This window comes from Martes martes, assembly GCF_963455335.1.
Source record: "Martes martes genome assembly, chromosome: 13".
In the NCBI taxonomy this organism is placed as follows: Eukaryota; Metazoa; Chordata; class Mammalia; order Carnivora; family Mustelidae; genus Martes; species Martes martes.
This window is the reverse complement of record NC_137901.1, coordinates 35781174-36907343: the sequence shown is the minus strand read 5'-3', so window position 1 is coordinate 36907343 and position 1126170 is coordinate 35781174. Positions and strand designations below refer to the sequence as shown.

Genomic DNA, 1126170 nt, shown 5'->3' with positions numbered 1-1126170 from the left:
GTATATCCGCACAATGGAGTGGCATTCAACCACAGAAGGGAATAAAGTACTAATCCATGCAACCACATGGATAAGGCTTGAAAAATACTACGCTAACTGACAGGCGCCTGGGTGGTGCAGTCGGTTAAGCGTCCTGCTCTTGTTTTCAGCTCAGGTCATGATCTCAGGGTCATGAGACCGAGCCCCTGCACTGGACTCCATGCTCAGAGCAGTCGGCTTGAGTTTCTCTCCCTTTCCTCCTGCTCCTCCTCATGCTCTCTCTCTCTCAAATAAATAAGTCTTTTTTAAAAAGGAAAGAAAATATTATGGTAATTGAACACAGACAGAAAAGGCCACATATTCTATGATTCCATTCGCATGAGGTAACTATAGCAGTCAAAGATCAGAGGCGGTCACAGGCTCAGAGGAAGGGTTAACGGGAGTGACTGCTAATAGGTAGAGGGTTTCTTTTTGGGGTCATGGAAATAATCTAAAATTAGATGGTAGGGATGGTTACACAACTCGGAATATACTACAAACCACAGAAGCGCATATTTTAAGAGGGTGAATTTTATGAGATGTGAATTATAACTCAATAAAGCAGTTACAAACAAACAAATTTATGGATGAATGAATAAAGCTAGTCTCCAAGTATCCCCCCCTCAGGATTCTTTAATACAAACAGGAAAATAATAACTTCACAGTGGAGAGACCTGGCAGACACCATCTTACTAAGTGCTCAAAGTGAACACTGTTGGTAGCAGAACACAGGCCACCATGTGCTATGATATGACGCACTGAGAAGGGGACAGCGTCACTTCTGTCCTCTTGCCAAGAATGTATTACCCATATATTACCCATATCTGATCATAGGAAGTATCAGACAAGCCCAAATTCAGGAACAATCTATAAAATAAGGGATCAGTACTCTTCAAGAGCGTCAGGTAATGAAAGATAAAAACCAGAGAACTGTCCTATAGAAAAGGAAGCTAAAGACACATGATAACACAAACGTGTGATCCTGGCCCAAATCCTGGGCTCGACCAAAAATAAGAACGCCATCTGTGGTTAGGGGTCAGTGCTGGTTCAGTGTTAATCCCTAAATCTGATGGCTGTACTACTGTTATCTAGGAGAATGACTTTGATTTTAGGAAATTCACACTAAAATGTTTAGAGCATTAAAAAAATAAATAACAGTGGCCAAGAGAAACCTCTCCCTTGGGGTTCGCCCAGCTGCTAACCTGACAGCAAATGAGCCAGGGGCTCCACGGAAGCCCCTTCCTCCAAGAGGAAACCATAGCTGGCAGGCGGGTCAGAAGAGTTACCGCCACCTGCTCTCCCGAGAGGCTGTGGTTCAGGGGCGGAAAAGGAAGCCTTGCTCACTGGCTGGAAGGCACATGAAATGAACAGGTCCAAGGAAACTGGCCAGTGTCAGAAGCAGCAAAGTGGTCTCTTCCCCAAGGAATCTAGGGATTCGTCAGGGCGGCCCTGGGACTACTCAGTGAGGATGGGCCGATGGGCACGGGCAGTGGGGAGGCTGGCCTACAGGTGGCCTTGAGTACGTGAGAGAGAGAAAAGACAGCCTGAGAACTACACAGGGAGCATCGTGTTGGAACAGAAAAGCCAGACCGCTAGGGACAGCTCAGGGGAAACAGGCAGAAAGGGAGAGGTTTCCCAGGGCCACACACATTTAAGTTGCAACTTCACTGTTGCAGTTTTTTATAAAGAAAATGACTGCTTATATAATGTTCCCATCTGGGAGAAAATAAGCAAACGGAAATGCTAACAACGCAAGGGGAAGATCCCAGAGCGGGGTGGGGGAAGCAGGCCTCCAGGCCCGACAGCGCGTAGGGAAGGCGCCCCACTGGCACCCACCATCCTCAAATGACGGTCTCAGCTTTTCTTCCTGTGCAGGAAGGCCAGAGAGACCGCATCTCTCTCTTTCTCCGGAGACCCCTTCCCTGATGCCTAGTGGGTAAGCTCCCAGTGCTGTGTGAACAGTGAAATCCCGGGGAGGAATCCGGGTACTCTTTGATATAGGCCGTTCCCAGGCCCCAGGAAGAGATGGGAGAACGCTGGCAGGCAGTAAGGCCTGGCGGAGACTGGGGAGGCGGCGCTGCCCCAGAGGCTGCCGAGAGAAGCAGGTACCTCGGCCAGTGTGTGTGGGCTGGGAGGTCTGGGCCTTCTGCCAGGGGAGAGGACGCACTGTCAGACAGGTGCATCTGCTGGGAGGAAGGGGAAGGTGTGGGAGAGAGTGCCAGAAGTCTGCACCGCCACTCTGGGCAGCGTGCCAGAGAAGAGGCAGCAAGGGGACGGAGAGGATGTGCTCCAGCACCGAGATTCAAAGCGGACCCCTCCTGCTCATTTGGTCCCTCCATCCTGTCCTGCCCCTGTCAGTAGCGCCGGTGAGGAGCCACGCTTGCTGAAGAAGGGGCAGAGGAAGGAAGCCATCCCAACAAGAACTGAGCCCCATCATTCCAGAGCTGCCTCCTGCCTGTGAAACAGTGAGGACTCTCTTCCCTCTCAGACCAGGATCCAAGATCCTGGGCCCAGAACTGGGTGTTGTGCCATTCCTTCCTCCTGCACCCCACCCTGCATGATCCCGCACCCCGGGCTTCAGCCATGCTGAGACGCTGCTGCCTATTCGCGACGGGATGAGAGGGAGCGGCCCTCAGTGAAAGGGAGGATCAAGTCTGTGAGGCTGGAACGCGAGAAAATAAAATTGTAAATGACGTACAGTTTCCACATTACTCAGCCACTGTTAACATTAAGAGACTTTCTGAGATGAACCAGCCCATCCCCAAGACACAAATACCCTACGAAGAGTTGAGAAGTAATGCTCAGCATTCAGGGCTGTCCCCTCTCTGCAGCTAGAGAAGAGACGACACAAGTCCCAGGGAGGAGAAACCTGACCCTATCAAAGCAGCCCGGGCCTGCCTCTAACAGAGACTGCAGTCAGCAAGACCTCCCCCGGCAAATAGCTTCGTGTCTCTGGACGGCAACCTGCACGACTGACTCAGACGTGAGGACAGTGGGGTCACAAAGAAGGGAGACAAATGGCCTTTGTCTCATCACTGGAAAACCGAATGCCCAGTTACATCGATGTAACAGTATTCTAGAATAAAGTCGCTGAGCCTGATCTAGAACTGCAGTGTTGTAGTAGGGTGACTTAAAATAGAATTGTGAGAAGCAACCTAAATATTCGATAAAGTCAATTAAATAAGAGCACTCAATTCCTTGCGCAGCGTGTCAACATAGGGAGATCTGTGAAATGACGCTGAGTGAAAAGCAGGGTGCACAATGTTACACATAGAGGACAGGAATGAAAAACTATCTCCACGTAGAAAAGACAAATCATAACAGTTGCCGGGGGAGAAGAGGATGATTCTTATGTCCATTTTAAAAATAGAAAACAAGGGGGAGCACCTGGGTGGCTCAGTTGGTTGTGTCAGACTCTTGATTTCAGCTCAGGTCACGATTCCAGGGTCATGAGAATGAGCCCCCCATCAGCTGTGCACTCAGAGGGGAGTCAGGTTGAGATTCTTTCCCTCTGCCCCTGCCCCCACTCTCTCTTTCAAAATAAGGTGTTTTTTTTGAAAAATAGAAAAAAGGAACTTCTAAAACTAACATTATCATATATTTTTTTTAAAAGCTAGGGTAGGGGCACCTGGGTAGCTCAGTCGGTTAAGGATCTGACTCTTGATTTTGTCTCAGGTCCTGATCTCTGGGTCCTGGTACCAAGTCCTGCATCCAGCTCTGCACTCATTCTCTCTCTCCTCCAGGGTTTATTTTAAGAATTAAATGACATAAGGGTGGGACGCCTGGGAGGCTCAGTGCTTTAAGCCTCTGCCTTCTGCTGGGGTCATGATCCTATGGTTCTGCGATGCAGCCCCGCCTAGGGCTCCCTGCTTAGCAGGGAGTCTGCCTCTCCCTTTTCTTCTGCCCCTCCCACTCGTGCTCTCCCACCCTCTCACTGACAAATAAATAAAATCTTAAAAATAAATAATGAATGGAGGTGCCTGGGTGTCTCAGTGGGTTTGGCTCAGGTCATGATCTCAGGGTCCTGGGATCAAGCCCCACATCCGGCTCTCCGCTCAGCGGGAAGCCTGCTTCTCCCTCTCTCTCTGCCTGCCTCTCTGCCTACTTGTGATCTCTGTCTGTCAAATAAATTAAAAAAAAAAAAAAGAGTGAAAAACAATGAATGAATGAGAAAGGGATACCTGGTTGGCTCCTTCATTGGGGCCGGCGATTCCAGATCCTGGGGTTGTAATTTCGAGCCCCATGTTGGATATCTAGATAACTTAAATCTTTTTTTAAAAAAAGAATTAAAGGAGGGACGCCTGGGTGGCTCAGTTGGTTAAGCAACTGCCTTCGGCTCGGGTCATGATTCCAGCGTACTGGGATCGAGTCCCACATCCAGCTCTCTGCTCGGCAGGGAGCCTGCTTCTCCCTCTGCCTCTGCCTGCCACTGTGTCTGCCTGTGCACTCTCTCTCTCTCTAATAAATAAATAAAATCTTAAAAAAAAAAAGAATTAAAGGAGATAGTATTTAGAAAGTGCTTAGAACAGTGCTCTCTAATTGCGTGAAATAAAATGCAGGAGCCAAGAGAAACACTAATCTAACCAAATCACTCCTCTGCAGAAAATCTTTTGCTGAATTGTGGAGCCTAGATTATCCAGATGCCATGAGATCTGTGCCAGGTACTGTGCTCAGTGCCTTCCCACCATGATCTCATGGAATCCTTTTACCAACTCCATGGAGTAAGACCAAACCACTTTGGGACGGGGAAACCGAGTGTCCACAAAGAACTTTTCTGAGAATGAGGGGCGCCATTAGTATCAATACGTCTTGGTATTCCTCCATTTTCAGGACATTAGGGCGCTCTGCACCTCACTCGGTACACATCTGCAGAAAGGACCAACGTGAGACTCGCGGACTTGTGCTTGACTGAAACTCACAGGGAAGTCCTGAGCCTCAACCTAAACGCGACGGGAAGGGACGATCACTGCACTAAGCCGATAATAACATCCCCACCTCTCCCGCTCTCAAGGACAATGCAAGGCGGGTGGTGCCTGAACCCAAGCCCACTCGTCCACACTTAGGAAAAAACGTTTCATTTGCGCCAGCGATGGGCACCCACTCCAGATTGGACTTTAAGGCCCGGCACCTTCGCCCCGCCCCGCACGGCCCCGCGCACGCGCCCTCGCTCCGCCCCGCACGGCCCCGCGCACGCGCAGACTAGACGAGCCGCAGCATACTTGCGTAAAGCCGGCGGCAGACACTTTTTTCTTTTTACTGGCGCTGTAACCGCCAGCGCTGCTGCCGTTGTGGGAAGGACTGGCTGGCCTCTTCTTGCTGTTCCGGACTATCCCCGGAGTGGAAGTGGTGGCCACAATTGGAATTTGAGCCGCCATTCCTACCCTGAGTCTTCCTCCTCCCCCGCCCCCACTTTCTCGGTACAGGCTTGGAACTTCCGGCTCGCCCTTACTTCCGCCTTCAGGCGAGAAAATCCGGCCTGGACTCCCAGCGTGTTCGCGGACTTCTTTCGGCCAATTCTAAAAGGCGGAGGTCGGAGCAGCCCAATCCGCGGAGGCCCGAGGGTGTCAGCCAGGCTGTGTCCCGCTGTCAGCCTGGGCACGTGCTGGGAAATCCGTCGTGGTTGAGGAACAGAACATCTCGTGACCTTTTTTCAAACACTGGGTTCTTTTAAAAATAAATAACCGTGTTGTCATTCTCACATTAAGTCGGAAAACCGGTAACTTTTAATGTCTGAGTTAAGTTAGTGTTGTTCTGAGTGGATTGAACAGACTGTCAAGCTGATGGCTCTCCCCTTGGTCGCTGCCTTCGCGTGCGGAACAAGTTTGTGTATATTGGCTGGAAGTCCAAATGGGCTTGAAGAGTGGTTCTTAACCTTTTAGGAGTCCCAGACCCCTTGGAGCATGTAAGCCCCTCCCCTGCCCCCACAAATTGTATGCAGGTATAGACAGAATTTTACATGTGGATTTCGGGGAATTCACAGATCTGCTAAAACCTAATTACCAACTTCGATGGGACACCCTCTCCCGCCATCCCTTGTTATGTGCCACATACTGCGTGGATTGTAAATTGGTTAATGTCTTTTTTGGCCCCTGTTAGAACGTAAGTTCCATGAGGGGGAGGCCAGTAATGTTTTGTTCACTTACCTTTTCTGGGTGATACTACCTTGCAAGGCTTCGGAACAAATTTTGTTTGGTTCTTAATGAAATAATTCTTAAATGAACAAATCCCCTGCGGTAACTTGTTGAAGCTACTGTGTTCTAAAACGGGAAAGGTGCCTATATGAATCCGGATATGTGAAGGAAACCGGCTGCAGAAAGACTTAGGGGTGAGAGAGAATAGATAGGGAAACTAGCAGTAATGTTACATCTTTTCTCCTTTGGAGAAAGGAATGACCAACCAGTGTTGAAATGTCCTCTCCCATGCCCCAGTAGCCACTCAATCTTCATCTAAATCGAGTCTTCCTTGTTCTTTTTCTCAGGGACTGACACCTCAAACCAATGGGTCACCTAAGCCAGAAACTAGGTGTTGACCCAAGGTACCCCTCTCTAGTACCCCACCAGCTCAGCTCACTTCTCTCCTTCACTCCTACCCTGACGACTCCATCCCCCTTCATCTGGATCCCTGCAACAGCCTCCTGATGGAAGTTTGGGTTTCCATCTTTTCCTAATCATCCCTGACCCCAAGCCATCCTTCACACTGGCTGCCACAGGTGGGCTTCTGAATCACAAATCTAACTATGCTATTGAATAGCATATTTACCTTCTACCTTGAAATCCAAAGAATTTTTACCTTGGCGTATAACTAGGCTCTGCACTCCCCCTACCCACCTTCTCTTGCTTCCTTCCCAACACTTAATCCGCTGTGCTCCAGTCAGGGACTAAGTCTGTTTCCTAAACTGGAGGTAGTTCTAACTCATCAGACTTTCACTTTCATTATTTCCTCTCCCAGGACTTCTCAGCCCCTTTGCTGGTTCAAATGCTACTTCCAGCGCAAAGCTTTCTGCCATCTAATGCACCCTCCTCTCCTCTTCCTCCCCTGCTCCCACCCTTTGCACCCTTCTCTGAGAGCTTTGAGCACCGGAAGCTCTGCTGCGCTCCTTCCTGTAATCCCTCCGTAAAAGTTTTTGGAGTTCAAACACCAATTCCCTACTTTTAAGGAGTCAGGCCGGTGGATGCACCGCCATCTGGCTTCCTGTTGGTAAACTCAGTCCTGATCTTGTCTGAGCCCTTCTTTCTGAAGCCCTTCCCTTGGGATCTGGAGGGCCACCATTCCTTTACTCTCCTCTCTCCTAACCACCTGTCCCCTTTCACAGTCATTGTCTTCTACCAAGTGGGTTCTAAGCCTATGGCAGGTTTTTCAAAATATCAGTTATATGGTCCTACTCCCTCAGCAGATACCAATTCCTAAAGCTTCCCAGATGATTCTAATGATGAACCAGGGTCTCCCTGCTCGCTCCTTACACACTGAGAGTTCTAAGTGCTTGGTCAAAGTCTCTCTGCCCAGCTGTTTCTCCAACTTATGGAGCCTTAGGTACCATCCAAATGCAGACCAGTTTCAGGATGGCTTCTTTTACCTGGATCTTCTTCCAAAGATGCATACCCAGATATAAAATCCCCTGTCCAGATATAAACTCAGGATGCTTACAGGATCTCACACCCAGCATGGCAGAAAGAGAGTTCATCATCCTCCCTGATCCTCTAAAATGTGCTCCTCCTCCATCTTTCCTATCAGCAAATGCCACCATTATACACTAGTTGTGCAAACCTGAAACCTGGGAGTCATCTTTGCCTCCCCTCCTTCATCCACCTCCAGGCCGTAACCCATGCCAGCCTTCCTCTGTCTCTCAGATTCCCACATCACCTTATTTGTCTCCCTGCTTCCACCTCCCATCCATCCAGTCACCCTTCGTGGTTCCTGGTGGCCTCATAGACAATACAGATACGCACATTGAGATCACACCCTCTACTTGAACCCTTTCAGTGTCTTCTTGTGTTTCCTAGAATGAAGTCCAGTGTCCATAACATGGTTCCAAAGGTCTTCGGAGACCCGCCCATCCATCTCTCCAGCCCTGCCTCTGGCCCAGCACTCTGCATTCCAGTTCAGTGTTCACTTCGGTCAGTTCCACAGGCCAGCTGTGCTCCCTTCTCCCTCACGGCCTTGACACAGATCGCTCCTGCTGGGGCCTGGAAGCTGCTTTTCTCCCCCAGCAGCCCAACTCTGTCTGATTTACTTCTACCCACCCTTCCTATCTTGGCTGACATGCTATTTTTTTCAGCTTCTCCTACCCCCTTGGTTCTGATTAAAACCACTTGTTCCGTGTTTCTTTCAGGGTCGGTCATCTAGGACATGTGGATTGTGCATTATGTGCTGAGCCCTGAGGACAGAGACAAGGTCATACATAGGAAGAGAGATATTTGATTTGTCTTTTTTTTTTTTTTTTAAGATTTTATTTATTTGACAGAGAGAGAACATGCAGGGGGAGCAGCCGAGGGAGAGGGAGAAGCAGGCTTCCCGCTAAGCAGGGAGCCCTGTGTGGGGCTTGATCCCATGGCCCTGGGATCGTGACCTGAGCCAAAGGCAGACACTTAACTGACTGAACCACCCAGGCACCCCTCGATTGTCTTCTGGGCTAAACCTAAACCCCCTGTGGGCCATTGCCAGAGTCATGGAGGACTGAGTGGCAGAACACTGACAGAGGATACCGGCAAGGAGAGTGAGAGGAAGGGGGGAGGATGGCCACTCAAGGGAGCAGAAGCTGTGGGCTGGGGAGAATCCTCTTCCGTGTCCACCTAGGAAGCACCTGGCAGGGCAGGTGTAGGGACTCCGTGCATGGCTGCATGTGCAACCCGCGCTCCCACACCTATTGCTGAAGGTAAATGAACACTGACCAGCCACCCTGTTCTAGGTTGCCCGCTGAGGCAGAGCCTTCCCAAGTCCCCTCCCGATGATTCCTGAGACGCTGCGGGGCAAGTCTCACCTCTTCTGCGGGACCCCTCTCAGGTGCTTCCTTTCCAGCCTCCTTGCTGCCCCCTGCTGATCCTGCACCCCCCCCCAACCCCCCAACCGGGGCCACGTTTCCTTGGGCAAAAGCTGCTGGAGCCTCCCTGGGAGGGCTGTTGCCACGGAAGCAGCCTCAGCCGGAGTCCTGATCCCAGTTAAGACTTCCTGATTGAAAAAGAACAATATACTTGTTAAGCTCTCCTCTGTTGTTTGATACACAAATTGAAAATTGAAAATTGAAAATCTCCGGAAACAAGGTGGATATCTGGGGCCACACTACTGGATGGAAGACACACTGCCCACATTCCCTGAGTAGCTTGGGTCCGGTGTGATAGTCCCTGCTCACCGTACAGAGGATGGCTGCTCCGGTTGATACGGGCCTCCCTGGTGATGTGGAGAAACCCTGAAGCGCCAGTCAAGACCCTCAAGTTACCGGCCTCACAGCTGCCGCAAGACACAGCTGAGTGTGCCGTGCATTTTCTGAACCGTGGGGACACGTCTCCTCCGTCCCAGATCTGTGGACGTGGTGTGGTAAGTGCCCATGGGTTGTAGACACATTGGGGCAGAGAAAGTTTCTTCTTCCTCACTGTATTTTGAGCATCAGGCCCTCGGGGTTGATCTGCTGAGTGCCACGTTGTTTAACCAGTCATTGTCTGGAAGGAGAGAGCCAGGGCAGTGGGGGCTGGGAGGGAGGGAGCTTTGTTCACAGAGTTATCTGCTTATTTCCCCCCTGACAGTTGCATGGAAATATATCAAAGCAGGAAAAAATGAGTGATTGAGAATAGGCCTGACGCTAACCTTTGGGGGTCTGGGACAAGAATACACACGGAGGCCTATATAATGTATATTTTGAGATTTCAGTGTACAAATCAAGCTACTAGACTATAAAACAGAATGCGTTCCACCCTTCTGTCTCGGCAAACGTGCCTTCATAACTCAGAATGAATTCTTATGTATTCTGGATGTAGTAGTCTCAGAGTGCTTGGAGTTCTGCTCCGGATGTGGTCACAACGGGAGCCCCATTCCAGGGGCTGACCTGCTCCCTTTCAGCCCTCACTCCATGGGCACCCTGAGGCGTCTGGTGTGCCCCTGTGGAAACCCCAATCTAGACATCCCATCATCCATCTTCTCCCCTGCCCTCGTGAACATCTTCCTCTTTACCATACCTTAGCCCTGGGGGTATACACATTGGCCCCAGGGAAAAGGCCCACAGGGCCATCTGGAAAGGACATAATGGGATCCCCAGCACCCAGAGCATGTCCTACAAGGGGTACGGCATGGACCCAGGGGGGTCACATATCCCTGTCTGCACAGACTCCTTGCTCAGTGCACAACTGCCGTCCAGGGATGAACCTATACTGAGGCCCCAGTCTCAAGAAGACATCAGATAAGGAGCTCGAGTGATGAGAAGAGAGATGGGACAGGGAAAGGCCGATAAGGAGGTAGCAACCCATTTCTGGAGGAGGTAGCAAGAAGTTGCTGTGATTTCCATCTCTCAGCCTGGGTTTTCTCAGTGAAGGGGAGGTAGCTTACCTTATAGATGAAGGGACAGGGACAGAGATTTGGGGAGAGTCATAGGAGACTTTGGAGAAGCCAGTGCCTACCAGTTTTGTGAGGAAATGGGTGACAGTGCTGAGGGCCTGCCATGGCTGCCTGGGTTCACAGGGGCAGGTAGGGTACAGCCCGCCTCCCCCCCCACCCCCCGCCAGGATGCACTGTTAACATCACCACTGGGAAGGACAACCCTTTGACTCAGGTTTCAGGCCTCTTGCACAGCCACACCTGGGGGACCGAGGCTCACAGCCTCCTCTCTGAAGTGTGACCTCACCCGTTAATACCACTTTGCAGAGTCTGAATGAGGGAAAATAGTTTCATGGTTGCTGGAATTACTTCTTAAGTCCAGGCCTGTTATGTAAACACTAATTTAACATTACAGATATGGCCTCAAAAGGCTGACAAAGGTTTTCTTAAATAGTGGGGCGCTTACCTTTAATTCGGAGTCCCAGGATCACGCTCCCAGGATAGTATTTTCCTCGTCCGAGTAACCCACCCTGGTGAACATGGTCCCCCTGAGCACTGGTCCTTACTCCTCTCTCAACAGAGCTCCTACCCATTACTTAAAATGAATTATTATTTTAACACTCTGTGCATACCATCGAGAAAGAAAACAATTGTAATTACTATAATTCTCCCATCTCTGAGATTCCCTCCCTATTTTGCTCTCCCTAAACCTCGAATTTGCTAATCCCCACGCTATGACAACGCCTGCCTGCTTTAATTGCCAGCCTGCTTCGATTTTTCCTCCCCGTGCCATGGTTCCTAACTCTGCTGCCATGTTGTTGATTTTTGTTTGTTCTTATTCACCCGTGACATTGTGTTTCCACCAGCGGTACTTGCACTTTGAGAAAGTGCTGGGAAAAGTCAGTCCAAAAAGCCCTGGGGACAGTTGCTTTGTGGAATAAGACAGAGACTGCATGGAGGCTCAGAGATGTTCATTTTCTAAGCTCAAAAAGGAACTGTCCAAAGATTCTGAGAAGCTGAGACTTCCTCCATGGTGCCCTTCACTCCATGTCCTCACAAGATGTTGCTTCTGCCCCAGGTCAAGTGAACCAACCAGTCCGGCTCCCAAAGTGTGCCTTAGCCCTGGGGATGGGGGCAGTGCCAGAAGAGGGCCTGGCCACCCAAGGGAGGGACGCATTTTCTGAGCAAAAGGATAGTGTCAGACACCTTCTTCCCCGGTAGTACAGTGGAGAAGACCAGAGGCCTGTGGGCGCAGGAGACCCCTCTATCCCTCATCCCCCACTCCCCCCCTATGCCTTGTCCCGGGAGGCTAGGCTTGCTGATGAGTGTTCTGCCTGCTATTGTTTCAAAGAGCAGGAAATGGAACCCGTGATTGTGCTCTCAGCTTCTTAGAAAACCATTCATTCTGTAAAGTTTCAAACTATATATGGGGCATCTGGTGACTTAGTTGGCTAAGCATCTGCCTTCGGCTTGGGTCCTGATCCTGGGGTCCTGGGGTTGAGCCCCGCGTCAGGCTGCTTGCTCATTGGAGAGTCTGCTTGTCCCTCCCTCTGTCCTTCCCTCTGCTAGTTCTCTCTCTTCTCTCTCTCTTTCTCAAATAAATACATAAAAATCTTTTTTAAAAAGTCTCCAACTACTTCTGATGCACTATGACTGATCTGCATCTTTCCCTTAACTCTTTAACTCTCACTGGGGCACTTAGATGGGTTCTGACCAAGCCCAGCTGCCCTGCCCTTCATCCCACATCTCCTGGGGCAGTTGGGGAGCCGCTCCCGCCACCCCAGTCTGACTTCATTCCTGCCGTGGCTCTTTGAGCCCAATCCCTTGACCTGTGTGCAGAGATGGCTTCTGGCCTCTTGCCTTAGCAACCACCTGACTCTTGTGGAGCTCTTTCTGAAATACTCCATTTGGTTCCACCCACGTGCTCTAAGAATCCTAACTTTTCATAAGGATTGAGAATCATCAGTGAGTTAAACGTATGAGTATTTTTACTCTGCTCTAATAAAACGAAGTTCTCATGAGTTACAACTGGTGTGTGAGGTGGGACAGCTGGGTGGTCAATCAGTGAAGCATCTGACTCTTGATTTCAGCTCAGGTCATGATCTCAGGGTCGTGAGATCGAGGTCGGTGTCGGGCTCCACGCTGGTGGAGCTTAAAATTCTCTCTCTCCTTCTGCCCCTTCGCCCACCACACTCTTTCTCTCTCTGTCTCTCTCAAATAAACAAATCTTTAACAGAAACCCCAAGCTGGGGGCGCCTGGGTGGCTCAGTGGGTTAAAGCCTCTGCCTTCAGCTCAGGTCATGATCCCAGGGTCCTGGGATCGAGCCCTGCATCGGGCTCTCTGCTTAGCAGGGAGCCTGCTTCCTCCTCTCTCTCTCTCTCTCTCTCTCTCTCTCTGCGCCTGCCTCTCTGCCTACTTGTGATCTCTGTCTGTCAAATAAATAAATAAAATCTTAAAAATAAAAAAAAAAAGAAAGAAACCCCAAGCTGGTGTATGAGGCATTTTCCCTATACTGAATGGCCCTGCTCCAACGTGCGGTTAGAGTTCTTGCCTTCTGATTCTCATTTCCGCCGTTAGAGAGTTGGCGTTAGACACCTGTCCCAGCACATCCATATACTTAGAAGATTTCCTGTTTCTAATATGCTGTGGACTAAAGTCATGAAGCCACAAAGGTATTAGAAGTATGTCTAAAATCATTACAGGTATCTGTGAGTGTGGCCCTGGTGGGGCCAGAGTGGGCGTCTTGGGCTTGTGCTTTCATGTGTGGACTGTGGGAGATTCATTCTGACCGACTAAAGACTTTATCTTTAGGTCTTGTACCTTTTGGGCCTCAGTTTCCTTATATGTAAAATAAATTCACTGATCTTGTTTATCTAAGTTTTCAGACATTTTAAAAATATTAAAGCATAACTCACACAAAAAATGTATTAAGAATCATAAGTATACAGTCAGATGAATTTTTACAAAGTAAACACATTGGTAATCCAGGACAAGGGACAGAACAGGATTGGCATCTGAAAAGCCCCTGTCTGAGGCCCATCGCCAAGCCCTTCTACTCGCCCGTGGTTACCCCTGTCCTGGCTTCTAACACCAGAGATGCATCCTGAAGTTCTTTTTTTTTTTTTTTTTTTTAAGATTTTATTTATTTGTTTGACAGATGGAGATTACAAGTAGGCAGAGAGGCAGGCAGAAACAGAGAGAGGGGGAAGCAGGCTCCCCAATGAGCAGACAGCCCCATGCGGGGCTCGATCTCAGCACCCTGGGATCATGTCCTGAGCCAAAGGCAAAGGCTTTAACTCACTGAGCCACCCAGGCGCCCCATGTCCCGAAGTTCTTATAAATGCAGTCATGCACACTGTATTTCTGTCGGGTCTCTCTTCTTTGGTCTCTTCTTCTTTGGTCTCTCAGCTTTGTGTCCTGTAGCCGTGCTTTGTCTTCATGCTGTCTAGTTTTCCATGGTGAGAACCGACTGCCCATGTTCATTCTGCTGGTAGACCTTCGGCTTGTCTCCAGGGCCCTTGGAAGCTGCTATGAACCTTGTGCATATCTTTTGGTGCACGTATGTGCACATTTCTATTGGCTCACACCAGGAGTGGGATTGCTGGGTCCTAGGCTATGGCTTAATAGATACTGCCGAGTAGTTTGGATAAGTGATGGTACCAGTTTACTTTCCCACCAGCAGCAAATGAGAGTTCTGGTTATTTAAAATGATCAAGAGATTTTTTAATTGAACTTTATAATATAACGATGTTTGTCAAATAAACATCCTGAGCGAGGGGAGGAGCAGTGGAGCATGGCAGCAATCACACCCTAGTGAGACCTCGGGTGAAGCGCACAGGCGTTCTGGTCCGTGACGTCCTCGTGATGAAGCACCGCTGATTTTAAGACGACTTTCGGTTATAAAATCTTGGCCATTTTATGAAATTCCATGACTTGAGATTGGACCTATGCCATTTAAAAATGTGTGTATGATATTTCATATTTCATGGTGTTCGTGTGCCCATAGCCACGCTGCTATTTAAGGAGAAGTGCTTTGCTCACGTACTTTCTGGCATCTTCCTGGGCCAGGCCCAGGCCCACCTGGGCATGGAAGCTAAACCACAGACTTAGACGTGTGTGCCGTGGGCACACCGCTTCAAATGCAGGGCTTGAATTGGAGCAAGGATGCTGACCAGCTGAAGGCTTAGGAAGGGCAGGTGGGAAATGACCGAGAGAAACTGGCAAGAGGATTTCTTGCCCCAGAGTGACATTACTTCTTTCAGGCAGCAGGGCTGAGCTGGCAGCAGGGCCGAACTGGCAGAGTCCAGAAGGGCAAGGCACTGCTTGGGGCACTGTGGGCCAGCCCCCCACCGCTCAGCAGCACACAGCCCTGTCTCCTCTAAGGCTGGGCAGGGCGGGTGACTGACACCACCACCTCCACCCCCCCCCACCGCTGCCTCCTGCCTGCAATGCCCTCCTGCTTCAGAATCTGGGCTGGGCCGTTCGGTGGATGAAGCTTATGACCTAGGCTCAGGCCTTAGCTGCAAAGGGGAGACTTGGAGAACAAGGATCTAGCATTTTCAGCTGTTGTAGAGGGACGGGGTTCCCAAACTCAGGAAGGGGTTCGGAAATGGGCCCACGAGGGATATGGTTACTAAGGAGCTAAGTCAATTACCAGTTGTTCATTCTTTTTGGATTTTTTTTAAATCACAACCAAAGAGTATCAAAACACTCTTCATTAGTTTTGTAGTTAAATTTCCCAAGATCTACAGCTTAGACCAATTCCACCCCCAAAGGGCACGACTCTCCCTTGTTTAGAAGTGACACAGCTTCTCAAAACCATGCAAGGTATGCAGGAGAATGGGCCAAACCAAGGGGCACTTGGAATAAACCAGTGCAGTTCCCCATCGTCTCCAGGGCCGAGCGGAGCAGGATGCCTGAGAGCAGATGCGCTGTCTTACTCCTGATCATAACGGCAGAGCCGTCATCTTCAGCCATTTGAGCATGATGTCAAATGTGGCTTTCTCATAGTTGCCATTTATCAACTGAGGAAGTTCCCTTCTATTCCTAGCTTGCTCAGAGTTTTTAGTCAGAAATGGAGGTAAGGTTTTCATCAAATGCTTGTTCTACATCTATTAAGGACATCATGCAGTGTTTTTTCATCTTTTAATATGGATAATTAGATTGAGTGGTTTTGAATATTTAATCAACCCTGAATTCTTGGGTTAAATTCCACTTGGTTATGACGTAATATCCTTTCAGCATATTGTTGGATTCAATTTGCTAAACGCTGTTAAGAATTTTTACACCTATGCTCATGAGGGATATTGGTCTGTAGTTTCTTTTCTTGTCTTGTCCTTGCCTGGTTTTGGTATTAGGGTAATGCTGGCCTCATCGATTGGGTTTGGAATATTCCGTTCACTTCGTTTCTGGGAAGACCTGTGTATTGTTTCTTCCACAAATATTTTGCTGAATTCACCTGTGAAGAAGCTATCTGTAGCTGTTTTAAGGCTCTTTGGTAGTGATTTTTTTAAAGTTATAATCCAAAAAAAAATTATAATCCAAGAAATTTCAATGACTGACAATCCTACCTGCTATTGTCAGCATCGACATCCTCTCCAGCAACAGGGCTGTGTCATGATTGTTGACTGTCCTCTCTAGCTTCTGGGAAGAATGGGGCTGGCATCTGAATCATGCTCAGGGGGTACCTCATGGGGCTGAATTCACAAAGACTGTCTTTCTCGTGTGACCCAAATATTTCAGAAACCAGTGGCTTCTGAGAGTTAGTACTAACTATTCCAGATGGCTTAGTGGTGTTTCCAGATCCCGCAGACCCTGACCTCTTAGCCCCCTTGCTTAGGACCCTCAGCCAGGCCTGTGCTCTGGCCTGGTTTGCAATCCTTCCTTTGAGTCTGTGGTCCCACTGCCCGCACTCCCCAAATGGCACATTCTCTCTCTTGCACTGTTCGCATTCTCTCTGTCCTTCAGGCCCAGCTGGCATCTTTCCCAACTTCTTGAGAACCTGTCAACACCACACAGGCCTTTCTCTGAATTCTTGTCACGCTGACAGCCAGGGCTACACAGTTAAGCCTTTTATTAAATTCTGCCTTGTGTTATTTTCTCATCCCTCCATGTTGCTCTCTAACTAGATTATAAACGACTTGTCTTAGATAGCCTCAGAACATGTGATAAGAGGTTGACTGTTTTAAGCCTAGACATGGTAGCATATGGCATAAGAATTTCTAATTTCACAATTGTCTGCTTATTTAGCTATCACTCCCCTAGAAAACAAACTACAGGAACCATATATTCCCAAATACAATTTTCTCTCATAAATGATTGCCTATATTGTATCTCAGGTCTGCCCACCTTCTAAACTTTGCTTGGTTTTCCTCTTGGCAAATTAACCAACCTGATTTTTAATAAAAACTCTTGCCCATGTATGACACAAGATAGCACCCTCCCAAACCTGAAGCATTTTTTTTAAAGATTTTATTTATTTATTTGACAGAGAGAGATACAGCGAGAAAGGGAACACAAGCAAAGGTAGTAGGAGAGGAAGAAGCAGGCTTCACACTGAGTGGGGAGCCCGACGTGGGGCTTGATCTCAGGACCCCGGGATAATGACCTGAGTTGAAGGCAGACACTTAATGACTGAGCCACCCAGGCGCCCTACCTGAAGCATTTTTGCCTACATTTCATCACACTCACCATGAAGTGGAAGGAACAAGGGGAACAAGTCTCGTGTTCACCTAACCCAGGGCCCATTTTTCCAGCCTTGGCGCTGTCACGCTTCCTCGGTGCTTGGTCTCACCACTCACTCCTTGGGCCCCCATGACCTTAGCCTGGAAATCCACTGGGGTCCAATTCAGATATATTTTCGAGTGAATGCTATCCACTTCTACTCCTAAGCAGAATTAAATGCTTGAGGGTTGTTTCTAAAACCATACTTTTCTTTGCTTCATCCCATATTATTTTTTTTTAATTTATTTATTTGTTAGAGAGAGAGCGAGCGAGCACAGGCAGACAGAGTGGTAGGCAGAGGCAGAGGGAGAAGCAGGCTCCCCGCAGAGCAAGGAGCCCGATGTGGGACTCGATCCCAGGACGCTGGGATCATGACCTGAGCCGAAGGCAGCTGCTTAACCAACTGAGCCACCCAGGCGTCCCATCCCATATTATTTTTTAAAAAATCTTTAGAACTCATTAATAAAATATACCTTCCTTTCAAAAATAAAGAGGAAATGGAAAGTCATTTCTATCGTTGGAGAGTTGGTCAGGATTTCAAAGGGCAGTGAGCATTTGTTCTGACGGCTGAAAACCAACCTATCAGCAGTTGTTAAAATAAACACATTTACTACCCAAACCCACAGTCTCAAAATATCATCTCCCTGTGTTCTAGTTCCCTATTTTTCTGGCCCTGCTTCTCTCCGTAGATAATCTTGATGTCCTCTTTGAATCTGCTCATGGTCCTGCCTTGGTGCAGGTCTCCTGGCTGTTTGGTTTCTCTTCCCTTATCCTGTCTTTCTCTGTGGCCCTCCTCGCCCTTTGGCTGTTGCCAGACTTGAGCTGGCTCAGCATTAGGTCAGACCACATTCTGGCCATCCGGAGTCAAAAGGAGAGTAAGTCTCAGAAGCCTTCCTGGCCACAGAGCCCGGCTCTAGTGAGACCCTGGGGAAGACTCCATGTTTTCACTTCTCGCCCCAGAGAAAGCTGGCTCAATCATGTGCCTTCACAGTTTCCCCTTCTTTTCTAATCTGCAGACCAACTGTTAGCCTAGGACTGAGTAACAGCCTGCAAGTGTCTTGAATCCCCCTCATCCTGCGTGTCAGAGGCACTTAGCTCATACACACCCCCAGCTCCGGTGCGTACCCAGATCACCGGGCAGGTTAACTGACATTATGACCATGTGGATTTTATGTGATTATATTTTTGTTTCTATTACAAAGGATTTGGGGGGATAAAACAACACTTTAGCCTTTAAAGTCCAATGTTGTGTTTTTTACATTTTTTTACAACTCTTCAGCTTACTGTATATTCATGTGTTTTTTTGGTACATTCATGTTTTAATTCCTCTTTAGATGTCATTTTCTATATATTTTACCCACCTGAAGAGAGGTCACTCAATTCTCTACTCCAGATCCTTCCTTTGACAATTGATCTTCCAGACCTATCTTCTGCTCTTGCTCCTGCTTTCTACCTGAGCTCCAACCCCGATGGACATTCCAAGTTCTCTCTCATCCTCTGGTGCTCGTGTGGGTTCCCCCAATGAGGAGCCTCGGCAGGAGATGGGTGAGGAAGAATGGGTTAGGGTTTTTATTTCCCCAGCTCCCTCTGGGCAAGGTCACTTTGAGTAAGCTGGAACTTGGAACTGGAGGATCCAGGTCCTCTCTAGGAAGCCATCTCTATGCCTCTTCTCTTCGCCTTCCAGGTTTCCATAACAGTTCTCGGGAGCCACACTCCTCTTTGTGGTTTCCTGACACCCAACCACCCTTTTCTAAACTGTTCCTGCCTCAATTTCCTGCTGATAGATTTTGAAAAGTGTTTGAAATTCCCATTTAGAACTAATGACAGATTGAAAAAAATCACACCACATTTGAGTGCGTGTGTCTTGAAGTTATCTCGTAACAAAGGAAAGCAACCAACTCAGATGGGAGCGCAGTTGGAAAATCCTTTGATTTTACTCAAGGCAGTTGCATCTCGAATATATCACCTATTTAACGCAACGGGCCCATAATGACCATGACTCCAGTGTCCCACAACTGCACATCCTGTATTGGTGCTGATTAAAGTCATTTTTTCTCTTTTCTCTTTTATTTTTTTCTTGAGGTGTAATTGTATATAACATCGCATTAGTTTTAAGTGTATGACATAATGACTTGATATTTGAATGTATTGTGAAATTATCACTCCTGTAAGTCTAGTGAACATCTGTCACCATTTATAGTTAGAAAACTTTTTTTCTGATGGTGAGAACTTTTAAGATCTACTCTCTCAGCGATTTTCAAACATGCTATACAGTATTATTGACATACAGTATTATTAACTATAGTCCTCATGCTGTACATTACATCCCCATGACTTATTTTTTTAATATTTTATTTATTTATTTGACAGAGAGCACAAGTGCGCAGAACGTCAGTCAGAGGGAGACAGAGAAGCAGGTTTTCCGCTGAGCAGAGAGCCTGATGCAGGGCTTGATCCCAGGATGCTGGGATCATGACCAAGGCAGCTGTTAAACCGACTAAGCCACCCAGGCGCCTGCCACCCCCCGTGACTTATTTTATAACCGGAACTTTATACGTTTTGACTCCCTTTACCCATTTTGTCTAAACCCCACCTTCTGGCAACCCTCTGTCTGTTCTCTGGATCTACAAGTTCAATTTTGGGTGTTTTGTGGTTGGGGGGGCTTGTTTGGGTTTGGTTTGGTTTTAGATTCAACAAGTGATATCATTACGGTATTTGCTTTTCTCTGACTTATTTCACTTGGCACAATATCTTCAAGGTCCATCCGTGTTATCAAAAATGACAACATTTCCTCCTTTTTATGGCTGAATAATACCCTTGTGTGTGTTTGTGTGTACACACAACATTTTCTTTTCCCACTCATCCATTGATAGATGGATTGTTTCATATCTTGGCTATTGTAAATAATGCTATAATAAACGTGGGGATTTATGTGTCTTTTCAAGGTAGTGTTTTTGTTTTCTTCGGTAAACACCCAGAAGTAAAATTGCTGGATCATGGGGTAATTCTCTTCTTTCATTTTTTAAGGACCGTCCAGACTGTTTTCCACAGTGGCTGCACCAGTTTACATCCCTACCAGCAGTGAACAATGGTTTTGGTCTCTCCACATCCTCACCAACACTTGTTTTTTCATCTTTTTGGTAATAGCCATTCTGACAGGCATAAAAGGAGGACTCGTGGTTTTGATTTGAATTTCCCTGATGCTGAGTCATGCTGAGCACCTTTTCATATACCTGTTTGCCATCTGTATGTCTTCTTTGGGAAAAAGTCTTTTGAGATCCTCCACCCATTTTTGAATTGGATTATATGTTATGAAAGTTCTTTGTGTATTTTGGATATTAACCCCATATCAGATATATATGATTTACAAACATTTTCTCCCATTCTGTAGGCTGTCTTTTCGTTTTGTTGATGTTGATGTAAGGGCAATCTGGCTGGGACATCTGTCACCCCATTGGTCACCAGGGTTGATTTGGCTGATCTGGCTGGAGGGACAGGGGTTCCTTTCCTCCCTCACCACTCCATGTGTGTCCCTCCTAAAGCGTACGGCCTTCCCTGATAGAGGAGGGTCATTCTTGGGTCAAGAGCATACAAGTAGTGGCGATCCTCTGTTACAACCACCATACAAGCCCACAAGGTCCATTTTGTTGATGGCTTCCTTTGCGGTACAGGAGCTTTTTAGTTTGATGTGGCCCTACTTGTTCATTTTTGCTTTTATTGCCCTTGCTTTTACTGTCAAATCAAAACAATCATTGCCAAGACCAGTGTCGGGGAGCATATCACCTATATTTTCTTCTAGGATTTTTATGGTTTCAGGTCTTACGCTCAAGTCTTTCATTCATTTTGAGTTTATTTTTGTGTATGGTGTAAGATAGTGGTCCAGTTTCATTCTTTTGCATGTGGCTGTCCAGTTTTCCCAGCACCATTTATTGAAGACACTGCCCTTTCCCAATTGTGTATTCTTGCCTCCTTTGTCATAAATGAATTGACTACATATGCATGGGTTTATTTCTGGGCTGTCCTGTTTCATTGATCTATGTGTCTGTTTTTATGCCAATACCAACCAGTTTAGATTACTGTAGCTTTATAATATAGTTTGAAATCAGGAGGTGTGATGCCTCCAGCCTTCTTTTTCTTTCTCAAGATTGCTTTGGCTATTCAGCATCTTTTTAAAAGATTTTATTTATTTATTTGACAGACAGAGATCACAAGTAGGCAGAGCAGCAGGCAGAGAGAGAAGGGGAAGCAGGCTCCCCGCTGAGCAGAGAGCCCAATGCGGGGCTCGATCCCAGGACCCTGGGATCATGACCTGAGCCGAAGGCAGAGGCTTAACCCACTGAGCCACCCAGGAGCCCCTATTCAGTGTCTTTTAATTAAAGTCTTAAGATGGCAAAATCACTATAAAAGGAGTAAATACTGTCAAAGTTGTTCTGAAATGTGTTTTAAATGGCACCTGAAATTCGGAAAGGGAGTCTTAAAAATTGGAATCTTAAACCCTTTCCCTCTGTCTCCAAGAAGGGTAAAGGGAAGTTGAGCTGTGATTTTGTGCTACCAGTATAAACAACTCCATTCCACTCTGCTCAGCCGGTTGGTGTGTAGGGAAGGGCAAGATTCAGCCTGAGAACCAAGCCTGCAAAAGTCCTCAGACGTTCAACGCGCTGGGAATATCCTGCAGGGCAGGGCCTATGCCCAGCATGTCACGTGCACTTTCATCCATCTTTTGCTCTGTCTTTTGGAGGAGACTTATAGCCCCGTGTAACCCCTAGGTCTGTCCCCTCACCTCTCCCTGGACCTGCTCTGCTTTGTGCTCCTTAATTTCATGATGTCCCTGCAGACTACAAAGGCAAAGAGACAACCTCTCCCTTGGAAGAAGACACGAAGGGGATGCCATTAATGACTCACACGGGCCTTCCCACAGGTCACCTCACCTGACCCAGGTCACCAAATCATGAGCCAGGACTGCCTCGTGATAGTGGGGTGATTCACTTCCTCCCCATTCCATGATATGGCTTGCAGAAACCAGATGCTGCATTTGTTTTGTCCCACGGAGGGAAAACAGTCTCTGTAAGGACGTGTGCTCCTATCTCCCTTCCCACAGAGAGACATGTGACAGTTCAGGGAGCAAACAGGAAGTAGAATCTTACTGTCCCCCATAGACACAGGCTTTGGGGTAGCTCTGGGGCTCTCACAGAAAACCATAGTGATCCCACACAAGTGCCTGTGAGGAACGGAGCTCCTTACCCCTCCCAGGCCACCTGCCCACTCCACCCACCCCAGCCGCTGCCCTGCCAGGGTGTCTGAGGACATGGTAACCCTTCCCCTAAGCTAGGAAGGCACAGGGCATGAATCTCAGCCAGGTTCGATTGTTGTCAGTCGGCTGTACAGGCCACTCTGACTACGTGGTTATTTCCTTGTAACTTGACCCTGTATTCTACAACACTGCATTCTGGAGAGCCCTGCCCACCCCCATAGGGTTATGGCAGGTGCTCTTGTGTTAACATTAGCTTTGAGGCAGGCAGTTTCAGACAGTATCCCAATGAACAAGAAGCAAAGCTGAAGGTCCCAGCAGCCCCAGTGTTCCTTTGCCCCAGCGGGTGGCAGCCTTTTGAGGCCTACAAGTGATTTCGGACCCCTCTTTTCCTGCCCTGGGTGGGACCCCTTGCACACGAGATCCTCCATCCGGCCTCTGGAGCAGGCAGCCCTTCTCAGCCAGCCCTCCCAGCCAGGTTCCCTGCTGCACTTTGCAGGGTGGGGGGGGTGGGTTACCATGCGCTGGGAGCTGGACGTTGGCCCCTCCAGGACACTCAGTGCATAGAGAGAAGTAATCATGTTCTCAGAGGTCACCAGGTCTAATCCACAGAAAAAAGAGACAATGCTGCTCCTACTGGTGTGGGTCCCGTCTTTGCTAATTCTGTAACACCCCCACGGCCCCGCCCCAGGCTGTATTTGTGTGACTCTGGTCGGAGAAGCATTCTGCTCTCCACCACCCACCTCTTCCCAGGGCTTGGCATCTTAACTTTCACACACACACACACACACACACACACACACACACACACACACAATGCATACACACGTACACATCCATGAACAAAATACATGCCACTCTATACCCACATATCACACATGCATTCATACATAAATACACACGCATTACCCATAACATGCACATACTTACTCGTACACCTGTGCATATGCAACAGACACACACACCCCCTCACATGTGCATACGTACCTGTATGCACACACAACCAGCCTTCCGCAGGGGCTCTCTCTGTTGCCCAGGCAGGATGGTACCAGTTCTGATTTAATGCCTTCTATCCCCCATCTCCCTCTGCTGGGAAGCTGGGGGTGCAGCGATAGCGGCCACTGGCCAGTTCACCCCTGTCACACGGAGATGCTGTTCAGTGAACAACCTCCAGTTCCAGCAGCAGATTGGCCAGGATTTAGGGTGTGTCTTCTTGTGGCCAAGGTGTGTTTCTAAGAATCACTTATTTTCCTCCCTCTGGCTTTGGATGCATCCAGGACAAGAGAGGCTTTTGATTTTTATTTTTATCTAATTTTTGTTTTTTAGAGAGGAAGAGAGGGGCGGGGGGGGAGGGACACAGGGAGAGGGAAGACAAGAGAATCTCAAGCAGACTCCCCACTGAGCACAGAGCCCAATGTGGGGCTCCATCTCACAACCCCGAGATCATGACCTGAGCTGAAATCAAGAGTCGGATGCTCAACCGACTGAACCAAGCAGGCGCCCATTATTTTTATTTTTTGATAGTTTGTTTGGTTTTGTCCTAAGTCCCAATCACAGGCAGGTGGCAGGTGCCTGATTTTAATGAATGGATAAACAAATCCATTCGTTAAAAACAATGACTGTCGATAATGGTGAAGATGACCACAAAAATAGATGTATGAAAGGGTGGATGAAAGATGATATGAGAAATAAGATAACTTGATAAATTGTTACTTTTACCTTTTCACTATTTCCTCTGAGCCACTCAAGTACACAAAGAAAAGTCACTGATTCTTTCCTTTTTTTTAAGCAATAAATTAATTGCTGGCTCCTAGCCGCGGCTCTTCCTGGCTGGTGAAGAACATGAGCTCTCCCTGCTGGACTGTCCTCCTCCTTCCCAGGTTACAAAGCACCAGGTATCTATGCGGTAGGGCGAACCAGCTCTTGTCCTCTACGCCCAGATGGCCTCTTCAGGACTGGGTCTGCTCCAAGGGCACCTTGGGGAGTGGCCATGTGGGTCAAGACAGACTGTGGTTCAGGTTTCCAAGCAGGGTCACAGGCTCTGGGCGTCTAGGATCCAGACGGGGAGTGGACATGAGTGGGACCCTCTAGGGCCAGGCACTGGAGAGCATCGGGGGGACAGCAAACTGGAGTGACATTCAGATTGTTTACAGCACCGGGCTCAACAAGACATGGTCCCTACCACCGGGTCTGGCTTGTGGCTTCCAGTGGCCAGCCTTGCCTCTCTAGCAAAGGACTCAAGCCCCGAGGAGACTGGGTATTTTTGTAATTCTCCTAAGGACAGATTTAGGACAGAGGATGCAGGAAGCCAAGCAGTTTGGAGCAAATCTCTCTGCTTTCCAGCCCCCATAGAGCACCTGTGCATGGGCATCTCTCTTTATACCTCCCGCCTTCCCTTCCACACGCTCATCCTCCAGGGGATCCAACTAAGAGAGGGCTAAACCAGCCCTGCACCTTCAGTCCACATCCAGATGAAAGAGGAGGACAGACATTCAACGGGTGAGCTCACTGAGAAGTCTTGTTCGTGACTCAAGAGGCAGCCTTTCCTAGCCACCAAGGCAGATGTAGGGGCCACAGGAGAGGAGCAAAGCAACTGGCCACACCCCTTCCTCCTTGCCATGCTTCCATCTAAGGAGGGGAGAGATTTGGGGTGAAATCTGGGGGGGGGTGACATTTTTTAAAAAGATTTATTTATTTGAGAAAGAGAGAGCATGAACAGGAGGGGCAGAGGGAGAGGAAGAGAATCCCAAATAGGCTCCATGCCCAGCGTGGACCCCAATGTGGGGCTCCACCCCAGGACCCCAAGACCACCACCCAAGCTGAAATCAAGAGTCCAACACTCAACTGACTGAGCCACCCAGACATTCCCAGGGTTGAAATTTTAGAATAAATGGTGCAGGATGTTTCCAACCCTCAAAGTAAAAGTAAGTCTGAGATGGCAAGGAGTCAGGCATGGAAATTCAGGAGAGTATGTTTAAAGACAGAAGGCAAAATAAAGCCATTTCTTGTCTGTGCCCTTGCAGGTTCAGCCTAAATAGGTCAGTTTTCTCCAGGCCCAGGAGACGCTGTACTCCCCACCGGGGAAATCCTTCTTGCTTTTGGTTTGTTCTAGACTATCTGGATCTGACTTGGAGCATAGACTTTAGGAAGATAGAGTCGATCTGGCTTAGAGGCCACGCTACTCAGCTGCCTGCTGACTGCTTTCCAAGGGAAAGTGAGGACAGGGGCGACCCCAGCTCAGACAAGAAGCTGGGCAAAGGGAAAATATAAGAAGGAAAAAGTGTGTAGAGATTACTTTCAGAAGCCCTCAGTCGGAACACATCAGTAAAAACAAAGCGAGCAAATGAAAACAGAGATTGGGGTGCCGGGGCGGCTCAGTCAGTTAAGCATCTGCCTTCAACTCAGGTCATGATCCCAGAGTCCTGGGATCGAGCCCCGCAATGGGCTCCCTGCTCAGTGGGGAGTTTGCTTCTCTCTCTCCCTCTGCCTGCCACCCCCCTTATATTCTCTCTCTCTGTCAAATAAATAAACAAAATCTTAAAAAAGAAAGAGAAAAGAAAAGGAAAGGAAAGAAAAAAGAAAAGAAGAGAAAGCGAGAATACTATCAGAATAGTATATAAGAGGACTCCCCAAGCAAGGAAGCATCCTCAGCTTCCCAAAGTGACAGGGAACACCATGGCTCCTTCCCCTCACACACACCCTTGGCTATTAGACCAGCCAGGGAATCTCTATGGGGGGCTCGGTTTTCCCTACCATCCAAATAGACACCAGGGCTGGTTCCAGCAGCCTCACACAGATGGCATGGAGTCAAATACAATTTCGTGGCCTTAAATGATAAAAACATTCTGAAAACTGCATCAGGTCACCCTATGCCCAAAATGTCCCCTGTCGTCATCCTTGTCAATTACAGAGGCCCTGATGGAGCCAGGTTACCTCTGTGATTCTCCTAAAGATAAATTTAGGGTGTGCTTGCTTTGTGACTCTCTTTGGAACTTTGCAATAATACAGTGTTCTGCTAATTTTAAACACATGCAGTCCCAGCTTACAAACAAGTTGTGTTCCAAAAGCAGACATGCAGGTTGGTTTGTCAGCTCTCAGAATGCAGTTGCACACAGAAACCAGGCGAAAACCGATCTGTGATAGCATGCGCTGTCAAGCGGGTACAAAACAATACTGTTGCAATCCGGTAATGAAGCCAAGCAGACAAAAAAAAAAAAAAAAAAAAAACTTGCTTATTCAAAATGACCGAGGACTAGTACAACGACTGGCTCAAACCCACGTACTTAAAAATGTCTCCACGAACACTTGAATGTTGCTGTTCCCTGCGTCTTGAAGCCTTACGCTGGATAGAAACACGAAACAAGGGGAGATGTGGAAAATTGTGATGGAATTCCTGGCAAGTCAGAGCAACCCACACATTTCGCCTCCTGGACTTCCCAGAGCCAGCCTCCCCAACCATCTCTATCCACTGACCACTTCCTGGCCCCACCCCGCCCTTGACACAGGGTTCCTTTTCCTTCACCTTTAGCATCAAGGAGAGCCACGTACAAGGCGTTCGGGTTTCTGGGGAGAGAGGTGGTCATTTCTATTTTTTCCACTTACTGAGCTAAGTTAACTGCAAAAAAAAAAAAAAAAAAAGAAAGAAAGAAAGAAAAGAAAAGAAAGTCACAGGCCCTCAGTTGCCAGCTTCTATCCCAGCCTGATCCGAAATGGCTAAAGGTGCTTTGGTGGCCCCACATCTGGAGCGAGGGGATTCACGGGTCCAGCCTAAATCAGCCTCTCCGGGCGTCTAGCATGGGCTTCCCCACGTAGGGCTGCAGACCACGTGGTCAGGACAGGCTATGTCATTTGTGGGACCCAGTACAAAATAAAAACATGAGGCCTCTTGTTTAAAAGCTGTTAAGAGGGGCGCTTGGGTGGCGCAGTGGTTAGGCGTGTGCCTTTGGCTCAAGTCATGATCCCAGGGTCCCGGGATAGAGTCCCACATCAGGCTCCCCGCTCAGCAGAGAGCCTGCTTCTCCCTTTCCCATTCCCCCTGCTTGTGTCCCCTCTCTCACTGTCTCTCTCTGTGTCAAATAAATAAATAAAATCTTAAAAAAAAAATAAAATAAGGGCGCCTGGGTGGCTCAGTGGGTTAAGCCGCTGCCTTCGGCTCAGGTCATGATCCCAGGGTCCTGGGATCGAGTCCCACATCGGGCTCTCTGCTTAGCAGGGAGCCTGCTTCCCTCTCTCCCTCTCTCTCTGCCTCTCTGTCTACTGTGATCTCTCTCTGTCAAATAAATAAAATCTTTAAAAAAATAAAATAAAATAAAATAAAAGCTGTTAAGAATTTCAAGGCCATGACCACAGACCGCTCTCTTCAGTCTCAGGGCGTCTATGCTGTGTTACTGTCCAGGCTGCCTATATCCTTAGTGTGGCTCCTACATGCTGGATGGTTCTTGACTCTGCTAGGTCATGACCAGGTCCTGTCCAGATTTCCCAGGTGCCTTTCTTTAGCCTCCTCCCATTGCATGGACTATTTATGCAAAGAACCCCTAAGAAAGGCACCCCTGGCTCCTGGCCTTACAGACTCCCTTTGCTTCCAAGGCCCCAAGTCTATCTGGCTGAGCAGGCGGCGTGCCAACCCGGCATGTTCCTTCCTTCATTCCATCTCTCACGGGAGCCCTGTAGCAAACTTCCCCTAATACGAGCTTTCAAAAATGGGAACACAGTGCTCTGGGGCAAGGGCAACAGGCCTGTGGCCTCAGTGGTCACTGAGTCCCTGGATCCTTCCTGTTTCAGCCCCCATTTGTTCACCTGTAGCATCCTGGCTGTACCCAGGCCTTTCTTCAGTCCTTCAGCCAACCTTAAACCCCAGTGTGATTGTTAATGTTATGTGTCAGCTGGACCAGGTCGTGGGGATGCCCAGATACTCGGTCAGACATTATTCTGTGAGGGTGTTTTTGAACGAGATTAACATTTGACTCAGCAGAGCGCTGTCTCTCCATGGGTGGCCACCATCCAATCAGCTAAAGGCCTGAAGAGAACAAAAAGGCTGACCCTCATGTGACTAAGGGAAAAAACATCTCCTGCCTGATTGCCTTGAGCTGGGACATTGGTCTCCGGCCACCTGATTCAAACTGAAACATTGGATCCTCTTGGGTATCCGGCTGCTGGCTTCTGGGCTAGATTTCCACCATCAGATCTCCTAGGGCTTCAGCTTACTGACTACAGAGCTTGGGACCTGTCAACTTCTATGGTCATGTGAGCCAGTTCCTTATAATAAATCTCTATCCAGGGGCGCCTGGGTGGCTCAGTGGGTTAAGCCTCTGCCTTCGGCTCAGGTCATGATCTCAGGGTCCTGGGATCGAGCCCCACATCGGGCTCTCTGCTCGGCGGGGAGCCTGCTTCCTCCTCTCTCTGTGCCTGCCTCTCTGCCTACTTGTGATCTCTCTCTCTGTCAAATAAATAAATAAAATCTTTAAAATAAATAAATAAATAAATCTCTATCCACCTACTATCTATCTACCTACTATCTATCTATCTATCATATCTAGAAAATAAATATTTGTTTTTATATGTCAAGAGGATATGAATATGTATGTATTTATCCTGTTGCTTCTGTTTCTCTGGAGAGCACTGACTTCTAGACCCAGCTTTTCCCAAAAGTGCAGTTAGGGTCGAAAGTGCTCATAAGGACAAGCGAGTGGCCAAACGCCACCAAGAAACACCTCTGCGGTTGACCTTATGGGTTTAATACTCATCACGCTGGAGACAATGTTCACCATGGGGAACTGTGGGGCATCTACATAGGAGGGTGTTAGAAAGAACTGCGGTAGAATTTGGGCTTTGGTGCGTATTTGAGCAGGATCCTGGATTGCGCAAAAAGGTGAGGATGGAAAGTGAGACAATTCTGTGAGTGGTATCTCAACAAAACTTTTCTAGAGGAAGGACTCACTAGAGCGGGTTAAAGCTTGGTAAAGAGCCAACAGTTGTGGGGCCCCTGGGGGACTCACTCGGTTAAGTGTCTGCCTTTGGCCCAGGCCATGATCTCAAGATCCTGGGATCGAGTCCCTCGGCACGGAGCTGCCTTCTCTGAGCGCTCGCTCTCTCTCTCAAATTGTAAGGGCCTATTTAGCCAGAGCAGCTCCATCCTGGCCCTGCTCCTCCCCCTTCAGGGAACTTATTTAAAAACAAGTCCCGGAAACCAGTCCCTCCCGGGTAACAAAGCCCAAATACAAGGGTGGGTCAGGCCAGGTGGAGGCATTCAATCAGTGGGGGCACATACTGTCTCCCTAGCTACCGAGAAGTATGGGCCCCGCCCTTTGGGTGCCTTCTGGGCACCCATCTGAACAAGGTGATAGGCTAGATCAAATATCTACTATAGGGTAAATTGTAATTCAGTTGGCCACCCCTGTGTGACCTAGCATGACTGTGTAACTTTCTCTGTGTGTTGCAATCTCATTGGCCACCTGTGTGTGGCCAGGCCCAACCACACGGCCTTTGCTCTATAAAAGTTAGTCTGTGAGGCAGGGAGGGGTCGCCCTCTCTGTAAGGGGCGGCCCTGACCGGTCTGTATGACGGTCGGTTTGATTCTTGATGCTTGGTGCGAAATAAAGCTTTGCTTGACCTTTGCTTTGTATCAGTCTCGCTCCTTTGACCATGGACCCATTATTGGGGGACCCAACAAAATAAATAAATAAAGTCTTTAAAAAACAATAATAAATGCTTGTTTTAGTATGCCAGTACATTTGGGGGATGGTTTGTTACACTTCAAAACACCAACACCTCAAACTGTGCAGTCGAGGAACAGAAGGCTGTGTGCCCAGTGCCTTCCATAGGTTTGGTGACGTTCTGCTTGACCGCCGTGGGCCTGATCATGGCTCCGCAGATAGACCGTAATAATAACATACCCCATCATGAATGATCCAGCATGGAGTGCTTATAATTTAAGGGCTAATAGTTTCAAACACTTTATATTATTTTTAAGCCTCTCAGCAGCCCCCTGAGATGGGAACAACCCTTAATTCTTTGCAGATTGGAAAAGTGAAGCCCTAAGAAGTCAAATAACCGGCCCAAGGTCACAGAGAGGGTGAGCAGCAGTTCTGCGGCTTGAACCCAAATGTTTTTGTTTTTGTCTTTCCAAAAGCCTGTGCCCTTTTAGACCTGGCCTGCTAGTAGCTGTTTAGAGACCGTCCTGCCTCGTTTCCTTTCCTCTTCCTTTTCCAGAGCTTCAGGGGCCCTGTGGCCTGGCAGTTACTTGGGCGGTAACTGGTCTCATGCTGTTTTAGCTCTTAGAGGATTGGAAGTGCTTCTTACTGATCTCTTTATTTCTTGTTTGCTTTATCTTTTCTAAAGCTCAAAACAAACAGGAAAGAGGATGACCCGTTCCCTCCAGGCGGCTTCTGAATGAGAGCTTTCCAGAAGTGTCAGCCAGCCTTTAGCCAGCGCCTGCCCAGCTCCAGACTGCAAGTGACTTAGAGCAGAAACCGAGAGGTTAGCGGGCCCTCCTGTCCCAGAGGGCAAGCGGCAGGTCTGGTGTGCCCCAGCCGTGACTGCCAGCTGAGTGAGTGAGGTAGCCCATCCAAGATGCAGAACAGCCTCACCCGTGGGTCCAGGACCAGTCTTTTCTACTTGTAGTTACAGGATTTTGGGGGGGGGGTGGGGTAAAGTCTGAAGCAGTCCCTCCCTTCCCTCCCTTCCAGATAAGGTCCCCAACGCCTCTCCCCGCCCCCTCCCTCCCTCCTCTTATTTTTCCTTACTGCTTCCCCCTCCTTCCCTCCTTCTCAGCCTTACACTCTCTGCCCTTTCTCCCTCTCCCTCTTCACACGCAAGATTACGGCTCCTTCTGGTAAAGCCCAACCTATAGTAACTGCGCCTAATTCAGATCAGTGTTCTCGTGTTACCATGGCAACCCGCCGCTAGGAAGGCTTTTCAGCAGTCACTTCTCCCCTATATTTTAAATAGAAAATCTGCATGCTACATCTTGTCCTTCCCCACTTGCCACTGCCAGTTTCAGCAGAACTCCAGCCCCAGATTCTCTAACGTCTTTCATGTTTTTAAACAGCCATATCTCTTTTACGTTATTTTTGATGCACTTTTGGGTAACTTTAGATATAATGTCATCAGTTTAGTTAATTCCAAGTACATCAGTCCACTTTTCTCCGTGGAGTGTACCTGGCTTACTGAGTGAGGGTGGACAAGTTGAGCCTGTCCTTATGCGGAGGTGTTGGAAGGAGCTGAATTGTGCACACCGAGCAGGACCGGTTCTGATGGGACCACTGGTGCCTCCGAGGGAAGGCAGAAACAAATGGGAAGACTGCCCCAAGCAATTGTCCAGCCCACCTGGAGCAGGCAAGAGCTTGTGAAAACAGTCCCCCAAACACCCAGGACTCAGTATCCCCTCTAGGCCCTTGCTGAGCAAAAAGTCAAAATCTGTTGCAGAGCCTGATGCGGGGCTTGATCCCAGGACCCTGGGATCATGACCTGAGCCGAAGGCAGAGGCTTTAACCCACTGAGCCACCCAGGCGCCCCTATTCTCAACTTTGTTATTGAACTACCTGTGCTGTGTGAGCTTGGGCAGGTTCCTTACCCTCCCTGCATCATCTCAGTAGTCCATCTTTCATGTTATTGGGAGAAATAAATGGGCTGAGTATGTAGAAGGACCTAGAGTAGTTCTCGGCACACTTGGAAAAGACCACCTGCCACTATGATGGTCCCTACCCCGAGCAGAGTCCCCCAAGGCAGCATCGAGGAACAAAGCCAGAGCAGGAGAACAAGAAGCCAACACCAAGGTTACGGAATAATCAGGCTAGCTCTGTGGCTGGTAATCCAACCAGAAATCATGGTCTGAGCACATTGATGTTCAGGATGTGAGCTGTCCTGAGATGCTAAGCCACAGAGTTCCCTCAAGTCCTCTAACAAGAGCAACATCCCAGAGTTGTCAGGAGGAGGAAGTTGGCCCAGCAAAGGAACCATACACTGACTGCTTTCAGGGTCCTCCCCCCACTTCTCCTTGGAGCCGAGTCCCTGCTCAGGCCCAGAAAAGAAGGCTGAGCACACACAGAAGGGGCCGGTCACCTGGGAATGAACTGGGTTTGGTGCCCAGGCTTGAATCTTCAACTTGAAAAAGACGGCATGCAGAAGAGTGTTAAATTGAGTATAGAACAGGATGGTCAATGAGACATTTCCTGAGGCTAAGAACAGCAGGGGCCAGATCAGCAGGGCTGTCTATACTGAGACTGTACTTAAAAAAGCAACCACTCACCCAAGACCCCCTTCTAGGCTATATAAGGAGGGCTGGGAGAAGATCAGGTAAAACTAGTGATGGCTCTTTCTTTGGAAGTTGTTTCCCCAGGCGGAGAGAGCAGGGAGCAGGACAGAGAATTTGAAACATGTCTGTTGGAAGGTGGTGGATGAATGTTTTCGAAAATCTAAGTGAGAAATCGCAGTGAAATCTTCTCCTGATGGCAGAAGAAGAAGGGGAGCCGGCTGTACTTCCAGAGGCAAAGGCAGGCAGATCTCATGAGTCAGCCATGAACTCCCGGAGACGGAACCGATTATAGAGTTACACTCCAGGCATTGCTGATGCAAAAAGTATGCAAAAAGTACAACCCCGTGGAAAGAACTGGGAAACTGGACTGTTTAGAAAAAGAACATAGGCATTATCACTTTATTACATAATTACTCACCCACTCTTTACCCGCCTGCTTCTCTTAAAATTTCATCCTAAAAAGTCATTTCTTCCAAGAGCTTTCCTTGTCTTATCCAGCTGAAGGAGAAGTTGCCGTACCCTGTCACCTCTATTCTGTCAGCCTGTTTGTTCTCTGGCTTCAATTTATCGTGAGTCAAATGCCTCTCATTCATCTATCATGTTCACTCGTTTGTCTTCCCTCTCAAAAGTAAGTTCATTCTAAAATACTAAGGGAAAAAAGACCAGTGACCCAGTGGAAAAGATGGGCTCGATAAGAGGGCATTTCCCCAAAAGAGAAAGACATGGTCCTTCAACATTTGGGAAGATGTTCAATCTTTCTTGCAGGAACAGAATTATTCATTAGAACCATGATACCCTTTCTCCTGGCCAGATTGACCAAAAAATCCAAAAGTTGGAAAAGGTATTTTGTTCATGAGGCAATGGAAGAGCTAACATATTCACGCATTCTGGTTGGAAAGCAAAAGAAGGTATAACCGCCAAGAAAGGGATTGGGAATCTGGAGTATCCAGCAAAAGTACACGTGCTGTGACCTTTGACACCTTTGACATAGCAATCCCTCTTCTAAGAATCGTTCACACAGATATACTGACAAAAATAGGCCCTATCCCAAGCATAAAGCTATGAATGATTGCACTGTTCGTAGTAAGTAGCAAGAGCCTGGAAACAGCCCAGTCTTCTATAAAGAGGGAACCGGAATGCAGAAAATATAGTACATCTGTGCCCTGGAGCACAATACAGCTGTGCAAAGGAATGAGGAGGATTTTTATGAACTTCTAGCGTGATCACGAGGGTATGGCATTGAGTGAACAAAGTCAAGGGACGGAGCAGTGTGTATTTGCGCATGGTTCCAAAGTGAAAACCAGAAGACAAGACAACTTCAGTCACATCTAGTTTCCCACCCTTGCCCCTCTCCATCCCATTTCCTCCTGTGCCCATAAGTAATCACAGCAATAGTAAGTGTACATATAGAATCAGCTATGCACACACACTTAGTTTCCTATTGGTGCTGCAATAAATCGCCACAAATTTAGTAACTTAAAACCACATAAATTTGTTCTAGAAGCCACAATTCCAAAAGGAGTCTTGGGGGGCTCAAATCAAGGCGCTTGTAGGACTGGTTCCTTCTGGAGGGGAGAATTCAGTTCCTCGCCTTTTTCAGCTCCTAGTGGCTGTCTTCTGTGGCATGTGACCTCTTCCTTCACCTTCAGAGCGCATCTCTCCACTCTCTCCTTTCATCCTCCATACGGCCTTCTCTTCTATGTGTATCAAGTATGCCTCTGCAGCCCCAGTATAAGGATCCTTGTGATTACGCTTAGAGCCCTCCTGGGTGATCATGCAGGCTAATATACCCATCTTAAAAGCCTTAATGTAACCACATCTGCAATGTTAATTTTCACCATGTCAGGTAACATTTATTACAGGTTCCTAAGGATCTGGATCTTTGAGGCCCATTTTCAGCTTTCACATTTTTGCATAAAATTTTTAAAATAAATGATAAAGAAAATCTATTGCAAAGTATTACTTATGGGGGAGGGAGGAAATAAAGAGACATGAAAACTATATTTGACTGAATGTGTCCTGTTTTAAGGCTTTGACTTTGGAATTATATAAATGTTTTGTGCAACTGTAGAACAAAATGAAAAAGTTAATAAAAATAAAAATGAACCAAATCTAATGATACATCTGATTGATGGTTTAACCATATAATCTACCAGTTAGTATTGTGACTTTAAAACACAGTGATTTGGGGGGGAGGGATAAGGGGATGCGGGAAATAGGTGATGGGGATTAAGGAGGGCACTTGTCATGATGAGCACCAAGGATGTATGGGACTGTTGATTCACTATCTTGTACACCTGAAGCTAATATAACACTGTATGTTAACTAACTACAATTAAAATGAAATCTTTGAAGAAAATAAAATAGATAAAACAGAGTAATTTGTATTTCACTAGACATGTAGATTCTCACATCAAAGAGATGTACACACGCAAAATTACACAGTACTCAATAATCATACTTTTAATAGTATTATTAGTGTAGTTTGTAAGCTATTATCCATATATAGTGAGATAAAGCAAATAAGCAAGTGTGTTAATATTACTGAGAGTTTAGATTTTTGGCACACACAGAAAAAGAGACAAACATAAAGTCAAAGAAGTTGAGTGAAATTTCTGTGATCTTAAGTTTGGAAATAGCGGCGTGACATCATGATGATTTACTCTTAAACATAATCTCCTCAATTCTGTCCACTAAAAGGTATACAAAGCAATGAGCAACTCAGTAGCAGTAAACACCGCTAACACTCAGACTGGAGTCTTTACAGACCATTTCTCACTAAAAGGAACTAGGTCTCTATGAAGAAATAGGTGATTTCAGGTCTGACATATACGACAGGATATACCACAGGAACCGCAAACATCTTTCATAATAGAAAACAAGGGCTGCTAGAGTCGTGTCACAGTTCTCAGGAGTCACCTTAAAAGATGTCACTGGATGAAGAAGAGCAATTTGCCGTTAATAACACCTGCGGTAGGGGCCCCTGGGTGACTCAGTCAGTTAAGCCTGTGCCTTTGGCTCAGGTCCTGACCTCAGGGTCCTGGGGTCAAGCCCCGCCGCTCAGCAGGAGTCTTGCTTCTCTCTCTGCCTCTGCCCCACCCTCTTGCTCGAGCTCTTTCTATCAAATAAATAAATAAATAAAGTCTTTAAAAAAAATTAACACCTGCGGTATGTTGACATACACAAAATTATGAAATCTGTGTGCTTATAATTATACTTTCAGAAAACCCCACTGATCACCTAGGGAGGATGCTAGAAATTGGCAAATAATTGGAAGGAATCATTTCCCCTTCTTTTGGGGGTATAGCTCAGTGGCAGAGCATCTGACTGCATTTCCCCTGCTTTTCCTGTAGGAAATGTACTTCAAAGTAACACTATGGTTAAAAGAGAGGAATTTCTCCTTTATAAGAGATTTAAGCTCTTAAATATAAAATAAATGGTACAACTAGAAGATCGCCATTTCACCACCTTTAATGAAATAATGTGTCTGGGCAGTGATCAATAGTAACTGCTAAAAAAGCATTAGGGTAAAAGGCCAGCAGGGAGCTGCTAGGTTTTTAATGTTCATCTTTATTAATTTCATCCTGGATGTGCCCATGAGGTTTTTGGTCCAAAGGCAAATTTCTTTTCCTACTCACAGCAAGATCATCAGCCCGAGGAACACTGTAGCACTATTCCCCCATAACCGGGGAGGGCCAGATGGAAAAACAACAACAACAACAACGCCCCACTGGGGGGTTCACTCCATAGGCAAGATACAGAGAAATGTGTATGTATTATGTTTCTCAAGGGCAAACACATCACTTTCCCCCCATTACCTTCTGAAAGTGTCCTTGGGGCTCAGATGGAAGAGTGCCTCACTCTAAACCCTTGGTATGAAAATAAATTTGCAGGGAAAGATAAGGCCAGTGTCTCCAGTTTTACAACTCCGAGATCTCTCCAAGGCCCCTGGCCTCTTACCACCAGGGTTCGGAAGATCTCTTAGGAATGATCTCACTATCTCATCTGTCACAAATTGCCTTCTAAGCTGGCTCTCCGGTCAGGAAAAAAAAAATCAGTAAAATTTGTTCAGAAAGCCCCCGCGGTGCAAAAACATATTTTCCTCTACAATCTCATAAAAACTTAATAATAATGGATCAGGATAATATCCCTGAAGCCACTGATCAATCTTATATCATCAAAAAACCAGATAACCAGACACTACATGCTTCACGATGTGATACAATAGGAAACTCACAGTACCTCCTTAGAAGTGTTCTTGTCAAATAAGGAAACTAAATCTTATCAAGCCTTTAGACCCAACTACCAGGTTATAAGTAATAAGGAATAGAAGAATATGTTAGATGATGCCACAGGGACGCAATCAGCCAAAACCAGCATCTGGTAAATTCTACAGGATAAATGACTTGGTTTCTACAATATGTAAGTAGCAAGAAAAAAGAGGGGGGATGGGAGAGGGGAAATTCAGAAATTAAAAAAGACTGAAAAGATCTAGCAACCAATTGGTGTAGGCAGAATTTGTTTGGATCATCCTTCCAACATATCAAGCAAAAAAAATTAAAAAAAAAAAACCTATTGATGAACAAATAGAGAAATTTGAACAGTGACTGGCTATTAGATATTAATTATTATCAGCTTTAAAGATAGGATCATGGTGTAACTGTTCTGTTTTAAAAAGAGATTTTTAATCTCTTAGATACACATTTGGAAATATTTACAGATGAAATAAGATGTTCATTGGGATTTGCTTTAAAACAATGAGTGGAGATGCAGAGGGAACGGGAAGGATAGAAGAAAGAGATTGGCCATTGGTTGCTAATTGTTGAAGCTAGGTCATGGGTACCTTGGGCTTCACTGTGCCATTCTCTTTACTTTTATGTAGGATGAATATGTCCATAATAAAAAGTTTTCTGTTCTCTCTCTCTCTTTTTAAGCAAATTCCAGGAGGCTGGGCACCTTGTATCTTCCTCTTCCGTATTAGTTTCCCTCGGGCTGGCATAACAAAGTACCACAGACTGGAGGCTTAGGCAGCCACAGCTGTTTTTCTCAGCTCAGGAGGCTGACAGTCTGAGATCCACGTGTCAGCAGGGGCGGTTTCTTTCAAGGGCCACGAAGGAAGGATCTGTTCCAGCCCCTCCTCGGTTTGTACACGGTGGTCTTCTCCCCGGGTCTTCACACTAAGTGCCTCTGTTGGTGTCTGTATCCAAATCTTCCGTTCATAGAGAGACACCAGTCCTGCTGGAATAGAGCCCACCCTAATGACCTCTTTTAACTTAATTACCTCTTCAACGTAATTTTGACTCTAAACGCCGTCACATTCTGGGGGACTGGGAGTTAGGGCTTCAACATAGGAATTCTGGGGGGGGACACAATGCAGCCTGTGATACTGACCTATTCCCAGCACTTGATCCAGTGCCCAGAAAATGAGCTTGATAACTGCAGAGTGAATCGGTGTTAGAAGCCATCAGTTAGAAGACAGCAGCCCTTCCTGTCTTCTTGCGGTATTTTTAACGACAGGGGTCCTTTCCTCCAGCCAGTGGGCTAAGTTTGTTGCCATTTGGGGGATAGTTAGCAGGAGAACAACAAGGGGACCAAGACGGGGCTGGATTTTAAGGCCACCACAAGTCTGACAGGCTCTGCCACATGATCTGATTTACTGGGAACATTTTGGTAACAATCAGACAAGACTGAGTGCATCGCCCCAGGCAGGGTTCAAGATGGTGTGACTGGCCCCTGCATTCCCTAGACTGGGCTTTCTCCAACCACAATCGCCCACTTCACCTCTAATGACTGAGTACTCCGAACCCACCTTCTCAAAGGTGAGGAGGAGACGGGAGATGTCATTAACAGATGGGAGTTCCATTGAAATGTTTAAAAGCTAATGAGGCATCTTTAGTTCAGCTTTGCACACTAATTACCAAAATGAAACAGGAGCGTATCTCTAACAAAAAATGCATAAGGAGATCCTTTCAATCTTGAAAACATGTGACTACTTAACTGCAGGACCATTTATTCCTTTGATTCTTGCCTATGAGATAAAAGAATAAGAGCAAATGAAGCAATTTGAAGTTATTGAACACCTGACCTGTTTCAAGATTATGTTTAAAGCCTCAAAATCAGGCAATTACAGCAATATCTAAAGCATTTCAGATAAATGCTGTTTTGCCACGCTATTTCTTTTCTTTCCTTTTAATTTCTGGCTTGCAAACTTTAAAAGGCATTTTAACTTCTTAAGATTTTTTTCCCCCTAATTATAAAGGTGACAAATGCTTATTGAAGAACATTCTGGAGACAGAAAAACATAAAGAAAACATTTAATCCCACCCTCAGAGAGACCCACTGTTTGCCTTCTGGTGTATTTCCCTCCAGTGGTCTATTGTAACATTTCAGGTAATGTTGTGTTTATTCTCCATACAATTTTCTGATTCTTTTTTTTTTTTTTAAGATTTTACTTATTTATTTGAAAGGGAGAGAGAACAAACAGAGGGATAGGGAGAAGCAGGCTCTCTCCTGAGCAAGGAGCCTGATGCAGGACTCCATTCCAAAGGACCCTGGGACCATGACCTGAGCCGAAGGCAGACACTTAACTGACTGAGCCACCTGGGCGCCCCAATATTTTAATTCTGACTTGGCATTATACCAGATCTTTTCTTCGTGCCATTAGAATTCCTTGTAAACATCATTTTTTCCCTTTTCATTTACTTGTTTATTGTGATATTTCTTACGCTCAACGAATACACGGATCTTAAGTGTACAGATTGATGAACTCAGACCTATGCCTATACCTGCATAACCATCACCCACACATGTACAGAAAACACTTCCACTGCTTTTGCCCCCTCCAATCTGGCCTGGTTTTGAGCTTGATTTAAGTGGAGCCACATAGCACGTAATCTTTCAACGGCTGACTTCCTCACTTACTGCTCTATGAGAGTCACCCGTGTTTTTGAGTGTTCTGTCATCTATGCCTTTTTACTGCCAGACTTGATCCCATTGTATGAAGATATCAACGTCTGCTTATTTATGTTATCATGAATGCACATCGCCATTTCCTCCAACATAAGGCTATTAAGAATACCTGTATTACACATCCCTGTACCTGTCTCTTTGTGGACTTAACGTGCCCGTTTCCCTTGGGCGTACATCCAGAGATTGATGTAAATAGAATTGCTATGTCATATGATAAATGTGCGTTTAGCTTTGGTAGAGATCACCAAACCATTTTGTAAAGCGATATACTGATTACTCTCCCACCAACACCAGAAGAAAGTTCCCATTATTCCCATTCTCACCAACACTTGACATTGTCAGTCTGTTTTTCCTTCTTTCACACTGTGAGTCTTTCTAATTTTAGTCATTCTCCTGGGCATGTCCCGGTTTCTCATTGTGATTTTAATTTGCACTTTCCTGGTGACTAGAGACATGGAACACCTTCTCCATTTAGATGTTGAGAGCTCTTGGTATCCTGTTCAAAAAATCTTTGCCTAGAGGTACCTGTGGGTTCAGTCAGTTAAGCCTCCAACTCTTGATTTTGGCTCAGCTTAAGATCTCAGGGCTGTGAGATCGAGCCCCACATCCGGCTCTGCACTAGGCACCGAGCCTGCTTGAGAGTCTCTCTCCGCCCGCCCCTCCCTCCCTCGAGCTCTCTTTCTCTCTCTCTCAAAAACTAAAATAAAATTTAATTTAATTTAATTTAATTTAATATATAAATAAATAAGTAAAAATCTTTGCCTACAACAGACCATGAAGATGATTTTCCTAAAACATCATTTTTAATGGTTGCATACGACTTCGTTTCGTAAATTGACCATTTTCCTATTTTGAGATACTTAGGTTGTATCTTATTTTCCGCTACTGTAAGTAAAAGTGCTGAGGCTTATTGTTTCACGGGGGCGAGTCTCTGTGTTAAGTTTTTACATACATTCTTACAAGAATTATCCAGCAGGCACTACTTTCATGCCCCTTTTATGAAAGGATAAAGAAAGGCTGAGAGAAGCTGGTAAGTTACCCAGAGTCATATGACTAGTGACAGAACTGGAATTGCAGTCTAGATCTCTCTGCCTGTAGAGCCAAGATTTGGACCATCTCAATATTTACTTTTCAAATGATATTTCCTCACGATAAATACCTAGAAGTGGCATTTACCTGGCTGAAAGGTAGGGGCATGTGACTATTCCTGGTGAACCCTCCACCAGTCTCTCCCATTTTAACTTCTCCGTTCATTGACATTGTAGGATCCCCAGTCTTTGGGGCATGTCCACAGGGAGAGACTAAGATTTTCATATGCTAACAGTTATCCTTAGGACAACGATTACTGTAAATTTTTTTTTAAGTTCTTAGTTATTGAAAACTAACGAGGGACCAAGCACTACACATACCTACTTTTATCTTCTTTAAAACCCACAACCATCCCGCAGGAAGGCGGTACTTTTAGTATTCCTAAATGCGCAAACAGGATCAGAGAGAGAAAGGAGTTTGCCCAAAGGCATGTGATTAATCAGAGGCACTGAGGACTCCAAACATCTAAGTTTCTGTGCTTTTGCGCTACCACCTCCCAGCTTGGCAGGTACAATGGACAGCTTCTGCCTGCTCCTGCTCCCCATTCCCCAACCCCCCAACAGCTGCACAACCCCAGGGGGCAGCCTGTGTCAACCAGCTCCCTGGCTCTCTGGGTTCAGCCACTAGGGAGAGGCCAGCAGGAGATTAGTGGGAGACAGGAAGAGAATGAGTTCTAGGTACCTCCCCCGCCCACCACCCCAAGCTCCCTTTGGCCTCCTCTGCCACCAGCCCCAGACAGAAAAATCTCATCTCCTGTCAGGAGCTCTCTCCACACTGACCCCTTCCACCCCCTGGGTCTAATGACAGCGCCCTCCTTCCCTGCAGTGGAGGGACTGCAGCTGCTGTTTCTACCCCCAGAGTTCTAGATAATTCGTTGGGATTTAACTGTTCTTTTTTTCTTGAGAGCTTGAAGGAAAGAATCAGCTGAAGGCCAGCAAGCTTCAACACGGTCCCATCAACTCACACTTGGCCCTTCCTCAGTCCATCAGCGGCTGGAGCTGATCTCTTCCTACAGGTGTTACATCCACCCCAGGTAAGGGATTGGCTGGGCCTCCCTCCCCTGAAGGTGCCTGTCATTCTTAGCCCAACAGGGCTATTCAGTGGGTGTACAACTGCAGCTTTCCAACGGCTTCAAAAACATTGTGAGTTTGAAGTGAGTCGGCCTCGTTTTTGTGTGTTAAGGATGAACATGACGTTCCTCCTAGCTCTCTACACTCTGAGTAGAACAAACTGATCCTTCTAAAAAACTTTTTATTTTGCCATGACTTCAGACTTACAGTTGCAGATACATGATGCAAAATCTTTTCACTTGGATTCACTTATTTTTAACATGTTGGCACATCTGTTGGATTAGTCTCTATCTGTCTATCCCAGGTCATTGGAGAGTAGGTTTCATGCCCCATGCCCCATCACCTACTTATACTTTGTTGTAGATTTCCCCAGAATAGGTTATTTTCTTATAACACTCTACTTACAGCCATCAACTTGAGGACATTAAACATTGGCACAATACTTCTATCTCTTCTGTGGTACATATCACCACTTTCTCCATTAACCCAGTAACCTCCTTTACAACAGCCCTGGTGGGAGAGACAAAAAACTTACCCTAGATTCTCTCCCCTCAATCTTTCTTTCTTTCTTTTTTTTTTTTAAGATTTTATTTTTATTTATTTGACTGACAGAGATCACAAGTAGGCAGAGAGACAGGCAGAGAGGGGAGGAGGCAGGCTCCCCGCTGAGCAGAAAGCCCAATGTGGGGCTTGATCCCAGGACCCTGAGATCATGACCTGAGCCGAAGGCAGAGGCTTTAACCCACTGAGCCACCCAGGTGCCCCAACTTTCTTTCTTTCTTTGAGAGTTGCTGGGGTGGGCAGGGAGATGGAGAGGGAGAGGGAGGGAATCTTAAGTAGGCTCCATGCCCAGCACAGGCCTGACACAGGGCCTGCCCCTGGCTCTCTGTGGGACTGGATAAGGGGCTCCATGTAGGGAAGGATCTCAGGACCCTGAGATCATGACCTCAGATGAAATCAAGAGTCAGACACTTAACTGAACGATCTAGGTGCTCCCCCTTCAATCTTTTAGACAGAATACAAGCCTTGATCCATGTGCAGGGTGTGCGCACACACACACACATACACATGCAGGAGGTGGGAATGGGGGAGGGCAACAAAGCCAGCTTCCTTCACCCATTGGTGAAAACTCACTGTAACTAGGAACAGATTAAAAAGAAAACCATACAGGGGTACTTGGGTGGCTCAGTCGGTTAAGTGTCTGCCTTTGGCTCAGGTCATGATCCTGGGTTCCTAGGATCTCCTCCCACATCGGGCTCCCTGCTCAGCGGGGATTCTGCTTCTCCCTCTCCCTCTGCCTACTGCTCGCCCTGCTTGTTCTCCCTCTCTCTCTCGCTCTCTCGCTGTCTGTAAAATAAATAAATAAAATATTTTAAAAAATTGTTTTTAAATAAAGAAAGAAAAGAACACTATACTATGGGAGGCTCAGGATTGTGCAGGGCTCACAACCACCACTGAAAGAGGCAGGAGAACTGAGAAAGCCCCTGGCCCACCCCTAATTCCAGGATTTCCATGGTGCATGCCTACATCTGAGGCTCAATAAACCAACACAGAAAATACAGAATACACTCCCTGTATGCCCCCCACCACTGCTAAACCAGCACGTTGTAAATAATAAGTAACTGCAGAATACTGGAGAGAGACAGGATAGCAACGGAGTGTTCCAACAGACCCTCTGAGATGCAGGGCACAAAGGGAAGACCTAAGTTCAGGTTGGAGCAGGCATTGGTCTGATAAAGCAATCCTCGTGCTAACCACCAAGTGTCCCTACTGGAATTTGCAGCTTGTGACCCACAGAGGGTAACCACAGCCATGGTTCATCTCAAACCCAGTCCCATGTCTTCCTGTCGACATTACTTCAGAACTCCATACTGAAGGTCTCACTGAAAGAAAAACATGCCAATGGCCAGGCATAAAAATGATGACCTCAGTCTTCTTGACCTACATGAGATGTCCAGTTTCCAATAAAATATTATGAAGCATACAAAGAGGTATGAAGAAACATACTCCCAAGAGACAAATCATAACCAGACTCAGATATGACACAGAAGTTGGAACTGACAGAACATTTAAAATAAATCTGATTAATATGTGATTAATGGGAAAGGTTGACAGCATGCAAGATGGGATGACTAATTTCAGCAAAGAGATGAAAACTATAATAAACTGCAAGAAATAATCAGATAGAAATCCTAGAAAGGAAAAGCAGAGTAGACTCAACAACACTGAGAAAATAATGAGTATGATTGAAGATAGGTTAGTAGAAATTCCCCAAACTGAAATACAAATAGAAAAGAAGGGAGGCACCTGGTGGTTCAGCAGTTGCATTTCTGACTTCAGCTCAGGTCATGTTGTCAGGGGTCCTAGGATCAAGCCCTACTTGGGCTCCACACTCAGCTGGGGGTCTGCTTGTCCCTCTGACCCTCCCCCTGCTCATGCTCTCTCTCCCTCTCTCAAATGAATAAATAAAATAGAATCTTTAAAAAAAATAGAAGAGTATATGTGTTGGGGGGTGGAGTGGAGAGGGGACCAGAACATTCAAAGAGCAGTGGGACACTATCAAGCACTCTGACACATGCATAATTGGAATTCCTGAATGAAAAGAGAGAGGGAGAGAGAATGGGGCAGAAGAAATATATAAGTAAATAAATATTGCCCAAGAATTTCCAAAATTAATGACTAACACTAAATCATAGATTCAAGAAGCTCAGAGAACACCAAATGGACTAAAACCAAAGCAATACACACACACACACACACACACACACACACACACAGGCATATCATATTCAAATTACTGAAAACAAAAACAAAGAAAATCCTGAAGGCAGCTAGAGAGAAACAAAGGAATAAAAGTAAGAGTTGACAGCAGATTCCTCATAAGAAAATAAGAAGACAATGGTGTGATGTCTTTAAAGGGCTGAAAGAGAAAGCTTTCAACCCAGAATATCCTATACTCAGCAAGAATATCTTTGGATGGAAAAAAAAAAAAAGGAGAAATAAATACTTTCTCAGACAAACACACACTGAGGAAATTCACTGCCAGCAGATCTAGTCTACAAGAAATAGTAAAGGGAAGTTCTCAAGCCAAAAATATATATATATCGGATTGAAAACTAGATCTACACCCACAAATGAGAAATAGAAATTGAATCAAGTAAAATAAAATTCTTTTTTCCTTATTGTTAATTACTCTGAGACATGAACCTACTGCCTAAAGCAAAACAGTAGTCTAGTATTACATGTTTTAAGTAAATGTAAAAGTAAAAAAGGATGACAACAATAGCACAAAGAATGGGAGGAAGAAATTGAGAATATGGGATTGTAAAGCCATTATGTGAAGTGCTCTAGATAGTTCAAGATGATTCTGATTAATTTAAAAAATATATTGTAAACCCTAGGGCAACCACTAAAAAAGTTTTTAAGGAAGTATCCCTAATACTTGTAGTAGAGATAAAATGGAATCCCAGAGAGTGTTCAAATCACCGAAGAGAGGGCAGAAAAATAGGAAAAAGGAAACCAAGAACAGGTAGAAAAGATCAGCTAGCAAGATAGTAGGATTTAACCCAGTTGCATCATACCAATAATCACATTAAATGCGCTTAGATGGAGGGGCGCCTGGGTGGCTCAGTGGGTTGGGCCTCTGCCTCCAGCTCAGGTCATGATCTCAGAGTCCTGGGATCGAGACCCGCATTGGGCTCTCTGCTCAGTGGGGAGCTGCTTCCCCCTCTCTCTCTGCCTGCCTCTCTGCCTCCTTGTGATCACTCTCTCTAACATTAAATAAATAAAATCTTTTAAACAAATGTGCTTAGATGGAGAAAGATGAAAATAAACGGGAAGTGAAAGGAAGACACCGTAGCCGTATTGACCCAGATAAACTGGACTGCGGAGCAAGGGCTGTTATTAGGGACTCAGAGAGGTATCCCATCATGGGAAGGGGTAGATTCTCCGAGAATATGCAGCAGTCCTCAACAGTGATTGTTAGAGCTGAAAGGACAGTCACATTCCCGATTGTAGTGGAAACTTCAACTTTCTTCTTTCTTGGTAACTGACAGAAAAAATAGACAGAAGATCCATAAAGGTAAAAAAGACGTGAACAACACAACTGACCACATCATTGTTCCTCAGCCTCCACTGTTACCTTTCTAAAATCCAGTTCTTATTTTCCTCGTACTTTCCGTGTGATTCCCCTCTACTCCCCATCCCAATCTGGAAGCATGTAGGATCTCCTCTTTCTCTCTCAGGTTCTGAGATGTCATGATAATGGTCCTCCATGGGAGCCTTTCTCGTCTGTTTGGCTGGGCATTTATTTGGGTGGCCCATGTAATCTAGAGATACAGATCCTTCCCTTCTGTTTCCTTGTTCTGTTTTCTGGAATTCCTATTAGCAGATGTTGGATTCTTATAATAGGCCTGCAGTGCTCTTGTCTTATCCTTCCTATCGTCCTGATTTCTCCATCTTTGCCTTTTAAATCTACCTTCTTAGAGATTTTTTTCTACACCATCTTCTATGTGTTCTATTATATTTATATAGTGTAGTTAGACCATATATTTAAATATATATGCTCTTTCTTGTTCTCTAATTATTATTTTTCAGAAACTCCTGTTCTTATTGCAAAGTGAAATGTCCCCTTTTATCTTTTTAAGGATCGTATTTTCGGGGGCTTTTTTTGTTTAAATTTTTTATTGCTTTCTCCATTGTTACTTTTCTCCAGGTTTCTTTTCTTCCTTCCTATTTGTTTTGCAATCCGAGGGGCCTTCCTGAAATATGTGATAGCCTTGACAGGAAGGGACTACTTATATTCAAAAATTAACTAAAGCTTCAGAGTGTATGGAACAATAGGCTTTATTATAGAATGATAGGGACCTTTCTGTGAGTTTTTTCCCAAGGCTTCTAAAAGCGTTGGGGGAGGGGGCGTTCCAACTCTCCAGAAGAGACTGCAGTGAAGGAGGACTTGTGGGGACGGACCCAACCAAAGAATCTTGGGAACTGTTCTGATTTTGCCTTCCGTAGATGATGATCTCTTGGTTTACCAGATTGGCCCAGAGTCTGGAGGGACCAAGCACTGTTTCCACATCTGGATTGTTGGTTGTATCGCCTTCTTTCCTATCCTCCCTGCCGCCTGGGGTTCCAAGTCCAGCCTGCGGATATGGAAGGTCGAGATCTGATCTTGCCTTCTCAAAATCCGGTTACTGACAAGGGCTGTTCTTGACCGGGAACCCACCGACATGAGGGACACCCTTACTGCCCGAGGCTTTTTTGGATACTAGTACAAAAGCCCGGATCCTATAAGAGTAAGCAAAAAAGTTTGGGCTACAGTAAATAATCTATGACAAGGCAGGATAGAGCCGGCCTCAGAGACAGGAATAATGTGTTCTCTTTCCATTCATCTGTCAGCTTCTGCCTGTGAGGAGGTTCTCATTTTCTTGTGCAACCACATATGCTCTGGGAGGTTATCTAAGACACTGTTGACAAACCTAGAGGTGTGTAAGTGCATGAAGGATAGTGTTTCATTTTAAGAGATAAAGCCTGACTCTGTAACACGTCTGAGAGTTCTCATCTCCTTGGAGCTTGAGTGACAATAAGCAAAATGCAAGTAACTTCAGGAGGGAAAGCCAGCGTAGAGCCAAACGCTGTCTGCAGGGACCTTGGATCTTAGTCTGCCCAGGCAAGCTTTGAAATGAGCTATGTAATTCACGAGGCTTGGAAATATTCTGGAACAGAGGCGATTTACTGTAGGGCACCTGAATAAACAAAGAGTCATGAGATCGCTTCCTCACTTTCCCTTCATCAAAAGCTGATTCCTTCTTAAAGGGATACTCATGTTTCTGCATTCATATTTTTCCTGCCAAAAGAACGATTTAATATTATTCTGATGCCACTTGAGAGAAGAGGTAAATTTCCTAGATCCATTGGAAGAAATAATATACACTCCAGAAAGACAGAAACTAGGAAATGTAAGGTTCCAAGGAAGTGTATAGAAATAAAACTTGAATCAAAATATCATTGACTAGATGCGCCTGGCTGACTCAGTCGGTAGAGCATGTGACTCTTGATCAGGGGTTGTGAGTTCAAGCCCCTTGCTGGGTGTAGAGATTACTTAAAAATAAAATCTTGAGTGGCGCCTGGATGGCTCAATCATTAAGCATCTGCCTTCGGCTTGGGTTATGATACCCGGGTCCTGGGATCGAGCCCCTCATCAGGTCCTCCGCTCAGTGGGAAGCCTGTTTCTCCCTCTCCCAGTCCCCCTGCTTGTGTTCCCTCTGTCGCTATGTCTCTCTCTGTCAAATAAATAAACAAAATCTTTTTAAAATAAATAAATAAATAAAATCCTTAAATAAAGCTATTGCTGACTAGAACAAAAAGTAGTGGAGAAGAAAGAAAAAATGAGCAACAAGCTGTTAGGTCCGTTATTAAACGAAACGAGAGTGAGACAAAGTGAAAGTTATTTAAAGCTTTATTTTATGAAAAGTATTAGAAGTTAGACTGATCGGTCAGGGAACGAGACTGAGACAAGGTGAAAGTTATGCAAAGCTCTATTCTATGCTAAGCATTAGAAGTCAGACTGACCGGCCAGGGCCGCCTCCAAGAGAGCGACCACCCCTGGCTTATAGGCTCAAGAATTGACTGACTGACCAGTCAGGGCCGCCTCCAAAGAAGACAACCCCTCCTCATCTTACAGACTACCTTTTATAGAGCAAAAGTCTGGCCACACATAGGTGGCCAATGAGATTGTAGTCATGTTAGGTCACACGCAGGTGGCCAATTGAATTACAATTTACCCTATAATAGCTGTTTGACCTAACCTATTACTCTGGTCAGAACTGGTGCTCAAGGTTGATGCCCAAATGGCGGGGTTTACATTCTTTGGTGGTTAGGGAAAAAGTATGTGTGTTTCTTACTGGTTGGATGTCTCCACCTGGCCCGACTCGTCCTTGTATTCTGGGCTCTGTTATCAGGAACTGGCCAACCTGGCCTTGTATTCTGGGCTCTGTTATTAGGAACTAGCTGACCATATTTTACTGGTTTCCCAGACTTGCTTCTAAGTAAGTTTCTCTGGGGGGAGGGGGCAGGGTCAGTTTAAGTTTTACTGCACAAACAACAAAATGGCTTTTAACCAAGATGGAGTCGCTCTGGCTAAATAGGTCCTTACAAAGCGTAATGCTAGAGAAACCCAACTGAATGAGAATCTATAAAACCTTCTGGAAAAGCAACACAGGATGGATGAATGAATAGATCATAGATGGACAGACAGACAGACAGACAGTTTTCCTAATTACCAGTGGCATTAAGCACCTATTCATCTTCTTCTTGGCTATTTTTATGTATTCTTTTGCGAATTGTGTAAGGGCATTTTTTTTCCAATGCCAAGATAAGCAAAAGGGACTGTAAGTAACTGTTCAGGGAGAGGCAACAGAAGGGAGAATGGACAGTAGATGCTGTAGGACAGATAATAAGGAGAAGCAGACTCTAACACCTACTCTGCTTTAGTCCTCCATTTCTTCTCTTTTTCTTTTCTTTTTAAGATTTCATTTATTTGTTTGAGACAGAGCAGAGAGCACTAGCCGGGGTTAGGGACAGAGGGAGAGGGAGATGCAGACTCGCTGCTGGGCTTGGAACCTAACGCAGGGCTCAACCCCAAGACCCCGAGATCACGACCCAAGCCAGAGTCAGATACTTAACTGCCTGAGCCAGCCAGGTGTCCCAGTCTCCTTTTTCATGGAGAAAAATCTTGAAACTAAAAGAAGGAAAGGCCAGCCCCACATATAGCAAGAAATAGTGGGTCCATAGGACAAATTGGGGAGTAAGGAAGAGACCTAGTGGTCCACCAATAACTATTTTCCTCTTCTTTCTTAAGAACCCCCAAGTTTTAGGTAGATATAGGGTGACCATCTTTCCTGTTTGCCTCAAACTGGGAAGGTTCCCAGGATGCAGTACTTTCAGTGCTAGAACTAGAAGAGACCCAGTAAGCTGGGATGAGTTGGTCACTGTAGGCAGGTCCTCAGCTATTTGAGACGAAAACAATCATTTTCCAGCCTCTTTTTCAGCTAGATGTGCCTCTGGGATTAAGTTATGACCAATGAAATAAAAACAAAGGTGATGTCTGTACTTTCTGAGTTGTTCACATTAAAAGAAAGAGCATGCCCTTCCCTTCCTTCCTTGTGTCTTCCCAGAGGCTCACAGGAAGAAGAGAGAAGGAGCCATCTTCTTACCTTCCTTAAGGAAGGTAAAGCCGTCTTGAACCGTGAAGTCAAAGCCACCTGTTAAGAAATGGCAGAGCAAGAGGAGAGGAAGATGCGGGTCCCTGATGCCCATGAAGCTACCATAACAACCAGAAATACCTACCCAGCTTTTCTGTGAGAGACAAAGAAACTTCTATGTTTCTGCTTAAGCCCCTGTGCTTTAGGTCTCCTTTTAGAGCTGCCTACCTAATAGAAGAGTTCAAGCTAAATGATTTCAATGGGTTTAAATGGTTTTTTGATCTTCAAAAGAGGGAAGAAAGCACAGTCCATAATGCTACACTGGTGAGTTCGGTGACAGTCTTGGGTCATCTTCTGGAACGGATTAACTGAAGGATGTTGGTGAGTCACTTCAAAAGGTAGCAGAGATTGCTAGGCTCTAAACTGGTTGCACCAAGAATAAGTCTCGTTGAACTTGTCTTGGTTTCGCTCTTCTGAGCTGGTTGCTGTACTGGTAGTAGGCAGAACAGGTACTTGTGACTAGGTTACTGACAAGAACATACATCATCCGTGCAGACTCGTTCTGGGTACAAATACAACTAAGGTGGACTGATAACTGGCTGAACAATCATACCTTTTAAAGGGTATTGAGTAGGGGTGCCTGGGTGGCTCAGTGGGTTAAACCCTCTGCCTTTGGCTCAGGTCATGATCTCAGGGTCCTGGGATAGAGCCCCACATCGGGCTCTCTGCTCAGCAGGGAGCCTGCTTCCTCCTCTCTCTCTGCCTGCTTCTCTGCCTGCTTGTGATCTCTGTCTGTCAAATAAATAAATAAAATCTTAAAAAAAAAAAGGGTATTGAGTAATGCGCCCACATCAGCTTGGAAGGAAATTTCCAGATCATAAGCCTTGATCTAGCTAAATATTTCATCAGTGATTTGGAGTGATAGATAGCAAAATACTCATCAAAACTGCAAACGACAAGGAAAGGAAGAAATACTGATAAAGACAGAATCAGGACTAAGAGTTCTCGTTGGCCAGAATGGTGGGATTAAACTAATAAAGTGAGATGATAAATTTGTGTTCATGCACTCAGTTTTATTTTATTTTATTTTACTTTTTTAAAATTTTATTTTATTTTAAGATTTTATTTATTTATTTGACAGGGAGAGAGACAGCAACAGACTCAACACAAGCAGGGGGAGTGGAAGAGGAAGAAGCAGGCTTCCCTCCAAGCAGGGAGCCTGATGTAGGGCTCGATCCCACACGATTCCTGGGATCATGACCTGAGCCAAAGGCAGACGCTTTAATGATGGAGCCACCCAGGTGCCCCTGTGTTTTGTTTTTCGTTTTAAAAGCACATCTAATAAGATAAGAAATGGGGGAACATGTGAATGAGTGTTATTTGTGGGAAAGAATTGGAATGTTCCAGGTGATGGCTCAAAATGAGTCAAAGGACAAAGTTGGAGCAATGCTGACTGACTGCATTAGGGTCTGCCATGGAGGGAGGGAGGGTGGGAAGGTGGGAATGGCTCTGCTAGCAACTTTCAAAGTCAAGTTCTCATACTACAGTGGGAAAGATGCAGAGGCACTGCTTAAGGAAGTGGGGGAGACATGAAACCGACCTCAAATCTTGGAGGGCTCTCCTAGGGCACTCTAACTCTACATAGCCATGACCCTCATCTCTCACTCTGATGCTTACATTTTCCTTCTTTTTTTTCCCCTGACTATCCACCTGCTCCTGCCCTTCAACTTGGCACTCTCTTCCTGCTGCCGATGGTCACATATACTTTTCTAAAGAGCCTTTGCTTATTTTAGAGGGGAGGTTGGGGCAAACGGAGAGGGAGAGAGACTCCAAGCAGAGTCCACTGTGAGCACTGAGCCTGACTGGGGGCTCCATCTCACAAGCCTGAGATCATGACCTGAGAGTTGGATCTCAACTGACTGTGCCCCTCAGATACCCCATATCTTCACATATTCATTCTTCTTGCTGCCCTCCGCCTTGGAAACACTCTCTTTCTGACCCAAGACTTCGACATTAAGGAGATTGAGTGGACACAGGAGTGGAGGAGCTAAGGGTGAGCGGTGGAAATGATCATTCCCCAAGCACTTCCTCTTAAGGAGGTGTGTTTTTAGATTGTGAGATGCATGAAAAAGGTAGTCAAAAGTAGCAACTTTTTAATAGGTTCTTTTCTCCGAATTGTAGAAGTTGCTGTGCTTCTGAGGACTAATGGGTAATAAAGGGCAGTATGATGAACTGCATACCTTAAATAGCTCTCCCAAAGAAATAACGAAAACTGCTGAATAAAAATTTTTAAAAAATGTATTTATAAATGCATCACTGAAATTGCAGTAAAAAAGCCTCACAAACCAAAAAGGAAATGAAAGTTGAAATCCAGATAGGAAAAATAGCCCTGAGGTTGGTTTTCACCTTGAGGCCATCTGCCCAACTCTAGTGATCCTGAGCTTTCCTTCGGTAGCCAGCCCTTCAGGGTACAAAAACTAGAAGCTAAATTCCAAGGCCGGCCCAAAGTGTGCAGAATCTAGAATGATACCCTGTATAAAGCTGGGAACCCCGAGGACTAGGGTATCGATGTCATGATAAATGACAAATAAATTTGCTCTGATGAAAATGACAACGAGGAAACTTGCTACAGTGACTTCAGCATTAGATGGAGCGGGGAAAGTCCTCCCTGCTAACATGTCATCTTCAGGAGGCCTCCTGGAAGGTTTGGCTTCCATTCCAACTACCTACCAGTTTTAAAAAACCTCAGTCTAAAAGGTTAAAGTAACCTTGGGCACCCAGACAAGCAAGCCAAATCTCTTATGAAAGAACATACCTGAACGGCCTTAAAGAATTTCCACGGATTAAGTTCCGAAGAACAGGCGTTCTCTGGCAAGTATTACATAATATACAAGAAAACAAAGCAACATGAGTGAGAGCCGGCAGCAGACTCTCTCTACAAAAATTTGCATTAACTGGAATTATGATACTAAATATAAAATAAGTTTTCTTAACACGTATATAGAAATAAAAAAGGGAGGCCAACTATGCTTAGAGAGAAAGAGCTAATTGAAAATAACCAAGCATATCGAAATACCTGACTGGCTCAGTCAGTGGACATTTGACTCTGGATCTTGGGGTTGTAAGTTCAAGCCCCGCATTGGGTGTAGGGATTAGTTAAAAATAAAAAAATCTTAAAAAAAAAAAAAAAGAAGAAAGAAAGCCTCTGCCTTGGGCTCAGGTCATGATCCCAGAGTCTGGGGATCATCGGGCTCTCTGCTCAGCAGGGAGTCTGCTTCCCCTCCTCTCTCTCTGCCTGCCTCTCTGCCTACTTGTGACCTCTGTCTGTCAAATAAATAAATAAAATCTTAAAAAAAGAAAGAAAGAAAGAAAAGAACCAAGCATAATTTTAAAGGACTAAAAAAGTAAATGACACTATAAATCAACTAGACCTAATAGATATATACAGAACATTCCATCCAATAACAACAGAGATTGTTGTTTTTCTCAAGTGCACCTGGAACATTCTCCAAATAGAACATATGCTAGGGCATAAAACAAGTCTCAGTAAATTAAGAAATCAGTATTAAAATCGTTGTGTGTGTGTGTGTGTGTGTATGTGTATGTCTGACCAATATGGAACAAAATTAGAAATCAATAACAGAAGAAATTTAGAATATTCACAAATATATGGAAATTAAATAATATATTCCTAAATAATCAAAGGATCAAAAAAGAAATCTCAAGGGAAATTTAAAAATACTTTGACATGAATCAAAATGAAACACAACACACCAAGGCTTATGGGATACAGCAAGAACAGGGCTTAGAGGGAAATTTATACTTACAAATGCTTATAGATGGCTGGGTTACAGACATTGGGGAAAGTATGTGCTATGCTGAGTGCTGTGAAATGTGTAAGCCTGATGATTCACAGACCTGCACCCCTGAGGCAAATAATACATTATATGTTAATAAAAAATACAGGGAGAGAAATAATAAAATAGTAACAACATGCAGGTTAAAAAAAAAAAAAGAAAGAAAGGAAAAGAAAAAGAAAAAGAAAATTCCCAAATCAAAAGCCTAAGCCTCTACCTTAAGAAACTAGGAAAAAGAGAAAAAAGAACACGCTAAAAACAAAGCAAGCGAAGGAACACAATCATAAAGATTAGCAAGGAAATGTTAAACAGAATTAAAAAAAAAATTAATGGGTAAAATAAATGAAACTGGAAGCTTCACTTATTTGAAAAGGTATACAAAATGGACAAAACTTCAGCTAGACTGACAAAGAAAAAAAGAGAGACTCAAATTACTAAAATCAAGAATGAAATCAGGGCACCTGGGTGGCTCAGTTGGTTAAGCATCCAGTTCTCGATTTCAGCTCAGGTCGTGATCTCAGGGTTGTGAATTCGAACTCGGTGTCAGGCTTCACGCTGGGTGTGGCGCCTGCTTAAGATTCTCTCTCTCTCGGGGCGCCTGGGTGGCTCAGTGGGTTAAAGCCTCTGCCTTCGGCTCAGGTCATGATCTCAGGGTCCTGGGATCGAGCCCCGCATCGGGCTCTCTGCTCAGCAGGGAGCCTGCTTCCCCCTCTCTCTCTGCCTGCCTCTCTGCCTACTTGTGATCTCTGTCTGTCAAATAAATAAATAAAATCTTTAAAAAAAAAAAAAAAAAAAAAGATTCTCTCTCTCTCTTTCCCTCTGCTCCTCCCCACCTGCTCACTCTCAAAAGAGAAAGAAATGAAGGAAGAGAGAAGAGAAAAGAAAAGAAAAAAGAAAAGAAAGCTCTTGGCTGGCTCAGTCAGTAAAGCATGCAACTCTTGACCTTGGGGTCATGAGTTAGAGCCCCGCATTGGGTGTAGAGATTGCTTAATTTAAAAAAAAAAAAAAAAAAGAGTGAAAGAGGGTATATCACTTCTAACCGCTTAGAAATAAAAAGCGCTATGGGGAACTACTATGTATGTCAAGAAATCACATAAACTAAATGAAGAACAAATTACTAGAAAAACACACATTACCAAAAATGACTCAAAAAAAAGAGAGAGAGAGAGAGAGAGAGAATCTGCATAGAGTTGTAAGAAGTAAGGAGATTGAATGAGCAACAATAAAAAACTTCCTTTCATGAAGCAAAACTCAAGCCCACATGGCATTCACTAGTGAGTCCTACCAACCTTTTTTTTTTTTTTTAAGATTTTATTCATTTATTTGACAGAGAGAGAGACCATAAGTAGGCAGAGAGAGAGGGGGAGAAGCAGGCTCCCCGCTGAGCAGAGAGCCCGATTCGGGGCTTGATCCCAGGACCTTGAGATCATGACTGAGCCGAAGGCAGAGGTTTAACCCACTGAGCCACCCACGCGCCCCAGTCCTACCAACCTTTAAGAAAGAATTAACAACAATTCTTTACAAACTCTCCAAAAAATAGAACAGTTGGGTCTACTTCCCTGCTCATTCTATGAAGCCAGTATTACCCCAATACCGTTAGACAAAGGTATCAGAAGAAAACTACAGACGAAAATCCCTTATGAATACAGACTCAAACCACATGATCATCTCAACAGAGGTAGAAAGGCATTTGACACAATCCAGTAACATTTCATGGAAAAACACTCAGCAAACTAGAGATACAAGAAAAAAATCCCCAATTTGTTAAAAGCCACCTATAAAAAATACTGAGCCAACAGCATCCTTCCTCTTGGTTGATTTTCATAAGCTTTTTGTTCTAGTCAACAATAGTTGTTTTTTTTTTTTAAGATTTTATTTTTAAATAATCTCTACACCCAGCATGAGGCTTGAACTCACAACCCCGAGATCAATAATTGCATACTCTACCGAGTCAGCCAGGCACCCTTGTCAATGATATTTTGATTCAAGTTTTATTTCTATACACTTCCTTAGAATCTTACACGTCCTAGTTTCTTTCTTTCTGGAGTATAAATTATTTCTACTGAGATGTTCATGTGGATTTTGTCCCTTATTCTGTTAACGTAGTCTATTATATTGTTTGGTTTTCATATGTTAAGCCAACTTTGCATTCCTGTGATAAATCCCACTTCGTCTTGGTGTACAAGACCTTATTTCAGTTTGCTAGTATTTTATGATGATATTTGAGTCTGCTTGGGATTCTCTCTCTCCCTCACCCTCTACCCCTCCCCCTCTCATGTGCATTCTCTCTCTCTCTCTCAAATAAATAAATAAAATTAAAAAAAAAAAAAGAACTCAGAATGGATCTAAGACCTAAATGTAAAAGTTATATAAAATTCTAAAAGGAAACATAGGAGCAAGTCTTTATGACCTTGGATTAGGCAGTGGTTTCTCAGATATGGCATAAAAATTACAAGTGACAATAGAAAAAGTAGATAAATTGGACTTTATCAAAACTAAAATATGTGCTTCAGTGGACACTATCAAGAAAGTGAAAAGATAACCCACAGAATGGGAGAAAATATCTGTAACTCATATATCTAAAAAGGGTCTTATATCCAGGGGTGCCTGGCTGGCTCAGTTGGTAGCACATGTAACTCTTGATCTCAAGGTTGTGAGTTTGAGCCCCACGTTGGTTATAGAGATTACTTAAAAATAAAATCTTTGGGGAAAAAATGGGTCTTGTATCCAGAATATGTAAAATCTCGTACAACTCATTAATAACAAGGCAGATAACCCGATTTTTTTAAATGGGCAGGGAGAAAAAAAATATACCAGGGATTTGACTAGAGATGCCACCAAAGAGAAATACATCAATAAAATTACCAGTGAATCTAAATATTGGTAACTTTTCTAGAACAAATAAAAATAGCATATATAATCTCCAAACTACCAGATGGGTAAAAATAAAATGAAGGGGAGGAAAAAGCAGAATGAATTTTTTAAAAGACAAAAAAGGACACAAGAAATAAAAACAGAAAGATAGGGCAGATAGAAAGTATAAAAAAGTTTAAAAAAAAAGAAAGTATGAAATAAACAGCAGAAACATGTTCAAATAGAATTCTAAATAGAACACACTCAGTTTTAAAGACAAAGTTAGTTGCACAGATTTTAAAAATCTACATATATGTCATTTTCAAAAGATATACCTAAAACAGAGTTGAAAATGCAAAGATAGGGGCTCCTGGGTGGCTCAGATTGTTGGGCGTTTGCCTTCGGCTCAGGTCGTGATCTCCAGGTCCTGGGATTGAGCCCCATGCCCGGCTACTGGCTCTGCAGGAGTCTGCTTCTCCCTCTGCCTCTCCCCCTACTTGTGCTCTCTCTCTCTCTCTCTCTCTGTCTCTGTATCTCTCTCAAATGAATAAATAAAATCTTAAAAAAAAATAAGAAAATGGAAAGATAGGAAAAATGCAAAAAATAAAATAGGTAGTGTGACTATATTAATATCAGAAAAAATAGATGTTAAGGTGAAACTAAAGGACACAGATTGTCCTGTCAATGTAAAGAAGAAATTTCTAAGGGAGTCGAACGAAAGTGGAATGAGTGACCTCTGGAATCACTGAATTCCCCATCCCTTGAAAAATTCAAATTTTAGGTGATGACCACTTGATCAGTGGGTTAGTGGGGGACATTAAACCACCACAGAAAGGATGGGACTTAATGACCATATAGGTCCTCTCTATCCTGAAATCCTAGTATTTTATCTCATTTTCCCATTGTCTTTCAAATTGTTTCATCCTCTCATGGCTAGATGACTTCCTCATTAGTCATACATCAGAAGGAAATTCTGATGTTCCCATTTCATTGCAAAGCCTCATCTTTAAAGTAACAAGTCTCATGCATGTGTGTATATGTAAGAGGGTGATTTCCACGTGTTAGAACGCATATGTACCCACACATCCACGGTTAGGACTTCAGTTTCCTCTGCTTTAAGATTTGTCTTCCGGGGTGCGTGGATGGCTCGGTGGGTTAAGCCTCTACCTTCGGCTCGGTCACAGTCACCGTCTCAGGGTCTTTGGATGGAGCCTCGCCGTTGGGCTCTCTGCTCAGTGGGGAGCCGCTTCCCCTTCTCTCTGCCTGCCTCTCTGCCTACTTGAGATGTCTCTCTCTCTGTCAAATAAATAAATAAAATATTAAAAAAAAAAAAAGGTAAGATTTGTCTTCCCACTGTTTGTCTGAGAAAACCTCCCAAAGGGAAATTTTAATGTCATATATCATCTAACTAAGTCAACAGCAGTTAGTAGTCAGAGTTAGTAACAGATAAGGAAAGAAGAGAAACAGAACAGAGCAACATCTTTCCAGGGTGGGGTGGGTGGCAAGTACTTGGCAATAGCAGTTAGCTGTTCTTTTGCAATACATATCCTCAGGTTTTTAACTGCCAGATCAAGATCTGTCAAAAAAAAAAAAAAAACTCAAAGAATTTTTTGGAAGGTCTCTGGGGCTGGGAGTGGAGAAAGCCAGCTCTACCTGCTCCAAGACAGTCCATGGGTGGGACCCAGAGTATTTTGCCCAAGCATCTCCAGAGGATTCTGAATCACACTAGGATTGAGAAACACAAATTTAAGGTAACTCAAGGCCTTTTCATAAAAGAAGTAATCTCTTTCCCGAGGATTTTAAATACCATTTCTCTAGAATATTCCTTGATCATCTATCTTCTTTTATTGGGGACACAGAGATTATAAAGACATTCAGAGGTAGTATTCCCACTTTATTCATTTTAGTCATATTTCCTTTATTCTTATCTACTTTGAAAGGAGATAAAGTCATTACTCACTGTGATGGCGGGAGTCTGGCTTTTGTGGTCTAAGTGATCTAAGAATGTACTCACAAGAAAAAGACAAAATGCTCATGGTTTTATTTTCTTTGCTGGTATAGATACATAGGTAAGGGAATGTGGGTTCTATGACCCTAAAAGAAAGTATAAGAATATGCTTTATTATATATATTTATTATTATATATTTTATATATTTTATATATTTTATATACAAAAGTATACATAAACCAAACTAGCAAAGAGCTCATTGTAGATGTGACCAAGCTGCAGGACAAGCCAAAAAGAGGAAATGAAAAAAACTTCAGCTTCTATCATCGTTTGCTAAATAAGTGGCCTGTCATAATATGACTTGAAATATTTATTTTAAATTATTTTTTCACAACAGTAATGGGGAAAGATTAGTAGAAAAGGTAACTAAGTTTTAGCGAAAAGAGGCATCGAGCAAGGGAATGGCTGACTTTTTTCCCTCGTCACAAAGTCACGGAATTTAATATTTTTACCAGAAGGTGCAAAAATAAATAGACTTTACCAAACACAATCTCATCAGACACAAAATAAAGGTCTGAATCCAATTTGGCTCATTATGAATTCATTATGTAAGAGCCGTTTAAGAATTCATTCTTCAGCTAGTCTCCAAGTGTTCTCCTATAGATTAAAGCTCTCTGAGAAATAATTGTCTTCCTCTTATATGTACCCCATATGTCTTCAGCACTGCTGACCATGTAATAGGATATCAAAAATGCCTGTTGGTTAAATAATTGAATGCTTTTCAAAAAGCATTCACTGTGAACTCACACATCCTAATGAAATTTCTGTGCACTACGTTAAAGAGAAAACTCTTAAAAGCTTCCTGAGAGCCAAAACAACTCATTTGCAGAGAAGGGAATCATATTGGCTTTCAGATTCTCCAGCCTTAGGCTAGAATACAATGGAACAATGCCTTCAAAATGTGAACAGAAAGTGGCTTGGAACACAGAATTCTAAACCCAGCCAATTTATCAGTCTGCAAGTCAGACTGAACAAACTCAATATTTACCTCCCTTTGTGGAGGAAAAAAAAATCACTTGAGTATATGCTCTAAGAAAATGAAAATAGAAATAAAAAAAGATGAATATATGGAATCCAAGAAATAATGGTCACAGTTCGGAATAGCAATAAAAAGAATCCCTAGGCTGTTGACTGGGCAGCGGGCATAAAAGCAATTGGTCCAAAGTAAAATGCATAGTCAGAAGACTTGAAGACAAATGTATTTGATAAGAAAATAGGTTTGCTTCAACAAATAATATGACTTAAGAGCTGTATGAACTTAGTGATAGAGTGAAGGTGATTATTTCCTCTGTCAATGAGAAAAAAGTAAGACAAAAGGAAACTCCCTGTAAAATGAAAACCTCTACAACAAAATCATGACCTCTATAAAACAAATCACATGTAGCATGATTCCGAATAACATACAGAGTATAATGAGTGATAAACCGTTCAATCTTGGTATTGGGAATATTTGTTTTGGACCTATACATATTTAGGAAAAGACTTTCATTTCCTCCTCCTCCTCCTCCTCTTTCTCCTCCTCCTCCCCCCCCTCCTCCTCCCCCCCCTCCTCCTCCTTCTTCTTCTTCTTCTTCTTCATAGGCTTGTGGAGCCCAGCATGGGGTTGACCTCATGACCCTGAAATCAAGACCCCAGTTGAGATCAAGAGTCAGATGTCCAACGAACTGAGCCACCCAGGCAACCCCATTTCCTTCATTATAAGTCCAACTACATTTCTTCATTCTGCAGAAAATAATATCTACAACAATTAGAGTATTTTTAAGTGTTTCTTATTGGATTTTCGTTTTCTTGAATCAGCTTATATACAATCCGTAGAAGATTTAATTATAGTTCCCCAACAGGAGGGAAATGTTATGAAACTTCACAAAGTATGAGTTATGAGATAGAGGGGAAAAAGAGGGTATGAAAATGTATGAAAGTGTACATGTATACATATCCTCGTTTTTTATAATGAGGGCTTGAAGATACTAGCTAAATTTAAATACTTGAGGCACTATCCAAAGTTGAATGATTGGGAAAGTATTTTCTCCCTATAAAGTTATAGAGTAGAACTACTTATAATACAACTAACAAAATTTGGGGAAAAGGAGGGAATCAGAGGTGGCATTGATGAGCTCAATTCCTTATCTTTTTTTTTTAAGATTATTTATTTATTTATTTATTTATTCATTGTTAGAGAGAGCACAAGCCAGGGCAGGCAGCAGGCAGAGGGAGAAGCAGGCTCCTGGCTGAGCAGGGACCCTGATGAGGGATTCTGTCCTAAGACCCTGGGATCATGACCTGAGCCAAAGGCAGACACTTAACTGACTGAGCCAGGCAGTCATCCCAATTCCTTACCTCTGATTAAGTGGGAATCAGTAGAAACTTCTGTGGGATAGATTGGATCATTGTTCCCAACTTTCTGCTCCCTCTTTGTGATAGATTATACATCCATATCCTTTGTCCATATGATTTTTGCTGTGCCTCCCGGTAGGGCATAAATAGTGTCATCCCTACTCTGTTGACTCTGGGCTTAGTCGTATGAATGATTTTGAACAAATAAGTGTGTTTTGGTTGCTTCTCTTTAATTATGGCCCTCTGCCACAGGAAGAGCACACCCGAAGTGATAGACTCTCCTTTAGCCCAAGTCCCCAAATTAGAAGACCCATAGAGCCAAGCCTTGCCAAGTCCAACATAGTGGCAGCCAATTGTTCATGAACTTGCAATAAGTGTTTGTTAAAAGCCACAATCTGGGGATTGCTTGTATGACAGCAAAAACTAATAAACACAGTCTGAAGTTGATAAATCAAGAATTGGAACTGTAAGTCTACTATTTAGAGTTAGGAGAGTTAATTCACCAGGAGGGGCAGGGATGGCAACCACCAAACAAATGAAAGGTAGTTACCACTGGGAATGTTGTTGGGGCAGAGATTGTAAGTTTTTGCTTCATATCTTCCTGTCCTATTTGAATTTTGTATCCTATGTATGTATTTCTTTTATATTCAAAATGTACAGAGTATAGTACAAACCATCCAGGAGGTGATAGGAAACTTAAACACATAAAACAGTATAGCAACAACGTAATGAGGCAGCTAATTTGTGCTGTGGGAAGAAATGCTACAGATACTGAAGTTATAGGAATTCAGAAAAAAGAAAAGATCAATCTGATTGAAGAAGTTGTAGAAGATAACAAAAGTTGCAGTGGAAGGGCATCCTTAGGAATGGAGGAAAGTAGGCAAAAAAGCAAATAGCATAATGAATGTGCGGAGGAGGGAACAGAGAAGTGAGTGTGTGACTAGAGCAGAGGCTTATGGGTGAACTGTGGGCAAGAGGATTGGGACAAGTGGAAAGGGGACAAGACTGTGCAGGAATCCCTGGCTGATTGTGTAGACAGAGAATGGAAGAGCCCAAGAACATGTATTTTATAAATCTCTAAAAGTCCATCTTGACTGGAAAAATTCTGCAGTCTTCTCCCCAACCCGGTGCTTTGTAACATGTTTTCTTTTATTGGTTCCTCCTAAATGCCATCTAACCATACATGTATTCCTATGCATTCACAGCTAAAATTGTGTCATCTTACTCCATAACACCTCTTTGAGCCCCAAACACAACATTTCTTCCATTTCTCTTCATTTCAGGTTCATGCAATTTGATTTCCTTATAAGTAGTGACTACCCAAATCTGCCAACTAAGACTTGCTTCTATTGTCTTTGATGGTTTATTTTTTAAAAGATTTTATTTAGGGGCGCCTGGGTGGCTCAGTGGATTAAGCCTCTGCCTCCAGCTCAGGTCATGATCTCAGGGTCCTGGGATCGAGCCCCGCATCGGGCTCTCTGCTCAGCGGAAAGCCTGCTTCCCCCTCTCTCTCTGCCTACCTCTCTGTCTACTTGTGATTTCTCTCTCTGCCAAATAAATAAATAAAATCTTTAAAAAAAAAATAAAGATTTTATTTATTTATTTGACAGAGAGAAACACAGTGAGAGAGGGAACACAGACAGGGGGAGTGGGTGAGGGAGAAGCAGGCTTCTTGCTGAGCAGGGAGCTCGATGTGGGGCTGGATCCCAGGACCCTGGGACCATAACCTGAGCTGAAGGCAGAGGCTTAACCCACTGAGCCACCCAGGTACCCTGTCCTTTATGATTTTTGTCCCCAGCTTAGGTTTTCCTTCTACCTTGACTCCAGCTTTTCTTAAAAATTTTAAAAAATTATATTGATCACTTTCTGACTCTTTTTAAAGTTTATTTATTTAAGTAATCTCTACACCAAACATGGGGCTCAAACTCATGATTCAGAGATCAAGAGTCACATGCTCTTCTGAACCAACTAGCCAGGTGCCCCTGACTCTTTTATCTTCAGTTTCTTAGTTTCATCTTCATTTTCAACTTCTCAGTTCCTTCTTTGCCATATGTCCAAATGGTGTCTCCTGAGCCTTATGTGTGCAAGGCCTGTTCCACCGGCAGTGCCTCGGGATCTCACTCTCTCAACATTTTCATTCCTCCATACTTACTGACCTCAGACTCCACTAAGTCCCTGATCTACCAGTTCCCAAAATTTCCCCCGTTTGTTTCCATATAGTAAATATTGTAGCCCATAGAACTGTCCCTAGTATATGTGGAATTCCCAGTAAACCTGTAGTAAATCTTCCCTTTCCTCTCTGACTCAAGAAAGCCTCTTGGAATGCAAGAAACTCGGGGTGAGGTCGCAGTGGGTTAAGCCCCTGCCTTCGGCTCGGGTCATGATCTCAGGGTCCTGGGATCAAGTCCCACATCGGGCTCTCTGCTCAGCAGGGAGCCTGCTTCCCTCTCTCTCTCTCTCTCTCTCTGCCTGCCTCTCTGTCTACTTGTGGTCTCTCTCTGTCAAATAAATAAATAAAATCTTAAAAAAAAAAAAAAAGAAACTCGGGGTGACATTTTTATAGGGATAATCTGCAATCTGCTCTAATTTATGTTTTAAAACTTTATTCTTAACTTCTGGTTCCAGAACAAGATGGAATGGTGAATGAAGTACATTTCCTATTAAGAACAGCTAAAAGCCCTGGACATTGTATATAAAATAAACATGAGAAGACTCTGAAAGGTAAGGAGAAGAAAGCAATTTATTATGGCCCCTGGAATCTGAGAAATGACAGGGCAGTGCGTCCTCTGAGTTTTCTCTTGCTTTGTATATCCTGGTCTGAGTGCTGGAGAAACTGGCAACCTGGAGACACCATGGGAACAGATTTAAAAACAACAACAACAACAAGAACAAAATAAAAAAACAAAACCCCAAAAATGCCTGCTCTTGCTAGCTAAAGAACCAGGAAAGGGGCAACCTAGAAAACTTTTACACAGCAACTACCCAATTCCAGCTAACCTCTGCAGAAAAAAATGCAACCTCACCTCATCCCAGTTAGTGAAGGCTGAAGAGAGAGCCTGTCACTTCCTCCTTCACCCTGTTGTGACAAGGCACCCCTAATGACTCCCCTTTTCCTGAGGTGGTGGCAGAGAAGACCAAGTGGGGAGCCATGACTTCCCTCCTGGCCCAATTGACAGAGTGATTAGCACAAAACAAAACAAAACAAAATGACCCACATACATGCAAGGGCATTATGCTGAGTTAAAAAAAAAAGTCAGTTTCCAAAGGTCACATCCTGTATGATTCCATTTACATAACATTCTTGAAATGACAAAAGTATAGAAATGAAGAACAGTGGTTGCCAGGGGTTAGAGAGAGCAGGATGGGGGGGGGGTGTGACTATGAGGGGGTAGCATGAAGATCTTTACAACGGAATAGTTCTTTTTTTTCCCCTAATTTTATTTTATTTTATTTCTTTTCAGTGTTCCAAAATTCATTGTTTATGCACCACACCTAGTGCTCCATGTAATATGTGCCCTCCACAATACCCACCACCAGCCTCACCCCTCCCACCCCCTCTTCAAAACCCTCAGTTTGTCTCTCAGAGTCCCCAGTCTCTCATGGTTTGTCTCCCCCTCCGATTTCTCCCAACTCCCTTCTCCTCTCCTTCTTCCAATGTCCTCCGAGTTATTCCTTATGCTCCACAAGTAAGTGAAACCATATGATAATTGACTTTCTCTGCTTGACTTATTTCACTAAGCATAGTCTCCTCCAGTCCTGTCCATGTTGATACAAAAGTTGGGTATTATCCTTTCTGATGGAGGCATAATACTCCACTGTGTGTATGGACCAAATCTTCTTTATCCATTCGTCCATTGAAGGGCATCTTGGTTCTTTCCACAGTTTGGCGACCGTGGCCATTGCTGCTATGAACACTGGGGTACAGGTGGCCCTTCTTTTCACTACATCTAGATCTTTGGGGTAAATACCCAGTAGTGCAATTGCAGGGTCATAGGGTAGCTCTATTTTTAATTTCTCAAGGAATTTCCACATTGTTTTCCAAAGTGGCTGCACCAACTTGCATTCCCACCAACAGTGTAAGAGGGGTCCCCTTTCTCCACATCCTCTCCACCACATGTTGTTTATTGTCTTGTTGATTTTGGCCATTCTAATGATGTAAGGTGGTATCTCAATGTGGTTTTGATTTGAATCTCCCTGATGGCTAATGATGATAAACATTTTTTCATGTGTCTGTTAGCCATTTGTATGTCTTTGGAGAACTGTCTGTTCATGTCGTCTGTCCATTTTTTGAAGTGATTATCTGTTGTGTGTATGTTGAGTTTGAGGAGTTCTTTATAGATCTTGGATATGAGCCCTTTGTAGTGTCATTTGCGAATATCTTCTCCCATTCCGTGGGTTGCCTCTTTGTTTTGTTGATTGTTTCCTTTGCTGTCAGAAACTTTTGATCTTGATGACGTCCCAAAAATTCATTTTCGCTTTTGTTCCCTTTGCCTTTGGAGATATATCTTGAAAGAAGTTACTGTGGCCGATGTTGAAGAGGTTACTGCCTATGTTCTCCTCTAGGATTTTGATAGATTCCTGCTTCACTTTGAGGTCTTTTATCCATTTTGAGTTTATCTTTGTGTATGGTGTAAGAGAATGGTCCAGTTTCATTCTTCTACACACAGCTGTCCAATTTCCCCAGCGCCATTTACTGAAGAGACTGTATGACAGAACAGTTCTGTATCTTGATTCTGATACTTATTACAGGAATCTATACAAGTGATAAAGTGGCAAAGACCTACACACACACACATTGTACCAATGTCCATTTCCTGGTTTTGATTTTACGCTATATAATTCTTTTTATGTTATAGATGTAATCAAAGGAGGACACCGGGTTCAGCTGGTAGAGTATACCACCACTGAGTTCAGGGTGGTGAGCTGGAGCCACAGGTAGGGAGTAGAGCTTACTTAAAAAAAAAAAAAAAAAGGTGAAACCAAGGGGGGAAATGGGCAAAGGGTACAAAGAACCGCTCTGTACAATTTTTTACAACTTCCTATGAATCTAAAACTTTTTCAAAATAAAAAGTTTACAGAAGTGTTATCCTCTGATTTTCATACTTCTGAGAGTCATTGATGTTGCAATCCAAATTTTCGAAGCGCTCTGCCTTCTGGGAACAACGCTGGAATTGATTGCATTTTCCTGCTCCTTTGGAAGTTAGGTGTGGAATGGGATTTGATTTGGTCACTGAAATGCACGCATAAAAGAGACACTCGGGGAAGAAGTGGAGAGACCATGCGAAATCCACCACGTGTGGTGAGGAGAAAGGGAACCCCGTTCCTGAGGCTTCAAGCCTAAGGCAAGGCAGCCGGGCCTTTGGTGGGAAAAGAAAAACAAGGAGTAAAAAATCATAAAAAGATATCGTTTACACGCTCTGCATAATTACCTCCTACTTCATGTCATTTGGCTCCTGTGTGGGCTTATGTTTGCCTACCCCTCTTTCAATGTCCCCTTCTTATGTTCTTCTCCATCCAGTCAGGATGTTTGACACACAATTCTTTGTAACAGATCCCCTCCCTCCTCCTCCCACCCACTACAGAGGGCTCAATTATTCTTGGGCAGTTTACCCTGCTTTAGGCAATCTCCACTTCTTCCCATTACAATGAATCCACGGAGGTGCTATTCTCTTTCTAGCTAATAGGGAACAAACAACTAGTCCTTATTCACAAGTTAAAAGAATATTAGCATTATTCAAATAACAGGGAGGGTCAGGCAGAAACAAGGCACTGAATTAATCATTCACTTAATGGAGCTGCTCCTCTGGTCTGCTTCTCAGGGGACTTGATGAGAAAAGGTCAGGTAAACTAGTTCATGTAGGTTACTCCACTCTGTCTCCACCAATCTTCTAAAGGTTAACTTCTTCCATTGTAGACTCATAGAACTCATGAAAAACCCATAAATCATGAAAAAAAACCCTTAATCCTAACATTAACTGGCCCAAAGTTAGTGCTCCCCCGAAGCAAAACGTCTCCACAACCAGAAGAAGCAGTGAGTCTGGGGCACAGGACTGATGGGAAACGAGAATAAAACTGAGAAAGAGTGAGGTGGCTGGGTGGCTCGATGGTTTAGCGTCTGCCTTCAGCTCAGGTGAGTTCTGGGATTCAGCCTGTTTTCCTGCTCAGCGGAGAGCCTGCTTCTCCCTCTCCCTCTGCTGCTCCCCTGCTTGTGCTCTCTCTGTGCAGGTCTCTCTCTCTGTCAAATACATAAAAAGTAAAAATAAAAAGTTTTTTTTTTAATTGGGAAAGGTTATGCCAATGTCCTAACTTTGGATTCCCAGTCTGAGTCTTTACACATCCCCTCCTTGTTTTAAGATACCCAGTTCTTTCTTGCTCTCAAGGATGTTTACCTTTTTCTACCTCAATTTCCAATTCTTTTAATGGGTAAAGTGAAGATACATTTTGAATGAATAGGAGTGGGTAGATTGAGGGTGTTCAAAGGGTTATTGTGCTTGGTTATATAACTAGTTGCAAAAAAGTGCATTTTATTACCTTGTACTGTGCAAACAGCATTCAATTATCCGTTTGCTTTAAAAGTTGTTTTTTTTTTATTGTGGAGAACTTGTCACACAAGTACATAAGGTACTATTATCATGGGCTACTTTGCAGCACACGGATTTTTTTCATCTATGTTTTACTGATCCCACATTTACATACCATAAAATTCATTAGTGTCAAAACCACAACAGAATGATTTTTAGTAAATCTAGAATTGGGCAACCATTACCACAATCTGATTTTAGAACATTTCCATCCCTCCAAAATGATCCCTTGTTCCCCTTCGCATTCACTTCCCATCTCTACCCCTAGACCTGGCAACCAGTAAACTGCCTGCATAGATTTGTCTTTTCTTGATGTTTCGCAGAAATGGAATCATACAATATGTGCTCTTTTGCATCTGCCTTCACTTAGCTTAATGTTTCTGAGGTTCCTGTATGTTGTATCTTCTTTTTTTCAATACCATTTTTTAATGATTTTATTTGTTTGAGAGAGAGCGAGAGAGCGCGCACAAGTGGAGGAGGAGGGGCATAAGGAGAGGAAGCCCGTCTAGGAACTTGATCTCAGGTCGCTGGGATCTTGACCTGAGCCAAAGGCAGGCACGTAACTGACTGAGTCACCCAGTTGCCCCTATGTTGTATCCTCTATGAATATTTCATTCCATTTTATTGGTGAAAGGCATTTCATTGTATGGACATATCACCTTTCGTTTACCCATTCACCAGGTGCTGGACATCTGGATTATTTCCACTTTTTGGGTGTTATGAATAATGCTGCTGGTGAATATTTCTGCACAACGTGCCATATGGGCATGTTTTCAGTTTTCTTGGGTACGTACCTAGGAAATGGAATTGTTGGGCCATACGGTACTTTTACATATAACTTTTTAAAAAACTAAAAACTTTTCCGAAGTGACTGCACCATTTCACATTCCCATCTGCCTAGTACGAGGGATCTGATTTCTTTCTCCTTATCAGCACTTGTCCTGGTCAGTCCTTTTTATTACAGCCATTGATGTGGGTGAGAGCATTCTCACTGTGGTTCTGACTTGCCTTTCTCTGTCGACTGTGTTTTGCATCTTCTCGTGCTGTTCTTGACCATCGAAATATTTTCTTTGGTTGAAATATTTTCTTTTGGTTTCTATTGAACTTTTTCCCATTTTAAAATGGATTATTAGTTTTAATGAGTTGTAATCGTTCTTGATGTATTTTAAATACAAGTCCTTATCAGATACATGATTTACAAGTCTTTTCCACCTAGATACAGTACTTTATTTTTTTGTTATAATATTTTTAAGAGATACAAACTTCAAAGTGAAGTTTCCTTGAGGTACTCTTACCAGGCCAACCATGATTCACCTTGTTTCACAATAATTATATGAGTACCTTTAAAAACCAACTTTTATTTTAGAATATTTGGAAAATGTAGATAAGCACAAAACAAGGTCGTTCCAGAGATAATCTTCCGTGACATCTTTTTGCTTACAGCCTTTTGGTTCTTTCTGTGACATATACAGCATTTATTAGAAAATAAAAAATAAAAATGGGGCCACTTAAATAATAGTACCAACATTAGTCTCAATCATTCCGGATCTTGGATGGGAAGCAAGACACAAAGACCTCTGTAAGATTTTAAAATAACAGATTAATTTATTAAAATAACTCTTGGTTATGCCTCATGTTAGTGATAGAGGACGAGGGTTGGGTCTTCAGAGGAAGGTACGGCTGGGTAATGGAATTAGTGCTAGAAAGGAGTGTTCCCCAAGGGGGTACTGTGGAAGGGCCCCTCTCAGAGCACGACGCAGGAGACTCTTCCCCAAACAATCACCATTCCGCAGGGGGCCAGGGCGTTTTTGTCCCCCGAGGCCTGGCTGCCTCTTCCGGCGGTGCCGGTCGGTGGCCTCGCCTCTCACCGCCCACCCTGGTCCTGGACCTCCTGCGTCCCCGTCGCCTGGCGCAGGACTCAGAAGGGCCGCACGGAGGTGCCTCCGGCAGTCCTCCAGCTCCAAGCGCTCTTCCGCCGCTCCCCGGCGGCCGCACCCGCGTCTAGAGCAGCCTTTGCTCGGCCCGGGGTCGATCCAGAACCTCCTTGGCGAGGTGAGGGCACCTTCATTTCCTCCCACCCCATGATCTGCTCGACGTGAAACGGCCCGAGTTTTATTTTACTTGCTGCGGTAGCCTCTTTGTCCGCACCCAGGTTTAGGTGGAGGCCACCAGCCGGAACGGCACAGGTCACGGACGAAGCCTCCCGCCCGGGAACAAGGCCGGCCGCGCGGCCCAGGGCCCCCGCCGCGGCGCCTCGGCTCCGCGCCTCCCCGCAGGTCGGGCAGGCGGGGTGGAGGCGCCGAAACGCCGGAACCACCCCCCGCCCCGGCCCCGAGGGAAGCGCCGTCACCCCGAGGTGGGCTCGCCGCAGGGGCGGGGGACAGCGCATCCGGGTGAGCGCGAGGCGCCCCCGCCTCCCCCGCGCAGCCGCACGGGCCGCCGCCGCTGCCGCCGCCGAGCACGCCACGCGCTGCGAGCCCTGCGCCCGAGCGGCCTGCGCGGGCGGCCTTGCGGCCCCGGCCCGCCGCGTGAGGCGGCCCCGAGTGAGCTGCAGCGGCGGCGACATGCGGGGCGGCCCGGAGTAGCGCGCCGAGCCCGCGAGGCCCGGCGCGGAGGCGGGGGCGGGCGCGGCGGAGGCGGGGCCCGCGCCGGGCCCGCCCGCCCGCCGGGGGAGCCGCCGGCAGTGGCCGAGGAGGCGGCGCGGCGGACGGCGGCCCGAGAGTAGCGCCCGCGCTGCGGCCCGCGGGACCGCGCCGCGACCGCCCGGGCCGGCCCCGAGGAGCGCCCGCCGCCGCCGCCGCCGCCGCGCGCGGAGCGAGGTGAGTGTCTGCCCACGCCCGGGCCGTCCCGGAGCCGGGGCCGCTAGCGCGGGGCCGGGGGAGGAGGAGGAGGAGGAGGCCGGGCCGCGTCCGCGACTCCCGTCCTTTGTGGCCGGCGCTGCCGGGGCCGAGGCCGGGGCCGGGGCCGGGGCCGGGGCGCGGGCGCGCTCGGCGCGGGGTCCGAGTCGGGGACTCCGGGGCTGCCGGACACGCGGCGCCTCTGGCTGGTAACTGCGGCGAGCAGCGAGTTTCCGTCCTAGTTTGTCATTGAGTTAGAACCGTTTTTCTTTAGAAGACGGAAGTTTGTTTTATTGACCAGAAATCCAGCTAAATATGGCTTCTGGGTCCGGCCCGGCTTGTGGTACTTGGAGCGGTGGTGCCGGGCTGACCCTCGCCGGGCCGGCGCGACGGGGGAGGGGAGGACACGCGGGCCGCCCGGGGCGGGGGCTTCCCGGCGCACTGCCCGCGCAGCGGACCGGGCCCTGGTTTAGCAAAGGTCTGTGGATGGGAAGTAGCGGGCTTTAGGTAATGTGGCAGCTCTTCCTGGAAGAATGAATGAATGAAATGTCATTTACTCATACAGTCAACACAATGCCCATTTAAAGATTTGCCAGGAGTCGTGATGATGTGCATTGTCATTGCCTCTCTTACCTGATCACTCTGGCTAAATGAGGGTCCTCCCTCCTCCAAACTTATGACCTTGGCCTCATTTTCAAAGCCACTGAACTAACCAGCCCTTTAACCAAAAGCGCTTGGCATTTTCTGGCAAGCATGGGCAATAGGCAAAGTAGTCTTTGGGGTTGTGAACTGTTCCTGGAGGGCAGAGAATCTTACTTTAATCATACCTTTTGCTCCATACATTAATTTATAATAATTCCTGTCAGGAACCCTAAGAAGGGCTGTGTGTATGGGGGCAGGGGGTCTTGTCCTCATTTCACAGGGGAAGAAGTTGAGGTCTTAAGAAGTTGTAACTTTATGGTCACAAGCTAAGCGGCAGAGCTGGGATTCAAACCTAGGCTTTTAATTCGATACTCTTTACATCCTATCTTTGTCTAGACCTGAATTGTCCATTGTGGTAGCTACTAACCACATATGGCTATTTAAATTAATTAAAGTTAATTTAAAAATCATTTGGGGCGCCTGGGTGGCTCAGTGGATTAAGCCTCTGCCTTCTGCTTAGGTCATTATCTCAGGGTCCTGGGATCCAGCCCCGCTTTGGGCTCCCTGCTCAGCGGGAAGCCTGCCCCCCCCCCCCACTCCCCCGTCTGTCTCTCTGCCTAATTGTGACCTCTCTCTCTCTGTCAGATAAATAAATAATAAAATCTTTAAAGAAAAATCATTTGGCTCCTCAGTTGCACTAGCTGCTTGTCAAGTGTTCAGTAGCCAGATGTGGCTGGTGACTGCTATTGAACAGTGCTTATCAGGACCTTACATCAATTTATTTTATTACAAAAATAAGTATTTATTGAGTGCCATCTATGAAGCAGAGTTTTAAGTCTTGGGTGTACTGTGGTGAACAAGAGAAACAGAATGTCCTTGCCTTTTTGGAGCTTGCTTTTTACATGGCAGTTTGAGTGATGTTTCCATGGTACTTTAGAACCTTAAATTGAAAGTGCGGTCTGTGAACCAGCAGCAGGATCCTTGTCTTCTGGAAGTTTGGAAGAAATGCAAAATCTCAGGTCCCAAACCACATCAACTGAATGAGTACCTGTTAAAGTGATTTATCAGATCATAGCTGATAGCTTACAGATCTGTTTCAGGTGATTTGCTCAGAACACCAGTGATACCCAGGTTTAACAAATGTCATGATGGATTGTTTGGTAGGTCTTTTATCTCATTTATTTACTTGAGACAGAACACGCTTGCGAGCATGAGTGGGGTGAGGGGCAGAGGTAGAAGCAGACTTCCCCCTGAGCAGGGAGCCCAATGTGGGGCTAGATCCCAGGACCCTGGGATCATGACCTGAGCAGAAGACAGACGCTTAACCGACTGAGCCACCCAGGCACGCCTTCCCTTGGTAGGGCTTTTAAGAAGCAGGTTCTAAAACTCTTGGGACCACTCACCATCTGTGTAAATACTTATCAAATCGCCGGCTTCTCCAATAGAATACAAGCTTCATGAGAACAGAGATTGTGTCTTCCTTTTCTAGCCATGTACCCCAAAGATTTCACAGTGTCTGGTAAGCAATAGGCACTCAGTAAATGCTTGCTGGGTGTATGAATGGTCTTGCTAGGAAGTCAGAACTCGTTGTTAAACTCAAGCAATTGCGCTCAAGTTAGTTTTCATGGCCCTAGGTAAGAGCATGGGACCAGAGTCAAAAACAAAGCTTTCTGTAGCTTTTCAACTCCAAGCTCCAATTGCCGTGGCCTGAGTTTTACTCTTGGCTCACTTGCATGTGCCCTATTTCTCTTTTTTTAATAATATAATACTACATATTTAAATCTTAATCACTTGTTAATCCTGTATATAGGCATGTATCTCTATATACATATGTATGTAAATACATTTTTTAAACCAAATTCCAGACTTTATTTGGATTTCACCAGTTTTTCCATTAATACTCTTTATGTTCCAGAATCCAGTCCAAGGTACCACATTGCGTTTAGTAGTTATGTCTCCTTAGTCTTTGGTCTGTGGCAGTTTCTTGTTTTTCATAACTTTGGTTGTGTTGAGGAGTACTGTCCTGGTTCTCTGATGGACAGCTTTCTGTAGACCAGATAGGGTCATCCAGTTCTGGGAAAAGTCTCTTGTATTCAGGAAAATAAGGCTATGAAAGGAATAACTCTTTTTGCTCTTGTTTGTTTATGTAATATATATATATATATCTATTATGCTTATGTAACAACATACAACTTCAGTACTTCTTTTAAGTAACAGATTTCTTGAGATTCAGAAGAGTATTATAGCATTGCAGTTGTGACCCACTATTTTAAAATACACTGAGTTTTTATTTTTGTGATGGGATAAGAGCTGGGCTGAGGTGGAGGAACAAGGGAAAAGGAGATTGCCTGAAAGAGACAGTAGGTTAAAGGAGGGACCAAAGCAAATGGAGTGACAGATAATGGAGGAAGTTCTCACAGAAGAGAACCAGGAATGAATACTTACTGTTTGCCCACTTATTCAGTTAATATTTATTGAACGCTTTTTGTGTGCCAGTCTCAGTACTAGTCAAGATATCCGAAAGTGGGGCAGCATTAAGCAAATAAACATGTAGATAAGTATATAATAATTACCACTTGTGATGAGTACTGTAAAGAAAAAGTAAAGGATGTTGGAGAGAATGTGGGTGGGGGAACTGCTGCTTTTGGTTGGCTGGGTTGGTGAGGAAGACTTCTTTGAGTAAATGACATTTGAACTCCTCTCTGTAACTTTTGGGGACCTTCCATACTTAATCCACATTGTTTGTTCCATAGTTCCCTTATTTCACAACACGCACACGCACACGTGCCTCGTTCTCCAGGAACTATGCTTATTTCAGCTTTGTGTCTTTATGTATGATTTCTTCCCAAGGTGCCCCTCTTTCTTCTGCTTGTTGAAGTACTACCTCTTGTTCAATGATTTGCTCAAATTCCATCTCCTTTATTAAGTCTTCCACTGTTGATTTATGCCTCTCTTTGTCATTCTGCTTAAGTGAATGTGGTGTTTGAGGGTAGGGATAATATTTTACATTTATATCTGTGTGTCTTCACTTAGTCCCGCACAAAGCCAAGATTAATAAAGGGTTGTTAAGAGGCTAGATCCATTCTCAAGTGTTAATATTTGGGTGATAAACCTTAGAGCAGTGAGTGAAGGTCCAGTTTTTTTTTTTTTTTTTTTAAATTTAAAATTTTTATTTATTTATTTGTCAGAGAGGGAGAAAGAACACAACCAGGGGAGCTGCAGGCAGGGGGAGAAGCAGGTTCCCCGCTGAGTAGGGAACCCAATGAGGGACTTGATCCCAGGACCCTGGGATCATGACCTGAGCTGAAGGCAGGTTCTTAACCAACTGAGCCACCCTGGCATCCCCAATTTTTTTAAATTAAACTTTTTGTGCCATAATCGTAGATCCACATGCAGTTAAAAAAATTCAGAAAGATCTGATTTACCCTTTACCAGTTGCTCCCAGTGGTATCATTTTGTAAAACTATAGTACAATATCAGCCCCATGACAGTATCACTGATTGAGTCAAGATACAGAACATTTCTGCATGTTGTTCTGTAGGCACACCTGCTTGCTTCCTACTGCTACCTGCTCCTTAAGCCCTGACAATCACTCATCTGTTCTCCATTTCTGTGATTATGTCATTTCAAAAATGTTTTGTAAATGGAATCATACAGTAAGTACCTTTTGGAATTCGCTTTTTATCACTCAGCATAATTGTCTAGGGTTTCATCCCAGTTGTTGTGTGTATTGATAGTTGATTCTTCTGTCTTGCTGAATAGTACTTCACAGTATGGATGTACTCTTATGGTTCTTTCAACCATTTATCTTTTGAAGGACATCTGGTTGTTTCTGGTTTTTGCTGTTATGGCACCCTTTCTTGAAAAGGCAACATCCTTCCTCCGTTGAATTAGTTGTATCTTTGTAAAAAATCAGTTGGGTGTATTTGTGAGTCTATTCCTGGGTTCTCTCTTCTGTTCCATTGATCTGTGTGTCCCTCCACCACTATCACACAGTCTTGGTTATGGTGCTGTATAATAAGTTGTAAGTTGGTGTAGACTGATTTCCTCCCACATCTTTTTCAGAATTGTTTTAACTACTTTTGTTTCTTTGCCTATCCATATAATTTGTAGAGTTATCTTGTCTGTATTTCCAAAAAGTCTTGCTGGGATTTTGATAGGAATTGTAGTAGACCAGTTTATCATCTGGGAAGGATTGCCATTTTACTATATTGTGTCTTCCAATCTATAAACATGGTATGTCTTTCCATTTGAATCTTCATAGCATTGTGTAGTTTTATCATACAAGTCTGCTTTATTTAATTTTTTTGGATTTGTTATGTTAGGCTTACATTTTTATTTCAAACAGTTGAAAATGATACTGTATTTTAAATTTTGGTGTCCATGGGTTGATAGCTAATACAGAGAAACATTAACTTTCTCAGGTCAATCTTGGATTCTGCAATCTTGCTGAACCCATTGATTCTAGGAGTTTTTCTGTAGATTCCTTGTGATTTTCTAAATAGGTAACTATGTCATGTGTACATAGTGGCAGTTTTTATTTCTTTTCAGTATGCCTTTGATTTCCTCTTCTTGCATTCTTGCACTGCCTAAAACTTCCAGTACTATGTTGAATAAGGATAGTGAAGAGGACATCTTTGCTTTGTTCCTGATCTTAGGGGAGAGTATTTAGTTTTTCACCATGTTTTGGGCCGGTCTCAGCTTATCTGTAGTGGTAATATTGGCTAGAAATGCCTGGGACCACTCATTTGGTGAGCCCCCGCAGACATTTCCCCTTTGGGAACCAGAGCTCTGGCTGGACCGGCCCTTGTCGTTCTCTTGATTGCAAGACACACCTCAGCAACAACCATTGGTGAATGGTGGAAAAGATAAGATTTATTACACATAGGTCCGGTGGTACGCCACAAGCCTGGGGCCACACAGTGAGGTTGCAGATAGAGCATGCAGACCTGGGTTCTGCTTTTAATGGGGTAGAGGGTGAGGTGTCTAGGGTTTTGCAGGTTTACTCTTGATTGGTGAATTTAAAACATAGGAGTGAAAATTAGGGATGGGAAGGGAAAGAAAGCTGCCAAATGGTTAGTTTTGTAAGTCGGATAGCACTTTCTAAAAAAGGGCTGATGGGGACTTCATGGGTGGGGCAGCCTGGCTCTTTATCTAATTGTGTAGTGGGCATTGTGTTTATTCAAGATGCATGTCTTTCAGGTGTGTGCCTGGACAATCAAAAGCTTAATGTCAAGCATTTATACTATTGAAAAAGCTAATTATCAGGCACCTACACTACACACTATTAAGTGTAGTGTTAACTGTAGGTTTTTCGGTAGATATGGTATCTAGAGTTGAGGAAGTTGCCCACTATTCCTGTCTTTGAGAGTTTTTATCATGAGTGGGTGTTGGATTTTTGCCAAGTGCTTTTTGTGCATTGATACAGTATATGATTTTCCTTCTTAAGCATAGGAATGCAGTGGATTATTTTGATTGATTTTTGAGTTGAACCAACATTGCATCCCTGGAATAAACCCCACTTGGTCATGGTTTATAATTCTTTTTTTTTTTAATTTTTTACATTTTTAAAAAAGATTTTTATTTATTTGACAGACAGAGATCACAGGTAGGCAGAGAGGCAGGCAGAGAGAGAGGAAGGGAAGCAGCCTTCCCTGCTGAGCAGAGAGCCCAATTCGGGGCTCTATCCCAGAACCCACTGAGCCACCCAGGCGCCCCAAGGTCATGGTGTATAATTCTATATATTGCTGAATTCTTTTTACTAATATTTTGTTAAGGATTTTTTGCATTTAAATTCATGAGGGCATTTAGCACTATACATTTCCATCTCCACATTGTTTCAGCTGAATTTGTCCCACAAATAGTGATACATTATTATTTTTTTAAATTTGATTCCTTTTTTTTTTTTTTTTTTTTTTAAATTTCTCTTGAGATTTCTTTCACCCGTGGTTATTTAGAAGTGTGTTGTTTAGGGGCGCCTGGGTGGCTCAGAGGGTTAAAGCCTCTGCATTCAGCTCAGGTCATGAGCCCAGGGTTCTGGGATCAAGCCCCGCATCCCATCGGGCTCTCTGCTCAGCAGGGAGCCTGCTTCCTCCTTTCTCTCTGCCTACTTGTGATCTCTGTCTGTCAGATAAATAAATAAAATCTTAAAAAAAAAAAAGTGTGTTGTTTAGTTTCCAGGTGTTTGGAGATATATTATCTTTCTGTTGATTTCTAGTTTAATGCCATTATTGGAGAACACACTGAGTGATGTTGTGATTTCAGTTTTAAATTTGTCGAGGCTCATTTTATGACTCAAAATATGGTCTGCCTTGCTGTATGTTCTGTGGCTCTTTGAATAAAGTATGTTTTCTACTATTCTTGAGTGGATTGTTCAGTTGGAACCTGTTGGTTGTGTTGTTGACTTCTATACCCTTGTTAGTTTTCTGGCTGGTTAGTCTGTCAGCTTTTGGGAGAAGGGTGTTGAATCCTCTAACTGTATTTGTACATTTTTAGTTTTACATATTTTGCACCTCTCTGGTACATACATATCTAGGGTTGCTTTGTTTTCTTGGTGGATTGACCCTTTCTATCATTACATAATGTTCTTGTTTGTCTCTAGTGATTTTCTTTGCTCTGAATGCTATTTTATCTGATAATAATACTACCACTACTTTTATTTTTGATTGTTTTTCTCTGTTTGCGATATATATCTTTTTCTATCCTTTTACTTTTAGCCCACATGTTTGGTTATATTTGAAGTGAGTTTTTTGTAGACAACATACTGTTTGGTCATGTCTTTTTAAAAATTTTTAAAGATTTTTTTATTAGAGCGTGTGTGTGCAAACACGCATGAGCAGAGGGAGGGGCAGAGGGAAAGGGAGAAGCAGACTCCTTACAAAACAGGGAGCCCAACTAGGGACTCCATTCCTGGACCCTGGAGTCATGACCTGAGCCGAAGGCAGACCCTCGATTGAGCCATCCAGGTGCCCAGGTCATGTCTTTTAATCCATTCTGCCAATTTCTGTCTTTTCATTGACACTTTAGGCCATTTATATTTAATGTGATTATTTTTCTGTTAGGACTTAAGTCAGCCATTTTTTTTGTTTTTTGTTTGTGCCTTCCGGTTTTTTGTTTTTCTAGTTATTTTTTTCCTTGGCTTACTGTGGATTGCTTGAACATTTTTTTAAAAATCCGTTTTGAATAGTTTTTGAGCATATTTTTTGGTATTTTTTTAGTTTAAAAAAATTTAAGGGTTTTTGATAGTTTATCATATACATACACAACTTACTGTGTACTGGTGTCATCAATTTACCTGCTTAAGTGAAGTATAGGAACCTTACTTCCTGTTACATCCCTTTACCCTCCCCAATTTTATTTTATTTTATTTCATTTTATTTTTTACCCTCCCCAATTTTAATAAAATTGTAAATATTTCTTCTACATACAATTAGAAGTACATTAGACAGTGTTACAGATTTTGCTTCTACAGTCAAACATAAATAAGAAAACTCAAGGGGAGGAGGAAAGTCTGTTTACCTTTATTTTTGCTTACTGGGTTTTCTCTTAATTTCTTAAGATTCATTATTTTGTCATTTCTTTTCATTTTAAAAAGTTTGTTTGGCCATTCTTTAGGGTAAGTCTGCCAGTGACAAATTCTTAGTTTTTCTTCGTTTGAGAATATCTTGATTTCTTCTTCATTCCTGAATACTTTCTCTGGCCATAGCATTCTGTCTTGTTTTTTCTTTCAGCACTTGAAAAATATGTTACCACTTCTTCTGGCCTCTGTAGTTTCTGATGTGAAATTTATTGTCATTCACTTATCCATCTGAGGTTAGGGGGTCACTGTTGTCAGGATTTTTTTTTTTTTTTTTTTTTTTTACTTTAGTTTTCAGAAGTTTAATTATGACCCATCTTGGTGTGGATCTCTTTCAGTTTATCCTTTTGGGGTTCACTCAGTTTCCTGAATCTGTAGGTTTATGTCTTTTTCCAGATGTTGGAAAATTTTCACCATTATTTGAGTACATTTTCAGCCCAGCCCTCTCTCTTTCTCCTCTCTTTTCAAGACTGATGACTTGAATGGTAAATTTTTATTATGGTCCCACAGGTCTGTTTATTTTTCTTTGTTTTCTCTGTTCAGATTAATTTCTGTTTCTCTATCTTCTAGTTTAATTTCTCTGTTCTTCCATTCTGCTTTTGAGCCCATCCCCTTATCTTCTGTTTCTTTTCTAAGGTTATTTATTTTTAATTTGTTTCAAACATGTTTGAAATTGTCAAAGCATTTCTGCCATAGCTGCGTTATAATCATTGGCAGATTTTTCCGACAAATCTGTGATTATGGTTTTGGTGTCCACGGTTGTCTTTTTTTTTTTTTTTTTTTTTTTTTTTTTTAAAGATTTTATTTATTTATTTGTCAGAGAGAGTGAACGCAGGCAGACAGAGAGGCAGGCAGAGGCAGAGGGAGAAGCAGGCTCCCTGATGAGCAAGGAGCCCGATGTGGGACTCGATCCCAGGACGCTGGGATCATGACCTGAGCCGAAGGCAGCCGCTTAACCAACTGAGCCACCCAGGCGTCCCCACGGTTGTCTTTTTCATTGAATTTGAGTTTATCCTGTTTTGGTGTGATGGGTGGTTTTTCTTTTTTTTTTTTTTTAATTAAAACCTGGACATTTTGATAGTGCACGAAATTTTGGATTTTAGTTAAGCCTCTGTTTTAGCTGGCTTTTTTTAGACACCACTCCAGTAGGGGAAAGAGACAACCTGTGGTACTCCACTGTTATTGCTTAGAAGAATTAGGTTTGCAGGCTCCCCACTTGGCCTTTCTTCACCCAGAAGTGGAGTGTTTTGTTTGCCAGGTGAGGATAGAGATCCAGGATTTCTGGGGTGATGGTGTGGAAAGGTGCCTTGATCCCAGCTGACATGGATGAAAGCCTGGGCTCCCTATTCGGCCATCACAGCATCACCCTAATGTTATAGCTTGGTGAGAATACGGAAGGCTAAGCTACCCACCTGGCCTAGGTGGGATCACGGTTTTTTTCTGTGGTGTTTGTCTGAAGTAGAGTGGTTTTTTTTTGTTTTTTTTTTTTGTTTTTTTTCTGTAAGAGTTTCCTGTCTTGCTAGGATGTCCCATTTCTAGTCCTTTGGTTGGAAGGAGCAGGGTTTTGTTGGGGCTTTTTTTGTCTGCGCCTGTTGGCATTTCCAGGTTGCCAGCTTATTCCGGTCCAAAGTCTGGGATATATGAGGCAAAAATAAAACCCAGGAAACTCACCGTTGTGTTGTTCCTCAGGTCCTGAGGTTCCCTAGCCAGCCTACCTTCTTCTCTGCACGCTTAATAGTCTTATGTTTGTTTTATATGTAATACTCAGAATTTTTAGTCATACTTAATGGGAGGAATAGGGAAAAGTACATCTACTTCATCTTCCCAGAAGCAAACATCCCGAAAGGATCAGTTTTTAACATTTCCCCTTGGTCATGGGCTGATTCTTTTCCAACGTGTAAAAAATAATTTATATGATAAGTGAAATAAAAAACTTCTGATATGTAACTACCAAATTTTTTAAATCATTAGATTTTGTAGATGTAGAATTTCTGTCAGATTGCTGTGAGTTTATAAATGCTTTCTGTCAGTCTCTGCACATCCCTTTTCATGAGTCACAAGCGATTTGCTCTCCAGGGACTACACTTAGACTAGCACTGCCTTGGGTATACTACTTGATTCTTTCCGAAGTTATAAATCAGTGATTAGCAGTTCAGCTTAGTTCTGCTCTGCTGTTTTCCTTGTATTTTTGTAGGTATGTTCTCAGTGTGAAACGTTTTTAGTCCTTAAGGAGAAGGAATGCTTGGGATTGTTCAGGGTAGCTATAGTAATGGTGTTGAGTGTTGAGAGTGCATCTATGGTTTTATGGGACCCATTTCTCCTTTAATTTTTAGAATTCCTCAAATTTGTTATAAAATAAGTTCTTGTAAATGCCTGTAAGAATCTTTTGCAGTCGTTGCAATTTATGACTTCTGAGGTTACACAGAGAACATATGATTGTTTTCGGTTCTGTAAAGATGTCTAAGTATAGGCTTCAGTATGTTTTTGTTGTTGTTGACAACCTCAGCTGCAGGACAGACACTAAGGGATATGAGGCAAAGCCTTCTGGGGAACCATGAGGTGATTTAAAGACCGTTTCTCAGGGTAGGATGATTTTCAGTATATTTTTGTGTCTTTGGTAGTTATGAGTTCCTTCTCATTAAAAAAAAGTTTATTTAAAATATCAGTTCAGTTATTAAAAGGAACAGAATTTGTATTCCATTGGGAGACCCACATGTACAGTTACTGACTTGTTCTTTGAAAACTATACATTGCGTTTTATAATTTATTGTTTTCCTTAGTTAAAATTTCTGGCAATGTCGTAACTCTCATTTTTCTATCCCTAGGAATAATTGGGTTGTTTGTACAAACTTTACTGTTATCCCCAAGTTCCTGTGCATTGCAGGGATTTCAGGGGCAGCACTGTTGTGGTGAGGGCTGGCTGCTTCAGAGAGTGAAGTCCATCTATGTTCTCATAATGAGATTATAAAACTTAATTTTTATTTTTATTATTTTTAAAAATATTTATTTATTTATTTGAGTGAGTGCGGGGAGGGGCAGAAGGGGAGGGAGACAGACAAGCAGACTCTACTGAGCACAGCCCAATGCCCCTGAGATCATGACCTGAGCCAAAACCAAGAATCAGATGCTTAACCGACTGAGCCACCCAGGTGCTTCACAAAACTTAATTATTTTAGGTGTTTTTGTGCAAAGAGAGCACTATCTATTAAAATTAAACTGTTGTAGGGATAATAGTCATGAGGGTTTCAACTTTTACTCAAATTAGGGACATAAGAGAACTAAAACACCTTTGCCACTGCCCATGGAAAATGGGGTTGGGATAGTCTTTGATCTGAAACTTGGGAGGAGATTGAGAAAGTAGAGGGAAGAAGAGGATAACTAATTGTAGGCTAACAGTCTTTGAACAGGGCTGGAAATCCTTTGATGAGCAACCTCTGGGGAATTTTAGTGCATGAACTATAAGGATGCCCCTGGAGAGAAAGGAGCTTTGTGGTGGAAGCTTTTGACTGGAAATGCCCTTGAGGAGGGAGGGTGTTATACTGGTAACTTAAGCTGGTGCTTATCAACTGGTGGTGTGTGCTCTTGCCTCAGAAGGGAAAGTTTGAGGAACATTAGGGGAAGAGTGATTTGGTTCAGAAAGACTGGGATGTAGGCTATTGCTAATTGGAGATGGGGCACTGAAACACAATGTGTATTGCACTGACCTGTGCCAAGTGCTATTCTAAGACTTCTGCTTATATTAGTCTCTTAATTCTTTATAACAACCCTTGGAGGTAAATACTTTTATCATTATCCCCATTATACGAATGTAGTAACTGTAGCACAGAGATTAAGTGGCGTATCTGGGCTCTGCATCTGTCCTGGTTCCTGTGAGCTTAGCATGGCAGTTTGGGTCCAGAGCTTTTGGTCATAACCACCAGACTACTACCTTGTTAGAATAGGGTGGACAAGATTGATAGGGGTTTTGAATACCAAGCAGAAGAGTGTGGATATTATTTGAAAGGCAGCCACTGAAGGATTTTGATGGGAGTATTGGTCGACATCAGAATTAAGCTTTAATGTACACATTTTAAAAGATTAGCGGAAGGAAATGAGGTTAATGCAATACGTCAGTTGTGTAGGTTAAGAAAATACAGGTGCGTTTTTAGAGATGGGAGCACTGTTGTTGTCAATGGGTTAAGGAAAGAGAGAAGTCAGTCACTCCACCTGTAAGAGGATGCCACCATTACCAGCAACGGAAAAATAAACAGTTTGTTTGAGGATGGTTAATGAGTGTGTCTTGAGGCATGTCCAGTTGCAGGCATCAGAAAGGGACTCCAGAAAGGTGGAGTTACCCTGCAGGCATCATAGTTGCAGAACTTGATCTTGGGAGAAGAGGTAATGTCTGGAGGCACAGGTGAGCCATGATCAGCTTTGGGGTGGTGAAAACAGAGAGTGGTAGAGAGGACTAAGAAATGAACCTCAGGGAATGCTTACAGTTAGGACTCTAGAGGAGGAAAGAGTCTTTAACCTTCTCATCGAGCAAATATTTATTGAGCGCTACATGCTAGATAACTGTGAATACAAAGTGACTAAAACAGACATGGTTTTGTATCGGCCATACGCTCCAATGGGGTGGACAGAAATAGAAACAAGTAAATAGAGGAAATGACATTTTATTTTATTTTACTTTATTTTATTTTATTGGGAAATGACATTTTAGCTGAGACCTGGAGTTCAAAATATTTTTAATACAGAGAGTGGTAGCAAGGTTAAAAAGAATAGTGTGTGGAGAGACCTTGTAGCAGAAGAGAACTCATTCTGTTTAATGAACTGTGAGATCAATGTAGTTGAAGGGCCACTGGTGCAAGGGAAAGAGGGTGAGTTGAAGGGAGAAAAATGGGCATGAGACAGATGTTGGGGGAGATGATGCAGGACTGTAGTCTCAGTGCTCTTGAAAGGTTTTGAGCAGGAGAGAGCGCTGTTTTGAATTTTAAGCAGACCCCTTTTGCTGCGATGTGGAGAATGGATTTGGGCAAGAGGATAAGATGACTAAAAGACTTGGAAACCAGTTGGGAGAATTGCAGGGGGCTGGGCTAAAATGGTGGCAGTGGAGCAGAGGCCTAGGGCAGCATTAGGGTTTCTTTGAGCAAGCTGCTCTGGCTCTCCCGGGCCTTTCCCTTGGTGCTCCCTTCCCCCCACCCCACTCCTCCCTTTATCATATCATGTATCAGGTTGACACTCAGTTTATCTGGGTCTCTTCTGGACTGAATTCCTTGGGCAGGGTTAGGGAGCTTGTTTTACTGGTCTGTTAAGCACCAGTCCCCACCGCTGAGAAGTGATCAATACGTGTTGAGAAATTCAGTGTGCTTATCTTCAAAGGTGTAAGACTATGGTAAGGTTTCAGAGTGAGTCTTTCTTCTGTTGTTTTTCTCCCAGGGAGAAACTCTGAGACCTGGGTTGGCTGGTGGCAGCGTTACAGGGAAAGCGTGTGCTGACTGGGGCCTGTGTGTCATTCAGAGGTGTTTCTAGGTCTCTAACTGCAGGAAGGTGTGTGTGATTTCCATAGCAGGAGAATTGGAAGTGGGAAAAGTCCAGAAAGCCAAGAGAGACCTTATGAAGAATGGTAGGTACTGATACCAGTTCTGCTGAGCAGGCAGGAATGTGAAAGATTTCTTCCTCTTTCTTGCTCTCTCTGCTCTTTACAGTTTAACAGAGAGGTAGGAACAGAAATCACATCACATGTGATAAGTGGGGACAGTGAGTGTGAACCATTCCTTGAAGGAAGTATTGTGAGGAGGAGAAAAGGGGAGAGTGCAGCTTGAATTGGGGTAGTTGAGGGACATGTTTTTTAGGACTGGAATGAGCAGAGCCTGTTCTTTGTAAGCAGTGGGGGGGTGGCCGATGAGGCAGGGGAAGTAGGATGTGTGAGAGTCAGTTGGCCCAGGGCAGGGGAAGGGTAGTGTGGTGCATGGGAGAGGATAAATACCCATTGAAAGAGGGGGCTGCTAGAATTTTGCCATTTGGGTGTGCTCATTCAGTGGTGGCAGAGGATCCTAGTTTACCAGAGAAGACAGGAATCCTGATTTGTCGAGCAAAGTGCCCCAATTTGTAAATGTTGACAAGTCAGTTTTTAAGAATATTTTTTTTGTGGAGAGGGGAGAGACAAAATGCTCTTCTCTGGGCACAGTTCACTTGAAAGTCACCGCAGGAAAACGGGCTAGTGAAGTTGGTTGGCGAGTGTGAAAGAGGAGAGGGGGAATTGTGCAACAAGGCTTCCAAGGCTGTGTAACAGGGTGCAGGTAAGTGTACAAGTGAGGAACATGATCCTTGGAAAGCAGGAAGGACTCTGAGAGAGGAGCGAAGGGAATGTGAGGTGAAAGTGAGGTCAGGGGACTTTGGTCCCAGGAGGTGAGATGGTAGAGTCAGTGGCCAGGACTACAGCGAGCTGTCTCCAGGGGTGCATACAGGAAGGAGGTGGTGAGGGCAGTGCAGGGGAGGAATTTTCAGAGAGCGTGAGGGCCTCGCCTGGCTACTTAGCATGGCTGTGCAGTTGATTCAGCCAGCATTGTTTCAGAACTTTGTGATGTTAACGTCCTGGATATTGAAGCAGGAAAAGTGGACGGTGGGACTTGTCTAGGGTTAGGGATTGAAAGGCTGAAGATGTCCAAAAGGTGACATTTTGTGTGTGTGTCAAAAAGGGCATAATCACAAAAGTTACATGACTTCTAGGTTGGTAGCTAACTAAGCACATGAAACTAGAAACCTGGTTAGGTGGGACAGGACAGGACTTGGAAGCAGTTGGGGGAGAGCCAGTTTGGCAGGGTAGGGGGGGGGGTCTAAGCAGCACGTGGTCAGGAGATGGCGGTTGAGTGATGGTTTGCTTCTGGCTTTGGTTTTGGCTGAAGTGTCAGTTTACAGTGTTGATAAGCAGCTTGGTGTTGGGCCCTGAGACAGAACACAGCACCAGGATCGAGGCTGCTGAGGACAAAGTGGTAGAAGTCGCCTTGATCGCTGGAACAACAGGATTGAGGGAGGTAGGAGGTGGAGAGGAAGATGGTGGATTCAGTGCCAACATCAGCTCACTGAGGAAGTTGGATGGTCCCTTGAAGATCAGTCTCCTAATATAAGGGTACATCTTTTTTGGGGGGCAGAGGTGCTAAATTATGTAGCAGATTTGACTAATCTACAATTCAGATTTAACTATCACAATATGCTCTTGTGTAATATATGAAATATCCTATGTGAAATACTCTTCTGTGTAATAAAAAGTAATAAAATGATATATAAAAAGATTTGGATTGAGCCGTTTTGATTAGGACTGGCAAGGTGGAGCCTACCAGGGATTCACGTTACCTAATACCCACAGGTGTGCTCTATTGCTGGTCCTGATCTGTTCTCATTTACCAGCAACTCCCAGACTTGTGAGAAGTGGGATTGACTAACATGGTCCTGCCATCACTTGGGAACCTTAAAGTACTTGCAGTATCGCTTTCTGAGTGGTCAGAGGCTTGAAAAAGGTCTTCAAATTTCTCTTAAACTTTCAGCAGTGCAAGATTACCAGTTTGTTCAATAACCTGCCCTTAAATCAGTGATAACAAGTTGCTGGCTGTATACTCGCCACCATCCAAACAAAAACTAAACTTTAAAAAAAAAAAAAAATGAGTTTAGGGATGCTTTCTTTTCCTCCTCTAATGTCCATATATTTCTGTATAAAAATGCTACTGAGAAACTAAGAAGAATAAGGTAAAAATTTTCTTTGCATTATTAAATCTAACTGGAATTTTTCTTAATAGAAAAACAGTAACATGTTCATGTGGTAAAAGATCCTGACCATACCAAAAGGTATACAGTGAAAAGTAATTCTTCCATCTTGGGGGTTTTTGTGTTTTTTGTTTGTTTGTTTGTTTTTGTTTTTTATTTGAACATTGTAAATGGAAGACACCTATATTTCTGGGCCAGATGAGAGTTGACTCAAATTTTTTTTTGTGAATTAGAATATTATGAAGGGATATGAAAATTAAGACAGAGGGGAAATAAACCCACCAATTGGATGTGATTTGCTAGTGGCATTTTTTAAAAAAGTTAAATTTGGGATGCATTTTGAGAAATGGTAGAAAGTAGGGAATGTGTATTTTAGAAAGGGAAGATGTTGTAGAGACTAGGGAAATGGGGGGAATTTGAGGAGAACTTAGGTAGGACACTGAGTGCTGGATGTAGAGGTTAGGGTAGATTATGTCAGAGTGGAAAGAAGTACAGAGTCACTTAACATGAGTTTATCTGAGTCCTGAACTGGGCTAAACTCCTTTTTCTTCAGTGATGCAACATGGAAGCTAAAAACAGCTTGATTCAGATTGGGGAAAAGGTGGAAATAGTAGTTAAGTCAAAGCAGACTGGGATTTAGTGATTTAGACTTGGATAGTAAAAATAGAATTTTTGGAAAATGTTGACTTTAAACCTGAACCAGACCCGCTGGATAACTTTTATACTGTTCTGTTACCTCTGAATAGTTTCTGCTCTTACTTGCTATTGAGCTGTAACAGAGTTTACCTTCTATAGGCCAAAGTGTGCTGATCTAGGGAAAAGAATTTCCACCAGAGAGAGTGAGAGGCGGAAGGCCTCACCCTTCGTGTTCTTGTATAGATGTCACCAGTGTACCTGAGGTTATGCTTTTTGTCATGTAAGTCTTTGAAAGAGGTCTCATAAAACTCCTTGCCTTGTCACTTCACTAGATAGAAAGTGTCACTGGGCAAGTAGTTGGGCTCTCTCCTTCCCATGTAACTGAACCTCTCCGGTGATGGGTTGACCAGATCTCTGGGGCAGTCCTTCCTATCCCTGCACTGGAAAAAACTGCCACATTGCTTCATAACTTAGCCTTCTGGCCTCTCCCTGTACTTCCAGAAAACACTTTTCTAAGACTTCCTTTTTTATCCTTACAGAGTCCCAGTTCTACTCTTCTTGAGTCTCAGCACAGTACCTTTGTGCTGTATTCCAGTGACCAATCTTAGTTGGCCTCTTTAGCTGCAAGCAGTAGAATTCAGCTCTACCTAACTTAAGCAAGAGGTAAATTATTGGAAAGGAATTAGAAACTGAACTGACAGGACTACTAGAGAACCCAGATTGGGGGCCTGGGAAACAAAATTACAGGAATGATCTCCCCTGGGATGTCACCACTGGGATGATGAACTCCACTTGTTTCTTTTATCTTTGCAAATAACTTGCTCAAGATTTCAGACCCCATGGGCACCTGGGTGGCTCAGTGGGTTAAGCCTCTGCCTTCGGCTCAGGTCATGATCTCAGGGTCCTGGGATCAAGTCCCGCATCGGGCTCTCTGCTCAGCGAGGAGCCGGCTTCCTCCTCTCTCTTTCTCTGCCTGCCTCTCTGCCTACTTGTGATCTATCTCTCTGTCAAATTAAAAAAAAAAAAAAAAAAGATTTCAGACCCCTGGAGAGCACATCTGATTGGCTGAGCCTAGGTCTTGCTCAGTGGTGAAGGGAAGGATTTAGTTGTAGGAACTGCCTGGAGTCCCCTGGAGTCCCCGTGGTCTCCATAGTGGGAACGTAGACGGATGGGTTTGCATGTCAGCAAGACTTTACAAGACCAGGGAGATGTAATTCTTCAAAAGGAAATTAGGAAGGGGAAGCAGATGGATGCTGGACATCTAAAAAGAAATCTCTTCTACAGGCCCAATTTGGCATTTAAAAAAAAAATTATGATTTTTTTTTCACGTCATAGTAGTTTACTTGTATGAGACAAATAATAGCAGGAATATATTTAGTACTATGCTGGATACGATTTATACTCTGCCTGATCCCAGCCCTTTACATACTGCCCTTTTAATAGTCACGATAATCTTGTGATGTGGGTAATCACCTGTGTGAACTTGATACAGGTGTCAGAGCCAGCTGCAAACCCAGGTAGTCTGGTGCTGCATTGCCTCTATGCTAATTAAAAAATTACCATGAATTAGTTAATACTTTTTTTTTTAAGATTTTATTCATTTGAGAGAGAGAATAAGTGGGACAGGAGAGGCAGAGGGAGAGGGAGAAGTGGGCTCCCTCTTCAGCAGGGAGCCTATGTGGGGCTCTATCTCAGGACCCTGAGATCATGACCTGAGTCCAAGGCAGATGCTTAACCCACTGAGCCACTCGGGAGCCCTGAATTAGTTAATACTTTTAATTGGATTTGGATTTTATTTATTCTAGCGTACCTGTACATACTTTTAAACAGTTTGAAAACATGTTTCTCTGTTTAATGTACACAAGCATGTTATATAATTTACTCAAAGAGTTAGGCATTTCTTCAACTTCCCAAGGCTCTTTGGGCCTTAGATTAGGAATCATGGGTAGTTCTTTCCCAGCCATGTCTCCTATTCTTCCCTCCTGTGTGGCAATCATTTTTGGACCCAAAATAATCTAAGACAATCATGGAAATCCTATTCCCTTTGCTAGGGATTGATTCAGAAATAGGGATGTTACCATTTTAGGCTGAAGAAAGTTTGCAGAAGCTTTAGAAAGACTTTTTTCCTTGACTTTTGCATGGGAAGAGGCCACCTCTCCGTGTAGACATTGCCATATGGGAAAATGAGCTCTGAGCTGCTGCTACAGCAATCTTGTTATCAAACCTAACGAGGAAACTAGCTCAAGAAGATGGCAGAACTGAGAGAACTGTAGAGGGTTGGAGCTAAAGCTGCTTGGTTAAGCCAACCCTGAATTTCATCCTACCCATGGCCTACCAGTTATGTCTTTACATTTAAGCAGTTTGAGGTGTGATTACTGTTCACTTAACAGCAAATGGTGTCCTAACTGATGTAATGCAGAATTGCATAGGAAGAGATAACAAGATTTTTTCTGCTGAATGTTCAAAGTAAAATAATCAAGATACTGTTAAATAGGCTAGTACCCTAATCTGGCAAGGTGGTAACTGCATGAGTCAGAGTCGAAAAGGACCTGGGTTTTAGTTTCTCCTTTGCCATTAACTGCCTATGTACCGGATTTAAATTTCCTTATCAATAATAACAAGGAGATTGCCCTGGATGTATTTTTCATCTCAAATATTCTTTAATTTTGGAACCCATGAAAAATATCTAGCTAAACTTAATTAGGAATTAAGAAGATGTTTTCTGAAAAGCAGTGAGCCATCTCAGATTTGTACTATAATCTAGTAGTGCTAAGACACTCGATTTGTACAACTTGTCTGTAAGTAGCACTGGCAAAATCTTTTAACGGTGTTATTAAAGTTTTGGGGTTTTTTTGTTTGTTTGTTTGTTTGTTTTTTTATCCTGAGGGCTTACAATCAGCAGTACTAGGGCACCTGGGTGGCTCAGTCGTTAAGCATCTGCCTTCAGCTCAGGTCATGATCCCAGGGTCCTGGGATCCAGCCCTGCACCTGGCTCCCTGCTCAGCGGGAAGTCTGCCTCTCCCTCTCCCACTCCCCCTGCTTGTGTTCCCTCTCGCTGTATCTCTCTCTGTCAAATAAATAATTAAAATCTTTTAAAAAACATCAGCAGTACTTTTTTTTTCTTTTGATTTAAGATTCTTCCGAATGTTCAGACGGAGAATCTCTCTCTGTCTCTGTGTGTAAGCTTTTATTGTGGCTTATATGTAGAAGTAGAATGGTATAATGAACTTCCCATATATTCTTCTTCTCACCTTGGGAATTATCAGCATTTTGACAGTCTTGAAACCAGCAGCTTATAAGTGCTTATATTTTGCTCTTCTAGACAGAGACTTTTTCCCAAGTAAACTTTGGAGCTAAGTTAGGTCTCCCTTGCTTTTCGGATTTCAGTTTCCTGCATATGTTTATTTAATATTGTTGTTTTCGGCATCAAAAGAAGTTACAACACCGTGAAAACTAAAACTTTATATTAGCAATTATGGGCAAACAGTTGTGAGTATTTAGGCATTCATATTTGTACATGTCAAGGTAGGATGAGTTATGCAGTACTAACCTACACCCCCCAAATCTGGGTCTTAAAACAGTGCAAATTGTTGGCTTTGTTACTGGTTGTCTTGGCACTCTGCTCTGCCTCTCCCTCCTCAGGGACCCCTGCTGAGGGAGCAGTTACTGCCCTGTATGTTGGTAACATTGTCACAGAAGGATAGACAGCAGGGTAAATAGAGAGCAGCACTGTCTCTTTAAGCTTTTCTTTGTGGAATTAAGGCATGTCATTTCTAGTCACGGGTCAAAGAAAGTCACATGGCTAAACATATTACAAGGGGATGGAAGAATGCAAAACTGCCATGTGTCTGAAGAGAACCAGAAAACTTTGGTGGCTAGAACTAATGACTATCACGGCATTGTGATAAATACAAGATCTCATCTGCCTTTGAACTTTATGTGTTAACAGCTCAGGCTTCAAGACCAAGTATTGGCAGTGTTACTAAAATTAAGCTCAGTGTTTTCTTAACTCTTGCTTATTTTATTTATTTATTTGTTTATTTGACAAAGAGAAATGCACATGCATGAGTGTTGGGAGGGGAAGGGGGAAGGACAGAGGGAGAGGGAAAGAGAACTTTTTAAGCAGGCTTAAAACATCCTCAAAAGAGAAAATGCCGGTTTCTAGAATTGGATCCCTGGTTCTTTCTGGAAGATAGACTTTTCAGTTCTCTCAGGTGATACAGTGTACCAGGGAAGAGGCAGAATAATTGCTGTAGGAAGAGTGGAAGAGGGGGTATTCTATGGTGCTTTTAGACACCTCTAGAAGTTGCATATGAGACTTTGGTCATATTTTATCAACTAGAACTTCATTGCAAGGGATATTGGGAAACATATCTTCATTCCAGCAGTCTGTGTGTCTGGTAAAAATCGGGGGACTGAAACAGCAGAAAAGTTGGGCATGAGTATTGAGTGACACCTCTTAGTCTGCTTTATGTATCTTAAAAGAAAACTCTGTTGCTTGAGGTGGTCTCTGTGCTCTGGTATGAAGAGAGTCTAAATTACCTCTTAGCATTTCCTTCTTTCATTTTATACCCTTTTGTACTTGAGTTTCCGCTCCATTAATTGGTTCAGCCAAAACCAAGATTTACTCATGTGTTCGTTTATTAAACATTTTATTGATGTCTCTGTATTTCAGGTATGGCCCTAGGTATTGAAAAGACACAAAAATGAAATAATGTATAATTAATGCTCCCAAGAAGCTCACATTTTGACAGAGAGAAAGAGATGTGTAAGTAAGTAGTAACAGTATAGTGTGATAAATGCAATGACGAAGTTTTTTTGTCAAAGGTGTAAAGTATATCAACTAGACTGACAAAGAATGTTGGCTGTATCTTCTCTTTTTTTCAAGTCCTGTGACATGAAGACCCACACCTTGCCTCTGACTAAGCTTAACCATGACAGGGGTGGTGTCAGTCCAAACTCGGATATTCTTTCTTACAAGAATTTCCCAGTTCTTCCCTATCAGTGAACAAAATGAAAGCTTTTTATTTTTTTTTTTTATTTTTAAAGATTTATTTATTTTAGAGAAAGAGAGAGAGCAGACCCAGGTAGGGGAAGGGACAGAGGGAGGGAGAATACTCAGGAAGTCTCCCCACTGAGTTGGGAGCTCACCAGGACCCTGATTGAGATCATGACCTGAGCCAAAGTCAATAGTCAGCCTATTGACTGACTGAGCCACCCAGGTGCTCCCAGAATGGAGCTTTTTAAAAACAAATCTCTAAGACTATAACAGTAAAAGAGCAATATACATAACACTGTATGTACAGTGCTTTATTCAATGGAAAATTCTTCTCATTACAAATTCCAGTTTTCCACATAATCCAGTTACCTAGTGTTGTTGTTTTTTTTTTAATTTTTAATTCTTCTATTTATTTATTTGAGAGAGAGAAAGAGCCAGAAAGAGAGAGAGGGAGAGAGAAGGAGCAGAGGCAAAGGGAGAAGCAGACTCCCCTTTTAGCCAGGAACCCGATGTAGGACTCGATCCTAGGACTCCAGGATCATGACCTAAGCCCAAGGCAGACCCTCAGTGCTCGCTTCGGCAGCATATATACCAAGCCAGATGCTCAGCCAACTGAGCCACCCAGGTACCCCCCAATTACCTAGTTTTATGAAAGCCAGGTTTTCTTTTGAACATTTCTTTACGTGACAGTCTTTACATTGACTTACCAATGGTGTTTTGTTTTACTTGAAATTTCATCCTCATTGACTTTTCTTTTTTATGTCTTTAAAAAGTTGATCTTTGATATTAGTGCTCCTTTAGGGGATATCTATACAAAAGCTTAGATTGAAATAAAATTTTTATACCAAAAAAATTCAGGCTGGTTAAAATGCTGTGAGCTTATACAGAATATATGGAATAAAATGAGATTAATAAAGCATTGTTTCTGTAGCCCATCTCCTGGTATGTGGAAATAGCTTTGTTTTTCAGACCTCTTCCTTGAAATGGTCTTTTCTCCTTGATTATTTTACCTGGAGCCCATTACTACCATTGAGCCTCCTCTCTGTTTGCTCTGTCAAATTGTGTTCATTGTATGCGTTGAAAACACTGTTTTCCGTAGTAGATTATTTGGATTAATTATAGCTCCAAATTTTAATTCTTTACTGTCTTGTTATCATAGATACTATTGGGATTGTCTCCCCAAGAAGTTTTCCTATAATAGAATTATAGCTGACCTTTGAATATATGCAAATATATTTCACTAAATACAGTCCAGTACTGTGAATGTGTTTTTTTCTTTTTTAAGATTGTAACATTTTCTTTTCTTTAGCTTATTGTAAGAATACAGTATATAACACATATACAAGATATATGTGTTGATCTAATGTTTCTGTTATCAGTAAGTAGTTAAGTTTCTGGGGAATCAAAATTTATACACTGACATTTTACTGCATGGGGGTTGGCACCTCTAATTCCCATAGTGTTCAAGGGTCAACTGTATTTTCAAAAGTGGAAGGTAGGAGGGGCGCCTGGGTCGCTCAGTTGATTAAGCATCTGCCTTTGGCTCAGGTCATGATCCTGGAGTCGCAGAATTGAGCTCCGCATTGAGCTCCCTGCTCAATGTGCAGTCTCCTTCTCCGTCTGCCCCTCACCCCACTCGTGTTCTCTCTCTCTCTCTCAAATAAAGGGAATTATTTTTTTGTATTGATTATGATCTGCTCTGTGCCTGGTATTTATCCCTTTAGATTCTCTGCTTTGTTTTTTTTATTGTAGTTGTTGCTGTTTTAAGATTTTATGTATTTATCTGACAGAGAGACAGTGAGAGAGGAACAGAAGCAGGGGGAGTGGAAGAGGGAGAAGCAGGCTCCCCGGTGAGCAGGGAGCCTGATGATGCAGGGCTGGATCCCAGGACCCTGGGATCATGACCTGAGCCAAAGGCAGCCGCCTAACAGCTGAGCCATCCGGACGCCCCAGATTCTCTGCTTTGAATGACATATGTTAGGATTCCAAATAATATTTAATATTTTTCATGTTTAAAAATGAAATTAACCCCTAGGATTTTTTTTTTAAGGTTTTATTCATTAATTTGAGAGACAGAGCACAAGCAGGGGGGGAGGCAGAGGGAGAAGGAGAAGCGGACTCCCCAGTGAGCTTGGAGGTTGACATGGGCTGAATCCCAGGACCTGGAAGTCTTGACCTGAGCAGAAGGCAGACGTTAAACCGACCGATCCACCCAGTCACCCCAGTCCCTAGGATTTGAATTGTTTTCCCTGTACATTTGTTTCTTTTTGACAGAGGCGGAAAATAGTTCTGAGTCATTACTCTGAAACAAATGGAACATGGGTCCCTTCAGTTTTCTGTTTTTTTATCTTTCTTGTGCCTGGAGTGGTAGGGGGTGCTTTCACAGAGTAACAGAGTCTTTGAGTTTCAGGGAGTAGACCAGCTATATAATATGAGTCCAGTGTAAAATGAAAGACATTGGACCACTTTTTATTAAAAAAAAACAAACAAACAACTGTTGAAAACCTGAAGACAGTGATGGCAGAGCATTAACCCAATGCAGGGCTCTTCTAAGTTTGGTGCCTATGTGACGGCACAGGTCACAGGGTCCATGAAACTGCACTGTAAGGAACTCTTAGAATTCTTTTAGCGCAGGTCTGCCCATTTATAGATAAGGATGTGTTACCTTTATATGCAACCAAATGCTGGTAAATTATTCCTGTATAGCAGGATCAAGACCTCAGCATTAAAAAACTGATGCTTCTGAAAGTTTTAATTTTTTGCTACCTTTAAATCTGAAGCCATACTTAGTGTAATTTAAAATTACTGTCAGTTTTTCTCAGTGGTCATAAAAGTAATGGTGTGGGTGGTTGAAATAAATAATCCCAAAGAATTTTATCCTGAATTATTTACTAATTTTCCATCCAACAAGGTCTTTTGTTTTTTAATCGATCAGTTTTTGTCCTGCTGCAAAATTTATTGGCTTAGATTTAAACTTCTTTGTTTTCTTTTAAATTCTCTGAGAGTTCTAATGGACCTTGAAAGGACCTACAGGAAGGGGAAAAAAGAGAAGCAAAGGGCCTTTATAAGCTCCAATGTAGATGCACAATTTACAACCGAGAGTGGTGCCTGTATCACTGTGGCAGGTGTCCTATTGCACATAGGACAAGTGGAAGAATAGGCAGCACGAATTTGTTGGGGAAAACCTGCTGTATACACCCTTGTTGCTATAGTTTCAGCTGTTAATCACACCTTCTGCAGAATCACTTTAATTGTGACTGCTGATAGAAATAGATGGAAGCAACCTGCTGCTTAAGCGTGATTCATGATTAAATCACTTTAAAATTTGAATATTGACCCTATAATTGCTACTTTGGGGGGCACTTTTTTGTTTCATTAGCTTACGCAGTTTTGTATGAGGTTTTCGCTCACAGACAATAAAATGCAAATAAGACCTGGTCCTCTAGCATTGCAGGCTCAGGTGAATACCTTGGATAGCCAACTGAAGAGAACTTCCAGAAAAGTTTTATGAGTAAACAGATTGTTCGTAGCACACGAGAATTGGGACTACAGTGAGGTTAAGGAGTTTGTAATGTAAACAGCTACAGTGTGGTAGAGCTGCCTCTCACATCGCAGAAATCAGTTTAGCGGAGGAGCAACAGGAAAAACAGATGTCCTTCTAAATGAAGTAGTTTGGGGGTCATCCTTTACTGTTTTGCTTGCTGTGTGCAGTTGCATGCTAGAAAAGCGGAATCCACTTTACCTAACTTTCTGTTTTTGAGTGACTTTTATTACCGTCTGGTGTTTATCTAACAAGCCTTTGCTTCTTTGGGAGCTGAGACCGGCGGTGTGGATTCTGGCCATCTCTTACCACTGGAGTAAAAACCGAACAGGAGATATTCCTGTTGGAGAATGTTGCCCTTTACAAAAGGCTTTGAAATTTATTAAGTGCTTTACAGATGAAATTAAGAAATGTGACAAACACTTACGAAATATGTATGATATATAAGGCCCAGTGGTAGACTGAGTGGCTGATAGAAAGATAGCACGTAATGCCCACCTTTAAGAGATTAGACATAAAAATAGCTGTTGTTAGAATTACAAATGTGATTCAGTGATTTAGTCATGGTTTGATAGTTAATAGGCACCTACCACTATGAATCAGACAGTGTTCTCAATGCCGTACTTGGTATTAGTTTACAGATAGTTTAGACCTTGAAGAACCCTTAAAAGGATATTGAGGACCCCAGGAGGTGGTCCCTGTATGATCATTTTTAGGTCTGCTGCAGTAGGTAGATGATTTTGAAACTTTTTGGTAGCAGGAGTACATTTGCAGGTATCTTCTACCAAGCTTCAGCATATGGGGCAGATAAAGGTGCATATGTGTTGGAAGTTAGGGAGGAGGGGGGAGGTCCCTGGGGCTCTCCTTTTCCTTTCTCATTTCCTTGGCTAGCTGTTAAATTGGACCAAGGGTTCGATACCTCCAGCGTGGGAATATTGTGTGTGAGAGAATGAAGCAGGTGAGCATACTTGGAGATTTTCTACTTTACCCTAGCTTAGCTTTCAGTAATTTCTTTTGTGGCTCCTTATATCATAATTTTATATCATTTAAAGCATTGAAATAGTTGTATTAATATTTTATCAAGTCCAGTTTCCTTTAAGTACAGTGTCATAGGTTTACTTTCATAAAAAGATTTAATTGCAACCAGAGGCCCAATTTTGTTTCTGAGGTTTACTTTTTCAGTTTTGTTTTAATAAGAAAATGTAACTGAAATTTGCAGCAACCTTATAATACTATTTTCGTCATTAGACATCTAACTCAGGTTTTTTGGACAGTTTGCTCTCTTTGCACACCTGAGAGTGTATAGAATAAAATTTAGTCAAGGCTCTATCAAGGTAAGGAGCTGGAGGAAAGTAAGGAGCTGGAGGAAGACTCATTCTAGTTGCCAAAAGGAGGAAGAGTACTTATGATCTTGAGAAGGGAAGAGAATGGCCGGCAGCTAGCAGGAGTGAGACCAGAGCTTGGATGGAGCTTTAAGCATCATTCCCTCCCCTGATTTTTATATGGTACTGTGTTAAAGTGCTGTTGTTTGTCTGCGTCAGGCAGCACTCTCAAGTTAGTTTATTTTGTTACATGGAACCATTTCTAATTTTTTGTCTTGAAAAAGAGGGTTGCAAGTTTCCTGTAAAGGTTCTTTTGTTGCAAGTAAATCTTTAAGTTTTATAGGTTCTGTCCTTAGGATGTTTTATCTGAGAGACAAATAAAAGTGGCTTTACTAGAACATTCATTCATTACCATCAGTATTTATTACCTCTATCATTAAAAGAGAGAGAGAGATATCACCTATTGTATATAATTATAACACAGTGTTTATAAAGCTCCAGCTTTATTGTCTACTTTACAAGACATGGCAGGAAAAATTGAGTGATATGGAGAAAAGCAATGAAAATAATCACAGGACTGGGGCACCTGTGTGGCTCAGTCAGTTAAGCATCTGCCTTCGGCTCAGGTCATGATTCCAGGGGCATGGGATCAAGCCCCACATTGGGCTTCCTGCTCAATGGGGAACCTGCTTCTCTTCCTCTCCTGCTCTATTCCTCTCCTGCTCCCCCACTGCTTGTGCTTGTGCTCTCTCTCTCTCTGTCAAATAGATAAATAAATAAAATAATTACGGGACTGAAAAGTACTGTCTTGGACTTGGAGTTAAATATTTTAAGGCATGATTTAATAAGTCAACTTCAGACATGATTCTTACGGAAAGAGAAAAGCTGTTTTAAAGAGTTATAAATAGGGTACATCTCCATAAAAAGATACAAGGAGATATAATTGGACTAATTGCCTTCTGGGTTGGGTAAATTTAACATTTATAAGAACTGTCTAATGGTGATAATTTAATTTTAAGTATCTTTAGAAATATAAAAGTTAATACTCATTTAACTTTTTTCAGTAAATATTTAAGTGTCTACTTTTATCCTAAGTTTATTTTTTAAAACATTTTTTTGTAAGTTTATTTACGTAATCTCTACACCCAGTGAGGGATTTGAACCTGTGACCCTAGGATGAAGAGTCACATGCTTTTCCAGCTGAGCTAGCCAGGTGCCCCCCTAAGTTTATTTTTAAATTCCCTTTATTTCAGTTTTATTTTTTGAATAGGTAGCATCATAACTTTTTGAGCATCATCTCCAGTTATTGATATGAAAATGTGCTGCAGTTTCTTTGAAGTGGGTGGAGTCATATAGTGTTAACAAGCCCGTAGGTTGCTTACCATTGTACTTCACATCAAGAGAGGAGAAAAATAGTCATAGTTTCTTGTAATTTTATGTTTAATACAAAGTAATTGTTTTAATGTTGTGGGGAAATACAGTAATAGGTGCCTTTTTGCAGATAGTGCCCCCAACCCCTTACTCCTGATCCTTCTACCCAACCCCTCGATTTCTTCTTTCGTTGCAATTGCTCTTACTGCTTTCTGTGATATAATTCAGTTTACTTACGTTTTTGTTTGCGTCTGCACCTCTCCTCCCTCATAGAGTTTTTGAATGCATCAATCTCTGTTTAATTTACTGATTTATGCAAGTGCCTATAGTAGTGTTCGGTAGATATTTGTCAACTGAATATGAATTATTTTTCCTTCAGCATTTAGGAGTAGAGATACATTTCTTCTTGGGGAAAATGCTCAGCTAGCAGACTATTCAAAATGTTAAGAGGATTCAGTTTCTGGAATTGTGACAGATTAAAGATTTTTTTTTTTTTAAAGTTCCCCTTTATGAAACATTAAAAATACTGGACTAAATACTCAAAATATTTTTAAAAACATAGAGTTGAACTGACAAGTAGGGAACTCCTCAGGGGTCAAAAACAAGAGATCTTGAATCCGGAGAGATAAACTAAAGGTGATGCTGGCCGTTATGCTGGGGGTTCCAGTATCTGTAGATCCCCGGAAGCATAGAGCTTTGGATTTTGCAGCGTGACTATGGGGTGCTAGGTAGAGTCTAGGGATCAAGCAAGGTGGGAAGATGCAGAGATAGTGTGTAAAGCTGAAACTCCTAGAAAGGTGCTGATGGGTAAACTAGGGGAAAAAATGAAACATTTGTCCCATACTGCAGGGAGAGAGGTTGATTGGGGTATGGCAGGCTCCCTGTCTCAGTCTGTCTTTCACTGCAGAGGTAAGTCTTTCTTGAGAAAGGGTAATGACAAGTTTACTTTCACTGGATTTGGGGTTGGAGCTCATACTACTTGAATGGAGCAAAAAAACCCAAGCCAGGAATTTTGTGAAAGTGGTCTCAGGTTGTTAGGCCTGTGAAGCAAATTGTCTGTGAAGGAGTATGGGGAACACAGACCTCAGAGAGTTGACACAGATAAAATTTCTAGGAACATGAGCTCACAATTAAAAAAATCAAAAACACTTCAAGTAAGTCACCATGAGTTAATCAGCTCAACTAGGAAACTGTATAGTTTGGCATTCAGAAACTGCAGATAGTCTAGTTGTTAGGTACAGAATAGAAAATAAATGTTTAGTAGGTTCAGAGAGTATAAAAATAATGGCTTACGAGCAAGAGGCTATCAAAATTAATTAGGCAAGCTGAATTCAGTAATGTATGAAGGAAATACATATTGAATAAAGGGTTTATTCCAAGAAGGCAAGCTAGGTCATGTATTAGAAATATCTCTTAATTTCTAAATTTCTTAATTTAAAAAAAGGTGTCATCTGAAATGATGCAGGAAAAAATTGATTAAAATTCAGTATTCTTTTAGGATACAAAAAACTAAGGGGGCGCCTGGGTGGCTCAGTGGGTTAAAGCCTCTGCCTTCGGCTCAGGTCATGATCTCAGGGTCCTGGGATAGAGCCCTGCATCGGGCTCTCTGCTCAGCAGGGAGCCTGCTTCCCTCTCTGTCTCTCTCTGCCTGCCTCTCTGCCTACTTGTGATCTCTGTCTGTCAAATAAATAAATAAAATCTTTTAAAAAAACCCCTAAGAAGTAGGAGAGAAATTCCATAACTTTCTTAAAATATTGCTTTAAAAATCAGCTACCTCATCTCGCCAGCAGTGCACTGGTGGGAAAAAGAAAGTTACAAGGCTGTAAGGAATGAACAAAATGGTCTTCTTTAAAGTCATTGTGAATATTGTCATAGGAAATTCAAATCCACAGATAAATCTTTAGGGTTTATTAACCGAATATAAGATCAATTTAGTAAAATTAGTGCTGTTATTATAACCTAACAGCTCACAATTTTTAAAAAAGTGATATTTCACAACAGTTTACAAAAAAAAGCTACCTAGGAATAAATATAAAAAGAGTTGGCAAGATCTTTATATAGAAGGTTATAAAAGTTATATTGGAAGACATTAAAGAAGACCCAAATAAATTTGGGGGCCAGCCATGCTCATAGGGAGAAAGACTATGTCTTGTAAATTTATCAATTACTCTGTCATTAATAGAAAAATTATTTCTATTTCAGTAAAAATCCACAGGGTATGGTTTTTATTTCTTTGTTCTTCTGGAACTTGACAAGTTAATTCTAAAATTTGGCCTCGAATAACCAAGATATTTCTGAAGACCACTTGTCCTACTAGATTTTAAGACTTAATGTGTAACATTAGTAATTGAGATCATGTAATAATAGGGCGAGGATAGACAAATAGGTAATGGAAGAAAATCAAAGTGAAAAATAGAACTCTGCATACTGGGAAATCTGATATATAACAGAGCTAGTGTTACAAATCAAATAAGGAAATGGAATACTCTGTAAATGATGTCGGTATTGTTATTTAGCCACATTGGGGAAAAAAAGATTTCTTACCTCACACCATATTAAAAAAACGAATTCCAGGTAGATTAAAAAGTTAATTATGAAATGAAAAACATAAGCCTTCAGAATAAAATATTAGAGTGTTTTGTAACCTCAGGCTATCTTAACCAGATGCTAAAAGCATAATTGTTAACATGAAAAGGTTAATAAATGTGACTGTATTAAAATTAAGATCTTTTATTTCTTCTTTGTGGCAGAATGCAGAGACTAGTCACAAGTACAGGAATAGAAGAATTTCTAACAAGTGACAAAAAATTTTTATTACAGTAATATACACACATCTATATGTCTACATACACAAATCTCTATACACATGTCTATATGTCACACATCTGTGCCAGTGTGAAAAAGATAAATGGGCAATAGAAAAGCCATTTCATAGAAGAAAAATGAATAGGCATTAAATATTTGTCAACAAGGAAATGGATATGAAAAGTACATTGATTGTAAACTTGGACAATATCAAGTGTGCCACTGCAGTCAATACTCTAGGGCAGAAGTCCGCAAGCTCCCTGTAAAGTCCCACACAGTGAGTGTTTTAGGCCTTGCAGTCCCCATAGTCCATTGGTGTGGTTACTCAGCATTGCTGTGACAGTGCCAAAGCAGCTATAGGTGCTTCATAAAGACATAGAATAGGTGTGGTTGTGTTCCCATAAAATTTTGTTTGTAAAAATAGCAGTTTGCCACCTCCTGCTCTGTGGCACCAGAGAAGAGTTGGTGAACCACTGACAAAAGTTAATGAACTGTTAATACAGCAATGTGGACAAATCTTAAAAACACGGAGTGAAAAGGTAGCAAAAGAATACATTATACTATGATTCCATTTATATAAGTTCTGGAGGTAGACTGTAAAGGGTGCAGATATTACTGGGACTTGACTGATTTTGAATTCTGGTCTTGACAAACTGTGTGACTTTGGCCACATTACCCAACCCCTTCAAAGTGTCAGTTTTCTGTATCAGTGAGGTGATGAGCGGAAGAGTACCTACCTCACTACTTGTTGGGAGGACTGTGCTACAGAGTGCCTCTGAACATACCGAGCACTCAGTAAGTGCCAAGCAGCCCTTGTTGTGCTTTCCTTCTGCTTTAACTTCTATCCCCATTAAAGGAGAGAATAGCCTTTCTAGCTTTAGGAACTCTAGGTATTTTTTGTTTTATCCAGCCTTCCACAGCATATGCCTAATGGGACTAGTAGTAAAGCTTGAAGTATCCTGAAGTCTTGAGTAAGGTTTCATTTCTTTACCTAGCACAGTTTATGAGACACTTCGATGTGTTTTATTTTTTAATTTTTAAAAAAGATTTATTTATTCATTTTAGAGCAGGTGCATGAATGGGGGGGAGGGGCAGAGGGAGAGAATCTTCAGACTCCTCGCTGAGCTCAAGCACAAGCCCAAGATCATGACCTGAGCTGAAACCAAGAGTGGGCTGCTTAACAGAGTGAGCCATCCAGGTGCCCCCCTCTGATGTTTTTTATTTTTATAATTTTTTAAAAATAAAGATTTATTAATTTGAGAGAGAGGGCACATGAGCAGGGGGAGGGGCAGAGGGAGAGAGAGAAGCAGGCTCCCCTCTGAGCAGGGAGCCCATCAAGGGGTGATCTCAGGACCCCGAGATCATGACCTGAGCCAAAGGAAGATGCTTAACTGAATGAGTCACCACCCAGGTGCCACCTCTGATGTTTTTTAGTGTCGTGTTTAAGTCAGCCAACTCACTGAAGCTTGCTAAATATTGACAAACACAGTTCCCAGTGTCATTTAACCTTCCTCTGTAGCAGTTAGCCTTGTGGAGAACTTTTTGAGAATTTGGTTCTTTTTGGTTTTATGTACCGCTCTCCAGATTCTTTTCTGACCTCTTAGACCTTTCAGGTCTTCAAATGTGCATATTCTGCTCACCCTTAAAACCTATGACTCTTCAGCTTCCTCAGCTGAAACATGAATATAAAACCCACTTGAAAGGTTTGTCGTTAGGCTACAGTTTTCTCATACACAGTCATCTGTAGAGGAACCCCATACCCACAGATTCGGATTCATTTATGCTTGGGGTAGAGTCTTGTGTGAAGACAAACACAGCTTCGTGAGCGGTTCCTCTCCCATTTGGGCGGCAGTAATACCTGGTTGTAATGTGTATGGAACATAGCAGGCAGTCTGACATTTTCCCTCTCTGTCTTCTGTCTGTGGCTGCTGTGCTCCGTGCCCTCTGCCAGACCACCTGGAATCTTATATACAGGTATTCATGGTGACTGTCCTGTCCCTAGCAACAGGGACATTGTCTCACTCTTCCTTGCCCTCTCAGGTCTGGTGAAATGCTTAGCATATAGTAAATAGGTATTACTAAATTGAAGTTAAGTGAATGAATGTATTGATGCCTTGATTTTGTTCACAAAATACTAATGTTTGCAGTATTTGGCCTGCCAGAGTAGGATGTTAAACCATTCATAATCCTAACTTAGCTTTTAGCTATCTGGAATATACTTAAAAGTTATTTATTTGTATTTCAAAAAAATTCTAACATATATAAAAGTAGAAGAAATAATAAAACAAACCCACTTAAACCCATCTCCGTCTTTGGTATTGAGCAAAGATTAAGATTTGCTTCACCTCTCAATCCCTCTGCCCCTAACCCCCAAGCCCCAAATATCTTAAAGTAATACATCATGTCATTTTACCTCTAACATTCTTTAGCATGGATTTTTTAAAAATGAGAAAATTTTTTTCAAATCTAGCCATAATGCTGTTGTTATTCCTGGTAAAATTAACAGTAATTCCTTAGTATCATCTAATATCCAGTGTGTGGTCAGATTTCCACCAATGGTCCCTAAAATGTCTTGAGTTAGTTTATAGGTTCAAAAGTCTAACAAATCCACATATTGCATTTGGTTTTTATGAAACAAAAACAAATAACCCTTCTGTGGAGAAATAGAACAATACCTAGTTTTTATTATTTCTCTCCCTTTCTGCTTTGCTCCTTAAATAACTCTCCCTCAAGATTAAGTTTCTTTATCATAAAGCCATAAACTTTGCTGTATCAGGTAAAGCTTTCATCTTCTCCTTTAAGACTGCTTTGCTGTTCTTTTTTTGGTAATCACACACTTCATGTATATAGGGCAGTACTACACTTAACAGCACAGCAAAATGCAAAACTGAGTTGTAGTTTAATTTAACTGTTCTCTGCAGTGCTGTTAGTACTTCTCATTAAAGCTGTAAAATTATTTTATATTCATTAAAAAGTATATGCTCTTTGATAATGTTTAAATGTATCTTCACTATTTTAGTTATTCCTCTGAATTTATAGTGATAAGAAGGAAGCTAAATCCAGGCTGTAACAAAGTATGTGTTTTTGAAAAAAATCTGCTTGTGTGTGAACCCAGTTCTTAAATTCTCTAAATCTGAAGTGGAAAAAGGTCATCTGCAGAAAAAATTATCTTTTAGTTACATTTTTATTGGTAATAAAGAAAAACATGGGCAGCTGTTTAGTGTAAGTAGGAAGGAGAGAGAACCCAAGTATTCGGAGGTTTTAGCAGAATACAATTTTGAGAATTCAGTGGAATTGAAAAAAAATGCAGAAATGTTTTGGGTTATTGATGTGAATATAGCAAGATTCTTTAAGGGATTTAAAAAAAATTTCCTGTTAGCTTTCTGTTACATTCTTAAATGTAAACATCCTGATCACAGTGGTTTTTTGTTTTTGTTTGGTTGTGAGATCAGGAAGCAAATCCTATCATCTACCCCCAAAGGGCTAAAAAAATTCCAGGAAAAAGGCTCTTGGGATGATAGGGCCTAGTGTGGCTCTCAGTATCCGTGCAGAAGCCATCTGAGAGTAGGGAAAACCATACTGAGGGAGTGAGGCAGAGAATAGCTATTCACAGAAACAAAAGGCAAGGGGCCAGAAAGTGAGTAAAATCAGCAGGAGAGAATGCAGAACAACCACTGATGTTACAAGCTGAGAAACGAAATTAAGTGGCATTAGGGAGAAACCGAATAAGTGAGAAATCAAATTAGGGAGGAAAAAAATCCACAAAAATGAAGGTGCCATATTGCTGACTAGCTAAAGAAAAAAGATGAAGAGCATGTTTTGCACTGCGTGGTACCTGTGATAAATCATGACTGACTAGATCATTATCTTTCTATAACAGACCAGTAAGTGAACAAGAGTTTTTGACATTGTTTCTTGTGTTCTTTTTCACATGATAACTATTTCAGACCATTACTTGGGGCCGAAATCTAAAACCTACCTTCATTCCAAACTTACGTTTTCATCTGGTCTGTTGAGCAAATTTTAAAACCTTTTAGATTGGAGAAGGTCACTTGAGTTAATTTCGAAGTAACATGAAACCGTGTTTTAGGTGAAGTAGTTCTCAAAAGAACCTTCCTGTTTGTGATTGTAAAAGACAACTGAATTTCCTCTGAAGGTACTACTGTTCTGTGATATTTTTGCTCCTCTGATGATCCAGTTGTGGAGACAGAATACTATGGCCCTGAGCTCTGGGGAATGCATGGAGAAGGAAAAATAGGGAAGGGGAATGACAGCAGAGATTTCCGTTTAGTCTGCAGATTGTTTTTGGTTTTTCTCATCCCTAGCCCAGAGCCAAGAGACTGTGGGATTGTTTGTCATCCAAACCGGCGGCAGCAGTGCTGGTGGCAATAGTGTAGTAGCTGTCTGCATTCTCCAAGTGTGGTTGGCCAGTTTCTAGTGAGTTCTTTATCCACTCTGGTTGGCCACCTCATAAATTGTATGTGTTGCCTTTGTATTTTTTCTTGATCTATGGGCCAGCAGTTGTCTGTGGTTAACATTTGAGGAATCTCTGTTTCAAATCTGGGAAGTAAAGAGGGTTTTTTTGTTTTTGTTTTTGTTTTGTTTTTTAAGATTTTATTTATTTGACAGACAGAGATCACAAGTAGGCAGAGAGGCAGAGCAGAGAGAAAGAGTGGGAAGCAGGCTCCCTGCTGAGCAGAGAGCCTGATGTGGGGCTCAATCCCAGGACCCTGAGATCATGACCTGAGCGGAAGGCAGAGGCTTTAACACACTGAGCCACCCAGGCACCCTGAGCGGAAGGCAGAGGCTTTAACCCACTGAGCCACCCAGGCACCCAGGGAAAGAGTTTTTAATAAAAAATTAAAAACATAGAAAAGTACAGTAGCAGAATATGCCTTTCCCCTATGTCTTAACATCTTCCCCCCTACTTTCTTCTGTGTCAATTAGCATTAGGTTTGGCTGCATTTGAAAGATCCCTACACCGCACTCCCCCCCCCCCCGCCCCCACCAAAAGGTGCTTTAAAGAGGCCTTTTTTCCTCCCAGGACATGGCAGCTATGTGGTCAACAAGGACTGCACATCTGTCTTTCTGCTTTACAGTCCTTAGCTTGTAGCTCTTTCTCAAGGTCATCTCATGGTTGCTGAGCAGGTCCTTGTGACTCCATCCCTCATGTTCTTATCCCAGGTTGGAGGGTAAAGGGAGTAAGGGCAAAGGACCCATGTCCCCATGAAGTCCTTACCCTTTCAGTATCTTTCCCATGGCCCAATCCAGTGATTTCTGATTTTATCTTATTGGCTACCTTAATCCACTGTGCAAGCCAAGATGTGTAAATTGCTACTCTTAGAGCAGTTTGATTTGTAAGACCAAAGAGGAAAATAGGAATTGGGTAAGAAACCAAATTGTAGCAGTCTGCCACAATTTAGATATTTTATGTAAAAAAAGTTCCAGTATTATTGAAGTCCTTCCCTCCCTCCTCAGAAATATCCATAATGTGAATTTGGTATATTATATTCCTACATATTATTCTGTCTTTACAATATGTGTTTGTGTCTGTGAATAATGTCTTATTCTAATAGCTTTAAAACTCTTTATAAATGGAACATACTATACATAACCTGCATGTATTGCTTTTTTTCATTCAACAGTGTTTACCCATGTTGATGCATACAGTTCTTGTTTAATTTTGCCTATATATTATTCTGTTACACAGTTTATTTACCCATTTCCTCTTGCTGTGTATCTAGGTTGTTACCTTTTTTTTTCCCCATTATAAACAGTGTTGTAGTCTTTGTGCATGTCTCCTTATATGTGTGAGAGTTTCTCCAGGGTACGTACCTGAAGTGGAATTACTGAATAATGGGGTAGTGGTTTCTTCAGCTATTCTAGATATTGCTGGATTGCTTTCTAAAGTGGCTGTGCCAAATTACTACTCTTGGAACAACATTGTATGAGTGTCACATTTCTTTATTCCTTACTAACACTTGTGTTTTGCCAGTTCAATGAGGTCAAATTCATTTTTCTGCAAACTACTGAAGTTGAGCGTATTTTCATACATTCATTGGCTATATATGTTTCCTTGCCTCTCATTTGCCCATTACCATGCCATTTTTCACTTGTGTGTTGTTTTGAGTTGGAAAAGTTTTTAATACATTCTGATATTAATCTTTTCTTGATTATTTTCCCCAGTCGTTGGTTTATCATTTGACTACCTATGATGACATCTTTGGTTATATTTTAAAAATTAATTTTTAGGATGCCTCCGTGGCTCAGTCGTTTAAGTGTCTGCCTTCAGCTCATGTCAAGATCCCAGGGTCCTGGGATGGAGCTCCATGTTGGGTTCCCTGTTCAATGGGGAGCCTGCTTCTCCCTCTCCCTCTGCTGCTCCCCCTGCTTTTGTGCTCTCTCTCTCTCTGTCAAATAAATAAATAAAATCTTTTTTTTAAAAATTAACTTTCATATAGTGGAGATTACTTTTTCCTTTTACGGTTTGTGCTTTTTGAGTATTAAGAAATTCTTCCTTACCCAAAGATATGAAGATAATTTGCCTATATTTTACTTTAAAGTTGTAGAACGTATATCCTTAAACTTTAATTCACCTGGAATTGTTCTTTTGTATGGCGTGAGATAGGAGTTTTATTTCATTTTTACATGTGGATGAACATTTATTAAACAGCCTGTCTTTTTCGAACTGATTTGTAGTGCCACCTCTGTCCTATATCAAGTTTGCATATTCATGTGGGTCTGATTCTGGACTCTCTTCTGTTTTATTGGTTCCTTAATCTATCTCTGCCCATGTATCACAGTGACTTAATTACTGTAGCTTGGTATATGGTAGACAAAGTACTTCACCCTGTTCAAAATTTTATTGACATTCATGTCTTTGTTCTTCCATGTGATTTTAGCCTGCTTTTACAGTTCTGTAAAGAAAATTATATTGAGATTTTGATTGGAAGCGTATGAAGTATATAGATTAATACTGAGAGAATCTATTTCTTTAATAAACTATCCATATTTGACCATGCTGTTTTTATTTTTCAAAGATCTTTTTAAGCAATATTCTAGTTATTAGCAATAAGAATTTATCGAATTTTGCCTGTTAAACTTGTATCCAGCAACCTTGCCAAAAGTTTTCATTAGTTCTCTTGTCTTTATTGTTTTGGATTTTTCTATCATTTTCTTTGTTTTTCTTCTTCTTTCCAATTCCTAAATCTTTTGTTTTACTCTTCTGGGTAGAATTTCTAGTACATTCTTAAAAGGAAGAAGTGACAGAACACATTTTTATCCTTTCACTAACTTGAAAGAGAATGCTTCCAACACTTTATGAGAAACCGTTTTGTTTACTATAGATTTGGGTCAGATATCCTTTATCAGGCTAACAGAGTTTATTCTTAATTTCAATCTCCTGGGATTTCTTTGTAAATATCATGAGTGGGTGCTAGGTTATAGTATTTCACGTAAAACAAGTCCCTGGCAACTATGTAGTTCCACCTAACTCCCACCTCTGTTGTTTGCTCTTATTTTTTCATATATTACATCTTCATATTAAGAAATTAATGCATTACAAAGTTAAGAGTTTTAATTTAGTCAGCCGTATGTCTTTTAAAAAAGCAAGAAGGAGGAGTGCCTGTGTGGTTCTGTTGGTTAAGCGGTTAGGCATCTGCCTTTGGCTCAGGTCATGATCTCAGGGTCCTGGGATCAAGCCCTACGTTGGGAACCCTGCTCAATGGAGAGCCTGCTTCTCCCTCTTCCTCTGCTCCTTCCTCTGCTTGTACTCTCTACCTTGTGTACTCTCTCTTTCTCAAATAAATAAAATTTTTTTTTTTTTTTAAGATTTTATTTATTTATTTGTCAGAGAGAGAAAGAGCGAGAGAGCACAGGGAGACAGAGTGGCAGGCAGAGTCAGAGGGAGAAGCAGGCTCCCTGCCGAGCAAGGAGCCTGATGCGGGACTCGATCCCAGGACGCTGGGATCATGACCTGAGCCGAAGGCAGCTGCTTAACCAACTGAGCCACCCAGGCGTCCCAAATAAATAAAATTTTTTAAAAAAAGATTTTGTCAGAGAGAGAGAGAGTGAGCACACAAACAGGAAGACCAGCAGACAGAGGGAGAAGCAGGCTCCGTGTTAAGCAAGGAGCCTGATATGGAACTTAATCCCAGGACCCCAAGATCATGACCTGAGCTGAAGGCAGACGCTTAACTGACTGAGCCCAGGTATCCCTAAATAAAAATTAAAGGAAAAAAAAAGCAAGAGGGAGGAATCAGGCTTTTACGTTTGTTCCTACATTTACCATTGCTTCTTTTCTTCCTTTCTCCTTACAGATCTGTTGTCATTTCCCTCTGCCTGAAGAATTTCCTTTAGCCTTGCTTGTAGTGCAGGTCTGCAAAGAGATGAGTTGTTTCGGCTTCTCTTTACCTGAAAATTGTTTCATATAATGAGAAGTCAGCCATTTTTTCCCTCTGTATATAGTATGTCTTTTTTCCCTCTGGCTGCTTTCAGGTTATTCTCTGTATCTTTGGTGTTTAGCCTTTGTATATGATGAGCTCTAGTTGGGATTTCATTTGTATTTATCATGCTTAGGGTTCACTGGACTTAGATTTGTGATTTCTCCAAATTGTGGACATTTTTAGCTGTTACTTTTGCATATACTATACTTTTCTGTATATATAATTTTTATATAATTTTCTCCTTTTGGCACTTTGATTTCACATACGTTAAACTTTATGATATTGTGCCATAATTCACTGAGGCTCTCTGTTCATTAAAAAATTTTTCTTTCAGATCTTCAGATTGGATACTTGCTTTTGATGTATCTTTAAATTGACTGACCCTTTACAGGCATACCTCATTTTTTTTTTTTTAAGATTTTATTTATTTGCCAGAGAGAGAGAGAGAGAGAGAGAGAGAGAACACACAAGCAGGCAGAGAGGCAGGCAGAGGCAGCGAGAAAAGCAGGTTCCCTGCCAAGCAAGGAACCTGATGTGGGACTCGATCCAAGGACCCCGGGATCATGACCTGAGCCGAAGGCAGCGGCTCAACCAACTGAGCCACCAAGGCGTCCCAGGCATATCTCATTTTATTGTATTTTGCAGATACTGTGTTTTTTACAAATTGAAGGTTTGTGGCAACCCTATGTTGAGCAAGTCTGTTGACATTATTTTCCAGTGGTGTTTACTCACTATGAGTCTCTATGTCAAATTTTTTATGTCAAATTCTTGTAATATTTCAGACTTTTTCAATATTGTTATTATGTTTGTCATGGTGACCTTTGATCAGTGAGCTTTGATGTCACTATTGCAGTTGTTTTGGGCTGCCACAAACTGTGCTTATATAAGATCTGGTGAACTTAATTGGTAAATGTTATGTGTATTCTGACTGCTTCACCTACTGACTGTCATCTACCCCCCCCCACATTCTCCCCCCTCTCCTTGGGCCTCCCTGTGCACCAGGACACAAGAATATGGAAATTGCGCCAATTCTAACCCTACAGTGGCCTCTCGGTGTTCAAGTAAAAGGAGGCGTTACATGTCTCTTACTTTAAATCAAAAGCTAGAAATGATTAAGCTGAGTGAGGAAGGCATGTTGAAACTGAGATAGGGCAAAAGCTCCGTATAATCTGCCAACTAAGTTGGGAATGCAAAAGAAAAGTGCTTGAAGGAAAGTAAAAGTGCTACTCCAGTGAAGAGTGATAAGAAAGCCAAACAGTGTTATTGCTGATATGCAGGAAGTTTTAGTGGTATGAATAGAAGATCAAACCAGCCACAACATTCCCTTAAGTCAGAGCCTAATCCAGCACAAGCCCCTAATTCTCTTCAGTTCTGAGAGAGGTGAGGAAGCTGCAAAGAAAAGTCTGAAGCTGGCTGACGGGGTGGTTCGTGAGGTTTGAGGAGGGAAGGCATCTCTATAACGTAAAAGTGCAAGGTGAAGCAGCAGGTGCTGATGAAGAAGTAGCAGCAGCTAACCCAGAAGATAACAGCCAGGGTGATTAATGAAGGTGTCTTCACTAAATAACAGATTTTCAGTATAGACAGAATAGCCTTCTATTGGATGAAAATGCCATCTAAGACTTTCATAGCTAGACAGGAGAAGTCAGTGCCTGATTCCAAAGCTTCAGAGGACAGGTTAACTCTCTTATTAGGAGCTAATGCAACTGGTGGCTTTAGGTTGAAACCAATGCTCATTGATCATTCTGAAAATCCCAGGTCTTAAGAGTTATGCTAAATCCTGGCCTTTTCTCTAGAAATGGACCAACAAAGCTTGAATGATAGCACTTCTGTTTACAACATGGTTTACTGTTTACAACATGGTTTTAAGCCCATCGTTGAAACCTACAGCTCAGGAAAAAATAAAAATTCCTTTGAATATTTTAACTGCTAATTGACAATAGACCTGGTCACCCCAGAGCTCTGATGGAAATACACAATGAGACTGACGTTGTTTCCATGTCTGCTAACACAGTATCTATTCTTTAGCTCATGGATCAAGGAGTATTTTTAACTTTTAAGTCTTATTATTTAAGAAATACATTTTGTAAGGCTGCTATAGATAATGATTCCTCTGATGGATCTGGGCAAAGTCAGCTGAATGCCTTCTGGACACTCTAGACACTATGAAGAACATAATGTGATTCATGGGAAGAGGTTGAAATATCAACATTAACAGGACTCTGGAAGAAGTTGATTCCAGCCCTCATGGACGACTTGGAGGGGTTCAAGACATCAGTGGAGGAAGTCACCGCAGTTGTGGTGGAAATAGCAAGAGAGCTAGAATTAGTAGAGCCTGAAGATGTGACTGAATTGCACTTTCATGATAAAATTTGCACAGATGAGGAGTTGTTTCTTGTGATGAGCAAAGAAAGTGGCTTCTTGAGATAGCATCTACTCCTGGTGAAAATGCTGTGAAGATTGTTGAAATGACAGCAGAAGATTTACAATATCATATAAATTTAGTTGATCAAGCAGCAGTAGAGTTTGAGAAAATTGACTCTAATTTTTTTTTCAAGATTTTATTTATTTATTTGAGAGAGAGCAGAGAGCACAAGGTGGAGGGGAGAGGGGAAGAGGGAGAGGAAGAAGTGGACTCCCCACTGAGCAGGGAGCCTGACGCGGGGCTCGATCCCTTGACTCTGAGATCAGGACCAAAGCCAAAGGCAGACACCTAAGCAACTGAGCTACCAGGTACCCCAGTTGATTCTAATTTTGAAAGAAGTTATGCTGTCAGTAAAATACTGTCAAACAGCCTATGATGCTACAGAGAAGTTGTTCATGAAAGGAAGAGTCAGTTGATTTGGCAAATTTCATTGTTGTCTTATTTTAAGAAATTGCCACAGTCAGCCCATCCTTGAGCATCCACTGCCCTGATCAGTCAGTAGCCATCAACGCAGAGGCAAGACCCTTCATCAGCAAAATGATTATGACTCTGAAAGCTCAGATAATGGTTAGCATTTTTTTTAGCGATGAAGCATTTTTTAAGGTATGTACATAGTTTTTTTAGACACAATACTATCACATCTTAATAAACTAAAGTGTAAACTTCTATATGTACTGTGAAACAAAAAATTAATATTACTCACTTTATTTATTATGGTGGTCTGGAACTGAACCCACAGTATCTTTAAGATATGCCTGTATCTCTTGCCTCTCATGTGCTGTTGAATCTGTGAAGTGAATTCTAGATTTCAGACTTCATATATTTGTGTTCTTTGTGGTCCTGTATGGTTCCTTTTTATGCTTTGTATTTACCTGATGAGTTACTTCTCTTCCTTTATTATTCTTAACTTCTTGAACACATGGTTAGTAGCTACTTTATAGCCCTTGTCTACTAATTCCAACATCTGGGTGATCTTGTGTCCAAAGTATATTGACTGCTTTTTTTTTTTTTTTAACCATAGTCACATTTTCTTGTTTATTTTCATGTCTAGTAATTTTTTATTGAATTGTAAATGCTTTTGTGATCCATAATTCTGTTTTCTCCGAAAGAGTGTTGATTCTTTGTTGTTGTAGCAGGCAGTTAACTGGCTGGACTTAAATCCCAAACTCTGTTTCTCCTGCATTGGGCAACAACCTGCTCTCTTGCTCAGTTCTTTCAGCCATTTTAGCCATTGCTTTTCTTTGGGACCTCTGGAGTCTCCTGTATTGTGTGTTTAGGGCTTAGGTAAGGATTGTGGTGAGGTTTACATACATAAACATATCCAGGATTTTCTTCTTACTTTCCAGTTGCTCTACTGGCCCCAGCCTTCATCCTTTGATGCCACAAGCCAATGAGAGTGAGAGCTCCTTCTTGAGTTTTACCTGCTGCACACAATGCAGGGTGGTCTCTGTCTTCAGGCAAGCAGCCATAAAAAGGCAAATCTCATCTAGTATAGTTCCCCTGTTTCAAGGGTTGCCTTTTCTTTTCTGTGTTTTGGTTGCTATTTAGTGCTTCTCTAATTTTTTAAAAATTTTTTAAAAAGTTTTTATTTGAATTCCAATTGACATACAGTGTAATATTAGTTTCAGTCGTCCAATATAGTGATTCAACACTCCGTGCAACCCCTGGTACTCATCACAAGAGCCCTCCACAATCCCCATCACCTCTGTAACCTGTCCAGTGCTTTTCAGTAGTGGTTTTTATGTTTGGGCCAGAGTTTGTAATTATTGTTTGGGGGAGGGTTACTCCAGTAGGAGCGGTTTCACCTTTCTCTGTGTAAGTCTTTCATGTTTTATTTTTAAAGACTTTTTTTTTTTAGAGCAGTTAGATGTTTACAGTAAAACTGAGAGGAAGGTGTAGATACTTCCCGTGTGCTTTCCGCCCCCACACATAAATAGCTCCCCCATTATAGGTATAATTTCTCCTTCATTACCTCTGAGACAGCGTAACTTTTCCTAAATGTGCCCAGCAGTTTTCCTCTTGGGTCCTGTTCGTTGAGATTTGGTCACTTGCACCAGGAAGAGGAATAGAAGAGCCATGGCTAGCTTGAATGAATAGAGAAAAGGTGGTCTAGCAGAAAATGATCAGTCGAATTCATTTGGAGATCTAATGGAGTGAAGCATGGTGTATGTGGAGGGGGGTAAGGAATAAGCAGTACTGGGATGCCTGCGTGGGCTCAGTCTGTTATGTGGCTGCCTTCGGCTCATGTCAGTATCCCAGGGTCCTGGGATGGAGCCCTGCATCAGGCTCCCTGCTTAGCAGGCAGTCTGCTTCTCATTCCTCCTCCCCACTTGTGCTCTCTCTATCAAATAAATAGGTAAAATCTTAAAAAAACAAAAAAAACAAAGGAAATAGTACCTGCTGCAGGTGCTATCTCTGTGTCTTTGGCCTTCCCACTTGGAAAGTTAATATCCTGATAGATTTCTAAGAAGAGGAACGATAGTTTTTTTCCACTGAGCTTGCTGTTGGATCTCAATAATATTTTATTCATGTATTAGACATTAACTGAACACCTATTATGTGCAGGCTTTGGGGAAACACCTGTTATGTGCCCGTGTTCAGCATTAGAGAACTGGCTAAATAAGACATGAGTTTTGCCCTCAGGTATGGCTGACTTAAAGTCCAGTGGGATAGGTTGGCTGAAGTAATAAGGGGGGAGGATAGAGTTATTCAGTAATAATCTGATTTTAGGAAATTTATTTTTCAACAGGAAATGTGGGACATGTGGATTTGGGATATGAATTCATTTGAAAAACCACTTTGGGGTAAGTTGATAGCTGGGAGTGAATGATTTCAGGGCTGCACTTCTCTTTGCCTTGGGGCTTGCTCTTACAGCTGTGGAGGTTTCATACCTGTGTGGATGGGACTTTTTGCCTCATCTATATGTAAGTGAATGGCTTATATTAAAATATAAATTCAGTTATTTGAGAAATGTAACCATCAGGCACAGTCCCAGTACTAATTAATTAGTGCATTCATATTTCCTCAGGGAGATCGGTTTGAAGACTAGATGAATATCAGTCTAGGAATAAAAAAATTTTTATATGGGGTTTAATGTGCTTGAGCTCACCCAAGAATCCTGTCATGTGGGCTGGGAATCACTCATAGAATCAGTGTTGAAGATTCAGTTAAAGTTTACCTCTGCGTTTCTTTTTGTAGTACTCTGCATGGCCATTTGAATAATCATTGTATCAGTACAAGTATAAAAGTTCCTGGTTTTTGGTTTCATCTAAGAAAGTACCTCTAGAAATACTATTTAATATTTACTGAGTGTTTGCTGATACCTAAGTGATGTACATTACCTCATTTAATTTAATGAAATGGGGCTATAAGGTGGGCATGTTTTTCTCAAAGGAATCAAGAGCCCCGGATATATGCAAATAAAGAGTAACATTTCTAGGATTGCTTAGCTTGTAAGTGTTGGAATTGAAACTTGAACCCAGATTTGGATATCAGCATTTGGACTAATAGTTACTCACTTCTCTTTTAATATGCTGACTGTGTTTGGGGTTCCCACAGCTACCCCAGGTTTAGTGATTGGCTAGGAGGACTCACAGGATTCAGCATGTAGTCATAAGAACAACTAAGACTTCTTAGAGTGAAAGGTTAGAAAGCAGTATTGACAAAGGGAAAAGTGCATGGGGTGAAGTCTGGAGGACAATAGGCACAAGCTTCCAAGAACCTCTCCCAGGGGAGTCACACACGGTGTGCTCTAGCAATGAATTGTGACAACACATGTGAAGTGTTACAAGCTGGGGAAACTCATTAAACTCAGTGCCAGTGTTTTCATTGGGGCTGGTCATTGTGGCCTAGCATGTACCAAAATTTCAGTCTCCCAGAAAGCAGTCATGTGTTTTGCACAAACTATATTGTTTGACAAATGGGTTAGGCACAGTTAGGTACACTTAACCATTTAAGGTGAGTTTTATATCAGTGTAGGGAATTGTTTATCATTTAAGTTTCCAGATGCCAGTCAAGGGCCCACCTTGCAACCAAGCCCTTTCTAGGGATAGTAATCTTGTGACTGCTGTGTTCACTTTTACCCTGTACATTGGTTTATTCATTTAAGCAGATTGTGGTTATGATCATGTAGCATTTAGAAGTAGGTATTATGGCAAACCAAATGCTTTAATGGTGTTTATTTTGATGGGAGTACCATAACTGCCCATTAGTTTTGATCTGGTGGACTCCCCCAACTTAACATAATGTTGTACTCCTGGCTAAGGTTTATTACAGCAAAAGATGCAGTACAGGAACAGCAGGAAGAAGCTACATGCAGGTGAATGCTAGGAAGATAAGACACAAATGTTGATTTCTTTCCTCAGTGAGGCTCACATGGACATGTTTTTCTGTGGCCAGCCCTGGTGACTAAAACTTAGGATCCTGACCATATACCAGGTGCACATCATAAATCTTGATGCCTACTTTAAACAATGCTGACAGCCTGATATATCCTGACCTGCTGTCTCTAACATCCTTAGCCAGTGACTGTGAACATTCCAGGAGTTTAGTTCTCAGAGTTTGGCCAGGGGTCATTACCATGGCTCCAGGCATCCCCCAGAGATTAGGAAAGCCTGAGTAAAACAGACCTGCAGTGTTAACTCTCTCCCTACAGCGTCCTATTGTATTGTTAAATGTAACATTTAATGCTGATAACATTTTTTCCGAATCTGATATTCTAAACTTAGAAAAAAAATAGTAAATATAGTTGCTAAATTTCACTTCTCTTAGAATTCTTTTCACTTCTTTCAGATTCTTTTCTTTTGGGAATTTATATAATGGTGACTTCTGGATTTACCATTTTTGTCCACAACTATGTGGGTTGTATATGTTATGTTAAAGAATAGTGCAGAAATGTGAAGTGTAAACAGTTAAGTTAAAATATTACAAAATTAACCTTCACTTTATGAAGATCTTCCTGTGAACACGATAGGATTTCTTTTTCATGGAATTTGCAGATGCACAGAAATACCAGTTTTTCAGAAAAAGAATAACTCATAGTTTAAAAATTGGCTGATTCCAGGATTTGAAACCAATCTTTATTACTTTAGCTATTGCTATTTGAAATCTGTATTGTGCAAAAAAGACAAAGTAGATGGAGAAAGCTCTGTGCTTGAAAATGATAAGTTCTCTGAGTTAACAGAGTTAGATATGTTTCTTTATTGCCAAACTTCACAGAACCTTTAGAGCAATAACGTGCGGTATGGATCTCCCAGGGCATAGAGAGTCTATAACATTTCTCTAACTTGACCATGGAGTTTCTTTTTTTTTTTTTTAAAGATCTTATTTATTTATTTGACAGACAGAGATCACAAGTAGGCAGAGAGGCAGGCAGAGAGAGGAGGAAGCAGGCTCCCTGCTGAGCAGAGAGCCCGATGCGGGGCTCGATCCCAGGACCCTGAGATCATGACCTGAGCCTAAGGCAGAGGCTTTAACCCACTGAGCCACCCAGGTGCCCCCATGGAGTTTCTTTAGTAAGAACCCACAAGTGTGGATCCCACAGTGCAGTGTTCTTTAGAACAAAATAGGACGGGGCACCTGGGTGGCTCAGTTGGTTAAGCGTCTGCCTTACCTGGGTCCTGGGTGGAGCCCTGCACTGGGCTGCCTGCTCAGCTAGGAGCCTGCTTCTCTCTCTCCCTCTGCCTGCTGCTCCCCCTGCTTATACTCTCTCAGTCAAAAAAAAATAAATAAAATCTTAAAAAAAAAAAAGAAAGAAAGAATGAACCTTGTTGCAGAAAAGTTTAATATTTTACTGCCTTCTGATAAAAACTAGTTAGAAACTTCCCTATCTGTATGTCTTTTTCCTGCCAGGCTTCCTGAGTTGATGTTTCTCTTTTGTAATGTGAATGGTACATCTCTTAGGTTGGTGTTTAACTGTGTGATAAAGGCTTCCATGGTGTGGATCATTGCCTTCAGGCTTGTACCACCTAGGTACCTGACCTGGTATCAAGAATGTAATTGGCCAAGACTCAGTAAAGACCCAGAGAGCATGGGATGAACTGTGACTCTAAAATACTGAACCCCCTCCCCCTTTTTTTAAAGGAACAATAGTATAGTAGACATAAAAGTTAGGTGCTGTACGTTTTAATAATGATGTCATTTTGTAAGACATTTTCAGAATTTTTCTTTTATCTTTTTAAGCATTTAAAAAAATATATTTTAGAGAGGGAGGGAGAGAGAGAGCCCAAGCACAAGTCGGGTTGAGGGTAAAGGACAAGCAGACTCCCTGGTGAGCGCAGAGCTCCACTTGGGGCTCAGTCTCAGGACCCTGAGATAATGACGTGAGCTGAAACCAAGAGGCGGATGCTGAACTGACCGCGCCACCCAGCTTCCCCTGGAATTTTTCTTTTGAATGGCTCTTGAGTTGAACTCCTCATTACCAACTTCTTCTCTATGACTTGTATCATTTTTTAAAATTTAATTTAAGCCTAACAGTAGGATTGTTCTATCATAGACATGTAAACTTTTAACTACTAGATTTCTTTTTTCAGTAGGTGGAATATTGTTTTTAGGAATTATGGTTGTTATACCTAAGGAAGGCCAGTTGGTCAAAAGTAGCCAAGGCCTTCATCAAGAAGTAGTGCAAGGTGCGAAGACTTCTTTAGTGTATATCAAGAATTGCTATAAAGCTGTAAGTAAGGCAGCAATGTGGTGTAAGGTAGATGGGTCGGTGGAACAGAACAGAGAACCCTGGAAATCTGGTTTATGACAAAGTTTGCATTGCCATACACCTTTAGTAAGAGGATGAACTTTCCACACAGTGTGGCAGGACATTTCGTTAGCCACATGGAAGAAAGCTATGTTGAATCTCTACTTAAACCTGAAAGGTAAAACTTAAAAATTTGTAGACATTAGAACTTTATTTTTTTTTTAAGATTTTATTTAATTTGACAGAGATCACAGGTAGGCAGAGAGGCAGGCAGAGAGAGAGGAGGAAGCAGGCTCGCTGCTGAGCAGAGAGCCCGATGTGGGGCTCGATCCCAGGACCCTGGGATCATGACCTGAGCTGAAGGCAGAGGCTTTAACCCACTGAGCCACCCAGGCGCCCCGAACTTTACTTTTAATGATATCTAAATAGAGAAGAATTTCTTAAGACATAGAAAATGTAAACCACGAAAGCCACCTCTTATTAAGAAGACAAGCTATAAGCTGGGAAAAGATTCTTGCAGTGCATGTAGCCTAAGTAAAATTAGAATCCAGACTGCACAAAGGTCTTTAGAAACTAATAGGAAAAAGACAGAACACTGAGTAGAATAGTGGCCTAGACTTCATAGGCACATTAGAGAAGCAGAAATGGAATGACCAGTAATGTCAGAGACAGTGGGGAAGTGCAAATTAAAACTACATTAAGATACCAACTACGCACTTCAGATTGTCAGAAAATAAGAAAGTCTGACATCAATAAGTGTTGCCAGGGAGCACATCCAGAGCTCTCATTTTGCTTACTGTTTTGCATCAACCACCTGGGAAAACAAATTGGTCATGTTTAGTCTTACTGAAAATATGCCTTCCCTATGACCTAATACCTTTATGTGTGTTCTCTAGGTCAGGGGTTGGTGTGACAACTCGTGAGTTAAAAAAGATTTTTAACATTAACATTTTAAAATTGTGAAGTGAAACAAAATTATGTAATTTATAATGTGGAAATTACATGAAATTCAAATTTCACCGTCCACTAATAAAGTTCAGTTGGAATACTGTCACACTTGTTTATGTCATTTATGTCTGCTTTTGTGGTGTAGTACCAGAGTTGAATGCTTACACTGTAGATCTGTCTTGCAAAGCCTAAAATATTTACCATCTTGTCCTTTGCAGAAGTTTAACCACCCTTGCCCTGCACCCCTTACTCCTGCACATGTGTGCCAGGAAACACGTTTAGGAATTGTTCCTAACAGTACTGTTTGTAACTATAGAAACCTAGGAAGAACCACATGTCCATTAAGCATAAAGTGGATAAACTGTGGTATGCTAAGCCAGTGGAATACTACTAAGTAGTAAACACAAATTGATTGTAACTGCAAGCAACATACGGATGGCTCTCGGGAACTTGGTATTAAAAAAAAGAAAAAAGGAAGACAGATTTTTCCATTTATGAGCAATTCAGAAACAGACACATGTAAAGAAGGCATTGCTAAGGATACCAGCAAGGTAAAACTGTCAGGAAAAGAGATAATTGTAAGTTTCGAATAGATATTGCCTTTGAGGAGCTGGGAAAGAGATGGTACTGGAGAGGGAACTTTGAAGATTATTTTCTTATTCTTAAACTGGGTGGTGGATACATGATACATGTGTGTTGTGTTATGATCCTTTATTTCAGTGATGTTCTTCCTACATACTTTTGATATTTGATATATTTCTGTGATTTGGAGTATTAAAAATTATCTTTTCAAATAGTATAGTTTGCCTCATGATGTACAGTTATTTATAACTAGTAAAAGGGAACCTCATCAGCTGACCAGAACCTGCTTGGTTTCACCTGTTGGTCTCCTCCTCTTTCCTCCCCACCTCTCCACATCCCAGGTGTTCTGGTTGTGTTAGGAACCGATTTCTTTTCTTTTTAAATTTTTGTTTATTTTTTAAATTTATTTTCAGTGTTCCAGAATTCATTGTTTATGCACCACACCCAGTGCTCCATGCAATATGTGCCCTCCATAATACCCACCACCAGGCTTACCCAACCTCCCACTCCCTACCCCTCCAAAATTATTTTTCAGAGTCCACAGTCTCTCATGGTTCGTCTCTCCCTCCAATTTCCCCCAACTCCCATCTCCTCTCCATCTCCCCATGTCCTCCGTGTTATTTCTTATGCTCCACAAATAAGTGAAGGAAGCGTCAGGGACTTGGTCGCCATCCGGACTCTGCCTCTTGTTCTGTATGCCTCTCCTTGGGTTCATTCTCTTGGACTTGAAGGTGGCCTTTCTCCAGGTGTTGGGCAGTGTAGTTGACTGCAGAGCTGCTTGCATAGCCTCCAGCTCTGTGACTTGAAAAGCCAAGGAGTGAGGTCCTGTGGTTGGCCTGGCCCGGTCACTTGACTATCTTCTGACCAGGGAGCTGGGTCTGTTACCAGAAGAAACCTTTGGGGGAGGGTGAGAGCAAGAGTCAGCATCATGAACCAGAAAGCCCCCTTGGTTTATATCTATTTTATGTCTATTTTTTATGGGTACATCAATCAATATATGGCATTTTACATAGCTTTTTTTTTTTTTTTTAAGATTTTACTTATTTATTTGACAGAGATCATAAGCAGGCAGAGATGCAGGCAGAGAGAGGCGGGGGGGAAGCTGGCTCCCCGCTGGCCAGAGAGCCCGAAGTGGGGCTTGATCCCAGGACCCTGAGATCATGACCCGAAGGCAGAGGTTTTAACCCACTAAACCACCCAGGCGCCCCTTGACATAGCTTTGTAAATATCAGGGCTAGTTTGAAATGACCCTTAAGACAGCCGATGTTGCCTATAACGTGATATCCAGTAGTTGGGGTGGAAGAGGGGTTAGAAATGTCTGTTGAACCTATAACTTAAAAATCAAGGGGCACCTGGGTGGCTCAGTGGGTTAAAGCTCTGCTTTAGGCTCGGGTAGTGATTCCGGGGTCCTGAGATTGAGCCCCACTTTGGGCTCTCTGGCCAGCAGGGAGCCGGCTCCCCCCCCCCCGCCTCTCTCTGCCTGCATCTATGCCTGCTTATGATCTCTGTCAAATAAATAAATAAAATCTTTTTGTTTGTTTGTTTATTTATTTATTTATTTTATTTATTTGATAGAGATCACAAGGAGGCAGAGAGGCAGGCAGAGAGAGAGGAAAGGAAGCAGGCTCCCTGCTGAGCAGAGAGCCCGATGCGGGGCTCGATCCCAGGACCCTGAGATCATGACCTGAGCCGAAGGCAGAGGCTCCAATCCACTGAGCCACCCAGGCGCCCCAATAAATAAAATCTTTTAAAAAAAAATAAAAATACAGCATCACCACAAATATCTCTTTTGCTACCCCTTTATAGTCACACCCATTCCTTTCTTTTCTCCCTGATAAGGACATTTAAGACATTAAATGTTTGAGTCAAACTAGACATTACAAAGTTGCTTTAAGACATATCTCCTGCATTCCAAATGACTGGGAGGACACTTACCCAATTGGTGGTAGTGTTCAATTGGGATGAGTGTTTACAGGGGGTTTTCTGTCTTTTCTTTTACTTTTTTGTTTGCCACATCCTTTGCATTGAGCATGTATTACTTTATAATTAGGAAAAATATTAATTTTTAAAGGTATTGCTAGACGTTAAGTCAGTTTATCACCTTGGAAATTGACATTCCATTCAAGATACTGGTAAATTTTATAGGAGTCTATACCATGAGACCCCAAATGATAAACATGTTTCCCCAACCTCTAAACTTGGAATAACACCTGGGAAACAATTAGAGAAAGAGAATATCTAAATTTATATGGCATGTGAACATCATTTTGTATAGAATTTTTAGACTAGTTCTTAACTAATTTTTTGTTAAATAGTCAGAATGAGATTATGCTGATACCTAAAAATTGGTTCATGTTTTTGGCTGGTGAATAAGTCTTCTCATTGCCAAATTTTAGTAAGTAATCACTTGACAACTCAAAGACAGTGGGAGAAATGTTGGCCTTAAACACTTCACTGGAAGTGGAAACTATAAAATTAAAAGCTAAAGCACTAGAGCCATACTTACCTCAGCCAGTGAGTAAAAGGCCAGAATACCTGTGACTTGTTTTGACAACTTTGGCCTCGTTATTATCTTTTCACAGATTTTCTTTTGTTACTGGTATAAGGTAGGATCTGAATTTATTTCGTATCATATGGAAAGCCATTTGTCCCTCTGTCAGTTTTCTACTCTCATCTGTAGTAGCACCAGTTTTCTGTACATGTATGGGTTTGTTTTAGAGAACCACATGGTTTTAGATTCTTCTGCTTTATTATAAATCCAGTCCCGAAAAGCTTCCTTTGTGTTTTGATTAGAATTATATTAAATTTATAGATTAATTTTGGAAAGAGGCTATTACTTTTTTTTCTCCTGAACATAGTATAACTAGCCATTAGTCAGTTCTCTTATATACCTCAGTAAAGCTCTACAACTTTTTCTGTGTCTTGCACGTATTTTTTAAAGGTTTTTTGTTTTGTTTTGTTTTGTTTTGTTTTTTTAAGATTTATTTATTTGAGAGAGAGAGACAGTGAGAGAGCTCAGGCAGAGGGAGAAGGAGAAGCAGGCTCCCCGCTGAGCGGGGAGCCCTGTGTGGCCTCTGTCCTAGGACCCTGAGATGGTGACCCAAGCTGAAGGCAGACACTTAACCGACTGAGCCACCAGGAGCTCCTATTTTGTTCAAGTTTATCCCCAAATATCTTAGGATTTTTTTTTTTTTTAGCTATTTTTGAATATGATTTGTTTTCTTTTATATATTTGGAGTAGTTACTGTTACTATACAGGACATGATTGTTATATGTTCATCTTGTATTTAGCAACCTTTTTTTTTTTTTTTTTCCAAGATTTTATTTATTTATTTGAGAGAGCACAGAGGGAGTGTGAGAGGGAGAAGCAGACTCTCAACTTAGCAGAGAGCCTGACCTGGGGCTTGATCCTGGGACCCTGAGATCATGACCTGAGCCAAAGGCAGATGCCCACCCAGCTGAGCCACCCAGGCACCCCTTGTATTCAGCAACCTTGATGAGGTCATGAATTAGCTCTAATGATGTATCTATTGGTTTCCTTTAAGTTTCTGATAGAAATCATGCCATCTGCAGATAATTTTGTCTCTTTTTCTCCCCCTCATTCTTAACTCCTTTTCTTGACTTACTGCTTAGACTCTAGTATGATGTGAAATTGAAGTAAGGATGCATAAGTCATTTCATGTTACAGAAGTGCATGACAAGTCGACAAGACGTGTCATTACATATCTTAGTGTAGGTTAAAGAATTCTCTTTTTAGGCCTTTTTTGTTGTTAAAATCCTATATTGATGAATTACCTCCACAGGTAATGACTTCAGACAATAGACATTTTTTATCTTGTATTTGCTTGGGTCAGGAATGCAGGAGCAGCTTAGTAGGGGGGTGCTGATTCAAGATCTTTCTGCATATTGCAGTCAGAATGTCAGCAGGAGCCGCAGCCTCAGAAGGGTTGATTGTGACTGCTTCCACAAGTGTTCCCTTCCCTGCTTGGCGCGATAGTACTGCTTGTGCTTAGGAGGCTTCAGTTTCTTACCATGTGGACCTTTGTATAAGGATACTTAAGTGTCCTGACATTGGTGTGCTGGCTTTCCCCAGAATGTGAGCTGAGAGAAAGCTGAGGATGTGTGTTTTATGACCAGGCTTGAAATCTCTCACCATTACTTCTACCATATTCTGTTGACTGGAAGCATGTCACCAAGTCCAGCCCCATGCTAGAAGGGAAATTACACTTCAAAAAAATTGTTTTGCATATTGATTTTTTTAAAGTCTGTCTGCCCCAGAGATGTTGCATAGGAGCAAGGGCTTCTGTCCATATACCTTTACCTTAGACCGTTCTTTTGGGCCCCAAACTTTTGTATCCTTAGCTGCAGTTAATATTTCTTCTTGAAGGTATCAGGGTTACCTGGTATTCAACGTGTCCAAAGTCAAACAAGTTTCTTCCCATCTTGCATCTTCCTCCCTTCCAAAGATCTGCCCTCTTTCATTGGTTCCTGTTTCTATGACTGGCACCACTCTGCATCCATTGGTACAAGCCAGGATTTCCTCCTCTTTCGCCTCATCTAATTTGTCCTTAAATCCCGTTGAGTTTGTTCCTGAGTACCTCTTGAGTCTGGCCACTCTTATCCAGCTCCAGTTTTATCTCACATCGCAGTTTCCTCTTCTTTTGTCTTTGATCCCCTGACCTCTCAGTGCTGGGCTCCTTCCTGCTACAGAGCCTTTGCTACTCACTGCCCCCAATGCTTATTTTCCCCTCAAATCCTGTCTTCCTCAGGGAAGCCTTCCTGACAAAGTCCAATCTTTGTAATACAGATGTTTATATTGCTGTGTACCTCCCTTCAAAACAATGATCACCAGTGAAATTTTAGGTATGTGTGGCTGTTTGCCTAATCCCTGCTTTCCTGGAGCCAGCTCTAAATTTCATAAGGGCAAGGGGTGTGCATTCTGTGCATTTTTGTATTCCATGCATTTGACACAGTCCATGTTTTTACTGAGTTTGCATTGAACAAATTAATAAGTGCATGAATATGTTTGATTCTGGTTCTGATTGAGAAATAGAGTAAACAAAATATATAACTGGTAAATAAACTAATTTAGCCTCTACTATGTTAGAGGATGATTATCATGTTTTTAAGTCTTTTTAGCTTTTCTGGCGGAAGTTCCAGCTACAAATGAAGTGAATAGGTCTATTGAAATGTCCCATCTCTCCTACTTCTGTTGAGTCATATGATGCAGAGTTAGTGATCCTAGGAGCTAAGGGTGCTCTTTGAATTGAACTGTACTGCCTTGGAAAAATTGAATAGGAATGGATACAAAATAATAGAGATTTGCATTGAAGTAATCTGGGCTGTAAGCATTAAGAAAAATTATCAGATTTTCGAGAACATGAAGTTACTTTTGAATTTCAGATACTGTATCAGCAGTACCATTGTTTACTTTGCCAGTGACCAAAAGAGGTAGCCTGTCGTGTACAATAGCTCAGAAGATAAATTTATATCCATCTAGCTCTTCTGGAGAGAACCATTGTTTCATGAGGCTATGCACTATAATGTTTTTGGTTCTCCCCTCATCATGGTTACCGTACTCTTCAGTAGTTGCTCACTGCACGTGACTCGATATCAAATATTGATTGAGTAGGTATGATTTTGAGGCAAGAATATGACAGTAACATGCATCCTTGTTCACTGTGCAGTCAGGAAATGTTGGTTTGATGAAGGAAGGAATATAGGCAAGAGAGCACAAGTGCCAGAGAGAAAAGAGCACAGATAATACTTTTTAAGTATCCCTTAGGATTTTGGGGAGGTGCTTTTCAGTTTGCTGTCTAGCAATCTCGTGAAGTAGGCAAGAACTATTCTGTGTTTTTCATAGATAAACTCTTCTGGCCTGGCCTGAATTGTTCAGGTAAATACCTCTGCTGCCCACATGGAACATTAAGGTGCCCTTCGAGAAGCTGCTGTGTTGCCCATCAGCCCAGTCCTTGAGAACATCTGCTCATTTGGCTTTCACTGTGAGGCATATGTGCAAAGTGTGGGTTTCCTCCATCTATTTCATCTGAATGCACTTGGCTTGTCTCCCTCCTGCTCAGCAGTGAGATAGGCCTTTGAGCTTCTGTGTCTGCTGTTCATCACAGTGACTCCTGGCCTCTCTGAGGTCCCTCAGTCTCCTCCAGAGCTTCCCGAGATGACCTCCTTATGTAGCAGAAATGTTACTAGTCACACTATCCCAAATGACTTTCCAGATTTGGCGACAGTTTCTCCAGTCATTTTCTCATGTTATTTTCAGAGGTTGTGAGGTAGGGGTAGGGGAATAGAAACTAAAGATCAGGGACATCTGTAAAGTTACTGTCAGAGCCAGGACTAGGTCTCAGATTATACGATCCTCTTTTCTTCTCCATTACACTTTCCCTCAGTGTTTCTGAATGTCTAGTGACGAGTCAGTGTTTATTTTTAGGAGTTATTAGTATGTTCTTGATACTACTACTTTTCTGTATTTGATAAGTATTTTTTAAGTCTGATTTTTAAACTTATTCTGAACACTAAAATTTCATATGCATGTTAAATTAGTCTTAATTAGTCTTAGAGTTCATTATAGTTATTTTTAAGTTAATCTTTTTTTCTTTTTGTCTCTGTAGGTTATGAACGTGATTTCTGATGAAACTGGATTGGAATAATTTTCATGACCTTTGTATATTTATATATATATATATTTTAAAATTTTGCATTTGACTTAAGTGCCATGAGAAAATTTGCATATTGCAAGGTGGTCCTAGCCACCTCCTTGATTTGGGTACTCTTGGATATGTTCCTGCTGCTTTACTTCAGTGAATGCAACAAATGTGATGAAAAAAAGGAGCGAGGACTTCCTGCCGGAGATGGTTAGTGATATTTTATAATAATACATCTGTTTTAATAAGTATATTACTGGTTTGTTCACTAATTTGGATACTACAAAATTTTAATTTTTTTAAATTAATAGTAATCCCTGGCTTCCTAAATAATGATGATCATATTATTAACAGTTTTCCAGTGAGTTCTTCCAACAGTTAAAATATTAAAGTATCATGTATAGAATTGCTAAATTCATTATTTGTGTTCAGTGTTAAACACGTGGTTAATTTTCTGCAAGTTGTGTTACCAAGAAATGTAGGAAAGCTAATATCAACTATTATTAAACTAATAAGGACTAGTAGTTGGAACCAACAAAATTGTATGGCATTAGTGTAATGCCAGAAATGCTGAGTGTTAAAATTACAATATCTGGTATCAAAAGACTTTTTTTCCTTGCCTTCCCATCTTAGTTTTCAGGGAAATCATTCTGGATGGATGTGATCTGGAGACTTCTTTTTGTTAATGCTTTAGATAGCACTTTTAGGGAGGGCTTTTGTAAAGATGAGGTCGTATGATAGAGGTTGAGAGTGAGAGAGTGAGATTGCAATAGTTGGTGTGGAAAAGAAAGGAAACACAAATATGAAGGACCTGGGTTGGAAGTACTAACATTTTTGGCAGTGGACACATGGAAAATTCAGTTTTGAACCCCTTGTGTTCAAACCAACAAATGTTGCTTTTTATTTTTTAATTATTTTATTATTTTTTTTTTTTTTAATTTATTCATTTGAGAAAGAGCACATGTGCACGGGCTGAGGGGGTAAAGGGAGAGGGGGAGGGGAAGCAGACTCCCTGCTGAGTGTGAAGCCTGTCTTAGGGCTGGATCTCATAACCCTGAGATCATGACCTGAGCCGAAATCAAGAGTTGGAAGCTCAACTGACTGAGCCACCCAGGCGCCCCAGCTTTTAATTTTTTTTTAACATAATGAAAATGAGGCAATGATTCAGCTGTTCTGAGCTCTGAACTCTCTATGATTAGTTATAGAAAATATGGCTGTGTAGTGATTCTGTTATTTTTAGGAATTATATGACTACTGTTCTAATGTAAGCTTTGAGTATGTGATCATATTTAAATTTTTCATTATTTTTATGAGACCACCTGGTCCTCTAAAGTTTATAATCTAAAAATATTTATTTGTATTGATTAACTGTGCCTACTTACTGTAATTTTTATAGATGAGATTATTTAACGAGTCCTGTTTATTTCTTCTTGGGAAATTTGCCAAAATTAGGCTCATAGGCTCATTGGCTAGTACTGGGCTAGCACTGGTGAATGTTTTTAAACTCTGATATGTGCTAGGCAGTGTATTAGGAGCTAGTGATACACAGCTCAACAACAACAACAACCAAAAGACAAAATTCCTCCCTTCGGGGAACTCACAGCCCAATAGGAGAGAAAGAATAATAGTAAAATACTGATAGAATAAGTAACATTCTAGAGATGTGCGTAAGAGCAGAACGGGAGGAACATGTGTCTGAGAGGGTGCAGTAAGGAAATAATGCTCTTGTTGAGCAGTGTCAGGGTGAGCAGGTGTTTGTTAGGTTTGATGAATAAGCAAGGGAAAGAAGCATTCACAAGACAAGCAAGCGAGAGAACAAAGTTGATGGATAGAAAACAAGAGGAAGGAGCACAGATGAAGCTTGGGAGGTTAGCAGAGGCCAGACTGAGGACAACGTTTTCTGGCATGCTGAATGTTTTGGATTTCTTTATAGGCAGTGGCATGCCATTGAAGAATTTTAAACAGGGGAGTAAGTATCCTGATGGGATCCAGACTGAGGAGAAAGCGTTTGGTGGTCATGTGGCTGATGTACTGGAGGAGACTAGCTGCGAGGCTGTTGTGACAGTTTAAGAGAAGTTCTTAGGGCCTACACTGAAGTGATACTGAAATAGAAAGGAAAACAATATATATGAGAAGTATGTAAAAGGTGGAATTTATATAACATGGGGAGCCACTGAATGTAGGTAGTAATAAAAGAAGAGTTTAAGATCTCTCTCAGGTTTCCCTGCTTGGTGAGTTGACAGGAAGCAGGCCCCCAGAGGTAGAGCAGCTTTGATGGGGGTGGCAGGATGAGCTGCCTTGGGAGTATTTGACTAGGAGGTGCTGGTAGGAATGTTCTACAGAAGACAGTTGTCCAAGGTGCAGAATGTAGGTGGCAGTGTAAGCCTTGTCTGTGCAGAACACTGCGCCAGGAGCATGTGTAGGCTTAGAAGAGACAGACCCAGGGTTGGAGAGCGTCATGGAGGTCAGTAAAGGAAGAGAGGCTTCTCAGGAAGTCAGAGGTGGAAGGAGACACCAGAGGGAGGGTGGTCATGAAAATCCAGGAGTTGTGTTTGTCAGAGATTTTACCTGAGATGAAGATAAGGTGCTTCTTTATATTTGGTAATGGGGTTTCTTTTGACCCTGGCAGGTGCCATTTCAGTGTCAGGGGATTTGATGTACCCATGAAGGAGCAGAGATACAGTGTAGCTTCTTCTTTCAGGAAGCTTCCACACAGAGGAAAAGGGGGTCTGCATGGGGTACCTCGCTGGTTCAGTCAGTGGAGCATGCAACTCTTGATCTCATGGTTGTATGTTTGAGCCCCACATTGGGTTACTTAAAAAGAAAAAAAATTTTTTTTTAAAGATTTTCTTTATTTATTTGACAGAGATGACAAGTAGGCAGAGGCAGGCAGAGAAAGAGAGAGAGGGAGGCAGGTTCCCTGCCGAGCAGAGAGCCTGATGCAGGGCTTGATCCCAGGACCCTGAGATCATGACCTGAGCCGAAGGCAGAGGCTTTAACCCACTGAGCCACCCAGGCACCCCTTAAAAAGAAAATCTTAACAAAAAGAAGAAACGAAGAAGAAAAGGTGTAGTGCGCTAGTTAAAGGAATGGAGGCAAAGTCGTCTGTGTGTGTGTGTTTTTATGTACTACAAGGGGGAAGTTTAAAATACAAGGGACAAATGCAGTACCTGAAGAAACACATTCTTAGCAGATGAGACATTGTGGTATCAAAGCCGTAAGACACGGATTGCATTTGAAGAAATCGCCAAGGTAATACAATTCTGAAAGCCACTGTGGCATGAGCATCAAAGACAAGAAGTGACTTTTCTACCAAATCATAAAAGAACTAGCTAAAGGAGAAATGGTCTGGGAGCAGCAGCAGGAGGCTTTGAGCCCTCATTGGGACCTCCTGGGAAGGAATGACCAGTTCTCCCAGAAGAGGTTTGTGAGGCTAGTGGGCTCTGGGGGAGGGCAGATTTAAGTCCAGTCCAGTGGAAGGGGCCTGTGTGTTGTGGAGAAAGATAATGAAGCAGCTTTACAATGGCCAGGGAGGGGATCTTGGGTGTTTGGTGGAATGATTGAGAAGGAGGGAAGCTCGAGAAAGAAGGATTGAGCAGTACACATGAGGGTGAGGAGACAGTGTGGAAGGAGCCAGAGTGGGAGGCTGGCAGTTCTAGCTGGAGCATCCGTTTGCAACTTTGTTCCTTGTAGCCTTAAGGAATTAAAGGGAAGAGGGGAAAAACGATTTGAGGAAGGGGGACAATTGGTGCTAAGAATGGCTTGAATAATCTGCTCCCTGTGAAGTTTCAGTACAGTAGGAGCTGGGAGGTCGTGGGTGGTGCTGGCACCCTGAAGTCCCTGGGTTCTCAGCTTAAGGCTGGGAAGGGCTTGCAGTGGTGCCCTTGAGAACTTGCACTGAAGCGGCTGGGAAAGGACATATAGCTGAGAGCACCAAGGTCATGGACCTTCTTAGTGGAGAAGCAGGTGCACCCAGTGATCGGAAGAGTGGAGGTCTCTTGAAAGTACCATGAAGTCTCTAGGATCTTTGGTTTTTACGGCATTTGAAAAACCAAAAACGCATAAGGCAAAAAATAATGAACAGAATTACTGTTTCATTATTACAAAGATCTCATTCTGAACATTCTTTGAAGTGCTTTACAGTGCCCATTTGGTGAAATTTATCCAGTTCTGGTCTTTATATTGTGAATAAAGGTGTCCTATTTTTAGGTAGAATGGATCGATTATCTTTACCATAATGCTGGATCTCTTAAAAGATTGTCAATGATAATCTCTTTTCTAGGATTTACTTGTTACTTGCCTACTTCACGTAATAGTGGGCCAGGTTTCGTGATTACAGAAAGGTTGGTTTTGATTTGGTTTGTTTTCCTGAGCAGTTCTGTCTTATAGTTTTATACTTGGCATTTTATACCCCAGGCTATTTGAGAATAGCAATATTCTTCTCTTGCTAGAGAATTAGACAGGCTCCTCTTGAAAAACTGGGGTTAGTGTGGGTTGTGTCCTGGGAATATTTTTGTTGCCCTCCTGCCTTCCTAATTAGCTTATTCATTCAATTTATGGATTTGGATGTTTTATAAAATATTCAGTGTTTTTACAGGTGCAGTTTCTAGTAGGAATTGAACTTTTATGCCAGCACTATACTCAATTTTCCAATCATTAATATGTTGATAATTCAAGTTTTCATGTGTGTATGCTAGGATTATTTCAACTTTCAAACATCAGGAAGCCTTTTGGCAATTAAAAACTTAAAAAAATATTATTAGTAAAGGCTTTCAGAAACTTACAGGTTTTTTTTGCATGTATAGAGGTTTATATACTGAACACATTACAAATAAATTGAACATAACATTGGAATGAGGGTTGAAACAGACAAGGATTTGAGGTAGCAGAGAGTTAATCAGTGAATTTTACTATATGATTTTGATTTACTTTTTTTTTTTTTTTTTTTTTGAGAGAGGGAGAGAGAGCACACTTGCACAAGAGGGGGTGGTGGAAGGGGCAGAGGGAGAGAGAGAATCTTAAGCAGACTTCACACTCAGCACGGAGCCTGATACCAAGCTTGAACTCATGATCCTGAGATCATGACCTAAGTTGAAATCAGAGTCGGACACTTAATCCACTGAGCCACCTAGGTGCTCCTATAATTTTGATGTTAAAAAAATCAGGTAATTTGCTGTATTTCATCACCATCTTACATACTTTTTTTTATAGAATACTTATACTAAGAAAGCAGAAACATTCCAGTTATCATTTAAGCCACATCCCATTTTCAGAGATTGTGAAAATGTGGAAAAAACATTTTGGGATAGGTAAAATATAATGCCTAAAAATAGTAAGAGTGATAATTTTGTAAGAAGATAAAATCATTTGGGAGAAATGATTTTAGCCTTTTATTAGTATTTTTCCCCCAAAGGGTATTATAACTTTATACTCTTTTTTTCTACTTACATGAGAAAAACACAAATTAAAAATTTCTTTTTTTTTTTTAAGATTTTATTTATTTATTTGACAGACAGAAATCACAAGCAGGCATAGAAGCAGGCAGAGAGAGAGGAAGGGAAGCAGGCTCCCTACTGAGCAGAGAGCCAGCGATGTGGGGCTCGATCCCAGGGCTCTGGGATCATGACCAGAGCCGAAGGCAGAGGCTTTAACCCACTGAGCCACCCAGGCGCCCCACAAATTAAAAATTTCTAAGATTTATTAAAGTACATTCAAAAGTGTATCACGTGGTTTGTGTATATTGATATGATTTGTGACATTCAGAATCAATCTGTAGTTTTCTTGGTAATTAAGTTTTTAAAGCATACTTTATTATCTTATAAATGACGTTTACTCGAAATGTGAAAAGCATTTGTTCTTACATAATACTTTGGAGTAACACTAATGTGAACATCTCCCTTGTCAAAGTTGGATTTGTTAGAAATGATCTGCATGTAAAATTTTATGCCAAGAAGAATTTTCTTTCAGTTCAGGAAATGATATCCAAACCCCATTTTGGTTGCTCTGAAACAAAAATTTCACTGAACTCACTTTTTTTTTTTTTTTTCTGAACTCACTTTTAATTTACCTAAAAGGCTGGAAAGTAGAATGCATGGAAGTTAATGCTTACCATTCAATCTGCTAGCACATTAGTAGTAAAAATATATTCATTATCCACATGCATTTTATCCTGAGCTCTTTGCCAAAGGAAACTATTTGACTAGTCCATTTACTTCTTTAGGAGATTATAATCTCTAGATTACTGTGGTGGATTTTTTAAGTCATGTAGTAGTCATATAATTCTTGGTAATTTCTACTGTAGCTTGGAAATCTCATGTGTACTAGTAGGTTAAATGATATAATGTGGGCATTATACTAGATATTCCAATTACTAGTAAGTACCAAGTGGTCAAATCAGTAAAATGTTGCAACAGCAGGATTGTATATGTTGTACAGTTTTGTCTGCTTCTTTAAGATATTAAAGCCAGAGTTTTACTTCATAATGATGGGGCGTTTAACATTCTGGCCGTATAGTCTCTTACTCTGTAAGCTATCAAGTTTATTCTTACTAGTCCTCATAGTAATAATTTCTGGAGTCCTCCTTCATGCTCCCCCAACCCCCATGGAAAATGTCAAACATAAATAAAAGTAGAGAAAATAGAACTCCCATACACCTGCCATCTGGCTCCAGCAGTTGTCAATTCTTCAAGACTAGTCTTATGGCGTGGATACATGGGTACCTCTTTTTCTCTGTCCTCCCTTTCAATCTTTTTGTTGTTGTTGATGAAGAAATTGGCTGTTTTCTTTTTCCCAGTTTCCCGTAGTCAGGATTTGCATCCCTTTAATATTTTAACATTTAACATTCAGTGCCCTATATTTTTTATGAATTTAGTAGGTAGGCCCGGAGGCTTGATCAAGTTCAGGATCTACCCCTACCCCCGTCACCTCACCCTAGCAATAATGTATTCTAGACAGTGTTCTATATAACTTAATATTCTTAATTTAAAAACTAAACAGCATGAAAAAGTTTTTTCTCATTTTAACTTTTCTTTGAAGTATCATCTCATACTAAAATAAGGTTTAGATAACTGAGAGAGATTTATCATTAAGGCCACTAGATGTCTCCTACCTACTATTTGTGTTAACTCTGCCATGCACACAGGTTGATTGCCACCTCCAGAACTCTGCTGCTTTCTATTGACCCCTGAGCATCCCAGTCCCCAAATCTGTTGTTTGCTCTTTTTTTTTTCTCCCCCAGAGATAGGTAATTAAGTAGAATTGACTCTAAGTGTTTTATAATTTATGATTTTTAAACATTTAAAATTATATGTGGGGATTATACATCTGTGTTTGTATTATAGTTTTTATTACACTTGTCACTGACAGTTTTTGTAATCTGTCAACCCTAATATTTAAAGAGCTTTGGGGCGCCTGGGTGCCTCAGTTAAGTGCCAGACTCTTGATTTTGTCTTGGATCATGATCACAAGATCATGAGATCGAGCCCCACATTAAGCTGAGTGTGGAGCTTGCTTAAGATTCTCTCTCCCCTGGGGCGCTTAGGTGGCTGAGTGGGTTAAAGCCTCTGCCTTCGGCTCAGGTCATGATCCCAGGGTCCTGGGATTGAGCCCCGAGTCGGGCTCTCTGCTCAGCAGGGAGCCTGTTTCCCCTCCTCTCTCTGTCTGCCTCTCTGCCTACTTGTGATCTCTGTCTGTCAAATAAATAAATAAAATTTAAAGATTCTCTCCCCCCGGACACCTGGGTGGCTCGGTGAGTTAAGCCTCTTGTCTTCTGCTCAGGTCATGATCTCAGGGTCTTGAGATAGAGCCATGCATTGGGCTATCTGCTCAGCAGGAAGCCTGCTTCCCCGCTCCCGCTCTGCCTGCCTCTCTGTCTACTTGTGATCTCTCTCTCTGTCAAATAAATAAATAAAATTAAAAAAAAAAAAAAAGATTCTTCTCCCTGGGATGCCTGGGTGGCTCAGTCAGTTAAGCATCCAATTCTTGATTTCAGCTCAGCTCATGATCTCAGAGTCATGAGATCGAGCCCCACCTCGAGTTCCAGCTGGGCATGGAGCCAACTTAGGATTCTCTCTCCCTCTCCCCACCCCCTGCCTACTTGCGCACATGCATGCCCTCTCAAAAACACATTATAAGGTGCATGGGTGGTTCAGTGGTAGAATTCTCACCTGCCATGTGGGAGGCCCAGGTTCAATTCCTGGCCCATGCAGCATGCCCGCCCTTTTGGGGTGCCTGGGTGGCTCAGTGGGTTAAAGCCTCTGCCTTCGGCTTGGGTCCTGATCCCAGGGTCCTGGGATCAAGCCCCACATCGGGCTCTGTGCTCAGCGGGGAGCCTGCTTCCCCACCCCCCTCTCTGCCTGCCTCTCTGCCTACTTGTGATCTCTGTCAAGTAAATAAATTAAAAAAATCTTTAAAAAAGAACACATTATAAAATGAAATTTAAAAAAATAAAGAGCTTAGTTACTTGGCAAACATTAGGCAGGATTTGTTTTTAAAAATGGTTTTACATGCGTTTTCTATAATTTTAAAGTTATTTCCTAATATTTTAATGCCCTCCTAAAATCACAGTTCATTCTGAGAACAGGAACAGAATTATTTTATACCATTTTTTCTTGATGGTTGTCTAAGATAGGTTTTTATATTCTAGATAGAGTTGTTGAAGACACAGTAATTTCATATTTTACAGCCCTGGTGTTTGTAGGTTGCTTTGTTCCACCATCTGAAACAACCATCTTACAGGTTTAAAGCTTTACCAGCTAGTGATATTCTTGGGCAGATGAAACCTGGCTGAAGAGAGATGGTTTGTCTACTGTCTCAATGTCTCTATTTTTGTGTAGAGACTTTTTAGAGGTGCCTAAAAAAATAAACAACAAGAGAATAGAAATTGCAGCTTTAAAAATAAACAAGTAATGTACAAAACAGGTATTTTTATCCCATTCTTGGCCTTACCTCATTCTCTCCCTGTGCCTTTTAGATGAGAAGTTTAATATACTTTTTTCCAAGTTTAATGTATCTGAGAACTTGTTTTTCTTGAAGTTATAAAGGAAATAACTTTAAAATTATAGAAAACCAAAAAAAAATTATAGAAAACACTTCTGAACATCTCAAAAGTGTAAAACAAGAAACAGTATTTGGAAATTGCTGAATATTACTTTTTAAGTTAAATTTAATTTTAAGATTTTATTTATCTGAGAGAGAGAGTGCTCATGTGCACCAGTGGGGCAAGGGCAAAGGAAGTGGGAGAAGCAGACTTCCCATTGAATAGGGAGACTAATGTGGGGTTTGATCCCAGGACCCTCAGATCATGACCTGAGCTGAAGGCAGACGTTTAACTGACTGAGCCACACAGGCGCCCCTGAATATTACTCTTTTTATGTACATATCAAGAGATAATATTACTTCTGGTTAGAATTATCTTTCATGATGTTCCACCTTGCTTAATGCTTATTATAATGTCTTAATTGATTCTAGGATTTCATTTTGACTTATTTTGAATAGTGCTCACATTTAATTGAGCATATAGTTATAAAACTCCTATAGGACAGTATCGTGAATTCCACGAAAGGCACACGAATGAACCAAACCGGAGCTAAAAAGAGATGTAATCTAGTGGGGGGCCCACAGGACAGGATAGCAATCATAGGAGGTAGCAGTTTATAAGAGACGTAAGAGCCCTTGATGATGAAATGATGTGGCAGTCAAGAGTAGTAGATGATCACTGTAGAGAGATTTGGAAAAGCTGCAGACAAGAGAATCTGTTTTAGCTGGGCCTTAAAAGACAAGTAGGTGTTTGGTATTACAGAAATAAGACTGAGGAGGTGCAGTGAGAGGGGACTTCTGTGAGCAAAGGCACCAAAGCAGGAAAATACGAGGCATATATGAAGGAAAGTAGCGAGTTGCTATTTGACTGAAGGATTAAGTACCGAAGTAGGGGTGGGGAGTGGCTTGGTAGAGGACTGAGCAGATGGTCGGTTTTGAAAGTTAGGTTAAATTCCCTATTAAAGAGTTAGACCCTAGAGCTTATAGGAATACCACAATGAAAGTCATGCTTTAGAGGGTTAATGTGGTAATGATATTTGAGATGGGAATGCCAAGGCTGTGCATGATGCAGGTGAGTAGTGCAGAGTGAGTAGGTCTTGAGTGAGGACGCTGGTGTGGAAGAGAAGGACAGGGCAGCCGCTAGGAGGTTTTACAGATTGGGAGATGAAGGGCTCAGAAATGGCTCTGGTTGTTGAGGGCACAGTTAAACTCATATTATTAAAATAGAAACATTTATCAATTGCTATAAAATTGATGTTAGTTTCTTCCGTATTCTTAGTTCTAGAGCCAATACAAAAGCCTCATGAAGGTCCTGGAGAAATGGGGAAACCAGTCGTCATTCCTAAAGAGGATCAAGAAAAGATGAAAGAGATGTTTAAAATCAATCAGTTCAATTTAATGGCAAGTGAGATGATCGCACTCAACAGATCTTTACCAGACGTCAGGTTAGAAGGGTAAGTATCTGGTGTGGTCCTGACAGCACTGAATTTGAAAGAAAAGTGTGTTCTGAGTTCCCAATAAATTACACTTTAGTGTTGACTGTTCTTAAAGTGAATGTTTGATCACTAACTTATTACTTACCCACTTAAATTTAAATACTGATAAAAATACTGCTGATCATTAGGCTATAAATTTTAGGCTTTGGAAAATAATAATTTATCTTAGTAGATTAGTAAGGGATTTTAAACTTCTCAAAACATTCCTATAATCAGCTTTTTAAAAAAGATTCTTTTAAGAGGTATGTAACTTAAAATGGTAATGTATATAGTCATAGGCATACAGATGACTAAATTTTCACATATATGTATGTAACTGTCTAATCGTCATCCACATCAAGATATGTGTGTTGTGTGGATGAATATTCCATAACTTATTTACACACTCAGACATTTGGGTTGTCTCCACCTTTGACTCTTATGAGTAAAGCAGTTGTGACATTCTTGTGCATGTCTTTTGGAGGACTTAGGCACTCATTTCTGTTTGGTATGTACAGGGGAAAGGAATAGATTATACATTTGTATAGCATTAGTATGTGCTACCAGACATTTTTCCAGGATGATTGTACTGATTTACATTCCCACCAGCAATATAAGAGGACCAGTTTCCCCACATGAAGAAGGTAACAAAGGTATCTGGGCTAGAGGACAGGAGACCCCATTAGAAGCAAAGAAACTATATAGAAAACACATGGAGCAGGTGAACATACACATTTGGCTCCTGAGACCATAGTCGTCTTGCCCTCTGGGCCTCCCATAAGCACCAAGAGCCAGGCCGTCTTTCTCCAGGCAAGAGATTGGAGGATCGTTCTTGATAGAGTAGGACTAGGCACAGAGGGAAAAAAAAAACAAACCTCATAGTAATCATCACTCCAAGCTAATATTCAGCTTTTTGGTTCCCTATTTTTATAACAAATACATAACCAAGAAATACTAGACAATCACAAGAAACACTCAAACATGAAAAGTATAGTGCCCAGAAGAGAAATAACACAAGTTGGAGGAAGCAAAAACTCTTCAGGGAGAAGAAAACTTAAAAAGAATTAATCCCAATGAAATAAGAAAGCATATTACAACCATAAAGCAATAGGATGTTATTCAAAAGATACATTAGGAAAACCAAGAGTGGGAGTTTAAAAAGACAGAAAGAAAAGTGCAAAACTTAGTGCAACTCAGCACCAATCCTGGAAATAAAGGAGCAAAATTTCAGAGGAGAAGAATTGCCAGTCTAGAATTCTGTATCTGTCCTTACTTGCAATCAAATACGTAGGTTAAAAAAGGACGTTTTTGGAAATGAAAAGTCTCATAACATGGAACTGCCACACACCCTTTCTTGGAAGGTTACTGGAGATTGTGATCTACCAAATGAGGACCTAAACTCAGGAAAAGATGGGCAGAGGATGTGGAAGACAGGGGATTTGGCCTAAAACAAATGTGGTGGGAATCCCTTGAGGATGGTGAAGGGAGAGCCCTTGGTGACAGTTGTTAGGCCAAGAGGCAACCACCCAGATGGAAGCAGGACTTTAAGAAGATGGATGATGGTATAGCCGAAGGCCTCTGGAAGAGATTTAGACGATGGGGAGTTTGGGAGGCAATTAGTAAGTGCATAGAAAACCATAGCAGGGAAAATATTATAATTTCAGGGAATATTAAATCTTGTACAGAGAAAGCAAAAGCAGTTATAGTTTAGTACATGGCACAGCTGTGAATGCGTCCTAGAAGGCCACCATTTAATATTGTTCATATAAAAATTAAACTGTGGAAAAAAAAAATTAAACAGTGTGGGGGATGGGGAGTATCAGTGTGTTCATCCAGCAGATTGGCTAAGTGACGGTCAGTCAAAAGAAGCTTCCCTATAATCTTCAGTTTTCCCAAGCTGTTAGCCCTCTTGAACAATATAGACAGAGAGCTGTACTCTTCAGGGAAGCCTGCAGTTGAAGTGTTAATGGTGTCTGTGCTAAAAAGAGCCTTGATTGTTAGTGTTCCTGGTAGAGTATTCCGCTATATATGTTACTGTTCTCAACACATTTTATTGAACATTTATGTTTTGAACAGTGTTTAAGTGGTGTGATACACATGCTTGTGCACTGAATTTTGGGGTTGATGAGGACTGCCTAGATTTGAAAGTCTCACTTCACACAAGCTGCTGATACGCAGTCCTTGCCAACCGTTTGTTCTCTGTGGGAGTGGGCCGCTTATGAAGTTGGCACAAAGTCACTACTGTTCCTGAGTAGCTTTTTTGCACCTTCTTGCTCCATCTCTGTGCAGGTATCTTTTCAAGTTTTTTGTTTGTTCGTAACTTTGTGGGGAATTTCAAATGTGTACAGAAAGACAGTAGTATAAGGAACCCTCGTGTTCCTCACCTTGCTTCAGTAATGCCCAATAGTTTTGTCTCTTACTTGCACCCTTTCATAGTCCCCCAGCAATCTCTGTCTCCTGGTATGTACACCTCTGTGTATCTTCTTGCTACTGTTCTAGGGTAAGTCTGTATGAGCAGTAGAACACAGTACAAGTGATAGAGTGTTGCTTTCAGGATTAGGTTATAAAATACACTGTGGTTTCTAATTTGGTTTTTACTCTCACTTGGGTCATTAGCTCTGGAATTAGCCAACTGACTTGACAGCAGCAGCAGTCCTATTGTAAAGCCCCTCCGGTTTGTGGCCTTTTGTGAATAACCAGCTAAGTGTGATTAAAAGTGTATTATCCAGTTCCAGGTAAAGATGTACCATTTGTAAATATTCCAGTGTGTATCTTTGAAAGATGAAGACTCATATAGGAAGGAAGGTCATGATACCATCACGCCTAAAAAATTAATTTAACAGTGACTTCGTAATAACATGAAATACTTAGTTGGTGTTCAGATTTCCCTAGTTATGTCATACTTCTCTTTTTTTGTAGTGTTTTTTTTTTAAAAGATTTTATTCATTTGAGAGAGAGAAGGTGAGAGAGAGAGCATTAACAGGGGGAGGGTCAGAGGAAGAGTCAGGCTCCCCACCGAATAGAGAGCCCTATGTGGGACTAAATCCTAGGACCCAAGGGCCACAACCCAAGCCGAAGGCAGTCACCCAACCAGCTGAGCCACCCAGGCACCCCTGTAGTGTTTTTATCAAGATCCAAATAAGGGCCACACAGTGCAAATGGTGCACATGTCTCTCAAGCCTCTCTCAGTCTCTGCAGGTTCCCTCTCCATTTTTTTCCCCCAGAGACCAGGCAGAGTATCTTGAATCTTTCCTCAGTCTGCATTTTGTGGACTGCATCACTACAGAGTCATCGACTATTCCTCTTTTCCTCTCTTGGCTGTGGATTTGTAGGTTAAAGGCATTTTGTACCAGTATCCTTCAAGTCCGCTGAATTATGTACTTCTGGTACTAAAGTTGTGAGTCTAGTCAGTCATGTGCATCCCCATTGGACAGGTCTGTTGAATGTCCCATCCATCTGTTTTTCTTTCTTAGAACTCCGATTAGCCACGCTTTGACTACTTGAATTGATTCCCTTAGTCTCTTTTATTATATTTTTGTCTTATCTTTATTCTTCTTCCAGGGAAAATTTCTAGACTGTCTTTGAGCTATTCTCTTGAATTTTTTATTTGTTAAGTTTTTTATTGCTAAGTCTTTGTCATTGTTATCTGACATTTTAAAAATGTAGACACAAAAGCCTACACTTTACCACTTTTATACACATACATATAATTTATTTATACATATAATTAGTTGTGAGATAACAATAGCATTTTACTCTTTCTAGTTTTTAAAGTAAATTTAACTTTCTTTTAAAGAATAATCAGTTCTGGGGTGCCTAGGTGTCTCAGTTTAAGCATTGGGCTCTTGGTTTTGGTTCAGGTCATAATCTCAGGGTCCTTGGATTGAGCCCTGCGTCAGGCTCCGTGCTCAGTGGGGAGTCTGCGGGAGATTCTCTGTCCCTTTGCCCCTCCCTCCACTCATCCATGCATGTGATCTCTCAGATAAAATAAATAAAAGAAAAATAATGAGTTCCATGAATCAGGGTGTTGCTGTTAAAGTTCTTCAAAAAAATTGCTGTGGCTCAGGATATTAAATAGAGTTTGGATCCAGGTCTGGCTCTTACTTCTCTTCTTTCTCTACCTAATTGCTGGGAGTTATTTTTTGTCATTTTCTTAACTATTCCTTTTAATGCTAAGTTAAATTCTGGAAACAGATTTAAATAACATATTTAGTAGAATTCTGTTTATTTTTTAGATAAGCTCCTCTGGATGATTTTGATGAATTTGTGGATGTTGCTTTGCTTTTAATTTTTAAGATTTTAACTTTCCCAGGTGTTTTCAGTAACACATTTGCTCTATAAATAATTGGTATTTCTAAGGCTGATAGGTGTTTTGTTTCAGTTACATAAAATTTTATTGTGTACATTCTAGCATAAATATTACTTTTTCATACCTTTGTCTTCTAATTTGGTTTCTACCTGCTCATGAAATGTAAATTTTCTGTTATAGAACTTTAGAAAATTCCCTGATAGGTAGATATGCATGTGTGTGTGTGTATATATATATACACGTGTGTGTGTGTGTGTGTGTGTGTGTGTATTTTTTGTTGTTGTTTTTGTTCTATCTTTTGCCTCAGAAAGATGTGGTAATGAGTAGTTTAAAAATATGCTTGGGTGGAGACACCTGGGTGGCTCAGTTAGTCGGGGGCCTGCCTTCTGCTCAGGTCATGATCCCAGAGTCCTGGGATGGAGCCCTGTGTCAGGCTCCCTGCTTAGCAGGAAGTCTGCTTGTCCCTCTCCCCCAAGCACATGTGTGCACTCGCTCGTTCTCTCTCTCTCTCAAATAAATAAATAGATAATAAATAATAATAAATAAATAATAAATAAATAAATAAATAAATAAATAGAATCTTTAAAAAATATATGCTTGGGGTGCCTGGGTGCTTCAGTCAGTTAAGCATCTGACTTTGGCTCAGGTCAGGTTCTCACAGTCCTGGGTTGGAGTCCTGAGTCTGGCTCCATGCTCAGCACGGAGTGCTTGTCCCTCTCCCTCTGTCCCACCCCTCATTTGTGCTCTGTCTCTCTTGCAGAAATAAAATAGTTTAAAAAAAAAAAAAGGTTTTTTTGCTTCAAGATATTTATCTTAAAGTATTTTTTATCATGTATTTTCCATCATTTACTAGGGATCTCTTGAAAATTTTACTTCTTTTTTGGAAAAACTAGCCTTCTCTTTAACTTTTTTTTTTTAAGATTTTATTTATTTATATGACAGAAATCACAAGTAGGCAGAGAGGCAGGCAGAAGGGGGTGGGGGAAGCAGGCTCCCTGCTGAGCAGAGAGCCAAATGCGGGGCTCTGGGATCCCGGGGCTCTGGGATCCCAGGACTCTGGGATTATGACCTGAGCCGAAGGCAGAGGCTTAACCCACTGAGCCACCCAGGCGCCCCTTTAACTGTTATTTTTTTTAAATAGTGTAAATATTCAGGAAGCTATAGGAGATAACAAACCTTTGTTCCAACCACCAACCTTTTATTGAATCTTAAGTTGCCATATTTTCTTTTTATTTTGTTTTTAGCAATAAAACCTTATGGCTGTAGTTGAATATCTTTGTATACTTCCTCCCAGTTGCATCACACTTCTCTCTAACCATTGTTCTGGTTTTTCTACTTACTATTACTGTTCATGCTTTAAAAGTACTTCTTCATATCTATATATTTATAAATAATATAGTTTATAGTTTTACATTTTTACTTAACAAGTGGTAGTAGAGCATAGGCACATATCCTTGTACAACTTTTTAAGAATTGTTTTTGCCCAGGCATTGATTTGGATATTTGTCCATGTCAGTGCATGTAGTTCTGGATCATTCATCTTAACTGCTTTGTAAAAGTCCATTGTATGAATATGCCACAATTTATCTATTGTTCTTTTGCTTTTTGTATATATATTTTATGGTTACAGTGTCTCTGTAAGCATCCTTTTACATGTATTCTCTTCTACAGATGTTAACAGTTTTTTGTAGAACAATGCTTTTCAAGTTACAGTTCAGGACCCTTTACTCACTAATGGATCATAAAATCAGTTTAGTGAATACCTCTTAGCACTTTAATTAATGGAATAGAAGATAGCAGGGTGTGCTTTATGTAAAAGTATTTTTTCATTAATCATTATTTCAGGATGTATTAGATTAACATAAAATGTATTTGTTATCAAGAGTTATGACCAGAAGTGTTTGACAGTAAAAGTGAAATTGTGCTGAGAGGTATGCACTTTTTTATTTCACTCAATTTTTTTAAAAAAACTACTCCCACACTGATTTTACCAATTTACATTTTCCAGCTACAGAAGTTAATGCAGAGGATAATAGTGGCAAGGACCAGGCTAGTACAGGTGCAGATGTTTTAAAATTTTGATTGCCTTTTTTATGATGGAACCTATCAGGATGCAGTTGGGTTGGATATGGAGTAAAAGAGAAAAGGAAAAGTAAATTTAGGCCTGAGTAGACATCTCAATTACAGTGATACTTGCCAAGATAGAGAGAAGAGGAAAATAGAAATATGGGGAAGGAAATCAGTAATCATATATTTATAAAAGCCTGGAGTTCAGGGGAGATGTTGAAACGGGAGCTATGAATTTGGACAAGTGAATATAAAGTCATGGGCTTCGTTGAGATAGCCTTCGGAGTGGATGAGATGAAAAAGAGGTTAGGTCAGATGATTGACATTTCAGGTTTTGAAGAGTGAGAAGAGGAGGAAGATCTACCAAAAGGGTAAGAGAACGAGGTATGAGGGGGAAAGTATGTGGAAGTCAAGCAAATGTTTAAGGAGTAAGTGGTCAACTCTCTTAAATTCTGCTGAGATGAATGATGAAGTCTCTAAATTGACCCATGGATTTCTGTATATGGATGCTCTTGGAACTTAGATAAAATTGTTTCTGTGGAGTAATAGGAATGAAACTCTGACAAAGAATGAGGAAGACTTCCAGTTTCTGTGATGGCGCAGCCTTGGTGGTTTAGATCAACTCTTCAGTTGAGGACAATTAGAAAGTCGGGGGGAAAAATCTTATCTATCTATCTATATCTATCTATCCATATAAATTATTTGCTTAAAACCATATAGAGGTTAGAAGGCAGTGAAGAATTTCAGAGCCAAACTATGGGAGAAGGTAAAGACTCAGAGAAACAAGCCTGGAACTTTTACCTTGATGCATTCCAGAAGGTGAATACCTAACTAGTACTTTTTTTTTTTTTTTTACATTCCATATGATTTATTATTTTTTTATTTAAATTCAGTTAGTTAGCCAACATATAGTACATCATTAGTTTCAGATGTAGTGTTCATAAATAGTACTTTTGATAGCATTTTGGTGCTAGGGCATAAAACCTGGAGTCCAGAACCTATCAAGTCTGTGTGTGTGTGTTTTGAGGGGGGAGAGTCAGATATCCCTTCCTCCATGTTTTAGTTTAGGTTCCTAGAAATAATGATGAAATTGAAGTTGATCAGCCCTGGTGGTAACTGAAGCCCAAGTTTAAACCATCTTAATCCAGAAAATTGAATTTACTGCTGCCCTGACTCTTCCTAAATTCAAATGTAAATCCTCTCTGAAGGAAGCTATTAGGCCAGTAAATTTTTAAATGGTGTTTCATACACAGTGTCTGGTTTACACTAGACACCCAAGGAAACAAGGCACATGAAAGAAAACAAAATAATATACAATGAACATAGACCCAGAATGACTCCAAGTAATAGAGTTATCAGACATAGACTTTAAAATGATTGTACATAATAATGTTTTCAAGATTTAAAAACAAGATAGAGAATTTCAGCAGAGAACTAGAATCTATTAGAAAATAACGAAGTGAGGGGTGCCTGGGTGGCTCAGTGGGTTAAAGCCCCTGCCTTTGGCTCAGGTCATGATCCCAGGGTTCTGGGATCAAGTCCCGATGGGGCTCTCTGCTCAGCAGGGAGCTTGTTTTCCCATCTGTCTGCCTACCTCTCTGCCTACTTGTGATCTCTGTCAGATAAATAAATAAAATCTTACAAAAAAAAGAAAAAGAAAATAACCAAGTGGAAATTCTAGAACTGGAGAAGTACAGTAATAAAAAGTAAAGACTAATGGATGAGTTTAGCAGCAGACTAGACATAGCTAAAGAGAGAATTAGTGAGCTGAATTACAGATCAGAAGTAAACATCCAGAATGAAGCATAGAGGATGGAAAATAAAGAAGAGATAGTAAGAGATACAGGAGATAAAGAGGTCTAGGATTGCCAACAAATTGTAGTCAAAATAAGAAAGAGAGTAGAAGAGTACCAATATTCAAAAGTATAATAGCCAAGAATTTTCTAAAATTAATGTTAAAAACATTAAGGCACAGAATCAGTAAGTTTGATGAACCTTCAGCAGGATACCTGCCACATCATACTTGGGCATATCATAATAAAACTGTTGGAAGCCGGAGCTAGAGAAAAGAATTGTAAAAACAAGCAAAGGGTTAGAGGGGGAAGATAAAGATCACCTTCAAAGGTCCAACAGTAAGTCCAACAGCTACTTCTCAGCTGACTTCTCAACAGAAAAAATAAGGAAGCCAAAAGATAATAACAAGGTGTCTTTTAAAGTCTGAGGTAACTTTAAATAAGCCTAAAATTTTATACCCAGCACAGATATCTTTCAAAAATAAAGACCTATAAGAGAAACAAAACTGAGATAATTCATTACCCTAAAAAACACTAAAGGGTGTTCTCTAAGCAGAAAGAAAATGATCCCACTGGAATGATCAGGTATGGAAATGAAGGAAGAACGATGGAATTGGTAAATATGTAGACAAATTAAGGTCAACTATGTAAAGAATATCTTATCTTATTAATAAAATTAGTATACAATTAATATAAATAATTGATATATTAATCAACATATCAATAATTAATATAAATAAATATAAGTGATAAAAATTAATAAAATATTAATTTTATTAATATTTAATAAAATTAAAATACAGAACAAAGCATTTTCTTTGGGTGGGGATAAATGGAGTTAAACATTTGTAAGGTTTTTTTGGGGTGTTTATGTATTATCAAGTTGTGGGTGGTAAAGATAGCAATTAGTATTAGACTTTAATAAATCAAAGTTGTGTGTTGCAGTTTTTAAGGTTATCACTAGAAGAAGATAAATATTAGTAGAGTGGAGAAAGTAGAAATTTTAAAAATATAAATTCAGAGGTACTTGGCTGGCTCAGTTGCTAGAGCATATGACTCTTGATCTTGCAGTCATGAGTTTGGTCAAGCCATACATTGGGTATGGAATCCATTTTTATATATATAATGAAAATTCAGAAGTATAGACAAAAGATTAGGATCAATAAGTACTGATTGTTTTAAGGTTGATACTTATAATGAAGATAATTATATTTCTGTGTCACTTTTCTAACAAAAGATGGGCAACAGATTTTTTTTTAAAAAATACCACTTACAGTGCAATCAAAAAATATCAAATATCAGAAACTCTCTTCAAAGAAAATTCTAAAATGTTATTGAGAGAAATTAAAGATCTAATTAATGGAACAATGCCCATCTTTATGGGTGGACAGTTCAAAATTATAAAATGTTGGTTTTCTCCAAATTGGTTTATAGATTCAGTGAATTTCTAGTCACCACGTTTGTGTGTGTGTATAATTTGACAGATTGGTTCCCAAATGTAACTGGAAGTGCAAAGACCAAGAATAGCCAGACATTTTTGTAGAAGAATAAGGTTGGAGGATTTGCAATAACAGTTACCAAAATGTCTCAAGAAGGTATAATAATTAAGATATTTTTGCAAGGATAGACACACACATTGGTGAAACAAAATAGGGAGTCTGTAACCATTCCCATACTACGTGAACACTCAATTTAGGACAAAGATAGCACTGCTTAGTAGTAGAAGGATGTTCTTCTAAAGAAAAAAGTAAACAGTATTGGGTCATCCTGATAATAATTTAAGGACAAAACTGAAACTAACTTTTTCTCACACAATGTAGAAAATCATTTTCATGTGTATTACAGATAAAAATGCGAGGGCAAAGCAATAAAGCTCCTAGGAGATCACGCAGAATTTATTAATGATCTTGAGAGAGAGGAAGATTTTTTAAACAGGACTTAGAAACACCCAAAAAATGCAGGGTAAGTTTGATAAATGGGACTGCATTAAAGACTTCCTGTTCATTAAAAAAAAAAAAAAAGTGGAAAGAAAAATACATTGAAAAGGCAAGTCACAGAAGAAATTTATGATACTTATAACCAGCAAAATGCTCAGATCCAGAATATATAAATAACTCCTACACATCAAAAAGGAAAAGGAAAACGGATGAAAGACTTGAAGAGATAATCCAAATGACCAATAAACATAAGACAAGATGCTCAACCTTTTTAGTAATCAAGAAAACACAAAACTAATGAAATACCACTTCATACTCTCATATAGTGTTGGTGACAGTGTAAATTGTTACACCCCCATTGAAAAACATGCCAGTATCTAGTAAAATGAGCAGCAGCATACTTCATGACCGAGCAGATCTGCACCTAGGTGTGTCTTAACAGATGCATGCACGAATGCTTCAGGAGACAAGGCCAAAAATGTTAATAGTAGTACTTTTATATTGGCTCCAAACTGAAATAATCTAAGTGTGTATCAGCAGTGATTGTGGTAGATCCATACAGTGGAATACTTTACAAATAGTGGAAATGAACAAAAGCCACAACGTGAATGAATTTCACCATTTATACCAAGCTAGAGTCACAGAAGAGTATATATGGAATTACGCTGTCTCTAGTAAGGCCAGAAACAGGCACCACAAACCCATGATGGTAAGGGTTAGGACAGTGATTCCTTAGTGGAGGAAGAAAACGTAATGGGAGCAAGGGGACTTGTGGTGCTGGCCATGTTCTCTCTCTTCCCTTGAGTCATGGTTACATGGGCATTTGTTGTGTGATAACTCATTCAGCTCTGAATTTATGTTTTGTGCACTCTGCTTTACTTCAAATAAAATCAACTTGAGAAAAGAGTGGGGGAAGCAAAGTCGGGGGGCAGCATTGGAGGCAGTAGGGGTAGGCAGTGCTTTGTAGGCATCATTGGAGAAAGGAGAGAAGTGGAGGTGTTAGCTAGGGGGATTGTGTGATTACAGGAGATTCTTTCTTTTTTCAAAGATGGTATATAGTGCAGTCTGTGTGTTGATGGGAATGATCCCACTCAGGGTAACTTTGAGAGGGGAGTATTACAGCAAGAGCATTTAACTTGAGTGGGTGAGAAGGAATGTAGTTGGCTTCAGACAGGAACAGGGATAATTCGGGCCTCGAGTCGTGGGAAAAAGGCACAATGTTCGCGATCACCATGCCTACAGGATGGTAAATGTGTTCATGGGAGTGTGGAAATTCTCTGACAGCTTCTGTGTTTTTGGTAAAATTGCCACCTGTGAGTGAGGAAGGTGGGAAAGGTATTGAAAATCCGTGGACATGTGAAACAAGCATGTTGAAGGAGGCGAGTAGGAAATTCAGGAGAACTCTGCACAGTGCTGAGAGCCTGCTTGAGGTTTGTGGTTATAAGAAGTTGGAAATGAGGCCATTCAGCATGCTCTCATGTTTTCTTTAGCCATAGTCAGCCCCTCAAGTGAGATGCAAACTCAGCAGAAAGGTGGACTTAGCTAGGATTGGAATATTCCAGCAAGTGAGAGAAAAGGATAGGGAGCCCAGGATGACACTAATGATAAAGAGCCATGGATCTAAGCAGAGTAGCGGACCTAGAGAACATGAAGGGGGCAACAAAGTAAAAAGAGGGAGGGTCTGGAGTGGAGACCCCTGTGAAGGAAGCCAAAGATCTAGGATTATTGGAGTAATTGAGTTGGAAGAGCAAGGATTGGGGGGTGGGTGATGGTGATCAGAGATTGTGATGCTTAAAATGGAGATGATCGTTACTGGCAGGGTCTAGGGATATAGCATGAAAGTACATGGGTGAGATGTAGTAGAGGACAGTTTCATTGGAGGAGGGCAGAACAAAGATCTGAGAGGCCAGAGTATTGAAAAATGGACTACATAGGTGCTAAAATGACCAAGAATGTGATGACAAGACTAGCGGTGGAACTGGTAGGGAAGGTGATAGATGACAGTGACAAGGATGGACTGGCACATTCTTTAAAAGAGTTGGGCCTTCTTAGGGAACAGCAACAGTCTTCAATCAGCAGTAAGGAACAGGGAATATATCTACCACTCCCTCCAGATTGAGTGGTACGTGAGATAGGGAAGAAAAGCAGCCTCCTCTTGAAGATTACTCAGAGGATGCTTGGGTGGCTCAGTTGGTTAAGCACCGCCTGACTCTTGATTTTGGCTCAGGTCACGATCTCAGGGGTTATGAAATCAGGCCCCATGTTGGGCTCCAAGCTCATTGAGAAGTCTACTCGAGATTCTCTCCCTGTTCCTTTGCTCCTCCCTCTTACTTGCGCTCTCTCTCTCAAATAAATAATCTTTAGAAAAAATAGATTACTTAGGAAGTGGTCTTCTTGGCAATATTTTAATTAGTGCTAGAAGATGAAGGGAATACTCAGAAAAGGGATTATGAGGAGGCGCCTGGGTGGCTCAGTTGGTTATGCATCTGCCTTCAGCTCAGGTCATGATCCCAGGATCCTGGAAATGTGCCCCCCATCGGGTTCCCTGCTCAGGGGGGAGCCTGCTTCTCCCTCTCCCTCCACCTGCTGCTCTCCCACCTTGTGCTCTCTTTTGCTCTATCAAATAAATTTAAAACCTCTTTTTTTAAAAAAAGGGATTAGAGGGGCACCTGGGTGGCTCAGTGGGTTAGAGCCTCTGCCTTTGGCTCAGGTCATGATCCCAGGGTTCTGGGATTGAGCCCTGCATCGGGCTCTCTGCTCAGCAGGGAGCCTGCTTCCCTTCCTCTCTCTGCCTGCCTCTCTGCCTACTTGTGATCTCTCTCTCTGTCAAGAAATAAATTTTAAAAATCTTTAAAAAGTGGGGGGGATTAGGAATATAGCTGATTTTACTGGTGTCGAAACCATGAATTCCCGGCACCAAAGTGGAAAGGTTGCAAGTATTATAAAACAGCTAGTTACTTTACCTGCAAAATGGGTTTATTTGGGAATAACAGAATTGCAATTCAGGACAAACTACACAAAACCATAGGCAAATCCAATGATCAAAGGGAAAGACTTCTTTTATGGAGGAAGAAATTAGGAAGAGGGTTTGTTTGTTTGTTTGCTTGTTTGTTTGTTTTGAGGGGGAGAGAGCATGCCCGTGGGGGAGCAGAGGGAGAGAGAATCTCAAGCAGACTCTCCACTGAGAGACTGAGCCACCCAGGTGCCCTAGGAGAAGCTGTATTGAGTGAAACTTCATTAGAGAAAAGCAGGAGTTCGGGGTGATGATGGTTTCCCATTTGCTGACGTACAGGTGGTACTCAGTTTCTTGTAGAAGATGCATGTACATCTTTCCTGTTGGGACCTGTAGTTGGTGAAGTCCTGTTGACCATTCTTCTGTTGGGTCTGTAATTGACATTCTTGTAACTGAAGTTGGGTGGTATGGCTCCCCTTTCCTGCCTCCCTCTCCCCCCCCCCCCCCCCCCCCCGCCGCAGGCTCCTGACTTTTCATGAGGTTTCTCTTCATTAATTTTCACAGAGGTCAGGAGCTTTAGTTAGCCTTAGCCCGGTAGCAATTAGGATTTGGGTAATTCACAATAACTGAGAGGCCTGGGTTTTTTGTCACTTGTTCACAGCATTATCTTACAGTTTTAGAACATTTTCACGAGGTATATAATTATGTGGTTATTCTCATTTCTAATATTTTTATTACTTTTCTTTAAGTAATCTTGCTAATGATTTGCAATTTTTAATTCTCAAAAAAGAAGTAGCTTTTCCTTTATCTGATTTTTTAAAAATTTGTTTTCTGTGTAATTATCTCTTCTGTTTTGTGTTTAATCTGGTCTCTTCCTTCTTTAGTTAAATGCTCAATCTATTATTTAAAAAATGTTTTTGGGGGTGCCTTGGTGGCTCAGTGGGTTGAGCCTCTGCCTTCGGCTTGGGTCACGATCTCAGGGTCCTGGGATCGAGCCCCACATCGGGCTCTCTGCTCGGCGGGGAGCCTGCTTCTCTCTCTCTCTCTCTCTCTCTCTATGCCTACTTGTGATCTCTCTCTCTCTCTGTCAAATAAATAAATAAAATCATTTAAAAAATAAATAAATAAAAAATGTTTTTATTTTCTAATAGTCATTAAGGACTCTGTATCTGGGGTGCCTGGGTGGCTCAGTTGGTTGAGTGACTGCCTTTGGCTCCGGTCATGATCCTGGAGTCCCGGGATTGAGTCCCACATCAGGCTCCATGCTTGGCAGGGAGTCTGCTTCTTGCTCTGACCCTCCCCCTTCTCATGCTATCTCTCTCTCTCATCGTCTCTCAAATAAATAAGTAAAATCTTAAAAAAAAAAAAAAAAGACTCTATGAACACTTCAGTGCAGCCTATTGTTTTATGTATTTTCATTCTTACTTATTCCTAAGTAGTTGGTGAATTCCATTTTGATTTCTGCTTAACTCAGGATGACCTAGAAATACATTTAAATGTTTCTAGGTACATTTCTTTCTGCTTTTTGATTTGCTCATTTTTTATTAGTGATTTCTAGATTAATTTCATCATGGTCAGAGAACATGACCTGTATATGAATATGATCTATTTCAAATGGGTTGAAACCTCCTTTTTGACCTAGAAAGTGTCCAGCTTTTTAAAAATGTTTCCTCTGCAGTTGAAAATAACTATTTGGTTGCCTGTTACTTCTGGTTTTTTTTCTGTTTCTTAGTACATGGTGTGTTAGATTCTGATTAATTTGTATTTTTAAAAAACTTCCCCTATAATTATGGATTTGACAGTTTCTCAGTTTGTTCTTTTATTTTTCAAGGCTGCATCATTGGATGCATCAGTAGTGATTGATAGTATATTCTTGTTTTTAAACCCAGTGTTCACTATATCTGTAATTTTTTTACCCTGGTTTTAATATTGCTATACTACTTTTAGTCTGTTTACCATTTTCCTGGTATGTCTGTTACTTTTTTTTTTCTATTTCTTTCAGCCATCTGTGATTTTATTTTATGTATATCTCTATTAAATGGCTGGATTTATATTTTCATTTCACGCCAGTCATTTTTTAATAGGTGAGTTTGATGCGTCTACATTTATTGTGACTATTAAATTTGGATTTCTTTTAGGTTGAACCACACAGAATTGATACTCAACCATTTTTGACCTGTGAAAATGAGTTTCATAAAGTTCAACCTAATCTTGTTTTTTTGTTTACCATCCTTTTTATTTTTTCCTCCTCTTCTGCCTCGCTAATTGATACAGTTTCATTTGATAAAATTTTTAGTATTCATGTTTTTCTATCTCTTGGTTTGGAAGCTGCACATTTTATTTTTATTCCTTTAGTAGTAAGACCTGGGTATATTGTAATTGTCAACATGTGGACTTATCTTTATCTACATGTTCACTGCACATCGTGTACTCTTGATCTGAGTGTTCATATTCTTCAATTCTAGGATATTTCTGGCTGTAATCTTAAATATTGCTATGTTACCATTCCCTCAGCTTGTTCTTCTGGAATTATTCATATGCATAGACTAGAGCTTCTCAGTCTATACTTTTTCCCCCTTTGTCCCTTTTTGAGTTAAATATAATGAATTTCTCATTAATATCTCGATAGCGGTAAAGTCCAGGTCTTGCTCTGCCATTTATTAGCCTTGTGGCTTTGGAAGAGGTAGTGACCTTTCTATACTTGAGAATCCTTATCTGTACAGTAAGAAATATAACAAGGGCTGTTGTGAGGCTTTGTTGTGCTTTGAATACTTCCTGGCACCTAGGAAACAGGAAGACCTGTGTTCACAGAGTAATCTCTAGGTCCAAGTGTGAGTTTCATGAAAAGCCATTACAAGCATGCTTTTCCACCCCATTCTTTTTTACTAATCACTGTCTGGCTTCTGCAGTGTATTTATAATGAAATGTGCAACAAGAAACATGAGATGTATATTATCTCTGCACTAAGATGAACAAAGCTGGCCAACAGGTACTTTTCAGACTACTTTACAGAGGTGGAAGTATAAGTGGTGTGGACAGCCCCGAGTGCAGCTTTTTCACCCTCTTTTCTGAATCCAGAAAAGCCCTGCTTGACCTAAGTCGTGGGCTTACCTGGTAGTATAGTTGGCAGTGTCTCGACCATCCTGTGCCTGCCAGGAGCCTTTACTCTATTGCAGGATCTCCAAGGACACATTTCCTGCAGGAAACTGGGGGAAAGAATAACATTGTTCAAGTGTCAAGAAGAGTGAAAAACAATCAAAGAATAACTTTCGTAATGTGTGATCTTAGGGAAGGAGCTTTGAGGCAAATTCCAAGTCATCTAATGTGGCAATTCCATCCTATGTAATTAGTCTCAGATGTTCAAAAAGTAATAATACCAGGGACGCCTGGGTGGCTCAGTTATTAAGTGTCTGCCTATGGCTCAGGTCATGATCCCAGCATCCTGGTTCAAACCCCGCATCGGGGTCCCTGCTCAGTGGGAAGCCTGCTTCTCCCTCTCCCACTCTCCCTGCTTGTTGTTCCCTCTCTCTCTTTCTTTCTCTCTGTCAAATAAAATCTTAAAAAAAAAAAAAGTAATACCAATTAGTGAGTCCTTATTATGTACCAGGCACTACACACATTATGATTTTTAAGCAGCTGAGTAAAATAGTAGTATGCCCTGTTGACAGATAGGGAAACTCAGACTTGGGGAGATTAAATGATTTGTGTTAAGCGCAGTTAATAAGTGATCCAAGTGAAATCTATCATTGACAAAATGTGTAATTTTAATCACTGTGCTCTGCCATCACTTGTATGAAGGATCTTCGTTGATCTTGTCTAAATGGCAGTACACGGAGGAAAAATTATAAAATGTTGCCAGACACTGCCAGACAGGTGGCCCGTCTTAAGAAATATTGACTTGTTGATGGTAAATGGTAGTGATAGACTAACTTTAGTGGATGACAGATACTTTAAAAATCATAGCTGAAAGGAACATGGAGAAGAGAATTGGATTATATACACATACTCAGCTTGACTTAGCGTAAAGTTGTTTCCTTTCCCAAGGCCTCGGTTTCCTTATCTGTAAAATTGGGAGAACAGTGCCTCTGTCTTACGGTTGTTGTGAGGATAGAGTGAGGCAATGCATAAAAATTTGTAATACCATTTCAGGCCCTAAAAGGGCTAAAATAAGTACAATGAGAATTTAACAGTTGCAAAATAATATAAATAGTAATTATCATGGCACTTCTGTTGTTCTCCATTCCTGAATTGTTAGGTGTTTGTGTGGATTGATTCTCTGGTAAGCCCAGTCTTGCTGAGATGATCACTATCCTAAGCAAATTTAATAATCTCTCTATTTCCCAAAACACTGCTGAGTCACTCAGGCAGGCACTCAAACTAACTCAGACCACATTGTGAATTTCATGCATTAGAGTTAATTCAGTAATTCTTTCACTCAGTTATAACAAGAATGCTTGTTATGTAGGCCATCTTTTAATTACTGTTGTACATGGAAACATAGATGAAACCACTTGTGTTTTCGCTCATTGTGTAAAACCAGGGATTTTTCAGTCAACTGCAGCTCCATTCCAGTATATAACTCACTCCCACTAAAAGCATCTGTCCACTGTGGTAGTGATGGTATAGTTTCAAAAACCTGCCAATCTCCCCTCATCCTTTCTCAGCCGGTGCTCTCTGACAAACAAAGGAGTAAACCAGGGAAGAGAAAGGCATGGGGTGTGAAAGACAGGCGATTCAGTGTGTAGGACGGCCAATAGAATCCCGGTGGGGATGGCAGAGGGAAAGCCCTGCACCACAGTGGTGCGGGCACAGAGGCAGCCTGCCCAGAAAACTTCAGGAGGGGTTGCTTTAAGACGATTTCATTCATATTACAGCTCGTGCTTCCAAACATCTTAAGAGACTATTTAAACCATTTGTTGAGAGTCTGGATTTGAATTAGTGATAGATACATAGAAAACAAAGAAAAGTGGCAAAAATAACTTAGGGTAAAGTGGAAGGCAATGTTGTGGAGAAAAGGAAAAGTATTCACAATATACGAATCAGCTCTAAGTAGCATTTTACATAGTCCTTATATAAACATTAAATAACAGTGAACCAAATTTCTAATACAACTGCCTCGAGGGAGTAGCAATTGTATGTGTTAGGATGGGGATAGGAGGGAAATAAATCCTTACATTCTGCAGTAAGTTAATATGTAATATCTAGAACTAGAAAAAAATCAGCAAATAAAAATTCAGATAGAGTATTTAGAATTATGGAGGTAAATACCAAGAGAAAGAGGTCAAAGAATTGCATGTGGTTTCCTTACAGGGACAAGAATGGTAGAGAGGGGAGAGAACAGCTTTTTAAAACAAGCTTTACACTGTTCTTTTTATTCTTTATGTTTTCATATTTCTTGTAGATTCCTAATTGCTATGTCTTATGGTAACTTTGTTTTTAACTAAGAAATTGGCAAACTTTTTTCCAAAGTGGCTGCACTGTGAACATTCCCACCTGCAAAATGTCCAAGCGTTCCAGTTTTTCCACAACTTCACCAACATTTTTTTGTACCTGTGTTTATTCGTAGAGATGTTCTGCATGTGAAGTAGTATCTCCTTGTGACCTTCGTTTGCATTGCCTGTGACTAATGATATTGGGGATATTTTCATGTATTTATTGGCCATTCTTATATGTTTAGTGAAATTTCTCTGGATTTTTTTGCCCATGTTTTCTCAGATTGTCTTCCTATTGCAGAGCTGTAAGAGTTATTTATATATTCTAGATACAGCTCCTTTATCAGATAAATAATTTCTAAATATCTTCTCTGAGTTTGTGTCTTGTCTTTTCATTTCCTTAGTGGCACTTTTTGAAGCACAAAAATTTTTAATTTTGATAAAGTCAAATGTATTAGTTTGTATTATGCTTTTAGTGTCATATCATGTTTAATAGTACAAGACTAAAAGCTTTCCCCTAAGGTCAGAAGCAAGGAAAGAATGTCTGCTCTCCACTTCTATTCAACATTGTACTTGAAGGCTTTCCAGAACTCAGAAGTATGTACCAGGTGCAGGAGAGCCCCCAAGAGAAACCCACTCTTTTGTTTTGAGGCATGAGAACAGAATTTCTTAAGGGTTAGTGGAGAAACACCCCCCCCCCATTTTTGTATCTTCTTTTTTTTTGTCTCTGCTCTCCCAGTCCCTAGGGTTGTTGCCAGGGCTGCCCAGCCATGGGAGCAGTGCCAGGCAAACAACTGAAGCTGAGGGAGGGGAATCTCTTTGACCAGAGGATATCTGGTCTCCAGAGCCTGGGTAGAATCTCCATGCTTCTCTTTTCCTGTCTCCTGCTGCTGGTCCTAGAGCACAGACACAGGCACCAGCAGTGCACAGCCGAGTGAGAGAACTGAAGCCTCTACTTTCTAGCTCTGGTGGAATGTCAGCATAAAAGACGGCTGTTCTTTGCAATTCTATTCAAAATCCCAGCAAGATATTTAAAAATATATCCAGAAAGGCAGAGGAAATAGCAAAAATATTTTATTAAAAGAATAAAGTTGGATGAAATAACAGTACCCAAATTAAAGATGTACTATAAAGCTACAGTAATCAAGACGGTGTGCTCTTGGCAAAGAGAAAGACCTATAGACTAGTGGAACAGAAGAGATAGCTCGGAAATAGACCCACATGGATATGGCTATTTGGTTTCTGACAAAAGTGTAAAAACCACTCAATAGAGGAAAGATTATCTTTTCAACAAATAGCGTTGGGACAGCTAGACATCCATGTGCAAAAATAAGAATCTCAACCTTAATCTCAGGTGTTTTTTTAAAATTAACTCAAATTGGATAATCTAAACTCTAAAAGTTTATAATTTTAGGGAAAATATTCAGGATTGGCATTAGGTAGAGAGTATTTAGACATGACACCAAAAGCATCATTTCATAAAATAGAAAATTGTTAAGTTGAATATCAAATTTTAAAACTTTCACTGTGATGGAAACACTGTTAAGAGAATGAAATGATGGGGTACCTGGGTGGCTCAGTCATTAAGCATCTGCCTTCGGCTCAGGTCATGATCCCAGGGCCTGGAATTGAGCCCTGCATCGGGCTCCCTGCTTGGGGGGGAGTCTGCTTCTCCCTCTCCCACTCCCCCTGCTTGTGTTCCCTCTCTCGCTGTGTCTCTGTCAAAAAAATAAATAAAATCTTAAAAAAAAATGAATGAAATGATGAGCTACAGGGTTGAAGAAAATATTTGCAAACCATACCTCTGACAAAGGACTCGTATCAAAAATATATGAAGAACTCTCAAACATAACCCAATTAAGAAAAATGAAAGTACTAAAATGTTGTCAAAACACTTGACACTTACCCAAGATACCATATGGATGGCAAATGAACATGGGAAAAGACATTAGCCATTGAGGAAATGCCAATTAAAATCATAATGAGGTACCACTCTATGCCTCTTTAAATGGCTACCAAAAAATATAGTATCAAGTGCTGTCAAAGATCCAGGGCATTTGGAACTCTCATACATTTATGGTAGGAATGCAAAATGATACAGTCTCTGGAAAACAGTTTAGCAGTTTCAGAATTACCCTTAAAAATTTAAACTGTGTAACCCAGCAGCCCATCCCTGGATATTTACCCCAATATGAAATGAAAACATGTTCACATAAAAATCAGTACCTGAATGCGTGTAACAACTCTTCATAACAGCCCTAAACTGGAAACAGCTAGCGAATGAAGATACTGAAAGATGAGATTTCTGATGCACTCTTCATAAAAAAATAAACTTTTGATACATAGGACTTCAGTGAATCTCAGAGACATGCTGAGTAAAACAAACCAGTCTCCCAAGATTACACACTGTGTAACTCCATTTATAGGATATTTGTGAAAAGACAAAACAGTAGTAATGGAGAACAGATACTGGTTGCTAGGGATTACATGTAGGGGAGGTTGAGACTATATATCCCTATATAGGGATAAATAAAAGGGGTTCTTCGGAGGTGGAACTGTTCTGTTTCCTGAAAGTGGTGGTGGTTTTATGAAGCTATGCATTTGTTAAAACTTTGTTTTAAAAAAATTTAAAAAAATTTAAAAAAATTGTTAAAACTCAGAGAATTTATTACCAAATGACACTGTTGGTAGGTATGTGGAACACTGAACCTATGACACACTGCTGGTGACAGTGGAAATTACTACATCCTCTTTGGAAAACCATTTCTTGGTATCTAGTAAAGCTGAGCCTGTATATACCTTATTGCCCAATAACACAAAAGTGCATACAGGCAGTCACCAGAAGACATGTACATGAGTGATTTTCATAGCACTGTTTATAGTAGCCTAGACTGGAAAGTATCTTAATGTCCATAAATATTAGAATAGAAAAGAAGCTATGATATATGTATGTGGGGGGGAGGTATGTGTGTACCCATATATCACACATACACATATATATTCTTTTAAAGGAGTACTTTGCAGCAATAAAAATAAACTCGCCCATATCAGCATGGATGATATACAAGCAGTATTGAAGGAAAGAATTGAGACACGAAAGAATATGCTCTGTATCAGTAGTTCTTCTAAAGTGTGGTCCTGGGACGTTTGGAGGTCCTTCATATCCTTTCAGGGAGCCTGCAAGGTCAAAAAGTTTTCATAGTGTTACCAAGACATTTATTTGCCCCCTTCACTCTTACCCTTCAGCTAGCGCAGCATGGAGTTTGAGAAGCTGTGTGAATCAGGGTCTAGCAGGGAAACAGAAATCACACAATAATTTGAACAGAAAATTTTAATATAATGGGGTTAACTGTGAGGGGGTAAACACAGTTATGAAGTATATCCTAGGATTGAGAGTACCAGGGAATGACAAACGTTGAAGGGAGCCTTCTCCCTGATACTGGGCTCCAGACCTCGTTGGAGAAGTCGTGTTTTCTACTCATTGGGTGGTGGAGAAATTTGCTGGTTACCCTTGGCGAGACCTGGCACGCAACCCTCCAGAGTGAGGGGTGGCAGACAGGCTTAATGAGTAGGAAATCAGAGCCAGAACTGGCAAACAGGAACCATGCTTCTGGGGTACAGAAAGCCAAAACTGGGAAGCTACCTGCTGAGGTACCTGGGAGACTGACTAAGAATGTGCCTAAGAGGGTGGGTGCTGCTGAAACTCAGTGGGGATGATGCATCTGGGTGTGCAGCTCCCACTCCACAGGCAGCGCCAAAGTAGGGAAAAAAAAACGGAAGTGTGCTGGAACCAGGAAGGGAAATTTTGTACTTCCTGCAGTGTCCCTCCAACACCCCGAGTGTGTGTGCTGTGCAAAGCTTATGTATGCCTCTTGCCAGCTGCAAAGAAGACATGCTTATAGGAGCCAGTCACATGATCACAGAGCAGGCAGTGGAGGGTGTATTTGGAGCTAAGAGGCAATAAATCCGTAATGGGCACACTCTGTGATAGCATGGATCATCTCTGATAGCATAATATGTGTTTGTAGATTCTTAGGTCTTAAAATTTTCTGTTTCAGTTTGTAACGTAAATACCAGCAGCTGTACTCTACATTAAAGCGCTTTGGGATCATCAGTTTTTAAACACAAAGGGGTTATGAGTCAAAAGTTTGAGAACTATTGCTCTATATTATTCTCTTTAAATTAAAGTTCAAACAAAAGACAATTCATCGGTAATACTAAAGGCCCACCATACTGGTTACTTTGGGTGGGAGCACAAAAGAACCTTCTGGGGTGTAGGTCACAGTCTGTTTCTTCATCTGGGTGCTGATGCATTCACTTGGTGGAAACTCATTCATGCTTATGATCTGCTTTTTGTATGTGTATTATAATTTCAGTAAAAAGGTCAGCCTCTTCTTTTCCCTCTTTCCCCAACCTACACCCTGTTGTGAAACCTGCATGTAACTTTTTTTAATAGTAGCACAATCCTACACTAGCTACTCTTCATTCCTCAGGACGAAAGACTCAGTTGGGACAGAGTGGAAAAAAGCTGCTTGGTAACACAGCTGTGGCCTTCCTGCTCACCCTCAGCTCTGTGTCCCCCATCCCCGGAATGATGCCGTACTCCCACCTCTAGAATGATTCCCTACTGGTGGGCACAGTTGGTCCCTCCATGGGAGTAGCTTAACTAGAAGGCTGAAAGGATCTTTGGTTTTCCTTGAGTGCCCTATGTATTTCCCAGGTTCGGGTGGGGCTTGCATGTTCTGAGATCAGTTATGTTGACTTTTTCATACTTTCTCTATATTTCGTATGCTATTTTGAGAGAATATTTATGAATTCGCTATATTCTCTGAATGATTAAATTTAACTGTTTGATTTAGGAAATTATTTTCCTTTTTGTCTGGATCCTTATTTGTGCTTTGCTTTGTGATTCTTTCATCCTCCTCTGAACGATTTCCATTTTAATCTCTATTTCTAGTGTTCTTACTGTCTTTATGGTCTTCCTTTCCATATAGTTTCAGAATTGAATCCTTTCCTGTGTCTTCCAAGAAATAAGTCTGGCCTATTTCTTCTCTTCTGCAGAATCTGTTCTCAGAATTTCCTCTTCTTCCTGTCCACTTGCTAGCCGTGCACACGGCTACTGGTACTGCTTATACACTGTGCAGTTTGCCTAGTCATCTTCTGTGTCTCACTTGATTTCATTCTTTTGTTGTTTGGTAAGCCAGCAGCTTTGTAGTCACTCTGGCTGATCTCTGCTTCCCAGTTCTCCTGCAGTAATGAGTGGGATTAATTTGGGAAGAGAAGTCGTATATGACTTAGTATGCTTCAGTTAAATAATATTAGAAACTCTTTTTCTGAGCTCCCTTTACCCATATACAGGCCCATTCCTGATTTCAAAGTCCTGTGCCAGTAGTCTGTGAGTCAGACATTCAGGATGAAAACATGAGTGTCTTGGCTTGCTCACCTATGATGTACCTGAAGCATATAGTACTGAGTATAAATGTATAGTCTAGCCTCTGTTTATAACATAACAGTTTTAATGGGAAGCTGTTCTCAGAAGTATTACTTGGAATGCTAAGGGCACATTATCCTTCCCAGAGCCAAGCACCTGGTCTTCTGGGCCTCACTTCTGCGGCCTGGACTTGGAGGAAAGGAGCTGTAGACAGGGCGGCAGGCTGTGTGGTGGCTCCTAGTGGGGCTTGAAGTGAACCCAGGGTGAGGGGCACAGACTGGTGTAGAAAGGAGTCTGTAGGCCTGTGAGTAGGAGTGGGGTTACTAGTAGAAGGAGATGGAGAGCACACTGTGAAGGGGAGAACAGTCAAGACAATGGTAGGGACTGAAGAGGGATATAATGAAGGACAGTGGAAGCATTTTGTTTCTCCTTTCCTCTTTGGAGAGAGGAGGAACTGGTGTTGATGGGCCCACAGTGAACTCTCCTCCTTCCAGCCCCTGGCCTTTGTCATGTCTTTTTCCCTCCCGTTTTCCTTCCTTCCAGCTGCCAGCCAGCGGCCCTTGGGTGACACTTCCAGTAGCTGGGCTGTCATGGCCGCTTCAGAAGAGGGGTTTATAGGCAATTTCCTCGGTTTCCCCCCCTTCTTTCCTGTCTCCTGTCCTGCTGGCAGGTATAACATGAGATGGGAGAGACCATGAGGTTTGAGGAGCTTATGAGAGCTGGAAATCAGGTGGAAAGAGAAGGCTGGAACCAACGGTTGGAGTTTGGAGATACCTACGAAAGAATTCCATGTGCATTTTTTAGGAGTGCAGATGTTCTAAACCGCATCCCTGATGTCCGCTTGCTTACTGCTGTTACTGTTCTCACCCGTGCAGTAGCTCCATAGCAGATGAGACTGGCGGGAGAGACCATGTTGCCTAACAAAATGCTGGAAACATAAACTAATACATCAATTTTGTACGCATAATAGTTTGGGTGTGTTTGGTCTTTTTGTTGGTTGTATTTCTAGATGTAGTTTTTACCATATATTTTCACCATGGAGGAGGCAGCATCAAGCATTTGTTGAACAGAGCACGGACTGTGAGTCCTCATCAAGCTCTGCCACTCCCGCTTATGTCTGTCCTCAGCTTCTCCTCTGTGAAATGTGGCTCCAGGTACCTCCCAGAATTCTTAGGAAGCTTCTGTACCTAATACAAAATACTCAGTAAATATTAGTTCTCTTCTTTGTGGAAGTTTTTTTTTTTAGATTATTAAACTGCATAGACTTTTAGTGTTCCTGATTTTTTTGTCTAATTGGATTCTTGAAACACATTCAGTTTCCAATTGGTGATGTTGTCTTAGTACATTGTCCATTAAAATGAATCAGCAGAAGACACTGATCAGGAAGAGGGGCCTAATTTTAAGAATATAGTTCATATCTCTAAGATAATTTAAGTCTAAACACATAACTTTAAATAGGTACTATTTGTTAAACATGCAGCATTAACCCAAACTTAAATAAATGAACAGTTACCAGGAGTCCCACCACTAGAGCAAACTGTCTTTATTGTTCTATTATCCCTTCTACTCCAGATGCATTGAATATGCTGTTTTAACAGTCACTTTTTATAAAAGCATTTGCTTTGTCTCTAGGTGTAAAACAAAGGTGTATCCAGATAATCTTCCTACAACCAGTGTGGTGATTGTTTTCCACAATGAGGCTTGGAGCACACTTCTGCGAACTGTCCATAGTGTCATTAATCGCTCACCAAGACACATGCTAGAAGAAATTGTTCTAGTAGATGATGCCAGTGAAAGAGGTAAACTTTAAATTTTAATGCCAGTAATATGCTACAGCTTTTATCATTAATGGTTAAGAAATGTCGGTATCATTTTTAACCTAATAATTTTATTCAAACTTCTAATTTATCCTGAAAGTATTGGTGGCATTTAGACTCATTCACATATTGCAAAAAATTACGCCCTTGTAAAACTTAAAATATTACCTTAATTAACATTTGTGTCACAGCTTAATCTTTTTTAAAAAGAAATAATGTATATAATATAAACATTTATGCAGAACAGTGAAAAAACCCACATGATTTTGTTAGAATTTTCCTTGTGGGAATCTGCAACCATGAGTTAATGGAGAGCGACTGGATCCTCCTTGGAGCTAGGATGGAGAAATTGAATTCCATGTGTAGTGGGTAGTACCTCTGACAGGAAAATGGAACCTTAGCTGGGTGAGCCTTTGTTCTCCAGATTATTCTTAGGTTTTCCCATTTTCTCCATTCCTAGGTTCAGGAATGACCTATAGCTAGTTATATAAAACGGCAAGGAAGGAACTTAGGAGAGTGGTATGTAATATGACTCTGACCTCATAAGAAATTTCTACAGTGACTCGTACTCTTCCAGGAATCTCAGAATTTTTCACAAGCTTAGAATCTCTCAAATTATCTCATGAAACACTCTCTTAGGAAAGTTTTTTAAAGTACCTTGAGCTAACATTATTTATTTTGAATCCTTAGAGATTTTACACCACGTTATTTAGCGAACGTTATTTATTTTGAATCCTTCTTAGAGATTTTACACCACGGGGTGATGTAGAAAAGGCTCTGCTAAGTCCCGTCTGTAGGGAAACCTGTTAAACTCAGACATACCCAGCACTTCCCAGGCGCTTTTTCTCACACCACTGTTGAGGACCATTGGTGTCTTATGTTCATCCCCCCCTCGATGTTCCCGTGCTCTCATGAGAAAAATTTGGAAGAACTACAAAAAATGGCTCTTCCTTCCTTCTTTCCTTCACCAGCCTTAGACTTCCTGACCATCATTTCAAGCTCTTTTGCTACTTCAACTTTCTCGCCAAATCTCTCTCTGCATCTACTAAGGTGTTTTCTTTTACTATTTTACCTCTCTTTCCATAACTATACTAAGTATGTAAATTTAATCACAATCACTTCATGTCTTAATTATGGGGAGTAATTTGCACATTAATAACAGTTTAAATCTTACCACTGTGCCAAATTGTAGAAGTATAAACAAAAAATAATATAGCTTACCTCCTTAATGTGATTAAGATGACCATTTATAAACACACAAAGCATTTAAATAATAGTATGTAATGTAATTAATGTCAAAATGAGTGAGGTGTTAGAAATTAAGAATAGCACACTTAAAGAGTTATTGTTGACAATAGAAGTGTAAACCCTCATGTGGATAATTGTTTGCTAGGAGTTAATTAATCCCTCTTTAAGAAAATTAGCCCAAGTTCATTGAAGCAGGAATATATACAAACACTGAGCCTGGAAGTGACTTGTGTTTGTTTTACTTACATGTTGATATTTGCTAAATTAAATATTCCTCAAGGAGAGCTGTTTTTCCTCAGACGAAGCGAATTATTTTTCCATTTCCTCCTTTGTGTTCTCTGATCTTCTCTTGCGTGCCTGGGAGGGCTGTATGTAAGAGCACGTTTTTGTAGGACATAACCTAATCAAAGACACATGTGCCCACAGCTCTAACTTGACAAAGTCACATATACTAATAATAATTTCCCTTCCTCACTGGGGTCTTTCTTAATCACCCTACCTGTACAAATCTATAAGAGAAACGTGGGCCAAGATCTACTTCATGGCTGTACTTGGGGCTTTCGGTTTACTCAGCAGGACCCTGGAGTCCTACCCCAGAGACCCACCCGGTCAGGAGTCTGGTTGTCCATCTTCCTGCCTGGAAAGCCTCAGATGTGTGGCTCACTATTTCTGATGGTTGGGAACCACCAGGTATTGTGTTGTTGTGGTTAGAACTGTAGTCCTTTTATCCAGATTGAGAATTCTCCAGTGTAACTTTCTTTGGCTCTCTTATTTGTGTAGTAACTGGTAGGCCCTAGAACCAGAGCAAGCTCTGTTTTTATGTAACTCTTTAAGTTTGCCTTTCTTACTCATGAGACACGGGCAAGGCACCCTCACTTCTCACCTGGGCTACTGAAACAGGCTTCTGGTCTGGTCCCACACACACCCTCACCTTCCCCCTCTCTTCTCCTTGCTGCATGCCCTGGGGGCTTTTAAACATGCTGCTCTGATCTTGGCGTTTCTGTCTAACCCCGTTCCTCGGAGGCCTGTATGACTCGGCTTCTGCCTGCATCTCTCCTCACATCCCAAGCCATCCCCTGCCCACCCCATCCCCACAGTTCAGCTCACATGTTTACTCAGAATCGAGATGTATTTAGAGAGGCCTTCCTTGAACTCCCAAGACCAGGTCGTGTCCCTCTGAACCTGTTGTGGAACATTACACTCCATGGCTCTCATCAGAGTTTTAACTATTTATCTGTTTAATGACCATCTCCCCTACCAGACTCTACACTCCATTGGGCATGTGTGCTTACCACTCTTTCCTCATTGCCCACAGCACTTATTGCATAAACTGTCCAGAATTTAACGAATGAATGAGTGATCTACCAGTCAGTTAATTCTTGCCTTTACTTCTTGTCTGTGCAGACTTCTAATTAGGTTGTGTTAGCGTGCCTGGTTTGCTTCTGGCCTCAGGATACCCGGTTTCACAGTTCACCTGCTGAGTTGTCAGTAGCTCCATTTATTAGGTATGAAGTAGGCGCTATAATTATCCCTGTTTTACTGGTGAGGCTTAGCGTAAACCTAGCGCTTGCCTCTTAACAGCTACATAACTCACGTCTCAACATCACTGTTACAGGGTCTAAAATGAAGACAGAGTCTGGATGAATCCCTACTCCATGTCCGAAGTTACGTAATTGTCATCTCAGAAGGTTATCTTAAGACTTAGAACTGATTGGGGCGCCTGGGTGGCTCAGTGGGTTAAAGCCTCTGCCTTTGGCTCAGGTCATGATCCCAGGATCCTGGGATCGAGCCTCACATCGGGCTCTCTGCTCAGCGGGGAGCCTGCTTCCTCGTCTCTCTCTGCCTGCCTCTCTGCCTACTTGGGATCTCTGTCAAATAAATAAATAAAATCTTAAAAAAAAAAAAAAAGACTTAGAACTGATATAATGTTCCTAATTTGAGAGGACTATTGTTTTTCTCATTTTTCGCAAAAGGAAGCAGAGATTCTTATTTAGTAGGGATTAGGAGTCAGATTTTTTAGACTCTAAATTCCTTCTTGTTTCGACTGCTCAAAGATTTCTCAGATGTTGCTGTAAGCAGTGAAATTTTCCCTGACACCCTCTCTGGCAGCCTCACGTTCCCTAATGGAAAGATGCCGAGGGATCCATTTATAAGCTAATAGCTATAAAGATATTCTGATAAACAAGATTCTCCCTTATTTTTAGATGACATAGTAGCTTTACTCATAGGCACTTAACCCCCATGCCTTCATTTTTGTAGAGTTATCCCTGGGTACATAATTCTATATCCTCTTTTAGGAAGACACCTATTTCTTTTCTTTTCTTTTCTTTTTTTAAGATTTTTTATTTATTTATTTGAGAGCAGCAATTGAGGGAGTAAGTGGGAGAGAGAGAGCATGCATACATGAGCAGGGGCAGGGGCAGAGGGAGAGGGAAAAGCAGGCTCTCCACCAAGCAGGTAGCCTGATACAGGACTCGATCCCAGAATCCTGGCATCATGACCTGAGCTGAAAGCAGACACTTAACTGACTAAGCCACCCAGGCGCCCAGACACCTATTTCTTAGCCTTATTGCATGAAGGCCACAAAGATGTAGAACAAAGATGCCAAGAAAATTTGTGGAATGGCAACTTTTTTGAGCTGCCAGACCAGAGAATCATGCATTTTTTCATTTTATTTATAGACAGGACAGAGTATTTTAACTTTCAAAGACGTGGGACTTGGGAATTAGATTGCTTTGATTCTTAAGAAGACTTTAAGCTGTCTGATATTTTTGGGAAAGCTTATTGGGAGACATCTTGTGTATGACACACCCAGCCTCAACTGGTCTGAAGCACTAAAACATACCCCACACCCCATCATGTGGGAGTCCATCACACTCTGGACATAAAGTTAAATTTGTGTTAGTGCAGGTGATTCCACAGTCCTGAATTGTTCTCTCATTAGTTCCCTTCTAGGATTTCTTGTTGTGGATGAAAAGATGAGCTTTGAAGTCAGGCAGACCAGGGTTTGAATCTTGGATCCACTCCTTAACAAGCTGTGTGACTTTCATTGATTCATTTTAGATTTTAAGTCTCAGATTTCTGTGTCTAAAATATGTGTAGTGACAGTCTCATAGCATTGCTGTTGTCAGGATTAAATGATATAAAATAGGTAAAGAGCCTGGCATTGTGCCAAACAGAAAATGATAGCTGCCATTGCAAAATCTTGCTCTTTTCCTGGATTGACATTCCCCTCACCTTTTTATTCAGAATGGAGTTACATCTCTCTGACCCTAAGATTTGGTTCATAAAATCACAGTGGTGACCTAGTAGGAGTTCTACTCCAGCTATTTTACAGATACTGTTTTTACCCCAAATTAATTAGGAAATACATTAGCAGAACTGGAAACAATCAGTAGTCTGGTATGGTGGGGTCATAGACCTTTCACTTTCAAATTTTCATATCCTGATTATTTCATTATTGAGTCATTCTGGTCTCACCAGTTCAAGCAGGCAAGAACCATGTAACTCCTATTTGTCTTTCTCTCTGTGCTACATAGGAAGCCCTTTGGATTCCCATGTTTAGTACTTAAGGAGACCCTTAATACATACGCCATGCTCTCTGGGACCTTCCCCTTATGAGAATCCTATGGGACAGAGCTAGTCCTGGGAGTCCCAGCAGTTCTCTCTCAAGTTTTTCCTCCCCTAAAGACGTTATTCTCCTAACTGTCCTGTTGGGACTAGTTGGAAGGACATTTGACCATACCACCCTCAAAAACTTCTCTAGCAGAAATTCCACAAACTAACCTGAGCTGAAAAATTCTTTCTCTTTGTGTTGAGGAAGCTGAGCCTTTCCTGCTTTTTAAAGTCAGATAGTCAGAAGTCAGATAGTCAGATGGTCAGAAGTCCTTTGGAGGCAAGACTTCCTTGGCTCAGAGGCATAACCTCTATATGAACACTCCAGGATAGATGCTGGTTTCACACAGCCCCTTCCTTTCCTTTTCCTTTCTCCCCCTTTTCCTTCAATTGCACTTCCCTCTTAAAATCTTTGTTACTCAGATCTACCTGTCTGCTAAGGAACTCTGTTCGGTCCAGCATTTCCCTTCTGAGCTTGACCTCACTTACTGCCTCCTGCAGAAGAACTACATAGTTTAAGACTGTGGTAGTCCATAAGACAGTGAGTCTCGGGTTGGATCTTGAAGAAATCCCACAACTATCTGAATTCTCACAGTTGTTGCATGTTCTGTTCCTTCTGTCTACAGAGGTCTGGAGTTAATGCTCTTGGACTACTTTCTTTCTACTCCTGATCCTTAAGCATGATTAGAAAAAGAAGAAGTGAGCTGGCACAGTTGCTTAGGGAACTGGGGACATATTTGTCTTTGATTGAACCTGAGCCCAAAGGCTTTCTCCTAATTCTTCATGTAATAAGATAGAGGCAAATCTAGGACATGGTCTCAGGAGATAAAAAGGCTCCCTGTAGTGAAATGGGTTTGTGAGTCAGGGAGCTTCACTAAAAGTGCTCAGTAAATAGTTGGTGAATAAATATTGTGCATCAGAATTGCTTTACATCTGGGTAGCACCAGGTCAGTCTTTTCATGTCCTATTTTTTGTTTTATTTTATTAATTTTTCAGACTTTCTAAAAAGACCTCTAGAGAGTTACGTGAAAAAATTAAAAGTACCAGTTCATGTAATTCGAATGGAACAACGTTCTGGCTTGATCAGAGCTAGATTAAAAGGAGCTGCTGTGTCTAAAGGCCAAGTGATCACCTTCTTAGATGCTCACTGTGAATGTACAGTGGGATGGCTAGAGCCTCTCTTAGCCAGAATCAAACATGACAGGTAAGTTTCTCAAGTCTATACATTTGTTTTCAGTGTGTTTGTCCTAAATGGTATGATAAGCTGAAAAATTCTGAGTGTATAAATAAATGCAAAAATAATTTCCTCTGAAGTTTCCTTTAAAATACCCATGAAGAACTCTATAAACTAAAAGGGAAGATAATCACAAAGAAATGTTTGTAGTCTTGTTGGTGAGGCTGGATTAGGAAACATGTTCAGGGGCACCTGGGTGGCTCAGTGGGTTAAAGCCTCTGCCTTCAGCTCAGGTCATGATCCCAGGGTCCTGGGATCAAGCCCCACATTGGGCTGTCTGCTCAGCAGGGAGTCTGCTTCCTCCTCTCTCTCTGCCTGCTTCTCTGCCTGCTTGTGATATCTGTCTGTCAAAATAAATAAATAAAATCTTTAAAAAAAAAAAGAAAAGGAAACATGTTCAGATGTATGCTCTATTTACTAAATGGGAGCAGAACAGAAGACAGTGACCTCAAGAACTGTAAGATAAAACCCTTTATTGTCCCTGCTGTCTAAGGCTAATCCTGGGGCAGGCAAGTCATCTCATCCCTGTCTCCTTCCTTACTGGGACTCTAGCCCTCAGCTTGATGCATGGCAAGAAGAAGAAGGGGGGTGGGGAGATACACAGTGCATCTTAAAGTGCTTCATTGTATATGGAGAAGCACTGTACTCTCTGATGATACAGGAAGAACAGTGGGAGCAATGCATGCATTTTTCAAAGAATTACCTGCTGCTGGTCCCTGGCATAGTTCTTGTGTATCCGGAGAGAAGCTAACTTCCATCTGCTAGACTTAACATTAGTTGAATTTCTTCTTGTCATTGCAGTTTGTGCCAGAGGCTGTCTGTGCCAACTTAGCATTAAGGTTTAGATTTTAGCAAGGTAAACTGTACTAGTTGAGTGAATCATGGCAAAAGCCACTGCATCTGTTCTGTTAGCAAATACTGGGACTACATCTTGCCCTTTCAAAGGTGAATGAATGGGGAAAACCAGCATTGGGGCAGTAAGAAGGTACAGCAGCTTTAGGAAGAAAAGTGCCTGAAGAAGGAAGAGACCATCTCTGCAAATTGTTTTCTAGGAGTAGTGCCTGACTGATTTGGGAAATCCTGGCTTGCATAAGACCACACGTGAGCAGGAGCCTGGGCCCAGGGAGAGAAAGCAGCAGTGTGAGGAAATGGCAGAAATGAAAGGGGGGATTGACTAAACTGAGAACCACAATTTCCAGTTTGGGCTGTATGGTAGATTAGGTGTCCTGACTTACATTTCCAACTGAAAGAGCTTAAATCCTGGATAAATTGTAAGACACATTTTTAAATACATCGCTGAGCTGGCACTAAAGTCAAGTTTTGCAAACATCAAAGCAAAGTGAGATGAGTGAGTGGTCCAAACACTAAAATCAGCTGTCACTTGGAGAGGTTCTGCCAAACTTAGAGGACACAGAACCTCTCTGACTTGATAGACAAATGGGTGGGAAGGTAGGAGACGGGGTCTAGGCCCTGCCTAAGGCTGGAGAAGGAAGAGCAAACACGTGTAAAGCTAGGATCTTGTACCTCCCCGTGTGAGTGAGAATGAGAAATACATCCTACCACATCAAAGAAAACTTTCCTGTTTCAACCTTGGTATGCAGTGGTGACAGGGAAACAAGTCTCCCCTAAGAATTTGTAAACAATATAGAAAAATAGGGAAGCAACTCAGCTCTTCATGAGATCAATATAACTTTGATATCAAAGCCAGAAAAGAAATATATGGAAAATTACCCAAACCCACTCATGAACACTAACAAAAAATCTCATAATACCAGAAAATTGAGTCCACTAGGAGGGAAAAATAATTATATAAAATACACACTCACACATATATAAATATATAATATATAATGTAGATTTTATGTATTTATATGAGAGAGAGGGTTAGTGAGAGAGAGAGAGCAAGCGCAAACACTAGCCAGGGGAACAGTAGAGGGAGAGGGAGAAGCAGACTTCCGGCTGAGCAGGGGGCCTGACGCAGGGCTCGATTCTGGGACTCTGGGATCATGACCTGAGCTGAAGGCAGGTGCTTAACTGACTGAGCCACCCAGGCATCCCAAAATATTTTTATTTTTACGTGAAAAATATGTAAAAGAACATACAACTAATTGGTTTAGTTTAATAATATAAAACCAGGGCGCCTGGGTGGCTCAGTGTGTTAAAGCCTCTGCCTTTGGCTCAGGTCATGATCCGAGAGTCCTGGAATCGAGCCCCGCATCGGGCTCTCTGCTCAGCGGGGAGCCTGCTTTCCCCCTCTCTCTCTGCCTGCCTCTCTGCCTACTTGTGAACTCTGTCTGTCAAATAAATAAATAAAATCTTTAAAAAAAATAATATAAAACCAGTTCACATAATACATTCTCATTAACATTTCTAAAACTGATTTAAACCCTATCATTAAAAATCTGTCATCATTTTAATAAATAAAAAACGTGTTCACTTGTGATTAAATTGAACATCCGTTTATGATTAAAAGTACTTAGTGAACTAGTACAGAATGGAAATTTACTAATCTGAGGAAGGATGGCTTTTAAAAAAAGCTTTAGCTAGCAAACATCATATTAATAGAAAAAAGTTGATTTTTTTTTTTTTTTTTTTTTTTGAGAGAGAGAAAGAGTACATGCAAGTGAGAGGGAGAGAGAGAATCCTCTACAGGCTTCATGTGCAGAGCCTGACAACAGGGCTTAATCTCATGACCCTGATACCATGACCAGAGTTGAAATCAAAGAGTCCAATGCTTAACGGACTAAGCCACATAGCCCCACCCCAAAATATTTTCTAAAAGATATAGTGCATCCTTATGATGCCCTGAATTACTGCTATTAGTTAGTATTATTAGAAGCCTTAAGTTTTACAGGAATATAAGAAATAAAAGGTGTAAAATGAAACAAGATGGGATCAGGAGGGAGACAAACCGTAAGAGACTCTTAATCTCACAAAACAAACTGAGGGTTGCTGGGGAGAGGGCGGTACGGAGAGGGTGGTTGGGTTATGGACATTGGGGAGGGTATGTGCTGTGGGGAATGCTGTGAAGTGTGTAAACCTGGCGATTCACAGACCTGTACCCCTGGGGCTAATAATACATTGTATGTTAATAAAAAATAAAATTAAATTAAAAAAATTTTTTAAAAAGAAAGTGTATAAGGATTACAAAGGAAAAAAAGTACTGTCAATTACGGATGGTGTGTTCTTTTTTTTTTTTTTTAAGATTTTATTTATTTGACAGAGAGAGAGGGAACACAAGCAGAAGGAGTGGAAGAGGGAGAAACAGGCTTCCCGCAGAGCAGGGAGCCCACTGTGGGGCTCAGTCCCAGGACCTGGGATCATGACCTGAGCCGAAGGCAGATGCTTAATGACTGAGCTACCCAGGCACCCTCAGATGGTGTGTTCTTAATGGAAAAAAGTCTTACACAAAACAGTAGAGATAATAATTTAGCAATGTTGCCAAATATAAGGTCTCTATAGAAAAGCTTTCTCCACAACAGCAAAGAATAGTTAGAAAATATGATGTAAAAAGAAAAAAAAGGAATGATCCCATTTATAATAGTAGTAGAAATCAAAAGCTATAATTAGGAATATGTTTAACAAAATACCCATAGGGGCACCTGGGTAACTCAGTCAGTTGGATGTCTGACTTTGGCTTAGGTCATGATCTCAGGGTCCAGGGATCGAGCCTGGCATCGGGCTCTGTGCTCAGTGGGGAGTCTGTTTGTCCCTATTCCTCTGCCCTCCCACTCCTGTGCTCACGGGGTCTCTCAAATAAATAATATTTTTAAAAATCCATAAAATAGAATACTTTTGAAATTTACTAGAAGATAATCTAAGTAGAGAAAGAGGATGATATTCATGGATAGAAAAGTAAAAATAACCATTCTACCCATATTGAACTATAAATTCAGTGCATTTCCAGTTGCAATCTCAACAGAATGTTCTTGGAGGAACCGGCTGGCTGTTATGTGGAAATGCATATTTTTTTAAAAATCTGAGAAAATGTATGTACCCATGCCTAGACCATAAGAAACATTCAGTAAACATCTGTTATTATAAAAAAAAAAAATAGCTAGGATATCCTTGAAGAAGAGTCACATACAACAGAGCTGGTGCACTACCAGATACCAAGATTTATTTTGAGGCTATCTTAATTGTGGCAGTGACCTACTGATGCAGGAATTCACAAATAGACTAGTGAAACAATAATGTCTAGAAACCATCCCATGTTTATATGGAAACTTGACTTATGACAGAGAAGACATTGATAATTACCACAGAGGAAAAAAAATAAATCGTGCTGGAATAATTGGTTATCTGTAAGGAAAATAAATGTAGTTGGACACTTACTGTATATCATACCAATATGGAAACTTGACTTATGACAGAAAAGACATTGATAATTACCACAGAGGAAAAAAAATAAAATAAAAAAAATAAATAAATCATACTGGAATAATTGGTTATCTGTAAGGAAAATAAATGTAGTTGGACACTTACTGTATATCATACCAAAATCAACTCCATAAGGACTAAAGACTTAAATATGAAAAGCAAAAATATAATCCTCTTTAAGACGGCATAGGAGAATATCTTTATGATTTTGGTGTAGGGAAAGATTCCTTAAACAATACAGGAAAGATGAAGATGGTGCGGATGGGGAAGATGGCAAAGGTTACATACTCCAGAATGTGGCTGCCACGGACTCTATGTGGTGCACCTTTCCTAGGAAGGAGCTGTGGTCATGTGGAAGTTTTTTCAGGTTTATAAAAATACCACAATACCAACAGGAAAAATTTTTAGTATCTGGGGGAATCAGACAATTTGTATGAATAGATACAACCCTGCAGGGAAAATATCCTTTCTAATAACTAGAAAATAGAAAAATTTCAAATTGTAAGTTACTATTTAACATTATATTGGCAAAATAATATAAGAAAATATCATCCAAAGTCGATAGCTTTATAAAGAAGCTGCAGGGAGAAATATACACATATACCTTTGTATATGGAAAGTGGTAAAGATTAGTGTTACAGAAAAAGTTCATTCCGTTAATTCAGTAAACCCATTCCTATCTTATGATTATATGAACATTCGCACTTAGTATTTTATCTTTTTATTTTTTTGAAAATATTTTATTTTTTATGATTATGTTCAATTAGCTGGCATATATAGTACATCATTAGTTTTTGATGTAGTATTCGGTGATTCATTAGTTGCATGTAACACCTAGTGCTTGTAGTTTTAATAGCAAAAAACTGTAAGGAACACAAATATCCTAGAATTTACTAAGAAAACTCACCTTAAAATGATTAAATATATAATCATTTAAAACTATTACTTTTGAAAACTGGAAATATTTGAAGTGTTTTTACATGTGGCAAATACATAAAAGTATGAATGAAAAGGGAATGGAAGATTATCAACAGTTGCAAGTGTGATAAGTAATGATGCTAACTTAAGGGTATCTGGGTGTCCCAGTCAGTTAAGCGTCTGACTGTTGGGTTCAGCTTGGGTCATGAGAATGAGCCTGGCATCATGCTCAGCTCAGAGTCCGCTTAAGGATGTCTGTCCCTCCCCTCATCCCTCTCCCTCCCTCCCTCTCTCTCTCTCTCTCACACACACACATAAAAAAAAAATAATTATGCTAACTTAGGATACAGCAGGAAATTTTTCCACCATTGCTTTTAACATTGTAGAATGTACTTTTATTTTAAAAGCATTTAGCATATAATTATAATATAGTTGTTATGCTGTCCCTCAAAAAGGAAAGTGAAGATTTTTTCATTTGTTTTTTATAATTTTAGGAAAACGGTGGTCTGTCCTATCATTGATGTGATCAGTGATGATACTTTTGAGTACATGGCAGGCTCTGATATGACCTATGGTGGCTTCAACTGGAAGCTTAATTTCCGCTGGTATCCAGTTCCCCAAAGAGAAATGGACCGAAGGAAAGGTGATCGGACTCTTCCTGTCAGGTAACTACTTTGTCAGACATTTTCCCTAAAGTGTTATCGACAGGGAACAGTGGAGCTTTGGGAATTGTATCAAAAGGATTCTAAGTGTATTTTGAGAGACATGAGACATTTGTGTACCATATATGTAGTTATGAGCCACACAGACATTATTATATTAAAAAGGGCTTTCTCCTCTGATCCATTAATAAAATTGGGATTTTTCATTTATATAAATCTAGTGCACCTGGAAAGTGATGGTAACATGCATAAGTTCTTTTATTCCTATATGAACAACGTTTTGCAAATCTGTCAGATTAGTGCTTTCAGTTGTTAAGGATAATAATATTTAACTTTAAATCCAATTATCCCTGAATTAATTTAAGTGTAATTGTAATGTGAAAATATTACCTAAAAGTGGGTCATAGCGCCAAACAAAATACAAGCTTGTAAATTCAGACTTGTACCATCTGGATGGTAGTTACTGACTGATGAGGTTAGAAAAGCTTGTTTCAAATATAAAAATAACCAGAATTGACAGAAGTATAAAAAAAGATTTCCGTGAACACATTCTGATTTTTCCCCTGCTTTATACTTGGTCATCTATAGATTTTTTTTTCAGAAAGGGGTAAGAATCTTGATGCTATTCAGAGCCTTGAAATCGAGACCATGAGTCTCTAAGGCATCCTGGGATTCGTCGGAGCAGCATCAGCTTGCTGCCACTGTCGACACTGAGAGCCCGTTAGGGCCAGGCCTTAGCTTTCTTCCCTCCCGGGCTTCTCAGGCCTGCTTTCCCTTGCACTTGGGTCCTGTTCTGGCAAAGCTAATGAGAATTTCGTTAATTCTATGCTAAGTCCTTTCCTATAGCAAAGGTACTTTTCCACGGTTTTGCTGACAATTCAAATAACCACCTAAATCAGGAGTTCCTAAGCGTTCCATAGATGGTGGGCTTCTTTGAGAAATCTGATAAAAGCTAGGAGTCTTTTCTAATAGGGGGAAAATGCACACGTGCAAACAGCGGGTTGAGCATACAATTCTAAGAAATGTAGAGATTTCTCAAAACCTAGGTCAAGAAACCCTCGTACTAAATGGTAACTCTGGGTGTTGGCCTGTTTCCTCTGACTTCTAACATAGTAGACTCCTCATTTTTTTTCTCTTCTAAAATCGAAGTATGTCCTAACTTTTATGTGGAAATGACTGTTTGTCCTGGAAAGGCACATGCTGCAGCCCTTTTAACAGCATGGAATCCGTCTGTTTTTAGGGCGTGGAATGGGAGGTGACAATTCATCCTGAAGTGTTATCACCATTGTCTCCTCTGTCCCTGGAACTTGTTTTCTTCTAGTTGGAGCCCATTTTTCTCCATGCTCATCCTTCATGGAAATCAAATGGTTGACTGATACTCATTTATATCAGTCCTCCTTTGTTATCATTTCTCTGCTTAATTCCACCTGTTTGCACCCACTCTACATCCCTGGGCCGTGTTCTGATGAATTGGGCCCCTCTTCTGCAGAGAATGAACCATTCTTGGTCAGGCTAACAGTCCCCTTAGGAGTGACTGATTGTATTCTCTACTTCATCTCATCTACTTCTCATCTAGGAAAAGGACGTCAGTGTTTTCATCCTATGTAAACTACCTCTTTGCAGTATTTGCCTCACTTTAGAACCTGGTAGTAGAGTTGCTAACATAAATCTAGTTGGCTGTCTAGTCAGTATAGTTAGTTAATATAGTCAGTGTAGTTGCTAGGGACTATGGGAAGATACCCAGTCAGATGGAGAGAATTATGATAACTAACTTCTGTTTAAGGAGTTTCAGATGGAAGCTTGGTCAGGACCTGTGGACCCAGAAAGGTACTGAAAGCAGGAGAGGCCTTGGGATGGGCCAGAGAAGGCTCTCAGGGCACAAGCTGTGACAGACATGTGCCCAACAGTCAGCATGTCTGAAGACCAAATAGCATGGCAGAAAAACACAGAAAATCCTTAGGTCCCTCTGAAAGTTTCTGAAGAGTGTAAGCTAAAGCATTTGTTCTCTAGTTATAAACAGTTAATGAAACTACTTTTAAAAATAAAAACTGATTGTAAATTTTAAATTCTTAAAAATAACAGCATAGTATTATGATTGAATTTCAGAACACCTACAATGGCAGGAGGCCTTTTTTCAATAGACAGAGATTACTTTCAGGAAATTGGAACATACGATGCTGGAATGGATATTTGGGGAGGAGAAAACCTAGAAATTTCCTTTAGGGTAAGTTCCTTTTGGAAAAAAAAATCTTTTATTTAACCTTAAATATAGATATACTTTAATTATTCATACTATGTAGCTCTAAATAAAAATTGAATTTAGTATGAGTTTTGTCAGACTTCAAAAACCTCAGTTCATAAAAATTTCGTGTTACTATTAAGGTTCCTTATAAACTGTATTTTAAGCGAATAAATTAGTGATCTTAATAGTTAAACTGTAAAACTTATACAAGATTCCCTGGTTGTTTTGAATTCCTGTTATTTTCAAGGAAGTAATTCAAGCTCTAAAAATAAAAAACAATATGTAGTTTCTATATGCTACTATGGTACTTGACTGCCAAAAACATAATTTCACTTTCTGTAATATGCTTTGTCCTTCTGTTGTGAAAATTATTCTTGCTTACATAAAACCTGGTCACTTTATCGGCTTTACATTTTTCAATAGAAAAAGGCAAAAGAATTCTGAAATTGCTCTAACTTAATTTAACCCAGTCAACCTTATATAAAACTCTTAAGTATTTCACATTGACTAAAATCAACATGTTAAGTGACATCGCATATTTTTGAAATAATCATCCTGAAACACACAGCTTATAGTGGCAACCACGTCGAACTGCATTGTAACCTAAACCAGCTACCTTACTTCGTTCCTAGTGGATTACTTTGCTCTCTTACAAAAGGAGAGGTTTGGACTCTAGATCATCTTAGAAATCCCATCCAGCCATATCACTTTGTGATCCTGGGAGAACTTTAAAGTAGAGACACTGAATATTTAACAGAATCAGAACTTCTCAAAATCTGTTTCAATTATAAATAACAGATTTTTGACTTACAGAAAAATGCATTTTGAAAGGAGCAGAAGGATAATTTCATTAAACTAAGAATATGAACCCAAACTTGATCCCTTTTTTACCCATTTTTAGTTTTTATTCTCATGAAGATGACAGAGTATCCTGTCACTGTCCAAATGAATAACTCATGAGAGATCCATTTTAGATTTCTAGGATCTGTTTATTGTACAGGCTATTGTACGGGCTATGACAAATTTGGAAAAGGAGGAGCAGATAGGACTCTGGCTGAATAATCCATAGTCAAAACTATGTCCTCATTGTCATGGTTATGACTATGAGCCATGCATATACTACAGAAAAAAATTAAACTTGAATTTAAATTTAAACTTAGGGGCACCTGGGTGGCTCATTTGATTAAGTGTCTGCCTTCGGCTCAAGTCATGATCCCAGGGTCGTGGGATCAAGCCCCGTGGTGGGCTCCCTGATGCTCAGCAGGAAGTCTGCTTCTCCCTCTCCCACTACCCCTGCTTGTGTTCCCTCTCTCGCTGTGTCTCTGTCAAATAAATAAAAATCTTAAAAATAAATAAATAAACCATCATTGCTTTCAGATCTGGCAATGTGGAGGAACTTTAGAGATTGTCACCTGCTCACATGTTGGACACGTGTTTCGGAAAGCCACACCTTACACGTTTCCAGGAGGCACAGGACAGATTATCAATAAAAATAACAGACGACTTGCAGAAGTGTGGATGGATGAGTTCAAGAATTTCTTCTATATAATTTCTCCAGGTTAGCATTTTGCATTAGAAATATAAAACTCCGTGGATTGAGCCTCTGCCTTCAGGTCATGATCCCAGGGTTCTGGGATCGAGCCCCATATCAGGCTCTCTGCTCAGTGGGGAGACTGCTTCTCCCTCTCTCTCTGCTTGCCTCTCTGCCTACTTCTGCCTACTTGTGATTTCTCTCTCTGTCAAATAAATAAATAAAATAATCTTAAAAAAAAAAAAAAAAGATAAGACTAGAACTTTCTTGTCCCTGATCCTAATGCATCTTAGAAGAGGTAAGAAGGGGGTAGAAGAGCTTTGAGAAGAGGCAAAGCACCAACCTCATAGGGTTGTCGTAAGGAAGAAATGAAATCACACACAGTGTACAGAGTGCCCGGCGCGGTGCCTGCTGTGTTAGTAAGTCGTCCGGGCCCGTATTGCAGACATTACTGTGAGCCCAGGTGTTACAACTGTTCTCTTTTATTTTTAACCTAATTGTAATGTGGAACATTTATATGAGAATTTGAGTCTCTCAGGGCCAGTACAGATCACAGTAGCATGCCTCATGGGACTTCTGTCCAGGAACTTCTTTGCCATTCAGGGTATTGTGGGAACAGTGGTTCCATCAGCCCTAAGTCTTCCTGACATTGTTAGCATTTCAGCCCCGTTTTTTCATTACCACAATACCGTCAAGTCACAGTTCACATACCAGTGAGTTGTGCGAGAGAAACCTTCCCGAAAACAGTTGCTCTTCTTAATATTTGGGCAAAAGAGATCTTGATTCTTGTTTTTGCCTTCACATATGTGAAAGTCTTCTGATCCTATGAAACTTACATTTGTGTGTAATACTGCTAGCATTGTATTTAGTTCTCATAGAAATTTAATTTTTCGGGACATCTGGATAGCTCAGTCGGTTGAGCATCCACCTTCAGCTCAGGTCATAATCCCATGGTCCTGGGATCAAGTCCTGCATTGGGCTTCCTGCTTGGCAGAGACCCTGCTGCTCCCCCTGCTTGTATGCATGTGTTTTCTCTCTCTCTCTCCCTGACAAAATCTTTTTTAAAAATTAATTTTTCTTTGAAAAAAATTAAACACATGTAAATATATTTCCTTGTTTTTTATTTTGGACAGTGGATTTATGGTATATCACTTCTATAGTCACATCACCAAAATGGTACCCCTTTTCCCATTTGCCTGACTTGTTAAATGCACTATTTAAATATGAATGTTTACTTAATAGAATATGAATAATTCAGAGTCAATTATTTCTTTCAACAGGTGTTACAAAGGTAGATTATGGAGATATATCATCAAGACTTGGTCTAAGACACAAACTACAATGCAAACCTTTCTCCTGGTACCTAGAGAATATTTATCCTGATTCCCAGATTCCACGTCACTATTTCTCTTTGGGAGAGGTAAAATATATATATCTATGTGGTTATTTATGTTCTCATTCATCAAAAGCAGTGGAGGTTAAATATCCAACAAGGGAATCACTTCATACTAAAATTATATAACCTCAAGTGTGAGAAAGTTCTTGTCGGTTAACACCATCTACCTCCTAATTTGAAATCTTGTTGATTTTTTGTCGTGTTGCAGTTTATTAAAATAAGAATGTTCCGCTCCTAACTTTACAGAGTTGGACTCTTATTTCAATATTTTAGCGTCTTCTGCAGACTTCTTATTTTAACAAACTGACCCATTTAGTTGAAAGTATACATTCCTAAAGATAATGTCCTGGTGTTAATTAACCTGAAATGAAAGAAGTAAAGATAAATTGTGAAGAACTGACAAGGAAAGTTGGAAGACCATATATAGTGTAAGTCATGGCAGCAAATGATATGTGTGGAGAGGGCCACAGCAGGCCCCATCCCAGGGCTGAACCTTCCTGACACTCAGGGAAAGTAACCCCCCCCCCCACTCCATAGGAGGCTGCCACTTCTTCAGTCTTTCCGTGCATTCAACAATTATTTGAGTATCTACTGTAGATACATACAAGTATGTATGTAGATATGTATGTATGTAGATATGTATGTATGTAGATATGTAACTTACATACAAGGAATACAGCAGGGAATAAAGTCTCTGCTCTTGCAAGTCTTGTAGTCTGTGGAGGAAGCCGGGTTTTTAAAGTACACAGTATAGCAGGCAAAGGAGAATGAGAATGGCTGGCGGGCTTGAGTATTGCTGCTGTTTTTGTTGGGGCAGTTGAAAAAGGCCCCTTGTAGGAGTTTAGATTTTGAGCAGAGATTTAAAAAAGTGAATGAGGAAGTCATATGAATTCTTGGGGAAAGAGCATTCCAGGCCCAGGGAAAAACAAGTACAAAGGCCCTAAGATAAGAGTGTACTTAGCACGTTCCAGAAACAGCAGAGGTCTGTTGTCTGAAATGGGGTGTCCAGGGGTGGGGAGGGTAGTAGAAAATGAGGTCAAAACATACCGAAGGTGAGATAACATAGAGCTGGTAGGCCACAGTAAGCACATTGTGTTTTATTCTGAGGATGGGAAGGCAGAGAGAGCCAAGCAAACCTTCACTGGGAAAGGATCAGATTGCTATATTGAGCAAAACTATGAGGGGACAAGAGTAGAGCTGGAGTCTTGGTGAAAGGAAAGAGTAGTGAAGGACTGTGTTAAGATTTTCGCCTGAGATACTAGGAAGGAAAGTTGGCATTATCAAGATAGAAAGGCTTGTGGAGGAGGTGCAGGGACATTCAGCTGTGCAGTTTGGGACATGTTAAATCGGATCCACGTAAAGATACAGGGTAGGTCATTGCATTTACAAATCTTCAGTCTGGATGAGAGATTGGGGCTGGAGATCTGAAGTTAGGGACTATCACTATATAAAACAAAACTGCATGAGATCGCCTTGGGAAGAGCAAGCGTAGATGGAGAAGAGGGGGGAGGAATGAGGATTGAGCCATAAGAAACTCCATAATATAGAATTTATGAAATGAGAGAGAATTAGCCAAAAAGATTTAGAAAAGAGTGACCACTGAAGTAGAACCAAGAGAGTGGTGTCCCAGAGACTAAGTGAAAGATGTGTTTCAGGAAAGAGGAAGTGGTTGGCTGTTGAGAAAGACTAGTGCAGAGAACTGGCCATTGGACTGGCAAAAGAGAAGTTGTCATTAGGCACCATTTCACTGTATCCATAGGGTTCCCGTGGAGACTGGTAGGGACAGAATCCCTAATGGCTTCAAGGAAGTGGAAATCATGAGCGTGGCAAGTCTTGTAAGAAATTTTGTTTAAAGGAGAGCAGAGAAATGGTTGATAGCTAAAGGGGAATATGGAGGAAAGGGGTGGGGGTTGTTTGCTAAAAAAGAGCTATTGATTGTAGGAGTCATGTTTAGTAGATGGTCATGGTGGGGGACAGGATGAGAAGGTAGGGCATCCATTGAAATAGGAAGGAAGGTGGAGGGAGTGGGGACAAATTTTAGGGTCAGTTGCATTGAGGGTAGAAGCAGGTAGTTTTGTGGTGGAAGTATGAGGAAGCTCTTCTGATTCTTCGTTTCCTTATTGAACAGAAGATTGTCAGTTGAAAGTGAAGAGAGGGTATTGATGGGGGGTTGGCGGGTAGAGAACGAGGAAGAGATGTAGAGTAGAGTAGGGTGTCAGAGAGCAAATATATCACAGAGGGGAGCCCAGGGACTGATAGTGGTGAGTCAGAGTGAAACTATTCAGCCCATGCCAGGGTGAGTACAGGTTACTGTTCGCCCTTAGTTGTTACTGAGGCTACTTCAGGCTTGACTCAAGTGCCTCTGAACTTTGTTGTCATTTAAGAAATTCATCCTCAAGCAGATGAGGAGTATGCTGAGTTTGTGGCTTCATTAATGAGACTGTTCCCTTTGCTGTAGCCACATTCCAGTCAAGGGGGGGTTGTGTGTGGGGGGTGAGTGTGTGTGAATATTAGCCATCAAAATTTTCAGTGTACCATGGAATGTATATGGGGGATGTACCGTGGGAAGATTTATAGCAGTTGCTTCTGTAATTTGCCTTTTTAAAAATTTATTTAAATTTTACTTAGTTAACCTACAGTGCAATATTGGTTTCTGGAGTAGAATTCAGTGATTCGTTATTTACATACAACACCCAGTGCCCATCACAAGAAGTGCTTTCAATACCCATCACCCGTCTAGCCCGTCTCCCTGCCCACTTCCCTCCATCAACCCTCAGTTTGTTCTTTATCATTAAGAGTCTCTTGTGGTTTGTTTCCCTCTCCTTTTTCCCCCTTTCCCATATGTTCATCTGTTTTGTTTCTTAAATTCCACATAAGTGAGATCCTGTGGTATTTGTCTTTCTCTGACTTATTTCACAGAGCATAATACACTCTAGGTCCATTCACGTTGTTGCAAATGGCAGGATTTCATTCTTTTTGTTGGCTAATATTCCAGTACACACACACACACACACACACACACACACAATATCTTTATCCATTCATTAGTCAGTGGACATTTGCTATTTGAGCTCTCTCCATTGTTTGGCTATTGATAATGCTGCTGTAAACATTGGGGTGCATGTATCCCTTTGAATCAATTTTTGTATCCTTTAGGTAAATATCTGGTAGTGTAATTGCTGAATCATAAGATAGTTGTATTTTTAACTTTTTGAGGAACCTTCATACTGTTCTCCAGACTGGCTGCACCAGTTTGCATTCCCACCAGCAGTGTAAGAGTGTTTCCCTTTCTGCACATCCTCTCCAACACCTGTTTCTTGTGTTGTTAATTTTAGCCATTCTGACAGGTGTGAGGTGGTATCTCATTGTGGTTTTGATTTTCCCTGATGATGAGTGACGTTGGGCATCTTTTCATGTGTCTGTTAGCCATCTGGATATCTTCCTTGGAAAAGTGTATATTCCTGTCTTCTGTCCATTTCTTTTTTTTTCCCCCAGCCTCTAAGGTCTTCTCATTTCTTAACTGGATTATTTGGGGTTTTGGGGTGTTGAATTTGATAAGTTCTTTATAGATTTTTGGATACTGACCCTTTATCAGATTTGTTATTTGCAGATATCTTCTCTCATCCCATAGGCTGCCTTTTTAGTTGTGTTGATTGCTTCCTTTGCTGTGCAGAAGCTTTTTATGTTGATGAAGTCCCAATAGTTCATTTTTGCTTTTGTTTTCCTTCCCTTTGGTGACGTGTCTAGTAAGAAGTTGCTACAGCTAAAGTCAGAGAGGTTTCTGCCTGTGTTCTCCTCTAGGATTTTGATGGTTTCCTGCCTCACATTTAGAAATGGATGAAAGCATCCATTTTGAATTTATTTTTGTGTGTGGTGTAAGAAAGTGGTCCATTTTCATTCTTCTGCATGTTGCTGTGTAGTTTTCCCAACACCATTTGTTGAAGAGACTTTTTTTCATTGGATAGTCTTTCCTGCTTTATTGAAGATTAGTTGACCATATAGTTGTGAGAATAACTTGCCTTTAGAATAGAGAAGGGGTTGTTTTTTCCCCTTGAACTGACCCAATTTTGGATAATACCTAGGCATTGTTTGCTGGGCCAGAATACAGGCGTATTACAAAGAGCCACTTGTCTAACCCACAGTAGATGATTGCCAAAGCAAGTTTGTTCTTTACCTGCCTCTTAACAGCTGGCTTTTTAAAAACAGATTTTACCTGCTTGTCACTGCCTTTTTAACAAACAGATGGTCCTAAGCTTGTTTGCCCTTAAGATCAGGCCATCCTGTGCAGTTGCTCTAATTTTGGGGGTTGGGGTCTTTCTTAAGCACCCACTCTAGTGCAGCTGGGGATCTCATGCTGGGATCATAACTCCAGCTACATGAGCTTTACTGTGCTAAAAACTGGAATTTAGACTTTTGGGGATCTTTTGTCATACTTCGAAGATCTGGAGAAGCCTGAAATCCTAGGATTTTAGAGTAAAAGGGAATGAGAGGTAGGAATTTAGTCTCTGCCTTCACTAAGTCTGACTCTCATAGCTCCTGTAGGACCTGGAACTGAGTAAATGTGTTTCTTTGTGATATCTAATAACTGTTAATCAAGGCGATAAATAAAATAAACAACCAAAGAAACCAAATAAGTCAGACCTTTTGACAGCTTAGCCAGTCTTACGTACTAACCGATGGCTTCTCTAGGCAGATCTAACAACCCTAAGATATAATGAGCATGAACTCTGTCAGGTGCCGGTCTGAGTGCTTTACAAACACTAACTCATGTTATCCTCAAACCAACACTTTGAGATACAGGTGCTATTATCCCCACTTGACAGTAAGGAAACTGAGGCATACCTGAATGGTTTGAACAACATCCTCAGGTCACATCTGCAAAATGGAAGAGGTAGAATTTGAACATAGGCAATATGGCTTGAGAGCTTGTGCTCGTAACCATTAACACCCATACTCTTTCTCATATCCAGCCAATATTTCTCTTATGGCAGAGAGGGGAAAGGTGAATCCAGATTCCATTATACGAGATTCCAAAAATCTTTAATTGCCTATATTGTTCCACCTTCTGGAGGAGACTGAGCAAAAACTAAGAAACCTAGGCTCTGGGTTCCTGCCTGTTCCCAGGAATGAGTGTGTTCACAGTTATTTTCAACTTCCATATTGTAATGATAGATGTAATGATAGATGAGTTGCTGAATGTATGGTTAAGGAAGAAAACCTGACATTTATCCTGGGCCTACTACGTGTCAGTTTCTGTTAGGCTTCTGCATGTGTTACCTTACTAAGCGCCCTCAGCAAACCTGAGAGAGATTGGTACCCCTGTTACACAGATGAGAAACTGAGGTTCTTACAGATTTCCCAGTTACTGTGTTCTAAAGAATACTGAGGTCTAATGTCCCCCAGGGTGCTCAATTAGAAAGGCAGGGGATGGGGGAGGAGGGAGTAGATTTTGTGACCAGAAATGTTTGGGAAATGCTGCTTTTTATATCTTAACATCCTTCTCTACCACCAGTCCCCACCCCTACCAAAAGTCACAGTATAGTAAACTGCTTTGAGAAGTCCTTCAGCAAAGAAACCTATTTAAATCTGTTTAACCCAGTAATTTTTAGACACATTTGATCACAAAACCCCCCTGTATAGTGGCACATGGGTCAGTGCTTGGCTGGATAATTTTGTTCAGATCATGGTTCTGGGAGTTACCGTCTTAGAGTGCAAACTGGTCACAGTCTCGTAGCTAGTAATGCTAGAGTAGGGAGAGAAGCCCACATCTTCATGTCCCCATACCCTAAACTTTCACTCCTGCCCACCTGCCTCAGAAATGCACCCCTTTTCCCCCACCACTGTAGTTCAGATGTTGCTGTGATCCAAGTGGAAAGCTCCCTATTTCCTGTTTTCCTCACCCGTTGTACATGGTGCCTTGGGACCATTTTGGTTTGGCTCCTTAGCAAGCCTGCCTCTGTAAGGAAAGATGTGTTATTCAGACATAAACAAATCCTATAAAAAGGACCATTAGCCTGCTAACTTTCCTCCTGGAAATAATTTAGATCCAATAAGATTTCTACTAATTCCAGAAAATATGAACCGGAAGTGGGCACTTTTATGTGCCTTTCACAGAGGGATAAGGATGTGGTAACTTGGCTTTATTAGCGTGTGTGCACATTGTTTCCTATCACTGACAAGGAGTCCCTCTCAAACCGTGGAAAACTTTAGCCTTTGTGTCCGCATCTGTCCTGCACATCCAGTGTGGTAGCTGCTTGCCACCAGTGGCTGTATTAAATGAACTAAAATTAAATAAAATTTGAAAGTCAGTTCCTCAGTCACACTAGCTGCATATTTAGTGCCCAATAGCAAGGAGTAAAAGAAGAAATATAATAAAGTACTCAGTAGCCACACAGGCTAGTAGCTACCATGTTGGATGGCACAAGCAGAGAACACTTCCATCAACGAAAGTTCTACCAGACAGCACTGGAGACATTAACACAAACAGCCAACACAGGAGGTTGTCTGCCTTGTCATTCGACACATTTCTCCCTGCCCAGGCCCTGAGTTGAGGTAACCACATTGCTTGCCAAATCCACTTTAAAACAAACTTATAATTACTGTATGCCCTCCGTAATCGTCATTACTTTCAAATAATTTAGGTGCGTCCTAGAACAGCTTTCATAAGGAAGTACCGTATCAGGGTTCCAGACCATCCCGTCAGTAGTTATTCTCCTGCCAGGTTAAGGGGAACGTCAGGACCGTATTTATGTTTAGGAGTATCTACTCTAACGAGAAAATCTCTCCTCTTCCTACATCAAATCTTTTAGTTTAAGGATCCCTGATAATTTAGAATCTCAGTTTCATTAGACATCCTGATGATTACCAAATATCTTACCCAAGAGGATGTCTCTTACCTCTCTTTCCTAGACAGTCATCAAGATGGAACTTGAAATGTGAGGAAACTAGAGGGATTGATAGTGCAGCAAGGCCAGTGAGCGTTCTGATGTCGGTCTGGTCGACCCTGTGTGTGTTTGTAGTGGAAAGTTTAGACTGACCTTACCGTGCATACGTATCTGTGTGTTTGTTTGTCTAGTTTACCTCTAACTTCCTCTGTTTTCATTATTGTCCCATAGATACGAAATGTGGAAACAAATCAGTGTCTAGATAACATGGCCAGAAAAGAGAATGAAAAAGTTGGAATTTTTAACTGTCATGGTATGGGAGGTAACCAGGTGAGTATTTTAGTAAGCTTTAAAAGGAATAATTTTTGGATTTGTTTTAATCTTATGCCCCTTTTATCTCATTACATCATTCAGGAAATATTTTCCTACCTATGAAGAGACAATAATAAAGACCTTTTAGGAGAAGGGAGCTTTTAATCTAATGATTATTTTTAAATGAAACATTTGTAAAAGGCCCCTTTGTGAGAACTGTATTTACATTGCTTGCATGAGATTTACTTTGCCCTTTTTAGTCAAACAGATGACAGCTCTTGACAATACACTCAGTGTATACAGAGAACTCAAGGTCATTTTTTCTTTCCTCTGTGCAAAATTAGCGGTAGCTTTTCTGAGTCATTCTCCTAATACGACATTACTCAAGTTCAAAAAAATCTGGAAGTATTTTTTTTCTGCCAGATTATTGGCTGCTTTCTTTTTGTTAAAGCTTGTATGTGCGCATCTTTTTCAGGTTTTCTCTTATACTGCCAACAAAGAAATTAGAACAGATGACCTTTGCTTGGATGTCTCTAAACTTAATGGCCCAGTCACAATGCTCAAATGCCACCACCTAAAAGGCAACCAACTCTGGGAGTATGATCCAGTGGTAAGTTAATCAGTTGCATATAGGAGTGAAATTAAGTGTGTTTTTTAGCTAGAAGAAGGAATTCTTTATAGTGAAAAGAATGAATTCTTAGAGTTTGAATATGTATCAAATTGTTCTTACACTCTAAAAATGGACAGATGGTAGCACACTTGGGTGTCTCAGTGGGTTAAGCATCTGCCTTTGGCTCAGGTCATGATCCCAGGGTCCTGGGATTGAGCCACACATCGGGCTCTGCTCAGCGGGGAGCCTGCTTCTTCCTCTCCCTCTGCCTGCCTCTCTGCCTACTTGTGATCTCTCTCTGTCAAATAAATAAATAAAATCTTTAAAAAATAAATTAAAAAAAAAGTGGACAGATGGGAAAAACAACCCAAGTAAAAGAGACATGTTTTATAATCTCCCCAGTAATTGGCCTTGCCTCCAGTTCTGGTCCTTGTTGCCACTATAGCCACTCTTTCTTCTGTCTGTCCTCAAGCTCTGTTGTCTTGTGTGGGAGAAATGGAGCCAGGAGGAGGCAGTTTAAATTACTGAATTAAACACTTAAGTATAGCTTTGCGCAGTGGCAGTATCGTAGCCAATGAGGTTTATCCGAGGCGCGATTATTGCTAATTAAACACTTAAGTATGAGGTGAGCTTTAAATAATGAAATTCCCTGGCTCATGATTGTTCTGTGACATATAACAAAACTTTTTATATTTATCTTTGCTTTCCTCTGGACCCTCTCCCACTTGCCACACACTGTATGTTGTACTCACACGGAGGTGCATGAAGAATCAATCAAAGCAATGCCCAGTGAGTCTCTCTCCTGTGCCTTGTACCTGGCTAACCTCCCAACTTGTGCTTTATGCTTTATAGTTCTGGAACCAGTTCCAGAATCTTCAGTAGTTCTTTCTCTGGTTCTTTTTCCTCTGCACCTGCAGTTTTCTCTTTCACGTTAGGAAAGACTTCTCCTGACTTTCTGCATTCCATCATGTGTTGTATGACAGTGAGTGGCCGACATTCATGCCTCTGGTTCTCCAGCCTTAGCTCCTGCCTCAGCCTGACACTACCGAAACAGCTCCTAGATGGAAAGTCACGACCATTCCTGTCTCTTTTCCCCTAACTTCTCTGTTAGCATTTACTGTTGGGGAACAGATGAGATTTTAAAATTCTTTTATCCATTAGCTTTAGATGCACTACTGCTTAGTGTCTTCTCTTAGCTTTCTCTCTCTCCATCTGCATGGATTACGCCACTGCTGCTTTCTTCCCCTTCCATGGAGATTATGCCATATGACCATGTCATATGCAAACCCTGGGCTGCTTTAATCAACCCTACCGTTCCTGGAACATGCCAGTACTCTCACACCTGCACTGAAGATCATATAGTTAACCTCTGCCTTTGACAAATCCTACTCCATCTTGAGGGTCCAGCTCTGACATCACTTCCCTGAAGCCCAGCTAGAAATCAGCTCCCTCTCTTCTAGTTCCAATCCTCCCTGACCCGTCATGCTCAACTGCTTTGTACTTGTTTCTGCTCCAGTCTTCTCTCCACTATTAGACTGTTAACTCCTAGAGGGCAGAGACTGTGCTTTATAAATCCCAGGTCTCCCTCCACAGTGTCAAACTATGGTAAAAGTAATACTAAATATAAGAGTTCAGTTAATAGCACTGTTAGAAATGGCCTGAACCGACTGTTCTGGGGTTGGTCGTGGGCACGGGCATGGGCACAGGCTGCTGCCACTCCGGGCATAGCTGCTCCAGCACTGCAGGCCATGCAGCCTCTCAGCCCTCAGATGCTACGTGCCAGGGGCACCCCACAGTTACTCAACGGGAAGGGCACCGGGTGCATCAGTCAGTTAAGTGTCATGTTCTCTCTAAAATAAATGATCTTTGAAAAAAAATCAATAAATCTCCCAATCGTTCAGTGAAAAATGACAGTCTATTAGGAAACATAAAACCTACTTATAGTAGCATGAACAAATAGGGGCTTACTCTTCTTAATAAGTGGAAGTAAGTGGCTTCTGGGGTAGAGATTCAGTGGCACAGTGGTGTCAGGGATAAATTTGCTGCATATTCCTAGCCTTTTTTGTGGCCACAGATGGCTGTTGCAGCTCTTACCCTCATATCCCAACTCAAGAGAGGAGGAAGAGAAGAGGGGACATCGCCCTACCCCATGTTTTGTTCTTTATTAGGAAAGCCGGAGCTTCTCCTGGACCTCCCCTGCAGAATCTGCTGTCTTATGGGCCAGAACTTCATCCCATCCTGACACCCCCTCCACCAGCTCAAAGGGAGGCTGGTTAAACAGGCATTGGGGTTCCAGTGTCGCTGGTGTGAGGGAGACAGAAGTGGGAATGGCTGCCGGTAGCCTGTGTATGATCTACGCAGTCCACCATACCTGGTATTCCAGAAGTAGATATGTGGTTAGAAATTTAAGGAGCTGAAGTGGGTTTAGGGGATTTAGAAAGCAGCAGTTATGAGTGTAAAATTTTAAACCATCTGGAGCTCTTTGCATGGAGTCTTGTCTGAGATAAAATTTTAGTTTGCAGGCTGGGTTCTACCAGAAGCAGACTCAGATAAAGTTTAGTGTTCACAGTGTTTATTAGGGAGCAGCCTTTGGATTAGCACTTGTGAAAAGGAGAGGGAGAAGGCCTCAGTTGGGCAAAGGAAGGAGTCACACCGTGCTGCAGCTCCCCCAGACTCAGCCAGCTGCACAGGGAGTCTGGGACAGCCTGTCAGTGTTGTCCTGCCTCCATCGGTCAGAAACACAGCAAGCTAGAGAAATAAAAAAAATAAATTACTGACATACATATTTTAAGTTTTATTTATTTAAGTAATCTCTATACCCAACATGGGGCTCGAACTCAAGAACCCAAGATCAAGAGTCACACATGCTCCCTGGAGCCAGCCGGGTGCCCCTTTATAAACCTAAACTCATGATGACTTAGGTTCCAAAGGAACCCTAGGAATAAAACCCAGGGACTTGTTTTACAGGTGTGAGACACTGAAGCCCAGAATGGAACTTACCCTTTGTTAAATAAAGATTATTTAAAGATTATTGCTCATAAAGCAGATAAAATGATGTAACAGTATCTCAAGCCCGGAATTCTAGACCCAGGATTCTTTGCACAGTCCCATACTATCTTCACCTTACTTATATTCTATATTACATTTGGTTCATGACACCAGGTTCTTGTGCTTTGATGATAGTAACTGTCCTTTCTAGAATAAATTGCAGATTTTGATCCAGTTATATCTAGAGATTAGGGGCAAGAGCCAGCAAATTATCTTTTCTAGGTTACAAGTAGACTTTAGGCAATTAAAATTACAGCTTTTATCCTCTCCTTCAAAGGCTACAGCTGTCAACTGTTTATCCTTCATCAAGCTTTTTCTCTATGGAGACTAGTCAGTGCCGACTGGGTCCTCTTCTGAGTACAGTGACAACAATCCCCATGAAAAGGACATGTTCCAGATAAAAGAATTACATTAAAATAGAGGGATGAGTATGAGTCAAATAAATGTGTGTTAGTAAACGTATTTCACATTTCCTTATAGTTGTATATGTTTACAGGATAATGCTTAATTCACATTCCTACACGGCTGCTTTGAGTAACAGACAAATGAACTGACCTAATCACTCCTAACACTCCTCTGTCCTGACGTTTTGAAATTATTCAAAATCAACATGACAGCATCAGATCTGTAGCACAGACAAGTACATAGAAAATTATATAGCTGCATCTCTCAGCCATTTATTAAGGGCTGCTTCATCAATCTTACGATCTCTTAAGATTTTGAGTCTTCTAAAGGACCTGAGTTTCTAAGGACTTGAGGTTTGGAATCACAGAATTAATTTGAACAGCCTTATCACAGGGAAGTGAAGTGATTTTGAAATAGCTTTTTGAAAATAGGTTGAGGATCCTAAATTAGGAACCACTAATCTGATTTTTTTTTTCCCGGAAGCTAAAGCACAAAAGTGAAATTTCTCCCAGTGCTTTAGAGCTTGTGCAGAATTGGGACTTAGCATTTTGGTTATCTTACTCCAAGTTCAGAGTAACCCACTATACCCCAGTTCCTTTCTCCCTCCCACATAGCTCTTACGGCGGTCTTTATGTAGACACTTTTCTACAGAGCAGTTTAAGTCTTACCAAAAATGATGGTTGAGATGTGTGAGTTTTATTTTTCACTTTCATGTTAAGATTTCTTTTCTGTCACTTTCAGAAATTAACCCTGCAGCATGTGAACAGTAATCAGTGCCTGGATAAAGCCACAGAAGAGGATAGCCAGGTGCCCAGCATAAGAGACTGCAATGGAAGCCGGTCCCAGCAGTGGCTTCTTCGAAATGTCACCCTTCCAGAAATATTCTGAGACCAAATTTACAAAAAAAAAAAAAAAAAAAAAAAAACAGAAAAAAGAAAGAAAGAAAAGAAAAAAGAAAAAAAAATAAGGATTGACTGGGCTACCTCAGCATACATTTCTGCCACATTCTTAAGTAGCAAAAAAGGAAAAGTGCTTTCCTCCTCCGGGGATGTAAGGTTTATCAGCCATTAAAACTTAGACTCCTCTCGCTTTTCACTAGCTGTGAACCAGCCTTCTTGTCCAAAGGACGTGAAACTACATAGTAGCGAGACTGTGCACACTGATGTTTACAAGATTGAAAGAGTCATAAGAGTCATCAAGAATCATGGTAAAGAATATTCAGACAATGATGCAATCAACACAATGTGCTTTCCGGAGCTGCCCCTCGTACGGTTTGCTTGCACGTCAGTAACTGCTGCTGAACGTGTGATCCTAATGAAGAGATTTCCAAGATTTTTTTTCTGATTAGAACTGGTAACCAGTATATTAAATATTGATATAAAAATAAGTGAAAAAGAACTGGAACCAGTTTCAGAATCATGAAAACAACATTTTTACAATTTAAGAAGAAACTATATTAAACAGGGTTTAAAGGAAATTAAAACAGAACTATGAGAAGTACAATTTGTTATAGTATAGTATCAAATTTCTATATAGATTTTATACCTCAGTGGGGAAAAATAACTGATTCCAATGACATTCATTTTCATCTGTGATAGTCATGGATGCTTTTTTTTTTTCCTTGGGGTGCTGAAATTGAGCTAAAAAAAAAAGGCTCTCTGAACATAGTTTGAATTGCTTTCTTCAATTTTTTATTTGGTTTATGGGCTGTTGGAATTGTAATTTTTAATTGCCTTCAAAGAATGAAGATTTAACAATGTCTGGTCTCACTGAACACGTTAGATCTCAGTTGCTCTTGGGTCAACTGGCTTGTAGACTTTCACAAATTTCTTATTAGATCTTGAACTTCTTAACTTGATTCAGCTGATTATGCTTAATACCCAAGATTCATACTACTGTACTACAGATTTATTTTCACAGCAATAAATCTTCAGTTCTTTATGATTCCACTCAACAAAAGGCCTGCAGAAGTGATTATTTGGATATTTAGAGAGGATACGATGGATGTTTTTTTTGGAAAACTTCTTTCACTCCATACTCAGATGTGCTTTATTGTCAAGTGCATATTTAGATTAGGTTCTTGAATTGTAATGGTGATCTGCTGCCCTTTTTTTTTTTTTTTAATAAAATTTGACTGAAAATGTTTGACCTTGTTTTAATGAGTTAACCGAAGAACTGCAGCTACTGCTCCACATTAGTCCTGCATTTCTTCCGTTTAGGTTAAATCCGTTTTATTTTTTTCTGATTTTTAATACCACAAAATAACTTCAGAATCAATTAAAAGTTGAGTTAATTTCATAAAAGATTTCATTGTGACATGTTTTCTGATATGTAAAGCAGTTCATTGGCAAAAGTGTATTTCCTTATTTGTAAGGTTATATTTAGTGACATTCTTTTCTTTGATTATCAAGGACTCTCACTGCAGGCAGTGCTATTTGTTGTGCCTAAGAATGTTTCTGAAAGTTCTGTCACTAATGCTACTTGTGAAGTTGAGTGCACGGAAAGTTTCTCATCTCCTATTCAGTTTAATCAGTATCAAGAATATGAAGCACATGTGGATACTTTAGGGTGAGACTCTAGTACAGAATGCAGAAATTTTGTCCCCAGGAAATTTGCAGTGAAGTAGGTGCTGGATTGGTTCCCCCTCCCCTCATCCACCCTACTCCATGAGCTCTGTTAATTCTGTCTTCAGTAGGCCTCTATGTTTGAATAAACCAGATGTCTAATAAATTATTTTCATGCTCAGAATTTCAGGTTTTTGTACTCTAGTATAGCTTGGTCTTATTTCTTACTGTAAGAAAGCTTAATAGCAATGTGGTTTAAGGTTTTGTTTTTTAAGAGGGGGATGTGAGTGATTTAATTCAGGGGTACTTTTAGAACCTGATGATAATCCCATTGCCTTTATTTTTCTAATTAAAGAATTCCTACATACTTTGAAAAATATATTCCTCAATAGTTGTGCCTTACATTGATTTATTTGAAGTCAAAATGGATCCCTAGTCATTATATCCATTTGTAGGTCAGGCTGTATGCTAACCACTCTTAAGTCAAACTGGGAAGAAAAAAAATGAATCAGAAAGAAAGCCAAAGATGAAAAGAGGGGATTATTGGATCACTGAAGAATTCATAAATGTGACAAGGATAATCTGAATCTCTCAAACGTATTCACCTTATTCTAATCCCAATCCATTTTAATGTCTTTCTGTTCTAATTGGCAGTCTGAAAACATAGTAAAATGAAGGGCAGCATGTAGGCCATGTCCTCATTTCCCTAGTCTACATTTAGCTGAAAAAAGAAGTCCTTCTGTAAAGGTCTGGTGCTCTCCCCATCTTTCAAGAAATACACCAAAAGCAGATTAAACTCCAGAATTTCATGTTTTTTTAAAGAAGAAAGAAAATCAGAAGGTAGTGTTTCTGAGGGAGTAACTGTGAGCAGAGGTATACAAAGACTGAACCATTTTTTACTCTGGAAAATTAGATGTGTTCTCAATTATATAACACTTTTCCCATTCTCTGACTTCCTGAAGTTTAACAAGAATTTGCTTTATCTACCAGAACTAATAGTTTTGCAGGAAATGTGGCAAAACTCAGTCATATTGTCTACATACTAGCAACAATTAAAAATTAAATTTTAAATTCTTACCATCTGTAATCATATCAAATAAGTCAAATATCCAGAATGTTAACAAGAAATATGTAAGACTTCTACCCTACAAAACTACAAAATGTTGCTGAAACTACAGAACGCTGCAATAAATATATTCATGAATTGAAAGGCTGCATACTGTCAAGATCTGTTTCCCACAAATTGATTTCTAGAAACCAGATTCCAATGAAATAAAAATCCTGTGAGGCTTTCTTATAAAAATTTGCAGATATATATAGAAATCCAACAGATCCAGAACAGCCAAGATAATCTTGAAGAAGGGGGATGTGGGGAACGGGGTTGGAAGAAAAGACTACTCGATTTCATGAACTGCTTTAAAATTACAGTAATTAAGCGTGTGCTATTAGAGTTAGGACAAACAGATCAGTGGATTAAGAACAGAGTCCAGAAGCAGACCCATACATACATATGGTCATTGGCTTTTCAACAAATACACAAGCAATTCCATAGGGAAAGTCTCTGAACATTGATGCTTTCACACAGTGCACAAGGTATTCATCATGGACCACAGGACCCAAATGTGAAGGGCGAAGCAAATCATGGAGAAGAAAACAGACTATCTTCATGACTCTTGGGATACTCAAAGATATCTTAGGACATAAACTTCATAAAAGGAAAAAAAAACATTTCACCAAAATTACACTCTTCTCATCAGATACTAAAGTGAAAAACAATGCTGCAGCCAAGGACAAAACAGTTGCAAAGGACTCACACGCAGGAAAACAGTTTAAAAGCCACTGCAAAAGCAACACAGTATAAAAGTTAATAAGTGACTTGAATACACACTTCACAGAAGCTATCCAGATGCACAATTAGCATAGAAAAGGGTGTCCGACATCAGCCACCAGGGAAGGCAGAATGAAACCACCAGGAAACAGTATTGCACACCTGCCTGAATGGTGAGCAAGGGCAGCAGTGGGCAGAAGTGTTAAGTTAGTATAATCACCACGGGAAGCTGCTTGCCAGTTTTATACAAATGCATGCCTACTCTGGGATTCCACTTCTAGGGATAAGACCCAAGAGAAATAAGGATGTATTGCCCACATTAGGATGCATTCGAGAATACTGAGAGCAGATCTAAAAGAACCCCTAGCCTGGAAACTACTCAAGTATCTGTCAACAACATAATGGATAATCAAGTAATGGTTATTGAAATACTAGTCTACAATTTTTTAAAAATGATTTACTGGTAGAACAATATGGATAAATATAAAAATACTGAAGGAACAATGCTAGCCATATTTATATGAAGCTCAAGAATTGGCAAAACAAACAAAGTGGGGCACCTGGGTGGCTCAGTGGGTTAAAGCCTCTGCCTTCGGCTCAGGTCATAATCCCAGGGTCCTGGGATCAAGCCCCGCATCGGACTCTCTGCTCCGTGGAGAGCCTGCTTTCTCCTCTCTCTCTGCCTGCCTCTCTGCCTACTTCTGATCTCTGTCTGTCAAATAAATAAATAAAATCTTAAAAAACAAACAAACAAACAAACAAAAAACCTAAGGTGCTTACCTCTGGGTGAGTATTTAATTTAGACTCAAAAGAGGCATGAGAACTTTCTGGAATGATGGAATTAGTCTTAACTAATTTAGATAATGGCAACATGCACATAATTTAAAGTTTTACTGAGCTATATATTTAGGAGGATATATGCATTTTATCATATGTAAATAATACTGCAATAAAGTACAGGGGGGCAATAAGATATTTAGCTTGCTGGCATCGAGATTTTCTAAAAAGTCTTCTGCTGCTACAGAATTCCCCAAAGCTGGCTCAATTGCAATAAATGTGCTATTAAGTGAGATACTGAACACAAGAAAATACAGAAAAATCTGTAAGGTCCCAGAAAAAAAATTTTTTTTTAATCTATATAAATGAGCCAAAGAAGTAACTGTTAACTATGAAAGCCCTTTCTCTCCTAAGAACAAAAGAGAATAACCAGAGTTTGGGGAATGATAGCTCCTGGGCCTTAGGCCTGAACAAAGTTGGGAAATTGAACTGAAGATCCCTACATAAAATTGGAAAATTCGGTTACACCTACGAGTCAAAGTTTACATAAAGGAGTCTCCTGCCCTGTAAAGGAAACCAAAGAGTAATCTGACTCTGCCCTTTTTCTGGATAGCAAGTGGTGATGAGGTTGATGCCACCTCTGTGATCACAAGACCTGCTTCTGTTTTAAGATTTCATTTTTACATAATCTCTACAGCCATGTAGGGTTTGAACTCAACTCTGAGATCAAGCATCACATGCTCCACCAACCGAGGCAGCCAGGCATCCCAAGGCATGCTTTTAAATAAAAACAACTCGGGACGCCTGGGTGGCTCAGTTGGTTAAGCGGCTGCCTTCGGCCCAGGTCATGATCCCAGCGTCCTGGGATTGAGTCCCACATTGGGCTCCTTGCTCAGCGGGGAGCCTGCTTCTCCCTCTGCCTCTGCCTACCACTCTGTCTGCCTGTGCTCGCTCGCTCTCTCTAACAAATAAATAAATTTAAAAAAAAATTTTTTTTGAATAAAAACAACTCTTGGTCTAAGATTTTATTTATTTGAGAGAGAGTGAGAGTACCAGTGGGGGGAAAGGCAGGGGTGGAGGAAAAAGCAGACTCCCCACCGAGCAAGAAGCCCAATGTAGGCTCCATCCCAGGACCTGAGATCATGACCTGAGCCCAAGGCAAACACTTAACTGAGTCACTCAGGTGCCCCTAGATCAAGAGTTTTAAACCACAGTTATGATGTCTGCAGATGAAAAAAGTGAATCTAGACGGACGGCACTTGCTGGAAACCACTAGAATACAATGTATTTTGGAGGAAAAAAACAACCCACTCCTCTATACATCCACAAATTAAATAATGAAATCATTATCAAAAAGAGAAAATGAGCCACCAGTGTGTTACCAAAAAAAGTTCTGGCAAAGTGACAATAGCTTGTGTCAAACTAAACCTGCCAATAAATTAATAATCCTTGACAACAATTTTTAAACAATGTTTTAATGTCCTGGAGAAAGAACAAATGGCACAAAGTGTAGGAGATTCAACCCTTATTAGGACCTTCTGGGATGCCTGGATGGCTCAGTCGGTTTAGCATCTGCCTTTGGCTTGGGTCATGATCCCGAAGTCCTGGGATCAAATCCTGCCCTGAGCTCCCTGCTCAGTTCCCTCTTTGCCATCTGCTTGATGCTCCTCTTGCTTATGCATGCACTCTCTCTCTCTCTCACTCTCTGTCTTTCACACAAATAAGTAAAATCTTTTAAAAAATAAAAGGACCTTCTGCGTAAGGTAATATATGTATAACTTTTCCCCAAAGAGCATTCCCATGCACACAACCTACTAGAAGTAACAGTCACACACACAGTGACTATTGTCTTAGGCTGAGGAGTGAAAAGTCTTATTTATGAGCAGAGTGGCTGGAAATTGAAGAATATTTATAACGAGGGAGTCCTAGAGGAGCCCCCAAATCTGCATTTGAATTTCTTCAAACGCTTGCCTGATTTGACTGAGCACAGGATGAGAGCCCAAGAAGTCCAGAGAAAAAAACTACAAGGCAGAATTAAGCAGAGATCTCAGCCATTTCCCAGGGCCAAGAACAGAGTTTAGAGTTCAAAGTCCTTCCATTGAAGGCGCTTGATAAACACTTGAGACTTTACAGGCATACCAGTGGAGATAATGCAGGCTCAATTCCAGACCACTGCAATAAAGCAAATATTGCAATAAAACAAGGCAAATTATTCGGTTTCCCAGTACATATAAAAGTTATGTATGCACTTTACTATAATCTGTTAAGTGTGCAATAGCATTATGTCTAAAAATACCATGTCCAATGTATATAATTTGAATTTTTTTTTTAAGAGAGCATGAGCAGTGGGTGGAGGGGTAGAGGGAGAGAGAGAATCTCAAGCAGACTCTGCTGAGCACAGAGCAGTGGGGCTCACTCCCACAACCGTGACACCATGACCTGAGCCAAAATTGAGAGCTGGACACTCAAACCAACTGAGACACTCGGGTACCCTTAAAAATACTTCAGTGATAAAAAATGCTAACTCTCATCTGAGCTTTCAGTGAGTTGTAATCACAGATCACCATAACAAATACAATACAAATGAAAACATTTGTAATATTGTAACAATTACCAAAACATGACACACAGACATGAAGTGAGCAAATGCTACTGGAAAATGGCATCAACAGACTTGCTCAATGTAAAGTGAGAAATAGTATCTGTGAACCACACTGAAGTGCAATAAAACCAAGTATGCCTGTATATTGAAACCCAAGGCCATGTGTAGGAATAAAGACCATTTCTTAAGGACTTGGGGCTATTCCTAGGGCCAAGGACAAAGTGGGGGAAAGGCCAGACCTAACAAAGTATACAACCAAGCCTCTGCAACATCCAGTTGCTCTGCCAATAATCTGCTTTCTTGGACAAAATTCAGCAGTCTTCAGAGGAACATAACATAATACACAACTCTTGGGTGCATCAATCACAATATTGAGTTGTCCAGTACAAAACAAAAAGTAATGAAGAAACAAGAAAGTAGCCCAACAAAAAGCAGACTCACTGATGACCTAGATGATGGAATTAGCAGGCAAGTTCAATATAAATGGCTTGGTTTTTTTAAGATACAGAAAAAAATGGATATAATCAAGAGGTGGAAAATTTCAGAAAATATTTAGAAAGTGGAAAAGAAAAATAATCCTAAAATTCTAAAATTAAAAAAAACATATTTTAGATATATATAAAATCACATTCAATTGATTTAAATATATATATAAAACATGTATATATGTATTTAAATCAATTGAATGTGATTTAAATATATATATAAATATATATAAAACATGTATATATATATATTTAAATCAATTGAATGTGATACAATAGAAAAAAGGATCCATGAACTTGAACACAAATCAATTAAGAATTTCCAAACTGAACCACAGATAGAGAAAAAGACTGAGGGAGGGGAAAAGAGCCTTGAGGATAAAATACATGCATCTGAGACCCAAAAGGAGAGAACACAGAATGGGAGCTCTGAGGGAGAATTTGTTTCATGTCTCTCTCATCACTTCCATAATTACTGACAATCCTTGCCTTGCAGATGCATCACTCCAAATTCTGCCTTTGTCTACACATGGCATTATACTTTCCGTACCTCTCTTTCTCTCCTTTTATATGGTCACCAGTTGTATTGGACTTAGGGACTTACCCTAATTCAGTATGAATTTCTCAACTAACTACACCTGCAAAGACACTGTTATCACACAGTTATGGATTGAATTATGTCACATATCTTAAGAAAGATATGTTAAGGCCCTAATCCTGAGTACCTCAGAATGTGAACTTATTTAGAAATAGGGTCTTTACCGAAGCAATCGAGAGAGAGAGGAGAGAGAGAGAGAGAGAGAAATTGTTAGGGTAAACTCTAATCCAATATGACTGATGTCCTTATAAAAAGGGAAAATTTGGACACATTAAGGAGGATGAGAAAACATGGGTAGAACAACATCTACAAGCCAAAGAATGCCTGAGGCAACCAGAAGCTAGGACAGAGGGGTAAAAACAGATTATCAGATCATCCCTCAGCCCTTGGAAGCAATCCACCCTGCCAAAACCTTGCTTTTGGACTTTGAGCCTCCAGAACTCAAGAATAATAAACTTCTGTTGTTTAATCAACTCAATGTGTGGCGCTTTGTTATGGCAGGTTCAGGAAAACAATAGATTCTATTTCAAATAAGATCTCATTTTGAAGTTCCAAGTAGATGAGAATTTTGGGGAAACACACTACTAACCATTTAAAGAAGAATTAACACCAATCCTTTATAAATTCTTGCAAGAAGGAAGAGGATCATCATTCTGCGATGCCAGCATTACACAATACCAGAGCCAGACAAAGATAACACAAGGAAAAAAAAAACCTAAAGATTAATATGCCTGATTATAGATGCAAATTCTTTAACAAAATGCTCGTAAACCAAATCCAGCATTATATTAAGATAATTACAGGGATATCTGGGTGGCTCAGTCGGTTAAACATCTGCCTTCAGCTCAGATCATAATCCCAGGGTCCTGGGATTGAGCCCCATCCCAGGGTACCTGCTCAGTGGGGAGACTGCTTCTCCCACTCTCTCTCTCATGCTCCCCACTACTTGTGCTCTCTCTCTTCCTGTCTCTGTCAAATAAATAAAATCTTTACAAAAAATAAAAAATAAAATAATTACAAACCATGATAAAGTTGGATTTATCTAGGAATGCAAGGTTGGTTCAATATATGAAAATCCATGTAATATACCATATTATTTGAATAAATAAAAGTCACATGATCGTTTCAATAGCTACAGTAAAGTCATTTGACAAAATCCAACACATTTTCATGAGAAAAATATTCAGCAAACTGGGAATAGAAGGGAACTTCCTCAATTTAATAAAGGGCCTCTATGAAAAATCCACAGCTGTCATCCTATTTAATGTTGAAAGGCTGGATGCTTTTCCCCTAAGATCAGGAACATAGCAAAAATGTCCAGTTTTACTATGTATATTCAGCACTGTACTGGTGGTCTTGGCCAGGGTAATTTTTAAAAACATTTATTTATTTGACAGAGAGAGAGATCACAAGTAGGCAGAGAGGCAGGCGGGGGGCAGGGGGTGGGTGGGAAGCAGACTCCCTGCTGAGCAGAGAGCCTGATGCGGGGCTCATTCCCAGGACTCTGAGATCATGACCTGAGCCAAAAGCATATGCTCAACCCACTGAGCCACTCAGGAGCCCCATTGGCCAGGGTAATTTTGAGGCAAGAAAAAGCATCCACATTGAAAAAGAAGAAATGAAACTATCTCTATTTGCAAATGACATCATTTCATGTTTAAAAATTCTAGGGATTCCATTAAAAATTATTAGAACTTGGGGCACCTGGGTGGCTCAGTGGGTTAAGTCTCTGCCATTGGCTCAGTTTCATGATCTCAGGGTCCTGGGATCAAGCCCCGCATGGGGCTCTCTGCTCAGTGGGGAGCCTGCTTCCCCCTTTCTCTCTGCCTGCCTCTCTGCCTACTTGTGATCTCTCACTGTATCAAATAAATAAAGTCTTTTTAAAAAAAATTATTAGAATAAATGAGTTCAGCAAGGTTGTAGGATACAGGATCAATATAGAAAAATCAGTTGTATTTCTGTACACTAGCAATAAATAATTCAAAAATAGTGTCAAAAAGAATAAAATAATTAGCAATAAATTTAACAAAAAATACAAGATACACATTGAAAAACAGGTCAATGAAAGAAATTATGATCTAAAAAGATCACACGTTCATGAGTCAAAAGAGTATTCTTTTTTAAAAGATTTTATTTATTTATTTGACAGAGAGAGAGAAATCACAAGCAGGCAGAGCAAGAGGCAGAGAAAGAGGGGGAAGCAGGCTCCCTGCCAAGCAGATAGCCCAATGCGGGGCTCGATCCCAGGACCCTGAGACCATGACCTGAGCCGAAGGCAGAGGCCCAACCCGTTGAGCCACCCAGGCACCCCCAAAAGAGTCTTAAGATGGTAATGTTTCCCAAATTGAGCTACAGTCTCAATGCAATTCCTATCACAATCCCAAAAGCCTTTTTTGCAGATATAGACAAGCTGATCCTAAAATTCATATGGAAATTCAAGGTGTCTAGAATAACCAAAACAATCTTGAAAAAGAAGAAAAAAGTTGACTGACTTTTCAATTTCTAGTCTTACTACAAAGCTACAGTAATCAAGACAGTGTGACAGTAGAATAAGGGTAGAAATATAGGTCAGTGGAATAGAATTGAGAATCTGGAAATAACCCCTATGCTTATGTTCAATAGATATTGAATAAAGGTGTGAAGAAAATTTATCCGAATACCAATAAATGGTTGTGGGATAACTGGATATCTACATGCAAAAGAAGAGAACTTAGGACCCCTGTATCACACCATATACAAAAAAAAAATTAACTCAAATTGTATCAAAGACCTAAATATAAGAGCCAAAACTGTAACACCCTTAGAAGAAAACATATCCATAATCCTCATGACATGATCACTGGGTACTAATCTCTCAGATGTAAAAAGCAACAGCAAAGGTAGAAAGCAAATATAGAAATAGAGCTTCATCAAAACTAAAAGCTTTTTAAAAAGAGATTTTATTTATTTATTTGACAGAGAGAGAGAGATCACAAGTAGGCAGAGAAGTAGACAGAGAAAGGGGGAAGCAGGCTCCCTGCTGAGCAGAGAGCCCAATGCAGGGCTTGATCCCAGGACCCTGAGATCATGACCTGTGCAGAAGGCAGAGTCTTAACCCACTGAGCCACCCAGGCACCCCAAAACTTAAAGCTTCTGGAATCTGGTTCAAGAAAACAATGTAGGAAGATCCTGAACTCACCATCTACCATGGACAAAACCAAATCTACAGCACCATATATAATCATTTCTTCTGAAAAAATCCTAAAAACTAGTGGACAAATGCCTTCACATCAGGCAAATGAGAACACACACACACACGCACGCATGCACACACCAAAGAAGGTAGGAAAGGCTGAGACACAATCTTGCTGTAAACTCCATGCCCAGTCTTGTGACCCCACAAGTGGGGAGGGAACACAAAACTCAGAGCTTCTCCCTGAGGAACAATGGCTTCTTACTCCACATTAAGAACCCCAATTTTTAAGGCTGGCACCTGAGATACAGCCCCAAAACATCTAGCCTTGGAAACCAATAGGACTCATGCCCATGAGACCCATGGGAGAGTGGTGAATTGAGAAATGTGTCTTCAAATGTTTACAAGTAGACTCACTCCCCCCATTGCTTAGAATAGAAATAGCCCTTTGAAAGGCATCCAGACTTTATGTGAAAGGATCTTTGCTAAATTTAAACCATCAGTCTGAGGGGCAGGGGCCTGCTAGGATACTCTTGAGGGAAAGAAGCTGGTAGACGTCATCTTCTCACTCTCCCTCTGCCTTGTTAAAGCTGGTGGGCTCCATGCTTTTATTCAAGTGGATGCTGTCTTTGCACCACCCCTCTGCCTTGCTTTAGACAGCAGGTACCATCTTCATGCTCTCCACCTGCTGTACTCCAGAGCATCAGTGTCCCCAGTGGGAGCTTCTGCATACATCTGGTGCCCCAGTTGTTATGTCTGGTGACCCGGTTTTTGCAGCTGCTATTCATGGAATGCCCCTTGATTGCTTCACTGGTGGTCAAGAGATTTTGTGTTCCTAGGTTCCACAGGACTAAAACAATTGGAGAGTGAGTCCTTGGCAAGCTATCATCCTGAGGGTACACTATACAGACAGCAAAAACACACCCTGAGTCTTCCTGTAAGAGAGGCCTATGTGCTTGTCTTGAAGCTTAGACTTGAGGGGCAGGCTTCTACTTTGGCACAGATCTAGGAGATACGTAGGTGAGTGGGAACACAGACTGAGGGATAACATCTTTGAGTTCTCCCTCTGCCTCACTACAGCTGACTATTATCTTCCAGGAAGGAGCTTTTGTACTCATCTAGAGCCTTCATTTTTTAAAAAGACTTTATTTATTTATTTGACAGAGGGAGACAAAGAGAGAGAGGGAACACAAGCAGGAGGAGTGGGAGAGAGAAAAGGAGGCTTCCTGCAGAGCAGGGAGCCTGATGCGGAGCTTGATCCCAGGACCCTGGGATTATGACTTGAGCCAAAGGCAGATGTCCAACCGACTGAGCTACCCAGGTGCCCCTGGAGCTCTCATTTTTGTGAGACATCTCCTAATATCCTGGCTCTGGTGGCCAGTGGGGATTATGCAGTCCTACAGGAGTACATATATTTGCGTCCTTTAAAAGCTGCTGCTGAGGGGACTGGCTTCCAATTAGTCTAAATCTGGATGATGAGCAACATCCTCCTATCTGGGACACAAACGGACCCTAGTAGACCTTTGAATGCTGGGAGTTATTTCAAGTAGGCTTCCTGGTCAATCACAAGGTTTGACAGATAACCAAGAACAAAGTAAGGACGAATCATGTTTCATCACCTACACAAGGCCAGTCCTCCAAAGTCAGGAGAAGTGTCTGTTCCACTTAATTCACAGAAACCAACATAGAGTCAAACAAAGTGAGGAGACAGGGGAATATGTTCCAAACAAATAGCAAGACAAAACTTCAGAGAAAGAACTAAATGAAGTGAAAATAAGCAATCTACCTGATAAAGAGTTCAAAGTAATGGTCCTAAAGATGCTCACTGAACTCAGGAGAAGAAAGGAAGATTGTACGATGATCAAGTGGGATTTATCCCAGGGATGTAAGGATGGTTCAGCATCTACAAATCAACCAATATAACACATCAAATTAACAAAATGAAGGATAAAAAAACCATGATCAGCTCAATAGAGGTATAAAAAGCATCTGCCATAGTCAACATCTATTTATGATAAAGATCATATCAAAATCTCAACAAAGTGGGTATAGAGAGAACACAACTCAACAAAAAGTTACCACCACACCAAATGGCAAAAAGCTAAGAGCTTTTCCTCTAAGATTAGGAAGAAGAAAAAAATATCTAGGAATAAATTTAAATAAGGAGATAAAAACTTACATAATGAAAACTATGAGGCACGGATGAAAGAAACTGAAGACACACATAAATGGAAAGATAGCCCATGCTCATGGACTGGAAGAATTAATATTGTTAAAATGCCTATATTAAAATGCCAAAATATTCAATGTAATCCCTATCAAAATTCCAATGCCATTTTTTTCGTCAGAAATAGAATATTCCTAAAATTTGTATGAGACCACAAAAAGACCCTGAAGTTAGCCCTTCAAGCAATTTTGAGAAAGAAGAACAAAGTGACATAATGCTATCTTGTATCAAGGTAGAAGGAGAAGAAGGAGAAGAAGAAGAAGGAGGAGGAGGAGGAGGAGGGGGAGGGGGACGGTTATGGGGAGGGGGAGGAGGAGGAAGAGGAGAAAAAGAAGCAGCAGCAGCAGCAGCAAACAAATTCTGGAGCTGAAAACTACAAATACTGTTGGGACCAATTCCACCTTAAAACCTGTTAAACCCCTGGGGCCTGCCTGGGCCTGCTTAGCCAGAGTGACTCCATGTTGCCTAGGTAGCCATTTTGTTGTTGCCATGTTGCCTAGGTAGCCATTTTGTTGTTTAATAAACGCCTCAGCAGTTAGTGATATCGGTTCCGGGAAACCGTTGCTAAAACACACACCTAAAATAAGGCCAGTCAGGTAAAAGACATCCAATCAGCCAAAGCCACATACGTAGAGGTCTGCGGTTGTGCCCTATAAAAACTAGCCTGTAAGATCAGGACGGGGTCGCTCTCTTTGGAGGTGGCCCTGGCCGATCAGTCTGACTTCTAATGCTTGGCATAGAATAAAGCTTTACATAACTTTCACTTTGTCTCAGTCTCGTTCCCCTGGCTGGTCAGTCTAACTTCTAATGCTTGGCATGGAATAAGGCTTTGCATAACTTTCACTTTGTCTCAGTTTCATTCCTTTGATAATGGACCCAACATCTGGGGGCTCGTCCGGGATGAAAGGACGAGAACTGAGTCAACATCAGAATTTCTGGGAAAAGCCTCCAGAGATAGGATCTTGAGATTTTATTCTGCAAGATCTGGTCTGTCTGTATGGTTGCAGAGCTCCAGGGTGTAGCCCACTGGGGAGAAACTTTGATAATGGACCCAACAATACTGAGCTAAAATATTTAGTAGAAGTATTCAACAGTGGACTTGATCAGGCAAGCAAATTCGTTAACAGGTCACTTGAAATTATCAAGTCAAAGAGCAAAAAGAATAAAGAATAAAGAATAGTGAAGAGAACCTAAGGGACTTAAGAGACACTAGCAGATGGACCAATGTTCACATTACAGAAATCCCAGAAGGAAGAAAGAGAAAAGGGGGCAGAGAGTATATTTGGAGGAATTATAACCAAAAGCTTCCTAAGTCTGAGGAAAGAAATAGGCATATAGATTCCAGAAGCTCAAAGAACTCCAACTAGAATAAATTTAAAGGAATTTATAAGGAAATCGTCTAAAGTCGAAGATAAAGGCAGAATCTTGAAAGCAGGGGCGCCTGGGTGGCTCAGTGGGTTAAAGCCTCTGCCTTTGGCTCGGGTCATGGTCTCGGGGTCCTGGGATCGAGCCCCGCATCGGGCTCTCTGCTCAGCGGGGAGCCTGCTTCCTCCTCTCTCTGCCTGCCTCTCTGACTACTTGTGATCTCTCTGTCAAATAAATAAATAAAATCTTTAAAAAAAAAAAAAAGAATCTTGAAAGCAGCAATAGAAAAGCAATTTGTCATATACAAAGGAACTTCCATAAAATTATCAGATTTCTCAGCAGAAACTTTGAAAGCACAAAGTGGGATGATATATTGAAAGTGCTGAGGGGAAATAACTCAACCAAGAATACTTTATCTGATAATATTATCCTGCAAAAATGAAGGAGAGAAACGAAGTTCCAAGATAAACTGCTGAGGGAGTTCATTACCATTAGACCTGCTCTACAAGAAACGCTAAAGAAGTCCTTCAAGTTCAAATAAAATGATGGTAAAGAACAACACAAAGGGGTGCCTAGGTGGCTCACTGGGTTAAGCTTCTGCCTTCGGCTCAGCTCATGATCTCAGGGTCCTGGGATCCAGCCCTGTATCAGGCTCTCTGCTCAGCAGGGAGCCTGCTTCCTCCTCTCTCTCTCTCTGCCTGCCTCTGCCTACTTGTGATCTCTCTCTCTGTGTCAAATAAATAAAGTCTTTAAAAAGAAAGATAATCCCATGTTCATACTGAATCTTTGTTGGGCTTTATTAAAAAAAAAAAAAAAAGAACAACACAAAGCTGTATGAAATGATAAGGCTATACAATAAAGGTAAATAAATGAAAAATTGTAACTTCTACTATTGTAATTTTTGTGCATACATTTATTTTTTAATATTTTATTTATTTTTCAAAGATTTTATTTATTTGACACACACACAGAGAAACCACAAGCAGGCAGAGAGAGGGGAAATCAAGTTCCCTGCTGAGCAGAGAGCCCCATGTGGGGCTTGATCCCAGGACCCTGAGATCATGACCTGAGCCGAAGGCAGAGGCTTAACCCAATGAGCCACCCAGGTGACCCAAAATATTTTATTTTTAAGTAATCTCTACACCCAACATGGGGCTCAAACTCATGAATCTGAGATCAAGAGTCACATGGTTTCATGTGACTGGTGGTCCTCCAGCCAGGTGCCTCTTGGTGCATAAATTTAAATGAGAAAAATAACTATATATCTATGTCAATAGGCACACAGTATTTGAAGATGCAGTGGTGACATCAGTAACAAGTGATGGGGTGGAGCTGCAAAGGAGCAGAGTTTTTATATACAGTTGAAATTACTAGTTTAAAACAGAATTCTACAACTTGAAGATATTTAATTACAATGATAAGCACAAATAAAATATCTATAACATGTATATTTAAAAGGAAAGGAGAGGGGGGAGGTGGGGAGGGAAAGGATGGTGGGGTTATGGACATTGGGGAGGGTATGTGCTATGGCGAGTGCTGTGAAGTGTGTAAACCTGGTGATTCACAGACCTGTACCCCTGGGGCTAATAATACATTATATGTTTATAAAAAATTTTTAAAATTATTTTTAAAATGTACATACAGATATATGAAATATTAAAAAAGGAAAGGAGAAAGGAATTAAAGCATAGCACTACCAAAAAAATCAATAAAACAAAAGAAGGCAATAAGGGAAGAAAGGAGGGACAATAAAGCTATAAGACATTCAGAAAACAAAGTGGCAATAATAAGTCCTTTAAAATATATGATTCATGTATATCCTATCTACAGGAGACTTTAGACCTAAGGATGCACACAGGCTAAAAGTGTAAAGGTGGAAAAAGATATTCCATCTAAATTAACCAAGAATAGAACAAGAGCGGCTATACTAAAGTCAGACAGCCTTTAAAACAAAAACTGTTATCAAAGACAAAGAAGGATATGCTATAATGGGAAAAAAAAAGGATCAATTTCACCAGGAAGCTTTATCAGTTTTAAAAATCTATGCATCATACCTCAGAGCTCCTAAATATAGGAGGCTAACTTTGATAAACTAGGAGGGAGAAGTTTCCAGGGGATGGTAGAGTAGGAGACCCTAGGCTCACCTCTTCCCACAGAGAGATAACACCCACATCAGTGTAAATAATTTAGGAAACAACTCAAAGACTTACAGAACAGACTCTCCACAGCTAAATGTAGAGAAGAGACTACATCGAAGAGGGTAGGAAGGACAGAGATGTGTTTGGGAACCAAAATGACTTGTGAGACTGCCCATGGGAAGGAGGTACACCATAGGCATTGAGAAGGGAGAGGAGCAGGCCCCACTGCCAGGAAGAGGAATCCCCACAATATTTCCACTTGAAGGCCAGAGTGGCTTAATTACATGAGTTTTTATAATCAATGGGGCTTAACACCTATAACCTTAAAAATCAGCAGCTTCACTCTGAGAGAGCCAGGAAGGTGACAGGAAACTAAGCCCCCACCCTTAAAGAGACAGCACAGCAAACAGGCCCACTGAGCTACAGCATAGAAACAGCAGTTTGAAAAACATCTGGGGCATACAAAGGGATATTTATTTAACCTCAGAGCATGTGCAAGAGGTGCAGGAATCTTTGGATTTCTCCAAGAATAAAAGAACTGACTGGTGCCATTTCTCTCCCCGACACCTTCCCCCACCCCCAGTCTACATACATGGACACCTGTGGGAATGAGCATGAATACTCTCTGCCTAGCTTGCTAACAGAGTGCTGGGCCCCCCCATTCTCCTATGGACTTACCCCATCCAACCTGCCCTCAACATGCATCCAACCAAAGCAGTACCACAAGCACAGCATTGTACAAGCAATCCCAACAGTGGCCAGCACCACTCCAAAATGACTCCTGCCCTGAGCAGAGGGGAAGATAACCACACACAACAGTTCAAGTGCAGCCTCAGCAAGGGGCTGGGGGCAGACATCTGATCTGAATGCAGGCCCCACCTGTAGCAAGAAAAACCACCCAGGAGACAATGTTGGGAGAACAGCCTGTAGTTTGGAGTGACCACACTCTGGAAAACACTTGGTCTGACCTAACTCAAGCCCAAGTGGCACCAGACTGGCTACTTAACACAGGGACCAATCCCTGCCCACAACAGGCAAACAGAGCCATGGCAGATGACTGGACTGAAGGCAAAAGTGGCTCAAGCACATCAGGAGGGCACACACATCACACACAGGAAACATTCCTGAAGTGCCAGGTTCTGGTGAAGTGGGGACACTACACTGCAGGGCACTATGGGAACTCTTCCTCATCAGGCCACTCCTTTCAAAAGCAGAAGATGTAGCTGACTTTCCTAACACATAGAAACAGACACAGAATTAAACAAAATGAGACAGAGGAGTATGTCCCAAATGAAAGAACAGGTCAAAATCACAGCAAGAGAGCTAAATGAATTGTGGATAAGCAATTTGCCTGATAGAGAATTGAAAAGAATAGTCATAAAGATACTCACTGGACTTGAGAAAAGAGCAGAAGATCTCAGTAAGACCCTCAATGACATTGAAAACAAAACAAAACAAAACAAGAACCAATCAGAGATGAAGAAGTCAATAGTCAAAGGACAGAGTAATGGAAAGCAATCAAACTGAACAGGAGAGAGAGAAAAAATAATAATAAAATGAAAATAGACCTAGGGAACTCAGTGACACCAACAAGCACAATAACATTTGCATTTTTAGGGTCCAAGAAGGAGAAGAAAGATAAAAATGGGGCAGAAAATTTATTTAAAGAAATAATAGCTGAAAACCTTCTGAATCTTCGGAAGGAAACAGAAATCCAGATCCAGGAGGCACAAAGAGCCCCCACAAAAAGTCCACACCAAGACACATAGTAATTAAGATGGCAAAGAGTAGTGATAAAGAGAGAATTTTAAAAGTAGCAAGAGAAAAGAAAACAGTTCCACACAAAGGAAACCCCATAAAACTATAAGCTGAAGTTTCAGCAGAAACTTTGCAGGCCAGAAGAAAGTGGCATAATATATAAAATGTGCTGAAAGGACATTGACAACCAAGGACATAAAACAACCAAGAATACTCTACCCAGCAAGGCTATCATTCAGATTAGAAAGAGTGATATAAAGAATTTCCCAAATGAAAGTTAAAGGAATTCATCAGTACTAAACCAGGCTTACAAGAAATGTTAAAAGGATTCTTTGAGTAAGGAAAGACCATAGTCAGGAGTCAGAAAGGTAGGCAAGGAAAGATTTCACAGGTACATATAAACTTAATAAAAGTAGTAGATTAATCACTTATAAAACCACCACAGAGATTAAAGCACAAAAGTACTAAAATCAAGTATAACATAAAAATCAATCAAGGAATTCACAAAATGAAATAATGTAAAATATGACACCATATCCCTGAAATGTGGGGTAGCAGAGGAGTAAAAATTTAGTATTTTTAGAATGGGTTCAAACTTAAGTGACCATCGGCTTACTATAGACTGCTATATGCATAAGATGTTATAAATAAACCTAATGGTAACCACAAGTCAAAAGCTGTAATAGATATGCAAAAAATAAAGAGAAAGGAATCCAAGCATATCACTAAAGAAAGCCACCAAACCACAAGAGGGCAAGACAAGAAAGGAACAGAGAACTATAAAAACAACTGTAAGACAAGTAACAAATTGACAATACATACATATCTATGAACAATTACTTTGAAGTAAATAGACTAAACACTATAGTCAAAAGACATCGGGTAATTGAAGAGATGGGAAATCAAGACCCATCTATATGCTGTGTACAAGAGACATTTCAGACCTAAAGACACATGTAGATTGAAAGTGAAGGAATGGAAAAATATTTATCATGCAAATGAAAGTAAAAAGAAAACCAAGGTAGCAATATTTATATCAAACAAAATACTTTAAAACAAAGACTGTAAAACAAGAGACAAAAAAAGGACCCTGCATGATCATAAAGCAAACAATTCAACAAGCAGATATAACAGTTGTAAATATTAGTATGCCCAAAATGAGAGCACAAACACATAAAGCAGCTATTAACAAACACAAAGGAAGAAATCAATAGTAATACAATAGTGGTAGGAGACTTTAACACTCCACTTACAGCAATGGATAGATCATCCAAACATGAAAATCAATAAGGAAACAGTGGCTTTGAATGACACACTGGATCAGATGGATCTAACAGATATATTCAGGACACTCCATCTAAAAACAGCAGAATACACATTTTTTTTTCAAGAGCACTACTAGGTATTTACCCCAAAGATAAAGATGTAGTGAAAAGAAGAGCCATATGCACCCCAATGTCCATTGCAGCAATGTCCACAAGAGCCAAACTGTGGAAGGACCCAAGATGCCCTTCAACAGATGAATGGATAAAGAAGATGTGGTCCATATTACACAATGGAATTTTACTCAGCCATCAGAAAGGATGAATACCCAATATTTGCATCAACATGGATGGGACTGGAGGAGATTATGCTGAGTGAAATAAGTCAAGCAGAGAAAGTCACTTATCATGTGGTTTCATTTACTTCTGGAACATAAGGAATAACATAGAGGACATTAGGAGAAGGAAAGGAAAAGTGAATTGGGGCAAATTGGAGGGGGAGAAGAACCATGAAAGACCATGGACTCTGAGAAACAATCTGAGGGTTTGGGAGGGGAAGGGTAGGGGGATGGGTGAGCCTGATGGCGGGTATTAAGGAGGGCCCATATTGCATGGAGCACTTGTTGTTGTACATAAACAATGAATCTTGGAACGTTGCATCAAAAACTAATGATGTATTTTATAGTGACTAACATAATACAATAATAAAATAAATAAAATAAAATATTAACAGTTAAAAAAAGAGAGACCTGGAACATTTTCCAGAATAGATCATGTTAGGCCACAACACAAGTCTCAACAAATTCAAAAACACTGAACTCATACCATGCATCTTTTCTGACCACACACTATGAAACTAAGAATCAACTTCGAGCAAAAATCTGGAAAGAATACAAATACAGGGAGACTAAATTAACATTCTACTAAATGGTGAATGGATCAACCAAGTAATCAAAGAGGAAATTAAAAAAAAAAACACAAAAAGAAAAATGAAAATGAAAACACAGCATTCCAAAATCTTTGGGATGCAGAAAAAAATTGTTCTAAGAGGTTAGATTATACACCTCAACAAGAAAAATCTCAAATAAATAACTTAACCTTACACCTAAAAGAGCTACAAAAGTAAGAACAAACAAACCCAAAACTTACTGGAAGGAAAGAAAAAAAAAAGATTAGGGCTGAAATAAATGAAATAGAAATTTAAAACACACACACACACACAAAATGAAACAAATCCATGAAACCAGGAGCTGCTATTTTTTTTTAAATCAACAAAATTGACAAACCATTAGCCAGACTTACCACTCCCCCAACAAAAGAGAGAGAGAGAGAGAGGACTCACATAAAATCAGAAATGAAAAAGGCTGAAATAACCAATGCCACAGAAATACAAATGATTATAATATTATGAAAAATTATATGCCAATGAATTGGATAATCTAGAAAAAAATGGATAAATTCCTAGAAACATATAACCTCCCAAAACTGAATCAGGAAGAAACAGAAAATTTGAACAGATTGATTACCAGCAATGAAATTGAATCAGTAATCAAAAAACTCCCCAAACAGAAGTCCAGGACTAGATGGCTTCAGAGGTGAATTCTACCAAACATTTAAAGAAGAGTTAGTTCCTATTCTTTTCAAACTATCACAAAAATTAGGAGAGGAAGGAAAGATTTCAAATTCATTCTATGAGACCAGCATTATCCTGATACCAATCCAGATAACAACACTACAGAACAGGAAAACTACAAGCCAGTATCTCTGATAAATGCAGACGCAAAAATCCTCAACAATATATTAGCAAACTGAATCCAAAAATATATTAAAGAAAATCATTCACCATGATCAAGTTGTATTTATTCCTGGATACAAGGGTGGTTCAATATTTGCAAGTCAATGTAATACAGCACATCAACAAGAGAGAAGTTAAAAACCGAAAGACCATATCAATAGATGCAGAAAAAGCATTTAACAAAGTACAACTTCTATTCATGAAAAAAACGCTCAACAGAGTAGGTTTAGAGGGAACATACCTCAACATAATAAGGACCATATATGAAAAACCTACAGCTCATAATCATACTCAATGGTGAAAAGTGAAGAGCTCTTTCCCGAAGATCAGGAACAAGACAAAGATGTCCACACTCACCACTTTTATTCAACATAGTACTGGAAATCCTAACTACAACAATCAGACAGCAAAGAGAAATAAAAAGGCATCCAAATTGGTAGGGAAGAATAACATTTCCATTATTTGAAGATGACATGATACTGTATATAGAAAACCCTAAAGACTCCATCAAGAAACTACTAGAACTGATAAATGAATTCAGTAGAGTCACAGGACATATAATTAATATACAGAAGTCTGTTGCACTTCTATACACTAATAATACAGTAGCAAAAATAGAAGTAAAGAAAATAATCCCATTTACTACTGCACCAAAAATAATAAAATATCTAAGAATAAACTTAACCAAGGAGGTGAAAGACCTGTACTCTGAAAACTGTGAAGAATTGATGAAAGAAATGGAAGATTGACACAAACAAATGGAAAGATATTCCCTGCCCATGGATTGGAAGAACAAATATTTAAAATGTCTTTACTACCCAAAGCAGTCTATAAATTTAATGCAATCCCTATCAAAATACCAAGAGCATTTTTCACAGAACTAGAAGATATAATCCTAAAATTTTTATGGAACCACAAAAATCCAAAGCAATCCTGAGAAAGACGAACAAAACTGGAAGTGGAGAGAGGCAAGATGGCAGAGGAGTAGCAGACTGAAATGACATCAGGTCGCAGGAGTTCAGCTAGATAGTTATCAAACCATTCCAAACACCTACAAACTCAACAGGAGATCAAAGAGAAGAGCAGCAATTCTAGGAACAGAAAATCGACCACTTTCTGAAAGATAGGACGCTTGAAGAAGTGAATCTGAATCAAAGGGACGATAGACTGTGGAGGGAGGGGCCAGCTCCCAGCAAATGGTGAAAGAATGGAGCACAAAATCTAAACTTTTAGAAGTCTGTTCCACTAAGGGACATCACTCCAGAGGCTAAGCAGGGGTGGAGCCCTTGTGGGGACAGTGTGGTCTCAGGTCCCGCGGGGGTGACAGAAGGTTTGGGGGTGTCTGAGTGTAGCAGAGCTCGCAAGTATCAGAGGGGGGAAGCTGACTACAGAGAGCCAAGGAGTGAGCTCTCAGTTTGGGATCACCTTAAACTGTGATCCGTGGTACCGTCAGACCACTGCTCTTTGAACAAGGACATCACAAGTGGCAGATCCGGGGAGACCCACCTTCCTCTGCCAGAAGAGCAGCACAGCAGGAATCTGCTGGGTTTGGAGACTCCAAATGGGGCTGTGTGCCAGAGACAGAAACGCTCGGTCACAGGCCAGGTGAGCTCGGAGCGTAGCCAGAGACCAGGGAGATGGAAGTGATTGACCACTGTTCTCTAAGGCCGCACTGAGGAATGGGGTCCCAAGCTCTCAGCTCCTCTGGGCCGGAGATTGGGAGGCTGCCATTTTCATTCCCACCCTCCAGACCTCTACAGAAAGTGTTCAGGGAACAAAAGCTCCCTAAAGTGAATCTAGCGGATTACTTAGCCCAGCCTCAGCAAGGGAGGCACAATTACACCTTGGGAAAAGACATTTGAGAATCACTACAACAGGCCTCTCCCCAGAAGATCAGCAAGAACATCCAGCTAAGACCAAGCTCACTGTATTTTTTGTATACATATAAGGTTTGTTGTTGTTTTTTTTTTCCTAAAAAAATTTTTGGGATACAATTTCTTCTAATAGATCAAAATACGCCAGAAATCTAGCACAGGGCTTTGTTCTAGTCTCCAGTTGGAGCACATTCTCTCCCCCCACCTTTTTTTCTTCTTTCTTTTCCCAACCAACTTATCAATTCCTTTTTTAGAATTTTTTTAAAATTTTCATCTTTACAGTCATATTCCATCCCTTCATCATGTTTGCCCTTATTTTTGTGTATATATATGTTTTTATTTCTCTAAAATTTTTGGAGGTAGTTTCTTCTAAAAGACCAAAATACAACCAAAATCAAGTGGGTGGCTCTGTTCTATTCACCAGTCTAATCTATATATATATATGTGTGTGTGTATGTGTGTGTGTGTGTGTGTGTGTGTGTATTTATAACATTATGATTATATACAGTTTACCAGGGCACCTGGGTGGTTCAGTGGGTTAAGCCTCTGCCTTCAGCTCAGGTCATGGTCTCAGGATCCTGGGATGGAGCCTCGCATCGGGCTCTCTGCTCAGCAGGGAGCCTGCTTCCCTTCCTCTCTCTGCCTGCCTCTCTGCCTACTTGTGATCTCTCTCTCTGTCAAATAAATAAATAAAATCTTTAATTTAAAAAAAAAAGGCATGGAGGATATTAGAGAAACCCTGTGTGGAGAAATAAAATCCCTTTCTGGAGAAACAAAAGAACTAAAATCTAACCTAATCTAATCTAATTAATGAGGCATAATCAAGAATGAAGGCTCTTACTGCCAGGATAAATGAGGCAGAAGAGAGAATTAGTGATATAGAAGACCAAATGATGGAGGAAAAGGAGCTGAGCAAAAGAGAGATAAACAACTACTGGACCACAAGGGGAGAATTTGAGAGATAAGTGATACCACAAGACGAAACAGTATTAGAATAATTGGGATTCCAGAAGAAGAAGAAAGAGAGAGGGGCAAAAGGTATATTGGAGCAAATTATAATAGAGAATTTCCCTAATATGGTAAAGGGAACAAGCATCAAAATTCAGGAGGCACAGAGAATTCCCCTCAAAATCAGTAAAAACAGGTCCACACTCCATCATCTAATAGTAAAACTTACTAGTCTTAGTGACAATGAGAAAATCCTGAAAGCAGGTCAGGACAAGAAGTCTGTAACATACAATGGTAGAAATATTAGAGTGGCAGCAGACTTATCCACAGAGACCTGGCAGGCCAGAAAGAACTGGCATGATATATTCAGAGCACTAAATGAGAGAAATATGCAGCCAAGAATACTATGTCCTTCTATGCTATCATTGAAAATAGAAGGAGAGATTTTTAGATAGATAAAAGGAAGCTTTTTAGCTTCCAGGACAAACAAAAATTAAAAGAATTTGCAAACACCAAGCCAGCCCTACAGGAAATATTGAAAGGGGTCCTCCAAGCAAAGAGAGAGCCTCAAAGTAGTAGACCAGAAAGGAACAGAGACAATATACAGTAACAGTCACCTTACAGGCAATACAATGGCACTAAATTCATATTTTTCAACAGTTACCTTGGATGTAAATGGGCTAAATGCCCCGATCAAAAGACACAAGGTATGCTCTCTGTAAAAAACTCATTTTAGACCCGAAGACACCTCCAGATTTAAAGTGAGGGGGTGGAAAACAATTTACCATGCTAATGGACATCAAAAGAAAGCTGGGGTGGCAATCCTTATATCAGATCAATTAGATTTTAAACCAAAGACTATAATAAGAGATGAGGAAGGACATTATATCATACTCAAAGGGTCTGTCCAACAAGAAGATCTAACAATTTTAAATACCTATGTCCCTAACATGGGAGCAGCCAACTATATAAACAAATTAATAACAAAATCAAAGAAACACATCAACAATAATACAATAATAGTAGGGGATGTTAACACCCCCCCCTCACTGAAATGGACAGATCATCCAAGCAAAAGATCAACAAGGAAATAAAGGCCTTAAATGACACACTGGATCAGATCGACATCACAGATGTATTCAGAACTTTCCATCCCAAAGCAACAGAATACACAATCTTCTCTAGTGCACATGGAACATCCCCCAGAATAGGTCACATCCTGCATAACAAATTAGGTCTCAACCAGTACCAAAAGACTTGGATCATTCCCTGCATATTTTCAGACCACAATGCTCTGAAGCTAGAACTTAATTACAAGAGGAAAGTTGGAAAGAACTCAAATACATGGAGGCTAAAGAGCATCCTATTAAAGAATGAATGGGTCAACCAGAAAATTAAAGAAGAATTGAAAAAATTCATGGAAACAAATGATAATGAACACAACTGTTCAAAATCTGTGGGACACAGCAAAGGCAGTCCTGAGAGGAAAGTATATAGCCATACAAGCCTTGCTCAAGAAACAAGATAGGTCTCAAGTACACAACCTAACCCTACACCTAAAGGAGCTGGAGAAAGAACAGCAAAGAAAGCCTAAACCCAGCAGGAGAAGAGAAATAATAAAGATCAGAGCAGAAATCAATGGAACAGAAACCAAAAGAACAGTAGAACAAATCAATGAAACTAGGAGCTGGTTCTTTGAAAGAATTAATAAGATTGATAAACCCCTGGCCAGACTTATCAAAAAGAAAAGAGAAAGGATCCAAATAAATAAAATCACGAATGATAGGGGAGAGATCACAACCAACACCGAAGAAATACAAACAATTACAAGAACATATTATGAGCAACGCTACGCCAACAAATTTGACAATCTGGAAGAAATGGATGCATTCCTAGAGACATATAAACTATCAAAATTGAACCACAAAGAAATAGAAAACCTGAACAGACCTATAACCAGTAAGGAGATTGAAGCAGTCATCAAAAATCTCCCAACAAACAAGAGCCCAGGGCCAGACGGCTTCCCAGGGGAATTCTACTGAACATTTAAAGAATAATTAATACCTATTCTCCTGAAATTGTTCCTAGAAATGGAAGAAAAACTGCCAAACTCATTTTATGAGGCCAGCATCACCTTGATCCCCAAACCCAGACAAAGAACCCATCAAAAAGGAGAATTACAGACCAATATCCTTGATGAACACAGATGCGAAAATTCTCACCAAAATACAGCCAATAGGCTCGAACAGTACATTAAAAGGATTATTCACCATGACCAAGTGGGATTTATTCCTGGGCTGCAAGGTTGGTTCAACATCTGCAAATCAATAAACGTGATTCAATACATTAATAAAAGAATGAACAGAAGCCATATGATACTCTCAATAGATGCTGAAAAAGCATTTGACAAAGTACAGCATCCTTTCTTGATCAAAACTCTTCAAAGTGTAGGGATAGAGGGTACATTCCTTAATATCATCAAATCCATCTATGAAAAACTGACAGCAAATATCATTCTCAATGGGGAAAAACTGAGAGCTTTTCTGCTAAGATGAAGAACACAGCAGGGATGTCCACTATCACCACTGCTATTCAACATAGTACTAGAAGTCCCAGCCTCAGCAATCAGACAACAAAAAGAAATTAAAGGCATCTGAATAAGCAAAGAAGAAGTCAAACTCTCACTCTTTGCAGATGATATGATACTTTATGTGAAAAACCCAAAAGACTCCACTCCAAAACTGCTAGAACTTGTATAGGAATTCAGTAAAGTGTCAGGATATAAAATCAACACACAGAAATCAGTTGCATTTCTATACACCACCAACAATACAGAAGAAAGAGAAATTAAGGAATCAATCCCATTTACAACTGCACCCAGAACCATAAGATACCTAGGAATAAACCTAACCAAAGAGGCAAAGAATCTGTACTCAGAAAACTATAAAGTACTCATGAAAGAAATCGAGGAAGACACAAAGAAATGGAAAAACGTTCCATGCTCATGGACTGGAAGAACAAATATTGTGAAAATGTCCAGGCTACCTAAAGCAATCTACACATTTAATGCAATCCCTATCAAAATCCCATCAATTTTTTTCAAAGAAATGGAACAAATAATCCTAAAATTTATATGGAACCAGAAAAGACCCCAAATAGCCAGAGGAATGTTGAAAAAGAAACCCAAAGTTAGTGGCATCACAATTCCAGACTTCAAGCTTTATTACAAAGCTGTCATCATCAAGACAGTATGGTACTGGCACAAAAACAGACACATAGATCAATGGAACAGAATAGAGAGCCCAGAAATAGACCCTCAACTCTATGGTCAACTAATCTTCGACAAAGCAGGAAAGAATGTCCAATGGAAAAAAGACAGTCTCTTCAACAAATGGTGTTGGGAAAATTGGACAGCCACATGCAGAAAAATGAAATTGGACCATTTCCTTACACCACACATGAAAATAGACTCAAAATGGATGAAAGACCTCAATGTGAGACAGGAACCCATCAAAATCCTTGAGGAAAACACAGGCAGCAACCTCTTTGACCTCAGCCACAGCAACTTCTTCCTAGAAACATTGCCAAAGGCAAGGGAAGCAAGGGCAAAAGTGAACTATTGGGACTTCATCAAAATCAAAAGCTTTTGCACAGCAAAGGAAACAGTCAACAAAACCAAAAGACAACTGACAGAATGGGAGAAGATATTTGCAAATGACATATCAGATAAAGGGCTAGTATCCAAAATCTATGAAGAACTTATCAAACTCAACACCCAAAGAACAAATAATCCAATCAAGAAATAGGCAGAAGACATGGACAGACATTTCTGCAAAGAAGATATGCAGATGGCCAACAGACACATGAAAAAATGCTCCACATCACTTGCCATCAAATACATACACATCAAAACCACAATGAGATTCCACCTCACCCCCACCAAAATGGCTAAAATTAACAAGTCGGGAATTGACAGATGTTGGCGAGGATGCAGAGAAAGGAAAGCCCTCCTACACTGTTGGTGGGAATGCAAGCTGGTGCAGCCACTCTGGAAAACAGCATGGCAGTTCCTCAGAAAGTTGAAAATAAAGCTACCCTACGACCCAGCAATCACACTCCTGGGTATTTACCCTAAAGATACAAATGTAGTGATCCAAAGGGGCACGTGCACCAGAATGTTTATAGCAGCAATGTCCACAATAGCCAAACTATGGAAAGAACCTAGATGTTCATCAACAGATGAATAAAGAAAATGTGGTATATATATACAATGGAATACTACGCAACCATCAAAACCCCTGATATTTTGCCATTTGCAATGATGTGCATAGAACTAGAAGGTATTATGCTGAGCAAAATAAGTCAATCAGAGAAAGACAATTATCATATTATCATATGATCTCCCTGATACGAGGAATTTGAGAGGCAGAGTGGGGGGTTTGGGGGTTGAGGAGGAAAAAATTTAACAAGATGGGATCGGTAGGGAGACAAACTGTGAGAGACTCTTAATCTCACAAAACAAACAGGGTTGCTGGGGCGGTATGGAGAGGGTGGTTGGGTTATGGACATTGGGGAGTGTATGTGAAAGGGTGAGTGCTATGAAGTGTGTAAACCTGACAATTCACAGACCTGTACCCCTGGGGCAAATATTACATTATATGTTAATAAAAATAATTAATAAAAAATTGGGGGAAAAAAACCCCAAAGTGGAGGTATCACATCAGTGATTCAAGATATACTACAAAGCGAAACCACAATGAGATACTACCTCACACCAGTCAAAGTGGCTAAAATTAACAAGTCAGGAAACAACAGATGTTGGTGAAGATCTGTTCACCAACAGAGAAAGGGGAACCCTCTTACACTGTTGGTAGGAATGTAAACTGGCATAACCACTGTGGAAAATAGTATAGACGTTTCTCAAAAAGTTAAAAATAGGACTATCCCAGACCCAGCAATTGCACTACTAGGTATTTATTCAAAGGATACAAACAGGGGTACCTGGATGGCTCAGTTGGTTGTGGATCAGCTCACATGATCCCAGAGTCCTGGGACTGAGCCCCACGTCAGGCTCCCTGCTCAGCAGGTAGTCTGCTTGTCCTTCTCCCTCTGCCTTTTCCCCACACTCATGGTCTCTCTCTCAAATAAATCTTTTTTTTTTTTTTACAAGTTCCAACTATATTATATTGATAGCAATGTCTTATTTATTTATTTATTTGATGGAGAGAGAGGGATCACAAGTAGGCAGAGAGGCAGGCAGAGAGAGAGAGGGAGGGAAGCAGGCTCCCTTCTGAGCAGAGAGCCCAATGCAGGGCTCAATCCCAGGACCCTGAGATCATGGCCTGAGCCGAAGGCAGAGGCTTAACCCACTGAGCCACTCAGGTACCTCTCAAATAAATAAAATCTTAAAAAAAAAAAGAAGGATACAAGTATAGTGATTTGAAAGGGTACATGAACCCCGATATTTATAGCAGCCATGTCCACAATAGCCAAAATACGGAAAAAGCCCAAATGTCCATTGACAGATAAATGGATAAAGAAGATATGGTGTATATATATACAGTGGAATATTACTCAGCCAACAAAAAGAATGAAGTCTTGCCATTTGCAATGATGTGGATGGAACTAGAGGATATTATGCTAAATGAAATAAATCAGTCAGAGAAAGACAAACACCATATGATTTCACTCATATGTGGAATTTAAGAAAAAAAATCGATGATCATAGGGGAAAGGAAGGAAAAATAAGATGAGAACAGAGAAGGAGGCAAAACATGAGAGACTCTTAACTACAAGAAACAAACTGAGGGTTGCTAGAGGGGAGGTGGAGGGGAATGGGGTAACTGGGTGATAGGCATTAAGGAGGGCACTTGATGTAATGAGCACTGGGTGTTACATGCAACTGATGAATCTCTGAACTCTACCCTCTGAAACTAAAAAAGAAAAAGAAATACTACAAAGCTGTAGCGATGAAAACAGTAGGGTACTGACATAAAAATAGAAACAAAATCAGTGCAACAGAATAGAGTGCCCAGAAATAGACCCACGAATATGTGGTCAATTAATCTATGACAAAGGGAACAAGAATATGCAATGGGAAAAAGATGATCTCTTCAACAAATGGTCTTGGGAAAACTGGACAGCTACATGCAAAAGAATGAAACTGGACCACTTACTTACACCATACACAAAAATAAACTCAAAATTTATTAAAGACCTAATTGTGAAACCTGAAACAATAAAAATCCTAGAAAAGAACACAGGTAAAAATTTCTGACAACGGTAGTAGCAACATTTTTCTAGATACGTCTTCTGAGGCCAGGGAAACAAGAACAAAAATAAGCCACTTGGACTATATAAAAATAAAAAGATTTTGTACGGCATAGGAAACAGTAAAACAAAAAAACAACCTACTGAAAGGGAGAAAATTTGCAAATGATGTATCTAATAAGGTGTTAGTATCCAAAATATATAAAGAATTTATACAAAAAAAATTTTTTTAAATGGGCAGAAGACATGAACAGACATTTCTTCAGTGAAGAAAAACAGATGGCCAACAGACATAAAAAGATGCTGAACGTCAGTCATCATCAGGTAAATGCAAATCAAAACCACAATAAGATATCACCTCACACCTGTCAGAATGGCTAAAGTCAAAAACATAAGAAACAACAAGTGTTGGTGAGGATGTGGAGAAATAGGAATCCTCTTGTACTATTGGTAGGAATGCAAACTGGTGCAGCCACTGTGGAAAACATTATGGAGGTTCCTCAAAAAATTAAAAACAGTATTACTGTATGATCCACTACTGAGTATTTACCCAAAGAATACAAAAACACTAATTTGAAAAGATATATGTACCCTTATGTTTATTGCAGCATCATTTACAATAGCCAAGATATGGAAGGAGCCCAAATGCCCATCAATAGATGAATGGATAAAGATGTGGTGTGTATACACACACACACATTCACACACATTCACACACAATGGAATATTACAAAGCCATAAAGAAGGAAATCTTACCACTTGCCACAACATGGATGGATCTAGAGGGTATAGTGCTAAGTGCGATAAGTCAATCAGAGAAAGAGAAATAGAATATTATTTCACTCATATGTGGAATTTAAAAAAGAAAACAAATGAACCAGAAAAAAACACAAACAAGAAAATAGACTCTTAAATACAGAGAAAAACGGGTGGTTGCCAGAGGGGAGGCAAGTGGGGGAATGGATGAAATAGGCGAAAGTGATTAAAAGTACACTTGTGATGAGTACTCAGTAATGTACAGAATTGCTGAATCAGTATATTATACACCTGAAACTAATATAACACAGTATGTTAATTATACTGGAATTTTTTAAAAAGCATTGGAGTGAGAAATAGACAGCAACATAATACTGGTTAAAGACTTCAAATCCTGGGGTGCCTGGGTGGCTCGGTGGGTTAGGTCTCTGCCTTTGGCTCGGGTCATGATCTCAGAGTCCTGGGATCGAGTCCCGCATCGGGCTCTCTGCTTGGCAGGGAGCCTGCTTCCTCCTCTCTCTCTCTGCCTGCCTCTCTGCCTACTTGTGATCTCGCTCTGTCAAATAAATAAAATCTTTAAAAAAAAAAAAGACTTCAAATCCTTCTTCTAATAATGCATAGAACAACTAGACAAAAGATCAATAAACAAATGGAGGAATTGAACAACACTATAGAACAACTGGACCTCCCAAAGGTTCTCAGAACACTCCTCCCAACAAGAGCAGAATGTCCATTCTTCTCAAGTGCAAATGGAGATTCTCCCTGACTGACCACATGTTAGGACACAAAACAACTCTTAAAGCCAAGATGACTGAAATCATACGAAGTATCTTTTCCTATCACAATGGGATGAAACTAGACATCAGCAGCACAAAACTAGAAGATCCATATGTGGAAATTAAACAATATATTCTTGGGGTGCCTGGGTGGCTCAGTGGGTTAAGCTTCTGCCTTTGGCTCAGGTCATGATCTCAGGGTCCTGGGATCGAGCTCTCTGCTCAGTGGGGAGCCTGCTTCCCTCTCTCTCTCTACCTGCTGCTCTGCCTACTTGTGATATCTCTCTCTCTCTCTCTCTCTGTGTCAAATAAATAAATAAATAAAATCTTTTTAAAAAATACATTCTTAAACAACAAATGGATCAAAGAATTTACCAAAAAAAATAGAGAATACCTTAAGACAAACAAAAATAAAACACAACACACCAAATCATATGGGCTACAGTGAAAGTAGTGCTAATAGGGAAGTGTATCACTATAAATTAGCACAATCAGAAGGCAGAAAGATGATGACTTGATCAACCAAAACCCTTACCTCAAGAAACTAGAAAAAGAAGAACAAACTAAACCCAAAAATAGAAGAAAGGAAATAACCAAGATTAGAGCAGATATAAATTAAATAGAGAATAGAAAAACAACTTTAAAAATCAAACTAAGAGATTTTTTAAAAGAGCAATATAAATGACAGATCCTTATCTAGATTAATTATCAAAAAAAGAGAAGACTTAAATAACTGAGATCATAAAAGAAAGAGGGGGATTACAACTAATATCACATAAATAAAAGGCATTATAGAAAACACTACGAGCAATGTTCACCAACAAACTGAATAACCTAGAAGAAATGGATAAAATCCTAAAAACATTAATCTGCCACAAGTGAATCATGAGGTAATAGAAAATCTGAACAAACTAATAATGAATAATAAGATTGAATCAGTTACCAAAACCTCCCAAGAAAGAAAAGTCCAGGACCAGATGGCAGAGAATTCTACCAAACATTTAAAGATTTAACGCTAATCCTCCTGAAAATCTCCCAAAAAATTAAGAGGAAGGACACTTCTAAGCTCTTTCTGTGAGACGAGAATTAACCTGATACCAAAGCGAGATAAAACACTGTAAGACAACTATACACCAATATCCCTGATAAATACGGATACAAAAATCCTTAGCAAAATACTAGCAAATTCAGTAGCAAATTAAAAGGATTATATACCATGACCCAGTGGGATTTATTTCTGAAATGCAATGTTGGTCCCACATAAGAAAAACAATATAATATACCATATTAACAGGTGAAGAAAAACACCCCAATCATCTCAGTTGGTGCAGAAAAGCATATGACAAGATTCAACACACTTTTCTGGATTAAAAAAATTAACTAGCTGAAAACAAACTAGTTCAACATAATAAAGACCATATATGAAAAGCCCACAGCTATCATCACACTAAACAGTGACAGACTGAAATTTTTTCCTCTGTCATCAGGAATAAGGCAAGGATGCCTGCTCTTGCCACTTTTGTTCAACACAATATTGAAAGTCCTAGCCAGAACAATTTGACAAGAAAAAGAAATAGAAGAGAACCAAATAAAAAAGGAAGAAGTAGGGGCGCCTGGGAGGCTCAGTGGATCAAGCCTCTGCCTTCAACTCAGGTCATGATCCCAAGGTCTTCAGATTGAGCCTCACATCGGGCTCCCTGCTCAGCAGGAAGCCCGCCTCTCCCTCTTCCATTCCCCCTGCTTGTGTTCCTTCTCTTGCTGACTCTCTCTCTCTGTGTCAAATAAATAAATAAAATCTTAAAAAAAAAAAAAAGGAAGGAAGAAATAAAGTTTTCTGTGTGCAAATGACATGATTTTATACATAAAAACTCCTAAAGATTACACACACACACACACACACACACATACACACACACAATGTTAGAATTAATAAATTCAGCAAAGTTGTTGGATAGCAAATCAACACACAAAACAGTAGTATTTTTATATACTAATGATGAACAATCTGAAAAAGAAATTAAGAGATCAATTCCACTTGTTACAATAGCATCAGAAAGAACACGGGGTGCCTGTGGCTCAGTTAAGTGACTGACTTTGGGTCAGGTCTTGCTCTTAGTTAGGGTTGTGAGATCAGGCCCCGCCTTGGACTCGTGCTGGTGTGCAGCCTGCTTAAGATTCTCCCTCTTCCTTTCCCTTCTGCCCCTCCTCTTCACCTCTCTCTACCCCCCCAAACAAAAAACACTAATTCAAAGGGATACATGCACCCCCATGTTTATAGCAGCATTATTTACAATAGTCAAACTATGGAAACAGCCTAAGTGTCCATGGATTTTTTTTAAAGAATTTATTTATTTATTTATTTGGCAGAGAGAGAGAGAGACAGACAGAGAGAGAGGGAACACAAGCAGGGGGAGTGGGAGAGGGAGAAGCAGGTTTCCCACTAAGCAGGGAGCCCGATGTGGGGATCGATCCCAGGACCCCAGGATCATGGTCTCAGCTGAAGGCAGATGCTTAATGACTGAGCCACCCAGGCGCCCCCCAAGTGTCCACGGATTGATGAAAGGATAAAGATAGTGTGGTATTTCTACATAATGGAATATTACTTATCCATAAAAAAGAGTGAAATCTTGCTATTTGCAACAACATGGATGGAGCTAGAGAGTAGAATGCTAAGTGGGGTAAGTGGGTCAGAGAAAGACAAATACCGTATGACCTCACCCATATGTGTAATTTAAGAAACCATCTAAAACAAGCAAAGCGGAAGAAAGAGAGAGAGGAAACAGACCCTTAGCTATAGAGAACACATGGTTACTGGAAGGGAAGTAGATAGGGGGATGGGTTAAATAGGTGGTAGGGATTAAGGAGGGCAGTTGTCATGATGAACACAGGGTGATATATAGAAGTGTTGAATCACTATATTGTACACTTGAAACTAATATTATGCTATATGTTAACTATACTGGAATTTAAAGAAAACAATAAAACTGCTAGAAGAGGGCAACTGGGTGGCTCAGTTGTTAAGCGTCTGCCTTCAGCTCAGGTCATGATCCCAGGGTCCTGGGATCAAGCCCTGCATTGGGCTCCCTGCACAGCAGGAAGCTTGCTTCTCCCTCTCCCACTCCCCCTGATTGTGTTCCCTCTCTTGCTATGTCTCTCTCTGTATCAAATAAATAGACAAAATCTTAAAAAAGAAACTTCTAGAAGAAAACATAGGAAAAGCTTCATGACTTTGGACTTAGCAATGATTTCTCTGATATGAAACCAAAAGCAACAAAGGAAACAGACAAATGGGACTATATCAAACTTAGAAACTTGTGCAACAAAGGCCACAATAAACAGCGTGAAAAGCAACCTATGGAATGGGAGAAAATATTTACAAATCATGGATCTAACAAGGGCTTAATATCTAGAATATACAAAGAAATCCTACAACTCAAGAAATTAACCTGATTGGGGCGCCTGGGTGGCTCAGTGGGTTAAAGCCTCTGCCTTCGGCTCCGGTCATGATCCCAGGGTCCTGGGATCAGGCCCCGCGTTGGGCTCTCTGCTGAGCGGGGGGCCTGCTTTCCCCCTCTCTCTCTGCCTGCCTCTCTGCCTACTTGTGATCTCTGTCAAAATAAATTAAAAAAAAAATAAAAGAAATTAACCTGATTAAAAAATGGACACAACACTCAAATATTTTTCCAAAGATAGTACACAAATGGACAAGTATATGAATCATCAGAGAAATGCAAATCAAAATCACAATTAGATATCACTTCACACCCATTAGAATGGGTAATATATTAAAAACAACAACAGAAAATAACAAGTGTTCTCAGGGATGTGGAGAAGTTGGAACTTGCACACTGTTGTAAAATTATATAACCACTATTGAAAACAGTATGGAGGTTCATCAAAAAAATTAAAGCTGGAATGAGTATATGATCCAACAATTCCATTTAGGGACAAGTCAAAAAGAATTAAAAATAGGGTCTCAAAGAGATATTTGCATACCCATGTTCATTGCAGCATTATTCACAACAGCCAAGAGATAGAACAGTCCAAATGTCCAAATGCCCGCTGCTGGATGAATGGATAAACGAATGGGATACACACACACACACACACCCCGGATTATTCAGCCTTAAAAAGGAAGGAAATCCTGTTACATGCTACATGAATGAACCTTGAGGACACTGTTAAGTGAAATATGCCAGTCGCAAAATACAAATATTACATGTTTCCACTTCCATCAGGTACCTAAAGTAGTCAAATTCTTTGAAATAGAAAGTAGAATGGTGGTTACCAGGGGCTGGGGTGGGGGCTGGGAGGGGAGTTACTGTTTAATGGGGTCATTTCACAGCAATGGAAGTATATTTAAGACGACCACATTGTACAGTTTAAATAGTTAAGACGGTAAATTTTATGTTGCAGTTTTTACCACAGATCACCAGATTCTGGCGCAAATGTGGAGCAACAGAAACGCTCATACATTGCTGTACTGTACATGTACCACTTTGTACAGCCACTTGGAAGAGAGTTTGGTGATTCTTTTAAAAAACTAAATATACCCTTATCATATGACCCACTATTCACACTCCTTTGTATTGGCCCAAAGAAACCGAAAACATGTCCACACAAAACCTGCACAAGGATGTTTATAGCAGCCTTTTCATAATTGCCTAAACTTGAAAACAACCAAGATGTCCTTCAGGGGCGCCTGGGTGGCTCAGTTGGTTAAGCATCTGCCTTTGGTTCAGGTCATGATCCCAGAGTCCTGGGATCAAGCCTTGCACCAGGCTCCTTGCTCAGCTGGGAGTCTGCTTCTGCTTCTCCCTCTCCCTCCCCCCCTTCCCCCAGCTTGTGCTGTCACTCGCACTCTCTCTCTCTCAAATAAATGCATAAAATCTTTTGAAAAAAGATGCCCTTCAGTAGGTGAATGGATACATAAACTGTGGTACATTCAGACAATGGAATATTACTCTGTACTAAAAAGAAATGAGCTAACAAAAAGAAGAAAGAAGAAAGGGAAAGAAAGGAAAAAAGAGAGAAATGAGCTATCAAGCCATGAAAAGATATGAAGTAATCTTAAATGCATATTACTAAGTAAAAGAAGCCAATCTAAGCAGGGTACGTACCGTAGGGTTTCAACTATAGGACATTCTGGAAAAGGCAAAATCATGGAGACAATAACATGATCAGTAGTTGCCAGATGTGGGGGGTGGAGCTGAGAGGCAAGGGATAGCTATGTAGAGCACAGAGGAAGTTTAGGGCAATGGAAATACTCTGATGTCATAATGATGCATATATGTCATCATACGTTTGTCCCAACACTCTTGTTTGGATACCACCAAGAGCAAACCCTAAGGTCAACTATGGACTTTGAGTGACTGCGATGTATCAGTGTAGGTTTATCCTTGATAACAACGTACCATGCTGGTGAGTGATGCTGGTAAGGGGAGAGGCCATCCATGTGCAAGGGTATAAAGTAAATGGGAAATTTCTATACCTCCCTCTCAATTTTGTTGTGAACCTAAAACTGCTCTAAAAATATAAAGTCTAAAGAATTACAAGGAATGAAGTAGTAGGGCATGTGACAACATAGATATACCTTGAAACTATGCTACACAGAAGAAGCCAAACTCAAAAGGACACAAAAATTTCTGATTCCAGATAAGCAATGTTCAGATTAGTCATGAATAGAGAGAAAAAATAGATAAGTTGTTGGCAGGGCCTTGGAGAAGAGGGATTGGGGAGTGACTGGAACAGGTGCAGGTTTATTTTTGAGATTATAGACATGTTCTAGAATTAGGTAGTAGACACGGGACACACCTTATGAATATACTAAGAACTATTGAACTGTACACTTTAAGAAGTAAATAATCAAGTAAATGAGAAGTGGGAAGTAAAATAATAAATTTCATATAAATGAAATCAGAGAGCCTCTGTTGCCAATGGTCCTGCACTACAAGAAATTCTGTAAGAAGTTCTTTGTACAGAAGGCAACAGCAGCAGGTGGACATTCAAATCTAGAAAAAGGAACAAAAAGCACTAGAGATGATAGATATTTGCCATCACAATAAACAACAAATAGGAATAACTTTAATGAAATATATTCAAGATATTTATGCTGAAAATTAAAAAGCAAGAGAGGGGGCGCCTGGGTGGCTCAGTTGGTTAAGAAGCTAACTCGGTTTTGGCTCAAGTCATGATCTCATGGTGGGGAGCTTGAGCTCTGTGCTGGGTGTGGAGCCTGCTTAAGATTCTCGCTCCCTCTCCCCCTGCTCCCCTAACCAGTGTGCGCATATGTTAGAAATCTTTCTTTCTCAGAAAAACAAAACAAAACAAAACAGAAAACAAACCACAGCAAGAGAAAGTAAATAAAAGCTAGAAATTGGAGAGATAAACCAGGCTTATTAATTGGGAGATTCCAAGCTTCAGCTCCAAGTAATGTCAACCCCACTTTCAAAGACCTTAAAAATGAGGACACTTATCAGGTAACAGAGGTTCAGAGGGAAGCTCCACTTCCGTTCTTGGGCCCCATCCTACCCTTTCCTCGAAGCCCCACCCCCAGCCAGGGCCAAGATGGCTGCCGCAATTTTAGGCACCATGTCTGGAGACCACATTCAGAGGGAGAAGACCATCTCTCTTTAGGGGCAAGAAAACCTTTTATAGAACCTCACTTCCCCAGCAACCCTCTCACAGCTCATCGCCTGACATGGGACACTGTCCCCTCCCCAGCAATCAGCGATGTGGGGGATGAGAATGTGTGGAGCTGTTCAGACTAATCCGTTAGGGTAAAGGGGGTGTTGAGAAAGCCACCCAATACCACCCCCAGGGCGTGCTCATCATGTCACCCCAGCCCTCGTCCCCAGGGTCTGTACTAGTACCTCCATCCAGACTCTACCTGGAAAATCTGGCATGTGCGCTGTGATACTTTGGGAACAGGGATGTGGGGTGCGTGGGGTCAGGAACCCACTCAGTCAACCAACAGTGTGGAAACCAGTGATTGAGAAGCCATCATCTGAAATGGTTTTTACTGTCACTGCCCCCCAGCCATCTTCTGGGGGTCTCCTCCATTTGGGAGCCGTTCCCTTAAGAACACCTTGGCCCAGTTGCACAACTTTTTAGCCATCTTCATTTGTTTTATTCTGACAGCTAATCTTGAGCTGAATCCTCCTTTCTCTTCTCCTCCTTCCCAGAGGGTTTTTGGTAGAGGCAGAGGGGGGTGTGATGGAGGTTGGGAGGATTTTCCAGTCAGCTTTCCCCTTGTTCTTCCCTATATTCCCCTGTAGCAGGGGGTCCTTTGCCTTCCTGCTTCTTGACCCTTAGGGACCCCAGGCAGCTCTCCCCATACACTGTCTGCTGTTCAGGTGGTCAAGGGAACCCCAGCCCGCACATTGCCCAAGGAGACGAGCAGCCTGTGTGCTGCCAACGCTGGGCTCCCTGCAGCCCAGCACCCTGTTCTACTGAGTGGGGACATATCCAGGAAGGGGAGCGTTTCTCCAGAAGGACCCTCCCTCTGCCCCAGCTCCTTGACCAGCTGGGTCAGAAACTGGCACCTCCCCCGTCCTCCTGTGTGGAGGGGCTGCCCTACTGCAGCTCCTGCCTCATATGCTGGGAAGAATCCTTGCTCTCTGTCCTCAGCTCTGGGCCTTTGCCACATTTCAGAACCACAGGCGACACCCCACTGCATGTCCTATGGGAGGATGGAAGAGGGAAAGGTACCTGAGCTCACTTCATAATTGTGGCATTTGAATGGCCAAAGCGAAGGTGCTGGCTGGGAAAGGGGACATGGCCCAGTGGGAAGCACACAGGCTTCAAGTCAGACAGTCTCAGGTTCAAACCCAAAGTGCATCCGTTGGGGGATGTTTAGCAAGTAACCTGTCTGGGCTTCAGTCTGGGATCTCTAAAATGCCTTTCTCACTGGGGAGTTACAATACCTCGAGGACATTAACCGGTGACCTTTTCTTCTCCTGTCAGGAGCCCCTGGTGGAAGCAGCCACACCCAGCCCCACACCCAGCCGTGTGCCAGACCAGAACAAGGACACCTCCTCCCCGTACCCTCCCCACCCCTGGCTGTCAATCTGGTCCTCTATAACCAATGCATGGCTTAATTCAACTCTAACCAAGAAACATTTAAAACTGCAAAAAGTGGGGCGCCTGGGTTAAGTGGGTTAAGCCTCTGCCTTCAGCTCAGGTCATGATCCCAGGACCCTGGGATCGAGCCCCACATGGGGCTCTCTGCTCAGCGGGAAGCCTGCTTTCCCCTCTCTCTGTTTGCCTCTCTGCTTACTTGTGATCTCTCTCTGTGACAAATAAATAAAATCTTTAAAAAAAAAAAAAAAACAACTGCACAAAGTGAAAAGAAACAGGGAAGTATTACTCTTCAGCGTTTCCATTCTTACTCAGCTCAACAGCCCCCCAACTCCCCCACCCACTCCATTCCTCACCCTGCCTCAGCGGGGAAGGCTGCTCCACAGGGAGCTTCAGGGACCATAGGAAGAACTTTAAACAGAGGACCGAAAGAAAAGCCTCAGCCGATCTTTCTCATGATTCCTAGACAAACTATTAATAGGGAAAATTCAACGTTAGATTAAAAAGGACAAATTCACTTCAGCCGAGCTGGTATTGTCTTAAAATGTAAGGAAGGTTAATCTGTGTCTATCTGGTATCAGTACGTGTTTGATGAAACACTACTAGTAAGAGCTTGTTGCCAAAGCAGGTATTGAACATGTTGCATTTTAAGTACTCTTGTACTTGAACATGTTATTTTAAACCCAAAGCCAAAATTATATTTTGTGGGAAAACCCTAGCGCCTTTGTTATTTAAATCAAACAAAACAAGGATGCCTGTTATCACCATTACGACTTACCAGTGTTCCGGAAGTTCTGGGCAATACATTAGGACATGAAACAGAAAGGAGGCAAAAAAAAAATGTCATCAAGAACAACAATCTGCCCTCATTATTTGCAGATGATTGCCATTTATTTATTCATTAATTCACCACATGAGAGCCTCCTCCACATCCCACTCCATTCAGGGGCTCAGAAGGCTAAATTCACTGTCCTTACGGAGAAGACAGGAGGTGGGAGGGTGGTGAGACCGAAAAAAACAAGGGAAACGAAAAAGAATGTGCCTTGAAGAAAACCCAAGCAGCCAGTGAAGTCACAGAGGGGAGGGAGCCATTCTCTATCAGGTCAGCCTACCTGAGGAAGGGCTATTTGACTACAGCCTGAAAGGTACCAAAGAGCAAACTCTGGGGCAACTGGGGAGTAGAGAGGGCAAGGCTCTGGGATAGGAACAAGGTTAGCAAACCGAAAGACGAGCAGAGCAATACGCCCAAGGAATAACGAGGGGAAGGGAAAGAGCCCAAGACAGAGCCAAGAAGCAGGCAACTGGAGGGCTTATTGTTGTAGGCAGAATAATGGCCCCCAATGATGGTCGTGTCCTAATGCTTCGGACTCGTGATTAGGTTAGGTTACTTGACAAAGGAGAATCAAGTTTGCAGATGGAAGTAAGGTTCCTGCCCATCCTGTGACCTTGAGATGAGGAAATGATTCTGGATTATCTGGGTGGTCCCAATGCAATCACCAGTGTCCCTAAATGTAAAAGAGGGAGGCAGAAGAGTCAGTGTCAGAGTGATGTGTGATGTAACAAAGACTCAACTGGCCATTGCTGGCTTCGAAGACTGAAAGGGGGCCATGAGCCAAGGAAGGCAAGAATCCCCTTGACATTAGAAAGTATGAAAACACAGATCATCTCCTAAATTCTCCAGAAAGGAATATAGCTCTCCTTTGATTACCTTGATCTTAGGCCAAAAAAACCCATCTTGGACTTCTGATCTCCAGAACTGATAATAAATTTTTGTTTTTAAGCACCTAGTTTGTGTTCATTTGTAACAGTAACAGTAAGGAACTAATACAATGGCAGATTACCTTGACTGATTTTCAAGTACTGAACTACCATTGGATCCCTGGAATAAACCCATGTAGTGCTGGTATATAATTCTTTTATAGATCGATAAATTCTGCTTCCTAATGTTAAGAATTTTTACATCTAGGTTTTGAGGGCTGTCTGTAGATGTCTTGTTTGTGCTATCATTGCACTTTCTGATTGGTTAATGCTGATTTCATATAAAGGAGTGGGAAGTGTTTCCTGGGAGAGATTTTGAGAATTAGAATCGAATTCTGTAGATGCTTGGTAGAATTTTCCAGGTAAGTCACTTGGACCTGGAATTGATAGGTTTTTATACTGTAGTTTCGGTATCTCTAAAGTTACAAAACTACTTCAATTATTTTATATTAAGTGAATTTGGTAATTTTTATTTTCGAAAACTTGGTTCACTTCATCGAAGTTGTTGAATTGTTGTGTATGGAGCTGTGTGTAGTACTCCTTTGTTATCCTTTTGAGGCATGCAGGGTCTGTATTAATATATACCTTGTTTTGCTCTTGAGATGGATAATCTTTCTTCTCCATTTTTAAAATTTGTCAGTCTTGCTAGAAGTCTGTCGATATTATTGATCTTTTCAAAGAATCTGTCTTGGTTTCATTGATTATTTTCTATTATTTTTCTGTTTTCTTTTAATTTATGCCCTCATTTTTTATTATTTCTACCCAATTATTTCTGTTCTGCTTGCTTTGTGCTTATTTTGGTCCAGTTTCTCAAGATGGAAGTTTATGCTATTGTGTTCCTTTTTTTTTTTTTTTTAAAGAAGATTTTATTTATTTGACACACAGAGAGAGAACACAAGCAAGGGGAGCAGCAGGCAGAGGGAGAGGGAGAGGCAGGCTCCCCGCTGAGCAGAGAGCCCGACGTGGGGCTCGATCCCAGGACCCTGAGATCATGACCCCAGCTGAAGGCAGAGGCCTAACCCACTGAGCCACCAAAGTGCCCCACATTGTTCCATTTTTTATGAAAGCATTTACTGCTATACATTCCCCTCTGTGTACCACCTCAGTTGTCTTGCATTTTGATATGTTGTATTTTCACTGTCATTCATTCAGTTTGTTCCATTGTCATTCACGTTCCTTTTTTTGAACTGTCCTTGAGACTTCCTCTTTTACATGTGTATTATTTAGAAGTGTGTCATTCAGTTTCCTAATGTTTGGAGACTTTTTTGTTATTGTTGTTATAGCTGGTTCAAATTTATTATGATTAAAGAACACAATCTGTAGAATTTCAATTTTTAAAAATTTGTTAAGATTTACTTTATGGCACAGGATATGCCCTATCTTTGTAAATGTTCTACAGGCACTTGAAAAAAAAAGTGTGTAATCTGTTGCTGGATAGAATGTTTTATAAATATCAATTAGGTTCTATTAGCTGCTGATGAATTCTTCTATGTTGTTAATTTTCTAATTGTTTTATCAAATACTGAGAAAGGGATGTTCAAGTCTTGAAATATATTTTTGTGGACCTACTTCTTTTAGTTCCATCAGTCTTTTCATCAGATTTTGTAGTGCTATTGTTTGGAGCAAGCACACACATCTAAGACTGCTATGTCTTCTTAAGGGATTGACCCTTCTATTGATAATGTTCCTTTCCATCCCTGATCATTTCCTTTGACCCAAGGTCTACTTTATCCAACAATATAACCACACCTAGTTTGTTTTGATTAATGTTCATATGCTTTTCCTCACCTTTTAATTTTCAACCTATCTATTTGAAATATTAGGAGTATCTTGTATACAGTGCACAGTTGGGACAATTTAAAATTCAACTTGCTGATCTTTTTTTTTTTTTTTAAGATTTTATTTATTTATTTGACAGAGAGAGATCACAAGTAGGCAGAGAGGTAGGCAGAGAGAGAAAGGAAGGGAAGCAGGCTCCCCGCTGAGCAGAGAGCCCAATGCGGGGCTCGATCCCAGGACCCTGAGATCATGACCTGAGCCGAAGGCAGAGGCCTAACCCACTGAGCCACCCAGGTGCCCCTAATCTCTGTCTTTTAATGGGTATATTTAGACCACACATATTTAATGTGGTTATTGATGTAAGGATTAAGTCTCCCATTTCTTTACATGCTTGTTTTGCTTTTAGTTTCTCAGTTCTCACTTTCTTACTTTCCTGTAGCGATTTTAAGATAAGCCTTTAGAGCAATTTTAGGTTCACAGCAAAATATATAAAGTACAGAGACTTCCCATATACCTTCTACGCCCACACACACATAGCCTCCCCCATTAACAACACTCACCAAAGCAGTACATTTGTTACCAAGCATGAAACTACATTGACCCATCATAATCACTCAGTGTCCATAGTTTACCTTAGGGCTCACTCTTGGTTGTACATTGTATGGGCCTGAGATATGTATAATGACATGTATCCATCACTATAATATCATGCAGATTACTTTCATTGCCCTAAAAATGCTCCGTGCTCTATTTATCCTCTCCTCCAACTTCTGGCAACTACTGATCTTTTCATTGTTTATATAGTTTTGATTTTCCAGAACATCATACAGTTGAAATCATACAGGATGTAGTCTTTCCAAATTGGCTTTTTTTTCCCCACTTAGTAATATACATTTAAGGCTACACCATGTCTTTTCATAGCTTAATAGTGCATTTCTTTTTAGTACTCAATAATATTCCATTGTCTGTGTGGAATAGTTTATGTATCCATTCATACATAGTTTATGTATCCATTCATAAAGACATCTTAATTTTTTCGTTGCTTCTAAGTCTAGGCAATTATGAATAAGGCTACTGTAAACATCCACATGTGGGTTTTTGCATGGAAATAAGTTCCTACTCTTGTGTAAATACCAAGGAGTACAATTGCTAGATGCTGTGGTAAGAGATTTAATTTTGTAAGAAACTGCCAACTGTCTCCCAAAGTAACCATGCCATTTTGCATTCCCACCAGCAATGTATGAGAGCCTCTGTTGCCCCACATTCTTGTCAGCTTTTGGTGTTGTTGGTGTTCTAGATTTTGGCCATTCTAATAGGTATGTAGTGTTATCTTAATTTCCATTTCCATGGTGACAGAGGATGTGGAACATCTTTTCATATGCTTATTTGCCATCCGTTTATCGTCTTTGGTGAGAGGTCAAAGTCTTTGGCCCATTTTTTAATTGTCTCTTCTTACTGTTTCGTTTTAAGAGTTCTTTGTATATTTTGGGTAAACAGGCCTTTATCAGATGTCTTTTGCGAATATTTTCTCCCAGTCTGTGTCTTGTCTTCTCATTCTCTTGATAAAGTCTTTCATAAAACAGAAGTTTAACTTTAATGAAGTCCAGCATATCAGTTCTTTCTTTCATGGATTGAGCCTTTGTTCTATCTAAAAAGTGTCACTATAACAAAAGTCCTCTAGGTTTTCTCCTATGTAACTATATAGCTTTGCATTTTACATTTAGGTCTATCATCCATTTTGGTTTAATTTTTGTGAGGGGTACAAGGTCTGTGCCTAGGTCCATTTTTTTGCATGTGGATGACCAGTTGTTCCAGCCCCACTTGTTACAGAGACTGTCTTTTCTTCATTGTATTGCCCTTGCTCCTTTGTCAAAGGCTATATTTATGGGGGATCTTTTTTGGGCTTTCAGTTCTGTTCTACTGATCTATATTTGTCTATCTTTTCACCACCACACTGTATTTCTGTAGTTTTATAGCAAGACCTCAAGTCAGATGCCATCAGGCCTCCAACATTGTTTTCTTCAATGCTGTGTTGAATATTCTTGGTCTCTGTATAAACTTTAGAGTCATTTTGTGGATATCCATAAAGTAACCGGCTGATTTACCTCAAGGGTAAGTCTTATTAAGAACAGAGTGTTCTGACATATTTCAAAATAGTTCCTTTTTCCCACCCTTTGCCAGATGCCCTGTGGTGTTCTGCGCCCCCCACCAATATTTAATTGTGAGAATCTGTTGAGCTCCTGGAGGTAAATTTCACCATATTGTGGGGGTCCCCATGGAACAAGACCCCCCCCTCAGGTTTTCCTCCCAGACTTGCCCACACTGAGTCTCTAGCAATTACAGTTTTTCTTACATGGCACTGGTTTCCATAATAGATTCTAATCATGAATCTCTGCTCCTCTTTTGAGCTGTGACGCCCTGTGTCTGCCTGTCGGACTCTCCAGTCTTGGGGCAGGACTTTGCCTTGTGTCCTCCCCTTTCTTATGGATTCAAGAATTGTAGGGTTTGTCTGTTCAGCTTTTTACTTGTTAGGATGAAATAGCGACTTCCAAGCCCCTTACATGTGGAACTGGAAACCGAAATTCTTTCCTGGAGATTTTAGACTTCCATGAACATTCTGAATATACACATGAGATTTTCAGATCAGAAACAGATTTCATATTACTGTTGACCTTTGAACAATGCAAGAGTTAGGGGCACCAACCTGCTGTGCAGTTTAAAAACCCACATAAAACTTTTGTCTCACCCAAAACTGAACTACTAACAGCTTACTACTGACTGGAACCGTACCAATAACCAGAAGCCTTCCTCACAATGTCAAGAGTCAGTTAACACAGATTTTGTATGTTACCTGCATTCTTAAAATAAAGGATACTAGAGAAAAGAGAATGTTATTAAGAAAATCATACAGGGGTCACCTGGGTGGCTCAGTGGGTTAAAGCCTCTGCCTTCAGCTCAGGTCATGATCCCAGGGTCCTGCGATCGAGCCCCAGATCGGGCTCTCTGCTCAGCGAGGATTCTGCTTTCTCCTCTCTCTCTGCCTGCCTCTCTGCCTACCTGTGATCACTGTCTGTCAAATAAATAAATAAATCTTAAAAAAAAAGAAAAGACAATCATACCGGCTGTGGGGGGGGGTGGTGCCTAGGTGGTTCAGTGGGTTAAAACCTCTGCCTTCGGCTCAGGTCATAATCCCAGGGTCCTGGGATCGAGCCCTACATCGGGCTCTCTGCTTGGCGGGGAGCCTGCTCCCCCCCGCCAACGCTGCCTCGCCTGCCTTTCTGCCTACCTGTGATTTCTCTGTCAAATAAATAAAATCTTAAAAAAAAGAAAGAAAGAAAGAAAATCTTACAGAAGGAGTGCCTGGGTGGCTCGGTTGGCTAAGTGTCTGCCTTCAGCTCAGGTCATGATCCTGGGGTCCTGGGATCGAGCCCCACATTGGACTCCCTGCTCAGTGGGGAGGCTGTTTCTCCCTCCCTCTCCCTCTGACCCTCCTCCACTCCTGCTCTCTCTCTCAAATAAAATCTTTTCCAGAAAAGAAAATCATATGGAAGAGAAAATAGGTTTACAGCACTAAATGTGTATTTATAGAAGGAAACAGTGTTTGGTGGCCAGGACAGTGGCGGCAGGCCTGGACCCACAGACGGTGAAGTTCAGTGGCCAGTAGCCTCTGCCCCAAAGCAGTAGCCCCCAGGGAGGCCTGTGGGTGGCAATGCCAGCCTCAAAGTGCAGCACAGCTGCCCCATTGCCTGGAGGGAGGCCACCAGCCCATGGTCACCAGCTGCTGTGGCCACATGGGAGGCTGCCAGACTCCAGGAGGCAACTATGGGGAGACCCACCACCGGGAGTCCCTGCCAGGCCAGGAGGCTCTCAGGCCCCCAGCTACCCCTGCACAGTCCCAGGGCCAGAGCAGGGGACTGGGGGGCCTGGGCACTGGGGCCACCAGCCATCCTTGCCCTCTGGGTGTGTTCCTATACTTTAGCCCCACCTTCTGCCTGCCAGTCCTGGGGACTGCTGATGGCCCCAGTGGGCCTCCCCAGATACTCAGGGCAGCAGGTGAGACCTCGGTGCCAGTCGTCTTAGATTCTGTCCAGTGGAGGCTGGCAGGGCAATTGGAAATAAATGCCATGTGGCTTTTACAGTCAACTCGAAAGAAAGAAAGAAAGAAAGAAATCCACCTATAAGTGGACACGCAGTTCAAATCTATGTTGTTTAAGGGCCAACTGTATTTACCATGCAGAAAAGCACATGCTTCTCCTGTGTCCCTGTAATGAGGCAATGAGAGCTAGGTCAAATGCAAAGACACAGTCTATATTGTAATTGAGGAACACAGAAATGTGGCCATTTATGTACAAGAGAAAGAGCACCCCCTCCACTTCGAGAGCGTCTCCTTGGAAACCTCTTACTCTAACCCTTTGGAATAAGTATCTCCAGGACCCAAATAAGCTCAACATGTCAGCTTTTTAAAATGTACAAATGTCTGTGTGTCCTGGGTTTCATCCCTTTTGAAATTTCAAAAGCCATTACCTAGGAAAATAATACTCTACCCTAGGTGTCCATCCTAGAACATTATTTTTTTTTTTTCTCTTGGGATAAGACAAGATAAGAGATAAGACAAAGCTACTGGATGGAATTACTTAGCTCTGCCTTCAGGGAAACAAATGATTGCAGATCTAATCCTAATGATAGGTGCAAAGGAATATGTCTCTCAGGGGGAAGTGAAAAAATTCTCTTGAATATTAATTTCTGGGTCTCTGGAGTCTGAGGTTTTAATAGGAACATGGAGAAATCCAGGGGAAATGTATTTTCAAAAAACAAACAAACAAACAAACAAAAAACCTCACCTCTCTTTCATTCCTTTAACCCTTCCCCCATTTGAACTATTTCTCTGCATACAATGAGAACCACACCAGAAAATGTAGTTAATTTTTTTTGTTCCAACCAAATAATTTAGAAAAGTCTGAAGAAAAAGGAAAATCTGTTATATTTACTCAACGTTTTTACTCTTTGTTTTTCTGTCTTCTTTACTGGTGTTCTAAGATTCTTTCATTGTTTTGGTAATAGCTTTATTGAGATCTAGCTCACCTACATACAATTCACTGATTTCAAGTGTACTATTCAATAGTTTTTAGGATAGTCACAGAGTTGTGCAACCATCACAATAATCAATTTTAGAACATTTTCATCACCCCCAAAAGAAACCCCATACTCTCTAGCTATCACCCTCCAAGTCCGAGGCAGCCACTAATCTATTTTCTTTGTGCAGAATTGCTGATTCTGGGGAGTTCATATGCATGGAATCTTGAAATAATAACGTTTTCTGGCTGGCTTCTTTCACTTAGCATAATGTTTTCTAGGTTCATCCCTGTTGTAGCTTGGATCAGTACCTCATCCCTTTGTATTGCCAAATAGTAATAATATCCCATTGTGTGGATACCCCATATTTGATTCATCTGTTCATCAGCTGATGGACATCTGGGTTGTTTCCACTTTGGGGCTGTTATGAATAATGAATGCTGCCATGAATGTTTACGTACAGATTTCTGTGGGACATCAGCTTTCATTTTTCTTGGGTACCTACCTAGGAGTAAAACTGCTGGGTCATGTGGTACCTTTAGGTTTCGATATTTGAGGAAGTGCCATATGGTTTTCCAAAGCAGCTGCACCATTCACCATTCCCACCGGCACCATCTGAGGGCTCCAGTTTCCCCACATCCTCACCAGCACCTGCTATGGTCTTTCTCACAGCAGGCATCCTACCGAGTGAGGAGTGTAGCTCACTGTGGCTTTGCTTCACGTTTTTCTGGTGATGGATGGTGTGGACACTTTTTATATCTGATTACTGGCCTTTGGTTTATCTTCTTTGGAAAAATGTCTATTCAGATTCTTTGCCCATTTTTAACTTTTTTTTAAAAATGACTGAATTGTTAGAGTTCTTGATATATTATAAATACAAGGCCCCTATCAGATACCTGATTTGAAAGAATCATTTTCCATTATGTGGGCTGTCTTTTCACTTGTTTTAAAAAAGGATTTATTATTTTAGAGAGGCAGGGAGGGGCAGAGAGAGCCTCAGGGAGACTCCACACCCAGCGGGAGCCCAGTGCAGGGCTAGATCACAACCTGAGCTGAAAACAAGAATCGGTTGCTGAACTGACTGAGCCACCCATGCACACTGAGTCTTCTCACTTTCTTTATGGTATTTTTTGAAGTACAAAAGTTTGAAATTTTTATGAAATCCAAACTATCTATTTTTCCTCTGGTTCTTGTGCTTAGGGTATCCTATTTAAGGAAGCATTGCCAAATCCAAGGTCACAAAGATGTGCTCCTATCTTTTCTTCTAAGAGTTTTACTTATTTCATTTCATTTCATTTTTAGAGAGAAAGAAGGGGTCGGGGGGGAGGGACAGAGGGAGAGCAAGAATCCTAAGCAGGCTCCATGGTCAGTATGGAGCTGGACATGGGGCTGGACCCCACAACCCTGAGATCACAACCTAAGCCAAAATCAAGAGTCAGACACCAAACCAAATGAGCCACCCAGGCACCCCCTTCTAAGAGTTTTATAGTTTTAGCTCATAAATTTAGGTCTTTGATCTTTCTTAAGTTAATGTTTATATAGGGTACGTTAGGAATTAAGATGCCTTCTTTTTTCATTTCCTTTCTGTGTTAAGAATTTCCTTTGGCAAACTTATTAAACTCAACATCCAAAGAAGTAATAACTAATGATTCAATCTAGAAATGGGCAGAAGACATGAACAGACATTTCTGCAAAGACATCCAAATGGCCAACGGACACATGAAAAACTATTCAACATCACTCATCATCAGGGAAATACGAATCAAAGCTACAGTGACATAATACCTCACACCAGTCAGAAAGGCTAAAATTAACAAGTCAGGAAATGACAGATGTTGGCGAGAGTGCAGAGAAAGGGGAGGCCTCCTACAGTGTTGGTGGGAATGCAAGCTGGTGCAGCCACACTGGAAAACAGTATGGAGGTTCCTCAAAAAGTTGAAAATAGAGCTACCCTACAACCCAGGAATCACACTACTGGGTATTTACCCTAAAGATACAAATGTAGTGATCCGAAGGGGCACGTGCACCTGAATGTTCATAGCAGCAATGTCCACAATAGCCAAACTATGGAAAGAGCCTAGAGGTCAATCAACAGATGAGTGGATAAAGAAGATGTGGTATATGTATACAATGGAATACTATGCAGCCATCAAAAAACCTCAAAATCTTGCCATTTGCCACAATGTGGATGGCACTAGAGGGTATTATGCTAAGCAAAATAAGTCAATCAAAGATAATTATCATATGATCTCGCTGATATGAGGAATTTGAGAGGCAGGGCAGGGGAGGGCAGTTGTGAGGGGAAGGGAGGGAGAAAGTGAAACAAAATGGGACTGGGGAGGGAGACAAACCATAAGAGACTCTTAATCTCATGAAACTGAGGGCTACTGGGGGGTTGGGATAGGGTGGCCAGGTTATGGACATTGGGGAAGGTATGTGCTATGATGAGTGCTGTGAAATGTGTAAGACTAATAATTCACAGACCTGTACCCTTGAAACAAATAATACATTATATGTTAATAAAATTTTAAAAAGGGGTGCCTGGGTGGCTCAGTGGGTTAAGCCTCTGCCTTTGGCTCAGGTCATGATCTCAGGGACTGCGCTTTCTGCTCAGCAGGGTGCCTACTTCCCCTCTCTCTCTGCTTGCCTTTCTGCCTACTTGTGATCTCTCTCTCTAATAAATAAATATTTAAAATTTTTTAATTTAATTTTTAAAAATTTAATTAAAAAAATTTTCCTTTAGCCATTCTTTTAAAGAACGGCAATTGAGGGGCGCCTGGGTGGCTCAGTGGGTTAAAGCCTCTGCCTTCGGCTCAGGTCATGATCTCAGGGTCCTGGGATCGAGCCCCACATCGGGCTCTCTGCTCAGCAGGGAGCCTGCTTCCTACTCTCTCTCTCTGCCTGCCTCTCTGCCTACTTGTGATTTCTCTCTGTCGAATAAATAAATAAAATCTTTAAAAAAAAAAAAAAAAAAAAAAAAGAACGGCAATTGACAAAGTTTCTCGGTTTTTCTTCATTTGAGGAGGTCTAGATTTATCCTTCATTCCTAAAGGACATTTTCATAGAATATAAAACTGTGGTTTAACAGATCTTTTCTTTCAGTGCGCTTCTATGCTTTCTGTCATTTGGATTATTTTTCTCAGTGGTAAAGAATTTTTTGTCTTTCCTTTACAGAATTTTTATCATATATCTCAGTGTGGTTTTCTCGGGCTTATCTTGTTGGGGATTTGTTCTGCTTCTTGAATACGTTGGTTTTTTCTTTTGTCCAATTAGGGATATTTTCAGCTATTATTTCTTTGAACACTTTCTCAACCCCACACTGTTTTCTCATCTCCTTCTGAGGCTCCAGTAATACAAATAGTAAATCTCACTGCTCCCTGTGGCTCTGCTTTTTTTTTTTTTTAACTGTTTTTTCTCTATCGTTCAGGTAATTTTCTTTTTTTTTTTTTGCTTCCATGTTTATTTTTTTATACAGATGTATACTTTATGACAGTCTATGTTTTATATTTAGGATTATGTAATTTATATGTACAGACATTTATAATAATAATTGTTATTTCCTACAAACCTCAGGATCCCCTCCAACCCCCTCAAATAATAAATATCAGACAAGACATCCACTTGCCCATTCAGGCCACTTTTATCACCTCTAAATAGGTTCCAATACCCTCCTGCCTTCACCCTCCCAACTTCTCCCACATCTGCTCAATCTCGAGAGACCATGCCAAAGGAATTTTGCCACGAACACATAGATGTGACGACTTCTTAACCTGGCATCTCAAAGCAAGAAGCTAAGCAGAGAGGGGCGCCTGGGTGGCTCAGTGGGTTAAAGCCTCTGCCTTCGGCTCAGGTTATGATCCCAGGGTTCTGGGATAGAGCCCCGCATGGCATCGGGCTCTCTGCTCAGCAGGGAGCCTGCTTCCTCCTCTCTCTCTGCCTGCTTCTCTGCCTGCTTCTCTGCCTGCTTGTGATCTCCGACTGTCAAATAAATAAATAAAATCTTAAAAAAAAAAAAAAAAAAGAAGCTAAGTAGAGGACAGCACCAGTGGACCGCTGGCCAACCATTCTGGTGCCTCTAACCAAACGCTTCAGTATGGAGTTCGGCTCAGGCCACGGATCAAGCAAACACAAGTGTTCTTCAGAACTGCTCCTGACCCAGCAGAGTCCTACTGTGACTGCCACTGTCCCAGGAACCCAGCAGGACTGAGGGATAGGTTCTCTCCCAAGAGAAGTGCAAGGGCGGGAGCATCTGAAGCCCACATGGGGACAGAAACTCACCTAAGAAGTCTCTTGCCTTCCAGGATGCCCAGAGCCCTGGGGGCCAAAGCCCCAGGAAACTGGCACAAGCTCAGGGGGCCCTGGGGGTTCCAGGCTTACATCTGGCAGGGTCAAACGCTGTGGCACCCCGGAACACACAGTTACAGTCTCAAATCAGAGAGTTAGATAAGTCTGGCCAGCAGAGGAACTAAATGGGAGCCTGCCTGATACTACTCAGCGCTGTCGGCCCCCTGCCATCTTCCGCCACCCGACCATGGCCAATCTCGTCTTCTTCACAGCACGAGCTGCTCCCAGGGGAAAAAACAGCCCCTACTACCGAAATCCAAGCCATGCTAATGAATCCACAGGCTACAGCTGGTCCTCAGGTGCCTTGGGCCACCACCCTGAGCGCTGCCATCTGGAAACATCGACGGCTTAGTCACTCTAATGCACTTCACACAGGTTTTAGAAAAGAAGAAACACGCATACACGCCACTCAGGTACTCACGCACGTCCTTGGGCCAGTTGGTCCTCCTGGCAGTTGCAAGGTGTCTGAAATTTGGCCCCAGAGATCATCCTACCTGTTCCTCCAGCCGTCCGTCTGAAGAACAGCATCAGCATGTTGCTTTCCTGTCGACCCAGCCCAACTGCCAGCACCCTGTGAGGGGGGTGCTGGCTCCTTCGCCCCAGCCCCGCCGTCAGAAAATGCTCTCCTATTTTGAACCCCAGGAGGGATAGCTGAGTGCCAGGGTTCCGGCCTGGTGGGGAGAAGTGGGGGTGGAGTATGGGGCATCCCAGGAGAGCAAACAGGGATGTGTTGGGGGTTAAATGCAGGTCTAAGTTGGGGGGGAGCAGGCAGAGAGAGGGCTGGAATGCACCTAGCCTTACAGGAAACTCAGAGAATGAGGGAATTAAGCCTAGGGTGCTACGGCCATGACCCCTCCTTTTAAAGGAAGCCCAATCTAGGCTCTCAGGAGATCCACGGGAGTGGCAGGTGAGTCCTGGGATGAGAAACACCTGGGTGTCCCAGGCGCCAAAGGCTTCTTATCTCAAACTCCTTAAAGAATCTGGCTCAAGCCACTTATCAACCAAACTCCAATTCTTGACAACACTTAAGGCCCCCATCCCCCACCTCGGAGTCAGGGACAGCAGCACCTGGCCCCAAGGGCCCAGCAGTACCCCCGGCTTGGGCCCAAAGACTCTGCAAGGGCAGGATGCCCACGGCCAGAACAGGGGAGCAAACTGTGGGCAGCTGCAGACGCTGAGCCTCCACTGGGGGCGGCTAGTGGCCCCAAGGCGGCAACTCCGGCTTATGTTTTGGAATCCCGGGGCCCCAATCTGGTGTCTGCCAAGGTCCAAGGCCACAACTATCCAGAGGCTCCTTTCCATTCTGAACTTTCCAAATTCACTGACTCCCCTCCGCCCCTCCTGCCCACCCCCATCCTGCATTTCTACTGTTGAGCCCAACACGTGAGTTTTCCATTGTAGCTATCGCGGTATTTTAAATTTCCCATTTGGGTCTTCTTTAAATCTTCAATTTCCTTGGTGGGACCTTATTTGTTTGCTGAGAATTTTTGTCTTTTCGTTTGTTTCAAGTTTGTTCGTAACTGCTCAGTGAAACTTTTTCTTTTCTTTTTTTTAAATAACAGCTGCTCGAACATTCTTGTCCGCTCATTCCAAAGTCTGTGTCGTGGAAGTGCTGCTGTTTATCTTTCCTCATTCGAGGTGTAAGTGATTTTCATCTCAGACATTTCGGGTTATGCGACTCTGCCTGTTAATTACATTTTCCGTTCACGACGCGTCCTCGGACCGTGGGCCCGGGGTGGGGAGAGGAGCGAGCGCCCCCTGCTGCAGCCAGGTGAGGATGGCCGCTTCCTCTCCGCCTCCGCGGGCGCGGTGGGAGCGGACCCCGGCGGGGTGGAGGCGTTCAGGCTCCGCCCTTGGGTTTCTTTACTGCCGTCCTGGCGGGGACTTGGGAGCCGTTGTCGCCGTGGGGCCGCGACACAAGGCTAGGCTCTCCGGGGCGGCTGAGGGGTTCGTCGGTTGAGCGTCCTGCTGTTGGTTGCAGCTCAGGTCACGATCTCAGGGTCGTGGGATCGATCCCTGCCCGGGGCTCGGCTCTCAGCAGGGATTTTGAGATTCCGTCCCTCTGCGCATCCCCTCCCTGCTCTCACTCTCTCAAATAAATAAAACAAAAACAAACAAACAACAACACCCAAAAACCAAAGAACAAAAAACCTAGACTCTCCATTTGGAGATGGGGGTGGCTGGAACCAGGTTTCCCATGGCGTCCGGCTGGAGTGGAACAGTTGTTTGTCTTGCTTTGTTTCTACGACCTTCCTGGCCCTTCAGCTACAGGGGTCGCGCTTTTCGGGTTGTCCGCGCGCACTGGTGTCCCCAGGTTTTAGATTTCTCTAGGACCCGTTCTAGGTATATAAAGCGCAACAGTAACAAACCCAAGAGACAGAATCCGACATCACTCCCTCCCCAGGTCCTGAATCTAGCTGGCCGGCCACCTTCTCTCCATCCTTAGTGTTTTCTGATTCCTGGGTTGTCTCTAACGCCCCAAGTTCTTAGCTGTACTTTGCAGGCCAAAGAGGGAGCCGTGTTTAGTCTGTCTTGTCAGGAACCGTAAATCCCTATTTTCATTGAGTATGTTTAAAGCTTTTGCTGTTCCTGGAGGTGGGACACGTGCACACAAAGTGGGGGGGTCTCTGTCTACGAGCGACAGCACACTCGGGGCTGCGTGTGGCTTACAGAGGGACTCCAACTTTACGTCTGTGCTGGCTTTCTTTGGCCGCTGTAACAGATGCTCCAAAACTTGGTGGTTTCAAACACCCATGTCTCCTCCTGAGGTTCTAGGGGCTAGAAGTAGGACAGGGGCTACAATGACTGGGCAGGCAGGGCCGTGTTCCTTTCCGTACCATCTAGGGGAGATGCTTTTCCAACTTTTAGAGGGGCCCCCTCCCTGGGTTCATGGCCCCCTTCCTCTGTCTTCAAAGCCACAGCAGGTCAGCTTCTCTGATTCTGTGACTCTGACCGCCTCTTCTGCCTCCTTTTTACTTAAGGGCCACGGTGATTGCAGTGGGCCCACCTGGATCACCTGGGATATGTTACCTATGTGAATGTCAGCATATTAGCGAACCTCATTCCAGCTGCAACCAGCTTAATTCCCACTGACCATGAAACCTCATGTACCCTTAGGATTAGCACGTGGACTCTCTGAGGGCCATGATTCTGCCTCCCACACCATGGGACTCCATGCAGGCACAGGTGGTGGATGGAGGCCATGACCCCAGGATTACCGTCTCTGGGGACAGGAACAAGAAGTCCCCACAAGAGCCCCGGAAGGCAGGTCCCATCACTGTTGTTTCTCTTTACAGGTTGAAAAATTGAGGTCTGGGAAGATTAGGTCTTTTGTCTTAGGTCACAAGGCTGTTGCTGTGCCGTGTCCTAAAGCAGGATCGAGACGGCAGGGTCAAATGTCAAAAGCAGGCATATCTCCAGCCAGAGGAGCTACACCTGTGTAGATAGTCCCTTCTGTGCCAGAAAAGCCCATTTTCAGAGCCACACCAGGCTGGATTCAGGTGTGGCCACAAAAAACTAAAAAGCCTCCTGCCTTAGGGAAGCTGTGGGGACAATCTAGGCCTGCCTAAGACAGGCCACAGCTAGAGTCACAGCCTCAGGTCTCCCTGTCCTCTGGGTCCAGGGCTGGGGAGAGAGGGTGGTCCTGGCGAAGGATGGAAATAGGATGGGGTGCCACAAGGACCCCTCCCTCCCTCCTTGGGGTCCCAGGTCCTAGAGACTAGCCTAGTACGCGATGTGCTCCCTTGCTTGAGGCATGGACGCATGGGGGCTGGCTCTGTGCTGAATAAGAGTGAGGGTACAGGAGAGGCAGCTCCAGCTCTCCCACACTTCCTGGGCCCCATGTCCACCTCAGAACATGCCAGCTTTAGGGGCTCAAGTCGTGGCTGTACACGGATGAGTGTCCACAGCCCTGGGGAAGGAAGCCTTGGCTTCCTGATCCCACTTCACTTCATTTAGGCCCCTTGCAAAGCAGAGTCTCCGTTAGAGCCTGGGAGAAATCCTATTAACCCGAGAATTGCCCTCTTGCAATGGAGCCCTTGTCACCACCCCCCATATCATGGCCCCTGCCGCAGAGATGCCCTTGGAGGAACCATAAAGCAGACTTCCCGAAGTGTAACCCATGGGCTTGCCAGAAGTCACATTCTCCGCCTCTACCCCCAGGCTTAATGTAACAGAAACTCTGGGGTCGACTCTGGTGCCCTGAAGTTGTGTTAAAGGATCATTTTCAGCAAAAAGAAAAAGTAGGACTCCAACAGATAGAAAATAAACCCGAGTTAAAGATTGCATGTAACTCACTAACGAAGAAACCTGAAGGATGTTACAATCAATTCAAAGGAGAATCCAAAGCACAGACACATTTACACATCGGGAGTGTTCGATGAGCTCACACACGGGTCCAAAACTGGCTTTTCCACATGGGAGGAGGGTTGTCTTTCCAGCAGAGAGAATCCATTTGCATGCCTGTAGACAAGAAGTACTTTGCATTGCTATCAGTCATCTACAATTTATAGCTATAAAATAGCACTTTGGGGGGCACCTGGCTGGCTCAGTCGGTGGAGTGTGCAACTCTAAATCTCAGGACTGTGAGTTCAAGTCCCACATTGGGTATGGAGCCTACTTAAAAAGTAAATAAAAATAAAAAATAAGGGGCACCTGGGTGGCTCAGTGGGTTAAAGCCTCTGCCTTTGGCTCAGGTTGTGATCCCAGGGTCCTGGGATCAAGCCCCACATCGGGCTCTCTGCTCAGCGGGAAATCTGCTTCCTCCTCTCTCTCTGCCTGCCTCGGCCTACTTGTGATCTCTGTCTGTCAAATAAAATAAATAAAATATTTAAAAAAATAAAAATAAAATAGCACTTTGGCCATAAAAGGCCAGAATCAGATAATCCTAAAGCATGTGACCTAAACAATTCATTGTTTCTATGAAGTCATCCACTTTCCCCTACATTTGAGAACCTCTCCTCCCCCAGCTGAAAGGACCCAATATACTTTGGTGACACCACAGCCTGGCTTACTGGGGGACACACCCTCAGTGAGGCACGGACTCTTAGTTAACCCTGGAAGCCCCAGCCACATGACCCTTCCCAAGGACTGGGAGAGACTCAGGCAGCCCCTGGAGGGCTGCATGTTGCTTGTCGCCTTGACAAGGATCCAGGATTTTTATGGTGAGGATCACTGTGGCTCATCAGTAACCCACCAGGAATGAGCAATTGACTTTATAGGAGTCTGAAATAATTTGCTTCTAAAAGAACTGAATGTGCCAGGTGTTGGGGTCCGTTGTCAAAGGAACGAGACTGAGACAAAGTGAAAGTTATGCAAAGCCTTATTCTATACCAAGCATTAGAAGTCAGACTGACCCGCCAGGGCCGCCTCCGAAGAGAGCGACCCCCTCCCGATCTCACAGGCTGGTTTTATAGGGCATAACCGCACACCCAAGGTATGTGGCTTCTATTGTTAAGGCGTTTACTCCTAGAATCGAATGAAGTCCGTGGATGTAAACAACAATGTGGCTACCCAGGCAATATGGAGTTGCTCTGGCTAAGCAGGCCCTAATAGTTAAATAGGTTTTTTTTTTTTTCAAAAATTTATTTATTTATTTGTCAGAGAGAGAGAGAGAGAGTGGGAGAGAGAGTGAGCGAGCATAGGCAGAGGGAGAAGCAGGCTCCCCGCCAAGCAAGGAGCCCGATGCGGGACTCGATCCCAGGACGCTGGGATCATGACCTGAGCTGAAGGCAGCTGCTTAACCAACTGAGCCACCCAGGCGTCCCAGTTAAATAGGTTTTAACATTAAATTGGCCCTAACACCAGGGAATACCAGCTTTAATTATGGGCAGACATTGCCAGACCTTGCATTCTAGTCATTTCTTTAGTGCTTAAGTCTACTGAAATGCTAGAATGGCCTCTAAAATGTCAAGATGTGGGGGTTTTACAGGTCTCTGCCTCTTATTTTCGCCATGGAAAGCAAGAAGTCCAAGCCCCTGGAGAAGCTGTGCAGACCCCAGGAGCTGCAGCCACCTGTCACCTCCATCCCTGAGCCCCAGCCACACTGTGTGTTACCGTGTTTGCCTTTTCTCAGTCTGACCCAGACCCCCCTCTCCACTGATGGAGGTGGGAGGGCGCTGGAAATGAGGGCCCAGGTGTGGTCTCTGTCCAGAAACGGTACTCCATGAGCCAGAGCAGGGCAAGCTGACGGGGGCCAGTTCATTCCTGGATCAAATAATGTACTCCCAAGAGCAGCGAGAACTTCTCAGAGCAGAAAACACATCTAAAAGCAACCACACAGTGCCTGGTACACAGTAATTCCTCAAGAAGTGTTTAACCAATCCTGGGGTGCTGGGGGTGGCTCAGTCCCCTGAGCATCTGACTCTTGGTTTCAGCTCAGGTCATGATCTCAGGGCATGAGATCGAGCCCCATGTCTGCTTGAGATTCTCCACCCCGCCCCTGCAACTGCTCCTCCCTTCATCCCTCTCACTCTAAAATAAATAAAATCTTTTTTTTTTTTTTAAAGATTTTATTTATTTGAGAGAGAGAGAGCATAGAAGGGGGAGGGTCAGAGGGAGAAGCAGGCCCCCACCCTGAGCAAGGAGCCCGACTTGGGACTCGATCCCGGGACTCCAGGACCATGACCTGAGCCAAAGGCAGTCGTCCAACCAACAGAGCCACCCAGGTGCCCCTAAAGAAATTTAAAAAAAAATGTGTTTAACCAATCTCAGTGGCATTTACTATTCTGTTTTATATGGAAATCGGACTCCTTGCTCTCTTTTTTTCCTGGGGAAGGAGGAAAAGCCTTGACTTAAAAAGAAGCAGCTGGGGTGCCTGGGTGGCTCAGTGGGTTAAAGCCTCTGCCTTCAGCTCAGGTCATGATCTCAGGATCCTGGGATGGAGCCCCGCATCGGGCTCTCTGCTCAGCAGGGAGCCTGCTTCCTCCTCTCTCTCTGCCTGCCTCTCTGCCTAGTTGTGATCTGTCTGTTGAGTAAATAAATAAAATCTTAAAAAAAAAAAAAAGGCAGCTGATCTGGGCTCCGGGGAGGTTTTGGTGGACCAGGCTCAGCGTGGCTTGTGCACAGGTCCCATGGGAGCATGCGCTTAGGACCAGGGGAGTCAGATCTGGGGTACAGAGGAGGACGGGCAGAAAAGACGGTGCACCAGGAAGGCCAGGATGGTGAAGGGGCAGGAGGCACAACGCCTTCAATCATCCATTTGTTTAGTAAACATAAGGAGCACCTCAACATACTAGGCTCAAAGGGAAACCGTTTACCAGGAGTTTCCCAGTCAGGGTTGCCTGGAATCTTAAAAGGTGGGAAATGGATACTGATGACACAGGAGTGTGAAACTCCGGGTTAGACAGATTTCAACAAGCTCTCTTGTTCCCCTGTGTTCTCAGCGGACGTGACTTGGGCCAGGGGTGCAAGAGGAAGGTGGCCGAGTCTGCGAGCAGCGCACCCTATGGGGGAAATCCTGATGGATGGGACGGGGCCCAGCCGCCCAAGGCCAACCTCCTCCTCAAAAAACAAGGACCCCCAAGCCTCTAGGGAGGTTAAAAGGCAAGTGGAGTTGGGTCATGGAAAAGAGAGGATGATGAAGGAGCTGGCCAAAGCAGCCTCTCCATCCAGACCCCTCTTCCTCGAGGTGGTCCCAGAGGAGCACGGAGGTCCCCTAGAGCTTGGGGGCTTCCAAGCAAACAGGATGCCCCTGTCACTTCCCCAAGTCAGTGGCCCCAGCGTGAGTCTCAAGGCCTTCTGGGCTCTGGCCTTACCTGCCGCAAGTGCTAGAAAGAATGACCTAGAGCCTCAGCTCTGGGCCATCTTCCTCCCACCAGCTCTGCTGGTGCTTTGAGATTGCCAGAGGAGCACCAGGCGGCTGGGCTCATGACCGCCTCCATAAGGCTGGCAAACACCAGAAGCTTTCATGTCAGGACCCCTTAGGGTCTTAAAGGGATCCGGGCAGTGTCTGCTTGCACTGTGAGTCCAGCTACAGCCTGGTCGTGGCCTCCTTTGAGCGACGTGGCAGCTCCTGGCCTGGCCTTTCTTGGCTCTTCTCTCTGCTTTGCTCTGCCCAATGGCCAGACCCACCTTCTGGCAGGCAGGCAGTTAACGCTGGCCTCCAGCATCTGGGCAGACAACAGGCAAAGAACAGTGGGCAAGGTGGGCAAGGTCCACATCTCGTCCTTAGGAATGGTGGAGCCCAATGCAGTGGTGGGCACAGAGCAGGTTCTCCTACAACTCTGCTGACCCACTGACCTTAGCAATGAGTGAGACATGAATGGATGGTGCCCTCATCTTCTCATAGCCTCGCAGGGCAAATTGATACAGTTTAAACAGCTGTAAATGATTAAGTGAACAATGCCACTGCAAGGACCAGGAGGGAAAAATAACGGAATTCTGCGGAGGCCACCCTCTGAGCTGGGCAGGCAGTGAGCCGTCAAACAGGCTTCCTGGGGGAAGTGAGATTTAAGTTGAAACTTGAAGGATGAGAAAGAGTTGGCTGGTGAAGACCAGAAGAAAAGAACATTCCAGGTGGAGGGAGTAGCATGAACAGGGCCCTGAAGCCCAGCTCTGGTTACAGCCCTCTGAGGGCTGGGTTCCCTCAGTAATCCCCAGGACAGCAGCCCCGCAAAGCCCACACTCCTCATGTGGGCCCGCCAGCCTCAGGCCAAGCCTTCCTGTCAAACTTCTCTCCTGCTGCTCTCCTGCAGAGCTCAGGACCCCACCTGATGGGCTACTCGTGTCCTCAGCACCTGCCCTGTATTCCTCTGCGGTGCTGCTGAGGCCCCTGGGGACTGCCCTTTCCTCCCATCTCCGCCAGTTCAAATCCCTCCACAGTTCCAGTTCTGGGCATGACAGAAAAGGCATACGCCACCCTGCAGAGAGCAGCCGAGGACCCTGGCAAGTACACAGTGGCAGTGGACTGGGGCGTGAGGTGGCATTTGGAACACCCGGCACCAACAGTGAGCTCACTGCCTGTAGTATCCCCTGCCGGGACTTGGGGCCGCCCGAAACCTGCACGTCGTGGACCAGTGTTTTGAAAGCCTGATGAGCAGTTTGGCTCTAGCTCGCCTCATTAGAGAATCCTTACTGAGGTCATCTGCTTCGGTGACACCACCGTCCGTCCCACCAGGAGCAGGGATCTGCTCCCACAGCGTGCCGCCCCATGGAGGGGAGCCTGTAATCTGCCAGTCCAGAGTCTTTCCCGTAGCAGGCCCAATGGCCAGGCCACGGGCAATAGCTCAGAGCCAACAAACACGCAGCAAAGGTCATCAAGGGGAGTACTGGCCAGGGAGACAGGACTGTGGTGAGTTCTGCCTCGAGGGCCCAATCAGGATCACTGTCTTACAAGGTGAGACAGAGCCGGCGCTGTGGGGGCCATCAATGTAGCTAAACCACCAAGGAGCCAGGTCCCGGCATTTAGGGGAGTCTTTGTGAATCGAGGACCCCACTAAGTCAGTGGCTTTGCTTTAGGGGACCAGGTGGGGGGCACTGTTTCCCCGGAAAACATTGTTGCCCCTTGATATAAAACAGACATTTGGTAAGGCCAGGCCTATGGGCTCTTGAATGTCATTCCCATGGAACAGAGAGGCCTGCCGGGCTCTTCTTACCTTCTTAATCATTGAGTCTGAGTGGATCTGCCCCAAAACATGGGGATGTCAGGCCAGAGAGTTCCAAAGCATTCCTGGGTTAAGCATGCGGTTTCAACAGGAGCTTGCTAATAACGTACTCACATAAAAGAAAGTGTATTTGGTATCTTGTCCAGCAGGTGGCACTGTGACACTAAGAAATGCCCCTAAGTAATCCGGCAGCCATTAAATCTTGGATGGAAACCGATTTCTCTTTTTACTGCTGGAATTCTGTATTGTTTCTCCTGGACCACCAAGGATGGTTTAGGGAGGAAAGGGTGAAGGGGAGGGTGCAGTCTACATGAACCACTAGCATTTCTGTCCGGGCAGCAACTGCGAATGGGAGAGTCCTCTCTGACCCGGACATAAGGGAAAACACAGGGAACTCAGGGATTCTTACTAGCCTTCAGCGGTGGGGAGCCACAGCACTACAGTGGGTGGCCCACAGGGCCCCGCCCACAAGACCACTCAGGCTTTTCTTCCCTACCTTCCATCAGTTGGATTTAGGAGGCTTTTTGCTCTGCGAGAACATGGATTAGTCTAACATGCACACAAGTCAGGGACTGCAGTGACAAGGGTCCTTAACATCAGAAGCCCAGGCTATCCCCCAGCTGGGAGCATAGGGAATGGTGGAGGCTAGCCCAGGGAGAACAGGGAAGCAAACAAGATCAGCTTTTCTCCCTTCCTTCAGGGTCTATACCTGAGCATGGGCATTTCTTTCTTCTGAGTTCTGGTGCCAGAGCCCTGCAGTTTCTTCCCCGACACTGGCCACCACATTCCAACCTGCTGTCTTCCCTGCTCTGGGCACCTCCATGCCCAGTTTGCCGTCTTAGAGATGTAGGGAAGCAGATGCGCAAGGACCATCTTCCCCAACACTAAAAAAAAATTACACAACAAAATGATGTCAAAAATATACTAGAAAACTTAAAATGGGATACTAAACACAAACCAACAAAATCTAACCCAAAGGTAGGAACAGAGAAACAAACATGAAAAATAGAGGGGGAAAAAAGAAATAATAAAACGGGAGATCGAGATCCAAATATATCAATAATTACATTAAATGTAAATGAAGTAAACACACCAATTAAAAGATAGAGGTTGACAGCACAGATTTTTAAAGAAAATTTTTTAAAATTTTTATTTATTTGACAGAGAGAGAGCACAAGTAGGCAGAGAGGCAGACGGTGGGGGCGGGGGGGGGGGGGAAGCAGGCTCCCCGCTGAGCAGAGAGCCTGATGCAGGACCCTGAGATCATGACCTGAGCTGAAGGCAGAGGCTTAACCCACTGAGCCACCCAGGCGCCCCAACAGCACAGATTTTTTTAAAAAATGACCCAAGTACATACTGTCTAAAGAAACTCTTCAAATATTATGACACAGGCAGGGTAAAAGAAAAAGTATGAAAAAAACCCTGTAACTTGGAAGCCCCAACCAAAACGAAGCAAGCTTTTGACCATATGAATATCAAAATAAACTTCAGAGCAAAGAAAATTATAAGTTAAAGAGGGATATTATATACAGACAGAAGAATCAATTCACTGAGAAAGCATGACAATTCTAAATGTCTAATACCCAAGATTAGTGCATCAAAATATAAGAAGCAAAACTTGTGAGAGCAGAAAAGGAGTAGATACATCTACTAGTGTACTTGGAAATTGCAACCATCCTCTATATCATTATCTAGAAATAAAAGACAGAAAATTAGCAAAGACAGAACTGACCACCACCACCAACTAACTTGAATTAATTGATATTTATAGAACACCACACAACAACAGCAGACTATACATTCTTCTCAAGTGCACATGGAACATTTACGAAGATATACCATACCATGAGTCATAAATCAAACCTTAACAAATTTAAAAGGATTTAAATCATACAAAATACACTTTCTGACTATAATGGAATTAAACTATAAATCAATAACAGCAGGATAACTGAAAATTCTCCAAACACTAGGAAAGAATGACACACTTTTTCAGAAGAAATCTCAAAGGAAATCAGAAAATATATTAAACTGAAAGAAAATTAATCTAAAACATATCACGGTTTGTGGGATAGAACTAAAGTGGGAAAGGAGTTTACCACATTAAATGCTTGTATTACAAAACAAGGAATGTCTCAAAGCAACCATCCAAGTTTCTGTGTAAGAAACTGTGTGGGAGGAGGGGGTAAAATAAACTCAAAGTAAGTAAGAGGAAGTAAATAATGAAGAGTGGTTATTAATAAAATTGGAAACAGAAAAACAGAAAATCAATGAAACCAAGAAATGGTTCTTTGAAAGACCAATAAAATTGATTTCCTCTACTCAGACTAACAAACAGAAAAAGAAAAAAGACAGAAATGACCAAATCAGGAATGAAAAAGGAAATATAACTATAGATCTCATAGACATTAAAGCAATAATAACATTTCTGTGCAAATGAATTTGGCAAACTACATGAAATGGACCAAATTGTTGAAACCCACAAACTACCAAAACCTACCCGTCATAGAATAGGTAACTCAATTCTAAAACATTCTCATCACCCAAAAAAGAAATCCTGTACCCATCAGCAATCATTCCAATTTACCACCCCCTGCCCCCAACAAACCTTCAGCCCTAGGGCACCATTAATTTACTTTCTGTCTCTATGGGTTTGCCTTTTCTGGACATTTCCTATGAATGGAATCAAACAACATGTAGTCTTTGTGACTGGTTTTTTCCTTTTACCATAATCAAGTTTCATCCATGCTGTCATGTGTTTAAGTCCTTCCGTTCCTTTTATGGTTAAATTTATGGTAATATTCCATCATATGGGTATATACCACATTTGATTAATTAGTTGATGAACATTTGGGTTATTTCCACTTTCTGACTGTTATGAATAATATACCTACAAACATTCGTATGTAAGTTTTTATGTAGACATGTTTTGATTTCTCTTGGGTATATTAGGAGTGAAGTTGCCTGGTCATATGATAATTGTATATTTGTCTTTCTGAGGAACTTCCAGACTTTTCCAAAGTAGCTGTACCATTTAGACTCCCACAACAGCATATAAGGGGTTCCTTACACTTAAGAAAAAAGGAACGTCCTTTTTTTTAAAAAAAGATTTTATTTATTTATTTGCAAGAGAGAGTGAGAGAGGCCATGAGAGGGGAGAAGGTCAGAGGGAGAAGCAGACTCCCCATGGAGCTGCGAGCCCAATGTGGGACTTGATTCTGGGACTCCAGGATTATGACCTGAGCAGAAGGCCCGCCCAGGCACCTGTATTTCCTGTCTTTCAAAAAATTCTAAGGGCACCTGGGTGGCTCAGTGGGTTAAGCCTCTGCCTTTGGCTCAGGTCATGATCTCAGGGTCCTGGGGTTGAGCCCCAAATCGGGCTCTCTGCTCAGCGGGGAGCCTGCTTCCCCCTCTCTCTCTGCCTGCCTCTCTGCCTACTTGTGATCTCCTCTCTGTCGGATAAAGAAATAAAAATCTTTAAAAAAATAAAAAAATTTAAAAAAAAATCTAGTCATCCTAGTGAATGTGAAGTAGCATTCCATTGTGATTTAAATTTGCATCCCCCTCCCCATGGCTAATGATGTTAAGGACTCTTTTCATCTGTTTGTTGGCCATCTGTAATTCTCTTTGGAGAAGTGTCTATTTCAGATCCTTTGCCTATTTTAAAATTAGGTTGTCTTTTTATTATTGAATTTTAAGTGTTCCTTATGTATTCTAGATATAAATCCCTTGTCCGATATATGATTTGTAAGTATTTTTTTCTGTAAGTTATCTTTTTACCTTGTTGGTGGTATCTTTGAAGCATAGAACTTTTTAATTTTGATGAAGTTTGTTTTATCTTTTTTTCTTTTGTTGCTTGTGCTTTGGTGTCATATCTAAGAATGCTTGTTCTAATCCAAGGTCATAAACATTTATATCTATATTTTTTTCTAAGATTTTTTTTTATTTGGGTTTTTTGTTTTTGTTTTTGTTTTTGTTTATGGTGGTTTTTTGGGTCCACATAAAAGCTCTTGGTTTTTGGTCAGTGGGTTTTTTGTTTTTGTTTTGAAAGATTTTATTTATTATAGAGAGAGAGATCATGAGCAGAGGAGGGGGAGGGGTATCGAGGGGAGGAGCTGGGTGGGAGGTAGGGACAAGCTGACTCTCCTGAGGGCTAAGCCAGACATGGGGTTTGATCTTATGACCCTGAGATCTTGACCTAAGCCGAAACCAACAGCGGGCTGCTTAACCGACTAAGCCACCTAGGCACCCCCAAAGTTCTTAGTTTTTTAGCCCTCTCATGAAAAATCTGCAGTCACCACAGATAAAGTCCCTGCAGAATCTTTACTCCTTCTGTTGTCCAGTCTCCAGCTCACTCGTTGCCAGCACTAACACTGGCATTCGCAGTCCCCCTGACTTTGTTCCGTTCTTAAGTTCCTTTCACTGTTTTCTTGAGGTCTTTTTCCTCTCATACAGGGCATGTCTTACAAGTCTATGTTTGGGTTCATTTTTCTTTGCATAATCCAAAGAATCCTAAATCATGCCAAAGCCAGTTGTCTTGCCACCCCCAAAATGGTTCTGAATCCAAATACAAAGATGACATCTGGTGTGGTCTTATACACGTCGGCTAGTTTTTCCTGAAAATCTGTCTTAGGTACCGTTGCCTTTCTGGGTGAAGAACATCAACGACTATCTGTTTCCGCTGAAGTGGTTGGTGGGTCATGAACTTCCTGGTCTGGATAGTTACTGTGTCATTGATGGTGGCCAAGCTTCAGGCAGCCGGGCAGGAAAAGAGAGCTTTCTAAGAGTTTCATCATTTGAGCTCTAACATTTAGGTTTAGGATCCATTTGAGTTAATTTTGACATGTGTATGGCTTGAGGAAGGGACCTTTTGTATATGAATATCCAGTTTCTAAAAAGACTATTCTTTTCCCATTAAATTGGCACCCTTGATGAAAATCTATGGACTACAAATATGAATAAGAATATTTTTTTGGACTCTCAATTCTATCTAATTGGTCCGTATGTCTATTCTTATATCAGTACCACACTTTTTGATACTGTAGCCTTGTAGTAAATTTGAAATGTGCGAGTCTCCCACTTTGTTCTTTGTTTCGGTTATTGCTGGTCCCTTGCATTTTCATATGAATTTCGAGATCAGTTTATCAATTTCAACTGAAAAGGCACTTGGGAATGTATAGAGATTGTGCTGAATATGCTGGTTAGTTAGGGAGTATTACCATCTTAAAAATAATAAGTCTTTGGGGGTGCCTGGGTGGCTTAATCAGTTAAGGGTCTGACTTGCTTTTGGCTCAGGTCACAATTTTATGGTTGTGAGATTAAGCCCTTCGTCGGGCTCTGTGCTCAGTGTGGAGTCGGCTTCAGATTCTTTGCCCCCGGCCCCTGCTGCCCCTTTGCCCTGCTCAGGCTCTCTCTCTCAAATAAATAAATAAAATCTTAAAAAATATATTAAGTCTTCTTTATTTATTTAGGTTTTCTCTCATTTCTTTCAATAATATCTTATAGTTTTCAGCGTTCATGGCTTATACTTCTTTAATTAAATCCATTCTTTTTTTTTATGCTATTACAAATGAGATTTTTTTTTTAAAGATTTTATTTATTTATTTGACAGGAGAGACACGGTGAGAGAGGGAACACAAGCAGGTGGAGTGGGAGAGGGAGAAGCAGGCTTCCTGCTAAGCAGAGAGCCCAATGTGGGGCTCAATCCCAGGACCCTGGGATCATGACCTGAGCCAAAGGCAGATGCTTAATGACTGAGCCACCCAGGTGCCCCTGTAATTATTTTCTTAATTTCACTTTTGGGTTATTCACTGCAAATGTATACAAGTACAATTTTTTTGTATCTTGTATGTACAGTTCATATTTTTTGGTGAATTAATTTTATATTTTGTAATTTTGTTGAGCTTATTCATTAGTTTTTGTTTTTAAGATTTATTTGTCAGAGAAAAAGAGAGAGCACATGTGCATGCACATAGCAGGGGGAGTAGCAGGCGGAGGGAGAAGCAGTCTCCCTGCTGAGCAAGGAGCCCAATGCGGGACTCCTTCCCAGGAGTCCTGGGATCATGATCTGAGCCGAAGGCAGATGCCTGACCCACTGAACCACCCAGGTGCCCCAATTAGTTTTTGTTTTTAGTGCATTCCTGAAGATTCTGCCTATTCACAATTATGCTGTCTGCAAACAGATAGTTGGAGGGAAGAACCCATAAAATAGTGTGTGTGTCTGGTACACAGCGAGCTCTCCCAGGTGACAGCTTGTCTCATGCTTCCTCGTTAGTTGCTGTTCCCCTCCTCTGCAGTCAGTCCCCTGCAGGCCATCCCTGCCTGGCTGGATTCCCAAGAGTGGGACAGCATGGATGCTGACCTGCCTGCACCAATTTACTCCAAGCCCTGAGCACCACGTTCAGCCCCCTCATTGGCCCTGGCTCTAGTCTCTTCTCCCAGGTGGAAAGCCGTCCCAGATCCAAACAGTGCCCACCCCTATGGTGTCCCCAAACAGAGAAAGGATGGAAGTGGAGGTTTTCACAGCCCTGCATTCCATCTTCCCAAGGTGGGGCATCCCCTTGTGGGTCCTGCGGGGAGGGGGCCCTCTGAGGGGGAAAGAGAGGTATGGAGAGAACGCACCCTAGCATAGGGTCCTTCAAACCAAACTGTGAATGATCCAAATAAACCAAAGTAAAAAAAGCTCCATAAATGCTAACTTTATATTAAAATTATAGTATCTAGGCATTCTCCCTCTCTGTAAATTATACAGCTGCATAGCAGTCTCCCAACACTCCACACATTTCTTTTGCTCACATGGGCCGGGCCCTGGTCCTGCCAGGACTACGGTCCTACCTTGAGGTGCCCACAGTTCAATGACGGAGATGAAGTGAGCTGTGCCAGGTGGGCTTTGAAGGAAGTAGCTCTTACATTGCTCTGGGAGTTCCAGGGGCTTTCCAGCACACAGTGTCCTCTTAGTTGAGGGGATAGGGCCAAGGGTCCCCATGGGCCTTTGGATACACTTGGGTTCCCTGACTGCTCCCAGAGTGGGCCGGGGCCCTGATGGAAACTGAGGCCCAGCTGCCTCTGGCAAGCAGATGGCTTCACCCAGCATGAGGCCAGGCTCCCCACCGAGCTCTGCCTGACACCGTATCCCCTCCACACGCAGGGCGGGGGCTGGGGCCAGTCCTCCCACTGCAGCTGAACGTCCACAACCATGCACCGCCTGTGCCCCTTCTTCCCAGCCTCTGCAAAGCCAGGGCACTAAGACCTCCTCCACGGGCCACTGGGAGGGTGAGGCTGGCATGGGGCACAGCGTAGGGGCTCAGCGAGGGTCTCTCACCTCCCCGCCTCCCTCCTGCACCGGGTGGGAGCTTGACCAGGGCAGTTCACTTCCTCTGAGTCAGGTGCTGTGCCTGCCTCCTCTCGAGGAGGGTCTCCTTCAGTCCGCAAGTGGGGGACTCACACTGTGCCCTAGTCTGGGGGCAAGGCCAGCGTCCACTGCTCTGGAGCGCTGAAAGCAACAGGGCGGGGGAGGGGAGGCCACGGGCGTGGACTCCTCCCCAGTGGGAGCCCCAGGTCCACCCCCCACCCACCTCGTGCCTCCCCCGCCCCAGGTAATCACACAGCTGCACTCCACCAACACAGGATTGCTCAGAGATATTATTCCCCAAGTTGGAAAAAAAAAAACCCAAACCAAAAAAACCCAATGCTATTATGAGCAGAGTCTATTGAAGGACAGGCTGAGAGCATTTTGGAGATGCATTGCTGTTAGTCGGTTTTATGGCACATTTGCATTTAAATAGATTCTTTAACTCTTTTTCTGAACTTCACAATAATACAGCCTGAAAATGCTGACTAATAGGGTGGCGTGTGCTTAATTTTCGCTTTAATTTTAACACTGATACATTGTCTTAATCGTAGCCTTTCTGGCTCAAATGACATTTGCAAATGCAAGTTTTAAATTTGTTTTTTCTTCTTTTTGGTTAAAAATCAGACAGTTTCGGGATTTGCGTTACAGAAAAGGTGCTCCTCTTGTAGGCTGGTCCTGCTGTCCCAGGTCTGAGCTCTTTCTGGAAGTCAGCGGGTTGTGTCTCCCACCTCCTGACTTCAGCGAGCTGCAGCGTCCAGCCCGGGAGCTCTGCCAGGAAGGGCTCCCCAGCCGAGCCCCCCACCAGTCCTCAGCCTCAGCCAGTAGCCTACTCAGACTGGCTCGGACTGGCTCGGACGTGCTCGGATGGGCTTGGACCACGTCTCAAGAGCTGAGGATTACATTTTTAGGAAATCTGCGAGCCAGTTCCTCAGGCATCATTATTAAAAATTATATCATGTAAACTTCTAAGTAAACAGAATATATTAAAAATGAAGGTAAAATATACTCAAAACTCATTACTTCATTCTGGTTTTATTACTATCTGTGTCCTTGGGCTCATTCACATCCGTGGCGGAAGGACCATATAATGGTTTTCAGTAAGGTTATGCTGGTGGCTTAAAATTGGCCCCAGTGGGAGCATTTATAAACCAGGCCCCCTTTTTTTCAAAGAGGCATTTGCTAACCGTGTACCAGCACACCACTGAGAGCAACTGGCCCAGCCCTGAGTAACTAGGGGCCTTCTTTCTGTCTTGTTGTCAGCCCAGGGCCGGACAGCCCCAGGTGGCCTCCTCCCAGAACGGTGGCTCTCAGCATTCCAGGGGTGGCTTGGCCTGTGCCAAAGGCTGAGGTGATTTCTCTCGATGCAGCCCAAAGCAGCAGACAAAAGCAGCTGAACGAGACTGCTAAGGGGGTCTGTTCTGTTCCCTGCACACTCCCTCACTCTCCGGACTCGGAGAAAACTCCCCACAGGGATCTCTGCCCCTCCTCTCCTTCAGCCTGGGACCCACCTTGCCTAGGAGCTACGTGGGGGCCTCAGGCCCAGCCAGTGCTCTGATCCGGATGGCCTCCCAAGGTTCTGGCCTCCCACCTGGATGGCAGCAGCAGCATCTCACTGATTCCTCATCTCCTTCTTCGGTCTTCTTCTCACGGGGCCCTTGTGATGGCCCTGCTCTCCTCCAGGACCCACACTGGCTCCCTGCTCCCTGCCCCAACCCTCAACAACTCTCCTCTCTGGCTCTCAGGCACCCACCCTACCCTGCAGCCCAGTCACGGCGCTTACCATGAGGGGCTTCAAGAGAGGGAGCGTGAGGAACACCTCTGCATATATGAGTTGGTTTAAAAAGGAACAAATGCCCATTCTGCCATGACTGAAGCAAAGCATTCTTTTTGTCAAAAGAGAGTTGTTGAAATGGTCCCAGATGCCAATTGTCAGACTTTTCTACCCCATGGCCGCCTCTCCTCTGCTACTGCTCTCCTCTCCTCCTCCCTCCCTTTCTAAATCCTGTCCCTGCCCCAGGGCCCACAGGAAGGCCAACACCACCTCCCAATCCTTCTCCCCTTGAAACAAAGGATGAGAAAGGCAGCTAGCGAAGAGGCACCATATCGCTCCCATGTTCCAGGGTGGGATGCCAGCCCGTGATGCAGGACTCGTCCGAACGTCCTGTGACTCTCATCCACACACTCATCTAGAGCAAAAAAGGCCAAAAGTTGGGAAGGAGGGGTTGCCCTTCAACTTGAGTGCAGAGCGGGGCTCTACCAGAGCCCTTGAAGAGCTTGATCAGCGTTCTCTGTGGTTTTGGGGGGGCACTATGGACACAAGTGCAGAGCCTGCCTGGGAAATGAGCAAGTGAGAAGCAGGCTTGCCACCCCAGGGTGACATCAAGGCAGAGTGAGCTGAGTTTTAAAGGATGGCCAGAAGTGAGAAAACCTAGAAGATTAGGGAGGGCATCAGGGGCCGGAGGAGCAGAGCATAAGTGCAGAGGCTCCAGTGGAAATGGTGCGCTCCAACCTCAGGGGCCCCCACAGGCTGGCGGAACAGCAGAGGGTCTTGCCAGCAAAAGTGCAAGGCCCCGGAGAAGGCACCCAGGGCCCCGTCAGCACCCTGCCTCCTCAGCCACTCCCCATCCTCCTCCGTCTCCCATGCCAGCCTCCCCAGGGCCACTTCGTCTCTCTGTGTCGCCTGACCTCTCCAGATTTTAATCCCCCTGTGCTGTGACAGCTGTCAGTTCAAATGCCACCTCTGGGCTCCTCCTCCTTCACATCTCCACTCCACACCTCCAACCAACTTTTCGAACACAATACATCCGACTCTGAGCTCATTATTTTTCCTTCAAAACCTGTTCTGTTTTCCTCATCTCTCTGATTCACAACACCATCCTTCCAGCCGGAAGTCAGGGGCTTCCTCTGTCCACATAAAATGTATCCCCACACCTGCCTGGCTGCCGGTCCAGTGGTCACTTAAGTCCAGTCATTTCTCGCCATCTCCAGCGCGACCTCCCATTCCAAACAGCCAGCATCAGCTCTGAGCCAGACACCTGGCCCTCAGCTGTCCCCTGCATCCTCCACTCCCCATCCTTTATCCTTTACATAGTAGCCAGCATGATTTTTCTGAAAATGTAAACCAAAAGGTATTACTCCAAGGCTTAAACCTTCCACCCATTTCCCATGGCACCCAGAATTAAAGCTGCAGCTCCACCATGGCCCGGAAGGCCCTGTGTCTGGGTCCTTTCCACGCTCCAGGTTCATCATGTGCCCTCCCAGGGCCCCAGTGACCCTGTCCTCCTCTGCCCTCACCGTGGCACACCTCTTCTGACCAGGGATCTATGCACGCGCTGCTCTTCCTCCGCCCTCATTCTTCAGGACTCAGCTTAAATCTCTCCTTCCTGGGGTCAGCGTCCCTGGTCTCCTCACTGCCTTCACTGAGACGTCTTCCCTCTGCCCCCACCCCTTACCGTCCCGGTGCTCAGTTTTCTTCACAGTTCCTTGCATTTTGCGGACCTCGCACGCATCCTTGCCTAGGATCCAACAGCGGTACAGAGAGCTGTCCTAGGTGCTGGACACCCAGCTAGGAAAACCCTGGGCCTCCTTGCCTCCGGGAGTCCAATCCCACCCCACCCTTCATTCTGCCAATATTCAGGGGCCACCACTGGGGTTTTCCTCTCCTTCGGACACCCACCTTCCACTTATCCTATCAGTGGAGGGCATTTCCATCCCCTTCCTTGCATCAACGGCAAGACACCTCCCTGTCCCCACCCAGGACCAAATCTGACCTCGTAGCCTCCAGCAGCCCCCCACCAAGCTGCCCAGCGAGGTGGCCTCTGGATTATGAAAGGGGCCTTGTCCACAGATACCACAGGCTCACTGAATAGTGGGGGCAGAGAAGTGGGGAGGAGGAGAGGCAGCAATGTACGACTGGGCTTGGGGCTGTCTCTTACCTCTTTGCTTAATCTCCTTGATAAAGTTTATGTGATTTTCAAAGAGCTTCCTAAAGCCAGTTTTCTTTGTGTGTAGGCTTTGAGGATGGAATGCTCTGACATCTTCCTGGCTTGACATCCAGGAGGGTCTGGATAAACCGAGGCATTTTTGTGAGGTTAAAGAAGGGTAACCTGGAGTACCCAGCTGGCTCAGTCGGTAGAGCATGTGACTCTTGATCTTGGAGTGGTGAGTTCAAGCCCCACAGGGGATGTAGACATTACTTAAAAATAAAATCTTAAAAAAAAAAAGGAAGAGAAAAAGGAAGAAAGTTAACCTTTAGGAGTTTCTTCTGTTTTTGTTTTGTTTTTCTTGTTTTTGTTCATTTCCTATTGTGGGAAATTTCAAACATATAGGAAAAACAGAGTTAACTGAATGATAAACCTCTATATACCTCCCTTCACGCCAGTCCTGGCTCATCTTTACCCCACTCCCCAGAGGATTATTTTGAAGCAAATTCCACAATTCAAAACATTCCACCTGCACATATTCTCACAGCACCTCTGAGAGATAAGGAATTTTTATGTAAATATAATCCCAAGAACCACATCTAAAAATTTTTGAGAATTTCCTCATGGTATCAAAGATGCAATCAATATTCATCTTTCCCTGGTTGTTTCATAAAGGGTTCTATTTTTGTGTTGTGCTGAAATCAGAATCCAAGTAAGGTCCACACTTGACTACTGGTTGAAAAAGCTCATGAATCTCTTTTAATGTATAACTTCTCTTCCAACTTATTTTGCTCTGGTAATGTATTTGTTAAAGAATATGCTTCAGCTGGGGTGCCTACTGGCTCAGTCGTTGGGCATCTGCCTTCGGCTCAGGTCATGGTCAGGTCCTGGGATCAAGCCCCACATCAGGCTCCCTGGCTCAGCAGGAGGCCTGCTTCTCCCTCTCCCACTACCCCTGCTTATGTTCCTTCTCTCACTGTGTCTCTAAAATAAATTAAATAAATAAATAAATAAATAAATAAATAAAATCTTAAAAAGAAAAAAAAGAATATGCTTCGGCTGGAGGCATTCTCTTCATCTCTTGCCCTTGTCTCCCTTCCTGTGAGAGTCTGGGTTCCTCTTTGCTTTGTCTTTCCTGAGAGCCAGGCAGGGGAGGGGCCTGGGGGTCTAGCTGTGACAGCATCAGTCATGTCACCCCTGTTTCGGAGAATACAGCCCTTCTACAGCAGCCCTGGACTCCAGCGGCCTCAGTCCCCCGGGGTCTAATCTCTCCGGGGCACCCTGCCAGCCCTCAATGTCTGCACTGGGTGGGGGGCAGCAGGTGGGGTCCGGGGGCCTGTCCGTGTCCACCAGGGACCACAGTCTTGTGGCATTGATAGAGGTCGTGCCCCAGAAATGTGTCTCGGTGAGCGTTTGGACTTGAGTGAGGTGATCTGGGGGAGAGCTCAGGGATCGAGCCATTCCCTCTGGAGTGGGGGCCATCTGGCAACAGAGGAAAATCGCATTTCATCCAGGAGTCTCAGGGCACGAAGTGGGCTAACGCTGTCATCAGTGAAGAAGTCATTTTCCTTCATCAGGAACGGGGGTGGTCCCTGGTCTTCAGGTGGGGGCAGGATTCCGGGCGGCTGTCCGGCTCAGGTGCGGTCAGGGACTGTCCTGTTGCTAGCTTCATCTGTCCCATCACAGAGCAGCCTCCTCTGATGTGGGTCAACGGGAGAACACAGTGGCCTGGTGGCGGGGGCCAGGACAGCTCCTAGCCCACAGGGCGCCCCCTGCATGTATGGTTTCTGTCCCTGGAGCCCGGGGGCCAGCCTCCAGCTCTCGGGGCCTGCGGGCTGCTCGGCTTCCCCAGCATGTTAGGCCAGGGACCGCGTGGGTATCTGTTTCCTGAGTCGGTGGCCTTCCCTCTCTGCAGCGCTCTCTGGGCCTGGTCCCTTTACCTTTCGGGGCTTATGCCTTTTTTAAACAATTTTTTGGTTCCTTGACTATCAGAGGACTTCAGGGAGGGAGCAGAGGCAGGTGATCCCACAGCACGTGGACTGGCGGCCCCTGGAGCTCTGGTCTGGGCCTCCGTGGCCAGAGAACCAAGCCTCAGTGAAGTCATGGCCTCCACGAGGGGAGCCTGGTGCTTCAGGCCAGTAAAGCCCCTTGTTGCGAAACGATGGAAATATAGGGACCAGAGGCTGATACTGGAATCGAGAAGGTTCCAGTTCCCTTATTTAATGAGAACTGCACTTTCTTCTGCTGGTATTCCGCTTCATCATCGGATTTCGCCCCGAGGGCTGTGTCATCACAGTGGAACCTCCTGGACTCATTTGTTCTCCAGAGCGGATTCCCATGGCAGAGGAACTTGGTTTCTTTCTATCTGGAGCCGCAGAAATATCTGCTTCTTAGAAACTGTCAAGGTAGCGAATGGACACTTTAATAAGAACCGAACTTCTCGTCTGTGAGATCCAGTATTTTTAATTAGCTAGCTGGACAGCTACTTGTCTTCTTTAAGGTATAAATTATTAAAGGCCACGGGAGGGAAAACGTCCATGTAATGCAATGACGTGCTCACACCATTTATGTCTCAGTAACGTGGCTCTGCTCAGTTGTACTCTGTGGAGAAATAATGGCAATATGATAAAAGAATCATCACTTGTGTGTGCTCCCAGGGAGCCAAGAATGTTCCACCGCTGTCATAATTACACATCCCTGGAAATGTGTTAAAGGCGCAGGAGATGTCTTTGTGGCTATCATTCAAGAGGCAAGTCAGCACTGGGGATGGAAAGTCTGATTCGGGTTCTGCAGTCCCCAAATGTTTCATGGGGCTCATGGCACGCTCACGGAGGAGAAAGTGGGAGACCGCTGGGGCCAGGGCTGCAGCAAACGGGCTGAGATGAAATCAATTTATAACCCCCTTTTAAAAAAGCTCGTTCCTCTCTGTGTAATCACATTTTTAAAGAGCGGTATGTGTGTGTAGGCTGGGATTCGCTACCGGAAGTGAATGCAATCTCTGAATACAGCACGAGGAGGGCATGTCATTAGAAAGCAACCCTTGTCCTTAACGGTGATACAATATTAACAATAGCATCACCTGCTGTGATTTGTAGGGCAACCCTGCAGTGCCACATATGGCCCACATTTATTGTCCCCACAGCGCTGTTTAGCCAGTGAGGAAAGAAAACCAAAGAAGCTGATGATGTTACACAGGTAGGGAGTGATGATGCTCTGATCAAACCTGGGTCTGACTCAGCTCAGGGTCTCCTCCTCCAGGAAGCCTTCCCTGACCTCTACATGCCCTCTATGTTGGCGCCTGCATCATACCCTGGCACCTGCTATGCATCTGCCCCCCATGCTGGATGATAAGACCAGGCTGGGAACTTCTTCCTCATTTATTCCCAGCGCTGGCCCAAAGCAGCCTCTGAATATATTCCTCCAAAATGAACGCTATGTCAAGTCATGCCTCTCCTTCCTTTGCGGCCAGGTGCTGCTACCTCTCTGTCCCTGAGTGGCCCTCTGAGTCATGCTCACGGGCACCTGGGGTGTGAACTCCGCAAAAGGGGCCATCTCTTACAGATACAAATAAGGCGTGAAGTAAGCAGCCTTGGGAATGAGTCTTTTCTAAAAACGGAACACAACAAGGGAGAAGGGGCAAATGTCGAGAGATGGCCAGCAGACCATGAGGACAACTGTCTGCAGAAGGACACATTTTGTAACTGAAGTCTTGTTGGAAGCTCCCTGCAAGGAAGCAAAGGCAGGAAGGGTCTGGGGAGTTCATTGTGGAGGTCAAAAGTCTGTGCAGTTGGAGAAGTAGGGACAGTCCAGGACAAGGGGCCACAGCTCGAGGACTGAGGAGGCACAGAAAACCTCATTTTAAACTCAAATCCATATTTATGTCCATATTTGAGGAGGAAAAAGCATTCAAGAGAAACGGACTCCATGGGTCTGGAGGGGAATGCCGGATAGATTAAATAGGGGTCATTATATCGGACACAACCGTGAAGTTCAGGCTCTGAGCTGAGACTGTCTGCCTCTGAATGCTGCTGGGCCACTTCCCAGTGTGTCAGATCTTGGCCAGTCATTAACCTGCCTGCCCCAGTTAAACCCTCTGTAAAATGAGGATGATGCTTACGTGCATTGAACTGGGATGTTCTGAAGATTAAGAAGGTTGATACCTGTGAGGCGCTCTGGTCAGTCCACATGGCCAGCATGGGCTGGGCACCTGCTGAACCTCAGCCCTGTGGCAAGTGCCACGCATGGGCTAAGTCACAGGGTCCCCCGAGAACCCCCAGGATCATCCCCATTTTACAGAAGCAGAAATGAAAGTAGAGGTTACTTACCGTCCTTCCAAAGATCATACAGCAAAGAAGCAGCAAAGCCAGGGGTTCAATCTGGATATTCTGGTACCAGGAACCTTCTTCTAACCACTGAGCTATTCTGGATCTCAAAAATATGTTTCTGTTAGTATCAAGGCACCTGTTGTAGGTCAACTTGAACTGTTTTCCCAAGAAAGATCTATCAAAATCCTCACACCTGGTATCTGTTTGTTCTCATTTGGGTGGACTTCACCTCTATACACACGTCTAAATTTGTTAGGAGTATTCCCCATAGACAAGTGCTCAGGTCCTCTGTGATGCCACACATGGCCTTGGGTGATGAAAGCAAACCCAGCAAATGAAAATTCTATTTTACCCCCAAATAAATTCTTTCCTTTAAAGAAGAACTGATTACCTTCTGGCTCCATTGTTACCTTTGAAACATTGCTTGCCTCCTCTCCTCGGTGCCTCATCCCTCTCCACCATGATCTCTCTCAGCAGGAAAGAGAAATGAGGGGGAGGACACACTCTCCCTATCACTTCTATCCGACCGAGAAGCAAGAACTGGTTGGCGATGTGAAGATGGCAGGACCCGGCGGTATGTCCCCTGGAGACAAGGAAGGATGGGGTCCGGGGCACACCCTGGGTCTGAAGGGACAATCTGAGCCAGCAGGTGGAAGCCAGAGCTCAGCAAGGAACTCTGGCTCTGACAAGGAACTACTGAGCAGATAAAAGCTAGGAATCTCTACAGCCACCGAAGACCACGCCTGAAGTGGGGAGGCAGAATATAGAATTCACAGCTGGACAGCATTTTTACAAAAGAATGGAAAGACCCCAACTGCCATATTACAGAGGTTGATTGTGAGTGGAGATGGCTTCTGTTTTATTTTCATTTTATTTTGCTCTGTTATTTTTTGGTGCTTTCCATGCGTTCTGCAATCAACACCTGTGACTTTTGGAATCAGAAAAGTTGTTTTTAAGAATATGTGCATGGGGTGCAGGGAAGATGGTATATTTTGTAAGACCTCATGAGTGATGACGTAAAAGTCACCGTATGAAGGATCACTCTCGAAAGACAAGCTGTAAACTTCAAAATTTTACTGTGAAAAAAATATTTTGCAACTGATAAGAAATGTTGAAACCTTGGACAGCAAAGAATTTGCCAGTGTCTGCAGTATTAGGAATCAGTGAGCACACTGCTGACTTGGGGCCCTTACGCCCGCCATTCCCTCTGCCCCAGCACTTCCCCCAGACTTCCACCTGGCCTCCTCCCTCGGTGTCTGCTCCAGGTTTCAGCTCCAACACTGATCAGACTACCCAGAATAGAAACGCACCTCCTACACCCTATCACATGTGTGTCTGTTGTCTTCTTCCCCTCCCTGCAAAGTCATCTCTGGTAGCGGGGACTGTACCATTTGTTCATTGCTATACCCCTGGGGCCCGAAAAGGAGATACAATAGGTACTCTTTAAGTATTTGCTGAATACTTGCTGAATACTGAAGGAAGGAAGGATAAATTAATGATAAATTAACAATAAATTAACAAATGCATGCATGAGATCAGTTAGATATTCTAGGGAGTGGTTCAAGTGTCATCTTCTGGCACCGGGTCAGGAGACCCAGGTCCCCTCCCCATTGGCCCCCTGAGAATGACGCATTCACTAGGCTCTCAAAATGAGAGCTGGCTGATTCCAGATGTGAAGCTAAAAGTATACAGCATAAGCCTGGTACATCTTGTGAGCCTGAAAACAAGGAGCTCTCAGCTACTAGCTGAGTGATGACAAACACAACCCAAGAGCCAGCTTGAAGGGTCTCTCCCACTGGCCAGTGATGAGACCATTTGAATAATGATAACAATGTTCTGAAACACATCAACTATATGAAAATCGATGAGTTCATATTGATATTTTAAAAAAATTAATTGATCATCTTGGGAAGTTGCTAAGGCACAAATTTCTTATTCTGAAAATCGATAAAAGAAAGGAAAGAACTGAGCATTTATCCTGCTTTCCTCTACAGACTATATTTCAAGATAATCAAATAAAGAAGGAATGTTTCTTTCTCTAGAAAGCCATTCAAGCTAATAAGTGAAGAAGCAATGAGATAATTAGAAAATCACCATTTTGTGAATTCCTAATGAAAAACAGATCCAAGTAGTAGTAATTAATGACCGCAAACCATTCACTAAAAGTCAATGGAGGATATTATAATGAATGGATCAGGGTGAAAAATTAAACCCACGGATCAATGTTAGTTAGCATCTCCAAAAGTGGGCGACCAGACTTTATGTGCTTGCTGGGGTGACGCAGCAGGAAGAGCACAGCACCACCGAGAAAGTCATTTTGGAAAAAGGAAACCGAAGTCTGGATCTAATCTAGGCGTTGACTCTAACTCCCAGGAGAAGGAGCTATCAAGGATAGAGTAACAGTCCCAGGAAGCAACAAGCCAAATCCAGAAATGTTAGAAACCCTACTAGACAAAGAACTCGGGTTTTTCAATAAACATCTAGTTTTAAAAAAGACAGGACGGTGTCCTTAGATCAAAGGAGACTTGAGACATCACAACCAAATACGGTGTGCAGCCCTTATTTTCATTCTGATTTGAACAAAAAAACTACAAAAATGTGTTTTTGAGATTATCAGGGAAAAGTGAATATAACCCAGATATTAGATACTATTAGAAATTACTTATTTGGCTGAATATAATAATATTGTGGTTAGAGTTTTTAAGTTATTACTTTGAGAGATACATATTGAAGTACTTGCATATAAAATTATATATTATTTGGGACTTGCTTTAATATACTTGGGCAAAATATGTAAGTGGGAGAAGATCTGAGACAAGAATGCTGAAAGGTGACTGGGTCTTTGTAGGTGTAGCTATTAGCCCCTGTAGTTTTATACCCATATGGTATCTTATCCATGTGGGAGAGAGCAAGTGTTTACTTTTTTAAAAAATTTCTTATTGTAGACCAACACTTTTATAAAGTACAATAAAAGTGAACTGCCAAAACAGCTAAATGATTTAAAAAAAAAAAAAAAAAGACATTCAGGGTGCCTGAGTGGCTCAATGGGTTAAAGCCTCTGTCTTCGGCTCGGGTCATGACCCCAGAGTCCTGGGATCGAGCCCCATGCATGGGGCTCTCTGCTCAGCAGGGAGCCTGCTTTCCCCCACTCCCGCTCCTCTGCCTGCCTCTCTGCCTACTTGTGATCTCTGTCTGTCAAATAAATAAATAAAATCTTTAAAAGAAAAAGACATTCAACATAAAAATTTTTAAATTTTTCATTGGGTTCAACAACATAAAATTGTATTTCAGTAAGTGTAATCAGAACAAACATACCATATGGAAACAGAAAAGAATTCTTTAAACCATATTTGTTTTCCATTCCATTATATAAGTAATGAATTTGGAGAATTGCTATTTTACATTCATAAAGTTTTGCAATTCCCCAAGCATAGCTCAGAGAGTTATGAGTAAGATAGAGATTCCCTGCATTAAATGTCTCTGCACACAGTTTGAACAAAAATCATATATGTCAATAAAGTTTTTAATGTGCCAAGTGAGCTTACTTCTTGCTTGTTAAATTATCTAACCTTGTTTGGATTGCTGACAATACTACTCACAGGGGATAATGTACATCTAAACTTTTCTCTGTTTTGTTGTCATGACACTTCTAGGAGAGAAAGCAGCCTCACAGAAGCATGTTGACTGGGATGGCAGAAGAGCTTTTACAGTAATTTCAGCAAGCTCGGGGTATCCTTTTAACTTCTATCAAAAATGGAACAAATAATGCTGTATTTTAAGAATTCATCTCCAGTCTTTGATCAGTAGCCAGTGCCATCAATTTATCCTGTAAAGTTGTAGTTCAATTTAAATTACCCAGATCTTCTGATTGAAAAAAATAGATCCCAGAGCCATAGTTTCCTTACATGTGCATTATCTTTTGATGGAAAATAAAATTCAGATTCATAGATGTACAAATGTACAGTAACAGGCTACCATCAACATTTCTGATTGTTGTTGAAATATGTCATAAAAACCTGTAGAAAGTCTAACTTTTGTTTTTACCTTTTGATCTTTTGTTGCATTCCCTTGTTATTTTTTTAAAGATTTTATTTATTTATTTGGGAGACAGAGACAGCACAGAGGGAGACTGAGAGGAAGCAACCTCCCTGCTAGCAGAGAACCTGATCTAGGGCTCAACCCCAGGACCCTGAGATCATGACCCAGGCCTAAGGCAGACTTAAGGCTTAACCAACTGAGTCACCCAGGCACCCCTCCTTTGTTGTTGTTGTTGTTGTTTTATTTTTTTAAATTTATTTGACAGAGATCACAAGTAGGCAGAGAGGCAGGCAGAGAGTGAGAGGGGAAGCAGGCTCCCCGCTGAACAGAGAGCCCGATGCGGAGCTCAATCCTAGGACCCCAGGACCATGACCTGAGCTGAAGGCAGAGGCTTTAACCCACTGAGCCACCCAGGTGCCCCGTTGTTGTTGTTTTTAAAGATTTTATTTATTTATTGACAGAGAGAGACAGGAAGAGAGGGAACACAAGGAGTGGGAGAGGGAGAGGGAGAAGTAGGCTTCCCGCTGAGCAGGGAGCCTAATGCAGGGCTCCAACCCAGGACACCCAGATCATGACCTGAGTCAAAGGCAGATGCTTAAGGACTAAGCCACCCAGGCGCCCCTCCTTTGTTATTTTTAAGGAAGTTTTAAGGTCATTAAAAATATCTGCGCTATCAGACAAATCAGCAAGTCTGGATGTCAAACATCTTTAAACACTGAATCAAACTGATTCCTTGTCTCACAGAAACATAACAAATTCTTTCTACATTTTATTCTGACAGAATTCTCTCCACAACAAACACTGTATCTCAGCATGCAATAAGAAATTAGGTTCCACTTCTATCTACCACAGAAAAGTAGGATGATCTTTAATTTAATGCATTTGCCTTTATGGAATTCACAGATTCTTCATTAATCACTAAGTACACTAGTTCACCTGATTTTTTGGTTTTGGTTTTTAGTTTTCTGGTGTAGCAAGACTTTCTCAATGAAGGAAGCAGTACATTGGTTAACGAGCTCCTTAATCCAGATGACTGTTCCAGAACATTCTGTGCCCTCAGCTGTGTTAGCAGAACACACTCTCCTACACAAAACTTTAGTTCCAGACTACATCTGTTGATCATGTATTCTTTCATAGTTTTATACAGTAGTTCAGAGTTAGTTGTATTAATCGGCAATGAAGTTGAAAAGAACTGTTCGTATCACCATCAGGTTCAAATTGCAGATGTACTAGAATTGCCACATTAGCAAATCTGTGCATTCTTTAAGCTACAATGAAAAACTGTTCACTGGTTTATGTGCTCTATGGTTGGATTTCTGTATTATATTATTCAGTAGTTCCTGACTATGTCAAGCTATGGTGGTTGAAATACAGCATCAAAATAACAGGGTTAAAAATAAATCACTGGAGGGGCTCCTGGCTGACTCCGTCTGTAGAGGAGGTGACTCTTGACCTCGGGGTTGTGAGTTTAAGCCCCAAGCTGGGCCTAAAGCAGACTTAAAAGAACTATGTAAAAGTAGAAAATAAACCACTGGATTGTATTTTCTCAGTTGAGCTAATAATTTGGTAAGTTAAAAACAAACTTGATTTTTTTAAAGTTATAAAAATAAACGCTTACATTTCTCATATTTTTGTACACTTTCAGATTCTAGTTGCCAAACTAAACTTAAAATTATGCCTGTTGTAATGTGTATCTGGTACGCAGGTCACACCATACGCAAGTCATCACGTAAGCATAACAAACCCAAACTGGTCTACACCCTGCTCCTTGAGATGCGTCCAGTGACATACACGTTGAGGTCATGGCAATGTCATACTGCTATGAAAGTGTCTCAGTGTTCACCCTCAACTTCTCTATTTAAATCCTCATGAATCAGAATCAGACTGGGGATACCAGGGTCCATGGACTACAGTCTGAACAGCACCTTATCATACTACTCTCTCCCCTTCCTTTTGTGTGTTTATCTGTTTTCTATCACTGCGTAACAAATCGCCACAAACTCTGGGGCTTAAAACAACATATATTTATTATCTCACAGTTTCCATGGGCTAGGAGCCCGGGAATGCTTAGCTGGGTCCTCTGCCCAGCGTCTGACAAGGCAACAGTGACGTATCAGCTGGGCGGGGTTCCCATCTAGTGCTCAGCTTGGGAAGGATGCGCTTCGGAGCTCACTCAGGCTGCAGGCACATTCAGTTCCTGCAGCTGTAGGACCAGGCAGGGTCTGTGCTCCAATGGGCTGCGACTCTCCTTAGGCAGTTCCAGTATGGCTGTTGGCTTCACTGGGGCCAGCAGGAGAAAGGTCTATTGCTTCGAGTTTCTTCTGCTTTGAGCTTGCCTGATGAGGTCATACCCATTCTGGTAAATCTCTCTCTTCATTAACTTAAGGTCAGTTCATTAGGGACTTAAACTACATTTGCAAAGTCTCTTCACCTTTGCCATACAATGAAACCTAATCACGGCCATAACATTAGGAGGTGGTAAGCATGGAATTCTGCCTATGGGGTATGTTTTAAAATTTCTTTAATAATAACGAAATAAATTATATAAAGAATATGTAATATAGAGAGACTATATAATAGGTTATAGATAGAAAACTAAAAATTTATTAGAACCAATCGATGAATTCAGTAAAGCTGAGGGATATAAAATCAATTTATAAAAAATCAGTTACAGGGGCACCTGGGTGGCTAAGTGGGTTAAGCCGCTGCCTTTGGCTCGGGTCGTGATCCCAGGGTCCTGGGATCGAGCCCCGAATCGGGCTTTCTGCTCAGCAGGGAGCCTGCTTTCCTTCCTCTCTCTGCCTGCCTCTTTGCCTGCTTGTGATCTCTGTCTGTCAAATAAATAGATAAAATCTTTAAAAAAAAATGAGTTACATTTCTATGCACTAATAACAAACCATCATAAAGAAAAATTGAGATTTCCCATTTGTAATTGCATCAAAAAGAATAAAACACCTAGAAATAAATTTAACCAAGGTGGTGAAAAAACTGTACACCAAAACCTACAGTACACCGATGAAAGAAATTGAAGAAGACACAGATAAACGAAAAGATAGTATGTGTTCACTGATTGGAAGAATTAATATTGTTGAAATGTCCATATTAAAGCAATCTACAGACTCACTACTATTCCTATCAAAATTCCAATATAATTTTTCACAGAAATAGAACATCCTAAAATTTGTATGGAACCACAAAAGACCCCAAATAGCCAAGGCAATCTTAAGAATAAGGTTAAAGCATCACACTTCCTATTGCAAACTATATTACAAAGCCATAGTAATCAAAACAGTATGACATTAGAAAGAAACAATAACACATAGTTCAATGGAACAGAAGAGAGTCCAGAGATAAACCCAGGTGTGCATGGCCAATTAATTTACAACATAGGAGCTGAGAATACAGAATGGAGAAGGGATAGTCTCATCAATAAATGATGTGAAATGGGCAGTCACATGCAAAAAAAAGTAACTGGACCATTATTTTACACCCATATACAAAAATCATCTCAAAAAATGCTCTAAAGTCTTAAACATACTACCTGGAACCATAAAACCAAGAGAAAACACAGGGGGTAAGCTCCTTGACATTGGTCTTGACGATGATTTTTTTGGACTTGACATTAAAGCAAAGGGAACAAAAGCAAGAATTACCAAGTGGGACCACATCAAACTAAAAAGCTTCTGCATAGCAAAGAAAACAAAATGAAAAGGCAACCGATAGAATGGAAGAAAATACTTGCTCATCATGTATCTGATAAAATGTTAACATCTAAACTCTAAAGAACTTGCACAACTCAATAGCAATAAAACAAAACAATCTGATTAAAAAATGGGCAGAGGAACTGAAGTTTTCAAAAAAAGACATACAAAAGGCAAACTGGTACCTGAAAAGTGCTCACCATCACTCAGCAGCAGGGGAAATGCCAATCAAAACCAAATGAAACATCACCTCATATTGTTAGAATGGCTGTTACCAAAAAGACAAGAGATAACCAGTATTGGTGATGAGGAGCGAAGAAGGGAATGCTTGTGGACTGTTGGTGGGAATGTTCATTTGGTGCAGTCGCTGTGGAAAACTATGGTCTAACAGTCCTATCTCTTGCATTTGTACAAGAAAAATGAAACCATCTTTAAAATAGGAACATCTGGCTGGCTCAGTCAGTGAAGCAAGCGACTCTTGATCTCAGGGTTGTAAGTTCAAGCCCCACATTGGATGTAGAGATTACTCTTAAAGAAATCTTTTAAAAATTAAAAAGAGAGAGAGAGAGAGAAAATGTCTTTAAAATAAAAATAGAAAGCAGCATTTACAGAAGGAGCAGAACGACAGTGTCATGTGGACCTCTCTCTCATCACACTGGCACTAGACAGTCTGCCGGCCAGGGGACTTTGATGATGGGGGTTCTTTATGGAGTGAAACGGTTAATGCCAAGGGGTGAGCCAGGGCTGAGCTGGGTGGGCCTCCAAGGAAGCAATGTTCCTGTGCTCTGCTGGTCAGTGGCTTCAGTGCTATCGGTGGGGCTTTCAATTACAGCTCCAGGGACCTGTCTTTTCTCTTACCTTGTCAACATCTCCAGCAAAACTTGGACGGTTCTTCAATTTTCCAACAAAACTAAGCTGGGAAGAAGAGAGAAAGTAATAGACAACAGAGTGAAGATTTAGAATTATGTTGGGAGTCAGGAATGTCATGTTAACACTAAAAAAGATTAATTTGTAAAAGTAGGAAGGTCAGGTATTACTCAGACATTCTCCAAATCACGAATACATTGTGAGTGTGGGGGGACTTGAAACAATTCCTGTGAAAAAAGGACCTGGTGGTCTCAGTCAAGGGCCCCATGTTAACCAGGAGTTTGATGGGGCAGCTAAAAACAATGGGTCCAAGCTGGGCTTGGATCAAGCTCTCCAGGGAGCAGGCAGCTGAGACCACCCGCCCCATGAGCAGCCGTGAGGGTATAATGCTTGAGCACCTTCTCCCCGGCCTCGTGGTGCCCAGCCTTTCCCTCCTCCCTGACTCTTTAGGCAGCTCTGTCCCTGTACATGCAGGGGCCTCTTCTATCCATACACCCCAACCTCCAGCAACTCCTGACGGCCTACCAAATCACGTGCAAAACCTTGGCCTGATAGAGCTCTCCGTATCTTGGCCAGCCCCTCCTTCCAGCATTCTCCTCCCTACTCTCTCCTATATGTGTCAACCAAATAGGAGATCTCTCCATTCCCTGCCATTCTCCCATCCCACTGTTGGCTGCCATCTCTCTCCATAGTCTTCCAGCTGCACCTGCAGAAAGTTCCAGTCCTTCCTGCCCCTCATCTGACCACCCCCACCTCCACCTCCAGTTTCCCACCCACAAAACTCCATGTTTTTGTTCTGCTCTTATGGAGATATATATATATATATGCACATATATGTACACACACACATACATATGTATATATGTGTATATATATATATTTGGGGTTTTTAACTTATTTTAAATCACATCTGATTTGTGAGTGTTGGGATTTTGGGGTGAAATTCTGAGGTTCATCTGGTGGAATGATGCAGAAGGAGGGCCCCAGAAATGCCTGTATCATGCTTCTCCTCTGGCCTTCTCTTCATGGGGCCTGAACTGAGGAGTCTGTGTGTAAAGAGTACTAGCAGAATGAGAATAAAGTGCCACGATTAGATCTGAACCAATGCCCTTGATTCACAAAGTAGAACCCACTACGATAATTAAGTTGGAATAGGCTTTTTTGGCTTGAAGTCGAAGTGAGATCCTTAGTCCTTCCGCCTCTACCTCCAGTGGAGAGACAGAGAGAGGCAGAGAGACAGAGAGGGATGGAGACAGCCCAAGACAGCCCACAGCCCAAGTGGCACTGGGTCCACTCACCAGAGTAGACACTGAAAGTAGAAACAGCAGGTAGCCAGCCAGTCACCAGGTCCCCAGTCTTGCTGTGGTATAAAACAGGAAGGAGGAGAGGGTACTGCAAATGGGTAGTCATCTTTTAAGGCTCAGCCACCTAGCTCTCCAGTAAAACATGGCCCATTGACTACTCTGGGACCTACCCAACCACAGGGGTGACTCGCCCCTCGCCCCCGAGGCACACTGGGGTGGGGCAGAAAGAGAAGTGTGCAGAGAGGTGCAAGGTTGTTCTAGTCGCAACGAGAGGTTGCTGGGGAACTGGGCTATTGTTGTATACGGGAATAAATTATCTATTTATGATGTCCAATTCCTAGCAGATACTTGGTACAGGGTACTCAATAAATTTTGTAGAGCTGAATTTGTGATTTGCATTTTAAAACTAGTATTGACAAGTTTAGTCAGCCAGGGATATGGTATCCAGAATGGAGAGAAGTCGAAGAAATGGATAAAATGAGCCACAGTTGCAGAATTTGGGTTATTTCTAGGGGGAAGGGGGCTTTTTCTTTATTCCAGAAACAGGGTTGAACAAGGACTGATGATAGTGGCAATTACAGGGACACTGTTTGTATCTCTAATAATGCAAGGACGCCGCGCCCAGCCCCCAGCCCTTCCCGCAGAGGGAAGGGCTGCCTGGAGAGGCTGCCTGAACTTAGAGCAACCCAGAGCAGATAACCCAGATAACCCGCGCTGAGTCAGGAATTACACTCAACTGCTTCCAAATCTGAGTCTATGAAAATGGACTTCATGTGGGATTTGAGAGAGATAAGAGAATGATTTAGCCAAATATTTTAAAGCCAGATTTAAATTTTTAAAATCGCATTTTTAAAAAAAGGAATCCCATTTCTTTTCTCTTTATCCACCCCACAGATAATGAATTTCAAAGACATTTGTACTCCACGTGTTTAATTATGTTGTATTATCGCTGGGTCTATAGAGTCAAATATAATCAGTCTCTGGGAATATTGGGTTTTTGCACCATTATGTCCTGAAATCATTTATATTCAGGCTTAAAATGGATTAGAATCAACATAACTTTTTTTTCCCTCTGTAAGTTCAAGGTTATGTATGACTTTGAAGTTGGTAACTAGCTTTATTTATAGGAACATAGCTGTCATTTGACTGAAAAAAAATGCTACACCAGGTCTGACCATGGGCTCCAGACAAAGGCAAGATTTCACTGAAATTTCCACTTTTTTCTAACAGAGGATTTGTTGCAAAATTAACAAATCTGAAACAGTTCAGGGCAAACGATAGCCTGTATATGTTTAAATATATGAACTAATAAAAGCTACCATCTGAAGCCCAAGAGGCAGTCTGCTATTTGCAATTTTACAACTGGGTGATTGCTCTTTTAATTAATGTGATGAACTTGTGAGTTTAGTCAATTTAATTATAGAGGAAATAACTGCATTTTGTTTATTGCTTATTTGGTGTGATTAAAAATTTACTGGAGAAAAATCATCCATGAAAGGTATTTTAACATTTTTCTAAATGCCTCAATGACATTTGGTGGGGGGGAGGGGGGAAGAACCGTATTTTGTGTCTAATGTTGAGTTATTTTTCCTCATCACAAGCTGATCCAGATTTGGTCAGAACCAGCCTATTGTAAATCAGCAGCTGCTGCCACAATTCACCAGAATAAAACAAATGAAAGACTGTTTATTAACTTGAGCCCCTTCTATTAGTCATTTGCTACAATTTTATTTTATAGTCTTTCATTCTAATGCTTTCCCTGTCATAAAAATTTTAATAATTTCTCTTAGTATTTCATATTAATTTGTCAAACCAAGCTTAGACAACACCATCAAGCTGTTCTCCCAGAGATTTGGTGGGGGGTGGGAAACCAACTTGACATACGGTATCATGGGCCATGTGTCAAGTTCAATTTTTTAAAAAAACGTACATTGTGCACTTTCTCAGGCACCATCTCAGGACAGTACCGGAAAAGCAACACAGACTGGATTTCCAGCTCTGGGAAGTCTCACTCTGATAACCAAAGCATGTCAAGAAGCCTCAGTGTTACAATATTGTACAAATACAAAATTACAATATTACAGGGTACTGAGGGTGGGACAGAGGAAGGGCACAGAGCTGGCAAACCCAAGAAAAATAGGTTAATGAGGCATTTTTAGACAGCTTTTGACTTCACCAGACTTAATTAAGAGTAATGGAACACCCTTCGATCACTTTTCATTTTAAAATGTGAAGAAACATATGGACTGGCTCATTTTGTGTATCACTTGGCCTGGGTTATGGGATGCCCAAATACTCAGTTAAAAATTCTTCTAGATGTGGGACACCTGGGTGGCTCAGTCAGTTAAGTGTCTGCCTTCAACTCGGGTCCTGATCCCAGCTTCCTGGGATCGAGTCCCACGTCGGGCATCATGCTCAGTGAGGAGCTTGCTTCCTCCCTCTGCCTGCTTTGCCTCCTGCTCTCCCTGCTTGCGCTTTCTCTCTCTCTCTCTGGCCAATAAATAAATTAAAAAAAAAAATTCTTCTGGATGTGTGGCTGAGGGTGTTTCTGGATGAGAGTACCATTTGAATCAGGAGGCTTGAGTAACCCCAACTGCTCGTGGAAATACGGTGGGCCTCATCTAATCCCACTAAGTTCTGAGTAATGGAGAATTCCTCTCTCAACCCGTCTGAGCCGGGACGTAGGCTTCTGCCTTTGGATTCAGACCTGGCCTGGAAGTCACATGATCCACCATCCCGTCTCCTGCCTCAGACTTAGATGCAGCCTCCACAATCACATTAGCCAATTCCTTATAGTAAATCTCTTTACATGTATATCCTATTGGCTCTGTAGAGAAACCCTGACTAATACAACATCACATGGTCAACCTGTGACTATCTCCTGGTTTCCAGTAGAAATGATGTGGTTCTGCCTCCCTGAAGGGCTTCTGAATTCAAACAAGCTGAACTGATGCTACAGCATTCCTTTCATTGACCTAAAAGGACATGGGTGTTACATAGCATGTGCTGGTCAAATTTTCCAGTTAGGGGAGGACAAATCCATTCCTCCCCCAAAGACTCCGGAGCAGTCTCCTTTCTCCGGTGACTTCCACCTTCAGAAATGAACATTGTCATCAGGAGACAATAAAGGTAGCCTCTAGGACAGTGTTTCTGTTTCTGGGGTGCTCAGACCACCGAGGGCTCTGTGAAGAGGGTGGGCTTCCGAGCATCCTCAGATGCCCCTGGGGAACCCTGTTGGGGGAGGAAAACTCTCAGCACCTCGCCCCCCGACCCCCACCCCGTGCAGCTGGAGCAGGTCACAGAACAAGTCCTGACAACCATTTTCATCGCTGCCTTTTACAATCAGTTCCGGCAACACATTTCTATCTAAATCCACCATTGTTTTGTTCTGTGTGGCCTTCGTCTCTGAACCAGATCTAGTTTCTGCAGCCCTTCCAGTTGTCTGAGGCACCCCTTACATCCCGTTGTCTGTCATGAAGCAGCTTTGGAGAAAGATCATTTCCTCTCCTCCTTTTCAACCCTCACCCTAGGCCTCTTCTGTTTAACTAAAATAATCAGAAATTGGTCAAATCTGTATTTTTAGGGAATCTTTACCCAGCTGCGTTTGGGCAGTAGTTGGTGATCTGGTGACAGAAGAAATCCTGGTCAGTAAAATAAGCTGATTCAGCAACAAAATTGTGCCCTACAGTAAGATCCCTGGCCCCAGACAGGGTCCTGTGGGGGACCCCTCAACATGGTAGCAGGACAGCTCAGATGCTACTGGGAGAGGCTCAATGCACTGGGGCCCTTCATGTCTCCCCCACTCTATCCTTGCAACCTGGGGCAACATTTTCTTCCTCAACACAGAAAAAAGAAGGCAATCTGTGACTGAGATGTTTAAGCCTCACTATCCAATTGCCCCAGCAAAATGCATAAATGGGTTGGCATGAATTTCTTATATAAAGTTCATAATTGAACTTTCTGAACTTTTTTCTTCTAGGGGAACAAACTTCAACCCAAATACCCATCACCTAATGAATGAATAAGCAAAAAATGGTATATCCATACAATGAAGTGTTACTTGGCCGTAAGAAGGAATGGATGAACCTGAAAACATTACGCTAAATGAAGGAAATCAGTCACAGAATGTACTTGAAGGGTCCCGTGGAACCAAAGTGACAATACATTGCACCCAAATGGCAAATCCACAGTGTGGGTCTGGGGAGATAAACTCTGAAGTACGACTCAGTGAGCTGGTCTTGTCTTTGGTCCTGCTATTTATTAGCTTTATGGCCTTAGTCAAGGCTCAAACATCTCTAAATATGAATTTTCTCATCAGCAAAATTAGGATAACAGTGTCTTCATTTGTGAGAATTAAATGAAACCATGTGTTCAGCACTATGGTAGTTTGTTACAGAAGTGGGTCTCCGATCACTTCTTATATCTACACCCTCAGTGTTCCCCTCCCTCATTGATTCTGGGATTAGCCATGTGACTTTCTTTGACCAATGGCACCATTAGCAAACATAATTTGAGCAGAGGTTTAAAACATACTGTGCATTGGGGCTGCCTTCTAATACCACTCAAGTTTACCAAGTGAAGACGCCTAGACTAGCCTGCTGGAGATGTGTGACTTAGTGGTCACCCAGCCCAACCACCAGCCATGCACGTGAGGCCATCTTAGACCATCCCATCCTCACTGAGCTGCCGGGTGACCGTAGCCATATAACAAAAGGCTCCAGGTGCAGATGAACCAGCCTGCTGATCCCAGCAATTACTGCCCTGCATATCAAAGACCACTAGAAGAAACACTCTTCTAGTCAAACAAAGTGAGCTTTATTTAAACACACAGCAGAAAGAGTGTACACCAGAGGAAACAGAAAAGGAATGTTGGGTGGACCTTATTATAGGATTTGGGTGTCTGCTGGGTTGGGTGATTCCATGAAGGGGCTGGAGAAGCAGAGGCAGAGGTTCTGATCAGGGGCTGTGAGACAGTAGGGGCAACTTGGTGACCAGATCTCTTGGTAATTTTTACCTATAAAGCAGGAGGACTAAAGTGGGACAGAAGTGGTCGGTGGTCATTTGTATGAGACGTTTCCTTATTTTTGAGTTGCAGAATGTCCTTGTCTCTGTATCGTTTCAGGCTGGATCACAAAAGAGTCTTGTCTCTGCCTTATTCCATCACGGTCAAAGAATGGCCTTGCCTGAATATTGTTTATATAGCATGAAAATTGCTTCTGTACACTCAGGAACAATACAGGTGCCAGCGAACTACCAGCTGTTGGCTCTTGGTGTCACTTTTCCCTTTCTTATACACAGAACTACTGGCAAGTAACATGGTTGTTTTAAGCCTCTAAGATTTGGGGTGGTTTTTAATTCAGCAACAGACAACTGATAGGAGCTCTTTGTAATAGCTAAAGTGCTGAGTAGGCTTTCTGATTTGTTCCAGGGTTATAAATGTAGGAAGTCCCAACTTTATGGGATTCCTCGTGGAGGAGGTCAGCAGAATGTGACGAGTTGACCAGGACCTGCTGAGAAAAGGGACAGGTAGGGACCAGAGAGGTCTGAGGTGGCCAGGAGGCCACATATGTGCCCCATAGAGGGCCTGTTTAATCGTCCCCTTCTTGAGATTGGCTCTGCCTCTTTCAGATGCTCCTTCCAAGGACCAGACCATGATGCTTTACCCTCCTTTTCCCTTTCCTGGAAGGGTCAAGTGCAGGCTCCCCAGGAACTCCTCTCAGTTAACATCTCTGACAGGCCTATGAAAACCTCTGATCACTTGTGCATGAACAATCTATTCTGCTCACAGAGCCTCCCATGGTTTCAGCCATCATAAACAATAGAGGAGCCAATTTGATTTTTGGTAGAAGGATATACTTGCCCTTGCTCTGGGTACAGGAGGTGCTGACCCATTTCAAGCAGATGTGATTGGGGGGGGGGGCGGTAATAATTCTTAGTTATTGTTTCACCCTTTGAATGACCAATAACCCAAGAGTGAACTCTTACGCTTTTCAACCAGGTGCTTTTAGCTGAAATCACTGCCGGGCAGACCCTGGTCATGAATCTCCTGAGGACAGGTCATGCATCTTGCAGTTACTTCTTCTCTAGCCAAAACCTTCAGTGATGTTCGGGGAAGAGAGAAGGACAGTAAATCTTATTTTCCTCTTACAAATACCCTATAGGCTATTCTCTCCTGGCAGTTTAAAAATTGACTCAAACTCAACCAACTTCTGGGAGGTATTCTTTCATTTGACAACAACAATATGTTTCTCCATTCATCCTCAAAGCCAAAGGCAGTCCCCTCTATCAAAGTCTGTCAGAGTCAGGTACAGAAAGATCTCCATGACTGAAAAATAAGCACCATACACCCAAACTGGTTTTTATGAAAAGGAAGATAGTAAGCTCCAGTGGGAACAATGGGATATTTGTCTTGATTCAATAGGTTCTTGAAAGAAAATGAGAAGCATTTGATTCATTGGAGGGTGATGAATTAATTGTATTTTATATAAAAATTTATTTTTCCAACCACAGGAGACTCTTGAATTTCAATAGATTCCCTTCTTCCTTCTTACTCTGTCAAACCAGCAGAAAGCCAAACACTGGTTAACTGCAGAGTCAGAGTATCACCTCGGCCACAATAAACTGGGTCATCTAATCCTGGCTGTCCAGTCTGTCAGACAATGTCAAAGCTAAGATAGGAATAGAATCCATACTGCGAAACCACAATCACTTAACAAAGTGCTTCCACTCTTGATGAAAAATTCACTGGCCAGATTCCTGGCTCTGCCCGCTCTGGGTATCACGTAAGTGTTCTGCATCTCAGTGTCTTTGTTCGTAGAACTGCAATGAGGAACAAGCAAAAAAGTACGAACTTTCTTTCAAGAATACAAAATGATAAACATATTCTCTGTGAAATTTTGTAAATTTATTTATTGTTCTGTGACATCTCACTACCATCACAATGGCAGCAGCTAAAACACATCCTTCCCACAAGGAACAAGAATAACTTGTGCGCTCCCCGGGGATAGGGCTCATTCCAACTCATCGGTAGATCCACTCTGACACATATCCCCCAAGGAAACGTCCCCAGGATATGCTTGTTGAATAGCTAGATGGAGTACTGAGTGTGTGGGTGAGGGGATGGGCAGGTAGGTGGATGGATGGATGGATGGAAGGAAGGATGGAAGCTGGGGCAAGATGGTATGCAATAGTATGGGCATTCAGATCACTGAAATATTAAAATACTTCCATACAAATTGGTAAAAAGCCCTTTCCCTGAGCTCCTCAAGTGTCTCCCTGAATCCTCCTCTTCCTTCTACAAAGCCATCAGCTGAAGGGTTGTCATCTGGCACAGCGCTCTGTGCTGACAGGCAATCTAAGTGGTTGATGCCCGTGTCTCACTCAACTGTGAAATATTTTGAATGTCTATCTTGTGTGGATGGGTGACCATTCCATTACTGGACTAGTTTTAGGCTATTAGCCCTAGAATAAAGTTCTTAATAACTCCTATGAATGAGATTTAAATTTGTTGTCAGTGTTTCCTAGTTCAAAGCATAAAACTCTCTCACAATATTCCATCATAACTTGAAGTCTTTTAAGGCTTTACTTCACCACACTCCAACATTTCCAAATAATGATCTACCACATGTGGGGCGGGACTTTTCCCTTAAGTAGTTACTTATTATATTAATTCACTTTTTTAACAGCGTGGGTTTGGGGGGAAAATGCCTACTGATCAGTCACAAAATCATGATCAAGGAGGACATCTAGAACAATCCTCATTAAACCTTGGAAGAGGGTGCCTGGGTGGCTCAGTGGGTTAAAGCCTCTGCCTTCGGCTCGGGTCATGATCCCAGGGTCCTGGGATCGAGCCCCGCATCGGGCTCTCTGCTTGGCAGGGAGCCCGCTTCCTCCTGTCTCTCTGCCTGCCTCTCTGCCTACTTGTGATCTCTGTCTGTCAAATAAATAAATAAAACCTTTAAAAAAAAAACCTTGGAAGAATTTGTGACAACTGCACATCAGCCCCACCAACCAGAGCTCATTGTTGGTCCTGTTGTGAGAGAGGCAGTGTCCGTCTCACCAGGCCCTGTTCCAACCAGCCACATGGCTGACATCTTGCTGTGCTGGTCACACCAGGCCCTGCTCTAACCAGCCACATGGCTGATGTCTTGCTGTGCGGGTCTCAGCTCCCCATGGCCTCCAGCTCCTCCCCTGCTGCTCTCCACTGATGCCAGTGCCACCATGCATGGCTTTGACAGGGGGAGCCCCCTGCTCCACCTTCCCTCAGTTCCCTGTGACAGTCTTTGGGCAATAATGTCCCCACACCCAACACACACATACACACCCAACACATACACACACACACTTGATGATAATTTCCAGAAACAAAACAGTGTAACACCAGGAAGGGAATAAATGTTTTCTGTGGGCCTTTTCCTTACTTTGTCAGGTACTAGCTGACCCTTTGGTCCATCTTCCTCTTCCCACACCATGCCCAGGGTACAAAGGAAGGGGTTCTTTCTCACCCCTTACCAAACAGCCGCGAGCATTAGTTTACAAACCCTGGGGCCTGGTCTTCCCTTGGACCAGACGAGTTCTGGGGAAGGCGGTGTCCCCTCCCCTCAAGGACTCTGAAGCACAATTACCCCAAGCATGTAGTCTTGGGGTCCAGCAGGCAGGAAGTAGACTCCTTCTGCCCCAGTTTCTCTCTTCCGGCTGCATGTCCCATTCTTAATAGCACAGGAGGCAACATCTACTGTCTGGAAAAACTTTATCAAAGGGAAGTTGCTTTAAGAAGCCTAACAGCATTCCGAACGTGCGCCACAGGAGAGACTACACAGCCAGGCCAGGCGATGCGACGGATCGGTCGCTTCTGCATTTTGAGAAGGGGAAAACACAGTGGCTGTCATCCTTCAAGAGACAGTATATTGAATGATATTTTATAATTAGCTCCCACTCCTCTGACACAAAGAATAAAAAAAAGAACTGGACCATCTTGATTCCCTCTCTCAGAGCGTCAGGAAGGAAGCATTGCGGTAATAATAGCATTGCGGGAAGCCAGCTGCAACGGCACCTGCCCAGTTTTAAGAGATTTTCTTCTGCCAATATCATTTCCCAATCCCCTTCCAATTGCTGAATTCCCTCTTCAAATGTAATATTTCTTTCTTTTCTTTTCTTTTTTTTTTTTTTTTTTTACAAAGTATGATAACTATGGTGTCAAATAGTAACACATTAGAAGAAATAAATACAACAGAGGAAAGAAGGCTTCCGTGTTCACTCAAAGTACCAGCCCCATGCGTCTCCAGGGTTATGGGCTGATCTGCATCAGCCTCCTGCTCTTTTGCCCACCACCTCATCCCCTCCTGGGGTTCCCGGAGACGCTGTCAGACACAATTCCCATCCCAGCAAAACGCCATTTGAAGTTTTCACGCAGGATTCCCCTGCTGTCAGGGCGGACTGAACGCGTCTGTGGGCTTCCAGGCACAGCTCCTGCTTGGCCAACAGGAGCTCTGAGCCGTGACCTCCCCGGGGAAGGATGTGCAGCCTGGCTCCCAGCGGGTGGCGGGAGGCATCTGGGAGGAAGAACTCTTGGCCATAGATGTTTATCTGATTCCCCCTGACAGAGCTGACAATCTAGGGAAGGAGGGGCCGTCCTGCTGTCTGAGCGGAGGGTCTTGTGGCTGCCGCTCCGGGCTCTCCTTGCTAATACGTAACTTTTATAATCAGAACAAATATAGGTTTTTTTGGTTTTGTTTTAAAGAAAGAAAGGAACTCTGGCCTCCTCAGTTCTGAGATAGGCAGAGAAAAACAGAAGAACAAAAGCCTCTTCCCTTTGTCTGGCGGGATGGTTCAAAACGCACATGGTGACAGCCGGGGTCTGTCCGGGGAAAACAGAAAGCTCTTTAGGCCTTTGAATTGAGGGATGTAATAACGGGAATTCGCTGATCACATGACTGGAGCGCAGGGGAATTCAACAGAGGACAGCAGACAAAGCAGAAATTAGCCACAGCTGGAACCAGAACACACTAGGGTCCATGAGCCAGTGGGAACAGGGGTGTGGGGCCACAGCCCAAACCAGGACTTTCTGTAGATGCTGAGACCGTGGGGAGCTGGGGCCACGGGGAGGGGCTGTGTGGCAGGAGTGGGGCCATGGAGAGAGGCAGGCACTGTAGAGATGCGGGAGCAGAGAGAAGGAGTGAAACACCAGGGAGGCTCCTGTCCTCCTACTGGCCACGCCTCCTACTGGCCACGCCCCCTACTGGCCACGCCTACCAAAGGCCATTGGTAAAGGACCCGGAGAAATGTACGTCTCTGTGATCCAGAGGAGCAGAAGAGGGGCTGGGATGGATCCGAGGCATACTGGGCACCCAGTCTGTTTTTCGTACTGTCTTACCAACCAAGCCTAAGATCAAGACCAAGAGGTTAGATGGCCATCCTACAATAAATACCAGCTTAGCTCTTCTGGCCCCATCACACCCTTGGAAGAAGGAGCAAGATTGTGCTCCGATGTGGGAATGAGAGAAGATCCCAGAAAGACTCTGAGACACCTGAGGGGGAGGCCAAGAGGACCATCATGAGAGCTTGCTCCGTCTGAGTGCCTAAGGATGGGTGGGTTCTGGGGTCTGAGGGTTGGGGTGTGCTCGACAAAAGCAGAAATCCCAACCTTTAAGTTCCATTAGGGGGTAGAGCGGGTCCATGTCACAGCTGAGGGAGAGAAATTGAATCAGGGCTTCCAATCATATAAAGATGATTTTATAACCCTATCATGTGCTTGCATTGGACAACCTATTTGTTATCTGAACCACTAGTGCTCTGCATTATGGTAAAACGGGCCTCACACGGTAGGGTGCGGGTGCACTGCTGGAGTGGAGATAGCTTACTGGTAAACCAGTCGGGGCAGGCTAGGGCCAGCAGTCGCCCGTCGGGGCAGAGACACCGTATCTACCCTTTCAGTTTCCTTTTCTGGAAGATGGGGTTGCTAACACCTTCCTCACAGAGCTGTGGTGAGGATTACATGTGATCATGAACTAGGAACGAAGCACCGAGCGCAGAGAGCCTGGCTTCCAGAAAAGCCTCAGGTCTGGTCTGCAGGTAGAGAAGGCTCTCACAGCCTTGTTCGGGACCACTCACCGGCCAGGACCCCTGGAAGTTCCAACCTCAGGCCAGGCCAGCGAGAACACACAGCCAAGAATGGCCTTCTCGCCTCAAAAAAATAGGACTACTGGGGCACCTGGTGGCTCAGTCGTTAAGCCTCTGCCTTCCGCTCAGGGTCCTGAGATCGAGCCTTGTGTTGGGCTCCCTGCTCAGTGGGGAGCCTGCTTCTCCCTCTTCCACTCCCCCTGCTTGTGTTCCCTCTCTCACTGTGTCTCTGTCAAATAAATATATAAAATCTTAAAAAAAAAAAATAGAACTACTGTGTGATCCAATAATTTCACTTCTGGGAAACTGATCCAGAGAAAATGCAAGCACCAATTTAGATAAATGCAACCCCACGTTCCCTGGGGTATTATTTACAACAGTCCAGATATGGAAGCAGCCAAGTGTCCATCCACAGACACATGGATAAAGAAGCTGTGGCATATGAAGGGAGGTGGGTGGGGGATGGGGTAACTGGGGGATGGGCATATATATCATATACATATAATATATAGTATAATATACTATAATTATAATATATATATTATATATCATACTGTTTTATATATAAAATATATGAGTATGATATTATATATAATAATAATTATGGTATAGTATAGTATACTATATATTATATATTATACATTACTCCCATAAAAAAGAATGAAATCTGGCTAGTTGTGACAACACGGATGGACCTAGAGAGTATTACGCTAAGTGAAATGAATCAGACATAGAAGGACAAATACCGTATGATTTCACGTATATGTGGAATCTAAAAAACAAAACAAATGAACGAACAAAACAAAACAGAAACAGAATCATAGAAACGGGAACCAAACTGTTGGTTATTAGAGTGCAGAGAGTTGGGGGTCGGGGGCAAAACAGGTGAAGGGGATGAAGAGGTACAACCTTAGTTATAAAATATGGAGGCATGGAAATGAAATGTAGCGCATAGGGAATACAGTCAATAATATTGTAATAACTTCATATGGTGACAGGCAGTAACTAGACTTATTGTGGAGGTCATTTTATAATGTGTAAAAATATCAAATCACCTGAAACTAATAGGATATTCTATATCAATTATACTTCCATTTAAAAAAAAATAGCTTCCTTGCCACCTGCCTTTACAGGATAAAGAATTGGAGTGGCAAATTCCCTTCCCAGCCTGTGGCTCCTTAGTTACACACACACACACACACACACACACACACACACAAAACCAACAACAAATCGCAGCCTGTTGAGACAGTCCCAGAAGTAAACCAGATCAGAAGAATACACATTTGCTGGCAAAATATAAAGCTGTCAGATGCCCATGAAAGTCCAAACATGTTGAAAAAAAGAAGTGAGAGACGCTCGTAGAGACAGAAAAACCTGATGACGCACCCTCCCACCGTCTAGAAGGCTGGCCACGGTTCAGGGGTTGGACGCTCCGGAGGATGGGTAACCACTGGGTTGGGGGGGAACGGAAGCAGTCAGCAGGCCTGTGAAACTGGACAGACATCCTCGAACATCACGGATCCCCCCATCTAGCCTCCGTAGGCAGCAAAGGAGCCAGGAGGGCTGGGTGACCACACGGAGGGCAGAGGTGGCTGAGGGAGTGGGTTAGCTACTCATTGTCAAGGGCATGGGGAACCAGCACACAGAGATTAAGGGGGCAGGGGTCGGGTGGAGCCTGGCTAGAGGAAACAGCTCTACCATGAGGGCCAGCGGATGAGTCAAGCAAGTAACAGTGGGAGTAACAGGTGTGGGTCAACACTTAATCACCAGAGTGGATGACCAAGGCAGCTAGTAAAATACACAATTTCCTAGAAGCTTCTGGAACCACTCCCTGAGGAACTTGGTCAGCTTCGTCTGGGCTTTTCAGTCATAACTTTAGGATAGTTTTATTTCCTTAGAGCTGATGATCACAACCCCCACCTCCCCTCCCCCCACACCACCACACTCCTCCCCACCACTGTCACAGTGAAATCACAGTAGCTCTGCAATTCTAATGTCAAAATTTAAAAAAAGCAAAAGCAAAAACAAAAACAAAAAAAACCAACAACACTACAGTTCTTGGAGGGATGGAGAAAGACAGAGAAGAGAAGCCTCTGGACACTCTTCAGAGGGTCATGTTCTCTGACGTCCATGATGCAGACAGAGGGTAATTTCTGTTTATAAACCTTCCTTGGGCACCCAGGTGTGTCTCTGGGCAAGGCTGCCGAGTTCTGCCCCACACCGTGTGGAACTTCGGGGATGGGAACAGGGGGACAGCAAGATGGGATGTGTGTTCTTGTGGAGGTAGAAAGGAGGCATGCCTCTGTGCCTCGGTAATTCGGGTAAAGACGAAGAGGGTCATTCTGGTGAGAGTCTGGTGAGCGTCTGGGTCAGGGAGGGGTTTGAGCCGAGTCTTAGGGTGGGCATGCTGGGCACAGATGGGAGGCTGGGTGGAGACACTGCAGGGAGGGACACAGCTTCACAACAAAGCATGCCCTGGTGACGTAAGTCCTCTGTGAGTCTGCAGTGGTGTGCCGGGAAGGTATCTTCCCTCAATGGGTATCTATTAGCTTAACGTTAACATGTAACAGAGGTGACCCATGCTTTATCAGGAAACATTTTAGTGAATCAGGGGTGCGGGGGGAAGAACCCAAGTCTCATCTGATTGAATTGACAATCAAATGGTGGGCGATTCTAGGCATGCTCAGTGAGACGGGACCATGGTAGCTCAGCATGGGGCCCCTGGAGGATGGTCCCTTATGACAGGCTCAGAGGGGGTGACGGTCCTCACAGGCCAGCCTGATTCCGTGAGGACTAACAAAGACTCTTTGCATGTTCAAATTTTAGTCAGGCTCCTAAGCCTTCTCCTAGGCCCATCTCCATACTTCCTTATAAAATCCAGTTTTCGCAAGACCCCCTCCCCTCGATATCTGATCACCCTCAGATCTGATCAGGGTCTTCGTCCCCCTCCCCTTCCCCCAGGTGATGTCTGATCCGTTGCCTTCAGCAAGGATCCTGTTGGGCTGGGCTACCCAGAACCCCCTCTTACCTCAGATGCTCTTTCTTAGTGACAGTCCACAACCCCTACTCAACCCCTACTCCTTGGCGGTACTGTGTTGGGAGTTCAGGGCTGCAAGATCTCCTCTCAGGGGCCCTACACCTCCAATGATGGCCCCGAATAAAGACTGCCTACCCATCTTTAACAAGTATCATAAATACTATTTTCTCTCCCAGGACCACCAGCCTATGGTCTCCTCCTGCCCCACCTGCCACCACACACTCACTTTCCTCCTTTCCCGCGAGGGCTGCCGGCAGTGGGGCCACACCTCTGGGTCCAGTGCAAGGGCCCCAGCCTGGTGCTGCCCTTGGGGAGGCGGCCCCTGGCCCCCGAGGGCTGCCACGGGGCTGCCACGGCAGGCGAGCCCATCTCCACAGGTGGGAGGCTGCCAACCGCTCCGTCTCTGAAATAAATTCTATTTATACTCAACTGGCCACAAAAGTACATTAAAATAAAACACGAGCATATGCTTTAACAAACGTGTTAAGTAAAATTAAACGTCTAATATGCAAGCTGCCATGAATCTTCCCTTAGGCAGAGTTTTGGCCCAGACCAAACCGGCTGACACAATTCTTTTTTTTTTTTTTTTTTTTTTAAGTTTAATGGAAATACAGAAATGCTTTTCTCCCTCTTCTTCTTCCTTCCCTTCACTCAGTTCAGTCTTACCACCGGGTGGCACAGGACGAAGTGGGGGAAAGCCGTGATGGCTACAGGCAGGGTTCCAGAGCCCAGCTCGGGTGCTTAGGAGACAGCCCCGCACAGGATTTCTGAGCCCAGGGGAGGTGAGGAAGGCCTCAGCATGGGAAAGGGGTGGGAGTGGGGGTGACAGGAAAGACAGTTACAAATAAGGAAAGAGAAACCAGAATGAACTCCTGGTGTTGGGCTGGAATTGGCAGTATCAGGATGAACTCATATTCATTTATATGTATATATATGTATATGGGAATAAAAACAGAGATACAGTTGCAAGTGTTTATAAGTGTATATATAAAAGGATGTGTGTGTGTGTGTGTGTATATATATATATATATATATATATATATATATATATATTCCCTAGTTCTGGCCATACTTGGGAGCAGTGGCACCCCAAAAGCAATGGGCTTAGCTCCCAGAACTTTTTCTTAAGGGCCAGAAGGAGAGGGAGAGAATCTCAAGCAAGCGCCACACCCAGTGCAGAGCCTTGACGAGGGGCTCAATCTCACAACCCTGAGATCATGATCTGAACAGAAACTAAGAGTCAAACACTTAACCAACTCAGCCACCCAGGCACCCCTCCCAGAACTTTTAAATTTCACTCTCAACTAAAAGAAACCAGGACTCCTTAGAAAAATGGCTGATTCCAAGGCTGGGGCAGGGAACCTACAAAATGAGCCTGGGACATTTTGTTGTTCCAGAATGTGGGAAAGTGCTCAAAGAACAATGGGAATGTGTCAGAAGGTCAAATCTGAGACAATTTTTATTATCAAAATTGGGAGTCAATGCCTGTAGTTGAACCTGTTGGGTTCACTGCTCATTACAATGAGAGCAAACACACACCATGGGGAACCATGGAGTGTCTCATAGGAGGGTGTCAGAAAAACTGATTATAGGGGGTGCCTGGGTGGCTCAGTGGGTTAAAGCCTCTGCCTTTGGCTCAGGTCATGATCTCAGGGTCCTGGGATCAAGCCCCACATCTGGCTCTCTGCTCAGCGGAGAGCCTGCTTCCTCCCCACTCTCTGCCTGACTCTCTGCCTACTTGTAATCTCTGTGTCAAAATAAATAAATAAAATCTTAAAAAAAAAAAAAGAGAAAGAAAAAAGAAAAAACTCATTATAGGATTGGGATGTAGTGTGGATGGGTTTGAGGGGAGTCCGAGAATGTGGAGGTCATTCTGGATTGCACACTGTCCAAGTGGAGACATTTCTGTAACTGGGCACCTCAATAAATTCTATGTATAAGGAAGGCAGACTAGATAGGGATAAAGCTGTCATGGTAAAGAAGCAGTAAAGAGAGGGATCTTCCGTGCTGTGTGGGTTGCATCTTGTTTTTGTTGTGCCTAGACAAAATTATGAAGTGGCCTTGTTTTGTCTCCATTTACCACGGTCTCAGAGTGACCTTGTCTGATGCTGGTGCTCTGTGAGCTGATTTGTGTCCAACAGAAGAAGATACACAGCCTGGCTGCCAACACCAGGCTCGCTTCAAGTACCGACACCTGGCTGTGAGCTCCCGTGTCTCAGGGACCGCCTTCGTCTTTCTCAGTAATAGTGGGTTAGTGCCCGCGGGACAAAATCAGGATCTGCGAATCCTTACAGAAGTAATTACTTAATTAATGAAATTGGGACAATGATGAAAGTGAGATTTTCAGAAATAAACATTATGTTTTAGAGCAGTTCTAGGGTTACAGAAAAATTTATATAGAGTTCCCATATACTTCCCACACCCTCACCACACACACACACACACACACACACACATACACACACCCCTTTCCCCATTATTAACACCTTGTCTCAGTGGGGTACATTTGTTACAATTTATGATGTAATATTGATATATTACTACTAACTAAGGTCTATAGATTATACTAGGGTTCACTTTTTGTGTTGTACGTTCTATGGGTTTTGACTAGTGTACAGTAACATGTATCCACTATTATACTACCATACAGAATAGTTTCACTACCATAAAAATACCCATTCATGCCTTCTTCCGGCCCTCTGGCCCTGGCAACCACTGGTCTTTTTATCGAGCACCTAGTTTTGCCTTTTCCACAATGTCACAGAGCTGCAATCACACAGTACGGAGCCTTCTCAGACTGCTTTCTTTCACTTGGCAAGATGTATTTAAGTTTCCTCCCTGTCTTTTCATGGCTCAGTATCTCATTTCTTTTTATTGCCAAGTAATACTCCATTGTATGGATGTACTAGTTTACCCAGCCACTTAATCAAGGATATTTTGGTCGCTTCCAATTCTTGGCAATTATGAATAGAGCTGCTATAAACATTTATGTGCAGATTTTTGTGTGCATATAAGTTTTCTGCTTATTTGGGTAAATACTGAGGAACATACTTTCTGGATCATATGGGAAGCCTATGTTTAACTCTATAAGAAACTGCCAAGCTATCTTCCAAGGTGGCTGCACCACTCTGCATTCCTACTAGCAATGAAGAAACATGATAATTACATGTACTGTGGTATTCCGGGTGGGATCTTAAGACAGACAAAAAAAAATCAGGCACAAACTAAAGGAATCTGAATAAAGTATGTGGTTTAATTAACAATAAGGTATTGATATTGATATTGGTTCATTAGTTGTGACAAATGTATCCCAGCAGCATAAGATGTTAACCACAGAGAAAACCCAATACAGGGTTCACTGAATTCTCTGTACGATTTTTGCAAATATTTTATAAATCTACAACTTTTCTAAAATAGAAAGTTCACTTAATATTTCATTTTTTAAAAAAGATTTTACTTATTTATTTGTCAGAGAGAGAGAGAGTGCACAAGCAGGGTGAGTGGAAGGCAGAAGAAGAAGCAGTTTCCCTGCTGAGCAAGGAGCCTAATGTGGGAATCCATCATGACCTGAACCGAAGGCAGATGCTTAACTGACTGAGCCACCCGGGCATCCCGAAGTTCACTTAATATTTTTTAGAAAGATATGTCAGAATATCACCATTTTGCAATCCCCCACTGAATTAATATGATAGGAAACATCAGTGACTGCAATGATTACAAAGAAAAACCACCAGACATTATGTGCCGCCTGTAGTCTTACCAAAGGGATTAAATGTGAGTCTGGTCCAGTTTCTGACTTCAGCTGCCAACCTGAAGGAAACACGGAAGCCAGAGGCACACATTTTTCTGCACCATCACCAACAGAACCCAATAGCACCTATCAGTAGTGAAAGAAAATGAAAAACTAGGAAAGAGAATGTAGCAACACACTCAAAAAATTAATCTCTCACTATTTATTTTTAAAGAATAGAAAGAAAGAAAGGTTAAAAATTCAAAAAAGGGGGCACCTGGGTGGCTCAGCCAGTTAAGCGGCTGCCTCTGGTTCAGGTCGTGATCCCAGGGTCCTGGAATGGAGCCTCACATCGGGTTCCCTGCTCAATGGATAGCCTGCTTCTCCCTCTCCCTGCCACTCTGCCTACTTGTGCTCTCTGTCAAATAAATAAATAAAATCTTAAAAAAAAATTTTTCTTTTAAAAATTCAGGGGCACCTGGGTGGTTCAGTGGGTTAAAGTTTCTGCCTTTGGCTCAGGTCATGATCCCAGGGTCCTGGGATTGAGCCCTGCATTGCATGGGGCTCTCTGCTCAGCAGGGAGCTTGCTTCCTCCTCTCTCTCTGCCTGCCTCTCTGCCTACTTGTGATCTCTGTCTGTCAAATAAATAAATAAAATCTTTAAAAAAAATTTCAAAAAGAAGAGATGAAATTAACTTCATTTGGAGATGACATGGATGTATACCTGGAACAAAACCCAAGATGGTCAATGGAAAACTACTAGAAATAAGGGAATTTAGCAAACTTGCTTAAAAAAAATCAATAAACAAAATCAGTAGCATGCAACAATAACTAGCTAGCAAACATTGCAATAGAAGATTTCATTTCAAAATGACACAAAAACAAAGTAGGAATAAGATGATTAAAAATGTCAAATATGATTAAAAAACAATTTAAAATCTGGACAAAACTAAAATGACAACTGAATAGATGGAAAGACATAACACGTTCAAGGTCAGAAAATCTACCAGATAAGCAGTGTCAATTCTTCCTAAAGTTATCTACAAACTTAATGTGATCCCAGTAAAAATAACATCAGTTTGATATCCAAATAATAGGAATTTCAGCAAGAACAAAGAAAATGGTAGGAAAAATTATAAAAAAAAAATATGATTTCTCAAGCAAAACAGTCTACATTCAAAAGTTCCTTTGAGGGGCGCCTGGGTGGCTCAGTGGGTTAAAGCCTCTGCCTTCGGCTCGGATCATGATCTCAGGGTCCTGGGATCGAGCCCCACATTGGGCTCTCTGCTCAGCGGAGGAGCCTGCTTCCCCCCCCACCTCTCTGCCTGCCTCTCTGCCTACTTGTGATCTCTGTCAAATAAAAAAAAAAAAAAGAAAGAAAGAAATTACAGAAAGGAAGAAATAAAGAAAGAACAGAACTAAAATAACCAAAAAAACACTCTTAGAAACTTACAGGAAGGGAGAAAACTAGGCTATCCATGACCAATGATCAGGACTCAGAAAAGCATTGGACCTCCCAGAAAATAACTTCACTGTGAATTAGAATACATCAGTGAAGAAGCCCCTTTAAAACAGAGGATAAAGAACTCGTCTCTTGGGGTGCATGGGTGGCTTAGTTGGTTAAGCATCTGTCTTTGGCTCAGGTCATGGTCCCAGGGTCCTTGGATCAAGCCAAACATTGGGCTTGTTGCTCAATGGGGAGTCTGCTTCTCCTTCTCCCTCTGCCCCTCCACCCTGCTTGTGCTGTCTCTCTCTCTCAAATAAATGAACAAAATCTTAAAAAAAAAAAAAAAAAAAGAACTTCTCGGGCACATGGGTGGCTCAGTGGGTTAAGCCGCTGCCTTCGGCTCAGGTCATGATCTCAGGGTCCTAGGATCGAGTCCCGCATCAGGCTCTCTGCTCAGCAGGGAGCCTGCTTCCCTCTCTCTCTCTCTGCCTGCCTCTCTGTCTACTGTGATCTCTGTCAAATAAATAAATAAAATCTTTAAAAAAAAAAAAAAGAACTTCTGTCTTATAATTCCATTTTTAAAAGATTTTAAATAAAGAATAAATAAATGAAAGGGGCGCCTGGTTGGCTAAGTCAGTAAAGCATGAGACTCTTGATCTCAGGGTTGTGAGTTCAAGCTCCACACTGGATGTGGAGCCTACTTGAAAAAATAATAATAATTCACAACCAGCTGAAGTATCACCTAAGTCCTAAGTATGAGGATAAAATGTGACTTTCTGTTATTGTTTTATTTTCTAAAAATAAGGGGAAAAAAGCTATTTATGGTGCAAAAGTCCAAACATGTTAAAAGGGAGAAAATAGTATAATAAACTGCCATGTACTAGGTTCGACCATGATCAGATCAACGATAAACAGGTTATGGCCAATACCACTTCATCTATATTCTAACCATACTTCCCCTCCTGTTCTTCAGTGTCTCTCTCTAAAAGAAAAGAACTTTAAAAAATGTAAGAATAATTCCATGGGGGCACCTGGGTGGCTCAGTAGTTAAGCATCTGCCTTTGGCTCGGGACATGATTCCCTGTCTTGGGATAGAGCCCCGCATAAGGCTCCCTGCTCAGCAGGAAACCTGCTTCTCCCTCTCCCACTCCCTCTGCTTCTGTTCCCTCTCTCACTGTCTCTCTCTGTGTCAAATAAACAAATAAAATCTTAAAAAAAAAAAAAAAGAAGAAGAAGAAGAAGAATTCCATGGGGCACCTGGGTAGTACAGTTAGTTAAGCATCTGACTCTTAGTTGCAGCTCAGGTTATGATCTCATGGTTCTGAGATCGAGCCCCACTTTGAACATGGAGCCTGCCTGACATTCTCTCCCTTTCCCTCTGCCCCTCCGGCTTGTAATAAATAATAATGCCACTATTACATCTAAAATAGAGGGTTCAAAATTTCAATTATTTCATAAATGTCACATACTTTTTTTTTTTTTTAAGATTTTATTTATTTGTCAGAGAGAGTGAAAGGAGCAAGAATGAGCACAAGCAGACAGAGTGGCAGGCAGAGGCAGAGGGAGAAGCAGGCTCCCTGCCGAGCAAGGAGCCAGATGTGGGACTCGATCCCAGGACGCTGGGATCATGACCTGAGGCGAAGGCAGCCACTTAACCAACTGAGCCACCCAGGCATCCCCATAAATGTCACATACTTTTAAAAAATATAGTTTACTGGGGCACCTGGCTGGCTCAGTCAGTAAAGCATACAACTCTTGATCTTGGGGTTATAAGTGGGAGTCTGACATTGGGTGTAGAGATAACTTAAAAATAAAATCTTTAAAATATCTATCTCCATAGATACATAGTTTGTTTAAATCAGGATGCATCTAATGTCCACACATTGTAAATAGTTTGCTTTCTAAATCTTTTAATCTAGAGTTTCCTCCTACATCTATTTTCCTTACAAATTATTTTCTCCCAAGTGCTTTTTTTTTTTTGCCTTGTGACTTGTTGAAGAAACTGGGCTGTATGACTTGTAATGTTGCCTCTGTTCTAGATTATTTTGTTGACTGTGTCCTCATGATGTCAATATTTTCCTTAGTTCTATTTCTTGAATATTAGTATTTGGAGTTAGAGAACAAGGACTTCCTTTGGCACACCTTTCCAGGAAGTTAATGAGGATGTGTTCCATTAAAACCATGAGGATGTATCCCATTAAGACCTGCAGTCCAGCTCAGGAGAGTGGCAAGGATGTTCTCTCAGACGATGTGGGGATGAGTCTTAGATGACAGCTGTGTAGAAGGTCCAAGGAACAAAGTCCGGATTGGGGCAGAAGAATAGTGAAAGCTCCATGGAGAATGTCAAGAAAAAACTGAAATTATTGTTATACCTTATGTGTTTAATCATGCTGAGCGCAGATTTTCAATTTTATAGCACAGTTTAGGAGTGACTTGGTGATAACAATGCAGAAGACTAAGAGACAGGAAAAATATGTAATTGTATAGGAAAGGAAATAAAGTATAATCCAGTACTAGTTTTTACCCATTACTCAGTCATAGTTACATAAATGCTGAATATTGATTTCATCTTAAAGGGTAATATAACTTTGTTGAGAGGAGGGGAGAATGGGAACAGGCTTCAAGGAAAGCCTGATCTTACGCCTGCTAGGAATGCACACTGGAGTCAGTTCCAACCAGCTTTCCCTTCCTTGTGTGTGTGTGTATGTTTTAATTAGTTCATGTATTCACACATGGATAGTTCTTATTACTAGATTGAGACAGAGTTCAGTAAAGATTGTCTCTATTTTTCATTTTCATTGATGTAAGAACTGAGTACACTTATGCATATAAATAAGTAGATGGGAATTGGTGGGGGGAGGATTTGTTAAAGCAATTCATCCAGTTCTTGGAACTCTTTCTAATTTTATGCCAAAACTCACAAGGAATATATCATCAAATAACTGAAATTTAAAACTTTAAAAAATTTCCTGTGACAGTTGTTGGGGAGGAAAATTTTTACTCTACTATTCTAGATTCCTTGACTGGTCAATCGATACAAAACAGATTAACAGGAAAAAACAATTTTTTTTAAAGAATTTATTTATTTGACAGAGAGTGAGAGAAGGAGAGAGAGCACAAGCAGGGGGAGCAGCAGAGGGAGAGGGAGAAGCTGGCTCCCTGCTGAGCAGGGAGCCCGATGCAGGACTTGATCCCAGGACCCTGAGATCATGACCTGATGATGACACTGAGCCACCCAGATGCCCTGAAAACAAATTTAATTACATACATATGGGAGCCCCTTAACACTCTTGAGACCTGCAGGCACTCAGGCAATTGGGACTTATATGCTGTTTTGAACTAAGGAGAAAGGTAAGGGTCTGGGACTTCAAAGGAAAGGAAGACAATTTAGAGGAAAATGGGAAGAGAGACCGTCTAGTAAACAAATGTTCACCATATCAATGCAGAGACAATGGGATATGGAGAGGAATCTGATCTCCAAGTCCTGCCAAGCTTCTCTCCAGCTCATCACACCTAACCCATGTTATTTGTATCTCTGGAGATAGTTTGCTTCCTGGGCCAGGCTCTCTTATCTGAATTCTTTAGGCAGTTAAAAGGAAGATAAAAGTTATTCCTGAGTCTTTGGGCCTTGACTGACTTCAGCTCAAAGTAATCCACATACAAAGTGGCACATTTTGGGGAGGCTCATTCTGAATCCCTTTATGGTATTACAATATATTTTTAAAATTAATTTATTTGAGAGAGAGACAGAGACAGAGTGCTTGAGCAAGGGGAGTGGCAGAGGGAAAGGGAAAGAATCTCAGTAGACTCCTCACTGAGCACAGAGCCTGATGTGCGGTTGATCTCACAACCTCAAGGTCATGACCTGAGCCAAAATCAAGAGTGAGATGCTTAACTGAGCCACTCAGATGTCCCTAAAATATTTCTTAATCTACAATTTTTCTGGATTGAATAAAGATTATAATTATTAGTAGTATATATTTTATCAAAAATGATACATCAGAGCCACCTGGCTGGCTCAGTTGGAAGAGCATGTGACTCTTGATTTTGGGGTTGTGAGTTTAAGTCCTATGTTAGATGTAGAGATTATTTTAAAATAAATAAATAAATAAATAAATAAATAAACTAAAAAAAGAGAACTGGAAGTCTTTAAATAAACAAAATGGGGGCTCCTGGGTGGGTCAGTGGGTTAAGCCTCTGCCTTCGGCTCAAGTCATGATCTCAGGGTCCTGGGATGGAGTCCCACATCGGGTTCTCTGATCAGCAGGGAGCCTGCTTCCCCCTCTCTCTCTCTGCCTGCCTTTCTGCCTAGTTGTGATCTCTATGTGTCAAATAAATAAATAAAATCTTTAAAAAAAAAAAAGATACACCATTTTATATATTACACATTTTGATAAGCAATTATTAGACAAGGAAAAATTAAGAAATGTACTTCTAGGGGTTCCTGGCTAGCTCAGTTGGTAGAGCATGTGATTTTTTTTTTTTTTTTAAGATTTTATTCATTTATTTGACAGAGAGAGAGGGAGAGAGGGAACACAAGTGGGGAAGCAAGATAGGGAACACAAGTGGGGAAATGGGAGAGGAAGAAGCAGGCCCCCCGCTGAGCAGGGAGCCCAATGTGGGACTCAATCCCAGGACTCTGGGATCATGACCTGAGCCTAAGGCAGATGCTTAACCGACTGAGCCACCCAGGCACCCAAGTATGTGATTCTTGATCTCAGAGTTGTGAGCTCAAGCCCCATGTTGGGTGTGGAGATTACTTAAAAATATTTTTTTTAATTAAAAAAAAAAGAAAAAAGAGATGCACGTCTCAAATATTAATTTCCATTATTTGCTTTCAAAAAAATTGAAGAAAGCATTATGGTAATAGCAAAATTCTTTAAGTTTTTCATTTCAATTATCATACATATTCTTTAGTACAAAGTAGTATGTTCCGTATTCTACAATAGGATAAAGTAGTATGTTAGGTATTCTACAATAGGATAAAGTTATTGGGAAATAGAATGGAATAGGATTGTTTGGTGCTGGAGGCTAGAGGCAGGAGTTGGAGAAACCAAGGCTGGGTCTTAGAGTAACTTCTCTCTGTACCCTGCTTCCCTACCCAGGACCTCAGGCCTCAGTTTCTTCTCAATATGTCTTTAAGTATATATATTTCTGGGAAATAGACATTGTTCTGTTTTGCTATTATTGTTTTGCTAGTATTCCAAATTATTTTTCCCATATGTTCTCATTCTACCATTATCCACTCCAAATTATGAGAATTTAACAATCACAAAAATGACTGGGGCAGCCTCCCATGTGAAGGGGACATTTATACCTGCCTGTCTAGCATCAAAAGCCAGAGAAGCAGGTATTTTAAGAGCCCAGGGCCACATGCTTCATGGGCAGGTCTCCTCCATTCTCAAGACAAGGGACCTGAACAGGGACACCAAGAGCACCTGAGCATCTCAAAACCCAGGGTTTCCAAACTAGCCTCTCAGAACATCAAAGGGAAACCTGAAGATCATCCCTCCTAGACCCTGAAGTGCTTGCCTCCTTTTGGGAGATCATTATGAAACAAAAATGTTAGGGTGTTTGGAAACAGTAACTGGCCCAAGGTTTCTCTTGCCTTTTATTCCCCCATCAAAATATATAACTAATTAAATAGAGAAGATTTTCTAATAATAAACTTAATGCAGCAATGCGACTTTAGCAAAATATAATGTCATTAAATTATTGTTTTTAATTTGAGTTTTGTTGGTTTTATATTTGAAAATTTATTTTGGCTTCATATAGCTATGGGCATATGTTATATGTTTTCACTTAGTATAAAAAAAATTTAAATTCACACAGGGGGTCTGCTAATTTTTTCTTCTTTGAAAGGGGACTGTTCTTTGCTCAAATTTGAAAAACACTGCCTTGATGTACTGTCATGACAGACTCTGGAGAGCAGCTATAAAGAGAAAAGGAAAGCCACACCCACATTAAGGAGGGATGTGATATAATGAGCACTGGGTATTACATAAGACTGATGAATCACTGAACTTTACCTCTGAAACTAATAATACACTATATGTTAATTAATTGAATTTAATTTTTCAGAAAGTAAGAACTCGGGGCGCCTGGGTGGCTCAGAGGGTTATGCCTCTGCCTTCGGCTCAGGTCATGATCTCAGGGTCCTGGAATGGAGCCCCACACTGGGCTCTCTGCTCAGCAGGGAGCCTGCTTCCCCACCTCTCTCTGCCTGCCTCTCTGCCTACTTGTGATCTCTCTCTCTGTGTCAAATAAATAAATAAAATCTTAAAAAAAAAAAAAAGTAAGAACTCAAATAAAATCAGAAATGAAAGAGGGGAAATAAAATTGACAGCCCAGAAATACAAAGGATTACAAAAGAATATGAAAAATTATATGCCAACAATGTGGACAATTTAGAAGAAATGGATAAATTCCTAAAAACATACAGCTACCCAAAACTGAATCAGGAAGAAACAGAAAATCTGAACTAAATCAGGAATCAAAACCTCCCAACGAACAAAAGCCCATGACCAGATGGCTTCAGAGGTGGATTTTACCAAACATTTAAAGGAGAGCTAATATCTATTCTTTTCAAACTATCCCGAAAAATAAAAGAGGAAGGAAAGCTTTCAAATTCATTCTACAAGCCCAGCATTACCCTGATATCAAAACCAGATAAAGACACTATAAAAAGAGAGAAGAAACTATATCTGTGATGAACATAGATGCGAAGATCCATAACATATTTAGCAAACTGAATACAATACATTGAAAAGTTATTTGCTATATTCAAGTGGAATTTATTTCAGGGATGCACATGTTGTTCCAAATTCACACATCAATCAATGTGATACATCGCATTAAGAAAACAAAGGATAAAAACCATATGCTCATCTCAATAGATGCAGAAAAAGCACCTGACGAAGTACAACATCCATTCATCCATTCATGATACAAACCTTCAACTTATACAACACAACACCAAAAAAACACAAATAATCCAATTACAAATGGGCAGAGGACATGAAGACATTTCTCCAAAGAAGACATACAGATGGCCAACAGACACATGGAAAGATGCTCAACATCACTATCATTAGGGAAATGCAAATCAAGACCACAATGAAATATCACTTCACATCTGTCAGATGGCTAAAATAAAAAACACAAGAAACAACAAGTGTTCACAAGGTTGTAGAGAAAAAGGAGCCCTTATATATATTATATTAGTAGTAAGAATGCAAATTGGTGCAGCAACTGTGGAAAACAGTATGGAATCTCCTCAAAAAATTAAAAATCGAGGGGTGCCCAGGTGGCTCAGTCGGTTAAGCATCTGCCTTCAACTCAGGTCATGATCCCAGTGTCCTGGGATAGAGCCCCACATGAAGCTCCTTGCTCAGCAGAGAGTCTGCTTCTCTCTCTCCCTCTGCCTGCCACTTCCCCTGCTTGTGCTCATGCTCTCTCTTTCTCGCTATCAAATAAATAAGTAAAAATCTTTTTAAGATTTTTTAAAAATTAAAGAGAATTACCATATCATCCAGTAATTCCAATTACCCCCCAAAACAAAAACACTAATTTGAAAAGGTATCTGCACCCTCTTGCTTACTGTAGCATTATTTATAATAGCCAAGTTACGGAAGCAACCCAAGTTCCATCAATAAATAAATGGATAAAGAAGAGGTTGTGTGTATATGTATAATGGAATACTACTCAGCCATAAAAAATAATGAAATCTTACCATTTGCAACAACATGAATGGATGTAGAGGATATAATGCTAAGTGAAATAAGTCAGAGAAAAGCAAGTACCATATGCTCTCACTCATATGTAGAATTTAAGAACAAAATGAAGAAAGAAAGGGAAAAAACAAAACAAAAATCTTAAATATAGAGAACAAACTGGTGGTTGTCAGGGGGCAGTTGGGGAGGATGGGCGCAAAAGGTGAAGGGGATTAAGAATACACTTCTCGGGGCACCTGGGTGGCTCAGTGGGTTAAAGCCTCTGCCTTCGGCTCAGGTCATGATCCCAGGGGCCTGGGATCGAGCCCCGCATCGGGCTCTCTGCTTAGCGGGGAGCCTGCTTCTCTCCCAGCCTCTCTGCCTGCTTGTGATCTCTGTCTGTCAAATAAATAAATAAAATCTTTTAAAAAAAAAATACACTTCTCAGGGCACCTGGGTGGCTCAGTTGGTTGAGTGGCTGCCTTCGGCTCAGGTCATGATCCTGGACTTCCAGGATTGAGTCCCGCATCCGGCTCCCGGCTCCTTGGAGGGTCTGTTTCTCCCTCTGACCTTCTCCTTTCTCATGCTCTCTCTCACTCATTCTCTCTCAAATAAATAAAAAAACAAAATCTTAAAAAAAAAAAAAAAAAGAATACACTTCTCGGGGGGCGCCTGGGTGGCTCAGTGGGTTAAAGCCTCTGCCTTCAGCTCAGGTCATGATCCCAGAGTCCTGGGATCGAGCCCCACATTAGGCTCTCTGCTCAGCAGGGAGCCTGATTCCTCCTCTCTCTCTGTTGCCTCTCTGCCTGTTTGTGATCTCTGTCTGTCAAATAAATAAATAAAATCTTTGGGGAAAAAAAAAAAGAATACACTTCTCATCATGAGCACTGGGGAAAAAAAAAGGAAAGCCACATCCAGCTCACACATGTTCGGAGTAGTGTCCCCTCAGAGAGCGAGCCTGGGAACTGACAGGGAAGGTGCTCCTGGGGGACTGTGGGTCAGGTGAAGGAGGGCTGTTCTGGGAATGTATAAGGGGGCAACTGAACCACTGTCCTGCCAACTCGGGGCTCTTAGCTGCTACTGACAAAAATCTCAACTCAGACCCAAAGGGAATGTCCTGGTTTTGGGAATGACTGGGGCCAGCTGGAACGTCTGAGATATCCTCAGGACCCTTCCCCGTTATGTCCTACTGCTCTCTGCATCTTAGCTTCATTCTGGCAAATTTTAAGAGGGATTCCCCTATTGGGGGACATGGGCAGAGCCCCAATTTAACATCTTCCAAGCTTGGCAATCTCAAGAGAAGAGACCTTATTTCTACCACTGTCTGTGTAACAGGCCCAGTGCATGTGGACCAGCCTATGCCCAGGGGATGGTCAAGGCCCGAATCCCGTGCCCACATGTGGCCAAAGAGAGGGGCTGGCACTACCAAGAGGAGGTGAAAGGAAGACCGTGCTGGCCAAAGCAGTGGCGCCATCGTTCTCCATCCCAGTGTGCCTGCTGGGCAGTGTTGCTCTAAGCCCCAGACCTCAGCAAACACTAGGCCTGGCAGAAAGAATGGTGTTTAAGCAAAAATGACTCTGCTACTTGTTGAAGCAGTAAGGAAGTCTTCACTGAAGACTGCTGCAATGAGGGAGAGAGATTGGGCTCCACTCCCAAACCAGCAAAACCAGTGGGACTTATAGGCAAGGAGCAGGGTGAAGGGTCGGTGTATGGAAAATGACTAAGAGGGGACATGAAGGGTAAGGGATTCTTGCTGAACTGATCCAATAAAATTCTTGCTATAGGCAGGCCAAGCACTTGGGCATCAAGGGTAGAAGATGAAGAACTTAATCAGATATGAAGGGTAGCTATTATCTCTAAACTGACTTAGTGGGTGTTAGGTCCCCCAATAATGGGTCCGTGATTAAAGAAGCAAGACTGATACAAAGCGAAGGTCAAGCAAAGCTTTATTTCGCACCACGCATCAAGAATCATACCCAACATTCGGGGCCACACCTCTTACAAGAGAGGGTGACCTTTCTCTGTTTCACAGACTAGCTTTTAAGGGCAAAGGCCATGTGGTTGGGCCTGGCCACACACAGGCGGCCAATGAGATTGTAACACACAGAGGAAACTCCACAGTCATGTTAGGTCACACATAAGTGACCAATTGAACTACAATTTACCCTATAGTAGACATTTGACCTAGCCTATCACCTTGGTTAGAATTGGCGCCCAAAAGGCTCCCAAAGGGCGGGGCCCATACTCCTTGGTAACTAGGGAGACAGTATGCATCCCCCCCACTGATCAGATGTCTCCACCTGGCCTGACCCACCCTTGTATCTGGGCTTTGTTATCTGGGGGTGGTTCCCGGGACTTGTTTTTAACTAAGTCCCCTGGAGGAAGGGGAGCAGGGACAGTTTAAGTTTTAGACAACAAAGTTACCATTTAACTGATGGAAGTGCTCTGGCTAAATAGGTCCTTACAGTGGGGACTCAGCAAGGATGGACACAGAAGTCCACCGTGAAGGCCTAGCCAAGAAGAGCGCTCACAGGGGCCCGACTAACATGTGGTAAAGGAGAGAGTCTTTGTCAGAAAAGCTGCCCAAACAGGGGCTTAGGGACAGGAAGGCCCACCAGAGAGGGCTTTTGGTCCACACTGCTGTAGTCATTAAATGCCAAGATATGGTCTCTGGATGCGACCTCCCTCACGGAAGCCTTAGGGGCGGGTTGTCCATATGGGGATGGATATAGGGGAGGAAAAATAATTTCCGTCTACCTTTCTCAGTTGTGTGGAAGACCCCCCTGTACTAAGAGACAGATTATCCAGAGGAAAACCAACAGAAGTTTAATAATGTATACCTCATACATACACGGGAGGTACCCATGAAAACTGAGTAAAACTCCCTGAAATGCCCACACCATCACTTAAATACCGTCTTCACCAGAAGACAAAAAGAAGGATATTGGTAGGAAGGGAGGCAAGTCATGGAAGGTTAGCAGGAAAAATCCAGTAAATATGGACTGGGCTGTTATGAAGCTTTAAGTTAGGAGCTGTGACAGGGGTTGAGGTGGGAAACAGAGGCAAAAGAAAAATTACATTTCCTTACCACTTACAGCCCATTGACAAGTCCTTGAAACAGGCAGAGTGACATTCCTCTAGGAGCTCAGCTGACTTGATGTTAATACTCTGCTAAGGGCAAAAGGCAATCTTACCCCGACCCCCAGGATCCTGTGAGTCTACTTTAACATATAAAAACTCCTTTGGAAACTTCCTTTATCTCCATTCCCTGCCAAGATATATGTTAGCAATCATCCCAAGCTTATGACCCACCAATATACATCTGAAGGATTTCACGACTAAGGTTTTATAAGACAGTAATAAATGAGCTTTTCCCAACAACAGCTAGCCCCCTCAAGGTCCCTGGAAACGTTGTTCCCAAAATACCTCGAGGTTTGGGCTAGCCCTAACCCCCTCCCGACTTGAAGTATATAATGCGCCGCTTCTCATGACCCCGGTACAGCTCTTTCTGCCCAAGGGTCCTGTCCCCGTGCTTTAATAAAACCACCTTTTTGTTCTGACGTCTCCAGAATTCTTTCGTGGCTGTTGGCTTCAAACCCTAACATCTTTCCTACATCAGGGGTTCCTAGTGATTTAGTCATCTTTCTCTTGTTGGTACAAAGAGGGAGCCAGCATGACAAATGGAGATTTCCTTATAAATGTAGATTTCCCTGCCCGAAAGAGTAAATTCTACTGTTTTTAGAACTTCTCCTGCTTTCCCTCAAAAATAATCAGTTCAAAACAGTGCTCATGCCAAAGAGGCATACTTGGAGTGGCATATTCTGCTACCCTTCGGGGACAACTTCTAAAAGTATGAGATATTCAACAAAGGCAAATGATTACTGCATGCCCCTCTAAGCACACGGAAGACCATGGTCTGACAAGCTGAAGGGTCATTTGTTGTTCTAGAGAAATGGAGCCTGGTTTGACGTACTGTTACCATACTGTCAGCTACGGATCAGACTGTGACATTAGATACTGACTTAAAGAGATCGATACTTTGTAAATGGGTTTTGTCCGGTGGTGGTGGTTTTCTTGCCTGGTGGCCATCAGCCCGTCCCGTGTCCAGCAACGCCAGCTCCACATCCCTTCTTTCACTGGTGGTGCACGCTGGTTTCCTTTTACACCGCTCACCGCTTAGGCAGCAAACAGGCTTGACCCAGCGTTCGTCCACAGTGCTTATGCAAATCCTTGGACAAAGCTCTAACAGCGGTCCTTCCTAAATGATCTGAGCATTCCGCCTTCAGAAAGGTTGAGACATTGTCAACCCGTGGGGTGCTGTGGGGACTTTCTGGGTCCCCACAGGTAACAGTCTCTGCAAGGGCAATGGGAGCGCTCTATTTGCATATCTCACACTTCCTCGGTTTAGAAACTTATTGATTCAAATATGCAAAAAAGCCTGGGGCAGGGACTGAGTAGGTGTGAAAGACAGCCTGATGGCTCTGCTTAGCATCAATTAGCATTTCAAAAAGTGTCAAGTTGCTGGAAGACTTTTTTTTAATTGCTTCTAATAGGAGGTTTGAGAGGGACCGGGGAGCTACCCTGCAAAAAGAAAGGTCTCCAAGGGGAAAAATGGGGGGGTGGGGGGGGTAGAGGATAGGGTGAGATGGCAGATAGGGTGAAGCTTCCGCTAAAAGTACAAAGGGCACTTATGGGGGAGGGGGGATGGTTTGGAATCCTTAACGCTGGCTTCTCTCGCAGAACTTCTAGAGTTTTCCATTCAGTGGTGCTTCGGCCCCAGGGTAGCCAATTTTCCTTTAACATCCATGTTGGTAATGCAGAGACAGTACTAAACACTAAGAAAAAAACATGCTTTTCTGTTCCTCTGCTGTCACTTTATTGTATTTTTTTTTTTTAAAGGAAATAGAGCCATCACCATAACATCACTCTCTTCCCATTACTGAGGATATTTTCCCTTTGAGCAGCTGAGGGTAGGAGGCGGCTGGAACTCAGAAGCTGCTAGGACTTACCCAGTGTGGAAATAAACACAGGCTTCCGGAATGAGACCACGCAGAGGCTATTTACTGAGCTTCCAAGGGCAAGGGAATCAGCCACCATCCTTGGTGTTTGGCGGAGACTCAACAGCAGGCAAGGGAGTGGGAAAGCTTAGAGTGGAAAATAGCGGAAGGCTTCAGAAGGCTCTAATTGGAGGCTGCTGGCCTGGGGGAGCTGGAGGAGGGAGGGCTAACTGGAAGTGGGGCATCCCATGGGACTGGTTTGGGTGCTCATTTGGCTTTCTCTGGTTGCTCCTGAGTTGGGGTGGGGGGCGGGGCCGTGATAAAGCGAGGGAAGCCACAGTAACCACTCAAGTGCTCGTCCTTCCGGACCAATTGCTGCAGAAGTTGTGAGTCGGAGTGGCAATGTCATACATGGTCTGGACATCCTCTATCTGTACACTCAGCCTCTCACCAGGGTTATACTTATCGCAAAAACTAAGATCAGGCAGAGGAAGTGACGTGTCCATGGGTCAAGGTAAGAGCTCCTGCTGATTTGGGGCACAAACAGCAACCAGTTCGGGAAGGCCTATTGATGCACCTGAAACAGCACTCCGAGGAACCCCGGTCTCCTGTCCCGGTGTCACCAGGAGGACGGGCTCCTCGGGCTGGCTGTCAGTGGCACGCAGCCGGGCTGGGTTGTCACGTAGTGCAGTCCCAGGGTTTGAGGGTGCACCGGCTGCCACGGTGCCTCTCCAGCGCTTCTGCATCAACTGGCATCTGAAGGCTTCCTATGGGGGCCTCTTCCCCAAGTAAGGAGGGAAGCCTGGCTCTGTGGTCAGGGCCAGGAATGCGCATGGCATGCAGTGGGCGGGGGACCGGGAGTGGGCACCCACCGTGGCCGGGAAGCCCCTCCTCTGGATGGTCCTCTGACCCCCCCAAGAGGGAGCCAGGGCCCGAGCAAGGTCCAGTGATGAAGGACAGATCAATCAGTGGGAGAAGTGAACCACGGCGAGCTAGAGAACCAGAGTAAGTGATGTCACCACAGTTCACTGAACAGAATCCATTTTTGTGCTTGGCTCAGGCTGCTCAGAGTGACATGACAGCGAATGGAGGAAGTGTCCTCAGCTGTGGCGGTCACGGCCGTCAGGAGGGGCGGGCTGCCCAAAAGGAGCCTCGGGTCCTGTCTTATTCTTTTCTCCAAGCTGAGAAACTCTATGGCTTACACCGTGCTCAAAGTTGTTACGTTTGGCAGAAATATCTTTGCCCTTTACCTTCTTCCCCAAAGCCCTTGAGGCTAGGTGCCCCACCTGCAGCCAAGTGTGAGGTCAGTGGAGGCCCCTTCCAGAAACGCTGCCCTGGGTGGCATCTCTCAGCTCTTCACTTGAAGGACACCCCAACCTTGAGACTCAGTGGAAAGAACTTTGGATTCAGTGTCAGGAGTTGACCTGGGTATGGAGTGACCCCGGTACAGGCATTTAGACACTCGGTGTTTATTTTAGCACCTCCCAAAATTAGGGATGTGGTCCCTGTCTGAGTCAGGTTGTGCTTACATTCTTTTTTTTACCACAATGTGAGAGAAAGCCGGGACTCTGAGGGACAGAGAGCAACAAAGGGTTTCCATCTCTTATTGCCTTGTGTCTATTCCTTTGCCTTATGAAAGGCAAATCCTATAAAATCCACATATTACCCGCATGTAACTTCCTCTGAGTGTGAGATTCTACACATGACCAAATGCCCTGGCATCTGGTTTGGTTTACCCATCTTTGAGAGCAAAAGAACATAGAGGGCTACCACCAAGGCTATATCTTTGCAAGGGGCAGGAGATCCTGACTTACTTCTCTCTTTCTTCAGGACACAAATTCTAGGTTAAAGGTGAGATCTCACATCTCACGTGGGTCCCAGGGAGACACCCTTCCCCCGTCTTGACTACCCACATCTTTCAACAAGCAAGCAGCAGAATTTTAAACAAGGACGGAAAATTAACAAGCAATTTGCAAAACTGCATGTACTTTTCCTGGTACTTGTCCTGAAAAGGAACGTATCAATCATTGTACAGTTGCTTAAGGAAAAGATACTTTTTCTATTCATTTAATCTGCTGCCAATGAGAAAGAAAAATCTCCAGCACCAAAAAGGAGACTTCCCTCCAAGATTTCCCAAAATAGTACCAGAGTTTCTTTACCAGTCAAATGTTACACCAGCTTGGTCTGTGTTTGCATCCCAGAGACAGTCATGGCTGGCAAAAATATATCCTTGTGATGAAAAGAATTCTATTTCTTGCAGACAGGGCATGTGTGTTGACTGGGAAAACACAAGGTTCTCGCTCAGGTTTGGGGGTGAGAGGAAAGAAGCCTATGAAGAAAAGATCCAACATTTTCTTCTAATCAGAAGTGAGCTTCTGATCTTACCAAAGAAGCAAAAGTGGCCCATGGAGCCTGCTGGGGACAGGGTGATGGAGTGAGGTATATGCCAGCTCCTCAGCATCCCCACAGGATCACCCCACCCTTGCCCGAGAGCTCACAGCGTCTGCTCCAAGCTGACCCCACTGGTCACAGCCAGCCAGACAAGGGACTTGGTCAGGGTCACTCTCTGACCCTGAGGTTGTGGTCATGGTTCATCTTGGTTGACACCACAGATGGTTATTCCAGGAGAGAACATTATGGGACCCATCTTTAAGACAGTTGTGGAGACAGAAGTATCCAGCTGTCCCCACATCCTAGAAGTATTTCTAGTGGCCACGCAAGGACCCTGCCAGCCCGTGTGGGCTGCTCTTTGTGACCAGTGACTTGGAAGAAGGCCAAAAGGATCAGAGCATTGGCCCGCTTGCACTGCTGCTAAGTAGGAGGGCATAGCCTTGATGTGGCTGCTGGCGCAAACACGCATCACAGAAGCTCTCCTTGCTCCGACAAATCTGATAAGCCACAATTCAATAGGGACAGATGTGCAGTTCTGTGGGAGCTCAACTGTAAGCAGAATCCCCATCAAAGAAAATCAAAAGTTTAACTCCTTTTCTACACTTTGATTAGAGTCTTGGTGGATTTATGCAGATTCTTGGGGCTGAGCCAAATATAAGAAATTATCGAGCCCAACGAGTCACTGTACCATTAAGAACATGGGCCCAGAGAGACTACAACCTAACTAAGACCCACAGTTCAGTGCCCTCCCAATCCGAATGGAAGCGATAACTGGTGTAAGCACAAGCGTTTGGTGCCATGTCAGGAGTCAGTATAGAGCAGTGGTTAAGAACACAAGGTTTCAGGACAAGTTCTGACAGTCACATGCTGTGATATTTTGCACAAGTGATTTAACCTCTCTATTTCCTCATTTGAAAATGGGGTAAAAAGTCAACAATGGCTCACAGCAAGTTTTCAATAAATGTTAGAGATTATTGGCATGCACATATATATATTTGCATAAGCAATTTTTAAAAAGATTTTTAAAATTTATTTGACAGAGAAAGACACAGTGAGAGAGGGAACACAAGCAAACGGAGTGTAAGAGGGAGAAGCAGGCTTCTCACTGAGCAGGGAGCCTGATGCGGGGCTCAATCCCAGGACCCTGGGATCATGACTTGAGGGGAAGGCAGACACTTTACTGACTGAGCCACCCAGGCACTCCTTGCATAAACAATTTAACTTGTTTCCTCATCTGAAAATGGGGTAAACAGTGTGTGTGTGCGTGTGTGTGTGTGTGTGTGTATACACATGTACTGTTTCAAAATACATACACAATTACAGGATAAAAAGGATGAAGTACCTGACTCAGAAAAAAGTCCATCCGAAAAATACCACAGGTCTCGGCTAAATGGGAGTTCAACAGGAACTAAGGATTTGAGTTGGCAGCTAAACAAGCTAATGACACTCCAGACTCCATTACAATTATCAAGAGAAGAAATAGCCTCAATTTTCTGAGTTAATCAGACCATGTTTAGACCATTGGTCCCAGTTTTATATCATAGTGGCTATCACCAAGCTGATATCCAGGGCAGTAGAGAATCTGGAGACCTGGTCCCAGAAGGAAAAATTAAGGCAATGGGGCATACTTAGCCAGGAGAATACTTAGTGCCAGGGGTAGGATATGATGTAGTATCTAAAGTCTATCATGAGGATGACAATAACTCAAACAATAAAACCAGGACAACAGATGGAAATTAAAGGGAGGAATGTTTCACCTCAATATAAAGACATGGTTTTCCCTGCTACATAGAAGTTTCTCAGCCCTGCATTTGAGCAGTAAATAGCTATAATAAAATGGTTCCCACATTTAATAACAGCTACTGTTATTATCTCTAATTCTTATAACAACTCTATAGGGGAAGGCCTATTGTCTTCATTTTACAGTTGGGACAACTGAGGCTCAAAGTGGTAATTTAGCAGGGCCAAGGTCATACATCTAATAATTATATAAACCAGGATTCAAATTCAGATCTGATTCCAAATTGAGTGTTCATTCCATTACACCCTGATGCTGACCTTCCAGTTTCATTCCTAACTGTCCAGCCTATTTCTACCTAATTGGTCAAAATTAAATGCCGAGTAGCAAATTCCCTCATTGCTTTATCTACCTTGAATCAAAGCTGCTAAAGTATGGGGGTGCCTGGGTGGCTCAGTCAGTTCAATGTCTAACTCTTGATTTCAGCTCAGTCCATGATCTCAGGGTCTGGGATCAAGCCCCAAGCTGGGCTCCACACTCATTAGGGAGAGAGTCTGCTTTTCTCCCTCTCCTTCTGTCCCTCTCCCCACTCTCACTCTCTTTCTCTCTCTCTCAAATAAATAAATAAATTTTTTTAAGCTGCTTAAGTTTTTTTGAAAGAACTCCTAGGGTCCCTAGAAAGGAAAATGCAAATAAACAAATATCCATTGAATTCCTGAATATAAGTACAGATTATACCTCAAATAGAAGACAAAATATATTCCTAAAAAACTGAAATGAACATAGGTCCAGATTAGCAATAGTCTCCACTAAGAGTGAAATGAACATGCACTGTCTTTTCTGTTTGCACAAGTATCTTTCAGGTGCCTGCTGCTGACTGTTTGGGGCTCTAATTCCCACTTGGAGGGGGGAGATGCCAGGACTTGTACCAGTGTCAGAGAGCTCACCAGGGACAGCACACCAAGGGAAAGTTCTAAGTCTTTAAGGGTTGTGAGAGTGGAAAGTTCTTAGTGATCACATAGTGATCACTTCTTATTTTATAGGGGAAGAAATTAAAGCCCAGAGAGGTAGAGGGACTCTACTCAGGGCCCAAGTTAAGTTGGTATCAGAATCGGGGACAAGAATCATGGCATTCACACTACATCAGGGGGAACTATATTAAACCTGTGGGGGCTAGGTCCCACCCCAGCATTAGCAAACATTTATGGACATTTTTAATGCTCCAAGAATAATTTACTGTGTATATATGACTAAACAATTACACTACAGTTGCTTTTTTAATCTGTATTTTTTGTCAATTTCTCATATTTCTTTTTGTATTTATTTTATAACAAATTCATTAAAATATAATTCATATGCCTCAGTTCACTCATTTGAAGTATACAGTTCAATGGCTTTTAGTATATTCATAGAGTTGTGCAACCCTTACCACAATTAATTTTGAATATTCTTATCATCCCAAATCCCATACCATTGTCAGTCATTCACCATTTCCCCTCAACCCCTCTAGCCCTAGGCAACCACTAATTTACTTTTCTGTCTCTGTGGATTTGCTCATTCTGGATATTTCATAAACACAGAATCACACAATATGTGGTCTTTTATGACTGGCTCTTTCACTTAATGTTTTCAAGTTTTATTCATGTTGTAGCATGGATCAGTATTTCCCTTTCACTGTTAAATCATATTTGATTATATTGTTACACCATTTTTTTTAAATCTTTGCATCATTTGATAGATATTTGGGTTGTTTCCACCTCTTGATTATTATGAATAATGCCACTATGAGCAATCATATAAAATCTTTGTGCAGATGTTTTCATTTCCATTGGATATATACTCAGGAGTAAAACTGCTGGTCATATGATCATCTATGATGTTTAACCTTTTAAGGAACCACCAGAATGTTCTCCAAAGCACCTGCACTATTTTACATTGTCCCATTGGCCTATGTGGGTTTCAAATTCTCTACATTTTCTCTGCACCAACACTTGTAATTGTTTTTTGGATTATAACTATGCTACTGGATGTGTGGTTCATTGTGGTTTTCATTTGCATTTGTTTGATGTATTGGGGTTTTTTCTGTACTTTAGAACTACTTTTAAACATACAATGTTATATGATTACTATAGCTTCTTATTGGTATGTAACTTTTCTCAATATGAAATAATACCTCTATCCCCAAGCATGCTTTTTGTTGTAAATTCTATTTTGCCTGCTATTAATATTGCTGTATGTATTTTTTTTAAATATTTTATTTATTTATTTGACAGACAGAGATCACAAGTAGGCAGAGAGGCAGGCAGAGAGAGAGGGGGAAGCAGGTTCCCTGCTGAGCAGAGAGCCCGATGCGGGGCTCGATCCCAGGACCCTGGGATCCTGACCTGAGCCGAAGGCAGAGGCTTTAACCCACTGAGCCACCCAGGCGCCCCACTGTATGTATTTTTTGTTAACACTTTCCTGGCATATACCTTCCTATACCATTTTGTTTTAGAGAACCTAATGTATAACACAGAGTTGATTTATTTACTTATTTATTGTAACCACTGTGAATTTTTATAGAATATAGCCCATTGGGCACCTGAGTGGCTCACTGGGTTAAACCTCTGCCTTCGGCTCAGGTCATGATCTCAGGGTCCTGGGAACGAGTCCCACATAGGGCTCTCTGCTCAGCAGAGAGCCTGCTTCGCCCCCCCCCACTCTCTCTCTCTGCCTACTTGTGATCTCTATCAAATAAATAAATAAAATCTCTAAAAAAAAAGAATATAGCCCATTTATGTACATTGTGATTAAAGTTTTAAATTTATGCTTTCAAATTTACTGTTTTTTTAGTATTTTTTTCCTCTGCTGCCTTTTAAAAGATTGACTGAATTTTTTACTTCATTTTCTTTAAGTGGTTTTCCTTAAGTATTTAAAACATATTTAAATATATATTTCTGTTAACTTCAGAAACTTAACAAGCTTTTCTCTCCCCCTGACTCATCCCTGCTACTTCCCATACTACACTTACCTGGGATTTTAATTCCAATAATAAGAATACTGTTAATAACAACAATAGCAACAGCAACTAGTATTTACAAAGCAGCATACTCTATTCCACAACTTGCCTTAAATGACTTAGAAGCACTAATTCTTCAAATCTTACCAATTTGTTTATGAGGTATACATAAGGTTATGTTACCTGCCAAAAGTAACACAACTAATAGCAGAGCTTACATTAATGCTATTCGTCAACATTTTTTTGAAATTTAAGTTTCACTGTTTCCTTTGATAAGCAAAATGGGTGAAAGGGAGTGGGAGGTATGGAATGAATAATGGAAATAAAAGGCACAGCATAGGGAATATAGCCAACGATATTGTAATAGCATTGTCTGGTGACGGATGGTAGCTGTGCTGTGGTAAGCATGGCATAATGTATATAGATACTAAACAGTATTTTGTACACCTGAAACAAATGTAACATTGTGTGTCAACTGTACTCAAGAAATTTAAAATAAAATCTTTGCCAATCCATTATGTCAGGAATTAGTATCTCAGAATAATTTGGACTTGCATCTCTCTAATACTGAGTGATTTTAAACATCGTGCATGTGAATTGGCTTCCCATATATTTTTATCCATTTTTCTGTTGAGTTCTTTGGTTACTTCCCTGCAATTAACTCTTTCTCTATAATATGTGTTTCAATATTTTTCCCCTTTTTCCCACTTTTTTTTAAATGGGTTTTTTGTTCGTTTTTGCCATGCAAAGATTGAGGTTTTTAAAATATACTCAAATTAATCAACCTTTTCTTTCATTGCCCTATATTTTGAGTGATAACTAGAAAACTTTCTCTATATCCAGGTTACAGTGGCATTCACCTATATTTTCTTCTAAGAAATGTCTGATTTTGTTTTTATCTTTAGATCTCTGATCTCTTTGTAGCCTGTTCTTGGGTAGCCGATTCTTGACAGTTCACTGAACACAGGTTTGCTGAGTTCTTCTATATTTTAAACCGTTATTCTACAGCCTTGATACTTAAAGTACAGCTTGGCTGGATATAAAATATTTGTTTCACACTTTTCTTTCCTCAAGTTTCTGTAATGGCTTCCATTTTTGCCTTGCTTTGTATGTTGCTTCTGAGCAGTCTGATGCTAGCCTAATTCTCTTGCTTTTGTAAAGTCATTTAGTCTTTTGGCCTGGAGGCTCTGAGGACTTTTTTTTAACCTTGTAAATCTAATAGTTTCATTAAGATATTTCTTGGAATTGGGAAGCCTGGGTGGCTGTCATGATCCCAGGTGCTGGGATTGAGCCGAGTCAGCTCCTTGCTCAGTGGGGAGCCTGCTTCTCCCTCTCTCCTGCTCTGCCTGCCACTCCCCCTGCTTGTGCACTTTGTTTCTTTCCATTAAGTGAATAAATAAAACCTCAAAAACAAGATATTTCCTGGAACCAACCATTCTGGGTGAATTTTTTAGAGTTCTTAGTGGGACTTTCTGATATGTAGATTCAGGTTTGTTTGTTTTTAATTTTTTTTAATTTCCAAGGTATTTTCTTGGATAGTTTTTGGGGTTTTTTTTGTGTTGTTGTTGTTTTAAGATTTTGTTTACTTAATCAGCAGAGAGAGAGAGAGCGCACAAGTGAGCACAAGCAGAGAGAGGGAGAAGCAGGCTCCCCACTGAGCAAGGAGCCTGATGTTGGGCTTGATCCCAGGACCTTGGGATCATGACCTAAGCTGAAGGCAGAGGCTTTAATGACTGAGCCAACCCGGCACCCTTGGATTATAGTTTTAAACATTAGTTCTATTCTATAGTTTTATTATTTATTTGAGAGAGGAAGAGACAGTGCAAGCAAGGAGGGGCAGAAGGAGAGGTAGACAAGCAAACTTCCTGCTGAGCCTGGAGCCTGACTTAGGGCTGATCCCAAGTTCCCATTATCATGACCTGAGCTGAAATCAAGAGTTGGGTGCTCTACCAACTGAGTCACCCAAGTGCCCCTTGTTCTATTGTGGAGTTTTAAATAATAGTTCTAATATATTCCCTGAAGCAGAAATTGTTGAATTTCCTTTGCCTGTCTTCTATCTCAATTACTTTCTCCACAATCGCTTTTACATCCTCTGTATCTCATTTTCATTTTCTTGTTTGTTTTCTGCCTTTCTTCAAGACCCATGATTAAACACTCGTTAGATCTCTCCTAGTTGTCTTGTTAGTCTTCATTCCTGAGATGATTTTGTCTTTTTCTTCCATTTCCTTGAACCTAACCAATTTTATTTCATTTTTTTCTGCTTTTATCTATTTTCATTCCTTTTTTCTTAAGAAAAGGTAGTTTTTCATATCCTAATATGTTTGTTTGAGGATATTGATTCAGTCTGAAGTACTGTGTTTGTCTGTTTTTTGCTTCATGGTTGGTTTGGGAGGAAACTTTGACTCTTATTTTCTATGTTCTTCTAATAAAAGTTTTATATAGGTGATGACTGCGTTCATGTATTGATGGGGAGGGGCAGGTTTCTTTAGATTTCTATGTTGAGAGCACCTTCTTCTGTCAGTGTAGTGAAGTACATTTTTTTAATGGATTGCTTTTTTGTTATGGCATGAGAGGAGCTTGCTTTGAGTTTTTACTCTTTTCTCATAGGATTTTTTAAAAAAGATTTTATTTATTTATTTGAGAGAGAATGAGAAAGAGAGAGAGAGTGAGAGCGCGCATGAGAGGGGGAAGGATCAGAGGGAGGAGACTCCCCGCTTAGCAGGGAGCCTGATTCAGGACTTGATCCCGGGACTCCAGGATTGCTAAATGAGCCAAAGGCAGTGGCCCAACCAACTGAGCCACATATGCGCCCTTCTTAGAAGATTCTAGAACTCCTCTTGTTTCTTGCTTCATCTGACACTCAGTTTACAAAGGACATCACTTTTACCCTCTTCTTCCCCAGAAGCCTTTCCCAGAATTCCATTTCAAATTCCACATACTTTTAAGTCACTTCCCTGTAGCCAGTGCTTTGATTTAGCAGAACTCATTTTCAGTATTTTTGTATTTAGGATAAAATTTGTCTTCCTGGGGCACCTGGGTGGCTCAGTCATTATGCTCCTGATCATGATCCCAGGGTCCTGGAATGGAGACCCACCTTGGGCTCCCTGCTCAGCAGGAAGCCTGCTTCTCCGTCTCCCATTTCCTCTGCTTGTGTTCCCTCTTTCATTGTGTGTCTCTCTGTCACAAAGATAGATAAAATCTTAAAAAAAGAAACCAAAACCAAAACCAAAAAACCAAAAAAACTTTCCATGGCATTTTCCCTGTTTTTTCAAGAATCAAAGACAAACTTCCAGTTACAAGATAAATAAGTATGAGGGATGTAAATGCAGCATGATAACTATAGTTAACACCACAATAATACTATATTAACAATAAAAAGAAATCCCAGTGAGGCCACTTTCATGATTTTATCTCTCCCTTCTGCTCACTCTTCTCTTGTAAATGAACAGAGAACATCAAGAAATCAAGAGTCTGATTCCAGCTGCATCTGAACATTACCCTTATCTTTCCTCAGTCACTGTGGACCTGTATCCTATAAAGTAACAAGAGAAAACATACTTAATTGCGTGTTTTCCTAGGATTGCATAGCAAATTACCACAAATTGGGTGGCTTAAAACAACAGAATTTTCTTCTCTTCTAGTTGTACAGGAAATAAGTCCAAAATCAAGACACCAGCAGGGCCCTGCTCAGTCGTAGGCTCCAGGAGAGAATCCATCTTTGTCTCTTTCAGCTTCTGAGGGCTGCTGGCCTACCCTGGCTTGTGGTCATACCAGTCCAGTCTCAGCCTTGTTCCCCTCATGACCTTCTCTTCCCTGTGTCTGTACCACTGTATCTCAAAGGATCCCTTTACTTTCTCTTCAAGGACATTGCTCTTTGGGTTCAGAGTCCATCCCAAATCCAGAATGATCTCCTATCAAGAGCCTTAACGTAATAGCATTTGCAATAACCTTATTTCTAAATAAGGTCACACTTGCAGGTATAGGGGTGGGGGGGTGAGAACTTACTATATTCTCTTTGGGGGACATGATTCAACCCACTACACTGATCACAGAGCCATTCACATAGATTAGTCTATTTAGCTCCATAACAGCACGATGAACAGACACTATTAATTTACCAATTTACAAATGAGGAAATTGAAGTTCAGCTAGAGGCTAAGTCACTTGTCCAAGATTTCACATCTAATAGTTCAAAGATTCAGAATCCAGACTCAGGCGGGCTGACTCCAGAGCCATCACTCTGAATCAATGCATTGTACCACATCCTCTAAGTATCAGACATTTTGGAACTGCCAGATTCAGGGGGAAAAGGGACAGAGGGCAGACAAGTCTCCTTCTGGAAACCGTGGAGAAGAACATGTAAAAGGGGTAGGGAAGGAGGTGGGAAACGCCTTCCCTACTCTTCCTCCACTTCTTCCATTAGTTCTCTAGACATTTTATGCCTGCTCCTGGACTCTGGGTCCCAAGTAACGTGTGCTGTCAACTTTGGGGGTCGCACATATGTTAGGTAGGCTTGCTTTTATTGTGAAGAGCAGATATTGATCTGTTGAAAGGGTCTGCCACTCTTAGGATATGGTCGGTACATAAGGGAAACCTGTGATCACTTGGGAACTGAAGAGCAAACAGCATGGTGCAGCTGGCTAGCACAGGAATTAGAGGTGGGCGCCTTCAGGTTCTGAGATAGCAGAGGAACTCTCCCTCATGAGCTACTCAGCCTCTGTCTCCTCATTCCATTTATTACTAATCATCACCCCCACTCCTTTGTGGTTGTAGCTCTCTCTCTGGCTTGCACGCTGCTTTAGCGTGCCATGGCCTCCCCTCCCCCACCCCGGGGCTCACTGCCCTAACTGGAACCTATGAGACGGCAAAGAGGGCAGCTACCTGACTGCACAGGTGACAAGTGACACGCCAGCACCTTAATGGTACCTGATGTTCATCTTAACCACTCCTGCAGAAAGGACCTAGGATGCTGCATGTATCAGTGAGGGTTCCAGAAGCTAAGATATGACTGTTCAAAAAGGGATACTAAAGAGAGTTTGTTTTTTATAAAGATTTTTATCCACTTATTTGTCAGAGAGAGCGAGAGCAAGTGAGCAAAGCAGGAGGAGCTGCCGGCAGAGGGAAAAGCAGGCTCCAGCTGAACAAGGAGTCCGATGTGGGATCCCAGAACCCTGGGATCCTGACCTGAGCTGAAGGCAGACACTTAACCTACTGAGCCACCCAGGCATCCCCTAAAGGGAGCTTAAAGAATGGATTATTTCTAGAGTTGGGAGTAAGGTTAAGGGAACTGAAATGCAAGGAGAAGCAATAAGGGATATAAAGGGAACTTCTAAACTCCTAAGGCTCAAAGGGCAAGGAAAGGGAGCTGTTAACTGGAATCCAGTGGAATCTACTGCCACAGAAGAGGGTGTGCTTGATGGGAGCTGAGTGGTCAGGCTGGACCAGGGGTGGAGAATAACTACCTCCACTTCTTTCCTCTCCCATCCTCCAGTCTGCTGCTGGGACCTCCCACAGGCTGATCTAATCAGAAGCCAGAGGGTGAAAACACCCAGCTGCTACAGCCCCCGGAAGTCAGTCTTTGGGGGCACAGAATGGGATGGGAGGGGAGGGGGGGAATAAAATTCCCAGCCACTACCCACTGAGGTGGGAAACAAAGGCAAAAGAAAAATTACATCTCCTAACCACTCACAGCCCATTGACAAGTCCCTGAACAGGCAGAGTGACATTCCTTTAGGAGCTCAGCTGCCTCGATGTTAATTCTTTCCTAATGGTGAAAGGCAATCTTAGTCTGACCCCCAGGATCCTGTAAATCTACTCTAACATATAAAAATTCCTTTGGAAGCTTTAAGAATCAGGCTGGCAACCATCCCCCAAGCATATGGCCCACCGATATACATCTGAAGGGTCTCATGACTAAGGTTTCATTAGACAGTAATAAAAGACATTTTCCCCCACAACAGCTAGCCCCTTTGAGGTCCTGGAAACCTTGCTTCCAAAATTCCTTAGAGGCTTACACTATCCCTAAGCCCCTCCCAACTTGAAAGTATATAATGGGCCACTCCTCATGACCCCAGTGCAGTTTTCTGCCCATGGGTCCTGTCCCCTCGCTTTAATAAAACCACCTTTTTGCACTAAAGATGTCTCCAGAATTCCTTCTTGGCCGTCAGCTTCAAACCCTCACATCTTTCCTGTATCACCCACCTCTGCTTTACTCCTATTTCCAGCAGTTCTAGAAATAACTGGATTTGGTGAAGCTCTTTGCAGGGAACGCACCCACAGAAGGTTCCTACCACTGTAGGCAGAACCCAGGGTGCTGAGAGCAAAGGAAGGAAGCTCCAAGAGAACAGGGGGGGAAAGGACAACAGGAAGGGAGAAAAGGCAGGGCTGGGAGGTAGCAGAGGAACGAAGTGGGGAAAGCTCCCTGCTGTCGAACTATGACAAGCTAACCTCTGAGCCCGTGTTTAAAAATCGCTGCGCTGAGTTGTTTACCCACCTCGAGCACTTTCAGCAGCCCCACATCTGTCGTTATTCTGGATGAGCTCACGGAGGCATCCATGTTGCTCCTGGGCCCGTTCTCTCTTATATTAAAGCGCTTTTTAATTGCCACATTTTCTGAGGCAGAGAAAGCCTAATCTGAATGCAGCTTTAAAAACTAACAGCAATCAGCAGAGATCCATCAATTAGCATTCGGCATTAAGCAATGCAGAATATTTTCCAAGGCTCCAAGGGCCTCTCCACACCTGAACATTCTACAAGGTTCATTCTCTCCTGTTTGAATAATATTCGGGCTCTTGAGTGACAGACAGTTTCTCCCAGCTGCCAAAAGAATAACCCATTTTCTACTGTAGCTCTTTTCTAACTCAAAGAGTACAGCTCCAACAAAGCTCTTTAACTCTGATACACACACTTTTTTTTTTTTTTTTTTTTTTAAGGAAAAAAGTATCTGCTTCAAACCACGGATTACAATTTCTTATAACAGTACTGCCCAGGAAGGTCAGTGGGCAACATGGGCTAAGATTTTCTTCTTGAAAATGCAGTAAGAGAGTTGATTCCCAGTTTCCGGTATAAATTTATGAGACTACTTATGAAGTTGAGAGAATTCCTGGCAGGAAAGTTACTTCATAATGATATATTTCTCGCAGAGTTATGCAGCTGTCAGATCTGGCAGCTCAGAAAGTTGTCATTTAGGGTTTGAATTTGGTGACATCTAACAATATTAGAATGACAACACCCAGACATTTCTGATGCATTTTATTTTTGCAGGATTTTTCCAATTTAATTACTGTTTATGAAGATAAAAGCAGTATGTGGTTACCACAAAACATAGAACAAGAGAAGCATTGTACGGTAGAGTTAAGGCAACAGGCAGAGGCTGCTCAAACCTATACCTTTCCAAGGTCCTCAAGAGCTGCCCTAGGACCTCTAAGCCTTTGCAGTCCCCTACCTGATAAGACTGTCTTTGTATACCTGAGGCCTTGGGCCACACCCGGTAGTTTTATGCTAATAATGTGATTTAGGGGGAAGAGCTGTTTTTGTATCTTGAGGCTTTGGGCCCTGCTGTCTATACCTCTGACCCCCAGAGCGAGGAAGATACAACCCCATGTGACGGACCCTTGGACAGTAAGGCTCGCGGAGCCTTCCCAGTTATGAGCTTCCCTGGCTGGCAACACTTCTCATGTATTGTCACATATTGTTGCTGGGCAAACTGAGGACTGTCTGTGTGACTCCACAGGCTGAGGACCACTGAAAGCTTGTCCTCGTTTATCCTGGACTCTGTCCTGTGTGCCTTTTCCATTTGTTGATTTTAATATGAGCATAAAAGCTTTTCTGAGTCCTGTGAGTCGTATTAGTGAATCATCGAGCATAATGGATGGTCTTGGGATCCTCAATGCAAATATAAAAAATAAAAAAAAAAATTGTTGTCCTACTTCTAATGTCTTCTTTAAACACACGCGTGCGCGCGCGCGCGCGCACACACACACACACACACTTAGAGACTTTTTTCTATACACTCCAACGTTTTTTCTTACTGGAAAATAGATCATATTATATATACTCTCTTTAATAACTTTTTCTCAATAGCAAATGAACACATTTTCCTATGACTTTAAATACAGATATACTACTTGTACAGCATTCTATTGTAGAGGGCTTATGGATACATTTATTTAATCAATCATCTACTGATAGACATTTGGGTTGTCTCTTCTCTCAGTATTATCAACAATGCTGCAATAAATATCTTTGTAGATAACCTCTCTGTAAACTTGTCTCGGTATTTGTGATACTGGGACTTGTGATAAAAAGATTTAAGAATGGTGGTGACAATCACTTGATTAATGAGATGTGTTGAGAGAGGTCATTTTCAGACCTCTATTCAGAGGATTCTTGGTATCTAAAATGACTGTAATTAGACAGAGTCTGAAGAAATTCTCACCCAATAAATTCCTAAAAACCTGTATATGCAGTCAATCTAGAATTAATTTTTCAATTATACTCACCCTTAGGTCCTAAAATATGTAGTTTTCATTGGTGCTAAGCACTTAGCTTAGTGTTTTCCAGTGAGATTTATTATAGTTCATTTTTCTAAAAGTTGTATATATACAGTATATAAAAGTTGTATATACATATACAGTATATATTTTTCTAAAAGTTATATATGTATATACTATATATGTATATATACAGTATATATACATATATAGTATATACATATACAGTATATATATGTATATATACAGTATATACGTATATATACAGTATATATGTGTATATATATACACATATATATATAACTTTTAGAAAAATGAATTATAATAAATGGCCTAAAACCAAGCAGCTACATGATCAAGACTATTTGCCAGTAATTTCACTACCTGACAGAACAAAACTTAACAATCTTTATGTAAGGACAACATAGGCCAGTACCTATACAATCTATCACTTAAAATATCCAGCATTGAGAAAAATTTCCAGAAAATGTCATTTGTAATGATGAGGAAAAATACAAAACTAAGCAGACCCATGGATGACTCGGATATTGGTATTACTAACAAGGATTTGTAAAATAACCACTATAAATAGGTTTTAAAAGTTAGAGGAAAAGATGTTGGATCAGTGAATAGATGGGAAATTCTAAAAGAGAAAGAGAAACTCTAAAAAGAGCCAAATGGTTCTTTATAGAACTGAAAACCCAATACCTGAATAAAGAATTCGTTGAAGGGTTTGACTGAAGACTGGACACAGCCGAGGAAATGATCAGTGAAATCAAAGCTGGGTCAACAGAAAGTACCCAAAATGAACCACTTAACATGGTAACTAGACTTATCATGGGGATCAATTCACAATGTATAAAATAGGGGATCTCTATGATGTACACCTAAAACTAATAGGATATTGTATGTCAACTATAATCAGAAAAAAATTTGAATAAACCATATAGAGAATAATAATCATCAAGAGCATCTGAGACTTACAGGACATTAACAGCCTAACATGTATGTTTGAAGTCCCAGGAAACAAAAAAAGAATGGTGAAGAAAAATTTTTAGAGATAATGAATGAAACTGTTCAAAGACTGATGAAATACATCAAGCTACAGATCCAAGAATCAAAGTTAACCCCAGCAGGATGAATACTAAGAAAACCACACCTAAGGCACATCATAGTAAATTCAGAAAACCAAAGGGAAAGAGAAATATCTTAAAAGCACCAGTGTGGGGCACGTGAATGGCTAAGTCAGTTGAGCGCTGGCTCTTGGTTTCAGCTCGGGTTGTGATCTCATGGGTTGTGGGATGGAGCCTCATGTGGGGTTCCTTGCTCAGAGGGGAGTCTGCTTGAAGGATTCCCTCCCTCTTCCCTTCCCCCCACTCACGCATGAGCACTCTCTCTATCTCTCAAAGTAAATAAATGAATCTTTGAAAAAATAAGGCAGCCAAGGCAGGGAGGGGGATACATTCTATTCAGCTGAACAACAATATCAGTAATGTCTGACTTCTAACAGAAACTATGGAATTCATAAGACAGTAGAATGACATTTTCAAAGCACTAAAAGAAAATATTAGTTGACTTAGAATTCATATCCAGTAAAAATATCCTTCAAAAAGGAAGACAAAGTTTGGCATTTTGAGACAAAAATAGAGAGAATTTATTACTAATTGAAACATACTGCAAAAAAAAAAAAAAATCCTAAAGGCACATAATCTTAGATAAAAACCTAGATCGTAGGAAGAAGTAAAGATTCCTGGAGTTGGTAAAGATGTGGGTAAAAATAAAAGACTCTTTAAAACTTTCTTTTGGGGCATATGGCTGGGTTAGTCGGTTAAGCATCTGCCTTCAGTTCAGGTCATGAACCTGGGGTCCTGAGATGAAGTTCTGTGTCCAGCTCCCCGCTCAGTGGGGAGTCTGCTACTTCCTCTCCCTCTGCTGCTGCCCCCGGCTTATGCTCTGTCTTGTGCTCGCTCTCTCTCTCAAAAAAAATAAAATATTTAAAAAGCAAAACAAAACAAAAAAAAACTTTCTTTTAAAAAACCACTGAACGTAGGCTTATTCTAAAGTGCATATAGAAAGGCAAAGGGCCTAGAATAGCCAGAACAGCTTTGAAAATCATAAAGTGGGAGAAATTTTTAGACTTACTATACAGCTATGAAATCAAGACAGTGTGATATCAGTGGAAGAACAGACACACAGATCAACAAAACAGAATGGAGAATCCAGAAACAGACCCACACAAATATGCCCTGAACCAGTTTTTGACAAAGGTACGAAAGCAGTTCAATGGAGGAAGGATAACCCAGTCAACCCAGTCAGCAAATGATGATGGAACAGTTGGCAGCAACAAAACAAAACAAAAATCAGCCTCTATATAAACCTCATACCTCATATAAAAAATTATTCACAATAAGCCACACACTTAAATTTAAAACTAAGATTTTAGAAGAAACCATAGGAGAAAAATCTTTGGAATCCAGGGCTAAGTTCAGCATCATTATTTAGTTGCTAGCCATGACACCAGAAGTAGGATTTCTAAAAGAACACATTGCAAAACTAAATTAATTCATCAAAATTAAAAACCTTCCTGGGGCACCTGGGTGGCGCAGTCAGCTAAGCATCCAACTTTTGGTTTCAGCTCAGGTCAAGATCTCAGGCCCAAGATCAAGCCCTGTGCTGGGCTCTGTGCTCAGCCTGGAGTCAGCTTGAGATTCTCTCTCCCTCTCCCTCTGCGCCTCCTGCTTGTGCTCTCTCTCTCAAACAAATAAATTTTTTTAAAAGGTTTTATTTATTTATTTGACAGAGAAAGAGATCACAAGTAGGCAGAGCAACAGGCAGAGAGAGCATGGGAAGCAGGCTCCCCGCTGAGCAGAGAGCCCGATGCAGGGCTTGATCCCAGGACGCTGAGATCGTGACCTGAGCCAAAGGCAGAGGCTTAACCCACTGAGCCACCCAGGTGCCCCTCAAACAAATAAATTTTTTAAAAAATTGAAAACCTTTTTGCTCTATGAAATACCATAAGAGAAGAAAAAGACAAGCCACAGAGTAGGAAAAAAATATTTGCAAACTACAGATATCACAAAGGACTTTTATCTAGAATTTATAAAGACTCACACATTCAACTGGTAAAAAAAAAAGTAAGCAATCCAGTCAGAAAATGGGAAAACCCACTAACAGATATTTCACCAAAGAGGATATAGGGATGGCAAATAAACAAGAAAAGTCTTCAACATCACTAGCCATCAGAGAGATACAAATTAAGAACATAATGAAACATTGTTACAAATCAAGTAGAATGAGAAAAATAAAGATGATAATGATCAGTGTGGATGAGACTAGGGAGAGGCTGGATCTCATACATTGCTAATGGAAATGTTAGGCGGGACAACCAAATTGGGAAACAATTTGGCAGTTTCTTATAAAAACTAAATATATACTTACCATTTGGCCTAGCATTTACATGCTTGGGCATTTATCCCAGAGAAATGGTAACTTATGCTTACACAAAAACCAGATATGAATGTTCACCACAGCTTTATTCACAATAACCAAAATATGGAATAGCCCAAATGTCCTTCAAAAGGAGAGAACTACTGATACGTGGTACATACTGCATGGGTCTCAGAGGCATTATCCTGAGTGAAAAAAAGCCAATCTAAAAAGATTATATCCTGAATAACACCATGCATGTAACATTCTCAAAATGGCAGAATTACAGAGCTAGAGAACGAATTAATGGTTGCCAGAGAATAAGAATTTGTGGGTGGGATTGGGGGAGGTGGATGTGATTACAAAGGAGTAAGTAGCACAAGAGAATTTCTCAGTAGTGATGGTACAGGTTTATATTTTGTTTGTGGGGAAGTTATATAAATCTGGACATGTGGCAGACCAGCACGGAATTCTACCTAGGCACACAGTGCCTTACTTACCTGTGAAAACTGGTGGCATGTGAGTAAGGCACCATTTCCTGGCTTTGTTACTGTTTCCACTTAGGTAAGATGTGTGAAAGATACACAGGATTCTCTGCTCTGGTTTCGCCACTTCCTGTGAGTCTGTAACTACTTTAAAAGCAAAAGATTTTGAAAAGCTGTTGATTGTTTAAAGCAAAAGCAGTAACAAGGGCTTTATAACAAATATAGAAATAAAATACACAACAAAAATAGCACAAAGCAAGAAATGGAGTTAAATATTGTTCTAAGAGTCATTTTTTTTTTGTAGTGCTGTAATATTCATGATTGAGTGTGATAACTTTGAGGATGCATATGTAACCTTAAGCAGCCACTAAGTTATCATCTATCTATCCATCAGCACTAATTAAAAAGCAAAGAGAAGAGATAAAATAGAATGCTGTAAAGTACTTGATTAATCTAAAAGAAAGCAGGAGGGCGCATTTGCCTTCAGCTCAGGTCAGAAGCCCAGGTTCACGGGATCAAGGCCCACATCAGGTTCCCTCTCCTCCCTGCTCCTGTTCTAAGAAAGAAAGAAAGAAAGAAAACAGGAAACAAAGAACAGATGGGACAAAAAGAAAATAAGAACAAAATGGCAGGGGCACCAGGGTGGCTCAGTCAGTTAAGCATCTGACACTTGGTTTTGCCTCAGGTTGTGGTCTCAAGCGTTGTGCGACTGGGCCCCACGTCAGGTTCTGGGCTCAGCACAGAGTCTGCTGGAGATCATTTCCCTCTCCCCCTGCTCCTTCCCCTGTTCATGTGTGATCTCTCTCCCTCTCTCAAGTAAATAAATAGAATCCTTTAAAAAGAAAAAGGGTAAATTTTATTTTTTTAAATAAGAACAAAATAGCAGATTTCACCCAACCGTATCAGTAATTAGGTAAACGTAGATGGGTAAGACACTCCCATAAAAGATACAGATTTTCATTTGGATTTTTAAAATATAAGTATATGTTATTTATTAGAGGTACACATTGAATATAAGGACAAACGTTAGAAGTAAAAGGGTCAGAAGAAAAACAGTATATTAACATGAATCATAACAAAGCGGGTGTGGCTATGTTAATAACAGAAAGTAGATTCAAGACAAGAATTATTTCCAGTAAAAGAGGACTATTTCATAATGATAAAAGGATTAATTCAACAGGATATGAAAATCCTAAATATATGTACCCAATAACATGCCTTCACATTACAAATACATGAAGCAAAAATTGACAGAACCAAAGAAATCCTCGATCTTACATGGATATTTTAACATAAATTTCTAGAATGAGCAGACAGAAATATTAGTAAAGACACAGAAAATTTGAACACTAACCACCAACTTAACCTAGTTGACATTTACAGAACTCCCCAGCCAACAACAGCAGAATACACATTCTTTTCAAGTGCACACGGAATAATCACCAATATAGAATATATTGGGCCATTAAACAAGTCAATAAATTTCAAGAATTGTAATCATACAGAATATGTTCTCCGACCACAATGGAATTAAATTAGAAATCTTTTTTTTTTTTAAACAAAGTTAAGTCTTCACCTGTGTATTAGCAGTCTCCCTGCCTCAAATGACATAGATAAGATAGTCTCAAACCCTTATACTTTATATGGAAATCTGATATACCCTCCTGTATTCTCAGGGTTCTCCAGCAAAATAGAACCCACAGGATACGTACAGAGAGAGGGATTGGGAAGGAAGGAAGGAGGAGGAAGGAAGGAAAGAAGGAAGGAAGGAAGGAAAGAAGGAAGGAAGAAAGGTTTGTTTTAATGAATTGGCTTATGAGATTGTAGAGGCTTGATAAATCCAAAATCCATAGGGCAGGCCACCGACGTGAAAACTCAGGGAAGACACGCAGTTCCAGACCACAGTCAGTCTTCTGCCAGAGCTCCTTCTTACTCAGGGGAGGCCAGTCTTTGTTCTAGCAAGGCCTTCAAGTAATATATGAGGCCCATTCACAGGCTTTACTCAAAGTCTACCCATTATAAATGATAATCTCATAAAAAAAAAAACCCAAAACCCCACTTTCACAGAAATATTCAGAATGTTTAACCAAATACTGACACACAAAATCAACCATTACATCTCCCCACCATGATTTCTTAAATTTAAGATTGATCATACACTATAGGGTCCAAACGAATATTTCTCCTAAATTAGTTCAGTTAATGAATCATCAGGCTCCCTCACATGGGCCGTGAATGTGAAACTCAGCCACCTCCACCAAGTTACACCAAAACCAACAAACCAACAGAACCCCATTCACACGAAGCCTTTGCGGGTGTAATATGAGTGAATGCCGAGCGAGGCTGGTCAGGTTCCTCTTCAGCAACACAAACAACATCAAATTGCACAGAAAAAAACCCTGCCATGCATTCTGACCGTCTCTCTTCTCTTCCCCTTCCCTTTCTGTTCCCCTCCCCCAACCCAGCTGTTTCATTTCTAACGTAAAGCAATCTAGATGTTTCTGCAGACGCCTGGATGTCTGCAAAATCACACCTCCAAGGTCTCCCCATGCCAGGTATTTTCCTAGGACGAGGCGGGAAGCCTTCCCGCCACAGCTGCATGCCATTCCTTCATCTCAGCCTCTCAGTAAGCGGGTTGCACCTGCGGGACAGTCTCATCTTATTCTAGTCCCCCCCTAATCTTTCAAGAGAAAAAAAAAAGCTGAACCTATTACATGTACAAACCAGTAAATCGCTTCCGAAAGAGGGGGGCCCTGGGAACACCCGGAGGCTGGTGAAAAGTGCGGGAATAAACACTTATTCCGGGAATAAACACGCTTTCTACTTAGGACTGGGGGCCGACGTGGAGATGCCACGCCCGGACAGTCATGGGGCCAGGGTTGATCCCGACCGGGCAGAAGGAATCCTGCTTTGCAAAAATCCAACCCACAGACCCAAGGTGTGACAGCTGGGGCCACTCAGCGGACCTGGTGTCCCCTGCCCTCGCCCCCGCAACAGCACTGACCTAAGTGGGAAGGCAGCTAGCCCTTGACGCCCCCAACCTCCATTGTTGGGGTCCTGTGTTGGAGCTTCTTCCCTAATGGAATTCACGATCCGGTTTCATTTCCCTCCCGAGTCTCTGTTCCTTTGGAAAGTAATATAATCAGATGAAATGAAACCCAGCTGATGCCCGCAGCGGCATCATTTAATCTAGGACCTCGCAGAAAACACTCACGTTTTCATGAACAACTAAAAAGTCCAATGCTTGCTGTCCCGACCTCAGGTCTAACGGTGGGCTTTCCCGCCAACCGGAGAGACGTTTGGGGAGCTGCTGCTTCCTTGCTGACCTTCAAGCCGCCCTATGGAGCGTCCGCAAAGCCAGGGTCAAGGCGCGCGCGCCCACGGGCCGCCGGCGCAAAGTCCCCGCAGCGGTCTCACCAGCGGTGAGGCGAAGCCCCGCACCGAGAATGATAGCGCACCAAGAAGGTGTCGGCCGGCGGGCCGCCCACGGGCCACCCCGCCGGCCACCACACCTACCTTCCACCCAGCCGGGCCTTCTGCAGTCTCCGTGCCACGAGCGGTGTCGAGTCCCTGGGGCGGCGTTGCCGGCTCTGCTGCGGACCTGCGTCCCTCCGGCTGCAACACAAGACACGAGGGGTCGGAGCAGCGCCCGAGTCCCGTGTTGTAGCCCGAGGTCTCACACCGTGTAGTGGGGAGCCCCACCTGCGGGCCCCTGCCCGGCTTCCTCTTCCAGGTGGGCCGCCTGGCTTCCGCTCGGTGAACCCGACTTGCTGTGCACAGGGACGAGCAAGCTGGAAAACAGACGTCAGCGTCGGGACTGGGCGCCGGGACTGGGTCTGCACCCACGGCAGCAGGGGAAAAGCCACGGCCTCGGCGTGGGGCAGCCGGGAGTCGCCAGCACTGAGCCCCGCCCCGGGCAGCGCAGGTGAGCGCTCCAGGTGAGCCCGCCGGCTGGAAAAGCTCGGAGAGCCAACGAGCGCACGGAGACTTCGCTGCCCCCATGTCTTTTCCTTCATAAAATGAATTACGGCGGTTTCCAAGCCACTAATTACGGTTTATTACAACAATACTTCCTAGGAAATGGGTTCTTACTCTAATACTATGATGAGAATTTTATAAATGCCCGACTGGTACAATGAATTGCCCGGAATTATAATAAATATCTGCACTTTGGGAGTAAGGCGGTAAACACAGCATTATTGCTCTCCTTTTCCAATGGTCCTATGGAGGATTTATTACTTATTTATGACTTATTTTTATTCAAAAACTCCTACATATCATTTTTATGTGGATTCTTTTCTGTAAGCCATTTCTGTTTTTCCTTACAAAATAAAATGAGGTGGGCCCAAAATCAAAAGAATGCTCAACTTCAGTTCCTTCAAAGGTGACCCATTGGACTCCCCTTCCGCTAAACTCTGCTGAAGCCACCGGCTTCGCCACTGATGGAGAAACTCCAGCAATGCTCACTCTACTTCTGTCTCCAGGAAAACGGACATGCCAGTTTTATTCAACCCGTTTTCAAAAGGGCAGTGGACTTTGAGCACAGACCAGCCGTTAAACAGAGTGTAGAAATTAAACATCGCAGGGTTTTGCACCAGTAAAAGACAAGAGCTCCAGAGGCTCACAAAGTAACATATCACGCCCATATCTGTATGGACCAAACAGCAGGAGAGATTAAAAACGAACCGTTTCAAAGGAAAATAATCCCTTCTCCTGTCTAAATGATGTAAAAGGGGTTCTTCCCCAAGGACTGAATTCTCACCATGGTATCCAAGTGTGTGCAGTGTCTGGGAGGTACCCATTCCCCAAATAAGTTATTTTCCCCCGAAACGCCTTTCACCAACCAGGTGATTCTTCGGGAAGAGCATATGAGGTCCTGGGTTAGCAGCCGGGGGCACAGAAGTCAGCAGAGGGCAGAGTTCAGGCACAGCTGGTTGCCAACACTCTTCCCTTCCCTGCTTCTTTCCAGCGCAACCTGAGGGGTTCCCGGGGGCCGTGTCCCAGCATCCCTCGTAGCTGGTGCCCTGTGACATAGCTGCAATCATGAAGGATTTAAGCTCTTCCTTCTCTGTTGTCATGAGGGCTCACACAAGTTGCCTGTGCTTTTTGGCCTTTGGCTTTCATCTTCCTCCTACCTGGAATATGGATGTGATGCCTAGAAGGCATCTTGTGAGCATGAGGGAGAAAGAGCCCGCGTCCTCAGTGGGCCAGACACCAGCCCTATCCTCCACTTCCAGGCTTCTTGTTCCATCCGTGCATTCATTCAGAGAATATTATTGTAATAGCTCTGATAGCTGGCATTCTTCTAGATACCAAGGACACAGCAGGGACAAAGCAAAGACCCCCTCCTCATCAAGGTCACGTTCTAGGAGAGAAAGACGATACACGAATAAAGAAGCAAATACATGATGGAAGGGGAGCCGTGGTTAGGAGAAAAATAGAGCAGGACCAGAGGACTAGGAGTGCAGGGCAGGAGAGGTGCTACAAGAAGGGGATCTGGGAAGGTCTGAAGGAAGACAGTGCACAGGCCACGTGACATGTGCCACAAGAAAGGAGGGAGGGGGGCAGAAAGAGCAGATGGCACCAATATCACAGGCTCCAGAAAGAAAAGATCAGTGGATGGCAGCAGAGATGGCAAGGACTAGTGTCTTGTTCTGTCCCCTTGTATGTTAAATAGACTTGCATTCCACTGCAAGACATAGGAAAGTGACCCCCAAGGCTTAAACAGGCAAGAGGCTCCTTTCCTCATGCCCATGCCCACTACGGAAGGCTCACTCCCTCTGCTCACCTCTGCAAAGAAACTCCAGACTCCCCAGTCGTGCCCTCCCCGAGCTCCTGGAGCTTTTCTGTCTTGTCTCTTTCAAACATCACTCACTTTTTAAGACCCTATTGTGTTCTCGGGGCCCAGGACAGGACCTCTGAGAAAGAAGAACCTGTCCCAGAGACACCAGGGAGTAACCCACAGCTGGCTGTTGGGAGAAGCTCCCAACACTTGCCAGGACCTCTGCTTAGAAAGTCCAGACACTGATCTGTGTCCCCAGGTGGCCAGGTTCAGGGGGCTGACTCATTCCGATCAAACTCAGAAGAAACTGAAATTCTGTTCATGATGACCTTGCCTTCGAAAGCCACAGATATGGGTTTGTGTGATTGAGTTCTGTTTTAGGAAAATGAAGGTATCCCCGTATTCATCAGCATATATGCAGCAGTCTCTGGTGTGTTTTGAGAAACCAAGGGATGTAGAGGCAGTCAGAGAACTAAGGAGAAAGCCCCGTGGTGTGCATGGCAGGGAGCCACAAATCCAGTCCGGCCAGGCAGCAACAGAGAGCTGCTGAGGCTGTGAGGAGCAGACCCCAGAAACAGATCCGTGATGCACAAGCACAGGCCCTGCTTGTCTGCCCGATGCTAGGAGACCTGGTCTCCAGGAACCAGCAACCGAAGTGTGGGCCTCGCAGGGGCAGAGCCTCGGTCCGTGAAAGTCCTTTGGCAGACAACCCATGACTATCCTTGCCCCTCTGCTGTTCCCGCTGAGCCCAGCCAGACTAGGCCTCTGACGGGGGTAGAAGTACCTCCCACAGGGCCCAGGGGATGTCTGCCCCACCCTGAGCATAGGGAGCTGTGTGCCCAGGAGGAGGCCGGCCTGGCCAGAAAATCCCGGGCCCTCCCGACAAGCTGGAAGGTGAGTCCAGGGCAAGCGGGGACCAGGGGAGACCTGAACAGTGGAAGGGGGCACTGTTGCGGCGGGACGGGAATAAGCTTTCTGTCCCCACTCGCCGTCTGGGCCCTTCGACGCCCACCCCTCTTGGTCCTGGGCAGAACCAGTGGTCTCCTCCATGCCCATCCTGACATGGAACTGGGTGGCTTGTTTGGGTCAATGAGAGGGCAGTGCGAAGAGAGAATAGGAATCAAACAGCAAAGCTTAGAGCAAAACTCATAGCTCATGGAGCCCTACCTGGCAGACGGCAGAATGAGGAAGCCGTGTAGGGAGGCCCAAGACAGAGGAGAAAAGATGCTTTGGGTGAGTCCAAGAGCATCTGCAACAGGTGGGGACCATTGTGGTGGAGGGTCAGGGGCCTCCCCAGGAACAGTGATGGGGTAAGACTTGGGGAAACGAGGAGAATTTGCTTCCTGAATGGCCAGTGGCCTTGGTGGACCACAGCTGGATTTCAGGGCAGAACGGGTATGCACGGAGCGTCCTGGCGGCCTCCCCATTCTGCAAGGCTGGGATGGTGCGGGCAGGGCAGACTGAGGCCTGAAGCTGGAGGGCAGTGGGCAGAACCCCTTCCGGGCTGTGCCTCTGGGGTGTCAGCCCCGAGCCAGGCACACTGACCATCCCGGTATGGCGGGCTGGGCGGAGAGGGCACCAGGGAGCACTGCCCAGGCCATCAGCCATCCCTGCCGTGCTTGGCCCAGGGTTTGATTTCCAGGAAGAACCAGAGAACACCGAGGGAGGTGGTGAGGGAAAGGCCTACAGAAGTAATGGAAGGAGTCAGGGTCAGAGGCTCCCCTCATTGCCTGGGAGCCCTAGAAACATCCTGAAGACTGGCAAAGAAGTGAGAGACTGCAGAACTACCTCCAAATGACAAAGTAGGACATGTTAAAAATGGCTGTCACCATGCGGGACAGTGGGCTGCGGCAGGGGCGCTGACGGAACAGGCCCATTTGCCTTTCGCTGGCTGAAGGTTCAATATGCTATCTTCTCCTATTTATTTTTATGCCCCTAAAAAAAGGCCTCTATGTTAAATAATCACCTTTCATCCATTTGTAATTCTCTCCCTCTAGGGGCACCATAAATTTCTTTTATATTATTATCATATTAGAGAACCTAATACATCTTCTCCCCTTGGCTTCAGCATACCAGACTCGCAGGTGCTTCCCAAAGCAGGATGGAAACCTGCATGGTGAAGGGAAGGCTGGGGGCTACTGGTTTATGGCATTTAATAGAATGGGCCCATTGGTTTATGTCATTTAATAGGATGACCCCAAATCTCTACACCTAGTTTGCAGGGAATGCTAATGAGCAAAGAAAGTCTATGCATTTTGGCTTCTACCACATTATTTAAAGAAAATGGCAAGTGATGGAGAAGGAATACTGACCTCAAAGAAAAAAAAGGGGGGGGGGTTGAATTCCCCACCGTGATGCTCTGACTCTCTGACTTCAGACAAGTCGCTTAAACTTTCTAAGCCTCAGTTTCTTCCTTTGCAAAATGGAGATATTATCGCCCACATTGACCTCTGTCCAAAGTTGTTTTCACAGGTAGAGAGCAGCAAAGGGGACCTTCCCTGTGACCCCCCAAACTGGGAGTGGGTACAAACAATTGTCGATGGAAGATACGAGTAGAGTTATTATCAAAGGAAAACGTTCCCTCTTCATTCATTTCACGCACATTTCTGAGCCTCCAGTGGGTGCCCGGCCCTGTGCTAAGCCCTGGAACTCAGGCAGTGAACCACACATCTGCTCAGGCCGTAGTGACCAGCAACATTACCTGCGGCCAAGTGCAAGCCGATCTCTCACCCACAGCGACAGTAGGGGCGTTTAGCGTGTGGGGTGAGCCAGAGCCTAAGCTCTGGAGCCAGAACATTCTGGGTTCAAATGTGGCTTAACAGCTGTGTAACCTGGGGAACGTCCCTTAATCCTCGTTAGAACAGGATCGTTTCTTCATCTTTAAAATGGGGGTGACAGCGCAGCAGTCACAGAATGGCCATAAAGAACGTGGCCTGCGGCGCCTGAGGCACCAGCCACGGTGTTTCCCTCGTGGTGACACATGCAGAGGTGACACATGGCTCCCTCCCCAGGCTTCCCGCAGAGGCTGACCCTCAGTCCACTCCTCACTGGCAGTTAATCTAGAATCCCACCCAGCAAGTGACCTCCAGGGAGAGGAATTGACCTGTGAGACAAACACGAGTGTGCCCCACACGCTCCTGAGTGCGGAATTCAGAGGAAGGTCACTGTGGCTGCCAGCCACCGAGCTGGCCCTGTTGCCGGCGCACAGTAGGGCTCAGAATACTCGGCTGAATGAACCCACCGACGAGTGGAGGTCTGACTGGAGCGAGGCCCTCGCTAGAGACCACAGTCAGGAGTTCTGCGAATGCTGTGTGCCCCCCGCGGGCCGCCCGTGTTCAGCAGGGAGAGGCTCCTGACCCGTGCCAGCGAGAGGCTGGGACTCACGGCCTGGTGTGGGTTACCTTCTGGGGGAGATTCAGGGCCCCTCGCATGAAACCACGAGACTGGGATCCGTTCAAAACTGCACAGTGTCAACCCGCAGATAAGATAGATTTGCTAGGCTGCCTGAGTGGCTCAGCTGGTTGAGCGACTGCCTTCGGCTTAGGTCATGATCCTGGAGTCCCAGGATCGAATCCCGCATGGGACTCCCTGCTTGGCAGAGAGTCTATTTCTCCTTCTAACTCTCCCCCATCTCGTGCTCTTTCTCTCTCATTCTCTCTCTCTCTCAAATAAATAAATCTTAAAAAAAAAAAAAAAGAAAGAAAGAAAGATAGATTTGCTAGATTCACTTCAGGACTTTGAAGTCGGGGACAAGAAAGCCTTCGTGGCTGGGTCCCCTCCCGGCTGTCCCCCATACATCCTTATCAGACCATCTTCTGACCCAAAGTGAGATTCACCCTTCTCCAGACTTCACTGAACAGTCTTTCCAGACTCTCTGAAACCAATGAAAAATTTCTCCTTTCCCTCTCCAGGCCTTCTTCCGGGCATCCAGCAATGGCTTCCTAGCATTTAAAAATGCTCTCCAGCTGGGGCTCTGTCCATCTCCAGCTTCTCCTCCATCACTACTGGATGCTACCACTTTGCTCACACCGTCCCTCCCTGGGCATGCCCTTCCCCAGCCCTGCCCATCACTGCACGGCCTGTCCTTCCGGGCACAGCTCGGGCATCCCTTCTACTTAGACATCCCCGCTTCTCACCTCCTCAAGCGCTACGACGGAACCCGACTTTTGACACTTCTTTATACAGTAGGACTTCTAAACGATAAATGTTTTCTGGAGTCTGGGTTGTGAACTTCAGTAGCTCAGGAACTCAATCACGTATGGCTTTGTGTACCCTGTGTCCCCTAGTCAGCTATCTTGAATGTTGAGGGTACGTAATAAATATTTGTTGCATAAATTAATATTTAATTACTTTATAAAAGCTCCCCTATTTATCGTGGAAATGGCCTTTTCTCCTCCACAGTCACAATACAACAATCCAGTATCTCAGAAGCTTTTGCAGATATCATTTTTTTGAGCACAGTTATTAATAATTTGTCTTAAAATGCTCATTTAAGTGCCCAACGTGAAGATAAGAGGTCTGCTTTCCTGTTGATGCTCATACTCAGCCATAATTATCTGTCACAAGAGGCATGAAGAGGTGTGAAGATGAAAGCTCAGAAGGTCGGATGTGCTGCCTCCAACTCCCGAAACAGGGGCAGGGGCGGGGGCGGGGGGAATTATCAGCAGCCTTGCGTGTAGGGCGGGGGAGGGGCATGGTTAATTGTGTGTGAGAACATTTGTTCTGTGTGTCATAGAATTCAGTCTCCCCTCCCACATCCCATGCCCAAACACATGCACACCACACAATGCAGACACCCGCACACATACCACATACACATATTCCCACACATAAACCACACACACCACTTACACACACACACACCCCACACATACACTGCACACACCACATGGACAAACCACACATACCACCCACGCACACCACATACACACCCCAGACATATACCACACACACATCCCACACACACCACACACATACCATATGCACAACCCACACACAAACCACATGCACATACCCCACACATACACCACACACCCTACACACACACACACCATACACACCCCACACATACATCACACACATGCGCATGCACAGCCGCCTCCTCCCTACTGGGAGAGAGCGCCACAGATGCCCGGGTCTGGAGCACGAACTGAGGCCTACTCACCTACTCATTCAGGGACCAGAACTCGAAAACATGTAAGGGTCCAGATGGGACTGCCCAGTCTTCCTAAACATGAGATTCTCAACCTAATATCATGAGCAGTATTTACTGTGCAATACAGTGATTTTCCCAGAAGCTCTGTGCCTTCTCCTCTCGAGTGCTAAAATATTTAGTTTCTATACCTGCTTTTCATAAATTTCCAATCCCACCATGACAGTCAGATTTCCTGTGGTCACTTCCTGAGGGCACAGCCGGCAGAAGCAATCCCCCTGCCCTGTCTGTGAGGGCCGGGAACTGGCTCACCAAGCTGTCAAGCTGTGTCTGAGCTCGACAAGTCGAGCTCACCAAGCTGTGTCTGAGCAAGATGCGTATTATTAAGGCAGAGAACTAGCAGTCCTTGCTACATTTATTTTAGAAGGTCTGAGGCCCTTTCCTACTTACTCCCTAACACCCTAGAAAGTTCAAGGTGTACCCAGCTCTGATGAAAATGGAAGGTGAGCTCTGTAGCAGTGACTATAATCTCCACGTGTGATCAGCAAATTGGTTCAGAGCATTGCCATCATTCATCGTGTTAATGTCACTAATTTGAATTTTATTGGTTTTGTGGTTTTTATTATATTCAGTTAGAATTTATTTTGGCTTTAGAGCTGTGGATGAACTTATATGTATGTAAGTAGCATTACAATATGAAAACCAACACCGGGGATCTGTCAGAATTTTTCTCAGACCTGCCTTACAAAATCTTCCTTGGTTTGTACCACGTGCCTGGTACTCAGCCTGCTCACTGGGGAGGCTTTTCTTTTTTACTCTGTTCTTGCCCAACGGTCGTTACTGGGGCAAATTGACTGGCAATAAACATTCACGTGAAAGAACTCACTTTCAGGGGCACTGGGTTAAAAGGCAATAAAGAGGTCGCTACCCCATGACCCAGCAATTGCACCACTGGGTATTTATTCCAAGGATAAAGATGTAGTGAAAAGAAGGGCTATATGCACCCCAATGTCCATTGCAGCAATGTCCACAATAGCCAAACTATGGAAGGAGCCGAGATGCCCTTCAACAGATGAATGGATAAAGATGTGTTCCATATACACAATGGAATTTTACTCAGCCATCAGAAAGGATGAATACCCAGCATTTGCATCAACATGGATGGGACTGGAGGAGATTATGCTGAGTGAAATAAGTCAAGCAGAAAAAGACAATCATCATATGGTTTTACTTACTTGTGGAGAATAAGGAATAACAGGAAGGACATTGGGAGATGGAGAGGAGAAGTGAGTTGGGGGGAATCAGAGCGGGAGACAAACCATGAGAAACTATGGACTCTGGGAAACAAACTGAGGGTTCTGGGTGGGGGGATGGGGGAGCCCAGTGGTGGGTATTAAGGAGGGCACGGATTGCATGGAGTACTGCGTGTTATACACAAACGATGAATCATGGAACACTACATCAAAAACTAATGATGTACTGGGGGCACCTGGGTGGCTCAGTGGGTTAAGGCCTCTGCCTTCGGCTTGGGTCATGATCTCAGGGTCCTGGGATCGAGTCCCGCATCAGGCTCTCTGCTCGGCAGGGAGCCTGCTTCCTCCTCTCTCTGCCTTCCTCTGCCTACTTCTGATCTGTCTCTGTCAAAGAAATAAATAAAATCTTTAAAAAAAAAACAAAAAAAAACTAATGATGTACTGTAAGTTGACTAACACAATGTAACAAAAAAAAATTATAATTAAAAAAAAAAGAGGTCACTCAGATCAACCGGAATATATTAACAATTATCTCCATTACCATGAAAATATCCATGTAACTTTTTTTAAGTTAAACTTCTTATTTTGAGAGGTGCCTGGGTGGCTCAGTTGGCTAAACATCTGCCTTCAGCTCAGGTCATGATCCTGAGGTCTTGGGATCAAGCCCCACATCCCTACATCAGGGTCCCTGCTCAGTGGGGAGTCTGCTTCTCCTTCCTCCTCCTCCCCGCTCCCTCCCCTTGTGCATGTGCTCTCAAATAAATAAATAAAATCTGAAAAAAAAACCCTCCTTACTTTGAGATAATCGTAGATTTACCAGCACTTCTAAGAATACAGAGAGATCCATATATCTGTCACCCCATTTCCCCAGTAGTAATATCTTATAAAACTATAGTCCTTTCATATCCAGGAACTGACAATGTCAATGACAGTGCACCAATCTTCATCAGAATTCCCCAGGTTAACATGCACTTAGTCGTTTGTGTTTATTTTTGTGTGTATTTAGTTCTGTGCAATGTTATCGCACGTGTAGTCTCCACGTCAAGATCTGGACCAGTCCTGTCACCACAAGGACCCTGGAGCTACCCTTTTATAACCACACACATCTCCCTCCAAGACTACACCCGCACCCACCCCCAAGCCCCTGCAACAACTAATCTGTCCTCTGTTTGGTCATTTCAAGAATGTTATATAAATGGAATCACACAGGATGCAACAAATTAGAACTAGTTTTTATACTCAGTATAATGCCCTTAAAATCCAGCCAAAGCCTAGTGTGTCTCAATAGAATGTTCCTTTTTATTGCTGAGTAATGTTCCACAGTATGGATGCAGTGGTCTGTTCGACCATCTACCTGTTGAAGGACATCTGGGTGGTGGCAAGTTTTTGGCTCTTACAAATTAAGTTGCTGTGAACATTCATGTGCAATTTGTTGTGTGAACATAAATTTTCATTCCTCCAGAATGAAAGCCTAAGAGGGAGTGTGCTGGGCTGTGTGGCACTTGTATGTTTAGTTTTATTAAAAAAAAAAAAAAATCTGCCAAACTCTTCTGGAGCACCTGTACCATTTTGCTCAATATAACATTTTAGAATTCTCTCAAGAACCTGTGGACCCCAGTCTGCAAAACACTAATGTAGTGACTGACACCAGTTAACCAAAAACATCAGCAAGGTGTCCTTTAAGATATAAAAAAGGAAGTGGCTAGTTCTGGATTTTTAAAAAAGCTGTTAATAAAGAGGTGCTGGAAAAACTTTAAATGAAAATTTCAAGTAGTTTTTGTTCCCATCCCAAATGCTGGAGGCTTGAGTTTTGAGGCAGTGTCCCATTCTAAATGGCCTTTGGGTTATTCAGATGTAGAACGAGTCCCGCTTCCTTGGGTCTGGAGGTCCATCCACCCCTAGAAGACCTGCAGGCCAAGAGCCAGAGGAGGGTATTGCGCTGTACAGGGACATTGCCTTCTAGCTGACCCTGACCTCTATAGCTCCAGCTTTAGGGGCCCTCTCTCCACTACCTCATTTTGCAGACCCTGGAAACATCATCATCTATTTCCATAAAATTTCCAAAAGGAAGATATTTTAGCCACCGAGTGAGACCACTGCCCATGTCTACTCCAAACTCCCTATGTCACACTCTTCTTCAGGCCAGGTGATAGTGGAATGGCCATAGCATTTGGGGGATCCAACAAGGGAAATGAGGTTGGGCATCTATTGAGTTTGGATTTAGCAGATGCATTTATGGGGCCTGCAGTCAATTCTCTGGGGAGTTAAGTTATTGCTGACTGCCCTGGTATAAGAAGGTCCTCTGGGGATGGGGTTACCCCACTCCAGGCAGGGGCCCCACCCTGGTCACAGAAGCTGAGGGCTCACGGCCTGAGCAGACCTTGGGGCATCCAGCAACAGAGAGATGGGGGTAGGAGGAAAAACTAAGTTTGAAATGCACAGAGCCAGGAGCTGGTGTGTGGAAAATTCCTTGAATCACCAGACCTGTAAAAATTGTAAAGAGTGGATTCAGTTCTCATCAACCCTAGTCAGCACGGATGTTCTCTCTTGTCAGGAACATTCTCCATGAATGAGCCTATGCAATTATAAACATACCATACTCTTCTCTATTCTTTTGGTGAGCTTTTTCAGAATCTCTGTTTGTGGGATGTAAACCTGGAAAACACGATCAGCACTGACGACATCTCTGTGGAGTTGTGTGTTTCGTGTATCCTAACGTGTCAGATTCCATTTTAATAAATCTGACGCAGCTTGTCCTCACAACATCGGGGTTTCCAGATGAAGTAAATTTCCATCAGTCATGCTAAAGGAAATTATGCCCATCTGAAATTATGCCAAATAGTAAGTATGATCTTTCTCTTCTTTCTGTAGAATAAGACAAGTGATCAAAGAGTTTGCAGTCAAAAGAATAGGGAAAAATATAAAGTATAAAGTTGTGTCAGGCTGTTAAATAATTAAAATGTTAGGTTATTTTCCCGCAATTTGTGCTACTTAAGGCATTTTCAGCCTTTTGTAATTTGAAGTTTGTTGTGGGTTTTTTTTTTTTCTCACCCTGTATAAATATTCATTTTTGTAACTAACTTGTATTTGTAACTCTGTAAGCTGACCCCCTCTAAAGACTGTTTCTTTGGGAGACACAAGGTCATTGTCTGGATGGATCCCGACTGTGAACTCCTACCTATTAGTGTCTGGGTTATTTGGGTGGTTGTTTCCTGGGGTCCACAGGGAAGGTTCCGATTCTGCCCCCCACCCCACCACCAGAAGAAGCTGTTCTACAGACCAGAGGCTGCTCAGACTGTTACCCTGAAAGTTCTGATGTTGCACATTTGCGTTCTAATATCTTTGGAGGCCATAAGGGCAAGGGCAGTTTTCCCCCCTAGAGAGTGGGCCTTCCCGCTGTCGATCATCCTGGGGCTGGAAATGGAGCTCAGACCAGGCCTTGATGGTGGTGGGTGAGAGAAGGGAGCAGCCAGCTGGGGCAGGGGGGTCTGATCTCTGAGGGGTGGTGATGTCCAGAGCACTCTTGGCCAGGGGACAAGCTGGCTTTCCCTAGCAGCGAGTGGACCAGTGAGGGTTCCTGAGGACAGGCCTGGTTCTGTGGGCCCCAGAAGCCACTTTGGTTTTAGGGCTTGTCAGCGGCTCTCCGGCAGGCTTCCCCTTCACTGACTGGGGGCCTCAGGAAGGCCTGGGGCGTGCTGTCCCACTTTAGCTGCCCTGTGGGGACTCACAAGAGGGCCTGTCTTACCCTCGGAGCCTGTAACTTTAGGGAGACCAGCCTCTCCGAGGCCAGAGGTTTCCAGAAGGGGAGGCCATGGCCCAGCACCATGGCCAGGAGGCTATGCCCGAGACCACAAGGACCCTGCCTCAAACCCAGGTGAGCATGTGCCTGGGGAACCCTGGGGCATAACTGTGCGATACTTGGACACAGCCGGTTTACACACAGTAAGGGGGTGGGGCTTACAATAGCAGCGGCCTCCTCAAATCCTAGTGTCCAGGCTGCCTTCTGACACGTCAAGCCAGGGATAGGGCCCTTGCTGGGAGTGCATCGGCCCTGGGATTTCTCAAAGCTCCCCAGGTCATTCCAGTATCCAGCGAAGGTTGAGAGCCACTGAGCTATTAGAATTTGGGCATTTAGAAGGAAGTGTGACCTTATATCACAGTCATAGTCCAGGGCTAGCAGGAATTGGAAATTCCTGTGTAAATTGTTGTGACTCTATTAATAATCTACTAAATCGTCTTCGAGGATGGTGGGAAACATTAGCTTCCATGTCATTTCAACTGCTCCCAGCTTCTTCAGCCTCCAGCAGCTGCCTTCACTGACATCCTTTCCCTCCAAACCTGCCAGCCCCGCCTTGGTTCTTAAAGCAGTCCCAGTTGGAAGAAGTGATTCGGGTCACCCAGCCTCCCCACCAGCCCTGAGCCGAGGGGCCTAGGCTTACCACTGCATTCCCCAAATCTTGTCCATTCCATGCCTTTAACATCACCACAGGACTCTCATGCATGCCTGCCAGTCCAGCCCTCCTCACCCATGCCCTCCGCTCATTTCTGCTCTGGTTCCAACCCAGGAGCACTGTTCAGTGGCTGAGGTCCCACTGCCCCCACTCTAGTGGGCCTCCGGATCCCAAGTCCAAGGTCCCATTAGCACTGAGGCAGAGAGTGCTAAGTGGCCTCCTTAACTCTTAAGCACTGCCCAGCCTGGATTCCAGGTCTCGAAACTCTGTCAACTGTCCTTACCTGGATTACACCTGAGCTGGCCAGACCATTTGGAAAGAGGCTCCTCCTCTTGCATTGCCTGCCACACCTCTGTGACAGCGCAGGGCTCGTGCCAGGACCTGGGGCTTTTTGAGCTGCTCAAGGAATCACTGGGCTTCATCACCCACTCAGAGCTGTTGCAGGAAGGTCATCAGCATAGGAGGCAGGAGACAGGCACCTTAGGCAGGCGCCTTACCACTGGATTAATTTCCTATTGAGGACATTCCCAAAATATCCCAAACTTAATGACTCAAAACAACAGAGATTTACTATCTTCCAGTTCTGGAAGTCAGAATTTCTATGTAAGTCACAAGGGGCTAAGATCAAGGTGTTGGCAGAGCTCTGTTCCCTCTGGAGGTCATAAGGGGCAAACTTGTTTCCTTGCCCTTTTCAGTTTCTAGAAGTTACCTGCACTCCTTGGCTCACGGCTATATCACTCTGATGTCGGCTTCTGTTGTCACATCCCCTCGCTAACTCCATGCATCTAATCCCCAGCATCTCCGTGAACAATCCTCCTGCCATCCCATAGCTTTAGGAAGGGACGGGTTGGAGGTACAAGGTGGAAAGCCAGCGGAGATAGTATCTAACATGCCCAGCAGCCTGTCTGACGTCACACACGGGGTGTTGTAGGCAGGGGAGAGATGAGGTGGAGAAGCAAGACTTGGGGCTCCCCAACACATTCAAACACGTTAGAGAGATGATAAACAGTAGCCAGCACAGCAGACAGAAGAGGAAGAGAGTGCAGCTCGAGAGGCCAGGAGAACAAAGTGTCTCAGGAAGGTAGGAATAATTAATGTGTCACTGCAACCAATAAGCTACAAGAGGCTGAGGGTCACCTATTGGGCTGGCCACATGGAGGTCACTGGCAACAACACTGTGAGCCATTTTTGGTGGAGGCGCAGGTACAAAGCCCTGGCCAGAGCGAATTCTAGAGAGAACAAAGATGAGGTAGGGGTCACTCCCTTAGACAATTCCATCACAGAAGTTTCTGCAAAGGGAACCAGGGATGATGGGCAGTATCCGAAGGGGAAACCAGGTCAAAGTGAGGGTTTCTGTAAATGGGAGAAATCACAACAAGGGTGAATCAAGAATGTCTAGTGAAGGAAAACCGCAGGAGCAAAGGGTAAACCAGAGAAAGGGGAGGGAGCTGTCCACAAATCAAACCCCACAGGCAAGACTCAAATGCATGTGATGTTCTGAATCTAATGTAGGATCAACTTCCTCACCAGGGCTGCTTGGTAACAGCAGCTCATATTCTGAGGAGAATCCAAGGGTACGCATTACATCAGTGACACAGAATTGCAGAGGAAAAGAAAATGGAAAACAGGACACATGGGTGCTCAGTGGGTTAAGCCTCTGCCTTCAGCTCAGGTCATGATCTCAGGGTCCTGGGATTGAGTCCTACATCGGGCTCTCTGCTCAGCGGGGAGCCTGCTTCCCCTCTCTCTCTGCCTATTTGTGACCTCTCTCTCTCTCTCTCTGTGTCAAATAAATAAATAAAAATCTTTAAAAAAAAGAAAATGGAAAACAAAAAAATCTAGACCCTCCCCATACTTTCTCAAGGATCCCTCTACAATCATCTGGCAATCTGAAAGCTTGGACCTTCAAGTCAGCCAATCGTTCTGAACCGGTGTTTCACAGCATATATTCAAAGGTGACAAGCAATAGGAATTGTATTTTTTAACACATTAACTTGGTCAAGTTACCAAAATTTTCAGTTTGCGGGATTGCACATCACCATGTCTGTGTCTGTGTTCTCCCTCGCCCCAGGTGCAGGACAGATACTGTGCACAACATCCCGTGTCACGAGCACACAAAACCGTTCAGACGGAAAGTAGATTAGTGGCTGCCTAGGCCTGGGGGTAGGAAAGGGGTGTGAATACAAATGGGCAAGAGATCTCTTTCTGGGGTGATGGAAATGTTCTAAGATTGGATTGTGTCGTGTATGTGCAACTCCTTAAATATACTAAAAACTATTGAATTGGACACTTTAAACTGGTGAATTTTATGGCGTATAAATTATATCTCCTAAAACTATTTTTTAAAAAGAGAAAGAAGCATCTGGCTGGCTCAGCTGGTGGACTCTTGAACTCGGGGTTGTAAGTTCGAGCCCCACATTGGGTTAAATAGTTAAAAATAAAATAAAAGAGATTACTTAAAATCTTTAAAAATAAAGATTTTTAAAAATTTTTAAATTTTTTAAAATTTAAAATTTTTAAAATTTTTAAAATTTTTAAAAATCTAAAAATAAAGATTTTATTTTTATTTAAAAATAAAGATTTTTAGACATGGGGCCTTCCAGGGGATGGCTTGGAGGGGATGCAACCGACTTCCAGCTCACTTCTTTTAAGCCAGAGCTCGTCTTCAGTGCTGTTGGATCCAGAAACACCAAAGTTACATGGCAGAAACCAGGAGTCTGTCAAAAGCAAGCAGCAGGAGCTCCTCAAACAGAAGGTCCAGCCTCTGGTATGTCTGTATGGTGGTTTGACCTGTAATTACTGGACCAGTAACCCACAAAGATTTTTATCAGCTAATAATGAGACACAGAACCTAAAGGACTCCATAAAAATCTGCTTTTTGCTCCTTTTCCTGCTTCTGCTCTTGCCAGGACCTCGACCTCCACCCCACTCTTGTCTTACATGCCTTGTAATGCCAACAGTGTATGTCTTCCTTGTAAATGGGACAGGAGTTAATGATTTCTCTAGAATAGGTAACATCTTGGGAAGGACCACGTGAGAATGACCAGATGAATCATAGATGTGTTTCAGAACACCGGAGCTAGACAGCTCAGTGCCAAGAACGGCTGGCTCCCAGGAAAAACACCTGGGCCCTTGTCTTTGTTCTAACCAGTTCCTGGATGCCTGAGAGGACACCACACAAGGCCACTGTCCTCCGTAGAGACCCCAGACTCTGAACATGGACGGCACTCGTGCTCCTTTCTCTTCTGTCTTCCTGATGCTTCAACTGTATCTGCTCTCCTTATGTCTTCAATAAACTGCTCTCACTTCCTGCTGGCTCATGCTTGATTTCCATCCTTCACAAAGCCAAGGACCCCCCTGGCTGGTTCTCTGACCCCTGATGCAACTCCAACCAGCATCCGGAAGAGTATGGCGTCTGGTGCTCTTTGATAAGTGGTAGTGGGCTTCAGAGATAAAAAGATTGAGTTCACAGAGAAGAACCAAGGCTGCGCTCATCCAACCAATTTGGGGTGCTCACTCTAGTCCAATGACACAGAGATTCCCATTTTCCTCCCCTAAGATTTAGCCTAGTTTTGGGTTTGCTCCAGACCATCTCAGGAGCTTGCATCCCTGTCCCAGTCCCCAGCCCAACTGGGTGATAATAATGTACCCCTTGGATTACAGCTCACCACTCCCAACATGCAGCTCAGCACAGTCCCCTCTAGAAACTGTGCGGGCTCTCTCTTAAGGCTGAGCTACTAAAGAGAAGAAGAGAGCAAGCCTCCCTGGCTGCCCCAACTCCTCAGATGCCCCTCCCAGAGCTGCCTTTAACAGCAGGGGGGTGCTCGGAGATGGCCTCAGGATATTGTGCAATTTGGCCTGGAGCTAGCAGACTGTCTAGGTGCTGAAGGTAGGTTCTGTCCCCTCTGGTTCAGGCTGTAGACCTCCTGAGTCTGGTCCCCACCCCTCAACCCACCATTGCCCTCTCTCTCTTACTCTTCTCAGGTTCCTTGCATCCTCACTCCCCACCCTGCCCTGGTCACTGCAGCTCAGACCACCGCCATCCACATGAGCCTCCCTTTCTGCTTGATCTGAGCAGTGGAGAGCAGAGGTTCCCCTTATTCTCTGAGCACCTCAGGCAGGGACTTTACGCATCTGTGCTTCAGTTTCTTTGTCTGTTGTGGGCATGAAATAGATTAATACCAGGGAAGAGTTTATTAGTGCAACCCTGCAGTAAATGTGCATTTTTGCCTCTTCCGCAGTCAGTGAACCGGCCCATCGCAATGCCTCTGGGTGCTCTGGAGGTTTGGGGCACTTTCCAGCTGCCTTTGGTTTGGCTGTTTGTGGCCCAGGAGTTACAATATTACTGTCAGAGATTTTTTTCCTTTTCTCTTTCGTGCTGTTGCCGAAGTTTGCAATTGCTGAGCTGTCCATCCTGGATAACAAACAGGCTTTCTGCAGTAATTTGCACCTATTCTAAGGTAAGCCAAGACCAGAGTAGACCCTGCCAGGAGTGACTGGCTTTCCTCGTCCCTGTGCTGTCCCCATTCCTCCTCGGCTCTCTGTCACGGGACAGAGTGGAAAGAGGAGTTGGGTAGCAGGCATCCACATTTGTCACTGCAAAACCCTTCTCTTCTGTAGGGACTCATTTTCCCCTCCCTGTCCTAATTCTCTGCCCTTTTAAACCAGAGCTATTATTACTTCTAATTTGCATTGAATGGTCCCTTAGCAACCATCACACACTGAATGGGATATCAACTTGTTTCTAATACTGTTAGGTTTACCAAAAACTTAGCTCTTCAGAGTATAACTTAAAATGTGATAAACAGAAATGCAAACAACTTTCACCATATCCACATACATAAATATGCTCCTTTATGGAAGAGCTGCATGATGGCCAAGTTGACCAGAAGGCACATTTTGGATGAATCCCATCTTTCCCTTGCCATCAATAAAAAGCAATCTCATAAATTTACTTACCCTTGAAACATTTTTGGACCCCAAACAGGGCCACTGTTCTTAAGATTTAAAAACACATATAAGGGGTGCCTGGCTGGCCCAGTCAGTAGCGTACAACTCTTGACCTTGGGGTTGTGAGTTTGAGCTGCACAACAGGAGTACCACTTATTTAAAAAAATTTTTTTAAACACATATAATATTCAAATAAGATAGGTATTTTCATAATACTTTTAAAAATAATAGTTTAAAAAACATATTAATAAGACTCTACCTCTTCTAGATAAGATAGAGATAGCAGTATGCTGGTAAACTAGTTCTTGGGAAGCAAAAGAAAGATATATTTGTAGCATCTGCCTATATCCATGGTGTAAATACTCCCACCTTGGCTGATTTCAAGCCATAAACCGTTTAACAAAGGGCTCATAAAATTTCTGAATGCAGTGTTTAACAACCACAAAGGTGCTAGCACACCCCTGGAAGGCAGACTAAACGGAAATATAAAATACAAGAGGGCAACATAAGCAAAAAGGAGGTGGAAAAGGAGGAATGAAACAAGGCTAAGTATATAAAATGGAGCCAGGAATTAGTAAATATAAAAATGCATACAATAAAGCTCTATAAACAGGTAATACTCCCATTTCGCTTTAAGAAACTTCCAGCATGGAGAGAAACTTACTTAGTTCACAGTGTCCTTAAGATAAAAATAAGTCTTGTGCTGAGAAGTGCCATTTCCTCTTCTTCAAGTAGGTCACATTTCTCCTGAGGGTGCCCAGGAAGCAAAGACTGTGTCACACAGTGAAGGTCCTCATCAACATCAAGGTCATGGCTTGACCTTGAGACTGGATTTAAGTGAGCAATTCTGCAGATGCTGGGCTGGGCCCAGCCAAAGTTCAGGAATGAACATTCCTGCCTTCCTAGTTTAATCCCCAGTAGCTGGAGATGGGGAGGTATTCCAAAGCCTTTGAGTAATCTTCCAGACTTTTGCTAAAGACCAGAATGTGGTATGAAATCAATCTCCCAAAGCCTACCTGAGGGCCTTTTCTAGAAATCTCAATCTTCAAAGCATTCACAGGATGGGGCTTCTGTCTCAGGGCCCTGATCAGCTGTCTGCGCGCCAAGAACCGGAGCTTTGTGTCCCTGTCAGAGCAGTCCAGAGCTACCCACAGTCCTTGGAACCTTGTAGTGTGAACAGCTAACCACTTCTTCCAGGATGAGCCCTCCAGCTGGTCTCATTCCCCAGCCCTGACCTGCCCTTCCTTTCTCCTCCTCAGCAGCCAATGGCTGTGCTCACACAGCACGTACATCTCCACGGCTGGCGCCATTTGCAGGGAGATTCACATTTATTGGCACCGTTGTCTGGCAACGTTTCCCAAAGCAAGAATCAGCCCTGGTTCCCTCGGTTGGCTTATACCATCACCAAAAACACAGTGGGTTCAACAACAGCCTTTTTGATTTCTTCATTCCTGCTTTTTTAGGTAGAAGTGAAGACAGGTGAGGAGAGGCGTTAAGCATTTGACAGTAATTACCAAAAAGATGGCAACAACACCTGGAACACACAGACTCTTTCCTGTTGTAAAGAGCATCTCAGGCTGCCTTGGCCTGGTTTTCTTTACTGAGGACAAAGCCGCAGAGGTTCGTGGTCACTCCCAGCCCTGGTGAGATGCAGGCACCCTGGTCTCACCCAGCAGAGGACAGGCTCTCAGGACATCTGAGTCAGGGGCCAGAAATGGCACAGGTTGTCTCCCAGGGCAGGTTCCATCCTCATACAGCCAATACACACATTCCTCTGCCCTGGGTTATTTTAATCACAAACCCATTGCTGCCTACGCTGTGGCCTATGGCGAAACCACGTCTGCGAAGGAACGTGAAAGCCACGGCGCTTTCAAGGCAACTGACAGCGGCCATTGTGCTATGATTAGTCCAGCAATGAAAAACACGCCTGAGGGAAAGGAGGCAGTCGCTGTACGGCTGGGTGGGAGCATGCGTGGGTGTGTGTTTGTGTGCGCGCACGCGCTCTCTGAGCATCATCTTTTTTTTTTTTTTAAGAGATTTTATTTATTTATTTGACAAAGAGATAGAGAGATGCAGAGAGCCCAAGTCTGGGAAATGGCAGAGGGAGAAGGAGGGGCAGCCCCATGTAGGGCTTGATCCCAGGAGCTGGGATCATGACCTCAGCCATAGGCAGACACCCAACCAACTGAGCCATCCAAGCACCCCTCCCGGCATCTTCTTTTCCATAAATTCTGAGAGCCCTCTACTAAATACTTCCTGCAGACATAAATTATAACGAGATATAAGAAAATACAGGAACTGGGAAAGAAAAGGTTATTTTCTTTAAAGAATGGGAATATTCCTTGGTTTAAGTAAGAGAACAAAGAGCCTAGAGCGCTTTTTTTGAGCTCTGTTTCCAGAAATGTATTCATTCCTCGACACTCCTGGTGTCAAGCATTTAGTGGATACACTGAGCCAAGCACAAGTCTGCTCCCTGAGAGCCAGCCTCTCCTTCTCTGATGCACTAACCTTGGATCCCATAGCCACTGCCCATTGGTTGATGGGCTTCTATAAAACTGCAACTGTCTGGTGGAGAAATGTGACGTATAAGGCATCTAATCCAGGAAACTCCCCACCTGCTCCATTCAAGAGACATCACAAGGCAAATTCTTTCCGCAGGCCAACAAAACAGTGAGTATTTTGATAGAACCTGCAAGGTCCATCAAGGCATAATCTGGCATCGTCCATGGCAAATAAATGCAAATGTATGGCTTCCTAGCAGCTCTCCTCGTGGTGGGTCAAAGTCCTTTCCATGGTCTCTTTTCATTTGCCCTGTTAGATGGAGATGGCAATAAATCTCCCTGTCTTCAACTCACCCCCGCAACCAACTGTGTGGTCCCCAGGGACTTGGTGGGGTCAAGTTACAGGCAGGGTCTGATGAGTCTGGCCCAGTCAAAGCACTGCTGTTCCCCAGGCTGTGGTATCTGGTTCAGGGATGAGCTCCCCCAATGCGGCCTGAGCAGAGCAAACCAAAGCCCAAGGACTTCATCAGAGGGAGCTGCCTTCCCCAACCCCTACCAAGGGAAGCCAGTCTCAAGAAAGGGCCAATACAGAGGAGAGCCAAGCTAGGAGACACTAAGAGAAATAGAGCCAGAAACACAACCCTGATCAAACCAGTCCTGGAGCTCATCAAGCACTCGGGTGACAAATCCCAGCGAATCTCCTCTGACATTCAAGCCTGTGCATTAAATGGGATTTTCAGTAACGTAGAACCAAAAGCATCCTAACTAAAATACTATGTCTTTTGAATCACTGAACAGTTAATAAAATGGAATCTACCAACATCTTGTGTAACAAGCTTTAGAAATCCTGGCTTTGATGGGACACCTATGTGGCTCAGTCGGGTTAAGTGTCTGACTCTTGATTTCAGCTCAAGTCATGATCTCAAGGTCATGATCTCAGGGTTGTGAAATCAAGCCCTGCGTCAAGGCCTGCATCTTGATTCCCTCTCTCCCTCTGCCCCTCCCGGCTCACGTGTGCACAGGGGCTCTCTCTCTCTCTAAAAAAAAAAAAAAAAAAAAAAAATCAGTCAATCCTGGCTATACTCAAAAAGACCAAACAACCAACAATAACTGTCTGTGTTCATGGGGCAACGGCACATCCAATAATTCATGCACTGTTTTCTACTTATACACCGCCCTAAGAGGATTTGAGTGAACTTACAACTTAAAAAACCCTATATATTAGAATAATTAAAAGACAAATTAAATATCCAGAGGGAAAAATGGATATATCGGAAAACAGTAATGAGTACAACCATTATACAGAAACATAAAATTTTGCTCAGAGGATCCTGGCAGCCAAGGTAAAAAAAAAAAAAAAAAAAGCTTAATTTTCACATAATTCATGTCATCAGAAAAAAAATCCCTTTTGCCAGAAGATAATGACATTTTTCCCAGCAGTAAGTTCTACAGTGGTTGTAGTCAATTTGGAAAGTTTAGGCCCCTGAACACCGACATCAGCCAAACCACTTCAGCTTATCCGTATTAGAGGGTCTAAGTGTCAACATTAATCTAAGTACTGGAAAAGTTACAATGTTTATATCAGCCCTTACAAGAAAATACAGTGAGATGCAATGATTTTTTTTTTTTTTTTTTTTTTTAAGAAAACACAATGTGACACAAGGCCCCAGCGCTCCAGCCAGAAATGGGAGGGCACAGTGAGGGCTTATGCTCTGCAACCCCTCTGGGCCCAAAGGACAGGCAGGTCAGGAAGGCGGAGAAGCAGAGTGATAACAAAGGAGAAGGGAATCTGTGTAGGAGTCCTCGGAGAGGCAGCTAAGCTTCTCTGGCAGGAGAGAGGTGTGCTTCTCTCTCCTCATTTCCCTGGAAAAATATGAAAGCACAAAGAAATTGTGCTTGCCTTGAAAGAGAAAAGGGAGCTCTAGACACAATTTGGACTAGGAGACTATGGTCGGATAACCATAGCTAATTTTTACTGAGCACAATACTCCATGCGGTAAAGTATTATTATCCCATTAGGATGATAATATCTGATGAGGAAAGTGAGGTATGGTTTTCTGACCAAGATTTCATGGCTCATCAGTGAGGGAACTAAGGGTATGATCTGAGGTGGTCACCATGTCCATCCCACCCATCTGCTCTAATAGGAGCCAAGCTGCAGGGGACAGTTCCTTGTGAACTGGGACAGCCCCTCCATCTTGCTCTGCCCCTTTCCACACTCCTTCACTATCCCACTCTCCCCAAGGCAGTGAAGAGCTCTGTGGAGCCTGCAATCAATGAGCCAAGAGAGCCAGAGGAAGGAATGTTCCAGTAGCAATGCTGCAGGAGTCCCAACGATGGCTGCCAGAGGCTTCCGTATGCTTCCTGCAGGTCCTGACCGAGACAGCCTCCACTCATACTTGCCTTTCCTCCTCCCTGCTTCATGCTCCCCTCCCCTGGAATCACCTCCCAAGAAACTGCCTACAGCACAGTCCTTGACACAGGCTCTGCTCAAACACGAATTTAACCAAGACAAGGCGTGGGCGTAGAGGACATCAGAGCTCAGAAGGGACAGCTCATCAAATTCTTAGCCAGTTTGGACTTTCATCGTTAAAGCCATTGACCACTGCCTGGCTTTGAAGAAAGAGGGTGCGGAGGAGGAAGAGGTGTTTAGGGAAGGATCAGCTCCGTGGCCAGCCAAAGGCAAAAGCTTTCCATGACCAAATACGTCTGACTAAGTGATACATTTGGTGAAGGTCAACTTTCCCATTTCAAAGTGAATCATGACAGGAATGATCAAACCCTGGAGTTGTTGGACAACATGTGGAATTCTCAGATAAATGCACTACAAAGTACTCTTCCTCTTGGGCAGTTATACAAGGCTGACGAAACAGGTCCTGTAATGGTGCTTGTCAGTTTCCTCGTAAGTGGAGCACAGGCCCCTGATCTGAAGCATAAAAGAAAGGACATGTTGACTCTTTTTGCATATCCTAATGCTACCGGCATCCATAAAGAGAAAGAAAGAAAGAAAGAAAGAGGAAAGAAGAAAGAAAGAAGAAATCTAATCTTCAACCTCTTGATTTTTTACCAACTGTTTGCCGTGTGAGCCAAGACACTGAGAAAGAGACCTTTCATGATGGCCTTGTATCTTGCATCAGAACCTGGGGTCTGCCTGAGGATAGCCCATGAATCTACTGCTAGACAAAGTGGTAAGGAAGGAAACAGTCCAATGTTAGATTTTTTCCTACCACTACTCTTACCTCAACAATTCAAGACCTTATTCAGAAAATAAAGTGCTATTAAAGAATTTCACCTCATGAGACATTTCATAAGAAAGTTCTCCAGCCAAGGAAGGCTAGTTTCTTCAGACACAAGATGACAAGCTGTTCCCACAGACGCTGGTGTTTCTGGGCTGCTCAGAGAAAGGTGACTTCCAGACCTGGGATCCAGAGCCCTGCGGAGGGGGCCCTGGCCGGTGGGTGCTGAGGTGTCTGAGTTTGGACAGGAGCCTGCTGTGGCGGGAACTCAGATCTCTAGGAGGAGGCCCTGGGTAGCTGGGGCTGCCGTCTCTCAGAAGAGTATGGTGAATCTGGCTTCACAAGCTTTGGAAAAACTACAGACGGGATCAGGTAGGATCCAGCTGCCCCCTGGGTGGAAATGTCACCACCACAGTGGTGAACCATTATTAGAGCGAGAGTCACAGGAACCTACAAACGGGAGAACGGGGCCGGAGAAAATCCTCCTACAGCCTCCATCTCCATCGAGCGCCCCCTAAGGGCAGAGCCTCAATGGGTGTGGGCAGAGGGAAACGGGAGGTTTCCAAAGCCCCAGCTCTGCTCCACAGAGCGGAGAATGATGGGTTTGCCGCCAAGAGACAAGGGCATAGACTGATGCGGCTGGCACTCCCCAAGACTGTCAGCCTCAGAATACGAAAGCTGTGATTTTCAAATATTTCCTCTGCTTGGAATGCAGTGAAAAGGTAAAATATCAAGGAAGCCAGAGAGGAACTGTAGTCTCCTGTTATGTCGGGAAAAGCGCACTCAGCTCAGAAGGTGGGCTTCCGATAAAACCTGAAGACAGTTGAGGGAGGCATCTCCTGCATATTTTAGCAACCTCGGCATCAGTGAGGTAGACGGGCTGACTGAAGAACCGCGTTGTGCTAGAGATGCATAAACAGTAGACAACACTTGGGATGCCGCTGGAAAATCAAAGGACAAGGATGATGGCAGAGAAAAAGGGAAAAGGTAGAATTCTTCTGGCATTTAAGAAAGCATTGTGCATTGTGGTAAAAGACTGCTTCTTCTTGGAACTCATTAATTTTGAAGAAAGCAGCCTCGTCCTTCTGCCTCCGGATCTGAAGCCCCACATTCTCCTTTGTACTTCTGGAAAGTACCTGGAAAGCAGGCGAAAACCGGAACTCGTGTGAGCCCACATGCAGTCCCTCCCAGGGCATTAACCGCTGGTGGGCTCTCTCCCCATCCCTCCAAAACAAAATAGACCATTCGGTGGAGTAAGGTCAAACCATGTGTTGTGTTTTTGGAATGATTTCTGTGGAAGATACAGGACGTGTGGATGTAAAGGGCTGGCATTTATTAATTCAGAATAACGCATGTTCGAAGTCCTGGGATCGTCAGTGGGGTGCAGGCAACTGAGAAACGGAAATCAGCAAATCCTAAGGAAATGACGTCCGTGACATTTGCGCTCGCAGCCAATGCCTGAGAGGATGAGGACCTTTTGAAGACCTCAGGATGGAAATCTCAGCCCCTCCATGGAGAAGGAGGCCCTCCCTCCATTTCTCAGCCTTCTTTCCAGGCCTCACGGCTGCACGGCTCCTGCCTCACCCACAGTCACACGAGGGCATCGTGGCCCCTGGCCTGGGGTACCCTGCAAGGCCTTTTCCTATTAAATGATGACACAGACGACACTGAGGTTTAGAACAGGAAAATATGACAAAATTATGCAATAAATGTATAAAAATGCCCTGAGCGGAAATGCATGATATACCTTCTAAAAACTGCCCACAGCTCTAAATGCCTATGATTACAGCTCTGAACCCTGTTGTTTGTTTTTGTCACGTTTAACTTCAGCTACTTGCTTTTGTGCAGAGTGGATGTTTTTCAAGTTCAAAGTGAAAACTATGCCTTTTATCTTTCTTATAAGGCTTTTCTAATCTTCACCTGGCATTCATGTGCTTTTGGCAACAGACGTTTCTACCCCATCTCCTTACTATTCCACTGTGACTCAATCCAACTAAGAAAATTTTAATGCTTTGTGGGTGCTTTAATTAGCTTTTTTGAGGGGGGGGAGTAATTATAATGTGGTAATAGTCCTTTAAGTAGTCAGCTACCTCTAGGATATCTGTCCTCCTCTGAGGCTACAGACAGGGAACCAAGGAACTTAGACGTCTCAGGCGATCAGTGAGGTCCCCCCGAATTGTACACAAGACTTTTGTGCATACAGCCTGTGCTTTTGTGAGAGAAGATGTCAACAGTTTTCTCTAGTTACTCAGAGAATTTGTTGACCTCAAGAAGTTTGTGAATCCTGAACCTGTCTAAAATCTGTTATATGAATGAATGGAAGAAAATTGATAAATAAAATGGCTTTTGTTATCCATTCAATTTCCTTTCCCCACCTCCACCCCATTCACCTTGATCTCAATTCTCCCCCCCAGACCCATACATAGTCCTACCCCCTACACTTAGTTCCTTTAATCAGTAATAGTTGGTCATGACTTTTCTGAGCTCTGTCTTTGGGGTTCAGCCAATTCCTTCCGAAACACACACAAGGCAATGGTTAGTGTGTAGAATCCACCTTCTCTGGGAGAAATAATCTGGGGAATAAGTGGCTTCATCTAACACAATCTTCTTGCCCTGGTGTGGGAAAGACCCTCAAGCTGTGGGTGGGAGGGAGTTCTCAGGAAAGGACAGTGACTCCTACTTCAAGTTGAAAAGAGAGGGAACAGCAGAGAGAAGCCAAGTGCAGCAGGAAGAGGAAAATAGGAAAACAAGGGGGTTCCACCTGCCAAGCACCCCTTCTCTATGCCCAGGCTGAGCTTCCTGACAGCAGCCCCTACCCAAGGGCTGGCCTGAATGCCTGACATTCACACACACACGCACACACCAACACCACCATCACTACCACCACCTGAGGCCTGCTAGCTCTTGCAGACGCTTTTATTCATTCAATCAGCAACACTTTGGAGGCCTAATTATGCAACAAACACGATACTCAGCATTGACGATCAAAGTGCAGTAAGTTTAGAGTCTAAAAAGATGGCAAACAGACCCACGTGGAGGTTACAGTGCGACTCCGCATGGTGACACACAGACGGGTGGGGAAGGGGCATCACCGGTGGGCATCCCCACCCTGTCGTGAGGACTGTAGCTGCCTGGAGAGCGGAACCCTATGCCCTGTCCACCAGAAATCTGGAGCCCGCACTGGCTGCCCTGTTCCGCTGAGTCCTACCCTATAGCTTTTGAAAGGCTACCACATTTAAAATACCAACGGCATTTTTTTTTTAACAATCTTTATTTTATTCGACAGAGAGAAAGATCACAAGTAAGCAGAGAGGCAGGCAGAGAGAGGAGGAAGCAGGCTCCCCGCTGAGCAGAGAGCCCGATGTGGGGCTCGATTCCAGGACCCTGAGATCATGACCCAAGCAGAAGGCAGAGGCTTAACCCACTGAGCCACCCAGGCGCCCCAAAAGGCTACCACATTTAAACCTAATAGATAACGTGGTCAAAGATACAAACCACCAACACACATGGCTACAAAAAGATGCCCAGTGCCACTGGCTGTAAAAACAATACAAATTAAAACAATACTAACAGAGGGGGCCTGGGTGGCTCAGTCAGTTAAGTATTTGCCTTCAGCTCAGGCCATGATCTTGGGATCCTAGAATCGAGCCCTGCATCAGGCTCCCTGAGGGAGCCTGCTTCTCCCTCTTCTTCTGTCCCTCCACCCCATCCACCCCCTTGCTCATGCTCTCTCTCTCTCTCTCAAATAAATAAATAAAATCTTAAAGAAAAAAAAAATACTAATAGATGGATAAACATTTTAAAGACCGCTAACAGCCAGCACGATGTGAATGCAGGAAAATGCACGTGATGGGAGTATGAACTGTCATGATTTTTTTGGAAAATAATTTGGCGATAGCCATAAATTAGAAATACATAACACCGTGGACCCAGAAGTCCCACTTTGGGAGATTTCTCCTATAGGAATAAAAGCACCATTATTGTTTAAAATAGAAAAGGAAAATAAAGTTGGAAACAAACTAAACGTCCACAATTAAGGAAAGACTGACTAGATTATGATCTTTGTACCAAGAAATACTGCACACGGGCCTCCTGGGTGGCTCAGTGGGTTAAAGCCTCTGCCTTTGGCTCAGGTCATGATCCCAGAGTCATGGGATCGAGTCCCGCATCGGGCTCTCTGCTCAGCAGGGAGCCTGTCTCCTCCTCTCTCTCTCTCTCTCTCTCTCTCTCTCTGCCTCTCTGCCTACTTGTGATCTCTGTCTGTCAAATAAATAAATAAATAAAATCTCTAAAAAAAAAAGAAATACTGCACAACCATGACAAAGAACAAGTTACATTTACGCATATTTGCCTAGGAATATACTAGTGATGTATCATATAGAGAGAATGTATAAAAGAAAATTATGGGGGCGCCTGGATGGCTCTGTCAATCGAACATGTGAGTCTTGTTCTCTGGGCATGAGCTTAAGCCCCATGTTGGGTGTACAGACTACCTAAAAAGAAAAGAAAGTTATGGATAAGTATATAAAAAAGCTTATTTTTGGACAAAATATGAAGAAAAAATGAGCATTTTAGCTGAGAAAGATACAGAAGGTTAGAAATCAAACTATTCAGATTAGTTACCTCATAGGGTACAACAGAGGGAAAGAGAAGATTATTGCATTTTTCTTAATATAGCTTTGCTTTGTGAGACTTGCCACAATGGGTATGATATTTTTTTTCAGTAATTAGAAAAAATTAAGTCAAGAGAATGAGAAGACAAGTCACAAACTGAGAGAAAATATTTGCCAGAGATATATCTGATACAGGAGGGTTAAAAATAACTCCTAGGGGCATCTGGGTGGCTCAGTTGGTTAAACATCTGCCTTTGGCTCAGGTCAGGATCCCAGGGTCTAGAACTGAGCTCTGAGTTGGGCTCCCTGCTCAGCAGTAGGAAGTCTGCTTCTCCCTCTCCTTCTGCCCCCTGCCACCGTGCTCTCTCTCTGTCAAATAACTAAAATCTTAAAAAATTTAAAAAAAAAAAAAAGAAGAAGAAGAAGCTCTTAAAACTCAACAATAAGAAAACTAAAAACCTGATTTAAAAAAGAGGCAAAAGATCTGAACAGACACCTCACCAAAAAAGATAGAAAAATGGCACATAAGCATAAGAAAAGATACTCAACATCATGGGTCATTAAGGAAATGCAAATTAAAACAACAATGAGATACTGCTACATCCTTATTAGAACGACCAAAATCCAAAATACTGACAACACCAAATGTTGGCGAGGATATGGAGCAACAGGAACTCTCATTCACTGCTGGTGGGAAGGCAAAATGGTACGGCAACTCTGGAAGACAGTCTGGCAGTTTCTTACAAAACTAAATACACTCTTACCATATGATCTAGCAATCACAGTCCTTGGAATTGTCCCAAATGACTTGAAAACTTATGCTCACGAAATCTGCACAGGGTGGTTTATAGCAGCTTTATTCATAATTGCTTAAACTTGGAAGCAACCAAGCTGTCTTTCAGTAGGTGAATGAAGGTATAAACTGCAGTATATCCCTGCAACAGAATATTATTCAGCACAAAAGAGAAATGAGCTATCAAGCCATGAAATGACCTGGAGGAAACTAATATGCACATTACTAAGTGAAAGAAGCCAAACCAAAAAGGCTGTATACTGAGTGAGTCCAGCTATAGAACATTCTGGAAAAGGCAAAACTATGAATAGAGTAAAATGATCAGTGATGGCCAAGGGTGGGGTGCATCAGGAACGAACAAGTAGAGCACACAGGATTTTTAGGGCAGTGAAACTACTCTGATACTGCAAAGGTGGATAGACATCATTACACTCGTCAAAACCCACAGAGCATACGACACCAAGGATGAACCCTCAACTCTAAACTAATGATGTCTCCATGTAGCTTCATGGATTTTAACTGAGGTCCCACTCTCTGATGGGGACTTTGATAGGGGGGAAGCGGGGCATGTGTGGAGGCAGGGGGTGGATGGGAAATCTCTGTACTTCCTGCTTGGTTTTGCTATAAATCTAAAACTGCTCTGGAAAATAAAGTCTATTAAAATTGGTTTAATAGGGGCACCTGGGTGGCTCAGTGAGTTAAAGCCTCTGCCTTCGGCTCAGGTCATGATCTCAGGGTCCTGGGATCAAGCCCCACGTCTGGCTCTCTGCTCAGCAGAGCGCCTGCTTCTCTGCCTACTTGTGATCTCTGTCAAATAAATAAATGAAATCCTTAAAAAAAATAAATAATAAAATTGGTTTAATAATTTTGAAAAATTCTAGAAAAGTGTTCAGTTTAGATACAGCCTGTTTGGAAATGATCATCACATGGGTTTGGTTTGATTGGGGTCCTGCCATTTAAGGGGATGCTTTGGAGCAGTTAAAAAGAATAAAATGGAATACAGTTGCTGCAATGGAAACACATTCCAGCCCTACAGATATGTAAAGAAGAGATGGCATAACAACACATACAGTGTGATACCATTTGTGTTGAAATAGAAACAATCCATGTGAGTACATGTTTGTTAATATACAGAAAATTGCTATAAGGAGGATAAGAGACTCTAGGCAGTGGCTGCCTGCCTACCACTGGGGGGTGGAGGGAGGTCTCATACCCTCCTGTCCTGTCTGAACTTGATAAGAGTGTATTAGTTTATAAATAAGTTAAAAACTCATTGTTTTAGGAAAAGCATCCCTCCCCTCCGCCCTGTACCTCCTATCAACAGATGCACTGACATGGCAGTGAATACTCTGACCAGCGGTTATAAAGTCCATGTCACGCTCAAGCTCACAGAATCAATCATCATTTTCTACATATGGAAACCCCACCAGCCCTCCAGGGTTACAAAATGAAATGTCACAACCAAGTTAGGGTGTGTCCAACTTAAAGAATTATAGGGATGCCTACATTTACATAGTGCTTTACAGTCTAAGAAAGGCAAAAAGTCCCCTTGGAGGGATTTGTCTTTATGGAAGTAATATATAATACAAGCAATAATTTTAAAGGTACATCACAAACAGAATGGCAAACCTGTCCTCACTATAAACACCTACAAAAAAATATCAAATAAATGCATCAACAAAGAGTACCACCCCTGGCCCTAGCTATTAAATGAGCAATTATGAGAGAATCCACTTTACACAAAATTTTAAACCTTCTCTGCATGGAAGCTCATATGTACATTGGGTTAAGGAACAGCCTAGAACAAATCCAAAGTGTGTCTTCAAAAGCACCCGGAAGTGCCTGGTTTTTCTCTTCAATTGCCTCTGTCCCAGGAGAGCAGTGTAAGTCCCACCCAACAGCTGCAGGGGGTGGGGGGGGACCGGGTGACATGGAACGCGGAGGGACACTTCACGCTTTCTGCCTCCTCACTCACCCCAGTCAGAGCAAAACCAGGAGCATACGATACACAGAGACTTCTGGTTATCTTTAAATATATTATCTGATAATGTTCCTCTCAATTCATGATTTTGAAAAAAAGTTCTCCAGTATTTTAAAAGAAGCTTTTAAATGTCATAACATGGTTGAAAATAAACTTTTCAGTGGGAAAAAAAAATCTCGTTTTATGACGGACATCCATGGGGAAGTATCACTTGACTGATAGCTGAATTTTCAAGATCACGGATTCCACAAAGGGAGCACATAGTTGCTGTATCAGTTACAGTAAAACATGAATAGTCATGGCCACCATTTACTGACCACACACCATGTGTTTACAGGCACTTTAGCCTTAATCTTCACAATAACCCTATGAAGGGGCTACCCTGAGGCAAAAAGCGATCAAGCCTGCTCGAGGTCATATAGCCAGGAAGGCATGTAGCCAGAACTTGATCAAGTGCCTTCAGAGCTCAAGGACCACGTCCCTCTCCTGGCAGGGCTCACTAGGAAAGGGATAAGAAGTAAGGGATGGGCAGCAAATCCAGAGCACAGCAATGGCCTGGCCACGAGCCCCATGCAAAGTGATCTGATCCAATCAGGCTTCCACTCTGAGAACAAGAGCTAGGAGACCTGACAGCAGCAGGTATCTGCGAGCTCACCGTGTATCCAGAGAGAGCTCTGGGGCCGCCTGGCGTGGTGCAGCACAGAAGCTTCAGAGCAGAGAAGAAGGGCTGAAGCTGAACCCAGGAACACAGCCTGGGTGGGTGACCCAATCCCATCAACGCCAAGCACGTGGGTAACCATCCCAGAGGGCTTGCTAGGATGGTGTACGAACTTCTACCATGTCCAATGCAGCCAAGACACCACTAACGCACGTCACTTCTTGCACATCCTGGCATTTGGAGGCAGGGGGCCAACTGATCATGTTTCAGCCCAATTCAGCAAAAATTTATTATCCTTGACAATTCTCTAAGTTGGCAGGGCTTACCTGTGGGGTTCTTGTGTTCCAGCAGTGCCTAATGGTACTCAGCTGGGGCTGCCACATCCAAGATGGTTGCACGCACATGAATGTCCCTCAAGTGGAGAGGACCGGCTAGACCTCTCCTGACATGGTTGTTCATTATTCAGTAGTCTCGGGCAAGGCTTTTTACATGGAGCTTGATCCCAAGAGGGCAATAACAGAAGTAGCAAGACCAAGTAAGGCCTTCCAATGCATTCTATCAGTCAAAGCAAGTCACAAGGCCAGACCCAACTCAGGAAGAAATAAATTCCACTCCTTGATGGGAAAAATGACATAAGCAAGAACTACTGGCAGCCATCTTTACAGACAATCTACCACAAAACGTAAGTGGAAGCTGTTAAATCTTACTCAGCTACCAGGTGCCCTTCTGCCCTTCTCCCTTTCCTCCATGTTCCTGTCTAGAATGTGGGTGTGATGACCAGAACTTCAGCAGTCATCTTGCAACCACGAGGTCACCTGGAAGATGGAAGCTATGCACTGAAGATAGTAGAAAGAGAGGAGATTAGGTTCTAGGCGAGAAAGAGGAGCTACTATACTAGACAAGGACTACCTCTACTTCCAGAGTGTCTATACATTAAAAAATAATAAATAAACATATAAATAAAAACAGATCTTACTTAGACAATAGTTATTTGTTTTTTTCCCATAGACACAGGCTCAAATGTGAATAACTAACAGAAGGAATCAAATACCCACACTCATTTCCTATTTAAAAAAAAATAACTGGGGGCGCCTGGGTGGCTCAGTGGGTTAAAGCCTCTGCCTTTGGCTCAGGTCATGATCCCAGGGTCCTGGGATCAAGCCCTGAATCAGGCTCTCTGCTTAGCAGGGAGACTACTTTCCCCTCTCTCTCTGCCTGCCTCTCTGCCTACTTGTGATCTCTCTGTCAAATAAATAAATAAAATCTTTAAAAAAAAAATAAAAAATAACTAACAGTACATATTCTGATTGTTAAGTTCCATTACAGCCATATAAGATATACCAAAGCAAGATTTAAAGTAACAATTTAGTGACAAGTACCTTGCCTCTAAGATACTAGAAGGCAGTCCCTGGGAGCTTATGAGAAAGTGCTAAGAAGCTCCTTATATAAACACTGTCTAAGAAAAATATCTTTAATGTCTTTCAGCCAAAACTAAGCCTGAGTGCCTGTTCTGAATTCCTTACCATTTAGGAAGAAATAGTATGCAAAGTTCAAATAGTATCACCATATCCTCCCTCCCCTCATTTCTCATTTCCCATTCAATCAACAATTGAATGTTGATTAATTGAGGCTTTGTCTGATTCATAGATATATAACCTGCCTGTTCTCTCCCCTTTCAGATTTTTTTAAAACATCAAACAAATAGGCAAGTTTTATGACACAAGAATAGGATTAAAAAAAAAAAAAAAGTACCTGGGAAGATTCTAAGACAGATAAACTGAAAAGAGGCAAGGCCATTTCTGTATTACAGGCCTGATGGTCACAGAGATGTAAGTTGGCAATGATCAACATACCTTCAGCCGTCAAATACAAGTGCAGAGGAAATGTCAGCCTCCAAACATAATACCTGTCTTGAAAAGTAGCTGAACTTGGCTATGCTATTATTTCACTCATTTTCATGTAGAGTTTGGCAAATGTTTTATTTGACTTTTGTATATATTTCAAAGTATTGGAGTATTTTATATTGTCATCTATTTTAAACTAGGAGCTAGCTATCTAAAACAAATGGACACATTCCTGAAATACATTTAAATACAGAGTTCTGCTGACATAGGCAAGTGAGACCTAGAATAATAATTTGTTGTGCTGTTTTGTAACACTTTGATCCTAAAGTCTAACTATTTACACTAAATGTTTTTCTAGAGATTCCTCTTTGAATGTTCATCAAGGTACAGAAAAACACAGCACCTTGCGATTCATCTACGAATCCAGTTCCAGGTTTATAACTTGTCTTTTGATAATTAGTCAGAGGAAAACCTGTTGCCTTCATGTTGCATCCATTTCTATACCTCCTCTAGTAACTTTAAAACCCCAGCGATAACCAACGCATTCTTCACCAGAGACCTCCCCTGACTCCAGTGACCTGTTCCGAGTCATGTCCCCCACACACGGCAACCCACACAGCTCTCCTGCTGTCCACCTGCGCGCCCCACCGAGCTATGGGATCCTCTAGACTGTTTCCAAGCGGGTTTGTGTTGGTTTTGCTTTGCTTTTACTTCCCATATCTTTGCTTCTTATCTTTCCGTTCTTCGCTTTCCTCTTCCCATCTTCCCCACTGCTTCAGCATCCACTGACTTTCGATCTTAAAACACCCCTAAAGGGGTGGCTGTTTCTTCCCGTCTGCAGCTCGTGATTTACCCACGCAGGTACTCGAAACTCAGGGGCACAGACCCAGACTGTACCACCCGGTTACTAAAGAAGCACTTTGGCCAAGGTCCTCGAGGGGATGATGCATGCCCAGCACTCATAAAATAACCACTCGGTCGCCTCTCCCATATACATCATCTCATTTGCATGATTTGTTTTTAAAGCTAAAATACTATGAGCCCACTTAGCGGAAGGTCCTTTCAGATCTCCTGACCCCCAGCCCCGGGAGCCGCCACCGTGCCCAGGCGCCGATCCCGAAATCACTAGCCCGCCAACTGCTCGAGTCCCGGCACCAGACGCCAGACTCCGGCGCGAGACGCCGGAGCGGTGGACGCGGGCTCACCTGGATCCGCCGCGCGGACTCACCTGGGTCACTCTCAGACCCGGGAGCGGGCTCACCTGGTCACGGCGCGCTCACCTGGTCCGCGCACCTGGGTTCGCTTCCCGCCCGCGCTGCTGCGGCCGCTCCGGAGGCGGCTCCGCGCCGCTGCAGCCCTGCCGGCCGGGTCTGCAGGGAGGTCCAGCCAACTTCTCCGTGTGTCTCGAAAGAGACGGCTGCTTGGAATAGGTACACCCGATTTCGCGAGGTCTTGGCGTTCTCAGGCACCCCGCGAAGCCAGTTCCCTCCCAACACTGAGCGAGACCTCCCCGGCGCTCTTCCGTTTTCCTTTCGTTAGGGAATTAGCGGCGGGGCGCGGGGATCCATCGGAAACAGAAAACTAATTTTTCCCCCTGCTGGTGATTGTGGGGAACTGCACGTGGTGGAACAAACCGGCCACGGAGCTTCCTTCCCTCCCGGCTGCTAAGACTGGGGGTCCTTCCCACCTTCCACCCCCATCAAAAGTCAGAAAACTTTCCATTTATTCATTTTTTAAAGTGCTATACTAAGACAAGGCAACTCCGTTTTAGAAACCTTCAGATTAATGAGAATGAGAAAAATTCAGACATGTCACAAACTAATTTTTAACAACTTATTTCCCAGGAAAATTGCAAAGGTGAAAGAGTATAATGAGGCAGAAGAGTATAATGAGATTCCAGCTTTTGGTAACGGTAGACTAGTCTTCCTGCAGAAGACGATTATAAAAGCTGAGCAAAACATTTAAAAGCAATATTTGGAGGGCTTGGCGAATAACCCAAAGAAGGCAGAAACTGGAAAGGAGAGCAACCTTGAAAGATGAACAGAAATTATTGAGATTTGTGAGTTGGTGGCTTTTCTCCCCCAAGGGCAGCCCCCACCCCCCAAAACCAGGAGCTGCTCCTGCTGCAGAAAGCCATAGCCTGACTGGCTGGGAGGGGACAGAAAACAGTTTGAGGCCAGCAGGAGAATTGGAAAGTTAGAGGGGTAACCCAGGGAGGCATCCATGCAGAGGATGAGCCTCCCAATATATGCTGTATTGGTTTTCCATTGCTGCCATAACAAACTACTACAAGCTTAGTGGCTTAGAACAACACAGATCTACTATCTTATTCTGGAGGTCAGAGGTAATGAACAGGTCTCACCAGGCCAAAGTTGACATGTTGACAGGCTGTGTTCCTTTGCCGAGGCTGGGGGGGAGAATGCATTTTCTGCTCACTCGGGTTGTTGACAGACTGCAGTTCCTTGAAGTCTATGACTGAGTGTCCTGCCTTCTTGCTAGTGTCAGCTGAGCGTCATTCCCAGCATCTCCTGGGCACTGGGGCATTCCACGACTTGAGACTTCCCTCCTCCATCTCCAAAGGCCTTACAACTTTGGGTTGAGTCCTTTTCATGCTTCAAATCTATCCTCTTTTTTCTTCTATCTCTCTGACCCACCTGGGAAAGGTTCCCTGCTTTTAAGAATCATGTGATTCGATTGGGGCCACCCAGATTATCCACAATAACCTCCACATTTTAAGGTCAGTAACCTTTATCACATGTGCAAAATCCCACTTGTCATGTACAATAACACATTCACAGGTGATTAGGACATGGACAACTTCAGGGGGCCATCATGCTGCCTACCAGAATCTGCCCCCTGCCTCAAAGATGTCACATCCTGATAGTACATTAAATACACTAGGTATGCCAATTCAATGACAGAGATTGTCAGACTGGATTAAAAACAAAATGAAACTTAAAAAAAGACCCAACTGCACGCTATACACCCCCCCCCAAAAATGCGCTTTGAGTACAAAGACACAAGTAGGGTGAAAGAAAAGGGATAGGGGCACCTGGGTGGCTCAGTCAGTTAAGTGTCTGGCTTCAGCTCAGGTCATGATCCTGGGGTCCTAGGATCGAGCCCCAGGTAGGGCTCCCTGCTCAGCGGGGAGTCTGCTTCTCCCTCTCCCTCTGCCCCCTACTTGAGCTCTTGCATGCTCTCAAATAAATAAATAATTTTAAAAATAGTAATAGTAAATAAAAAGAAGAAAGAAAGTAAAAGGATAGAAAGAGTTACACCAGGCAGAGAGGAAGAATAAGAAATCTGAAGTAATCAGCAAACATATGAAAAGATGCTCAATGTCACTAATCCTAAGAGAAACACAAAACAAAACCACAGTGAGATATCATCTCATATCCAGGAAGACAGTCACTAGGGAAAAAAACAAGCAAGCCGGGCAATAACGAGTGTCAGTGAGGGTGGGGAGAGATGGAAATGCTTGTGACTGGGACTATGAAGTGGTACCACAACTATGGAAAACAGTGTGGAGGTGCCTCAAAAATTTAAAAATAGAATTACCACATAATCCAGCAATCCCACTCCTGGGTAGCTATCTGAAAGAATTGAAAGCAGGATCTCAAAAAACAAAAACAAAAACAAAAACAAAACAAACCTTTGTATACCCATGTCCATCGCGGAAGTATTCAAAGTAGCCAAGAAGTGGAAGCAACCCAAGTGTCCATTGACCGGGAAATGGATGAAGAAAATCTGGTAAATACACACGAGGAAATATTACGCTGCCTTTAAAGGAATCTGGGGTGTCTGGGTGGCTCAGTCGGTTAGGCGTCTGCCTTTGCCCAGGTCATGATCCCAGGGCCCTGGGATCAAACTGCACATGGGGGGCTTCCTGCTTGGCGAGGGGTCTGCTTCTTCCTCTGCCTCTTCCTCTCCTCTGCTCATGCTCTCTCTCTCTCTCTCTCTCTCAAATAAATAAATAAATAAAATGTTTTCTAAAAAGGAATCAGAAGTGACTATATTAATATTTGACAAAATAGACTTTCAGGCAGAACATTGAGATAAAGTGGGAAATTTCAAAATGAGAAAATGTCAATGCATCAGGAAAACATAACAATGAAAGTATTTATGCACCTAATATCAGAGCTTCAACATGAATTAAGAAAAACTAACAGGACTAAGGGGAGAAATAAGAAAGCACGAAATCATAGTGAAAGATTTTAAGAGCCTGCTCTTGATAATATATAGGTTATCAAGACAAGTAACCAGCAAACATATGAAAAGACGCTCAGCATCACTAATTCCAAGAGAAGCACAAATCAAAACCACAGTGAGTGAGATGCCATCTCATACCCAGGGAGACAGTCACTACGGAACAAACAAGCAAGCCAGGCAATGAGTGTCAGTGAGGTCTTGATAATCTAGTAAACACAGAAAAAATCAATAAAATATCTAAAAACACTATAGTTCAAGGATTGATGGACTATGGTCTATGGCCCAAATCCCATGAATAAAGTTTTATTGGGAAATGGCCACACTTGCTTGCTTACATAGTGTGGATGGCTCTCTCTTTGCGGCTGCTTTTACAGAACTGAGTCGATGCAACAGAGACCACATGCCTTGCAAAGCCTCAAATACTTACTACCAAGCCCTTCGTGGGAAAAGTTTGCTAATTCTACTCATTTCAAGAGTGTGACTGACTGTTTGGTAGTACAATAGCTGCTTTGAAGTCTTTGTCAGATAATTGAAACATCTGTGTCAATTTTGCCGTTGGTGTCTGTTGATTGTTTTGTTTTTTTTTTACCATGTGAGTTGAGATTTTCGTGGTTTTTCATATGCCAAGTAATTTTGGATTGTCTCCTGGAAATTTTGAAATGTTATATAATGAGAACCCAGGTCTTTTTTAAATCCTATGGAAAATGTACTTATTTTTGTTTTAGGCAATAGATCAGCTTAGGTTCACATTACAAGTTCAAGCCACCTTCTGAGAGTTGTGGTTAAAATTTAGGTTCAGTTCCTAAAGCCTTTGAAGTATTACTTGGGTAGATCCTGAATAAGTACTACTTATTGGTCATCTGGAACCTGATTGATGGTCTGTTAATTCTCTTCTCAAAGTCTCTGTTAAACTGATCAGATCCACATGTGCACAGCTCAGTGAACTTGGAAATTCTCATATAACTTAATGGGATTTTCCCATAGAGCTAAAAAAGAGCTCTTCTTTCTCCATAATCTCCCCAGGACTTTCTAGTACTTTCCTACAATGCCCCTTTCTGGTTCTGTGGCCAGAAAGCTGGAGCTAGAAAGTTACCCCATCATTGTGTTCCTCTGTGACTGCTCCCATCTTTGGCCAAGTAGCAGGAGGCAGAAAGAAAAGGGGAGGAAAAGCAAGAGAGATTGGTTGACTGGAGATGAATGTTCCCCTTCCTGAGAATCTGGCTACTGCTGGCTCCTGTTGTGGCCTTTGCTGCTGCCAGCAAAGGATGACTTGGGGGTTAAGGCTCAAGAAATGGAGAGAAGGGGAAAAAAAAAAAAAGAAAAGAAAAAAGAAACGTGGAGAATTCCACACCCTCTCCAGCTACTCAGTCATAACTCAAGGGCTTCTCCTGGAGCTCTCCCTACACACATACCACTTCCCACTTCTGGGCTTCAGGCTAAACTGCATTCAGGCCAGCAGATAACAAAGGAACAATAGTGGTAAACTCACCTCCAATTCATTGGCATTTTAAGTCCTCTTTTCATTCAACCTACTACTATATATTTTCAGTCTTCCTATGGGTGCTCTGTGCAGTCTGCTCAGGTTTTAGGATTACAGTCAAGGGGAGAGACAGGATGGAGTGTGCTTACTCCGTTCTTACCCAGAACAAGAATCCCAATAAGAGATTAAAGAGAATATATCACTACAGATCTTGCAGACATGAGAAAGATAATAAGACAATATTGCAAATAATTTTATGCCAATAAATTTGACAGTTTAGATGACATAGACAAACTGCTTAAGAATACAGTTTACCAGGGCACCTGGGTGGTTCAGTGGGTTAAGCCTCTGCCTTCTGCTCAGGTCATGGTCTCAGGGTCCTGGGATCGAGCCCCCGCATCGGCTCTCTGCTCAGCGGGGAGCCTGCTTCCCCCTCTCTCTCTGCCTGCCTCTCTGCCTACTTGTGATTTCTCTTTCTCTCTCTGTCAAATAAAATAAATAAAATCTTTTAAAAAAATACAGTTTACCAAAACTAACACACACAAAAGTCGAACAGCTTTAGATTTATTAAAGAAATCAAATTAGTTATCAAAAACCTTCCCAGAACACCCCAGCCCAAGACAGTTTCACTAGTGAATTCTATCAAACATTTAGGGAAGAAAAATAGCAATCTTACAAAAAACCTTCCAGGAGGCATCTGGGTGGCTCAGTCCGTTAACTGTCTTGTTTCTTGATTTTTGGCTCAGGTCACGATCTCAGGGTCGACAGCTCAGTGCGGCATCTACTTGGATTCTCTCTCTCCATCTCCCTCTGCCTTTCCCCTGAGCACACACTCTCTCTCTCAAGTAAATAAATAAATCTTAAAAACACACACACACACAAAATACCTCTTTTGGAATGTGAAGAAGAAAGGCATCTTTTTCAGCTTATTTTGTGAGACCAGCATATCTCTGACACTACACATTACATGATACAAATACAGAAAACATTCATAAAATATAAGTGAATTGGGGTGCTTGGCTGACTCAGTCAGAGAAGCATGAGACTCTTGATCTTGGGGTTATGGGTTCGAGCCCCACATTGGGTGTAGAGATGACTTAAATAAATAAAACTTTAAAAAAAATAAAATAGAAGTGAATCAAATCCAACAATACACAAACGTATCATGAGAAAATGGGTTTTATCCCAGGAATACAGAGTTGGTATGACAAGGTCAATCAGTGTAATCCACTCTATTTAGGTAATAAAGGAAAAAACTGTATCTCAACTGATGCAAATAAGGGGAAAAAAGCACTTGGCAAAATTCAAATTCCAAATTCACTGCTATGATTGTTAACTCATGGTCAATCTAGTTTTATTTTCAACCCCTTCAACTTCCTTTCCTTCCAGTATGATTTTGTAGCAAATCCTTATTGAGCCCCTGCTCTGTGCCAGGCTCTGGGCTGGGGGTCCATGTACAGAGCAGCTAATGAGTCCTGCTGCCAGATGTTCACATTTAGGAGGGGAACAGGTAAATGGTGAATTAATAATTTCAGATAATTAGTTTACAATGACAGTAATAAAAACCAGTTATGGCAGAGAGTGACTTGATGGGCAAGGGTGTATGTGTTGGGGGGAGTTCTTCATCCTAGAAGTTAAGAAAGTCCTCTTGAGGGGGTGATATTTGAGCTGATCTTGGAATGATGAGGAAAAGCAGTCATGGGAAGGATCCTCACTCAAAGCAGAGAATAGCAAAGGCCCCGCGGTAGGTCTGAGCAGGACACGTTGAGTGACAGAGAAGGCCAGCGTAGCAGGGCTCGGGGTGAGGGTGGGCGGGGGAGACAGGGTGAGGTCTGAAATGGGGCAGCGATCGGCCATGCAGGGACCTGCAGAGCACAGCCAGGTGACTGTGTTCCAGGTGCAATGAGGACCCTGGACACTCTGAGCAAGAATACTCCCTGTCCCCAAAACTAACTTACATTTTAAGAAAGCCACTTTGCCTTGTGAAGAATGGACTGGGAGAGAGGAAGCAGGCAAGAGAGGATGTAGGAAAAGAATTTGGGGGATCATGGCAGGGTGCAGGCCAAAAGAGAGAGTGGCCAGGGCATGCAGAGAAGTGACCAGATCTGCTCCTTGTGGGGAGCTGGCACCCAGGCAAGGCTGGAGAGAGGAAACAGCAATGGCACTTGGTGGGGCTGAGACAGAGGAAGACCGGGTGGCAGGGCAGGTTGAGGGGGGAAATCAAGAGTGCCATCTGGGCCGCAATGCATCTGAGAAGACAAGTTAACAATGCAAGCAGAGATGCTGAAGAAGCATCTGGATATAGGAGTGTGGTGCTCAGAGGTGAGAGAACTGGAGGAAAGCTTCCTGGGGGGCAGGGGAAGTAGGCGTGCAGTGCACACAGTGCACTCGTCCTTTTTTTTTTTTTTTTTTTTTTGCTGTACTGGTTAGTGAAGCAGGTAAAGAATGCAGAAACAGATGCAGCAATGTTGAAAGGCTTATATGTGATAAACTGGCATTTCACCTATGCTGTGGACTTGTGAGGACTGTATGAGTTACAAGTCAGATGCTTAGAAAAGTACCTGCCACATATTCCATGTTCCTTACATTTTTTTAGACTTCAATTCCAACAGCAAAAGAGTAATTTACCTACTAAGAGATATCCACATAACTTGCTAACCATCTAGAAAAATGGGTCAGATCTCAACCCTATACTTAAGTAAAAATATATTTCATATTGCTTAAAGATGTGCATGGAAGAAATTAAACTAGAAAAGTATGAGAAAAACATTTGGTTGAATAGCTAGTTGTCTAGTCTTGGCATGAACGAAGGTTTTTATTTTATTGTTTAATTTTTTTTAAGGCTTCACAAATTTGCATGTCATTCTGGCACAGGGGCCATGCTAATTAATCTGCTCTGTATCCTTCCAATTTTAGTATATGTGCTGCCGAAGCAAGCGCTATGTGAGGCTTTTTTAATGCTACACAGGAGGGGCCCCTGGGTGGCTCGGTCGGTTAAGTGTCTCCCTTCAACTCAAGTCATGATCCCAGGGTCCTGGGATGGAGTCCCACATTGGACTTCCTGCTCAGTGGGGAGTCTGCTTCTCCCTCTCCCTCTGCCCCTACCACTGCTTGTGCTCTCTTTCTCACTCGCTGTCAAATAAATAAATACAATCTTTAAAGCTCTACAGGAAACCTAGACCCAATAATGAAAAATGTTCAACAACATACAAAATCCTATATGGCAAAAATCCTATAAACCATGCCAAAGATAAGAGGTAAGAAAGTATTGCATTATATATGACAAGCAGAGAATGAATTTCCCCCAAGACACAAAGATCTCCTAGAAACTGATAAACGCAACAGAAGATTTCTCTTCACAGGAGAAAATGCAAAGCATCAAAGAACATGTGAAAAGAGACTTTATCTCGCTAGTATTTAGGTGAACCAATGGTCATCACATCTTTTTTTTTTTTTTTTTTTTTTTGACAGACAAAGATCACAAGTAGGCAGAGAGGGAAGCAGGGGGTGGGGGTAAGCAGGCTCCCCGATGAGCAGAAAGCCCGACGCAGAGCTTGATCCCAGGGCCCTGAGACCATGACCTGAGCCTAAGGCAGAGGCTTTAACCCACTGAGCCACCCACGTGCCCCAGCCATCAGATCTTCTTACCCAACTTCCTCAGATATTAATGCTGGGAGTGCACATTGCTACAACCTATTTTGGATGATCTGGCAAATAAAAATGTGCACATCATTCCAGTCTATAATTTTTCTTTCAGAAATTCAGACAAAAGAAATAAAAAGCATCAGTATATACAAGATTTTTGCTGTTGTAAAAATATATGTACTGACCTGGAAAGATGTATATGGTCTATGGTTAAGGAAAAAAGCAAGTTATATAGTAAGGGACTAATTTCTATTTTTGGTTTAGCTTTTTTGTGTACGTTTCGGCTTTTTAGTGTGTGTGTGTGTGTGTGTGTGTGTGTGTGTGTGTGTGTGGTGGTGGTGGTGAGAAGGGATTTTTACACATTTAGCCATTTACTTACATGTGGGCATAGGAGAAGATACCCAACTGCTAAATGTCAGTCAGAGGAGGAAGATGGAAAGGTAGGAAGAGCAGATGAAGTAACTTTTCTTTTGAAAAATTAAAATATGTCTATACAGATGTAAGTGTATTTTTCTCTTTACAAACTTCTGTATCATTTTGACATAGACAGGCCAGATCTGAGGACCCAGAGGCTGAGGATACCTCTTGGCTAAGATGATCCTTGGCTTTGTGCAGGAGAGCAATCAGGAAGTGGGAAGTGAAAGCAGAGTATGTTGAATAGTGTAAGTGAGAGTACAGCGGACAGAGAGTCTGGGACACTCCGAAAGGAAAGGAGAATGACTCTCTTCATCACTTAGAGTTAGGGGCTCATACTGGAAAGAGTCCAGTTTCATGTTACTTCAGAAATCCAGGGTAGGGTCGAATTCAAAGGTGAGTGACAGGTGAATAATAGGTGTTATTTCATAAATCATCGAAGGTGGAGGTACTGATGCCAGACTCTGGGTAAGGTTTATTCAAACCTAATGTCCTGGAACATGTTTGAGATTCCGTTCTTTTTAGATGTTATCAGATATCTGGACACCTAGGACAAAACTCAAAGAATAATTAACTTTCTTGCTTCCCCCTTGGAGTGGGAACATAGCTTCTTTGGTTTGGGGCCTTGCAGAAAAACAGCAGAGATGAAGCCTTTCTAAAAATGGAATCCTTTCAGTTTCCCCATCTAGATTTGAATCCTTTTGGATATTGAAAATGAAGGATAAATAAGGGTCTAGTCTCTAGAATTTATTTTTTGAAACTCTAACAACAACAAAAGGCAAACAACTCAATTTTAGAATGAGCAAAGGACTTCAGTAGACATTTTTTCAAAGAAAATATACACGTTGTCAACAAACGCATGAAAGAATGCTCAACGTCATTATTCACTAGGAAATGCAAATCAGAACCACAGTGAGAAGCCACCTCACACTCACTAGGATGGCTAGAATAAAAAATAAACTAAAAAAAAAACAAAAACAAAAACAAAAAAAAACCAAACAAACAAAGGTGGAAAACGAGGGTTGGGAAAGATGCGGAGAAATTGGAATCCTTGTTTTGTTTTGAAGATTTTATTTATGTATTTGACAGAGAGAGAGAGATCACAAGTAGGCAGAGAGGCAGGCAGAGAGAGAGGAGGAAGCAGGGTTCCTGCAGAGCAGAGAGCCGGTTGTGGGCTTCAGTCCCAGGAAATAGAATCATGACCTGAGCCGAAGGCAGGGGCCCAACCCACTGAGCCACCAGGCGCCCTGGAATCCTTGTTAAACATGGAATTACCATATGACCCATCATTTTCACTCCTAGGTGTTTATCCAAAAAAGCCAAAAAAAAACAAAAACAAAAAAAACCCAAAACCAAAAAGCCATGTTCCTAGCAGCAGCAATATCGACAACAGCCAAAAGGCAGAAAGAACCCCAAAGTCCATCACGGATAAATGGATAAACAATACTCGGCATGCGTACAATATAATAATATTCAGTCATGTAACCTACGAGGTGGAAGAACCTCAAAAACACTTTACTAAGTGGAGGAGGCCAGACACAAAAGATCACACCTATGATTCCATTTACAAGAAATGTCCAGAATGAGCCCGGAGAACCAGAAGGCCGACGAGTGGTCGCCAGGGGCTGGGAGCGGGGAGGGGAGAATGGGTAGCAACTCCTAAAAGGGGATGGGGTTTCCTGCTGGATGATAGAAATGTCTCCAAACTCGGTAACAGCGGTGTTCGCGCAACACTGAAAACGTCCCGAACTGTTAACTTTCTGCCGTGCTCCATTAAGAACGGGGTGGGGAGAAGGGAAGCTGGCCGGCTCTTTCCTCCCAGGCCCGCGGCCGCGCTGACAACGGTGGCCTCCTTGCGGGCCGCACACCGCCTGCCCGGCCCAAATCGACACCCCGGATGGAGAATCTAGAAGGCGACGTGCGCTGAGGAAATGACAACAGGGGTACCACAGAAGACGCTATCACAAGCGAGAAAAACAGGCGGGCCGAACACTCCGCGCAAACGCCCCCAACACGGCTGCGTTACACGGCTCCGCGCAGGCGCACGTCTGCGCCGGATCCGCAGGGGACCGCGGGGACTGGACGGAGCCTAGGGCGGAGCCGAGAGGCAGGGCCAAAGGCAGGGAGGGGATGGGCCTACGTGCGGGCGGAACGCGAGGGAAAACGGAACTCCTCAGCAGGGGGCGCGGCTTTCCGGACGGAGCTTGGATTCCGAGGTCAAAGTCCGGCAGGCTGCGAAGCCGGCTTCCGGAGACTGTCCTGTCTGAGCGGCGTGAGGGGTGGCGGTAGAGATGAGGCAGAAGCACTACCTTGAGGCTGCGGCGCGGCAGCTACACGATAGCTGCCCGGGCCAGGCCCGCTATCTTCTGTAAGAGAAGGGCGGGAGGGGAGGCGGGCGGCGGCGGCGGCGGCGGGGTCCCCTCTCCACCCTCACGAGTCTCCTTCTCCTTTCCAGCTGGGCCTACAGTTCGTCACACGGTAGGGAGAACGTCCGACGCTTGTGGGTCAGGCTCTCGGCGCCTCGCCCGCCTCGGTTCCGCGCTCCGCTCAGGACGACGCAAAAGAGCAATCTCCTCGAACCACTGCCCTCATAAATCCCCCCAGGGGCTGCTGTTCCGCGGAAGCTCCAAATTCCTAGGACCTCTTTTCTAGTTACACTCCCTTCCTTTGGTGACAGTTTTTCATCCAGTCTCATGGCTTCCAGATTTGCACCCCTACCAAGACCTCTCCCCATTCTAGGCTCATATCCAGGCGTCTTCTTGACGCCTGCTTTTACCCCCAGCACAGGCGTCCTCCAGTTCTTCCCAGTTCAATAATGCTGATTCCATCCGGGGAGTGAGTTCAGCCCCCGAAACCCTGGGGCCATTCGCGGCTCCCTGAGAGCCTTCCTCCCCAAGCCAGTGTGCCAGCAAATACGCCTGTTGGCTTTGGAGTATATGCAGCACCTCGTCTCTTCTCACTAGGCCATCTCGCCGTCTTGGACCGGGTCAGCAGCTGGGCTGTTGCCCGCAGCGCTCCTGAGTTCGTTCGTACATCCATCCTCGACTAAGCGGCCAGAGTGAGCGCAGGAGGAACCTAAGCTTGATCATGTTGCTTCTCTGCCACAAACTCTCAGATGTCTTGACATCTCAGAGTAAAAGTGGAAAGAAAGTTTTTTTTTTTTTTAAGATTTTATTTATTTGACACAGAGAGGTCGAGGGAGAGGGAGCAGGCCCCCTGCAGAGTAGGGGACGCCCGATATGGGACTCAGTCCCAGGACTCTGGGATCATGACCTGAGCTGAAGGCAGTGGTTTAACGAACTGAGCCACCCAGGCGCCCCAAAGTGAAAAAAAAAATTTTTTTTTTTTTAAGATTTTTATTTACTTACTTGACAGAGATCACACAGTAGTCAGAGAGAGGGGGAAGCAGGCTCCCCACTGAGCAGAGAACCCGATTCGGGGCTCGATCCCAGGACCCTGGGATCATGACCTGAGCCGAAGGCAGAGACTTAACCCACTGAGCCACCCAGGCGCCCCAAAGTGAAATTTTTTTTTTTAAAGGACTGCAGGGCCCTATATCAGAAGCCCACATTACCTCTCTGGCCTGCTTTCCCTTTTGCTTACTCAACTTTTAGGCCTCCTTGCTCTTTTATAGCCTTCCAAGTTGTCCCCCATCCTCGGCCTGGAACTCTTACCTCATATATCTGCATGGATTGCTTTCTTGTTTCCTCCTGCTCTCTACAGGTCACTCCACAAAGCCTACCATGGCTACCTTATTAAAGACCAGGGCGGCTCCATCACCACTCCCTGTTCATCTCCTTTTTTTTTTCCCCCAGCACTACACATTCGGTGTTGCAATATTTACTTTCTCCCTACATGAATTGTCCTTTATTCACTGTTCTGTCTCTTGTACACAGAACTGTGCATGACACTGGACAGTCATTCAGTAAATATGAATGAAATTAACATTTGGCAGAACTGAATTACAAGCATGGTCCTTAGTTGTTGTATACTTAGCAGAGTGCTCACTAACAAATGTTTGTTGAATAAATCTGTGATGTGCCTACCTTCCTTTCCAGCTGCATCACCCCCACACCCTCACCTTTCCCTAATGGTCATGCTTTCTTTTTCACTGTACTTCCACCTGAAAACCCTTTTCCAGTAATGGATGCCATCTCCAAGTACAGATATTTGGAGTATTTGACCTTTGTCAAGCCATTTCTTTGGAGTATTTCTGGCTCTTTCCAGCCTAGCATGGCAAATGGCTGTCTTGATGTGCATAGACAATCTGGAGCAAGTCTGTTCTCCTGTTACCTTGTACTGAGAGCTACCTGCAGAAAGCCTGGCCCACAAATCACAAAATTGTGTGCTAATTGTTTAAAAAAGAAAATGACGGGGGGTGCCTGGGTGGCTGAATGGGTTAAAAAAGAAAATGATGGTATAACTTACTGATTTGTGATAAATATGTTTGTAAAATTGGTGAGACAGCCTTTTTTACATAGTAACAAGGAATAAGTAAGGTAGCAAAAAATGGGGACTTGGCCTGTTGCTAAAAGGAGTGAATGGATAGAATTACAGTGTTTTGCAAAATAAAATTATAAAAATAAATTATTGCCAATTTGCCTTTTTTGCAAGTTCTCATATTTTGAGTTTGCTTAAAGAGAATATCTTCATATTAAATAGTATACTTTATCACGGAGTATTGGCTGTTTGAGGTAACAAAATATTCTAATTTGCTGAATCATGAGTTTCGTTTGTATAATTTCAGATGCTAACATCACTTTTGAAGGAACATGTCCATACTGTTTCCAGTTGCTGGTTTTGGATAACTCTCGGGTGCGCCTCAAACCCAAGTCCAAACTGACTCCCAAAATACAAAAACTTCTTAATCGAGAAGCAAGAAATTATACACTTAGTTTTAAAGAAGCAAAAATTGTGAAAAGATACAAAGACTCCAAAAGTGTATTGGTAAGATTTCAATCCGGTGTGTGTAAATAAACTAGAGTTTCCTTTTACTTAAAATGAGGTTGATTAAGGATCAGGCTACATATAACTCAGAGGTTTGTGATAATATACACAGATTGTCAAAATACGCACATAACTTTTTTTCTAGTGATTGATCTTTCATCAAGAGTAAAACTTAGTTTAAAAAAAATTTTTTTTTAAGATTTTATTTATTTATTTGACAGAGCGAGATCACAAGTAGGCAGAGAGAGTGGGGGAAGCAGGCTCCCCACTGAGAACCTGATGTGGGGCTCGATCCCAGGACCCTGAGATCATGACCTGGCTGAAGGCAGAGGCTTTAACCCACTGAGCCACCCAGGTGCCCCTAAAATTTTTGATTGATGTATAGCTGATACGTTATTTTCAATTTGACACACAGTGATTTGACAATTACATACATTAGGAAATTCTGACCATGAAATTCCAACAATTACATACATTAGGAAATTCTGCCTCTGGATTTAATGAAGTAAAGAGGTGTGAGAATTCATTCAATTGGTTTTATGAATTGATTTAGACCTATATTTGAAGAATATAGAATCAGTAAGGGTTTGCAGGGGTCACTTAGATTTTCAGTGATAATTTGCCATGTTTTATTGAAAAACAGCTTGAAGTTCTGTGGCAAATGTTAAATGTTAACTGCTGTTATGAAGAACATTCTTCCAGAAGTTAACCGGGTATCATAGTCCCCTTTATTCCCCCAAACATGGTTTTACATTGAAAAAGTAGAGACTTTCTTATCTTTAAAAAGGTGTTTTGGGGGTACCTGGCTGGCTCAGTAGGTGGAACATGTGACTCTTGATCTTGGGGTCATGAGTTCAAGTCCCACATTGGGTGTACAGATTACTTAAAAAGAAAATCTTTTAAATAAATAAAAATTAAAATGTTTTTTTAATTTACAAGTATTTAGCCAGTACCTTTTAATTGTAGATTTTCTCATTTTAAATTTGTATCTTGTCTGATTGCTGCTGCTGGATTACAGACTCCCTGAGGGCAGCCTCTTACCTGTTTGTACCTGGTGTAGTCCCTTAATCCAAGAATTTAATGAACATGTAATTTATTGGGTTAAATTATAAGAGAAATCAGGCCCAATATTTCTTCTTTTTATGTTAGTTGACTACTTGTAAAACATGCAACAGAACAGTTAAACATCATGGTAAAAGTAGAAGCTTTCTCTCGGCACTGAAGAGCAGTCCTACTACTCCTACGAGTAAGCTCAGCCTGAAGACACCAGAAAGAAAGACTCCCAGTTCTGCAAACCTAAATCCTAAGTGTGGTTCCAAAGGCAAGAGCCCAGCCTTGATATTCAGGTATCTTAATTCATTAAGCTATTTGCATTGCTGGTGTGAGCTCTTATTTCTTCGACTTTCCTCTGTTTAATAATACTCCCTAAATCTGCCATGCAGTCCAGGCCTTGGCCCCCATTTTTTTCCTCCATACCCTTTTTTTCTCTAATGTCCTGTACATACATCTTTCATTCCCATCTGTGCTTATAAATTTCAGCTATATTCATTTACTTCCAACCTCTCCCTTTACTTGTTCCCAGCTGCTACTAAATATATCCACTTTATCCCCCCAGCATGTCCCCACCTGCTCATCCTCCTAAGTTCCTTCTGTCAGTGAACATTCCTTTGTAGACAGTCTGACCTGAAATGGTGAGTAGAGTAGACAACGCCTAGTCCCTTGGTCCTTGTCCAGTTAGTCACCGGTTTCTATCTGCCCTTCCTCCATGGGGTTTGCATCTGTTCTCCTTTTTTCCTCCTCCTGTGTTCAGTCTGTGTTCCTCTTTTGCTGGGATTACTACAGTAGTTTCCTGCTTCTAGTTTCAAACGCTTCTAGTATGATAATTTCCCTACAGCACAGCTCTGATGAGAAGATTTACCATCTCACGCCGTAGCATCTAGATCAAATGTTCCCGCATGGCTTCCCACTCCTTCCTACCTGGCACCAGTGCATGTGCCTTCTTACTTTGCCTTAAATCATCCTGTGTGTTAGCAAAACTGAACTGAAGTAAACTCACAGTTTATGTTCCTGCTCTGAACCTTTGTTCTTGATATTGCCTCTGTCAGAAATTCCTGGGGAAATCTCACTGAATAGGGATTTGTCAGCTGCTACTAAGTTAACTATAGACTGAGCACCAAACTATTTTTGTAGTTCACAGTACTTTATTCACTGTGATAGTAAATTTAGTTCCTTAGAAACTGTGAAAGGAATTTCTGAAAGTTTTGTACCAAAAGAGAAACTGAGTCTGGTAGTTTCTTGAATATAAATAGCAAAATTCTGTAAAGAGTGAAATTTATCTGTTTACTGCATTGAGTTTTTTATATTGGGTTGACATTTATAAAATTGGATAAGAATTGAAATTTTAAGTCTAGTTTTCTCTATATTTTGATTTAATTATTTTGATATTTGGCATGATAAGAATTCATAGAAGTTTCTACCTTATTGGATAACTGTAGATAAAAGTTGGCATATTTAAAATATATTAAAATGAAATATTTAAAATAATTCACTTGCATATAGAACAGACTGCTTCTTAGTTATATGCATGAATGAGAAAGATATTTCACATTTGTTATACACATGGGGAGTAGAAGAGGGATCGGACTGATAAACCCCAATAAAGTTTCATGGGTATGGAACACAGTTGGAGGGCATGAAACAGAAGAAAACAGAAATATACAGCAGCTGGGGAATCACTTATCCAGCAAATATTTTTAGACCTCTTCTGTGTCTGGCACTGTTAAGAAGCAGTGGAATATACAATTAGTAGTACAAATTCTGCCCTATGGAGTTTACATTCTAGGTGGGGAGATATAATGCAGTGGTACCTGCATGTGTAGGTTGAAATTCTTCATTTTTGAGAAAGGAAGTGGTCTTGAGCTGTGAAGAAACGGGTTTTTAAAGTCCTTAGAAATGTCATGAATCTTGATATCAAACTTAAAGGGGACTCAGGCCTGATGACGCTTTACTTTTAGCCTTCTTCAGGTGTGATAGAAACTTCCAGAACCACCCAGTATACCTCCTGAATGTTGCCTAAAGCCTATGTAGTGAGGAGATTTTTAACAAAATGGGAATGAATGCTGGGTTCAGCCACTGCTCGTTTATGGCCATAATACACGGGAGTAGAAAAGGATTCTAATTGCAATTATTCAGGCTAAGCAGGGAAAGCACTTTTAAACTTATGTATCAGTATACCTAAGTGTGGTTTTATGTTTGTTTTCAGGACACCTACATCTGGACAGTCAACACCCACTTGCTCCTCAAAGAATGTGAGCAAAACAAAGAAACACTTCTCTAAACTAAAAATGTTGCTTAGTCAGAGTGAATCCCAAAAGAATTCGAAAGTGGACTTCAGAAATTTCTTACTGTCTTTGTAAAGGATGGGCTCTGAAAATAAATGTTTAATGCAATTTCTGAAACTAAGGTTAGCCAGAAAAATATCTTTCTTAAAACTTTAATTTTTTCTGGGTTGCCAGGGTGGCCCAGTCGGTTAAGCATCTGCCTTTGGCTTGAGTCATGATCCCAAGGTCCTGGGATCAAGCCCCACATTGGGCTCCTGGCTCAGCGGGGAGTCTGCTTCTCCCTACCCCAGCTTGTATCCTCGCTTGCTTTATCTCTCTCTCACTTGCTTACTTTCAAAAAAATAAAATCTTAAAAAAAAAAAAAAACAACCTTTTATTTATTCTTTAAATACATGGAATCTGGGGTCCAAGAACAAACTTTTCTGGGCATTTTTCAGTGGTTATGAAGAAAATACCTCATGAAAACGAATAAATGAAACCCGCCTACCTCACAGGTGGTTGTGAGGATCAAAAATATATGAAAACCCTTGTAAGTAGCAAATCTATTATGGACATTGAGTGGTTATATTATCTTCTCTCTCTCTCTCTTTTTTTAAAGATTTTATTTATTTGACACACAGAAATAATTCTGCATGCAGAAGTAAATATATGGAGCATTCTTAATTGTAAATCATTCAAATATACCAGATTTCATTTTTTAAAAAAGATTTTATTCATTTGACACAAATAATTTTGCATGCAGAAGTAAATATATGGGGCATTCTTAATTGTAAATCATTGAAATACACCAGATTTCATTTTTTTTTTAAAGATTTTATTTATTTATTTGACAAAGATCACAGGCAGGCAGAGAGAGAGAGGAAGGGAAGCAGGCTCCCTGCTGAGCAGAGAGACCGATGTGTGGCTCCATCCCAGGACCCGGGGATCATGACCTGAGCCAAAGGCAGAGGCTTTAACCCACTGAGCCACCCAGGCGCCCCACCAGATTTCATTTTTGCAGCTTTCTATTGTTCCTAGCAATGTTTTATCACAAGTGGCATTTCATTTGCTCTGGTGAAGACTTAATTTCTAGGTCTAAAATTCAGAGCAGAATACAACATAGTAACAGTTTAGCTATGTTAAATCTTCTCTGGAACATAGATACACTAAAATGATAGGCTAGGGTTGTATTCAACCTGTCTTCTAAAAATTCCTTAAATAAATAATTTAGATACTTTAAATTATTTCCAAGCTCTCTTTGCTGTTTAAAAATTTAAAACTAAACTTCTCCCATTAGGGCTTGGCAAACTCTGAAAGGCCAGGGTTATTACTGAGTTGGTCTTGTAGTTACATGAAGTGAAATTATACTACTAATGCCAGCATTAGAGAGGGATGGCAAGAGTCATCACTGTGAACTTTAGCTGTGAGCCATAGGCTGAGGGAGCTGGGCCTTCCCTTTGTGTCCAAGGCATCTGGCACAGTACTTTGGTCATGGTACCTTACCTTTCTGACTAACTTCTCACTGGAGTATCTGTTTTTCTTCTTGCTCTTTTCTCTTCTGCTCTCCCTGATCACCCATAGTGAGCTCTTTATAGTTCTTAGGACATACCATTTTCTTGCCAGTTTGGGCCTTTGCATGGTTTTGCAGAATGCCCTCCACTTCAACCCTACTGTATTATGAGGGGCCACTCTTTTATCAAAGTGCGGGTGACCCTGTAGTTTCCCATTTCTGATTGTGTCCCCATCTGCCTGTGAGCTCTTTGCAGGCCTGCATGATGTCATTTGCTGTGGCCCAGAGCACAAGCTCTGCAAATATCCCTAAACCACTACACTGACATTTGAATTCTGTAGCCCACTTGTTACATACCAGATTTAGAACCAAAGTCCTTTCAGCCGCCTGACTGGGAAATGGATGAGAAGTGGTAAAAGCAGGAACTTCTAGGTGGGAAGTTAGTCACATTACCTCAGGAGCAAATGAAAAAATACCATGGATTCTTGACTTTCTTTTCTGTTTGAGAGAAGGATTTTGGGAATCTTTAAAGAGAATACTAAAATAATACTGTGGACATAACACTCAGAAGGAAACCTAGAACTACGTCTTCATAACCTCGGATTAAGCAGTGGTTTCTTAACTATGACACCAAAATCACAAGCAACAAAAGAAAAAATAGATAAACTGGACTTCAAAATTAAAAACTTGTGTGTTTCAAATAAGGACAGCATCAAAAAAATGAAGAGATAACCCATTGAATGGGAGAAAATGTTTGCAAATCATGTATCCCTTAAGAGGCCTATATCTAGAATTATAAAAAACTTAAAAGTCAATAATATAAAGACAAAGATTGTGAGCAGACAATTCTCCAAGGAAACAAATAGCCAACAAGCACATGAAAAGATGCTCAACATCTTCCATCTAACATTAGTCATTAGGGAAATCCAAATCAAAACAAGGAGTTACCACTTCATACCCACTAGAATAGCTAAAATCACGAAGACAGTAGTAAATGTTGATGAGAATGTGGTGAAATTGGAACTCTGACACATTGCTTCTGGGACTGTAAAATTTGTGCAACCGTGTAAGAATTTGTCAGTTCCTCCAGAAGTTAAACATAGTATTAACATATGACCTACAACACCACTCCTAGTTATATACCCAACAGTACTGAAAACAAAATCTTGTATATGAATATTCATAGCAACATTATTTGTAATAGCCAAAAAGCAGAAACAAGCGAAATGTCAACCTAACTACTGAATAGACACATAAAATATGACATATTCATATAGTGGAATATTCAGTCACAAAAGTGAGTTCCTGATACATCCTAGAACATGGATAAACCTTGAAAATATGTTAACTGAAAGAAAGCAGACACAAAAGGTCACATAATGTATGATTCAATTTATAAAGAATGCTCAGAATAGGAAAATACATAGAAATAGATTAGCGGCTGCCTGAGCCTGGGGGGTGAACAGGGAATAACTGCTGAAGAGTATGGAGTTTCTTTAGGGTGACAAAAATGTTCTGGAATTAGCAATGGCCACACAACTCTGAATACTAAAACCCACTAAAGTCTACAATTTTAAAAGGGTGACTTTTTTGGTATGTGAATTTTATCTCAGTAAAATTCTTAAAAAAGTGAAACATTTCCTAAACAGATTACAGTGTAGATACTTGGGATTAAATGAAAATGATAGTCTCATAAGGAGAAGCAGCAGACATGCATTGTACAGTTCAGGCTCTGTACAGCTCCAGCTCCTGGACGTCCATCCCATCGCCATAGGACTCATTCATACACTGATGTATCTACTGCAGTGATTCCTGAACAGCTCCACTTAGCTCTGGGCTGTTTGTCCAGCCATGGGATATGGGGCCTGGAACATGTGACCAGGGCACCAGGAATCCTGGAGGCTACAGCAACCCTATGCTAAAGGCAGCCACGATGACAATGAAAAAGAGGCCCTCACCATCCAGAGAGGGATGGGATGGGCAGAACACTGAGGAAGAAAACCTAATCAGGAATGGGTGGGAAAGGGGCAAGAGAGCATAGATCTAATGATTGCCTCATTAGTGTCACAAAGAACTTTGGTGTCACGTAGTTGAAGAAAATCTGTAGGCCACTGTTCTCTCCCTCAGCACAGCCCCTTGGACCTCAGCTGCAGAAAGCGCAATGGTGACTTTTAATACGACCACTACTCAGATTTTAGAACTCAAGTAATATTCCTAGGTGGTTCACCCCTGAGAGGGACAGTGCCAGTGAATTAACTGGGCTCATAATGCAATCGCACATCTGAGACATCACTCTACTTCAAAGCCAAGTTCTCTCACCTTTCTCACTGGTGCCTGTCTTGCTTCTCTCGCGAGAAAAGCCAGCCCTCCTCCTACCCAACGGGCCAATCTGCCCATCTAGCCTGGATGCCATCCCTGCTCTGACTCAGGTCAATGGAACAGTCCTGCCTTTTCCTTCACCTTCAGCTTCGTCCTCTCCTGGATCCTTCCCCTCCCCACTTTTTCTTCTTTCAGTAAACCATTTATTGATGTGTAACACCCACAGAGAAATAAATGCTCAAAGCTCTGACCACAAGCCTGGGGCGGATGCCTCTACTGGACTTGTAAGGAAGGCTCCCTTTCTGCCTGTGCACAGCTCTTCTCACACAGAGGCCTGGTGAGACTTGTGCCTGTCCGAAATCTGGGTGGGGTGGGGGGCGGGAAAGGCTGCAACCCTAGGGTATAATTCACGTAGAAAGTGTTCAATATGCTTCTCTCTCTCCTGGGACTAAACTTACAATTAAATATAAACAGGAATTTTTATGAATAAAAATAAATTTGTATAATAATATAGTTATTTGGAAAGAAAATACCAAAATACTTTTAAAAGACATTATGGAGACAATTTTTCCAGAGACTACTTGCTTTAATTAAGTACAATTTTTCTTTTCTTCCTTCTTTTTAAGATTTATTTGAGAGAGAGAGAGAGAGAATGCAAGCAGAGACCCAGGCACAGGCAGAGGGGGAGCAAGAACCATCAAGCAGACTCCCCACTGAGTGCGGAGCCTGGCATGGCACTCAATCCCAGGACCCTGAGGTCATGACCTGAGCTGAAATCAAGAGTTGGCTGCTTAACCAACTAAGCCACCCAAGTGTCCCATACAATTTTTATTTTCTATTTGGATGATTAAATTATTATATCTTGGCCAGTGAGAGCCCCTTTTAAGCTGGCTTTATTCTTAGAACCCCATGAGAACTTTGAAAGCATCCTTCTTGCCTTTCTTGCAAAGAAAGCTCCAGGACCATCTTCATTCTCTCAGGCCTAAGACATGGAAGCATCCACTCTCCCCGAAACCCTGCTAGTTTCAAGCAGAAAGTAGTGATGCCAGAAACAGAATGTTGGGGATGCTTTTACTGTGGGATAGTAATGGTACCGCTACCAGACTCCTCCAGAGTTAAGAGCTGGAAAAGATGAATTCTTAAAAATCCTGAGTTCTCATATTTAAAATTTACCTCTCACATTACCAAATGCCTACTAGAATGTTTTAACCCTTTAGCCAACTGAGAGTATTCTTTATAATGTGATAAACCATACAATTATTCCTTTAATTGTAATTCTTTTTTTTTTTTTTAAGATTTTATTTATTTATTTGACAGACAGAGATCACAAGTAGGCAGAGAGGCAGGCAGAGAGAGGGGGGGAAGCAGGCTCCCTGCTGAACAGAGAGCCTAATGTGGGGCTCGATCCCAGGACCCTGAGATCATGACCTGAGCTGAAGGCAGAGGCTTAACCCACTGAGCCACCCAGGCACCCCCACTTTACTTGTAATTCTTAATGCTGACCAAAAATGACTTGTTTGGGAGGCAGTACAGCCTACTGGTTAAAAACCATATACTTATGGTTAAGTTAACTTCAGGTTAAAACTGTAGCCTTTGTGGGAGACTATGACATTTAATTACCTGTGTAATCTTTGGCCTTCTTAATTTCTGAGTCTGTTTCTTTCTGTGTAAAGTGACAGTAATAATAGTACTTACCAATAAGGATGCTGTGAGGACTCAGTGAGGTAGTACATGAAAAACACCCAGAAGAGTAGATCGCATGTTGAAAGTACTCAAGCAGTTTGTCCTAATATCATAAATGATCCAAAAAAACTATATAATATTAATATCAACAATAATAAAAAAAACTAGAAGAATAACATCTGGCATTACCCTAGGGTGGCTGTCCTTTGAATGCATTTGTAAAAAAATTGTTGCAATGATATTGACAAAGACTCTATTCTTGACCAACTTTACAGAGGCTCTTCTGAACCCCATTTTTTTTTTTTTTTTTTTTTTTTTGCTGGGTGTCATCCTTGGGCTGTGTCTTCTACCTGCCTAGCTCAGATTTATTTTTTTAAATTTTTTTTAGGATTTTATTTATTTATTTGACAGAGAGAGATCACAAGCAGATGAAGAGGCAGGCAGAGAGAGAGGAGGAAGCAGGCTCCCTGCTGAGCAGAGAGCCCGATGCGGGGCTCGATCCCAGGACCCTGGGATCATGACCTGAGCCGAAGGCAGAGGCTTTAACCCACTGAGCCACCCAGGTGTCCCACTGTCTAGCTCAGATTTAGCAAGAATCCTGCCAGGTCAGTTTAGGGAGAATTCCCCCACCCTTGACATCTGATCATCGTGGCCTGCCTTCAGCAAGAATCCCCTCGCCTTTGATGTCTCCTCTTAGTAATTTTCCACCCCATTAACCCCAATTCTGTTCCTTGGCTATAAAACCCAAGCTGTCTTTGACATCTTCCGAGTTGAGCCCCATCTCTCTCCCTGTTGGGATAGTCTTGATACATATCACAAAAGTCCTGAATAAAAAAAAAAAAAAAAGCCTTTCTTACCCTTATGACAAATGTTAGAATAACTTTTTTGTTTAACATTATCAACACTTGTCTTAATATACCTTCAGTCTAATTGTTTAAGTTCATATTCAATTCAAGGCAGTTTGGTGTTCTAACAAGTGACAGACTTTGGCAATTGATTCGTTAGGGTGACATGTGAGTACTGGAGATTAAGGGAAGCCTGCTGTATGGATTCATTTTGTGAAATGCAGAAAACCCAAGTGGTTCAGTCTCCAAAGTTATGCACGAGGGATCCTTCCAGCCTCAGTTGTGTCTTCCTGAAGTGGATTAATCCATAGTGGTAAGTGCAAGATTTTTATACCCAAGTTGCTTTGGAATAATTCCAAACCACATTTTACTTTTCTCAAAGACAGAAACTGTAGCAACACTTTTGGAATTAACATATTCTTTTATAAATTGGGCATCTCAAAATGTTAGTTTTAAATCTTGGGTACAATTATTAATTGTCCATAAAGTTAATAGACAAAAGAGAATGCAGTGGTACAAGTGTGTAAAGTATATGGTTTTTAATATATTCAATTCAATCTTATTAAGCCCTTTTGTTTTGCTATGAAATATTTTAAATTTATCTTTTCAGACCAATTAGCTTTTTAGAGAACATTTTCTTACAATCACACACACACACACCCCCCCAACAAATGTATATTTTACAATATCTAAAGAATGTCTTTAAATCCTTAACTTTTAGAGATATATAATCTTTAGACTCATCATTAAATCATACTAGTTTCAGATAAGTTATTTCATCGTTTCATTCTGAACTTAGGAAAAGATCACACAAAACTCATGTAAGGATTAGATAGTGGTATTACATATCTATGTTTGGGTTTTTGTTTCAATATCTTGGAATTAACATTTACAGGGTATAGATCTAAATTCTCACTTTTAGTATTAGCAAACTAAAATACAAGCTACTTTTTTCATATGCCCTCAGGAAAACACCAACTAGGAAACCTCGTATTTAAATATAATTGTGACTAATAAGAAGAGATAAATAGAAGTTTTTTGGGTTAGATCTAAAACTATCTCTTATTGTGGCCAAAAGCAGACCAATTTTATTTACCAGTTACAGTTTTTATCATTTTTTTTTTAATATTTTATTTATTTGACAGACAGAGATCACAAGTAGGCAGGGAGACAGGCAGAGAGAGAGAGGAGGAAGCAGGCTCTCCGCAGAGCAGAGAGCCCGATGCGGGGCTCGATTCCAGGACCCTGGGATCATGACCTGAGCTGAAGGCAGAGGCCTTTACCCACTGAGTCACCCAGGCAGCCCCCAGTTTTTATCTTTTTAAAATCAGTTTTATGTTGCATTTCCAAGTTAATACAAGCCATGTTTCTGAATTTTAAATATGTACTCAAACTGCTGCCTTTGGGTTGATCAAATACCTGACTTTTGTACAACTGGAATATAAAGCAGTGGTTGGGTAGCAGTATGGCTACTTCAAGCTTCTGTTTAAAACTCTAATGTGGACTTCTGGATTTTGTAGGGAGCATACTCCTCCACTAAGATTCCGGTAAGTACTGTGTTTTTTCCTCGTATCACTTCAATAAGAACTTCACTATGTCCATGAGCTTCAAGGATACCTCTAAGATGCACCATCTTGTCAAGGATAAAAGTCCTCATTAGAGAGAATAGTTTATCTAAAATATTGCTGGCATACCAATTCTATTCTAAAGAATTTATAAACTTTCTAATCAGTCTTAATATATGTGCACCAAATATGCTAATATTCTCTCTAAGCATTTCCCTGAAAACTACAGTACTTAAATATATGACAGAAAAACACTCAGGCCAGTTTTACCTGGGGGATTTCAATAACCTCAATTAATATGTGAGCTTTCATATCCATATGATGCACTGACTAACGTAACAAAAATAGAAACCAAATTAAAGTTGAAAGTAAACATGAAACAGGAATATTTTAAGCAAATGATGCTTATTACTGGCACTAACATTTTTTTCTTTTTTTAATTTTTTTTTTTAAATTTATTTATTTGTTAGAGAGCGAGCGAGCACAGGCAGACAGAGTGGTAGGCAGAGGCAGAGGGAGAAGCAGGCTCCCCGCGGAGCAAGGAGCCCGATGTGGGACTCGATCCCAGGACGCTGGGATCATGACCTGAGCCCAAGGCAGCCGCTTAACCAACTGAGCCACCCAGGCGTCCCTGGCACTAACTTTTTACAATAAAAGTAACTACTTAGAATTTGTACAATGAGGGGCGCCTGGGTGGCTCAGTGGGTTAAAGCGTCTGCCTTTGGCTTGGGTTGTGATCCCGGGGTCCTGGGATCAAGCCCCACATCGGGCTGTCTTCTCAGCGGGGAGCCTGCTTCCCCCTCTCTCTCTGTCTGCCTCTCTCTGTTGTGATCTCTGTCTGTCAAATAAATAAACAAAATCTTAAAAAAAAAAAGAATTTGTACAATGAGAGCAAACAAGCACTTAGTACATCTTCTCATTGTATCTAACTTCATTAGTGTACTCAAATGTATTAAGCTGCCAAAAATATATCTAGTGAATATTTTTTCATCTATTACTATGATTGAGTAGCATTTGAAAATAAAATTGCATACTTATTGCCCTGGATTAAAGATTTTATTTAAGAGAGAGAGAGAGAGCATGCACCTGAGTAGGGGAAGGAGCAGAGGAGAGGGAGAGAGAATCTGAGCAGACTCTGTGCTGAGGGTGGAGACTGAAGCAGGGCTCCATCCCACAACCCTAAAACCATGACCTGAGCCGAAATCAAGAGTCAGATACTTAACTGACTGAGCCCTGTCCTGGGTTATTTTATTTTATATTTTTTAAAGATTTATTTTTTATTTGTCAGAGAGCACAAGCAGGGGAAGCAGTAGACAAAGGGAGAGGGGGCAGCAGAGTCCCCACTGAGCAGGGAGCCTGATGTGGGGCTCAATCCCAGGACCCTGAGATCATGACCTGAGCTGAAGGAAGATGCTTAACTGACTGGCAACCCAGGCGCCCTACTCTGGGTTATTTTAATTAACAGTTCTTTCACTGTAGAATATGAGGATTTTTAGACTCATTTAAATAATATAGAGCTTTTGGGGCACCTGGGTGGCTCAGTGGGTTAAAGCCTCTGCCTTTGGCTCAGGTCATGATCCCAGGGTCTTGGGATCAAGCCTGGAGTCGGGCTCCCTACTCAGTGGGGAGACTGCTTCTCCCTCTCCCTCTGCCTCCTCCCCCTGCTCGTGCTGTTTCTCGCTTTCTAATAAATAAATAAAATCTTTTTAAAAAGATAGGTTTTCTGTTTAGATATTATTTTCAAGTCACATGCTTTGAGATTTTAAGATTAGTATCTTAAAAAAGAATGCAAAAAGACTATGCCATAAGAAAAAATTATACTTTAATCAGTCAGTAAGTTCCATCATTAGCAGTTAGCTTTTTACTGGTTCCTGGTGGGAAAAATTACACCCAACTGGAAAAAAGAAAGAGCTTTATGCTATTGGTATAAAATTTCACCACAATTGTAACCGTTCTGTCCATCAGTGGGTACAAAAACAAGAAACCCAGGATAAAGGAACTTTAGATCTTTCTTCATCAAGCTAGCCAAGACATGGAGACTAGCACATTTCAAACAGAGAGAATGTTAAGCCCTAATAATGACATTTGCTCAGGCTGGAGTAATTAGCACTACCAACTAGATAGGAAAAGGACCTGGGCATGAAGCTCACCGAGATCCTGCATAGCTCAAACACCAGCTCAAAAGAAGAACGAAAAGAGTTTAATTTCCCTCCATTAAGCACACTCCAGCTGCAGTATATAACCAAGGCACCACTTCCCATCTTAGGGCAGTTGTAACTGGGTTACACAAAGAGTTTTTCCCCCCTGCTTTTATTTGTTTATTTATTTATTTGACAGAGAGACACAGTGAGAGAGGGAACACAAACAGGGGGAGTGAGAGAGGGAGAAGCAGGCTTCCCGCCAAAGCAGGGAGCCCAAAGCGGGGCTTGATCCCAGAACCCTGGGATCATGACCCAAGCCAAAGGCAGATGCTTAACGACTGAGCCACCCAGGTGCCCCACATTTATTTATTTTTATTATTAATACACAAAGAGATTTTAAGAAGAAGTCAAACACCATCAGTAGCACTCTGCTATTAACATGATCCCATGAAAGTACAAGATTTTGTAATTTAAATATCAAGGGCTGGAAAAAGGAGACAATAAATACTACTGTATTAATGCTTGATTTAAAACCTCTTAAGATCTCTCATATTTCCATAAGTAAAAGGAAACCTTTTCCTGAACAAAGAAATAGGGTTTTAAAAAGATGATAAACTTAGTCAAACAATACCAGCACAACTAAATTTTTCTAGAATATCTGAATTAGCTAATGGCTCTGCATAACAATTTCACTTAAATTCCAAATTTCAGTTTTGTACCACCTTTTCCACGGTGCATGGAATTCAAATGTGAAATGTATTTCTAAAACTCATTTTACATCCCACTTTAAGTCAATTATTAAGATAATTATTATCTTTACCACAAAGGTACTAAAAATAGTTTCCATTTTTTATGTCATTGAACAGTTAGAAATAAAATCACAGGGCTTTCAGCAACAAAAATAGCTAAACCTGTGGTGGTTTCACTACACCAAGGGCTAGTGAGTCTTTTAGATCCAGTAGTTGATGACCTGACCCCAGACTGCATTTCAGTTTCTCCTTCACTGTACACACCTCTGACAAACTGCAAGACATGCGCTAGACCAAGAAATGAAATAAGGAAATAAGGAAGAATTTGCCAGAGTGTAGAGTGGGGTTCTTTAAGACTTAAAAGAAGATAGATGAAAAGCATTTCTTGGCTTGTCAAGAAAGCACACCTTTTTTTTTTTTTTTTTTTTAACAGTTGCTTTTGTTGGAGCAAAACACTCCCTCTAACGGTTTCTCATACAGACGAAGAAATCTCTTTGAGGTAAAGTGTTGGATGCCTGAACAGTGATGCACAAAGCAAATCTGGAACCTGATTGTGGGTCGGAATTACCGAGAGGGCTTGTTAAAAAGATATATTGCTGGTCCCCAACCTCTGATTTATCTGAGTCGGTAAATCTGGAGCCCAAGAATTTGCACTGCTAACAAGTTCTCAGCTAAGGCTAATATTGTTGGCCTATGGAACCACTAATTTAGAAGAAATATGCTAGTTTAAAAATGAAAGTAAGCTTTGGGCAATTCTAAAAGTTGTCATTTTTAAACTCGTCAACTCTGAGAGAAGACACGCAGTTGAATAATCTCTGTTTATCTCAAGAGATTTGACATTAACTATCTAGAATATACTTATCAATAGTTCATTCTAACTCTATTTTGTTGATGTGAATAAGTACTGCTTTGAAAAAAAAAAAACAAATGGAAATCAAAGCAGAAACTTGCACAGATATTTGTACTCCCACATTCATAGCAATATTATTCACAACAAAATGTAGAAGCAATCCAAGTGTCCATCGACAAATGGATTAACAAAATGTGGCATTATCCATACAATGGAATACTATTTAGTCTTAAAAAGGAGACACGCCGGTGCCTGGGTGGCTCAGTGGGTTAAAGCCTCTGCCTTTGGCTTGGGTCATGATCTCAGGGTCCTGGGATTGAGCCCCACATCAGGCTCTCTGCTCAACAGGGAGCCTGCTTCCCTTCCTCTCTCTCTGCCTGCTTCTCTGCCTATTTGTGATCTCTGTCTGTCAAATAAATAGATAAAATTAAAAAAAAAAAAAAGGACACACGCTACAACATGGATGAACCTAGAAGGCGCTATGCTAAGTGAAATAAGCCAGTCACAAAAGGACAAAAATTTTCAATCCCACTTTTATGAGGTACCTCGAGGAGTCAAATTCACAGAGACTGAAAGTTGAATGGTAGTTGCAAGGGGCTGGGGAATAGGCAGTTATTGTTTAATGGGTAGAGTCTCCACTGGAGAAGATGAAAAAATCTAAAGATTCATGGTGGTGATGGTTGCATAACAATATTAATCATCAATGTACTTAACACCAGAGTTACACTTAAAAATGGTAAATTTTTTCTCACGTGTTTTTTTTTTGTTACATGTATTTTACCTCAATAAAAACAAAAACAAAAACAAACCTGGGTGTAACATCCTTTGACAAGCCCCCTCTAGTAGTGCTGGTTTTTAACTTTCATACTTGTGTAATGTTATAATTTCATTATTAGCTTGACACGTGATGCAAGTAATCATGGTAATCGTGGAGCTGCTACATAACGTATCCACATAATAGGCATTATCGTGTGGTGGTTAAGAAACACAGGCTCAGGGGTGCCTGGGTGGCTCAGTGGGTTAAGCCTCTGCCTTCAGCTCAGGTCATGGTCTCAGGGTCCAGGGATCAAGTCCCGCATCGGGCTCTCTGCTCAGCGGGGAGCCTGCTTCCCCCGCTCTCTCTGCCTGCCTCTCTGCCTACTTGTGATCTCTCTCTGTCAAAATAAATAAATAAAATTTAAAAAAAAAAAAAAAAAAAGAAGCACAGGCTCAGGACAGAACTTGGAGCTGGATCTGAATCCCAGCTTCACCATTTGACCTGTTCAGGGTCACAAAGAATTTACACTGTGTCTTAGTTTCCTCTATTTGGAAGTGGATAATCAGAGTATCTACTGCAAAGAATATATGAAGTGCTTAGAACAGTTCCTGATGGGCACTTAAGTACCATATATGTGTGAACTACATTATTGTTTAGTATAGACTATAACTGATTTGTAGGACACTGTTTCTCAAAGCACATCAAAATAATTTGGGTACCTTGCTTAAAATGCGGACTTCTAGATCCCAAATCTTCTGAAACAGCATCTTTGGATATAGGTTCCACTGTATAAAACCTGCTACTGCAAAGGGGGAAAACTGGAGTGGGAATGGGAAGCACCTGGATTCAGATAAAGTGACCAGAAGACTTACAGGAATGGAGAACCAGGAGCAGTGGTCAGAGGACATTTCCTCAACTTTTAGACAATAAGAATCACAGAAAATTCTGATTCAGTAGTTAAGTGCACTTTCTGAAAATGTCCCAAGTGAGTCTTATCAAAGAAGTTTGGCAAATAACGCCCTAGAGACTCCCATAGATTTTAGTATTCCCCAATTCTGCTTTAAATTCAAGATGTGGTGAAGGCCTGTGCTCCAGAAGTGCGAAGTACCAAATGAATCTATTCATACAAAAGCATTGCGGCATTACTGTGCCGTAGGCCACAAAAGAAGAGGTGATCTCATTCTCTCCCCATAAGGAACTTGTTGAAGAATGAGCTATAAAACCCATATCTTATTCTCTCCTTACCTGGAATTACAAATTGTGAAGCACATCATGGACTTCAAAGCCCATCTAGAGTCATGGTTGTCAACAATGTGGTCCCTCAACTCAGTGGCATTAGCATCAAACTGTTAAAAATCTAAACTATCAGGCCTTACCCCAGAAGCTCTGGGAGCAGGGCCCAGTGATCAGTAGTTTAATCGCCTTCCAGGTAATCCTGATGTTCGCTCAAGTTTGGGAACCACTGGCCAAGCCAAAGGAATCTCCTTCAACAGTTTCTCCACCAAAAAGTCACTGAATACTTCCAGTACTCTGCTTCCTTACCAGTCCATTAATTTCTCCGCTCTCACCCCACATTCAATTAACCAGATTCAGAGAAATCATCTACACATTTCAAAAACAACATAAAACTTTATTAAGAACATCTTATATTGTCATCAGATACAGGCAAAGAAAAAGGGGTAAATAAACAGGGAAACTTCATCTTCCCATGTGCTATTGCCACCTCAGAACAGACTCGTGTGCAGATGGCTGGAATTACAGATGGCAACAAATGCTCTGTATAAATAAATTCAGTAACACAATGCTCCCTTTCTATACAGAGAAGAACTGGGTTTACACTTTAAAAAGCTTTGATATAGAGCAACAACTATGAAACAAGACTACATCTTTTAGGAGCTATTTCTTAATAGAATACAAAGCAGTTTTGTAGCTTTATTTTATTTCATATAATACAAATTTTTAGAATGGAAAATTCAGAAAGGGCATTCTAACTTTCCAATTAATTTGTACTTTTGAGTTTTTTCTTTCTAAAGATTTCTCAGAGCCAGTTCAATAACTCTACTTTAATTGACGATCTGCTCATCTACAGTGACAACTGACAACCTAGTTTTGTTCTTTTAATTTTGCAAATCAAGATAACCAGGTCATCCCAGCTTTTGCTGATTCTGAAGGAATTCTTATAGAAAAACCCTGATTCAGAGTGCTTGTGAGAAGAGGGACCAAAATAGCTGCATCTGGACTGGTTTTCCTAGAGGGGGAAGCTGGCTACTGAGCACAGCTGATTTTCTCAGACTCCCGGGTTCCCCCAGGTGGTTATTTTACTTACTGTAGTGATGGAAGGAGCAGAGGGAACGCCAGGGAAGCTGTTGAAATTGCCACTCCAGACAGCTCTCTGCACTGTTTGTGGAGAAAAGAGTGATGGTATCCATTCAAACCACAGTACCCCTACTACAAGTGTGGTGACATGCTTTTCTCTCGAGGGGCCAGGCCAAACTGCACTCAGAGATGCATGATTTGCCTCATGTACATACACAGTGGAGAAAATGCTCATGATTTACAATTTGGTATTACAGTACCCTATCTTACCCCATTTCTCGAGAAAATCTAAGTCTACCTTTTAGAAAGGAAGACGATTTGCTGCTAAGGCTTACCAAGTTAACTATCATAAGGCTGAAAAGATAATTTCTAAACCAGACCATAGTATTTGTGTTTACAGTTAGTGAATTAACCAACAGCTAAAGGTTTGTGGAGGATTGGTCAAAGGGTGGGACTGGGGGTAGGATTCAGGTTGAGTACTATCACTTATCACAAATCGCATCAAGCTCTTTAAAAAAATAATGCATTTTTATCATAAATATTTAGAACAGATACTGGCATTAAAATCAGTACCCAAGTCAGAAGTCTGTCTTAAATGGTGAAAATATTTCAACAAACTTCTAATAATTCAAATCTTCCCAGGAGTACATAGTTTATAAATTAGTTTTAAATGGAAAAAAATATATTTTGAATGGGCAAATCACCATTTTAGCAGATCATAAATAAGATCAAGACGTTGAAAATAAATTAATATACAAGTTTTTGCTTTCACTTTAACAAGAAAAACTAACTTACATGGTATACTTTTCTAACAGGTATTAACTAGGTTTTTATAATTGTGCACTGGTTACCCCACCACCCCCATGCTAAATCTTCTTACATATCCTACACCTAGGGACAGAGGTACACAAGACAGACAGACATATACCTCAATGTGTGAGTCTGGCTGCTGCACACCATTTCCTTAGTTGGAGTGATGTTACAAATGCTGGTCAGGATCTATTAGTAATTTGTCAACCACATTACAAGTTAAGTACATTTGTGGTTAAGTGGATTAGGTTCCCAGGTGAGCTTTCTGTGATAGTGTTTACAGGGAACCTAACTACTATTGTTTCTGTGAGAAAATGTGCCCAGAGTCCCAAAAGTTGACTAGAAGACTGGAATATAAGCCATACATGGATGGGGACTACTAATATGTGTCTATGTTTTGAAGAGAGGTCAAACGGTTAAAAGCACTGTTTTCAGAACTACTGGGTACTGAAAATAAATATTTGCCTTCTCCTTCACATATAAATTCATTTTAACTATAATTTCTAATATTGAGAACAAAAGAGTGAAGCCATTCAGACTAGTGAGACATAATTGGTTTGTGGGATTTAACAGATGTTTTATTAACTATCTAGCTTGAATCTGCTTACAAGGAAAAGAAAAATGTCTAATATGTAATGAATGAAAATAATGTTTATCCTAAGTCATTATTGAGTACAAATCCACAGCTTAACAATGTGATTTAAAAAGAAAGCAGGAGAGCATGCAACTGCTCTAACACACAGGGTTAGAAATAAAAGGTAAAAGTACATTTGTTTTGGTAATTCTAAATATACAAATATAGCATTTGCCAGATCTACCCTGTAGTGTAGCACTGCTTAATTTCCAAATATACAGTCATTCAAAAACTTTAAGGAAACATTAAAAATGTTCCAGGTTACTTACTGAACTTCAAGGAATATTGTGTTGAGAGTTTAGAGCTAAAAATACTATTGTTTTAAAAGTTAAATGGCTAAGCAAATAATAAAAGTATCATTATTTTATTTCTTTTAATCCCCTAGATGGCTTTATGTTAAAGGGATTCATTATGTTAAAAGGAGACTGATTTGAAAATAGCAATCAGTTCCAGAATCTAAGTTGTCCTCTTGGTAGAAGGTCAAATTTTACAACACTTCCAAAGCATTTCCATATTAATCTATTCAAATAATTCTAAACAGTTTGATCAAGGGGGTCCCTATTTAACATTCCTTTTATTCTACACTGGCAGCTGGAATGGAACCCCTACAGGACTACTGTGGAAAAGTCCTCTAAGCTTTAATCTGACCCTTACTTTAGTGTTAAATTACTGACCTCTAGGGAATAAGGAATCAAAGGCATTAAGAGGCACAGAACTGATATTTTGGTCAGGGAGAAGGGTGAAGATTAAGTTGGAACATTTAGTCACTTCTACAATCAAGTCCTAACTATACCATAATAAAATCTCTACCAACTCTTGATTACTTCTCACCCTTTAGGAATTACATACTTTACAGTGATTACATACTGAAGAAAATAAAGAAAAATATTTGAAAATACACGAAGAAATAGAAACATGGAATTTCTCACAAGGCCCTGGATCAAAAAAATTTACAAAAAGATCTTTTGAAAATAATCACTATTTGTGAGCTTATTAATACACAGAGATCATCACTTTGTTTAAACTAAGTCATATTAACTTACCAATAAAATAGTAAACAAACCAACATTTTAAACAATTTTATAAATTACTTGTCACTTCTTTTGTTAGTCATTCTCTCAACCATATACAAAAATAACGCTACAGGACTGTCCACCTAACCTGTCTCCATTTCTTGCAAAGTCCTGGGCCTTGGAAAGAGACTGGTCATCAATCTTCACTGTAGATGTCCCCGGCAAAGGGCAGGTGCATGTGGCTTCCAGTGACATTGGGCAATCGGGATAAGTCTGGCAGGCTCTGGATCCGGGACCTGAGTTCTTTGCGCACCAGGGAAACTCTGGCTAACTTGCGCTTGTATTCCTGTAACATCAAACCACTTTCATTAGCATTCCTGGAGTTGAGAGAAGAACAATCTAGTTAATACTTGCATAAAATCTGGTATTACACTCAGTTAATGCTGAATAAGAAAGGATGATTACAATGTTAGCATTAGGATCAAAGGAGGGACTTTGGAAATATACTGCTAGGTAAACTATTTTTATGAAAAACCACAATCTTTTTCTTTTCTTTTCTTTTTTTTGAGAGTGTGAGAGCACAAGCAGGAAGGGGAAGGGGCAGAGGGAGAAAGAATCTTAGGTTCTATGTCCAGCATGGAGCCCAACTCGGGGCCTGATCACACAACCCTGAGATCATGATCTGAGCTGAAATCAAGAGTCAGATGCTTAACTGACTGAGCCACCCACAATCTTAAACAGTTGTCACACAACTGTGAAAAGAAGACTACCATATTAATAAACTTAACCTCAACATATAAGATTTTAGGGCACCTTTGAGCTCGGATAAGAAAAATTACATATCTGTTTTCACCAACTTAAACTGAACATTATTTTCTATTGTGAATGTTGGCAACAAACCACAGGAGTATTATCAGTACCTGTGAGTTTGTCTCCAATAGAAATGAGTGGCCACAATATTATATTACAGGTTCTTAAAGCTATCTTGAAATATCGTTTGTTTATTTATTTGCCAGAAAGCAAGAAAGAGAGAGAGAGAGAGAGAGAACACGCTGGGGGTGTGGCAGGCAGAGGGAGAAGCAGACTCCTGCTGAGCAAGCAATCTGATGAGGGACTTGATCCCAGGATCCTGGGATCATGACCTGAGCCAAAGGCAAACGCCTAACTGAGCCACCCAGATGTCCCGATATTGTTTACATTAATCATGACTTTGAAATTATGGTAGTCATTAGACCAACTAAATGTTATTTAATGTCTCAGTAAAGAAGCATATTTTATTATACAAATCTCATTATATCAACAACTGTATTTTATATATAATTTGTTTCCTTTGTAATGCTATGTCTTTTACTTTCTACATTAAAATACTGAACTTGAGAAGGGGTCCAAAGCTTCACCAGACCACCAAAGGATTCCAACGGCCCAAAAAAAGATTAGGAAAGCCTGCCAACAGTGGCCCAAAGACTCAGGGACTGGAAACCAATCAAGATCATATTTGGCTTAGAGGGAAACAGCCCATTTTCTACACTGGGAAGATCTTTTAACTGCAGCTGCCAGACTTCCACATGGAAAGAGAGGATCCTTCTTTGCTTCATCACCTAGTGGAGGTGAGATGTGAAAGAGGGAATCTAGAAAATGGGTATTCTTCCTTCTAGAAAAGATGAGAACTTTCTCCCTCCTTCTAACTAATAACCAAGGCTGACCTCATAAACAAGATAGAAAAACTTACTCATAAGCTTTCATTTTGGGCAGAAGGCCTATCCACAAAAAGCCCTTAACTTTAGTGTTTCTCAACTCTGTACGTAAGAATCAGCTAAGAGGGGCACCTGGGTGGCTCAGTGGGTTAAAGCCTCTGCCTTTGGCTCAGATCATGGTCTCAGGGTCCCGGGATCGAGCCCCTCATGAGGCTCTCTGCTTGGCAGGGAGCCTGCTTCCCCCACCAACCCACTCTGCCTGCCTCTCTGCCTACTTGTGATCTTTGTCTGTCAAATAAATAAATAAAATCTTAAAAAAAAATCAGCTAAGAAATTTTTGAATAAACAGATTTTTCAAGAGTACTTCAGTCCTACTACATATCAATTAAATGAGAATAATCTATGGAAGTGGGTCCAGAGTTAATGAATTTTGTAGAAGTTCCCGAAAGAATGCTAATACAGAGTTCTGAGCCACTTCTTTAGTTTTTCTACCTACATGAAATCAACCTCACAGCTTTGGGCACGGAAGAGAGGTGTCAATTCTTGCCATGTCTACATGTCCCTGCATCTCTAATTTATCATGAAGATCAAGATGGAGTAAAAGAGAAATCTAGAATCTTAAGGCATAATTTTCCCCTACTCCTATCCCCTTCACCAGTGATACACACTGGAACACCAAGTAAGTTTCAGCATAGTAGCTCAGAGTGGCACACAAAAGATTAACACCAGAATATTTCACATTCTAGATGCATACTTCTCAGTAGGCTCTCATTACACATGTCCACATTTAGCACATTTCTTTCTCAAAACACACTGGTATGGGGCAAACACTACTCTCCATCTGTCCCACTGTTCTTAGCTGAATCATTCTTGAATAAATAATACATAAAGCACTCTGGGGTCAGCATGATATATTGAGATGCTGTTCAAACATATTCATAAGCAATTATTCTCTGCTAAAGAATATGTTTTGAGAAATGTCTTATGTACCTTTAGTGGTCATTATTGATCACCCTAATTTCTAATTTCTAGCATCCTGATAGGTTGTTCTTCAGTAAAGATTTGATTCAAATGATACTGGCAACTAAAAGCCTTCAGCTAATTGGTATCTATTGCAAACACAAAAGTATATCTATTGCAAATCTATTGCAAATATAAAAGTATAAAAATATAAAAAGCTGCCATTTATTGAAAGTCCATTACATGCCACGCATTAAAATAGAACTCATTTAATCCTCTCAATAATCTCATGAGAAGAGTTATTATCTTTCATACGCATGTGAAGTCACACTTTTCCCAAATAGAAAGAAAAGTACGTAGTAGTCAAAAGCTTTCTCTACTGTCATAGGCAGGATCTCCTACCCAGAAGATTTAAGGAGCTGTGGCAAGCTGTCTGATGTAAGCCCAAAGTAGAAAATGGATGAAACCTGGTAACTATCTGATAACATGAACCAGGCCATAGCCCTGAAAGTCTTAAATTACCCAACTAGGTGGTCTAGAAAGAGGCTACAAGATTTCACAGGTTGGTTTCTTACAGCCACAACGCTTACAAGAGGATATATTACTTTGATTCTGATGTACAATAACAGTACTTCTCTCAGATCAAAATCATCGCAGCACCATGAATGTAATCTCACAGCACTTTTACAGAAATGCTATCACAGCATATATGGCAAGTATATATGGCAAGTATGTATTTACTAATGGAGATACAGCATTTAAAAAATGAACAAACAGATGAGGTCTCCTGCCTCCACAAAGCTAACATTTCAGGAGGAAGGAGACAAAAAACATATAAATATTATTTCAGATATGAATATAGTAAAGAAAATAAAGTTGGGCCAAAGGAAAATAAGATGGATCCATGTAGGGGGAGAGTTATTCACATGCGTATGAAAGATTCAAACTGTTGTTTCAGAACCACTGACCTAGAGGAGACTGACTTCCAGCATGACAGCATGACGAGTTCGACTGACCCACCTCCTGGTGAAAACAGTTTCTAAAAACCATACTAGCCATTTAAAGCTTCTAGAAATGATCCTAAAGGCAAAGAACCTATGAAGAAATATCTGTTCCAGAAAAATACATTAGCAAAGGCGAGCATCTGTGGTGTCTGAACCAAGATGTTCCCTCCCTACCTACTCCCAGTTTAGCAAGGCAGACACCCCTCAGACCACTGCAAGAACACAAGAATCACTCCCTGGCAGCTCCCAGAGGGCTTTCTTCCTGAGAGGGGCAAGGCATCAGCATTTGTGATGCTGCCCCCAGTTACCTGTTGCTAAGGCTGCCTCAGGATAGTGTAGTTGAGGGCCCAGGGGCTCTTCACTCAGCCTCTGTTGGTGAAACAGAGGCTCTAACTTGGATGTGGCAAGCCAAGAACACTGGGGCACTGACAACCCCTGCCCCCCATTCAGGAGGTGATGCTCTAATCAGAAAGGGAAAGCTGAGATAAAAACAGGCTGCTACACCCCTCCTCACTCTTACTAAGAGCTGAACTCCTACAGCAGAGGTAACACTCAAACAAAAGTTTACCATTGTCCCCATCCCTAGTTACAGACCCCTGACACAAAAGATTTTTGCCTGACAGAAGCAGGCAGTAAAACAGAACATAAACTTGTCACATTTTAATTACAACCACAAGGCAAGGAGAAATTCAAGCCTAAGGGTACTGTCAGGAACAGTGGAGGCTATGGTGAAAGGCAATTAGGAGATTGATAATAGGAGCTAAACTGTAGGCCAACTCATTTGCAGTAGAGAAACAGGGAAGAAGACAGCTAGAAGGTGACTTTCTGATGTCAGAACAAATATCTAACACTGACCCCAGAAAGAATATCAGTTATCTCAAAGAGTGCACTCCATGCTCATTGCAACATTATTCATAGCAGCCAAGATATGGAAACAACCAAGTTTCTGTCAACAGATGAAGGGATAAAGATGATATGGTGCATACACATATACAATGGAATATTATTCAACTGTAAGAAAAAAGATAATTCTGGCATTTGCAAGTGGATAAACCTAGAGGACATTATGCTAAGTGAAATCAGAGAAAGATGAATACCATATAATCTCATTTACATGTGGAATCTTTAAAAAAAAAAAAAAAGGAAAGAAAAAAAGGAAAAGGTGAACTCAATAGAAACAGTAGAATGGTGGTTACCAAAACCTGAGATGTCAGGGGGAGATGCTGGTCAAAGGGTACCAGCCTTCAGTTTTAAGATGAATAAGCTCTGGAGATCTAAGGTACAGCATTTTGACTATATTTAATAATACTGTGTTGTGTACTTGACATTTGCTGAGAGGAGACCTAAGTGTTCTCACCACACACACAAAACTATGTGACCTGATGGATATATTAATTACACTGAGTGTGGTGAAAACTTCAACAAAGTAGACATATATCAAATCATCACACTGTACAGTTTAAACATATACAATTTTATCTGTCCATTTTACTTCAGTAAAGCTGGTAAAAACAAATCTCTGCTTATTCTATTAGTAAACCAACACTGCCCCCCAAGCCCCCCAAAAAACCTCCACGAAAACTCCTAGGCATGAAAGAGAAAACAAAAATTGTGGGTCCAGTGGCACACATGTACTGTATCAGGGTAAGTAAACCTGAGAAGTCAGTCAATAAGTAAAGCCAGGGGCACCTGGGTGGCTCAGTGGGTTAAAGCCTCTGCCCTCGGCTCACGTCATGATCCCAAGGTCCTGGGATCGAGCCCTGCATAGGGCTCTCTGCTCAGCGGGGAGCCTGCTTCCCACCCCCCTCTGTTTCTCTGCCTACTTGTGATATCTGTCTGTCAGATAAATAAATAAAATCTTTTAAAAAAAATAGCAAAGCCAATACTGGCTTTTTTTTAGACCCCTTTCATAATCTTCTCATTCTTTTCTAACTAAATCTGCATTTTTCAAAAACAGCTTTCAAAAATTTATTTTGTGTTTAAAATTTTTTCCCTAAATGAATTTTTATTCTGTTTCAGCTTCAAAGAAAGAGAAGAACTTGAATTTTAAAATTTAAGATAAAAAATTCCTCCATTAAGAAATCAAGCCCCTTCCCTTAGCAATAAATATGAAGTTGACATATACTGCTTTTACTGCAAACGTATAGTTCTGTTTATCCTGCCAATATGAAAAACTTTTGGTGCAAATCAAAACCACAAGGATCACACTTCACACCTACAATTATGGCTATAATAAAAAAGACAGACAAGGGCGCCTGAGTGACTCGGTTGGTTAAGCATCTGACTTGATTGTGGCACAGGTCATGATCTCAGGGTCGTGAGATCAAGCCCCCATATGGGGCTCTGTCCCTCTCTCACACCCAACACCCACTCCCATGTGCACACTCATTCTTTCTCTCAAATAAATAAATGAAAAGAAAAAAAGAAAAGAAAAGACAGACTGTAACAAGTGCTGACAAACGTGGAGAAACTGGAACCCTCACACACACTGCTGGTAGAAATGTAAAGTGGTCTGTAATTCCTGAAAAGACCATATAGAGTTACCACATAACCCATTCATTCAACTCCTAGGAATATACAAAAGAGAAATGAAAATGTATGGCCACACAAAAATTTTAACATGAATGTTCACAGTAATTCACTATAGCCAAAAAGGAGGAAAAAAAAATCCAAATATCTCTCAACTGATGAACAGAGAAACAAAATATGATATACTTCTACCATGTAATATTATTTGGCCATAAAAAGAAATAAAGTACTGATATATGCTACAACATGAAAGACCCTTGAAAACATGCTAAGTTAAAGAAGCTAGCTAAATAGACTATATAATGTATGGTTCCATTTATATGAAATCTCCAGAAGAGCCAAATTTATAGAACAAAGCTTAGGGGTTGGGGTGGGTTGAAGTGGAAATGGTTATGAGATTTCCTTTAGAGTGGATAAAAATGATCTAAAATTAAAGATTGTAGTGATGGCTGCAAAATCCTGTAACTATATTTAAAAACTGTACACTGTAGGACTGCCTGGTTGACAGAGTCGGTAGAGCATGTGACTCCTCTGATTTGCAGGTTATAAGTGGGAGCTCTCTGTTGGGTGTAGAGATTACTTAAAAATAAATTCTTAAAAAAACCCCAACAAAACCCTGTACATTGTCACATGGTATGTGAATTAAATCTCAATTAAAATATTAAAGGAAGGGGAAAAAAGGCTTTGTGAGTTAGTCTAAGAACCTTAGTGCCACAAATAGTATTTTTTTTTTTTAAAGATTTCACTTATTTGAAAGAGAAAGAGATCATGCTCACAAGGAGGAGCAGAGGGAGACGGACAAACAGAGTCTGTGTTGAAAGCAAAGCTCAATGTTGGGCTTGCTCTCACGATGAGAGCTGAAATCAAGAGTCGGATGTTTAACCAACTGAGCCACCAAGGCACCCCCAAATAGTATTGTTTTTAATGGGAAATGGATTCCAAGTTCTGCTACTTTACTAAGAAATTCACTTAAAAAAAAAATTCAAGGATAAGGGTGAATCTGTTATTCTAGGTACAGTAAATACCAAGCTCATACAATATAAATACTGTCCACCAAATTCCAACCTGACTTCTTGGAAAGCCCAAACTGTTAATGCAAATATTATATAAAAACCAGTGATGAACATGAGTGATGGTCAAAAGGGTCAAACAAAAGCAATGCCATAGAAAATAAACATTGTTTATAATAACTACTCTCTACATCACCTGCACCTTACAACACCTATTAATTTACATACCAACATTCTAGATGTCAGTTTGACAGTACTGACTTGAAATTCTAGCTCACTGCATATTATTTTCATTTTTTCAAAAAATTCATCATTCTGTTATTTGATATTGAATTCAAAGGTCTCAACTGATCTGCTTCATACTTCAGCTAAACGTTTCTTGAGTATCTACTATAGAAGGTACCAGTAACTACATTGGGAGCACCAAGATGAATCATAATCCTCACCTAGAAGAATACACAATTTAATGGGCATGCAAAAAATGAATATTACAATAAATTATGATGTATTCCATTAGATGCAAAAACCACTTTCCGTGACACACCAGAACTGGAGGATGGAGGACTTTGCCACACTACATAGATCAGGGAAGGTTTTCAGAATTGAGGAGATGTGAGTAGAACATAATAGGACATGGGAACAGCAAGACAGCAGGGCAGTGAGGATGAAGGGCACAGTATGTGCCAATTCACTACCACCACAGAGCGTGGTGCAACATGAAGAAATTAATTTCATTACCAAATACAGCCACATTTAAGAGGACGAACCTGAGGAAGAATCCTAATTAGAAGTTTACTGCAAATGTCTAAGAAAGACAGACTAGGGCCTGAACCAAGACAGAAGGAGAAGAGCACTTCACAAACTACACTGTACGTCAAGCAGCAATGCACTTTATAAACTACACTGTGTGCATGCAATACCTTAATTCAAAAGACAAAAACAATTTGTAGTAAGAAAAATTAGCAAGACTGGTTATAGTTCTCCTGTGAAGAATGATGAGATTTCAGGCTTGATGAGTGGCTGGATGGAGATGCTATTATCTGAGATAGCAAAGACAGATAGAAACTCCTTTAGAGAAGATAAATAGTTCAATATTCAGCATGTGAAGTGTGTTATCCTTGGGACTTCTAGTAGAAGGCACTTGGAAATGTGGTTCTAGCATTCTGAGCTGAACGTAAGATTTGGGCTTCAGAGGCAGCAAATAAAAACCTATCTATAAACCATGAGATGTGCAGTAGTCCATTAGGCCTATATGAGTACATATACAGAAATGTTTCTGAGCCATCTTACACCATTTTGCTTCTCCCTTCCCCCACTCTATCTTCTGTACATCTACCATCACACAAGATATTGTCAAACTTTGCTTTTCGTGGCTTCAGAAAAAAATTAAATGTATACTGATCTGATTTACTGAATCCACATCCTATGATTCTAATGTACACCAAAACATGGCATGTCCCCTCCCATTCCTGGTGAGAATCACACAAGAAGGAGAAGTAGGCTAATGACGGAAGGCAGAAATGTTCCTATTATTAAAAAGGACTAAAAAAAAGGCAGTGAAAGTTAATCAGGAAGGCCTATATGTGGAAAGGTTTGAACTTTTTTCCTTAGGAAAATATTAATTTTCCCAACAATTTTGGGACCATGTACTAGTACTAATTTTGGTACTATGACTATCCAACCCTCAGAAGAACCATATACCATTCACATCCACTATCTGAAGAACCCAGTAATCATCCTTAACCAACGCAATATCTGCTCTCCAAGTTCTTATGAGAGAATTCAATATAAAGAGGTATAACTTGAGATTTCAAAAAGGTCCACTTAAAGCATTTCATAACTGCAAAGTTTAATGGATTCTCGCTCCTTAAGTGTGGCTGTACCTGGTGACTTATTTCCAAAGAGAAGAGTATGAAAAGGGGAATAAATCAACTAACTTTACAGTGGAGAAGCCTGACAAACAATGCCTCGACAAAGTGATCTACGGCACATCAACACTGATAGGTGATTTGATAGTTAAGTACCTTGACAAAATGTGGTGAAAATGGCACTTGACCTCTGCGTCTTCCTTTCTTCCCCCCTTCCTCCTTCCTTCCTTCATTCCAGTCTAATTTTGAGAAAAACATCAGACAAATCCCAACTGAGGGACATGTCATGAAATTCCCGAGCAATATTCCCCAAAACTATCACGATCATAAACACAAGGAGAGTCAAAAAAAGTGTCACAGCCAAGAGTCCAAGGAGACATGACAAATAAATGTAATGTGATAACCCAGATGGGATCCCGGAACAGAAAAAGGACATTAGGTAAAATTTTTAAAAATCTGAATAAAGTGGGGAATTTAGTTAATAAAAATTGGTTCACTAATTATGACAAACATACTAACATAACATACTAACATAAAATAACTAACATAAAATATTAACAGGGGAAACTGGATATGAGGTATAACGAGAACTCTCTGTACTGTCTTCATAGCTTTTCTGTGAACTTAAAATCGTCTAAGATAAAAAGTTTATTTAAAAAAATCTAATGGACAAATTAAACATTTTCCCAGGTTACTGAAGCCCCTTTGCCTACATTCTTACCTTAATCTTCACAAAAGATTAAAAGAGAGGAATTACTATCCCTGTTTTACAGATGAGAAAACAGATGTAGGAAACTCAGCATAAATTACTCGAGTCAGAAATGCCTGACACCAGCCACACAACGCATTTTATTTAATAACATTCATCAAAATTAATGAATAATAAATAGATCTTCATTACTCTTAACAAATGCTACAACAATCACCATTCAGAAAGATGATACAATAAAAAAACTATTCAAGATCTTTTGTAGAATACCATTTACATTAAATTATCCAAATTCTGATGCAGATTTGTTATGAATATTCCAGGATGATCTGCAATTTCGGCCTCCAAATAACATAGTAAAGCAACACACAACATTTACTAACAAACAACGAGGGATTCTGTAGTATTAAGCCTGCTTTGAACACAAAATTTTTGTGTAGCCAAAAATGATACAAATTTCTCTTCAGAAGCTTTTGTCCAAATTATTTTTACCTGCCCAGGATCTGCATCCAATTTCTATCCATCCTATAAGTGCCAGCTTAAATCTCAAGCCCTCCAACCGAACTTTCTCAGATTATTTCTTCCACGCTGAACTTTCACTACTACCTGATCACTCAACAACATCCTTCTCTGACATGCTACTGACTATTCACATACTACACATATAGGGTATACTAGAAAGTTGATGAACAATGAGAACACCAATAATAACAGAAAATAATTCTAGTCATTTGAATAGCTAAAACCCTTACTCATACAGTTACATTTCTTAAGAAATGCAATGTTCATAAGAAAATACAGATATTTTCATTAATGGTTCAGCTACAACCTTTTATATTTTTAAGATTTATTTATTTTTGGGGGGGAAAGGGCAGAGGGAGAGATAATCCTTAAGCAGACTCCCCACTGAACGGCAGAGCCTGACAAGGGCTGGCCTGATGCAGGCTGATCTCACAACCCTGTGATCATGACCAGAGCCAAAATCAACAGTCAGCCACTCAACTGACTGAGCCACCCAGGCGCCCCAAAAATTATTTTTGAAAAGAGGATCTAAATCAAGTGAAAATTTTACCTGAGTGCTTTTCTACTAGGAACAAATGATATTTAAAATTAGAGAACCAACTTTGCATCTTTTCCTTCTACAAATTCTTTCTGTCTTAACCACCTATTTAGCCAAAAGTTATTTACAGTATTTTAAATGAGACACATCATAAATCCGTTACTGCTTTTTAAAAGTAATCTCTACACTCAATGTGGAGCTCGAATGCACGACCCCAAGATCAGGAGTCACTCACTCCACTGACTGAGCCACCCAGGGGCCCTGTAAGTCCATAACTATTATGTACACACTATAGTTCCTAGTAATGTATGTGTTATATATCCAAAACTCTACAAGAGATAGGTTTTTCAGTACCCCGGCTTCATCAAACCACCTCTCCCAACTTTTAATCACAATTTTCCAAACTTCAATGAGCTAATTGCCACCTTTTATCATTTCTTCACAGGTTACCTATTCTGTTTATATAGTATTATTTAAACCAACTCACTTTTTAAGAGCTTCATTCTAAGAAACAACAGTCATATAATCACAGCTTTGTTGTGCTACTTGGAATTTCACTCAACACTAAAATAACTACTAGAATAAATGTTCTCAGGCAGCATGTGGCACGAGTAGCACTGAGCCACTTTTTATCTCCTTAACTATTTCCCTCTTTTAACAAGGCCCACATTTCTGTCCTTTATTTGCTGAAACTATATGTGTTGTTTCATTTACAGATACACACATGTGTCTCCATCCCAAAGGCCAAAAGCTTTTTATTACCATGTACTTCAGCCTTAATGCATTAGGTGTGGTATCATGTGTGGACTGAAAGTGGGTTAGAGCTAGCTTGAAATCTGAACTACCTTTTGAAAACCCTTTCTTTACAACTGAGTATATTGTCTAATCTTCTCGATGTTAGCAAACCTACTTTAAGACCAGACACTACCACAGAAACTTTTTCTACTTTAGCCTCACACTAACTTCCTGAGCCACTGCTTAGTTATTTGAACTTAAATACTATTATACTCTTATCTAGTCTTCATATCCATAATTAGGGTGAAACACACTTTGTGTCCAGCAGAGCACTGGCTATGAACAGGTCTCTAGTCAATACTTCTGGGCATGAAGTCAGAAGATTTGGGTGCGAGTACTGCCTCCTCCATTTAATACCCATGTGACTCTAGGCAATGACTCCCTGAGATTATCTAAGCCTCAGGTGTTTTCTTTATAAAAGAGGGAGACCTATTTTATAGGGATCTGGGGATTAAATAAATTAATGTACAAGTTTTCAAATAATTACGTGCTATATAACTTGTGATTACCATTCTGGGATGGTATCAAAACCATCTTGCACTAAGAACAAAGAAAATCAATGCCCCCAAATTTGGAGTTCTTACTCATTTTAGGGCTGACCCAGATACTGTTATTCTAAAATTCCAGTTGCTTTAAATGTTTTAATTATTACTGAATTTAAATATTTACATTTAAATATAAATAGCATCTGTTTTCCTGCAGATGCTACTAATAATTCGACTCTTAGGCCATACTTGACAGTGACTTCTTAAAAAAGCCTTAAGAGAATTTCAAGTGCATCCACATGTGGTCATTAAAAGCTGGGCAACAATTGCAAGCATCAGGCCTGCCATGTTACAGCCCCTTTCTCCCTATCCGCTTTCTGAGAGCTGCTGTAGCAGAAGGAATGCATCAAGCAGGAAGCCCAATACTGATTCTACTGAGGAAGCTGTGCAGTGTTTGCAGGATGCAAATCTGAGCATAGCCCAGGCTTCAGAATGCTTTGAGCTTTGAGAAGTCATTCTCTTACTTTTCATTTGTAAAATCAATCTTCATGGTCCCTTCCAAGAACAATGTGATGGGACTGGGTAACACTCAATAAAAATATATATTGGGATTTTTTTTTTTTCAGCAAGGGAGAGGGAACATCTGAGCATGATGGTTAAAGACTTCCCCAACAGTGTTTCTTAACGATGGATGTAGCGGTGTAGTATTTCCATGACATCTTGTTTCCAAAGTATTTCCAAAGGCGCATCTTTGCAAATATCTAAGCAATTTAATTTCTCCCTGTATATCTTAATATATGCATCCTTAGTCTGAAATCTGCTTGACTCAGTTCTATTTAAAATTCACATTTTATCATTCTCACCAGTCTTTATTGTAACTAAATATTTGGGAATTAAAATAAGTAAATTCTTGGGTCAGAAAAGAACAAATTAGCGTTGAGGGTAGAGTTAGTTATCCTCACGCAAAATAGTATTGAGACATAATTTTTATATTATAGAACCAATCTTTACAATCTTGGCTCCTTTTGTTTGTGCTCTTGTAGACACCTAAATAGTTTTGTTCTTCGACATGTATTTCATTTGCCTCCCTTAAAATGTTAACATAAAACATCTTTCTTAAGCCTCTACCTTCAATATAACTATAAGCTTTGATTATCTCTCAGGATTCACTATACTCGACTTCATTTTGGTTATCCTGGTGTTGGGGCTCTATGCTAGGATAGACAGGAAATGTTGATTGAAGTACTAATCGACTTAAAAAAAAAATGTACAGGGTTTTGTTTGTTTTCACCAAGACCAAAAAATTCCATGATGTTAGGGACTTTCTGAGACTGGGAGTAGCTAAGTCTATTGCCATCTCCAGGAAAAAGAGGGCAAGGCAGATAAAGATATTTAGTGGTTTGCTCTGTCTTCTGTAAGTACCCAAATTTCACTTGGGATCTAATCCTGCTTTTTTTTTTTTTTTTAAAGATTTTATTTATTTATTTGTCAGAGAGAGAGAGAGAGGGAGAGAGAGTGAGCGAGCATAGGCAGAGGGAGAAGCAGGCTCCCTGCCAAGCAAGGAGCCCGATGCGGGACTCGATCCCAGGATGATGGGATCATGACCTGAGCCGAAGGCAGCTGCTTAACCAACTGAGCCACCCAGGCGTCCCTAATCCTGCTTTTGATAACCTTTAAAAAAATATAAATGCAGTTATCAAATCCTTTATTTCCATTCAGATCACACCCCTCTCCAATGAAGCCATTTTTCCTTGATTATGTACACAAGTTTTACCATTTAGTGGAAAATACTTCAGTGTAAATAACCTCTAACAAACCTCTGAAGGCTTACCCTCATTCTCTTAGGTAAGTTTTCTAAAAGCAGATTTTATTTTAAAAACATCCCTGAAATAAGTAATTCCTACCTGTTAATAAGTTATAAATCTATACTGCAAAGGTTCATTAGCCTTCTAAATTGTTAACAAGTGGAAAAAAGACGGTTTCCTCAGGGACTATTTTTTTCTGCAAGGAATCCAATCACCTGGTTATAAACTGGATTTTGGAAAATCAATGCTAACTTGTAATAAGGGTAGATACTGTTAAAAATAAGCTTTAAACATTTCTAGATGCAATCCAGCATATTGTGATCTTAACTAAAATTTTGATGTGCTTACTAAATGCCAGCCATTGTTCTAAGTGATCCATTTAATCCTCATGGGTAGAAACTATTATTATCCATGCATTACATATAATGAAACTAAAGCACAATTAACCACTGATTAAGAAACTTCTCCCAAAATCAAGAGATTAAGGAGCAAAAAGGAATTCAAACCTAAACAGACTGGGTTCAGAGTCCTCAGGCTTAATCATTATGCTACCCTTTCACATCTTGAAATTATTAATAGGATGGGTATTCTGAAGAAATATGTTATCCATATAAAAGTTACTTTACATCAAATACAGGATCACCACAGTGGCAGGACTAAGTGCTGGCTGTAAAACATAATCCTACAAATTGTGACTTTTATTAGGTAGTCTAATTCTGCCATTTACACATCTCTGGACTTCCCAGTACTGGAGAGTTTTCCTTTTCTCATGAATAATAGCATATGGGCCTTAACACTAATTTTTTTTTTAAACACAAAAAGGACCAATAATAGTAAAAGCAACAACAGAGTAGACACAAGGGAAATGACACAAGAAAGGGAGCTAGTATACTTAGGAGTGATGACCAATATTCCAGAAAAGCAGAACCTGCTAATAATTATCAGTTTTGATTTTGGTGGGGAAGAGGTTGTCCAGGAGCTAAAAGCATGTAAACTAATTCTGTTTATTAAACAACTTAAAAATCAAGTTGTGTGGAGTAATTTAAGTCAGTGAGCTATAACAATCAAGTCAATTTTTCTTTCTATTTCTACAGATATTTAAATGAGGAAGTAGACTTAATTATGCTATTTCAGCCTCACTCCCCCAGTATGTGTTATCTAGTCACTAAAGAATCACGCTATCTCAGGGTCATAAAGGTCAGCTAATCTGTTTAACAAACCGGGTGTCTCATGAAACACTGTTACACAAGGGTTTAACAGGCAAACCAAAAGTCAGAGATTCTGAGCTGTTTGGGAGCAAAAATAGTTTCTTGGCTACAACCCCCCTCCAACCCTTAACATGCTCATGTTCGGAGCAAAGCTCCAAGAGCAAAATATGATTTATAACATTCCTCAAAACCACTGAATACATCCTATCCATCTCCCAGGGCTAATAGTTTATAAATAAAACACGGACAGCAGACCCAACAATCCGCTTATCCTGGTCATTCAACCTCTTCTTCATCACTTCAAACAGCAAACTCACTACTTTATCCTTCACTTTTGAAGAACAGTTTCACTGGATATAAAATTCTAGGTTGGTGAAGTTTTTCTTTCAACACTTTTCATCCCTCTTTCCTTCCTGCTTGAGTGATTCTGCTGAGAAACCCGCTGTAATTCTTGTCCTATAAGAGGTCTCCCTTGCCACTCCTGTTTCTTCCAAGGTTTTGTCTTTGGCTTTCTGCAGTTTGAAAAAGACATGCCTAAGTGTAGACTATAGGGTTTTTTGGTATCCTGCCTAGTATCTGTCCTTGGAATTTTCTAGATCAGTGGTTTGATGTCAGTCATTAATTTTGAAAATTCTTGGTCATTAAATATTTCTTCTGCTTCAATTGTTCTCCTTGTGTTCCAAGTACATGTGTGACATCTTTCCAAATTATCCCACAATTTTTGAATGTTCTATGTTGGATTTCTTCCCCCTTATTTTTGCCTTTCAGCTTGGAATTTTCTATTGACCTATTATCAAACTCACTGATACTTTCCTCAGCAGTTTCCAGTCTATTGAGATGACCATAAAAGGCACTCGTCATTTGCGTTTTTTATTTCTAGCATGGTATCTACTTTTCCATTAGAATTATTAACACATTAATCAGCTAAATTCCTTATCTGATAGTTCCAAAAGTCGTGTCCTACATGAATCTGTTTTGTCTCTTCAGGCTGTTTCTTGACTTTTGGCATGCTTTGTAACTTTTTCAAAGACTGAACATGATTATCATTTAACAGGAACTGAAGTAAACAGTTCTTTATTATGAGGTTTTACCTTCTTATGACCAGGAGATGGGCTGTGTTGGCTGTAGATACAGATGGCAGGGGCTGAAACTCAGTACTTTATATTAAACAGTCCTTTACATTAGTGAATTCTAACTGGCAGAATGGTCTTGTCACCTGTAATATATCCAGTAGTCCTAGTTGTATCCTCTTATCTAAACCCAACTCCTCTGATAGTTTTCAAACTATCTTCTGATAGTTTCATGTGGAGATAGCACATAAATTATTCCTGTCCCCAAGTCTGATCTTCGATATCCCCATTCCTTCAGATGTCCTCCAAAGTACTGTTTGTATTCCTATGTCATCTTGGCCCCTGCCTCTGAATACACTGCAGTTAATTCCTTTTGCTAATGTGGAATCCAGAGGTGAGTAAGAAACCCATCAGTGACTGAACAAGCATCCAATGAAACCAAATGTACCTGCCATATTCTGAATACATTAAGTGTACCTTAACACTGTTTAAGCCAGCTATGTCACCATGTTAACTATTCCATGACTAGTGCTTCCTCTCATGAAGTGAGGCCAAGCTGAGTCCTGACCATACCGACACTGTGAGCTCAGGAAGAACTGACTCGAAGTTTTTAACCAGAGAAAGCAATGCAAGATTCCCAGAGACCCCCATTCAATTTGCACTGGTTATGGAACAATGGTCATCAAACTGTGAACTATTACTAGTCTCAGAGGTAACCCTTAACTGCAGTTGTAAGCAAATCTGTGTACATGTTGGATTTTTCAAAGCTGTTGGCAATTCAAAAAAAGGTTAAGAATGTCCATATTCTTCTAGTACTCTATAATCTCTGATTTTCATGAACACTTTTTTTTAAAATGAAAAAACCCTAAACACACTTACAGTCCTGCAAGTCAAATGATAACTACTATCTCATTAGGAAGTAGAATACAAAACTGTAGCATATTACTGTATGTTACTGTATTATCACTGTAGCATAATGTTAAGTCTAGCATCTAATAGGTCACCAAACTCATCAAGTTTACAGATAATGAACTGCCTCACTATCTGTGCATTTTGGTATGTAAATTATGTTTTAAAAAGTATAGTTAAAAAATAAAACGTATTGTTTACTAATGCTAAAAACCTCCCAAGAATATTACTTCACATTGGAATCAGATGACTGGATCTTAGAAAGATTCCAAGAAGAACAGGCTTTGTTCTGAAGCAATTAACTTTCTCCATAAACTGATCTAAACATGACCAGATTTAAGAGATGCTTTACAAAGAATTCTTGCTTTAGGAAGTTAAGTCTGACAGCACTCTATGAGATGGTTAGTATAAATGATTCACAGTACTCCATATATTTTTAATTGACTTAAGTATGTAAGAGGTTTACATTTTACTTAAATCCAATGTATGCAATGTTAAAATTATCAAGACTTAAGTTCTATTTCTGACAGAAATCTTACTTCCAAAGCAAGGAGTGGATAAATTAGATGGCACAGTTACCAGTAATATCACTCCCCTAATAAATTACAATGGGATACTGAAGGAATTGGACTTAGGCAATAACTTTTTATTAAACCAATAACTTAAATATTCTTGATAGTACTTATCTCTCCACAATTTTGCCAGACACCTAGTTCTTTAAATAAGTCCAAGAAGTATAACTTATTTAATCCAATGTGGATAAATGGTCTTTGTTTTTTCCATTAAAGTTCCACTCCTATCTGAAATGAAGGAAACAAACAAATAAATAAATGCTGGCCAGCAGCTATAAGTGTTAAGTTTAGAAAATAACTTGCACATACATTTTTTTAAAAAATCAAAGTGAATATACACAACAGCTTAAAAACAAGAGTGGAACAAAATACATCAAAATGTTAATAATTGTTTTCAATGGTTGGTGTAAACTCATGACTGCCTTTCTGTATCTCTTTCTCAGTATTTTCCAGATTTTTTTTCTTTTAAGTGGGCTCCATACCTAACGTGGGGCTTTAACTCACAACCCTGAATGCTACCAACTGAGCCAGACAGGTGCCCCTATTTTCCATATCTTCTGTAATAAATGTGTATTGTTTTTATGGTGGCAGAGTGTTTTTGGGAAAAAAGGCAAGGGTAAAGTTTTAAATTCTACATATTGCTTTTTTGTAAGTTGAATTAAGCTCAAATACGTAGACGTTCCCAAGCATGAGATAAGGAATAGGGGAAAAAGAGCACTGAATTTTAGAACTTGAATAGATCTTACAATCATTAGATTTGACATCTACATTTTAAAGATGAGAAAAGAACAAGCTTGGTATTATACAATTTTAAGTTCACAGAGTAACTTCCAGAACCCATAACTCTTGAGTTCTTAGTTCATTATTCTAAGACCATACTCTACATTCACTGAAGACTAAGATATCCTAGTAGAATGTAAATTTGTACATACAGTATGGTTATTAACTATTTTTTTTAAAAATTATAACTCCTTACAGTGATGTTTTCAATTTATGATTTTTATAAGATAAAAGGAAATATATCAAAATGTCATCAGGAGCTAAGTGGCTTTAAAGTATTCAGTTTAATGGGTTTTTTAAGTTTCTTTGTAATATATTAACACTGCTGGGCTTCAGTGTTCTCAGTCGTAAAACATGTTTAACAATAGTTACCTACTTTACAGAATTCCAGATAAAATAGAATCAATACTTAACAACAGTACCTTGGCACAGAATAAAAGCTATTAGTTATTTTATGATAAAACTTTCCATTTTAAATCATCACTCTCCTATAGTGAAGTTTAAGTGCAACAGTAGGGTTTCAGGTTAGATAAAAAGACACTGGTAATTTTTCACTCACAGAATTCATGGAAACATCCTTTATGCACTATTGGCAGATTCATTCAAGAGGCTGAATAATTCTGAGTATATAAAAATAAGCGAATAGAGACATCAAAAGCAGAGCTTTTTGATGAATAAATGTGGGTTTTGTTTTGGTTTTTTTTTTTTTTTTTTTTTTTTGCTGTACAAAGCTCAAGTCAAGGGTACTGATGCTCCCTGATTAGTCAGAAAGGGATTGCAGAGTGTAATCTAGCATGCAGAGCCCAAACTAACAACGTAGAACTCAAACTCACTAGCCCCAGTCATCCAGATGGTCCACTCCTCCATGTAGATAACTTTTTTAAGATTTTGAGAGAGAGAGAGCACAAATGCATGCGTACTTGAATGGGGGAGGGGACAAAGAAAGAGGGGAAAAGGGGCTCTCCACTGAGCAGGGAGTCCTTATCCACCCCAGGACCCTGAGATCATGACCTGAACCAAAGTCAGAGGCTTAAACGACTGGGCCACCCACGTTCCCCCAGATGATAACATCTAACTAGTGAGTTGAAGGAAAAAGGGTCACCTGGCATGCACTGTACAAGCTGTTGGATGGGAACACAACACTAAATTCTGGTAGGCATAAAGCAAGCTGTACTATTTGTTCCTATCTTCCTTCTTAGACCCCGTTTTCCTTCTGTCTCATCTTTTTTCTCTTTTGCTTTTGTTCCCTTGCCTCATCCTGCTAAAGGAAACTCTTTAACAGTGTTATCATTTACAGATGTACTGTGAAATTTTCAGTTCTGCATTACTTACAGGGCATCTCCAACTTTCACACAAAATACACTTTGCTTGAAATGTACATATACTGTTATGCCTAATGTACAGTATCTATATATACAATATACAGATAATTCTAAACAGCTCTGACACCAAACTCAGGTTTCACACTATAGTTAGCAAACAAGTCAAAGCTATCCCATGAGGACGCTACAGTCATTCCAGTTTGTACAGCAGTCTGGAAACTTATGTGGGTACTAAGACATGCTAAAGGTGGCAAATATTTAGGTCCACTCAGATACTCCCTGGACTTCAACTGGTTGGTTATATGTTCCACATTAAAGGAAAATGAGAAAAGAATTTTGTAATTCTGAAATGGGATTCAGCATAAAAAAAAATACCAATGGTCCGAACTCAAAGAGAATTTCATGAATCCAAAGAGGAGGTATATTGCTTTACATTTCATGAAAGGATGAGAAGATGGCAAATTGTTGCACATCTTTTGCTTTATAGATTGAAGGAAAGCTGTAGGCACAATGGTCCAAAATCAACATCGCAGTTCTAGTTCAAAGCTCTAAAAACTAAATTCTTCTTTTCAACTTGAAGATTAGATCTTCCTGACTAAATGTTATTCCTATTTAGGAATGATATAGTATTTAAAATTGCATTGTCTTTTTAATAGTTAGCCCCTTACTAATTTACATCTCAAATAACATACAGGGCTTAAAATATTCACTACAGGGGTACCTGGATGGCTCATCGATTAAACATTCAACTCAGGTCATGAACTCAGGATCACAGGGTCATGAGAGCGAGCCCTGTGTTGAGCTCCACATTGAGCATGGAGCCTGCCTATGATTCTCCTCCTTTCCCTCTGCACCCCACATCCCCTGTTCAAGCTCTCACAAACAAACAAAAAACCTTAAAAAATATTAACTATAGTAATTTTTAATGTAAGAAATCTGCCTGAGGAAAACACTGTCCTTCATAATACATAATTTTGTGGCAAAAATGTCCTATAACTTACTTTTATTCACACTTTTTAGGAATGCATTATGTATACTGACTACGTTAAGTCTAAACTTCCCCAGCAACCTCACTTCTCCACTATTTCACAAAGTAGCTTATTTGTCCCACTGTTTCACTCTTATACTCTCATTTTACAACCATTATGACTATAATGCTGTTGTTTATGTTGTTTCCTTACTTGTCTAGAATTCCCAATCATTCCTTTGTCAGTCAGAATTACAAAGTACAGAGCTTTTTGTAACATGGCTATGAGAACACTCTATTTTGAGGGATAGGGGTGGGTTGGGATCTCCAGGTATTTAGGCATTTTCAGTACCTCAGTGTGCTAAGTCTTCTATTATTTGCCAGGAGAAATTTCGTACCTCTGTGCCTACTGTCTTATGTATTGTTTTTCTGAAAATGCTTGGTGGTTCCAGTGATATTATTATCCTTATGTAACTACAGACTGTATGTGACCTGCTTTGGTTGTCAGTAAAGTGGACAATATCCAACATGGACTATAGTAGTGATTGGTGTTTTGAATATATATCATCCCCATTACTCCTGGGCCTCACCAGCCAGAAGGGACACTGCTCTTCTCCTCTGCTCCAAGTTCCCATACAGACACAGATTCCTCATCGCTGCAATCTGGTCCAAGAAGGGAGATGCATCGGAATTAACCCTCCTGATTGTTTCCACTCTGGAGTACCCTTAGTTCCAACCTCCTGCTTCTAGGTGTTCTATGTGGGGTATACAGTATTTGTGTAAACTCTCCCACTTTTAGTAAATGCCAAGATGCAGTTCCTCTCTTCAATTCAATTCCTGTCAGTATCTATCTTCTAAGAATACTGACCCTAGGAGGCACCCATCATTTCCTTATCAGAGCCGATTTATGTCATATATTATATATAGTAAATATAAATTCTTCATTTTCTTTGTATCAGTATGTATCTTTCAAGAAACCTTGACCAATTATTATGAACACAACTCTCTGTGAGAATGAAAATTCTGTGTATCTACACCATCCAACGAAGTGGTCAAAAGTCACAGGCTGAGGATCTGAAATATGGCTAGTGCTGAGGATTTAAATTTTATGTTTTACTTAATTTTAATTAACTTAAATAACAAAGGTGGCTAATGGCCACTTAATGACAACTCATGCAGCTCTGTAGCTCTACACATTTCATCTCAACCCCTCTATTTCATCTGGCTTTCCATCTATTTCTCTCCTATCACCCTCTTTTCATTTCAACTATCTTTTCATTTTATATTTACATGATATGTAGCAATATATAAGGTATCTATCTATATATATATCTTTATTACTAATATGATAAAGACAGACCATACTAAGTTTTACATATTTATTCTAACATCTTAAAATAGAAGTCAAGGGTAGAATGTCTAAGCAACTTTCTTTTGTTTTTTTTTCCTACAGAATAGAAAAAAAATCTAAATCATCAAGGAAACAATGTAATATTTTATTTGAATCCAAATCTCTCAACATAATCAATTACATTCCAGAACACTGGGGTGAAATGTAGAAAACACTTTAGACCAACTTGATTTCTGAGACAGTTACTTTCAAGAAATCATGAAGAACTAAAAGGGTGAACATGAGCAAATACTGCACTGAATTTTAAGGAGGTAGATTCTGTAACAATAGACAAGTAAGGCTGATACAGGTTAAGTCAGAATCTCAAAAAATGACTAAACATATTATTTAAAAAACACAGGAATCCAGGCACAATCCTTAAGATGCTAAGATTATAACTAGCAATAAAAAAAACCCTTCCTTTTTTGAGAGGACTATAGATCTAAGACAGACAAGCTAGCTAGAAAACCTCCAAGTTATCTTATGTGGAGCTGGAACTTCTGAGGTAGTTACTATATGCCTGGGAGATATAATTAATATCCCTATTGTACAGACAAGGAAACTGATGTACCAAAGAGGTCAAATGTATTGCCTAGTTATCACTGAGCTAGTAAGTGGCAAAGCCAGAATTTAAACTCAGATGATCCAGTTCCAGAGTTCCCACTCTTCATCACAAAGCTAAACTGCTTCTCAAAGTGTTCACTGATCTAGGACCAAAGTCAACTAAGAAAAATTTCTAACCACAGACCTATGTTTTGGACTTATCTAACACATAAAAACATCTTATCTATAACTCAGAATATATCCTTAAGAAACCTGCAAAAGCAAGCAAGCCAAGAGAGCCAAACTAAGAAATGACAAAAGTCAAGTTTTCAAGAAAATCTACAGGCTGGAACATTGACTCAGTAAGATAATAAAGATACACATATTTTAGAAATTAAGTATGTAAGAATGATGAGCAACTCCCAGAATGGCTGATGTTAAAAAAATAAAGAGGTATGAAGTAGTCCCAAAATTAACATGATCAAAAAAATGCCAACACTCCACTGTCAAAAATATGTATGCTCCATTAAAAAAAATACACATGCACATTTCAGAGCCTAGAAGATTATACACAATAGAAATAAATATCATAAATTACTTATGTTATGATAAAAATTTTATTTACTGGACCTTACTTAAATATTCTATTTTTTTTTAAAGATTTTATTTATTTATTTGACAGAGATCACAAGTAGGCAGAGAGAGAGGAGGAGGCAGGCTCCCTGCCAAGCAGAGAGCATGATGTGGGGCTCGATCCCAGGACTCTGGGATCATGACCTGAGCCAAAGGCAGAGGCTTTAACCCACTGAGTCATCCAGGCGCCCCTTAAATATTCTTTATTAAAAAAAAAAATAAAGACACATTACAGATCTTACTATAATTACATACTTTGTTTACTGAAATGATACTCAAATCCTTTTCTCAGAGCCCATTACTTTCATCAGACATACACTTTTAAATACTTAGTTGCAAAATTCCCAACCCATGGATTAGGAAAAGTTATCTAAAAGCAGAGAAAGTAAATGCTTTAAGCACTCATTGCTGCAATAAATAAAATGATAACCAACAACAGAAACCTCCCCCACCTTATTACTACCTAATTAAACAGTATTTTAAATTTACATTAAATAGGTCCAAACACTCTTGGTATAAGCTCTTGATATGGCATGACTATTCTAGTAGTTATGGACATTTATACTACTGATTCTCCCATGGGTGACTTTAATAAGGCAACCTGTGCCTGCTGGGACTCCCAACAACATGAAGATTCTGGAACCACAATAACCAAACCGGTACTGGATGGTGTGCCTGGTGTGCTGGCAAAACAGATGCAAGGTTCTGGTCAAGTCTGGCCTGACTTGGCAAACTCACAAAACTCTGGCACTATCATCTCCTGTGACTTTGATTTCCTTCTGACTTGCCCCAGAATTGTATCATCTGTGAACTGTCCCAGTAAAAGCTATAATAAATCCCTTTTTTCAAGAGAATCCCCCCAAAATGTGAGAAAACTGTTTCAACTCCCAACATTAGGTAAGCATGCTGTAAAGATGAATACAACAAAAACAATACCAACAATAAAAACTCAAGGAAAATATTAAAGGAAAATAACAAAAGAAGAGGAAAAATAATGAGAAATGATAAACACCATGAAGTAAAGACTCAGAAGATTCAACATAACAGGAATTTAAGGAGAAACTGAAAAATTGAAACAAAAATAAAAGGCAACTTAGATCTTCACAATAAAAGGGAACATCAAATACCAAGCAAATTTAACCAAAGACCAATATCCTACATATGTGTTAGACAAAGTGTTAAATGTCTAAGAGAAAGGAAAAATACAGTAATTAAGACAAAAGAGAAAAAAAAGACATGACCCACGAGCAGAAAGGAAAACCATTCTCAGTCTTGCCTTGCACTATTTTTGTCACTCTTCATGAACGCTACACCTGTCCTTTATTTTGACATAGTAGACTGAAATACATATTCAGGTAAAAATTTTAATAACAAGTCATATATGAAAAATGGTAATGACACAATAAAAAAATAAGAAAAATGATTCTTTCAAACCAATAAAGGATCTAAGATCTTATAAACAAAATTGGTCTATAAGGAGCAAAGAGAGGGGAAAAATAAGGGGCTCTTATTTCAAATTATGCATTTTCAATATCAGTAGCAGATTCTGGTTTTTAGCTTCCATCCTGGATTTTTTATATTTTCCATTTTCCCCAATGTATAAATCTGTATGTGTGGATACACATACAAACACATAAATATATATATTTGAGCAAATACTTTTGTGAAAATTTTAAAATAAGAAGTACATGTTTCTAGCAATTTTCCAGAACATGGAAAATAGACTGCTCTCAATCAGTGTGCTCCCTTTACATCAGAAACATTCAAGTAGAGGCTATCTTTTGGGAAATGTTCTAGAATAAGATCTAGCATAATCCAGCACTGGTGGATTACATGATCTCCAAAACTCTTTGCAGTAACAAGTTATCATGAACCTTAGACTATATATATCATTGCTTTGTAACAACAACAAAGAGCCTAATTAAAATGGACAAAGGACATGAACAGACATTTCTTCAAGATGATAAATAAATGGCCAATCAATTAGGATGGCTACTATCAATAAAAACAGAATAAGTGTTTTTGAGGAAGTGAAGATAGAACTCAGTGCACTGTTGGTAAGAACATAAAATGGTACAGCTGTTATGGATGGTATGCTATGGTACAGCAGTTTCTGAAAACACTGAAAATAGGATTGCCATATGATCCAGCAATCCAACCCAAAGACTTGAAACTAAGGACTCAAAAGAGGTATCTGCTAAGCGCATGCTTGTAGGAGCATTATTTACAACAGCAAAAAGTGGAAGCAACCCAAGTATCCATCAACAGTTGCACTGGAAAACAATGTGGATATATACACATCATGGAGTATTATTCGGCCTTAAAAAGGGAAACTCTGGCACATGCTACAACACTAATAAAACCTAGAGTACATTACACTGAGCGAAGTAAGCCAATAACAAAAGGACAAATAGTGTATGATTCCACTTATATTAGGTACCTAGTCAAATTCAGAGACAGAAAGAATGGTGGATGTCAGGGTTGGGAACAGTGGGGAATGGGGAGTTGTTTAATGGGTACAGACTTTTGATTTGAAAGATTAAAGAGTTCTGGAGATAGGCTGCCCAGCAAAGAGAATGTATTTAACACTACTGAAGTGTCCACTTAAAAATGCTTAAGATGGTCAATTTTATGTAATGTATATTTTATAATATTTTAAAATACAAAAGCAAGAACCATGCCATCACTTCAATGGCTCCCAGAATTTCCCCTACTAACTAGCTACTTCTAGAGCACTATGCAGTTTAAATGACCTGGTAAAAGGAAAAAAAAAAAAAAAAGAAAAGAAAAAATTATGTAAAATAAGGGGTTCTAGTATTTATTACCAACTCTCTTCACAGAGATTGTGTCATATGAATTTACATCAATAAAATGCAACTGAGGACATCTCCATTTCCACCTCCTCTTGTCACCAGAAGAATATCATTTTGTTCTCTTAAGTTGCAGCAGACTGAGCATGAAAATAATTTCACTTCACTGTTTTATTTTTACCCCTGCATCTAGGAACTCATGAAAAAAATTATCACAGATAAGCAAAGATTCAGCAAAAAGGTGATTCAAAGCAATGTTTTTCAATAGCAAGAAACTGGGAAAAAATAACTGCTAAAACAACAGGCAGCTGGTTAAAGAACTACTTCATTTTAGATAATGGAAAATGTTTATAAATGTGTAAAAAAGACAATATGTAAATAGTACACACTGTATGATTCCATCTTCCAAATCTTATCAATGGTATTTGAGGGGTAGTGAGACTACAGGTGCTATCTGTGTGTTCTTATGAATGGTTTCTAAACTATGAGGATCACTTACTACTTTTACAATTAGAAAAACTTTAGTGTCAACTATTCAATTTTTTAAGAAAGCAAAAAAAAAAAGGCATTCTAAAATAGTTCGCTCAGTATGTCAGTTATCTCATTAAAGCTGGGAAAAAATAAAAATAATCGAACTTCGCTGCACAAAAAATAAAAACAACAAAGTTTAAATTTGATCTACCTAAAATCAAAATCATCCTCCCCACCAAAACTAGTTCCCTATTTTAATATTCTTTTAGTCAATGTCAAAATCATTTGACTCATGGTTTTCAACATTTCATTTATCATGGATTCCTTCTACCTCTCTATCCTCAGACCCAATTGATACATTTTTACGATTCAATTGTTTCCGATACCTGCTCATTCCTTTATTTTCTCACTGCTATTATTAACTATATTATCCATAATATAAAATTTTCTAATTAAATCCTATCTGGTCTCCTTATTGCAAATTCTCCCCATTGTAAACCACTCAGTAACTTCAACCAGGCTTGCAAACACTGCCAATGTCACCATTCCTTTCCAGCCTTTAGACTGCTACAACCATCGGCTCAACCTGACCTTCAGTGCTCTCCACAATTTGGTTCCAACCTACTTTTCAGTCTCACCTAACTTCTAGTAAGTCTCAGCTGCCACAGTAACAACAGTAGAAGTTATCCATTACTGAGCACTTATTTGCTCAGGGAGAGTGCTAATTGCTTTGTAAGCATAAATTTTTAATCACAATGTCCCTCTTGAACGGTATTACTATTATTAGCTTATTCTTTGAATGAGTGAGCAACCAGAAGGCAATTACAGCTTAAATTCCTTTCTTTTTATGTAAAAACACTGGCTTAAAGACTCTGATTTCACTTGTGGCTCCAGTTCTTCTACCAGGTAGTTCTGTGACTCATACGTTCAGGGCTTCTTCGCGGCTGAGTACTGTTCATTTTGTTACTCGTGTTTTCTAAAATATTGTTAACCTGTTATTCTGCTGAAGGAAAAACAGGACAAACTGGTAAAATAATTTTACAATTTTTAAATGGCCACTTACTCCTTTGTTTCAAATGCTCAGCTGCAGTTCTATAAGCTGCATTCCTGAACACAATGCCCACCTTTTTAAAGTATTCGACTAATGACTTAAAAACTAGTTCACCTACTGGGCTTGATATAATTTTCTTCAAAAGCCTCAAATCTCTTTAGTCATTTTTATTACAGCAGCATTCTTTTTCTGATTTAATTACAAAATAAATCAACAATTTAAAACATAAATACTTAATATACTTCTTGCAAATTACATTCATATTGATATTCACTCATTCATCATTTGAATCATTTACTCATTCAACAAAAATACCAGGAGAAAAGTACTACTCCAACCACTTACAATATGGCAATAAAAATGAAAAACAAAGTTTTAAATCTTCGAAGAGTGATATGTACCATAAAGGAAAAACAAATAAAAAGCCAAAAAGAAAATGACAGTGTAATATATTGGGTGCGAAGAGGGCAGGAGAAGGGGTAGATGGAACCAAATGAAAAGGCAGTGAAAGAGGCTGAAGAGGTGACAGGGGAACATAAATCTACATGAAAAAAGACACCCGTTAAGTAAAGAACTGGTTGAGAGAACATTCCACCCATTCTGTTAACAATTAGCAAGGCAGAAACCCTGTAGCGAGAAAATGCTTCACCTGCTTTAAGAGTTAAATGGATGCTGTTGAGATGGTTCAAGATGAGGTTACATGAAGACTCACAACTAGTGATATCATGGAGTTTTAAATAAGATTTAAAAGTGTAATGGGAAGCACTGGAGAGTTTTAAACAGAAGTATGATAAGCCCTGACTTCTTCAAAGATAAACCAGGCTGCAGTTGCATAGGAAGTACAGGAGTTAAGAGAAAGAAAAGGAAGATGAGTTGTTAACAATCTAGGTAATATGACAACCACTTAGACAAGGGCAGTTTGGCAGAAGTTACAAAACACATATACTATAGTTCTATTTTAAAAGACACAATGGTCTTCCATTTTTATAATAAACAACTCATATTTATCTCCACTCCCTCCCGAAAAGCGACTAAAATAGTAAAACAAGTTTTAAAGGTGGAAACCCAAAGGAATGAAGAAAAGGGAATCACAGCACACAGCTGTATATAATGACCAAAAGTGATGTAATTCATCCTGAGGAACTCTGGAGAGGCTCAGGACTTTGAGGTACCAAGCTCCTTGAAATCTAATAGTGAGTCTTAAGGTTGACAATAAGGATCAACTGAAAATCTCTATATCAGTCTGTTAAAACCCTTACCCCATAGAGCCAAAAGACAGGAGTGAGAAACCAAGCCAAAGATCTGCATTTGAAGATTCAAATCATGGACAAAAGTGAAAACACATGCCCTATGTTATCTACCCAGCAATATAATGCATTTTTTTTAAAAAGAGAAATGAATGGCCCAGAAGACCTATACATAATATTTGGGAATCATCAAAGACAATGTAGTACAATCTTACTGAAAGTTAGATTGATAACATGTAACCAATCCTTGCCATGAATTAGCAATTTCATCTTTAGGAATTTATCGCAAAAGAAGACATATATGAGTCAAGAGTATACTAGAAGAGCTGTTCACTGCAATAGTGTTTATAATAATATCAAAGCAACCAAAACACTTAGTCAAAGGACACAGAGCTGTTAAATTATGATACAGCCATTCATTAAAAAGGAAAACAGTAGCGTAAGTTGTACATATATTACATGAAAAGAACAGTATACAAGAAACATGAAGCCAAAACACAGGGCTAAGCCTTTTGCTCAAGGAGCTTTTTTCCTATGATGAAAACAGATTAACTGAATAATCAATAAAAAGTATTAAGATTATGATCCTTGAAAGGTGAATTAACCATAAAAAATTCACACTTAATATTTAGATCTCAAAAAATAAGAACCATTAAGAAATTAGTAATGTCTACTTTAAAAAAATCCATATAGCTCCATCTTGTCAAATTACTTCTAAATTTAAATCAATGACTTCAGTGAAAAAAAAGTAAAATGTAAGAAATAACTGAACTACAGATGAAAGATTCCATAAGCAGTTCTCCATATCCTTACCACTATACCCTTAATAAAATTTGAAGTTTGATAAATAACCATCAAAAAGCTATGTGCACATGTTGTAACACCTTAAGCAAGATTTTTAAATCTGCACTTTCACTGCTGTCTATTTAAAACATTCTTATTTCCTATAGTGAGAGAACAGACATTAGGAATCTCTAATCACTAAAAGTCTCAGGCAAAACAAAATTTATCTTAAGCATTTAAAAAATGGTAATTGAACTTTCTGGGAAAAAAAGCTTTATGAAAGTAAACACTCTTGAAAATCCTGGAAAACACTGTCTAGCAGATAACGGGGATGGACAACAAAAGTAAACAATGTATTCAGAAACAGGGAGAAGGCCAAGTAAAGTAAGAAATATCTACTTGGGAAAATGCCATTTGAAATATTATGTATTAAGTATGTATTAAATTAAATTAATTAAATTAAATTTTATGTATTAAATTAAATATTATGTATTAAGTATGAAAGCAAATACATATAAAGTAAGTGGAAAGAAAGTAAAAGCTCATATATACAACAATCATTATTAATTAAAATTGTAGACATGAATACCAAAAATAATACAAACAAAAATCTACTGCATAATTAAAGATGGGTAAGACAAATGGGCCACTAGAATAAAAAAGGGACTACAATCCCATGTATACATATATAGGAATTAAGTATAACAGAAATGGCATTTCACAACATAATAAAAGACAGATTCATTAACTCATTAACCATTAATTAGTACATGACAAGGGACATTTACTATCACTTTCAATTAGAGCCTTATGTCACACCACAAATTAAAAAATCCTAATGGATAAAATTACTAGGGAAAAAATCTAGAAAGATAGCATAGTATTTTTAAAGTTATGAAATGAGAAGACCATCTTAACTATATCCAGAAAGCCCAGAATCTATAAAAGAAAAGACAAACATTAACATGCAAACTTAGAATCAAACAGAAAAACAGTCAAAGGAAATAGGGACTATGCAACAAAAATAGCTGGTAAATATTTTTAAAAGATGACCAATCTGGGTAAACAAAAAAATAATTTTTAAACTATCAGATATGCAAAAATTTTTTAAAAATCACTGATATTCAGCATGGGTTAGGTTGTACAGGAAAAGAAGCACTCATACTGCACGGAATTTAAAAAGGCAGAACATTTACACATGAGACCAATACAACACAGTGCACTATACTCATAAATAAATAAATAAATAAATAAATGCAGCAAAATAAATGAATGAATGAATGAATGAAGAGGCAGAAACTTTTGGTGGACTTAAGTATCCTGTCGACACATAAACACACATTCCCTTGGATCCAGATATGCTATTCTGTTTCGGAGAATCAATTTTGCAGATACACTTAGACAACTAGACTAAGCCTGAATCACCAGGATGTTCTCTGCAGCACTACCTATAACACACAAAACTAATAAAAGCAACTCAGTGGCTGCAATCTGACACCACGAGAAGAGGGACAGGCTTAAATAAACTAAACAAGTAACACTCATACAATGAATACCACACCCTCAATTTTAAAAGTGAGCTAAATATGAATATACTGATGTAAGATAAACAAAAACGATAAATACAGTCCTCTCCGACAGTTTTCCCATCCAGACTTCTAGAACCTGGAACTATAATTTGACTTAAAAGCCATCAAATTGTGACTTCCAATATTCCATGGAATTCTAGCAATTTAAAACACACCTGGGTACAATGACATAAATAGGGATTTTATAAAAACATATTTCCTTACACCAGCTGTATTGAGCATCAAAGACATTATCATTTTAAACGTGAAAGAACTGTTGATATTTGTACTTTACCCTCCCCAACAGTATCAAAATAAAAATGTCACTTTAAGTCCCCTATCCATGAATACCTTCCAAAATAATAAACTAGGTGAACAAGGGTTTATTCAGTAATTTCTACTTCTGAATGGTGAGATATGATTTCTACAGCCATCTGTGACATGCATTTTGTAAGTATAAATTAGAATAGTCTAAACAGTTTGCTTAGAAACCAGCTAAAGTTAGTCACAAATTCCAAAAATGATTCATAATTGCCAAAATTTTAAAGAACACTTCATGTTTTCATTCATTACAAATGCTTTAGTACCAACCTCCTTAAAAAATATGAAAGAGACAATCCCTGAATGCTTTGTGTTCGATGTAAAGAAAAAAACAAAAAACAAAAAATGACTCAACACCTGATCAATGACAGCTGATGTTCAAAGATGCAGATACTCAAAACTATTTGATGATACCATGGCTTATATGTATGGTAAGTATAAGTCTTGACCTCTCAGTCTCAACTTCAAAGTGATGCCACTACTTGATACAAAAAATGTCTAAATATCTCAAATCATTTCCGTAATCTTTGGACAAAGAAATCACTCAGTTAATAAATGGTAACTTACAAAGAGTTCTGTGGAATGACTTCCTAATTTATTGGAAATCTACATTTTTATTACTTCTAAAAACATGCTCAGCATAATTTAGGTGGTCTCTTTTTTAATATAATATCCAGTCATGCTGTAAAACAAGTAAGTTCTAGAACACTTTAAGACAGTGATTACCTCCGAGGAGGGAGGAAGCAGAGAGAGTTTTTAGCTTTTGCTATCAACTTAAATTTCTTTAAAATCTGGAAGCAAATGTGCCCTTTGGAGGCAGAATTCCTGGGTTCTGGACAACTCACTACCTCTCTGTGACCTTGGGCAAGTTATTTAATTTCCCTGTGCCTCCGTTTTCTTTACCTGTAACATGGGGATCATTCTTCCTGCTATATAGGATTAATGTGAAGTGCTTACAACAGTACCTAATGCATGGTAAATGTGATTGCTATTATTATCATCAGCCTCATCACCTATAACCACCAACTATGCAATCTAGCTGAAAGGAACTGGGAAAAGAGGGAACTGGAGGGTGACATCTGATCTATTTCCATACTTCCTTACATTTCAAACAAATTCTATTTTTATAACCAGTGATAAATAACAAACGAGTGAAAAAGTAGCATACAGTAGAATAACAGTTTCAGTCTTCAATTTTCAAAAACATGAGACAATACAGGCTTTGGAGTTTGATATTTATTTTTAGCAGGAAGAATATGCTAATGATGATGACATCGTTAGAAGATACGCCCATGTCCAATACCTGCAACAGAAGCTCAATAGAAGTTAAAGAAACCATACCAACAGACGAAGGACAAAAATTGCATAACATTACTTACCCTTAATTCTGCTAACAATAAAACAAGTAACAATGTTTAACACAGAAGTTGCATCACAATATCAAAAACTAGCCAAGTTCAGTATCACCTGTTTCTTCATAAAATTTTTTACCTTTTCCTTTCCATGTACAACTGCAAAACCTTTCTAAAGGTAGAGCATGGTGCCAATAACTATGCCGCAAATTGAAAAGGGTTAATGCTAAATTGAAAGCTGAGAATTTGGGATGGGAGAGCTTGCGATCAAATAGCTGGTCTCACAGGCAGAAATGACGATCCTCTTCGGCAGAGACCACTAAAACAAGAACTAAACACTAATAAAACCCACTTAGTAGAGGCAGTATCATAACATACCTACAAATTTACAGAGAACTGCTTAAATAAAGGGATCCAGACAAGTTAGAAATTCTCCTACATACATATATAGAATAAGAAATTGCTAGAGCAATAAACAATTTAAACAAGAACTAGTCAAAAAAGATTCTGGTCCATCCACCCTTGACAACAGCTACTCTGCCCAACGGAAATAGGAAAATGTTTCTCTTTTTCAACTCTGCATCCCCAGACTCAACAGTATCAATCACCACTTAAAGGAGTGATGACTTTCTTTTACCAAAGGTTGTGTATGAGCCAGAAGTGAAGTGGGAATATGTTAAACATCAGAATCAGGGATGCAACAAAAGAGTAACTTGAAGACTAACTTCTTGAACCGAACTGATGAACTTTACAGGGACAGGGAGAGGGGGACTAACATACCCAGAATTAATTCTATGCAAAAAAAAACTCTTTATTTTTTGATTGTATACCTAAAAGTACATACATGTACTCCGAACAGGAATTCAATAAATCCAACCATAAATTACTATAGTTCACACCAGACTTTATACTGCTATTTTCCAATTAGTTCTGTTCTTAAAAATGACAGTTTAAATTCTTCGGATGAATTACTCTTACCGGAATTCCACATGAATAATTTTATAAAGCAACCAATTTTCATAATACCAAATTTCTAAGTTTACTTAGGCTGCTGACTTGGTTCAAGCAGAAAGAAACCTGTTCCTGCAAGGAATAGCTTACCTGGGCCATTGTCTCAAAAGGTCTATGTCAAAAAAATGCAAAATGTACAGGAACAGAGTACTTTGAAATGGCTACCAAGAAATAAATTAAACAAATAAACACTAAAGAAGGAAAAGGTTACGCACTTCCAATTTATGCTCTTTCTCTGCAAGGGCTTCCTTTTGACAACGAAGAAAATCTGCTAACATTCGAGTGAGTTGCTTCCTATCATCTATTTCAGCCGCCAATCTGCCATTGTAATCTGCCAGCAACATACAAGCATCCTCTACCATTTTAGAAAGCCTTTCTCCAGATTCTTTATCTAAGAAAAGCACAGAATAACAACATTATTATACAACAAAAACAATGCCATATGCCATTCCCTCACCCTGACTTCCAAAAAAGTTCCAGATCACATTTTCTTTTCTTACCTGTTATCTTATCTAGTAGGGATACTTCTTGAACTTCAACAGGCAAAGATGCTATCCTCTGATGAACTGCTGCATCACCTGAAGCTGCATTCTCTAGATCTTGCAATGCTCTAACAAGATCTAGAGTCTAAAAAGTTATACAACTTTAGAACCACAATAAATGAAGCTTGAACAAATACAAAAGACTTAAAATTTATTTCATATTCCTTACTCCTTATGGGCTATATATTTGTTCAAAGTTTTAAATATAAACTACTTTTGAAGGCAGACCATTTCTTTAAAGAAATATTAAGAAAAAGAAACTACACTATGTCAAATATTAAAAATATATATTGAAAACTAAAAAAAGATATGGCCCTCAGCCTTGAGGAAGCCATACTCCAGTGGTAAAGACAGATAGTGTAAAAATAACTGTCAGACTCTGAAAGTAACAGGCTTCATTTATATGCCAAATACATACAATGGCAAAAGGGAAAGCAGGCTATAACTTCAACCTACACAATACAAATTTTACATACAATATTTTCATTATATTATCACTGTACATGAGCAGAATATTTTAATACTAAATTGGATATTTGGGGTGGGGGATACAAATCATGTTCTACTACAACAAAGAAGAGTCCTCACGTTTCTATTTCTACATGATGTAATTAAAGCAGAAGAGCAATGAAGTTTTGAAATATGTTTAAATATGGTTATCTTCAACTACTCTATAGTTTGTTAACAAGATCATTAAAATATCACAAAATTCCATATAACTGATGACTAATACTTACATAAACACTTAGCCAATATAAAAATTATTTTATCACTAGAATATTTTACTTGCACTGCTTTCATATCAGATATAATTAGGAGGGAATGGCAAGCCTTTGCTGGTAACTTCACAATTCATAATATCTATAAATTTATTCCAGAGAAAAATTAATACATTTTCTTTTTACTGGTCTCCATTTATATCCCACCTCCTTTTTTTCTTTTTTTAATCTCTAAGACTAGTTCCTGGAACAGCAGGAAATTACACACACACTTGAAAAATATAGGATATAACCAATTCTGTGCATCATTAAAGATAACACTGACAGATCATTACTGATTTTTCTTTAAGCTATTCCCTTACAAAAAAGTTGTCACGGGGGTCTAGCAGAAAAGAATGAATGGAGTCTAATAAGAAATATACTACCCCATATATGCTTTTAATTCATTACTATGTGTTTAATATTCTAATATTTTACAAAATAATTTTGAAAGATATATACCACTACAAATGAAAGTGAGCTTAAGAGCAATGATTATGAGGAAGCTTGTTTCTCAGGGTGCCCCAATTAACTTTTGTATTGTCATTTTTTAATCAGTCTTAGAAAGTTTTCAAATTTTCTGAAGTTCTGAGAAGTAATCTGGCTTTATGGTCTTGATATGCATGCTTTCACTACAACCTGCTCTCATCTCACCTTCACATCCCACGTGAGTTAATTCTAAGTTTCCAGTGCTGGGTCAAGGATCAGATAAAAAAAAGCAAAGTTGCATGAAAACAACACTAGCCTACAACTTTCTCATAGAAGAGAAAGAAATGAGTTCAACTGGATCCTACAAAGAGAAATTTTAGCCATTCTTATAAAGAATGACATGAATAAAATGACAGCTACAAAGCTGAACCACTGAGAATTAAGCAGTGTAACTAATCTGAAAGTAGTCATTATAAAATAAAAAGCAACAGCATTTTATTTAAGTACTAGATTAGAGTCAGACAGATACTCCTAAGAAGTACAACCGAGGTTACTCTTTTCATCAGGGAGAACACAAGAGGATCAGACCCCGTCTCCAGAACTTGGGTAAAATACTGTTCATGGAATCCTAAGGCGGCTCTCAGCACAAAGTGCTTTGTCTTAATTATTACCAAATAGAAAGAAATATAAACCTAAGTGTTTGGTGGTTGTTTGAAATGTTATTATTTTTTCCTCACGCTTTTCTCCCGGGTGATCATATGGGCTTCAGTACCTCCTGTCAACAAGTGAACAGGTAGTTTGGTTCCAGTCCTAGCTGACCACCTAGCTGAGATTCTTTCTGCCTCCCCAGTATTATGACTGACATAACACACCCACAGTTTTATTTCTTTCAAACTCCTTTCATCGGGGAAAGCGTTTCACCCAGACTCTGGTTTCGTGCAGTGAATTCAGGTCCAGTCCTCCAACTCCCACAGAGCACTCTGAGTTCTTATTACCCTAGTATTCCTGGAAAGCCATGTTTGCTTCCAGACCAAAGCTTAGCAAGAACCAGGCTCTGGCACACATATGGAGTTGTGCACTTCTGTACCACTTCTAGCCCACGAAGATATTTACCTTGTTTTATGAGTATGGCTATGTCTTCATTTTCTCCTTTTAAATTTTATCTGTCCCTCCTATATGTTTGAAACATAGAAGGAGGAAGCTTTAACACTCAATGCCCACATAATTAAAAGTTAAAAATGTTTTTCTGGAATCATCTGATGGTTAAAGAATGCTATACTGTACCAACCTGGGAGGACATGGGTTATTAAGATAATGACTCTAATCCATCTTATTTTACCATGAACTATACGGTTCTATAGTTACATAGAACTGTATGAATACATGCCTGTTACTGTAACACTCATTTTTACATGTTTAAAAGAAAAAATACTCTAAAGGGCAGTGTTTATCTCTAGGAATGGCATTTTCAGTGTACTTAAATCATATAACAAAATGGTCTTATCATATAATGTTCTATTTATTTAAAAGGAAACTATTTAAATGGGGATATCTCACCAGACCTAATCATATTTAGCAATCAGATATCCTCTTTCTATTTAAAATATAGTTGCCTAATATACAACATACTACATTAAACATAAGCAATTTGTCATCAGAAAATAAGAGATAGTCATATAGCTTCTTTCTTATAATCAGAATTATAATAAAAATCAATTTACAGAAGTAAAACATCAAAATTAATAAAGCTAGGTGGCCACATGAAGTAACAGTAACATAACTTCCTCAACAGAGAAAAACTTCTACCTGTGGTGGTTCACTTGGAGATCCCAGAGAGGAACAGTTTTCATTTTCATCCACCTTTATCTGTTCATAAGTTCGCTTCCTAGGCTTCTTATCACCATCTGAAATGGGAGAACACTGAAGTTTTAATGAAAGCAAACATTTTAACGAAGAGATCATGATAAAAGATTACACACTTACACAGAGCTTGCTTAAGTTGTTCTAATACATCATTCTCATAAACAGACCTTTCTTCCCAAATAGATAAAACCCTTCCAAGGTGCTTCTTACAACTTTCATCAGTTTCACTAAAGAAAAAATACAAATAGTAATTAATAGAGCTACTGAAAAGGTAATGGTGATTTTCAATAAAATCAGACACTCATTCCCTGAAAAAAGCTGTTCAAATGTTTTCTGAGCACCACTATGTGACCAGAAGTTCAGCAGTGATCAAGACAGACCTACTCCCCGTTTCCTTTCAAAGCTTATAGACAAATATTTTTTTAAGATTTTATTTTTTAAGTAATCTCTACACCCAAAATGGGGTTCAGACTTACAACCCCAAAATCAAGATTCACACCCTCTACCCACTGAGCCAGCCAGGTGCCCCTAGACACATTATTAAACAAAAATTTACAAGAAAATGTAAAAGTGCTCACACTGGCTTCTAGGGGTTTACAAAGATGCCCCTAACTAAATGGGGGCTGAATATAAGGCTAAGAAGCTTTCAAATAGGTGACTTTTAAATTTATTTAACAAATACGTATTGATCAAGGCTATCTTTGACACTATCAAAGGCACTATGTTTGAGATACAAATGGAGCTTTATTTATAGCAGCTGCTATAAAAGGGCCACAAAAAAGAACAAGGTATTAAAGACAAGCATAATGCAGAAGAAGCGTAGCCCACTTCAAAAGAGATTTAAAAATATATCTGAGGAAGTGATATTTGAGATCTGATGACTGAACAACAGGGAAGTGGCAAACAGACTACTCCCAATCACCTCCTACTGCCTTCATCACTACCACTGTAGACTGAGCTACTATTACCTCTTGCCTGGATTTCTTAAGTCTTCTTATTGGTCTCTTAGGCTCTTACATCTTTACTCTATGCTCTACTAATGTCAATCAAATCATACAGCTCTTCAATCCCCTAGGAGCTATCAATGATAGCAAGCATAAAACCAAAATCCTTATTCTGGACCACAAGGTGGACATGTTCTACTTCCTGGCTACTTCTCAGTCCACATTCCCTAAATACCTTCTCCTATCCAAATCTCCTTGCTGATCCTCAAACATGCCCAGCACACAGGTGTCTATTTCTGCTAAGCATTCCCTCTACATAGAATCCTCTCCTAGATGCTCAAGTGGCTCATTTCATCTTTTCCTTCAGTCTCTGTTCAAATGCCATCTCCCCAAAATAGTCATTCTTTATCTCATGATATAATGCTCTCATATCTTCTAGTTCTTTCCTTAATTTATTTCCTCATAATACTTACTACTAGCATAATATATATTTAACTGTACATCTAGTTATTACTTTTGTCATCCACTGAAATGCAAGCTCCACTAGGACAGAACTTTATCCTATTTGCTATAGTATCCTTAGGGCCCAGCACATAGTAGGCAGTCAATAAATATTTTACTGAATTTCTCAGGAGAAGCAACATATTTAAAAGTGTTAAGGTAGAAAGAACTAAAAGAATGAGTTCGATTAGCTTAAACTTGGACTACGAATTGTGTGTGTGAAAGAAATATGAGACAGGAGTCTGAAAATGTGGATAAGGCCATGAAGCAACACCTTAAGTCTTGCTCAGGACTTTAGACTTAATCTCTGAGACAAATGAGACCTCAAAGGCAAGGAAGTGTTATGATCAGCTCTGTAATTCTGGCTAGTTTCCTAAGTTGGTTAAACAATACTAGAGGCTCCTGCAATTATATAGAAAATGACATTATGGGGGTTCCTGGGTGGCTCAGTCAGTTGAGTGTCTGCCTTCAGCTTAGGTCATGATCTTGGGGTCCCAGAATCAAGCTGCGTCTTGGGCTCCCTGCTCAGTGGGAAGACTGCTTCTCCCTCTCTTTCTGTCCCCACCCTCCCCAATGCTCTCATGCGCACTCTCTCTCTAAAAAATAAATAAAATCAGGACACCTGGGTGGCTCAGTTAAAAAATAAATAAAATCTTAAAAAAAAAAAAAAAAGAAGACATTATGGGAACTGGAATGGAAAGAAATCTAAATAACTGTGAGAACTATATATACTACATGGGATAAAGGGAGTGAAGGAGAATGGAGAATTTGATATACTATAAATCACAGTATCAGAGAAAGTTAAAGATGACACCTAATTTCTCATATGGCCATCTGGATAGGTAAGAGTTGGATCCACTGAGAGAGTGATACAGAAGAGAAACAAGACTGACAGGGAGCAAGGACATAATGTGAGTTCAATATGAGACACAGTACATTTGAGATGTCTGGAGGCATACAACTAGAAATTCATCAGGCAACAGGACACACGGGTCTAAAACAAAGAAAACACATCTGAACTGGAGATAAGACTGTGAGATATTAGGGTGTGGATAATAACTAAATACATGCAATGTATAAAATCACCAGAGGTCAAGTGAAGAGTATGATCACAGAAAGAGGGCCTAGGACTGAACTCTTAAGAAATGCCAATATCTGAAAAGATGACAAAAGACATTATCTAAAAGAAAATATAAATAATATTCATTTAAGAATAACACAGAGCAGTATTTCATACACTGTAATTTTTGAAAAACACATCCACTATGATTAAATTTGCAAGGCATGCCTGGCGTATATTTTTTATCCTTAAATCATTCAACTCAGATCTTCACATTTACCCCTGTATTCTGTAATTTACACTGATTTAGTAGTTTACCCCCAATAATGCTTACTAGTAAACTACCAAGTATTTGCATATGTTTGCATATAAGCATTAAAAAGGGCATAAGCCAAAGCACTGACTTTTACCTTCAGAATTTTCCTGTAGCAAAATTTTTCAACAGGCTTATTATTCTAAATATTCTATACTTCCACAGCATTTTAAAATGTTATGATATTACCCAAACACTAAAAAAAAAACTCAAAATTATAAGCAATATGAAAGGAAAAGGTATGACATTTATCTAGAAATGTTAGTTGGAAAAATGATAGCTTTATAAGCACACAAATTTTTAACTCAATACTTTCACATTTGTTCTTAATGAAGTTCATTCCAAAATGGCAGTTGCTTTTGGTCTCTTAAAGGAAAGCTGTTAATTCAAGTACTCCAAATACCCACCATTGCAACAGTTCAAAAATTTCCCTTCCTACAAAGTATTTAATATATTTACAAATGCCATTTATAGTTAAGTCTTTTCAAATGAAAATTTCAAAGAAATTCATTCCATTTTTTGTTGAATGGCTTACAGCAAATTTTAACAAAAGGACATATTATGCAAATTTAAAACAGATTACCTAGTACCCAAACAATTACCATACCTTGAAACATGTTTAAAAGCTTCCACTATAACTGGTGCAAAATCTTTTGTAAACTCCGGCCCCTTCCTTTTGCTGTTCTGAATAACATCATTGGCTAGGTAGAGAAAAGTAAGCTTCCTGTTTGGTTTGGCTGAAAAATTAAAAAAAATTTTTTTTTGATTAAAAATCTACTTAAAATATCCTCATTTAACTTGGACAGACTTTCTCAATATCTGAATCAACAAACCTACTAACCTTTATGTATCATGTTCAACTCTAGCTTCTCATTCTACCACCAAACTTATCAAGTCACTATTCTTTAACTCACTAGAGGTTTCTATAGTTTCTGGAAATACATCATGAGGGGAAAAAAAAAAAAGGACTCAGTAGGAGGAATTAGTCAACAATTAGTTTTGCTGACTTACTAAGCTGCCCAAACTACTTATCTTTGATTCCTGTCTTATCACTATTCCCAAATAAGCAGTTTTATACACCAAAATCCTCAGTTCTATAAAAAATGCATCTCTGTGAGGGGGCACCTGGGTGGCTCAGTCGGTTAAGCATCTGCCTTCAGCTCAGGTTGTGATCCCAGGGTCCTAGGATCGAGCCCCACATCGGGCTCCTTGCTCAGCAGGGAGCCTGCTTCTCCCTCTCCCTCTGCCTTCCACTTGTGCTTGCGCTCTCTCTCTCTAATAAATAAATTAATTAATTAAAAAAAATTTAAAAAATGCATCTCTGTGAATCAATCTGTACTAAATTTTGTTAAAACTATTTAACACTACATGAAATACAGATTATTTGAAATAAGATGGTGACTGGTCATGTTAAGATGGTACCCTAAAGACTGAATATGACTGTTTTAATAACCACTGATTTTAAAGTTATCATTAAATTATTGTAAAATAAGGGTACAAAATGTAAAATATGTTGAAAGAGACTTCACTTCAATTAATTATGTGTGTTTTGTTTATGAAATAAGTATTTCCCAAGCTAATAGAGTAAATGTTAGGGAGACCAAATGGTTCAGATTTTCAGTTCAGATTTTCAACCACTTTGGATTACACACCTATTTTTTAAAGATTTTTTTGTTATTTATTTATTTGACACAGACAGAGATCACGAGTAGGCAGAGAGGCAGGCAGAGAAGGGGAAGCAGGCTCCCTGCTGAGCAGAGAGCCCAATGGGGCTCCATCGCAGGACCCTCCCTGAGATCATGACCCAAGGCAAAGGCAGAGACTTAACCCACTGAGCCACCCAGACTCCCCTGGATTACACACCTTAAATAACTGAATTCATCTAGACAAAAAGATGTCTCTTCTCACAATATTCCATGGATGTAGTCATCCTTCTAAAAAAACGGAAGAGAATTCCCCAATTGTGAGCCAGAATACATTCTTACTAGTTACAATGTAAAGTTGTATAGTATTAAGTCCGACCCAAATAAGAATCATACATATAAGTAAATTTAATTAGTGGAATATATCTTTTATATTGACTATTTTCATAATGTAATTTTACTAGGATTAAATATGAATTATTCAAAGTAGTACAGTTATATTCAGAAACACTGTACTCTGTGGCATCCACATTCAATGGTGGAAACTTATGGTCAGGACTGATAATTGAGGGCTCCATTTATGTGGGCCAGCTTAGTGGATTTAAGACAAAACAGGCAGGCTACTTTGAGCCCTCTAGATTTGAATATTCAGCTTAATCATTCAACACATTAAAAGCCACTTCTAGTTCACATCTTTCTTGGGAGGAAACTAGTGACACACACAACCTTCTTATAAGAAACTAAAATACTGAGTCAGAAATGACCAGACTTTACAAATCTGTTCCATCCATTGCATAGTCTCATTTGCCTATCTAAGGATAGGGCCCACTACTCTGCTTTTGAAAGTTCTGGAACAGAATTAAGATATGGAAGAGATGGCAGTAACAAAGACCAACTTCTGATTCTTTTGGCTCTTGTCCAGTTAGATAAACCATTCAGTATAACTGATTAAGAGAGCAGGACCCTTTCTCATGAAGATGACCATAATGACAATTTTCCCAATATTCAATCCTGTCTCTTTTTTACCTATCCCTACTCAAAGAAAATCCCTCCCAAAGAAAAGGTTAATATTACTTTTACTATGGGTTACACACTATTATTCTAAGCACTTTACATGTACTACCTAATTTACTCCAAATAATGTAAGGTACCATCACAGTACCCGCATTTGGCAGTTTAACAAATAGGCATCAAAAAGATTATCTGCCCATAGTGAGATATCCAGGAAGGGATCAGCCAGGATTTGAATCCAAAGTCCAACTCCTAAGCATTCTGTCTTAACTGGACTATGCCTCTTATGACTATGTTATAAATAAAAGGTTGTTATCTTTTGCAAAGATCAAGTAGTGACTCAACCAAAATATTTTAGAATATTAGCAGCACTATTCACAACAGCAAAAGGTAGAAGCAACACCAGTATCCACTGACAGATAAATGAATAAACAAAATGTGGTAGTCCATACAAATGGAATCATGACACATGCTACAACATGAATGAACCTAGAGGATGTTACGCTAAGTGAAGCAAGCTAGTAAACAAAACAAAACAAAACAAACAAACAAACAAAAAACTACTATATGGTTCTGCTCCTATGAAGTACCTAGAATAAATTCAGAGAGATGGAAAGTAAATGGTGACTGCAAAGGGCAGGGGGGGAGAAAGTCAGAGAGTTATCGTTTAATGGGTATAAAGTTCCAGTTTTATAAGATGAAAAGAATTCTGGAAATAGATGGCGATGACGGTTGCATAGTAGTGTGAATATATCCAATACCAATAAACTGAACACTTAGAAATGGTTAAAATGGTAAATTCTATTACGTACCACTCAAATTTAAAAATGTGTATTTTACAATACCTTTAAATCCATGGGCTACCATCTCTTAAAAATAATTTAGAATGGTTTCTACAATGTACATTAAAGCAAAAATTTACAAGATTTCAAAATATATTTCCCAGCATATTCCAAAAAACAACAACAAACCAAAACTATAAAATGGATTTGGTATGAGGTCCAAATTTCAAGACATTATTTTCCCTTTTTTCCCCTTGTAGAACCCAAGCTAAAATATGAGAAATACCTAGAAACTGCTATAATGGATACTCTTCTCCAAATTTTCAGTAAAAACACTTACCTCCATCTAAAACTATGTTTATCTTCATATAGCGCAAAAATAAACTAATGGAACTTATCACAACAGGCAGTTCCAGAAAATCACAAAAATTATTTTTTTTTTAAGATTTTACTTATTTGACAGAGAGATCATAAGCAGGCAGAGAGAGAGGGGGAAGCAGGCTCCCCACCGAGCAGAGAGTCCAATGAGGAGCTCAATCCCAGGACCCTGGGATCATGACCTGGACCGAAGGCAGAGGCTTAACCCACTGAGCCATCCAGGCACCCTACAAAAATGATTTTCTAGTGAACTTTGATAATAACAGAGCTACAAACTGTTATTAAAGCATAAAAAATTAACAGAAAGAGCAAACAAGCCATTTCATAATTCCTTAAAGTAAAAACTCTGTTGGCAATAAAATGTAATGCTTAAAACTGGGTCTGACCTAATCACTTCCTTTATTTTTATTGTCACAGGGTTCCTTATAAAAGCAATTATTTTCTAAATCTTCTATTCAATTTAAATAGCATTTATTTAATGTTTGTTATGTGCCAGGGACCATGCCAGACACTGACCTTTCCTGTTCAATCAAGAGTTTTCAAGCTCTATTTAGACTGGCACATGACAGGTCACATCACTAAAAATGTGAGTTCTCTTTACTCCTTCTCTCCACTAATGTATCACGCCAACATTGGAAGCAATCATAAATATAATATTATAACCCGGTGTATCTGTATGTGTGTATACTGCTATTTTTGTGCTAATAAAGTATAACCAAATAAGGATCAGGCAATATTTACATTGGGAGGAACAATCTTCTATCTCACCTCTCTGAACTAAGTTCTAAGCTACAGCGAGTATTAAGTATAGCCCCTTTTCCTTGGACCTTGTATGTGAACAGGTAAATCAAAACAAATAAATAATAATAGAATCTGGCTGGCTAATATATGAGGACATAATATTACCTAAAATGTTGAGCATATCCCCTAAAAGGGCAATACAAATTCAGTTCACCACATAAGTAAGAAACAGCTACATAATATTTCACAATTAGAAAATATGAAACAAACTTTGCCAGTCAAAGGACTACATAAATGCCACCTAGTTTCGGCAACTCATGATCAGTTCAGAATCTAGTTTTACTTATTCATAATCAGAAAGTGAGAGCTTTGGGGCACCTGGGTTGCTCAGCCGGTTGAGCAACTGACTTGGGTTCTGAGTCAGGTCATGATCTCAGGGTCATGGGTCTGAGCCCCATGTTGGGCTCCCACACTCAGCACAGTCTGCTTGGGATTCTTTCCCCTTCTCCCACTCTCTCCCCCTCTGCTCCTTCCCTCAATTGCGTATGTTCTTGCTCACTCTCTCCAAAATAAATAAATACATAAATAAATAAAATCTTTCAAAAAGTGAGAGCATCATTACTTATTTTCTTACAACTGTACAAACCATATATGCCTATTCATTTTGATATAAAGCAGAATATCATAATTTAGGTAATCACCCATGTTTTCATGGTGACTGAACTTTAAAACCACACTAGATGACAATGCAAATAAATACAACAGCTAAAATTTTACTGTGTTATCTATTAACACAAGAACCTCTTTGCAGAGGAAGCCTACTATATGGGAAAAGCAGCAAAAAAACTGAATAAACGAATATATACACAAAGACACAAACACATACCAATGAACACTACTATAGCTCTTAAAGGAGGAAATCAGAAGAAAAGCCATTATCTTGAAACAAAAATCTACTAAAGACTTACTAACAACTGTGGGACAGCCTCATTTAATTCCCTGATAAACTGATTATTACTATAAACTACAAGACATGTTCATATAGATGAACAGTTGGTTATATGGCAGAAACTGCTTTAACTCTCTCTGCCACAGAAAGTGTGCAATCCACAGGTGATTCATGAATAGATTCTATCTGTCCCAGACAGAAGCAAGAGTTCAGTCAGACACAGCTGGCTGCTTCGTAACAGCTGAGGTGGGTGAAAAATGAGGGGGATAAAGCCAGTGTATACCTGTACCACTGAAATAATTCCTCAGACTTTTGGCAGCCCATCTCTTGCTTTAAAACCCTTCAAAGATTATTCTTCAGATAGCACTGTAAATCCTTAATAGAAACTAAAGGCCCAAAAATGTCTGTCTCTGCCCTCTATACTATTCTCTCTTCATGCCCAATACAACTACTCCTCTAAGTTTCCCAACTCCTACCCATCCTTTAGACCTCAGTTCAGCAGGTTCCTCTGGTTCTCCTGCACCACCCAGTACACAGGTTAGGCAATGCCGATATGCTCTCATAGCACCCCATTCTTTCCTACAGAGCACTTATTCCAACTACAACTACTTCCATTTAATCTACCTAATGCATCCCAACTAAACTAAGCTTCATCAAAAGCAACAACTGTCACTCTATCTACCCATCTATGGTGGAATTAAGCCCAGCAGTTGATTCAAAATTTGTTTAGTTATTTACTAAATCAGTAATTTTTGGCCTAAACCTCTTCCTTTAATTATTTGTTCCACTAAGCTGGTTTCTGGTTTTAACCTCACCCAGCATAAATGAAGGGGGAAAAATGTAAAATTACACTGCTCTCAAAGAACTCAACTTCAAATTCAGATTATGAGAGACAAACTTTCTTTCAGATCTAGCTAATCTAGTTTATTTTCAAAGTACTGAGTTCAAATATTTTTATCTCCTCCTCCATTCTAGAGCTCTCACAAATCAGTAATCTACAGAAAAATGGGCTAATGTGAATGGAAGGATGAAAGGAACACAAATATTAAGCTTTTAAAACCAATTATTTTCCACCTATTAGACTGATCAAGATCAAAGTCTAACACTAACTAAAGTTAGCTAAAGTATGACTAAGATTATTACCTTTAGATACCTTCAGACACTGGTGGTTAATATACACTAGTGCAACCTCTTAGAAAATTAATTTAGCAATACCCGTGAAAAGTGTAAATGCACAAATCCCTTGACCCTGCAAGTTTCATGTCTAGGAATTTACCCTATGGATATTTATCATAACTGCACAAAGAAATCACTATGGATACACATAACAAGATATAACTAAATAAACCATACTATATCCATACAACCCAATACTCTACAGCTGTTCAAAAATGAGACAAAGGGGCACCTGGGTGGTTCAATCAGTTAAGTGTCCAACTTAATTTTGGCTCAGGTCATGATCTCAGGGTTGTGGGATCAAGCCCAGTGTCTGGCTCTGCCCTCAATGTGGAGTCTGCTTGAGATTCTCTCTCCCTCTGCCTCTGCCACTCTCACCCCTCCAAAAAAAAAAAAAAAAGAGAGAGAGAGAGAGAGAGAAGGAGAGAGAGAGAAATTTATATACTGATATGGAAAGGTATCTCAGACATGTATCTCAGACACAGTGGTAAGTTACACACATTCACACAAATACACAGTAGACAGACTTACTTCGGGGAAGATCAAGAAATAATTTGGGGAGGGGTATGTGTCAAGAGTAACCAACAAAGATTTAAGTAATAAAGGGAAAACACATGGGGCACCTGGGTGGCTCAGTGGGTTAAGTGACTGACTCTTGATTTTGGTTCAGGTCCTGATCTTGGGGTCATGAGATTGAGCCCCACATGAGGCTCCCTCTCCTTCTCCCCCCGCCACCATGCACTCTCTTTCTAAAATAAGTAATTTATTTTTTTTTAAGATTTTTTATTTAATTTGACAGACAGAGATCACAGGTAGGCAGAGAGGCAGGCAGAAAGAGAGGAAGGGAAGCAGATTCGCTGCTGAGCAGAGAGCCCGATGCGGGGCTCGATCCCAGGACCCTGGGATCATGACCCGAGCTGAAGGCAGAGGCTTTAACCCACTGAGCCACCCAGGCGCCCCTAAAATAAGTAATTAAAAAAAAAATAAAATAAAGGGAAAACACATGAGTTATATATTCAATAATTAACTTGGGCCTACATGCTGAAAAGGGCTTCTGGGTAGTGCTCACTTGATGCTCCAATTTGACTTTGTCTTATAGGTACATGATCTCTCTTATTTCAGTATTTGGTAGAAAAACAAAATGAAACAGAACAAAAAAAAGAACACCCAGACCCAAGCAAATGGACATCTTCCCCAGTCTAATAGGTCGGAGTCAATTCAAGTTCCTGAAATAATTTCAAAAATTTTTATTTTAGTATATGCAACAAATGAATTTTTAAAATCTTGAAAAGAACAAACTTCATCCCAGCCCATCAGATGACTATAGAAGACATTGTCAACCAGAAGAGTTCTGGAAGAATACACATCAGTTTATTCACATTACACTTCTACAGTGAGACTGAGACTAAAACTTTTCTGCTCTTATAAGGGTAGTATTTTTAAAATAATACTGTGGAATTTCCACAGTCACTATGGAAAACAGTATGGAACTTCCTCAAAAAATAAAAAATAGAATTACCATATGATTTAATAATTCCACTACTGGGTACTTACCCAAAGAAAACAAAAGCACTAATTCAAAAAGATATATGTACCCCTATGTTTACTGCAGCATTATTTACAACAGCCAAGATATGGGGGCACCTGGGTTGCTCAGTAGGTTGATCATCCAACTCTTGATTTCAGCTCAGATCATACTCTCAGGGTTGTGAAATCAAGCCCCATGTCCAGGCTCAGCGGGAAGTCTGCTTGAGTTCTTCTTCTCCTTCTACCCCTGGCCCTAACATGCTCTCTTTAAATAAATAAATATTTTAAAAAATTGCCAAGATATGGGAGCAACCCAAGTGTCCACTGATGGATAAGGAAGGTGGATATACTGTGGAATATTCATCGGCCATAAAGAAGAAAAAAATCTTGCCATCTGTAACAACACAGATGAACCTAGACAGTATAATCCTAAATTAAATTATGATTTCACTCATACGGAACTTAAGAAACAAAACAAAGGGAAAAAAAGAGACAAACATAAAATCAGACTTTTAAGAACTTTTTTTTTTTTAATTTTATTTATTTATTTGAGAGAGAATGAGTGAAAGAGAGCATGAGAGAGAATATCAGAGGGAGAAGCAGACTCCCCAAAGAGCTGGGAGCGCGATGCGGGACTCGATCCTGGAAGCCGGGATCATGACCTGAGCCAAAGGCAGTCGCTCAACCAACTGAGCCACCCAGGCGCCCAAAATCAGACTTTTAAATACAGAGAACAAACTAGTGATTGCTGGGGAGAGGTGGGTGGGAGGACAGGTGAAATAGATAAAGAGGTTTAAAAGCACACTTATCACAATAAGCACTGAGAATTGTATAGAATTGCTGAATTACATTCTACATCCAAAACTAATAATACTGTATGTTAATTATACCTGAATTAAAAAAATACATGACTATTTTCTTATAACTAGGCACTGCTCTTAAAGTTTATTGTGTATCTAATTTAATCTTCAAAACAACCCTACACGGTTATTACCTGCATTATCAATGAAACAATTATTTAAGTAATAAAAGGCATTCAAAGAAATGCACTGAAATCAATCAGCAATCCCAGAACCCATACTGTGGTCCCTACACATTTTGGCAATAAAAGCAGGAAATGCGTAAGATGAGCCCGGCATAACTTGTCAATGATAAAAAGCAAGAAAGCTATTTAAAAATTACTGGGGTTGTATCCAAAGGACATGGGTGACCCTCTAAGAGGTTGCCACTGGCAAAAGAGCATCAAAAAGAATGACTTATAGGGCACCTGCCTGGCTCAGTCGGTTAAGTATCTGCCTTCGGCTCAGGTCATGATCTCCCTGTTATTTCTTTTAAGACCCCTGGGTCTTATTTGGAAAGTCTTTTCACTACACAAGACTAGACAGAACTATAAATGCATGTTTTCCTAACATAATTCCATAGCTGATTTTTTTCAGTGTTGTATCTTTAACCAGATTAACTTTAAATATGGTATTGAGTAGAAATCTAAGAATCATTTCTTAATATTCTAGTTCTCCTCCCATAAATACAAAGTGTCTTATTTACCAAATGCCTGCATAAAATGAGTTTCCTCATAAGTGTCTACTCTGTTCCTTTCATACATATTCCTCTACATGTCCTGTACTGACATCATAGTTTTCTAACTTCGATGCCTTTAGAGGCTGTGCAGATACCGAAAAGAGCACAATATTTCCATTACTGTTTTCTCTTCAACATTGTCAAGATTCATGGGGCACCTGGGTGGCTCAGTCAGTGAGGTGTCTGCCTTTGGCTCCGGTCATGATCTCAGGTCCTGGGATGGAGCCACACATTGGGCTCCCAAGCAGGGAGCTGGCTTCTCCCTCTCCCTCTGCCTGCCACTACCCTCTGCTTGTTCTCTCTAATAAATAAAGATCTTTAAAAAAAAAAAAAAAAGAAGTCAAAATTCACAAGACAAAAATTAAAAATTGCCTTGGCTCTTCATCCACATTTACTTTTCCCAATGACCTCTAGAGTTAGTTAAATTTCTTGTAAAAGAACAAATTTCTTATAGACTGCCCGGAATTTACAAATTAATTTGGGAATAACTGGCCTTTTTGCAGTGTATTTTTACTTAGCAATTTAACATACTATTCTGCTGTTTTAAATTTTACAAGTGTGTATTTTAAAGCAATAAAAACTAAAAGTGTTTAGCATAGTTATAATAAAATAAGCTTGTTAAAATACTTATACAACATGCAAACCAGAAAGTATCTTATAATATCTAAGATAAGAAAACATTACTAAAAATACTGGTCTCAGAGTTTCAAGTGATGTGTCCCAGTTCCAATATAAAGACCAGTTTGTAGGGAACTTGTGTTTCCAGGAAGGTGGAGCAGATGTAGTTTTCCCTATTTCTCCTGCAAAGTACAACTACAAATCCTGGGCGTTATAAATAAACCCAAACATAAGAAAAGAAACAAAGGCAGACAGGGTAGGAATCTTTGGGTCAGTTCTTGGAGTTTTCTTTTTGCCTCTAAGTCAACAACCCAGAAATCCTAACAGGTGCCGACATAAAAAGTTCCAACACAAACTTTTCATTCTAGCCAAATGACCAGGAAAAGAGAAGCCTAGAAAGACAGGAAACTTTTGGACAATAACCAATCTACTCTAGCCAAACACCACAGGGAAAAAAAATTAAACAGCACAAAAAAGTGTGCCCTGCCCACATCCACACTAACAAAGGCTAACTGGGAAGCCAGGCTGTGATGTGGAGCCCATCACCTCTCTGGAGTGGTGTCAGAGAAGGCAAAGTTAGGGAGGCCTGGACTTCCATTCCCATCCAGCAGTAAGAAGGCATTGCCCCTTGGGATGGAATCACAGGAAGCCTAGAGGAGAGCCAGGATTTCCACAATGGCCCAGCCGTCCCTAAGACCCACATTCCTAACCGCTAGTCTGTGGTGTCAGCCAAACTCCCACTTGCACACAACAGTAACAAAGAGCAACTCCCTCCCCTGATGGTACAATGTCCTAGAAATTCAGATAAAACGGTATTAAATAAAGTCCAGATTCTCACACAAAATATCTCTCAAACACAAAATATGGATCAAGCAAATATCACTCATTATACCAAGAACCAAAGGGATCTCAAATTGAATGAAAAAAGACTATCAATAGATGCTAATACTACAGTGACAAAGATACTAGAAGTATCTGACAAAAATTTTAAGCCAGTCATCATAAGAATGCCTCAACTAGCATACACAAATATCCTGAAAATACAAACTTATCAAAATTTGTGGAATAAAGCTGAAGCACGGCTGAGAAACTTTAGCACTAAATGCATATAATGGAAAAGATGAACAAGTCCCGAATCAATAATCTAAACTCCCACCTCAAAAACCTCGAATAAGAGCAAAATTAACCCAAGAAAACAGAAAGAGGAAATAATAAAAGCAGAAATTACTGAAACTACAACAAAAATAGAAGAAAAAGAATCCATGAAAGACAAGCTGTTTTCTCCCCAAGTTTTACTGAGATTTAACTCACATACATCACTGTACATTAAGTTTAAGGTGTGCAGCATAATGGTCTGACTTACATACACTTTGAAACACTTAATGCGGGCTCCTGGTGGCTCAGTGGCCTCTGCCTTCAGCTCAGGTCATGATCCCAGGGTCCTGGGATGGAGCCCCACATCAGGCTCTGTGCTCAGCGGGGAGCCTGCTTCCCCCTCTCCCTCTCTGCCTGCCCCTCTGCCTACTTATGATCTCTGCGTGTCAAATAAATAAATAAAATCTTAAAAAAAAAAAAGAAACAATGCAATAAGTTTAACATCCATCATCTCATATAGATGCAAAAAAGTTTTTTTTCCTTATGATGAGTACTCTTAGGATTTACTCTTAAAAACTTTCATTTATATAATACAGCAAGATAAACCAGTCACCATGTTGTACATTGCAGCCCAAGCATTTACCTACCTTGTAACTGGAAGTTTGTACCTTTTGACCCCTTCTTCCAATCCCCCTCCCACCTCTGATAACCACATGTTTGATGTTTCAATGAGTTTCTGTTTCTAGGGTTTTTCTTTTCTTTTTTAAGATGTGACATATAAATAAGATCATACAGTACTTGTCTTTCTCTGTCTGACTTATTTCACTTAGCATAATGCCCTCCAGGTCCACCCATGTCACAAATGGCAACATTTCCTCATTTTTATGGCTGAATAATATTCCATTGTGTATATATACAATAATTTCTTTATCCATTCATCTGAGGATGAACACTTAGGTAGTTTCCATGTCCTAGAGACTGTAAATAACACGGATATTAACATGGGGGTGCAGATACCTTCTCAAGTTAGCATTTTCATTTCCTTTGGATATATCCCAGAAGTGGAATTGCTGCATCATATGGGAGCTCTATTTTTAATTTTTTGAGGGTCCTCTATACTGTTTTTCATAGTAACTGTATCAGTTTATAATCCCACCAACAGTGCACAAGGGTTCCCTTTCTTCCACACCCTCTCTAGCATTTGTATCTCTTATCTTTTTGATGATGGCCATTCTAGCAGGTGTAAGGTGATACCTCATTGTGGTTTTTATTTGCATTTTCCTAATGATTAGTAAAGTTGAGCATCAAAGAGCTGTTTCTTTGAAAATATGGATAGAATTGACAAACTTCTACCAAGAATGACAAGGGAAAAAAGGGAAAACACAAATTTTCAGTATCAGAAATATCACTATATAGTCAATATGGATACTAAGGGCATACAATGAACAACCCTGGACACATAAACAACTTAGGTGAAATGGACCACACTTCCTCAAAAAAATAGGAACTACAGCAACTCACCCAATGTATGATACAGAAAATCTAAATAGTCCTAATGACACTTAAGAAAACTGAATGTGTAATTTTTAAGTTCCCAAAAAAGGAAACTCTAGATCCAGATGGTTTCTGCTAAATAATTCTACCAAATATTTAAAGAATTTAAAAAATTCTATACAACCTCTTCCAGGAAGTAGGAGAAATTCACCTTATGAAGTCAGTGCTACTCTGATTTCAAAACAAGACACACAAACACACACAAAGTGGACCAGAAGTCCTTATGAATACGGATGTAAATATCCTTAACAAAACTTAGCAAACAGAATTCAGCAATATGTACGGGCACCTGGGTGGCTCAGCCATTAAGCATCTGCCTTCGGCTCAGGTCATGATCCCAGGGTCCTGGGATCCAGCCCTGCATCGGGCTCCCTGCTCCGTGGAAAGCCTGCTTCTCCCTCTTCCACTCACCCTGCTTGTGTTCCCTCTTTTGCTGCATCCCTCTCTGTCAAATAAATAAATAAAATCTTAAAAAAAAAAAAAGAATTCAGCAATATGTAAAAAGAATTCATAAACACAGACAAGTGAGATGTTTGGTAGGGATGTACATCTGGCTCAAGATTTGAAAACTGATCAATAATACAGCATATTAAGACTAAATTTAGAAAATCACATGATCAATTGATGCAAAAAAGGCTTTTGAAAAAATTCATCAACATTTTATTTTAAAATCTCTCAAAAACCAGGAATAGAGAGGAACTTCCTCAACTTGATACAAAATCTAAAAATAAAACTACAGCTAACATTCTAATGGCGGAAGACTGACTTCTTTCCCAGTAAGGAAAAAGACAAGGATGTCCACTCTCATTCTTACTCAACAGTGCTTGTAATGCCAGCAAGTTCAATAAGGTAAGAAAAAGAAAAACACAGAGGTCAAAGATGAAATAAAGTGTACCCATTTGCAAATGACGTAACTGTCTTCACAGAAAAATCCCAAGGAAACCTACCAAAAACTCCTATAACTAAGTATGTTCAACAAGGTCAGAGAAAACAAGATAAATGCTTAAAAATCACTTGTATTTTAACATATAAGCAATGAGCATGTGGACAATGAAATTAAAAATACAATACCATTTTAAACTGCTCAAAATAGCTGAAATACTTAAGTGTGAAAACAATAAAACACATACAGGACTACATAATGTTGATTATAAACATCAATCAAGATCTAAGGAAATGGAAAGATGTGCCATATTTATGGGCTGGAAGACTCAAAGTAATAAAGATGTCAACTTCCCCTAAACCAGTATACAGCATTAAAGAACCCTTATCAAAATCTCATCAAATAGCTTTTATTAATATAGATGAGATTATTCTAAAGTCTGTATAGAAGAGCAAAGGAACTAGCCCAGCTAAACCAATTTTGAAAAATACACGAGGAACCAGTTTACTCAATTTCAAGATATAGTTGCAGTAACCAAGACTACATATGTTGGGGTGCCTGGGTGGCTCAGTTAACTTCGGCTCAGGTCATGACCTCAGGGTCCTGTGATCAAGCCCCACATCAGGCTCCCTGCTCAGCAGGGAGCATGCTTCTCCCTTTCCCTCTGCTGCTCCCCCTGCTTGTGCTCTCAATTCTCTCTCTCTGCCAAATAAATAACCTTTAAAAAAAAAGGAAAAAGACTATGGTAGATCTATTGACTAGAGAACCCAGAAAGAGTCACACAAGTAAGTCCAAGTCAGTTTAAACAAAGGTACAAAAGCAACTTAATGAAAGAACAACAGCCTTTGAACAAACTGCTGGATATTCTAAACATCTACATGCAAAAATTGAACCTTGACCTAAATTTCACACCTTATACAAAAATTGACTCAAAATAGATCATGGACTTAGGCAAAATTATGTTAACATTTTAGAATAAAACATAGTAGGGGGAAAAGAACAAAATCCAGGGCTAAGCAAGCTTCTTAAATGACATCAAAAGCATAATTCAGGGGCACCTGGCAGTTCAGTCAGTTAAGTGCCAGACTCTTGATTTGGGCTCAGGTAGCGATCTTGGGGTGTGGGACAGTGCCCAGCACTGGGCTCCCCACTTATCAGGGAGTTCATTTCTCTCCCTTTCTATCTGACCTCCCACCCCTTGGCTCACGTGCATGCACACTTTCTCTCTCTCTAAAACAATCTTTTTTTTTTAAAGCATAATTCAAAATGGAAAAATTGGATAAACTGAGGTTAAGTAGGGGATGTGCTGGGAGTGAAGTGAATATAGCTATGAAAGGGCAACAAAATTCCTTGCAGTGATGGAAATGTTCTTTATCTTGACTATAATAATGTCAGTATCACAACTCTGCTGTGCTTTTTATTCAAGATCTACTTTTTTGGAAATTACAAAAAGTAGTTCTGCATGATGTTACCACTGGGGAAAGCTGGCAAAGGCCAAACAGGATGTAGTATTTACAACTGAATGTGAATCTACAATTATCTAAAAATATACAGTATTTTTAAAAATTTCACGTTAATATCTCTAGTTTCAGGGCTAAAACATCACTATACAAGCAATGCCCATAAAAGGTAATTGGAAGAAACTTCACACGGTATTTGCATACTATTTACAGACATTAATAGCAATGTCTTTGATTTCACCCCAAGAGGATCTGAAAGCTAAAGCTTTAAAAATTAAAACTACTACTGTATTAAAAAAAAATACTACTACTGTATAAAGTTTAGGCAAGATTAAGACTAAATAAAACTAACATAAAACATTCATGGTCTCTATTAATCTGAGAGCAGTTTTCAAACTTTCTGCTCTCAGAACCCCTTTATACTCTTACCAATTATTGAGAACACCAAGAGATTTTACTCACATTGCTCATATTTATCGATGCTTACTTATGTTATTAAAAGTTAAAACAGAACAACCTTAAAATATTAGTTCATTTTATAGTAGAAATAAAAAATTTGATGTTAACATAACGCTTAAAAAATGTATTTCCAGGGGCGCCTGGGTGGCTCAGTGGGTTAAAGCCTCTGCCTTTAGCTTGGATCATGATCTCAGGGTCCTGGGATCGGGTCCCACATCGGGCTCTCTGCTTGGCGGGGAGCCTGCTTCCTCCTCTCTCTCTGCCTGCCTCTCTGACTACATGTGATCTCTGTCAAATAAATAAATATTAGGAAAAAAAATGTATTTCCAGGGCGCCTAGGAGGCTCAGTGGGTTAAAGCCTCTGCCTTTGGCTCAGGTCATGATCCCAGGGTCCTGGGATGGAGCCGGACATCAGACTCTCTGTTCCGCAGGGAGCCAGCTTCCTCCTCTCTCTCTCTCTCCTCTCTCCTCTCTCTCTGCCTGCCTCTTTGCCTACTTGTGATCTCTGTCAAATAAATAAATAAAATCTTTAAAAAAAAATGTATTTCCAAAACTTAAACGGTCCTGTTTTACATTTTTGCAAATCTTCAGCTCAAGAGAATACAGCTGGATTCTCATATCTGCTCTCTATTAAATAAACCATAGTAACGTTGTTTCAGTGAAAGTAATGAGAAAAGGGCAGGCTTTACCCAGATATAGTGAGTACAAGTATTTTAATAGCTATTACAGATAATTGTGGGCATTCTTTTTTGAAACTACAACAAAACTCAACAAATTCTATTTTTTAGATACTAAATTATAATATGCAATCCTAAAATATATCAGTCAACTTTAAAAACTGTTATGTTAAAATCCTTGTCTACCATGCTCTTTGAATGAATCTTTTACTCATGCATAATTTTGTAACATCATGTATTAGTCTTCTAAAAAATACTGGTTCACAGTCACACAGACATTCCAACTACTGAAACATTTCATTAGGCAGTATCAAAAGTCCCATGTGTAAATATCATTATTGATTTCACTGGAAAAGTGTTTAAAAATATTGGGATGTTGTTAGGCTCAAGATGACACATGCAACTTATCCAAAAATCTATTCACAGATGACATGATTTTACTTGTAGAAAACCCTAAAGATTCCACAAATAACAAACCTATTTAGCAAAGTTGCAGCATACAAAATCAGGACTCAAAATTCAGTTTCTATAAATTATAATAAACAACCCAAAAAGGAAACTAAAGACAATTCCATTTATAATCAGATAAAAACAATAAAATATTTAGAAATAAATTTAACATATATGGAACCAGAAAAGACCTCGAATAGCCAAAGGAATATTGAAAAAGAAAGCCAAAGTTGGTAGCATCACAATTCCGGACTTCAAGCTCTATTACAAAGCTGTCATCATCAAGACAGTATGGTACTGGCACAAAAACAGACACACAGATCAATGGAACAGAATAGAGAGCCCAGAAATAGACCCTCAACTCTATGGTCAACTAATCTTCGACAAAGCAGGAAGGAATGTCCAATGGAAAAAAGACAGCCTCTTCAACAAATGGTGCTGGGAAAATTGGACAGCCACATGCAGAAAAATGAAATTGGACTATTTCCTTACACCACACACGAAAATAGACTCAAAATGGATGAAAGACCTCAATGTGAGACAGGAACCCATCAAAATCCTTGAGGAGAACGCAGGCAGCAACCTCTTTGACCTCAACCGCAGCAAATTCTTCCTAGGAACATCGCCAAAGACAACGGAAGCAAGGGCAAAAATGAACTACTGGGATTTCATCAAGATCAAAAGCTTTTGCACAGCAAAGGAAACAGTTAACAAAACCAAAAGACAACTGACAGAATGGGAGAAGATATTTGCAAATGACATATCAGATAAAGGGCTAGTATCCAAAATATATGAAAAACTTATCAAACTCAACACCCAAAGAACAAATAATCCAATCAAGAAATGGGCAGAGGACATGAACAGACATTTCTGCAAAGAAGACATCCAGATGGCCAACAGACACATGAAAAAATGCTCCACATCACTCGGCATCAGGGAAATACAAATCAAAACCACAATGAGATACCACCTCACACCAGTCAGGATGGCTACAATTAACAAGTCAAGAAATGACAGATGCTGGCGAGGATGCGGAGAGAGGGGAACCCTCCTACACTGTTGGTGGGAATGCAAGCTGGTGCAACCACTCTGGAAAACAGTGCGGAGGTTCCTCAAAAAACTGAAAATAGAGCTACCCTATGACCCAGCAATTGCACTACTGGGTATATACCCTAAAGATACAAACGTCGTGCTCTGAAGGGGCACGTGCACTCAAATGTTTATAGCAGCAATGTCCACAATAGCCAATCTATGGAAAGAACTTAGATGTCCATCAACAGATGAATGGATAAAGAAGATGTGGTATATATACACAATGGAATACTATGCAGCCATCAAAAGAAATGAAATCTTGCCATTTGCGATGATGTGGATGGAACTAGAGGGTATTATGCTTAGCAAAATAAGTCAATCGGAGAAAGACAACTATCATATGATCTCCCTGATATGAGGAAGTGGAGATGCGATGTGGGTGGGTTGGGGGGTAGGAAAAGAAAAAATGAAAGAAGATGGGATCGGGAGGGAGACAATCCATAAAAGACTCAATCTCAAAAAACAGACTGAGGGTTGCTGGGGGGAGGGGGGATAGGAGAGGGTGGTGGGGAAATGGACACTGGGGAGGGTATGTGCTATGATGAGTGCTGTGAAATGTGTAAACCTGGCGATTCACAGACCTGTACCCCTGGGGATAAAAATATATTATATGTTTATTAAAATAAATAAATTAATTTTAAAAAAAAAGAAATAAATTTAACAAAGGAGGTGTAAGACTTGTACACGCAAAACTATAAAACACTGCTGAAGGAAATGAAAGAAGACATAAATAAATTCAAACAGATCCCATGTCAATGGGTAGGAAGACTTACTACTGATAAGATAATAACTCTTAAAGTGAACTACAGATTAAATGGAAACCCTATTAAACTTCCCACGGCATTTCTGCAGAAATAAAAAAAACCCAACCTAAAACTCATATAGATTTTCAAGTGAAATAAAATGGTGATATAAAATGGCCAAAAGAATCTTAGAAAAGAAATTAATGTTGGAAGACTTGTACATCCTGACTGCAAAACTTACTAGAAAGCTACACAAATTGGAATAGTATTGTACAGGCATAAATACAGGCAAACACATAAAGGAACAAAATAGCCCAGAAATAAATGCTTACATACAGAATCATTAGTCATTATGGAAATACAAATTAAGCAGAAGCGCCTGGGTAGCTTAGTCATTAAGTGTCTGCCTTCAACTCAGGTCATGATCATCAGGGTCCTGAAATCAAGCCACGCATCAGGAACCCGCTCAGCGGGAAGCGTGCTTCTCCCTTTTCCTCTGCCTGCTACTTACCCTACTTGTGTGTGTGTTCGCTCTAACAAATAAATCAAATCTTTAAAAAAATAAAAAATAAAAACAAAACCCCAAGCAGATACCACTCCACATTCATTAGGATTATTTTCAAAAACAAAACAACACAAAAAATAATAAACTTTGGCAAGGATGTGCAGAAATTGGAACCATGCAGGACTCCTGGGTGGCTTAGTTGTTAAGCATCTGCCTTCAGCTTAAGTCATGATACAAGGGTCCTGGAATCAAGTCCCGCATCAGGCTTACTCAGCAGAAGTCTGCCTCTCCCCCTGCCTGTGGCTCCTCCTGCTTGTGCTCTCTCGGACAAATAAATAAATAAAATCTTTAAAAAAAAAAAAAGGAGAGAGAGAGAAATTGAAACCACTGCAAGTGGGAATATAAAATGGTGCAGTTACTGCGGAAAACAGTATAGTGGTTCCTCAAACAATTAAACATAGAACTATTGTATGACCCAGCAATTCCACTTCTGGATACATACTAAAAAGAAACAAAAAAGCCATTCCAACAGATATTTGCACTCCCATGTTCATAACAGCATTATATCGAACAGCCACAAGGCAAAAGCAACACATGTGTCATCAACAGATGAATAAATAAAATGTGGTATATACATAAAATGGAATATTATTCAGCCTTAAAAAGATAAGAAATTCTGGCGTATGCTACAACATGAATGAACCCTGCAGACATACAAAGTTAAATAAGCCAGTCATACACACAAAATAAATTATATGATTTCACTTATATGAAGTACCTATGGTAGTCAAATTCATAGAGTGTAGAAGGGTGGTTGCCAAGGGCTAGGAAAGGAGAGAATGGGGACTTATTTTTTAACGGGTATGGAGTTTCAGTTTGGGAAAATGAAAAGAGGTCTGGAGATGGATGGAGATCCCTGTTGCAAAACAATGCAAAAGTATGTAATGCCACTGAACTGCTCATTTTAAAAATGATTAAAATGGTAAATTTGTATTACATTTACTTTACCACAATAAAGAAAGGTGCACTGTGCACACAAACACACACAAATATATACTCAAGGGTCAAGATATAACGAAATTAGTAATGTGAACTGCTTTGATTAGCAGTCAGGAATGTGATATATTTTTAGTTGTGAATGTGGTATAAAAAACATACTGAGTTTTAGTACAGAGTGGTCCCTCTGACTTGATAAATATTTAGGTACTACCAGTTTTCACCCACATCAGATTTTACACTATCATAGCACATGTTAACCATTAAAAGGGGAAAAATGTCTTAGAAGTATTACGAAAATAATTTTTACCTGGTGGACTCACACACCCCCTAAAAGAATCTTGATGATCCACCAGCCAAAATTTAAGAACACTACTCTAAGAATTGATAAATATAGGAAGAACAGAACAATATTACAGACCAAAAAAGCTAGAAATTTTCCAAGTCTTTCTCAATAAGGGAAATGTTCGTAACTGAAATTCATTATTTGCTTAAGATGTTAGAAGTTCCTAAATCAGGCACTGTCTTTAAAGGAAACAACAAGTGGTGCCTGGATGGCTCAGTTGTTAAGTGTCTGTCTTCGGCTCAGGTCATGATCCTAAGGTCCTGGGATCAAGCCCCACACTGGACTCCTGCTTGGTGAGCCTGCTTCTCCCTCTCCTTCTGCCTGCTGCTCCCCCTGCTGTGCTCTCTCTCTCTGTCAAATAAATAAATAAAATTTTTTTAAATAAATTAATTAATTAAATAAAAGCAAACCGTTCTGCAATATTCCTTCCAGCTCTAGAAGTCTCAGATACTACTTTCCAGCATTCATTCAATAACTCATTCAACACATATTTCCTGAGTATCTACCTTGTGCTAGATTCTGAGGCAACAAAGGAATAGGCTCAGTCCTTCAGTAAAAAGAAACTCAACACAGAACCATTAAAATACTGGACAAGTGCTATAACAATAGCGATAGAAACTACTTGGGAGGTTATGCACAGAATATGTCAGAGCTGGAAGACTTGGCAAATTTAAAGGTAAGACCACTGAAAGGGAGTCTTAGGAGCAGAAAGAAAAAGAATAAAGAAAAGTGAACAAAACCTAAGGATTCTGTGGCACACCACCAATACAAGAGGGTGCATAAAGAATATCTGAAGAAACAATGGCCAAAAATGCCCCCAAATCTAGGAAAGACATGAATCTACAAATCCAAGCATCTCAATGAACTCTAAGTAGCATAAATTCAAAGAGACCCACACTAAGACATGTTGTGAAAAGACTTTCAGAAGACAAAGAATTTTGAAAGCAGCAAGAAATGACTCACTGTCATGTACAAAGAAAGCTCAGTAAGACTGACAGCCAACTTCTGAGCAGAAACTATAGAGGCCAAAAGTAAGTGAGATGCCATATTTTTATAAAAAATTGCTGAAAGAAATCTGGCAAAACTATCCTTCAATACTGAAAAAGAAATTAAGACATTTTAAGCTAAACAAAACCTGAGGGAGTTTATCACTAGTAGACCTGTCCTACAAGAAATCCTAAAGGGACATTAGATAATAACTAGAAGCCATAGAAAGATCATCAATAGAGGTAACTACATAAGTAAATATAGAAACCAGTATTAACATATGTCTTGGTCTGTAACTCTGTTTCCTATATGATTTAAAAGACAAAAGCATAAAACAATAAGTCTGTTGATGGGCATACAACTTATAAAGATATAACTTGCAACAATAATAACATAAAGGGGGAGACAGCTGTATAGGAACAGTTTTTGTATGCTATTGAAGAAAAACTGGTACCAATCCAAACTACACTGTTACAACTCTAGAATGTTAACTGGAATTTTTTTCCCCCTAAAAAAACCTCATCCCAAAAACTAGGACTAGGGACTATAAATGGACAATTGACTCTTTCTTCCTGGAGACTAAAGGAAGCTGCAGAAAGGAGTCATGAGACTGGGTGTGAAGCCTGCTTAAGATTCTCTCACTCCCTCTCCCTCTACCCCTCCCTCCTGCTTGCAGTATCTGACTCAAAAAAAAAAAAAAAAGTATATAAAAGCACATAAATGTGCAAGGTGTTTGCATCACTTTTTTTTCTTTTTAACATTTTATTTATTTATTTGAGTGAGAAACAATGAGAGAGAGAGCATGCACAAGGAGACGGTCAGAGGGAGAAGCAGACTCTCCATGGAGCTGGGAGCCCGATGTGGGACTCGATCCCGGGACTCCAGGATCATGACCTGAGCCGAAGGCAGTCGCTTAACCAACTGAGCCACCCACGTGCCCTTTGCATCACTTTTTCTGAAGAGAAATTCACACAATATAAAATTAACCACATTAAAGTGTATAATTCAGCGGCAGTAAATGCATTCGTAAGGTTGAACAACCATGACCTGCATTTAGTTCCAAAACATTTTTGTCATTCCCCCCAAAGATGACCTCAGACTCATTAAACAGCCATCCAATCTCCATTCCCACCCCCTCCTCCCAGCTCCTGGCAACCACTTTCCATCCTGTAGATTTACTTACTCTGGATATTTCATACAAATGGAATCATAAAATACGTTACCTTTTGTGTCTGGCTTCTTTCAACTTCACAGGTTTCTGAGGTGCATCCACACTGCAGCAGAATTAGCACTTCATTCCTTTTCATTATATGGCTGAGTAATATTCTGCTGCATGAATTCCACTGCACCACATAAATTTTTCATCCACTGATGAACATTCAGGATGTTTCCACCTTTTGGGTATTGTGAATAGCACTGCTATAAGCGTTCTTGTAAAGTGTATGTTTGGATGCCTAAATATTTCTATTCTTATGAATATGTATCTAAAAGTAGAATTACTCAGTCATATGGTAATTCTATGTTCCATTAGTAAGTAGGACAACTGGTTGGTTGAAGAGGCTAGATAAAAGGAAAGTACATGGAGGATACTGTAAGGATGCTAGGAAAAGAGGAGGATGTGGGCAGTAGAGATATTATTCAATATAGCAACAAAATAGCTGAAAGTGAGGCATGTATGCAGAGGGTCCAGGCCAAACTTAAAGTTCTAAGCTTAGGCAACTGGTGGACAGTAGTCTTTCACTGGAATAAGAAAGCCAAGAAGAACAACAGTGGGATAGAAGTGGGGAAAGATGACATAAAGGGTTACTTAGTGCAAACTGAGTCTGCAGTATTAAGAAACACCATTCAATAAACACGGAGACTGGGACTTAAAAAAAGGACCACTGAGTCATCAACATATTGATGGAGAAAACAGATATAGTAACTAAGGCACCAAATTATAAATACATAAAACGAAATTATTTTTAATCATTTAAGAGTTTTTATGTGTTAGTTATAGCACATCAACTACATTTTTAAAATTCTCAAACAATAACTTGGATTAAATCCACAATAAATACAGCTGATTTACTAACTAAATTGTAGTAAATCTAGATAAAGTTGCTATATTATCAGGGTTCTCCAGGAAAAATAATCAATAAAATGTGTATGTATATACATATAGAGAGATAATAACATTAAGAGAAGTAGTTCATGAGATTATGTAGGCAGACAAATCCCAAGATCTGCAGGCAGCAAGCTGGAGACCCATGAAAGCTGATGGTATAGTTCCAGTCTCAAAACCGGCTCAAGATCAAGAAGAGTCCATGTTTCAGTTTGAGTCCAAAGGCAGGAAAAGAGCCCAGTCAGGCAGGAAGAGTTTCTTCTTACTCACAGAAGGGTCAGCATTTTTGTTCTTTTCAGGCTTTCAGGTGACTGTGGCCAACCCATAATAAAGAAGGGCAATCTGTTTTACTCAGTCTACAGATTTAAATGTTAAGTCTCCAAATATCTATCCACCTCATGGACCAGTCAGGCTGACACATAAAATTAACCACAAGTTCAATTAAGATAATAATTCATGATACTCTAAGAAAACTTAATTTTTTCATCAGCAAAACATGGTCCCTGACCACCCAAAAAAATTTCATTTGTTTAAAAAAAATAATCTATAGGGGTGCCTGGGTGGCTCAGTTGTTAAGCGTCTGCCTTTGGCTCAGGTTGTGATCCCAGGGTCCTGGGATTGACCCCTACATTGGGCTCCCTGCTTGGCAGGAGGCCTGCTTCTCCGTCTCCCACTCCCCCTGCCTGTGTTCCCTCTCTCGCTGTCTTTCTCTCTGTCAAATAAATAAAATCTTTTAAAAAAATTCTATAAAAGAGAATACAATACACATAATTTGTACAAATACTTTAAAAAAAAAAAGGCAGTTTGTTGACTAGGTAAGGATTTTAAAGCCATGCTCTTGAAGCAGAATGACTTTCCTTCAGAGGGACCAAAATGTGCCATCACAAAAACCAACCACTGCAAGCCATTTTCTCAATCAATAAAAATACGTATTTTTTCCAGTTTTGAGGTTTTTTGCATAATGCTGCCTAATCCTTTGACACTTCCGTCTATTAGCCTATACTAGAATTAATTAAGGTACATTTAGTACAGTTATTTTAAAATTAAGTGTGCATATCACCATGGTCTTTATAAAGTATCAAGAAGTTATAACCTTTATAAAGTATCAAGAAGTGATATCTGAAAAGTTTGAGAACCTATTTAAAGAATTACAATAAATACACGTAGAGTAAGACTGCACGGTTTGCCATTAAAAACATAATTTGCCACTAAAAAGATATGAAGTTTCTTTAAGCTAATGTATAAACTGATGTGTAACTCCAAAAATACCAAAGTGGTTTGTTCCCTTGTAAATAACAAGCTGCCTCTAGACTTTATTTAGAAAAAACAAAACAAGAATACACAAGAAAACTGGAGGGGAAAAAAAGACCAACCTGCAGGGGGCAGGGCAGAAAGGACTGGGGTGGGGAGATGTCCTACCAGATATGAAAACATACCAAAGAGTGTGATAGTGGTACATGAATAGAGACACAAATGAAACAGAATGACAATAGAAATACACCAAATACAGATAAGAATTTTATAATAAAAGAAACATTTAAAATATGTGGGGATAAAAACAAACTTAAAAAATGGTGTAATACTCTCTCTGTGTCAAATAAATAAATAAATAAAATCTTAAAAAAAAAAAAGGATTTTAGGGGCGCTTGGGTGGCTCAGTGGGTTAAAGCCTCTGTCTTCGGCTCCGGTCATGATCCCAGGGTCCTGGAATCGAGCCTCGTGTCGGGCTCTCGGCTCGGCGGGGAGCCTGCTTCCTCCTCTCTCTCTGCCTGTTTCTCTGCCTACTTGTGATCTCTGTCTGTCAAATAAATGAATAACGTCTTTAAAAAAAATGGTGTAATACACTAATGCCTATCACTTCTATAATGCCTATCACTTCAATCATGGTCTCTTAAGTCAGCAGAAACCACTACAGAAGAAACTAGAATACTTAGTAACATAAATTAATATTTACAAATTTTAATATTTAAAAAAAACAGATCCATCATAAATGTTCATCAATAAAGTAATGGTTATATAAATTTTGGTGTACCCATAAAACAGATACATGCAGTAATCTTTTAAAAAGATTTTATTTATTTATTTATTTGAGAGATGGGGGTGGAGAACCCTCAAACAGACCACTGCTGTGTGTGGAGCTGATGCAGGGCTCAATGCCAGGACCCTGAGATTATGACCTGAGATGAAATCAAGAGTCGGACACAACCAACAGAGCCACCCAAACAACTCTGTCGCTATAATTTTTTTAAATGAGGCAACAACATATACACAAATATGTAACAACCTGAAATATTTATTAAGACAGAAAAACGCAAAGCACAGAGAAGTCTGTATGTTAATCTATATAATACTCTACCATCTGTCCAAGCAAGGTAATGAAATATAACATATAAATGGCTATATATACATAGAAAATTCTGGAAGAATATACAAATTGTTAACAAACTGATTCTAGGTGGGGAAAATGTGTAGGTAAGGAAGGGAAGAATAATGGAAAGGAGTCTTACTCCTCTCTTTATAACCTTTCTTCCCTTCCGAGTTTTATTTTTTGGGGCATGTAATTAGTAAGATACAGCTGTATATTTTTTAATACACCTGGCAAGTCCAGGCAATTAACATAAGCATAGTGAAGTTTTTACTTAATTTTTCAGCTATCAGAGTATGGACTATTAGAGAAGGGACTAAGGAAAAGCTATAAAAAGAAGAGTAAGACTAATAAGTGCCTGATAGCAGTCAAGAGTTATGCTACAGAACAAAATGCCCAAAAAACCTAGGTCACAGCAAGGTGACCACATTATTAATCATTATAATCCTCTTAATGCATTTTACAGACAAAAAGATTTAAAATATCTTAGGGGCACCTGGGTGGCTCAGTGGGTTAAGTCTCTGCCTTCAGCTCAAGTCATGATCTCAGGGTCCTGGGATCAAGCCCCACATTGTGCTCTCTGCTCAGTGGGAAGCCTGCTTCCCCCCTCTGCCTGCCTCTCTGCCTACTTGTGACGTCTCTCTCTCTCTCCATCAAATAAATAAATAAAATCTTTAAAAAAATAAAGTATCTTAAATCACTTAAAGTTCTTTGTAGACATAGAACATTAAAATTTAATCTAAAATGTTTACTTCATTATCCTGCCTAGTTCCAAAAAGGAACCATGAACTGTTATATTTACGTCAAGTAACATTTGTTCTACATAAAACCACATTAACTACTAAAACAACAGTAAAAATTGTCCATATATTTTGTAAACTTCTGGTAAATTCTATTCATATTTTATAGCTCAAATCAAAGAAGCTTTCCCTGATTGCCTAAACCAGACTAGTTCTCCAGTTATATTTCTTCTTTGTATCACTATTCAGGTACTAAAGTAGAGTCCATTTCCCTGACTGGTATGTAAGTTCCATGAAGACAGCTATGTGTGTCTTATCCGCGGAATCATCCTTGCTCTAGCAACAGAGCAGGAGCTCTCTCAATAAATATTTGAGGAATGGGGCGCCTGGGTGGCTCAGTGGGTTAAGCCTCTGCCTTTGGCTCAGGTCATGATCTCAGGGTCCTGAGATGCAGCTCTCTGCTCAGCAGGGAGCCTGCTTCCCCTTCTCTCTCTGCCTGCCTCTCTGCCTACTTGTGATCTCTGTCAAATAATAAAATCTTTTAAAAAATTTTAAAAAGTAATAAATATTTGAGGAATAAAGGAAACCAATAGAATTAACTTACTGATACATTTCAAATGAAAAATTCACTTTATCCAAAAACACTCCTGTAAAATTATGGATTATCATACTATATTTGTTTAATCTAGAACCACACCTTTATTTTTACTAGCAATTTAAGGGTAAGGAACCTGGGCGGCTCAGTTGTTTAAGCATCTGCCTTCAACTCACGTCATGATCCCAGAGTCCTGGGATGGAGTCCTGCATCAGGCTCCCTGCTCTGCGGGGAGCCTGCTTCTCCCTCTCCCTCTGCTGCTCCCCTGCTTGTCTGTACTCTCTCTCTCCCTCTCCGTCAAATAAATAAAATCTTTTTTAAAAAAAATTTATTTTTGGAGAAAGAGACAGAGTGAGAGAGCAGGAATAAGACGGAGAGAGAAGCTGAAACAGACTCGATGATGAGCGCAGTGCCTAATGTGGGATTCCATTCCATGACCACAAGATCATGACCTCAGCCAAAACCAAGAGTCAAATGCTCAACTGACTGAGGCCAATTCTATTGTGTTTGTGTGTAGAAAAGAGCCCAAATATCAGTGTTGCTTTGTAAATTTTGGTATGTTCATGGTCATTATTTCCATAGCAATGAATAACATATAATTAGTGATGTATGTTAATAGTTTTATAATTCAGCCCCAAACTTGAGTCAGAGATGAAAACAACCGCATTCAAAAGACAGTAGGTAAGAGAGTGAAGAAACAACTGCTGAATGAGAAAACATTTGTAAGTTCTGCATCTGATAAGGGACTAGTATCGAGAATACATTAAGAACACTTGTTGGGCACCTGGGTGGCTCAGTGGGTTAAAGCCTCTGCCTTCGGCTCAGGTCATGATCCCAGGGTCCTGGGATTGAGCCCCGAATCAGGCTCTCTGCTCAGTGGGGAGCCTGCTTCCTCCTCTCTCTCTCTCTGCCTGCCTCTCTGCCTACTTGTAAACTCTCTGTCAAATAAATAAAATCTTAAAAAAAAAAAAAAAAGGAACACTTGTAACTCAATTAATAAAGAGACAACCCAATTTGAAAATGGGTAAAGATCAGGGCACCTGGGTGGCTCAGTCAGTTAAGTGTCCAACTCTTGATCTCAGCTCAGGTCTTGATCTCAGGATGGTGAGTTCAAGTTCTATCCTGGGCTCCAGCCTGGGTATGGAGTCTACATTAAAAAATGGGGTGAGGGGAAGATCTCAACAAACATTTCTCCAAAGACAATATACAAATGGCCAATAAGCACATGAAAATGTGCTCAAAATCCTTAGCCAACAGGGAAATGCAAATGAAAATCACAATCATACACCAATTTACACCGAGCAAGGTGGCTATAATCAAAAAGACAGATAATACAAGTGTTGGCAGAGATGTAGAAAAATTGGATCCTCATGCACTGCTGACAGGACTGTATGATAGTCACTGTGAAAAACAGTCTGGCAGTTCTTCAAAAGGTTAAACACAAGGCTCCTATATGACCTAGCAATTCTACCCATAGGTGTGTTTCCAAAAAATATGAAAAAACACCCACACAAAAACGTGTATGCAAATATTCATAGCACTATTATTCATAAGAGCAAAACATGGAAACAACCCAAATGTCTATCAACTGATGAATAAAAAAATTCATATAATGAATTATTACTTGGCCATAAGAAGGAATGAAGTACTGGGACTCCACCCAGTCGGTTGTGTCAGACTCCTGGTCTTGGCTCAGGTTGTGATCTCAAGGTCATAAGATCAAGCCCCATATCAGGCTCCATGCTCAGCTTAGAGTCTTCTTAAGATTGTCTCTATCTCTCCCTCTGCCCCTCCCACCCACACACTCTCTCTAAAATATATAAATCTTAAAAAAAAAAAAAATGAAGTACTGATAGATGCTATAATACATGGATGAGCCCAGAAAACATGCTAACCAAAAGAAGTCAATCACAAAAGATGTCATACTGTATGATTCCATTTAATAAAATGCTAAGAATAGGCAAATCTGTAGAGACAAAGTAAATTAACTGTTGCCCAGGGCTGGGGAAGGTGGAAGGGGTTAGGGATGATGCCTAAAAGTCAATTTCTTTTTGGGTGATGAAAACATTCTAAAATTGTAGTAGTAGACTCACAACTATACGATACACTAAAAGCCACTGAACTGTATACTTTAAAGGAATGAATTATGTGATATGTTAATTATATCTCAATAAAGCTGTTATATGTCACCTAGTGGCTCAGTCAGTTAAGCATCTGCATCCGGCTAAGGTCACATTCCCAGGGTCCTGGGATTGAGGCCCACATAGGGCTCCCTGTTCAGTGGGAATCTGCTCCTCCCTCTACCCCATCCCCCCAGCTCCTGATATCTCTCTCTCTCTCTCTCTAATAAATAAAATATTTAAAAAAAAATTTTTTTTAAAGCTGTTACAAAACAACAAAATCCTGAGGGAGACAAACCATGAGAGACTATGGACTCTAAGAAACGAACTGAGGGTTTGGGAGGGGAGGAGGGTGGAAGGTTGGGTAAGCCTGGTAGTAGGTATTATGGGGGGCCGTATTGCATGGAGCACTGGGTGTGATGCATAAACAATGAACTCTGGAACACCAAAAAGAAATTTTAAAAATAAATAAATAAAAATTAAAAAAACAAAACAAAAAACAAAAACAAAAACTCCTCATGTTTCTGGTTACGTTCTATTGCATTTCTCAGGGAAATTATAGCTACTTTAGTCTTCATAAAGGCCTTAGGGGATATCTCTCTAAACAGAAATTCTCTTTTTCTTGTCCCCACTGCAGAAATTCTTTCTTTGAAGGATGCAAAAATAAGGAAGGTAGAACAAGAAAGGAAATCTTCAAAACTGAATGATTACCATGTGTGACATTATCATTTTACCTACTCCTTCTTATATTTGGAACAGTAATTTTTTCCTACTAGTGTCACATTTTTGTCTTCTTTAAACATTTCAAGAAACTAAAGAATGCCACACTTAACATAAAATGTTCACCTGATTTTACTCATTTACTTCTTTATTTCAAGTTTGATCAATTTGGTTTTTTTTTTTTTTTTAAAGATTTTATTTATTTATTCGACAGACAGAGATCACAAGCAGGCAGAGAAGCAGGCAGAGAGAGAGGAGGAAGCAGGCTCCCTGCGGAGCAGAGAGCCCGATGTGGGGCTCGATCCCAGGACCCTGGGATCATGACCCGAGCTGAAGGCAGAGGCTTTAACCCACTGAGCCACCCAGGCGCCCCCAATTTGGGTTTTTTAAAAAGATTTTATTTATTTATTTATTTGACAGAGAGAAAGAGAGAGAGAGAGATCACAAACAGGCAGAGAGAGAGAGGGGAAACAGGCTCCCCGCAGAGCAGAGAACCCAATGTGGGACTCGATCCCAGGGCCCTGAGATCATGACCTGAGCTGAAGGCAGAGACCCAACCCACAGAGCCATCCAGGCATCCCTCAATTCATTTTATAAACACTCATTTTGTAGAGATAACATGAGGGTTCACGAAATCACTGTAAGATGGCTAAAACAATGTCTGATGTTCAGTAAATTATTCATTCTCATTCTCATTACACTACAGGCAATGTAGGATCCTAAAGTTGAGGAGCAGAACTACAGAGGTGGTGGGGGGACACAAAGATTGCGCCCTACAAAAGTACAGTCATGTCAAAGAAAGGAAACTTTTGGCAGATAATCCAAGACCAAACAGAACAGCAGTAGCAGCAGCAGCATGATTATCGCCACTACTACCACCATCACCATCATGACCCAACACCACACTCCTCCTAATGCATCTTTTTATAGGCCTTAAATTTTTTATAACTATGAAGCTTTTATGTATGGAAATATCCCCAAACCCAGTAAATATCACCTTATCACTCTCCCATATGTATCAAATTTTTCAAAAAATATATGAAATATACGATAACACAAATCCACTTTCACTTCCTCTCTCCCTTATGGTAACCATTACCTTGCAACATGATGTTAATCACCACTATGCATGTTTTAACTCTAACTACAGGTACAAAACACAGAATTTGTTTTTGCATGTTTTCAAACTTTAGCAAATAGCATATTAGTCTGCACCTTGCCTTCCTTAGCTCAACATTTTGCTTGTTTGTTGTTTTTTAATTCAACCATATTGTTTCATGACAACTGCTGGTCAGTATTACAGTCTATGAATATTACAATGTATTTGTCCATACTCCCAACTAATGAGATGTTTAAACTGTTTCTAATTTTGCTACTAAGAAGCTGCAATAAATATAATTTCTTGAGCACAGGTACTAGTTTCCAGGATACATTCCTAGAAGAACTGCTAGGTCAAAGACTATGTACCTTCATTAGAGGTGACTAGGTTGATCTCTTTACACTCCAACCAGCTGTGTAAGAGTGTTCCTGTTTCTCCTCATCCTCACCGATTCTTGGTATTGTCATACTTTTACAAATCTGAAGGGTATAAAGTGGCACCTCATCGGTTTATTTTTTCCTGATTATTAAGTATCATTTATTGGCCTTTCAGGTTTCCCCTCATGTGAAATGCCTTAACAGCATTACTATTTTTCTGCTGATTTGTAGTAGTTCTTAAGATAGTTTGGGTACCAATCCTTTATTGATTTTATGTGTTTCCAAAATCTGCAGCAAAGACAATTATTGCCTTTTCAAAGTTCACAGCTATTTCCCAGACCTTTATACCTAGGTTATTCAAACCTTTCTGACCCCTCACAGAAGATGAATTCCTCCTTGAGTGCCAATACACATACACTTATGTATGAACTGAAAAACAGGGCTCTAAGTCAATTTCTCCCAAGAGATTAACCACAAGCAAATACACAAGGACAGTTCTTCTCCATTCCCTATAGCCAACGCCACATTTTAGCTCTCATATTAACACATCATAGAGATTTCATATGGGTCAGTAATCAAGCATCTATTTTTGAATAATAAGTTGTTAAAGCCCCTAATTAGTAAATAACCATCATATCGAGACATCGGGGTGTCTGAAACAGTAACAAGGAGTGCCTTCTCTCTCTCCAGTGAATTAAGAATCAAGGTGCAAACGCAGACTAAGCAAATAATTTTTTTTTTAATTTTTAGTCACACTAACATACATAGTTCTTACAGATACGGTTGCTCTGCAGAAGTGAAATAATTCTGAATATTTTAGTGAGAGCACATACTGCTCTTAAAAGTTAACTTCATTTACAGGAGCACTAATGTTTTGCAAAACAAGTACACTGCCCTAGAAGTATATAGCCACAGAGCAAGAAAAGACTTCAGATCACTCAATCTAACTCCTTCATTTTGACGTGAGGCAATTGCAATCCAGGCAGTTAATAAATTCGCCGAAACCTAGTCCTCTAAAATCTACAAATTTAGGGTTCTTCCACTGCATCATGCATAGATGCAATTTCAGATTCCCCAATTCCAAAACTCTGATTCCGCTATTAATTTTACAAGACTGAGTTGATGTGTTATAGAAATGATGGAATTAACTCCCAACCCCACACCTATCTTTTTTCCTTTCCACTTCCCTTTTCCACCCCTATCTTCCATTATATCTACAGAAAGAAAACACCTGACTGCCCGAATTTCTGGCCCTAATCAGGGAAAGAGCCCTGAGCCCCTGACTATTGCCTCTGTGTTAAATCAGTAGGACTTTTGGTTTTGTTTTGAGTCCTTCGTTCACCATGCAATACCTACAGTAAGGCGCAAATTCTGCGGGAAGCGCGGCGCACGCCGCTCCTCCGAGCCCGCGGACCACCGACGCCGGGGAGCCGGGGGCGCCGGGTAGGGCGGTGCCGGGCAGCAGGGAGCTGGGGTCGCTGGGGGAATGGGGCTGGCAGGAAAGGGGGACCGGCGGCACCAGGGAACAGGCCGGGCGGCGGGGCGACTCACCTTTACGCAGCTCCCGCTCCCACACGGTGACGATGGGCCGCGAGTGCTTGCGGTGGTGGATGAGCCACAGGGACAAGGTCTGCACGCTCTGCTGCGAGTTGCTCAACTCCGACAGCTTCTTCTCCAGCGCCGCCTCAGAGAAGGCTGACATCCCTCCGATACCGCGTTCACGCCGTCCCACGCGGTGGGGCTGAGGGGAGGAGAGTTTAGCCGCCCGCGCCGCGGCCTCGCCCCCTCACCCCACCCTTCCCCACGCCTTCACCACCGCTGCCGCCACATCCAAGACCGGCCGCAAACCAGCAAGATGGCGTCTGGCCGGCAGTGACGTCAGGGCCCATCCACGCCCCGCCCTCGGAAGAGGCGAGGCCAAGAGGCTGGTCCTCCGAGCGAAAGGGCGGGGCCAAAACTGGCGCTAGGGCGGCACGTGGGGGCGTGCAGCCTGGGTTATGGCCAGGGAAGGGGTGGAGCTAGCCCAACCGGGACTTCTATGGTAAAATTATCGGCTGAAAACGAATTAAATATCTCTGCATAGGAGTGTAAATTGGTACAGCCAATTTGGAAGACTATTTGGCATGATATATTACATTTTCATAATTGAACCTTCCCTGTGACCCTGCAATTTGGCTAACTGCCATCAGTGCTAGGAAAACAGCAGCATGTTTGCACAATGAGCTGTATGCTAGCTGTTCGGTCTGGCTCACTAACTCTAAAGAGGTGGGACGTTCACAGAAGGTAAATGGCTAGATTAATGGTGAAATTGCATAGTATAGAATACATGTAGAACACAGAGGCAATTCTATACGTAGTATAGAATACATAGTATAGAATACATTTATTAAAAGATTAATAAATCCAATGGTGGGTTGGAGGGTTTTTTTAAGTTTTAGAGTGAAAAATATAGTATAACATTGGTTTTATGCAAGTGTATATCGTGGGGCACCTGGGTGGCTCAGTCGGTTGAGCCTCAGTCTCTTAAATTCTGCTCAGATCGTGATCTCACCTTTGTGGGATGGAGCCCCCACACACACACTGGGCTCCGTGGTCACTGCGGAGTCTGCTTGGGATTCTCTCTCTCCCTCTTCCTCTGCCTCTCCCCCTCACCCTGCTCATGCTCTCTCTAAATAAGTAAAACTTTAAAAAAATAAAAGCATACATAGTATATGAATTCATAAGTAAGTAAATGCATGGCAAAAAGTCTGAAAGAATACACACTACATTAATAGTGGTGTCAAAGTCAGGATCAGAATTGGAGCCCTTGAGCTGTGGTTATATTTTCATTTTTTACAAGAATGGGTTCATGTATTTCTTACATAATTAAAAATTACTTTCAGAAATCTCACAATTGAGCATTTTGGGGTGCCTGGGTGGCTCATTTGGTTAAGCGTTTGTCTTTGGCTCAGGTCATGATCCCAGAATCCTGGGATCAAGCCCCACCTTGGTCTCCCTTCTTGCTGGGGAAGCTACTTCTCCCTCTGCCCCTCCCCCTGCTCGTTCTTTCTTTCTCTCTCTCCCAAATAAATAAATAATATACATTTTTTAAACCCAGCATTTTGACGTGTGACAAATGACTTATGATGTATGATAAATCCATACATTTTGACATAGTACTATGAGTTCACAAAGGAAACACAAAGATACTGTCACATTCCAAATATAAATATAAAGTTCAAGAAAGATAAATAAAAACCCACAGGAATTCTTTTTTTTTTTTTAAGATTTTATTTATTTATTGGACAGAGAGAGATCAGAAGTAGGCAAAGAAGCAGACAAAGGGCAGGGCCTGGGAGGGGGGAAGCAGGCTCCCTGCTGAGCAAAGAGACCCATCTGGGGCTCCAGCCCAGTACCCTGAAATCATAACCTGAGCTGAAGTCAGAGGCTTAACCCACTGAGCCACCCAGGGCCCCAGGAATTCTTATCTCTTGAGAAGGACTATTCAAGAACTTTGCGCCAAGTAGGCATCAAATATGTTTTTTGTTCAGTTATAGTTATAGTTTGTCATTCCCATTTTTAATGTTACTACAAGGTTCAAAGGATATCTCACAAGGTGAGATAACTCTTCTCTCTCTTCCTCTTACTCCAATATCTATTCCTGTCTCTTTGTGCTTCTTTCCCAGTTGTACATACTTTTGTTTTTCCAATCTGTTTAGTCCAGGTTTTAGCCTGAACTTAGGCAGAGTTTAACTTAACCTGTCTTCTGAGACCTCAGTGTATCTTCAACACTATTCCCTTCCATGAACCGTGCAGCCACCAAAATTGTTACATATCATCTCTCAAATTATGTTTTCACCTAAGATTCTAATTCTTCACACTCCATTCTTTATCTCAATTCTACCTGAAATTTAAAGGCCACCGTAAATTCCACCTTCTTTTCTTTCCTGAGTCCAATGTATGTAAAAAGTTCCTTTCTGTATTATTTACTGATTTGAATACCTTATTTAGAACTTACACTACTAATTTGTATTATTTATAATTATATAGCTTATATATTCTCTCCCCAGCTAGATTTTACTCTCAGTGACTCAGCCAAAGCACCAACTCTTCTGTTTGTTTTAGTCCTCAGTCTGATTTGGCTGCTCCTGCTGTGGACTTATACAATATTCTGTATGTGTGTGTAATACAGCTTTCCACACGGAGCTGTTAGATCTGTATTATTGACATTGTTACTTATTGCTGTGTTTTCAAAATATTGGTTGTAACTGCATTTACCCTTAGATAATTTTTTAATGTATTTTATTTGTTTATTTGAGAGAGAAAGACAGAGAGCATGAACGGGGGAGGGGTAGAGGGAGAGGGAGAAGCAGACTCCCTGCTGAGCAGGGAGCCCAACACAGGACTCAATCCTAGGACCCTGAAATCATGCCCTGAGCCGAAGGCAAATGCTTAACCTACTGAGCCACCCTGGCCCCCTTGCCCTTAGATAATTATAACTTATTTTCTTAATATCCTCTGGCTATACTTCTTGATTTTGTCTTTCCAAATACAGGCCTCAAATTCAGAATAATGTATTTTTTCTGTAGACTATCTTTGGCTTTCCTGGAATAGCCACTAGGTAACAAAGAGATGTACTCCTTCAACTTAAAAAAAGAAGTCTATTGCAAGAAGAGACTATAGGCCAATATTGCTTATGAATATAGATGCAAAAATCCTGAGCAAAATACTAGTAAACTCAATCCAGCATGCTATTAAGAGTATTATTCATCATGACCAAGTGGGATTTATCTTAAGAATGTAAGGGTGGTTCAACTACAAAATTCAATCAACATTATATGCCATATTAATAGAATGAAGGAAAAAACAAATGATCATTTCAATTGATAAAAAAAATCCAGCATCCTTTCATGAAAAAAAACAAACAAAACAATGAAACACCTCATTAAAGTAGGAATAAAAGGAAACTTTCTGAACATAATAAGTGTATGAAGGGTGCCTGAATGGCTCAATTGGTTAAGTGTCTGCTAAGTTGGTTAAGAAAGCCTGCTTCTCCCTCTCTCTCTGCCTGCCCCTCTCACTGCTTGTGCTCTCTCTCTGTAAAATAAATAAAATCTTAAAAAAAAAAGTGTACAGGAAAACCCATAGCTAACATTATATTCAATGATTTAAGACTGAAAGCTTTCTTCCTGAGATCAGGAACAAGACAAATATATACATTTTTGTCACTTCTATTCAACATTATACTGGAAGTTCTAGACATAGCAATTAGGTAATAAAAAGAAATACAAGGTATCCAAATTGGAATGGAGGGGGTAAAATGATCTCTATTTGCAGGAGACATGATCTTATACATTAAGAAAGCCTAAAAAAAAAAAAATCCTAAGGAATCCACAAAAGCACTAGAGCTAATAAATTAATTCAGCAAAATAATAGGATACCAGATAAATACGCAAAGATCAGTTGTTGTTCTACATACCAGCAATGAAAAATTTGAAAAAGAAATTAGTAAAATTAGTACAATAACATAAAAAATAATAAAATAATTTGGAATAAATGTAACCAAGGAGATTTTTCAGGTGTACACTGAAAACTGCAAATATTATTGAAAGAAATTGAAGAAGACCTAAATAAGTGAACAGACATAACTTGTTCATGGATTGAAAGACTTGCATTGTTAATATGGCAATTATTACCCACTGCAATCTTCAAATTCAATGCAATCCACTCAATGTGGGACTTGAAGTCATGAACCCCAGATCAAGAGTTGAGTACTCTACCATCTGAGCCAGCCAGGTGACCCTGTTATTTATTTTTTTTATTTTTTTATTTTTTCTTCAAATATTGTTCTTTTTATCTTTTTTTTTTTTTTTTGAGGATGTGTCTGTGCATGTGTGAGTGTGAGAGCGCGCGCCCGCACAAACATGGGGAGGGGCAGAGGGAGAGAGAGAGAATCTTAAGCAGGCTCCATGGCCAGCACAGAGCCTGGTGTGTGGCTGGATCTCATGACCCTGAGATCACGACCTGAGCCAAAATCAACAGTTGGACACTTAACTGATTGAGCCACCCAGGTGCCCCGGTTCTTTTTATCTGTTAGTCATTCGTATTGAGTCTAATACCTAGTGGAATTTTTTATGACTTAGTTAAAACATATAATAAAACCAGCTGCTATGTTTGTATCCACTTTCCTCTGAGGCCCACCCAGTTCCCACTAGTATCTTTCCCTGTAAAAATTCAGTTCATTTCCTGGTTAATTAGCTTCAATTACTAACATTATTTATTTATTTATTTTTAAAGATTTTATTTCTTTATTTGCCAGAGGGAGAGATCACAAGTAGGTAGAGAGGCAGGCAGAGAGAGGGCGGGAAGCAGGCTCCCTCTTGAGCAGAGAGCCCGATGCGGGACTCGATCCCAGGACCCTGGGATCATGACCTGAGCTGAAGGCAGAGTCTTTACCCCCTGAGCCACCCAGGCGCCCCTATTTATTTACTTTTTAAGTAATCTCTACTCCCCAGTGTGGGGCTTGAACACACGACTCCAACATCATGAAAAACATGCTCTACCGGCTGAGCCAGCCAAGTGCCCCACAAACAATTCTTTATACAGCTTACACCACAACAGGCAAAATATTCAAAAGTCTATAATCCCTATCATGTCATATGTGGAAGGGACAGTCCTTTCTCAAAAAGTGTGTGGGGGGGGGGGGATCTTACTTGGTAAGTTTAGGACATAGCAGCAAAGGTAATGGTAAGCCACTCAAGTCTTAGAACCCCTCTCAAAAGTTCATAAACTTGGATCGGCAATGATCAAAATAGAGCAGCTCCAGATGTATGAGACTCTTGAGGTGGAATATGTACTATCTTAAAAAAAAATGTACAGCTGACCCTTTAGCAACATGGGTTTGAACTGCATGGGTTCACTTATGTTTGGATTTTTTAAAGTACAGTACTGTTAATGTATTTTTTCTTCCTTATGATTTTCTTTTTTCTTTTATTTATTTTTTTAAAAGATTTTTTATTATTTATTTGACAGAGATCACAAGTAGGCAGAGAGAGGGGAAGGGAAGCAGGCCCCCTGCTGAGCAGAGAGCCCGAGGCTGGGCTCTATCCCAGGACCCTGGGATCATGATCCAGGTAGAAGGCAGAGGCTTTAACCCACTGAGCCACCCAGGCGCCCCTGATTTTCTTTTTTAAAAAAGATTTTATTTATTCATTTGACAGAGAGAGAGAAAGAGAGCACAAGCAGGGGGAGCTGTAGGCAGAGAGAGAGGGAGAAGCAAGCTCCCCACTGAACATAGAGCCCAACGTGGGGCTTGATCCCAAGACCCTGGGATCATGACCAGAGCCCAAGGCAGATACTTAACCAACTGTGCCACCCAGGTGACCCTTCCTTATGATTTTCTTAATAACATTTTCTTTTCTCTAGCTTACTTTGTTGTAAGAATACAGTATATAATACATACAACATATAAAATATATGTAAATCAATTGTTTATGTTGTTGGTAAAGCTCAGTCAATAGTAAGCTCTCACTAGTTAAGTTTTGGGGGGAGTTGAAAGTTATACGTGGATGTTTGACTCTGCAGGAAGTTTGGTACCCTTAAACCCAGCCTTGTTCAGGCTCCCCTATACTTACATCCCTACAGACTGCTCTGGAATCTTTTTTTTTTTCCTTAAAGATTTTATTTATTTATTTGACAGAGAGAGACACAGCGAGAGAGAGGGAACACAAGCAGGGGAAGCGGGAGAGGGAGAAGCAGGCTTCCCGCTGAGCAGGGAGCCCGATGCGGGACTCGATCCCAGGACCCTGGAATCATGACCCAAGCCAAAGGCAGACGCCCAACAATGGAGCCACCCAGGCGCCCTTAGTATTACTAAAATATTCCAGAAAACAAGTAAATTAGGAGATCAGGTACTTGAAATTTTCCCATACGTGTAAATACTGCCATACAGCCATTGTCTGATCAGATGATACAACAGCTCCGCTTCCAACAAAAGGAACGTCAAGTACTGATTTGAGTTCAGTAAGAGATGATGTTCTTCAAACAACCTTCCGATCAATGGCATCTTGACATTGGATCTGAACTTCAGATCCGGCAGGCTGACTTCATCTGCCCCCTGCTAAAATGGGGAAGTGAGAAAGGAAAAAGTGGATTGCTAGGCATTGGCATTCCTAACCATACATCAACTACCCTCACAGGATATACACAATAATCAGACAAGGCCATTCTGTGACTTTAGTGGGACAAAACAGAGCGGAGGCTACTTTGAAACCCCAGAAATTCCTAACAGCTTCCTCTTAGAACGAACATAAATGATTACAGATCCTTTATCAATGAAACCCCACCTTAATCCTTTGGCACTGTAGATAAAACCACCACAGATCTACAATGCCAAAGGATTAAGGTGGGGTTTCATTGATAAAGGATCTGTAATCATTTATGTTCGTTATAAGAGGAAGCTGTTAGGAATTGCCCCTCTTTCCTGACAGCATCCAACCCACAACAGACCCCTGCTTTCCCTAAAACCTCCACAATATCAGCCAACACAAGATCAAACCTTCTAAAAAGCCCTTCCCAATTCTTTCCTAAGGGCATGCCCACAGTTTCTCTGATGCAAGTTCCTTCTTGCTGCAGCAAATTAAATAAACCCAACTTTAGGAGTTTCTGGCTGGCTTAGTCTGGAGAGCATACCACTCTAGATCTCGGGGTCATGAGTGTGAGCCCCATGTTGGGTGTAGAGATTACTTTAAAAAAAGAAAGAAAGAAAGAAAAAGAAAAAGTTACCAAAAAAAAAACCCCTAACTTTAACTTTAGGTAGTTCTTGTGGTCTTTCAGTTGGTAAGTTTAATATATGATATATATCAAACTGTTAATTAGTGGTTAGCTCTATGGATAAGAAAACAGGTAGTTTCTTCTTTACAATGTATATGTTCCAGTATGGGTTGAGTTTTTGACCACAAGCTTGGATTGAGGAAAAGAGTAAATATATTTGAGTGGGGCCAGAGAAAAACCTCCAATGACTCCCCTTGCCTATAAGAATAAGATTGTATCCTTAGTATGGCGTACAAGGTTCAGATTAATTGAGTTCCACTATTCTCAGAAGACCCATTGCTCATATCTTCCGTATGTTCTTGAGCCTCTAGGAGTGCCAAACTTATTTCCCAAATCCTATGCAATTCCATTTTCCACTGTCTTCCATCCATTTAAAATGCAAACAATATCCTTCCTGCAATTGCCTGCCCTCTTCCCAATAAAGAACTTCCTTTTAAAAATTAAACCATCAGGGGTTCCTTCAGCTCAGGTCATGATCTCAGGGTCCTGGGATCAAGCCCCGCATCGGGCTCTCTGCTCAGCAGGGAGCCTGCTTCCTCCTCTCTCTCTGCCTGCCTCTCTGCCTACTTGTGATCTCTCTCTGTCAAATAAATAAATAAAATCTTTTAAAAAATTTAAAAAATAAAATAAAAATTAAACCAACAGGTGAATGTGCAAACAAAAGGCAGTATATACATACAATGGGATATTGTTCAACAATAAAAAGAAATTAAATCCTGATACATGTTACAACACAGGTGAAATTTGGAAACACTATGCTAAGTGAAATAAGCCAGACACAAAAGGACAAATACTGTTTGATTCCACTTATACTAGGTAACTAGAGTAGGCAAATCCATAGAGACAAAAAGTAGAATTGAAGTTGCCAGCAGCTGGGGTGCCTGGGTGGCTCAGTCGGTTCGTTGCCTGCCTTCCACTCAGGTCATGATCCAGGGTCCTTGGATCGAGCCCCACATCTGCTCTCTGCTCAACAGGGAGCCTGTTTCTCTCTTTCCCTCTGCCTACCACTCCACCTGCTTGTGCTCTCTCTCTCTCTCTCACACACACACACAAATAAATAAAATCTTTAAAACAAACAAACAAAAAAAGAAGTTACCAGGGGCTGCAGAGGAAAGAATGGGGAGGTATTGTCTAGTGTGTACGGAATTTCTGTTTGGGATGATTAAAAATTCAGGAAATAGTGGTGATAGTTGCATCACATTACACCACTGTAAATGTTCATGACACCACTGAATTACACCCTAAAAATGGTTAAAATGGTAAATTTTGTGGGGTACCTGAGTGGCTCAGTCAATTAAGCATCCAACTCTTGATTTTGGCTCAGGTCATGATCCCAGGGTCATGGGATTGAATCTCCCCACCCCAGAGTCGGGCTCTGTGCTCAGTGCAGAGCCTGCTTGAGATTTTCTCTCTCCCTCTGCCCCTCCCCCTCCTTTACATGCACTCTCTCTCTAAGTAAATAAATAAAATATTTTTAAAATGGTATATTTTATATAATGTATATTTTGCCATAAGAAAAGAAAAAACTTTATTTGAATTTTTATTATACAAAATTTCAGGAATATACAAAAACTAAGAGAAAAGGGGCACCTGGGTGACTCAGTAGTTAAGTGTTGGCTCAGGTCATGATCCCAGAGTCCTGGGATGAAGCCCCACATCCCTGCTAAGCAGGGAGCCTGCTTCTCCCTCTCCTACTCTCCCTGCTTGTGTTCCTTCTCTCGCTGTCTCTCTCTGTCAAATAAATAACAATCTTTAAAAAAATTTAAGAGAAAAATATAATGAACCTCCATGTACCCATTGAGAGTTTCATCAATTATCAACTCCTGGCCAAACTTCTAACCTTTCTTATACCCTTCCCCCACCACACACACTGAATTATTTTGCAGCAAATTCCAGACATTAGATCATTTCATCAACAAATATTTTAGACTGTTCCTCTAAAATAACTTGTTTCTTTACCAAGGAATTCCTAGTCTTCCCTCAAAACCCAGCTCAGATATCATCTCCTCTGTAAAGCCTTTCTCCATGTCTTCTGGAGCTAGCAAGACCCATTCCCCCTCTGTGTATCTATGATTTCTTCCTCCCCCTCCTACAACAGGGTTTCTCAACACTGGAACTATTGATATTTTGAGACAGATAATCCTTTGATGTGGGGCTCTCTTGTACATCATAGGATGCTTAGCAGCTTCCATGGCCTCTACTTCTAGATACAAGTAGCACCCCCCTCCCCTTTGTGACAACCAAAAATGTTTCCACACATTGCCAAAAGTCCTGTGGGGGCAACATTGTCCCCGGTGAGAACAACGTCTTCAGAACTGCCCTTAAGAACTATATTGCCGGGACGCCTGGGTGGCTCAGTTGGTTAAGCCGCTGCCTTCGGCTCAGGTCATGATCCCAGCATCCTGGGATCGAGTCCCACATCAGGCTCCTTGCTCAGCAGGGAGCCTGCTTCTCCCTCTGCCTCTGCCTGCCTCTCTGTCTGCCTGTGCTCACTCTCTCTGACAAATAAATAAATAAAATCTTAAAAAAAAAAAAACTATATCGCCTATGTTTGTTATATCTTCATTTCTAGACTGTGAAATCCTAAAGAACGTAGAGAGCTTCTCCTTCTCTTAGGGTAGCCAGTGTCTGATTCCTTCTTTTTTTTTTTTTTTTTTAAGATTTATTTATTTATTTGAGAGAGAGAGGGAGAGAGAGAAAGTAGAGAGGGAGGTATAAGGAGAGGGAGAGAGAGAATTCCAAGCAGACTGTGTAATGAGCATGGAGCCCAACACCAGGGTTCGATCTCACCACCCTGAGATCATGACCCAAGATGAAACCAAGAGTCTGATGCTTAACCAACTGTGTCACCTAGGTGCCCTGCCGCTGTCGTATTCTTCCTGGGAACCTCATAGGAAGAAAGCTGGGAGGCCATGTGAGCTTTGACAGATCTTCACAGAACTTCACAAAAATCTGAGGTCATTAGGTCCAGCCTTCCATTCAGTGCCTTAGTTACACCTACAATATCTCAGTCCATTATTCTCCAGCCTCTGTCAAGAAGTCAAGTTATTGGGATTCATCTTCCTGCAGAGGGGCTCATTTTGTTAAAATTCTTATGGTGAGTGGAAGCTTGCTCTCTGTTACTTTAGGCATTGTCGTAACTATGCCCTCTGAAATCTTATACGATGAGCCTAATTTCAGTCAGTTTCATATGACAGCCCTTCGGGTATGTGAAGACCACCATCATATTCCTTCATTAAATCATTCAAAAATACACATACTTGAACAAGAGAAAAGCCTCACTTCCTTGAAACCTCCCCCAAAATCACCTGAATGCTTTAAAGGCCTTCTTAACATTCCTTAACTGAGCCACTCCATAGCTCCCCCTAGTGTACATTCTCCCTCATTGCAACAGCCAAAACCCTAACTTGTCCAACTAATGGCGTGTTCCTCATGGTCTTTGACTGGAGGACATTGACAGATGGAACACCTAATATGAGCCAGGCCCTGGGAATACAGCAATGAATGAAAACAGACAAAAAACCTTCTGCCCCTCATAGAGCTTACATGGAGGTAAAGAATGAGCCATGTATGTAAGTATAAATACATGGTGTGCTGGGGTAAGTGCCATGAGCAAAAGTAATTGGTGGGGGGGGGGGTGGCAGTGTGCGTTAGAATTTTAGTTAATTAATCAATCAATTAATTAAATATAAAGATATTACAATAAATAATTTAATAAAATAAATTTATTTAAATTATTTATTATATTTTATTTGTTTATGTTAGAATTTTTAAGTTGCTTAGCCAGGGACAGCCTTAGTAAGATGATATTTTGAGATCTGAAGGAAAGGAAGCATGGGCCACGCAGCTATTTCAGAATGTTCCCAGCAGGGGGAACAGCAAATGCAGAGGCCCTAGGAAACAGCAAGGAGAAGTCCTGTGGCTGGAGGCAGTGATCAGAGAGCAACAGTAAATAGGAGGCAGAGAGTAAGCCGAGGTTCAAGGAGGGAAGAACGAGCATACAGCACCTTGTAGACCACTATAGGGGACTTCCGCTTTCACTCTGAGATGGAAAATTGCTGGGAAATACAGAGTAGAAAAATGATATGACCTTACTTACATTTGAATGGAAAAAAGAAAAAAAAAGCTCACTCTAGCTGCTCTGTTGAGGAGTGACTGGGTGAGGGGTGGGACAAACAGGGAGACCAGGCACTTGTTATAACCCAGTGAGAGAAGGTCAGGACTGAACTCAGGGCACTCCAGTGTTTAGAAGTTGGGAATGGAAAGAAATAAGCTAATCATATCCAGAGGAATCCTAGAAACCCCAAAGAATGCATTTGAAAGAGGGAATGATCAAATGTCAAATGTTCCTAAGAGGGGCGCCTGGGTGGCTCAGTGGGTTAAAGCTTCTGCCTTCAGCTCAGGTCACGATCCCAGGGTCCTGGGATCGAGCCCTGCATCAGGCTCTCTGCTCGGCGGGGAGCCTGCTTCTTCCTCTCTGTCTCTCTGCTTGCCTCTCTGCCTACTTGTGATCTCACTCTCTGTCAAATAAATAAGTTAAATAAAATAAAAAAAGAAAGATGTTCTATTTAAAAAAAAATGTTCCTAAGAGACAAGATGAGGATAAGAATTAACTATTAGATTTCACAGTACCTTTCCTGGGACTTTTCTTTTCATGAGAATAGTTCATTCTATTATCCCACCGCTTTTTTGGGTAAAATATCACTTTTTTTTTTATTCATTTGTCAGAGAGAGTGAACACAGGCAGACAGAGAGGCAGGCAGAGGCAGAGGGAGAAGCAGGCTCCCCGCTGAGCAAGGAGCCCAATGCGGGACTCGATCCCAAGACCCTGGGATCATGACCCAAGCCAAAGGCAGCTGCTCAACCAACTGAGCCACCCAGGCATCCCATATCACTTTTTTTTAAGTAGCTCTACATGCAACATGGGGCCTGAACTCATGACATCGAGATCAAGAGTCACATGCTCCACCGACTGAGCCAGCCAGGTGCCCCAAAATGTCACTTTCTTTTTTTTTTTTTTTAAAGATTTTATTTATTTATTTGACAGACAGAGATCACAAGTAGGCAGAGAGGCAGGCAGAGAGAGAGGAAGGGAAGCAGTCTCCCTGCTGAGCAGAGAGCCCGATGCGGGGCTTGATCCCAGGACCCTGAGATCATGACCTGAGTCGAAGGCAGAGGGTTTAACCCAGTGAGCCACCCAGGCCCCCTAAGGTGATTACTCTTAATGTATACATATATACTCATTTGCATATGCTTGCCATATAGTGCACTTACAGATGGTAACTAACCTTCTAACCGATGAAGCTGTTCACATGACTTCTAGTTATATCTCTTCTAAGACTCTTCAAGAGCAAATTAACAAATCTATGACATTTACTGAAAAGAAAAAGAGAAAGGCAAAAAGAAAAAGAAACATCCTTCATGGTCTTTCATTCATTTCATCAATTAGGAGACACAGGGCAGCATCTTTCTCTATAATCTGGTCTCTCCTATGACCTGAATTTCCTCTTTGCTGTTCATTCTGTCCAGTACAATTGTTGCTATCATCAGCATCCATTGGTTCAGTTTTTACTCTCATCCCTGCTTCTGAATGAGGCAGATCATCAGGCAAAGAAGCCAGGCAATTCTGAATCATCTCAATGACTCGTTCCAGGTGCTTCTGAAATCGCTTAGCTGTTTCAAGGCGTTGACATTTCGGTACCTCCAGCATGACTCTCAATGTCTCTTTTGCTTGGTGGGGTCGGTATTCATTTATGAGATGATGTACATGTACAAAAAGCAGCTTAAGATCTTCTGGTTTCTCTTCTCGTTTCATACTCCCAGGGCTCCTTATCAAGATACCTAAGAGGTCTAAGAAATTAATAATGGCTCAGTGGGTTAAGCCTCTGCCTTCTGCTCAGGTCATGATCTCAGGGTCCTGGAATGGAGCCCCACATTTTGGCTCTCTGCTCAGCGGGGAGCCTGCTTCCTCCCCTCTCTGCCTGCTGCTCTGCCTTCTTGTGATCTCTCTTTCTGTCAAATAAATAAATAAAATCTTAAAAAAAAAAAAGAAATTAGTAAGAATAGACATACTGAGTTTTCTCAGTTCATTCTTGTGATCAAACTGCATAGGATGAAGCCATTCGGATGCCCTGACTTTCTGAAGGGCGCATGATAAGATCATCACATTGGAATTGATTGCCAAACATCATATAAGTGTCTTTTATTGGAGGTGGAGGCTTGGGAGCTAGGCCTTCCTGAGTATTTTCATCTGTATATTCCTTGACGTACTGCACTGGGGATGGTGGAGGAGCACTCACTTGTTGCAGCTCACCCATAGCGGAAGATCAAGAACATCAGCTCAGGGTTTACACTGGAGCCGCCTTGGCCTGCGCAGAAATCCGACTTCCGGCCGCCTCCTACAGGAAGCGTATCTATTTTTCTAATTAAGAAATACTGCATCAGGGGCGCCTGGATGGCTCAGTGGGTTAAAGCCTCTGCTTTCGGCTCAGGTCATGGTCTCGGGGTCCTGGAATCCAGCCCTGCATCCTGCTCTCTGCTCAGCGGGAAGCCTGCTTGCTGCCCCACACCCGCCTGCCTCTCTGCCTACTTGTGATCTCTTTCTCTCCGTCAAATGAATAACTAAAATCTTTAAGAAAAAAGAAGTACTGCATCAAACAGCCTCTGGTCATAGCAGGAGTTCAATAAGTATTTGTTGGATGGATGGTCTTCAGATCCATTGCCGTGTTGGTCTGACATTTACGAACATGCTTGTTTGGCACTATTCCTCTACAACTATTAGAATATGTTCTAGACAAGTCCTAAAATACTAGGCTGGTTCTCCTTTGTTCAAAGCCTGGCATTTTATAGTGCAGCCCAGCAAGTTCGGCCTGTTTGGCAGGCAATTACCTGGCTATTTTGTGCCTCCCTATCCACCACCATGTACTTCCCTGGACTGAAGAAAAAAATAAATCCATAATCAGTCAACTTCACGGAGCTCAGGATATGTGCCTCATCTCTAATAATGGAATCACACGTTTCAAAGGAAATGGAGAAAAAAGACACTGGCCATCAGATTGGAAAACCTCTTTTAAGACATGGGTGACCATCCTGAACTCCCAAATTTTCCAGCTTTAGAGACTAATAGGAGTTTAAGCCTCTTCTGTGGCATCAAGTAGCACTGAGACTTTCCTCAAACCAATGAATTTAACCGAACTTACTAAGTTTTAATTTAATTTAAGAATTGAACTGAACAGGGGTGCCTGGGTGGCTCAGTGGGTTAAAGCTTCTTTCTGCCTTTGGTTTAGGTCGTGATCCCAAGGTCCTGGGATTGAGATTCGAGCTTTGCATTGGGCTCTCTGCTCAGCAGGGAGCCTGCTTCCTCCTCTCTCTGCCTGCCTCTCTGCCTACTTGTGATTTCTGTCTGTCAAATAAATAAATAAAAATCTTAAAAAAAAAAAAAGAATTAAACCGGACAATTTAAGAGTTGTCCTAAGGATTGAGAGAATTATGTATAAGCCTATAACAGACCTTAATAAATGCTATCATTTTTATAACCCTTGCCCATTTGCCAAGAGCTTATTTTTTTGTGGTAACACCTTACAACAAAAAAGGATATCTGTCCTTTTGTGTCTAGCTTATTTCACTTTGCATAATATTTTCATTATGGTTGATCATGTTGTAGACAATTGTATTTTTGAGTTGTATTTTTTCTCATGAGCAAGAAATTTTGCAATATATAATTTTTTTTACATGATGAAGAGCGATTTGAATCTTTTCCCGTGATCCTACAATTCATGTCATGTGTGCATGCTTTCCTCCTCTACGTTTATTCGCATATTTGTGTACATTAGCAGCATTTTAAATTATTTTCACATAGATCTTGCACAGATGTGTTAAATAAAACTGGTTCTTTAAATTGGCTGGGGGGGAACCCCAATACTTGAACATCAGTAGCATCATTTCTAAATTAAAGTCGTCCTCTCAATTTGTAAAATGTAAGTTCCATAAAAATTCCACAAGGAGGCAGACTGGTTCCATTAAACTGGGCTCACTGCACTGATTTGAATACATTCTAGATATTCCCAGTATTGGCATCCCCAAGTATAAAACAACTTTTTAAGCCAACATAGAGAATCTATGAAGGTATTTTCTCCCAGAGACAACTCTACAAATGATGTTTAATTTTATAAATCAGTTCACAAATCTTTCCGTTAAATTAGGTGTAACCGAATCATAGAATTTTACATTTAAACCAAATACAAGAAATAATTTATTTAAGTGCAGAATTCTGCCCAAGTGCAGATATCTTTACTCTTGGTTTACAAAAAAAACCCATGGCAGTGGGAATTTAAAATGGTGTAGTTGTTGCATAAAAAGGTATGACAGCTCTTCAAAATATTGAACATCTAATGATTCAAAAATTCCACTTCTGGGTATATATGAAAAGAAGTGAAGCAGAGACCCAAACAGGTATTTGTACACCAGCATTCATAGGAGCATTATTCACAGTGTCAAAATGTGGAAGCGACCCTTCTTTTTTTTTTTTTTCTTAAAGATTTTATTTATTTGACAGACAGAGATCACAAGCAGGCAGAGAGGCAGGCAGAGAGAGAGAAGGGGGAAAGCAGGCTCCCCGCTGAGCAGAGAGCCCGATGCGGGGCTCCACCCCAGGACCCTGGGATCATGACCTGAGCCGAAGGCAGAGGCTTTAACCCACTGAGCCACCCAGGTGCCCCTGGAAGCAACCCTTCTATATCATTGAATGAATGGATCAATAGAATGTGGTAGACACGTGCAAGAGAATATTCAGCCTTAAAAAGGAAGGGAATTCTGACACACTCTGCAACACAGATGAACCTTAAAGATATTATAGTAAGCAAAATAAGCCAGACTCAAAGGACACATATTACATGATTTCCTTTTATATGGTATATCTAGAATAGTTAAGCACATAGAGACAGAAAGTAGGACAGTGGTTACCAGGGGTTGGGGAAGGGGGACTAGGGAATTATTGTTTAGTGAGTACAGACATTCAGTATGGGAGGATGAAAAAGTTCTGGAGACGGATGGTGGTGAAGACTGCACAACAGAAGGAGCATACTTAACGCCACTGAACCATCCACATAAAAATGGTTGAAGTGGGGTGCCTGGGTGGCTCAGTCATTAAGCGTCTGCCTTTGGCTCAGGTCGTGATCCTGGGGTGCTGGGACTGAGTCCTGCATCAGGCCCTCTGCTCAGTGGGGAGCCTGCTTCTCCCTCTCCCGCTCCCCTTGTTTGTGTTCCCTCTCTTGCTGCCTCTCTGTCAAATAAATAAATAAAATCTTAAAGAAAAAAATGGTTGAAGTGGTAGCATTTGTTAGGTAATTTTTTTAAACCACATTTAAAAAAAAGACGTGGTAAAGAAAATTAAATTCAAATAGAGAAATTTATAAATACTAAAATTCCCACTTTACTGTATGTACTTCCAAAATCTATAAATATCCATCTGCACCCTTGTGTAAATAAATAACTTGGTATTTTAAATTGTATACGAAATCAAGAGAGAAAATTTACCTCCTTCTTGTCCTGGGGGAAAAAAAAAACTGGGGGGCAATGGCGTTGAGGGGCTCAGTCGGGGGAGCACGCAACTCTTGATCTCAGAGCTGTAGGTTCGAGCCCCACGTTGAGTGTAGAGATTACTTAAAAATAAAATCTTTACAAAAGATGTTTAACATACAGGAAAATTTACTTTTAACATTTTGAGAATTCTATAAATTTTAATACATATATAGGTTTGTGTATCTATCATAAGAATCAGGCTGTAGACCGGTTCTGTCCCTTCAAAAAACTGTTTGTGCTAAAACCTCAGAGTCACCCCCCACCCCCCACCAACACTAACTTGGGGAAACTATGATCTCTTCTCCTTATCTTACTATTTTTTCTAGAATATCATGCAAATGGTAACATCCAATATGTAGCCTTCTGTATCTTTCTTTTTCTGCTTAGCATAATGCCTTTCAAGGTCATGGAAGCTGCTGCCTGTATCAATTGTTAATTCTTTTTAATACTGAGTAGTATTGCATTGAACAAAGACACCACAGTATTGTTTAGGCATTCAACTCTTAAGGACCATTAAGGTGGTTTTCTGTTTCTTGCAATTATGAATAGAACTGCTATATAGGCTTTTTGTGTAAATACAAGTTTCAGTTACTCTGGGGTAAATACACAGGAGAGGGATTGCTGGGTCATAACATAGGTGCATGTTTACTTTCAAAACAATTGCTAAAGGGGTTTCTATGGTGGCCTTACCATTTTGCATTACCCACCAGCAATGTATGAAAGTTCCAGTTGTTCTATATCTTTGCCAGTAATTGATATTGCTGGCATAAATAAAATAAAAATAATTTTACGTACTTGAAAGCCAGCATTTTTTAAAAATATATTTTAAAAAAATTGTAAGTGAACTCTATGCCACACGTGGGGGTCAAACTCCCAGCCCTGTGATCAGGAGTCACATGCTCTACTGACTGAGCCAGCTGGGTGCTCCACTAGTGTTTTTATGTTAGCCATTCTAGTAGTAGGGGAGTAGTGATATCTCGTCATGTTTTTTTTTTTTTTAAATTTTATTTATTTATTTGAGAGAGAGAGAGATCATGAGCAGGCGGAGGGGGAAGAGAAGGGCCAGAGGGAGAGAAACAGATTCCCCACTGACTGCAGACTCAACTGGGATCATGACCTGAGCTGAAGTCCGATGCCCAACTGACTAAGCCACCCAGGCTCCCCTTTCATCATGGTTTGTTTTTAAATCATTATAAAAGTTGTGTGCCATGGATCTTCAAAAGGAATATTTTGATAAGATATATTGCATTTCTGTTTTTTAGTCAATTTTCTTTCTTCAACTTAGTATACAGTATTTATGGTTTTATTTCTAGTTTTTTCTAGATATAAAAACCTCGTGTTTCTTAAGCTTTGCCATTAGAAATATGTTACTCCTTTCAAAACTCAGTAAGATCTTCCTCCAAAAAACCAACAACATTTCAAATGTTGGTTCTATCCCTGATACGATTTACTAATTTGTGTATGATACTCCCATAATTGGGAGATACCACCCATGACAGAAGGATGTCCACGTGTGGGACACTCTCCCAAGTAGTACCAGAGAGATGAGTAAGATAGACTATGGCTTCCCATACTTCCCAGTGCTGTATGTACTTAAATTACTAAATGTAATTTCGTAATGTTATAGGATTGACTATGAATCCACCCCAATTTGTAGTTAAAACCTGAAAAAAAATTTTCTAGGCTGAGATCATTTCATTGATGAATTCTTCCAACTATTTAAAGAAGAATAATACCAACAGTAAGTGATCTCTCTTAGAAAATAGGGGGGAGCACTTCCCAACTCATTTTATAAGGCCAACATACTCTATTATCAATACCAGACAAGAATAGTACAAGAAAACTACAAGAAAAAAATGATCATATCAATTGATGCAGAAGATATTTGACAAAGGTTAACAAAGTTATGATTAAGAAAAAGCAATAAAGCAAATTACAGCTCATATGATACTTACTAATAAAGGAAAAATGTTTTTCCCCTAAAAGTGGATGTTAGGTAAAGGTATCTACTCTCACCACCCATTTTCAACATCTTACTGGAAATCCTAGTCAGTACAATAAGGGAAGACAAAATAATTAAAACGCATATGGATTGGAAAAGAGATAAAATCGTTCCTAATTACAGATTATTCAACACTGACACCAGACAAGGACAGTGCAAGAAGACTATAGACCAATATCTATCATGAACAAACATAGAAACAAAAATACTCACTAAAATATTTGCATACTGAATCTAGCAATACACAAAAAAGATAACATATCATGTACAATGGGATTTATTTTAAGGATGCAAGGCTGGTTCACCATTTAAAATTAATTAATGTACCATATTAAACCACATGATCATCACAACTGATACAAAAAAATTGACAAAATTCAATATTCATTCATAAAAATTCTTAGCAATCTAGAAGTAGAAGGGATTTCCTCAATCTGATAAAGGGCATCTACAAAAAATTACAACTAACACTATATCTAATGGTAAAATCCTGAATGCCTCACCCACTAAGATCAGAACAAAGCAAAGATGTCCATTTTCACCATTCTTTTTTTTTTTTTAAAGATTTTTATTTATTTATTTGACAGAGATCACAGGTAGGCAGAGAGGCAGGCAGAGAGAGAGGGGGAAGCAGGCTCCCTGCAGAGCAGAGAGCCCGATGCGGGGTTCGATCCCAGGACCCTGGGATCATGACCTGAGCCGAAGGCAGAGGCTTAACCCACTGAGCCACCCAGGCACCCCCATTTTCACCATTCTTATTCAACACCACACAGGAAGTCCTAGCCAGTGTAACAATAAAAGGAAAAGAAATATAAGGCATACAGGTGAGAAAGGAATAAAATGAGCTCTTCTCATAGGTGGTATTATTATATAGAAAATCCCAAACTATCTACAAAGATCTCTTAGAATAGGGGTGCCTGCCTGGCTTGGTTGGTAGAGCATACAAATCTTGATCTCGGGGTTGTGAGTTGAAAAACTTAAAAATCATAAAAAAAGCTCTTAGAATAAATGAGTTTAGCGAGGTTGCAGGATATAAGGTTAACACACAGAAATCATTTTTATTTCTATATATTAGGAAATAAACTGGAAATTAAAATAAAAAATCATAATGATTTATAATGGCACCAAAAACGTGAAATACTTAGGTATAAATCTAATAAAATGTGTGGAGGCAATAGCCAAACTATGGAAAGAGCCTAAATGTCCATCAACAGATGAATGGATAAAGAAGATGTGGTGTGTGTGTGTGTATATATATAAATGTATATGTATATGTATATGTATATATATATATATATATACACATACACACACACAATGGAATACTATGCAGCCATCAACACCCCACCCCACCCCCCCGAAATCTTGCCATTTGCAATGACGTGGATGGAACTAGAGGGTATTATGCTATGCGAGTTAAGTCAATCAGAGAAAGACAATTATCATATGATCTCTGTGGTATAAGGAATTTTAGAGGCACGGAGGGGGATCATGGAGGGATCATTGTACCCTCACCTAATGCCATATGGAAAAATTCACTCAAAGAAATAAGAGCTAAAATTATAAAACTCTAAGAAGCAAGCACAGAGGAAAAGCCTTGTGACACTGGATTTGGCAATGATTTCCTAGATATGACACCAAATGTACAGACAACAAAATAAAAAATAGACAGATTGGACTTTATATTGAAAATTTTTGTGCACCTTAATTGGACACTATTAAGATAAAAAATCCATAGAATGGGGGTAAGTATTTGTAAATTACGTATCTGATCAGAGGTTAATATCTGTAATATGTGGAGAATTCCTACAACTCAACAAAGACAAAACCCAAACAACCTGATTAAAACAGGGGCAAAGAGCTTGAACAGACAGTTCTCCAAAGAAGATTAACAAAGGGCCAAAAAGCCACAAAAAGATGTTCATGATTAGTCATTAGAGAAATGCAAGTCAAAACCACAATGAGACACCACTTCACACCCATTAGGATGGCTATTAGCACCAACTAACAAACAAAACAGGAGACAAAATGTCGGTGAGGATACGGGGAAATTGGAACTCTTACACCCTTATAGTTGGAATAGTGAAACCATGCAGTTGCTGTGGAAAGTGGTATGGCAGTTCCTCAGAAAATTAACCCTACAATTCCCACATAATCCAGCAATTCCACTTGTGGGTATATACTCCAAAGAACTAAAAGTAGGAAAACAAGGTATTTGTACCCTTGTTCCTAGCAACATATTTGCAACAGCCAAAAGGTGGAAACAACTCAAATGTCCATTGATGGATAAACAGATTAATGAAACGTGGTATATAGATGCAATGAAGTAATAGCCTTAAGGAGGAAGGAATTGTGGCACATGCTCCAACATGGATGAAGCCTGAAGACATACTAAGTGAAATAAGCTAGATTCAAAAGGACAAGTTGTATGATTTCACCTATATGGTATATCTAGAATAGTCAGATACGTAGCAACAAAAAATTGGACAGTGGTTACCAGGGACTGGAGAGAGAATGGAGATTTATTGTTTAAAAAGTAGAGACATTCAATATGGGATGATGAAAGAGGTGTGAAGATGAACGGTGGCGATGGCTGTACAACATGTGAAGGTATGTAATGCCACTGAACTGTACCTTTAAAAATGTTTAAAATAGTACATTTTATGTTATGTATATTTTACCACAATTTTTCTTAAAAGGAAAAAATCTTTCCAGTTATCAGTAACATAGGGCTTATGATGACGGATATGAAATTGTAATTTGCTACCTCCTTTAATTTTCATTACACTTTATATGGGAAGTTCAAGTTCTACATGGAATTGTGGTTTCTCTTTTTGAACTACATTAGTTCCTACCTCTCTGCACCTTTTCCCTCACCTCCTCTCCTGCTCTTTCTTAAGCCCTTGACTTCATAGGGTGGGGATATGGCAAAGGAGGTAGGTTTTTAAGAAAAAAATTTCTTGTACTTTTAATATGCTGAACTGTTTTCCTTTAATCCCAAATTATACCATTTTTGATTCAGTCACGGTTTTAAGTTTTTTTCTTGAAAAACTTAATCTAATCTGCTAACATACTATATTACAGTAATAGGTTTTCTGATGAATCATGCTTGCATTCCTAGGATCGCCTTACCTGATTATTTTATATACTGAGTTTGATTTGCTATTTAGGATTCTTGTATCTGTATTCACGTTTGCTTTTCCTACACCATCCTGCCAGGTTTTGGGAGGGTCTGAAATTGTACCCAATTTAGAAGCTGCAAGTTAGCCTGTTGTGTTTTATGGATAATGGCTGAAGACATGAGACTCCTGAGACATGAAGGACTTGATTGTTCACACCATAGCAAGCAGCATGAGCAGCACTTGCATTAGTACCTCTGGACCCTAATCCCACAGTAGCAAAGTGAAAGGTCTCTGGTGGGTGCTGCACATGCTGTGAATTTTGGGCAGCGGCTGAACTTGGGGAATTTGCCTCTTACACAGGCCTGATCTGTCACAGACCTTATCCTTGAAGGTTGTTCACTGATAAATGGCCTGAGCCAAGAGTGGTCACGGCCCTCCATTGTTGACATAGCTGGCGAGAATGTAAAGGAAGTCTTAGGGTCTGAGGTAGATGCCTTTCCCAGCATGGTTTTATTTCAAGATTACACTACCCTCAATTAACATGATGAACATTTTTTTTTTCTAATCCCAGAAACTATTGAAATAAGCTAGGTATTTATGTGCTGCTTGAAGTTTTGGTAAAACACAGCAAACAATGCCTGGTTTGGGAGGAGAAAGGGAAGAATTTTGATGTGATTATTTTAATGGTAATCGGCTTTTTTTTTTTTTTTTTAAGATTCTATTCATTCATTTGACAGAGAAAGAGACAGCGAGAGCAGGAACACAAGCGGAGGGAGTGGGAGAGGAAGAGGCAGGCTTCCCACCAAGCAGGGAGCCCAATGTGGGGCTCGAACCCAGGACCGATGACCCGAGACAAAGGCAGACACTTAACGACTGAGCCACCCAGGTGCCCCCAACAGTAATTGACTTTCTATTTTTTCATAGTAAATATATCTCTTTTTCAGAAAATTAATCCGTAAAGTTCTCAAGTATACATGATCTACTCTATTTTTAGGTCTTCTAAAGATTTTATTTATTTGAGAGAGAGCACGAGCAGGGGAAGAGGGCAGGGCAGAGGGAGAGGGAGAAGCAGATTCCCCACTGAGCAGGGAGGCTGACCCGGCTCCATCCCAGGACCCTGGGATCATGACCTGAGCCCAAGGCAGACGCCTAACCAGCTGAGCCACCTACGCACCTATCTCTGTCTTTTTCATTCAAGTTATTACTTGTGCATTTTTCTATCAGTCTTTCAAGTTTTCTTTCCCCCTAGAGATCAGGTTTTGGTTCACATTCTACGGCTCCTGCACGATCTTTTAATCTCCATTCTCCCCCATATGAAGCCATGGAAACTAACTCCTTAAACCTCCCATGTGTCCACTAGGGAGTTCGACCTCGAGTGGGAACTATCTTTCCAGTTCATTCTGTTTTGTGGTAAGGCCCAGCACATCTTCCACCTTCAGAATCTGTGAAAAGTCAAGTCTGTGTTCCCCAATCTCAAGGAACATTTCCAATTCTCCAGAGCTTCCTCATCTTGCCCTGTTCTAGCAGCAGTAAGGAAGGTCTGTGGGCAGAATTCTGAAGCGGAGTAATCATTTGCTAGAGGAGATGCTTCATGTCATCCTCTGAGGCACCCTCAATCCTAGTCATTCTCTTGTTACCCATATCCATCCCTTTCACTTGGCTTGGGGAATAGAGATGATGGTCCAGTTGACTCTCAATAGGCCCTAAGTGGGGTCTAGGGTCTTGTCTATTTTATTTTATTTTTTAAAATTCTCTTTAGAAAGTAGGTATCAGTGCTTTTTCTCAAGCTTAAGGCTCTGATTATTATAAAAGAAAAATTAGGGGCAGCTTGGAACAAACTGTGGGTCAATATTTCTTAAAGTGTCTTTGTGGTGAAGAATTTAAAACTGAGTAATTGATATAACTGATCAATAATATAAGTGAACTGATAAGTATACTATAGTCTGGACAGTACTTAAGAAAATCAGACATCTCAAATTCAGAGACAGAAAGTAGAATGGTGGTTATAGGGGCTGTGGGAGAAAGAAATGAGTTGTTGTTTAATGCGTATAGAGAGCCAGTTCTGCAAGATGAAAAAGCTCTGGAGATCCATTGCACAACAATGTGAATATACTTAAAACTAATGAGCTGTATGCTTAAGGAGTTACAATGGTGTTTAAAAAAAAAAAAAGACAGTTGGATATCTGATATCAAGCTGACATGGGGAATTTATTTTGTAGAAAAGCAACATCTAGCGAATGCCACAGACAGCCCTAGTATGTCTAAAGTACTACATATAAAAATGATAATTGCTCATAATGACAACACTGAAGCACTAAAAGATACCAAAGTACTTTCTGAATCCAAGGAGTCAAATTACACTCAGTATGGTTTTAATGTCCTTGCCTATCTCAAAGCTCTAATATGCTGACATTTGGTAAACCAGATAACCAGAACATTCAATACCCAAGTTTCTGGCCATACATAGACTTACTCATATTCATCTGGTATAACTCCACACAAATACTTGAACATTCCAATTTCTTGGGTAAGGTATATATTGCTTGAATTCATTAAATATACTTAGACTTCTCTATTATACAAAGTTAAATGTACAACTAAATTAGTAAAAAGTGCTCAATGTGGTTTATTTTATTCTGACAAATATGTTATGAAGGTACTCTACACTAGTATTGCCATTTTAATTTAAATTTTCTCTTCTATTTTGTAATGAGTTTTGTGACTTTTTTTTTTGGAAAGAAATCTGTGCCTTCTTAATTCTTACAGATTCTTCTTTCTCTTTATTTCTTGGCTAAAATTCAGTACAAGTGTTATTGGTATCTCAGGCTTTGTGTGTATCCTTACTCCTAAATGCCAGCAGTTCTTTGGAGGCCTGACATCCAATACGGGGCTTACTGTGTTAAATTAGGTTCTAGAAAAAGCATTAAAGACATTTTTCCTGAAATATACAGAATATGTCATGCCAAATCTCTTGTTTATACAATAAACTGGTAAAATTGGTAAATTGCACATATAGCTCATATTCCCAAAATAGAATAACTTAAATATTAAAACGTACCTTTGTGTTACCACCATAACTGACCTTATAAGCATAACAAATGGAAATACTCAATAAAAAAAAATCACAAAATCCACTAACCGCAAAGGCTGCATATTACAGCTTACGAACTCTCATCTCCCTATGACCTATTCAAACTACAGACAGCAATATTTTTTCAAGCTACTCTAGCATTTACACCCAAATTAGAAATTTATACGAAACACAATTTTATGTTCAAATATGGAAATAAGCAACATAATTCCAAAACCCAAAAGTATCCCAGCATTCTGTAAAAAGAAATATCCCCAGCGGCTACATCCATGGTCACTAGCATCATTGTGCAGCATCTCAGGTACCTTAAAGAAAAAAGAAAAGCAACATTTAAGTTTTCAGAACCACGGATTAGTTTTTAGGAGAATTTACGGGGCAGTAATACTAGCTTTATATGTCGCTGGATATACTGAGCCAACTCCTTAAAATGGGACCATATACATACTGACTCTAGCTAATGTATACAGCATTTCCCAGCAGCTTAATTCATAATGATTATTCACGGTATGCTCAACAAGTCAAAGTTCACTCGACTATGAAACAAAGAACTATACTGATTATTCTCCTTTCGTTACTGCCGGTAGCTGAACCAAACGTAACATATGGCTTACCTAAGTTTGGAGATACGGAGACTTTATATAGAAAATAAAATTTTAGCAATCAGACTGGTTGGGATTGTTATGCGGACTTTGCTGACAAAACAAAGTAACTTCTTTGTCCATTAATAAGGAAATTATGAGCATTCTGAAGAAATTATGAGCATTCACAACATGTGGCTTGTGCTGGGTTTCTGGCAAATCTATACAGAGTTGAATGCCTGATTACTGAGATTCTACTCTCAAAAAGACACATCAGAAAGGGGTGGATATTTCTGTGTATCCTGACACACATTAGGCAGGATAAGGTGTGCTTGCGATCAGTAATCCAAAAAGCTACACCCTAAAGAACCTGTATTTTCTATGCTACCTTATAAAGTACAGACTTACTTATTACGGTATTTATTCTAAAGCCTTTTAAATTAGTTAATTAATTAAGAAAGTAAGCTCTATGCCCACAGTGCGGCTAGAACTCACAACCCTGAGATCAAGAGTTGCACGCTCTACTGACTGAGCCAGTCAGGCACCCCCTAAACTAAAGCCTGTTTAAAAATGAGGTTTCATGGGGTGCCTGGTTAAGTTGGTTAAGCATCCGACTCTTGGGTTTGGCTAAGGTTGTGATCTCAGAGTCCTGGGATTGAGCCTGGGTTGGCTCAGCACTCAAGTGTGGAGTCTGCTTGAGATTCTCTCTCCTTCTGCTCCTCCCCCCGACCCTGGGATTCTCTCTCTCAAATCAATCAATCAATCAATCAATCTTACTTTTTTTTTTTTAAGAGGTTTCACTGAACATTTTCTCTATTTTATTGTTAGTCAACACTGTAATTAGACTTCTTAAAAACTTACCATATCAACCAGAGCAACATACATGAATAAGCCAGCAGTAAGTGCAAATATCCACATAGAAACATTTTCAGCATAATGACCAATAAAGATTCCCGTTGCCATTCCAAGATATGCCAGCATGGCTGACAAAGCATTATAAAGAACAGCTTGCTTAACAGTCATGCCAGCCTTTAGTAAAACAGCAAAATCACCTTTAACAGAAAACAAAAAAGGGAACAAAGAAAGGAAAGAAATCACTTTTCAGACACATACCCAAGAAACTTATTAAGAAATTCTCTAAATTTTTTTTGAAGGAAAAAGAAAGCAGCAAAGAATTACCAGGGGTAACAAGTATTGCATAAATCACCCTAACACCTCTATAAATTAAGGTATTTTTTAATCCAAAGTTTTTCTTAAGGCTTTCACTCTGTCAGTGAATGATAAATACCATGAATTTAAATTTGTGCTCTTACATGGTCTTCAACAAGCTTATAATTGGGCACAAAGAAGAAGATTTCACTGATCATTTCACACATGAAATGATCAGCAAATGATAAAGGCAATCTATAATTAAGAGCTTAAGAGTCTAACATTCTAGTTATAAAAGGATAAAAAGAGCAATGAAGATGGGAATAGCTAATAGAGGCCTCAGGGAATATGAAGGACCTAGAATGTGGAACATAAGCCAGATGTGGAGGATTATAAGCATCCGGCAGGCAGATGGGAGGCCTTCTGAATGGCAGAAAACATGCCAAGGAACAAAACTGAAAATGGCAGCACAGGTGTGTGCAAATATGTATCTATAAGAAGAAAAACAAGGACATGAACTGGGATCCAGAACAACTCTGGGAAGGTTTTAAATCCTGGTGACAGAGGAGAAAAATATTCAAAACACAATTCATCAACTTCCCTTTTCTTCAGCTCCAATGAGAATCTCTTTCCAATTTCTCTCTGTTAATGGAAGCTGATTTCTTTGAATCCTGTGGTCTTATTCATATTGTAGGTATGAAGATAATGATCACTGATGTCACCAGTATGCTGGTCCAGGAAGGCATGCGGTAGGGTAAGAGGATGAGAGAGGAGGCCCACAAATCTCTCTGGCAACCCCACAGAGGCAATTGTGTAATCATACTCATAGGCTGGAAACAAACTTATACTCAGTAAGAAAAGAAACCTAGCTAGGCTAGTAGAAGGCAGAGAAGTTACGAGGAAGCTTGCTGGAACTATCAATAGCAAATGCCAGTGACACTAGGACACTTCATCCCCCTGGAAAATACTGTTTATATGGTTCTCTTACCTAACTCATGAGGCAACTCGTGACAAAACACAGCAACAGAAGTACTTAAACCACTGGACAAACCTTCAGTAAAAGCAGCCCCTGGGTAAAAATCAATCAGAGAAAGTTTGGCTACATTGTTCTATGGGTGTTTTTTTTTTTTTTTTTTTTTAAATCTTACCAGCATACAGCATGAGGTGAAAGAAGTAAACGAGATTCTGGTCATGAATTAACAGAACTTTCCAGCTGCACTCTGCATATTCTTTACAAGTAATGTTAGATTACATGCAATTAGGTTTAAATTTCCCAGTGGAGCATAAGCAGGTACAACTGAGAAGGGTAAGTTCCACTGTGCTTCAGAGTGATTAGAGGATCTTATCACAGTCCTGAGACGTAATCGTTATCACATAAAACATTTATGTAAAAAGTAAACTGATTTAAAAGGTTTAAAAGAAAATGGAGCAGTCAAGAGTACAAATACATTTCACTGGCCTCAGAAGAATTCACTAGGTAATTAGATTTGTTCAAATTCATTCTTTCACTGTCTAATAAGAAAAGTCTTAAGACAAACAGCTCCCCCCATTTTAAAAACTAGCACTGTATACAACTGATCGCTTATAGAGTGTGACCGAGCATGTGCATCTCCTCCTTTGTTGCTTCTGCTGTGCACAGTACCCAGGAGGAAGCACACCAGGCTTCGAGGGAGCCAACTGAGCTCCTCTTTGCCTGGTTACAAAACAGCACTGCCTCCTTGGGCAAGGGGTTCGCCCTGCCAGGCCTTAGCTGCCTAACCTGTAATTATTTCCACTGCTCCTTCCAGCACCAGGTCACTATAATTTTTAAGTATTCTATTATCTCTTGGTCATGATAGAATGAGCAATTTAATAGCAAAATCTCTCTTAAATTTTTTTTTAACTCAACTTATCAGATATGCCAGGATTCCTTCCGTATAAAAGATAATGGAAAAAAGTGTCTTGTACCTTAATATTGTTTATACTGCAGATAAGGGGGGGGAACTGTAATGTAAAAACAACAAAAAAAACCCCACAAAAACATATACTCCATGCACGCTAAAGCTTGATTTTAAGACTCTACAAATTAAAACAACTTTTGAGAGTTACCACTTAGGTAACGGAGCAGGCAGTTTGTAGCACTTAATCTTATGTAATTTTTATTTAGTACTTCACTGTCAACGTAGCTACAGAAGAAATAACATTCTGATGATCTTAGAAGTTATTAGCTTTATCAAAATGGCCCTAGTCTTCATTAAAAGGGGCCTGGTGGCTTAATGTGACTTTCAGAGTCAGCCAACAAGAAGCAAACGTGCAGATGCGTACCAATTGCGAGGCCATCGCTGAAATTGTGCAGGCCGTCGCCCATGATGACCATCCAGGCCAACGTGGCGATGCCGGCGTCCTTCAGTTCCTCCCGAGAGTAGCGCTGACTGTGACTGTGGGGGTGGTGGTTTTGGTGGTGGTGGTGATGCAGAATATGATGGTAATCATGATGGTGGTGAATGAGATCGTCGGACTGGCCGAGCGTATCATGAAAATGCGAATGGCATTTATTCTTGCAGCCTCGGGGGACATATTCATTATAGACTTCCTGTGGATGGGCATGAGCTATCATGACCTCTTCTTCTTCCAGGATTGCTGGCTGTGGAGAATCAAAGTGGGAGGGCTCCTGTGAGTCCCCTCGTAAATAGCCTTCAGGTCCTAGGTGTAAACATAAGGGACATCGGGTCAAAGTCAGAAGGCTTTGTTAATGCACATATTTCAAACATTCCCATTGGCAAAGTCAAAAAAGATCTTAGAGCATGGCAAGCCTCTCACATACAGAATGAAGCAGAGTATCGCTGATGCAAAACATCAACAGGTTTTAATGAATTTTAGAAACGAAATGGCCTCACAGGTTAAGAATGGACTTTAAACTTCAATCTCCAATAACTAGCCCCAAGATTCTCCCTTGATTTCTTCTGCCTTACATTTTTTCAAGTTATTAATAAAATTCCATTTAATTAACATACAGTGTAATACCTGCCTCCTTACATTTTAAAAGATGTCTTTTTTCCCCTGGTTAAAAAAGCAGCACAGGGCGCCTGGGTGGCTCAGTGGGTTAAAGCCTCTGCCTTCGGCTCAGGTCATGATCCCAGGGTCCTGGGATCGATCCCCACATCCGGCTTTCTGCTCAGCGGGGAGCCTGCTTCTCCGTCTCTCTCTTCCTGCCTCTCTGCCTGCCTCTCTGCCTACTTGTGATCTCTGTCTATCAAACCAATAAATAAAATCTTTCAAAAAAAAAAAAAGCAGCACATACTTACTTTAGAAAAACAGTTAAGAAAAATACTGAAAATTGGAAATAAAAAACATGAATACTGTTGTCTAACTTCTTTTTTGAGGGTGAAGTTCAAGGAAAAACAAGCATTTGAAATACAGTGATCACCAAGAACAATTTATTTATTATCTACTTGTACAAAGAAAAGTAAATTTCAACAATAAAGTTTTGTTTTTTCCCTTTGTCCTGTGCACAGATCACACTTTTCTTGGGCACATTCCCGACACTGTGGTCCAGTTCTAGGGCAACAACTCCCTCTCACTGTTATACACTGCACTGGACTCCATGATGAAGAAGGAATAGACACAAGAAGAGCAAGAACATTTTATTTACTCTTTAGAGAAAAAACCAGGATAAAAAACCAAGGTTGGGAAGGAAACCGTAGAGGTAGGCAGTAGCAATTAAGCAGATTTCCTCCCTGGTTAGCTGGCAGCTATCTAGTGAGCACTTACTCTGGCCAGGTACCCTGCCGGGCACGGGGGACGGATAGGAGCGTGACAAAGTCTCTAAATTCAAGCACGTTCTGTTCTTGTGGGGCGACAGCCACATTTAATAAGAAAACATGTGTAAATAAGGTCCTATGAGGCACTGGGCAGCATGGAGAAAACCAGAAAAGGATAACGGGAAGGACAGTAACTGGGAGACATTTGTCTTTGGGTGATCAGGTAAGGCCTCTGAGTCTAACTGATGGGGCAGGAATTTGTGTGAAGATCTGACAGGAGGCTTCTGAGCAGGAACAATAGTGAATGCAAGGCTTGGAGATAAACTTGGTGTGCTCATGGAATGAAAAGAAGGGCAGTGAGACTGGACACAACGAACAATGGGACAGAGTGGAGGGCAGGGTCGGACCATGAAGGTCATGGCGAGGAGTTTGGTTTAAAATTTTCATCTTATCTCATTTCATCCAATAAGAAATGCCAAGCTAACAGTCCAGTTACAGGAAAAACAGTAACTTCACAGCGGGGCATCACGGCAGGTGGCACACTGCGTCACTGGAGAGGATACAATGCCACATTGTGGTACTTCTGCCCCGAGTGATCAATCTAGTCCTAAAAAAGATTAGAAACAGCCCAAATGAGGGGCAACTAGATGCAGTATTTGATCCTGGGCTATGCTCTGGACCAACTTTTTCTTCTGGTGGAGGGAAAATATAAAGGAGTCATTAAGACAACTGGAAAAACATAAGTGAGGTCTAGAGACTAGTAATGACATGGTATCACATTAATTTCCCAATTTCAATAACTAACCCATGGTTATATAAGACAATGTCCTTTTTCTAAGGAGACATATAGGGAGCATGTGGGGATACAGAGACATCTTGTCTGTAATTTACTTTCAAATGGTTTAGCAAAACAGTGTGTGTGTGTGTACTCAGAGAGAAACAGAATGATAAGGGAGGGTAAAATATGGGGGCTATATGAAAGATACAGAAATTCTCTGTATTACTTTTTTTTTTTAAAAGATTTTATTTATTTACTTGACAGAGAGAGAGAGTAAAAGTTGGGGGAGCAGCAGAAGGAGGAAGAGGGAGAAGCAGGCTCCCACTGAGCAGGGAGCCCAATGTGGGGCTCAATCCCAGGACCCTGAGATCATGACCTGAGCTGAAGGCAGATGCCTAACTGTCTGAGCCCTCCAGGCGCCCCTCTTTGTATTACTCTTGAAACTTTTCTGTATGTCTGAATTCCTTCAAAATAAAAAAATTAGAGGAAAAAATGTAAATATAATATAAACAGCTTATTCACTGGCAATTAAAAAGAAAAGGCATTAAATATTTCAAAAGTAAAAAAAAAAAAAAAAAGACAAAGGGACATGGTCCCCTCTGTCCCAGATAGTCCAAGCTGCCTGCAAATCACAGTGCAGTAAACTCCCTCCAGACCTCAGGTTTGTTAAGACTTACGATCATCTGCGTCTACTTTCTCCTCATTTGTTGAAAGTTGAGATTCATATTTGGACAGCTGCTTCTTAATCTCCACATCATCATCAGTTTCAGGTTTTTTCTGATTCTAAAATGGTAAGAGAAAGCAGCACTTTAAAACCATTGAAGTGCTTCTGTGTACAACTATAAACAAACAGTTAAGCAGAAGACCCAGGGAAGACAACAGAGTAAAGGACCTTTATTGGGATAAAAGTCCTCCAAGGGCCGGCAGGGCCTATAGTTAACTTACACAGCACCTAGCTGTGTGTTTTAGGCATAACAGCTGCTCAGGATGGTGAAGCATCAAGGCTTCAGTAATATGAAATGTTGCAAAATCACATATCCATCTTTCTCAATGTCCCCTAGGTCATCTACTTTAAGTGTACTCTGGGGAGCCTGTTAGAAATGAACAATCTTGGGCCACACCCAGACCTAATGAATCAGCACAGGATTTTAACTAGAGGCCTGAATGATTCATACACATATTAAAATTGAACTATGCCTCAGGTTATCAATTTTAGAACCAACTGGAGACATTTTCTCCAGCATTTAGTGATCTGCTAACCAACTGCTTGGTTCTCTCCAGCCCTCTTTTGGACATCGAAACCCCATACTTCCCATACTTTTTATAACCTGAAACTATACTGTGACACTGATTAGGTGTTTGCTATTAAAACTAAAATACTTTTCCTATAATAAAACACCATTAACAAGCTTCCTTTTTTTAAAAACAAATCTCTATTAGTTAGCCTCGAATTTATCACTAGGTTTTTTTAACCACCTCAATGCCATACTTGAGCTATTATCCTTATCTTTGAGCCCAAGCATAAAGGTAACCATCTGAACAATGGTGTAGTGTGTGATTTACTTATGTAAATCATTCATTACTTTACTTTGCTTACTTGCGTAGAAGTAATACTTTACTTATATACTTTACCTATGTAGAAGAGAATACTCAAAATGACTGAAAATGGTGCCACAAATAATAGATTTCTTATCCGCAGTACTTTTGAGTATGACTTAAACAATCACCACTGGGCCCAAGATTTCATTCTAGCTCTGATAACATGTAAACCATCCGTACATTCTTAAGACTATAGAGTTTTTAAAGGCAAGCACACAAACACATCTTTATACCAACCCCCAGCTTAGAGAGAGTACTTTAACAGAGAAAGTACTTCAGTGTTTGTGACAATAAATGAATTCAGGATATTTTGTATCAGTTCAGTCAATGCTTTCTTTCCTGCTGGGCAATGACTCTCCCCAGAACTTACAAATTAACCAGTTCTTTCATTCTGTAAGTATCAGGGACCTATAATGTTCCCTATGCTGTATGCTGGCAATACAATGTAAAGCAAGATACACATGGTCTCTGTTCTCATGGAGCTTATCATCCATAGGGAGGGAGGCTTTACAGATATAATGATTAAGCAATTCTTTGATTGCAATTTTTCTTGTTTTATAAAGGGAAAACACATAATGCTATGAAAGTTTATAATAAGACCTAACTAAGTCCCAGGGCAGGTTTCCTTGAGAAGGTGATCCTTACACCAAGACCTAAGATAAGTAGAAGTTTGTGGGGGAACCATAGGCTGGGAATAGAGGTGGATTCCATGTAGGGAGAACAGCATGTGGGAGGGTCCTAAAACAGAAAGAGGCCAATCCCATCCCAGAAATGAAAGCAGTGCAAGGTGGTCAGAAATAGGGGGATAACGGCTGGGTGGCAGAAGGACACCCAATGCAAACCAAGTTAAAAGTGTGGACTATGTCCTACAAGTATAGAGAAGTCACTGAAGGAAGGCTTATAAATGGCAGTGTACAACTTCATCAGATTTCCATTGAAACAAATCACTTTGTTCTGCTCTGGACTGGGAGAAGGAAACAATAAAATACTGTAGACAGGCCAGTTAAGAAGTGGCTGCTGTCGCCGAGGTGGGAGATAAGCATGGCTTAGACTAGAATGATAGCAAGGAAGAGGGAGAGAAATGGAAAAGTTCCAGATGTATTCACTAAAACTAGCCTAGATACGAGGATAAGGGAGATGTCATAGATGACTTGCAGGTCCTCAACGTGACCTTCACTGGTAGAAATAGCCTTCACTGGTAGAAAAAAGCTTTTGAGGTTGAACTTATTATAAAGGTCCAACTATACATAAACAAGTATGAGATGTAACCCTACTTTGAATATAGATTCCAAATTGACAGATATCATATGATATATGCAATCTCCTAAGGATGCAGAATGGATATCTTAAGGAAAATCCTAGGTCCTGTTATAAGGCTGAAAAAGTTCTAAACACTCACTATATAAGGAACAGTTTGTTTTTTTTTTTTTAAAGATTTTATTTATTTATTTGACAGAGAGAGAGATCACAAGCAGGCAGGGAGGCAGGCAGAGAGAGAGGGGGAAGCAGGCTCCCTGCTGAGCAGAGAGCCCGACGCGGGGCTCCATCCCAGGACCCTGAGATCACAACCTGAGCCGAAGGCAGAGGCTTAATCCACTGAGCCACCCAGGTGCCCCTGTTTTGTTTTGTTTTGAGAGAACACATGTAATTTAAAACTGTTAAATGAGAGGCGCCTGGGTGGCTCAGTGGGTTAAGCCTCTGCCTTCGGCTGGGGTCGTGATCTCAGGGTCCTGGGATGGAGCCCCGCGTCGGGCTCTCTGCTCAGCAGGGAGCCTGCTTCCCCCCCTCTCTCTGCCTGCCTCTCTGCCTGCTTGTGATCTCTGTCTGTCAAGTAAAGAAATAAAATCTTAAAAAAAAAACAAAACTGTTATATATGAGTAACTCTAAGATCTAGACACCTTTAACAAAAGATAAACTCAATATATTCTGAAAGGGAAGAGAACAAGTAACATTTGCAAAACTCCTGTGGGAAGTCTGTGTAGAAATTATGCTTGCTTGCCATTTAATGTTTCTTATACATTCAACAAATGTTTGTTAACTATCTATCTGCCAGATGCTATTCTAGGCATTGGAGATGTAGCAAAGGTCCTAGCTCTTCCGAGCTTTTATTCCAGTAGAAACTATTTTAGAAAAGAGATCATTAAACTTCTTTGACTATAAGCCATAGAAAAACATGTCATACACTGTATATTACCGCTGCCTTTAAAAACATTGGTCATGACAGAAGATTGATTTCACAACTGAGTTAAAAATTGTTCTGTGTTAAATCACAGGGAGCCTACTTCGTAACAGTCCCATGTTAAAGAGTACCAGATTAAAGAAAAGCTATCTATAGGTAAGAATTAAAAACTAAATTGAAATTAGAATGTTAGAAATGATGGCATGTGAACTAGAGACAGTAAAACAAACAAACCTCCAAGCCTCACCCTGAAACTAATGTAAGATCATTTGTTTTTTTAGGGAAAAAATTCCAGGGAATGTCAACAAGTAGGATATATCCTCTACTCAGTCCAAGTGAAGCACCTGGGACAATGGGACCATGGAAGAGGACTCCTGGATTAAGAGTGAATAAGCTATTCTCATTTCACTTCTTTCTTCTAACTTTAGGTCCAGTAAAGAGAAGGTTCACAATTTGTAACTTGAGGTCTTAGTGAAGGACAAATCTCTAAGGGCAAATATTCACAGGAAGGAGAAGGAGGCAACTTTCCTGTTCACACATGCACTTGCTTCCCACAGTGAGCTCTGCGCTCAGCAAGAATCAACTGCATTTGTTTTCAAACCTCTTCATGCCAGTTAGGCTTGTTATAGTAATTGCACAATTTAATGACACATAACTCAAACTGTGAAATGATGGTGAGAATAGTTACTTCTATGAAAACTTAAGCTGAATGCTTTTATAAGATTCAAAGGCAAGTTGTTAAAAAAAAAAGAGACTATCAAGTTATGTAAAGCAACCACTGCATAAAATTTACAAAGCCTAGATTCTACTCTCGAATAGCTTTCCAAGTGTGTAACCTCTTCTTCACTTGAGAGAAACCAAAATTGGAGACTGTAGGTGAAGTAGCATGGCTACAGAAAAAATTATCAGAGTTCTGACTCAAAGAAAACCTTGGTCAACAACAAATGACCAGAATATGAATGTACAGACAGTTAAAATTAAATTAAAATGTCTAAGATATGTACATGTTCTTTTTAAGAGTTTCCATTAGGACAGTCCTTTGACTGACTCACCTGGTCACATCAGTTTAAGAGGTGACAGATAACCACAGGTGACTTTTTTTTTTTTTTACCAGAAATAAAGAGCCTATGGTTTGGCTTCATACTATTTTCTGATGGCAATTTGTAAAGGACAAGACTGTGAAAGTCACAAACCCTCTGAAACACGGAGAATATTCAGCTACAGGGTGAATAATTAAAGTTAATGAGAACAGTTAATCGTAACTACCAAAAAAACACCAACAGTGTGACCATAATGCTTCTTTAAAAAACAAAACATGTAGGGATGTCTGGATGGCTCTGTTGGTTAAATGCCCGACTCTCAATCTCAGCTCAGGTCTTTTTTTTTTTTTTTTTTTTTTTTAAAGATTTTATTCATTTATTTATTTGACAGACAGAAATCACAAATAGGCAGAGAGGAAGGCACAGAGAGAGAGGAGGAAGCAGGCCCCCTGCCGAGCAGAGAGCCCGATGTGGGGCTCGATCCCGGGACCCTGGGATCATGACCTGAACCGAAGGGAGAGGCTTTAACCCACTGAGCCATTCAGGCGCCCCTCAGCTCAGGTCTTGATTTCAGCATGGAGCCCATTTAAGGAAAAACAACAAAAAACAACAAAAAACCCACACAAACCAACAAACACAACACTTTACTGAGGTATGACTGACAATGAAGAAGGCATCCATATTTAACAAACACACATCAATGAATTTGGGTGTATATACCCAAGAAACCATTGCCACCATCAAGGCTGTAATCATGATGCTTCAGATCTGCAAGGCTCTGCTTGTGCCTTGTTTTGTTTTACACAAATGTTGAACCTGTGCCATTTTTACCCTCTCAGGAGTCTGAAGGGAGTACTGAAAACAGAGAACTCCAGGGTTATGCCTCTGGAAAGAAAAAGTATCTCAGGGTACTGAAACCCTGGTGAATGAAGATCATACTTGCTGGAAAAGCTCAGCTAACAGTCTAGTTAGAATCCTATTCAAAAATGTCTAGTAAGTAAACAGTACTTTTCCTTACCTTTTTCTTCTTATCTTTAAATTGCTTGATCAATGTGAGTACATGTTCAACAAGAAACATGAAATACAAGCCCCCCAGGGCTGTCAGACCCTTCCATGTGGAATCAAAATAGGTACTTTCTTCTATGTTTTGAGAAGACAGATGACTGAAAAGTGGCCCTCTCTTCATTTCCATTGCAGATTCTTCATGGCTGTGACTATGGTGGTGACTTGCATGAGACTACAGGAAAAAACAGTATGTATTTTATGAATTCATTAGTTTCATACATGTCAGAAAACTTGGCTAAGATAGTAAGACCAAATATGGAAACCATTCAGAATTAGGCAATTAATGGGCTATGCCAGAGCTGAGGGGGAAGTTTAATACATCAAAATGACCCACAGGCTGCTAGTGATCTAGAGCTTAATGTATAATGTGCTAAGGCACTTAACGGTGTGCACTGGTTTAGCGTGATGACAGATGCATTCCCTGACTCTCATAGAGGTAGCAGGTATTTTCAATGTTGGACAAGTTACCATGGCCTCGAATGACAGGGAACTCCCAGACTCAAGAGGCATACAGGGTTTTCTATTTGTACTCCACACTGAAAAAGCCCATACCAGTCCCTTTGCTGTGCTTACAAGAAGCCTAGTGTGTGTCACGGGCCCTGGCAGGTATCCGAGATCAGGTGCTATGCCCCAGCAGTCTGCAGCAGGCATTGGCCCTCAGGCATGGTAGGGAACCAAGTGTGCAGCACATCAACAGAGGGGAGTTGGGGGTGGCCATAGGGTACACCCTACACACAGGCTGCGTGGTGAACATCTGCCATCTGGGGATGGGGAGCTCAGCACAGCAAAAACAGTTTTTCACTATAGGATGGAACATGATGGGCTATGTAGAGAGCTCTCAGAAGGATTTTTCCCCACTGACCTGTAAACCTTTAAGGGAAGCTTAAAAGATGAGATCCAAATGCTTAACTTTTTAATGGCGCTATTAAGTAAACTCTATTCAACTTAGATAAGAATTTACTTGTGTCAATGAGTGTGAATCTCTCATGATACACATAAATTCAACTCCAAAGGAGTACATACAGAATCAGTTTTTATTTCTGTGGCAATTACACTAATGTATCTGTCACAGTAATAATATCTGGGCAGAATCTATCTCCTTTTATTAACTGGGTCCAGAAAGTTAAATTAGTCTATATTTAGTAAATTTATTAAAGAGAAAAGCAAAAAACAAACCACGAACATATACTAAGATCTAGTATGTAAATGCAAATTTCAGTCACCTAATATATTTTAGAATCAACTCCTCTAAACCAAATTTCTAACCTCTTAAATATATCAAACAAAGAATTCTAGTACAAACCAAAAATATATTAATCTTTTCACTGTTGAATAATAAAATACACTGATAGGACAAATGCCTGTACTTACATGTGGAAGGAGGTGTAAAAAAGCATCACCACTTAATGTCCCAACGGCCAGTGCCACAAGGAAACTTAGGAGAAATTTGAAGAACACCCGATTCATGAGAGGCACTAAGATAACGCCAAGCAAAGATAGAAAACTGATGATGGAAATAGCTATAAAGCCACCAACCCAGGCTGTCAAATAAAACACAGCAAAGGAAAAATTATACAATTGATGAACTTTAACAGAGTAACATAAAGCAACTTGTCAAAGCAAGTTGCACTTCTTAAGCTAAAGAAATACAAACTCAGTGGAAGATGGCTGTGGTAACAGAATAATAACTGAGAAATCTGTTTCTGGTGCAAATGAACAATCTGACTGAACCCTCCTGGGAAAGAGCAGAAGCCTGGTGTAAAGTTCTTCAGATGGGGGTCAAAGGGAGAAAATGGTTGCCAATGACGAATTCTAGATCACTTGGAGCTGAGCTTTTGGACTCCCATACACAGCTAAATTACGAAAGAGAGGAGTTAAAAAAAAAAAAGAAGAGGGGTGCCTGGGTGGCTCAGTGGGTTAAGCCTCTGCCTTCAGCTCAGATCATGATCCCAGGGTCCTGGGATTGAGCACTGCATGGGGCTCTCTGCTCAGCAGGGAGCCTGCTTCCCTCTCTCTCTCCGCTTGCCTTTCTGCCTACTTGTGATCTGTCTGTCAAATAAATAAAATCTTAAAAAAAAAAAAGAAAAAAGAAATATAAAAGGAAAGAATCCGGGAATTCAACGATTTCTTTAGTAAACAAGGGAATTATTTATCTACCATAGTTTTTGAGCAACGCAGGTCTACACTACAGCAGAACTGATCCTGGTTTCACTTATTAATAAGAACCAGATTTAGGCTCTTAAACAGCAGATATTAACTGACCTTCTGAAACAGTGTGACAACATAAAAAGCCCAAATTTCAGATGCCCCTGATTTCCTGTAGGATGACCTCAGCTACATATCTGTTTTATTTTTTTATTATTTTTTTTTCTTAAGGCAAGGCTAACCAACTTGCTTGCTTCACTTTCAAGGCAGAGAACAAACAATTAAGATACTTGGGATTATGCTGGAAAATGAATAGGTTGATATAAATATAAGAAAAAGTATAACATAAATATATCTACTTGAAATTAGTTTTGCATAAAAAAGATGACTCTACCTATTTGTAAAGAATAGGTCTTTGGAGGGATTTCAGCTTTCTTTTCACTTGTTGTATGAATCAGACACGATCTAGCATCAATTTGATTGATGATGGCTGGGCAGAGATAGTTGAACTCCGTTGCATTCAGCAGAACCTGGATGCCCATGCCATGAGATGTAAGCAACTTTGACGCATTGAAACACTGCAGGAAACAAAGCAGTGAAAATCACCAAAAAGCATTCTCATTACACAATCCAAAAAAGTTTTCTGATGATACAACACCCTTTCCATACTGAAGCTACTTCTTTATTTTTTCAAGTTAATGCATTAAAACCAACTTTTGTCTTCAGTACTTTGGAACTTGCCTCAAGCTCCCTGGAGATGCTATGTTACAATGGGGATATCCTACCTCTTCTGCCTATTTTTTTCTCGGAAGAAGCAGTTCAATCACTAGTAATCCAGAAAGAAAGCCCTCAGCGGAACAACCTTGAGGATAAATGGACATTCACAAGCCTGTTAACTCATTGTATAAACCTATTAAGGAAATGAGCTTTAATTTTGAGATGGAGTTCATTAGAGATTGAGAAATATGGTGCTTTAGTAGTAATGCTACCCTACGTGGCCTAAACAAGCCCAAGACACGTCACTCTTCCAGCAATGACTGTACTTGCAAAACTTAGCTCAGTTCTGTCTATTCACCTGGCAAAAGCTCTACAACGAGAGAATATTAAATTACGTAAATTACTCTTGCAGAGGGCAAGGTTGGTTAATAAAACAAACTTGTACCAGCAGGCAGCTGTTTCAACAACTTAATTAGATGACAAGCTTAGTTTGAAGAGAATCCCCTCTAGGTAATCTAAGCTCCCCTTCTCACACAAAAAAATTGGCAGTAGCACCTGTTTCTCATCTTCTGTAAAGTTACTTTAAATTCCCATAGTTCTTGGCCAATACTATTCAGGACAAACTTTAGGACCTGTGTCACTATGGGAATGACCATTAGGATTATTCTGGAATTGGTACAGTCATAGGATGACTTGAATGAAGTACTCTTTACGGTTTGCATATTAATGCCTACCAACTAATTCCTTGCCCTGGACATTTCTCATCCAAGGGAAACTGTACAGTCCGGAAGTCAAGTTTAGGAAAAACACATGACTTTAGAAACTCAGTTCCCAGACTTTTCTATTGTCTAGCACATGGTTCTTGGGAGCTGCTCCAGTTTCAGCACTCCACAAGTCATTGAGATCCCTCTTCCAAGAAGGTAACACTATTGCTCTTCTTGCCTTCTATTGTGCCTTCAACCTCACCTTTCCCTAAAACATGGATCCTAACGCCTGCTTTTTCCACCTCTCATTCTCTACTTTTCATTAACAATATTCACCTTTTAAAGACTTTATCCAAAAATAACCTTGATTACTGCTTTTCATACTCATTTTAAATTCCACATTAGAAAACAGTTGTAGCTGCCAGCACCATTTTATAAAAAAATTACCCTCCAAGTTTTCTATCAGTAATGTTTACAACACAGTAGGGACAAAGGCCTTTGGGTTTTGATGGATGCCTGAAGGAGAAAGTAGAAATTCCCTCTCCAATAACCTCATCATTTTATTTTTACTTTATACTCCTTGCAAGTAGAGATACAACGGCAATGACAGGACAAACAAGCGGGCATAATGAAAAGCACTCATCTTACCTCCTGAGTATGTTCATTTGTGTTTCTGGAATACATAAAGCCTTTTCTGGGCTCGCTCACAGATTCATTTGTTTTCCTACTGGCCAGCCGGCTCACCCGGTTTTTTTCTGTGATACTGGGTGGAGTGGAACTGCTCACATCTTTGGGGAAAAGTCTTCCAGGTTTTGGAGTGTCTATTGTCTCTAGAAAGTGAGTTCCGACTTCAGAGACAGCATTATACATAGTTGAGGTCACTTCACTAGCAGTAACACCATCCTTGATTAAAACAGTCCTTTTACCATTGGTATGTTCGGATCGGTGAGATCCTTTCCCCTGGCTGTTTCTGGGATCCTTACCCGAACTATCAGACTCATGGTCTGGGCAAAGACCTTTCCGATTGTTTTTATTGGAAGCAGCATGATTACGGTGAGAGTGGTGATCATGGTCAGAGTGATGGTCGTGGTCATGGTGTATATGGATTTTTTTAACTTTATCTATGCCTATATTCTGAAGCAATTTTCTGAACCCTTCAACTGACAAGGAATTATTTTCTCCATAGCGATGGAAAAGCTGCTGTAGATGATGTCGCCGTGTGGTAACTGCCAAGTCAACGTTAATGCCAGATTCCCAATTTGTAATAATTTTCTCAGTGGTCTGAGGGAAAGCAGTTGCTGGTTCTAGTTCATGAAGGGGATTTGTGACTGACAGGGTGAAGGTCAGAATCAAGATTACAGATAAATTCCTCGCCATTGCACCTTCCTAGAGAGGATAGAAAAAAAAAATTCTTGCCTTCGCTTTTAAAACAATTTGAATTAAGAAATCTCATGCTGAAAATTGGTATCAATAATCAAGGTTTATAGAACACCATTTAGTGTGACTGACTGGTGTACTGCTACCTACTGTGAAAACATAAAAGAACTACATATATATATATAAAGAAAATAGGAAGAACCCTAGGCTCTACCCTTGAATTGCTAAAACACTTGAAACAACTGGAGAACTGAGTGCTGAGGCCATAATTAGCACTGCAAAAGCAACAGTAACTCAGAAACTGGAGATTCATGTGGTCACAGCCATAGCTGGCAACTTCTTATTACTGTTTCTGTGGACCCTCAAAAGGGAGGGCCCAGTAAGAACAATGATTCAAAACAAAACCCCTTTATCCCCACTATCATCATTATTTCACAGAATATTTTAACATAAAAAAAACTAGAAATGACAATCTCAAAATAATTCACATTTAAAACTTTTTCTTAAGTACATACAAATCAATTTAAAGCTTCTTTCCCCCAATCCCACTCTTCAAAGGTACCTAGTGTTGCCAGTTTCTTGTATTATCCCTTAGGACGGTTTCTATGCATACTCAAATAGATGTGTCTTTTTTCCTTTATACAAACAGGATCCTTTTCCCACTCAACAAATGACACCTTTCTGTGTTGGTACATATAGATTGATCTCATTCTCTTGAGCGACTGCAAAATAACACCTCTTCAAGTAAATTAAACTTCAGAAAAAGGGTATTGTTCTTATATGGCTATAAAACGGTGAAAATTTTATCACAGACTGTCATCACTCAACCACACAATAGTATTTGGACTCAAAGGCCTACACCCCAAAGGAAATAATCAAGTTGAGCTTTAGGGCACCTAGCTGGCTTAGTCAGTGGAGCTTATGGCTCTTGAACTTGGGGTTGTAGGTTTGAGCCCCATGCTGGCTGTAGAGATTACTGTGAAATAAAATCTGAAAAATGTAAAAAATAAATAGATAAATAAAATAAAGAGCCCATTTTATACACACACACACATATATATGTATATATATATACACATACATATATATAAATATATATATACATATATATATATATATATATATATATATATATATATATAAATCAAGTTGCGCCTTGAAAAGCAGAACTCAGCTAAACAAGGGAAGGTATAGTCCGGAGAAGCAGATGGACTGATATCTCAGGACCCAGCAATCGTCCATCAGCAGTGATGGATGGTGATTGTGACCAAATTTATCTGCCTTCAGCCAAAGAGGCTAGGGCTGGGTTCTGGAGCTAGAGACCGAGGACGGGGCAACCTAGCTCTACCACCTTCAGCTGTTTCCTGCACCAGGAAAAGCTGGTAATAATACATATTTGACGGATGACTGAAGAAACCCCATGAACGAATGTCTGCGCGGGTGCCCCATAACTGCCATTTGTTTGTTGCACACTGCCGCTTATCCTACTGGGAGCAGTGGAAAATGGAAGTAACTACCATAGGGCTAGACTCCTGAAAGAAGAATCTTCAGAGCCTGAAGTTTTGGAAATTCAGTTAATATACAAAAGTGAAAGATTAAGAAATCATTCGCAGGATGGGGAGCGGGGTGGGTGGGGACACGCACAGACGGATGGCTCAGTGGGCAGCTGCATGCCTTTCTCCAGGGAGGATGCTCAGGGCGATCGCGGACCGGCTGGCGGATCTTCCCTGCAAATCAACGTGTGTGGAAGAAAAAAGAAAGCCGAAGGACAAGGGTCTGGAAAAAGGGGTGAGTGGAGAAAATGGGAAAGAGGACACAAAACTGCTTCCAAAGGCTTTTTATTTTTAAACACGACAGTACCTTCTTCGAATATGATATGAACAGGACGGACTGTTTCCTCCTAAAGTCCTTCGCTGCACCCCAAAGCCCAACTATGCACCCGAAACTGGGAAAGTCCGGCCTCCACGGCCCGCGAGGCTCCCCTCTCCGCTGTCCCCTCCCGGACCTGCGGGACTCACCTCTCCGCGGCCTCGCCGTCCCGCTGCCCGGCCCCTCGCGCCGCTTCAGTTCCCGCGGGCGGTCCGGAGGGTTCGGAACAGGTCCGTGCTTCTCTCTGAGAAACCTCTACAGGGCACGGAGAAGCGGCGGTCTCATCTGCCCGGCTGCCCCTCGAGCCGGGGTACCGCCGTGCAGCCACCGGGAAGCCGCGCCCCACGCGCCTCGCCTCCCGGGAGCAGGAGGACAATTACTAATTACCGCCGCGCGCAGCGCGCCGCCGCGAACCACCGCCTCCGCCGGCCATGACTTCGGGGCATGCGCAGTGCGACCCGGAACCCCGTCCCGGTCAGGCGGATCCGCGTGTCCGCCTGTTCGCCGGCGCCACGGGGCTCGCTGGAGCGGGAGGGGCAAAGGCGCGGTCAGAGTGGGCTGTGAGCCCCGACACTAGCGAACTGGAAGCCCTTTCCTCGAGCCCTTCCGCAGCCCTGCGCCTCTCTGAGGCCCGAGACGCGCTCTCTAGGCCCCGCGGCCAGCCCCATCCGCTAGCTGGGGCCCTGGCCGTGAGGGGCAGCGGGACGTTCCTGACAAGCACACGAGCCCCGGGTCTTTGTGGAAGGTCCTGAGCCACTCCAGTAGGGCCTTCGTTCCTGGGACGGAGGCTGTGCTTCTGCGCTGGGCCACGATCCAAAAGAGAGCTGATAGCTGCACTCAAGCACCAGGGGACCACTCGCGCCAGGAGAGGGGGCGGGCCCGGCGGGGCGGGGGCGTAGCCGCCTCCGCCCCGCCCTCGGCCGCCTCCGAAACGCGGTGCGGATAACGCCAGCTGGAGAGGAGACCGCGGGAGTAGTTCCGCTCCGAGGGCGGAAGTGCGCGCCCAGGTCTACCCCGTGGCTCAGCCAGCAACATGGTAGTGCCGCTGCTGGAAATAACTCACGTGTTTTGCTGCCCAAACCGGGTGCGGGGAGCCCTGAGCTGGAACTCCGGGACCGGAGGACTTTTGGCCTTCGGCACGTCCTGTTCCGTGGTGCTGTATGACCCTCAGGTAAGAGAAGTGGCCGGACGCCCGTTTCCATGTTCTTGGGGGCGGGGGCCGAATCCTCTGCGTGCGCTCGGGGCGGACTGTAGACGCAGGAGCGGCGGGCAGGGTGGGTGGGTGAGGAGTCTCCCCTGGGCGCGCGGGACTCCTCGTCTTCTCGCGCTCCGCTACAGCCTGGGGTCATCAGGTCCTGCCAGTGGCCTCTTAATCCCACATAAGCCCACCTGAAAGACCACCTTTTCTGAAGCCTTCCGTGGGAACTGTCATACTGCTAACCAGTTCGGCTTTTAAAGGATTTGCAGTTTAGGTATGGATGAAAGCCATGATCACAGGTGGTCGTTTCTGTATTTTCCTTCAGACTTATTTAATAAGCTTGTATTGAGTTTCAAAGAAATATCACTTTTATTTTGGCTTCGGGAATAGGCATTTTCAGGAAGGCGCTGTTGGGGTAAAGGGCAAAGGGGTTAGGGATCCTAAGTGTAAGTCCTATGTGTAAGTCTTCCTATGTGTAAGTCCTGCCTAAGGCCTAAGGCAGGACTTACACATTCCCTGAAGTTCACCCAGTCAGTTGATTATTCGCTTGGTGCGTTACCTCACTTTTCAAGTGCCTAGTTTTTGCATTCTTCCCAGAGTTGTTAGGACTCCATTCTCATTGTCTAGTACAATTAGTGTTGCTTTTCAAAAAGAGTCTCGGATTAAAAAAAATAAAGTGCTAGAAATGAAAGTGCAGTGCAGGAAATAGCTATCTGTATTTCTTGTACTGCTTTATTAGTTCGAGTAAAAATCCAATTTTCATAATCTTTTCACATTCAAATTTATATATGAAATACATATGAAATAATTGTACTGATTTTTCTTGTCTTGAGCTTGCTTGCCATCTCTGTTTCTACTTACTACAAGCATTCTTAACTGGCAAGAGAAAGCAGGAAAACCAATGGTAAACTTTACCAAGTTGGTTAGCCACGGGCTGACTCAACTGTAGAAGCCCATCTTTCTAGAGCCATTTAATGTATTTGTGCCTGTGTCTTCCATTACATTTTTACTTTTAATAACTTTGTGGTTATGTTAGGGGATTTTAACTTACCAAGAAAGTATATTGAGCCTAAAAAGTACTTTGCTTTGTTAAATATTTGCCGTTTGGGCACTTAATTAAATACAGGAATAAGAGCATGTCAGATGCTAAAATAAAGTTTTGGAGTAATATTCATTCAGCAAATATTTGAGGACTCTCTATGGGCTAACTCTGGACTGGGTGGTGATGACACAAAGGTAATGGGTAATAATTCTTGACCATCAAGGAGTTCTTAATCTAGTGAGAGAGGGAAATACTGTAAATTGCTTCACAACTTCAAATAACTTATGTGTGAAATATACTAGTTTTTGCACATTTACTTTGCATACCTTTTCCTTGTCATGAGAATTTCAGTTGGCAGGTAAGCAAATAGGAAGTTAGTGCTATTGGCTGTAGAGAAAGGGAATCTAAAGAGGAAGGCACTGTAATCACAGAGTAAATATCGTCAGCAGTGTGGTAAGTAAAGAAAACCTAAGTGTGGAGGGATTTTGCTGAAAGCAGTCAAGAGGCTGCTGGGAACTTGGCTATAGGCCTTGAAGGGATCTGCTATCTGAGATCCTGCTATCTGCTATCTGCCTGGTAACTTTGTATCACTAATGCTGAAGGACCCAACACCTGATCAGCTATGGTATGCAAAGTTGAGTCATGAATTTTAATATAGTAATCATGAATTCCTCTATTGAGGGTTTTCTTTTCTTTTTTTTCTTTTTTTTTTTTTTTTCTTTTTCTCAGTAAAGCCCTCAGATCGGTTTAAGCATGGTAGAAGTAGGCCTTGAAAACTGTGGGTAGACAAGGAAGAGTTACCTTGTCTAGCCTGAGAATGTCAAGACAAGCTCTCCTGTAGAGAAGGATGGGGGCAGTTAGTAGGAGCTAGCACATGAAGACCAGAGAGCTCAGTGTACTGAGAGCACAGGACATAAGAAATGTGGAGTGGTGGAAAAGGCAGGCACACATTAGAGTGAATGGATGGTTGAAGCTATGGTTTAAAGTTTATGAATAAAGAGAGGTGACTCAGTTTGAAGTAATCCTGAACTTTTTATTAGCCTCAAAACCACTGATATCTCACTTTTATTAATTCTTTTGTAGGATAAATTTTAATTTACTAACTAATGTTTTCTTCCATAAAGAAAAGAATTGTTATTACCAACCTGAATGGCCACACTGCTCGAGTCAATTGTGTACAGTGGATTTGTAAACAAGATGGTTGTAAGTATTAATCTAGTTGTTAAAGCTGATCTCAATTGTTTTCTTTTTTAAGATTTTATTATTTATTTGACAGAGATCACAAGTAGGCAGAGAGGCAGGCAGAGAGAGAGGGAAGAGGAAGCAGGCGCCCCGCCAAGCAGAGAGCCCAACGTGGGGCTTGATCCCAGTACCCTGGGAACATGACCTGAGCAGAGGCTTTAACCCACTGAGCCACCCAGGCGCCCCCTCAATTGTTTTCTGATAAAGTATAAGTAACCATTTTTCTTTTATCACTTGTCTTAATTTAACATTAGCTTATCTGATACTACGCAGTCAGAAAACAGAACAAAAATGGTATGCCCAGTGAAATATCTGACCTGTACTTTATAGAACTAAACTGTGGATAACACAGCGGTTCCTAGAATGAGGCAGCCCCTGACTGTGGCTAGACGCTCTCCATTGCCCACAGTTTTTGACTGAAAGCATGTAAGCAGGGCCTGTTCTGGGATTCAGGCTGGGATTTAGAGGATTTGGCTTGAGATCTAGTTCTTCCACAGACAAGCTTTGCTTTTTTAGGCAGGACATAGCGTCTCTGTGTTCACCCCAGTTTACATCTTAGTAATATCTGAAAAATAAATGCTTGAACTCAATCGGGTGACCTTAGAGGTTCACAACACCTGTGAGGTCAAAATTATTTTCAGAAAAATACAAGAAGTTATTGACAGTTTTCATTCTCATTCTGCCTTAAGTATACAGTGGCTACCAAAACAGATTCAATACAGAAGCAGATATGAAAATCCAGTTGTATTCTAATAAAGTTAGATGTTAAAGAGGTTGGCGGAAATGTGAAACCGTGCCTCTCTTCTCGTTAACTTTTTGTTTTGAAAAATAATAGGGATTCCCCCCTCACCCCCTACAAATGTTATTTATGTTAACATGTGATGGGGTTCGTCATTATTTTTAAGTAAACTAATAAAAAAGTAGTTTTCAAATTGCTTATTTAATTTCTAATGTGGTTGATATTGGTACCTAGAGTCCATATAAACAAAAGCTTTTGGCATTCTCAAAAAATGTTAAGAGTGTAAAGGAATCCTGATACCAAAAAAAATTAGGATTCCTGGACTAGATTATCTCCAGGTCTCTTTTATCTCTAAGATTCTGTGACTCAAGAATTTTTAATTAACATATTGCTTTTTTTTTTTTAAGATTTTATTTATTTATTTGACAGGCAGAGAGGCAGGCCGAGAGAGAGAGAGAGAGAGAGAGAGAAGGAAGCAGGCCGAGAGAGAGAGAGAGAGAGAGAGAGAGAGAGAGAAGGAAGCAGGCTCAGCAGAGAGCCTGATGCGGGACTCGATCCCAGGACCCTGGGATCATGACCTGAGCCGAAAGCAGAGGCTTTAACCCACTGAGCCACCCAGGTTGCCAACATATTGCTTTTAAATGGTGCTTCTGCTATCCTATAGAATTTCCTCAAATGTCTTACATATACCTACTGTGGTATTCTTATGGACTCTGAATTAATTTTATTTTCATTTTCGTAAACATTTATTGAGAGCATTCTGAGCCATGTGCAAATGCAAAATTTCCTGAATGAGTAAGACTTTGCCATGACTTTATCTGTGACATTAAAAAAAAGTTTAATAAGCTACTTATTTCATTTGGTAATGCAAGATTAGTCATGTTAGGTCAGTAAAAATCTTTAAATATTAGAAAGAGTGGCTGTTGGTATAGATATTAAAGCACAATTGTAATTATATTAATTGCCACCAGGTGACTTCAAAGACTATTTGAATTTCTGTATAGGGATTTATTATAAAATATTAATTTGGGCTTGTATATTTTATCTTCCCTTTGAAAGTGAGGTTCCATAAAATGAATTGCTTGTGTTTCACTGTAATCTATAACTACTATGTTTGATTTCCTCTAAAATTAGGGCTCTATCACCAGATAATTAAGATGTTTTTCTAATCTAATTATAAAATTTTAATAATACCATTTCGTATTTTCAGGAATGCCTGGTTGACTCAGTCAGTAGAGTATGTGACTCTTGATCCCAGGGTCATGAGTTCAAGCCCCCGTGTTGGGTGTGGAACCTACTTAAAAAACAAACAACCACTATTTCATATTTTTAAAATGTTTGAATTTTAACACATTACTTTTATGTACCTTATAGTAATTTCCAAAGTCATGTAGTTAAATGGCTTAATTTCTGTGATGTATGAAGAAGTTAAAGCCCAATATTGCAGCTGTCTGGCACTAGGGTTAGGACACGAACCTGGGACTTCTGACTATAGGTCTAATGTCGTTTAAATAATCCCCACCTCCTTCCCCTAAGTATCTAGCACATAGGCCAGAAGAAACAATGTGCGATGTGTGGTCCTTAGATTCAGAATTTTAAAAAGGTATAAAAGGCATTACTGGGACAATTTGGGGCAATTTTAATATGGACTGTTATTTTACATTAATGATACTGTGTCAACAATTAAAATTGTTGAATACAATAATTGTAATATAGGGGAATGTTCCAATTCTTAGGAGATGTATGATAAAAAGTGTTTAAGAGTCAGAGGTCCTGATGTCTGCAGCTTATTTTTAAATGGTTTGCCATAAACAAAGACGTCTTTGCATGTACATATATAGAGAAAGTGAGATATTAACTAAACATGGCAAAATGTTAACAGTTGGTGAGTCTAGATAAGGGGTATATGAGTTTTCTTATATCTTTTTGAGTTCTCATATCTTTTCTATAGCTTTGCAAGTTCTCAAAACAGCTGGGAAAAAAATAAAAATATTCACGGAAATGTAATTTTTTCCAGCTTCTTCTACCGAATTAGTTTCTGGAGGATCTGATAATCAAGTGATTCACTGGGAAATCGAGAATAATCAGGTGGGTAGACATGTTTATAGTTGTAATAATTAACTTATATCTGCTTTCATTTTCAGCTCTTTTCCTCGTATCTGTTATGTTCTTTTATGAAGTTGCTTCATTCTTATCAGTAGTCCAGATCTTATATCTATACTTCACATGCCCTGTACCCTTTCCTCTAACATTTGCTCCCATATTCATATGCTGTTACTCATTTCTGTGAATTTCCCGTCATTTAGTAGTAGTTTTCAAACTGCACCTAAAGAGGCTATTTGTTCTGTTCTCAGTGATATCAAAAGTTAACACTGCCTGTGTTCATAGGACGGCTGTTACCATGTGGGCATAGATTTACATAATTCTAAGTACTGTTATAATATGCACCACTGAGTAGGGATGGATCTCTGTTGATGGACACTGGGTTGTTTCTAGTTGTAAGCAAAGATTAAAGCATTTTAGGCATTTAAACATCTGTCATGCAGAAGATAAAGAGGAGTCAGAATCCTGTTTATGATTCATGTATGTAGTTTTGATGGCAAAATGTATTTGAATAGCTAAAGTATAAAGGTAGCTCCATAGATATGTGCTCTAACTTGCTCTACCACAACCATGGTGCTGTGAGTTCAGTAGAGTTTAAGGAGCTGGTTGAGTTGGGTCTTAAAGTGTGGGATGGTTTCCTTAGGAGGAATTTAAGGGGTGCAGATTCCTGGTAGGAAAAATGGCATGCATAAAAAAGCTCAGGTGGTATAGGAGGCCACCTGCTCATTAGTATCCAATCTCAACCAAAGTCTAAAATGTCTTTAGGGCAGGGTTTTCTAGTTTGCTCGGAGAGTTATTCATCTTTCAAAAAGTTACATGAGAAAAGGAATCTATGGGCAGTCACGGCTGGGAACTAACCTAGGTATATATACATAAGGTATATATCCTATACCTTCTTTAGAGAGTCCCAGTGCACCAGGAGTACGGTGAAATCCCTGCAGAGTTCTGATGTGGATGAACGTATCTTCATTTAACAAGCATTTCCCAAACTCCTTTCAAGTTTGAAGTTTTTTTTTTTTTCCTTTTAAATCGCTTAACATTCTTTGTAACTCTGAACAACGTAGTTTTAGAAGTGTTCCTGGGTAATCCATTGTAGGCGGTGATACTAAAGTACAGTAGGAGAGGATTATGTGGCAATGTGAATATCTGCTTTAAGAGTTTGTTCTTTATTAGCAGGCATTTGGAAGTCATTGATGATTTCTAAGCAGAGGAAAATGAGTGTCAAAAGAAGATTAATTTGACAGCAGTGTGCCAAATTAGAGTAGGAAAAAGTATGAAGAAAGCAGTGTGGGGTGTGTTTTTGAAGGGAAGATGATTTTGACATTGACTCTTTATCAAAGGAGTGGGAGCTGGTATTAGGGGAGTGAGTAATTAAAAATAGTGGGTTTCTGTTTTCAGGCTCTGGGAGAAAGGTGCTTCTGCAAAGGAAAATAGGGAAATAGGAAGGAAGATGGGAAATTTACTTCTAGACATGTCACTTGAATTGCTGGCCAGGCATCCACACTTATCCTCAGAAGGAGAGGGCAGATGCAGAGGTGGGGATTTTGGAATCACCTAGACTTGAGTAAGAACAAAGAGGAATGTAGCAAACTTAACTCCTGTTTGGACTGATCTTGGCAGAGGAATCCAGAGAATGATTTGAGACTCGTTCTTGAGATTTTGAGGTGATACTGCAAAAAACTTTCCTCAGTGTTGCCTCCCATTTCTGTCAATAGAGAGGAGTGTAGGCTGAGCAAGTATCTTAGGGCAGACAGCAAATTTAGAGGCCCAAAGAGAGTGTGAGTCCAGACGGGGAAGAGGACAGCAGGAGACTAAAAGGCATAAAAGGGGGATGAAGGGAATAAGAGAATTTAGGGGAAGGGTCCACACATGGAAACCTTAGAGGCTTACTGTTTTCCTTCCCATATGCATTTCCATGTACACAGGAGTTCAGCACACCTTGACTTCTGATAAAAGGAAATCTAAGCTGGTATAATGAGAGGTTTGAGTCTCCGACAATTGAGCAGTGTTTTTTAACAAGCTGGTGAACTTGAGAGGTTTCTTTTGTTTAAATTTTTAAAATTCTCTGATGATTGATATACAACCTTGCTTAAAAATGTAAAGTGAGTACTTTAAATAGATTTGATTTTTTAGGGAGTAATGATAGAGACTCGTGAAAAAAGTTTAAGTACAGAATAGTGTAGAGAAGGAAAACTAAGTACAAAACAGAGTCCATTCTAATGAACTAACTCTAGCTCTCTCTTTTGTGTGTGTAATTATACATAAAAGAGATTATACTGTATTTGAGTTTTTTAAAATGATTTCTCAAGCCAAAGGTCAACAATTACAGAAAGTTAGTGTACAGATCCTAATACATAGCTGTTAATCATCTTGAGTGGCAGAGTTTTGCTTAAATTGTGAGAACAACTGAGCATGCATTTAAGGGACCCCTCTATTTCTGTAGATGACACGTCTCAGAGGACGTGGTGGAATCTCACACATTTCGAACTCTGAAAAGTATACTTAAAATAGCAGAAATGATAGGGAATAATTTTGCATGGCAGGCGGGTAGACTTGATAAACAAATGGGATTTCCTGGTTCTGCTTGCCATTTTTTTTTCATTTTGTAGTGATACTTGATTCAGGCAAGTATCATGAGTGTATGCTAAAAGTACTTGGTAAAAGTTTTTTGGAGAATAGAATATTTTCCCTGTTCCAAAATATAATCTTATATAGTATCACAAAAAATTTAACTTCACAATGAAAAAACCTGGCAGACGCTACCACTACTAGAGTACCAAGGTTAACAACGCTTAAATTGGGAGAGAGTGATAATCAGGTGCTTCCTGACGTGATGCACATGGATAGTAATGATGTCAAAATGTATATCCAGAATCTAATCTTTTTTTTTTTTTTTTAAGATTTTATTTATTTGACAGATCACAAGTAGGCAGAGAGGCAGGCAGAGAGAGAGAGGAAGGGAAGCAGGCTCCCCGCTGAGCAGAGAGCCCGATGTGGGGCTTGATCCCAGGACCCTGAGATCATGACCTGAGCCGAAGGCAGAGGCTTAACCCACTGAGCCACCCAGGCGCCCCCAGAATCTAATCTTGAGGAAATATCACATGAATCCAAAAGAAGGAACATTCCACAAAGCTGGCTGTAGTCTCAAGAATGTCAGTGTTGTGGTTGTCTTTCCATGTTACCTTTTTTTTTTTTTAAGATTTTATTTATTTATTTGACAGACAGAGATCACAAGTAGGCAGAGAGGCAGACAGAGAGAGAGGAGGAAGCAGGCTCCCTGCTGAGCAGAGAGCCCAATGTGGGACTCGATCCCAGGACCCTGGGATCATGACCTGAGCTGAAAGCAGAGGCTTTAACCCACTGAGCCACCCAGGTTCCCCATGTTCCCTTTTTTATTGTCTACAGTGTGTGTCTATAATAATATAATCAGTTCCCTTTTAGGAATTTTAGGTTAATTGCAATTTTTCACTGTTATAAAGAGTGTGTGATGAATGTCTTTCTGCATTTGTCTTTTATTAGTTACACTAGTGCGGTTAGCATCTCACAGTAGATTCTTAGATGGGAAATTGCTGTGTCAAAGGCTGTGCATGTTCATGTGTCCGTACTGTGTTCAGACCACCTTCTCTGAAGTTTACATTGTCTTCGACTTGAAAGGATGTATTTCTGGGTCAGGCATTTTTAACTGTACCTTTAATTCTGTGATTTTAGTTAAATAAAGATGGAACTGTTAATTCCTTTTTTATCACCCATGTTTTTGTTAATTTTTTCTGATGTAGCTTTTAAAAGCAGTCCATCTCCAAGGCCATGAAGGACCTGTTTATGCAGTGCATGCTCTTCACCAGAGGAGGGCATCAGATGTTGAATTACATACACTGATCGTTTCCGCAGCTTCTGATTCTACTGTTCGAGTCTGGTCTAAAAAGGGTTCAGAAGGTAGGTTGAGAGATAATATAATCCAGATGAAATAGTAATTGTCAAATGAGTGACGGAAGAACATACATACCATTTTTTTCAGTGTTTTAAGTCATTTTGTTTTTTGTAATGTTGTTAAAGTTTGATCATTTAAATTCCCATGATCACTGGGGGCTCAGAATTGACCTTTTTCATCTTCCTCCACCCAGGGCTGTGATGATTCTACCCAGCCTTTCTTGGTGGATAAGCTCACAGTTAATTGTTCATGGTGTTTTTATTATTTCTTAGTAACGTGCGTTCAGACCTTGAACTTTGGAAATGGATTCACTCTGGCTCTCTGCTTGTCTTATTTGCCTAATACTGATGGTGAGTATTCTGCTAAGTATACATTAAAACAGCAATAGATTTTTATATCTCCATACAACCAGAACCTAAGAGAAACTTAGGTCTTAATTTCATATCTGAACGTTTTCATGAAACAAGTTGAAATGTGGATAATATACTTTTTTATAGGTGACAGAATGTTAACATTAGTTTTGGGTGTACAGCATAATGATTCGACTATTCTGTATGGTAGGCTGAGCTCACCAGAAGTGTGCTTATGTTTTCAGTACTCTGATGATCTTTGTATAGAACATAAAATTAAGGGAAGCTGTGAAGGATTTTGATAGCTGTTGAAAAGTTAAGTGACTTAATATGGATGTGGGATTGATACTGCTATTTATCAAATATATCATCAACATCTGTAGATCTGATTTGGAGAAATTAACCCTTTGAAGGTGAAGGTCTAGGATAAATTGAAAAATACTGAAGATGGACCCTTTGAACATTTCTGTGAATATGAGAGCCTCTTCACGTCCTCCATAATGACCATTTGCCCAAAACCACCTAAAATTTCCCAACAGAAAAATATCCCTTTTGTTCTGAAACCCAGCTGTCTGTACCTCTGATTATCCGCCACAAAGTTGGTGGCCAATGTGAGTCGGTCCGTCTTTGCCACCTCAGTCACCTGGAGGACATACCTGGCGGAGAAAGGCAGGCCTGGAAGCCACCAGCTTCTAATGCCCTCTGCAGCAGTAACTGTGACTCCACTATTTCATGTAATGGTCCCGTTTTGTGGGAGGGCTCCCCAGTAGGAGGAACTCATACATTCTGGCTTTATAACAGAGAATTTAGTTTTTTCCCATCCACATTGAGGCCATGTGACTGGAGTTTTACTTTTTACTTGATTTAAAGTGAGAAAATCTTTAAAAAACACACTTCTAGTTACATTTACTTAGAAAAAGAGTCCTTATTTTATCTGCTGTCCTTTGGTAATGTGAATTTTTTATAGCCTCATCTTTTATAGCATTTTAACTACATATTTACCTGCCCCCTTTTTTTTTGGGGGGGGGAAATTGAGGTATAAATGACATATTAGTTTTAACTGTATAGCATCATGATTTGATATTTGTATATATTAAGAAGTGATCACCACAGTAAGTCTGGTTAATGTCCAGAGCATACACAATTACAGAATTTTTTTTCCTTGTAATGAGAACTTTTAAGATCTACTCTCTTAGCAACTTTCAGTTGTGCAATACTTACATGCCCTTTTACTTTGTTTTCCACTTGCTTCATGAATTTTACTTCATGGTTTTACTGTTGAATTCTCAAACAAAATGTAAGATACTTGAAGCGACAGACATACCTTTAAATCGTTGTGCAGTAGGCATGATGCTGGACTCATAGCTCCTACATTTTCTTACTCAGTTGGGTTAACAACTTTTTGGATTAGTCTTCTTGGTGAAATTCTTTTTGTGTTATTCTTTTCACCACTATTTCTATCATAAATGACACAGGATGGAAGAAAGGACTCCCTGTCATTCTTTGCTAAGTAACCATTTAATAGAACATTTTAGAGTGTTCATTTTATTTCTATAGACGTTTATTGAGCACTTTTAGTGTATTGTTCAGGGTGTGGAAAATAGAAGCCTGGATTCTTTACCCAGTGCTTATAATCCGGCATTGGTGATAATGGTAACATGTGATGGAATATTTACAATAGTGCCTCTTTTTATTCTTCCAGTACCAATATTAGCATGTGGCGATGATGACTGTAAAATTCACTTGTTTGTTCAAAGAGATGATCAGGTAATTTAATGATTTAATTAAGACACTAGAATTATGTTCTGCTTAATTACATATCTTAATATAGACTCTTTCCAGATTATGGAATTTTAAGGAATGTTCTATCTAAACCAAAGTAATCCAATAAGAGAATCTTTTTTGACAGTCCTCTCTTAAGACAGTTTTCCACTTCATTTGAACACCAAGTAAGTGCTATCTTGGCCACCTGGTCCAGAGTTGTTAGGTGGGAAACAGGTCATTGGATGGGGGAAGGACAGGAGGAAGATATTTAGGTAGTGGGTTGTTTTTGTTATTTATTATTTTTTTGGTAAAGTTTAAATAAAGTATATTTATGGTGAAAATCCCCCGGTAGTGTTTATTTGTCATTCTGAGCTTTGCCTACATCTTGACTGGTTAAATGACAAGAGGGAAGTTCCAGAAAAGATGTAGTTTAACTTTAGGCTTTTTTATTAATAATGGAGATACTTATTTCTTTACATTCTATAAGAAAGTTTAAAATGGTTGTGAATATCCAACCACCCAACTGTTTCTATAGAACAGCACATATTATTTTATCCTGTAAACAATTTATTTAAGGTCTATAGATACTGTATTACCTACTCAGATGAGTTAGATGATTATAAGATTTTTATTCCCAAATGAGAGCTCTATCTTCTGTCTGATCAGAGTGTTCCCAATTTAAAGATTTTATTTTATTTTATTTTTATGTGACAGAGATCACAAGTAGGCGGAGAGGCAGGCAAAGAGAGAGGGGAGGAGGAAGCAACTCCCTGCTGAGCAGAGAGCCCAATTCGGGGCTCGATCCCAGGACCCTGGGATCATGACCTGAGCTGAAGGCAGAGGCTTTAACCCACTGAACCACCCAGGCGCCCCATGAGTGTTCCCAATTTAAAACAAACAAAAAGTGCATTAGGACTGGCTGTGACACCAAATGAAATCACTGAAATACATGAAAATATTAAATTCTTCCATTAAGCCCAATGATTTTTGTTATTTTTAGTTTCAGAAAGTGCTTTTTCTCTGTGGACATGAAGATTGGATAAGAGGCGTGGAATGGGCAACCTTCGGTCAGTATAAAATCTTGCTGAAGTACATAATGGGACAAGAGTGTGGAACTTCAGGAAGGCACCTTCTTTTGTGTTATGTTTTCTTTGTCTGTAACATTTTTCTTTTGTCCCTATTAGAAAAGAGGATACTTAACCCCTTTGTTAACTATTAATTGGGGAGATAGAGGATGAAACTAGTTGATGTTTTAAAGAGGACACTAGCTGACTATTACGCATGCAGATGTTCTTGAGTTCTTTGTAGAATTTTGTGGACTGTGTGTAAGAATGTTATACATTATAACCATTTATTAGCATTGTATGTATGTTTGCCAGTGCTAGTAAAAAAGAATGTAGGTCAAATGAATGAAGGGTAGGGAAGCAAAGTCTTATTTTTTTTTTTCAGGAAATCTAGAAATCAGCATAGTGTAGAGCAGAAAGTCTTATACCTAAGTTTAAGAACATAATGTTCGAAAAATGATAACATTTGTTGTTTTATTAGGTAGAGATCTTTTCCTAGCAAGCTGTTCACAAGATTGCCTGATACGAATATGGAGACTGTATATAAAATCAACATCTTTAGAAACTCAAGACGATGATAATATAAAACTGAAGGAGAATACTTTTGCAATAGAAAATGAAAGTGAGTAATAATGAAAATATTTGATGTAACAGCTTCCTAGCTCATTCATTTATCTGTTTTGCTATACACCTATGCGAAAGTTAGTTTTTCAGAAGTATCCAATCCCGGGGTGCCTGGGTGGCTCAGTAGGTTAAAGCCTCTGCCTTCGGCTCAGGTCATGATCCCAGGGTCCTGGTATCCAGCCCCACATCGGGCTCTCTGCTCAGCGGGGAGCCTGCTTCCTCTTCTCTCTCTGCTTCTCTGCCTACTTGTGATCTCTGTTTGTCAAATAAATAAATAAAATCTTAAAAAAAAAAAAAAAGTATTCAATCCATACCTGAAACTTATACTATGCATTTTTTAAATTTTAGGGTAAGTTATTTTTCATACATGAAACTTACTTTTCCTAACCATATCAGTAAGATTTTTAAAAATTGCTGAAAATGTTTAATGTTTTCTCAGTAAATTAATTTATACAGTGATGCCAAATTTGCAGTTTTAGCATAGGAAGAGCTAAAGGAATAAAGAGAATTATCCGTATCTGTACTGAATAAGACATAAGCCAAAGCACTACATTGGAGTGGTATATGTAATTCTGGTTTTCTTACTGTCTGGGATCAGAACAGTACCCCTGCATGGTAGATTCTACTGGAATGTTGTATTTGAAGGAAATACTTTTGAGTGTTCACCTAAATTATAAAGTTAGCCCTCAGTGAGCATTGTTCACCTAGGCATACTCTTCTTTCTTATTAATCTAATTGGTTTTAAAGCCCACTAGATTTGATTTTGGTAACATAGTTTTATGGGGAGAACCAGGAAATCCTTAACCAGCATGTTATGAGTAGCTAGTTACTCCCAAATAATGAAATTTTTGTGACCTTTTTTAAAAAGTTTTATTTATTTATTTATTTGACAGAGAGGGAGGCCTGGCGGGGGTTGGGGGGGGGACACAAGCAGGGAAGTGGGAGAGGGAGAAGCAGGCTCTCCGCTGAGCAGGGAGCCCAATGAGCGGGGTTCGATCCGAGGACACTGGGATCATGACCCAAGCCGAAAGCAGCTACTTAACCAACTGAGCCACCCAGGTGCCCCAGTTGTGACATTTTTATTAATTATTTTATTTGAAAGATTATAATACTGATTTGACTTCCTCTATTTTTGCATTTATCTTAGGTTTATTTTTTTTAATGGTATTTAAGCTATTGCATGTTAATAATTAGTATGGAAAGCAAGGAGGCTGACATGTTTGGTTTTGCTTTTTAATTGGACTATAACAGTAGCTATTCCATAAAAATTTTAAAATTGAACGTATTCGTTAACATGTATTTATGACTAGAGAAAAATTTATATATCTTTAGAACTTTTTTCTCTGTAATTTTGAACAGTGGATAAAATTAATGGAATTTGTTTTTTGTTGAATGCACTCTTTCATTGAATCTAAATCATGTTCTGATTTTTGAAGGGGGATATGTGATTGTACAGCTTGGTTATGGAAATTCTTTTTAGAAGGGCTTTGAGAAAAGAATATGTCATTGTTTCTGTTACAGGCATTAAAATAGTATTTGCAGTTACTCTGGAGACTGTGCTGGCTGGTCATGAAAACTGGGTAAATGCAGTTCATTGGCAGCCTTCATTCCACAAAGGTAGGAAAAAAAGAAACCATATTCCTCATTTCACTTAAATCTCACGTATAGAACTGTAAGCTGACCAAATGAAGTAGAGGGTTTGTTTCTTTTTTAGTTTGATTAAAAATCTCAAATAGGGGTATCTGGCTGGTTGAGCCAGTAGAGCATGCAACTCTTGATCTCAGGGTTATAAATTTGGGCCGCATGTTGAGTGTACAGTTTACTTAAAATAAAATCTTAAAATGAAAAACAGTTAAAAATAAATAAAAATCTCAAATATAAGACATTTTTAAGTTGGCAGAGTATAATATGCAGCTGCTGGACATGTTCTGCTGGGCACTCAATTCCATTGAAACGTGTACTGCTGAGTGGGAAAAGTGATTGATGCTGTGATGCTGAAACCACCACAGCCCTTTTAACTCTCTTTAGAATTAGTTTTCATCTAGTCATTATGGGATTTAAGAGAAATTGACTTTTAAGTCAACTTCAACTTCACTGGAACCTTTGCTCCCCTGGAAATAGAAGTTGCTGTAATACTGAGATAGAATATTTATGAAAAAACAAGACTATCTCCCACTTTCTTTTGCCCTCAAATCTCTGTTTGTGGAGTGATGGTTGGATGCTGAAGCTGGTGCTGCAAAATGTGGAGCTGAACAAAGCACAAGCCTCACATTCTTCCCCTAGCCCCTTCCCCAGGGCAAGAATAGAAAATGTCAGTAATGAATACTCAGGTAATCACCATCATCTGTTATTGATATGCCGTATTTGTTGCAGTTAAAAAAAAAAAAAAAGATATCATTGGTATTGAGGGACCCCTGTGTATTCTTTCCTGAACCCTTTCCCCTCCATTCTTTCCTTAGGGCAACTGCAGGACTGAATTCACTCCATATCATTCCCATGAGTGTTTTTATACTTCTTTTTTTTTCTTTTTTCTTTTTTTTTTTCGTTTTTATACTTCGGCTACACATTCTATGTAGCCACAAACAGTATTGCTTTACAGCTGTTAAAACGTGATATCAATATGTATTCTCTTGTAACTTACTTTTTAGCTTAACATGTTTTGGATCTGTATCCATGATGATTTGTGTAGCTCTAATTTATGTTTATTGAAGTGTAATATTCCTTTGTCTAAATATACCACAACTCAGTCATCTGTTCTTCTGATGGTAGACTTCTGTGGTATTTCTAAAAATTTTGCTAGTGTAATGCTGCACATGAATGTTCTTGTGGTAACCCATGTCGTGTTTTGCTGGTAATCTACAAACATAATGCTTGTCCGTCATTTTAAAGGCATTAGCTTTTATTCTTCAGATGGTGTTCTTCAGCAGCCAATGAGATTGTTGTCTGCCTCAATGGATAAAACCATGATTCTCTGGGCTCCAGATGAAGAGTCAGGAGTTTGGCTAGAACAGGTAACTGTGACTCTTTGGGGCACCTGGGTGGCTCAGTGGGTTAAAGCCTCTGCCTTCAGTTCAGGTCATGATCTCAGGGTCCTGGAATCAAGCCCTGAATCAGGCTCTCTGCTCAGCAGGGAGCCTGCTTCCTCCCTCTCTCTGCCTGCCTCTCTGCCTACTCATGATCTCTGTCTGTCAAATAAATAAATAAATAAAATCTTTAAAAAAAAATGGGGCTCCTGGGTGACTCAGTTGGTTAAGCGGCTGCCTTCGGCTCAGGTCATGATTCCAGAGTCCTGGGATCAAGCCCTGCATCAGGCTCCCTGCTTTGCAGAGAGCCTGCTTCTCTCTCCCCCTCTGCCTGTCGCTCTGCTTGCTTGTGTTGTCTCTCTGTCAAATAAATAAAATCTTAAAAAATGTGACCATTTAAGGAATAAGAAGTTGGGGTTGATAAACAATATTTAACCCCCAAATCTATATTTCTGGAGCTGCTGATGTTAACACAGATTGTTACATGGAACGTTAACAATCTCTGGACTGTGAGAAGTGTGGAATATTGATTACGCATTATTTTCTATTATTGCATAGGTTCGAGTAGGGGAAGTAGGTGGAAATACTCTGGGATTTTATGATTGCCAATTCAATGAAGATGGTTCCATGATCATTGCTCATGCTTTCCATGGAGCATTGCACCTTTGGAAACAGAATGCGGCAAACCCAGTAAGAAAAGCGTTTTTAAATAAAGTATTTGTAATCAAATAGAGTGAAATGAAACCTATGTAAACTATGTTACAGACTTAGAATACTCTGCAGAAACATTAGAGGTGTTTAAATTCAAATGACATAACTTCTTCCTATAGACGTTATACTGTAGTTATACTAAGTAAGAAACTTATGCTTTTCTCAAATTAAAAGTCTTCATTTGTCCAGCATTGTTGAGGTTTTGAAATTTGCACATAGGTAAACTTCCTACATAAATGAACTTTAAACTATGTAAATTTTAAGCTCTGCCTTTAAATTCTATAATTTTTTTGATGGGAGTGTTTCCTAAAATGTTTCTAACTTCCCTGTCTTCTTCAGGGAGATAACATAATTTGGTCTTTCCTTGGACAGTTGGGTACTCCATAGATAATTACTGATGAATGACTGACAAAAGGGCCATAAAACTACCTGTTACTTTGTGAAGGAATGTATTAATGCTCTCAGGGCTGTTCATAAGTGTAATTTTAAATGGTCCTCTAAATACTGGGCTCTTCTACAATTTTTTTTATTGTTGTTAGTCTCGTCTCAAAAAGAGGTAATGTTCCTCTAGTCATGTAACTGCCTCAACATTATTTGGTCTCTTACTTTTTAATTTGCTTTTGATCTGCCTCTTTGGATTTGGGGATATGAAGTTGCAGGAACAGTGGCTAAGAGCACAGGTCTTGGAGTGAGGCAGCACAGGTTCAGATCATGGTCCCAGCATTTACTAGCTCTGTTCCTCGAGGACATTGCCTAACCTGTGTCTCAGGATCCTCCGCTGTGCGGTGTGGATAGAAATAGCATCTACTCATAGGGTTTCTCTGATGCTTCAATGAGTTCATATTTGTGCAGTATGAAAAACTGCGCCTGGTACGTATGGGATAGTATATTCGTGTATTTTAAATCAAGTAAATAAATGAAAGAAATAAGAGCATTGAGTGAAATGTGAGTTCATAGATTTTGAATGTGCATCTCAAGGCTTCCCTTATAAAGTAAAAATTCACAGATTTGCATAACCTTTAGTTGGTGGGCTTTGTACTAGTTGTGTCATATGTGAAGATTCAACTTTTCATGCATGGAATTGTTGGGGTCCATTATCAAAGGAATGAGACTGAGACAAAGTGAAGGTTATGCAAAGTCTTATTTTATGCCAAGCATTAGCAGTTAGACTGACTGGCCAGGGGAACGAGACTGAGACAAAGTTAAAGTTATGTGAAGCTTATTCTTTGCCAAGCATTAGAAGTCAGACTGACCGGCCAGGGCCGCCTCTGAAGAGAGCGACCCCCTCCTGATCTCACAGGCTGGTTTTATAGGGCATAACCGCACACCCAAGGTACGTGACTTCTAATGTTAAGGCGTTTACTCCCGGAATCGGTACCTGGAACCATCCCAGGGACTACGGGGTGTTTATTCCCGGAATGAAGTCCGTGGATGTAAACAACAATGTGGCTACCTAGGCAATATGGAGTTGCTCTGGCTAAGCAGGCCCTAATAGTTAAACAGGTTTTAACATTAAATTGGCCCTAACAGGAATGATTTACTTTTTCCCTTGTTTTTTCCATTTGGTGTTGACCTTCAAGATTGTTTCTACTTGTATGGAATCAGACCTATATATACAGGGAAAAAACTGATGGTTGCCAGAGGGGAAGGAGGGTGTAGGGGTTGGGCCAAGTAGGTAAAAGGGAGTGGGAGGTACAGACTTCCAGTTATGGAATCAATAAGTCATGGGAATAAAAGATATAGCATAAGGAACACTGTCTGTGGTATTGTAATAGCGTTGTATGCTGACAGGTGGGAGCTACACTGTGGTGAGTGAGCTCAGCATTATGCATAGACTTACTATGTATGTCTAAAACTAATGCGATATTGTGTGTCAGCTAAATAAAATACTCCCTTTCCTGTCGTCCTTACTGTAAATATTTTCTCTTGAATCAGTGTATTTCAAAAGCAGTTCTTTAAAGTATCAAACAGCTAACACGTGAGCTAGTTGGATATTCAGTTTTTAAGTGGTTCTAAGATAATAGTGTGCATGATCCATTTTGAAGTTCAGAGCAAGGTCAGTTTAAGAATGATATGCTTTCAAGCTATTTTTATTTACATCCAAGTTAATTGAATTTTATCTATATTATTCCCATTCACTTAGATTCCAATATACTTTTCTGATGTGGAGAAAAAGAATGAAACTAGTAGCTTTGATAACTGAACATAACCTTGACTATTGTCCAAATAAGTGTTGCCTCACTGGAAATATCATCCTTCAGGGGGTTATGGCAGAAAAACAGTTGAGAACTGCTGTTTTAACTAGAACTAGTAGAAAACCTACATGATACATGGTGAGCCCTTATCATACTTTATGGGAATCCGTTATATAATTGCCTGCCTTCTCTATTAGATTGTAAGCTCTATGAGAACAGATTTGGCTGTCTTCCTTATCCTTGTATTCTGGTACATAACATGGAATGCATGGATGAATGAATAGTAAGAATAAAACAATCATATGTTATACTCACTATGTGCTGCCTTAATAGATAAAATACGAGTAGTAGAAATTCATATTTCTGTTTGCCTGTAAGTGATTTTGGTCATGAAGCTTTACCATGACTGTTTAAATGAATCAAATGGTGGGAGCATAGCATAATACACAGATATGTTGAATCACTATGTTATATACCTGAAACTAGCGTAACATTGTGTGTCAACTGTACACACACACCAAAAAACAAAGGACTGTTTCTGCTGTGGAATGAGCCAGGGGATCATCAGCTAAGATACTTCTTTTTCTTTTCTTTTCTTTTTTTTTTTTTGACACTTCTTTTTCTTAAAGATTTTTTAATTTAATTGAGATAGAGAGTGTGCACATGTGCATGGGGAGGGGAGGGACAGAGGGAGAGGGAGAAAATCCCAAGCAGGCTCCTTGCTGAGCATGAAGCCCGATGTCGGGCTCAGTCCCACGACCCTGAGATCATGGCTTGAACCAAAATTAAGAGTTGGAGTATGCTTAACTGACTGAGCCACCCAGATGCCCCTAAGACACTTTTAAATCTTCTTCTTAACTTGATAAATTATTAACTTGATAAATTTATCAAGATAAGTCTTGATAAATCTTGTTCATAACTCAGAGTGCCTCTGAGCCATATTTCAGCTTTAGTTTTTGAGGGCCTTCATAGAAAAAAGCATCAGATGAATAAGAAGAAGCTCAAACCAGAAGATAGAATTCAAGGAACTTTGCTTGTGCTTATAATTTGACTTCAGATTTATAATAGCTGCTCCCCATGTATTTAAGGTGACTTTTTAAAAAATAGACTTGATTTTTTTTAAAGATTTTACTTATTTATTTGACAGAGAGACAGATCACAACTAGGCAGAGAGGCAGGCAGAGAGAGAGGGAAGCAGGTTCCCTGCTGAGCAGAGAGCCCGATGTGGGACTCAATCCACCTGAGCCGAAGGCAGAGGCTTTAACCCACTGAGCCACCCAGGCGCCCCTAGACTTGATTTTTTAAAGAAGTTTTAGGTTCACAAACAATTGAGCAGGAAGTACAGAGAGTTGCCGTATACCCTCTGCCCCCACACATGCATAGCTTCCCACACCAGGGTGGCACATCTGTTATATTTGGGGCTGATTTTAAAAACAAACACTGTATTTTAGGACTGTTACAGTGTAAAATTGTACTGATAGTCCAAAAGTGCTGCACTTTTTTCAGAACTTTTTGGAAACTCCCATTAGTGCTAACTTTAGAATCACCTTTTATGTCAGAAGAAATTAATAGCACTTCTTTGTCACAACCTTTTAATTTTTTTGATGAGAAAATAGCTTAATCACTGACTGTATTCATCATACTTGGCTTTGGGTCACCTTTTAGCTATTTTTACAAGTTTATTTACTCCAAAGATTGTTTACCACTACTTGAGGTTGTCCAAAACATGATTGTAGATGAGACATACGATATTTTCTATATTTCATTGTCTCTCTTTGTTTGCATGGTTGCTGGTACAGGCTCCCTCAGGAGGTGGGCCAGCTAGATTTGATTCAGCCTCTCTTCTCTACACCTGCAGCTCCTTTTACTTGATAAAGAAAGCCAGAGGGCTGCTGGGTGGTGCATTTGGTTAGGCATCTGACTCTTGGTAATGGCCCAGGTCATTATCTCAGGGTGTGAGATCAAGCCCTGGGCCAGGCTCTGTGCTGAGTGGAGTCTGCTTAAGATTCTTTCTCCCTCTTCCTTTGTCCCTCCTGCTGGTGTACTCTCTTTTCCTTTCTGTCTCCCTAAAATAAATGAATCCTTTAAAAAAAAAAAAGGCACATACTCAGAATCTACTGACTAATTTTATTTAATACTCTTTATAATGGAGTTTAACAGAGAAATACATAATGCTGCGTATTGCATTGTCCTGGGTGCTTTACAAATATAAATTCATCTAATTCTCATAACAACCAAACAAGCTTGGTAACTCTTTTACAGAGGAGTTCTTTGAGGCAGAGAAAAGTTAAATAGTGTTTGGCTTCTAGGAGGGATTCAGTATGCGCTGAATGGAGGGGCATTTCCCCCAGGTTACTGCTTTAAAGGACGGAACACATTTGAACTTTTAAATTATAATATGCTTGATTGGAAAACCTGTCCTTTTATTTTAGGATCCTATTATTTTAAGATCCCATCTTGTTTTTTTAGCTTTTTCCCTTGCTCAGGGGCTTCAGTCTTTTCCATCACTAGCCTTGAGGGCGGAGGGCATTATCATGATTAGACTTGATTCTGAGTAGTAGTGATCTCTGATTATTTTGATGTGTCATGAATACTTCCATTGCAGAGAGAGTGGACCCCAGAGATTGTTATTTCAGGACACTTTGATGGTGTCCAAGACCTAATGTGGGATCCAGAAGGAGAGTTTATCATCACTGTTGGTACTGACCAGACAACTCGACTTTTTGCTCCGTGGAAGAGAAAAGACGAATCACAGGTAAAATGTCTTCCTACTTGACTGACATTTTTGTAAATGCATTTTTTATAAAAACATCCTTGGGCACGTGAAAAGTGGGGCAGCATTGTTAGCCACTACGGAAATGCAAGGGAAAACAATGACATGGGACATGGGGCCTCTGCGCACTGTGGGGTGGCCAAAGTGAGAAGCACTAGCAGTGAGGAGCGGACGTAAGGGTGCTGAGCAGCCAGAGCGCGCACATGTTGTTGGTGGGAGTGCAGAATGATACAGCAGGTAGGAAATGGTATTTTCTTAAAAACTTAGACATATATATATACTCTGGGCAGTTCAGACAGTTTTAGTGTTAGAGTTGTTTTCAAAGTGTATTTACTTGCTATCTGCATAAAAATTCACTCATCCCTTGTATTTTATGTTTAACATGTTAGGAAACACTGTCAAGTCTACAGTAAAAGCTAATTTCTAAAGTCATATATACTATTAGATAATAGTGATTGAGGGTGACTTCTGTTCAATAGACTTTTCATTCTTCGCCCTGAGGTGACTTCTGTTCAATAGACTTTTCATTCTTCGCCCTGAGCTCAAGAAATTGCAACTACACTTTACCAGTGGCAAGCCACTGAACTGTGCAATGTGGTAGAGAAAGCTTGTCTACTCAGCTTCAATCTCTGACAAAAGTTCTTGGAATTGACTGTGGGTCAGTCCTTGAAAACGAATGAAATCTGTTTATTAATCATCCACTAAAAAGACGGATAAATTGGACTTCACCAAAATATGAAAATTCTACTTGAAAGACACTGTCAGGAAAATGAAAAGTTACAAACTGGGAGAAAGTATTTACCAAGCACATCTCTGGTAAGCGATTGATATCCAGGGTATATAATGAACATCTGAGAACTCAGTAATAGGAAAACGAACAATTCTATAAGAAAATGGACAAAAGATGTGAACAGATACTTCTTCAAAGAAGGCATAAGGAAATAAGGACAGGAAAAGATTCTGAACCCTATTAGTTATTAGGGAAATGTAAAGTAAAGCTACAGTGGCATACCATTACACACTTACCAAAATGATTTAAAGACTGTACCAAGTGTTGATGAAGGAGCAGGCAGCTGGCATTCTTGTACACTGCTGGTGGGATTGTGAAATGTATAGCCTGTTTGGGAAATAGTTGGGCAGTTTCTTAAAAATTTAAATATGCATCGATGATATCATCCAGCTAGTTTACTTACAGGTGGCGTTTACCCAAGAAAAATAGAAGTCCATGTTCATGCAAAGATTTGTACAGAAATGTTCACAACTTCTTTTTCAGTAAAAGACAAAAAGTGGAAAGAACCTTAATGTCTTATCATATTTGAATGGATCAACACGATTATGTGTGTGTGTGTGTGTGTGTGTGTGTGTGTGTGTGTGTCTAACTGTATAAGGGAATACTATTCAGTAACAAAAAGGATTGAATTAGGATTAAACAACTCGGATGAATACGGTCTGTGGTCATATTTCCATGTCATAATAAATAATTGTGCATCTGATATTTGGCTTGTTGAAAAGAATTTGGTTTCTGAAATGTATGATCATTTTTTTTTTATCCTATTTGAATACCCAGGTGACCTGGCATGAAATTGCCAGGCCTCAGATACATGGATATGACCTGAAATGTTTGGCGATGATTAGTCGGTTTCAGTTTGTATCTGGAGCAGATGAAAAAGTTCTTCGAGTATTTTCTGCACCTCGGAATTTTGTGGAAAACTTTTGTGCCATTACGGGCCAGTCACTGAATCTTTTGCTTTGTAATGTGAGTATTCCTCTAATGTTTCAACTAAATCCATGTACTTCATTTAAAAATTTTTTTTCTCAGGTGCCTGGGTGGCTACGTTGGTTAAGTGACTGCCTTCAGCTCAGGTCATGGTCCCAGAGTCCCAGGATTGAGTCCTGCATTGGGCTTCCAGCTCCATGGGGAGTCTGCTTCTCCCCCTGACCCTCCCCCTTCTCATGCTCTCTCTCTTTCTCAAATAAATAAAGAAGATCTTTAAAAAAAATAAATAAAAAATAAAAATTTTTTTTTCTTAAGCCTGTAAATGGAGCTCATGGGTAACAAGGAAGTCAAATCAGCTTGATAAACTTCTGTGCACACTGTGACATGCAGTAATTTAAATGTTAAAACCAGAAATTTTTTTAAAAAGTAGCCTAAAACAGTGTAAAGAATTACAGTGTTAAATCAAGGCAGGAATACCGTGTACCATCACTGTGTTAAGTGCCTATAATAAAACAATATATAATAGGTCATATTTTGTTTTGTTTCTTTTTTCTTTTTTTTTTTAAGATTTTATTTATTTGACAGACAGAGCTCACAGGTAGGCAGAGAGGCAGGCAGAGAGAGAGGTGGAAGCAGGCTCTCTGCTGAGCAGAGAGCCCGATGTGGGGCTCGATCCTAGGACACTGGGATCATGACCTGAGTCGAAGGCAGTTGCTTAGCCAACTGAGACACCCAGGCGCCCCTAGATAGGTCATATTTTCAGGGAGATTCCCATGTAGCTGTAGGTTAGAGGTAGGGAACAGTGGAACTGAAGTACTTTGAATTACTAGATGAGACCAGTGATTTTTTTGGTGGCTAAAGTAAATTATTCATTGAAGGAAGAGGTCACTGAAATAGGGTAATGAGACAATGTTTAATGGCACTTCATTTGGATTTTGAAAAGGTAAGTTTTTTTTATGTTTATACTCTCTTTTTACAGAAGATTTGAGCTGCTTATAAAAATACATAAGTTATGAAAATTATGAAGTAGTTTTGAAGGGAAATTAGGAAAATAGTTGTGTTATACAGAAGCATGAGCATTACATGGTTCTTTGCTGTACTTAGAGATGGGTCACAAATTTGGTCTGAGATTGCAAAGGATAAGTACACTTGATAGAAGGAAGGAGAGAGAGTGAGCAAGCAGTGGGGTAGCCCAGGCTATTCAGATGAAGAGTGGTGTATCCAGGGAAATGGAGAGATGGAGAAAGTCAAGTGCTGGAGGACCTAAGGAGGCAGGCATGATTTAGACTAGTGGGTGCTGTTGGAGGATCCCTAAACAAAGTCCTGAAAAATACTTTGGGGTGGAGAATGTTATGGGAGAACAGGATGCCTTTGAGCCTGGAGACTGTGAAGGCAGGGCAACTAACACAATCTGGGTAAGAAAGTTATTTGAAATAAACTCCCAACTCTGTTTCCCTGAGTGTATGCTGAGCACCTCATGACACGGGCTTTTTTGATTGTGTGAAGATCTCAGGTTCTGTTTTGCTTGTTTCTGATCATAAGAGACAGTGGGAATGAGATCAAAAGGGAAGTATTGATTGGGATTATTATATAGAGCCGTGGGGATGGAAGGGCAGTTATTTCAGGATCTCTCAGTTCTAGGGATTGAAATATGATTCTAGGATTCCACAAGAGCTTTGCTCCAGGTATACGCTCAATTCCGTGTCCTAAGATACAGAGATTCCCTAGGCTGGAAAGCCTCTTGCTGTGTTTTGGAGTTTGTTCCCATTCTGAATGTGGAGATAGGTTTGTAGAAGTGCTTTTTGCGGCTCTTTTCTCTGCTGGTTTGTTTTTCTTGGTTTCTGAGACAAAGTGTGCAGTCTCTTATGTCCTGGGTAGCTGTTCTTGATGATGGCTTAAATTCCCACTGCTCCTGTTTGTGTTGGGTTCCAGCTCCTGTATGAAAGCCTCAATTGTGAGAAATGCTCTTAGCATATGAGCATGTGCCGGTGTTGATGGTTAGCATATAGTTTTTTGTGAGACGGTTTGGTTGATGAAAATTGCAGGGCAAAAGCAGTTATTGGCACTTCAATGGCACTCTGTAAAAAAATTTTTAAATATTGAGTTATTTAGATATGTTTAAGAAAAATACTGTGTGTTTGGGGCGCCTGGGTGGCTCAGTGGGTTAAAGCCTTTGCCTTCAGCTCAGGTCATGATCCCAGGGTCCTGGGATTGAGCCCCACATCGGGCTGTCTGCTCGGCAGGGAGCCTGCTTCCTCCTCTCTCTGCCTGCGTCTCTGCCCACTTGTGAACTCTGTCTGTCAAATAAATAAATAAAATCTTAAAAAAAAAAAAAGAAAAATACTATGTGCCTTTTTAGGAAACAGGGGTGTTTGCATGAGCATCATTAGGGATGTGCTTAGGAGTCTTTTGGAAGTAGAGCCCCAGGCATGCCATTTTCAGCCCACTCTTGGCTAGAAGCCAGACTAGTGCACTCTTCATCAGACTCTGAAACTCCCGCAGCTTTTAGGGTTTGGCAAGCTTATGGATGAGAGGATAGCCGACTTTGTGGATTGGGTGTGGTGGATTGGGGGTTAACTGCAGCATGTCTTTGGAGAGTGATTGCTTAGTGTTCCATCTGTTGGTTTCAAGGAAAATGGAAGTATGGGCAGAAAATCCACACAGCGTGGCCTTTAAATTGTTCCTCTGCATTTATGAGCATGACATTTTGTGTGCCTGAGGTAATGGTAACTTTTAGTGTTTAAAACATATCATACCTTTTATTCCAGCAAGACGGTGACCTTCCAGAAGGAGCTACGGTCCCTGCTTTGGGGTTATCAAATAAAGCTGTCTTTCAGGGTAAGGCTTGAAGTGTCCAAAAGTTGTGAATCCATAGTGGTATTTAAAACCTAGTTACACACTTGCATAACATGTTATCTCATGTTCATTACTGATTTTTTTAATAACTTTTTAAAGATTCATGTATTTATTTTAGAGAAGTGGGGAGGAGCAGAGGGAGAGAGAATCTCAAGCAGACCCCTTGCTGAGTGCAGAGCCTGAAGTGTGGCTCGATACCCACAACCCAAGCCAATACCAAGAGTCGGCCGCTTAATTGACCGTGCCACCTAAATGTCCCTGATTTTTTCTTTCTTTGGATGACAATACATGCTCTGCTTCCTCCATCAGACATTCCATGCTAAGTACTCTGCCCATACACAGGCCCTGAAATCGGTGCAGCTTTCACAGGGTGTGTTTCATGGAGCACTCCCACTATACATGCTGATGTGGCTAGCCTGAAGAATTTGTCTGATTGTTTTCAGTGTGGGAAATGTTAGGTCAAAGAAAAAGGAAGGAATCTTTATGAAATTGACTGGTGCTTCAAGGAGCACATTTGGAAAATACTGGAGTAGCAGAAATACCCTTGGCTTTGGAATCACACTGATGCATCTTTGAAGTACAATCAGTACTTTGAGGTGCCTCTGCTTTCTGATGGTCTTAATATTGGGATGTGCATAGGACATAGACATATGGGGACTAATTCATGATCTTAATGTGGTTCTTTTAAACTAGGAGATATAGCTTCTCAGCCTTCTGATGAAGAGGAACTGTTAACTAGTACTAGTTTTGAGTATCAACAAATGGCCTTTCACCCCTCCGTACTTACTGGTAAGAAGTGGTAAAAAAGTGATTTAATAGAATCATTAGTACATATAGTGTGGTACCTGTTACTGTTGACCTAAGTAAAGGCTATAGAATTCACCTATTAACATGAAAATTAAAAAAAATAATTGCAGTGCTTTACATTTATTATAGAACCTCCCACTGAGGATCATCTTCTGCAGAATACTTTATGGCCTGAAGTTCAAAAACTGTAAGTTAAACTGTGCTAAGATCTTTGATCTGATTCTGTCATAACTTGTGATTTTTTTTCTCACCATAATTTGATTGTCTCCTTTGCTTTCCTTTTACCTACATTGTCCCCCCCTCCCCCATCCCCATCTAAAAATCTTTAGTGGCCTTCCTAAGGGGCAAGAATCAACCTTCACATAGATTTTTATATTACTTATGTATTCTATTTACTGGATTTGTTTATTGGTCTTCATTTTTAAAGTAGAGAGACATATTTCTTTTCTTTTCTCAAAAGGACTTTTAAGATGTATTATTCTGTTGTTTTCATTTTTTCCTTTTTGTGGTTCTCCATCAAAACGTTTTCTGGATTTGTTGTTTGTTGTACTGGCTAGTTGGGGGTTAAAACTTGTATTTTAATCTTATTGTTTGAATAAGTTGTATCACTTTTAGGAAGCTGGCATTTAACTCAGGAAGATCACTTTTAGGAAGCTTGCCAGTCTTTCTGTTTTTTCCCTAAATGTTTGCCTAGACAGAAATACAATGTCCCTAAAAGAATTGTATGTTAGAGAGATTTATGTTCTTTTCATATTTTACAACTGCAGCCTGAGAATAGGTACATATACTAATATAGGGTCACGCATTTTTTTCTTTTTAAATTTTAGATATGGACATGGTTATGAAATATTTTGTGTTGCTTGTAGCAATTCAAAGGCTCTGCTTGCCTCAGCATGTAAGGTAGGGAATTTTACTTTCTTACTCCATTTGTTCATGTTACTTGATTCGTCAGGCTCTTAAAGTTGTGGTGATGGAGGCGGAATGCTCCATGAAAGGCCACTGAAACTTGCTTTTTTCTGAATCTTGCTTTCGCGGTCTCATTTCCCTTCTGTCCCTTCAACAGCTTGCAACTGAGGGGCGCCTGGCTGCCTTAGTCAGTAGAGCACGTGACTCTTGATCTCCGTATTGTGAGTTCAAGCCCCACAATGGGTGTAGAGGTTACCTAAAAATATATAAATTTGAAAAAAACAAACAAACCAAAAATCTGTAGGGTTTTTTTGTCTGTTGGATTTTAAGTCTGTTTCAGCCACATGCTTTTGCTCTTAAATACTTGGTTTAAGTTGATTTATTTAATGAGGTATTTTTAAATGACCCCAAAATGCAATAAATTGAAATAATTGGGAGTCCTGAAGATGGGGGAATGAGAAGGTCAAAGCCACCATGCTCCGCTCCATCTGACAGTTTGTCCAGGAGCAGTCATGGTACTGCTTGGAGGGAGTGGAGTCCCTCAGCCCGTGCCAGGGAGGGGGTGAGGCGGGGTGAGGCTGGCTTCTTAGCACGTGGCACTGCGGAATAACGCTTTCAAGCTTCTGCCTGGGAGGATGATCTCAAACTCACAGTTCACTGTTTACCCGTATTCTGTGGAGTGAATATGTATGGAGGAGTGTCTGAAAGGTCTGAGACCCACATATTTCCCTACATTTTCTAAAATTTACTCGTTTTAAGCTGATGACTCAAGTTGCCTATCTCTTGGGCCCTTCTCTCTGCTTTTATTGTGGCTTCTTGCCACCACCTGTATTGAGTCATCATAAGATTGGGGCGCCTGGGTGGCTCATTGGGTTAAACCCTCTGCCTTCAGCTCAGGTCATGATCCTGGGGTCCTGGGATTGAGCCCCGCATCAGGCTCTATGCTCAGTGGGGAGCCTGCTTCCTCCTCTCTCTCTGCCTGTTTCTCTGCCTATTCTCTCCCTGTCAAATAAATAAAATCTTTGAAAAAAAAAAAAAAAGAAAAGAAATACTGCTATGCCCCTCCTGCCTCATGTTCTTTGCTGGTTGTCCCCTCTGTGAGGATGGTACTGAGGCTACTTCCTTTTGTTACGGGGCCTGTGGAAGGAATAGAGCTTAGTAGCAGGAATAGAGCTTAGTAGCAGGAATAGCCATGCTTCTATTGAGCAGCTAATTTGTTTTTAGCTTTGGGCACTGTCAGTCATTAATTGTTTTTTTTTTTCATTTTCACGTGGGCTTGCTTGTAGCAAATGTGTACCACTTTCTTATTGTTATTTGCATACGTTTTCCTGTGTATTTCATATTTTAATAAACAATAGAAAAGAGGTGTGGCTTGGAAAGTTTAAATCTGAAAGTTTACCTGAAGGTAGCTGGGTTTCTTGAATGGAGGATGTTACCCACACATTTGGTTTTGATTGGTAAGGCAAATGATGTATCTCCCTTTGAAATTAACTTTTTTTTTTTTTTTTAATTTGAGAGGAAGAGGGCAAGAGAGAAAGAACAAGCAAAGGGGAGTGACAGAGGGAGAGGGAGAAGCAATCTCTTTGCCTAGCAGGAAGCCCTACGTGGGGCTCGATCCCAGGATCCTGGGATCATGACCTGAGCCGAAGGTAGACGCTTAACTGACTGAGCCACCGAGGCACCTGAAACTAACATTTTTAACAGCTTTATTTAGGTGATTTAGGTGTTATTACCATACTATAAATTGCGTGTTGAAAGTGGACAGTTTGATAAGTTTTGACACATTTGTTTATATTTGTGAAATCACAACCACAATTAAGATAATGAATGTAGCCATCAACCCCAGAAATTTCCTCTGCCCCTTGGTAAGTCCTCTTTCTTGTCCCTTCTTACCCTTTCCTGCCCTTTCCCCTAGGAAACCACTCATGTGCTTTCTGTCATGATAGAGTTCTTCTCATCTTCTAAAATTTATATAAATGGAATCTTATAGTATGTTCTCTCCTTTTTTTTTTCTTTTTTGTGGTCTAGCTTCTTTCATTCCGTATAAGAATATGGGGTTCATCCATGTTGTTGCATGTATGAGCAGTTTATTCTTTTTCATTGCTGAGTAGTTTTCCCATGTACAGATACATTACAATTTGTTGATCTATTCACTTTTTTTTTTTTTTTAAGATTTTATTTATTTGAGAGAGAGCATGCACAAGTGGGGGGAGGGACAGAGGGAGAAGCAAACTTCCCACTGAGCAGGGACTCCAAAACGGGGCTCTATCCCAGGACCCTGAGATCATGACCTGAGCTGAAGGAAAATGTTTAACCTACTGAGCCACCCAGGCGCCCCTAATGTATTCACTTATTAATGGACATTAGAGTTGTTTCCAGTTTTTGGCTTTAATCTGTAAAGCAGTTGTGAATATCTGTATACAAGTCTACATATAGATACATGCTTTCATTTCTGTTGAATATATACCTGTGAGTAGAAGGTGCTAGATGTATGTTTATTTATTGAAAAATGTGTTTATTTATTTTAGGGTGGGAGGAGCCAGCACAAGCAGGGGGAGGAGCAGAGGGAGAGGGACAAGTGCACTCTGCACTGAACACAGAGCCCAACGTGGGGCTTGATCCCAAGACCATAAGAGATGACCTGAGCCAAAATCAAGAGTCAGATGCTTAACCACTGAGCCACCCATGCACCCCTATATGTATATTTAAAGTTTAAGAAACTGCCGAGCTATTTTCCAAAGTGATTATACCATTTCACAGTCCCAGCAGCAGTGGGAGTTCCCGGTGCTCCACACCCTCCTCAACACTCTTTATGTTATGGTCAGTCTGTAAACATTCTGTTTGGTGTGTGACATCTCATTGTGGTTGTAATTTTCATTTTCCTAATAACCAGTGATGTGGAGCATCTTTTCTTTTCTTTTTTTTTTTTTTTTGAGAAGTGGTTTTTGTTGGTGGTGGTTTTTTTTAAGATTTTATTTATTTGACAGAGAGTGAGAGAAGGAATACAAGCAGGGGGAGTTGGAGAGGGAGAAGCAGGCTTCCTGCTGAGCAGGGAGCCTGATGCAGGGCTTGATCTCAGAACCGTGGGATCGTGACCTGAGCCAAAGGCAGAGGCTTAATGACCAAGCCCCCCAGGTGCCCTGTGAGGCTTGATCCCAGGACTCTGAGATAATGACCTGAGCCGAAGGCAGACACTTAACCAACCGAGCTACCCCGGTGCCTTTCTTCCAATCCTTTTAATTTCTCGGTAGAATCTCTGGTGATGTCACCTTTGTTATAAGTGCTGTCAGCAATTTGTGTCTTCTTTCTCACACCTCACCCTGTGCCCCGGCATTTTTTGTTCTGGTGTGGGAAGCATTCAGAGAATTAGGAAAATAATGATAATTGTTTTTTGATATTTTCAAATAACCAGCTTTTTGATTTTCCTCTGCTTCTGTTTTTGTTTCTATTTCTTTGATTTTTGCTTTTTTTTTTTTTTAAGATTTTATTTAATTGAGAGAGCACACGAGTCGGAACAGGGGGAGGGCCAGAGGGAGAGGAAGAAGCAAGCTGTCGGCTGAGCAGGGAGCCCTATATGGGACTCAATCCAGGGACCCTGGGATCATGACCCGAGTTAAAGGCAGACGCTTAACTGACTGAGCCACACCTAGGCACCCGTTTATTTTTTTCTTAGATTTCATTTCCTTTTCTGTTTCTAGTTTAATAAGGTTAAAGCTGAGACCACTGATTTCAGATCTTTCTAATATAGGTGTTGAGAGCTATAAATTGCTAAGTATTATTTTTGGGGCTTTCCATATTTTGATGCAGTCTATTCATTTTCGCCTAACTGAAATGTTTTTGAGATTTATTATTTAGTTTCCATATTCCATATACTGAATGTTTTCCAAATAGCTGTTGATTTCTAATTTAATTTCATTGTGGTCAGAGAACATAGTATGATTTGAGTCCTTGAAATTTAATCTTGGTAAATTTCCATGTTTACTTGAAAAGAATGTGGATTCTGTTTCTGTTGGGTGGAGTGTTCTGAAAATATGAATTACATCAAATTGGTTGATAGTGTTCATGTCTTCTTTATCCTTTCAGTTTTATTGAGAGTAGCATTTTGAAATCTTTGACTATAATTGCAGGCTTATCTTTTAATCCTTGTATTTCAGTCAGTTTTACTTTATATATTTTGAAGCTCTGCTGTTAAAACATTTATGATTTGTTATGTTCTCTTGATTGACTTGTTTATCATTATGGAACAATCCTCTCTATTTTTGGCAGTGTGTTGTGTTCTGCTCTCAAGTCTACATTGTCCAGTGCCCATAGAGTCACTCCAGCTTTCTTTTGAGAAGTGCTTGAATTATGTATCTTTTTCTGTCCTTGTACTTTAAGCTATTTTCAAGTGGGTTTCTTAAAGGCAGCATACAGTTGGATCTTGCTTTTTTACTCATCTTGATAATCTTCCATTTTAACAGGGGCACATTTAACATAATAATATGCTTGGATTTAAATCTTTCATCTTGCTGTTTGTTTTCTATTTCATCCATCCTTTCTTTGTTTCATTTTACTTATTTTGGATTGATTGATTGCTTTTTATGAGTCCATTTTATTTCTTTTGTTTGGTTAGTAGATACAACCACTGTGTTATTTTATTGTTTTGTCTTTCATTTCATACTGCACCTCTGTCATTTGCCACAGTCTGCCTCCAAGTAATGTTGCACTGTTTCATATATGATTTAAGAACCTCATAGAAGTGTACTTTTGTTTCCCCCTACTCTTTGGTATTGTTGGACACTTTACTTCTTCACAGAAATCTGACAAGATCTTGTCATTTTTCCTTTGAGCAGTCAGTCAGTTATCTTTTGAAGAGATTTAAATTAAAAAATTTCCAGCAGAGACCATTTTCTTTTGCCTAAAGGCTATTTTTTAACATTCCCAGTAATGCATTTCTGCTGATCATGAATTTTTTGAGCTTCTGCCTGTCTGACAGACCTGTCTTTCCCTAATTTTTGAATGATTTTTATAGTGGGTAAGAAATTGTTGGTTTTACTTTGAGTACATTAAAGATGTAGCTACATTTTTTTTATTTGCTTTTTTTTTTTTAAGATTTTATTTTTTTGACAGAGATCACAAGTAGGCAGAGAGGCAGGCAGAGAGAGAGGAGGAAGCAGGCTCCCTGGTGAGCAGAGAGCCCACAGTGGGGCTCAATCCCAGGACTCTGGGACAATGACCTGAGCCGAAGGCAGAGGCCCCAACCCACTGAGCCACCCAGGCACCCCTATTTGCATTTTTTCTGATGAGAATCTGCTATAATTTTTTTGGTTCTTGGTGATGGGTTTTTTCCCCCTCCCACTGCAATTTTATGTTTATCGCTGGTTTTAAACAATTTGATTTTTGTTGATATAATTTCCTTCATGTTGGCTGTGCTTGGGTTTTACTGAACTTCTTGGATCTGTATGTTTATTGTTTTTATCAAATTTGGGAATTTTTTGGCCATTATCTTTTTTTTTTTAAGATTTTATTTATTCATTTGACAGAGATCACAAGTAGGCCGAGAGGCAGGCAGAGAGAGAGGAAGGGAAGCAGGCTCCCTGCTGAGCAGAGAGCCTGATGCCCGGCTTGATCCCAGGACCCTGGGATCATGACCTGAGCCAAAGGCAGAAGCTTAACCCACTGAGCCACTCAGGCGCCCTTCGGCCATTATCTTAAGTATTTTTTCTTTTCATCCTTTTTTGGGGACTCAAGTTAACACCTCTTTGGCTGCTTAAAGTTGTCATAGAGTTTAGTGAGGTTCTTTTTCTTTTTTTTCCCCCACTCACATTCATTTTGTTTCTCAGAGATAGTGTTCTTTGTTGTCAGATGTCTCATACTTTGGAGTGCCATTATTTTCAGGTATTATGTTTGGTTTTTTAGTTATTTCATACAGAGAGTCAGTCTGGTCTCTGTTACTCCATCATTTGATCAGAAGTGAAAGTCTCTAAACTCTCTTTTTTTTTTTTTAAAGATTTTATTTATTTATTTGACAGACAGAGGTCACAAGTAGGCAGAGAGGCAGGCAGAGAGAGAGAGGAAGGGAAGCAGGCTACCCACTGAGCAGAGCGCCCCATGCAGGGCTTGATCCCAGGACCCTGGGATCATGACCTGAGCCGAAGGCAGAGGCTTTAACCCACTGAGCCACCCAGGCACCCCAAACTCTTAATTACAAATTAATAGACAAACGTATTCTTGTAAAACATTGAAACACTGTGATGACAGTGTCTGTCTCTGATGAGTCACCTAGTCTAATCCCAGTCTTCCTCTTCCTGGAGATTATTCTGCTTGTAGTATGTATTGCCTCAGAATTTTTCCCTATTTATACAGATACATACAATATACCCATAGTAACAGCATGTTATTTTTAAAAATAAGAGTTCTTTTTCCAGTTTATTTCTACTTAAATTGCTTGTTTCATCTCTGTCCTCCAGGCAGCTAAGAAAGAGCATGCAGCCATCATTCTTTGGAACACTACATCTTGGAAACAGGTGCAGAATTTAGTTTTTCACAGTTTGACTGTCACACAGATGGCCTTCTCACCCAACGACAAGTTCTTACTAGCTGTTTCCAGAGATCGAACCTGGTCACTGTGGAAAAGGCAAGACACAGTCTCACCTGACTTAGGTAAACCAGCTTCCAGTTGGAAGATTATTAGTGAAACACTTATGTCCATTTTATCTACCTTGTGGAACTACTAGGTAAAGAGGACTAGAAGTAATAGCAGGGTGAAGGCCAGAGTCTCACTGTTGTGAGGTCTTTCAAAGTTGTGTTCTGAGGAAGACTCGAACCTTCCTTCTAAGATTTAAATGCAGTGATCTTTGAGTTGAATTCCTTGTGATTATATAGTCAGGATGGCATGTATTCAGACATCTCAGTTAAAAGAAACATAAAAATCTAAAAAACATAGATTTTTGTAGATTGATAAAAGAGAATGGCAGCGTAAGACTGAATGGGTGCCATATTCTGAGCTAGGATTTTATGGGACAGGAATAATGAAGATACAATTAAATTATGAAACTTATTAGAAGGACCATTATCTTTACCTTTTTCCTGCTTACCCTGTCACTTTGGTAGTTAGGAAGGGCATTTTAGGTATCTGTCTGTGAATACCGTGACCCCTGGGCAGGATATTAACACCCACCTTGCATTTTCCTCTGAGCCTGGCATAAATTAAAAACAAAAGAGGGATGGAAACCTTTGTGTTGTTGGAGCATGGCCTGTTTCGATTCCCCCGATTTCTTTGGGTAAAATCTAGAGAGGGTTTAAAATATCTTTGTGTTGTTTAATTGTGTTTTAATTTCCCATTGGTATAACTTGCATGCAGTTTGATCTTGTGATATTCCTAGTCTCTTAGTTTCTTGTATTTTAGAGACAGACATACATTAAACAGTACATGTTAGAGTAAATTGATTTCTTTTTTTTTTTTAAAGATTTTATTTATTTGACAGAGAGAGATCACAGTAGACAGAGAGGCAGGCAGAGAGAGAGGGAGAGAGGGAAGCAGGCTTCCTGCTGAGCAGAGAGCCCGATGCAGGACTCAATCCCAGGACCCTGAGATCATGACCTGAGCCGAAGGCAGCGGCCCAACCCACTGAGCCACTCAGGTGCCCCAAGTAAACTGATTTCGTTTGCAACGAGTGATTTCCTAACATGCAGCCTTTACTTTTTAAAAAGTTAATGTGACACTAATGATACATCCATTAATCTCTTGTATCTTTATGGATTACAGATTAATAAAATAAAAATTACCTATAATTTTATTTTTAAGGTAATTTTATTTTTTTATAATTTTATTTTTTATTTTTTAGTTTTATTTTTTAGGTGTAGTCCATATGAGGACTAGAAGCTACCTGACACTTAAATCTTATAAGGGCAAAGGTTTTTTAAGGTTTTTGTTTATTTGAGTTTTTTTTTCCCCATTATATGAGTACGGTAATCTTTTTTCCTTATGTGTAAATCTGGCTACTTGCTGAGGAAAGTTAAATTGCTCAGGCTTCTTTCGTGAGCATACAGTTGAAATTTTAGTTAAGTGCCTGGAAGATGTTTGTTACCAGTCACTGGAGAGTGACTAGTAACATAAAAGTATTCCCTCCTGGAAGAGTACCTGTATGCCCGGAGCCTTCTGCTGAGGGCCAGCAGCCAGGTCTTTGCTAAAGTCCCTATGTGTAAATTGATTGCTAAAGGGTGTGATGTGTATGACACATAAGCATAGATTTCTACTAGATAAAAACAGCTCTGTCTGCCTTGTGAGCAGTGTGTATGGTGTTTCTTTCAGACCCAGTTTTTAGCCTCTTCGCCTTCACCAACAAGGTAACTGCTGTGCACAGTAGAATTATTTGGTCTTGTGATTGGAGTCCCGATAGCAAGTATTTCTTCACTGGGAGTCGGGACAAAAAGGTAATTTTTTTTAACTTACTATTTTTCAAACGTAAAATAATATTACAGGTATATTTGGATAGAAAACACATTATCCTGACTTTCTGATAAAATTAAAAATAATCTACTTATTTTCTTCCATGTTTTTCAATTGCATGCATAAAAAGGCTTTTCTTATTAAAAGCTAGAAATACATTTCTCTGAAATACCAGATATGAAAAGAAAACCTTTCAGACCCATGGTGTTCATCAGAGGGCCCAGTGGGGGAGAAGTAGTGAATGAAATGGTTGAAGACTAACAATGTAGAAGAGCAGGAGGGGGTGGCGGGGCATCAGGAGGAAAACAGTTGGCTTTTCTTTTTCATATTTCTATGAATTAAAATTTTCCTCTACAATAGAGGATTATTGCCTTTTCATTCAGTGGAGGAAGCAGTGTATATGGGTGTGTGTGTGTGTGTGTGTGTGTGTTTCCTAAATTTTAAAAAAATCAAAACAATTCAGTGAGGAATAGGTTCTTGACCGCCGCCCTCGCCCCGGCCTCTGGTCTCTCCTGTCCTCACACTCCTTAAAATGCTCTTCCTTTTTCTGCAGTGCCTACAGACCAGAGGTGGGGAGGCAGTTGAGTGTTTGCTTTCCTCTCCCTTCCATCTCCAGTTGTCGTGGTACAAATTACCAAAGCAGAGGGCTGGTGTGGACATGTCACTCAGTGAAACACTGAAATGTCAGCCTCTTAACCTGTTTCTTTTAGACTGTCCCTTGCGTCCATTCGCCGGTCCGCTTCTCCCCCGGTGCCGCCTTGCTGTGCTGTGCTGTGCTGGCCGCCGAGGGAGCAGAACTGCTTCTGCCCTCCACGCGCTCGCACGTGCTGCAGCCGGGGCTCCCGGGGCTGTGTCAGGCCTGAACTGGACGGAGTGTCACCCAGCACACGTTCTCAGAAGTACACTTCTGATTACTTGGTCAGAGCCTCCTACCGGGAATCTTGCTTTGATCTGGATTTTGCAAGTGTTGTCCACTGCACTTCACTGTGTTTCTTTGTGACCGGTCACATCCCCTGGAGACATGAGCTTCTGTTTTAGGATTTTATGTCCCCTTAGTGCCTGCGGTTCTTGGTCACATTGCTTTGAAGAATGAAGAGGTAGACCAGACGACAAGTGATGGGCAGCGAAGCAAAGTTTATTGAGCAAGAGTACAAAGCTTCCAGAGGGTGAGGGGGACCCTAGTGGGTTGCCCTTGGAGTTTCCAAGTTTAGGGGGTTTTATGAGGTCTTTTGCAGAACTTTTTTAAACAGTCAGGGTGTGCTGAGTCGTGCCGATGAGGACTTCGGTCATGTATCTGTCTACCTATTACGTTAATGTCCATGTGCTGATGGTCCTTTTTTTGCTGACATCTGGGGGCTTAGGTCTTAACTGCCTCTTGCCCGTGACATTGACAGATGCTTTTGTGGTTAATTTTCTTATTTTAGGATGTCTGCAAAGTCTGCAGAGCAGAATGTCAGGGCTATTTTATCTTAGCTGTCCTGATTCCGTGTTGTCAGGGATCCTGGCCCTGACTGCCTGTCCGCTAACTCCTAACCCTTCCAGGGAAGTGTCATTTCTCACGTAGGGTATCGTCACAGTTAGGCCCTCCTGCCTGCTGAGTTGTTTCCCTGAGCAGCTGTGGTATAGAGGAAGAGCCAGGGCTGGACTGGTCCCCATGTATGTGTAGTAACGTCTTGGACACGTGCACGAGCCTCTTAATGAGGATGTGACCGATAGACTCTCCCTAGTTCAGAACTGGTTTCTCGAGTATAAAAGAGCGTGATGGACAATCCCTGGTCTTTGGGCACGGGCAGTCCCTGTTTGGACCAGCACATTTAGGTAATTGAGGTCTCACAGACTTGGGTCTGCTACCCCGCGGCTTCTCTGTGATTCTTGCAGTACTCTGAAATCCTGGAACATCAGCTGCAAATGTAAATGAGGCATTTATTTAAATGCTAGAGTGAATATTTTGCATTATCTGTACCGTCGATACTCTGATGCATTGCTGTAAGCCTTGCAAAGAGAAGGCTTTACAGTTTGATCTGTCTCTCTTAGGTGGTTGTGTGGGGCGAGTGCGACTCCAGTGATGACTCTGTGGAGCACAGCATCGGCCCCTGCTCCTCCGTCCTGGACGTGGGTGGAGCAGTGACAGCCGTCAGTGTCTGCCCGCTGCTTAACCTTTCCCAACGGTCAGTCTCCGAGTGGGGCTTTGTTTTACAGTTTTGTTCACACTTGATTTCTTCATATGTAGTCCTCTTATATTTTCATAGCTTCTGAATTGCTGTTTTTTTTTCATAATGCTTACATTTCTTTTAGGAATTGTTAAATTGATAGAACACAATGATACTCAGAGTGGGAAAATGGGGATTGGGAGTGTGGCTCACAGGTTCTTATCACCAAATTTAGAACCGTGGTGCTTTCGCAGTAACAAGTGTCTGCAGTAGAATGAGGGCCCCTGCAGCCAGCCAGGGAAACACTGGCTTGTGGGTGTGCCAGCAGAGGACAGGGAAAACTGTGCACCCTTGATGGAGAGGTGGCTCCAGGAGGGCATGGTAGGAGCAGTGCACTGTCTCCTGGGCTGGCACTTCTTTTATAAGCTACTGACAGTTGGGAACATGGTAAAGAACTCTGATAGAGCAATGACGGAGATAACAGAAGTTCATGCTAATTAATCTGTCTTCCCCTCCTCCCTTAAAAACAGATACGTTGTTGCAGTAGGATTAGAGTGTGGAAAGGTTTGTCTATACACCTGGAAAAAGACTGATCAAGTTCCAGAAATAAATGACTGGACCCACTGTGTAGAAACAAGTCAAAGGTATTTTCTTACTATTTTTACTTCCATCAGATTAGATTTTGTTATAATTACACAAATTACAAATGTATTTGTTACAAAACATTGAGTTTTAATGAATTTTTATAAAATAAGTTGATCTTTTGTAAGTCTTTTTTTCAAAAGATTTATTTATTTGAGAGAGAGTGTGTGGGGTTGGGGGCGGGGGGCAGGGGTCGCAGAGGGAGAGGGAGAGGTCTCACTGCTAAGCCAGGGGAGCCAGACATGGCTGGATTCCAGGACTCTGAGATTTTGACCTGAGCCGAAATCAAGAGTCGGCCACTGAACCAATTGAGCCACCCAGGCACCCGAAGCATCAAGGTTTTTAGTGGCAGTTTTTTCCTAATTTTATTGAGAAGTAACCCATACAGGTGACTTGTGTAACTTTATGGCGAATAGCAGAATTTACATACGTTATGAAACGTTACCGCATTCAATTTATATCCATTTATTCATATAGATACAATAAAAAGGGAGAGAAGAAAAGAATAAAGGAAAGAAGTCTCTCCTTGTATAATGAGAACTCTTAGGATCTCTTCCCTTAACAACGTCCGTATACATCAGAGCAGGGTCCACGGAGGTCATCAAGTCGTACATTACGTGTCTAGTATTACTTGTCTTGTTACTGGGAATTTATACCTTTGACCACCTTCCTGGGATTCCCTCTCCTCTTAACCTCTGCATCTGGTAACCATAAATCTGATCTCTTCCTATGAGTTTTTGGTTTTATTTTTTGAAGATTCTGTATGTAAGATCATACAGTATTTGTCTTTAGTGGCAAATTTATGCCACATTTACACGGAGAGGGACACAAATCTCTATTCGTGGTGTTTACCACTAAGTGGTACTATGGTAGACTCTTGAGATTGATGTTTGTTACTATATTTTTAAAATTTGCTTGAACAGATTGCTTGTTTGCATAATATCTTTATAGACAACACATTTGAGATGAAAGTGATTTTCGTGTCATCTAGAAATTGACTACAGTAGATTTGTAATAAAATTGGATTAAAAATGTGGGTGATTTTTTTAAACATTATAGATTGTGTTTTGGTAGCCTCATCTTGTGTTTGAACACTTCAGCTCAAGTGGTGGAGCAAAATGCTCAGTGCCCCTTAAAGTCACATGCCTGCTTTCACACATAGGAAGTGCTCCCTGAGCCTCATGCCCCGGGCCTGAGCTCTTCCTCCTAAGATGACTTAGAACACCTGATGTTTACAAAGCACACCCCCCCTTAGATAGCAGGATCTTTTTCTAATCTAATTTTTAACCCAAACTATTCTTTAAAAATGGCTAAATTAATCAAAAAAATCACTAACCTCATTCTGTCAGATATATTTTTTTTTGGATTCTTCAACCTTCATATATCTGAACTATTCAAAATAGAACGTCAAATATAATTCCAAATGACAGTATCATGATGAAAGTGATGGGCCTGGTGGAGAGAGACCTGTGAGCGCATATCTTTTATAAGATATTTCAACCAGGGGAGTCTGTCTCCTTATTGGCAAAGCATGTTCGTGCTCATAATCTATTGGTTAAAACTCATCCTTTTCCTCCTGCCTTTTTGGCTTCTCTCCCACCTCTGATGGTGGGTTTAGCAATTGAAATAGTTCATACTGTTGCTTACTGAAGAGGGAGGTGCTCCAGTGAAAATTCCATATTTTAGGCATTTGAAATTTTCTCTCTTCCTGAGCTCCCCTCCCTTCATTTCACTTCCTTTCATCTTGCCCTGCCCATGGTGCTCACTCTCCTCTGCAGATCCTGAATGTGGGATCCTGGCAGGAAGCCCCTTAGAAAGCATGCGAAGAGGACAAGTACAGAATTTGTATTTTTTAAGATTTTCTTTTTAGTCATTGTGATGGTGTTAGATTTGTAAGAACTAATTCGTGACTTAACCACATTATTTGAATTGTTAATATCCCAGTTGCCAAATTTTAGGTCCTTTCAAATGAAAGTCTTTGCTAAAAATGAGATACAAAGGTAATACAAACAAACACTGCCTTTTAAGTTGACTCTCCTAAACTCCCTGTCATCTAAATGTGGTCTGTTAACATGTGACATTTAAAGGGAATATTACCAAAAAAAACCCCCACCATCTTAAAACTTATATAGCCAAATAAGTACTGTTCCTTAAGGAAGCTTCCTGGGGAAGCAATATACGTTTGGTCCTTGAACAACATGGGGGTTAGAAGTGTTTACTTTTGTATACCTTTGACTCCACAAAAGCTTAATTACAATAGCCTACTGTTGGCTAGAAGCCTTAGTGATAATATAAGCAGTGGATTAACCTATATTTTTATATGTATTTGGTACTGTATTGCTAGGATAAAGTAAGCTAGAGAAAAAATGTTAAGAATTATCATGAGAGAAAATACATTTATGGTACTATACTATATGTATTGAAAAAAATCTGTGTGTAAGTGGACCCGTGCAGTTCCAGTCCATGTTATTTAAGGGCCAGCTGTACTACATATACTTGTTTAGTAATGTCACTAGTTCAAACCATTCCTCCAAGGAAATGAGAGATCTTTTTTTTTTTAAATTAATTTATTTTAAATTTTTTTTTATTTATTTTTTATTTTTTTAATAACATATAATGTACTGTTAGCCCCAGGGGTACAGGTCTGTAAATCGCCAAGTTTACACACTTCACAGCATTTACCATAGCGCATACCTTCCCCAATGTCCATAACTTAACCACCCTCTCCCTACCCCCTACCCCCAGCAACCCTCAGTTTCTTTTGTGAGATTAAGAGTCTCTTATGGTTTGTCAAGTTTTTTTTTTTTTTTCTTCTTTATTTGACAGGGAGAGATCACAAGTAGGCAGAGAGGCAGGCAGAAAGAGAGAGGGAAGCAGGCTCCCTTTTGAGCAGAGAGCCCGATGTGGGACTCGATCCCAGGACCCTGAGATCATGACGTGAGCCGAAGGCAGAGGCTCAACCCACTGAGCCACCCAGGAGCCCAGAAATGAGAGATCTTTAATATTATCAATAATAAATGAAATTCTAGTCATGTCAGTGCCATTTAAAATATTTTTCAGACTTCTGTTGAGGAATCGTGTTCAGAACTAACTTACTGGTGGTGTAAGAAAACCAATTAAACACCTGTTATAATTATACTCATTTCATCATTTTTTTAAAGTTTGGTATTGGTTTCATTTATAAACCTCCTCTCCTGATGACTCTGGACTGCCTCTAATAATCAGAGCCAGGCTCATGAAAGATGCACTGTCATTGAGATAAGTGCTCAAGTCACAGCCTGTACAGTGTGGGAGCATTGCCTTGGGAAGAATTTTAGGAAACACTGATTACAATAGCATTGTCGAAGTGTGTGTAACCTCCCGAGGGACCACTTGCAAGGGCTCACAGTCATGTGGTTGCATAGGTTTTGGTATGCTGATTTTTAAAATGTGTTTCATCACCTCAAGGTTTTATTTCTTTCCTCCCTTTCATCCTGAGAGTGCATCTGGTGACATGTAGGCTCTCAGCATCTGGAAGTATAATTTGTGTGCTCTGGTATCGTTTTCAGGGCTTACTGCCTTCAAACCTATTTAAGTTTTTAACTTCATTTGTCTTTAGTTTGGAGATCTAATTTGTGGGTTAAATTTTTAGGTTTTATTATATTTTCATAGGGAATTATTAATAATCTATGTTCGGTAGCATTCTAGCCCTGTCATGGGGTTGAAGGAGCATTAATAAGAGCATCTTGCCCAAGGTCATGCAGTTAGAGGTCACATTGGAGACCAAGATTGTTTCATTGGGCAATTTATTAAATATTTCCTTATTTTTCCTTACCCAGCAGTAATAATGTGAGTAAGAGTCCATATGTGTCACAGGGATGTCAAAAGAATAAAATAATAAATAAAATAATTTTGAATGTGTTGCAAGTTTGAATTCCTTAAAAAGAAACACATTTAATAATAATAATAATTACCTGAAAGACTGATTTTAATTTCATGAATTCCTCTGATCATTAAAAAATTTGACAGGGATTCATTGTTTCTTGCTCTTTTTGGTGGTGTCTTTTGTCAGTAGGTAAGATTTAGTCTGACAATTTTAAGTAAATAGAGTAAGATGTTTTCAACTTTACAATAGCTGAAGTATTAGTGATGGTATTTTAAAAACCTGTACTTTTTAATTTTTACAATTTTATTTTTATTTGAATATGGTTGATAAACAGTATTATATTGGTTTTAGGTACACCTCTTAGTGATTTTACAAGTTTACATGTTGTGCTATGTTCACCCAGGTGTAGCTGCCATCTGTCCCTGTTAATGTCACTGTTACAGTGTCATTGACATATTCCTCATGCTGTGCCTTTCATTCCTGTGACTTAATTGTTCCGTAATTGGAAGCCTGAATCTCCCTCTCATCCACTCTGCCAAACCCTTCCCCCTACTCTGCTCTGGCAGCCATAAGTTTGTTCTCTGTATTTATAGGACTGATTCTGCTTTCTGTAAAACCTGTACCTTTTGATTTTCAGGTTTTGACTTCAGTTCATATTAAAAACATTAATAGCAAGGGCAAGGTAATTAAATTAATACAGAGGTAAAATATTTCATAGTCCTAGCATACATGCCTTTCATGATTTCTCTGTCTTTGTTTTAGCCAAAGTCATACACTTGCTATCAAAAAATTATGCTGGAAGAATTATAATGGAAAAACTGAACAGAATGAAGCAGAAGGTGCCGAATGGTTACACTTTGCAAGTTGTGGTGAAGATCACACTGTGAAGATATACAAAATTAACAGACGTGCATTGTGATGGGCTTAATAACTACAGGCATGTGGCCATTGGTGTCCGAAGATATTTATCCTGTAAATAGATGACTTTCTTTACCTTGTAATTTCATCGAGTTTCATTTTTAAATCCTATAGCAGTAGTGCTTACTCGGTCACAGATCCTTTGAAATCTGACGAAAGCTGCACACTCTTTCCTCACAGACAGACATATGCTCACACCCTCAAAACCTGGCCCACACTTTCAGGGATTCAGACCCGCATCCCTGTGTCCCAGATTAAGAACCACTCTTTGTTCTTTATTTATTTTTTTTTTTTAAGATTTTTGTCAGACAGAGCATAAGCAGGGGAGCAGCAGGCAGAGGGAGAGGGAGAAGCAGACTCCTCGCTGAGTAAGGAACCTGATGGGGTGCTCCAACCCAAGGTCGTGACCTGAGCTGAAGATAGAGGCTTAAGCAACGGAGCCACCCTGGCTTCCCCAACCTCTGTTCGTTCATTCTTCATGAGTGAATTTGCCTGATTCGGTGTTATTTTGGGCCTTTTCTTTCATGTGCCCTTCTTTGGGATATTTCATTATTTATTACCCTCTTCAAAGAGAGGACACAGAAAATAAAAAGAGATAAAACCCAGAGTACTCAATTTTTATTTTAACAGCCTTTGTAAATAAACAGACTACACTTTGTGTGGTCTTGACCTTTCTTCCCGTGCACACCCACCATTCTAAGAATTTGGCAGGCAGTTGTGAATTTGAACTGCAGTCAGTTTTCTTGTATTCTTTAAAAGTACACAGATTCTTCTTTTACAGTCGGACTAAAAGCAGACTGTGCTGACATTTACCCAGATAGATGTAGGGGCTGAAAAGGAGAGTTGTGTCTGAATCATCTGAGTTGATGTGAAGTCACATACGTGAATCACAAGAGAAAGGATGCCCCAAGGGTGAGTGTGTAGTGGGAGCAGAAGGAAGAAGAAGATGCTAGGAACAGAATGTTGGGTATGCCAGAAGTTTGGAACATGGGCCACAAGAGTTGGGAGCTTTGGGAGTTGGGTGGAGGGAGGTTAAACTCAGGGGAAACTGGCATGAGAGTAGAAGCTTTCCCTGACCGAGAGTCATCTGGGAAGTCGGCAGTGAAATGAATACTATGCATAATATGCTGGAAGAGGGGAGGTGAGGACTTTCTTGGAGTTTGCCATGATCTAATGCGACATTTTGCTTCCAAAGGAGTTGTGATATTTTGTCTAAATCGAGATTTCTAGTTCCAGCACTATCCAGTATTTCTAGAAATACAGAAATAAAATTTAAGCTATATAAGTAATTTTAAAATTTTCTCATAGCTAAATAATAAAGGTAAAAACAAACAGGCGAAATTTATTTTAGTGACATCTTTTCACCCAGTATATCCAAAAGGGTGTCATTTCACATATACAACATAAAAGATAGTTGAGGTATTTTATACTTTTTTATATAAAGTCCTTATACAATATGAAGTGCATTTTACACTTAGAGCCTGTCTCAGTTTGGACCAGCCCATTTCAAGTGCTCAGTAGCCACATGTCACTAGTGGCCATCCATATTTGGACTGTGCAGTTCTAGACTCTTGAGTCTGTATAAACTTGTCTAATACCCTCAGGCACATGTGTGTGTGCATACAAAAGCAGGGAGAATCTGAGTTCTCAACCTCAGAAACAGGATGCCCTGAAGGACGGTTTCCTTGCTTATCAGCTGACACGCAGGAATCCCATGCGTGCGGGATTCCAGAGCACATTCACTGAACTGACTTGGTGTTTTAGAACATTTTCATGCACAGAACTCAACCCCCTAAGCATCCCTGGAAATAGGCCTAGTCTCAGAGAGTCTGAATTCATGGTTCTTGTTTTAGTTTGTCAGTTGGGTTTGTATTAGGCAGTTTTCATAAGTTGTCCTGAAGCGACTTCCTTGGTAAGCACCGAGTGTTCAGTTCCGTAAGCGTCGCGAGGACTTGCCGTACAGTGGGGCGCTCTGCACTGTAAGTCATACACATGTGCTGTAGTCTCACACGCCTCTTAATCTTCTAAAGGAGTACCCTTCAGACCATACCCTATTACGAACCACATTGTTCATCATATCTAAAGCAAAAAGGATCTCTTAGAACTTTGCTCCAGAGGAATGGAGGAGGATTTCAGGAGCCCTGCCCTGCCCTGCCGCCTTCCCCAACCTCTCACATCTCTGCCTGATTCACTGCATCAGAGCTCAGATTAATGCCCAGCGCCAGCGCCAGCCTAAACATTTGCTGTCTAGACACGGGGAGAGGTGATCGGGTTGCTCAGAGTACATTTTTACCTTGTAAAGCATGGAGCCGGATCACTTCCCAGTAGCCTCAGGGGAAGCAGAGTTGGTTACGGATTCCAAAGGGGGAATGTGGGAGTTGGAGGGAGACTGCAAACTCAGGAATGAAGTGAAAGGAGAGACTTGTTCTCTCTCTTAAGTTAGCAGTTCTGGCCACCACAGAAAATCCTGGGTGGTTTAAGGAAAGTCAGGCCTTCTGTGAACTACTTTTTGTACAAATCCCTGCGTGTTTCTCAAGGCCCTTAGGTGGGGATTGGAACCTGGACTTGAGGCATCAGAAGCATGTTTGATCCTGGCTCACGCTGGCAGTAAGTATGGGTAAGCGTTTGCCCTCATTTCTGCATGGAGGTAAAACTAGTGGATCAGCCTGACTTCCATTCGGCTGTGTGAAGGAAAACGCCAAATGGTCTTTTTGGCTTGTTCAAGGTGGAAGTTTGCTCTCAAAGGGAATCAAGGTAGGGGCGCCTGGGTGGCCCGGTCAGTTAAGCATCCCAGCTCTTGATTTCCACTCAGGTCATGATATCAGGGTCGTGGGATTGAGCCCCATGTCGGGCTCCATGCTGGGCGTGGAGCCTGCTTAAGATTCTTTCCCTCTCTCTGCCCCTCTGTGCTCTTGTGCATGCGCTCTCGCTCTCTCTGGGGGGGGGGGGGGAGAAAGAATCAAGGTAGGCAGATCAGGACGGGCACCGAGACTTCTCAGCATGATCAGGGACCTAGGCTCTTTTTCTTTGCTGTCTGCAATCCTTACTGTGTGGCTCCTCACCATCCAGGATGGCTGCTTGGCCTCTTGCCACGATCTTCACATTCCAACCAACGGAAAGGAAAGGCTTGTCCCTAGCTTTAAGGAAACTTCTTGGAAGTCCACACAGTTCTGCTTAGTCTCCTTGGTCAGAATTTAGTCTTGCAGACATACTGCAAGAGAAACTAGGAAATAAAAATTTTTTTTGTTGGGGGGGGCACATGTTCGGCTGGGAATTGAGGTACTTTATTCTGGAAGAAAGAACAAAGAGTCTCCTTTTGTAAAAAGCAGCCACATTGTAGGGTTGTTTTGAGGACTAAATGAGCTAGCACATGAACAATGCTAGCTCTGGATATATATAATAAGACACCAACCATTAGGGATAAATAAAGCTCAGCTCACGTCACCTCCATAGAGCCTTTATTAATCCCTTTGTTTCAAGTATTCTTTCCTTTCTCTGAATTCCACAGTATTATTGTTAATGGCATTTCTCATTCCCTAACTCTTATTTATATCTATCTTATGTTATGTCAGTTAGATTCTTTCTGTGGTAAGAAAGTTTGCCTCGAAATGATACAGGGAATTACTGGCTCACATAACTGAAAACAACCCAGTGGTAGGACAAAGTTCAAGTGTGGTTTCATCAGGGCACTATGACTCTCTCTACTCGGGGCTGACCTCTCCAGGGGTCAGCTTTCTTCCAAGATTGCCCTCCCCCATGGATGAAAGTAGCTATTGAAGTTATAGATTTCCTTGCTCAAATCAAAGGGAATAAATTAAACATTAAGTCCCTAACTTTACTCTGACCCAAACATCCTGAACTAATCACAATGGGCCACGAGGGGGGAGGGAACCACACACTGAGTGGCTTAGGCCTGACCATCTGATGTGGCAAGAGCCGTGGACTACTCTGTAGCTGAAGGCCAGCTCATCCCATTAGGACCACATGGCTGTTGCTGTTGCTGCTGTTGTGGTTTTCCAAAGCAGAGTCAGGAGCAGTGGGTGCTGGGTAGGCACCCAATGAACTCCCACTATAGAAGCCTACTAAAGTCTAAACATGGGGCATCAGATTTGTTTTCTTGCTCTCCACAGCATCTAGCACAGTGTGGCCGTGTGTTGTCAAATATTTGCTGCATTTAAGGATGAGTAAATTTGACAACACAGATGGCTGGCTGGCGGAGGAAGGATTCAGGGTAATCCACTAGTCAGTAAATAGGGTAGCTGATTTCAGGACCTCTCCCTGTCTTGGTGGTGTCAAGGGGTAGGGGGCAAAGAGCAGGAGGGAAGGTGTCAACACAGAAGGGACCAAGAAGGGCGGGGCGGGCTTGCCCAGCAGACCTGCCCCTGAGTGAACACAGGGTGAAGTTGAGACCTCAGGAAAACAGCCTCAGGAACGTCACCCCTCTGGGTCCACCCACCCTGAGCCTCGTGTGTTCTACCTTATACTGGGTGGTGGGGTTTTGTTGCTTTGACCGTTACGGGTTTAGATATAATGAAGCCTTGTTCATGATTCCGAACTGCCCTTTTAGCTTCTGTTCCCAGAAAAGGTCTTCTGTCCCTGTAGGGGAGGGCGCTTCCTGGGGTTTCTGATCTTTCACTGCTTTCAAGTTCTTTCTCCCCAAACTTCTCCTCTAGCAGGCTCTAGAGAGAAACCTGCTCCATTGCTCGCTCTCACTCCTGCTCCGCAGACTCTCTTCTCATTTGTCAGGTGTCAGAGTATCTCGGCTAGCAGGTTCTCATTGTTACGGAAGAATGCATTTCACTCTAGCAGGAAATAATAAATTCACCATCCAAACCAAATTTAGCCTCTGAAACAGCCACCCTTCATCCCAACTACTTGGCAGGAAATTTGATCCATCATAATTTCAGTCCCTAAATGCCTCCAGGATCAAGAGGCCTCGGGGGTTAGCCAGTAGGAAAACCTCTACCCTTCATCACTGTTGAAGACTTGGTTTAAGACTTGACCATTATAGGGGCACTTGGGTGGCTCAGTCAGTTAAGGGTCTTCCTTCGGCTCAGGTCATGGTCCCAGGGTGCTGGGATCGAGTCCCACGTTGGGCTTCCTGCTCAGCAGGGAGCCTGCTTCTCCTTCTCCTTCTGCCCCTCCCCCTGCTCATTCTCTCTGTGTCAAATAAATAAAATCTTAAAAAATAAATAAATCTTAAAAAAAAAAAAAGCTGACCATTATAATGGAGATACCATCCCCACCAAAATAACAAACTGTCTCACTAAGGTCAGCGCACCACAAGGTAGCGACACATTCACTAATCTGATTGGCCCTTGTCCTAACTGCCTGTCAGCCTTAGTACCCCAAGGTGTTGTCCTCTGGCTGTCCTCCTGCCTCTCTGCCTGTACCTTGTCACCAGTCAATGGCATGGAGGTAGCCACCACTTACATGTTGCTCTCCCCAGGGCTCTGCCTCTCCCTGAACACTTGCAGAGCCTAGGGAGTGACCTTTCCACAAAGATCTCCAACCTTTGTGAGTTGTGTCTCCAACCCTGACGCTGTCCTTCCTGAGCCCCGAGCCCCAGTCTCCACTTAGGTGTCCTGAACCGTATTGTCTGCCTATGCCTGAGCCCCCTCCTCCCTGCATCCACGAAGGCACCCACTCCCAATAGTGCCAAGCCACCTGAGCCGGTCTTCCCTGAGTCCCCAGGTGCATTCATCGCTCTACACCATGTGGGCCCTCATTGCTCCTTGCCAGGACTTCTGGCCAGCCTCCCTGCATGCCTCTCAGTGCTGTTGGGGTGTCAGGCAGACCTTTGACACAGCCACACTCCTGTAGGGGTTCCCTGGCTTCTTCCTGTCCCTCCTGGCCGCAGAGTTTGGCCCCCTCCCTTCCCTCACTCCCTGTCCCCACTCCATCCCCTGCACAAGCACAGCCTGTGCTCCAGCCTCACCGAAGGCTGTGCTCCTGTAATTTTCTGAGCCTTTTTGTAGCTCCAGCATTTGCACACAGAATGCTGCCCTCCCTCTCTCACCTTCTCTTCAGGACTTCTGGAGTCCCGGGTTGGGGAGGCTTTCTCAAAAGGAGCCTCAACCTTTTTGGGAAGCCCTGTTCTCCAGCCCGGCGCAGTGCAGAGAGGGTGATCTAGCTGCGGGCCCATCTCCTTCACTGGGGGCCTCTCAGGCACGCAGGCTGCCTCACTGACTGCTGGCCTCCCGGGACTGAGCATGTTCCTCGCAGGGAGCAGCTCACCCGTGAACACTGGCTGGTGCCCCTGCCAACGCCCACTTTCCTTTTCTGTGACTCAGGCCTGGAGGTTGCAGGAGGCTGTAGCTAGTCTCCCTACTCCCAGTTCTCAGCACCCCTTCCTGGTCATGGCCATTACATCTACCTAAGTCACCTCCTGGGAGCGCTTTTGTGCTCAGAAATTTTCAGAATGAAATAACAGTCCTTCAGCCTGACTTACAGCCTTCCGAAATTTACCCCCAAATCAACCTTGCCTTCTTCAGTCACTACAGACTTTAATTCTGAGAGGTACCCATTGAACTTCTGCTGAGTGAGGGGATGAAGAATTCGTGAACGAATGCCTTCTGTTTAGTGGAGAGTTTTGCAAAGGGAGTCCATTGCCAGAGGAGCCTGGGGCTGGGGCCCTATGGAAGTCTGTTAATGTGGGAGCCAGGGGTTTGGGGGAGACCTCATCCAAGCTCCGTGAGCGGGACCAGGGACAGAGCCTCACCTGGGCGGGCAGGGGGATTTTAAGTACATAATCAGGGCTGTCTCATGTTTGCTCAGTCTGGCCGGTAGGCACATATTTTTCTTGGTTCCAGGGTGAGAGGGCCGTAAGCAGGAGCTGAAGAGCTGTTTCCCTCCGCAGCTCTAAACGCTGGGTGCAGAAGCTAGCTTCTTGGGACCTCAGCATGGACTGGCTCGGGCTCCTCCAAGGCCCCAGGGTCAGCAGCTGGGCTGGGTCAGACAAGGCAGGGGCAAGCCCACAGCACAGGCCCCAGGAGCCCACAGGCCCCAGGAGCCCACCAAGTGATGAACGCAAGTAAGACATTTCACCGATGGAGACAGGAGGTTCTGCTTCAGGCAGGGTGTGCGTCTGATTTCTGACAGCTTTTCTGGCAGGAGAGGCCTGGGGAATTTTGGCGACATAAACTTGAGGGTGCCAATTAGAGGCTGAACCTCCTGGTATCCCCCATTGCTCTCCCTTCTTCCCAGGCTCATTGGTATGGCCCAGGTCAAAGGCTTGCTCCTTTGGGGTGCCTTCCCTGAACTCCCTAGTTGGAAGTTAGCCCCTCTCCTCTCCTCTGCAATTCTACACCTGCGTCCAGATGCAGTGGTAGGGCACTGGGGCCACATGGCCTTGTGCCTGGATGTTCAATAGTTCATTTCCCTATGTGGCTCCATTGGCATAATCCTTCCCATCCTCCTGAGCATGCAGTGCCCTGGGCAGAGCCAAGAACTTTATATATATATACATAATATATATAATATATATATAATATATATAATGTATATACACACATATATACATATATGTGTATAAGGATTTATATATACATATATATGTATATGTGTATATATGTGTGTATATATATGTGTGTGTGTATATATATACATGTATATATATGTATATATATAAAGATTTACTTATTTGACAGCACAAGCAAGGGGAACAGCAGAGGGAGAAAGAAAGAAGCCGGCTCTCCACTGATCAGCCCCAAAGTGGGGCTCAATCCCAGGACCCTGGGATCATGACCTGAGCCAAAGGCAGACGCTTAACAGACTGAGCCACTCAGGCACCCCAAAGTTGTTTCTTGACTGAATGGTAGTTCAGTGATTTTTAATGATCCTCAGGATTTCGGCACTGTACATAAAAGGATAGAATTCAAGTGAAAAGGCCATATATAGAATGGGAGAAAATATTGCTAATTATTACCTGATAAGGGTTAATATTCAGAATATATAAAGAACTCCTACTACTCAGCAATTAAAAACAAAAAACCAAAAAGCAACCCAATTGAAAAAACAGGCAAAGGACTTGAATAGACACTTCTCCAAAGAAGACATACAAATGTCCAAAAAGCACAGGAAAAGATGCTCAGCGTCACTAATCATTAGGGAAGTGCAATTAAAACCACTGCGAGATGTCACTTCACACCCAGTGGAATGAGCACTATAAAAAAACAAACAAAACCAAGACAAAACACCAAAATTAGTGTTGGTGGGAATGAGGAGAAATTGGAACCCTTGTGCTCTGTTGGAATGTTAAATGGTGCAGCTGCTAATGGGAAGCAGTACGGCAGTTCCTCGAAAATTAAAAGTAGAACCAGGACATGATCCAGCAATCCCACTCCTGGTTATATATCCAAAAGAACTGAAAGTAGAGTCTCAAAAGAGGTATCTGTACACCCATGTTCACAGCAGCACTAGTCACAATAGCCAAGAACTGGAAGTAATCCAAGTGTCCATCAGTGGATGAGTTGGATACATATAATGTGTATACACACAATGGAATATTCCATCTTAAAAAGGGAGGAAATTCTGACACATGTACAACATGGACGAATCTTGAGGACATTATGCTAAGCGAAATAACCCAGTCACAATAAAAACAAATGCTGTATGATTCCGTGAATACAGTCAAATTTATAGAGACAGAAAATAGAGTGGTAGTTGCTGGGTGGGGTGGGGAGTTGTTTTGTGGATAGAAACAGTTTCAGTTTTGCAAGGCAGGAAGTTTCAGTTTTGCAAGAGGGGAAGAGTTCTGGAAATTGCACACAATGTGAATATACTTATCACTATTGAACTGTACACTTAAAAATGGCTAAGTCAGGGGCGCCTGGGTGGCTCAGATGGTTAAGCCTCTGCCTTCTGCTCAGGTCATGATCTCCAGGTCCTGAAATCAAGCCCCATGTCCAGCTCCCAGCTGGGCAAGGAGTCTGCTTCTCCCTCTCCCTCTGCCTCTCCCCCTGCCTGTGCTCTCTCTGTCTCTGTCTCTCTCTCTCTCTCTCAGATGGATAAATAAAATCTTTAAAAGAATGACTAAGTTGGTAAATTTTATTTATATTTTATCACAATTAAAAAAAAAAAAAGAGTTCTGCACTGAGTTGGCCCATTCAGATGATTCACTAGGCAAGCTTGTCCAAAAGCAGCACCCTGGTGGAGCTGGGATTTGTTACTTGGCCCCAGAACACCTCGACGAGAGGTAGATACTCCTTACATTCCTAGGGAAGTAAGGAAGGCTCCCACTCCTCAGGGTGTAGTTCTTGGACCTGAGTAACAGCATCACCCAGACTCATGAGAAACACAGAACCTTAGGCCCCAACCCAAACTTAAAAGAATTGGAATCTGCATTTTAATAGGCTTCCAGGAGATTCATGCAAATTAATGCCTGAAAAGCCTGTCCTGGAGGAAATCCTCTCTGGGAAGAAAGACATTAAAGGAGGGGTGAGTGGCACACACACCAGATAGTCCCTGGGAGGACCAGCTCTCAGCACTTTCCCAACTTAGACATGGGGAAACAGGCCCTGAGGCTTGTACCAGAGAGGCTGCTGGACACATTTAACTGGTAGGGCCCTGGAAGTGGACTTCGCAGGTGCTGACTTGTCCATCTTCTAGCTGTGTGCTCTTGAGTGAGTTACTCTACCTCTCTGTGACTTAGCTTCTCCACCTGTAAGAGCCACCCCATAGATCTGCTTATTTAACTGTGGAATAATGAGTACAGGTAACGGTGAACAGGTGCCCAGGGCATACCTGCTCTTGTTACTGTTGCCAGAAGTCACATTTCAGGAGAGAGCGCAGTGGAGAGGGGTCAAGATGTCACCATTGCTCCAAGTGTAGGCAGAAGGTACGCAGAAGAGGGTGGAGGTGGTCAGTGATGTCAGTGAGCAAATTCAGGCATTCATTCATGCATACATTCATTCCTTCCAGAACGAGTATGAATGCTTGTCCAGTAAGGACCTGGAGATCTGGCAGTGAGGAGGATGAGCCTGACCCGTCTGCAGGCAGAGACCACCTAAGCGTGGGGACACCCAGGGAACTGGCTTTTAGAACTGCAGCCCCAAATGGGGAACCTCCGATCATCTTTCACTCCATCCTCGGAAGCGGGCCACCTAAGTTCTCCCGCCTTGTACCTGCGCCCCACTCACTCCCCCACCGGGTCCGCACTTTCGACGCCGGGTCTTGGCCAGCCGCTCGGTACTGAGGCATTGGTGGCCAGAGTCGCTCAGCCCCCCGCACCCAGCTCGCAGGCCCAAGGCGCAGGAGTCGCACGCGAGCTACTGTTTCGACGGTCCGCAGCCACGGAGACCGTTAACCAACCTCAGGGATCCCAAGGCCTTTTTCCTCCTCCACGCTTCGCTCTGCCGCATTTTCAGACACGCCGAGCGCACACCCCAGTGGGGAGCAGCAACAAGTCTCCCGGCAAGCGCCATGCCCGCGAGGGTCCCGCCGCGGAGAGTGGGGGTCCCGGGTGCCCTGCGGGGCCGGAGACCGGGAGAGTCGGCCCGGGAGGATCGCCGGGGGTCAGGACGCCTCGCAGGAAAAGGCAGTGCGTTACTTCTGCCACCAGCCTCTTCGTGGGACCCTAGATAAGCGAGAGCTTCGTGTTCCACGGGTCTTCGGCGGCATCTCCGTGGGCTCCGCTGGGAAGCTGGGCAGACGGGGACGTCCTCGCCCCGCCCCCAGGAAAAGGGCCGCAAAGAAGTGAAACTCCGTGAGTCAGCGCGCGGGCAAGCGGGGCGGCCGGGCGGGGCGCCGCCCTGGGCCGCGGACCAGGTGCCCTCCGAGGCCCAGAAGGTGCGGCCGGGGCGCGGCTGGAGGCGGAGTCGCCGCGCGCCGGCTTCGGCATTTCCCCCGGCGCGGCGACCTGGACGGCGCGGCGGGCGGCCCTGGGTCATGGCCGGCTGGGCAGCGCCCCGGGGTGCCGAATTGCTGGCCTTCGCGCGGTTCCGGGAGTCGAGCAAGCGGCCGCTCGCCTATGGCTATGGCCCGCGCGGCCTGCGGGAGCTGCGCCAGCGCGAATTCGGCCGCCTGGCAGGTGAGGCCGGCGGGGCACCTGTGTGGGGTGGGCGCGCTGGTGTTCTGGGACTGACGGGGAAAGTGCGTTGGCTCTAGGTGGGAGCACCTCGCCTTATCTGGGATACATTTTGGATCGAAAGACCTGGCGGGACGTGTGCACGCATCCGCTTCGTGGACCCTGCTCCCTGAGGTCCCACCTGCAGCCCAAGATTTCTTGCTACTCTAGCTCCTTAGACTTTCCCGTGGTGCAGGGCCAGCCTGCGCCTTATTCACCTGTCCTCGCCCTCCGCGGGCCAGGCTTACTGATTCCTTTTCCCCGTGGGTGCCACGAGACCTCCGGCTCTAAAGGTCCGACTGGAGCCAGGCTTGCAAAATGCACTAATGTCCGGCGCCCCTGACTGGCGTTCAGGTGTTCGCCTGCGGACAGGTGCAGTGAGTGCGTCGCCAGTGCGCCCCGTTGGGACTGCGGCTCGGGGTGGGGGGCGCGGGGCTGGGACCGAGAGGCTACAGCTTCTGGAGACTGAGTTCACAGCATCTTTTATTTTCGAAGTCTCATTTTTCTCACTCGTGCAGTCAGAACAATGTCTCTGAACCCTAGCTCGCTGGGGGACTCGCATTAGCAAACCGTGCAGTGTGCACTTTAAGTAGAGGACAAGCCTGTGAATTCAACACCGGGACCGGGGTCACGTCGTCCCTTTGATTTCCACAAGGCAGATCAGGCTGGTTAAATTTTAAATGGCCGGGCGTCTGGGTGGCTCAGTCGGTAAGCGTGGACCTTAGGCTCGGTCACAATCTCATGGGATCGGAGCCCCACCTTCGGCTCCCTTCGGGGACCTTTCTTCTCCCTCAGTCTGCCACTCCCCCTGCTTGTTCTGTGTGTGTGTGTGTCAAATAAGTAAAATCTTTAAAAATAAACAAATAAATCTGCAATCGAGCTCCATCTGGCCCCATGGCCTTGCCCAGCAGAGCGAGAGGGCTCCTACACTGGTGGGGACTCACTATTCTGCCAGGGACCTCGTGTGGGGGTCTTCCTGGAGCCTTAGAACCACCAGCATGTTGAGCAGGGGTGGATGGAAGTGGCACCAGGCACCGGGATGTGAGACGTTCGTTCTCTGCTCTGATGAACAACCAGTGACTGCTCCCCAGCTTGTGGGAGAAGAGCAACAGTGATGTCACAGTTCATACAGTTACCTGTAGCTCCTGTCCACTCTTCTGGGTCACTTCCTCATGTTTGGGATAGTGACTGTTTTGTCCCTTTGGGGGCTTTCAGGGCTGTGGCCTCCCCTCTGTGTGTCTCCTCTCTGTATTTCAGTATGGACTCTCGGAAGGGAGACGGGGAACCTTCTGGCAGTCTCTCAACTACCTCCCCATTCTTCCCAGTGCCACATTCACCCGGGGGAGACAGCATCTCACCGCCATGCTTCCCCCTGCTGTCCCTGACAGTTGTTTTTTTTTTTTTTTTTTTTTTTAATTTATTTATTTGTTAGAGAGAGCGAGTGAGCACAGGCAGACAGAGTGGTAGGCAGAGGCAGAGGGAGAAGCAGGCTCCCCGCGGAGCAAGGAGCCCGATGTGGGACTCGATCCCAGGACGCTGGGATCATGACCTGAGCCGAAGGCAGCCGCTTAACCAACTGAGCCACCCAGGCGTCCCTATTTTTTTTAAAGATTTTATTTATTTACCTGACAGACAGAAATTACAAGTAGGCAGAGAGGCAGATGGGGAAGCAGGCTCCCTGCTGAGCAGAGAGCCCGATGCGGGGCTCGATCCCAGGACCCTAAAATCGTGACCTGAGCTGAAGGCAGAGGCTTAACCCACTGAGCCACCCAGGTGCCCCACTGACAGTTTTTATTATGGAAATTTCCACCGGAGAAATAGACTGGTACAATGAACACCCACAGGTGTGGAGGGAGGGAAGGAGGCTCCCCATTCTTTTGAAGGAAATCTCCGAGGCTGTTACCGTGCAGTCCATAATTATTTCTGCACCACACCTGCTTAATCCCCTAATCCCTCCAGCTCTGGTTCCTCACACCCATCACTGGCTGACCTCTCCCCTCAACACTATGCTGGGAAAGTAGAGGGATGTTCTGGGCCCCTGCTTGTTTCACTTGAGTCCCTCAGAGAACAGCACCTTTTCCTTTAAACATAAAATCTAAATGTGATAGCTAGGATCCGAGGCCGGTCTTCAGAGCCCTTTTAACATCTACTGTACTGTATTCTGTCTGTCTGTCCATCTATCTAGTGCAAGTTCCCAGCATTTCCTCTACATTAATAGTTCAAGTAGATTTTTTGTGGATTAAATCCATCCCTCCCACAGCTGGGAGTCTTGGAACATATCCACTTTTTTTTTTTTCTCTCATGGGGCAAGGAAAAACAAACAAAACAAAATAATATAACTTTCACCTTCTCTTCCTTTCCCCTTTTTCCTTCCCCTATAGTTTTTGTGTAGGTTTGAGAATTTATCTGGTTTAGGAGTAGCTCTAGATAATTACATGCTTAATCTTTAAGTGCAGAAATGTTTTGCCCAACCAGTTGGATGGGAATTCCCTTGTCTTGATGAAGGGAGACTATTGAACTTTCAGATGTGGTTCAGATGGTTCTTCTTCTTCTTCTTCTTCTTCTTTTTTTTTAAAAAAGATTTTATTTATTTATTTGACAGAGATCACAAGTAGGCAGAGAGGCAGGCAGAGAGAGAGAGGAGGAAGCAGGCTCCCTGCTGAGTGGAGAGCCCCATGCGGAACTCAAACCCAGGACCCTGAGATCATGACTGGAGCAGAAGGCAGAGGCTTTAATCCACTGAGCCACCCAGCCGCCCCGGTTCAGATAGTTCTTGAAGTTGCAGGGTGCTAGTGGATGACCACTCACCCTGTGTGGGGCTGAGAACTGGAAGAGACCCTGGAATTTCCTTCTTGAAGACTCAATGCCAGTGGGTTTGGGGGTCATTTGCCTGCTTCTTCTGTTAATAGCCAAATCTCATGAAGAGTTACTGTGTGCCCAGCACTAAACTGGGCTCTGTATACCAACTCTTTTAACCCCCATCCCACCTGCAGATAAAGGAGCAGGGATCCAGAATGGCTGGTGGTAGAGCAGGATTCAATCAAGTTGGCTGACTTGGATTCCTCCCTGTTAACCACAATGCTAGCTGACTTCTGCCAAGATCAGACCTCTAGCTAATCTAACACAGCTGCCCGGTTTTGCAAAACTAGTCACTGGACCAAAGGCCAAAGCAGCCTTCTCCCAAAAGCTTCCTGGTCCTGCAGAAGACCATGGCCAAGGCGTGCGGTGCTCCCTCGGGGCCCCTCAGGTTTCACACATGCAGTGTCTTCACATAAGCATCTCCCTGATGCCCAGGGGTACAAAAGCCTTTCTTTTGGAGTAGGGCATTTGTATTTCTGAATCTTCAGTTAAAAGAGAACATTATTCTAAAGCTAAATTTTGGACTAGGTAGTGCATTTACACAGTACTCAAAAGGTGCCAAGGGAGGGTAAAGAATGGCCGGGGAGGGGCGCCTGGGTGGCTCACTGCATTGAGCCTCTGCCTTCTGCTCATGTCATGATCTCAGGGTCCTGGGATCAAGCCCTGCATTGGGCTCTCTGCTCAGCGGGGAGCCTGCTTCCCCTCTCTCTCTGCGTCAAATAAATAAATAAAATCTTTAAAAAAAAAAAAAGGATAAAAAAAAAAAAAGAATGGCCAGGAAGCCCCCTCTCTTTCCAACCACAGCTCTGGCCAGCTCTGAGTTAGCTCCTGCCCCTTATGTCCTGTGTGCCTTTTGAGTTGTTGTTTGTATTTATATAAGTGTGTACAGTTTTTTTTTTAATTACACAATTGAGCTGTAACATCTGTTACCTGACACAGTTTACATTTATTTGTTCATGGTCTTTCTCTGTCACTCTCATACTAGCTTCTCTTTGGTCTACTGTTATGTCTCCGCTACTTAGAACAGTGCCAGGCACACAGTTAGTACTCAATAAACATTTCTCGAATGTAAAAATACAAGAAACTAGGAAATAAAAGGAAACTTAATTGACCTGATAAAGGCTATCTAAAAAAAAAAATCCACAGCTAACAGCATACTGGCGAAAGACTGATAGCTTTACTGCTACAATCAGGAGTAAGACAAGGACATCTGGTTCACCATTTCTACTCAGCATTGTACTAGTGGTTCTAACCAGGACAACTGGGTAAGAAAATGAAATAAAAGTTGCCCAAATTGGAAAGGAAGAAGTGAACCATCTCTATTTGTGGATAATACAATCTTGTATATAGAAAATCCTAAAGAATCCACATATAAAACCGTTAGAACTAAAAAACAAGTTCAGCAAGGTTACAGGATATAGGTGCAATATACAAACAGCAAGCTGATTTCCATACACTAGCAAGAAAATGAAATAAAGGAAAGCATCAGAAAGAATAAAATACATAGGAATAAATTTATCAGAAGAAGTACAAGACTTAAACACTGAAAAACTACAAAATAACATTGAAAGACATAAAGGAAGACCTAAATCACTGGAAAGACACCCCGTATTCATGAATTTGAAGACTAAATATTGCTAAGATGGCAAAAGTCTTAAACTGACCTACAGATTGAATATCATTCCAACTGAAATCCCAGGTACCTTTTTGCAGCAATTGACAAATTGATCCTAAATTTCATACAGAAGTGGAAGGGACCCAGAATAGCCAAAGCAAACTTGGGAAAGAACAAAGTTAAAAGACTCACATTTCCCATAAAAGTAAAATATGTAAAATGTATATTAAGTTACAGCAATCGAGACAGCATGGTGTCGGTATGAGCACAGATGTATAGAACAGTGGAATACAACCATGAGCCCAGAAATAAGCCCATATGTCTATGGTCAACTGCTTTTTTTTTTTTTTTTTTAATTTATTTGACAGACAGAGAGAGAGAGATTACAAGCAGGCTCCCTGCTGAGCAAAGAGCAGGATGCAGGGCTCGATCCCAGGACCCTGGGATCATGGCCTGAGCCAAACGCAGAGGCTTAACCCGCTGATCCACCCAAGTGCCCCTGTCAACTGTTTTTTAACAGAAGGCCAAGACTATTCAATAGAGGAAAGAACAGTCTCTTCAACTAATAGTGTTGGGGCAGCTGGTATCCACACGCAAAAGAATGAAACTGGACCCCTACCTCACACTGTATTCAAAAATTAACTGAAAATGAATGAAAGTCCTAAATATAAGAGCTAAAAATATAAAACTTCTAGAAGAAAGCATACGCAATAATTATCAGGACCTTGGATTAGGCGGTGGTTTCTTATGACACTAAAATTACAAGCAGTAGTAACAACAGGAATAGACAAATTGGACTTCATCAAAATTAAAAACTTTTAGGGGCACCTGGCTGGCTCAGTCATTAAGCATCTGCCTTCAGCTCAGGTCATGATCTCAGGGTCCTGGGATCAAGCCCTCCATCAGGCTCCCTGCTCAGCAGGAAGCCTGCTTCTCCCTTTCCCACTCTCCCTGCTTGTGTTCTCTCGCTTGCTGTGTCTCTCTCTGTCAAATAAATAAATAAAATCTTTCTTAAAAAATTAAAAACTTTTATGCTTCAATGGTCACCACCAAGAAAGGACAACTGGCCAAATGGGAGAAGACAGATGTCTCCACAAAAACTTGCGTGTAAATAGTCATGGCAGCATCACTAATAATAGACAAAATGGGAACAACCCACCTGTTTATCATTGGGTGAATGAATAAGTAAAATGTGGTGCCTCCTACTATTCAGTCATAAAAAGGAATGACATGAAAATGTCACAATATTACACTAAGTGAAAGAAGTCAGACACTAAAAGGACACAGAGTGTATGATTCCATTTATATGAAATGTTCAGAATCGGCAAATCTGTACAGACAGAAAGTAGATTGATTAGTGATTGCCAAGGGCTGGGGTTGGATGGATTGGGGAGTGACTGGTAATGGGTATGGGTTCTCTTTTGGGGATGAATGGAAATGTAAAATTAGATAGTGGTGATGGTTGCACAATTTTGTGAATCTGCCAAAAGTACCACTAAAGGGGTGAATTTTATGGTATGGGAATTATATCTCAATAAAGCTGTTATAAAGAACCAAAAAAAAAAAATCCATGCTGCGAACAACAACAACAAAAAAAACATTTAAGTGAATGAAAGAAGGAATGAGTCTATTTACATTGTATGTTCTGGAAAGTGTATCTCAGAATTTGCTCCATGTCAGTACTTATAAACTAGATGGAGGTGCAAGAATTCTTTGTTTTAAACACACGTTCATGGATATTTATGCCATTTCCAATCTCCTGCTATTGCAGACAATGCTGTTGCACTAAATGTTCTCACGTGACACAAACCATAGGTATTTATGGATATTTATGGGTATATATAAGATGAATTCCCAGAAGAGGGATTGCTAGGTCAAAGAGGGTTTGCATTTTATTTATTAAAAAATTTTTTTTAAGATTTATTTATTTGACAGAGGGAGAGATCACAAGGAGGCAGAGAGGCAGGCAGAGAGAGGGGGGAAGCAGGCTCCCCGCTGAGCAGACAGCCTGATGTGGGGCTCAATCCCAGGACCCTGAGATCGTGACCTGAGATGAAGGCAGGGGCCTAACCCACTGAGCTGCCCAGGTGCCTTGTATTTTATTTTATTTTTTAAAGATTTATTTATTTATTTGAGAGAGAGAGAACATGGGGAAGGAGCAGCGGGAGAGGGAGAGAGAATCTTAAGCAGACTCCCTGCTGAGTTTGGAATCCCATGTGGGGCTCGATCCCAGGACCCTGAGATCATGACCTGAGCCGAAACCAAGAGTCAGACGCTTAACCAACTGTCCCACCCAGTTGCCCCGTGGGTTTGCCTTTTACACTTGATCTTAGCCAAAAGGCCGAGAAGCGATGTGGGTTTGCCTTTTAAACCACGACTGATATGGCAGGTTGCTGTTCCTGAAGAAGTTGTATCAGTGTAGCCTCCTACCGGCCATGAACCAGCCGGCCTGTTTTTCAGCACCTTGCCCACATGGTGAGTTATCCAACCTTCTGGGTTCTACCGTCTGATGGGAAAACCTCAGTATCTCATGCTCATCTAAATTTGCTTGTCTCTGTTATGAGAGAGGCTAGAAAGATCATTCATGATCCTAGTACTGTCTGAAGCTCTCAGAGCTATTCTAGGCTTGAAGGATGTAGAGTTCACGGTGGGAAAGCAGGATCAGGCCTTGGCTGCCAGGGAAGTGGCAAGGAAATCCCAGGGAGGAAGTGAGTCATAATGTGAAATTGCTTTACCGTCATGAATCACAAATGTCTGTTGGGCTCCTCCTCTGTGTGGGATGTTGTTCCAGGGTCACAAAAGAGCTGGCTAATCAGGAACGCTTGCTCCGGGCTCTAAAGGTCATTCGATAGGGAAAGTGCAACCTTCCATTGCTCATGCCTCCACTTGGATTAAGGAGCTCCTGTCAAGATGCTGGGAGAAGTCAAGTCAGTAGCCTGGGGAATCCCCCCTGCTCAAGCTCACATAGTCTGGGATCAGGTGAAATGAATGGAATACGTCTGAAAAATAACCACAGCTTTATTCTGTGTTTTCTTTCAGGAACTGTCTACCTTGACCATGCGGGAGCCACACTGTTCCCCCAGAGTCAGCTCACGAGCTTCACGAATGATCTCATGGAAAATGTTTATGGTAAAGAACAACACACCAAAACTGATTTTTGCACCGAATGGGAGCCAACTGCACTCAGCTGATACATCCCAGCTTACTAAATGTTGGATTAAGAGATCAGCACTGTGCTCAGCATACAGAGCTGAATGGGCCCCATGGGAGAGGGGGTCAGGGAGCCCTCGGGTCCGTCCCTCTAACACATGCACTGCCAGGATAGGAAGAATTAGCTCAGGGACACACAGTTTACTTCCAGAAGGAGAGGTCAGTGTCAGAAGGGCACAGAGGTACAAAGGTGCTGTGTTTACGGCAGAATGACCCTGTGGGACAGGACAGTACAGAATGTAGAGTGGCGGGAAGGACATGCATTCTTTTTTTTTTATGCTTTTTTTTTTTTTGCAGGTAACTTTATTTTTTATTTTTTTAAGATTTATTTATGTATTTGAGAGAGAGAGAGAGAGAGCATAAGCAGGGGGGAGGAACAGAGGGCAAGGGAGAGAGAGAGCCTCAAGCAGACTCCCCACTGAGTGCAGAGCCCGATGGAGGGCTGGATCTCAGGACCCTGAGAGATAGGACCCTAGGCAAACCAAGAGTCAGGGGCTTAACTGACTGCGCCACCTAGGTGCCCCCATTCTTTCACTCCATAAGTGTGTGTTGGGCCACTTTGCTGTGGGGGGGGGTGCACGGTGCTATCTCAGACACCAAGGAAGCACAGTCCCTGCCGTTGTGGGCTGTAATCTAGTCAACGCAGGATCCTAATCAAGTGAGCTCCCAGTAAATTTAACTGGCCAGCGGTGTGAAGGGCTCTGGACCAAAGGGTGCGATCCCGTGGGGGTGTGTGACTGCAGCGTTGGCAGTGTGAGTGTCAGAAAAAGCTGCCTTTGGAGTGGGGGGAGTCCTGGAGGATGAACAAGGAGTCACGCGGGAAGGAGGAGCAGGCGGCGTTCCAGGCAGAGGTTAAGTGCACAAACCCTAGAGGTTCTAGAAATTAGCCCTCCCTGAGCACAGAGGAGGGGCAGGGAGTGGAAAAGGTCTGAAAGGAGAGGTAGGGAGGGGCTTCGAAGGAGCTCCGCGGAGTTTGATGTTCATTCTAGAAAGCGTGGGCAGTCAGCGCGGACAGCGTGCGAGGGAGCCTGGCAAGGGAGCCTGAACTAAAGGTAGCAGAAGCAGATGCAGCAGTGGGGAGAGCGGCGAGTGCCCTGGTGTCCCGAACACACACTCACTTCAGCCACTGCTCCAGACGTTTGAGCTTCACCCTCCCCCTCCATCTTGGCACCGCGACACTGCCCCCCCCCTCACCCTGCAACCGAGGGTACAGGTGTAGCTAGCAAACAAGCTAACCTACAGGTTCTGTCCTCGCTCCTGTTTTAGAGGTGAGGAAAGTGGGTCCCGGATAGGGTAGGTGGCTAACCTGTGGCCACGCAGTCAGGACGCCGGAGCTGGGGGAGCAGGGTCTCCAGGCATGGGGCTCCAGAGCACTGGACCCCCTCAGTTCAGGACAGTCCTCTTGTGCCCCACTAAGATACTGGGCAGCCAGCAGATCTTTAAATCTGGGGAATAGTTTCTAGGAGAGATGCCAGTGAGGGACCCTATCTCAATCTTGATCCATGATTTGCAAAGAGATCCCCAAGTCTTGAACATTTTCAAGAGTCGTAACTGTGGGATTGGTGCGGAGAGGGGACAGCATCTAGACTGTAGGTTGTGCTGATGGTGTGGAGTTAGAAACCAGCGCTTTGAGAGGCAGTGAGGGTAGGTACCAAGTCTGGTTACCACTTACTAGTACACTGGTTACTAGTGCATATGGAAGAGGATCATTAATAGCTTCGGTGGCCAGAGATCTAGTACGACCAGATGGCATGGTATGAGAAAAGAAACAAACTCTAAAACAAAAAAGGTCAAGACTACGATATGGCATGCCTGTGGTCCTGCTCCCAAGAAACGCTTGTGCCCGATGCATGCACGTCTAGCCCCTCGGGAGGTCTGTGTCCTTGTCTGGGGGCCGTGTTCTGAGGGAGGTGGTGATACTTCAGGACACACTCATGTGGAATCTGAGGAGAGGAAGAAAACTGGAAATTGACAAGTGAAATTAGGAGGGCACTTGGCCTTGAGAATGGGCTAAGGGGAGATGTGATGGCCCCCTTCACACACTTGGGGGAATTAGATGTATTTCTGCAGAGCAGCAGTGGCATGAACCCAGGGCAACAGATGGGGATTTTGATTAAGTGGAGTTCATGGCTCTGTCTCATGCTTGGGGGAGAGGGTAGCCTTTGGAGTTTGTTCTCCTTGTTTCCCTGGAATGATCAGAACCACCTTTCAGGGAGCCTGCAGAAAAGGTTCTTCCATTGGCCTTGTTGCCTGTGAGCTGACTTCTAGCTCCAGTGTTCTTCCTGGGTCCCATCTCAATCTAGGGGATTGGTTTATTTATTTAAAAAGTTGTTTAGGGCACCTGAGTGGCTTAGTCGTTAAGCGTCTGCCTTCAGCTCGGGTCATGATCCCCTGGTCTTGGGATCAAGCCCCGCATCAAGCTCCCTGCTCTGCCGGAAGCCTGTTTCTCCTTCTCCCAGTCCCCCTGCTTGTGTTCCCTCTCTCCCTGTGTCTCTCTCTGTCAAATAAATAAATAAATAAAATCTTTAAAAAAATAAAAAAATTGTTTAAGAATGGAATTATATTTCACGCATCATAAAATTCATCTATTTCAAATGTACAATTTAATGATTTAGGCAACTTTACCAAAGGTGCTACTATCACAATAAATCATTTAGAACATTTTCATTCCCCCAATAAGATCTCTGATGCCTGTTTATAGTTCAGCCCTGTTGCCCCCTCAGTCCCAGGCAACCACTAATTCACAACTTTCTGAACCTCTTTCTATACCTTTGCTGGACATTGCCTATAAATGGACTCGTACACTATGTGACCCCTTAGGACGTTTTTGTGGCTGACTCACGACATAGCCCGCAGATTGTTACTTTCTGTTGTGAATACTTTCCCATTGTGTGGCTATAGCCCATCTTGTCTCTCTGTTCATCAGCTGAAGGGTATTCATGTTGTTCCCAGAATTTGGCTTTACCAATAAACATGCCCGTGAACATTTCCAAGCATGAATCTTTGTGTGGACATGTGTTTTCATTTCCCTAAAGTATAGAGACCTGGTATTGCTGGGTCACAGAGTAGTTGTAGGGTTACCTTTTTGAGAAACCAAAGGAGAGGGTTTGGGAGGAACATGAGGGGAGAAACAGAGGTAGTGACTTGATGGCTTTGTCTCTGTAACCTGCCAGGTAATCCTCACAGCCAGAATATCAGCAGCAGGCTCACCCACGACACCGTGGAGCACGTGCGCTACAGGTGAGTGGCAGGCAGTCCCAGGTCGGGGGACTTCTTTCCTACCCGCCGCCACATCCCACAAAGGTTCCGCATGTTCCGTGTTGGTCTAAGGAAGATCACATTAGGCTAAATGGTCACGTGCACAGTGACAACCGTCAGGGACAGAGGATGGGAAGGTGAGAGTGAGTAGGTAGGGAGCGGGGCAGCCCTGAAGCACAGGCAGGTGGCCCTGAGGTGTGCTCCGGTGTTGTATGTGGCTCCGGGCTGAGGCCAGAGTGCCTGGGGGCCAGAGGGACCACGAGGGACCCAGTTTCCTAAGCCTCATTTTCATTTTATTTTTATTTTTTTAAAGATTTTTATTTATTTATTTGACAGACAGAGATCACAAGTAGGCAGAGAGGCAGGCAGAGAGAGAGGAGGAAGCCGGCTCCCCGCTGAGCAGAGAGCCCGATGTAGGGCTCGGTCCCAGGACCCTGGGATCACGACCCGAACTGAAGTCAGAGGCTTTAACCCACTGAACCACCCAGGCTCCCCACTAAGCCTCATTTTCAGAGAGAGGAAAAAAGGTTTTCTTTGGGCTTTCTTTTCATGTGTCATTAGGCATTATTCATCAACATCCCCCCGCCACCAACTTTTTATTACTTTGTGCAGCTTGAAATATCTTTTTGTATTTTTCCACATGTAATAGTTTTTAGTAAGTAGTTTCCAAGTGGTGCCTAAAGTTTCTTGAATTGCTATAATTTCAAGTGATTTCCAATTGGCAAGGGAGGCTGGGCTGCCAATATTAAAGGCACCGTGAAGCCAGTTGGTGAGAGAGCCAGAGAGCAGACCGAGGAAAGAGTGTTTTCTTTTTCTTTTGTTTTTTAAAGATTTTATTTATTTATTTGACAGAGAAAGAGATCGCAAGCAGGCAGAGAGGAAGGCAGAGAGAGAGAGAGAGGAGGAAGCAGGCTCCCTGCTGAGCAGAGAGCCTGATGCGGGGCTTGATTCTAGGACCCTGAGACCATGACCTGAGCCGAAGGCAGAGGCTTAACCCACTGAGCCACCCAGGCACCCCGAAAGAGTGTTTTCTAGGATTAAGGTTTTGTGGATTTTTATCTTTTTTTTTTTTTTGAAGATTTATTTATTTGAGAAAGAGAGCACCGTGGGGAGGGGAAGAGGGAGAGAGAGAATTCCAAGCAGACTCCCTGCTGAGCACAGAGCCGGGATGCTGGGCCCACTCTGGGCTGGATCTCATGATCCTGAGATCGTGACCTGAGCTGAAGCCAAGAGTCCGATGGAGTGACTCTGCCACCCAGGCACCTCGTGGGCTTTTATCTTCTCTGTGCAGGGTGGGGATGTGGGAGGTGGAGCTGCTTTTGCCAGTTGGAACCTGTTTGTCATCTCCTTGTGCCTCTGGCTCTGCCCCCGCCCTCACTTTGCCATCATGGCAAAGCCGACCTAGGTTTTTCCCTAAAAGTGAGGTCAGAGAGAGGTTCTGTGTGGCAGAGATACAGCTGCTCTGACCATGTGACACCGTGAGACCCTGGAGCTGGCATGACACTCTGCTTCTTCCAGGATTCTGGCGCACTTCCACACCTCCCCAGAGGACTACAGCGTCATTTTCACGGCAGGGAGCACGGCTGCTCTTAAACTGGTGGCAGAAGCCTTCCCGTGGGTGTCCCCAGGCCCGGATAGCAGCGGGAGCCGGTTCTGTTACCTCACGGACAGCCACACCTCCGTGGTGGGCATGAGGAAGGTCACCACGGCCATGAACATCACCTCTGTCCCGGTCAGGCCAGAGGACATGTGGTCGGCGGAGACTCAGGGCATGGATGCCGGTGACCCCGACAGCCAGCTTCCGCATCTCTTTTGTTACCCCGCACAGAGTAACTTTTCTGGAACCAGATACCCCCTGTCCTGGATAGGAGAGGTCAAGGCTGGGCGGAGGTGCCCGGTGAGCGTGCCCGGGAAGTGGTTCGTGCTGCTCGATGCGGCCTCCTACGTGAGCACCTCCCCTTTGGACCTGTCGGTTCACCAGGCCGACTTTGTCCCCCTCTCCTTCTATAAGATCTTTGGATTCCCCACCGGCCTGGGCGCTCTGCTGGTGAATAATCGTGTGGCTCCTCTGTTGAGGAAAACCTACTTTGGAGGGGGCACAGCCGCTGCGTACCTTGCAGGGGAAGACTTCTACATCCCACGGCGCTCGGTGGCTGAAAGGTAACCTCACCTTGGGGCTGGCTGGTAGGAGCTCAGCAAAGCGGGGGGCAGGCCTGTGTCGCCTATAGGATTGTGCGAGGGACCAGACTAGGCGACTGGGGTCAGAGATCTGGGGGGGTGGCGGTTACAGGGATGGAAGCTGGTGGCAGGGCTCAGATCTGGGAGGCGGAGGTTGGCTGGAGTGTGCCCCAGGCCCCCTTTTGTGGGCTTCTCCACAGCTATGAGAGGACAAGGGCTGCCAGGGGGAGAGGTGATGGGCTCTCGGGAGAGGAAAGGTGGTGAGGGGAGCCACGGCCTGGCTGTTGATGGCTGGGACCCATCAGGTGGAAGGCTTAAGAGGGTGAAAATGACAGCTGACCCAGGGTTCTACTGGGGCCAGCAGTGGAGAATACCATGGGATAGGGACAGGGAGCTAGTCCCCCTGCAGGTGCCTCAGAAGGCGGGGGGCCTGGATGGGAGGGTGGGTCAGATCCCCCACAGACCCAGGGGCAGACTCAGGGTTCTGCAGGTAGGGCCGTGTCCCCTGCAGTAGAGTCACTGGTCAAGTGTGTAGGCCCCAGAACTGGACTGCTGGTGGGGGAATCCTGGCTTTACCACACGTCAGCTGTGGGGACACGGGCATGTGACTTGATCCCTGCACCTCATGTTTTTCTTTCTTTTCAAGAAACAGTCTTTTTAAAAATGATTTTATTTATTTATTTGACAGAGAGAGAGAGAGTTAGAGAGCACAAGTAGGGGGAATGGCAGAGGGAGAGGGAGAAGCAGACTTCCTGCTGAGCAGGGATTCCCCACGTGGGGCTCCATCCCAGGACCCTGAGATCATGACCTGAGCCGAAGGCAGACGCTTAACTGGCTGAGCCACCCAGGTGACTGCGGTGTCTCTTTTACTTAGGACTCCTCCGTAATTGGGGGATTCTGAAAAAGGAACACTAATGTAAAACATTTTGTATCCAAGTGTGAGACTATAACAAGTAATGTAACCAAGTGAGAAGAGAATGATAGGCACACATCATATAAATTAAAGGCAGATCACAATGACAACTCAAACTTTATCAAGCCAATAGGAGCATCTAAAGGCCAGGAGAAGTGGGGCAGCTCGGATTGGGCCCCGTGTGGGTGGGCTGGGCAGGATCAGACCTCTCTCCTTCGATTGGGTGGATTGCTTCTCAGCAGGTGCTGCCCCAAGACTCCCGCAAAGCTGAAAATATTTACTTACCACTAGAAGCCTCATTTTTTTCTTGTGAGCTTAGGACTAGAACTCAAGAGATTTAATACTCAAAACCCAAATGTTTTTTGAACATGTACCCAGACCATGCTCTGAATCGTTTTATAACCCAAGGAGATACAACCTTTGATGGAAACAGCAAACTTCCTTTCCTCCAAGAGTCTATTAATTATTGATTAATAAATGATTATTTATTATCAATCAGTAACCTAAGTCATTATAGGATAATAATGTTTAATTTACTGAAGACCATTTAGTGATTAATCAATTAGTAATTGATTCATTATCAACTAATTCATTATTATTTTTATTTTTTTATTTTTTAAAGATTTTATTTATTTATTTGACAGAGAGAGATCTCAAGTAGGCAGAGAGGCAGGCAGAGAGAGGAGGAAGCAGGCTTCCTGCCCAGCAGAGAGCCCGATGCGGGGGCTCGATCCCAGGACCCTGGGATCATGACCTGAGCTGAAGGCAGAGGCTTTAACCCACTGAGCCACCCAGTCGCCCCAACTAATTCATTATTAATTCACAATTGATTCATTATTAATTGTCAGTTCATATACTTGATTCACAATTATTAATTATTAATATATTGGTTTTATAAAGAAATTAACACTTCAGTAACAATATATTTTTTAAATATTTTACTTATTTATTTGACAGACAGAGATCACAAGTAGGCAGAGAGGCAGGCAGAGAGAGAAGAGGAAGCAGGCTCCCTGCTAAGCAGAGAGCCCAATTCAGGGCTCGATCCCAGGACCCTGGGATCATGACCTGAGCTGAAGGCAGAGGCTTTAACCCACTGAGCCACCCAGGCTCCGCCGGTTACTCAGTAACAATATTTTGAGCAAATCTCATCTCTAGAATATTAAAATACGAAGCACAATAATTCTTACTGAAAGCTTTGACTTGCTTTGATAACTCACAGCCAGGCTCATAGAGGCTACGGTTTCCCACCGTCCTTCATGCCCATGCTCGCTGAAACCTCCTGTCTCTGAGCTTCCCAATTCTGTGGCAGCCTGAGGACTGACTCTGCTTGTCAGAGCCTGGGTCCCATCCTGTCCCTGCTCTCTGCTCAGAGCTGTTCAGACACATGGTATCTCCCCAAGGTAGACATCCTCTGACTTTATCTCCTACCACTCTCCACCTTGCTAGCCCATTCCCAGCTCATTCCCAGCTCCTGCACACCTGCTCCCGACTGCTCTGATGTTCTTACCATGCAGGAAGTGTGCCTGCCACTGCCTGTTTGGGGTCTTTACTGCAACCTCTCCCTGGGACACCATTTCCCTCTGAAGCTATGAACTCAGCTGTTTCAAAAATGATACTTGTGTTCCATAGCATTTCGAATGATACTGTCTCTGAGATGATATGTGGTTCCATAGAGTTTGGGATCATTGACACATAGTACTTGGATCACGCTTAACTGATGCCCTGTCAGTGGTGTTCTCCTGGGTCAAGGACAGCATTTCAAGAGCCTGAAGCACTTGAGGTTTTGTCCAAGTATTCATGGGGGCAGGATAACATTTCTCAAGGTGGTGACTGTTTTTTAGCTCCTTTTATCACCAGGGCCATCCTCTCCCAAGAAAGCTGCCGAGCGAGCTGGCCCCATGAGTCTCAGTGTGCAAAGCCCTCTGTCCTGACGGGGAGAGCGAGCAGTGGTTTATAAGGCAGCAGAGAGAAGGTATTCAGAGATTGTGGCTAAGCCTAAAATCAGAACTTGTTACACACCACAAAACTCTCATGGAGATGTTGGTCACAGCTTGACCTTGTTTCCCTCAACACTGTTACAGGTTTGAAGATGGCACCATCTCGTTCCTTGACGTGATAGCACTAAAACATGGATTTGATGCCCTAGAGCGCCTCACAGGTCAGTGGAGCCTTTCATTTGCTCCTGGAATGAGAGAGTAAGGAGAGAAGGTCTGTGTGAGTGGCTGGCCCTTGGCAGTTGAATAGTTGAAGCTCATTCTCAAGAACTTCGGAATGACTTCTGAGGCAAGAGCAAGAGACCGAGCTGCCTTTTTAAATTTTCTTTTTGCCAGTTAAAAGAACATTTTAACAAAGTAAGAGATATTATAAATCAGGAGATGCATAATTTCACAGCCGCAGAGAGGCCATCCTTGGTCCCTTGACTGGGAATGGTTACAGGTCCTGGACCTTATTCACCTGATCCCTCGCTGGGCCCTCCCTCTTGTTGCATGGGGGAGCTATATGAAGAGCCCACTTTGCCCACGAGGAGCTCATACTCCGAGAGGTTAAATGCCTTCCCCAGGGTCAGGGAACTTGTGATGGAGAGAATAGGGATTTCAACCTAGGCCATAACAATGCCTAACCCTGGGGCACCTGAATGGCTCAGTTGGTTAAGCGTCTGCCTTCAGCTCTGGTAATGATCTCAGGGTCCTGGGATCCAGCCCCGCCACAGGCTCCCTGCTCAGTGGGGAGCCTGCTTCTCTCTTTGCCTGCTGCTCCGCCTGCTTGTGCGCGCGCTCTCTCTCTCTGTGTCAAATAAATAAATAAATCTTTTAAAAAAAGCCTAACCCTGAGCCCCAACCACTGTCTCTGCTGTGATGCATGTCTTCTTTCCTGGCAAGTGTTTGGGGAGTGTGGGCAGGTGGGGGACATTCACTGTAGACTGACAAGCACACGGAGACCATGTCCCATCGTATGGAGCTTGACACAAGGGCATATAGGACTAGAAGACCCTCTGACTTATATGCCAGGCATCCACCACCCTGTTTTGCTCCTGGACACTCCTCCAGAGGCTGAGCTTCTAGAACTGGGTCGTACTGCTTGAACCCATCTATATAGAAGTGGAATTGTGGTGAACCAGGGATGTGGCTCAATGATTAGGTAGTCACAATAATGAGAGGCTTCAGGTTCTCAACCTGAGCCCAATACTGGGGGCAGACAGAATTCACAGGAGGGAGGGGGGTAGCCCTGATGGTGTAAGGCAGGAAGATGACTGGACATCATCCAGGACAAAGAGGAGACAATGAAGACAAGCTTTGAGCAATGAGCACTTTTCCAAGGAAAGATATTAACAGAGACCACAGGGCAAGCTACAGGTCTGATGGGGGCAGGGGCAATAAAGCAAACCCTAATTATTCCTACTTGTTTGCTCCTTTGAAAAAAAATGTGATGAAATGCTTGTAACATAAAATGCACTGTTTTAGCCAATTCAAGTGTACATTTCAGTGGCATTAAATACATTTACATTGTTAAGCAGCCATCCAGCCCTGACACCGTCTCTAGAACTTCTGCAATATTGCAAACTGAACTGTACCATTCAACAGTAACTCCCTTTTTCCCCTTCCCCCGGGGAATCTCGATTTTCCTCTCTGTCTCTGAATTTCCTATTCTAGGCACTTATATAAGACACAGTATTTGTCCTTTTGTGTCCGGCTTATTTTACATGTTTTCAAGCTTCATCCATCTTGTAACACGTATCCTTAATTGATTTGGATAGTGTTAAAATGATTTAAATATTAAAAGAAACGATCCTTTTAAAGATAAAATTGTGACCTGATTGGCGCAGTTGGTGGAGCGTGTGACTCTGGATCTCAAGGTTATGACTTCGAGCCCCACGTTGGGTATAGAGATTACTTAAAAATAAAATTAAAAAAACACTAATAAAGATAAAATTATACATTTTTGCCATCTGTAACCCAAGGATCTAAATTAAAAAAAGAAAAAAGAAGGATGACAAGAATTCTTGTGGAAGTTTCCACAGAACAGCAACAGTCAGGTGTTGGGCAGGGCCCCAGATCTACACATTAATCAATACGTCCAGTCCCACACACTATCTATGGGTATTTACAATCGTTAATCTGAGCTCCAGCTTGGTGGTTAGAATGACCTTGTTTTTCTTAAAAATGAGTGAGTGAGGGGCGCCTGGGTGGCTCATCAGTTAAGCATCTGCCTTTGGCTCAGGTCATGATCCTGGGGTCACGGGATCGAGTCCTGCATGGGGCTCCCCGCTCAGCAGGGAGTCTGCTTCTCCCTCTCCCTCTGCTTGTACGCTCTCTCTCTCTTTCAAATAAATAATTAATAAATTAATTAATAAAATGAGTGAATTACATGTGAAGCTCACGTTTCTAATGTTTCTCAATCGTTTTTGAGGTGGGATGGAGAATATAAAGCAGCACACCTTCACCTTGGCTCAGTACACCTACACGGCCCTGTCTGCTCTCCGGTACCCCAGTGGAGCCCCCGTGGTGCGGATTTACAGTGACTCTGAATTCAGCAGCCCGGAGGTGCAGGGTCCAGTCATCAATTTTAATGTGCTCGACCCCAGTGGGAACATCGTCGGTTATTCCCAGGTGGGTCTCCTTGTCACCTCCCACCATAGTTCACAGCAGGAGCGCAGTCCTCTAGCGCTCTGCCGCCTTTTGGGGTCCTGCAGGTGCGTGCGGGTCCCTGGGTGCTTGTGGCAGCTGTGTGAAGGGCAGCCCGCCCGTGGGTGGAGGGGTCCCGGCCCTTCCTTAGAGGCTCCGTACGCTAGTTTCCACGCTGTTCTAACAGTCATGGCTGTTTAGTTTACCAACCCTCCTTTTTAAGCCAGAAATTGTCAAATTCAAGTGCGAGGAGAGAGGGGCAGAGTCTCTGATAGCAGTGGAAGGGGACAGCCGACAGCTTCCCAGTGCGGGAAGACGCCCTGAAAGAGTGCAGGCAGAAGAGCAGTGTAGACAGAATGGTACTTCTGAGGCCATTTCATGTCCACTCAGCACGGTGGCCCCAGCGGCACTTCAGACCGGATCACAGCATCACGCAAAACGGGGGCCTGTCTCCACCATGTATTTGCATGTGGCTCGGAATTCAGAAGTCCTTCTTTACAACAAGTAGAAACGACATCCTCACAAAAGCCCTATTTGTGCCGTAGTTCATACATATTATGAGTTCAAAGGATTTAGTAGTTTGGTTATAAAATAGTTCGTGCAGATGTACTCTTTGCATCTATTTCCCCATGAAAACAGGACAAATAGTGGAGGTTGGGAAGTGCTCGGGTCCTTGCCATAGCTGGGTAAGTTGGTCAGTGCTCAGTCCATTAAAATGTCCAGATTTGCATCAAGCACTCAGATATGGTGGTAGATGGTCCCCAGGTGGGGTGTCACAGCCTGGCAGGGCTGGGGAGCCCGGGGCCCTTCCCAGGGCATGGGTTCCTAGAGCAGCTCTGTGAGGAGCAGGTTCGGTGGTCAGATAAGTTTGGAAGAAGGTGTTCATCTTGGGTAGGTTTACTGCACAGACCGCCACTCAGTAAGACCCCTCGTGGCAGCCCGATGCGATTCATAAATGCTTTTGGAGGATGGTGGGAAATGCATCTAGAGGAAATGTTTTGCTTTCTAAAATACATTATTCTGGGTGACTGGTAACCTAAGTCTCATTCTTGCATCTTGAATAAGCTTGTGCTTGCTGTGCGGTGTGAAGGAGGACAGACAGGTGACCATGAACTATGCCGGGGCAGGCAGAGCAGGGAGGGAATGCTGCATTGGCCAGAGAAGCCTCAAAGAGGAGAAAAGCCCTGGGTTGGGCGCAGGGGGAGACAGCTGCGTAGGTGTCCCACTGATTTCACCAGGACTCTATTCCCCGAGGTGGACCTGGGACGAGTTTCTCCCTCTGGGGGTTTGTAGAGGCAGCGTGTCCCACGAGTGACCAGTGGATTCTACGGCGGAGGCTTGGCCAACTGTGCTGCTGGCTCGGGAAGGTCCAGCCTGGTTTCCGTGGGCTCTTTCCCTGTGTGGGAATCCCACAGGGATTTGGTGGCTTTCAGAAAGGTCAGATGGTTTCATGGCTGGGTTGGGCTCTCTTTTCAGGAGATTTCAAAAGAATCTGTGATTCTTTTCAGAGAATTCAGCTTTCCGTAAGAAGCTTTGGGGTTCTTGTTTTTGATACCCAGGCCTCCTAATTCCATTCTCCTTTGTGTGGAAGTCACTCTACTCAGTGGTTAAGAATGTGGGTTCCGATTCTGACTGCCTTTGGTTGGCTCCGTGAGCATGGGCAAGTTAGTGTCAGCTCTCCAGGTGTCCATGAAGCGGGGCTAACAAGGTGCCCTGCGGATAGTGTTGCTCTGAGGACTAAATGAGATATGCTGTAGAATGCCTGAGCATGGGGCCCAGTAGGAAGCAAGGGCTCAGTAAGCACTAAGCGTGAGGGTACCTGCGGTGGGGCGGGGGGTGGGGGGGAGGGGTGGTGGGCGCGGCTCCCATGCTGCACTGTGGTGGGCGGCTCTCTCGCCCTCCCTGGATGCCGCGCTCATCCTGGCGCTGAAACCAAACCTTTCACCTGGCCGGGATCCCTCAGGGCTCAAGGTGAGAGGGTACCACCTCATGATGGGAGGTGAGGAGGGAAGGTTAAGCGTGGCCAAAACAGCTTCTTCTAGGTGGGGGCCTCCTCTCTTTTGAATCTTGGTGGGTTTGTGACTCACTCATAACCAGGAGAAGGCCACAGAAGGGGATGCTGTGTGGCAGAAAAGGCAGTGCCACATCAGCATTATTCCTTGGGACATCCACTTTTGGGCCCCAGGTTACCATGCAAGAAGGTCTACCCTGAGGCTGCTGTGCTCTGAGGAAGGTGGCCATGTGGAGAGGCCAAGCACAGGCCCTCTGGTGGCGGTCCTGTTGTGAGCCCTCCTGGCTGGGTCGCCAGACACACACCCGACGCATTAAGTGAGTCTCCAGATGACTCCAGCTCCCAGACACCACATCACTCCCAGCCTTGGCGTCTTCCCAGCTGAGACTCGGGAAATCATGGAAAAGAGTCAGGCATCTGCTCTGCTCTTTCCAAATTTCTGACCTACTATAGCTGCGAGCACAAAAAAACGGTTATGATTTTGTTCCACCAAGTTTGGTGGCTTATTTAGCAGCAGTGGTAACCGGGACTGTAAATGTGGGGTATGGGGGTTGGGGGTGAGCACAAGAGATTTCCAATTCCAGTTGGCAGGCGTTGGGGTAGGGTGGGGAGGGAGATCCCTAGCAGCTGCCCTTTGAATGGAGGCCACCGGACTCTGGAGATGGAGTTGGCCTGACCCCGTGGTGCGGCCTGGTCTCCGCTCAGAGAGCCAGGGAGCGCCTGAATTTCATTAGCGGTCCCCACGCCACTCAGCTGTTTGCCCAAGGTAAAGGAGCAGAGTTGTTTTCCTGAGGTCCCTCAGTTCGATCCAGAGAATGGCTCTTCTCACTCTGACAGTCCAGGGGAGACAGCTCAGGTGAAGACGGCCACGGTCTCACCAGTGTGGGAGACCCCATTGCTGTGCACAGCCTGGCAGGAGCGCGAGCCGGCGTGTGGTGAGCTGGGTCTGCGGAGGGGACCTCGCGGCTCCTGGCTGCCTCTGGCCACCCCGCACTGTGGATTCCCAGGGACAGAAGCTTCAAAGATTTGCCCAGGTGGGCAAGATGTGTTTGTTTTCCTGAATGGAGTTAGGTGACTGCCCTGAGTTTAGCCGGAGTCATCCAGGCTGAGGACCTTCAAGGGGCTCCCAGACACGTAGGAGAATGGAGCCCTTGACCCACAGCCGGGCAAATACCCCTCATGCGAGCCCTCCCTCTGAGTGAATACAGATCGCTTCCCAGAGACTTCAGGAGACAGGAAAGAGCCTTGAGACTTCTGGATTGAACAGAGGTTCTGTGATTCAACCCAAAGAAAGGGACATTATGGAAAGCAAGTGGATAAGACACAGTGTCAACACAGTCATGTTTGTAGCCCAGGCTGTGAACCCAGACAGGGCAGCTCTGAGTGGTAGCTGGTAGCTCTGTGGGGACTGCTCTGTGATCAGCCTTGGGGCAGAAGATGCCAAGGAGCCATCCCGCATCCCAGCCACTCGGATTTTATTCTTGTGAATCTCCCTTGGAATATGTGGGCTCTTTGAAAAAAACAAACAAACACACCAACTAGTTTATTTATTTTTTTAATTGAGATGATGTTGACATATAATATTGTATTAATTGCAGGTGTACAACATAATTATTTGATATATATATAGAATCCGAAATGATTGCTGCTGTTTAAGTCCAGTTAACATCCATCACCACACATAGCTCATTTTTTTCGTGTGATGACAAATTTTAAGATTTACTCTCTTAGCAACTCTCAAATACATGTAACACAGCATCATTAACTAGAGTTACCATGCTCTACATTACATCCCTGAGACTTATTTATCTTATAACTAGAAGTTTGTACCTTTTGACCATCTTTACCCATTTTGCCCCCCATCGCTGACAGCCATCAGTCTGTTCTCTGTATCTAGGAGTTTGATTTTTTTTTTGGTTCCACATATAAATGATATGATATAGTATTTATCTTTCTGTGTCTAGCTTCCTTCACTTAAAATGATGTCCTTGAGGTCTATCCATGTTGTCACAAATGACAGGATTTCCTTGTGTTTTTTTTATGACTGAAATACACACACACACACACACACATACACACACACACACTAAATTTATCCATTCATCCTTTGATAGATACTTACATTGTTTCCATGTCTTGGCTATTGTAAGTAATGCCGTGGTGAAGTGGGGCAAGCATATCATTTCAAGATAGTATTTTCACTTTCTTCAGATTAATACTCAGAAGTGGGATTGCTGGATCACATGGTAGTTCTATTTTTAATTTTTTGAGGACCCTTCATAATGTTCTCCATAGTGGCTGCAACAATGTACATTCCCACCGAGAGTGCACAAGGGCTCCCTTTCTCTACAGTGTTTGCAAAACGTGTTATTTCTTTTTTTCTCAATAATAGCCATTATAATAGGTGTAAGGTGATATCTCATTGATTTGATTTGCATTTCCCTGATGATGAGTGGTGTTGAACATCTTTTCATGTACCTCTTGGCCATTTGTATGTATGTCTGCTTTGGAAAAATGTCTATTCAAATCTTCTGTCCATTTTTAATAGTGTTGTTTGTTGAAATGTGAGTTCCTAAGTTGGAATTTGGCCTGAATTTGACATTCTCAGTTTTCTCAAGCATACATTATAATCCATCTGGATAAACTTTAGTTATCAGTGATATTTTATCAAATGTGTTTAGTAAATCCATGATAGATCAGGGCACTTGGGAGTGAAATTCCAAGCTCAGATTTTCATTTTATTGTTGGGAAAGGGAGGTCCACATTTTGATCTGAAACTCTGTCCCAGGCCATCCGAGTAAAACCGGACATCCTTAACACTGGTCTCATGTCGCATTGAACCTGCAGGTGGATAAAATGGCCAGTCTTTACAACATCCACCTGCGAACTGGCTGCTTCTGCAACACTGGGGCCTGCCAGAGGCACCTGGGGATAAGCGACGAGATGGTCAAGAAGCATCTTCAGGTTAGTAATGCTGGTCGTCTCTGATGGTGGCCTCTCCAACCACCCTGGAGTCTTGTCTCATGTCTGGGGTCAGAAATCCCAATCAACCATGTACTGAATTTTACTTAAAAAGAGAGAGGAAGACCCAGCACAGAAACAAACGCAGTTTTAGTTAGAATATTTGATCCTACAGAGCATTGTGACCCCAACTCTTTGGGTGACCGACCTGGGTTCAGCCCTGGGGCAGGTGGTTGGCCTGAGCAGCGACCGGTACTGGGCAGCCTAGCTCGGGGAGGTTCGGGGACTTCTTGCTTTCCTTTCCCCTTCTCCCAGCAGGAGCACCCAGCCTGCTTTGGCTTTCGTGTAAGGTGATATCTCATTGATTTGATTTGCATTTCCCTGATGATGAGTGGTGTTGAACGTCTTTTCATGTACCTCTTGGCCATTTGTATGTCTGCTTTGGAAAAATGTCTATTCGAATCTTCTGTCCATTTTTAATAGTATTCTTTGTTGAAATGTGAGCTTCTTAATGTTTCACAAGACAAGAGCATCGCTGTCTTGCTTTCTTGTCAAAGAAGGGATGAAACCCTCCCTTTAGTTCTGAGAGAGGCTCGAGGCAGTGAACAGCAGGTGTTTCTCCTGCATCAGCTCTGGGGAGACCAAGAAGCTGACCCATCATGCTTCCTAAACTTTGGTTTGTCTTGCTGGGTCCATGGGTTGTCATGGTGTGTGGCTCTGGGTAAATGCCTTCCATGCAGTATTTCTTTTAAACTTTTTAAACAATCCATTGAGATTGGTATTGACCTCAGTTTGCACCTGAGCAAAGCGAGATTCACAAAGGAGTCCTCATGCTTAGCGGAGCAGGGCTCAGACACACAGCGTGTGTTACTCTTACTGTTTCTTCTTCTGGGTTAAGTTACTTCTCCAAAATGATTTCAGATTTATCCATGTGGAATGAGTCACCCTGGCTGACTTATTTTCCTTTAATTCTAGGCCGGTCATATCTGTGGAGACGATGTGGACATCATAGATGGGCAGCCTACAGGGTCTGTGAGGATTTCCTTTGGGTACATGTCTACACTTGAGGATGCCCAGGCCTTTCTCAGATTCATCATAGCAATGCAACTACACCAGTCTGATGGCCAGCCTCTCCCTCAGACCACCCCTGGGGAGGCTGGAGCTGCGTCAGAGAGCGAGGATCTGGATGCCAGGCTGCTCACTGTGGACACAAGTAGTTCCTCACCTCAGGAAGATGTCTGCATAGTCTCTGGGGTTGGCAATGACTCGCCTAGCACTGTGAATGCTGGGGGTTCGCACCCACATCCGCCAATGGCCACTGGAACCCAGGAGACCCCTCCAGAGAAAGCAGCAGGAGTCTTGCATGGGGGCCTTGGGCCACATGTCATCACCAATCTTTACCTCTACCCGATCAAATCCTGTGCTGCATTTGAGGTAAGGGTTTTCATGGCAGCCCAGTGACCACTTTTTGTTGTTACTGTTGATTACTTTATACTATTTTTTTTTGATTAAGTGAAGAAAAAAGTACAGAAAGTAAAGCAAGGCGTGGAGAAAATCAAAATCATATTCAGAGTACTGTGACATGGGAGGGGTCATTCTCATTCCACCCTTCTTGGTCGGGGCTGACTTTTGAACACGGCTAGGCTTAGAGGTACGCCGGAGACGATCCTGTTTCTGAGTGGCGAACACCTAGTTACCCTTAATAATTATGGATATAATTTTCAGTGAATGGGTGTGCTGGTTCCTCGCTGAAGTATTCTACATGCTTTGTCTCATTCTGTCTTTAAAACAAGATGGGGTGCATGGTAATATCATCCCCATTTTATGGATATGGAGCCTGAGAGCTATTGAGGTTAAACACTTTGTCCAGTCATCAATGATAGAGGAAAGATTTGAATCCGGGTCTGCTGACTCCTTGGGTCAATGCTTTTATGTGATCTGCTGATCCTTCCCTGTCGGTATGAACTATGTTATCTTGAAATGGTCCGATGTGGTGGTTACATGAGCTGGGCGGTTGGGCTGCCTGCCTTGGCTGGCCAGCCAGCCCTGACAGCCCTGTGGTGACCAAAGTGTGGCTATCTTCCTATGGCCTGTGTGTATCCCAAGTCCCAGGTAAAGGTCGCAGACTCCTGAGCCTCTGAAATTACAGGCTCTTTGGTTCCTGGTCAGACATACCACGGTCAGGGCTGTTTGTGGCCTGCCTTTTATGGTCATCCCACAGGAACCTGTCCTCCAGGCTGAGACCATAACAAGCAAGTTCACTTTCACTTCCTAATGGAGGAGGGTGAGGAGTCCATATTTCCCGTGTGTGTCAGACTTGTATTTTCACAGACTGCTCATGTTCCATAGGATAGCCACATAGCACAGATACCTGGGTAGGAAGTAGTGTCCCATTTTACAGACAAGGACACTGAGACTCAGTAAGGTTTGCTAAAGCTCTTCTGTCCATCTGCTCATTCAAAAACTGCACACCAAGGACCTGCTAGCTGCCAGGCCTGGTATACATTGATGAGCAAAATGGTACAGGTTCCTTCCCTCAGAGAGTGCAGTATCTCAGAAGGGACAGACACAAGACCAAGCACCACCCGAGTGAATAGAATCATACTGGTGATAAGGGACCATGAAGGCATGAAGGGGGTGCACCAGATACAGCTCTGGTGGGGACGGATGTCTTAGTCCCTTCAGGCTGCTATAGCAAAGTGCCATCAACTGTGTGGCTTATAAACAACATAAATTTATTTCTCATGGTTCTGGAGGCTGCATGTCCAACATCAAGGTGCTGGCAGATTTGATGTCCAGTGAGGGCTCACTCCCTGGTTCACAGATGGCATCATCATCATCGTCGTCATTATCTTCTTCTTCTTCCTTTTTTTTTTAAAGGTTTATTTATTTATTTATTTATTTATTTGACAGACAGAGATCACAAGGAGGCAGAGAGGCAGACAGAGAGAGAGGAGAAAGCAGGCTCTCCACAGAGCGGAGAGCCCGATGCGGGGCTCGATCCCAGGACCCTGGGATCATGACCTGAGCCGAAGGCAGAGGCTTTAACCCACTGAGCCACCCAGGCACCCCCCCCTTTTATTTTTAAAGATTTTATTTATTTGACAGAGGGAGAGAGAGAGAGAGAGAGAGATCACAAGTAGGCAGAGAGGCAGGCAGAGAGAGAGGGGGAAGCAGGCTTCCTGCTGAGCAGAGAGCCTGATGAGGGGCTCGATCCCAGGACCCTGGGATCATGACCTGAGCCAAAGGTGGAGGCTTAACCCACTGAGCCACCCAGGCGCCCCCAGATGGTGTCTTCTCACTGTGTCCTCACATGGCAAAGTGGTGAGGGAGCTCTCCGGGGCTACTTTTATAAGATCTTTCATCACATTCATGACAGCTCCCCCCTCATGACCTAGTCACCTGCAAACGAACTTCTAACCCCCAATGTGGGGGTATTATCTGAGGTTTCTTTAGGATTTCTGCATTTGGAGCAGGAATTCTGTAAGAGTGATACTATGCTTTCTCAGTACATCTCAGAAGGAGACACACTCTGTTCATTTGTGTCAATGCTGGTGAAATTAACTTCATCATTTGCTTAAGATAGGGTCTGCCAGGTTTCTCTACTGTAAAATTCATTAATAAGTAAATAATCAGCATTTTGTGGGGAGATATTTTGAGGATATGTAAATCTCCTGTTCCCTATCAGATTTTATTCTCCAGATTTAGCATCTATTGATGACTTTTGCCTAAATCTGTGATTGGTATGATGATTGCAAAATGGTAATTTAAGAAATTCCATCATTCTTTTTTTATTTATTAGCTGGTATTCTATTGTAGGATAGAACTTTCCCTCTTCCATGTTTATTTGGTCACTAATTCTTCTTTCTTTTTGTATCTGCATGGACCCATGGATTCTGATTTTCCTCAAAAGGTTACAACCCATCATCATCAGTATTTATTTTGATGCCTAAATTGCCGCACACTTGGCCACGGGGAGCTCCATCAGGTCAGCTCCTGTGTCCTTTTGATATGTCCCTATTATTCCTTGAGCATTTCCTTATTTTCTGGTGCAATAATGTGTTCTAGGCTCATTCTGTATGTCCCCTGCCTGAGAAATGGAATGGGTCATTTCATCAAAGGCACTTCCTATCTTACATCAGAGAATGATATTGAGAAACTAATACTTGGTCGCCACGTCTGATCCTTGTTCTTGCCTCTATGCCCTCTGCAGCATGTACAGAGCTTAGAAATGTTTGCTGCTGTGACAGATTAGCATAAACTTTTAACAGGACTCATCTGATTAGATTGGGCCCACCTGGGTCATTCAGGAAGCTCTCTCCATTGTAAGGTCCTCAACTTTAATTGTATCTACAAGTCCCTTTGGCCTAATCCCAGAGATTAGGATGTGAACATGTTTAGGATGACCATTATTGTGTCCACCACTATATATGTATGTGTTAAGACTTTTGGGATACTCAGCATACACGTGTGCATACACACATCTGTATTTCTTTTTTTTTTTTTAAGAGTTTTATTTATTTAGGGCACTTAAGTGGCTCAGTTGGTTAAACCACTGCCTTCGGCTTGGTCATGATCCCGGACTCCTGGTATCAATTCCTGCATCGGGCTTCCAGCTCCACGGGAAGTCTGCCTCTCTCTCTGACCTTCTCCCTTCTCATGCTCTCTCTCTCTCTGTCAAATAAATAAATAAAATCTTTGAGGAAAAAGATTTTTATTTATTTATTTGACAGAGAGAGAGAGAGCACAAGCAGAGGGAGCAGCAGGGAGAGGGAAAGGGAGAAGCAGACCCCCCACTGAGCAGGGAGCCCAATGTGGGACTTGATCCCAGGACCCTAGGATCCTGACCTGAACTGAAGACAGCCATTTAACTAACTGAGCCACCCAGGCGTCTTGTCACACATCTGTCTGTATCTATCTATCAGTCAATCAATCTATCTATCTATCATCTATTGATCTATCATCTCTCTCTGTCAGCTAGCCATGCTCCCGATTTCCCACGAACACCTCCACCTTCAATCCGATACCACACACGGGGGGTTGGTTACATAAGGAGGAGTTGAGCACGTGAGTACCCCCGCTGCAGCAGCTGAAGCCTCAGCCCCACACATGTCAGTTCCCGCCTCCCTCAGGAAGAAGAAAGGATGAAAGGGGAAGCCAGCACATTAAATTTTTAGAGGACAAAGTAAAAGATAGAAAATTATAGACCTATTTCAACAAATAGGCAAAGAACAGTGAAGAGTCTGAGGTTTGCCCTCCTTTTACGCTAACCAGCTAGCCTGCCACAGTGTTCTCGATGCTGGCAAAAACCATGAGACTCCTGGGTCCGAGACAAAGGACTTTATTAATCACAGAGCAACAGGCAACATGAGCTTCATGTTTGTGTTGCTTCCCTGTGCCCCGCCCATCCCAAGAGGAGTTACAGAGGGGTCCAGGTGGCTCAGCAGCTCCTCCCCCAGGGAACCGTACTCATCATGGGCTGCGAGCAGACATGCCCAGCTGTTGCTCGGGAGGAATACGTCATACTACTGCACTGTGAGCACACCTGCTCTCCTGCCCGAGGCTTGTACTCACTGTATTTACTTGTATTCGCTACACAAACATACTCAGAAAGGGTGTCTGGAACAAAGGGCAGTTAGTGCTTCTGCTCCTTACAACAGACATGCAGAAACAAGAGACATGAAGATCATCTCCCAGTAATACACTGTCTTCTAAAAAGTTATTTGTAATTCAAAACACGTTTTCCTATGGAGATAAGGATGATGGTTTCTGGGCTTTCCTATAGAAATAATAATAATTCATAATAAATAAATAAATAAATAAGCAAACAAACAAATCAATAAGAAATAATGATGGTGGTTTCCGAGCTTACCCGAAAAGGCTTATATAGACCATTATAGTGCAGAGATTGAGTGTTGGACCAACAGAAGCAGCTATAGTCTGTGGGAGACTATTTGATAACATGAGAAAAATTAAAGAGAGAGGTAAAGGGATTAACACCTACAGATCATCTGATATATTTTAGTTGCTTTACATTTTATATTTCATTATAGCTTTGAGCCAATACTATGAGAAAATCCTACAGGTGACGAAGCCAAGACTCAGGAAGGTTAGGAAGTTGTTCAAAGCTAGTAACAATTGAGGTGGGATTTAACCCAGGTCTGTCAGTCTCCAGAGTACCCCCACCTCTCAACACACGACATTTCCACTGCCTGAATACACGGCTCACCCCGCTTAAGGTGAAACTTACCCCGTCATTCGTCATTCTGTCTGAGTTCTGTGCCCTCCCCCTGTGCCCTGCGGCTCTTCTCCTTCATGTTCCACAGTGCCTCAGTCTTCCCTGACGTCTCTCACTGGAAGACCCACCCCAAAAAGCCCCTTGATTAAAAATTGCATCCCTTTCTTCATTACCTGCTGTTGAAGTTTTCATATTCTTTTGCATAGCTGAATTGAGTGCTCAGAGGAAAACAGTTGGATGAAATTGATTCACAGGTCAAGAATGATTGTCTCTTGGTTGGGTTATGGACATTGGGGAGGGTATGTGCTATGGTGAGTGCTGTGAAGTGTGTAAGCCTGATGATTCACAGACCCCTGGGGCGAATAATACATTATATGTTAATTTAAAAAAAAGAATGATTGTCTCTTAACTACTTCAAAAGCATGTTTTTCACCTTTGCCTGTTCTTTCCTTCACTGGAGACCTGGTTCCAGAAGAGCCCTCTCTGACGGGGCTACTGGCCATGCGCTGTGGCATGCAGCGCTGTTAACAACTAAGCTGTGGACAAAACTCCTGTGAAGACCTGGCCGTACTTCAGTGAAATGTCATTAGCTTTTCCCTAATGCCCTTTTTCTGTTCCAGGATCTCATCCCAGATGTCATATTACATTTAGCGGTCATGTCTCCTTAAGCTTCTGTGGGCTGTACCGGTTTCTCAGACTTTCCTTGTTCTTGATGACCTTGACAGTTTTGAGGAGTACTGGTCAGGTATTTTTTAGCATGTCCCTCGATTTGGGTTTGTCTGATGTCTTTCTCATGATTAGACTGGGCCTACAGGTTTTTTTGGGGAGGAGAACCACAGAGGCAAAGTGCTAATCTCATCATATCAAATATCACATATCATATCATATCATATCATATCATAGTACATACTATCAACCTGACTTATCACTGTTGATACTAATTAACCCTGATCATCTGGTTGAGAGAGTATTTACCAGGTTTGTTCACTCTAAAGTTTCTCCTCCATCTCCTTTCCATACTGAAGTCTTTGGAAGCAAGTCAGTCAGCGTTGCCTATGTGTAAGGGGAAGGGAGTTACCCTCCTCCTCTTTGAGGAGGGCAGCATCTACATCAATTATTTGAGGTTCTTCCGTATGGGAGATTTAACTTTTCTTAATTATATATTTGGGTATTTATTTATTATTTATTCAGTCATGTATTTATTTCAGATTTGACTCCTGAATATGTATTTTGTATGTTGGGTTGTAATACAGTACTATATCATTATTCTTGTTTTTGCTCAAATTGTTCCAGTTCTGGCCAGCAGGCATGCTTTCAGCTGACTCCTGTATCCCTTTGACATACTCCCATCATTTTGTTTTTTTGAATATTTCCTTACTTTTCTACCACCACCAGATGCTCCTGACCCAGCCCTAGAATCAAGCATTTCTCCAGTTCTTTTTTATTGGAGAATGGGATGGAATGCAAGAGCTATCTGGGCAGTGGGTGTAATTTATATTTTAATTTTGTAGAAATATGAAGAATTCAGGAAAACTTATGCACTTAAAGTGGATCAGCTAAGTGACCATGCCAGTATAGTCATAGTTTGTATGAAACATATGTCTATAGTATGAGGGTATGCCTGTACAGCATTCACCACTGTGGGAGGATAGAAAGTGAGAGTGATGGAAGTCTGTGGGTTGGGGAGCTTCGAGATGGGGTGTAGTGGAGACTTACTTTCATGCACATTCTTTTTTTCTCTGGATGTTGCTCCGTGCATGCACAGTACCCATTTAAAAGACAGGCTGAAGAAGAGAAGGGTAGGAAGTGGATCTGGAGGTTAATGGAAGGTATCCAGCTCTTACACTGTATCCTTTGCATTGTCTTCTTTGCTTTCCTTTCCTTTCTTCCTTCATTTCCTCCTTCAAGAGTATGAGCTGAATTCCTGAAGTCCATCTGTACTTGTGTAACAACTGTGCAATAATGTGAAGACCATTTTTGAGGAGCTCTGCCCTAAAATACACTTACTTTTTTCTTTAGGTGACCAAGTGGCCTCTAGGAAATCAAGGGCTGCTGTATGACCGGAGCTGGATGGTTGTGAACCACAATGGCGTGTGCCTGAGTCAGAAGCAGGAGCCCCGGCTCTGCCTGATCCAGCCCTTCATTGACCTGCAGCAAAAGGTCATGGTCATCAAAGCCAAAGGTGTGAAAACTGGGTTCATTTCCCCAAATCGACTCTCAAGAAGCTTTTATACTCCTATGAAAGTAAAATAATAAATTTTCCTCTATCGGATATTAAAATAATCCTGAAGGGAGTGAAATGTTGTGTAAGAAACAACACAAAGATCTTGGTCCTTGTGTTTTGTTTGTTTGTTTGTTTCGTTTTTTTGTTTTGTTTTGGTCCTTGTGTTTTGAGAAATCTCTGGAGAGAGGTAAAGATCTGACAGTTCACTTAGAAAATAAAGGAATATAAAATTTGAAATTATATGTCTTTTCACTCACATTCCCTTTATTTCAGTCAGTTGTCATAACGCATACTCAAGCTTTAATTCTTCCTTGTTGAGTTTTTGTTATGAACTAACATATATAAAAGTATAGATCAGCTCTGTCCAATGGAACTTTATGTGATGATGGAAATGTTCAGTATCTATGTTGTCCCAGTTGGTAGCCACTGATTACATGTGGCTATGGAACACATGCAATGTGGCTGGTGGGATGTGTATATTCACAAGATTGTGCAACCATCACCACAGTCAACTTTAGAACATTTTCATCACCATAAAAGAGAAACTTCATAGCCATTAGCAGTCACTCCCCATCGCCAGCCTCATCCCTGGCCCCTGGCAAACACTGATCACATCTGTTTCTATGGATTTGCCTATTCTGGATGTTTTGCGTAAATGGAATCACACGATATATGACTTGACTGGCTTCTTTCGCTTAGCACCATCTTTCCGAGAGTCGTCAATATTTTTGGAATAATATGCCATTGCATGGATACGCCATTTTGAAAAACCCATTTAGTAGTTGTTGGAAATTTAGGTTGTTTCCACTTTTTGGCTATTAGAAGTCGTGCTGCTATGAACATTTGTGTACAAGTTTTCATGTGGCCTTATATCTTCCATTCTCTTGGGGATGTACCTAGGAGTAGAATTGCTGGCTCATGTAGGAACTGTATGTTTAGCATTTCTGAGGTGGCTGCATCACCATTTTACATTCCCACCAGCGATATATGGTGGGTCTAATCTCTCCGCGTCCTCAACACCTGTTATTTTCTGTTGTTGTTTTGCAATAGTCATTGTAGTGGGTGTGTTGTGGTACCTCTGCTGCTTTGATTCACATTTCCTTAATGACTAATGGTGTTGACTATCTTTTCTTGTGTTTCTTGGCCATCTGTATATCTTCTTCAGAAAAATATCTATTCAAATTCTTTGCTTATTTATTTTTGAATTATTGAGTTGTAAGTGTCTTTTCTGTATTCTGTATACAAGTCCCTTTTCAGACCTATGATTTTCAAATATTTTCTCCCATTGTGTAGATTGTCTTTTTATCCTCTTGGTGGCTTGATTTTACTTTTAATCTGTCTGCCTGTATCACTATGAGTTGGCTCGTGCTTTTTTATCCATTTTGACAATCTATATTTTTATTGGTGCGTCCTTTTGGGATTTTGATTGTAAAATCATGTATTTTGTAGTCATATATTTGTAATCATGTTTTGATTGTATTACCATATATTAATTTCAAAAGAATTTATATCATATAATATTGAGTCTTTTATTTATAATAGTGTCTCTCTCCATTTAAGACTTCTTTAAGTACTCCAAATTGTAATATTTTCCAGAAACTTTTACACTTGTTTTTGCTATGTAATAATTTTTTTAAATGAGTGCCTTAATTTATTTTTGAGTGGGTGAAAGAGAGAGGAGAGAGAGAGGAGGGAGAGGTAGAGAGGGAATGTTAAGGAGGCTGTGCACTGGGTGTTAATGTGGGGCTCAGTTTCACAACTCTGAGATCATGACCTGAGCCTAAATCAAGAGTCAGATACTTAATAGACTGAGCCACCCAGGCATCCAGCTATGTAATAGTTTATTGGAATATTTTTAATACTATCTTTTTTCTATTAAATATTTTAATTGGTTATTAATGCATATAGAAACACTATTGATTTTTGTGTATTAATGTTTTACCCTGTACTTTTTCTGAATTCCTGTTAGTTTTATTAGTTGATCTGAAGATTTCCTTACATATTCTGTATAAATAGGCATATTGTCTTCTAATAACAATAGTTTCATATCTTTCCTTCTAATTTTTATTACTCTTCTTTCTTTTTTCTTATTGCATTGCCTAAACATTGGCTTAGGCTGCTTATATAATGGTGAAGCAGTGATGGAACATATCCTTCTTCATTACTGATATGAATAGAATACTTCTAAAAGTTTCAAAAATAAGAATGATGGTTACTGTAGGTTTTTGATAGATTGGTTTTACCAGGCTGAAATAGTTCTTTTCTTATTTAGCCAAGTGATGACTAATAGTCAATTCTTTTTGAATGCTTCTTCTGCATCTCTTGGTTATCCTATTTTTTTTTCCTATAGCCTATTAGTGTGACGTCTTACATTAGTAGATTGTCTAGTACTAAATTATCCTTGGACTCTTGTATGGGAAACACTACTTGGCAATGACTTTTTGATACATTGATGGATTTGGTTCATTAATATTTTGTTTAGTATTTTTGTACCTATTGATTGGTGAAATTGCTGCATCACCTTCTTTTACTGTGCTTTTCTTATTAAGTTCAGGTATCCAGGATATTAACATACAAAAAGAATTGAGTGGATTGATTCTCTTTCTTTCTATCCTCTGAAGCATAAAAATATATATAATGATTATATAGGGTTTATTCCAGAATATAAAGAATGGGAAAGAGAAAGAAAACAAATATCAGTATCTTCCACTTCAGATTAGCAGCACTTTGTGAAGTGGAGTGATGTCCCCTCCCATCAGGGATCAGATATTCTGCTCACTTGCAGGGGACTCCCACACTGTGAGAGGACTAAGGGCATCTTTCGGCAATCTGTGACAATACAAATTGAATAACAAACACTAAAATAAGACATTATAATGGTTTTATGCATGTGACCTGTCACTCCCAAAGATTTTAGGCATATTGAGCCCAGAGGTCAGGCTCTTTTATTTCTCTGTATCTCTGAGCTGAGCACAGAGCTTAGTATATACATAATGAATTTATTTCCCATGAACTTTGTTGGGGGCCCTTGAATTCAATTCATGCATGGATCCCAGATTTTGTCGCCTTAATCAGAGGCCTATAATGACTTTTAGAAGGCAACTGAGCACCAAAGACTCTGAGTGATTTATTTAGAGCCTTGTGTAAGGCTAGAAAGAGGCTGAGTACAGGCCCCCCCATTGGCTGCCCAGGGAGTGCCCTTGTCCACATGCTGTCCTCCCTGCTCTGGTTACTTCCTCATAACCAGTGTTCCAAGCTCACTTTACTGCTCTCCCCTGTGGATGCATACCTGGCATTGTGATGTTCTTCCATGCACACACGTTTGACACGGCAACGTCTGTAATTACTCAGCACAGCTTAGTCCTTCTCCAAACTTCAGGAACATTCTGGATTAGTCCTTCTTCTGGCTTTCCTCACACAGGGACAAGAGTATGTAACTGGCTGTGCAAGTGCAAGGTGTGGAGGAGCAGGGGACATAGTTCACGGAATATTTAGTACTCAAATTGTCGTGTCTCCGTCTTTGTCGTGGTGAAAGCCCCGTTGTGATGGTCAAGGATTGAGGATCAGACATGATCCAAAGCTCGGGATATGCCCATTTGTTGTGCTCTGTGTGATGGAGAAGGACTGGGATGGGCAGGGATGAAGGCATGCAGGACATGTGCTTGCCTGAGGGATAGGTTGGGTCATGCTGGTGAGCAGTATGACCGTCAGTAGTGTGGAGAAAGCTGGAGGGCACAGGTGGGTCACACAGGAGGAGCTTCTGCTTCTAGTGTCCACAGAGTAGGGGCCACCACACATTCTACTCAGGTGTTTTGGCTTCATGCCTTTTCCTGGATTCTTAAGGACTCATGGGGGACAAGGACTGCAGAGTAACAGAGGACCTCAGCAGTTCCAGCCTTTAACAAAGGTCTTTCCTCCTTCATGGCATTGGATCAGTTTCCTCTTGTTTCATCCATGTATTTCAGTGTGATTTTATTTAAAGAATAAATACCACTTTAGCTGGGTAATGGGTACATGAGTGTTAACTGTTATTATTCCTGAAACTGTTACATACATATGCTTTATACTCCTTCATACTTATGCAAGTAACAATAAAAAAGCTTCCTAACCCCACTGATATGATAACAGTTTTATTCCTCTCTGTCAATCTATCTATCTGTCTATCTATCTATTCATCCATCTCTCTTTCCAGATAATGATGATTGATACAGGAGTCCAATTTGAGGCTGTCTCCCAGGGGCTATTGAGAATCAACACTCTATGCTGATATCTTTACAAAATGAGCCTTCATACCTGCCTATTTCTAAAGGACTTAAGGTAGCTTAGAAAACAATGATCTTGAGATGTGGAGTCGTCCAGAGGTAGAGAAATCTTCTAAGGGATATATAATGTTCCAGCTACTGTGGATGTGACTGACCAAGGGCAAAGTCTTTTATGAGAAGGCTATTTGCTGTACATATTGTTGGTGGTCATGATCATGCAAAAGAGAATCTCTGTGTTATAAAGATATTTCCAAGATCTGGCCAATTATTTGATCCAACCAATTTCCGGGGTCATTACAATTCTTGTATATTTCATGATAATGGCCTTTCACTTAAATAGTTGATTCTTTTTGCCTGATAATAAATCTATCTCTAACCTTTTTCACTAGGGATGGAGCCTATAGAGGTGCCTCTTGAGGAAAATGAACAGGCTCAGATTTGCCAAAGCAAAGTCTGTGCGGACAGGTGAGACTCTACAGCAGGTGAAAACCTCAGGTCCGTTTGCAGGTGGCACAGAGGGGGAAAAGAAGAAAGCCCTGTAGATCGCTCCCCAGCTGCACCCCCCCCATCCAGTTGGCTACCCCTTTCCCCTCATGAACGCCACTCTGACCACACTGCCCTCCTCTGTTCTTCAAACCTACCAAACATGCACCTTCCTCAGGATACCAGCAGAAAGAGAAATGTAGCCATTTAGGGATGCCTGCTTTTTTTTATGATGCTCATTCCTGGTTGTACATTTCATTTAGCTGCATTTGAGAGAAATGCTATTTTCTGGCTAATAAAGAGGTGGTTAGGCATCTTCTGCTCAGAAGCACAAGTGCCCTGATTGATGACAATGGACTTTGATGCAGTGTCTCAAAGCACTGGAGGGAAAGTGCAACTAGATGAGGTTTGCTTCTACACTTCCCTTTCCAGACACAGAGAGGCAGCTATTTGATCCAGTAAAAATGAAGGATATGACAAGTTTTCCCTTCTGTCTTATAATCCCAATGTAGGTTCTTAGCAACTTTGCATTATAAATTCTGGTGATGTGTAGATTTTTAGGATAATTTTTAAAATTTTAAATTCTTTAAATTGTATTTTAAAAGTCTCTAAGATTGCAGAGTTAAAAAAAAAAAGCTGGATCAATAGATGTACTTCTATTGATAACTTGAAGGCATAGCGTTATTTTCACAAACCAAACCCCATTATTCCATGCGGTCTGGCCACGAGAGAAAATACTAGTCAGGCCCATAGTAAAAATCCAGAACATATGTCTGGGTTCCAGTCCTTCTTAGAGCAAAGCACTACTCTAGAAGCTCTCAAATTCTAAGCTCTGTGGTATTCAGTGGCTATAATCAATATAAACAAGGTCTTTCAAGATGAACTTCTAAAACTTTTTATCTGACCTGAAAGCTTTGCCCAAGCCCCAGCCCTCAGGTCTCCCCCCGTTGTTGGCTGTGTCCCTGCAGCTTCCTGGGCACGCCATCACTTTAGGCTTCTCTCCGGGGGGACACATTATCATATTACATTATATTTATTACATTGTATTATATTTTGCAATCTAATGTTTTTGCTATTTAGAATATTATTTAAAGGAATACTAAGTAACATTCACTCCCCTCCTTTTTTTTCCTCCCCCAGGGTAAATACTTATAACTGTGGAGAAAAAGTTTCGAGCTGGTTGTCAAGGTTTTTTGGCCGACCATGTCAACTGATCAAACAAAGTTCAGACTTTCAAAGAAGTGCAAAGAGACGGGGCAAAGGTATCACCCTTGGGGTTGGTTCTTAGGGGAGAGGCACTTGGGTTTGCCCTGGTGTACACCCAAATCAGCGCACGGAATGGATTTACATGGTGACTTGCTCATGCACAGAAAGCAGGGTGGTCTGCAGGTGGTCTCCAGGATGACCCCGAGGAGGGGAGGTGGGCTTCTAGCCAGCTGCTCTGCCCGACAGGCACTCTGTCTCAGTCCTCCCTGTTCAGAAGCACAGTTTTGTTGGGTTAGAGAAAGACATTGGTAACTTGCTATGTCCTCAGATGGTATGCGGGGACAAGAGGACCCGGTTTCTAGTCTCATGGCAGTGAGAGTTGGGCAAACCTTGAGCCTCGTGGTGCTTCAGCTGGTATAGACCCCAACTTTACTTCGCCTTGTAAAAGTGCTGGCAGTTTTTCCCTCCAGAGCTATTGTTAGCTGAAGTGAGGCAGCAGAGAAGAAAGTATCTGAAGGTTAACGGTCCCATGTGGGAAGAAGAGATCATTTTTGGGTGTCTGCTCACGCGTCACTCTCTCAGGGAAGCCTTGCTTGATGGCTCTCCTTAGAACCAGAGTCCATACCTGAACCTCTTTGGTTAATTCCCTGTTTTATTTTTCTGTGTGGTACTTCTCCCGTCCGAGAAGCCATGCATTTTACTCAGTTGTTCTGTTTATGAGATTGTGCTGGATTGTAAGGTCTGAGACAGGAATTTTTGTATGGTTTGTTCAGTGCTGCATTCCTGGGGCTCAGAGCAGCATCTGGCATATAGTAGTTGCTCAATAAATACTAGATGCATGGAAGGATGGGTGAGTCATCGCCATACTATTGATCTGTATAGGGATGACCCGGCTTAGTGATTAGCTCCCAGAGAGACTGGCTTGTAAATCCCAGTAGCATTTTGACAGTATGGGGACTGGTGACTGGATGGAGGACCTGCACAGATGAACCTATGAATCCCTGAAAAACGTATGGTGGAAAGAGGATTCAAGGGATGTAATCTACTTGCCTTTTTAGAAGTGTTGGCAATTTATCATGTCAAAAGTTGTTCAAAAATTTGAGTTGCTGTGTGATGGAGAAGGGGAATAAATGTATGCTCCTCTAATTGAGGGAAGCTGGTGGTTTCTGGGCATGGGTGAGTTTAGAAACGTGATGAAAGGGGAGAGAGAAATGGACAGTTCTCTGAGTGGGGACATGCAAGGAGTGGGCCTCAACAGGACCAGGGCCTCCATAGAAAAGAGCTGATGGAATAAACTCTGATCATTCATAGCACCTCCTGTCTACCTGGGGCTCAGCTGGGTCCTCAGGAGGATGGCTAGGATCATGAAATGGGTTGTGGTCCTTCGAGATCTAAGTTTAGAGGCCACGGCTTACTGGTAGACAGTGACACTAACATAAAGGTCACAATAAAGATCTCTTCCAAGGGTGTAGGTGTGGAGGAGGCATCCTCTACTCCTGGAGTGAGTCATGGAGGGCTTCAGGGAGGAGGGAACTTGGGAGCTGCATCTTAACATGAGATAAGAGTTTTCTAGGCAGAGAGAGGCATGAAGGTTAGTCCAGAGCAGAATGGCAGGGCTTGGCATTTCATGGGCCCAGTGAAGGGTTTAGGAGGGTTGAAAGTGGGTAGCGGCAGAGCTGGGTGGAAAAGATGACTGTTTGGCTGAAGAGTCAGTGAGAACTATCTTGTGTTGGGGGCGCTCAGTGAAGAACTCTGAGCTGAGGAGTTTCATGATGCCGCATGCATTAGAAAGAGACTTGGCACCATGTGACGGCTGCATCAGAGAGCGGGGTGAGGGGAGCACAGGGCAGGAGGGGAGGCAGGAGGTGGCAGCGATGTCCTAGGGGGAGATGGGGACCTGGCTGAGGCGAAGGTAGGTGCAGAGGGAAGTCTGTCCCCTGCATGATACAGTGCCAGGGAGCGTCAGCTGGAGAATGTTAAACTTCACGCATGCCATTATGGTAGAGAAGTCTCTGACGGGCTAGGGCTTTGAACATTTTTAGGTTGGTACACCTGAGAGGAACTTTTTTAGAGTTACCCTACCTCCTTGTACATTTTTAAATTGTCATCTAAATTGGCCAGTAGAATCTCAATATTTAGTGCTTTGATCCTCAAGTATTCATTTAAAAGGTATGTATGAGCATACTTCCTTTAACTGGTCAGAAATTTCATTTCTTTCCTGTTCCTTCTTCAACTTGTATTTCCATTTGACTTCCTTGACAGAATTATATTTTATTGTTATATATTTCATACCTGAAAATCTTTCCTTGGGGCACCTGGGCGGCTCAGATGGTTAAGCGTCTGCCTTTGGCTCAGGTCATGATCCCAGGGTCCTGGGCTTCTGGTCCTCCTCAAGGCCCCTCTTTCCATCGTTCTGGGGAATTCAGCCATCCCCGCCTCCCTCCCATCTCTCATTCTCTAAATGTTACCTCCAGGTTTTTTTTTTTTTTTGCTGGACCGACTTCCTCCTTCCTTCTTCCCTTTCCTTCTTTCTTTCTATAAGATTTTATTTATTTTTATTTTAGTTATTTGACAGAGAGAGAGACAGCGAGAGAGGGAGCACAAGCAGGGGAGTGGGAAATGGAGAAGCAGGCTTCCCGCTGAGCAAGGAGCCCAATGCGGGGCTCGATCCTAGGACCCTGGGATCAAGACCTGAGCCAAAGGCAGATGCTTTACCACTGAGCTGCCCAGGTGCCTCTGGACAAATTTCACTTCACCATTTTATTATTATCTGCCCCCCCCCAAGTATTATTAATGGAGTGTTCTAAGGGGCGCCTGGGTGGCTCAGAGGGTTAAGCCTTTGCCTTCAGCTCAGGTCATGATCTCAAGGTCCTGGGATTGAGCCCCGCATGGCAGGGTGTCTCTGCTCAGCAGGGAGTCTGCTCCCCTCCCCCCCCAGCCTACTTGTGATCTCTGTCTGTCAAATAAATAAATAAAATCTTCAAAAAAACAACAACAGGGGCGCCTGGGTGGCTCAGTGGGTTGGGCCTCTGCCTTCGGCTCAGGTCATGATCCCAGCGTCCTGGGATCGAGCCCCGCATCGGGCTCTCTGCTCAGCGGGGAGCCTGCTTCCCCCTCTCTCTCTGCCTGCCTCTCTGCCTACTTGTGATCTCTCTCTGTCAAATAAATAAATAAAATCTTTAAAAAAAAAAAAAAACAACAACAGAGTGTTCTAAAAGCTTATTTTCTTTCTGTTTCTGAGAGGTTTGAGTGATGCTTAGAACATTTTTATTATTTCCAGGGCACCATTTTTTTCCTTTGTAGAAATAGTGTCTTCTTTTTAAAAATGCAAGCTAATGGAAGCATGATTCATTTGCATTCCAAGAAAACAACTCTTCTTTTTAAATTTATTTCAACTTTTTAATGAGGTGTACGTGACATGTAACATTATATTAGTTTCGGATGTACAACACGATGACTTGATATTTGTATATATGGAGAAACGATCACCAGATAAGTCTGGTTAACATCTGTCACCGTATTTAGTTACACATTTTTTTCTTGTGATGAGAACATTTAAGATTTACTCTCTTAGCAACTTTCAAATGTGTCATACAGTGTTATTAACTACAGTCACCATGGTGTACATTATATCCCCATGATGTATTTATTTTATAACTAGAAGCTTGTATCTTTTGACTCTGTTTACCTGTCTTGCCCACCCCTATCCCCTGCCTCTGGTAACCACCTGTCTGTTCTCTGTATCTATGAGTTTGTTTTCTTTTCTTTTCTGTTTTGTTTTGCTTTGTTTTTCGTTTGTTTGTTTCAGATTCCACATACAGTGAGCTCATACAGCATCTCTGTCTAACTTATTTCAGTTAGCGTAATGCCTTCAAGGTCCATCCCTGTGGTCACAAATGGCAAGACTTCATTTTTTTTTTAAAGATTTTATTTATTTATTTGACAGATAGAGATCGCAAGTAGGCAGAGAGGCAGGCAGAGAGAGAGGAGGAAGCAGGCTCCCCGCTGAGCAGAGAGCCCGATGCGGGGCTCGATCCCAGAACTCTGGGATCATGACCTGAGCCGGAGGCAGAGCCTTTAACCCACTGAGCCACCCAGGTGCCCCAAGACTTCATTTTTTAAAAAAAGATTTTATTTATTTTCATTTTAGAGAGAGAGCGAGTGAGGGGCGGAGCAGAGGGGGAGGGAGAGTATTGCCAGCAGAGAGATGCCGGCCTCCATCTCACGACACTGAGACCATGCCCTGAGCCAAAACCAAGAGTCAGGTGCTTAACCAACTGCATCACCCAAGTGCCCCAAGATTTCATTCCTTTTTATAGCTGAGTAATATTATGTGTGTGTGTGTGTGTGTGTGTGTGTACACGTGGTTATCACATCTTCTTTATCCATTCATCCATCGAAGGATACTTACACTGTTTAAAATACTCCATCACTTTTAGATCAGTCTGCTGGCGCAACAGCCACCCTTTCTCTGGTGAATGAAGCGCAGTATTTGCTGATAAACAGATCTAGTGTTCTGGAGCTCCGGCAGCAGTTAAATGCCAGGTAAGGTCCTTTGCCTGGGGAACAGCAGACAGGTGTAACCCCTTGACTCTGGGAGTGAGCCTGGCACCCAGCTGGGGAGTCCTGGAGTCCCAATGAGAGACGGAGGCCCCGGGAAATCACAAGCCCTTTGGTCCAGTTCCCACATCTCTCCTGATGCCTTCATGGTCCTTAGTCAACCCCAATTCTTATTATTCAATCATTCTATTTCTTCACATTTGTTGTAATTGAACTGGACTTGACCCAATTTCATTTCAGGCCCACCCTCCCACTACTCCCTGTCCCCTAGGAGCCTTGCCCTACTTCCACAGTCATTTTGAGTGGAAAGAAGAGTGATTATGGAAGCTTTTAGAGCGTGTAGCTCTAGATACTGTTTGCCTGTATTGTCAGACAGAACGGGCACCACTGCCTGTCTATGTCTATGCCCACCCAGTGATTTCCAAGGGCCCTGGCGTGTTAGCGGGTCAGCTCTAGAAAGGGTTCGTTCAACCCTCTTCATTGCTCTTTAAAGGACATTGAAGTCCCTAGGGAATCAGACCATTAGGGCAAAAAAATCAGCCCATTGCTATGTGAGAGCTGGGACCAGCTGCTTGTCCTTAGTCCATAGTCCAGGAGAGCTGTGCCCATGCCTGCCACCATGAGCTGGGAATCCTGTGACTCTCACATGCCCTGTGGTCCTGGGCACATGTGTGCATGCTCATAAGCATGTACTGATACAGCTTAATAAAAATAACACAGATGCACTATTTGTAGTAATTCCTCTTTATAGTCATTGGCAAAACCACACAACAGAGTTCCCTGGCCATGGCCCAGCTCGCCCTCCTTGGGTACAGAAGTTTGATGCAGCAGCAGGTCCCTGGCTGTTCACGAAGCTGTCCTGGCACCATGTGACACTCCTCCTCAGGTCCCTAGAGCCCTGGAGAGAGCAGAGCAGTGGTCGTCTGGGATTCGTGGTATGCAAAACTAGGAGGTAGAGACAGGCTTGCTGTAGTCCTGGTTCCTACAGGAGGGGACCATACTTCCTGGTTGAATGTAGGGCTGAGGAGCAGGAAGTGGGTGGGACAGGTAGGAGGTAGGAGGACCAGCCTGTTTCTAGAATCTGGGAGGGTCGCTTGGGACTCTGGTTGGTGTCTCTGTTCTACTTTCAAATTTGATAGACTCTATAATCCATATGCTGACCACAATAGTTTTTGAACATAAAATCTTTCCTTTCACAAAGCACAAAAGAAGGGTTTGTAACTTGGAAGGTAAATCCAGAATCAAAGGATTTTAGGACTGGAAAGTACGAGCCCTTGCATTTCAGATGAGGAAACCATCCTTCTCTTTGGTCATGGGAGTCACATGAAGTATCAAAACTAGATGGAGTTCTCCTGGCTCCTGGCTTTTCACACACCATTCCCTGCTCCGGGAGGGGATGGAGATGTAGCCTTATCCTCCACCAGAGCCTTTCAGGTTCTGTTTCCAGGGAAAATGCCAATCCTACTTAAGAATTCTGTCCCACCCCCCAACTTAAAAGATTTTGTTATTGAAGCACAACAAAGCACAAAAATCGTAAGCCCATAGCTCAGTGAATTTTTACAGATGTATATGCCCATTTAACTGCCACCCAGATCAAATAGAGATTATTTCTAGTAAACCAGAAACCTTCCTCGTATCCCCTCCTAGTCAGCCCTGCCAAAGGTCACTGGTATTCTGATTTTGTTCACCACAGTCTCACCTGTTCTCAAACCTGATATAACGGGATCATACAGTGTGTTCTTTTGTTGAAGTTTTCAGAGGCTTTTTTTTTTTTTTCTGTGCTTTTTCCCTTGGTGGGGGGTGGTGCTTGGAGGCTCAGAGAGTCATTTTATGGGTCCTCGTGACAATAAACAAAAATTGTAAACAAGAGTTACAGAAATTTAAATTAAATTTCATTAAAATAACTAATAAAGTTAGTTATTTTAACTAATATGCTAGTTAAAACTGCAAACAGGCTGGAAGCTAGGAAGTAAATTTGTTTTTATTGAGCTATAATCGACATACACTATTATATTAGCTTCAGATATATAATATAATGATTCAATATTTATATATATTGAGAAACAATCCCCACAATAAGTTTGCTTAACATCTGCCCCCATATGTAGTTGATAATTCTTTTTCTTGTGATGGGAGCTTTTAAGATTTTCTCTTAGCAACTCCCAAATATGCAGCACAGTGTTAATAACCATAGTCATCATGCTGGTTATATAGCATATAGCATATAGCATATAGGTTACATCCCTGTGACGTAGGTATTTTAGGACTGGAAGCTTGTATCTTTCGACTCCCTTCACCCATTTTGCCTGCTCCCACCTCCGCCTCTGGTAACCACCAGTCTGTCCTCTGTGGGGAATGTACTTGCTGTTGCTTTGTGATGTTCTAATATCCAAAAAGAGTATGAGCTCTTGGAACATTATAGGTCCTTGGTAATTAAGCCTATCGATGCTCCCTAAACGCCTCGTCCAGACTCACCCTGTAGAATGGGTATTTATATAGAAGCTGGTTCACTTGACCCCCGTTCACTTGGTTTCCAGAGTCCTTCATCTCTTCAGCTAAGATCTACTCACCCTTGCCACCAGCTCTAGGAGGCCTGTCCATGGAGGTGGGACTATCTCCCAGGGGGCACCCTCAAGGTCTGTTTAACAGATGGGTGTCTGTTGGCCTTCCACTTGTGGTAGAAGCTTGTTCTGATCATCTAGGCTTCAGGCCAGAGGACAGTTGGTGAAGTCAGGCATCGAGTGCTAGAAATGTTGGACAATTACAACAGTGCAATTATCCACTCCTCCCCATCCCCCCCCCATTTGATATGTCTTAAGCAGTGGTGAGAATGGAAAGGAGGAATTATTCCCAATGGAAGACCTCATCTCACGGTTCCGTGCCAATATTATTACCAATGGAACAAGGGCTTTTGAAGAAGAGAAGTGGGATGAGATTTCAATTGGTTCCTTGCATTTCCAGGTGAGCTGGGGGAAGTTCGGTTCCTTCCTCAAGGGTTGCGAATGGAAACTGACCTCTATCTGAGGCCAGGAGGGTGGTAGGCGGGAAGCCCTCCCTGGCTTTGACTCTGCCCCGCCAAACTTCAGCAGGAGGGTTTGTGACATCTGCATTCTGGGGCTTCCTCTGGAAGGACCCACGGCTTATTCCCCACGAGGGTGGCAGCGGTCCCTTCCATGGGGCAGAGAAAATATGTAGTGTACTGGTGATCGTGAGCTCAGTGTCTCCTCACCACATCACTGTGCTTAGGCTTAAACTCTGTTTTCTTAGAATGCTTGTGTCCGCGAGAACTTTATCCTCGGAACCTGTTGGACTTTCCTGCCGTCCGGGGCTTGTGGAGGAAGACCCAGACACCTGGTGGTCCCTCAGTGCCCACGGTCACTCCACCTTCTTCCCTTACTCTGCCTTCTGGCCTTGCCAGCCCTTGTGGAGGAGCTTGTCGTCAGAGGCAAAGCCATGGCCTGCCCTCTCTACCCAGCCTCTGAGCTCCCCAAATCACGTGGGATGGGAGGAAGTCTTAGGCTAAAACCTGCATTCTTCCTTGGAGCCAATGAGGGCCCCTGAAACCTGAGCCCTCTCACCTCTCCAGTGTCTGGGAGCTCGCTAGCCCTCCCCCGCCTGCCATACCGCCCTTCTCTCCATTTCCTAAACGTGCCATGCTTCCTGTCTCAGTGCCTTTGCTCCTGCTGTCCCTTCTGCCTGGCACGCTCTTCCTGCAGTCACTTAGGGCCTCCACTCAGATGTCCCCTCCTTGGGAAGGTTCGATTCTGCGTGGCACCTGTGTATTCCTTCAGAGCACACAAGGGGGGTGGCCCAAGTATGTTTTGTTTCCTGCTGTCCCTCTAAAGCCCAGAACAGTCCTGGTCTCAGGACTCAACATGCTCAGGAGCTGTTGAGAGAACGAGTAGACAGGAAAGATAAGGAAGAGCTAGGGACGGAAGAATGGGTCATCTGCAGGGAATGTGCTCTGTTCTTAGTGAGGGGTGAAATTATTGTGATAGGAGTGTTATTATTCGATGGTGTAAGTGGCTGTCATGGGGCTACCCTGTGTCCCCGCTCTGCATTTGGAAGGAACAGCACTGCAATATCCAGAAAAGCAGGAAACAAGCACCGAAATCTTTACTGAAGAATGTCAGAGGTCTGAGGTTTTGGAGGGCAGTTGAATTGCATGGCGCAAAAAAGTCCTAAAGAATTTCTTTTATCCATTTTACTCCCCAAAGTTCCTCTTATCCTGGCAGCCACTTCCCCTTGAAGAAAGCAATCTCTTCTCTGTCTGACATTCACTCCCATAGACCTGTCTCTGGCACCAACCTTCCCCCCTCCCGCCCCCCCATCCCTGCCTCTTCTCCTTCTTACTTCCCATTGCTGTGTCCCTGCTGTGTCTTTAAAACACTTGCTCTCACGTATCCTGCCTGATACCAAAAAGGCATTAATCTATGGTGTTTGATAAATGGAGAGAAGGAGGGAGAAATAAAGGAAGAAAAGAAGAAAGCGAAAGAACTTGAACTAGCTTACTTTCACGGTCACAATGAGTCCTGAAAACAAGAACACCTGTGCCTCTTCAGGTACCAGGGGACAGAAATACAGGAAAGAGTCTTTTTTTTTTTTTTTGGTAGGCCTCAAATCTTTATTTTTTCTCTCCTTCATCCTCTCTCTCCTCACCTCTGTGTGCACGCCCCACATCTGTGAATCTTGTGTCTGGGCACCGTTTCATTTCATCGCTTTCCTTCTTGCTTGTTGACTGTGTCTGTCACTCCAGAGTGCGCCTACCGTTCCTGAGATGAAGCAGCAGACTAGAAGGATTGCAAAATTTCCATAACAATGACCGACAATCTTTAGCCTTTGATTTGAAAATCCGAGGTGTTTCTTGCTTACTCTCTTAGCCAGGGACCAATCTGTTTGCCTTTTGGCATTTTAGATATTCAGGTCTTTCTCCTTATCCTAGGTGACCTTACGATAAATGGAGTATTACTAATAAGTATGCCAAGACCATAGGTATGAGTACGGTGACCCGAAATCCCTCCTAATCCCTAAATCTCCCCAATAAAGGAGATAATACTCCAGACTAAGAATTTTGTTTCTACCTCCTCCATTTCTCTTGGCCAATTGTGTTCTTACTTTTTTTTTTTTTAATTAACATATAATGTATGATTTGCTTCACGGGTACAGGTCTGTGAATCATCAGGCTTACACACTTCACAGTGCTCACCATAGCACATACCCTCCCCAAAGTCCATCACCCAGCCACCCTATTCCCGCCCCCCGCCCCCCCACCTCGCCAGCAACCCTCAGTTTGTTTCATGAGATCAAGAGTCTCTTGATCTCATGATCAAACAAGTCCCATCTCGTTTCATTTTTTCCCTCCCTACCCCCTATGACCCCGAACCCTGCCTCTCAAGTTTATGGGAAAGAGTCTTTAAGAAACTTTTCTGAGATGCTTTGCTTTTTTTAAGGTCACGGCTCTTAATAAACATTCACTAATAAAAGTGAAAATATGCCAGCCCTTTGGCCCAATACTTTCACTGGCAGAAATCTATTCCATAAAATATAGTCATACAAGAGTGCAGAGCAACATTACAATCTTGCTTATTGTAGTGCTTTTATAAATATGAAAAATTGGAGGACATCCTGTGTATCTACAAAAGGGAGATTGGTTAAATAAGTTGTTGCTATATGTATACAATGTAGTTTTGTGTAGGCACTAAAAAGTAGCAACTGTACTTAGTACTGTGTCTTCTAAAAACTAACTGCTTAAAAGACAGTGGCCGATGCTAGTACTGAAGCGGAGGCTGTTGGCAGTGCAAAAGATCTAGCACATCTCTTTTGGAAAGTAATTTTTCCCTGGGGATCATCAAGTCATTAAAACTTTGATACCTGTTGCCTTTATCTTTAGGGTAAATTTAGAATCTCATTTAAAGAGACCGATGCTAAAAAATGTTAAACGGCAAAGAAGGTTATGTGGATTAAGACCTTTATCACAATATCAGTGACAAGAGCAAAGAATTAGAAACTGTTTACATGGCTTCATAGAATAATAGGGAACATCAGTCCCCAGGAATGCCAGGCATCGTGGCAAAGCCCAAGAATGGGGTCGTCTCTGAGTACACACATGGGAGGGTGTCCAATATGTATTGTGAAGTCGTGCCAACAGGGAGGGCACGAGGTGGCCTCTGAGAGCCCAGGGAGTGTCCTGCTGTAAGCCAGTGTCCAGAGCAAACTCAAGCCTTGCTAGCAGCTGCTTGCCTCTGGGGACAGAGAGGGAGGCCTCTGCTGAGTGCTTTCTCTTCTAATTCTTTTTTTAAGATTTTATTTATTTATTTGAAAGAGAGTGAGAAAGCACACGCAGTGGGGAGCAACAGGCAGAGGGAGAGGAAGAAGCAGGCTCCCCATTGGGCAGGGAGCCCCATGCTGAGCTCAATCCTGCTACCCCAGACCCTAGGATCGTGACCTGAGCTGAAGGCAGACGTTTAACCAACTGAACCACCCAGGAGCTCCTCTTTTAATTCTTAAAGCTTCTGTGTCATTTGAGTTATTTTTCAAAGAACATGTATCCTTGTAAACAATTTTTAAAAAAAGATTTTATTTATTTATTTGACAGACAGAGATTACAAGTAGGCAGAGAGGCAGGCAGAGAGAAAGGAGGAAGCAGGCTCCCTGCTGAGCAGAGAGCCCCAGAGATCCCAGGACCCTGGGATCATGACCTGAGCCGAAGGCAGAGGCTTTAACCCACTGAGCCACCCAGGCGCCCCGTTGTAAACAATTTTTTAAAAAAATCCCAATGGATAAAAGAGTACTAGAAAAAAAAAGCTTAAAAATGACAATGTTTTAAGAAAATTGATTTCTTTATCTTGGTGTTATAAAGTACCTGGAAAATATCTTTCCTTCTGCCAGTTTGTGAAACTCTTTTAAGAGAGTCTTTACCAAAGTGACAGGATTTTTACTTGAAGTGTTGTCTGTTAGATGGGGCCCCTGGGTCCAGGGCTGGTGGGACATCCCTTCTGTGGGACATCTCTTCTTCTTCTTCTTCTTTTTTTTAATTAACATATAATGTATTATTAGCCCCAGGGGTACAGGTCTGTGAATCATCAGGCTTACACACTTCACAGCATAGTGCATACCCTCCCCAGAATCCATCCCCCAGCCACCCTATCCCTCCACCCCCTACCCCTCAGCAACCCTCAGTTTGTTTTGTGAGATTAAGAGTCTCATGGTTTGTCTCCCTCCTGATACCATCTTGCTTAATTTTTTTCTTTCCCTACCCCCACAACCCCCCATCCTGCCTTTCAAATTCCTTATATCAGAGAGATCATATGATAATTGTCTTTCTCTGAATAACTTATTTCACTCAATGTAATACCCTCTAGTTCCATCCACGTCTTTGCAAATGGCAAGATTTCATTTCTTTTGATGGCTGCATACTATTCCATTGTGTGTGTGTGTGTGTGTGTGTGTGTGTGTGTGTGTGTGTGTGTGTACACATATATATATACATATATACCATATCTTCTTTATCCATTCATCTATTGATGGACATCTAGGTTCTTTCCATAGTTGTTTGGCTATTGTGGACATTGCTGCTATAAACATCGGGGTGCACGTGCCCCTTCGGATCACTACATTTGTATCTTTAGGGTAAATACCCAGTAGTGCGATTGCTGGGTTGTAGGGTAGCTCTATTTTCAACTTTTTGAAGAACCTCCGTGCTGTTTTCTAGAGTGGCTGTACCAGCCTTCATTCCCACCAACAGTGTAGGAAGGTTCCCCTTTTTCCGCATCACCAATGCCTGTTGTTTCTTGACTGGTTAATTTTAGCCATTCTAACTGGTGTGAGGTGGTATCTCATTGTGGTTTTGATTTGTATTTCCCAGATGCCAAGTGATATTGAACACCTTTTCATGAGTCTGTTGGCCATCTGGATGTCTTCTTTGCAGAAATGTCTGTTCATGTCTTCTGCCCATTTCTTTTTTTTTTTTTTAATTTCTTTTTTATTTTTTTATAAACATATAATGTATTTTCTTCTGCCCATTTCTTGATTGGATTATTTGTTCTTTGGGTGTTGAGTTTGATAAATTTTTCATATATTTTGGATACTAGCCCTTTATCTGATATGTCATTTGCAAATATCTCCTCCCATTCTGTCAGTTGTCTTTTGGTTTTGTTGACTGTTTCCTTTGCTGTGCAAAAAACTTTGATCTTGATGAAGTCCCAATAGATCATTTTTGCCCTTGCTTCCCTTGCCCTTGGCAATGTTTCCAGGAAGAAGTTGCTGTGGCTGAGGTTGAAGAGTTTGCTGCCTGTGTTCTCCTCAAGGATTTTGATGGATTCCTGTCTCACATTGAGGTCTTTCATCCATTTTGATTCTATTTTTGTGTGTGGTGTAAGGAAACAGTCCAGTTTCATTCTTCTGTGTGTGGCTGTCCAATTTTCCCAACACCATTTGTCAAAGAGACTTTCTTTGTTCCATTGGACATTCTTTCCTGCTTTGTCAAAGATTAGTTGACCATAGAGTTGAGGGTCTATTTCTGTGCTCTCTGTTCTGTTCCATTGATCTATGTGTCTGTTTTTGTGCCAGTACCATACTGTCTTGATGATTATAGCTTTGTGATAGAGCTTGAAGTCTGGAATTGTGATGCCACCAACTTTGGTTTTCTTTTTCAACATTCCTCTGGCTATTCAGGGTCTTCTCTGGTTCCATATAAATTTTAGGATTATTTGTTCCATTTCTTTGAAAAAAATGGATGGGATTTTGATAGGGATTGCATTAAATGTGTAGATTGCTTTAGTTAGCATAGACATTTTCACAATATTTGTTCTTCCAATCCATGAGCATGGAACATTTTTCCATTTCTTTGTGTCTTCCTCAATTTTTTCCTGAGTACTTTATACTTTTTTGAGTACAGATTCTTGGCCTCTTTGGTTAGGTTTATTACTAGGTATCTTATGGTGTTGGGTGCAATTGTAAATGGGATCGACTCCTTAATTTCTCTTTCTTCTGTCTTATTGTTGGTATATATAAATGCAACTGATTTCTGTGCATTGATTTTATATCCTGCCACTTCACTGAATTCCTGTATGAGTTCTAGCAGTTTTGGAATCAAGTCTTTTAGGTTTTTCACATAAAGTATCATATCATCTGCAAAGAGTGAGAGTTTGACTTCTTTGCCAATTTGGATGCTTTTAATTTCTTTTTGTTGTCTGATTGCTGAGGCTAGGACTTCTAGTACTATGTTGAATAGCAGTGGTGATAGTGGACATCCTGATCTTAGTGGAAAAGGTCTCAGTTTTTTCCCATTGAGAATGATATTCACTGTGGGTTTTTCATAGATGGCTTTGATGATATTGAGGTATGTACCCTCTATCCCTACACTTTGAAGAGTTTTGATCAAGAAAGGATGCTGTGGGGCACCTGGGTGGCTCAGTGGGTTAAAAGCCTCTGCCTTCAGCTCAGGTCATGATCCCAGGGTCCTGGGATTGAGCCCTGCATCGGGCTCTCTGCTCCGAGCCTGTTTCTCTGCCTGCCTCTCTGCCTACTTGTGATCTCTGTCTGTCCAATAAATTAAAAAAAAAAAAAGAAATAAAAAAAAAAGAAAGGATGCTGTACTTTGTCAGATGCTTTTTCAGCATCTATTGAGGGTATCATATGGTTCTTGTTCTTTCTTTTATTGATGTATTGTATCACATTGATTGACTTGTGGATATTGAACCAACCTTACAGCCCAGGAATAAATCCCACTTGGTCGTGATGAATAATCCTTTTAATGTACTGTTGGATCCTATTGGCTAGTATTTTGGTGAGAATTTTTGCATCCGTGTTCATCAGGGATATTGGTCTGTAATTCTCCTTTTTGATGGGGTCTTTGTCTGGTTTGGGGATCAAGGTAATGCTGGCCTCATAAAATGAGTTTGGAAGTTTTCCTTCCATTTCTATTTTTTGGGACAGTTTCAGATGAATAGGTATTAATCTTCTTTAAATGTCTGGTGGAATTCCCCTGGGAAGCTGAATGGCCCTGGACTCTTGTTTGTTGGGAGATTTTTGATGACTGCTTCAATCTCATTAGTGGTTATGGGTCTGTTCAGGTTTTCTGTTTCTTCCTGGTTCAGTTTTGATAGTTTATATGTCTCTAGGAATTCATCCATTTCTTCCAGATTGTCAAATTTGCTGGTGTATAGTTGCTCATAATATGTTCTTATAATTGTTTGTATTTATTTGGTGTTGGTTGTGATCTCTCCTCTATCACTCATGATTTTATTAATTTGGGTCCTTTCTCTTTTCTTTTTGATAAGTCTGGCCAGGGGTTTATCAATCTTATTAATTCTTTCAAAGAACCAGCTCCTAGTTTTGTTGATCTGTTCTACCATTTTTTCGGTTTCTATTTCACTGATTTCTGCTCTGATCTTTATTATTTATCTTCTCTTGCTGGGTTTAGGCTTTCTTTACTGTTCTTTCTCTAGCTCCTTTAGGTGTAGGGTTAGGTTGTGTACTTGAGACCTTTCTTGTTTCTTGAGAAAGGCTTGTATTGCTATATACTTTCCTCTCAGGGCCACCTTTGCTGGGGACATCTCTTCTGAGGGTCATGGCTCAGCAGCCTCAGAGGGGTCTTGGCCTGGAAATCATAATATTCTAGGCAGAGAAAATAGAATGTTCTGTCCTTGATCCTGGAGGGTTTAGTCTTCTGATCTAATGGAAGTCTTATTCCATCTGAGGGATTCTTATGTATAATCATGAGGGCTTCCACGTCTCAGCATGACTAAGTGCCAGGTCTGGGCTTTGCATCCTAGAAATAGTATCTGGAATCCTTACTGAATCAAGCTAAGGGGCTGGATGATGAAATGAGGCTTTGAGAGAAGCCCGGGAGCAGGGCCAGTGATGGACAGAGCCCCGTACAACACCCCCTCGCTGCTTATGGAGGCCTGCGCATCCTGACTTTGGTACCACAGTGAGGTTATATTTCCCCTGGCTTGGTGCCCACCAGACAGAAGGAGAGCAATCGGAACAGGCCAAGAAACATCCACATTTAGTTGTTTCTGATTTCAGTGCATACTTTGTGTTTGCCCATGAGTGAGCAGAGATCTGAAGGAGAAAATCAAGTGCCTTTGCCCTTTTTATATGCACAAAAAAAAAAGCAGCGTTTTGTCACTGCTGAGTGCATACTTTCTTCTTTTGTGTTAACATTTATGGGTGATTTTCTCGTTGTAGAGCAATTCATGCTCATGACAAACTAATAGACATTCTACCATATGGTATGACCCCTGTTAAGACACTGTATATGCATATATATATATATATGAATACACATGTGATTTTGTTTCCTACTTATCTCAGTTATAAACATAAATACTTCCCCTTTTATTTAAAGCCCTTTCTAGATTAATTTTAATCCTGCATGATACATACATGGAGTGTGGCCATTCTTCTCTACTGTTTGATGTTTAAGATACTCCCAGATTTCCCCTACTACATATAATGTGAGAATGATCCTTGTACGTGAATCTTTGTTTGTACTTGTGATTTGTTTATTTTCTTTTCTAAAGATTTGTTTATTTGAAATAAAGTGCCTTTACAAGCAGGATGGGCAGAGGGAGAAGGAGACAGTCTCAAGCAGACTCGGAGCTGAGCACAGAGGCCACATGTGGGGCTCGATCTCATAATCCTGAGATCATGACCTGAGCCAAAACCAAGAGTCAGACACTCAACTGACTCTGCCACCCAGGTGCCCCAGCTGTGGTTCTTTTCTTCTGTGAAATTCCTAGTAGTGAAATTTCTGGGTCAGAAGATCATGGACACAGTAGGATTCTTACTGGTGACTCTGTGCTGGGGCCGTGGATGTTTATTTTCTCCTAGTTTACCTTATGATCAGTTAGTTCTTTTCTTCCTGGGAGGATCCAGGAAGAAACCGGAGATAACCATCCAAGATCTGCAACCACTCTTTTCTTTCTCTACAAAACCCTGAAGCAGCAGCTTTTCAGCTGATGAGCAAACATGGACGATTCCCCAGGACCCTGTGAGGAGGTGCCCCGTTCTGGCTCCTTGCAGTCAGAGTATGAGCCCCGTGTGTGATTGGGGCTGGATTCTGCCTCTTACAACCTGTCCTCTCATACCCAGCTTCCTCCCTGCCCAGTGGGAGTGTCTGGTCACTTTCATGGAAATGTTGTCTTTTCCCTTCTCACCTGCCAGGTTTCAGGGCCTTGTCACAGATGCCAGATGATTTGCATCAACCAGGAAACAGGGCAGCGAAACCAAAATGTTTTCCAAAAACTTTCTGAGAGTCGTGAGAGAAAGGTAAGCATGATTGCAAGCTATGACACTTTTTTTAAGATCCTGGCTTGTAATCCACACCAGAACTGTAGTTCTGAGTAATAGTGCTGAGTACATTTTAGAAGTGGGAAGACCTTCTACGGCTGATGGGCTACCATTAAGATTCTGACCTCTTCCACGGCGCCATCTTGTTTTTCATTTCCCTCCATTTCTTTACCTTTTTGAGTCTTATAATTTGGTACTCTCAAATTTCAGTGAAGAGATCTGGGGTATAAATAAGAAATGAGTAAATAAGCAAAGTAATTTTATTGTCTTGATCATTATTTTCTTCACCACGGATGTCTCATGAGCATAAAATGCCCTCTAGTGAGTAGAGTGGCTGCACGGACAAATTCAGTAAATTTCACTCTCAGAAGCCCTGTAAGATGTCTTCTTGAGGTTTCCTATGACCCAATGTTGTTTTCGTGGATGCCAGATGATAGAAACTGAACTACTAACAGACTGATTCTTTAGGAAGAGCTATGTCTAGGCTAGTACTTTCTGTGTGTGTGTGTGTGTGTGTGTGTGTGTGTGTGTGTGTGTGTGTGTGTGTTTTCCCAAGAATTCTAGGAAGCCAGGTAAGCAGTCAGGCTGCATGGAGCATTTCTTGAACATTAACTGAAATAATGTAAATATTACTCTCTCTCTCCAGTAGTAAATTAGAAGGTTAACTCACAGTAAAATGTTCTGCCCTGTTTCCTGTGTTTGTTTCATAGAATGTTTGTTTCATAGTATGTAACTTTGTTGGCTTCATAGTATGTAACTGCCACAGTCTCCCTATGGATGCAGGATAAATATGGTCTGCACTCGAGTTTTTTACCAAGTGTCAGTCCGCTCAGTGGAAGCAGACTATGTCACCTGGGGGTCTGGGGACCTTGAGGCTGCACCATGCAAGGTGCCTGGGGAGGGGATGGGTGGGCCCAAATACTGTGGGGCATGGAAGGAAATAGTACTTCTTAGAATCACTGTAATTCTCATGTGTACACTTCTTTTTTTAAAGTAATTTTTGGAATAATTTTGGGTTTACAGATAAAGTGTGCAAAGAGATTACAGAGAGTTCATGTGTACCCTTCACCCACATGTGCACAAATCTTTAGGAATTAATTTGGCCTCAGCCCCTAGCCTGGGGCCTAGAACATGGGGCATCCAGCTGATGTTATCACAACAATGGCCAGGCCTGGGAGCACATCGCTTGCTCCAAAGGGTTCTTATGGCTCACTTGCATTGATGACAGACTTGGAGTAGACTCACACAACTCTGTATTTTGGACCTTCCATCTTTATTCTAGAGAGTTTGGAGAACGTAACCTACACCACATTTTTAAAAAAATCACATCAAAGAAAATGCAGAATTTTGCTATTTTCACAAGATAGTTTTTACATCAGGGAACAGAGCAGAAATTGGTCTGGCAGAGGTCAGAAGCAGAGAGCGAGCGGGTTTTCTGCCCCCCCTACCAGAAGCTCAGGGTATATAGGAAGGAGGAAAGAAGGATGGGTCCAGCCATTAACAGATGTGGGGTGACTGTTGGGAAAGGATAATATGTATGTATGTGTGTATTTGTTTATGTTTAAGAAAGAGAGAGCATGTGTACGGTGCATGCAAGCAGGGGTGTGTGTGTGGTGAGAGGGGCAGAAGGAAAGGGAGAGAGAGAATCCCAAGCAGAGTCCCCACTCAGCATGAGGCCCCATGCAGGGCTTGATCTCTCCATCATCAACTCTGAAATCAAGAGCTGAGCATTTAACTGAGTCACCGAGGCACCCTGGGAAAGGAGATTTTATTTTATTATTATTTTTAAAGATTTTAACTATTTATATGACACAGGGAAAGAGCACACAAGCAGGGGGAGTGGGAAAGGGAGAAGCAGGCTCCCCACTGAGCAGGGAGCCCCATGTGGGGCCTGATCCAAGGACCTGGGGATCATGACCTGAGCCGAAGGCAGACGCTTAACCTACTGAGCCACCCAGGAGCCCTGGGAAAGGACATTTTAAATGAGAATCTTTGTTGTCTGAAATTGGGATTCCTGTTTCTCATCATATTCTAGGACATGTCTTTAAAGATTTGACTTGATTTTAATTGAGCATTATTATTTACAAAATTTTTCAACTGCTAAAATAATCTAGCTTGTTGCTGCTGTCTTGTTCACAGGTGAACTTCGGAGTGTACCTGATGCATATGTCTCCGGACTTGTCTTCCCCACGTTTCCTGTCTGTAGGCTCTCAGGTGCTCCCTGTGTTGAAAGAAAACGCAGAGCACCATGATTTACCTGCTTCTGACTAACATCAAGATGTTACCCCCTAAAACTTTTTTCAGCATAAATTAAAATTTCTCTTTTACGACTCTGACCCCTTTTATTCAGATTGGCACATGGCTCAGTAGACCTCCATCTTTTGAACAAGGAGAGTTCTCTTGGGGTTAGAGGGAGCTCTTGTCTACTTCCTCTAACTCCTGCTCTCCCTGTGTGCCCTGCCAGGCTCAGGAGGCCGGTTCTGAGGCCTCTGTGCTCCGTGAAGCGAACACAGCCCCAGAGCTGTACTGCACCCAGCAGCCTTCCCCTATGTGTTTGAAGTAGGATAACTCTAATTTGATGACTTTTTTAAAAAAGATTTTTATTTATTTATTTGAGAGAGAAAGGAGAGAGAGAAAATGAGCAGGGGGAGGGGCAAAGGGAGAGGGAGAAGCAGACCCCCTGCTGAGTAGGGAACCCCACATGGGGGTCTGTCCCAGGACCCTGGGATCATGACCTGAGTAGCAGACACTCAACTAAATGAGCTATCCAGGCACCACCCCCCACCCCAAGTATTTTATTCTTTATGATGCTATTGGAAGTGGAATTGTTTTCCTTACTTCTTTTTCAGATGGTTTATTTTTAGTGTATACAAATGCAGCTGATTTTTGTATGTTAACTTCATATCCTGCCACTTCACTAAATTCACTTATTCTAACAGATTTTGAATGGAATCTCTAGTGTTTTCTGTATATAAGATCATGTCCTCTCTAAGCCGGGATGCTTTTACTTCTGCCTTTCCAATTTATATCTATTCATTGCCTAATTGCTCTGGCAAGGCCCACTAGGACTGTGTTGAATGGACGTGGCAAGAGTGAGCGTTCTTACTTTGTAAGAACTTCCAGTTTTTCACCATTGAGCATGGGTTTAGCTGTGGGCCTTTACCATGTTGAGATATGCTCCTTCTATTCCTAGTTTGTGGAGAGTTTTTATCAGGAAAGGGTGTTACATTTTGTTAAATGCTTTTAATGTATCTATTTAGATAATACAATTTTTAGCCTTTTTTCTGTTAATATATTGCATTAACAGATTTTTATCCATTGAATAGTGCTTGCACTCAAGGGATAAATCCCACTTGGTCATGGGGCATGATCCTTTTAATGTGCTAATGGATTCCTTTTGCCAGTATTTTGTTGAGGTGTTTTGCATCTTTATTCATTAGGGATATCATCCTATAGCTTTCTTGTGGTGTCTTTGTTTGTCTTGGGTCAAAGTAATGCTGGCATCTATGAGTTTGGAAGTGCCCCCTCTTCTTCATTTTTTGGGAGCAGTTTGCAAAGGATTGGCTTTAATTCTTCTTTTAAATGTTTGTTAGGATTTACCAGTGAAGCCATCTGGTCCTGGGCTTTTCTCTGGTGGGAGGTTTGTTGATTACTGATTCAATATCTGTATTTGTTATAGGTTTTTCCAGACTTGGTATTTCTTCATGATTTACACTCACTAAGGTGTATGTTTCCAGGAATTTACCCATGTCTTCTAGGATCTCCATGTCGTTGGAGTGTAATTGTTCATAGCAGTCTTTTATGATCCCTTTTATTTCTGTGCCATCAGTTGTAACCCTTCTTTCCTTCTGATTTTACTTGAGTCCTCTTTTTTTCCCCTGTAGTCTAGCAAAGGGTTTATCAATTTTGTTTATCCTTTCAAAAAACCCAACTCTTAATTTTGTTGATTTTTTCCTTGTGTTTATTTTCTTTTTGTTTTTTAAGATTTGATTTATTTGAGAGAGAGAGAACTAAAGGGAGCATGAGCAGAGGATGAGAGGTAGGAGGAGAGGGAGAGGGACACAGAGAGGGAGACTCACCGATGAGCAGGGAGCCCTACGCTGGGCTCCATCTCAGGGCCCCAGGATCATGACCGGAGCTGAAAGCAGATACTTAACCACTGAGCCACCCAGGTGCCCTGTTTTTCTATTTCATTTATTTCTGTTCTAGTCTTATTTCCTTCTTTCTGCTAACTTTGGGCTTTTTTGCTCTTTTCTAGCTTCTTGGGGTGTAAAGTTAGGAAAACCATATTGTTTACTAAACAAATTGCTTTGCACTTGATACAAGTAAAAACGTTATTTAAAAAAAAAAAGTCCCACTCCCGATCTGTGGCGGCTACTGTGTGCCTCCCCCTGCACTGGATGGCGATTGGGAGGAAAGGAAGAGCTAGGTTCTGTATTCACGAGCTTGGTGGTTCATATCAGGGGAGCCCCAGACATGCTGCTTTGATGGTGGCCCAAGGGTTAGGGGCACATCTGGGAGTGCGGGGGCTGGCCTGGGGCGGGGGCGGGGGCAGGGTGGGGCGAAGGGGAATGCTCTGTAAAGCTGGTCAGAACATTGCCATGTCCTCTGTGTGACAGAAAGCGACCATGTCCACTCCCACTCACTTTTCTCCCTGGCCTTTGGGGCCTTTGGCAAGGGAAACAGATGAAAAGACCATTTTGTAACATGCTCCAAACTTCCAGTGGCAGGAAGAGAAGTTAAGCACTGCAAGGCTGGCTCCGGTGAGTGCCATTTGCTTTTTAGAGTGACCCTTCCCTGACCAGAAGAAGCCATGGGGACCACGGGTGCTCCATTTTTCTCAGCTTTCGATTATGCAGGTGGGAGGTGGGGAGCAGCCAGGGAACGCACAAGCAGCGGGGATCCACTCGTGCAGGGACCCACTGCTAGACCTGAATGCTAGTGGGCACCTGAGTGCTCTGAGCAAGGTGCCTGCTGGGGCCGCTGGGAGAGGATAAAACCTTCACCAGGCAGGTGGAGTTCTGATCCCCCCTGCCCCCATATCTTTGAGAAAGGCCAAGGCTCTTCTAGCTGCAGGGAGAGTTCAGGGCACAAGGCAAGCAGGAAGAAAGCTGGAGTACCCTTTCTAGCCTTTTTCCAATTCACCCGTTTTGTGTCGACAGAATTAACTTCTATGTATCTCACCTGGCAAACCCCCAAATTAGTCATAGCAAACCTTATTCTCTATGAGCAAGCTATTGAACAGATCTAAGTCTCATCGGAAAAGTGAGGAAAAGCACAAAACTTACCTCACAGATTTAAGAATTAAAGGAAACGTTCGTGTTTAGCACAATGCCAAAATAATTATGCCAAGTAACCCACGTCTACCATCTAGTGGCAGCATTCCATAATGGCAGATTTTATTAATTAAAGAAGGATGAAAAGTAGTTCAGGTCGGGAGGGCAAGTCCCAAAGGATGGCAAATGTTAGTGCGTTTTTCTCTGCCCGGCTTCCTTAGTGGAAGCTCCAGAAAACTTTTCATTATTGATGTTGGAATCCTTTAAAAGTTAGTTCCTTAATTATTTCTTGGTCAAGTTAATTAAAAAAAAAAAGATTTTATTTGGGGCACCTGGGTGACTCAGTTGGTTAAGTGTCTGCCTTCAGCTCAGGTCATGATCCCAGGGTCCTGGGATCGAGTCCCGCATCGGGCTCCCTGCTCTGCGGGAAGTCTGCTTCTACCTCTCCCTCTGCCTACCACTCCCCTTGCTTCTGCTCTCTCAATCTCTGTCAAATAAATAAATAAGTAAAAATCTTTTTAAAAAAAGATTGTATTTATTATTTATTTATTTATTAGACAGAGATCACAAGTAGGCAGAGAGGCAAGCAGAGTGAGAGGAGGAAGCAGGCTCCCCACTGAGCAGAGAGCCTGATGCGGGGCTCCATCCCAGGACTCTGGGATCATTACCTGAGCCGAAGGCAGAGGCTTTAACCCAATGAGCCACCCAGGCTCCCCAAGATTGTATTTATTTGTATATTTTAGAGAGCACACATGGTGGGGAGAATAGGGGCACACAGAGTGGGAGAGAATCTCAAGCAGACCCTGCACTGAGCATAGAGCCCTATGGGGGTCAATCCCACGACCCTGAGATCATGGCCTGAGCCAAAACCAAGAGTTGGAGGCTTAACAACTGAGCCACCCAGGCATCTGAGTCAGATGAATTTTTGCTGGCATGGCATCAACCATTCTTTAGGAGTCTCCTATTTTCTTGGGATTTTTAAAAAAACTAAGCTGCTTTGAATTGGCTGTTTTGTCAAGTAGATCTCTTCTCTCTTTTTCTTTGTCTCTGTCTACCTGCCTGCCTGTCTGGCTGTCTCCCTCTCTCAAGTTTTAGTATATAGAAACTGTACTCAACAGCTGGTCTAGGTTTTGTGTGCGTGAGGCTTGCACACCTTAAAAATCATCCTTAAGAAAAGAATGCAAAATAAACATTAGGTGCAAAAAGGGATGTAAACTCGCATGTGATAGGAAAGGGCTTTGAAGGGCGTCTGTGCAAGTGAGAGGCTTCAGCGCTGTGACTTTTGCAAGCGATCCTCCTTTGCCCGGTTTGCCTTCTGCTCTCCTTTCCCGGTGCTACTGAGCGCCACTCAGACTCTCAAGGGCTACATTGTTCCTGCTTTTTGCAGTTTACAGAATAAACCACATTTTATTCACTTTCTAAAATAAACAGCCACGTGAAGACCTGTCCTGGTTTTTTCTCCCCGACCTGTTGCTGGAAACTAATTGTGTCATTATCACTCTGAGACAGTGACTTGCCTGGGACACTGCCTGCTCTGGTTCAGGCCAGGACCTGAGATTTCCTTCCCACATGGGTGTCTGAGCTCACTGTTGCCAGGAGTTTATTGTTATGGACTGAATGTTTTTGTCTCCCCCAAATACATGTGTTGAAGCTTAACCCCCAATGTGATGGCATTAGGACGGGAGGCCTTTCGGAGGCATGAGAAAAGACCCCTCACGGATAGGACTAGCACCCTTATAAAAGAGACCTCAGAGACCTTCCTCCCCTCCTTCCGCCATGTGAGGACACAGTGAGAAGATGGCCATCTGTGAACCAGGGAGTAAGATCTCACCAGACACCAAACCTGCCAGCACCCTGATCTTTGACTTCTAGTCTCCACAAGTATAAGAAATAAATTTCTGTTGTTTATTTGCCACCCAGTCTGGGATATTTTGTTATAGCTGCCTGAATGGACTAAGACACATGCATAGTAATCAGGAAGTATTACTGTCATAGGGACAAGGAAATATCATATCCTGTTTATCCACAGTCTGGTAAAATACATGTTTTTGGTTTCTGTTTGTTTTTTGTTGCTTTTTGAAGCTAACTAGGTAACTAGTTAAGACTTTTTAAGCAGGAAAGATGCAGTCAGCTTATGGAGAAGGACTGGGAATTGGACACTCAGGACACTTCTACCCCTCCACGATTGCTTTCCAGCGGGTGAAGTCAATGCACACTTTTTGTATTCTGTGTTTTAGTCCAAACATTTGACATACTTCAAAATGGTCTTCATAATGTTAAGTGGGTGCATAGTTGCATTTATGCATTATAAGTGATTAAAATATACCCCTACTGAAAGATATGTTTCTGGTTTTTAATTTTATAAGTAAGATTGGAATATACTCCGCTTTTAAACATAGCTATTCATGTATTTACTTATTCTCTTATTTTTGCTTCTGCTAGATTATTCTCGAGGAACCTGAGTGGGATTCCAGGACAATAGCTATGAAGATATTGCTGGGTATAATCATAACAGTTTCCAATAGAAATGTACCAGTTTATAACTGTAGAATTTCAATAACATGCTGGCCCAGCCTTTGCGGGTTCCCTAGTCTTGGGCTCCGAGGTGCATCCGTGAAAAATATACTCTCTTTCCTCCCTGGTGTAGCCCCTTGTGCTTATGGCTACTTGTCAGTTCCAAGGAGGAGCAGGCATATTCTGAAGGAAATGAGCCAGAGTGGCTTCAGGATTTAGAGAAAGCAGCAGTGTGTCCAGCAAGGGAAGTGGGGAGATTAAGGGAAACTCTGCAGAGTGAACAAGTGACCCCACCCCTTCCCCCACTCACCCCAGAAAGTGAGCTGAGGAGGCAGAAAGATGCAGGTCCGATTTCAACATATGTAGGGCCTTGGGCTACATTCAAATGGGGGCCCATATGCCACGTTTCTACATATTTAAAAATTATAAGTCAATCAAAATGTTAAGTAAGATGTGTTCGACCAACTTTGACCAATACATCTTTATAACAAGCGAGAAGGACAGATATGAATTTAATATTCTGATCCCTTGGCACTCTGCACAAGAATAGGATGATGTAAGGAGAGCTGGCCCAGCCCCTGGTTGCGAGCCATGAACGCTTTTTCTTCTCAGCCCTGAGCCATGAACCCCCGATGTGTGGACACTTGATCCCATAGAGCTAAATTCTGCCTGTGCTCCACTGCAAACAGCCACTCCTTAACCTCATCTCAGGCCTTGGGGTGCCTCTCAGGAAAAAGCACACACAGGCCTTGGAAATATGTTCAGTGTCATTTGGGCAGGTGATTCCGTGATCCCAGGTCCCTGGAGAAGAATCTAGAGAGAGAGGAGTCAGGTGGGCATGGACTCTTGGTACTATGGGTTCCTTGCCCTGTAGGGAGTGGTGGGTAGAGTGAGGCCCTCTTAGCATGGAGGCTAAGGCAGGGGCCCTTCTTGCTCAGGGTTAAGGGAAGTACTGGTAAGAACTTTTCTGGATAAAGTTAACTATCCCAGAGAAGACCCAAAGGTACTCAAGGAAAAATCCACTTGCCTACCAGCTTGGTCTACAGTGAACCCACCAGGCAAGTAGCTCTTCTATACCTGGACAGTTTTTAATATGAATGAACAACTGAGGATCACAAGAATTTGAGAATGACTTCTGTTATAAAAGAAAAAGACTGAAAGTAAGAGAAAAAAAAACCACCTCAAAGAACATATAAACATTGCAATGAAATTAAAACTTTAAAGAAAATGTAATGAATAGTGTTAGGGAAATCCTGGAGACAAGAATAAGATACGTCTAAAAAGGAAAATTAGAGAACAAGAAAGATTTCCCCAAAATTAAAAACCTGAATGCTGGAATTAAAAATTCAGTAAAATAGAAGGCACATATAGTTGAAGAAATCCTCAAAAATCTGGAACAAAATAGTCAAAGAGATTAACAGATTCGAAAAGTTGAGAAAATTAGAGGATCCATTTGGTGGTCCAACATCCCAACAATAGGAGTTCCAGAAAGAGCAAACAGGAAAAAACTGTGGGGAGAAAGTGGTCAAAAACATGAAACAAGAATATTCCCACAAAACAAAGAATAGCATTTCTAGGTGGAAAATACTAAGGGAGTGTCAATATAATGAATGGAAAAGAACTCATACTGGGGTGCCTCATTATGAAATTTCAGTGTAGAATATTCAGTGGGAATAGAGAGAAGGTTCCAAATCTTCCAGAGAGTGGGAAAAGAAAAGGTTGCATATATAAAATTGATCATTTTCTCAATGGCAACAATGAAGCAATGCCTCAAAATTCTGAGTGAAAATCATTTTTAACCTGAAATTATATATCACGTGTGAGAGATTGTTGCAAAGTTGTCCACAACACTTACTTATATATTGGTGTTCATGAGTGACACAGCATAAACTCTGAGTCTAAGGCTCAAGAGACCCTGTGGTTTTTGCTCTTGAACTCTTAGAATGCTATGCTAACACGGCCTGTGGTAAGAGGCCAGGTCTACCTTCCTGGAGGAGAAGCCACATGGAGGAGATATGAACGATCTCACCCGAAGTCCCCTAGACCAACTAGCTGACAGCCAATACATATTACCAGGTTCAGACAGAGGCTATCTTAGTCCAACCAGCCCCAGTCAAGCTTCCAGATGAGTGTGACTGCGTGAGTGACCCCAGCTGAATCTAGCCCAAATTGCAATTGAGAACAAATGAAACAGTTATTGTTTTAAGCTACTACTTTTTGGGATGGTTTTTTATGAAACAAAGACTAAATAAAAGAGAAATCAGTACCAAGGAGTGAAGTGCTACCATCATGAAACTCCAAAATGTGTGGTATTGGTTTTGGAACTGGGCTGGGGCAGAGGCTGGAAAGGTGATGAGGAAACTGCTATTCCAGTAGGCATGCAGATGAGGCATGGCTAGCTTCTCAGATACCACACCTCTGATCCAGAGACCTGTGACCTAAACAGACAAGTTTCCTGCCCCTTAAACACCTAATCTACAATGGTGAGACTGGGACAGAATATACACTTTCATTCAAAAAGAAAGGGACTGTGAGACACCCAGCAGTCACTGACTGATGACAATTCTGAACTCCAGGCAGGACCATGCTGCCTGTTGTTCCTGCTCTGGGGAGTAGGGTCCAGTTTCATTCCCTGTCATGGTTCCCAAGTTTGCTGTTCTCCAAGATTCTTAGCTCCACCTTCTGATAGATCCTTACTTTCCCAAACAAAACAAAACAAAAAAACCCAACAAACAAAAACAAAGGCTCCATGTTTAAGCTGAATAGCTTTATTAACCTGTTTCTTATCCACTGCAGGTTGGAATTCCAGAGGTTTCTTCTTATTTTGAAGAATTTTAGTTCCCTTTTAGTCCAAATTTGCTGTGATTTCATCAACACAACTCTTAAAAACTTTGTGGATTTTCTATGAATCTTATTAGGATTTACTCCATGTTCCAAACACTATATCCATAATTCTTTCTCATTCGGGTCTGTTAGGCTGTGGAGTAACAGCCTTAGAATTCTTAGAAACCCCTTTGCTTAAATGAGAATATCTAATAGGCACTGCCTTAAATCTTTCTGCAATCGTATCAAAGGGTCTTACAGCCACATTTAAAAATTGATCTTTACCAAAGTCAATCACTAGCTGGACAGACTGGGGATGAAAGATTATTTTATTTTACAACCCAGCAAGACTTAGGCCTTCTATATTTCTGCTAAATTCTGCTTGCAAACAGAATATTATTATATGCAGTTAGAAGCACCTAACAGATACTTTCCATACTGTCTAGAGCTCCCCCAACCAAGTCGCTAGTTCATTAGATACATTTGCATTTCCCAAACTACTGTAGGCAGTTGGGTGGTCATTTTGCCAATTGTTTTATTGCTACATAACATAGAGAACCATATTCTCAGTCTTCAGTAGTAGTTTTCTTACCACTTTTCTGAGGCTAGACCTGGTTTCTTTACATGGTAGTCTCAGGTCAACATTCTAAGAGGGTGAGAGCAGAAGCGGTAAAACTTCTTGATCTCTCATTTCAGAAGTCACACAAAGCCACTTTCAATATATCCTATTTGTCAAAGCAAGTCACAAAGCCATCTCCATTCAAGGGGTATGGAAATAGTCCCACCTTTTATGGAAGAAGTGGAAAAGTCAGGTTGCAAAATGGTGGGACTAAAAGGAGTGGGAAGAATTACTGTGGCCATTCTTGCCAGCAAAACAACCACATTGAGACAAGTGTGAGGATAGAGAATGCAAATACTTCCAGACATAAGAGTGATCAAAAACTTTTCTTTTCAGGAAAACACTAGGGTATGTATTGAAAAAAATGAGAGTAAAAGTCAAGAAAGAATAAGACAAGTGATGGAACCAGGGGCTCCCACACAAAGAGAAGATAAGGAACTCTCCAGGAAGATAGGGTTGAGAGAGCCACATTCCAGATGAGAGCAGGAGCAGCAAGGACACCCAGGGGAGGATCTCTGAAAAGGATATCTTAAGAGAAAACACAACACTGAGAAATTATTTGACAGTATTGAAAGAGACATTTTCAGGGCTGTTGCAGGATATGGGAAGACCTAACGAGCTGTTCAGGAAAAAAAAAAAAAAAAAAAAAGCAAGTAAAAAAATTGAAGCAAATATTAACTTCAGAAAAACAAAAAGTTGTACAAGAAATGTCATGTAAACACGTGCACTACTTGGCACAAAAATGAACAATATTAGCATAATCATCATTTAAAGAAACCATTGAATAAGAATTTAATTAAAATTGTGAGAAAACTATTTTGGGAAGATGAGAAAGGAGAATGGCCTGTAATGAAGCAAAAATCTCATTTAGTGTGAAAGAAAACCAATGTATTATCTAAAATTCATAGTTCAAAATGTATCTGTGTACTTATATTGTTTAGAAATGGGTGCCTCTAAAAAAAAAAAAGGTGCCTCTGAGAAGTGGGGTGGGATGGGAATGGTGGGATGAGAATGGGGGTTGTAAAATAGGGAGTTGATTTTTTTTTTAAGATTTTATTTATTTATTTGACAGACAGAGATCTCAAGTAGGTAGAGAGGAGGCAGAGAGAGAGGAAGGGAAGCAGGCTCCCCGCTGAGCAGAGAGCCTAATGCGGGGCTCGATCCCAGGACCCTGGGATCATGACCTGAGCTGAAGGCAGAGGCTTAACCCACTGAGCCACCCAGGCACCCCGAGAGTTGATTTTTTTTGTTATAACTTCTTATTACTCTTGACCTTTTAAATCAAAAGAAAGCATTATATTACTATAAAAGAATGATTTCAAAAAATAAGTTGAGGAAAAAACATTGACTACTAATCAGGAGAAAAAAATCATTGCTAAAAGTAGTCTCAAGGGAGTTTTTGGGGCAAAAATCCTTAAAAGAATTAAGGATAACTTACATGATTAAAAATTTTAAAGGTTTCACTTTAGTGCCAGTTGCTGTTAGAAGTTTTGAACTAAAACTGAGTAAGGCAAATTCCAATCCTGGAAGTTTATAGTTTAGTAGAGCATAGGTAAAATATAGATAAGCCTGTATGAAAAGTGCTACAATAGGGACATGTAGAAAGTAGTCTGAGACCACAAAGCAAAGAGAGACAAGCCTCGTTTGGGGTTGAGCTGGAGATGGCTTTCTAAAAGAGTTGACCTTAGAAATGAGTGGTGAAGGATAAGTGGGTTTAGGTGGCCAACAAGATAGGGTAGAGCGTTCCAGATTAGAGAAGTTCACCATGAAAAATCCCAGCATGTTTGGGAAAGGGTAATAAATTCACCATGCCTTGAAACAGGGTAAGGAGCAGGGAATGACCAGGATGAGCCTGGCGTGGTAGACTGGGGAAGATCTTAGAGGTTCTTGTGAGTCATGCTAAGGGAGGTGGCATGTAAGAATTTTACCCTAAGGTGTGACGCATTAAATGCGCATCTTAGAATGATCATTGGTTCTGGAGAAACCAGTAGAAGATCAAATTAGGGATTTGCACCTGAGGAAGGGAGACCCACTAGAAGACTAGACAGGAAGAAAGAGGTGAGATATATTTTAGAGACTGAATCAGTGATACATCCTAGTGACCAGCTGCAAGAGAGAGGAGTCAAAGATGACATTCAGGTTCACTCATCCATTAGATATCTACTGTGTGCCTTTTCTGCGGTGGACTCTCTGCCAGGCCCTGGCAGGGGGCATGGGGAGTCATATGGTTGAATATATTTTGGTCATTGCCTTAGAGGGCTTTTTCATTTAGTGGGAACATAGGAATAAATTAATAGTGACTGTAGCTGTGCTGCCCTATTCTCAAGCAGAGAACAGATTCCAGAGGGACGCAGGAAGAAGCTGTCAAGGAGGAGGAAGGAGGAGAGTCTGGAGTTGGTAGAACTGTGGGAGCTGGGGAAGAGAGTTTGGGGAAAGGGTGGTCCGTGGTGACAGATGCTGCCAAGAAAGTGGGCACGGGACTGAGGTGTCCCCTGGATGGGGCAGTTAGGATGGCACTGATGATCTCAGAATGGCAGGGGGGTGCCCATCAGGTGTCGCCGGACGTGGAACGAAATGCTGGTGAAGGTACAGAGAAAGGAATAGTTGTCTCTTTCGGAGGCTAGTCAGGAAGTGAAGGAGAGATAAGCCAGTGAGAGGCAGGCTTTGTAAAGGTCCAGTTTGAAGATGGAAACCACTTGGGTAGTTTGTTTGTTTTTTTCTTTCTTATTGGGACCAGCTACCTAACGTGTAGAGCCTAGCACATAATGAAAATTTGGGGTCTCTTGCTAAATTATTAAGGCTTGTAAGACAGCAACAGCAGAGCACAAAGCCAGTGTGGGACTCTCCTAAGAGCAGGGCTCTGTGACTGCGCTGGTCAGATGCCATGAACCCATCCTTGATTCTCAGGGGAAAGAGCCCAGGGAGGAAGGAAGAATGGGGCTGCTTCAGTAACAGAGCCTGGTCCCAGAGCAATTGGGAAAGGAGGGACTCAGAGTCCGGTTGGAGGTAGAGCCTTGAGTGAGAGAAAAACAGGGCTTTGGTCATCTACTGAGATGTGGGAGACAGAGGATGTGGATGGAAGATGGAGAGGAGGGGGTGCTGGAGACATGAGTTTGTGTACTGAATCATCTACAGGTAGGAGGGGTAAATGGGTCACCGAGAGTGGCCCTGAGCTCAGCAGGCATTGGCAGATGGAGCAGGGACAGGATCCAGCCTGGGACTGACAGGGAGGAGAGGCCCAGGGAGTGGTGTGGTAAGAAGGCCCCTAAGAGGGTGGGTGGGGATTCATGTTGGGACAGTGATAAGAAATGGGGTGGCCGGGAAGACTGGTGGGCTCTCTCAGTGAGGAGGGAGTTGGGGATGAAAGTGGGAAGGTAGGAGGCACCTGGCAAGGAAGTAGAACTTGGGGGTTTAGTATTTTGGCCATGAGCTGATGGGGAAGTTGGTGTAGGGCCTGCCCAGAGGACTCATTCAAAGAGTTAAGGAGCAGAAGTAAGGAGAGTTAGGAGTTCTTCTGGAATGAGCAGAAGTGTCCTTGATCATTGTCATTTTAAGACCAGGCATAAGTGTTGGATGTGTGGCAGGAAGAATGCATGGAGGGGGAAAGCTTCAGGTGCTGGTGAAGGGAGCACCTGGCTGGCGAATTCCGCCAAGCGCGCGACGCTTGATCTCAGGTTGTAAATTCCAGCCCCATGTTGGGTACAGAGATTATTTAAAAATAAAATTTTGAAAACAAACAAAAACAAGGTGCCAGTGAAGGGGCCAAGTATGGGACAAGGGCTTCTTTCCTCTTGAAACCAGAAGAAAGGGTGAGAGATGACTTAGAACCACCTTGTAAATAGACGCGGATGTTAAGAGCCGTTCGGTACTAGCCCAGGCAAGGTAAGAGGAACCAGCAACTTGGCCACCACCTGGGCAAGGAGAGAACCGTGGAATTCTTACTGGAAACGGAGGGGGGCGCCCGCGAGCAGCGAGGAGAGCGGCGGGAGGCGGAGAGGAGGAGTCCCGGGGCGCCGGCCAGGCCGCCGCGGGCAGTCTGCAACATTTCCTTCCACGTTCCTCGGTAGCAAGCGGGTCTCTAAGCCTCCGCCGCCCCTCCGCAATTCGGTGACCTCGTCCGCAGCTCCAGTTAGGCTGCAGTGATACAGAGGGTCAACCAGCGCCCACCAGGTGGCCCCGGTGTCATGCCCGGCGCTGAGGTCCTGGGGCAGAACCTCGCAGTCCCCCAGTCGTCTCTCCTAGCACCCCCTGGAATTGTTTCTTAGGAGCTGCCTGTGTTCCCCGGCTCACCCTTCTTCCTTTAAGCTTCCTTCTCCCAAGAGAAACCTCCCGGTCACCCTTGCCTGGGTGACTGCCACCAACCCGCTTGCTGCCGGGGGCCGGCTCCCTCGCCTGCAGGTGTCCAGCTGGGGGTTTTCACATCCAGGGAGCAGGAACCCAGCGCCGCCTCCTTCATCTGGAAGGGGTTAAGGCCTCTCCCCGATGCGGAAGACAGGATGGCGATTCCCTCCAGTTCCCCGAGCTCGGAGCGGTACAGCTCCGCGGGGCTCCCTACACCGAGCGGCGCACGTGCAGCGGGCGGCCCAAGCGGCGCCTGTGCTGCCGGAGTCAGCCCGCGGGGGATCCCCGCCCCGCAGCTGCGGGCAGCGGGCTTGGCGCAGGGCTGCGGATGCCGCGCGAGCCGTTCTCCCTTTCCCTTTCCCCGCGGCAGGTCCCACGGGTCGGGGCAGTGGGGCCGGGCGCTGGGGGCCGGCGGAGGGGAGGAGCCGGGGAAGGAGGGGACACAGGGGCCCGTGGGCCCCGCCCCCGCCCCGCCCCCCGCGGCCGGAGCCCGGGCTGCAGCCGGGCGCGCCGGAGCCTGCGAGCCCGCGAGCCAGCGAGCGGCGGCCGCGGCCTCCCCTGCTCGCGGTGTGACCCCGGCTTCCCGGCCCGCGGCCCCGCCGATCCCGGCGCCCGCGCTCCCAGGGGCAGGGATGCATCATGGCCACGCTGGCTTGCCGGGTGCAGTTCTTGGACGACACGGACCCTTTCAACAGCACCAACTTCCCCGAGCCCAGCCGGCCGCCGCTGTTCACGTTTCGCGAGGACCTCGCGCTCGGCACCCAGCTGGCCGGGGTTCACCGGCTGCTGCGGGCGCCGCACAAGGTACGGCAGACTGGTCGGGGCTGGGTTTTCTGGACGCAGCCCCTGCTGCGGAGTGCGCGGGGGTGGGGGCGCGGCGGGCAGGCTGCGGTAGGCGCGCCCCCCCCCCCCGGGACAGGCGCCCAAGGGCAGACCTCCTCCCTCCCCGTTGGACAGAGGGGCCCCGGGCATCCGCGGGCTGGCGCGGGATCTCCCGGGCGTGAGAGGAGAACAGCCCAGCGCTCCGGCCCAGAGCGGGCGGGGCCGAGCAGGTGCCGCGCCGGCCTGAGGCGGGATGGAGAAGGTTCCCCGGCTCGGGGCCGTTAGCTCTGCTGGGTGGGCGGGGTGGAGCTGGAAGCCGGCGGTCGGCCCTGCCACCTGGGCCGACGCTGAGCTGGGCGCGGAAAGAACCGGGGCCCCGGGGACTCAGGTCTAAACCTTTCAGGCCTCTGGAACTGCTGCGGGCGGCCGCGCGACCCTCGCGACAAAGCACGCTTCCCAGGGGACACCTCCTCCTCCTCCCCCCGCGGGGCATCGCCGGGGACGCCCACTGCGCACTGAGATAGCGCTCCGAGTAGTCCCCTTTTCTCCGGAGAAGCAGGTGGCCTTGGGAACCTTAGAGGAGCAGTCGCTGTGGGAGGAGGGGCGGGGGCGCGGAGGGGCGGCGGGCGCACAAAGCCCGAGCCTCGCAGCCCGAAATGAGTGTCCCCTGGGAAGAATGGCTTCTCAGTCCACCCGAAAGAGGCTTTTTTCTTCTTTTCTTCTTCTTCTTTTTTAACCCTTTACAGGAGGACAGGCGTCTTGCAAAGTGTGTGTTGCAAAGAGCTGGGCATTGAAAGCTAACCATTTCGTTATCCAAGAAAACCCTTCCTCCTACTTAAACAGATTGCACCTTGAGAATTACCTCCCAGCACATTTTTTTGCTTAGGGTTCATATCAAAGCTTGGAGATGATTTATTCTTTGAAGATCAACATTGATAAATATTTGGAAGAGATAACCCTTGATACCAAAAAGAACAAAATTGATTTTTCAAAATTCTTTAGATTTCTGTATGATGTTCACCTGCCTTGGAAGAGAGGGAGATTGTATGTGGAAACTGGTGAACTTTGGCAGTGCCGTTTTTCTCCCTCTATTCGTAGTGTTTCAGTGCTTTCCTTCCCTACTTAATTAGTTACCTGTTTTCAGGAGTGAGAAATGGGGCAGTTCTATCTCATTCTCTCCATGTTGGTGCAGAATGGACGTCACTGTTTGGAGGAATCTCTTTGGTCATAAAAGCAGGTTGGATTAGAAGATGGAGGGACAGAATGATGTATTGTGAATTCAGTTTATCAGAACCACTTTTGTGAATTATTTGGGTCTTCTTAGTAGATTGAGTTAAAAGTTTTCGAAGGGCTTTTTTTGGCATCACGGTATTCCATTCATTATGATCTCTGATTACAGTGATCTTTTGTTGAAACCACAGAAGGCTCATAATTGTGGTCCTGTGACCTTGAAGTGGTTTTCTTGGATTTCAAACCCTATATACATAGGTTGACCTTTCAAGCTGGAGGCTGAAGTACATTTTTATGTTTCCCTGGAATAGCCCCATAGTCTTGATCCAGTGTCCCTGGTCTGGTCTGGTAGGAGGAAATCCTGATGCTCCAGAGTCAGCTTTCTGCACCACCACCCCTCCCGCCCCCAGGAGCTGCAGCACTGAAATTGCACTGACACACAGAACTTTCTGAGGTGTCCTTTGCAGAATAAGCAGAGTCAGAAGGTATCCCACAGAACCCCTTGACTCCTTGTCTTGGCAGCCAGCCAGACTTACTCCAGCATCTTTTGCTCAAAGACCCCTACAGTATATTCAGATGTTTGGCATTGTTTTCACATCTAGAGCTGAGTGATTGGCTGGTACTATTAGCCAGGGTTCTGTAAAACAGAACTCAGGGCATTTATGTGCCTAGGTACACATTCATGTTTTAAAATGCTTGTTAGTTTCTAGCAGGGAATCTTTAAGTTGGATGATCCCCTGTGATAGAGCTCAAGAGTTTTGATCACTTGGCATATCGGTATACACCCTATGTCACACCGCTAGGGAAGTGAGCGCACGGTCTCACTGAATATCACATGCCTCCGTGAAGGGGATGCTTTTACGATTCCTATTTTGCAGATGAGGAAACTGAGGCCGAGAGCAATGAAGTAACCTAGTTTCTCTGCTGGGAGTTGAGAGCTGAGATTCAAGCCAGGCCTGAGTGTCTTGAGCCCCCCTCCCGGGGCTGCTCTGCTCCCTGGACCAGCTGTGCGGCTGTGGACAGAAGCAGCACCTCCTGGGGGCTCATCCCATTAACCTGGGGAGCTTACCAAATCGCTTTTGTGTGCCAGGTACTTTTTGGCCTGGGGCAGGTGAATGTTACAAGCATGAGTAAGAGCCCTGAGGCAGAATTCCTGGGCTGGTAGAGTTCACCTGAGTGGTGGAACAGATAGTTACCAACCCTGCTGTGAATTAGCTGATGGTGAGGGAGGGGGCAGGCAGTCACTCCAGGCCTTGCATGAGTAAGGCTGCCCACACCACAGGGAACGCTTCTCCCTGGTTGGGCCTGGCCTTGGCAAGATGGGGAGTTTCTTGGGGCAGGGACATCTGTGTGATGGACAGGAGGGAGAAGTGTGACTGTGGGACATGCAGACACCCTGGGTGTACCCAGCTGTCCAGCACAAGCAACTCCCCGGGGTTAGTAAACTTTTATTGCTTGAAGTAGATCACACAGACAGGAAAGTGTACAGGGCACAGGTGAGCAGCTGGAGGCCTGGTTGCCGAGTGAACACACCTGCGTAAGTGGCATCTGGAAGGACCTGTGGTGGGTTCTCATTTGTATAGCCCCCCTCCTAGGATTCTCCTGTGCTGGGAACCTGTGAACTGGATAACCTCTTAGGCCTTTCCCAGCCCAAACTGGAGTCTGTGCATCTTTTCTTTTCTTTTTAAAGATTTTATTTATTTGAGAGAGAGAGAGAGAGCAAGAGCAGGAGGTGGGGAAGGGATAGGAGCAGAGGGAGAAGGAGTAGCAGACTCCCCACTGAGCAGAGAGCTCTACTCAAGGCTGGATCCCAGGACCCTGAGATCATGACCTGAGCCAAAGGTAGAAGCTTAACTAACTGAGCCACCCAGTGCCTCACGTGCATCTTTTCTCAACTTAATGATATATTAATTTAGATCATGTCTGCTAACTCCTTAAGAAGTTAGTTGTTTATTTAACTAGTATCGTCTTGGACAAAATGATATATTATGCTTATTATGCTTTATCTTCATTTTTTTTCCCAAGCTGCTAGTAGTTCCAGGGAAGATAATTAAATTAATGATGAGTTTGATAACAAAAAGGTCAAAACAGATGCTGTATTTTCACTGGGGAGATGTTCATTTTGTGGTTATACGTTCTGTCTGGCCTAGGTAAGGCCTTTTGTTCTCAAATGTTGCATAAGTAGGTGTTTGTTTCTGGTTTAGTGTTTTAAAGAATTATAATTATAGGACTTCTAATTTAGAAAAATCTGTACAGTAGAAATAGTAAGTCATAGGCCTTTCAAAATTTAAATGTGTTTGGATTGATTGATACAAAAGGCTAAGGATTCTTGTTTCCTTTTGATAGACAAAAGTCGAATTGGAGAATATTTTTACAAAAAAAGAGACAACCTGTTAAAATGGCAATTAAGACAGTAATTTAGTTCAGGAAATGTTTCGGTGCCTTTTGTGGACTAGACAGATTGGAGTGATAGTAGTGACCATGTTCTAGGTACTTGCCTGAGACAAGGAGCGTCCTAGACTTGCACCATCTCGCCATGTCCAGGGATCACCTAGGTACCGGTACTGTTGCATGTCATAGCAGAAGAGACCCAGAGCAGACGGAATTCCCCGGTCACATGAATGGGAAGTTCCAGAGGTGGCATTTGACACCAGTCTGAGCTCTTAATGACTCCGTTTTGTGTGTTGGATGTCTTCCTTCCAGGCAGCCTGTCCATTTGCCAGAGTTCTTTTCCAACATGCATTGGTGATTCCTGTGCACACTATAGTAGAAGTGGCATGGATTATTTGAGGTCATTTAGGTCAGCCTCTCACTAGGTGGGACTCTGACTTGTCTCCCCTGTTGCAGATAAATTCCTGGAGGGAGAAGACCTGGCTGTTCAGTTCGGCCATGTTTCTCTTGAAGCTAACTAGTGCTAAGATGGCGTGTGCTAAGTTGATTGATCGGTGTTAGTTATAGAACACAAATCCACTGGTATTATTGCTGTAATGAATTTCCACCTTAATCCTCTTAAGGGACACATCTGTTTGCTACATTACATTCAGATTTTTAAAAGATGAGGTCACTGGTAAAGTTGGCAAGTGTGTTGCGTCACAGAGCATCTTAGGACAAAACTGTTTGAAGAATGTTGTATGAACTGCTAAGAGCATCTCTGTGCGAGCCGAGTTGAATGTGATTCTACCTTAATTAGCTCAGTTGGTTGGAGCCGGGCTATTGAGATCAGGATCATGGGATTGAACTCTTTATGGGTCAGCTGGCTTCGCTTCATGCATGGCCACAGACAGCATCGGTAACCCAGCCAGACGTCCCGCAGGTGCTGTCAAGGCCCCCTGCAAGGATCTGGGTTGGAAGGGACTGGCAGAAATCTTTGGGGGGCAGGGGAAGGAGACGTGTACTGGGAGTGTGCTGGGCACTACACGGTAGGCCCCCACGCATAACTTCATTCATCCTCATAACAGCTCTAGGAGGTGGACAATAGTAACCCCAGGTAATAGATGGGGAAACTGAGGCACGGGGAGGCTAAGCAGGTTATCTGAGGCCACACTGCTTTTAAGTGAAGAAGGAGCTGAGATTTAAGGTTAAGTCTTCTTCTTCTTCTTCTTCTTCTTCTTTTTTTTTTTTACTCCAAAGCCTGTAGCCAACTGTGTCCCATTATTAGAAAGCCAGCAGAGCACGTGCTTTCTGTGCTGGGGGAAGCGCAGGTGGGGGAGGGGCCGACTATGTTGCCTTCCCACTCCAAGGCTGCCTGTCACAGGGCTGTGACTTAAACGGTTGTGCTCGGGTAAGTTCTTCCAGCGAGGAAGCTCTGTGAATCTGTGCCTTTTGTCCTCAGAGTCCAACCTGGGTCCCTCTGGAAAACAACAGGACTGCCTGCCTCCGCCCTCCCCCTGCGGACTCTGAAATGTTAGTTCTTAATGGTGGCAGATTTAAAACTGATTAACATGCTGAGGCGGCTGCTGAGCACCCCTCCCCCAGCCTTCTTTCTCCTCCAGGGTTTATTCCTCTGTGCAGAGGAAACTTTGAACACTTGGCGAACTTCTCTGCCCTCTTCCAGTCGCCGCTCCTGGCACCCTCCCCGCCTCCTCTCCTGGTGATGCCCCTGGTGCCTGTGGCCTGCTCTGGAATGTCCCCAGTGTAACCTGGCTTTCGAGGCAGGGACATTTTCAGAATCTTGGGTTTGTCAGCGTCGTCTGCTCCTTTACAGAGACAAGCAGACTGCTTTTTGTTTTTGTTTTTGCCTTTTTGGCAATTTTATTGGGAAGTGTTTTTGGATCTTGTTCTGAAGTAAGAAAGAAAGAATGGGGAAAATGAAGTTACAACGAATGTTAAACCTTACCACAGGGGTGCAATCAGCAAAATCCAGATTGTGGGCAATTATAGTCTCTCCAAAAATTAAACTGCAAAGAAAAAAAAAGAAGGGAACCTTAGATTCAAAGAGATTTAAGAGATATATCAACAACCAATTGCAATGTATGGCTCTCATTGGATACTAATTCGAACAAACACATGGTTAAATAAATATTTGAAGTCATTGAGGAAATTTGAATAATGACTATGTGATATTAAAATTTATTAAATTTAAATTAATAAAAATAACATAAATTAATTGGATATTAAACATTAAAGCATGATAACAATATTGTGGTTATATTTAAAGGCAAGTTTGTATTTTTCAGAGATACATACTGAAATATTTACAGATGAAATTATAGGATGTCTGGAATTTGCTTCAAAATAATCCTGGATGAGGGGAAAGTAGGTGGGTGAGTTTACGGGGGAACAAGACAGACCGTGAGTCCAAGTTGGATTATTGGTGTATGAGGAGGTCATTATACTATTTTCTATACTTTTGCATATGTTGAACTTTTTTTTTTGAACTTTTTAAGTAAAAGAGCTAAAAAATTAGGTTATGAGTTCCGGTGTTCCCTTTGGGATCCGAGTCTTTTCATTAAGTGTCACTGGTGTCGTGGGCGTGTTCGCATGGCTGAGGCCAGTCGTCAGCAAATTTGCTGTTGTGCTTCCACTGGTATTTTTCTTCCCATCCTGATGGTTGCATTCTCCTTAGGATCTTTGAAAAACAAGTGTAGGACATTAGTCTTGTTATGTTCAGGATCTCTTTGTAGGCTCAGTCCGTTCTTATGATGAAGCCAGCTCAGCAAACATCCATCTCACGGACTCTCGGTTTGGTAAAGGAAGGATTAAGGTGGAGAATTTATATGAGTAGTTTCAGTAGATGCCCCCAATTTTTATCACTAAGCTGAGATGTTACTCAGGCTATAATTAATGATACTGGTATAAAGGCACTCAGTTTCCCAGTGGCTGGTAGAGCCTGTGACTTGCTCTCATGACCACACTCGAGGTCTTGATTTCCTCTTCTTCCACCTCGAGTTTGCCTCAGGAGAACCACCCAGAATGCAGCGCACAGCAGTGATGCTGTCATGTATTTGAAAATGTGAGTTGGTATATGTTGGCACTCTGACAGGCAGCTTTTGATTTCTATGGACAGGTTAAACCATTTATGGATGAGCTATTGGTTAGGGGGGAAGATAGATCATTAAAAAAAATAGATTACCATGCATGAGCAAAATTATATACCAGAAGTTAATCTATTTTTAGAGTCACATAGTAACAAATGGTATTACATTGTGTCTTTTTACAACTCAGGAACATACCTCCTCTTCACCACTTAGATTTGTAACCAGAAATCAAAATTTTGAACTCTAAGGGGGAATGTTTAGAACTTAATATCAGGAAAAAAAAGTCTCAAAATTGTGAACACATTGGGAAAATGGGAAAATGTTAAATAGCTTGCAATTCAATATAGCATAACGCTCTTAGATTTGGCCAAAGGGACACAGAAAAACGGATTTGTTGATTACCTCATCAAGTATTTTTAACATTCTCAGAAGAAAACGCAGAAGGAGACTTTCTTGTTATTGATTAGGCTCCTCTGGTTCTTCGGGCACTGGTATCGTGGCACTGAATGGAATGCCAGGTCCCCACCAGAGGGCACAGGACACGCTAAGGATTATTCTGAAGTTCTCAGAATGGAAGATGTAGTGGATACATATTCCGGCTGGTCTTCTGATCGGATCCTGAGAGCGGCTTGCAGCTCGTGACCAATGAGTGGAAGGGCAGATGCTCCTGAGTGGCCAGACTCAGACATGGTTAGAGCAGGTGCGAGACGGAGCAGCGGGTCCTCGTGGGAGAGAACGAGGAGGAGGGTCCTTCTGGCTAAGTTGGCGTCACACACGATACTCCAGTCATACGCTTTGCCTGTTCATATCGGCCAGAGTTTTGACTAAAGGAGTTTATACCACTTACATTTTATACCACTCTAGTACTTGCTTTGTTTTCCCTATGATTTCACCTTCCCCAGTCCTCCCCGCATGATAATTATCAACCCAGAGTCAAAGGTGAGTCCCTCATGACTCGTGAACACACGTGTGTGATGGTGTTGGGTCTGAGACAGCTGACTGCGACAATGCTTCCTTCCCCTCCCCTACTGTAATTTAATTAAATGAAATTCAATATTGTTAAGTATGCTGCACCCCGCAAACCTAGCTTTCAAGCCTTGTGAACAATTATGCAGGGACTTCTGTCTGGTTCTCTGATTTCACCAGGGAAGCTATGCGCAGCCGAGGCACAGGGGTGTGGGGCTCCCTGGGAGAGCAGCCGACTGAAGACAGAGGTTGATGATACCCCAGTCCCAGAAGAGTTGGGGGCCTTGGAACCCAGTCTTCAGCGGTGCCACCGTGACCCACAGCCTCGGAGTGGGGGATGCTGGGCTATCTGCTCCATTGTCTAGCTGTGTGTTCTTGTGCTAATGCCCCTCTGGCTGACTGACTGTGCTTCACAGTACGTCTTGACATCTGGTGGGGTGGACGTTCTCTTCTTGCCTTGCAACATAGACATTAATAGGAAAAAGGTGAAAGGTTAAAATCCTTTAACGGATTTTAATGTGAAGGAAACCTTACCAAACAGGCCTGGGTGACCTGTTAAAGAGGGAAGAGAGAGGGACACCTGGGTGGCTCAGTTGGTTAAGCGTCTGTCTTCAGCTCAGGTCATGATCTCAGGGTCCTGGGAAGGAGCCCTGCCTTGGGCTCCATGCTCAGCGGGGAGTCTGCTTGTCCCTCCCCCTGCTCATGCTCTCTATCTTTCAAGTAAATAAAACTTAAAAAAAAAAAAAAAGAGAAGAAGAAAGAGAGTCAGAGAATGTTACTCTTCTGCTCCAAACCTCCCTCAGCCCCCTGTCCTTCAGGGTCAACTCCAAAGCCCTTGAGTAGTTGGCCCATTGGTTCATGAAGGTTAGGTTGGTTGGCCCGTTTTATGGTCGATTTGGTTTACTGATGTAGCCCTAGAGCCTAGAACAGCGGCTGGCACAAAGTATATAGCTAGTAAGTGGTTGTTGAATTGAGCACATTACCATAACATTCAGAGCTGGAGGGAAGGAAGAGTGGTCTCATTCCAACTCTTTCCATGCAGAGGGGCCTTCTGTAAAAACTCTGGCCTACGTGTTCTAGAATGAGAGGGAGTAGTTTCTTCTCCCTTCATGGGCAGCCTTTCCCATTTTTGAGCTCTTTTTGTTAGAATTTATTCTTTATTTGTGCCTGATTTTCACTTATAGAAGTGGGTTTTCATAGCTTCACAGATGGGGATGGAGATGGGTCTGGATAATTTATTGGCTGACTACCTAAGAGGGTGGAAGTAGGACGGATAAGCCCAGAGGGCGGTGACTACAGGGATTGGTAAGTGGAGTGAGCTGTGACCTGCAGATAGTGCCTACAAGGGGATGCTGGAAGGATCAAACTTGTCCCTTTCCCCTGTCATGGTGGAAGTAAAAAGCTCCTTTCCTGTCGTGTTAATGCGGAGAAATACGGTCTGTGTTCCTCACCTGAGTCAATATTGTCTGTATTGGTCTGTGTATGCTTGGTACCCTAAACTGTCTTCAGACTTGTGTTTCCACCTGGCTGTGAACTTAAACTGCGTGTTTGGAATCCAGAGTGGTGTTGCCGGGGAGAGGTTACCATTAGCAAAGCTGGATTCAAGAAGAAAAAGACCAAGAGGCAAGGAGTCTACCCACGTGAAACTAACAGAGCATCTGTTCGCAGCACAGAACGAGCACGTGGGTAAATTTGGAAACTGCAGAAAAGCGCACTGAAAAAAATAAAAACCACTCTTCTCACCACCCGAAGGGACCCAACCACTCTTACCACTTTGTGTCTTATCAGGATTTTAATAGCTCTGCATTTTAAACTGTAACATTATGAATACGTTCCCAAGCCATTAATGCTCTTGGAGCATATCCTCCTTAATGACAGCATAGTGATCCATCCTGTGCCTGTGCTGTGGTCCATGGAAGCATTGCTCCCCTGCTCTGTGAGGGAAAGGGCTCGGTCTCTTCTGTGGTTATTTGTCCCGTGCTTGGTGCTTAATAAATACTCATTAAATGAATGCAGGAGTGAATGAACCATTGGATGTTTAGGTAGTTGCCAATATAAAAACACAGATAAAGCTGTAATATGTATGCTTGCAGAAAGACAGTCCTTGTGCTTACGTCTGGTTATTTTCTTAAGATGAATTCCCTAGGGGTGCAGTTGCTGAGAAGAAGGGGGAAGAATTTATCTTGGATGCAGTCAGTTCCCGCCATTTTAAGAAGAAGGTTGGTTGACACGTTGGAGGGCTGGGGAAGAGCTAGGCCATGTGGTGAAGCCCAGCTCCTGGGTGACCTTGTCCGGATATGGCCGCTCACATCACGACTGAGAGGAACATGAGAATTCTGGGACTACCACCTGGTGGGACTCAGAGAAGACTGTTGAACCCTTAGTAAATTATGTAAATGTATGCATCCCATTGCCTCTCCCTATTTTGAGGGACAAAATCATGCCTATACTTTAAAAGTCAAAGCTAAACTTAGAACTGTTACATTGTATGCATACAAGTAACGGTACTGTGTTCCTAAGACAAAGATACATCTCATTAGCTGCTAATGCTTCCAGAAAACCGAGGAGCCTGTATGCTGCAGGTGGGATAGTCAGTGACTCCACCTCTTTCTAGAGACTTGGCAACACATACAAATCATAAAACTAATCATTTTTGACCCAAGACCCCCCCTTATAAGAATTATTTGAAGAGATAGATAAAAATACAGTAATACTATATGTATAAAGATATTCGAGGATTATTTTAATAATGAAGAGCTAAAAAAAAAACCTCAATGTTCCATGACAAGGGAGATAATAAATATATTATGTTTTATTATGGACAGATTATCAGGTAGCTATTAAAATAACTCCTATCCTCGTGCAGGCTGTTATAACAAGATGCCATATAGATTGGGGGGCTTAAACAGCAGACATTTATTTTCTCAATAGTTCTGGAGGCTGGAAGTCCAAGATCAAGGTGCCTGCAGATTTGGTTCTTGGTGAGGTCCTCCTTTCTGGCTTGCAGATAGAGAACCACCTTCCTGCTCTGGTGTCTTCCCCTCCTCTTCACTTTCTTTCCCCTCTTCTCCCCCTCCCCCTTCCCTGCTTTTCCATTCTCTCCTTCACCCTTTTCCCCTCTTTCCCCCTTCCGTTCCCCCTTCCCTTCCCTTCCCCTTTCCTTTCTCCCTCCTTCCCTCCCCTCTCCTTCCTTCCTTCCTTCCATCTTTCTTTTGTGGTTTCATACCTTTAACTTCTTTTTCTTATAACGGTACTAATCCCACCATGGGGCCCCACCCTCATCTAAACCCAATTACCTCCCAAAGGCTCTACCTCCTGATACCACACTTTGGGAGTTAGGGCTTCAAAATATGCATTTGGGGGAGACCTATTCAGTCCATAACAACCCATACGAATCACCAAATTTTACATATGGAAATGTAGCAAAGAAATGTCAAGAATGGAACGAATAACCTCCTTCTCCCAGACCGGCTCCCATGGCTCTGCTTCATCTTACTCGTTACAAACGCGCCATGAGAACTGTGAGTCAGACTCGATTCCTCTGCTCACGCCCAGGCCCCTCCTCTCCATTCCTGAGTCTTCTTGGCTTTCCTTTGGACTCCGGCTCTGGAAAACAGCTCTCTGATCCGTCCCCCCACCCCACCCCGTGTTCCCCGCCTCCTCCTCCTTTGCTCTGGTGGCTGCCCACTATTTACCGGGGGAAGTCCCAGCCATTCACAGGGACACTCAGAGTTCTCTGTGACCTGACCTCTTGTCTGCCACTACCACGTGGTCCCCGACTGTCCTTCCCTCCCTGCCCTTCCCAAACCCTGTGCTAAAATGCTTGCCGTTCTCCTCATAGGCTGCCCTGGACGGTTGTTCAGGTTCTTGCCTCCACCTGGCCTGCATTTTCAGCCCTCCAGCTGCCCCCAGACCCAGGCGGGCTGTCCTCCATGCACCCCCTCACCCATGGCACCGTGTGTCCGTCTCCCCACCGTAACCCTTCCGGAGCGGGAAGTGCGTTTAACTTACCTTCCAGTTCAGAGTTCCTAGCACAGTGCCTGAAACATAATAAGCCCTAATACATAATTTTTGAATATTTGAACGAATGTTCAGTGGAAAAGTACGGTATGTGTTTATATCATGATGATTACAAGAATTGAGTAGACTTCACTTTTCAAGATCCCTCCTCAGGTTCCTGGTCTGAGAACCTGGTTTACGTGTTACAACGTCCCCCACAAACGGCAGGTGAGTGAGGGAGAACCAGTTCTTCCATGTATCGAAACCTTGTTTTCTGGCCTTTTCCACACTGGGTCTGTGCTAGGATCTCAGAGAGGAAGCCCGGGGTCGGCAAAAGAAGGCCCACCGTCCTGTCAAGGGCATCTCCTGTTGGGGCTGAAGGGTGGGGACGAGGCTGGGTCTCCGCTGCATTGGGTAGGGCTCCTCCAAGGGGCCCGGTTTGAGGCCTGTCGTGCGAGATGGAGAAGGAGCACCGCCTCATGGGCCAGATGTCCCTGTTTGCCCGGTTCCGGGCCATCCTCATGCCCTTGCTTACTGTTCCTGCCCAGGCTGAGCCGTGGGGAGGGCGAGGAGAGTTGTGAGCATGTGTGAGGGTCAGGGTCGCTGCAGCCGGGGAGGCCGCTGCAGCCGGGGAGGCCGCTGCCGCTGTGATGAGCGGGAAGCCCCCAGAGGAAGGTGGGTCCGGGAGACCGGAGCGCTGTCGCCAGAGTCCAGCCGCCCTTCTTTCCACACAGGAAGCTTCGGCCCTCTGCCAGCCGCGGAGGTTTTGGATAGGTTTTATTTCAGGTGATGACACTCAGCTCACAGGGATATATTACCCGTTGGCCATATCAGATCATCGTTTCAGGCTGCAGGAGCGCTGCGGCTGGCTCCTGATCACAGCTTCCAGAAACCACCAAGCCCCTGGCTTCTGCAGGACCTGGTGCTACCTGAGGGGCTAGTGTCTGGGTGGCCAGTGCCTGGTTGTGGGAGAGGTTATCCAGCCCTTCTGGGGGTCCTCCATTCAAGGTCCATAGCACCGGGTATTTGGGGGCAGGAAAGAAGAGCTCTGGCCTTCCTGTCCAGAACAATAGTCAAGGATATGAGTAGTTTTTTGTTCCCAGAACTGGGTGCATTTTTGTGGACAGTGATTCATCGCTGAATTTGTCTGTAATAGAACCGCGACGTGTCTGTGCAGTTAACAAGGCATAGGGACATAGGTTTGCTGGCTGATCCTCACACAACCCCAGAAGGGGGTGAGATGGGTCATTTAGGCTCCATCTCCCAGTTAAGAGAACTAAAATCAGGTTGGCTTCTTGACTGATAACCAGGAACAGCCCCTCAGTGGATGGCAGCGCCAAAACTGTGGTCCCACGTCTTCTGTCCTCCAGGCCCCCAACTCTCTGTCCAGTGGGAACTCTCAGCATCAGCCTCAGTCTGTCAGAGAAAAGCATGGGGAACATAGGTGGACACCCATGTGTGGAATGCGTACGAACAGGAGGAGATTCGGCTGAGTTCATAGACGTTCTATGTAACCGGTTGGTGATTATTTCTCTGAGAGCTGCCGAGCAGAGCTTGGTTAAGTGGGAAGCTTTCTTTCTGTCAAGCCCCTGATCTCAGACCATGAAAGCCATCTCCTTTATGGTTATGATTGGTTGGGGAAATCAGTCATAGACACAACAAAGAATGAAGTAACAATGGACAGGCAGCATATGACTCACGTCTACATGTAACGTAGGCGGCCAGGGCTATGGAGATGTCAGAAGTGGGAAAAATCGACGTGGGCTTACATTCCAGAAAGCCTCCTGGTGAAAGCGGGAAGGGTTGAGCAGATGAATGGAAAGGTGAGATGTGGATGGGACCGGGAGGGGGTGGGGGTCAGGTCTGGATGGCTCTGGGTAAGTGAGAACAGTCCCCGATGTGGAAAGGAGGACCGACAAGGGTGTTCGGAGGGGCTGGGCTGGCACACTGGGCTGTTGTCAGTGAGCACAAAACCGTTTCAGAAGTTACTTCCGTTCCATGTAATGAAAACATAAGGGGAAAGGATGGAAAGAGGAGAGAAAAATGAAAATCTGAGAAGGGGAATGATTACAAAGGAAAGGGGAGAGAAAGAAACTGGTAAGAGAAGAAAGGAGAGTGATGGACAGGCAGTCCCTGAAAAGCCACTGATGCAGAATGTGTGGGAGGAGGAGGATGGTTGGGGACAAGCCACAGGATGGGCCTGGCCTGGGCCTGGCCTGGGCCTGGAGGGCAGAGTCTCCCGCTGCCCACACCCCTGGTCACTGCTATTCCCAGTGAGCCCAAGTGTTAGCCAAGGGCTAAGATGACTCTTTTCAGGGACTTTCCCTCCTTCTTCTCTTTCGCAAACACTTATGCAGTGTCTTGTCAGCGTCAGACTCTGGGAGGGCCTGCACAGTAAAAAAATAAAAAACAAAGGAAACTAGGGGTCAGCAAAATCACAGTGGGTGACCACTCCAGCCCAGTCTGTGCCTTCCATAGTCCCTCTCTTAAAACCTCGGACCAATAGCCTCTTCCCTTACAGGGCTGTGTGGACAAAACCAAAAAAGGATCCTACCATCGCATTAGCAGCTCTAGCCCCAGCTGCCCTGGGGTGGGTACCTGTTTCCTGCCCCCCACCCCCAACAAACCTGTGACCGCAGACCACCTTGAAGCCGAGGCTTCCCTTGTGGGTTATTGCTTTAGCAAGGGATGCTCTGAGGCTTTGGTCCTCCAGAAATCCCTCCTCCCTGGCCGCAGTCAGCCTTCACTGCCATGCATCTTAGACCTTGTCCGGGCTCTGCTGTTTTACCTCCTTTTCCCTCCTGTTCCATTCTCGCTCCCGCCCCACCACCACAGTGAAAACTGCCCTTGCTAAGGTGCTCGTCCTTAATGCAGGGGACGGTTTTCGGTCTTTATCTCATTTAACCTCTTGGTAGCACTTGCTGGTTCTGGTCATCCCCTCGGAGGAGGGCTGCTGTTCTGAGTTTGACAGTGACAGATTCCCCTCCTCCTTTTCTTCCTTCTCAGCCTTCAGTGTCCTTCTGCCCTTGGAGTGTTGGCCTTCCTCAGGGCTTTGTCCCAAGACCATGCCTTCTCCTCACTGATGACCTCGGTTTCTGGGTGGCTCCCAGAGCTTTCTGATAACCCCCTCGTTCTTTTTTCTAGCCCAGCATTCTCTCTGGTCCTGAGGCCAATGATCCAAAGGCCTGTGGACGGCTCCCCTTGGATGTCCCACAGATGCCGAACATGCACAGGGTCGAGATTGGATCTTCTTATCTTCCCACAGACCCACAGTGCCTCTGTGAGGAACAGACCCTATGTGGCGAGCTGCCCAAACCAACAGCCTCTCCTTGGCTCTGGCCGCCATCTCTCAGCCCTCCCATGCTGGTGATTCTCTTGGTTCTTGGCACTTCTTGCCCCATTCCGTAGATAGTCCCTGGCATATGGAAAGTGCCCAGCAAATGGTGAAATGAAGGAAAAATAAGCAATATAATGTGTGAGAAAGTGTCTGTCACGTGGCATTTGTCCAAAAAGTGTCCCTTTATTAGTTACCCACGGCTGCAAACAGAGTCCTCTGAAGCATAGTTGCTTAACATGTTTGTGTTCTCTCTCCCAGTTTCCTCGGACCAGGAGTTCGGGGATCGTGCTGGGTGGTTCTGGCTCGGGGTCTGTCGTGAGGGTGCAGCCAGACCACGGCTTCTTCGGTTCCTGGGCTGGGCAGATGCAGGGAGCTGGGAGCTTCTGGGGCAGCTCTCATTATCTCTCTGGTCTTGTTCTCTCTCTGGTCTCTCCACGGGTCTCTAGTGTAGTGGCTTCCAGGTAGTGGACTTCTTCCATGGCTGTTCAGGGCTGTAGATGGAGCCCAGGGGGGTGCTGTCTCCCTTTTTCTGTCCCTCTCATTGGTCCTCTGTGGGTTTGAGCAAGTCAGCAAGGCTGGCCAGCGTTCAAGACACCAGTGTCCCATGGTGCGAGGTGTCAAAGATTTATGAACTTCTTAAAAAGACATTTATACACATTTATACATTTATAAATCGCCTTGATTTTTGGTGTGCAATCCTAGGAGTTTGGACACAGGCAGAGGTTCTCATAACTACTAGAGGATACGGAAGCGCTCCAGCAACTTGAAGAACTCCCTAAGGCTATCCATTCGTCATCAGACTTTCCCCTTAGCCCTGATTCCTGGTAACCACAGGTCTGTTCTCTCTCCCTATAGTTTTGTGTTTTCTGGAAGGTAATATAAAGAATCATTTAGCCTGTAGCCTTCAGAGACTGGCTTCTTTCACTCTTCATAATGCCCTTGAGACCCATCTAAGTTGTGTGTTTCGACAGTTCATGCCTTGCTAATGCTGAGTGGCATTCCATTGTGCGGATGTACCAGTTTGGTCATTCATTCACTCCTTGAAGGGTGTTTGTGTTATTTCCGGTGTTTGGTGATTACACATAAGGCCGCTATAAACATTTGATCTGGGGGCTCATGGCATAGCCCGTATGTCCTACTGCCTTTTCTGCTGTAAATGTTCGTGTAGAGATATTGTGTGAACATACATTTTCAGTTTTCTAGGATAAATACCTAGAAGTGGGATTGCTTTTTTGGCAGAGGATGACCTGGCACTCTCCTTGGCAGGCCTGTCAGGGGCTTTGTACTTATTAGGCAAATTACCCTTTGTCAGAAGAATTTGTTATTTGAGTCTTTGAACTTCAGAGTAGAAGAACCTTTCCAAACCCTGCCCAGAGAAAGGACCATTCATGTAAAAATCATTGTCAGTAGGTATCTTACAATTCCTTATTCTTCCATCGTCAGCGGCCCTGCTGGGGATGAACGTGAGGCGAAGCCCCGAGGTCCCCTGTAGCCTCATCACCCTGAGCTATGACGTCACCCGCCACTCACTCTGTACTCTCCTTTCCATGACTTTACAAAGGGACAGTGCCTGTGACAGAGCTGTGTGGGGACCATTTTTCAAACCCCATGGGGCACAGATCATCAGAAATTCTTTCAGCTGGCAAAATACCATAAATCAGTGAAGCAGCAGGCAGCCTTGGAGGGTCTCGGAGTATGAAAAATGCACTTTGATCATCACAAAGATGAAGTGAGCTGTGGAGGGTAGGTGGCTGGATGGCTGTGGCTTTCTTCCTCTGGCGAGTCAGAGAAGAGACCTGTCTAACGTGAAGGGGTGGTGGTGGGATCAGTGGGGAGAGGCTAAACCCTTAAGAAGTCCAGAGGCTAGAGTGTTAACGATTTGTTTGTTTGTTTTTAAAAGACGTTATTTATTTATTTGACAGAGAGATCACAAGTAGGCAGAGAGAGAGGAGGAAGCAGACCCCCAGCTGAGCAGAGAGCCCGTCGAGGGGCTTGATCCCAGGACCCTGGGATCGTTACCTGAGCTGAAGGCAGAGGCTTTAAAACACTGAGCCACCCAGGTGCCCCCTGTTTTCTTTTTTAAAGATTTATTTATTTGAGAGAGAGAGAATGTGTGTGCAGTCATGAGTGGGGGGAGGTGCAGAGGGAGCTAATCCTCAAGCAGACTCCCCACTGAGTGTGGAGCCCTATGCTGGGCTTGATCTCACAACCCACGAGATCATGACCTGAGCTGAAACCGAGATTTGGACACTTAGCAGACTGGGCCACCCAGATGCCCAAAGATCTGGTTTTAATGAGTTTTACATCCTCTTTACTAAGGGAGCTCAGGGTCTGGAAGGTTGCGAAGACCTCAAGGTGGCCCTCAGTGGAGGATGCCCCCTTCGTCAGGCTTCTTGAACATTCCGTGTGTCCTTGACTAAATGAAGCTCCCAGCCGGGAGACCTGCCTGGAATGTATTAGCAGGGCCCTCCTTTTAGCTCTCTCTCTATTCTGTGGGGTTGTTGGGGATACTTAGTTTCCTTAGGATATCATAGTACATAAATCAGGTAAACGCCTGAACAGGGGGAGTTCAGTGTGATTCTCTAAGGATCTGTAACAACTGAGGACGTCAGTGCTCCTCTAGGAATAAACAAGGGAGTGAAAGGTGAAATCAGGCCTGATGCTCACAGAAGCCTTTTACTCGCCCTACATCCATTTGAATTTTTGCTCTCTGTCGGGTTCCCTGCATTGCACTTGGAAATCGAAGAAGAAAAAAGCCTGGGCCTTGTTGCCAAGCGTTTATAGGCCACAACGGTGACAGGCTGGCCTGATAGCCTCACCGTAGGTATCGCTTTATTTCTATGAAAAATGCATTCAGAGTTGCAGACACCAAGTCATGGTGAGCTTTTGAATGTCACCCATGGGTAGGCTGGGGGCTGTGCTTACATAGGTAATCGTGATTGGCCTATATTCAGTTTCATCAACCCCTTTGGTTTCTGTCAAGATGTTTAGGACAATGTCCCTTGGCTGCCTCCCCGAGAAGTCAGACTCGTCCTCTCTCTCTCTCTCTCTTTCTCTCTCTTGGTTTCCTGGTCTCTGCCCAGGTCCTTGGGCACTCAAGAGCTCTCTTTTCCGGATTATACCTCCAATGACTGAAGCCTTCTTCCTCTGATATGTCCAACTGATGCTGAGTCTCTTGGTTCTCTCATTCATCCAGAATTCAAAAGCTTCCACCAGGCTCCCCTTTTAGAAGAAAGTGGGAGGGGGTCCTCTGAGGGGATGTGGGGTTAACCTCTTGTGTATCCTGAGATTTTGAGTTTTGTTTCTAACGTTTGTGCTTGGGAACGGCGCTTGGGTTAAGGCCCGGCCTGATGTCAGTGGGCAGGGAGGATTTAATGAAAGCCCAGAACCTGTCTGTGCTGACATATGTGCCTCATTAGCTCCTGCTCCGTGCCCGGCCTGCCTGGAGGCCCCTCTGATCTGCGATGTCCCAGCGAACACCAGCAGTTCTCAGCCCAGCAAACTCCCTACTCCTTCTATTGTCACCCTGACTTTGGGAAACATGGCTTTGGCTTCCTGATTCGGTGTGTGTCTCCTGTCTTGTCCTTGGTGAGCTGTCCCCCAGTGCTGTGACCTGCCAGGCCCTGAAGTGGCAGCTCTCTCCATGTGGTGCCTGGTCACGCCCGCCCCCCCCCCAGCCCCCTTGCCCCGGGCTGCCAGTGAGGCTGCCACGGGAAAGACAAGGGCTAATCCTAGGCTGAGGAGCGGGAAGGCAGAGGAGGGGCCCTCACCGGCCAAGGGTTCTTTGTGTCTCAGGGCTCCGGTGTCTGTAAGCCTCTTTTCTTCCCCCGCACTCTGGGAGAGCCATTGCTTTCATTTCCCAGAAATTCCCTGGCCTGCCTGGTCCCTGAAACAGAACATGCGATACCACTAAATTAGTGAATGCAGTTCTGCAAAGTCTAATCAGGTTAAAATTCATTATTCTGGGCTGTGCTTGTCTGGTGACGAGTGCTTGCCGAAGCGGGAGGAATCTGTGACGGGGCAAGCACAGGTCTGGCCCGCTGCAGTCCCAGGCCCAGGCTCCGCTTCTCCCTTCTCGTGTGGGAGAGAGCAGGCCCCCTCGCGAGGGCTCGGCCACACTTCAGCTCTTCACCCCAGCGTGGTGTTGCTCTCATTCTCCTGCACAGGTCACCGGGGCTGAAAACCCATCTGACGGGGAGAGGGTCAGCTCCCTGGGTTTACAGAGCTGTCTGCATATCCCACAGTGCATTTTGTCCTAATGGTCGGTCATCGTTGATTGAATGGCCTTGGATGTCATTAGAGTTTCCAACTAGTTTATATAAGGTCAGAGTAATCGAGGGATTGGGGACGGACCTGATATGGCCAACCGCACTAACCTCCCCTCCCCCACCTTGACACCCCATCATTCTGTAGGGGATCTTTAGGGGAGGCTCCTGGGAATCCTTCTGGGCCAAGAACTGGCAGTGAGTTGAGAAGCGGTGTGATGTCCTCACGGCACGTTGCTCATGACCGTGGGTCATCCGCTATGGCAGCCCCGCTTTTACTGAGTGCCTGCTGTGTGCCAGGCTCTGTTTCAAGCACCGAAGAAACAACAGCCTGCAGAAGAGGCAAACATCCTGACGACCTTGGAGCGTCTGTTCTAGTGCAAAGATGGCAGAGAGAGAGGTAAGAAAACAAAGTAGCAGGGGCATCGTGTGCTCGGTGATCTGCGCCGGGCTCTCTTGGCCTCCGTCTTCATCTGCAGAATGAGAAAGCTGGACCGGACCCCCGCGGTCCCTGCCTCCAGCTCCTCTCTAGATCCTCTGACCTGTTTTTTGTACGTACGGGCAGCTGGCGGTCTTTCTTACCTGCAGAGACACGTCAGGAGAACACAGACTTGTTTCCAGCCGTGGGGTTCCACGTGGCTACTCCTTCGGGTGCCAGCGGGCAGGCGTCTCCTGGTGTCCAGTGGGAGATGGTGCGAGTCCACGCTCTACACATAGCATGTGGCCTGAGCCCATCCCCACTCCTGGGGGTGTCCTGAAGCCCAGCACTCCCACGTGTGGCCTGTGGGAGGGCAGGCAGGTACCCTTAGTTATGGGGGCTCCCCACTGTGGGTGTGCGCAAAGGGAGAAGGGGGGACCCAGACCTGCTCAGGCCACTGCTTCTGGATAATGGGGCTGTGGGCTACTATCCCTGTCTTTCCGCTCCCGGCTGGGGCTCTCTGAGAATGGGGCTGCTGCTAGCCTTCGTTAATACCGTCACACTTCCAGAATCTATGGAGCTGTTGCTTCCTCCCCAGCTTAAGTCAAACAGCGGCCACCAGTCCGTGGGCCAGGTGCAGGGGACATGATGGTGAGGAAGTAGCAAACAGCCCTCTGGGGGCCTGACGGCCCAGTGCCCGGAGCAGAGCTCGGGCTGTCCGCCTGTCCCGCAACCTGCCCGACCATCGAGTGGCACGTGGCGCGTGTGCCGGGAGGGCAGCTTGTCACCCACAGGGCAGGGGAGTGGGCTTTCCGTTTCCTGTGTCCGTGAGTCACGAGGAATGGTGCAGGGCTACGGGCAACACCGTGGGCTCTCAGAGGCTCCCTCGGGTGGGAGTGCCAGAGCGACAGCGAAGCCTTGCCATCCACGTGCCCACATGCAGCGGCAGAGCCTCCCGCCTCTGGGATGCTGTCTCTTCGTGGTGTTTGAATGTGAGGGGCACCTGGGTGGCTCAGTGGGTTAAGCGTTCAACTCTGGATTTCAGCTCAGTTCATGATCTCAGTGTTGTGAGATCAAGCCCCGTGTGGTGCTCTGCGCTGGGCATGGAGGCCGCTTGGAATTTTCTCCCTCTCCCTCTGCCCACCCACCAAATAACAATAACAAAAAAGCAAAAGAATGTGACTTTGCCAACTTTCTGGATGTGATTTTTTGGTGGTTGGTAAAAGGGACCGAGCGTAAGCGTGGCTCCTTTCCCCTCTTTCTTGCTGAGGAACAGGGTGCTAGGCCATTGAGGTGGGGGGTTCTTCTAAGAGGGTGGCAGACATGGGGCGGGGATGGTTGTGAGCGGATGCCAGGGTCCTGAGGACAGGTGAGGAGGGAGGATGGTGGGGCTGCACGGCTCCATCCTTGAAGAGGGAAGAGCCGGGTGGCCTGAAGACAACCCACCTTCCACCCCGGGTCTGGGGACACATTGCTTCCTCCTGAGAGGGCGGCAGAGAGAGAGAGAAAGACATTCTTGGGGGCTCTTGGAGGACAGTAAGTCATGCTTGTTTTCTTCACTGCTGCATCCCGGGTTGGGCCCTGCTTACAGCTGTGTGGGGGGGTGGATAAAGGGGAAGGTGGAGCCGAGGCCCCAGTCGGGGGAGCTGGGGTTATCCTGGAGCCTGTGGGCCTGAAAGGAAAAGCATGTTTCATAGGGGAGTTGGTGGGTTTGGGATCAGGCACAATGCATTAGAGCTGCAGGGCCCAACCGGCTGCTCCCTTCAGTTACTGGTCATCACCATCGCCTGGGGGCCTGTGTACCTCCAGGGGCCTGGCAGGTCGCCTTCGTCCAGACTCCTCCCTCATTCTCTATCTCCCATTTTACGCTTCAGCAACACGGCTGCCCTAGTCCCTTGCATTCCTGGCTGCTTCAAGCTTTCTTGCTTTTGCTTCTGTCTTCCCACCATCGTCCCACCCCGCTGCTCCTTTTCCTGGCTGGGTCGTCCTCATCTTCAATGGTCAGGTCTGGTGTTCACTCACTCATCCATTCCACTGGCACTTAGCGCTGCCTAGAAAGTGCCAGATGCTGCCGCTGGGCGCTGCAGCCTGCCCTCTGCCCCCAGGCTACATAGTTGCCCTTGTGAGTGCTCCTTTGGGCCTTCCTGCAGCACCGTGCTTTAAAGCAGGGCTTTGGGTCCCATAGACATGCTTGCAATCTCTCTGAGTTTCAGTTTCTACATATATAATTATAGTGCTCTTTTTTAGAGGGTGATTGCAAGCCTTAAATGAAATGACATTTGGAAAATACTTAGCATGGTGCTAAGCCCACTCAGGGAAAGGGAGGCCTCTGCTGCTGCTTCTCTTTCTTGTTTTATCACTGGCTTAGGATTCCCTAACTGGGTCTTTCCCCCTGTGGGAGTCAGACCCATGCGGCCGGGGTGGCCCCAAGACGGTGGTAGGATGTAGTCAAGTATGGAAAGAAGATGTGAGTGTAGGTGGGTGGGAAAGTAGAGAGTAGGTTGGAGGCTTGGAGAGGGGTCGGGGATGAGCCAGGCCAGGTGGGGCAGAGCCTGGGATGCCAGGCCTAGGTTCTGGCCTTTGAACCAGGATTTGGTGTATCCATAATCATGGTCATAATAATAAGTCCTGACGATCAGCAGAGCTGCGGTCAAGCTGCAAGGCTTTCAAGCAAATCGAGAAATGCAGTCAGTCTGTTTTGAGTCTTGGTTGGAAACCAGGCACTGAGGCCAGTGGCGAAGCTGCGTCCTCTGCTGCTGGGGTCAAGAGTTTTGCTTCACCTGACCACACACTCTGGGGGTGCTAGAAGGCGTGGGGAGAGGTGTCGGATATGCCTGAGGCTGGATGCTGTGACCCCCAAGCCAGCAAGAGCTGCATTTTGCTCTCTGAAGCCTCATCATTATCTGCAATCTTGCCTTACAGACAATCCCATCCAGTGCAGGCTTTTATTTTATTTTATTTTTTGTCTTTGCCATGGTGCTAAGGGAAGAATTTGACAGTGTGCCCCGTTGCTGGACTTTGTGTTCTAAATTTTGCTTCCCATCTGCTTGGCGTGCTGTTGCTGACGTCCCACCTTTTGTGGCCTTGGCCATCATGCTCGTGAGACAACTGTGCTGAGCGGAGTGGAGAGCAGAAAGTTGGTTTGCTTAGAAGAGCTGTGCTTTGGATCCTGAGGCCAAAAGCCTGAGTAATTTGATATTCTTGACATTCATGGCCCTCCACAGCCTGAATTGAGCCTGCCTTCCAACCCACCACCCCCTGACCCATCGGTCCACCAGCCGTTTCTTGTCCCTTTGTCGTATTCCTCTTTTTTAGATCCACATTACTGCGCAGCCCATGGTCCCTGCAGCGAACTAGAGAAGCTGGTGCTGGGACACGGCCCCCTCCTGTGGTCCCCAAGCTCTGTACCCTCGGGAAGGCAGATTTGAGATGTAGGAGATAACTGCGTTTCATGCATCTGCCTCCAACCACGCCCGAGCTCGTCTCTGACCGAGACATGCTCTGCACCCCCACACCGGTGCTCAGCTATTTCCAGTTCCCTAAGTCCTCTCCGTTTCCAGGGACTGGCTCAGATAGATGTTGTCCCCTTACATGGAGGCTTCTCTGCCGATGATGGCCAGAAGTCACCATCCTTCTGCTCGCCTTCTCAGTGATGGGTCTCCACCTGTCTCAGGTTTTCCTTTTTTTTTAGATTAGGAGAATGTGTTTGAATTCCTTCTCCCTGAGGGAAGAACACTCATTGGCTCGGATCCTGCTCTCAGTCATCTCTGTATCCCCAGAAGTCATTGCCATTGCCTCTTCCAACACTTTCTCAGCCTTTTCTTTTTTACTTTTCTTTTCTTCACACTTATGGTATCATCATTATATTATTTTTTTGGATGAGTTCTCCATCCTGGTTCTAGGTTTTTGGTGTGGTGGTTATTAGAAAGCGATCTATAGACTAAATCGTATAAGGTCAGTACCATCTCAAACTTAATTTTTCATATGTTAATGTCTAATCTCTGAGACCCCCCCCCCCCAAATTAAAATGGTTGAATCATAAGCAGCCCAGCTGAGAGGGTGAATGGCTGAGCAGAGCTGTAAACAGTCTTATGATGCTAAGGAGATAAAGATGAGAGTTCAGGGCTCACAAAGGTGGAGATAGCCTGGAAACACCCATGATTATAAATACCCTCCCACTTTAGTCAGCAACCCTGAAGGAGTATATCCTTGGAGAAATGGCTTGCCCAAAATAGGCCAACTTTATAAAGACTGAAACCCAACCTCAAACTAGCTGACCAGAAATAGAGAAAATTTACAAAGACTGAAACTAAACCTCAGATCAGTTCAAGTGCTAGTTTGGATTAAAATTGTCTGTTCCTAATCTAGTTGCCTGTCCCAAACTAAGAAAATCAGAAAACCATATAACACCACCTAGTTCCTTTGTAATTTTAAATATATATACATACATACATACATATGTACATATATGTATATATCCCCAACACCCAGTTGAATAAATACCAGGTATAATAAGAAGTGAGGTCAAGAGAAGAAAAAGATTCAAAACAGACACAAAGATGATAAGATATTGCAGTTATCAGACAGGGGCTTTAATATCAGTGATTAACAGGTTCAAGACAGTAAATGACAAGATGGACAATGTGACCGGAGAATTAGAATATATTTACATAAAAAAGCAAATAGAAAAAAAAATCAAATAAAAATTCTAGAACTGAAATAGAATCACTGATATTAAGCATAAGCAGGTGGACTTTACAGTGGCTTAGACGCAGCTGAAGAGAGATTACTGGTCTAGAAGATAGGCCGGTAAAAAAAATATCCTGCCTAAAACAGGAAGAGAAAAAAAAAAACATGAAAAATAAAGAAAATGTCCATAAAAGAGATACAATATATAATGAAAAGGTTTAACACACATGTCATTGGAATCCCAGAAAGATAATGGAAGAAGCCATATTTCAAGAGATACAGAGAATTTTAAAAAATAATGGTATACCAAACCATAGACTAAAGAAGTGTTATCAGCAGGGGAAATGTAACGAAAGACACAAACGCATGCCAGCAAAACTTTTGAATGCCAAAGACAAAAAGAAAATTTAAATATAGCTTGAGGAAAAGAAAGACCCATTACTTTCGAAGAAGCAACAGGAAAACTAACAACAGAGTTCACAACGGACATGACGGAATCCAGAAGACAATGAAATACACCTTTAAACTGTGTAAGGAGAATAAATGCCAAAGTAGAATTTTATACCCAGATTTTCCTTGGAGATAACGATGGAGTAAAATCGTTTTTGGAAGCAAAGACTGAATTTATTGCCAGCAGTTATACCTGGAAAGAATACTACAAGGGGTTCCTCAGAAAGAAGCGTATCCGATTCCAGTTAGAAGCAGGGAGAAGCAGGAAGGAACGAAGAGCAATAGAAAAGGCAAACATGTGAGGAAATCTACGTAAATAAACCTGAATAAATCTAAATCAATAAATACTGTAAAAAATAATAATAATGTCTCATGGGATTAAAGTGCATTTAAAATCAAAATATACAGTAAGCAAAAATAATAAAAAGAGTGAGGGGATAAAAAGAATTGAAGTGTTTTAAAGTCCTTTTATTTTCTGGAGAATGGGAAAGTACTAATCAATAATAAGAGAAGGATGTTATTTACATGATAATAAAGTAATAGTAAAATAATAAAGAATTAACAAGGTAATAGAGAAGGGAATATTTAAAAAAACACAAAACTTGATTAACCCAAAAGATGGTCAGAATTGAGAGACCTGAGAGAAAAAGGAACACTGAACAATAAGAAAAATGGAAAATGTATAGGATGTAGATTTAAATCCAAATGTATCAGTAATTGCATTAAGTAAAAATGGGTTAGGGGTGCCTGGGTGGCACAGTTGGTTGAGTGACTCTTGGTTTCGGTTCAGGTGGTGATCTCGGGGTTGTGAAATTGAGCCCCGGGCTGGGCTCTGTATTCAGCACGGAGTCTGCTTAAGACTCCCTCTCTCCCTCTGCCCCTTCCCACCCTCACTCTGCCCTCTTGCTCGCTAATAAATAAATAAATTAATTAATTAATCGTTTTAAAAAATAGGTTAAATATTCCAATTAAAACTCTGAAATTGTGAAATTTGATTTTAAAGAGCCCAACAAAATCCAACTAATTTGCTTACAAAAATGCCTTAAATATATGGATACAAGAAGACTGATGATAAGTGAATAGAAAAATGATATTCCATGCAAATCAGGTGATACAGCAAATAAGACAAACTGGAACTTAAGGCAGAAAATGTGACTAGATACAAAGAACAATCAACCAAGGAGACACCAGAAACTCCAGTTAGTTTACATCTAATTACAGAATGTATGAAATAAATTTTGACAGACAAAATAACATGTTATATCATATAAATAGACAAATTTACAATTAGAGTGGTTTTATAGCATTTTTTTAGTAACTGAGAGCAGATGACAAAAAATCTGTTTGACTATAGAGGATTTTATTTGGATATTATCAACCGATATAACATAATTGACATGTAGAGATTATTATACCCCATAATTATGGAATATACATACTTCATAAGTGCAGATGGAACATTTGTCAAAATTTGCCATACTTGGGTTTTAAAGAAATTGAATCTGTAAATAGGCCTTTTCTATAAAGAAATCCTCAGGCTCAGATATCATTAGTGAACTTTGCCAAATATTTAAAGAACAAGCACTGGGACACCTGGGTGGCTCAGTTGGTTAAGTGTCTGCCTTTGGCTCAGGTCATGATCCCAGGGTCCTGGGATCGAGTCCCATATAGGGCTCCTTGCTCAGCAGCGGGCCTGCCTCTTCCTCTGCCTGTTGTTCCCCCTGCTTGTGTTCTCTCTCTCTCTCTCTCTCTCTCTGACAAATAAATAAATAAATCTTAAAAAAAAAAAAAAAGAAGAACAACTAGCACTCATCTTATACCAACTCCTCTAGAGAAAGGAAAAAGAGGTGAACAATTTCAAGCTCATTTTATGGATATAACCTTGATCCCCAAACTTGGCAAGGACGTTACAAGAAAGAAAAGTGCCTGGGTCAATCTCTTTCATAAGCATAGATACAAACTTAAGGAAGTTGTTAGCAAAATAAGTTCAATGTATTCAAAGGATAAAACATGGTAGTACCTAGTTGGATTAATTCTAGAAATGAAAATTTGGTTTAATATTTAAAAATCAGTGTTATTCAGTATGCTAACAGGCTGAAGAGAAAAATCATGTTCATAATACAGAAAAAGCATTTGTTAAACTTTATACTCATTTGTTTATTATTTATTGTTTATTTATTTATTGTTTATTGTTTATTAAACTCATATTTAATGGTAAAATACTGAAAACTCTGAAACTGAGACTGAGACAAGGAAGTCAGTTTTAATCACTTCTTCTCAACATGGTGCTGGAAGTCTTAGCAGGTCCAACAAGGCCAGGAAAAGAAATAAAAAGTATCAAAATTTGAAAGGAAGAATAAAATTGTCATTTGTAGACATCATGATTATATACAAGATTATTCAAAACAATCTATATAGCTTATAACCTAGAATTAACAAACTTAGCAAAGTCACTGGATATGAGATTAGTATGCAAAAATCAACTCAATTTCTATATTACAGTGACAAAAACTAGAAAATAAAAATGATGAAAAAATAAAATCATCAGATATCTAGGAATACATTTGACCAAAGATATTCTAGACCTCTACTCAGGAAATTTAGAGATGTATATATTTTAAAGATTTTATTTATTTATTTGAGAGTGAGAGAGAGAGAGAACATGAGTTGGGGGGGAAGAAGAGGGGGTAGGGAGAAGCAGACTCCCCACCACAGGTAGCCTGGCACGGGGCTCAATCCTGGGGCTCTGGAATCATGACCTGAGCCAAAGGCAGACACTTAACCAATTGAGCCACCCAGGTGCTCCTAGAGATACTTTTAAAAAACTGAATTAAGGGGCACCTGGGTGGCTCAGTGGGTTAAAGCCTCTGCCTTCGGCTCAGGTCATGATCCCAGGGTCCTGGGATCGAGCCCCGCATTGGGCTCTCTGCTCAGCAGGGAGCCTGCTTCCTTCTCTCTCTCTGCCTGCTTCTCTGCCTGCTTATGATCTCCGTCTGTCAAATAAATAAATAAAATCTTAAAAAAAAACTGAATTAAATGGACAGATACACAATGTTCGTAAGTTGGAAGACTTGGTATTGCAAAGATGTAATTTGTCCTAAATTAGTGCATGTAATCCCAATTAAAATCCAAGTAGATTTTCTTTTTTGTAGAAACTAACAAACTGATTCTAATATTTATATGGAAATGCACAAGGCCGAGAATGGGTGAGGTGGTCTTGAAAAAGACAAAACTAGAGGACTTACATTGCCAGGACAAAGACTTGTTTCTAAGTTGTAGTACCTAAAACATTGTGGTATTGGTGCAAGGGTGTAACACTAGACCTTGGAACAGCATGGAGTCAGAGACATACCCACACATGTATTGGTGATGACAGAGGTAGTGGGAAAAGGTTTGTCCTTTCAGCAAATGGTCCTGGGTTAATTGGGTATCCACACAGGAATGAAAGCATCTTGCCCCTTATCTTGCACTATATGAAAAACTCAGTTTCAGATGGATTATAAATCTAATGGCGAAACATTACACAATAAAGCCCCTAGATGATAGTAAAGGAAAATATATTCCCAACTTTGGGTAGGCAAAGTTTTTCAGGCAAGGCACAAAAAGTACTAGCCATAACGGAATAAATATGATAATTTGGAGTACATTAAAATGAAAGTTCGTTCATCAAAAGACACCAATACAAGTTGAAAGGCAATGGGAGAAGATATTTTTGGGCTCTTTCCCTATCTGTGTGTACGTATTATTCAACAAAGGACTCATATTCAACATCCATAAAGAGCCCCTCCTCCTACTAAATTAATAAGAAAAGACCATCTCGTAGAAGAAGAGGCAAAAGACTTAACGAGGCACTTCAAGATGATATCCAAAAGGCCAACAGACTTTATTCATCAGGGACATGCAAATAAAAACTGTTTTAAATTGCACACCCCCTGGAATGGCTAAAATGTGAAAGCATGATAAAATCAAAGGTTGACAAAGATGTGGAACCAAAGAGATGCTCACATACCCACTTGTAAATACTCTTTTACAAGCTACAAAACAGAACATCTGCATGGGCCATGACTCCCCGATTCCATTCCTAAATTGAGACCCTACAGATACATAAACATAGATGCCCCAAAGCACGTATATAAAAATGTTCACAGGAGCAATCTGCGTGACACCAAATAACAGAGACCGTGTAATGGCTGTCAGCCCTGGGACAGATGGTTGTGTTATAGTCCTACAACAGTGTGTTGTACGGCACTGAAAAGGAATGTGCTGTTGCATCCATGCAGCAACGTGGATGGATCTCACAGACGTACAGTTGAGTGAAGGAAGCTAGACACTGGAGAGCACCTACACACTTCACATCAAGTTCAAGTACGGGAAAACTAGTTTATGACTTCACAGGTTAAGGTAGCAGTTACCTTTGGATGAGAAGAGGAATTTAGTGGCTGGGTGGGGCCTCTGGGTGCCAGGAATGTTCTACGTTCTTACCTGAGTGGTGGTTACCTGGATGCATTCACTATAAAAATTCATTGTTTTGCACCCTTTTCTAAATGTGTTATACTTAGATAATATAAACAATTACTTAAAAAAACACAGAGGAATGAAGCCATTGGCATAGAATCTCTTGGCTTTTGCCATTTGGGAATTGGTTATGTGGAAAAGAAGGAGGTGACAATGAAGTCTGTGTTATTTTCCAGATACTGTGATTTGGAGACTGTTCAGTGGCAGACTTATCTTCATCCCTAAGCACAGTGAGTGCTTCAGCATCATGGTGTCTGGGTGCCTCAGGACCAGCAATCATTGAAGTAGCCATTTCTGTGGCCCTTGTCTTCCTTGGAGACACCAGAGCTCCATCGTCTCTGCCTTATCCACCATCGACGGCGCTGGCTGTGGGCAGGGTGCTGTAGGCGGAAGGAAGGAAAGCAAAGGCTCTTTTTTGTCTCTTCTTGTTCCTCTCCTTCCTCCTCCTCTTTTCTTACTCTGCTGCAAAGAGTGGAATTCTTGATAGGGGAGCCCACACCCACAGATGAAAGAGACAGAAAGGCATTTATTGAACGAAAGGACAGATGTAAATTAGTATTTTATAGACTGAGACGCAAATGCTAAGATTTCATAATGTAGTAGAGCTTAGACCCAGTGGGTGGTAGAGAGGGCTTCTTTGAGAAGGCAAGAATTTCATTTTCAGAACCTGCTTGAAAAAATGTTTTAAAAACTTTATTCAGGGAATGTTATGGGCTGAATGTTTGGGTCCCTCCAAAAGTGTATGTTAAAGCTTTAGCCTCCAGTGTGATCGTATTTGGAGGTGAAGCCTTTAGGTGGTAACTAGACTTAAATGATGTCATAAACCATGACTCTGTTGAGAGTAGTGCCCTTGTATCCACCTAATAGGGACTTGTTGTCCTTAGAAGAAAAAGAGGCAGGAGAGATCCCTGTCTTCACATGGAGGTACCAAGGGAAGACCATAGGAGCTCATAGTCACAAGGCGGCCATCTACAAGCCAGGAAGTCCAGGGAGTGAATCTTCTGGCACGCTGACCTTGGACTTCCTAGCCTCTGTAGGAGATGAAGATCTCTTGTTTAAGCCACCTAGTCTGTGGTGTTTTGTTAGAGCAGCCCAACCTTAGACAGGGAACTAAAGCTTCACTTGGTCTAGTGGAGGTGGTTCCTGCATGCTGGAGTACTTGCAGGTTATTTCTCTGTGGACTGCTGTTAGCTGCAACCCCCCAGCAGCCTAGCCAACTCCATCTTGTGTGAGCCTGGTGGTCGAGCTGAAATAAAAAATGCCCTGGGTAAGCACTAGGGTTTTCCAGTCTGGCCCTGTCTTGGTAATGGGGAAGTCAAGGAACGAAATGCGAGGCATGAGTTTATGGGAACTGGAAGATTCAGCTCTGCGTGCCAGGGCCGTAATTAAGTTGACTTCCAAGTCAGGCTTTCCCTTTAAATTCTGCTTGTTAGTCTAACCAAATAAGTTAAAAACCTTATTTACTCCTAAAAAACAGTATCATAAAAGAATTTGCTATCAGTTCTTAGTGCTGCTTCTTATGTATTCCCTCCGAGTTGAACATTCTTTTCTCTGATTTAACAAACCATGTATCAGGGTTGCCTGGGTGGCTTAGTCGGTTAAGCGTCTGCTTTCAGTGCAGGTTATTCCAGGGTCCTGGGATCGAGCCCCATGTTGGGCTCTCTGCTTGGCGGGGAGCCTGCTTCTCCCTCTCACTCTGCCTACCACACCTCCTGCTTATGCGGTCTGTCAAATAAATAGATAAGATCTTTGAAAAAAAAAAAAACCAGTATGTTTCAATGGTGCAGAATTTTCCCAAAATATTCCTTCTTTCCATATATATATATATATATATATATATATATACACACACACACATATATATATTCTTTCTTTCTTAAAAAGATTTTTATTTATCTGTTAGAGAGAGAGAGAGAGAGGGAGCACAAGCAGGGGGGAGCAGCAGAAGGAGAGGGAGAAGCAGTCTCTCTGCTGAACAGGGAGCCCAACATGAGGCTTGATCTCAGGACCCTGGGATTGTAACCTGAGCCGAAGGCAGACGCTTAACTGACTGAGCCACCCAGGGGCCCCTGAAATGTAGTTTGTTAAATCAGAGAAAAGGATGTTCAAAACCTACTGAGCCACCCAGGTCCCCCCACACCCACATATTTCATATTACTAAAGTGGTTCAAACTTTAGAAAAATACTTGAGAAAATAATACTGGGTATTTGGTTTGCGAAGAAGTCAAAAGAACCTCACTGGCTTAGGAAATGGAGCCCTCGCGGGAGCAGGTGCCCAGCAGAACTTGCCGTTGCCACACGGCTGTTTGTCTGCTCAGAGCCTGGCATTTTAAAGCCAGTCATTCAAGAGTTTTGCCTCAGCAGTGACCAGTTATCTGCTAACCAGCCAAAAATAGCCACCACATCAGTTGCTTTCCATGGTATCTCTGCAAAGTATGTCACGAGGTTTCTTTGAATCTGGAGATTTTCTTGCTAATTTGGGAAGTAGCTGAGGAGACTGAGGTCCTGACTGTCTCAGGGACCCCAGGCGGCTCTCTGGGGCAGCTCAAGGCTTTCCCTGACTCCCCAGAGTCTGTCTTTTCCCATCACGGAAGCCATGGACTTCATATCCTTTATTTAAAAAAATTCAGTTTTTAGCATTGTGTTCATCAGAGATCCGGAAAACCTGCTGGAGTCCTGGCCCAGCCCAATTAGAGTCTCTGTGAGGGTCTGGTGAATCAAAACAAGTTGTAGCATCACGATTGTGTGGGGTTGAGTAAATTCTCAAACAGTGGTTAGTCGCATAGATCCATGGTGACCTAGCTATTGTTAGGGGCTTTACCTACCAAATCTTAACTCCGTGCAATAGTTCTGCAAGGTGCTTTGTAGTGTTTCTGATTTTACTGAGAAGGAAGAAGAGCCTCAGAGAAGTTAAGTTGCTTATGTAAAGTCACACAGCTGCTGGGGACTGAACCACTACTGCCATATTCTCTCTATGACTGTCTCTCAAACTGGGGTCTGAGCCTCCTGGAAGGTTGGTGGATGTTTTATGTGGGAGGGTTGTCCATAAGTTTCCAGTTTGAAAGGTTCTGTTTTATGGGAGAGGTTGACCAGTGATTTCTGTGAAGGGCCAGGGAGTAAGTATTCATCCTCTCTGGGCCCCGAAATTGCTGCTGGAACTGCTCAAATCTTGTGTTGCAGCAGGCCCTATAGGCAAAATGTAAACAAATGCCCATGTGCCAATAAAGCTTTATTTGCGGGAATAGGTTGGAGGCTGGATTGGGCCTGCGGGCCATAGTTTGCCAACCTCTGCTTTATCCCATGTTGCCTTCTTTTCTCTTCAAGCCCCTCCATCCTTGGTGCTCCCACTTCTCTGTTAACAGCATCCCTGTTTTCTTAGAAGCCTTCTATTCGACCTGCTCTGTGTTCAAAGTCCCACATTCTACTAACATTTGACTGGGTGCCATGTGCTGGGCACTGGGGATAGAGCAGTGGCCAGAACAAAATTCCTGACTCATAGAGCTGACCTTTTGCTGGGGAGACAGACAGGTATATGTCAGGTGGTGAAGGATAAGAAGAATAAGACAAGGGATTAGGGGGTGCCAGGGCTGCTGTTTTACATGGGGCAGAGAAGAAAGGGCTCCAGAAAGGTGACGTTGTAGCAGAGACCTACAGGAAGGGAGGGGAGAAGCTACTTGGCACACTGGAGGAAGAGTATTGCAGATTCCAGGCAGAGAGAAGAGCAAGTGCAAAGGACCTGGGGTAGGAGTGTGCTTGAAATGTTTGAGGAACAACCAAGAATTCAGAGTGGCTGGGGTGCAGCGAGTGAGGGGAGGTATGGTGGGAGAGACACACAGATAAGGGGCAGTTCTTGTGGGGCATGGCAAGTCACTGTAGGTAGGATGTCATGGTGGGTAGCCGCTGAGAGGTTTTGAGCAGCAGTGTCAGGCTCTGATTCATACTACAGAGGATCCCTTTAGCTGCTGGGTCCAGAGAGTCTGTAGGGTGAGCAGAGGTGATACCAGGGGGCTTGTTGGGGGAGGGGGGGATAGTGTCAGAAGTCAGATATCCTGAATATACGGTGAAGGCAGAACTACAAACCTTCCAAAGAGATTGCATGTGGGAGGAAGAGAGGGGTCAAAGCTGATGGGCAGTTTTGGCCAGAGCAGCTGGAAGGTCAGAAGGACCCCTTGCTGAGATGGGAGGACTGTGGGAGGGGCAGGTTTGTGGGCAAGGTGAGGGGCTTAGTTTGGGTGTATTAAGCTGGGGCACTCGGCTGGATATCTGAGTGCAGATGCCAAGCAGGCAAGGGATTTCAAGTTTGGCTTTTCAGCTGGGGCTGTGTAATAGGGATGGGTGTCTTGAATGTGCTGAGCTGGGTGTGACTGCCCAGGAAGTGAGTGCAGAGGAAGGGTGGGCAAAACTGAGGCCATAGCTCCTTTCTGATTTCACTCTTCAAGGGTCTTGCCTAAAACTTCTTTTTCCCCCTTAGATTCTACTTTATTTGGTAAAACTCAGAAACTAACCACTACCTCACTTCTCCCCACCTCCTCCTCTCCCAAGAAGCCAGTTCCCTAGAGACAAAAGGGCTGTGGCTTGGGGGTCATCCACCATCCCCGGGCTTCACACTCAGGCAGCCCACGGCCTGTGGTCGGGCCTCCAGACCCAAAGCTCTTAGCGGCAGCAGAAGGAAGCAAACGCCAGCTCCCACTTCCTGCTCTCTGTGATCCACAGAGCTACCAGAGATTCCAGAAACTCGACAGCAGCCCCGTCCCTCCCCTCTGAAACCTTTGCTGTGTGCACAGAAGAGTGTGCAGGCACCTTCGTCCCGTGAGATCAGCCCCGGGCTGCCCGTCTACCCTCTCTCGTGTGCCACTGGCCACCTGCACGCTTCATGTGAGCGAAGCAGAGGGAGGTTCTGTCACTCTCTTTCCCCGTCCCAGTCTCCATGGTTCTGCCACCCAGAAGAACCACCCCTGTACCCAGTGTCATAGAATACAGGGGAAGCTGTTGTGCTAGAGGGACCAGAAGATTTGGGAGAGATGTGAGTCACTGCCATGCACAGACTTCATCTTTGAGAAGTACTCCCTCATGATGGTGAAGGGGCTGGAGGTGGGATCAGAGATGTGCCGTGGCTTTGCAGTCCAGTGGCTTCAGGGATGCGGGGCAGGGGGTTCAGTCACGTAGGACTGTATTAGGGAGATGCAGAAAGGAGGCGGTGGGTGGGCGAGTCGAGTTTTAGCTTGACTGTAAAAGAAGAGAATGGGACAGGAGGAAGGAGGTGGCCAGCTGGTTTGTGGCCCTGCCATGTGAGCACATTCCTGGCGATGCGACAAGTGTCTTGGGGATACTTGCGTGGACCCCTGAGCCACCTTGCAACAGGAGAGGGAATGCCAGGGAAGAACTCGAGCAGGGCGCCCAGGACAGCTGTGGCTTAGGAAGGGCAGGGAGCTTTCTGTGGCTTATGCCTAGTTAACCTGCCCGGGGTGCAGCTTGGAGGTCGGGTCTCAGGTGGAAGGGCGAGGTGATGGCTTAGTCATGTCTGCTGGGAGCGTGTACGGCTGGGTTTGCCCTTCTGGTCCTGGAGGTTGTTTCTGCACAGATAGAAGGTGTTTGGCTGTCACAGTGCCTGGCATTCCCCACATACCTGCGGGAGATCATGCCGCACGAATCTGATACCCCCCGAATTCAATTTGGCTTGAAATTAACTGACCTAAGTGCAAATTAACCAAATCTATTATTATGATTACTTTTTTTTTTTTTTTAAACAAGTTGCAGGTTCTCTCCTTGTGCTCTGGAGGTGACCCTTAACATTGTTGTGGTCTGTGTTTTATATCATGGGGTCGATTACACAGAAGCTTCTCAAGAAGTGAAAACAAAGCATCTGAGAGAAAATAAAATCCAGAGTAGTGGAAGATTTCCTTTCCTAAAAGGAAATGTTTGTAAAAGTATTTTGAGTGCAGTAAAGTGCCCCATGGATGTAAGGACTTCTTAGTACGCATCGGTTGAGGCAAACCGGCTCAGCCATAATGCCAACGATTACGGAATGGACGTCCTTCTTGCTCTTCCATCTGTGAATCTCTGCCACTCGGACCCTGAAGGGGACCCCTGAGGATGAGGTTGGCCAGACCTGGGTGAAGGTTTGGCTGGTGAGGGTGGCTGAAGGCAGGGCCATGTGGCCTTGCGGGACTTGCCCTCCTTTGGGTGGCCACTTCACCCAGCAGAGATCCAGCCTGGGAAAAGCTGGCTGTTGCCAACTGTGAGTTGGCTTCACATGGGGAGGCCAGCCTCACCACTGAAAATGACTGTGGGGGCTGGGTACCCTACTGTGTATGGACTCCATCTCCTCCCAGCAGGGAGGCCCCCTTAAGGAGTCACATCCAGGTCAGGAGCAGCTTAGTGAATGCGGCATCAGAGTTTGTATTTCATTCCATTCCAGTGCCCTAGGTGCTCAGAACCTCCTGGCGAGTGAGCAAACGGATGAGTGAGCGCACATGCGTTGGAGCCATGATGGTGGCTCACGGACAGTGGCAGGCCCGAGACTGAGCATGCTCCGCGCTCAGTCCACCTGCCCTCAAGAGGAGACATTCCCTGTTCCCTCCCAAGCCCCTCCCCTGACCTCTGGGTAAGGTTCCCTCCAAAGAGGTGTATATCCATTTCTTTCCATTTCTTTTTTTTAAGGAAGAGAGAGAGAGAGAAAGTACGCGTGAGCATGCTTGTGCGTGAGGAGGGGGAGGGGAGGGGCAGAGCAGGAGGGAGAGAGACTCTTAAGTAGGCTCCATTCTGAGTTTGGAGCCCCATGTGGGGCTTGATCCCACCACCCTGAGATCACAACCTAAGCCGAAATCAAGAGTCGGAGGCTTAACCAATTGAACCACTCAGGCGCCTCTTTCCTCTTTTCTTTTGTAGAGGTAAAAAGTCATTGAAAATAAGGTACACATAATTTTGCCTGCGTTTGATAGAAATAGGCTGTGAAATATTCATTGTTAGTAAGCATCCAAAAAACTTTTAGATTGACTGATAATTTAAGAATCTTCCAGAGGAGAGCTTGAGTCACCGTTCCTGGCTTCTGTGCATACTCAACTGACAGAAGAATAAGACTGATCATCACACACTACACTGCAAGCTCATGTCCTTACTTTGTAGGGGCCCCCTTGTTCCTGTGAGGCCATCGGTGTCAGCAGATGAGCGGGACAGGGTCTGCTGGCTTGGCTGTACCCCGCTAACTATAGGGCTTCTCTGGGGTGCACCTTTGGGACAGTTCTTCTGGCATCAGGGTCTGGGTCCAGTTGGGAGTAGAAACCACACCATGATTTAAACAGGAGAAGCTTATTATTAACAATTATTAAACTATGATGAAGGACTATAGTATATATGAAAACTCTCCATGGTACCCCAGGGCTGAGGGAGAGTCTAGGGAAGGACAGACTTGGAAGGGGTATGGACCTTGCTGGAGAAGGGGTAGTTGATTGCACCAGATGGCAGAGAAGTTTGCTGGTTTGGCTTCTCCTCGGTCACCGGGCAAACAAGAAGCAAGCTCCTGGAGTTGAGGCGGGCTGGGGAGCCGTGGTGGTGTGAGTGTCCAGGGGGAGGGGACTCCAGTGTGGGCAGGAGGCCAGGAGCCCAAGCGTCTCTGTCCAGGAGGCTGTACCATCGGGAGGACCATAGGAGAGAAACCTGAGGAGGCAGTGAGTGAGCAGAAGGAACCGGGGTGCTGGTGGGGGCAGGAGGACAGAGACCAGAAGGGCCTGATGTCTGTCGTGAGAGGGACTGCAGGAAGGCGATGGCCAGGCTGGCTGTGCAGCGTCTGCAAGACTGTTCGGAGCTGGAACATTCTGGGTGTGGAGCTGGGGCCGAGCCCCTTTGGATGTCCTTAGCCCCTGCGGTGCCTTCTTCCTGCAGCATCCCTCCAGGCCCTCTGCTGAGAAAGCTTAACGTTGTGTTTCTGTGAAGGAGATGAGCAGGGAGGAGTTCCTTCCACTGACGCAGAGCACGGAGGGAGGGGTGAGTCTGGAATGCGGGAGAAATCCACAGATGACTGGCTTCCTTGGGTCCCCCTTCCTGCTGCCCCTGTGGCTGCAGCATGGCTGTAAGGAGGGACAGTGCCCCCTTCCTCTGGGCTGCCCTGTTTGCTTCTCTAGTTTGGCTCTTGCAGGGACTGGCTCTCCTTAGAAGGCGGCAGCTGGGGCGGCAAGGACAGTAGTGGAGGATGACGGTGACCCCTGTCACAGGCCTGCGGCACAGGGATCGTGTGTGTGTCGGGAACCGAGCTCCTGCGGGAGAGACATGCTTTATGACTTTGACCTGATGCCCTGGGCTTGGGGCGGTGGCCTTTCTGATGGCTCACGGGGGATGCCCCAGTCTCATTCTCTCTCATGCCAACAGGAGGTGCGAAATGCTTGAAGGACGTGTGTCTCTGCAGGCCTGGACTGCTCTCCAGGCACAGCTTGGCCAGCTCCTGGAAAGAATCTCTCATTATTGGTGCACTTTGGGCACAAGGGCAGGTTCTGGCCCGATGCCGTGAGGGCTGGACCCGGCTCTTGGCCTCAGCTGAGGTGGGTGGCCGTGCCCTTAAGGGTGAGGCGCCCGGTGCGGGTTTGGAAGGACCGAGGGCTTTGGCCCCCGTCTGCCTGGGCCCGAGTGCCTGGACAGCCCGACTTCCCTGATCCCAGGTGGCCTCTGGCCTCTATAGGCTTTACTGGCCCCTCGGCCTCTGCCGTGTGGTTGGAAAGCATAGCCCAGGATGGGTGTCAGGTCTGAGCCAGTCTGTTCCCTGGGGCGGCGCCTCTTGGCTCATGTGGGCGTTTTGAAGGCAGAGGTTTCTCAACCTCTTTGTGTCTCTGTTGCCCACGCTGTCCTTGGCCAAGGGCAGCCTTTCCAGAACTTAGGCTCACCCACCAGGCCTCGGTTCCCTGGACTCCGTGAGTTGCTGGTGCCCCAGGCCTACCTCACGGTTGGCCCCAGAAGATCTCGGACTCTGTCTGTGAGAGCTGACTTTCTAGACTTTCTCAGGGCCCAATTATTGCTTGCCAGAGGAGGGAAGGAGGAAGATTCGTCTTGGAGAGGATGGCTGTGGGGCAAAGATAACTTAGTCTCAGAACACTTGACCGGCTGGCATGGAGGGGTGGCTGTTTGCCAACTCAGCTCTTCCCTGGGAGCTCATTTACAGACTGAAAGGCTTCCACGTGGTCCTCACTTAACTTGGTGGGATGGATTCAAACCCATTGGAAAGCCTATTCAGAGGGATGGATGGTTGTACCCTTTTGAATTTATAACCATCTTTGCCTTGGCAGACTGTAACATGAGCGGTCATTGCCATTTCCAGGATGGGAATGGTCCACTCTTTGAGACAATTCAGTTGTCTTCTTTGGAATGTAGTGTGGGTGGGAGTGGGGCAGAATCCTTTGTCTTTGACAAACCCTATCCTAGCGGTTCTCAAAGTCTGGTCCCTGGACCAGCAGCTTCAACAACACCTGGGGAGTGGTTAGATGTGCAGATTGCCCCTGTGTCAGTGATCAAGAGACCCTTGGGGGTGGCTCCCGGCATTCTGTATTGTGAGAAGCCCCCAGAGACTCTATGGGGATGCCTATACTGGGTACTGGGTACTGCCCTACCCAGTAGTCAGACCGGATGGACAGTTGCCTCAGTGTATCACAAGTGCAGTTTGTGGTTTCTTCCGTTTCTTTCTTTAACTTTCAAGCCTTCATCCCTACCCACCCCTCCATTCTTCCTGTGTGCCTTTTGAAATCACGTCCATATTCCTGGCCGTAGTCATATATTCCTTCCTTCATGATGCTTTGCCTGACCGCTCCCCTCCCCCCAACTCTGGACAGGTGCACTTTCTCTCTCCTGATGGAGCTTGCTCTGTCTCTTCCCTCTCTAATCCTCCTCCTTCTCCTTTCCCACCCTGCCTCCCCTCTCCCCTTTATCTCTCTGTCTCTCCCCGTCTCTCCCTCTCAGACCTTCACTGTATATGGTCTTCTCATAGAAACACCAGCATCAATGGGCTCTTGTTAGAAATGCAGAATCCTGGCCATGCCCCCACCTAGTGAATTCCGCTCTGAGTGTACTAAAAAAATAGTGTTTTTTTACTGATTACATTTTAATAATACATTCATTAGGAAAAAAACATCAAAAATATACAGAAGCCCAAGAGATTGACACTGACATGAGCAGACTCTCTGGGGGTCATTATTCATGTACCTGTTTCAGCTTTGTTCTAGAAGTAGCGATACTTGGATGACCTGTTTCTGAGGTGGGACTCATGCTTTAAACAACAGCTAACACCAAGTCTTGCATAAAGCAGGGGTTCAGGAAGGACTTCAGGACACAAAAGAAGGAATTAAGAATTCTTTACTACTATAAGGTATTGTCTCCTTTCTAGAAGTGGGAGTCCCCATGTATTACAGAGGTAGATCAAGGCTGTTTTGGGTTGAGCTCTTCATGGCTACTAAGTCTTGGTGTGTTGGCCATAATGTCTGTCTGTCAAACCTGCACGGCCTGGCCTTCCTGAGGGCCTTCCGGAGGGCTGGGAAACTGGGGGAAACTCTGCTGCACACAGCATCTAGGCCTGGTTGAGATGCTCCGTACCAGGAAACCCACTTTCTGACCTAGTCTGAGAACTGTAACCAATGACATGATTGTAGCTTTTACTAGAATTCGCCAGTGGCAATGAGAGGGAGGTAGGGGGGTGGAGAAAGAATCTTCCTGCCTGCCACTCTGGCTCAGAGCCTAGCGACTAATTTAATTAATCCTGTACGGAGCTCTAGCAGCTGGTGAGAGGCTGTCCGAAGCATTCCAGAATCCACCTTTAGCCCATTCGGCCTAGCACCCCTGGCTGGGTGCCCTGTCGTTCCGTAGCTGTGTCTGAGGCACGTTGCCACCCTGCTTGGCCTCAGGAGCAGCTGGACCTGCTGTGGGCTCAGGGATGCCCACGGGCATCGCCTAGTAGAAATAGCTGTGACCTTAGACTTACAGTCTCAAGGTTCTAGTGCTGTCCAGCATTTTATTTTAGTACACTCTGCCCTGTTTGTCCGGCTTTGCTAGCGCTGGCTCAGGGAAACCACCGCCTTGCACACATCACCGTTCCTGTCCTCCAGTCAGGTGGGAACTTAGACACTTCTGTGCTCCTTGCGGACCTCTGTAGCTACAGAGCCGTGGCTCTGAAGGGGTCAGCACACGGGACCTAAGGCATGAATGGTTCCTGCCTGTTCGGCCGTCACCCTCCATGAGGGCGCATGAAGGTGTGTGTGACCCCCAGGCGTGTCTGTACACATATCCATCTGGGCATCTCACCGCAAGAGTCGCCTAAGGGTTAGAGGCAGCCTTATAGGACACGGGACATGTTCCTACACCAGACACATCTGGTGCTATAGTGTCTGCCTGGCCCGAGCCTTTCTCTTGAGTATCTGGGAATGATTACTGTCTGCCTGACAGCCAGACTGTGAGGTGGCCCTAAGACATTCTCGTTTAGGTGGATTAAAAAAAATAAGCAGGCAAATGCACTCACGTGTGCTCCTTCATGAAAACAGTAGTTACGAGGTTTTTCTCTCACAAACGCCAGAGTCCCTTTACCTGAGTGTTCAATCAGAAAGGGACCCGAGTGGAGTCCTGTAGTACACAAGCTTCTTCTACCTGAAGCTGTTGCGACTGTTTCTGGGACCTGAAGAAAATTTTGATTTTGATTTTTTTTTTAAAGATTTTATTTATTTATTTGAGAGAGAGAATGGAAAATAGTGAGAGAGAGAGCATGAGAGGGGAGAGGCCAGAGGGAGAAGCAAATTCCCCCTGAGCAGGGAGCCTGATGCGCGACTCGACCCTGGGACTCCCGGATCATGACGTGAGCTGAAGGCGGTTGCTTAACCAACTGAGCCAGCCAGGCACCCCTTGATTTTGATTTTTTTAAAAGCCAACACTGTCGTATACTTTTCAGTGGCAGAGTATCTCCAGATCCCAAACAATGATGACCAATAACTCCTCTGAATCTACAAGTTCAAAAGCTCAAAGTGGATTTTTACTCACCGGAGAGTATATACTATGTTAAAAAATATTCATGGGTTCTAAAAGCTTGATCTTGAACAATCATAGATTGAAAATTATTTGTGTATGAATAGTCGGATTCTCCAGACCCTCCATTGAGCTAACCTGGAACGAAGATGGCTGGAGTCGTGTCCTGAAGGTCTTTATTTTCGGTTCCTGAAGTGCACAGCCTCCATCAGGAGTGTGATCCCCGAATGCTCCGGACCTGGTTACGGTGCTGGTCCTGCCCAGGCTGCTGTATAATGTGAATAATCCCAGAAGAGGAGGTGACTTTCCTCTCTACGGCCATTTACCAAATACTCGTTAAAGATGACATGTTTGGGGGTTTTTCAGGGAAAAGTTACTTGAAGCAAGCGGTGTCCTGAATGGAAGTGCTTCCACATTTTTGGCTTTCCCTGCACATGGCTGTTGGGAAGGTGGTCTTACAGAGGCCGGAAGCTCCAGGAGAGATCTGTCCGAGAGTCCCGTGTCTTCTGCTCAAGAGTCAGGCCCGTGTTTTGTTTTGTTTTTGTTTTTTAAATTAACTATGGTAGTAATTTAGAAATTCGTGGATGCCTGTGGATTTTGAAATTGGATTTAAAAAGTTGTGGCCAGGAGTACAGGGCCCAGGCTTTAACCACAGCTCTCCCCAGCCCTATACTTTGTCATGCGAAGTGGGGGCAGTCATTGTCACCAGTCAGGGCCCTCAGAAGTGAGGCATCAGGCAGCTCAGGAGAACAACTCCTGTTTGCTACGGTGGCAGGAAGGAAGAAACAGGGGAGCAGTGGATGCTGACTTGGGTACCTGGGACGCTGAGTAGGCTAAAGGTGGCCCAAACCCCAGTGAGTTGCTAAGGAGTAGAGTGTTTTGTTGAGGGGTTCCGGCCGATCACTAACCGAGGGCTGTCTGGTCACATAGTTAATGAGTTACTAAGGGAACAGAGTAGAGTCAAATAGTCTGCCGATTTCACACTGCTGATTTTGAAACCCTCTGGTTATTGAGAATGTGTCAGGCAGAGAACGTTAGTGTTCTGCATGGTTGAAACTCAATGAAGAAACTGCACATTTCATCAGAGAGCATTTGAGGAAAAAGGACCTTGGCGTCCCATGAGCCAGGGTTCAGACAGAGGATGGAAAGAGAGAATTAGGTGGGCAGGTAGCCCAGGGGACCAGAAGAGCCTGTACCCCAAGTAAGGGATGGGTGCTGCTTAGCTCAGCCTCCCTGGGCCTGGAAGGGATGGTCCAGGGCATCTGGACTTTCGCATTCTGCAGGAGAAGCTGGAAACTTGGAAGGATATGTACAGCCTCTTTTAACTATTTGGCAATTAACCAGAAATACTTTAAAATGCCATGCAGGCCAAACCGGGTGCATGCCGCCGTCCACCAGGCTCCCTTGTTTTACAGGAAGTGCTAACTGGCCCGCCCCGGGTTTTGCTGCTGGCTTGGCAGCAGCTGTAGATCTAGAGACCCGGTCTCTTGACTCTCTGGTTGATTTTCTTTTCTCCCCACAGGCTGCTTTCGGGGGTGCTGTGGAGTGACTGGGGTATTTAGGGTTTCCTGGCTGGCAGGCAGCTCCCCCTCTAGTGTTCTTGAAAGCTCTTCCTAGAAGTCACAGTCATGGCCAGCAGGACTTCCCCTGAGGTGTGGCTTCTGCTCCTGGGTGTTTATGGCACACACACCAGGTGGAGCTGGATCCTTGGCCCATGTGTGTGCTTTCCTAGGATAAGAGGATAGCTTCTCTGAGGCATGGGGTTAATACCCCAACCCCGACTTGGACCCCAAGACCCCCTGGCTCAGCATGAGCACCACACACACTGATGTGGTGGAGTAGGAAGGAGGTGCTGGGGACAGGGCGAAGAGGGCAAGTTTCCAAAAAATGCAGAGGGTTTGGGGCCCCCTCCCTCCCCGCTGAGTCTCTGCTCTTGGCCCTCAGCCTATCCTGAAACTCCCCCACCATCCCAACCTGGGAGTTAGCATGGTGTCTTTGGGCCCTGTTCTAAGGAGTGTTCTAGGCCCCTGCATCAGATCACCTGGGGCTGGTGGGAAATGAGCAGCGTCAGCCCTGCCTGCCCAGACCCGCAGCATTAGAATACTGGGGTATGACCCCGAGCTTCCTCTTAGACACATGTCCCCGGAGGTTATTATGCACCCAGAAGTTTAAGAAGTACTGTTCTAGGGTTAACAGAGACCCTGGGCATAGCGTCTGTGCACCCAAACCATGTTCTGTAGGACGTGCCGCTGGAGAATACAAGCAGATCAGTGGAGTTGGCAGGTCAACCAGACCGTTCTGGCTCATAGCCCACAGCCCATGAGGCAGAGTTAAGGGCTGGTCCCAGGAAGGCTTTCACCGGTGTGCCACCAGTGTTGTCACACAGGGCCCCGTACTTGGGGGTTAAGGCTCTGCTTTTAAAAAAGCACCTTTTAATTCTAGAAAACAAACTGAGGATTTTAGAAGGGAGGAGGGTGGGAGGGATGGTGAGCCTGGTGGTGGGTATTAAGGAGGGCATAGATTGCATGGAGCATTGGGTGTTATAGACAAACAATGAATTATGGAACGCTACATCAACAACTAATGATGTACTATACGGTGGCTAATATAACATAACAAAAAAATAACACTGAAAAAAGCACCTTTTAAAACACTTTTTAAAAAAATAGGGGGGCGCCTGGGTGGCTCAGTGCATTAAAGCCTCTGCCTGCGGCTCAGGTCTTGATCCCAGGGTCCTGGGATCGAGCCCTGCATTAGGCTCTCTGCTCAGCAGGGAGCTTGCTTCCTCCTCTCTCTCCTCTCTCTCTGTGCCTGCCTCCCTGCCTACTTGTGATCTCTGTCTGTCAAATAAATAAATAAAATCTTAAAAAAAATTTAAAAAAATATTTTAGGGAGAGAGAGCATGCGTACACATGCTTGTGCACATGGGGGTAGGAACAGAGGGAGAGAGTCTTTTTTTTTTTTTTAAGATTTTATTTATTTATTTGACACAGAGAGACACAGTGAGAGAGGAAACACAAGCAGGGAGAATGGGAGAGGGAGAAGCAGGCTTCCCACCAAGCAGGGAGCCTGACGCAGGGTGCCATCCCAGGACCCAGGGATCATGACCTGAGCCGAAGGCAGACGCTTAATGACTGAGCCACCCAGGTGCCCCGAGAGAGTCTTAAGCAGACTCCATGCTGAGTGTAGAGCCCGATGTGGGCTCATGACCCTGAGATCACAACCTGAACTGAAACCAAGAGGTGGACACTTAGCTGACTGCACCACCCAGATGCCCTTTAAAACACTTTTGAAATTCTTAATAATTTTATGTTTGCTTTTGTCTTTTAAATGAAGACTAATGAGACAATAGAGCCTGCTCTGGGGGCTTAGAGCCCCGGCTTATATGTGGTTTTGCCTGCTTTAGTCTCCCCACCTCCCCGGGACTGGTTCTCTGCTGTGGGCTCCCCACACTCCTACCACCCTGCCTGCCCAGTGACTTCCACTGCCCACCATCCCAGCAGGTAACATAGACAGAGTCCTAAAAATATCTTCTTGAAGGCATCAGAGAAGCTCCCAAGGCAGGCAGAACTTGGGAAGCCAAGATCACAGAGAGAAGGGAGAGTCATTGAGGTCAAAGTCAATGATCCTGACATCCAAGTTGTTTTTCACCTTGATGCACTCATCAGTTCATCAGTGGCAGGTCCAGAGACTATGAAGGCAAGCAGAAAGTGACTGTGAGGAGGCTGAGAAGTCAGGGAAAGCTGTTAGCAGTTTCATAGTGCTGGGGAGAAGAAAACAGAGCTCAGAGCTCACCAAGGTAGACAAATCTTAATAAATACTCCATCCATTCAGTTGAGACCCCTAAAAATTACACCTAGAAGTAAGGGTTAACTGAAAACATATTAGGTCTGCAAAGAGGGAAACCCAGTTCTAAGAGCTCAATCCTTGATTGGATTATGGTGATGTACTCCTACAGCTGGCCGGAAGCCAGGGAAAATCCTCTCTGGAGAAAGAAATCGTCCAGAGCCTTGAGGTTTCTTCATAAACAAGTATTGCAGTCAATAAAATATACATGGTATATCCAGACACTTGGATCAGAGAACTATCTTAGGTCGTGTAGATGCTAGACATGATCATTAAAACGATTATGATAAATACTTTAAAAAAATAGACAAGGTGGAGAATTTTAACCAAACAAAACAGGGGTATACAATACAAAGAAGCAAATAGAAACTGTAAAAACCAAAAATATAAAAATGAAGAATGGAGTAGATAGGTTCAACTGAAAATTAGTCACAGATGAAGAGAAATTAAATGATCTGGAATATAAGTCAGTAGATCATGTGAAAACCAATTTATAGAGAGCCAAAATGGAAAATGCAGAAAAGAGCATAATAGACATATGGTACATGTGTCTAAAATACAGGTATCAGAGTCCTAGAATGGGAGAAGGAAAATGAGGTGGAAGCAATATTGGATGAGATATGGTGAAGATTTTCCACGACCAAAAAAATGATGGTAAGCCACGAGTTCTAGAAGTGCTATAAACCTCAGGCAAGATAAATACTAGGTAAACCAAACATAAGCACTTCATAGGAAAACCAATGGAAATTAAGACAAAGACAGCATTAAATGCAGCCTGAGAAATTAGATTCTCTTTGAAAGAGCAACATTAAGATTGACAGCTGATGTTTCACCTGAGCTGATATGAGCTAGAGCACACAGTTTGTGAGTACTCCAAGAAGATAATTGCTATTGTAGAATTCTGTATCCTCCCAAAAAAAAAATCTTTCAGAGTGAAGGTGATATGGTACCAAAAGTAAAACAAAAAAAAAGTAAATTGTGTTTTATCAAAATTAAAAGCATTTGTGCTTCAAAGGACAACTTCAAGAAAGTGAAAAGACAACCCACAGAGTGGGAGAATATATTGCAAATCACATATCCAAAAAGGGACTTGTATCCAGAATATATAACTCAACAACAAAAAGGCAAATGATGCAATAAGAATGGGTAAAGGATTTGAATAGGCATTTCTCCATAGAAGATCCCCAAATGACCAATAATAAATATGTGAAAAGATACAATCATTAGCCATCAGGGAAATGCAAATCAAAACCACGAGATACCACTTCACATTCATTATGATGGCTATAATCTAAAAGCAAACAAGTGTTTGGTGGAATTATGGGCCAATTGGAACCTTCATGCATCACTGGTGGGAATGTAAAATGATGTAGCCTGTTTGGAAAACAGTCTGGCAATTTCTTAAAAAGTGTACCCAAGTGAAAATATATGTCTCTATAAAAAGTTATACAGAAATGTTCACAGTAATTCATAGTAGCCAAGAAGTGGAAACAATTCCAACATCTATCAACTGAAGAATGAGTAAATCAAGTTTGCTATATCCATGCAATGGAATATTATTTAGCAATAGAGGGAATGAAATATCATAATATGGATGGATAATATGGATGAACCTTGAAAACTTTACACTAAGTGAAAAAAGCCAGCCACAAATCACTACATATTGTGTGATTCCATTTATGTGAAACGTCTAGAATGGGCAAATCTTTTAAGACGAAGTAGATTAGTGGTTTCTGGGGGCTAGATGGGGGTGTGATTGTGGGAATGAGGAGTTATAGCTAATGGATATGTGGTTTCTTTTTTGGGTGATGGGAATATTTTAAAATTGATTGTTGTGATGGAGGCACAATTCTGTGGATATACTACAAGCTGGGGAATGGTACACTCTAAATGAGTTAGAGGATTATATGAATTGTATCTCAATAAAGCAGTTACCCAAAGAATGGAGGTAAAGTAAGGATGTTTCCAGAAAATAGGAGATGAAGAAATTTGTTGCCAGCATACTCTCTCCCTAAAGAAATAATAGAGAGAGTTCCACAGGCAGAAGGACATTATCACAGATAGCGGCACAGAAATGCAGGAAGGAATGAAGATCAAGAGAAAAGGTAAATGTGTGGATAAATATAAATGAATACTGACTGCTCAAAATAATACCATGTCACAGGGTTCAAAATACGTTTCCTAATATCTCAAAAGGTATAGACCATATTAAAATGGTCTAGTGCCCTTAAATTGTCTGGGAAATGATAATGTTCATTTTTAGTAGGTACTTCTGACTCAGGAAGCCATGCGATTATCTGTAGGGTAAATTACTGAAAGAATTAACACAAGTGGGTAGCTAAGAGTAAATACAATAATAGAAAAAGACAAAGGATATATGGAGAAATAAAGAATAGGAGATTGATCCAAAAGGTGGCAAAAAAGGAGGAAAGGGGAAACTAGAATATGTAGATTTGAACCTAAATACCAACAATCTCTTTAGGTTAACAGACTTTGATTAAATACTTGTATTAAAAAACTGAGATTGACAGATTGGATTAAAAAAACCCAAACTATGTTCTCCTTAAAAGAGACTCTTCATATATATATATATATCTATATCTATATCTATATAGATATAGATATAGATATAGATATAGATATATATATAGATATAGATATATATATATATATCCATCCATCCCAAAGTGAAAGATGGGAAGGCGGTAAACCATATAGTGCTAACCTAATGAAAGTGGTCTGGTTGTCCTAGCAACAGATGTCATGTTTAAGGTCAGTAACATTCCTGGAGATAAGGAGGAATCTCATATTCCTAAGAGAGTCAGGCTACTAGGAAATATCAATCAATCAGTTAGATATTGACCAAATTAAAAGGAAAAAGGAAATTCACAGCTGTAGTGGGTGATTAATACGCCTCTCTATAGAATGGGCAGGTTATTAAAAGCGGTGAGGATAGAAAGCTGAGAATCCCACTTAACACTGTGGCTATTGAGGACATATCCATTCCATTTACTGGGCCATAGATGAGTTTTGATAAATTTCAAAGAATTAAAATCATACAGAATATATTTTCTGACTACAGAGAAATTAAGCTGGAAATCAACAATAAAAAAGATACTTGAAGATCTGTTTAAAAAGATTTTATTTATTTATTTGAGAGAGAACAAGAGAGCACAAGCAGCGGGAGAGGGAGAAGCAGGCTCCACACTGAGCAGGAAGCCCCATGCGGGGCTCGATCTCAGGACCCTGAGATCATGACCTGAGTTGTGGGCAGATGCTTAACCGACTGAGCCACCCAGGTGCCCCTACTTGAAGATCTTCAAATATTTGGGAAGTATGGAACACATTTCTAAATAACCCACGGATCAAAGAAGAAATCCCAGTGGAATTTAGGAAATGTTGTGGACTGAAGATAATAAATATATGAAATATGGCATATCAGATATTGTGGGCTGTAGCTAAACCTGACAGAAGAGAATCGTAGTCTAAAATGCACATAATTGAAAAGAGAAAAGACTGACAATCATAAGATCTTGGATGCTAGAAAAAAGCAGCGTATCAAACACAAAGAATGTAGAAGGAAGGAAATTAATGAGATTAAAAAAAACTTAAAATGGTGTAAAAGCAATATAATGAAAAGATTTTTCATTTGGAAAGACTAATAAATGAATGAGGGGCCTTCCCTAAACTGTGAGAAAAAGAGAAAGCACAAATTAGCAATATCAGGAATGAAAAGGAGATACCATTCTAGATCTTCAAGATACAAAAAGTGAGCTGTTATCCTTAGATACACGAGTACGTTTGTGAGACTTCAACTGCCATGTTTGTATTTACACCTGAACCCCCCAAACTGGTAGTTTTCTAGATTTAGTAGATTTCTCTACTCAGTGTCTCCTCTTGTTTTAGATGTAACATGTTAACAACAAAACCCCCAATTCTATCCTGTCTTGCTGCCCACAGGAGCTTTCCTTCTCGTGTTTCTCATGTTTGTAAAAGGTGTCACCAATAGATTAATTTGCTCAAACAAGAAACTCAAGATTTTGCTTCTCTTTCTTGGGTACCCCTGCATCTGATCAATCCCCATGTCCCTCTTGCTTTTCCTTCTCCCTTCCCCTCTCTTTCCATGAATCAGCCCTCTCTCTCCTTTCTCTCCATTCCCACGGCTTCCACCATTGTCCAAACCCCCTTCAAATCCTTCCCTGGCATCTTCATTTGTCTTCTCCCTTCCATCCCTGCATTGCAAAGCTGGTCCTTCACGCATCCCTTTACAACCAGTTCATGGCTTCCCATTGCCCTAGAATCAAGCCTAAACTCTCCCGGGGCCAGGACGTCTCCTTTTCCAGAGCCCCTGGCTTCCTTCTCTCAGTCTTCACTCCTCAAACTTCTTCTCTGGAAGGGATTTTGCATCCTTTAGCTCCCTGCTCCCCAAACCTGTCCTACGGTGAAAACCAGAACAGACACGACAAAGGTCACGAATTCACTATCCTTCTCATTTCCCTGAACTATGACCAGCTGTTTGGGGATCAGCCCCATGTACAGGCGTGAGTGCTGCCAGGGCTGTCCTGATCGTGGTCGGCTCCCTGGGACATGGCACGGTGCCTGTCACAGAGAATGAGCACAGGAAAGGATTATTGTAATGGATCATATATAATCCTGAAATTTAGTGCTGATACTGTTTTTCAAATTGACTGAAGTGAAACAGAAAATGGAAAAAGGTACCTGTAAACATGAGCAGATATTCCAGCCTCTTTAAGAGAGGTTAATGCATTCTTGGTTATTTATTTAATGATAAAAAAGTCTCTTAAAACAATTCAAATATTTACCAGATTATCACATCCCCTCGGCTTGAGCTCTTAATGGGAAAAATCTTGCCGTTGTCTTTCGTGTAGACTTTGGCAGAAGCCCTGGCCTTCGGCTGGTGAGCTGTACGGTTTTGTTGACTTAAATAGAAATCTGGAAACTGCCTAAATCAATTTCAGGACATCGCTCCTCTCACTGAATTTGGTGGCCACAAATAACATAACTTACTAAAGGTTTCCAAGGAAGTAAAATCTAGCCTCTTTCAAAGTAAATGCATTCATCTTATTTCATAACCCATATATGTTGGATCTTCAAAAATATCCTTGTACTTTACCCTAAAACATTTATTAAAGTACCTGTGATGTATTCGTTGTTCCAAAGAAGTTAAATGGGCACCTAGGGATTTAAAAGTTTGAGTAACGTTTGTTGGGGTTAGCCAATAGGATCTGTTTTCTTCTGATACCATGTAAATCTGTTTCATTTGGTTTTTCTCTAAGAAAATGGACTGGTAGATGAAACAAATCATTTTTTATTATGAAATGTATTACATATACAAAGGAATAAATGTGAAAGGTTTGTATGGTTTGAAGGACAATGAAACACATGCCACGTCTTCACTACCCATCTTAGGAAATGGCAGAGGGCAGCCAAAACGTGCATGCCGTCCTCCATCTCGACCCTCTGCAGTGGTCTGTGTGGGTTATGGGAGAACCAGAGCCCATAGATGCTGGAATGGCTGAGCCTGGGTTTTTGTCAGTTTTTGTTAAGAAATCGTGGATGGACCTTATGGCACTGCTTACTGGAAAGCTCTCTTTCCTACTTTTTTTTTTTTTTTCCCATCACCTATGTCTAGTTCCTTGTCTCTGCTGCTTTTAGAAGGAACCACAAAGTTTAAAGAAGCCATAAGCTTCGTGACTGCCAAGCAAGAGAAACACCATTTGAGAGGGAAACAGGCATAGTGTTTAGACATGATGAGTGGAAATGTGCTGACCACTTTTCACTGCTCTTTGAGCTGGGATGCGCCTGAAAGGGGGGCACCCAGGGAGCTCCCTGTCAGCCTGCCCTGGAGAGAGATGGGACCCAGAGTCATGCTTCGTTTCTGAGCCCATAGCGGGGCTGGCTTTGTGTGTGGTCATGCAGTCAGAAGAGCCCTGTGCTTGAAGGTGCTATCTTGCGAATCTTCATGCTTTCATCTTTGAATGTGCATTTTGTACAGTGGGATGATGGAATGCGCTCTAAGGGCTCAGATCCACAACTCATGTGTTGTTTTACCTTCTGCTGCCTCCTTATCTCCCTGGGAGGGATTCTCAGCGGACTACTCTCCCACTTCTGGACGATCCCAGCCTTTCTGCCCAGCATCTGCTATTGTCCTCTGCCCCAGGTAGGGACTCTGGGAAGGACATGCCTGCTCTGTGGCCTCGGAGGACTGGACATTGTGGTGGCATTCCTGGACTGAGCTAACAGTGTCATGTGTGTTCGGCGGCACCTTGGGGATGAGAGCCTCTCACCCATCACCGATCCAGGCACTGAGCACCCTAAGTGTGAACTTGAATTCCCTGGGGGCTGTGTGTCTGCAGTGGTGTGAAGTGGCAGACCCTGGGAGGGGGAAATGGACCTAAAGCAACAATTATAAGATTTTGCTCTCAAGTCTATGGGTCTACTGGGTGGTTCTTCTGGTTTGGGCCAGTTTGGCTGACATCTGCGGGGCTCTCTTGTGTCTGTCATCAGCTGGTGGGTCATCTGGAGGCTCGATGACCCATGTTGGCCTCCCTTAGTGTGCGGCAGTTGGCAGGGTGTCACAGGGGCAGTAACAGACAGACGTCACGAAGGCTGGCTATCCCAGCTACTTCTGGTGCTGGCAGAGTTCCAGGAGCATTAAGAGCGGACAGCCCTAAGGGAACGAGTACTTTCAGGTCTCTACGATGTCACATGTGTTGCTGAATTGGCCAAAGCAAGACACAGGCCAACCCGGATTCTAGGCGTAGAGAAAAAAATCCAGCTTTTGATGGAAGGAGCCACAAAATCATACTGTAGGCTGTGTGGATACGAGGATGGGAGGAACCAATCAAATGACGTGAGCAAATGATATTTTAGCTTTTATTTTTCTTCTCTTGAAAATCAGCCTATGTGTTCCCACTTCTGAACTATTACCAAAATTAGCTTAAAGGATAGCCCTTGTGTATATTTATAGAACGGTTCCGTGCAAATTTATTTTATTGCCTAGCCTAAGGATCACTGTGGACGCACTGGCCAAACCGAGGTAATCATTAAACCACCCCCGGAACATGCATGCCACTTCAGTGGATTAAGGAAAGAAAAGAACATACAAATCGAGACGTGACATCAGCCTTGTTTTAGGTTTTTTTTTTTTTTTTTTTAACCCTCCTAGGATGGTGAGTCTGCCTTTTCTTTTTGAATGCCCTGTCTTTGTAGGAATAGGGAAGAGAACCTGAGAGGGGCCTTGTGCAGCCCGCCTGTGAGGGGTGGATGGCCTGCTTTAACGGTATGTGGAGGTGGGGTGACACAAAGTTCTGGAGCCTTCCTGTGGCTCCGTGGCCGACCCCCTCCTGAGCACCCGGTCCCCTCACCGGAATCCTGGCCACACGTTCACAGCCGGATCTGAAGTCTCCCTGCTACACCAGTGTCACCGCTGCTAGCCTTCCCTGCCTGCCTCACTCTGGAACAGCCCTGTAACGGTATCTTCCCATGGGGCTCCCCGCTTTGTCTCATGTCCTGCGGTGCCCGGCAGTGTCCTGGCCACCGCACCGAAAGCCAAGAAAGGAGTGCGGGGAGCATGCTGCCAGGGGATCAGGGCCGCCGTAAAAATTGTCGGCGTCAGGAAATTCCAGGGCCCTTAAGTCACTCAGGAAGATGGTTGACATGAGCGGCCAAGGGAGGGGATCAGGTTGCCCCGGTGGAAGTAGGAACTGAGGTTCCCTGTCGGGCGCTGGTCGGACAGGGAGGCAGGTGTCTGCGTCCTCTGTGGAGGCAAACTGGGAGAGTTCTGTGTGAACCTTTAGAACAGCTCGGGTGGGGCGCCTGGGTGGCTCAGTGGGTTAAAGCCTCTGCCTTCGGCTCAGGTCGTGATCCCAGGGTCCTGGGATTGAGCCCCACATCGGACTCCATGCTCAGCATGGAGCCTGCTTCCTCCTCTCTCTGCCTGCCTCTCTGCCTACTTGTGATCTCTGTCTGTCAAATAAATAAATAAAATCTTAAAAAAAAAAAAAAAAGTAGAACAGCCGGGCGGCGTGAACGTTGACTCACTGCCTGTTCACATGGTGCGTTCTCTTGGAACAGGTATCCCAACGGGACTGGAGAACTCATCGAGGGGACTCACCAATTTGCTTTTAAAGTGATCCCTAAAGCTGACCCTCCTTTAGGGGCTCTCATGGTTTCAATGCATCTGTCCAGCAAAGAAGCCCTTTCTTCCGACTCCTTGGCCCATGGGATGGTTTAAATATTAACCTCCCGTGTCTTGGGTGTACCGATGAGCTGGGGCTTGGGTGGTGGCGTGGAGCAGGTGATGTGTGCTGAATCGTGGGGTGTCTACACAGGCTGCGTGTGTAGTTGGGACCCCTGTGGTGCTTGCGTGTCCCGGCTCGCTACAAGCTGCGACGTCTGACCTTGACCCCCTTCCCGTAGCTCTCCTGTGAGGACGCCACACATTCTTCCTGACAGATTAAAAGGCACATAGTCATCTCCCCTGGTTTAGTTAACTAACACTACTAGCACAGATTGCCCATCTGTTAATTAGGGGAGCAGGGTCGTGATGCTGGGTTAGGAAGAAATGGCGGCCTTTCTTCTGGAAGGAGGACTGGGGCATTTTTATGGAGGATGCTTGGGTCACAGGAGCCTGTGGCTGCTAATTATAGGGAAGGAATATGACTGAGGATGAACTTCCACACATGATAACAGTTGGTTTAAATGGCTTTTAATTCTCTTCTGTGTTCTATTTGTGTGTTATATTTACTCAATAAAATGATCTTTGAGGGGAGGAAGCGTTTATGTGTTCCTTGGTGCCCAGCCCGTGTCTGATATATAATTTTGTTAAAATTGAACTAGGGAAAGGGTAGTAATGATGCCCTGAATGTGAGGAGAGGAATGATGAGAACAGGCAGTTCTGCTAAGCTTTTGGGATTCTGTTGCTGGAAGCCAGGGAGACTGTGGGGTGTTCTGTTGTGGTTCTGGGCTGGCCAGGAGCGTGCTGAGGCTGATACTTGGTAAATGTTGAGGAAAACCGGATATTTGTATTCGTCTCAGGCTCCTGAGAATAAAGCAGGAGGTATGGGATGGGCATGGTCGGTAAACTGGCCACAGTTGCTGGTAAGAACAGTGCTCAATCTGCTGGTGGCCAGGGAGCCCCACCTCTGCCCCAGCTAAGGCGACCACCAAAGGCCTAGGTGGGGTGGTAAGGACGGAAAACCCATACAGGGTCCTCAGCCTCTTATGCACGTCCTGCTGTCTCCATGTTGGGTGCCTCCAAAGAATGACATGGCAGGACCAGAGGGGTGTGTGCCAGAGTTGGCCTGGGTGGCTGGAGGGGCTGACATGTCCATTCTTGGGAAATTGTATGAGCTAGTTGTTGAATGTCGCCATTATTAAAAAGTAAAGTATATAAACATACAATTAAATAAGCTATATTTAAAGCAAAGCTAATAAATCCTCAAAACATGTCACTTCCTAATTGTTGTATTGCTACTCATGAGTCTGACATCTCTTGTATCTGGTGAAAATACTATACACTGGTGGGCTTCTTTGTCTCTTTTTCCAACTCTATGCTCTGTGACTTTGCTTTGGTGCTTGAAATAGGCCTTCGCGGCAGTATTTATACCACACGTATGTGCCCATTCTGCCTCTCTCCATGCCCACAGCAGCACTTCCTCTCTGTCTGGCGGGAGTGTGGACCCCAGCCTCGGAATGACTCAGGCCCCCTGGAGGAGAAGCAGAAACTCTTTATCCAAAAGCCTCTTTCTCTGGCCTCACGCGATTCCAGGGGCTGAGGCCAAAGGAACTGTTACTGCCTGAAGGGCTTTCATTACCCCCATCTTCTGGTCTGTTGATTATCGGTGATATGCAAAATAAGCAACAGTGTTAGTCCTATCAACAGGACAGATCGAGTCAGTTTTCTTAGTTACTCACCTCAGCAGGGGGTCCGAGCAAGCCGGAGCTGCAGTCGTTTCAGCTGGAGTCATGGTTTGGTGTACTTGTTAACCGGTCCGGTTTCTCATGGAATTTTCCATCTAGGAACAATCAAGTTTGATTTCAGTCCACAGGAGACCCTTGGCCCAGGAGATGCCTTCTGCAGGACGTCCTTCCTGTCGGCTGCTTCCGCAGGCTGGGGGAGGCAGCTCCCATGCGTGTTCCCCCCAAACTCGGGGTGCACCTCTCACAACGCAGGACAGTGAGTTTGGCCAATGGGACCATCGGGTTTAAATGCTTTCTCAGATGAGATGATCCATCTGCAAAGTGCCAGGCAAGAATGCTGAAGCTCACCAGCGCGCCTTTAGCAGCTAAGGGGAGCGGTTTGTTGTTAGAGAAAGTGAATCGAATGGGATTAACCCCTTCAAGTGATTTAGCTAGGTATTTCTTACAAATAATAATAATTAAAAACCCCCCACAAATTCCTTTCATTCTGTTGAGGATGACTAGAAACAGGAACTGCGGGCTCTCTACAAGAATTAGCCCCCTGTTACAGATGCCGATTCTAACCAGTCGGCGGTCTATATTTCTCTTGTTGAGGTTAATAAGCAAAGCCTTTCCATCCAAAGAGACTAATTCCTTGTTTGAAATCCCACTTACAGTGGATGGATTTTCAGGCATTTATCTAGATGTTTTAAGGGAGCGAAATATTTGCCTTTGTTTTCCCCCAATCTCCTGTCATTTTGGGATAAGAGCCATAACTCATCAGGTAGGCGAACACTAAGCACCACACTTATGGCCCAAGAAATGAAGTGTGAAGTTGGATTTCCTCATCATGTTAATCTTCAGTAAAATTATTTTCTTGTGTGTGTGTGTGTGTGTTTAAAAATTTTCCTGTATTTTCAAGTGCATCGATTATTCTAAATGTCATGCAGTGCTGACTGCTGTAACAACCTCACAGTCTTAACAATTTACCACAGCAAAGGCTCACGTCTTGTACCCTTGTAACCAGCCAGGGTGCGTAGTAGACTCAGGGAACAGGATGCTCTCTTCCATGCAGGGATTCAGGAACCAGAGCTCCTCCTAGCCGGGGCTCTGCTGGTTTCCAGACTCTGGAGTCCTCCTCTGGCTTCTCTGCCTCTAGGTGTGTGGGGATGTTAAGGCCAGGCCTGTTGGGGGCCTTTTTTTAACTTTCACTCATATTCCATTGGTCAGGCCTCAGTTACGTGGCCATTAGCCCTGCTGTAAGGCTGGGATGTATGCTCTCAGGGCCCAGAAAGGAAAGGGAACGGGGTTGGCAAACTTGTGGCATGGTCTTGGCCATACCAGAACACTACGATAACACATACTGCATTTTGCAAGCATGGTATTTTCAAGTCCTTTGTAGGTTTGTGGCCATAGAGAGGATGCGGGGCAGCATAGGGATCGAGAGTTAGGGATCAACACAAACTACCAGCATCCAGATCCCAGCTCCACTATTCCCCAGGTGTGACACGAGGCAAGTAAATTAGTCTTTCTCTGTGTCTTAGCTTCGTCTTCGTAACATGGGGAGGACAATAGAAGTTAATAGGGATTGTGTGAGAATCAAATGATGTAATCTATGTAAAATGCTTAGAATTAAGCGTGGGGCATAATTAATAGCATGTCAGTATTAAATAATTTCAAAAAAAAGTAAGACTAGTAACAAAAAGACCTAATGTCTTTTTTGGTATGTTGTAATTTGAATATGGTGTCATTCAGATAGAGAACATTTCAGTTCAACTGTAAAAGTGTTTATTGAGCAACTACTAATTGTCATGTACCAGGTAGGACCATAGAATCTGAAGGAGTAGGCTTTTCATTGAATCAAAGGAAATGGCATGTTCTGCCCACCAGGTTTGCCTTTTAGACTCTGTGACTCTTAATCTAAGGTCACATCAGCATTGTGATTTTGGTTTCCACTCCCCAAATCCTCCATGGCTTATTTCTGGGGTCCTCAGAGTGGAAAGTGACACCAGCATCAAAGGGCTCCTCTCCTCCCCTGTCCCCTGGACCCTGTCAGCGCCAGTCCCTTCAGAGTGTCATTGCTGTCTGGTCACTGTGTCATGTGCTCCCAATGGATTTGGACGAACCTGCTACCTCTTCCAATTATGATCTGAATTTCAGAATCATGCTTGATTTTCAAAAACACCTGAGGGCCCCGTGAAGTGATTTCTCCATCCGAAGTCCACATCTCAGGAGCAGGCTGGGCTTAAAGGCTCTTTCTCTTGCAGCTGGATGACTGCACACTGCAGCTTTCCCACAATGGCGCCTACCTGGACTTGGAGGCCACCCTGGCAGAGCAGCGCGACGAGTTGGAAGGCTTCCAGGATGATGCTGGGTAAGAGCGACAGTTGTCCCTGTGGACTAGTCCAAACTGTCCAAGATACCGAGATATGGGGGTACGTTAAGGCCTTAAAATACTCGGAAGAAACCACTGTAGCTTTGACCTTCTCTGCACTCACAATCACATAAGAGAAGGGAGACGCAGGTGACTGACCAGCAGTCATTGCAAACCCTTTTGAATTTTGAGTCATTCTTCTTGACAAGGCCACTCAGGGGCAGAAAGATTTCTGGTATAGTTTAATAAGTCACATTCTATTGACCTTCTAAGTTTTTTTTTTTAAACCAAATATAATTAAATTAATATTTTCTAGATTTAGTGGTTTGATAACTATTTTAAGCATTGTTTTTAATGATAACTTCCTGGATATTTCATTTCCTTGGCAGATGTCCTAGCATATTTTTTTACACTATTTCACCTTTTGAACTCACAGTAGTGGAGAGAATGATTTGTGAGGGTGTTAATTAACATCCAGTTACTTTTAGCCTACATCTAGAACTGCTTAATACTTCTGATTGCTGTGAATCTGAATAAAGCGATAGACATAAAAAAAATCAGGTGGTCAGAAAGTCAAATCACATATAAATCACATATAAGCATACAGTCAGCTCTTCCTGTGTTTATTTGGTTATTGAAAAAGCCTTTTGATTGGGGGCCCCCTGCCTTTCTTTCTGTCCTCATCCATTCAGAACCAAGTGTATCTCTGATTTCATCACCTTCCTCCTTAGAAACCTTCAGAGATTCCCTGTTGCTTTCCAAATAAAGCTTAGCTGTCTTAATCTGGTGTTCAAGGACCTCCCCAAAAGTTGCTTTGAAACTACCTTGCCTGAATTAAAAATAGATTACACCCAGATGAATCTTATCTGGGAGTGCTGATTCTTCATGAAAGGCTCAAAAATGAGGGAAAATGGAAACCTCCTTAGTGTTAGTTTTCTACCTGATTGTAGTATTTACGATAGTTTGCTGGGTTTTCCCTACGCCTGCCACTGTTCATGGTGCTTTCTCCCTTAATTGTCCTCTCCCTCAGTTGTCTGCTGCTAAAACTCTAGTAGGTCAGTACTGGGCTTGTCTGAGTATCTGTCATCTAGCATTTTCTCAACACATTATAGGTGCTTACTGAACATCGGTAGTCAAGTAAGTGGCAGGATCTCAGAATGGATTCCTGAATAACATGACCATGAGCACTAAGGCCAAGATCCTTGGTAGGAACCAGCAAGGTTTTCTGAGGACCCAATGGGAACAGATCCTGGAAACTACCATAGGCTATGCACACACTCATTATTATGTCACACCAGGTTCTACTCATCATTATTAAAAAAAACAAAAACAAAAACATTAGATTGATAGACTTGGGAAAATTCCATTGCTATAGTTTTTACTGACAATGACAACCCTTTATATAAGATGTCAGAATTCAGGCTGGATAACAGTCTAAGTGGATGACTTCATGGCTCATTGATTAAGCATGCACGAGTTGTGTTGTGAGTAGATTATTATCAACCTGAAAAATATCTCTACTGGTGTTACAGTTGAAGACCATGCCCTGTTCGATTTTTTTCTTTCTTATCAAAATTCAAATAATTTGGAGCTGGGAGCTTATCGGGGAAAAAAAGCATCACTACATTAGATAGCAGTATTAAGAGTTGAGGGTGGGGAAGAAAGAGGCACCTGGGTGGCTCAGTCGGTTAAGCATCTGGCTCTTGATTTCTGCTCAAGTCATGATTTCAGGGTCCTGGGATTGAGCCCTGCTCTGTGCCGGGCTCTGTGCCAGGCATGGAGTCTGTTTGAGATTCTCTCTCTCCCTCGGCCTCCCCCCTGCCCTGCCCCCAGCACCTGCACACTCTCTCTCTAAAAGAGAAAATTCAAGCGCAGAAGAAAATAACCTTTCTGGAGCGCCTGTTGTGCCACTCACAATACCAGGCACCTTATTCACGGTCTGTTTATTTAATAGTTCATTCTCTTAACAGTCATGTGAGTGAATTTCATTGTTTCTGTTCTTCATCTGAAACAACTGAGGGTCAGGAGGTAAATTCCACATCCAGGGAGAGAGAGCCAGGAGCTGGGAGAGCCAAGTATGAACACAGATGGACCCGATTCCAAGTCTGTACTCCCCTGGCCCTCCCAGAGGTCCTGGGCAAAGGCGTTTTGGGTTTATTCAGGAAGTATGTTGGCGCCTTTGGTGATATAAGGTTGGTTCATGCAAGGACACCATCGGTCCCAGGCTAAAATGCCAGATTTGGTTCAAAGAACTCAAGCATGCTGCACGGTGGCTCCGGGGAGGACACATTTGCTGCCATCACCTGGCACTGTTGGCATCGGCATCCTGGTGCTCGTAGTCCCTGCGGCCATTCCTCAAGAGCGAGGTACCCAGTGGCGAGCTCCTTAGAGGAGACCCTGGGGCTTGCTTCCTCACTCTGTTCCTTTGCGAATCATCACCTGGCCATGGGTCCATCTGATAGATGCAACCTTGAGCCCATTTCTGCACCTGCACCTAAGATGGATTACAGCAAGAGGAGAAGGCAGGACTCATATGTGGGCAGGTGTCCACCGGAGAAGGTAGCCAGACCCTGCTGGGTAGCTGTGGTTTTGACAAGTGGGCCCCAAACTCACCCCAGAGGGGGCTTTATGTCTTTGCCAGAGTCCTGGTTTGTGGTGACCTTCCCACCTTGTCCTTTGGAGTGTACTCAGGATGACACTCCTTTTTGTCCAGAAGAATATTAAGATGCTAGCTTCACTGACCACTGGTGGGGCAGCCCCTCTGTCCCTGGCCTAGGTTGCAGAAGACAGATCGGGATGATGCTGTCCTGACCTTGCTGGGTCCTCTGCTCCCCCGGGCCACTTACTGCCACTGAGCCGCAGCAGCATATGGCGGTTTGCTGGGAGCTGGTTGGAAGCGGCCAGCAGGCTGAGCCTTCCTGCACAAGTGGGTGGTGTCTGGCCACATCTGCCGTGTCATTTGCACCGAGTGTCCCTCCCGAGTCCTCCCTAGGAGGGTGGCATTTGGCAAAGTCTGTATGCCTGAGAACTCTTGTCTCCCATGAATGGGAGTTAAAATATAATTTCTTTCTAGTTAAGAATTGTCCTTTTGAGGCATGAAAAGGACACATAAAACCATTCTTTCCCTTGATTTCTTTGTGTGAGCTAAAGCAACAATCTGCTAACGTTGTGACCATATAATGACAACGTGTGGCAGGCCGTGTGCAAATGGTGGTGTTTTTTTGCACAGGGTGTTCTGAGAGAATTTTCCTCACTGGAGGAGTTCCTTTGTTCTTGTCCATTACCCGGCTCTTTTATGCCAAGACTAAAAATTAACTCACTCCTTGTTTAGAGTTATCACTTAAGCTATAGCTAACCGAGAAGAGGAGAAAGACCTTGAAAAGTAGAAGGACAAAGCAATTATTATGCTACCAAAATGGAGCCAGGTCTATTTATTGCCTTCCAAGGCCAGGGAAATTAGCCACCATACCATGCGTCACAGAACCAGAAACTCCCAGCCCTCTGGGTGATTATTCCTGCTCCTTCCCTGTGTGTCCTTGTGCAAGCCACTTTATCTCTGATAGGAGTCTATGAAATTTATTTGTAAAATAAGGACGATACTACCCAATTCCATTTACATCCCCGTGTCAGCAGGGATCCCAGCAAGGTCTCTGCAATGGAGAGGAGCACCGCGGGGGCAGCATGGTGTAGCGGTTAGGGACATGGGCTTTGCAATTAGCCTCATGGCTGTGTGGCCGTGGGGATGCTACTTCCCCTCTCTGAACCTCAGTCTCCTAGTAACTGGGGATAATCCTAGTACATCCTCGTTGGGCAGTTGTGAGGAAAAAATGCAATGAGTATAGTATCTAAATCAGCAAGCCGGTTCCCAGCATATAATACAAACTCGAAAGTAGTAGCCTTTACTATAATTTGAGAAGTGTTCCAGAAGCGTTTGAGAAGCAGATACACTGGAACGGGAATCACTGGATTCTAGACCTGGAGGGCTCCATGCAGGCCACGCGCTCTGAAAACTCATTTCTGTTAGTTAAGGAAACCAAGGCTGCATCCTTGCGCACAGGGCAGAGCTGGGCCAGAGAGCCACGGCCTCTTTTTTGCTTATTTCTACCTCTCCTGCCTCTGAAAGAAAACCAGGGGCAGCTGAGGGGCACAGGGACCTGCCGCTGAGGAGGTGGGGCTTGAAGTTAGCCCTGAAGGGACAGTGGCCTTGCAAGGTCGAGGGGCGAGGGGGCCATCTGAAGGAGCATGGTAGAGCTCCCAGGGGCTTGAGGACCAGTGTGGTTGTTGCATGTGGGGTGAGCGTCCCTGACTCCTGCCTTGGTCTTGGTCACTTAGGGTGTTCATCTTCCCCTGTGCCCCAGGGGCAGCTCTGAAGAGAGCTGCTGCTTCTCCCCATCCCGCATCGCCTGGGGTGCTGCTTACTCCTCCTCACCCCCTGTCTGCTAGCCCTCACAGGGCTGTGTGGGGTGGGGAACCGGTGCAACCCTGTGGGATGGGGAGAGCTTGGCAGTGTGCGGCTTGAGGCTTGGGACAGGCAGGGCTGGAAAGGGCCAAACACTGGAAGGTACTTAGAGCCAAATACCCCAGACAAAGCTGCCTTGAAGTGCTGGCTTCTAGGTGCCTGCTTCAGGAGGCCTGGTGTGGGGCCTGGGATCCTGGCCTCTTCCAAAGCTCCTCAGGTGGTCTGCTCTGGGGTCAGAAACCTACAGCCTAGGTTCTCGGTGTTGGAGTGGAGACTCTGCCCACCTGGGGAACTTTAACAACTTCCCTTCCCGCTCAGCTTCAGACCAATGAAGTCAGAACTTGGGGGTGGGCCCAGACGGTGCTGCTTTTTAAAGCCCTCCAGGGCTGCCTGGGAAGGCCATTCCTGAAAATGCTGCTGGAAGTTGAGCAAGGGAGCGTGAACTCCCACGCCAAGTGGATGGCGCGGTTGGCCGGCCCTGAGTCCCCCCCAGTGCAGGTGAGGAAGCCAGTCTTCAGGGGCCCGTGTACCCCGAGGCTTCCAGCTTTGTAGTCGACGTGCTGAGGGGCACGGAGGGGTTGGGGAGAGCTCTGGTTGGGCTCCAATGTGCCTAGCTTCTTGGCCTGTAGCTTGTGAACCCCAAGGAACCATGTGGGGGGGCCCATGGATCCCTGAGGTTTCTGCCTGGTTTGTGGGCACGCAGGGTTTTAGGTGGGAGAGCTCGGCAGGGAGGATTGGAGCCCTGAAGTTGCCAGGGCGGCCCCTTCTGTTTGAAAAGGGCTGGTTTTCTCCCTCACCCGGACCAGCGGCTGCGCTTGGCGGCTGCAGTTTGAGCCTGGCACCCACTAAGACTGGAGACTCTTCGTTTCCTTTGCCGGTTTGCGCTTGGCGGCTGCAGTTTGAGCACTAAGACTGGAGACTCTTCGTCTCCTTTGCCGGTTTGCCCCAAGAGCCCCAGACAACACGCCTGCGCTCTCACCTGAAGGTGGTCACCTGGAAGGAGAATAAGGAAAAGCTGCTCATTGCTTCCCGTCCACACCTGAACCAGAGTCTTTCAACTCATGCAGGGTTTTTGTTTGTGTATGGCTTGGATTTTCAGGTTCAGTAAGTTTTTAGATTTGGGTTCAAAATGTAGGTGATTTTTCAGTGCTGCTAAGTCTAGAAGCAGAGGAAACACGGACCAAGAGGTGACTGGATGAGGTTTCCTATCAGACAGTAAGAAGGGAAAACTACTTTTTCCTTCAAACTTGACCTATTGGGATGCAAAGAAATCTTTGAGAATCTGATGGAAAGCTGTGGAACTCTGCCCCACCTAAAACTTTGCACACCAGCCCCAGGCCAGTGCTGGGTTGCCTCTGAATTACCTGGAGGAAAGCTGCCTTGAAATGCTGGCTTCTAGGCACCGGCTTCAGGAGGTTGGTCTGGGGCCTGGATTCTCACCTCTTTAAAAGCTCCTTAGGTGGTCTGCTGTTTTGGTTGGGAACCTATAGCCTAGGTTCTTGGTGTTAGAGTGGGCACTGCACCCACCTGGGGAACTTTAACAACTTCTCTTCCTGCTCTGCTTCAGATCAATGAAATCAGAACTTGAGGTGGGCCTAGGCAAGGAGATGGTTCTTAGGAAACCAGGAGAGAGAGCATCCACTCCCATGCTGAGGGGACAGTAGGAGTGGAAAGGCTCTAAGTACTTTCAAATGTTAGTTGCATCACTGGACAGAGATGGCATCCCGCAGGAGTGGGGGAGCTCGGGTGGGCACTGGGCTTTAAGGTGGGGGTAGGGAGTCAGAAGAGACCTGTCCTACAAAGGAGGAGTCTTCCTGGAAGCCCAGTAATGGGAAGGGTGGTGTGAGTGGACAGAACTTTGAACTGGGAGGCAGCTTTCCGATGTGGCCCACTGTGATCTCAAGTACCTGAACCTGGTGGCAGAGGAAGGCGGGGTGAGGGGGGTGGATTGGGGCCTGTGGTAGAAGGGGAGGGTGCTGTGGCACTAGTTGACGATGGCAAGACGAGAGTAAAATGGGCACATGATGTCAGTTGGCTCATGTACAGACAGCAACTTTAGAAAAGCAGTGAGGTTCTGGAGGGGGAGCCGCGAGGGGAGGGAGAGAGCGTTTATACAAATCAGGTTACCTTGAACGATACTCGAGGTGTGAGGTGGCCAGGTGAGGAACATTGGTCTGGGACCCAGGTGAAGAGTATCAAAGACCAGAGAGGTTGGGGTGATTCCCGGAGGAAGGGAGTTGTAAACCTCAAACCTCTATTTAGGAAGATTTTGAGGGGCGCCTGGGTGGCTCAGTGGGTTAAAGCCTCTGCCTTTGGCTCAGGTCATGATCTCAGGGTCCTGGGATCGAGCCCCGCATCGGGCTCTCTGCTCAGCAGGGAGCCTGCTTCCCCCTCTCTCTGTCTCTGCCTGCCTCTCTGCCTACTTGTGATCTCTGTCTGTCAAATAAATAAAATCTTTAACAAAAAAAAAGATTTTGAGACAGAGCGGGCACGCCAGCACACCAGTTGCAGGAGAGGCAGAGGAAGAGAATCTTCAAGTAGATTCCCCTGCTGAGTGCGGAGCCTGAGATCAGAGCTCAAACCCATGACCTGAGCTGAAACCAAGGGATGCTCAACCCACTAAGCCACCCAGGCACCCCTAAAAGGGGTCCACCTCTGCATCCAGAGGAGTTGTTTTGTTAAAATATTTTGAAATATTTTATTTTTTTAAAGATTTCATTTAGGGGCTCCTGGGTGGCTCAGTCGTGAAGCGTCTGCCTTCAGGTCAGGATCCCAGGGTCCTGGGCTCAAGCCCGCATCAGGCTCCCTGCTCAGCGGGAAGCCTGCTTCTTCCTCTCCCACTCCCCCTGCTTGTGGTCTCTCTCTTGCTGTGTCTCTCTCTGTCAAATAAATAAAATCTTAAAAAAAAAAAAAAAGCCTTCATTTATTTGAGAGTATGAGCAGGGGAGAGGGGTTGGGGGGGGGGTAGGGAGAAGCAGACTCCCCGCTGAGCGCAGAGTCCTCTATAGGCTTTGATCTAATGACCCTGAGATCACGAGCTGAGCTGAAATTGAGTTGGACACTAGCCAACTGAGCTACCTGGGTGCCCCTTGACATATATTTAAGTAAAACCTAGAACTCCCTGTAATTCTTCTTGAATTCTTAGAATAAACCAAACTCGATTAGCCAATATTGTCTTAATTTGCATCTTAATTTTCTAATATCCTTTTTGTTAGGTTTTGGTATTGGTTACACCAGTTCCCTAAAAATGCCTAGACTCTTTATCCTTGGTAAGCCCTGAAGGAGGTTAGGCAGTCCTCCAGGAACGGGCAGGAGGTGCAGATGACCACGGAGTCTGTCTTCTTTCAGCCTGGGTCTCTTTCTACCAGCTGTGGGACTTGAGGCAGTTTATGTCCTTCCTACTAGTGTTGTGTTCCTCATCTGCAAAATGGGCACAGCAGTGGTACCCATGTTGAAGGTGGGAGAAAGCAGGGATGGGAGATGGAGGACAGCTTCTGTGGACGTAGCTGCCACTTACCACCACTCCCCTCAGCTGAGGCCAGTCCTCTCCTTTGCTAGGAACTCCTGGGATCTGGGGCCACCTTTCTCTCAGGTGGCTTCCATAGCCTGTGGCCCCCAATTCCACACAGACTTTCTTCTATTGTAGGATTTCATGTTCAGGGGCAGATGGGGAAGGAGGTCGAATGTTGAAGAAGAGGAATTGTAAATGATGAAACTACTACAAAACAGGCCTTTATTCTGTGGTCTTGTAAATTCCCTCGGGGTTTAGCATGACCAAGCTAATTGCCTGCTTTCTCAGTGCACTAGTGCAGAGAAGACGCCCCCTCCGGGATGGTGCTTGTTTCTGTGCAGGTGCCTGCAATCTCAAACCGCATCAAACGACCCCCCTCCCCCCCACTGCAGGATGAGAGAATTCTGTGGGAAAACAGGCACGTCCTCAAAATTCGGTTTTGTAGTTGCTTGAAGCTAAAAGCAGGGCTATCAACTGGCACTCTTGAACTTTTCCAGAACTTGAGCTCTTCTGAAATCATTTCCCTGGTCATTCCATGCATTTCCCCCCATACCTGGGCATCTAAAGCATGTACTTTTGTCTACATGCTTTATGTGTCGACCCCTAATTGCTGAAAATACGAGGTACAGAAAATCTTGAGGTCTGTGGACTCAGGGTTCACTGTTACTGGTCATTAGGTTCTTGGTTCTCTGGTTTCTGCTGGCCATTCTCTTTGGTTCTCTGGTTCCTGCTCCAGGCCAGATCTCTGCCCCCCACTGGGTGAAGAAGTGCCCCCAGCCGGTGGCTACTGGCCCCATCCCAGAACACCCCAGAGTCTGTTCAGTCATTCAGGTCCATGCACTGAGAACTTTCTAGCATGATCACAAGAATTAAAGGAAGGTCAGCATCTGGATTGTCCATAGAAAGACTTGTGTGTGTGAAGAAAGTTTCATAGTCTGTGTTGATAGGAATCCCAGACTTGGGAAGATGAGTCAAGTGCTGTGTACTTGGGAAAAGCTCCTCGAGACCGGGAATTGTAAAACAATCAGATGAACAAAGAAATCATAAAGGAGAGGCTCGTGGGCATCTGAAGGGGTCGTGAATGCAGATTTCCTGCTCCTAAGCAGCTGCAGGGCTGGAGGCCACTGCATGTTCTTGTTGGCGACGCAGGTGGCTGTCCTTTCTCCTTTGGAAGAGACCATTTTATTTTATTTGAAGATTTTATTTATTTATTTGACAGACAGAGATCACAAGTAGGCAGAGAGGCAGGCAGAGAGGAGAGAGGAGGAAGCAGGCTCCCCACTGAGCAGAGAGCCCAATGCGGGGCTGGATCCCAGAACCCTGGGATCATGACCTGAACCGAAGGCAGAGGCTTTAGCCCACGGAGCCACCCAGGCACTCCTGGAAGGGACCATTTTAAAAGCCATACTTATCCCTCTTACCGGGTCTCAAGAATAAACGTGCAGTGATTACGATGAATTCATAATCACGGTATTCGCTGTGTGCCCTGGTGAGATTCTGTTCCTTTCCCTCCAACACAACCCCAAAACCTGGAAGCAGGAGAGCACTGCCAGACTGTTCTGGAGTGGGGGCGGGGAGCCCTGATGGGGAGAAAGGAGTGGCCAGAAAAGTGATGGGAGGGAGCTCAGCCACCGACAGACCCCGTAGGTTATCTGCTGCGGTGCTGCCGAGCTGGCTCCATTTTACCTTCATTCACAGGCTCTTCCCTGTATCCAAATCCCGAAGCCTTTGTTACCTTGAGGTCGCCAGGACTCCTGTTTTCTCCCAGTTATTCTCCCAGCTGCTGTGTGCCTTAGTCCTTCTCTGCTCAGGGTGGGACGAGCCATACCAGGAGCAGAATGGAGGAGAAGGGTCCCCCTCCTTTTCTTTTAAAGGGTTTAAGGGTGTGTGAGCACACGTTGGGGGGGAGGGGCAGAGGGAGAAGGAGAAGCAGGCTCCCCACTGAGTGGGGCGCCCAATGTGGGGCTCGAGACCCTGAAATTGTGATCTGAGCAGACACTTAACTGACTTGAGCCACCCAGGCGCCCTCCCCCCATCCTGTTTTCTTAAATGAAGAAGGAGGATACAAAGGTGTGGTATACATTAGCATTGTTGAGGCTAAATAGCCTGTAAACTCTTTGGTGGACCCCTACCTTCTTGTGAGCGAGGGGTCAACGCTGTAACCATCTTGACTTACCGTGCAGCAAACCGGCTTTGTGTGATGTCCCTGCTATGTGCCTTTCTTCTAAATTCAAGAAGCGTAAAAGTGGTCGAGCAGATGTGTGTTGTTGCATTCCAGGGATCCCACTTGATGGGCACGGATTTTAAAGTTTTCCCAACATGGTCAAGCATGAGTGCATGCTAACCGTATGGATGGAAGGAGTTGACCAGACTGCACACACAAGAAAATGTGTGTGCAGTCTCCCAGGGTCCAACCTCCTCGTTTAATTTTCTGTGACCTCACACCCTTTCAAGGTAGATTCTCGTTCTGTTTAGGTCCCTGCTTACCTCGAGTCTCTTGGACGTGGGTGTGCCAGAGCCTTCAAGCTGAGTGACAGCATGTGGGTGTCGTCTTGGCCACCGCTCTGATACCCGTGTCTGTTTTGTCTTCCGTCTCCATTAGGCGGGGCAAGAAGCACAGCATCATCCTGAGGACACAGCTGTCCGTGAGGGTCCATGCCTGCATCGGTGAGTGACATGTGCGGAAGCGGGTACTACCATATGCCCTCCAGTGAGGAGACGTGTGATAGGAAGTGTCCTTGGAGCAATAAAATACGTAGGATACTTAGGGTTCTGCTCTCTACTTGGATGAGCCCCTGTCCCAGATAGTTTAGTGAAGCCATTTCCGGCAACGGTTTCCGAAGCTGTGTTTCATGCTGACTTCCTTTGCTGTTCGGTGAGTGAACAGAGCTGGAGGTGAGACAGACTGATGATGAGGTTCTTTGTGGGGCAGTGTCTGTGGCACCCTCCAGCCAGTTGAAGTGATCTTCATGTGCCTCCTCGTGGCTCTCTGCCGCTCCCTGTGGGGATGTGGGGGGTTGAGGCTCCAGGCGTAGGATGGGGCATACGTAGATACAAAGCAATATGGTGTCGAGGGGATGTAATTGTGGTTCAGAATGGTTTGTGAGCGGTCACACAGGAACCCTACTGGGCCATTCCTATAGCCTTTTCCTGTGCCTGTTGGTTTCCCCACCTACACGTGTGGGTTGAATGGCAATGAAAGCAGTTACTGATGTGAAGTAGACCAATTTATGTGAGGCCTATCTAAAACCATGGCCTGGTTTCCTCCTGGCATTGGGCTACGTTGAGGCAAGTATCTAGTGTCATAAACAGAAGAAAATTAAAATTCACTTTATACATAGTTTTTCATATCCAAGTCATTTTGCTTTTATAATAGCTCGTGGTTTTAATTCAGAACTCTCATGAAGAGAGCACAAATCATTGCGTTGAGGCCTAGTCTACACCTGGAGTGTGGGGACTGAGTGGGGTGGGAAGCACGGTTTCTGGTCTTTCCCTTCCTCCCTGCTTCCCTGTTGGAGACCCAGGCATGGGGTGAGGAGGTGGCTGAACATGGAGGGGAATCCATGTAATTTTAGGTCACCTGGTGTTACGTGTGTGAGGCCGTAAGCGTCTCCAGTGACAGTCTGACCATGTGGCTGGCGAGGAACCGGATAGCAGGTTCCTCAGCCTCAGGGTGGGAGGGTTCCTAATCTTGACGGAAACCCAGTGAGATCTGTAGAATCTTCCGCAGTGACTGTTCACTTCTCAACTGCTGGTGGCACCGAGTGACCATGAGCCATGTACTCTCAAAATATACACTAGATATTTAATCCTTCACTTTTTAAAAATTACCTGCTTTACCTCGTTTCTGTTATTTCATATACATATGAATCATGTCTACCTGAAGAAAAGGCCTGTGACCGAGGACTTCTGGTAACCTCACCTTCGCCCACAACCAGATCTACAGCAAATCCCAGTATGTGCTGAATCCTGTTGGAGTTAACTATTGGTTGAAGTATAGTTGATAACCTGTAGAGATTTGGGACATGAGGATAAAGTGGTATTTCCCAAGATAGTAAGGTGGTGGAAAGCATATTAACAGTAAAAATGGGTAGATCGGAATCCTAATGAACTAATTCCTTCTATATAATTCACTTTTTGTACTTAAATATTTCAAGGGCAGGAGTTTTTAAAACCAGCTTCTGGATTATTGACTGGCTGCATTAACTTAGGTATCCTGTAGTCTCATGTAATTTATGTACCATGTAAAACACATCACTTCTCCCCATAGCACTCTGAGCACCAGCAGCCCGTCCCACACTCTCCCTTCCTGCTGGAGGGATTGACCTGGGTGCTGACAAGATCAGGAGGTTTGTTCCCAAACCTCCTTAAAGCCAATTGCCCTTGCTTTTGGATTGAAGTAATTGAATGAAGTCATAGGCAAATATCCTATAAATTAATTCAATAGGAGTCTTAAAAAGTCACTGCTTTGAAAATTCATTGTTTTGGACAAGATTCAGAATTCGTTACTACTAAAGCATTTGTCGATATAGGTGGGTGACAACAACTACAGAAGTTGGAGTAGTGCAAAAAATCTGGAAGGGCTGTAGTCTTCACAAGTGTCTGTTCTTGCTTGACTTCACAGAAAGTGAGATGGGAAATCCCGGACCACATCGGTGGAGGAGTTCATGATAGTAGGTCCACAGAGAATTCTAGTTAGTAGACCCTTATTCAAGAAAGCTCATAGCTTGAAAGTAGGTGAGAATGTGTGTCCCTACTGTGCTCTGTGTCCAATGTCTCAGCATAAGCAAAACCAGGATTATCATGTCCTATAGCTGCACATTAAAATAAAGTCTTATGGTGTTTAATACTTTAAAAGGATTTTGCACTTTGATTCTCCTCATTCGTTACCTCAGCCCTACTTATGTTGGATGGAAGGGTTTGACTGTATAAAATTATCATCAGTACCTAAGAAGGCAAAGTTCTTCCTATGTAATGAAAACCCCTCTTTCTTGTCCCATTGCCTATTATTGGCAAGATCTGGAATAGATTTATTATAATAGCACTAAATATTATCCTTTGGTTATGTATAGAAAATGGAATGTATGCATCGTGTGTATGAAGTACCAACCCCCATTGTGACATATTCTTTCCCTTTCCAAATGGCAATATTAGATGAGATTTCTTTGGGATGAAAAACCCAAACCTGGAACAATCTTCAGTTGTAATGACAAAAGAAAACATGACAAGAGCTGAGGAAACCTTTTTCACATCAGTTGGTTGAGTTCTTGTTTCTTTTCCCGATGACTTCCCCTCCTTGCCATACAAGCAACGGTTGAACTATCGCAGGCATCAGACCATCACTGGTCCCTTATCCCTGGCACCCATATACCATCTCCCCAAAGACCCCTATCCCACCATGCAATTGGACTGGAAGGATCCAGGGGTTTAAAATGCTATCAACTAAATTTCTCCAAAATGGTTCTTTTACCCTACAACATTTTCTCATTCACTCCTGCTTTTATTAAGTTTTTTAAATTAATGTTTAGAATCCTGCATCTACCTTTGTAGCAGGAGACTTTAAGCATTTAACTACATGTGTGTTGATGAATTGGGAGTGACATGCCGTTGGAATTCTCCAGTGCTAACTTTGGAGCTCTGGACCCAATGGGGACAAGAGTGGAGTGGGTCCTTTATGGTCCACAACTGAACAGACCTCACAAATCGTGAAGGCTGTCAGGCACTGCTTTGAAGGTCATGGCTGGCAGCCGACACAGGCCTTTTCTGATATTGCAGCAGGGCTGAAGCAGAAAGTTGGAATGAGGTCTCGGTATGGAGAGAGATGCTCCTCTCCACTTTGATTTTTATTTCTTTGCACAGTTTCGAGTATGACAGCTTGATGTAACATTGTAGCAAACAGTGCATGACTTGCCTTCCAAATCTAGCTTCACTCCTCAGAAAAACCCATGGTCACACTGTAGGCATGAACTTAGATATGGACGGAAAAAAAAAAAAAATCTATGACGGGCATGTAAAGTCTGCATTTTTATGAGGTTAGCTAGAGAAAATAAATTTTTGGTCTCTGCAAGTGATCCTATTTCCAGACACCAGGAAAATGTTCAGAGGGCCAACTGGCTCTGATGACTCAATCTCCTCTTGAAGAGAAAAGGAGTGGAAGAATTGTAGGGGTGAGGGATGGAATTGAGGATTTAAAAACAAAGATTTGAAGTTGTCAGGATCCTAAAGGTAGTATCCGAGTGTTTGCTACTGGCGTGCTTTGGAGACATTTTTTTGGACTTGAAAACCTCTGTGCTTCAGTTTCCTGGACCAGATCCTGTCTTCTCATGAAGAGAACAAACTGTCTAGTGATTGCGACCCATATAGTAGACACCTCCAAGTATCCAGCATTGAGTTAAACAAAAGGGATGATTGGCTGAAGGTTGCAGAGTGTCATTTCTGATGACAGTTGTGAAGGACAACCTGGGACAAAGGGTTTTTAGAGTCTTTAGTGGCATTTCCTACAAACTTAGGAGATGATGAGATCGCCCATGAGGATAGAGATGAGGTAGGCAGAAACTGGCAAGGTAGCTGAGCTGGCTAATCTCTCCATTAGGTTAGTCTCCTTGCTCGGTAAAGGTCAAATCACAGAGGACCCTTGTAGAGGTAAGAAAATCACTTTCCATCACCCACTGATGCAAAGTTTTTTCCAGCAACACAACAGAACAAGGCATCAGCTATAATTTGCCAGGGCTTCTCTCCTGACCTAAGTCACGGAACTCTGCTTCTTGCTCTACTGTTTCAGTGAGGAGGCGAATGACGAATGGGGGCAGGGAGGGGACCGCATCTCAAGAAGAACCTTCTAGTGCAGGAGTGACTGAGGAGACTCAGCTCCTATGCTGGCTGTTTTAGAGGTGGTGGCTCCCTGGGGCATGGTGTTGAGAAGGATCCTGAGGCTGTGTGATTCTTGATGGGGAAGGGTCTTGGATCCATGCCAGCTCTTGCTGGTGGTGATGGAGGTGGTGTGAGTCTGTGGGGTAGGACTGACAGCTGAGGGGCCCCCAGTGAGACAAGGGTTCTGTCTGTGTCTGAATCTTCTCTAGCTAAAGTGTAGAGGGCCCTGGCTTCTGTATTCAGAAGGCAGGGAGTGGAGCTGTAATCATGACCCCTGACCGCACCCTACCCCCTACCTCCTGCGTACGTTTTTGCTCTTCAATCCTTTCCTCAGGCTCTGCCTTCTTAGGCCTGTGCCTCAGCCTGGCTTGTACCCTCTTCCATCTTGCCAAGCTTTCTGACTAGGCCCAGTACCACTTCCTCTGCTTCTGAGCTGCTTTCTCCCTCAGTGTTACGTTTGAGCTGGGGTTTTGTGTGGCTGAGCCCTTCTGGCCCTGCAGGGAGGCCTCCCTCCAACTTTTTTTGATGTTGCACTTGCCCCTTGGGTGGGCTGTTAATTGGATTCCAATGCGGGCCTCCCTGCCTCTTGACTCTGGAATTCCCATGAAAACTAGAGGTTTCCTTCTCCAAACTGCAAAATGGCTTTTTGACCCTCGTGGGCTTCATAGCAGCTGGGGGGTATTTCTAAATTAGCTAATCAAGAGGAGGAGCCCCTTTGTGGGGGGAGGGGTGTGCTCAGACCCTGGAAGCCTGTGTGGTGACTTAGGTGTCCTGCCCCTCTGGGTGCTGGGAAGGGAGAGGGCCCACACAGGTGCTGCTGGCCCTATGTTGTCTGAGGGGGCAGCCCCCATGCATCCCTGGGGTGACCGTGGAAACCGTAATTGCGGCTTTTGTGATCAGAACACCCCCACAATCCCTCTTGCCCCTGCTGGCCCACCCCCTGCCCTGCTGTGTCTGACTCCAAGTCCTGGGCCTAGGCTTCTCGCTGATTCTGGTCTGCATTCCCCCAGCTGTGGCTCTTAGCCTGCTTCTGCAGACTTGAGACAGGGGCAGGGCTTCCCTCCTGCCCTGTTTGTGGATGTCACGACGGCCGAGCTCACAGTGTCCTGGCTATGTCCTTCCCCAGTGGGGTTAGGCACAGTGGGTCATATTTCCTATTTTCTGTCCTTCGATGTAGGGATCCATGGATTCTCCAGAAACCCTGGAGCCCATCTCCTGTCCCAGCCTTTCTGTAGAGACTTGAGTGGCTGGCTGTGGCCTCGGCAGAAACCGGGCTCAGGTTTGAAATCCTGCGTCTACCTTTGTAGCAGGAGACTTTTAGTATTTAACTACATTAAACCTCTCTTTTATATCCCACCCAGTCTGTGACCCGTTTTTACCCACAGTTCTGTTCTCTAGGTAAGAACAGGCTCTCTGGGCTAATCAGATAAATTGCTCCCATCATCTGCTTCCTATTAATCCACCTCAGCTCCCAGGTGCAGACACCACAGAATGTCTAAACGTCTAAAAGACCAGTGGGTCTGGGCTGGGAGAGCCTGGCCTGTCAACCTTTCCACTCTGTGTAGGTGGCGACCTCTAAGGTAACATATGGCCAAACAGTGATTGACAGGTGGGGCCTCTCCAGCGCCCCCCAAGGGAGAAAGCATATTGGGAACATGCCTCTAGGTGAATCAACTGCCCAGAGTCTAGGGTTTAAATGCTGATGGCTATTGAGTTCTGTCACACCTGCCACACATGCTGTAATCTTAGAGGACAGTATATAGATAAGTCAGGAATGATTTGTTGCCAGGAATTAGAAGAACAATTAGAAAATGAGTTTAAAAATGACTCTGGTGCCGACAGACATGCGGGTAAACACAAATACAGGGAGTGAATATAGAAAAAGAGACACACCCGTGCGATACTCAGCGTGAGAACCTTCCAGATACAGCTGGAACCTCGGGTCTGCTGTGGGAATTAGGAAGGAAGGAAAAATGAGCAAATGTGGATTGACCCACAGGAAAGAAAAACAGTTATACGGGGTCTCATAAGGCAGTTTGACGTCCCATTTGTGCGCTTACCTCCCCCCTTTGACTGTATTTAAACCATTCATTCGTTGCCTCTTTAGGACTTTGTTACCTTTTACCTCTGAAGAGCTTCGATTGTTGGATGATCCTAGAGCATTGCCTGAGAACCATTACTGATGTTTACTTTGCCCTGTCCTAGAAACTGCTTCTATCCTTAACAGGAACATGACATTCTGGCAGAAATGGACTCCGGAAATGTAGTCCTGGTTGTGGGGCGGGGGTGGGGGTGGGGTGGGGGAACACCTGTAGCAGATCTTACGAGTTTAAACCACATGCTGGCAGCTAGACTCCAAAGTTGCTGTCCAGCAGGACCTTCAGTGTTATCCAGAAAACAAGCCCTGGCAGAGAAACCACCATGCATTTGAATGAGTTCAAGAGTGTTGCTATATACGCTTTTTACTTACAGGTCTGAGCTGCAGGGGGATGTCATTAATGCAGGCTCTCATGATGGGCTCTCTGCACCTCAGCACCCCCCCCCCCAACCACACGAAGAGACTGCTTCATTTTTTGTCGTGGAACAATAAGAGTATGTTAGGAAACACAGCGAGTTGCTTGGTTATTAGAAATGTTGGTATCTGGAGGGCATGGGAGCTGAAAAGTAGGCTGAATGGCTTGCACATACCTTGCTACAGGGAGATTGTTCAAGGAGTAGATGGGCACCTCCGTGTTTTTCAGGTCTTGTTGAGGGACCTAGAAAACAATGGATTCTTGGGTGGGGATTCTTGGTGCATTTTAGTGATTCCTGTTGGGTTAGAAATACCAAATGGGAAATATTTTAACTTGGGAATCAAAGCATATGGAAAGCATTAGAGCAACACATGCAGCCAGTTCAAAATTTGATTCAAAGGAGGTAAAAAAAAAGGTGTTTGGGAATTGGTTATAAGTGCTGTAGTCTCCAGTTGATATGCCAGAGCAGTAGCGACAGACTAGCAAGAGGAGAAAATGAAAAAGGTTAGCGTAATTGGAATCTTGTCAGTATAATTAGAAAGAAGAAAACAGGGGCGCCTGGGTGGCTTAGTCAGTTAACTGGCTACCTTCGGCTCAGGTCATGATCCCAGGGTCCCAGGATCAAGCCCCACGTCGGGCTCCCTGTCAGGTTCCCTGCTCAGTGGGATCCTGCTTCTCTCTCTCCCTCTGCCCCCCCCCCACCACCCTGCTTGTGCGCTCTTGCTCTCAAAATCTTAAAAAAAAAAAAAATGAAAAGAAGAAAACATTCTGTTAATTGTACTGAGAGGTGATGTGATTTCTCTCTATCCTAGGAACTGGGCTGTGTTGGTTTGTGCAGGAGGGGGGTCCATTTTCAGGGATTTAGGGAAATCTTTGTGGGACAAGGTACAGCATTCGGCCTGCAGTTGGTACTTCAATCCTTTCTTAGCCTTCTGACAAGATCGCCCTTGAGATTTGATGGCCGGTTTACTACCACTCTGAGAATTAGATAATGCATCTGCAAGTATTTCAAGTTATAAAATGCCATGAAGATAGAGAATTCTACTAAATTAGACTGTTTACCTTGGCCATTTTATTTATTTATTTTTTAAAGATTTTATTTTTTAGAAAGCATGCAAGTGTGCAGATAGCTGAAACAGATGCCCTACTGGGTGCAGAGCCCAATGCGGGGCTCGGTCCCACAACGGAGGTTATGATCTGATCCAAAACCGAGAGTCAGATGCTCAACTGACTGAGCCACCACGGTGCCCCCTACCTTTGGCATAAAAAAAAAAAAAAAGTGATGTGAGTCATGTTTAGGGAGCAGCACCCTTGCAGCTGGGTCCTTTCCCACCCTCGGTTTCGGGGATCATCACTAGCCATGGGTGGGGCTGAGAGAGTGAACTTGAATTTCTCCATTCTCCAACTAGTGCCCTTAATGCTGGCTGTCCCTTTGCTCTTTAGGCTACCTATAGCCCTTTTCTAGATATGTGATTGCAGAGCCCGGTGCGACCCTTCAGACCCAAAAAGTCCGAAGGGCTGCCCAAACCTCTAAACAGGTCTTTCAAAACATTTTCCCTAAGTGAAGTTTCAGCAGGCTTCTAAGGACAGTTTGCAGAGTTCTGGTGTGGTTCATGGATGGCCTTAGGGGAAAGTTCATCAGTTGAGACAAATGGGTTTCACCCTTCAAGAGCTGACTACGTTGAGTTGGGCAGTTGAAATCCTTTTTTCTGAGCTGGGGTCCTGACTGCTCTAGAAGGAGCCGGAGCGTTCACGTCCCTTCCAGGCTTCCATCCTGCCTGGCTGGAATGGCTTCTCTTCTGGGCTTCAAGCAGGGAAGACCTGATCAGAACTACGAGCTGTCAGCTCTGGTTTTAGGAGCTCTCCAAAAGGAACACAAGGGCTCTGGGCTGGAGGCTGTGAGTCTTCTTGCTCTTGGTTTGGAGGTCTGGTCCTTACTGGGAAGATCTGGGGGTAGGGTTTTTGTTCCAGGTAGCACTTAGCTCTTGAGCACTTGAAGGTGGACTGTTTTGTGTCTGGCCCACAGAAGCAGACCCCAAAGTGTTTGTTGATTAAGGAAAGCCACTGTACTAGTGATTTATGATACTTGACCTTCATCCTGTTTTTTTTTTGGCACAGAGCTCCTAAAACACTTGAAATTCCTTAAGCGATAGGAGCAACAAAGGTGCCTTTTGTTATGTTAATGAGGTGACTTGGTCCCCACCTTAAGGATGGGGGTGGGTTGTGGGAAGAAACACCCAAGTGACTGGAGAGTTGGAACTTTCAGTCCTATCTCTGACTTCTTAGCCATTGGTGAGTGATTCAGTCAATTGTGCCTATGATGAAGCCTCGGTAAAATCTCAAGAGGTAGGTTCAGAGAACTTCCTGGTTGGTGAACACAAGGAGATTCAGGGAGAGAACATGAAAGGGCCATGCCCTTTTCTCATACCTTGCCCTATGCATCATTTCCATGTAAGTTACGTCCTTTTGTAAGAACTGGTGATCAAGTGAAATGGTTGAGTTCTGCGGGCTTCTCTATGAAATTAATCAAACTCAAGGAGGGATTCATTGGAACCTCTGATCAAAAGCTGGTAGATGAGAGGCACAGGTGACAACCTGGGTTTGTGATTGGCATCTGAAGGTGGTGGGCAGTCATGGAAGACTGAGCCCTCAATCTGTGGCCTGTGATGTAATCTACCATTAGCATCAGAATTGAGTTGAATTATGGGGCGCCTGGTTGGTGTCTAATGCTCGATGGTGTGGGAAAGCCTACACACACAGATGTCAAAATTTGGTCCAGGAACCCAGAAGAGCTGCTAAAAGCGTCATGGTACTGATGCGTGTTGAATTCATTTACTTGAGCAATGAAATTGTTTGGTATTTTCTTAGGAAGAGGAATGAAATGCAGTAAGTAGAATGTGAAAGTAAATAGTAACAAATCTGGGGATGTGGGTGGAATGTCATTTTAAAGCATTTCCAGGAGAGCTCTGGGTTCTGTGGGGGAGCTGTGTGGATCCAGAAGGCAGGGCCTGACCAGGCTGCTGGCCTGGGTGGCCCACGTGTGTGCCAGGTAGAGCCGTGTGACTGGGGCCTGGGGACTCCCTCTGCTACCTCCCGCTTCCCCCCTCAACCTTGTGAGGTCTGTCTGCTTCTTTATAATGGTGAAGACCAGGGGGCCCTGGTGCTCTCTCCCGGCAGTGCTGGGAGCCTTCATGGGGATAGCATGTGTACGAGCGAGCACTGTGCCCAGCATGTGCTACCTTGGGCAAACGGTGGTAAACATCCTCGTTGTCCTCCTCACAATTTTGTGTTTTGTTCCTTTACAAACTGTCAGAGCAAAGCCTAAATGTGATTATTTGGTTTTCAAAGAAAAAGCACTTGTAGACTATTGGATGTGTGGATAGACAGAATGGAATTGGATGAGATGCGGGACTTGCCTCCCATTCTTGAAGGACTGTCCTTCTCCAGCACTGGGTATCAGACTTGTATTAAACATTAGAATAAGACCTTGTTGAACTCTTGAATATAAAACCCATATATAATGCTCAGCTAGTGTTTTTGAGGTAGGATTTAGCTGCTCCCCCTTTCCGCTTGGTGGACAGACTGGAAACTGCAGGTCAGTAGGTTTCCATTAACATTATACTGGATACCATGGAATGGACCTGGCCATCCCGTGTCCGTGATTCCTGAGTAACCAGTGGCATTGTGGGCTTTTTGTGGTGTTCTTTTCTAGTACCCTGGTTTTGATGCATTTTAGAATGTTCCAGTGTTGGCAACATCCAATAATCAGCATGTTTACTGAAAAACTCTCCTCCTGACTGAAATTAAGTGGGTTTTGTGAGAGTGAAGGCAGCTTGATGCTCCCCTTCCGTGTGTTCCCCGATGGTGTTCTCCTGAAGGAACCCCCGAAATGGAGGGTAAAGCTTCCAAGAGTGTGCTCAGGCATTACGCAAGACAGTTGGGTGCATGAAGAGAAGTGAAAACACCATAATGTAACACCAAGTGCTAGTTACATTGTGTAACTTCAAAGTGGAAAAATTATGTTCTAAGCACTGTAAAAGTAGTCAAAATATTCTGTATGAGTTGATATTTACAGAACGGTCTGATAAGCTGTTGAAATTGCACCCAAAATATGTATATATTCTGTATGTTTTGTCTACAACTGCTCTAGTGATGGTAAACTTTGACACGTACATAACCTATCACAGTTATTGTCAACAAATCTGGAGGTTTTTTTTTTTTTTGTTTTAATGACTTGTTTGGCCCAGGATACCTTAAAAAGCTGTCCCACCATTTCTGTGTTGGCGTCTCTCCCTTTGCTGGCTTAGGCTCCAAGGCCACAGAAGCCACCAGGAAGCAAAGCAGAGTGGCACGGGGCACTTCACACTTCATCAGAAAGCCGTAAAACCAATTACCAGCCCATTAGGGACTTGAAAAGGAGTTCCGCAAAGCTGTCTTCCCTGGGAATTGCCAAGGCCCATCTGAGTCAGGGATGAGATTCATGTGTGGATTTTTCTTTTTCTTTTTTCTTGTTCCTTTTTCCTCCTTTTCTTTTCTCTTTTTCTTTCTTCCCTTATTTTATTTATTTATTTGATGGGAGATAGATTCTAGAAGTGATGTCGGGATGGCCTCACAGAAAGCCTGGAACAGCTCAGGCCAGGCTTCTCCAGGGCGGAACTGGTGGCCTCTGTGTTCACGGCAGGTATCGGGATGATGATCCTCAGAGCAGCTCGGTCTTGGGGTTCTAGTCGTGGCCCTGCCTTTCCTTGGCTGTCCTCCAAGGTTTGGATTTGAGTCCTCTCTGGGATCTGACTCCAGGCCCGACCTCCCTCAGGACTTTGAAGGAGCACCAGGCTATGGCAGCTGGCTCGGGGGCTTGGGGACTAGAGAGTGCTGAGTCCACAGCGGACTTGGGCCTCACGGGGAGGACTTGTAAGACTCCCAAGTACGGAAGGACTCCAAATGAGGTTGTTCCTAGGATCCAAGATCAAATAGTGAAAACTCACTCGCATAGATACATCTATTTTATAGAACCCTCCTTTGGTGTGTTTTCATTTTACTTAAATGCCTGAGGAGGACAAAGAGAAAACAATAGATAAATAAAAAGCAGGTGCTCTGGAGCAGGCCTGCTGAGGTGTGGGTGCCCAGCCTGCAGCGGAGGGTGCTGCTTCCTCTTCAGGGGTGTCGTCGTTGAGGGGGCGTGAAGGTGGGTGGGGGGGGAGGAAGAGCAGCAGGCGGGATTTGAATTCTGGAATCGGCACAGTTGCGCAGCTAGACCTGGGACATGGCGGGTCTCCCTGAGAACGGAGACCCTTCCACATCCCTCATGAGCTGCTGAAGGCACGGATGGGTCACGCGGCTGTCTTGGGTCAAGCGCCTGCCTTCTGGCTGCCCTGCATGATCCTCGCGAGCGTGAGCTTTGCTGCTGTTGTGGAGAGTCAACGGTGTCGTGGGTGGGTTTGAAAACATGACCATCCTTTATGTGACTGTAATGTCAGACATGGTCCGCTTCCCCCCTCCCCGGACTTGGAAAACAACTCTTCCACACTTAGTAATGCCTGCTGGGTGCCACCACCGTGTTCATTGCCAGAAAAGAAATAGGCCTGAGGCTTTTTCATCTGCGCTCATGATTCTGAGGAGAGGCTGTAGGTTTGCAATTTCCAGCTCTCCCGGAGCTCAGGATCTGCCGTGGAGATCTGTGGCGTGTCCACTAGATACCTGAACTTCATCCCACATCCGTCTCCTAGACCTCAGCCCCCTTGGAAGGACTCTGTCCCACCCTACCCCTTGCGTCCCCAGCACTGGGACACTGACCATTCACCTCTTGCTTCTCCAGTTGGGTGACCTGTGTCCTGTTTCCCAGGGATGCTGTGTGATCTTAAGGGTGCGGGTGGAGGACCTTCCTTTCTGTCAGGGTGGAAGGGTAAAGAGGCCTCGAAGGAAGGAGCTGGTTTCTAGGAGCCAATCCTAGAACTGCCCTGTGCCTCCAGCTCCTCACTGAACTTGGGGATGGAATTCATTTCAAAGTAGAATTTTCCATACCCATTGGAAATACGTTTTTTGTCTCTTTGATAGTATGGTTACATTGAGCTTTCTCCTGAATTTTGCCTTTGTTGTTCTCCAAGGAAGTTTGTTCATAAAATTCTAATTCTGTTCCTCATTTCTCCCGATCCTGTGTGCAGAATCTGAGTTAAATGTCAAGCAAACTAAGCAGAGAGGAAACAAGCCCCCATGTGCCTCCCAGGTCCGTTGTTTCTTAGAGAGGAACAGAAGGTGGACAAAATGTGTTCTGGGGACCAGAGCTCAGCTCCCCGAAAAGGCCCAGGATGTTGGAACAGGCAGCTCCTCATTCCTTGCATTGCTTTTTTTCTCTCCTTACGCCTTGAGGAGGTCAGCAGTCCCAGACCCAAGAACTGAAGAATTAATCTTGTTTCCTAATGAACTTACATAGTTACTGATTATTGTCCTTTCCTGGAGCAGTGATTTTTTTTTTTTTTTAAATACTAGTTCCATGTACTCATTGGGCCTAGGATGAGTGCCATGGATTTTTATTTTCCTCTAATATGGGTACATCTTAGCAGAATCTTTGAATCCTTTTTTCCCCATCTGCAGCGGGAGCAGGGAATGCTCCTTGGGTCCTCAGGAGGATGCTGTGGCTGCCCTTGCCCCGGCCAGGGAAAGATGGGTGGACATGGGAGAAGGCAGTGGGCCAGTGAGGCTCAGCCTCTCCCTTTTCTCAGAGTTTCCTGTTGTGATGATCTCTAAGATCTCTGTTTGGCCATGGGCGAGCAGCCTGTCCCCACAGCGGGCCAGGGGTCGTTCCCTGAACTACTAGAAGCCTGTCTGGCCATGGGTGGGAGGTCTGTTCTCTCCCGGGTGGCATCAAGGGCAAAGCATCAGGGTAGCCGGAACTCAGGAGGAAAGAGCACAGTGTGGTCTGGACCCCAGAGCCGACAGAGAAGTTCCCCGTATAGGAGGCTCAGGAGCTGGGGTTGTGAGTATTTTAGCTGAACCCCTTCCCCCAGAGGCATGGAGGGCCATTGCCAAGCAGCTTTGAGATGAGCTGTGTGCTCAGCACAAAGGGGTGGTGTGTCCGGAGCAGACAGACAGCTGCTTCTGCCTTTCTTGCCTCTGCAGCGTTTCCAGCTTGGAGTGGCGCGGCTGTGCCAGGCTAAACTAAAACGGGAGGTACCCCAAGCTGGCTGCTTTTTAAGGCTAGAGTATTTGAGGTTGAAGAGAGGGAGTGAGTTGAAAATAAAATGTGATTCTGTTGGCGGTGTGCAGCCAGAGGCTCTCTTGGTGCCTGCTGGTCGGGAAGAGACCGAGCCTGCTCCGTGCTGGGGTCTTGTTCTGACCTGCGTCATGGTCCTTGTCCTGAGCTCGGCCATTTTGATTTTTCTGGGAACACGTTCTCTACTTAGCAATTTGTGGTCAACACTTCCTTAAGTCACAAAAAACGATTTAGGACATCATGCTCTGACTTCTGGCTTGGTGTATCAGGGTGTGAACCAGACATGGTTTTGGGATGAGTGTGTTTGTGGCACACTTGCTTCAAAAAATCCCTTTGTGAGTGACTGACATAACAGGACACCTTCGCTGACGGTGGTGGTTCTGTTAGCCTGGCGTGATTCTCCACTCAGCATTCTGAGGGGGAAGTGGGAAGCTAACCTATCAAATTCTGGGACCTGGAGAACTCATGGAACAGGTTTTGCGGAAGCACTGATTGCAAAATTTGGGGGGCAGGAACGACAGGACCACGTAGATCAATACCCTGTCATTCATGAATGACGCCGGCCTGTAAAGATCAGGAGTTCACCTCTGTGGATGGGAAATGATACTGCTTTAGCTCTCTTTCCTCCCGCCCTGTGAAAGGGACCTCTGAGTACTGCCCAAGGAGTGACAATTGCCTGTGCACTGGGGTATTAGGAACTGGAGGGTAGGGAGCTCAAGAATTGAGCTGTAGTCATTAGGGTTCTGTTTCTGATGCTGGAGCATCTTCCTATGAGCGAAAGGCCTGGTTTCATGTGCTGAGGCCAGTGCTCCTGGGAGGGTACGCTTTGGGTGGAGGCTCATGAGGCTTAGAGCCTCTTCCTGGCCTGGGTTTAGAAGACCTTAGAGGCCCTTGGCACATGAGCACCTGCTTTTGAGGGAGAGGGCTCATGGAACAGGTGGCGGGGTCATTTTACCTGGGGTTGGCCCTCTGCCCACACGAGCACCGGGCGCCTGCACCTGAAGGGGTGCTTCTGGGTGCTTCCGAGTCCACATGGGGATCCCTCAGCTGGGCTGGTTTTAGCGCCTTGGTTGGACCACCGAGCAGCTTGTGACTTGAGTAGGTGTCTTCTTCTCCTAGAGTGACTTTCTTGTAACGCTGTGGTCATCATTCCGTGCATCTCGTGGGAGTGGTGGGGGTTCTGGATAAGAGGCCTTATGTCCTGCCTCTCCAGCTTCAGCTCTGCGGGGCTGCTGGGGACCTGTCAGGCCGTGGAGCCCCATGACGTGGTGCCTTCCAATTGTTGACTCCTACCGAGACTTCCCGGCTTGGCTCCTCTACCCTGCTACACCACAGGGACAATGATGGATGGCCTTCCGTGTCCCCCACAGATGAGACGGGGCACACAGAGTGCTTGTCACAGCCCCTGGCACATGGGGAGTGCTGGCTGTTGTGTGGCCGGTCCCACCCCAGGAGGTTGGATGTTGGAGCTGGTCCACCTGGTTCAGCTTCTCTTGCCTGCCTTTTCTCACCTGTAAAATGACACAATCATAAGGTTGGTTGTGGTTAAAGGAGAGTTAAGTCAGGCGGTGAGAACCCCTCTCCCCCTCCCCAGGGCACACAGTCAGCCCGCTGAGAGCTCCATGGAGCAGCTGCGATGGGCTTCCCCAGCACAGCACACCGTGGGCCTTAAGATACCCAGAGAATAAGAAAGGCAGAAGAGTTTGGGATTATGGTCAAGCTGAAATCCCAGGCCAGAGAGTTGTCTCCCCCACCTTTTCTTTTTTTTCTTTTTTTCTGAAAACCTCAAGATTCCCTGTAGTGCTGATAAAATAGAGAGGCCAAGGCTGAAGAAGTTGCTCAAAAAACCTGTCCCAAGCAGGGGACCAAGGAAGAACTAGCTTCCCACCATCCCAGGTCCTGACCCCCAGCCTCAGCCTCTGTCTGCTCCTCCACCCCTGTCCTAGAGAGGCGGCAGGGCTACTGGCAGCAAGGGCCGAGGTTGACGGGAGCCAGGCAGGATGCAGCTCTTGCTTCCCCTTCTGGCCTTGTCTGCATGGCATGCTCGGGCAGCTAACCGGTACCCCCCCATGGAGCCCATTCCTTGACTTTTGGCTACCGTGATGGCACATGGGAAGGGCGGTTTTAACGAATTACTGTTTTCTTTTGGAGATTAAGCTTTCATTATGAATGTAATTGTGGACACTTCGCCTTCTGGTACTTCCATATCATTTGCCAATTAGGATAATGGACTAGAGAGTCCCATGGAAAGTGACAGGGACAAAGTTAAGCCTGTAACTGGGCTTGGAGTGCTGGCACATGGAACATTCTGCCAACTGGAAGCAACATATATCAAGTCTGTCCGCAATGTGCATGTGCTAAGAGGTCTGAAAATATTCCTGACCTTTGAGAAAGAGAGATTAAAATTAGTAGGCAGCCATGCGCCAGCCAGCCCCAGTAGTTTGTGATGTGGTCATTCTGGAGTGTCTGCCATGCCCGCCACATGCTTCTGGGACGGCTGTAGGGTAGGAGGCTGCGCTGCTTAATTTTAGAATTCGGTAACGAGATGTAATGTTGAAAGCATTTATGGTGGGTCTGGATCTAATGTCATCATGTTGCCTTCACTTTTTGGGGGCCTGGGTCTCCTGGGCACTTTCTGTTATTCGCTCTAGAGCCGGATTTCCTCCCCTTGGCAGTGTTGACATTTTGAGAGGATACTTCACTGTGGGGGGGTCCTGTGCAGCGTGCAACGTTGACCACCATCCCTGGCCTCTGCCTGCTGGATGCCAGTAGCAATGCCCCTACCTGTGACAGCAAAAAATGTCTCTAGACCTTGTCGACTAACCCCTGGAGGAGAGAACTGGCTGCTTCTCCTCAAATTGTGCTAACTGCATCTGTTCCTAACTCCTAACTGCATTGATGGTATGGCCTCAACCTTCAGAAAACTTGGAGTCCTGTGGATACCCTATGTGAGGGCAGAGAGTTAATCCTCCTGGATTCGGGGGCGTGGGGTCTACAGTTGAACTGGTCTTAGGGGAAGTTTTGGGAGGTGGTGAGTGGTTTGATGAAAGCCTGGAAGGATTTACACAGGTAACATGGAAGGGGACTGAAGAGGTACTTGGAGGAGAGGCACCGGAGTGAACGTGGGCAGGAGGAGAGTGAACGTGACAGCAGAGTGAATCCATCCAACTTGGCCAGAAGATGGAAGCAGGGAACAATGGTGGGGGCAGTATAGACCGTGGGGGAGGGGGCAGGGAGGTGAGAAATGCCTTGTTTTTCCGACCTATCTGCTAGGGGAGAATGCTGTCTGCTTTCTAGCTTCATTAGCAGGTTCTAACTGATAAGACCAATTTAAATATTGGGTTGCCCAAATAAAGATGGTTATTTGTGTACAATGTCTTTGTGTAGGCAGTCTTCAAATACAAGATGTGATTTTTATTTTCTTTGCTAAATAGAAAATCAGGGAATCATGGAAATAAGATTTTGGGCAGGGGAGTAATATGGAACAGGCTATAAGGAAGATGATTCTAGAAATGGTATATAGGATGAACTGGAATAGGTAAAGCCAAAAGGTCAGGGCGGAGGAGAGGAGGCTGGTGTTGCTGCTCACTACCAGAGTATTTCAGGGCATCTTGGTGGTAAGGAGGGACTCCAGGGTTATAACTGAAGCATGGTTGTGGGATGAGGCTGTAGCCTGATTCCATGATCAACCAAGGATGGTTGTATTTTTCCTGCTCCCCAAAATGATTAGAAGTGATGTACAGTCTGAAAACAACACAAAATAGTGTAGAGGTCCCTGGGTGGCTCAGTCAGTTAGGCGTCTGCCTCTGGCTCAGGTCATGATCCCAGGGTCCTGGGATCGAGTCCCGCATCGGGCTCCCTGTTCAGTGGGGAGTCTGTTTCTCCCTCTCCCTCTGCCCTTCCCCCTGCTTGGACTTGTGCCCTCTTGCTCTCTGTCAAATAAAAGCTTTTTTAGGAAACCAAAATAACACAAAATGGCATATTAAATATGGATCGTAACAAATCAGAAAGAACAAAGAAATAGGTGGTTCCAGGCATCGGGGTGAACTGGTTACTGCAGCTAGTCATTCACCATTCACACTAAACTTGCTGGTGGTTCAGTTGCCAATGGTGACCAATGCCTTAGAACCTAGATGTGGTTCTTTGTGTGGGGTAACCCTTTGTGATGTTCTAGAGGAAGAAACCAGCATCTTGGCTTTGATTTAGATTGTTATACAAAGGCACAGAATGTTTTTAACTACATGTTAAAAAAACAAAAACAAAAACCACCCAAACTTTGTTAACACGGACATTTCTTTCATTGGGTCTTTCTGGAAAAATGGAGGAACACTTAAAAATCTTGCCTCATTGGTCTTAAGGGTGTCTTTTGCCAAAAGGCTGTTTTTGCCAAATGCCTTTCTGAAGCTCAGCTGGTGCCCCATGGAGTCTGGCAGGCCTTGGGGGGGCGGTGGTGGCTGACTTGGGGATACAGTCATGCATTCAGTTTAGGGCAGGCTGAGCTGAGAATAAGGACGAGATACCTTGCTGAGAAAGATAGTTCTGGAGGCATGTGGAAGGGGAGAGGTGGGCTACAAGTTTAGGGTTGCTTGTGATGCTGTGCACAGACATAGGGGTGGATAGAATTAGGATAGCATAAGGTTACCCACTCACAGAGGTCCCAAAATAGCAACACTATGACCACTGGCAATATAATTACCTCCAAGAGTTAAATTTCTTTCCTTTTTTTCCTGCTTTTGCTTTGCTCACTTGTATAGTTCCAAATCTACACTATCAAAATGTAGAGCTGTTTCAAACTGTCCTGTTCCTTTGAGCCCTAGTTTTCTCCTTGGTGCACAAGCACCTTCTTGTTTTTTTTTTGTTTTTTTTTTGTTTTTTTTGTTTTTTTAATTTATTTATTTGTTAGAGAGAGAGAGCAAGCACAGGCAGACAGAGTGGTAGGCAGAGGCAGAGGGAGAAGCAGGCTCCCCGCCGAGCAAGGAGCCCGATGTGGGACTCGATCCCAGGACGCTGGGATCATGACCTGAGCCGAAGGCAGCCGCTTAACCAACTGAGCCACCCAGGCGTCCCAAGCACCTTCTTGTTTAATGTTCACCGCCTACCCTTATGTGGACACCTTTCTAGTCCTTTTGTGTGTCCAAAGCTCATTCCCTAGTTAGGGAGTCCTTCAGGTCCAAACCGTTTTCAGGGATGCCTGGGTGGCTCAGTCAGTTAAGCGTTACCTTTGGGCTCAGGCCATGATCCCAGGGTCCTGGGATTGAACGTCACCTGGGGCTCCCTGCTCAGTGGGGAGTCTGCTTCTCCCTCTTTCTCTGCCCCTCTCCCTGCTCATACTCGCTCGCTCTCTCAAACAAAATCTTTAGAAAAACAAAAAACAAAACCCTGTTTTTGTAATAATTCTAAAATGTTATTTTCTTTCCCCCACCTCATTCTGTCATGAGTGTACAGTGGAGCTTTCCAGAAGCTTCTATGTGACTTATGATCTCACAACAAATAGTTAGTTGAGTCAGGCTGTCATGTAGTAGGAAAGAAAGAGATTTACAAAAATAACAGTGATACTACTCTTTTCACAAATTATCCTTGCTTGGGAAAACAGTTGTTTTTCCTACAGTGTTACTTAGGATAGCATAAAACGTGTCTGTTATTTTTTTGACTAGTAAAACATTTAAAAACTTGTTTTAATTTCTAAAAGGTAACTTATGTGGATATCACTCACATACACAAAGCTCTTTGGGCTCCTCAATAATTTGAAGAGTACAAAGAGTCAGAGATGACTAAAATATTGCTAAAACAAGTCTGGTGGGGGCACTTGATAGCTCAGTCAGTTAAGTGTCTGACTTAGACTCAGGACGTGATCTTGGGGTCCTGGGATGGAGTCCCACACTGGATTCCTTGCTTGGCGGGGAGCCTGATTGTCCCTCTCCCCCTGCTCATGCTCTCTCTCTCTCTCTCAAATGAAAAAGTAATAAAAAAATAGTCTGGTAATAATCTACTCTTCTTTCCTTCTTAAGTCACCTGTTTTTGCTTAGATACCCTCTTGACCCTTCCCCTTACCTCCAATTCTTCAGTAACATTCAGTAATCAGACCGTGTGTTAATGTAGGCTCTCCCAGGCCAATATTCTCAGGTGCACAGTGTGCTCTTTCAATATGTATTTTCAAATACATGTATTTCTTAATTTTAGGAAAGCCTTCTTGTATTCTCATTTTTCATAGTGGTTCCTCTTGTTTGGCTTGTTGGCTTCAGGGACTCCAGTTTTCTGTATGTTAGATCTTCTTTGTCAACCTGTGGTGATTCACTTTGTTTTGAATCCTGTTCTTTTGGACTAACAGAAAGTCCTCATTTAAATTTACACATGTTTTAAAGCATTTACTCAGGTGTTTCTTCTAGTCTTCTATGTCTGAACTGATTTTTTAATTTCAAATACATGAGTTCTGTCATTTCATGTGTAAGTTTTCCTAATTCTGATTTATATTGTTTGGATTTTCTCTGTATCTCTTATCTCACTTTTTAACAAGTAGGTTATGGCTTTTTTCTTTAGGTGCGCCTTTCTGGCATGCTTTCATCATCTGTAAGGTGGTCATTATGGCTCCTTAATCGTTTTTGCCCTTTAGTAACTCTGTATGCAATTTGGCGTTTATACTTTGTTGCTCATTTTTATGTGAAATTCGTTTTCCTAAACTTTGAGAAGGTGACTTGGTTCAGTGTTGTTTTCCTAACATCAGAGAGCTCCCGTATCGATTTCAGTACAGAGTTCAGGGACTTGGCTGGTGGCCCTCTTAGACTTCTGGGCTCCGTTCCTGTCTATTTTTAACTGGTTCATCTCTTTCCTCCGTATTGTTCCTATCTTGCTCAGTTTTGATGCCACTCCCAGCAATTTCTCCTATCCTGGAAGGGTGCCCTGGCAGCCAGTTTTAAGAGTTCACAGGGGCTAGGACTTCTCCAGATCATTCAGTCCCAGCCATGGGCCGATGGATTTGCCTGGTAGAGGATTGGTCAGTACCCATCTCAGTTTCTGCTGCTGACCTCAAGTTGGCCTACCATACTGTCCAGTGAATACCTGTTAGTTATTTTGGGTTCTGTTTTCATGTCTGTCAGATGTCTCATTGTTTCCTCGGTTTTCTGCTAAGCGGATGACAGTACCATGCATGTCTTAAGGCTACTGGTTGTTGTCCTCACCGGCTTCAATTTTAGTGTTTTGGGGTTTTTCCCTTACTCTCTTGTATTTGACATGTGCCATTTTATTAGAAAAGATGTTATTGGGGTTTTTGTTTCATCTGGTTGCTTTTTAAATGGTAGAATAGTCTTAATATTGTTACTTAAAATTGTTTACCTTTGTGTAACAAAGTGCTAAAAAACGACAGTGAATGGTTTGAAGATAGAAGGTTCCTTCACTATTGTGTAAAAGAAGTCAGGGCAGATGCACTCCAGGGCTGGTGTGGTGGTCCCAAGGTCATTAGAGACATAGTTTGCTCTTTCCTGTTGGCTCTGTCATTCCTGGCATAACCCCTCAATGACTCCTGTATTTTAGGCAGCAGAGAGGAGGGAGGGCTGAGGAAGGGCCTTTCTGGAAGTTTCTGCGTACATCGGATTAGCCAGAATTGAGTTCTGTAGCTACAGAGAGCTGCTAAGGTGTCCTGGAAATGAATTCTTTTAGTAGGCTTCAGGGACACCCTCAGGAAAACCGGATTCTTCTCATGAGAGAGAAAGGGAGAGTAAATAGTGGGGTAGGCAACTCAGGCAAATGGACATTTCCTGCCATGTGTGTGAACAAACGTAACAAAAGTGAATAAATATATAGGAAGTTAGAAGGACATTTTGAGTATGATTCTGATCTCTAACATATTTTTCTTATTAAATTTATGCTATTCTGCAAATGAGAACAATTCAGTGCTATGCGTTGACCTTGTACAACTCTTGGGCTGCTGATGGCATCTCCATGCAGATCTTGAATCTCTTGGTGGGAGGGACAGGTGACTCTGCTCTCCGCCTTTCTAGCAGTAATTCCTAAATCAATGTGGTGTCCTATCAGTGTGGTGTTATGCCAACCCCTGAGTACATCCATGCTGCGATGACTGGATTTAAAGGATTCTGTGGCTTCTTGGTTTATTTAGATAGGTAAGTGTCCATATAAGCCATTAAAATCTATGTATCATGACAGAAGTGCTGGGCGAATTTTCCACTTTCTTCCTGAGGCTGGAATGGCCTCGTGGGAGTTTCTGCAGTTCCTTGACTGACTAGAGTCAAAGAACTTGGCAGAATCTGGGTCTGATGTTAGGTTGGAAAATTTGCTTCTCCATACCTTCATCAGTACTTTTAATTTTTTTTTTCTTGGATAGCAGCAATTCTAAGGAGTAGGAGCCAATAGCTCACTGAAATTTTAATTTGAATTCTGCCATTCTATTTTTGAGTCCTTTCTTCCACTCTCTAGGTGGAGAAATTATAGGGTATTGTGTTAAAAGGATATTTGTTTTGGAATATTACAGGTTTTCAGGTGGTGCTAGTGCTGTCAGCTGGGCTGGAAGAAGCCTCCTGGGTGCTTCACGGAGTCATTTGTTCAACTCGTGCACTGAGACCGTTACCTCATTGTACTTGCGCGGTGGGGCCATGCATCTTTTGCAAAAATAAAATACAGTGGAAGCACACAGGTTAAAGTAAATTGTCTTTTTAGAAAATCTTCAGAAGCATGAGGGAAATATTTTGGCTTTTTTAAAATGCAGAGGTCTTGTCGTGGCGTGCTTGCTTAAAAATTATTTGCTGTTTATCGAAAATATAAATATAAATATAAAATATATATAAAATATATAAAATATAAAAATAAAAATAAATATAAATATAAAAATCCTGCTTAAGTAGGTGAGATACTCAGCTCTGAATTCTGTAACACCCCATACTGATTTTTCTCCCAGCTGAAGCTGTGATGTGTAACTAATATCTTTTTTTTTTAAAGATTTTATTTATTTATTTGACAGTCAGAGATCACAAGTAGGCAGAGAGGCAGGCAGAGAGGCAGGCAGAGAGAGAGGAGGAAGCAGGCTCCCCGCTGAGCAGAGAGCCCAATGTGGGGCTCGATCCCAGGGCCCTGAGATCATGATCTGAGCCGAAGGCAGAGGCTTCGATCCACTGAGCCACCCAGGTGCCCCTGTAACTAATATCTTGATACCATTTTCATCGGGGGTCAGGGGTGGGGGGGGTTTCAGGTCCCCCAGTGACCATACAAATTAAGTATTTTGGGTCAGAAACACCCAGAATCCTCGATAGAAAAATGGGCATGTTTTTTCTTGAATAGACGACTGATCTTTAGTAAAACAGTATGCCTTGGCTCGGTTTCCTCATAATTTCTCTTTTGTTGTCCTTTGTGCCCTGTCTTTCCTGTTCGTTCCTTATGTTTGGTCAGAATCTCCATATTTGGAAATGCGTCCCCCGCCCCGAACCCAAGCCATGCTTGTTTGCAAGCCTGTTTTAAAGCACACACACTTGCAAGCAAGTTATGGACCATTTATCCCTTTAATCACTTTTTTAAAAAATGGGAAAAACACACAGGTGACCATCTTCGCTGTTGTGGAGTGTGTGGTTCAGTGGTGTTTAGTAGATTCATGTTGTTGCATAACTGTTACCACCATCTGTGTCCAAACCTATTCTCCTCTTGCTAACGGAAACTCCATACCCGTTTGACAAGGACTCCCCATTTCTCCCTCCCCCCAGTCTCTGGCAATCACCATTTTACTTTCTCTTTCCATGACTTTGACCACTCTGGGTTGCTTAGAAAAGTGGAATCTTAGAAAAAGATGGAAACAGCATTCCTGCCCACTTCCCATGGATGGGCAGGGCATTAAAAAGAAAAAATCGGGTTGGCTGCCATCTGCCCCCTACCTCCTAGGTCTTGAGTGGAGACCCCAGGGTCTGCTACTCAAGGTACAGTCTCCAGACCAGGTTAGAATGCGCTCTTCCGGCCCCACTGGAGTCTGCTTTTTCTCCCAGGTCCTGGGTGAGTGGCAGGCACCTTCAAGCGTGAGAAGTGTCTCGCAGCCTGATGAGGGAGGGAGGCTCTGGGAGGCTGGGCAGGACACCTGTAGCAGGAGCAAGGGAATGGCGCAAGGGAAGTGCTTTTCTTAGTACATCTACAGAGATGAGAGCAGGACTGGTCCTGGGACAGTGAAGTGAGCAGGGATGGAGGTCTAATCTTATGTGACTAGAAAGTGGGTATCTCTGGCCATCTCTTCTGGAGCAGAATCCTTCTCTTTGTCTGCAGATGATGGAGGAGAAGCTATAGCCCAGAAGGAGAGTAAATGGTCAGAGGAGAAAAGGTTGCACAGGCATGGGACGTTGAGGAAGGAATTTTAAGGAGAGAGAGAGACAGAGTCACCGGCTTCCATCTCTGTGTCTCAGATGTGAAGTCAGGAGCTTGGCAGGTCTCTTGCTCTGGGGGGGACAGTGGGAGGAGTCTTCATTCCAAGTGTGAGCCACTGAATTCTAGTTATGGCAAAGCAATGTTTGGGAGGATGTGATGCTTTATCCTTCTCATCTGCCAAGAGCGTGGGAGGGAGGAGCAGGCAAGTGTCTTCTAGAGAGTGCTGGACTAGGAGGCTGGATCCCCAGGTTCATGCTGTGCACCATTTCCTATCAGAGTGTGACCTTCTCTGATCCTCAATCTCCCAGTCTGTGAAGTGGGCACAATGACACCTTGAGCTGTCTGGGCTTCTGTGATGAGCAGATATGGTGAAGGAAGTCCAAGTGCTGGAAGCCAGTGAAGCACTTTATCTGGTGCTCAGCTTTAATCCATGTGGCATCTCACCGGGGAGAACTCAGACATGGACGGCACTGCGGGATGGCCGTAATTGGCTCCACCAAGCTGACTGCCCCTTTTGCCAACTTAGTGATCTGTAGAAACAAGTTAGTCACACAAGAGAGGATGGTCCCGTAGACGTGGCTGGCTCTCCTCTCTCCTCCTAGGTCTGCTGGCTGGGAGCTGCCTGCAGGTGGCTCTGAGAGGAGAGCTTCCTTAGTTGTGTGACTCAGGGATTTGACGGTATCAGGTGGGGATTCATTCAGGTGGGGACTGAATGCTGGGGGAAATTTCCGTTAGTATCTCACACATCCAGGTGCATAGACTCAATATTTTAGGTTTTGAGATAACATTTACATACCCTAAAACTTCCTCCCCACTTTCGAAAAAGCATTAAGCTAGTCTCCCTCGTTTTTCAGTATATCCAGAGTTGTACAACCATCACCACTAGTTAATTCTAGAATGTTTTTACTGCCCACCTTGTGCCCGTTAGAGCTCGTCCCCATTCTTCTCCCCAGGTCCTTGGCAACCACGATCTCCTGTCTGTGTGGATTTGCCTCATCTGGAAATCTCATATAAATAGAATCCTAGGACATGTGGCCTTTTGTGTCTGGTTTTGATTTTGCATATTTTCAAGCTTCGTGTTGTAGCTCGGATCAGTCAGTACTTGATTCCTTTTTACAGTTGAATAATGTTCTGGATGGATATACCACACTCTGCTTATCTGTCCCCCAGCTGGTGGATGTTGGGGTGTTTGCACTGTTTTGGTTGTTAGGAGTAATGTTGCTATGAACTCTGATGTCAAAGTGTTTATATGGACCTGTTTCCAGTTCTCTTGCATATGTTTTTAAAATTCATTTAAAAAATCCACTGGTGGGGCGCCTGGGTGGCTCAGTGGGTTAAAGCCGCTGCCTTCGGCTCAGGTCATGATCCCAGCGTCCTGGGATCGAGCCCCGCATCCGGCTCTCTGCTCAGCAGCGAGCCTGCTTCCTCCCTTCTCTCTCTGCCTGCCTCTCTGCCTACTTGTGATCTGTCTGTCAAATAAATAAATAAAATCTTAAAAAAAAATCCACTGGTTTTTTAAAGGCAGAAGTCTTTTAAACGTGTTTTTGAAGTCTTGATGATGCATGGATAGCCCTGAGCACAGGAGATGACAGGGAGCCGTGGCCTTTGGGGGAGGTGGGATAGAAGTGCTGAACCAGCAGGGCTTTGCCTCTTTGTTTTTAAAGGCAGAAAACCTGGTAAAGTTGCACGGCTGAAGAAGGCCAGCATCTATCTCTTTATGTATGTATCTCTCTTGCTCTTTCTTTCTTTCTTTCTTTTTTTTTTTTAAGATTTATTTATTTGACAGAGATCACAAGTAGGCAGAGAGGCAGGCAGAGAGAGAGGAGGAAGCAGGCTCCCTGCTGAGCAGAGAGCCTGATGCGAGGCTCCATCCCAGGACCCAGGACGCTGATCTGAGCTGAAGGCAGAGGCTTTAACCCACTGAGCCACCCAGGCACCCTCTTTCTTTCTTTCTTTCTTTTTTCCTCCCTCCCTCCCTCCCTCCTTCCCTCCCTCCTTCCCTCCCTCCCTTCCTCTCTTTCCTTTCTTTCTTTTATTCGACACCCAAGAGGCCTGAGTAAAGATTCCTAAGTTGGAAGACTGTGAAGAACGAAGTGCTCCCCTTGGGTTAATGTCCAGCTACATATTTGCACATGTCCCTGGAGAGGTGACCTGTCTAAGGTCACACAGCTAGCAACTGCCAAGGCTGGGACTGGAGTCCACTTTGCCGTGATATTAGATCAGTCCTCTTTCCCTGACCATCACTGCTTCTCCTTTAATGTGACACCGTGGGACCTCTTTGAGCCGTGCCCGTCCTCTGTGTCTGAAAGGGAAAGGGCTGTGTGCTGAGTGGGATGTCATCCTTCTGAATTTTTCAGGCCTCAACAAATAGGTTCCAGTTTGCAGAGTATCTGAGCTAGAACCACAGTGAGTTTCCATCAGCTGCAGAAAACCCAACATTTACTCAGACCATCTTTTGTTTCACATATGCTGAGAGGCGTGTCTGCTCGGCCGAAGCTGTGGCCAACAGTGACGCAAGTTAGAAACTCAAGCTGGCTCAGTGGTAGGAAAGCTCTCCTTGGTTAGACAGAGCTAAGTCATGACCATGAAGAGGAAATCTGCGAGGACGGTTTCGTTGGGGAGGGGCTGGGGTGGTGCAGGGGTCAGGAACCTTGGCTCTGCACGGACGGCTCCGTGAAAGCCTGGAGCCGGAAGAGGGTCTGGGCTAGTGGAGGATGCTGGAGCAGGTCTGTGGGTCTCATCCTCCTGTTTACTCGGTGTCGGTGGGGAGGGGGGTGTTGGTGGCTGGGGCTGTCTTCTGTCCTCCGCAGGCTTCCCGCAGCCTGTCCTGGGGAATGAGGCTGGCAGAATAGAGTAGGACATCGCTTAAGGTGACATATACCCATGGTGTCAGTGTAGAAAGAAGAATCCAGATTAGTTCACGAAAAGCCCATAATTGACATTGTACTTCTAATAAAAGACGTCCATGAGGCTCCCTGCAGGGTGCACGACCAGTCTTCCTTCCGTGCCACCTTCCAAGAGGGAGATGTGAGAAACCCTCTTCTGTGTCCGATTCTGGGTACCAATCCTGCATACTCCTCAGTTTTAGGGACCGCACTGTTCATCTTTACAGCAGAAGACAGGCCCCAATAGAGACTCTTCACACTTAGTCACAGCAAAAACTGGAGATCTTATTTAAAAATACAAAAATGGGGCGCCTGGGAAGCCCAGTTGGTTAAGCATCTGCCTCTTGATTTTGGCTCAGGTCATGATCTCTGGATCTTGAGATGGGGCCCTGCATGGAGGGGTGGGGGGGGTCTGCGTTCAGTAGGGGGTCCGCTTCTCTCCCTCTGCTCCCCCACTCCTGCTCACACACACTCTCTCTCTCTCTCTCAAATCTTCAAGAATGAAAAAACAATAAAAAGTTATAACAAGATGTTAGTACAATACTTACAGATTTCATTAGAATAACTCACGTAAGTTATTCCAGAGTTTTCCCAGCACCTGACAAAAACACTTCAATTTAAGGCAGGAGTGTTAGTGACTGTATTAGGACCACTGAGCAGTTTCTACAAAGAGCTGGTGCCTGGACCCTGCTGCAGGCCAGTGTGGGGTCCCGCACTCTGGGGTGGGGCCTGGGCCTTGGTGTCCTTGAAGTGCTTCCCCAGGGGATTCTCAAGGGTGCTAACTGCCGCTCCGGTGCCCTCAGGGTAACTAGAAGCCACGCTTGCTCTGTGCCCCACCTGTGCTAAGCATTCTACTGATGGGATCACATTTCTGCCTCATTAGGAGAGAGGTTTCATTATTCCTTTTATACAGAGGCAGAAACTGAGCTTAGCCGGGTTAAGTAACTTCAGGTCCCCCTTCCAGCCCCCAGCTACCCCCTGAAAGTCTGGGCAATGCTGCCTCCCTGCCCCAGCCTCCCTCACCTCCAGGGCCACACTGCCTCCTGTGGGGCTGACTGGACAGGGCCTCTGGAGAGCCAGCCCCAGGTCCGGCAGATGCCAGGTGTGGTCTGCTCCTGGGAGGGAAGCAGCAGGGCCTGGGGCTGGCTGTGTGTACGGACCAGTCTCTAGCTGCTCTGTGACCTCCCCTCCCCTCTCCAGGTCTCTGCTCCCTCACCTGTAAATCAGGGATTGCAGTGTCCGCCTTACAGGGTTGATAGGATTACGTGAGCTAGCAGTGTGAAGGACCAGGCACAGTGGCCAGTACACCAACAAGGCGAGAGCTGTATATAACACGGCCTGACCCCCCACCAGGCTGCAGATGCGTGAAGGATAGTGTTTCCAATTTCAGTCCCTGTGCATTCCCTGGAGACCTGGATTTGGTGGGTCTGGGTGGGACCAGAGATCCTGGGTTTCTGACAAGTTCCTGGATGATACTAAGGCCCGAGTATGCTCCTGGGATTCTCCTCCCCGACCTGCTGGCTAGCAGGGCACTGGGGGCACGACCACGGGGTGAGTCAAGGTGCCCTGTGTTCACAGTACTGTTCTTCCTGTTCCCAGATCCAAGGGCGGCTGAGCTGCCAGCTTTGGTCTAGAATGGTGTTGAGTCCTTTGAGATACCAATCACTAGAAGGGATTATGAAGTCAAAGACGTGGCGACACTTTGATGGGAAACCAATGGACAACTAAATGATGTGTCTAATGCTCTTTAATTTTCAGGCTTTTGTAAGGTCATTACTATTCATTTCTGTCTTATAAAAAACATCAGCCCCATCAAGCAGAATGAGAAATGGATACGGGGTTGGAAGTTCTGGGTGTAATTCCTGGCACTGCCACTTAGTAGCTGTTTCCTCGGACTTCTCCAGTCTCCATCTGGGCATCTGGGAAATGGGCCCGACAGAACCCATAGAACTGGGTGGTTCAATGGAAACCATCTCGAGGCACAGAGGCTGCGATTTTGTCTAATTATATTTTAAGGGAAAATTTTAATTTGCGGAAGGATTTAGTACAAAGATCAAAATGTATTTTTAAAACTCTGGAGATGTTCCTCTTGCTTGCCCCTTCTGCCTTCTTAGACGGTGGTGGCCGTGAGGGGTGTGGTCACACCAGGAGCCAAACTGATGGCCATGGAATGCTTGCAGGATCCAATTTACATCTTAAAGTTCTAGTTTCTGTGGCTCCATTATTTGGTGGATGTGTGACATCTTAAAGAAGGGTTTCTTGGGGCGCCAGGGTGGCTCAGTGGGTTAAGCCTCTGACTTCGGCTCAGGTCATGATCCCAGGGTCCTGGGATGGAGCCCCACATCGGGCTCCCTGCTCAGCGGGGAGCCTGCTTTCCTCTTTCTCTCTGCCTGCCTCTCTGCCTACCTGTGATCTCTGTCTGTCAAACAAATAAATAAAAATCTTAAAAAAAAAAAAAAAAAGAAGGGTTTCTTGAACATGTAAAATGCAGGTGAAAAATAAGATGATAAAAAACCAGAGGAATAAAGCTCAGGACCTGTATTTGTAGAACTCGGGACGAACGAGTGACGCATCTTCATACACTTCCCAAGGACCCTGCTGTGAGGACCTTTCTGTGACGATGAACATGTCAAAATACGGAACAGATGTGCTGCTTGTCCCCAGGGAGGAATAACTCTTGTTCGTGGCTGTAAGGTTCATGGGTGCTGGGCATTGCGTAATACATATTTTCCCTTTTCTCTCTTGGTTGGTTAAAGTAAGCAAGGCTGTTTCTATTTAAAACATGGTATATCAAGTTTGCTTGTGGGTTCCAGAAGTTGAACCAGCTGTGCAGGGGTCTGCCCGGCATTACCAAGCATGTAGTAGGTTCTTGATGACGGCCTGGTGGGAAATTATATCAGGAGTGTGTACTTTGATGGACATTAATCTGCCCTAACCTCATACTGGGGCTTTGTCTTTTTTTTTTTTTTTTTTTTTAAAGCAAGATGGCACCTGCAGATGCCTTTAGAGGCAGAGGGAAGTGAGTGCTGACTGTCACAGGATCCTGCCAGCTGCTGCTGGGTCACATGTCGGCTGCAAACAGCCATTAACAGGCATCGCCACTCCAAATGGACTTGTGGAAATATGGCCCAACACAGAGATAGGGATTTGGGCTGTCTGAGCTGGGCAGCTCACCAACCCACCCATCTTCCCACCTTCCTTGGTATTCTCATGTTTTTGAAAGCTAAATATTCTACTTTTCTAAGAGTTTTCCTTTCCAAGAGAGGGATACAGAGAGCTCTGACATGTGACATTCAGAGGAGGTACGCTTAGACTAGCAAACTCTTCAGAAAATCTGCCCGCTCTCATCTCAGTCATTCTCACCTGGAATGAATGAATTTGATTTGATTGTCTTTTACCTGAGATCAGCTGCCCCTGTCATTAGGGAGTGTTATTAGGGAAGTTAATGATGCTGCATGTTGTGGCTGGCAGCTTGAGTGTCAGAACAGTTTATAAACCACCTTCATGGGGTGGTGAAGAGGAAGGGCTGTTGGCAGAAGATTGTGTATTAATGGCATGCCACACTGGGACTCATCAGTGAGTGTAATCAGATCACACGTGAGTTTTCGTTTGGGCTCGTCACACCATCCATCCATCCACTTGGCCCCCACCCACCTGAAAATATGTACGAGGCATACATGCTTCTGTGTCTGTTGAGGGACGAGGTCATATATGAGTCCAGCGTTTTGCACATAGCAGGCCCCCAGTGTCCATCGATGGGCAGTGTCAGTGTGTGGTCTGCCTGGATCACGTAGTGATAAGGCTATGGCTACCATCCTCTGGCTGCCCTCTTCCTCTCCACTTGCCTCTCCTTGTCTTCTCCCTATGTTCATGGAGGTTTGTTTGTTTCTTGTTGTTGTTGTTTTTTGAAAAAGCAGATGTAGGGCAGGCCCAGCGGGTTTTGGTAAGACCACAGAGCTTCCTGCCAATGTGCAGTTAAATGAAGAATTACTACTTCCCAAATTCTCCTTTTTAGCTCTAGTCTCCAGAAATTCCTTAGGCCTCCCTAACTCAGCATTTCTCCACAGGTGCTGTCGGTGTTGCCTGTGCTCATGAACAACAGCCATGGGAGTAATAGCCCTGGTGCTGGAGAAGCACATCTGCCATGGGCTCCCAGCATGGCTTTAGGAAGCTCACACACATTACTCCAGTCAGGTTCAAGTTTACCAGACTTGCAAAATGGGTAGTCACATCCTCATCTTACAGATAAGAACTGAGGCTCAAAAAGATTCAGAGATCAACAAAGACACAGGTGTAAGTGGCCAAGCAAGAATTTGTAGGGAGGTCTGCCTGACTCCAAAGCCATGTTCTTGCTGCATGTTATGCTACTTCACTAAACTCTGCTTTGAGCTCTATAGACACCCTATGTTAAATCACATTCAGTGTAGACTCAGTTTCGGAGTGTGGACTGGATTTGAATCCTGGCACTGCCACTCCTTGGCTGGGGTCTTGAATGTCCTTTTTAACTTGTGCCCCTCAGTGTCCTCATCTGTAAAAGGATAATGATAACACCTGTAGGGTGACATTGTCAGTGATCATCAACTATTTAAGTAGCACAGTCCTTTCTAGGAGGAAAAAAAGGCAAATGTTGTTGGGAGTGTTTGAAGCCAAGGAGTGTGAGGCCTTGGCTGCTCAACTTCCTGCAAGGAGACCCCCTGCCCTGAGACCACCTTGCAGAACTCTTGGGCTATGCTTGATGACTACTTCTCCAGGGTAAAAGCAAAATTTAAAGTACATTACTTCATCAAAAATGGATGAGGATAGTCTTTTCAACAAATGGTGCTAGAACTGGATATTAACATACAGAAGCATAGATTGGACCCTTACCTCATACCATATACGAACTCAATGGATAAGACCTAAATGTCGGAGTTAAAATGGTAAAAGTCTTAGAGAAAAACGTGAGTAAACCTTTATGATATTTATGATTATGATATTTGATTAGCCAATGATTTCTTACAGGACACCAAAACCAGAAACAAGAAACTGATTGTAGGCTTTGTAACCTTCTGTCTTGTCCCTTTACCAACCTTTAAAATCAGTAGCAGGAAATTCAGTGGGCAGTGGTTATGGTCAGTTGTAAAGGAAGAAAAGAGCTGAATGGTGTGCAAAATTGGGGGATATAAATGTGGAATCTTAAAGATGGCCTTTGTCGCTAAGAGGAAATGCCCATATTAGCCTGGCAAAACTCAGTCCCCCTTGGCAGGATTTACAAGGCAGGGCCTGCATCAGTAGATGGTAATGCAAGCCCAGGAGAGGGTGTTTGAAAGGGTTAACCCTCTAGGTGGGGATGCTGTGGACAGGGCTGACGAGTATTACAGGGCAGCTGAGAGGGAGATGTGAAAGGCATAGAGAGCATGGGGTGGGTGGGAGCGCTGATGGCAGCAAGTGGGAAAGGTGGCAGCCTCACCAGAGGATGAAGCTGAAGACCAACACACTGAATTGGCTCACACCAGGAAGCTGTGCCAGTGGCCACCTGGAGTGAGGGCTGGAGAGCTGGGGACTTGTCAGGGAGCAGCCAGGAGCACAGGTACTAGAATCTGGCCGGGGCTGGAGAATGTCCATCATGAGGAAGACCAAGGATGCCCCCAGCCCAGGAGTCAAGCCCAGAGTGTGTGGTGATTTACCTCCTTAGAAAGGGCAGGCCTCTTGACTCCACAGTGAAGGGGTCACATTCCTGGGCTGGGTAAGTAAAAAGTGTATGAGCGATGACTGGGGAAGTGGTCTGTGGTAGATGAGTTGGTCAGGTCCTACAATCCTTGTTGTTGTTGGTAGGGGCTCCTGAGATGCTTTGCTTACTTCCCTGCTGGAGAGCTAGGCCTGAGAACTTTGGTGACTGGTTGAGGTGATAGAACCAGTTAAAATCAGGGCAAAGGCTTGAGTTGAGGCCTTGCTAGTGCTTCTTAGGCAGCTGAGCTTGACAACCTGCCAAATTTCTTGTCTTCCGGGAGGAGACTATCTGAATCACCATCCTCCATTGACAGTGGGTCACTCCTCCTCCAGTAGTGAGGAGGAGCCACACTCCTGAGTGTGGCTGAGGCATATGGTCATCTCCTGCTTTTTAAGGCCTGGAAAAAATCAAGCTTCTGGGCTGAACATGTAGGCATGATATCAATAAATAGACAAGAATGGTTGTTTTAATGATTAATAACACATGGTTGGCAGTTCCAAGAGTCTGTAAAAACTCCTCATCCTTGCTGTTGTTTGTCATGTCTGTTCCATGCTGATCACCCTTCTCTGCTTTTCCTCACCTGGTTAGCACCTTGTTGTCTTTCACTATTCAGCTCTGTGCTTGCTCCTCCAGTGAACCTCCTTCGTTTGACCTGCCTGGTCTGGATGCCCACATATGTGTTAGGTGCTCCTATGTGTTATGGTTGACTTGTTGACTCCTTTACTAGTCTGAGTTCCTTGACTTTGTCTTTCATCTTGGTGTTCTCAGCACCAAGCTCTGTGTATATTTTAGGGCCTGGTAATAAATAGATGCTCAATAAATGTTTATTGTTTCAGTGAGTGAACGAAGGAAGAGGTCATAGTTTGCTGTCAGTCTTCAGAAGTGAAGATCAGATGCAGACTTCTGGCCACTGGAAAAAGCCATAGCTTTGATATCTGTCCCGGAGCCCTGCTCATATGGTGTGATGGGGCTGCTTTGGTAGCTGGGGCAGCAGCTTTAGGGAGAAATAGTGCTCACTGCTTGAAATGTGGTTTCATAGTGGCTTGTCCAACTCTTACTAGGACTTGGAAATCAAATATCCTTTCTTCCCTGAAGGCCCTTGTCAGTTCTATCATGGGAGTTGGAGAGAGAGCAGTTAGAGAAACAATATTCATGAGAAAATGATCATGAGAAAAATGATCAGAGGAAAAGAACATTGACCAGGAGCGCCATCACCTACAATCAATTTCTTCTGATTTTGGTGCCCTGTAAGAAATTGTTGACTAATCAAATATCAATGATATCAAATATCATAATCATAAATATCATAAAGGTTTACTCCAATGTATTTCTCTAAGAATTTTATTATTTTAACTTTGACATCTATGTCTTTGATCCATTGAGTTTGTATATGGTGTGAGGCAGGGGTCCAGCCTATTCTTTGGCATGTTAATACGCAGTTCTAACACCACTTGTTGAAAAGACTATCCTCATACATTTTTGATAAATTAATGCATTTTAAATTTCACCTTTATAACTTAAGTGTTTTTGTTAATTTCTTTGGGATCTGTTGTAAAGAAAGTTACTAAAAATAATGTAATTCCTCTAAGGGCAATTATGTGATCCTTAAGGAGGAAGCAATTGATTTCATAGCTCTGTTTATATTTTAACTTTTATAAAAGGATATTTAATCATTGAATTTTAGTTCTTAGAGCATGTAGAGATCTGGCCACTAGAACCCTTGTTCCTATTTTTCAGTGGTTGTTTTTATCTTATTCACTGTGCCCTATGTTTTCTTTATTATTGCTTTTTCTTGGTATAATAGAGTGCCCACATTGAAAATGTTTTGAGCCCAACAAAGAGTAGGTGCTCCCATGGGTGCATCTCCAAAACCTGGCCTCACTGGCACAGGACAGTGCAAGTGCAGCAGTTAATTTCCAAAAAGAGAGCAGAACCAAGATTCTGGTTCCTCCTCCCCAAATGAGAGAGTACTTAACTTATTCCAGAATTATCTGACACTCTTCTGCTTTAGAACCTAAATGAAGGCTCCTGTTCCGCCATTGGCAGATTGACCTGCCTGCTGCCCTGCTCCCTTTGAGTAGGGGCTGCTCCCAGCAATGGCTGCTCCCTTGGCCTCCCTCTCCCTCCCACTGAGACGCTCCTAAAATAGATATGGCCCTGATGGGCCATCTGTGGGGTGACAAATGGATCACTAGAGTTGTAGAGTAGGAATTGAGCCTGTTGTATAAAGTGTGCTCTGTACTTGCCTAATTATAACCAGGACTGTCCCTCCCCCCTACCCCACAGAGGCAGCAAGGTGGGGGATGTTAACAGTGCTGGGGCTATGGCCTTAGGGGGAGGGTGGCAGGGGACAGAGGAGCTTCTCAAACAGTGCCCTTTCTTTAGCACTTTTAAACAACTATAATAAGGGTATCTGTACAAATGCAAGGGCCTTCCATTATGTTCGTCCATGCATTTAGAGAACAATGTAAGATAAAGCTACTTACCGAGAAAATAAAAACGACCTTAGTTCTATTTAAAATTAAACTAAAATTTATAGAAATGGGGCAAACTCTAAAGGGAAAAGCTGCTGCCATTCTTAAAACAAAAAACAACTAAACGCTGTTTAAATGCACACGATTTAAGATCAGGGTGATTGACAAGCGACGAGGAAACAGTTGTATTTATTCTTGAACAGCTGGGAAAGCTATCTAAAGGTCTTGGAAGGTTCCCGTGATTTTCCTCATGGGGAGGTAGATGGGGTTCCGGGGAATAGTTGCCCAGGTGGATTGCTTCACCCCTAAAGCAAGACTGAAGGTAGAGAGAAGCGTTGGCTCTAAAAGCAATTTTATAATAGTCAAAATAGCTTTTGCCACAGTCATTTCAGATTTTTTGCTTTAATTAGTAAGAATTTACTATTGAATAATATTAAGGACAAAGAATATTGATTAGGTGTGGAAATCTAATAGTGAAAAGAACATAAAATCCAATACGTGAAAAAGAGTGAATGATAGAATTTGCCCACTGCCTGGCGGCATGTAGCTTTGGCACATGTGTCCCAGAGAGCTCACCAGTGAAGTTGTCCCCGGAGACTGGCCAGGGCCTCTGCCCACCAAGGCCGCATGGAGAACCTTGTTTTCAAGAAGGACTCAGTGGAACAGCCATCAATGGGCGGGGCCAGAACCAGAACCAGAGGACTGCCCGCCTCGCAGAAACTTGGTTGTATAATTGAAATGCTCTAGTTTTATAGTGATCAGAACCCTGTCAAAAAGATGGGCTCTTCATGTTTTCCATCATAAGTCCAAAGTTAATGTCTGGTGGTGTTTGCAAAAAGCGGCCTTAAGTTGGGTGTCCGACGCTGTCCCCTTGGCCCAGAGGTAAAGATACTTGTTTCCCAGGTGAGTGGCCCAGTATCACCTGTGTTCTGATTCACCTGCAGGGGGCATGCGGAGAGACCCCGGTGAGCCTGTGGCTCCCTCCCAGAGGTTTCTTTAATGATTCCCCTGATGAAGAAAGCAGTAAGTGTGACCTGTTCTTAATGTGAGCCTGGAACATGGCACCAGGTTGTTGTGTGGGCTGTGCTCTGAGGCCCCAGCTGCTGATGGGAGCAGGGAGCCCGTACTCCTTGGCAGCCTGGGGAGACGGGGGGCTGCTCTCCCTGTGGATGGTGAATTGAGTTTGGAGTCGAGATGGACCCTCCCGGGGTCACATCTCCATTTATCAATCCTAGCCACACCCATAATGCCAGGCAGCCCGGGTTAATAGACGTCCTTCATGGCCAGTTCTAAGGCACACTTAAACTGATTGAAATGCTTGAGTTCTCCTTATTCTCCAGCACTTGCCATATCCTGTATATAATTCAATTAAATGTCACTGCGGTAAGATACATATAACAGAGTTTGTTATTTTAGCCGTTTTAAGCATACAATTCTGTAATACTAGTTACATTCAGTGTTGGACCAGCGTCATCACTATTTCCAGAACTTTGCTCTTCCCCAATGAATTCCGTACCCAAAAGCAGTAACTCCCCGTTCTCCCCTCTCTCAGCCCTGTAACCCTGAATCTACTTTCTGTCACTGTGAATTTGCCTATGTAATTTCAAAACCTAATTTAAAATACTATTTTAAATTGGCCTTTGAAGCAAAGTTGAGCTTAGAGTTGAAACCTTGGACAGCTTGCTTCAGGTCATACGGTCTTTCAGGGGTGCACGCTGACATCAGCAAGCCTACCTCCTTTCCCACCCTCGGAGCGCTGCTAGGAGAGAGTGACAGAACAGACTGAAGGCGACCGATCTTGGGGGGTATCATGGAGTGAGCCCAGGAGGAGACGGGTGGAGGTTTCTGTGAGCAGCTCCTTGCGTGGCCTCAGGGAGGGAGTCCTTCCTGCTTTAAGATGATGAAACGGATTTTCATTGTGAAATACATGGACTTAAAAGTCCTACTAATAGAGGAGTTGGGAAACCAAATCCTTCTGACCTCCACATGTCCATCTCTAGGACTCCGTCTTCCAGAGTGCAGAAAGGACATTTTTTTGGGGGGAGGGACCCTACATTTCTCTCTGTAACTAAATTTGGCAGAGTGTTCCAGAGCGCAAGTTATCAAGAAGGGCCAGAGCGACACCAGGACAATGCAGGGGGAGCTCCTCCCTTACCCAGGGCTGATGGTATACCATGGGGCTTGGGAGGGCTTCACGGGGGGGGGGGGGGCGGGGGTGGTGGTGGTGCTGCTGACTTTGTAGCCCCTGCTGTACCTCCCCTGCTCTGTAGTGGGTAGGGCAAGGCTCCTTCGCCCAGGCCACTCCTCTGTGCAAAACAGACATAGAACCTGGCCCGTACGAGGGCGGTGTTGGGGGCCTGGGGAGCAGAGACTGCAGGACAGGGGTGTTGGACATCTCCATTTCTTCTGGAAGGTCCTCGATGTTTCAGGGGGAATGCTGGGCTTCTGCAGAGTGCCCCTTTCTCCGTGTGAACATAGCAGACTGAGGTGGGGGCAGGCTTCGAGCCCAAAGCAACCAGAGAAAGTCATCTGCCAGAATTCTAGGTGTTTGTGCTAATTTGCTCATTGGAAAGGCTCTCACACAACCCCTGACTATCCTTACCTTGCATATATTTCTGTCAGCCTTGATTTTGTTTCTTAGTCACCAAACAGTGACAGAATTAAATTAGCAATGAGTCTTCTCTGATAGATAATCACAAAAACAAGAAGTAGGGGTGTAGGATGAGAGTTGATTGGGCTGTCAGTGAGAGAATGGGGAAGAAAAGAGAAAGAGAATTGGACTTTGTAAAAATGACTTAGTATGCAAGGATCTACTCATACATCATTAAAATTTAAATTGTATGCTTCAGTTTGTCACTGAGGACAAACAGTATCTTTTCAGCTTCATTTCATTTGAACTGTTTTATTAAGGCAATAAATATTTAATTGGTTGAGGTCTTAAAGTTTGCCAGGCTGCAGTAAATCTATATTTAGCATAAACCCCAGTAACATTGTTAGTCATTTCCAATAGGATTAAAATTAGCAGCGTGTTTCTCAAATCCTAAAAGCAATACCAAACCCTGGGGTATTAACAGTTGTTGATTCTCATTCGCAGACAGACGTTTTTGTTCTACCAGCAAGCGATTCTTTTTCCAAGACCACAAAGGGTGGTGCTGCTCCTTCCCTTGCCACGGCATCCCTGCAAGTGAAAGGAATCCAGTCTCCTTGATGAAGGTTGATGATCTAACTGAACGGTCATCAGATGATCTCCTGGCCTTCCGTATTGCTTAACTTGTGAATCAGCTGGAAATAAATTTTTCAAACAAGCCTCAAACACCCTACGAGTCTGAGTAGCTTGGACATGGGTGTCCTTTTTAGGACACTAAAATTCTAAATTTCATGAAATTTAGAAATTTATCCATGAATTTAGAAATGAAGATCTGCTCAGGACATTCTGCTGCCTTCAAGGCCCACCCCCTCCCTTGCCGTCCAGCCACATGGGTGCCCTTAGACTAGTGCCCATGCCCTTCCTCCTGCTGGCCAGCGCCCTCCCGTGCCCTTCTCTCTGCCTGCAGTGGCCTCCCCACCTCTTACCCCCTTGACTTATCCAGCATTTTGTGGTCTGTCCAAAAGAACACACAGGTTTTGGTTGTCTGTCAAAACCAAGGAGACCAGCTTCCTTAATTCAATAAACTTCTTCCCCCTTGGTGAGAGATACCGGAGGACCCAGAATATATGTCCGTATGCAAATGTTTTTATTTCATGAGATTCTATCTTTTATTTCATGAAATAATCTTTTATTTATTCTTTTATTAAAAGAATTAAGAATTAAGAATTCTTAAATTAAGAATTAAAGAATTAATTAAGAATTAATTCTTAATTAAGAATAATTAAGAATTAAAAGAATTCTTTTGTTAAAAGAATTCTTTTATTAAATCTTTTATTTATTCTATCTTTTATTTCATGAAATTCTATCTTTTGGAAATTTCTTTAACCACGTGCCTTGTCTCTTATTGACCATAGAGATGTCAGAACTGGCAGAGGATTAAGAGAGGAAGAAGACCAATAGGGAACTTTCAGTGACATCCCCTCCCCAGATACTTGGAAAACAATTAAGTCAGTCACCAAACGAACTGCCTTAGAGAAGATTATAATGTTGGCCTTAATTTCTTTTACCAACTTTTCATTTCCTTGAAGTGCATCAAGTACTGTTTACTGGCCTGGAAATTTTTTTGGTGTTGAGGTTCTATTTTAAGGTTACTACGCATTCAAGAAATTGGGGCTGAAAAGCGTTACTTTTAACAAGCAGGAAAAGCATTAGACCTATTAATGCATATAATTAAGCATAATGTAAGAGACCATATTCAGTTTTCCCACCAAAAGTCTTCATTTTTGGTCTCCGCGATGCGCTGCCTTTTGCTCCTGTAGGTAGTGGCGGTTTGGAATTTGGTGGCCGGGCATCTTCTTGCATTTAAACGAACGTCCCCATTTCGGATTAGGTTCAGAGTGGTGGGGTCAGCTCTGAGCAGAGATGCTTCCCCACAGCTTCGTGTTCTAATGTACACTGAAAAGGAATTTCAGAGCTTAGTGTCTAGAATGTGTCTCATTCCAAGTGAAGACTTTAGGGGTAGAAAGATGGAACAAAATGCTTTATTCTCTGTTGCACTTCATTTTTATTTATTTATTTTTTTTAAGAACGCACACATGTTGCTTTTGTGAACCCAGTCTGAAGATTCTCCACGTGGGTTCGAGTGCTTTGTACTCCAGACCTTGGCTGAGATTTGGGGGGTACCCCGGTGAACCCGAGGTAACGGAAGTTGAGGCTTATGATGAAAACGTGTGCATGGGAGGCATGCAGAAGTCAGACCCTTTGGTCAGAGCCTACATTCTCTTGCCAGATGGGAATTTCACTCTTCTAAGTAGGACGATGAAAACAGTGGGCTGGCGGGGAAGGCTCCATGTTAGTGGGAGAGGGAAAGGAAGAGAAAATAGTGGACTCTCAGAAGAACTTTGAATAAAATTAAGGCTTATTCGTTTTACAGTTGGTCTGGCCGTAAACATATGAAATTCTTACCCGTATCAAATTCAAGGAAAATGTTGTGAAATGACACTGGATGCAGTAAAAGGGATTTTAAAATAATTACAATGTGCCGTTCCTCTCTTCAGTCGAGAGTACTTTGGAATTCAACGCCCGGGCAGCGAAGTCAGAAGGAACCGTTACCCTTCCGCTAAGCCTTTGGCCTTGCTCCGGTGTTGACTGTCTCCCCTTCGGTTCACGGGGAGGCCTCCTGGGCAGCTGGTGGCCGGGGCAGCTGCGGTGACCTAACTCCAGGGTGCCCCTCCCATCGACGGAGCTCCTGATTTAGCTGTGGGGTTAACCAGCGCGGCAATCTGAGCCCTTGCTTTCTGTTTAAATAAAAAGGCAGATGCTTCACACATGTTTTCATGAATTGACATAAACCATGGAAGGAAAGAATGCTGGTACTCAGGAGTTGCCCTGCAGCGGCTTGTTGCTTGTAATTTTTAGGTTTTCTGTGCGAGCAAATGCTGACAGTCACCACGCATCTGTGCTGCCCCTGGATTAGGAGGAACCCAGGCTCTTTTAAGTGCCTGGGGGGTGGGCGGACGGGGCATCTATAAATAGGGGGCTTGTGTGTCTGACGGAGCTCCGAGAGACGGGAGGGCTTCCTTGGGCCAGCGTCCGCCTGCGTGGCTGAGGGGAAGAGGGGCTCTCCGATTTGGCCCTACTTTCCATATCAAGAAGAGCAGATGCTTAAGTCACAGAATGAGCCCGCTGAAGGGCCTCAGCTCTGGAACCCAGGCTCCTGGGAAGCCCTAAAAATAGGCTGGAGAAAGGGTTTGCCTTTTCTTGAAGGTACTGGCCTCTGTGACTTTGGAGGCATCAGGGGGCTCCCAGTGGACTGTCCTGTTAAATGACCCTTGATGAACGCTCGTGTTTCTTCGTGGGCTCACTTCTTCATGAAGCTGGTCTTCTCCTTGAAGGCAGGGACTAGAAAGGAAAGAGGGGGGCCCTGGATATTCCTGACGGTTGTGGTGGGTTTATGCTGATCCATCTGTAAGTGTGCCAGGCTCACGTCTGTGTTGGGTGAAGTGATGGTGAGCACACTTGGAAGCTGAGCGGTAGCCTGTGACTGGCTCATGGAGTCAAGTCTTACGTGGACTGAGCTGTCCAGCCTGCAAGTCATGAACTTACTGGGGACACTTAGGGAATGGACTGTTTGTCATGGACCCATCTAGGGTGGTGGGTCCTGCTTGTCACCTGGTATGGTGGTGTCCCCTTCAGGGTGGCTGAATGCCACACACGTCAGTCTGCTCACACACGTTGGAGCCCTCATGCCTTGCTTGCTGCCTCAGCGGGGTGGGGGTTGGGGGGCAGGTCTATTAAGTGAGCTCAGCTTTACCTGGGGCTGGTCCTCGTGAGGGCAGGACAGCCGGCTTCAGAACAAGCCTTCAGATAACGGCGGTTACAAATTCAGCATTAAATTGTTCTCATCCTCACACTTTAAGGTTTGTCTAAAAAGTAGTGTTTGCCTGAAGGCAGAACCGGCTTCTGGAAACAGGTCAGGCAGGAGCCCTTGTATTTGGCTAGTGTCCTTTAGCTTATCTGTGATTAGCTTAGATGCTTAGCAAATTCTTCTCCTGTTCCAGCAGCTTTATGACCATTGGGGTCTGACTGTCTGGTGGCAGTTGAGGATAACAAGTAGGAAGTCACACAGTCTGGGCGGTGTGAATAGTAAAACCCAGACGTGTCTTGCTCGTCTTTCATTTCAGCTGATGACTCTGCAGTAGTGCTGGTGTTCTGATGTTTACCACGATTTCTTTTGCTCCTGCCCATTCCTTACCCCAAAGACAAATGGTGAGGTTAAATATGGCTGTGACTCAGCCAACACTTGGCGGAAGCCCAGTCGTGACCATGGGGAAAGCTGGTGCCACAGTCACAAGTCTTGTTAGAATTAGCATTCCACTGTTCTTCGTTTTCACTGAGGTTTTCATAGCTCATATTAGAACTCATTCTGACCACTAGTTAATGAAGTATTCCCAGGCATGTTTCAAAAACTAAAGCATTTTTTAAAACAAAAATAGAGATGAGATTGATTTGCCATGGGACATTCATGTGAGAGAAAAGACACACAAAGTCTAACGCTTATGCTCAGATAAAAAATTGTTTTTCAGGGGCACCTGGCTGGCTCAGTCATTAAGCGTCAGCCTTTGGCTCAGGTCATGATCCCAGAGTCCTGGGATCGAGCCTGTGTCAGGCTCTCTGCTCGGCAGGAAGCCTGCTTCTCCCTCTCCTACTCCCCCTGCTTGTGTTCCCTCTCTCACTATCTCTCTGTGTCAAATAAATAAAATCTTAAAAAAGTTTTTGAATTTTAAAATGCTGATTGAAGTAGAAACCAATGAGGAGGTCGTATAACCTCTTTTGTAAGACTTTTCATTCTTCTAAAGTTAGTTGACAGTAACCTCTTCGACCTCAGCCACAACGACTTCTTTCAAGACACTTCTCCAAAAGCAAGGGAAACAAAAGGAAAAATGAACTTTAGGGACTTCATCAAGATTAAAAAGCTTCTGCACAGCAGAGGAAACAGTCAACAAAACAAAGAGATGACCTATGGAATGGGAGAAGATATTTGCAAATGACACTACACACAAAGGGCTGATATCCAAGATCTACAAGGAACTCCTCAAACTCAACACCCAAAAAACAAATAATCCAGTCAAAAAATGGGCAGAATACATGAGCAGACACTTCTCCAATGAAGACATACAAATGGCTACCAGACACAGGAAAAAGTGTTCATCATCATTAGCCATCAGGGAGATTTAAATCAAAACCACATTGAGATCCCACCTTATACCAGTTAGAATGGCCAAAATCAACAAGGCAAAAAAAAATGTATTGGAGAGGATGTGGAGAAAGGGGAACCCTCTTACACTGTTGGTGGGAATGCAGGTTGGTACAGCCACTTTGGAAAAGAGTGTGGAAGTTCCTCAAAAAATTAAAAATAGAGCTACCCAATGACCCAGTGATTGTACTACTGGGTATTTACCCCAAAGATACAGATGTAGTGAAAAGAAGGGCCATATGTACCCGAATGTTCCTAGCAACAACATCCACAATACCCAAACTGTGGAAAGAGCTAAGATGCCTTTCCATGAACAAATGGATAAAGAGGATGTGGTCCACATATACAATGCAACATTACTCAGCCATCAGAAGGGATGAATACCCAACTTCTACATCAACATGGATGGGACTGGAGGAGATTACACTGAGTGAAATAAGTCAAGCAGAGAGAGTCAATTATCATATTGTTTTCACTTATTTGTGGAACATAAGGTATAGGGTAGAGGACATTAGGAGAAGGAAAGGGAAAATGAAGGGGGGGAAATCAGATGGGGAGATGAAGCATGAGAGACTATCGACTCTGGGAAATAAATCAAGGGTTCTGGGTGGGGGGGTGGGTGAGTCTGGTGGTGAGTATTAAGGAGGGCATTGATTGCATGGAGCACTGGGTGTTATACGTAAACAACAAATCATGGAACACTACATCAACAACTAATGATGTACTGTATGGTGACTAACATAACACAATAAAAAAAAAAGGTTAGTTGGCTCTCAAAACTTGAGTCCAACCTATCATTTGTGGAGCTGAGGTTTCCAAGACTGTATGCACTACAACCTAAAGCAAAACCTGAGATTGTATATAGTTAGTTTTTCGTATGGGTTAAATTCTAGAAGGAAGAATACAGTAAGTAAAGTGGTGACTGGCTTAATTTTTTTTCTTTAGAAAATATTTCTGAGGAATAAATGCAGTATGTACTGTTGAAAACCTATAAATGGGGCTCTGGGTCCAGGGGAGGTGGCTGGTGGAGCTTCTGGAAGAATTCTCCAGATTTAGTAGTTGACAAGAACATAATAGGGACATGCAGCCTCGTCATCCAGCCAGGGCTGCCGTGGATGCTGGTTGTGGTTTTCGGTCACATGCCAGTTCTAGGGGACAGCAGGGCTGTGCTGGTTCCTGGGTGGCAGCACCTGTGTGAGTAGACAGTTTATAATGGGGAGAGAGGGTAGGCTACCTGAAGAATTACAAAGGGGTCAACATTGGAGTGGGTGGAGCTTGAATAGAGACAGGAAGAGGGGAGCAGGGGTCCACTGGACCCAGTGTGCCCAAAGTCTCCCTTCTAGATTGGCATACAACCATTGCTTTCAGAGTGGGGATGGTATTCCAAAAGGTATACAACTTTTGTTCTAAAATTTTAAAGTCATTTAATTAAACTGGTGTGGGTTTTTTTTTTTTTTTTTTTTTGAAAGAGTGGCACATTCACCTGACTCTAACCCTGAACAGTATAGTGAAATATCCTACCTTCTTCTCTCTGGCGATATTCTCTACTCCCATTCCCCAAACTCACCAGTTTGCCATTACACGTAATCAGTGTTACTAATTCCCTGTGTTTTTATGAATGGAGGAAAACTATAATTTACCTCCTTAGAATAAAAAAAAATAATCTATTATATGCACTACTTCTCACTTAATATTTTTCTTTCCTTTTTTTTTTTTTTATTTGAAAGAGTGAGCCAGTGGGAGCTCGACATGGGGTTCCCAGGAACCTGGGATCATGACCTGAATTGAAGGCAGCCACTTAACCGACTCAGCCACCCAGGCGCCCTCACTTAATATTTCTTGAGGCTCTTTCCATTTTAATAAATAAAGTGCTTCCTATTTTAACAGCTGCATAGTACGGCATTGCATGTATGTAGAAACTTCTATTCAGTCCTCTGCTCTGTAGAAGAATAGTTGGTTTCTTCTTGGCTGTAGTAAACAGCGCCACAATGAATAACTTTGTATGTGTGCCATTTTGCACATGTGCAAGTGTATCGGCAGGATAAATTCCTGAGTCAGATGGTCTGTGCACTTAGAACTTGGGTAGATATTGCCAAATTGCTTTTCACAGGACTTGTTCTAATTTCCCCTCCCACGAGCAATTTGAGATTGATTTGAATGGGTTGGAATACTTCTTAGCGTGTCAAATAGTAATGAAAAAACCTTATTCTATGTGTAGGTGTGAGAACACCATCAGAAATGGGATTGTAGCACATCCCAACAGCACGGGAGACCCCCAGAGGCCCGATGTCCTGTCAGAGAAGCCCACCCTGGACAGTAGTGCTTGTTGGACCCTGACCAAGGACACTCACCCCTGGAAAGCTTGAATGGGCCTGTGATCCAGCTCAACCTCCTGGCTGCCCGGAGGGGCATCGTTCCCTAATTACCCCAGCAGCAGCTGTGGCTGAAAAAGCCTTTTGAGAAACAAAAAAGATCCAATTCAGATTAGGAAACACAAAGTAGAGTCCCCGAGTAAAGCCTTAATCAAATCTGATTTAATTAAACACTGACGGAAGCTATCTTCATCAGATGTGTAAGGAGGGTGTAACAGGGAGATGAGCAGTCAGCTTAAAATCTCAGTATTTTGACAGCACAAAAGATTTAATGTTTGCATCATTGCAACATGAAGACAGGAAACCACCAAGCAGGGGGTGGTAGGATGGGAAGCACGGCTCAGGGAGCCTTCCTGGGTGTCCCACTGCCCCGGCTTCCCCACCGTCCCTGCCATTGCTTGCTCAGGGCCTGCCTCCTGGGGTTTACCATGCACATGCCCCCCAGCCCCTCTGCCTGCTTCCCCCTTCCTCAAGCTTTGTATCCAAATCCTTGTTCGGCTATGAACTTTGATATGTAAGAACTGAAAGCTTTCTGGTGATTAGAGCAGCACATATTTATGATAGACAATTGGCGGGGTTTGATGGAAAGCTGTGATTACAATTTTGGAGTCTTGTTAGGGGTTAGTTTGGGTTAGAATAAGGAATGAGCAGATGTGGAAAAGGAAGTTGGGAATGGGCTGTACTGAGTTGGAGTGAAGTTCTCAAAGTATGTGAAACAGCTGAAAGTTTTCAACAGCGTCTTGACCACAGGGAATGTGTGAAGAGAAGATAATCTACCCCCCCCTTTTTTTTTTGCCAGGGTGAATCTGCGAATTCCTGAACACAAACCAACCTGATGGGGGACATTCAGATGTGTTTGGGCTCGTTCATCACATGCGGGGCTGACTTGGAAATATTAGACTGTCACTTTAATGCATCGAATCCTATTGGATGGAATAGTAAAAAGTCTCTGAGGCCCCATGGAAGGGCTGTGAGCAGTGGGCACAGTGTTGGGAGGCCCTGGGACCACAGCATACACTTGGGAAGGCTGGAAGAGGCACCAGAAGGATGGCAGACTTGTGCATAAATGTCGCGCACTCAGGGGTTTTTATTAGCAGTAGGTATAGAATGAAAACAGTAGTAGAGAAGAATACATTAAAAAATTCAACAATACCCTAATTCTTAGCTGTCCTCATTATCCTGCTGTAGTTTCTCACAGCAATTACCTTATACACCCAATTCTGTATACCACTTGGTTTTAAAGCACATTTGTTTCAACGTGCTTGATGTAGTACTGAACCATTTGAGCATAACACGGATTTCCAATTTGCTTATGGGTAATTGCCTTTGCAAAAATGCTAGATGGATGCAGAAAACTGTACCCAGCTGAGCCGAGCCACGGAGGAATACATGGCGCACACATGCACACCCCCAAAACATCTCCCGGCTGCCTCCGTTCCCGTCTTGTTTCACGAGGCACATTCTGTCCCCATGTGTTCCAGCTTTGATCTCAGATAATCCTCCTACCACTCCACAGTTGCTTACAAGCTGCCGTCCCGGTGTCCGCTTCCTCAAGCACCCTTCAGGTTCTATTTTTTTGCAGTAAAGTGTTACGTTTATTGTAGTATTTGTGTATTTCTTAATCACTCAGTGTGTTTAAGATTGTGGTCATTTTTACTAGGTTCCTGGCTTTGCCCTCTCATATGATTTTTGGTGTTTATTGTGTGATTTTTGCATAACACGGTGACTTTTTAGGGAAATGTGTAGTGGCTAACAGGAACGGAGTGTGATTGCTTTAGGTTTATTGCCCATTGTCTTGTCTCTGCCTCCTCCGCCAACAATGTCATTTCAAGGGGGCGGGGTCTTGTCTCACAGTTGCCTTCCCAGGCCCTGGAACAGTGTCTGGCCCAGAGCAGGGGCTCACCAAATACTTGTTGAATGAATGAGTTATCAGATCTTTTACTGGAAATAGCATCTAGCCACATTCTGTAACAAATTAATGGTCATATTAAAATTATTACAATGAAGGGATATAACACAGTGGATGAGTTTGGCAGATAGGTCTGGCTCTTTGGCTGACATAGCTCACTAATGGAGGGCAAAAATGGAAGTGTAGAATATCGGTCAGACAACTTTTTAGAATTTGAATTGGAGAAGAAATGTCCTAACATATCAAAAGTCAATTAAAGTAAGAACGATCAGAATAATAATAAAAGTGGCTAGCCCCGTGAAAGAGGTTATGTTCACATAATAAAAAGAGTGAAGAAAAGAAGGGATTTTAATGGTGGTGTTTGACCCCAAAAGAATTCAATAAACAAAAAAGGAACTTTAAGATACTTTGGAAGGACCCAAATTTGTTTTTTTAAACTAAAGTTCTTAAGTTAATGAATCATGGCCTCAGCACCTAGGTGTGTGTACTGAAAATATGTCTGTAGTTCTCAATAAAGGACAGACTGTGTGTGTGTGTAAAACTGCTGGCTGCTGGCTGGAATTATTGACACACATGTGCAAGTGTATAACACACGTATATACGTGTGACTTTGCTGCAACTCTGAGAAGTGCTCCATGTGCTGACTGCAGTTTATGCTCACAACAACCCGACATGGCAGCTGCTATTACTTTGTCCTCTTTCGGATGAGGACACCAAGGCCAGAGAGGTCAAGCAAGTTAGTGAGGATGGTGTATCTGGTGAGTGTTAGAGCTGGGATTTGGGGATTTTGCATTCAGAGCCCATGTCTCCATGCATTGAGGGGATCACATAGGTTCTGGTGATTCCAGTTAAGAAGATGTGTCTCCTGCCCTCCCTCAGAGGACATGGAGATGTAAATAAGAAATAGCAGTGGGCTTGGTACCCCTGTGAGCAGAGCATGAGGATGGTGGGGTTGGGGAGCAGAGCAGAGGCTTACCCTCTATCCAATGACTAGGTGCTTTGGAAAGTGGCCTACATCAAAAGGAACCAAAAACTCCCCCCAAAGAAGAAAACACAGGCATGTACGTGCGGGAAGGAAATAACATTTATTCTATTTCTACTGCATTCTAAGACTGGTCACTTTTTATACCTTAGTAATTGATAATTGGGGATCCTGATTTTGGGATCAGTTGTTCCGTTTCGTTTACACTTGACAATATTTCTGACCTTGGTTCTGTTACCTTCTCCTTCCATAAAGGAAGGTGAAAAGTGTCCAAAGTCATTTTGGCTTTGTTCAGTTCTTACTCACTAACCAGTGAGGAATTATCTGAGAAATGATGAAGACACACAGAGTATAGCGCAGTTAGGATTTAAACTCAGGTCTGTCTTGATAGCTTGTCTTTTTCCATTGTAAATAAGGCATGTGTTGAATTGAGGTATGTTTCTAGAAAAAATATAGGAGGAGATTTGAACAGAAGTGATGACATTTCGACAAAGCTTAATGAAAATGTATACTTAGAATAATGGAGGTCTCCTTACTGAAGCGCACCAAGCTTCTCTCCTGAAACTTGCCTGATAGCCACTGGCCCTTGGATTCAGTGCTCAGGGTCACTGTTCAAGAGTTTTGAGACAAACTAGATTATTTGCTCACTTCTGGTGTATATGTTGTCTGTCCCCTGCTAGAATGTAAGCTTCACAAGGACAGGCACGTTTGTTGTATTACAGTGAGGCGGTTTGTGGGTGAGGATTAAAGAATACGGCTCTTACAGTTGAACATGGCCATCCTTTAACTAAATTTAAGGCAGAGGTCACTTTTAGCCAATCTAAGGATCTCTAGTAGATTGGACCTTTGGCATTGACCATTGTCAGGTATAAATTCTGGAAAATTTTTGATAAAGTTGATAAGATTCTGGAAAAATTTCAGCAGGAATCAGTTGAGAGGAGAATGTTAAATTAAGGGGCTCAGGTTGCTCAGACTTCAGGTGGGGATATATCACACTGGGTTGTGAAGTTCTGGCCTAGGAAGTGGAGTTCTGAGGTCTAATGAGAAATGGAAGATGGCCAGGCTTCCTTGTAGCAGAGGCATCTGGGAAAAACACACCAGCATGGCAGGTAGTAACTGGAGTGTCACTTAGGTGCGTATTGCACTAGGAATGGCGATGCTGGGAGGCACAGGGCTTCTTTGGGCTGCTGTATCTGCTGTGTCTGTGCAGGGGCATGGGAGTGGTACTTAGCATAGTATTAATTGCTACCAGCCTTAAAGGATGAGCACACCTCAGTGGGAAAGGGAGCTGAAGAACTAAGTAGACTTATAACTAATGATATTCAGAACCCCAGCCAAACAGGTGTAGAGAACACCCAGTTTTCTGGCTGGCCCCAGTGGCAGCCACACAGGCCTCCATTCTCATAGATGACCAGTCTGCTGCACAGGGGCCTCCCTATTGCCTTTGTACTTTGGAGAAATTTTCAGATATGTTAAGGATGAAGTTTATTTCTTTGCCATGGGGAAAAAGAAGGGCTTTAAAAAATGTCTAAGTGTGCCTGAGTGTCTCAGTTGGTTAAGTGTCTGCCTTTAGCTCAGGTTATGATCTCAGGGTTCTGGGACAGAGCCCTGTGTTGGGCTCTGTGCTCAGCGGGGAGGGAGTTTGTTTCTCCTGTTTGCTTACATGTTCTCTCTCTCTAAAATAAAGAAATAAATCTTCTTAAAATGTCTATTTTTGTAATAAAGAGTAGGACAGAAAACAATGATACAGAAATCAAAAACAGTACAGATCAATAAATCTAGGAGATGGTTCTTTGAAAGAGTGTGTGATGGGCATTAAATAGAACAAGTGATGTGATGAGCCCTGGGAGTTACATGCAGCTGATGAATTACTGGACTCCATGTCTGAAACGTTGGCTAATTGAATTTAAATTAAAAAAAATTAGACTGATAATCTCCTAGCCAGACTTAAAAGAGAAAGGAGCCAAATAAAATCATGGAAGAGAAGAGATCACAACCAACACCAAAGAATACCATTATAAGAGAATATTAAGAACTTTCTCATATGCAAACAAATTAGGCAATCTGGAAGAAATGGATAAATTCTTAGAAATCTATAAATTACCAAAACTGAAACATGAAGATATAGAAAATCTGAACAGACTCATAACCAGCAAAGAAATTGAGTCAATCATCAAATATCTCTCAACAAATATGAGTCCAGGGCCAGTTGGCTTCCCAGGGATTTTCTACCAAACATTTAAAGAATTACTACCGATTCTTCTGAAACTGGTTCAAAAAATGGAAGTAGAAGAAAAACTTTCAGACTCATTCTATGAGGCCAGCATTATCTTGATCCCCAAACCAGAGAGGATCCCACTAAAAAGAATTATAGCCCAATATCCTTGATGAACATGGATACAAAGATCTTCACTGAGATGCTAGCTAATAGGATCCAACAGTATAATAAAAGGATTATTCACCACAGCTAAGTGGGATTTATTCCTGGACTGCAGGTGTGGTTCAACATCAGCAAACCAATGTGATATACCACATGAATAAAAGAAAATACCAGAACCATATCCTTCTCTCAGTAGATGCAGAAAGAGCATTTGACAAAATACAGCATCCTTTCTTGATAAAAACCCTCCATCATGTAGGGACAGAGGGAACATACCTTAATATCATAAGAGCCATATATGAAAGACTCACAGTGAATATCATCCCCTGTAGGGAAAAACAGCTTTCCCCCTAAAGTCGGGAACACAGCAGGGATGTCCACTCTCATCACTGTTGTTCAATTTAGTTCTGAAAGTTCTAGACCGAGTAATCAGACAACAAAAGAATAAAAGACATCCACATCTGCGAAGAAGTCAAACTCTCACTCTTTGTAGACAACATGAATGACTCCACCAAAAAAAATTGCTAGAACTGATAGAGGAATTCAACAAAGTCACAGTATATAATGTCAATGCGCAGAAATCAGTTGCATTTCTATATACTAACAATGAAGCAGAAGAAAGAGAAATCAAGGAATCAATCCCATCTATAATTGGACCAAAACCCGTAAGATACCTAGGAATAAACCTAACCAAAGAAGTAAAGGATCTGTAGTCAAAACTGTAGAATGGTTGTGAAAGAAATTGAGGAAGATGGAAAGAAATGGGAAATTGAGGATTGGAAGAACAAATGCTGTTAAAATGTCTATACTACCTAAAGCAATCTACACATTAAATGCAATCCCTACCAAAATACCATCAGCATTTTTCATAGAGCTGGAATGAGTAATCCTAAAATTTGTATGGAACCGAAAAGACCCCAAATAACCAAAGTCATGTTGAAAAAGAAAACCAAAGCTGGAGGCATCACAATTCCAGGCTTCAACCTCTATTAAAAAGCTATAATCATCCAGACAGTATGGTACTGGCACAAAAACAGACACATAGATCAATGGAATGTAACAGAGAGCCCAGAAATGGACCCTCAACTCAATGGTCAACTAATCTTCGACAAAGCAGGAAAGAATGTCCAATGGAAAAAAGACAGACTCTTCCACAAATGGTGTTGGGAAAATTGGACAGCCACATGAAAAAAAATGAAACTGGACCATTTCCTTACATCACACACAAAAATGGACTCAAAATGGATGAAAGACCTCAATGTGAGAAAGGAATCCATCAAAATCCTTGAGGAGAACACAGGCAGCAACCTCTTTGACCTCAGCCACAGAAAATTCTTCCTAGAAACATTGTCAAAGGCAAGGGAAACAAAGGAAAAAATGAACTATCGGGGCTTCATCAAGATCAAAAGCTTTTGCACAGCAAAGGAAACAGTCAACAAAACCAAAAGACAGCTGACAGAATGGGAGAAGATATTTGCAAATGACATATCAGATAAAGGGCTAGTATCCAAAATCTCTAAAGAACTTATCAAACTCAACACCCAAAGAACAGACAATCCAATCAAGAAATGGGCAGAGGACATGAACAGACATTTCTGCAAAGAAGACCTCCAGATGGCCAACAGACACATGAAAAAGTGCTCCACATCTCTCAGCATCAGGGAAATATAAATCAAAACCACAATGAGATACCACCTCACACCAGTCAGAATGGCTAAAATTAATAAGTCAGGAAATGACAGATGCTGGCGAGGATGCAGAGAAAGGGGAACCCTCCTACACTGTTGGTGGGAATGCAAGTGGTGCAGCCACTCTGGAAGACAGTATAGAGGTTTCTCAAGAATTTGAAAATAGAGCTACCCTATGACCCATCAGTTGCACTTGTATTTATCCAAAAGATACAAGTATAGTGATTCGAAGGGACACCTGTACTCCAATGGTTTTTTTGTTTTGTTTTTGTTTTTTTTAAGATTTTATTTATTTATTTGACAGAGAACACAAGTAGGCAGAGAGGCAGGCAGAGAGAGAGGAGGAAGCAGGCTCCCCGCCGAGCAGAGAGCCTGATGCGGGGCTCGATCCCAGGACGCTGAGATCATGACCTGAGCCGAAGGCAGAGGCTTTAACCCACTGAGCCACCCGGGTGTCCCCACTCCAATGTTTATAGCAGCAATGTCCGCAATAGCCAAACTATGAAAACATCCCAGATGTCCATCAACAGATGAATGGATAAAGAAGATGTGGTATAGATATACAACGGAATATTACTCAGCCATCAAAGGAAAGACTTGCCATTTGCAACCACATGGATGGAACTAGAGGTTACTATGGTAAGCAAAATTAGTCAGAAAGACAAATACAATATGATTTCATTCATGTGGAATTTAAGAAACAAAAAAGATGAACATGGGGAAGGGAAGAAGAAATTAGGAGGAAACCATAAGAGACTATTAACTCTAGGGAACAACCTGAGGGTTGCTGGAGGGAAGGTATGGGGGGGTTAGGGGTAACTGGTTGCTGGGCATTAAGGAGGGCACTTGATGTAATGAGCACTGGGTGTTATATGCAACTGAAAAATCCTCAAAATTCTACCCCTGAAACTAATAATAAAAAAATCTTAAAAATGTCTGTTTTTAGTTAAGGAATTCTTAGAATTGGAAAAATAAATGGGGTCAAGGTGAAAGGGGAGTTCAAGCTTGATAGGAGAGGAACACGACATACGGGGCAAGAGGGAGTGGACGGCAGAATTGAGGGAGGGAAGGAGCAGCTCAGCATCAGTGGAGGGGCCAGAAGAAGGATGTTTCTTGGGCGAGCAGCTTTTCCTATTCCCTGGAGCGTCCCGAAGGCAGCACAGCAGTGTCGGCACTGGGAAGGAATCTTGTTGCTTTGCAACAAGGAAAGGTGCGAAGTATCTGTCTAGATACCTGACCTACTAGCAGACCAGCATGTTGTGTTTGCATAGTGGGGCAAAGAGCCTGACCATATTCTGTGAACTCGCTGGTGGACGTGGACGGTTGTCGCCTCGTCCAGACTCTAAACCTGTGTCCATCTCCGGAGACCTCGAGGTTCAGGCTGTGAAGCAGAGAGGTCTCAGGATACGGGAGATCGTTTCCTCTCTTCTTACAGTTGAAGGATCTTCATTTGAGAGAGAACAAAGATAAGGGACTCTGACAGCTCATTGGTGTTGATAGAAATTACTGGTTATTTCGTTGTGATGGCTCTCCATTTACCAGAGGACTAGTAGGGCGAGTAGCCAGTTTTTAAAATCAGAAAAGAAACAAGGTCAAAATGTTGGGCTCCTGGAAGTCTAGCAGTAGGCTTGAGTGAAATCCATACCACTCAGCACATAGGAGATAAAAATTTATTGAATAAAGAGTGAAATTGGGGGGCAAACTGATAGGCATATTGTGAGCATTTCTGAGTGTTGCAGAATTAGGAGGAACCACTGTGGGTAGCCAAGAGTGAATGATGGTGAGCCTGTCTCAGATGGGAGATAACAGTGGGCTGGTAGGTCTTATTTTGGGGATAGATTTGATAGGGATTCTTGTAATGTTCTTGTGGACTAGATGTTAATATTGAAACAAATCACCATTTCTTCAAAAACAGTCTTATTTTAAGTCATCAGAATGGACCCCAAGAATGCCACAAGGCTTTCATGTCTTCATTTAATAAATAAATTTTTAAAAAAGTGTCCTGTATCTAGGGGACATACTCCAAGCAATTTCAAGTGTTAAGAAGCTGACAAGAATACCTAAACGATTGTGGGACCAGTTAAGATCTCAGTTGAAGTCAACCAAAAATGTGGAACAGAATGGAACTAAATGTCTCGCCTCTTGGGTTAAACATTTTGACAGGAATATGGGCTTGAAAAAATAGCAATCCTATAAGAGACCTGTATGTTTTGCAGAGTATAAAGCTTTATAGGATGAGACGGCCTATAAACATTTACTTTCTGTTAAAGGCATATAAAGTGCCTCCAGCTTCAGTGCCCTGCGAGCCCCGTCTTGGGGGGGCCCTGACCCTTTGGAGGGTATACTGAAGAGCATTCAGGACAACACCGGACAGCCAGAGGGCTGGGGGACACCTGACTGGAGAACCTGGCTAGGTTGTACAAGGCCTCTTCCAGTGGTCATGTCTGGCCTGGGAAAGCAGCAAGCCTGTTCTGGGTGGCCCCCGAGGGCAGCCCTACCTCTGTGGATCAAGGTTACTGGTGACCAGATTGAACTCCATTCTGAGCAAGCCTGATGACTGGGTTAGGGTGTGTCCTTCGTGGGTGGAGAGCAGAATCTGGTAGCCTCTCTAAATCGGAGATTTTGCTCTACTGGACAATCTACATTTTAATTTTGGAGTCACTACCATATGGTTTAGAGATGGGTTGATCATTGTAATTTGGGTTGTGTAATACTATAAAAGGAAACCGTGCTAGGACTGTCCTTGAAGTGGGAAGGCTCAAGGAAATTTCCAGAGAAGCGAGAGAAACCATGACTGTTTTTGCAGAGAACGAGTCCTGCGCGGCGTACTTGTGGGGACACAAGGAGCATGTTACTCGAGCAGGGGAGCGAGGGGATAGAGGGCAGGGGACACAGGCAGTAGGCTGCGTGTGGAATATGTCCCCAAGAAGGCATTTGCATCGAGCCTGTAAAGGTCGACTCCATTCAATAAATCTTGAAGATGAAACAAAAAGCCCTTTCTCCCTTTGGTCCTTCTTTTTGAGCATTTCCGCTTTCCAGTAATCACAGCTTTGATTTCCCAAGAACGCTCTGCCTCTCCGGGAGTTGTGTATTTCAGAGCGGTTATTAGTGCTGGCATGGCTGGCCGAAGCCCGTCAGGCCCATGGCCGGCCTGGAGACTTTCTCCAGAAAGAGACCCTGATTACTCCTTATTTTTGCTCATGTTGTTTTACGCTAATCTGTAATTTAAAATCCACTATACAAAGAGTCTACAGGGCGCCAGCTGGATGCTAGTTTAAAGACTTTCTTTTCTTTCTCTCTCCTTTTTTTTTTTTTTTTTTGAATTTTAAATAGGACTGTCAATTTTGGTGTTTGCTGTTTAGAAATTGGTGAGCTGCGCCTTTGGGTCTCCTTACCTTCCGTGCATGGGGAGGTTGAAAACAAAAGCACCGGTTTGAGATTTATGTTGAAGTTCCCACCCCCCCCCCCCCCCCCAGCAGAAAAGAGGATAGGAAATTCCTGCAGTGCCTTCATCTGACATAGAGGAGGGAAGGACCAGCAGGTTTCTGGAATTAGTCCTCTGATTACAGCCCGGGAAGTTGTGAGCTCAGGAGTGTGTGTTGGGTGCCTGGGCCTGCCATTCTCTGGGTGTGTTGGGGTCACACGTGGAAGGGAGGAAGGTGGGCGGGGCCAAGGCAGTGCTGGCACTCATGGGTCACGGTCAACCACAGAGGGCAGTAAATGGCACCTTCTTGCTGTTTTTGTAAAGCAAATGCTTCACTCACATATAATAATGTTTCTGTCTTGACTTTTGTTTAGTGCTCTTGTGTTTGGACTGTGGTTTTTTTTTTTTTTTGCAGGGGGGGTGGCTTTTCTTGATTTTATGAATCTCTGCCTTTTCAGCTTAGATGAAAACCTTATCTTTTACATTCCCTCTAACTGTTCAAATATCTTAGGCCCACACATGGCCTTTTGAACAAAACCATTTCTACACCCAGGCTCAGTAGGACAAGGTCTAGTGGACATCCCCAAACTCGGCTCTTGCTCTAGAAGTACACTTCTTTCAGAAAAGCAATGAGGCAGTGTGTGTTTAGATATTTTTACTATTTAGAAAAAGCGTTTACAAATATTCTTTGTCCCAGTCATTTAATTTCCAGGAGTCAATCCTAGGGAAATCTTATGAAATACAAGACCTCAACATGTCCATTTTCTTTTTTATTTAAAAAAAATTTTTTTTAAGATTTTGTTTATTTATTTGACAGAGAGATCACAAGTAGGCAGAGAGGCAGGCAGAGAGAGAGGAGGAAGCAGGCTCCCCCCTGAGCAGAGAGCCCGACGCGGGGCTCGATCCCAAGACCTCGGGATCATGACCCGAGCCGAAGGCAGAGGCTTTAACCCACTGAGCCACCTAGGCGCCCCAACATGTCCATTTTAAAGCATTATTTACAACAATAAACTCTAACAATAGTGTAAACAAACTTTATGTCTAATGGTAAGGGGATCCGTGTTATTTCTACTTCTGTTTTTTTTGTTTGTTTGTTTTACCATCTTGTTCAATGTGTCATTTGACTTGTTCCAGAAAGTCACGGGACCGAATTTCTTATGGATGAGAAGCTAGACTAGATAAGGTTTAAATCACTTTGCATGAACAGCTTGTGTAAGAAAAAAAAGATGTTTGATTTAGAATATCTCCTACTTGTTGAATGTATACCCTGGGGCTTCTGTTCCTGGCAGTACGGGAGATTTTAAAAGCCCTCCTTTTAGAGAATGCCAGTACAGCTGATGGTAAACCATTGAGCAACCTTTAAATATGTGCAGAGAGAAGAAGCACTCACCGGAAATCCCTCATGTCCAAAAAGCTTTTCATGAGGACTGAGCTGGTGCTAGAGCAGCTTTAAGAAAGGTGGCCAGCCTTGGTAACCTTGGGTCGTTTTAGGGGTGTGGGCAGAAAAGATGAGTCCTTAAGCCCAACAGGGTTGGGGACCTCTGTTTAAAGCCAGGTCTAAACAGATGTTGGCGAGGATGCGGAGAAAAGGGAACCCTCTTACACTGTTGGCGGGAAAGCAAGCTGGTGCAGCCACTCTGGAAAACAGCATGGAGGGTTCTCAAGATGTTAAGAATAGAGCTACCCAGTGACCCAGGAATTGTGCTACTGGGTATTTACCCCAAAGATACAGATGCAGTGAAAAGAAAGGAAACACGCACCCCAATGTTCATAGCAGCAATGTCTACAATAGCCAAACTGTGGAAGGAGCGGAGATGCCCTTCGACGGATGAGTGGATAAAGAAGATGTGGTTCATATATACAATGAAATATTATTCAGCCTTCAGAAAGGATGAATACCCACCATTGGCACTGACATGGATAGAACTAGAGGGGTTTATGCTAAGTGAAGTAAGTCAAGCAGAGAAAGACAATTCTATGGTTTCACTCATACGTGGAACATAAGCAATAGCACGGAGGACTATAGAGGAGGGAAGCCTGAAAGGGGAGAAATCAGAGAGGGAGTTGAACCATGAGAGACTATGGACCCTGGGAAATGAACTGAGGGTCTTAGAAGGGGGGGGTGGGGGTAGCGGGTAACAGGGTGATGGGTATTGAGGACTGCACGTGTCGTGATGAGCACTGGGTGTTATATGTAACTAATGAATCATTGAACGCTACATCTGAAACTAATGATGTACTATAGAGTGGCTAACTGAACATAAAAAAAAAAAAAACACCTTAAAAAAAAAATAAAGCCAGGTCTCTCAGGACTATGTGCTTGGTGAAAGAATGGACACCAGAATGTGTGCCCATTAGACTGGGGAGATCACCAGGTGCGCCCTGGTTTAGGGCTGGGTGTGGTAGGGTTGGTATCCTCAGGCCAGCCCTCCCTTGGGTTTGGGAATTGTTGAATCACATTAGCTTGCCTAAGAATCCCCAAGTTGTTAAATTAACATGAGGGGGGGTCCTAAGCTGGTGATGCCCTTCTTGAAGGATATGCTATGCTCAGGCTGCTCGGAATTCTCACGAAATGAATGCTCCTGACGATGGGCTCACGATCCGAAATTAGCCCCTGAGAAAGCCATTCACCTCAGTGGAGACTCCATATACACGGTCAGCAGTGGGGTTAGAATGCTATAAACTTGAATAACATTGCTGGATGGAGCATATTAAATACATTTAAAACGATGGGAGACCTACAAGAAGGAATTTAAAACAAAAGAATAAAAACATGGTATGAAAAAAGATTGGAAAAAATCAAAGTAGAGTAATTTACGTACTCAATAGACAGGTTAACCATCAGGTTAATGACATTGAAGACAGAATTCTGAACTGCATGGCGGATGCAAGTTAGGGAAGTTGCTCAGAGTGACATGCCTCCTGTGGGATAGATCCTGGGAGTCGTGGAAAAACACACAAACCGGGGCCAAAACAAGCCACAAAATAGAAGCCAGTAAGTATTATCAAGCAGTGTATAACTTTAATGTGTAGTTGGATTGTTTCCAAATCATTTCGTTTTATGACAACTAGGGTGTCAAGTAGATGATAAAGAGACTAGTAATTGCTGCCATTTTGAGCACTTGCCCAGTTTTAAAGCCTTGTTTTCATACTTTCTATTCTGTGAGGAGGTGCTGGTGTTGGGAGGGGGGTCTGTGATGTTTCCACCTGCCTGACTCCCCTCCTTCCCTTGCTTCCCCACTGAGGGACACCCTTCAGCAGGGCCTGATGTTTGGAGAGGTCTGGGGGAGGCCTATGTGTGAATCAACTTAAACCAGAGCTGCCTGACTCGGGTCCCGCTGCGACATCTGTCTTGTTGGAATCCTGGTCTTGGGACAGGGAGGGGAGCAGGATCAGTCCCACAACAGAGGCTTCTGAAGAGACGCTGGTGGTCAGTTACCGGCATCCCCAGGGCTCCTGCGTTTCCCGCACTCCCCGGGGCCCAGCCATTAGCCTTTCTTTTGATTCTGAGGGCTGTGCTTACATTGTTAAGGCATTTCTCTGTTGTTTATTTTAGCCAGTAACTTTCTTGGTTGTGGCTGTGGAGACTAAACTGATTTAGTAGGTGTTTAACCTTCTGTCTCTCTGATAAGCAAGATGAGGTGTGGAGAAGTGATTCTCTACAGCGCCCAGGGTCAGAAGGGTGGAGCTGAACTGGAAACCAGATCTGGCCTGTGCCGGAGACTGCGCTCACGAGTATGACATGTGGCCTCCCTCCATGGGGTCTTCTGTGAATTGAGATAGCTTATTTCCTTGTGACAACCTGGTCACATCTGCTTTCTTTTCATGATGCTATCTTTGTATACTCCCACATCCTTGGGGTGGAAACTTGCCAAAACTTGTGTATAAGTGTAAATTATATTTTTGGAGCCTTCTCTTTTTTTTTTTTTTTTAAGGTTTTATGTATTTGAAAGAAAGATCATGAGCAGGGGGGAGGGATAGAGAGAGCAGACTCCCCCCTAAGCGGGGAACCTGATATGGGACTCGAACCCAAGATCCTGGGATCACGACCTGAGCTAAAGGCAGATGCTTGACTGACTAAGCCACCCAGGCATCCTCTTACTGGTTTCCTATTGTTGCGTAGTAAGCTAGCACAAATTTAGTGGCTTAAAAATACACATTTATTTTCCCACAGTTTGCACAGGGCAGGAGTCCCGGCATCACTTACTTGGGTCCTCTGCTAGGGATCTCACTAAGCTGAAATAAAGGTGTCGTCTAGGCTCTGTTCTCATCTGAGGCTGAAATTCCTCTTCTAAGCTCACTGGTTGGTTGTTGGCAGTGTTCCGTTCCTTGAGGTTGTAGGACTGAGGCCCGCAGCTTCTACAGGCTGCCTGCTCTTGCCTATCATGTGGGCTCTTGTCAACATGGCCGTCCGTATTTCAAAGTTAATAGGAGAGTTTCTCTGCTTGCTCCTTGTCTCTTACCTTCTGTTATTAAAGGGATCACCAGATTAGGGCAGGCCCACCTAGGATAATCCCCCCTTTGATGGACTCAAATTGATTTGGGACTTTAATTACATGTACAAAAATCTCTTCTTTGCCTTATAGTGTAACCTAATTGTGAGTGTGATATTCTGTCCTATTCATTAGTCTCATTCACTCTTCAAGGGGAGGGGGCTATAGAGTTTGTATGGCAGGGAAGGGAATCTTGAGGGCCATCCTAAAATTCTCTCTCTCACACTCCTCTAAACATCTGCTCATTTAAGCCTCGAAGAATTACACAGGATAGTAACCGTTTTCCATATGGGGCTTGCAGTCCTTGCCTTCTCAAGCTCACTCATTAGCACTTTATCAGGAATGTCACTGAAACCCCTATAAGGGAATGAACTTCACTACTAATTTTAGCATAAGAGAAGAGGTTAACAATTTTGTTGAGTTTTAAAGCACGTTGGGGTTTTATTGAATCTAAATTATTCTGGGCGTCCAATTGAGACGCGGCTACTCAAAGTGTCTATAGATTGCCGCTGATCAGTGAGCTGTTGGCGGTCACTTCACAGTGAGCTAAGTACAGAAGCTGAGAGGAAGCGTTTAGAAGCAATCACAGGCATATCTTTTTGCCACACGTTGCTTAATCGTGCCTCACAGATAATGCATTTTTTTAAGTACATTGAAGGTTTGTGGGCAAGCAGGCATCGAGTGAGTCTTGTTGGTGCCATTTTCCCAACACTTGTTGGATCACTTCATGTCTCTGGGTCACATTTCGGTAATTCTTGCAGTATTTCAAACTGTCTCATTATTAGTTACAGCGGTCTGTAATCGGCAGTTACAACCTGCTGAGAGCACAGATGATGCTTAGCAAAATTTTTAAGCAATAAAGTGCCTTTTAATTAGTTTCTATTTTTTTTAGACACAGTGGTATTGCACACTTAATAGATGAGGTTTAACATAAACATAACTTTTATATGCACTAGGAAACCAACGAATTCATGTGTTTCCCTTTGTGATACTGGCTTTACGGGTTGATTTGGAATTGAACCTGCAGTATTTCCAAGGTATGCCTGGAGCATAATCTAATGTTGCTAGAATATCCACACAAGGGGTCAGGACACCAATCCTGTTGGCCGAAGTGTAGAACAGATGGGGTGTTGTTGGACGGATGTGTGGAGTGACAAATGGTACAGGCCGTGTGTGTCACTCATGTGTTTTACAACCATGTTTCACAGTGTTATTTTATTCTCACTCGACTTTACTGAGGCAGAGACCTTACATTCAGAAACATGCACCCATTTCAGTGACAGTTGGATAAGCTTCGACCATTGGATATATCCACAGAATGACCATAACCTCAGTCTATATGCCTCAAGTTTTCCTGTGCCTCTGCTCAGTTTACAGCTTGTCCACTTCCCACCCTTCACTCTTGAGCCACCAGCCACCACCAACATGCTTTCTGTTGCTGTGGGTTAGATTTACCTTTCCTAGAGTATCACAGAAATGGACTTAGTTACTACTTTTTTTTTTGGTCTGGCTTTTAGTCAGCATAATGATTTGGAGACCCGTTGATGCGTGTCTTATCAGTAGTTTATTATTCTTCATGGCCGATGAATGATCCATGGTATGGATGGAGCACAATTTATATCAAATGTCAAGTGTTGTTCCCATTTTTTGCCAGCATGAGTAAAGCTGTTGTGGAAAAAAAAAAAAATATATATGATACAAGTATTAAATATTTTTTTTATCTTTCTTGTGTAAATAGCTGGAAGTGGAATCGATGGCCCTTACGGTCAGTGCGTGTTACTTTGTAAGAAACTGACAGTTTTGTTCCAAAATGATTACACCATTTTACATTAATAATGGCAGTGGATGAAGGTTCAGTTGCTCCACGTCCTTGACAACACTGGATATTCCAGTCTTACTAGTGTTAGTCATTTTGGATGTTTTTTTCTCTAATGCAGTTGAGCATCATTTTATGTGCTTTTTGTCTGTCCAGGTATCTCCTTTGTGAAATATCCAAAAATCTTTTCCATCCACTTTTTTTTTTTTTAATTTCTGGGTTGTCTTTATCAAATTATGAGTTCTTCCTGTATCCTGGTAACTTGTCTTTTGTCAAATGTACATTTTGGGTATTTCTGTAGCTCGTTTTCCTTTCATTTTCTTAAGGTATCCCTCAAAGGGCAGAGGCTTTAAATTTTGATGGGTGTATTAGTGTATTAGTTTTCCCTTTTAGACTTAAATTTCTTTGTATCCTACTTAAGACATTTTTGCGTATCCCGCTAATATAGAGATTCTTTCCCTCTATTTTTCTGGTGGAAGCTTTATAGTTTTAGGTCTGTGTTTTGGTCTGTGATCCAGTTGTGAGTTAATTTTTACAGATAATGAAAGGTATGGACATCCAATGGTTGAAAAGACTTTTTCTATTGAATTACACTGGCACTTTTGCTGCAAATCAGTCGACAACATATGTGTAGTTCTAGGTATTGAGTCTGTATTCTGTTCCACCACTTTCTGTGTCTGTGCTCAGGACAATACCATTTCTTCCCTGTCATTTGATAGTACATGTGGAAATTAGTGTAAGTCTTCAAAATTACTTTGGTTCTTCTATGCCCTTTGCATTTCCATATACATTTTAGAAAGGAGCTTGTTGATTCCTCTTAAAACATGGGATTTTGATTGACATTGCAGTGAATCTGTAGATCAATATGAGGAGAATTGAGAAATTAATCTCGAGTCTTACAATGCTTTTAGTTAGATATGGATCTCCATTTAGTTAGGCCAGCTCAGTTTCTCTCTGCAGTGTGTTATAGTTTTCAGGATACAGGCTTAAACACATACTTGAAGCTTATCCCTAAGTATGTCATTTTTGGATACTATTATAAATTTAAATTTCCAATTCTTACTACTCATCTATAGAAATAAAACTGATATTTGTATATTGGTCTTACATCCTGCAGTTTTGCTATCCTCCTTCCTAGCAGCTTTTTAAAATTCCATTGAATATTCTAAATACATAATTATCTCCTATGTGAATAAAGATAGTTCCTTAAAGTTCAATGTTTGCTAAACATTTTTCAGTAAATGGTATATTAATTCTAACTTTAGTGATGGGAAAGCACATGCCACTGACTTTTTTTTGCAAAGAAAAATGCACAGTAGTAGTAAATGCATGGTAGTAGTAAACAAAGTGGTGATGGTGGGAGCCATTTTGACAGCAAAAGGTTTTCTGTTAGTTTTCATTGGCAGTATGGACCATTGTACATTTAGTTTTACAGCCATAATTAGCCAAACAAACTGCTTAAGAATAATGTGTTATTTTGTGAGAATGAACTGGCCAAGGAAGAGGTAGGAACATTGGTACTTAGAGCATTAAGAGATTAAAAATATATTAAAAAACAAAAGGCTTTGCTAGTATCCCATTAAGAGTTGACAGATGCAGATGTTCACTATTGCATATGTCAACATGAGTGTCTTGTGGGTTTCTTATTAAATAGCACTTTGATTTGCTAAGAATAAAAAGACTGTAGGAACATCTCTGGGTGGCTCAGTTGGTTAAGTGTCTGACTCCTGACTTGGGCTCAGGTCATGATCTCAGGGTTGTGAGAATGGGCTCCGTGCTGGGCGTGGAGCCTGCTTGAGATTCTCTCTCCTCCCTCTCCCCGCTCCCCCCAAGACCGTTGTTGAGACTGGCATCAAAAATGCTTGTGTGGAAATGTTGGGTGAATCTGGGGCAAAGAAGATGGCTCAAGTATCACTTTCCAATGATGTATTCTGAAAATGAGCTAGTGTTACAGAAAGCCAACCCATAGAATGCATAGTAGAGAATTTTTCATTATAGCTTGAAGAACATGCAGATTTGCTGATGTGGCAATTCTAGTAAATGTGTAAGATGAGCAGGAGGTTGAGATGGGAAGGATTCTCAGCTTTATTGCTGATTAACACAACTGATTCTGAACCATATAAAACTGAAGAAGGACATGGTCAACAAGTGTAGTTTGGGATTTCTTTTGCGTAAGAGACTGTTCTGACAGAATAAGAATATTCTAGAGAAGGTGCATAGTTTAGGGAGCTTGGAATACAATGTAAATCATGCATTCCTTCCTCCACTGAGAAAGCTGTGATAGGAAAAATGTTGTTTGAAGTAAATAGTGTGCTGAGTGATGATGTAAGAATTGTAAATTAGATAAAGGCAAAGGTGTTAAAGTTTATCCTCCCTTTTGTGTGATAATAGGAATGCTAATCATTAAAAACTATTACTTTATGCTGAGGTATGTTGGTTATCTATGGAAAATGAACTGTGAAATAAGCTGTTAGTGGTTCTTGAAGACCAGGAACCAGCTTGCTCTCAGTTCTTTAAAGATATCAGTTAGTCAGACTTCCTTAGTTGTTTGATATCCTGGGTGTTAAAAGCAGCATGCGTTGGACAGCTATACACAGAAGAATGAAATCGGCCATTCTCTTACACCACGCACAAAGATAAACTCTAAATGGATGAAAGACCTCAGTGTGAGACAGGAATCCATCAGAATCCTAAAGGAGAACATAGGCAGTAACCTCTTCGACCCCCGCCACAGCAACTTCTTTCAAGACACCTCTCCAAAGGCAAGGGAAACAAAAGCGAAAATGAACTTTGGGGACTTCATCAAGATCAAAAGTTTCTGCACAGCAAAGCAAACAGTCAACAAAACAAAGAGGCGACCCATGGAATGGGAGAAGATATTCGCAAATGACACTACAGACAAAGAGCTGGTATCCAAGATCTCTAAAGGACTCCTCAAACTTAACACCCAAAAAAACAAATAATCCAGTCAAAAAATGGGCAGAAGACATGAGCAGGCACTTCTCCAAAGAAGACATACAAATGGCTAACAGACACATGAAACAATGTTCATCATCATTAGCCATCAGGGAGATTCAGATCAAAACCACATTGAGATACCACCTTACACCAGTTAGAATGGCCAAAATCAACAAGACAGGAAACAACAAGTGTTGGAGAGGATGTGGAGAAAGGGGAACCCTCTTACACCATTGGTGGGAATGCAAGCTGGTGCAGCCACTTTGGAAAACAGTGTGGAGGTTCCTCAAAAAATTAAAAATAGAGCTATCCTATGACCCTACAATTGCACTCCTGGGTATTTACCCCAAAGATACAGATGTAGTGAAAAGAAGGGTCATATGCACCCCAGTGTTCCTGGCAACAATGTCCACAATAGCCAAACTATGGAAAGAGCTAAGAAGTCCTTCAACAGATGAATGGATAAAGAAGATGTGGTCCATATATATGATGGAATATTACTCAGTCATCAGAAAGGATGAATACCCAACTTTTGCATCAACATGGATGGGACTAGAGGAGATTATGCTGAGTGAAATAAGTCAAACAGAGAAAGTCAATAATCTTACTGTTTTCACTTATTTGTGGAACATAAGGAATAGGATGGAGGACATTAGGAGAAGGAAAGGGAAAAATGAAAGGGGGGCGGAAATCAGATGGGGGGATGAACCATGGGAGACTATGGACTCCAGGAAACAAATTGAGGGTTTTAGAAGGGAGGGGTGTGGAGGGATGGGTGAGCCTGGTGGTGGGTATTAAGGAGGGCCCAGATTGCGTGGGGCGCTGGGTGTTATATCCAAACAATGAATCATGGAACACAACCTTAAAAACTAATGATGTACTGTATGGTGACTAACATAACACAATAAAAAAAAACCAAACACACTGCATGCAACAAAGGAATGCATCATATTTTTAAATGGCAGATAAGATCAAAGGGCAAAGACAAGTTTATAGGAATAGAGCCCACAGTTTGCTGTGTTAGGTTCCATGATTCAGCTATAGTTGTCTATGAAGCAGGTAATGATCTTGTCATTGAACATCTAGGAAATATTATCACTGAATACATTATGAATTCTAACACTTTGAATCTGATTTCCTATCAAGAGAATCCATGCTTGGGAAATTTATGGATCTGGTACTTACTTATTTCATCAAAAAATAATTTCAATTTAACTGTCACTGCACAGGATAGATGGGGGAATTGGCCAGTACTAAAGGATTGAAGTTACATTTTGGAAATACAGCATCATTTGCTTTTGTTTGAGTAAAAGCTAAAAACGAATTTTCTGCATTTGTCAAAGTCATGCTTAATTCTCTTTCTCTCCCATTTCCATCAACATACCTCTCCCTAAGACTGGTTGCTAAGATGAGTATTACTAAACAAAATACAGAAACAATTGAGATATATATTATCCCTTGAGAGTAATTTGGCTGATACCAAGCTAACAAGCAAAAACTAAGCTAGATTTTCTCATGAAAGGCTTTGATCGCTGATATATGTAGCTTTCCTTCATTCTATGTGTATTAGGTTCTAATGTGGGAATCTATTTCACTTGTGACTTTTTGTTTGCACGACGACAGAGTTGTGGGAGTTCTAGTGACTTTTTACATTAATTGCCCATGTGCTTTCTTTTAGATGCTTATATGTGTAATTCTTTTTGGGTTACGTCTTTTAGATCCTATTAACACAGAATTTTGTAGATTAAGTCTAGTGATAAAGGATTTGGTATTTATTTGTATGTCTTGTTTCATTTCCTTTGCCAGGACTTTATTTTGATTGTAATTGACAAAAGCATTGGTTAACATGTATTGGAAATTATAACCTAAAAAACAGTTCCTCCAACAAGGATAGTTGGAGAAGCACCTAAGTGATCACTTCGGTTTTTCTTTGAGAGCATTTATTTTAGGTGGCCCATCCCCTGTGCTGCTCACCATGTCCCACCTCTAGAGGTGGCTCCCAGGGGCACCTGGGACCTGTTACTGCCAGGTTCCATGATGGGGCTCGGGGGATCCTCACTGAAGACTGGACAGTAGAAGGTGTTATGCAGAAATACAGTTGATCTTGGGCATGCCAGGCTGACCAGCATGGCAGGTGCTGTCAGCAACCGCTTTTGCCTCTATTCTCAGGACGGGCCAGCACCCCAGTCCCAAGTCCACGTGTCCTCCCTGACACCATCAGCAGGGACGTGCTTACAGGTCACCAGCTACTTAGCAAAGGCAGGGGCCTTTTTTCTGGTGTCCTCACCTCCAGTGCTTCAGAGGCAGGCTGTGTGGGTCCTCTTTTGGCTCCTGGGGTAACGGTCCCCCTTGGCCCTTTGCTCAGGTCTTACTGTGTCCATTCTCCTCCAGCTGTGGCTTCAGTAGCCTTTCTAATCAGACCTAAGGACCTCCCCTCTGGCCCGCACCTTGGTCAGTCCACAGATGTCTTGGCTCGTAGCTCCCCAGACTCAGCCTATCCACAGTTTAGTATCCCTCTTGTTAGCGAAAGCTGCTGGTGGTCCCCCACCCGGCCAGCTTCCTTCCTCACCCACTGACTCAGTCTTGGAGACCTGTGCCTAGCATCACTGCCTGGAAGCCCTCCAGCCTTGCTCTCTGCTCTAATTCACAGCCTGACTTGGCTCTGGCTTTCATGCTTTGACAGACGCTGCTCCCCATTCCTGTCCCACAGTTCCCTCCTCTAGTTCACCCTTCACTCAGACACTTGAGCTTTCACTTAAAAAACCAGTTCTAATCCTGAACTGACCGCTCTGTGACCTTGGGGTGAGGCCCAGACCCTCCACATCCTGGCCCGAGCATTTCTGGGCATCACCTCTGGTGACTCTGTGTCCACCTTGAACTCCAAGTCCTGCCAAATGCAGTCAGAGGCTGACATGGGCCATTGCAGGTTCATGTTTTCTGCAACAAAACAACTGAATCTAGCATCTCCTGGAAATGTTGGGCGAGAGAACGGGCGGGTTTCTAGTGAGCAGAGGAGACTGGACAGAAGGAGCAGTACAGCACCTCATTGATGAACAGAAGTTGTAAGGGGCCTTTTATGGTTTTTAAGAGTGCTTTCACGGCAGCTAATGTATCATTTTCCTGAAGACTTTCACCCAGATCAATCCCTAGCTTTGGACCCTCTGGCATCTTTCTGAAAAGTTCTTTTTGAACAGCTCTAAAGTTTGTCAGCCGTGGATTTCTTCCCTGAGGTTGCCAAAGGGCAGCGGCATCCCTCCCTCACTTGGCTCTCTTTTCCCCAGGTCCTAAATCCCCTGGATTTAGCAGAGAAGTCAATGAATGCTTGAGGAATGAATAAATCCATCTTCCTTCCCTCTAGGACTAAACCACTGCTTTTCAGATCTTAATGTATATGTGATTCTCCGAGGGATCTTGGCAAAAGTAGGTGGTGCTTCAGTAGGTCAGGTCGGACCAAAGTTCTGTGCTTCTCACAAGCTCCCAGGTGATGCTGATGGGGCTGGCCCAGGCTCCACAATTTGAATAGCTCTAGATTAAACCAGTAACCTTAAAAAAAATAGTGGGGACACTGGGGTTTGGCCAACCACCTGCTGCGAGGACTGGCCCAGCTGTACCCTTCTGTACTAGGAGCAGGCCCCAGGACATGTTGGGAAGCCATTCTGCCCCCACTCCAGTGGGGGAGCCTTTTCTTCCTGATGGAGGACAGGGTTACCTGCCTGATCTCCAGCCCCCTTTCCTTATTTGAGGAGCCCCTGCTCATGGGATGGAAAGGACATGAGGTGCTGTCCGGGTTGGGTTCTGGACCAGCTGACTGAGTCTTCTTCTGGAAAATGACTGGACAACCTCCAAAGCCCTCTAGGTGCTCCTCTTCGGCCACCAAGACACTGACTAGTCCCCAGGGGTGTTGATTATCTTGAGGCAGCAGTGGCTGAGGCCAAACTCTGAAATTTTTGTTGATGGACCTAAGCACCTTCATGGTAGGGAAAAAAAAAAAAAAACCCAATCTGTCGTAAACTCTATGAATATCTTTCCACATATCAGCATAGTTCACATACTTGTCATTTTTAAATGGCTCAGTAGTTCTGTTCCCACAGGTTGCCTGGGTGAGGCCATGTGTGGTCATTCCCCCACGGCTGACATTTGGCTCACCTCCAGGTTGTTTTCCTCGTATTTTCAGTGATGGGTTGTGTCTGCTGAGATTCTCCCCAACTCCCACGACCGCCTTGGACAGCCTTTAAAAATCAGGAACTTATGGGCGTAGGTCATCTAGTTACATGATCTTTTTTAAAAAAATTTGACTGGGGGAGAGGGAGGGGCAGAGGGAGAAGGAGGAAACCCTCAAGCGGACTCCTTCCTAAGCACGGAGTCCGACGTGGGGCTCGATCTCAGGACTCTGAGATCATGACCTGAGCAGAAATCAGAAGTGCCTGGGTGAGCCTGTCGCTCAACCAGGCACTTCTAGTTATATGATCTTAGAGCCCGGCTATATTTTTGTTTTATTGGACAGTATTTTTTGCAATCATAGTTCTATAATTTGCATGGTTATTTGTTTAAAGTCCGTCTCCCCTGCCCCCTCCCCCCACTAAGTTCTCAGGTCCACAGGTTGGGACCTCTCTTTGCCATTGCAACGTGCTCAGCATCTAGAACACTGCCTGCTTCTAGACATGCAGGAGCTCGGTCACGTGGGTCACGTGGACAAGCATGTGCTGCGTAGCTGGACCGCAGGCATGGTCAGGTGCATCTCCTGCCTGCTATACTTGGCCACCAGTAGGCATTTGGTGCCTGCATGGGCCGGTGTCGTGTCAGACGCTGGTGCAGAATGCTGTGCGTGGACCCCACTTTGGGGTAGCTCAAGTCCCGCTGGGAGACTTGACTGTTGGAAGTGCTAGCAAATGTGAAAGTACGGGGATCTTTGGGAACATAGAGGAGGGGAACCAGACTCTGAGACCGGGGGTCTAAATGAAGTCTACTTGGAGGCAGGGAGGCCTCTGGTTGGGGCGGGTCCAGGATAGTTCAGCACATGTCCTGATAGCTCTGTTGCAGGCTGGGTGTATGATAGCTGCTGTTGTAGGCAGAGCCCTCATTGGCAGGATTTTTCCTGGTTTTGTGTTGGCTGGCGGGCTCCTTAATTTTGATTTCTAAGGTCATTATAGAGATGGTACATTGAGGAAACACACGTCACGGTGAGCTGGTCTGTGCAACTGCCTTTATGTGCCTTCATTATGGACAGTAGAGTCAAGTTCCAGCTCTCAGTCCCATTTTAGATGTGGTGCCTGCCCTGGGGAACAAAATGCACCTTCTCAGAGCGAGGGACTTGCTGAATTTGTTTGGGAGAGCTAGAAGAGACCTTAGTGACACATTGCTCTATAGAAAAAAGTCCTCCAGCCCCAGCCAAAAGGAGAAAGACCAAGCCAAGCTATGCGAAGTTAGAATTTTTCACTTCAGTTCGTAAAAGTCTGTGAAAACTGAGGAACAGAATAAAAAAATGACTGATTACAGAGTGTTTCCTTTATGAGTCACGGTGTGAGAGAGCATCATTATTTTTCACAGTTTAGAAAGGACATTGCCAGCGACTGGACTTCTCAGCAACTTCCAGACGCTGGACATTCCACGTGTTCTTGGGTTGCCCCTCCCGGCTCCCATCCCCCCACATTCCCCTTCCTGTTCACTCTGTTTCATGTAATGTGTTTGCAAGATAGTGGTTCAAACATTCTTCCAAGTATGTGGCATTTGTTGAGCTGAAAAGAGTCTGTTGGGGCTAATTGTTCTTTTTTTCTTACAAAGTATATTCATGATCATGTTTATCAGACACAGAAATGTTTCCATATTTAGCTTAAAAACAGTGGATTTTACTCCTATTTCTTGATAAATGGATTTTCCCTCCTAGATTTTTTTTTTACTGGATGATTTTCTTACCTTGGTATTTGGACTTCCTACATTGATAGACTTATTTATCATTCAGTCTGTTTCTCTGTCTTAGCTTAAGTGGTTGTATAGAAAAACACAGGCAAATTACCAAGAAATGAGGATTTGGGGGGGGGAGTTTTGCTTAAATAAAATTCTGTATTTTGAAATAATTGGGAGACCTTCCCCCCTCACATTACAAGATCAGTACATAGACTTTTTGTGTGTCCTTCACCTAGCTTCCCCAAAAGTTAACATCTTAAAAACCATAGTACCAGCCTCCAAACTAGGAAATTAATATTGCTATAATACCACTAACTATTCTATACACTGTATTCAAATTTTGTCAACTGTCCCACCATCTTTTTTTTTCCCCCCAATTCCAGGTTCTAATTCAGTCTTGAATCCAGGATCCCGTATCTCATGTTAGGTGGCACATCTCTTCAGTCTCTTCTGCTTTGTGACCATTTCTTAGTCCTTTTCTTTCATGACCTTGACACATTTCAAGGGTACAGGCTAATAATTTTGTAGAGTGAGATTCAGAATGGATTTGTTGGATGTTTTCTCATGACTGAATTCAAGTTACATGGTTTTGACAAAAATATGGCAGAAATGTTGTGTACTTCTCAGTTCATCCTAGAAGGTGGCATGTTAAAGAGTCTGTTTCATTGCTGCAGATGGTAACTTTCGTCATTGGGTAAGGTGTTATCTGCAAGCTTTTGCCCCTTTGTAATTAATAAATACCCTGTCAGGAGGTGTTTTGAGATGATGTCAATATTCTGCTTTTCATCGACTTTCAAATCTCTTTGTAATTCTTACTTGTGACAATCATTACTGTGATGTTTGCCTGTTGGTATTTTTCTCTCTTTTCTATGCATTTATGAATTGAAATTGTGTAAGGAATATCTTCCCTTCTCTATTTGTTTACTCATTAGTATCAGTATGAACTTAGGGATATCTGTTTTACTCTATGGTTTCTAACCCATTACTGTCATTTATTCTGCTCCAATTTTTTCAGACTTGACCTTTGGGAGATCATTCGAGTTGACTCCTGTGTCCTTTAGATATTCTCCCATCGTATTTTTTTGGACTAAAAAATTTTTTCCCATCTCAAGGTGTTTTATGCTCATCTTGTGTTTATCCTGTTCAGTCTTGGAAGCTGTGGTTTCTCCAAGGAGCTCTGTTTCCTTTAATGGAGAATGGTGTCTAGAGATCCGGATCACCAAATCTAGGTGTGCTCATTGATACTGGAGTGTCATTGGTTTTTATACCTTCTCAGAGCACAGAGCTAGAAAACATTTTTATGTATGTATGTCTGTGTATGAATTTGCACATTTCCCTGTCTCTATGTATCTATCAAAATATTTGAGTTTGTAATGAAAGGACCTATTCTAATCTACCCACACAGGGCTTATTCTGGTCTTCTCCCTTTTTATTATTTCTAACTCCTTTCTCCATCAAAAAGGAACCTGGCTTCTGTTAGCAACAATGGCGTTTACTTATTTGCTCAGTCTTAGAAAACAGAATAAAGTGCAATAGTTTCTGAATCATTAACCCATGCACTTAAGAGGGGGGGATCTAAGTAGAGTATAATAATTACTCTACAGTTCTTTTATCTTTGGCTTTACCGTACCCAGTCAGGATATGTTCTTTGGAGAACTTACTAATAACCTACTTATTTCTTTACCTAGTCTTTCAGTGTGGTTAAATTATTCATTTGTAGCATATTTAGACTTATTTCTTTTTGTACTCCATTTTGGGTTCCTCTCACGTCTTGGTTATTTTTCTTGAATGTGAGAAGGTAAGCATAATGTAAAAAATGGAAACAATTCAAGAAGGGGGTACTCGGAAGTATTAATTTACCCTTCACCCATCATGTTGCCATCCCCCCTTCCTTCCACATTGTTGCCAGCTACACCCTGTAGGTCACCATTCGCCTTAGTTTTTCATCAATCCTTCTGTATTTCTTATTGCACAAATGAACAGAGACTTGAATACTATCTCCTCTTTCTAACACGAAGGGTAACAACACCGTAGATACTCTTGCATTTTGCTTTTTAACTTAAGAGAATGCCAGAGACATCCCTTCTTACCATTTCGCTGGGATTCTCCCTACTCTGTACAGCCGCCTCGTATTGCATACGTACCACAGTTTATTCAGCTTTCTTATGGAAGACCTTCAGGTTGTTCTCAATATATTGCCATTATTGCCCTGAATAAGCCTCTTGCATGTGTATTTTCATGTTGGAGGAGGCATATGGTCAGGGTAAATTCCTAGGAGCAAAGGAAAAGGGCATTTATAGTTTAGATGTGGTAGGATAATTTAAATAGGACAGGCCAAGCAGACTGACTCGAGTGTCCCAGAGGTGGTGGGCCGTGATGACATTCAGTGCTTGTGAAGAGGTCATGGAGGGCATGACCCATTGTCCCTTCTCTCCTCCTGTCTTCTAGAGCAACCGTACAGTATAGCGGACAGAGAATGGAGGCCAGCTTGGGATTTAGATAACCCTGCTTTTCAGGCTGTATCAGGAACATACGGGCTGTTCTTCACGGTGGTACATGAAATGATCTCTTTTAGGGAACCAGCATGGACTGAGCCTGGGAGGGTGGGTTAAAAAACTTCTGGGTTTGAGTCCTGCCTTGAGTTCTCGTGGTGTGACTCGTAAGCAGGTTTTTTATTTAACCAACCTGGAAAATGGCGGAAATAAATACTAGTGTCCAGAAAGTACATTTCATGGTGTCTCGCAAGGTTGATAGGGTTGGTTGGAGGCGTAAACAAATCGTAAATGGAGTGGTAAACAGTGGAACGTATTTCCCTTCTCCGCTCTCAGATCCCGTTCCCTTTATGGGAAGTGAGAAGAGGGATTCTAAATCATTCCAGTGACCATGAGTCTGTGTTTAAAATGCCTACAAAAATGAGCTTTGTTTCACTTCAGTACCTGACAGCCTGGCTACTGGTGTGATTACAAAGGTTAGGGCCTCTGCCTCCTCTCGGATTTCCTCTTTCCCGCCTAGGAAGCCTTGTTTGGTGAGTTCAAGGAATTGGGGCATTTCCAGGTAGTTACCACTGAGGCTTTTTATCTGGTTACCACCACCACAACTGTGATGATAGTCTCCTGGATCTTAATACAAGTCAGGTTGAAGCGGAAGTTGCAAATATCTTCTAAATTAATTAATGAAGTCCTCTTGACCCACTTCCAGGGTTTCCAGTGTTTTCGCCACATCCAACACCCTGAAGCCTTTCTTGAGGCTTGTGCTGGTGAACGGACGCCCCGGCTCCTATGGGGGTCAGGCTTTGAGGGCAGGAGTGGGTTGCTAGGATGTGAAAGGGTTTAGAATTGCCGAAGAAGGGGCGATGGTTCCTACTGCTGCAGGCACAGGTATGATCCATGCGGGGTGAGAAAACTGCATGAAAACCAGACCTCAAAATATGATGTCACCGTGGGCCACCTCTTGAGGGTCCAGAACGCTGGGGACCTGGTCTCCCTGCAATCTAGAAAGGCCCTGGGGGTTATTGGAATGACAGATTGTCGGTAGTGACAGTCTGACCTCACCAGCAACATGAGAAGCCAGCAACAGAATCAGGCTGTCTTTTAACAGCTTTAAACCTATGTATTGATTTCTCCTACTCAGCAGCAGGAGCCTCTGTGAGCATTTTCCTTTTCCAACACGCTGTCGCATCAGCCCTGGGGACTGCTCCCCGGGGAGGTCATGGGATAATATCTCATTGGCAAGTCTTGCCTCACTTTAATCCACATGTCCCAAATCGAACCCTTTTTTGAATGGAAAGGATCCCCGGGGTCGGAGCACATGTTGGAGGGGCCCAGACCAGAGCAGCTCTCAGGATGCAGTCATCCATATACCTTTGTGCTTGGTCTGGAACATGATGCTCGGTTTGGCCTCGACACGTGACAAGTGTCCAGGCATCATCCACTTGACCAGACTCAATTTGACAGGTTTGTTTTTCCCACGTGGGCTGGTGTTTACCAGTAGGGTAGCAAGGCTGCTGTGGACCTCTGCTTCTCTTCACCTTCATTATGGTTATCAAAAGGGTCGGTGGGGTTGGGGAGGATAGGCAGTTCCAGCCTCAGGAAATTTTGCACAGTATGACAAAAGCTGACCAACGTCCCCAGATGGCTTTTGCAGCATTTTTTTAATCATGAAAATCTGAAAGCAATCTTAATGCCTAAGTTCAAGCTAACTATCAGTATAAGGGAATATCATGCAGTCACTAACATCATTTTTAGGGTAGCCACCTGGAAAAGGATTAAGGTATATAAAAGCAGATTTTGGACTTCAAAATTTTATTTAAATTCAATTAAGTAATATATAGTGTATTATTTCAGAGGTAGAGTTCAGTGATTCATCAGTCTTCTATAACCTCCAGTGCTCATTCCATCACGTGCCCTCCTTCATGCCCACCACCCAGTTACCCCATCTCCTCACCCCCTCCCCTTCAGCAATCCTCGATTTGTTTCCTATGGTTTAGAGTCTCTTACGGTTTATCTCCCTCTCTGATTTTTGTCTTATTTTTTCCTCCCTTTCCCTATCATCCTCTGTCCTGTTTTTTAAATTCCACATATGAATGAGATCATATGATTGTCTTTCTCTGACTGACTTACTTCGCTTAGCATAATGCCCTCTAGTTCCATCCATGTCATTGCAAATGGCAAGATTTCATTTTTTTGATGGCTGCATAACAATCCATTTTTTATATATGTATGTGTGTATATACATATACATACATATATATACATATATATACACACATATATCACATCTTCTTTATCCATTCATTTGCAGATTTTGTACTTAATTTAGAAACACATTAAATGCATATCGGAACAAGAAACTGGTTTCTTTGGCTGCCTCTAAGAAGGGGGATCAAATAGCTGGGGGGACAGATGGGGGCTGAGAGGTTTTTGTACCTTTTGACTTTGTAATGTAATGTAATGTAAATGTATGTCCTTTTCAAAAATAAAAGAGAAATACGTAAAAAAAAAAAAAAAAAGATGTAGCAGAAGAAGGTTAGTAGCTGTATTCAATGAAGCCGTGAAGCAGGTTTTCATTTCACTCCAGCCTTCTTAAGACAATAAAGAATTATAATTACTATTTTGAAATAAAAGAGCAAGTGTGAGTATATACATGGTGGGAAGAATTTCCCAAATGTTGCTCACATGTTCCAAGTAGAGAGAGTTCACTGTCTGTTTTCCGTGCTGGTACATGAAGAATGGGGGAGGAGCCAGCTCACAGATAATCCAAAAACAATGGGTATGTGACAATAATTTGGAAGTTTGGATTGGATTTTGTTTCCGAGCCATGCGTTTATTATCACCCTGAAGCCGTATTCCCCAGATCCCTGCCGGTGGCCCTTACCAGCGTGCCTCTGCCGGGGCTGTTGAGGCCTGGAGGGGCATGGTGGTGGATGGTACCTTTCCAGGTGGCTCACTGGGACCAGGCTGATCTGGCTTCCCAAATGTCTGATGCACAAGGCTGCCTGCTTCCCTTGCGTGAGAGTGCTTTCTTCAGACAGCTTGACCGGACCCGGGCCCAGGGATCTCAAAGCACTGTTCTTCTTCTGCTTCTTGACGGGCTCAGTCAAGCTCCAGCCAGAGTGTGTGGGATGACTCAGGACTCAGGATGGGGTGTCTGTCAAGGTACAGAAGGAGGCTTGGGAGCTATCTGTGGCTGTCCCTGGGGCTACCCATGACAGGTTTGTCCTTGGTGCCTTTCCTTGCTGTGCTTCTTGATTCCCAAGGCCTTAACTCCTTGCACTCTCTGTGACCAAACATGCAATCTCTGTCCTCCTCTACTCAGCCCAGGGCTCCCCATTCTCCCCTGTTCGACCTCCCCAGACCCCCAACTCTCCTTCAGGACAGCCATTTGTCAGTGCTCCCTTTTTTTTTTCTTCCTAGGAATAACTGGAAGTACTGATTTACTCGGAGGCCTCATGAGGTGATTTGTGTTTAAAATCTGCTTGGGGAGTATGGTGTTTTAACCAAAGCAGTTAATCCCTAATGGTAAAAGTGGGGCTGCACAGTTAGCAAGGACATACTGAAGATGTGGCTCAGTGGTGCCCAAATCACTCTGCCTTAGCAGTGACCTACATTTCCTATTGTAAAGACAGTTCTACCCCTGGGCTTAACTGCTAGAGAACTGGGAGGAAAGGGTACATATGTAGTTTAAGTTTTTATTATGTTAAGATCAAACACGTAGGGAAGGCACATAATTTTAAGTATACAGCCTGAAATGATTTTGGTACTATTCTTTATTCTCTTTACACATCCATATCCCCTCCGTGCTGTGAATGGCCTTGTTATCCTGATGTTCTGGGTGGAGGGGAGAGATTGTGAGTGCTTCAGGCACCTGCCCACTACTGTAGAACCAGAAAGCAGGCCTGGAGCCCAAGCCCATCTTGAACTTGAATCACTGCATTAGCTGTTTCCCTCGCTTTACTTCCTTTCTTCCCCAGCTTGTTCCCCAGACTTTCACTGCAGGAGATAATGGCATGCATTCTAAAATAGCAGCAAAATGTAAAGCCTAAAAAACTTCCAATATTTTATGCTTGGCTAGAATTCTTGGAATTTTAAAAATGACACTTCTTTCCTCCTGTTCTGATATGCATAATAATTAGTCCAGTAAGCTTTTCTTGAGACATGTATTTTAAAATAAGAAATATTTAGGGAAAAATGTTTTTCAAGTCCAATTTCATTACTGGTTCCTTACTGAATGGGGGCCCATGGTGGGTAGAAAAACACTAAAGATTTTTTATATGATAATCAGGAAAACAAATATATGATATTTGCGGGGACTTTAAGAGTCATGGTTTTATTAGAGTTTGTTAAAGGGAAGAAACTTCCACTCCTAATAAGCAGCAAATGAGGAATCTAGAAGCAGAGCTAATGAAAGAAGTGGGGTTCCTTTGTGGGATGGGGGAGGCAGGGCTGACTCAGGGGTCTGAGGTGAGATCATCCGTGGTGTTTTGAAGTTAAAATAAGGGGAGCCTTCGGACAAACAGCATTCATTAGTGTTTTTCTAGAAAGAAAATTCAGGGGCACCTGGGTGGCTCAGTGGGTTAAAGTCTCTGCCTTTGGCTTGGGTCATGATCCCAAGGTCCTGGGATCGAGCCCCACATTGGGCTCTCTGCTCAGCAGGGAGCCTGCTCCCGCCACCCCTGTCTGCCTCTCTGCCTACTTGTGATCTCTGCCTCTCAAATAAAAAAATAAAATCTTAAAAAAAAAAAAAGAAAGAAAATTCATTGTATTAGAGAATAGTTGAAATAATTTTATTTCAAAAAACTTTAAATTTAGGTATCTGAAATAACTGTTGAATGAGCAGTAAACCCAGAGGGGTTGAACCTGGCTTCCCTTCCCTAGGGTCTTAAAGAAGAGGAGTTGATAATGTGTTTGGTCCATTTACTTGCTCCGACTGCAACTGTCCTTCAATTTGGGTTCTTTGTATAAGCTAAATGGACCCACATTTGCCTGATGAATTTACTTAGCAAACTACTTTCATGTCTTGATCCCAGGAAAGAAGAAAAAACCTAAAGCAATTTAAAAACAAAAGATCACCCTGTCCTGATGTCCCAAATTAACCTACTGCGTGGCCCTGTCCTTATGGGGGTATCACCAGTTACAACGTGATGGGTGCAGGAAAGAGAACTAGTTGATACAGGACGGTAACGCCCACGCAGCCAAGGCCACAGATCTGAGTTGAATAGGGTGCTGTGTCCCGCCTTAGGAAGCCAGCACTCAGCCCGTCCTGTCTTGGAGCGGTACCACGATAAAGAAAGGCTCCCTCTGCCAAAAATCACTTTGGAAGAGTCATGGGATCTTTGCTTTCTTCAAAGTGGTGACAAATCCCCCTTTCTCTCCTCTCCCTGCCTGTCAGAACTCAAAGCTGCCTATGATGGACAAGCCAAAAAAAACTAGCCCCTTCCCCACCTGGGAACTGCAGACTTGCACATCTCCCCCTCCCCGCCCGGTCCCCCCGCCCCCCCCCCCCCCCCCCCGTGCAGCAGGAAGTAGATCCGACTAGCCAACCCGGTACTTCCTCAGACTTGTGCCTTCCCCCTTCTGTTCTTCTCCTCCCAGAGTCCTGGGTTCTGCACACCAGTATGCAGGAAAGCTTCCTGATGGGAGCCGGGCCTTCCCAGGGCACGGTGCAGGTTCCCTGTGCTGGCGGGAGCGGGAGGGGAGGAAGGAAAGGCACCTTGCTTACAGTATCCAGGCTGACTGTGCTGTGCCATCGGCGTGTCTTACCTGCTTGTCAGATGTCCTGTGTACAGAACGAACTTGACTGGGTGCCCCTGCAATTGCTCAGCCCAGCTGGGGTCTTGTGTCTGCTCCTTTTCTGCCTCACACCGCTCTGCTCTCCCTCCTCCTCTCTCTCCTGCCTGTGGTTCCTTCTCCCAGATGTGCCCCTGGAAGCATCTGTTTTGCCAGAATCCGCAGGAATCCGCCGCCTCATTTGCTTGCAAGTTCTTTTGAGGCAGGCCTGGGGGTGGGGGTTGGTGGTGGGGGACTCCGGTCCCATTCACCGTCTGGAGTGACTGGCCACCATCGCAAACTGGCTGCAGCTCACTGTCCTCAGGAGTTAGGATTATGAGGGTGCCTCTTGGCATTTTTTTGTGCCGCAGTTGCGGGGAAGTCTGGGACTTGAACCATGAAGGCTTGGGAGGAGGCTTCTTGGTGCTTGTGTTGTCTTTCCAGAGCTGTAGGGTCTAACAGTATTTTTCCTCAGAGAGCTAATGAAGTTTGCCTGCAAAGCAGACCTCTCTGGCTTGGAATTAGTCACCATTTGTTGTCCATGGGAGTCGAGAAAAGAAGCCCAGAGAATCTGACAAGTCACGAAGAGAGCCAGAGGTCGCTGTCTCTGAATCTTGAGGTTTTAGAGATTAATTTTTTTTTATGGCAGTAAGAGCATTTTAATGAGGTCAATCCTGGTAATTTTTTTTATAAGATTTATTTATTTATTTATTTATTTATTTGACAGAGATCACAAGTAGACAGAGAGGCAGGCAGAGAGAGAGGAGGAAGCAGGCTCCCTGCTGAGCAGAGAGCCTGGGATCATGACCTGAGCTGAAGGCAGAGGCTGTAACCCACTGAGCCACCCAGGCGTCCCAAGCCTGGTAATTTTTAAGATTATATATTTTTAAGAGAATAATACAGTATTAACTATAAGCACCACAATGCACAGCAGATCTCTAGAATGAACACATCTTGTGTAACTGAAACTTCATGCCCCTCAGTTAGCAGCCCCCCCGTGCCGCCCACCACCAAGCCTCTGGGAGCTGCTATTCTGTTCTTTGCTTCTATGAGTTTGACTATCTTAGATACTTCATACACATGGAATTGTGCAGTATTTGTTCTTCAGTGACTGGCTTATTTCACTGGGCATAGTATTTTCCATGCTCATCCTTGTTGTTATATATTGAAGGATTTCTTTCTTTCTTTTTTTTTTTTTTAAAGACTGAATGTCACTGGATGTCTATACCGTGTTTTTCTTGACCCATTCATTGGTTATAGACACTTCGGTTTCCACATCTTGGCTCTTGTGAATCATGCTGCAATGAACATGGGAGTGCAGATATCTCTTTGAGATTCTGATTTTAATTCTTTTAGGTACATACTCAGAAGTAAGATTGCTGGATAAAACAGTATTTGCTGCTAAAGGAAAACTGTGTGGAGGCCCCTCAAAAAATTAGAAATACAGACTAAATACTTTTGCCAGAGGTCTTCGTGGTCAGGTTTAATTCTAGCCTCATGTTGGCCTGACCACATGCTCATTTTCTGTTAGCTTTTTGTCTTAGGTCAGATGCTGTGGAGACATCAGGATCCAGGGATCAGCTTAGTGCAGTTTTGGGTCTAAAAACACCTTTGGTTAGGGAGAGGGCTTAATTTACATGGTGATTTGATCTCCCGCCAATGTAAGGTGGTCAGGTAAAAACTGGAAGAGGGGCTCTGTGGAGAGTCAGCCTGGAGGACATGTAGCCAGTGGGAATCTTCTAGATTCCAGCTGGATCTTCTAGAGAGTCCTGTGCCCCCCATCAAGTCCTGCAGCTCGCTGTGCCCCACCGTGGTTGGGAGTGTGTGTGTGCTCCCCCTGTCTTCCCCATGAGAGGCCTCTCAAAGAGGCTTCATACCTGGTTTTTTGTTTCATGGAACCTGTATTTCGGAGGGGACATGGGTGTCCATAGAGATGCTAACTGCCCACAACCTTGAAGTGGGGTGTTTATGGGGCCCGGAAAGGTCTGGAGCAGGGGGCCAGGAGATGTCATGATACTGGACATCCTGCTTGCTTCTCTGTGTGTCTGTTGTGAATTTATCCCTGAATTCTGACAGAGCTTTAAAAAAAAAACCAACCTCCTCAATCTGTATGAACACATCAGAAGTTCTACCTATTCAGTTTTTTTCTTGACTTTTTTCCCAGTGCCCATCCCTCTAATCTCTCTGTAGTGTCTCCACAGGCCGCCATTATCTTTTTGGTCTTACAATGGGGCACGGTTGGCTTCCCGGCCATTTGGTACGGGAAAGCGTATCCTAGTATCTGACTTCTCCTTTAAAACTTTCAGCTCCGTCCTGTGTTCCTGCTTTCTGCATCATGAACTGACTTGCTCCTTCATGCTCCCACTTAGGGAGCTTCCCCTGGCCTGCGAAGTCTGAACACGTGCCCGTTTAGCGCTTTAATCCCTCAGACCCACCAAACGGAGGTTCGCTCTTGATGGAACAAAGGCATAAAGCCACCAGAACAAAGGAAACTGGAGAGGAAATGCCAGCAGAGCCGGTGTGCTAGGAATATTTCAAAAACCAGACTGCCTGTGTTCAAGCTGCCACGTGTAGCTGGAAGGCACTTCCGTTCCCTATCAGTTTTCTAGCTGAGGCCTTGCAGAGACGATTCCAGAACCTTCCAATCTGCAGGGTCCCTGCAATCCCGTCTCCCCCCGCTTCTGGTGTGGAGCCCACCCAGTGTGCTAGTTTATCAGCACAAACACTAGGAAGAGCCCTTTGGGGCAAAAACCTTTCAATACAATTTTATTAAGAGCGACTTGTTTTCCATTTAGATGTGTCCTGTCAATATTTTTTTTTAAATGTCCATTTCTAAAAAGCTGTCTAAGCATCACAGGTGAATGTATTTGATATGGGAAAGATCCAACTAATTTATTAAAATATATAAAGTGTGCTGCGGGGCCTACCTTGCGCAAGCTCTGAGATGAGTCAGCAGGTGTTGGAGCGATCGCCACGCACGCTTTGATTCCGGCTCTAGCTACTGTTTGGGGGCAAAGGTAGACCCTGGTTGGGCTGCAGCCTTCAGGAGAGTGGCACATTCCTTTCTTGGCATCTGTGGTTTGGTTCTGCGCTCTGCCCCCTGCCCCAGCTGGAGACACCTGCCAGACCTGAGTGTCTCCTGGGTCCTGACCCCATTGCAGAAACTCTGCATGTAAATACTGCCAAGTCCGTGTGCACTGGCATTTGGACCCCCAACCCTGAGGGCCTGTACTTTTCCGATGTTTTTTAGGCCTCCCCCATGGAGTTAATGGGGCTTCTGTTCCTGTTGAACTCCTTTTGTCCGGAACAGTGAACAGTGACAGGTGAGTCCAATGCCTGGGCACCTGCTGCAATTATAATTAACTGTGGGTCTCAAAGCCTTCCGCAATGCGGGATTTTCCGTCTTTGTACAACCTTTGATGGTCTATGATGAATCCACTTCTGACAGGGATCAGAAAGAGGAATTCTCTGACAAAGGCAAGAGGTTGCACAGAGAGCTGGGCTATAAGCTAGAGAATTCATAGCTTCACCAGCTCTGGGTTCATAAGTTAGAGATGCTTCTTCAGAGAGAAGGAGGTTGATTGTAAGGCATTAGAAAGTATTTTGAAACGACACAGTCATTTCTCGTAAAGACAAAGGTGTGCTCTTTGATCCTGGGGAAGGATAGAGTAGGAGGATAGGGCTGTCAAAATCATCTAGCCTACAGTTTTCAAAGTGCTCACGGAGGTCCTCAGTGTTCCTTGGGGGCCACTGTGAGGGATAGAGAAGGGTTTCCAGCCTGTGGGCCCCTCCCAAGCATGACCATTTCAGTGATAGGGTCAGAGAAGGGCCCCCACTTCTGCTGCCTTCCTGCATTGAGCTCTCTGGGCTGTACCAAGCTTCCCAAGAGAGCCCTGCTTGGAGTCTAGGACTTTGTCGAGCTGCCAGCTCTTGCCTGTTCTTCTGAGGCAGGACCCCAGAGCTGCGACCACCATCCTCCCTCTGTCATGGGGGGGACTTGTCACAGTGCCATTTAGTGACGATAAATGAGTCTGGGAAGGAAAACACTTGTATACGGATATTCTCTTTGAAAGGGATCTCCTTTCAAAGAAGGACTGCGTATTTCCCTATTTAGTACTTGTATGTTTGCTTTTGTGGAACAGTGAAGAGAAGTATCAGGAAGATAGGGGTGAGCACGGCCTTGGACCTGGTGTGTGGGGAAGTGGGAAGTGAGCCTGAAGGCCAAGATTGTTTGGACAAGAGAGAGATTTTAAGGGAATAACTGCCAGGATGCACGTGATTAGATAAGAGAGACGGGAAGAAAAGCTTGAGAGTGTTTTGTTGTGTTTTGATACCTGTTCAAGAGATTTCAGTATGGATTTAAAATGCCATTGAGGGTTAATTTGATGTTGACTTGTGCTTTTGGGCTTTTGTTTTTGTTATTTGTTACTGTTTTTGTTTTTTATAATGAATGCCGTGTCCAGAGCTATGTGCAAGTCACTCAGCTGGGCTAGGGTCCTCCTGTGATGGGTCCTCATACAGACCTCCCGGTGAAAGTTACAGCCACCGGTGTTGGTGGCTTTTGCACTGGGCCGAGCATCTTCAGATGTGGTAGGAAGCTCCATGGTAAGCACGAGCTTCTCTACAGAACATCTGGTTTTTGGCTTACCTTCAAATTCTGAATCCAGGTCATCTGAATCCAGCAGAGTATTCAGAGGCAGAGTCTTCAAAAGGAAAAAAGAACAGCTTCTGTAATTTGCCTCGGTCGGTAGAATTGGTAGAGCTGAAACTGACTGCATAGAGTTTGACAGTCTTGCCTGATAGGATGAGAACGAGGAAAACCGCAGGTCTTGTTGCCGCAGGTGGAGAGCGAGCCAGGTGTCTGCTCTGAGTGTTTGTTCTCTGACTCAGTTCCTGCTCCTTCTTGATTTCCCTGACGCATCTTCAGGGCTTAGTACAGTTAACCTAGCTCAAGACATCACAGCTTGGCGATCATAAAGAGTTTTGTTTCTGCTTAATCCTATGCCATGTAATAAGCAAAGATCTAAGACAAATTACAGCCTCATGGTCTTTGGGCTACTTAATCTTAATATTTGGGAAACATAGAAAGTCCTGGTCTTACTGAGGGAGGGGTAGATCTTGGAGTCCACAAGGAGGAGGAGAACAGTTGAGAACCCGTAAACAATTAGTGGAAGAAGGGAGAAATAAGAGCAGCACAGACTCCCTTTACCTCCTTGGGTCCATCCCTTCCCAGGTACCTAGAGCAAGGAGTGCCTACTGGGAGATGCAAGCCAATCATTTGCAGGTGTGAATGATCAACTGATAAAATTCTCCCTGGGGGTATTTAGAGGTTCCCAGAAAACTCATGGGAATGACTCTGGTGAAATAAGGACAGCGAGGAAGACTTACTAGTTAGGTTGGGCAGTGGTGGGAGAGGAGGGTTGCCTGGGGGGTCCCTTCTGGTTGTCTTTTCAGGTGGCTGTCTCACTCTCTTGCCCCTTGATAATTCTGCAAGAAGTGACATAAAAGAGAATAAACAGTTTTAAGAAATGTTTTTGGGTAGCAGGTGGCTTACGACAGCTCACTTTCCCTTGTCACCTGTATGATGCTATGTCTGCACATCCGGGGTCGCTGCAGAGAAGACTGAAAATGAGAATCTGGTCATCGTGCTCCCCTCTGCTGAAGCGCTTTGCCCTGCCTCCGTGGGCTCACTGACCTTGTGCTGCTGTGAGGGGAGGTGGGACTGTCTCGGCCTCTTAATGAACACGCTCATTTGTTGCTTGGTGGAAAATCATCCCCCCAGCCCCCTCGTCATGAAAACTAAAAATGGCTCAGTTGCACCATCTGGATGACTTGGCCAAACTAAATTTCATGAATCGTTTTCATTTTTTAAAATCTTAATATTCAAATAAATTTTAGTTATTTCCAGCCTAAAAAAAAAATCAGTCTCTGTTGAACTTGGCCTGTTTCTGAACTGCATTATTGTATCTGCATGTGTCCTCGATCACTTGGCTGAGGTGGTGTGTGTCCAGTTTCTCCACTATAAAGTTATTCTGTCTCCCCTTTCCGTATATGGGCCCTTCGGAAGGAAGTTACACACCAGATACAGCCCAAACTCAAGGGGGTGGGGGAGCTCTCTTCTTACTTGTCTGTTCGTCCTCTTTATGTGGTCCTCCATTTGTATCAGTACAGACTTGTGGATATTGGACTATAATCCAGTGTTACTTTTGAGCAGGGGTGTTGGAAGCCACAGTGACGATGCAGATATGAGACACTAATCACTGTGCTAGATGCCATCCTGGAGCTCATTGTCCCCATGAACCACCGCTGCAAGTTATTTCCCGAGTGGTCCCAGATACCCGTGCGGCACACAGCATGGACAGTGGACTTCAGCAGCTCCTAGCTTTTGTGTGCAGTGGTTTATGGGAACGGGCGTCAAGAGTGCCGGCTGATGACTGGCTTTGCCCTGTGGCCACACAGTTGTGGATCTGAGTCCCCCTCCCCCTCTTGCTCACCCTGGAACCTTGAGCAAGTCACTAAATCTCTGTGGGCCTTAGCATCTTAGGGATCACATAAGGACATTAAGACCTGTGCCAGAGGGTGGTCGTGGGGGGGGGAAAGGGGGCACCTGTGAAATGCATGTTCAGTTCCCCACTTGCCTCTGTTGCACCCCTGTGCCTGCTGATCAGGGAAAGGGAAGCTCCCCACCCCCCGGGATCTGGGGTGTTGGTGGTGACCCCTCCCATGATAGCAGATGAGAGTTGTTACAAGAGGGGAGGAGCACAGGATGGGGGTGTGGGAGCCATGCATTAGCTAGTGGCTAGGGTGTCCCTGCGGAGTGATGGAGAGCAGGGCTTACATGGTCCCTTTTTGGAAGTCCTCCTGTGGCCCTCTGCTGCTGTCCTGGACACTGTCCTTTTCCATTGCCACCATCCATTGTTCTGGAGCAAGGCTTCCCTCTTTCCCCTGTGGGATGGCATCTTTCCCCCATTCTCTCTATCCCCTTGTTCCTGAAGGGAGAAGGACTGTTTTGACTTTGAACCCACTGATACGATGGGCACCTACAGGAATAGGGAAAGGATTTCTTCATCTTATCCTCCTCTTTTTCCACGAGATTCCTACAGACAGAACAAGGTCTCTCACTATCTGCTAAGCTTGAGTGAACATGATTTTGAATCTAGGCTGGTCTCATTCCAAAGCCTTTGTATTGACCCACTTTGCCCTCCTGGGTTGACAGCGTGTTGGTTCATGAGTCCGTGCTTGTCCGGCACTGGTACCTGGATTAGAGGTTTCGGAGGACTTCAGGAATCTCAGAGGGCTCGAGGATTACCCACTTCTGCTTCTCAGTTCACTTTCGTGGGCTGGCCTGGCAATGATGCCTTCATAGGGAAATCTCTCTTAAATTTGAAGGAGCTGACTTACCAGTAAGTTCTTGGAATGTAGGTAGTTTGCCTTGCAGACTTGGGGTTCTGCCTGTCTGTTGTGTAAGAAAAAGCAGGGTTCCAGCAGGGAAAGGGTAATGTGGTGGAAAGAGTTGCCCTAGGAGTTGGAAGCCCTCTGCCTTAGTCATGGATCGGTCACAAATTACGGGGAGCCTGAGCCAATCCCTTCTAAGCTTGAACTTTACTTTTTTAATAAAATCAGTTGGACTCAAAGATCTCGATGGTCTCTTTCAGATCTAAGAACGTAGGCTTCACTGTAGAATGATACGCAAAAGTAAAATTGGTTGTGGTGAAGTTTAGATGATTTTATGCAAACCTGTTTTCATTGAAGTACCCCAGTAGAAGTGCTGGGCTGCCCCAACGGTTCTTATGGCCGAGCCCATGTCCTCAGTAGGATTGCTCAGTGGCCAGGTATGGTAGGAAAAGGAGATAGACCTCCCAGGGGCTTTGATGGAGCTCTCTGGTACAAGCAAGGAGGTTTTCCCTCCAGCTACTTTCTTTCAGTTCTCGGATCTTTGTATTAAATGTCCCAGAAAATTTTTTATTTGATTCCTTCAGATTATTTTTTACTGACCCTGGAAGATTCCCAGTAGTGTAAATACAGATAGCAACCCATAGTGATCGATCCTTCCATGCGTACTAACCTACTACAACTCTGGTGGGCATGATTTCTGGATTTTTAAGATGGGCACTTTTGTTAGTGGGGATTCTTATTGCCAGAGATGAACTAGTTTTTATCTCTAGAGTTAAACATTCTCAGGAAAATCCAAGTTAGTTAGGGTGGTGGTTTTGGGTTTCCATGATCTCGGCATGGTGAGAGGTGAATAGCTCAGAAAGCTGTGACGGGCATTTAGCCCAAGTGCGGGTTCATCTGCGGAAAATGTGAAAGTTCTTAGTACTTTCTTGTGGTTTTAGGCCAAGGAGATATAAGAAGTTGGGGAAATTAAAATCCAGTAATTTCTTTCAAGTGTTTCATAGATTAATAATGTAACTGTTGTCTTGAAAAGAGTAATTTTTCTTACATGGGTCCCTGTTTACTGATGAAATACTCAAGACCTAAAATTCAGAAAAGAAGTTAAGCTAAAAAGAAGGCCACAGTATGGATGGAAATATTCTCACTTAATGACATGGCCAGTGGTTTTTGCAATGAGATTAAATAGGAGAAAGCGACCGGCTTTCATCTGTAGTTAGTCAGAAAAGCCTTCTGTTTTCCATAGCTGGCCTTCAACTTGGACCATATCTGTAGCCAGGTTGATAATTCTCTTGGGAAACATGCCACTCTACTTGAGTTTTCAGATGATTGTGTCCATATTGACGTGTCGAAGAAATGAACTGCGTGCCTCTCTGATAAAAGGTATCTGGGGAAAGGATTAGAAACGGACAAGTCTGTTACAGAGCAATGCACATTCCTTTCATTAATAACGTTCAAATGGTTCCCGAGGACATCTTGCTGCTCTTAAAATTCTTCCAGGAAAGGCTCTGAGTGGTAGCAGCATGCTTCCTGCCCCTGGAGGCATGTAGCAAGGCCAACCCATGGGGGGCCCCCCCGGGAGCCCAGCCCGCCCTGTGCTGTGTGACGACGCGGCCTGGGCCCCAGCACCTAGCAGCCGGAGGCCAGGGACAGATTGGCTCCTGCGGAGTGAGTCAGGCCCAGTCGGGGAAACTTGGGTCAAGAAGATAAAAATTCCATCCACTCACAGCTAAGAGACATTGCATTTCTTTTCCTTTGTAGACTGCCAGTGTGATAACTTGCAGAAGTAGGAAGGATCCCAGTGCAAGTGGAGAAAGCATGCGTGTGCCAGAGACCCAGTGTCAGGGAGGGAGATGCGGCTGGGTCCCCCGGGTTGGGGGTGGGCAGGCACTCAGGATGAGGCGGAGAGGGAGGCCCCATGGACTAGGTGGTGGTGGCTTGGCTTCAGTGGAAGCAGGAACAAAGACCCATATCTTGGCTCCTCTGTTCATCCCTCCGCATTTTCTCATTCTCTCTCTCCTCCCTTCAGTGGGAGGGAGCCGCGGGCCCTGAACATCCACACAGACCTGCTCTCCAGTGTCTTTCTGTGAGTGTCTCTCTCATATCCGAGTGCATGTACCTGTGTACATGTTTAAAACTACCCTGTTTAAAACTTATAAAATAAAACAAATTTGTAAAGGGGACGTGACAATTTCAGACACAAAATAGATAGGACCATCAGAAGGCAGTGACCTTTGTGGACAGCCACATCTGTAACTGTGGGTCCAGAAGGGAGCTAGAATGACCAGAGGTATAGGCTGGCTTCTGCAGAGCCCTGGGGTGGGAGGCAGACCATGCAGCACCTGCCCTCCAGCCCTGGTGGAGGTCCTTCTGGTTTGTTGTTCTGCCCATGACGCTGTCGTCCAGGGTGGGAATGGGAGAAGGCTTGGCTGCTATGCTCCTAATGCTTCTAGGCTCAAACGTCTCTTAGGGATTGATGATCCACACATTGATTTCAATCAAGGATCCCAGATAAGCTTTAATTTCAGGGGGGAGCATATACTTATTGATACTAGATTGCTAGAATGCTGGGTTAAGAGTGATGCAGAGGTTGCGCCTAGCCTGGTGGGCTCGATTACACGGTACCTGCCACAAGCATAGTGGGAAAGAGCCGTTTTTTTTTTTTTTCCTTCTATAATCTAAATCCTCGTGAATCACATTAAACTTAGATTTTCTTCCCTCTTCCCCATGCATAGGTATCTTTCGCCTGCTCAGACTGAGATTGGTTTTGACCTCAATTCTAGACCATAAAATGAGAGCAAGTCCTTGAAGTAGATAATGCTTGTCAGTTTCTTGTAGACACTCTGGGTCTCTCACCCTCCCGTATGCCCGTTGCCCCTGCCTCCTCCCCATCTCCCCATCCTCACAAAGCTCACGTAATGCCGACATGGTGAAGGAATAAAGATTTGCCGGCTCTGCTGCGGAGAGCTGCCGTCCCTCTGGGTCCGGTCCTCTGGTTCATGTTTTCCTGGGGAGGAGGAGGCTCTCAGGCTGTCTGCAAGGACAGAGGTCACTGCACATGGGGGAATTTGCTGTCCAGCTTGAAGGAGAGCTTGTCTCTGGGTATGGCTTCCTGGCCGGGTCTTCCCAGACCCCATCCTCTCCTGCTGAGCAGCAATTCCAGCTCCTTAAATCAAGTGGAGACCTTGCCTTCTGGGAGGTGCCTCGGAAGACAGGAGCTGCGTGTCCCAACCTCCCCCGTGTGCTTTCCACCGTCACCTTTGTCTTGGGAGACAGAACATCCTCCTTGGTTTTCTTTGGTCCCTCTGCTGACTCTGTAGTAATGTTGACAGGCTTCCAGCCTGCCACAGAAAATTCTCCTGGGGTGGTGAGAAAGTCCTGGTGTGCCTGAAACTTCCTTTCTCTCTCTCTCTCTCTCTTTTTTTTTTTAAGATTTTATTTATTTATTTGACAGAGAGAGAGATCACAAGTAGGCAGAGAGGCAGGCAGAGAGAGAGGAGGAAGCAGGTTCTGATGAGCAGAGAGCCCAATGCGGGGCTCGATCCCAGGACCCTGGGATCATCACCTGAGCCGAAGGCAGAGAGCCCGATGTGGGGCTCGATCCCAGGACCCTGACATCATGACCTGAGCCGAAGGCAGAGGCTTAACCCACTGAGCCATCCACGCACCCCGTGTAGGATACTTTCAACGTGTAAAGTGGAAATGCCCTTTCCTGGGTGCCATGTGTTTCTGAGAGAAGGAAGAGTTATGGAGGCATCTTGCAGGCAAAGCGGTGGTACAATCCCTGTGTGGCTGCCCCATGAAGCTCTCCACCTGCGGCCACTCACAGCCAGGGCAGAAGCAGGAGGTGGTCCAGGCTGACCCCCACAGCGAAGCCAGGAAAGAGTGAGGGAGAGCAAAGGCGCTGGGCTCTCCCTGCTTGAATTCAAATCCTAGCTCCTCCGCTCATAGCTGGGGAATGGTCATGGGACCTTATTATCCTCAGTTTGTTATTTTATCAAAATCAGGAACACACCATTCCCTACTCATGGGGCTATGGGGGATCAGTTAAGATTACATGTAAAGTGTTTGTCATACCATCCAGCGTTCTAGAAGCACTCAATGCTGGCCTTTGTGTTGTCTCTGCCCTCCAAGACCTGCTTTACCCTGTATAATGTTTAACCTGCTAAGACTTGGGTCCGCTCATGCTTCATGCAGGTGGGGAGATAACCTCAGGGGTCATCTGTGGCACGGGTTCCCGTACTACGGACCCAGCAGAAATGGAGATAGTTGCTAAAAAAAAATTCCATTGCCCAGAAACCTGTAAAGATGTGTATGTCTGCAGGCAGAGGGTGGGTTTGTCCTGAGTTGGGTGGTTAGTGTGGCCCCCAGGGCCTCTCATGGTCCCCACCCCCCCACACTGTCATGGAGACAGGTGCTCCTGTGTGAGCTGCTGGGTGTGGGGGGAACAACAAAGTGAGAGCCAGCCAACACTGGCTTTCTAGCACTGACCCCATAGCAGCCATATTTGTCCTCTGCAGGCCCCTGTCTAACTGGGTGGCCTCTGATGTCGCTTCCACCTTAAAGACTCTGCAGTGCTGAAGCCATATGCCTGGTGCTGCCTCCGCCTTTGTCTGTCTGGGTAATGGAGCAGGGTGGGAGCCAGGAGGACAGGGCCGCTAGGGAAAGTGGGGTACTAAGAATAGCTAGCCAGACACAGCGATAAGGGCCCAGATGGTCAGGGATGTCACTTGGGGACAGGGAAGGCGGAGGTGGTCGGGAAAGAACAGGGTGATAAGATAGGGATTGCACACAGAGCTGGGACTTGGAGATGGCTGTGTGAGCGTGCGTCCAACAAGCCCCCTTCCCCCTCCCTTGCACTGGGGGCAAAGGAGCTGCCCAGAGCCCTTCCTGGGTGTGCCCTATGGGTGCAAGCTAGTGCAAAGGAAGGGAGAGACCACAAACAAGCAGTCCCTGAATGTCAGAACCAGGAGGATTTTAGTGATCTTCTAGCTTTACCCTACTTGCCTGCCCAGTACCTGATGGGGCATAATCTGTGGCTCAGATGTGGCTTCCCTCCAAGGTGGGGGCAGAGCTTAGCCCAACCCTGCCTCTTCCAGGTCATCCCGCAGGGCTCCTCCCCACCTCCCCTACCCCAGCCAGACTCGACTGTGGGGAACTCCTCTAGGAGCAGGGCACCTCCAGGCACCTGCATGACCTCTGCACAGCAGCTGCAGGCCTTCTCCCTGGGGATCCGGTGGGAACTACGAGAGATGAGGTCCGTGCCTTCCTGGAGCTTGGGGAGGGACAGTAGCTAGCTAACAGCACGTGGCGACGCAGGCTCAGACTGTGACGAGCCCTGGGAGGGAAACGGTAACTTGGGGCTTCAGGCTGCCCTGGGTGGGGAGTTTGGCCTTGCCCCTCCTAGCGTGGTGGGGGAAGGGTGTCTCTCCTTGTAGAATGGTGACCACTGGGACCCTTCCTGAGAACTGGGCTGTATTTCCTGTTTTGCAGGTGCCCATGTCCCCCAGCCTAGCCTCAGGGGCGGATCAGCTCCCCACCGTTCCTGAGTGCTGAGTCTTGGGGGGCTGGGTGGTTATTGCTGACTTCCTCCTCTGGAAGCTTAAGGAGACGTTTCTTCTGTGCTTGGCTTCTGCGCATTTGGGTGCAGAGAATGGGCTCGTGCAAGCCACACTCCAGTCCCTGGGCCTCACTCACGGCCTCAATCACATGCATGGCCGTGTGGGCAGTTGTCGGGCCCGGTGCTGTGATGGGGAGGCTGGCGGCCACGGCGGAGCATCTGTCCCTGCCTCGAGGCCACACGCTGCAAGCTGGCCGAGCTCCCCTCAGCTAGCCACCACCTTGTCCTTCAGGAGCGGGGCTGCGAAGTGCTGCTGAAGATTCCGGAAACCAAAGCTTCTTGCTCAGCTGTCGCATGACCAACAAGCAGCTGATGGCACATGAAAATACCTGGGCGGGATGGCAGGCTTCGCAAGGGGCTATAAGGCCTCGTAGTCGCCCTCGCTGGGATCCTACTGGGAAACCGGCTGGTGCTCTGAGCAGGTTTGAAGGGCGTTGGTGAGTTCAGGAGCTGTGGGCTTCAGGCCCCGCGGGAACGTGTTGGGGCATTAGGGGGTGGCAGTGGGTCTGTGGGGGAAGCTCCAGGGCTCTGTGGCTCAGCCACAAAAAGCAGTATTGTTTCCATAAATCAAGCCATGTTCATGCCTGTTTCCCCCTGTGTCCTGATCTGTGTGATTGTGGAATGCGTATGTGTGGGAAGGAGGCTTTGGAAGATGAGCTCCTGTTCTTTGTCAGGAGGCTGACCTTAAAGTTGAGGAAATGGGTTATAAGGAAATTCCGTCGTGGAGAGCTAGCAGGAGTTCCAGACAGTGGGAGAGGGCTTGGTGGGAGAGGGCTTTGCCTGTGTCACTTTGTCCCTGGGGACCCTGAAGAAGGTCACGGGAAGAGCACCCAAAGAATGTATGAACTTGGGGCAGCAGTTAGCATCCTCTTTTAAAGACTGGAGCCTCCTGTATGGGTGGAGGGAATGGCCCTTCTTTTCTGGCCCACCCTTGTCTCCTCCTTGCTTAGCAGGTGCCTGGCACATAGTAAATGCTCAGTGAATAGTGGTGATAGGAACATGTGTCACATGGTCTCTCTGGTGTCCGTTTTCTCAGGCATAATGGGAAGGAGCTCCGTGAGCTCAGAAATGGCAAAAGATTTGATCATTCATGTCTGCGACACCTGTCTGGAGAATGGGGGAGCTTTGTGGAGAGGGCAGGAGACAAGGATTTGGGACAGAAATTGGGGAGGGGGAGGCGGAGTGTGCACTTCCTAAGGGGACTTTCGCATGTCCTGTGCTCTCTACAACCTGTACAGTTCTATAATGACGTATCATTAATATATTTCAAGTTTATACAAGATTTTTAACTGGGATAGTGCTCAGTGAACTTCACAGATACTGGATCCATTCAGTGACTTTGTACAGTCCTTGGGGACAAAATGAGGTAAGTGACCTGTTTTGAGACCTGCTTCTAGAATTTAGCCAGGTTCCTGCTTAGCTATGGTACAGGGAGCAGAATGTTGAAGTGTCTTGGTCATTGACGTTCTCACCAGCAATAAGGGGTAAAAAGGCCAAGGTCACAGGGTTGGGTAGGGAGAAACAGATAAAGACCTGTCAGGTGGTAGAGACTTAGTGAATGGTGAATAACTAGCAGCTTCACCCCTTGACGGATCACCCCTTCCTAGGGAGAGGCCATGGCACCTGGTGTGGGAGGCCCACCTTACCTCTCTGACCAGAGACCTGAGGGCTTTCTGCCCTGGCTTTCAACACCCATGTGTATTCCTTGCGACTCAGCTATTACAGCATCCCAGAGTTCATCGTGTTCGTGCTTTTCTGCTATATGTAAGGGTAGAGGGTGTGTACATTTTGGAGGGGGTGGCTTTGAGCAGGTGCAGATGCCTCCCATGGTCCTCTGCCTGGTCCCACGAGGCGAGGAACGCAAGCGTGTGGTGTGTGGAAGCCGCCGCAGGTGTTAGGAACAGGTATAATCCTCCCGGCCTCCCGGTGAGCTCCATCTCATGCCAGGGCCCTGCTTCCTGGTGCTCGTTCCCTGAGCCCCGCTGCCTGGCTTCCTGCTGCACCGTCTGCTTTCCCAGGGTGTCCCTTAGTAGCATCTTCTTCCCAAGGGTTGCAAGGTTGTTACGGCTGGAAACCACTCCCTCCATTTCGCTGGGTCCCACGTTCCGTCTATGGCAAGTGGTTGTCACCAGCTGCCCTGCACGAGCGGCCCCTGGGCTCCTCCTGAGCCACTGGTCTTATTCAGAACAAAGAGGAGTCCTTGTGGTTAGGAGCCAAACAATGGCGTATTGAGCACTTCTCCAAATAAAGATTCCTTTGGTCCGGATTGCTGACTTTGAAAGTTCTTCTTGAGGTTTTGCTGTAGGAAATTAGAATCACCAGGGCAAAGATAGTAGAAGAGAACCTCCCCATGGGAAAATGACTCTGCTAAAAGGTAGTTGGTTTTCTGCTGCTCCCATAGCTGCTGGTCCGTCTGTCCACAGCAGAGGGGACATTTTCTCTGCAGCACACAGAAAGGTTCTTTGTTTTAGGGACAGAGCTTTCAGACTACAAGTCTGCTTCTACCCCACCAAGTTGGACCTGAACTAAATGATAGGAATAACGACTAGCATAGGTTCTAGGACCCAGGGTTTCCAGTGCCCCAATGAACACTGGCTAAAAGGATAAAAATCATCAAGCTAAGGGGGCGCCTTGGTGGCACGGTCTGTTAAGCATCTGACTCTTCTGGGCTCGGTCATTGAGATGGAGCCCTGGGTCCGTCTCAGCGCTCCGTGGGGAGTCTGCTTTGAGGTTCTCTCTCTGCCCCTCCCTCTGCCTGCCCCCCCTTTCCCTGCCTGCTTGCAGGCAAGCTCTCTTTATCTCTAAGATAAATAAACAAATCTTCTAAAAAATTGTCAATCCAGGTAATGATGTGCTTGAAAAAAGACATTTCAAGTCTCTAACCAAATATAAAGAATGGTAAATGCAAATCCCATTTTTCTATGGTCCCCTCTTGCCATAATCTCTAATATATAAATTATTTGCCCTACATGATCTGCACCCGAGATGCAACTTCTATGCACTTTGAAGCATGAATTAAGATCGGGTAGTATTTTTGGCTCATGCTGTTGAAGGCATTGTGAGGGCAAGTTCAGGTCACCAGTGTTAATAGAATGGCCGCTAGCCTCACAGCAATTCCTTGTAAGTTACCCTTACATCATTCCTGTTTTATGGATGAGAAAAAAAACCATCTAACTTGTCTAAGCTCACATATTTAGCAAGTGAAGGGGATAGAACTTTTAAAAACAGCTTTACAGAAGGTACATACCTTAAAATTTATCCTTTTAAAAGTGAATAGTAGGTTGTGGTTTACCCAGAGTTGTGCAATAATCACCAGCGCTTGATCCCAGAGCATTTCCATCACCCCAAAAGGAAACCCCATATCCATTAGCAGTCACTCCTCCTATGTGTTTTCCCCTCCACAGCCAGGTAACCACTAAACTCCTTCCTGTCTTTATGCATTTGCCTATTCTGGGCAATTCATAAAATAGAATAATAGAACATTTGGTCTTTTGTGACTGGCTTCTTTCACTGAGGATAATGTTTTTGAACTTCATGTTGTGGCATGTATCAATACCTCCCTTTTATTGTTGAGACTATTCTATTGAATATGCCACGTTTCATTTACCCATTTATCACATGATGAACACTTGGGTTGTGTCTATTTTTTAGCCGTTGTGCAGAAAGAATACTGCTATGACCATGGTGTGGGCAGAAGGCTAGAATTTGAACCAGGCTCTTCACTCTGCTATCCGCATGTGGTTGTCGTAAATGCTTTGTGTCTGCTTGGATTTGCATCTACTAGGATTTTACAACAGGAGAGTCCTTGGTGGTGAACAAAGCCAATTCTGAGCTTCCTATGTTTGAAGGTAGGACACAAGGCCAGTGGAATGAAACGATCCTCTGATCCTGGCTACTCAAAATTATGGTCTTTGGACCAGCAGCAGCACCAGCTTCTTTGGGGAGCTTGTGGGAAATGCAGAATCTCAGGTCCCACCTGCTGAATCAGAACCCCCATTTTTTTCTGTTCCCTGGGTGATCTGTCAACTCGTGGAAGTTGGAGACTTAAAGCGGGGCTGGGGCTGTGATTGCCTAAACTTCCAGTCTAGGGGATTTTTCCGCCACATCATGTCCGGACATTTTCAGAGTGCATTATTATTTTATACGAGATGAAGAACTTCCTAAAATGAGATAAGCGTTGCCTCAGTGAAAGGGTGAAACCCACCGGGAGATGCTTGGCCCTTCATCGTTGTCAGGGAGTGCTGCTAACCCCTCGAGTCCCCTGGGCCAGCGGTGTCTAACCACCCTGTGCTGAATTTCCATTCCACAGGAATGTATCTGTGGCTCTGAGAATAGCTTGGTAAGGAAAGCTCTTGACTCCACATTTTTTAAGAAGCATCATTAGGAATCAGTAATACTTATGTACAGGCTACCTCAGAGAGATGGCAGGTTCATTTCCAGACCACCACACTAAAGGGAATATCACAACAAAGTGAGTTGAATGAATTTTTTGGTTTCCCAGTGCACATGAAAGCTGTGCTGTATCTAGTAAGTGTTCAGTAGGGTTATATGTTAAAAAAGCACATGCTTTAATTAAAAATACTTTGTTGCTAAGGAATGTTAACCATCATCTGAGCTCTCAGTGAACTGGGATTTTCCGCTATGGAGGGTCTCGCGTCCATGTTGATGGCTGCCGAGGGATGGGGGTGGTGGTTGCTGAAGGCTGGGGTGGCTTGGCAATTTCAGAAAAATAAGGCAACAGTGATGTTCGAAGCATTGAATGAATCTTCCTTTCATGAAGGATTTCTCTGTAGAATGTGATGCTATTCGATAGCATTTTACCTACAGTAGAACTTCTTTCAAAATTGGAGTCAGTCCTCTCGAACCCTGCCACTGCTTCACCGACTGGCTTTGTGTAATATTCAGACCCATTTGTTGTCCTTTCAATAATCTTCATGGCATCTTCACCAGGAGCAGAAGCCATCTCAAGAAACCACTTTCTTTGCTCATCCATAAGGAGCAACTCCTCATCCATTCAACTTTTATCAGGAGACGGTGCCAATTCAGTCCGATCTTCAGGCTCCACTTGTCATTCTAGTTCTTTTGCTCGTTCCACCACATCTGCAGTGAATTCCTCCACTGAAGTCTTGAAAACCTCAAAGTCCTCCATGAGGGCTGGAATTAGCTTTTTCCAAACTCATGGTGATGGCGATATTTGGACCTCTTCCCATCATAAATATTCATAATGGGATCTAGAATGGTGAATCCTTTCCAGATGGTTTTCATTTACTTTGCCCAGATCCATCAGAAGGACCATTATCCATGACAGCTATAAGCCTTACAAAATGTATTTTTAAATTTTTTCCAAGGATTTATTTATTTATGTATTTGAGAGAGTGAGTGTGTGTGAGCTGGTTGGAGGGGCAGAGGAGATGGAGAGAATCCCAAGCAGACTCCTTGCTGAGTGTAGAGCCCAACATAGGGCTGATCCCATGATCCCGAGATCATGACCCGAACTGAAACCAAGAGTCAGACACTCAACTGACTGTGCCACCCATGGCCCCCCAAAATGCATTTTTAAAATAAGACTTAAAAGTTGAAATGACTCCTTGGTCCGTGGATTGAAGAATGGGTACTGTTAGGAGAGATGAAAATGTTAATCTCATTGAATACCTTCATCAGAACTCTTGGGTGCTGAGGTGAATTGTCAATGACAATATTATTTTAGAGGACTTTTTTTTTTTCACCTAAGCAGTAGGTCTCAACAATGGGCTTAAAATATTCAGTCAACCATGTTGCAAACACATGTGCTGTCTCTAGGCTTTGTTGTTCCATTCAACAGCCCAGGCAGAGTAGATGTAGCATAATTTGTCAGGGTCCTAGGATGTTCAGGATGGTCAGTGAACACTGGCTTCAACTTAAAGCCACCTGCTGCATTAGCTCCTAGTAAGAGCTGGCCTGTCTTTAGAAGCTTTGGAACCAAACACTGACTTCTGTCTGGCTGTGGAAGTCCTAGATGGCATTTTCATCCAATAGAAGACTACTTTGTCTATACCAAAAATCTGTTGTTCAGTATGGCCGGCATCATGAATGATGGTAGCTAGATCTTCTAGATAGTTTGCCGCTGCTTTGACATCACCCGCTTCCCCTTGCACGGTCGTGTTAAGGAGAAGGCTGCCTTCCTTAAACCTCACGAACCACCCTCTATGGGCTTCAGACTTTCCCCCTGCACCTTCCTCACCCATCTCAGTCTTCGTGGAATTGGAGAGTGTTAGGCCCTTGCTCTGGATTAGGTTTTGGCTAAGGGAATGTTGGGACTGGTTCAATCCAGACCACTAAAACTTCATATCAACAAGAAGGCTGTTTTGCTTTCTTATCACATGTGTGTTCACTGGAGTGGCACTTTTATTTTCCCCCAAGAACTTTTCTCTTGCATTCACAACTTGGCTAACTGTTCGGCACAAGAGGCCTAGCTTTCAGCTGATCTTGGCTTTTGACAAGCCTTCTTGCTAAGCTGAATCATTTCTCGCTTTTGATTTAAAGGGAGAGATACGAGACTCTTCCTTTTACTTGAATACTTAAAGACCATTGCAAGGTTAACTGTTCTAATTTCAATACTGAGTCTTGGGGAATAGGAAGACCCAGGGGGTTGTGGGGGGGGAGAGAAGACAGGAAACTGCTGGTTGGTGGAGCAGTTGGCACACACACAGCATTCATCGATTAAGTTTGCCGTTTTATATGGGTGTGGTTTGTAGCACCCCAAAACAAAAAATGACTGATTGCCATAGCAAACATAATAATAATGAAAAAGTTCAGAATATTGCAAGAATTACCAAAACATGACCCAGAGACACAAAGTGAGCCTATGCTGTTGGAAAAATGGCTCAGATAGACATGTTCGATGAGGGGTGGCCACAAACCATCAGTTTGTAAAAATGCAGTATCTGGGGGTGCCTGGGTGGTTCAGTTGGTTAAGCGACTGCCTTCAGCTCAGGTCATGATTCCAGAGTCCTGGGATCGAGTCCCGCATCGGGCTCCCAGTTCCACAGGGAGTCTGCTTCTCTCTCTGACTTCTCCCCTCTCATGCTCTCTCTCACTGTCTCTCTCAAATAGATAAATAAAATCTTTTTTAAAAATGCAGTATCTGTGAAGCTCAACCTGAAATACAATAAAATGAGATATGCCTGTATAGGGTTTTCCCATGAAGTGGAATTGATAAGATTTGCAGTTGACTCTTGAAAAACACAGGTTAGGGGCACCGATGCCCCTGCACGGTTGAAAGTCCACTATGATTCCTCCAACCAACTTTAATAGCCTACTGCCGACAGAAGCCTTAGAGATAACAAAGCATTGATTCACACAAATTTTGTGTCTACATCATGTATCGTATTTTTACAATGAAGTAGGATAAAGAAACTGTTAAAATCCTAAGGAAAAGAAAATACAGTTACTGTACTGTAAAAAATGTACATATAAGTGGACTGGCGCAGTTCAAACTTGTTTTGTTAAGAGTCAACTGTATATATCGAAGATTTGTTATAGGAATTGCCTCATGCAGTTTTTGGAGGCTCAGAAGTCCCAATATATATGGTCAGCAAGCTGGAGAACCAGGAAAACTGGTAGTATAATTCAGCTTGAGTCCAAAGGGCAGGGAACCAGGGGAGCTGATGGTGTAAATCATGGTCTAAGGAAGGCCCAGGTACCAGGAGCATGAACATCCAAGGGGAGGAGAACTTGGATGTCCCAGCTCAAGCAGAAAGATAGCAAATTTATCCTTCTTCCACCTTTTGTTGTATTTAGGCTTTCCGAGGATTGGATGCTGTCTGTCAGCATTGCTGGGGTGATCTTCTTTACTCCTCTACCAATTCTAATGCTAGTCTCTTTGAGAACCACCTCCTGGCACAGTTAAAAGTAGTGTTTTACCAGCTGTCTGGGCATCCCTTAGCCTATTCAAGTCGACATAGAAAATTGACCAACACAACTTGGAACCCATTTGGTGAAATAAATCTGAGTCCAGTATTGCTGATCCCACATCCCACCCTTCTCCTTTGTTACTGTCCTACAGCAGTGATGTCCAAGTTCTCTATTTAAGTCATTCCTTTCCTTCCAACTTTCTTCTTCCATTGGCCACAAACAGTTAAAGATGGAGTTTAGGAAACCATGTTTCTTTTAATAACTATGCAACATAGAAAATTACAAAGAGCTTGGAAGGGACTTAGAGATCCCAAAGGGGCCATCATGATTGTTGGTTAACCTTATAAATTATATTCCAGAATATTTACCGGCTGGTTTTATTGACTCCTCTACTGTGTCCAAGGGAACATGGATCCCTACGTTTTGTCCTCTAAGTTCAGTCCCTACGGAAGAGATGCACTAATGATAATGGGAATGTCAAATAGGGAGTAAATTAGGATCGAGACATTGATGTTATTTGCATGGGTTTTGACAAATGCCTTAAAGACCATTCTCATCCAATCCTGGCCACCGTTTGGGCCATGTCTTATGTGGAAACCTCAGGGAAGAACCTTGAGGTAGCTGAGTTCTGGCACTCAGCTTCCCTGTGCACCCCCCGCCCGCAACCCTTCAGACCACCTCTGCCTTGGACCTGGCCTGGGATGATGGGGTGGGAAAGATTCACAGAACCAAGAAGGCTGGATGCTCCTTTCCTGGCCCAGAGTGGATTCCCAAGGCCTGTGGTCTCCTGGCAGGTTGTTTCCTCTGGACTTTGGAAAGTGTGGCCAGTTTCCCTTTAAGCTAATGTTGAAGCTGCCTGGAGTTGCAGGTCATTCTTGGCTAGTTTTGGGCCAGCTCAGTGTTCAGGGTCTTTTGAGGAGGTCAAATATCCTAAGGCTCAAACGAGGGTAGGATAGTACCAGAATGTTCCAGAGGTTGAGGTTGTCTGGGTATTTCATGTTGCCTTCATTTTGTGAACCATTAGGGGTTTATGTGTTCCAGTCACTGATAATAAAAAATGTGTGTCCCCACTAGCTGCCACAGAGGATGTTTCAAGTCAGTCAAATAGTTCAAATCTTGGAGAGGAGTGAAGAAACACAAAGGGATTGAGGCTTCTAACTGGAAAGACCTGCTCTGAAATCAAGCAATTTCTGAGAAAGTTTCCCTAATGTAATGAAGTGCAGAAACTGTCATTCACACTACTTAGTTTAAATGTATATATGAAGTTAATCTATTCCCTTAACGAATCTGGAAGCATATATCCCAAAATATACAGGGGTAGGATTACAGGAGACTTTCACTTCATATATAAAAACATGCAATTTATAGTGTTTTATTCTCTTTTCTGTATAATTATAGCCCTTTTTAAATAGTGGGAATGCATTTTTATAATCAGAAAATATACACAACTAAAAAGGTAATAATGGCCTAGACAAGGCTATTTAAATGCCATGAATTGAGAAAAATGTGACAGACAGAATTTATAATTCACTAGATAGGTTAGCAAACATGACCCAGTGATTGGTCAAAAGAAACTTATTTTAAAATCATTTAACTAACATAGTGACTTGACTTTGGCGTTCATCCTTCACTCATTTGGCTTTTGAATCCTTTTCTGAGCCCTGTTGTTAGTCACAGCGTTGAGCGTGTCCCAAGGATGCTGAGGTGCCCTGCCCATGGTTCCTGGCCCCCTAAAGTGTTGTTTTGCTGAGGGTGACAGCCCTGTTTCCTCCAGATGCTGCTGGTAAGGAATGTCTGCACGTGCTGCCAAGGGCCCTCAAGAGGGATGCTTGCATCTCTGCAGAGTGGAAAAGGTGATGCCATCAGGTGGGCAGGAAGGGATCTCTGCGTGCAATGCATAGATGCTCCCCTTGGACAGGAGTTTGGGACCGTGAGCTGGAGCCCATTATGCCCCGTTGAGTAAGCTACTTGTGGCACTGTGCCCCAGGGCAGACAGGGCACTGGGTCAGAGAGTGAAATTGCCCAGCACTGGGAATACCATGGTGGTTGGTGCTCTGGCTTCCCTTGCCCCGCAATGCGTCCTGGCTCTGAGGAGAGCCCACCAAGCTGGTGTCATCCAAGAAGGGCTCCTAGGAAAGGGCTGCCTTTGCAAGGCTGGACCCCACAGGAGGTCTGGAAATGGTGAGGTGGGGGAGGGGCATTTAGCTTCCTCTCCTGTTCCTCTCACTTTGTTCCATCCTGATTCTCTCTGTTTGCCCTGAGTTGTCAGAATATTTAGATAAGTTGTGTGTACTTGCCGTATTTATTGAACCACTTGAAGGTTCTTATTAAAGATACAGATGTCCTACAATTTCTTTCCTTCCCCCCTCTAAAACAGTCCTCATTACAGGAAAGAAATGCAATTTTTCTTTACCATTGTGTTTGCTTTTAGGGGTTCATGATTTTTAGGTGGAAAAGGACTCAGAAGGACTTTTGGGCCGGAGACAGTGATCTAATTAGAACACGGTTATAACCGAACTCCCTGGTTGTCCAGATCCGGGATTCTGTGGCTCCTCTCCTAACCAGGAACCTGCAGGAACAAGTCCGATGAAGCAGTAAAGCTTTGCCATTTTATGAATCACTAATGGCCAGACAGGCCACGGTGGAGGCCAAGCCATTCACAGCATGTGGAGGAGAGAGCTGGGAGTTCGGGGCGCGATGTCCCAGAGCAGAGTCCCTTGCCCGCAGCCCTGAGACGTGGGTGTGTGGGAATGGGATGTGGACTGGGGTTCTGGGCCTCCTGCCTGGAGATGCCGCAGAGACAGCAGTTTCTTTAAGGTGACACAATAGGGTTTTGTTCCTCAAGTGCCCTTTTCTTGAAGCCCCCTGAGACTGAAGAGGAAAAGATCCAGGTTTCTCCCTCTCCAAGATGTTGCTTAAGGCGACTTCTCTGGCTTTTGGCTCCCTGTAGCTGGGAAAGGTCTGTAGAATACTTGGCACTTTAATGTGTAAGTCCGTTTTTAAGCCAGTTTGAGTCACTGAATCCCTGCGATCAAAGGCAATCATTTCACCTCTTTTAGCCACTTCAAAGCAAGTCATGGAAAAAATTAGGCATCTGAAAGCAAATTGAATTATACATCAAAGAAAAACTCTCTTGACCTTTCTTCCTTCCATAATCAATTGTTACTAAGTGTGAAGATCCAAACTGGATAGCCAATAGAATGGGGGGGGGGTGGTGCATGGAGAAGTCAGGTACACCACAGGACTCAGGGAACACTTTCCTGACCAAGGAATGTTCCTGGAGCTGCCAGAACATGGAAAACACACAGGCGGAGGCTTTTGTCTGAGAAGTACTTATTAGCATTAGTTGGGGAAGCGAGGACCACACGCAACCCCGCAGAGTCCGGTTAAATGGGGGGGGGGGTGGGCGCTACAGTGGGAAGTGCTGTGAGACTCCATGGTAGAAAGAGCCAGTGTTGGCAGCAGTTATCTGGCAAGGAGGGATTTCCTAACAGGTCTCTGGAGGTCCGTAGAGCCTGGTGAGAGGAGAATGGGGCACCCCATGAAGGAGAAGAGGCAGGAGGGGGATTCAGGGGCTGTGCACGAGGGTAGTTGGACCTGACTCCTTGGCTGAGGAGGAGGGCGCAGAATTTGAATGGGGGGAGTGGCCGCCATTAAGGATAGGTCCCTGTGGCTGGATGGAATGCCCCAGATAAACAAAGCTGGGTACTAGGTAAAGTAGTAAGGGCAGATTTTAATCAGTAACCTACTGTAAGAGGGAAAAGGGTCTAGCATGAACTGGACTCAGCTTTGATTTGTGCCGAGGTCGCTGGGCAGTTGGAAGAGAGAGGGAGTGAATGGGGAGGGGCAAGTGGGGGCTCAGAGTCAGGGAAGTGGAACATTATAAAAAGTGGGAAGGAGACGTTGGTCCATGTGAAACCCATGTGAACTGGCACTTAGCAAAGTTAGGCTCCTACCTACCTACAGAAGCTGGGAGACAGGGGATGTGTCTTCAGGTGTTGGCTGCAACACACTGAATTTTTTTGGCAATCATAAGATTTCTTAGGCATGTCCTTTGTTGGGGGGGGACTTGAGTCATCCTAGGAATGTGACCTTGAAATGTTAGGAACTGTTAGTGTTTGTTCAAGTCTTTTTTTTTTTTTTTTTTTTAAAGTAGGCTCCAAGCCCAATGTGGTGCTTGAACTCATGACTCTGTGATTAAGGTTCACATGCTTTACACATCGAACCAGCCAGGTGTCCCTGTTCAAGTCTTTATAGGCCAAGGTGGAGGTCTGGTGGAAAAGAGGGCTCAGAGGGACTTGGCTAGAGTCTGGTCAAGCAGAGACCCTTCCTCAGGAGGCCAGAAAATGGAGTTGATAAAGTGGGAATAATCTGATGAAACAGACATTAAAGGAGATTCGATAGCCATTGAATATTAATCCTTTTTCATTGAATCTTAGGGCAACAAATGATCAAAGAGGCTGTTAAAGTCCTCCCTTTACAGAAGAGATAACTTAAATCTAAGGGGTCAAATGACGTGACAATGGTCAGAATATATGGAGACTACCACAGTGTGTGTGTGTGTGTGTGTGTGTGTGTGTGTGTGTGTACACGAACATACCAGGAATGTGCTAGGCAGTATGGGAGACAAAAACATTTGTCCTACAAAAGGATTTCAATATTAGTGAATAATTTGCATTTCTTATCCATAAGCAGATTTTGGTTAACGATTTCAATTCATGATGCCATGAATTGCCTCCATGTACCTCCCCCCACCCCCAAACTTCCTCCTTTGACCTGTCTTTCCAGTCGATTGCCCAGTGAGACTGTGGTGATGTCCACCACCACCCCCCACCCCCCATGACTCTTCCCAGCTGCAGCTGCAGGGAGCTGGCTCAGAAACAAATGAGCCTTTCCTAAGAACCGATCACCAGATCTAGGCAGAAGCAGCTATTACAACCATCACACTCCACCAGATAGCTAAAACTTCCTAAACGATGAGGAGAAACAAGTAAGTTCTATGGATCGGGTTTGGGCAAAAGGACATTTTTCAAACTGGCCTGCTTCCATGCTGGGGCACCTTGATGGCCCAGTGGGAGATGGCTTTTCTGAGTCTCAGACACCGTGGGTCCATTGGCCGGGGCCTTCTGTTCCTCGTGGCTGCTCAAGACATCCTGAGCCTTCCTAACCTGTGTCGTGCTTTGTGTACTACCTTCAATTTGCTGTGCGTGTTTTAACACTGCATCACCAGGCCATTAAAACCGTGGACAAAATTTGATTTAAATCTGTAGAGAAATATTTGCACACATGCATGGAGATATCCAGTGTCCATCAAAGGTTTCTATGGTGGAAACCAGGGTAGCTGAAATGTCTACCCAGAAGAGGAAATGCAACTTCATTATGGTTCTTTTGTCCTAGGAACATGAAGCATGAGGTTCTTGCCTGTGGCTTCAAGGACATTATTACTATTACAAGCATTTAAGTTTTTCAAAGGCTTTTTTTCTGCTTGAATGGTTTTTAAACTTTATTCTGGAAATTAGTGGTTTCTGCTAGACTCTAGAAAAGTGGAGAGCGGCTCGAATTATATTGCTCACTGTTGTGATGAGATGTTATGTATAAATTGTAGCAGTCAATGCATTTGGTTCTTGATTTATCTCTTTGTAGTAACCTTGTTCCACAGAACAGGCCAGCTTCAATATTAGTGAATAATTTGCCTATCTTATGTATAAGCAGGTATTAGTGATCTCAATGAAGGATCATCGTGATGTCATGAATTACCTCCATTACCTGCTCTGCTTTGGGATTCCAAAGTTTTCCCAAAATCCAAAGGTGGGATTCCAATAGTTTTCCTCTCCTGTCTTGACTCCTTCCTTCTTTGTGGTACTGAAAGAACATTCAAGACTTCTGTGGAATCTCAAAGCCATTTCCAAGCCTAGTTTTCTTGTGTTGTGTAGGGCTGGAAGCATTGGGAGCCTTTTTTGCTTTTGAAGAGTGTGACTCTTTTTGGTAAGGCTTTTACAGCATTCTATAGCTGGTGTTGGAAATAAACCTGAATTTCCCTTAGCTTTTTTCCCCCCTCCCCTGAAGGAGAAAAGCAATAGGCCGGAAGGAAGGAGGGGAGTGGTGGAAAATCATGCTGCATTCTGTGTTTGCTGTCCACTTCTCTTTTCTTAGTAAATTGCTTCAGGAATTTCTGCAGTCAGCTATAATCTACTCTTGAAAGGCTGCCTTTTGGACCAAGCTCTTCAAGCGAGCCAAAACTCTCTAGGACCACAGAATTTCAGAGAAGACAATGAAAAGAAAGGGGAGTATTAACATGTGGTCCTTCTATTGAGATTGTGAAATTTCCTTATGTTGTTGTAAAGGCGGCTGGGAAAAAGGTAGAAAGCTCTGCTTTGGGGGAGGCAGTATTCACCACCCTCCCTTTCTCCCCCACTTCTTTTATCCTCCTTTCAGGCAAGTTGGTTGCCACAGAGAGCTTTTTGTATGTGGTTCTGAAAATGGGGAGCACCTGTGTCCTACGGGTACCATGGACAGATACCAAACAAATATCTTTGTCTTGATATTTTGAATTAGTGCCTCACCTCAAAATAAACCTAAAATGCAAATTATGAGGATGTGGCTTTTATTCTTCCTGAGTTAATTAACTATGGAAAGTAATGTTGGGCATAGGTTAAATGCAATGGAAACCACCAAAGACAAAGGTATTTTTATCTGACAGCCAGCATCTTAAAAGACAATTCTTTTCCTTCCTACCCGGGAAAGGAGAGTTCTCTATGCTACCAAATCAGAGGCAGGCTTTCTGAACACGCACCTCCTGCCATTGATCTAGCTGAGAGTGAGAACAAATTAATTCATGTTTCCTTAATTCCAAACAATGATGTGAAGGCAGCATGCCGCTATTTTGCACCAGGATCTGGGTTGGAGTTTTAAGGAATTAGGCAGCAGGTGGGTGTGTCTCACACTTAAAGATCCTGAAAGCTATTCCTAGCTCTCAGAAATTGTAAAAAAGAAGGGGGTGGTAACAGACTTCAAATACCCTATTCATAAGATCAGAGGAAGAGGGAGGGGAGGGAAGGTACTGATTCTTTCATTTACTCCACAAAAATGTATTCTGTACCTATTATGTGTCAGTCACTGTTTACGGTCCTGGGGCTCTAGCAATGCATAAAGCAGGCAAAAATCTCTGGTCCAGCAGAGCTTGCATTGCAATAGGGGAGACAGACAGTAAGCGAGGCAAGAAAGTAAAATATTTAGAGGGTGGCATGTGTTGAGAAGAACAATAGGGGAGTTGTTCTGAATTGTGTGTATGTGGGTGCATGTTGGCAATTTAAAATAAGGTAGCAGGGGAAGATGTCACCCTGAAGCGGATATTTCCTTAAAGGTCTGGAGATGTGAGACTATGAATCAAATGGGGATGAGGGGGAAAGCAGGGCGACCAGAAAGGATGCCACTGCATGACCCAGGTGAGGGAAGATTACTTCTTTGGCCAGGGGTGTGAAAAGGCAGTCGTAAGAAAGGGCTGGATGGAGGCCCTTGCCCGATGAGACTGAGGGCAGAGGAGGGAGAAGCAGGAAGGCTGGCCACAGGGCTCTAGGCTGAGTGCAGAACAGGCTCCTGGTCCCTCTGCTGTGGTCTCTGAAGCAGTCACCTAAAGACTTTCAGTTTGTCGTGTTCAGTGCTTGGTGGAATTGCTTTTACACTAGTTTATAAGCAAATTGGGAGCAAACCTTTTAAATCTTTCCTTCCTACCTCACGAGGTCTACTAAATGTTGATTTGAACACAACTGAATATTCCAAGATCAGAGACAGATTAAGAGACAACACTGTAGAATACCGCCAGGTTCAAAATGCATGACTCGTCTATGGTAGGAATGATAGCCAAGGGCCACGATAGCTTCTTCCCTGAGCCAGCCAGATGCACTCATGCCCCAGGAACAGAGGCATGAAGTCAGAACACTGGGAAGAGAGGCAGAGGCTCTCTGCTAATGCATCCCCCAGACTCCCCTGACTGTGCTTTGGGAGAGAAGGATTAGAAGAATTTGGGGGTTTGGCCAGGTACTGACTTCCATCTGGAAGGCTGGTCCCTGCAGGTGACCCACAGTTGTTAGCATGTCCCAATCCCAGGACCAGGCAGCCGGGCAGTGTGGCTCACGGGGAGCCAGGAGCAGTCTGGGTCAGCGCTGCAGACGGGAACAGAGCTCCCAGTGGAATCAGGCTCAGCTCGGGGATACACTCAGCAAGCCGGTCAGGGTCTCTGAGCTGAGGAAGCGAAGGACAGGTGGTGCCAGTTCATTCAGACCTGCTCTTTACCCTTTCTAGCGTGTCAGTTTCTGGTGTTCTGCTGCAGATGAGTTCATCTATTTCTTGCATGTCAAAATCTTGTATCAGAGGCGTCTACCTCCCCTGGCTCCTTTTGTTCTGTTCCCAGGTGGAAAGGTCATAATGCTAGTAAAGTACATTACCAAGTATTTTCACAGGTGCTGCGTGGGTTTTTATATTAGTCTTATTTTTCTGGTGAAGGACGGGGTCAGGGATAGAGGTGCCAGCCTGGTCTGTCTAGCCAGTGGCCTGTCTTGACGACCACATGCTGTGCGGTCGGTGGGTGAAGTATTTTATTCTCTCCCAAGCTGCTTAACGAGCTCTGAGGCTCGGGTTTAAATATCAGGATTAGAAGCACCTGTAGTCGTTATGCTTTCCTTGGACTCCTTCAAATTCTAAGTAGTCTCCCCTGGTGGGTGGCCTCTCCTTCCGGGTCCTTGGGTGGTAACTCAAAGCCGCAAGATCAGTGGTTCTCCCAGTGTGATTCTGGGACCTGGGAGTGGGTACATGTGCAGAAAGTTGGGCCAACCTCAGATCTACGGGACCCTGACCTTTGACCACCTCCCTTGGAGGTTTCTGTGTGCATTCCAGCAAGAGTTGATGGAAACTAATGTGCCTCCGCTTCCAGCCTATTGTAAAAGAGACCATGTCCCATGACCATCTCCACCAGGGCGTCTCCTCTCATGGGCCGTGCTGCCTCTCATGGCTGCTGATTCCTCAAGACCTTTTTGTTGCCGATTCCTCAAGACCTTTTTCTGTTCAGTTGTCCAGTTCTTTCAGTATATGTCCCAGAAAACGTGTAGTGTGAAGTTCTGATGATCTGCTTTGCAACCAAAGATGGGATGTGACTGTATAGGTTCTCTGTCCCTCCTGTGCCATATGCCACCTATGCCACTGGATGGGGCCTCCGGGGGGCTCTTTAAATTCTTAATTCATGGAGATGCTAAAAATGCTTCCCTGACTTCAGGCTGACTTTGCTTAAATTTAGATGTGCTGTATCTACAGGCATTAACCGGTGAAATATGGCTAAGATCTCGCAGTCTTAGATCTCAAAGAGAATATATGAAACAGGCCACCTCATAATTTCCAGGCTAGGAGAAAACGAAACAAGTCTCTGCTTCCTTGCAAGGCAAAGCAACGGTTTGGGTGCTTGGTTTTGTTCTAATGGCACCTTTATCTGCAGTCAGTGTTTGAGGGAGCCTCTAAGTGTGGTATAATGACGGGTATTCATGTCTCTTTCCTGAGGAAAGAGCTCCAGCTCCTCAGGGGGTGTGGTGACGGCTGGGGCCCTGCTGTCCGACCACAAAGATTACTGAGGACATTTTCCATGCCTGTGGCTCTGGTCTGTGTGGAGTTAGGGCCGAGCCCAAGGGAGAACCCACTGGGGGCCCCCTTAACGAGCCACCCTTGCCAGCTTCCCATTCTCGGTTCTGTCACTCAAGGTGCCGCCCACCCCCGGCGTTTGCCACCAAGATAATGGTTCACGCAGACGGTGAGGCTGAGCCAGCCCTGTGCTCTGGTATCACTCGAGTTCCTACTCCCGGAAATAGGTCTGCCCTTGGGAGGGCATGCAGGCTGCCGTCTGTGCCTGAGGGGAGTATGTGTGGCGCTTGGGCATTAGGGGGTGGGAGGGTGGTAGATGACCTCGAGTCAAAGAGAACTTCATCTCTTTCGAGGGCCCTCTGGGGTCCCCTTCACCACCAGCGTGCCCTGCCTTTTGTCCTGTACCATTCAGAAGTCTGCTCACTTTCCCCGTCTGAGGTAACCCAACCAGGGGTAGGTCTGCTCACTTCATGGTGATGTGAGGACTGCTCCGTGGGGTTAGAAGAACGTGCCCTTTTGCTTGGCCTCCTTTGCCAGTGGCCTGTGGTTCTGACTCTTTCTTTTCTTTTCTTTTTTTTTTTTTTAAGATTTTATTTATTTATTCAACAGACAGTGATCACAAGTAGGCAGAGAGGCAGGCAGAGAGAGAGGAGGAAGCAGGCTCCCTGCAGAGCAGAGAGCCCGATGTGGGACTCGATCCCAGAACCCTGGGATCATGACCTGAGCCGAAGGCAGAGGCTTTAACCTGCTGAGCCACCCAGGCACCCCTTGACTCTTTCTTTTAAGGGCTCCTTTGGCTCAGCCTCCAGTGTGGCATGATGGTGAGGGTACCGGGCAGTGAGAGGTCGACCTCGGGAGCCGATCATGGTCCGATCACAGCCCGTGGGTGGTCTACTCTAGCTGCACCCAGCCCCTGCTCCCCACAAGTCCTGGCCAATCCCCGGGCTGCCCTGGTACTTCTTCTCTTTGCACTGACTCAAGTGGAGCAGGTGGACCCCAGGGTGGATCCGCTGGAGGCAGAGACCCTAGAGGGAAAGGAAGGCAGAGTCAGCCAGATGTGAGAAGTGGGGCACAGTAGGCAGGTGGGGAAAGCGCTGTTGGAGTGCTTTCGTTTTCCCACAGATGGCACCACTGTGGTAAGACCCCATCCACATCCACTGAATGTAAAACTTAGCGCAAAGCGTGGTGCATAATGGGTGACGTGGTGTTGGTTGGGAGAATATCATAAAAAGCCACTCCGCCAACCTTCCGTGTGACTGATGACTCTTCCAGGAGTCCACCTGTGTCTGATCCAGAGAAATGATCCTGCCCATCCATGGGTCCTGTCCGTGGTGTCATAAGACTGCAAAGGTTGCCTAGAGACCCCAGGTCTCTCACTTCTTGGGGTTTGTCACATCTGTGCTCTCATCATAGAAACCTATGCCTGCCTTTATTCACCTGGATAACTCTGACCCCAGAATTTGCCCGACATCTTAGGCTTCTGGAAACCTCCCTGAACCTCCAAGTTAACTGGACACCCCCCCCCCACCCCCAGCAAGCCCTCCTGTGTTTCATCACTTCCCACATTAGACTGAACCTATCTGTCGGTAGACCCATCCTATTAAACTCTTAGTTCCTCCTCAGCACCATCTTTTGTACATCTTGGAGGCTGAGAGCAGCTCAGAGGCCACAGCCCCTGTTCCCCGTGTGATGTCCCTCTAGCGCTCCGTGTTCCCAAGGGGAAGTTACAGCTAGGCAAATAGTCAATTTCTTTAGGAACCACTGGTGAAATATTAGGGTCAGAAAGACGGATTCCCCTGAGGCTTCAGTCACTAGGTTTTTCTGGTCCTCTGCAGTGGAAGTCTGCCTGAAACTTGAAGCTGTAGGCACGACGCTTCCTAATTATGGTCTCCACTCTATCTCACTCTCCTAGCTGTTCCCACAGAGGGGATGAGATGGGACCCTTGGGTCATTTATGGACCCTCGGCTTAGCCCTCCTTGGCACAGCCTGGAAATAAGCACAGAGGGAAAGTGTCAGGAGGTTAGGAAGGATTGGGATGTGGCTTGTCCTTTTGATGTGTAGAGACCTTCAGTTCAGATGTGAATTTGTTATAGGACGAAACCGATATTTAAGGTTTGCGGCACTTAGTGGTAAAAACACTATGGTCCTCCCAGTCCTCACTCCTTGGTTAGAGAATAAACTCTTATCAGAAGGGTTGTTGTAAAAAAGCAAAAAACAAACAAACAAAAAAAACCCAAGAAAACAAAAACAACTTTGGTGCAGTTTTGTTTGTGTTAGGACGCTTGCCATAGATTAATGGCTGTTTCCATCTTGAAGAAGGCTTAAAGGAAGAGCCCGGCCCCAGGGGGTGGGTCAGGTGAACTGTGGGGTTTTGCCACTCTGCTCGTGACATGATTGATGCCAGATTGTTCCCTTTTGACCCCAGCTAATGATCCTTATCTTTTCTCTGGGGATTAGACATTCACTTCTTTTCCTCAAAATGTTTAGGGCAGGGATGGTGAGTGTCTTCCCTGTCAAGAGCCATTGACCCCAGGAAGGAAGAGGCTGTTTCTTTGGGGCAGTGGTCATGGTTCGAGGGGCACCCCCAGGGCCCAGCCAGGGCTGTCTGAGCTCAGGCGACCTTCTCAGTACACAGAAGGGCCTGACGGATGACAGGAGGAGCCTGGCCAGCCCCATGAAAGCCTCGCCTATTCACTACAGGGAGTCTTGGGTGTTTTTTAGAAACGCAGTTGAAGCCTTTTGGGTTGGAGAGAGGAGGAAAAGTGGTTTTTACTGAGCACTAAAATGTGCCTGATGCTTTACCAACGTTATTGTGTTCTTCAAAACGTGGGGATGTGTACCTCTCGAAGTGTGTTGCTCATAAGAGAACCGAGGCACAGAGAAGAATCTGAAATGCAGACATCAGTTTAGGAGTCTAGATGGTGGTGTTATCCAGGGCTATGGCGGAACAGCACAGAAGGCTAAGGGCAAACCACAGCAGGGCGCAGTGTAGGGTCAGGACCCTGCCAACTGGGAGGGCAGGAGATGGCAGGTGATGTGGACACTGTGCTCCAAGGGCGGGCAGGACAGGAGGTCAGGTGCCAAGCGTGGCGGGTTCGGTGAGCAGGGGTTGGGAAAGAGGGGCTACTTTGCAGAGGCCAAAGCTAGGACCGTCCTGGCTACAGTCAGGCCTGGGAAAGATAGCTGATTATTTTCACGTGTGCGCTCAGGGGCTGGTGGGGTGCATACATGGTTTCTGGCCCTTGGATCAGGATGGTTCTTTGCTAAGTTTTTTCCCTGGAGTGGAAAGTAGCGTTGGGCTTGATCCTGGATGGAGAGAGATGATTTCTCCACCTGGAACTCTGGATGCTTCCAGAAGAGCAGAGCTGGGTTTCTTTGTTGAGGCAACGTCCCTTCCCCTTCTGCCTCCCACCCCAGGAGGGGGCGAGCAGGGTTCGCTGCAGGCCAGTGAGGCCGTGATGCTGCGGCCAGCTCCGGGGAGAAACCCCCTCAGCTCAAGCAAAACCAGCTTAGTGCTGTGGATTCCGGGTTGTTACTAGAAAAGAAGTAGAAAGAGAAAAAGAAGTGATTTTGAAAAAACATACATCTAAATGTTTTAACTGAATTCTGAAAGAAAGGGAATGATAAAAGCCTATAAATAAAATATCTGGAAGTTCTCCAGTTTCCTAAGGAGGGGAGAAGAGAGCAAAGAGAGAAGGAATTGGAGCAAGAGAGGACAGGGAGAGGGCAGGAGAGCAGGGAGCCAAGCCATTTACAGGACACCGAGAGGCAGAGGTGTAGACCGAGACCCAGGAGTTCTGAAGTAACAGGTCCCCATTCCATGTTTTTCACACCATCGCCTGGCTCACGGTGTTTTTGCTGCTTTTCCGATGCTCATCTGGTCACCCCAGGCCAATAGCCTTTTTAGAGGGACGCTGTCAAATTGCCACTGGCCCTGGGTACAGGAGCAGGGGTTCTGTGGTTTGGACGAGGGCCCTAGCTTCTCCAAGGGGAGGTGTGGGGGATTGGATGTCTCTGTGGACCCGTCTGTCTCTACCAGTCTTTGATCCTGAGGAGAAATTCTCCCCAGAATTCCTGTCCATGACATGGCCTGCCATACTGTATCTGGCCTCTCTGTCTCTGACAGGGGACGCTTCTGTGAAAGCGAAGATGGGAGTGGACAGAAGTGTGCTTCCCTGGGCCCCCAAGCTGCCCAGCTCCCTGAAACTCAGAGGGCGAAACTGTTGCCTCCAAGTGAAGTCAGAGACACCTGGCTCTGCCTGGGCTGCCTGCCTCAGTGCCCGTGAGGAGGGTGGCACCATGACTCCCAATGTGACAAGCCGGGAATCGTGTGGACCTGGGCTGGGCTCACGTGGACAGCCACGGTCGACAAGCCACCAGGCACGTGGTTGCCTGATTTGAAGTCTGGTGCTGCCTCCTTACCCAACAGCAGCCAGGAGGCCCTTTGTCACTTGAAGGCGGCCCTGTGTGACAGGTGTTAGAATAGAGGTGAATGCTAGGAGTTCACAGAGGGTTTGGGAGGCGAAGGATGCTGTCTTCAGGAGGGGGCGATGGGCACACAGGCAGGGGCGAGGTGGAGGAAGCAGGAAAATCATGTTCCAGGCTGGAGCGTGTGGCCTCTTCTGACCAGAGATCTGAGGACAGTCTTCAGCTGTCTTGGGGGTCCACGCCAGGACAGAGGCACTGCTCGCCGGTGGTGATTGCCCATAATGTCCCATGTTCCAGGGAGTAGTTTCCCCACAAACCCAGAAAGCTGGAGATCTGAGGGTCCTTCACCCGTTTCACCCCACGTTCAGCTCTATCTCTCAGTCACTCCCCAATCCACCTCTCCTCGCCATCCCCACTGTTCCTGTCGTGAACTTACTTGGTTTTCTGCTTCTACCCAGTCCCATTCCAGTTCTTCTGCCCTGGCTGGCCATACTGGCTGAGTCTCCTAGAACCCTGTGTCATTAGATTCCTTCCTGCTTGAAATCCCTCCCACACCCTCTGTCACTGCCCGAGAGAGAGACACGGAGTTGAAACTTCACAGTGTGGCCTTGTGAGACCATGAACGCGAGGACTCTGCGGTGTCCCCAGGCTCATGTTGTCACCACCACAACCTTCTTGCCCAAGTGCTAGCCACGCCGAAGTGAACCTGCTGCTTCCCGGAGCAGCACCCAGGCAGCACCCCTGCTCTTCTCTCGTCCTCGGGTTCCCCTCTGCACTGTGCTGCTCTCTGTGGTTGATTTTTACTTACCCTCGAAGTTTGTTCCGTGTTACCTCTTCTGGATCTCTGCTCCCCAGCCCCAAGTGCCCAGGTGTCACCTGTCCTTCCTTGGCATCTCCTCCGTGTTTCCATCCCCTTCTCACGTAGCTTGGGCATGATTTGGGGGCATGTCTGTCCCTCTCCCTCAACTCCAGATGTCTGAGCTGGTTTTCTTCCACATCTGCTTCGGAGAGAATCAGGGATTTGTATAAGGATTATGTGACATAAATATTTAAACTGATTGTACTCCAAGGGACTTTGGGTTTAAATAAGGTGATCTCGCAGGACTCCTGGCCTTTCCATCATTTGCATGTAGTCTCTTCATCCTCAGGCTGAATGGACCGCCTCCTGATGAATGGGGGGCAAGGGGAGCCCTTATGAATCCCTACTCCCCACCATCCCACAGGTACTTCTCAGAGCCGACCTCCAGAACATGAGCCTTTGCTTTTGTACGTGTGTGATTTCTCTCTGAATTAACACGATGACGTGGACGTCATGCTTAGGATGTGGGCAAGTTTCTGTGGCCCATTTCCTTTGTATTGTACAAACAGAACATAACAGCCAGTTTCCATTTCTGCGAGCTGATTTTGGTCCCTCTCCCCCACTTCTTTGGACCCACAATTCCAGAGCTGGGGCCACAAACTCGGTAACTCTATGGTTTTAGTTTCTTTACCTGCAAACTGAAGAGGCAGGGTTAGATCAGGCTTCTCCCCTGTGGTCCATGGAATGTTCCTGGGGGCGCACACTTAGTCCCCATGCCCTCTGACGTTAACATTTGTGATAACTTGTATATAACTTCGAAATTGTGACTCCAAAACACTTAAACACTGCTGGGAAGGAAGGATTTCTAAAATCGGACCACGCCATGCTTTCACTGAAAAATTTTCTTTGGTGCTACTCCGGTGGTTTTCTTTAAAATATCAACACGTCATAATGAGACAGCAGATGCAGGTTGAAGTGCGGTATACTTGCGGGTCATCAGTGTGTCGGCGGCTTACTCGAATTCATGGGAAGAATGGCCAGAGTGGAATTCCTTTGACTCAGTGCTGACAGGAACTGGGGGCTGCCCCTGGCTGGGGAGCAGAGTGTAACCTAAGCCTGGCCAGCGATTTCTGTCCCATTGCAGAATTGTTCTTCACCAGCTCTCTCTGACGGGTGAGTCTGAGGAGGAAACGTCTCGAAGCTAATGCCTGGCAGCGGAGAGCGCCTGTCTCTCTGCTCCATCCGAAAAATCATGGTGGTCACATTCTCTGTAGCTGGTGCCAGCAGAGTTTTAGATGCAGGTGCACACATTTTGTCTGTGACGAAATCTCCTCAGTGTGGTGTCTTCTGTGGCAGCTCGAGGAAAGTTCTTGCTGCATCTGCAAAGAGAAGGGTATTCCAGGTCCTGGTCCAAGTGTTTGCACAAAGAGCTTGGTTAATGGGTTTGGCCCTGGGTGAGAGAAGGGTGTGCTGAAATTATTAGCATTAAAGTTGGTGAATTTTATGGGTCTGAAGCATGATGTTCTAGATGTATCTTTCACTCCCCCACTTCCTTGGCGCACTCACAGATGCCCTGTGTTCCTCCCCACCACGCTCTTTCACTAAGTGTAAATCGGTTCTCATGTTCTCACCGATTCTTTCTGATGTTCAGGTCTGCTTTCCCCACACTAAGTTTTCTTCCCTGCGTCCTTAGCTGAGCAGGAAACACAGGACCTCTGTGGCTGTGCCTTTCAGCGCTCATGTGGGCGGGCCGTGGGAGTTTCCTTCCCGATGAAGGAACAGGAATGGTCCCTAATGGCCTTAAATTAATTTGCCTTCTGCTCATCATTATAAACTGGTTTAAAGTGTAATGCCTTAATCGTATTTCTTAAAAAGAACATGTTTCATTGTAAAAGGCAAGAACCATGGAGAGAAAAGACCGGGGCAGTGGTAAAGATTTTAACAAATGATGTTCTGGTCCTTCCTCCTTTCCCCACCAAATATAGGCTCCTGATGGCCTTTTACTCAAAGGCTAGTGCTGTACATATGACTGTGTCCTGGGTAGATTCAGTTTGGGTGGAGGTGGGAAAACGTATAAATACGTTCATTTATTGGCCAACCACAGACTGGGCTTGACCTCAATAGGAATTAATTGGCCTCTCATAGCTCCCCCAGTGGCTGGAACTGGCACTGCATCTTCCCTGGGACCTTCTGCCCTCTGAGCTCTCAATAGCTACTGTCCCACCCTTGGGGCCGTGCTGGTGGGAGGCGGGTTCCTCTTTGCACACCTCCCACCTGGCCATCTCCAGGCTTGGGGAGAATGGCAAATCTCCTGGATCCCAACCGGAGCCCAGCCCAGCCCTTTACACATAGGATTCAGCTTTGAGTTGAGATGCGGTCGGGGTTTTTTGCTGTTTTGTTTTGTTTTGTTTTGCCAGGAAGGGACACACATAGTCACACATTTAGTCACGTAGCCACCTTACCGCACGGTGCTGACTCAGGACTCTTACACAGAGTCTGGCACAGCGGGAGCCATCGTCTTCTGCACCGTCTCTCCAGTAGAGGCTGTGTGCTCCTTGGCACGTGTTTACAGTGTAGGTGGACAAAGAGGAAAAGGGAGAGAGTCTCTCTGAATTCTTTTGCATATAGGAGAAGACTTGGAGCTGCCCTCCTGCTAGCATAGGGTGGGCTCTGGGCCTCTCTCCCTGCTCTGCATTTGATGTCTTCTTTCTTCTGCACTGCCTGATTTTCAGGCAATAGGGGCACATGGAATTCCCTCTCTTGGGACTCAGCACCCACGAGAAGAGTCTGCACAATGTACTGGGTGTATTTGGAGAATCAGAGGACCCCCATGCTCTGTCGCATCACCCATAGGCTGAAGCCCAGTGTGCACCTGGATCTGCACACATGTAGACCCACACAGAAAGCAGAGGCTGCAGATACTGCTGCAGAACAAGGGAGCCCTGTGGGGCTGTCATCCTTCCCTGAGGAAGCCTTCCATGTACTGCAACCCGGGGCTGAGAATCACACCTGAGCTCTGCATAGACGGGCAGCTTCTAAAGGAGGAGTGATTAATGTTGACCAGGGAATGCATCCAAGAGCCATGTCCAGCATCCCCTCAGGAAGCTGGCAAGCCAGCCCTGTTCTAGGGGAAGCCCTTAATAGTCTCATCTACACTGAAGGGGAGGCCTGCACAGCCATAGTGAGTCTGACTTTCTGTATGGTGAGGCCTGGATGTGCTACAGATAGAACACTCCATTTCTTGAGTCCTAGTGTCCCCAGCAGTGAAAGCTCCAGACCACACCTCCCAAGGCATGGTTAGCTCTGTATCAGGGAAGCCGGGGCTTGGGCTGTGGGAAGCAGTGCTTCTCCTTTGGCCTATGGAGGCTGCTCATGAAGGACACCAAAGGCTATCAGTAGTCACTGGTGTGGGCATGACAGCTGATGTGATGAAATGTCCGCTCTTCTCCTCTGCTAGCAGGAACCATGCCTCCCACAACGACAGATTACACCAGCTGAGCTCATGTTATTGCACTTGATTGCACTTTCAGATATTACATTTTTTACAAAGTGAAGTTTTATGGCAACCCTGCATCAAGCAAGTGTATTGGTGCCATTTTTCCCAACAACATTTGCTCACTTGTCACATTCTGGTAATTCTCACAATATTTCAACCTTCATTATTTGTTATGGTGACTTGTGATCAGAGATTACTACTTGTTGAAAGCTCGGGTGGTTGGCACTTTTTTTCAATAAAGAATTTTTAAATTAAGATATGTGCACTTTTTTAAAGACATAATGTTATTGTGCATGCACTAGATTACAGTAGCCTCAACAGAACTTTCATATGCACTGGGAAACCAAAAATGCATTTGACTTGCTTTATTGTGATATTTACTTTATTCCTTAGGTCTGGAACCAAACTTGGAATATCTCCAACGTAAGCCTCTATGTCATTTATAAACGTGCTTGGTTCCTAATTCTTTTTGTCCTCTAGGTGAACAGTGGTGTCTCCTAAAATGTATGTGAAGAACCAACAGAACAGGTCAGGTTGGGTCTAGAGACTATTGGTACTACTATGTTTTTTAAAAATGACAATTTTGAGTTTTAGTTAAGCACTGTGATTTCATTGCATACCATGATTTTGGTTAAAAAAGGTAATATTAGTGATCTTACAAAAAAGTGAGTTCTGTAGGGGTGTCCGTGTGGCTCAGTTTGCTGCACATCCAACTCTTGCTTTCAGCTCAGGTCATGATCTCAGTGTCCTGGGATTGTGCTCCTGGGATTGTGTCCTTGGGCTCTGTGCTCATCGAAGAGTGTGTTTGAGTTTCTCTCTCTTTGCTCTGTCCTGTCTCCTGCCCTGAGTGCATACTTTCTCGAAAATAAATCGTTAAAACGTTAAAAAAAAAAAAAATGACAGTACTTTAGAGTAATATCTCTTTGAATAAAAAATGTGGTCATTTTTATTTCAACCACAATGGTGATGATTTCAATGTTGCTTTCATATGTTACAGAGACCAATGCATGACAGTCTTAAAAATGTTGATTGTATAGGGAAAAAATGGTTTAGAGTACTGTGGGAGAGGATATCTTAGTCCATAAAAGTGAAGCTTCACTGCTAACTGCTTTTACAAAGGGTTTAAATTAAGCAAACTACAACTTAACAGGTGCCAGATTGGAAAGATTTCTGATCTAGCCCTCACCTAGTTCTTTTAACACACAGAATTAAAACACTTTGCATTTTAAAGTACGTTTAAGCCAAAATATATAATATCCTTAAATAGGACAGCTGATTTTTTGCGTTTGATAGTAAAAAGCCACAACAACAGATGTGAATCTGTCTCTGAAGTTTGTAGTGATAATTGTTTTGCATGAAAGAATTGTTTGGGAGCATTACTATTTTGTTATTCAAATTTGTTTGGAATAATTATTTAAATGAATGACTATAAACATCTTTTTTAAAATTAAGGGTGATTGAAATAGTGCTTTTCAAATAGAAATTATAGGGGTGCCTGGGTGGCTCAGTCAGTTAAGCATCTGGCTCTTGGTTTTGGTTCAGGTCATGATCTCAGGGATGTGAGATTGAGCCCCAAACTGGTCTCTGTCCTGGTCATGGAGTCTGCTTAGGATACTCTCTCCCTCTCTCTCTACCCCTCCTTCCACACCGCTTTCTCCAAAAAAAACCACAACAAAATAAAAAAAAAAATAGAAATTTTGTTCTAATTAAGAGACTTGGCAAAAAAAAAAAAAAAAAAAAAGGAGAGTGTTTTGGCACCACTCAAAGATATTTTTGGCATTTGTACAAAGATGCTTCTCATCAAAGGTGATGTCCTAGAGGTTAAAAATATGGTGAATGCATGTCAATTAAAAGATAGAGATTGTCAGACTGGATAAAAACAAGTTGCAACTCTAATTATCAGAAACTATGCAAATACTAACCCAAAGTGATCATATTAATATTAAAAATATAGACTTTAAACAAGAAATATTGCCAGGGATGAAGACATTATATAGTGATAAAAGGTCAATTAGCTTAGAAGCCATAGCAATCCTAAATGTGAGTGCCCATAACAAGAGAAAGGCAAAGTGTTCCTAAAGCCAATACTCATACAGGTGCAAGAAAAAATGGAAAAATCCACTGTCATGATTGGTAATCTCAACACTCCTTTCTCAGTGATGTACAGAAGCTCATGAAAATATAGAAGACCTGAACAACACTACCACTCGGTTTGGCCTAGTGGATATTTCTAGAATAGTCTGCTCTTTTCAAGTGTATGTGAGATGTTCACCATGATAAACCATATTCTGGGCCATAAAATTAACATTAATAAATTTAAAATAATTGATGTCCTATAAAGATTATGTTCTCATCATAAAGAGATGAAACTAGAAATTGGTAACAGATATGTGAAAAATTCCCAAATAGTTGGAAGTTAAACAGTATACTTCTAAATAAACCATAGGTCCAAAAAAAAAAAAAAAAAAAACCACCACAGGACTTATTCCCTTTTGACTGGAAAGAAATATTCAGCATTCACTCCATTTCAAATTGAATGAAAATGAAAACATAAAATAGCAAACTGTGCAGAATGCAGCCAAAGCAGCAGTTAGGGAGATATTTATAGCCTTACCTACTTAGAAAAGAAGAAAGGTTTCAGATCAATTGTTATTGAATTTCCATCTTAAGAAAGTAGGAAAAAAGAGCAAAATAGCCCAAAAGCAAGCAGAGAGAAGAAAATGATTAAGCCAGAAAAGAAAGAGGAAGAACAATGAAATCAAAAGCTGATTCTTTGAAAAGATCGATAAAACGGATATACCTCTAGCCAGACTAAGTGGAGAAAAGAGACAGACTGATTACCAACAATAGGGATGAGAGAGGAGATTGCTGTAGTCAATAAAAGGGTAATAGGGAATATGATGACAACTTTATGCCCATGCACTTAACAAATTAGATGATTTGGAAAAATTCCTTAAAAGATGCAAACTATCATAGCTCATTCAAGAAGAAAAAATCAGAATAGCCCTATAGTAATTGAAGAAACTGAATTCATAGTTGAAAACCTCCCAATACAGAGAACTCCTCCCTGCCTCCCTCTGCCCCAGGTGGCTTCACTGGAGAATTCTGTGAAACATTTAAGGAATGTGTCATATCAGGTCTACATAGACTTGTTCTGAAAGTAGAAGAGGAGGGAATACTCCCAACTCATGAGAGTCAATATTGCTTCAACATCAAAGCCATTAGAAGGAAACAAAACTACAGATCATGAATATTCCTCATGAATATACATGTAAAAAATCCTCAACAAAATATTGTCATTCTCAACTAAACTTTTTTAAAAACCTTATTTTGAATATAATACTAAGTACAAAAACCTTAACAATCTGAACACAATTAACCATAATTTTCATTCACATGAATTGGACACATCATCAGTAACTAACTCTGTGATGTTGTAAATTCACTTAAGACCTATTTCTGCTTGTCATCTAGTGGGGCATGCACAAGAGAAGTCTACTGCAAGTCTTATTACCTTATAAAGAGGTACTTGGAATTGACACTCTCTTCAGATGTTCTTTTTTTTTTTAATATTTTTTTAAAAATTTTATTTATTTATTTGAGAGAGAGACAGTGAGAGTATGAGTGAGGAGAAGGTCAGAGAGAGAAGCAGACTCCCTGTGGAGCTGGGAGCCCGATGCGGGACTCGATCCCGGGACTCCAGGATCATGACCCGAGCTGAAGGCAGTCACTTAACCAACTGAGCCACCCAGGTGCCCCTCTTCAGATGTTCTTATTGGATAGGATAAATCTGCTCCTCTTTTGGGGGTCTTGTGTATGCCCATGCTTGCATCTGATTTATTCTTATTTGTTAGAAATGGTTCTGGCAACAGTCAAAATTTCTGTCCTCGGAATTTGAGAAGTCAGAGAGGTTTAGCTGCTGAAACTGTGGAGTGATCACCCTGGGGACCAGACCTAGGGGTGATGCCGTCCACTCCACTTATTTATTACTTGTGTATGCTGAGGCTGTGCACACACTTTAGAGGTCAGCTAGAAAGTTATCTGGGCCTCATGTCTTAGGATCTGTGATAAACAAGATGTTCATTTTAGGGATGGCTGATTTCTCTGGAGTTTTCTCAGGTCTTGTTTTTTAGGAAGGCGATGCATTCTGTCTTAATCAAAACTCTTCATAGTCAATAAGTGATCGTGGACTGCATATTGTTTAGAAGGCCTTGGGCTCAGACACCACCCACCCCCTAGACCCCCAAACTGACACAATCTAGCCTCTATCCCTTACTGGGTGTTTTCTTAGGTTTTGAGTCTGGAGGAACCTGACCTGCCCAGTTGCCTGGATGAGACCAGACAGTCTGCAACATAGTGACGAGGGGGCTGGGACTGCATGACCAAGGACTTGACGGGTCCTGCAGAGGATTTTGGATTCCATTCTCAGTGCAGGGCCAGCCATTGAAGCGTTTAAATGGGACCAGTGATGTCATCAGGTGGTCATTTTCTCCCAGCCCTTCTGGCTTTGGGTGGAGAGTGGATGGGAAGAGGGCAAGATGTCTGTAGGGAGGCCTTTGGGGGCAAATACTGCCATGCAAATCTGAGCCCCACCTACCCTACAGCCTTTTAAATCAAGGGTGGGAGCCTGTTCCCTTCCAAAGTTACTGTGCAAGCGGGCATATTCTTCTCATGGCCAGACTTCTGCCAACTCTTACAGACCTATGTGTTCTGTGCCCTTCCACTCAAGTCTGTGACATAAGCAGGCAATGTGGTTCTGCGCATTGCCTGCCATATGCTGAAATTGAAGCTCAGAGAGGCTGGCCTCCATCATGATACTGCTTTTGACTGCTTTATTCTTTAGCATTTTAAATAATTTGGCATCACCCTGTACCATATCAGTGCTTGATTTAACACAAAAACTGTCTTCCTTTAAATCTGCTGTTGCATGTTCTTATTTTATAAACAGGGGATCTGAGTCTTAGAAAAATAAACTACTTTGTTCAAGGTCATGTAGCAAGTAGGGAGTGAGACCAGCTTTGAGATGTAGGCTTTCTGACTGCTTAGTCCTTGCATTTATTAAGTCCACTCTTCACTACTGGCTGCCTAGAACAGTCCCTAGCAGGTGCTCAGGAAATACATGTTGGATGACTTTCTTATTGGGTAAGTCTGGTACCTGCTGTTGGGAACCTAACCTGACCCCTGAGTCACCTAGATCAGGGCCAAGTTTGAGTTGTGTGAAGCTGAGCAGAGTCCATGCTCCCAGGCATTCTACTTACACTGGAATAACTGGTTTCTTCCTCCTGACTCAGCACTTGGGAGCTCTACTCCATTGGCTAACTAGTAATTTTGGCAAGTTCATTTGTCTCCGTGCCACATTGTGACCTCTGGAGGATGGGTCCTAGTTCAAGGTTACCTTCTTATTCCTTATGCCTCGCCTAACTGCTACATATTAAATGTGACTAATGGAACATTGGGGGTTGTAGGAGTTGGCCTGGGTCTTGAGCCAGAGAAGACTGACACGGGACTCCTCTATCTGCCTTGCTCAGGGCCAGACCCATCCTTAAACATGAGTGAAAGCCCAGATAGACCCAGAGTTAAGGCTATTTACAGAGCCATCCCCAAGGAATCCAGTCCTGAAAGCCACTATGCTGCCCTTAGGTCTCTTAAGGTGATGGTTGGATCCTGGGAAAAAGGAGGTGCCTCAAAGCTGAGCTCAGCTGCAGAAAGCATGGTGGGTCAGAGTCTGTGAGGCAAGGAATGAGGAACGTGGAGAGATGCATTCCATCTTGGCTGGGTTAATTTTCTGGATATAGTTGGCCTTTAAGTGCAATGGTCGACAAGCAGCTGGAAATGGAAGTCTGGAGAGAGGGAGGGTGGGGGCTGAGGGTGCACGTGGGACCTTGTCCTCCACAACTCTCTCGCCCCCTCTTCCGGCCACCTGGAGCAGCCCAGACTGTTTTCTGCACTGTCGGACGTGAGGGCTCTATCTTCCGTGGCTTCCGTCTACTCACCTCCCTAGTGGAAAGTCTATTCATTGTTCACATCCTGTGTTTTTACCATTCATTGAGTCAGTTTAATTAATTCTATATGTTATGTTTTTTATTTCAGAGAAACTGTACAACTCCAGTGGGCGAGATTTAAGAAGGGCACTTTTCTCCCTGAAGCAGATATTTCAGGTAAAAAAGAAGAAAAGCATGCTCCTAGGTCCTGTTTGTGCATTGCTAGTGGAATTAGATACAGACACGTTTCTACCTCTTACTGATTACAGAAAGAAAAGTTTCCTTGGATTAAAATGTCAGGGAAGCCAGAATCTCAGTTGAGAGTACCTTTACCATATCAAATATTTCAGACATTAGGAAGTAATGACAACTTGATCAAATCATGTTTTTCCACATTGACATCCAACTTCTTCAAGAAAAACCTACTACGGATATAATCGAGGTCTCATTTTATCCCTCATTCCAACTATCGTTTCCCTGCCCCAGGTCCCCTCTCTACTGATGGTCATGTGCATGTGTGTTTCTGTACCGATGGTGAAGAGTCTCCAACAGTATCTGTGTTCTTTTGTGCTAACGTCACATGTGACATGCTGCGTGTGTCGTACTCCAGCTTGTTTACTAACGTGGGCCAGGCGTAAGCATGATGGGCTGGTGTGGCTCTGAGTGTTCTCGTGTATGAATACAGTGCAAGTCGCCCCGTACGTTCTTCTGTCGGCAGGCAGTTTGCTTTATCCGCAGTGTTGGCTGTGTTACAAACCATGCTGCTCAGGACATGTCCCTTGTGCACAGGTGTATGTCCTGCTTTCAGGGTCCATTTTTTCCTTTGCTCCTAAGCCTCCCCTCTTTCCCTGCCCTGAGGAAGTCAGGAGCCTAGGACGGGAGTGCAGACAAGCTCCAAGCTGCTCCCTCATGAGAGACTGCAGAGGAGAGAGCGAGCGAGTGAGCCAGGGGAGGAGGAAGAGGCTGCTGCCTGGGCAGAGTCAGGGTGGCACTCGCAAGAACTGGTGTCTCTATGGGCTCATTGCTCATTGTGATGGTTTTGGACCCAAGAGGATATAGGGCCCACTTCCCTTCAGCTCCTGTCTTAGCCACATTCTTAAAAAATTTTCGTTGTCAGTGATAGTTGTGTCAGAGTGGCAGTGCCCCTCGTGGATGTCTTCCTGAGAAGGGATTGGCAAAAAGACAGGTCAACCATCCATCCCATCTGCACATTTTCATGCCGCTGGTCCTTCAGCTTGTTCCACCACGCCCTCACCTTCTCTCCAAGCAGAGTCCCTTCTCAGGGTCGGCATTTCTGGACATGAGTCCTCTCAGTTCTCCTGACGGTTAGAGTTGGGAACCTACCGTGTCATCGCCCCCTCGTGCTGCACATCTCCGAGATACCTTGGGGCTGGGTCTGCCTTTAGGTTCTTAGTTCTGGAGAAATTGCAAACAGCTGTCCTGGGACACTGCCAGCTTTTGGTTCTCTATCTCAGTCTGTTCTTTAATTTCCTACCAGAGACGTTTGAGGAAATCGTTCTCCTGATGGTTCCATGCAGCATTCTGGATTACATCTGAAATTCTCAGTATAACCTGGAAGCCCTGTGGATGTCGCCTTTGCTGCCCACTTCTTTGCCCTTGGCTGCATCCTAAATTCTACTCGCGGTTGCCTTCTGAGGGCAAGCCATACTCTTCTGCACCTTTGCCCCTGGACCCATAGGTTCTATGCCAGAATGTGTTGCCACCCCATGTCCATTCTCTGTGTCTCTCAGTTTATCTCCTGCTGTCCCCTCCTGGGTCCCTCTCCCTAAGTGACTCCTCTCGGTCCCTTCAAATACCTCTGATGTTCCCTTATCTATTATAGAACTTAAGGTACTACAGGGCATCCATCTGAGTCTAGCTATATACAAGCTCCCTGGATTTCATTGCTGGGTCTTTGGGGACCAGCACGTGTCTGGGGTTGCTTCAGCAATGGGTGAATGGATTAGGTGAATTGGATAGTCTTCTAGAAGATGCCTGTGTCTTCAGTCTTTAGCAATTTCCATCTGTATATGTCTTTGTTCCTTAGCTGAACAAAATAAAACTTGTTTACCCTCGATTATTACATCCTTCTTTTTAACTCAGATCCCCAGCTGCACTTGGGCTGGACTCACTGTGCCATCAGAGGGCCATGCTCCTGCCACTCCTCACCCTGACCCAGAGTCCCTCAACCTGCCTGCCGTTGCTGTTGAGCTTTGACTTCTTTCATACCTGTGTTCACCTACTGAGTGTCCCGCTGGTGGCTGAACTGAACAGAGAAGAGTTAGTTATCCCCAGTGGCTTTAAAACACTGTGATCTGTGTATGTTGAGTAAATCAGCTCTAAGAACAAAAAGAAACCACACACACAATCAGCTGTTCATGATAATCTTGTTGCTGCTGATGTTGTATTGCTTTTCGGAGACTGGTGTGTGTGTTCTAACTTTGTCATTCTTAGAGTTCTTAAGGGTTAGGATTTTGGGTGTGTGGGAGAAAGAAGATAGAACGGTAGAAGAAGGGTGCCTGGGTGGCTCAGAAGGTTAAGCATCTTCAGCTCAGATCATGATCCCAGGGTCCTGGGATCAAGCCCTGCATTGGGATCCCTGCTTAGTGAGGAGCCTGCTTCTCCCTCCCCCTCTGCCTGCTGCTCCCCCTGCTTCTCTCTCTGTGTCTCTTATTAACAAATAAGTAAATAAAAATCTTTTTTTAAAAAAAGAAAGGTAGAAGTGGTTAAGTTAAAAACTCTATATTCCTGAATTTATTTATTTACTGTTTAAAAGATTTTGTTTATTTGAGACAGAATGAACGAAAGCATATGGTATATGTCTTCCCCTGATTGACCTTATTTCACTTAGAATTGTATCCTCTAGGTCCATCCATGTTGCCACAAATGGCAAGATCTCATTCTTTCTTATGACTAATATTCCACTGTGTGTGTGTGTGTGTGTACACACAGTGCATCTTTTTTATTTGTTCATCAGTAGATGGACAAATGGGTTGCTTCCGTATCTTGGCTGTTGTAAATAATGCTTCAGTAAACATAGGAGTGTATATACCTTTTTGAATTAGTGTTTTCATTTTCTTTTAGTACGTACCCCATAGTGGAATTACTGGATTACATATGGTAATTCTATTTTTAATTTTTTTGAGGAACCCTCATTTTCTCCACATCCTCACCAGCCCTTGTTATTTCTTACATTTTTGAGTTTAGCCAGTCAGACATGCAAGGTGCTAACTCATTGTAATTTTTATTTGCATTTCCCTGATGATGAGTGATATTGAGCATCTTTTCATGTGTCTGTTGGTCTCTTGGCCATCTGGATGTCTCCTTTGGAAAAATGTCCTTTTAGGTCCTCTGCTCTGAATTGGATTATTTGTTTTTTGTGTGTGTTGAGTTGTATAAGTTTTTTATATATTTTGGATGTTAACCTCTCATCAGATATGTCATTTGCAAATATCTTCTCCAGTTAGTAGATTGCCTTTTTGCTTTGTTGGTGGTTTCCTTCACCATGAAAAACTTTTTATTTTGATGTAGCTGCAGTAGTTTAATTTTGCTTCTGTTTCCCTTGCCTTAGGAGATGTCTAGAGAAATGTTTCTAGGGCTTGTGTCAAAAAAAATTATTGCCTATGTTTTCTTCTAGGAGTTTTACAATTGCACCAAAAACAATAAATTCTCTATGTGAACTTTAGGATAATCAAACAGTGGTCGAGGGAGGAAGTATTGTTTGTAATAATCTTCTAGCTTATACGTAAGGGGGAATAATAGAATTAAAGTATCACGATTTTGCAACCCTCAGTGAACGGATCAAGGCATTGAGCATAAGGCCTGCTTACATGGTGGAAATGAGATACAATCAGATTGTCTGTGGCTCCTCATGGTAATTGACATTATCACTGATGATGTGATTAAGCCAACAAAATCAACCCTAGATCTCATCATGTCTCCATATGCAGCAACTGATTTATAAATGATCTAAGAAACACATGTTAATCTCTACCACATTGGTGCAGTCAACAAAATCCAGACTGTAGGCTAGAGAGGACAAATGACCTAGTTTCTTTAACATATAAATTTCAAGGGGAAAAAAAGGTGAATTAAAAGACCTTTAAATCCACATGTGTGTCTTATTTGGATTATGGTACAAAATGTAAAAAAAAAAAAACAAAAACAAACACACAAAAACACAAAACGATATTTTTGAACCAGATGGAATTTGGGTCACTGATTGGACATTTAATAATAAAGTATTAGTCTTTTTTATTGTGAGTACATAAGTTTAAAACAAGTTTCTGCATTTTGGAGATGCATATTGGAGTATTTACGGATTAAATGATGTGATGTCTGGGATCCGCTTCAAATTAACATGGCAGCAGACAGACAAATTAGTATGGGGTGATAGAAGAAACAGGATTGGTATGAATTGATTGATTGGCACCTGGGGTTCACTAAATTGTTCTGTCTTCTTTTGTATATGGTTAAAATTTTCCATGGTGAGAAAACTTAAAAATAAAACAAAATAAACATGTTTGGGGTCTTTGCTGCACTTTCCTTCACTGTGTTTGTTCCATAGCGTTAACTCTGAATTCTCAGGGATGTTGTTTCTACCATTGATTCATCAAACAGATATTTCTGAGCAGCCAGCATTATGTAGGCAAGAAAGAAGGTGCTTGCTACCCACAGTGTATAATCTGTTTGGAAGACCACACACGTGGGCACAGAACAGCTCAAACCACGGCAGGCATCATTGGGTGTTGAATGGATTATGCAGACTGCAAGCTCTCTGGGGCTTGGATCGCCTTCTCCCACGCCCACAGTCTGCATTTCCATCATCTCCTGTTTTCTACATGCAGGGGTTCTTTCTGGACCTTAGAGTATAAGCGTGTAAAATACAAAGTCCCTTGTCTTTAACGTTGAGTTGAATGTTCCTTGACTAACAGACATTAAAAAAAAATAATAATAAATCACAGGTTAAAGTATGGCTAGCGTAGAAAATTCTGAAATGCAGGGCTCATCTCCTATCAGTTGGTGTTAACCTTTTGACTTCATGCTAGTCGGAAACCAATGTTTTAAAAATCATTTATTAATGCCTAAGTATTTCAGAATACATGTTCGAAATCTCAGGCATTGCCAGTTTGGAGGACATTCTCCACAATTTATTACCCATGAATGTCTATTACTTATTTCCTTATCTACATATGTACATAAATTGTAGTTAGGGTTCTGAATTTTTATAAACACTGTCTCCCCTGTTCATGTTTGTCCCAAGGACCTTTGCCAGGCAGCCAACCCTCTGCTGTATTAATATTAGTGATTAGCTTGAGCGATTTCTTGAGAGCTTGTTCTCACTTTTTCACCATGAAGTCATGTGTGAATCTAGTTTTAGTTAAAGTAATAAACATTTGTTACATGCTTGGAAAAACTTTCTGACTAGACATGAGCTCATCTAAATGTTCACTTTTCACATATGCTGGTGGAAAAGGATATGGACGGAGAGAGAATTATTTTTATTTCCTTTATACATACGAGTGTAAAGTAATTTTCCAAAAACTCATGATATTGTCCCATTTTCTCTTGCTTCCAAAACCATGATTATCTTGAAGTCTGAGTTAACACAGCTGCCTTTCATTACCTTCAGGGCACAAGCTTTGCTCCCTGCCTCCCCCCAGTGCCCTCTGAACGTTGAGAGTGTTTTCTGGGTTCAAAGGGAGCCTTCGCCTGGCCTGCCCACATTTAGGTCAAGTCCTCCATCCATATAATTGGAAAATGCCATAAAATCAGAATGAGGGGCTGATTTCACAGAGGGACAGGAGAATTATGCCTGTTTCTCTAAATTATTTTTTTCTTTTTTGGAGATAAACCATGGTTGCTGACCATTCCTATAATAAAAACCCTTCATTATTCCATTAAACTTTCTACTATTTACATCACTGAGGTTTTTTTTTTTAATTTTAATTTTTGCTCTGTTGTTATAATTGAAGATGAATGTTCCAGTCTTAGGCTAGTTGCATTTGAGACCAGGCACAGTCCAATTGAGGAAATCTCCTGAAATAGTAGTGGAAAAATCCCTCTCCGAGAGCTCTCTAGGACTTGGTACTACAGAAAATGATGGAGCTGGCTGGACATAGGTGATCTCGGCCAAAGTTTTTAGTCTTTATCTATAAAGCAAAGGTAGGCTTATGTCAGTGGTCCTTGAACTGGCTGCCCTAATTTCCTGGGGAATTTAGTAACAGAGCTGGGGCCCCAGCCCTAAAAATTCTGATGAAATCCATCTGCGCAGGGTCCTGCTTTCTCCTCCTTTTTAAAGTTCCCCAGGTAATCCTAGTGGGAAGGACCATCTGAGCACCCCCGAGTCTCCGGGAGGATGCAGTAAGCACACATTGCTGAGCCTCACCTTAGAGATTTCTAGATAGGCAGTTGGGGTATTTGCATTTCTAACAAGCGCCCAGGTGATGCTCATGCCACCTGCGAGTCTGGGCACTGCTCTTTGAGAACCACCAACTTAGATGGTCCCTGAGTTTCCTTCCATGGCCCACCTTCTGGGAACTGAGTCTGCTGGCCTATCAGAGTGGCCCCTTTGTGGGGTTACATGGCTGCCCCCGATGCACGGCTGGTCATGCATTCTGCTTCCCAGCTTGTCCTGCGAGCATTCTGGGAGGTTGAAGCATCCGCTTCCTCCCTTAGATACCATTTTCAAGACCCTTGCATCCGCCAACCTTAAGGACTGCCTTTTGGAACACGCGAGTGGCTTTGAATCCTCCCGTTGATGGTCTGTGCTGCGATCGGACATTTCCTGTTGCTGGAACCCAGTGAGCTTCATGTGGCCCGTCCCTGGGGACCTGTCGGGGAGCAGAGCCTGGTGATTGTTGAAGAATGAAAAACAGTGCTATAAATATTCCTGACAGGGGATTCATTTGCTGGATCTTTATTAGATTGTCCAGAAGGCAATCATTGGTCTTTGGCAACCAACAATGTGGAGACTGGTTGTAAAATTCCTCTGGCAATAGCTCTAGATGCCTCATTTGAATAGAGCAGAACAATCTTCAGAGGTCAGTCCAGCTTCAAAGGCTCGTCCATAGTTTTAACAGCCTGGACGAAGGAGAGATGGGGACAGTATTTGAAGTTCCTTTTTTTTTTTTCCTCCCTCCTTTCCTGCCAGGATGACAAGGATTTGGTGCATGAATTTGTGGTGGCTGAAGGTCTGACGTGTTTGATCAAGGTGGGAGCTGAGGCGGACCAGAACTATCAGAACTACATCCTGAGGGGTAAGTTAATGACATCCCTGCGGCAAGGGAGGCCTGGCAGTGCCTCCAGGAACTTCGATACCGAGAGCTTTTGTTTCGTCTTTATCTTAATTTTTTTAACATTTCTTTTTTTTTTTTATTATTATGTTCAGTTAGCCAACATATAGTACATCACTAGTTTTTGATGTAGCATTCAACAATTCATTAGTTGCATATAACACCCAGTGTTCATCACGGCATGTGCCCTCCTTAATGCCCATCACCCACCCCCTCCGTCTCTAACCCTCAGTTTGTTTCCCAGAGTCCAGCGTCCATACCGAGGGCTTTTAAAAAGACTTGGATTATGGAGTAAGGTGGTAAGGACTTTTTGTAGCAAAAGATAACACTCACATCAGGTTTTATCACTTCCTAAGAACTCATTAGTGACTGAGCTAACTTGACTGGATTTTACATCGCATCTCTTCCTAGTTATTAGGAAGAAGAAAAAAATCTACTTCACATGAAGTTCTTGACAGTCTCTTTCACTTGGTAAGGAAAAGACCACACTAAGTGGGCCTGCATTTCAGCAGGAAGTCACCCAAAACCAAAGAGGCCAATTTATTTCCTGGGAAAAAGTTTTTTTTTCCAACTTGGGTTGTTACTGGGAGCGTTTGTCAGAAGCTCACATTCCTCACTGGGTCCTCGTGTTTCTGACTTGGTAGGTTTGGGGTGGGTCCAGGACTTGAACTTTAAAGAGTGATTCTGAAAGCTATTGGTATAACTTTCCTTCCTTCCTTCCTTCCTTCCTTCCTTCCTTCCTTATGAAGTGAGGCACGTGTCAAGTCTGAAGCACTGAGCATTGTTCCAGTTCATAAAGTTAATGCTCTCTGGTTACAGTATTTTTGTCTACTTTCATATAAATAATTTTATTTGATCCCATAAAAATGGGACAAGGGAGAGCAGGAATTATTAGTGCTAAGAAATCAGTGCTATCAAGTTTTGAGCTACAAAAAGAGATGTAATGTCCTTCAATCTTATCTCCATTTTGCAACAGAAGGATTTGAGACTCAAAGCCGTAGAGCAGTTGTCAAATAAAGTCCATTTCTCTAGGGCATGGTCAAGCAGGGGCAGAGCCCAGCCCTCTCACACACGTCTCATCTGGGTTTTGTTCCCTCATCTCCGTGTATACCTGCAACCCCTTAGCTCCCACCTTCCACGTTCACAGGAAGGGGGAAAGGAGGGCCTTTCCTTTTCCCTTGGGTGAAGAACAAGTATGTTAAATATGATTTACTCTCAAGTCCATAGTTGGACTTGAATGAGACAGGCAGAATGAAAACATCTCGAGCTCCTGGTCTCTGGCTACCCAACACAGCCAACCGAGGCCTCCCCGCGGGGACCCTGGACCTGGGGAGCCACAGCAGCAGAGGGCAAGAGAGAAAATGTAGGGCTCATGAAGAAAAAAAAAAATTAAGGACATATTTTTGAGTCAGGGCTGTTTCTGTTCTTGATAAATGCCAAATGTGTGCATGAGAGTTCCACGGCTTCCCAGTTCTGCTCCACGGCGTTTGAGAAGCTGGGGTGTCGCCTCCTTTTGCTCCCCTTCCGTCTTTTCCTGGGTGTGTGGTAGATCCTCATTACGAGTTGTCGGCTTAAGGATGGATTTGATGGGTTCTATCCCTACTGTAGTTAAAACATGGAAGCTTCTATGGGGTGTGCAGGCAGATGAACCATACACTTGGTCCCGATGTTGCCTCCTCTTGCGGCTGTCTTTGTGTCTGAAGAGATTCTCATCTTTGGCTTTCCTTTCACACAGGTCTGACTCCTAGAACAGGGAAAGGCACAGGAGTAAGGGTGAGGGAAATTCCTCCAGTTTACTTTCCACCTGGCTTATGGATGTTTATAAGTCGAACCACCTGGAAGGAAAGAAACCTAAAATTACCTGATTTTGAATAGTGGGTTCACATGGTTATGGATTTGTTGTTGTTGTTGTTTCTGTTTAAAGCAAATACACACACTTCTCTATCGAATTAACATTATAACCATCTACGTGTTTATCTTTCTTCTTCTGACCCTTATCTAGGAGCATGTATAGATATGTCATTACAGTGTAACACCAGGCTAAACCTCAACGTTGGTCTACAGCCAAGCCTGGGTTGAGGGGAATGGCTCTGCTGGTTGGCATCAGCCCTTATTAGGATGGTCACATTTTTTTTTAAAGATTTATTTATGAAAGGGGGTGGGCACAGAGGAAGGGCAGAGGGAAAGGGGGAGAGAGAATCTCAAGAGTATTCCCCACTGAGTGTGGACCCCAATGCCGGGCTCAATCCCAGGACCCCAAGATCGTGACCTCAACTGAAATCAAGAGCCAGCTGTTCAATCAACCGAGCCACCCAGGCACCCCAGGAAGGCCACATTTTTGTCAGAAGCCCCTTGCAGACCTCTCTCATAGGTTGGGACCAGGCCACCTATAGCTGTGAGGGAGGCCGGCGGACAATTTGGCTTCCTGGACACTAAGCAGAAGCAGCAGAAGAGAAAGGCGTGACTCTAGGCCTGACGAATCCGGTTACCAGCTCCTGCCACACAGCTGGAGTTAGGAGGAAGGAACTCAACCCCGCCAAGAAAGCTCTTTCTAGTGAGCAGCCCTGTGGTGGCCCAGTAGGAGGGAGGGAGGGAGGGCCTCCCTGCCACAGAGGGGATTGTGCTGGGGCAGAGGAGCTCAGTGGCTGCACAGGGCCCCAAATGGTGAACTGTGCAAACTGTGTTTCCCGGTTGGGAAAGATGGTCCGGATGCAGAATCCTTCAGCGAGGCTCTCTACTACCTCAATGCTTCTTGTTAAAGCGGCAATGGTTTGTCTCATTTTATTTTATTTTATATTTTATTTTTAATTTTTTTGGCAGTGGTTCATTAATTGACAGTTAGAGATATCAGGAAGGTGCCCACGCCTGCTACTGAATGAGAATCCAAACACCCAAGCCCAACCAGGGGAGAGTCCTGCCGGCCATGTGCTGCTTCCCTGTGTAGAAAACACCACTGACGGAAGACCCTCACTGGTGTGGGTCCTTCCTTATGCAAGAGACAGCTCTGCATTTTCACTGCCGCCGCCAGGGCCTTGCCTTCAGAGCTGTCCTTTCCAGTCGTGTTCATTGACTGAAGGCCGGAGGCTTCCCGGGCGTTCCCTGGAGAATGAGCAAGGGCTCGCTCCCATTCAGGTGACTCCAGGATGTTCCGTTTCCCATGGAGTGGAGGTGCCTTTGTGTGCCTTTCCCATGTCCACTAAATCTCAGAAGCCTCCCAGTGAGCAGGGCCCCATGTGCAAACCTCAGCCCACTGTGACATATCTGACCGGAGCCCGTGCCAGGAAGGTACCTTTTGAGGAATGCAAACGACAGATTTCTCAGTGTGCCTTTTGTGTTTTTATATAAGGAAACTATCATTTTTCCAAGCCCGCATGTTGAGTCACCCCTTTCTGACTTTGAAGAACTTCCCTTGTAGGCTTTTTAAGGTTGTGATTAGCCATTAGCAGCCCCCAGACATTTGACATCAAGGACAACTTTTGAATTGCCTCCTTGTCCAACCTCACTTCAACCATATTACCTTGGGTGAGGTATGGTGAGGCCAGCTGTGGATCTGGAGAGAAACTACAGAGTTTTATAGTTTTGTAACTCACAGTTCCCTGGGGAGAACACAGTGCGCTCCATGGAGGCCACTCAGGAGAAGCATGGGGGTCAGTCACGAGGCAGAGGGAGAGGGCAGGCATCTTTGTTGTGGTTTCCATGGGAGGAGCCAGTGAGATGGGGTAAGGAAGACTCTGGACGGGCTGGTGTGAATAATTTCTGTGGGCCCTGGGGCAGTTAGGGTGGAAATATCATGGTATGATAGTGTGTGAGAGCCCGCCATGGCAGGTGGCTGGGGGTGTGCACTGAGCTGCTGGAGAAGAGCAGACCAACCTCTGCCCCTTGCCTCAGAACTGCATCAACAGGTGGGCATTTGGAAAACAATATTGCAACCCATAAAGTGGGCTGTTTGGTAACTGCTGTGGAGGATAGCGTGCCCTTCATGAAATTACCTTAGGAGCTCTGCTCCATGGGACCACATGTGAGTCCCCCAGATCCAAAGGAAACAAGAGCATTTGGAGAACCCAGGGCTTTCCACATCTGCTTTTAGAACTCGATTAATTTATCTTTCTTTTTGTGCTCGGCCGTCAGTCAGCCTTTTTTTTTTTTTTTTTTTTTTTAAAGGCCCAGGAATTTGTTGCTTTTAGTAGAGGATGTATCTGCTGAGAGGTAAAGATAGGTTTTGAGTTATGGTGTTAGTCAAGAGCTCTCCAAAAATGTGAGCCGGCTGCTGGGAAGAGGTCTAAATGCACAACGTGCAGAAATAATATTTATCTGACTTATTATTCTTGGATGGTTCTAGCGAATGATCTAAAGTTTTTCGTGATAGCCTGTATTTAATATAAGCCTCCTGTGGAATTTTGTACCTCCCAATTATTCTTATTAAAGTAGAACCTAGAATGGTATATTCCTGGGAACTTTGTGCACCCATACCAGGCCTTCACTGTGGGCCCCATCAGGCCCTGGGGATGAGACAGTGAAACCAGCTCTGGTGAGGCTCCCTGGGGGGCGCTGCACACGGGCCACTTCCCCTGTTTTGTCTCCTACAACTTACATATTTAGAGAGTGTATGTAGGTGATCGGCTTCGGGGAAGAGAAAGAAATGAGTAGACTCTGTGAGACCAGCTGCCTTTTCTGGCTGTACTTCAAGGGAACCTGCTTCTTAAGGGCGAGTTTTACATGGAGAATTGATTTGATCATTTCATGTAAAGCAAAGTCCCTGTTAATCATAAAACACCTCCATCACTATCATCAGCTGGATAAGGTCTGAGAACTACCGTAGCTCAGCCCTTTCATTTTATTTGTCCCTATAATGCATCTTAAAAAATGGTTTAATGCCTGTCAACATTTAAAAATTGGAACATTTGACCTAAAAAAATAAAAAATCCAGATTTCAGATTTCTTTGGGAAAAACTGGAAACAGAGAATTTCATTGCTTTGCCAAATATCACTTAACTGTATTCCACTCTGGGGAAAGAAAAATGCCTTCCGTGTTAGGGGATCTCTTAATGAGGTTCAAGACTCCTGGCCAGGAGGTTTTTGTCGGCTTCGGCAGCACCAGGAATAGACATGTTATAGACGGCGTGGAAGGAGATTCGTGATCTTAGGAGGTGGTTGTACAAAATGATCAAATGGCGTTTAAACCCAAATCCTTCATCCTGGAAAAACTTAGAAGTTTGTGTTTGGCATTTCAAAACAAGGGAGGAGGGTAGAGGTTTTGGCTCAGACTGCAGACAGGGAGTGTAGGGAGGGGCCCAAACTGGCCCCAGGGTGGTGGGGATGGGAGCAGGAGTGGGGAGCTGCTCACTTCCTGAACTAAGCTCAGGTCCTCGGCCAATGTGTTTTCTACTGAACAGCCCGGCCTGACTCTCTATCCCCATACGCTGGTCCTGGGGCGCCCCTGACTTGTCTTGGCGGCACCTTCCTCTCCTGAGATGAGTGCGTAAGAGTGCTCAGTCAGGACTTAAGGTAGCCACGTGGCCGGGCTTTGATGGGGATGACACAAGGGCACAAGTGTCTGGGTGGGGGTCTGTCACCAGTGCCTGGGGATTGAAGCCAGTGTCCGTGATGGATCTCTTCCTCACTTGATGTCCCTCCTCGTGCTAAGTCCGTGTGACAGGGCCTGTTCTAGTAGGGAATCGTGTTGGCTGGCATGCATTGGCAGCCCACGAGGCCAAACTGAACTGGCAGGTTTTTTTTTTTCCCCCAGTAGAGTATGTCAAAAATTTTTTAAATAGAAGGGACATTAAAAATTGGGAGATTTGGACATAAATTTATGGATTTCTGGCTTCTTTTGAAAAACCGTATGCTCAAGCCCACACAGGGTCCTCATTGCTGTGTGGCTATCCTTAGCTAGAGTTAGAAGCAGCTGTTGCCTTGACATGGGGCCCATGGGCTCTGTATACCTCCGTCTACACCTCCTCTTTTTGTGTTGCTCCTGGGTTATTTCACCTATGTCATTGCCTCTGTGCCCTGTAGGTGTGGAAGTTTGAAATCTTTGATTGATGACATCACAGTCGGTGAAACTAGGAGTCCGGTGAGGGAAATGGGGAAGAGTCTAATTCTTTCACAGCTGGGCATAAGTTGTGATGATGTCGTTACTTCGTGAACTTGGCTCTCAAGTCTGACATGAGTAAGTGTTTTCATTCTACCCCACCCCAGCATTTTTCACCAGGTGCAGAGCTCAGCAGTGTCCTCTGCCTTCTCCCCCACCAAAGGCTTTACATGAGTATTATCTAGGGAGAGAGATCGGGTCACCACACAGATCGTGGCATCCTCCAGTCTGAATGGCCAAGCTGGGGAAGTGGAGGCTGAGGGTGGGTAGAGCTGCTTACTGAGGCCAGAGCATGTTGACAAGAAGATGACCCTGTTGGACACTTGCTGCTTTGGTTGCTCTCGTAATGTGACAAAAGCAAGACTTTACCTCCGTCCCAAATCATGTGCCCTGGGATCCACTGCTGAAAGTCCTTATTGCCCACTAATCAAAGGAGGGGTCCAGGTGTGTGCCAGAGATGAGAATGTCAGTGTCAAGGCTAGCGGATCGGAGGCAATCTCAGATGGACGTGTCTCAAAAGAAAATGGAGTAAAACCAAATGATGTACATATTTTTCTTAAAACAAATGAATGGCCTTTTATAATTTTTTATTGTGCAGTTTGTGAACACACCTTTGTATAGAAAGTAAACAGCATTTAAAGGAAAAAAAAAAAGATAAAAATCACCCATAGTCCTATTAAAGATAAAAGCCATTTTCTACCCACACATGTTCATGCCTACTTCACACATGCCTTTTATAAAAATGAATTGTCCTTTAAGTGTGCTGCCCAGCTGTGTCAAGCCTGGGAGTGGCTTGAAAATGACCTTGGAAGCTGGCTTTGTGACATCTCGCAGACCTTGGTACAATTATTTAACTGCTTTCTATGGCTGCTTCCAGGGAGCTAACATCTACTTTATTTGGAGTGTTGTGAAGGTTCAAGGGCTCATAGAAAGGCCTGGATTGTAGCTATGACAGTTATTATCAATAATAACCAGTGATATCAGTGCAGTAACTACCTGTTGTGGGCTAAATTGTATACTTCCCCCAAATTCATATGCTGAAGACCTAATCCCCAGGATCTCAGAATATGGCTGTGTTTGAAGGTGGGGCCTTTATTTATTTATTTTTAAAGATTTTATTTATTTATTCATGAGAGATGGAGAGAGAGAGGCAGAGAGAGGCAGACAGAGGCAGACAGGCAGAGGGAAAAGCAGTCTCCCCAAGGAGCAGGGAGCCCGATGTGGGACTTGATCCCAGGACCCTGGGATCATGACCTGAGCAGAAGGCAAATGCTTAGCCATCTGAGCCATCCAGGTGCCCAAAGATGGGGCCTTTAAAGAGGTCCGTTTCTGTGCTTACACCCCCAGTCTGTGGTATTTGTTACAGCAGCCTGAGCAGACTTAAACACATCCTAGCACACAACCCTCTGGGGGTTCCTTGTCTATTACGTAGGGTGAAAGTTCGGAGGTTAGGGTTGTTGTGTTAGAAAGTATGTACATTTGTATCTTGTTTGGGATTGAATCATTGTCCTGAGAAGGGATAAGGGAATTGATGCTCCCACCTGTGTTCCTTTCTGTTCATTTGCTCCAGGCCTTGGGTGATCCTTTTCTCTAAACTTTGTCACTCTTGGTGGTTAGGGTACCCTTATTACTACCAATGAATTATAATACTCCTTTTAAAAAAGTGGTTTGTAATTCTGGTTGTCACTATGTTAAATCCGTCAATTAATTTGGGAAGAATTAACATGTTTATTGGAAAATTCAAAACTGGGGCACCTGGGTGGCTCAGTCATTAAACGTCTGCCTTCAGCTCAGGTCATGATCCGGGGGTCCTAGGACCGAGCCCCGCATTAGGTTCCCTGCTCAGTGGGAAGCCTGCTTCTCCCTCTCCCACTCCCCCTGCTTATGTTCCCTCTCTCACGGTGTCTCTCTCTGTCACATGAATAAATAAAATCTTTTAAAAAAATGAAAATTCAAAATTATTGCTTACATGCACTTCTGTGTCCCAGGACAAATCCTTTTCAAGAACCTAACTTCTGTATGTATTCGTCTGACTCTTGTGTGAGATGTCTAGTTCCTTTGCCTTGGCTACAGAATTTTCAGTATATTTGTCCTTGGTGTTTCTGTATTTATTCTTATTGGTTTCCTTTTTTAAGTTGGGCCTGACATTTACCACATGACGGAGTGAGAAGATTCTCTCCATTGCCTTTCCTTATTTGCTTGTTCTGTAAATTGGGTTTTGGGAAAGACCCGAGAAGGGTCTTCCGCACTCCACCCCTGCCCTTGGTGTGTTTTGCTTGAAACAGGGAACATTCCGGGGCCCTTGGTTCCTCATTTGAAGCAACTTCTTGGTGAAGACGGTGAGGGAGAGTCCCCTCCAATCCCTCTATGTTTCCGTGTGTGAATCTCTTCTTAGACGGGTAGCCGGCCTGGTGGAGACTCGGTCTGTGGGTTGCGGCCCCCACCAGCCAGCTGGGGTAGCTGGGCCACTTGTAGCTGCAGGACACGGTCTTAGGTTTCGTTTGTTTCATTTTTCCCCGTGTTGAAATCTTTGCTTTGGTGTCTAATGATCTCTGGGCCCTGGCTGTGTCTGACCTCAGCCTGACCTTTCCGCTCACCTGCCTGGCCTGCTGCTGGTGGTGTGGCTTCCAGGTGGGACCAGCCACACTGCTGAGGAATTCAGTCAGTGGCAGGAAGACCGTAGCCCGTCCTGCTTGGGGAGGAAGGCTGAGTTCCTCTTGTGGCTGCTGTCGGTGTATGGGGACAGACATGCCACCCCAGAGGGCTTTGAGTGTCCCATCTGTGGCCCCTCTTGTCACCCTGCACCCCTTTCTAAAAAACCAAGAGAATAGCTAAGAGCTACACTTTGGTCCTTCCTCTTCTGTCCAGTGTGGGCACGGGGCCAAAAATGGGCTCACGGTGGGGCAGCTCACATCTCTCTCTTGTCCTGCCCAGATCATGGGGTACCGTGGGTTTGCTCAACTTTTGTCCATCATCATCTACAACATGGCATTTCCCAAAAGAGGGCATTGAATGCCAGGTCCAGCCTTCCCCTGGAACCTACGGCAGCCTCTGGTGTATGTGGATGGACCCCCGAGTCAGCAGCCTGTGGCTGGCTCTACCTCATCTCAGGGCTTGTGGGAATTCTTCTCCACTAGCGCTTCTCACTGGTCCTCTGCGTAGGTTGGTAGGAGGGTGGTTTGGAGGCTGCTTGCTGTGGTGTCATTTTTTCTGGAAGTGCTGCTATTGTATCCTCGTTGCTTGTGGCCTGTGCCCTGGCATGGCCTCAGTCTCTCGGTGCTGTGGACAGGAACACAGAGGGTCAGGAGGAGGAGCTCTTGCCCAAGGAAGCAAGGAAAGGCCAGAGCTGGGTCCTGAACTTTGTTGGGACAAAGTGCCCTTTGTTTTCCCTCTGAGTGCTCAGGTGAGAGAGGAAGGGACTGGGAGAGACTCCCGTTGAGGCAGGTGACAGGCGGGACCTTGAGCCCCTCACCACATCTGGCAGCCAGTAGCATATCTGCCTTTAGTTTCTAACTCTACGTGGACACTTGGGCTTTAACAGGATTTTGACTTTTCCCTCTAATCCCTCTTCCAAGATGCTTTCTCCCCCTGTACTTAGAGAATGTTTGTTTCCTGGTAATTTTGCTTTTTGGGGTTTAGGATTAATAAGGCTTTTCTTCCAAGCTTTAATTTTCCTAAAGTAAAAATCAGTTATTAATACTGTTGAGTGTAGCAAGCATTAAGTAGTAATAGAAACACTGGGTAGAGCGGTCTTTATAAAGCAGTAGACAGCCAGGTCTGCCTGGGAAACATTGTTTCCAACCCGGAGCATCATGAGGCCAAATCAGGTGAAACTGCTGATACTCAACCATTTTTTGCTTATAAAAATGGTAGACTTGAATAGTTTTCCATAATATTTGTATCATTTAATCTTGGCTACTTCCCAGATGGATTAGATGTTTCGTTAAAACTTGCCTTGTACCCTAGATAGAATTACAGCCCTCCAGAAATTCAGGCCAGTTTGCAGACCAAATAAAACACAACCCAGAAAACCCCCTTGAAATGTTGTGCTGTCATGTCTCTGAGAAACTTCGATCTAAACCATATCAGTCAGAGTCTCAGCCAAGGAGATCATTCCAGAATGTTCCTCTCCTCCAGAAACCTCCATCTTCTCCAGTTTATCCAAGATGAGATAGAAGAAGAAAAAGCAGAGTTACTCAGCCATTCCCATGTGTGGAGTTTTCCATGACCAAATCTCTCTGCTGTGTGTTTATGAGGAATTTCTCTGCTCTAATCTTATGGAAGATGGGCCTTCTCACCCCGCCCTTCTCTCCTTGCTCGGGAGACTTCCCGAGGGACTGCGGGCTAGGGCTACCTTCAGTCATAATGGTTATTTCCTTGGCTGTAAATTTATCTTACATGTGATCTTCTTTTTTAGGACTTCTTACAAATGCAGGCTTTTAATAGTACAGAATGTCTTCAGCAAATTTTAAACCTAGCCCCAAACGTGGATTAAAATTATCTTCTTGCCTGGAGTTTACTAAGGAAATGTCACTCACTGTGTTCAACGACTGTTGCATTTTGGAGTTTTGGGAGCTCTTGGGAGACTGGCCAGTCTCCCAACAGGATGCGCTCTTCTTCCTGGCACTGTGGCTTCCCCGGCCATCCTTATACACAAGGTCCCCGGCCCAGATCACTCTGCAGGGCCTCAGACCTGCAGAGCCAGCCATGTCCTGGGTGTCCAAACCCAGGCCACCTTTGGACTGCACCGCCACGGTCCATTCATCGTGTGGTGAAGAGCAGTCAGTCCTCCATGACATTCAGGACCCTTGCCCCCCAGAGCCCTGGTCTCTTCCTCACTCTCTGTAATCCTCTGTCCCCTAATCTGGACTTCTCTGCCCCTTATTCCCTTTCAAGTGGCTTCCTTTTTTTCATTCCCAGTTCAGACCTTCATTTTTCTCCTTCCTGATCTGCTCTACCAGCCTGCTGACTAGTCTCTCTCCTTTCCCTCCTGCCTCTCTTTGGTCCTTCTGGAACATTCTTTTGTTACCTGGGGTGACCTTCTGCAGTGCTGGCCTGGGCTCCTCAGTCCTTGGTGTAGATCCTTCAAGGGCTCCTCTCATCCTCAGGATGAAGCCCTCGCTCTTGCATGTGGGTGGCCCCCACCCTGGGCCTGCTGGGTCTGTCTGTCCAGTCCACATCAGTGCTCTCTCGGACCTAAACATCTGCCTGGGAGGCCCTTCCACACCTGCTTCCCACTTTATCCCTTGCTTCCTGCTCCTACTCAGGATGGGGCTTATATACAATATTCTGCAGGCCACCTTCCTTTGCCCCTGAGATTTTGGTCCTGACACTTACCTCACTGATAATATTTGTTGAGCATGTGCTATGGGCCAGAGACCCTAGGCTAATTCTGTGCATGATACTTGACTGCCTATGTGTCCATTTCCATTCTTTTTTTTTTAAACCATATTTAGTGTTTTTAGGAAGATCTTTATTTCTATTTATTTATTTAGTTATTTGACAGAGATATCACAAATAGGCAGAGGCAGGCAGAGAGAGTGGGGGAAGCAGGCTCCCCATGGAGCAGAGAGCCCGATGCGGGGCTTGATCCCAGGACCCTGGGATCATGACCCGAGCTGAAGGCAGAGGCTTAACCCACTGAGCCACCCAGGTGCCCCCTTCATTTCCATTCTCGATGCCAGGCATATTTTAGGAATTTCATGAAAATTGGCTGAAGGAGAAGATTCATGAATGATAGAATGTCTGCAGGGAAAAGAACTCATGCTTCCAAGGAAGCTGCTGGCTTGTGCTAAGGGTTTGAGAGAGCTCGGTTCTGCTAATCTTGAAGCTTTAGCCCAACAGATCTCTTGTTCCTGAAGCACAATAGCATGAGTTGATTTATTTTGTAGTAATTAAAAAGAATGGCAAGTTACTGACTTTTCCTTTTGATAATTTTGCTGGTTCAGGAGGTCAAGGCGGTATATATTTTGATTTTAAAGACGCCAGGATTTCTGCAGGTAAAATACATACAAAGTGGATTATATTGTATAACCCGTTTTATATCTCAAGGAATTATTTACCTGCTTCTGAACCAGATATGCTATGAGTTCCTTGGTAGCAGAAACAGCGTCATCATAGCGTTTGTGACCCCTGGTCTAGCCTGCTTCTTGATGCCTTGTTAGATAATCAACAGATACTTGACGGAAAAAAATGAACCAATGGAAGGGGAGCTCTATCTTGGTCTTAGTGTTCTATGAGTGATTGTAGGTAGCATATGCTTTCTATCGAGAACCATGCAAACAGGATCTGAAGACGTGAAGCGGCGAGACAGTAGTATTATGGTAAATGATGAAGTGTGATTTGGAGGGTTTTCATTTGCTTTGGTTTTTTATATTCTCATGATCTCAACCACATTATCTCCTGTTTCCTGTGCCTTGCCTTGCCTTTCCCCATCTCCTTAAAATCAGATTCCCCTAAAACCATTCCTGTGCTAGTCTGGCCTGACTTATTTCTGGAGCCACTTCCCGCAGGCACACCGTCATCTCTGTCCCCAGTGCCTTTTTGGCTCCTGGGTTGCCTGAAACACCACTGAGGCACCCTGATTGCCCCACAATTAGAGCTCCCTCCCTTTCCTTTCCAGGTAACCCTTGCTTGGAGCTGGGCTTGAGCCTGCTGGGGCTTAAGCAGGGGATAAGTTTTAGATGTAGTAGGATAAGTAAGGGGTTGTTTTTTGGAGGAAGGGACAAAACGGTTGCTTTTGAAGGCAGATTAGGAGCAATGAGTAGGAGTTATAGGAAAGTGGTTTTTGACTGAAGACAAACTCCAAGAACAGAGTTGGAAAATTAGTTTATTTTCCTTGCCAACATAAACTGATCGGTGGTGACTTTCTGGAGCATTCTTTTGAGGATTCTGAAGCCACATCCAGCATCAGCAGAAAAGAGTGCCACAACTGATTAGTGATGTCCGTCAACAGCCTGAGAGGTGGAGAACAAATAAGAATACTATATATGGTATTTGTTTATTCTGGGGGATCCTGGGGATTTTCAGAATGTTTGTTGATTTCAGACAGGTGGGTGGCAATTAATTTTCTAACCACAGCACACACTACTCTGCATTGGGAATGCTCCAACAGACAGCAGATGACCTGTTAGGGTTATAAGGCTTGGGGCAGGTTGAGCTGGATGGCCTCTTTAAGATTCTGTGATTCTCAGTAAAATATAAAAAGCCGATGAGGGATGAAAGCAGAGCTTCTTGGCTCTTCTTCTGCATGCTCTGTGTCAGTTGCTTTAAGATCTCCAGCTTATCACCGAGCTTATGTTGTCCTGGTTCAGCTTCAAAGAAGGCCATCTGCTTGCATGACACAGAGCCCAGCCAAGTCATTGAAAAGGAAGATGAACTGTCCGCAGTCATTAAGGGGCTGATGTTCATGCTGATCTACAGAATTTCCAAAGACTAGCACAGCTGAGTAATGGTTTATAGCCAGGACTTCATATGTACATGGTGAGGTCAGGAGCACAGGAGACAATGGTGGGTTTGCTGCTCCTCCAGAGCTTGAGGACCAGGATCCAGGAAGGCTTATAGAAGCACTATGAGGCTGGGCTCAAGGGTCAAAGCAAGGTAGAGCTGGAGAAGCAGGTTGGTAGCCATGAGGAGAGTGCCTACAGGGCGGGCAACCTGTTGCTGGCTTCCTGACTTTCCTTGGAATCTACTCATACTACCAGCATGGCCTAAATCGGTTCTCTCCCCATGTGCATTTTCCTGCCTTAAACCTTTTTCCATATTTTCTTCCTATCTTTTCCAGCTCCACAGGTCTTAACTGGAGGGTGGCGCAAAGATTAACCTCTCCCAAGTTTTACATTTCATTGCTTTTTGTCAGTTGGCTGTCCCAATTTTTCTATGGTCAGAGGCCTCAGTAAATAAAGATGGGCCAACTAGTTCATTCATTCATTCATGTGACTTGATTACCTTATGAAGCATTTACTTTGGGGTAAGGCATTAAGGAGAGCAAGCTGAGAATTTAGTAGGGGAAGGGATGTGCACACTATGCCAGGCAGAATTCTAAGACGGCCTCTGTGATTATGATGAATGTGTGAATATCACGGAACTGCGATTAGGTTACATTACATGGCAAAGGTGAAAGGATTTTGCAGATGTAGTTAAAGTCCCAAATGAGTTGAGTTTGAGTCTGTTTAAAGGGAGATTATCCTGGGTGGGATGAGCCTAAACAGGCGAACCCCTAAAACAGAGTCTAGAAGTTGGAGAACTCTCCCTTCTGCTGATCTTGAAGAAGCAAGCTGCCATGAGTTCTCCAGCTGCAAGGAAGTGAATGCTGCCAACAACCACATAAGCTTGGAAGGGGACCCCAAGCCTCAGATGGGACCACAGTCCCGGCTGACACCTTGATTGCAGCCTTGTGAGACCCTGAGCAGAGGACCCAGCTAAGCTGGGCTTGGATTCCTGCCGCATGGAAATTATGAGATAATATGTGTTGTTTTAAGCTGCTAAGTTTGTGGTGGTTTGTTCTACAGCAGCAGAAAACAAATTTGATCACATACAAAGAATCACAATGCAAAGCCATCTGGACATGCTAAAATTGGTACAAAATACCGTATCAACACACAAGAGGCATAGGTCTCTGGTGGGGAGTTAGGGGAAGGTTTCATGAGGTCACCAACTTCTTATTTTCTATGTTGGCTTTTTAGGCAAACATGTTATCCATTCAAGCTGCATTACCCTCTGTGCCCCTGTTGCTATGTGTGTGTTATCGTCTCCTGTGGTCTGCTCCAACCCCTCACTTGGTCACGGTCATTCCTTTGGGGCTCTCAATTTTGGTGATGTCCATACCCATTCAAGTAAAGAGCTCTCTGCTGTACACAAGTGAGTTACTAAAGAAGGTGATGCAGGAAATAATCAGTATTTGCAGTATGCCAGTGTCATGAGAAAACATGGTGGTGTTATTAAGATTGGGCTGACTTTCAGGAGAAAAAAAAGAAAATCCCTAAACAGTCACTTGGGTCATCTGAGAGTGATCCTGCTGATGATGTCTGACGTGGGTAACTGGGGCACGAGGGCTCTGGGGCAAGCCTTGCTCCTCTCCAAAGATGGTTTTGGCCCTTCTTTCCCTGTGTCCACACCATTTGCTCCTTCACGTGTTCACACATCTGGCACGTGTCTTGTGCAGAGAACTGCAGTGGGGGTGGGGGAGGGCTCCAGCCGAGGCCCCTCACCACAAGGAACTTGGCAGTGGCCTTAGGATAAGAGCCATCGAGTAAGGATGGATATACAAAAAAACACTGTATTAAGTTAGGTTTTGGATGAAAATCCTGAAATCATCATGTTTTCTTTCCTCAACTTCGCTTGCATCAGCATTATGTTTCCAAAGGTGGTTGATAAATTGTCAGTAGTTCAGTCCTATATGATCCATTTCAGAGACATAGGAAACTGTTTTTCCTACCATTTTTCCTTCTTCTTGCTCAGTTGTTCAAGATGTTTGCTTTTCATAATTCAGTTTTTCATTTTTTTTTACAGAATCAGCTTAATGTATCAAGTTTCATGAGAATTTCATAAGACATGAAATGTCCTTGAATCAACTATTTTCATGTACACCAAACATAGCACAAAGGTTTTTAGGCATTATCGGGCCTGAAAATAAATACGTAAGTGAATGGTTTTGTTTCTGAATTCCATGTGGATTAATGAATCCCTGTTGTATCCGTTTTATTCCCAATGGGAAAGGTGTTTGCAACCAAAAATGGCTAACAGTTTTGTAAATTATAGTCGAGACAATAGTAACCTTCCAGACATGTTGTGTGGCACAGTCACTTCCCCATCTGCTTGGACAAGCAGGTATTTGTGGAGGCCGCATCTGCTCTGGGGAAGGGAACAGTGGCGACCGTCTAGGGGGCATTTTCCAGCCAAAGGCTCTTCCAACTCTTCCCGTGGGGAGCCAGGCCTGGCCAACATGTGAGCAGTGGTTGCTGTTATGCTCCTTCAGCTGAAGGGGAGAGGTGTATCATCATCTGAGTCATCTGGTCTAAATTAGGTTTTCTGACTAGCACTAAGAAATAAATATAATCACTCATAAAAAGGGATTTATTTAAAAGGTACTGAACGTACACTGAGTGTTCTCGAATCTACCAACTCTTGAGAGAGGGTAACAGTGCAACCTGTCTTGGAACCTACTGGACTGCTTGAGTAGATGGACTCGTGCTCCCCTCTTTGCTCTTCGGGTTGGCAGGGTACTACTGGGGGAAAGGGTCTGGGGCTATTTATCCCCATGCAGCTGATACTGAGTGGTGGTCAAGCCCAAGGTCCCCATCAGCATTTGGGTCTTCTGGCACGTGAGAGCAGTGGGGTCTCCTGAAAGTTGCCCCTTGAGGCCATGTTCCTTTTCCTGGCATATGGCCATGGAAGGGAGAGCATATTCATATCACCAAGTGGGGAAGGTAGACCCTGCTCTGGCTCTGTGATGGGGTGTACATAGACTGGACTCCGGAAGTGTCTGCATTTACTGGGCTCTTGACCTCTTTGCTTTGCGCATGCTGACCCTTCTTTCTGCCTCCCCATCCTCCTTGGCTTACTGCAGGCTTCCTCTTTACCCACTGACACCTGTTCCGTGCCTCCCCCCTTCTGTGATGCCTTCTGGGGAGCTCTTCCTAAATCTGTCTGTGGGTGTGGCCTTCTTACCTCATAGAATATTTATAACCATTTGTCCCCTTGTCCTTCCCCACCACGGGCAGGGTCCTCCTTAAGAAGCAGACACTCTTTCCTGGTCGCACCCCTGTCCCACTCGGAGCAGACACCTCATACAGTGCCTGGTATCTGTGAGGCCCTTCATCAAAGAAAGGCTGGTGACCAGATGATGTTGGGGGAGAGCAAATCTGTTTCAAGGATAAGGCAGAGAGTCCTAGAATCAAAAGCTAGGAAAACGGAAAGACCCACAAAAGATGAATGTGGAGGGGCACCTGGGGGGCTCAGTGGGTTAAGCTTCTGCCTTCGGCTCAGGTCATGATCTCAGGGTTGTGGGATCGAGCCCCGTATCAGGCTCTCTGCTCAGCAGGGAGCCCGCTTTCCCCTCTCTCTCTGCCTGCCTCTCTGCCTGCTTGTGATCTCTCTGTCAGATAAATAAATAAAATCTTTCAAAAGAAAAAAAAAAGATGGATATGGCTGGGGCACCGAGGGGGCTCCTTTGGTTGACAATCCAGCTCTTGATTTTGGCTCAGGTCGTGATCTTGGCGATGTGGGATCAGGCTCCAGGCTCAGCGTGAGTCTGCTTGTCCCCCTCCCTCTGCTCCTCCCCCAGCACCCACACGTGCTTGCTCCCTCTCTCTCCCAAATAAATAAATGAACAAATAAAATCTTAAAAAAAAAAAAGATGAATGTGGTTCTAGCCAAAACCCTCTATGCACATGTGGACAGTTAGATGGCACCTTGGCATTCTTGGCTTGGCCCATTTAGGCTGTGGTATTAGGTACCAATGGCCATCTGGAATGATGAGCCCTGTTCTGTGTATTTGGGATGGTTTGCTGGGAACAGAGCACTCTGCATTCCTGACTGGAGCCTTGTGCTTCTCAGGAGTAAAGTCTTCCTTTTGGACCTCACTGTGTTCTTCCTCTATGGAGGGCACAGGGCTTAGAGAGGCAGAGGGTAATTGCAGAACGTCCTGGTCTCTCCTCCTCAAGGTGACCAGCTTTCTAGCCTGGGTGTCTAAGCTGGCATCCTGGTCTCTCTGGGGAGGCTCACCCTGGTGGTCCTCGTGGTGCTGGGGGAGCTCATTTGCTGTGTGTTGGCATGAAGCCAGTACGACACGCACTGCTGTATGCCGTTAGTTACTACTAGACTCTGTACAGTATTAGCAAAGGAGCAGGGCTGTTCTGCCCTGCAAAAGCTGACTTCATTGCCCAGCTTCTGCCCTTTTGGAAGGCTGGACGTGCACACATTCCCACGTGTTTTTCTGCACCAGCGTGTGGTGCCACATCTCCGTTTGCCTTGCTTCCCTCATGCTCTGAACCCTGCTCGTGGCTCAGCGTCAGCTGGACAGAGTGCTACACATCGAGTCCGCAGTGGGGTGAGGTGTGGAGCGGGGGTGACCCCAAGCCTATGGCACTGTCATTTGCGGTAAAGAGGGGCTGTGGAGGCAGACTTCTCACTTGCACTTTTAGAAGTCGGTGTGGCTGTTGGCTACGCAAGCTGGCTTTCAATGTTCCTTCCCCAGCAAAAGCCAAACACTCTGGTGTTAGCTCTGAATATGCTTTTGAAGGACGTTCCTATGGCAGTTCTGGAAACGTGGCAGCATTCACAGACAGGGGGGTTTAAGTTTCAATTGCTTTATCAGAGTGATAGACTTGGATGTGTGATTTTGTCTGCTGGGTGCTAGCATTATACAGGGAGGCAGCAGCCATGTCTTTTCCTGATAGACTGGTGATTAAGATTTGGAAGTGGTCTGCTTTGGCCGCTGTATGTTTCCCAGGGTGAGAGAGCCTTCATTGAAGAAGTGCATCTTGCTTTCTGATTTTTCCTTTCACTGAGACACCGAAGAGACACTGGGGGGACTACTTTCATACCACTTGTATTTTAAAGACGTAAAAAGACTGAGGCGTCCTAAAGACTGAAAAGCCTGGGTAGTTCGGAGCGGGAGCCCATCACCCCACACTCGAAGTTACATCTCTGACAAGGTTCCGTGGAAGGCTCTATAGCAGAAGGTGCTACAAGGATTGGCTGGGTTCCAGGGGCGTCACTCTTGACATTGAGGGCCTCTGCTTCTTGAGAGACACCTGCCTCCCTGTGTGGGAGGTTTGGCGACGTGGGGGTGAGAGACAGGACCTGTGACTTGCGGTGTCTTTTCCTGTATCCACCAAAGGTACAGAGGTGCCTCTGCTGGGGCCTGGCTCCCCCCACCCCAGGGGAGCAGTAGACTATCTGTGCAGGGAGGAGGGGGCGTGTGGGCAGGACAGGAGACTTGGGATCATGAGGATGGGGTATATTTAAGGTAGAAGACTACCTATATTCTCCTCTGTTCATTGCTTCCCTTGTCAGTCATAGTTGTAACTGAAATTATTTTGAAATATATCAGACTTAGGAAAAAGCATAAAGAATAATACAGATGGATGCAGGGGTTCCCCCCCTGCTCAGCCAGAAACATCAGCAATGCACAGTTTAGCCGCTCCTGGCCGCAGTGTAAGCTAGTACCTCCTCCCAAACTTGCTCACTCTTGCTTCTTGCTTCTCTGTAGGACACAGCGTAGTGTGTCCTCCTACACGTGTTACTTGGCGGGGGTTTCTTTTCTCGGTCCCCACAGTGGGGCAGGGGATTCACCCATTTTACTCAATCACATGTCCCCACGGCCTCGACCGGCCCCCGGCACAGAGTCTCGTGCTTGTGGGTGCTTGTTGGAAGGAGGGACTAGAGTGATGTGAGATTTATGCAACTGCCAACGTGGCCCGCGTCTGTCTCTTTGCACTACTTGAAAATACTCCAACGCATCGACGGTAATTCTGGTTCTCGGGTGTTCCACACCTAGGTTGTGTCCAGTGTTTTTGGAATTGTAGACAATGGAACATGCACATTCTTGCAGCTTCGTGTGAATTTCTCTGGGGTACACGCAGAGGAGTGGACCTACTGGCTGTTCTGCAGCCCGGGTCCAAAGCGCGACAATGGCACACAGCCACCTTCGGTCCTCAGCGGGCTGCTTCTCAGTTGGTGAGGCTTTGACTCTCCTTCCCCCTCAGGCCTCTGGGGTGGGGGACCATGTGACCTAGAGGGCTGGGGACCCCGGTACCAGTGTCTTTGGGCTGGGAAGAGACTTTTCCTTGGCCCATTTCCAGCGGCCACTTGGGCCTTATCTCTATGATGGTGCCTGTCCTAGTTGAGCGTCCCATCCAGAGCTGGCCGGCCTGGACACAGGATATGAGAGTCAGAAGATGCCTTAGAAGCCTCCTGGTCAGGCCTCCCCATTGCACCCAGAGAGAAACTGAGTTTGGAGGGCTGAAGTGACTTGTCCACAGCCTCCCAGCTGCACAGTGTCTGAGCTGGGGGAGTCAGATAGCAGGGTGCTTTCCACAGTGTTGACAACAGGCCAGACACAGTGTGTGCAAACGGCCGCCTCCCTTGTGCCTCCATGTGTCTGTGCCCCACCGCCTGCCCCATGCACGCCAGCACTCTTTCCTCCCACCTTCCCTCCCCTTGCTGACCCTTCACCTGCTTTCTCTTCGGCGACCCTGCTTTCACAGCTTGTCCTGTTGCCTTTTCTTTCCACCAGGACTCCTCTTTCAGCACTCCTGCTCACTCCTGTCCCATGACACTCTGGCCCTCCTGTGTGGGCACCAGCTCCCCACCCCCACCTCTGGGAAACATTCCTTGCATCCTCATTAGGAGGGACAGACTAACCCCAGGACTCATTTGCAGCCCCTCAGATGACATGAACTCCTTGGCCAAAAAGGAGCCTATTTGATATTAAAAAATTGTACCTCGAAAGCCTTTGTCTTGCAATCAAACTTAGAGGAACAGGTTAAAACCAACTGAAGTCAGTACAAATGTCTCCAAAATGCAAGTCTCTGGGTTGACTCCTCATGCAACTGCTGCCCCACATCAGGATGTCCACAGCCTGCCATCCCCTTGGTGTCAGAGTTCCCAGACCAGAGATGTGTGCCCGCAGGCTGGCCCCTCCCTGGTTCTCCATGCATGGGGGGGGGTGTGGGTCCCATGCTGCCCTGCCCAGCACTCTGGGCTCCCTGGGGACGTCTCACCAGGCTGTGCACTTTCTTGAGGTAGGTCTTTCCACCCTCGTCCTCTGCCCTCACCCCCAGCCTCAGCCGTGCTGCTTCACCCTTGGCCTCTGGAAAAATCTCCCTACCATGCGGCTTTTATGTCATCATTGGAGGAAAACCCAGAGTTCATCCCATGCCCTAAATCATGCCCCTGAATGTGTGTTTTCCATTATTGTAATGGGGGACTCAGCGAAGCTGTGTAATTTTAAGGCCTGAAGTCAGCTCGAGTATGGAGTGTCTCATTTTTCAGCAGGTCTGTAGTGTGCGCACAGTAGCGAGCGCCACGGCCCAGAAAGTCTTCAGTCTTGGTCTGTGTGTTTGAGACCCTCCAGGGCGCTCCCTCTCTTCTTCCTCCAGCCCTGTCCCTCCAGTCCCACACTCTGCAGAAGAGAGAAGGCAGGATGGCCCATGGCTGTGGCGGCTTCTGCAGGCTCCTCCTGTGAGGCTGGCCAGCCGAGGCGTCTTTGGGATGACATGGCTGGTGGAAGGGGCTCCATGACTTGTTCTCAGCCTGGCCAGGGGCGGATTTCCTTCACTGCCAGAGGCATTTCTAGGACTCACACCTGCACTGCTCTTGTGTGAGACTGGAAACTTGGTCCCGAGAACCTCTGTGTGTCATCTTCAGATCCTCTCTGACTCCCGTTTGGATAAGGATATACGGTTTTCCACGTGTTACTCCACAAAGCTTGCGGTCCCTCTGAGAGCCCCATCTCCTCTTTTTTTTTTTTTTAGATTTTTATTTATTTGACAGACAGAGATCACAAATAGGCAGAGAGGCAGGCAGAGAGAGAGGAGGAGGAGGAAGCAGGCTCCCTGCTGAGCAGAGAGCCCGATGCGGTGCTCGATCCCAGGACCCTGGGATCATGACCTGAGCCGAAAGCAGAGGCTTTAAAAACCCACTGAGCCACCCAGGCGCCCCCCCCATCTCCTCTTTAACCACAGAGTCTTCAGTTTGGTCTGTTTTATATTCCAGGCTTGTGTGTAAGCATTCTTTCGAAAAAGGTTCTGTTAAAACAATTAAAGGTCAGAGACTATTGTTAGAGGAGAAGAATGGAGTGTTTTTATCCTGTCATTCAAGGCTTTCTGTAATGCATCTCCAACCGGATGGTCATCTCACCACCCCCAGCACGGTGCCTGCTTGGTGGTCCTCCCAGCTGGGCTCCCTGTGCTGGTGGTAGGGGGAGTTTTGTAAGGACACCCCCTGTTTGATGCTGACCCATGTGTCCTCTGCAGGGTTGTCCCTCCTGCCCGAGTACTGTCTTTTAGGATCTAGGCCCGTGCCTGTGGGTCAGAACTGGGCTCTGGAGCATTCACAGTCCTTGCCTGTGTCGGGGACCTCCCTGCCCATTTCTCCATTCCCAGAGCCTGGACCCCAGCTCCTGGGAGGAGAGGCTGCGCACATTCCCAGAAACAGCCATCCTGCAGTGACCTCTCTGCCACCACGTCACTTTTGCTGTCTGGAGCTACTCAGGAGCCCTGTGTGTTTAGTCGTCCTGCCCACAGGCTCACAATGCCAGAGGAAGAGGGAAGGACTGGGAGAAAGATGAGAGAGGGAGGGAAAGCAGAAAGCTACATTTGAGGTCCAGTCCTGGGGCTCCATTGTTTCACTCACTGTAGAGAAAGAATTAAACGTGTTCTCCTGTTTGCACTCAGTCTGCCATTGGTTCAAGGAGGCTGCGTCTTCATCAGCCAGCCTGGGTGTTGAGTAGCGAGGAGGCAGTTCTTCCTGTGGTGCTGACATTCATTCATAGACCTTCACTGACCGCCAGCTGAGGGCTGGGCCTGGAGATAAGAAGTGAGATAGAGCCCCCACCTTGCTGTCTGGCTGGGAAAACCGATACAAGGCGGCCATCTCGTCCCCAGGGTGTCAGTGCTGACACAGCAGAATCCCCAGGGCTGTGGTGGGGGCTGTGGTGGGGGAACTCCCCACGGTTCCCTGGGTGGCGACCATCCCAGCCGAGAGGCGGTCACTGAGTTAGTATAGAGAATGGTGGACTGGGGAGGGAGGCATTTATGATTGTGATTGGCAAAGGAACAGGACAATAAAAACACGAGGGCAAGGGACAGCATAACGCCTGCCAAAAGCTTCCAGCGGCCGGGTGCGTGGTGAGGGCAGGTGCGAGGCAGGAGTGAGTTGCGTGGAGGCAGGAGGTGCAGCAGAGCCCGCTGGTGCTGCGTGTCTGCGCGTGCGCACAGGAGCAGGACTCAGCCATCCAGCAGTGGGCGGGGCATTCAAAGGCTCTGGGTGGGAGGGGTTCCCGACGCAGACTGGGGACATCTCTTTGGGATGGGGGAGTAGAATGGTGGGAGGGGGAGGGGCAGCACCAGTGTGGAAAGAAGGGAGAGAGGAGAAGATCCTGACCCAAGCAGAGGGGTGAGCGGAGTAGCTCCTTCCCAAACAAGACATAGAAGCATCCGTGTCTGCTGCTGGGTGACTTGAGGGTGCCAGAGGCATCAGGGGACTAATGGGTGCCAAGCCAGAGTAATAAGGCACGTGATGACATTAGGAAATGAGTCAAGGCAGTCGGAGGAGCAGTTTGAGGCCAGTGTTTGGGTTGGAGCACCTGGTGGACATTGACGCGGAACTGCCAGCCGTCAGGTGGGTACCCGAGTCTAAAACTGAAGAGAGAGGTGGGACAGGCCATACAGTCCTGGTGGCGTCAAGGTTACCTAGGTGATGGAGAGGCAGGGTGCGGCCCCTGAGGGCAGACCTCCCATCTGGGGCTCTAGAACCACAGTGGGCTGCCACTGCCTCCATCCTGAGGACTGATGGGGACAGGCGTGTGACTGATGTAGCACAGGGCCTGCCGAAATCATCCTCGGGCCCAAGTGTGACCAGGAAGTGCGTGTACAGTGCTCTACAGTGAGAGCTGGGGCCGAGGGCACAGCTTGGCGACTCCAGCCCTCAGGGGCACAAGGAGAAAGCACATGCTGTGAGGGAGCAGGAAGGAAATGGTGAGAGAGGCAGGAGGAGACTCAGGATGGGGCTGTCCTGGCTGCCTGCGGGCAGATGCCTGTAGGCAGATGCCACCGGGGTGCGGGAGAGAATAGGCCTCTACTCTGGGTACTTGAGGTCACAGATGAGGTGGGAACACTGGTGCTTCATCAAAGGAAACTGAAACACTCAGGAGACCTGAGGGCTTGAGTTGGGCGCCTTACAGAATGTAAACAGCCAGAGTTGACTACCAGGAACTCAAAATTCTCAAAGGGCTAGTTTCTTCCTCTCTAAATGGGATAGCACATGTATTTCCTTTACAGCTTGCTATCGGGTTGAGCGAAGGCGGACGTGTGATGCACTGAATTCATCTCAGCGCCTAGTGAGGGCTGTAGAGAAGCCCACCCTACTCCTGGCACGTCTGGCAGAAGGGACAGGCCGGGGATGGAAGACGGAGCTCTGGCCACGTCTCAGAGGCTGGCCTCCGTTTTCTCAGATGTTTACAAAGCGCCTGTTCTTCCGGGGGCAGGCTGTGGGAACAGCCCTTGTCCAGAAATGTTCATCTTCAGGTAGACCATTAGCGGTGTCTCCATGGGGTCGCAGGGACGGAGCTCAGGGCTGCGAGCTGATGTTACATGCTCAGGGACTCCTGCAAAGTTCTGAGGGTGTTGTTGGTCTTCAGATGATGTCACAAGGAATGAAACTGATAACGATAAAGGTGAGTGGGCTGAGCATTTGGTGGCCAGCCCCTCCCGGAGGTCTACTAGGAAGATGACCCGCTGTCGTAGTTACTGAGAGAACCGTGGCTGCATCTGGACTACCCTCTGGGGACAGTGGAGGCTTCCAGAGGGGCGTACAGAGGACAGGAGTGGGGAAGGGGAAACCTGAACAGTGTGATCTCTAAAATGCCTTTATTACGTTGAGAAATAGGTTCTCCCTTGGTGTTAAGAACACCAAGATTACAGGGTCCTTGGAATTAACTTCCCTCCATGACTGGTGGGTCTCCTACCTCCAGTGAAAAAACTTAACACCCCTGGAGTGGTGACAACCCAGTTTGGGACATTTTTGAGGACCGGAGTCCCTCCTTCCTGGAGTCTGTGCCTTCACGGTGTCCTCCTCTTGGCCCTGGATGTGACACAGGCAGCCACTCAAATCTCCTATCCGATGGCAGCCCTTCAGATGTCCAGAGACAGCGGCCACTGTGCTGCCATCTGCAATCCTCAGGGCCACAGGGGCCGACGGAGCCGCAGCTAGGTCAGGTATTGCGTGGGCCGTCCACCTGGGCTCGCCACCAAGCTGCCACTTCCACGGGGCGAAAGGCAGGCAGACTTCCATGGCCAGCAGTTGGAGACAGGGCAGGCCCCAGACCCCAGGGTGATGGGAGGAAGGGACATTCCTGCAGCTGACCCTGAGAGGGATTGGTGTCCACCCAGGATGACCGTCAAAGATGGAATTTTAGGGGCGCCTGGATGGCTCAGTCAGTTAAACGTCTGCCATTGGCTCAGGTCAAGATCTGAGGGTCCTGGGATCGAGCCCTGCATAGGGCTGCCTGCTTAGCAGGGAGTCAGTGTCTCCCTCTCCCTCGGCCCCTCCCCCCACTTGTGCTTTCTCTCTTGCTCGCTCGCTCGCTCTCAAATAAAACCTTCAAAAAAATAAAAAGGAAGAACGAGAGTGGTGGCATTTTGTTAGTGTGCTTTAGAAACGCAGCATCTGCCTATCTGGTTGCCTTGGGTTTTTCTTGTTGACCAGTATCTTTGAAGTTACCCCAAGTACCTTCACTATTACCCTGTTTTTCAAAGCTCCATTAGGCCAGGTGGTTCCTAAGACAACTCCCAGGATGAGAGAGGGGCTTGTTTCCCTGGTGCTAATTTGCAAACTCCTGGGTCTAGCTTTTACTTGACTGTGAAATTTGCTGTCCTTAGAAGGCCCTTCAAAACACCCAGGACCATCTGTTCAAGTTTACCCGCCATAGGGGTGGGAAGGCCCGGAGACCCTACTGGGCCACTGGGCCACTTTGATGTCTTTATCATGTTTTTCTTCTTGGGTTTTTGTTTTCCAAACTTGCCCCGTTTGCTCCTTCCAACTGTACTTCACTGTTCCTCTAGGAAGCCCATGTTTTCAGATTGAAAACTATCAGTGTTACAAACAAAACTTAGCCATACCAAAGCAGACCGGCCCGTGATACTGGGCTGTGAGCTAATAGGCAAGGCTCAGTAAAGTGGTGAAGTAAGTTACACGTGCAGTTTTCAATCTCCGGGAGTGAAAACTGTGTGCTGTAGGCTGGAGACCTTATCCCAGATGCGAAGAGCCAGAATGGGTCCCTGGACCAGGGGTTCTCAGCCTGCCTTCCCCAGAGCCTGCAAGGCCGGGCTGATGTCTGGCCGGCAGAAGCCACTCTCCAGCTGGCTGCTTCCTCTCCCTCCCCATGCTTTGCTCTTCTCCCTACCACAACCACTTTTTTGGGTTAATCTGAGGGCTGAATACTTGAAGGTCATCAGAAGTAAAAATGTGGGTCAGTGAGGCACGCATGCATTTAGCTGGAATCAGTTTAATCAGGTTTGGTTTGATTTCCCTTTGTCTGAAAACAGAAGGGCCCTTAGAAAAAGTCTGGGTTAGAGATGGTTCAACATATCGTACTTGTGGGTCGCCTGGGTGGCTCAGCCGGTTAAGCCTCTCACTCTTGATTTTGGCTCAGGTCATGATCTCAGGGTTATGAGGTCAAGCCCTGCATAGGGCTCTGTGCTGGATTTGGAGCCTGCTGAAGATTCTCTCTAAAAATGTATGCAGGAATGAATGTACTTGTTACTTTTTAAGTTAGAGTCCCTTAGGTACATTGAGTGCTGCTTAATTATGCTGTAGGGAATAGGTAATGACTTAAAATTCATACATTTTGTTCTTATGATAACCTTAACAGTATTTCAGACTTCTTTTTTGCTATTTATTTATATTATTAATTCGTGCCAGAGATAGCCAGCTTTTTCTGTCTGGGGCCAGGAAGAAGATATTTTAGGCACTGCAGACCAAGAGACAAAATATTGTCTCTTGGATACTGAGAACATTGAATAGGCACTTCTGTGATGATGGAGAAAGCAAATATTTCCAGACTTTTTACTAAGTTCAAATATAATCAATGAGTACAGTGTTCTTATCACTCAGGTCTGCTAATGATACAAATAGAATTTTGGTGGGGGAGATAGCATTTCCGTTAACTGAGGTTAAAAATTAGTGTTTTCTATCATCAGATTGGCCATGTTTCTCTGCACAAAACTGTTCTTAGCTTGTAGGCTGTTCAAAAGCAGGTGGCGTCCTGGATTTGGCCCATGGGCTGTCGTTGGCCGACTTTGATTTATACAGATGATTTGCTTTGAAAGTTCATCCCTCTTCCTCGTGAATGAGGTCACAGTAACTAAATGTCTGGCCTTACACACAAATACAATTTTGTCAAAACTGAATGGACTTTTAATGTTTAGGACACTTTGATTGTAAACCATTGCTCTGTGTGTTTGTATAACTTTACAAATAAGTCCTGGTGACTTCGCATCGTTAAGAAAAATGGATTGCAGGGAGTCAGTGCCCCGCTGGGCCCCCTTAGACGCTTGGGAGTGGGCTTGGACAGGGGTCCCTCCCGGAGCTCTTTCTCCTGTATGCACAGTCAGCTCCCCGTGGGTTTGCTCTATCTAGGCCTGGTGCTGGCCCTGCGTGCGCCTCTGCGACTGCAGCCACCGGCCTGAGAAGCTGTCCGAGGCGTGGACTCCCTGCTGGAGGCAGAGAGAGTCTGTGTAGCATACTGGTGGGGATCAAAGCAGCAGGAGGAGGGAAGCCCTTGTTCCCACACTCCTATCTGCTTTTTGCTACATAGAGACAGCATCACACTGGGCCAGCCGGGACACACGAATTCTGCTAGCGATCCTGGCCCCAACACAAATGCCCAGAAATATTCCCTTTTTCCCCTTAGTTCAGCTAAAATAGTGTAATTTTTCATATGGTATCTTTCCTAGAAATAACAATAAAAAAGAAAAGTAAAACAAAAGTAGAGAAAGGGAAACTTACAGAATCCGAGAGGGGCTTGATTAAAATGTTTACCCATGACTAAAATCTGACATGGTCTTGGTTTCCCCGAAGGACGGGCCCCTCACCCTCCTTCACCTGTCTTGTTTTAAAGCCAACACTTCTGTTCACCCTGCCTGCTTGCGATGTTGGGGTTAGCCTCCGGGTTGCCTTGGGTTTGTTGGGTCCTTTGGGTGGTCAGGCTGGCTTGTCTTCACTGTAGATACAAGATCAACTCCCCTTCCCCACCCCCATCATGCTTTCACTTCAGGGAGGGGCCTCTGGCCTTTGAGGTCTTTGGAAACTCCCCATCATTCACACTTGCTGTGGGCCAAGGACCCCAAGGGCTCCAGCTTTCTTGGCATCCCCATTTTCATCATGTCAAACTATTGCTCTAGGTTTCTTTCTCCACTGTCACATCTCGTCTCCTCCTTATGGTCACCATGCTATTCTCAGATGAGGAGCTGAGACATGTACCTCCTTCTGGCAGTGGGACTGTCCCTTCCCCAGGAGTTAGTGGAGGCCACACGGGGAAACCAGACATTTACGCCTGTCGGGTGGAAGTGAAAGGCTTGCCCTTCTCCCTGTTGGGGTTGAAGACCAAGTGGATAGTTAGGACTTTTACTGCTACTCCATTGAAACAAGGCAAAGAAAAGGACCAGAGACAGAGAAGGATATTATATAAGGATGAGAAGCTTGGTATACCTGGAAGGCACAGCAGTCCTAAATGTCCATGCAAGAAACAACAGAGCTATGGAAGAAGTGAAGCAAAAACTGATAAAATTGAAGGGAAAAATAGGCAATCTGTGGTTAGCATGAGACCTGATTACCCTTTCCTCAACAATCAATTGAACAAATAGAAATCAGAAAGGATGTAGAAGAATGCAGTAATATCGCCAAACATTTACAGTGCACTTCAACCAGGAAGAACAGAATATACAAGCTTTTCAATGGCCTATGAAATGTACAGCGTTTCAGAGACAGAGTCGTAAATTAAACTCAACAAACTTACAGGAAGTGAAGCCAGACCTGCGGTGTTCTCTCAACTGGAATGGAATCAGACTAGAATTCAGTGACCGAGGGATAGCAGGAGAATCTCCAAAGCCTTGGAAACTGAACAACACCCTTCTACAAGGGCTGCGGATCACAGGCAAGTCTCGAGGGAAATAAAAAAATTCGTACCAAATTGAGTAAAAATGAAAATACAGATCTCAAAACTTGTGGGATGAAAGGGAAACACAGGATGAAAGGGAAAGTTATAGAACTACACGTTGATGTTAGAAAGGAAGAAGAGTCTCAGATGAATATCCTATGTTCCCACCTCCAGAAACTTGAGCAAAATGAACATAAAACAAGCAGAAGGAAGGAAATAATAAATAAGAAAATTGAGTAGACCAGTTGTCCTTCGGTAGGTGAGTAGTTACACCATCTGTGGTGCGTCCCTACAGTGGCATACAGCTCAGCAATTAAAAAAAAAAAAAAAAAAGAACCATGGGCACATACCATTCGGATGGATCTCAAGGGCATTATGCTGATTATAGAAAGCCAATCCTTGGGGCGCCTGGGGGGCTTAGTCGGTTAAGTGTCTACTTTCGGCTCAGGTCATGATCCCAAGGTCCTGGGATCGAGCCCCACATCGGGATCCCTGCTCAGCAGGGAGCCTGCTGCTTCCCCTATTTGTGCTCTCTCTCTGTCAAATAAATAAATAAAATCTTAAAAAAAAAAAGCCAATCCTAAAAGTTAACACACTGTATGTAATATTCTTGAAACAATACTATTACCAAGATGAAAGATGGGGCTGGAGATGCTGGTGTTGGGGTAAGGGTGTGAAAGCGTCCATGTAGGGGGGTGCCCAAGGGGATCTTTGCAGCAATGGAGTAGTTCTTTATCCTGACTCTGGTGACAGTACACACATCTGCACATGTGATAAAATGATACGGGACTCCACACACGTCATACCCACGAGACACCCGTGGCTTTGATGTTGCGCTATAGTTACAGAGAACATAACCATTGGGGGAAGCTGGTGAAGAGTATCTGTACTACCTTTGTAATTTTCTGGGTATTTATACTTCAGAATAAAAAGTTAAGAGCAAGAAAGAGCAGTGGGCATGATCTGTGACTTAGCTGTTCTAATAGGCCCCTCCTTGCCCCCCACCCAGTGCCCAAACCACCCACAAGCAGCGTGGGCTGCTGCGTCGATGAATTTGTCGTGTCCAATAAAGGGACACCACCGTCTTCAGGCTGTCAGTACTGATGAGGCCTATCTTGAGGCTGGCTGGAATCCAGGACCTGAGGAGCAGTTGAGGGAACCCAGACAAGGCTTGCCAGGGGAGAGCCTGCTGGGACTTGATTTGAATGGGTCACAGATACAGAAGATACAGAGTTGTGCTGTGGGTAGGCTCTGAGGCCAGATCCCCTGCCAGGGACTGGGTGGTGTGTATCTGGAGTGGGATTGGGGCTCAGTGTAAGGAAACCTGGTCACTGGCCAGAGAGGTAGACAAGCTCCAGCTCTCCCACTACTCAAACAGCTCTGCTGGTGAGCAGAGGCTCAGGGAACATCCACCAGCAATGCTGTCCAGGTGGTGACGGTGGTGGCAAAAATGAGGACTCCATGGCATCTTTCCATGGCACACCAAGGCTGTGGGCCAAGTTGTGAATAATGAAATCCATCACTGGTGGGTGGAATCAGGGGTGACCAAATGTTCAAATGGGTCATGGCTCTATCTCCACTAGGCTGAGAAAATCAAAGCATAATTTTCTGGGATTATTTTTGGTCCCATTGGGATACTGGCTCCGGAGTAGGAATGTCTGGATTCATTGAGGGTGATGTGCTTGTTAATGGATCCCAAGAACAGAGAGCAATAGCGAATCAAAACAGGCTGATCTTGGGCAGAGGCCTAGTTCTGATGGGTGGTGATGGAAATGCAGCTGTATACATCCCTGTGAAGCTTGGACCTCAACAAAGAGAAGCCCTGCAGAAAGTTCTCTGCTGCCTCTGGCTTCATGTAGCCTACATTTAAATAATAAGCCCTTTCATTATGTTGCTCCAACAAGCATGCTTTCCACAGATCAAAGCAGATTCCTCGATGACACACACAGGACTGCAGGCATGGGGTGGAGTTGGTCCCGAAATGTTAGGCAGGTTTGTAGGGCCCCTGAGAAAGGAAGAATATGCTGCATCTCCAATATGTCCAATCTGGCCAGGTTCTGGGGATAGTGGTGAAGATGTGAATCCGAGGCAACCGTATCCGATGATACTTGTATTTGTCAGTACACAGAGCAGTCGAGTATAATCTCCATCAACATTTCTTCATTTCAGAATAACTCCCAGAACTGCAAAGGCCCAAAGTGTAGGTAGTTGCTAGAACGAAGATCATGGTGCCTGCTCAAGCAGTCATCCTCATAGCAGAATTTGGGGTTACTCGAGGTAGGGCTTTCATAGACTGGTGCGCTTGGGCAGAAGGATGTTCATGGTGCCAGTTCGACCTGGAGACTTGGTGGGTCTTGCTGATTAAATCAAATTAATGTGTCTGAGGTAATGTATTTGACGTTGCTCTGTCCAGGTCTGCTCTCCCCTGAGTTCTCTTTACTGAGTTGTACGCAAGGATCTAAGCAGGCATAAGGGAGGGGAGCTGGAGGGAGTGCAGGAGGAAGGAGAATTGTACGAAATAAGGACAGGAAGGGCTGGCTGGCTGGAGAGCACCTTTCAGGGAAGGAGTTGGAAGTGTCCTCATCCCAAATCCTGCCCCCTGGTCACTCCGTCTGGCATTTCTGTCACCAGGCCCCACAACAGTGCACAGCACACTTAATCCTGTACCCCTTCCCTTGGCCTCTCTGTCCCCCCACCCTCTTCAAGGCTGGCTTGTCCTTACCAAAAGGAAGCGTGTTTAGTTCTCTTTGGTTTCTTTTCCTGTTAATGCTGCTCTTCCGAAGGAGATTATTGTAGGAAATGTTGCTGTGAGTGGATTGTTTTGCTTTCCATTTTAGCAGTCAGAAATCTGAAACAAGATAGAGACGTATGTGTGTTTATTCATTCCAAGTAACACGGGAAGTTAATCGGATAGTCAGTAAAATATGGAACTAGCCCCAGGACATTAGGGTAGTAGGAAACTTGTTACATGGTTGAGGTTCTGGGTCCAAAGTTTCCTAAAATCTTTTTAAAGTTTAACCTTTTTAAAGCTGGCATTTGCTCTCCTGTGCCTCTTTATGGAGCACAGTTGAAACTGAACCTCTGAACTGAACTGAGCTAAGTCTTCAGGTTATCCCCCTCGAGAATCCTGAGAAATTAATGCCCTTTCTTTTAAGTACTTAGAGATCTTCAGATAACCAAAGTCTATGCTTATAAAGGATCCTTTACTGGTGCACTAGCCGGAGGGAGAGGTATGAGATCTGTGCTAGCATCTGAAGGCTCCCAGGAAATATCCATGCTGGCTGGTCCAGTCCTCCTCAGCCCCACATCAAAGCGGTTTCACAAATGGGAACTTGGATCCCAGTTTATAATGCTGGAATTAAAAGGCTGATGTACCATGGATAGAACTATTTATAATGAGGCTGATTTAATGGGTTTCCCCACAGTCTTTTGTAGAGTTAGTACCATCCTTGCATTTTATGAAGACAGATGCCCTGTGAAAATTAGAAGGATCAGAGCTTGAGCCCAAACAGGAAGTACAACCCGTCATGACTTCCGTGGTTAACGTGCTTTCATCCCACAGATGCCAGGGTGGGTAGGCAGGTTGGGGTGGAGGTGCCTTGATCACTTTTCTAGACTCCCATCTCTTCAGTTTATTTTCATTTTTAAGCATTTAAAACATTAGCCTTAGTTTTTTTGGTAAATTCTAAGAAAAATCATAGGCAGCTGTTTCGCACTAATAGTTCCTGAAAATAAAAACAAGAAGTTAAAGGCAAGGCCACACAGTTTCATTGAGTATTCTGTATTAGGTTTCTTGGCTTTGACATTTACCCTTTTACCTGCTATAAATATATGTGGTGCTTCCTGACTGACCATCTTTGTCCCAGAATAAATTGGCTGAAAAAGAATTATGCCGGGAAAATATCCATTCTGCCTTAAAGCACTTTTTTTTTGGTTTGTTTTCAAAAGTTTGATATTTTTTTCTCAAAGAAAAAAAATGGCATATTTAGAAGAGAAAATTCTTGACCTTGAGATTTGCGAGAGTTCCTTTGTAAAGGGAGAAACGTTAAAGTTGTCAAAGATAGTGTATAAAGCCTCACAGTTACTAGGGGCATCTGTATTACAGGAGACATGTTCCTGTATTTAAAAAAAAAAAAAAAAAAAAACACTGTGTAACTGGAAGAACAAACAAAGTGAGGAGGAGGGAGGGGGGGTACATTAGCCCCCTGTGCTGGTTAATCTTATATGTCAACTTGGCAAGGCCACCATGCCCAGATAAGTGGTCAGACATTACACTGGATGTTTCTGTGAGGGTGTTTGTGAATGAGGTTAATATTTAAGTCAGTGGACTTTAAGAAAGCAGATTGCCCTCCTTAATATGGGTGGGCCTCATCCTATTAGTTGAAGGCCTGGAAAGAACAAAAGACTAATCTCCTTCAAGCAAGAGGAAATTTTGCAGCAGGTGGCCTTCAGATTTGAACTGTAGCATTGATTCTTCTTAGGTCTTCAGATTGCCAGGTCACGCTGCAGATTTTGAATTTGCTGGCTTCTACAGTTGCATGAGCCAATTCCTTAAAATAAGTGTGTGTGCATGTGTGTGTGTGTGTGTGTGTGTGTGTGTGTGTGTGTATCCATCCATCCTATTGGTTCTGTTTCTCAGGAGAACACTGACTAGTACATTTCCCTTTAGAGAAATACACCAGCAGAGAAATCTGTGATCAAGTAATTAATGGCATGATGTTTTCCTTGACACCCTGGTTGGGCCATATGCCATCACATGTGTACATTTCCTGCTTATATACAGGGAGGAAAGTTCAGAGCACTCAGGAGTAACAGCCTGTGGAGCCAAGAAGAATCTCTAATTGGTTCGTCTACCTAGGGTGAGCAAAAGAAAACATTCTTGAAGTTTCTAAATGCTCAAAAGCTTTTTTTGAGCCAAGCTGGGCTAACGTTCGGAAGACCTAGGAGTCCGGCCACTCATTAGGGACCTGAGTGGAGGTAAAGAAACGGGAATGGTGTGTCAGCACTAAGGTGAGGTCCTGCTGAGTGCCATGGAGGAAGGCATTGAAAGGAACAATGTGCTTGTTCTCAAAGCTTGCCCTCTCTCTCCCTTTAAATAATATTTCATGATATTGCCAGTGCTGGTATTTCAAAACCAGTTCTACTTCTTAAAAGGAGAATGTTTATGGAAAAAGATCATGCTTCTGATCTCTTCCAGTTATCTCCGTGATGAAAACTGGGCACTTCATGGCTCAAACCCAAGTTTCACTGTCCAGGACAAGAGGAGGGGTTCCAGTATAGCTGTAGCGAATTAAATCTTCATGCAAAACACAAAATTATTTTAAAGTCTTTCTATGGGTTTCTGGAACATAATAGGTGTTCATTAAATACACTGTGTAAATGAGAAATTCTCTGGCTATTCTCTGGAGAGAGAGATCCATGTATTTATTTATACAGTATTATTATATTGAATATTAGAGCATTGTATTGAGTATTGTATTGAATATTAGAGCGGGTGGGGTGTCACCCTGGAAGAAAGGCTCCTGACCATATTCTTCTCTAAGAAGAGATAGGTTTGTAGAGTCACTACCAGATGCTGGCACAGACTCCCTGCCCTGTGTTCCCACACACGCTCCTCGTGGCAATGCTACCCCCAGCTTGCTCATGGGATATGATTGGTGAGGAGCCTCCCTTGCTTGCTTCTCATGGGTTGACTTTCCTTTTTACTTTTCCTTGTTTGCTTCTCATCTAGTTGCATCCAGTCCATGGGTAAGTGCTTTATTAGTTGGGGCCAAAGCCCAGGCATCTCCCGGCCCCTTGAATCAGGTCGCGTCTCAAGTCAGCTCTTGCCGTGAGGTGCCTGGGCAACTGAGTCACTCAGAGGTTGGGGTGGCTGCAGACGCCACAGTGACCAGTCACAGTAACTGGCTACCCCAGTGCCTCTGGACGTGAAAAAGTTTTGGCAAGCTGAAAAGTTGGTCCCAGACCGAAAAAACCAAGGAGAACCAACCAGGGCTGTGGAGCAGTAAATGTGTTTTGGAGGAAACCTAAAAACCAGGTGAGTGTGGGTAGACAAGTTGGGGCTTGGGAGCCAAGCGAGCTTGCCCCTTTCCTGCTGAACCTCTCAGACATGTCTCCTCCTACCTTAGCGTCTTCCCAGGCGGTTCTTTGAACAGAGTGGTGGGTACTTTTCCAGCTCTATATAAACCTCTGAAAGGAAATTTTATAGATAATTTCAACTTAAAAATTAGATGAAAGTCTCTTCAAAAGTTGGCATTTCTTCGATTTCAGTCTTGGGCAAAATAACTTTCTAGTTTTCTCCTCTCTAAAACTAGGCTAATAATCCTGTCAACCAAAGGTCCCCATGAGGATGCAATGAAGCGTGGTTGCAGAGTACCTCAGTGTTGTCTGTCTTAGAACGACATTAGAGTTACTAAGGCAGACGTTTACTTGACACTTGAGAACTTAGAATTTTCCCCCGCCCAGCCTGTTTTCCCACCCTTCTCTTCTCACTTGGGTCAACAAACGTTCATTTTGTCCCCATGGAACCAGGACCAGGGTACACAATGGTGAGCTGTACGTGGCCCTGCCTCATGGGACTTCCCACTCTGGCCAAGGAGATGGACAAGAACATATGAATGTCATGATGACAGGTGGTTACAACCGTTGTGAAGAAAGATAAAGTGGGGCTCTGGGCTGGAAGGTAGCGGAGAGGTGAGGTGGGCAGGCTTTATATTACATACTGTGGACAAGCGAAGCCTCTCTGTAGAGGTGACATGTCACCAAAAGAATGGACCAAGCTGGAGGTTCATTGGCACCCAAAATTAAAAAAAAAAAAAAAAGTAGGTGGCTTAAGGCATTTGAGATAAATTCCTGAATCCTTTGCAACCAGTGATGCTACCAATAATGTATTAGCTCAGGGATGTTTATCATGAAATGTTTTTAGGTCCTGGAAACAATTTCTGTGTTTCTCTGTCTGTATGTATGTTATCTGTGTTTTTGATGAGTGGGGGAAATGCCTTTCCCTCGGCATGGGTTACGCGTTCTCTTAGGAAGACACCATTGTAGGAAGAGCTTCTCAGCAGCGTGATAGGGCCGAGCTGATGTAGTAAGTAGAGGATTTGGGAGATGTTAGTGTTTGGTTCTCTCTCAAGTCAAGGTTGAAATGAACTGTTGCTTCTTTGACATGCAGAAATGGGTAAAAACTTGATGCAGCTCTCTTTTTAAAAAATCTGCTACTTTGACTTAAAAAAAGGGGGGGGGCTGTTTAAAAGGAACTTCACACCCGTGCAACTATCAGAGCACCGAGCTGCTTGCTTGGAAGGAACTGCGGAGAGCCAGCTCCTGGGAGAGGCCCTCCACGTGCAATACAGTCTTGGTCTCCGGAGCGCAACCAGTGTGAAATCTGTCTGGAATCCAAGTGTCACGGCCGGCTGTTCCTCCCGGAGAAATCAGGGCTGGCGCTCAATTTTGTAGGTGTGCGGGCAGAAGAAATCCCTTTCAGGGTGCATTTATTTCCCTAGGCTGTCATTCCGCCCCATTTCACCTTCAAACATTTCTGCTAATCCTCTGCGTTCGGTATTACTACAAATGAGCATTGCTTACTAACCTAGGCTCTACTTAGTGGTGCAGGCTCCTAGTGGCTTTGGGGCTGTTTTTATTTCACATCTGTGTATTTATTACAGTTTTCTGTTTCTTTGCACCAGCTCCTGTCATTTGCACTGCAGAGGTGTGATATTTTATTTAAAACAAAACAAAACAAAACAAAACAAAACTGACCCCGGGCAGCCCCCAAAGCAACTTTCATCACGTGTGTGCTGGTGGGTGTGAGTTTCAGCTTTGGTGCCCTTCACAGAGAATGACTGTCTGAGGAGCAAAGCGTTTTTTCAGATGTCCGTCTGTTGTTTGCTTTAGAGTCAGATTCATGAGCAACTCAAGGACGTCCCCCCGTGTTCCCAGTCCGACAGCGGGAAGGGAGAGGAGCGGGTGGGCTGGAATGTTCATTAAGGAGAGTTCAGGTTCTTCTCTTTCAGGATGAAGTGGGCTGTTTTTAACTTGGACTTGAGGCTCTCTCTGCAAGATGATTGTTTCACAACATGATAGGCAAGGTTTACAGCAGAACAACCCAAGGAAGATGAGAATATGGTTTTGTTTTGCTTTGCTAACTGTGAGGTCGATTCCTAACCATGGAACATGGATGTATTTGCTTGCACGCTGATGTCTCCACTACGCCCAGTGTGTTTGGTGTCATATTTATTGGGTGTTGCAGGAGACATCCAATAAATGGCACAAAGAAGTAAGCCATGCCACTGCATACCTGCTTCATGCTTCTCTCTGGGTCTCAAATGCTGACTCATTTAGGGCTTCTGTTCTTTCTGTTGTTGTTGTTTATGGGGAAATCGGTACAGAAGCTCAAAGCAAGAATTGTGATCTAGGGACTGGAAAGTCAGTGCAGACCGTGACATAGGGACTAAAGTGTTGATTCATACCACCTCACAGATCTGACCCCTTCCTGCCCCAAACTGTCTCCTGGGGACAGCCTTCACCCTGGCCTCCTTGCCCCCCACCCCGCCTGTAGACAGAGTGACACTGGAGGGGAGTGGTATCCTCGTGGGGACAGAGGGCACAGAAGAATATGGACAAGGAAAGGGCAAGCCCCTGACCGTCCAGGAGCTGGTCCGTTGCACAGGTGAAGTCCAAGGTCTGATGCACTGACTGGGGTGGGAGAGAGCCTCTCGCTTCCCTTCTCTCTCTTCAGGATTATTGTTTCAAAACACAACAGCCAAAGGCTTAGAGGAGAACAACCAAAGGTCAAAGAGGATATCACTGTGTTTTGTTTTTCTCTCTGTGAGGTAGATTCCTAACAGTTTAAATGGTCTAATTTTAAAACCAGGGGTGAAGACCTTGGACATTTATCCCCCGCAAACATATAGGACGAAAGGGGAGAGAGCGAGAAAAAGGTTCAGCAAGGGAAGTAACACTTGTGGGAGCTGGCCCTCTGCTGGTGGGTTTACACAGCGTGTGTTCTTTCCTCCCTGTGGGGACTTGGCAGCCCCCGCGCAAGCCCAGCGTGGAGGCACCCGGGGAGATTGTTCCATTCACCAAGTGGGTGTTTCTGAGCTTGGCTTGGAGTAAAAAAAAGAATGTGGAGGAGTGATATTTGAGTTTGATGAGTGTTTCAGGTTTGTTCATTTACTGAGCCAACCATCCATTGAAAATCGACAATTCACCAGGCACCTCGTTGACTTCTGCGAGGGCAAAGATTTCTGAGACTGCAAGGGCTTCCGGCTGACTCCGAGGAGAGTGCACTTGTTATGCCATTGTTTCCTTTTCATTTTGTAGAATATTTCATTTTCTCCTTTGTTAGGTGCAACCATAGATTCCAAAACCACTCGAGGTTGAGTTGACCTACGATAAACTGTGCACATTTAAAACGTGCAATTTAAAACATTTTGACATATGTATACACTCGTGAAACCACCACCACAGTCAAGATAGTGAGCTATGTCCCTCACCCCCAGAAACTTTCCTCGTGTTAATTCCTTTTATCCCCAACTCCCCATTCCTTCCCTAGGCAACCATTGAGCTCTTTCTGTCACTGTAGATTAGTTTGTATTCTCTCTAAGTGTATATAAATCGGATCATGTAATAGGTCTTCTTTTATTACCTGTCTTTCACTCAGCGTAATTATTTTGAAATTCATGCAGGTCACATGTTATTAATAGTTCAGTCCCCCTTGTGCTGAGTAGCACGCACATGGATGGATGTACCACAATTTGGTGGACATTTGGATGGTTCCAGTTCTAGACTTTCCAAAGTAAAGCTGTTGTGAACATTTGTGTCCAAGTGTTTTCATTGTGAACTTTGTGTCCAAGTACTTTCATTTCTGAATGGTAAATCCTTAAGAGGGAAGTACTGAATCATAAAATAGGTGTATGTTCGATACTACCAACTCTTCCAAAGGGGTTTACAATTTTCCATCCCCACCGCTATTGTGTGACTATGAGTCTGGGTCATCCACATCCTTTGTAATACTTGATACGGTTAGTCTGTTCAGTTCTTGCCATCCTGATAGGTGAGTAGTGGTATTCCGTTGGGGTTTAATTTGCATTGACCTAATGACTAATGATGTTGAATATCTTTTTATGTGCTTATTCTCCATCTGCCTCTCTCCTTTGGGTGACATGGTTGTTAACATCTTTTGCCAATTTTAAATGGGATTGCCTGTTTTCTATTACTTCATATTTTGTTAGTTATAATTATTTCCTATTTCTGTTTTTTTTCTTTTGAGTTTTGAGAGTTCTTCATATGTTTCAGATACAAGTCTTTTATCCAATATGTTACTTGCAGATGTTTTCCCCAGTCTGGGGCCTATATTTTCATTTTCTTACTGGAAATATTTTTCAAAGAAGGTATTTTTAATTTTGAAGACATCTGATTTGTGAGATTTTTTCTTTAATCAACTGCACATTTAGTGTCATATCTAAGAAATCTTTACCTAACTCAAGGTCCCAGAGATTTACTGTGACATTTTCTTCTAGGTTTATAGCTTTAGGCTTTAATTTTATGATCTATTTTGAGTTAGTCTTTCTATATCGTATGGATCAAAGTTCTTTTCTTTCTTATGTATAAACAATGGTTCCAGCACCATTTGCTGGAGGGAAAAAAAACAACTGCTATATTTTTCTCTAATTATCTCTGAAACTTTATTAAAAATTAGTTGTCCATATACATGTAAGTCTATTTCTGGACATTCTATTCTGTCCCATTAATTATTTGTCTATCTTAATGCCAATACCACACTGTCTTGATTACTGTAGTTTACAGTAAGTGTTGAAGTGAAGAAGTGTCAACCTACCAATTTTGTGTTTCTCTTTCAAAGGACCTATATTAGATTCTTGGCATTTCCATATGATTTGGCCTGTTACTTTCTAGAGGGGAAAAAAAAAAGATCTTACTGAGATTTAATTGGGAATGCATGGAATCTTTAGATCAACTTGGAGAGAATTGACATCTTCAAAAATATTGATTCTTTTAATCCATGAACATGGTTTATTTCTTCATTTATTTTGGTCATTTCTATCTCTCAGCAATATATTGTAGTTTATCCCTAAGTATTTCATATTTTTGATGTATTTTAAACTTCATTTTCAAATTGCTCATTGATATTACATAGACCTAAAACTGAGTTTTGAGTATTGGTCTAGTATTCTGTAACCTTGTTAAAGTCACTTATTAATTCTACTAGCCTGTTGCAGATCCTGGAGAATTTTCTCCCTAGATGGTCATGTTGTCTGTAAATAAAGACAGTTTAGGTTTTCCCTTTTCAATGTAGATACCTTTTTAATCTTTTTCTTTCCTTATTGCACTATCTGTAAGGTTGGACAACGTTGAACGGAAGTGGTAAGAGTAGACATTCTTCTCATTTTCTGCCTTATGAGGAAAGCATTCAGTCTTTAACCATAACCATGGTGTTATCTGTAGGTTTTTTGTAGAAATCCTTTACCAGGTTGAGGAAGTTCACTTTTATTCCGTGTTGGCTGAGAGTTTATTTATTTGTTTTTTAAAAGATTTTTATTTATTTATTTGACAGAGAGAGATCACAAATAGGCAGAGAGGCAGGCAGAGAGAGAGGAGAAAGCAGGCTCCCTGCTGAGCAGAGAGCCCGATGCAGGGCTCCATCCCAGGACCCTGAGATCATGACCTGAGCCGAAGGCAGAGGCTGTAACCCACTGAGCCACCTAGGCGCCCTATGGCTGAGAGTTTATATCAGGCATACATATCAATAATTTTCCTCCATATATGGAGATCTTTTTGAAAATTTTGTTAATATAGTAAGTTACATTGATTCATCTTTAAATTATTAAACTAGGATAAACCATACTTGGCCATACTGTATTATCCTTTCTTTTTTTGTAAAGTCTTATTTTTAGATAATTTCTACACCCAACGAAGGGCTTGAACTCATGACCCTGAGATCAAGAGTATCATGCTCCAGGAACTGAGCCAGCCAGCCACCCCTGTATTTTTCTTTTAATATTGGATTTAATTTGCTTAAAATTCTTTTGCTGTTGCAGCTATGTTTATGAGAGCTATCAGTCTATAGTTTTCCTCTAATATGTTTGTCTTTGTTTTCATTTTCATGGCGATACTTATTCTGTGTTTTGTTTTGTTTTTAGAAGTTTGTTTACTTTTTAAGTAATCTGTACACCCAAGGTGGGGCTTGAACATGACTCTGAGATGAAAATTTGTACGGTCCTCCAACAGAGCCAGCCAGGCGCTCCAGTAATGCTCTTTCTTTTATCATTGGATAAGTTGGGAAAATTTTCTCCTCTTCAGTTCTCTGGAAGAGTTTGTATAGAATTGGCATTATTTCATCTTAAAATGTTTACTAGAATTTGCCAGTACAGCCATCCGAGCCTAGAGATCCCTTCCTAGAAAAACTTAACTACAAGTTTTATTTCTTTAATAGATGTTGGGCCATTCAGGGTGTCTATTTATTCTTGAGTAAGGGTTTGTTTTTGTTTTTCAAGGAATTTGTCCATTCATTTTAGTTGTCAAAATGTTTCAGCATGAAGTTAGTAATATTTTCTCCTTATTTTAATATCAGCAGAGTGTATAGTGTTGTCCTCTATCTCATTTCTGATATGGTAATTTGTGTCCTCTCTCTCATCAGCCTGGCTAGAGATGTATAATTTTGTTTACTTTTGTAAAGAATCAGATTGGTTTTCTTTAGTGTTTTCCTTTTTAACAAAAATTTCATTGACTACTCCTCTGATAGGTATTGTTACTTTTATTCTGTTAACTTTGGGTTTAACTTGCTGTTCTTTTTCTGGTTTCTTAAGGTGGAAACTAATGTAGTTGACTTGAGAACTTTCTTTGTCACATAGACTGGGTACTGTAAATTTCCCTCTAACTACTGTTTTTTAGCAGCATCTCATAAATTTTGATATATTTTATTTTTATTAATTTTAAAACACTTTGAATCACTTCTCGGCCTTTTGGCTAAGATCAAGTGTAATTTTAAAACACTTTATGATTTCCCTTTTGATTTCTTCAACCCATGGTTATTTAGAAGTTTTACTTGTGACATAAATATTTAAGAATTTTCAGAGATCTTACTATTATTTGTTAATAAGTTAATTTTATTGTGGTCAGAGAACCCCTGTCTTGTGTGACTCAAATCATTTAAATTTATTGAGACTATTTTTGTGGGTCAGAATCTGGTCTGTCCTTGGGCATTTGAGTAGAATGTACATTCTGCTGTTGTTGGGTGTAAAATTCTATAAATGTCTATTAGGTCAAGTTGATGAATAGCTGTGTTCCAGTCTTTTACATCCTTACTGATCTTCTGTCTACTGTTCTGGAGATGACTGTGAGAGTAGGGTTGAAGTTTTCCACTATAATTGTGTTGTTTCTGCTTCTCTTTTTGGCTCTGTCAGTTTTTACAGCAGGTACTTTGAAGCTCTGTTATTACATGCATATATATTTAGGATTATTATTTCCACGAGATAAATTGACCTCTTTATTGTTCTGAAATGACATCTTTCATCCCTGGCAATACTCGTTTATCTTAAATTTATCTCATCTGTTGTTGGTACAGTCATTCCAGTGTTCTTTGGATTAGGATTATCATGGTTTTTCTTTCATCCTTTTACTTTTAGCTAATTTTTGTCTTTGTAGGAAAAAAATATTTTCTGTAGGAAGCACTTGGGTCTTTTAAAAAAATATATAATCTGATAAGAAATTATTAAACGTTTATCACCTTTATATTTGATGTGATTAATGATATTTTGCTTTAAACCTATCATTTTGTTGTTTGTTTTCTATCTGTGCTTTGTTACATTTTCCTTTTTTTTTTTTGCATGTTTTATATTATTTTTTAGGATTTCTTTTTGTTAGCTATAATTCTTTGGTAGGATTTGTGGGTGCTTTAGATTTATAGCATACATCTTTAGTCCATTATGACATTCTTCAAGGGCTATTACACCACTTCATGTACCATATAAGAAACTCACAATGTAGTGTCGTTTCTCACCTATCAGTCTTTGTGCCTGTTGTCATATCTTTTACTTTTACATATGTTATAAACCTCACACTACATTGTTATTTTTCTGTTTATGCAGCCAGTTATCTTTTAAAGAGATTTAAATATATTTTTTCAATTACATATTCACCCACATTGTTACATTTTCCAGTGCCCCTTACTCCTTTTTGTAGATTCATATTCCCATCTGGCATCATCTTCCTTCTGCCTTCCTTCCTTCTTCCTTATAGTGCAGTCTGCTGTTGATGAATTATTTTGCCTTCACATGTCCGGACAATTCTTTATTTCACTTTTGTTTTTAAAAGATGTTTTTACTGGGTATAAAAATTAGGCTGACAGTTTTTTGTTTTTTTTTTTCTTTCAATGTTTTAAATATGTTATTCCACTATATTCTCACTTGCATTGTCTCTGGCAAGAAATCTGCTGTCATGCTTATCCTTGGTCCTCTTGTGTATACTGTCATTTTTCTGCCTCTTTTAGTACTTCTTTTTATTACTGATTTTGATCAATTTGATTATGATGTGAATTGGTATAGTTTTCTTCATGTCTCTTCTGCTTGTGGTTTATTGAACTTCATAGATCTGTAGGTTTACAATTTTCATTTCATTAGATGTGGAAAAGATTTGGCCATTGTTTGCTTAAGTATTTTTTGACACCTTTTCCATCTTTTCTCCACAGGACCTTCAATCACACATGTTAGAATGCTTGAAGATGTCTCACAGCTCACTGATGTTTTCCTTATTTTTAAATTACTTTTTTTCTCTGTAGTTCATTTTGGGCAGTTTCTTTTGTATTTAATTTGCCATTAATTCCTTTTAGTCTAATGTTCATCTTAAGTCTACTTATGATTTCATCTAGAAGTTAACGTGGGTTAACGTGGGTCTCTTTTTAATATTTTTCATGTATCTACTTTTAACTTTTGAATATAAGGAATACTTTTCTAATACCTGTTTAATGCCCTTGCCTGACATTTCCAATATCTGTGTCAGTTTTGGTTAATTTTTATCCAGACTAGGGATTTTTTTTTCCTGCTTCTTTGTATGCCTGGGGATTTTTTATTAAATTCTAAAATGAATTTCCCTTTATTGGCATGCTGATTTTTAAATTTTTAAAATTTACTTAATTTATTTTTAAAAGATTTTATTTATTTGACAGAGAGAGACACAGTGAGAGAGGAAACACAAGCAGGGGGAGTAGGAGTGGGAGAAGCAGGCTTCCCACTGAGCAGGGAGCCTGATGTGGGGCTCAATCCCAGGACCCTGGGATCATGACCTGAGCGGAAGGCAGATGCTTAATGAGTGAACCACCCAGGCACCCCTGTTTTTTTTTTTTGTTTGTTTGTTTGTTTGTTTGTTTTTTTAATGTTTGTAAAGTTTGTTCTGGAACACAGTTACTTGGAAGCAGTTTGATCCTTTGAATTTTGCTTTTAGGATTAATTAGGTGGTATCAGAGAAGCATGTAGTGTAGGGCTTAATTTTTATCCATGACTAAGACAAGCTACTTCTGAGTACTATATGTACCCAATGTCCCGTGAGTTATGAGATTTTTTTAGTCTGGTTGGTGGAAATAGCCCTGTATGAGTACTGGGTACTTGTCTTTCTAATCCTTTTAGGTGGTTCTTTTCCTGACCTCATGTACTTACATGCACTGATTAATACTCTGCTGACTACTCAAAGGGAATCCTTTGTAGATTTCCAAGTTCTTTTTATACAGCTCTCTTTTGTATTCGGTCCTATGAACTCAATCTTGCTCCCTCAGATTTCCCAACTCAGGAAGGCTGATGACTCCTCATTTCTGCTATGGGTCCTCTTCCCTGTGTCATGCCTGGAAATTTTCTCAAGGCAGCAAGCTGGGATTTTTTATGTTTTAAGCAGCAGGGGAAATTTGATGCCTTTTCTCAATCTTGGCCAGAACCAGAAGCCTTGCAACCATTTATATTTAAAAAGTATTGACAATGTATAATGATTCACAAAAAATGCTCAAAATTTTTGACCTTAATCCTACTTCTGGGAACATATCTTAAATAATTCTAAAAAGGAAAAAGCTGTGCACACAAGAATACTCTGTACAGTGTGATTTATAATGGAAAATTAGGAGAAATCTATGTGTAAGAAAAGGAGAATGGTTAAGATTAAGGCATATATATGCAGTAAAACAGTGGGTTACTTTAAATGACAATTTCAAAGATTTCCAACATTAAATATGTTTAATGTTAAGCTCACTAATGATGTCAAAAATATTCCATAGTATGCCATCATTACAACCTCATGAAACATTCATATGTATAAACACTCAAAGAGAATACACAAAATGACATAGCATTTTGAGAAGACGGAATTGACCATTGTCTTCTGCTTTAAGAATGTATTCATCATTGTGTTAGAATCTGTCAATTTGCAATTAATTTAATGATTCTTTTTCATTTATTACAAAATATCAAAACATACAGAGATAGAAAGAAAAATAAGATAAATCCCCATGGGCATATTTTATGCATGTGTGTATTAATGCGTGCATGTATTTTGCACGCATGTATTTATTTTCATTGTAGCGTGGTGTATGTGTGTGTGGAGACAGTTTCACAAGCCACCTCCTGATGCTAGTAGACATTTAAGTTGCCTCAGTTTTGCAGTTTCAAACCTCGATGTTGCGAAGAGTCATGCGTATGTCTCCTTAGGCATGTGTGTGAGTTTCTCTAGACAAAACCATATTGGTATGAGAGAACTTGTAGGCTTGTAAGGTTAATAATTATGTTTTATGGAGCTAAGTTTCATAACGTCTCTCGTTTTACCTGTTCTCTGGGAGAAGGGGTGCCTTGTATCTTTAGGTACATATTAAGAACATTTTTATGTGATTCTTTTTTTAAAATTTATTTGACAGAGAGATCACAAGTAGGCAGAAAGGCAGGCAGAGGGAGAGGGGGAAGCAGGCTCCCCGCCGAGGAGAGAGCCCGATGTGGGGCTTCGATCCCAGGACCCCGAGATCACGACCCAAGCCGAAGGCAGAGACCCAACCCACTGAGCCACCCAGGCGCCCCTTTTATGTGATTCTTAATCAAAGCCACCATAACTCACATTACTAATCAGATTAACTGGAATTGAAAGGAGAGTCTGGAACCTTTGTAGTTAATGCATAGAGCTATGCCTTAGTTATGTAGAATTAGGGGAGTCTCCTAGAATTTCAGTATCTATTTCGGTGCCATTCTTGTGTGATTCCTTCCGCATTGAGCCTCTGAGATTCCTGGGGTTTTCCTTCCGGACCCACCCCAGGCTAAATTCACCGCAGCTGCATCCCTGCCGAGCTGCAGTGTATCCAGGCTCTGCTCTCATTCAGTTCACCTGCCTGTACTTCCTCAGCTTTCCATCCCACTGCCTCTGGTAGCCTTTCCTGTTGCCACCACTGTTCTCACCAAATGGGAAGAATCACCTGGGCTCCAGCAGCCTCGCTCCTCTTGACTCGTTAGTATAAAGCACTGTATTCTCTCTTGATCTTCTGCTGGGATCCCAGTTATCACTTCCTACTGTTCCTTGATGGTTTCTGGGAGGTAGATTTTTCTGAGCATGCTCAGTGTTTCAGAGCAAGATGATGCAGAAAAGCCAGGAGGTTTCAAAACTCTCTGCCTTTGATTCCCCCTGTGATCGCAAGACACCTACCCGCTGCCCACCCAATGGCACTGTCTGTCCTCCAGGATCCCCCTCTCTGCTGCTGCTTCTCCTGGCTCAGCAGAAAAAGCAGAGAAAGAAGAGCAGCTGCCCCTGCTCCCACACAAATCCCTCCTCAGCTCAGAAGGAAGCTTTAAAAATAGGACAAGCTGGTTTACCTTTTCCTCCTCATAGGTGGCAATTTACATGTGATTTTTGTACATTGATTGTATGCCATTGGGCTACCAATGCTTCTGCTCCTCTGAACCTGACTGCATTCATTGTAGCACCTTGCTTGGACACAACACACATTTTCAAGTGAATTGCACATTTCCTCATTGTGTGAGACTGGCATTCCTAGAGAATGTGTCTATTTTGGCTATAATCACTGTCTTACTCTGAGTTCTCTTGTCTCCAACTATTTGCTTGTTCAGTCCTATCAGAGTTTATTTTTCCCCCTCAGAAATCCAGGAGAGTTCTGTCTGGGGGTGACTAGGGTCCACAGAAATGGCCGGGTATCACCTCTTCATACATTAGTAGGTATATAATATCCAGATCTGTGTGGCCTGAAGCTAATATGACTTGGGAGTCCAAAAGAGAATTTTTAAAAATTTTTTTAAAAGATTTTATTTATTTATTTATTTGTCAGAGAGAGAGAGAGAGAGAAAGAAAGCGTACAAGCAGGCAGAGTGGCAGGCAGAAGCAGAGAGAGAAGCAGGCTCCCTGCTGAGCAAGGAGCCCGATGTGGGACTCGATCCCAGGACTCTGGGATCATGACCTGAGCCGAAGGCAACGGCTTAACTGACTGAGCCACCCAGGTATCCCCAAAAGAGAATATTTTAAAATGAGAAAACAAAGCACAACAAATTACAGATTACAGGAGGCTAACAGATACCATAAACATGTCAAAACCCAGAAAAAAAATCTTAGCATGAAAAAAATCTTAATGTTTTTATTAGTTGGCATACTAACATGCATCTGTAATAGTTTTCCCTGCATTTTCTGGCTGTAGCTTTCTATGTTCTTACTATTATAATGATTTTGTAGTGTTTCCTATAGAGAAAGCCGAAGGTAATCCAGTCTTTGTTCTGGTATAACTGATCGAAATTTGTTTTGTATTGATATTTAAGAGCAGTAATCACCAGAATTTTTCTGTAGAAGATCAGATAATAAATATTTTAGGCCTTGGGAACTTCTGTATCAACTAGTCAAGTCTGTCTTTATAGACAAAAGTGCCCCAGGCTATATGTAAATGGCTGGGTGTGACTGTGTCCCAATAAAACTTTATTTATAAAAACAAGCAGGAGACCAGATTTGGCCAGTGGGCTGTAATTTGTGGGGCCATAATTTGCCAACCCTTGCTTTGGACAGTTCTTTTTATCTTCATAGCTCATTCTTGGTGATTCCTTGGAAACATCTAGGATATTTTTTCAAATGCGCATAAACCTCTATTAGTTTCATATGGGAACTATAAGAATTGGAAGAATATACCACAAACTTCTAGCTCTTTCCATCTGAAGCACTGGTTCTTCCACTCACATACTCATGTTGCCTCACACTTAGGTCATGTTCATATTATAGTGGGACCTTAGGGTCTGCCCTTAGATCACACAGTTGGGTGAGTTACCCCATTGGGCAGCAGGAACATTCTGGGGAATCATTCTTTCATTAGAATGACAAGCAAAAACCTCTGTACGCCAAAGAGATTGTAAACTATGTAAATACATCCCACCAAACCCCCACTTCACCTCCCTTACCTTGATTCCCCAAATGCCCATGATCATCCTTCTACCTGCCATTTGAGAAAAGATGATGGGGGAACCAGTGTGGAAAGCAACCATGGTCTTGAATGATTGCTGTTAAAGTACTTTCCTCTTACAAATTATGTGCAGAACTCTGAGAATGCATTGCTAGGACCCCTCAAGGTCTGGGAAGGGGCCTGTGGGAGTGAGGGGCTCTGGAACCTAAGCTTTCTAGCATAAGTTTTATTACCCCACAAGGGGATCCATGCTGGGACCTAACCTCACCTTTGTGGAATGGAAGCATGTATCCACTGATAAAGTTTCAGCAAGAGGCGTTCTACTCAAAGGCCTATTCCTTCTAGGGCCCATGAAATCATGCAGAAAACTTTTTTTAAACTGCTTATTAGTTTAGTTTGTGGAACGTGAACTTGGTGTGTCCTTTCGGTATGTCCTTGGGCAACCAGAGTGTGTTTCACCTTGGCTAGAAGAATTAGCCTCAAAAGGAGGGTACATGTTGCTGAAACTCTTCACTGACCTTGAAACCCTGCCTGCTGCTGTTCCTATTAGTCATTGGGTCCTTCAGGTTGGGCTTTGCCTCTAAGCTGCTGGAGCCCGTTCTCCTATACACTGACCTTGAAGCCGGAGCTTGCCCCAGCAGACGGTGGCAGGGCCCTAGCAGGAGTGCGGAATGATGTCGGTGCCCCAGGTCTACCGGTGGAGATTGTGACAGCAGACTGTGTCCTTTCGAGTTACCATGTTTCACCTGGTGAAGCATGACCAGTTGTTACTTACGCTAGCAAGAGACCAGTGTGTTTTGTCCTCTCTCACTTGATTCCCAAGGCAGCCCCCTATGACACATTGTCATCTCTTGTTTTCAGAGGAGGGACTGGAAGCATCACAGGTCAGATCATTGGCCCAAAGTTGCTAGTTTGGTATGAGGCCAGGTCACATGGCCTGACGTCTGGGTTTCTTGGCTTCCGAGCCCATGCTGGTGACCCCTTCCCTGGTCTGCCCCCTGCTGCTTTTCTTCTAGGCTGCTGTTGGGCCAGAGGCTCGGTCGTCACCTCCACTCCTCATGGCCGCGGGGCTCTGTCTGTTCCGGTGTGGAGGGTCCTGCCCAAATGGGCCCAGCAGAGTGCCTGGCACTTAATACTTGCTCACCACTGCTTGGTGAATGGGACGTGTGTCAGTTTTAGGGAAAGCTGAGGGAGGTTGGGCCACATGGTGAGGAAGGCCCCTTGCCACGCGAGTGGAAAAGACCAGAGGGAGATTTGCAGCAAAGCTGTCCCGTGGTCTTCGCTGAAAACTTCTCATAGCTTTCCCTTTTTCCCCCTTTCCTTTCTTTCTTTTCTTTTGTTGTGAAGAGCAGCTGGTTTTTGTTTATTTTTGGTTTAAGGAAAAATCTTTAATTATAGGATACAAAGCAGTGTTTATCAACCCTTGCTTCATTTTCAAACCCCCTAGGGACATTTTTTTCTTAATCACCCCTGTTTCTTCCCCCCGTCCCCTACCCCCCGCCATAAAATGTTAATGCTGCAGACATACTGTGTATCTCTTATACACTGTGTCCCTGCAGAAGACCATAAACCATCCTAATATTTACAGTATTTTTGCAACCAAGAACTTGTTGTTGTTCTTGCCCTTGTTTGAGAATGCATGGCCTAAAGTCTTTGTTTAGCTTCACTAGCTGATGACATGTAAAATGCTCATAGATTTATAGGAATGAAAATGAAGTACTCATTGTTGACAGCCCATAATGACTATTAGCATGGCAGAACAATCCAATTGTAATGAACATGTGATCACAGCTGCCAGGAAGAGCTATTAATTAAATGGGAGTCTAATGCAGTGGCTAAGGAGACAGGGTGGGTGGCAGTGGCGTCCACAGGTGCCCAGCCGGAGCGATCTGGCAGCTCTGCAAGGACATAGTTGTGCCCAGGGAAGAACTGGAACTGGTAGAGCACGTGCCCAGGCCACCTGATTCCTAAGACATTTAAATTGCTTTTAGGATTTTCGGCTATGGGTGTGAGGCCATTGGTTTTTACTGTTTGTTTTTTTTTTTTCTTTAAGATATATCTCATATAACATATATGACATGTAAATAACATAACATGTATATATATAACAAAGTTTGCCATTTTAACCAAGCTCAGTTGTGCAATTCAGTGGCATTAATTCTCTTTACAACATTATACCACCATCACCCCTATTTCCACAACTTTTTCATCACCCCAACAGACACTGTACCCACCAAGCTATACCTTCCCATTTTCCCCTTCCTCAACCCCTTTTTTTGTCTCTCTGAATTTGCCTTTTCTAGGTATTTCATATAAGTGAAATCACAGAATATTTGCCCTTTTGCTTCTGGCTTAGTTGTGCTTAGTGGGGTGTTTTTTTCAGGGTTCATCCGTGTTGTATGTAGCATGCATCTGATAGGATTTTTGGAATATATCCTTACCTATTTCAGCTTTATGACAGTAGATATAGATAATGGAGTGAATGTGTACATTCAAAAGAGGGATTTGATTATTATTTATTTTTCTCTTTAGAGGAGGCTCATTATTTCTCTCCCTTTGTTGAACACCAATTTAGGGGCAACAGGTAGAAGTATGAATGAGTCACACGAAGAACACTTCCAATTCTTTGACTATTTTGCCTATTTTAGTTTTGTTCTAGGTCCTAAAATAAGTATAAAATATCATAAAAAATACATTTGGCAAACTTGTAATCTAATAAAGAGCTTAAGCTTAAGTCCTAGGCAAGTAACTCCTACAATGGACCCACATTTTGAAAACATCCTTGAAAATCCCATTGTGGAGGTCTGTCATAAAGTCCTCTGAGAAGAAACTAAGGGGTTGTCTTATTTATAAACATTATTTACTGCATTACATGATGTTAGGATTTTAAAATAATGTTTAAAAACTGAAATTTTGAAACTGTCCTTCCAGCAAGTTTTGGCCCGGAAACCATTTCCAGCAATTTAGAGTTTGGGGAGAGGAGGAGGCTGGGCTGGTAGAAACCAGTGTCACCCACTTGTCCCTACCCACAGTGCTCTGCCCCATTGGGAAGCACGGAAAATGATTGTCGGACACGGGAATTTGGATTTTCCTGTGTTTGCCTTTGAGTTTGGTTTTGGTTAAAGTCAAGTACTGAGAGTTTGTGAACTGGGACAGAGCCTAACCCAAGCACGTCTTCTTAGATAATGGTCAGTTTAGTATCCACCAGTGGTTCACACCCCTGGCTGCTCAGGATAAACACCTGCAGGACTGTGACAACTTGGATGCCAGATCCACACCCAGGACCAATTAGGGGCTGGAGGTGGGGCTCTAGGGGAGGGGAGCTGTGGTTAAGGCTTCCCAGGCAATGCGTTTTCCCTGCAGCCCTGCCTGAGAGCCCTGAGGAGGGTCAGTGCCTGGGATACTGGCAGCCAAGGTAATTACAGGGTACAGGTTCTTTATAGATGCTGCAGAGGCAACACCCCGAAGAGGGCCAGCATTATGCAGGGAGCCCTTGGCAAGTCCCCTCTCGACGCAGATTCACTAGTAGTTGGTAGAATCTTAGTAAATTTGAAAGTTTAGTAATTCAGGAGTTTTTTAGGAAGTTAAAATTCTAAAGGGGTTGAAGTTCTAAATAGGAGTACAGAACTAGTATGCTGGAATATACTCTGATTGCTTTAATGCTCAGAAATCTATTTCTGAGTTTTCTGGAGTCCCGTCTTGGAGGCCTGGGTCTGCAGACCATTAGTAGTGCTCCCCCTGGTGCCAGATGCTTCATATTACATCCCCACAACGGACTTAGGAGTAATGTTACGAAAAGGGAGAATTTGGGAGCTGGAGAGCCTAGGAGGTCTCGGTTAAACCCTTATATCGCCCAGATGACTAAGCTGAAGTCCAGAGATGTAGTTCAGCAACACATTGGCAAGGACTGATGGACCATCAGCCTTGTGCTGGGCTAATACAGAACCTTGTCTCATCTTTACAACTGGGGATCAAGGTAGGACTTACCTTCCATTTTGTGCAAATGTGTGAGCTGGGTGCCTTGCACTTGTTTAGAACTAGGAATTGGTGGAGGCAACATGGAAAAACAGCTTCTCCCTGGGTCCCAGTTCTATGAATTTTCACTGATGCTACACTGTCCTGAAAGTAGAAATTGGGGGAAGCATCGATGTACTTTTTCTCTTCTCATGCCCTGCAATCTCTGTTTTCTTGCAGTGAAGTGTTCCCCAGCCTTTAAGGTATGACTCTGTTGCCCTTTTCCATGAAGCCTTTTCTAATTAAGCTCCTACAGCCCCACCCTTTTCTAAATTGGGGTGTTTATAAACCCCATCCCACTTCATCCCACCCCGCTTGGGTCTGAGTGCTCTCTCCAAGCCCCGTGCCTATGGCCTCTGTCATCCCAGGGTAGAAGTAGGCCACTCAGAGGGTGGTTCCCCTTGGGTTCTGCCTCCTGCGTGTCCCCTCCATAGGTCAGGGAAGGAGATGCTTCTCCAGAGGCACTCTCCAGCAAGCCCTTGTCATGGACTCATGGTGCCACCCCGGGTCCCTGCACGGAAGAGCAGGGTTTGGATGGAGCCCGGGAGATGAGTAGGGTGGGTGGGCCGCTACTGGGCCTGTGGAGTCTCTGATTTAGTGCCTCTCTGACTCCGAGATGCCTTGGGAACAGGGTGCACGTCTGCTGTGAGGTCACTGGCTGGATGTTCTGGAAAGTCATCATAGAGCATGTCGTTAGAGGGACTCTTCGTAGAGAAATTAGGAGTCTGCCAAAACTTTTTAGAAGCTCAAAAGCTGCTAAAGTGTGAAGCCTATCTTTATTCCTTTGGTTTCTCCTTATCTAAAAAGTGGAGGAATGTGGAAAGGCAGAGACTGAGAGAGGCTGGGGAGCCTAGGTGTGACCGAGGCCAGAGCAGCTGTGGCAGTGACGAGGCTGTTCCTATATGGACGGCTGGTGAGGCCCGTTGAAACTTTGAGCCCGACACACTGGGGTTTGAACTTTGCTGCTGGTTGGAAGGTGAAGGAATAGGCCAGCAACAAATTGGCCTGTGTGAGTGGTATTGGATGCAGATGGGGCTTGGCTCCATAATGACCTGGTGGGAAGGTCCATCAGGAAGAACGGCGCCAAGGATCCTGTTCTAGGGAGTCTGGGTGGGAGGCCCCTCCTCCCTTCTCTGGATCTTACTGGTGAAGCTTGCAAGTGTCAAACGAGGCTCTTAGGCCTCATTTATTTTAAAATTTATCTTGGGGACCTTTTGGGTATTCAGGGGTGAGGGGAGGTTCGTCATTTCTTTAAGAGTGCTTTGGAAAATTTGCATTGCAAATCCTGCTGAATGTCAGCTGGGGACTCAAAACTTTGACACCTTGTTGGAGCTCTTTGTGCTGATTACATTCTTGTCTCTCCTCTAGAATTGGCAGCTTCTTCTCCTTAATTTTCATACGGTAATCAGTGTTGAAAGAGTATTTCTTTGACAGTTGCCCTTGGGGATAACTGGGCCCAGGCTTGTTATTTAGGGCTGACAGTTAAGTGCAAGAGCATAATAATAACTCAGACTCCAAGGTCTCCACTTGGTTCCAAGAATGTCAACATTATCAACCTCTTTTCACTATTTCCTGCGGGGGAATAATGGAAATTGGGGATTGGCAGATCCATTTCAGAATTAAGGAAGAGTCTGTTTTCATGGTCTGATTCAGAGAAGTTGAAATCTGGTGTCTGAGATGAATTAGCCCTTCTCAGAAGATAAGGTTTTAGCGGTAGTAGTGGTTTTCCCCTCTCAGGAGATAACTTTGACTTAAGCAGTCTCACTGCAGATTGTTGGAGCCCCCGCTGGGTTCCGGTTGAAGAAAGCCGTGTCAATCTCATGCTTCCATCTGATTTTACCCGACAGCTTCACAACACCCATCTTCACCCTCGATGGGCAAGTTACAGGTCACCCTCCCCCACCTCCAGGAAATACCATTGTGACCAGTAATAGTTGTTAGTAGCAGACAACTGCCCTTGTGGTGGGGCAGTTTTTAATTTTTTATAGCTTATTTTTCTCCACTTTGGGTTAAATAAACAGTGATTTATGGTCACATTTTCAAACGGTGAAATACCTTAGGAAATGGTTGTAGACCAGGCTTACCTTCCTCCTGCTCTGGTGAAGAGAAAACCCAGAATGGGTAAGTGCAGTAAACAAGTCTGGAAGTGTAAGGGACAAGCCTGACTCCAGTTAATGCTGTGTTAATTTCCTGAAATCGACTACGAGAGCAGGTTTCAAGTGCTCTCCCCACACACACATGTTAACCATGTGAGGAGACAGGTTAATTAGCTTGACTGTAGTAATCATTTCACTGTATGTCTATCCCATCATCATGTACACTTAAATATACCCATTTCTTTATTTAAAAATTTTAAGTCTCAGGGAAAGAGAATGATAAAGTACACAGTATACAATGTAAATGTTTAATTTGGGTAAAATGTATACAACTAAAGAAGGGTTCCTTGTGCTATTTCTATAACTTTTTTTGTAATTGTGGGATTATATCAAAATGAAAAGTTATCCAAACATGCAAAAAAATAATAGGAAGGGGATGTAGAAAGGTAAATTGAAATACTCTGACTTCAGTGGGCGGAGTCTTTTGTTTCATGATGGAACTGTAGGTTCCATCTGTATAGCACTGCAGCACGTAACTGGATACTTAGTTTACAAACCAAGCCTTCTCTAGCCACATAAAAGAGCAATTTTAGAGTAAAGTGTGTGCTATATCCCTTCTTATAATGGCGTTTTAAACAAAAGCAACAACACTGCATTTAAAATACATGAGCCTAAATCGTATGAACTCCCCTAAGAAGGTCACGTAGCTCCTGAAGCTCTGTGACTGTTTCCTGAACACGTGTGACCTCTACTGTCACTGTAATATAGAATAAGAGGAAAGAATGGGTGAAGGGCTTATTAAAAGACTACATGCGGCAACAATCTTCGAGCTCTTTGTTTAAAAATTCGGAGTGATTCTGCCAGGAAGGAATTACCTTCCAGCTTCTTCAATGGCATTTTTGGCATCTTTGGCCAAAGAAAGGATATGAACAAGCAGGCAAATAAACGATTTGGAATTGTTTTCTTGCATGTCTCTGGGGTGTAAGGATCTTTTTTTTTTTTTTTAAGAAAAATTACAACTAGCTCTAGTTTGTAGAACGTATGTGTATTTTATATATTCTCTTAAATGCAAGGTGTGGGTAATGAATTCAGAGTTGATGGGCTTAGTGTTGAAGTCCTTTGATGGTGGCAGAATGTTCAGAAGCACAGGACCCCAAGGGATTGGGGCCAGAAGCGAAAGGCAGGCAGGTTGGCTGGGAGGTGAGGGCCCCAGCCTCATCCTGAGGTAGGTAGCCGGAAGGTTTTCCGGCTTCAGCTGACGTGTTTGATGTTTTGGGAAATTGGGTGGTAACAACATCTACCTTGGATAAGCCCAAGAGTGGGAGTTGAGGTAGGGACACCAGCTGGGATCAGCAGTGGCTGTAATTCGAGAAATACAATGAAAGCTGGACCCGAGGCAGTGATGGAAGACAAGATGAATTTGCAGCCTGTTTCAGAAGACAAATTGAGGGAATTAGGTGACTCATTGGATGGAGGTGGAAGATAAGGGAAGGAGTCTGGAAGAGTAGATTCTAAACTTTTGTGGCTAGATTCCTACAGGAAAACAAATTCCTATTTATTTATAATGGAATGAAAACAGTCCTTATCTGAATAAATGAAATGCAGTCTATTTTCTCTTGTGTTTCCTGAAAAAAAAAATGTATATATTTTTTGCTAGTCTGGATTCACTAGGTTGATTTCACAACTCCCTAGGGGTGTTCGAAAATGCAAGTTTGCACCTGAGCTCCAATATCTAGCCTGGGTGACCTGGTGCTGTGTGCAGGAGGCAGAGTGGGATAGGGGATCCAGTGTTAAGGTTGGGGAAGCAGTCAAAATCTAGCAAAGCATCTGGGAATTATCGGTTGACCATGTTAGGATTCCTTTTAAGAGTTTCTGGAGGGGCGCCTGCATGGCTCAGTGGGTTAAGCCACTGCCTTCGGCTCAGGTCATGATCCCAGCATCCTGGGATCGAGCCCCCCTGGGATCGAGCCCCGCATCGGGCTCTCTGCTCAGCAGGGAGCCTGCTTCCCCCTCTCTCTCTGCCTGCCTCTCTGCCTACTTGTGATCTGTCTGTCAAATAAATAAATAAAATCTTTTAAAAAAAAAAAAAGTTTCTGGAAAAAAAAAAATTTCCTGGAATAAAAGACCTCTAGCTTAAAAAAAAAAAAAGGATGGAAAATAAAAGAGGAAGGAAAGAAAGTAAAAATGAGGGAGGAGGGAAAAAGGAGAAAGGATGGAGAGGGAAAGGATTGAAAACTACGGGGTTAAACTATGGGCAGAGGTCAAGTTCTGGTGGACACGACTCCCCCAGCCCCCCACCTCCTGGGACATCCTCTCTCCAGGCCACTTTCCATGTGGTGTCACTGCTGCAGTTCTTACTCTAAAAGCAGAGAAGGGAGGGGAGATGTGGTTCTGGGTGAGATGGAAAGAGAACAAGTGACCCCAAAACTTCCATCAAATGCAACCGTAAACCTGGGGTAAACACGTAGGGCAAGTAGTCAAGAACTCCGAAGAGTAAGTGGCAGATGCGGGGGCAGAAGTCTAGATTTTGAAATAGCATTGAACTGCTGGTCCTTTTAACATTTTTCTTGTATTCTTTGGTCTGGACTCCAATCAGCCTGAAACCCAGAAGTGGGCATTTGTGTTGACGGAGAGCATTCCGGAAGAAGCCTTCTGCTTTTGGCTTGAGTAGGAGAAAAAAGGGTCTCCGAACACTCAGGGTACAAAAGCGGCCCATGTTTCTAATTTCTTTGTGTTACGTTGCACCCTGGCCCCTAGGGAATGGCAGGCTGAGAACAGCCAGAGCGAGGCGTGACCAGTGGGGGCCTCTGCAGCGCCTGAAGCTTGGAGGGAGGCATAGCCTTTCGCAACGACAGAACTGTGGTCATGGGAGGGTTCAGGTGAACACCTGTTGTTTTCTTCCCTTGGTTCCCCACAGCTTGGCTCCAGATGAGGGCATAGTCACAGAAAATAGGAGGCAGACTAGGGTATATGATGGCCCAGTGTTCTGGCTGAAGGACTAGGATGAGGAGTCCCGGGGAACCTGAAAGTATCAGGGAGATGATGAAGGTGAGGCTCAGGAAAGTTACCTGGACACTCTTTCTTAGGAGCCCTGGGTTCCCACAAACTGTACGTCCATGAATCTGACCCTACACGGCATACTGGAGAACGTGAGAATGCAACAACAAAGTAGGTCATGTCCAAGTCTCAAACTAGATGGGGCCCATGCAGGATCAGTCCAAAAAGCACAGCAAGAACTTTGAAAACAGAACTGGCGTTAGAATCAGAGCCCATGAAAGGCAGGTCAGAACTTGTGGCTTGAGTTGAACCAGGCTAATTGCCTGCTTAGACAAAAATGTCAACATTTTCTGTAAAATTTAAACAAAACCCAGACCCTTAGAATTTTCAGAGTGTCCAGGAAATAGGCCAGAATTACTTGGCATACAGTAAACTAGGAAAATCTCAACCTGCATGGGAAAAGATAAATCAACAGAACCCAGTGCCAAGGCAACATAGATACTAGATTTTTCAAATACTTTAAAGCAGCCATCCTAAAGGGATGACAGGAAGAAAGGGTGACACTTAGAACATCTAAGCAAAGGAAGCAAAGGAAGACACAGAAGATCTAAAGAAGAACAAACTGAAAATACAGGAATGAAAACTATAATAACCAAAATAAAAAGCTCACTAGATGGGCTCAGTAAACGATTTGGAAATGATAAACCTGACCTTAGATGCACCAATAATTAAACATAACTGGCTTAATCATGGCAATTAAAAGGCAGAGATAATCAAAATGAAAACATAGGACCCAACTAAATGCTGCCTATAAGAAAGCCACTTTAATTATAACACTATAGGTAGTTTTAAAGCAATGTGATACAGAAATAAATACCATGCAAACATTAATCAAAAGAAGGCCATGTTAACATCAGATAAAGTAGACTTTAAAGTAAAGAAGAAAAAAGAGAGAGAGAGAGAGAAGGAACAAACAAGGGATATTATAATGATGAAAGGGTCAGTTCACCCAGAAAAGAAAAACCTGCAGACCTTCAAAATACATAAAGCAGAAACTTAACTGAAATAAGAAGTAAAAAATGGTCAGTTATAGCTGGAGACTTAAGCATTCCTCTCTTTGGTAATCCACAGAACTGGTAGCCTGAAAATCAGCAAAGGAGGAACTAAACAGTGCCCCCCAACCCCACCTCCTCACCCCTGCCAACCAGCTCTGAGTGTCTTAGCGACTCCGCTCAGCTATGGCAGGGTACATATGCTCTTCCAGTGCACATAGAACATTTACCAAGATGGACTGCCTCCTGGGCCATAAGACAGACTATGGCAAACTTAAAAGAAAACCATATGATAGGTTTTCTGACCATAATAGAATTAAAGTATAAAAATCAAAGATAATAGGAATATTTCATTCTGCTTAGTAATTGAGCAGCATACTTCTAAATCACCCCTGTGTTGAAGAAGAACTTCCCAATGGAAATTAAAAAGCATTTTGAACAAATTAGAAACAAAAAGATCAGAAACCATGAGATGCAGTTGAAGAAATGCATTGAGGGAAATTTTTAGCATTATGTGCTTATACTAGAAAAAAATAATACTAACATTCACCTTAAAAAATCAGGATTAAAAAAAGAGAAAAACCAGAGCAAGTAGAAGGAAAGAAATAATAGAGTAGAAATTAGTGAAATTGAAAACAGAAAAACAATAAGAAATCAGTGAAACAGAAAGATAAATTTTTTGAAACGAAAAATGACCAGCAATGATGATGATGGAAAAAAACGTCACTATTTGCCAACATCTGGAATGAAGAGAGGATATCATGACAGGCCCCACAGACATTAACTGAGTAACAGAATACTATAAACTATTCTAAGCACATAAAATTGATATCTTAGATGAAATGAACCGATTCCTTGAAAACCACACACTGCCAATGCTCCCACAACATGAAATGGATAACCTGATTAGCCCTATTTTAACTATTATGAACAGTGTCTACTAAAGAAATTGAATTTGCAGTTACCAGTGTTCTTAAAAAGGAATCTACAGACCCAAGTAGTTTCCAGGTGAATCTAAATATTTAAAGACAAAATAAAACCCATTTTATATGATCTCTCCCAGCAAACAGAAGCAGAGGGAATGCTTCCCAAAATGCTTCATTTTATAAGGCCAGAATTACCATGATAGGAGATGAGACAAAGAGAGGGCACTACAGGCCAATATATCTCATGAATCAAAATGCAAAAATAAAAGCAAAAATCCTCAGCAAATATTAGTAAATGCAGCAGCATGTAATCAGAATAATGCACCAGGGCCAAGAGGGAATGCAAGGTTGGTTCAAATATCTGAAGTTCACTCTGTGTAACCTACCACATTCACACTGTGAAGAAAAAACCACATGATCATGTTAGTTGAAATAGAAAAAGCATTTGACAAAATTCAGCATCCACTTCTAAAAAAATTTTAACAAACTAGAAGTTGGGGGAAACTTCTTCACCTTGATGAAGGGCGATGTTAAAAAAAATCCTAGAGCTAATATCATAATTGTGGAAGACTAAATGTCTTCCCCCAATTATTGAGAAAAAGCAAGGGTGTCCACTCTTACTACATCTGTTGAACTTTGTACTAAAAATCTTAACTATTGCAGTCAGGCAAGGAGGACAAAGGAGGTTATAACTTGAGAAAGAAAAAATGAAATGGTTCTTGGTCACAGACAGCATTACTATCTATGTAGAAAGTCTCAAAAATCTACAAAAACAGAACCTAAAAAGTCCTAGAATACATTTAACAAAGTTACAGAATACAAGGTCTACACACAAAAATCAATTTTATTTCTATATGTTAGTAATAAGCAGTCAAGAATGGAAAAGTTTTCAAAATATAATTTCTCATCGCTCCAAAAAATGTGAAAGACTTAAAATTTAGCAAAAAGTCACATACAGAATCTGTAAACTACAAAGCACTGATCAAAACAATCAGATGATTTAAATTAATGGAGATGGGTGCCTGGGTGGCTCAGTGGGTTAAAGCCTCTGCATTTGGCTCAGGTCATGATCCCAGGGTCCTGAGGTGAAGCTCCAAATCGGGCTCTCTGCTTAGCAGGGAGCCTGCTTCCTCCCCTCTCTCTGCCTGCTTCTCCTCCTACTTGTGATCTGTCTGTCAAATAAATAAATAAAATCTTAAAAAAAAAAATTAACGGACATGATGGTTCATGGAGTAGAAGAATCAACCTAGCAAAGACGTCAGTTCCCAAAGTTTATCTATAGACTTCATATATTTCTCATACTTTCAGAAAAATTTTTAGTAGATTTAGATAAGCTGTTTCTAAAATTTATATGAAAAGGCCAAAACAACTTTGAAAAGGAGTGAAATTGCCGGAATCATACTACCTGATTATAAGACTTACTCTAAAGTGTGGTATTGGCAAAGGGATATACAGATGAATGGAACAGAGAGTCCAGAAGGAGACCCCCCCCCAACACACAAAATAACCTGTTGATTTTTTTTTTTTTTTTTTTTTTTGCCAATTGGCAAAAGCAATGAAATAAAAACAGAATAGGCTCCTCAGAAGGTGTTAGATCAACTAGACATCTGTATGGGGGAAAAAAATGAATTTCCGTCCACACCTCACAATTTACACAATTTACCCCAAAGGGATCCTATATTTAAAGAAGTAAAATTACGAAACGTTCAGAGAAAAATACAGGACGTTTTGATGACTTGGCCTGAGGCAGAGGGTCTGCTCCCCCACTCAGGGTCTTCGAAATTCTTCCAGTGTGTGCTTCTGTTCTATAGACAGTGGATCCGCAGCCTTGAGGTGGGCGATAGGACTAACATTCTTGAGCACGTACTCTGAGCCAGTCATTGTTCTAACTCAATCCCTACAGCACCCCTGTGAAATAGATACTGCAGTATTACTATCTTACTTTCCAGATGCGGAAGCCGAGGCACAGCTATTCACAAGTATACCTAGAGCAAAGTCTCCCTGGGGCCAGAAGGACAGATGCTCTGGGCAGTCTGTTCTCAGACCCAGCCTGTTACCCACCACTCTGTTCCGACAGTCTCCTCTTTCTTCATCCTTTTGAAAATGCAGATCACTGCTTCTCATGGATCTTGTGACCCAGGCCCTCTCTTTTTTCTTTCCGTATGAGTTTTATTCACTGGCCCACATTTAGGTTGGTGGGTTTGAGATTAAATCCCACTTAAATCTATTTAGCGCCCTCTTGTGTCTGCAGCGGATTTGACAGGAAGCCATGCTTCCGCCTTGGGGCTAGGAGACAAAAGATCTAGTGGGAAAGCTTTGGATGATCAAAATAGGACAAATCAGTGTGATCAGAATCTTGAATTCCATTAGACATGAACTTTCTGGAGAGTTACACTCCAGCGTGATTTGTTGATAAGAATAGAATCTTGGAAGGAAGCTGGTCACAGAAAATGTACAGAAATTCCAGTTGGCTTTAAATCTCAGTGGCAGCCTTTTGTAGCACGTCCTTGGCCTTCTGGACATTCTGGTCCTCCCAAAGGATGCACCGCTCCAAAGGCAGAAGAGTGGATGGCCTCCCCCATGCCTTTCGGCTAATTTAGAGGCAGGTGTTAAAATCTGTCCCTGGATTTGCTTCTTCAGTGGCAGAACTAGAATGCGAAAAGGACAGAGGTGCACACTCCCCTTCCCTAGAGATTTGCCAGTTTGTTTTGAGTGGGAGAGGAGGAAAGACAGGGAGAAAGGGAAAAACGGGGTAGAAAGTACTGAATTCTTGGAGCTATTCCCCGAAGTGGGGGCTGTAACTTCCTGAGGGAGGGGGGAGCCCATTGAGAGTGATAGGCTAGGAAAAAAGTCTGAAAACCAAGAAGAACTCCTAACACTTTATATTACACAGTCTAATTTTGTTCCTTTTGTATATTTATTTACTTTTCTATTATAGACATAATTGATGCCTATTATGGAAAAAAAAATATTCAGAGAATAGATACCCAATCGCTTACTATCTCATGTGTTTTCCTTCCTTTCGATTCATGAAGATTTGCGTGTTTCATTGCAGAATGTCATGTTTATAATTCTCTACTTTTTAATTATCAGAAACATTTTATGGGTTAGGACATAACTACGTAGTCATTTACCAAAGCTGAGTTCTAGAACTTTGATACGTGTTTAGGTCCTAGTTAATCTTAATATTACAGGTGACACTTTAGTGACTATCTTGGCTACTGCTTCATTTTTTCCCCCCTTAGGGTTATTTCCTTAGGACGGATTCCCGAAATTATCATGACAGGGAAGAGCTCAGAGAAGACTTTCAGGCTCCCAGCACTAACATAAAGGAGCCTGCCCACCCTGGTTGCAAGTGGGCTCCCCCCTTGGTATCATTGGGGTTTTTAGAGTACATTCCTGTACTATTCAGAGCCTTGTTTTTTTTCTGTCAAGTGGGGGTAACAATACCCACTGCAGAGGGCTATTATATTAATAATGCATATAAAATACCCCCCCCCGAATGTGGCACACAGTGGGCATTAAATAAATAGAAAAAAATTTAAAACAATTACAGCACTAAGTAGCCTTGTTATAGGATTTGTATCAGTTTCTCTCCACCCATAATGTGTGAAGTTACTTGTTTAACTCTCTAGCATTTGATCCCTAATTATTTCTTTAAAAAATACTTTTGCTGAGGGGCGCTTGGGTGGTTCAGTTGTTAAGCATCTGCCCTCAGCTCAGGTCATGATCCCAGGACCCTGGGATTGAGCCCCCGCATCGGGCTCCCTGCTCAGTGGGAAGCCTGCTTCTCCCTCTCCCCTCCCCCGACTTGTGTTCCCTCTCTTGCTGTCCCTCTCTCTGTCAAATAAATAAATAAAATCTTTAAGAAAAAATACTTTTGGTGATTTAACTGAAAATGCTATCTCATTGTTTTAAATTTTTTATTACAGTGATGATGGACAAATTTGTGTATTATTGTAAACTAGCTTGTCATCTCTTATGAAATGCTTTTGACTTTTTCTCTTGGCATTTAGTATTTTCTTATCAATGTATAAATTATTTATATAATTAATTATTTAAACCTTTATCATATTTGCTCTCCTATGTCCGTTTATCTATAATATCTTTACATTAAACTTGGCTTGCTTTATACGTTCCACCTTTCTTATGAAGATGGGGAAGTGGTTATGATTGTGATCTCTTCCTTGTAAATTCTATAGATGAGTTTTTAACTGGTCTACATTTCTTGCAAATGATGACAATAGTATATATTCATTTCCAACCATCCTACATTCCTTTAATTTTTATGTCTTTTAAATTTGCTTGAAATTCTATGCAAATAATCATGGGGATTAGTGGGCATCATCTTTTAGTTTTCCTGATTTTAATAGGACTATCTCCAGTGTTTCACCAGCAGAATATGAATCTGCTGTTTTCAAAAATGCAATTTTTGTGTGTGTCAAGAAAATGCTCGATATTTTAAAATTTTGAGTTTTTCATATTTAAGGGCATCATTTTTCTCAATGATTATGTGGTTTTGTTTGATCTTTTGTTGGCTGGGATAACAAGTATTTTTTAACATCACATATTTCTATGCTTGGATTTAGTGTCTACTCACTATTTTGTGTTTTACTATTTTCATTTGGCCCCATTTTCCCATGACCTACGTATAAGTGTGTATGTGCATGAGTGTATATAATAAAAGAATGGAAGAAGAGAGATCCGTATATTAGGAATGATTATCCTTAAATTATGGGATTATGAGTTATTTTCACTCCTCTGTGTTTACCAATTTTCTGCAATGAGATGTCCTATATGACCAGGAACCAAAGTGTTGCATAAAAATGTCAATCCTGTGCCAATTAATTATGGGTGAAAGAAGATTTGGGAGGTCATGCATGATTTAAGGACCTATTCAGCATATGTAACTTCTGTTTGTTCATTATCTAGAATCCAAATGGTTTTTTTATATTAAGGGAACTGAAAAATTAGAATTAATAATCTTTTTTTAAAAAGGTTGTAACATGACCTGTATTTTCTTTCTGGTGAATAAAGATAATATATAGTGACTGTCGTTTGCTTAAGTAGGAATCTGGAACTTGGTGTCTGACAAATGATTTTTCTCATGCTTTCTGACATTTCTTTTTTTAAATCTGAGAAGTCTTTTAAAGGAATTGCAAATAATAAAACACATATTTATCTCTTCTCTAAAGGATTAAAATTGTATGAGCTCAGGATGGTCCCATAACATCTGAGGCCTTCCAGGTTGCTTTTTAAAAACTTGATTTTTCCTCTTGGCCCCAGTGGGAGGCCACAACCCAGACACCATCCGAGGGATAGGGTTGTCCTGTCTGGGACTGCACACAGATATAGAAACATACAAACATGCATTTATACATCAAGACACACAGAAACAACAGTCACTAGATTTCGTACCTTAATTGCATCTTCCAGACACCAGGAATAGCCCTTACTTCCACTGCTATGGTCAACACTTTCTCTCTGAGATGAGATTTAGCTAATCTCAGAGCTCAGGAAATCTCTTCAGGTTTGGTTCGTGCCATACTGTGTGCTTACCGTATGAATATCTCAGCTGACATTATGTTCACCGAAGATTACATGTATGTGTAAAACCATAATGTCTCCTCCTTTTTTCTCTTCTCTTCTGTAGCTTTGGGCCAGATTATGTTGTATGTGGATGGGATGAATGGAGTAATAAACCACAATGAAACCATTCAGTGGCTGTACACTCTCATTGGGTCAAAGGTAAGAGAAGGTTATAGTTGAACATTTTATCAGTTTGCATGTCATACACCTTTCTTTTTATTCTCCTCTCTGAGATGGTTTTGCAAAAGAAATTCTGTTCCACTTGGTTCCAAGCCCTGTACCAGTACAACTGAGGACTAATATTTTATATGTATAAAAACACACTCAAGTTGCAAAAACCTTTTGAATTTTTTTTTAAAGATTTTATTTATTTATCTGACGGACAGAGATCACAAGTAGGCAGAGAGGCAGGCAAAGAGAAAGGAGGAAGCAGACTCCCTGCTGAGCAGAGAGCCTGATGCGGGGCTTGATCCCAGGACCCTGGGATCATGACCTGAGCCTTGATCCCAGGATCCTGGGATCATGACCTGAGCCAAAAGCAGAGGCTTTAACCCACCCAGGCGCCCCAAACCTTTTGAATTTTTTAACGCATTTTATGTTTTTTTCTTTTAAGCTTTAATCGGGTGCTTCTGGCACCTCTGTTTTTTAATGCTTAATTAAAAGACTGTATCATAGATACAGTATCAATCTTAGCTGCTCTGTTTCATCTTCATGTATGTTCAGTGACTTAAGGACATATTTTTGTGTGTACATACGTATATGCTTGTTCCTGTATGTAGTTAAAGGAATGTGAGGCTGCCTTTCAACCCTATGATCAGTTAGAAAAGTAATTGACATTGAGTGAAGGTTGACCAGGCACCATGGAAGGGGCTTTATGATCATTATCTCCTTTAACCCACCTAGGACTGTGATAAGATAAATAACGGTACCCCATCTCATAGCTGAGAAAGTAGTGCTGAGCTGGGACAACCCTCTCATTTCCCCCATGGATCTCGGCATGTGGGGACTTTATCCAGGCATGATGTGGCCTGAGGCCCACATGCTCTGGAACTGTTCCATTAAGGAAACCTACCCATCACTTGGGGCATACCGGAAGTGGGGCAAGGCTCCGGTGTGGTCGTCCCTGGGTCTGCCAATGGGGCCGCGGGAGACCTATTTGGAGGGGGGATTGAGGAGGAGTGAGAAGGGATCCTGTTCTGAGCAGGTGCAAATGAACCCAGGCTGGAGTGTGGTCAGATCTGGGGTGAGGGTGGGTGGGGCATCGCAGAGGAGATCCACGTGAGTGTGGTGGGCAACATGGTCAGGCAGAGCAGCATCTAGAGGGCCTGGATGGAGGCTTGAACTTGACTTACACAGGTCACAGAATCAACATAATGTTCTGGGGGTCCCTGGAGAGCACGGGGGCAGCCCAGGCTGTTCCCCATCCCCATACTTGTTCCCACACCCACTTTGGCAAACCTGTCAGGGCTGGTGTGCCCTAGCCTCTAGCTCCTGGTGGCGAATCATAAAATTCAAAGTCTTCAAGAATGAGTGTGTAGGAATTCTGCTTCCCCAGCCTCCTTTCCCTGTCCAGCACACATATATTTGTGACCCTGGGCATCTCTCCCTGGGGCCTCTGTCTAGTGATCTCTTCCTTCCCAGCTGTGGATTCAATGCTGGTTTTTTCTCCATCTTTCATTTCCCAAAGGAGGTCCCTAATAGTCTCTGGCTTCTGAGCTCAACCCTGATCCGGTCACTGTGAAGGCGAGAAAATAGAGCCAATGATCAGCCTGAGCCTCGGAGCTTACCGTGTTGTGAGAGAGGGAACTGTGGGGGACACCTGCTGCCCATGTCCACTTACTGGGATGTCAGATAAAAGTGTCGCTCTGTTCCCCAGGGTGTGCTCGGTTTCGGGCCAGTGGCTGAAAGTCAACAGTGGCAGCAGCCATTAAACTGACATTTGCTGTAATTCTCATGATATCACCTCTTATTTGCAAAACAGTGGTGGTGTCCCCTGACATTCCCCCCAACCCCCATGCCTGGGTAGCGAGGAATCTTCAAGAAGCGTGGCTGTACCGACCTGAAACCCTTAGGTCTTGAGAAGGAAGCCTCTATCCCCTCCTTACACATAGGCTTTCCCCCATGCACATTAAGAAATCAGGAAAGCCAGAGGCCCTAGGGATTTCTTTTGACTAAGAATCTGATTTCTTAGAACCCAAAAGGTTTGCCTTAAGATCCTGTTCTTTTGCCTTAAACAGGGACAGAGCTGATAAATGAAATCTTGGGTTAGAGAAACTTTGTCATTCTGTTTTCATAATTCTTCATTTTCCTTCCATGAAAGGCAACAAGATGTGATTTTGCAGCCTGCCAGGGGCTCATTGTGCAACGCATATTTGCAGATATTTGAGACTCCTAGCCAGAGGAGAAAATGAGGCAATTGCAGCCAAATAATCACTTTTTTAAAAGAAAGGGGAAAAAAAAGTGTTTTCAATAAAGTGTTTCATTATATTTACAAAGGACCAACTTTAAGCTCCCCAGTCAGAGGTAAGAAGCCCATGTCTGTCCCATGACTACTCACCCAGCATGGGTTTTTTGCTCTTCATACATCTGGAAGTCTAATTAATTTGGGTGAAATGATTTGGCTTGTACAGCCTGGCCTTGTGTCACTCCAACACAGAAAGTCTGTCTCTCTGTGTGGATCCCCTTCTGGCCCATTGGGGAGGCCCCAGAGCCCCCAACCTCCCGTGGGTTCTCCAGGGATGCCTCCAGATGCCGTCATGGAATCTGCACTCTCTGGACGACTGTCCACCTTGGCTCACCCCGCTGTCTCCATTTTTCTGTCCGTGCTGTGGAATCTAATTTTTCTCAGCTGTGCCCCAGGGGGCCGATCACCGATCTCCGGGCCTCTTTCGTCCTGGGTGGGGACAGGCATGCTTGCACACTATCAGAATCGTGAGATGGTGACACCTGGTCACAAGTTGTTGTGGAAACAGAATAATGGAAGTATGGGGGCATTTTTTGGAAAAGCCTCCTAGGTTTGGGTTTCTCTTTATGGATACATGAAAGTGGGAATCGAGGTTAGGGTCACAGTTTTGAGTGTGGGCAGCCAGTAATCTGGTATGGCCTCTGGTGAGAAGAGAGAAGTTGGATATTGGGATTCATTGGCAGGAAGGCTTTGACACACTGGTTTTGAGGTGAAGGTCATGTCCACAAGGAGGGCTAAGACAGTGCCTCCATGGTATCCGTTGCTCCAAGAAGAGGAGAGGAGATGCAGAGAGCCCTGTGGTCTCAGGTCATTGGCATTGCCATTGCTGTATGATTCGTGCAGATGCCCCCCTTGGGAGTGAGATCGGAAGCTCTCTCTGAGTTACAGAATATCAGACAGAACCCTGGCCTTGAAGAGATGGCAAAGTCCCATTAAAGACATGATATTCACCAGCCCCCTTCCTGATCCTTCTAGAGGCAGAGAGAGCGCCATTGCTGGGCCCTGGAATGGGAGGGAAGCCTTCCTTCCTGGGACCTGCGTCCATCTTTCTGATATTAATCAAACACTGTGCACTACTGTTGGGAGCAACACACCCTCAGTTCCCCCCTAGAAGCTCTTTGAGCACTGAAAGGCCATTATCACGTCATCCTGTCCAAGCTAAGCTTGATGGTTTCCACAGATAGTCCTTGACAACATAATTTGCAACTCCTCAGAACACTCGATACAGCATCCTTCTTCCACAGATCTCACTTTTGATTCATGAGGCTTTTCCACAACAGCCCTGGGTGCTGGCTCACATTAGACTGATAATGCCCTAAACCTCCCAGGGGTTTTGTTTTTGTTTTTCTTATAAATCCTTATTTGCTAGTTTCTTTCATTCTGCATCTCTGTGATTTCCACCTAAATGCAGGCCTTTGTGTTTGTTCCTGTTGATATCAGGGCAGAGTTCCAGCCTCAAGATTATTTTGCATTTTCCTGTGGCCATTTATTACGTAAACTGTTAATTCTAGTTTTATTTAACATACATTTAATAAGCAGAGCTTATTTGTCATTCACCAAATTTTCAATACGGGCAAGGAATGCATAAGCTTGCAGGTTGACACTTTTCAGTCATTTTTGGTGCAGTTAGTGGAAGGCACCAGACTCTGATCATCCAGCCTCATTTCATTGAGTTCTAAGGCCAAAGTCAAGGTGTGCTACATCTGCAGGTAAGTGCCGATCTCTGAGACCAGATACACCTGTGTGATCCTTTGGGTGGATTGTTTCTTCATCTATAGAATGAGGATAATAATCTGTTAAATGGGGAAGGAAATAATAGTGAAGAATATGTAAACCACTGATTACTGTGTCTGCACACAAGTGCCCTGTTTTGTGAGCTAACCTCTCTTTCCCCACAACTCCTACCAACTTCCTGTTTCGAACAGGGAGGTAGGCTCAGCTGGCCAAAAGCTGCTCACCTGGAAACTGCTGGTCCCAGGGATTTCCTTCTTTTTTCTAAGTGCTTATAAGACATTCATCCAGAAAGCCTTCGGAGCACATTGCCAGGGATCAATACAGGGTTTAATAAAGTGTGGGGTATCAGTTTTCTACTTCATTGGTAATCCATTTTCTGAAATTTGGGACTTGGCCTTGTTTGAGGTGTCTGCATTGTAAAATCTCAGGATGGCAAATATTATGCTCACTTATTAGTATCATGAGGGATCATGTTAATTAACAGGTTCAAATGTAAAAACTGAAATAGAGTTGCCATGTTGAGAAGTCATTATCTGGATTCCTGTTCTCACTCTAGGGGAACATCCGATGTACCATGGTTTGATGTACAGAATTTTCCAAGGTTTTTAATCTCTGCATCTTTGGATCTGCACATGAGGAAAGGAGGATTGTGTGCCTTCGTTAGAATCATTTTACCTTCAGAAGGACACTGGTTAAGATGTCCTTGCATCTGGCTTCTGTCCAGGAAGAGGAAGTTTTTAGGCTCTTAAAATGTTGCCTGTGATTGAGATAAAAATATGCTTTGCATGGCTAAAACTGATTCACTCTCTTTTCCTCTGTTGCATTTTGGGCCATTTCTGTTGACTTACCAAGTTAACCGATTCTTTGCTCAGCTGGGCGAGTCTTCCGGATGAACTTGGGAAATACGTTCTTCATTTCTTTTACAATGCTTTTTGTTTCTAACATGTCCATCTGACCCTTTCTAGTTTCCCTCCCCTGAAATTTCTCATCTGTTCATGCACCTTGTCCCCCTTTTCCACGGGAGTTTTTAACATATTGATCGGTGTGAATTATAGAATTGCAACACTGAGTTAAATTTGGTTCTGTTGCTTGCTTAGTTTCTTGATAGCAGGGGTGGGGACTTGGGGTTTTTAGAACTTTCAATGATTTTGTCATGATCAAACGAGTAATAGTCTTGGGGCACCTGGGTGGCTCAGATGATTGGGCATCTGCTTTCGGCTCGGGTTATGGTCCTGGGGTTTGGGGATCAAGCTCCACATTGGGCTCTCTGCTTGGCGGGGGGTCCACTTGTCCCTCTCTCTCCCCATTGTCTGCCCTGCTTGTGCTCTCACTCTCTCTGTCAAATAAATAACGTCTTAAAAAAAATTTACCCTCTTAAAAAAAAAAAAGTAATATTCTCTTCGTATAAAACTTTAGAAATACAAAAAAATGTCAAAATCACCTGAAATACTTCTATATAGATTTAAGATACTTAAGATACTTAAGATAAATACTTCTATATAGATTTATGTGATCACTTGGATGCCCCATCTGAGGATAATCTCAGTGGAAGAAAAAGAAAAAAAAAGAGAAGAAATAGTTTCACTCGATATTATTTTAGGAAGATGTCGGTGGGGAGAGACCAGAGATTCGAACCAGACCTTACAGGAGCCAGGATGCTGAGGGGACCCTATGGTCCAGGACGGGTCTCCAGACACAGGGCTGGACAGGAGCTCATTCAGTCCACTCTGAGATGATCCACTGCAGGGAGCTGATTTGTGGTAGGAACCATAACTCTCAAGAGGCTTGTTGATAAACCAGGATAGTAGCTTACTAGTTGACCTAGGCAAGATCCCCATGACCTAGGCAAGATCCCCATGAAACAGGAGCAGGGGGTGGGACTGTGACCCTTCTGCCCTGGTAGGACCTTGGGTTGAGGACTAGCAGCTGTGTTTGGGCAACTGAAGAGGCTAGAAATGGGTGGTTCTAATAAGAGTATTTGGGATGATGCAGAAACCCCAGGGGAGCCTGCACACAGTTCCTCAGCACAGAGCGCTCTAGGGGAGCTGGATAGGCAGGGGAACCCGATGAAGCCTAGGCTCCTGGGAGCCGGCCTGGGAGTGGCCCTGAAGGCTCAGGGTTGCCTTCATGGCACTGCTCAGCCGGCTCCCACCTGCCGAGGCTCACCTGCCAGCCCTCGTCCACCCACCCTAAGCTGTCGAACTCTCATGAATTCACATGCGCCATTCCCTAGGCTCAGTTGTCCTCTGTCAGGTTTCCAGGGCTGATGATTCCTTTAGGAAAGTTCTTTAACCTTGAATCTAGCTCATAAGAACATATTTGTCTCATTTCCCCAAGGCTTAAGTTTTTACACCACAGGGAAAGATGGGGTTCCTTCTAGTACAGTGGAAAGAATTCAATTGGCCTTTGTGTTGTCCTTTGAGTTTCTTCAGAAATGAGTCGTGGGACACGTTGGGTAGCCTTCTAGAACATGGGACTTTGCATCTGAGAATGGGGATGTCACTAACCGGAGAAGGACCCAACCTTGCTGATTTCTCACCTTTATGTTGTAAATATTACCAGCATGTTCTCCAAGGTAGTGGCTTAGTGCAGAGGTTTTTTGTATTCCTTAGTTCACAATAACAGAGTGGATCTGTCTTACCTGTTACCAACAAACTCCCCATAATTACATGGAGGGTCCTAAAGGAAAGTTTAGCAAAGTGGGTATTTTCTGGCCTGACCCACTTTTATCCAAACCTCCTGCTAAACCCCAGAATTTTCTCTCAATAGAAGATATTCATTTGTAACATTTTATATTATTATGATATTTAAGCATTACCAAAAACTCTGCTGTATGTTCCATCCTGCAAGGTGTCCTTTCCACTAACTAGTAAACACTTAAGGGCTTCCCAGACTCACACTTGGCTACTACCGGAATCACAAATGTAGTTTGGTTCCCTTTCTGCAAATTCTGTCAGGTCATAAGCAGGTCGGCCATCAGACTCTGAGGCCACAGCACATGGCTTTGGGGCAGGTGACTTCCGGTCCTGGCAGATGTGCCAAACCTGGTCTCTGTGCTCCTCCCCCAACCCCCCACGCCAGGTACCTGCAAAGCCACAGCCCAGAGTTCTGTACTCATGTCATCTGTTGGGCCCACACTTGAATTCTGACCAGACCTATCTCATTTTGCAGACAGTATTTTCAAAAGGGGATAGATTCAGGGTCTGAGGCATCTGTTAGACTATTTGATAAGCAGTTACAAATGCTTCAGGGCCTGTTCTGAGCTGCTGGCTCAGGAATTCTGAGCTTAAGGATATGTCATTGGAATAAAGAATTTAAATGAGAAGGTCTTAAAAGTAAGTGTCTTTAGTCACTTGGCTCTTTGCTGTTGTTAAAATACTCAGTATATTCTTAGTTCTGGTAAGCTGGTGAACAATGTGGCAAAGCCTTATGTCAGCTACCTTACCAATTTCTAATTCAGCTTTAATAACCAGCATCCACTTCTAGAACATATATTTATACATTTTAGTGGAAAATGAAACAAATAGAATGAAGCATGTTTTTCTAACTTCCTTTGTAATTTAAATCCTGAGGTTTGGAAATTGTTTTCTTTTTATGCTTGTTGAATTTTTAGAAGAAGAGTAGGAATTCGGAGATTTTTTTTGGAATACTTTTATTTCTTCTTAATAAGCAGCATATTTGACCTTCTAAGTATAGTTCCTGTGTTTCTCTAAGTACAATAAAACATGAAGGGAGTTCCGGTTTGCTCTAATGTGCAAGATTATTCAGAAACTGGCTTTTATTCCTTTTCCATACATCTGGTAGTTACATTTTATCTAAAACCCAGATACCGGGGCGCCTGGGTGGCTCAGTGGGTTAAAGCCTCTGCCTTCAGCTCAGGTCATGATCCCAGGGTCCTGGGATCGAGCCCCACATCAGGCTTTCTGCTCCGCAGGGAGCCTGCTTCCCCCTCTCTCTCTGCCTGCCTCTCTGCCTACTTGTGATTTCTGTCTGTCAAATAAATAAATAAAATCTTAAAAAAAAAAAATAAATGGAGGGCTGATAAATCCAGACAGGGCCCTTTCCATTTTAAAACCCAGATACCCGGTTCTGTACCAGCCGAGGCCACACTCTTACTGTGGGTTGGCCCAGAAAATTTTAAAAAAAATAAATAAATAAGGCAGAGTGCTATGTTGACTGTATCTTGCCTCCCCTCCTTCGGGCTCAGTCTCCCTGTCACGGAGGTGACATCAGATCCCTACGCTGTTTATGGAATCTGGAGTCTCAGTCCCCGGACTGAGGCTTGACCCGACAAATATTACATCCTTTGGTCAAAAGTATCTCTGTTCCTCTGAAGACTCATGGCCTCTCTGAGTAAGATCGGAGTGCAAAATGATAGCTGCAACAGAAAGGAAAACCCAGCCCAGTGGCCCCCAAAGTGTGCTAAATACTTAAGAGAAACACAATTCGCAGCTGCTGCGCGTTCTTGCCCTGCCCTCATAACAAAGGGGTTGTCTCGGAGTCCCGTTAAATACTGTGATTTAGCTACATGTTTTAGAGCAATATAAAGCATAATTTATTATAATGGACTAGTGTTAAAATAGAATATTAGTATTCCCTAGAATGTAATTACATGGAAGGCAGGGAACGTGTGGCTCCGAGGCTGAATCCGGACCCCGCGTGCTTCCTCTAGTCCGCAGGAAGTGGCATTATCTGTGGGAGCGCAGACCCGAGGGCCGTCACTCGGCTTTTCTCCCCCATGGGAACCCACAGGCAGCTGGATCAGCTCCACGCCGGTTCTACTGAGGCTCCCTGCCCACTGTTGGGGCTGTCTTCTGGCAAGTGCTCGCTGTCCTCAGCAGCCTGGTTCTGAGGGCTTCTCGTACAGAGAACGCTAGTTGAGAACGCTAGTTGTGGCGTGTGGAGGTACGCTCAGGGCTGTCTCAGCAGTGAGATGACCATCTCCGTGAAGTCAGCACGGGGCTTTGTTAGCCCCTCATAGAACCCTGCTGGGTGCTGGCCGTCTGGAAAGCACTCGAAGTTGTTGAAAGCAGCAGCATAGCCTCCTGGGATGGGAGGGACCTTAAAAGGGGTCAGCCATTGTACCACCATCCAGGTTCTGAATTTCTTCCGCAGTGTCCTTAGCAGGTGGCCACTCAGAACCCTCCAGATGGGAGGGATTTGCCCACTTGGCCTTGCACCACTGCTTCCGAGACTGACTCCTTTTTGACCTGTACTCCTTGAACTGTTTTTATGAGTGGTTGCTCTCTGTTCTCATGTGATCTATGTACCCTCAGAACGAGAATCGATTCCTACTGACCTTCCTTCGGGGCAGACAGATGGGCCTGTGTTGGAGCCTGTAAGCCATGGCAGTGAAACCTGTCATTAGAACATGAGGGAGCACCGGGCAGAGCTGAAAATCTAACAGTTCACCTTGGAGGGACAGTGCCTTGTCCCTTGGAGGAGCCTTCAGTGGCTGAGCCGGGCCGTGGGGTGTGTGCTGGCCCCCGTACAGCTTGCCCCCCACCTTCCTCATTTGTGCTCCTCACTCTTGCTGCCATGCGGGCCCTGCCTCTCCGGTCTGTCGCTGTCCTGTGGCTTGTCCCTTCCCAGTGGACACGGGCTGGCAACCTCCTTCACCATTCCTATTAGAATGGGTCTCAGATCAGCACAATGGCTCCAAATGTGGATTTTTAAGAGCTTTGCGATGAGCAGCATGTTTGGACTTGGAGGAATGGGTGTGTGGCCTCCGCTGTGGCTGTTCCAAGGCTCTGGAGGGTTTTGACTGCATTCCAGATACTTGTGGGCATCAAATTAAATGATTTCTGGATAAATAAGGGTTGATGTAGAAACCTTTTTAAAGTAATGTGCTTTTATTACTTTCAAGTCTCTACAGTAATGCTAATAAGGTATTTCTGGGGAGGAGTCCTGCTGGACATATTTGGTGATTAGTTAGGACATGCTTGCAATTAGTACCATGCATTTCCATAAATTCACGTTCTGCTCTTTTTTCTAAAGTAGTTTAACTATCCAACATGTTTGTTAATTTCTGATAGTAAGGCTTCCAAACACACATAAATGTAAACTTAGACTCGATAGAAGCCTAAAATCATGAATCAGAAGAGTTTGGGATTTTTTTTTTTTTTAATAAAAATACAATGCCAGAAGTGCACCAAACAGAACCTCTACAGCAAAGGAGAAGCAGACATGAATAGACACGTTGAGACCAATAAAAAAAGACTTTGCTGGAAAACAGCACATCCCTGGGACTGTGTTGCCCAAGATCTTGTGACCACAGAGATGCTCAGAAAGAACCTTGAGGAGAGGGCACCAGGGGGGCCCCCCGCTGAGACCAGCTCATGGGAGGAGTGGGGTGGGCACCAGCCAGGATCTTGCCCAGGAAGGCACTGAGAAGGCTTAATGTACTTCGTAATAATCCGCCCACGGAGGAAGTTGCCCAGGCTTGCTAGGTTGTTTTATTTACTTGAAGAACTGTCTACGGCTCTAAACATACGAAGATAGAACAGTTCATTATGGCTTGCCTTCCCCCTCTACCCCCAACCTTGTGGGTGAAAAAAATACTCTGGAATTCAGTCTGTTCCTAGTTTGGGAGCAGAGGACTGAATGCGGGGCTCAAGTTATGCAGGTAAAAACCCTCTAAAGAGCTTAGAGCCCTCTAAAGAATTCCGTTTTCGGGGTGGTAAGCACGGAAGCCCAAGGCGCTGCTTGTCCTCAGTACGATTGTGGAGGGGCCCTGGTGAGAAAAGTGCAGGGTAACCCCCTGTGGCCGCTCAGTGTGTGGTGGGACCTGGCGCTGACACGGGGAGTGGAGGGAACAGGCTGGGTTGGCAGGTGGGATGGAATGAGCACATGGGGGAGATCAACGGTTCTCTTCTGGCCACCTGAATTTGAGGTGCTTGTAAGCGTACGAGTAGCGATGTCAGGGGTCGGGTGGGTGTCAGAGCCCAGGAGCTTGGTCAGGCCTTTGAGTCATAGACAGAATTTAAACCCAAGAGACTGGTTGGACACACCTAGAGAGAGTATATGGAAAGAGAAGGAAAAAATGCAGGAGTGAACGCTAAGGCCTTCCCCCACCTAGAGGTCGAGTACCCTGGAAGGAGCCAGCAAAGCAGTGGCCACTCGGGTCGGAGACTGGGTTCAGCCATGGTGACAGGAAACTGTTTTTGGAGGGAACAGTTGTATCCTGTGCTGTTGGGGGCTGCAGTGAACAGAGAAGCAGCCATTGGATTTGACAACATGGAGGCCATTGGCAACCCTACGAGGAGAAATTTAATTTGCTCCATGGTGATGTAAGCCCTGTCAGGTTGGGTCGAGGAGTCTGTGGGAAGGGAGGAAGAGGAGCCAGGGAGTGGGGCAATCCTTTGGAGAAGCTTTTCTGTAAAGGGGAGCTGCGAGCCAAGGCGGTGGCTAGAGAGAGATGTGGAGTCAAGGAGAAGAGAGATGACGAGGGAAGTATGCCAGAGGGGCAAGGGCAAGAGGGTCGAGTCGACGTGTTTGCGTGACGTTGGGGAGATGACCTCATATGGGGGATGTTTTGATACTGTTCACTGTGGGGCGTACGATGCTCCAAGTTCCTTGTAAAATCTGCATGCGTCCCTAGTGTTTCGCTGTGAGCTGTCACCTCCAGGCGGCCCTGGTCTTCCTTGGGCTGCAGGTGGAGAACCTGGAGCTGATTCTATACAACAAAGGAGATAGAGATGAGGGGTCGTGCACTGACTGGTCACTAACACTCATTCATTCAGGGAGCAAAGCTCGCAGAGCCCACTCCATGCCAAATGAGGTTCTGGGTCCTGACACGATGCAGAGAAGCAACACTCTCCCCCCACCCCCCCGAAAGTGTTACTGTATGTGCGGTGGGACGTTGCCAAGCAAATGGCTGGGGCTGGGATGGTAGCCCAGAGTAGGCTCCTCCTTTCTCAGATGCATGATTCGAACCCATTTCCAGGAGACATTTGGTGGGTGAGTTCCTTTGGGAGGAGGTTCTTGGCAGGGGGGGGTCTGGGAAGGGAGACTATAGATAACGAGTTGAATTGTGGCAGCAGCACCTGGGGGGATGGGGAGGGGGGTGACCTGGAAAACCCCCTCCCCCAAGGCTGCCACAGGTACCCCCCAGGGCTGGCGAAGCTTCAGCTGAGAGGCTCAGGGATTTCTCTGGGTGCGTAACCTGCAGCCTGTGTGACAGAAGGCCCTGGGCCCAGCAGGACGGGACTTGGTTCAGATTCCTGCTTCCCTCAGCTCCGTGGTGTGGCTTTAGGCAAGTCCTTTACCTTGCTGTGCCTGCTTCCTTACTGGAAAAACGAGAGTTGTGATGGTTCCTACCTCACAGCATTCTAGTTTGGATAAAATGAAGCCCCTGCCGTGGGAAGGGCTACCTTGTCTGTCAAGAGACCCCAGGGTGTGAGCTCTGGAGCCAGAGGCCCTGGGTTTGAATTCTGGTTGTTTCCAGCCGTGGGCGGGATAGTCTGTGCCTCAGTTTCCTGATCTGTGCAATGGAGCTAATATTAATTCCTGCTCCTGAGGCATCCGGCAAAGGATTCTGTGTGCCCGCAGAGAAGAGTTCCCCAGGCCAAAGCAAGTGCAGGGGGCCGGCCTGCCTTCGGGTGCCCACAGGCGTCCACAACTGCGTGATGCTCTTCTGTTCTCTGGGCAGTTCCGGCTGGTGGTGAAGACAGCCCTGAAGCTGCTGCTCGTGTTTGTGGAGTACTCCGAGTCAAATGCGCCTCTTCTGATCCAGGCTGTCTCTGCTGTGGACACCAAAAGGGGTAAGTGGTTACCCACTCTTCCATCAAGGTGCGCATGTCTGCTGGAGGCGGGCTCCCGTTTTTAACATGTTCGAAACAGGATTGAGAATGAACAGAATTCCCTTTGTGCGGACTCCCTGCTATTGGGAACGTATTTTTTAGATTGTAAGCACATGACGATCAGGGATGGAACATGGTTTAACAGTGCAAAGAAAAGCATTCATGGGCTTACCCAGGTCAGGTCAGACCCAAGCTTACATTTATGCCCTGGCCACAGCCCCTCTACTGAACCCAGAGAACCAGCTCCTTCTCCCCTTTCCCATTTTGTCCCGGTCGCTGTGTCTCCTTTCTCCACATCTCTCACACAAGCTTTATCAGCTCTGACCCTTAGAAGTTCCGTGAATGTTCTCCCTTCCTTCCCTCCATCTCATACCCCCTACTGGGGGGCCCTCTCCACCGTCACCTGGCATCCCTCACCTCTGCAATCAGCAGATTCTTCTAAAACACAAATTTGGTTATATTGTTTCCCTGCCAGTGGCTTCCCAATGCCTACAGAATTAGGTCCCTACCCTGCGACTGATCCTTAACCATCCAGCCCCTGTCCACCTGCCACCCCCACCTCCCACCCAGCCTGAATGGCCCCTACTCTAGCATGGGTCAGTCACTCAGACCCCCAGATGACCCCTTCTCTGCTCTGTTGTTGTCACTGATGCTTCCCATGAGTGTGCTCCCTGCTGGAGGGAGGCCGGATCTTTGGTTCTCCTCTTAGGGTCCCAGCACTTAGCTGGCCCACGGCAGGCAGGCCTTCCATACAGACCTTTGGATTTGGCTTAGTGTGTAACCTGCTGTGGGCCCTAGAATATTGTGAAGCCTGAAGCTAAAATGTTAGGAGGTTTTGGTTTTGTCCTTTTAAAAAAAATTGGGGGTTTGTTATTGCTACTATCCTCCCCTCAAAGACACAAGAAGAACAAAAACTTGGTAACATTTTCTTTCTTTTTATGACGGTAATACTCTCTGTAGAATAATTGGGGAAAAAGTATAAAAGAGATCATAACAAATCACCTCTAGTCTCACCAGACAGAAATAATTGTTAACACGTTGGTATATTTCCTTACAGTTTCATGTATGTGTCTCTGGGCACACACTTATGCACAAATCAGTCTACATACAACTGTCAAAAACAAGGGGCCTAGATAGCACTCTTTGATTCAAACCATTTGTATCTCTGACTCAGCATTGCTGAGACCCACCTTCCAGGGCTGAATCCAAAGGTGAAAGAAAGTAGCTTACTAGTTACTTCGACAGTTTGCAAATAAGCTAATGAAAGCCATCCAGGGCCATAAATTGAGCTCTCGTACGTTTCCCACGAATGCACAAGCAGATGTCAGCACAAGGCATGGCGGATGGCAGGCTAGAGGTAACTCCAGGCTTGTGCATGGGGAGGGGGGTGTGAGAGAGACACCCCCTCATGTGTGGACAGGGGCCGTGAATCTGGAAGATGGATCACAGACTGGGGTGGGCCTGTGTGTTTCTACCACAGTGTGTTTCCATCTGGTGCCGCAGTTTAAATCTCTCATGGCCAAGAGCAGATTATGGGGTCAGCTGAGAATCCTTAGTGAAGTCCGTCAGTTCCTCAGACACCAGGGTTTGTGTTTCCAGGGTCAATTAATGAGGTTTAGGGCCAAAGTGGGGTATATGGGAAGACAGTGAGGCAGACCCTTTTATTGGTCCTTGAGGGGGGGTCATACTCCATCCCCCAACTCTGGGGGTTACATTAGGACAGTTAATGGACTTCTTGTTCTCCTGTCCTAAATTTCACATAACCCATGAACCCTTTTCGTGGGGGCTGAATTTAAGGGATAAGCCTTCTCATGACCTTGGGGTCCTCCTTCAGCTTCATTGAGTTGGGAGTTTAGAATTTCCTCTAGACTTCACATTCTATGAAGGTGTGTGTGTGTGTGTGTTTAAAGGGGTGGAGGTTGGGGAGAGGAGTGATAACCCTGGGCTTGATACCCACATCTAAGACCCCATCAATCAGCCCAGCCAGAGGCTCTCTGCTGTCTTCAGTGTCTCTCCCAAGACAAAGCGATGGCCATCTTTTCTCGACTTGTTTAGGGGGGAAAAAAAAAAAAAGAAGAAGCAACAGCAGCTAATGGATTGTTTTCTCAACTTGAAGGTTTGCCTCTCCAATTTCTTAATTTCTTGGCGGCTGCTGCCATCTGTCTGGTACTGAGCGCCTGCAGCTGAATAAAAATGGAAAAACTCAGACATGGCCCATCACGTGGTTCAATAGCATGTTTCTCTGTGGACATGTGTGGTCTTGGCCATGATTTTGTAATGCATACATATAACATCATCCTATTTTACTGCTAGGAAAATTGTTCCTGAGCCCCATGATGGAATTAAACATGTCACTACGTCATGGTGCTCTGCAGAGAGCACTGTGCCCCCCTGCTGAGTTTCCACCTGGATGGTTTAGAAGCCGCTCTTCATCTCCCTCTCAGCTGGGTGAAGGGCTAGACAGAGGTGCCGGGCGACTAAGGGCCAACAGAGCACGTCTGTTGGTGCATAAGTTTAAATAAGCCATACATTTTACTCCTCCAAGTGGCTTCAGATCCATTCTTCTGTGGGCTAGGGTGGGGATGGGGCATGCTGAAGTGTAGACAGGGTTGATTGGTTTGTTTTATTAGAAAGGACTCTTTTGGATGATGAAAACTGTCAGATTTAAATAACCAGCAAAGAAAACCAACAAGCTGGGAGTCCTCAAAAATTAGCACCGCCTCCAGTGAATGAAGTCCAGAACAAATTTGTCTGGTTGCTTTGTAAAGACGACGCACGCTGCTTGGGGGTTACCCAGAAGGGTGCATCCTGTGCGTGTGCATGGCTCGCCCTTGGCCAGGAGTGGGCCAGCCGTGGAGCAAGGAGAGAAGCTGAGGCATCTAAGTCCATCACGGGGACTAATAACTATCCACAAATTAAGGAAAATGAAATATGTCCCCTTTGAGCCAGGAAGTCGGTCCGTCTGCTCAGGGGCGGGAATGGAGAGGGGGGCCGGCGCTCGTGTCTGGGGAATGGCACAGTTCCCGAGAGGCTGCTCAAACTTCTCGGTCACCTCTCTCCTGGCATCCTCGGGTCACTTTCCCATCCTAATGGACAGGGTGTGGCAGGAGGAGAAAAAGGCCGTGAGTGTGGACAGGCGCCTGTGAGAGGACCTTGCTCTGTCATCATCAGAGACTCCCTTTTGCTGTGACTGTTCCCGTGGCGGGCGGCAGGAAACTGGTTGAGAACCGAACCCCCTGCTCCCCTGGGAAGGTGCCCTTCCCACCGACTCTCTGGGTTTGCCGCTCGGAGAGGGAGTGGGGCAGGTGACTTGGGGTTACCCAAGTCAGTGGGGAACTGACTTTGAAATTTCAGTCCTAAATCTCCAGTCAGCACTTGGGTCAGCAAGTGTTTTGGGGGTCAGCACAGCTTTTGAAGAAATTCCGTTTTCACTGGGCTGTGAAGTAATGAGATACGACATCATTCCTAAACGTGTTGATCACACATGAGTAACAGCGGAGATGAACCCAGCCATCCTCGGAGCCATCCTGTCTCTGACTTCTGCTCGAGGGTCTGTTGATCTGTGAAGCACTCCCAGGGCATGGTGGGAGTTAGGTGATGAAACCCAAGCTCTGCTCCCGTGGTTTTCTGTGGCAGAACCATACGTGTTAAGTGTGTTTGTCAGTCATGTAGAAAGACACAAAACATGGTGCCCTTCTTTTTTTTTTTTTAATATTTTATTTATTTGACAGAGATCACAAGTAGGCAGAGATGCAGACAGAGAGAGAGGAAGGGAAGCAGGCTCCCTGCGGAGCAGAGAGCCCGATGCGGGGCTCGATCCCAGGACCCTGAGATCATGACCTGAGCCGAAGGCAGAGGCTTTAACCCACTGAGCCACCCAGGCGCCCACATGGTGCCCTTCTGACGGAGTGTGAGACCCCCTCGAATACGAGGCATTGGGCTAAATATCTTTCTTTGGAGGGGAGCCGTCACCACAGAGACCTAGGAGGAAAGTCGGAGGGAGAACGCATTGCGTCCTCTGCGCTGTGCTTGCTTCTGGGCTGAGAGAGGGGCCCTGCCTGGGAGCGTGTGGAAGCCAGCTGGGTAAGCGTGGGTGTCACCACTGCCACCCGCCACTGTGACAATAACTACTTGATATTCAAGTGCCTGTTACATAACAGACACTGCGCTAAATATTTTCCGTATAAAACTCATTTATTCAATAAACATTTAAGTGCCAACGGTGTGCTTGAAACACCAGAGGAAAAAAACAGGCTCTTGCGGAGCCTCTCCTCCCAGAGCCGGTGTCTGGGGAGGAGCTAGAGACCGACAGAGGTCACGGTTAAGGAAATCATCATCTCCTAATGTACGTCATGAGCGCTGAGGCGAAAAGACAAAGTGCTTTGTCTCCCCGACAGCTCCCGAGATTCTCCAAGGTGGACACAATCACTCCTGTCCAGATGCGTTCCCTGAGCCTCTGTTCATTCCAGTTCTCTGGGGCTCAGTTTCTTTCTCTGTTACGTGGAGGGGTCAGATCATATGGTTTACAGTTCTAACACAGGACCACCCCCTGTGCACGCGCGCGCGCACACACACACTATGTGTGGAGCAAGCGGAGGTGCGGTGGGGGGGGGGGGAGGGGGGGCGTTGACCTGGACCATTTAATTCCAGCAGGTGCAGCTCCTGGAAGTTGAGCCCCCGGTGCTTCCCATGGGCCATCTTGAACCCTGTCAAGGCTGTTGTGTTGCACCAAAATGATGCCTCCCCTTCACCTTCTTTCTTTTAAATGTTTCCCATTTTCTGGCCCCAAGATAATCAAAGGAGAGTAAACATTCATCTCGACATTGTAGGAATAGATGCAAGTTTCCAGGCTTTGAAGTCCCTAACAGGTAATCAGATACCACAGCTGAAGAACACATGTTTCAATTAAGTTTTTTTTTTACTAAATCAAGCCAGTGTTTGAGTGTGTTCATTATAAAGGATTAAATGGCATGCACACAAGTACATCTGTAAGTGAGAGAGAGGAGATGGTCTGGCTACACTTCCCTCTCTTTGGGAGCCTGCCTTTGCTTGTTGGCTTTTCCTTCCCTATGGCCTCTTTGGCATCTTTGGCTGAAAGCATGCAACTGGAAAGCCGTTCTGGGTCCACTAGCACCATCGGAAATGCTTAGCTTCAACGCTATCTCCTGCAGTCTCCCTCGTAACCGTATGTGGGTAACCCTCTAGAACCCGTGTTTGATGCTGAGGTTGGGAGCAGAGCGTGAGTAATGCCAGTTGTGCTGGTCCTAAACACAGCAGAAGTGGTTGGAGTACTCGAACGGCACCTGGACACTGGGACCCAAGACCTCCTGACCATAAAGATTGCCTGTCATGAGGGCAGAAACTGTTACTTTGCTCGGGCTTGAAGAACAGGTGTGGACTTCAGAATAGTTTGATGGTAAATATCAGCCAGGAGATACGTCAGCAGTTAGCAGGCAAGGGGCCATGCATTTGTGTTTGGAGTTAGAAAGGGTTAGAGAAGCTTGTCTAGTTCTGACCAACAGGGCAGTTTTGCCCCAGGAAAAGGCTTTCTACCTTTTTTTTTTTTTGCTACCTAGGAGAGCCAGCAGACCTCTGTATTAAACTGTATCTGTGTTCTTAACATCATATAGTAGGTGCCTGTTCCTTTTTAAAATTCTCCTGACCTCCTTCCGACTCTAACTGTGTGCATTTGCCCTCTGGCTCTTTTAAAGGTGCTCCGGCCTGGGCACCTGGGTGGCTTAGATGGTTGGGCGTCTGCCTTTGGCTCTGATCATGATCTCCAGGTCCTGGGATGGAGCCCCACATTGGATTCCTGGTTCAGTATGGAGTCTGCTTCTCATTCTGCCTCTCCCTCTCCCCCTACTTGTACTCTTTCTCTCTCTCAAATGAATGAATAAAATCTTAAAAACAAAACAAAACAACACTTCCAGCTTAACCCGCCTTATACCCTCTCAAAGATCCCCGCTTACTCTTCAGACCTATTATGTGCCAGACACTGTGCATAGAGATAAGACAGAGGTCACTGCTGCCCTCGGGGAGCTTTGTTCTCAAGGCCAGCAGATCTGCTCTGACCTAACCCATCCAAGAACCTGCATGTGGAGGCCACAGATTTTACAGTATTTTGGGATTTACTTTTACCAGCAAAAATAAGCAATATCCCTTTGAGATCTTTCTAGAGAGAGCAGGCATGCCAAGGGCAAGGCAATACTTCACTTCAAATGTTTATCTCAAACATAGGAAATCGCGTCCGGATTTTATATCCCCTTTGTGACCTTGGCCTTGACTTGGCAGTCCTGAATGTGATGGGTTTTCCTGGTGTCGTCTCTGGGAGCCAGGGAATAACCACCCCTGAGCCTTCACTTGCAGAGCCCCATTTAAGAGCCACTTCTTGAGCCGGGCCCTCGGTGACCATCGGCACAAATACTGTTTGAGCACCGACAGGGTATTAAGGACAGGTTCTTGGTGAGGTGGGTTCTTTGTAGCCTGTCGAGGCTTAAAGAGTATTTGTACCTGATTTGAATAGAGATAATATACTTCTGTTCTTGAAATGCTTGCTAGACAGATTTCACTGGTATTTCTTGGGAGTCCACTGTTTGAGTGAATGTAAAGATCTCCCATGTCCCCTTTCCTTGTAGAAGATCAGAGCCTAACATGCTGCTGGACATACAAAGAGTATTTATCAAGAGTTTCCATGCTCAGAGAGTGAAATGCACAGGAATGGATTTTTTTCAAATTGCATATTTAATATAAAGGGAATTTTCAGGCAAATCAAGAGCCATGTGGACAATAGAGAGTAACATTTTCAAATGGATGAGAATGATGTGGTATATTATTGACAAATTATTGCCGTTCACCCTAAGGATAGCGTCACACTTTGAAAGTTGGCAACCAAAAGACACTGCCATCGTTGGGTGATGCGTCTTTGGATAAACTGTGATATGAGTTGGGTGAGAAGCATTGACTTGCCATTTTTAATGATTTTTGCTTTATTCCTAGGAGTCAAACCCTGGTCAAATATTATGGAAATCCTGGAGGAAAAAGATGGGGTCGACACAGAGCTGCTGGTTTATGCGATGACTTTAGTGAACAAGGTTGGTTGATGACTACTGAGGGTTGTATTATGTCCCCTTTGAGGGGATACAGTTATGTTGACATCTTAACCCCTAAGAATATCTGTAAATATGACCTTATTTGGAAATAGGGTCTTTGCAGATACAGTCAAGGTATGATGAGGTCATTTAGGTGGGCCATAATCCCACATGACCGGTCTCCTTAGAAGAGGGAAAGAGACACACAAAGAGGGAAGACGATGTCTGCACACGTATGTGAGGAAGATGGCTGTGTGAAGACAGAGGCAGATTGCAGGGATACATCTCTTAGCCAAGGAATGCCCAGGATTGCCAGCAGCCAATGTAGGAGGACACAGGGTAGAGACTTCCTCTGGAGCCTTCAGACAGCACGGCCCCACTGACACTTTGATATCAAACTTCTCATCTCACACTGTGAGAAAATACACTTCTGCTCTTTTAAGACACCCAGTTTGTGTTACATTGTTACTGCAGCCCCCCAGGAAACTGATACAGTGTGAAAATCTACAATTAACCCTCTGAGGAAGAGCCACATAACATAGGCCCTCGGTCGGTGGCTGGATCAGTGGCTGCAGTGTTGCCGTTTGCCGGAGGAAACCCTTTCCAGCTCCATGTGATGTGTGTGCATGTGTGTGTGCTGGTGCACGTGCGTGTGCAGGCCTGGGACTGTCTGTGGGCTTTCTCTGCTTTGGTTTTTTCTAACGAAACCAGAAAAATGACAGTGAGAACTTCATGATTACTTTTCCTACCAAGATGTCCCCCTTAAAAACATTATTCCTTAGGAATATAAATTAGGAAGTTTGGGGGGTGGGCTCCTGGGTGGCTCTGTCGGTTAAGCATCTGACTCTTGGTTTCGGCTCAGGTCATGGTTGTGGGATCAAGCCCCGCTCGGGCTCCACGCTCAACACAGAGTCTAATTAAGATTCTTTCCCTCTCTCTCTCTCTCTCCACCCCGCCTCTGCCCTTCCCCTTGCTCATGTGCGCATGCTCTCTTCCTCTCTCGTCCTCTCTCAAATAATTTTTTTAAAAAAGAACATAAATCCACAAGTTTTACCCTAAGAAAATAGCTTACAGCTCAGGAGAAGTGAAGGCACTCTTGTTCCACAGCTTATTGAATTCTGACTGCTGGGGGTGGGTCCCATCCTCCTTTTATGAAGGTGGTATCACCCTTGTGCTCCCCTCCCTCCCAACACATCCCTCCTGGTCACTGACTGGGGAGGGCAGTAGCTGTCTTAAGGATTCCTTCCTGGAGAGGATGCTGACACCATGCTGCCCTGGGACAGCCCTCTCTCAGGACCAGAGTCCCTTTCTCCTTGAAACTGTGGTTGGAGAGGGGTATGTCCTGCACATGGCTCTGCCCTACACCCCAGGAATCACACCAACCACCCCATGGGCCTGCCTTTCCTCCCCAAGCTGCTGGACGTAGGCCTACCGTATGAACTGCAGTGAAGCAGAGAAAATTTAGAACCTCTCCATGAAGTACAAGTAGAGAAACATTTCCTCTGATGAACTGGGGACACAGTAGTAGAAAGCATTATGAGAAGTAATTTCCACTAGATATTTAACTGTTGTGCAGGCTCTCAGGATTAAAACAATGTGGTCCTGGCTCTTTCCTCAGCAGACAGATGATGGGAGCAGAGGAGCTCTGAAAGAGATCTCATCGTGCAGAACAACTCCCTCTAGGACTGCAGTCAGGGGGCAAGGCTTAGCGTCATTCATGATTGGGGGCGGGGCTGTGCCAAATGGAAATAACCAAACACATCCTTTGACCGATACTGAAATGAATTCCAGACAAAGAGTTCAATGTAACACAACAAACGGTGGAAAAATAAGTAGAGGTGAAGATTAGTTCATCTCTGGTAGGAGAAGATTATGTTAATCATCAAACCTGCCAAAAAGAATCCAAAGGGAAGGACTTTTTAAATATTTCACTGCATAAAATTATAAACAGATCTTATTTGTAAAATGAAAACCGCAAACAAAAGCTAAGGGCAAGCGGCAAATTAGGAAATTGTTTGCAATGGGGCAGAATGGGGCAGAAAATTATACAACCCTCAATATATGAAGAACCCAGTAGAAAAATGAAAGACATTAACTCTATTAAGAAGAAAAGAAATATACAGTAAAACAACAAACATTTTCCCCTGGGGCTCAATGGCAGGGATTGCTTTTTAATGAAATGCCATCTGTTGATAAGGACACCCGAAATTCTTCTACGGTGCTGGTGAGGAATGGGCAGTACTTTTCTGTAGGATAATCCTAAGAATTCCATTTATGCTTTCAAATGTCTTCATGAGTTGATTTTTCCTTGCAATTTTAAAGCAATTTTCTGTTGTTGTTGTTGTTTTTTAAGATTAAGGTCATCTATTTCCTGTCCTTTTCAGTCACTGACATTGTTTTGGAAACCACAGACTTCAGCAAAAATGGAATTTTCCCTCTTGTCTGGTGTTTTCCATTGCAATGCTACCCATCCTATTGGCAGAGGGTGCACTGGGCGGTTCTGATGGTCCCAGCAGCATTGGTGGGGGTTGTGGGCATTCTGCTGCCAGTGGCTGGCAAGGACCCAGCGCATGTCACATTCTTCTTGGCATCAGATGGCGCTTAATGTCCAGGAATTCCTCGCTTACTTTTTCTCTCTGGCGGTTCTGTCTCATCTTTCATTAGCTCTGGCTCAGGGGAAAGTCCTATGGACATTACTCCAAATGTCATCCTTTCCCCCCAAAAGGTCAAATAAACCACTGGCACCCATGCTGGGTTTGTTTTCCTTTGTTGAGTTTTAGTCCAGTTTAGTGCCCCAGTGAGTAAAATCTTCTGAGATCCCAAACAAAGAAAAAATACATCAAAATGTTAATACAGGTCTGGAAAAAATTCAGACTCTGAAATCTGGGAAATTATTATATTGTTTTTCTAAGTTTTCTTTCAACAAAATAGAAGGTGGACTAATAACATGGAATTCAAAACAGGAACATTTTTGTGACAAAACAAGGGTGCTACATTTTAGCCTGCTTAGGGTTCTGAGGCTGGTGTCTGCTCTCTTTGTTGAACAGGGACATTAATGGGGGGTTTCCAAGATCCAGACTAATCCCCCCCATTCCTGCTCCTATCCCCTGACCCCATGTTGTCAGATCTGAAGGAACATCAGAAACTAACCATTTCTCATCCTGCACGCTAACGTTCTACAATGCCCTGTCTTGATCCAGCTGAAACCCCCTCAGTGGGAACGCCCCACTTTGAGGTGCTCAGGTACTGACTGCTGTATAGGAAAAGAAGAGGCTTATGAGGGGGCCTGAGTCACAAGAGGTATTACTGTTCCTCTTCCTGTGAGGCTGGCCTGGAGCTTTCAGGAAAGGGGGGTGGGGGCAGGAGGTAAGCTGGATGGGATTCATGCTGAGTACTCACCTTTGTTTTTACATTTCATTTATTGTTAATTACCGTACTAGAAACTTGTAAAAAAAAAAATTCAGCTGTGTCAGCTGTAAAACTTGTTTAGCTATGTATACCCTTCACAGTTAGAATATAGAACATTCCCATCTCCCTCCAGATCTCCCTCATGTTAGCCTTTTATCGTGATCTCCTCATGGCCTCTTCCTACCCTGACAACCGTTCTCTAGCACTGTAGTTTGTCATTTCATCCCCATCGAATAGAACCATACAGGATAGATGTAACCCTTTGAGGCTGGCTGCTGTCACTCAGCATAACGCCTTTGAGGCTGATCTGCTCCGGAGGGTGTTAACGCTTGCTCCTTTCTGCTGCTGCGCAGTATCTTGTTACACAGATACCCCACAGTGGGTGCTCCCACTGAAGGGGACTTGGGTTTTTACAGCTTTTGGAGTTCACAAATAATGTTGCTCTGAAAATTTGTGTGCAGGCATTTGCCACACTGATGGTATCCTGTAAGAAAGATTTGATGCAATCGGTGAGAACCCAGAAGAGGCAAAGAACATGTCCTTTAGGACAGAAATTTCTCCCTCGGAGAGATGCCTTTGAAGATTTACCTGTCACCAGCCCTGGAAGGATGAGGTTTGAGAGGAAGCAGGAAAGGGGGTCATGGACGTCATCTGAAAGTAAAGGCATCAAGAGACGTCTGCCTCACAGACTTCCTGGGGGTAGCCACCACCTTTGCTGGAAGGAGGCGGTTTAGCCATGAGGTGTCAGGGTAGAAATGAGAGGACAGGACCCAGGGAGTGGTGGGGGCGTGGCACAGTTTGCTGGGCATGTGTTTCCAGGATAGATAGTCCTCTTCCCCTACAACTGGAGAAAAGCCCCTGTGTTTGTTGGTGGCAAAAGGCCATCTCTCCTGCAGCCACATGTTGAAGGGGTTGGTACGTGGGCTTGGCTCCAGCCCAAATTTTCATGGTGGAAATGACAAATGACCTCTTCATACCCTCACTTCTGGACCTATTATTGAGTAAGTCTCCCTGAATGTGTTTGGTTCTTTGGACCTGATTGTTTGACCACTAGTAACCACAGCCCCACCCCACCCCCAACCCCGCCCCACCACCCATCATGGTTGGGCTCGCTAAGGCGATGGGAATTAGGTTGAGGAATTTAACTCCCTGGAAACTTTTATAAGTAGGGAAAAGAGGAAAGAAGAAGGGAAGGGAACTGAGTGGAGAGGAGAGCCCTCTGCACCTCCTTGTGGCCCCCCATGGTTGAATAGGAAGTTTTAAATCCAACACTAAATGTCAACTCACCTAGGTTCCTCAAGTGGGGAATTTGGCAGGGCCTGCCATCAGGGCATCTGCGTTCACCAGCCCAGCCCTGGTTTGGGGTCCTGTTTTCTTTTCCTCATCTTTTAACAGGTTCAAGGGTTTTCACTAAAACCGGAAGTTGGATTGTTTTGATGACAGGATTCTTTGAACGGCTGCATACTTTCTCATTTAGTGTCAGGAGCCATGGACCCCTCAGGAGACTGTGGTCGGCTAATGCGGAGGTGCCGCCTTTCCTGACATCTGCAGACGCTGGCGTGTGCTTTCCCGCTTGGCCCCTTAGGTGTGAGCACCTGTTTATTATGGAGTCTGACTGGTTTACAGCCTCCTGCTCTGGGTCCTTGCTGAGGCCCCTGATGGACTAAGTTATCCCGTCCCAGTTATTTTTCACTCATTTCTGATCTCAACAGCAGTGAGTTGTATCCTCTTCGCTCAGCATTGAAAGGAAAAAGCCATTATTTGGGTCCTGAATAGAGACGTTCTTTCCAATTATTAATAGCCTCCAAATAGAAGCGTTGGGAAAGTTGGTGCTATGAACTGTTCTTAGGACAGTGTTGGTCTTTTCTGGGTTCAGAATAATTTTGAAATCTATATGAAGGGTTCTTGGAAATGCAAAGACAATGAAATAGGGAGTAAAGACCCGTGTTTGGAATTCCAGGCCAGAATAATTTGTGCAGAAGCATGAGTGTGTGAGGAGAGGCGAGGCTCCTGTCCCAAGTCTGCAGGAACTGCTTGTTCCCTCAGGCAAACCCCTTTCCTCCCCAACCCTCCTATCATGAGATAAGGGCTTATAGTAAATCACCTTGAGGGTCCCTCCAGTTCTGAGCAGAAGGCCCATCTGAGAGATCATCCTTTTTTTTTTTTTTAAAGATTTTATTTATTTATTTGACAGACAGAGATCACAAGTAGGCAGACAGGCAGGCAGAGAGAGAGAGGAGGTAGGTTCCCTGCTGAGCAGAGAGCCCGATGTGGGGCTCGATCCCAGGACCCTGGGATCATGACCTGAGCTGAAGGCAGAGGCTTAACCCACTGAGCCACCCAGGCACCCCGAGATCATCCTTCTTTTAAGAGACACAGAATTCAAAGAGAAGTCATCTCCCCCGCCCCCCCCCCCCGCCCTTGGGCTATCCTTTCATCTTTTGGTTGCTGCTTTGAAATTTCTCATGTTTTCCTTAATTTCCTAGACCAAGGGGAAGGCCTACCCAATTGAAAGAAAAAGGAATCATTACACTGTTATAACGCCAGCTGTCGGTAGATTGGTCCTAACAGGAGTTTCTCATCACGGAGCGTGTTAGTTTTCTATTGCCATATAACAAATTACCACAAATTTAGCAACTTAAAACAGCACAGACTTATCATCTCACAGTTTCCATGGGACAGGTTCCAGGCACCGCCTAACCGGGTCCTCTGCTCAGAGTCTCACAAAGCTGTAGACAAGGTATCAACCAGGACTAGAGTCTGGTCTGAGGCTTGGGATCCTCTTCCAAGCTTTTGTGGTTGTTGGCAGAGCTCATTTCCTTGCAGCTGGAGAACTCATGGTGGCTTGCCGCTGCTTCAGGGCCAGCAGGGTCATCTCTCTCCTAGTCTCTGAGCTCCGGAAATGCCTAAACCTGCTTTAAAACGGCCCACCTGATTAGGTCAGGCCCACCCAGAATAATCTTCCCTGTGATTAACTCAAAATCAGCTGCTTTGGGTCGTGAATATCTGTAAAATACCTTCCCTGTGGCCACGTAATGTGCTTCAGTGATGGGAGTGTCCTGTTTAGACTCAAGGAAGGGGATTAAACAGAACCTATATACCAGGGTGGGTTTTTGGGGTGCGTTCTGCTTACCACACTAAAGGAGTTTTTCTCAAATGATCTGATCATCTGTCTTGGTTTGTCCCATATAGTTATAATCCTGGCTGCTGCCTAGCCTTGAGACAGTCCCCTAAAACATGTTCGTGTCCTGTTCTTTCTTTAGACACTGTCGGGGTTGCCAGACCAGGACAGCTTCTACGACGTGGTGGACTGCCTGGAAGAGCTGGGCATTGCGGCCGTGTCCCAGCGGCACTTGAACAAGAAAGGGACTGACCTGGACTTGGTGGAGCAACTGAATATTTACGAGGTAACAGCATGAACCTTCTGGGTGGCGTCGTACAGCTTGTCAGAGGCTGAGGTGGACACATTCTAGTCGGGTAGTTCTGAGCGTGGGGCAGCAGCATCCACAGCAACCGGGAGCTTTCCAGAAGGTAGGTTCTGGGGTCCCCTCCCCCCAGACCTCCTGGATCGGGAAGCTTGGAGAGCGTGCACAGCCGTCTGTGGGTGTAAGCCTCCAGGCGCTGCCGGTGCTCCCTCAAAGGCGAGAACCCCCAAGGGAGGAGGCACTCGGTCACTCGCTTACTGTTCAAGATACTATACAGCTTTTCCCTTTCCTCTGATCTCTCTTGCCTCATTACGGTTTTTTATTTGCTATTTAAGGCCCTTGTAAGGAAATAAAAATTTGAAATTTTAAATATTAGCATGGATTTTACCATCCATTTTTGTATTACACAATGCCAGTTCGAAATGCAACTGTAAGAGCATTTACCTTCCATGCAGAATCCTCTGCAATTCCCAGTTCTGAGCTCCTACAGGCCTGTGTATCTTGTTCCTATCAGAATAGTGGAATCACCGTAGGGGACGAACTCTGTTGTTACTTCACTTCTTGACACGTGTTCGTTCTGTTAACCCTCTCCCTTCATCTGGTGAGTAAGGAAGGGCTGAAAGGGAGAGTAACTGTGGGCTGCCTTGTCTTTCCAGTTTTTCTATGTCATTTCAGTGTAAGTGGTTGGCTAGTACAGCAGAGTAACCCACGTAAGAAAGGATATGGTAGGACCCTTGGTTTGCCATCTCTGTGCATTCAAAGCCACTTCTGGTTTGCATGGAAGGCCTCTGGGGTTCTAGGCCTTAGTTACAAGGGAACACACTTAACCTCGTACTCATTTTGGTTCTCACTGAGCTCCCATGGACCGTGCAGCTCTCAGCACTCTGTGCTAATGCGTACAAGGATTGGCACATGTGCCTGTTGCAACCTTCCCCTACCCATGCACACGCTCCCTTGTTCCATTGGACTTCACTTGTAAAACACAAGTTAAGGGGGGCCTGGGTGGCTCAGTCAGTTAGGCATCTGACTCTTGATTTCAGCTCAACTTGTGATGGCCGTGGGATTGAACCCCATGTCGGGCTCTGACCTCAGCATGGAGTCTTCTTGTCCCTCTCCCTCTTCTCCTCCCCACCCACCCCTGCTGCTCACACTCTCTCTCTCTCTCAAAAAAAAAATAAATAAAAAACACCCAGAAATGTAAAGATAAAATTAATAAGAATTTCAAGCTAGCAAAAGAGTATTAAACCAAGCACAGAGCCCTGCAGAGTGTGAGCATGGAGCCCTGCATAGTCACACCTGTGACCCATCTAGGAAGGTGGCCTTGATTTGGGTGACACATCATGACTTTGTGGCCTTGTTGACTTGAGTTCAAACCGTTCCCTGTGGGTTAGTTTTAAGCCAAATGCCCCCTTATTAAAGTTACTTATCTGATGTGACTCTTGTCCGGACTCTGAGGGTTAGAACACATCTTATGAGCTGTAAACCACATTTCTTATTGCTGATCCTCACTGTCCCCATTTTCTTTCTTGGCCTGAAGGGGGCAGAATCTGGAGATCTGTGTCCCCTCGGGTGTGTGGCTAAACAGGAAAGCTAACTACTTTAGACACCTGCTTACCCATAATAATGGTGTGAACTAGGTTATCCTTGCGGACATTGTCCAGAATGTACTCATCATCCCCAAAAGAAACCCCATACCTATTAGCAGACACTCTCCATTTCTCCCTGACCCCATACTGCATACCCCCAAACCACTAATTTACTCTCTCTAGGATTTGCCTTTTCTAGATATTTCCTATAAATGGGACCATACAACATGTGACTTTTGGGACTGGCTTTCACTTAACATGTTTTCAGGGTTCAGCCATATTTTAAGCATGTATCTGTACTTCCTTTTTGTGCTAACACTCCATTGATGGATAGCACCACATTTTGCTGATCCGCTCATCACTGCATGGGCATTTGGGTTATTTCCATTTTGGGGGGCAGCTATGAATAATGCTGCTGTGAACATCTGTGTACAAATTTCTGTGTGGTCATCTACTTTCAGTTCTCTTGGCCATATATCTAAGAGTAAAACTGCTGGTCATAATGGTAACTGGACACGTAGCTCTTTGAGAGACTGCCAGACTGTTTTCCACAGAGGTTGCCCCAAGGGTTCCAACTTCTCTTCATCTTCCTCAATGTTTATTATTGCCCTTGTTTAAAAATCACAGCCATCCCAGTGGGTGTGAAGTGGTACACATTTTGGTCGTGATTTGCATTTCCCCAGTGACCAATGATGTTGAGCCTCTTTCCTTGTGCCTGTTGGCCATTTTTCTATTCTTTTTGTGGAGAGATGTCTGTTCAGTTCCTTTGCCTATTTTTAAATTAGGTTGCTTTGTTATTCTTGAACTGTAAGAATTCTTAATATATTCTGGATACTAGATTCTTATCAAATATAAATTTTAAAATATTTTTCCCAGTATAAGGGTTGTATTGTTCTACTTCTGACCTAACTGATCAGTCTTATTCATAGTGATATATAATTTTAATCTTTCCTTTTTCCACTTGTAAAAATGATGTACTTGTTGAGGAATATATAAGTGTAAGAGGAAAAAAAATCACCCATGATTTTATTACTAACCATGGTTAACATTTTGATCCATTTTTCTAGCCTTTTCTGTATAGGTAGGTGTACGTTCTTAACTATGGAGATAATTGTCTTTATAGGGTGTTGTGTACTGAATCTTTACTGGTAAATAGGTTGGAGCCATTTTTTTTGTCATTAAATCTTCAAGAACTTAATTTATTAGGGACACAATATTCTGTCTGTACGCATGTACCATAATATAGCCAATATCCTTTTTTTCAGATTTGGATTATTTCCAAACTCTTTGCGATTAGAAATGCTGTTAGGACGAACAGCTTTATTCATAAACTTGTGTGCATGGCTAGAGCCCTTGGAAGGATATCTCCCAGTTAAGAGCCTCCATTGGGATTTTACTGGATAGAAGTGGAGAGACTGACATGTAATTCACTATCTGCTGTAAGTCATTGTCATAAAAAGTGACAGTTGAGGGACAGAAAAGAATTATCTTTATGTGATCTTAGGAGAGATCAGAAGAAGCTGAACGAAAGATACTTGTTGTCAGAGCTTAAAGCTTCCTGTAACCACCCAGCAGGGCTACTCCTTGTGTCCCCCGCTCCGGGCATCTTCTCCAGCTGAAGCTCTTTCCCCCAGTTATCTGCTCTGACTTCCGTGTTTCGTTATCACTGGCACGTGGCATGGAAAGCCAGTGGATGGTGGAGGGCCATAGTCTTATGGCTCCTAAATGAGAGGTTCACATAAGAGTACCAGAGATGGAGAAGGAAGAAACTAAACACAGTCGTCTTGCAGGAAAGTGAAAGGTGGATTTTTCCCAGTACAGATACTTTCTTACCTTAGCTCCTTTCCACCCAATCGGAACTCCCATCTCTGAGACTGCTCAACCAGAGGCTTACAGGAATACAGCTTTGGATTCTTTGTAATCAGTACATATTGGAAGATGGCATAATGCAGGTGAATGTCCCATTAGTGAACCAACCAGGAGAGAATTTTGAAAAGTGGCCTGGATACCTACTCCAGGAATTTGTGTTTGTTTCAGGCTGTACCTGAGCCCACCCGACTCTCAAGCTACCTCCTCATCTCCCTCTTCCCCTTCACATCAACCTTTTCAAAGGTGTTCTCCACTCATTATCTTCTTTTATCAAATTGCATTTGCTTCATACGTTTAGCACCGAGGTCATGTCGTTCACAAATATCGCATCTGTGTGTTATTTAAAGAACAATAAAACAAATGCCTGTTGTGATGGTTAATTTTATGTGTCAACGTGACTGGGCCACAAGGTGCTCAGATAATTGGTCAGAATGATTCTAGGCGTGTCTGTGAGGGGGTTTCTGGATGAGGTGAAGACCCGAGTTGGGAGACTGAGTCAAGAAGATTGCCCTTGCCAGTGTGGACTGGCCTCATCCAGTCTGCTGAGTGGAACACATTCTCTCTGCCTGATGGTAACGAGCTGGGACATCGGTTGCCTACTACCTTTGAATTCCCTCTGAGACTAACCCCGTTGGTTCTGAGGCCTTTGGACAACCCATCTTGGGTCTTGTTAGCCTCCACAATCACGAGAGCCAATTCTTTATAATAAATCTCCACGTATATCCTATTTATTGAGTTTCTCTGGAGAATGCTGACTGGCACCCTCCTGTACTTAAGAATCAGGACATTACCAGGAACTTGGAAGTGTCTTTTATAGCCCTCCCTGGTGTTATCCACTAGCCTCAGCACTATTCTTTTCTTTTCTTTATACTTTTACCTGAAAATCACTTACTCTTGTGAGCAAACGCAAAGGCTCAGATTATCAGATCGGTTGACAGATCAGAGATCTTGTTACCTAGCTGTGCTAATCTAGTTATGCTAATATTTCAAGAATACAGACTTAAGAGATGCAGAGGGACCAAGGAGGGGTCTGTCTTAGGTCTTTTTGTCATGGCTCAGACGTGTGCTCTCGGACCCAGAATAGGAGAGGTCTCCAAGTGTGGGGTCACAGGTCCCCCCGCCCGGTGAGTAACATTCCCTTATGAGACATCTCTACTTCATAGCTCAGAGAGTCGTGGCTGATGAGGCCATCAATCTACACTTACTTACCACAGGTAATCCTCAGCCAGGTAACCCTTAGCCAGTCCTGTCCTGGTAAGGGCTTTCCAGAAACAAGAGCTCTCATTTTAGCAAGTATCATGAGGCTGTTTATTAAGTAGTCTGGTTATTGGCATACTTAACAAAAGACTAGAAGGGGTCACTTGCCTTTTTTCTTTCTCCAGAGGCATTGCTCTGAAAAGGAGTGAAGAGGTCACAGGCCAGATGTTTTAACTTCTTCCTCCCAGTCTGGATCCCTAAACAACATATGTTTAATTCTCAAACTTTTTATAAAGGGAAATATATCATTTGTACCCTTTTATAGTTTTCTCATTTGCTTATTGTTTTTTATTTTTTATTTTTTTCTTTTTTTTTTTAATTTAATAAACATATAATGTATTTTTATCCCCAGGGGTACAGGTCTGTGAATCGTCAGGTTTACACATTTCACAGCACTCATCATAGCCCATACCCTCCCCAATGTCCATTTCCCCACCACCCTCTCCCGTCCCCCCTCCCCCCCACAACCCTCAGTCTGTTTCTTGAGATTGAGTCTTTTATGGTTTGTCTCCCTCCCAATCCCATCTTTTCATTTTTTCTTTTCCTACCTCCCCCCAACCCCCCCCGCCTTGCATCTCCACTTCCTCATATCAAAGAGATCATATGATAGTTGTCTTTCTCCGATTGACTTATTTCGCTAAGCATGATACCCTCTAGTTCCATCCACGTCGTCGCAAATGGCAAGATTTCATGTCTTTTGATGGCTGCATAGTATTCCATTGTGCATATATACCACATCTTCTTTATCCATTCATCTGTTGATGGGCATCTAGGCTCTTTCCACAGTTTCACTATTGTGGACATTGCTGCTATAAACATTCGGGTGCACGTGCCCCTTCGGAGCACCACGTTTGTATCTTTAGGATATATACCCAGGAGTGCAATTGCTGGGTCGTAGGGTAGCTCTATTTTCAGTTTTTTGAGGAACCTCCACACTGTTTTCCAGAGTGGTTGCACCAGCTTGCATTCCCACCAGCAGTGTAAGAGGGTTCCCCTCTCTCCGCATCCTTGTCAGCATCTGTCATTTCTTGACTTGTTAATTTTAGCCATTCTGACTGGTGTGAGGTGGTATCTCATTGTGGTTTTGATTTGTATTTCCCTGATGCCGAGTGATGTGGAGCATTTTTTCATGTGTCTGTTGGCCATCTGGATGTCTTCTTTGCAGAAATGTCTGTTCATGTCCTCTGCCCATTTCTTGACTGGATTATTTGTTCTTTGGGTATTGAGTTTGATAAGCTCTTTATAGATTTTGGATACTAGCCCTTTATCTGATATGTCGTTTGCAAATATCTTCTCCCATTCTGTCAGTTGTCTTTTGGTTTTGTTAACTGTTTCCTTTGCTGTGCAAAAGCTTTTGATCTTGATGAAATCCCAATAGTTCATTTTTGCCCTTGCTTCTGTTGCCTTTGGCGATGTTCCTAGGAAGAAGTTGCTGCGGTTGAAGTCAAAGAGGTTGCTGCCTGCATTCTTCTCAAGGATTTTGATAGATTCCTTTCTCACATTGAGGTCCTTCATCCATTTTGAGTCTATTTTCATGTGTGGTGTAAGGAAATAGTCCAATTTCATTTTTCTGCATGTGGCTGCCCAATTTTCCCAGCACCATTTGTTGAAGAGGCTGTCTTTTTTCCATTGGATATTCTTTCCTGCTTTGTAGAAGATTAGTTGACCATAGAGTTGAGGGTCTATTTCTGGGCTCTCTATTCTGTTCCATTGGTCTATATGTCTGTTTTTGTGCCAGTACCATACTGTCTTGATGATGACAGCTTTGTAATAGAGCTTGAAGTCTGGAATTGTGATGCCACCGACTTTGGCTTTCTTTTTCAATATTCTTTTGGCTATTCGAGGTCTTTTCTGGTTCCATATAAATTTTAGGATTATTTGTTCTATTTCTTTGAAAAAAATGGGTGGGATTTTAATAGGGATTGCATTAAATGTGTAGATTGCTTTAGGTAGAATAGACATTTTCACAATATTTGTTCTTCCAATCCATGAGCATGGAATATTTTTCCATTTCTTTGTGTCTTCCTCAATTTCTTTCATGAGTACTTTATAGTTTTCTGAGTATAGATTCTTTGCCTCTTTGGTTAGATTTATTCCTAGGTATCTTATGGTTTTGGGTACGATTGTAAATGGGACTGACTCCTCAATTTCTCTTTCTTCTGTCTTGTTGTTAGTGTAAAGAAATGTAACTGATTTCTGTGCATTGACTTTATATCTTGACACTTTACTGAATTCCTGTATAAGTTCTAGCAGTTTTGGAATGGAGCCTTTTGGGTTTTCCACATATAGTATCATATCCTCTGCAAAGAGTGATAGTTTGACTTCTTCTTTACCGATTTGGATGCCTTTAATTTCTTTTTGTTGTCTGATTGCTGAGGTTAGGACTTCTAGTACTATCAGCAGTGGTGATAACGGACATCCCTGCTGTGTTCCTGACCTTAGTGGAAAAGCTTTCAGTTTTTCTCCATTGAGAATGATATTTGCGGTGGGTTTTTCCTAGATGGCTTTGATAATATTGAGGTATGTGCCTTCTATCCCTACACTTTGAAGAGTTTTAATCAGGAAGGGATGCTGCACTTTGTCAAATGCTTTTTCAGCATCTGTTGAGAGTATCATATGGTTCTTACTCTTTCTTTTATTAATGTATTGTATCACATTGATGGATTTGCGGATGTTGAACCAACCTTGCAGCCCTGGAATAAATCCCACTTGGTCGTGGTGAATAATCCTTTTAATGTACTGTTGGATCCTATTGGCCAGTATTTTGGTGAGAATTTTCGCATCTGTGTTCATCAAGGATATTGGTCTGTAATTCTCTTTTTTGGTGGGATCCTTGTCTGGTTTTGGGATCAAGGTGATGCTGGCCTCATAGAATGAGTTTGGAAGTTTTCCTTCCATTTCTATTTTTTGGAACAGTTTCAGGAGAATAGGAATTAATTCTTCTTTAAATGTTTGGTAGAATTCCCCTGGGAAGCCGTCTGGTCCTGGACTTTTGTTTGGAGATTTTTGATGACTGTTTCAATCTCCTTACTGGTTATGGGTCTGTTCAGGTTATCTGTTTCTTCCTGGTTCAGTTGTGGTAGTTTATACATCTCTAGAAATGTATCCATTTCTTCCAGATTGTCAAATTTGTTGCCATAGAGTTGCTCGTAGTATGTTCTTATAATTGTTTGTATTTCTTTGGTGTTGGTTGTGATCTCTCCTCTTTCATTCATGATTTTATTTATTTGTGTCCTTTCTCTTTTCTTTTTGATAAGTCTGGCCAGGGGCTTATCAATCTTATTAATTCTTTCAAAGAACCAGCTCCTAGTTTTGTTGATTTGTTCTATTGTTTTTTTAGTTTCTATTTCATTGATTTCTGCTCTGATCTTTATGATTTCTCTTCTCCTGCTGGGTTTAGGCTTTCTTTGTTGTTCTCTCTCCAGCTCCTTTAGGTGTAGGGTTAGGTTGTGTATTTGAGACCTTTCTTGTTTCTTGAGAAAGGCTTGCACCGCTATATATTTTCCTCTCAGGACTGCCTTTGTTGTGTCCCACAGATTTTGAACTGTTGTGTTTTCATTATCATTTGTTTCCATGAATTTTTTCAATTCTTCTTTAATTTCCTGGTTGACCCATTCATTTTTTAGAAGGATGCTGTTTAGTCTCCATGTATTTGCGTTCTTTCCAAATTTCCTCTTGTGATTGAGTTCGAGCTTCAGAGCATTGTGGTCTGAAAATATGCAGGGAATGATCTCAATCTTTTGGTACCGATTGAGACCTGATTTATGACCCAGGATGTGGTCTATTCTGGAGAATGTTCCATGTGCACTAGAGAAGAATGTATATTCTGTTGCTTTGGGATGGAATGTTCTGAATATATCTGTGATGTCCATCTGGTTCAGTGTGTCATTTAAGGCCTTTATTTCCTTGTTGATCTTTTGCTTAGATGATCTGTCCATTTCAGTGAGGGGAGTGTTAAAGTCCCCTGCTATTATTGTATTACTGTCGATGTATTTCTTTGATTTTGTTATTAATTGGTTTATATAGTTGGCTGCTCCCATGTTAGGGGCATAGATATTTAAGATTGTTAGGTCTTCTTGTTGGACAGACCCTTTGAGTAGGATATAGTGTCCTTCCTCATCTCTTATTATAGTCTTTGGCTTAAAATCTAATTGATCTGATATAAGGATTGCCACCCCAGCTTTCTTCTGATGTCCATTAGCATGGTACATTGTTTTCCACCCCCTCACTTTAAATCTGGAGGTGTCTTCGGGTCTAAAATGAGTTTCTTGTAGGCAGCATATTGATGGGTTTTGTTTTTTTATCCATTCTGATACCCTGTGTCTTTTGATTGGGGCATTGAGCCCATTAACATTCAGGGTAACTATTGAGAGATATGAATTTAGTGCCATTGTATTGCCTGTAAGGTGACTGTTACTGTATATCGTCTCTGTTTCTTTCTGATCTACTACTTTTAGGGTCTCTCTTTGCTTAGAGGACCCCTTTCAATATTTCCTGTAGAGCTGGTTTGGTGTTTGCAAATTCTTTCAGCTTTTGTTTGTCCTGGAAGCTCTTTATCTCTCCTTCTATTTTCAATGATAGCCTAGCCGGATATAGTATTCTTGGCTGCATGTTTTTCTCGTTTAGTGCTCTGAATATATCATGCCAGTTCTTTCTGGCCTGCCAGGTCTCTGTGGATAGGTCCGCTGCCAATCTAATGTTTTTACCCTTGTATGTTACAGACTTCTTTTCCCGGGCTGCTTTCAGGATTTTCTCTTTGTCGCTAAGACTTGTAAATTTTACTATCAGGTGACGAGGTGTGGACCTATTTTTATTGATTTTGAGGGGCGTTCTTAGCATCTCCTGGATTTTGATGTTTGTTCCCTTTGCCATATTAGGGAAATTCTCTCCAATAATTGTCTCCAATATACCTTCTGCTCCCCTCTCTCTTTCTTCTTCTTCTGGAATCCCAATTATTCTAATGTTGTGTTGTCTTATGGTGTCACTTATCTCTCGAATTCTCTCCTCGTGGTCCAGTATTTGTTTGTCTCTCTTTTGCTCAGCTTCTTTATTCTCTGTCATTTGGTCTTCTTTGTCACTAATTCTTTCTTCTGCCTCATTTATCCTGGCAGTGAGAGCTTCCATTTTTGATTGCACCTCATGAATAGCTTTTTTTATTTCAACTTGGTTAGTTTTTAGTTCTTTTATTTCTCCAGAAAGGGCTTTTATCTCTCCGGAGAGGGTTTCTCTAATATCTTCTATGCCTTTTTCGAGCCCGGCTAGAACCTTGAGAATTGTCATTCTGAACTCTAGATCTGTCATGTTACCTATGTCCGTATTGATTAGGTCTCCAGCCTTCGGTACGGCCTCTTGTTCTTTTTTTGAGGTGAGTTTTTCCGCCTTGTCATTTTGTCCAGATAAGATTTGCTTTCTCCTGCTGTGGAATTCTGCTGTTCTTGGTGACTGAAGTTGGTTTTGGATGGGTTTCTTGTTGATCTTCTGGGGGAGGGGCCTGTTGTAGTGATTCTCAAGTGTCTTTGCCGCAGGCGGAATTGCACCGCCCTTGCCAGGGGCCGGGCTACGTAATCCGCTCGGGTTTGCTTTCAGGAGCTTTTGTTCCCTGAGCGCTTTCCGTAGAGTTCCGGAGGACGGGAATGAAGATGGTGGCCTCCCAGTCTCCGGCCCGGAGGAGCCGAGAGCTTGGGGTTCCGCTTCTCATTGTGCTCTCAGAGCAAAGCGCCCACCGCCCCGCCTCCCTGGCCTGCGGTCGCACCTTGAGGAAAGCAGTCAATTGCTGGAGCTGGAGAAAAGCGCCGGATCGCTTTTGTCTCCTTGGCCTCCGGCCGCGCTCCGAGCCCACCCAGCCTTCGACCGGCACAAGGTAACCCCGGGCTTAGAGCTCACTCCTCGGCTTTGTCGCTGTAGCCGGCTTCCCCGCTCTAATACCTGTGAGCTCTGCGGCACTCAGACACCCCCGGTCCTTCTGTGACCCCGCGGGACCTGGGGTTATGCTGACCTCGCCTGGGTTTCCCCCCAGTTTAGCCTCTGGAGCGATGTCTCCCAGTGGAGCCGACTTTTAAAAGTCCCGATTTTGTGCTCCGTCACTCCGCCGCTTGCCGGGTGCCGGCCCCTGCCCCCGGGGTCTGTCTTCCCGTCGCTTTGGATTCACTTCTCCGCAGGCCCTACCTTTCAGAAAGTGATCGATTTTCTGTTTCTGGAATTGTTGCTCTTCTCTTCGATTTCCCGTTGGATTTGTAGGTGTTCACAATGGTTAGATAAGCTATCTAGCTGATCTCCGCCATCTTGACTCCTCCCCTCGCTTATTGTTTTTTAAACCAACCCATGGTACGGCAGTTGGCTGGCTCAGTCCGCTAAGCGTCTGCAGACTCTTAATCTCAGCTCAGGTCAGGATCTCAGGGTCGAGAGCCCAAGCCCTGCACTTGGTTTTTTTAAAAAAAAAAAACCAAAAAACTGGGGAGCCTCAGTGGCTCAGTGGGTTAAAGCCTCTACCTTCAGCTCAGGTCATGATCCCCGGGTCCTGGGACAGAGCCCCGCATCCGGCTCTCTGCTCAGCAGGGAGTCTGCTTCTCCCTCTCTCTCTGTCTGCCTCTCTGCCTACTTGTGATCTCTGTCTATCAAATAAATAAATAAAATCTTTAAAAAAAAAAACCCTACCCATGTTATTCTGTGGCATACTCACTTACTCACTTTACTGCTGGTGAATGTATGACAGTGTATTTACCTGTTGTTCTTGTAATGGATGTTGGTCGGTTCGTGGTGTTGTTGCCCTGACAAACAGTGCTGCTGTTGAGTCTTCTTGTACTTTCCTTTATGTGGGTATATGCAATACTTTTTTGTGTAAGTATCAGTTTTATTCTTGCTTTATAAAAATACTTGTTTTTTTCCAAAGTTCTGTTTCTTCTTTTTTTTTTGTTATGTTAGTCACCACACAGTACATCATTAGTTTTTGATAGTGTTTCACAATTCATTGTTTGCATATAACACCCAGTGCTCCATGCAATACGTGCCCTCCTTAATACCCACCATCGGGCTCACCGATCTCCTCACCCCCCTCCCTTCTAAAACCGTCAGTTTGTTTCTCAGAGTCCACAATCTCTCATGGTTCCTCTCCCCCTCGGATTTCCCCTCCTTCATTTTTCCCTTCCTTCTCCTAATGTCCTCCTTGCTATTCCTTATGTTCTACAAGTAAATGAAACCATATGATAAGTGACTTTTTCTGCTTGACTTATTTCACTCAGCATAATCTCCTCCATTCCCATCCATGTTGATGCAAAAGTTGGGAATTCATCCTTTCTGATGGCTGCGTAATATTCAATTGTGTATGTGGACCACATCTCCTTTATCCATTCGTCCGTTGAAAGGCATCTTGGCTCTTTTCCCAGTTTGGCTACTGTGGACGTTGCTGCTAGGAACACTGGGGTGCATATAGCCTTTCTTCTCACTACATCTGTATCTTTGGGGTAAATACCCAAGTACTGCAATTGCCAGGTCATAGGGTAGCTCTATTTTCAACTTTTTGAGGATTATGTTCAACAATTATGAGGAAATGTTCAACATTTACAAATCAATCAGTGTGATAGAACAAATTAATAAGAGAAAAGAGAAGAATCACATGGTCCTCTCAATTGATACAGAAAAAGCATTTGACAAAATATAGCATCCTTTCCTGATTAAAACTCTTCAGAGTATAGGGATAAAGGGAACATTCCTCAATTTGATAAAATCTATCTATGAAAAACCCATAGCAAATACCATTCTCAATGGGGAAAAGTTGAGAGCCTTTCCCTTAAGATCAGGAACACGACAAGGATGCCCACTCTCACTTTATAAAAATATTTAGAAATTTGTGTCTTCTCTGATCATTTGCTAGAATTCCCTTAGGGAACTGTGTGGGCCTGTGTGAAAAGGAGTGCGTCCATATGTGAGTGCGTGTGTGTCTGCATGCATGTGCTGGGGGGTGGCAGGAGAAAATCTTTGGCAACTCTGTATCTTTACTGGGATCAATTTTGCTAAATTATATTTTACTAGGAAATCATTCATTTCTTTTGGATTTTAAATGGATTAGCAAAAAGACATATAATCTCCTATGAATGTTTTTAACTTTCTCTGTGTCAGTGGATATTTTCCCTTTGATATTTTATAATTTTTTTGTAATTCTAGATAAAGTAGTAGTTTTGTCTATTTTGTTGTTTTTTAAATAATAATTTTGACATATATGATTTGCACTGCTTTTCTGTTTGCAACTCAATACTTTTTATTTATTTATTTTTAAAGATTTATTTATTTATTTTGAGAGAGAACAAGAATGCAGGGAGGAGAGGCAGAGAGAAAGCAAGAATCTCAAGCAGACTCCCCGCTGAATGTGGCCCAGAGCCCAGCATGGGGCTCTATTTCACCACCCTGAGATAATGACCTGAGCCAAAACCAAGAGTCAAACACTCAACCTACTGAGCTGCCCAGGGGTCCCTCAATGATTGTTTTTAAAATTGAGGTACAGTTGACATACAATATCCTATTAGGTATACATCATAATGATTCAATCATTTTGTACATTATGAAATGATCCCAGGATGAGCCTACTTATCTTCCACTGTACAAGTTTCTTACAATATTATTGACTATATCCCCTATGCTGTACATTACATCTCTATGACTTATTTATTTTATAACTGGAAGTTTATACCCCTTAATCCCCTTCATATATTTCCCCTACCCTCTGAGCCTTACTCTGGTAACAGCTTGTTACTTGTAAGTACTCCTTACTCTGGTAACAGCTTGTTCCTTGTATCTATGAGCCTGCTTTGTTGGTTTGTTTTGTTTTTTCACATTCCACATATAAGTGAAATAATATGGTATCTGTCTTTCTCTATTGGACTTATTTCACTTAGCGTTATACCTTCTCGGTCCACCCATGTTGTTGCAAATGGCAAGATTTCATTCTGTTTGATGGCTGAGTAATAGTCCATTGTGTGTATACACCACATCTTCTTTATCCATTCCTCTGTCAGTGGACACTCAGGTTGCTTCCATATCTTGGCTATTATAAATAAAACTTCAATAAACATAGGGGTGCCTATATCTCTTTTGAATTGGTATTTTCATTTTCCTTGGAGAAAAACCCAGAAGTGGGATTGTTGGGTCAAATGGTAGTTCTGTTTTAAAATTTTTGAGGCATCTCTGTACTGTTTTCCAGAGTGCACCAACTTATGTTCCCACCAACAGTGCACAAGGTCTCCCATTTCCGCACGTCTTCACCAACACAACTTATTTCTTGTCTTTTTGATAACAGCTGATTCCGACCAGTGTAAGGTGATACCTCGCTGTGGTTTTGATATGTTTCCCTGATGATTCGGGGTGCTGAGCACTTTTCATGTCCGCTGGCCATCTGTATGTTTTCTTTGGGAGAATGTCTAAGCCCTCTGCTCATTTTTTAATTGGGTTATTTGGGAAGTTTTGGAGTTTCTTTATATATATTTGATCTTAACTCCTTACTGGATGTATAATTTGCAAACATCTTCTCCCATTCAGTAGGCTGCCTTTTTTGCTTTGTTGGTGGTTTCCTTCGCTCTACAAAAAGCTTTTGAGTTTGATGTAATTCCATTTGTTTATGTTTGCTTTTGTTCACCTTGCCTGAGGAGACTGGTCCGAAAAGATACTGTTGAGGATGATGTCCAAGAGCTGTTGATGTCTGAGAGATGTTCTTCTAGGAATTTTGTGGTTTGGGGTCTTATATTCAAGTCTTTTCTCCATTTTGAATTTATTTTTGTGTGTGATGCAAGGAACTGGTCCAGTTTCATTTTCTTGCTTGTAGCCGTCCAGTTTCCCATCACAATTTATTGAAGAGCCTGTCTTTTCCCCCATTGTATATTCTCGCCTCCTTTGTCAGAGGTTTATTGATGGCTTTATTTCTCTTTTATTCTATTGATCTATGTATCTGTGTTTGTGCCAGTATCATACTGTTTTGATTACTGTAGCCTTGTAGTATAGTTTGAAATCAGGGAGTCTGAGGGTTCCAGCTTTGTTTTTCTTTCTCCAGCTTGCTTTGGCTATTTGGGGTCTTTTGTGGTTCCATAGAAATTTTAGGATTATTTGTTCAACTTTGGTGAAAATGCCATTGGCATTTTGATGGAGATTGCATTGACTCTTTAGGTTACTTTGGGTAGGGGCGCCTGGGTGGCTCAGTGGGTTAAGGCCTCTGCCTTCGGCTCAGGTCATGATCTCAGGGTCCTGGGATCGAGCCCCGTGTCGGGCTCTCTGCTCGGCAGGGAGCCTGCTTCCTCCTCTCTCTCTGCCTACTTCTGATCTCTGTCTGCCAAATAAATAGATTACTTTGGGTAGTAGGGACATTTTAACAGTATTCTTCCAGTCCGGCAGCATGGTATATCTTTCCGTTTATTTGTGTTGTCTTCAATTCCTTTCATCGGTGTTTTATAGCTTTTAGAACATAGGTTTTTCACTGCATTGGTTAAATTTAATTCTAGGCATTTTTTTGGATGCAATCATAAATGGGATTGTTATCTAATTTTTCTTTCTGATACCTCATTATTAGTATATAGAAACATAACCCATTTTGTACACTAATTTTGTATGCTGTAACTTCACTGAATTCACTTATTCTAATCTTTTTTTTTTTCTTTTTGGTGGAGTCTTGAGGTCTTTGTATAGTATTATGTCATAAATAGTGACACTTTTATTACTTCTCCCTTTCCAGTTTAGAAGCCTTTTATTTCTTTTACTTGCCTGACTGCTGTGGCTAGGACTCCAAATACTATATTGATTAAAAGTGATGAGAGCTGGCATCCTTGTCTATTCCTGATCTTAGAGGAAAAGCTGTCAGCTTTTCACCATTGAGTGTGATGTTAGCGCTGCATTTTTCCTCTTTAGCCTTTATTATATTGAGGTATTTCCTTCTATACCTACCTTTGTAAGAATTTTTACCACAAATGGATATTGAATTTTTGTCAGATGCTTTTTCTGTACCAGCTGAGATGATCATATGATTTTTAGCCTTTGTTAAGATGATGTATGCTGTTGATTGATATGTGGATGTTAAACCATCTTTGCATCCCTGGCATAAATCCCCCTTGAGGCTGGTGTATGATCCTCTTAATGTATTGTTGAATTTGGTTTGCTAATATTTTGTTGAGGATTTTTGCAGTGATGGTCATTGGGGATATTAGCCTGTAATGTGTGTGTGTTGGGGATATTAGCCTGTAATGTGTGTGTTTATCCGGTTTTGGTATCAGGGTAATGCTGGCCTCAGAAAATGAGTTTACAGGTGTTCCTTCCTCTTCAACTTTTTATCTGTATAATTTTCTTCTTTACTTCTCTTTCAGTTTCCTTTGTTGTTATTTTTCTAGTTTTTTGAATTGATTATTTATTTCACTTCTTTACTTTTTGTTAACCATCCTCATGTTCCTTGACCATAACCCACCTGGCGATGATGTATTCTTTTTTTAAAATATGGTGTTGGAATTCTGTTTATTACTGCCTGATTTAGGAGTTGTACACAAGTACTCTTACGTGTAAGATTGGCTCCCCTCATCCTCCCTCCGCCTCTTCTCTTCCTCTCCTTCTCTTTCTATGCCATTTTTGTCAGGCAGGGCATCACTGTTTCACTGGCCTTTTGAAGGAATGATGCTAGTGTTCATTAGATGACTCTTGTGTGTTGCGTCTTGTGTATTTCTGGTGACTAAGCACACAAATGGCTCCAGGATAGCTCTCTGATCTTTCCTCCTCAGTGTCCTCCCCTGGGACCTTCTCTGACCTCCCTTGCAGTGTTGGGGTTTCCTTATCAGACCTCCTCTCTCAGTCTGTGTGGCCTGTTTAGGTTCACCGAGTGAGCTCAGCAGCTTTTGAGGCTGGCGGCTGATATTTGACCTTGAACTTTTGCCAAGGCGCGCCTGCTCCTCTTCCTGCTTCTCTTCTTGTGTTACATTCATTCATGGGGGCCTAGTATGTATCATATATTGTGCTGGGGCTAAAAATACAGAGAAGTTCTGTCTCTGTCCAAGGAACTTTAAACCTGTAGTCTAAGACAAGCAAGTAGCGGATTCCTCCACCAGCTAAATGTTAACAGTGTGGAGGGACACAGACGGGGCCTGAGGTGCTCTGTGCTGGACACAGCTGCTTAGAAACTGCACACGACATGGAACCTTAACTGAACTTCATTCTTCTCCCACGAAGAAGATAAAAATCCTGTATCATCTGTTCATTTCTCCACTTCTATAAGCAATAGAGTCTCCCATGTTACAAACCTAGAAGTATCTTAGACTCCTTTATTTCCCTCCTCTGCACCCTCCCCTCCCATTTACAAATCTGATTGCTGACAACCTCACTTTCTTCTCCATTCCCCTTGCTCTGATCCTGTTGTTTCGTACCTGGATTATTATGATATCTTCTTCTCATTCATTTGTTTCTCAGCACTACTTCATTGAGCACCTACTGTGTTCCAGGCCCTATCCCGGACCCCAGGACATAGCAGTGATCTAGACGGATAAGGCCATTGCCTTCAGGGAGTGTGCATTCTCACGGGGTGCGGACAGTGGCCAAGTGCATGAATAAGCTGAGAATCGGAAGCTCCAAACATGTTGGTGGAGAGAGGCAGGATGAAGTAGGGGTGAGAAAGTGAGGCAGGGGTGGGGAAGACAGCTTCTGAGAAAAGGGCCTAAAAAAGGATAGTGATGGAGGGCAAAGCAGGGGAGGAGCTCTGGCTTGGCAGGTGCGAAGGGTCAAAAAGAGGTTGGTGTGACCAGAGGGGTCAGGGTCTGGGAAAGCAGCATGACCTGAGCCTGGCAAGGCTGGCATCCTGCAGGGGCTGCATCCCAGGGAGGCCTCTCTGTTTCTTCCCTGGCCTAACTCCCAGCAACAGAAGAAAGGATCCTCCTGACAGTCAGATCTGACTATGCCATTCCTCTGTTTAAGAGAACAAACTCTCAAGTAAGCAGATGAGTGAATGAATACATGAGAAACCTTTTCTGTGGCCAGCAGGATGGAGCCCAGATACCTTGAGTTGGTACAGGGACCTACATTATCTGTAGCCTTTATAATCCTATGGCCTTGTCTCTGACCACTCCTACGATGTCTCTGAAGTCCCCTCCTGTCTCTGGAACATGGAAGGCAGGTCTTTGCCGGGGAGAGCAGGGGGCTTTCCTTCATTCTCTCTTCTTTGCCTTGAGTTCTTCCTTCCTGTTCTCACAGTTGGCAAATTCCTGCTCCCGTAGGGGTCACCATAGGTGTCCCCTTATGCACAAGACCTTCATGGCAAGATAAAAGGAGTTCCGGCTGCCTGTCCCCTCCTCTTTGCTCACAACTTAAGAGAACTCACTATGACTCTACCTCGGACTGAGAAGTCCTCAGGACAGACTTGTCTGTCAGTCTTCCTTTGAGCTGCTACTCTAAGGCATGTCCTGTTTCTCTCTTTGGCCCCAGGACCCAGACGTGTGCCTGTCAAGAGTAGACATTCAGTAAGTACTCAAATGAAGGTCCCTTTTAAATATCACTTGTTTTATGGACTGTATTTGCCAGATGCCCGGTTGAAGAAAGGGCGTGATTTAATCAGAATGCAGCTATCTTAAAGGAAAGATGCCTTGAGTGATACCTCAAGGTGACAGCTCCATGCTTGAGAGACTGGGCGGAGTCAGGGTTTTTATTCCCTTCTGAAAGTGAATGTTTTGAAAAATATTTATTGCCACAGGACAACTAAGTTCAGTATCTGCAGGGACAGCAAGGAGTCTATATGCAGAGCCAGGCTTTTCCTCACAAAAGACTATGAATGTTTTCATGTTAATTGTAGAGAACTTGGTTGGGATTCTAGAATTCTTCCTAATAGTGGAGAATGTCTGGTGACCACATGTCTTGGACTTTCTGGGGACAGGCCCAATTCCATGTAATTTAAATCCATTTCAGAGAGGTGTTTAATTCCTGTTTAATTAAATTCATTTTAATTTTTATAACTCTATCTAGGTTTTCAAATACATAAATTCAGGATTCAAAATATGAAATCTTTTGTCAGATTCTATGTTCTAAGTTTTGATTCTAAAAATGTGGTCCTGGTAATGGAAAAGCATATTAAGGCTAGAGACTTTGGGGGTGAGAGTGTGATAATGTGATTTATTTTAAGAAATATGTATTTGGTCATTATCCTCATTTCTGGCTCACAGCTCCCCAAACCCTTTTAATTTCCCAAGTGTTAAGAATGATAAAGGTATATTTTGTTATGTTAGTGAGGTGGCTGTTGGAAAGCACTTAACAGTGGGGACTGGTTGCCAAAGGAGGACCAGCGATGTGATGAAGTGGTTGGAATTTTCAGTCCCAAACCCTGACACCCTGGGGCTGGAGGGGTGGAGGCTGGATCAGCCAATGGCCAATGACTTGTCAATCATGGCTACATCATAAAGCCTCCATAAAAACCCAAGAGGACAGCTCTTTGGTCTACTTTGGAGAACTTTCAATCTTGGGGAAGCAGAATGCTCCCACATTCCACCAAGTTCCATGGGGACAGAAGCTCCTTTGTTTGGGAACTTGCCCTATGTATCTCTTAATCTGGATGTTGATTCATATTTTTTATCCTATCATTTAATAACCTGGTCAATGTCAGTATTTCCCTGAGTTCTGTGAGCCACACCAGCAAATTCATTGAACCTAAGGGGGAGGTTGTTGGACCCTCCAATGTGGTTGGTCAGAAGCGTAGGTAAGAGCCTGGAGCTTGCAACTGGCTTCTGAATTGGGGTGGGAGGCAGGAGGCAGTCCTGTAGAACTGAACTCTTAACCTAGAATATTTGATGCTGGCTCTGGGGAAATAGTGTCAGAACTGAGTTGAATTGAGTTTAACTCTTAGACACCCTGCAGATGTCCAAGAATTGCTTAACCCCTAGTGTTGGAATTGGGTCCAGAGACCCTGAAAGAGACGGGGTAGCTATGAATGTTAGGAATCATTAACTAATAAGTCCAATCTCTTAAAGTCCTTTCATTTCATAGGTGATTTTTAAAATGTATGTCCATTACCGTTGCCGCACAGCAAGCCGAAAACAGTGACCTAACACAGCAATTTTGCTCATGATTCTGTGAGTCAGACATTTGGGTCTGGTTCAGCTGAGAGTCTCATGCTGCTGCAGTTATCTGGTGGCTTGACTGGGGCTGCATGTTCTTTTTTTTTTTTTTTTTTTTTTTTGCCTGTTCTAAGATGACCTCATTCACTTGGTTTGGCTTTGGGTGCTGACCCTTGGCTGGGCTATGTATCTTTAGTGGGCTAGCCCACACCTCTTCACATGGTAGCAGCATTTTAGAAGGGCCAGTCCCAATGTGCAAACACCTTTCAAGCCTTATTTGCCTCGTGTTTGCTGATGTCCCATTGGCCAAAGCAAGTCCCATGGAAAATGGACTCAGTGTAGAGGGGTGAGTACACAAGAACAAGGAAACAGGGAGGCATGGCTCTCTGGGAGCCCAGAGCTGTGACCATCTCCTACAAGCTGCCATTGGCATAGTTGCTTCTTGAAGTGGTGCTAGCACTGGCATCCACTTCACCTAAAAGCTGAACCAAGATCTATAGGTATAGATGTATGTGTAAAGGATTAAGAAGAAGGTGTGAGATAGCAGTATGGAGAAAGTGTATCTATTATGCGATGATGGCTGCCTGTCCCAATGGTAATAGTAATGTAATGCTATAAACTCAAAGAAATGTGGTAGCTTTTGACTTCCATCAAAAAGTTGGATTGTTGATTGTTGGATTGTTGATTGTTGGAGAGTTGATGGTATTAGAAAATTAGTTTAAGTGAACAGTGTTATGATGGTTATGGTTTTTAAAAATCCTTATCTTTTAGGGATATATACTAAAATAGTTACAGATGAAATTATATGATCCGGGATTTACTTCAAAGTCTGGGCTTGGGGGCAGGGAGTGATGTATAAATAACACAAACCTGGATGGCGTTGGTACTTGTTGGACTATCAGGGATGATGAACACATCACAGTCTTCACAGGCTCTCTCATACTTTGCATATGTTTGAAAATTTCCATAATAAAAACTTGAAAAGAACATCTAGATCACTCTCCGGCCTCAGTGGTGGATGGAAGCTGTCACAGCACTCTACACTGCTTCTAACCGCTTTCCTAGTAAGGTAGGGTAGAGTATGCAAGCACTCACTGTCGGAATGAGAAACCGTTTGCTCTTTATCTGGGTGTTAGTATATAGACAGTGTTCTACATTTAATTAAAAGAATTAGAAGGTGTTTGCTGAGGGGCCCAGCAAGTGAAATGCTTCCTCATTAGGGAGAGACGAGAGATTCCCTGAGACATGGTTGAGCTCATCTTGGGTTTGGTGGAGGATGCTCGTTGCACATGTAGTTAATTAGATCTGACACCAGAGATTTGGAGGAAGAGGCGTGGTAAGCACTGTTCTCTCCAGGTCTTGGCCAGCTCTGCACGTTCTTGACTAATTTGTCGTGCTCCCAAGAATCTAAATAAATGGGCACTCCCACTGTAGCCTTGCATGGGAAAGGAAAGCCTCTCTTCCTGTCTCTGGTGGATACTGGCGACTCTACGATTCTTCTTGTAAAAACAAAATCATGAGTGAACACCAGGCCCAAATTTTATGTTACACAGTTGCTCGCTGTGAGGCCTAAAGCGGACATTGAACCGACTGGGATTCTGAGCTCCATGACTACCCTTCTGTGTGCCCCTTTCTTTCTTTTAAAGAGATAGATGTTTTGCTGAGGTTCTGAACTTTAGAAGCCCCCATTAAAATTTGTTTTATGGGGTTGCTTTGATAATTTTTCCAGGTTTTTCTTTTCATTTAAACTTCTTGATTGTCTCCATCTTCTCTGACAAAAGGCAGTTAAAATGGGTTTTGGTCTGTGCTGTGTGCACAAAGCTTCTCTCTGAAAGGAGCTGTAAGAGGCATGCTATTTGATCCTTGGATCTCTGAGGTTAGACAAGGAATTAGAAATATCTGAACTCTACTTTATCCCCTAATCTTATCATTCCAAATGTGTGCTTAATAAGAAGCAGAATCAATACTTTGGGTCAGAATAAGTTCAAATGGTCTAGAATTTTTATATCTAAAAAATGAGGAAAAACAATTGGTTAAAAATACTTTAAAATGCCATCCTTCATTAGATATACAATCATTCTCCAACTTCCTCAGAGAATGCCATTTAAAGTGCTAATGCGGAGATGATAAACGTGATTAACCAAATGCATCATTTCTTTCTTAGTTCCTGCAGTGATGTTGGAGGGGCGACCCCTAGGAAACGGACTTTCTAATGATATTTTGCTTTAGTTTTTTCCAATGACATTTTATAACCATACCTTTTCTGAACTGTTATCAATTGTTACCTCAAACCTCCCAAAATTATATCTGACTAGTAAATTCTGGGAGAACAAATAGTCAAAATATTATTAAATTGTCCTCTTATACCTGAGAGTGTGTTATAAAATGTATCCGGAACAAAGATGGCGTTTTCACTAAATCGATCTTACCCAAAAGCTAGAGCCGGAGGAAACTGGAGATGGGAGGGAGAAAAGGGGTGGTACACCCCTGTGAAACAGGCCACCTGTCCCAGATGTTCATCCCCGGGAACCGGGATGAGGGTGGTCCACCTGGCCTTGACGCGGTCAAGCTCACCTTGCTAGATGAGTACAGGGGCCCAAACCTGGAGCATGGGGAACCACTGATTTTGCACTAACTGTGGTTTTCTACAGACAGGTGATATGAAAACCATATTGCATGGTCAGCCAGTCTGGGTCTCCGTTCTCTCCCCTGTCAGGACTGAGCTGTGAAATGTGACCAACAGCTCCTGCAGGGCCGGAGAACTGGCATCTCTGGGGGTGCAGGACCGTGGAACTCCTCGGTTGCGGAGTCAGAGACACTGCACTGCTGGACTTGGCTGGGACAGGCTCAGCCATGCTGCTTCTGTGCGGTGGGGGGATTTGTGGCCATCCTGGGCCCCTGCATCTGACGGCCTTGCTTGGGGAAGGATGGACCTATTTATTGAGTACCAGCCACATAACTCATCTCTATAGAAGCTGTACTTAAGGCAATCCCACAAATGCAACACTGTTATCCTCCCAGGGCCAGCTGGAGAAAAGGCAACTAATTAGCTGTGGGTCTCAGCTGGCTGGAGAGAGGCACACCAGCGCGCAGGCGAGGTCTAGGCAGCGACAGCTGGTGCCCTGCCGACTGCCCAGTTTTAGTGAGGGCTGGCACAGAACCCACTTACGGGAGCTGGCAATGCAAGTGAGCATCGTCCCTGGCCGGGAAGAGTGGGCGCGGGTAAGGAGGGAGCCATGGCAGAGCCCAGGCTGAGGGCGGCAGCACCCAAACCGAGACCACTGTAGAGCAGGACCCAGAAGGGAGCAAGATTAAGAGATGGCCGAGCTGGGCCTCCACAGAGGGCGCCAACTAGGAACAGGACTAAAATACCCTTCGGGGGAGGGCAGAGGTCTGGGCGTGTGGTGCCAGCTGGCTCGGGTTCCCGCGGGAAGTTCAAAGTGGCCAAGTGTAAGGCGGTTATTCTCCTGGCCAAATGTAGGTTACTTTTAAGAGGAGATTCAAAACAAAACAATGGCTTGAGGGGTGAGGTCTATCTCTGGTATGTATTTTTGTGACAAGCATATGTTGGCTCTCTTGTGTCACTTCAGGCTCCAACCGCACTCTGTGGACCAGGCCAGGGGGAGGGTAGCCCCCTCGCTGCTGTGCCGGGGGAGGCGCTGACCTCAGGCAGTCCGTGCTGCTGCAGGGCCCTCTGCGACAGATCCCCGGCTGAGGCCAGCTCCGCTCACCTGCCTCGGGTGGCTCTCGCCTCCAGCCAGAATCCTTGCTGTGCTGTGTCGGGAAGCGAGCTCAGGAATGATCAGGCACTCGAGGGCCCCCCGCAGCTGGGCTTCAGGACAGACCCTTCCTTTTGGACCAGAGCAGAGCAAAGGGGGAGCCCGGAGAGCTGCAGCCCGGGAAAGGACAGTCCTGGGCTCCAGGGTAAAGAGCCTGTCCAGTTACAGAGTCCTTCTCAGACCTACCCAGGATATCTTTGGGCCTTTCCCTCCTCATTTGACTGGGAAAGTAGACAGCGGCAAGCCTCTTTCAGTTTGCAGACTGCACTTGGGCACGCCTGTGGTTGTGAAGATCTTGTAGAGAAGCGGAGTTAGCAGGATGGAAAGAACGGAAAGTCTCCTTAGAGGGAGCCTGAAATGCAGATCACACCTAAGGTCTCGGAGAGATTGTCACGTCTGACCTTGCCCTGGGCGCTCTCTGCTTTTTCAGGTGGCACTGCGGCTGGAGGATGGCGATGAGAGCGCTGAGCCGCCCCCGAGTGGGTGCAGGGACCGCAGGAGGGCCAGCGTGTGTTCCGGTGGCAGCAGCGGCGGCACAGGAGAGCAGCGGGGCCTGGACCGCAGGCGCAGCCGCAGGCACTCCGTGCAGAGCACCCAGAGTCCCCTGTCGGCCCCCACCAGTCCCTGTTCCCAGTCGGCTCCTGGCTTCAAGCCCAGTCAAGTACGAGAGCACTGTGAAAAGTAAGCATTACCCCAGCCCTTGTGAGGGGCGCAGGGACCCTGGAGAGGTGGGAGGGGTCACAACCCTGCAGGGACCCACTACCCGGCCCTCCTTGCCGACCACACAGCTTCTCCTGACTTGCTCCCTGCCTCTTCTCCCTCCTTAAAACATCACCCCTAGAGGCCCTTGGAACATCCACCTGGCAAGGTGGTCCTGGGGATAGGCATAGATTTGATCTTACCAACCCCATGAGCTCTCCTTCACACATTTGTGCTTTGATAGTCCTATCTCGATTAATATCAGTTCAGAAAATCTATGCTTTATCAAATGGAAAAGAATCCAAAACACAAAACTACGTAGCAACAAATTGTGCGCCATCCTGAAAATGTAAGATCGTAAGTCTTGAGATACTTGTAGCAATGCATAGTTGAGGGTGATTTTCCTTAAATAGAATAAGCCTGTTTGAATTAAATCGATAAAATATAGAAACATATATGTACATATACATTGCTTTATATTCATAGGAGTAGATAATATATAAATATATATGTAGATTTAGTAAATGCTATTGCCATCATTTTTTTAGTCATTTAGCAAACATTTTTATTGTGTATCTGTTATAGGCCAGGACTTTCTGATACAGTGAAGATATAAGGTATGATCTCTGCCTTTCTCAGGCTCACAGCTGGGCTGGGAGAAAGTAAGAATGAGGAAGGTAGATAGGAAGGAATAGAAAGGTTGATGATCTCATGAGAAATATATATATATATACACACACACACAAAGTAATAAATTTTGACAAAATCTATAGGAACTTAGAAATGGTTCTGTAAAGCAGAGGGGCAGCCAGGTGGATGGCCATGCTGTTCTGGGGTCTGGGTCCACTGCTATCTTCCCGAGTGAATGCTGTCCGTTCACGAGGATGATGGAGCTCTGTGGACCCGTCCATGCCAGCCAGGTCCACCTGGACTGCCTGGTACACTGGTTTGCCAGTGCGTCCCCTCCTGCTGCTGGCATGTGGGAGCTCTGCTTATATCATTTGGCTGCAGCATTTTCTGTCATCATGGAAATCCACCTGGGAACCACATGTAGGTCATGAGGCTGCCTGAAGTAGAAAATAACTCAGAAAAAGTTAGATGCCCTTAAGAAAGTGATCAAGTTATGTTCCTTCCTAAGGGAATACCCACCCTCGTCTTGAGAGATGCCCCAAGCAGTCTGGTACTCACAGGATCCCTGGAGGATGAGCCGGTCATGCCTTGGGGTGCCTCCTGTCACAGAAGGAAAGGAGGGCCTGAGTCCGAGAGTGATGTGCAAGCCCGTCGGCATGGACACTCTTCTCTAGCACTTAACTATCCACCTACAGATTGTTCTGTTTCTAAGGGTTTGTGTAGAACAAGCTCTATTATAATGGAAGGAAGATGAAAACTTCTAAAGAGACTGAGGAATGAGAAGGTTGGCCACGATCGTTGTTGCCCCTTGTGGTCTAAGATCTTCAAGACACTTAGTGGTCAAAGGCCATGTAACGTTCTCTTCAGCACTGCTGCTAGCTAATGGCTTCGGAAATTAACATGGAGAGAAGTGTGTACAGTGGGCTGAAAATCTGTATGTAAACCCAGCCCAGATGCTGAGGACAGTCCTCTGGAGTCCTTATCCACAGCACTTGGTGTTCTCTTGTCCTGTCCGACTTGTGTCATGTAGATTCCTGGTCTGTTTCTTACTGTTACGCTTGTCCAAGGTGCCCATGTTGTGAGCTCAGGCAGCCATGCCTTGTGACAAGTTGGCAAGGATGGCAGCAATGGAGTGGACCGTCCTGGGCATCGTTGACAGTTTCAAGGTGCGGGGCTTGGCGGGATCTGACACAGGAAGCTACACATGACAATTTGCACTCTTCTTGTCTCATTCTTTTCAAGTAGGACTGCGTTTTCATTTTACTGAAATGAGTACTTTGACGTAAATTTATAGCATTTATTTGAGAAGAACACACTTTCCTGCTTGTAAATACAGATAACATTGTACAGATTGATTATGAAGTGGCTTTATCCATGAAGCCTGTTGGAGGGATTTTGCCCTCTGGCCCCAAAACAACAGTACAGTTTTGGCAGTGGTGGGAGTGGGATGGAGGGGAAGGGTGACGAGAAGCCGAATGGGAAATGATCCCAGCATACATAGCTTAGTCACCTGCTCCACATCTGTGCCTCCAAATGGTATGTTTGAATCAAGTAGTTCATTGTGTCAGACAACCCACAGACCTTGAAAGACACAGAAGCGTGCCTGACCTAGACCGCTCTTCATCTATGGGAGCATTCTGGCCTTACTCCCTGCTGACTTGTAGCAACATGCCTTGCATATGGCACCTAGGAATTTTAGACTGGATTTTATAATTCTGACCCAACTAGTCCCAGCACCTCTGAAAGGAAGATGATGGGAACATGTCAGAGGTTAAAGATTCATGTTCTCCCTAAAATGCGTATGGCATTCTCCACTCAAATGGTCCTTTAACGTCATACAAAATTCTCATGGTGGTCCTCTGTAAGGTCTAGCAGGACAAGCATCTCCATCCTCATTTTACAAGTGAGAAGACAGGGGCTTGGTGCCTTGTGATGAGCCCAGAACTAAGGGGCTGAGTTGTGGGTTAAACACAAGTCTTTAGCCCTTGCCTTTCAATGTCTAAAATCACACAGAATCACTTCCCAACCCACCATCTCTGACCCTAGTCACTGAATGAGAAGGAATTTTATTTACATACTATGTAGATATATATTTTTTGATGTAAATATAAAAATTCTAAGAGATGAAAAGGAGAAAATTTCAAAGTCTCCTTATGATGTAAGCCTGCTGGGCTCTGTGCTTTAATTCCAGTAAGGACTAAGACTCAAAGCACAGATTGGTTTGCTTTGGTTTCTTAAGAACTAGAACTCTACACTCAGCCTTTATCAAATAAGGGATAAGTTTATGGTTATTGGTCATCTGTCACCTAAAAGCATCTTTTTTTTTTTTTTTGAAAGAGAGCACATTAGTGTGAGGGGTAGCAGGGGGTGGGAAGGGACAGAGGGAGAAGGAGAGAGAGAGAATCTTAAGCAGGCTCCATGCCCAGCGTGGAGCCCATGAGCTCTATCTCACAACCCTGAGATCATGACCTGAGCCGAAATCAAGAGTCAGATGCTTAACCCACTGAGCCACCCAGGTGCCTCAAAAATGAAATCCAAACTGTAAGTATAAAGATAAAGCTCATCATGGCTTATATAGCCACAAGAGATGCTTTAAGGGGCGCCCGAGTAACTCAGTCAGTTAAGCACCTGACTCTTAATTTTTGTCTCAGGTCATGATCTCAGGGTTGCGAGATTGAGCCCTGCATTGGGCTCTGTGCTGGGCGTGGAGCCTGCTTCAGATTCTCTCTCCCTCTGCCCCTTGCTTCGTACCTCCTGTGCTTGTGTGTGCTCTCTCATTCTTTCTAAAAACAAAACAAAAAACACAAAAATTCATCTTCGCACTTCTGTCTTTGTACTGGAAGGAAGAAAAATGTTGGTGCTTTCATTTTTTACCAAAAAAATTATTTTTAGCCTCGAATCAGCAAAAGAACCAGTGTTGCTGGTTTAAATTATAAGTATATAATCTTAGGAGAAAAAAGTCTTAAAGCCTAGAGCAGGAGACCTTCCTATGCACTTCCAGGCTCAGACCGTCTCCTCTCTGGGGCACCCCATTCTATCCCTGGACTTTTCTGTTTGTAAGGAGAGTCTTCTGACCTAAATGCACTCCACAATATTCTAGCTCTATTATTGCTTGATATTCTGTTACATGGATGAAATTTCCCCATAGTGTTTCCCTGTTCATCCTGGTTCTTCCCTCTGTCGGCACACACCAGGGCTTCTTCCTGCTCTGTATGTCAGTCTCTCTGATAACGAACATTGCATGTGACTTAATAATATAAAACCTTTCATCCTGCTGATTTCCACACAACGTTCCAACTTGTGGAGGTAATTTTGACCTTGATTCAGTCACTAACGTTAACAGTTGTGTCATCCAGCCTTCAGTACTGTGTGTATTTTAATACACATGGAAGAGTGACCTGGCAGGTAGTTGATGATGACAACCAGCTGGGAGCGGATGGCACAGAAGGCTGCCACGTGCCCCAAAGGCAGGGGTTGGAAGCTATCTCTGTCAGGGGCCAGGTAGTACATAGGTTAAGCTTTTCAGGTCAGACCTTCTGTGTTGCAACAGTCAGTGGCATTCTGCCTTTCTAAAAGCACCCAGAGACAGGTGAACAAATGAGCTTGCTTGTATAAGGACACCGAGACTGGAATTTTCCACGTCATGAAATATTCTTCTGGTTTGTGTTTCAACCACTTAAAAATCTGAAAACCATCCTTAGCAGACAGACTCTATAAAAATAGGTGGTAAGCCCGATTTGGCCCCCATGCTATCATGGGTCAGCCTCTGTTCTGAGGTGCTGGGTTTCTAGAGGGAGATTGGGAGGGAAATGATCTGGAATTGGCAAAGAGGAGTCTGTGGGGTATGAGGGAAGAGCCCATCATGCTGTAGGAGAGGACTGTAGGGAACAGCGTGCTAAGTTCAGGTTGGGAGCAAGGAATAGTCCATGGAGACACTGAGACTATCGGGGGTTTTGCTGAGTGCTGCTCATAAGTTCTCAAGGCACTGTGGATGGTTGAGGGGATTGGAAAAAGCAGGAGATGAGTTAGATGAGGGGACAAGCAGAGCCAGCAAGGAGAAGGGGATCTGGCTGTAAGTCCAGGAAAGGTGGGGCTGCTCCAGGAGGTGGAAACAGCCTAGAATCAGTCCCAGTGTTCCATTATGGTTGTGGTTTTGTCCCTCAGGACATCTGGCCCTGTCTAGACCCATGTTTGGTTGCCATATTTGGCACACGGAGTGCTATCGGCACCTGGTGGGTAGAGTCCAGGGGTGCTACCGAACATTCTGCAAGGCACAGGACAGCCCTCTGTAACCAAGAATTATCTGTCCGAAATATCAGTAGTGCTAAATCTGAGAAACCCCACCTTAAAAGACAGCAAGTCATTTATTGTAATTTTCCATTACTCCTTGGGATGATGCCAAGGTAGGATGCCCGTTGACCATTGGAAGGAGGGGGTGTCTTCCTTAGAAGCACATGGAGCTCTGTGGGTTTTCCTTCAAACGTTTATGTGCATGGGTCAGAGTTGACTATATTCAGCATTTAGAATTCTCAGATTTCTCGGCTACCATATGGAAAGTAGAGTCCCTTTTTTGCTTGTTTTTGTTTTAACTCATTTAGCAAAGTTTTACACTTCAAATTCTTAGGGAGTATGCTGAACCCTCTGGGGAAACCAAAGGTTTGACTCGACCTCATGATTTTCTCAGTAGTCCAGATGCCCAGTAAACCCAGTTCCGATCAGCTTCGTATCTATCACATTCCCCCAAATGGACAAAATGACGCGTGACGCCGGCTGTATTACAAAGCAGCAAGATCGAGCCATGATTCTACGTGATTCTATCATGGGAGCCGTGCTGTTCTGCAGCCAGGCTCAGGAATCTGTTTGGGGGAATAGGAACACAGGACAAACTCCCTGGGGTCGCTCTGACTACCCATTGCTCCCAGAGGTTCGAGTGGTGCTGAGGACTAAGTACCGGGAAGGAGCAGTCGGCATGCACCTCTTGGCTGGTGGTATTATCGACCAGTGGTCAAGAAATGAAAAAAGTTAAATTCAAGAATTTCTCCTTTGTTAGGTAAGTTAGACAAGAGGTAAAAATAAGAAAAACAAACAAATAAACAAGTCTTAATATATGTTACACCGGAGTACTCATTCTAATAGATTGAAAGTGATAAGGAGGTCAGCAGGCCCATGGGGGAGATTAGGGTTGGGGTCAAGGGCTTGAGCTTCCTGCTGGGAGGGACCAGACGTGGTCGTTTGACTGTATATATACCTGATCCGCAAGCTGCAGGGACATGATGTGGCCTGGCTCTGGCAGGTTCCAGAAAATGCGAAACGGAGAGGGACCGTGTCCACATGGGCTACAGGCCACCTGCACTTCAGGGAGGAGGAGTCAGGCTGGGTACAGTGTGGAGACGGAATGTGGACCCTAGCATCGGGAGCTCAGTCTGAACCTGTGGGGGAGAACAGACTGTGGCTCCCGAAGGGCAGAGGAGCACTCAGTCCGCACAAGTCCATCCCATTCCCACCTAGGATGGGAGTACCGACACTCGGGAACAGGTGCTTGGCTCCACCACTAACAGCCATGTGTCAACTTAGATACGGCCCCTGGCACCTAGGGGGCACCGACTATGTAGCCACTCTGATTTCTAGTAAAAATGATGTATGATGTAAAGATGCAGTACCGGCTATGCAGTGTAAAACAGACCTAGTTGGACCATAGGGTGCAAAGGGGGACCGTAGTGGCAATTAACAGATGTGACAGTAGCTCGCCTTTCCTGGGCACCTGCTTATGCGCCAGGCCGTATGCTGGGAGCTTCAGGGTACTAAGCCCATTTTCACCATTACCCCACGAGCTAGGTGCTGTTAGAGTCTCCATGTGGCAGGAGAAGAAACTGAGACAGAGAGAGTTAAAGGAACTGTCCAGAGTCCCACAGACAGTGGCACTGATTTTAGAGTTCATGGTGGAACTGGTTTTAGAGTTCAAGGGGTCTGCCTCTAGAGTCCCTGTCCTTCACCATTTTATTCAACTACTTTTTTATTTCCTGTGATCCCATAGAAATAAAACAAATATCCTTGGTGCTTGGCAGTTAATAAGCAACTATCAAATACACATTGCCATCTTTTTATATTACCACTTCCAGATTTTTATGTCAGCACATTTAGAAAAGTTATTGCTTTAGTGTTCCGTTATATGGGTATACTATAAAAACAGGATGCCTTCACTCATTTTGCTATGTCTTGATACCAATTTTTTTTTCTAGTACTAAACTTTCTGGAATAAGCATACACACATGTGTTTATACACATATGTTGGCTTTCTTTTAGGATAGATTCTTAAGGGTGAGATTCTAGATCAAAGGACCTGAGATTTTTACTATTGATACCATGCCGCTGGCTTTCAAAAAGGTGATACCACTTTGCTGTCCCACCCTCTGCACGTGACTGACCATTTTCTCACACCATCACCAGCACTGGATGCTTGAGGAGTTGTTCAGAAGCTCAGTGTTTCTGGAAAGTAAATTGTGGTGCCTCAGCATTTCACTGTGCACTTAAAAAAAAAAAAAGATTTTATTTGTTTATTTGACAGAGAGAGATCACAAGTAGGCAGAGAGGCAGGCAGAGAGAGAGGGGGAAGCAGGCTCCCCGCTGAGGAGAGAGCCCGATGTGGGACTCGATCCCAGGACCCTGAGACCATGACCTGAGCCGAAGGCAGAGGCTTAACCTACTGAGCCACCCAGGCGCCCCTCACTGTGCACTTTTTGATTACTACTGAGGTGGTTCATCTTTAATTGCTTCACTGGCTGTTGAAATTTCCTGAGTGTTGCCTGTTTGTATCCTTGGCTCATTTGTCTCCTAAATGGTTTATCCGTTTTAATGAGCAGATACTGTATTTTAATACAGAAATATTCAAATAAAAAGCAGATAGAAGATAAGCATCCTTGATACATTATAGATAATAACTTCTGACCACTATGTCACAAATATTTTTACCTTTTCTATTAATATATTTTCACTTCTGATGTCTCTTGGTGCTTGCATAAAACATATTGCTAGGGGGTCCAATTTGTTAAGTCTCTTCCTGCACAGCTTTAAGGCGGCATGCTTATTTAGGAGAGTGGATCCTCCTCCTAACCGGCCTCTACTTTGTCTGGGAAGGATGCTTGGCTCTTTGTCCTTCAGTGTCTAGATGCGTAGTGACCCCAGGAACAGCACGTAAGGAGCACTGACTTTGTGCTCACTATCATACTGAGAAGTTTGCATGTATTATAAATTATATGAAGAGAGTGGTGGACCCTTCCCCTTTTTACAGGTGAGGAAACTGAGGCACAGAGGTTGAAGAGTGGGCCCCAGATATCACAGGTGTTGGGTGACACGGCTGAGTTGGAATCCATTCATTCCGAGCCCAGAGCGTATGCTCAGAACCAGATATCCCTGGGACTATGCTCTGAACCTATAGAACGTGTTCAACAGTAACAACTGTTTTGAGGATGAATCAGATTTGCTGAACAAGCAAAAATTTAGAGCAAATATTTACTGTGACTTGGTAATCCTAATGAGCTGTATTGTTTATAGTCACTGTTAGATTTTGATCTTGAGATAATCACACTGATTTGCTTGTTCTTTTCAAACATTGGCACTGAAGACGATTCCTAAGGAGTTCTGAAAATGTTCAGAGCAAGAGTTTCAACACTGGAACAAGCCTTCCTCGAGTTTCATAACTAAGCCTAACAACTATCTTGGATAGAGGAAGGAGGGAAGGAAGGTATAGGAACAGAAATTTATCTGGTTGAGAGGAAGCCACACTTAACATGATCAGAGGCTGGGCTGTCCTCACCTTTTTGGGGCTCATGCCTGGCGTGTATCAGTTAGTGGCCTGGTGGGGGGTAGGAGCCAAACCTTGAGCCTTAGCCTCGGAGTGGGAGCAGGAGGGAGGCAATTGGAGAGGGAGTTGTTTTCTATTTTCCTGCAGAAGTAGGAAGGGGTGTTGGCTCCTCTCCACCAGCCACAGGAACCAGTGGGCAAAGGGGAGCCTAATTATGGAAACATTAGCAGGGCGGGTGAGCTCATCTTCCCATATTTTGATGGGAAGAGGCGTGTTTGGATGCCCAGTTCTAGGGCAGTGCCTCGCTCTCTGGTCTGTCTCACACCTTGTCCACAGGACTCCATGGCCAGGGGTCACAGAATTCTCAGCCGATTAGTTGCAGGGTCTGTGACAGAAACAGCAGAGTAGTCCTGGCTCTCTCTTGCTCAGAAACAGTTAGCAATGAGCAACGGATTGACAGACAAAGAGCCTAAGACGAATAGGTGTTGGGTCATTGGTGCTGAGCCTCGAGATCTGCAACTCGGTGACTTGCTCGGTCCTGGTTCCCGGAGGAGAGTTTGACCAAGCGCAGTGAGGGAGCAGCAGCTGAGGTGGCTGAGAGCACAGGGTCGGTCTTCCCAGCAGCGGACTGTACTTCCTCGCCAGGCTTGGCCTCCGTCTTCTCCCCTGTAAACTCAGGATGATGCTGCTGTTTTAATAGGGTGGTGGGTGATTTAAGAGAGGCAGCACCGACGTGTGCTTAGCTCACTGTTGTTCCTACCGTCACTCCATGCCCTGGAGCTTTCCTGGGTTTTGTTCTATTAAAGAAGGTAATTGTTAAATAAATACGGATGCAAGCTGGAGACAAGATTTTGTGCCTTGGCATAAACATGCTAGAGGATTACACAACAGCCAGGTTAACAACCCAGCTGGTGCCGTGTGCGGCAAGTGGCTACCTGGGAAGATGCGTCTCATGGCAAATGATTTGTTCTAAATGGGATTCGCCGACAAGGGATGTGACCTTGTGAGGTAAGTGTGACTGAAAGCCAGCCAGGGATTCAGAGTTACCGTCTGGTGCCTAAGAGGCTCTTTCTGGTTTCCTGAGTATTGACGGTAAGGGGCGGGTGGGGGGGGGGGTGGAGAGTGCTAGGGGTGGTGGGGCAAGGCGGAGTGAGCTTGATATGGGTAGAACCTAGAAAAGGCAGAGATACTGAGGCCTGAGGAAGAGGAGGCTTTGTAAAACTCCTGATTTCTGGGGCAGGATCTCTGTTTTCTCAAAATTTCACTGTGACTAGATTGCAGATTTCTTGGGGGTTTGAACTTTGTTGCTTTTTTTAAAAGTGAGGAATCATTGAGCTACTGTGTTGTATTCCTGTGCACAATGTACTGATTCAACTGATGTTTGTTTACATTTGGAGCTTTGCCGGATTGGATTTGGGAATCTTTCTGGGTTCTGAAGAAATTGGCAAAATTTTATCCTTAAAACTGAGCAAAGCTACTGGTGAATTTTTAAGTGAGGTGTGATCAGGGTTGTGTTTGGAAGAGCAGAGAGCAGGTGGCAACAGTCCGGGAGAGAGCCTGACTCAGGCGAGTAGGAGCAGCTGAGAAGACAGGGAGGGCGTTATCTGGAGGACGGTGACTGGATTTTATGGTCAGAAAAAGGAGTCTGGGTGATGCCCAGGTAGCTACTAGCCCAGCACAACGGGATGGCTCTCAGGCCACTTTGCAGGCTTTGGGCATTAAGTGTGAGTGTCCTTGGATCACGAGTACAACTTCCCCTAGACAGCTATATAGATGTTTCTGGAACTCAGGTACATGTAGGTGATGGTTGAAATCTAGGCTTAAATGCCATAATCCGGGGAGAAAGCAAGTGAGAGGAGCAGTGACTGGATAAAGCTGTGGAAACCAATGTGCGGGCTTATCATCTTGTGAAATGCTAGAACTGAGAAGCTCACTTTCTTGCCAACTCAATGAACCTTGAAATCGATTGTCTTCAAGTGGGAATATTTTTCAAGCCAGAGTGGCCCGCCTTGGTGTGATGTTTCAGGAAGAGACAGCCTTTACTGGGAGAGCCATAGTGAGCACATTTCAAAGAGAAGGAAAGGTTCTTATTTCCCATTAAATCTTTGATTCGCTCTGGGAATTTTCTTGCAGCCTCCAACCTGCTCTCCCTTGACTTGTGTGAACCCCACATTTCCTATAATGTGCACCTTCCCCTCCATGTTGTGGATGTTCAAAGCCCTTTCTGGAGAAGTTTGATTTTTCTTGGTAGTCTGTGTGGGTGTGGGTGGTCCTTCAGGACGTGAGCCTCTCTCTCTCTCTCTCTCTCTCTGTCTCATATGATTCCCAGAATGCCTTTGCAAATGGAGCAGAGGCTTTCTAATGATTACTGAGTGAGCTGTTTGGATCCGGTCATGCAAGGAGGAATGTGATTACCTTTGCTTGACAAGGGTCTGCAGAGGAATCTTGGTGGTAGCTCTTCACTCATAAAGGTTGAATGAACAGGGAACTAAAACCCCAAAAATGTAGGTTGAAGAGGCCAACTCTGACCTGGTGAAAAAAGAAAGAGTGGCCAGTGGTGTAGCTGCTGAAGCATTTTGCAAAGGAGACTTTTGGAAATTGGAGGGGATAGGCCCAAAGAGAGAGAGAGACTGGGGCTGATGGCATTGGTATCTCACAGCACGTGCTCACCACACTGACCATGGTCACAGAAGCTCAGATTCACGTTGAAAAAAATCTTTATTTCTGAGTGAGGTTATGTGTTTGGTTCAGAAACTGACCAGAATTAACATGGACTACAGCCGTGGTTCAGATACGTCTCATGGTGCCCTGCCTGAGATGAGGTGGGATGAGCGAAAGGTAAGAGCCAGGAGACTCACTGTGCACGTGAATACAGTGAGAAGAGACATTGATGTTCACGAAAGAATCTGGAAGAAGGAAGGATTAATGGCTTCTTCCAGTCCTTACATAGAAAAGTCTTACCCACCCCCCCCCACCAATCCCACAGAGAAATGATCACAGCAGAGATAGCATAGCACAGTGGTTAGGAGCTTGCGTGCTAGAGTTGGACTACTTGGATTCAGATCACAGCTTGCTTTTTAGCTGTGTGACTCCAGGGAAAATCTTTAACTACTCTGTGCCTCAGCTCCTCATCAGTGAGTGGAGTAATACTAGTACTACCTCCACAGCTCGTGTGAGAATTCAAGGAGTAAACCAAGTAAAAGTGCTTAGTGTGAGAATGCCCCACAGAGAATATATTAAATAACTAGAATAAATGAGTGAGCATGGGCACCCACCTCCACCCCAGTGGATCCTGCTTTCCTCAGAGCAGAGGCAGAGCCTAGCCAAGAAGGAAGCCAGCCTTGCCCTCGGAGGGTGGTCTGGAGAATTCAAGGACACCCGGGCACATCTGAGACAAGTATCTGCAGCCTAAATCCCGTTCGATGACTGTGACAGAGCGTACTTCCCAAGACACGAGAGCTCAGGAATTCACAGGCACTTACACCACACTTTAGGAATACTCAACTTTGATATTCACATCGCCCCAGAGAAATAATGTCATTCCTGAGAGGTTTGGTGCCCCCCCAACTGTGTGGTTCTGGTTTTATAAACATGGGATTAGAAATGGCTAGAGATGTGTCCCCATAAGGAAGTGGGCCAGTCAGAGCCTGCTGCATGCAGGCATCTGTCTCGTCAAGGTGTTGGACGGGACAGGGTATGAGGGGAACAGAGGGTGTGGTGACCCGTGTCAGCAGCAGGCCTCCAGGCGGAAACCAATACTGACTTACTGGCCTTGGGAAGATACTAGAACACATTTTTTTTTTTTTAACTGTGTCAAGCTTTGTAAAGTTGCCTTTTCAATAGAAAGGTAAATAATTTTGATCATAGAATGGGGAGGGGGGGGACAAAGATGATGTACCTTGTGTTTGTAAAAACATGGCTGGGGCTTGGGTCCACACTGATAGCTTGTGTCTGTCAGTCAGTGGGCAAACCCCTGGAAGAGAGCTCCCCAGGCCTGAGCATCTCATTTCAGAGGGACTTCACCTGGATGGACTTCTCAATATCAACATTTTGTGAGCCTTGGTGTTAGGCTGACTGCTTTGCGTTTGTGGCAGAAGGAAAGCAAAATCCTATCCATGCCTTCGTTATTTACCCAGCTCTTATATTCCTGTACTTGCCACATTCTTGGTTCTGAGGCACAATGGGGAACATGAGCCGTACGAAGCCTCAGACAGGGTGCGTACAAACAGCGCAGCAAATGTGTGTAGTGGGAAGAGGGCTTTTGAAGGAAGTAAACAGGGCTGTGTGGTGGAGGGTAACAGGGATAGAAGGATGCACCCTTGAGGAGAACTTGCAGAAGGACACAAAGCTACGGGCAGGGGTTTCATCACACTATCATTTATAAGAGCAGAGAGCTGGGGAGTGGCTCGTGAAGGCAAACACGGAATAGGCGTATTATGGAATGCAACCGGCAGTTATAAGAAATGCAGCATGAAGCACTGACATCCTTGCTGTGTCAGCTGCTGTATAAAAAGATTAAAGGATAATATAGGCTTCAATTTTCTTTTAATCTGGAAATTTACCCACCTGATGTGTTGTAGCAGTGGCTATCTCTGATCAAAGGGAACTTAACTTTTATCGGTAGTCTTAAACTTTTTTGAAGGAAGGATGTATTCCTGTAATTACGTATTCATTTTTAAGAGCTTCTTTAGAAAAAAGGATAGTGGGATGGCAGTGGTCCAAGATGACTCCTCAGGCAGTTAGCCTGAATTCTGAAAGACCAGACGAAGTCCCTGGGCTGAGGGAATGCCATGTTCTGTGGCAAAGGGGGGAAGGGGCTTGACGTCCCCAGGTGACAAAGAGGGGTCTCAAGAGATAGGGTTGTAGAGCATAGACTGGGGACACAGGTGCCATGGAGATGAGATGAGGTTGCACAGCAAGCAGGTTATGTCCTGCGGGACCTTGGAAACCAGAGCATGGAGTCCGGTGGTTATTTGACATGTAAGATTAGCCATGCACCTCTGAGGAGATACCTGTCTTCCTGGTGGGGATCAGATTGGAGGTGAGGAGAAGTGGACACTGGAATGCTGGGGGTGTAGCTCTTGATGCAGAACTACCTAAAAACATTGGTACCTTGGACTTGGGCATTGGTTCTCAACCCTGTGGAGCACTGAAAATAACCTGAGATCAGTCTGTGCCTCAAAATGGTGGAATATGGTTTCTAAAGGTAGGACCTGAGCATTAACATTTTAAAATCCTATATCTCAAGGGTGAGGATCACCAGGCTGGAGGTTGCTATAGGCTGTGAAGAATTTAAGGCCCACACTGGAGAAAGAATCAGTAGTCCTCACTGCTGGATCTCCCAGGGCCACCCTCTTGAACCAGGCTGAGCCCCACACCGGGACACGATGGGGACTGTGTGACTTTGCAGGGCAGCATGTGGGCTGGTGGCCTGTGTGCAGTTCCTTTGGTGATAGACCTTGTAGATAATTCCGGCCCCTTGCTCCTCTTTTTTCTCTTCCTATTATCTCCTTTTAATACAACTCATTCTTCGCTGGCATTTTCACCAGCAGATGGCCAATGAAGTAGAAAGCAAATGCTACCCACACAAGTCCGTGTGGTTACTGTTGGTAATTTGGAGGCATGACTTGAGGGGGTAGAAAATAGAAAATGAGGTTGTGGAGAAAAACCCTGGATGAAGTATAAGATTTGAGGTTTATCTCCAGCTGTCAATTATCTGTACTTTATTACCATATTAAGAGTTGACTCTGGTGGGTTCAAGTCTGAAGTATGTGAAAGGGCAATTAGAATTCTAGAAGCAAACTGAGTCATGAGTTAGAAAGGTATTACTACATACAGACTCTGAAACACGCTGGGTTCCTCATGGTGGTTGCATTTGGTATCTGGCTCTTCAAGACACACGTAACCTGTTTCTCTGCTTTATAACTAAAAGTTTTTGACTCTTCCCATCTGTGAAAAGCAGAATGTGTGTAAGAGGGGCCATTATATGAAACATTTAAAATTAAGCTTGGCCAGTAAACATGGATTAGACTAGTGGTTGCAAATTCTGGAAATGGGAGAACTTATCTAATGCCCACACCATTTTGTGTCTTAAGCTATCACAGAACACCAGAGCTGGAAGCTCCCGTCCTCCTGTTTCACTTTATTATATGACTAGATAAGTAGGAAGCCAAGCCAGACCCAAGGCTGGGCTGTTTTCACCTCTGGAGGCCACTATCTTGAAACCTCAGCCTGAGGCTTGGCATCCCATCCATTTCTAAAAGTTCGTAGAGAATTCCAGTCTCCCTTTATCCTGGTTTCACTTCTCGCCTAGATCTCTAAGGGACACTTAACACAATTTACTAGTATCTGTGGCTTAGAATAACGTTTTTTTTTTAAACATAAAATCAAAGTACACACAAAGTAGTGAGGTGCCTCACTACTGTCTATAGTTAATATTAGACTGATTTGCTTGGCACCTGAATTTCCTTTACACCTGAATTAGCTGCAACCTAGCTAATGTATCTTTTCCTATTGCTGTTTATAGTCTGTAGATTCGAATTCTGTTATATGAAACTACTCCGTGTTTTCAGCAGAAAGAATGTGTTGGGCCCATTAGTATTTTCTTCTAAAACAGAGTAACAAGATAATGGCTTATGCATTAAGATTCTGGCCAGTAGTCCAGCTCTTAGATATATTCGGTATCCGTGGCCCATGCTTTATACTCCTTCTAAACTTTGCATGCTACAGGGACAATAAATACTTTCCTGTCTAACTTTGGGTTCTCACCATGGAAACATCAGAGCAACAGCTGGGCTCGGTTAAATGTCTTTTCATTCTCTTGGCTGGCAAAAATCTTTTAAGGGAACTTTTTAAAAAAAATTTGGTGGACGATAAAACTATTTTTGAATGAAATCACTGTTTCATTTGGTCAGATATATGTCTTAACTGATTAAGATCACTCATTGGAAGTTTTCACATCTCATCTTGGCCCTTGGCAACCTAGAAACAGCCTTGAAGTTAACAGAAAGTGTGAGTCACTGTGAAGCCAAATCCGAAGGGGTTTAAGTATTCGTTAACACTGATGCAAACGGAGCCAAGGGGATGCTTTCTCTGTCGTAAATTTAACAAAACATTTCCATGAAATATTTTTTCATCTAATTTTGATAAGTCATGCACATTTTACAGAACTCAATGGAGCGTGTAAAATGTATGCATTTTATCTAAACCTTAAGACAGAGCTTTCCTATTAATTGCCACAAATGTCATACCAATGTCAAGTGTCATACTTAGGTCAAGACGTTGAGCTCCTCAAGGTACCCCCGCAGGTCTGGGATAACTGGGGCCGTGAGCAGCTTCATCCATTCTTCCAGTGTGTTGTGTATCATACTGTCTGTGCTGTGCGGGGGAAGGATTGAGAGGCACAGTGAGGGAGACCGTTGCGTAGAAGGACGGTGCAGTGATGACAGAGCAATAAAACCAGTTTAGATTTTGGTTTCATGGGGTAGTCTGGTGGTAGAAAAGACACTAGCCTGGTTATCAGGAGAGCAGGTTTCTATCTGGCAGGTTGTGTGATCTTGCCCTCTCTGGACCTCATCTTTCTTATCTCAACATGGGGAGGTCTCTAAGGCCCTGTCTCAGTTCTTGCCAGGCTTCTTCTTTGACCACCCTTAGCAGGTGCCTCTGCGCTGAGCATCACGCTAGGTCCACAGTGCCAAAGGACTTTAACGGTCAGCAGCTATTTACTGGGTGTCCCTGGGGACTGGGTCTGCTGGAGAGACAGCTGGAGGAGTCACTCCAGGCAGGGAAATGTCTTTTGCAGAGAGACCTGCAGAATAAGCGAGGCTTTGGGCGGATAGATCAATAGACCAGTTAAGACTGGGAGAGGGAGATTTAGGAAGGGATAGTGAAAGGTGAGGTCAGAGAGATGGTAGAGGGTCTTAAAGTATTAGCTGGGCAAATTGGATTGAATCCTAAGGTTTGAGTAGGGCAATGTCATGTGCAAACGCCCATCTTCTCCTCTGGTCAGTTCCTCCTCAGCCTTCTGAGTTCTGCTCCAGTAGCACAACTGTGTGGAAGTCTTGCTTTCCAGACCAGCCAGTCCTCCACTCCCCAGCTGAATACTTCCTGACACAATTAGTCATATAATGTCCTGCCCCCCCACAGGCCTATAAACTCCAAGGGCAGGAACCAGAGTCTTGCATAAAATAAATGCTCAATAAATAATTGTTGGCTAAAGGGAGAGAGCACTCTTGTCCCATAGTTAGACCTTTTTGCTTTTGAAAATAATGGTCGTTGCTTATGGGAAATCTCTGTATCATCTGCTGTGACCCTAAAACTGCTCTGAGAAAAACCTGTTGTAAAAATCCCAGGGGAGCCCTGGCCTGGGTGGGTCAGCGGGTTAAGCCTCTGCCTTCGGCTCAGGTCATGATCCCAGGGCCCTGGGATTGAGTCCCGCATCGGGCTCTCTGCTCAGCAGGGAGCCTGCTTCTCCTCATCTCTCTCTGTCTCTCTGCCTACTTGTGATCTCTCTCTCTGTCAAATAAATAAATAAAATCTTAAAAAACAAAGCTATTTATAAAAAAAAAAAAATCCCAGGGGAACAGTGTTGGATCAATCATAATCCTTGGTTTATGTGTATCGTCATTGTGGGTCCATGTGTGGCCCCCTCCTCATTTATTTTTATATAAAATTTACCTATTGGTATAAAAAAAATCAATGAGACTATGGTCTTGCTAAAAAAACAAAACAAAACAAAACAAACAAACAAACAAAAAAACCAGAGCCTTCCCCCTAACTTACACTTAGCCATGTGCTTCCATGTTTCTCATCTCTGTGCCTGGATAACCAACACTCTCAAATATGATTTATCATTGTCCTTACGGGTTTGTTGCTTTATGATGTTATCAAACACATTTGTCTAACTAAACCCATTATGTAGTTTTGCGGTTTTGAGCTTTTAGAAAGTGTTTCCTATGGTATGGTCCTTCTTACACATCCTTCCTCCACATTGTGTATCTAACGTTCATCTGTATCGTCACGTGAAGCTGACCACCAACTATTTTTCATCGCTTGGACTCTACCTTGATCTGTTTATCATTTTTCTTGTTGGTGAGCGTTTGCTGAGTGTTTGGGTTGTTTCCATTCCTTGGCAATTACCAGCAGTGCTGCTGAGAATATTTTTAGACTCCTATCTTGGTGCATGAGTGTTTTGGTATCTCTAGGGAGGGTTTCTCAACCTTGGCACCACTGACATTTTGGACTGAATTCTTCTTTGTTGTCCTGCACGTTGCAGGATATTTAGCGACATCCTTGACCTCTACCTGCTAGGTGACGACAGCAGCCCTTCCACAGCTGTGACAACTCAAAGTATCTCCATTGACAAATATCTCGGGAGGGGACTGAATCACCCCAGTTCAGAACCACTGCTCTGGGGTACAGAGGTGCCAACTAGCAATGGCGTTGCTGGGTCATGATACAGGTGTTTGACTTCCCATGATAGCCCCAGTTACTTTGCCCAAGTGATCATAGTGGTTCACACTCCTGTCAGCAATACGTGGGTCAGCTGATCTACATTCCCTTCCGCTCTTGCTGTCACCAGACTTCTTAATTTTTCCAAGCAGATATAAGATGGTACCTCATTGTGGTCTTGATTTATATTTCCTGATTGATAGGTTAAAATATCTCTTCCTAGACGTTTATTGGCCACAATCATGTATTTTGCCCAATTGTATAGTTGTGTTTTTATTTTTAAAATATGTCTTTGTATATTTTGATATGAGTTATGTCTATTAGATGTACTGAAATGCCTTCTTTGAATTCATTGCTTGACTTTTCCTCATCCATAGTATTTTTGTCTTAGAATATATTTTAAATTTTTTTGTACTTTTCAAATGTTCAGAAACATTCATTTTCCTTTTTGTCTTTTGAAGACTAAGAAATGTGACATCAGGCTGAGATCCAAATTGGGGAAGTAAAGTTGGCTTTGAAGGAAACTACGCCCTGCAGACTTGGTCAGACTGTGGGCTTCTGGGTCTCTTTTCTTTTTTTTTTTTTTAATTTTTTTAATTTATTTATTTGTTAGAGAGAGAGAGAGCGAGCACAGGCAGACAGAGTGGTAGGCAGAGGCAGAGGGAGAAGCAGGCTCCCTGCCGAGCAAGGAGCCCGATGTGGGACTCGATCCCAGGACGCTGGGATCATGACCTGAGCCGAAGGCAGCCGCTTAACCAACTGAGCCACCCAGGCGTCCCATTCTGGGTCTCTTTTCTAATGTGGAGAGGGTGACCTCCAGTCTGAGATTGCCTGTGGTATAAAAAGGAAAGTGCCTGTTGGGCTCAGAGTAGACCTCTGCAGTGGAGTAACTCTTTTATCATTAAAAATAAATAAATAAATAAATAAATAACCAACCAACCCTCTTGATATTTGAAAGCCAAAGACCAGAGACCCAGAATTCTGTCTGCACGAATGTAAACAAAAACAAGTTCTACTTTAAGAGAAAATTCAGCTAGGGGAAAATCAAAATTGGCTGAACTAATTCTTCATCCTAAATATTATCAGCGTAAAAGATTCTGTTTGACTAATTTATCATGGGCTGAAACTAACATCAAGCATCAAAAATCCTATGCACCAAGAGAGAGTACTTCTTTCTCCATCTGTTTGGATTATAGGGCAAGGCCAGTACCTTGACTATAGGGTGCCCTGGAAGTGGGCCCTCCAAGTAGGTCATTGTGCTGCCTGCCATTGGTCCTGTCCCACCTCTCATTAGAATAAAGCTATGGGACACACAAGTCATATGACAGTTTGGTGCGGGATCAACAGATGTTGAGCCCAAGGAGGATAGAGTTTGGGATGTAGGTCAGGAAGTGATCTCCAGCCGTCTGTGGGGCAACTACGCAGAAGAGAGGGGGATCAGAAAGAGCGTACAAAGCAGAAGTTAGAGGTGGAAGCATGTTGCTGTCTGTCAGTGGTGTAGAATGCTTTACAGAGTAGTGTTCTTTTGGGGGAGGCATCAAGCAGAGTTCTGGGAGCCCCTCGGTGCAAAATGTTAGGGATTTCCTGAGAGGAGGAAAGGCAATGGTGATGTTGTCGATGATGCTGAGAGCTAAAACAAACTGATTTGTCCGCCCCATGCCAAGCCTTTCCCCAGTGCTTTTACATAGGAATGCAACCCTCCCACAAGGTGTAGCTTGTTGCTACCCCATGCAGGGCGAGGACCACAGGACCCAAAGGCACACAGCAGTAAGTGGCCGAACTGCGGTACAACCCAGGCAGCCTGGCTCTGAGTGTCTCCAACTCTAGCAGATGTTGCTTCTGGTGCATTTACCTCCTGGGGGAGCAAGTCAAATCAAGGCACTTTGGAGGGAGGGATTCAGTGTTTTAAAGAAGAGACACCCATTTGTTGTCAGGGTAGAGGGCGTTCTCAGTAGACTAGAAGTAATGGCCTCCGCAAATTCCCACTGCAGCCGAGTGAAGGTGGTGGCATCAGGCTGCAGGCCGAGGGAACAGTTTTTATCCGGGCTGCTGCTGGAGCAGGCGGGAAAAGAAAAGAGTAGGGCTGCTGAGGGGTGATGTGTGAGTGAAAGCTGTACTGGGCCCAGAAGGACAGACGAGGTGTGTGGGTTTATGTCTGGTGGCTTCCACTTCCAAGAGGAACGTGGCCCTCAGCGATCCACTGGCCTCCTTGTTTGTGACACAGGCACCTTCCATCCAGGTCTGGGGCGTGGAATCATTGGGTTTTGCCAATGCTTTTCTCTTTCAACTTTTTCAGATCCCATCCCTTCTTCCTCAGTTCTATAGTCGTAACCCTCGCTCTGCTAAGTAATTTTTTATGAGGCTTGCATGATTCTGACTCCAAAACCTGACACATACATTATAAGATATAAAGAGAATTTACAGATCAATTTTTGCAGATGTATGTGAAAATTTCATGATAAAATATTAACAAATAGAACCCAGCTGTATATAAAAAGAATAATATGACAAAGTAGGGTTTTTTTTTCCCCCTGGCATACAAGTTTGGTTTAATATTTTAAAAAAGTAGTCTCTGTGATTCACTGTTAATAGAAAAAAGGGAAAATCATAGGATTATCTTTTTAAATGGAAAAAACACATTTGACAGAATTTAATATTCATTTATGATAAAAATTCTTGGAAAATAAAGAAACGTTAATCTTATAAAAAATGTCCACACAAAACTATGGCAAACCTCATACATTCCTCTGATATTTGGAAAAATAAAGGAATACTTAAATTCATCACTTCAATGTAATCTCATTGGAGTTCATAGCCAGGGTAATAAGGCAAGAAAGACATGAGAATTTGAAAGCAATAAACACAACCGTCATTACTTACAGATGATATGATTGTCTGCATAGGAAGTCTAAAAGAATCTACATAAAATATATTACAGTCAACAAATATGGAAAAGTTGCTAGATACAAGGTAAATTGTTTTAAAAAAATCATATCAACAATAGAAAAATGAAGTTTAGAAATTGATAAATGATATCGCTTCTTGGCCTTTTGGCTAAGATCAAGTGTAGAAATTGATAAATGATAAAAATTTATACCTAGAAATACATTTAACAAAAGGTATGTAAGATTTCCACTGAAAAATTACCACACTATTAAGAGAGATTAAAGATGGTTGCAATAAAATTAGATCTAAATAAAGACTATACCAGACCATGGTTTGAAAGACTCAATATATAGATGTCAGTTCTGCAAATTTGTATATAAATTTAATATAATCCCAAGTAGTAGCCCAGCAGGGTTTTTATGGAAACTGACAGGCTGATTCAAAATTCTAGAAGAAATGAAAAGAACCTTCATTTATTAAAAAACACCATGAAGTGAATCCAAAGGCAACCCAGAGAGGGAAAAGATTCTTGCAACACATTAAGTTCTTAATCTTTTTTTTTTTTTTAAGATTTTATTTATTTGACAGAGAGAGACACAGCAAGAGAGGGAGCACAAGCAGTGGGAGAGAGGGAGAAGTAGGTTTCCCCATGAGGAGGGAGCCTGATGTGGAGCTTGATCCCAGGACCCTGGGATCATGACCTGAGCCCAAGGCAGATGCTTAACTGACTGAACCACCCAGGGGCCCCCCAAGTTCTTAATCTTAAAGAAGTCCTATTTATCTCTTTTTTTTTTGATAGTGCCCTTTGTGTCCTGTTTTAATTTTTTTTTGCCTACACCAAGGTCTTAATGGTATCCTCTTACATATCCCTCTAAAAGTTTATTACCTGTCACTACACACAGATTAGATGACTAAAATGAAATAGACAAAACCCGCCAAATTTTGGCCAGGATGTGAGACAGCCAAGATGTATATATACTACTAATGGGGATGTACATTTTTAAAAACCGTTTAACAGGTTCTAACAAAGATGAACCCAAGCATAAATGATGCGGAAATGCCATTCCTGGATACATACTGCCTAGTAATATAAACATATAATCAATGAAAGACATATACTACTATGCTCGTAATAGCCCTATTCAAAATAACCTCAAACCGAAAAGTGCCCGGTTATCATCAACAGTAGAATGGGTGATAACTAAGTTGTGGTCTATTCATACAAGGGAGTATTATATAACAACGAGCATGAATGATCTTCAGTGTCACATAACGACGTAGATGAATCCCACAAATGTTATGTTCAACAAAAGAAGCTGGACATGAGTCCTTCTAGCCAGAAGGAAAACCCACCAGGCTAATCTCTGCTGTTTGAAGTGAGGTAGGGAAGGGAAGCATTGGAAGGGAGCATTAAGGGAGTCTTGGTTATGGGGGTGTGTTTATTTTGTGAAACGTCAGTGATTTGTTTACTATACTGAATGTACTTTATACTTCAGTAAGAAGAGAAAACACAGGGGAAGGACAGCGGGGGCAAAAGAGTTAAAAATCTTGGCAAAATGTTGTCTGGGGTGGGGAATGGTGGATTTGTGAGGACTGAAGGTGTGAAGGCGCTGGCCACTTTGAGAAGGTAGAGGACGGACACAAGGAGATGGCAGTGGAGCCCTGGAGGGGGAGGGGAATGAGAGATGGAGGTGAGTGAGAGTTTGGGGTCAGGGTGCGGTAGGAAGTGTGGGTGTAAGTTTTCCAAGGTGGACTGGTTCTGTATGATGATGAGGTCCAGAGCATGAGGGCCGAAGTGAGAAAAGGTGAGCATCACTGGAGTTAAGAGCACAAGGGACGGAGAAATCCGCAGGGCCTGGGGTAGAGGTTCCGTGTGGAGAGTGACATGAGTCAGTGTGGACCAGGCTCAGAGCCCAGAGGAGGTTGTAATGATTCGGTTATCAAAGTCTGTACTCATGTAGCTTCAAGGACAAAACCCAAATTAAACTGTCTTAAATGCAAGTGAGAATTTATTATCTTCCGTTAGTGAAAGGTGAGGGTAGAGCTTCAAAAGTACTGAGTCCGAGTGTTAAAATTGTCACGGGGTGGCTACCTACAACCCTCAACCCACCACTTCTGCTGTCCTTGGATCGGCTTTGGTGACAGGCAGCCGTCCTCCACTCACAGCTACACACTTCGGGGGCCCGTACGGTTATTTGTCCTGGGAGGCACCAGGAGAAATTTCAGGGGTGACGTCACTGACCCCATCAGGACCCTGGGCCCACCGTTGAGGTGGCAGCAGATCAGCTCCTTCTCCTCGTTCCCTGGGGGCCAGGGAGTAGAAGGTAAAAACCGTGTCCCCCATGGAGGTAAGTGCCAGATCGGCCTGACCCTCCATGGTTTCTAGCCCAGAGGGGTGCGGTGAAGTGAGGACTCTGGCTTTCTGCAGGAGCTGGGACGTGGCCAAGAACACTCACCACTCGATTCTGTGCGGAGGAGGGGCCTGCCTGAGGCCAGAAGCTGCCCCGAACCGCGTGGCGGGGGAGGTCTGCAGGGCGGGGGGGGCCTCCAGCCAACCGGACAGAGACGCTTGGCCCGTGCTGGCTTATTGGATCTCTACCCACATTCAGATCTCCTCATCTCTGAACTGTCTCCTCTCTCCTGACAGACTGAGTGCGTTCTTTTCGTTTCGGCCAGCTGCAGTGTTTTGTTTAGGGTTTTGCTCTGTCTTCCTGTTTGTAACACTTATCTCGCTTTTCCATCTCGTGTGTCTGCGTTTCTCTGTTCCTGCCCTGGTCTCAGGGAAGAGGAGGAGGAAGAGGAGCCAGTCACGGAGCCCAATTCAGAGGAGGAGAGAGAGGATGATGCCCCCTGTCAGGGCAAGGACAGGTACCGAGCCTGGACCCTCCCAGGCTCCCACTAACAGCCTGGGGTCCCTTCCTGGTAGAGAGTTTGCAGCCACCTTTCAGAAATCTCCCTTCCTCACCGGCTCCCACTGCCAATCCTTACTCTGAACACAGAGCCACAGAGTGCCTAGGTGTGTAGAAATAACCAAGCACATGTTCGTTAGAGAGCTGCACTTTCCCTTCTTGACCTTGCTTTGCGGAAAAATCACAAATCACGTAACTGGTTTTCTCCCTCCGTCATTAGTGCTTTGCTGAGATGGACGCCAACCGGAAGGAGGTTCACGTCTGCTCGAAGAACGTTACTAACCCTTTCAGCAGTGTAGGAAGGATAATTCCATGTGTCCCCTTCCTTCTCTGGATTCTACCAATATAATAGTGGCTAAAGAGTGTGGGTAACTACTGTGTTATTGATGCGGGTTTGTTTTTTCTCCAAGTGGACAGGACTGCTTTTCACCCCATGCAGCCCAGAATAATTTCCCATGATCTGTTCTCACTCTAAGAATAAGTACCCTGATTCTACAGGCTTTCGAGGGAGTTTACTGTCCTCTGCACATACCTTCCAAGGATGCCTTCTTTCTGCCTTCAGGCAATGTTAACAGATACAGGCATCCTGCAGATATTTTTAATTTTATAGGTATTTTCACAGATTGATGTGTTTATAAAAGAGAAAAAGTGATCACCTGTAATTTCATTTTCTAACATTCAAAAATAATTCTAAAGTTGATTTTTTTTTGTTGTTTAACTGATTACCACTGCAAATTGACAATTTTACTGTTTTTTCCACAAATGAGCAAGATCAAAGAAATCTTGGATAAGTTAGGGTGAAACCTCTTTCTTGCAAACTTCAAAATCAATGGAATTTTTTGCTGCTCAGCCTCTTTCTCCAAGCTGCCAGTGCACAAAAGAAGGGTCCGTTTGATACGCTGAGATGCCTGCCATTCCCAAGAACCGTGGGATCCTCTCTGATCGGACAAACTAGTGATTTGTTTCCCTGCTTTGGAAATGGCTGGGGAGAAGCCAGCAGGGTGCGGGTGTGGAGAGAGGAAAAGAATGATCTGGTCACAAAGAGTGAGCCACCCTTGTCCGAACGCCGGGGGAGAAGGGTTATCATTAGCCAGAGCCCCTCACCTATGGGGAGCTGCCATGCCTGGGGGTAATGATACCCAAGGGTGCTCTGGGGAGGAAGGAAGCTTGGTTGATAGTCCCACCATAGGTTGAAAACCAGCCACAGGAGATCCTGTAGACCCTCAGTGAGTCCACTGGTCTGGCTCTCTATGAGCTTACATGTGCGGGGTCTGTCCCGCCCACACAAACCCATCCGCCCTCAGCTACTCTCATGGTACAGCCCCTCGGATCAGATGGAAGAGTCTGACTAGAGAGGGCAACCTTCAAAGCATCCCTCTTGACCTTGTGCTCTCCTTACATGGGGTTGTAACTTCCACAGGTAAATGGTGGTTTATTGCTCTAAGGTCTTTTTTCTATATGACCTGATTCTAGAGGCATCCTTGATCAAACTAGAGTTAGGTTTTCCAGCTTTAGGAAATAAACTAGAAGTAGTAAACACCGGGGCTGGATCTCCACGGTGGCTAAGGCACTCATTGACCTTGACCTGGATGTATTTATTTCTTGGCATAATCCAATCAGACCTGCAAGTGGCGAGAAAGGTGCTGCTTACTTCTGTGGGGTTAGTGTCTTGCCCTGCGTGTTCTGCCTGCTGGCTGCTGTTCTGTGTGTGCATGCTGTGTGTACCGGGCCTTCGCCAAGCACTGCCATCCCCCCATCCCCTCATCCAGCCAGGGGAATGGATGTGTCCCTGCCCTTCTACACACAGGGACCTCCGAATTTGAGGTAGAAAAAGAAAACGGGTCACGTCCCATTCCCGAATAGGCATGGCTGGGAGTCAGGTTCTCCGGGAGAATGACCATGGTTTTGAAAAATGCAGAGTTTAACAGAGATTCTCTGTGTACCTCCAAAGACCTCAGTGGTCCAAATGCAGTTCTGTGAAGATGGAAAAGTTTTACAACTGTGGCAGAACTGGGCGGCCTCCAGGACTCCAGATGTCTAGGGCTTAGTCATAGAGGTGGGCTGTGGGGAAAGTGTGAGGTGGGCAAAATTTGACTTGAGTGCACCAGTCCCTCTTTTCTGGCTGTTGGCATTCCTTGCTGGCATCTCTTCTCCTTTGTCCTTTTCTGTGCGTGCTTTTGAGGAAGCACCTGAAAGCAGGAGCCTAAAGGACGAGGCTTGGTGGATATTTCTTCCTCCAGGCTGGGCTTTTTAGGAGGACGACCGAACTTCAATTGGGCCAAGAGAAAGAAATGAAGTTCAAATCGTGGAAATTCACATGCCAGTACAATCAGTGGGGAGAGCCTGGGGATACTGGGGAGATACTGAAGAGGAGTCTTAGGGGCTCCATGAAATCCCCACACACAAGCCTCCGAAGGCCTGGAGGCCAGACTGGTTTGCGGGGTGGGCCCTTGCATTCGTCCGGCAGATCTTGCCTCCCAGATTGACGGGCCCAGGGCGCCGGGACTGTGGGGCGAACCGAATCTTCTGGTGGTAGGCTTCCGTGCTGCAGCTCAAGACACAGCTGGATTCTGGAGTGAAGCGGCCATAACGGTAGTGGGGTTCCTGTGTCTTGCTCGCTTTCCTAACCTTTGCTTCCCTTTCCTTCCCCCCCCGCCCTTCCTTCCTCCCTGCTGTGTCAGCAGAGAGGCCAGACCTGCCTCGGAGCAGAGCCCCGCCGGCGAGGATGCTGCACCCGAGAGCTCAGCCCTCTCCAGGGCCACCTCGCAGGGAAAGCGGCTTCTGGCCAGCCCTGCGGTGGGGAGTCCCTCACGCAGCGGGTCCTCCGGGCCTGCCCTCCTGTCACCGCCCCTGACCCCTGCCTCTGCCGCCCGGCCCTCGTCTACGGCACCCGGTCCCCTGAAGGCATCACCGACCATAGAAAAGCTGCCCTATGTGCCCCACAGCCCTTTCCACCTCTTCTCCTATGACTTTGAGGATTCGCCCTTGTCCGCGAAGGAGAAGGAGGCCGAGGCACAGAAGGAAAGCAGGTAGATCCCGCCTCCTGGAGGCCTGTGTGAGCTTCACCCTGGGAGGGCCACAGAGCATGTTGACTGCACCTTCCCTCTTGCCTTCAGCTGTGTTTGTGTGGCTTCCAGTCCAACCAGAGGGCAGTTGTGGCCTCAACTAACTCCCTAACCACTAACTAACTACCAGGGTTTAGGCAAGAGCAGAAGAAAATTGTCATTCGTTTGAATCAAAGAGCTCTTCTATTACACAATTACTAAAAATGGATTTTTAAGCATCAGGTTTTTAAAAATATGCATGGTCTGACAAAATCGATACATTTTGCCCCTACCTGTGTGGGCCTCGTTTGACCTGCGGAGTGTAGCACGAAGTGCTCTGCCCTCTTCCCATGCGGTATTTTGAGTGAGATTTTCCTTCCTTTAATAGTCCCTCTGATTCCCCCCATTTGAGCACGTATTCTGCGTCTGAACCTTACAACTTCCGGTCTTTCTCTTCTAATAGGTGGGTGTCTTTATTTTCTCTCCCTATTCTATAGCTTTCTGGTTTGATTTTAATGTATGTGTGTTTCTTTCAAAGATCTCCCCATGAGATGGCAAGCAATTGCGGTTTGAATCCCTTCACAGGCATTGATGCAATTACATCATTAAGTATGAGCGCTCTGATAATTCTTGTAAAAATTGGAGAGAGGAGCAGAGGGAGGGAGGTGTGCAAGTCAGAACTGCACAAGAACATTTTGGCAGCTGCTCGTCACGTGCCTGTGTGCCTGCCCTTCACAATTGCCCGGCTTAGGAGTTCTCTGCAGGGTGGGGAAAGGGGGACAGAGGGTTTGAATATTTTGAACAATCAATTGTCCAAAATCACTGATTGATGATACTGATGGCTTCTCTCTTAGAGTGATAATCATTGGTAATACTTACCTATTTATTATGAGCTGGGCCTTATACTTCCCATGAAATTAGCATCTTAAAGAATTAATGCTGAGAGGTAGGTTCTGTTACCAGCCCTTATTTACAATGAGGAAACTAAGGCAGGGACAGCGAGGGAAGTGGGGTGTGGTTTCTACCCCAAGCACCCTACTCCAGGTTTTGGTCCTAACTTGTACGTTGTACAGGTCTCTCTTTTAGGCAGTCTGTCTCTCTCCTTCTTGGGCTCATCTGCGCAGCAGCTCCAAATACCAGGCCTGAACCCTGACCCCTCCCCACCAGGGGTTCTTGAGGAAAGTCCTTGTCAACAAAGTGCTTTTGCCCGAGCCTGCATTTGGGGGACCCTCGATCTGGGGGTCGAGCAAGAAGTTATGCCTTGTTTTGAATGAAGGCTTGTGGGACCCAGACCTGAAGAACAGCTCTTTCACACCACAAACAGGACTGGTTGCAACAGGTGTTGGATACTCCATCTAATAAATATAATTAATTTAGAAGTGTGACCATCAACCTGTCTGCTTACATACAACCTAAGAATATTTTGAAACTTCCCTCAAGGTTTTTTTTTTTTTTAATTAAAGATTTATTTATTTAGAGACAGAAAGAGAGAGAGCATGCACACATGGTGGGGAGGGGCAGAGGGCGGGAATCTCAAGCAGACTCCTCTCTGAGTGCGGGCCCTACATGGGGCTTAATCCCATGACCCGTGAGATCATGATCTGAGCTGAAACCAAGAGTCAGAGATTCACCAACTGAGCCATCCAGGTGCCACATACTTCTCTCAAAGTTTTAAATAGCCTGCCTATAGTTTTTTGTTAAGAGTTTAAACCGTTGTAAAATATATAATTTATCTATTGTCTATGTGCTTTAAATTCCTTTTTGTCAAAACCTTGGGGTTTCCGATTTAAATGATTAAATTCTGGGAAACACCTGCATATGCCTCATTGGCAAAGCCTGTCCTCAGATGAATGAGGCTGAGTTTCTGTCAGAAAAAGTCTGACTTCACATTTCAGTTCAGATACATGCATGTCCCTGTGACAACCATCTCACTTCTAGAATTGAGAAGCAAAAATGGACAGACCGTGAGTTATAGCTCAGCTATTTTGGGAAAAAAAAAAAAAAAAAGCATTATGCTTGTTTTATTACCTTCATGTCATTTCAGCACAAAGCACAATTCCCAGGTAGGTGGGCAGGTAGATAGAGGTGGTGTGTGAGGCCTGGCTCTGAGGTTGCTCCTGAATAAACTAGGGCCTTCTCCTTCCTCAGTATTTCTTAAGGGTTTCCCTCAAGGGGGAGGCTTTCCCACACTATGGCTTCACCCGGCATCCCAGAGGTTTTGCCGCTCAAAACACTGCCCCGCGCTGATTTGGCCTGGGTAAGGGTGTTACTTTTTTTTAGTAAATTTTTTTAGTAAATTTTTTTTAAAGATTTTATTTATTTATTTGACAGAGATCACAGGCAGAGAGGCAGGCAGAGAGAGAGGAAGGGAAGCAGGCTCCCTGCTGAGCAGAGAGCCCGATGTGGGGCTTGATCCCAGGACCCTGGGATCATGACCTGAGCCGAAAGCAGAGACTTTAACCCACTGAGCCACCCAGGTGCCCTGAGGGTGTTACTTTTTTTCCCTAAAAGTGGAAGGCAGTTGTGAAGGGGAGGGAGGAGAGGAGAACTTGGAGACCCTAGGAGTGGCCACAGGTGGACCCATTTAAGGAAAAGAGCAGATACGGAACTTGTGGCTCTGAGCTCCCTTCCTCTTGTTTCCAGGGTGGTGTGGTATGCCTGCCGGAGTGCGTGAGCTCCACTTTGAGTGCCTTCACAGTACAGCCTCTCTAGCAGTCTCTTCTAGGTCTCAAACTGTGGGCTTGCTGGATCTCTCACTTGATTTTTCTGGAGCATCTCCAACACGGCTCTTAGGTCCTCCAAGAACAGTATCTCTGTGCAAGTTAAGAAATGTACATTTCACTGGAATAAAAATAACTTGGCAACCTCGTTTTCCCCAGTAGGGTGCTGTTAGCCTGTGAGTGTGACTCTGGGCTTCCTGGTGACAGTCTTCACAGGCTCTGATGGGGCTTTCCTGGGCCCAGGTCCCTCCCACTTGGTCGTTGCCTCTGCTTACAGTCCTGGGGGATGGGAGTATTAGAAACACGTACATTTCTGGAATGAATGTACACACAAATTAAGAAAAACAGCTTGTTTGTGCGTAAGGATTGCCTTATATTTAACCGATACATTTTTATAATTTTTAATCTTTTGTCTGACAGGAATCTGAATGCCGTATAAATATTGTTTGTACTTATTAATTTTCTGACGTTCACTCACTGTGGTTTTCATGGAGTCTGTACAGCCCAGTGGTGGACTGCCACTGAACCGGTTCTAGTAGATACCAACCAGGTAGTCCGCATAAAGGGCCAGAGGAGAAAAGTACAGTGAATTGAGTGAGTTGTATGATCCAGTTTGTTGGGCTGAAATTGAGAAGCAAAACTGAACAGACTGGGAGGTATTCCAATTTTAATTGCTCAGCCATTAGAAAAACCAAAGCAGGGGGAATATGCATTATGCTTGTTTTTATTTCCATCAGGTCACTTAAACTCCATTTTAGGAAAGTAATCCTGTTAAAACACTCTCCAAGATGTCCCCTTTTGGTGGGAAGGGGATTGTTTTACATGCTTGCGTGGAGTAACAGGCTGAGTGCCCAGGCGGCTGGGGGATGCAGGGCTGCAGCCTGAGGTCTCAGAGCTCCTGACCGCGGCCACCTTCCCTGCCCACATCACAGTGCTCTCTGCCCCCTTCTCTGCCTCTTCTTCGCTCCTGAGCTTTTTTTTCCTTTCTCTGCTGCCTCCTTTCTTTGTATGCTCTTCTCATCCTTTGCCTTTTGCCCTCTCCACGCCCTGTGGTTTGGGAGCACTCTCGAAAAGTCAAACCATCCCTCACATGGAGAAGCAGTTAACCTGTTAGACACATAGTGGGTTGGGTTTTTCAAGAGAAAAGAAAAGGAATGCCCAGAAGCCAAGTCCTAGGAAGGTGATGTGTTTACTGAGGAGGACGGTGGGTAAGATCGCGTGATCTGAGTCTTCATCTGCCTGGTGGCAAGGCTCAGTCCTAAGCACAGGCCTGACATGTGATCCCGAATACACATGAAGAGCGGTAGCTAAGCACACCAGACTTAGCAGCACAGGATAGATTTGGGATAATACAAATATTTTGCTTCCCATTAAAATAATGTAATTTCTGAAGACAAATGGAAAATATATGTCTATATTCCACTTTTTCAAATAGATGGCCTGTTTTTAATTTTTTTCTATACATAGCTTTTGATTTGGAGAATATTTTTATACAGTTGTAATCTAACTTGGTATAAGTAATATATTCTGATGTTTTACTTGAGCATGTATATAAACATTTCTCATACTATCACATACAGAATTGGCAGTCATTTTTAATGGTTGCATAATATTCCATCGATAAATAACAGATCACAATTTTTTGCCATTCTTGCATCGTTACCTATTTGGGTAATTTCTACCTTTTCTACCATGATCTTAATAATGTTCCAGTGAGTATCACCATGCATGACATTTTCAGTATGCAATTAACCATTATTATGTTAGCTTCCCAAAAGTAGGCTTAATTCTGTGAAAAGATATCCACATTTGAATTTGAGTTGCTTCCCAGAATGATTTATGCTGATTTCTGTTGATGGGAGCTTGGACTGGTTTCACTGGGTGTAGGAAGGTCTTTGTATCTTTGTACACTTATAGTGACCCATGGGGTCCCATACACCCAAATACAGTGTCCCCAACCAGTTTAGGTAAAGGAGTCAGCCCTGCCTTGTGGCTGAGCAGACTGAGAGGCAGAGCTCATTGAATCTCATTATTTGTAACTAATCATGAGTATCTGCTCCCCAACCCCTCCTCCCCCACAACAAGGGCCTCAGGTTATGATATTTTTTCTGGGAACACACTGAAGGATAATAGCTAAATGCAAACTGCTAAAAAGGACAGCTATTCTAAAAAACAGAAAGAAAATTCTAGAATTTTGCAAATCCCAAAACTTGTCAGAGATGACTGGGAAATGATAAAGGCTCATTTAAACCCGGTGGCTGTACTCTTGGTTCAAATATATATATATATATATATATATATATATATATATATATATATATATATATATATATATATAGGCTGAAAATGTGAATACATGTACCTCTGGTCGGCAGGTCAGTCCTGAAGGTCTAAGGACATTTTGTCCTTGGTCATCGAGCACGTGACAAGATGACATTTAATGAAGGGCACTGATTGGGAAATAGCTAAGGCAGAATTTTTACTACGATGTTTGTTTAGCTCATCATGTGTTATTTTCTACAGATCCTTAATGGATTTCACACTAGTTATGCCACCATGAGAAGCATGAAGAATCTTCATATTTTCAAATGAAAATAATTTGGATTCTTTGTTAGCAAAAAATATTAACATATACTTAACAAGGAAATATGAAGGTTTTATTTAAACCCTTTGTCATATATCCTGCTACCTCAATGTTGGCGTTTGGGAAACCTCTCTAAATGAGAAGTAATCAAAACAAAGCAGTTAGTAAGTCTCTTTACGTTAGAATAATCACTAACGGGATTAGCATTTCTAAGCCTGTTTTTCTTGCAAAAATTAAGATAGTTTGCTAAATACTATTCATTTACTGACTTGTACTCATTTCTCTGTCCTTCCATACTCCTCCCCACCTTAAACTTCTGCACTGTTTAGATACAACAGCCTTGGCAACACCTCTTATCACTCAAGACCTTCTGGATCTGCTGTGCCTGCCACCCCCACATCATCTCTCTCAAACCCACCAGAGGCCAGGCCAGAAAGGTAGGTTTTGTAAGAAGCATGCTGATCGCGTCACTGTCCTCCAGTGAAGGAAATCAGTTTAAGAGTAACTAAAGGAAAAGTATAAAAAAAAACAAACAAACAGCATAATCTGAGGTGTTTTCCTTTACATAATGTAGTCCAGAGGCAAGAATATCTTCTCTTTCACACTATCTACAAAGTAAATATTTTATTAGAGGTGATATTTGTTACTATTGTCTCATCTCCCTACAAACTTCCCATAGAAAGTATAAAAATTTGTTCTCAAGTACGTAAATGTGAATGCTTTGATTGACCTGTGAAAAACCATTCTAGGGTTTGTGTAAGGTCTGCATTTTGTCCTATCAACATCAGTTTTTACCTTGGAATGATTAATTCCATATAAATCAGGAGGTAGTAGGCCCATTAAGGTCAATGCCTTAATGTAATTAATCCAGGACCTACCAGAAGAGAAAAGAATTGCACGGGTCCATGGAAGGAATGTAACTTGGCAAGAGTATTAGACCACTAGAAATTAACTAATTATTACTTCTGGAAGCGAGTGATTGCACAAGGATGTGTTTACAAGGAAAAGGTAAGACCTGTAATTTTAGAACAATTAAAAACAGTTACCCTTATATGGTAAGAGTGCTGAGTTAGAGAAGACTGGCTAGGGTTACAACATACTCACTGGGAAGTTATTTAATCCCTGAGGGTGAAATGCCACTTATGCCAACTCTTACCTTAGAGGGTGGTTTTGATGAGCCAATGAAAAGGTACCAATGAAAGCGCTGTGTGAACTCCACTGTGTGGGTCAGTGGGAAGTGACAATATGTCAAAAGATAGAACATCCAGTATCTCATGATCAGAAATCTAGACACGAGCAATTCAGAGTTTGTTTCAAATGATGAATTAAAACAAACTGAACCTGTATTCCATACTCTGATCGTCTTCTGTGTATTAAGTACGTTTTGTTGAGCGTGGCTGGTGATTAGAGGTTTGGTTGGGATGGAGAGCAGACAAGACCTTACAGTCCCAGGAAGAGTGGGCTGTCCAGTAGGCTTTATCTCACCGCCCATCACATTAATTTCCAAGGTGGCACCTAAGCACCTTGTTGTCAAAATCTCAGGTCCCACAGCCCAGCATGGCCCTGGGCTGGGCATATTTGGGCTTAGTTAGGTCTTGACAATAAGATAACAAGTTGATTACCTTGAAGACCCTGTCCTACACCCTAGGGTACCTCTTCTTGGGATTAGCTTGAGATAACTTCTGGTCCCAGAGAGGTCACCAATGAAGAGGATCCTTATCTTAAGAGATGTGAGATTGAAGGCCAAAGACAGGAATATTAGAATCTTACTGATATTACATCTCAAATCTTACACATGCTAGGTGGACAGCAACTTGGGAAGAAGAACCAGGTCCCATTCATTGCTGTGTCCCCCAAAGTACCTGGGGCCTGGCTATGGCAGAGATGGCAGGAAACACTAGTTGAAAGATCAGGTGAATTACCCCCTTATTGGTTGGGGGAACAGTGTGGAGGTCCCTGAAGTTGACAAATTATAATAAGAATCGGAAGTTTGCAAGTTTCCAAAGCCCTGGGCTTTGTGGGAAATTCCTCCAGGTCCTAAAGAAGAAGCTCCAGCCTCGACCTCCTTCCCATCCCCTGGAAGCCCAGTTCCAGGTTAGAGCTGGGGAGTCCTCTGGAAAGACCCTGCCTGTGTCTCCTTCTCCGTCTGGCTGAGAGTCTCCTGGGGCCCAGGTGGGGTGGGTTGAGGATTAAAAGAGGAAGGTGGGGCTGGACCCCAGAGTGTCTGGGGGGGAGCCTAGTCTTCCTCCTGAGACCTCCGGAGCTGTTAGGGTTTGGAAGCATTGGCGAGGAGTTCTAACACATCCATAAATGGACCCAGTGGGTTGAGGCCACAGGGACAGAGGCTGCCAGAAGCTGTGTCTGAGTCCGAGAGAGTTGACCATGCCCAGGAAGGGCAGTGGCCGTGGGGCTTGAGAGGAGCTATGGGTTTGGGCAGACTTGGAGGAGGGTGGGAGCAGGGCTAGTAGAATGAGTGAGGGGTCAGGTTTGCTCGAATGTGAGGGTGTTAGAAACTGGCAACTGAGACAGAAGGTACTGGAAGAAAAGCAAATCGAAGGTGGAGATGTTTAACCTGGGGCATGCAAGGCACGAGGAGTCTGTATGACACCCAGGGAGATGTTGGGGGACCCCGGGGAGGTGGACCCAGTGGTCCTTGGCTTGAAGAAGGTAGTGGCATGAAATCCCTCCAGGGAACCTGCTGGCACCTGGTGACCAGAGAAACCAGTATCGGGGCCTTTCCTCTCCTAAGTGGTCTGTTCTCTCTTACAACCATCTCTGCCATAGAGAGTTCTTTACCTGCACCTTCTGCCGCATCCACTAGCAAGTAAAGCTGCAAAGGATTTATTACTTCCTTTACATTTGCATGATTTTTCCCAACTATCACTGTCTATGGCTTTGAAAAACCATGTGATGAATCATTTGAAACATCAGATGTGCTGTTCCGTTATTAAGACCAGCAGGTCCCCAGGCCTGGCTGTGCTACCATGTTTACTCTTGCCTTACTGGCTTATATTGGTGACTGTAAAAATAAGGAGGACCCCAACTCCAACTCATGCTTGCTTACCATCACCCAAATGTACGATGTCAGTTGTACATATCATAATATATAATTTAATGCAGCTTAATTTTTTTCTTTTTCGTTTTTGACTACTGGATTCGTTGGATGTCACTCATAATCTGTTTTCATGTTTATGACTATTTCTTGCCCTAGTAAGGTATATGATTGTTTTTACTGAGGTATATGCTTCAGTAGAATTTGTAATGCTGTTGAGATGTTTTATATACACATAATTATTGAAACCAAGATGAAAAACTCGGGAAAGACTTTAAAGCATTACGAACAAGAGTTGCATTTCTGCAGTGAGAAACCACGTCTTCTGTTAACACACTCCTGACAAATAAACAGCTTGTCAGGGTGCTGTGCAGTACTGGAAAGATCTAGAATTCTATTCCCTTGATTTGGAAATAAGTCTCCTTTCCCTGAAGTCCTAGGAGAATCAAGCCAACTAAATCACCTCTTCAGGCAGGTCAGGCCACTTACAACAGGCCTAGATACCACCAGGCATCATTGTGAGCTTATAGTTTTCTGTATTTTTCCCAAGCGTACTAGTATATTGGACACTAATCAAATTTGGCATGATAAGTTGACCTAGAAAGGAAGAACTGAAGAAACAATATACAGAATTAAGTCAAGGCAAGGGTATTAAAAGGAAGGCACCTCCAGATCTCCTATTACAGCCTCATTTATAGGGCTCTCTTTCAGAAACAGTGTAACATTAATTTTCATGAAATCGGATGTTGAGTTGTGCCAAAACAAAAGAAAATAAGAAAACCAGAACTATTTGCAAAGGCCCTCGAGGATATAAGAAGCAACTGTTTACCGAAAGCAGACTTTCTAAATGCTTCAATTTTGAAAATGTGCTTTCTGAATGGAAATGTTCTAAATATTTTTATAAGAAAAAATTAGAAGAATATTTGAACCATTCATGTTGAGTATTCAAATGAGACAAACAAGCAAACAATAATTACACCACAGCAAATGTGTCTGGGAAGTTGGGAAGAGCAGACGGCATTCTCTTTCCATCCCTGCAGTGACATCTCCATCTTGTGGGCCTTTTCAGAAATGGCCGCCAGGTGCTTGTTTCGTGTGGTGACCTCAGTTACTGGGTGACTGAGCGGGGGTCAGAAGTCCAGTGCCTGGGGTTGAAAGTACTTTGAGTCCGTCAGTCTTGGTGCTAGGCCTGGGGAATAAGCTGATAACAAGGCCCGGCTTATACCATGAAAGGGTGCCTTAGCCGGGGCGCACACGGAGTGCTCCATGGGAGGGAGCACACTGGAAGAACCCCAGGCCCAGATTTCAGGTGGTCGGGGGGTGGGGGTGGGGGGACTTTGTACACTTATTGAGCTGAGACCTGGAGGATCAGTATGCGCCTTAAGCAAAAAGATTGTGTTCTCTCTTCCACTTACAATAGTACCATTGGTTACTGGAAAGGACAGTCACCAGCCTGTTTTATAGATTCCTATCAAGAGCCTTTAGAAAAATTTGGGAAATGGTCTGCCCCATATAGTTGTCCCAGCAGAGTTTTTCCTACTTCCTGGATGACAGTAAACCCACGTATAAGTAATGGCAGCTCCATTGGGAGTAGTAATGCATAATAAGGGATGAGTAAAGGATGCAACTTTAAATTTTATTTTTATGTGAGCTTTGCATGTACAACATACAGCATTTAAAAGGTTACACAACAGTAATACACTGTATAAACTATTCTGCATTCTGATTTTTCACTTAAAAAATGTATCTTGGTCTTTCCCCCCCATACTTAAAATTGTTGCATTCTTTTTAATGGCCGCATCCTGCTTTTTTTCTCTTCTTGTACCCAATTCCATACTGATGTGTCTTGCTGTGACCAGTGACAGTGCAGTGTAATTCGTACCCCTGTGTCATGTGGTATATGTGTGGTTATCCATAGGATAAGGTCCTAGAAACAGATTTACTAAGTCAGTTGTTGATGCCTTTTGAATTTTGCCAAATTTCTCTTCGTGAAGACATTTTGATGTCAACCATAGTGTGAGAGAGCTTGTTTGCCAATCCCCCTGCAAAAGGATCATTCAGCTTCTCAACCATTGCTCACCTGGCAGTGAAGAGTTATATGTCAGTAAAATTTAAATTTGCCCTTGTCTTACCATGAACATGATTGAGCATGTTTTCATATATCCACAGCCTTTAATACTTCCCTTTCTGGGACTGTTTGGTTCATGGTCATTGAGCTCTTACCCAAGTGTGGAGGTTATTTATAGACTCTGATAAGAGCAGCCATTATTTTCCTCAGTCACTGGTCTTTTACTTCATTTCTGGTAGTTTTGCCATACAGAAAAATTTAAATTTTATGAGTTAAATGTATTAATCTTTTTTTTTGTCTTCTGGTTTTGTGTTCCTCATGAAGCAAGCCTTTTCTCCCATGCTTGCTTCTAGAGTTTCAAGCTACAATTTTCACATTGAAATATTTTATCTATCTGGAAGTTATTTGGGCATATAGCATGAGGCAGCAACCCACCTTAAATGTTTTTGCTTGTTTGCATGCTATTTATTGAATAATCCATCATTTCCCTACCAATTCGTCATACACTGATAGGAACACAGATTCATGCCTATGTCTGTGTTCAGACTGTTCCCTTAGGTGCGTCTCCTATCTCCTGTCTTCTCTGAGGCTGCCGGGCGCTCTCCCTCCTCCCAGTTCTTGTCTTTACCAGTCAGTCAGTCGTCTTCGGAGGGGACTGCATCATGGGCTACCTTGAAACAGTCCTGTTATTTTTGTCATCTGCTATTGTGTGGTGTTTTATGGTGATTAATATATGGAACAGAGAATGAGGGGTAGCTGGGGAGCCTGAGAGGAGCAGCGAGGACTAGGAGAATGGGAGCCTGCTGTGTTGAGCAGTGACTTCCCCCAAAGCAAGCTCCCCCTTGTGTGATCTCATTTCCTGTGACCCCCTTTAACACCTGTCTCCACCACTGGTGTGGTAACTTCTTTGTCAGAATGAGGATGTCTATTTCCATGCATTTCCTCCCTATTTTCAGGATCTTCTATTTATTTATTACCTGTCTGGCAGGATTTTTGACTCCTCCCATGACTGTAACTTGCTGTTGTCTGTGTCTTCCTCATCCTGATTTCCTCCTCCACGTGGGCTCTCTATCTGCATGGATCTCTGTGTTCCTGTCCTCTTGTTCTGGTCAGCTTTGGCTTTTATCATCTCTTGCCTTCACTAGTACCTACCTGTGCCTTGAGGTTTTATTTGTTTGGTCTTCAAACCACTGCTTTCTTCAAATATATGATCTGTGTGGTTTTCTCAATCTCTAATATTTGCTGGTTATGTTCCATCACATGATCTATACAGTACTTTGTTAAAAATTGTGTTAGTGGAGTCAAGATGCCCACTGTCTAGTGGAGATTTAAAGTTTTTTTTTTTAATTTAAATTGGTCAATGTAGATTTTAAAAAATATTTTATTTATTTATTTGAGAGAGAGAGAGAGAGAGCACAAGCAGGGGGAGCAGCAGAGGCAGAGGGAGAAGGAGGCTCTCCACTAAGCAGGGAGCCCGATGCAGGGCTCGATTCCAGGACCCTGGGATCATGACCTGAGCCTAGGGCAGACATGTAAGCTACTGAGCCACTCAGGTGTCTCCCCCATCAGAGTAGATTAAAAAAAATACATAAACCTCAAAAGTCACTGAGAAAATCCTGAATAGCATATAAAATAGGATAAAAGGCATAGCCTTACTATGTGATCCCAATTAATGGCACCCGGTCCATAACTGCCAATAGGAAATAAAAGGCACCAATGTGGACTGAGTTCCTACCATTCGGAGCCGTCGTGTTCTCCTTTTACCATGTAGACTTCCTTCTTGCCTGCCGCTAATTCCTGATCCCAGTCTTGTCACGCTGAGTTCCCGTAAGGCTCAGCGGGGTGCTCTTTAATCGCCTGTGTTACAGCCGAAGTGCAGGAGGGGGAAGCACGGGTGCGTTGGCCACGGGAGTTGGTGGTGGGTCTGGCTCCCTGGTGGCAGCTTCATGCGGTGACGTCGGGTGTTGGGAGACCGTCAGCCCTCTGTGCTGCAGGAGGACTCTGAATCCTCAACAGACTTGAGGGACTCTTCTCCCACATGTGTTTTAGAGCCAACTCCTCACCATTCCTACTATGAGAGATTTAGTTCCAGATCTCTGTCATGCCTGGACTAGCTATTGAGTAAATGTCCTTCCAAAATGTAGATCTGAGCAGGTGACTTTTCCTGCTTAGAAACCTTGAATGACCCCCACTGCCTATCAGTGAAGCCCAGCCCGATTACTATCACCGACAGAATCGCTCCTGTTTGGGTCCCACATGCACCTTCCAGCTTCCTCAGCCATCTTTTCCCCCACCCTCACTGTACTTGAACCCCATGGAGATGCTACCACGAGCATACCAGGCTCTTCTGAGACCCCTTCCTTCAAATATGCTCTGTTCTTTGACTTGCCTCTCCTTTATTCACTCACTGGATTCCTCCTCAGCCTCCAAAAGCCATGGAGATGACATCTGTCCTATAAAAGTCCTCTGACTTCCTCAGACGGAATGAACTGTAATGTCTCTGTGGGTTCATGTACCTGTATTTTAGCTCTCGTCCCTTTGACTCAACATGGGTTTATCCCTTTGTTTCCAAAATGGGGTTCACAAATCTATAGTGATCTGTGGTAGTGGACTTGGGTCCTACAAACCCATGGGATCAAGATGGGTAACTTCACTAGCCTGGCTATTTTATTATAAGATTTGGGGAAAATCATGAAGACAGGACTACGTTCTGTAGGATCCATGTTCACATGACTTATGGAGACGATTTTTCTTTGTGCAAGGCTAAAAGCACTCCGGGCTGATCTCACGCACCTTGCCTTCTCCCGTAAGACGACTACTGCTGCTTCACTGTTGGGCAGCCACCATTTCTGTGTCTCCCACATGAGATTCCCCAGCCCCCTGTTCGCTGCCCTGCCCCATACCTCTTTGTCAAATCAACAGGTGAACAGGTGCCTGGCCAGGTTTAACCTCCCAGAATCCTCTTTTCTTCCTTTGGAGAGTGGATTAGAATAGATTTTTTTTGACTACATGATTCTCTCATCCTTGTTTATATACAAGGTAAGCATAGCAACCTTAAAGGGTATGTATCGTAATTCTGTTGGAAGTGAGAACGGTGTGCGTAACACTTAGGTGAGATCTCTCACGAGGAAATGCAGATGCCACTCCTCAGAGAATGCAGGTGGAAGAGCTACACCCACAGTGCTGGGAAAAGCAAAAAGAAGCCTTAAACCCGTGTCCCCATCTTTGATGGCTGAGGTCTCTGGTATCGTAGCAGTGATGATGGAGAAAAGTTGCCTGTTTCTTGGGGCTGCCTCTGGAGCCTGCTCATTTCATTTTGAGAGCTGAGTTGTGGTCCGGAAGTGTGAAAGAAGATTAACATTTCCTCATTTCAGGGTAAGCAGATGCCTTCTAGAGCTAGGCAGGACCGAAAATTACCTCTTTTCCTGTGATCCTTAGATCGGGTGACCCCCAATTTCATAGCCAGGCTGTGAGGACAGCCTCACTGTTACGCATTGTCGAATTGCCATTTTATTACTATTCTTTGATCTCTATATCTTCATTTTAATTAAGTGATCATGAATTAAGTGATCATGTCAAATATCAGATAATTTGTGAGCTTAGTTCAACCTCTGTTACTATATCACCAGAGATAATTTTTTAATAAAAAATGTTGAAGATCTGTTTCTCTTACAAATAAGACTTAACTCCAACTTACCAAAAGGAGTGTGTGTGTTTAAGTAGCTTGTACAGTATAATTGACCTAAAAAAGCTGAGAAGTTTTGACATACGTATATGCCAGTGAAACCATTATCACAATTGGGATGATGCAAATATCCATCAGCCCAGACATGTTCTCATGCCTTTCTGTGATTATGGCTGCTGCCCCCCATCCCAAGCAACCACGGGTCTGCTTTCTGTCGTTATAGATTAGTTTACATTTTTTAGACATTTATATAAATGTAATCACACTGTCTGGACTCTTAGGGAGGGGTTGACTTCTTTCAATTAACATAACCATTTTGTAAATCCATTCATTGTGCTGTACATTTAAATACTTCATTCCTTTTTATTGCTGACTAGTACTCCATTGTATAAATATACCACAGTTTATCTGTTTACCTGTTGATGGACATTCGAGTTGTTTCCAAATTTTGGCTGTCTTGGCTTCCAAATTTTGCAGGTCTTGGTATGGAAATGTGCTTTCATTTCTCTTGGTTACCTAGAAATGAAATACCTAGAAATGAAATGGCCGAGTCCTATGGTAGGAGCTTGTTTAGTTTTTTAAGAAATTGCCGAAGTGTCTTCCAAAATGGTTGTACACCAGAGTACTGCTGGCCTCATAAAATGAGATGAAACCTCTTCCTTGCTCTTGAACTTTCTCTAAGACATCGGTCAACACTGGGGGTCTGGCTTAATGGGCTTGTTTAAATGCCCAGCTCTGCTATATCCAAAATGGGATGACTCTGGCCCCCATTTCCTCATCTATAAAGGGGAGAATAACGGAACTTCATGCAAGAGGTCGTTGGGTTAAAAGAACCATTTCACATAAAAGCATTGCCACACAGTATTGTCTCCATAAATGGTAACTCTTATTACCAACCCCATTTCAGTGAAATGGAATTCCTGTTTCAGACATACTGGCAAGAGAGGCTTTAACCAGATGGGTTTCTGGGGCAGCCCCCGGGGCCTGGTATGGCCAAGATTAAATATTGCAATTCCTCTCCCTCAGAGTATATCATCCGCTCGGTTGCAAAACCTCTCTCTGGCTCCTCTCCACCTGCATTCTTAGGTGGCTTCACTTGGTTGCAGTTGCCTCGGGTGTAACTTACATGACTTCAGCTTTCCAGCTGCGTTCCGGGGTGGCGCGCCGTCCTGGTGACTCACCCGGCTGGAAGCCGCGGTGGGAAGGCTCAGATCAAACCCCGAGCCCGCTCCTGCCTCTCAACCTGGAATTGCCAGGGTCCTAGTCCAGATCTAGCCTTGGTGACGGCAACGTAACTTCTCCCCTGCATTTAGAGATTTTAGGCTCCCCACATAAAATGAGATGTGGCATGTACCTGTTATGTCCCAGATGCTGTTCTGAGCAAATTCCTACCTACACTCATGTTAACCTGACAGTGCTTCGTGAGTGGCGAGTAGTATTACCACCATTTTACAAACAAGTGAACTAGGCTCACAGGTGCTCAGTGATTGGCCATGCTTGGGTTTTCTGTAAGCCTTGTGCTCATTCCTTTTCACCATAGCTGGCCCTCACACTAGCCAAGGTTAAACATCACAGCAACTTCCAATCACTGTAGGTATTTTTCCTGGAAAACTTAATATGAAAGATAAATATCTGTCAAAGAGGCCTTTATAAGGAGAAGAACTTACCATACTAGCTTGAATTCTGGTATTTGGGTGTTGGGGGGTTTTTTGTTTGTTTTTGTTTTTTAAGGAATGAGTTGGGATAGTCCTTCTTGTATGGTCTGAATGCATTCCAACATTGATATTATAGGTTGAGCCCATTTCCAGAAACAGGATTTACAAGACCAGGTATATGTTCTTACATGTTGGGCTTATCCAGGAGACCTATGGAAATTTAATTTATTAATTTTATGTTTCTAGACTTTTGTTTCCAGTATGACCAAAGTGTCTTATATGCATCTAGGACAGAAAAGCTCATGGTAGGGGCGCCTGGGTGGCTCAGTGGGTTAAAACCTCTGCCTTCGGCTCAGGTCATGATCCCAGGGTCCTGGGATCGAGCCCCACATTGGGCTCTCTGCTCAGCAGGGAACCTGCTTCCTCCCTCTCTCTCTGCCTGCCTCTCTGTCTACTTGTGATCTCTGTCTGTCAAATAAAAAAAAAAAAAAAAAAGAAAAAGAAAAACTCATGGTGGGGGCAGGGGGGGGTGTGTCTTTTTATTCTCCCTTCCTGCTACAGGGATCTGTGTTAGGGTACTCAAGAGAATGGAACTTGAGTTGTTCAAGGCATTTTGTTTCATTTCCAGAAAAGAAGTACCATTCTGCATTGCTTTGAGTCAACAGCTCACGTTTCAGTTCTTTCTAAATGGAAATTATTAAGGAAGGAGATTTCAGGTGTCATTAATGCTGCCTGACAGTGCGATTGCTGTGTGCCAACCGGAGAGTCACTATGAGAAGGCTCCTTACAAGGTCCAAGTGCGCATGAGCACAGTCTGCAGGAAGGAATGGCCTATCCATTTGACTAAACTGGATGGTCCTTAACTTTCTCAAGTTCTAATGCTACTTTAATTTTATACAGGCTCTAATATAGCTGACATAAGGAAATTACGTTACGGTAGCTACAGAGAAGCTTCACTGTGACTTCATTAGCATAGTCACTAACGGCCCATTAGTAACTTAATGTATTAAGTTTTCCCTGAAATAAGCAAAAACATTTAGAAGAACAAACTAAAGTCAGAAGTATAAGAGGGACTGGCAGGGTCCTTATCTTGTTCTTCACCCAAGAGCCCAGACCACCAAGTTTGCTCCTATGTCTTGCCTCTGAAAAGAGAACTCAGAAGATAAAGCTGCTGGTGTTTAACAAACAGCCACACAGGGCAGGCTGGGAAGCTGGGCTGGATTCAAATTCCCCATGTAGGGGAAAAACAGTCCCTAAAATAATTCTCTGTAAAGTACCTTACTTTTTGTTTTAAAATTCTGGAACTAGGGGCATCTGGGTGGCTCAGGTGGTTAAGCATCTGCCTTTGGCTCAGGTTGTGATCCCAGGGTCCTGGGACCGTGTCCCACATCGGGGTCCCTGCTTGGCAGGGAGCCTGCTTCTCCCTCTCCCTCCCTTGTGTTATCTCTCTTGGTTTCTCTCTCAAGTAAATAAATAAAATCTTTAAAAAAAATAAATAAAATTCTGGAACTAGACTTAACTTTTAATGTTCAGCTAGCTTAGGGCTTCAAAGATATTTGATATTAAAAGAAGGACTTTTATTTTTAAAGACCAAAAGAATGATTTCAAAAAATATATTCCAGGCTTACAGAAGATTTTCAATAATGACAAAGTTCTAGAGCTATAAAGAATATTGTATATAAAATTGAAGCCCTTGTCCCTTTGATTTTTTTTCTTCTGCTGGTGATGACCACCTGAAATTGGTTTTATAGTTTCTGTACATGTTATTATATATATATATTCTGTACATGTTATATATATATTCTGTACATGTATGATTTTGCTTTGCATGTATTTAAATTTCACAGAAATACAGCTTGCTATTCACATTCTTTCAACTACTTTCTTATTTTTTGTCAACCTGCAATCTGAGACATCTGAAATAATATATCACTATGGGTTTAACTTGCATTCTTTTTCCCTCATTTCTAGTGAAGATGAGATAAGTATCATTTGTCTATTTACTGGCCATTAATTTTCTTACTAAGCAAAATGTCCATTATTTTTTGGAAGGCAGCTATGCTAACTACCATACCACCAACGCTCTGGCACAAAATGTCCATTATTTTTTGTTCATTTTTTCCACTAAGTAGTTTCTTTTTTTCTGATGTGGAGTGGTTCTTTTTGTTGTATGTATACTAATCCTTTGTGGTTTATATGTGTTACAAGTAGCTCCTCCTAGGTGGTGGCTTTTCTTTATTCTTAAATACTCTTTAAATGTGTACAAATTTCAAATGTTAATATATAAACATATCAAGTTTTTCCTGTTTGCCCTTTTTGGTTTCTGGTATTAAAGTTCTTTCTTGAGATCAAACATTGCAAAGTTTTGCTTTTTACATTTTCCACTTAAAGTCCTAGAAATTATTTTGTGTTTGGTATGTGGAAGGCCTAATGATATTTTGTTCTATGTAGCTGATAGTCCAATTGTTAAATAGTCCATCACTTCCCCACTGATTGAACAATTCTAACATTAAGATGCTCTTCATGTTCCAGGATTGAGGAATGTCTGAGACTTGTGGGATCTTTTGTTTGTTTCACTTTGGTGTGTATGGATATATCTGTAACTAATTGGTTCAATTTGTTAAGGTTAATAGGGCTTTCTTAAATATTTCTTCCTCAGTCAGATTTAGTAAGTTATTTTTAGAAAATCATCCATTTCATCAAAGTTTCCAAACATACTGTCATAAAAATGTCTTATTTTCTCATAATTATTTTTGTCTCCTGTAATATTCATAGTTCTATCTAGGTGCCATTCTTGAATATTGTTTATTTGTAGCTTTTTTTCTTGAACAATTCTGACAGAATGTATTTATTATTATGTAAAAAATTATAAATCAGCTTTGATTTTTTTACAAGACTTTTTTTTAAGATTTTATTTATTTATCTGACAGAGAGATCATAAGTAGGCAGAGAGGCAGGCAGAGAGAGAGGAGGAACCAGGCCCCACGCTGAGCAGAGAGCCTGACGTGGGGTTCGATCCCAGGACCCTGGGATTGTGGGCCTGAGCTGGAGGCAGAGGCTTAACCCACTGAGCCACCCAGGCACCCCTGATTTTGTTGATTTCCTCTGTATCTTGATTTCTCCATTTCATCCATCTTTGTTCATACCTTTATTTCCTTTCTTTTGCCTTATTTGAATTTATTCTACTGTTGCTTTTCAGATTATTGAGTTAACTTCTTTTCTAATATAAACACTGCAGGCAATAAATCTTCTTCTAAGTACTACTATAGAAGAATCCTCTAAATCTTGATATATAGCTTTTTCATTATAGTAGCCTTTGAATATTTTCTGATTTCCTGTGTGTTTCTTCTTTGGCCTGAGTTACTTAGAAGTGTTTACAATTTAAATTTTTACAAATTTAAAATTTTTATATTTTATCTTCTTCTGTTCAATTCAGTTGCATTGTGGTTAAGAAGGTAGCCCGTATGAAACCAGTTTTTGGCATTTCTTTATGAGCTTTGTGGCAGGATCAGTGGTCAGTGTGTGGACAGTCTCTGTGTATTTGAGACGAATGCATCTTCTCTAACTTGGGGCATTAGGTGTATATGTTCCTATGTTATGTTAAACTTATTAATTCAAGTCCAAAAATCCATCATGTCCATAACAAATTTCTGTCAATCCTTGTGTGAGAGGTATAGTAAACCTGGTCACTCTTGGCTTAGATTTAGTAGCGTGTAACAGAAAAATAAATAATTGCAACTTAAGCAAGATAGTCTGGACTTCATTTATGTGGAGGAGAAATCCAATTCTATACATGCCTGAATGTCCAGGGCTGATGTCTAGCTCCCTAGTGGGCCTGGAGTATAGGGTGTGGTGACTCCCTTCCTGGAGCTATCAGGAATGGCTGTTTCTTCCCTCTACATCTGTCACCTCTGAGAGAGAGCCAGAGGCTGCTCCCCTTCTCTAGGGAGAATGGCTGTGGGACTTATGGCAGGATACGAGTAATATCAGAGTCATAACTTTCTCCCGTGCTAAGGACCCTTGTGTTCTCCACCACGTGGCATATTTTCACTGAATTGAAGTAGGATTTCACTCAACCAATATTTCAGAAATAGTTGTATCTTACTTTTGGAATTTTTTTTTTCAATAGATTAAGGCCTCATTGTTTATACAGATTTGTTTTGACATTATCCAGAGGTCCAACAGACTCTTCTTCCCGACAGTCTCCCTTCCTTATTTCTCATGTACTTACATAATTTTCCCTTTTCCCACCCATTCTCCTGACTTAACATTTCCTGGGATCCCCACCCCTGTGATCCCTCACTGAATCCTCCCGCAGCTGGCTGTCCCCATTAGGCTATCTTCAGTGGACAGTCCAGATTGTGTGGTATCACCAAGAGTCAAGTCCTTTGAACATGCTGTATGTTCTTGGATGCTTCTTGACATAGAATGAAATTTCCTTAATTCCAATCAGATTTCAGACCATTGGACCATGGCTGGGTCTTTTTTTCTTCATCTGTTATCCTAATACCTGTTTTAAGATGACACAGTTATTTATTTTGAGGGTATATATTGAGAATCTGGTGTACGCTAAAATATATTTTTAGTATATGTAAAATAGAAAACAATTTTTTTCCTAAAGATAGATTTTTATTTTATTTCAATTCAATGAACATATACTGTATTATTGGTTTCAGAGGTAGAGGTCAGTGATTGATCAGTTGTATATAACACCTAGTACTTATTACATCATGTAATTAATGTCCCTCACCCAGTTACCCCATTCCCCCACCCCCTCCCCTTTAGCAACCCTCAGTTTGCTTCCTATAGTCAAGAGTCTCTTATGGTTTATCTCCCTCTCTGATTTTGTCTTATTTTATTTTTCCCTCCCTTCTCCTATAATCCTCCATTTTATTTTTTAAATTCCACATATGATTGAGAGCATATGATAGTTGTCTTTCTCTGACTGATTTATTTCGTTTAGCATAATACCCTCTAGTTCCATCCATGTCTTTGCAAGTGGCAAGATTTCATTTTTGGGGGGGCTCCTGGGTGGCTCAGTGGTTTAAGCTCCTGCCTTCGGCTCGGGTCATGATCTCAGGGTCCTGGGATCGAGTCCCGCATCGGGCTCTCTGCTCCGCAGGGACCCTGCTTCTCTCTCACTCTCTCTGCCTGCCTCTCTGTCTACTTGTGATCTCTCTCTGTCAAATAAATAAATAAAATCTTTAAAAAAAAAGATTTCATTTTTTTTAATTGATGGCTGAGTAAGAAAACGGTTTTAGATTGAATGTTGGTTCCATAAAGTCTTTCCGTAGACAGGTTTAAAATGTGTGTGTATCTCTCTGTAAAGAGAGAGAAAGTGGGGGGATGGAGAGAGGATGAACCTGTATTTATATGTTATGCGTATTACTGGAATTATTTTGGGGAATAACAACACCCACCATTGACAACTGCTTCTATGCCAAGCATGGTGCTTAGTGTTTTGATACATGACCACCTTCTTGTCCTTCTGGCACATGAAGTAGGTTAATTCCCTCCATTTACAGATGAAGATCCTGAAATACTCAGTAATTTTCTCCCAGCAATACCTAGGTACCAGTGGACCAGACCCTCAATTCTAACTGAAGTCTGGAGGGTTCCTACTTGGGTGCTTTTAATCACAGGTCAAGCCACTAAAACATTAACTCTGTATCTTTAGGTCATCACTGAGTGGTCTTCTCACATCATCCTTTAGGCAGCACCAAGAGTCACTGGCAGCAGAGAGAGAGCGGCGGCGGCAGGAGAGAGAAGAAAGGTTGCAGAGGATAGAACGGGAAGAAAGGAACAAATTCAAGTAAGAGGGATCTCAAGATTTTGTAACTAACAAACTGAAAATTAAAGCACATACCTTCGTGTTCCCTATGATTAATACCGGTCTGAGGGGTTAGGTAGTAATATGTTTGCTTTAGATTGGGTCTCTGTTTTTAAGGAACAGCAAGACATTTCTGAAATGGACTAGCTCTGGCTTGTTATAGCCTTTTCCCTCTAACCAAATGGCAGGAAGCACAGAAAACCAGCCAAATACAATTAGGAACTTGTGTATTTTGGGGGCCTCCATTATCTAAAATGGTCTTATCCAGGCCTTCCTGAAGACGGAGAGCCTAATTGTCTTAACTTAATTTGTCATTTCCCCCTAAAGCTACTCATGTTTTATTCATATTCTATTGGATGCCAAAAGAAATTGCTTTTTCCACTTCCTGGTTTGCTTCTTTTCTCTGTGTAGCAATCTTCAGTATATTTTTTTGAACAATAATTTCTCCTCCTGTGGAGGAGAAAGCCATTCTGCCGATTACTCCCAGCCCATTATCCCACTGATTTCTTTGGTCTCCATCCAGTTCTAAGGCTGTGTTCCTGTCACAGCCTGTCTGCCCCCACTGAATCCAGTGTTACCCCATTTCTCCTCCAGCTCCAGCCTGTGCACCTGTTCTCCCAAGTCTCCTGGTCGACCTCCTTCCACTTCTCTCCCCTGAGCTTCATGCTGTGTGGTGCTCTAAGGACACTTGCTTACACATTTCATTCCCTCTACTCTTCCTTCCCCTGCTTCCTCTCCTCCTCCTAATCTCTCCCTTTGTCATCTTCCCAGTCATCACTCCTAGACCTTCTCTGTTCTTTCTTGTTTTCATTTCTCACCCCATCTTCACTTCCTGTTTCCTCAGTTTAATTTCTTTGGCAAACAGTATTCCCTTCAGTTACTCCCTTTTAAACCCACAAAAAGTATAAAACATTGTCAGTGAAGATTTATAGGTTCAATAATGTTTTTTCGGGGGTGCCTGGGTGGCTCAGTTGGTTAAGCAGCTGTCTTTGGCTCGGGTCATGATCCCAGAATCCTGGGATCGAGCCCCGCATTGGGCTCTTTGCTTGGCAGGGAGTCTGCTTCTCCCTCTCCCTCTGACTGCAGCTCCCCTTGCTTGTGTTCTCTCTCTCTCTCTCTCAATTGCTATCAAATAAATAAATAAATAAAAATCTTTAAAAAAATAATGCTTTTTCAGAACCCAAGATAATATGTGTAATTGTAGAAATGGTCAAAATATAAGCGGAATTATGAAGTTGCCTTAACTGTAACTCTATTACATGGAAAAAAATCTCCCAAGTCTTGGGTGAAATGCTAATCCTCGCTTTTGTAAGGCTGGGCTAACGGCCTGCATGAAGTAAACCGACATCATCCCTCCACTGTGATTGCATGGGCTCTGAGACTTTTCCCAAATTATACACAGAAATGCCACACCTGTATGCACCGTTTCTCATGAAATAACTGTGGAAGTTGTCACGTCTGGAAAGACCAATTTGTAAAACCACTGGAAGAGATGAAATCCTTCCTGGCCAGGACTTTCTGAGAGATTTGCATATTTTGCCACCAAGCAGCAGCCGAGAGTCCGACTGAAACACGTGGAAGATTCAGAGATTTGTTTACGTATATAAGGATTTTGTTGGAAAAACCAGGGTGCCATTTCGGGGGAAGATGGAATATGCATCCTCCCCGTCTCTTCTGCCACATCACCGAATGCAACCAGAAATCCTGGACAGAACGCATGGCGGTCTGAAAACTCTGAACTGTGAAAGGGAGCACATGACCTGGGGACAGAGGCTAGTCTGCAAAGTTCCAAGCCAGTGAGAGTGTACCCTTGTTTTCCTCCACTGTCACCTGGTGTGTCCTCAGAGGTACCCCAAAACCCAGAAACACATACTAAGTGTGAACTGAGAAACTCAAAGAGAAGGCCTCTCTTTCTGGACCAAGGAGCAGGAAACAGAGGTCCTAAGAGTCAGAGAAAGGAAAAATGTCCTGTTTTGTTTTGTTTTTCATAATTTTTCCCTTCTTTCCTACCCCAGCCTCAAAGCTATATTGTTACAGAAGCACAATGCTGGGGGAAAATTACCATTTTTTTTTTCCACACACTGCAGATGGGTGCAGATGAAGTTACTGCATAGCCTAGAAAATAAAGCCCAAGCTTTCTGGCTAGAGGAGCAGGAAGAGGGAACCAGGGAAGCCAGAAAATTATAGGAAAGTCACAAAGAGTAGAGAAATCAAGAGAGTACTCCTAGAGTGTCTCCAGTTGTGCACATGTGGCTTAAAACCTAAACAGCATGCCACAGACTTTGAGAGCAAGATATAAGGTGGAGTACCACTCAGGTCCCAGACTGGCTACTAGGTGGGTGCACAGTGGGGCTTGATTTGGAGAAAATTAAAAATATTTGAAAACTGAGCCAGTATTGGAACCAACATCAGAAGGCAGTCAGAACTTGAAGGCTGAACTTAATCTAGTTGATTGTCTGCTAAAGCAAAACAAGGTTCTTCATAGAATTCAAGTAAGACCTGGAGCCTCCTTTCAAAATATTTAAAATGTTCTCAGTGCAATCCAAAGTAACTTGTCCCAAAAGGAAACCAGGAGAATCTTGAAGGAAAAGAGAATCAAAAGAGGCTAAGTACAAAAGGACATAGATGTCATTATCAGACAAAGACAAAAGCAGCTACTAGAAACATGTTCTAAGATGTAAAGGTAAATACTTTTGAAACTATGAAAAGATAAGTCTCTGTAAAGAAATAGAAGCTATAAAGAAGAACCAAATGGAAATACTTAGAGAACTGAAAAATACAGTAAGCAAAATGAAAAATTCTTTGGATGGGTTTGATAGCAGAATGGAGATGAGAGAATTTGAAAGGGTCAATAAACTGGAAGATAGAACAATAGAAATATTATCCAATCCAAAAAATGAAACAAAACATTGGAAAAAATATACAGCCTCTCAGGGACCTATAGAGCAATAAGAGAATGGCTCACACTCATATAGTTAGAGTCCTAGAATAACAGGACAGGAGTGCATTATACTATATATTAAGCTGTACGTATGTATGTATGTAGGCAGACACTGTACTTGTAACTATCCACTATTTGCTTTTGGTCCCAAGTGGGTCTCACTTTTCATTTAAGACACAGATCCTGGCACAACAACCCTGTCCAAGAAGGAATCCTGATCATCAGGACAGACCACATACAGCTATTAATTAATAACTGTAGTTCCATCCTGAAAGGGTGGATATGAATGAAAAGAAATTTAAAAAAGGAAATGGGAAAAGCTTTGTCAAGTTCTCCCTGGGATTACCCAAATGGCTGACCTTTCTTCAGCCATCTTATTAATTTAAGTTACTCAGTCTTCTCGTACTTTTCCCCTTAAGCATCCTCATCCGTTGTTATTATTACTAAATTGTTATTAAAGATAAGCACCCTTATATTATTATTATTAAATTATTATTAAAGATAACCATCCTTATCTGTTGAATATGATCTTTAGCTTCCTGTGTTATGGGATGTATTATTTCTAATAAGGAAAGTGATGAGGACAGGTGCTTACAAATGATAACAAATCTGGGTCTTTGCTGCATTTTCTCCTTCTCCTAATCTGCTTTAATTCCTCTGACTTACTGTCCCCTTCATATCCTGTCATCAGTGCATGGAGGGGTATAATATTTAACTACACTATGAGGTCCAGTCTAGAAAACCATGAATTCATAATTTTTCAGAAAAGTAAGTGGTCCACTGAGAAGCGGCTGATCTTAAGTCTTAAACTTAGATTCCAGCGGGCATCTCAGCAGCAGAAACAGCACAACACACATTAAAATCGGACGAAGTTTGGCGTCTTGTGAGTGCAAACAAGAAAATGTACAAAGTAAGAGCCTCCCATGATCCCTGCGTCGAAACTGGGAATGTGAAGGATGCAGAGAAAGAATCCTGCATTGTGGAATGATGTCCAAGCTGCAGAGTACAACACAAAATGGCCAAGATGCCTGGACCCACCCAGATTTAATTCTTGAGACGGGAGTTGGGGAGCCTACCAGACCTTGACTGGACGTTAATCATCTCCAAAAACTTTTTGCTTGCTTGTAATTGTCGTATGTTACTTGTCTGTTGTTTGACATTTTTTAAAGTATTCTCTTCTCCCTTCTCCCCCATATACATCTAAATTCTCCTTTCTTCAATTGTAGAGTCTCCCCGTTCTCATCCCTGTGCTTTTATAGGAAATCCATTAGATTTAGTACTTCTAAAGTACTAAATATATAAATATATATAAAGTATATATATCTAAAGTATATATATAAAGTATGAAGTATATATTTCAACAACCACTTTCCATTTCTGAGGCACTGGAGTCTTTCATGATACACTGTCAATAATTTCTTGGCAATTTCACGAGCATCTAATTCTTTTCTTTTCCTTCCTTATTTTGTTTCTCCTGCATATTTCCTTCAGCCGAGAGTATTTAGACAAAAGAGAGGAGCAAAGACAAGCAAGAGAAGAAAGGTTTGTATATTTCTTTTTTCCCATTATAACCAAATGGCGCTTGACTGCATTCTTAAGCAAGCATGCTGAGGAGACTGTGTTAATTAAAATAAATAGCTTCACGTCAATGCCTAAGACTTTGGGTAACTGGTATTTTGTGGAATAGAGTGTCCCAGCTATGTAAATTTTCCAAGAAAGTACAGATTTATTGTTTAGTGCCATCATGATGTGAAATATGTCTGTTCTCCACACACTCCTCTCCACATGAGCACGATAGTTTAGCATATTGATACATGGTATGTATTTTAAATACCCTGCGCTTGCCACCACTGAGCCGGGGGTAGAAGTCCCTGCTGTGTGCTTCCACGTCACTCATTCAGCATTCCTCTGACAAATATTTGAATGCATACACTATGCCAGATGCTGGCTGAGGTGCAAAACATTCTTGAGACTCTTGCAGGATATGCCTGATCACTTACCTGTCTCCCTACTGAACTCTTCTCAGTTCCTAGGGAGCAAGAACCATGTCTTGTTTTCCTTGTTGTCCCAATGCCCTCCATAGTGCTTGACACATAGTGGACACTTACGAAGGATATATGGAATAAATGAGCAAATAAACCCACAGATTTATTTAAAATACTGGGATGTAAACTATTTTTTTCAATGGAAGCATGCTATGAATCCTACTAAAATATCCGAAGTGAATGTATTCAATGTCTGATAAACTAGGATAAGCAAAAGAAACTTTCTGGAAGTAATCCAGCAAGACGAGTTTTGACCCTGTAGTAATTCCCTCTACCACCAGATGGCGATATTACACGGCGCAATGGAAAGGACGATATCATACTAGAGCCCGTGGGGAAACTCACCATCTGTGAACTATGCCAATAAGTGGAATTTTGCTGAATTTCCTTAGACACCTTCGGCTAAATAGTTCAAGACAGTCTGAGAGCAGGAAGAGTAGAGTCTGCCTGTGTCCAATTAAAAAATTTAGATGCTTAGGTCAGACTTATAAACAAAACTATGGCATTGTTTTAATTCCAGTGTTTTATTAGATAATAACCAGTTGAGGCCAGCAAATTTAGAGCAAAAGAAACAAGAAACTCCTATTTTTCTAATTCATACCCATTTTTGACACTGGGGGACATAGACTTCTACTGAAAAATGTTGTCAACTTCATGCCTAGGCTTAAGAAACCAAATTTCATTTTATTTTTTAGCTTACCTCCAGAATCTGCTTTTTTTTTTTTTTTTTTTTTTTTTTTGAGCTTTTCACAACTTGACTGTCAGGTTACGTCTGCACAAGCAAGATTTGAAAGCTTCTGGGGAGATATCAAGGCCTGTACTGGCTCAGACTGACTTCAGAATTTTCCCAAACCATTGAAGGCTCCCTCTTTCTGGATATCAAATCGCAGCATTACTCATGCCTGGAAAACCTATGCAGAGGGGTGTTTGCCACTCGTCTCCTGGTTCCTCTTGTTCTGACATCAGTCCTTGCCCCATGCAACCATCTGCCTGGGTCTTCTTCACCAGTGCAGGAACAAGCTTTCTATGGCCTCATGTGGGCCCCATCTCTGCTTACATGGAGGGTTGTGGAAGCAGCCAAGAATTTCCCTTTGGTTTGGACCAGCCACTCTTCTTGGTTAGTTTGCTTCTTGAGTTACCTGGTGAAGAAGGGAGAGAAGCATATAAACTTTTGTCCTTGTTTGGAAAGCTTTTGGGGCTTTCTGGTAGACCAGGAAAAGATATGATTTCCAAGTATAATGGAATTCAGAAATGAATGGGTAAACTGTAGGTCAGAGGTGGAAAGAGTTTCAAAAATAAGAGGACTCCATCTAGGAAGTTTTGTTTTTTTTTTTTTTAACATTTGTTTATTTTAGAGAGAGAGCAGGGAGAAGGGCAGAGAGAGAGGGAGAGAAACTTAAGCAGACTCCCCATTGAGCACAGAGCCCAACAGAGGGCTCGATCTCATGACCCTGAGGTCATTATTGAAACCAAGAGTCAGACACTTAACCAACTGTGCCACCCAGGCATCCCTAGCAACTTTTGGTAGAGCCAGGTGTGTTTGTTGGGCCCTTGTCTCTTATTCTAAATGCAATGACTCAGAGAAAAATGGCCAGAGTCATAGCAGAGGGTTTTTTGAGGTTTGTAGTATAACAAGATGAATGTGGCTTTGCTATTTTGAGATGTAATGGCCATCCAGGCACATTTGATTTTATTTTTATTGATTTCCCATTATCTCATTTCATAATCTCAGGCAAAACTATTTTATTGACAATGGTGTAGACCCAGAATAAGATTCTGTTGAGGTGCTACTTCCGGTTGCTTTTTTTTTTTTTTTTAAGTATTAGGAGAAAGGCTTTATCTGATCATGATTAAGTGACATTCACAAGTAATCTTTCTAAGGGAATAAGAAGGAATGAGATCAAGGCTGAACGTATGTTGGGGTAGGGTTGGGGCAGGGATTGGTCTGAGGGTGACGGCATAGGAAATGCCTATGACAAGCGGGGGTTATGGGAACAGAGCACAAGGGGAAGGTCAGACTGGGCTAGGACTGGAGATATGACACATGTAAGTGGTGAGTGAAGCAGTAAGAGAGGATTCTGAGCATTGCTTCGCAGGTCTGAGGATCTGTCCTCAGACAGAACTTAGAAGGAGCCAGATTTCAGTTTAATGTAAGAGAGAGGTCACAAGTAGAAGAGTGGCAGGAGAAAGTCATCAGTGAGTAGGTTTGGGTTAATCTCAAGTCAAGCAATTTCTGTAAGGCCCTGTGTATGTTCGCTTGAGCGTCCTACCAACCCTTGCAGCCCATGACCTTGGCGGATGTGTGAATTCATTCCTAAGGTTTGTTTGTCTATCTCTCCCACTGAACTGTGAGCTCCACGAGGCCGGGGGCGGGGGGGTTCCTTGTTTATTATGAAATCTCTAGTACCTACGGCAGCTCTTAGCACATGACAGGCACTCAACAGATGTTCAATAAATAATGAAAAGAGGAATGAATAAACAAAAGATATGGACAGAAGTAGGGTAAATGGGAATGTTTAGCTGAAAGTGGGAAAGGTGAAAAGTCTTTCCTTGAGACTGTGGTCTGTGGATGGAAAGCCCAGTGCTTTGCACACAGGAAACTTTAGGAGGGTCTGTCGGGTGGGGGTTGTGCTGCAAAGCCACAGGGGCCTATGACCGTCCTCTCATGGACTGCTGGGCTCCTGGGATCAGGTACTGTTGGGCCTCTCAGGGCACTCAGAGTCTGTCTGTAAGGGAATGTGGTGACAGGGCGAGCTTCCTCCCTGGGGACTGCCAGGAGAGGTTCCTAAGCCATATGCCCGGAAATGCCAGGTGGCTTAGCACTTCCCAGGCATGCCAGGTCCCCTCACCTCTCTGGCCCATTGCAGGTAGACACGGGCACTGATTTCTCACAAAGATTTAGTCACTCTTGACCTCGGTGCCCCTGTCCCTGCCATTTCTTACATGTCTTTAATTGTGGGCCCCCTGGGTGGCTCAGTCGGTTAAGCATCCGACTCTTGGTTTCAGCTCAAGTCTTGATCTCAGGGTCGTGAGGATCCATGCTGGGCATGGAGACTGCTTGAGATTCTCGCTCTCTCCTCTCCCTCCATCCCCTCTGCCACCTCCCAGGGCATGCACATGTGCACATATTCTCTCTCTCAAAATAAATAAATAAAAAGATAAGTCTTTAACTTTTGCAAAATACCCATAACATCAAATTTACCATTTTAACCATTTTACACATACAATTTATAGTGTTTGATGGTCACATTGCTGTCTGAGCCATCTCCAGAACTCATTTCATCTTGTAAAACTGAAACTTGATACCCATCAAACAAGTCCCCAGACCCTCTCCCCCACCATTTTTGTCCACCAGATAAACCTCCTCAGAAGAATTCATATGAAATCCTTGACTCTCCCCATGTCCCCTGGATCCTCTCTGGATGACATCTGTGACCTGGCAGGAAGCCTTGAGTCCTATTTATCCAGACCCAGGATGAACAACCCCTGGAGACCCCTGGAAAGTGGGGTGAACCCCCACATCCCTGCTAGTCTGGCTGCCCGCAGGTAGGTCTTTGGAGAGGCCAGGTCCAGGGCTGAGACCCCTGAAATGAATTTTGTCAATGGCTTGGCCTCCTGGCTTGGAGCCTTGAACCCATGCAAATCTCCTTGTCCGAGCTCCATTTCTCGGCTGCCCGTTTCTCCTGTGGCAGAAGGCTTGGACTCAGCGTGGCCATATCTCCCACAACCCTCCAGGGCCCACAGCGTTCCTGGCCATTTAGAACATGCCCGCTGTTGGGGCTCTGACTCTTGCCCTCAAGGTCACTCTCTTCCAAGATTGCACAGCCAGGTGGTTTTCCTTCCTGGTCCAAGTTAAGCTCGGAAATAGCTTCCTTTTGTTTCCTCTCCTGCCTTTTGAGATGGGACATTGTTGGCAAGGAATGTCCAGAGTTTCTAAAGCTTTCTGTCTGGGCAGAGTTCCCTTGCCCTGTCACCATGAGGCAGCTGTCCTTCAAATCATGCCCCAGATGTTCTCGGACCCATCACACATCTTTTATCAGAGATTCACCGCGAGAAGAGGCTCCCTCCCCCAACAAGTGAAATGGGTGCATTTGTCACCCTGGGCCTCTGGTGCTGCAGGGAGACCTCAGCAGTCAGGGTGCCGCACGCCTCGCCTGCTTCTCCTTGGCCGGGCTAATGCAAGGCGCTGAGGGAAAGAACAAAGGATGGTGATCTTCTGTTCTCAGAAATCCTATTATCTGCTTGTTGAGAACAGACACACACATGTGAAAAGATGACTAAATATGCCAGGCAGTAAATGTAAAATGCCATCTGAGTTGAATGGACTACATATCCGACATGAGTTCAGAGGCAAGACCAAGATCACTTCCAGCTGTGGTGGTCAAGGCAGGCCTTGCTGAAGGACACACGCGTGCGAGCCTGGCCCGCGGGGCAGATTGCCTTTGGACTGGCAGGGAGAAGGGGTGACGACCGCGGACAGACAGACCGACAGACCTGGGAGAGCCCCACCCACCTTCCGGATGCATGAAGAACTGCATGCTTTATCAGTGCATTCTTTCGAAAGGTTTTATGTATGCGCTCGCCTTTCTTATGCGGGTGAATTCCGAACGCCATGTGCAGTGTCTGGTGGGGGCTTCGGTGGGCTGGGGTCGGGGGGCTTGCCTGTTGGGAGGCACCGCAGCAGTGAATCTGGCTGGATGGGAGTGAGGGTTTTGAATAACCTGTCTCAGAGTCTAGCGGATGGTGAGATAGAAACCTGCTACAGCTGAATTCAGAAACTTATTTCTGAGCAAATAATGGTGGGTAAAATTAGCAGACATCTGGAAGAGGCACATATTTCAAAGTTATTTTGGTCTGATCTATAAAGCGCACTATGAGGAATATGATTGGTAGCTGGTCTTAATAAACAGTTAGTGGGTTCTGCCTGCCTGAAATGCAAAACAGATGTATCTTTGTTCTTTTAAACTGACTTTGATGAAAAAACTATATGTGACGTCAGGTCCAAGCTATTGGATGTCTGAGTCCTACTCAGAAATATTTTAGAATATAAAAAAGTTTCCATGGTCAACACTGAGAGAACAAAGTGAATTCCAGTCGTATTGCTGTTAGCATTGAAGCAGGTTCAGAAATTCAGGGAGGGCTTCGTCCAACAAGCCCTTTTGGTATTTGGGGGCATTGTTTCTCCCCGCCTCACCAAGACACCCTCCCATCTCACAGCTGCAAGCCCGGAGTGCGTGTGGTTTTCAGCTGTCACTGCTGGGGCTCTGTAATGGGCATTATTGCTGTTGGGCTTATTTGTACAAATGTTTCCTAAAAGAGCAAAATCGGATTCTGCAGCAGTGATCCAGGATCTGGAGACTGTGTGATGTTGCCATTTCTCCCAATTTGTTTGGTTATGAATGATGCGGGGTTTTTAATCATTAGCATCTTGGCTTTGCTGGCTGTTTTTGGCAGACTGGCCCTCCAGCCAGCCCTGTGCTGTGCTCTGTGCATCAGGAAACCAGCTCACTCTGCAGGTGTTTCAGCCATAAACAAGCATCGGCCACGGGCTCCTCTTTCTTTTTACGGAAACCCTTTGGAATTTAACTTTCAGATACAAATACTTGGAGCAGTTGGCAGCCGAGGCACACGAGAAGGAACTGAGAAGCCGGAGTGTGAGCCGGGGCAGAGGTGACCTCTCCTTGGACCTGACCTCCCGGGCAGCCCCGTCCTCCCCCACCCCTCGGCGCTGTAGCCCTCCATCTGTAGACTCAGAAGAGGCTCTCCCGGGATCCTCCTCCTCTCTGGGAGCAGCTCAGCATCCCCAAGGTGAGTGCCAGGAGAGTAGAGGGAACTCTGATGGGGTCATTCGTGTTAAACTTCTGGGCAGTAGGGACCATTACTCCATGCAGAGTGGTACCGAGTAGTCACCGAGGGTAAACTCAGGACAACTGCACCGTGCTAATAAACCAGCTGCCTTCAGAGCCACTTCTGTTAAAGCAGAATTATGTGTGAAGATTGTTGGTGCATGGTCACTGAGAAGGGAGAATATTGAAAATAAGGCTTACTTGGCCATTTTCTTCCTTAATCACAGGGTATTAACTTAGTACCCTATAATTTGGATATTATTTATTTATTGGCTCTGCCCAATAAAGCGACCACTTTAAAATGTTCTGACCTTAGGAATTATGGGTCTGTTTCCAATTAAACTGATGGAGAATAAAATTAATCAAAGCAAGCAAAGAAAAAATGTGGACCCAGTGGAAATAGAAGTTAAACATTGAATCAGAAGAAAGGGAAGATAGTAGCGATGACTGGCGTGTGTGGTGTGGGTGTAGACGCTTGTGTGGAGACAGACGGTCTCTCTCTGGAGAGATTGTCTGTCATCTTAGCTTTATTTGGAGAAAAACAATGTTGTACACTGCAGCCTGAGAGCATCAGCTGTTTTCCTGATGGCTCTGAGGATGGTGGGTCCGTTCTCTCTCATATTAACAGAGAGGATGGATCTTGGGCACTGGCGTCTATGCTGTGTGTTGACGAGCCTGCAGCTAGCACTTTTCAGTGTGACCGGGTGTTATGGCTTGCAGCCTGGCCGAGGCTCAGCCAACTGAAGACAACAGACAAGCTCAACTTTTAACTCTCAGAGGTCCTGACTAAATATGGCGTCAAGTTGAATTTCAGCAAGGCAGCACTGCATGACCTCAGCAGAACTGGATGTAACGGAACAGTGTTGTCCGTCCAAGTCCTCGCGGGCTCTCCAAGCCTCGGGACTCATTCTGCAGGAGCAGGCTGGCTTCCCTGCGGCTTTCTATCCCGTCCAGTTCCTGCAGGTCCCTGAGCTGGGGAAGATTGTCCCAGGCAGATGGGTCAGTCATAGATGAGTAATGTTGGTCTGAAAATCCTGAGACTCGAAGACTCAGGAAAACAGACCGTTCTGTGACAGCTCTGTGCTTTCCAGCCCCTGCCTGGTATCCCTGCTCTATCTAAATTGTGGTATTGCCAGAAGCGAGATGAAAACCATTCCCCTGCGAAGCTGCGGCTCACCACTTAATCTGGGGACTTTTAACTCTAAGACTTGTACCCTCTCCAGTTTGCGGAATGGCTGTCTAAACTGGGAAATACAGAGCGGCCCCAAGCTGAGAGAGAATTGTCAGTATCTATAAATATTGTTTGTCCTCAAAACTTTTTGTCTTCTTGATGCTTGTGATGAAAAGACAGTTCCTCAAGAATTTTGCCCGGGGATGGTCAAACTTGAGATTGTTCTGTCCAATTGTAAATGCAGAATATATATATATATATATATATATATTTGATAGACAGATCACAAGTAGGCAGAGAGGCAGGCAGAGAGAGAAGGGAGGAACAGGGAGCCCGATGCGGGGCTCGATCCCAGGACGCTAGGATCATGACCTGAGCCGAAGGCAGCGGCTTTAACCCACTGAGCCACCCAGGTGCCCCGCAGAATATATTTTTTTAAAGATTTTATTTTTTTGAGAGAGAGAGAGAGCATGAATGTGGGGAGGGGCATAGAGAGAAAAGCAGGGTTCCCACTGAAGAGGGAGCCCAGTACTGAGTGGGGAGCCCTATGCAGGACTCAATCCCAGGGCCCTAGGATCTTGACCTGAGCTGAAGGCACATGCTTAACCGACTGAGCTACCCAGGCACCCAAAAAGGTAGAATATGTTAAACTGCAGTAAGAACACAGAAGATACTTATTTGGGGTACATGCAATATGCTTTGGGGAAAATAAAGTTATTTCAGTGTGCTTTCAGAGAGATTAATAGTAGGTGTCCTTTTCCTCTTCAGAGAACTGACTCAGACTGAGAGAACGTTTGACGGAAATCACACCACACGCATCTGAAGTAGGGATACTGGGCTTGAAATGAGACATAATTACAAATTAATGCAATAGCATCGTATGATGTTTGCTTTGTCCAAAAAAACCAAGCAGTGATTCCTGTGGAATCCAGAAAAGCTGTCCGTCATACATTAATTATCCACATCAGTCGCAATCAGCCAAGCAATCTAATACCTATGTCCTAATACATTGCTGAAAGACACGATTGGCAATTGGAAGTGTATAAGAGGAAATGCTGTGAGAAGACGGTCTCAGAAAGGTGCTGAGACTTCCTTCCCATTTGGAGACCTTAGCCCTAAAGGCAGTAACACAAAGCTGGTCTGGCGGCAAGCTTTCTCTCAGCCTAGCTGGCTGTGGTTCTCTGAAACCTTCTACTAGTCTCCAGTTCATAGTCTGTTCTTACCAGCTTCCATTATTAAAGGCTCACAGTAGTTTTTTGCTTATCCCTCACATTTACAATATCCCAACATCTGGGGGAAGAAAAAAAAATCTGATCACACATCCAGATGTTTGTCCCGCTCCAAACACCTGGCACTGTGTGGTCCAAACGGGCCCGGGGTTGACTCGCTTTTTCACTCTCTCTCCTTGCGGAATCCTAGGATGATTATCTTCATGCTTGTGTGGTTCTCTGTCCCTCCCTCACAAATGCTACTATTCAACCCCTCCTCGGGCATCTGAGGAGGCGGGGGAGATGCTGCTACCCATATTTTATTGAGACTCAGATAGATGGGAAGGGACACCATTTGAGGAGCGAGGGGACACCATCCTGGGGGTAAAAGCCTTCTTTTTCCGCTCGGCCCAGCCATTTATGAGGGCGTCACGGCACCCCGGTATTTGTGGTAGTGATCATGTTCACGCCGCACCATCCCTTTGCTTCGACCCCTACATATGTTGCAGCCTACATTTCAGAGTTATGTTTGCAAAAGAAAGGAAAAACTGATATTTGCAACTGAATTATATATATCTCGGGATGAAAGGTCACTTTATGGGTTTTTTGTTTATTAAAGATTCTGGAGAATTTTTATTAGCAGAAGATAAGAAAGCATTAAACTCTCCTTTACCTTTGCTCTTACAAAATATATTTAGAAAGAAGGGAGGGTAAATGTTAAAATGCCAATAGCGTTATGGGCCATCTAGTGAGGTCCCTCAGCCAAAAGCCTTCCCAGCTAAATCTGCTCTGACTTTTGTATAACTTTAAGCCACTGCCCCCACCATCGAGTCAGTGTGTGCTTGAATTATTTTTCCATCTGGCCCTCTTGTGGCTCACAGCAGATGTGTGTCCCAGGACTGCCTAGACTTCGTGGTGATGGTCTGAATATTTTTCCTCTGTGTGAAACTACCAGGCCCAAGTGAGGAGCAAACACATACATGTGTTCTCATTTGCACTGTGCTGCAATTCATGGAGACAATCAGCCCCCAATTTAGGTAAACACAAAGGGCCTCTCTCTTCATTGCCTTAATTAGCCTGGCCTTATTTTCACTGAGCCCTGGTAGTACGGATCAGAATATCTAGTAAGTTTACCTCCTATTATTTTCAGAAACTCACAGATGTCTCTGGAAATAAGTTATTCTCACTAATTAGAGAAAAAGTTTCAGTATTCTTATTGGGAGAGGATTCTTTGCTATGACTCTTGAGAAAGTTGCTGAGGAACAGAAGTAATCTGAGTACCCTTGAGTGAAATCATTTTAGCCCAGTAACCTGATACCCCAGTGGGTACCCCAGATCCACATAACCTATTTCATGGAAACAAAATGGAGGCACCATGCATCTCAAAATTGGGCATTGATGTTTGTCCCTGCCGGGTGGCCCTGTTGAGAACTACCTTTCCTGGAGGCTAGTTCTGTGTGGCTCTCTTGCTCCTTGACTGATACCGCTGAGTCCACCCCTAGGCTAAGTGGACAGAAATTACCTTTCCCGTTTGAAAGCAGCTGCTGTCATGAGGCCACAAGTGGCTTTCTCCCCCTAATGCAGCCATGAAAGCATACATTATGGCTAGATTATTTTTATTTTTAGCTCAGTGCTCTTTACAATGTACACAGAAATCATACTTTAGAGATGCATTTGAAAATTTTCCCACACTGTATTATGTTGGGGAAAATATTTTCAGTGGTGGTTTTTTTCCTTCCCATACCTGGATTCCTAGATATTTCCAAATGTCTTCTTGTTGGGCCTTGGAGATCTAGAATATAACCTGTATGGCTATGGCCTACTCACCAGCATTCACCTAGAGGCATTGACAGAAATTACTGACATGCTGTACAATATTTTCTGTCATAGATCCAAGTTTTTAAAGTGTTGGTAAATAGGACTCTTCCTCTAGCTTCCTTACCTTCTCACCTGGAAATAAAATATAGACCTATAGTTATATCCTGAAATGTTCCATTGGCTTAAGTGAATAATCATTTTTCACATGGGCATCATTCATCATCACAGCTGTTGTCATTGTTACCAGTCATTGACTGAGCACCTTTGTCGCCTTGTGTGACATGTTTTGAGTCTCCTTCAGGTGTAGACACTCTCCTGAGTTACCCAATCCACATGGCAGAAATCAGAAACATCTGGTATCCTGTTTCCAGTTGGCACAGTAGCGATGGAATATCATCGGTCATCAGCGTAATGCATGCTGGTTCCCTTGCATAGAGCTTTTGGACGCCTCCAGTCCAGTATTTCATGCACTGGCAAGAAACTAGATTCCTTGTGGTTAATGTGACTCAGGGCGGCCCCACCTCTCCACACCCCACCTGAAGGCTGTGACTTGATGCCATTTGGTCAGTTAGAACCTCTCAGAAACTCTCCCCAAGCCCAAGGCACTGCCAGCTACACCTGCCGTGGAACTGCTTTACGAGGCTTTGCAAATCATTCGGTTTTCCTGCCTCACTTTTTCTTTGTCTCTAAAAATGGAAAAGGGCAAAACTCTCCCTTTTTCCCTCCTATAGAAAATGACAGTTGCCTGCAGCGTGCTTTCATGCACCATATTTTAAGACATAGTCTTGAATCCTTTTGAAGTAGAGCACGTATGAGTCTTACTTAAGTATGCTTAAGTGAAGACAAGGCAGGGAATTGCATTGGAAACGTTAAAGAATGGTATTGTGTGATCAACATGATCATTTCACAGGTAGTAATTAGGTATCAAAAACTCTGAAGTTAACTCTTATAAGTTAATAAGTTAGCCTGCCACAGTTTTGTGGATGGGGGCACAAGGCATGAAACTGCATGGTCAGAGACAATGGACTTGATTACTCATAGCAACAGTAGTAGCCAGAGTATCAGCATCTGTGCCATTTCTCTAAGCCCCAGTTCCTTTAAGTTGATGTAAATAGGTCCAAGTGATGGCTGCATACACAGAGAGGAACCTTGAGCTTAGGGACCCTTCATCTTTTATAGCAGGCAGTAAACACATCTTCCGTTTCTCCCAGAGGGAGACCTTATCTTCATCACAGCAAGCGCTAAACCAGCCAGTCCTTTGCTCCACGGGGAGGCACCATCTCTGTCTTCCAAGGCCATTCACTATGCACACATCCTCAGAAAGATATACCAGAGCAAAGACTGTCCATGCCTCTGCTTGTAAGACTGCAGAAACAGGAGAGACCCATGGAGAATTGTTTCCAAGATTGGATAATAATGGTTTTTAACCAGGGGGAAGGGGGGACGGGAGAGGGTGGTGGGGGGAAATGGACATTGGGGAGGGTATGGGCTATGATGAGTGCTATGAAATGTGTAAACCTAGCGATTCACAGACCTGTACCCCTGGGGATAAAAATACATTATATGTTTATTAAAAAAAATAATGGTTTTTAACGAACATTTATAAATTTGTGTCTTAAAATCTGTTTAATGGAAACAAAATATTCAGTTTTAGAATAGGAATTAGCTTGTTTGTTCTTACTCGACAAAAAGAAAGTGCATCAGAAGTTACAAGACCCGGTCTGGAGCAGGCCCTGGGGGTGAATGAGCTTGTTTGCATCTGGAGGCCTAACAGGGAATCTGGAAAGGTGTCAGTGCCTTTCATCCCAGGTGAGAGCCTTGGGTAAATGCTCCCGGGGACATTCAGGAGGACTCTATAGGTAGGAACATTGAGCATTCTTCAGTCAGTGTGGTACTTTGAATTTCCAGAGTTGTTGACTAAGAACTGAGAAATAACAAAGGTGAATAATTACCCAGTTCCTTGTAGCATTCCTACCTGTGGTCAGGACCTTGATCAAACCTCTTGCCATTCCACTTTCCCCTCCAGCACCCCTGCCCCCACTCTACCACCCCTGATTTTTCCCCACCCACCCTGATAAGGCATTTGTGCCAAATGATACACTGTTTGCAATGTGGCAGGACAATCACACATTGATCTTCCAGTCCCTAAAGCACGCTTTTGCAGGAGAACTCTAGGGGTCGGTGACCCTGCAGTGCATCTTATCTGCCTCTGAACATGGCATGAATCTTTAGAGCCTTCTGAAGCTGGAACATCCTCTGAGAAAGCGGCCTCCACCAGATACATTTGGATGTTCCAGTAGATTCTCGTTGACTCTCTAGATTGGGCAGCTTTTGGTCCCTATGTATTCTCTAGATAATCTCCAGATTCAGCACGTTACTTGGCTGTCATATCTTCTGCATTTCTCATCACTGTTTTCTCATCATTTATCTCAGTCTTTCTCGTCATTCTGTCTCAGTCTTCCTACTAACTCTTCTGCCTGCCTGCCTCCTAAGTGTTGGGATTTTCCATGGGACCTTTCTATGAAACCCTCTGTTTTTATACCTAACTTCTGGCTATTTTCTCACATCCCCAAATGTGATTTTGATCTCCCTACCCTTGATGCAAACCAGCAGATTTGCATCTCCAGCCTTGGCCTTCTGGAGCTCAGGACACATGGATCCAACCTCCTTAGACATCAGCATCTGAATGTTCTGCAGACGTGTCACACTCAACAGGTGCCCATCAGAGACATTCAGATGGGAGCTGTGCCCATTTCTCACCCATAAACTCCCTCCCCCCTCAAACCTGTTCATACCTTCCAGTCTTCATCTGGTTTAGAACATCTCTTTTGGCCTAGTCATTTAAGCTGGAAGCATGCATATAATTTTTGACAACTCCCTTAATGCTCACACCTACATGCACTTACGAAGTGTTCATGTGCTCCTTTCTCTCAACTCAGCCCTCTTTCCTGTCTCCCCATTGCCTCTGTCTTAACCCTGCTCTTAACCATCTCTCATCTGGACCATTTCAATAGCTTCTAATAGATCTCATATCTTCCAGGTTCTTATTAGCAACCCAACCAAAAAAAAAAAATCATATCTGTCTTTGAATAGCTCTAGTGGCTCTCCATTATCTATAACAACAAGCCCTTATGGGCACTCAAGATTTTGGTTATCCGATCCCTACTACCAGTCTTTAACCTCCACAACATCTTCTACATGTTACGTTTCATCAGCACCAAACACTGTTACTAAACACTGTTACTGAAAGGTGCTGTTTTTTCTCACATTTTCTCTGTGCTTAAAAGACCTCTTCCCACTGGGTGCCCACTGGGCTCTTAGCCATCTAGTTGAAGGATCTTCTCTAAAGCCTCCTTTGATTCCTCTCATGTGTTTCCCTTACATCTTGTGCATACCAGTGATACAGGGCTTAGCTCACTGTATATGTAGTAAATTGTCACCCCTCCCCCACATCTGTGTGTTAAATTTTCCCCCCTCCCCTGCATCATCTCCCCAGAGGAGAGCCCATGCCCACACTCACCTTTGTTATCTCCTAATGCTTGGAGCAGAATAGATATTAGGTAAATGTTTTATGAGCTAGTGAATGAACAAATAACATGAAAAAGAAAACATACACTAATCTTTTTTTTTTTTAAGATTTTATTTATTTATTTGACAGAGACACAGCGAGAGAGGAACACAAGCAGGGAGAGTGGGAGAGGGAGAAGCAGGCTTCCCACTGAGCGGAGAGCCTGATGCAGGGCTTGATCCCAGGACCCTAGGATCATGACCTGAGCCAAAGGCAGACACTTAACAAATGAGCCACCCAGGCGCCCCACAGACACACTAATCTATAGAGACAGCTCTTTACCCTATATGCAGAAATTTACTACATGGGTCGTGATGGAGGACATGTATTTGCCAATATAGACCACTCTCTAAAGACTGAAGGAAGGACAGTGGGTTTAGTGCATAAAGGGAACTTTTGCAGAGAATTGACATATGTGGGCTATTTCCTTCTGAGGATCTAACCCTAATGGAGGAAGAAAACTCAGAGGATGATTCTTGATAAATTGATAGTTAAGAATGTATTCAACCACCTATTAAAATACCCCTGTTTTAAGTGGATCTTTCTTCATTTTTTTATGAATAAATTTGCTAACAAGTTCAGATAAACTAAGTTATTGACTAAGTGGATTAGTGACTAGATATAAGTGAAGAAGGGTCAACTGCTTGGGGTGAGAGTTTAAGAGTGAGATTTCTAGTTGTACTCCTGTTCTAGGCCAGCTGGTTCTGCCTAGGTGGGGTCAGACTCTGCTGGCAAGAAGAGCTAATATTTTCTTTAGGTAACAGTTGTTTTGATCCCATAATATCTCTTGGCTAAACCACTTTATTGTGAAAAATATTTTGGGGAAGATGTTTTTCATATCTGACTTCCTTATGCCTAACACAGTGCCTGGCACATCAGAGATATCAATAAATACTGACTGAGTGAGTGTTGCTGCTAATTACATTAGAACATCTAATTAAAAGTAACTATCTCCTGCTGAGCCAGAAAAAGTGAATTAACAAAAAAACTCAAGTTCAGTCAATTTATTTGCTAGCTATTATTAGTCAGGACTATCCATTTTAATGCTTGTGTAGACTTTCCCAAATAGGTTTTGTTTTTATGTCATTGGTATTCTGTCTGGGACCATGACAAGAGCCAGAGGTGCTCTTGAGATGCATTGGCAATTTGGAATTAGACAATGTCTTCAACCTTGAGGAAAGGCTTGTCTTCTTCTTTGCTCTTGTAAGAAAATGAGCATGCAGTTAATCTAGGAACTCCACCAGCCATACTGGGCATGGAAAGACAAATGAATATTGGAGTTGATCCTGTTCTGATCCTGAAGCAATCCTGAGCCAAGACAACGTCTCTCTATCTGATTTTAGGAGAATTTAAGCAAGCTCAAAGGAAGTCTTCATATGCAGGGGTTGATGTTTGGGGTCATAAGGTTTGACTTCAAGATAATGATAAAACACTGATAGAGTACAGATAGAGTCATGATACATGATAAAATCTTAAAATAATGATTTAAAATAATGACTTATTAATTATTTAAATATTTAAAATAATTAAACTAAAATAATTTGATTAAATTATTTTAATTAAAATAATTAAAATAATGACTTAAAATAATCTTTTCTCTTTTTTTTGTCATTTTCTGTTTATAGTGTGAAATCAGATCTGCCCATTAACCAATATTGCAATAATTGGACCTGAAACTAGAAACTTCTTTTTTTGTCCTAGATGATAATACAGTGGAATTATATTCTGTACATTTTTAACCAGGTGAACTCCATGAGAAGCATAATCTGGGGGACATGGGTCAGGGGAGTGAAGATTACAATCTGAAGAGGGCTTCTGATCCTGTATAATATCCAGCTCAGATGTTGGTTTCCATGTGAGCCCTGACATGGCAGTCGCAGATCTATTTTTTCTTGAGTCATTCCTAGCTTTCATGTGCCTTTTTATAGTATGAACAGTGTGCCGTACCAAATGTGATTTTAGAGTGTAAGGTTTTGTGTGTCGTGGTAACATGGCCCCCTGCTACAAGCCCAGTACTTCTTATGACTTTCCACTGAAGCGAAGTGAACACCTTGTTGGAACCCTGAGGGTTGGTATGGTTTCTACAAAATGGTGTCTTCTAAAAGATGCCTACCTTCCTACCTACCTACCTTCCAAAGGTAATTTTGGCCCCTTCCGAAGGTAACTTTGGCCACATATGGTTTTCATCTTAAGAGGTGGCTTAGGCTGAGCCTGTTTAGAAAATTTAGCTCTCGATTTTGATAATCATAATAAAACTGGGCTAAATTTAGAAGACATATGAATTCACTAGATGGATGGATCAGTATTTTGCACATGATAAAGTGGTTTGTTTGTGTAAAGCTTGAGGAGGCTAAGTTTGAGACCATCCTAATGAAACTGTTCCCTCAGGGTCGAGATTCTTGACATAGGATGCTCCCTGCCACCCCCCTCCCCCACTCCCTCCAAGAGACATTTGACAGTGTCTGGAGGTATTTTTAGTTGTCACAACTGAGGAGGTGGTGGTGTTGGCCTCTAGTGGGTAGAGGCCAGGAATGCTGCTAAGCACCCTGCAGAACACAGAACAGCCCTCCCACAACCAAGAATTCTCCAACCCCAAATATCCATGGTATTAAGGCCAAGAAATCCTGCTCTAGATGAATCTGAGTGAACAGCTTAGCATGAACTGGCCCAGCACCAGAGGCGAAATCTAAAGAATTTTCAAAGTTGTGGGCTTTTTCTCTTGGGACCTTTTTCACATTTATGTGATTAAACCACAAGTTTAAAGTTGATGGTGTTAGCTATTAGCTCTGAACTGGGGAGGTCCCTGGAATGTACATGATTTGGAGCAACTGTTATAGAATTGGCTGGCCCAGCTCTTGGTTTCGTAAGACCTGCCAGAAAGCCAAGTCCTGGCAGAGTCTTCGAGACACCATCACAGACAGAAATCAATTGAAGCCACCCAAAGACTTATTAAGTTCAGATCTTTCTACCAGCAATTTATCTCTTCAAAGGAAGGTTGCATGATGGGAGATTCCAACTGGACACTCTGGACTTGGCTGTCAGGGACATAGATGAAAGCAGACCTGGAACGGTCGTGTTATACTTGTGTGTTTGTCTCTTCGGGAATGATTCTGTGCTTCTCCTTTACAGCGTAAGTCACCCTCCTCACAGTGGACCATCGTGATTAATAGCCTGAGCTTTTCAATCAGTTCTGATGGGGTTCAAATCCCAGCTCTGCTTGTCGGTGAGGCTGGGAGGAGATGAACACTCAGAGGGTGCCTGAGGGCCGCCAGTGAAGGGACAGTTCCCAGAGGTGTGGGAAAGGTCACAGGACCATCAAGAAGCCCGCAGAGATGAACAGCAGTGAGATTATCAACACTGCTCCCACCTCCAGGCCTGGAGGATCTTGGTCATGCCTGGGACTCAGTGAGAGTCATAGCCTTGGAGAGGAGAGCACAGGACAGAAATGGTGACCTGACCACTTCTGCCAGACTGAGGCCCCACATAAAGAGAGTGGAGGCATAAATACACCAGCCTCTCTTTCCTCCCTCCTGTGCTGCTACTTCTCTGTGAAAGTGAGAGGGAGCCAGACCCCCAGGGCACAGAGCAGAGAGCGGGTCTGGAGAAGCAGCTTTGAGCAGCCAGCCCACAGTGTAGCCTGGACAAGTTGCTTAACCTCACTGGACAGGTATCCTCCCTTCTCATATGGGGACACTAATCTTCATACTTCTGGTGTGAGGACTCCATGGAGTGGTGTGTATGCAGTTCCTGGGACGCACCAGTGTGTAGAAGGCTGTCAGTACCCAGTATGCAGGGCCTGATGTCTAGCGAGATTTTTCAGACCACATGAGGAGTTGGTGTTGGGCTTTTAGAGGGACAAAGACAACTACCTATTAGGAGTCGTCCCCTGCCCTGGCTGAATTCCTCAGGGCCTGCTCTCTCTCTCCTCTCCCTCGCAGTTCTATGATCTGCATGAGGGAAGCCCCAGCATCTGACCAGGCCCTCTTTTATATTCTCTCAACAAAAGCAGTGACGTTTTCCCTCTTTCCCTGTGGTTCTCATATTGATGGGTTCCCATCCTGATCCCACGTCCAGCCTCTCTGTCCTGCAACGTCTGTTTTCTTTGCATAAAGCATTCCCCTCCGTGGCCATGTTTGGGTTACAGGCTCATCCCCAATATGGCGATAACCAGGTTCCTTGTTACTTCTTTCTGAATATACTGTGGATCTCTTCCTTTCAGTGATTTCTTCCACATTACCTAGATTATCCATTCCTACATCCCTTTATGCAGTTTAATTTTGATTTCTTTCTCCTTTTTCTCCTCTCCACACTCCAACCTTAAAATTTAGTTTAAAGCCCTTTGAATCAGGTCAGTGCAGGCTCTGGCCAAATACATTTTTCTGGCCTTTGCTAAGTGCGTTCTGGCAATGCCGGGATCCCATCAGTCTGCTCGCTTAGGATGTGGTCCAGGAAGACAGGTCCCGGTTTTGGATGCCTTTTATGCTGCCAGGCATTTCTTGCCATGTCCTCCTTTCCGTACTCATGCCTCCTGCGGGAAGAAGGACTACCTGGCCCCTGGCCCAGGAACTTCTCGCAACTCCTCTTCTCCTCAGAGCAGGCCCAGAGATGGGGCAGACCATTACATCCTTCCTCCATCCGAGGTGATGGGTGGGCATGGCTGCTGATGGAAAAGCTGGGTTTGGGGCACGGCTGGCAGCTCCTGACTTGCAGGTTTGGTTAACTGTGGTCACTTCTGAGCCTGCGCCAAAGGCAGGGCTTCAGGGTCCTTAGAGGCATGTGCTTGGGCATGGGTGCCCTCCCCGGCACCATGGCCTTCACTCTTCCCTCCCCGGCCTTGTTCTCTGACGGCAGTGTGAGGGGCCTCCCCACAGAGGGGTTGTGCTCATTTAGGAGACTGTTCATGTGAGGTGTGCTCAGTTGCAGTCCTCAAAGGGAGACAACACCCCATGCTCTCCTCAGATGCTGACAGGCTACCTCCTCCAGTGACTCTCTCGAGTGGGGAACAGCTTCCCATTGGTGCCATGCTTTTAATCATCATCGTGCGTTGAGCCCCAGTGTCAGGCATTCACCTCTCCCGTCTCAGTCTCTGTCTGCAGGGCTTGCTTCCTGGGCTGTGCGCTCCACACAAGTGAGGAGCTTCTCCCATAGCCCCAGGCATGTGTCAGCTGTCTCAGTAGCAAGAGTTGCTTGCGTGTCCCTACCTACAGCAGCCATCACCGCCCTCAGTGTGACATCCCGGGTCCTCATCCCGCCCTGCAAGGCCCACAGCCAGAGCTCCGGCGCCACGCAGCTTGCGTTCTTCCAGCATGCCCTGTCTCTTCGTCTCTGCACATGCTCCTCCCTCTGCCCAGAACATTCTCACGTCCACTCTTCCCCCTCTCAATGCATTTTCCTCCTTGGAGACCCTACTTAAATGTCATTTTGGCACAGCAACTTACCTTCCTTCCCAGGCCTTGCTAAAGTCCCTTGTCATACCCACCCACCCACCACACCCTCCCCGCCACCATGCTTTTGCTTTTAGAGCATTGTCGCATGGAAACTGTGTCTGAATGAGCCAGGAGGCTGAGATTCCCATGTTCATTGGTGGTAGGGCTCCCCCACCTTTGCCATGCAGAGGCCATGGCCAGGCACATACGGGCTCTTTGCTCCTCTGTAACCCCTGTGATGACAAACGCTGGGTCTGTCACTTGTGTCACTCATGTATCCCTGTGTCTTTCACCACCAACACTGTTGTTGGGCCACAGAAAGGTTCATTAAATATGAGGACTGGCAGTAGGGGGAAGTTGTGAGCAGTTTCCACCCCTAGGTGTTGACAAATGTCTTAGCTGTCTTAGGGCTGTTCCTGAAGACTCATAAGATACGGTCGTCCTGCTTCCTGGGCACTCTGTGAAGGGAGATGATACTTTTTCCCCTGTCTGCTCAGAGCAGGGCAACCTGGCAGAGGGTAGTGACTCAAGGAACGGAGGGGTGTGTGTGGAGGAGCCGCTGACGAGAGAGGACCTGAGGAGGGAGAATGGGAGAGGAGAACAGAAATGGCCTGGGGGCGCCTGGGTGGCTCAGTGGTTTAAGCTGCTGCCTTCGGCTCGGGTCATGATCTCAGGGTCCTGGGATCGAGTCCCACATCGGGCTCTCTGCTCGGCAGGGAGCCTGCTTCCCTCTCTCACTCTCTCTGCCTGCCTCTCTGCCTACTTGTGATCTCTCTCTCTCTCTGTCAAATAAATAAATAAAATCTTTAAAAAAAAAAAAAAAAAAAAAAAAAGAAATGGCCTGGAACTTGGGGTGCAGTTTCAGCTTCCTGGGCGTCAGCGAAGACTCTGTGAGCAGATGTTGCCCTGATACCACGTTGGGGGCTCACAGACACTGGAGGGAGGTCAGGTCTCAGCCCTCGGGGACCTTTTGTCTTGTCACTCCTGTGTTTGGTTAATGCAACTGCCCAAGGGCTATGCCGTGGTTCCCGGCTGCTCCTTCCAGGGACCCCCTGTCACTTGTTATCCAGTGCCCTCTCTTGCGTTGACTGGCGACATACTACTGTGATCGCCGTGGATGGGTTTTTATGTCCCTTTTCCCTAGCCAAGGAGCGAGCCCTCAGAAAGCCGGGATGTGTGTTCTGTCAGTGACAGGGGTGCTGCCTGGCGTGTGCGGGACAGGTGTCGTCAGGAAGGAGGAGCCACATGTGTTTGCTCTCGCACCGCCACCCTCTAGCTGTGCTGGTTTTGCTCGACTCACGTGTGTGTGACTATTATTTGTCCATCACTAGGACAACCTCGCGTGCCGCAGATTTGCAGTCGGGCCTGGTGGTGCTGAGTCTGCATTCTGGTCGGGGGCGGTTTAGGAGACGGCTGCCTCCCCAGCAGCGGGGCACGGAGAAACCAGCCAGTGCGGCTCACACACAGAAATGACTCCACGAAGTGAGGTCCTAGCATAGAGGGGCTGAGATTGCTGAATGTTTTAGCCACAAGACTGGGTGGCTCTCTGGCACGTGCATGACTGTTACCGGTAGCACCTGTGCTCCTCAGCGGGCCGGAGTCGCTGCGTCCGTGGAAGGAAACATGATGGTGGCATGCGCGTGGGCTGAAGTCAAACCGCCACCACACCATGGGTCTTTCCTACTTCGTGGGCCCAGTCTCCTGGGAATGGAGAGTAGACACAGGCTTCTGACAACCCACCGCACCCGTCTCCCCATGACTGACAAAGCCACATGGAGGCACCCTAGCCGGTGTTCACCATATGCTCGCCAGTTAAAACTCAAATGCCTGCCACATGCTAGACGGTTGGAAACGCATTTGGGGTTTGATGTGGCTATTCTGATGTGAGTGTGTGCGAGGACATATGCCTTCTGTCAACCCAAGGATGACGGTGGTATCAGAAACCCGGCGCTTCTGCCGTGCTCGTAAAGGAAGGGGTGTTTGTAGCTCTTCGATAAATACTTCATTATCAGAGGAAGAAGAAATCACCAGAAAATTTCCTTTATTACCAAAGGGCATTTTTCCCGAGGTTGTATTCACACTTTCCCTGTACTCGGTTCAGTCTTTGTTTTTGAGGACGAGGGTCGGCCGGTGCCATGCTTCGGTCGGTGGGCTCAAGGTGTATGCCCTTTGGCTTCCTCCTGCCGCTGCCGCGGAGCACATTTCGGCCTGGAAACCTTGTCCTCGTATCACCAGTTCTTGGGGACAGCCAGCAGGGACAGCCAGTAGACAGCGGAGGGCCTTTGCTGCCCCGGCCTGCTTCCTCCAGTCTCCCAGGGAAGCAGGTTCCCATACTAGACTAGAAAATTTACAACCAGTCATGAAGCCACGGGCAAGCAGGAGAGAGAGGCTCTCTGACCTCCACACTCAGATCTTACCTGAAGGACACCGGAGAGACTCTCCTGGAGGAGTCATTCTTCCTTTGGTGGCTGGAAGTTACCCAAGAATATAAGGAGAAGCTGACGTTGCACCTTCCCCAATTCTCTCTGCCTCAGAGGAAGGCAGCCTGAGAGCAGATGAGGGGTGGGGGAATGGACCCAGGGAGTCCTGGCAGAATGACTTCTGACTGGGGAGCAGAGGGCAGCTGGGCTCCCTGCCCAGTGAGGCCTGAGCAGTCCTCTCCCATAGGAATGGCACTGCCTGGCCTGCCGGGGGGTGTGTTCTGCAAATTCCACTGCCAGCCGCCCCCACTCACCTGAGCCGGCAGGTTGCCTCCACAGAGGGAGTGCCCTGATCCGCTTGTTCTCCTGGGGTCTCCTGGGGTCTCCTGGGGTCTGGGCAGGTCCCTTAGAGCTCCTGTCCCATGCAGATCCTGCTGAATTTCTGCATTTGTGTAGCATATGCTTAGGGCTTGCGCACATTGGGGTACACTGTCCCGATTCCAGCAATGTGGTTTTGCCCATCCCTGAGGGTCACACTCTCAAGAGTGACCTATCTCCCTCTGGACTTCACATGCGGCAGCCGGCTCAGAACTTCTTGTGTTCTCTGTCATTTTGCTACTCCTATACAGTGCATAGCTGAGAATTTTGCTCAGGAAAACCGTGCAAAGCCATACTATGCCACTTCCCTGTTCCCTAGAGGATGTCCCACACGGGAACGGGAACATCGTACTTTGCTACGAGCATCAAATCTCCAGTCCTGATAGGTTTATAAATAGTTCTGTGCCCATGAGAGAATCTCCCGAACAACTTTCCAAATCATGGGCTAATCAAATTATGAGTAAACCTAATTCAAGCGAAGGGTGTCAGTCCTCATTGGTTTGGCCACCGATAAAACACAGGGCTGCTCCTGGTGCGTAACAAATTACCACAAACAGCAATTCAAATTAGATCCATTCATTATCTCACAGTTTCCGTAGGTCAGAAGTCCAGCAGGGTTCAACTGTTTCTCAGTGCTGGGGCTCATGAGGCCCCACTCAAGCTGTGGCTGGCCTGTCCCTTACTGGGAGGCCCTGGGAAGAATCCACCTCTGGTTCATTTAGGTTGTTGGCAGAATTCGGTTTCTTGTGCTCTCAGGCCCAAAGTTCCTGTTCTTTATTTTATGTTGGCCAGGAATTGCTCTCTACTGCTAGTGGCCACTCACATTCCTTGTCCATCACATCACACGCCCCCACCAATCTTTAAAGCCATGTGCTTCTTACCTCTCTGACTTTGTTTTTTGTTTTTAAGATTTTATTTATTTATTTATTTGACAGACAGATCACAAGTAGGCAGAGAGGCAGGCGGGGGTGGGGGTGGGGGGGAAGCAGGCTCCCTGCTGAGCCGAGAGCCTCACATGTGGCTCGATCCCAGGACCCTAGGATCATGACCTGAGCTGAAGGCAGAGGCTTTAATCCACTGAGCCACCCAGGCGCCCCTTTGTCTTTGTTTTTTATGGCCCATCAGAAAACACTGTGCTTTTCGAAGTCTCACCAGATTGTCTCAGGCCACCTGGATAATCGCCACATCTTAGAGTCAACTGACTCGAGACTCCACTGTCAGCAGCACGATCCCCTCCCAGCAGTGCCTAGAAGAGGGTTTGAATGAATGACCAGGAGATGGGAATCCTGGGGGCCACCTTTAGACATCTGCCCACCACAAACAACAAAGAAATCAACCTCCTGTCTCCTTTCACACCTCCCTTGACATTCCCAAGAAATTCCTGTTGTGATTATAATCTCCATTGTTGTTGTCTCCACCAGCGAGTGTTGGGGATCCCGAGCCTGGACCGGAGGCGGAAGTGGGGCAGGGTACCGATGAGGCCAGCCCAGAAGTAGCCGCTGCCCACGTGGGAGCAGAGAGCGAAGTGGAGCGAGCACTGGAGCAAGAGCCGGAAGAGCGAGCCTCCCTCAGTGAGAAAGAGAGGCAGAGTGAGGAGGTGAACGAGAAGGACAACTGCTCTGCCTCCAGCATCTCATCCTCCAGCAGCACGTTAGAGAGGGAGGAGAAGGAGGACAAGCTCTCCAGGGACAAGGGAACTGGTAATACAGCCCCAGTGAATATGTTCCAGGGAACCCTGGGTGGGGGACTTGGTTTGTTGGCCACTGAGGTGACCCTGCTGGCTCAGCTCGCTCAATGGGCTGTGTCACCTGGTGTCTAGAGGTGAGGGGTGTGGCCATACCTTGGGCAGCCCTCAGTTTCCTGCCCCATGGGGAGGTGGCCCCATGCCCTATGCCATGCTCACTTCAACAGGTGGGAAAAGGGCCCAATAATGAGGACAGTAAGGGACTTTTCCTGAGAAATAAGTCCCAAAGGAGACCTTCCTCATTTCCTTCTAATTGCTTGTTCATAGTAAATGTAGCTTTTGTTCTGAGTTAAATTGAGACATATGTCATGTTGCTGTCTTCTCCCTTGAAAGTTTCTGCAGTGAAGTTGTGCTAAGCCATCATGATGGACATTTCAGACCAGAGCAGATTGGTTAAAATGAATTGAATGAGTACTTCTAAAAAGTGGCAGTTCAAAGTGTGCTGAAGTCAGTTTGATGTTCTCTAGTGGAATATACATAATTTAAGGAACTTTCCACAATATGCTCAGAACCACTCTTTTGTTAGAAGTCTTTGCTTTTCTTTATGAAATTAGATCTTTTGGGCATTACAGCTGATATTCAATCAGTTCATCTGTGTAGTGATAATTTTATGTTGAGACACCAAATGGAGCGTTAATCCTCACTGGGAATTTGGGGAGGGTGCCACAGAGAATTATAGAAATTCTAAAGGATTTGTGTAATCGTTTGAATTATGGTTCACATGCAACCCCATTAGGTTGGTTTTCCTACCCATGACTTGTGTTCTATTGAGATGACAGCCACCTCTCTCTGCTAACACCCTTCACTAGTGAAGGCATGTCTTACTAGCCAGCCTTCATTAACCTACAGGCTGATGCACACTCAAGGAGCCTATACCTTGGGCCCAAAGGGCATCATGAAGGTTCCACAAGGACCTGCCTGCTGGTGACATGACCCATGCCTGGCTCGTCACCTCACAGAGTAAGAATACGTGATCTCTGAAGCATGGGTGTGCGGATGATAATTGAAAGAATGAATGGAGCTATATTGCCTGCCATGAGACCTATCAATCCATGGCTTAGTCCTAGTTGATACTTGAGTTTTCACCAGCTATATTAATAAGTTTTATTCTTTAAATTGCTGGTCATTATGATGCATTGAAGAAGAACTGAAAGACTTTATTAGTTTATATCTTAGTAATTATTGCATTGAAAATCTCGTGTCTGTTTGGTTGAAGATGTATGTGCTAGAAGGTATTACATATATGGATATTTATTTAATTTTCTTTCAAAGTCAGATAGCAATTAGTCTCCCAAATCCTGCTTGTTAGTATTCACATTTAATGTGATTAGGGTCACAGTACAGGGGGTCGTGTTGGGGAAGTCTTCTTGATCAGTTTCATCTTAAATCATGTTTTATTATAAATAGCTGTAGAAATTATTCATCATGACTGGGTTTAGCAAGCCTAAAACATATCAACAAGTTGGGTTAGTGAAAAGAAGCCAAGGAACAGAACTTTCTTGGATCAGCTTGTCCAATATTTTTCCAAATAAGGGCAACTTTCCAAAAATGGAGACTCTACTCCCAGTGAAGAACCATTGATTTTCTACCAAAAGCTTGTGGTGTCCAAGACTATTGACTCAGGAATTAAGGCTTTGCAGTGATTTTTTTCTGCTTCAGTCTGGTGCTATTAAGAGATGTGATCATGTTTATTTGTTGTAGCTTCTTAGTTCCTAGAAAATCCCACTGTTCCCAGACACCATGAGCAGCAGTGAAGTCAGGCAGCTCTGTCATCATATCTCTTGCCTTTGAAATTGTTCTCAAGTCACAGAAGCAATCATAATGATCCTAATGATTGTATTCATTACTCAGAAATGAATCTGTAGGGCTTGAAAGAGTCTCAGCTTTTTCTGCTTGGGTGGCTTTCTTTTTGTTTCAGGTGTTCCCCTCCATGGCATTAGTGTGAGAGGAGTTATTGTAGCATTTGTTACACTTTGCTGTAATGCCTTGTATGAGTGTCCTTTACCGCCACTTGAATGTAAGCTTTGTGAGGATGGGGATGTCTGTCTTGTTCATTGTGAGTCCTCACTTCCTAGCTGTAGGACTAGTACATAGTAGAGGCTCAAAAATACCACTGATAAATGATTGAATGAAGAGGCATCTGGCTAAGAGGGAGCAGCTCCATTGTTCCCAGTTCCTTCCTCTCACAACTAAAATAGGAAGACCCTGGGCATAGCAGAACAATCAGTTGTAAGAGGACTCTGAAAAGTGGAAAGAAGGCAGACTGTCTAGGGACCTTTGGATGTTAATGACATGGCAGTGAAGCTCTAAGTAAATCCTATTCCTATAGCCAAAGAATTGGGAAAAGGATTGCCTAACAGAATAGAAAATCATTTTGGCTATTAATACATGCCCTACCCTAGACAAGCACTAATGGGAAATCTGCTGTTGTCCTACTCCTCCCTTACCTAGTAGTTTCAGTGGGACCAAAGAGGAAGTAATCTTCTACAACCTGCCCTCCATGGAAACAGGAGTTATATGGTTCCCATTCTCCCCTCCCTCCAACTGTGTCGTGTCAGTGGGACTCAGGAGGGAGCTAGTTCTCTATCCCCTGCCCAACAAAAGCCAATAGTGCTCTCTCATTTCCTTGCTGGCGTAGTTCTGGCCTAATGGGGAACTGACATTCTGTCACCTACAGGGCAGAAGTAAGTGGCATCCCAGTTCCCCATTAGGGTAGTGTCAGTGGGGTCTTCTAGAGATCTGAGTTTACACCTTCACCAAGTAGAAGAGAGACTTAAGGAGGCAGTAGAAGAGGACTAACTAGCATTCTATGACCCAGGCCCTCCTTCTCTGACACCAGCTGGGCCCAGCAGGGAGCTCGGTCTCTATCCCCACCCTGCATAAAAAAATGTAGAATGATGTGGCTGGAGGTGGAACTAATCTGCAATCTATTTTCCCCACCCAGAATCAGTAGAGACCAATGGAAAGGTGAGCCTTCACCTACACTTGGAGGTAATGTGAGTTAAGTGCTCCACTTCCACTGGGAAGATGCCAGTGGGGTCAAGGGGCTGCTGCACCCCCAACCTGGCCATCTTCAGTGAGGGCGAGTCAGCCCTCTTGCTGCGGTGGTGACAGTAGGACACGGTAAGGAGCTGAACATCTACCCCCACTAAGACCTGTCCACCACATCTAAACAGAGCAAGTACCTGCTGAAAGAGAAGAGTAAGTATGATCCAAAGTCTAGCAAACAATCCCCAAAATATCCAGGATACACTCTAAAATCTCTCATCATATTAAGAACCAGGGCACTCACAACTTGAATGGGAAAGACAAGAAACAGATACCAACACGAAGATGAGCCGGATGTTGGAATTATCTGACAAGGCTTTGAAAGCAGCCATCATGATAATGCTTCCGTGAACAGTTCCAAACATTCAGCAAACACATGAAAGAAATGAAATATCTTAGCAAAAAAAAAAAAAAAAAAAGAAGATATAAAAAAGAACCAAAGAGAAATTACAGAACTGAAAAATACAATGACCAAAATAAAATACTTGTTAGGCTCTGTAGTAGATTGGAGACAGTAAAGGAAATAACCTGTGCAGTTAAAAGCTGATCAGCAGGGACGCCTGGCTGGCTCAGTTGGTTGGGCAGCTGCCTTCGGCTCAGGTCATGATCCCAGCGTCCTGGGATCGAGTCCCGCATCGGGCTCCTTGCTCGGCGGGGAGCCTGCTTCTCCCTCTGCCTCTGTCTGCCAGTGCTTGCTTGCACGCTCTCTCTCTCTCTCTGACAAATAAATAAATAAAATCTTTTAAAAAAAAATAAAAAAATAAAAAAGCAAAAAAAAAAAAAAAAGCTGATCAGCAGAAATGACCAAATCTGAATAACAAAGGGCGAAAATAGACTAGAGAATGAACAGAGCTTCAGGGACCTGTGAGACTGTATCAACAGAACTAACATTCATTTCATTAGAGTCTGAGCGGGAGAGGAGAAAGCCTGCAGGGCTGGAAAAACATCGAAGAAATAAAGGCTGAAAATTTCCCAAATTTGACAAAAGGTGTAAACCTCCAGATTTAAGAAGCTGAGCAAATCCTAATGGGGATAAGTCCAAAGAAATTCACACCAGTTCTAAAAATTAAAGACCAAAAATAAAACATCTTGATAGGGAGTAAGAAGAAATGGTGCGTTATCTATAGAACACCACCAATTCAAATGTTTCATCTGAAACATGGGGGCGAGCAGGAAGGGCCACAGCATTTGTCAAGTAATGAAAGACTAGCATTATCAACCTGAATTCTGGATCCAGTGAAATTAGCCTTTAAGAATGAAGAGAAAATGAGGACATTCTCAGTTAAAGAAAAACTAAGAGAATTTGCCGCTAGCTGGCCACTCTTAAGGATGGCCAAAGGATGTTCTCCGAAAAGAAAGGGAATGATGACAGCAGACGGCTAGGAATTTTGGAAAAAACTGAACGATGGAATAGGTAAAAATAGTAAATGAAAAGACTGTCTTTTGCCTCAATAATTTTCTTAAATCCTATGTGATGGTAGAAACAAAAATTAGAATGTGATGTGTTGTGCTCAAGTATGTAGAGGAAATACTTAGGACAATTCTGTTTTTAAAGTAGGGAGAGTCAAAGGATCTAATGGAAGTAAAGGTTCTATGCTTCAGAGTCGTAGAATTTCAGTACCAACACACGGAGAAGCTCGTGTTCATATTGTAATTCCTAGAGCGACTGCTAAGAAGCTTATATGAAGCAGTGGACTCAAAGACAGTAAAAATCGAATTGAAATTCTAAAGAATATTCAGGTAACCCACCTGAGACCAAAGAAGAAGAAACAGGCACCAAAACAAAGAGAACAAACAAAAAATAAAGAGGCTGACTGAAGCCCTAAAGTAATAACTACCTCATTTTTCTTAAGTAGTCTCTATGCCTAAGGCGGGGCTCAGACCCACAACCTCAAGATCGAGAATCACATGTTCTACCGACTGAGCCAGCCAGGCACCCCGATAATTACTTTAAATTAAAAGATGGAGATTTGCAGAGTGGATAAAAATATAACCCAACTCTATGCCATGTATACAAAACTCCTTTTAAACATAAGGGCCCAGGCAGATGGAAAGTTAAAAGTTGGGAAAAGATATACTATGCTACCATTAATCAAAGAAAGCAGGAAAGACTGTATTAATATCAGATAAAGTAGACTTCAAAGCAAAGGAAATTACTAGAGACAAAGAAGCCTATGTAGTGTAGCATACATTTCATAATGATGCAAGAAGACCTAAGTGAGTAAAGAGAGTAAGGGAGAAACCCGGCATTTAAAATATTCCAATTGTGTCCTTTACCTTGTTGACAAAATAAGAAATTGCAACATTTCCCAGTACATGGGGAAGGAGAGAGACTCAGCCACTTTTTGTGCTGCAGCTTGCTGACCTCAAAGCAGTCTTCCCATTTACAGGGCTGTCCGGCCAGTTGTGGGGACTCTAGATACCCAGATTTTCCCATCATGTCCTCAAATGCCATCTCCTCCCTCTTTGATGGGGCTTGTCTCCTAAGTGTGTGCTTTGAAACACTTGCGAGAGGTTTCAAGAGCTCCTTGTTCTGGTTATTGGTCCTTTGGTGAGGTTAGGTCACTGCTGAGCAGAGGACAAAGCTACAGAGGAAGGAGAGCACCAGGGGACCTTTGTGCCTCACCAGTAATGCCTCCTGTAAGATCAAGCAGGGCCCTGTGGGAGAGAACTGTGTCCCTCCCAGCATGTTTGATTGGGCCATTCTCCTTCGGTGGAACAAAAGCTCCTGATGCGCACGTGGGTGGCCTAGGCCCCTGCCATCCCCCAACACAAATAAAGGCCCTGGGTATACGATGGAACTCACATCCCAAATGCCCGCCAGACAGCCCTGCTGGCCCTTAGGAAGCAAACTCAGAGAAGTAACTTTCCTGACCATTCATTGATTCATCCTAGAGGCTGGGAGTATGACAGTGAACAACAGCAACCACAAAACCCAATCCCCACTCCTGTAGAGTTTACATTCCAATGAAGAGGACAGTTTAACAAGTACTTATAATCATTCCAGTGGTAGGACAAAGGCAGCAATAAAATAAATAACGAAAATGTGTGGAAGATGAGGCAGTAGTAAGTGCTCTTGTGACCAATGCTGGAAAGGGTGAAAAATGGCATTGGGGAGAGGGAGGGAGTGTTGCACAATTTTAAATAAGGTGGTTGGGGAAGACTTCATTGAGAAAGTGCTATTTGAGCAAAGACCTAAAAGGAGGTTGAGAAACAAATTGTATGGTTACATGGATGCAGTTCATCCTAGGATGGGCAAAGGCCCTGAGGCCAGATCATGCCCAGTGAGGTCTAAGAATGTCAAGCAGCTACTATAGCTAAAGAGGTCGGGGTATGTTTGTCAAGAAAATTAAGGTGGGTTCACACAGGGTTTGGGAACATTGAAAGGTCACTGGCTTTTTTCTTGGCGGAATGTGGCAGCTTTAGAAGTCTTTGAATCTGATCGGACATTTTAACACATGACATTGCTGTCAAGAACTGACTCTAGAGGGACATGTGTGGAAGCTGGGACCAGTGAGGGGACACCCCTGCAGTGTTGTAGGCAAGAAACCATGCTGACTCAGACTAGGGCCATGGCAGGGCGTGTGATGAAAGTGGGCAGATTCTGGATAAGGCATGAAGATTTAACTAACAGGACACCCTGCTGTGTTAGATGGTGTGCATAAAAGAACAGGAGGAGTATAAGGACTGAGATTTTTGGAATCAGTCTCAAGATGGATGATGAAAGTTGCCATGTCTGAAACAGGAAAGGACTGCAGGAGAAGCAGGTTAAGAGGTGGGGGTGTGGATGAGGGCAAACATGGCACTTAAAGCCCGAAGACTGGATGAGATGGGAACTAAGTGTATCAGGATATAAGAGGCCCAAGGACACTTAAAGGGTAAAGATAAGGAGGAACTGGCATAGGAGACGGAGAAAGAGCAGCCAGAGGAAAGTCAGTAGACCAGGTGAGTACAATGTTCTAGAAGCCAAGTGAAGGCATAAGGAGGGAGTGAGCTGCTGGGTCTAGTGCAGCACCAAAGTCTTCAACCACCTGGGAAGGAGCAGCTTTGACAGGTGCTGAGAGCAAAAACTTCATCAGACAGGGTTCAAGAGAGAGAATAAGGAGAAAAATTGGAGCAGTGAGTGAAACAACCCTGATAAGCTGCTTTACTTGAAAGGAGAAAAGTTGGATTATAGCCGGAGGGCTAAGTGGAGTTGAGTTTTGTTTGTTTTAAGATGGGTGAAATTATACCATGTTAACAGGCCAGCGGGAAGGTCTGGTGGGTGGAGCTTGGGAAATGCAGGACAGAGAACTGCGGGAACGGCTTCCAGAGGCGCACGTGGAGTGGTTGCCCCTGCTAAGGGGGGTGGTTTATCGGTAGTCACAGGAGGGAGGCTGTGGTTGGGGTTCAGGTGCAGGAGCAGGAGAGGCGGGATGAGACCCTACAAGATCTCCGCTGACTTCTTCTGTTAAGCTTCTGAACTAGAAGCAAGGCTATGCTGGTGTGCAGATGAGATGGTGGGGAGGCTAGAGGAGAGAGGGGAGGTGGGGAGAGTCCCCCAGAAGACGTCGTGGATGAGGCTGCCAGGCAGGCTTAAGGGTTTCCTGAACACTGGTGACCACAGACTTAAGGTCCAACTGGTGACATGGTTGGTGCGCTTCCCCGGGCACGTGAGCTGTACTGATACAGATCTGGAAACAGACCTCACTCTCCAGCCTTCCCAACACCTGTCATATGGTGGGAGAGGGAGCATCTTCCTTGCCTCCCTGCATCTAGTTAGGAAAGAAGCCCCCTAGTTACTGGTGGCAGGGTGGGTCCGGACCCACTGTCCTGGGTGGGCAGGAAAATACTCCCCTGAGCCACGGTGGGAGCTGAGAGCAGTGTCCTGCCTACAAGGGTCTTGGGTCCTGGGGCAGGTCATTGAGACTCTGATGCAGCCTCTCTTCCTGGTCAGGAGCATTCTGTGAGCTGGACCACCTTCCCCTTCATTTGCTTTATTTCAGTGTCTTATCTGAAGTCACTCTGTGTGTAAGGCCTCCCTGTTCCCTAACTGGTTTCTCATGAGAGTGAGACACCTGCCACTTGCTCACTTTCTCTCCCCCCTCCTGTATGCTTTCAGGTTTGTGGTCCGCGGGTGTTCAGGATGCCGGTGTAAATGAACAGTGTGGCGACATCCTCACCAACAAACGCTTCATGCTGGACATGCTGTATGCCCATAACAGAAAGCCCACTGATGACGAGGAGAAGCGGGAGGGCGAGAGCGGGAGGACTGAGCCGGGCGCCGAGGCGGTGGCCAGCCTGGCCAGCAGGATATCCACCCTGCAGGCCAACTCTCTGGCCCCGGATGACAGCGTCAGGAGGGTAGACGTTGGCTGTCTGGACAATCGGGGCAGCGTGAAAGCCTTCGCTGAGAAGTTCAATAGCGGGGACCTAGGGAAAGGCTCCGTCTCCCCTGACGCCGATCCTAATGACAAGGAGAAAGTCCCCGAGAAAGCCTCCGCGCAGCCGAAGACGGAATCTGACTACATCTGGGACCAGCTCATGGCCAACCCGAGGGAGCTCCGAATCCAAGACATGGATTTCACCGACCTGGGGGAGGAGGACGACGTGGACGTCCTGGACGTGGACCTGGGTCCCAGGGAGGCCCCGGGGCCGCCGCCCCCGCCCCCGCCCACCTTTCTGGGTTTGCCGCCCCCGCCCCCACCGCCCCTGCTGGACAGCGTGCCTCCCCCTCCAGTCCCCGGTAATTTATTGGCTCCTCCTCCAGTATTCAACGCTCCTCAGGGCTTAGGGTGGCCCCAGGTCCCCCGGGGTCAGCCGGCATTTACCAAGAAAAAGAAGACCATCCGTCTCTTCTGGAATGAAGTGCGGCCGTTCGAGTGGCCGTGTAAGAACAACCGACGTTGCCGAGAATTCCTGTGGTCGAAACTGGAACCCATCAAGGTGGACACGTCCAGGCTGGAGCACCTGTTTGAGTCTAAGTCGAAGGAACTGGCCGTCTCCAAGGTACCGCCGGCATCCCAAATGCTTCTTGATTTGCAGAGTTCCGCTGTTGGGTAGGAGTGAGAGGTCTGTGGTGTGTAAAAATCACTTCGCGCTGCTTTGGCTCCGTGGTAAGAGGCGGTTGGTGTAATAGTCTGACCTTTCAGAGACTAGTCTGTGCTCTGTGCTAGACACAAGTTAGGGCATGCAGGACCTTAACTGACTAAGGCGGAGGGCAACCTCCTAACACCCTTAGGCAAAGTAGCTTTCAAAGAACCAAATCACCCAGAGGAAAAGGCAGAAAGAGTCGCCAGGGAGTATTGGCAGAGCCCAACCAGAGACGCTGATGTCAACCAGGGGAAAGCAGTCTTGCACATTTATCAAACACGGGGACTTCATCCGTGGGTCTGCTTACTCTTCCTTTGATTGTAGTGGGTGCTGGTGGTGGTTGGAACCTCAGCTCAAACCACACAATAATTTAGAGTCTGCAGATTTACCTGCGAGAATTTACCTCGAGTTAGTTTCAGCTGTGTGTGTTGTTGCATTTATCAGCGTTTGGGGTGAGTATAAATCTACCTGAGTTGGGCTCCCCCCTTTGCCAGTCGAGTACCAATTCTGAATCAAAAAGTATGTGCAGCAACTTCATGATAGGAGTGCCCTTTAGACAGGGAGCCAGGGGCAGGGTCAGTGCGTGGGGCGGCAGGGGCGGTGCGGGGGACGGTGGAGGGGAGCGAGTAGGGCTGCTTTTCCTGAGTTGGCCTTTACCCTGGTGTTGATTTCTGCCCAGTCTCAGCAAGGATGTGAATCTAAACTATTCCAGACTCAGGAATCTCCACCCCCCCCCCCCCGCCCCAATCCCCGACCTCCGGCCCCGCGTCAGAATGAAAGCTTCCTCCTGCTTATAAAGCCAAACAGCTAGGATCCAGCACAGCGAAGCTTGTCCTGTCAGTGCTCTCCTTCAGCCGAAAGTAGACCCCCTTTGGTCCTCTCTCGGAAATGACATGGAGGAAAGTGAGGTTGGGCACCCGCTCTGTGTGTCTGTGTCCTGACTTTGCCAGGACTGGGGACATGTGGTGCTGAGCCTCCCACACGCCCCCTTGAGTTCTTCCAGTGCAGTCCGGCATTTGGGACAAGACAGGCCTGGCTGGTTCCAACAGCAGTCTCTGGTGGCCCACAGTTCCCCAGGGCCTGTTCTCACCACCCTCCAACCTACTGATCTAGTTGGCTGGTCTCCCTCGGCCGCCACCTCCCACATGGGCTCTTCTGGCTGGTGCGCCCTCTGGGCTTGCCTTGGATGCTCAGCCCCCGTAGGTGGCTGGCCCTTGACTCGGGTGGGAGGAAGACAAGGGAGTAACAGTTTGGCAGTGAAGTTGCTTCTGACTTCATTTTTACAAAGGAAACAGCAAGATTAAAAGCTTCACTGAGAAAACCCCAAATGGGCGGTCCACTTGCCTTCTCTTGGCCTTACTCTGGTTGGTGACAAGAGTCTGGTCAGTGCCCGCTCAGTAGCCCAAAGTTCCATTCTGGCTTGAAGAAGGTGGTGACCTCATAAAATACTTTATTGCCTGGCTGAAGGACAAGTGTTTGCCTAGTTCTTATAAGGTGAGAGCATAAGAGAAATGTAATAGTATACTGAAAAATTTACCAAATGGATCCAAGTATATGCTTCCATGGGACCCAGAAAACCATAGCTTTGCTCTTTGGGCTGGGTGGGGTGGGGGCGCAGATAAGAAATGTGAGCAGGAACTAATTCACAAATGTTACAGAAGGTGAAAATGCACATTAGGAATAAGATACACCACACTGGAGAGTTGAATCCCTTAAGTGTAGGTTAGCAAAGCAGATATAACCAATTTTATTTCTGTTTCTAATTCTCGACTGTGATTTTCCTAAAACACAGCTGTAAACAGCCACTTCCGAATTCTGGCTCATGAGAAATTCTTCATTAAAACATAATAGTGAGCAACACAAATAAAATGGAATAGACTTCGCAAGCCAGCACAGAGCAAAGGAAATCGGTTTTGGGTTTTGTCAGAAAACTTACACCAGACCAGAGTTCTGGAACATGCTCGTGACCATCCGGGTCACCCCCAAAATAAAGACTCCTGTTCCAGATCCAAGGCTGGGTGACCACTTAGTGGAAATAAGAACAGAAAACTATGCTTTTGTGTTTCCTTTCCAAATAGTTTTTGGAACTGGAGCCATTTTTCTCTCTCAGCAGGAAATATATATAGCTTTTTAGTAAGATGACTTTAATTATTTTCTGTGGAGAAAGGCAGAAATCTTGTGCTACATTTCATCATGTTGTGCTTCTATTGCTGGGCTAAGGTGTGGCAAATCACAGAGGAGATCATAGGAGTGACCCCAGAGAAAGATGTCAGGGCAGAAAGCCCTGGAGGTAAGGGGAAATACCCTTGTGGACCTGCTGTCATCCTGAGAAAGCCCCGGGAAGTGGCCTTCAACCTGTGTGCCCAATCAAGAGTAGCAAAGCCCTTCCTGTTCCCAAAAGGCAGTTTTTAGATCCTAAGTTACAGACAGATCCAGACACGTGTGGAGGGGAAGAGGAAACAGAAGGAAGGAAGAGACTTGGTCTCCCCTTCTGGGGATTCCACCCTGTCTTACTCCCTTGGGCTCATTAGGTTGATCATGGGGAGGGAGCTCCAAAATGGGTTTGAAGAAATTTTTTCAACTTTATTTACCCTGGCATTTAAAAGTAGATCAGAAACAATTAGCAGGGACTTGTTAAGAATATTCAGAGAATGATGGTTTATTTGGTCTGGGGTGAGCCCCAGCCTGGGTTATTTTTAAAAGCTCCCCAGGGACTCAACCAAAGTTGCACCCCTCTGATTTAAAGCGAAAAAGCAGACACCAATGAGGAGGGCATTGATTCCACCCCCCCCCCACACACACACATACATACCACCATTATCCATGTTGACTCCCCCACCCACTACCCCACTCAGTTTTGTTCTCCTGGGAAGAGAGTCAAGTTTTCCTGCCCGTATGTCCTAGTTCAGGACATACGGAAAAGCTATTTTATTTAACGTCATGCTCAGAGAAAACCTGGCATTGGGACTTCAGTGGGCTGACCATACATCCGTGTGTCCAGGTTGGCCCAGGTGTGTCCCTGTTGTCCTGACGTGATTATTAAGAGCTCTTCCTTGTTCTCCAGGGGTGTCCTGGTTTGGGTAACACACATACTCCATTCCCATGGGAAATGCAGCTGTTTTGCAGCTGGTTTCAGCTTCAGATGACTGCTGCAGAAGAACTGGGAAACTAATACTTTTTTTTCCAAAACCTCATGATAAGGCAAGCCTATTCTGGCAAGTTCCTCAGAAACTCCATTCCTAACTATGGGATTTTCAGCCTTTATTTAGACATAGTCGGGTGATGTTGTTGCCGTAATGCTCGCCCATGTGTATCGGTTTCCCTTGTTACAGGACTTAGGAAAATTCCACAGTTGTCCCATCTTTATGACATCTGTATTGTGGCCTCATTGTCATTGTCACTTTCTCAACAGACAGTTTTGAAAATATTCTCTGGCGTCACTCTTTTGGCAGTTAGTGGGGAGTGAGGAGGAATGATTTATCATCGTGGAGCCCCTGCTTTGCTGAGCCAGACCAGGGTTTGTGACAGCGAAGCCGAGAAGCTTTTTGAGAGGTTGTGCATTTCATGGGAGTGTTCTCCAACTTAGGGCTATTCATCTAATAAATCACATCCTGAGCGCAGTTCCTATGTTCGGTCACAGCACCATGGGGTGACAGGTTCTGTACACCGAAGATCCACTCTTTAAAGGTTGCATCCTTTATTTCTAGTGAAATCAGTCTTTAAAAACTCAAAGGAGTGACTCTTCATGGTAGCATCAGGCAACTGGAAACCACGCTGTTTACCTGTCCAGATTGCATGCCTTCACACCTGTCCCCTCTCCCCCCATGCTTTTCATTTCATATTCACCCCTCATGATGAATTTTCTGCCTTCACTGGAACCCTACTCTGGACCTTGGTCCTCCTTATCATGGTATGCCACAGGCAGAAGCCCCAGGACTGTGTGGAGAGGAGGAACCAGATTGTCTGTTTTATTTCCAAGAGCCTCACCCATGATGTAGTTGCGTGATGTTAGCTGTGGCAGAATGTGTGGCCCTGTCTTCAGGGGTCAGCTGCACCCAACCCCAGAGCCTCCCATGCTGCCTTACCCATGAGTGTGGAAAGACTGTTTTTTCTCTATAGCTGTCCGCTTAGCTCCCTGTCCTGGGATGTGAACTCGGCATTTGTTGGGTATGTCAGTCTCACTGTAATGTTGATAAAAACTTCCTGCATTGTCTGTAGCTGTCAGGACTTTATCCTGCATCATTCATAAAAATGACAGGACCATTCCTTGTTACATTTTAGAATGGACAGGAGGACCCTGTTACTATTGTTCTATTTTAAGAAATGTCCTCTTATCTCTTGCCTTTTGGTTCCTATTTTTAAATTGCATTCCTCTTGAAAGAATACCTTTCTACTCAACATTGCTGTCTCAAAAGTCGAAATCAATGACTCTGGATTGCATGAGAGATCATTTAACGTCTATGACCCGTTATGCCCTGCTCCAGACCAAGAAGATCAGACTCTCAGAGGATAGAACCCAGGCATCACTGATGTTTAGAAGCACCACTGAAGATTCTTTGTATACCCACAGTTGGTAAAGTGTTGGTCTAAAAAAACTACATTTTATGGTTTTCCTTCAGAAAGTGTCAGTAGATCTATCAAGCCTGTTTCCTCCTCAGATACATGATGTCATATTTCTCCCAGCTAGTGAAAGTGACTAAATGTTTACCCATTCTGCCATCAGTCATGGAGGCAGCCGTGTCTTCTGGAAAAGGAGACTCTCCTGTACTTCCTCAGGAACATCCCTTTGTGTTAGTCCTGGAGACTAGTCTGTTAGCTTCAGAAGGGAATTCGGCATGTGGAAATCACCATGATATTCTTTGTTAAAAACAGAATCCCTGATGTTCTCTACATTCTTTTTTGCAAAATCTTAAGTACCCCTGAAGGTACACTCATTTTCTGGGATTCAATGTGCCTGGAGGTCTGCACAAATTCTGATAAACACCAATGAGCTATTTTCACTCATTCACAAAGCCCCATGCAAGTTAATCATGTCCCCAGCAAGCAGCTCCATGGGCTACATTGAGTATGGAGTCTCTACACTTTCCCCTGGAACTGTCACTCTTCAGAGTGGGGACACTGATCTGATCTGACAGTCCTATTTATGTAGGTGCCTTTGATCAATAAATGTGGTAGATGCATTAAGCATGAAAAATATACATTGGTAGACCACATGTTTTTAAGATGTCAATAGAGTAAAAACAATAAAAAAGAACCACTGTTGGTGAAATAGATAAGAGATCATTTTAAAAAGCACTATGTTCTGGGATGCCTGGGTGGCTCAGCCAGTTAAGCATCTGCCTTTGGCTGGGGTCATGATCCCAGGGTCCTGAGATCAAGTCCCAAGTCAGGCTCCTAGCTCAGTGGGGAGCCTGTTTCTCCCTCTGCCCACTGCTTCCTCTGCTTGTGCTTTCTCTCTCTCTCTCTCTCACAAAGAAATAAGCAAAACCTTAAAAAAAAAAAAAAAGGAAGCACTGTGTTCCAGGCATTGTCATAAGGACTTTATATGTATCAATACCAGTAATACTACTCTGATAGTTCTTGCAAATACTTCTGTAGTGCCAGGCATTATTCTTGCCGCTCTACATCTTTTGTCTAATTTATTCTTTTTTTTTTTTTTTAAAGATTTTATTTATTTATTTGACAGAGAGAGATCAGAGTAGATAGAGAGGCAGGCAGAGAGAAAGGGAGAGAGGGAAGCAGGCTCCCTGCTGAGCAGAGAGCCCGATGTGGGACTCGATCCCAGGACCCTGAGATCATGACGTGAGCCGAAGGCAGCGGCTTAACCCACTGAGCCACCCAGGCGCCCCTGTCTAATTTATTCTTACAGCAAACCTTGTGAGATATGTGCCAGAGAGGAAACTGAAGGTCAGAGAAGTCCAGTGACTTGCCAAAGTCACACAGTCACGAGTGGTCAGATCCCAGATGAAGCTACTTTTAGGGCTCCCAAGTCTGTCCTTGTGATGTTTGGATTCCATTTTATTTCTACTATTTCTTTTTTTTTTTTTTTAAAGATTCTATTTATTTACTTGACAGGTAAAGATCACAAGCAGGCAGAGAGGCAGGCAGAGAGAGAGGAGAAAGCAGGCTCCCTGCTGAGCAGAGAGCCCGATGCGGGGCTTGATCCCAGGACCCTGGGATCATGACCTGAGCCGAAGACAGAGGCTTTAACCCACTGAGCCACCCAGGCGCCCCTCTACTATTTCTTGATAAAAGGTCATCAGCTTAGGAGAGTTCTGTCCTCCACCTCACAAATCTCAAGAACTCTCAGGGAGGAAAGGATTGCTGGAAGGAGGCTCCTGGGGGTCTAGGCTCTGGGGACAGTGTGCTAGACAGTGGCAGGAAGTGAAAACAGGAACAGCAGACTCTGGGGTGAGTGGTAGCGAGGCAGGGTGGGGAAACCACTGTGGAGCTGTCTCCAAACGTGCCACTTCTCCAAATATGTCCTGAAGGGTTCAGGGGAAAATAGGAACTTCTTTAAGGGGTATGGAGTACCCCAGGAAGAAGCCAGGCTCTGCTTTGCTTCCAGAAAGCCTGGTTTACCTGAACTCTTGAGCAGAACCGGGCAGCAGTGCTTAGCATCTAGGAGAGCACCACCTTTGGAATCCTCTAGCATGCCAACGGTTGCCTTTCCAGAAATACTGTCTCTGGGGAAATGCTTCAGCTTTGGATGCCATGTAGGGCTTGTGTTTGTTTTTGTTACTGCTTCAGCCAAGAAGATTGCGGGGGCGGGTGGAAACTGGTAAGAGAAGAGGTTACTCTCCATGAAAAGAGATGCTGTCAAGGCAAAGAGAGACCTTTTGGAAGGGGTAGGAAGGAGATCCCTAAAGCAGTTCAACTCCCTTCTTCTAAGCTGGGCAAGATGACTGAAGTTCCGGCTTCCAGGAAGGCAGAAGTGAGCCCTTCCAGGAAAAGGTTTCATATGGGCAGCCCCCAAGGCCACAAGGGTTTCTGAGAAGCATAGAGGAGGTCATCAATTTAAGTGATTGTTGCTAGCAGCTAAGGCATGGGGGAGGGCTCTGACCATTCCCGGCAGTCCCCGATTCACCTAGTTGTCAGCTTTCTGGGTTGGGGTCTGCTCTCTGGAACCAATCTGCTCTAAGATGCAGAGTCCTACAAACAGGTACTCTGTCACATGACCATGTGAAGGACATCATGAAGGTCACTCTTGCTGTTCTGGGGCTTTGACCACAGAAAGACAATTGAGATGGCTCAGACTCAATGACTACTGATCCTGAGACACGGACATGTGCTCCCGGGCACAGAGAACTTTGGCTCGCCCTTGAAGGTGCTGCTCTAGGTTATTGTGGGAGGGAAGGAGAGAGTCGGAGGTCCCCATATGACCCCTCCTTTGTCTTGGGCAGAGCAGACCCCGGGGCTCTTGCATGCTCAGCAGCGCCCAGTGAAGTCTGTTTTAATTTTGAAGAAGAGCATTTAAAACACCTCTTGAATAAAAATCAGAGATTGAAAAATTCAGTTTCAGATATTACTTTAATTCTTATTCTTTCCTTCACCAAGTGGGTCGAAGGGCTCTGAAAACACGTGGAGTCATCTTTGGGGCCAGCTCTCCCTGTCATTTCAGGATGCTCGGCGGCTCTGCTGCTTCCTGACTCATAGGGGAGTGTGTGGGCGTGTCCACTGGTGTAAACTGAGCTCTGTTAGGAATGGGGACCAGCACGTGTCTGGCTCAGAACCATCCCATAGGTGTCTATAGGCGGTTTGCCATATGTGAATGCCGACTGAGGGGGAGAGACTGAAATCTGAGTAGTGCTTCTCTCTCAAGTTGTTTGCCATGGGGCTATGTCTCCTCTGAGGGGGCATCTTTTTCTCATTTGCACAAAGGCTGGGTTGGGCTGAGTCTGCTCATGCATCTTTCCAGGCTCTTGGAGTGAGGGGGCTATATAGATGAGGGGCTAAGGGCTAATGATTCCCAGGGAATCCTTGCCTTCCAGGAATGCCTCCTGTCCTGGAGCCTGGCAGTAGGTACTTGTTTCTCCTGCCGTGCCTGCTGCCCTCCCCATGGGGCACCATTCATCCTGCTCACGGGGTGTCTACCATGGGTCTCCAGGCCTCTTGTCCTGGCATCCCTCTTTGTTGCCTCTACCCAGCATTTTGCCAAACCTTTTCTCATAACTTCTTCGCTTTCTACACACAAAATAATATCTTAAATTTGAAACTGAATTTCAGGGGCTCCTGATAAGCTTCCTTGATTAAATACATAGAAGATCAGTTTGCCCTGCGGAGTGGGGATGCTTCTGCACCACATGTCCCTGGGCCTTCAAAACTGATCACACCCACAAGAATTGTTCCTCCTGGCCACCAGGCCCCAGAACAGCTGGGATGCTTTCAGTTCTTTTCTTCATGAGGAAATTTTAATTTATCCCCAAATGCATATTTAGGGATTTAAAATAGAATTTTAGCAATTGAGTTGGGAAGGGCTCAGGAGGACATAAGGAACCACAGCCCATTTCTCCTTGCCAGGTTCCAGCCTCCAGTGTTAGAGCAAGCCAGCTTCTCCAGAGAGCTCAGCCGCTCGCAGGCCGGGCCAGTCGGAAGGGCCTCAGCACAGCCGACCGACCGTCAGCAGCGTCAGCCATGCCTCTGGGGCCCTCGTGCCGCAGACTGGAGCAGCTGGCTCCTGCGGTCCCCAGCCTGTGGCCCTCGAGCCTCCAGCTTCATCCCAGGAGGTTCCCAGAAAGCTAAACAAAGCCTCTTCTTCACTCCTTATCTCCACTCCCCGGTTCCAGGCTCCTAGACATTGTTTAGGGCCCAGCTCAAGTGTTAGCCCCTCCAGACCCTGACCCCCTGCTCCCCCAGGTGAGGTAGTTACCCCGCTGCTGAGCGCTTTCCCACGGGGGGCACACCGGCCATCGTGCTGAACAGGTCTTTGCCTTCAGGAGATGCACTGTGCCTTATTCATCATTGTCATCCTGGGCATGTGACATACATGAGAACAGGCTCCTCCCAGCCCTGTTTTGTCTCAAGGGAAATCTGAGCATGAACAACGTGCTTGCTGAGTCGGATCCCCTTCCCTTGCCCCCATTGCCACCCACCCCTGATTCTGGAGAGCTAAGGGAGAGAGTGTGGAGGGCCTAGTCATCTCCGCCCCGGCCCTTGTTGCTTTACCACCTTACAGACTTGCTTGGTTCTGGTCATGTGCTAGCCCAGGGCCTATGGCCCCCCTTCACCCTAGGGAGCACCCAGGTCAGCAGGGGAGCCATACACATGAGGGCTCTGTGAGGACACCTGTCCCCTCTTTGGCCTCTGTGCCCGTTCATCCCTCATTCTTCTTGAGCAGGTTCCCTTTGGTTTCCCTTCCTTCCAAGGCCCTTCTTCACCTACCCAGTGGGCAGCCACCCAGTGTCTAAGTTCGTCAGGTGCTCTGTAGGTGGGGGCACAGGAGGTTGAAATGGTGGGAGGACCCTTGAGATGAGGCATCTGGGGATGCAGAGGGGCTGACTGGCCAACGACGCTGGATTCTCCTCATCACTCTTGTCTTCTCCGCATGTATACTGATGGTCTCCACCTCTGGGCTCATACCATGTGCGCTAGGGCCAACCAAGGCACATTCTGACACCTTGCAGCCTGCAGGAAGGGAGCGCTGAGAGGTTTTAGTTTTGTTTCCACTGTTTCTGTGGAAAAAAACAGGTTTTTTTTTCCCTTGCCAAATATCACATTTTTCCCAATTGAAGGAAAATCAATTTTATTTTGTAATGTGTCTGACTCGAGAAGTTCCATTGCTGACCCATGCTTGGCGGCTTCTCAGAACTAATCCTTGATCTCTTTCTTCTGTGCTGAGCAGTAGCCAGTCCTTTCCTGAGCTGAATCGGGGCCATTTGTTTTCATCTCTAAATAAGTAGTGAGTTTGCTTTTAATAATGAAACACAGAAAAGACTGAAGATGACGCATTAATCTTGGATTCTCCTTATTTTATCACTAAGAAAACTGCTGCAGATGGAAAAAGGCAGGAGGTCATCGTCTTGGACCCCAAGAGGAGCAATGCCATTAATATTGGTCTGACAGTGCTGCCCCCTCCGAGAACGATTAAGATAGCCATTTTGAATTTTGATGAATATGCCTTAAACAAAGAAGGAATTGAGGTAAGAGAAGTTCTCTCAAGCATTATTCGTGTTCTGTTAACGTGTCCCATATGTAAAGCATTACTGCGTCCAATATGACTTTCTCCACAGGGTGGCTTGCCATTTTTCTGTTTCAGCCAGACTCTGAATAATGTTAAAAAGTCTCACATTTTATTTTGTTTTTTAAGGTTCTGGGTCGTGGGGGGAAGCCCCACTTGGCCTGTGAAGTTCAGTGAGCCTCACTCTCTGGTTCGTTTACTGCCTGCCTTCTGACCACGCTTCCACCTCAGCGTGGAAGAAGAGAGGACAACTTTCTGTGGGGGCTGGTGGGGACTTCTTTCACGTCATTTCTGACAGAATGTGCTGAACAAACAGTTTCACGAGTAGGGCTTTCGACGTGTGCTCACATCCTGGTGAATGACTTTGCTTCTCTCTTGGTGCTCATTGGAATATGTAGAGCTAGTTTGTGGGTTGATAAGTTGGAGAAGCCATGCCACCTGTGCCATTAGCTGTTGCTGGAGAGAGAGGGATCACTGGCTGGGACCACATGGCCTGCCAGGCTCGGTGCTCTTCTGCCACGCCCCATTCTGTGTCCACCGTGGGCTGTGTGTGGCAAGTTAAATCTCCTCTTCTAATAACGAAGTGTGAGTAGGGCAAGCAGCCCATCACATAGGCTCCTCCGGATGGGCAGTATAGCCTGGGGCTCACTGGGTTGTCATGGAGATATGAGGACACTGCTTTGTGGTGTTGGGTGACACCCACTCCATCCTTCCTGTTGGCAAGGAGGCTGGGATCCCTTTAAAGCCTTCCCATAGTTGGGGTTCGTTCATGTGCAGGGTTCTCTGAGGGACTGGAGAATGGGCAGGACCAGTGAAGACGCTGTAGAAGGAGAGCAAGCCCCTCAGAGAGGAAGGGCCCAGGACCATGGCGCAAGGCTCGTCCATGGCCCCAAGTGTGGGAAGGAGCAGTGGGGCCCATGGGACCAAATGGGTCTGAACCCAGCAGGTCAGGCGTGCCTCTGGACTTTGGAAAGAAGAATCCCCCTCAAGAAAAACTATGCTCCTAGAGGCTTATCCCAGGTTAGTAGTGTCCCTTCAAAATCCATGTCCTCCCACAAGCTCAGAATGTGACCTTATTTGGATATAGGGTCTTGGCAGAGGCAATCAAGATAATGTCATATTCAATTAGGGTTGGCCCAACTGCAGGGACTAATGTCCATATAAGAAGAGGGAAGTTTGGGCAGAGAAACAGAGAGGGGAATGCCATCCTGTGAAGACCAGAACACAGGGACACACACAGAACAGACTGCCATGCGATGACTGAGGTAGAGATGGGAGTTGATGTGTTTAGAAGCCAAGGGACACCAAGGATCGCCTGCAACTCCAGAAGCTAGGAAGAGGTGAGGGGAGCCTTCGGAGAGAACACCACCCTGCGGACACCCTGATGTCGGACTTGTAGTCTCTCAAACCAAGAGGATTCTGTTGTTTTAACCACCCGGCTTTGTAGTCCTCTGGCAAAACTAGAAAACCACACTGAGGCCTAAACTGCTCAACTCTGAGAAACACACACACACACACACACACCCTGTTCCAGGAGCAGGCACAAGGAGGAGCATGCATCTGCTTTCTGCTCGGAGAGGAGATTGAGCCCCGAGCCCTGGAGTTCAGCCAGGCAGCCGAGCAGGGGAATCTGCCTAGGTGGGCAGCCGAGGAGTGCGAGCACGTGGCCGACTGAGGCAGGAGAGAGCCGGTGACAGCAGGCAGGTACAGAGAGGAACACTGAGGCAGCTGCTGGACAGTGAGAAGGCGGCAGGCCAGGCCTCAGTGCAAGGCAGTCCCTCTCTGGGGCCCCCACAGAAGCGAGGAAAGAGAAGAGCATTGGCTGGCCCCTAGGCAGGTGGGAGCCGCCAGCCTGGAAGAACCCAGCGCAACGTGTCTTTCATCAGGGCCTAGCACACGTGCCAGCCATCCTGTTGACTTAGCAGTATCCTTTGGAGGCTGCAAAAGCTTCAGATTCATCCAAAGAGAGGCTTCAAATGCAGCCAGAGCCAGCCTGATGGAAGGGAAAAATGACCTCTTCCCCTGTTAAAAATATTTCCCCTTCTTGTCATGAGAACTTGAAAGTCTGTCAGGAAAGACTGATTCCTTTGGGTTTTGCCTTTGTTCTTTCCTGAAATGTAGCTCTGTGGGTAGGGAAAGTTTCAGATACAATAAGTTACTTCGATTTTAGAAGAACGCAAATTACTTTTTTTTCCTGACTGGTTTCCAGTGAGGACCTTTTCGATCCAGGAAGGAGCAATGATAACAACAGTAGTGCTGCTGAGGGCTACGGGAACAACAACGCTGTGCTAAACGTGACTTCCGCGGCTTTCTTCCTGTGGGCCAGGCGCAGGCCAGGTGCTCTACACAGATGCTCATGAGGTACAACTATTAGGTTCCCCATCTTGAAGATAAGGAGAGAGAGTCCCAGTTTCAGTCAGGGCCCAGGCTCATGTGACAAAAAGAATAAGAGGGAATCTGAAAGGTTAGGGAGAAGACTCCCGAGGCCAGCCGTCGGCCTCACAGCGCCACCTACAGGGCGCCCCCGGAGGTAGCCGATGTGCGTAATGGTTACAGCGGGAGGACGCAGCCACGGAACCACTGCTGAACCCTTCCTTCCTGGGCATTCGTTGTGTCCTGAGTGCTCAGTCAGTGCACCCCACGCACAACACCAGAGGGGGGCGGCACATTTTTTTTTTATCACACTGTTTATCTAAACAGGGTTTCTCAACTGTGTTACTACTGACATTCTGGATTAGATGGTTGTTGTCCCCTATATCGTAGGATGGTTAGCAGCGTCCCTGGCCTCCACCCAAAGAGGCCCATGGTACCTCCCCAGTGGTGACAACCAAATATGTTTCCAGCTTTTTCAGAAGTGCCCTGGGGACAAAAATCCCTGTGAGAATACCCGATCTGAAGGCTGCCCATGTGAATCCAGGGACCGTGTCTATTTTTCTTTCTTTCTTTCTTTCTTTCTTTCTTTTTTTAAGATGTTATGTATTTATTTGAAAGAGAGAGAGAACACAGCAGGGAGGAGGGGAAGGGGTAGAGGGAGAAGCAGACTCCCTGCTGAGGAGGGAGTCTGGCCAATCAGGGCTCAATCCTAGGACCCTGAGACCATGACCTGAGCTAAAGGCAGTTGCTTAACCGACTGAGCCCCCAGGCGCCCCCAGGGACCATGTATATTTTTCAGTTCTGGTCTGTCATGCTGAAGAGTCCAGTGGAAACTGGACACACTCATCAGTCACCTGCCGCCTCTGGCCATTGAGCTCCCAGACCTGAGGGGGCATAACTGGTCTAGATCCATGCCCTGAGCCACTACCCAGAACTTAATCTCTAGGCTTGTTGTTCAAGAGCTAAGTCAGGACTGAGAAGAGATGGAAGTCGTGTACTTACAGATCTTTGCTAATAAGATTTCCAGCTAATGCCTGAAGGGCCTTTTGCCAAACAAGCTGTCTGCTTCTTGGACGCAGGCACTGTAGCATGGTACCATGGCTTAATGGGGCCATTTGAAACCTCTGTGTACCAAATGTGATTACGATGGATTAAATTACATCCTGTGGCTTTGCTTAGCAACCCAGTGATATGTATCTGGCTTTGTCACAAAAACCTGAGAGAGTGCTTAACTAACTTCATTAAGGAAGTAATCTTTCGTAAGAGCATTAAACTTTAGAGCACACTTTGGGTCCATCTCTAAGTAGTATTCACGGTATTTTTCCAAATAAAGCATGCCATCAGCTTATCATAAATGAAGTATGAAGGGTTTTCTTCTTTTTCTCTTGCTTTTCTAACTTCTGTCATAGGTATCTACAGAGGGTAGTACAATTGGTTGGCCCCAAATGACACTCACCTCGACTCACTTTGGTTGCCAGGGCTGCCAGCTTCCTAGGAACCGAAAGTCCCTTCGGCCACATACACAAAACTATAGAGTACATTTTCAGGCCTGTGCTGTGTTGCCCCCATTCAAGTGGGTGCTGGACACACGGATGAGCCCAGGCCTAGGAGCCGTGGTCACTCATCCAGGCCAGGGAACTAGAATGTCCCTGCGGCTGGGTGCCTTAGCCATGCTGGTAGTTCTGCCTTTCTGGCTGAATGGCCACAGGTCATGGAAACGGTGCTGGGAAAGTAGGAGCAGCCCCCTTGGTGGCTCTCCAGCTCTGCCTCGGCTGATCGAGCTGACCTTCAGGCAAAGCACTTGACCTGCAAATTTGATGTGACCACTTCTGCCCCACATGCCTCACTGAGCAGTCACAAAAATGAAGGAAAAGATAGTCAAGATACCTTGAGAAGAAAGGGAAGAAATCCCTGTAGGAGAATAAGTGCATGAATAGAGAACCATTGACTCATGAGGTTATGTGGGTTGTACACAGACCAACCCAGGCTCTAAGGGCCCCAGCTTTCTGCTGTTGTCCCCAAAATCCCCAGGCAAGATTCTCATCCAGAGCTCTAGCCAGGTTCTGCTTGAAACTCATGGGGCAGAATAGCTCCTTGTGATAGTCTTATCTGCAGGTGAATGACATGGCCAACCCCAAAAGCCTTTGGGTTCATAAAAGATGAGACCACTCTATTTTTCTCTGGACTCCAGTTTTGAGATAACCAAGCAAGGTAGACTTAGAGTGATGCTGGCGGGACACCATCTGGGAGAAAGCAAAAAAAGAAAACAAACATGGAGATTATTACATCGTGGTTTTGTTTGATGTCTTTTTCCCTGTGAAACCAAATGGTGACCATAAAGTCATCAGTAAATTCACAGACATGGTAGAAGAATGAATTAAAGGTACCTCTTCCCACTCAGCCCTTGTCAACTGCTCCTTGAAAGGGCCATCGGCTCACCAAAGGTGGCTTCAACCCAACGTTTCCCCATCTTACAGCTATTTTTATTGCCAGGGATGTGTAAAAAAAATAAAGTGAAATAAACTGACAGATGGCAACCTCATAAATCTTCAGTGGTGAACAAATGGTTTAAATTAGTCAGAGAAGTAAAAAACAAAAGTAAGAGTGTGTGATTACTTTCCCAAAGGAAAGAAACAGCTAAAATCATTGCAGGAAAATGCCTTCCGAGGAAGGGGGGAAAGGTGTTGACAATTTTTTGTTTTGGAATTCTCGTACATGCTTCAAGCAATTTAAGCGGTAAGAAAATCAAAATACAGATTCAGCTCTTGCTTTGAAGGCTGGTTCAGTTCAGATCCTGGATGTTTTTAAAGGGGTGACATCTGCTCGGATTGTTTTGGTTATTTTTTAACACCATCTGTGTGGACAGGTGGGAGCGAGAGTGTTGTTGCCGACTGTGTGCCCGGATGCTCAGATTCTGCCCACACTGTCTCAGTGTTAAGGCCACGGTGAAGGGAATGGTGGCTCCCTTCTGCACGGTCACCATGACCAAAGCATGGAACACACGTCTTCAGTGCAGTCTGGCATCACTGGCTTCTAAGAAACTATAGAGATGACCAGCCCTGGGAACTCTCAGCAGACCCAGGATGCCAGACACCACACCCACACAGATCCCAAATCAGTTATATGTACGTTTGCATGGATTAGGATATCTTGTTCAGTTTTTTAATTTTATTTTTAATTTTTTACATTAACAAAAAGGCAAATTGACTTGTTTTGGTTCTAGGACTTTTAAAGTCTATAAAATCATGTAGTGACCAGTGTAGTCAGGATTCAGATCCATCCTGTGTCCCAGAACAGGTCTTATGCTAGCTCTTTCTAGTCATACCCATTCACCCACCTGTAGCCTCTGGTGACCACTGATCTCTTCCATGATTATGGTTTTGTCTTTTCGAGAATGTCACGTAAATGGAACCATGCAATGTAACCTTTTGAGAGTTGCTGCTTTCACTCAGCATAATGGATGATTTGAGATTCATCCAAGTTGTTCTGTGTAGCTAGAGTTGGTCCCTTTTGTATCGCTGAGCACCGCTGCGTTACAAGGATATACCATGGTTAGTCTGTTCATCTGTCCAAGGATCATGTAGCTTGGCCTGGTTTTTGGCACTTGTGAATAAAGCTGCTACAGACACATATAGGTTTTGGTTTTGTTTTTTTTTTTTAAGATTTTATTTATTTATTTAACAGACAGAGATCACAATTAGGCAGAGAGGCAGGCAGAGAGAGAGGAAGGGAAGCAGGCTCCCTGCTGAGCAGAGAGCCCGATGCGGGGCTCGATCCCAGGACCCCAGGATCATGACCCGAGCCTAAGGCAGAGGCTTTAACCCACTGAGCCACCCAGGCGCCCCGACACATCTAGGTTTTTATGTGAACATTAGTTTTCATTGTTGTGGAGTCAACAGCTACCAATGGAATTGCTGGGTCATATGGTAAATCTGTGCTTAATGGGTTTGAGGAACTATAGTTTAGTCTTTGTTCTCTTCACAGTGTCTTTCACAGAGGAAAAGGTTTTTAACTTGGATGAAGTTCAGTTTCTCAACCTATTCATTTTTGCCGTCGTGTCTAAGAGTTCATTGCCCTAACATGGGTCACAAAAATTTCCTTCTGTGCTTCCTTTTTAAAGTTTTGTAGTGTTACCTTTGACTTTGAAATCTGTGATCCCTTTTGAGTTAATTTATGTGTAACGTTTAAGGTTTAAGATTCAATTTTTTTTTTTTGCATATGGATTCCAGTTCCAACACCACTTGTTGAAAATACTATCCTTTCTCTAGTGAACTGTATTTGCACCTTGGTCAAACTCACTGGGATGTATTCGTGTCTTCTGTTTCCAGACTCCCTGTATTGTCCCACTGATCCGTGTGTTTCCCATGCCTGTGTCACACTGTCTTGTTCCTGTAGCTGTTTAGTAGACCTTACCCATTTCCAAATGTTTTTGGTTCATCCATTTTGCCGTATAACTTTTTATTTTATTTTAATGAGAAATGTGAATTTTTTTTTTAATTTAAAGACTTTATTTCTTTGACAGATAGCGATCACAAGTAGGCAGAGAGGCAGGCAGAGAGAAGGAGGGAAGCAGGCTACCCACTGAGCAGAGAGCCTGACGTGGGGCTCGATCCCAGGACCCTGAGATCATGACCTGAGCCAAAGGCAGAGGCTTTAACCCACGGAGCCATCCAGGCGCCCTGCCATATAACTTTTTAGAATCAGCTTGTCTATATCCATGAAAAATCCATGATGGTATTTCCATTGGAATTTAGTTAGATTTATAGATCAGTTTAGGGAAAATTAATCTTGAATATATTGAACCTTTCAATTTGGGAGCATGGTATATATCCCATTTATTTAGGTTGTCTCTGATCGCTTTCAGGAGCATTTTTACTTTCCAGCATACAGATCCTGCATATGATTGATTAGATTTATCCTTAAATATTTCATTATAAGTAGTACTTTTTAAAAAATTTCAGTTTGTAACTGTTTACTATCAATATAGAAATAAAATGGTTTTAATGTATTAACATTAAATCATATGACATTGTTAAACTTGGTTTTACAAATTTTTTGTAGATTCCTCAAAACTTTTTACATAGACAATTATGCTGTCTCTAATAGACATAGTTTTGCTTTTTCGTTTCTGATTTGTAAGTCTTTTTTAAGTTTTATAAACCCTGTCCTGTTCCCAATCTTAAAAGGGAAAGTATTCAGTCTGTCACCATTAAGCATGATGTGAGCTGTTGGTTTTTCATAGATGTCATTTATCAGGTGGAGGAGATTTTTTCTATTGCTGGGTTGCTGAGAGTTTTTTATTATGGATGGATGTTGAATTTTATCAAAAATATTTCTTTATCAATTGACATGATTTTTTAAAAGATTATGTATTTGAGAGGAGGATGGTGAGAGAGGCTGAGAGAGAGAATCTCAAGGAGACTTCCCACCGAGCGCAGAGCCTGATGCAGGGCTCAATCCCACAACCCTGAGATCACGACCTGAGCCAAAATCAAGAGTCAGATGCTTAACCAACTTAGCCATCCAGGCGCCCCATCAATTGACATCATTATGTGGATATTCTTATTCAGATCATTAATATGGTAGATTAATTGCAGTGATTATTTTTTTGTACTGAACCAACCTTGTGGTTATTATTTTTAATGTTACTTTATAAAGTATAGTAATGTTTATATAACTTAATATATTGACATTTACATATTTAAAATAGTTTGGTTCAGGATTTTTACATCTAGGTTCATCAGGGGCGTTGGTCTATAGTTTTCTTGTAATATCTTTATCTAGGGATTCTGGTCTTGTAAAAAGAAGGAAGGAAAGAAGGAAGGAGAAGTAAATAAATAAATAAATTAGAAAGTTCTTCCCCACTTGCTTGGATTCAGGCCACAGGTTCTGAGCTGCCGTTTTGGGGCCGTGGTTCCAGTGTCAGCTCAGTTTTCAATGTCTTTGATATGACATTTAAGGTCAGATTTACACCTAAACAGCTCAGGGATGATTCCAGAACTTCTTAAACATCATATTGCACTCGCTTTGCCAGGCTCTTCATTTTCCCTGACCTCCCTAGTACTTTCTAGCTCCCTGGGGCTTTCTTTTTTGGTCATCCAGCTAAAAGCTGGTGCTTGGTCACCTCACTCTGTCATGTATTTCCTGTGACTGTGCCTGTGTCTGGGGCCAAGTGAAGGGACAACTACATGTGCCTAGGTAACATGTGCCCACCACATGAGATTGCCTTCTACCAAGGAGAACTCCACCTGTTAGTACCTTGTACAAGAATTAAAAAGAACAAAGTAAAGCGAACATGTACATTCTTTATTGTCTTTTTTCAATTTTTTTAATTGAAAGGAAGTGACAGAACCAATTTGGGACCCAAAAGGAAGGAGTAGACCAACTGGAGAACAATAAAACCTTGAGCTTTACCCTGACTACTCCCTTAGTCTGGCCCTAGTGGGGCCATAGCCCCACTGATTGGAGGGAAAGTTTCCCTCCCGCAGAGCTGTGGGGGACTGCCAGCCCCTGCTGTCACTGTTGTCACTACTAGGAGACCCTTTTCCCATTCTTCAAGTCAGCACTAGAGGATTCCACTGGAGCTCTCTGTCTGCACCTGCTACCCAGTCCAGGTTTGGAGTTACCTGAGCTCAGAACAAGTGGTCAACTCATTACCACTTGAGTGAATTTCTGATTGTGATCTTCTTCCCTAATATACCTGCCACTGTGTGCTTTTTAGAATCTTCAGGTAGTTGCTCCATTCGTGCTGTCCAGGGTGTAGAGCTGCATTCAGTGAGACGGGGTGGAGGATGTCTACCCCCACCTTACCCAGAACCAGAGCTCCTTCCACTTCTGCCCAGATGCTTGCTACTGGAAAGCAGCGACCAAAGCTACTTAGAATTAATGAATTAACATAAGTGACCACAAAGTGGGGCACAATGCTAGAGAAGGAGAAATGAGAGAAAAATAATGACCCCTTACCTTTAATACTGTTGTTGGTGAAATGTTATATAATGGAAACTTTTACTTTCTTTTATACTACTTAGAGTTACTAACGAATTTGGATCTGTAAGAGTCATAACCCTTCTTGTGACTTTTTGCCTCCTCTGCCTTCCATCACTAATTTTAACCAGAAACAAATAGAAGCGAAAGATACTTTTTAATTATTGGTAGGTATTTCTCTTTATAAATACCGTCATCATTTTTCCTCAACCAGACTTGAGTCTGATATTGTTTAAAGTGTTTTCATGTGGGGGCTCAGTCGGTTAAGTGTCTGGTTCTTGGTTTCAGCTCAGGTCATGATCTCAGGGTTGTGAAATCGAGCCCCCACATGGGGCTCCGTCCTGGATGTGGAGTCTGCTTGGGATTCTCTCTTCCTTTCCCTCTTCCTCCGCCCCTCCCTGCCTCTCTCTCTCCCTCTGTAAAAAGATAAGAATGAAAAATGTTTTTTCATTTCCACATAAAATGTAAAATATGACTTAAATATTTAAAACAATTTAAATTGTGTTATGCCCCATGTGCAAAAGCCAGTCTGAGTTCTCACATAGTCGAGACAAATTTTCTCTATTTCCTGGGAACAGGGAGCTGCTTTCTAACCTTCTATATTATGCTTTTCCCTTTCTCTCACCTCCCATCCCCCTTTCTTACCTAGAACGTGCTTCATGTTTGAGACCCAGAAAATTTAGGGCAAATTATTTAAATTCCTCTTGAAACAGGAGATTAAAGGAAAGAGATAAAGAGAGCATTTTAAAATAAATGAATGTGAATTTAGAGTCTACCTGATACCTTTTTTCTCTACAGCATTTGGTTTATACTGATGGCAGAATCTCTTTACTACCTGTTTGGAAAATCACAGTATGATTTTGGCAACATCAGAGGGCTGGGACAGGGTCCATCACTAAGAATATACTACATTGTCCCATCTTTCCAGAAAATTCTAACCATGATTCCCACCGAGGAAGAGAAGCAGAAGATCCAGGAGGCGCAGCTGGCCAACCCTGACGTGCCACTGGGCAGTGCGGAGCAGTTCCTCCTCACGCTCTCCTCCATCAGCGAGCTCTCAGCTCGGCTCCACCTCTGGGCATTCAAAATGGATTACGAAACAACAGAAAAGGTACACACTTAAGAAGGGAGTTAGCCAACCCTCCCCCGCAACGTTGAGAAAGTCAGTTTTTTATTGGTGACAGTCATGAAGTATCATTCTTGAGTGAGGGTTTGAAGGGCAAGTTGAAGATAATGAGGTTGTAGCGACACTAAGTGATTGGTCATGGCAGTGAGGCGTTTCTCTCCAGGGGCTGCCTGGCCCCACCTGGCACCCTTGCTTGAGGGTCCCAGATGACTGGTTAAAAAAAAAAAAATTAAATTTTCTGACTGTGTAACTCATTGTAATAATTTGGAAAATGTAGAAATGCACTAAATAGAAAGTGACTTCTAATCCTTCCTCCTGAAGACAATCACCTACAGTGCCGTTGACTGTGGCAGTTGGCCTGGCAGAGTCACTTTGAGAGAGTATCTCCGTAGGAAGTTGAGGGCAAACCACTCTAAGAGGTTGAGAGGGGACTAGAAGGAAAGGGACCTTAACAGTGACGGCATGGGAAGATACATCTGAGTGAGTAGTGTGGAAGGAGCCGTGTCTTCTGGACTGGGGAAATGGGAGTATTTTTACAGGCTGAGCAGAAGGAAGCAGTAAAGAGGAAAGAGATGAAAGGTGAGCTGGAATGAGCTTAATTGAGAGGAAGTGCCCAAAGGGGACAGATCCAAAGCATAAGAGAGCCTGTGGGGTCTCCAGCCTCTGGCAAAGGGAGCAGCAAGGTTTATCCTAAGGACCAGATAGGTGGCAATGGGTGTAGGGGCATCAGGAGGGAACCATGGTGTTTGAATTCATTCAGAAATCAAGTGAGGAAGAAGAGATATGGGACTGCTGAGGTGACTTGGTGTGATTTAGTCTCAAAACCATTGTGGAAGTCTGAGAGAGTGGGAGTTAAGAAGGCAGTGGCAGAAATGAGGATGGCAGTGTTCTAGAAAGTAACCAGGGCTAAGAGGTGGCCAGCCACAGAGTGCCAAGAGGGGAGGTTGGGAAACCTGATGGGTCCAGGGACAGTGAGGGACAGTTCCTGGTGACATCTGCCTAGAAGAGGAAAGTGAAGAGGAAGACCATGGTCCGAATGCTGAAGGTACATGTGAAGGAAGTAGAGAAGAGGGGAGGGTGGTCTAAGTGTCCTGCCTGAGCTTGGTGGATGGGCAGGAACCGGGGAAGACTTGTCACCCCAGCACAGGTGGCCATATGTTCCCATTTGGTCTCCACTGAGGAGACTTTGAGGCCTAGACTGCCCTGCTGCCTCTTGGCACTTTTCCATACCTAGGAGAATGGGCCTGCCGCATGGGACTGCCTTACACCAAGGAGAACTCCACTGTGGTTACCCTGTACAAAAAGAACAAAGTAAAGCCAAAATGTGCATTCTTTATCATCACCTTGCAATTTTTTGTAATTGAAAGGAAGTGGCAGAACCACTTTTGGATCTGAAGGAAGGAATAGACCAACTGGAGAACAATAAAACCTTGGGCTTTATCCTGTCTACTCTCTTAGCCATTGGGAACTTTCTAAATGGAACTAATGTAAGTGTCTTATATCCCTTATTGTCCTATCTCCCTTGTCACAAAATCCCTGCCCTTCATTTGCTGAGGGAGGTTGTACCTCTGGTCCCCCAAAGCACCAATGAAGTAACTTTTGTATTTTCTTTCTGGAAAATCTAGGAGGAATTTTGTCCTTAACTTATCGTGGCCTATTTATTTGAGTCTGTGTTGCTATTAAATAAGAAAATTTAGAAAAGTAAGCACCCTGTTCCTTACGAAGCTTGGCTACTCTCAAAACTGACATTGGAAAGAATTTCTTCCACCTCCCTCCCCCATTTTTTCCTAAACTTATCACTCAAGTATTTGTACTTAGGCACATTATAAACCAACTTAAAAAAAAAAAAAATTGGCCTGTCTCTGGTCAAGAAGAAGAAAAGTAGAGGACAAAGAGAGAAAGAAGTTGTAGATACCCAAATGGGGAGACCCAGCTCCACAGCTCCCTGATTTAGGGGTAGAGGCCTGGGACAGCTCATGGCTGATGGCTGTAGTGGGAAAGGGCTGGAGGCTTATTTCGCGCTCAGTTGTGGCTTGTCCATACATGATCCTGAGTGTGTGGCCTGAGAAGTTCCGGTTGCAGAGGAACTACATATCAGGGCACCCCAAACAGGGCATTGATTCTAGCCATTTGTGCCTTTCTGTATAAAACTTATTCTTGTCCTTTATCTGATGTTTACCACACAGGCCAAAGCGTTTGAGTTAAGCTACCTCGAGAAGGTTCCAGAAGTCAAAGACACCGTGCACAAGCAGTCGCTTCTCCACCACGTGTGCACCATGGTGGTGGAAAACTTCCCAGACAGCTCTGATCTGTACTCCGAGATCGGGGCCGTCACCAGGTCAGCCAAGGTACGTCTGTGGGCAGAGAGGAGTGGGCCGTGCCTTTCCCTCAGCTGTTGGATCTTTGTCAGTCATCTCTGAGGAGCACAGACTCTATTAATTAAAAACGTCCAAGGGCAGCCCCTGCTCTAGGGTTTGTGGATATGATTTGTCTGACGCCATTCCCAATGGACTTTTAAGATCCTTTTGCCATCTCTGGGTCTCTGTCATATTCTTTCCTGCTGAGGTATGTGAGGCAGGTCTGCCGACCCGGTCCTAGTCCCTGCACCCGCTCTGGAGCAGTGTTCCTCTCCAGGCCTGGATTCTCCCGAGCATGGAAACTTCTCCACTGGCTTTCGGTGGGCACAAATGTCACAACGATGCAGTTTGGCTCCTCCTCAGAATTCCATAGGACCCTGCGGTGAGGCGTGGAGTCAGGAAACGGAGGGCACCTGGCCTTCTGTGCACCCATAGATTGGCTGGCTCTTCCTATGATCTTACACAGAGGGAACAGTTGACAGGGCTGTAAACTGCATACAGTTTTGGCCCCTTGGCTGCAGACTGTTACACTGAGTGCACAGTTAAAATCTTCATGAACTTGTGGTTTCTATAGAAAAGAGACAGTGGCACTAGCTGGACACCCAGCTGCCCCACTTGCCTCACTGAGGCTGAACCACCCCCGGGGAGTCCCCAGCACAGCACAGCTGGACGATGCGAGGGTCTCAGGAGCAACAGGAGATGCCGGGGGAAGAGCTAATAGGGCAGCAGGGGTCAAGCCAGTGTGAGGGAAACTCCTGGAAACCCAGCCTGGGCAGGTTGAGGAGCTGAAAGCAGATGACCGTTAGCTCTGGGACACTCTGGACCCTAGTTTAAGAAGAGGAGAGAGAGTGGTGGGCAGTGGGGAAGGGGCCTTGCCAGAGTCTCCTTCAGGGAACTCAATCTTGCCACCTTCTCCCACAGAACTGGCTTGTGGGGCCACAGGGGCTGGGACCCTCCTTCACCCGCCTCGGGAGCAGCAGGCAGGCAGCTGCCAGTTACGGCAGGCAGGGGGCCCTGGGCCGGCCTGACAGGGGGCCTGCCTTGTGGCAGAGGGAGGCATGGCCGGCTGGCGATCCCCCAGCTGTAAGAGCTGACCACAGGCTTCTGAAAACACGGACTCCTTTACTTCCCAGACACCCTTCCTGTGTTTACTGTGTGCCAGGCACTGTTCTGAAGTCTTTTCAAACAGCACGTCAGGATCCTAACCAAGACCAGAGGCCCCTCTGCGTGTGGCAGCTGGGGGACCTCCAATGGCTGCTCCGACACCCACCGCGAGCACCTTCCCAGAAGGCAGTTTGTTAGGAATACCTCCCTCTGAGACAGGGTCTGCTGCAATGCTAGAGTCATCTTTGTCCTGTTTCCCAACCCACACAGAACAAGTACGTCCCTTAGTTGTCTGTGGTCCTTTGTTCTTTCCCAGGGCCGCCTTCTAGGTGGAGGCCGCCTAGGACTAAAGTAGCCTGGCCGAGGAGTCCCCCCAAGGCTGGCCCCCAGTGACTGCCCCCACCCGACCCCTAGGATCAGGCCTTTCCCAAAGGGTGTTCAGTTTTTAGTTAAGTAATAACGAAATAACGTAGCCTTATGCCAAGATTGGCTACACAAGCCAAAAGTGCGGGTCAATTTTCTCGATTAACTGTGGCAGTTGCTAAAGATGACTGTTGACCCAGCTCCTTGTGACTTGCAAAAGGGTGTCTACCGCTTCTTAACCTTTATTCCCAAAGCCTTTTGGGGTATTGAGGGGTCTTTCTGTGTAGGTGGGCACCAGATAAGCCTCAGGAAACCCCAACCCTCCTTGCCTTCACTCCCCTGGTATGTCACTTGTGGGGCTCAGCACTGCTGCCGCCAAGGACCAGGCTGCTCTGGCATGGGCGGGATAACCGTGTCCCTGAGCTGTCCCACAGCATCCCGGTCTGACTTGATAAGGTTGGACCTTGCTTCAGAGCACAGCTCATGGGGCTTCCCACACACAAAAGTGGCCCCTGTGGATCTGTTCTCAGGCAAGCACTTCCTTCTCTAAGACGGCAGCCAGGCCAGCTCTGTCTCTGGGGTGGAATTTTTTAGGGGCAAATCGAGGCTCAAGGCATGCTGGTTGAGAGCTTGGACTTGAGCCAGAGAGATTTGTGTTCAGATCCCAGTTCCACTGCTTAGAGCTGTGTGGTCTCTCACAAGCGACTTCACCTTTCTGTGCATCCGTTTGACCTAGGAAGAGAACCCGAGGTCAGGAGATAATTGTGAAGACTTAGGTCGCCTGTGCCCGTGGCCTCCGGCCAGGCAGCAGCTGGGGGAGGCTGCCTTCCAACCCCCGGCTGGAGAAGCTTCGCAAAGCTCAGCCCTCAAACTGCCCTTCACCAGAAGCCTCCCCATCTGGCTTCTGCTGGCAATGGGTCACTTTCTTCTGCCCCCACCTTAAGGGCTCACGGTAGACTCTCCTCCCCAGAAAACCATCTCTTACTGGGCGTCCGAGGCTTCTCTGCGCCCGTTGCCTCACTGGCCGGACGTCACCTGTGCAGTGCTGCTCGGTGCCTGTCTGGGCCAAACTGAGCTTATTTTACCGTGTCTCAGGGAGCTGCCAGGTGCAAATGAGGACAGAGCCAGAGAGTTAGGATTAGATGTCTTACAATTGGCTTAAAATCTCCTAGACGTCGTTACTTGTCAGTCCCAGGTCATCTGGTCTTTTCTAGACTGAACTATTGAGTTCTTTTCTGAATCTGCATTTTTCCCCCTTCTTGGCTGAACACCTGATTTTTTTATTTTTATTTTTTCTCAGCTCCACTATATTCTAGGAGAGTGAAGCTTTTTCTACTCTGGACCCAGAATTCCTTTGATCTCAGGCAAATCATTTTTCTCGGAGTCACACGAGCCCCCTGCTTACCTGAATCCCGGGGCTCTGCCTAAACTTCCTTCTGTTTCTGGCTCTTCAGCACCTAAGAAACCCAGGACTTGCGATGTCTTGCCTGGCCCTCAGGGCATCCCTTGTGCTCAGCTTGGCTTCACCCCCTCTGGTGATAGATCCTTCTACCTTCCTTGACTTGATCCCCTCCATTGTCTCGTGGAGGGCGGGACCACTCACATCCAGGCTCACTCTTTTTTTTTTTTTTTAAATATTTTTTTTTATTTCTTTTCAGCGCACCAGAATTCATTGTTTATGCACCACACCCAGCGCTCCATGCAATACGTGCCCTCCATAATACCCACCACCAGGCTCACCCAACTTCCCATCCCCCGCCCCTTCAAAACCCTCAGATTGTTTTTCAGAGTCCACAATCTCTCATGGTTCATCTCCCCCTCCAATTTCCCTCAACTCCTTTCTCCTCTCCATCTCCCCATGTCCTCCATGTTATTTGTTATGCTCCACCAATAAGTGAAACCATATGATACTTGACTCTCTCTGCTTGACTTATTTCACTCAGCATAATCTCTTCCAGTCCCATCCATGTTGATACAAAAGTTAGGAATTCATCCTTTCTGATGGAGGCATAATACTCCATAGTGTGTATGGACCACATCTTCCTTATCCATTCATCCGTTGAAGGGCATCTTGGTTCTTTCCACAGTTTGGCGACTGTGGCCATTGCTGCTAGGAACACTGGGGTGCATATGACCCTTCTTTTCACTACATCTGTATCTTTGGGGTAAATACCCAGTAGTGCAATTGCAGGGTCATAGGGAAGCTCTATTTTTTAATTTCTTAAGGAATCTCCACACTGTTCTCCAAACTGGCTGTACCAACTTACATTCCCACCAACAGTGTAAGAGGGTTCCCCCTTCTCCACATCCTCTCCGACACACATTATTTCCTGTCTTGTTAATTTTGGCCATTCTAACTGGTGTAAGGTGGTATCTCAATGTGTTTTTGATTTGAATCTCCCTGATGGCTAGTGATGAAAGGCAAAGGAAACAAAAGTGAAAATGAATTTTTGGGACGCCATCAAGATCAAAAGCTTCTGCACAGCGAAGGAAACAGTCAACAAAACAAAGAGGCAACCCACAGAATGGGAGAAGATATTTGCAAATGACACCACAGACAAAAGACTGATACCCAGGATCTATAAAGAACTTCTCAAACTCAACACACACAAAACAGATAATCATGTCAAAAAATGGGCAGAAGACATGAACAGACACTTTTCCAAAGAAGACATACAAATGGCTATCCAGGCTCACTCTTAACCTCTGTCATCTAAGCAATGGCAGCTCATCTCCATGCATCTGCTTTCTCCTTCTGACCTTGATTTGCCCAGCATTCCCCCTTCCCACCATGTCCCATTGTGCTTCTACTTCTCTGCCCTCAGTCTCCTCCCTAAAGCTCACCAATTTATGTGTTTCTGCCACCCCTCCTCACCTTCTCACTTTCCCCGGTCCCACAGCTGTCTGTATTAAATGCTCTCAAGTGCATTTTTTTCCCTGACAAACTCTTTGATTCACATAATTTCTAGTCTAGAAATTCAGTAAAAGCCTTACTTTAGAAGGCCTCAGCTCAGGCTACCTCAGTGAATCCAGACGTCCCCACTTCCCTGAAGAGCACAGCGGGGCCGCATCACATCTGTTCTTTGCACACACGGCTTGCATCTGCCAGCAAGACTTCTCTCTCTCTCTCTCTCTCTCTCACGCGCACGCACACGCATGCACGCATGCCTGTGGGTTCTGTACCTCCTCAGTGTTTGGTCTGTACACCTGTCTGTACAGCGAGTCTCCTTGAGTGAGATCAGCAGCTTAGTCTCATTCAACATCCATCTCTGCGTTCTCAGCGCCTGGCGTAGGAACTGACACACACCGGTTTCTCCACGGGCGTGGGTTGAATAAATGAATTGGGGGAGAAATAAAATTTGTCGCACAGTGTAAAAGAGATCACTGTGAAGAGGCGCTGTCTGCCCCTGAACAGACCGTCTCCCCATATCAGAATTGGTATATTCCTGTATATTCCTTCAGAACTGGTATATTCCTGTAACCCTAAGTGAAAAAATCATCTCTCAAGAACAAGAGTACTCTGAGAAATTTTATGAGACATCTGCTCAGTTCATCTGGTACTGGGTTCCTTGATATGTTTTAATTTACAGTTCCCGAAGACTTTCCTAAGATTTCTTTCCAAATATGGGGGGGGGGAGGGGAGGATGGAGAGAAGAGTGATATTTGCACTGGGTTCATTTGGAGAACAGTTTTATCACTAGATAATTTGATGTCAAGATAATGACAGATACACATGTGGGTAATTTTTAGGCCCTCAATATGTTTGTATTGCAAGATGTAAATTTGGTTTTGATGTTTATTTCTCCCCGGAGGCGGTTGAGTTTCCTGGTTCAGGTTGGTGTCCGGCGGTTTGAGCCCATTTGCCGTTGTTCTCCCTCTGATTTTCAGGTTGACTTTGATCAACTTCAGGATAATTTGTGTCAGATGGAGAGAAGATGCAAAGCTTCATGGGATCACCTCAAGGCAATTGCAAAACATGAAATGAAACCAGTTTTAAAACAGCGAATGTCAGAATTCCTAAAAGACTGTGCAGAACGGATTATAATTTTAAAGATTGTCCACCGAAGAATAATTAACAGGTGAGTGGATGAAGGAACCAGTGGTAACACCTGTACACAGTGGCATGTTAAAAATGGTCTACAAACCACGATCTGAAGGTTACGTTTACAGAAGTTGTACTGTAAATTCATAGAAAATACACCTTCGCACAGGTTTGTTTCAGGGGTATTTTCTTACACACACCCCCCAATAATAGAATGTCATTGGATTTTGAGGTTGCAAGCAATCTCAGAGATAATGTGATCCAAAAATCCTTCTTAATCTGGAATCGCCTCTCTCAGATCTTTCTTTTTTTTTTTTTTTTTAAGATTTTATTTATTTATTTGACAAAGACACAGCGAGAGAGGGAACACAAGCAGGGGGAGCGGGAGAGGGAGAAGCTGGCCTCCCGTAGAGCAGGGAGCCCGAAGCGGGGCTCGATCCCAGAATCCTGGGATCATGACCTGAGCGGAAGGCTTGAGCCACCCAGGGGCCCCACCTCTCTGAGATCTGACCAGTAGAGCCTGTATGTCTACATCTGTTTGAACAGGTCTGTGTGCACACAGCCTGTGTCCTTGCAGGGCCATTTGACTTGCTGTCAGTGAAACTCCTTTATATGATCTGCAGTGTTTCCTCCAAGACCTCGCACCTGCTGTGGCCTGCCTGGGTGAGGCCTGGGCCCACCACCAGTGTCACCCTCTGGGCAGCCGCCCTTAGAGTCACGGGACCCAAGAGGCCCCTGGGAGATGCACAGGGCTGTAGGAGGCCTTGCCTGCCTGCACGGAGGCTGGCTGGGGTCCAGGCCTTCTCCACTGCTGTCCAGGGCTGGCTCATCTGTAAGCAGGAGCAGCATCCAGACCCAAACGTGGGTCTTCTGACTTCCTGGGCCAGGCCGGTTCTGACCACGCACCACCACTCTCTTCTGGGTGATATCAGAGTATGGTTGTAGGCTCCTTGGCCTGGCCTTCGGGGTCCAGCTGCTCTGTCCTGGGCCTTACTAAGTAGATGGGCCTGTCCCCAGACCTGCAGGCTGGGGTCCACCCAGAGCAGGTGCTCTGGTGACAGGCCTTCGGAGACAGGCCTTGTCGTGGTTCTGTGAAGGGAGCCCACCCCTTGGGGCCTTTCCAGGAGACCTGCTGCCCCTCGAGTGCATTCCCAGGCTGGTGTCTGAGCACTTTATTATTTTTTTAAACAGATGGGCAGTATTTTCTTTTATCCTTCTCAGTGTTGTATTTTTTTAAATTAACTTTTTAACTCTTCCCTTCTATCCCACCCTCCTCTAACCTTCTTTTTTCTTTCCTTCCTTCACCCTCTTTGAACCCACCAGCACTTTAACAACGCAATTGTCTTGTCTGCTGAGAGTTCTTCCCCACCTTTGCTGCTTCGGTAACTGTACACCTCTGGGTTTTGATCCAGACTGTTGCAGGGCGGAGAAGGTAGTGGTAGTCTTTAGATGTTAGCCAAGGCAAGAGTAGGGAAGAGACTCTTCCCTCCAGGCTGACCACAGTCCACTACTCAGTACTTCAGGAATTCAGTTGTAAGCCCCTCACACTGCACTCCACCTTGACCTTACAGGCCCCTCTGGGGTGAAGGGACTGATCAGAGACTTCTCAGTGAAATCAAAATACACTGTGCTTTTAACTAGTTTAAAAAGCGGAGTCTGGGAATGTGAGCGGCTCTGGCCCTCCATGCTTAGTAGGATACGAGCAATTTCCAACTTAAAACTGCTCGAATAAACAAATAGTTTCCACTTGGAGTGTTATGAATCTGGAGCAATTTTCTGAAGGCCTTGTAAAGCTTTTAGGCCTGATCACATTAGCCATTTTATCCCAGACAGGTAAAAACTCATCTTGGTGATGCAGCTGTTCCTTAAGCTATAGGCATCTGTGCGTGTTCTCATGTATGTGTGTGTGTGTGTGTGTGTATAAAATGCACATAATGATTGCTCCGATTGTCTCATTCTCCTTGGTAAGCTGGTCACCCAAATGACAGTTGCTCTACATGACCTAGGTCCCTTTCTCCTCACTGGTGCCCATCCCACTGGGGATGCCCAGCACGAACTAAGAATCATGGGTATAAAAGGGGCATGGGTCCAGGTAGTCGCCAAGCCAAGACACCAAACCATAGCACCCTGGCTTCAGATGATGTTGTTAACAGGAACACCATACACAGAAGTGATGAAAGTAGGATTATTTTGTTGAAATGACCATGGAGGCCCGAGAGCCCGGGAGGCTGTCCTTCCTTTCTCCCTCCCCAATGACCAGCATTTCCCAGGAGCATCGCCTGTGACTCCTGTGGTCTAACATGTCCCCTTTACATGCTGGACAACTGAGACCCAGAGAGGAGTAAAACCCTAGTCGAGGTGAGTACAGGTAGAATCCTTCGCAGTGTGCAGATCAGCCAGAGGAAGAAGTTGGAAGCAGCTAGGCCTTCATCTTTTTTCCTCACCTGCAAGTGTGAGAGTTATTTTGTTACCTGTGTAATTAGGAATTCATGCAACAGGTTACTTTTTGAAAGATGCCGATGTCCCACAGGCACGGCTCGGAGGTTCTCAGGGTGTGAAGGTTATCTGGCTCCTGCGGGCGAGCTCAGACCTTCACAGGCAGCAGAACTGCGGATCTGTTCTCATGACACTCAGATATGCAGAGAAAATAACTTTGGCTTCCCTCACCGTCCAGTCCAGCTCCTTAATGATCCACTGCCTGACAGGACAGGTCTGCTGACCCAGCCGGTAATGTAAACAGCTAAACTTTTCATCTCCTGAATGTTTGGTCTTCAGGAGTTCAACTCGTCCCTGCTACCCCTCTCAAAGTTGGCCTTGGGGAAGAACAGTGATTTCTAGTGCTCAGTGGGGAAGAAGGGGAGATAGGTTCCCAGATGGAGCCATCTGGAACCTCACGAGCCTCGTGTGAGGACAGGATAGGCCCGCGTCTGCTGGCACCCCCTGCTGTGATGGGCATTTGAAGGGACAAGTCATTGGGTCTCCCCTCTCTCTGCTCCACTCATCCCCTCAGACCCTTCTGGCTCTCTGCTCACACCCTCTGTGTTCCCAAGGGTCTGTTATACACTACACAGTGTCCCATGAGGGCTGAGGAGTCTGGCCAGACCCTCCTACTTCCTCACCTTACCAGGCTGCTGTTTGCACTCTGCCAGGCGTGTTCTGTTTGGGTCTGGAACCCTCTGTCTTGTACAGGGACCTCCTGATGGGACAGAAATCCCTCTTGGCCTCAGCACACCATAGCCTCTCAAACAGCCCTCTCTCTACTCCAGGTTCTCCTTGGAGAGAGATGAGAACCCACCTTCCCTGCTCCCCTTGGTCGTGGAGTGAAAGCAGCTGGCGCTTCACCTCCCCTTCCTGTCTGGCCCTCCCTTAGTTACTCCACTGGGTCTCCTCTTGGTCAAGCGGCAGATAAAGGAACTTAGACAATCAGCTTTCAAAAAGCATCGTATGGCTGAGAAGATCTCATTCTGCAAGCCTGAATGTGCATATTCCCCTTTCTTTTCACACTGCCCCCTCCGCAGCAGCCTCGCGTGCCCGTAGACTCACTCGTTGGGGCTGAGTTACACACACGATGATGGGCACTGGAGCCCGGTGGAGGAAGGCCTTCGGAGAACTCAGCAAGGGGCTGGCACTCCAGGGGGAGAGATGGGGAGACAAGTGACATCCACACTGGCTTCCTGGTACCCCCAAATCCGCCCCTCCCCTTCCTGGGCCAGACCCCGTAATCATTGACACACTTGAGGAAAAGAGTGGATGATGAAACAGAGCAAAGAGACTGAGTGATCATCCCCTCGATTTTTCCTGCGTGCGCTATCCTATGCTACTGCATCATAGATCCTATATGCCCTCTCTGGTGTCAGGTAGGAGTAAGAGCCAGGAAGAAGGATTAAGAGTATAATCAACACAGGGAGTGACAAAGTGTTGTTTACAAAACAGATCAGGCTTCTCTGCGGAGGTGATGGTTGGGCAGAATCTTGTAGGATGAAAGCCAGGAAACAGCTGGGATTAGACACCTTTCAGAGCCTGTGGTCCCGCCAATGGGATGGCCTCCCTGGTCCTCCTACTACAGGCTTTCAGCCATCTCAGTGTCCCTGTAGGATCCCTGCATACCAGCCCCAGGGCCTGAGGCTTCTTAAGGAATCTTGAGTTCATTGCGGCTGGGTTCAGTGGAGATGAGAGAGGAAGTGGGGCCGCTTGTGTGGTACCTTGTATGGATGGACCACGTTTTGTTAACCTGTTCATTTTTTGGACATTTGGATCATCTTTACTTTTTGGCTGTTATGATTATTGCTGCTAGGAACATTTCTATAGAGGTTTTGTGTCGTCATGCATCTTCTTTTCTTCCGGGTATATATGTAGGAGCAAAATTGCTAGGTCATAGGGTAACCCTGTGTTTAACTTTTTGAGAACTGCCAGACTTTTCCATAGCAGCTGAACCATTTTATGGCTCTACCTGCTGCATTGTGAGGGCTCCAGTCTCTCCGAGTCCTCGCCCACTCTTGTTACTATCTATAGTTTTGATTTTCATTCTCCTAGTGATATGAAACAACTTTTCATGCACTTATTGTCTATTTGTGTATCTTTTTTGGAGAAATGTATGTTCACGTCCTTTGTCCATATTTTCTTTGTCTTTTCAGTGTTGCGTTGTAATATTTCTTTATATATTCTGGATACAAATCTCTTATCAGACACATGATTTGCAAATCCTCTCTCATTCTGTGGGTTGTTTTTTCACTCATGATGGTGGTCTTTTGAGACATCAAAGTGTTTAATTTTGATGAAGTCGAGTTTATCTATTTTTGATTTGGTTGCTGATAGTTTGGGTGGTCATATAAGAACAAAATCATTGGGTAATCCAAAGTCATGAAAAGTTACAGTCTGTGTTCCTCTAAGAGCTTTATAGTTCTAGGTAAATTTTCTGACTTTAAACAGCATTTTTTCAGCCCCTTTCATTACAAGTTGTCTGTTTTACTTTATTATTCTTCACATAAAGAATAAGCCCATTTCCCTCACTTCAAAACAAAACAAAACCCCTATTCATACTGTACAAATTAGAATGATCAAAAACAAAAGTAGTTGTCCACAAATAGTAGTATCATTTATATAAGACTGTTTGGTCTACATACATAATGTCCCACTGTCTCCTACTATCTTCTTTCTCATTTCCTGATAACTAAAGATGGTGTACATGTTTGCTTATTTAATTTCTTTTACAAAGTGCTTGTCAAAAAAATCCAATAGTTTTTAATTTATAAAGTTAAATAGCTGAAATTTATTTTGGGCTGCTTATGTGGTGTTTTTTAATGAAATTAAGATTGTATGTGGGGCGCCTGAGTGGCTCAGTCAGTTAAGCATCAGACTCTTGATTTCAGCTCAGGTCATATCCCAGGATCATGAAATCCGGACCTATGTTGAGCTCCACAGCCAGCATGGAGCCTGCTTAGCATTTTCTCTCTCTCTCCCTTTCTCTCTGCCCCTGTGCCCTCCCCACTCATTTGTGCACACTCTCAAAAAAAAGAAAAAAAAAAGGGATTGTATGTAATATCATGAGAAAATATTTCAGATTATTTACTCACAGAAAACGTAATCAGCATTTTTACAAACCATCCGCTAACAGCTCATGTGATTGGGTTTATTCCAATAATCATTACAGCAGGTTCTCAAGGAATCGCTAAGCTGTATTTCCTTATTCCGTATTCAGCTCTTACATAATCTAGAAACTTGTGCAGTGTTTTCTTTAAAATAGAGCTTTACCCTCTTTCTTATAAAAGTTTTGCACATACATTTTAGAAAAACAGTAAACCACCGAGAAGCAAACAAAACAGTAACTAAATCCTGAAATCCCACCACCTAGACATCCTCCATCAACGAGAAAGTGAGTTGAACTTGACTTCTGGTTGAACTGGTGCTCCAGAAGACTCAGCCCCAGAGCCCCAGAAATGAAGAGCAATGCCTGCCTGACTGGTTTCCTGCTGGGAGTTTTTAGACCATTGGTCTTTGTTCCTTAGAACTGGCATCATCACCGCTATTGGCTTTTCCATTGCAGGTTCCATTCCTTTTTGCTGTTCATGGGGCACCCGCCTTATGCGATTCGGGAAGTCAACATAAACAAGTTCTGCAGGATCCTCAGTGAATTCGCGCTTGAGTATCGCACCACTAGGGAAAGGGTTTTGCAGCAGAAACAGAAACGGGCCAACCACAGAGAAAGAAATAAGACCAGAGGGAAGATGATCACCGATGTAAGTTCCGTGAAACCCATCTCTTTGTGTCATTTGTTCCGAAAGCAGATGAACCCCCACAGTGTGGGGCTGACCTTGTGTGTGTGTGTGTGTGTGTGTGTGTGTGTGTGTGTGTGTGTGTGTAAAAAAAATGCCATCTTTTAAAAAGTGCTCTTAAACTCTTCCCCTCCTATTACTGTGAAAATCTGCTATTATGACAGACATGGGATAAGTCCGTGTGAATTAAGGCTATGTGGCTAGTGGAGGAACTTTAACCCATGTCGGGATGTTGTAGGCTGTGGTGTTGTGAAAAGCTTGATGCTGTTTTCAACCTCTGGAATGTGGGTAAAAGTGGAAGAAAAGAAAAAATATAAAAGACAGTGCCACGTGTCCTAGGAAGACAGATATACTGATTTGGGAATTGAGTCAGGATTTTAATCGTTCTAACAGTGCTATACAACCAGTCAGTTGACACATGGACCACCCATTCAAGGCACTGAATCGAGAAAAAATGGATGTGGTTGCTCAAAGACACAATCTGAGGGTCCCTTGGGTCAGAGAACATTCAGATGGGAAGAGATCCACAGAACGGTGAATCCAACAGGAGTTCCCCACAGCCCCTTGGGGGTGGGAGTGGGCACCTGCACACTTGTATGCTTCCCCTGTTCCTGGGCTCCCCTCTCCCACCTCAGCCTGGAACCCTGTAGGCCACAGGTGCTGTGGGCGTTCAGATGCAAGATGCTCTGTAAGTGGAAGGGAAAGGGATGTGTGAAGATGCCAGAGATGAAGACCCACCATGTAGGTGCCTCTTTCTGGTGGGTCTTTAGGGAACTTAACTCATCTGTTTGTGGATCTGCGAAGCACATTGGCACTCAGTGATATGGAGAATGGGATGGGTAAATGTCCAAGCGGTAGAGTGCCATCATTCTAAGTGTTGCAAGCCTCAAATTAGGCAGATTTCTTTGGGAAGGAATCAAATCAGTTCTGCCCACCGTCTCCAGGTAGGTGTGCATGTTGTAGGAGAAACAGAGGGCACGTAATTACTGGCCACATTCTTGAGGGATATGGAGACAGGATCCATCAGCTCAGAAATTTTGTTGTAATTTTAAGACATTTCTAAGAACAATCAGGGACTCATCCCCTCACCCAGACTCCTTGTTCACTTGGAATTTTCTCAACCCTTACGTCACTTCTCTGCAGAGGGGCCCTTTGTATAGCCTGCTGCAGTTCCGAATGCCCGTGCCACCAGCTGAAATCTGGGTTTGGTAGGACGTGTAGCCTCCCAGAGGACAGCAACGGGAAGCAAACTGAATCCATCTGGGCAAACTGTGCCCACTTCTCATTCCAAGGTGTTATTTTTAAAAGTTTTAAAAGGGGCTTCCTTGTTTCTGAGGAAGTGAGACACATTGGCGGGTGAAAACTACAAGCCCAATAGGCTTAATAGTTATGAAAACACAAAAATTTCTTGCCAAATTCTTGAGATTTTTTATAGATGCCACTAATTTTCGAATTCTGCCCTTCTCTGAAAACATTCAGCTTGCCTATTTATAAACAAGGGTGAATGTTTCTAGAGTTTGACTCAAAAATATTTAAATTGCCATTCAGATGTGGACAGAGCTGGCTTCAGGGTTCATCCTCCATGGGGTCCAATGTTCAGGGGTCAAAGTGGCATCATTCACGTAGAGAGACTGCCATCTGCTGGAAGATTAGGATATTGTCGCTCAAGACGAAGTGTAGAGCTGCTTTTCTGGACTCTCAATTAAGTTCCCTTTGTGTGCCCACATGTGCAACTGCAGTAGAAGACAAACTTCTACCCCAAGGATGTCCTCATGATTAGAAAACCACACGTACACAACTTAAACCACTAAAAACAAAACCTGGCAATAAATGGAGTCCCTGAACATTAGAGCTGGAAATGATTTTTAGAGAAAATCATTTTTAATATAGATGCTGGGTGAAATGAATGCGGAAGTGGTAGCAATTAGAGATGATTTTAGGAAAACAATTATTGTTTAAGACACAGTGAAATCTGGGGAAAATCCAAAGACCCTGCGTTTGGACTCTACCCTCTATCTGCCCTTGTGTGCCTGGTGCGCCTCTTCTTTCTCTCCTTCTGAAGTGCAGGCTGCTTTTCTCAAAATCCAGGAGCCCTCCCGGGTAGAAGTCAGTGAGAAACTAAGAGGATTCCTCATCCTTGTGCCCGGAGCTAGCTCTAGACAAAATAGTGACATAGACAAGGCAAGCAGCATAAGACACCGTGGCCCTGTCTGCTGTCATCATATTCAAGATGGGCTGCAAGACCTCAGGCCATCAGTCCCAGGACCTCCCCATCAGGGTGCAGGGGGGAGCACTGTTGACCTTGAAAATGAACCAGCTGTTATTTTAGCAGCAAAATGAGTTTATTCAGGAATGGCAGAAGAAGTGTAATTTGGGACATGCAGGCTATGACCAAAGCATGGGCAGGTCCAGAGAACAAAGGAGAGGAACGTTAATTTATTGAGCAAAGAGGGCATTGGGAGGGGCTGCTTCCAGTGAATTTCCCTTGGAAGAAAGTAAGCACTCAGGGCGGCAATGGTTTCTCATTAGCTGAGTTGTGGCAGTTTCTCATTGGCTGGGCTGTTGCCAGGTGAGGAAAGAATCTTCATCCCTCTTGGGTTGTAAGTTAGGCTGCTGCTTGTTGGCGGCTGCAACTGAGGAGGGCACCCCCTTTGCTGTCCTGACTATTTTAAATATTTCCTTCAGGTTTGCAGGCATGTCATCTCAGCTTTGTCTTCTAGAAAAAGGGAATGCTAGTTCCTTTGGGGGACGGTGAGAAGGCTAGAGATTTTGTGTATGTAGTGCCTTGCACTTGGGCTGATGGCTGAGAAAATACCAACCATCCTGGTTAAATAAATAAGCTCCAAGGTACACATAGAAATAGAGAGGACAGTCGTCTCTGGGTGTAGTGCCACTTGCCTGAGGGTGGTGGGAAACGTGGCGAACCGGAAGCGTTTTGTCATTTCAGCTTCTGAAAGTTGAGTTGGTTCTTTTTTTTTTTTTTTTAAAGATTTTATTTGAGAGAGAGACACAGAGAGAGAGGGAACATAAGCAGGGGGAGTGGGAGAGGGAGAAGCAGGCTTCCTGCTGAGCAGGGAGCCCGATGTGGGGCTCGATCCCAGGACCCTGGGATCATGACCTGAGCTGAAGGCAGAGGCTTTAACCCACTGAGCCACCCAGGCGCCCCAGTTGAGTTGGTTCTTAAAAACCTCGTGTCCAATCTGCAGGCCTGGCTTTGTAACCTCAGTGGAAACACAGGTTATGTTGAGGGGGTTTTTCATCTAAAACCAAGAGATGGACATGACGTTCACCCTCAGTTTATTTTTAGGAGAGGGATATTTATTTAAAAGGTGCTTCAAGAAGTTTATCTGGTGATAATTAAAAGTTGGGCATGTCCTCTCAGAAAGCCTCCATGAGGGGCGGGCAAGATTTTTTAAAGGACTGAATTTCATGTTTCTGACGAGAGAGTAATGGGACCCATTCTGCTTGGGCAGCTGTTGCGCTTGTTCTGTCTGGTGTGTGTGTGTGGCAGGATTCATGTAGGCCCAGACCCGGCAGCGTGGGCAGGGAGGCTCAAGCACTCCGGGTGAGAGGGGGATAGCAGCTGACAGGGAGCACCAGGCACATGGAGGCTGGTTCACATGTAGAGGCCCTGATGACTGGCACGTTGTGGTGGGTTCCACAGGATGTGGCCAGCTGAGGAGCAGGGCACAGAGCAAGGAGTGAGGTCTCCAGTAGTCAGGACACCAGGTACGCTGGCTATGCACCCTTGGACAGCCTCAGGAGGTTGGTCTGGAGCCTCACAAATGCCTCCTGACATTACTTAGAACTGGCCTTGGGGCTCAGAGAGGGAGTACCTGGCCACAGGCAGGAGGGCTATGCAGTCGGGGTCTGGAAGTTCCTGCATCAGGAGGGTGGACCTTGGCTGTGGCGGCCAGTTTTTTTATTTGGAATATGGTGTGACATTGAGATGATCTCATCTTTGCTAACCTCTGTACCTTCTAAGAATCCCTTCTGTCTTTTCCATCCTGTCCTGTCCGCTCGGGTAGACTGATGAAGAGGATGACATGGAGGTAGGACTGTTTCTGAACATGAAGAAGGCCACAGTTGACCTTCCCAAGTGTGCCGTAGAGTCTAACCTAACCTAAGCAGCATGAGGCATCAGCACCACCCAGTGCTCTAAACCATGCATGATCGTTTTCAGGTCGCTTTCCGTGTGATCACTAACCTCCTTACACGGGTTCTCATCATGATGGGGATGCCAGGAATCAAAAGGCTAACCTGCATTTCCCAAGTCTCCCTCAGTCCTTGGCCCTGTCAAGAATGACAAGTTCAGCTGGTCTAATATTGGAGATATTTTCCCAATATTAGAGAAGTAGACAGGGAATTCTCCCTCCAGCCCCTTGACTGAGCCTTTGGGCAACCCCAGTATGAAAACTGGATTCTAGAATAACCATGAAAAAAGCCCTAAAACCAAAGAGAAAGTGGGACAGCAGCCACAGATGTGGTCATTTCTCAGGGGCAGCCATTGACTTGTGCCCCTTTTCTCAGCTGGCATCCATCGGACTCACTGGAAGTCATGCTTGCAGGGGTGGGGTGGCAGGGGCTCCTCCTCCTGGCCCTGGTGCAGATGGGAGAACCAGAGACGACGTCAGGGCTGATTGGCCCCAGAGGATGAGGGGGCAAGCAGATGGTACAAGCAGATGTGTCCTGGGCTCTGTTGCCATGGCTGAGACACTCGATGAAAAGAAGCCAGGAATCTGTGGTACTGCTCTTTGCAAACATTAATCTGACTTTCTCCTTCTCATCGGCTGTTTGGCCTTGTGTACATATGGCCCGGTGTTCTAGCATACCTCTTGTAAAACATATATGCCCTGATTCTTTGCTCAGCTACAGTTAGAGGATATGATCATATATGTGTGATGCGCGTTCAAGCAACCCCATGTCTGACACAGCCAGAAGCAATGAGTGTGGCCAAACTCCATTTCAGCATGAGTGTCTGTGTCACATGCTGGCCGGGGGCCTGAAATTGATTCCCTTGGGGCCTTTGGCAAGTCACTGAATCTTGGAAGCCTTCAGTTTCCTTCTCTGTCAAGTGGGATGTGAGTAGCTCTGGAAAGATTCTTCCCAGTGCTTTTACCATAGTAGGATTCTGTGACTGAATCCCACTTTTTAAATGCTAACATCCTAAGTGATATATAAGAAAATTTTAAGTGCTCTCTGGTGCTAAATTAAAAAAAAAACAAAACTCAATACATTTGATTGCCTGGGCATATTTAAATTCTCATATCAGGGCTATGGTGTTAGAAACAGTTGGGGTTTCTGAGTTCTTCCCAGGTTGATGTCCTTGGTCCTTAGCACCCACTGAGGGCAGCTGTGGGGGAGGGAAGGGTATGGGCCTTCTGGGACCAGAGCTCTTCTTTCTGATAAGAGAACTTCCTGTCTATCTGGATGTTTGTCATTGGCACAAGGAAAATGTTAGGGACAGCGGTGGAGAATGTGGCTGTGGAATGCACACAAACAAGGAAGTTTTTTCCTCAATGGAAGTTGGTTTTCTGGAGAGTCACCTCACGCCCTTTCCTCTACTTTGGTCTTGCAGTCGGGCAAGTTCTCCAGCAGCTCTCCGGCACCCCTGAGCCCGCCGCAGGGTCTGAGCTACGCGGAGGATGCCACAGAGCATGAGAACATGAAGGCTGTGTTGAAGACCTCGTCGCCGGCACTGGAAGATGCCACCCCGGTGCTGGGCATCCGCACCCGCAGCAGAGCAAGCCGAGGTGACTCCTGGCAGGGGGGCGATTGGGGGGGTCCCTGTCATAGTGGTGCAGGTGACAATGCCCAGGAAGTATCGGCTGAGGCCTGCCCATGCTGACCTAGACCCTTGCCTTCACTCACATCTCTGGGACTCACTGTAGTACTTCATCTCCAAACCACAGGGCCCTCCAGCAAGTGTAACTTCATTCACATGGGAGGAGTTTTGGTTCTGAATGGACCCTTATGGGTTAAAGCAGGGGTGAACCAGCCATGGCCCCAGGCCCAATTCAGCCAGCCACCTGTTTTATACCTGAGGTTTTCCCTGAAACGCAGGCAGGCGGAGCGGTGTGGGTGCTGTCCATGGTGCGTGAATGCGGCGGTGGCAGAGTTGGGTGGTTGTGGCAGAGACAAGTGGGGCCCGTAGAGCCCCAGATTTTCACTGGCTGGCCCTGTGTAGGAAAGCTTGCTGGATTCAAGGACAGCCCCTTTTGCCTTTTTAAATCTTTACAGGCAAGGAAGAAATGAAAACTAAAGGTTGTAAAGACAGATAAGAGTTTCTAGGTTTGTTTCATAACTTAGTGGGGGCTATTTTATCCCACCAATAAAATTATTTAGTAATTTTACTCAATTATAATTTAATTGAGAATGAGGTGCCTTTTTCACTTGAGAATGTTTGGTGGTGGTCCTCGATCCAGCCTGACAGCACAGGAACCCTCCTCAGTCTCCGTACTGCCTGCAACACACGGCCCACGCTGTTGGTGCTGTCGCTTGGGGCCCCTGCTGTAGGGTCCCAGCCTGTCTCCCCACTCAGCACTCACTGTCCCCCACATGTGGGCACCACCCTTCTCTGCACCCTGTTGCTCTGAGCACCCCCTGCTGGTGGTGCTGTCTCCTTTCCTCTGCCAGTCCAGGCCCCATTCACCTCCAGAATCCACCTCCGCCTCCATACTCCATACTCCTCAACTCCCAAGCCCCCAGTTCAGGCTGCCTCAAGATTACAGACTTTATCACTAAAGAGAACAAACTCCTGGAGGACAGCCTTTCTCCTCTTGGTGTTTGCTTAGCACATGCTAGGTGCACCTCTAGAGGAAGGCATTATCGCTTATTGTCTAAGCTGTCATGCTCCGGCATGTGACAGTGGTTCTGGTAGTCATTATATTGGGTGACAACAGAGAACAGACCAGGTAAACTGGGTTGTGGGTTAGCTTATCTATCACAAAAACTCGGTAAAGCAGTGAGCACGTGCAGTGCCCATCAGGCATTGTCCCAGGCTTAGGAGAACATTGGGACTCACGAGATGGCAGCTGGAATGTCGAGCTGCAGCCTGGAGAAGGCCCGTCAGTGACTCCTAACTGCCTTTGCAGACTGACCGGTACTTTGGGAATTTTGCTGTTGTCAAATCTCTTCCATAACCAAAGGATAATAATAATAGTAGTAGTAATACAGTAATAATAACTTCAACATAAAAAATAATGGTAGTTTCCAGTTTTCTTTAGAAGAGAGTGGGTTACATGACACATACAGTTCCTTGGAGCTTCAAGGACCACAAGCTGCCATCGACGGAGGAGTTTTGAAAGGGGCTTCTAGGCGCTGTGCCAGATCCCTCAGGTTAATGTGGAATTCCCTGGTGGAACTGTACTTCAGGCTTGTTTATGAAATTACCAGATGTTTTTTCTTACTTCATGTGAGTTCATTATGTCACTCTAGTTCCTTTCTCTGCTTCTTAAGTGTTGGACTTCAGTCTTTACCTTTTAGCAGGGTTTTTACTTTGATAGGCAGTTAAGATGACAGGAGAAGGGCTGCCTCCAGCCACCTTTGTGCAAGTGTTATCCTGAGACACAGATGGCAAAGTAGGAAGGTCCTATCTTCTACTACAGCCTTGATGCCCAACCTATACCCCAAATACTTGCAAATGTTATTTTTATGTCAAAGAACAAAAGATTGGGTTCTCTGAGGTTTGGTTTTTCCAAACTCCCTGACTTCTAGGTAGTCTTGGATGTGGAGTTAGGAGAAGAAAATACATAAATATTCTGCTTTATCAATGAAAGGGCAGGCTTTTGGTGACCAACAGCAGACAGATAAAGATGTGAAGAACCACAGTCCTGAACACTCTACATGACACATTCCGATTGTCTTATTTTCTTTTTGTTTTTCATTTTATTTATTTGAGAGAGAGTGTGTGCACATGGAGGTTGGGGGGTGACAGAGGGAGAGGAAGAGAGAATCTCAAGCAGACTCCCTGCTAAGCTAGGAGCCCAACATGGGGCCTGACCTCACAACCCTGAAATCATGACCTGAGCTGAAATCAAGAGTCAGATGCTTAACTGACTGAGCCACCCAGGCACCCCTGATTAGCTGATTTTCTACAAGGAAGGAGAGGTGTCCTCTTCTTGGCCAGTGCTATCTATAAAAGGCCTCCATTTCTCAGAAAAGCCAAGTAGTGATAAGTAGAGAAAGAATGTGCAAGCAAGAAAGAATATAAAAAGAGAGAAGAAAAAAGTGGGAAAGGTCAGATGGTAAAGAAAATAGTACCATTAAATGCTTAGCAGTAGAGATTATCATTCTATGTGAAACATAAAACAGGGATAAGAATAAAAGAAAAAACACAGCTTGGCTGTGTTTTGGGGTGTGCGGATGGGAATCACTTGTAACTCAGAACTCAAAAAACCCAAGACATTCCATGGGTGAGTCTAGACTCCCTGGGACCCAGCAGCTCTTGCAGGCTTTCTGTCCTGGCCACCAAGAAGACAAAGGGGAACATGGCCATCAGGAAGATGAAGGGGAGCATTAATGTCTGCACTGAGTTGACCAAACCATCAGGAGCCTTGAGGTTCTATACCAGGGTGGATTCAAGGGTAGCTCCATGGAAGCCATCTGGGGAGATGGAACCTAATTTGCTTAATGGAACATACAGACTATGTTAATTTTAAAAGAGAGAGGGATTAGGAAGGAGGCTTGTTCAGTTTCTCTGTATTTTCAGGGACTCTGCTTCTAGATGGAACATAACAGGTCAGGCAGTCCACCACTCCTTCTAAAACAACTAGAATTTTTTTTTTTTTTTTAATAATGGCAAGAGCTTTCTTTTTAAAGGTATCAGCAACCTGTGAATTCCAGACAAACTAGGATTGTAGATGAGCTGAGCATGCCTCTCTATGGCCATTTGCCAAGTCTGGGCATAGGCTGAGAATTGGACCAGCTATGGGCAGAAAGACTCAAATAAGAGAGAGAAGCCAGCAGAATGTCTAATCGTCACATGATGTGGCATAAGGGATTGGAATAGAGGATCTCCAGACTCCTAGAACGTTTTCTCCATGAGACATTTGCTAAGTGCCAGGACAGCATGGGAAGGGGAGTGGAGCCAGAAAGGCTGGAAGAAATCTGTAGCCTTGAAGGTCTGAGAAAACAAAGCTAGAGTAAGCACTTTCAACAAATACAGATATTTAGAAAGAGATGTGGACAGATTCTTCACTAGTACTTCACCATGTCTGGTCCCAACCCCACTCAGTATTTCACTATATCTGCTTCACAGAAAAGAGTGAAGGCTGGGGGAAATGACTCTGACCCCAGTCTCTGCATCTTTCTGTACACAAAGTGCAGTGCATGGGCCAAATTATGAGCCAAGAGGAGAAATGAAAATGTGGCCGGCAAGGAAAAGGAGACAGTAGCAGCAGATCCACAGGTGGTCCGTATGTTGAAATTTGCAGCGAAGTTTTAACCATTACAAATGTTACAGAATGTTAAGGAAAATATAGGTGAATTTATTAAAAAGCGGATCATTTCAACAGCAAATTGGAACTTATTCTTAAAAATAATCAAATGGGGGCGCCTGGGTGGCTCAGTGGGTTAAAGCCTCTGCCTTCGGCTCAGGTCATGATCCCAGGGTCCTGGAATCGAGCCCCGCATCGGGCTCTCTGCTCCGTGGAAAGCCTGCTTTCTCCTCTCTCTCTGCCTGCCTCTCTGCCTACTTGTGATCTCTGTCTGTCAAATAAATAAATAAAATCTTAAAAAAAATAATCAAATGGACATTCGAGAACTGCAAAAGAAATATCTGCATTAAGGAACTCATTGGATGGGTTTAAGAGCAAACTCTCCCCAGCAAAGGAAAGGATTAGTGCATTCAAAGACAAGCTATTAGAAAATGTAGAAAGTGAAGCATAGCGAGGAAAAAGTGGACAGAACCGAATAAAATGTGCTCAAATGGTCTCGCCTGTGTGTAACTGGAGAAGCAACAGAAGGACAAGAAGCATTAACTCAAGAGCTAATGTCTACGAATCTCCCAATGCTGATGATAGGTATCAACCCACATATTTACGAAACTTAACAAATCCAAGGAGAATAAATAAAAAGAAAACTGTGCCTAGGTATAATGTAGGCAGACTGCTAAAACCCAGCGATGAAGATAACATCTTTTAAAAAGTCAGATGGAAAAGATAAATTACCTTCTAAGTTACAACCATCAGAATAAGGACTCTCTGTTATCAGAAGCCATGAAAGTCAGAAGAAAGTGAAATGACATCTTCAAATTGCCAAGAGGAAAAGCTCTAAACCTAGAAGTCTGTATCCAGGGAAATTCTTTTAGAAACAAAGGCAAAATTTTATTACATTAAAATATAATCTTTTTTGATATAATTATTTCCCATTTAAACTGTTACTTTAGCTTAGATTTTTAAGGGGAAAATTAAATTACAGTGTTTTCTTTCCAACTGCATTTACATTTTTTTAAATTGAAGTATATTTGACACACAATGTTACATTAGTTGCAGGTGTGCAACATTGTGATTCAGTGAGTGTATGAATGTATGTTATCAGTTACATATTTTTAAAAATAAAAAATAAAGTGATATGGTGCTATCATAATCTATAATGCCTCATTCCTTCTGCCACATTCCAGTGTATATAAATGTCTTGTGGGCCACCTGGGTGGCTCAGTTGTTAGGCATCTGACCCATGATCTCAGGGTCATGAGATCGAGCCGCATGTCAGGCTCCACACTCAGAGGGGTAGCTGCTTGAGATTCTGTCCCTCTGCCCCCCCCCACACACACACATGTGCCCACATGTGCGCTCTCTCTTTCTCTAAAATAAATAAAGTTCAAAAAAATCTTGCTAACATTTGAGAGACTGTGGTGAGCCAGTGGCCTCTTGGGGTCTGTAAAAAGTGTGGGTAGTGTTTCCCTGATGCTCTGTGTAGGTGCAGGGTTCCGGGGGAAAAGCTTATACATGGCCAGAAAGAAAGCATATAAACAGTTACCAGGCAGGAAAGTAACCAAGGAGAAGGGGGGGATAAAAAAGCAGATTCAGAACTGAGGTCATAAAAGAATGACATCATCACAAAACCAAGTCTGGCAACCCTGCACATATGGCAACACGTCCCTTTGAAGCATCTCCTGACATATTACAGTGAAAGCAGATCCCTAGGGACATCTAAGATGGGAAGAATTGGGAATTCTTAGTAGGAAGATTAGAGGATGCCTTCATTTTTGGCCCAGTGCTCTGAAAATGTATTATGAGCAAATACAGATGATTGAAACTTGTGTATTTTTGGAAGGATAGCTTGGCATTTTAAAATGAGACACAGAATTATAAATCAGTAGGTAAAATGGAAAACTCGAAATTGCTGGGCAAAACACAATCACACTATTGATTGCTCTGTCTACTCTGAGAAAGATCATTTTTCAGAAGCGCTGAAGGGTCCAGTGTCAGAGCCGTGCCAGTGTGTGAGGACTCTTGCCTCCAATTAGACCACCCAAACCATCCTGAGAAGGCAGAAAAATTCAGCCATTTCAAAAATTCTTTTCTGAGAAGAGCCTATTCTTAAAGGGTTTTGTGTTACTGGAAAATCTAATCTGATGGAAGCAAGTAGATCAAGTGCCCTTGGGCATAAGCAGAAAAGATACAATTACTGGTTTTATATATACCAGTGCTGTGGCTATGCTCCCATTCATATGACAAATGTTTAAAATAACAACAACAATAACAACAAAACTTTGTCGTTGGAATACACGTTGACCTATAGCCACAGGTCTCACACACATGCATGTGGTGGAACCCCAGGAATCCTGCTACTCCTTTTGTAAAGTGTGAACTACTTATGCATGCAATTCAGCAATGTGCATTTTACTGGCAGAAATTAGGAGTGAATCATAGCATATTGCGTATTTACTGTAAAATTTCAACCACAAACATGTGTCCGTAAAAATTACAACCTACTGAACAGTGATCAGCTATTCTTAACTATTGCCATCAATATCCAAATGCCAAAAGCTTTTAAAAATTAGTATGAGAGAAGTGGCCTGGGTAGCTCAGTCAGTTAAGCATCTGCCTTTGGCTCAGGTCATGATCCCAGGGTCCTGGGATCAAGCCCTGCCACAGGTTCCCTGCTCAGCGGGAAGCCCTACTTCTCCCTCTGCCACCCCCTGCTTGTGTTCCCTCTCTTGGTGTGTCTCTCTCGGTCAAATAAATAAATAAAATCTTTTTAAAAAATTAGCATGGGAATAGAACTCAAGAATGTAAGGTATATACTAACTAACATTTCTGCCTGTGGTTTGGGAAGAGCTGAGTGTTCTTCAGCCAGACCTTAGGTTCCAAATACCTGCGTTCCATGGGCACGGAGTCTAAGAACACCCACATACAGGCTTCTGAAGTTATGTATTTATTACGAAAGGCCATGTGTGTGGAGGAAATTCACCATTTTGAGCACATTGCACATCTTTTTCTTACAGAAGCTTATTTCCCATCTTACAGGAGAGATTTCACAGGAAAGTTGATCTATCACAAAGGCACAGTTCTTGATACCTTAAAATAGCATTAATTTCTAACTGTTGAACATGACTTGGGAGCTCATGTTTTCGTGGTGTTTTCTTCTTTCTTGTCTATAGGTAGATGCTTTTATCCCAGACTTAGACCTGCTCTGTCTTAACACATAATTATTTGTAAATGTATTTTTCTGGTCAAGAAGCAGAGAAAAATATGTCAGTTCCTCCTTTGCTAGCTGAAGAAGGTAATCCTGTTATGATTTTTTAAATATTTTATTTAGTGATTTGACAGAAAGAGAGCAGTAGACTCCCGGCTGAGCAGGGAGTGCGATGGAGGGCTCAATCCCAGGACCCTGGGATGGCTGAAGGCAGATGCTTAACCAACTGAGCCACCCAGGTGCCTCTCCTGTTACAATTTTTTAAAGGTTAGGTAAGCCAGGATGCCTCAGTCAGTTAAGCAGTTGACTCTTGATTTCGGCTCAGGTCATGATCTCAGGATCAGGAGATCAAGTCCTGTATTGGACTCCACACTCAGCGGGCAGTCTGCTTGAGATTCTCTCTCTCTCTGCCCCCCTACACGGTGCGCTCGCTTGTGCTAGCTCTCTTTCTCTAAAAATAAATAAACCTTAAAGTAAAATGAAGTTCCTTGCAAAAAAAAAAAGAAAAAAAGAAAAAGATTAAGCAGCCCAAAGGTAAACCATTATAAAATCATGGTTTCTATTTAACTAGAAGAGAAGTTAGGATTAGTTGACATTCACCAGGCATAGACAGCGGAGGACACAGCTGAATGAACCCATTTCTCCGGACATTACTGGGTGGACATCGCGGACTATCTGTGATGTGCTCTGTGCTGTGATGTGTGCGCTCCCAGGACCGGGGCCGGTCGGGCGGAGGCCTTCCGCAGCCGTGTTCAGGGGAGCAGGTAAGTGCTCCAAGTGCGCATGCGTGAGGGTGAGTCCTCGCGGGTCTGGCAGGCTCACGCTGTCGCTCTGGCCGCGGCTGTGGCCGGTCACTGACAGCGCTCTGTGCCTGGAAGAACGTGTTGGCATTTTCTCTAGTGTGTTCCTTCTCTCTGGTTCAGGATCTGCCAGTTCCTGGACTATGGGAACCGATGACTCCCCTAACGTCACGGACGACGCAGCTGATGAGATCATGGATCGCATCGTCAAGTCGGCCACCCAGGTGCCCAGTCAGCGAGTGGTGCCTCGGGAGAGGAAGCGCTCCCGGGCCAACCGGAAGTCTCGTAAGTGCCTTAGAGCTGGGGTGAGGGACTTGCCCTAGGGGGACCTGTCCTCCTGACCTATATGCCCGGGTAGAGTAGACACTGAGCAGCTGGCTCCAGTCATCAGTCAGTGACACCTGGAGGGTCCACCCAAACTCACCAACGAAAGGTCTCCTTGCCAGTGTGCAGCCACACCCCGTCTGGTATATTTGCCACTTCGGGTCAGGCCTCCCTCAGTTCTTGCTCTGTTCCCAAGAGCGCCTGAAAGACCCTTAAATATATCTGGTGTGTAGGGTTAGGTGCAGGGGGGCCATTTGCCAAGCACTGCCCCTAGATTCTTTGCTGAAGCTGTATTTCTGCATCAGGGGCCACTTTGTAGCTGAAGATGGTTCCCCTAGAGATTCACTGCTGCTCACAAACATGTCAAAGGTGAAAACCAATGATTTTATGGTCATTGGGGTGCTTAGAATACTTAATCTAGATTGACCAGTTTGACTTGTTTCTTCTCAATGGAGAAGTCCACTAAATCAAAGGGATTGATTTTTCCCCTTTGAACCCTCTGCCTGTTCCCGCCCATGGGATGATGGGTGTGGGGCTGCCCCTGTGGGCACCATGCTAGCTCTCCGAGGGGCTGCTCTCCAGGTTCCTCTGTATCCTTTGACATATGTCTGCATTAGCCATGACCTTCGCATGTTTTAGGAAAGAGCTCAGCCCCCAGCCTCTGGTCCCGATGGTGTGCCACTCGGCTCAGGAGACCAGCTTGAGTCTCTATAGGCTCTGCCTCCAAGAATCAGGGATGGTGAGAGGCACAGGGATTTTGACTGTCACGGGAAGGAAGCCTGTTTACCTCTGCCTGTAATGGCTCCAAAAGTGAAAGGAGATTGACTCCAGGTAGGCGGGAGTTGAGTAAGAACTCAGACTCAGTTTGGTGCCACCTTTGAGATTATACACGAGGCAGGGGGCGGGGGAGGGGGCATCAGGGTTTGAGCCGCAGAGCCCAAGGGAAAGGGCTGAGACAGGATGCCAGGCAGGGGGGGTGCCCTCATGGAAGGTGGGCATTGTGGGGCCAGAGCTCTCAGAGAAAGAGACTGCAGGAGGCAGTGACCTTGCCAGTCCCTGGAGGCCTAGGCTTTGTGCTCCTCCCCCAGGTTAGATGCCTGTGTTGACAAAGAGTGTAGACCCTGCCCTCTGGTCTAGTCTAGAGGGAACAAGATTCTTAGATACATAATGTCACTGGGAACAATAACACAGTCATAATTAATTTTCCTCTTCAATCTGGCCAGGGAGATATTTTGCCCGTTTTTGTGGTTGACATAAACTAATTTCCTGTGGTATCATTTCCATTCCAATCTTATGCAAAACAGCCATATATTCTTTTTGTTTAGCCAAACACATTTTATTCTGCGATGCAGTTACTACAACAAATACAGCCCTGCATGTGTGTAAGTGTTTATCTGTAACAGGCTTAATTTATTAGTAATGGCACCATCAATAGAAATTTAAGATGGGGGAAAGTTACTTTGATTTCTTTTTAAGGGGGATGATAAACTCCAGCTTTCTCGCAAGAGGTTAAAAGAGTAAGAAAAAAACCATTTGCAAAATCGATGTGAAGTTCCATGGTGTGGGTCTCCCTCTCAAACAATGGTGTATTTGATTTGATTGTTTAATGGCCCTGATGAGGCAAGGGGGTGATGAATAACCAATGTATTGGGGCAATCACTCATTTAGCTGAAGACAGTAATAGTCCGGCTATTGCAGGAAACCAAACAGAATCCATCCCATAACCTAGAAATTTACAACCTCCAAGCCACTTGAGAATCTTCCAAGATAATTAAATGTCTGTGTTCGTGTTTGATGCTGGTGACTAAGACCGTGCATGCCAAATGTCCTCCTAAAGCTTGAAATATGCAGCTGGTGGGGACACAGGGAAGGCGTCTTAATCAATTCGCAAGTTCCCATGGCTCAGCTCTGCTTTTCCAGCTGGTGACAACCCGGGTCTCATTAAGTAAAGTGTTTTGACTTGTCCAGTTGATTTTTAGCCTGTGAAATGGTCAATCCAATGTTCTTTCAGGTCCCTGCCCCTGATTCTAGCAAAGGTTCTATGATTGGCCGGTGGATCAGACCAAGGGAGAACATTCTGGGAGGGTCTTGGTTTTTTTCTTATATAGGTTTTTCTGTTTATCATATTGGGGCAACTATTTTGTCCCAGGGCAGTTTGTTCTCTTAGGCATCCTGGATGTAGGCCTTCTCTAGGATCTTCTCTAGAAAATCCTAAAGCGAAATGGCATTTGAAGTATCCTTACCACTGTGATTCTGCAGAATGGGCCCTGGTAGCTGGCAAGGAGGGGGAGCTGCTCCCCCATGTTCTTTTCTCTTGGACCTATCTTTGGAGGAACGTCTCTGCCCAGCTGGCTGGCTACATATGGCCAACAGCCCAGACTATCGCAGAACAGAGCAGGGTTTAGGGACTCATAATCTCTCTGTTCTCTTTTCCTGGGGAGCCAGATCTTGTCACAGTAGAGAGGCTAGGTACCATTTTCATATTTGAGTTTCCTTCTAAGGTGGGGGTCTGGGCTGTAACATGACTATGAAGTTTGGGCACAGAGCTATATTTCTATAAAGATGTGATTACTTTGATATGACTTACAAATAAACTGGCCAATTTCTTAGCTAATTAAGATCTTAAGGCTGATCACCCTTAGAAGAACAGTTTCTCAGTGGAAAGAGCCAGAAGTCTAGTTCCAGGGACTGCTGGGAAAGGAGCACAGAAACTTGATTTGACCTGACACTCTGACCCCCAACAGCCCACCCCCTCACCATGACTACTTCCTCGTCATGTCCTGAAGCTTCAGCATCCCTCTCAAAGGGCATGTGACATAGCTCACATTGGTTTGATATAACTAAAATTTATTTCTTGTACAGAATTTTGAGGGGTATAACCATGATGTCTATTAAGTAGAATTTCATGGAGAAGGAAAACCATCAAATCTGAAAAATTATTGAATTTGTTTTAGGGAAAGCAGGAGCTATGCCTCGCAAAATATTAGATCTGGCCCTGGATCTGATCAGTACACCGCTTTGTTTACTTGTCCCTATGTCTCCAAGGTGGTTAATTAATTTTCCCATTACTCTCATTAAGGAAAACTTCCCTGTGTTTTGTTCAAATAGTTTTTGCTTACTGATTATGAATCACTTTTATATTCTTTTATAGGGCAAGCTAACAATGGCAATAAAACAGAGGTTTTAAAACTCATGCTCTTGCACTTTAAGTAAAATAAGATGTTAGTGGAAAGGATAAAAAAGGCTCAAACTTTTGTCTTCTCCCCAACAACTTCATTCCTATTTACTCAGCCCCTGAGTTCGTTACAGAAGGACGGACCTTCCTCTGAAGATAGCTAGCTGAGGTGCCCATGGGACAGGAGGACAGAAAGAAGCAGTCCAAGTGAGGACCGACAGTCTGTTCCCTGAACCATGCGGGGAGTTGCTGCCTTGTACAGGGCCAGCTGGAGGGTGTGTGCCTCGTGGGAGGAGGGGTACCACCCATGTTTTCTCCAGGCTACGGAAGAGGGTGACCAGAACAAGCTGGAGCTGACCGTGGCTCTCTGATTTCTTGTGGCCTCCTTTAAGCCTCTGGTTATTTTAAGATTTTCTCTCTAGAAAAGTGAGCAGGAAGTGAGGAAGGCATTTGCAGCCTTTGCTCTGCATTGGGAGGGTCTTGGAGGTAGGGATAGACAGTCCCCACCTGTCCCGCAGAAAAGAGACTCGAAGGGCTTTGGAAGGTGGGGGTGATGGAGGACGTCATCAGAGTCTGGGAACTTGAAAGAGCAGTCAGGCCCAAACAAGAGGAGGTGCTGTCCGAATGACCAACAGACCCCACGTCACCCAGACCCTGAAGGCGGGCCCAACAGTAGGATGTATAGGCCTCACACCCAAGCCTGGAGGCCCAGCCAGAGGTCAGGACTCTGACGCAGCAAGAAGCTCGGCGAGAAGCTTCGGGTCAAAGAGGCAGATGCAGGAAGAGTTTGGAAATATTTTACTGTGTTGGGTGGCCCTCTGGTTTCACGTTCAGACAGCTCATCCTCCCAAACTGGGAACTACCACTCTCCTGAAAAAAGAGAGGCTGGCTTCTCTGTCTCCCGCCAAGTCTGGGTGGGAGGTGCCCATTGGACTCAGAGTTGGAGATTCAAGAGGAGGGAGGATCAGTGAAAGGAGGAACCCAGGAGTTAGTCTGTCCTGCCTGTGAGAGCTGCTCTGAAAGCAAAGCAGAGAGGGTTCCTGTAAGGGGCTTTGGAAAGTGCCAGGCACCCATTGCCTTTGCTGCTTTGCGGTTCCCATGGAGTCTGTTTCCCTGTGTGGAATGTACCCATTCATACAAAAGAGCTGGAGACGGGGTCCCTCTTCACTTATTCAGCCCTACTGAGCCTCAGTCTGCTGTCCAGTGAGGCCAGCAGGACCCCCTCCCAGGTGGTTGTGAGCACTGAGTGAGGTGCTCTGCCTCTGACAGTTTCCCACCATCTTCCCTCCCCAACTCTATCACGCTGCTGCCCAAGGGACCCCAGCCAGGGGGGAGTATGAGGCCGAAATCACACGAGAGCCCAGACACAGGAAGCACACCTACCTAGCTGTCACTCTGCTGCCAGCGCCCACCTGACTCGGCCTGCGGGGATTAGACCAGACCCATCTTCACCTCTTGTGCCCCACCAGGGTACAGGTTGAGTGGGCTTGTCGCTGTGCACCCAAGGCTGGGTTGTCACCAGCATTTCCACGAATGTCTTCTTTCTGTCCCACTACCCCAACCACGCTGTTCCATTGCACTGAGACAGCATGCCTCCTCCCATGTGTGGAGGACATTTTAAGAGCTTGACACTTTTGAAAAGTATTGGTCAGTTCCCTTGTAAAATGCCTGTCAATTTAGGAAACTTCTGCTTCTAATAGATTGCTGAGAAAAAACAAGATGGAAGATGGAAACAAGAAAAGGGGCTCATACGGTTAGATAATCAACGTTAGCAGAACAAAACGAGCCAACCCACAGAATGTCTAATATAGAATCAATAAGCATGATAGAGCTTAAAACAGTTCTCTGTATTTAAGTCCAAAGAGGCATGAGTGAAGCCACCATTTCGGCTCCACTCAGGGACAGGTTCCTCAAGGAACAAGGCGTGAATAAATAGCAGCAGGCTTGTTACTTCCCAGCAACCAGGCACATGCATTTAAGACCTCTTGATGTTCTGATAGTAGTGCCCATGGTCCTAAACACGGTACTCTCTGTATACTTGGTAGGAAATTTTTAGTAGAATCTTAGGGATTATAAAAAAGCTAACTTATTTCCAAATTATTTGGCATTCTGTGTGAAAGAGAAAAAAACTATCAGTGATCTAAAGGTGAAAGAGTGCTAATAGATTTCTGTCATATGGAAGTAAAACTTGGTGGATGTCCCATGGGTATGAAAGGTGGTGCTAGGGACCCACCCATTTCCAGGGTGGGCTGGGTCTCACAGGTCCTACCTTAAATCCGTCTGTGGACCTCTTACTGTGTGCCCTTGGGCCAGGGACTTGATCTCTCTGTGCTGCCCCGCTCGCTTGCTGGAGAGCTAATAACGCGACTCTCCTCATAGGGTTTCCACAGGATTAGATTCCACGGATTCCACATGGAATCATCCGGGTTAACCCTCAGTAAGGGGAGGCCGCCGTCGCTGTTATTCTCAGATTCAGCTCATTCTTAGCGAAGAGCTGCCTGAGAGCACTTTGTGGGATCAAACTATTTTTCAATTCTGGGGGCGGTGAGAGAAAAGAACTTTTGGTTTTTCCCTGAGTCCCCAGACACCCCGTGGGGCACGTTGACAGCAGAGGCTCTCGTGTGTCTGATGCCGCGGCTCTCACTGCCGCCTTGTGAGAGCTGTCACAAGAGCCAGGGGCAGCGAGTGGCTGCTGGGGCCAGCGAAGTGATCCACACCGTCTGCGGAAGAGCTGCAGGGCACGCAGGGATCAACATTTGCAGGGTCTGGTCTCTGTTAGGCGGCCGCAGGCAGGGGAGCAGCTATGCTGCAGGCAGAGTGTTGGCGCGGGAAGCGGGAGTTGGAAGCAGAGAGGGGCCCAGACGTTATCCTGTCAGACGTGCGCCAGCGCCCGCCCCCCCCCCCCCCCCGGGACCAGAGAAATCCCCTCTCTGATGACTTGTTTTTTTCTTCCTTTCTTTCTTTTTTAAAAATTTTATTATGTTAGTCAGCACCCAGTACATCACTAGTTTTTGGTGTCGTGTTCCGTGGGATGACTCGTTTCTATCGTACAGGGTCCATATCCTGCCTGCCCATTTGCTGGTCCCCTCTTTTTCTTATGTCCCAGTCCTTTTTCACTTTCCAGAAACTGAGTGAGAGCCAACACCCTCTCCAGCCAGGGTCTGTTCCCTGAGCGTTTCTCCTCATACTGCATCCCCGTCCGTCCCCCGCCTCCCTGACTGCAGCACTTGGCTCAGGGTAGACGCACAGGGAACCTTTGCTGAGTGAGTGAACGAATGAACGAACGAATGAAGTGAAGAGCCAGCAGATGGAGGAATGGACACCCAAAGAGACCCTTCCTATGCATAATTGAAATGGGAGCACAAAGATGAATTTTAACTGATCATCTTCATTTCACACGTCTTTTCAAGTGATAAGGTGACTTTTTAACAAAGGAAGAGCTCAGATTCTTAAGGTCTTCAGAGGTTACTGTATGAGGTAGTTGTATTTAATATGAGAGAATTTACCTCAGTTGTCACGAAGACACGCAGTAAGTTGGATTCCATTAATGGGGTGGGTTTTTCTGTGGATTCCTTTCTCAGGACACACCTGGGGAGCAAAGAGACGTGGCCCATGCTGGCTTTTTCCTCTGCAGCAGAGAACACCTGGGCCCAGGCAGAAGGGGCAAGGGAGGACCCCCCCCCCAGGATGGCCCCTCAAAACTAAGAAGAGGCTACAAAGCTGAGGGCACAGGCTCTGTGTGCTGCACAGTGGGGCCAAAGCAGCACCATTATGCTTGGTTCTGGTCTCTGCGCCTGTCCCAGAGAGGCTGGCCCAGTGCCCTTGTCGGTGAGATTCTTGCACATCCTACAATGTGCCAGGGTCCCCACTCAAGTATTCCTGTGAGCTGAGCTGAACTCCACAGTTAGGGGACTAAAGCAAGTGTGTGAACAGGTGTTAAGGAAGCATCTCTAAATGCCCTCCTGTGAGGTGCCCATCAGCTCGGGAAGTCTCCTGTAGTCATCTGGCCACCACATATCCCCGGAGGCTCAGCAATTACACTTCATAGACTCCTGGCCAAGCCACCCCCGGGCCTAGCAAAATTCAGGATGCCCTGCGCATGCAGCATGGTCCTCAAGCCGAATTTTGTGTCTTGGAAGAGAGGTCTTGGCAGTCCTTGTCAAGAATGAGAAACATTTTATCTTATTTTCTGCCATTAAAATTATCTTTAACAAACACTTGAAGGAGTGTTTAAAAAACACAAAAGGTTATTACAAACTAGTATTTTTATTGCTGCCCCACAGAACAAATTCCATTACTCAGTTAAATGCAATCTGCCTCCAGCCGAGGCTCTGGAGCCAAACATTTTGTCTGGACAACTTAGACAGTCTGGAGCCCAGGGGCTTCGGGTAAGGGGAGGGCGAGCCAGGGCAAGAACGGCTGCAGACGGATGGTCGGGGAGCCCAGAGGTTGTGTGCGGGGACATGATTGGAGGGTAACCCTCAGCACAGATCTTTGTGTCTCTGTCTGTGTCAGATCCATGCTTGGTGTCTCTGAGTCTCCCAGCAGTGCTTCGATTCTTTACGTCCCGAGCACACAATAGATCCTGCATAAAGTACTTGTTGATTGACAGACTAATGGGTTAGGTGTTGGCCCCTGTTCAAAGTGCTGATTCCCGGGAGAAATCTACCAGAAAAGAGATCTACCAGATCTCTTCAGATCCTTTATCCACAGGCTGAGTGGGCTTTTGCTTAGGGGAGGACAGGAAAGCATGGAATATGGGGTGTTGCTTGCAGGCATAGGAGCTGGGATCCTGGTGCGTGTATCGTCTGGGGCCTCCCCCTGAGGAGGAGGACACAGACCCCATGGTCACAGGGGTTGCAGGGAGCTGGGTCTGGCATGGGAAGGTTGAGCTTTGCTTTCTCCACATTCTGATCAAGGGCCTGCCCTGCTCATCTCAGGTCTTCTGGCTGATTTAGGATTTTGGGTGGAAGGTATATCCATAACACATCTCTTCTGAAAATGAAGAAAATACCCCAAACTCCTTATGACCTTATATAGAAAGGAGGCCAAATACAACATATACATGAAGGGAAATGTAATTAGGCAACCTTTAAAATGCAAGGACTTACCTTGGAAGGGACAGCTGCCTCCTCATTCACCCTTATCCAGCCTTTATTTTTATGTCAGAATTGGTCAGCACTAAACAGTGGGGATACCCACAATGCAAAGCTAAACACAAGCCAGTTCTTTGTCACATATGAGCATGCCTCCACCTGCCTGCTGTAAGCCCCAGAGGAGAGCGTGTGTTTCACAGAAAACATCTACCGAGTCTAGTCGGAAGTTTGGCAGTTTGCTCCTTGGCCTCCAGTCCATAAGGACTCACTAGTTGTTGCCTCCAGAGGCCCTTTGATGAGTTGAGACTAAAACCCATCATGCTCGTAGAGATTCTTCCCGACTGCCGCTGCTTGCCAAGTTCTGTCCCCAGCATCGTCATCCCTCCTGCAGATTTGTGGGGTGATCTTACCTAGATTCAGGAAACCTGCATTTCCCTATGTTCTGTAAGGACTGTTCCAGCTCTGATCTTCTCCTTAGGCTGACCAGAGGCTGAGCTCTCCATATGCCGTCTGTCCTTTATTCTCGCACCCATTTCTCAGAAATCTTATAAGGGTGGGGCCTCCTTTGTCCCCTCTTACAAGGTCAGTCCCTCCACTTGGCTCTTCAGGTCAGCCTCTTGCAGCCCCAGAATTTGTCCTGCCCTGGCAGATGGCCAGGAATTTCAGCAGGAGCGGGATAGGGCTGAGCATCTCTGAGACCTGTGACTACCCTGGGGGGTCTTTGGGGGGCGGGGGTAATGGGTAATCATGTGTCGGCTGCTAACCCCTCCCTGTCTTCTCACCCCTTTGTGATCTGCGGGCGCTGCTGCAGTGCGAAGGACCCTCAAGAATGGCCTGACTGCAGAAGAAGCCCGAGCCCTGGGCCTGGTTGGCACCCCGGAGTTGCAGCTGTGACATCTGTGGGTGCCCTAAGAGGTGCGCCCGAGAGTGCAAACTCCTGCTGGACGGAATCCCTGCAGCGGGGGGTGAAGAGCCTGGACGCTAAGCACCGAAGGTTCCGAAGGAGAGCGTCCATCTCTAGGTGTCTGTGTGCGGCGTGCTGGGCATTGATGGGGCTCTCGCAGAGTCTCCCTCACACACTTCCTTCCTTGTGTCAGCTGTGTTTCTCTTGTTTCCTTGACACCTGGCTTAGTAGTTCCCAAGTGTGACACTTTTTCTGTGCAAGGAACAGCCCTTTTAAGGAGCAGATGACTCGGTCAGTTACCGCGGTCGTATGAGGCAGTTTGAGTAGGCCCACAGACTGGGTCTCTCCACAATACCAACATACCCAGATGGAAACTCCAAAATTGTACACAAAAAGAAAGCACAGATTGTTTACCAGTTGTGGATTTTAGCTGTACTAAATGTTTATACAAATTCATAAATGTACACCATGTTTCAAATACTAAATAAATAGAGTTTAATGCCAGAACTGGACACTTCTCTTCTCTTGGGTGGAAGGCCTTAAACAGCTCCAAAGGCTCACCTCCTTCTGAATCAGGGAAACCTTTCCTCAGGTTCATCCGAAGGCCTCTGGCTTGGAATGGCCTCCAGGCCCTTTGGCTTTCTTGTTGGTGTTTGTTTTGTGTTAATGGTGTGGGAAGTGCCTGCCTGCCAATGTGCTCTTTGTAACTACTTATTAATTAGGCATCAGTGTTTGTTGCAAGACTTGCTAGCAATGACCTTACATAGATCACCTGACCCATGGGCTTTGTTTTGCTCCATTGTAATGTTGACACAAACATTAGAGTAGCATTTAAAACCTGAACTATTCTGCAACTCTCTCACTTGCTTCTTATGTAAAAATTCATTTTCTCAAAAAATTTACTAAGTCCCCAGAACAAAATGGAAATTTAAAATTTTGTCTACAGAGAACCTCCGAGTGGCAAACGTAGTCATTGGCACTCGAGTACTGGTCAGCAGAAGGTAAGGTGTCTGGTGGGGAAGGCACTGCCGGGGGCCACAGTGGGGTGGCTGGTACCCAGGTGGTGGTCGAGCCTCCACAGAAAGCCCTCTGCCCGGGGTTTCACGGTTCCTGGTGTAGAACCTCTGTCTCTGGGGAGAGGAAGAGGTGAACCACCGCACGGGTAGATCGTCAAGCCATTAATTCCATGTTTGCCTCCCTTTTAGAAACTCTGTGACTCTGTTTTCCTGAACCTGGTGTATGTGATCTAGAGACAAGATGTAGTCATGTTGTCTGAAGAGCCACAGATCGGATGTTCCCCCTACAGGACTCTGTGACTGTGTCCCCCCGCTTCTGCCTCCCCACTCTACTGAGAGCCAGAAGCTCTTTCCAGCAGGTTATTGGTCAAATAGTATGTAATGAATGTGAGCAGCCCAGGAAAGCCTGGAATCTGCCGAGAGTAGGTCTGTATATTACAGCCAATGGAGTCTAATCACTTTATCAAAAAAGATACATGAGTTATTAATGCTTATTTTATTATGGTTCTAAATAACATGTAATATTCTGATATGATTTAGCTGTTAAGAGCATTTGCCTGTTCCCTCAGCACCGAATCCAGACATAGAGTATCTGTGTCGCTGGGGATCGAGATGTGCAAACAAAAGGAAGATGCATTTTTGTTGCACTGTTTAGTGAACAGATACTTTGATGACCTTCTAGAGGCCCATGGCATTCTGCTGAGAGACACTGCTTTGGAATAAAAGGTCACGTTCAGAAGGAAGTGACAGATTAAATCTGAAGTTTATTTTAGGGATTAAAAAATTCTCAGAGGAAGCAAGCAAGGTCAACTAATTTCTTGGTTACAGCTAGGTACAGTCTTTTTTTTTTCTTTTTTTTAAGATTATTTATTTATTTATTTATTTGACAGAGAGAGAGATCACAAGTAGGCAGAGAGGCAGGCAGAGAGAGAGAGGAGGAAGCAGGCTCCCCGCTGAGCAGAGAGCCCGATGTGGGGCTCGATCCCAGGACCCTGAGATCATGACCTGAGCTGAAGGCAGAGGCTTTAGCCCACTGAGCCACCCAGGCACCCTAGGTACAGTCTTTTTATAGAGAACTCTTGTTTAGTAGTTTTTGGTGAAATGGAAGGATTATTCCTCTTGCTCATTTCTTCCTTGTTGCCACTTCCTCTGGCTCTCTCCATTAGTGCTTTTGTTCTGTTTTGTTTCTTTTTGAATTCAGTGACCTTACCCTTGGGAGACGCTTTGCTACTCTTGCTGGTCATCACCATGGATATTCTCATGTCTGTTTCTAAATCTAGTTGGAAATTACAGAACTGCTAGTAAAGAAGGCAAACTCCAAACAATGCCTGGGTTTTGGTGTCTTTGAAATCTTAAAGTTTTTCTATTTAAAAAATAGAATGGGGCACCTGGGTGGCTGGGGCACCTGGGTGGCTCAGTGGGTTAAAGCCTCTGCCTTCGGCTCAGGTCATGATCTCAGGGTCCTGGGATCGAGCCCCTCATCGGGCTCTCTGCTCAGCAGGGAGCCTGCTTCCCTTCCTCTCTCTCTGCCTGCCTCTCTACCTACTTGTGATCTCTGTCTGTCCAATAAATAAAATCTTAAAAAAAAAAAAAAAATTACTGAGGGATTTGAGGATGGAAGGATGGAAGGGAGGATGCACAGGCCCCACGAGTGTTGAAGACCCTGTTTTGTCTTCTCCCAAGCCTGTCACTGAACACAGTGCAGAAAGCAAGAGCAGGATCAGAGTCAGGAGACCTGGTTTCTGAGCTCCTAACCTGTGGGTAGCTGCCTCATTCTCCACCACTCCTAAATCCACTATTTCTTTGCTCATGGCCCTGAACAGTGTATCACCAATACCACCAGTGGAGGCTAAAGCGCGGCCACCCAAAGAGAGCAGGTCCTAATCACAGGAACCTGTAAATGTTATAAAGAAGGGTCTTTGCAAGGGGCACCTGGGTCTCAGTTGGTTAAGCTTCTGCCTTTGGCTCAGGTCATGATCCCCGGGGTCCTGGGGCTGAGTCCCATATTGGGCTCCTTGCTCAGGGGGGAGCCTGCTTCTTCCTCTCCCTCTGCCAACCACTCCCCCTGCTTGTGCTCTCTGACAAATAAAATCTTTAAAAAGAAAAAAGGGGGAGTGTCTTCAGTTTTGAATAAGGATCCAGACATGGAAAGATAATCCTGGATTATCTAGGTGTGCCCTAAACCTAATCATAAATGTCCTTTTAAGACAGAGGTAGAGAGAGGTTTTATATGCACAAAAGAGGAGGTGGTCTTAAGACGGAGAGGCAGAGATTGGAGCAATGCAGCCACACACTAAGGAATGCCAGCAGCCACCAGAAACTGAAAGAGGCCAGGAACAAATTCCCCCCCTGAGCCTCTGGAGAGAGAGCGTGTCCCTGTTGGCACCTTGATTTTGGCTCAGTAAGACTAATGTTGAACTTCTGGACTTTAGAACTGTAAGAGAATAAATTCCTATTGTTTTAAGCCACCAAGTGTGTGGTAATTTGTTATGGCAGCTCTAGAAAATTAATAACAACCATCAGCCACAAATATGCAGCGAGGGCCTAATTTATAGAGGTGACCCTGTGCCAGGAGCTGTGGATTCAGCTGGGAAAAGGAGAGTCATGATCCCTCCCCTTAGGGCCATGAGAGGTAGTCATCAACTAAAATTAAATTTTAGTTTAATCTGCAGCTATTTATACATTTTGCCAGAGAAGTGAGTAAAAACAAAAATACCCGATTGTCTCAGAGAAGAGATAAAATGTCTTTGCAAATGCAGTTGAGGTACAGGATATTAAAATGCCCCATCCATGTTTGTCACAAAAGGCAGTTTCTCTGTAGAAAAATCATGCTGCTAGGCAATTCTGGGGGATGAACTTTCTGAACGATTTTTAAAAGAGCTCAAGTATTGACGGCATCTCTGTGTGGTCACTTGTGGATGATTTTATATAAGCCATATGGCCATTCTGCCTTTTCATTTTACCTTGGAAGTAAGGAAGAGAGGGATTGAATGACTTGGCCCAGGGGCAAAAGATAGGAAGTGGTATGTGCCGGCTCGTCATGCTGGTCCTGGTTTTATTCTTTTAGAACGCTTAAGAAGGCCTGTTCATCAGCAGTACCCCTGCTTCCACATGCTGTCTTCTCAGCACCTGGCCCAGACTGACCCAGGGCTGGGCCTGGTGGATGGAGAGCCAGTCAGCCCCACACTGACCAAGACCAAACCGGGAAGCCCGGTGGCAGGCCAAGCAGCAGCACCATCTAAACTGTTGATGAGGGCTCCTAACCACGCAGTTTTTACATCAATGATTAACTGGCAGTGATCTGTGTACATCAGTCACCCAGCCATCCGTGTACACCTAAGTAGGGAAGGTTCAGCAGTATCTTTTGTGACTTTGTAATGATTCCTACTCCGACCGGTGAGAGGATGTGGCAAGAGTTTAGTCAGATTGCTGGTACTCAACTAAGGGAGGGCCAACCCATTTATATTCTTAATGAGTCCTATTTAATTACTGCATTTAGAAAGTATATTTGTTTAAGATGATCCACCTGAGGAAGTACAAATTTATGATTTTGTAGTTCAAACACCATTTCAATTGTTGATTTAGTGGAAATTGTTCCTAACTGCTGGATTAGCAACAATGATTTGCTTCCAGAATGTTTTGTAATTTAGAAGTAGAGCATTACATGTACAGGAAAATTAAATCAGCTGGATAATTAGAACAACTGAGAATGAAAACAGTACATCCAAGTGTGTGCTTCCAAGTCACCCAAGTGGCCATCACTGGGGAATAATGGACACCCAGCCCCTCAGTTGCTGTAGGGTCAGCGTGTGCTGGGCTGTTGCACATCCAGGGCCGGATGCAGCAGTTTCCTTGCTCGTGGCTGGTGGGGCCGGAAGAGGTTTGCATGGACCAGTCGCTGTGTCTGTGGAGACTCGGGCGTGCTCACCTCCTCATCTCCCGTTAGAGGGGCTAGACAGCTGGAGTCTATTTAACACATTTTCCTCTGTTCATTTTGATATAATCTAGAAGTTAACTGACTTAGGTGGAAACGGGAAGAGATGGGTTTTGGTCAAATGGAAAAGATACTCCGTAGAGGCCCTGCACCGTGTGTTACAGATACACAGCATGAAATCAACCGCAAGGTAAGTAGGGTGCTTTCTGTGACGGTGTCAGCAGCTGGTTTTCCTGTGGTAGGAGGGGTTACTGCAGTACTTGGGACTATTCGCTGGGCCCAGTCAAGAGGGGGTCTTTTCTCTTGCACCTTCAGAAAATAAACTAGAAAGCTCAATTTCCTTCTGAATCACTGCCCCTTAATAGCCTCTGCCTAGAAATGCTTTTAAACCTGCACTGCTGTCTGGAAGGGGGTTCCAGGGGTGGACAGCAACATGCTTCTGCGCAGGGAAGTGGGCTAGGAAATGGAGACAGTCGCCTAGTCCTAAAAACACTTGAATTGTGTACCCAATGGAATATTAATACTTTTGCAAACTTCAACTTTCAAGTAAGAATAAAAAATGTGGTAGCTGTGCAGGAAGAGCTGGGTGCTAGGGAAAGCTTTTACAGCTGCTTTATTTGGTCTCCGAAAAAAACGTCCTAGATGATACACTGATTTAAACAAGGTCATCTTTATTAGAACTCAGTACACAGCAGTTGGTGGTAGAGCTGGACACAGGATTAGAGCAATTCATCAACATCAGAGCCCTTCTTGACTCAGAAGATTAAGGCATAAGATTGGAAATGACAAGGGAAAAGAGTTGATTCCTACCTTAGCCCAACCTTAGAAATGCAGTCTCAATGAAAAGAAATGGGTTCTAATCCAGCATCCCCACTCAGCAGGTGGTATGAAAAAAAAAAATAATTTGAATTTCACTGGAGGAAAAACTGTCCTGAAATTGTAAAGGTTGTGGAACTTGACAACTTCTTCAATCAACATATGTATATAGAAGTTCACCCTTGGATTAAACTTTTTAAGGGTGTATTTATGGAAAAATGATGTAAGATGAATTTTTGAATTTGCTTGCGCTTGACTGAATTCTTCCTGTTTTTAATGGATAATATTGAAGGTGATTTCCCATTTTAAAAAAAAAGGTCTAAAACATGATTTGTAGAGTTAGTAGTAATTAAAGCTACAGTAGTCCATTTTAGAATCACATTTTTAAAGGAAAAAGTTTTTTTTTTTTTAATTGAAGTTGCTTAATAAGCCTATGTTCTGGAATCCTAATACTCTGTTTCAGAACCTGTGTGTGGCCATAGTCTAGAGCCACCCGTGGGAGATGAGCCTCAGGAGCCTCCACACATGTAAATGCACCCTCAAGAGAAATCTGCCTTCACCTGTCCCCCAAGGGATGACCTTATTTACAAACAAAGTTTAAAAGTGGACAGCTGGGAACTGGAGCCATGGTAAAGGTAAGCAGTTTTTGCAGAGGTTTAATCTTGCCCTTAATAGTTGGTCTTTATTTGCAGCTTTTGCTTGAAGGACAAGGTCTTCCCTTAGTTGGACTTGAACCATTCTGAGGACTGTCTGTGTCCCTGCTCTGGTTGGTCTCCAAGGTATTCTTTGTCAGTCTTGATGCTGTGGGGAAACATAACCAATCTCCAGAGGAATGGTAGGTACTTTGAGAAATGTTCTTACTTCTGAGCTCAGGAGGGTGTTCTCAAAGCCAGGCCCGCTTGTTCCTTTAAGGGCAGAGGCGAGAAGGTGCTCAGAGAGGCAGAAACTTTTCTTTTCTTTCTGTCCACTTTCCACGCTGGACACGGCAGAGGCCAAGAGCCTGAGCTGCCTCATAGCCTTTGACTGCCACACGGAGCAAAGCCCAGAACCTGCACAGCCCGCTGGGCCTTTCCACAGTGCAGGGACATGCTGCCTCATCCCTGACTTTCCCTGTGAGCCAAGAGGTATAAAAAGAATATATAAAGTAGGAAAGGATGCAGTGTCTTTTTTTTTTTTTTAAAGGTATTATTTATTTATTTGACAGACAGAGATCACAAGTAGGCAGAGAGGCAGGCAGAGAGAGAGGAGAAAGCAGGCTCCCTGCCGAGCAGAGACCCCGATGTGGAGCTCAATCCCAGGACCCTGAGATCATGACCTGAGCCAAAGGCAGAGGCTTTAACCCGCTGAGCCACCCAGGTGCCCCAGGATGCGGTGTCTTACTTAGAAAAAGAGGGTCTTCAGGTGATTTCTTGAGTACAGTAGGAGTATAAAAGGGCTTCGCAGCAGAATTACTCTGAGCATTGTAAGGTGAAGACAAGTCCCATGCGGTCTGGGTCAGGGCTGCCCCGTAGAACTTTCCGTGGTGACAGAAATGTTCTATATATGCACCATTCTGTAGGGTAGCCCCTAAACTTACGTGGTCACCAAACACTTGACATGCTGCCAGAGAGACTGAGGAATACAGTTTTAGATTTTAAGTTCAGATGGCTACAGTGGTCAGTTGCTAGAGTACTGGATAGCACAGGAATGAGAGAATACACCTTTGTATATACTCTGTTACTGTTTTATTCATTTTACATACTTTTTTGGGGGAGGGAGTGAAATTTGTATATAAACTGCTTTGGCCTATGTTTACTCCAAGAAATGAACACCTTGTCTACAAAACTATGTCCAACGAAGGTTGGAATCACATTATAAAGGAAGAAGGGAAAAAGAATGGACTATTCTGATTGCTCACCTATGAGCTGATTTAATCCTCACAACAGCTCCATAATGGAGGCTGTGTACTAACCAGGGCATGTTCAGCTAGAAAAACAATCCAGGCTGGGTTAGCTTAAACCAAAGAAGAAAACTCATCACAAGACCCCCAGGATTAAAGTGTAGTCAGTATAAACGGGTCCCCACCTACTGCCGGGGACCTGCAGTCAGGGGGCCAGAGTTCTACTACACAAGCATGGCTACTTAGGGATGCTGTGTCTGAGTGGATACTGCATTGAATAGAAAACAGAATATATATTATATATATTGCAATCCTTAGAGCAACTGTTAAAAATGTAATGCAAAGAACTGTAACTTAAAAACCAACAGGTGAATTAAAATGGAATTACTTAAAAATTAAAATTGGAAGGAAGGGCAAAGACCAGATATATAGAAATGCTTGGTCACAAGAATTGCTGAAACTGGGTGATGCATACATGGGTTCGTTATTCTACCTATCTTTGTAAATATTTAAAATTCTCCATATTAAAGGTTTAAAAAATACATGTGTTCACACAGGTCCCCTTGGTCCTTCTGATCCAATCATTGTCTGTGCTTTTCTAGATGAAAAACAGCTTTTGAGCTCTTGTCCATGCAGTGCAAGCACAACCCCTCAGACCCAATTAGGTGGAAAGCTTTGGGCTCAGTCAGCATTCTTGTCACAAGTGCAGTTGATGAAGAGTCCTGGTATTTCCTTGCAGTTTTGATTGAGTGGGTCTGGAGTGGGACAGGAGTATCTGATTTTCTACACACACATCCAGTGACATGGATGCATGTTCAGGTTTGGGGAGGCACAGCGTCAAGGGAGATATTCTATGGATTATTATGTGCAGGTAGCCCCCCGTCGGTCCCGTCCTTGGCTGGGGCACTTCCCGGCTGTAGAACTCATGCAGCATGAGGATGTGGCACTTCCCACACAATCTTAACTACGCCAGTGCATCATGAGGCCTCCCGCCATTGATTCTCATTTTGTGATTCCAGCATAGTCTCTCTTTCTGGGCAGCTGATTTACGGTAGAGCCTCCTGCCATGTCAGTTGCTTTGGTTTGGAGACACAACTCCATTGGGTGAGTTTTCTCACCAGCTAGCACACCGAGCTTACGGGCTGTCTGCGCCTTTCCCCAGGAGAGCTCCCTTCTTCCTTCAAGGGGGTGGTTTCACAGGCACGTGATGGGCATTGTCACAGAGTGCCCCACACCCACTGGGCCTCATATGTGGTTGAATGCTCTCCTGTCACTGTCTGGAGTTCTTAATCTTGTCTTTGAACTTGTGTTTTGTAAGTGAAGTCTGATGCGACAAAGCCACATACACAGGAGCAGAGGCGATCCCTACAGGGTGTCCACTGCTCCCCACCACCCCATTCACTTGGAGCCTTTGTGATGCCAGTGTGCACAGAATTCCAGCAGACCCACCATGTGCAGGTTGAGAAGAGATTCAATATAAGTTATTCCTACAACTGAGTAAGTGGGGGCACTGAGAGCCCCAAGAGGCCCTGCTTTCCATTGGAACCGGACTTGATTTGAATGCAAAAGGAAGGTAATGGCATTCTAAGAAGTGTGAATGACCCTGGAACCCCGTCATATCCTTTTTCTACTCTTGTTACTTTTCTTATTTTACTCCTGTCATTTTCCTTCGTTAGCTATCCACGTCTGCTGAAAATGACGACTTAGGAGAAAAAGAAAACAGGGCACCTCCTAGTTTTTCTTTTAGTCCTTCCTTACTCATTAGTAAGGTGAAAGAGTGTTTATAGAATGTGTACATATCAAGGAGGGAAATAATAGTTGAGCGAGGCTTTTCTGCAGTGTTTCCAGTGTTCTAGTGAGGACAAAATATGTATGTCATACAACATGTATACATAAGCTATGAAATACAAATTGTCTAATTTTGGTGATTCTGCATGAGTTCTAGTTGCATTTAAAACTGGAATTGTGTACTATAAAGATGAATAAAATTAACGCTAATAACTTATAATTTAAATTTTTTCATTACTTAGGACAGCATTAAGTAGCAAGTAAAAACCCCACATAACAAGATGTGTGAGAGACCATGGAAGAAAGAACATTTCAGTACTTTTAATGGTACTATTTTCCTAATTTTTGGACATGAGGCCCCACATCTTTGTTTTGCTCTGGGTCCTGCACCTCAGGTAGCCAGCCTGGCTCTTCACTGCTCTCCTTTCCTTCATGGAGCCCCCTTCCTTCTCTCTTCTATAGTCTCCTGAGGACTCCCACTGATGTGAAGGGCACCAGTGCTCTCCTAGTTCCTCTGCTGCTGCACCTGTGAGAACTAGAAAAGGGCCATGGCTGAGTTTAAAGTAACTCAAGGGACCCACCAGCACTAGAGGCTGGCTGGCTATAGGACGGGAGGACATGCCTTCTCTATGCTCTTCTAACTCTGACTTGTCTTGGAGCAGCTGCCACATGCTGGAATCACTGATCTTGTGCAGTTGATTCTCCCTTTGATTTGATTCGTTCTGGCAAAACAATTCTTCTAATAGACTAAACTTCAGCTATTATCCTTGACAGCTTGGTCCTTCTTTGTCCCTTTCTGCTGCTCCATGAATTGATGAAAGCTGGGGGTAGTAGGCAGGGCGGGTGGACAACTCTTGTCAACAGTGATTTCATAAAAACTATGAGAATTCGTGGAAAACAATGCTTGGGAGTTTGTTTTTATATTGGAAACAACAAACTTTTATAGGAAGCTGAAAAAGGACCAGAGAGAATTAGGAAAAATAAAAAGAATATATACAACTGTATCTTCAAGAATTTTCACGGAACATTATGACCCATCAAATCAAGATATCCACATTTTCTAACAAAAATGAACTGATCTGAGTAAGGCAGCATGAAAATATTCTAATACGTGCTGCTCAACAGAACTTTCTGTGATGACGGAAATGCTCCATTATCTCTGTGACTACAGAAGCTACTGGCCACACGGATGTGCACAATGTGGCTAATGCAACTGAGGAACTGAATTTTTAATATAGTTTAAACAGCCACTGTGACTAGTGATTACCAACTGAACAGCACAGTTCTAATGCCTCATGGGTCAAAATCAGTGGTTTCTTCAGGAGATGTCTCTCATCACCGCTGACAGGTGTAGAGGGTTGGGGGTGGAAAGAGAGGGAAGCTCTTAACAGCTCTATTTAACACTTACGTTCTGAAACTCTCTCAGAGGCAAGAGATGAGGCAAGGACTCTGGGGGAGACCTGAGAATGCCTTTGAACTCCTGGCTAATGCCAATGGAAGCAGAAGGCCTAGGATTTGGCTCACTGTGATGGGAAGAGGGCTATGGTACAACTCATAGAATCTGAGGCTTGGGCCATCTGTGCATGGAAATCATGCTGAGGGGCTCGCAGGGAGGTGGGGTGCTCATTTCCGGACAGGGTTTCCAGGGCTAGAAGAGGATTTAGAGGTGGAGGGAGGACCTGGGGGCCCTTTCTGGCTACCCGCAGGCTGGACTGGCCCTTTCTTTTTGGGGATTAAGGTCTTGTTCTTGCTCTTGAACACTTTGCTGGGATCCAGCTTGTTCACGAAGGAGTTGGTCTCTTCTGCAAGTAGGTCTGTGTTGTAGGTGATGGGTTTATACATGTTGAACCACTGCTGTAAGGGAGAATTGGGAGAGGTCAAAATTCGAAGGAGAAAGGCGACTGTTTATGTTCTTTAGTGGGGACCCAGAGGCAGAGAGGTGGGGAGATAAGGCAAAGAGAACAAACATTTTTATGAAAAAAGCCTTGAAAATCTGTTAGGACTTCCTTTAGGTGAATGTGATGGCACACACATTGCTTTATTAAGTCTTGTAACCTTTAAAATAAATCCAGCACAAGGACTGAGAATGCGAGTAAACTTCCTTCCTTCTGATCTAGTGAGCCCTGAGCATGGGGATGTGGGTCCCAGAGCATCAGTGTCCTTCTAATTGTTCTGTCCTCACACCAGCTACCGCCCGTCAGGTGGATATGGCAGCACTTCCCCCCAGGGAAGGTGCATGACAGAGGCCAGTGGCAGGCCCTGGCTGTGGGAAGCTGCGTATGCTGGTGCTCTCTTTCCGTTCTGGGCAAAGAGCATCACGTTTATTGACCTCACAATGTTGACTGGATGGATGTTAGGTGACATTTGGGCAAAGTAAGGCTCAGAAGATGAATACATGCCTGGTGCTGAGTCCCTGAGTCACTGCCACCCAGCCAAAGTTCTTCCACGCACACCTGGTCTCAAACGAGGTGGTATATGATGAGCATTACCAGGCAACTGTGTTTGAAATGCGCCCGGATCTATTACACAAATAAGGCACATCCATACAATGCATATTACAATGCATAATTCTGTATTACTAAAAAGGACAGTTCTGTAGGTACTGGTAGGGAATGAACCCCAAGACAGGCTGTTAAGTGAAAAGAAGGTGCACAATGATGTGAGAAGTATAGTGCACTTGTGATTTAGAAAAAAGGAACTGAAAACCATTTGCCTGTATGCTTTCCAGGCAAAAGTACTGTGTGAAAAGCACAAGATAAATGGAAACAACAGCTGCCTCTGGAGGAGGCTGGGAGGCTAGAGAGCCTGGAAATAAGACTGACTTTGCACCCTTCCTGCGTGCATATCCTGCCTATCTAAAACCAACACTCAGACCTAAGCCCCCACTAAAATTTAATTAGAAAGAAAACTCCCAGGTGATTATGAGGATCAGCCAAGTTTGGGAACCACTTAGTTCAGTACTAAGTCAGGCCATCCACCTTCACTGGCACCATCTGCCTTGCTCAATGAAAATGCAGGTTCCTGGGCTCCATCCCAGGTCTTCTGAGTCAGACAGGGAAGCTGGGAATTTGCACTTAACCATTTCCTCAGAGATTCTGATATGGTCCACAGATAGCTAGGAGACGGCTCGTGTCTCTCCCTTACCTTGGCCTGCGGGCTAATGCCATAGCTGGTGAAGGCATACTGCCACTGCGGCAGGCCCAGGTGCGTGATGAGCAGGCGATAGTAAGCGGTGAAGGTGTCTGTGAGAAAATGCCAGTATAATGCTCTGTCCAGGAACCAGATCTCAGTGTCTTGTGCTAACGCTGAAATAGCAAACAAAAGAAAGAAATGAACAGACAGCATAAGACTTTTCTACTTTTATCTGTAAAGCCAATATACTCTCATGGTTTAAAAAAAAAATTCCAGTAATGGAAGGATGAAAAATACAAGTGAAGAGTTCCTCAGGCCCATTCTCCCGTGGCCACTGTTAGGGGTTTTATTGGTCGTCCTGTACAAATACCTCATCAGTCAGCTAACTGACTTGTGTGCTGGGCGTTGGCCATCTGTGGCTGACCATTCAGCAGCACCCCGCCCCACTGGGCACAGACTGGGGGTCTCAGTTTCCTGACGGAGACAGACTCAGAAAGCCTGATTTCTTTTTTCTTTTTTTAAAGATTTTATTCATTTATTTGAGAGACAGAGAGACCATGAGCTAGAGAGCACAAGCAGGGGGAGTGGGAGAAGCAGACTCCCCACTGAGCAGGGAGCCCATTGTAGGGCTCCATCCCAGGACACTGGGATCACGACCGGAGCCAAAGGCAGCCACTTAAGCGACCGAGGCACCAGGCACCCCAAGGCTTTGGTTTTCTGAAGAGGTCTCTGTCAGGAAGCTGAAGGGCCGTGAGCAGTCACTGTGGAGGAGCCCAGACCCCCTCCTGCCCTGGGTCCTGCCTGGGCTGTTGCGGGAGGTCTGGGCTCAGCGGAAACAGGCACAGTCCCAGCAGCGCCAGCCTCGCACTCACTCCTGACCTTCCATTCTTCCTCCTGCAGGCCTCTAGTTCGTCTCTTGTCTAATGGCTACGATGGCTTCGATGGCTTCCTCGGTGGCCCCCACCCTCCAGTCTCTTCTTCTAAGACTTCCTATGCAAATGTACGTTTCCATCTTAATTTGGCTGTTCCTTTACTGGACTTCCCAGTGCCATGTCCAAACTCCTTCCAAGCTGTGCATGAAGGGGAACAACTGGCCTTCTGGCTCCATCTCCTTATCCACAAGATGAACCAGGCAGCCCTATGATTTGAAATTATCATTCCTTCCAAATCAGCTGTACTTTCCCATGGCAGAGCTTTACCTAGTCTCTTTGCCTACATGCTTCCCTTACCCCACAATCCCTCCTGCCCCACCCTTCTCCACAACCCAAGAGGTGGATGAAAGGCTACTTTGCAAAGTTGGTCCCTCCTTTCTCTAGGAGTAAAATCCTGGCGTCTCTATCTTCTCACCCCTACAGGCTGAGAGCTACCTGGAGAGGGCTGAGCTTTGTCCACAGTCCTAGGGCAGGGCCTGAACTGTTGCTGGAGGGCCAGCTCATAGCTGTTGCTCCGGGGCCAGAGCCTTTTCATCTTGAATTCTCATCTGAGGTCTTAGACTGACGTCTACTCATTCAGGTTTTTAGTGTTGTTAACTTGCCTACGTAGAGAAGTGTGTAAGAAAGATAATGCTTTTCTGGGATGCTTTTCTGATGTGTGAACCCGTTGGAGAAATGTTTATAGAGGAATGTTATATAGAGCCTGTTTATAGAAACAGAATGACTATTTCTTTTAGTTTTTACTCACTTATTTTCCTTTTCCCATTTTTTTCTGCAGTAACTCACAAATGATGACAGCTTAAAAAAAGACACTAGTGATTGGCCTAGAAGGGAATGCTCAGGGAGGACCAAAAGGGCTTACTGGGTCTTTACATCTCCAAGAGACCTGGCCGCATCTCATGGGTCCAGAGAGGAGTGTGCCTTTCCTGTCATGACTGGAGAGCAGGATCATCCTGCCACACCCAGCTACAGGGCCACGCCTGTCAATGATTCTTACCTGGTTTCCCTGTTTTGTAGACAAGGCAAACCTTCCCATTCCCATTGCAAGGATCCAGCTCAAATATCACGCTGCGAGAATCAAAGTGAGGCTTCTCTGGCTGGTTCTCACTGGCTGCAAACCCAGAAGCTAACAGTTAACGTTCAAACATACTCAACTCAAACACATACTTATCCAGCACTGCTAGGGTTGGGGGGTGGGGGAGAAAAACAGAAAAAAGCCTTATCTCAGACATATTCTTAACTACTATATCCAATGTGGGCCAAATGAAATTTTTTAAAAGACTTATTTCAGGGGCGCCTGGGTGGCTCAGTTGTTAAGCCTTTGCCTTTGGCTCAGGTCATGATCCCAGGGTCCTGGGATTGAGCCCTGCATTGGACTCCCTGCTCAGCAGGAAGCCTGCTTCTCCCTCTCTCACTCACCCTGCTTGTGTTCCCTCTCTCGCTATGTCTCTCCTGTCAAATAAAAAAAAAATCTAAAAAAAAAATTAAAGATTTCAGGAGCAAGTCGGGGGAGAAGGGGAAGAGAATCCTCGAGTAGACTCCCCACTGAGCATGGGACCCCGAGATCATGACATGACCTGAGCCGAAGCCAAGAGTCAGACACTTAACTGTATAAGCCTCCCAGGCACCCCCCAATGAATTCTATACTCTGTATGCCCAGGATCTTACCCATGTCTAAGCCTTTTGTCTGGGCTTCTCTATCACAGACAGACAGTGTCACAGAATCTAGGGGACGGTGGCACAGGAAAACAAACTGAACTTGGGAGAGTGGGAATATATAAAGGCAAAATAATCTAGCCTGATGTTGCCATCTCTTTTTCCCAGATAACTGCTTTCCCCTTATTTATAGCACTTTATGATCTTTTGATTAGAATCTCTTTTCCTTGGCCTAAAGTGAATTTATAATATTTAATATTAATTACATTATAATTAATGATAAGCCTTGTTCGATCAGAAATACCTACCTAGTAATCACATATAATGGCATACCAGAAAAGAGAGCCATTTTTAGAAATGCAAGCATCAGAAACCTTTCCTGCTTCTTTCGGTACAGCCATTATGTAATACAGATTAATATTAGTGAGTGAGGGTTAGAGTTTACAAACCTAGGAGAGACTGGATAAAACAAAGCCGATAAGAAGGCTATTTTTTTACTTGTAGATGTAGTCATACATATAATTTTATGCAAATGCATAAATATTTACATTTCTAACTAAAAAATGCTTTAAACATGGCTTTTCCTTCCCCTGGGGGTTACACCTTAATACTCTTCTTCTTCTTAAGATTTTATTTATTTTTTTGACAGATGGAGATCACAAGTAGGCAGACAAGCAGGCAGAGAGAGAGGAGGAAGCAGGCTCCCTGCTGAGCAGAGAGCGGGGGCTCGATCCCAGGACCCTGAGATCATGACCTGAGCCAAAGGCAGAGGCCCCAACCCACTGAGCCACCCAGGCGCCCTTAATACTCTTCTTGATCTTATGTGGTCTTAGACTCATGGAGTGCGACAAGTTCTGCCTGGCTTCCCGGCTCTAGGCTTTGGACTGGAAAACTCTCTCAAGTCATAAACTGAGGTTTCCCTTCTTTATTTACATCTCTCAGGCTCGCGGTCCTTCACTG

The 1126170-nt window shown here is 43.5% G+C and overlaps 9 protein-coding genes and 2 pseudogenes across 19 annotated transcripts in view; 5 read left to right on the top strand and 6 right to left on the bottom strand.

The window, feature by feature from the left end:
• The window catches only part of INO80C (INO80 complex subunit C), a 16203-nt gene extending 10732 nt beyond the window's left edge, over nucleotides 1-5471 (bottom strand). Inside the window, exon 1 of one of the 2 annotated variants that reach the window (XM_080822180.1) lies at nucleotides 5238-5471. In XM_080822180.1, the coding sequence (XP_080678306.1) occupies nucleotides 5238-5393 (156 nt within the window). In that variant the 5' untranslated portion in view covers nucleotides 5394-5471. The remainder of the gene's footprint in view (nucleotides 1-5237) is intronic. The other variant, XM_080822181.1, reaches the window with a different exon arrangement.
• A 64969-nt stretch (nucleotides 5472-70440) lies between these two features.
• Nucleotides 70441-193821, top strand: GALNT1 (polypeptide N-acetylgalactosaminyltransferase 1). The gene is made up of 13 exons (XM_080822239.1): nucleotides 70441-70545; nucleotides 114814-114868; nucleotides 126909-127151; nucleotides 137257-137431; nucleotides 163007-163173; nucleotides 169051-169258; nucleotides 175081-175251; nucleotides 177355-177472; nucleotides 178868-179048; nucleotides 180302-180441; nucleotides 187533-187631; nucleotides 188089-188223; nucleotides 192418-193821. Exons 3-13 carry the CDS (start codon nucleotides 127013-127015, stop codon nucleotides 192562-192564), a joined length of 1680 nt encoding a protein of 559 aa, XP_080678365.1. The 5' UTR covers nucleotides 70441-70545; nucleotides 114814-114868; nucleotides 126909-127012; the 3' UTR covers nucleotides 192565-193821.
• Nucleotides 193822-259857: 66036 nt separating this feature from the next.
• On the bottom strand, nucleotides 259858-260235 carry LOC308354021 (small ribosomal subunit protein eS24-like; annotated as a pseudogene). Its single transcript has one exon. The product of its transcript is annotated as a small ribosomal subunit protein eS24-like (transcript).
• A 121263-nt stretch (nucleotides 260236-381498) lies between these two features.
• Nucleotides 381499-388189, top strand: RMP24 (ribonuclease MRP subunit p24). Its single transcript, XM_080821164.1, has 5 exons — nucleotides 381499-381918; nucleotides 382006-382028; nucleotides 384298-384497; nucleotides 385647-385843; nucleotides 387760-388189. The coding sequence occupies exons 1-5, from the start codon at nucleotides 381842-381844 to the stop codon at nucleotides 387911-387913; spliced, it is 651 nt and encodes a 216-aa protein (XP_080677290.1). The 5' UTR covers nucleotides 381499-381841; the 3' UTR covers nucleotides 387914-388189.
• A 13659-nt stretch (nucleotides 388190-401848) lies between these two features.
• On the bottom strand, nucleotides 401849-478965 carry RPRD1A (regulation of nuclear pre-mRNA domain containing 1A; the record flags this gene model as incomplete). 2 transcript variants are annotated; one of them, XM_080821053.1, is made up of 8 exons in its annotated part: nucleotides 478668-478965; nucleotides 445954-446083; nucleotides 442649-442755; nucleotides 442472-442569; nucleotides 439437-439563; nucleotides 439152-439327; nucleotides 405158-405355; nucleotides 401849-402633 (listed from the first exon to the last, which is right to left on the bottom strand). In XM_080821053.1, exons 1-7 carry the CDS (start codon nucleotides 478816-478818, stop codon nucleotides 405206-405208), a joined length of 939 nt encoding a protein of 312 aa, XP_080677179.1. In that variant the 5' UTR covers nucleotides 478819-478965. The 2 variants fall into 2 exon arrangements, with proteins under 2 accessions (XP_080677179.1, XP_080677180.1); XM_080821054.1 differs by lacking the exons at nucleotides 401849-402633; nucleotides 405158-405355 and adding an exon at nucleotides 437757-437876.
• Nucleotides 478966-491346: 12381 nt separating this feature from the next.
• LOC308354172 (mediator of RNA polymerase II transcription subunit 7-like) lies at nucleotides 491347-492247 on the bottom strand (annotated as a pseudogene). The gene is made up of 2 exons: nucleotides 492000-492247; nucleotides 491347-491795 (listed from the first exon to the last, which is right to left on the bottom strand). The product of its transcript is annotated as a mediator of RNA polymerase II transcription subunit 7-like (transcript).
• Nucleotides 492248-501342: 9095 nt separating this feature from the next.
• SLC39A6 (solute carrier family 39 member 6) lies at nucleotides 501343-523533 on the bottom strand. Of its 2 annotated transcripts, none has more exons than XM_080821290.1 (10): nucleotides 522811-523533; nucleotides 520064-520801; nucleotides 518389-518572; nucleotides 517221-517390; nucleotides 515803-516021; nucleotides 510644-510749; nucleotides 507753-508130; nucleotides 506437-506517; nucleotides 505161-505351; nucleotides 501343-504026 (listed from the first exon to the last, which is right to left on the bottom strand). In XM_080821290.1, exons 2-10 carry the CDS (start codon nucleotides 520790-520792, stop codon nucleotides 503874-503876), a joined length of 2211 nt encoding a protein of 736 aa, XP_080677416.1. In that variant the 5' UTR covers nucleotides 520793-520801; nucleotides 522811-523533; the 3' UTR covers nucleotides 501343-503873. The 2 variants fall into 2 exon arrangements, with proteins under 2 accessions (XP_080677416.1, XP_080677417.1); XM_080821291.1 differs by having other exon boundaries at nucleotides 520064-520245; nucleotides 522811-523103.
• Nucleotides 523143-569041, top strand: ELP2 (elongator acetyltransferase complex subunit 2). The gene is made up of 22 exons (XM_080821288.1): nucleotides 523143-523832; nucleotides 526026-526104; nucleotides 528900-528970; nucleotides 532762-532918; nucleotides 533186-533263; nucleotides 534966-535030; nucleotides 536028-536094; nucleotides 536573-536713; nucleotides 538237-538332; nucleotides 539626-539726; nucleotides 540297-540428; nucleotides 545250-545399; nucleotides 546985-547173; nucleotides 549903-549972; nucleotides 550684-550779; nucleotides 550927-550984; nucleotides 551625-551697; nucleotides 558153-558345; nucleotides 559997-560118; nucleotides 562169-562302; nucleotides 562815-562928; nucleotides 567554-569041. Exons 1-22 carry the CDS (start codon nucleotides 523695-523697, stop codon nucleotides 567708-567710), a joined length of 2481 nt encoding a protein of 826 aa, XP_080677414.1. The 5' UTR covers nucleotides 523143-523694; the 3' UTR covers nucleotides 567711-569041.
• Nucleotides 569042-578422: 9381 nt separating this feature from the next.
• On the top strand, nucleotides 578423-636608 carry MOCOS (molybdenum cofactor sulfurase). The gene is made up of 15 exons (XM_080821960.1): nucleotides 578423-578738; nucleotides 586288-586377; nucleotides 589632-589698; nucleotides 591235-591876; nucleotides 594892-594968; nucleotides 597218-597417; nucleotides 602291-602407; nucleotides 603380-603838; nucleotides 610662-610824; nucleotides 615518-615593; nucleotides 616752-616873; nucleotides 621257-621362; nucleotides 624200-624338; nucleotides 633549-633653; nucleotides 635814-636608. Exons 1-15 carry the CDS (start codon nucleotides 578597-578599, stop codon nucleotides 635943-635945), a joined length of 2637 nt encoding a protein of 878 aa, XP_080678086.1. The 5' UTR covers nucleotides 578423-578596; the 3' UTR covers nucleotides 635946-636608.
• A 13131-nt stretch (nucleotides 636609-649739) lies between these two features.
• FHOD3 (formin homology 2 domain containing 3) lies at nucleotides 649740-1110568 on the top strand. 6 transcript variants are annotated; one of them, XM_080821452.1, is made up of 29 exons: nucleotides 649755-650051; nucleotides 707438-707544; nucleotides 718117-718181; nucleotides 842901-842968; nucleotides 849945-850050; nucleotides 915224-915318; nucleotides 928008-928119; nucleotides 935155-935249; nucleotides 941918-942061; nucleotides 966051-966301; nucleotides 989868-989954; nucleotides 992680-993024; nucleotides 993428-993502; nucleotides 998673-998780; nucleotides 1014481-1014615; nucleotides 1019066-1019116; nucleotides 1025213-1025427; nucleotides 1042876-1043154; nucleotides 1051348-1052234; nucleotides 1062299-1062457; nucleotides 1072781-1072963; nucleotides 1074346-1074465; nucleotides 1075165-1075326; nucleotides 1080691-1080881; nucleotides 1086888-1087080; nucleotides 1091145-1091168; nucleotides 1092695-1092869; nucleotides 1100682-1100843; nucleotides 1109965-1110568. In XM_080821452.1, exons 1-29 carry the CDS (start codon nucleotides 649887-649889, stop codon nucleotides 1110045-1110047), a joined length of 4842 nt encoding a protein of 1613 aa, XP_080677578.1. In that variant the 5' UTR covers nucleotides 649755-649886; the 3' UTR covers nucleotides 1110048-1110568. The 6 variants fall into 6 exon arrangements, with proteins under 6 accessions (XP_080677583.1, XP_080677578.1, XP_080677579.1 ...); XM_080821453.1 differs by having other exon boundaries at nucleotides 649759-650051; nucleotides 1014517-1014615; XM_080821454.1 differs by lacking the exon at nucleotides 993428-993502 and having other exon boundaries at nucleotides 649759-650051.
• A 4030-nt stretch (nucleotides 1110569-1114598) lies between these two features.
• Nucleotides 1114599-1126170, bottom strand: part of TPGS2 (tubulin polyglutamylase complex subunit 2) — a 68021-nt gene continuing 56449 nt past the window's right edge. Inside the window, exons 5-7 of the mRNA XM_080821774.1 lie at nucleotides 1124552-1124665; nucleotides 1122635-1122795; nucleotides 1114599-1121344 (exon numbers count right to left, since the gene is read on the bottom strand). Coding sequence (XP_080677900.1) covers nucleotides 1121114-1121344; nucleotides 1122635-1122795; nucleotides 1124552-1124665 — 506 coding nt within the window. The 3' untranslated portion in view covers nucleotides 1114599-1121113. The remainder of the gene's footprint in view (nucleotides 1121345-1122634; nucleotides 1122796-1124551; nucleotides 1124666-1126170) is intronic.

Bases quoted from the DNA above. Each gene is read 5' to 3' on its own strand.
- GALNT1 (XM_080822239.1), top strand. From the start codon at position 127,013: ATGAGAAAATTTGCATATTGCAAGGTGGTCCTAGCCACCTCCTTGATT. The intron at 169,259-175,080 runs GTAAGTTTCTCA...TTATAATTTTAG, and splicing joins GCCAGAATCAAACATGACAG to GAAAACGGTGGTCTGTCCTA. The intron at 177,473-178,867 runs GTAAGTTCCTTT...CATTGCTTTCAG, and splicing joins ACCTAGAAATTTCCTTTAGG to ATCTGGCAATGTGGAGGAAC.
- RMP24 (XM_080821164.1), top strand. From the start codon at position 381,842: ATGAGGCAGAAGCACTACCTTGAGGCTGCGGCGCGGCAGCTACACGAT. The intron at 382,029-384,297 runs GTAGGGAGAACG...GTATAATTTCAG, and splicing joins GGCCTACAGTTCGTCACACG to ATGCTAACATCACTTTTGAA. The intron at 384,498-385,646 runs GTAAGATTTCAA...TTTTTATGTTAG, and splicing joins AAGACTCCAAAAGTGTATTG to TTGACTACTTGTAAAACATG.
- SLC39A6 (XM_080821290.1), bottom strand. From the start codon at position 520,792: ATGGCGAGGAATTTATCTGTAATCTTGATTCTGACCTTCACCCTGTCA. The intron at 510,750-515,802 runs GTAAGGAAAAGT...TTACCATTTTAG, and splicing joins TTAAAGATAAGAAGAAAAAG to AATCAGAAAAAACCTGAAAC. The intron at 504,027-505,160 runs GTAAGTTTTTAA...TTTTTCTTTAAG, and splicing joins ATGTTGCTCTGGTTGATATG to GTACCTGAGATGCTGCACAA.
- ELP2 (XM_080821288.1), top strand. From the start codon at position 523,695: ATGGTAGTGCCGCTGCTGGAAATAACTCACGTGTTTTGCTGCCCAAAC. The intron at 523,833-526,025 runs GTAAGAGAAGTG...TCTTCCATAAAG, and splicing joins TGGTGCTGTATGACCCTCAG to AAAAGAATTGTTATTACCAA. The intron at 558,346-559,996 runs GTAAACCAGCTT...TGTTTCTTTCAG, and splicing joins CACAGTCTCACCTGACTTAG to ACCCAGTTTTTAGCCTCTTC.
- MOCOS (XM_080821960.1), top strand. From the start codon at position 578,597: ATGGCCGGCTGGGCAGCGCCCCGGGGTGCCGAATTGCTGGCCTTCGCG. The intron at 578,739-586,287 runs GTGAGGCCGGCG...GTTTTCTTTCAG, and splicing joins CGAATTCGGCCGCCTGGCAG to GAACTGTCTACCTTGACCAT. The intron at 633,654-635,813 runs GTAAGCATGATT...TCTTGTTCACAG, and splicing joins CTGAGAGTCGTGAGAGAAAG to GTGAACTTCGGAGTGTACCT.
- FHOD3 (XM_080821452.1), top strand. From the start codon at position 649,887: ATGGCCACGCTGGCTTGCCGGGTGCAGTTCTTGGACGACACGGACCCT. The intron at 915,319-928,007 runs GTAAGAGAAGGT...TTCTCTGGGCAG, and splicing joins ACACTCTCATTGGGTCAAAG to TTCCGGCTGGTGGTGAAGAC. The intron at 1,052,235-1,062,298 runs GTACCGCCGGCA...TTTATCACTAAG, and splicing joins AGGAACTGGCCGTCTCCAAG to AAAACTGCTGCAGATGGAAA.